Below are 1,153,433 nucleotides of genomic sequence, written 5' to 3'. Positions count from 1 at the left end.
ATAATCTAATTTTGATTTTTTCTCCCTATTAGCGTTTTTTTTTTTAAACCTACATAAACATTTTTATGTTGGGAGAGGAGGGTAAGTCCCCATTTTGATATTCTGTATTAAAGATACCATATATAAACAAACAGTACTGACTGTATCTTATAATTATATAACCCACCATCAATGTACATGTAAACAAATACATTATTTATGTAATGATTATATAGTATAATCTTTGCGCATATGTACAGGACTGATCTCATGACTGGAATACTGCTTAAGAGGGGTCTAAGCTTGTTCAGGGAGTCCAGGCAGGAAAATAAGAGGAGAAGGTATTGCATTATACATCACCTTGTTCTGAGGCAGCTGAAATTCTCTGAGTAAAGATAAAAGGGGAGAACATCAGGGATGACAACATAACAGTGGCCTACTGTAGACCACCAAATCAGGAAGAGGTGAGGGATGAGGCATTTCTAGAACAGACAACAAACATCCAAACACAACACCTGGGAGTATTGGGGGACTTTACCCAGACATCCGTTAGAAAAGTAATATGGCAACACTCAAAATTTCTAATAAATTATAGGATTGTACGGGGGACAACATTTGTTTCAGAAGGTAGAGAAAGTAAACAGGGGGCAGCCATTTTAGTCTTGATTCTGATCAACAGGAAGGAATTAATTGTGAATATGAAGGTGGAAGGCAATTTGGATGAAAGTAATCTAGAAATGATATATTTCATTCTAAGGAAAGGAAGGAGTGAGAACAGCAGAACAAGGACGATGGCCTTAAAAAAGCAGACTTTAAGAAACTTAGAGACCTGCCAGGTAATATCCCGTGGGAAGAAAATCTAAACGAAAGAGACAATATTAAATGCACAACAAGCTATTCCAGTGCTGAGGAAAGGGGGAATAGTAAGATGCCAATATTTCTCAATCAGAAACACTTTGACTGAAAATCAAAAAGGAATCCTATAAATACGGATAAACTGCCAAGGAGTACAAAAGAATAGCACAAGCATGTTCAAAGTCACAAAGGTTAAGGCACAAAACGGACTGCATGTAGCAAGGGACATAAGGCACTAAGAAGAGGTTCTTTAAATATATTAGGATCAAGAGAAAGATGACCAAAAGCAGCTCCTCTACTTAGTGAGGAATGAAAGCTAACAACTGACGACATCAAGAAGGCTGAGCTGTTTAACCCTATTTTGCTTTGGTCTGCACTGAAAGGGTTAATGGTGATCACATACTCAACACAATTAATATTAACAACAAGGGGGAAAGAACACAAGCCAAAATAGGGAAAGAAGAGATTAAAGAATATTTAGATAAAATTAAATGTAATCAAGTTGGCAAGACCTGATTAAATTCACCCTAGGGTACTTAACAAACCAGCTGAAGCAATCGCTGAACTGTTAATTATTTTTGGGAACTCATGGAGAACAGGTGAAATCCCAGAGGACTGGGGAAGGGCAAACATAGTACCTATCTTTAAAAGGGGGGGGGCAAAGAGGACCCAGGGAATTAGAGACCAATCAGCCTAACTTTGATACCTGTAAAGATACTGGAACAAATTATTTTAAAAATCAATTTGTAAGCACCAAGAAGATAATAGTGTTATAAGGAATAACCATCATGAATTTGTCAAGAACAAATCACGCCAAACCAGCCTAATTTCCTCCTTTGACAGGGTTACTGGGCTAATGGATAGGGAAGAGCATTAGACCATGGTTTATCTTGATTTTAGTCCAACATGATATTCTCATAAGCAACCTACGGAAATGTAATCTAGATGAAGTCATCATCGGGTAAGTGCAAAACTGGTGAAATACTGTACTCAAAGAGTTATAAGTCGTTTGCTATCAAACACAAGACATATCTACTGTGGTATCTCAGGGGTTAGTCCTGGATCTGGTCCTACTCAATATTTTCATCAATGACTTGGATAAAGCAGTGGAGAGCATGTTTATAAAATTTAAAGATCACACCACCATGGGGTTGCAAGGACTTTGGATGATAGGATTAGAACTCAAAATTACCTTGACAAATTAGAGAACTGGTTTGAAATCAACAGTAGGCAAATCAATAAAGGTAAACACAAATAGACTCAAATCATTTTAGTTCATTACCCTGGGCCTCTGCCATCTCTCTCCAGGGAGACAACAATATCTCATAGTACAGAGAAGTCCAAGAGGATGATGATGGACGTCTGTCTTCTCTCAATGCAACTAAGGCAGTTTCAATTCCATGTCCTGGCCCATATCCAGATTGTGCTGGGTCTCTAATGTTAGATTCAATTTGCTTGTAGTTGGAATTGGCTAGCTTCTGTATCACCTTGCTCAAGTATGAGAGGTTTAACATAGGATAGTAATTGGCTAGAGCCAATGTACACGTGGGTTTCTTCAGTTTGGGTCAGACATTAGTTAGACTCAGCCTTGATGCACATGTGTTCAAGAAAAAGTTAGCTGCTTATTGGGAGATTGTTGAAAATGACAATGTACTGCTTCTGAACAAAGCTTACATCATTTTTTTTCCTTAACAGCTGGAACAGGTATTTAAATTGTAAATGAAGTAATGTAAATTCAGTGATAATGATGATAGTGATGGTGTCAAAAGTGTTTCATTTGCAGTGATATCAAATTCATCTGTGTCCTGTTTCAACGTTTCATTCAATAGCACATTAAAACTTGCAGAATCTGTAGAAAGATACTCTGTAAGTTTTGAGACAAGCACAGGATTTTTTTCTTACTTGTTAATCATTCTTAACAAAGTTTACATTTCACTTTAGAAAAATGATCTTTTGTCATTACTTCAGTCTGTTCAATTGCTTGTTTGCTACTCAAGCTGGCCAGTGAAATGAATTTCAGTTCTGAGAATTTGAGCTTTCAGAAGTTTTTCCATCTCAAATTGAGAAAATAAGCCAAAAACGCAAATTTTCATGGAACTAAAATCCCGTTGTACTTATTTTTGAAACACCAAAAAGTGGTGTCAGGCAGCTTGCTGTTCTGCGCATTGGGCAACCCTGGAAGCGCTTTGGTCCCCAACTCCAATGTAGCATGTCTGGCAGGATGCGTTGGAGTCATGGATCCAGGAAGCCCAGTCTGCCAAGGAACTGGATAGGTAAGCTGATAGGAAACTAGAGGGTACCACCGGAAGCTTGTTGAAATCAAACCATCTCTGATAAATGTTTCAACAAGTCAGCAAATTCTGACCCCGCCAAAATGTGTGTGCTTGTTTTTTTTGTTATTTTCCGGACCAACTCCATTTTCTAACACTTCCTTCAATTTTAGGAATGTTGCATCAGATACATTCACCCACTCGTGACTGGTAATCACTAATCACCCAATTGCTGTGTTGATCAGCAGCTTTCACGCTTACTACAATTATAACTAGAAAGAAACAACTAATGGAATTGAAACTGTGCAGACTGTTTTCAGCACATTCAGTGACAGCTGATTCCAGCCAGTAGTCTCCAACCTTTCTCTAATCACCAAGGACTGCATCTACTCCTCTTTCCCCAATAGGAATTAAATGTATATTTATAAGTTTCTTATATTTCCTAAGAGGTCAAAAAGGCGTTAAAAGAGTCTTGATATTCAATCACCTTTAGGAATAGTTAAGACTTTTCATTCAGACTGAAATGAGAGGCTGTTGTGTCTATTACCAAAACCCAATCAAATATAATCCATTCTCATGTAAAACATCTCAACATTAGACGTTCAAAACCTGAAAAACACAATACCCGCCACTTCTTTTTTCCCTTCTCATTGGGAAATGTTTAATTCTTTTTTCAGTGTTTCTGGATTCTTAGCCCAATTAGAAACTAACTTTTTCCAAAATGTGAGAATTTCCCACAAGATGAAACTTCCATGTTCAACCAGTTCTGATTATGAATTATGAGGATTTATGTTGCAAGTTAAGACTGGCTAGTTTCCTCAAAAGAGATTTGCAATTTTCTTTGTTTGCTACAGTGTTCTGAAAGTTCATATGACAAAACATATTTTTCACCATGTGCTGTACACATGGCATATAAAAAGTTTAATTATCATAATTTTATTTAAAATTATCATTGCTTCAGGGTATCATTTGGGCAAAAAGTTATATTTGTGATGTTCATTCAGTATCGGAGTGAAAATCCATTTCCATTCTGCTTTTATGCTGATTTGATTATCAGAAATGTAACTTTCACTGTTGAAAATTTGACAAAAATGTTAAATGTTTGAATAATATTCTTCTCATTAGCAAACCAACATCAAAGTAGGATGAGAGCCCATTTCCACCTTTCTGCTGTTGGTTCGCTAATTTTGAATATAATGGTATAACTAGACTTTGGCAAAGATACACCAGCCTTATGTGATTAGTATCCATGAGATGTGGCATATCTGATAACAGAAATCGACAATACCAGGATTATATCAAAATAAATCCATTTACTGAAGATGATCCCTTTCATCAGACATTTTCAGCACAGAAAATATGCCCTGCAGCTCTCATTGCTGTTATCTAATTCCCTATGCACCAGACTGAACAATTTACTTTATTTCAACTAGCCCTTGTAAGAGAAATATATAGTATTCAAACTCTTCAGTTACATTACAAGAGAAAGTTCAAAACGGCTGTTAAACACATCTGAGAGAAAACAACAGGTAATTTGGTTCAGAAAAATTAATCTAAAATATGATTTCTGCAAAAGGATGATGAAGTTCTCATCATTTTACAATATCTTGCACAAAGCTGAAGTCTGGCTCAGAAGTACAATCAAAGTTTGTAGCTCAGTTAAAGCTTAAGATATCAAGTATCCAAACTTGAGAGCGCATGATGGCTGCACAGAACTTCTTCCAGAAGTACCTGAACTTTCCTATCATGGAATATGCAGATGATTGTAAATATGTGGCAATACTGCCTTCCTTTCCTTGATACCATCTAATCATAGTTATCCTCCTCAAGTGACAAACATAGACAAAGGAACATTCTCCTCCATGCCTGATGGGTGGGACGTGACCGAGAAATGGCAATTTCTCCTTAGACAGCTGACTGCGTATTCAAGCACCAAAACATTTTATATCAGAGGAGAAAAGTTACCAGCTGCAGAAGTGGCAAATGAATATTAAAAGCTATGGGGAAAATATGACCCATTTATATCCCTTTCTTTATAACTGCAGGTAAATCCAATCAGGACCAGGCAAGCTAGAAGAATCTCAGGTTGGCATTCAGGTGTCAGCCATAACATTTGCTGAACTCCAAACCAATGCTCTGATTCTCACTCATTGAAGTCAATGTGAGTTTTGTCATTGACTTCAGGATGCAGCAGGACAAGGTCCCAAAACTGAGCTGATGTGTCTATGAAACTGCCCGTGCAATTGAGCTCATGCTCTAGGGATCAGTGCAAAGGTGGCAGGAAAAGGACAGAAGTGAGGCAAGTTTCCTTCTGCCTTGCTCTAGGAATAGGATACCTTTCGCATAGAACTCATCTGGATGAATACATCCCCAGATGTCCAACAGCATGCAGTCTGAAGAACAGGATCTTCCAGAATTGCCTCTTACTGTCATCTTGTCATGATGCTAACATCATCATGCTATGACCTAGGCTAGGAGCACAGCTGCAATGCAACATCTTGATGTTACTGATTGCCTTACCTGGAGCTGTTCTGCGACTTCTTTAATAGATTCCCAGGCGACTATCTACTTCACTGATGCTCACAATTTTCTCATTATATCTCCCAACCGTATTTTGTATATACAAAAATCCTCCATGAATTGTTTATTTTCCACACTAGTCTCCTCTAGCACTCAATCCCTCTAGTTTCTTATTAGATTAATGACTAAAACATCTCAGGTTTCTAACATCAGTCACTCTATTTCACTTCAGGACAATATACAATTTACCTCTAGCATTTACTAGTTTAGGCTCACATTCACAAGCTGAAGATGACAAATCGAACTTCAGTAGCATGATTGCAGCATTCTCTATAACGCATTGTTGCAGAAATACAAATCCAGATCAAAACAAGAATGGCAGCTGTTGAGTTTAGGAGCCTAACTTCGGACTTCCACTTTTCTAAACATTGGATACAATTCTCTGTTATCTTGATACGTACGTCAATAACACAAACATAGGTCTATAAGAATTGTAGATGGTTTTCAAGCGTGGCATTGCAATGGCCTTATCAAATATTTGACAATCTCTGCTAATTATAACCATATCTCTGCATACACACTCCAAGTACCAGCTTGCTTTCTGTTTATACCACTGCTAAATATTGTGAAAATAGTTTAAACCACATTATCTGTAACTACCCTAATGTTCCCGCTCTCTGTTCTGTTTCTTTTCAGGCAATGGTCTCTGATGATTCTAGGTCCTAGTCTCACTGCACAGAATTGCATGAGTCACATATCAGCACAAACTCAACCTAAGCAAATCATTTTAATTTGTTTTCTTTGCATTTTCTGCTCTCTTCCCAGCTCTGCATCACTTCAGACATCGACAGAAATGTTTTAGTGTAACTCCCTTTCTTTAACCTTGTGAGACTGTAAATGTTCTTTTTACTTTATAGTCACTAAGTGAATTGAAACAACAGAGGGGATTATATTCCTATTTGTCAGTAAACCTGAAAATTTCTGAGGTAAGGATCAGACAGCAACTAATTCTGGAACAAATTTCTATATAGCCTACCAAAAATGCTTTGGCATCAAATGAGAGAAAAGCTTTTTAATAGGATATTCATGAGTAATTAGAACTCTATGGACATGATTAAATCTTAATCTGTAGAATGAAGTGTTCTGACTAAAACAAAGAAAAACTGGTAAGGAGCTGGGCTGAAACTCACTCTGTAGGTGCACAGATTTGGTAGATATTCATTAATGCTGTTTTTTTTTAAATATATATTTGTGACTGTCCTTGTCTCCGCAGGACAACAGCCTATAAGGGAAGATTCTGTGTTCTCACATGGCTACTTGAGTACCTGTATCAGACCTTTACACAATGTGGGTGTAATCAGGTTATTTCTAATGGAAAGTTTTGATGCATTGTTGCATTTTCAAAATAATTGACTTAAACTGTCATTTTTATTATTTCAGAGATTATTTAAAATAGAGACATGATCTGTACAATACTAGCTGGTGGTTCATCCCACGGGCCCAATCCTATTCCTCCTTTAGGCGAAGTTCCCATTGTAGTGAATTCCCTCCAGACAATATAAGAAAGATGCTCAAGCCCAGGCCCTGCTGCTCTGATCCAGAGCTACTGTCCCTTCTTCTGAAGCACTCCTCTTCCTGCTTCCCCAAGTCCTTTACCCACCCCCTTTTCCTTAATCAATCTGAACGGCAACCACCAAAACAATGCCATCAAAGTTGGGATCTGAGTATCTATAAGAGTCCTGCATAGTAAAGCATTTTCATAAATGGGATCTCATATGGCTAAGCAAATAAGGAGGTGAACGAGCAGAAGGAAAGACAAAAAAGAAAATAAAAGGAAGTAGGAATTTGATCAATAATAGCTAATGTCACAATTTCACTGTCATTCTGAGTCAGACCAATGGTCCGTCTAGCCCAATATCTGGTCTTCTGACAGTGGTCACTGCCAAATGCTTCAGAGGAAAGGAATATAACAGTGCAATTATTGAGTGATCTGTCCCATTGCCCAGTCCCAGCTTCTGGACGTCAGAGGTTTAGGGACACCCACAGCATGGGGTTGCCTCCTTGACCACATTAGCTAATAATCATTGACAGGTCTATCCTCCATAATCTTACCTAAGTCTTTTTGAACCCATTAATGCTTTTGGCTTTCACAACATCCCCTGGCCACGAGTTCCACAGGTTGACTATGCATTGTGTGAAAAAGTACTTTGCTATATTTGTTTCAAACTGTTGCCTTTTAATTTCATTGGTGACCTCTAGTTCTTGTATCATGTGAAGAGGTAAATAATACATGTGAAGAGGTAAATAATATTCACTTTCTCCATATCGTTCCTGATTGTATAGACTTCTCTCATACCTGCCATTCGTTGTCTCTTTTCTAAACTGAATAGTCCCAGTCTTCTTAATCTCTCTTTGTATGCAAGCTGTTCCAGGCCCCTAATCATTGTTGCTGCCCTTATCTGCACCTTTTCCAATTCTAATGTATCTTATTTTCAGATGGGACAACCAGAACTGCACACAGTATTCAAAGGGTGGATGTACCATGGATTTATATAGTGGCATTATATTTTCTGTTTTATCATCTATCCCTTTCCTAATGGTTCCTAATATTGTTAACTTTTTTGACTCTATTTGCATATTGAGCAGATGTTTTCAGAAAACTATCCACAATGACTCCAAGATCTCTTTCTTGAGTGGTATGAGCTAATTTAGACCTCATCCTTTTGAATGGATAGCTGGGATTATGTTTTCCAATGTGCATTTCTTTGCACTTATCAACACTGAATTTCACCTGCCTTTTGTTGCCCAGTCATCCAGTTGGGTGAGATACCATTGTAATTCTTCACAGTTAGCTTTGGACTTGGCTATCTTGAGTAATTATGTAGTGTTTACAGTCTTTGCCACCTCACTGTTTATTCCCCTTTCCGGATCATTTATGAATATGTTGAACAGCACACATCCTAGTAAAGATCCTTGGGAGACACTGCTATTTACCTCTCTCCATTGTGAAAACTGATGATTTATTCCTACCCTTAATTTCCTATCTTTTAGCAAGTTACTGATCCATGAGAGAATCTTCCCTCTTATCCCATGACTGCTTGGCTTGCTTAAGAGCGTTTGGTGAGGGACCTTGTCAAAAGCTTCCTGAAAGTCCAAGTACACTACCATCCACTGGATCACACTTGTCCATATGTTTGTTGACATCCTCAAAGAATTCTAATAGATTAGTGAGGCATGATTTCTCTTTACAAAAGCCATGTTGCCTCTTCCCCAACGTATCATATTCATGTATGTGTGTGACAATTCTGTTTTTTATTATAGTTTTTATCAATTTGCCTGGTACTAGAGTTAGGTTTACTATCTTATAATTGCCAGGATTGCCTCTGGAGGCAAGTTAAAACAAAGTAAGATATACAAATGTGCCTAAATCATTCACCTATTCAGTCAAGAAGATAAGTGTTATCAAATGTCTGGTGCAAAACCCACCCACAATGGAGGCTAATAAAACAGTCCTGAAATAGCAACATTTGATTGGCTACTCCATCCAATCAGTAACTCTAGCAATCAACGAGCCTCTCTGGAAAAAAGTCAACCTCTCAATGGCTGCTGAAAAGGCCAGCCTGCACTTTTTTCAGGCCCCAGTGAATTTTTATTTTCTGTTGAAGGTGTGATTTCTTTCCTAGCAGCCCAAAGATGCTTCTAATCCTACGGGATCATTTGTCCACATGCAGTACAGGCCCAACAGCTGCATATTGCTATGAAAACCACCCAGAATGTTGGATCTAGCTAAAGTATAGTAATATAAAATAATAAGAGTAGAATATAGTTTTTAAAAGAAATGTCTGTCTTAGATACTTGATCTGTGTTAAATGAATTTCTCTCTGTTCTCTGCTGAAATTTGTTGAATGAATCTTTGTAACAAGCCCAAGGCCAAAATACCAATTATCGAAGGCCTGTAGAGGGACTGAATATGCAAGTAACCGATAAGAATGCTGTTACAGGACAGAGAGTCTGTACCAAGGGATGATAAGAACTTTGGGCAAAACAATGATGTTTTCTTAAGCCTTACCCACTGATCCTCTCATCCCTTGAGAACTTGACTATGCCTATGTAAATCTTTTAGCAATAAAAAGGAGGGAGAGAAGAATTAAATCAAACCTGTTAAATCTGGATGTAAGAATGTTGAGTGCATGGGAGTGAGTGTTCGTGACAGGTAGATAATTGATTAGAAACTAGTACCAGCCGAAACCTAGGTAGGACTCACAACCATCAATGGGCCGAAGATAATGCAGGGCAGAGGCAACCGGATTACCCCAGGAGGGCATGCCGGAACCCACCCAAGCACAGCAAGGAGAGATAGAAGACTCGAAGATTATGTACACCCGTCATGGATGTATCATCTGCTGATCACGCTGATTAATGGTTACCCCAATCCCGAATTCAGCATGATGAAGCAACTTCCATAGACATACACTGAGGCAAAGACCTATAAGAACAGGACCAAGGGACTGAGATCTTTGAGTCTGGTTCTGTGACCACCCTCCAGGAGCATCGGATGCACATCTGACACAACTTGGCTCCACTCTCGTGTCCAAGTCACCTGGCCAGTGACTTGGCATGAGCAACTCAGGCTGGTAACTATAACAATTATTGCAGAACCTGTGTGAATGTTTGTGTGAGTGAATGGTTATAACAGCTGTCAAAACTATTTTGTTGTATTTGCAATAAACGTGGCATTTTGCCTTGTCTCTCTTATAAGATCCTGATGGTGGTATTTTATTAGCATAACAGAACGTACCCTCAACTGATACAAAAATTACATAGCTAGCTTTAAATACTGCCAAAAGTCACAGGGAAAGCATATCATCATCTCCATTAACAGGGACATAACAATGCTATACATTGAGAGAGGTGCTCTTATTTAAAATAACTACACACTTTACACCTACAAAAAATTGGACAACATTTGGGCTACTGGTGTGGTAAGATCACTGCTTATCATGGTGACCAATATTGTCTCATTATTTGCTTCTACTCCACCATTTGTCTCCTGTCTTATATTTAAATTATTAGCTCCATGGAACTGGGAGCGTCTCTTTGTTCTGTGTTTGTATGGTGCCTAACACAATGAGATCTTGGTCAAGATAGGAGCCCCTAGGTGCTGCAACATCACGTACAACAACTTAAGAGATCTCTAGTCTGCACTAAATAGACACTTAAAGAAACTGCATCAATAATCACCCCTGCTGTTATAAAATTAATGTTCCTACTCCTTGATCTGACATGCAGCCCTACACTTCAGCACTAGAAAAGAGAAGGAAAACAAACAAAATACCAAAAACAAAACCCAGGATAATAAAAATTGTCACTTCTGGGGCACGTTTGATCTACAGCTCTCAAAATGCTTCAGAAGAGTAACTGAGTCTCACAAGAACCACAAAGGGTAGGTATCCTTCTATCTATTTTACAGGTGGGTAAACTGAAAAACAGAGCATAAGTGACTCATATGGAGTCAGTAGAAGAGCCAGGAAAATAACCCAGAAGTCCTGAGTTCTTGATCCAGCTAGTCCAATTAAGGACTTAGGGCCTGATCCAAAGCCCAGGGAAGTCAACAGAGAAATTTCCAACTGATTTCAGTGGGCTCTGGATCAAGTCCATAGTGTCAACATTAAAGGATGATGAAGAACTACAATATTTTCTTACGCTATCTTGACTATTATTTTGACAGCCAGAAAGCCTAAAACAAGAACTAGTATAAAGTAAACTCCCAACAGAGAATACACAAACAAAAACAGGTACTGAACCATGTATATCTACTTGCTACAAAATATGTACACATAACAAGCGCATCAAACAGAATCCTTAAAGGAAAACATCATAAATCCAAGCTGAATCTATGCAAGAGAAAAAAAGACAGAGGCATTTCTTAGAGGTTTTTAAGGTCAGGCTTGACAAAGCCCTGGCTGGGATGATTTAGTTGGGAATTGGTCCTGCTTTGAGCAGGGGGTTGAACTGGATGACCTCCTGAGGTCCCTTCCAACCCTGATATTCTATGATTCTATGTGAAAATGTGTTACATAAATAAAAATACATATAAACAATCTCGGAACAAACCTCCAACCATCTAGACTAGGAAGAACAAAATACATCATTCAGGATGTTTTTCTAACAAATATACCACTCCATTTTTGATTTTGCCAGTGTAGTTTTAACAAGAGACGGCTGGCAAGGGAAGCGGAATGATTCTATAAAAGGTTAAATAAATTATGCTAACTATATTCAGAATACTTATATAAAATAAAAACCAGATTCTGCTTTTTCATATTATTTCCAAATTTAAATAAATTAGCAGTTTTAATACATCCTGGAATCTTCTCCTCAGCAATAATCTTTCATGATGAATGCTAGGGAAACAGTGACACATTGTACATCCTTTATAACAGCTGATCAGGCCACCCTGGCTTTTATTTAACAGTCCTTCCACTGCTCAGCAATCAGAACACACCTTCTCCGAAAGACCCAGCTTAACTTGGTGTCTAGGCCTCAATTGTCTCCAGGGTAAGTTAGGGGAAAAAAAAGGATGCATAGAATGTGTATCTTGGTTGCCTTGGAGATGGAGGTTCTTCAGCACCCTGCAGAGTACTTTAATCCATAACAACCTTTTTTTTTTTTTTAATTTGGATGCTTACGAGCCAGTACTCACACTGTCAGATTCTGAGGAATTCCACAGTGCTGCAAGTTTGTCTTCAAATAAAATGTGTTTTAAATCTGAAGTATTCTAAAGCACTGCTGAGGATATTAATAGACAAAATCTATATTGTGTCTGCAGTACTTTTTGTAGATCTCTGATTAATTCTAAAATGACAGCCATGCAACCCAATTGCAACAATTGTAAAATTGTTGACTTACACATTTTCTAATGCCCAAATCTTTCATATTACCAAAACACTACAGCAGTTCTGTCTCTTATCATTCTTTAATATATTAGGAGATCTAACTGGCTTGTTCGCAATCATAATTTGCAGTTAATCTGAGTTGTGTTTATCCCATAAGAACATCATAAGAACGGCCACATAGGGTCAGACCAAAGGTCCACCTAGCCCAGTGTCCTGTCTTCTGATAGTGGCCAATGCCAGGTGCCCCAGAGGGAATGAACAGAACAGGTAACCACCAAGTGATCCATCCCCTGTCGCCCATTCCCAGCTTCTGGCAAACAGAGGCTAGGGACACCATCCCTCCCCATCCTGGCTAGTAGCCATTGATGGACCTATCCTCCATGAATTTATCTAGTTCTTTTTGGAATTCTGTTATAGTCTTGGCCTTCACAATATCCTCTGGCAAAGAGTTCCACAGGTTGACTGTGCATTGTATGAAAAAAATACTCCTTTTTGTTTGTTTTAAACCTGCTCCCTACTAATTTCATTTGTTGGCCCCTAGTTCTTGTGTTATGGGAAGGAGTAAATAACACTTCCTTATTACTTTCTCCACACCGGTCATGATCTTATAGACCTCTATCATATCTCCCCTTCAGTTTGGAAAATAAATGACTAAGAGTCCCAGTCTTATTAATCTCTCCTCATACGGAAGCCATTCCATACCCCTAATAATTTTTGTTGCCCTTTTCTGAACCTTCTCCAATTCCAAAATCTTTTCTGAGATGGGACGACCACATCTGCATGCAGTATTCAAGATGTGGACATATCATGGATATATAGAGAGGCAATATGATATTTTCTGTCTTATTATCTATCCCTTTCTTAATCATTCCCAACATTCTATTTGCTTTTTTAACTGCTGCTGATACACGTTGAGTGGATGTTTTCAGAGACTTATCCACAATGACTCAAGATCTCATACTTGAGTGGTAACAGCTAATATAAACCCCATCACTGTATATGTATAGTTGGGTTCCCACATATAGAGTGGTGCTCTGTGCACCATCAGTGACAATACTGCTAGCGGGCAAGGAGTGTAAAGCCCAGTACACAGGGGACAATATGGTAAATAAAACAAACATGAGCAAAAGACTGATGCACCAAAAATAACAGCATAACTGGGGGAAAGGGGGAAACGTCAGGAGCTGGCAATCTCCAAATGGGGATTACACCATTATATGAGCCTGTTTCAGTTGCTTATAACTTCACAAATTTTAACCATTTGAGCTGAAATTATCTATGCCAGTTGTTTGCCTCAGGCTGAATTTTTCTAGAAAATTACAGCCAAAATGGTTCAGCCATTTCTGAGAACAAGGATGGGGAAAATGTGCAAATTGCCACTGTTAAAAAATGCTGGTGAACTTAAATTAAAAAAATAAATAAAGCCCTACCACCCTCCTTACTTTGGGGCGGTGACTTGAAATTTGGAAGGGGGTGGCCATCCCCATGAAAATCAGCCCAAATTTGGCCAAGTTATAAAGCCTTTGGGGGCTGGGGGCTGTGGAAATCGCAGTTCACACATGCCCAGTAGAGACCTCTCTGCTTTTGCAGCTAAAATCTGTAAAGATTCCATCCTCGCTGAGTACACTCAAGCCTCTCGCACTCCTAGCGCTGACCAGACTGAGCCTACGCCTTTCTCCGCAGTGAGTGAGCCCAGGGCAGCAGGGACAAAGCCCGATTTTTTTCTCGGTTGCTGTTGCTCCCAGCTGCTCTGGGCCAAGGTGGGAACTGAGAGCGAGGAGCTTGTCTTCCCTGTGTTCTCAGTGTACCCCCTGTAGTGCCCAGGCGGCATGGAGGAGGAAGGTGCCTGATTTGAATGCAGTGGGACAAATGCCCAACCAGGGGAAGAGAAAGGAGAAGATCAGGACAAGGAATCTGGTGAAACAGACTGGAAGGGGGTGGGGGAGAGAGGACTGGGATTCCCCTCTGAGGAGGTTTTATTATCCCTGTTTTGAAGATGCAGAACTGAGGCAGAGATTAAGGCCAAAAAATGTTGAGTGCCTGATCGGAGATGCCTAGCATCTGATTTTTCAGGGTACTTAATATTATACAGACATCATGCAGTCAAAGCACAGCTCCCATTGACATCAGCTGCAAGTGCTTTGCTCTTTTGTAAATCAGACCCAAATGTATTGAGCTGGACATCCAGAAAAGGAAGAACACTCAATCAGTCATCACCTATGAAAGCTGGGTTTACGTGTCTACCCCAGCATCACGTAGGAATTCTGCAGAAGAGGCAGGGACTAAAGACAATTCTGCAGGGCAGCATACAACTGCCTTAACCCTGAGACCATCCTTTCTCTTCCTGCAATTGCCTTCCTTTGTTCATTACACACCTTCCAACTTCTGCAACAAATGAAGCAGGGCCCCTATAGACAACAGGCTCCTTCACTACCCAACTACAATTCAATCGTAGAGCAAATCCATCTGTGCACTGAATGAGACAAGGGAAAAAATAATATGTGATCGTGGAAAATCATAGACTCTCAGGGTTAGAAGGGACCGCAAGGATCATCTAGTCTAACCAACCTCCTGCCAAGATGGAGGATCTGTTGCATCTAAACCATCCAAGACAGACGACTATCCAGCCTCTTTTTGAAAAGCTCTAGTGAAGGAGCTTCCATGACCTCCCTAGGCAGCTTGTTCCATATCCTACTGGTCTTACAGTTTGGAAGTTTTCCCTGAGATTTAATCTAAAGCTGCTGTGCTGTAGTTTGGACCCATTGCCTCTTGTCCTGCCCTCTGTGGCAAGAGAACAACTTTTCTCCATCTTTTTTATGGCAGCCTTTCAAGTATCTGAAGACTGCTATCATATCACTCCTTAATCTGTTTTCCAATCTAAACATACCCAGTTCCTTCAGCCTTTGCTCATGCGGCTTGCATTCCATCCCTTTGATCATCTTTGTAGCTCGCCTCTGGATCTTTTCTAGTTGTATTTGTGCATATGATTTTTCTTCCCTAAGTGTAGCACCTTACATTTGTCTTTACTGAATTTCATTTCATTGTCTATAGCCCAATTCTCCAATTTATCAAGATCCCTTTGAATTTTAGCTCTATCCTACAAAGTGTTTGCAATCCCCACCTCCTCCCCAGCTTTGTCTCATCTGCAAATTTGATCAGTATGCTCTCTATTCCTACATCCAGCTAATTACTAGAGATGTTAAATAACACCAGATCCAGAACAGATCCCTGTGGAACCCAACTTGAGACTTTCCTCCAATCTGACATCATTCCATTAATAGTTACTCTTTGCCTGCGGGTTGCTGAATCCTCCCAATGGTAGTTCTGCCAACCCTGCATTTTTCCAGCTTATTTATGAAAATGTTATGTGGGACTGTGGCAAAAGCCTTGTTTAAATTGAGGTATATTATGTCCACCACACTTCCCCTACTCACCAAACCAGTTACTTGTTAAAAAAAGAAATTGAGCTGGTTTGGCTTTTTTCTTAGTGAATTCATGTTGGCTGCAAGTGATCACACCTTTATCCTCCAGGTATTTGCGAATTCAATTAATTACACCTCTACTCTGATGTAACACTGTCCTCGGGAGTCAAAAAATCTTACCGCGTTATAGGTGAAACTGCATTATATCAAAATTGCTTTGATCCACCGGAGAGCGCAGCCCTGCCCCCTCGGAGTGCTGATTTTCCACATTATATCAGAATTCGTGTGATATTGGGTCGCATTATATTGGGGTGGAGGTGCCTTAATTCTGGTATTTCCTAACCTTTGAGTGCTTGATTTTGCAACCTTAATGTTCTTTTAACACAGTCTTTTTGTGTGTAATATAATAAATACAAATAAATTATGCTCACATTGCAAATATCTTTTTTGATTATTTCCATTCAAAACTGATACACGAGGCTAGGTGAAAAATTCCATTAGAACAGAAAATACCAAGCTTGCCTGGACTTGCTAAATTCAGCAGATCTCCTGCTTTTTTCTTCCATTGCCAAGGCACTTGAAACATACCAAGTGCTATTTCTATTAACACCTATTATTTATTAAGTCCTGAGATAAGTGACTTGGGGGAAAAACATATTGGCGGGCTGTCCTTAATGTTTTTAACCTAGGCTATTCCATTTTCTGCATGTTCATGAATATGTCACATGCTTCCTTCTGCTAGCTCCAGTGGAACAAAATCTAGGAGAAACCAGACAAGAATGTAGGTGGGCTAGGGAGAGGAAGTAACAGCTCTGCAGTATGTTACCTCCTCCCTCGATCCTGCAGATCCCTCACTCAGTGGCACTGGGGCTTTACAATCCTTGTGTTAGTCGCTCTATGCAGTATTGTCCCATCCTTAATGCATGGGGACATTTTCCAAAGCACATAATGGTGACCATGTTAGCTCCCCTTCCACATTGATATCCACCGGCTTCGGAAAGCCAAGTTTGGTGCAGCAGCCCATTAAAAGCCATGCTACAGACAAAGAGGTTTACACAAAAGCCACTAGTGTAAATCAGGTGCAAGAGATCAGAATCAGGCCCTATGGAGTTTTCTGGACCTTACATGTATTTTTCTTACTCAGATGATAACATGGCCCTACGTATTTCAACTAAAGATGACGTGCTAAATGTATTATCTGAAGTACAAAAGTGATCAAATGGTTACTGATCATTTGAAAAAATGAAAAAGAGGTAAGATGTGAAAATATCTATTTCCAAGTCTTAGGGCTTAATCCTGGAAAACCTTAAACATGTAACTTTACTCACATGAGGAGTCCCACTGAATATTTGGTTTACTTGCATGAGTAAAATTATTCATGGCCTTGAGTATCTGCAGGATCTGAGGCACTCTCTCAAGATGTACAATGCCTAATAAGTATATACACAGGTTGGTAAATACATTTTCTTGCACGATAAAGAAATCACTTTGTCAACAGATGTTACGTTTTTATAATTATTTTTGCACTTGTATCTTTCTATGACATGTTGTATACACAACATATTCCATCTTGCCAAAAGAGCAATGGAAAACCAACTACTTCTTTAATGTTTAATTAAGAGTAAAAGCAAATTTATGTAGTGATATACCACACTCTTGCCTAGTAATAAAGACAAACATCCCTGCACAGTATTAACACTTACTAAGATAGTCATTTCAGTTTCACTTGGCTTACAAAATGCCTAAAGAAACTTTCGCACTCTTGTACATCATTTCAGATATTTCTGCTGATTTTTTATTTAACTAGTTCTTTGTAGATATCATTTGGGACATTATAGTTTCCACAGTAACATTTTTGGTACTTGAATTAAGTTTTTGATATGCCCTAAAATAATTATATTTGTCTTTAGCAAACATGTTATTTGAGTTTTGAATGAAACTGCTGATAAAGGCTGACAAAAATTACTCCAGTTCAAAATGTGACAGATGTGCTATCTGCCAAGGGATTTCCCTAGAAAATTTCCAATTTTCTTCTATCAGTTTAAAGAAGGTTCATTTAAAATCTGTTAGAATGTATTAATGTGCAGCGTTGCATTATATGCAGTCAAGGATATATGGGTAAAATACTGGGAAATCTAAACTCTGACAACTTGACTTTAAAATTGCTATGCAATCCATCCAAAATCCAAAAGTTTTTAAATGAACTAACATTTAACTATTTTGTATGAACCATACTAAACCCTGCAATTTAGTCCTCAAAATTATAAAATGTGCATAGTAGCCTCTCTCATTTGATGATTTTTTAAAAACAAATCATGGAAAGCATTTTAAAGAATTCATTTTCCACTGCTGTTGTCTGAAACAAGTATTTTAGGATTTCAGTATGTTGTATCCCAAACAACAGTAGAAACAAATTTGAGCCCTCTCTGTAAGTCAAAGCAATATGAAGTCTTGAGGTTTTACCTGACTTATCTTTATTCATGAAAGCAAAGTAGCAATAAGGCAGAAATCCCTTCATCTATCTTCAGATTGCTAGTAAACCACAATCCTTCCTTTGTAGACAAGTATCCAGCCACAGTAATCAGTTATTTTTCCCATTCTCTATTAGATTGTAATTTATTCTCTTGGGGCTCAGAGTGGAGGCATCATAACTCCTGTTCTCCAAAGTATTTGCAACCCCTTCCACCTTTGTATCATCTGCAAATTGTATAAGCGTACTCTTTATGCCATTATCTACATCATTGATGAAGATATTGAACAGAACCAGACCCAGAACTGATCACTGTGGGACCTCACTTGTTATGCCCTTCCAACATGACTGAACCACTGATGACTACTCTCTGGAAATGGTTTTCCAACCAGTTTTGCACCCATCTTATAATAGCTCCATCTAGGTTGCATTTCACTAGTTTGTTTATGAGGTCATGTGAGACAACATCAAAAGCCTTACTAAAGTCAAAATATATCAGGTCTACTGCTTCCCCCTATCCACAAGACTTGTTACCCTGTCAAAGAAAGTTATCACGTTGGTTTGACGCAATTTGTTCTTGACATATCCATGCTGACTGTTACTTACCACCTTATTAGCTTCTAGATGTTTGCAAACTGATTGCTTAATTATTTGCTCCATTATCTTTCCAGGTACAGAAGTTCAGAAATTCCCCGGGTTGTTCTTATTTCCCTTTTTATAGATTGGAAAAGGGCAAACATAGTGCCAGTTGTCTGGGATCTCTCCCATCTTCCATGACTTTTCACAGATAATCGCTAATGGCTCAGATATCTCCTCAGTCAGCTCCTTGAGCATTCTAGGATGCATTTCATCAGGCTCTGGTGACTTGAAGATATCTAACTTGTCTAAGTAATTTTTAACTTGTTCTTTTCCTATTTTAGCCTCTGATCCTACCTCATTTTTACTGACATTCAGTACGTTAGTGAAGACAATCATCACCAACCTTCGTGGTGAAAACCAAAACAAGGAAGTCATTGAGCACCTCTGCCATTTCCACATTTTCTGTTATTATTTCCCCACCTCTCATTGAGTAACAAGCCTACCCAGTCCGTGGTCTTCCTCTTGCTTCTAATGTATTTTTAGAATGTTTTCTTGTTACCCTCTATATCTCTAGCTAGTTTGATTTCATTTTGTGCCTTGGCCTTTCTAATTTTGTCTCTACATACTTGTGTTATTTGTTTATATTCACTCTTTGTAATTTAACCTCATTTCCACTTTTTGTCAGACTCTTGATTTTTAGATCATAGATTATGTCCTGGTTAATCCAGGGTGGTCTCTTGCCATACTTCCAGTCTTTCCTACCAGTGGGATAGTTTGCTCTTGTGCCCGTAATAATGTCTGTTTGAAAAACTGCCAACTGTCTTCAATTGTTTTTCCCCTTAGACTTGCTTCCCATAGGATCTTACCTACTAACTCCCTGAGTTTGCTAAAGTCTGTCTTCTTGAAATCCATTGTCTTTATTGCGCTGTTCTTCCTCCTACGGTTCCTTAGAATCATGAACTCATCATTTCATGATCACTTTCACCCAGGCTGCCTTCCACTTTCAAATTCTCAACCAGTTAGTTCCTCCCTATTTGTCAAAATCAAAGCTAGTACAGCCTCTCCACTTGTAGCTTTCTTCACCTTCTGAAATAAAATATTGTCTCCACTACATTCCAAGAACTTGTTGGATAATCTGTGCCCTGCTGTGTTATTTTCCCAACAGATGTCTGAGTAGTTGAAGTCCACCATCACCATCAAGTCCTGGGCTTTGGATGATTTTGTTAGCTGTTTAAAAAAATAAACTCATTCACCTCTTCTTCCTGGTCAGGTGGTCTGTAGCAGCCCCCTACCAAGACATCACCCTTATTTTTAACTGTTTTTATCCCTACCCAGAGACTTTTTGACAAGTCCGTCTCCTATTTCCATCTCAACCTCAGCCCGTGTGTGTACATTTTTAATATACAAGGCAATACCTCCTTCCTTTTTTCCCTGCCTGTCCTTTCTAAGCAAGCTATACCCTTTTATACCAATATTCCAGTCATGCGTATTATCCCACCAGGTCTCTGTGATGCCAACTATGTCATAGCTGTGTTTATTTACTAGTATTTCAAGTTCATCCTGCTTATTCTCCATGCTTCTCACATTAGTATACACTACAGACATGTAAGATACTGATTTGATTTCCCCCTCCTCCCAAGTTCGGTCTTGTCTCTCCCTTATCCCTCCTATAACAGCCCATGGTCCCCCCAAATTCTGACCCTTCTCCCAAGTCTCCATGTTCTTCAATTACCTGTGGGCTTTGGTCACCTGTCCCCTTCAAACCTAGTTTAAAGCCCTCCTCCCCAGGTTAGGCAGCCTGTAGCCAAATATACTCTTCCCCTTCCTCGATAGGTGGACCTCATCTCTGCTTAGCAGTCCTTCTTCCTGGAACAGCATCCTGTGACCAAGGAAGCCAAAGCCTTCCTGCTGACACCATCCTCACAGCCAGGCATTCACCTCCAGGATGCATCTGTCTCTGCCCAGGACCCTACCCCTTACCAGAAGGATCAAAGAGAATATCAAGACCATCACCTGGGCTCCCAACTCCATCACCCTTACTCCCAGAGCTCTGTAGTCACTTCTGATCTGCCAAGGGTCATACCTTGCAGTGTCATTAGTGCCCACATGGATAAGAAGTGTGGGGCAGTAGACAGAGGGCCGAATGTTCCTCAACAATCCCTCCATAAGTCTCAGATATGGGCCCCTGAGATGCAGAGAATAAAGGCTCAAACAGTCCCCAGCCATGTTATTTTGTACAAATTATGTTATTTATTATGTTTCTTATCATAAGATTTATAAAGTTGGTACTTAATTAAGTTCATTCCTTTTGTTATTGAATGTGTAGAGGTTGACCCTGTGCAATCCTTGCTGAAAATCCTTAGAGACCAAATTCTGGGTCTCCAGCTGCTTTTCTAGTGCAGTTGGGTGTTTTTAGGCACTGGAGAAGGGCAATGAAGTGAACTCTAGCCCACCCAAAGGTTACACAAGCATAACTAATACCAATACAATTTATCAAGCCATCAGAAACCGGTTGCCAAATTACATTTAGATTCAGTGTGGTTAGGCATTTAGGTAAGATGTAAGTGATAAACACAAAACCTTGACCAAAACAAAAAATAAGAAAATGCCACTGAGAGATTAAAAACAGATTTAATCACATACAGACACTCCTCTTTATTATTCCAATGGGAAAAAGCATTGTGACTTGGGGGGGGGGAGAAAAGCTGTTTTAACTACTATATCAAACAATCTCCTTTAGACAAATGTCATTAAACATGGTATGATTTTCACATCTGTATATTTATCTGTCCAGTGGTATTTCTCTTCATTGATATTTAAAATTCTGTTTAAACATAACTATTTAAGCAAGTGAAACTGTCTGTTTCAAAGACCACACACCAGGGAAACTCCTATTAATGCCACACCACACAATCTATTGTCTACAGCCACGCTCTAAGATACAACCATATTTGCTCCAATCCCTCAGACAGAGATAAACATCTACAAGAGCTCTATCAAGCCTTCTTAAAACTACAATACCCACCTGCTGAAGTGAAAAAACAGATTGACAGAGCCAGAAGAGTACCCAGAAGCCACCTACTACAGGACAGGCCCAACAAAGAAAGTAACAGAACGCCACTAGCCATCACCTACAGCCTCCAACTAAAACCTCTCCAGCGCATCAAAGATCTACAACCTATCCTTAAAGATGAGCCCTCACTCTCACAGATCTTGGGAGACAGGCCAGTTCTCGCTTATAGACAGCCTCCCAACCAGAAGCAAATACTCACCAGCAACCGCACACCATACAACATAAACACTAACCCAGGAACCTATCCTTGCAACAAAGCCCCGATGCCAAGTCTGTCCACATATCTATTCAAGTGACACCATCATAGGACCTAACCACATCAGCCACACCATCAGGGGCTCATTCACCTGCACATCTACCACCGTGATATATGCCATCATGTGCCAGCAATGCCCCTCTGCCATGTACATTGGCCAAACCGGACAGTCTCTATGCAAAAGAATAAAATGGACACGAATCTGACATTAGGAATCATAACATTCAAAAACCAGTGGGAGAACACTTCACCCTCTCTAACCACTCAGTGACAGACCTGAAGGTGGCAATTTTGCAACAAAAAAACTTCAAAAACAGACTCCATAGAGAGACCGCTGAACTCGAATTAATATGCAAATTAGATACAGTTAACTCAGGCCTAAACAGAGACTGGGAATGGTTGGGTCATTACACTAATTGAATCTATTTCCCTATGTTAAGTTCTCCTCACATCTTCTATGGGTCATCTTAATTATCACTTCAAAAGTTTTTTTTTCTCCTGCTGATGAAAGCTCATCTCAATTGATTAGACTCTTCCTGTTGGCATGCATACTTCCACCTTTTCATGTTCTCTGTATGTATAAATATCTCCTGTCTGTGTGTTCCATTCTGTGCATCCGAAGAAGTGGGCCGTACCCCACGAAAGCTCATGCTGAAATAAATGTGTTAGTCTCTAAGGTGCCACAAGTACTCCTGTTCTTTTTTCCTGGGAATTGTGCAGCCACAGCGAGATGAGATGAGACTCCTAAGGAACTATAACATAAAACAACAATGTGATTATGGCAAATAGGAGTGGAGAACATTGTAAGAACCCTTGAAGTGTATTGAGTGACCTCTGAAAGTGTGTCTCTATGTTCCCAACTCCCCTATAAACCTGAACTCATATATTTATGTAAGTAAATGTGCATAACGGAGTACTAACACTTTTATCTCTTTTGGAGCTACACTGGTAAGCATGGCTTGAAAGAAGCTGAGAGATTGTAAAAGAGAATTAAACACTGCTGGACGGAGAGAGGTCCAGCCAGGGCCGGCTCCAGCTTTTTTGCCGTCCCAAGTGGCGAAGAAAAAAACCCAAAAAACAGATTGAGTTGCCACCAGAGTGCCGCCAAAAAGGACAAGAGGGAGTGAAGGACCCACTGCTGAATTGCCACCAGAGAGCCAGACGTGCCGCCCCAACACTGGAAGGACTGCTGCCCCTTTCTATTGGCTGCCCCACACACCTGCTTCCTTTACTGGTGCCTGGAGCCAGCCCTGGGTCCAGCTACACGTACCTCCCATGAGAATAAGACACGCATGACAAACTATTCTATGTGCTAGTGCATTTTGAAATGTAAATGATCTCTGTACTTCTGTACAACACACCAACCACAGCTGGATTGCCAGCCTTATGGGATGAGACCCCCTTTCTGAGCCTGCGACCAAGAATGGCAGTTGGGTTTCACACTCCACTACCTCTTCCAAATTTCCTCAGAGGTCAAAGGATCTCTCGCCTCCTCCTCGAGATGGTTGCAGCAAGAAATCCAATCAGTAACTCCAACTTAAAGTACAGAAAACATAGCTTGTTCAGCATGGAAAGTGAGAAGATCAAGGAGCTTCAAAGGAAAACACTAGAGAGGCCAAGAGGCTCTTCTGTACTACAGGTGAATCCCTTCCTCAGCTCGCTGGTACACAGCCATTTGGATAGTGCCAACTGCTCCACAGAGTGGGGCTAACCAACATGCAGAGATGTGGCCCCGCTTCCTCCCCACTCCCTCAGATCTGATTTGCATATCCAAAGAAGCAAGGAGGGAAATGCCCTTGTGTTCCACTCTGGGAAGGAACTTCCAGTTGTCCCTGGGACTTTCATTTGGAGAAGGCTCCTATTGTTCTATTGTGTTTAGGTGCCCATACATTACTCCTCATCATAGTATCTCAGCCCCTCACTCCCTGCCTGCTAGAGCCAGACACAATCTGGCTAGGCATTAGCTGTTTCATCATACAGGAAGGGTGTTTGTGTGTTATATGTATAGCTCTCTTGCTCTCTCACACACACTTTTTTTCTCATTTCAGATGATAAATTAAAAACCCTTATTTTCTCCATCAAGACTGGTTAAATGGGTCATCATTTCTGGGAAAAGATTTTCTTTGACAATTAATTTCAATGGCTAACTCTCATTTCGCTGTGCTCCAAATCAATTGCACTAACAATCTAGTTTGTGTTAATCCGGGTTTCCCTGGTATTAATCTTGAATAATTGATTCTTATTTTTACACATTAGGTTAACGTTACTTTGCATTGCAGAAGCCGAACCAAGTGTCTACCCTCTGGCTATCCAGAAAGTCACTTATGTAGAGACTTGTCTAAAAAAGATCAGACATGATAAAGGGGCAACAGCCCTTGAAGAGCAGAAATAACATGGGAGTTCATTTCCACTATTCTACGGCTATAAGCTCAAAGCATAAAACTCAGAGTTATGGAACGGAAGGTTTCCTGAATAAAACGGAAATACTTTTTGTCAAGGTGCCATGAGATTTCATGTTTTGTAGTTTTCATAGCCTATGAAATGTTCTTTTAATGACCATTTTGCTAAGGGAACAGCTTAAAAGGTTGGGGTGAAACCAAAGCTCAGCTGTTACATTGCTGATACTTTGAAACACACTGTATCAAAAGGGAATTCTGGTAGTATATATTTAGGGCCCATTTGTTTGGCCAAACGTGTGATTGGTCACCATACTTTCATAGCTGAGAATGCTGTTTTTTAATTGAGCAGGCATTCTGTTACTTACTCAATGCTTTGAATTGATTCTGTTAATGGAACAGTGCCCAGGCTGCCATAGCAATGGCTTTATATATGTTCCTAAATATGAATATATATTTCACGGAATGAAATGGTGTACGCTTTTACAAGTGTGTGCAGTTTGCATCTACCCAGCGTAAGCACACGGTGCATCAGGATTTCACACTTCGCTAGGTATGTGCACTTTTCCCAACTTATGCCCGTGCAAAGGGCGTTGTGTGCTTGCAAGTCAGGTAGGTGTGCACTTTGGAAATCTGGCTACTCTGATTCAAGATGCTACACTGTAAAGTCCAGATTGTGGGGGTTACAATTTGGGATGAGCAACATGGGAGCATGGAGTCCCATCATCCCAGGACAACCACTGGGGGGGATTATACCACTGGAGGCAAAACAGCTTCCCATCTCTCTTCGCTGCAAGGGGAGGGAACAGAGCACCACTCAATAGGATGGCACAGCCACATTCCCCCATGGGGAGCCCAAACAGCTGTGTGCTCCCGGGTAAATGGGAATGGCCTCAGCTCCTGTGGGTTGATTTACACTATGGGAAGTACATTGAGGGAACAGTGCCTACACTCCCCACAAGCACAGGGACTGCACGGAGAGAAGGGTAGATTCTTGTGCCTGCCTTCCACATCTGTATGCAAGAGGCAGAAATTGATTTCATGCTTTCTATTTGTTTGCTTTAAGGAAAAAAGGCACATATAATAAACTGCTTTGGAGGGCAGTTGTTCACTAGAGAGTTCTTGAGATAGAAATCATACTCTATCTACACTTATATTTTAAGTGAAGTGGAAATGAACAGACTTTTAGAATTAAGTCTGGTAGAATCATGCATTTGAGATTGTCCAGAGTACTTTAAAACTCCCGTTTACATTTCTAAATGTTGCTGAGTTTAGCAGATACCAGGGTTATGCATTACAGTTACAAACTGCAGATATTCTATGGCTGATACTCCACTGTAAAAGTGAGGCACGGCATTAAAACCAGGTGTTACAGAAATATCAGGTTCAGTGTGTTCTGTCAAAAAGGAGAGAGATTCAACCACCAAATCACTGCCTCAGAAGAACTGTTAAACAGGGCAACCCAGCAGATCTATGGCTAATCCAACTGCCAAACAACAGATATGCTCTCCATTTCCAAGTTCAATCTTGCAGGCGGTAGGGACACAAGTGTTAACAGAGGCTGGATGAACTGAAGAGGGACGACAGACTCTTGCATGCTGGAACTGCAACAACCTCAGCACACTTGGGTACAAAGTTTCAGAGAGTCATTTTGTTTGGAAGCAGGAAGCTCAGAACAGGCCACAGGAGGGCATATTGGAGTAATACTTACTCATTGCTTCCAAAGTAGGTGAGAGGGAGTCACAGCCTGTCTAATCCAGGGAATCTGTTCCATAGGAAAGAGGAAGTAGCCAGCTCCCACCAAAAATATAGCTCCTAGAAGACATCGTCTCTGAAGAGAATCCCAAGAGGAGAGGACTATGGGATGATGTACCCTCTCCTGCAAGAATACCCGGTGTGCAGAGAAAGCTTCATAAGTCCCTCAGGCAGATGTATGTAATGGGAAGAGAGGGATTTAGAATACATTTTAAATGATTCAGTTCAAGAGACAGGTGAAATTTTGGATACCAGTTGCACCAGTTAGTCTATGTCCCGGATGCTCCGGCAGCAGTTCTCCACTGGGCCTGCGCTACGCTCAGATGTAGCGGCTGAAGAGTGCCAGTTGTGGTTCCAAGAATAGGAGTACTTGTGGCACCTCAGAGACTAACAAATTTATTTGAGCATAAGCTTTCGTGGGCTCCAGCCCACTTCTTTGGACATATAGAATGGAACTTATATTGAGAAGATGTATATACATATACAGAGAGCATGAAAAAGTGGGAGTTATCTTACTAACTCTAAGAGGCCAATTAAGTAAGAGAAAAAAAACTTTTGAAGTAAATCAAGATAGCCCAGTACAGACAGTTTGATAACAAGTGTGAGAATACTTACAAGGGGAGATAGATTCAATGTTTGTAATGGCTCAGCCTTTCCCAGTCCCTAAGTTGATTGTATCTATTCAACCCTAAGTTGATTGTATCTAGTCTGCATATCAATTCCAGCTCAGCAGTTTCTCGTTGGAGTCTGTTTTTGAAGTTTTTTTGTTGCAAAATTGCCACCCACAGGTCTGTCATTGAATGACCAGACAGGTTAAAGTGTTCTTCTACTGGTTTTTGAGTGTTATGATTCCTGATGTCAGATTTGTGTCCATTTATTCTTTTGCATAGAGACTGTCCGGTTTGGCCAATGTACATGGCAGAGGGGCATTGCTGGCACATGATGGCATATATCACATTGGTAGATGTGCAAGTGAATGAGCCCCTGATGGTATGACTGATGGGATTAGGTCCTATGATTATGTCACTTGAAAAGATATGTGGACAGAGCTGGCATCGGGCTTTGTTGCAAGGATAGGTTCCTGGGTTAGTGTTTTTGTTCAGTGGTATGTGGTTGCTAGTGAGTATTTGCTTCAGGTTGGGGGGTTGTCTGTAAGCAAGGACAGGCCTGTCTCCCAAGATCAGTGAGAGTGAGGGATCATCTTTAAGGATAGGTTGTAGATCTTTGATGATGCGCTGGAGAGGTTTTAGCTGGGAGCTGAAGGTGACAGCTAGTAGTGTTCCGTTATTTTCTTTGTTGGGCCTGTCTTGTAGGAGGTGACTTCTGGGTACTCATCTGGCTCTGTCAATCTGTTTTTTCACTTCAGCAGGTGGGTACTGTAGTTTTAAGAATGCTTGATAGAGATCTTGTAGGTGCTTGTCTCTGTCTGAGGAATTGGAGCAAATGCAGTTGTATCTTAGAGCTTGGCTGTAGACAATGGATCGCGTGGTGTGTCCTGGATGGAAGCTGGAGGCATGTAGGTAAGTATAGCAGTCAGTAGGTTTCCGGAATAGGGTGGTATTTATGTGACCATCGCTTATTAGCACAGTAATGTCCAGGAAATGCACCGCTTGTGTAGATTGGTCTAGGATGAGGTTGATCGTGGGATGGAAATTGTTGAAATCATGGTGAAATTCCTCAAGGGCTTCTTTTCCATGGGTCCAGATGATGAAGATATCAATGTAGCGCAAGTAGAATAGGGGCATTAGGGGGCGAGAGCTAAGGAAGCGTTGTTCTAAGTCAGTCATAAATATGTTGGCATACTGTGGGGCCATGCGGGTACCCATAGCAGTGCTGCTGACTTGAAGATATATATTGTCCCCAATTGTGAAACAGTTGTGGGTGAGGACAAAGTCACAAAGTTCAGCCACCAAGTTAACTGTGACATTATTTGGAATAGTGTTCCTGACAGCTTGTAGTCCATCTTTGTGTGGCAGACTCCAATGAGAAACTGCTGAGCTGGAACTGATATGCAAATGAGGTACAATCAACTCAGGTTTGAATAGGGACTGGGCACAGCAGAACTCAGCTCTGATGTGCCCCATCCTCCTGCTCCACCATGAACTCCAGCCTGCCCCATATGCCAGGGTGCAGGGGTGGCTGGCATAGAAGGCGACTGCCACCTCCATTAGCTCTGCCAGTGGTGATTCCTGGGGGGGGTGGGGGAGGAATTCTCCACTGGGAATCAGTAGCACAAAGTGGCCTTAGAAGAATGGGGTCTCCAGCCCTCTATATCTGCCAAACTCATGATGGAATTCCTCCAATTTTAGCACAAGGGCATGGGAATTCTCCCTGCTCTGGGCTGTGTTCTACTTAGAGTTTGAATACAAGAACCTCTATTATTGCTCCTGGGGTCTGAAGCCATTTTCTCCCCTATGCTCACAGATGGCAGGCCTTGGGTAAGTCGTTAGTCTGTTACCATCTCCCATCAAGAGGCTTGTGTGAAACACATGATTCCCTGGATTAAAGTTTAACTGAGATTCTTCTGGTTTCACATGAGATTTTTTCTCATCTAAGAAATATATAAATTAAAATTGCAGAACAAAGACAAAATATATCCTGTCACACAGTTTAGCTTTATTTCTAGACTTCAGAATAACCTCAGTAAAAGTGTATTTCCCAAAGCTGCTCCTAGTGCTACATATCTTCCCTAAAAATTGCCACTTGATATCCCAACTGAATACACAAAACTGTTTCTAGAACACAGAGGAAGAAAGCTGAGATACCAGGAGCCAGGGCTATTACTTTCTCAAGTTAAGAAAGTAAAGTGTATTCACTCCAGTACATGGCGTCCAGAAACAAGACAGAGAAGACTAAGATGATAGATGAATCTAGACCGAGCAATCCTTTATTCCACAAACAGGTCTTGCTAATATAGTAGCATACGAACGATCAGCTTCTCCCCAGAGCCAATCCTGTCTCCCAATATGTGAAAGTATGGAATCTGACATGACAAGTATTGATTCCCCTGCAGGAATTTGTTTGGCCATCACAAGTGAGGTATTATCTCAAGTCAGCATTCAGTCTGCAGTAACAGATTATATTAACTGTCTCTAAATACACTGTATTGACAACGTACTGCGTATGTAGAGAGGTCAGTGTAAGTTTAAGCTTATTACAAGCCCTTCATGCGTAATTACGTCAAATACATGTGCAGTTACATAGTTTTACTTGTTGATGAATCCATCAAACTATTTTTTTTTAAATCAAAGCCTGCCACTCTTAATGTACCAATACCCATTAAACTTAATGGAAAAACTCTCATTGACTTTGATGGGATTGGGATCAGGATAGAATATATTTTTATTACACTTCTTTTATGGACCTTAGTTACCCTGATGGTAGTAAAGATTTATTTATGTATAGTTAATATAGGGTAGTTTCAAGTTGTCCAGGATTTATTTCATTATTGAAAGGACTATATGAGGCCTAACTCTGGTCCCACTGAAGTTGATGGCTCCCACTGACTGCTTTGCATTGGTCTTCACTGTCGAAAATGTGAAGATTCCCACACCTGAGCAGGGCCGGCCCACAATATTTTGGCACCTGAAGCGGGGAGCTCAAATGAGGCCCCCATGCCCTCTCGCTTGCGCCAAAACTTTGAAAGGTCTCAATTCTTCCTTCTTCCTATTCGACTCCTCTCATGACACTGCTCTGCTACTGTCATAAACAGAGTGTTAAGGGTTAATGTCTCTTATACCTGTAAAGGGTTACAAGCAGGAAACTGGGACACCTGACCAGAAGACCAATCAGAAGACAAGATACTTTTAAATTTGGGTGGAGGGAAGTTTGGGTGTGAGTTCTTTGTTCTTCTCTCGGAGGGCCTGAGAGAGACCAGACATTACTACAGGCTCTCTAAGTTTCTTTTCAAATAGAAGGTAAAAACCAGGCGGTTTAGGCTTTTTAATTGTTTTATTCTATTTGCAATTGTGGATCTGGCTGGTTAACTTTTATATGTGTAGTTGCTGGGAATATTTTGATTTGTATTGGTACTGGAGGGAAAGTCTCTCTCTGGTATCTGTAAGCTATAAGGACCCTGTATATTTACATCTTGAAGTTACAGATATAATTCTTTACTTTTTCTTTCTTATATTAAAAGATTTCTTTTTACAGAACCTGATTGATTTTTTTTCTTGTTTCCCTTGTTTTACCCCAGGGGATTGGGATAACCCACCAGGACTGGTGGGGGAGACGGGAAGGAGAGAGATAGAATCTCTCTCTGTTTTCCTTGAATCTGTTTGCCTCTTTGTGAGCGGGAAGGGAGATGCTTCTCTGTATGGTGATTTAAGAGGTTGGATCAGTATCTCTCAGAATAGCCCAGGGAGGGAAATTCTGGGAGGGGGAGAGGTGGGGGAATGGCTTATTTCTCCTTGTTTTAAGAACCCAAGGGATCTGGGTTCTTGGGGTCCCCAGGGAAGGTTTTGGGGGAACCAGAGGGTATCAGGCCCTGGAAAATTCCTGATTGGTGGCAGCATACCAGACCTAAGCTGGTAATTAAGCTTAGGGAAACTCATGCTAGTACCCATATTTCGGACGGTAAGGTCCAGAACTGGGAAGGAATGCTATGACAGCTACCTACCCCAATAAAGGAGAACTAACAACTTAAAATGCCTTGTTCAAAAATTTTAAGTAACACTTAACTTTCAAACGCCTGAACAGCAAATATAACTTTTCTTATCTGCATAGTAAACACTGGCATTTTTATCTGTTTGAATAATCAAAGTGGTGTTTTCTGTGCCTTCTTGGTTGCAAAGATTTGAACTGCTTCCTGAAGGTCCACAGTCTGGGCCAGCTCATGCTCTGTTGAGATGGTTGCAAAGCCGACCAGCCTCTCCTGTGTCATTGTGGAGCGTAGATGTGTTTTTATTAACTTCAGCTTGGAGAAGCTGCATTCTCCACAGGCAACTGTTACAGGAAGTGTTAGAAGATCCCACAACGCTGCCATTCATATCATAACCTAGTCCCAGATTTGGACCTTAGCGTCCAAAATATGGGGGTTAGCATGAAAACCTCCAAGCTTAGTTACCAGCTTGGACCTGATAAAGCTGCCACCACCCAAAAAATTAGACTGTTTTGGGGCACTCTGGTCCCCCCAAAAAACCTTCCCTGGGGACCCCAAGACCCAAATTCCTTGAGTCTCACAACAAAGGGGAATAAACCTTTTCCCTTCCCTTCTCCCTTCCAGGTATTCCCTCCCTGGGTTCCTGGAGAGATCCACAGAAGCAAACTCCGTGAATCTAAACAGAGGGATTCCACCCTCTCTATTTCCAGTCCTGGAAAACACAAGCACTTCCCTCTTCACCCAGAGGGTATGCAAAGTCAGGCTAGTAAATCTAACACACAGAGATTTCCCCCTGCCTTCTTCCTCCCACCAATTCCCTGGTGAGCACAGACTCAATTCCCTGGAGTTCCCCACTAAAGAAAAACTCCAACAGGTCTTAAAAAGAAAGCTTTATATAAAAAGAAAGAAAATACATAAAAATGGTCTCTCTGTATTAAGGTGACAAATACAGGGTCAATTGCTTAAAAGAAATATGAATAAACAGCCTTATTCAAAAGAATACAATTTAACACATTCCAGCAACACATACATGTAAATACAAAAAAACCAACCTATCTTTGTACTCACAACTTGGAAACAGAAGATTAGAAAGCAGGAAATAGAAAAATCCTTCCCATAGCCGAGAGGGACAGATTCAAGACAAAGAACTCAGACACAAACTTCCCTCCACTCAGACCTGAAAAAGTCTGGTTTCCTGATTGGTCCTCTGGTCAGGTGCTTCAGGTTACTTTTTTTTCAGGTGAAAGACACATTAATCCTTAGCTATCTGTTTATGACAAATGTGCAGAGCAACAAAAGCATTTACAAAGAGGGTGGTCATCTTATTTGTGCATATATATTCCAGAACAGCCTTTGAAGTTGATCCTGCTGAAATGTATCTTGAAAGGACTTTCAGTTCATCACCTAAATCACTCACATCAATATCACACAAGTCACCATGTGTCAACACTGTCTCTAGTGCCCTGCATTGCTGGTGTTGGTCTTTTCAGGTATAGGGAGGAGTTTTGGAATATCATGCAGCATCCCAAATATACTGCTGTGTTCCTTGAGCTGCATGAAAAGTTCAACTGACTGTATTGCACAATCTAGCATCTGGTTAAATAATTTAACTTTGAATTGTTGTTTGGGGTATCTTATGGGATTATCCATAATCTTCTATTCTTGAATGGGTGGGGAAATAGCTTTAGTGTTAAGTTCCTCTGCCAACTTCTATGCACTCTTCAGAACATTTTGAAATCCCTCACCTGACTGGTAAGACTGTAGGTATGACTTTGCTTTGTCCAGTTGTTCCATTGCTCCAGGTATATCAAGGTCAACACCTTGGAGTCTCTTGCTTACAACATTTATTTCAAACAGTATGTCATGCCAAAACACTAAGCCACACAGAAATTTGAAGTTATGTATGTTTCTGATGATTCCATTTCCCTCTGCCACTGTCCTCCCACTAACAGTTCCTGTCATAGCATTATCCTCCATAATGGTAACTATGGCATCATCTATCTTCCCAATTTGGTGTTTGATAGGCTTTATCGCCTCCACTCGACTTTCCCATCGTGTGGCATTCAGTGGTTTCAGTGTCAGAGAGGACGTTCCCAGATGTTTCTTCAAAATTTGCCATTGATGAGTTGATGCAGAGAAAAATACATAGATGCTTTGAACTACATTAAAAAATTCAGCAGCCTCACTAGAAGCTGATGCTGCATCGCTGACCATCAAGTTCAATGAATGAGAACTGCATGGGACAAAAAAGCTCGAGGGTTTAACTCTCAGATCCGTGTCTGCAGTCCTCTGTTCTTTCCTCTCATGTTGGCAACATTATTGTAGCCCTGACCCTTCAGGTGAGCTCTCACAATTCCCAAATCTTCCAGCTTTTTAAGAAGCACATTTGTCATACCAGCTCCTGTAGTATCATCAATGTCAATAAATTCTAGAAAATGCTGACAGTCACCATTTCAAGGACATTTTCACTAGGTTCTGTTGTTGTCACAAAACGCACCATTAAAATAATTTGTTCCGTATGGCTGATGTCAGAGGTGCAGTCCAGAATAACAGAGTAAAATCCTGCTGACTTCAGATCTGTCACAATCTTCTGTTTGACTTTTGTTGCCAGTAACTGTATGATCTCATTTTGAACTGTTTTTCCAAAGTAGTGTTGTGTGTACATTTCTTGGGTGGTGACTCTTCTTAGATGCTCCTGGAGTACAGCATCAAACTCAGCCATCAGCTCCACAATTTCAAGGAAGTTTCCATTGTTTGGAACATACAGCTGATCTGAAGTGTCACGTAGTGCTAGGCTTTGGGTAGCAAGCACTCTCACAATGGCAATGAGTCTTTTCAGGACATTTAATCTTAGTCTCATCTCAAGCTCTTTCCACTTATGGAATGCTCTCTGGTGATCTGCTGCCTTCTCATGGCATGCCAGATTTCTAGCCAGATTTTCCAGTCCTTTCCTCCCGTAGAACCCAATGTGGCTGGAACCATTAGACTGGAAGAGTTTGAAACAAAAACAATATGCAGCATTCTGGGTTTTTGAGTACATAAGCCATGGCTTCTCCACTTTGTCACCATTGGGGATTTCACACCAGTAATATGTTGGATGGAAACTTCTATTTTCATTGTCTTTGGGGAACATGAAGTTTTTCACTTGCTGTGGCCCATGCAGAACAAGGAAGTCCCTCAGGCTACTGCTCCAAGTGGGTCCACTGTCCTGGATCATCTAGACTTAAGGAACTAAACTCAGCAGCAGCTGTTTCTTGCACCTCCACCACACTCTTCTCTGATCTACACTTTTCTTCAGGAATGTGCATGGTTACATTCGAGATGGAGATATGGATGCTGCAGTAGCTGCCAGGTCACCTGCACTCTGACTAACTGGAAGATCAGGCATCTCCTCACCACTCACATCCTCACTGGGGCCGGAAGGCTCAGCGTGAACATTTGTGTCTATGTATCTCAGGAGAGCTCCTTCCTGCTTAGATAGAAAAGCTTCCTTTGCTTGCTTTCTTTTTCTGAATGCTGCCCCAGAGGGGCGTTTTCTTCTTTCACTCATGACTGCTGTTCTGTGCCAGCTATAGTAGCTCTCAGCACTCAGTTGAAGGGGACAAATAAGTAGGCTAGTAGCATGGCCTGAGTGAGGGAAAATATCAGCATTTTAAGGGCCTAATTGGCTCCTACTACTTCAGTTGACTGCCTGTTCTCCTCAAGTGGGTTCAGGGAAGCAGCAGGAAACAGGAAGCTCCCTGAGAAGCTGGTGTTAATCAGTCCAGGTTCCTGGGAGTGCTAGAGAGGTACACAAGAGGCTCCTCCTCCTCCTCTCTCTCCCTGCAGCTCCTGCTGCTTTCTGTTATTCCTTCTCACCTTTTCTCCTGCCTGCCTGTTACATCTCTTGTGCCCTCCTTCCTCCAGCACAGCACTCCACCATCTCTGTGCATCTAGAGCAGACAGAATACATATGCACCAGCAGCAGGCACAATTTTCTACACTCTGGGTCCTGGTGGCGCCTCCCCCCACAGCAGTCTGGCATTTGAGGCAGCTGCCTCAGTTCGCCTTATGGTAAGGCCAGCCCTGCACCTGACCCATTATTTTTAAAAGACAAATCTGAGAAACTGCCCCAGATGGAGATTTCAGTAGAGAAGGTTTTGGAAGAAATGGAGATGTTAAACAATAAGAAGCCACTGGGGCCAGATGGTATCACCCAAGGGTTCCAAAGGAACTCAGATATGAAATTGCAGAACTACTAACTGTGATAATCTAACCTACTACTAAAATCAGCCTCTGTACCAGATGACTGGAGAACAACTAACATAACTCTGATTTTTAGAAAAGGCTCCAGTAAACCTAAATTTAGTACGAGACAAAATGGTTGAAACTATAGTAAAGAACAGAATTTTCAGACATGCAGGTAAACATGATATCTTGGGGAAGAGTCAATATGGTTTTGGCAAAGGCAAGCCATGGCCAAACAACCTAGTAGGCTTTTTTGAATGTGTCATCAAGCATGTGGACAAGGCTGATCCAGTGGATGTAATGTACTTGGACTTTCAGAAAGCCTCTGACTAGGTCCCACAGCAAACGCTCTTAAGCAAAGTAAGTGGTCATGGGATAAGGAAGGAAGGGCCTCTCAAGGATCAGTAACTGTTTAAAGGATAGGAAATGAAGGGTCACGTTTCACAATGGAAAGAGATAAATAGCAGGTTGCCCCAAGCATTTGTACTGGGATTTGTGGTGTTTAACATATTCATAAATGATCTGGAAAAGGGGATAAACAGGTAGAAAAGTTTGCAAATGATACTAAATTACTCAAGATGGTTAGATCCAAAGCTGACTGCAAAGAGTTACAAAGGAATCTCACAAAACTGGATGACTGGTGACAAAATGGCAGATGAAATTCAATGTTGGTAAGTGCAAAGTGATGCATGCAGGAAAACAATCTAAAATACACATACAAAATGGCAGGATCCAAATTAGCTATTATCACTTAAAGATCTTGGCATCATCATGGATAGCTGTCTGAAAACATCCACTCAATGTACAGCAGCAGTCAAGAGAGGTAACAGTGTTAGAAATCATTAGGAAAGAGATAGATGAAACAGAAAATATAATGCCACTATATAAATCCATGGTACATCCACCCTTGAATGCTATGTGCAGTTCTGGTCATCCCACCTCAAAAAAGATATTAGAATTGGAAAAGTACAGTGAAGGGCAACAAAAACTATTAGGGATACAGAACAGCTTCCATACGAGGACAGACTGGGACTGTTCATCTTAGAAAACAGACTGAGGGGACATATGAAAGAAGTCTATAAAATCATGAATGGTGTGGAGGAAGTGAATATAGAAGTGGTATTTACCCCTTCACACAATACAAGAACTAGGAGTCACCCGATGAAATTAATAGGAAGCAGGCTTAAAACAAGTAAAACCAAGTACTTTTTCACACAACATACAGTCAACCTGTGGAATTCATTGCCAGAGGATGTTGTGAAGGACAAAAAAATAAACTGGTTTAAAAAAAAACTATGTACGTTCATGGAAGATTGGTCTGTTAATGGCTATTGGCCAAGATGATCACGGACACAACCCCATGCTCCAGGTAATCTCTGACTACCAGAAACTGGGACAGGACCACAAATGGATCTCTTGATAATTGCCCCATTCTGTTCATTCCCACTGAAGCATCCCACAGTTGCCACTCTTGGAAGACAGGATACTGGGCTAGATGGACCATTGGTCTGACCCAGTATTGCCAATCTTATGACTTCAATGAGACCAAAATTTGGCCCATAATGCATAGTTCTCCTGAGAACAAGGGCCCCAGGAGAGCTTTCCTACTCAGAGAATGAAGTGTTATAAATGGCTATATCGTTCATAATTACATTTGTCTAAGAACAGTATTTTTAAAATTATTACACATTACTAAATGAAAGGACAATCTTAAGTACATAGAAACTGGAAAATTTAATTCCTCTTCTATGTATTCAGCTCTATAATGTTCCACTCATGACAAAACTACATCCACTGCTAATCCACTTGTAATTTGTTCCAATTAACTCTTTGTCTATTACTTGCACAGCCAACTCAGCTAAACTGCCTACTTAGTGCAAAGTGTAATTTCTGCAGTCAAAAGTAACCCTAGAACTATCCCGATTGATTTCTCACGTAATCAATGTTCAGAACTACATAGACTATACTTACACTGTTACTATACAATATAACTGCAATAGGTGTAAGTGCAGACAGCTAATAGGAGAACAAGACCAAACTGATGCAGACTTTTAGATGTCATAGTTACCACCTGAAAAAGCATTCTCTGCTTGAACTGTGTAATATCATTAGATGTCCTTGTGCAAGTAAATATTATAGCCCCAAATATAGTTTCTTCAGTGGAAATGAGTTGTGATCATGTATGCAGAGTGCAAAAATGAGCCAATTCCAGCAGACAATCTTAAAATTCACAGTGCAGGGAACATACAATATGCTAAAAACTATTCTTAGCTTACACTTGGACACAAATTCACAGAAGGCATCAGGTTGCAGAAGTTCCCTGAAACAAATCTGGCCAGTTGCAGACACAGAAACAAACAAGAATGTCTGTTTTCAGATGCATGCCTGGAATTTACTGTTATTGCAAATAATATCACTTCTCAGGAATTCACAGGTTACATCTTAACCACACTGATTAGACATCATTTTTTTTCTTGTTAACAGGAAAGCTGTGGTTTTCCCATGCCCTATCACACACTGGCAATGCCCCCAAATGATCAGCATGTAATCTCCCTTTGAGTGAGGCATTTTTACCACTTTCAAGTAACTGCAACAGGAGAAAGGACCTTGCTATTGTAAAACATTACGGCTATGAAAGAGATCCACTTGAAATCTGTATCTATTCAAAAATCAGGCTGGATTCTAGTCTTCCCTGCAAACAATAATCTCACGTCCACGAAAATCCAGACTAGAGAAATGCTCAGTTATCTTTAGGACTCATTTTCTCCAAGCCTCCCTGTGGGCGGAGAACTTTCCTGCTAGCTTTGGGGTGTGAAATGCCCTGTCTTCTCTGCTGTGACATAAAGGTTGAACCACAGTAGGTAAGTAGCCCATTAGGCCTCATTCTGAGCTAGGTGGTTCACATTCTACCACCCAGAGTAGGACATCATCGGGTCTCTAATGTATCAGGTATCATAGCTGGCGGTGTGATGCTATATTAAAGCAGCGCCAGGACTGGCATTATTCTCTTTAACAGTTAAACCAAAACAAAAGAGCAGAAAAGAATGTGATCTATGTTTCCAATCCATTTATGTGTTATTTTATTTGTACAGTTAATACTATTAGAATACAAGAGTAAAGAATAGACGTATTTCATAGGTACCTAATACTGACTAATTACACGGTTCTGATTAATCTCTCTCAGGCCAGCTGACAGCAACAGCTAGTACTATAAAACGATAGAAATAAAGAGCATAGCAAAGAGCTATGCAGAAAGCCTTTGACCTATACTGACTGGGTCCAGCATCAACAGTGCAATGGACAGCAACAGACAGACACCACACCAGGAAAAAAAGATGCAATGCAACATGCTGAAAAGCCACTGAAGTCAGCAGTGCAGTGGAATGGATACCTGAACAGTGGCTCTGACTAACATGGAAGGCTGCAAAGACCAGCAGTACAGCAGAGAGGAAAGCTGCAGGGAGAAGTAGTAAAGAATCTCTCTGAAAACACCCAAGAACAGTGTGATTTGAGCTCTACAAACAGCAGCAGAAAAGAGTAGCTATGAAGAACGTCACAAAGTAGTCAGCAGCGATGCAAGGACATGGAAAGCAGTGCAGGAAAAGCTGTGAACAGCAATACAATTTATGTAGATAGTAACATGAAAGAAAAGTCAAAAGCAGCATTAACTGAAGTGGCCAATAAGCACTGTAACTAACGGATCAGAAAGAAATATGGATTAGAACAGCAAAAAAGGAGGAATGCATGAAGCATTAGTTCATTATTTCAGTATGCATGTTTTTCAGGAAGTGGTATGTCGAAGCAGATACAGTGGTCACCAAATTTGTTAATTAAATAACTTTACCTCCATGTTTGTGGAATGCACAGAGAATGTCACAGACATCAAGGAGAGTGCAGTCAAAACTGGCCAGGTTTTTAAGATAAACCACTGTAAATCAAACTCTTTAAATTAGCTATGTAGATAGATTAGATTAGATAGACTTATTTTAAAGATTACAATAAAGGTATCTTAGCTTAATTTAAGCACTACCAATTGGCTGTTCAACTAACAGCAATAGTATGTAATCAATAGATTGATTGCTACCCTCCATGCCAGATATTGGCACATAGAATGCGCTGGATGCATGGCTGAATGCACCTAGCACATGTCACACTGATGTGGTGGAGGACCAGGAGTAAATAGGATAACTCATAATTAAAATTAAATAGGACTAATTTCTGTTGCATACAGTACTCAGTGATGAATGCTAGTCCAATACTTACATCATAACATGCATTAATCAGCATTATTTTTTGCTTTTGAATATCTTTTTCAAAAAAAAAAAAAACAGCGAGCATAGCCTGCTGGTAATTTTCTCAGCACTTCTCTTCTCTCTCGGTATCCCTCCACCAGCACTAACAGATTGAAATTTATACTTTCCCTTCAAGTTAATATTTCAAGTTTGAAAAAAGTTATGCTGATTTTTTTTCATGTGTTTCAGAAATACAGAAATGTAGGGCTTGAAGGACCTTGAGACAACATCAGGTGCAGCCCCTTGGGCAGAGGCAGAGGACCAAGTAAACTTAGACCAGTGGTTCTCAAACTAGGGCTGCTGCTTGTTCAGGGAAAACCCCTGGTGGTCCGGGCCGGTTTGTTTACCGGTCACGTCCGCAGGTTTGGCTGATCACGGCTCCCGCTGGCCGCAGTTCACCACTCCAGGCCAATGGGGGCTGCAGGAAGGGCAGCCAGCATGTCCCTCGGCCCGCGCCACTTCCCGCAGCCCCCGTTGGCCTGGAGCAGTGAACCATGGCCAGTGGGAGCCACAATCGGCCAAATCTGCAGATCCTGCAGGTAAACAAACCGGCCCAGCTCACCAGGGGCTTTCCCTGATCAAGCAGTGGCCCTAGTTTGAGAACCACTGACTTAGACCATCCTGACAAGTGTTTGTCCAACCTGTTCTTAAAAAGCTTCCACTGATAGGGATTCCACAACTTCCTTTGGAAGCCTATTCCAAAACTTAACTATCCTTACAGTTAGAGCGCTTTTCCTAATATCTAACCTGAATCTCCCTTGCTACAGTTTAAGCCATTACTTCTTGTCCTACCTTGAGTGCACATAGTAACAACTGACCACTATCCTGTTTATAACAGACCTAAACATATTTGAAAACTATTATAAGGCCCTCTTCAGTCTTCTTTTCTCAAGTCCAAACAGGTCCAGTTGTTTGGTTTTTGTTGTTGTTCTTTTAAGCCTTTACTCATAGATCAGGTTTTCTAAACCTTTTATCATTTTTGTTCTCCTCTTCTGGAGTCTCTCCAGTATGTCCACATCTTTCCTAACGTGTGGGCCCAGAATTGGACACGGTATTTCAGCTGAGGCCCCACCAATGACGAGAAGAGTGGGAAAATTACCTCCCATGGCTTGCATTACAACACTGCTGTTTATACACCTCAGAATGATATTAGCCTCCTTTGCAACTGCATCATATTGTTGACTCATATTCAGTTTGTGATTCATTCTAAGTTCAGATCCTTTTTAGCAGCGCTACTACCTAACAAGTTATTCCTTGTTGATTTTTCCTTCGTAAGTGAAGTGCTTTGTACTTCTCTTTACTGAATATCACCTTTTTTATTTCAGACTAGTTCTTCAGATTGTTGTTTGCAACCCCTCCCAGCTTGGTGTCATCTGCAAGTTTTATAAACATACTCGCCACACATTTTTCCAAGTCATTAATGAAAATGTTGATTAGTATCAGACGCAAGACTGACCCCTTTGGAACTTCATTAGATATACCCTCCCAGTTAGTCAGTGAACCATGGAAAATTACTCATTGAGTATGGTCTTTTGTCACCCACTTTATAGTAATTTCATCTAGACTGCATTTCCCTAGTTTGTTTATGAGAATGTCACGTGGGACTGTCTCAAAAACCGTTCTAAAAATCAAGATCTATCATGTCTACAGCTTTCCGCTATTCACTAGGTCATTAACCCTCTCACAGAAGGAAATTAGGTTGGTTTGGCATGATTTGTTCGTGTCAAACCCATGCTGACTATTCCTTGTGCCCCTATTATCCTCTTGGTACTTACAAATTGTTTAATAATTTTTTCCAGTATTTTGGTTACATTTGGTTATTGCATGCAGGTTCACATTTGCATTAATGTATGAAAGTGAACTCAGATTCTACTGCAGTAAAAAAACCTAAAACCAAATAAAAAGCAGTTTAATATTTTTAAAAAATTGCTTAAATGCAAAGAAAAACAATGTTTTGTTCCATCCAGTCCTTTTTCACCACTGCTATTCATTTTGAACGGGACAAAGAGTATCTAAGTGAAAATAAATAAGGCAGGTGACAAAGCATCTATTTTCTGGACTTCCTTCAGGTTATCATCTACTCAAATTACAATTAGGTACCATGGCTCAGCCCCAGTAACAAAAAATTAATTAATCCTTAGAGAGGTATGTGAGTAAGTACATAAAGCAGTGGCCTTTCATCTCTAGTTGCCTTGATCAGGACTACAGTTTCAGTGAAATCTATCCAACAGGCTTGTATAAATCTTCGCTAGGCTTCAGTCCATCCACCACCACATGCCTCAGTCAGTCAGTCTCTCTCTCTCTCTCTCTCTCTCTCTCTCTCACACACACACACACACACACACACACACAGAGCAGACTTTCAGCATTCAGGCCTTGATTCAGGAAAGCACTTGCCTAAATCCATTCCTGTTCTGGACAGCACCTAAGCAGATGCATAAATCCTGTTGATATCATTATTTTAAATGCTATCCTGAACTGTGTTCTTTCCTGCAGCTTTTAAAGCCAACTCAGAAAGAACACAAAATAGCAGCAATAATTGCAGAATCCACACCTCAGTTCAGTGTACACTCACAAACACTCTGTTACAGCTGTGATTGTGTGGAAAGTCACGGATCTATAATATGTCTTTGTTTCCACCCCTCTTGAATATAGATATTACTATTTACCCACCTCACAACACTGTCGTGAGACTTAACTAATTGAAGTTTGTAATGGACTTCAGAAGAAAGGCACTGTGCAAATACAAAGCACTGTTACGTACAGAAGCCCGCACCTACTGGCTGTGTCCTTCCACTGGTTAGAATAAAAAATACATACTCCTTTTAGAACTAACTTCTGACACCTGTTAGTAGTTAGCCCCCTCTGAGCTAAGCCACTGCATTCTGGAAAGGAAATCAAGTTTCCTATAAGAGATTTAGGTAGTGTGACAAAGTTCCTCCTCTACCTTGGTGGGTCCTGCGCTTATTGGCAGATTTGCTCACCTCAGTGATCTTCCCCACAGTCTAGATCAACTCCTCCTGTGTCTGATCAGGAGTTGGGAGGCATGGGGGGAACCCAGGCCTGCCCTCTACTCCGGGTTCCAGCCCAGGGCCCTGTGGATTGCAGCTGTCTATAGTGCCTCTTTTAACAGCTTCATGACAGCTACACCTCCCTGGACTACTTCCCCATGGCCTCCTCCAAACACCTTCTTTATCTTCACCACAGGACCTTCCTCATAGTGTCTGATAACACTTGTACTCCGTAGTCCTCCAGCAGCACAGCCTCTCAGCCAGCTCCTTGTGTCTCTTACTCCTAATTCCTCACATGCACTTCCTGTCCTCTGGCTCCTCCCCATCTGACTGGAGAGAGCTCCTTTTAAAACCCAGGTGTGCCCTGATTAGCCTGCCTTGATTGGCTGCAGGTGTTCTAATCAGCCTGTCTGCCTTATTTGGTTCTAGAAAGTTCCTGATTACTCTAGTGCAGCCCCTGCTCTGGTCACTCAGGGAACAGAAAACTACTCACCCAGTGACCAGTATATTTGCCCTCTACTAGACTCCTGTACCCCACTGGTTTGGGTCTGTCACAGTGGTCAGCTTCAGAGATGGCTCAGTTAATTCTCTCTTGATAGGAGGCCGGAAGCACAATAATGACAGCCTATATACATGGCATGATTCATCCAGAGAGATCTCAAAGTTGTTTGCAAACTTATAAATCTGATTTAAAGCTATTTACATGGGAATCATTTCACCCACCATGGAAGTGCAGCCACCTTTAGGATGAAATGCAGGAACTGTAACAGATTTAATCGTACACCAGCAACCCAGGAAATTAATTGTCAGCATCTTCTGCCTGCTAAAAGTAATTTAAAATATAGAATGATACATAAACCAATGGGCTCAGAATCCCTTGGAATGAAACTAGCAGTACTGTTAGTTACTAAATCCCTTGTGGAGACACTGGCAGTAAGCAGGCTAGTGAAGTGTTTATCACAGTTTGCATATTTCTAGTGCCACTTTCACACCTGTTTACAGCTTTTCAATTCACCCAGGGAAAATTAAATGTTCTTCTTCTGGACCAAAGAGCTGAAGGGATAGTGCTCTTTTATGCAGAATTCAAGCGTAAAGAAACCAAAATCATTTTAAACATGAAAAGCTTTTCCTTCCTGGAGACAATGGCCTGGAACCTATGGGCCGCACCCCCATTAACCAGTACAATATTCTTTGTTTATTTATTCTTTGCATTACAGCCAGGCCTAAAGTAGGGTTGCCACACATCTGGTTTTCACCTGGCCAGTTCGGGTTTCAGCATGTGTGTCAGGTGCCATTTGACAAGCCCTAATGTCTGGGGTTTTTTTAAAAATCGGGGAGCGGGGAAAGAGGTGGAGAAGGGAGAGGGCCCTTGAGAGTGGTGGGGTGGAGAAGCAGAGCAAAGCCTCAGGGTCTAGTTACCAGCCATTGGAAAGGTGGCCTAGAGATGCCAACCAAGATGAGGACCCCACAGTTCTAGATAAAACACAAACACGTGGAAAGACACAAAGAGCTAGCAGTCAAAACAGACAAGACAGAGAAAGTAGGAGGAGCAAAAATGGAAGCACAGGATGATGAAGTGACTTACTCAAGGTCACAGAGTGGATCTGTGACAGAGCTAAAGGCAGAACCCAGGTCTCTTGAATCCCCATTAGTGCCCTATCCACTGCCCCCATGCTACCGCATTTACAACAGCAAGAAAATCTTGGCAAAACTTCCCTTGGGATTCTTCACAGAGCGCACAATTCTGAATAGACACTGCATCTTCTCTGAGACTTCCCAATCCATGTGAACTTTATCCCAATGACTATGCTTGCATAATTGGCAGTGGTTTAGACAGTTACCAAAGAATAACATATCTTTGCTTGTTTGTTTAAAAAAGTATGCCAAATGTTTAAAAAATATAAAATACAGTGTCCTAGCATCACAATAATTAATGGCACAGGAGGAAGCACTGACTTGTTACAGAAATGCTACAGATTCTTTTAGGATTCAGCAGTTAAGAGGAACACAAAACACTATGATCAGTATATAGGTTACAGGTCAGTCTTATTATGTATACTAATGCCTACAGGAGACTAGGATTTCCAGCCCCATATGACAGGGCTGAAATTGGATCTTACTGTGTTGTCTTAGAGAGAAAAATTTAAGAATGCATCACGCTCATCTTCTATTTTTGTTTTACTCAAATCAGGAAGGTAAGTTACATCCAACAATAGGAGAGACTAGCAAGGTTCGGCTCCAGATCTGAAAATTCAGGGATATCAGATCTGAGATTTGGGTTCAGACCTATCTTAGAGGGAACCAAAAGTAAGGGAGGGCAGAGGTAACCAGTATAGGTCTCTATCCGAGAAATCACTTACACATTTGAATGCAGGCCAAAGATGGCTACCTCCTGTCACCACCTCTCCCCCCCACACCACCCCAGAGATGGTCTCTGATTCCAAACTTCAGATCTGATCCCCATGACTAAACATTGATTCTGTGTGTTTTGATAATGCTTTTTCATTAAGGGACAAAATAAAGTTAAAGCCTTGATTCACGAATGCACACAAGCAAAATTACTGAAACACACTATATAAATGTCGATATCCTTCTGTGTCTATGTTAGGGTTACCAACCCTCTTGGATGGGCCTGAGTCTACTGGAATCAGCATCAATCTCCCGGTGACTAGTGAAAGCAAGCCAGGAGATTTTAATAGGCTACTAAATGTCCGGTCAGTGGCTCAGCAGCACAGCGGGGCTAAGGCAGGCTCCCTACCTGCCCTGGCTCCGCACGGCTCCCGGAAGTGGCTGGCATGTCTGGCTCCAAGGCACAGGGGCAGCCAGGTTCTCCATGCACTGCCCCACCCTGAATGCCAACTCCGCAGCTCCCATTGGCCATTGTGCGCTGTGGAGGTGGTGCCTTCAGGCAGAGGCAGCTCATGGAGCCACCTGGCTACCCCTACGCTTAGGAGCCAAAGGGACATGCCGGACACTTCCAAGAGCCACCCAAGGTAAGCACTGCCCAGTCGTAGCCCGCACTCCTCACCCCTGCCCGCACCTCAACCCCTGTCCCAGCCCTGAGCCCCCTCCTGCACCCAAACTCCCTCCCAGAGCCTGCATCTCTCACAGCTTCCTGCACCTCGACCCCTTGCCAGAGTCCTGAGCCCCCTCCTGCACTCCAAACCTCTCGGCCCCAGCTTGGACCCCCCTCCTGCACCCTAAACCCCTCATACCCAGCCCCACCCCAAAGCCTGTCCCCACAGCCAGAGCCCTCACCCCCTGCCCCAGCCCAGAGCCTCAGCCCACACTCTGAACCCCTCAGCCCCAGCCCAGAGCACCTTCCTGTACCCCAAACTCCTCATCCCTGGCCACACCGCACAGAGCCCACACCCCTAGCCAGAGCCCTCACTCACACCCCAAACCACTGCCCCAGCCTGGAGACCTCTACTACCCCCTGAAGCCCTCATTTCTGGACTCACCCAGGAGCCCACACCGCCTTCTGCACCCTGCCCCAGCCCAGTGAAAGTGAGTGAGGGTGCGGGAGACGGAGGGAGGGGGAATGAAGTGAGCGAGGGTGGGCCTTTGAAGAGGTGGGGCAGGGGTGGGGCCTCAGGGCAGCGGAGAGCTGGGGCAGGGCAAGGATTTTGTGCAATTAGAAGGTTGGCAACCCTAGTCTACGTCCAGACCTATTGTGAAGAAGATGTCAGAGAAACTAGTGCTGTGTACATTCTTCCCAGTATGTGAGGAAAGTTGAGCGACCCCTAACAAACCTTCCGCCTACAAGTGCAAAATTTTTGAACTTAATTAGTAAGACAAGGGAAATGCACCTGCCAGAATCTACGCATTTTCTGGCTTTCTTATGTATAATTTAACCACGAATCACAGCAAATCCTCTCTGGAGACAAACAACAGCTGCCAGGAAAAGATTTAGATCTGCAGTGGTGTTCATGCTATTTACAGTTCACTGGGAAGCTGAGAAATACAGTGTCTTTCTGCAAATCATCTCCTTGTATTTAAACGGTTTAAAGATTTAGCAGGTTTACTTTCACTGAACTCTCTGATACACAGGATCGCTACTGGTGTTTTGTTTTTAATTACTACCAGTTTATGGTGATAGATGTAATATAAATAGTTACTAAATTACAGCAGATCAAAACAAAAAGAGGTTACAAATGCACACAAAAAGCTAGCAGAAACTGAATAACCCCACTGAAAGGAGGAATTCACCATGACCTAAAACAGCTAAGGGCAAAATGACAAACTGAGCTGGTGGGGCTATTTGGCTCCCACAATTTATTCTTTAATAACTTCTACTGTAATATTTCTGTGCACATCAGAGGACAATAAGAGGCTGATGTTGGTAATCCCTCTCACATATAAAAACTTTCATTACAGAGTGTTAAAGGCATCACTCTGTCTAAGAAATGGGAATTGATAGGGGTCGGCTTTTTCCTATCCTGGGGAAACATCTAAGGCTTTTTCTCATGGAGACGCTGAGTACTCTTGCCAGAATTTGTTCTGAAAGCAGCAGATGTGCAATATGATGAAAAATCTCTTTGATAAATGGGAAAAGAAAAAAAAACGGTTCAGCAGGCCACTTTTCTGTGTCAGATCTAGGAACTGCTTTCCATTCTAATTAGTTTAAAATGTTTCTTGTAAACACTTTTCTATTTCTTCTTATAAAGTTGTCAGTACTAATTCTGAGCAAAACATCTGGATTCAAACACTCTTGTAAAAACAGCGTGAAATGTGTTTTGGCTTCTTGTATAAAAAAAATATATAGAATTGCAGATGGAACTCCTTTCATTATTGTATCTATACTGTTCATAGAATTGACTAAACTCTGCTCACACGGTTTCAATGTCAATTAAAAATGATGTTTTTGTTCATTTACTGAGCTAAACTGTTGTGCATTGTCACTGTTTTTCTTATGTAGCTCCAAAATCTACTGCAGAAAGGGCTGCATTTTAGTCTCAAGGATGTTATTGCTGAAGGCCTCAATCTAGCAAGTTTTATGGGCTCAAGGCATGAAAGGTCGGGATCAGTTTGTAAAGTATCGAAAAGCTTTGGGATGGAAGGCACTACACTATACACAAGGTAGTACAAGCAGAAGTGCAGTCTAGTTGGATTCACCTCTACTGAAAAACAGATAGTTGGTCATGTCTGTACAAGTTGATAATATCTCATTCTCAAATATATTTTTAACATGTGCATCTGAATCCCTAAGGAAGACGAACAATAAAATGGGGGGAGGGCTGTGCATACAGTTAGGATCATTTCTTACTCTTCTGTTTTCTTAGGACTTGATTCTGCGAGGTACAGAGAATGCTAGTCCCAATCCAGCATAGTTCTTAAGAAGATGATGGCCTCACTGGGTCAGACCAATGGTCCATCTGGCACAATATCCTGTCTCCTGACTGCGGCCAGTGGCAGATGCTTCAGAGGGAATGAACAGAACACAGCAAAATAAAGTGATCCATCTCCTGTCAGACAGGCCCAGCTTCTGGCAGTCAAGCACATGCTTAACTTTAAACATGTGAGTAGTTCCATGGAAAGTCATTGGGACTACTCTGTTCTTACTGTGAACCACATGCTTGAGTGCTGTGCAGGACCAGGCCAAAACATCCAGCACAGTGGAAGATTCAGCCTTTAACTTATTTTTAATATAACTTGGATGTATTTTTGGATGAGAATGCTGATTAAACCCAACAGGCTAAATTATCCTCTCTGTTATACCCAGATGTTTCAGATAAGCACATCTGAAACCAGTGGAGATATTTCTTTTGGTCCCTGCTTCATGTGGGAAAACTATTGACCCCGAGGTGGCTGATAGTTACCAGCAGTGGAACAGAATGCTAAAGGCTGCAAACAGAGGTGATTACCTACTGCAGACTACTTTTTTACCCAGGAAGCAACAGTTGTTTCATCTTTATTTAAATATTCTCTAATAAACTTTTATATCCTGACAACTTTAGCATTAGGGCCGATTTCTTCTCTCATTACTGCGGTGTACGTAAGTAGCTCTATTCACTTCAATGGAGTTATGTGAATGTAAAACCGGTATGAGAGAAGAAACAGACCTTCTGGTTTTAATAAACCCTTTAAAAATTGAAACAAAAGGAGTGCTCCAGTAACGAGAACTTACAGATTCGATTAACGTAAGTGAATTTTCTCAGTTTCTATTTCATGTCCATTCTAAATTTAATTTATTTTATTTTTTTTACTCTCATGAACATTGTGCCTGGTTTGTGGTGCCACTTTTAAGCTCTATTTGTGAGAACAATTTTACCTCCGCCCCCAACATATCTTGATACTTACATAGGTAGGTTTCAACCTCCTGGAGTTTTGGAAGTGAAGTAAATGTGATGCAGAGAGCTGAGTGAATACTTGATTTTTGAGTTGGGCAGCTGAGCCAAAAATTTAATAAACATTTAATTTGACGCAAAACATTTTTTTTTAGTTTGTTTAGTTTTCAGAGGGAGTGCTAGTTTGTTTTTTTTAAAAAAAAAACAAGCCTCATTAAATTTTGAAATTGAACAATTTAATTTAAAAAACACATTGAAACAAGACAAAATATTTTGAAAAACAATTTTTTTCAACTGAAACTATTCACCAAATTTGACCCAAATTTGTGAATAGTTTCAGTTGACACAAAACTGCATTTTTGGTGAATAAAATATTTGAAAGATTTCAGCCAACTCAAGTCATATATATTGCAAGAGAACTCAAATATAATGAACAACACACCTTTACTGATATTGCTCATTATGAATATGTTTCTTTAAAACAGAAGATGGTAGAAGAATAAGAGGTACAAGTGATGTTTATTTTTTAAACATGCGTGTCTAATATCCTGTATACGTTAGTCAAGAGGAACTAAATACTTCATAACTATCATGCTTATCTGCTTTTAGTCTACGATATGACTAAAAAGCAGCAAGTAGACGTGGCCCAAAAATTTCAGAAGGTGTGACGTAGGGTAAGTGCCTCCTATATGGGACAGCATCCTCTCAACTAGATCACTTCATCATTAGCATCATCCTCTGTGTTTTTAATTACAAGATTATATGACCTTGTTTCCGTTAATTAGGCAGCAAACAACTGCTCTAAGTCACATAACTGCATCTCAGCCAATTACATTGTATGACAATCCAAAGTTCTAATAAGATAACAGTGTATAGATCATTTCAACCCAAGAGTTGTTTTCTCACAACCTCCACCACCTGTCTTTTGGTGACAATCCCCAAGTTTTAAACACTTTGGCCCTGACTCAGAAGGGTTCTTGGACTTAAGATGGTATCTCAGATGGTTTTGGAGATCTTCAGAGACAAGCAAATCTGGGTTCACTATTATACGGTTGTATTTTCATATTATTGCTGCTTCTCTTAGGCAGGCTGGTGGTAAGATGTCCGTGAGGACAAGAGGGCTGACGGTCGGTGATGACTTCAGCACTTTTGTGACAATCCTCACAGCACGTAAGTAAAATCATATTGAGGAAGTTACTCTACTTTTTGTGTGTCTAGTCCTATTGACTGCAGCAGCACTACTGGCATGAATAAAATTGCTTGCATGCATGTTGTTTCCAGGACTGGGAACATTCAGCTTTCCATTGCAATGGGACTATTCACAAGTTCAAAGTTAAGCACTTGCATGACTCTGATCCTGCAAACAGATAATGTTTATACAGCGCCTAGCCGAATGGGCTCTCAATCCTTCCTGAAGTGTCTGGATGCTACCATGAGCGACCTAATTATCTTGTTTGTCTGAGTCTTTCACACCACAACACAGGAGTGAAAACCATTTTAAAAAAATTGAAAAATGTTGTCAAACCACAAAAACTGGTGCAAAAATTGAGAGGCAGGTAGAGACCCTAACCCTATTTCTAACACCTCCTTTTTTTTTTAAACTGACTTGATTTCAAGTTGGTGTCCTTTTAATTTATACTACTGGCATTTATGTGGCTCCCCTTGGCAGGATAACAGGGGCAGTAACTTTACAAGGATGAACTGCTCTTGAACACTGTTCCAGTGTATTAGGCAAGGATATAATTTCTTTTAAATCCTAGCCATATGTGTCTGGTTCCTCCACCTCCTTTTGTTTTGAAGAATAAAATGTCTCATTGGTAATAAAGCAAATACTAGTGTCCATTAGACTGTCACACTTCCTTTAACCCAGAAGGCAGATAATCTTTCCAGCAATAAGCCCAGACTGATTCCCATTGACTTCACTAAGGGCTACCAGATACTCAACACTTTTGAAAATTGAAATTTATTTTTTAAGTGCCCAACTACCAACTTGGGAGACTAACTTTAGCATCCATTTAAAAAACATGATCCAAAGTCAAACCTTTCAGGTTCTTATGCACTAGTGAAAGCTGCTTTCAAGAGCTGAATGAAACATGGCATGTCTGGTCCACACATGGTCTTTTACAGCTGGACGTTCAGGCAACAGTTATCTGTTCACCCAATCATTCCTCTGAAAACTACATCAGAACAGGACTTTCCAGGCATGGGTCTCATCCTCTGCTCACAGAGAAGATGGTCAGACACCCCAGTGACACTGCTCTATCTCCACTCCTCCTCTTTCTTACAGTACACTTTCCTTCCCTCTCCCTTATGCTATTTAGAAAAAAAGAATACACGTACTGTACTTCCTTCAGTCTCTCTTTGTAGGGCATAAGATTTTTGTATATATACACCCGTATTCTGACATAATCATGATAACTATGCAACGTTTCCTGTCTATTAACCAGTGTGTTATTATCAATGTTACTGTTAAGCTTCTTATGAGGTTCTATGTCAAGGGGCTTGCAAAACCCCAGATATATTATGTAAGCTGAATTTGTCTTCTCCATCCAATCTGTTACTGTATTGGAAAAGGCTTTCAGGTTACTTTGACATGATCTGTATTTTGTAAATCTGTGTTGACTGCTACTCAATAAGCCCCATCACTACATATTTCTACAAATCGATTCTTTTATTACGTTTTCTACTATTTTATCTGCAATATGAGGCAGGCTCATCGACCTATCATTATCCCAGTTGTCCTGCCAGTCCAATGTAAAGGGTGGAATGGCACTATTAAGTATTAAATACCCTATTTACCTGGAGCATCACTACTGTTTCCCAAGATTTATCGAAAATCCGAGACTCCCTCATTCAGTACAGTCAGGACCAAGTATCTCATGCTGCAGATTTCTATTCTGGGCCAAGTTTATCTGGGATGCATGTCCACTGAAATCCTCTCTCAAGTGATATCAATGGTTTTCCACTAGAGAAGAGTTTGGACCTCTGTTATTTATTTATTCACTCTTTCTTTATTGAATGTTAACTCCTTCACGGCCTCATTTGCCTCCCTCATCTTGTACTTAGTGAATTCTGGGAAACAGATCGAGGGGTTCAGTCACCTCTGATTTCTCATTTTGTCTTTCCTTTATAGAAGTGATCCTATCTTCCTACTATGTGTGTAGAAACCTCCCCTATTTTGCTTTTCTTCAGCTAATACAGTTTGATTTCTGGGGATTTCTTACATCTCTCCTACAACTTCTCCTATGTAGGCTGCTAAAAAAATGCATTAAAGCATTGTGTAATTCTATTGACAGACTGCCTTTCAGCCCCACCGGACTTTCAGAAAGAGAAAAATTTACAAAGGTGACTACTGATTTTGAGTGCTTCCCTTTCTTGGTTATGTAAGATGAAACACATTAAAGGGGTGTGATTTTCAGAGAGCAGGTGCTCACCACTTAAACAAATACTGGTGCAAATAATAATCACTTGTACAAGTGTCTATACATTCACGAAAGCCAACCTCTCCCATAATCACTAGTGCTCACACAGGCATATATGAGCATGTCATGCAAGTCTATCCCCAAAATTGAATTAGCTTTCTTGCCTAAACTATATAGGGAAACATTCACTAATTGTTTTCTCAGGTACTATTAAAACTTTCCACATTTGACAAGCTTGCTAAATGCAGAGCATAATAATTCAACATGCTGAATATTTTCACCTAGGGCAGTCTTTTCGATTCAGAGTACCACAGGAGGTCTTAAGAAATAAGTAAAAGATGACGGGAGTTATCTCTGCTATCACTAATCCCCTCTTTTTCTGTATGTCCTGTTTTCATTACAGCAAAGGCATTTACAGCTACTCCGAAGACTAGAGTGGTTAAGTCTTTTCAACAATAGCTGTGCAGAGTCAGCAATATAAATAAAACTTTCACTCTGATTTGTAAATAAAAATCACTCCTTCCTTAAGCTGTGACAAGACTATGAGGAGTAAGGAGCTAGGGGATGGGGAGAGACACGCAGATTACTGGATATTACACACTAAAATGCACAAGCTTTAAGAGAAAGAAAGGAGAAATAGAAATAAAAAGGCTCTATGTTTACTTTTTCATTTGTTTTTTCTACTCTCATGCAAGTGAGGATTTCATTAATTCTGTCTCCATCTATTTCCCAATATTTTCACTGCCTGTAAAGTAATACAGGTGCAACCCCAGCCCTGAGGCAGGCATTAGTGGTCTCCCTATTGCTTGCTGCTTGGAGTGGCTTCTCCCCTTGGATCCGGAGTTCTGGATCCTGGCACTTGATGCCTTCACCCAAGGAGGCCCCCCTCCAGTGCCTGCAACACCAGGGATACTGTCCCTTGGGAAAATATTTACTACCAAACAACATACACAATGCGCAAGGAATAAAATAAGCATCCCAATCCCCAAAGTAGCAAAATTGGAACAGGGAACTTTATTAGATCCAACAAACAGAAGATTAGGACTAAGGATGAATAGAAATAACTAGCACAAAAAGCAATACCTTAAACCCTCCACCTGCCAGCATTTACAATGGGCCCAACTCCCTCCTAGTACTGACCTAGGCAGTGAATAGAAAATCACTTCTTTACTGGGGAATGCAGCACTGTCATCACTGGCCATCTTAAACCTCACAAGCCAAATTAACAGACATGGAATTTCTTACAAAGTCTTCACACCCAAAGGATAGGATCATCCCAAGGCTCCCTGATCTAGAGTCCAACAGAAAATTCGGCTGGCTCTGTATGTCAGTATTCCACCTCCCAGGGTGCTGGTCTCTTTTCGGCTGACACCTTTACACGGCCCAATATCCACCACCAGTGTTAAAAATTTCCCTTTGGGTAGGAATGGGAAGTTCTGAACTCTGGTGGTGGTTTCACGCCCAGCAAACCAGAGGTTAATGAGAGGCACGACGACATATTGGGTTTTTAGTGCTGAAGTGTTGAGAGGGAAGTGTTCTTCCCTGCACGCAGTCATGTGCAGCTATAAAATGGGAGGTGACTGTTCTCTCCTCTATAACAGTAGCAGCTCTTTTTCCACACTACATATGAAGGGGGCTTCAGCACGTTTTCCTTCCACCTGCTCTTTGCTTGTCTTTGGGCCAGCTTTGTTTATATGTTTCTGTTCCCTTTACCTGGTATGTTGCTTTTCTCACAGTTGATCTTTCAGAAGTGATCTGCCAAACTGCAGATTAAAATGAATCATTTTTAAAACCTTCCCTTAAAGGCAGGTTATCATTTACCTGGTTTTAACAGCTCCTTCTGAAGCACTGGTACAAACTGTGTTTGGAGACAAGACTGCGGACCAGATGATGCACTAGTGTGCTCCAGTGTGACGATTCCTATATTCTGACAAAGGTAATTAAAAGAAATCCACATTGTTTTGTTGCCCTAGAAATAACATCGTGGATCATACAAAAAAGCACAAAGCAGCCTTGAGACCTGGCATGTCCCTGAGACCTGGCAGGTCCAGTACTTCACCATTACAATAATACATGTCAGAATATCCCCTTATTTTATTTAGTTCATTAAAAATTGCCTACCCAAAGCTCTCCATACACGTGCAGTTCATTTTAAAATGCATACACATTTTTAATGTGTTAAGGAAGGAAACTATCTTGAACAACAGTGTCCATTAGGTTATTCACTACATCAGATTACTTTGACCGCATTGTCTGTGCTTGGTTTTAACTGGCGCTGAATGCATTTGCATCAGAGCAAGTCAAACTCCACTTTTATTTTTTCACTAAATTCCGGCATTTAATGTCATCTGTCAACACACAGAGACCTCCTAGACCAGGAAAACCGGAAGCACAATTTAGATTAGGGAGTGAGGCAAAGCATCCAGCTCATCCTCCAGCCAACTACTGTAACTGAAACAGACTTCCTGGCAGTGTTTGAAAGGGCAGCCAGAACTCCACTTCTTCCTGCTGAGGAAAAGGCAAAATAGAGACGGGAGAAAGTTATCAACTTCCAGGGGAAATGGAGAACAAAATAGCCAGCTCATTCTAAACAAATCCATTAAATTTACCTTGATATTTTAAGTTTTTCTAAGCACTGCAATAGGTTGACCTGTCAAGTGCAAGCTGTGTATGGAGATTAAATGGCATTTTGGGGGATAGATCAGCTTTATTTTACGGAATAACATGCAGTGTCTTAAGTTCTCTCAAACAAGAAGTTTTTAAGCATTGACTGCTAACTTAGTTAAAAAGCCCAATATCCCCTGACAAGCTGAATGCCAAGACCTTGTGTGCACTTTTTAAAATGGCAAAGAGTTATTAGTTTTCCTACACAGAGAGATTTCATCCTGATTGATCATCAAACTGTACTTAAAATTAAGAGGCATGGGCAATTCTGGGTTCCTTGACTTCTTAAATTAGGGTCAGATTAACTCAGAGAATCCAAAAAGAGTAGATCTGCTAGAGGTTGCAATGCATCCAAGGGCTGGAAATGTTGACTCTAGGCCCAGCACTGAGGAAGGCATGGTATGTAAGCTACACCACCCAAGTAGACACCATAGGAAGCATTGTTAATCATATAGCCTGTGACTCGTAGTTCCTCCCCTGCATCCATCTGGCAGTGGAAGTAATGTGGAACTGGGCTGTAGGGGTGCTGATGGCACACTACGCTGACCAGCCGGGGAGCAGGGGATGAAGCCATGGCACCAGTCCTAACCACCCACCTTCCCATGGGAAGCAAGGGAAGTCATCAGGCATACTGCACCTGCTTACTTCTGAGTGCCCCGTCCCAGGGTTCAGGTGGAAAATGCAGGGACATAAGGGGAGTTCTTATTCCCTGTTATTCCCTCAGCCCAAGTCAAATCAAGAGGCTCTATTCGCAGTGATGATAACGTTATGCATTAGGCTATGTGAACGGCTATTTTAACAAAAGTATCTTCTGTTGTCTTTTGGCATTTCTGGACATATAACAATACAAATAAAATATAATTAAGCCACAGGCAATTCTGTTATAAAAATCCAGAAGCAGGGGTAGCCCGCCCCTAACTAACCATTTATTTATCGTTCTCCGGAACAGTAATGCAGATAATTTCCAGTTTACATAGTCCCTAACCTTCGCCAGCCCTATACTGTCACACTAATGATCAAGTTCTGTTGGACCTCTGCCACCCCACTGAGATGAATGGGCTGGTCTGGAAATAAGAACCCAATCCAAGGCTCACTGAAGTTAATTGGAGTCTTTTCATCAACTTCAATGGGCTTTGGATCAAGCTCCAAATGTGGTCTGAGTCCATTTCTAAAGTAGTAGGGCTGGCCAGGAAACAGCAATTCCATTTCACAAAACATTTGATGTTCTGAAATGTGTTTTACATATAGGAACAAAATAAGACCTTTTGAAATTTTTCACATGCTGGAGAGAGACTATATCAGGGATTGGCAACCTTTCAGAAGTGGTGTGCCGACTCTTCATTTATTCACTCTAATTTAAGGTTTTGCGTGCCAGTATTACATTTTAATGTTTTCAGAAGGTCTCTTTCTATAAGTCTATAATATATAACTAAACTATTGTTGTATGTAAAGTAAATAAGGTTTTTTAAATGTTTAAGAAGCTTCGTTTAAAATTAAATTAAAATGCAGAGCCCTCCGGACCGGTGGCCAGGACCCAGGGAGTGTGAGTGCCACTGAAAATCAGCTCACATGCCATCTTCGGCACACGTGCTATAGGTTGCCTACCCCTGGACTATATCCTCCTGATTAGGGCACTAGCATAGGATGTGGGAAACCCAAGTTCAAGTCCATACTCTGCCTGATTCAGAGCAGAGTGTCATCCCACTCCAAAATCAGACAGAGGAGGGATCGCCCGTGACTCAAGTCAGTTCCCTAACCACCAGGCTATCAAGTGTTTTGAGTCCTTCTTTTCCTTCCTCAGACTGAAGAAAATTTCTTAATGAAAATGTCATCAAAATCCTTATATTTCTACTCAACATTTTGGTTTTGTGGAAAATTCTGACCAGCTCCATAAAACACTATTTCAAAATTTACTGACACATGTCCAGTAATAAACCAACAGATGCAATTACGGAGTTCATCTATTAGCTGGGCTCTAAGCAAAAAAAAGGGAACAGAAAAAGAATGACTTCTATCTGTGCTGTGAAGATGAACATAAATGTGCTCAGGCTATTTGGGGTTACCAAACAAGACACTGCAGATGTAGCTAATAAAATAAACTACAACAAAATGTCTAATATTTTATCAGCTTGTATTTTTATCACTCGATATGCATGGATAGCCTTGGAGTTTTCTGTTACCTGTGAAGTAGCATCACTACTCCATATAAACCTATCAGAGAGATTTTGATTGCTTTTGAGGGTTCCAACGGAAGGGATGAAAGATAAAGATTTAAAACAAAACTGACATTTTACTGAAATTAAAACTTTACTGTTTATTCGGTTTATTGTTTTAAATGGAATGTTTCCATTTGAAAATTCAGGCCAAGATAGGAAAGAGGAATCTTACTAATAGATCTCATTTACAACTGGGAGCTAAGAACTGTGAAGAAACAACACATTATTCTTCCAATGAAACAATTAAAGCTCCATTATGACATAATGGAAGTACAGAATGCCTAGGCTGTATGGGTACCACCTCTTCCTCTTTGTCAATTAATAATAATCAGAATCAGCAGGTCATTGACTTCAGTGGAGCTACACCAAATTTACAACAGCTGAGGATCTGGCCCATTGTGTTTAATTATTTGCAAAGACACATTGTACCTTCATATCAATTGAATTATGCAAAAGTTCTCCAACTATAATTGCATTTCTCTAGTTTCCTCCAAATTGCTTCCACCTACTGCAGCTATTGTTAGAAACCAACAGCATAGGCAAAACCTGCAGCCATTAAAATACTCACATACATACATTTAACCCAACTAAATTTTGTACAAGCTACCTTTTATAAGGCCCCCAGTGCAGAAGCCGTACAACGAGTTAGCATCAGCTCCCACTTCTGTCTTTAAGTTTGGCATAGCTATTACTTAGAACAAGCTTGGGTAAACTTCATACTGCCCCCAGAGTTCAGAGAGAGGTGGGTTCTGAGTTCAATTACAATCCCTTGCAGTTTAAATGATAGTTGCTGTGCCATAATCTAAAATAAATTGCTTTTCACAAGGAGCCATGTAAGCTTTTGCACTGCAACACTGAGGAGGCTGCTGCCTTTATCTCATCTGAAATTCAAACAGCACAAAGGCTCTGCCTTTGAACTTGCATCCTCACCTCAAGCAGAATTAGTTCACTCTGTGGGTTCTGTTCATTCTCCCTGAACATTTGTGTTCCAAAAACAATACTGGGGGGAGCCTGCATTGTACGGTACACACATCACCTCTGCTGAGTAAACTAAGCTTATTGTTATGCTAATTGTGTGCGTTTACAAACTCAAGCTCACCTATGAGAGAACATAAGGCCAAAAATTCTAAAGGGCAACAGTGATACTGTGCGTTTGCAATTCAATCCCTCTGACTTGTCTGACAACTCTCTGGTTTTGGCAGTGAAGGTGAAAAGGCATCTCAATTAACTCTCAGGAAAGAAAATTTAAGAGAAGTCAGGATTAAGCAGATCAGCCTGTTTCTTTTAAACATTCTATTGAATGATTTTATCTTAAAGACAAAATACAATACAATCCATACTACTCAAAATCAACCATGCACAGATGCTGAAGTCTAAACCGTGATTCTTCAAAAATAGAACGTTACCAAACTTAATCTAGTCTAAGTGATCAGGGAAAGGAAATGCTTCAGTCCCCCCAGAAGAAACAAGACTACCAGACAGGTCAAGTTAACAGCCAATGAGAAACAAAACCATTGCACAATCATGCTGCATATTATGTATTATAGTAAAAGATAAACCCTAGTTAGCATAGGTATGAGTTATTACCAACTATCTGCTCTCAAATCTACAAAACTAACTTAAGTGTATTCGCTCTTCTTTTGCAGGGTTTAAGTTTTCAAATGCTATATTTGAGTCAATAATTAAAAATACAAACTTACATTTTGGTTATATTTACACTATACTACTGCATTCACAGTTTCAAATGAGTTCACCTTTAATATCCAAATCCTGAATTCTCAGTCTTTTCCAGTAATTTTCAACAGACTTTTCACTCAAATCATTGACCCCCAATCAAAGATCCATTCCTTTTTATATACAATCTTAACAGGGTTTCACTCATATAAGTAAATGGCAAAACTAATTCATATAAATTATTTTTAACCATCACATTGATCTACATAACTGAGTATTTACACAGTTCTTATCACCGTGGTTTCTGTGTCCCTTACAAATTCTAAGTTATACGCACAAGAATCTCGCGCTCTCTCTTTTTCGCCCCTTACCGCTACAGCCTCAGCGAGATGTTTGTCATAAATACTATCCCTGCAGGAAAGGCAGGGCAAAGCAATAGCTTTTACATTCCATTCTGCAAGTGGTGAAGGTCTTGGGTATTCTCATCGTTTGGATCCACAACTGCATATCAACTGCCTAGAAATTCCGCCTCCAACCAACGGAGAGTTCCATTGGTCCAAAGAAACATAGCTACAATGGGAGATGGAGATCGTGAAGTAGCCTGGGAAGTTATGATGAGTTAGCCTGGGCTAGTCCAATGAAGGCTTTGAAGATAAACCTTTAGCTTGACTGGGTATTCAATATGTAGCCAGAGTTTAGGGTTAATATGCTGTCTGCACTGTAAGAAGTTGAATGGGCAAGTTTGTACAAGACACCCATCCATCCATTTTCATTCCCAGGTACAGTGTGCTGAAGTAGTCAAGCCTCGAGGTCACCAATGAATGGATCACTGTAGCCTGGAATATACCGGTCAGGACCGGGTGCAGACTTCTGGCTATCTATCAGCTGAAGAAAGAATTTCTAGCCATTATTGCTCCTTCAGTATCTAGTAGCAAGACATGTCCAGAAGAACCCCAGAACTATTTGCCATCTCGATGATTACAGGATAGACAGACTGAAGTGGTGATAGAGTGCTAGCTAGTTCTTCAAAATGTTTCCCACATATACCAAAACCAGCTCCATCATGCCCAGGTTTAGCTGTAGCCAGCTGCTCTTTATCATGCTCAGAGTTACAAATATGGCTGCATTTTAAAAATCTAAACAAATAAAAGAAAATAAATATAGGTGCTATCTGGCTTCGGCACTAGGACAGCTGGGTGAGTGTGCTATTTGCTTTGATGTCCTTCATCAACCAATCATCCAATTAGCAAAAAATCCACCATTCCTGCACACTTTGGGTAAACCACAACAGCTGCTAAACATTTCAGACACACACACAGAACAGATGCTAGCCCCAAAAGAAACACTTTAGAACAGTCATATCAATGTCCCTGCTTCTTCTTTGTATTATTCTGTGTCCAGGATGTATCCCCATAGACATGTAAGCATCCTTGAGATACAGAACATACAGCTACTCTTCTTGATTTAGCAAGGGAATGTTCAAACACACCTGTTCAAATGTTTCCATCAAAAGAAGACTCCCGTATGCATCAAAGCTCTCTTCACATTAACTTTGGTAATAGAAAATACTTTGAGCAAAGCTGTCACCGGTATGTTCTTATTAGTGAAACCCATCTGTAATAAGGCAATTCCTTAACGGGTTACTGTGACAAGGAACTCTGCCACCATTCACCTTTTCTGAATGTGTTCAGGGCAGAATTAAAATCCTGTATTTACAGGGGTCAGAAAAGATGATCTGGTAGTCCCTTCTGGCCCTCTATGTATTTAATCATCACAGGATTTGAAGAGTGATCAGATACAGACTATTTATGCCCTTTTCACTAAATGTAGCAAGGCACATGGGTAGGGGAGACAAAGGAGGAATGTGTTTGTATACATGCAACACTAATAGCACAATATGAGGAATGAGAGGAAAGATGTCAGGTGGAAAACCTAACGTACCAGCATACCAGAAAATATAAAGTTACTAGCAAATACACAAAGATACAAACTTTTCTTAATTCTATCTTAATAATGGAACAAATATATTTACTTCTCTTAGTTTGGGCTGCTCTTTTGCACTGGTCACCCCTCTTAGTTTTATCATTCAGGAGTAGGTCTCCTCTCTGTTTTTTCCATTCTAAATCTCCAGTTGAGTCAGAGTCTTTCCTCTTGAGAATGAGTTTTCTCAAACAGTAACCATGTTCAATGTCCCTCAGCTGTGGTCTGTCTCCAACTTATTCCTCTCAGCCTCAGTCCCAAAAGAATTCCAGGACTGCCTCTTGCTGCGTTACCATGACAACTTTATGTTGTCATCCTTACAAATGTTGTATGGCTGTGGCATCATCTCATCCAACCCACTCTGCTATTATACTTCAGCACATACTGTGCTGGTAATATCACAAATACCATATAATCCACACTGGAGCTAAAATACAGGGGTGAGGTACATATTATATGCGCACATGTATGGGTATAATATAAATAAATATGGGCACATTTGTACACAATATAAAATTACACATCATTGCACTTAGCTCTTACATAGCACTTTTCATTTATATATCCTAAAGCAACTTACATAGACAGTAAAGCATCATCTCTATTTTCAGATGTGCAGAGTGAAAGTAACTTAAAGGACTTACCGGTACGCCAGAGTCCTGAGCAGGGCTGGGGCCTCAACCAGAAGAGGCAGGGCCTTTCAAAATTGAAAGGCCCTGGGGTACCGGCTGTGGCTGGGAGTCCCAGGGCCTTTAAATCACCCAAGAACTACCAGCTGCAGAGATGACTGGGAGCCCCAGGGCTCTGGGGTGAATTAAAGGACGCAGGGCTCTGGCCGCCACAGAGCTCCGGGCCCTTTAAATCACTGCGGGAGCCCAGCTGCCAGAGCTCCAGCGGCACTTTAAAGGGCTCGGGGCTCCCCACAGCAGCCGGAGCACCGGGCCCTTTAAATCCCTGCCTGAGCCTGGCTGCCAGAGCTCCGGTGGTGCTTTAAAGGGCCCAGGGCTCCCTGCAGAGGCTGGAGCCCTGGGCCCTTTAAATCATCACTGCAGAAGCTGGTCCAGTCCAGCACGGTATATTGGCTCTTTCCAGTACGCCGGACCGGACCGGCTTACTTTCACCTCTGCAGATTGACGGGTGGAGGGGGGGGGAGAAACAGAGTGCACACATGAACATGTGAGACAATTATATGGAAGTACTTTGCCAAGCTTTTAAAAATATACATTTTATATTTCAAATAATATAAAATCTAGTGGTCATCAGTAAATAGTCCTCATTTACCAGCGCTTGACAAGGAGTACTTACTGAGATCCCAGAATATTATTGTCTCCTATCCTTAACATCTACTATTCCCCTACGTATAAAATAAGCAGCAAATATAGTACTTCAAATACTCCTCTGGGCAGACATTTTTATGGTTACCACTGTAACAAACAACTATCCTTAGCTAAAGTGCCCTACCAGTGTAAAATGCCAAGGTGCTGATCCTTCAAAAAGGTTCACAAAGAGATTAATTGAACATCATTTCAATACTAGGTTAAGTTTTTATTTAAAAAAATTGACAGGATCATTTATGATAAAGAAAGTTTTTCCGGTTATTCAGGAGACAGTTATCAATATGAGTAACAAATCAAGCATCTCTGTGTATTTACTGTTCAACCTCATGACAGACGACATGTTTGAGACACACTTTATTCTAACAGTATATAAGTATAAAGGACCTACGAAACATCACTGATTTTGCCTTTGTAGTTCTCTTAAAAAAGATAAAATCAAAGGTAAAGGAACAAAACAATGCTCTAAAAGGAGTATAAATCCCAGGATGATGTGAACACTTAGAAGGGCAATATGACCAAACAGCAAATTAACTAGATCGCTTTGCCTTGAAATGTTTATTCTTACATATTGCATCTAGACAGGGGGGTAGGTGCCAGAAACAGTAGACGCGCTTCACCCACAATTGTCTCTTTCATAAAACTGATTCCCCCTGGGAGTGCTGCAGTAGTTTTATTACCAACTGAAAAAGGCACTCTCCACTGAGACTGTTTGCTAATCACAAAGAAATTTTGAAATCAGTTCTTGGAAAATGCTGCAGAGTACGTATTACACAACACACCTGAGGTGCCATTGAAAGCTTTAGGACCCACTGCACAAAAACAAAATAAAACCCTTTATTTGCCATCCAAAAATCTCATTTGCCTCCATTTATTTGCATTTTGCTGAATCTGTTTTTGGTTATTGTTGCAGGGGGAAGAGGATGGAGTTGGTTCTGTCTGTTTTCTGGTGTTTTTTTTAAACAATCATTCAGAAAAGATAAAGCAAAAGATCTCAACAGATGCTTCCAGATTGAATGTGCAAACAAAGTAAGAATGTAAATCAGCAAAGCAAGCTAGGAGATTGCACAAGTGTGGCATTCACATCTCTTCTCATCACGCCCAAGAGTTAATTACATTGCTGAAATCAGACTTTGAGTACATGCAACAAACAGATGCCTCCTACCTAGGAGAAAGTTCTTTGATCATCCTCTCTGGCCCTCTCTAATTCCAATGGGCAGCATCTTTTCTATAATACGCTGCAAGAGAATTTTAGACAAATTAATTTAACATAAAATGATGTCAGGAATAACATGTACGATAAAGAATGTTGTTCTCCTGATATTGAAAAGTTGACATTGGGGTTAAGTTTTTATACAACGTAAGGCCCAAATTGTACCCTGTCCAGAGATCTGCTCAGATAGTTTGCACAGCTCCCCGATTCCCTGGGTTAATCTTTGCTGGCCCCAGTGTCGGTCAGAGCCCCTGGAGAGCAGTTCCGTAAGGTTATGCAGCTTTGTTTGTCACTCCAGTCACATTCTGGGATAACAGCAGTTTCTACACCATATCGGATGCCACCAATCCCTTCTTTCTCGTTCTTGTCAAGTCAGCCTTACAAAAATCATAACAGAAGGAAAAGAAGAGAAGAGAGACAGAACACAGCACAAGCGGCTATTCAAGCGGATAAGAAAAGGTACAAAAGATGCACCGGAGAGCACAGACATAAGGGAGAAAGCTGGAGATGAAAAAGAATGGCGTCAACTTAGGGGAAGATTTTACGTGTGCAAAAGGAGGGCTAGATATTCATTGCCAATCACCACTCTACTTTTCTAGCTGCATGAAACAGAAATGGCCTTGTACCCCAGACTCAGTGTGCCTCAATAACAATGGGAAAGTATCTATCCTGCCATTTATTTTCCTGCTTCTGTACCTGGAGGCTATAAAGTGTGAATCTCATGAAAGCAACTACTTTTATGGATCCAGCCCTTCTGTCACATTCACTTTCACACTGAGTTAGATATCAGATTTGTACTGCATGTTATTCTATTACCACCTTAAAAAGGAATTCATTTAAAATGAATTTTCTGGCTTCAAATGAACTTCAACTATAATGTAAACCTGCTAGAAAAGACCAACTTGCATCTCTTCATCTGGTCTTAGCCCCTTTAGGCCAGGTGATAAATTTGGTTCAGATTCAATCGTAATAGATTTTATTTTTTAAAGCAGTTAATGCTTCCATGCAATTAACATTCAAGATGACCCAATGTAAAAAACAATGCAGCAAAATACAACAATAATCCATTCCTCAGCCTTTTATTTTGAGAACAGTGGAAATGAAAATGTAAACTTTGTAATCTCTGCAAATATAGAAACAAATCCACAAATGGCTGCTGTTTGTAAATCAACATTCTCTTTTCTTAAACCCTACTACCTCATCTTCCTTTTGCTCTTTATAACAGAATACAGAAATTACCACTGGCAAGGTTCCTTACAGCTAGGCTCTAACAAAGGAGACACATGCTCCAATCACATTAGCCAGTTAAATGGTTCAGCGTGGATACAAAAATCTGTCTTAGATGCATAAGGTAAAGGCAAGATACTACATTGCACAGTATTAGAAGAGGGACAGCATGGAAAACAAAAAGCTGATAAATATTACTTTTGATTTATTTTTTTAAATCCCATCTAGAATTATCTGTGTGTTTCTGACCACTGTTCCACAAGGAGGATACTATTGTTTTGAGAAATTGTAGCAGAGAAAAACAAAGAGAAATCAACTCCTGAGAATCAAACCTATTTTGTTATAAAGCAGATGACCTCTTGGTGACCTGAGAAGTTCCCCAAATGATTACAGGGACTGATAAGGTTGAGACAGATATTTTACACATTGGTAAAAGGTTAAAAAAAAAGAAATTAGAACTAATCTAAATATTAGAAAATTTATTCAAGACCAGGGACTCGTGCATATCTGTTTCATATTAATAATAATAAAACACATAGAATGTGTCATTGAACTGACACAGATGTAATTCAGAGACAAAGTCAATTTTAGCCTGGTGATGGAGAGGCAGCGAGGTTGGATGAAGATAATGCTTAAAAGAAGATGGCACAAGGGAGAGAATGGACTTCGGTTGCAAAAGTGTCTCATGTTCTTGTATTTTTCTCCCTTGAATCACAATAGGACTCTTTTAGGCTCATTATAACACAGACACAAACTATAGTATAAAGCAGTTATACATCTTAAAACAAGTAGTTTAACATGCAAGGCCAGCCTTGTGATGAGCAGGACCCCAAGCAAGAACCCTTGTTGGGTACTGAGAATCAGCAATCAAAAGCATACACTGGCAGGGACAGAAGCTAAATCATTCTTTGTTTTTAACACAATATGAAATGATGAGCAAAAACATGTAATTTTGTGCATATTGCAGGGCAGATGGGGAAGTTGGGCTTTAAGTTCCTTTCCCTTAGGTTCTTGCTGTCACAGTGGAGGAATGCAGGCTAGAGGTTGCTGATGCTGTATGGGTGCTAAATTCTCAAGCTTCCCTTACCATTAGAGAAAGCTGCCAACTTTTAGTCCAATATATTCATAATTTAGATGTGTTTCTGGATCCTTAAGCAGCTCCTGGATTCTCAAGACATCCAATTTCAGAGTTAAAAAAAAACAGCAGAACATGTTCTTTGCCCCCCACTACCCCGGTTGCTCTCCTTTCTTTGTCTTCATCTGCCTTGTTTGTTTGGACTGCAAGTTCTACAGGTCAGGGATTGCCTTTTCGTGTGCTTGTCCAGTGCCTAGCACAATTGAGCTCAAATCCTGATTGGAGTTCTTAGATACTATTGAAATAAAAATACATTAATTTGGAAGTGTAATTTGCATATGGGAGTGTAATGTTAGAAAGGTATCTTAATACATTTTAAGCTTTCTTTGAACGAAGTTTAGCAACTGACAATTAAGCAGGACCAAGTACTTTAGCTCTCAGCAGACCTGAAACACATGCTCTTTTGACCATGGACCACATTTAAACATGTCAGCTCCATGGTACATAGTTGTAACTGAGGTGGTTAGTATAAGGGGACAAATGGGGAAACAAGCAAGCACTGAAAGACTTTCCCGCCTGAGAGTTCCTGAAAGATGCGCAATCTACCTAGCAGACTACATTTCCAGAGGAGCCAAAATTACTTAAGTTGCTCAGCACATTGTGTTTTAAGGCCCTCCCTAATCCTCAATCATTCTAGAAAAAGCTAAGGAACTTTTGTTCCCAGCACCATGCCACCCTATTTCACTTACTAACCTTGACAGTAAAACATTATCAAAGCTTATAGCCAAGAGCTTAACAGTATTTACCAGATTTAATAAACCTTGACCAAACATTCTTAATCAAAAAGAGTGGGCCCTTCAGTAATGTGAAACTATCGAACCTTGTGCATTATACCCCATCATCCAAACAACGTGACATTGGTATCTCAAACACCAAAGAAGAGCCTTTGTCTTAAAAGAGCAAGGGTTTAAGTTTAACTCCCAGTACAGCGTTTCAGAGATTTGGTTTGCATAATCATTTTATTAAATGGATTTTTGTGAACTACCTGGGGAATCTCCGTACAAATTACCAGTAACTGCTCAAATCTCTCCCCTTAGCCTCAACTCTTGTTAAATGAATTTAAAAGTACAGGGCCAAATCGCGAAGCTACATTGATTTACACCAGGACAATTTGGCCCAGCAACTTTAGCAGAAAAATTAAAACTTCCATATATACTCATTGAAGGCATTTCCCTACTGTAATCAGTCATCAATGTCTGTCCAAGCTAAAATTCTCAGATTATTTCCTGCTGTGACCTTATGGCAGGCAATTGCAATTGGTTCCTCACAGATGTACGCCCACAATGCTTTCCTTCTGATACCACTTTGCTTAAAAGGAACAAGGGAGGAAGCAGCACTATGGGACTCATCTGCTGTTTAAGGAAAAATCATTTGCAAATGTCTGAGAACATTTACTTGAGTACAAACCCAAAGACAGGGAATGGGGTCAAGTTTGGGTAGTGACAAGCCACCATTTCTGGGAAACTTTCCTTCCCCTATGGGTCAGTACCCACAGGATGGGAGTGCTAAATAGATAGTTTTAAATATATTTTGTTAATACTTCAGAAATTCAGTTATCTGACATATTTAGGTGAATTAGAACAGGCAAAAATTAGTAACCTCAAGATACAAAAATCAGTAACCTCAAATCTGAATTATACTGGTCAGTTTGTTATATGTCTCACCACCTATTGGGGTTTCTATGGCAACCCTCATCCAGGGCACTCAAAGTATTTTTCACAACACTTAGTGAATTAAGCCTTCCAACCTCCTTGGCAGGTAAGAAATATCACCCCCATCGTATAAATGTGGGAAATGGAGGCAAAGAATGATTTGCTTAAGCTTATGAGGAGAGTGAGCAGCAGAGGCAGGTTTAGACTCATAGACTCAGACTCATAGGTCAGAAGGGACCAATATGATCATCTAGTCTGACCTCCTGCACAAGGCAGGCCACAGAACCCTACCCGTCCACTTTTATAACAACCCCTAACCCAGGACTGAGTTATTGAAATCCTCAAAATTGGTTTGAAGACCTCAAGCTGCAGAGAATCCACCAGCAAACGACCCATGCCCCACGCTGCAGGGGAAGGCGAAAAACCTCCAGGGCCCCTGCCAATCCGCCCTGGAGGAAAATTCCTTCCTGACCCCAAATATGGCGACCAGCTAAACCCTGAGCATGTGGGCAAGACTCACCAGCCAGCACCCAAGAAGGAATTCTCCGCGGTAACTCAGTTCCCATCCCATCCAACATCTCCCCGCAGACCATTGAGCAGACTTATCTGGTGATAATCCAAGATCGATTGCCCAAATTAAACTATCCTATCATAACATCCCCTCCATATACTTATCAAGCTTAGTCTTAAAGCCAGATAAGTCTTTTGCCCCCAATACTTCCCTTGGAAGGCTGTTCCAGAACTTCACTCCCCTAATGGTTAGAAACCTTCGTCTAATTTCAAGTCTAAACTTCCTAATATCCAGTTTGTACCCATTCGTCCTCGTGCCTACATTAGTACTAAACTTAAATAATTCCTCTCCCTCCCTAACCAAGAACTCATGATTCACAGTCTGTGCTCTAACCTTTCGAGCACTCTGTAAATATTCCAGAAAATATAACTCTGTCAAATAGTACTGCAAGTAGTGGAGTTGATGTTAAATGGTATAAATATTTTGTAAATCAAACTATATCTTCTGGTTTTAAATAAAGTGAGAGTGAGACAGATCATTCTAGCTTTGACCTTTATAGTCACAGCTGCTTGACTGAAAAACATTTATAGACTAAATTTTTAAAAAAGTGATGATTGTTTTGGGACCCATTTTAGCTTGTTGGTCCTCAACACTTGGGAAATCACTTGTTTCTAAGTTGTATAAAGTTGGGCACCCACAAATCAAGGCATTCAGAACCACTAAGCAATTTTGAAAGTTTAAACCACTTCTCCTATAATTAATGCAAAAGCTACATTAATACAATGATTAGTATGTAGAGCCACACACACAGAAAATCAAGAAGTGGAAGAGTTAAGGAGTCTAACAGATACATTAACTTAAACATTCCACACACCTTATAGTTTTGTGGTCATAACAAAAAAAAAAAAAAGGCGGCGGTTGATGGGATTTTACTCCAATTTTAGTCACATTCAGAGGACACTATTGGGGTGACCACCTTTCCAAAATGCAAAAGAGGGACACATGCAAGAGCCCCGCCTCCTGCCCCCTCCTTTCCCCAAGCCTCCACCTCCTGGCCAGGCCAGAGGCTGGAGCCAAGCCATGGTAAGAGCCCCCCAAGGGAGCCCAGGCCACTCTGAGGAGCTCCAGAGACTCTACCTGCTTTGGGTGGGACTGGGGTGCCCAACAGCAGCCTCCAGCCCATGTCCCCACCCCCAGGGTAGGTGGAGGGTCCAGGGCTCCCCACGGTGGCCTGGACTCCCTGGATGGCTCTTACTATTGCCGGCTTCAGCTTCTGACCCGGGCAAGGTACAGGTCCTCAGGGAGCTAAGATCCACCTCAGCGCCCTCCTCCACGAGGAAAAGCCTGGTGCCGCCCCTGAGCCTTGGGCAGAGACAGAGTGGCACCTCAGGGTATCCGGGACAAACGCTGTCCTAGAGTCATTCAGGCCAGGATCAGGACTTGAACTCTGCATTTCATAGAATCAAAGAATCATAGGACAGGAAAGGACCTTGAGAGGTCATCTAATCCAGTCCCCTGAACTCATGCCAGGACTAAGTATTATCTAGACTATGCCTGAGAGGTGTTTGTCCAACCTGCTCTTGAAAATCTCCAATGGTGGAGATTCCACAACCTCCCTAGGCAATTTATTCCAGTGCTTAACCAACCTGACCGTTAGGAAGTTTTTCCTAATGTCCAACCTAAACCTCCCTTGCTGCAATTTAAGCCCATTGCTTCTTGTCTCATCCTCAGAGGTTAAAAGGAGCAATTCTTCTCCCTCATCCTTGTAAAAGCCTTTTATGTACTTCAAAACTTGTAGTGTCTCCTCTCAGTCTTCTCTTTTCTAACTAAACAAACCCAATTTTTTCAATCTTCCTTCATAGGTCATGTTTTCTAGACATTTACTCATTTTTTGCTGCTCCTTTTTGGACTTTCTCCAATTTGTGCACATCTTTCCTGAAATGCGGCGCCCAGAACTGGACACAATACTCCAGCTGAGGCCTAATCAGCGCAGAGTAGAGTGAAAGAATTACTTCTTGTGGCTTGCTTACAACACTCATGCTAATACTTCCCAGAATGATGTTTGCTTTTTTGGCAACAATGTTACACTGTTGACTCATATGTAGTTTGTGGTCCACTATGACCCTCAGATCCATTTCCATAGTATCCTTCCTATGCAGTCATTTCCCATTTTTTATGTGTGCAACTGATTGTTCCTTCCTAAATGGTGTACTTTCCATTTGTCCTTATTGAACGTCATCCTATTAACTTTAGACCATTTCTCCAGTTTGTCCAGATCATTCTGAATTTGAATCCTGTCCTCCAAAGCACTTGCAACCCCTCCCAGTTTCGTAGCATCCGCAAACTTTATAAGTGTACTCTCTATGCCATTATCTAAATCATTGATGAAGATATTGAACAGAACTGGACCCAGAACTGATCCCTGTGGGACCCCTCTCATTATGCCCTTCCAGAATGACTGTGAACCACTGATAACTACTCTCTGGGAATGGTTTTCCAACCAGTTTTGCACCCATCTCATAGTATCTCCATCTAGGTGGCATTTCCCTAGTTTTTTTATGAGACGGTCATACGAGACAGTATCAAAAGCTTTACTGAAGTCAAGATGTACCAAGTCTACTCCCTATCCACAAGGCTTGTTACCCTGTCAAAGAAAGCTATCAGGTTGGTTTGACATGATTTGTTCTTGACAAATCTATGCTGTTACTTATCACCTTATCTTCTAGAAGATTGCACATTGATTGCTTAATTCTTTGCTCCATTATCTTTCCAGCTACAGAAGTTTCAGGACTACCCAAGCCCAATTCAGGACAGGTGGTCACCCTAGACACTATGCATGTAAAATTTCAGCCCCAATGGTAAATGTTTAGGAAAGTTATGAGCTAATGAAAAACAGAAACTGCTCTAGAACTTTTTATCTTAGTGTGTACTGCCAGTTACATTATAATATCTGAACCATGACCAGGAGCCCAAGTCAAATATCAAACACGGGAGTCTAGATCTCACTGAGATTAAAAATCAAGACAAATATGAAGAAAATGCAGTTAGTAAAGTGATAACTGTTTAAACTCAGCAATTTCTGACACTTGCATTTTAACTTTTGAATTTCAATGAATTTAAAGGCTACACATGTTAAGGAAGCCCCGATACAGGACACTACTCCACTGATGGAAACGGAACAGTTTTAAAAGCCAAGTTGATGATTTCTATTTCGAATCCAAATTCTGCGGTCTGAACTTCAGCAAGATGCCCTTTGAAGTCTATTGCAGCAACTAATTATTGCAGGACCAAGAACAAGGCCCATCAGAGGGAGCAGTGCTCAAAGTAAGTGGAGCCCCTAAACTCTGCAGAGGCCAGATATGCCAGACCAGAAGCCTTTACACATCAAACCTTAAATTTCCTGAGCAAGCAAGTGCAGAACCACCTCCTCGCATTAATACAACACTATGGTTGAAATGCCAAGTGTCCAGATTCAGTTAATCCCAAAAGTTAATCTTGCTCCCTCAGTGAAGTGTTTCCGATGGTCTCCTTGTTTAGTTTCTTACTGTGCAACATGGCTGAGTTAATATTGTTAAAACAACCTTAACCTGGGGAATCCCTTGACCTGAGTGATACTTAAACCTCACCACTGCATTCACACACCCTATTTTGCCTTTAAATTATGTAAAAGGCTGAATCATATTTCTCTCTCTCTCTCCCTACTACCCTCCAAGCAAGGTAGCAGAACGAATTGTTGCAATCCTATTGACACTATTTTATCACTCTTACATGAAAACCACTACAGGGGATGCAGGAAACAATTCTGTTCTCCACTGCAATCTGGATTTGGAAGCCTGGACACTTTGAGTAGCAGAAGGAAACACGCAATATAACAGAAATTTTAATAAACCCACTAACTCACTTTGCTGTCTCTCCCTGCTTTGGGAAAGCCACAATTTTCCAATATAATATGGGAATTATCCCTCAAGAGAAACCTGTACATCAAAATATTAATACTGCTTAGATTTTTAACCAAGAAACATGGAGGCGAGGCAGATAGAAAAGCCAGAGTAACTATGCCAAAGGAATAATTTGATACAGCTAATCCTACCTGAAGGCGAGAGAAGCAGATTACAACTTCATGGTAGCTCTTGTCAGGGTTCCCCCCATTTCTCTGAATGGTCAGAGAAATATTTTCTCATGCATAATTTGGACCAAGCAGTAGATTATCATCATAGGCAAGTGGAGATAAGTGAGACTGCGTGGTTGTGCCGAGAGGAAAATTCATATGTGATGATAAAGGCATCCATCACCATTTTTAAAAAAAATGATTCAAGTGAATTGTAGGAACTGAAAACTGGACAATTTCTTGCATAGCACATGAATGGCTGGGACGCGCTGAGTCCAGAGCCTTGGCCAACAGAGATACTGAGTAATCTGCTTCAACTGCCAGTTATTAACTGCCTCAAACTCCACCAATGGCTGACTTAGAAAGTAGCAGCAAAAGATTCACTAGTTGGCACGGTTAACAAAAGGGACAATCACCCACCCAGTCCCATGTACTAAAGTAGAAAACTCAAAGCAAGAGTACTGTCTCTGTTCCTTGGCAGACACGTAAAAACACTAACAAGAAATGTCTCCTTCCATCTTCAGAGTGTCAGAAGGCTCTGTCCATTTCTCTTGAATGATGACCTAGCAACTGTGATCGAGGCATTTCTCAGCTCAAGGGTGGGCTATTGTAACGGTCTGTACCTGGAGCTACTCAAAGCTCAGCTTGTGTAACACTCAAAAGCTCACTTGGGGAGCAGAACTGACAGTGAAAGCACATCACCAGTGATTTGCACTTTCCACTCACTTCCCCCAGATGCACTCACTCTCATTCTGTGACCCCTGGAGAGAACTGAGCTCAGCGGGGACAGTGAAGTGCCCAGAGTGAACTTCCCAGGAGACAGAGGCCACAGGAGATCAGAATGTGGCCTGACTCAACTTCTTTCAGTGCTCTCTGTAAAACCCACCTTTCTATAGCAGCGTTCTTTCAGCAACAGGTGCTAAAGAATGACAGACCAAGCAGGGAAGAGGGGAATCCCTCAGTATAAAGGGACCAACCCTAGGATACCAAAAAGCCCTCTGGAATAAATTTAATGTTACTTTTAATATTGTAGTGAGCAGACCAGTACTACACCCAGTGCCTTCAGAGGGCAAACACGGACTGTGTTTGTTTAGACAACTGGGACACTGGTGGACCAACCTCCCTTTAGCCAGCCCACCCACAGAAGCTTCTAACCCCCACCATCCTGGAATAACGCTCAAATGCATGTATCTCAACACCCCCTCCTCCCAAATGACTGCAAGAGTTGGTTCACTTCTAGTTCTTGCTAAGCAAACAGCAGGGGGTTTCTCTCAAGCCCTTTCTGAAACCCTCAAGGTTCACACAGCCTAATTTATAACAATAGTGATTTTTTTTGTGACAAGTCACTGAGCTTGTAATTTGCAGGAAAGAGACTTCCTACCTCACAAAGCCATAAGGAAGTCGCAGGAGTCAGAAATGGAAGAAGAAGAATTTTGACCTTCCAATCTGGGTTCTGCACTAACATGCATCACCCTCAGCCTCCTGCACTAGACTGATAGCTGACAGAACCAGCCATTAGAGGGAGAAGGTCTATGAGGTGATAGCTTTTATTCAACCAACTTCAGTTGGTGAAAGAGACCAGCTTTCAAGAACCAGTCACAAGTCAGGTCCCTTTTGTCTGTATTCTTGTCCCTTTCACATCTCCTGTGGAGTACTGCCAACGACAAAGCATCCCATGTAGCACTTCATAACAAATCACTACGCATCCTTTATAATAAAGGGCACAAGGAACTGAGTCAAAGCTGAACAGAACTGTTACTTATTTTAACAAACCAAACTGATCTGCAGTTGTTATAACATGGAGTCCCTCAAAGTGGGAAACAAATTAACAGGTAAAAATACTTATTTCTATACTGTTGGAAATCAGTTCACAATGGATGGGATCTGCCTAGGAACCCCCTGGAGAGGGAACATAAACTGCTACCTCAAGGAGAAAGGAAAGGATCAGGAAAAAATAAGGAATACACAGTAAGAACTCTCAGGGTGACATTTTCAGAAGTGCCTGAATGACTTTGGAGCATAAGGCCTGTTCACTCTCCATGAGACTTTGGCAGCTTTGAAAAACCTCATCTTCAATCTGAAGACAAGGAAGTGTGCAGGTTCTACTGAGGAGAGAAGACATGTAGGGCAAACTAGCTGCTGCTCTGCAGAGTTCTTGCTGACCTCCCTTTTCTCTTCACAGGGGAAAGCTACTGGGCAGTGAGTTTGGGCAAGAAGACTGGAGGGGTCACTGCAAGAGATTGCCCTTGCTACCTGCCTGTGATCCTCCTTGAAAAACCAGAATCCTGCTGGTCTGCGGGCAAGTCTATCGAATGTGACCTGTGATGCGAGACTCTTCGCAGTTATATGCGTGCTGTCTTTTCCTTCTCTTGGCTCTAAACAGGCAAGGATTTAGGTAGATCTTCTGAGTCACCCACCACTAAGAACAGTCTTCCATTCCAGTGTCCAGGCACTTTGACCACAGAAAGACCCCTGAGTATTCTTGGTTTTAATTTTTAATAAGGAACTGACACCTCTTGGCTAAAATCTATTGTTTTCTGCCTTGCATTTCTCCATGCACACTTGGCAAAAAGGTCCGGCAACAATCAAAAAGGCAGAGCCATGGTTTGGGCATTTTCTTTCTTGTGCCTTCATTCAAGCACATTTCTGTCATTAACAAGTGACAATCCCCAAGCTGCTGCAACCTGCCTTCAAGATAGGTAGAGAGAAAATGAACAGGAAGCCAGACAAAAGGAGCCCAAAATATCTGGCTCTGCTGCCTATCAGCTGAAGGGCAGGAAGCATCCACCCATTACAAACTGGTGACCAAGGTTGAAGACAGTTCTGTTCTATCGAGTCCATCCCCATGCCACTGCAAGACACAGTCCCCCGATAGGAGGAGACGTTTGGACTGAAGGATGTGGGAGATGCCTGCTGTATTTTATGACTATTATATGTTCGGTGAGTTATATCAGTATAATGGGTTAATTCCCACAGAAGGTAACTGCATATACATAGGAAAGTGGACATAGCTTCAAATAGCCCCATTAAGTGATGCTTAAAGGACAGTACATGTTTTGAAATTTTACATCTGACCATGCTGAGACCAGCAGTCTGGCTCAGAGTGGGAGGGGGGGAGGAAGGAATCTAGAACACAAAGGACTTTGGGGATGATAAAAACAGCCCCCAAAGCACAACTGGGAAGCAGATTGAACCCCTGAGGTGGGAGTGTCTGGGATAAACTAGTCCTGCTTACACTTCTAGGAAAGAGTAAGGTTCGTAGACATATGGTGTTCAGAATCCTTTTTCTCTTGTTATGCTTTGTTCCTAACGCTGAGATTAAACAAAACTTTGTTCTGTAGAAGCTGTTTTGGATCATAAGGTGCAGCTAGTCCTGAACCATGACATGTGTTATCAGCTATCTACATTAGATTTTAGCTAAAAATGATACTGAGGACTTGTCCACAGAGGGTTAATTCAGATGAAGGTAGGATGCAAATTTAAAGCAGAACAGGTATTCTTGATTCATTTTCTATTAATCTGGAATAAGAGTGTTCTATTCTGAATTAGTTTAAATTGTAAAGTGGATTAAGGCTCGCTTATTCCATATTTTTATTTATATGTTATTCATATGATGAATCTGTCTCCCCACATAAATAGAAAATAAAAAGCTAATGAAACTGTATTGTAAAGCATATTTGAGCTAGCAGTTTACTAAGTGTCAACACAATGAATTTTTAAAGTGTTAACATACTAAACTACCAAAATCAAGAAATTATGATGAAAAGCAAACTCACCTTTAAGTACACCAACCTTACTGGGCTTTAAAGAGCGGTCATCAATTTGAAATCCCATCAAGATTTTTAAAAAGGAGTTTTATACTTGCTTCTGAGACCCCAGGCCAATTTTTCTTGTTTTACAATTATATTTTCCTGTTTTTAAAAGGTGTTTTCCCTCTTGACTAATGAAAGACTCACAAAAAACCAAACAACAACAGGAGAAAGTGACAAACTGATTATACAGTGAAGCTGCCTAGGCACTAAGACCTGTCAAATGCACAAAGTAAACAAACAAATAATAGAGAAAAAGGGTTTTCCCTAATCCTTTTTGGTTATAGCAACACACCCACGCATTGTGGCTTAGGGACAGATGATACTTGATATACTACTAGGTAATGTGATTTTTGAGTTTATGGAGCCCCTTTAAAGCAACTTCTGCTCAAATAGTGGGGAAATTATCATTAGACAGGTTAATTGATCATTAATTTTCAAGCGTCGAACAACTTTGCTGGGTGCTAGACTTCAAACTTGGAAGTTTTCTCTGTGGTTGCTAGTAAATTCTCTTTGGCCACAAAGGAGACCGCAGCAGTAACACTCTCCCCCTAACATAACATCTGGCAACACAATTATATTGATCAGCTGATTTCAGTTATCTTTGTGGAAGAAAGCTTTAGGTATCAATAAATAATTTCTTACCACCCCATCATGCTTTATTGTGCACTAAGATAGCAATCAAATTGAGGGAGGGAGCCTTTCGGTTGAGAGTGGTGCAGGGATATAAATCCACCACCTAGCTTCTTTTTAATAAACATGCAGTGATTGGATAATTAAGTCTCTTGCTACATTTGCCCGTTGCTGCTACTGCTCAGATCTCCCCACCTTAAACAGATGTAAAAAACAATCTACGTGAGCAAACTACTGAATTGTTGCACTGTTGGATACGCTGTGCCTTTATGACTGCAAAATTCTCTTTAAGAAGAGGCAGAAGGCTGAGCTTTGCTCAAGTGCAATATTTCAGTTCTAGCCCATTGTGGAAGAAGACACTGCATGGAACAACACTCCCAGTGTTTGAGAAAGTGCAATAATACAGACTGAAACTGTACATATATTTGCCAAAACAAACCAACAGAAAACAAATAAAACAACTCCTCCTCCCCCCGCAACATTAACTGAGGCCTTTAGAGAAAACTCATTCCTGAGCACAAACTCAAGACAGACAGACCCTAGAATGGACGCTCCACTTTCTAGTGTGTCTCACTCAGATGAAATTCACCAGAACAACCACAAGTGATAACACATAGGTGTGGTAGCTATATAGACAAGTTATTTGCATGCATCTTTAATTAACCACAGCAAATCATGTATTTTAGTGCACTTGCTCTGAAAGTATCATCTCGTTCTGTAGCTTCATACATAGCATATTAAACATGCAGATTATTTTTGTTAACGAATCGTACTCAGGGCTGCATGTGTGGTGCAGCTAAACAGCACAGTCAAAAATACTACACTGTTATCATAGAATCATAGAATGTCAGGGTTGGAAGAGACCTCAGGAGGTCACCTAGTTCAACCTCTGCTCAAAACAGGACCAACCCCAACTACATCAGTTATAGTCAGAGAAGAATGTAATTAGTATCCCACTTTGCATATGTGATTGCGGCCACATTATTACAAAGACTTAATAGATAAACAAGAATTAGGATATGACTATTTGCTCTCATCTCCATTGTCGTACTCTAATGAAAGGGCACTTGTCAATTCAGTTTCCAAATATCTAAACACATGATACCGAATTTGAAGGCAATCTGAAAAGAAGGCCACAGAATTCTATGCTGACAATAGCATTGTATTCACACAAGAAGAGCAAACTATTAATATCTGGGATATAAAGGATGCTCATGTGTAATGATGATAACATTATGATCCAGCTATATTATGCTGAGCAATTCCTCCCTTTTGTTTATATGTTGTTTGCTTCTATTGGGGAAGCAGCAGCGGGATGGCGGGGAGGGGGTTGGGGTTTTGTGGGAGTGGGCGGGGGAGGGAGCTAACTTTTCTTCCATAAAGTCAAACTCTGGTATAACAACAAACTCAAGTTGCCCAAAAGGACCGGCCTTCCTGCTCTGTATTCTTTTTGGTTTAGTGGTACTAAGAAAATTAGCCTCTCTGTGTCAAATGCGAGTGCAACCAACAGTGACACTTGTGCATGGAGAAGCTCTTTCAATTGCCAGAGAGCACAAGGAAGGAGGCACAGGTCTGGCCCTGGTGTGGTAGACCCTTAACTGGTTCCAAAACAAGTTACAATACTGCAGCCAGAAACACAAAACTATAAAATAGAAGAGAATCAGAAAGCTGTTCGAATGCTGTTGCATCAAGAATGGCACTGCATGGATACCAATATTTCACAAGTGCACTAGAACAATATGATTTCTTGAAGTCCATCCTCACTGACCTGGGAATATTTGAAGTACTAGTTCCCCCTTGATTTTCTTATCTTAAAAGATAAGATGAGTGGAGACAAAAACATACTATATTATACAGTTTTGGCTAATTGTAAACACTGGTGATGCATCAAGTAGTCAAAAAACAAGCAGGCATCTGCTAGTTTCTTTTGACAATGTGACTATAACACTTCAGAGCTGTTATAAAGTATACCTCATCTTGAAATGCATAGATAAGGACAGTCTAAAAAAAGGTCAATGGAAGGAGAGCTTTAAAAGCTTGCGAATCTCTCTCACGCACACATGCACGTACATGCACTTTTTGTTTTCTCTGTCCCAAAAGCTAAGTCCTAAACGTCATCCCACAGAGGCACCTTTTTTATCCCCATTAAGGCCCATAATTAACACACATGCTTTCTTAGGGGTCTCTACAGCCGCCACCTCATCATTACAATGGACTGCCAGGTCTACTAGAGTTTAGATTTAGACCAGCTTTCTGTTTAAAGCACCACTCTGCTAACTGCTCTAAAATCTGCACAGTTAATCAGATTACCCTGAAATTCAATGTGCCTCATGCAGGTGGAGAGTATGATCAGTGACCCAACTTTGGGGTCATTTGACCAAGGGTTCCCCAAGATACAGCACCCCTACCCCCGAAAAAATGTAGTAATTTTGAAGTTTAACCCTTCCGTGTGAGCTGGAATCAGGGGAACTCTGTCTGCATCCAAGCCCCTCTCCCTGCTCCTCTTCCCCACCCCCACATGTGAGCTGATATCTTGCCGGAATGGTGATGAAGGTAATATAAATTTAAACATCGGAAATCCAGGAAATGACTAGCTAAAGATACACATCACCCTGGCCAGAGTTTGCACATGCACAGGTGTTAATCCTAAGGCCTGCTGGGGACACATGGCTGAAACAGGGCTGGGAGACCCATCCGGGACATGTAGTGGAGTTGGGAGCTCAGCACAGTGCATAGCTCAGGCTACATTACCCAGAAGTGGACAACCCTCTAGTAAGCTGGTGCTTGTCACGTATGTATGCAGTAGCAGATGAGAGCAAGGAGCAACTTCTCCTGCATTAAAGGCTTCAACAGGGCTAACTAATGACTTAAAGGGATGGAAAGGGGAGGGTGCACTGGAAATGCTGGCATGAGAGGGTGAGAGGGCCCTACATGTTGCAGGGCACAGCGGGGGAGGGAGGTAGAGAAACAGACAGACTCACCAGTCTTATCACACCTGTAAAGTTATTGTAACCACCAGGGAGTGAAACTGTCTAGATTCTGGGCCATAGACCATGTCTGAGTTCTCTCACCAGCCGTGTTAGCAACTACACACTCCAAACATTTCAAAAAACATGACCTTAATCCTCACTTCCCAGTAGCTATCAGCAGTTCTGCCAGGGGGACAGAGTTAAGGTTGCGTGTTTGCTGGTTTTCAGAAGTTTGAGTTTTGCTGAACCTGACATCCTCGAAAGGCACAAGATACAGCCAGACAATCTTAACTCTGTGCTGATGATTTATTTTTTTGTCAGTGAATAGTATCTAAGAACGATGACTCATACATTGCAATGAAACAAACTCTCAGCTGCTGTCCATCACTGGTACCTAGTCACTCTATCATATGAACTGACAATATAGTATAACCCACCTATCACAACAAAAGGATACACCATTGCTGTAAGCACCCCTTTCTCTCCCACCCCCAGCAGATCTTTCCTCAGGCTGTAGAATCTTCACACACCAATTAGGACAGCAGCATGAGAAACAGCACTGAGAATGTCATCTCAGTTTCCCTTTTCATGCTCATGTATCTCACTCTATTTCCTCTCTCTGGTTAATCAGACTTTCCTACGGTTGAAGCCATTACAAAGCTACTTATGAGTCCATCAGATGATAATAAGGAGTACACCACAGTTTGTCAACTTATGCTTTGTTCCCTTACAGATTAACATTTTAACCCAGGTGAAACTGTAGAATCTATTACTTTGCCACACAAGCAAAATGCTTCAATAACTGCCCAGGACAGAATACAGAGTGGTGTTTTTCCGAGAGCAGAGTTAAATAGATTTAACTACTGAATCATTACATTTACTCCTAAAGCAGATGGATTCAACTACTTGACCACAAACATGAGGCATCCCCCTTAAAAATGCTTAACATTAATGTCGAAAAGAATCAGTCTTGTGGAAGTTTATCTTGTAAATATTTAATAATTAAAAACTACCATCATGACCTAATCCAGTTTATCAAAATAACTTACAGGAACAGATTAACAAACATATGAGTTAAACAGAACATTTGACAGAGCGAAACTGAGACAGAAATCATGATCACACAAGCAAACAGTAAGTGACATTTCATAGCATGCGTATGTAAAGTTCTCCCAGGTACACATTTGTAATTCAATATGTAACATTGATGCAACTTAATGGGGTCGTGAATGCTCAGCACCTTTCCAAATCTAACCAGATATTGTGCCAAGAAACCACCAAAGCATATGCATCTGCAGCATCTTTCAATCACTTTCTGGTCCCCACTAACCTTCCCCAGTGCAGGGGAAGCCTTTTGAAAGCCTTTTCCCCACATGCCTTCCCACAACAGACTCTCTATATGTGGCAGAACCATGTTTGAAATTTTGGTCTAAGTCAATACATACAGCATCAGTGGGCAAGATCACTCCAGGAGCCCAGCATCTGGAACCCTGATTTTCTGGCGTCAGTAGAACAGCTAATGAAAGATCCAACTTGCTTCCAAAAGTCTTCAAGAATCCCAGTAGTTAACAAAACAGCACCACCTGGCACAGAGAGCTTCTCAGTTGGCATGTGCTTTATGAAGGGCCAGGAGAACAGTTATCCCCATTTTACAGAATGAATGACTGAGGCACAGAACACGGATGTACCAAAAGTCACATAGCAGAACTGGAAAGATAACCCAGGGCTGATTCCCTATCTGGTGCCCTATCTTCTAGTTCATCTTGCCTCTCTTTAGTCCAGTTATTCATAGGACAAGAAAAACCTGTTATTGTACATGGTACCCTGGAAAATAAAATATTCTGATACAAACCACAGCAGACTGAAAAACCCTCACAGCACTGTCCCCTGTGTAGTCCCAATAGACTTGGTTCAAGATGATCTGCAAAACTAATTCCTGGCCTTTTTGACATCCATCCATTTGAAATCAGAGCTGGTTTTAATAATGAAAGGAGACTCAGAATGACCTATTTTACATTTCATCTCACACAGTCTGTACACCAGATGAATCTTGAATATTCACTAGTTCCCACTGTGGAGGCTTGTGACGTCTAACCCTAACAGCCAGCCTCTAAAGAACTGCAGGAAGAGAGCAGCAGTTTACAGTTTCCCAGTGAAATGGTCTAGCAATATTGTTTTCCTTCAATTTCAGTAAAATAGCATGTCAGGTTAATCCCTGGTGAATGGTCTGAAGGCAGGTGAGAATTTCACCCGTTGGTGGGGTTTTCCATACATTGTATTGGCAGTAACACTGAACCCAATGTTTAATGTCATGTTAATTAAAGACGCGGGCCAGCCAAAAACTAGTCAAGAAGAAAACCCTCCTTAGAAATGGTGGCCCCTATGCCATTAATTGTTGCATGCCTGAAGCCAGCTCTCTCTCTCTCTCAGTACACAGGACAGTGAACTATAAAAGATAAATGTTTCTCTTTATGCAATGGGAGCAACGAGTAATAAAATCATATCAATTATTCACAGTGCTTCCCAGCAGCTTCGAATTTCAAGACCAAAAAAATCTGATAAATGGGTTGTTAGATGAGCTTCAGCTGAGGAGTAAGTATCCTGTGGTGAAATGCAAGTAACCCTGAAGGACTAGAGATTGGTATGCTGGTACCAAGTTCTCCCTCACCCCCAACATTCTTACTAATATAGCCCCCTTGCCAAAGCACGGGTTTCAGTTCTGACAGTAACGCTCGACACCACTGAGTAGCTAATACTCTTGAGTTTTCCTTCTAAGAAGCATTGGGAATGCTGGAGAAACCACGATTGGCTCCTGGCCTCTCTAGTTTAAAGTGTACTTACCACACCGGTGGTTGAGTACTTGAGCAAGGGCAGATTCCACAAGTACTGTGGCTTCTCTCTATTTCACTGCATTTTAAAGGTTTTAATCCTGTGTTTCTCTTATCTCTAATTAAATGACGTTTTAAAGATGCAAAAAACAAATCTTGCTTATTTGTTTAGTATCCGATTAAACTGAAAACCCCTTTATCATTCCTATCTTATTTTCTAGCCTATGAAAATGATAGTGAACGAAATATGGCAAGTAGAAGCAGAGACAAATGCATTTCAAAGTGTTTAATGAGACCCCTGAGATAGTAAATATCTTCTGACCAATGAAGTAAACCTTTCACAGGAATGTGGCTTAACGTTTTATTCTGAAGGATAAATCTAATCCTTGACATGCACAAAAATGAAATGCAAACATTAAATGACTTTCTTTCATGCTGTTTCTTCTGTTAGGTTGCCCACCAACCATGTGCTCCAGGGACAGTTGGCACAGATCCAGAAAAGTAATGCCCACTTAGCTCTGTGAATGGATGGTAAACAGTCCTTTATTGCACTGTGCCACACAACACAGTGGCCTGAAAGAGTAACAAAAAGGAAAAAAAAGCTCAAGGCACTAAAACAACTGACTGTGTAATAAGTCATTACTCACACATATCCAAGTAAAATGTTTGTTGCATTTCAATCATTCATTGTTGTATATATTTCTGAAGTTCCCGTCACTTAAACAGCATTATCTAAATTAAAGAACGTTAACAGCCCTTCCCAAGAAGGAGTCAGCTCTCCTCCAGTCCTTCAAGCTCTGAAACTTCTGACTTGCAACCCCTCCCAAATTGGTAGCGTCCACAAACTTTATAAGTGTACTCTATATGCCATTATCTAAGTCACTGCTGAAGATATTGAACAGAACTGGACCCAGAACTGATCCCTGGGGGACCCCAATTGATATGCCCTTCCAGGTTGACTGTGAACCACTGATAAATGCCCTCTAGGAACAGTTTTCCAAGAAGTTATGCACCCCACCTTATAGTGGCTTCATCTAGGTTATATTTCCCTCATGTAGGAGAAGGTCATGAGAGCCAGGATCAAAAGCCTTACTAAAGTTAAGATTAGGAGTACTTGTGGCACCTTAGAGACTAACAAATTTATTTGAGCATAAGCTTTCGTGGGCTACAGCCCAGTTCATTGGATACATGCAGTGGAAAATACAGTAGGAAGATGTGTGCATAACGAGAGTTATCAGTTAAGGTGAGCTATTACGAGCAGGAGAGAAAAAAAAAATTTGTAATGGTAATCAGAATTGTCCATTTGCAGCAGATGACAAGAATTTGTGAGGAATGGGAGGGGAGGGAAATAAACATGGGGAAATAGTGGATGGGTCATTACACAAAGTAAAACTATTTCCCCATGTTTATCTCACCCTTCCCCCTCCTCACAACTTCTTGTCAACTGCTGCAAATGGACCATTTTGATTACCAATACAAGAAGTTTCTCTCTCTCCTGCTGGTAATAGCTCAACTTAACTGATCACTCTTGTTAGAGAGAGAGAGAGAGTGTGTGTGTGTGTGTGTGTGTGTGTGTGTGTGTGTGTGTGTGTGTGTGTGTGTGTGTAAATATCTTCCTACTGAATTTTCCACTGCATGCATCCAATGAAGTGGGCTGTAGCCCATGAAAGCTTATACTCAAATAAATTTGTTAGTCTCTAAGGTCCAACAAGTACTCCTGTTCTTTTTGCGGATGCAGACTAACATGGCTGCTACTCTGAACCCTAAAGTTAAGATATACCACATCTCCTGCTTCCACCCTATCCACCAGGCTTTTTACCCTGTCAAAGAAAGATATTAAGTTGGCTTGACATGATTTGTTCTTGACAAATCCATGCTGACTGTTACTTGTCACCTTATCTTCTAGGTGTTTGCAAATGGATTGCTTAATTATTTGCTCCATTATCTTTCCAAATACTGAAGTTATACTGACTAGTCTGTAATTTCCTGGCTGTCCTTATTTCCCTTTTTATAGATGGGCACTATATTTACCCCTTTCCAGTCCTCTGCAATCTCTCCCATTTTCCAGGACTTTTAGAAGATAATCGCTAATGGCACAGATATCTCTTCAGTCTCCTCCTTGAGTATTCTAGGATGTATTTCATCAGGGCCTGGTGACTTGAAGACATCTAACTTGTCTAAATAATTTTTAACTTGTTCTTTCCCTATTTTAACCTCTGACTCTACCTCATTTTCACTGGCATTCACTATGTTAGATGTCCATTCACTACTAACCTTTTTGGTAAATTGTAATACTAAACTATATCTACCAAAAAAGTCCGAAAGAATGAAGAACTGCCAACAGTGTTTGACTTTATTAAAAAAACAAAAACAAATTAAAAAAAAACAAAAGGCACATGCACACAGTGTATTGAGAATCTTTAGTTTATAGAATTCTGAGAAGTTATGAAAACAACTCCAAGTCATTTTAAAGATTTCAAAATACATAGTTGCTCTGTATTCCGTTCAGGCAGCTGTCACAGTGCGGTAAGATTATTTATGACAGCACAAAGAGATGCAAGACCCATAGGACTTTTCGGCCTTAAGAAGGCAAAAAACAAATCCATTTGGAATTAGTTGATTTTTCTGGCCCCGAAAGACCTTCTTATTAGAACAGACTTACACAAAAAATGTCATCCACAACCATTCACCTGTGCTCCCCATGACTTACAGACAGCGACAAAAAATAATGCACTTGCCAAAAATCATAAATACTTTAGGAAAGAAAGGCATAGCATTTCTTTACTGTATTTTTTATTAAATTCGGGGAGAGGGACGGGAGGAAGGATATCAAATATTATGAACCTTTAAACAAAGCCAAAGAGACTTATGGACAAAGTTCCAAGCCATTAATACAAGGAATCAGACCTTTCCAATATGACAGCTATTTCCAGAAATGGATGCAACAAGATCTTTGACATCAACGAGTTAGTACCGTGAACTGCACTGCTCTTCTGAAAGAAACGTTCTTTGATACATTTCAGACTGCAAACGTCTATGTTTAGAAGCTAATTTACACTGGAATCTGGAATTTAATCATCTCTCCTCATGCATTCTGAGAATATCTGAAGTAAAGTCTTTGTCCTAAATTAACTTTGAAATTTTCCTATGCAAAGGAATATAATAATATCTAGTCAGATATGCTGATCTTACCTTGAAGGAAATTAATTGCTTGATTCTTCCTGTTAACTTTATCCCGATACTGATAACGTTTCCCTAGGCAGTACTGGATTGAGTGATGTCTAAACAGCTCTGACAAGCTTGGATGTAGATTAAAAACTCTGAGAATCACCAGTAGGTAAAAAAACAACATTTATTTTCATCTTATGAACTTCCAAGTATTTGTCAAGAGGTTACTTTTTTTTCTTTTAAGATCTGATTTCACTGGGCTTTGGATCTACCTTTTATATAGTAAAGATGTAAGGTTGGATTTTTCAGAATGCCTAAATGATTTAGGAGCACATATGCTAAGTCATCTAGGTGCTTTTGAAAACACATCCTGCGTAATTATTTAATAGTTTCCAAAACTGATTCCAAAACTCATTTGAAAGGGAAGAGTCAGGAAAGGCTGGATACTTGGGAGAAATAAAGGGAAGGGACATGCTTCTTAATCATTTCTCCTTTAAGAAGGTAATTCTGCAATCAGTTACTAGGAAAAGAAAAAGTCAATCATGGAGAGAGTTCCTTAAGAGAAAACCATCTATTATCAATCAACCCCCATGACAGCAAATCTACTTTCTGATAACAGCTTTCTACAAAAGGACAAATAAAAATTAAGTACTAGTATGATGCAGTGCGTTTATTCTTGCTGAACATTTATTTGAAAAGAAAGGAAGGTTACTTACCTTTATAGTAACTGGAGTTCTTAGAAATGCATGGTCCCTATGACTATTCACTATGGATCAACTGAAGGATGATGGCGAACCAAAACTTTCTCAGCCACCAAGGTACCACTAGAATTACTGTCAATGTCTTGTTTCATCTTGTTGAAGACTCAAGGTAAGAAGGGGATGAGGGGAAAGCACACATTAGTGGCTCTGACCACTGCCCCAGTAATAGATCCACTCTGGAATTATGCCCTCGAGCTGCACAGGAGCAGTAGGCTGAACACTTCTTCTTTATCTACGGTGCAAAGAGTTCCCATGACAGGAAGACCCTCTGCACCACCAAGTTGTGGAGTTCTCACTCATGGGCTCTATGGAATGGTCTGCTGAAGCTGTCCACCACGGCGTATATTATCTCTGGAAGGTGCACTGCCAAAAGGGTGCACTGGAGTCTTATGCATCAATTCTAATTTGATTGCCTTCATGCAAAGAGGGGTGGACCTCGCTCCCCACTGCTTTTTACATAAAATACAGTAGTCATGCTGTCTGATGTGACCTGAACACGTACGCTGCATATGACAGGTAGAAACTTCTTGCAAGCTTCCTGTACTGCTCAAAGTTCAAGGAGGTTGAAATGTACTCTGGATTCTTGATGGGTCCAACAGTCCTGAGTCACATGGTTCTCTAGGTATGCTTCTCAGTCCAGTAGGAAGGAGACTGTAATTAGCTTCTTTGTGGGTTGAAGGGAAATGAAGGATATCCCTACACACCCAGCTTCCCTGTTTCTACAGGTAGAGCCTTTGCTACCATTCAGTGGTATGAGGGCTGGTAGTCAGGACTGGAGAATAATACACTGCTGGTGTAGGTAACTGAACACTACGGCTGGTGGACAGAGCAGTGCGTAGTGCAACAAGAGGTATGCACCTCTCTGGTCATCGGTTCCAAGAGTATCAGCAACTCCAGGTTAGCATAAACCGCTAGGTCCTCAAGGATGATATAAGGTCTAGAGAATGGTGAGAGAGAAGGACTTCTGCCCATAGGAGAGAAGATGGTGCAGGCTTGGGTTGGGTAAGAGTTGGTACCATCAAGTTCTTCTTCTTGTGGCACAGTGCCACCAGAGCAGTCAGTGATCGCTCCTTCCTCTCCCTCACAGGTGCTGATGTCAGGCCTGCCCCTTGTGGAGGCAGTCGCTTTCACATGTGCTAGACATGCCCTTGGCTCTTGATAACAACACTGCAGACCCCAGGTCCCACTACATTCCACATTTCGGATACTGAGAACTATTTTGAATTACTTTGGGCTACAGGCACAGTTTCAGGGGAGAGCTGGCAAGACCCCTCAGAAAGCCTACATGGTGCTCCCAAGAGTCTCCAACGAGGGGGAGCAGAAGGAGGGCCCCTCTGGAAACCTTTGGCCACAAGGGAGAAGCTACCAAATAGCAACTCTGCTATGCTACCTGATAAGTTACTGTACCACATGTTGACGCAGAACTTTTTCTAAATACTATTAGAGGCTATCAGTATTTCTGATTAAAAAGTAAGGCAAAAAAACTTAGGCTAAATACAAAGAACTCCTGTTTTATTTACAAGGTAGTCATATGAAAATTTAAAAAAAAAGTGATATATCACTTTTTAATTTTTTATATATAAAATCTGCTCTTGGGTGCTTAAAAGATACCTCACAAGTCTGGTTTATGATTCATCCTCTCTCTATATTATCCCCTTATATCTATAGCCAGCTCTCTATGGAGTGAAACTTTTGTACTTTCCACTCTTCACAGATGCCAAAAACTAATGAGCAAATCTAAGTTTGAATATTTAATTCCAGTATTTCTCATTCCTGTCAGTGCAAAGTCTGCCAGTAAATAAAGGGAACTAGATGTATCAAGTTCTTGTCTGCTCAATGAAATATCAATAACACCTAAATATAAAGAGAAAATGCCTGATTTTTTTTTACTACGTATGCCAGAAATTAAGAATTATCCAGCTACACCAATATACTACTCCTTTCTCAAATGAAACTGTGATAGAGGGAAAAAACCTTACCTGCTGACCTGTTCCAATCACTTATCTTTTGGCATTTGTATTTATAGCATCCTGTATTCCATAGTATTCAGGATTATGGATATAATTTGAAAATGGTACACTGGGAATTTTCATGCACAACTAAGATTACAGAATGCTTTATATATTGCTTTTCCATTTGCTAACCAACATTATAGCAATTTCTTATTACTACCTATCAAGTTTCCCAAATATTGACAGTAATGTTGAAAATTCCTCCCCCCTGACCTTTAGAACAAAAACTTTGGGGTTTTCATTTAATCGGGAATGAAAGGAACCATTATAGCTTTGGACATGTTCACATACCTGAATCATTTACAGAGAGCATGCTAGTTAACTGTCTTCAGTTCCAGGAGAAAAAGGGTACTAACTGCTCTGAGACAGAGAGAGAAAACCCTGCATTTGAGAAGACCAATGTGATATATATTGTCCTGGCTTAGCTTAAGAAAGGCTGAGATCCGAGAGAGGGAAATAGAGTTTCAAAGCTTGGTACAAATGACTTAATTTAAGTTGAGGATCAGAATATTCTACTAAAACTTGTTCTCTAGTCACAACACTGTGATGCATCAGAGGAACACAAAGTTCAAGAGGAAATTGTCATTCATCCACTTAAGAGCCAGAGCATCAACACTTTAATTAAAACGACAAATAAGTGAAACTGAAGACAGGATAACCTTTAGCAGCAGTGTGTGGGAGGACCCCACAGTATCTGGTTGAAATTTACAGTGGAGGGATTTAAGGTCACCCTGTTTCTTTCCTGAGAACAGCAGAAGCATGGATTTAATTAGCTTTAAATAACTCAGAAACATTGGAATCTATTCCCATTTATGTCAGTGGCAAATTGATCCCTGCGACTTTGTTGTTGTTAATAATAATAGTAAATAATAATACTTAACACTTACATAGCTCTTTTCATCCATTAACTAATTAACGTCTAATTTAGTTTGAGAACAAATATATTGCTGTCTGGGAGGGGCTGCTGAATCAGATGTCTAATGCAAAGCAAACATTTGCAGATTTAGCTAGATATTAAAATGTTTTGAAGGTATTTCCTAGGAGACTGTACTAAAACCAAAGAGAGAAGTTTGAAGGAACACTAACTATAAAAAGGAAAGGAGTCCAAGTCATAGGAAATGTTAATATCAGTTTTCAAAACAAATACTATGGGTAACAGCTGCCAGAAATTCAAACATATGTAAATTATTGTGACACGGGATTCTTTTTAATGTGTATTCTTACAACTCACAGAAAGTGAAAAATTAATCAGAAATAATATTTCCAAAATGGGTTTGTCTCCAGCAATCTCTCCTGTATGTTAAAACTGTGCTACATAGGTATAACAACAAAAATGATTAATGACCCTTGACATTAGAATTTAAAATGCCCTTCATGCAAATACACTGGTTCCTTGATTCTTTTCTAATACAATAGCAAGCAGGAATTAGAATTGCAAAAAAGCAAAAAGGAGCTACATGGGAACTACACAATGAAGTAGTTTCACTGTGATACTGAGAGAGGAATATGAAATGAATACAAGATAACACTGATATGAGAGTCTAGCCAGCCTTTTCCCCTAAAACTATCCATTCATTTAGATTGCTCTTCAATGGGGGGAGATCAAATTATATGATTTGATCTGCTCAGCCAGAGCTTTTACATAGTACAAAGCAGTGATTAATTTTACACAGAAAAGGAAAAGTTTATTCTTAAAGGGACAGGATCTATTCAAATTTGACCCATAATTTATATAAAAACATAGCTTTTACAACAGCTATGAACTATAGAAATATTTTCATGTTTTAAAAACATCCCATGTACGAGGTCATTTATTGCTGCACTGTGCTAGCTCATGACAACCTGAAAGCAAATGTGACTTGTGTATTTCATTCTCCAAACTACAAGAGACAAAAAAAAAACCAATAGGACTCTGGGGAAAAAACAGAGTTTAAACTTCATTTCAGAATCATCTGTTACACTGTTAAGACAATTCAAAGTATTATTGACTTAGAGAGCCTGTCAGAGATCAGGCACCTTCGGGCTGGCACTGCACGAAGAGCAAGGGACGGTCCCTGTGTCAGGCAGCACACACTCTACGGTCCCAAAGGGAATTATGAGTTCATGTTTTAAGTCAATCATGAACATAAGGTGTTTGCAGGATCAGAGCCTACATGAAAACACTGGCATTTTAACCCATTCTCCTTTTACACATTTGGAGATATCTATATAAATGGTTCATCTTCAAAAGGAGAAAAACTACTTAAAACATAGGGAGATAAATCCATCTCTCAGATTCGAACATTTGAAGTTGGTTGACATAATATACTGTACCACTGCACAATACCCACAAAGCAGCTAAAAGGTTTCCTTTCTGAAAAATATAAAGTAGCTGAAGCTAAAGGGAGACTCTTAGGTACATTTTTATAGTTTTAATTTATTTTGTTTACTGTCTAGTGCTCACAATATCCTCTTAGATAGTTGAGCACAAAATGCCTTTCCTGCCAATTTGCTCCATTTCCATTTATCAGACATTGATTTCTTTTACCTCCTTTATTTCTAACAGAGTACAAACCAGCATGGTTCTCACCCAACTAATTGCTTGTGTCCCCAGCATTATCAGTGACATCAACACAGCTCTGAGAATAGCTCTGTTCACTTGCACTTCCTGTGCTGTAGCAGACCCATCCTACAGAGCCTCCATGAACAATGCAGATGGCGCCATTTTAATTTCAAGGAAACAAAGTGGAGGATTTTTGCATTTTTTTTAAATAAAGATGTTCTGTGCAGGATACAGCAGAACTATATGGAGAAGGGGGGAAGTAGTCAGTTAGCTAACTGATGGCTGCCTGATTCTCTGCATCAGCCCTGGGCTAAGTGCAGCCCGAAGGCTGCTCTAACTTGTGCCAGCTGCCAAATGGCCCACAACTGACTGGTCATAACCAGACTGCATCACGTCCAACTCTCTCCACCACCACTTCCCCCCAACCTGCAGCATGCACCCGCAGGAAGGCTAGCATGTAAGCTGGCTCTGTTAGCTCCAGGCCCACTGGAGATTCCCTCATGTTGGGGACACTCAAGCTGAAAACTCCAGGCTCAATTTGGTCCCGTTGGCGCCAGGCAGACAGAACGGGGCACTGGAAACATCCCCTCCGCAACATGGTGAGAGGTGACTTTATTGCTAGTCCAGCCACCACCCCCTTGGGGCAGATTTCTGCTCAGACCCAGGGCAGCACACCCTTGAGCATAGCTGTCCCTCAGCCTTGACCCCAAGAACCCCTCTGCAATGGGTGGTAGCAATGGGGCCTCACCTGCATCTGGGACCGCAGGTATAAAAGAAGCTGAGTCCCTACTATGCCTCTCCTCCTGAGATTTGGCCCCTAGTGTGGGATTACACTGTGCACGATGCAGTGAGGGAAGCATGTGGCCCAGTAACATTAAACATTATGGATAAGGTGGAAAGTGAATCAAAAATTATTTATAATTACAAAAACAACCCAGCCAACACCTTAAGTTACTTTGCTAACCTGTCCTTTCAAGTCTCCTTAACAAGACAAACGGAGTTAAGGGGCCTGACTCTCACCCCTCACACTGCTCTGGCTGTCTGCAGGGCCTTACAGCAACCTTAATGGAATTCAAATCCCCTTTGCACAGCCAGAATGGAGAAGAGGGGCCTTTGGGAAATAATTAAATGTTTAATTAAAGGGATATAGTTGGGAATTACAAATATTTGTTATGCTTTATTCCAACACCAACAAAAAGAGAAACAAACTGCTCTGAAGCAGTGGGGAGGGGAAGAAAGATGTGCCCCCAGGCTGAGATTACAGAGATACCAAGTTTTAGCCCAAAGCAAACTAAAAAGCTAAGATATAAATCCTCATAAAAGAGATGGATAATGGAAAAAACACATGACCCTTAAACTTTAGCATCACACATGAACTATATATTGTTTAAGACAACTCTAAGCAACCTGCTTAGTGTTTGCCTCTGCGGATTCTGCCTATTGTAGAGGCAGAGATATGCTTTTTTCCCTTACATAGCAGGATGATGTGAACTCTGAAGTTCAAAGACAGACCAGAGCCATGGGAAGGGACTTCCTGGAAAACTGGTAAAAGGGGCTCCTTGTCAAAATAGACTGAGTGAGCTACAGTCACACAAACCTGTGAAGGGAAAACATTGAAAGACAAAGTTTGTGAGAATGTTGCTTGTAAATGGAAATGAAAACAGGAAATCTTTAAATGGCTCTTTGTCAAACACTTCTGTAAGGCAAGATTAGAAGTCACAGAACATTGGTCATCTGCAAATAAAAGGCCTTCAAAATGTCTCTTGGCTTTCCTCCAGTTGTGGTCTAGAGTGTGGGGCCATGTATGGAGAGCGAGGGCGGGGTTGAGCGGGGGGAGCGTACATAAGTAAGTTCGAATAGAGCTAAATAAAAACAGTCAATATTGAAGACTATCTGAGCACTAAAGCTGGGGAAAAACAGAAAAAAAAATTCCCAAGCAGACACACCACCAGTATTTTACTTTAGTGCGGGAAACAAGGGCAGAGAGGCTTTTCAAACAGGATGACTGTAATTTAAATTGGCAAAATTTTCATATGCAAGTATTTCCTTTTTGGTGCAGCTTTATTTTACTGAACATTTGGCATGCATCGTGAACAACACAGAGTCTACTATCCGTAAATGAGACTACTTTGGAATCTGCATTGTGTCTAGAGGTATGAGTTAACATAGGAGCTGGTAAAGATCAATAACTTGTGATAAAACCAGAAGATCATGAGGCTGGGTCTTCAGACATTATGCCTGGCCTAAAACCATAACCAGAAACATGGTGTTTGCAGCAAAATCTTTTCAGGACTGGGCTTGGAAGCCCTTAGGAGCAAACTACAGCAATCACAATTAAGGGATAAATTCTCCTCTCCAGTATAGGTGTGTGTGAAGAGGGTGCTGTTAGGAAGCCAATGGCTAAGGGAGCTAAGGAATGGCTCTGATCACTGCCTGAAGATAATCACGGGTAAGGACCAGGAAAGCTCTCTCCTACCATGCCCCCTACTCCACACCAGAGTTAAGAGGAACAAACTGAGTCAGGAGCCAGCTAGATCAATAGAGGGCTCCCCTGTGCAGGATCAGTTCTCCACTAGCCATTTTTGACATGTTTCCGTTCACTTGTGGCCACTAACATGGACAGAGTGAAACGGGTGATCTTGGCCCCACAGCTGTGATTCTCCAAAGGACAATAAGTGAGTTAGGTGCCCAGCTCTCAAGAGCAGTCTCATTTCAATGGGAATAGTTCCCTTAAAAATTCCAGTCTAAAAAGCTACAATTCTGCCTAGGCAGGTATGTAATTTGGCTCATAAACAGGGGGTAATATGACTAAATTAATTACTTCTGTAAGGATTGTAATAATCACCATACTATATCCTAGTGCCCACAAAAGGGGCAGAAATTAAGTGCAAGTCTGAATGTCCTGACTCCTGGGGGTTTAAGACAGAACTTGAAGTCAGTGGTGCTATGTCACTTTTCACCAGCTGAGGATCCAGCCCTGTAGATCTTGCAAATTACAATCCTGGCAAAGTCTCCCATTTCTGAGTAAGACAATCAATAAGCTAGCACAGGCACTCTTCCAAAGATGCTTACCCACCAACAATATACTAGAAATCTCTCAGTCAGGGTCCAGTCTTGGTAATGGAACAGATGGCATTGGAAGAGTTGATGGATGACCTCCTGCTATCCATAGATTCAGGCAGGATGCCTACACAGCCTCCAGGATCTCTCTGTGGCATTTGATACTATTTGCCATAGCACAGTACTGTCTCTTCTCTGAGAAATAGGAGAGGTTTGGCCAGAATGTTCTGAAATGTCTTCAGTTCTTAATTTCAGGAGCTCTCACAGTGTGGTGATGGGCAACTGCTCCTCTACTTACTAAATGATCAGAAAAAAAATGGCGAACATGTCACTGGTGACTATGTGCGAAGGCATTGCAGTGCTAAGTATTGTAATTGTGTGTGCAACCTCTCATAACTTCCTAAGTAAAATATGCATTTCTTATTATATTAGCATATCACCAGGGCAATGCTGTTAGGAATCATTAAAAAGGGGATAGGAATAAGACGAAGTATATATTATTGCCCTTATACAAATCGATGGTACACCCACATCTTGAATACCGCATACAGATGTGGTCTTCTCATCTCAGAAAAGATATACTGGAACTAGAAAAGGTTCAGAGAAGGGCAACTAAAATGATTAGGTGGTTGGAATGGATCCCATATGAGGAGAGATTAAAGAGGCTAGGCCTTTTCAGCTTGGAAAAGAGGAGACTAAGGGGAGATATGATAGAGGTATATAAAATCATGAGTGATGTGGAGAAAGTAGATAAGGAAAAGTTATTTACTTATTCCCATTATACAAGAACTAGGGGCCACCAAATGAAATTAATGGGCAGCAGGTTTAAAACAAATAAAAGGAAGTTTTTCTTCACACAGAGCACAGTCAACTTGTGGAACTCCTTGCCTGAGGAGGTTGTGAAGGCTAGGACTATAACAGTATTTAAAAGAGAACTTGATAAATTCATGGAGGTTAAGTCTATTAAAGGCTATTAGCCAGGATGGGTAAGGAATGGTGTCCCTAGCCTCTGTTTGTCAGAGGATGGAGATGGATGGCAGGAGAAAGATCACGTGATCATGCCTGTTAGGTTCACTCCCTCTGGAGCACCTGGCATTGCCCACTGTCGGTAGACAGGATACTGGGTTGGATGGACCTTTGGTCTGACCCACTAATGCCATTCTTATGTTCAATAAGGCATGGCATCAATGACACAAGGTGTGGAAGTTACAGCAGGGGTAACACTAATCTACATATTCCCATTTTTATCTTGCTTTGGAAAGGGACCCAATTCTCCCTCTAACCATGCTCAACTCTTTTTAGACGTAAGTGCACTGTTAAAGCACATTAAGTTTAATGAACTGGAGCATTTCCCTTTGAAATGCTTTCAGTAATCTGATTGGTGGGCAGTATATGGAGTCTTTTTGTTTACACACTGGCTGCAGCCAATCACTGTATAAAATACCACGGCCACAGTATGGCAAATAGAAGGCAGTTCTTCCCTGGTCTATGCACTGCTCGGTGTCCCCATAACATAGCAGATCAACAGACCATACATTCAACACCTCCTGTTATGTTATTACTCTTATTTGCTCATTTGTTACCTCTTCTCTTTGTTTATTTTTACAATCAATTAAAAATGTTTAGCCACTCAAAACCTAATATTTCTATTACTGCACTAATACGGCTATCAAACTCTCTCCTTTATGCATTAATTCATTGATTACCTCCAAGGTGTGTCTACGCTACTGAATAGTGTTAGAGTTTAGTCACTGAGTCCCACTTACATCACTTTTCGGCTAATACTTTTGCTTATTTAGCTCAAAACTAATATTTCTTTTGGTCAACATAAATCTTTTCAGTCATTTTATTTTTGCTGTCACTCAACCAGGTATTATCTTGCTGTGTCAAGATCTTAATTTACCCATGATATTCCAGGCTTGTTCCTCAGAGCAGTTACCCTCTGAAAGCATCACTATTAATCTTTCTTTTGACCCTCCCAGTTTTTATACCATAAATCTGTCTCCCTGCTGATAACTTTCATAAAGCAATATGTCCTGCTTCATTAAATGTTATCTGCTGGGGCGGTGCCACTACTCACAAACTTCCTTATGCTGCTTGATATACGGAACTGCAGCCCTCCAGCTGGAGTCATTTCGTGGGCCCAATGAGTCCAAATCCCCTGCAAGTATTTTCCATAGGTTCAAAGTAGTATTTAATGTGACATCACACACTGTCTCACTTTGACTTTTGGGTTCCTGACTGGGAAGATAGCATTGAGCACACTGAGTGTGTCAGTTGAAAGGAAGCTATGACGTATGATGGGAACTTAAATATTGTACTCTACGTGTGAAGAGCTAGCCTGTCTTTCCTCGGAGCATGAAGGACTCATTGCCATGCCCAGTCTCCCAGGCCCTTCTTCCAGGCCGCCTTTGTATTCATTCAGACAAAACTCATGATTGGTGCAGGCTGCCTGCACCTACAGGCCTTTTACTCTGCTCCCCTCTCATTACTCCAGACCTAGTCACAGGATCCAACCTCCCTCCTTCAGCCCCCTTTCACCTGAGCCCCCGGCCCTTTGAGTGAGTCAACACCAGACCCCTTCCCAGCTGGATCTGATCAATGAGCCGGGCTCGTTTGGCCCAGCCCGCTGGCCCTTAGAGGGGCAGTCCACCCTGCTAAGCTGTGTTTACAGTCAGTCACTATTCAAGATCTAAACCAGAGCAGGTTTCCATAGTTTAGGAAAATGTACCATACTAAACACTACGGTACTACTTCATAGTACTATATTAAAGAAATTAATGACTTATTACCAAGCTTCCTTTTTTAAAGAATGAGAATATTTGGTTACAACTATGTTACCGGAAACAATGTATATCATGAAATAAAATAAGTACAGAAGCTTTCTATTTGCAAAATAAATGCATGAATGGAACTCTTTGTGCACACAATTAAATTAAACAAACACTACACAAAGATGCACATATGCACAGACATATCTTCAAATAACTTTTCCTTTAACTATTTGTCCATGTTTTTTTGCACTGGCAACCCACACCATAGCACGTTAGGTTAGTTAACAGGGCACTGATCTGGGGGCATATCGGCTTCAATGGAGCTTTGACAATTTACACCAGTTCTGGACCTGCCCCTTGGGCTCTCTTTTGGTTATGGTAGTGGAACATCTGTACTTTAGATCTATCTGATGCACACATTCCCCCCCACCATCACCCTGTATTCGTTTTATTTTTATTATTTTCTATCACAAAAAAAATTATGTATTTATTTTTTACAGAGTACAAAATGTGAATAGCTATGAGGTAAAATCTGAATATGACCAGACAATGGTAGTATTTAAATAGCTAGCACTAATAAACTCTAATTTTTCTCTTTTCCCCTTCTTTTTTTCAAGAACGTAATATTACAAACTTATCTTTCCATGCATCCTTTTATTCACCATTTAAGCAACCTCAAAGCACACTGAACTCAAGAATCCTTCCTTACTATTCAGAAAAGACTGTACACATTTAAATCAGTGCTACTGCTCTTTGTTTCTCTGAATATATATTACAAGAGAAATACCTGAAGGCCAGACCCAAAGTGGATGCTGATTGGGATAGCGCCACTGTAATCAACCGAGCTACACTGATTTACAAAAGCTGAGAATCTGATCTTAAAGCATTTGTCCTGTTTTTATCTTCCTTCCTTCCTAATCCAATGAATTAATGTCACAATGACAAGGATCTCCCAAGCTCTGAAACACCATGCTTGTCATGGTATATTTCCCCAATCTGAACCTTAGAGTCCAAAAGTTGGGGTACCAGCATGAATTCCTCTAAGCTTAATTACCAGCTTAGATCTGATAAGCTGCCACCAATCAGGAATTCCAGTGCCTGATATACTTTGGTCCCCCTAAAACCTTCCCTGGGGACCCCCAAGACCCAGACCTCCTGGATCTTAACACAAGGAAAGTAAACCTCTTTCCTCACCGTTGCCTTTACCAGCCTTCCCCTCCCTGGGTTACCCTGGAAGATTACTGTTATTCAAACTCCTTGAATCACAACACAGAGAAATTAGGTCTCCTGGAGAGATAGATAGATTCACGCTCTGTGAATCTAAAACAAAGGGATTCCACCCTTCCCCTCCCTTCTCCTTCCCTGTTAAGTACAGACTCAATTCCCTTGAGCCTCAACAAGGGGGAAAAATCAGACAGGTCTTAAAAGCAAAACTTTTAATAAAAAGAAAGAAAAAAGTAAAAGGTGTCTCTGTCCTTTAGATGGTAAAAGTTACAGGGTCTGTCAGCTTATAGAAACTGGAGAAAAAGCCTCCTCCAACAGAAATATAATTTAAAATACTTTCAGCCAAATACACATTAAAACTCTACCAGCCAGATACACATTTAATTTCTACCAGCCAGATACACATTTGCAAATAAAGAAAAACAATCAAAAAGACTAAACCGCCTTTCTACCTTTGTACTTACTAAATTTGACCAGAAGATTAGAGAGCCTGTAGGTACCTGTGGTTACTCTCAGAACCCAGAGAGAACAAAGACAAACCCAAAAAACACAAACAAAGGCTTCCCTCCACCGAGATTTGAAAGCATCTTGTCTCCTGATTGGTCCCCTGGTCAGGTGGTTGGTTCCCTGTTTGTTAACCCTTTACAGGTAAAAGAGACATTAACCCTTAACTATCTGTTTATGACAATGTTATGTGAAAAAGAGAATCCTTTTATTTTTCTATTTGAATTTATGTTTCCTATGTAGATGTTACCTTTCTGGCTTGGTAATATTTAAATACCAGCATCCTGAACCTTTCATCAGTAGCGTCAAACCCCTGCAATGATGTTCTTGGCTCAAATACAAACAACATTATGTTTGTAAGCATACAGAACTGATTTTTGGCGTCTTTTCCCACATCTACTCATTTAATTAACTAATTATCTCTAATTTTAGGGGCAAATGACTATCGTCATAGCAAATAGTAATAGTGAGAATGTACAGCCTTGTCTGGTTCACTTATGTAGATGAATTTTTTTCATAGATAAAGCCATCAAGTCTAGCTCTTGTAGAAAGCTTTACTTCATCTTAGGAGACCATCTCCCCTTCCTTCCTCTCCTCCCAAATTTCTCATCTCCTTTACTCCCATTCATCCTATCAACCACCTTTTCCAAGTGTAACAAGAGCAGAATTTTATTCTTTTCAAATACACTATTTTCAGTGCTCCTCCAAAATCTGCTAATTCTCCATCCTTGATAAACCTGTTTAGCCCCTATATATGGAGTTAGCTAAAGGATTAAACAATGTTACCTATCTCCTTAACCAGAATCCCAAAAGAAAAGTTGGCCTGTGCAAGTTATGTGAAGTCATATATTTACCCAGTAATGATGTTTCATTCATTGATGCTGGAAAATCTTCACCATCAAAAATAAATTAAAAGCATCAATTAGGGGTCTAGAGAGTGAACTTAAATGCTTGAAGATTCAGTGTCAACTCCAGGAGCTTTTCCTGTTATCATGGCTAGAATTTGTTTTAATGATGTTCTCTCATTTTCCATTAACATTTGGAGCTTTATTTCATTTTATTTCCATAGTTGTGCACCATTGTAATGTTTGAGATTCTCCAAGCTTTGCAAATGTCTGTATTATCCTGAAAAAGTTTCACACTGTTCTTTGGCATGTCTAAATTTTATTAGCAAAGTTGGAGGGATTTGTCTATAGTCCATTTGCATCTTTAGCTTTTTTGCCAATCATTCTTTACCGTTTCCTACTCTGATTGATTGATAGATCTACTTTTTAATTTTAGAGAATATTTAGTTTACCCGTGTGCGAATAAATTGTTTGCAATTATTTACAGACGTATCTTTTTACACTGTTGATCTAAAATAATCATTTCACAACTACTCTGAATAAGAGTAATGCAACTGATCAGAACCTTGTTAGTTGTACTCTTTTTGGTGCCAACTTTAAGCATTAACCAAAGAAAGTCTTTCCATTAGCCTCTGGTGAGCAAATTGGGCTTTTTTTCCCTAGTCCTGCTAATATATTTTGATATTCATCACTAGATAAATTAGTATCTGCTTATTGTGGGCTTTGGACCAGACCCCATATATGGTAGCCTAAATTTTTACACATTGTCCTATTATTGTATTTCATCTCCCCCCCACCCCATTTTCCTTGTGTTACTGAATGTGACTCTGCAAAGCATTATTCCTTTATTATATCTCCAGGTGTAAATTGCTTTACAGCATTTCATAAGTAGTATATTGCACACAAATTCTATTTAATATATGATCAGCCAAAAACACACTGCATAATGTACTTCATTGCTTTGGTGGATGTTTAATGCTGACATTTAAATGCTGATTTTGCTTCCCATTTGGTCTAAATTAATAATGCTTTGCACAAAACATATTTGCATCACAGCTAAAATATATTTTGAGAAAAATCTATCAATTTCTTATCTAACAGATGGCTGTGTATGTAGCCAATCAATTTAAAGTCCGGGTCCTTACTGGGGGATTCTTTTGTAAATGCTCAATTTGATTTAAAAAATAAAATATAGTTGGAAGAAAAAAAAAAGGAGCAAAGTTAGTAATTGTTATTTTTAGCTATTACACATTAGCAACTTTCGATTGTAGTAATTCAACATAATTATCATTCCACCTCCCATTAATAACCCATCAGAGTCAGAAAAAAATGAACATCCATCAGGCAAGGTCATTCTTCATTCTCTGAAGTGAGATCTACACTTCAGCAACTATAGCTCAAGAGCAGCTTTTGGTAGGGAAAGAGAAAAGTGGAAGGAAGCATAAACCCACAGCATGTAATACACCTTACCTCTGTAATCCCTTGCTTCTTGTAAAGGGAAAATGTTTCCTTTTATGAGAAAAAGTTATTGCAGTGAACCTTGTCATATTCACTTTAATAGGTCTTTTGGTGCTACAAGATTCCTGGTGATAATATATAATTAATTTTTTTTAAAAGCTACACTCTTGGGAGACTATCTGTTAAAAATTAGATTGTGTGCCCCTTGAATAATAAATTGTAATCACCTGTAAAACCTGTAATTAGTTTTGTTTGTTTAAGGTTGAAAAGAAAGGAGGGGAAAGTGCATCATAAAATATCCATCTGTTTAAATGGGAGCTGCCTTAACTAGAACACCAGCTAAGACAGTTATAGTGTTAATAATTCAATGTTAGTAGAAAACTGTACTATTATGACTGATTTATACAGACTGAAGGAGGCATATGTTATGCTACAGGTGGATGTGAGGGAACAAGAAACCACTTTACAGTTTTCCCAGAAGTACAGAGTCAAAAAGGTCATCTGTGGTAAAGGATCTTTTGGATTAGTCTTTTAAATCAATGCATGAATTAAAGGCAATTTACATATAAATGGGCTAATACTCTGGCTCTGAAATTAAATGAATTTTTAAAAGATTTAAGAAACAGCAGAAAAGGTCAGCTAGTATTAAGTGTACATAATGTGATTTTTTTAGAAATTGCTTGTCTTGGAAACTATATGTTTCTGGTTAATGTTGTTGGTTTATTAATATTTTGTATTCATAATCAGTTCTGTCCAAAAATATACTGCTAGCTATGAGTAAGTAGATGTAGAAAAGCAATCCCACATGAGAGGGATATCATATCTAAGGAAACAAGGAGGAGATATTCTGACTACCAACATGTTTAAAAATTGACCTTTGTTCACTATGTTGCTAAACAGTAGCCTCAAATATGCTAATATCACATTGTAACCAAATAGTCTCTTAAGTCTCCTTTATTTTTGCTTCTGAGGGGTGCCACAGGAAAAATAATTGCAGGTATCTAAGGGGGATGGGAGGGGATAGCTCAGTGGTTTGAGCATTAGCCTGCTAAACTCAGGGTTGTGAGTTCAGTCCTTGAGGGGGCCATTTAGGGAACTGGGGTAAAAATCTGTCTGAGGATTGGTCCTGCTTTGAGCAGGGGGTTGGACTAGATGACCTTCCAACTTTAATAGTCTTATGATTCTAATGGGGCCCAACTGTCATCTCATTTACACTCATATAAATCAAAAGTGTGCATCCACTCACATCTAGGGCCCAGATCCTGCACTGCGATCTGCAACAGTCCTGTTACAGAAGCCCACCAAAGGTCACAACATAGGATCATGACTATGGAGAAGCAACAAACTAACAGCCATGTGGGAGATGACTCATACCCACTGCTTATGGAAAAGCACCAGTCTAAAAGCAAGGGAAGGCTGCAGGGTTGTGGGGTAGAGGAATCACAATCATATAATAAGTTTATTGTGTATGTTTTGTTGTAGGATTTTTTCTTTTAATAGATTTTAAAATTCCTTGAATAAAATAAAGTTGTCCAACATGGACATTTTTTCTCAGTTGTTTCTTTCATTTGCAGAGTACAGAATGCCTTGATTCTATCCACCTTTTCCATTGGCAGGTGGCTCCTGACATCTAAACAGCACCCTCAGCAAGTTCGCAGATGACACTAAGCGGGGGGGGGAGAAGTAGATACGCTGAGGGGAGAGATAAGGTCTAGAGTGACCTAGACAAATTAGAGGATTCGGCCAAAAGAAATCTGATGAGGTTCAACATGGACAAGTGCAGAGTCCTGCACTTAGGATGGAAGAATCCCATGCACTGCTACAGGCTGGGACCGACTGGCTAAGTGGCAGTTCTGCAGAGAAGGACCTGGGGATTACAGTGGATGAGAAGCTGGATTTGAGTCAACAGTGTGCCCTTGTTGCCAAGAAGGCTAATGGCATATTGGGCTGCATTAGCAGGAGTATTGCCAGCAGGCTGAGGGAAGTGATTATTCCCCTCTATTCAGCACTGGTGAGGCCACACCTGGAGTACTGCATCCAGTTTTGGTCCCCCCACTACAGAAAGGATGTGGACAAATTGGAGAGAGTCCAGGGGAGGGCAACAAAAATGATTAGGGGGCTGGGGCACATGACTTATGACATAGTACTTGGTCCTCCAATTCCCCCAGAGAGGACCAGGATCTATTGTATGAGCAACTTAATAAAGTAAAGAACAATGGATATCGGCTCATTTCTCTCCTTCTCTGCTGAAGCACAATGTTTGTTCACTCTTCTCACACATCATCTACCTCCCCATGGCTTCATGTAACAAATGAATCGTTGCCTAAAATCTAGGGCTGTCAAGTGATTAAAAAATTATTTGCAATTAATCACATGATTAATCGCTCTGTTAAACAATAGAATACCATTTATTTAAATATTTTTGGATGTTTTCTACATTTCCAAATATATTTATTTCAGTTACAACACAGAATAGAAAGTGTACAGTGCTCACTTTATACATTTTTATTAAAAATATTTGCACTGTAAAAAACAAAACAGCATTTTTCAATTCACCTAATACAAGTACTGTAGTGCAATCTCATTATCAGGAAAGTTGAACTTATGAATGTAGAATTATGTACAAAAGAACTGCATTCAAAAATAAAACTTTAGAGCCTACAAGTCCACTCATGCTTCCATGCTGATGATACTAGTTAAAATAATAATGCGTTAATTAAATTTTTGACTGAACTCCTAGGGGAAGAACTGTATGTCTCCTATTATGTGTTACCCATTTTCTACCATATATTTCATGTTACAGCAATCTTGGAGGATGACCCAGCACATGTTGTTCATTTTAAGAACACTTTCACTACAGATTTGACAAAACGCAAAGAAGGTACCAATATGAGATTTCTAAAAATAGCTACAGTAGTTGACCCAAGCCTTAAGAATTTGAAGTGCCTTCCAAAATCTGAGAGGGACGAGGTGTGGAGCATGCTTTCAGAAGTATTAAAAGAGCAACACTTTGATGTGGAAACTACAGAACCCAAATCACCAAAAAAGAAAATAACCCTCTGCTGGTGGCCTCTGACTCAGATGATGAAAATGAACATGTGTCAGTCAACACTGCTTTGGATTGTTATTGAGCAGAACCCATTAGCATGCGTGCATGTCCTCTGGAACTGTTGCTGAAGCATGAAGGGGCATATGAATGTTTAACATATCTGTCATGTAAATTCCTTGCAATGCCAGCTACAAAAGTGCCATGCAAATACCTTTTCTCACTTTCAGGCGACATTGTACATAAGCAGCTGGCACCATTATCTCCAGTAAATGTAAACAAACTTGTTTGTTTTAGCAATTGGCTGAGCAAGAAGCAGGACTGAGTGGACTTATAGGTGCTCAAGTTTTACATTGTTTTGTTATGGAGTGCTATTATGCATAAAAAAAATCTATATTTGTAAATTGCATTTTCACAATAAAGAGACTGCACTACAGTACTTGCATTAGGTGAATTGAAAAATACTTTTTCTTTTATTATTTTTACAGTGCAAATATTTGTAATAAAAATAATATAAAGTGAGCACTGTATACTTTGTATTGTGTTATAATTGAAATCAATATTTAAAAATGTAAAAAAATCCAAAAACATGTAATAAATTTCAATTGCTATTCTATTGTTTAACAGGGCAATTAAAACTGGGATTAATCGTGAGTTAACTATGATTAATCAACAGCCCTAGTAATAGCCCAAGGGCTCAATCCTGAAGCCACTTTGATAGTTGAACTTCCAATCTGCCTGCACTGCACATGTCCATGCAATTGACCTGAGGTCCTCTCAATGGTGGGATACCCAACTCAAATTTCACTGGTGGATTTCCAAAGCAGGGCCTGATCATTCCAAAATAAGATGAAATTGTATCTATTCTCCAGGAAACTGTTAGCACCAAGCAGGGCACTGGCATTTTGCAAGCCACAAGAGCGGCTTAAATAGCCACTTTAAAATATATTAATTCACTGAACAAGATAAGAACTAAACTATTTAACCAAAGGATCCATTGGCAGAAAATCAACAGTGAGGGCACTGTTCTATGAATTATGTTAAGAATAACTTATGGAAATATTTTATAGCATTTAATAAGCACAAAACCAGTACATTTCTATAGATATGTTTTTAGACTAACTTCTACCATACGCTCTCATTTATTTTAGAAATTGATAATTTTTCTATATCTTTAAAAATCGCACTACACAATTCTATAGCGAGAATCTAGTTATCTAGTAAGTTGTATAGGATAGTTGAAAACCTATAGAAAGGTTATTTTTGATTAAATTTCACACAATAATCTGATTAGGAAATGAAAACATGAATGACTCTCCAAAAATGTGAATCTTCCTTATTCAGTTATTTTTAAATGGAAAAACTAAATTTACATAGTAATCGTTAAACCGCTCCCCCTTCCCTTGGAGCAAAGTAACAGACATGAACTGCAGCTTGTGGATGAGCATTACAGAGCACATTAAAAAAAAAGAAAGCTTTACAGTATGTATTGTCATAAAGATACATAGTCAAAGCTATCTAGTATATATTCACAAATAGATACATAGGTGGTGTAAAGGTAAACAAACAGTTATGGAAATGGACATTAACATTAAAGAAAGGTGAACCAAAGAATAGTTTTACAGTTTATAGCTGAAATACATGGACCATATACATGCTTGAAGACAAGCATGTGTATAGAGAATCAGGGCCAAGACACTTACATAATCCAACATAAATCATGCAGGGTGTCAGAAACCACTTTACTAGAATCTAATAATTTTTTAGCTTTATGGCAACAAGTTTCTTCAGGCCCCAGATGCCCTAATCCAGGACAAAAAGATAAAAATATCTAGAAAATATTGATTTTATTAAAAGATAGTCAAGGGATTCACAATGGAAGATTCTCTGGCAACCTCATAAATGCTTCTGAGGATACTACAAAAGGACTTGATGGGAAGGGAGCCATAGACATAAGTTTACCTTTATTCAGGCAAACTTTGGCTACCGTAAATGTATCATGGTGAGGCTTGGGCTACTCTTGAAAATTAGATTGACACAGCTATGTGGGTCAGGGCTGTGAAAGAAAAAAATTCTACTTGAGAGGCACAGCTATGCCAGCCTACCTAACCCCCAGTGTAGATGCAGCTATGGCAACATAGCTACCATTATTTGGGGAGATGATGTTCCTACACAGATGGAAAAACCCCTTCCATCAGTCTAGGATGCATCTACATTGTGGGGTTATGCTGGTATCATCTCTGTAGTGTAGATATACTTAGAGAGCTACTTTATTAGATGAAAAATTAATTGGAATCTGAAATATAGGAGGTGATTTGGATAAAGGGGGGGGGGTTGGTGTACAGGAAAAATCAAACCAGATTTCATTCAGTTCCTGCAGCACATTCATTACCTAGAGGTCTGAATCCCTAAAATGAGTTTAAGGATTCAAAAGAACAGATGGGGTCAGTCAGCAACTGGAAAGAAAGAAAATTCAGAATGGCCTGGCTAGACCAGACCAAGCACCATATTGTATGTATACTAAAACACTACTCTTATTATCCTTAACAATATATTATCCTAAGTATGAAAATAATAAATTCAACAAGAGAAGTGTGAGAAATAGACTAGTGATAGGAAAGAGAGAAAGAACACAGTGTCAGGCCAAAATTTTCAACGTGGGCATCTAAAGTTAGATGAATAAAAATGGCCACATTTTCAGAAGAACCAAGCAACCTCAACATGACTTGCAGATGCCCAGCAACTCGGAAATCACCCCACTTCTTTAATTGCATGGGGAGTTAAGTTACTAACTTTAGGAGCATAAGTTTGAAAATTTTTCCCTGAAAGGTCATATGTTACAAAAAAAAGACTTCAGGGAGTGGTGGATAAAATACTAAATCCTTTGGCACTAAGCATCAAAAATAATTTTTAAAAAATCTGACAATTCTAGGATGCATAAATAGGAATATAAAATATACAGTAAATCACAGGAGCACTATACAGTGTGGTGTATGAGAGATTTGCTAGGGGCATTTTTAGAATAATGTGCACAGTTCTGACCACCACTTTATGAAAAGGGCAGCACAGAAATGGAGAAGACAAAAGAAAGGTCAGCCAGAATCACACAGGTACTGGAGGATTTGGGATATTCAAAAAAGGTAGAGAAACTCGGTCTGTTCTCTGGAAAAGAAATTTAACAGGGGATCACACCAAGGCATACAGAATTCTGAAGGGAAAAAAAAAAGGACACTCTACAGGGTTATATGAGCTCATGTCAAATATAAGAACAAAGGGCACGAACTTAAGCTACGGAAAGGTCATCCACTAAAAGAATTTAGGAAAAAATGCTTTGCACATAGAATAGCTACAATAGAAAATAAATCAGCTAAAGCCACCTCTGGAACAACTGATATAAACTTTAAAAAGGCGACATGCACCTGGAGGACAGAATTGTCGTGCAGAGATGACTGACCTTTTGGAAAATGGGCTTTGAGAGGGGTTTTGGTTTTTTTTTGTTTTGTTTTAAAGTCACCCATGTTATTTTCCTATGTACTCTCTGCTACATCAGGCAGTATGTGGCTAGTATAATGCCAATAAAAGACATCTGATACCAAACTAACATGAAGCATCTAATAGCGAGACGCCAATATTTCAAACAAGTGCTTTAGAGATTCCACTCTCTCCCGTTTCTGTCTAGTGTTATTTTTGATACTTACTGGTTTCAATGGGACAGGGAACACCACAACAAACTTTGTTCTATTATATGGGATCCTTTCTTTACTTAACTTTTTCCAGTCTCAGAAATAAATTTTGGTTTAGTAGGTTGGGATTTTTTAAGCAAATGCTATTATCCAATATGGCTGCCAATTTCAAATATATATAATTTTTATGCATACTTATAGAATGATCCTTATCAAGGATTAGCAGGAAGGTTTGAATTCCAAACATTCAACTCTAGAGCACAGACATCTACTGCTTGAGCTAAATGAGCAATTCCATTAGCTGGCAACAGCAGGCTGTTACTTTTCTACAGACACTCCCCAGGTTACGCAAGACCTGACTTACGCAAATTTGCACTTATGGAAAAAGTTCCATAAGCCAGAAATAGGATTTTCAAGTTGTGGAAATTTTTGCATAACGTATGGGTATACATTTCCAACTTGCACAAAATTTGAGTTATGCAAGGCTTTCTGGAACGGAACAACTGCGTAAGTCGAGAGGCGCCTGTATTTGGATTAGCCACTGCAGGTGGACACAAACTATGTTTTTCAAGGATGTTACACACTCAGTCTTTCAACAGGTAGGGCCAAAGTGTGGCCTAGATAGTGTGGAGGGGCATGGGCATAAGGGGAAATATATCATGGGAAGAAACATGTTCCATACAGACACCAGCTCCTACCACCACGCAGATGGGCAGAGAGGCGGAAGAGGTTGGGAACAGACCAGCGTACCAGACAGCACAGCAGCACTGGCACGACATATACTGCAGCAGCAGATACAGCTCCAGCACATTTACATCCTCGCCCTCCTTCTCCGAGCCACAAGTAAAGCAGGTTGGGAATGCCGATTCATCTGCACCGAAACCGTTTGCAGGGAAGGATTGCTTTCAATGTGTCTCACACTCCAGAAATATCTGGGAGAGGAGTTTGATGTTGTTGATAGTCTTGGCACCTTCAAAATGAAAAGTTTTGTTTTCAGTTTGAAACAATCTTTTGGTTTAAAACTGTATTAGTTAACATTTTTAAAAGGTTAAATAAAAAACAATTCAGAATCAACATGGGATGTTTCAGTTAACTGCATAAAAAAAAAATTTGGAATACTGATCTGCAGAAATTTGAGACTGACTTTTTGTCCCAATTCAGGACAGGAAAAATTTGTGAAATCTCAAACTCTTGTGGGATGGGAAAACAGCTTCCCATCTAGCTTCAGTCACAATCTCCCTCTAAAGCTACTCCTGGGGAAGCATAACTTGCTGCACTTTTCTGTGGGTTCATGACAAAGCCATGCATGAGGCCTTAATGGGCCTCATAATAGCCAGTCCAATTGTATTTATCATTTAAAATGTCTTTGAGAGAGACAATGTGAGTGAAGTAATATATTTTACTAGACCAACTCCTGCTAGTAAGAGACAAGCTTTTGAGCTACACAGAGGTCTTCTTCAGATCTTCAAGAGCTCTGTGTAGCTTGAAAGTTTGTCTCTAATATTCTAGGACCAACAATAAAGTAAGAACTTTTGTCATTCTTCACTCTTTTTACCTGTTAGCTAACAAAAGCCAAGAAATTTTAAGTCATAGCTAACCTCCACCTTAAAATACCACTTCAACTAACCTACATAAAGTATCATAAAACCACAATGAAAATAGCAGCAAGCCAAAACCTGTCACTCAACAATGCAAGACCTCTGTTGAAGACAATAAGATTTTCCACAATTCAGAAGTGTGCTGTAATTCAGCATTTGACTCGGAATTCCTTATTGAAATCTGAAAGTCAAGGTAGGTGAAGGAATCTTTTTTATTGAACCAACTTCTGTTGGTGTAAAGGACAAGCTTTCAAGTGTCACAGAGTTCTTCTTCTGGTCTCTGGAAAATACCCAGAGTGTCTGAGCCGAATATAATTTTGGACAGATTGTTAAGCATTTGATGCACTAGATGTTTTATGAACTATACCCCCTTCCCAAACACTTTTTAAGATCCAGGGGTCCTTCACACTCCTATTAACATGTGGTGTACCTCATACAGTGTATCCATTGCCCCAACAAAATCAATTCTGCTCTCCAATGAACTCACACAGAGAAATGATCAACAAAGACACCGTAACACCCAAAGCAATCACTCCATATCTGACCTCTCAGTCCTCACTCTCAAAAGGAAATCTGCACAATATCTTCAAAAGATGAGCCTGGGAGTTTAAATTCATAACTCTGCTAGACACTAAAAACCAGAGACTAAACATATACGCTGGTTTTATGGCTCATAATTTGTAACACACCCAACTGCCCACTATCCCTTAACTTAAAATGAAGAGGGCCATTATCTCCCACAGCATCTGCCCCAACTTGCATTTAGCTCAGGCACTCTGGTTACCTTCTCCAGACCTGAAGAGCTCTGTAATGTTCGAAGGCTTGTCCGTTCCACCAGCAGAAGTTGATCCAATAGAAGATATTACCTCACACATCTCACTCATATCCTGGGACCAACACCGTTACAAGACAAAACTATTATGATCTGTCATGCAAAATGGGGGTGTAATTCAGGTATCATTTATGGACAGGCAGCAGAGCTGGCTGGGAAATCCCTCCATTTGAAAAAAAAATCATCCCAAAATGGGACAAAACCTCAAGCATGAATTTTTTGAAGGATTTTCCAGAAAAATTCCATTTCAGAAGAAATGAAACCATTCTTTGGCTTCCCACCTCCTCTGAGCTCTGGGACCAGACAGCTCAGCTGCTCAGCCTCCCTACCAGCTCTGTGGCCAGCGAAACTGTGAACCGTGGCTCTCTGCCTCTCCAGCCCTAGAAATGTGAAGGAAGCTGCTGATGATGATCAAATGTGAAGCTTGCCAAGCTAATTTGTGGCAGCCTCTTCAATGAAGTGCAGAGCCCTTAGACCACAATCAAATCTGGTCATGGACAGTCAGTGATGTGTGACATTGTCTTTAGCCTCAGCCATGTGTGGTATTCTCTCGTTGGCCCCAGGTAAGAAGATTGGCTGCACATTGAGCCTAGCATGTTCAAAAATGGTCTAGAAGAATACTTAAGTGGCATGGCAAATCAAAACTGGGTACACACCTGGTCTGGTCAGTAATGAGAGACTGGTGTCTAACGTCAGCTACAAGCAATTCTTCATGCCATATCAACCTTGCAGAGAAATTTGGACAGGGCAAGTGGTCCCACAATGGGTGCCTAGATGTCAAGTGTGCTCTTGGATGGTTGTAGAGGTCTGTGTATAGCAGTAGGCTAGGTTTGCCCAGATATTCTCAACCATTCTACAGTTGCACATCAACCTACTTGATGCAAGATGAATGGAACAAGACCTGACCAAAGTATGCTGCTGCAGAGTAACAGAGGGCTAACCCAGATAATAAGAGACTGTCATGGTATAATCCCACTCTGAACCTTAGCGTCCAAAAGACGGGGTACCAGCATGAATTCTTCTAAGCTCAATTACCAGCTTAGTACTTGTAGCGCTGCCACCAACCAGGAATTCCAGTGCCTGGTACACTCTGGTCCCCCCAAAACCCTGCCCGGGGACCCCCAAGACCCAGACCCTCTGGATCTTAACACAAGGAAAGTAAACCCTTCCCCCCCATTGCCTCTCCCAGGCTTCCCCTCCCTGATTTACCCTGAAAGATCACTGTGATTTCAAACTCCTTGAATCTAAAAACAGAGAGGAAAATTCACCTTCCCCCCTCCTTCTCTCTCCCCCTCCCAGACTCTCCCTGAGAGAGAAAGTAATCCTAACACAGAGAGAAATTAACCTCTCTCTCCCCCCTTCCCTCCTTTCTCCCCACCAATTCCCTGGTGAATCCAGACCCAGTCCCCTGGGGTCTCACACCAGAATAAAAAAAAATCAGGTTCTTAAACAAGAAAAGCTTTTAATTAAAGAGAGAAAAAACAGTGAAAATTATCTTTGTAAATTTAAGATGGAATAGGTACAGGGTCTTTCAGCTATAGACACTGGGAATACCCTCCCAGCCTAAGTATACACGTACAAATTAAAATCCTTTCAGCAAAATACAAATTTGAACTCCTTCCAGCCAAATACACATTTGCAAATAAAGAAAACAAACATAAGCCTAACTCACCTTATCTACCTAGTACTTACTATTCTGAACTTATAAGAGCCTGTATCGGAGAGATTGGAGAGAAACCTGGTTGCACATCTGGTCCCTCTGAGCCCCCAGAGTGAACAACTACCAAATTCTAACAGCACACACACAAACTTCCCTCCCTCAAGATTTGAAAGTATCCTGTCCCCTGATCGGTCCTCTGGTCAGGTGACAGCCAGGCTCACTGATCTTGTTAACCCTTTCCAGACAAAAGAGACATGAAGTACTTCTGTTCTATTAACTCTTACTTATCTGTTTATGACAGAGACTTTGAGCGTTTGCTCCCCTGAAGCATCAATCAATTTACTTAGAAGGTTGTTATTTGTCCTCACCTTAGCCGGAATTTTCATCCGGTGGTTAAGAGATCTATCTAGGGTTACTCCAAGGTAGACTGGGTGGGATTCGTGTTCCAAGCAATATCCATAGAGAGATATATTCAGTTCCTGAGCTGCTCTGGCATTATAAAGATAGAACATTCAAAACTGTCTTTGCCACACTTGGTTGTAAATACCAACAACTGCTTTATTTGGACATCTTACTCAAGACGGAGTTAGGGAGTCTTCAGGCTCTGGGAGTGACACTGCTTGGACACCTAAACAAATGTCATCTGTATAGGTAAACTTGAGGGACTGGGTGAGCGGAAGGTCTTTTGCATATAGGGTGAAGAGAGTCAGTGCCAGCACAGAGGCTCGCAGTAGGCTTTTCCACACAGTAACTCCATCTCACATGTACACTCAGAAATGTCTGTTGCAGTGGAGAAGGTCAACAACATTAACCGCCCATGCTGGGAGTGCTCTTGACAATTTGACTAAGAGCCCCATCTGCCAGACTGTGTCATATGCTGCTGCAAAGTCTAGAAATACAGCTCTCATCTCCAGGTTTTTCTGAAAACCAATGAATTTTGTCAAAGCTAACATTTGATCACAGGTGCTACAACCTCTCTGAAAGCCTGCTTGCTTAACACTATTTATTAACTCCACTTGGGGGCGAGGAGTGGTGCTGAGGTATAAGCTGTTCCAGCACCTTGAATGGCACAGAAACAGAGACATCCGTCGATAGCTTGCAAAATTATGTGGAGGAGGAAGCTGAGAGGCAGTCAGGGCACTGAGCCTCAGCAACCATAAAGGAAAGCTTTTGGTCAATTTCACTGATAGAAGGTGGGTGTGTTTCCAGCGAGGTCTTGGCCCTATGCTATTTAACATTTTTATCAATGACATGTAAGAAAACAAAATCACTGATGAAGTTTGTACAGGAATTGGGGGAGTGGTAATGAAGACAACAGGTCACCGATTCAGAATGATCTGGATCATGTGGTAAATTGGGCACAAGCCAACAATATGCATTTTAATATGGCTAAACATATACATCTAGGAACAAAGAAATTAGGCCATACTTATAGGATGGGGGACTCTTTCCTGGGAAGCAGTAACTCTGGAAAAGATTTGAGAATTGTAGTCAATAATAAGCTGAACATCAGTGCCCAGTGTGATGCTGTGACCGGAACAGCTAATGTGATCCTGGGATGCCTAAACCAGGGCATCTGCAGTAGGAGTAGAGGGGTTATTTTACCTCTGTATTTGGCAATGGTGCAGCTGCTACTGGAATCCTATGTCCAGTACTGGGGCCCACAATTCATGAAGGATGTTGAAAAATTGGAAAGGATTCAAAGAAGAGCCAAAAGAATTATCAAAGGATTTGAAAACAGGTCTTATAGTGGGAGATTCAAGGAGCTCAATCTATTTAACAAAGAAAATATAAAGGGTGATTTAACCACAGTCTACAAGTATCTATATGGGGAATAACTATTTAAGAAAGAGCTCTTCAGTCTAGCAGAGAAAAATCTAACATGATCAAATGGTGGGAAGTTGAAGCAAGACAAATTCAGACATGAAATAAGGTGTACATTTTTGTCAGTGAAGGTAATTAACCATTGGAACTAGTTACCAAGAGTCATGGTCAATTCTGCAACACTGACAATTGCTAAATCAAGATTGGATGTTTTCTCAAAAGATCTGCTCTAGGAATTATTTTGCTATATGGGAGGTCAGACTAGATTATCACAATTCTTCCTTCAGGCCTTATAAGCAATATCTATAGAAGTGAAATTCATAACAACATGGTAGGATGGCTGCTGGAGAGTCATCATTCCAATTTTCCCCCAATTGGGGGACTGGGGGGGAAATCACAAAATTTTGGTAAAACCAATTTCTTCCCCCTCCCACCCAAAAGGAATTTTTTTGTAAGAAAAATTGTTCTGATGAAAAAGTTTTGACCAACTATAATTGGCAGCATGTACCACACCTAATGGGGTAAGTTAAGAACAAAGTTTCAGACTCAGTTCTGAGTTATCTGCCTTACTTTGATTTCAGGCATGATCAGGAAGATAACAAGTGTGAGACAGCAGCTTCAGGAACCAACAACAAAACAACAAATGGTGAAGACCAGACCTATTATTAAAGCTGTTGAGTTCCTGGTGGTACCCACCATTTGTCTGCGAATGTGTGCTAAATCAGGTACATAATTTTTTATTATTATTAATTTGTATGGCAGTAGCATCCAGAGGGCCCAGCCAAGATCATCACTCCATTGCGTTAGGCACTGTAGAAACAAAGTAAGAGACCATCCCTGCCCTGAAGGACTTATCATCTGAACAGACAAGGGTGGGGGTGGGAGTGCTATAATGAACAAACAGATTAAACAATGTGATGGTTTACAAGCATTTTGTTCCATGATTCTTTTCTTAGGGAACATTAACCAAAAGGTACAGAGCACACAGAACAAAATGCAAAAACAATAAAGGCCTATATACCTATTCCACTTTAGCAAAAGCAACCTTAATCTTTCCTTGCAAGCGTCATTAAGTTCCATTCAGGTCAGTTACCTTTATCTCTGGGTTTGGAGAAGCAGATTTCACAGCTGCACCATGCTGTATCTGTCTCACTCACTATGTCTTCTTGCATCTCTGTCAGTGCTCAAGGACACTCCTTGAGCAGCCCCAGTTCACAATCCACTCAGCTCCATTCCCTCCCCTCCACCTCAGTGTTCCTGCCTAGGCAAGCATCTTTAGGTTTTCGTATCCCCTTTGAGCCTAGGTTTGGCCTGAGGAGAGTACACTTGGCCAGCATGACTGGAGCTAAGCCAAGGGTATTCCCAGATTAATAGCCTCCCCAATGACACTTGGCATTCTCTAGGATAGTACCACATCTTTGCCATTGTTTTATTTTCCCCTTGCAGCCGCCTTTGAATTAACTCCATGCGGCCAAGCAGGATAATGTACAGAAAGATCTGAGATGCACATGATATTTATAATAATTAATACACAGGGTTTTCCCCCCTCTGACATTTTTGCTATCTACATGTAGCCTACACATTTTGAGTCATTTAGCTATATTATAGAATGATCTACTAAGCGATGTTTCAAAATGAAAAGGGGTTTTTTTGAAGAAAAAAGTTGTCTATTTTGTTAAGTCTATGCAGCATTGAGTAGAAAACTGAAAAGCCCACAGACAAACACTAAGTTTGTTACCTAAAAATATTCACGTGGGTGTGGAATCGGAGTAATTTAACAACACATCTCTATACTTATACATGTTACCTCAATGAAGACTCAGTCTCTTGTTCAAATCCCTTATCTAGTCCCACCTCTAAGAATGCATCCAAACACAAATGGTTGGGTTAAGGGACAGCTGAGGATAGTTGATACTTTATAACACTTTTTTAAAATGCAAATGTAGAAAACATTGAGAAGGATACAACCGTATCCGTTCATCACATCCTTCACCTTGCATTTGTTACCTTATGGCAGTTTCTGCCACTCCTGGTCACAAATGAGATTCTCAGTCTCCTTGGGCAGGTCTGTGTGAGAATAACTTACACAAACTCTCAGAACTTTCAAAATTATTCTGGAGGCTGCTCCGGCCTCCAGAGCAGTGCCCAGAATCAGGAGGGCATGAGGATGGCAAGGCTCCCTTGACCTCCACTTTTAAGGGATGGCTGAACTGCAAACCAAAAGGTATGTTCTTAATTTGCTTTAGGTAACTTAGGTTAGCATGGCAGTCAAGGCACCACAATTCAGCTTCTAACTCTGATTAGCAATTCAAATTCAGCCCAGGCTCCCCTACAGGTTTTAACTCAAGCCACTAACCAGCATTAAAACCATAGATGTCATGTCTTCACTGCTATTTAACCCCAGTAAGTAATGGGCACTTGGGGGGGGGGGCATTGCAGATACACCGTGAGAGGCACAGCTAAGAACCTCACCCAAGAAAAGATACCTTATTCCATAAGTTATCCCCTTGAAATCAATGGAGTGAGCAGAAGTGGCAGAATCTGGCCCTTAGATTGTAAACTCTTTGGTGCAAGGACCCTTTCTTTGCATGTATTTGTACAGTATCCAGGATAATGGGACCTCAATGCAACTGGGGCCTCTGGGTGCTTCTGTCTGTAATATCAACACTAAATAAATACTGCTACCACCAGCCACCTTGATTAAGAGGGACAAACAAGCACTGTAATGAGCAGTTGGCTATTGTCTTTGTACAAAGAGTTTCTGCTAATAAGTTACTCTTGGGTTACTACCATTCAATCATGCTGCTAACAGGAACACTTTCACAGTAATTGGTGCGTTTTAGACAGCCTAAGATGCTGAACAGTTTTGGAATCATTAATGATTTGTGGTGACTTTCACTGTAAGGATGACAATGCATTCGTTTACCAGATGCAAGATCAGGCCATGGGCCATTAACAAGAGGGCGTTCTCTGAACACTTTTAGAACAAATACCAGCTGGTTTATTTTCAGCATGCAGACATAATCACATGAATCTCATATCCGATTCACAACAATGCTGTCAGATACATCATAAATGAAAGGCTCCAAACGCTCATTATCATTTCTTAGTCTTAAAAGCAGCACATCACACAGAGATCCAAAATATTAAGTTTACCATTTTAAAGGAGCTTGACAACATTATATACATTTTGTAAAAGATAATAAAAAGCACTGTTTAGAGAATTTATTACCCAACTATTCCAAATATTCTTCAGACATGGTCTTTTCTATTATAGACTTTGGAACAGCAAATTTCTTTTCTGTCAAGAATTCTTTGAAGGCCAAGGAAGTTTCAGAATGCAGTTGAAACATATCAGTAAATTTTGGCTATTGTATTCAAAACACTACAGTCACAGAAATAAAACAAAGGGGTAAAAAAGACAACTCACCCCTGATTGCAGGGAACTGTCTGCACATGGCACTGGTAAATAGGACTATATCTGATAGATCCTGGCAATTAACCAATTAATTTTTAAGAGAGATCTGAACCACTCAGATATCTTTTACATAAATATTAGCCAATTGAAATAATCTCCAGGTCTAGTGCATGGAGAGATCGGTCATGCTAACCCGGGCCATTTCTATTAGAACATGATGGAATATAAAATGGACCCAGGGGGAGAGGTTAGGGGGGAGAGACAGAGAACTATTCTTCCACAAACATGGTCTTTGCTGATTTAATGTATTTTGCAGTTCCAACTGCCAGATTAACCTTTCAGAAGATTTAACAAACTAATTAATATGCAATTAATATTCTACCTAGCATTTAAGAAAGAACACAAGTTAATTCAGAGAAAGCATTGGTTTTGCACTTCAAGTGAGTTTCTTTATTGACTTGATTCTGAGATGTGTTCAACACACTATCACCCACTGATTTCTCTTCTACTCAGAGTTGTCACTTGGGTATGGAAGTGATGGGTTGGTCCTGGAAGTGACGGATTCGTCACTTCTGCCCCGCACCCCTCTAGGGACAGCCCTGCTTCTACTTATCAAATGATTAGCAGCCTAAGTTTATAAGGAGCATGCAAGGGAATTTTCAAAAAAATTGCACCTCTTTTGCTTCTTTATCATGAATGAAGTCTGAAATATTTGGGTGGTTGGTTTAATTTCTTTTTACTGGAGATATCACACTGGTTTTGCTGGAAGATTCTGGCAGGGGTTCCTTATATCTTAAATGAAGCCGTAGTGTTGATAACTTCCTTCAATGACTAATATTCTGGAAAAGGATAAGTCTTAATAAAGTCAAAAGTAGTAAACAGTTCCCTCTCAGTTTCTAATATTAGTCTCTTGACTCCTCTAACTTTGTCATTTCAATAGTTCTCCAATCACTAGGGTCTTCCAGGCTAGATAATTCAAGCAAAATTAAACGAAAACTTGCAGACCTTCCTTATGCATTATAAAGAAGCAAAAAGGATCACTAATCCAATTTGTTTTCCTTAGCAAGTCACCTTTAAGAGATAAGCAGCAAGCTGTGTCATTTGTAATAGAATAGAGAATCTTCAATTAAAAAATAGTGGCCCTCCCCAAAAATTGTTTAAAAGTTAAAGAAACCAACGTTTCTACAGTTTGTTGCAGAAAAAAGGAGGTAACTAACAATTACTGTTCATATGAACATTTATTACAGTGAATTCTATAGAGCCTATTACTGCACTAGTGCATGCATGACCAGTAATTGCTAACTCGCCCATTCCTCTGCTCCAAACATAGATTTAAAAACACTTTTTAGAAAAATTAGTAATTTATCAATATTGACGACTATTTTCTTTGTAAAGAATCCTCTTCATTTACATTTATTCAGCCTGCTGCTTTAATCTTTTTAAACTGGATGAGAATCACATGGTTAAAACACAACCAGAAGACTATATAACAGTTGTACAAAGGGCATTTACAAAAGTGGTCTTTTTGCCTTTGCTTAAGGGAAGGGAATGGATAAGAAATGAGTTCTCCCTGGGGAACCAAGGGAACTATATTAACAAGCTCGTTCCAGTCACCTTTTGTTATTATGGACCCCCTACACACCGTGCTCACTCCAAGCCATCATTACAATTTTTTGTCTCAAGAAACATTTTTGGATCTTGACAAACCCAGTTTTACAGTAAACGAGCTATGCTAGCTCAGACAGCTACTCAAAAAACAATAGAAAAAACTATCATGCTCCATTTAAAAAAAGATGTTATGTATAACTTATTCATGACATACATGAGGCTACAATATTGAGCACAGATGTCCTGACACAACGCCCCAGCCACCAACAACTATGTGCAGTGATTGATGTAGCCTTCTTGGATTATGTACCATTAACATGCTCCAGTGTGATACACCAAGAGCTGTCCACCACCTTATCTCTGGCAAATAATCAGTTCAGAAAAGGCCCACTGCAGCATAATCTCTGTGGATTGAGGCCAACAGACTAATTCAACAATCAATGGTTTATTTTAAATTTCACTCCCTGGGTGCAGAGGACAATGTGTTAGCTCTAGGCAAGAGGTGCAGGAAGTTTTATGTTAGCTTTTCCTTTTGCCTTTCAAGTCAGCAATTGACTTGAAAGGCAATTCATCTCCACCCTGCAAAAACAACAGTAAGATATCCAAAAGTCTTTGTTTCATTATGTCATCTCTTCAGCTGATACCATGAAGTTACTAGTTTGTTGCCCTGGCCACTTTGGGTGCCATTATCTCCAAATACATTTGAATGGTAAAGACTAAGTTTCAGCTGCCTGAGGATATTCTGAATTTGTTTAAATTTCAAGTTTCAAGACACTTCAGCTGAATAATTCAACCTGCCACAGGATAAAATTAGACTGATGGAGGTTTAGGTGATGCAGCAGGCCACAGGCAGAATTGCAGAGAAGGAGCAGAGGGAGAGAGATCATCCTTTGGAAGAGGTTATTTTTTGTCAGCGTATGTAGTACTGTTATGAACATTAATACCCTTACACAACAGGAAAAGACTAAACTATAGTGTCTGTATTTTGTATCAAAAGGCAGCAGATGAGACAGGAAGGTGGTTTAGATTTGAGTAGAAAAGTAAGCACTCCTCAGAAGCTATGCTGTACAGCTGGGTAGCCCATTAACCAATGCCAAACCTGTTTGCGTCATATGATCTGCATTTGTGATCGGATTAAAACATTTTGGCAAGAGATAGAGAGAAATAAAATCTACCACAGATCACGAAATAACCCAGCTGCGACAGTTGGGGATTGTGATCTCCAGCCTAATCTCTTATTCAGCAAAGGGATTTATAGATGCTTTCTTAGGTACCTAAAGCTGTTCTGCATTACTGGCTCTGTTTTAAGCCTCCAATTTTTCTTTGGTACAGCTTGGTGCATGAAATTATTGGGCACTAGCAAGAGACCCAGGTAGATACAAAGATATTCAGAGGGCCTTCTGTTGCACAAGGTGGCTCTTCCTTTCCAAGATGTTTTCAAGATATTTTGCTGTAAGAGGTGCGCTGGCCACCTGGATTTTGTTATCGGCTCCAAGTGGCAGAGTCTAAGTTCACAGTTTAAGTATCTACATGAGGAATAAATATTTAATAATGGACCCAGTGAACAGAAAAGACGGTTACTCACCTTTGTAACTGGTGTTCTTCAAGATGTGTTGCTCATATCCATTCCAGGTAGGTGTGCGCGCCGCACGTGCACGTTTGCCGGAAACTTTTTTACCCTAGCAACTCCAGTGGGCCGGCAGGTCGCCCCCTAGAGTGGCACCACTATGGCACATGTTATATACCCCTGCCAGCCCGCCTGCTTCTCAGTTCCTTCTTGCCGGTTACTCCGACAGTGGGGAAGGAGGGCGGGTGTGGAATGGATGTGAGCAACACATCTCGAAGAACACCAGTTACAAAGATGAGTAACCGTCTTTTCTTCTTCGAGTGATTGCTCATATCCATTCCAGGTAGGTGAATCCCAAGCCTTACCTAGGCGGTGGGGTCGGAGTGAGAAGTCGCGGCATGGAGCACTGCAGAGCCAAAGGCCGCATCATCTCTGGACTGCTGGACCAGGGCGTAATGGGAAGCGAATGTGTGGACCGATGACCAAGTCGCCGCCCTACAAATGTCTTGGATCGGCATGCGGGCAAGGAAAGCCAGCAATGACGCCTGTGCCCTGGTGGAGTGTGCAGTCACACGGCCCGCAGAAACATGCGCCAGGTCATAACAGGTCCTGATACAGGAGGTAACCCAGGAAGATATCCTCTGCGAGGAAATCGGTAGCCCCTTGACCCGGTCCGCTACCACCACGAATAGTTGGGGGGACTTGCGGAACGGTTTGGTCCTGTCCACATAAAACGCTAGCGCCCGACGGACATCTAGCGAGTGGAGTTGTTGCTCCCTGCGGGACGAATGGGGCTTTGGGAAAAAGACGGGAAGGAAGATCTCCTGGTTAATGTGAAAAGCTGAGGCCACCTTGGGTAGAAAGGCAGGGTGTGGTCTCAGCTGCACCTTGTCCTTATGGAAGACCGTATACGGGGGATCTACTGTGAGGGCCCGTAGTTCCGACACCCGTCTAGCTGAGGTGATGGCTACTAGAAAGGCGGTCTTCCAGGAGAGGTAGAGCAGGGAGCAAGTCGCTAACGGCTCAAATGGAGGGCCCATGAGCCGAGTTAGGACCAGGTTGAGATCCCATGAATGGGCAGGAGGACGGGCCTGTGGATAGAGACGTTCCAGCCCCTTCAGGAATCTCGCCACCATAGGATGGGAGAAGACGGAACATCCGTCCCCTCCGGGATGAAACGTGGAGATAGCCACTAGGTGAACACGAAGGGACGATAACGCCAGACCCTGAGCCTTGAGGGACCAGATGTAGTCCAGAATAGTGGTGATGGGAACTTCCGTAGGGAGAAAACCTTTCTCCGAACACCAACAGGAGAAACGCTTCCACTTAGCCGAGTAAGTAGCCCTGGTGGAAGGCTTCCTACTGCCCAGGAGAACCTCCCGAACCGGGGTAGAGCAGTGTAACTCGGAGCCGGTCAACCACGCAGAAGCCATGCCGTAAGGTGCAGGGACCGAAGGTCCAGGTGACAGAGCCTGCCGTGGTCCTGGGTGATCAGGTCCAGATGAAGCGGCAGGGCAACTGGGTTGGCTACTGAGAGGTCCAGCAACATGGGGTACCAATGTTGCCTGGCCCACGCTGGAGCGATCAGAATCACGCGAGCTCTGTCTCTGCGCACCTTGAGGAGGACCCTGTGTACCAGCGGAAAGGGAGGGAACGCATAAAACAGATGGGTCGCCCATGGGATAAGGAAGGCATCCACTGTCGACCCGGGCTCCCGACCCTGAAAGGAGCAGAATGTCTGACATTTCCTGTTCTCCTTGGACGCGAAGAGGTCCATCCGGGGACGACCCCACCTCTGGAAGAGTGAGAGGGCAACGTCCGGGCAGAGGGACCACTCGTGTGAGCCGAAGGACCTGCTCAGTCGATCCGCTAGAGTGTTTCATACTCCCGGGAGATAGGAGGCGGAAAGGTGAATGGCATGGGCTATACAAAACTCCCAGAGTCGCATCGCCTCGTGACATAGGGGAGAGGACCTGGTGCCGCCCTGCTTATTGATGTAGAACATGGTTGTCGTGTTGTCGGTGAACACCGCGACACAACGACCTTGAAGGTGATGAATGAACGCTTGACAAGCAAGATGGACCGCTCTCATCTCCCGTATGTTGATGTGGAAGTCCAGCTCCTGAGGGGTCCACAGGCCCTGAGTTCTCAGAGCGCCGCTGTGCGCCCCCCAACCCAGATCTGAGGCGTCCGTCGTCAGGGATGCCGAGGGTTGGGGCGGATGGAACGGGAGCCCTGCACAGACTATGGACTGGTCCAGCCACCACCGAAGGGAGTCCAGTACCCCTTGGGGGACGGTGACAACTGTGTCCAACGAATGTCTGGCCGGCCGGTACTGCGCGATGAGCCAAGATGGAAGAGGCCTCATGCGGAGTCGCGCATATGCTGTCACGAACGTACAGGCTGCCATATGTCCCAGGAGGGCCAGACATGTTCTTACAGAGGTCAGCGGGGCCGCCTGCAAGCGCAGAATGATGGTCGATAGCGACTGGAACCTGGGCAAGGGTAGCAAGGCCCTGGCCAGGGTAGAGTCCAGAACGGCCCCGAGGAACTCTATCCTCTGCGTGGGGAGCAGAGTAGACTTGTCCACGTTGATCACGAGGCCCAGTGCAGCAAAGAGGCTGCTGATCCTGCGGACGTGGTCGCGGACCTGTAGCTCCGATGTGCCCCGGACCAGCCAGTCGTCGAGGTAGGGGAACACGTGAATGCGGTCGCGCCGAAGGTATGCGACGATGACTGCCATGCATTTCGTGAACACCCTCGGGGCCGTAGAGAGGCCAAACGGGAGGACCGCAAATTGATAATGTTGGCGGTCGACCACAAAGCGAAGGAAACGCCTGTGCTGGGGGGATATGGCGATATGGAAGTAAGCGTCCTGCATGTCGAGGGCGGCGTACCAGTCTCCAGGATCCAGGGACGGGATGATGGTCCCAAGGGATACCATACGGAACTTCAACTTCACCATATACTTGTTGAGTTCCCGCAGGTCGAGGATAGGCCTGAGGCCCCCCTTGGACTTGGGGATTAGAAAGTAGCGGGAATAAAACCCCTTGCCCTTCTCGCTTTCTGGAACCTCCTCTATGGCTCCCTTGTCTAGGAGCGTCTGCACCTCCTGACGGAGGAATTGCTCATGAGAGGGGTACCTGAGGAGGGACGAAGGTGGGGGCGGGGCAATGAAAACTGCAGGCGATAACCGGCCTGTACAGTGTGGAAGACCCAACGGTCCAATGTTATTTGGTCCACGCCTGGAGGAAAAACGAAAGACGGTTGGAAAACTGCGGGGAAGGATCCGAAGGGGAAACTGGTACAGCGCCCTTGGGCGCACCTTCAAAATGAAGGCTTGGGTCCGGGAGGGGCCTTGGCGGAGCCTTGGTTTTGCCCCGTTTGGCCACCCGACTGTCTGCGTCTATTGTTCCTGCCGCGGCGCCTATTAAGGTCCTGCCGTGGACAGAACTGAGGATACGACCGACGCTGCTGCTGCTGGTTCTGCTGTCGGAAGGGCCTGCACTGTGTTGCAGGCGTATGCATCCCCAAAGACCGTATGATGACCCTATTGTCCTTAAGGTCCTTTAGTCTGGGGTCTGTCTTATCAGAAAACAGGCCCTGGCCTTCGAAGGGGAGGTCCTGGATAGTCTGCTGGAGCTCTGGCGGAAGGCTAGAGACCTGGAGCCAAGAAATGCAGCGCATCGTAAGCCCTGAGGCAAGGGTCCGAGCGGCCGAGTCCGCAGCATCTAAGGAGGCTTGCAGTGAGGTCCTCGCTACCTTTTTGCCCTTGTCAAGAATGGGGGTAAATTCCTGACGTGCGTCCTGCGGCAACAGCTCTGCAAATTTGCCCACCGCTACCCAGGAGTTAAAAAAGTAGCGGCTAAGGAGGGCCTGCTGGTTCGAGACCCTGAGCTGTAGCGCCCCCACTGAATAGACCTTACAGCCCAGGAGGTCCATCCGCCTCGCCTCCTTAGACTTGGGCGCCGGGGCCTCTTGACCATGGCACTCCCTGTCATTCACCGACTGGACCACAAGGGAGCAGGGTGTCGGGTGAACGTGTAAGTATTCATAGCCCTTAGAGGGGGCCATGTACTTTCGTTCCACTCCTCAAGCGGTTGGAGGGATGGAGGCTGGTGACTGCCAGATAGTGGTGGCGTTGGCCTGAATAGTCTTGATGAAGGGCAGGGCCACTCTGGTAGGCGCATCGGCGGAGAGGATGCTCACCACCGGGTCCTCGACTTCAGAGACCTCCTCTGCTTGAATGTCCAGGTTCTGCGCCACATGCCTGAGGAGGTCCTGATGTGCCCTAAGATCTAGAGGGGGAGGGCTGGAGGACGAGGTACCTGCCACCGCCTCATCAGGGGAAGACGACGAGGAGACCCCTGGCAGCAGAGCGTCCACAGGGGGTTCTCTCTGGGGCTGCACCTCCGTGTCTGGAGGGAGCTCTGGGTCCTGGTGGCTGGACCTGTCCTCTGCTTCCGGGGAGGGAGGAGGTCGAGACACCGTTGCCTCTGGTGGCCTGCGTTCCGCCGCAGGGCAGGGAGTGATATGTTGTGAACCCTGGGCTTGGCGGTACCCCCAGGGGGTCCAAAACCCCCACTGCTGAGGCCCTCGTTCTTGAGGCGGAGGGTCCTGAAACAGGGCTGCATGTCTGTCCTGTCCCAGCGTATAGGCGCTCTCCGCCTGAGAGGACACAGATGGTTCCCTTGAAGGCCATGGAGGCGCCGAGCCAGTTTGATAGACCTCTCTATACGCCGACGCCGACGATCTCCTCAGTGCCAAGGATCGGTACCATGAGTTGTACCGGTGCCGGGATCAGGACCGGGAATGGCGTGGTAGTCGGTGCCAGGATCCGGATCGGGATCTGCCTCGAGGTTGGTGCCAAGAGCGGGACCGCGATCTGCATTCAGTGCGGTGCCGGGATGGTGCTGGGGATCGGGACCTGCCACCGACACGGTGCCGGGAGGTCGAACGGGATCGGGACCTACCACCGGCTCGGTGCTGGGAGGTCGACCGAGGAGCTGAACGCCGAGGTGAATGGCTCCTAGAGTCTCGGTGCCGGTGGTAAGAGGAGCCAGACCGGGACCGTGCAGATGCTGATCGGCGCCGCAAGTGCGACCGGTACCGGCGAGGAGAATGGTGCCGGGACTGCGAGCGGCACCCAGAGCGCGAGCGTTCACGTCTCCGGGGCGATCGGTGCCTGACTCCAGAGACGGCGCTCTCAGCATGGGCTTGCCTCTGGAGGTTACCCGCCCCGGGTGTACCGTGGCTTGAGGCTGCGATGGCTCAGTGAGTGCTATCAAGTCCCGTGCCGAGGCGAAGGTCTCCGGCGTAGATGGGACTAACAGCTCGACCCCTGATCTCAAGGGGGAGCTAGGAGGGGCCAGACTCGACTGACCTTCCGAGCCCAGAGTCGACAGCAGCCCTGCAGGCGGTGCCGTGGCCAAGGTAGGTGCCGGGCGTTCCACTCGAGCCTGCCTAGATGGTGTTCCAGACGTCGAGGGTCTTGGATCGGTTCCCGGTGCCGGGGATGGACGGTGCCGGGGGGTCTTGCCGGTGCCGGCGTGGTCCGGTGCCGGAGTAGAAGTGGCCGGTTGCGCTGCCGGTACCAGACTCAGTGCCGCTTCCATTAGGAGAGCGCGGAGTCTTTGATCCCTCTCCTTCTTTGTGCGAGGCGTAAAGGCCTTGCATATACGACACTTCTCAATGATGTGCGATTCCCCCAGGCACTTGAGGCACGCGTCGTGGGGATCGCTAGTCGGCATCGGCTTCTTGCATGCCGAGCACTGCTTGAAGCCCGGCGAACCAGGCATGAGCCCGGTGCCGGGCGCCGGGAAGAGCAACGGCCCACCCGCGAATAAGTTCTACAACTATATACAATAAACAACTAACTACTATACTACCTTAAACTGTCTTTGAAACTATTTACAACTACAACAACAAACAGTATACAAGGAAGAGCTAGGGACGTGGAGGACAGCAAGCCGCACTCCACAGTTCCAGCAACCGACACGGCGGTAAGAAGGAACTGAGGAGCGGGCGGGCCGGCAGGGGTATATATCAAGTGCCATAGTGGTGCCACTCTAGGGGGCGACCTGCCGGCCCACTGGAGTTGCTAGGGTAAAAAAGTTTCCGGCAAACGTGCACGCACGGCGCGCACACCTACCTGGAATGGATATGAGCAATCACTCGAAGAACTATAAATTCATATGAAAAATGCAGTTATGTCAGGAGTTCTAGTAAGTCTCTCCCGCATAGAACTCTATCTTTACCTGAAGGAACACAGTTCGTAAAGGCTCCTTAGTAGACCAAAATGAAAATTTTGCAACAGAAAGTCTTTCTGTTTGGAAATGCCTGTTGGTCAACACTGACATATTCCTGCAAGACTCCTACTGAAATGGAACATTTCCATTTTTCATTCTGAAGCAACTGTTACAAACTGATGATATAAAAGAATAAAATAAAATTAACAAAAAATTACCAGTCAGAATACCAACAATTACAATACCAATTACTATGCTACCTATTGAAGAAATTACCAATTCTATCCTGGGAAACACTGACTCTGAAAATGATTTGGGGCTCATGGTGGATAATAAATTGAACATCAGGTCCTAGTGTCATGCTATGGCCAAAACAACAAATGTGATCCACGGATGGATGCATAAGAGACTCAGCTTGTGCAGTAACTGAGATTCTTCGAGATGTGTCCCCCATGGGTGCTCCACTGCAGGGGGCAGTGCATTCCAGTGCCGTCACTCGGAGATTTTGCTAGCAGTGTCTGGTCGGGGCACACGTGTACAGTAGCTGTCTCATTGTGGCGCTGATACCTCTTCTGGCATGCGCACACCCTGACCCCCTCAGTTTCTTCTCTATCGTGGAGCAGTGATTCTTACTCAGAAGTAGAGGGGAGGAGGCTGGGTAGTGGAGCATCCACAGGGGGTCACATCTCAAAGAACCTCAGGTTAATTCATCTCCTCAGAGCCATGAAGGAATTTCCCTGGATCGGGATGGAGGACTTCTCCTCTCATAGGACAATGGATATCATGTCGTTGAGGGATATTTTTATGGTTTTTCTGTGCACAGATTTAGGTGGTTGGAATTGCACCCTAAAAGCTACCCATGGGTCCCATTGTGGCCATTGTAGCTGGAGTGGCATGGGTGGGCATATCCATGGGTTAGCCAGGCATGGAGGAAGACCCTTATTTGGATCTGATTTTCTTTTGTATTTGGTTGTTGTTAGGGAAGAATAGCCAGAAAAGAAGACAGCTTCCTTGTCTTCACCTTCTTCATCGCTTGAAAACGGTGGTGCGATGGGAGAGTGGGGTTGGTCTGGTGCCACAGGTACCGGTGAATCCACAATACCATGTAGAGAAGAGCTCGGTGCCAATGCAATCTGAGTTGCTGTGGTTTGGCAGACATCAGTGCTGCTGCTTTTGGTGCTGATCGCTTCTGTATGGCCTTTCTTGGCACCAGGGTGTCTTGATTAGGTTATTTTATGCTCTGTGCCACTATCATCAGTGCTGAAGGGGATGCCATGATTTGTGGTGTTTGTTGCGGTGCCATTGTCTTCACTAGGGTCAGGGGTGAAAGTAACTTAAAGGACTTGCCAGTACTCTGGAATCCTGAGGAGGGGCATGGCCTCCACTGGAAGAGGTGGAGCCTTTAAATCCCCAGGCCCTTTAAATCAGGATTTAAAGGGCCCGGGGCTAGGGCTGTGGTAGCAGCAGCTGAGAGCCCCAAGCTCTTTAAATCACCCCCTGAACTCCCAGCTGCAGAGGTGGCTGAGAGCCCTGGGGTTCAGGAGCAATTTAAATGGGGAGATTTAAAGGGCCCAGGGCTCTAGCTGCTGCTACTGCAGCAGAGCCCCAGGCCTTTTAAATTGCCGATGGAGCCCCAGGGCTCCAGCAGCAGGGCCCGGGACTTCAGTTGCCGCTACCCTCCTGGGCTCTTTAAATCATCTCCAGAGACCTGCTGCTGGAGCCCTGGGGTAGCGGCGGCAGGGCTCTGGTGACTATTTAAGGGCCCAGGGTGGTAGAGGCAGCGGGAGCCCCGAACCCTTTCAATAGCCACCAGAGCCCTGCCGCCGCTACCCCAGGGCTCCGGCAGGCTCCGGGGGCTATTTAAAGGGCCCGGGCCCTTTAAATTGTCCTGGAGCCCTGGGGTGGCGGCAGTGGGGCTCCAGCGGTGATTTAAAGGACCCGGGGTGATAGCGGTGGCAGGAGCCCTGTGTCCTTTAAATTGCCACCCAAGCCCCGCAGCCGCTATCCCAGGGCTCTGGCAGCAGGGCTTTGGGCTCCAGCCCTTCAAATTGCTGCCTCAGGAAGCTGGTCCACCCCGGTATGGCACACCAGCTCTTGCCAGCAGGGATGGCAGGTTTGTTGAAATTTTGGTGGTGGCCAGAACCTGCCCCTGCCCAAATTCTGCCCCCTCAAACTCCACCCCTCACCTGCCCAAGACTCTGGGAGGGAGTTTGGGTGGGGGAGGAGGTCTGGGGTGCAGGACCTGAGCTTGGGCAGGGGACTGGGGTGCAGGGTGCATGCTCTGGGAGGGAGTTTGGGGATGGGAGGGAGTGTGGAGGGAGGTTAGAGGTGGATTTGGGATGTGGCTGGGGATGAGGGGTTTGCGGTGTGGGAGGGAACTCAGGGCTGAGGTAGAGGGTTAGGGTGAAGGGGGATGAGGGCTCTGGCTGGGGCTGGGGATGAGGGTTTTGGGGTGCTGGAGAGGCTCAGGGCTAGAACAGAGAGTTGAGGTACAGCGGATGAGGGCTCTGGCTGGGGGTGTGGGCTCTGGGGTTGGGCACGGCTTGAGATGAGTTTGGGGTGCAGGCAGGCTGCCCTGGGACTGGAGCCAGAGAGAAGGCCTCCCCCCAGCCCTATCCCTGCTGGCAGCAGCGAGTTCTGGGGTAGGGACCCCCTTCTCCCCCCGGCAGCACACTCATTCCCCCACTGTCACTGCACGTGATCCTAGGGCCTCTCTCAGGTCCAGGCATCCCCCTCGTCTCCCCTGTGCTGGGTGCCATGCCAGGGGGGGAGTCTGCCATCACATGTGTGCCTTCTCCCCTGCTGCTGCCCCTCATTGTAGCTTCACTGAGGCTGCCCCTTGCCCAGCGTGGGGCAAGAGCAGTGACTACAGGCAGGGGTGTGGCTGTACCGGTGGAGTGTCCCACTGGAAAATGAAAGGGTCTGAGGGGAAATGGCAGCCTGCCCTGGCAGTAGTGAGGGGGATACTAGGACCCTGTGGCGGCACTAAATGCAGGCAGGCAGCATGGAGCTGCAGTGGATGGGGAGAGACAAATGCTCTGCTCCGAGACCCAGGGAGGTGCATGGGGGCAGCAAAGGGGGGCCGGGGCACACTTGGGGAGGCACGGGGGGCAGCAGGTAGGGCCAGAGGGGAGACCCGACCCCGAACATTCATGGAGCCAGGCTCCCAGACCCTCAATTTTGCTGGGGCCAGGAGACAGAGTCAGAGAGGGAGAGAATGCTCCATTTTCTTGCCGGCAGCTACTGCACTTTTTCTCGCCGGTCCTCCGTACCGGCCTGTACCTGCTTACTTTCACCTCTGGTTGGGGCAGACAGTGCTGTGGAGCAGAAGGAGGAGGCTGAACGGTACCTGCTGCTCAACTCCTTAGCTTTGCCGGCAGAGGTCCCTTGCTGGATGGTGCCGGAGGTGCCCAGTGTATCGAAGGTGCTCACTCTACAGGAGCTCGGCACTGAGGGCACAGAGCTCACTGGAGACTGTTTCTTTTTTAAACGGTTCTCAGCTTGGAGATGATGAGGCTCTCTCTTTGCTTTCGCTGAGGACGAGGCACTCACTTTGTCCAGTGACATGGCCCCAGGGGAGCCACTTGTGGATTCCGTTGGGGAGGTCAACGTTTTCTCCATTAGGTTCAGTTTTAGGCGGAGATCCCTATCTCTTCTTGCCCTTGCCTTTAAGTTACTACAGTGATTGCACTTCTGTGGGATGTATGACTCCCCCAGGCAGCAGACACAGAGTGAATGCTAGGGTGACCAAATGTCCTGATTTTATAGGGACAGTCCCGATTTTTGGGGCTTTTTCTTATATAGGCTCCTATTACCCCCTACCACCAGTCCCAATTTTTCACACTTGCTGTCTGGTCACCCAGGTGAATGCCCGTCTAAGACCAGCATGGCGTCCTTGCAAGACGCACACTTTTTAAAAACTGGGGATCCAGAAATTTTTGGTGTTGTCCCTCTTCAAGGTTTTGGGGACTGAGAGAAAGAAAGTGGTTTTTTTGTTTTGTTTTTTTTAACACTACGCTATTGAAAACTACATCTACTTAAATCCAAGCTTAAGCTAACTATTAACACTATAAGTACTATCTTAAATCTTTAAAATCTAATTTTTTTTTTATTTTTTTTTGTTACAGGTAGGGACAGAATGTAGAGAAGGAACTGAGGGAGTCGGGGCATTCGCGTGCCAGAAGAGGGATCAGCGCTGCCACAAGACAGCTACTGCGCATGTGCGCCCCGACCAGACACTGCAAGCAAAATCTCTAATTGACGGCGCCAGGACACACTGCCAGCTCAAGTGGAGCACCCACAGGGACACCACTAGAAGAAATAGGGGAATATTGAGTAGGACGAGAAAAGTTATTTTACCTCTGCTTGGCACTGTGTACCACAGATGGAATCCTGTGTCCAGTTCTGGTACCCACAATTCATGAAGGATGTCGATAAGCTAGAGAGGATTCAGAGAAGAGCCATGGGAATGATTAAAAGATTGGAAAACATGCCTTATAGCCCTAAGCAAAATAGACTGAGCTCTTTGAGTCTAATACAGAGACAGTTAAGAGGTGACTTGTTCACAGTCTAAGTATCTACGTGAGGAATAAATATTTAATAATGGGCTTTTGAATCCAGTAGAGGCAGGTCTAACACAATCCAAATGCAGATTGGAAATAAGATGTACATTTTTGACTGTGAAAGCAATTAATGATTGGAACAATTGACCAAGGATCATGATGGATTCTCCATCACTGACAATTTTTAAATCAAGATTGGAAGTTTTTCTAGAAGATGTACTCTAGGAATCATTTTGGGAACTTCGATGGCCTGTGTTCTACAAGAGCTCAGACTAGATCACCACAATGGTGCCTTCTGGTCTTGCAATCTATGAATCAGAATTCCAGTTACCAAACCAATTACTAATTTCAGTAGTAATTACCAGCTACTATTTAGAATGCCAAAAACGTATTACAATACCAATTACCAAATTACAATACTATTGTATATTATAGTATCAGAGGGGTAGCCGTGTTAGTCTGGATCTGTAAAAGCAGTAAAGAGTCCTGTGGCACCTTACAGACTAACAGATGTATTGGAGCATGAGCTTTCGTGGGTGAATACCCACTTCATCGGATGCATGTAGTGGAAATTTCTAGGGGCAGATATATATATGCAAGCAAGACGCAGGCTACAGATAACGAGGTTAATTCAATCACAGAGGATGAGGCCCTCTTCTAGCATTTGAGGTGTGAAAACCCAGGCCAGCCAACTACAAAAGCAGTTTCTCCTCTGTGGTTATAGACGTCTGTTAGTCTATAAGGTGTCACAGGACTCTTTGCTGATTATATATTATAATTATATTACATTTTAATTTAAAAATTAAACACTATTTTTAAAATACAAATAAAGTAAAAATATGAAAAAAATCCAAGTGAAATGTTTTGATTGACCTGAAACAATATTCCCTCTGCCCCCCAAAAAAATTTTATTTTGCTGGAAATTTTGATATTTCAACTTTGTTCCAGTTCACAGTGGGAAAAAATTGAAAATCCAACCAGCTCTATTCCTTAGCGAAAGTTACCCTTCTCCATTATAATCAGCAAAGTTGAAGATACTGTACCTCTTTCAGAAGGCTGATCTTAAAATATTTAACTTCACACACCATTAAATCAAGCAAGGATGGTAAACAGGATTGTTATGACCGATGAAACAAGCCAAACAAAGATGTTTCTAGCTGTGCCTCCTGGAACATGGCGCCTTAATTGGAAGAAAGAATTACATCTGCAGGGATATTGTGCTGTTTCTGAATCTTGAGTATATGGAGCTGTACATCGTAGCTGTGATGGAAGGTAGTGCTGACTTCTCTATGCATGAGAAAGGGTGCAACACTACCAGGAGTCAAAGGTATCTCTCAGTCAATATGGTACATTAATCTTCATTCAGCAATAAGACTCCCCTCTCACACAGACTGGAGTCTTTGTTAAAAAGTTACTCATCTTGGCAGTAATGATGGTTCTTCAAGATATGTCCCCCTATGAGTACTCCACTGTAGACGTGTGCTTGCTTCCACGGTGCTCATTGAGAATTCCAACAGCAGTCCGTCCTGCCCACCAACATTCAGCTCCCCACCTGCCACGAAGCTAGCTAGGCATGCACGGGCATTCCCTCCTCAGTTCCTTCTCTACTGCAGAGTTAACCAGTGGAGCACCCATAGGGACACACACCTCAAGGAACCATTATTACTGCACAAGGTGAGTAACTTCGAGTAGCGTCCCTATGTACTCCATTGTAGGTGACTCCTGAGCAGTACCCACCACTGGAGGCTAGGACTTCAGAGTCCAATCTGATACAGATGACAGTACTGTGGCATTGAATTGAGCATTCGTAGCCAAATCCTCCAGAAAGGCATAGTGCTCTGCAAAGGTATGCACAGATGCCCAGGTAGCTGCTCTGCATCTCTCATATATAGGTATACCCTTGAGAAGGTGATTGACAAGGAGACTGACCTCATGGGACGTGTGCGTATTGAAGATGGGAGTGTTACTCCACACAGTTGGTAGCAGAGATTAATACAGCCAGAGATCCACTTGGAAAGCCTCAGCTGAGATAGCTGCAACTTTCGATCTATCCACAACAGAGACAAAGAGTCTTGGAGATTTATTAAAGGCTTTTGTCCTATCCAAATAGAAGGCTAAGGCTCTTCTCACATCAAGCATATTGAGAATAACTTCTCTGTTGTCCTGATGAGGTTTGGGATAAAATGTTGGACGCTGAATAAGTTGATTCATGTGAAATGCAAACGTCACTTTAGGGGTGAACTTTGGATGTAGTCTGAGTGTGACCTTGGCCGGGAAGAACACAGTAAATGGGGGATGCACCATCAAAGCTGCACTCTAGCCTGTCTTTCTGGTCGAAGTGATGGCAACGAGGAACACTGTCTCCATGGAAAGGTGAATTAGTGAACAAGTGGCCACGGGTTCAAATGGTAGTCTAGTCAGTCCTTTTAACACTAGATCAAGGGTTCTCAAACTTCATTGCACTGTGACTTCCTTCTGACAACAAAAATTAATACATGACCCCAGGAAGCGGGACAGAGGCCTGAGCCATACTTCCCCAGATGAGCGGGGGGGCAAGCCAAAGCCCGCGCCCTGTCACACCGAGCAGGGGACAGGAGTCGGGGGGCAAAACTGAAGCCCGAGCCACACCACCGTGGGGTAGGGGCCGACGCTGAAATTTCAGATCTTCAGCTCTGGGGTCCTCAGCTGTAACCTGAGCCCAGATGCCCAGCCCTGAAGCCCTCAGGCTTCAGCTTCAGCCTTGGGCTGTGGGGCTCAGACTTTGGCTTCAGGCCTGGGCCCCAATAAGTCTAATGCCAGCCCTGGCGACCCCATTAAAACAGGATCATGACCCGCTTTGGGGTCCTGACCCAGAGTTTGAAAACCACTGTACTAGACTGAGGTCCCATTGGGAGTGAGGGGCTTGAATTGTGGGGAAAGGTTTGTTATGGCTTTAAGGAACTTGTTTCTATTTGGGTGGGAAAAGACTGAATAACCTTCTACCTGCTTGTGGAAGATTGTGATTGCTGCTAAATGAACCTCCAGTGAGCTACCAGAGAGGTCAGATTTCTTTAAGATTAATAGGTAGTCTAGGACAACCAGTAGGGTGGTTGTATTAGGTGACACCCCTGGGTTGGCACCAAATCTGGCACCTCTTCCATTTCTGGAGGTAGGTTGAACATGTAGTATTCTTTCTACTATCTCCTATACCTCCTCAGAGCAAGATACCTCTATGTGCTGGAACCATGAAGGAACTACACTTTGAGTTTCAGGATCTGCAGATTGGGGTGGAGGATGTTTCCCTCATTCTGTGACAGGAGATAAGGAGTGACCGGTAAAGTTACTGGTGGACATATATGTCAGTTGTGACAGGTAAGAGCACCACATCTGCCTGGGCCAGCTGGGGGTGATCAGAATGATGTTCACTTTTTCCCTTTTTATCTTCAGCTGGACCTTCAGTAATAGAGGGAATGGGGGAAAGTCCCAAGGAAAGAGAAGAGCATCTCCCATGGAGTGTTGTCCAATACCCACTCTGGAGCAGTATTGTGGACATTTCTTATTCTGATAAGCAGCAAACAAGTCTATTAGTGGTGTCAGAATATGTCATGTAGAATTGCTGACTATCTCCCATTCATGGTCATGCAAGAATTTGCGGCTGAGACTGTTGGCTGTCATGTTGTGTATTCCGGGTAGGTAGGCCACTGATATTAAGATGTTGTGGAACATGCACCAGTTCCATAGCTTTAGTGCTTCTACACACAAAGAATGAGACCTGGCGCATCCTTGTCAATTTATGTAGTACATACAGGCCACATTGTCCATCATGACCTTTGAATGCGTGTCCTTGATCAGCAGGAGGAAGTAGGTGCATATATTTCTGACCACTTGAAGCTTGAACAGGTTGATATGGAGGCCTGCCTCTGCAAGAGACCACTTGTCCTGTTCTGTGTGACCACTGAGATGCGTGCCCCATCCTATGAGGCAGTGGTCCCCAACCTTTTCATCTGGTGGGCAGTGGAGCATCCACCGAAATGCCGCCGAATTTCTGTGGGGTTTCGGCGGTGATGCCTCTCGATGATGTCTCTTGTCGGTGGCAAGTAGTGTCATCGCTGAATTTCTGCCACGTTTCGGTGGCAACGCCACTCGATGATGCCACTTGCTGCCGACAAGAGATGTCATCGTGAGGCGTTGCCGCCGAAACACAGCAGAAATTCGGCAGCATTTCCATGGATGCTCCTCTGCAAGCCAGGACGTGGGCGTATCTAGATGCCCCCGCGGGCGCCATGGCGCCCATGGGCACCACATTGGGGACCCCTGCTACAAGGGATGCATCAGTAGTTAGAAATAGAGATGGAGAGGACTGAGTAAACGGGATTCCCATTCAGACGTTTATTGGGTTCTTCCACTGGTTCAGGGGTCGGTGTGATGACCGCGTTGACACAGCCTTCCCTGGGGCACACCTTCCATGCTTTTCACGCCCCTGTAGTACCGATACTTCTTTTGCCCAAAGACTCAATGGGCACAGGCAACTGACTTGCTCTGTTGGCTCGGTACTGCACGTGCCTTAGGTACCAACTCTAGATGGCATTGGCACTGTTGGTACCGATGATGCCAGTGGAGCTGGAGATCACTTCTGGCTTGATCGGGGCTCATTATGGGTATTCACAGACCCTTTCATAGTGGTCTTGAATAAGTGGCTCATCTCCTTGGGACCACTTGCCTGCGATGTAGTAAGTTGTGGTGATGGTTCTTGCTGGGACTCCAGGGGTTGAAGGGCTGACTTCAGGAGTTGAAGCCTTAACAATCTGTACTTCCTCGATCTGGGTTTTAGCTGCTGGCACCAATCACACTTTTGTGGATTGCGTTTCCCCCAGACAGCCAACGCACAGCAAACGTCCGTCCGCCACCAGGATAGATTCTTTGCAGCTAATACATTTTCTGAAGCCTAGAGAGCCAGGTATACTCTTGCCCGGGGAATCCCTCCCCACCGGAGTTGGTGGGAGCAAACCCTTTTTCTCTTTTCTCCTTTTTTTGGCACGGCTAACAAAAAACAAACAAGGTATTAAAAGAAAAAAGGCTTCAAGTGAAGCTAAAATTTACAAAAACTATTGGGAGTTAACTATCTATGAATGGAGAGCTCTTAACTCTGTCTCTAGCCAGGGGCTGTTGAGGAGGGAATGCCCACTAGCATCCTGGCTAGTTTTGGGGGAGGCGGGGAGCCGTGCATGCGTGGGCAGGATGGACTGCTATTTAAATTCTCTGATCAGCAGCATGGGGGCATGCACATGCCTACAGTGGAGCACCCACAGGAACACTACTGGAAGAAGAATAGCCTGTTATTACTAGGTGAAGGTCATTAGTAAGGTCAAAAGTATGATTGCATCTTCACATAAATAGATCAGCAGCCCTTCTTCCAGTTGTGGTTTGGTAATGATTTATTGGGAAAAGTGAGCCGGGGGTAGGCGGTATGCCAACGTGAAGGAGGCTGGTATAGGTCAGTACCCAGAGGACAGAATGTTTCTATAAATCAGTGTAGCGAAGATGTTTACGTGTAAATGCATAGCCCTTACATATAGATTTAACCCGATATGCCCTATTGTAGGGCTGTGCAGTAGTAACAATCAGAAAGAGCTCTATGAAATAAGTATCCATTGATTGTTTTGGACCTCTGTTCCTCTATCTGTGTACTGGCCCAGGAGCCTATTATTTCGGGAATGGATATGCTTCTCATTTCCTTTATTTTAAGGCTTGTAACAAGGTGGCTTGCCCCTGCGGGCCTAGAGGCGCCGGGGCTAGCTAAATTAGAGCAGGTGATTCCCTGTAAAGAGCAGCTGGACGCTGCAGAGAGTGGAGGGAGGGAGGGAATGAACTCAGGAGGTTATAGAGACTGTTGTGAGAAAGAGTTCTGCACAGAAGGCCCCAAGATAGCTGCCCCAGCTGGGAAGGGCTGGGAATACTGCTAATGCAGGAAGACCCTCCGGCAACAAGGGAGTTTGGGGCCATGCCCAGCGAAAAGCAGGACAGGATATTTGTGTTTAATTTTTAACGACATTAATAAACCAGACCACAAAGGGGCTGCTACTGGACTTGTAGAAGCTTTTTTGAATTACTGAGGAACAAAGAGAAAACTGAGGTGAGGGGCCAGTTGCAGGGCTGTCCTTCGGCTGTGAGGGTTGCCAGGGAGGAGGCCACTCACTGACAATGCTATTATTGTAATTAAATATGGTAAGTCACTGACTATTACAACTGTCTAATAAAATCGTATTGGTTTCATGTGTGACTGTCTTAAAGAGGGAAATATAGTATCCATTTTAGGATGGATTGTTATTCAATAAGACTGCATGGAACATTGACATCATCTTCTATCCCTGCACATCACATCAAACTGCTTTGCTTTTCCAATACCCTATCGTTGAGTAACCAGGAATTCATCTCTAAAGGTGTCCTCCATGTTGCACTAAAATTGGATACAATTATAAACCCTCCTTTGCAGGGACCTATTCCATGCCTAACGTAGTATTTAGCATCCACTGGTAGAGAGAGAGCAAGGGATGGATGATAACTGCTGATGCTCTCTGGCTTGATAGAAAGGAGACATCGAGTAAGTCATTCAAACAAAAGGAAATCATTCTACAGGACATCAGTTCTCAGAAGGGATTACTCTCCACAATGCTTCACTCTTTGAAGTGATGGTAAGCCTACATTTATTACAAAAGGTAAAGCCTGTAGCAGAGATAATGCGAAAAGCTAGAATAGAGTGCCCCTAACAGTTATACCAGCTCACTTGGGCCATGAAATATCCAAGGACAATTTTGACTCAAGTTACAGCAATGAATAAAATGTGCCTCTTTGTTCTTCCCTTTCCTGGCAGGAAGGCTTAATACCTCGATTATAGAAATACTATTGCAATTATAGAGCAAAAACTGTTTAAAAAAAAAAAGCCCTCATCCTTTAATCAAAAAGCTTTTTTTAAAAAAAAAGGAAACAAGACCTTCTCACCTCATTAAAGAGAAACACCATACTATTTAGGTCACGTCTACACTACTGCACCTCAGTGCAGCTGCACCAATGCAGCACATCTGGTGAAGACACACTATGCCAATGGGAGAACTCTCTTCCGTCAGCATAATTATTCCACCTGCACAAAAGGTGGAAGCTATGTCTCCGGGACAGCATCTCCCACCAACATAAGACCAGTATGGACAGTGCTTAGGTCAATGTAGCTTACGTCGCTCAAGGAGGGGGTGTCTTTTTCACACCCCTAGCGATGTAAGTTACATCAACTTAAGTGGCGGTGTAAACCAGCCCTTGGACTCCGCTATTCTACCCTTGAAAGCCTTCCTCCACCCTACAAAAAACAGAACATATTTTTTCAACCAAGAAATCTGACCAGCTAAAAACAGCTTTTGCACCTGGTGTAAGAATATACTACATATGGATCAATTTTGAAGACAACAGTGAAAATATTTCAGATATATTTACAGAACTATCCCACTATGGTCATTTAGATGACCTTAGTTGGCCTCACTCACATTCACTCCTCAGCTCATCACTTAGAAAAACATTATTTAAAACTAAAGCAGACAGATGTGTATACGATTTTTAAATGCTGTCAGAGGTTACATGCAGACTTTCAACTCCTTCTATTAAATCTCCCCATCAACTGTTTGTCAACTGCATGAATTTCTATTAAGTAGCTATAGTCTGGCCTCATAGCACAGTGTTATAATTCTTGGGAATGAAGAACATACAGTACAAATAAGTCAGCTATTGAGTATTAGAGTTACGGCAGAGAGCTTAATGAGGATGATGCATACACACATTTTTAAAGAAAACTGGTTTCAGTCTGATCGGTTTGTTCAAATGAACATATTGATTTTGGTGCCAATTACTGCTGATTAGTTCATCAACATGGGTGGTTACTTGCCTATTTTAAAAAAAAAACATGACAGAAAAAAGACAGTTACTCACCTTTGTAACTGTTGTTCTTCGAGATGTGTTGCTCATGTCCATTCCAATTAGGTGTGCGCGCGCCGCGTGCACGTTCGCCGGAAGATTTTTACCCTAGCAACACTCGGTGGGTCGGCTGGGCGACCCCTTGAGTGGCACCGCTATGGCACCGTATATATACTCCTGCCGACCCAACGGCCCTTCAGTTCCTTCTTGCTGGCTACTCCGACAGAGGGGAAGGAGGGCCGATTTGGAATGGATATGAGCAACACATCTCGAAGAACAACAGTTACAAAGGTGAGTAATCGTCTTTTCTTCTTCGAGTGCTTGCTCATATCAATTCCAGTTAGGTGACTCTCAAGCCTTAACTAGGCGGTGGGGTCAGAGTGAGATGTCACAGAATGTAGAACTGCTGAGACAAATGCCGCGTCATCTCTGGACTGTTGTACCAATGCATAATGTGATGCAAAGGTTAGGACCGAGGACCAGGTAGCTGCACGGCATATCTCCTGGACTGGTACATAAGCCAGGAAGGCGGCTGATGAAGCGTGAGCCCTAGTAGAATGTGCGGTGAGGTGGCTCATCAGAACATGAGCCAAGTCATAGCAGGTGCAGATGCACGATGTCACCCAAGATGAAATCCTCTGGGAGGAGACAGGTAGCCCCTTCATTCGATCTGCTACTGCGACGAAGAGTTGGAGTGTTTTACAAAAGGCCTTTGTTCGTGCAATATAAAATGCGAGAGGGAGTGCAGTTGCTGCTCTTCGGCGGGAAGAAGACCGGAAGGAAGATATCTTGATTGATATGGAAGGCCGATACCACTTTAGGGAGGAAGGCTGGATGTGGTCGCAGCTGTACTTTGTCCTTGTGAAACACTGTATACGGGGGGTCGACCGTGAGAGCCCGAAGTTCGGAGACTAGTCTTGCCGATGTAATGGCTACGAGGAATGCTGTCTTCCAGGAAAGGTACAGCAGTGAGCAGGTTGCCAGTGGCTCAAAGGGAGCAGCCATAAGTTTGGGTAGAACTAGGTTGAAGTCCCAGTTTGGGGCAGGGCGGTAGACCTGTGGATATAAACGTTCCAAGCCCTTGAGGAACCTCGAAACCATGGGGTGAGAGAAGACTGAGCGGCCGTTCTCCCCTGGGTGGAAGGCAGAGATGGTCACCAAGTGCACCTTTATTGATGAAACCGCTAGGCCGTGTTGTTTTAGGGACCAGAGGTAGTCCAAGATGGTAGGAACCAGTGCCTCGGTAGGAACAGCATTACGCTGCTCGCCCCAGCAGGAGAAATGCCTCCACTTGGCCAGATACGTTAACCTAGTGGAAGGTTTCCTACTACCCAGAAGTACTTGTTGTACCGAGGCAGAGCAGCGTAATTCAGACTGGCTTAACCATGCAGCAACCATGCTGTAAGGTGAAGAGACTGCAGGTCTGGGTGGTGAAGTCTGCTGTGGTCCTGAGTTATGAGATCCAGCCAAAGAGGTAGGGGGATTGGGTTGGCCAGCGAGAGGTCGAGCAACATGGTGTACCAGTGTTGCCTCGGCCACGCTGAAGCAATCAAGATCAGGTGGGCTCTGTCTCTGCAGAGCTTGAGCAGGACCCTGTGGACCAGTGGGAATGGTGGAAAGGCGTAAAGGAGATGGTTCGTCCATGGTATCAGGAATGCGTCTGATAGGGAGCCCGGGGAGTGACCCTGGAAGGAGCAGAACACATGGCATTTCCTGTTCTGGCAGGAGGCAAAGAGATCTATGAGGGGAGAACCCCACTTCCGGAAAACAGAATGAATAACGTCCGGACGAATCGACCACTCGTGAGACAGGAAGGCTCTGCTGAGGTGATCCGCCAGAGTGTTCTGAACCCCTGGGAGAAAAGACGCTACCAGGTCGATCGAGTGGGCTATGCAAAAGTCCCAGAGCTGGATGGCTTCCTGACAAAGAGGGGAGGAACATGCGCCGCCCTGCTTGTATATGTAAAACATGGCCGTTGTGTTGTCTGTGAACACTGAGACACAACGATCTTGTTTATGTTCTTGAAACGCCTGGCACGCGAGGTGGACTGCCCTCAGCTCCCATACACTGATGTGCAAGGTCAGTTCTTGAGCTGACCAAAGGCCTTGAGTGTGGAGATCCTAAAGGTGGGCTCCCCAACCCAGAGACGACGCGTCCGTGGTCAGGGCCATTGAAGGTTGAGGTGGGTGGAAAGGCATCGCTGCGCAGACCAGGGCGGGCAACAGCCACCAGTTCAGGGAGTTTATGATGCTCAGGGGGATCGTGAGGATCATGTCTATGTTGTCTCTACCCAGGTGGTATACCGAGTTGAGCCAAGTTTGAAGGGGACGGAGGCGTAGTCTGGTGTGTTTGGTCACGAACGTGCAGGCCGCCATGTGACCTAGGAGGCTGAGACAAGTGCGAGCCGAAGTTGTCGGGAAGTTTTGCAGGCCTTGGATAATTGATACCATCACCTGAAACCGGGGCTGTGGTAAGCAGGCTCTGGCTAGAGTGGAGTCCAGGATGGCCCCAATGAAGTCTATTCTCTGAGCGGGAACCAGAGTGGATTTTTCTATATTGATCATCAGGCCTAGTTGCCTGAATAGGTCCTTGATGATGCCCACATGATGGGTGACTTGTGTCTTGGAGGTCCCTCGAATGAGCCAGTCGTCGAGAAACGGGAAGATGTGTACTCAACGACGACGGAGGGAGGCGGCGACTACAGCCATCCATTCTGTGAATGCTCGTGGGGCCGTAGAAAGGTCAAACAGAAGAACCGTAAATTGAAAATGTTGATGGTTGACCACAAAACAGAGGTATCGTTTGTGTGGTGGGTAAATAGTGATGTGAAAATACGTGTCCTTCATATCAAGGGCGGCATACCAGTCTCCAGGATCCAACAACAGGATGATGGTCTCCAGGGATACCATGCGGAACTTCAACTTTATCATGATTTTGTTGAGTCCTCGCAGGTCTAGGATAGGTCTCAGACCTCCCTTTGCTTTGGGGATTAGGAAATAGCGGGAATAAAACCCCTTGCCCCTCGAGTCTTTCAGTACCTCCTCTATAGCTCCCATGGTTAGGAGTGTCCCTACCTCTTGCAAGAGGAAATGCTCGTGAGAGGGGTCCCTGAAGAGGGACGAGGGTGAGGGGTAGAGGGGAGGCGAAATAAATTGGAGGTGGTATCCCAATTCTACCGTGCGTAGGACCCAAAGATCCGATGTGAGTTGGCCCACGCAGGGAGGAAATGGGAGAGGCGGTTGTAAAAAGGCGGAAAAGGATCCTGGGAAAGAACTGGTAAGCTGTCCTTGGACGTCCCTTCGAAAGTTCAGTTTGGGTCCTGCGGGTGGTTTGGGGGGGCCCTGATTTTGACCCCCTTGGGGCCCAGACTGCCTTCTGCGATTCCCCCTGGCCGCGTCTTCTGCCGAAGTCCTGTCGCAGCCTAGGTGGGTGGTAAGCACACTGAGGCTGAGGACGGAAGGACCTGCGCTGAGTCACCGGGATGTGCATTCCCAGCGAGCGCATGATCACCTTGCTGTCCTTTAGACTCTGCAGCCTAGGGTCAGTCTTTTCAGAAAATAGGCCTTGGCCCTCAAAGGGCAAGTCTTGTATAGTCTCTTGTGACTCAGGTGGGAGGCCTGACACCTGAAGCCATGATATTCTCCTCATGGTCACTCCTGAGGCCAGAGTTCTGGTTGCTGAGTCGGCCGTGTCCAATGAGGCTTGGAGAGAGGTTCTTGCACCTTCTTTCCTTCCTCCAAGAGGGCTGCAAACTCCTGGCAGGAGTCTTGGGGAACTAGCTCCGTGAATTTGCCCACTGCTGTACAGATGTTGTAGTTGTATTGGCTGAGTAGGGCTTGCTGGTTCGCCACCCTGAGTTCGAGGCCTCCAGCAGAGTATACCATGCGGCTCAATAAGTCCATGTGCCTAGCCTCCTTGGATTTTGGAGCAGGAGCTTGCTGGCCATGGCGCTTCCTCTCGTTAACCAATTGCACGACCAGGGAGCAGGGAGGAGGGTGCACGTACAGATACTCATACCCTTTCGAGGGTACCATGTACTTCCGCTCAATTCCCTGACCGTGGGCGGAATAGAGGCTGGAGATTGCCAGATGGTATCGGCGTTTGCCTGAACTGTACAAATAAAGGGCAAGGTTACTCTTGTGGGGGTATCAGCTGATAGAAGACCCTATGGTGGATATTTTATCTCCAGGACCTCCTCCACCTGAAGATTCATATTCTGGGCCACCCGCCTCAGAAGATCCTGATGGGCCCTCAGGTTAATTGGGGGAGGGCTGGAGGACGATGTCCCCGCCACCACCTCATCTGGAGAGAAGGAAGAGGAGAGGCCAGGTACAAGAGGGTCTTGCGTGGGCTCTTGTTCTTGGTCGGTGTCAGGTTTAGGTGGGACCGGAGGGTCTGTTGGCGGAATGGATGCTTCATCCGTACCCGCAGGAGGGGGCAGCTTACAGTCGCCTCTGGCACCTGGTGTTCAGATGGCAAGGAGCGTGGTGCTTCTGGGTGCGCACCTTGGGCTTGGTGATATGCCCAAGGTGTCCAGAACGACCACTGATGAGGCCCTTGTTCTTGACCTTGGATCTCCTGGAAGATTCAGCTGGGCACGTCTGTCATGGTCCTGTGCATAGGAAGCACTGTCCACGTGAAATGACACTGAGGTGTGTCTAGATGGCCAAGGAGGAGTTGAGAAACCCTGAGAAGGGGCCACGTCTCTAAACGATCTCTCTTGGTGTGGCACCGGGGAGCGGTACCGGGCACCATAATGGTACCGTGAACGAGACCGGAACCTGCGACCGTAACGGTGCCAGGAGGATGACTGGGATCTCGAGGCTCATCGCCTGGAGCAGCTGTGAGAGCCGCGGTGCTGGGAACGGTGCCGGGAGCTGGATCGGTACCGGGAGTGCCAGGCCAGCGAACAGGACACTGAGCGGTGCCGCAAGTGCAACCGGTACCGTGATGGAGAGCGGTGCCCAGACTGCGATAAGTGTTGGGACTGGGATCGGCAACGGGACCGAGAACACCGGTGGGACCAAGATCTTCATCGGTGCCTCTCAGCGGTGCCGACGGAGGGTGGCCTCAGCAGGGCAGGCTTGCCAATACACTGAATGACCCGCACCAGTGGTGCCGGGGGTTGAGGCAGTGCAGACTCCATCAGTGCAATCAAATCCCTCGCCATGGAAAAGGTCTCAGGCGTGGACGGGATAGTGAGCTCGACCACAGCATGCACCGGGGAGCTTTCAGGCCCCGGACTCGACAGTCCTTGCAGGACCAGAATCAACGGTGCCGAAGCTGGCGGTGCCGTGCCAGGTGGCGGTGCCGGGCAGTCTGACTTAGGCGGGTGCTCCGACTGTGGTGCAGGCAGCACCGAAGCAGCGGGAGTCTTATGATGCTTCTTGACCCACGGTGACAGGGAATGGTGCCAAGCCGACATTGGTGCCGGCGACGGTCGGTGCTGAGGGGCCTTAGAGGTACCAGGGCAATCCGGAGCCGAAAGAGCACTTCTGCCTGATACAGACTGTTCAGTGCTCGGCGCCGAGGGCGTTGGACTAAGAGCTGCCTCCATTAGGAGCTGTTAGAGGCGAAAGTCCCGCTCTTTCTTCGTCCTCAGCTTAAAGGCCTTACAGATCTGGACTTATCTGAGAGATGGAATTCCCCAAGGCACTTAAGGCAGGAGCTGCGGGGATCTCCCGTTGGCATCGGCTTATGGCAGGCCGAGCACGGTTTGAAGCCCGGTGACCCGGGCATGAGCCCCGGTACTGGGTGGGGGGAAGGGGCAAATCCCCGATCCCCTCGCAACTATATACACTAAATATATTATAGAAACGACTAAAACTAACTACAGCTATAAAGATTATAACTATATACACAACTATTAATAAGGAACTATGAGTAGCTAGGGAAGTGGTGATCAGCTAAGCCGCACTCCACTGTTCCAACGACCGACACGGGCAGTAAGAAGGAACTGAAGGGCTGTTAGGTCGGCAGGGGTATATATTCACCACCATAGCGGCGCCACTCCAGTGGGTGACCCAGACGACTCACCGAGTGTTGCTAGGGTAAAAATCTTCCGGCGAACATGCACGCGGCACACGCACACCTAATTGGAATCGATATGAGCAAGCACTCGAAGAAGAATATTTCGTTCCAGAATTTTGAATCAAAACACACATTTTCAAAACAAAAATACCAAGTCTGGATCTGTCAGGTTTCAGATATTTTTATAAACAAATTGATGCTTCCTAATTAAATAATGCTAGACAATACATTTCTGCAAGGAAGTTACAGGTTAGAGAAGCAGGTCCCATGGTTCCTTCCTAAGTTTGTCCTCTCTGACAAGTTACTAAGCCCTCTGGAGCAGGGACTACCTCCTCTCTACAGAGTCCCTTCTATAGAGGCATATGCCTGGAGGATAGGCCCATCAATGGCTATTAGCCAAGATGGTCAGGTATGCAACCCCTTGCTTTGGCTGTCCCTAAATCTCTGACTGCCAGAAGCTTGGACTGGACACTCAGTAATTGCCCTGTTCTTAGGGTGACCAGATAGCAAGTGTGGAAAATTGGGATGGGGGTTGAGGGAAATAGGCACTATGTAAGACAAAGCCCCAAATATCAGAACTGTCCCGACAAAATTGGGACATTTGATCACCCTACCTGTTCTGTTCATTCCCACTGAAGCATCTGGCACTGGTCCCTGTGACAGGATACTGGGCTAGATGAACCATTGGTCTGAGCCGGTATGGCTATTCTTATGCTTAGCTTTACAGCTCACAATGTGCATACTGGCAGTGCATAAACTGAAAAATACATGCATAAGCTTTTGCAAGACTGAGGCCTATGTTTGTATAGCATTCTGCACAACTGGACCCTGAGTCTAAATTAGGATTTTTTTGTATTACCATAATAAATATATTAGTGCTACTACTATTTAGCACCACTCTTTTAGACTGGGAACCTAAATCCAGTGGGCCAATTTTCAGAGGTGCTGAACACTTTAATATCCCATTGATTTCAATGGAGTTACACCAGGGATAACTATGGCCCCTCTATAATGAAGGAGGAGACATAAGTATCTGAGCCAGGGTGGCTAATGAACCCACAATTCACTAATGGGAAATTTTATTGCAAACGCTGTGGAAATCTGTAGTATTGGCTGTCACTGATGTGGCATTTGATGCTGCTGTTATGAAGTCTCCCTAAATACATTCTATAATCTTGTGGGGCTGTCAGCAATTTAATGCTACATTTTGCAGCAGGAAACTGAACAGAAATATTGGCAAATGACTATTCATACAGTTTTTTCATACCAAGGCATTTTATGAAAGATGTACACTAGAATAACAATACAGGATGCCTGTAGTGAGGCAGCGTGGCCTTCCTCCGAGCCATATCGGCTAATAACTGGGGGGAGGGGGGAAAGAATACATGGTCCAGGTTTAAGAAAGTGGTGGAGTTGTGGCAATCTCGACCTCTTCAGCCAAGCAACAGCCACGTAACCTGATACCTTCAGAAACCGTTGAGACAAGCACAACAGCATCGAGTTGCCTCAAATGGCAAATCAGATCGTGTAGGGTGAATATGCCAAATGGCTTTATAGTATCTATGAGGTGCCTCTTGAATTTAATCTAGATTGTGGCAGGCACAGTGAAGTGCTGCCAATATTTCAAAAAGGAGTTCCCACAAAAATGTCCCCCTTTCCTTGGGCACAGACCTGAATGTGTTTGCACAGAGAAGGGGCAAGGAATTGTGCCATTTATTCACTTGGAGCCTGATGTAAATGAGTCTTTCCATTTGCTTCGATGGAGTTTGCATCAGGCCCTTGGCTTCCTATTTAAACAAAAATGCTTTGTCATAATCACAGGCAAGGAGGGAAACAGCAGCACTTGATAAAGAAACTTGAACATAAGAATGGCCATATTGGATCAGACCAAAGGTCCATCTAGCCCAGTATCCTGTCTTCTGACAGTGGCAATGCCACGTGCCCCAGAGGGAATGAACAGAACAAGTAATCCATCCCATCGCCCATTCCCAGCTTCTGGTAAAGAGAGGCTAGGACACCATCCCTGCCAATAGCCATTGATGGACCTATCCTCCATGAACTTATCTAGTTCTTTTTTGAACCTTCTTATTGTCTTGGCCTACACAACATCCTATGGCAAGGAGTTCCACAGGTTGACTGTGCATTGTGTAAAGAAATACTTCATTTTATTTCTTTTAAATCTGCTGCCTGTTAATTTCATTTGGTGAGCCCTAGTTCTTATGTTATCAGAAGGAGTAAATAACATTTCCTTCTTTACTTTCTCCACACCAGTATATGATTTTATAGACCTCTATCATATTTCTCCCCTCCTCCCCCATCTCTTTTCTAAGTTGAAAAGTCCCAGTCTTATTAATCTCTCCTCATATGGAAGCTGTTCCACACCCCTAATCATGTTTGTTGCCCTTTTCTGAACTTTTTCCAGTTCCAATACATCTTTTTTGAGATGGGGCAATCACATCTGCATGCAGTATTCAAGATGTGGATGTACCATGGATTTATATGGAGGCAATATGATATTTTCTGTCTTATTTTCTATCCCTTTCTTAATGATTTCCAACATTCTGTTTTCTTTTTTGACTGCTGCTGCACATTGAGTAGATTTCCCACATTGACTCTTCCCCAACAAATTATGTTCATCTACGTGTCTGATCATTTTGTTCTTTATTGTAGTTTCAACCAGTTTGCCCAGTAACTTGGTTTAAGTAAACTTTGTTTCTATACTATTCTCAAGCTATACAGACTATGTGCGATAGTACTGCACAGTGTTCAAGGTGTGTCGTTTGAAACAGGGAGAGGAGGAAAAGTATTTGTAGTGAGGAATCTGGGGATATAATCTTGATTTCCTCAGCCCCATAACCAGCAATTTTTGGAAGATTCCTGCTATTTTGGTGCAATTTGATCCAATCCTATGTGTAATTCCTTTTGGCCAGTAGAAGGTTACATTTATCAAAGGGGTGTTTTGGTGTTTCATTTCTGGGGGAAGACAGCCAGCTCTGTTCCACTATGAGGAAAGGGCGATTTTTAGAATCTTCCCTATAAAAGCAATCCCACTTGTACACTTCAGCTATTTTGTTGATCAGATTTTCTCTTCTATCCACACACAGAATATTCAGATTAATCTGGTTTACAATGAAGGCTTGGTTAACAGACTGGATTAGATTTGGAATTTATCTTACATTACTTTTAATTAGCAACCTCAAATACTGCCGAGCTAACCCCTATCTTTATATGGCAAAATTAAAGGCTACTTGTGAACAAGTCAAATCACTAAGATTCTATATTAGTTAAGACTCATCATGAAGGATTTAACCTTCATCTTGCTTCAGATGATGGCCACAAGCCACTAAGAAGAGAAACATCTGTAAAGTGCCCAAGCAATCCAGTGCCATTCAGGAATAAGAGCTGTTAAACAGCATGAAAAACCCTTTCACTTTCTTCTAAGTTCATTTCATTCATCTAATCTTTTACAAAGCCAAGCAATATATCAGAACTTGGTCTGTCACATCTGTTAGTTATATCGACCCTTCAAAAATATTTTAAGCCACTAAAATATTTGTGGCACATCTGCCTTTGAGGGGGAAGGAGATATAATAGCATCTCAATCAGATTAAAAACACAATAAACCTTTCTAAAAGTTGAAAGTTTTTTCATGTATGTTAAGATGGCACACTTATGCATAAGTCGTAAAAGCAGCAGCAGCTAAGAGACATCAATGGAGAATGGCTTCTCCTGGGGCATGGAATTTAGCATGGATATTTTATTTAACAGCTATTGCCATGGTTTGATTACATTCAAAAATCTATTAATAATTGAGTGGAAATATAACAAGCATGCAATCTAAAGAAAGCACCAACCCTTCTTTGTAATTGAGCATCTAAGCATTTTAGGCTTTGTCTACCAAACACACTGACCAACATCAGTTTCACTGACAAAAGTGCTGGTGTGGCCAGTGCTATGCCAGTGGGAAAGGCTCTCCTGCCGACACAGCTAATGCTGCTCATTGGGGATGGTTTAATTATGCCAGCAGGAGAGCTCTCTCCCTGAGCGGCTACACGTGAGACCATACAGCTGTGTCACTGTAAGGTCCGTAGTGTAGACAAAGCCTTAGTGTTAACAACAGAGAATCTAAGGGCTCTAATGGCCTGCTACAGCAGCATAATTTGTTTAAATAATGTCTGCTGCACTGAAGTCTGTCCCAGTAGCTGGTGGGAGCTCTAGAATAGCCCCTCCTGGATCACTGTGAGGTTGGCCAGACCATGGGAGAAGGAGAACAATATCCTGGGAAAAACAATGGTCTGAATACAATTTATATTTGATTAGACTTAAATTTGCATGGTCACATAGACTATCAGGGAGTGCTGGTGTTTGGAGGACTTCTGGATGAAATCCAGGAAGAATGGGAGAAGCAAAGACCTTAAAATTATTTGGAAGGAGTTATGTTAAAAATATTTGTAAATGATTCAGTCTGTGATGTGCACGAGGCCTGAAACCACGTCTGGGCTGCTTGACTTCATAGGGCTGAATTAGGATTGCAGTCTAAATACAAATTAGGCCCCGTACTTCTCTTCCGAAAAACAACTATGTGCAGGACATTTGTTTGAGAGTGTGTTCGCATTTCACCTAAACACACCACAGCCTTTTGGATTGGATCCTTATGATAAACTAAGTCTCTGCAGCTGCTTGGAACCCTTTGAAAATCAGAATCATAGAATATCAGGGTTGGAAGAGACCTCAGGAGGTCGTCTAGTTCAACCCCCTGCTCAAAGCTGGACCAACACCAACGAAATCATCCCAACCAGGGCTTTGTCAAGCCAGGCCTTAAAAACCTCTCAGGATGGAGATTCCACCACCTCCCTAGGTAGCCCATTCCAGTGCTTCACCTAATATCCAACTTAGACCTCCCCACCTCTGCAACTTGAGACCTTTGCTCCTTGTTCTGTATCTGCCACCACTAAGTTTGCATGTCTGTTTCCATTATCTATTTAATGTTCATATCATCTAAGTGGCACAATAAAAGTCTCTTCCGCAAGACATAGAATTGTAGTTGAAGTTTCATTTGTTATATTTTCATACCAGCACTGAGTTCTTCTCTCAAAAAAAAAATTACCCCCATTCTTCCTTCCACACACAACGTGACCTACAACTGTATTCAAAAGGAATAGTTTGAAGGCTGATAAGCCCGAAATTACACCCACCAGTGTTCTCTTGGTTCACAAGAACACACTCATCATGCTGGTCTGTGCTCTGCCTATTTGCTCTGTTCCTAGGAGCAGGCAGGATACTGAATTAGATAGAAATCCTGCCCCAAGTGCAGTATGCTTGTAAATGTTAATATCGAACACTAACATAAAAATGGAGCAGGGAGGTTGGCATACAATACGGTAGGTGGCCTACGGCCTTTGCCTGATGTGAGCCTAGCATCCAGGTGAAGATAACAACAGTTAAAATAAAAGATATTTAATCTGTCAATCTGAATGGTGGCGTTTTGTTTTTTAATTGTTACAATTACCGTACATTTTTAGTTCACAACTCGTGAAAGTTAAAAATCCATCTTGTCTCATTGCTATTGATGTCCGCGCTGAGCAGAGACTATATTTGGTTCAACACAATACATGAAAATACAGTTCCTGCCAGACAGAACTTACAGTTCTTGCAAAAACCACCCCTTATTGCCCGTACTTTATTCAACTGGCTCTGAAATTAGCCCCCTCCCCCCAAAAAGAACTATACTACATCACTGTGTAATGGTCCCATCCACATGCAATCAATCAGACAACTGTATACCCATGACTTCATAAGTAGAACTCAGGACCTATAGTTCCCAAACAAGTCCCGAACTCAGCAAATTAAATAAGCACCTCATCTAAGCTTAGCCAGCAGAGGAAACAATTAAAACAAGACACGCATTTGCAAAGTTAGTCCACTTATAACAAAGGCTTCACAGCCATCTTCTACTGTATTAAACACTGTTATTAGTGGTGCATACATCAGTGTTTCAGGTCTTTTGGCTTGTGTTTACCTGAATGAATTACCCAGAAAAAGTCCATTTCAGATTCCAAGTCCAGCAGCATCTTTCTGTGTTAATCAGCCCATAGGTTACTGTTTAAATCAGAATTTCCAGCTACTATGGCTTGAGTGTATGTACCTGTGATAGATATTAACCCTTTCAGTCTTCTGTTCTTGTATATTAAATTCATTTACATTAACTATTCTTACAGTTGCCAACTTTCTAATCACACAAAACTGAACACCCGTTTGGGGTACAGAGGGGGCCTGGAGTCCCAGCAGCGCTTTCCACAGCTCCCAGGAAGCAGCCACCAGATCCCTGCAGCCCCTAGGCACATGGGCAGCCAGAGAGTCTCCGTGTGCTACCCTCGCGCCTGTAGGCACCACCTCTGCAGCTCCTATTGGTCATGGTTCCCAACTAATGGGAGCTGGCACTAGGGGTGGCAGCAGCGCATGGAGCCTCCCTGGCCACCCATGTGCCTAGGGGCTGCAAGGACCTGGTGGCCGCTTCTGGGAGCCACTTGTTGCTAGGGCAGGCAGGGAACCTGCCTTAGCCCAGGTCCCCGCTGGGCTGCCAACCAGACTTCTAACGTCCCAGTCAACCGCCAGGTTGCCTGGCAACCCTAACTATTCTCCCAACATAAAGTGTTGTTAAGTGGACCAGTTGGGAAATTAATCACCACACGCCACAGCCAGCCACAAGACGGTCTGCAGGGACTGCCCACCACTTTACACCCCTCATAAAGGATTTACAGCAGGTTGGTTGTTACACAAGGCGGTATAGATAGTTTCCCCTGCACCCCTGTAGAGTTCCTCACATATTGATCGTTGTTTTAATTATTACTTAGGGTATGTTTACAGAGCAAAACTTGTTCATGGACTAGCCTACCCTACTAGCATGGGAAACAACTGTGATGATAGCACTGCAAGGCTTTCAGCGCAGGTAGGACAAGCTCAGCAGAGACTTGGGGTATGTATTTGGCTCACCGGCCCACCCTGAAGCATGTGCTGCACTGTCTTCACTACTATTGCTACTGTTGCAGGGCTACAGCAGGTGTGGGTACTGTGGCCTGTGTGGACATACTCAGTCTTCCCACCTATTTCCTCCATTCCAAAAAGAAAAATGCCCACCTCACAGCACCGGATGTTCTAGGATTTGAATTTGTGAATTGCACAGTACACACAAAGGGACAAATCCAAGTCCACTGAAGTCAATGATAAAACTCCTGTGAACTTTAATGGACCCTAAATTTGGCCCAAAGGAAAACAACAGGATAGTTAGCCATTTCCCCTGCAACTGTAATCTTCCTTTGTTTAACTGAGGAGCCTCACCCTCTTCAAGTGACATGACAATTTTTCCCTGAATTTGTAGTCAAACACTTTCACCTCTAAGTGCAGCAGCAGCTTACTGCATCACTAAGACACTGACCCTGCAAACACGGGTGCACAGAATTAACTGTAAACCATTGAACTGAACCAGACTACCTACTTAATTCAGAGTTACTCACATGCAGAAGTGCTTGAAGGACTGAGGCGTACGTTACTAAGTCCAATTGGTTTACCAAGTTTTTGGATATTCATTTTAGTGTGACTGATTAAATTCATAACAGTGACATGTGTTTAGGAAAATAAAATTAATACTTTTCAAAAGAGAAATAAGCCTTATGTGCATATAGCTTGAACAGCAACACGAGAGCTTGAAGAAATCTCAGTGACATATACTGAATACGCAAAGGTGCTTTTCTAGTCTACCAGGTCTATCATCTGGATTTCTAAAGCATCTTAAATGTGTATTTATGTGAAAGAGCCTAATGGCTCCAAAAGGAGCCGTTATAGGCAATCACAAAGTCAGGGGTTTCAAAATTCCATAAATACAAATCTTGTGAACTCCAAGGAGCCCAACCGTAATCTATATGCCAAGGGAAAGTTAATTTTGTATTTATGGCTTTATTTTGTATTTTCTTGCTTAAGTATTAAAACTAACATTCTCTCACAAATGTTTAAATAGAGTATAAAAACCTGCAATTTGGCTTTGGATTGGCTGTGGACAATAAAACAAACAGGATACAATATATATGTTTTGAATAATTTACCTAGGGACATTTACATTTTTGTCTGTGTGCATGATTATAAAAATGATTCCATGCATGGAAATTAGACTTTTCAAAGCTACGACACTGAATCATTTCATTTGTTTAAGTAGGTACCTTTAACGCAGTCACACACTGCAATAAACATTTGAATTTTAGATTAAATAAATGAATTGTGAGATATTTCCTCATAAATGCAGTTGGAAGACCACTTAGTCTATGAAGACAGACCATAACCCAGTGCAGTTCCATAAAACTATCAGCAGTAGCAACGCATTTTTTATAAATATTATCTTTTATTTACATTGTTCCCTTTTTATGCCCAGACATATGGCAGTGGACTTCATTTTACAGAAAAATAAGACCACTAGACAGTACTTCCCATCTTCCTTTTCATTCCTACAAGTCAGCTGTTAACACTAGCTAATGTTATCAGTTTGATAATGCATGCAGATGGACTTCTTAAACTGCACAAGTAGTAAAGTCGAATTATTTTTAAGCGATTAATCTGGAGTGTGGGTGTCTGTTCTGCTGATGCAAGTTTGTGCATAACTGCTATGAATATAATTGAGCTGCATGGGGGAGGGAAGAGAGACAGGATGAAGGGTTGTTAATTGGTAACTGGTCAGTAGCCATGAAAATGAGTTTAGGCTTGTAGATTGCTTATTTACTGATCAGAGCCCACAAGGGATGATCATTATAATCTAGTCTGACCTCCTGCATAACAGGCCATAGGACCTCACCCAGTAATTCCTGCATCAAGCCCATCACTTCTCTTTGAGCTCTAGCTTATTTTCCTGTATTCCCTGTACTGCTTTAAAGACCTTATCCTGCACAGTGCTGAGAGCCCTCAAAGCACAAAGTGAAGTCAACAGAAGTAGACAGCATTCAGTAGCTTTCAGAATGGGATTCTCTGTGTTAAGAAGCTGCTAGCTCTTGTAGGAAAAAGGAATTTGGGCACTAAAGTCTGCATAGATAAACAAAGAACTGCTCCTCAATTGTATTTAATGTACAGTATTTGCAATTTTCAAGCTCACGTTTATGATAAATCCTCAAATTTGTAATTTATTTTTACAAGTGATTTTCATTTTACTTTTAATAAATAAGGCTACAATACACCTGATTTCTCCATATTCTCACTCCACTGAATTAATGCAAAAAAGTCCCTTGGAATGAAAGTAGCATGTTGTTAAGATTAAAAATGCAGCAATGCAGAGCTTCTTTAAATATAACCTTCACTGTCAAATGGACCAATTACCAAAATATTATGTTAAGAAATTTTTTAAAACTGATATTCAGATGTCTCACCTTTAGTTCAAAACAATGGTTTTTTGAATTAACCTGCAATCATACACTGTATATTTATATAACATGTTGAGGTAAGCTCTGTACATGTTGCTTTGAAGTACTGCTAAGAAAAAAATGTATTGATTCCAAGCATTCTGAAACTTCTTGACAAGAAAAGCCAACTTCAATAATAGTTTTTTTTATTTCAAGGACTTGAAAGTCCCTGAAACAACCTGACATTTTCATGTCTAGTTGCAAACTTAGATATTTCATAATTCTTCCTTGGAGTAGCTAATTAAAAACAGGTAAAAAGGAAAGCTAATCAAACCATATACCAGGACAGATTATTATTTCGCAGTGACAGGGTGCATACCAGCCCAGTAAGCAACTGCGGCTTCATTTTCCCTTTCTCCTTCACAGATGCTCAGGGGAATAACTTTAATAGTTACTAATAGCTCAGGGCAATAGCTGTTAGAGGCAAGAATGCCTGAGGGAAAGCAGGGCTCTATACCCAGGCTTTGGGTGAAACTAGGATGACCAGACAGCAAGTGTGAAAAATCAGACTGGGGTAGAGGGGTAATTGGAGCCTATATCAGAAAAAGACCCAAAAATCAGGACTGTCCCTATAAAATTAAGACATTTGGTCTTCATTTACCAACGAAGTAGGTAAATGAAATGTCAGATGCATCTGACGAAGTAGGTATTCACCTACGAAAGCTCATGCTCCAAAACCTCTGTTAGTCTATAAGGTGCCTCAGGATTCTTTGCTGCTTTTGCAGATCCAGACTAACACGGCTACCCCTCTGATACTATCCATCACAATGTCTTTGGACATTTCTACTACAGAAGTCTCAAAATTACTTGACATTCACAAAAATCTAGAAATATTCAGCTCCACACAAAGCTCTAACCACCAATGGCCACTCAGCCAAATCTTTTTCAAAATTCTGGCCTAGAACCGACAACAACAACAACAACAACAACAACAACCACCATCAATTTATGAAGTCTTACTAAAAAGGGTTTTGAACCTGTATTTTTTAAAATCAGATTAACACCTTTAAACACAAATACACAAACACACACACACACACACACACACACTTAAAACTTTGAAATTTCTAGAGGACCTATCAAAAGATGACTCAAAGTTTATACCATATCTAGATGTCAGACTCATTCAAGCAAATATCAGTCCAGGTTCCCCCTCAAAAAAAGAAGAAAATTGGAACCATGAGGAACAGCACATCAGCTGGTCTCAGCTGTCGGAATAGTGAATTTGGAGCAAGGCAGTATCTCAAGCTGACAAGAGCCAAAATAGATACAGCTTTAAAAGATCACTATGTATTACCAACCAAGAGTCAGTCAAGACCCAAATTGCACTTGGAAGCAAATAGGAAGCCAGTGCAGTTTTTTGAGCACTGGTGTAGTGCGTCCTACAACTAACCTCGGGAAGTAGATTGCCTGCTACATGGGATCATGTCCAGTTCCATCAAGTCTGTGCATGTAAGCATCCGGTCTGTGTAATTTAGTAAGGTGGAGGCAACTCTCTTTTTATAATTGAGTTATTATCAAAATTGGAAGTCCAACAAATAACTTGAACTTCAGCATAATTTTATTTTCCAGAATAACAATCCACATGTTAACTATGGGACCTGATTACTTATGTGTGCAGGAATCACAGCCTGTGATTCACTGACCCTCTGTATACTTCTCATTTAAAAAAAAAAAAAAAAAAAGACTCAACTGCCCACAACTTGAAATGCATGAATTGGCAAAAGATCTCAAACAAAACCCAAAACAAGTAGTCAGTTCATTGCTAAAAATTTACTTGGTTATCTAAAGTTTCTAACAGTGCTGAAGATACCATAGAATTCATATCCTCAAGAAGGGTCTTAAGTAGTAACTGAATTAGTTATTATGCGTCTATGACAAAGTGGGAAATATTTGTATTATTTTTATGAATACTGGGCATATTTGTGTTTATGATGGTGGATTACTTGCTGTGGAGTGAGATCAAAATGAGGAGGGCTGACAGAAATAAAGTAGGAAAGGCAAAACAGTGACCTAGGTAAGGAGAATCTCTGTTACGCTCAACCAGAATAGCCAGGTTAATAGCTGTAGATAAGCTATTTGCCTGGTACCAGCAAAGATACACAGCTCTGTCACTAATACTGAGGAGAGAGATCAGAAGACATTGGCCAGTTAGTTCTGCCCTGCACAACGGGAGGGGGAGAAAGGGTTGCTGGCAGACTGAAGCTGAAACACACACTGACTGGGACAAAAAGATAGAACGTGTGGAGATGTGTAGCAACCCACATACTCAGAAAGGGTGGTCTAGAATAAGCTGTACCTACATAAGCTTTGAATAGAGAGGTTACGCTTAGATAAGACAAGCAGCATATAGGACTCTGTTTTAACTCTGTTTCCTAACTGCTGTGTTACAGTTTCTTCAAAATAAAGTAGTATTTCTTTGTCTATGTCATTGCAAACTTATACTGGCACAGAGGAAAAGGGCTTACAGCTGCCAAACCCAGTTGCGCCTCTGGGTTAACATGGATTGCAAACCGGGGAGGGAGGCTGCAGTACAGAGATACAGTTAACCATGGTAGAACCATGTGGTTCCATCCAGAGTGAGATGCAGGAAGCCAGACCTCTTACATGAGGGTTGCCTTCGAGACAGACAGAAAGGTCTAAAGCACTCTTTGCCCTGTAATTGTGACTAGGCCTTATCCTGAAACTCCTGCATTGATTGCAGGGGGCTTTGGATCAGATTCTACAGCCCTTTTCTTAAGAAAAGGAATCACTGGCTCCCATAACCAAACTCCTGTGAATAAGATGCTTTGCAGGACAAGGATGAGCTATTATTTCAGGGATGGAGGCAGGAGGTTTCCAAAGAAAGGTAAATTATTTTAATCTGCTTTAAACATTCAGAGTAGGAGAGAATACTGCATTAGGATGGTCCAGCCAGAGACTTTGAGCAACATCCCTGTCTGATCAGTTTCCTAAGCTTTTTATGGTCCTTACCTTTCAACAAGTTGTTAACATCAATCTCTGAAAACTAGCAACAGCATGGGACCAGCGATGTATGCATATTAACGTCACAGTGCAACCAATGAAGTACGTGCCAGACAATCCAACTACTAGTTGGTGAACCCTTATTTGCTGACAGAAGTTATTTTAAAAAATCCTCAACCAAGCATATTTATAGAAATCAAATATACTTTTAAAATTCCATATTCTCTTGTTGGCTGAAGTGAATTAATTAGAAATGAGACAGGAACAACAATATACTGCCTTAAAACCTATCAGCCAAAACGATAACTACATAAATCACTTGGTTTAATAGAAATAAGAACAGTACACGAACACCATCAGAGGATAAATATTTCTAGCTTTGAAAATAAATGTCTCTATTATGTCTCGGTATTTACCTACTGCCAAGAGACCTGTAATAATCCATTTTTCATATCACCAGTGGAATAGAATGTTAAGATATCAATGTCCTCAAGGAGCTGTTAAAATCTATTACTAAATTTATCATATGCATATAAAAATATGCTTAATTTTACAGCAAATTTATACAAATCACTTTTTCAAAATCCTGAATTATGTATTTAAACTGAATCAATTAAAAAGCCCATATAGGCACCTGGCACCCTGTAAATTATAATCCTCTATAATACATGTTATAACTGTAAGTATACTGTAAGTATTTAACAGTACCTTTTTAAAATGCGTATTTTAAAACATTTTTCTGTTTATTGAATTCTAATAAATAACCTAAGAGTAGAAAAAAAAGTTTTGTATATGTATAGAATATGTATATGCATATGTGCTAAAGACCATAAAAAAAATATCAAGGACATTTTAACATGGCTTTCAATATAAAAGCCACAGTTCAGTCTGAAAAGTTGCCTCCCATTCTTACAATACCCAAGATTACTATAACTGAAAAATATCAGAGAGGAAAAAAAAAGTTAATTTGTACTTTGACAGAAAATGGGCATATTCTATTCTCTGTAGGTTCTTATACCACCTTATCACCATAATATCTGAGCACCTTCCAATGGTGCACTGAGTGATGCGATCAACATCTGTCACATTTGTCCTATGTCTCAAAATTGTGCGCACAAGAGTGTTTTGGGCTGATAGGGTTTTCTGATCGTTTGGCAGGATGTTTTGTTTTTCATTTCCAGGTTCCTCTGTGTTTTGCTGGAGAAGGCAGGTTGAAGAAATGAGTTTGGCACTTGTGGCAGAAGGCAGAGAGGTTTCTGATGGTCCTTAGTTCTTGCGGGAGTTCATGCACAAAGGCATAGTAGGAAGTTCCATGGAGTATGAGCAGCATGGTGGTCAGCCATGGTCTGTCGGGATGGAAAAACTCAATGGCTCCTTGTTGAATGGCCTGCGTTACCATTTGGTCTTTCACTTAAACTGTGTACTCGACCGGGCCTGCTCAATAAATCTACATAATAGATGCCTCTATGGCTTCCCCTTCCCCTTCTCTTTGTGGGGAATACAGCAACAGAAGTTAGAAAATCATTTTAAAAATAAAAAACGTTCCAGTGCTTCAACTGGGACCATAAAGGTGGACCTTTATGGCCATGCAGAGTCTCATTGACATCAGTGGTGGCAAGGGTCTGCCCTCAGGGATCCTAGTGCAGGATAAAGGCCTATGGCAGAGGGATTCCTGGGCACATGTGCAACCTGAACATATATATATTTTTTTAATTATTCAGTTTAAGTTGATGGTATCCATTCAAGGCTGAATTTAACTTCAGGGTTTGGCATTATGCCATAAGATGCAGTGTGGTCCACTGGATAAGGCACTTGACTGGGAGTCAGTAGGCCTGTGATTCCTACCTGTGTCTCTGACCTGCTGTGTGACCTCTGGCAAGCCATTTCATCTTTCTGTGCCCATGTTTCCCTTCAAAGTCTTTGCAGGTCTTGTCTATCCAGTCTGCAAACTTTCAAGCCAGGGGAAGCGTGTGTGCAATACTTGACACAACAAGGCCTTGATCTCAGCCACAGCCTGTAAACATATCTGTAACAACACTGCAATGTGCCTGAAATCAATATGGGAGACAGCATGGCACTAACTTAGTGTAAGATAGCCATGAATTAAGACACACATTAAAAACCTCCCTAGCTTTTGACAGTTTGTCAGAGTATTTATGCTGGCTGCTGAACAAGGATTATTTTGTGTCATTTGTGGGCCTTCAAACTGTGGTCTTTGCAAAACATTTAGAGAAGAGTCTATGTTGCCCTACAGAAACATCACTAAATCCCTCCCATCGCCATCCGTACCCCATCCCACCCTTATCCGACGAAGTGGGTATTCACCCATGAAAGCTCATGCTTCAAAACGTCTGTTAGTCTATAAGGTGCCACAGGACTCTTTGCTGCTTTTACAGATCCAGACTAACACGGCTACCCCTCTGATACTTGATCGCACCCTAAGAATCTCACAAACAGGAATCCATAACTTTATGCTGATGGACTTGTACAGTCCAAGTGAAATATATTTGCATATTCACTGAAGCATAAGCAGCTTAAGTCCTGATGAAATTCCACTAGCCGGTACCATGCAGTTCACAACAAACCAGAAGGGCAGTAAGTAATAAAGTCTGGGGAAGAGGTTTCTAAATTATAATATAAAACATTATTAATGCTCAGAGTTCTTGTTACCCTTTGTTGCCAACAATTAAAAGTAAAATAGAGCCTATTAATGCTACTAATGATACATCTTTCAGGCACTTGTCTCTGCCCTGGAGACATAATGATAGCACACAAAAGTGATGCTGCTTTCAGTACTTCATCTAATTTGGAATGAATGCGGAGGATAGTTCAGTGAGCTTTTCAGCACTCTATCTCCTTCTGAAAAAGAAATGAGCATCTGTTGGACCTGACTGGCCTTTTGCCAGTCAAGTTCAACTTTAAAAGAAAGAGGAAAAAAGCTCATAATCAAAAGGGAAAGCTAAAGTGAGGGTTCTTCTCAGACAGGTGTTATGTAAGGAAAGACACTTTTGACTTGATGAGTTTACTGGAATTTTAGATTCATTTCACACTTTTCTTTCAATCCTTTCATTTTACACAGTTTTGGCCTGTGCTGACTAGATTTCCGGCTGGTGAAAGTGAAGTTGTCGAGAAGTTAGCCCCTTGCATCTATTCCTTACGGCCCACCAAGTCTGTAGGTATCGGGCAGTGTTTAAAGGGCAATGCATCACGCATTGAACAGTGTGGTCCTGTGTTCAACTCCTCAGCTATCCAACGCTCTCATAACAATATATCAGATCCAAAACTAAAAGCTTCAAAGTAGGAAACAACATTTTAAAAGAGTTTGTTAACTTACAACCTATTTTTTTTTAAATCTACACTATGTCTAGGAAACAACTAACCAAGCTTTTTACCTAGAATACACCATACCCAGAGTCCAGACCCTTCTGACGGTTTCACTGCAGTGTATGCTACCTGTTTCTTTAATCAGATGAAACTGAAGTTATTTTGCTGGCAGTAAAAGACAAGCTGTCACTCTATTAAATGATTTCTTACTAAAGCCTATCTGCAAGCAAAAAGCATTAACATAATTTATTAGAACAATTAGAATGCATCCTTGTTGTCTTCTAATTAGATTATTCTTTGTACTGGTAATTATATTAGACAAGAGTGAATAATAGTTTGAGATTTCTAAAATCATCTGTAGAATATGTGAGGAGAGAATGATCAATAATGCTAATCTACTGGAACCACAAATTCCCAGAAAGAGATATTTTATCATGCGCAATTCTTTAAATAATCAGCATTATTTCTCAAAGTCCATATTAATCTCATCTGCAGTTAAAAAAAATCACAAACAGAGGAATAAACACTGAAACAACAGTCAATAATGCAGAATGAAAAATCCACATCTTCCAGGGGGTCACATCAGAATGGTTTCTCCTTGATTGCAAACACTTAACTTGGGAATTAGCATTAAGTTTACTTCATTTTATACCATTAGAGGAAATGGACACCAATGCTGCAAAAGATTCCCCAAAGCTTCTACACCACTGACTTTTTAAAATAGCTGATGACATTTTTAAACATTCAAAAAAAATTTGAAGTTTCCTTTAAAGGATTTTCACAACAGAGAAAGCCATCAACCTACATATCCCCAGTTCCCTCCTCCCTAATTATTGCCATTTTGTTAATTATCAAAGCTAGGCTTATAGATGAATGGGTTCAGAAACTGTCCCAGCCCCAACACAGAAACAGGGCTTGTGAAAAATACTGGACTGTTATCCTTGAGCACAAATAGGTACAGCACAGAATGCAGCACATGCATCCTCACATTACCCCCATCTGTGTAACTAAACCCTACACTGAAAAGCAACATCTTTGGAAAGTCAGAGCGGTCTCTGCGCCCATTCAATCCTGGGTCACTCTGCCATATATAAAGAGATGGCAGTTCGTGCACATTGTGATGGTGATTTTTAGTATATGGATACCTGTGCCCTAGAAAATGGGCTGAGACCAAAACACGTCATAGAGCTGGCAGATAGTCAACTGTCACTACCCGTCTCAGTTGGAATTGACCCAGCAACAGACAAGTGAAACACAGTATATTTTGGGCTATCTATTTTTCCAAAATCATTGAAGGTCTTGATTACAAACAAAAAGCCCAAACAAAAACCCCACAACTTACCACCACAAAACTTCACCTATGTTCTGCACTAGAAAGTTCCCCCATTTTGCAGAATTTATGGTGGGTTTTCTATTAGACTAGAGCTTCCGTCTTCAGATCTCACACTTTAGTGATTCTTTGGAACAAGAGACACTCAATATAAATTTTCGGCATTGACCCAAGGGAATCTACACATGCTTGTGAAATTTCGAGGCAGCTGTCAGCCCAGCAAATATCACAATATCTGATGAGACTCCATCATGCGAGTTCACGTTAGAGCTGGGTCTACTGGGGACAAAACGACATTCAAATCAAATTCAAAAGAAAGGAAAGGAGAAAAGGATGTAACTGGGTGCAGAAAGGAACTCCACTACAGAGCTGATTGTATTCAGTGGCAGAAAGGAAATGGAGTGTAGGAATAACTGCAGGGAAGAGTAGACCTTACACGATTTGTGCAAGTTTAGATAAGCATTGAAAAAAACTGGGAGAAGGGACCAAGCGGATAGACTCTCGGCTAATCTCAGCCGTATTTTAGTTTTTTTTCCATTATAGGCTTAAACGAAAGAGAGTCTTTTCTCCCTTACAGTCCTACTTGATTCCACAATTTATGACCAGTAGGTAGCACTACGTAGAAGAAAACGTTAGGCCCTGTCTTGAATCTCTGGAACCTGCTGTGCAGTTGATGGACTGCGGAATCCAAACATCTTTCAAGTCACTTGATAAAAACTGTACTGCTTCTTCACTTGGATGCTACAGGAGATGAGCATTCATAAATGCTGATGCTTCGCTTAGGTGTTTAGTCTTCTCAGATCTAAGACCTGCAGCTTCTATTAGTACTAGAAAGCAGTTTCAACACATGCCTCTCTTTTGAGAATCGTCTGTTCTAGTTCTTTTATCTGAAAGGATTTTGAAGATTTTTTTCCTGAAGAACACAAGTGCGCTTTGTGCCTTGATTGGCATGAAGAATCCTAGGGCAATAGTAACTAGGCAGTACTGATCTTCTACCACAATCCAGATTCCTTGTCACTTCTTATTTCTTGCAGACTATTCCAAAGTTAAAGGTTCTTTCCTGATGCAGTTGGTCTTTGGGCATAACCTGTAGCTCCAGTTAGAGTAATCAAGGGATCTCAGTGCATCAGGACTGCAAAACCTGGGGTACTTTAAGCACCTCCACGAGAGCAGGTAGGGCAACCGATACACTAAGTGTCTAAGTCACCCCTATGACATGTAATACAGACAAATTTACAAAAGAACCCATGATACATAGCACATGCTGCCCAGGGGCTTCATATATTTCCATTACTTCAATATACACGTTACATATTTTAGACAGAGAATATCTCAAGCTAATCATAGCCAAACACAGAACAATTAGGTCCATTCATAAATCCAGAGATACAAAAGACTTCCACAGCTTAACAATTTGCGCATAAATAATACTTATAATTATTTTCTGATTAGAAGACAATTGTCTCAAAAGCAAGCTGAGATAAAGATTGCGTTGGCTGAGGCTAAGTCCTGTTAGTCACAAAGTCCAGGCCAAAACTTTAAGCCACTGTGCCTTCCTGGCTGAAATCACAACCATTACATACTGAGAGTCATGAGTGCTTAGTGAGGTGGGGAAACACAAAATTATGGTCCATAATTATCTGGAGTGGGCCTTCTCCTAGGACTACATTGTCTCTTCCACCCCTCCCCAGATATAAAGTCAGAGCAACCTGCCTCTGCATAAGGCATCAATGTGGGACTTCATCACTAGGTGTTGAACTCTGAGCACTCCCCTCCCCCACCAGGAAGCAAGACTTTCATCTATGGAGACTGCATCTTCCAGGCCATAGAGGCTCCCTCTGAATGGAGTTTGGCCAGTAAATCCATAGTTTGTAGCCCCACAGACTACACCACACCTCTCTTCTGACCAGCTCCCAAATCCATCCGACTGCTGTGGAATAATGCATGCTCTCTCTGCATAGTGGCCTTCCCCTGTTCTCAACAAGAGTTAGGATTTGATCCATAGTGTGCAAAATTGAAAGGGAGAAGGGGTATTGTGCGGAGGGAATAGGAAAGAGAAGCTCAGATCAGACAGAGTCCTGAAAGCAGCCTGTTACCTGAAGGGCCAGATCATCACCTTGTGCTTCTAATCAAAACATTCTTTACAAACTTAACATTTTTTACTGAAGGACAGCCCTGAGCAGCAATGTGTGGCAGTTCTTTCAGTGCTCACTGTGGAACAACTGCAGCTGTTGATGTTCTTTACCTCCAAGGCCTAAAACCAAGGACATTTACAGTGGATGAGTGGAAACCTGTCTCATCTATTAGTAGCTCAGCCAGCTTCCCCAAATGGGTTGTATGTAATTTTTTTCTGTTTAGTTTTCAAAGAAGCAAGAAGATGATCATGATTTTCTTTCCCACACTAGTTCAAGATGCAAGCAAACAGGAGGTGATCTAGATATCACTGAGACTGTTCCTCAAGCCAAGAGGATACTGAGAACAAGGTCTCTGATTATCAGATTCTGGCGATGGCAGTTTTTCCTTGAATTAGACATTTTTGAGATACACATACACAAGACACTACAATCCAAAATTAAACAAAGCATATGGAGGTTTTCTAATAATTGCACAGGAAATAAAATGTGGAACCTGTGGAAAGAGTCTCAGAAATATTAACAGCTGCCAAAACTATAATTTTGTCTGCTCCGCAGTTAACTATCTCCACAAAAACATGCCGGACCATCGTATTATTGAGTTTGCAGGCAGGGGCAGAAATCAGACTTGCACCCTACAAAGGGACAGCCTGATAAATCTCTGAGGAAGAGTTTAGGTTCTATTAAACTGATGTAACCTCCAGGAAATGAACACACAAATTGGAACTAGCAACAACCTCTCACTCTATATACACAAAAGTCATTGTTACTGCAGGAGCAGATTATCAGTGGATTCTTAGATCCAGGCAGAGCACTCCGAGGCATCATGAAAGACAAATGATTGTCTGTTACAATGAAGCTGTCTGGGTGGGTGGAAGGTCAGCGTCTCGCTAGATTGAGAGTGCCTGACCACAGGGGAGGAGAGAAGATAGAAAAACTTGGATGGCTCTGAATCCCATCTCATTTTAACCCACTCAAGGCTATGTGAAAGACATTAATCCTCTGCACTTGGGTCTAAAGTTCTTGCAGGATTTGGGGACAAAGTCTTGCAAACTATCCAGCTTGACTGCAAGGGCAAAAAAGGCTCAGAAAAATCTACAGTTTAGTTGCTCATCCCTATTAGATACAACCTCCAAACATCATTGCCAAAGTATCACATTCAGCTGCCAAGGATGATTCAAAACAGCTCCCACTGCCTCATCAAGGAGCACAGGGAGATCCAGGCTGAACAAACACAGGACAATGAAATCCACTATGCAAGGAGGAGGGGATTATAAAAAGAGAAACAAGGCTTTTGGGGGTTCCCCATGTCCCACACCTCCTGCTATTTGGATGTAATATTCTTCACTGGATAAGTCACCTGAAAGGGCATTGAAAGAAGATTTATAAAGGACTTGGTGGACGGTTTTGAATGGGGTTTTCTAGGAATACTATTGGCTTAGAAAATGTGTGTACAGGAAGCCTGTGCACTTCTGTATGTCTATTTGCTAACTAAAGGCTGAACTGAGTTTGCCAGCGTTATGTTTTAGTTTGCCCCTAAAAGTACTGGAGGAGTTTGAGTAATCCTACCAGGGCCGGTGCAACCCATTAGGCGACTAGGGCACTAGCATTTGGAGGATGGCATTTTGGGTCCTTCGGTGGCGACGAGATCTTCGGCCACCCCGGTCGTCGTCGGCATTTAGGCAGAGGGACCTGGGGCAGGGGGGCGCGGGAAGGGCTGCCTGTAGCAAGTAAGGGGGGGGGCGCAGCACGCGGGGAACCACTCCCCACCCCAGCTCACCTCTGCTCTGCCTCCTTCCCTGAGGATGACGCCTCACTGCTTCTCTCCCTCCCAGGCTTGCAGCGCCAAACAGCTGATTGGCACCACAAGCCTGGGAGACGGGAGAAGTGGAGCAGCAATGGCGTGCTCGGGGAGGAGGCGGAGCAGAGGTGAGCTGGGGCAGGGAGCTGTCACACGGCTCCCCGGGCCGGGGGGGCTGCTGGGGGGGTGTGTGTGGAGAGCTGCCACAGGGCTCGGGGGTGGGAGGGCGCAAAGTGGAAGTTTTGCCTAGGTCTCGAAACATCTCATTGCATCCGCCCTGAATACCACTATGGCGTCATTTCCCACGAAGAGTAAATCCCAACTGTAACCTCCACATGGCAGAGAGTAGTAACACTCACTGAGTGGCAAATACAGCTCTGGGAACCAAGTGGTCACCAGTATAAGGAATCAACCCGAAAAAGTGCCAATAGCTAACTGGGTGGAGAAGCATTTAGGATAGGGCAGCTTTTGCCCCGAGAGCAGGAAATGACTCTCCAATTTGAGTGGATGAGGTTTGGAAGCTTTGGACGGCAGCCAATCTAGGAGCAGGTGTCAACAATGAAAACCACCATGGGGACAACAAAGTGGGCAGCACCTGTGGGCTACTTAGTTCCCAAGTATTATTATTTATTATTATTATTATTAAGTTCTTGGTGTATTATGGATTCTTTACGTTCCAGTCATTTAAAACCTGGCACCATGTTGGGAGTACCCAACATGCCCACTTCCAGGCAACAACATCTGACTAATTATAGTAGTATTACACCTCTACCCCGCTATAATGTTACCCGATATAACACAGGTTCGCGTGTAACACGGTAGCAGCAGGGCTCTGGCAGTGCTTTAAAGGGTCCAGGGCTCCGGCTGCTGGGAGGAGCCCTGGGCCCTTTAAATCACTGCTGGAACCCTACTGCCGCTACCCTGGGGCTGCAGCAGTGGGGCTCCACCAGCGATTTAAAGGGCCTGGTGCTCCAGCTGCTGCAGGAAGCTGAGGGCCCTTTAAATCCCATTGGAGCCCTGCCGCTGCTACCCCGGGGCTGCAGCAGCAGGGCTCGCTGGTGATTTAAAGGGCCCGGGGCTCCCCGCAGCAGCAGGAGCCCGTAGCTCTTTAAATCACTGCCGGAGCCCTGCCACCCCACCCTGATATAACAGGGTTTCAGCTATAATGCAGTAGGATTTTTGGCTCCCCACCACCACGTTATAGCGGGATAGAGGTGTAGTAGTAGTGTTGTTACAGCACCTAGGAAAGCCAGTCATAGACCAAAAGTCAATTGTTCTAGGTGCTGTGTAAAAAAAATTCAGATTAATCTGGAGATAATTGCAGACTTTGAAATTTCCTGGAAACTAAAGAATTGCAAGCAACAAACAAACGAAGAGCTTGGTTCTGTTAAGTTTTCACATTAAACAGTCCTTTTAGGACATGAATCACCAAGCATGGTTTTACTATTCAATCACTGGACTGAGATTCAGGCTATCTGGGTTTCTTACCCAGCCAGGCAGACTTTTTGTGGGGGCAAGTTCTTTAATCACTCTGTTTTAATTATCCATCCATAAAATGTGAGAGATAAGTTCATTAAATGTTTGTGAGGTGCCTGGATTTCATGGTGACAAGGGACTTAACTGCACACATAAGTAAGGCAAGACTTGGATGGTTCCAATTTCATTCGTATTGGGGGCCCTGAACAGCTTACAGGTTCAGGATATTATTAATTTGATTCAAGTCAATCATCAACTTTTCCTTCTAAAATGAACATGCTGGTGAGACAACAATTAAATATCATTAGCACACAAGGAAAAAGTTGTACTTACCAGTATGTGCATATAATGGAGAAAAAGAATGCTGCTATGTCCAATGAAAACTTTCGCTGGGTTTGCCAGTTAAGGAATAAAGAATGAGCACAAATTCAAAAAGAAAATATTTTAAAAGGAGCATGAATTACGTATAGTTAGTTATTCTATCAGCCAAGATGAACACAAAAATACAAATACAAATAATTTAGCAACAGTAAAGCAGGCAATCGATACATATTTTAAATGTAAGGGCTAATCAGTTTTAATGCTTCAATAGAGTAATCTGAAATAATGATGTATAGAAGGAGAGAGAAAATAACCCTGCAGTTTACATTATGTGGATTATACATAGATTCATAAACAAACTGACAGGAATTTTATCATTTTATTGCTTTGTTGTGTAGAACATCAACAAAATATAAGTGTAATCTAACTTAAAACAGAGGCTTCTGGATGCATTGTTAAACAGGTTGCTATTGAGATACATTTGTAATATTTTTGGTCTTTGTAGAAGTATATGGAACAAAAAAGAAAACAGAGTTAAAAAAGTAACCATCGCTTAGGCTCAATGTATCATTCATTACAAAAATTGAACAAGACAAATATGCACAGCACAAATAAGGTATTATGGACTCATGTGAAGGTCAATATATATTTTTAACAATATCTACTGTAATTAGGGGGTTATGTACACCAGTGAAAGCAGTACCACCCTACACTGACCAGGGTGATATTTGCATGCAGAAAGCATTCTATGCAATGGCTTCAACTGTACTGGTATCACATACAAACTAATGAAATCTTTACACTTATTTATTTCAGAAATCTATTTGATGATGTCCTCTGGTGTCAGACTGCTCAAGTGCCACTTCAGACTGCTGTAGGAGATGATGACACTTTAGAAATGTGTTTTTCCAATATGAAAGCATGCAGAGGAGAAAAGTGGAATTCAGGAAGTGCATGGAACCTCTCATACATGTAGACATTTATCTCAGTACACAAGCTCAGATTCTAAGTCCTTACTTCCATTTTAATAAGTTCTGTATACCAGGACATCCAGGCCATAACAAAAAGGTCCCCCCTTCCATAACCCAAAAGAAGACAAGTTTTTTAGTTCTGCAATAAGAGTTAAGGCAAAAAGCCTGATCTCAGCTACACTCAGGTAATTCTTGTTGTGGAGGGTGGAGGGCTGTGACTGAGACCAGGATTTAACCATTAGGACTCTTCAGAAAAAAATATTACTTTTCTGCCCAGAAATCCAGCAGATATTTATACTGTTCACTATACTCATTTGTCAGATAGACTTCTTGTCTAAGCAAAACCTGGATCACACTTAAGAATGCACTGGCAATCACCCCTACATTGCAGATCAACATCAATAAAATGAGAACAAAAAACCAAAAATGGTCTTTAGATGAGCATACTGAAAACATTTTTTGGAATAAGGCTTATCTCCTGTAAGATTCCCCTAATTATGGTGTACACTATATAAAGAAGATCATTTTAAAAAACAGGAAGAACCTGGATGTGGTCAAGACTGATTTAGCAATGGTAAAATATAGGAAACAGAGCCCATATAAATTAAGACACAAGACCACCACCTGAAATGGACTCAATTCTCTTACCAGGATGTGTGATATACATGACAACTTCCTGTTGGCAGTGGAGGTGGAGTCTTTTTCTTGCTGCTATTTGAATTTGGAAAGAAAATTTGTAAATTTGAAGGGGGTAGGGAGAATGGCCTTTGGCCAAGACCAGCTTGAGGCTGGCAATAGAACATTCCATGGTCCTTGCATGTTCATTCCCAAGATCAGCAAGAGGAGAGAGAGATCATATGGTAAGCAGAGTGGAGGGACAGAAATGCCAGTCTCCTGGGGGAAATAGATGAAGCTGTAGCACACTTCACTATTTCTAGAAATTGCAAACAATAAAAAAATGCTGCAGGTTAAAGTAAGTGCTGGGCTGCAGTAACTGCATTCTATGGAATACACTAGACACAGTTTGAATGTCCTAATTTTTTACTTCATGCAGTAGTTAGAGTTGTAATTATCATAAATTGCATGCATATATATATATATAAAAACACACACACACGGTTTTGGACAGAGATTTCCTTTATGCTCTTTACAGACAAGAACTCTGGAGACTATCTGTGAGAGTCTGTCCAGAGACAGAACAGAGCTGGTAGACCTGACATGGGAGCAGCTCAGCTCTACCCCATCGATTGACAGGTTTGGACTAGTCTTCAGTTCGACAGAACAGAACGGAAACTCTCTGATAACAGTTACACCAGGCATGAAAGGCAGAAGTGCAGAGGGAGAAGGCAGGGGATGGAAATTCCCTGATTTTGCTCTATTTAAGTGTATTTATTGTGAGAGAGAAGATCATAATTGTCCATTAATTGTGTGGGGGGACTGGGTTTTTGGAAGGGCTGGGAGTAACAACACTGCAGGGAAGCACCCATCCAGATGGACGCTTTTGGTCTTTCTAACCCATGTTCCAATGGCAGCTAAGCCTTCCATCGCTACCATCCTGGCTGGGAGTGTGGGCTCTGGGGTGGGCCCATGGATGAGGTGTTTGGGGTACAGGAGACGGCTCAGGGCTAGGGCAGGGAAGTGCAGACTCCAGGAGGGAGTTTGGGTACGGAAGGTTCATGGCCAATGAGAACTGCAGAGCCGGCACGGGGACTAGGGCAGCATGCAGAGCCTCCCTGGCCACCCGTGCACCTAAGGGCCACAAGGACCTAGTGGCTGTTTGTCGGACACACGCAGAGCCAGGGCAGGCAGGGAGCCTGCCTTGGCTCCAGGTCATCACTGCGCCACTGACCAGACTTAACAGCCAGTTGGTGGTGCCAACTAGAGACGCCAGGGTCCCTTTTCGACCGCACGTTCCAGTCAAAAACCAGATGCCTGGCAACCCCAATTCTCAAAACTATTCTTGAATTTGTTTTTGGGTTTGTTTGGTTACTGAAATCTGCCCAGATGGCCAGAAAGGAAGGAAAGCAGCCATCTGACTCCAGAGTTAATGTCAATTCTATTCAGTGGATCAACTGGCATGATGGTCTCATGTCGGTTTCCTAACCACCATTTACTTAATGGCAGACTATAGCTTTGGATGTCCACTGAAGAGTCACCTGATTGTTTTTCTCTCCCTTCAACTCTGACCTTTGACTGCAGTGATGGTTTTAACAACACCAGCTGGTCCATCTTATTTTTTCCCCTTGTAAGTTATATTTGCAAACTTGAAATTACAGGGGGGAAAAAATGTTTTATCGCCTGCAACTGTTGAAGGTCCCATTCTCCATTAATTTTCACCTACACTTATTTATCAGCCATACAGAGAAAGATCTGACTTTTTACAGAATTCTGCTAACCACCTCTGGGCAGCATTTGCAGTAAACATAGTAGAGATGTCTATGTGCATAAGTAAGCTGATGCCTTATTAATTTTACTGTGAAAAAAGCAAAGTGCATGAAGTTACTCCAGATTTACAGTGGTATAAATGGGAATAGTCTGATCCTTAGTGTGTTTCTGATCTTACATTGATTACTCCTTATTTAGACCAGCATAAGTGAAGTGAAGCTCCTAGAGAGCCAGCACAAAAACAATTATCCTTTAGGATATGCACAATGGTGAAAACATTAGGAAGTTCCATGCCCATCGGTTAAGTATATGATCTTTGGTATAACAATCTTATTTCTCAAAATTCTTAACAGTCAAAATGGCATTGGAATGACATAGCATTAAGCGTTATATGATGTTGTAAGTACACAGGTTCATAAGTCATGTAATGACCTTGCACAGACTAAACAGCAGGTGAACTCGGATCGTTTGGACATCTGATGTTCATAACTATACAGATTTAACTCATATACTTTGCTACACTTTTACCTTACCAGCATTCATTGGTTGAAGGTTTTGATGATCATATCTAGAAAGCCAGCTTTAGAAACTCCTCACACAAATTATTAAATGGGAAATACAAGTTGCCCCTGAGATGAGACAAGAATTCTTTACCCTGACAGCACAGAAATACCTATTTACTTAGAAAAGTAACATTTCATTTGCTGGCAATGTTATGCCATTCACCGTTTGCTGTCAAAATCTATGGCAGTCCTCATTGCCTTTGCTATCAGTCCCTCTAGACTACTGAAGGCTTATTTGAACTATATATAAATTCATGTATTGCAATACAACACAATAGGGAGATTTAAAGGCACCATGGTAGCCTTCATTCACAATTTCCTTGCTTTTATTAGTGTGTGTCTCAGTTTTAACATCCTGAGTACTTTTCATATTGCTGTTTTCATGAAAAATATTTCATCAGCTGTGTAAGTGGGATTTTTACAAATAGAAAGGTTTGTGATTTAAAGGCCTATGATCACTGCACCTAATCCAGCCTGTTATTCACAGTTTAACTGCCCCAAGAGGTTCCCCCCACCCAAGAACACAACAGAAAATAGAATTAGCTATTTTATGGGGCCTTCAATTGCTAGAAAAGAAAGTCTAGAACATACCCCAAGAACATGCAGCAAATGTAAACCTCTCATTCTGAAGACCCTTCCTAGAGAAAGAGAAAATATATTGGATCATGGTTCATGGGAAATGCAAACATTTTTAGGAGTAAATTCACAATTAGAGGAACAATAGGGCAGAGATAAAACCACAAATAGGCTTAGAGAACAGACAGAGCAAAACTGAGTAAGAGTAACAGAAAATCAAGCGTCTGGACCTTAACAGAACATTGTGAATCTTCCTTAGACCTCCAAAGAACTCTGACAAGTCTCACTGTACAGAAAACAAAAGCTATTAGGTGCTTTCTTAAATGTAACTAAGCTGGGCCCTTTACCTAGCATTCTTGCACATATTTTGGACTTTAGACCAAATATCGTTCTCAGTTACATGCATATGGCTCACTGACTTGACTTCCATGGGAGTTGCATGTGTTTACCAGATTGCAGAATTTGGCTTTAAGATTCTCCGAGTAACTCCTTTATTTCTCTGCTAAACCAAAAACACCAACACGCTCATAAAGACTAGTTAAAAAGGGAGGTTCATGATAGGAGAAATGGGTTTTGTTCTCAATTCTTCCAGCAGCTCCCTGTGTAATCTTTGACGAGTCACTTATTGGTGTTTTTTAGCCTTATGCTGGCCTACTCATCAAAGTTTTACCAGCATAGGTATGTTGGTTAGAGGTGTGAGGTTTTTTTTAAACTGATTGTTATGCCAGTAAAAGCCCTCGTGTAGACCCAGCTATACTGGAAAAAAAGGTGCCTTATATTGGAGTAAGCCATACTACTGTTGGCCACCTTTATACTGGTACAACTGTGTCCACACTAGAAGGGGATTGTCACTTCAACTATGTTGGCAGAGATGAATTGACAAAACTTAAGTGTAGCTAAGCCCACAGTTTCCCCCATCTATAAAATGGAAGCAATGCCCCATTTGTCAGGTACTTGGAGATTCCCAGATGAATAGTTTAACACAAGTGTAAAATACCATTATTATTAAACATTTCACTCAGATCATCTGTCAAATTGTGATTCTCTCTTGAGAGAAGACAATCTTGTCAATGTCAAGTGTATTTTACTGCTCCTTGAATTTCTATTGCTTATGCCATTATGACTACATATTGTACTGTCCTGGTGCACTCATTACTTTGTATATTTTCTCCATCTGAAAAAAAAATCCATATTCTGGTTCACAAACAAAAGCATCCCATGACTGGCCAACTCCCTAAGGGAATCCCCTCCCTAACAACTGTTGTTTCCTTTATCTGATGATATATGAACTCTTTTCAAATCAAATCAGGGCTGTGCTGGATTTACTATTTAGTTTCTTTGGGAAGGGGGCTGTAATTTCTTAAAAGGATGATAAAGATGCTTAGCCCACAGCCTGAGAATGGAATTCAGCCAAACTCTTAACCTACAATCACTCACACTCCTTCACCCAAAGCATCAGAATCAATTTGCCAAATTGGATTTCAAGGTATCTGTAGCCAAAAGGCACAGTCAAAATTATTTCTGTCTATTTCACGGAAAGCAAAATTCTCAACCAATAATCGTATCATATACATGAAACCAGTGCATTAAAATTCAAAGCTGTATCGAAGTCTTTCTGAATATTCCTGTTTTCCCTGTTTTGGATAATTATTGCTCCCATGCACATTTAAAATATCATCAGGACACTATGGATACTGATGGCAGAAATAGTTAGAATTTATTTAAATACATAGTCCTATTTTTTTAGGCTCCAGCATTGGCCTATTTCAGTCTTATAATGGGAATCTCTGAGGGAAGACCAGAGCCTAGTCATCTTACTAGAGCCCCCATCATCCTTATTTAGGTAAGTTCCCCTAGTAGGATGAGATAAAGAAACAGCATCCTAGATCCCTAGACTGAGAGGAAGTGAGTGGTATCTGTAGTATACTGAGACAGAGAATGAGAGTTTTATAGAAGAAATAGCCTAGGAAGCTCAAGAAGCAGCCACAAAAATGAAGTTTAAATAGCCTCCTGCTCAGTCTCTTGCAGAATATGCCAAACCTCTGCGCCCCCGCCCCTCCGCTCCCCCCAAAAAACACCAGCATAAAAATATCTTGTAGTACTGCAAGTTTGTTAATCTAATTCAGCCAACTAGCTGTCTCACAAAAGCCTGCGGAGAAATGTGCATATTTAGTGCAGTTTGTCAGTACACAATTTAAAGTCCATTACCAAGATTTTAACATCTTCCGTCCTTTTGAAGCATCACTTAGGTATTCTTCTTTCATCCCCCAAATAAGGCAATTCATCAGAGTCTTACTGATGGAGCTCTGAGGAGAGTCTAATTTTGAAATACATATGGAACTGAATCTCTCTTTAGGTAACACAAATAAATCTACTCTCAGAAGTATTGCCTTCTTAATTGTCTTTAGATACAATGTATCTATCACTACAGCCTGTGACTCCAGTTTTCTTTGTTGAAATTATGGAAGGAGGGAGAGAATTTATGTAGGAGGAATTCTAACTCTGAGGGCTTCGAGTGGATGATCGGTGAAAGATTTTTATGGACCACAGCAAGATCCAAGAACAGGGCCTTTTAAATGCTGATGGTAACCTATCAAGAACTGATCATGAACAAAAGTCTGGGCATTTTTTGCCATTGCAGGCAAAAATTTGTCAAGTCTTACTTCTGGCACAATAAATATTTTTTGTTTTCCACGCGGTCGCTGGTAAAATCTCCTACACTTCAGGTTCTCTCTTTCTAATTCAAGGCCTGTTAGAGCAGGAGAAAATCTTTAGATAGCAACTTTTCTATTCCCACTAAAGAAAAAAAATGTCTTGATGACTCCCCTTCCCCCACTGTAGTTCTACAAAGAACCACCAAAGGAAAGGGAGAAAGAAATGAGTGTAAATGGAACTATTCCTCACAAAGAGATCTTTACTGAGGAAAAAAAAGGCATAAACATCATCCAATACCTTTCATGTGACCTCCCCACACTCTGTGCACACAGAAGGAACTTTTAAGTTTGGCAAGTTACCTTGTGTCAGAAGAATATTTAATGACTGTTACATAAAAGTGAAAGTTGTTGCCTTAGGGGAGACCTGTGTTTTCTTTGCAGCTTTGTGTTATCCTACTGTGCCTTCTTCTTGAGACAGCATGTTCCTTCCACAGAGAGAGCCAGCAGCCTTCTCCATGTGGGGGCTGAGTATGTGCCACAGCACAGTTTAGCCAGGCTGTCCAAGCTAAGATAGCTGGAGCCTGTGCATAGGTGATTCTGCCAGCTGATTCTAAACAATTTCTCTCCATATTGTTAACTGCTGCTTACAAGCTAACAAACCCTCATCACTAATTAAAAGAATGCCCAATCTGTTTGGACTTAATGTATCAAACTACATTTTCCTGCAATTAAAAAGGATACTTTACTGTAAAAGTCTGATTGCTGCAATTCTTTCACAGACAATCAGGATTACTCACCCTCTGAATTTAACTACAGCCCACACACAAATGGCCAAATTAAGCCTGTTCATAAAATCACTGAAGAAAAAGAACAGGTGGCAGATATAGCCCAAGTACTGCAGAATCAGGTCCAGTCAGAGTGATGTCAATACTACTGGTGTGATGCAAAGCCCACTGAAGTTAATGGAAACCCTCCCATTGGTTTCAAAGGGCTTTGGATCAGGCTGTGTCAAAGATTGAAGATCTGCTACAATCTCAGTCATGTCATTTACACGCAGCAGCTACACACTGGGGCAAAGTTCCTTCTGGAGCTCCACAAGACACAAGAGCAGTGCAGCTGTGGCTGCACCACCTATGAAAAATGCAGCATACTCTATCCCACGCACTTGGCACTGGCTCACCTCATTTCTTTGGGTGTGTCTTGTATTCTGGGACACACAGAGCTCTCAAGGGAGAAAAGTACGAATTACTCTTCTGCCCAGATGTACAAGATGGCAGATTGAGTGTGCTGTATGTTGGCTCCCTGCAAAACCATATAGCATCTGGGTACAATCTGGCCCAGTATCTGCAGTTACTTTCCAAAGAGATCTGTTCCCAAAAATCTTAAAGATATAAAGTTCTATTTTAAGTATGCAATAAGCAACATTAGAGAGAGAATCCTTATGGACTTAATTAACTTAACACTAGGTTAACAATTAACTTCCCACCACCCTAAATTGCTAACACTTTCATACTGGACCAAACATACAGCACTGTGCTCTTACCTGCCCAATTAGTGTTCACATGATGGCCCAAGGCACAAACAATTCTGTATGCAAAAATACAATTCCAATGTGTATTACAAAAATTAGAGATATACCGGCTTATTCCAAGCCCAGGAGAAGCTCAAAACCTGAATCCAATCAAATTAGATTAGAAAAAATAAAAACAAAAATCAATAGCACGGCTGCAAATGATAACCCCAAGCCAAAGTGTTTGTTTGCCTGGAGATAAGGCTGCTCAAAACCAAATCCCACTACCACAATCACCAATTAAATATTACCACCTAACTCTTACATAGCACTTTTCATCCATAGATCTCAAAGGGCTTTACAAAGGAGCTCAGCCTTAGCTAAATGATATTAAAGCGATATCACTTACACAAAATTTCTTTCACAACCCTTGGCTCCTAAGTATCTCACCATCCAAACACACACAGATTCCTTGTTTTCACAACAAACTTCCTTACACGTCTGACAGAGCCAACCACAATGCACGCCCCACATTCCTCCACACTCAAATGTAGAGCTTTAACTCTATCCACAGCTAACTCAGCATTCATTCTTTATAGACAAATGAGATACAATTTTCAAAAAACACATAAGTGATTCATGCATTTTTGAGAATTACACTTATATACACCGGGGTGAACCCTATCATTTGTCATTTCTGCAGAGATACTAAGAGGTTCCAGTTTAGATTCTACATTTCAATCTGACACAGAGGATTTGACGTGGGAATTTTCCATGGTTTCTCTTCCTCCAATATAATTTCCAGCTAAGAGAAATTGTACCACGTCCAGCAAATTTATAAGTGCTATATTAAATGCCTATTGGACATACATCTTTTACTACTGAGGTAACATAAGGGAGAAAGAAAGAGAGGGAAAAAAGTGTGAGATAGGATATAAAATTTAAATTGAAAACTTTCTCTTCATTATTTTTCCCTAAGTTACTGTAGAGTTGCTGGAGCTATAATTTTTACCATGTTCCACTCTAGAAGTGGCTGCAATTTGATGGTGGGTGAAGTGCTCCAAATATAAGATGTTGGTACTTCTATAAAGCTTGTTGAGTCTTGTGAAAGAGGATATATTTTAAAAAAATGAAAAAAAATCAGTGGGTCAATAATACTGAGCCCTCAATATGGTGATCGCTGGGCAGTGGAAGGAGAAACATCCTGAAAGAGTCCTTTCTTTTTTGTCTCATTCTTCTGCTTTTTAAAAATACATTTATCTTCTTTTGTTCTCACAGTAGCTCCTCACAATTAGCCTCTCTCTGTGATCGTTCAGGTAAAGAGAAAACACAAAAGTCCTTTTCACTGAGCTTTGAAAGAGAGAGACACACACATTGGAATTGCAGAAATTTGTTTCTGTAGCAAAATTATAATTCTGTGTTTGATATCATTATCCAATGCTACAGAATTGTGATGTCACAAATGCAGTCCCACACACTTCAGAATAAAGAGTCTGTGAGAGAATCTTTAATTCATCATGAAGGCAAATCCTACAGGGCCTAGTTGTTTGCAGTTTTATCCGGGTGGCATTCAATCTCCAGGTACATAAGACAGTCTGTCTAGGTGTTCAATCTATGTCTGTCACTGGCAATCTGATCACGCCGCAGAAGATTTATTGATGATCACATGATTCCTGACCACATAGCAGCATTCTTCATTTAACACATTATTAGGATGGAAAACCAATAAATAACAATGTCTGTACCAAGAAAGCTGCCAAAAGCATACCATTGCTAATGGAGATGGTTGCTGCATTTGGATAGAAATAGCTCATTGCCGATCTGTCCCTGACACTCAGTATGTCTTTGGTTAATTACAGCTAGTCAAATAAAATACCAGAGGAAATTGTTAAAAATATGAAAGATAAATAGATCTATATGTTCAGTAAGACATCTGAATATTTTCCCCTACACAAAATTCCCCTTTTTAAAAGTATGTTAACATTTGGTTTTGTTTAAACAAACGCACACTTACTGTGTGATTAAAAGAAAGACTTTACCAGCTGGTCAATACTTCTTAGCCTTTAAATTTTTCAGTAAAATATTTGGGGAAATGATTTGCCTTAATGCACAATCCTTTGTTTAAAAAATAAATAAATAAATAAATAAAAATAAAAACTCCACTACTTTTTCAGTACACTGATTATACCTGTCCGTAAAATGCTCAATTATTGTTCCAAGAAGTCTGTATAGACTGTCTAGCTGAAGAAATCTTACAGTTTATCAGCTTCTGTGATTAAGTTAAAACCCTGCAAAAATGCCCCATTTGTTTGTTTTTAACATGATAAGGATCCTCCCAGAGAACTTTACTGGATAGTACAGAACACGAAGGTATGAAGGTATGAAGTACAGAACAATAAGGATGAAGCATAGAATAAGCGGTCTATATATAGCTGGAAAAGTCTCTTTGTATGATGATCCTACAATACTTTTGAATGAGTATAAAACCTTGAATTTACAAACTAAAACTTCAGCAAAAACTGTTTCTAGAAGTTATGGTTGAAATAAGAGTTCAGATTCTTCTCCCAGTTATTACCATTGTAAATCTGGAGTAGAGTAATCCACTGATAAGTATCAGAGGGGTAGCAGTGTTAGTCTGGATTTGTAAAAAGCAACAAAGAGTCCTGTAGCACCAGACTAGACTATAGACTTATAGACTAACAAATGTATTGGAGCATAAGCTTTCGTGGGTGAATACCCACCTTGTCAGACTGATTGAAGTCAGAGTAACTCCAGAGGAGACACTTGGCTAAGAGGAGAAATTGGCCCAAAGATATTTTGAAGGGAGAAGCAAATGCACTTTCTTCTTTTGAAATGTAGGGTTTTTTTACATTCCACTAAAGCCAATCAACTTTCTTTTTATTTAAAGACTATTGTACTCAAGATTTCCCAACAAATAAGTGTATTATGCAGTATATGATATTAACATTGACAGCATACAAGTAAGGTTGAAAGTGTTAAGATATCAGAGTTTAACAAAATGCAGAGGTTAACCTTTCTGTAGCAATTCTGCCTGTACATGTGCACTTTAGAACTGCTTACTACAGCACATGTTTATGTGAGTGGGGAAAAGAGCTGGATGCATATTTGTTTTACATTAGTTTCAAACTCCTGCTATGCAGTGCAGCATTGCTGCTTGCCCTGTTACTGGAAACCACTGAAAATTAATTTTAGCAGATATTTCAAGTTCACAAAGTGAAAATTAATTTACAGAAAATGCTGCCAGTTTTACAATCTTTTCCTTCCCTGTTTTTCTGGTTAATGGTCCAATTCTGCAAATGTCACTCACCTGAGCAATTTCCACTCATGTGAGAAGTCTTACAGGGTAGAATAAGAATTATTTCTGTATGTAAAGGTTGCAGAATTGGGCCTGAAATGTGTAGTTTATACTGGATTCTTTGTTACATTTTTGCCATAAAATATTAAAATATGCAAAGCAGAGGAATTGACGCTGCAAAAGTTGAGTTTCTTACAGTATTTCCTGCCTTTCTTTTAGCTATCTACACTTAACATTGCAACAATTTTTCATCTAAAATTCCTTTGTTTTTTCAAGACAACAAAACTGCAATTTAATATTTTAAGTCCTCACCTTGGTGAGAGGAGGGAGAGTTTATACCTCAATTCCTGAATAAGGTGAACTGAATTCATCTCTTTGCTCATGCTACTGGGCCCAGTCCTTTCAATGTATGTGACTAGTCTGAAGCATGGTCTACACTAGAAAATTAGGTTGGTTTAAAACTACTCAGTCAGAGGCATGAAGTATCCATACCCCTGAGGGGAGCTGTTAAGCCAGCCTAAGTCCCCATGTAGACAGCACCAGGTCAATGGAAGAATTCTTCTGCTGACCTACCTACCGCCTCTCATGGAGTTGATTACCTATGCCGACAGAACTCCTCCTGTCAGCATAGGTAGCATCTACACCGATGTGCTACAGCTGTACTGTTTGAGTGCAGACATACCCTTATTCATGTAAGTGGTCCCATTAAAGTACAAAGATTACTTACTTGAAAGTCAAAACCGAGAGAGTTTGGACTTGTGTTGGGCACCCAGTAGAACCTGGAATTGTGGATAGCTGAAACCATGAAGCAGGTCCCTGCTAAGTTAGGATTAGCATTCGCAGCATGAAGGTTTGCATCTTCACAGGGCTCGCTCTCTGAATTTGAAAATGAAATCCATTCTGTAACCATGGATGTTTGTATTATCCAGATGTATATTTAACATTCCATTCAACTCTTGGTGTAACCCACTAACTCCACTGACTTCTCTGGAGTTAAGAATTTCCACTGGCTGAGAATCTAACCCTTGCTCTCAATGGTGTCTTATGGCAGTGAGTACTGCAGGTTATTTATACATCATACAAATATTATTCATTATTTTGTATGAATGTGTCAGGTCTCATCTTATTGTGTTCCTAAACTATTTAGAGTCCAGGCCTGACAGAGAATAAAGTGCCGCTTAGTGAATCCCCGCTTCTTAAGCACTTAGCCTAGGTTGTTTTCTGCAGGTTTCCCATATAATTACTGACCATGCATATAGGTTAAGACCTGAGACAATCACAGTACAAGGAGGCATGGAAAATGCTAAGATTTTAAACTGGCAACAAAGAGGTCAATTTCAGATTGGATTGAGGCCCCAGTGTTCTCAAGAATCAAATTTGCTACAAAAATCAGTCAGTATTTGAAGAGACCCTGCTGGAATGATGACCTAGATCAGCTTCTTTGCATTTTTTTATTTTATCATTATAGTAAGACAGTTCCCATAAGAAACAAGTCAATCCTCTTAGGAAGGTGAACTAATGCACTAATCCCATATGGACACATGGGCACACTGGCTGCTGGTGTAAAGTAAAGGAAAGAGAAAGATTGTAGGGATAGATTTCCAAAAAGTGCTCAGGCCTGCATTCAGGGCCAGTTTTCCAGAAGAGCTCATTCCCATTTAGGCACTTATATGGCCATATTTCCAATAACACTTTGTTCCCAGTAGCCAGTATTAAGAACAAGAGATTTAAACAAACTCTCTTCCAGTCCTTCAAAATCTGTGCAAGCCCCAGGTCAGCATTCCATTTGGCACTGAAAAGGTCAAACATGAGAAGAATATTTGCCTTTAGCCACCCCCGAGTAAATACAGGACAGAGCTTCAGTCTGCCCTTTTGGGGCCTAATCCAATTGCCTGCTCAACTCAGTGGGAGTCTGTCCCTGAACTTCAATGAGCACTGCATCGGACCCTTTATGAGAAAGGGTCTTCACTGCACTTCAAGTCAAAGGTCACCAAAGCAAGGCACAGTAGACTATGATACAGAAGAAAAATCACTGAATATGAACATTAGTCAGCTGATTTCTATTTGGCAGAGTAATAAACCCAAAAGAAGCTCCTAAAAAGCATTAACAGGTACACTTTTCTCCCTTCAATCTTTGTTTAAAGAGGAGAATCTGTACTCCCCAAATTCTGCCCTCTGAAGCATACACACATGAAATTTGGCCATCACTGAAAATTTACTAGCCACAGGAATTAAATCTAACACATATACCCTTATTGTGGTATTTTTCATTCTTAGTACAGGAAATACAATGAATAAGTAGTATGTCCAATATAAAAAGGACTGCTACAATACCGGTTTCAGAGTAGCAGCCGTGTTAGTCCGTATCCACAAAAAGAACAGGAGTATTGTGGCACCTTGGAGACTAACAAATTTATTTGAGCATAAGCTTTCGTGGGCTACAGCGGATCATTGGATGTATGCAGTGGAAAATACAGTAGGAAGATATAGATACACACACACACACACACACACACCATGAAACAATAGGTGTTAGCATACACACTCTAACGAGAGTGATCAGTTAAAGTGAGCTATTAGCAGGAAAGAAAAAAAACTTTTTGTAGTGGTAATCAAAATGGTCCATTTGCAGCAGTTGACAAGAAGTTGTGAGGAACAGTGGGGGGGGGGAGGAAATAAACATGGGGAAATAGTTTTACTTTGTGTAATGACCCATCCACTCCCAGTCTTTATTTAAGCCTAATTTAATGGTGTCTATTTTGCAAATTAATTCCAATTCAGCAGTCTCTCATTGGAGTCTGTTTTTGAAATATTTTTGTTGTAATATTGAGACTTTTAGGTCTGTAATTGACTGACCAGGGAGGCTGAACTGTTCTTCAACTGGTTTTTAAATGTGATAATTCTTGACATCTGATTTGTGTCCATTTATTCTTTTGCGTAGAGACTGTCCAGTTTGGCCAATGTACATGGCAGATGGGGCATTGCTGGCACATGATGGCATATATCACATTGGTAGATGTTCAGGTGAACGAGCCCCTGATGGCATGGCTCATGTGATTAGGTCCTTTGATGGTGTCCCCTGAATAGATATGTGGACAGAGGCCTTGGCTACACTGGCACTTTACAGTGCTGCAACGTTCGCGCTCAGGGGTGTGAAAAAACACCCCCCTGAGCGCTGCAAGATACAGCGCTGCAAAGCGTCAGTGTAATCAGTGCCGAAGTGCTGGGAGCACGGCTCCCAGCGCTGCACGCTACACCCGTAAGGGATGTGGTTTACGTGCAGCGCTGGGAGAGCTCTCTCCCAGCGCTGGCGCTCCGACCACACTCACACTTCAAAGCGCTGCCGCAGCAGCCCTTTGAAGTTTCAAGTGTAGCCATACCCAGAGTTGGCAACAGGCTTTGTTGCAAGGATAGTTCATGGGTTAGTGTTTTTGTTGTGTGGTTTGTGGTTGCTGGTGAGTATTTGCTTCAGGTTGGGGGCTGTCTGTAAGCGAGGCCTGGCCTGTCTCCCAAGATCTGTGAGAGTGATGGATTGTCCTTCAGGATAGGTTGTAAATCCTTGATGATGCGCTGGATTGTTTTAGTTGGGGGCTGAAGGTGATGACTAGTGGCGTTCTGTTACTTTCTTTGTTGGGTCTGTCCTGTAGCAGGTGACTTCTTGGTATTCTTCCGGCTCTGTTGATCTGTTTCATCACTTCATCAGGTGGGTATTGTAGTTGTAAGAATGCTTGATAGAGATCTTGTAGGAGTTTGTCTCTGTCTGAGCGGTTGGAGCAAATGCGATTGTATTGTAGAGCTTGGTTGTAGACAGTGGATCTTGTGGTGTGGTCTGGATGAAAGCTGGAGGCATTTAGGTAAGTATAGCAGTCAGTAGGTTTCCAGTATAGCATAGTGTTTATGTGACCATCGCTTATTAGCACTTTAGTCTCCAGTGTTAGTCTCTAAGGTGCCACAAGTACTCTTGTACTTTTTACAATACCAGTGTAATTATAAAAGCCTGCATTAATGACTAACTTTGACCACTTATCTCTGTATCCAGAGCTATAGGAAATCCTTGAAATGCGTGCTTTGTGTCCTTCCAAAACTATAATGCTGTCTAAATACAGGCAGATAGCTATATGTCTACAGAGAGCTGAGAGGTAGAACAGATTAATAGTAGGAGGTCATAGCAGAGCACTTCAAAATAACATAGGAAAACATCTCTGAAAAACTTGTTTTAAAAACAAGGAGGACAATGCACAGTTTCTTCACTTGTTCTCCATCCTGCATGGAATCATGGGTTCCCCCCTCCCTCCTTTAATATATTATAAATATGCTGCATAATGAAGACAGATTGGATTTAAAAAAAAAAAAAGGAGGCATATAGAGAAAAGCACTTGCTTATTAAGTTGTCCTGTAGAATTATTTTCCCTAAGTGTACCCCTATGAAAATCCTTTAACAAATCAGCATTTTTTGGTCTTTATATAGTCTTGCTCTCCATTTGCTAAACAAATAAATAAAAGACGGTTACTCACCTTTGTAACTGTTGTTCTTCGAGATGTGTTGCTCATATCCATTCCAATTAGGTGTGCGCGCACCGCGTGCACATTCGTCAGAAGATTTTTACCCTAGCAACACTTGGTGGGTCGGCTGGGTCGCCCCCTGGAATGGCGCCGTTATGGTGCCGGATATATACCCCTGCCGACCCAACGACCCTTCAGTTCCTTCTTGCCGGTTACTCCGACAGTGGGGAAGGAGGGCGGGTTTGGAATGAATATGAGCAACACATCTCGAAGAACAACAGTTACAAAGGTGAGTAACCGTCTTTTCTTCTTCGAGCGCTTGCTCATATCCATTCCAATTAGGTGATTCCCAAGCCTTATCTAGGTGTGGGGTCAGAGTGAGATGTTGCAGAATGCAAAACTGCTGAGCCAAATGCTGCATCATCTCTGGACTGTTGAACCAATGCGCAATGTGAGGCAAAGTTGTGATCGATGACCAGGTAGCTGCCCGACATATTTCCTGGATGGGAACATGGGCCAGGAAGGTGGCAGATGAAGCTTTAGCCCAAGTAGAATGGGTGGTTAGGTGGCTAGTCAGAACGTGAGCCAAATCATAGCATGCACGGATGCAGGATGTTACCCAAGATGAAATTCATTGGGATGAGACTGGTAGGCCTTTCATCCAGTCTGCCACAGCTACAAAGAGCTGAGGTGACCTTCGGAAGGGTTTTGTTCTCTCGATATAAAAGGCGAGAGCCCTGCGAATGTCTAGGGTGTGCAGCTGTTGTTCCCGACGCAATGGGTGCGGCTTCGGGAAAAAGACTGGGAGGAAGATGTCTTGATTGACATGAAAGGCAGACACCACCTTACAGAGGAAGGAGGGGTGTGGTCGCAGCTGTACGTTGTCCTTATGGAATACAGTATACGGGAGGTCCGCTGTCAAGGCCCAAAGCTTTAATACTCGTGTTGCCGAAGTAATAGCGACGAGAAAGGCTGTCTTCCAGGAAAGGCACAGCAGCGAGCAGGTGGCCAGGGGTTTGAAAGTAGCACTCATAAAGCTTGGCTAGCACCATGTTGAGATCCCAGGTAGGGTTGGGCGTCTGACTTGAGGGTACAAACGTTCCAATCCCTTGAGGAACCTTGAAACTATGGGGTGAGAGAAGATTGATCGGCCATTTTCCCCTGGGTGGAAGGCAGAGATAGCTGCCAGATGCACCTTTATGGAAGAGACCGCTAGTACCTGTTCTTTCAGGGACCTGAGGTAGTTCAGGACAGTAGGAATCGACACTTGCCTGGGGACTGAGTTACGCTGAGCGCACCAGCAGGAGAAACACTTCCACTTGGCCAGATATGTCATCCTAGTGGAAGGCTTCCTACTGCCCAAGAGCACCTGTTGGACCCAGGCAGAGCAATGCAACTCAGACTGGTTCAACCACACAGCAACCATGCTGTGAGGTGAAGAGACTGCAGGTCCGGATGGTGAAGCCTGCTGAAGTCCTGTGTTATGAGATCCGGCCAGAGTGGCAGGGGAATCAGGTTTGCCCCTGAGAGGTCGAACAACATGGTGTAGCAGTGCTGCCTTGGCCAAGCTGGAGCAATCAGGATCAGGTGGGCACTGTCCCTGCGGAGCTTGAGTAAGACTCTGTGGACGAGTGGAAATGGTGGGAAGGCATAGAGTAGGTGCCTCTTCCACGGGATCAGGAATGCGTCTGAGAGGGAACCCGGGGAGCATCCCTGGAAGGAACAGAACACCTGGCATTTCCGGTTCTCTCAGGAGGCAAAGAGGTCTATGTGGGGAAACCCCCACTTCCAGAAAACAGAATGGATGACGTCCGGGCGAATCGACCACTCGTGAGAGAGGAAGGATCTGCTGAGGTGATCCGCCAGAGTGTTCTGGACTCCTGGGAGCAAAGACGCTACCAAATCGATTGGTGCTTTTGCATAGCTATGATGAGCTATGCAAAAGTCCCAGAGGTGGACGGCTTCTTGACAAAGGAGGGAGGAGTGTGCTCCGCCATGCTTGTTTATGTAAAACATGGCCGTTGTTTTGTCCGTGAACACTGATACACAACGGCCTTGGAGATGGTCTCGAAACACCTGGCATTCTAGACGGATCGCTCTCAGCTCCCGTACATTGATGTGCAAGGCCAGCTCTTGAGGTGACCAGAGGCCTTGAGTGCGAAGGCCCTCGAGGTGGCACCCCAACCCAGAGATGACACGTCCGTGGTTAGGGCCATCAAGGGTAGCGATGGGTGGAATGGCATCCCTGCACAGACTAGAGTGGGGTTTAGCCACCAGCTTAGGGAGCCCAGAACCTTCCAGGGAATAGTGAGCACCGAGTCCAGGCTGTCTCTGCGTGGTTGGTATATTGAAGCAAGCCAGGTTTGAAAGGGACGGAGGCGTAGCCTCGCGTGCTTGGTCACGAAGGTGAAGGAGGCCATGTAATCTACTAGGCTGAAGCAGGTGCACACTGAGGTTGTTGGGAAGGTTTAAAGACCTCGAATAATTGAAGCCATTGCTTAAAAACATGACTGCAGGAGGCAGGCTCTGGCCAGATTGGAGTCCAGAACCGCTCCTATGAAGTCTATTCTCTGCGTGGGTGTCAGAGTAGACTTCTCTGTGTTGATAATCAGGCCTAGGCTCCCGAACAGGTCTTTGACGATTGCAGGTGCTGCGGTACTTGTAACTCGGAAGTCCCTCGAACGAGCCAGTCTTCGAGATACAGGTAGACGTGTACCCGATGACGCCGGAGGGAGGCGGTGACTATAGCCATGCATTTTGTGAGCACACACGGAGCTGTAGAAAGGCCAAACAGAAGTACAGTGAACTGAAAGTGTTGATGGTTGACCACAAAATGGAGGTACCGTCTGTGTGGTGGGTAAATTGCGATGTGGAAATATCGAGGGCGGCATACCAGTTTCCCAGATCCAGGGACGGGATAATGGTCCCCAGGGTTATCATGCAGAACTTCAGCTTTATCATGAATTTGTTGAGTTATCGCAGGTCTAGGATCGGTCGTAGACTTCCCTTTGCCTTGGGGATTAGGAAGTAGCGGGAATAAAACCCCTTGCCCCTCATGTCTTTTGGCACCTCCTCTATGGCTCCCATGGCTAGGAGCGACTGGACCTCTCGTAAGAGGAATTGCTCGTGAGAGGGGTCCCTGAAGAGGGACAGGGAGGGTGGGTGGAAAGGTGGGGTTGAAACAAACTGGAGGTAGTATCCCGCTTCCACCGTGCGCTGGACCCAATGATCTGAAGTTAGCTGGGACCAGGCAGGGAGGAATTGTGAGAGGCGGTTGAAAAAGGGAGGAGAAGGATCCAGTAGAGCAACTGGTGGGCCGCCCTCAGGAGTCCCATCAAAAGTTCTGCTTGGGTCCCGCTGATGATTTAGGGGGCGCCTGATTTTGACCTCCTTGAGGGCCAGACTGTCTCCGACGATTCCCTCTACCACACCTTCTGCTAAAGTCCTGATGTGGCCTAGGCAGGGCGTTAGAGCGGTGTGGCTGGGGCCGGAAGGTCCTGCGTTGAGTCACTGGCGTGTACATACCCAGCGAGCGCATTATAACGCGATTGTCCTTCGGACTTTGCAATCTGGGGTCAGTTTTATCTGAGACAGGCCCTGGCCTTCGAAGTGCAAATCCTGAATAGTTTGTTGTAATTCAGGGGGAAGGTCTGATACCTGGAGCCAGGGGATATGCCTCATCGTCCCTCCTGATGCCAGAGTTCTGGCTGCAGAGTCCGCTGCATCCAGAGAGGCTTGGAGGGAGGTTCTTGCTACCTTTTTACCCTCCTCAAGTAGGTAGTAAATTCTTGAAGGGATTCCTGAGGAAGAAGCTCCGTAAACTTCCCCAAGGACACCCACGTGTTAAAGTTATATCTACTTAGGAGGGCTTGTTGGTTTGCCACCCTAAGTTGGAGGCCCCCGGCCGAGTATATTTTGCGGCCTAGGAGGTCCATGTGTCTAGCTTCTTTGACTTAGGAGCTGGGGCTTGCTGGCCATGACACTCCCTCTCGTTCACCAATTGCACCATTAAAGAGCAAGGAGGTGGGTGAATGTAGAGATATTCATACCCCTTTGAGAGGACCATATATTTTCTCTCTACTCCCCTTGCTGTAGGTGGAATCGAGGCTGGGGATTGCCAAATGGTATCTGCATTAGCCCATATGGTGCGGATAAATGGAAGAGCCACTCTAGTAGGTGCATCAGCCGATAGGATGTCCACGACAGGGTCCTCTATTTCAGGGACCTCCTCCACCTGTAAGTTCATATTCTGAGCCACTCGTCTCAAAAGGTCTTGATGGACCCTGAGATCAATTGGTAGAGGGCCTGAGGAGGATGTTCCCGCCACCGCCTCGTCAGGCAAGGAGGAGGAAAGGCCTGGGACCAGGGGGTCCTGTGGGGGCTCCTGCACTTGAGGAGTGTCCTCTGTGTCAGGTGGAACCTGGGTGTCTGCAGATGGTATTGGAGCCTCATCCATGCCCATGTGGGGGGGCGGCTTACTGTCGCCTCTGGTACCCGGTGTTCTGACAGGGCCGACCCTGAAGCCACTGATGGAGGACTTTGGGCCTGGTGGTATGCCCACAGTGTCCAGACGGACCAGTGATGAGGCCCTTGATCGTGGCTCTGGCTCTCTGGGAATATATGGCTGGGAACATCAGAGTCACACTCCTGAGGATAGGATGTGCTACCAGCCTGCAATGACACCGATGTGTGTCTCGATGGCCATGGCAGTGCCGATAGACCTGGGAGGGCACCACTGTTCTGGATGCTTGATCCTGGGGCGGTACCGGGGAGCGGTACCGGGACCTTCCACCGTAGCAGTGCCGGGAGGTCGACCGGGATCTCGAGTCCCTTCGTCAGGAGCGACTGCAGGATACATGGTGCCGAGAGCGGTGCAGTGAGTCGGATCGGTACCGGGAGTATCCGGCCCGCGAACGAGATGTCAAACGGTGCCGCAAGTGCAACCGGTACCGTGATGCAGAGCGGTGCCGGGAGCAGGAACGGTGTGATCGAGAGCATCTGTGAGACCATGATCTTGAACAACATCTCTCTGTTGGATCAACGGAAGGTGGCCTTACCAGGGCCGGTTTTCCAATGGATTGTATGACCCGCACCGGCGGTGCCGGGGGTTGAGGCCGTGTTGACTCCATCATGGCGATGAGCTCCCTTGCCATGGAGAAGGTCTCCGGTGTAGAAGGGAGGGCAAGCTCAACCACAGCATGAGCCGAGGAGCTGTCAGGCACCAGACTCAACAGCTCTTGCGGGACCGGAATCGACGGTGCCGTGCTCGGTGGAGCCGCAATCGGCGTACCACAGTTGACAGTGCCGTGGCAGAGGACGGTGCCGGACGAACCGTCTTTGAAGAGTGCTCCTTCTGTGGAGCTGAAGCAGCTGGAGCGCTATGTTGCTTCCTGGGTCTCGGGGACAGGGAGTGGTGCCAAGCAGATGTCGGTGCTGGTAGGGGTCAGTGCCAGGGCTCCTTCTCAGTACCAGAGCGGTCCAGGGCCGAAGGGGCGCTCCTTACAGAAGCGGTCTGTTGGGCGCTCGGTACCGATGCTGCAGGACTAAGTGCGGACTCCATGAGGAGCTGTTTCAGTCGAAAGTCCCACTCCTTCTTCATCCTTGGTTTAAACGACTTTCAGATGCGGCACTTATCGGTAAGGTGGGATTCCCCCAGGCACTTGAGGCAGGAGCCGTGGGGATCCCCTATTGGCATCGGCTTTTGGCACACCGAGCACGGTTTGAATCCTGGTGCCTCGGGCATGGGCCCGTATCGGGGTGGAGGAAAGGGGCTAATCCCCGATCCCCCCTTAAACTATATACACTAACTATAAATACCACAACTAATACTAACTATAACTACAAGAACTCCAACTATACACACAATAAACAGCAAAGAACTACGAGTAGCTAGGGACGTGGAGATCAGCAGCACCGCGCTCCACAGTTCCAATGACCGTCACAGGCGGTAAGAAGGAACCGAAGAGCTGTTGGGTCGGCAGGGGTATATATCTGGCGCCATAACGGCGTCACTCCAGGGGGTGACCCAGCCAACCCACCGAGTGTTGCTAGGGTAAAAATCTTCCGACGAACATGCACGTGGCGCAGGCACACCTAATTGGAATCGATATGAGTAAGCACTCGAAGAAGAAATAAAATATTCACCATCTATATAGTCCCACAAGTTTTTTTTTAATTGAAAACAAGTTTTCAAATACAAATGCTACAACTCAAGAGCCATTAACTTTTCATGACAATATCTTCCTTTACTCCGAAATATGTGGCTTGGTTTGAGATTGAGTTAATGATTAAAACCAAATGACAGGTGTCCGTCTCAGTAGGAACAGTGCTTTATGCATTTTAGAGTTCAGCACATACTAGCAAAACAATAGAGAATGAATTCTATATGTTTAAACACAGAATAATCAGGCATTCTATTGTTTTCCGATACATTGTTATACCAAAATCAACTGTTAGCTCTGAATTTCCTAGTAGTCAATGAGGGTTCACATTTGTATACTCATGTCCTCTACTTGCCTGACATGGAGTATTTGAGGACTGCAAAGAAGCTAGTGGTCTAGTGACTAGGACATGGGAATGGGAGACACAGGATCCTAAGTTTTATTATTAACTCGGTATATGTACTTAGAAAAAAGGGATACACAGACCTTCCTTTGTAAAGCACAGAGATCTAGAGATAAGCTGTATGTGCAGACATTCCCCAGAACTCTCAAGAGCCCCCCTCTTGGAGGTAGTACCAGCACAGCCTGAAGAAAAAAAAAAAACTAGACCCCTCTTGCCAGTGGAAGTGGGCCAGTGCGGCCTCTCTGGCTGGTGCTGGGGAAGAATTTCCTGGCCTTGGGGACCATAGATGATGAAGGGATTAAATGATGCAGCAAAATGACCTCAAGCTGCTCTGAGGAGCCACTAGAGGTTTTTCCCAGGGTCTCAGCAGGGAGTTTCACTGCATCAGAGTGCCTATCTCAGGTTGACTCCAGCAGTGTTGTTTTTACAGCCCAGGGGGCATATTCTTTGAGCCAGGGTGTAGTAGACATGAGACCTAGTCTCTTTAAGGCACCCCTCCCAAGACTGTCCCTCTGCCAGAGAAACCAGGATAGAGGCAGAGGAAGAAAATGGCAATAGTACCGAGAAAGGAGCCCTCAGAACTGCTGAGAGAACATCTGCCTCTGAACAAAGTGAGAAAGGTAAGGAACAATATCAGGGTAAATCACCAGACGGCGTGCAAATGGGGCAGGCAGACAGACTGCCTGGGGAAAGGGAGGGATTAAAAACCTTGTCTAGCTCCAAGACTTGGTAAACACAAACTCAATAGTTCTAAGCCTACTGGAGCAGCAGATTTCCATGACATGAAGAGCACGAATGCTATACTTTTAAATACAAATAAAATGAAACACTGACGTATTCTAACATTCATAGGGTTCAGTTTGACCCAAGATACCAAGAGTCTGCTGCATCACAAAGTTACAGAAGTGTGCCTATCTTGGCTCTATGAGAAATCAACCTATAGAGAAGAGGTCAGCAAGCTATATTTTGTGCAGACAAATGCAGGGTACATTGACCTGAACAGAGAAGAACTCATGAATTAAGATCAGTTTTGCAATCGTTGTTTTGCAAGGTCGTCCTGACTCTTTCAAAGCTCACTCTGGTTATAGAAGAGCACTAGTTACGTGGTGGGTGCAAAGTGTCCAGCTGTTCTGAAAGACCTGGAATAGGATAACATGGAGAGAACAAACAAACAGCCCGGTATAAAAAGGAAAGTGAAAACTATGACTTTCACACAAATAAACATTTAAAGCAGCCAAAAGGACAAGAGAGAGAACATATTTCAGTATCTAGAGCACACCTAAGAAGGGAGAATAAGTCTTCCACCAGTATACATAACAAGGACACATTGAAGATTAATGTTGATTAACTCTACCATCACTGTTAAAGTCTACACACAGCTTTTAGAGGTATTAAGGAGAATAGCTAAATTTACAGGAGAAAAAAAAACATATTGATAAAAGCACCTTTATTCTGGAATAACTACATCCACAGTAGTGGATTGTACTAATTTAACTACGGTATATCTGATTCTACAATTAAACTAGTACCAAAATGGTTCATAAGCTATCCCCCATCTAGGAAAAGGGAATTCAACGACATTCGTGAACATTTCCAGATCCCCTAATTTAGCCCTAAAATCACCGTGGAAAACTGACTTCCAAATAACCATTTCCTATGCGCATCTAGAGAGGATTTTATAGAACCAGATTATGAATATCCAAGATAAGAGCTTCATTTCTCCCTATAAGGAAGAAACTATCAAACTTGCCATTCAAAGTGTATTCTATTTTAAACAATAACTGCAGAAAACCTGCATCTTCTTACTTAACAGAGCTGTAGTCACCATCTTTATCATTTTACCTTGAGTTTTCACTGCTTTCCCCCCCTTAGCACTGCACAGACAAGATAGCAAACAGAGCACTTGCCTTCATTCTTGTGCACCAACAAACTAATGCATTAAGTTTCAATCAGTTGCACATGTGCAATTCAAACAACAGCAGTGGAGCTGCATAGGTGTAACTAATGCCCTAATTTGGCCCGCAAAGACTTTGTTACATGTGCAGAGCTTCCTGATTGCGTTTTCATGGCTAGAATTTAGAAAAAAGGATATTTTTACTTTTAAACTTGACCAAACATTTGACATGAAAATTGACATCTAGTATGGAACATCATGGTGCCTTTTTACAATCAATTTTCAGCGTCGGACTCCTCTATAAATATTCAAACTGCCGCAAAGCCTTACAGGAACACTCAGATATCCGAGCATAAATTGGTACCAGTATCCTTCTCATCCTTGGCTCATGTGCTAAAATGACAACCCAGCTTGCCAATGAATGCCAGCAGTGGTGGAGATTTTTTCCAAGCCCATATTTACAAAAGTTCCCTTTAATCTGAAACACTTGTCTGTGTCCTGGCCTGAGAACATTTTAACCTAAAGCAGCATTTTAACAACACATAGCACATTAGCACCTTTGATCTTCTAGTGCTGTAAGTCTAGCAAACAATTAGCATTATTATCACCTAATCACATGCTATTTAACCAATGTTATAACAACCTCAAAGTGCAGAATTTACAAGGGGAGCTGTTTATAAAATATACCTATGTGTTTTTATACAAAGTATGCATCATAAAAGACCCAAAAGTTCTGAAGATGAAAGTTCTTGTAAGACATGAGTTTGACTATTACCTTTCTTGGTTTAAATAAATGAATATGTAATAGTTGTACAATATGACTATTGTTGTAGGTGATCCTTGCTTGCTAACAGTGCTGTTTAGATGTGCTCTCTCTTTTGTTCTGTTTACTTTTCCAAAAGTTTCAGCTGCAGCTGAATCCTTCAGATAATTGCAAAGTGCCATGTAGAATTATACTAGGCAGACACTTTATACAGTACCCCCACTCACCTTTTTCCTTTGAGTTAACACAAACGATCCCCTCAGAATGAGCACCTCTACCTACCTGGGGTTTTTCTTTATTACCAATCTCATGCTGTTATTATGCTGGAAGCTGTTAATGGCAGCCATCAAGGAGATCTTTGATCTGTAGACAATAACTAACCTGCTTAAACCCGATGGATGTGCTACACAGCCTTTATACAGGCTAAATCGGGGTAGGCAACCTACAGCACATGTGCCGAAGGGGGCACATGAGCTGATTTTCAGTGGCACTCACACTGCCCGGGTCCTGGCCACCGGTCTGGGGGGGGCTCTGCATTTTAATTTAATTTTAAATGATGCTTCTAAACATTTTGAAACCTTATTTACTTTACATACAATAATAGTTTAGTTATATATTATAGACGTCTAGAAAGAGACCTTCTAAAAATGTTAAAATGTATTACTGGCACATAAAACCTTAAATTAGAGTGAATAAATGAAGACTCACCACACCACTTCTGAAAGGTTGCCAACCTCTGGGCTAAACAAAAGGAGCAATTAAATGTCCTTTATGTAGTGATAACTTGAACAATGGAAGCCACCGCCCAAGGCATCAAGCCCAATAGGAAGGCCTATGCCAGAGGTGGCCAACCTGTGGCTCTGGACCCGCATGCGTTCTTCAGAAGTTAATATGTGGCTTCTTGAATAGGTGCTGACTCCAGGGCTGGAGCTACAGGTACCAACTTTCTACTCCTCAACCCCAGGCCCCGCCCCCACTCCACCCCTTACCCCAAGGGCCCCACCACTTTCTGCCCCCTCACCTGAACCTGATGCACCCTTGCTCCTCCCCACTCCATCTCAGAGCCTCCTGAACACTGTGAAACAGCTGATCGCGGCAGGCAGGAGGCATGGGGAGGGAGGGGGAGATGCTGATCGGCAAGGCTGCCGGCAGGCAGAAGGTGCTGGGGGTGGCAGGGGGCTGATGAGGGCTGCTGACGTATTACTGTGGCTGTTTGGCAATGTATATTGATAAATTCTGGCTCAGGTTAGCCACCCCTGGCCTAAGCAATAACTCTCTCAGGGACAGAGAGATTTCCCTGGGTCTGACTCTGGGGCAAGGGGCCTGACTACTTGTAGGTGGGTATTTATGTGATGCAGAAAGCTGGCAGGTGGCAAGAAAGGGCAGCCCTGAGCACAGGCTTGAGACATGGGCTGTGTGTGACTCCTGCCTTTGGAGAGGCTAGGTGCCAGGGCCAGAAACTCCCTAGAAGTGAGGGGCCACGCCCCCTGCTCCGCCCCAAGGCCTACCTTGCTCGGCCTCCTCCCCCACAGCCTCACCTCTGCTCCACCCCAGGCCTCCCCACGCTCTACCCATGCTCTGCCTGAGACCTGCTACTCACGCCCCTTCACCCGAGAGCCCTCCTGCCCGCCACTTGCACCTCTTGACACCCTTCCCCGAGGTCCCCTGCCTACTGCTCACACCTCTTTGCGCCTTCCTCTGAGCTCCTCCCGCCCGCCCACCACTCTTTGTGTTCTCCCCCGAGGCCCTGGCGGATGGGAGGAGGGGGAGCGAGGGCAGGACCTTGGGGGCAAAGAGGCAGGACAGGACAGGGGACAGGAAGAGCAGCAGCACCAGCAGGGCCACGAGCAAAGAGGATGAGTCGGAGCAGGGCCTCGGTAGAGAGCATGGGTGGGACCACGGATGAGGTGCCCTTTCAATGCTGGTGCTCCAAAGGCAGCAGGCTGGCATGCCTCCACAGGGAGGTGTGCTGTGTCCAGTGTGGGGAGGCTTAGCCTCCCCTGGCCTCTTATGCCCGCTGCCCAGGGCTTGAGATAGAGCAGAGACAAAGCTCCTTTGGTCCCAAGACCTGCTAGAAAGACAAGCTTGGATTTCTGAGCAAGGAAACTCCCTGCTGCTGTTTGTTCCACTTGTGCTCGGGGAAACAGGATGTTGTGTGCATTCTCTATAAATAAACAGAACTGCACCAAACAATGTATCTGACTCACGTCATCAGATTCTCCTTCTAGTGGAAACAACTGGCAAGACCCCAAATACTGGCTAACCACTTGGCCAAGGAGCAAGAGTATCTAGGCGCCGCCTCTACAAAGCAACTTTTGAAAAGTTAACAGTTAAAAAAAAATCACATCACGCTATGCATGTTGTGTACTCTCGTGATTTTGTCAGGCTTCACAATATTTGATTGTTTTTCTTAAAGCTCCAGATTCCAAAATCCTCTGATCACATGGGAATCTCTACTTTTGTTTTTCAAAGCAAGAGTTTCTAGCTCTCATGGTTGTGGAGAAAAGCTTGAAATGAGACCCAAGTGAAACCCAAGAGATCCAAAGCCAAAGAAAGCCAATAAAAAGATCCCTCCAAGGTGTGCGTGTGTGTGTGTTTAAGATCTCATGTTTGAGCCAATCTCATAATGTTGGGGGGGTGGGGCTAACTCATGATTTTTGAAGACTTGGGGCAGGGAGCACTGCAGTATAAAATAATATATTAAATCATCTTAAAACATGCAGTGAAAAAAGGCTCCAACATTTATATTCCTGAGATACAAACCAAATCCTTCAGTCAGCAATGTCATTCATACTGCTTGAAAATATGAAGTCTTTCATGAAAAATACTAAACATAGTTTAACAGCAAAAGCTTTAGTTTAAAAAAAAAAGAACATTTCATATGTTGCTTCATACCAAGTCTTTATTAAACTCCATAATATCAAAAGTTGGAATATTGTGTTGTTCTGTTTTCCCTGGAGTTGTTCATATTTGCATATTTTTTACACACTCTGTGAAATTAATATAGACTTTTGCGTCTTGTACTTAGGTAATAAAACTTGCATTTTTACCTTTCACAGATATGAGTAATATAGATCGAACACCCAGAGGGACTTTACAATGCATACTGGAGCTTTATTCTTTGTATGTTTAATTTTTTTTCACACTAACACATTAAATAAAGATTAATAAATCTTTACAGGGTGCAGCAGCCTTTCAAATGACAAAATTCATGCTGATGAAGCCATGCCCCACACAAATGACCTAAGTTCTGTAATATAGAATGAAAATTCTACTTTCTTACTGCTTTTCAAATCAAACAATGCCCTGCAGCATTTCATGTTTAGAAAAAGTTTTAAAACCTTTTAGCACCTTTTTAAAAACAGGTCCTAAAAGCTACATTTAAAAAAAAGTCATAGGTTCTTTATTTTAAATGTTTTTTCATTTTAAGAATTGTCCCAAACTTGACATTCTTCAAACATAATCCACTGCCAAGGGAACCAGTGAAACAAATATTGGTGTAGAAGTATCAGGGTTTATGTCAGCACTGCCCAGATGCTGGAGCAGGAACCAAATGCCCTTTAAAGCATCTTCAGATTTCCAGCAGCCATACTATGCAACTGCTCCTAAATTCCAGGCAGCTTTGCTGCTTTGAGACGCTCGTGCATCGCCATGTCCTCAGAAGGGGAAATTTGTGCTTTATTAAAAAAACAAACAAACAGAAGCTTGAGGCTTGTTCTGGATTCTTTTCAGAGACCTGGTTTGATGGAAAACGTGTTAAAATGTGTATTGCTAAACACTGTCCTCTGGATGACTGTGGGCCAGATAGTATCACGACGCACTGTGAGCAAAGCGAATCCTAGCATGCGGCTGCTGAATGAAAGAGACACCAATTCAGAACTTTTGCTGGCCTAGGGAATCTAGCCCTAAGTTCTCCCTCTGCCCTGCTGCAACTTTTCTGTGGATATTGAACTGCATGGCTGTAAATGTAGCCCCAAGCACTATGTTCCACTGGGGAGCTTCCAAAGGATCATTATGGGCAACTGCCCCTTTGCCCCAAAGCCCTCGATTTCAAAGCCCCACACGACTCCAGCCCTTCTTCCATATTATTCAGCATCTACATGAAGTCATTGGTGGAGATGGTGAGAAAACACAGCTGGAGGTGCCAGGATGGTGGTGTGCTGTTCCAATCTCCTTTACATCAAATGTAAAGAGCATCATCTCCAAACTGTCTCCACGTTTAGCCTAGCATGGGGATGAAATGCAGCCAGCTCAAGTTGAATCCAGAAGGCAGACGTGTTTTAGAGAATGTACATCCTTTATAACAGCCCCCTCTATCAAGGGCATATGCTCATAGACTGTCAAGGAGACCCACAGCTTTGAGGTCCTTTCGGAGCTCTCTTTGCCATTAGATTTCCAAAATCGGGGATCTCTTAGAATCAGCATGAGCTATTGAGAAATTGTTTCTCTCACCATGACCTCCCGTGACAGCTATTTTCCACCAGAATATAGAAACTGTCAACCCACAGGGAGAGGCTTTTGAGTACAAGTGGGAGCGCCTCTGCAGGAGCCAGAGACTACAGAACTCTCTCCCATAGGAGAGAAGAATGCGCACAGCCTTGCCAGTTCTATCCGGTCCTAGCCGAGAAGGAGATACAGACCCCGAGGGAACTGACAGTAATACAAATACAGCTATCTGCTGTGCTTGCTTTATTGCTCAGGCAGCAAAAGTGAAACGAACTGAAGCTTTGCACTGGGAAGGGCTCAAAGGTTTAAAGGGACATGCCATCCCATTCACCACCCAAGTTCCCGTTACAGTGCACGTGTACACCCACTACCCAGCCAGGGCTACTAGCCAGTGTAGCCGTAGAGTGGGAGCCCTGCTTTCAGCTACCTGGAGGCTACTGGACTGTCCCTTCAGCCCAGGAAGGAATGACCCCCAGGCCACAAAGGCTGGTTTCGACCCTCTTCTCAGGGCTTCAGCTTTATTTTTTCGTATTAAAACTAGAATATTACTTCAATCGTCCCTTATCCAGGTAAGCTGCATGGGCCTATCTGATCCCTAAAGGTTTCCACTCTACAGGACAGGCCACTTGCCTGAGAACCAGCCCTTGAGTCTCCTGCCAGCTCTCTACCCCAAGTAAGCCACTTGCTGGCTTCTATAATCGCCTGATTCCTAGCTGCTCAGGCTCAGCTGAGAGTTAGCTGATCTACAACAGGTGAGGCTAGGCCCAAGTCTCCTCGGAGGGCCTGCTACCCTGTGACACTTGCTCCAGGGCAGCCCAACTGAAAGCTACAAATCCTTGTTCTGTCTGAGGAGGGGCAAAGCAAGTAATGATGCTCCTTGTGATGATTAATTTCCTCCACCTGCAGGTCAAAAGCTGATGTTTTAATCACTAAGCAAATATGGGTATCAAGACTAATCTCCCCTCAATTTAATCAAGTGCAAGAGTAGCATAATGTTCAAGTAAATGTGTGTATGGCATATTATCCTGAAATAGTCTGTTTTTAACTGGTCTGTTATCTCAGCAGGTACCACATGCGACAACGGTCACTGGCAGAGATTGCATCAATAGAGAAATAATCAACTTTCCACATTGGTGGCACTGCAGGGGATGAATACTCCTTAATTCAGTGAAATGCACAGCATACCAGTGGTGTCGAGGGTAGGAAGGAAGAGAATCAGAAAGGAGAGAGACATAATAAGCCATGAAATGGAGCCTGAAACAGACCCAAAAAAAAAAGTGTAAACCCCTCTCCCCCGACTCTTGACAATATGGAAAAGGAACTGCCATAGGCAGGGGTCTAACAAGAAATAGAAGGAGATAAACAGGATGGAACCGATACGTCATAAGCAGAACAGGCCACCAACAGAGATAAAAATAAGATCAGAGTGAGACTAAAATAAAGGCTTCTGGCAGCAAACCAAAAAGCATTAGCTAGGACAAAAGAAATATGAAAATATATCAAATAGGGAGGTGTTGTTTGTGTTCACTTTAATTATTACTGTAATGGCTAAAAAGGCAAATCTATTCATGCCTGGATAAATCAGTGCATTGCCTGACTCCACTGAGCTGTGTATCTTGATAATATAATGCCAAACTTGAAAAACATTATCAGGACCTCATCGTTTTGATTTTCACGGTCTGATGTTCAAAACCAATCTGCATCAGAAATAAAATATTGACTAAGCACAACAGATAAAATCAAATCTCTGAAATACACGAAGTTACATCCACTATAGATATACATATTGGTTTTATATTTATATAACATACATTATGTCTATATAAATATAAAACCAATGTCTGTGTCTACTCAGATTTAAAGCAAATAGGTAAAGTTTACCAGAGAAGATCAGGAATAACACCACTGAAATCAGTGAAGTTACATTGCTTACATAACATCAACATGCTTAATGCAATAAAGATTTACCCTAGGAATGCTATGGGACAGGGCTCACACATCTTCACAACATCCCCTTGCAATGGTGCAGGATGTTGCTGCTATCTTCAGCCCCAGCGCCTCCTGCTGGGCACCTGCCTCGGCCTCTGGCTTCTGTGGCTCACCCCTCTGGCCAAGTCATCTAAATTCAGACCCACTCCAAGTTATCATACACAAGTCCAAACAAAACTGAAAGTTCTTCTTTCCTCTTGGGCTACTGAAGTCTTTTTCTCTCTATTTACAAACTGTTTCTCAGGGCTTCCCTTGCTGGAGCCTATGCTGCCCCATTGTCTCTGTGCACCCTAGCCCTGGGCTTCTCAGAGCCAGAGAGATTTGTTTCCTCTGCCATCTCTCACCCAGCTGAGCCCCTTCAGCCTACTTATTATGGCTGAGTTCTGCCCGCTCTGGAACTAGGAGCTAATTAGCAACTCACCTCCCCAGATGCAAAGCATGACTAATTGGGTGCATTCGCTAGCCGTGCAGCTGATAGAGGGGTAAGGCCTAACACAGTGGCTCTCAAACTTTTTTACTGGTGACCCCTTTCACATAGCAAGCCTCTGAGTGTGACCCCCCCCCTTATAAATATATAAAAAAGTGTTTTTAATTTAACACCATTATAAATGCTGGAGGCAAAGCAGGGCTTGGGGTGGAGGTTGACAGCTCGCGACCCCCCATGTAATAATCTCGCAACTCCCTGAAGGGTCCCGACCCCCAGTCTGAGAACCCCTGGGCTAACACATGCTATTAACAGGATCACACTACACAATGGGCACAGGCATTTTCCCTTTCCACATACTATAGATGGATTTTATCCTCACCCAGCACCCATTTGAGGGAAGGAAGCATTATCCTCTTTTTTTTAAACTGAGGGGAATATGAGGCATGAAGAAATTAAGTGACTTGGCCAAGGTCACACATACATTCTGTGGCTCACAGACAGAAAGGCACACATAGCTCTCCTGAGTTCCAGGTCCATGTCCTATCATGAGATCACCCTTCTTCTCCTCCTGATTTACACCACTGTAACGCAGACAAAAATCACAACCTTAGGTAAGAAGTCTGAAAATTTCAAGACTCAGCAAGGAGAGTGTCACATGTGTCTGATGAAGTGGGTATTCACCCACAAAAGCTCATGCTCCAATACATCTGTTAGTCTATAAGGTGCCACAGGACTCTTTGTCACTCAGTGAAAATGTTTTACTTCAGCCCATGGTTGTAGCTGTGTCAGTCCCAGGATATTAGAGAGACAAGGTGGGTGAGGTAATCTCTTTTACTGGACCCACTACTGGATTTATTGGATTTACCTTTGTGTGGCTCGAAAGCTTGTCTCTCTCACCACCCGAAGTGGGTCCAATAAAAGACATTACCTCACCCATCTTGTCTCCCTGTCTTCAGCAAAACAGCGTGCAGGCTTGCCTGTCTGCCTGGGTTTTGTAAACAGGAAGATAATTTAGACCATAACACAACTAGGAAAAAGGGTAGTTCATGCTTCTTTAATCAAGATTTTTGAAAACAAATTAGGGACCCTCAGACTCCTTCCTTAGTGTTAAGTGCAGTCAATTAACATAAAAAGGGAGACTGACGGAACCCTCAATTTTGCATCACATATCTCTAATACAATAGTCTAAATAGTAAACTAGTCTTGAGCTAAACACACTACGAAGTTGAATTATTTCAAAGCATCATTGTGAATGTTTACTATGTACACTGATAACCAGGACCTGCGGTACTGAAATGTAGAATCCTGAGAGTATTAGAATGGCAGCGTAATGGGAGAAGCTAGTTTACAGTCTTTTTCCATACCTGATATTTGTGACAATGCCAAACTCTTCTCTCTCTCTTTTTGTCTATCTCAGTATGAGGCAATGGTCAGATCTATTTTTAAATGACATCAAACAGCAGGGAAGGAAACAGACTCTTTATACTGTAAAAAGTCAGTGCAAGTTCTTTACAACAAAAGCCCTGTACTGTGACCTTTTGTATTTCTACAGCCATGCAGCCAACCAGGTCTGACAAAACCAAGCTTTGGAATTAGGATTTTGTCTATCAGAGAACTAAACAATTCTGAACTTGCACCTCTAGCCTTACTGTTTAAATCCATCCAAAAGCCTGAAGTGCAAGGACCTCTGACAGTAGTCTGCTATCCAGCACCACTGCAGTTTCAATCCTGGAGACTGGAAATCCTGGATTTATCAGAATGAGTGAGTCTGAACCAAGTCTCACAACTAAAGGTCATGGTGCCTCCTGTCAGCTGTGCCTCACAAAACAATACCTCTTACTGAGGATTCCCACCATGTAGCTGGGATTATAGCTAAATAGAGAATGATAGACCTACCACTGCCACTCACTAACATCCTCTGACTAGAAAAACTGGAGTAAGGAGCTGAGGTTTTGGCCCTAAAAGCATGTAGTTAAAGCAGTTCCATGCTTCCCTTGCATATATTAATCACATTTAAAAACACAGAATTTAGAAAAAAATACAAATAAATCTTTCACACAGAGAAAAAGCTCCCCAACTCCAGCATAGCTTTCATTATACCCTCAATCCTCTCCTTCATGGAAAGTATCTAGCAGAGAATCCCCAAGATTACCAAAATAGAAGGACTAAGAACTGTGCAGTTTAAAACACAAAAAGTGACACCCTGAGGCTACATTATCCTTTTAACAGAGCTGGCTGGAAAAGTGTGCAGTTCTACAGACCCATAAAATAATCACCTTAGATTTCTACAAAAAATTTGGGCAAAAATTACATTACATTGAGAGGAGTGGGGGAGCAGGGCCTTGCATTGAAAATGGAATGGTGGAAAAGGCTAGGAAATGTTATTGTGACATTGAGAAACCTCTTCCAAGCTCTGTCCAGCAATCCACTCTGGGTGCCTGGCCTCACACATCAAAAGTGACCCCACTCCTACAACTCCAGTTCCAACTCTAGTTCCGGGAACTCCCCTCTCCCCCTCAGAGGGCCTGAGACAACTTTATGGACACTACCTTGGCTCAAGTACTTGTCTACTCATACAGTGTCAGGCTGTCCCTGATAGAGTCGAGACAGTTGATGGATCACTGCTTGTCTCGCCCCAACAGTCAGGAAACTACAGTTTTGGCGGTGATGTGTTGGGAGTGCTACAAGCTCCTCCTATTTAGTCTGATTCAGTCCCCATACTTCCCTTTGAAACTCAGAATCCCCTGACTGGAAAACATGATCTACATCTCTCTTTGCATCAGCACACCATGACATTTAATTCTAAATTTTATCAGGACACCTGCTTCTTGACTTCTACGCTCAAGCCTCTAGAAACACACGTTGGATGCCTTGCCCAGGCAAGGCAGGGATTGATGGTCATGTAAAAGAGCAGACCTCCTTGCTATTGGGGTCAGGCATCACACTCCCAGCAAATGACTTAATCCAGCCCTGTGTGGACTAGCACATTATAAACAAAATCATAGTGCAAAATCGAAACCCTCTACCTCTGATCCCAGAGCTCCTAAATTAGGTAAGAATAGCCCAGTTATTGAAGTTAGACCTCAGAGGGGCATACAACCTAGTCAGAGTCCAGTCAAGGGATGAATGGAAAACTACTTTTTATACTTGGCCTGGTCACTTTGAATAGCTGGTGATGCCTTCTGGGCTTACTAATGCTCCTGCAACCTTTCTGAATCTAATTAATAATGTCTAATGAAATATGCCTGACCACTATGTGGTTGTCTACTTAGATGACATCCTAATTTACTCTGAAGACCAGCCTGTGCACAACTATCATTATGCAAAGTTCTAGAAAAACTCCACCGACATGGGCTGTATGCTAAGCTGGAGAAATGCACCTTCAATCAGCCATTGTGGAATTCTCAGGGTACATTCTGTCCACTAAAGGGAGTTCCCTTGGATCTCCGGAAGGCAATTAATCATTGGACAACAAAACAAAGCATTTGAGAAATACAGTGCTTCATTACATTTGTGAATTTCTATAGACTCTTTACACAGGATTACTCCTGAATCCTGGCCCCTAAACCTACTGTGCTGTGAAAACCCATCAAGTTCTCTTGCATGCCAGAAGCCAAAGAAGCCTTCAGTCATCTGAAGGTAGAGTTCACCTTCATGCCGATCCCCACATGTCCCAACCCAGGTCAGCTGTTCTTCTTGGAAACTGATGCTTCCCATGTCACAAATGGGACGGTGCTGTCCCAGAGACAGGGGCCTCAACTAAGAAGTTCATCCCTATGTGTACTACTCCCACAAGTTCACTCCTGCCGAATGCAATTACTAAATTTCAGACATGAAGCTACTTGCCATTAAAGCAGCTTTTCAGACCTGAGGGCATTATCTAGAAGGAGTCAGAAACACAGTTCAGGTGCTCAATATCACAAAGATTTACAATAGCTGTGCTCTGCTATAGACCTAACACACCAATGGTTTTGCTAGGCTCTCTTTTTCTCTAGATTTGATTTTACCAGCACCTATCACTCTGGCTCAAACAATAGTAAGGCAGAAGACTCTGTCCTGCAAAGGGGAATGTACCTATTGGGTGTCTGGGAAGTGGGCGGGAGAAGCCCACCTACTGCTAAAGGATCCTCCCCCAGCCTAAGGGGAGGAACCACAGGGCCACAGAACCCACTGAGTGCGGGGGACAACTAAGAAAAGAACAGGGACAGGAGTGAGGTCAAAGGGTCAGAAGGAGGGAACCTAACGGGGACACCGAGCAGAGAACCCCGGACAGCGCCCACTGCTCCTCGAAGGCGTCAAGGGAGCCAGTGGACGCCGCCCAGAGGAACTCCGCCCGGATGCGTGATCGGACCATGGAGCGGAAGCAAGCCCCACAGTCACCGGAGTCTCCATCGGCCAACCTCCCCTCCCTGGTCACGTGGACGGCCTTTTTAGCCAGGGCGAGGAGGAGGTTGACCAGGAGGTCCCGGGACTTTGTGGGGCTACGGATAGGGAGTGCGTACAGAAGGAGGTGAGGGGAAAAGTGTAACCAAAAACGTAAGAGGATGGCTGTGAGGACCCGGTGTAGGGGCTGCAACCTGGCACACTCTAAGTAAACGTGCGCCAGTGCAAAGGGGAATGTGGCAGGGTAGTCACCCACTCCAGCCCAGAGGGGCTTAAAACAACCCAGAAGAGGGCTGTTGCCGGAGTAAGTAGCTCTCAGGCTGATTGGTGAAGCAGCCTCAGCTGTGGCCACGTCCCAGTCAGGGCTCAGCTGGCCCTTATAAGAGGGCAGTGGGCCAGAAACACAGACACTCTCCCTCTAGCCTTTGGAGAGGGAGGGACCAGGCTGCCGGGGGGAGCTGAGTAAGGTATCGAGGGTGGAGCAGTGCTGGGGAGCTCCAACCTAGCAGAGCCTCAGGCTGGAGGCCGAAGGAAGGGCCCACTAGAGGGTACTAGGGCTGCAGAGGGGCAGCTCTGCTATAGGTGGAGGCAGCAGGTCCAAACTCAACCTTGCCTGTGATGAGTGACTTATATTGCCATCTGCCCCAGGGAGTGGGAGCTAGTTGGTGACTGGCAGTAGCCTATGACTGAGGCACGGATAGTGGGTGGGGGTTCCCTGGGAGGGGAGACCCAGAGACTGAATGGTGTACTGCCAGGGGGCAGCACCCTGGTGTGCAAGGGGCACCGGGTCCAGGAGGGACATGGGGCCAAGGAAAAGCGAGACACTGGCCTGCAGAGGGCACTCTAACGGCTGGAGAGCTAATTCCCAGAAGGTACCAGCAGGAGGTGCCACAGGGGTGAGTCCCACATGGTTACAGGGAATATGCCAACTATCTTAAGGGTCATCATGAAGATCCTCCCTGCATCCTGAAATCATATCACTTCCTTGGAGGATCATCAATATCTGATTTGTTCACAACCGTAAGTTCCACCCTATAAAATGACCCCTTCACCCACACACTCCAACTTTCCAAAAGCAAACCCCAGGGTAAGTTCACACAACAGGATGGACTCCTCCTTGTTCATGGGCATACCTACATTCTTGAGGAATGCCCCTGTTTGGAGGTCCTATATGTTTGCCATTATGTTTGTTTTCCTTCTGTTGGCAAAAACTGCAACATTCAGGCCTATGTGAAGTCTTGCAACACATGCTGCTGTACTAAAGTTCCCCAAATTAAACCTTTTGGGATTTTAATACCTGTTGAGACCACCCACCCACCCTCCACCCCCCAAAGGATCTGGGCTAACATTACAATGGACTTCATTGTTGAATTACCAAAATCTGAGGGATGCCATACCACACTGACAGTAGTTAATCAGATGACAAAGATGGCACATTTCATTGCCTGTGCATATCTTCCCATCACCAACGATACTGCTTGTCTCCTCATTACATACGTTCCATATCCACAGCCTCTCGGACTACATCTCCTCAGACTGGGGTTCCCAGTTCATGCCTCAGTTTTGATGGGAGGTGTTCTTCCTCCTACAGGTGTGTACCCATTCATCAACCATCTACCATCCACAAACTGATGGCCAATCAGAACAAGTGAATCAGGTACTGGAGCAATGCTTCACTGACTACCACAAAAATGACTGGGCCTTACTGTTTGAGCCCACTTTTTGCAAATTATAGCTTCCACTCCCTTTGTCACTCCTCGATACCCAGAACACCCACAGTCCCCACAGACTCAGACCTGGTTTGTCAAATCCATCAGACATGGGAAGAGTTCCAACAAAACTCAGATGTGGCTAAGACGACACACAAATATGCTGACTGTCATTGGCAGGAGGGTCTTACATTTGCAGTAGGACAAATGTTATGGCTGTTGGCAAAGCACCTCAAGACAGGCAGATCTATATGTTGCCAGCCAATACCTAGAACCATACCAGATTTTCTGGGAAATCAACCCAGTAACCTTTGAACTTCAACTTTCCCACTACCTTAAGGTGCATGCTCTATTCCATGTCTCCCTCATTAAATCCTTTTCTGACAATCCCTTTCCCAAATGAAAACAAACTCCTCATTTGCCAGTCCAAGACCAAGGCCCAAAATAATATCTTATCCATGATATCCTAGACTCCCACATATCTCCCATATCTGGTTCCACTCGCTGACTGGGAAGAGTACATGCTGGAAGAATGGTCCTGGCAACCAGTCTATTACGTGCACACTCCAGAAAAGGTTAGATCTTCCACAGAGCTCATCTGGACAAGTCAGGTCTTTGGTGCCCCAAGGGAAATGAGTTGATATCAGGACCCTGGTATTAAAGCCATGCCTGCCAGGTCTTTACATGGCTACCTCAGCTGCTGTGCCACAGTGATACACTGAACTAGTGGCTCTGACCAACAACCTTGGTACTAAAGGCCTATGGGTCCCTGATTGGATGGGCAGGCAGCACTCTTATTGAATACCTGGACTACATAAAGGCCCCAACAGGAAGTGGAAAGTGTCTGAGCAACAGACCAATGCCTGCTTTTTTACATTTATATTTTTACAAATAGTGCTTGTTTTGTATTTTAAACTAACAGATTTATTAAACAAAGGCGATATTATCTGTAGTTAGTGAACTGAACTGATATGTTCTTCGAAATTTTAGAACTAGTAGATCTCATCCTCTCCCACTTCACTTTTATTCTTAGATTGGAAGAGGAAAACAGGATTTTCTGCTTTTTTCAACATCCAATCAGTTTTTCAACTTTGAACAAACTAGTCATTGATCTGAACTAAATAAACTGAAATGAAGAAAATATTCTCTCTGTTCCTGCAGAAAAGGCTAACGCTGTCAAAAGGACTTCAACAAACTCTGGTTCCACATGCTTAGCCAGTGACTTCCCCCAATTTAGTGGTTTGAGTTTCTTTAAAACTTTGACTTATACTGCTTGAACATTATTTTTAAATTTAATTTAAATGATTTTAATACATTATGGTAAATTTAGACTTTAAAACAGGTTGCCATAATTTCAAATAGGTTAATTTTTAAAAGAAAAATATAGTAATTTAAAATTTAAAAAATCAAATTTAAGTTAAAATCCGATTTTTTTAAATTATAAAAATCATCTGTCTTTATCTATTCCACCAAAAAACATTATTCTTCCTGCCTGTATAGTCAAGATTTTCATTATCCATTACAAATACACAGAAAGCATTTAGTTCTTCCACTGTTTATTTTTCAGCAAGTTGCATTTTCAAGGCACCTAAAGCGCAGGAAAGATGCTCTTTATTGTATTATTATTTATTAACAGTATTGCAGCCTAATGCCGCAGTCCCATTGCATTAGGTGCTGTATGTGAACATAACAAAAAGGAGGTTCTGCCCCAAGGAACTTACAATATAAATAGTTGTAGAATGAATTGAAATTGTGCCTTACTACGATGCTTTAATTAATAGCATTACTGTTCCTCTTAATTTTCTGTCCTCCATTGTGTCTGAAGACTATTTTGTTCTCTGCCCCACCATTTTTACTGAGTTTGATTGCATTGCTACCCCTTCTTAGGCAGCTACCTTTATGTTGTAATCAGCGTTCCATGGAAGTTCTATTGGTTGAGGCTGGCCAGGAGATGAACTGAATCAGTACATCCCCCAACCATTCTGGCTATTGCACTTCCCTGGTCAGATGAGGCACTCGCCCATCTTGGGCACCTAGTGGAATGGAGGTGAAGTGCTTCCCTCCAACACAACCTCCCTGTGGATGGACTTTGCACTGCTGGGGACCCTGCATTCAGGGTTGGAAATAGCACATGCTTTACATTCCCTTTACTCCTTGTTACAAAGCTTAAAGCAGCTCTTTTTTCCCTTCTCTCAATAATTTAATGTGCTTGTACTTGCAGTTAACTAAGACAACTTTTCCCTCAACCCCCACTGCCTTTAAAGTTTTATGTTTTGTTTTATATAATGGTATTCATTCCCCTGGAGTCAACTCCACCACCTCTTTAAACTTTAGCCATTTATCTACAGTCGTCCTAACTAATTACAGTGTGCCTTGCTAATTAACATTGCTGATCTATTTTGTTTAATATGGCCCTCATTTTCTTAAGTCACATTGGGAATTTCAGAGTTTAATGCATGCATTTGTATCCAACATCCTTCCAATGGCTGTCACGTGGAATCCCGGTAAATGGTAATCGCTATTTCCCAAATGATTCGTAATAGTCACTTAATTTACTAATTGATCTTTATTGGTCCAGATTAGATCCAAAGTGTTACTCCAAAATATACTGATAGGGAAATTGATCTTCTACAAAGTGAACAAAATCCCCTCCCTTTTTATCACTTGATGTTTCACTATTCCCATAGATACCTGGCTATCACTAGGCCAGGCCTGTATAACTCGTAAAGCGGTGAGGGCCACATTACCCCAAAGAAAACAGCTGAGGGCTGAAACCCCCCAGCCCCGCGGAAACACCACCTCCAGGACCTCCTGGCCCATGGAAACACCCCGCCCCAGCACCGCCCAGCCCTGCAGAAACAAACCTTCCTTCCCCAGCACTGTCCCACCAAAACAGCTGTGGGCCAAAAAGGAAGGTTGGGGGTAGGGAGGTGATACTTGATTTTAAATCAATCAGGAGCTCCCAGCTGAAGAGGTGGCTGGGAGCTGTCAAGGGCAAATTAAAGGGCCCGAGGCTCTGGCTGTGGGAAACCAGAGCTTTAAGGGGCTGGGGCAGGGATTTAAAGGGCCCACAGCTCCTGCCGCTGAGGGGAGCCTGAGCCCTTTAAATCCCAGCCCCAGCCCATCTGCTGGAGCAGGGGCTGGGATACAAAGGGCTCTGGGCTGCCTGCAGCCGCGGGGAGCCCTGAGACCTTTAAATCTCAAGCCGTGGCCGGGAATCTCTGCGGGCAGCCCAAAGCCCTTTGATTCCCGGCGGTGGCTAGGATTTAAAGGGCTCTGGGCTCCCCATGGCTGCGGACAGCCAGAGCCCTTTGATTCCCAGCCGCGGCTGAAATTTAAAGAGCTCTGGGCTCCCCACTGCGGGCAGCTCAGAGCCTTTTGAATCCTTGCCCCAAGGGCCGGTGCAACCATTTAGGCAGACTAAGCGGTTGCCTAGGGCTCCGAGATTTGAGGGCACCAAAAAGCGCCCCCAAATTGTTTTTAAATGGTTGAGCAGCCGCTGCTGTTGGGACAGAGAGGGAGTGTGAGCTGCCGGCAGTAGCCGGCAGTGCAGGGTGTCCCCCTGGTCAGGGCGCCTCCGCGGCAGCCGGCAGCCCAGGGATTCCCCCCGGGTCAGGGCACCTCCGCGTCAGCCGGCAGTCCAGAGTGTCCCTTGGTTCAGTGCGCCTCCGCGGCAGCCGGCAGCCCAGGGTGTCCCTTGGATCAGGGCGCCGCCGCAGCAGCCCGCAGCCCAGGGTATTCTCCGGGGCAGGGCGCCTCCGCGGCAGCCGGCAGCCCAGGGTGTCCCTTGGGTCAGGGCACCGCCGCAGCAGCCCGCAGCCCAGGGTATTCCCCCCGGGTCAGGGCACCTCCACGGCAGCCGGCAGTCCAGGGTATTCCTCGGGTCAGGGCGCCTCCCCGGCAGCCCACAGTCCAGGGTGTCCCTTGGGTCAGGGCGCCTCCGCGGCAGCCCACAGTCCAGGGTATTCCCCCCGGGTCAGGGCGCCTCCAGGGCAGCCGGCAGCCCAGGGATTCCCCCCGGGTCAGGGCGCCTCCGCGGCAGCCAGTAGCCCAGGGGTTCCCCCCGGGTCAGGGCACCTCCACGGCAGCCGGCAGCCCAGGGGTGGGGGTCCCCTGGCCCAAGGAAACCCCAGGCTGCCGGCTGCCATGGAGACGCACTGACCCTGGGTCAGGGCGCTGCTGTGGCAGCCAGCAGTCCAGGGTGTCCAGAGGGGGCGACAGGCAGCTCCCGTGGAGCTGCCGCAGTCGTGCCTGTGGACAGTCGGTTCCTCGCGCGGCTCCAATGAACCTCCCGCAGACACGACTGCGGCAGCTCCACCGGAGCCGCAGGACCAGCGCGCGGGGCGGCGAAATTGCTGTCCGCCTAGGGCGCTGAAAACTCTAGCGCCGGTCCTGTTGCCACGGCTGGGATTTAAAGAGCTCTGGGCTCCCTGCTGCTGCGGGCAGCCAAGAGCCCTTTGATTTCCCGTCGCGGGCCGCATGTTGTGCAGGCCTGCACTAGGCTATATCATTCCTGGCAATTTAAAATCCCCAGAGTGCCTAATGTAAATAGAGTTGGATGGCCCTTTCGGGAAACTTCCACATGTGGGTCTCCTTATTTCTGTTACGTTCGTGGATTGCACTCAAGTTAAATAAAAACATAAAATACTCTTGTTGGTAGGATGCAACATAACACTACTTTGTTCCTTAAAATCCAGAACTTTAATAACTCCAGAACCAAAAACAGACAGCAGGCTGTTCCCTAAAGCAGACAGCACAACTCACCCGCTTTACTGAACACTGTCTGCAAAACTGACTGCATCTCCCAACAGCACTAAGCAGAACCAGGAAACTGCCAACCACCCCTTAAAGACAGCTTGCAAGTCCAACATAATCCTTGGTACAGCAATTGCTCTATTAATGTCCTAGTTACGTTCTTGAAAAATACAACTTTACGAGAAATGTTGTTAAGCTAATCCAATTTCCCCCATAAGAATTAATGTAAATAGGGGGGATTAGGTTCCAGGGAAATAATTTTTTTTCGCCAGACAAAGGCATTATATACATATACAGGATAAGTTTTAAATAGTTTTAAGCAAACAATTTAATACTGTACTCACCAATGATGATTGTGAAGCTTGGTTGAGGCAGGGGCATAGCAAGGTCAGGGCACGGGGGCTTGCCCTACTCCACCTGCCAGGTATTCCAGCTGAGGGGGTGGGGTCAGGGCACAGGGCCTTGCCGCATTCTGCCCACCTGGCGCTCCTGACGGGGAGTAGGTTTGGGGCGCAGAGACTTGCAAGCCCCCATGCCCCAACCCCACTCCCCATCAGGGGCGCTGGGCAAGCAGAACAGGGCAAGCCCCTGCGCCCCAACCCCACTCCCATGGCTGGAACGCCTGGCGGGTGAAGCCGGGGAGCTGAATGTTATAAGGGAACATTGCAGGATTTTAAAGGAGTATGTTCTCTAGTAGGTAACCGACTTAATAATGAAACAACGTTAACCAGGACGACGTTAAGTGAGGACTTACTGTACACCACAATTTCCTCAAGGAAGTGAGGGTTAAGGTCCAGGTGCTGTGTGTAAAGGGGGTGGGGGCATTGGGCCAGGTGGCACCCACCCATCATCCCTTCTCCAACTCTGGAAGGAATACACTAAAAAGTTACTACAGCCCAGGGGCATGTTAAACAATGAATAGAGCCTTCTCTGTCTACAAGACACAACCTCCCACCTCCACCTTTTAGAGAATTCCAGATGCAGCAGCCATGCTGAGAGAGCTGGAGAGGGTAGCTAGGTCTTGGAGACAGCACAAGATATAGAGACCACGTGGAGAATTCCAGCAGATCCTGTGTGACCTGTGAGGCTCGGGAGTTGAATTCACGGCCTGTTGCATTTTAAATTTTATGGAGAGATAATTTAGCATCTGCTAAGACGTGTAATGTAATGGCATCACCTAATAGTTTAGCATCACTGAGAATGCATTGTTATGGTTATTTATTATATGTGTTATGGTGGCAAGCAAGGATCAGAGCTCCATTTTGCTTGGTGCTGGACAGACAAATAACAAAGAAGATAGTCCTGGCCCCATGCAGTGTATCAAGTAGTCAGCCAGGACTCTACACATGGACTAAACAGAGAAAAAGGGATGGGGGAGGATGAAGTAACAAAACGGTAAGAGTTTAGTAGAAAGATGGCAGGCTCAGCTCACCACATACCTAAATAAACCCAGACAGGAGTCATCTGGGGACATCACAGCAGAGGTAGGTTTTTAAAGGAACTTGGAAGAGGACAAGGGCATCAATTTTGGTGGAATTTTTAGAGGGTATTTCCCTAGCTTAAAAGCAGCATGGAAAAAAGTACAGAATGCTTGAGGAAGAAACGGACAGGAAGGCAATGAAAGGGTGACATCATTGACAGTATAAAAATGGGGCGAATGGCTTGATAAATTAGTCAGTCTGATCGAGAGGGGCTAACTGCCAAAAAGGCCTCACAGGCATAGAAAGGCAAAGCTGGTGTTTGATGTAATGGAGGAGGAGAGCCAACGAAAGACCAAAGGCGGGGGGGGGGGGCGGGTACGTAGTCAGAATGAAGAGCCAGGAAGATGACCCCAGCAGCAAACTTTGAACAGACTTGTTTAGTATCAATGCAATAGTGAAGTCTACAGTAGAATGGTCAAGGTGTGAGATGATAAGGGTCTAAATGTACAGTGAAAGTAAGAGAACTGAAGTTTTGAAACAAAGAATAATCTATATTTATCTAGCTGAGATCTCCTTTGTATCAGCACTTTAAATATCACAGCCAGCTTCTGACAATGATTATGTTAATGTTACTATGAAAAACAGAACCCAAGATCTTTATTTTTATTTACTTTTAACTTTGGCAGCAGGAACTTCATACACCAAAACATGAGTTTTCTGCCACATTTCCACCATCACAGGACACAGACTATGTCATTTAAACTTACTGAAAACAAACCAGGTCAAATGGACAGAAGCAATAGTCAGTCATGATGTAAGAAAATGCAGTGGTTTTAACTCTTTAAGGTACAGTATATAATATCTATCTGCACTTACTAATAGAGTTAATTAACTACTGGCAATAGCAACAAAGAGAGAAAAAAATCCCTGTGGATGCATTGATAGAACTCACAATTATCATGGAAACTACTGATGATCATATCCGAGGAGAAAACAAGTCATTTAGTTAGTAGAACACCATCAAATAAAAATTATGTATTTATTTGGGCAAGGGAGAATTCTCCTGCACAGGACCTCTCTATTCTTCTTCTCCAGTTGTTTGTACTTGCTGCAATGGAAACTATGCCTCTCACAGCCACTGCGGTGCTGAAAATCCTGAGATCATGAAAGTAATCCCGAGAGCCTGAGAAATCCTTCAAAAATATCAGTCTCAAGCCAAAGGCATGAGATGAAGCACAAATGGGAGGAATGGGGAGGAACAAGGAACAGGGGAAAGAAAAGGCAACAAGTATCGAGAGTGGGATAGGCAGCATCATCAGTGTAAAATCCCTAGGCTTTCCCCAGCAGTCAATTTATCTAAAACTGCAAATGAAGTCCAGAGATACTGTCTATTTTCATAGAATCTACCACGACTTTTTTCCATCAGGAGCACTCAGAATATATGTTCAGGATCACAGTCAGCAGTGCTGGACTGCACTCACAATAAAATAATTTTGCTCACCTTACAAAACTTTACAGTCCCTTATAGAAATATCAGAAGTGTTACCATTGTTAAATAACATCTTGTAAATTTCACTATTCATTAGGAAGGAACCAACACTTCCTATTGTTAAGCAGCACCTTGTAAATTTCACTCTCCCTTAGAAATGAGAAAGCAGAGAGAGAGATTGCTTAGTGGCAACTTGTAAATTTCATCTAGCACTGCAGACAAATGGGCTCTGATTACGCTACATGGTTCATGAAGTGTGTCAAATACTTGTTTTAGTATATATGGAAGTGTATTGAGCTGGTTTTCCTGAAACAGAGAAATTGAGATGTCACTGCCTAACAGTTCCTTTCAATGCCATCTCTTTTAAAGGACTGAGAAATTTACAATTCTGATCATTTTCTTCAGTAATGCACAGTGAAACAACTCAAAATGGTCACATGGTACAGTACATGATCTTGTAGGATCCAGTAAGGACCTTATTTTCCCTCCATACCTTAGTGTGTGGGTTTTCTTTACTTTGAACTTATAATTTGACAGTTTGTGCGTTTTGCGGATATAATGAAGAGTCTGGTATTTTCACTCAATGTAATCAATCAAAATTCAGAGCAAAGGAACTTGAAGATCAAGCAATATTCAAAAATGTAATAAAGTTCCTTTTACTAAGTACTAACTTTAGAGAATAAAGACAACAGCTGTTGGGTAAAACTGAGACAGCCACCTACTGGACAGAATTCCTCTGAACGAGGAGTAGCATGCATCAACTTCTTAAATACTGAAACTGTCACTGTCACATTTTCAATAAAATGTGGATTGTTAGAAAGCATGAAACCACACTGCACAAGGTTCCCTCCCTATCAAAGAAAGCTGGAGCACTGCACAGAGTAGAGCAGTCAGAACATTTGCAGGGTAGTTAGAGAGACATTTTTATCTTAATATGGGGAACCCAGAACCAAAGAGAAAGCAGGTTCCAGGTGTTTGTTTCCTTTGAAAGAATTCCTAAATCACATCTGTTCATTATGCCACCATGTAACATTTACATCTTTTAAGAAACTCAACTAATGGCCAAATAAATGGTGAACTAAAGCCACCAAATTATTTTCACTTACCTTTAGGCAGATTGTAATTCACATTGCCAGAGATTAAAGGCTATTTCATGACTTCACTGTGCCACTCTGCCCTTACATTGCTATAATTCTAACTGGTCAAGTAGATCCCTAATTTGCAGACCTCTTCAGAATACTGATTATCTGCATTTTGCAGATATCTGCAAAGCATATCTCATCCACAAGCATATATTTCACAGCTGCATATTTTTACATAACATCAACTGGGATGCATCGTTTTAGCATTCTCTTTTAATCTCACAACCCAATGCATTATTTCAATAAACAACTTCTATTAGTCATTTTCTCACGTGTTGTCATCACAGAAGTAATATTGTTCTATGCTCTGTGGAAATTCATAACATTACACATGAATAAGGCTGTTACAGAAGACTAAGTATGAAGTACAAGAGGCACAAACAGATGCAAAAACCACTGTGTTTTCTTGGTGAAATTCCAGTCTTTGTTTGAGAGTAAGCAGGAATGTGGAAAAAAGCAATTACTTTGGAAAGAATGGATAAATAGATGCACTGTGGGAGTGTATTCTCATCTTCATCTGGGCACTGATGTTTATTAAATAATAGGCTGTTAAAAATCATTCCATGAAAAATGTAAATCATTTTTGAGGTAGAAAAGATAATAAAGTCATATTATTCACACACATAATGTAGAAAGGAAGACAGAAGTAGAAAAGATAGATAAATACAAGGATAATTTCTGTATAAGGTGACAGATGAATAGAAAGAGAAATGACGTTAACAAGTGATCTCAACCTGTTTAAACATACGGAGACAAATTCCACCCTCAGCTGTAGGTATGCAATTTCACTGACTTCAGTATAACAAATAGCAGAGTTTGGCTCAAAGGTTACAGCATAGCCTCAATTTTACCAAGTCTCAGGACACCTGAGATGATCTTCAAAGTCACCGATTCAGATAACGGTTTTCCCAGTTACAGAGACCGGGACTGGCTATCTAAATTTGGCTGCACCAGCTGGCCTTCCAGGAGTCAGCCAACAGTTTCTCTGCCTCTCTGCAGCTCTTCTCTTGCTGAGCTTAAAAATTCTGCAGGAGCAAAGTTTCTTCAATGTAACTTCAAAGGATATAACTGGCCTTCAGTTAATCACAGTGCAATGAATCAAGTTTTGCACTGAATATCCTAAGACTACATAAAGACACACACAGAAGAGCTAAACTGAAATTTCACTCTCTTTTGATCTATTTAGGCATGAGCATATTTTGAATGTAACATTCCAACAGACACTGCACAGATGAGAAATGAACGTATTTCCTGCACTGCAGAAACGGTGCAGATGAACCAGTTCCAAACATGGTTTAACTGGGAGTGTAGCCCACGACCACCCACGGTCACTACTGTCTACAGTCTATGGAACCGTAATGAACATGGTTTCTCCTTGTCTATACTTGCATTTAAGCTGCATTCTGCACCAATTTAGCTGTACCTGACATCTGCAGCTGGTAATGTTTGTAGCATAGATAAGGCTCAATGCAGAGAGACAGAAGTACCCCACGTAAGGTCATTTGGCAACTCAGTGGCAGAGCTAGAAATAGAAAGCAGATTTCCTAACTCCTCGTTCTGTGCTTGAAGTATGAGTCCATCTTTCCTCTGCATTGATGTAGATGTGGCATGGGTCATTTTTGGAATCTGTTGGAGATGGAAGTGCAAGCCTTCTGTAACACTGGTGTACAGTATCAATACTGTTGATAGTGTAGGCACTATGAAAATGGAAAGAATGCACAAATCTTTCTCTTTAATTTTTTGTTTCCTGTAAGGTTTTGGGTGGATGGAATGTGACCTAAACTAGTTTTTTGTTTGCTGCTTGAATACCTAGGACTACTTTGAATTCCTTATATGATTTAAGCTACAAAGAATGCTCCTGAGTTCAAAGGAAACTTTGTGTAAAGTAACACATGAGGGTTTAATAAAAAAAAACGCTGGGACCTGTCCTTTGGGCACCTCATTGCTCCTCATATGCTGATTCCTTAACTTCCTTCTAGAATGGGGTTCATGGCCTTAGTCAAAAATCAGGATAGTGGATTGCATGAGAATTTCAATAGCATTTAAAGAGGAAAGACATGAACTCCTGGTCTCTCCCCACTTAGAGAGATTTCCCTAAATTACAGGGGTATTTGGTGAAGGAGTCTCTCTCATTGTCATGTTTTCTACTGCTAGAAGCAAGATGTGTCTTCTTCAAATAAAATTCAGCATATTCAGCTTGATCTACATATTTTCTGTTACGGCTAAAAAGCTGTAAAATGCTCTAAAGACAAACACTACTTATACTGTAGGAATCAGCACACAAGAAGCAACAAGGTGCCCAAAGGACAGGTCCCAGCATGTTTTTGATTTCTCGCAAAAGGGGTACAAAGAAGTTAGAAATCTAGTGAAAAATCATCAAAAGAGGTGATTTTTAAACTTTCACTATTCTTTCTGTATCAATTCATTTTAATCAAACCGCCCTGAAAAATTCAAACAAAACTCATAGTGTACAGTCCATGTTTCTGTTTTGCCATTTCAATTAGAGTTTTTACAAATTAAAGGTTTTAAGCTCCTGTTAATACTGAGCTCTGTAACAGAACCTTAATTATGGTGCAAGATAATGCATGAAACCTACATATATGGAAATTGCCTATGAAGAAATCACTATCCCTGCTTTTTTTTATGTTGTGCTGTTGTATAGAATCAAATCTTTACAATTAAAAATGCATCATGCCAAAGAAATATCAGCATCCTAATTGTTAGAAATTTTGTTGTGTCTAATTATGTTAGAGATGATGTTTCTAAGAAATGATTTCTTCTTTCATTAAGTTAGCTGTTGTCTATTCTGAAGCCATGTTTAACTGCCAAAGATTTGGTAGATTGTGTTATACAGTTCCATTTGCTGTGTATTAAGTTAGTCATCTAAATTATTCTTGCTGCCCCCTATCTGAAAGTCTTCAAGATAATCAACATTTTTCCCCATTGAATCTGATTTACAGAAAAATCCTGACAGATAACACAATGCCAAATTTTATCACTTTTGAAATTAGTAATTAAATGTCATTGCAAACGGTTCATTAAAATTGTGAAATATGCTTTGCATCTGCCTAGTTGGAGTCAATAACTGTACTGTGAAAGACACTTTTGAAGATAGCAAGATCCAATTTAAGTCCCATCTTTCAATAAAACTCAGGTGTTAAAGATTCTTTAAAAAAACAACATTGCAATCTTCACTAAAATTGGAAGCATAGTATCTTCTTTGACTGCTCAGAATAGTTTATTCAGTTAATTTATTAATTAGACTCAACATTCAGTTGAGCAAAGAAAATATTTTTGAGTAATAATCACTTCTCCAAACACAGTACTGATCTGGATTATGAAAAATTTGGTCAGCACACAAAGTTAGGGACCAATTCTGAAGCCCTAGATTCTAGACCAGGGGTCAGCAACCTTTCAGAAGTGCTGTGCCAAGTCTTCATTGATTCACTCTGATTTAAGGTTTCACGTGCCAGTAATGCATTTTAACGCTTTTAGAAGGTCTCTTTCTATAAGTCTATAATATATAACTACACTATTGTTGTATGTAAAGTAAATAAGGTTTTAAAAATGTTTAAGAAGCTTCAATTTAAAGTTAAATTAAAATGCAGAACCCACCGGACCGGTGGCCAGGATCCAGGCAGTGTGAGTGCCACTGAAAATCAGCTCACATGCCGCCTTTGGCACATGTGCCATAGGTTGCCTACCCCTGTTTTAGAAGAACTACTCAAGCGAGTAAAGGCTGCAAGATCAGGCCCTTATTTCATAGTACATCATTCATAAAAATGGTATCTCTCAAATACTTTAGAAAGCCAAACATCAGAGTTAAATGGAAAAGAAAGAATTCAATCTTTATTATTATTTATATTCCAGCAGAACACAGGAGCTCCACTGTGCTAGGCACTGTAAAAAACACATAGAAAAATGCAGAGCTTACTGTGTAAGTTTCATCGACTTCACAGGAGCAGTAAGGATATCAGTCTGGTACCCATGCAGGGTGCAAAGGGTGGATGGCTTTTAGAGCCTTCTTTCATACCTGCTCAGAGCTGGCTACAATTGAGCCTTTTGTACATACAAGAAATATTTACTTACAAAACAAACAACCCTCCCCCCAATAATTAGCTAAAGTCTCCTAAGAAGACTGGCTGCAAGCCTCTCCTAGATGAAGATTCCCCTGGAGGAGAAGTCCTCCAAGTTTCTTGTGGGCATTTCTAAAACCAACCTCCTGTATTCTCTCAGATGGTCTAAGGAAGGAGAAGTGCAATTCAAGGCTCCAGCCTTCAATAAGATATCAGTACAGCATACATCAAGCATAAAACTACCATTTCACTACCTTCATCAGTCAGAGCAATCAGAAACCTTGCTGGGGTGGCTTCCAGTTCTGAAATGAAAGGTGGACACAGCCATAGGTACCGACTCCATGGGTGATCTGGGGCTGGAACTCCCACAGAAAAAAAATAATGGGTGCTCAGCCCTCACCGGGAGCCCCGCCAATCAGCTCCTCTGCTTCGCCCTCCATGCATCTCCCACCTGCCGACGATCAGATGTTCAGCAGCATGCAGGGGGTGTTGTGGGGAGGGGGGAGGAGCAGGGGCAGGAAGAGGCAGGGTGGGGGCTTAGGGGAAGGGATGGAGTGGGGGGTGAGGCCTGAGGTGGAGCGGAGGTCAAGCACCCTCTCGGGAGTCAGAAAGTCGGCTCCTCTGGACGCAGCTAGCCCATAGATATATGATACATGGGACATGTAACCATGTTTCACACAACACAACAACCCTGAAAGTTCCACAGTACCCATCTGGAAACATTTCCTGTCCCATCCTCCACTTCTCAGTCAAAGAAAGTCAAGGTCCTTCTGTGTAAAGAAAAACTTTGTTTACATTTCTAATTTAAAATTCAGTTAAGATCCCATTTCAACTTAAGCTTTACCAGAAAGGTGGCAGTGGCTGCTTAATATATTCCTATGCAATATTCTCATTTTTTTTAGAACATAGCACATCAACAGAGGGAGTTCTCACCATTCTCCCCCTGGTGTCTGTTCCTTCCCCCGAACTAACATGTCATCATAAACGCACCCAGACCTGCTGTTTTATCCCTACTAAAATCAATCTGCATTATGTTTCATTATCTTGGTTTTGCTAATGTAAAATACTCATTTAGTTAAGGCTGTTGCTGATGGTGGTGATAATCATTTTTCACAGAATTTACCTCAAGGGACCTTGCAGAAGTGCAGATTGCCAAGAGTGAACATATTATATTACACTAGCAGTCTAATTTCAGCATTTAAAGACACACAAAAACCTTGCTGGTAGTGGCTATTTCAGTTTCCCAATAGATGCCAAATTAAACCCACGAACACCGATTACTGTTTGCAGGATGATTTAACAGCATGGGGCCCTGATTACCCAGCTATCTGATAGATTCTGTATAGATATTTGCAAGAGCACAAGGATTTGATCTGCAAAGTTCAAAAGCAAAATGGCATCCTAAATAACACCTGCAGATCATGCAAAGTCTAGATTCAGAGTTGGAATGAATAAGGTATCATGGTCACTTGAGGGTATGTCTACACTACAAAATTAGGTCGATTTAATAGAAGTTGATTTTTTAGAAATTGCTTTGATACAGTCAACTGTGTGAATCCTCACTAAGCGCATTAAGTCGGCAGCGTGCGTCCACAGTACCGAGGCTAGAGTTGACTGTCAGAGGGTTGCGCTGTGGTAGCTATGCCACAGTTCCCGCAGTCTCCGCTGCCCATTGGAATTCTGGGTTGCGCTCCCAATACCTGATGGGGCAAAAACATTGTTGTGGGTGGTTCTGGGTACATGTTATCAGGCCCCCCTCCCTTCATGAAAGCAACGGCAAAAAATAGTTTCTCACCTTTTTTCCTGGGTTACCCGTGCAGATGACATACCACGGCAAGCATGAAGCCCACTCAGCTCACTATCACTGTATATCTCCTGAGTGCTGTTTGCGTACGCAGTACTGGAGTGCTACATAGCAGCATCCCCTTGCCTTGCCTTGCGGATGGCAGACGGTGCAATACGACTGCTAACCGTCGTCATCCTGTGGGTGCTCCTGGCTGACCTTGGTTAGGTTGGTCGGGGGCGCCTGGGCAGACATGGGTGCTCCTGGCTGGCCCTGGTGAGGTCAGCCGGGGGTGCCTGGACAAAAATGGGATTGACTCCAGGTCATTCTCTTCTTTAAGTTTCATCTAATAGAGATTCAGTCCTGCCTGGACCATCATGTCAGCTGGAGGCTTCTGGCTCAGGCTGCTCTCCGAGTCGGCAGCACCGTGTGGTCACACCTACTCCAGCCTACCCCTTGCTCCCATGGCTCACGAAGCCTGGGCAGTAGTAAGGAGCAGTTCAACTATAGGCTGAGCAAGTGCATAATGGTGGTAGAATGTGCCTTTGGACGTTTAAATGCTCGCTGGTGCAGTTTGCTGACTCGGATAGACCTCAGTGAAACCAATATTCCCATAGTTATTATTGCTTGCTGAACGCTTTGATCTCCGCTTGCAGAGGCAATAAAGTCATTGTTTCAAATTCATGCATTCTTTATTAATTCGTCACACAAATGGGAGGATAGCTGCCAAGGTAGCCCGGGAGGGTGGGGGAGGAGGGAAGCACAGGGGTGCGGTAGTTGAAGGGGCACCCCCTAGAATGGCATGCAGCTCATCATAGAAGCGGCATGTCTGGGGCTCTGACCCAGAGCGATCGTTTGCCTCTCTGGTTCTTTGGTAGGCTTGCCTGAGTGCCTTAAGTTTCACGCAGCACTGCTGCGGGTCCCTGTTATAACCTCTGTCCTTCATTTCCTTGCAGATTTTTTCAAATATTCTGGCATTTTGTCTCCTGGAACAGAGTTCAGATAGCATGGATTCATCTCCCCATACAGTGATCAGATGCAGTACCTCCCATTCGGTCCATGCTGGAGCTCTTTTGCAATTCTGGGACTCCATGGTCACCTGTGCTGATCAGCTCTCCATGCCGGGCAAACAGGAAATGAAATTCAAAAGTTTGCAGGGATTTTCCTGTCTACCTGGCATCTGAATTGAGAGTGCTCTGGGATAGTTCCTGGAGGACAATACCGTCAAATTGCATCCATACTACCCTAAATTTGACCCAGCAGGGTCAATTTCAGCACTAATCCCCTCGTCAGGAAGGAGTACCGAAATCAATTTTAACAGCCCTTTAAGTTGACAAAAATGGCTTTGTCGTGTGGACAGGTGCAGGATTAAATCGATCTACTGCTGCTAAATTCGACCTAAACTCATAGTGTAGACGAGGGCTGAGTGAGCTGCCCCTTCTGAGACCCTTTTTCAGTCCTCGAGTGTGCCCCTTTCAAATAACAGGCCTGTGCCTTCACTCATCTTTAAGGTGGGACCTGCAAGCCAACCACTGTCCACCTGGATCTCCAGGTTACATCATCCTGATTATCAACCATAATACCTAGTAGGCCCAATGGGCTTTGCACCTGCAAGAATTTCCCTTCAGGAGGGTGTGGACAATAATGACATGCAGTGATGCAGAAGCTATTTCCTCAAAAGAAAGTATGATTTATTTGCCAAAAGTACACAGCACTCAAGATAAATGGATTTAAAACTACAAGACCTATAGGGATCTGGTCTTAGCTATGCCTGGCATTCCCCTCAAGCCCCTAGGCAGACATGACTTAGTCTTGGTGCCCTGATTCTCTTGGGGACCAAGGTACACCCCATTTCCTGCCAAACCCTGACACTTAGTCAGCCTATGGCAGCCAATAACAGTGGACAACCTCCCCACCTTCCTTTCTGCAGGGCAGACCTTTTAACTCATTGGTGTCTTTTGATCTCCAGGTTTTCAGCCTTGGCAAAACAGCCATGTAACTAGGGTTGGGACCATGGAGTCGCCCCTTCACAGCTATTACTCTGGCTGTTGTGCTGGAGCATTTGCTGGAATGCTCCTTATCTAGGCCATTGTGTTGCCTGTCCTGCTTGGTTCCTCTAACAGTCCCATTTGATCTAACTCCAGAGCAATTAGCCCATCATAAACACACACACACACAGAGGCAGGCACAGTATTTATAAAAAACAATATAGGTATTTCCCAGCTGCCCACATGAGGTTCCGCTTTTCTCTTCTTCTGCCCATTATCCACCAATCCAGTGATTGATAAGGAAGTCATCACTTTGAAAAGATGTCATTCCATACAGTGCAGTAGCACCTGGGCCAAATTCAACAGTGCGTAACTTTGCTGAGTTCAAAACTTCCTCGGCCAGGCAGGCAACAGCTACAGTGTAGGTGCTTGAAGATGGAGGCGTGAAATGCAGTGAGGAGGAATGGAAAGAACCCTCGGGGGTCCTACACATATATTGTAGTGCCAGGGGACCCATCCTATACAGAGAAAGGAAGATTCCATGAGCAGAATGGTCCAAGACACCAGTAGTGAAGATTGCCTGCAAGGGTTTTCACAAGTAACTACTGATATAAAGCGCCCAGCTTCTGAAATTATTATTTAGGGTAAAAAGCTATACATCAGCGGGATTATGCCAATGATTACGTTGGTCCTTTATATTAGAAAGCCAGTTAAATCCATCTTGAAGATGAAAGCTAGGTCTTTCAGAAGTAGAGAACTGTAAAGTTATTCATAAAAGTCCATAGAGATCTACACAAAGGTGCAGTATGGATGCCTCTGACAATTTTACTCATGGGATTCTCTTTCCTCTGTAGAGTGTGAGAGTGTTTGTCTGCTCTCTGGGAGCAGAGCATACATCTACTGGATCCCTGAGGATCCTTCCCATTCACCACGATACTCCAGTGCTGTTCCTTAATCTGCCAAAAAGTCACTATGGAGTCTGCATATCAATCTTAGGGTTTTATACCCATCACCATAGACTCTGAGAGCCTTCCGTGTAAAATCAGTAGCAACAGCCAAGTCCCTAGCACAACATGAGGTAGTGTCCTGTTTTCCTTTCCTTTTAAAGGCCTGAAACCCCCATTTCCACAGCATTCTCAACACCTGCAATAGTAATTCTTATCACTGATAGAGAGCTTTTCATCATCAACTGCATTAACTAATTAATTTGACATTAACTAATTAATCTGCTGACCAGAAAGAGAGAGACTGGCACTGGGAAATGATTAGTTTGGAGGTTAAATTAATTAAAAATACTACAGTGGTGACAGGGTTTAATCTCGTACTTCTCACGAGACCATGGAATCACTCACAGCTGCAGCAATTTGTGATAAATCTGTTGAGAAATTTCTTAATGGGAGTGGAATTAATTTGTGTCACCCTTAAGAGGTGCTCACTCAACAGCACCTACATTAAACAATGTTAAAAATGTAAGAATTCAAACCATAGGGAATCTATCATTTCAACTAGTACATGGCACCTGTCCAACACCAAGAGACAATGATTTGCACCAATAAAGTGTTTAGGCAATTGCAGCTGTGTTTAGATTTAGCAGGACATTCATGACATTCTGCCTTTAACTGTAAATTTACTTCCTAGCATTGCTTTTAGTTCACGTTTCTTTCATAGAACTATATTTTTATCAGTAGAGCTTTTGATACAAGATCTCAAAAAACAAAGAGTTATTTTAAACTATGGATAATCAGAGAAGGTTTTCTGTGCTTCTGGAAAAGAAAGGAGAGAGGCTACTGCCATACTTGATCTTAGGTTTATGTACAGAACTACCACGCGGAAGAGCAGTAGTAATAAAAATATATAACCCCACTTCTCAAGAGTGATGTAAGCCTGAAGGCTTTCCTTAACACCAAAGTGCACACAACAGCACACCTTAACCATACAAAGTATATTCAACTGCGAACTACTCTGGGGACTGTTTAATTGAATATTCCCTGAATAACTGAGAAATGAGAAAGTCAGTCAATGATTTTCCTTCTGATTAATGGAGGAGCTTTAACATTAGTAAAGGGTTTTCCTTCATCAGTAGTTCAGTTATGTTTAATGAACATTTTATATATAACTAGCCTTGGCGGAATTTGATTTTTATTTATTTTATAATTTCAACGGATAATCTTGACGTTTATTTTTAAGTATTTTTTCAGATTTTTGTCTATTTAAATTTTCACCATTGTGGAAAATTAAGGGGAAGTCAACCAACAGGGTGAATTAGACAATCATTATTTAAGGATAGTAGGTATTGATTTCAAAAAGTTAAAGATTTATAACTATTAAAACACAAATGTCTCATAGCAAAACATACAAAGTAAATATCCTTAAATAAAACCCTAATAAGTTCTCAAGCAGCACTTTTCATACTTTGTCTATCTGTAAATTGCAATTATTATCGAGGGAAATAGTATTTCATTGGTTTGTGAGTGTGCAGTGAAATAAACATTTACCAGTAAAAATCTAATCCTTTCAAGCCTATACAGAGCAGGCTCTCCCACATTCTGGCTCGGTATTTTGCTGGGGCCTCAAACTCTGAACTTATCTTTTTATTTACAATCTGGAAAAATAAAGAAATGCGAAACCTCTGCTGCCTGGGATTGTCTGTGACACTCCCCCAAGTGCTCTTTCCAACTCCAGCTACAGCCGCTGCCACACACCCAGAAGGGCTTCAGGGATAGATAAGGGCTCACCCTATAGGGATTCTTCTCTGGACACTGTGGTGCTGGCACTGAAGGCAGAGTGAATGACTCCCCACCTGCATTCTGAATGCTTCCCCTGAGTGGTGTGCAGCCAGCCTAGAGCTAATGGGGAGGAGCTGCAAGAGCAATCCAGAGTCTTTTGCTGGCTAGAATGGGAAGGGCGGGAACATAATGGAGGAGGGCAGGGGCTCAACGAGGAGTATACTGGTAGGAAGGATGTCCCCAAGGGAGATTCATCTTTCCTTTTTTGTCTCTCCAGTTCCTCTTTTTGGATTTGCAGGTCACTTTCCAGCTTCCCTTTGGGTCACTCTTCCCACAGCCCTCTTCCCAAGCTCTGGGCACAGAAACCAGCTCCTCCATCCCACTGGAAGGTGTTTAAAGAGTAATAGCTAAACAAGTCTAAATCCCAGCCATCATGTCTAGCAACGTGAAGGTGAGCTCAACTGCTCTGATCAACAGGAGGCATGATGTTAAAAAGCTTGAGACCTGCTGCCCTAAGATACGTTGTGTGTAGATCATGAAACATTCAGACTATAACACAGTGTGATGGGGTGCCTGCCCCACACTGGGCTCTAAGTGGTTAATAGAGGCCTAGGGAAGCTGCACAGGAAGCAGCCAATCAGAGAAAGGCTGAAGGGAGCAGCCAATCACAGCCCGGCATGCCCCTATAAGAAGAGCTACAGGGCACAGCAGCTTCAGTTACTCCCTGGAGCTCGAGGAGGGAGGAGAAGTGGCTGCCTTGCAGGCTCATCGCAGTTAGCATCCTGGATAGAGAAGTGCTGCAAGCAGAGACCCGGGGGGCTAAAGGTAGCACCTAGTGGGTTGCAGGCTTCTGCAAGCTGTGGCAAAGAGGGTGGTGGGGCAGCAGGGAACTAGCTCAGGGAAATCTACTGTGGAGCTGGAGGAGCGCAGAAAGCGGCGGCCTTCTACAGGGTCCTTCCCACACTTGCCACTGGGGAAATGGTTGGACAGGGATTGCAGAGACGTCCCCCAGAAGTGATGGGGGGAGCACACCGTGGCACGGCTGGAGGACTGTGTCACTGAAGAGGACACCGTGGTCCTTGGAGGGATGTGAGTCCAGGAGCGAAGAGATGATGGATGGAGCACCACCAGAGCAGGGTGCACTGGCTACCAGAGCTAATTCCCGTATCTGCCACAAGGAGGTGCCGGAGTGGTGAATGAACCCTGTTACACACCGCAAAACTCCTGCAGAAGACAGGTGGATCAGTGTCTTAACCAAGATTACCTACTGACTGACTCAGACTCTGCAGCTATAACCTGTGCGAAGGGCCCACACCAGGCTTTCTGTATCACATAACCTCAGCAACAAGGTTGTGCAGGGTTGGGCCACAAATGAAGAAGCTCTGCTAAGGGGCTTGCATGAGCCCCAGGTGCCATAGTGTGTCTCCCCAAGTTAGCTCTAAAGAAGCAGAAAGGTCTTTGGGCCTGGATAGAGAGAGGGGGCCACTAGATTCTCATGTGAATTCAGTGGCAGGGGAAATCCACATAATTGGAAGGGGACGTTCAACCCTAGGGTCTGGGCCTGCCAGTGTATCGTAAGACTGAATTGCATTTCTTCCCCACTTGCTGCTCAGCTCCCCCATGCAAAGCTTGTTTTCTGGAGCTCTGTGCAAGGTGGGGTGAACTGCATGCTAAGGCAAGGTTCTCCATCTTCCAAGCACAAAAGGCAGCTTTGAATGCAGGATAAAAAATTGAGCACCTTGTCAGTGTTTTTCTCTTAATAAAATAATTGGAAAGGCTTTCAGTCATATTGTGGTAGGTGCCAAATAAAAAGTGTGGAAGGAAAGCTGAACATGGTGAAGGTGCTGGACTCGGATTCAGTTTTGGCTCTGATACAGAGCCTGTGTGGCTCTGAGCAAGTCACTTAATCTCTCTCTGCCTTAGTTCCTCAAGTGTAAAATGGACAGAATAACCCTTCCTCTTACTATCAAGTATTAAGGGCAAGGGCTGTCTCTCACTGTGTGTGACACAATGGGGCCTGATATCAGCTGAGCCCTCAAGGGAGTACTGTAGGACCAATAACAATATCAACAACAAAAAGAATGTATTAAGATGAATCAGTACATATAGGAGAGACGAAGCAAATGTAAAACATTAAGGTCTAGTCATTGAAAAATTATGAACCACAGCATACAACCAGACCAAGGTCACAGCTAAATTAAATTATCGATTTACATCAAGATCTTTTTCTCCATTTGCCAATATTTCTAGATTTTTTAATATAACTATGTATTATGGCTTACAATGAAGATGAGTTTTGTTATAAATTCTGCATGTCTGCTAACCTATACAATTCTTAAATTAACTATCTTGAAATGTATGTTTACAGCAGATGGAAGGCATTTAATTCTGCAATATTGTCTCCTGTTAAATAGATACCTAAAGTTTTAAGATATAGTTTAGGCTCTTCTTCAGCTTCTACACCAAGAAACATACTACAGAGCCCCTTATCATTGGGGTCATGATGGATAACAGTTGTTGAGAAGGTCTGCTCAGAATGCATTCAGCTGACGAGCATGACACTTATTCAGATGTCTGAATAAATCAGTGAGTTAATTCAGCTACTACTAAATAAAGTGTGATATAATCAAAATTTTTGGAGTTAAACTAATGGATTTTCAATTATTAAGTCTAAATTCTTTAATTACAAGGAGTGTCACCTACTTTTTACAAGTCAATTAAAGCTGTCTTAGTAACCATTTTTGCATTTCTGTAAATTTGTGGTCTAATTTGCTGAAGTGTTGAGCACCCACAACTCCAGCTGAAATCAATGAGCATTGCGAGTGGTCAGCACCTCGGGAAATTAGACCCAGAACATGTTTGTTCACACACACGTGCATACTCACATGCACACACACAGAATGATGGTGACTACTGAGGCCTGGTCTTCACTGAAAACTTAGCCTGACATAGTTATGGTGCTCAGTGGTGTGAAAAATCCACACCCTTGAGCACCAAAGTTATGCTAACCCAACTCCCAGTGTAGACGCAGCTAGGGCAATGGAGGGGTGCTTCTGTCAATCTAGCTACTGTTGCTTGGGGAGGTGGAGTTCCTGCAGTGAAGGAAATACCCCTTCTATCACTGTAGTCTACTCCTACACTATGGGTTATAGCTATGCCACTATAGTTCCAGTAGCGTGGACAAGACCTAGCACATCAAGTATCTCTTTTGTGCTATTTATACACTGTAAAACTTCTCAGAATTTAACAATGAAATTTTATGAATATTTCCAGGAACTTGTTTCACAGAAACAAAGATTATCATATTACAAAATTAGAAAGTCAAGGTGGGTGAGATAATATATTTTATTGGACCAACTTCTGTGGGTGAGAGAGACAAGCTTTTGAGTCACCCAGCGCTCTTCTTCTTCTTTAAGCTCCAGTCCCTGGCTCAGCTTTTGAAAGTGCTGTGCAGGTGTCCTTTGAGGATGAGGATTGATAGGTCAGATATAGAGTGATTGCTTTATGAGAAGTGTTCACCCACAGGCGATAGGGTGTTAGTCTTTTATCATTTTCCTGTGTGAGTTCATTCGAGAGTGTAGTGAGTGTGGTTTCACCCACATAGTTATTATTAGGGCACAGGATGAGATATACCACATGTTATGATAGACGTGTGAGAGCCATGGATCTTGAAAGGTGTGTTGTGGGAAGTGTTGATCATAGTATCAGTGCAGATATAGCTGCAGGATTTGTGTCTGCTGTTCTGGAAGAGTTTGGTACTGCTTTGAGTTGGGGTGTCCTGGTCTGTGAGAAGCTTGCTTCTGATGGTAAGCTTGGAGAGGTTGGCCGGTTGTTTGAAAGACAGAGTGAGGGTTCAGAAAAGATTCTTTCAGGATGGGGTCCCTATCAAGTATGGGTTGTAGTTCTTTGATGATAACCCACATGGGGTGATAGGAGACAAGCAGGGGTATGCACACAGAGGGGGATATTATTTCTGTAATGAAGCAGGTTTTTTCTGGGTATTTGGGTTGCCCATTCCATGATGCAAGCTACTTCTCTGGTGGAGTGTCCTTGTTTGATGTAGGTGTTTTTAACTGTGTTTACTATTAAGGTGTATATCCCGGACTTTCTTCTCGGAGCATATTGTGTGGTATCTGAGTATCTGGCTGCAGAGAACAGATTTCTTGGTGTGTCTGGGGTGGTTACTAGATCTATATAGGTAGGTGTGATGTTCTGTGGGTTTCCTGTATATGGTTGTCTGTAGGGCTCCATTGTTGAAGCTGAATGTGGGGTTCAAGAAGTTGATGCTAGTGTGGAAGTGTTCCATGGAGAGTTTAATGGAGGGGTCGTGGTTGTTGACATTGTGGCAGAAACCTTTGAGGGAGTTTAAGGATGAAAACATCATTTATGTATCTCAGAAATATCATAGGTTTCGCGGAGTGTTTGTCCAGAAATTCTTCTTCTTGGACCACAACTTCAACAATCACAGCCCATTTCTAGACACTAAAAATCATGGACTGAACACAAGCCCTGGATTTATGGCTCATTACCACAATCTGGAACACACTAATCCCTTCTTTCTGTCCTATGACTGCAGAGGTGTTAACAAGCAACTCTACCTTGCACAGTCCTAACTCTACCTCAAATGGTCTCACTAACAAAAGTTGGTCCAGTAAAAGATATTACCTCACCCACCTTGTCTCTCTAATACCCTGGGGCTGACACAGCTACAGCTACACTGCATACGTATTATTAAATTGGCATACATGCCCGATCCTGCAAAACTCGGAGCACAATGAACTCCAATTTACATCAGTAAAGCAAAGGGAACTTAATAGCTCATCGAATGGGCAGTGACAGAATGGTCTTCATAATAGAATCATACAATCATAGAGTTAGAAGGGACTGCAAGGGATGTCTAGTCTAACCCCCTGCCAAGATGCAGGATTTGGCAGATGGCTCTCCAGTCTCCTTTTGAAAACCCCCAGTGAAGGAGGTTCCACAACCTCCCTAGGCAGTCTGTTCCTTTGTCCTACTGTTCTTACAGTTTGGAGTTTTTCCTGAGATTTAATCTAAATCTGCTCTGCTGCAGTTTGAACCCATTGCTTCTTATCCTGCCCTCTGTGGCAAGAGAGAACAACTTTTCTCCATCTTTTTTGTGGCAGCCTCTCAAGTATCTGAAGACCGCGATCATATCACCCCCTAATCTTCTCTTTTCCAAACCAGACATACTCAGGTCCTTCAGCCTTTGCTCAGATGGCTGCATTCCATCCCTTTGATCATCTTTGTTGCTCGCCTCTGGATCCTTTCCAAGTTCTGTACATCCCTTCTATACAGTGGTGACCAAAACTGGACACAGTACTCCCGCTGAGGCCAAACCAGCACCGAGGAAGTAGTACTATCACCTCCCAGGATATGCATGCTGTGCCTCTGCTAATGCAACCTAAAATTCCATTTGCTTTTTTTTACAACAGCATCACATTACTGACTCATGTTGAGGTTGTGATCCACCACAACTCCCAAATCCTTCTCAGCAGTGCTGTTGCCAAGCCAGTTTTCCCCGATTCTGTATCTATGCATTTGTTTTTTCTTCCTTAACTTTAGCACTTTACATTTGTCTTTGCTGAATGTCATTTTGTTGTCTATAGCACAGTTCTCCTATTTATGAAGATCCCTCTGAATTTTGGCTCTATCCTCCAAAGTATTGACAACTCCCCCTAGCTTTGTGTCATCTGCAAACTCGATCTGTATGCTCTCTATACCTACATCCAGGTCATTAATAAAAAATAAATAATATGTCATTTCTTTCTTGTCACATTTGTACTTTTTGTCTACTGCACATTTAACTGCACAAACTTAGCGACAGATAATGAAGAGTTTCATTTTTAACCTTTGAAAAGAGAACATTGGGCAAAGCTCACAACTCAGTAAACAATATTTCTTATGTGCCAGATGCAGATTTACATCAATGGCCATTAGAAGATTTGCTTTCAATACATTCATTTTTCTACAGAGTAGGGAATAAGTGACAATTATTTTGGTTCTACACTCTCTTAAATGGGGTTTATCCTCCAACTGAAAAATAACTACTTTGTGGACTCATATGATACACCTGAGATAAACTATGTTGTAAACCACACTGGTCCACTGGATACTATCTTTGTGTTTAGTTTTACATTACCCAGTATTATACCTCCACAAAAATAAGTCAAGATTCCAGAAGAAATTTAAGAGAGAACAACTAATGATATAGAACATGATCACCAAAACTATTACTAAATTAATGTTTCTTCTTTTCCCAATAAACACTTAAAGTATCTCCTCATGACAGCTTTAATGGTCCTTTTTTAATGTTACTTAACGTTTCTCCTCTGTTAATCTGTTATGCAGCTGTGTAACCAATTGATCAGAGAACAAACAAACAGGGTTATCTGAAAATATCTAGCAAAGTTTTGGTGTGGGTATTTTTGGTAATGTTTTATCTAGCTAACTATTTCAGTATACACGTTCAGCAACATTAAGCATGTCATTGATGGACAAACAGGTTCTGGGGGAGATGTAATGGGGTCAACAAACCCCATACTGAGCATGGGGTGGGGTAAATCTCTCCTGTTTACAAGCAAGCTGCTTGATCACAAACCTACACAGCTGCCAGAGCTGCCAGTCATGGAGACAGGCACCCAGAGCTACAATCCAGAGGAAACAAGGCCTGCTATAAAGGGAAAAGGACAAAGAAAGAAAGAGGGGCAAAAAGGCCTGGGATAGCAAAGGGGCAATAGCCCTGCACCAGGCTGCGTCCAAGACTGCAAGCCCAAAAGGTAAAGGGCTGACTGACTTAATTAGAGCTGGAGGTCCAGGAACTGGCCTGACTGAAAACAAACTAAGGAGGGTCAGTCAAGAAAAGCTGAGACTCTCAAGAGACAATTCAGATGGTGAGAGGAGAAAACCTCTAACATTGCAGTTCTGAAAATGCTTAAAGCCATATTAAAAGGATTTAGAATGGAGTTTTATTTTATTTTCCTTGCTCGCTACCTGATGGCAATCTTCTGAGGACAACTTCAAAATGATAGTCCATCCTCCACTATAATCTGCCAGGCTAGCTATGTTCCTGTGCTCTCTAATATTCTCTAATACTCTCATTACAGGATGTTGCAACAAGTTTCATTAATGTTTGTTTGGCAGTCAAACTTGGAGACTTCTGACAGAGTAATTCACTCTGACGGAGTGCAAGGGGGTATGAACCACTATCCTGGTGGCAGTCCACCAGTGGAATCGGTGACAGGGACCACGATTAGACACGCCAGCATGATTAGATTCCCACTGTAACTGACAGTTCCAGAGGAAAATGGCAACAGCAACGTGTGAGGCATTCAGGGGACAATATCTCCCACATCTTTATGGAACAAAATGATAACTTATTTAAAATATGGGCTTTGATGAATATGTCCAAATATTTTTTCTTTAAAGCAAAATATTATGATCCAAAATGAGATGCTTCTTTTCTGAACCCTATCCCTAGCTCGATGATTCTACCTTTCAATAAAAGGAGGGCCACAGAGGATGTTATCTCTACTATCTACTATCGCCAAGCTTCCTGAGTTTAAATATGTAAGTAATAAAAAACAATATGGCAGAAAGGATTGACTATATTTGACCTCATATTTCAATGTTAAAGAGGAAATCATGAGCAAAGCTATCCTGATGTGTTATGTAGGAGATGCTCCTAAATTAAGTTTCCTTGTACAAATTAGAAACATTGACATTTAACCGGGTAATAAACTGAGGAAATTTCATCACTCCTTGCAAGACATCAGGCAGCTTTTACCTACTGACAGCTCACACTGGACGAGAGTCATCATTAAACCCTCCTGATGCAGCATATTAACAGCCATGTCAGAGTGACACCTATTTCTAGCATTACGTTTTAAACTCAAAAATGAAAGCAGAAATACTTAGTGAACCATATTTTAGCACTATTTGTTTTTGATATAGTTGTTCCAAAACACACATTTTAACAGCATTGCCAGCTCTCGCAATTATATTGCAAAACTCTTGATATTTGGTGCTTTTCTTAAAGCCCCCACTCCCAAAGGCAATGATTATGTGAGAATCTCAGCTTTCATTCTTTAAAAGAAATATGTTTGGTTTTAGCCTTCCTCATTGGGGACCCTGAATATGTGAACTGAGTGTACTATAAATGCTCAGAAACCAGAAGGTAAATAAAAAGAACCCTGAATTTATTATTTATTTTAATCTCACGATCTGTTGCAGTCCAACTCACGGTATTTGAGCATTTGTGGCAGGTGATATGGTTACATATAATCTGTGAAACGAAACTTGTGAAAACTACTGCTACCAGACATGGCAACGTTTTACGACTGTCCTGGGATACATATCAAAAAAGCTTGGACATGAAGAATTATTTCCAACTTGGAAAAACTCAGAGAATGTAACAGGCCTTAAGTTTCCAAATCTTGTCAATATCTGCTCTTTGAAATGGTCTAAAACTGGGACATTCCACAATAATTTTTTTCATGTCCTTCATGGTCTAATACTCAGGTCTTGAAAAATGCACTTGAGCACGAGCACTGGGACCAAGCAGAAGAGAGCCTACAGAGGCTGAAGCAGTAAAAGGAAGCTGACAAGGTTATGTTCAGTTTCACAGGCTATCCACTAAGTCCTGAGTAATGAAACTGACTTTTAAATTTCATGCTTCTGCTGCTTCAAATGGTCCTGCTTTGAAGGCAGGGGACATCTATGGATTTCTCTAACCCAGAGGTTCTCAAACTTCACTGCATCACTGCACCTGACAACAAAAATTACTATGTAAACCCAGGAGCGGGGACTGAACCCTGAGCCTATCCAAGCCCTGCCGCCCCAGGTTAGGGGGCCAAAGCCAAAGGGCTATCGTCCTGGGCTCCAGGCAATGGGGAGGCTTCAGCCCCCAGCAAGTCTGATGCCAGCCCTGGTGACCCAATTAAAACAAGATCATGACTCACTTTCGGATCCCGACCCATAGTTTGAGAACCACTGCTCTAGTCTCACTTCCCCCTATTCTAACCTTACTCTCCCACCCCAATTCAAAAAGCAGGAACTCTGAATTGAATCTGTATCTGTGCTGCTGCAATAGAATTAATCTAAGAAGATCTCAGGGTCTCTTTCACCCAGGGTGGAAACTAGTTTCTTTGTTTAATAAATCAGTTAAAAAAAAGTATAAAGGCAAAGCAGGAAATCTTTATTTAAATAACCAATTTTAATCTTGCTTTGCCTTTATACTTTTTTTTAACTGATTTATTAAACAAAGAAACTAGTATCTATAGTTGGTGAATTGAACTTATTCCTTCAGTCACCATCCTTCAGGATTTTAGAGCTAGCAGATCTGATCCTTTCATAACAACTTTTTATTCAGAGGCTAGAGGAGGAAAAACAAGCTATCCTGCTTTTTTCAACTCCCAAACATTTTCTTAACTTTGAATGAGTTAGTCATTGAACTGAACTAGTCGAATAAACTGAAATAAAGAAAATTGAAACTATAAAAGTTATGAGTTTCAGCAGAAATACAAACTGATTTCATGACACTCAGATCAATTTTATCTAATTTTTAAAAAATAATTTCTTCCATTCTCCTCACCTTTCCTTAAGTAGTTCAGGTGTTCATCTAATACAGGCAGTGAATCACTCATTTCCCTTAATGCTTTTATTCAGGGCAGTGACATTTCTATAATTGATATTTGTGTTTGCCATCAGTCATGAAATACATTTCTACGCTGTAGTCACAATAATTCTAAACAAGTATCCATCTTTGTTTAATGTCATCAAATACCATAGTATTAAGAAAATATTGGGAACAGAATATGGGATTGCATACATTTCCCAACATGCGTATATATCTTTTTAAAATAAACAACCCACCTTCTCTTGTATGGAAAACTAACCCTTTCTGAGTGCTAAAAGTGGGATTCCCCAAATTTAAGAGAGCTGCCTGAGACAAAGCTCTTAGTAACATACATCTGCTTCTGTATGCTGATTGGCTGCTTAGAACATAATCATTTATAGATCTTTAATGTGTAGAAGGAGATCCAAGTTCATCTTAACATGGAAATGTAGCTGAATGCAGAAAGGGCTAGGAAAATGCTGGTGGGTAATCAATTCCTTACTAAAAGTTGTATTATTTTTTGTTTTTTAATACTTCTTTTTTCAACAATTCCAGAAAGTTTTTAATTAAATATAACTAAGTAAAATAGAGGCGCTGTCTACACTACAGCCTGCCTGCAATGCAATACAACTGTCAGGGAAACTGATTACAATGTGGTTGTTTTCCGCCAAAGCTAGCACACAGTTCTGTTGTCTGGCATAGATAGGACATCACCCATGTTCCCAACCCATAGTAAAGCTGTGGGCGGTTTGAACTGTATCAAAGGTCAGCAGCATTGGAAGCGGCTCCCCAAACAAGGTTGTAGTTGTAATACAGATGGGCCTTAATCTCTCAAGTGCTGACTGACACAAAATGACAGTTTGGCATGGATGTATTTGTTTTATAAACTGAATTAATTTTCTGCTTTTGCCAAAATGAGAAATGTTGGTAGTATTTTTTACCAACAGTCACAATAGCTGGTCCTCAAGGAACACTATGGCTTTGTAACCACATTCCTGTTAATTACACTGCTAGGTACAAGACATGAATTGCATAACAGAATTGTGTTGCCCAGGAATATCCTAACTGAAATGCCAACAGTGGCCTTGGAGGGATTGGAAAGGTGCCAGCTGCATGGCCATTCATCCCCTGATGGCTAATTCATGGAAAAGCATTTGCAATGGCTTCACAAAGAACAACTTAGCACCTTTCCAATCACACTTGCTTCCCCAAAAAAAAAAAAGAAAAGAAAAAAGGAATAAAGGAATAAAAATTGGTAGAAGAGTAAAATGTTCTCGACATGACCAGAGCAGACCTTCGTTAAACCTCAGGATTCCCTGGCAAAAAGGCTCAAAGCCACGCATGTAATTATGTATATCTGTCTCTGTAAATTGTCCAGAACATCTATCGATTTAACATTACCACTGCCACACCAGTCATGGAGACAAGTAGCCAATCTATAATTACTAACACTACATTTGACAATAGACTCAAAAGGATACACAATGTCTCTTTTTTAAATGTTTCAACATAGATTTAGTTCACTATGCCCTGTGTATATAACTGATTCTCCCTTTGTGTGCTTTAGTCTCCTATTTATCTGTTTCAGTATGAATGAAATTCTATGTACTATTTACTCCTCACATTTACTTTGGAATCTGGATCATATAAAATAGATTTAAGACTATATAGGTTCAACTCTGGTAAAAAATGAAATGAAATAATAAATTAACAAGAAATATTTCTGCATCTAATTTTGAAGTAATGTCTATATAGCAGTTATTACCATGGCAGCTAGATACTTTAGCACCTTAATTATAGAAAATTAAGATGCAAAACATGATCAAAAACGGTTAATCAAATGCATCTTGCCTTAAAGATTGCTATATGCAGGCTATGATGGACTGCCAAAGGGTGTGAACTCTATTGATGGTGTCTCTTGACTGAAGTTCAAATCACAAGCACTTCCCCAACATGCCTCTTAAACAACTAAGTCCCAGACTATTTAGGACACAACAGAACCCCCAGTACCTTGAATTGCACCTAGAAGTGAATAGAAAGTTAGTGCAGAGATTTTAGCACAGTATTATATATTCCCATCGGCCCATGGGCCCTACTCTGAAGCTATGATCTGGTTTTTTGCATTTGCTCGAGCTTCTGGACCACAGAGTATCCATCCCTAAATAGAGCTCACAGCAGTAGTCAGGCTTTTGGGAAACAAGTTATGGATGAATGGTTGTAAAGAATACATCAGAGAGGTATAGCTACAGTCACCTGGCCAGCTGCAGATGGTGAAAAGCACTATGGGCCGCCAGTGCTATTTGGAAAAATACAATTAACAGTGGGTACAATAGGGCCTCATGGATCTGAACCTGTCTGGCAGAAGTTGGGTTTAGATAGTACAGGAATAATTTCCATCATCATCCAGATGCTTGCCCATCCCCAGCTAGCATCACTTCCCTATTATACAGGTTGAATCAAAACCTGAATTTCCATCCAGATCCCTCTCTCAGACACAGTGCGTGTAATCGGACTGCAGACCTATGTTCCCTCTAATTTTTTCCATCCATGTGCGGAATGAATTTTGCTCTGTGCACCAATATGGAGGTGATGTGTCAGGGGGGTGGGGCCGAGAGGTTCAGAGTGTGGGAGGGGGATCAGGGCTGGGGCAAAGGGTTGGGGGGCAGGGGGTGAGGACTTCAGCAGGGGAGTGCAGGTTTTGGGATGGGGCCAGGGATTGAGGGCATGGGAGGGGGCTCAGGAATGGGGCACAGGGTTAGGGTGCAGTGGCGTGAAGGCTCCGGCTTGGGGTGCAGTCTCTGGGGTGGGCTCAGGGATGAGGGGCTCTCCCCAGCCCTCTGTCCCCACAGCAGCACCTGGGCTTGGGGAGAGGTGCCTTTCCCCAACACAGCAGCTCAGGACTGGGGCTGGGAGGAGAGATGCCCCTCCCTGGTAGCAGAAGCTCTGGGACTGGAAGCCTCTTCCCACCACAGCAGCTCTGGGGCTGAGCTATTCTTTTTAGGTGACAAATCTAAGGAACTGTCCTGGATTCTGGTGTTAGTAGAGGAGGTTTTTAGACAAACTGATAAATCAGATACTAATAAGTCACCAGCACCAGATGGAATTCATTGGAAGAGTTCAGAAGGAACTCAAATACGAAATTGCAGAACTACTAACTGTGGTATGCAACCTATCACTTAAATCAGCCTCTGTACCAGATGACTGGCAGATAGCTAGTGTAATGCCAATTTTTTTTAAAAAAAAAGGTTTCTGAGGCAATCCTAGCAATTACAGGCCAGTAAGCCTAACTACAATACCAAGCAAATTAGTTCAAACTACAGTATAGTAAAGAACAGAATTATCAGACATATAGACATAATATGTTGGGGAGGAGTCAGCACAGCTTTTGTAAAGGGAAATCATGCCTCACCATCTATTAGAATTCTTTGAGGGGGTCAACAAACAGGTGGACAAGGATGATCCAGTGGATATAGTGTACTTAGACATTCAGAAAGCCTTTGACAAGGTCTCTCACCAAAGGCTCTTAAGCAAAGAAGGCAATCATGGGATAAGAGGAAAGGTCTTCTTATGGATCAGGAACTGGTTAAAACATCAGAAACAAAGGGTTAGAATCAATGGTCACTTTTCACAGTGGAGAGAAGTAAACTGTAGGGTCCCCCAAGGATCTATACTGGGATCTGTGCTGTTCAGCATATTCAGTGAGGTGGTGAAGTTTAAAGACGATACAAAATTACTCAAGATACCTAAGTCCAAAGCTGAGTATGAAGAGTTACAAAGGGATCTCACAAAACTAGGTGACGGGGCAACAAAATGGCAGATGAAATTCAATGTTGATAAATGCAAAGTAATGCACATTGGAACACATAATTCCAACTATACATATAAAATGATGGGGTCTAAATTAGCTATGACCACTCAAGAATGAGAACCTTGGAATCATCATGAACAGTTCTCTGAAAACATCCATTCAATGTGCAGAAACAGTCAGAAAAACGAACAGAATGTTAGGCACCATTAGGAAAAGGGATAGATAATAAGACAGAAAATATCATAATGCTACTATATAAATCCATGGTATGCCCATATCTTGAGCACTGTGTGCAGTTCTGGTCACTCCATCTCAGAAAAGATATATTAGTACTGGAAAAAGTACACAGTCAACAAAAATGACAGGGGTATGGAACAGCTTCTGTATAAGGAGAGATTAAAAAGACTGGGACTATTCCGTGTGGAAAAGAGACAACTAAGGGGGGATATGATAGAAGTCTATACAATCACAAATGGTGTGGAGAAAGTGAATAAGAAAATGTTATTTAGCCTTTCATATAACACAAGAAGCAGGGGTCACCCAATGAAATTAATAGGCAGCAGATTTAAAACAGAAAGAAATACTTCTTCACACAACGCACAGTCAACCTGTGGACCTTGTTGCCACGGGATGTTGTGAAGGTCAAAAGTATAACTAAGTTCAAAAAAGAATTAGATATGTTCATAAAGGATAGGTCCATAAATGGCTATTAGCCAAGATGGTCAGGGATGCAACCCCATGCTTTGAGTGTCTCTAAACCTCTGAGTGCCAGAAGCTGGGACTGGACAATGGATCATTCGATGGATCACTCAATAAATTTCCCTGTTCTGTTCATTCCCTCTGAACCATCTGACACTGGCCACTGGGCTAGATGGACTATTGTTCTGAACCACTATAGTCATTCTTATGTTCAGACCTGAATGTAGGCTTATAAGCACCACATTTCCATGCAAAGGATTGCATTTAAACCCTTCTCCCTTTAGACATTCCTGTTCTCTGTGCCTTCCCTTCCCCTTTTCTTTTTTTTTTACTATGTGTTTGAGACTCAGAAAGCAGATACGAAATAGGCTTGAGACTTATTACTTCTACTCAGTGCTGAGCACTCCACTTATGTGAACCCCTGCATCACCTCCATTCACTGAAGCACGACAAACTTGAGTTTCCAGTGATTTGCAGGATCGAGGCCTTAATATGAGGTAAAGTTGGTAACGATGAAGTCTGTTATACTGTGGAACAGTATCCTGGGGGAAGTGCTGGAAGACGCACTGGGAGAGTCATTCAAAACTATATTATATAGAGCCTTGGATACTTGAAAAATTAGCAATCAATATTTCCTACTAGGTCATCTCTTCTATCCCCCAGGGGCTCGGTATAGGATTGTTTTCCTTCAATCAAATGCAGTATTAAACCAATTCTGATAAATCCTTGACTGGCATATGCTATCCTGCCAATGCCAAGCAACCATGCTTATGGTTACGTACTTTTTTCCCTCTCTAACTTGTGAATTATCTTAAGTCTCAAGTGCTTTGTCTGTGAACTTTATTCTCAAGTCTTTCACGAGTATATCTTAACATTTCAGACTGGAAACACTCTCTCCTTTGTTCTTCATGTCTTTCATCTCATGCACTCAAATATTTTGCCATTCTGTTCATTAGCATCTATTTTTATTGTATTGCCATCCCTTTCTCTCTCTCTCTTGCACACATCAATGTTAACATTCTAATTTTAGGAATAACTCCAAGTTCTCACTTCCTGTCATTTAGTATCACCTCTGTCTTATCTTTCTTATTTGACATATATCTTACATCGAAAGCACCTGGCAGTAATGCTTCTTTTATTAATAATTCAGTTTCAGAAATTTAGACCATTAATACAAACATTACTTAGTAGCTGCACTCTTGTCTTTCTTCTCATTATCTGAAATTGGACGCAGGCAAGAATTTTTTTTTAAATTGAAAAATTCCCCCTACTCCCACCCTATCCTTTTCCTACATAATGTAACAGCCATCTTGACATTCTTAAGTTAATCAGTAATAAACTTGCAAAAATCTCTGCAGCACAATTGCTGTGTCTTCATCAACTGCTGATCGAAAAGCAGGGGTACCTTTTCAAGCACTGCCCATGAGGCATGAATAACAACAGCATTAAAAAATCATAGGATTTATGCTCTTACCTCTTGCATACTGTGTTGAAAATTTACCCTGAAGTGTAACAATCTGAATGTCAAGTGATATACAATTGTTCTAGTGCTCTATCCTCAACTCTGCAGTAAACAATAATGGGTCATGGGACAGAACATCTGGGCCACAAATGCCAAAAATGTTCCAAGAAAAATGGATTAATTCAGAAATGTGGAACTACAGCTTTGTTCCTCCTGAAAATGAGGCAAATTAGAGTTTTTATTGAGCTTTAAATTGAATAAAAATATAAAAGGGGAAACTTTCTTGAAAAAGAAAATCTGTGTACTGTTCAGTACTCTATAACAAAAATCAGCCTGTGATGTTTATATCCACAGATACTAAATTGAGAAAAATCTAACAAGTAAATACATGTCTTCTAAGAGTTATGTTCTAATTTTAAAAACTAATATTTGGCTTCTTCTCATGGTATGTATGCCTGCTCAACAGAAGGTGTTTAATTGAAAGCTGAACTATAATGGAGATAAAAGTAGCATTGGTTACATGTAAATCTTGCTTCTTGGTAATTAAAAGAAGCATTCAAACAGTGTGATTATATACAATTTGACTCTTTATCTGACCAATAATACCTTAAAATTTTTATTAAGACTGTATCTATGGTATAACAACAAGTTATTACCAAGTAATGTCTGACTGTCTTAGCCTGAAAGACAAACTCAAATAGCTGTTATTTTTATGTACCAATGCCCTTGGGAAAAAATAAAAATACCTCAACCATGGCTACTTTCCTGCTTTCTTCTTCCTAAGTATTCCCATGTTCCTGTCTGCAATGATTTTTTTGGTGTCTTGAAAAAGTATTTATCACTTTAGAAATTCTAACTTGATAAGAAAATCACCCTTGGGCTTAAGTATGATTATTTATTTATTTTTGTATTACTATAGAACCTAGGAGCCCTAGTTACGAACCAGGACCCCATTGTGCTGGGCATGGTGCAAACACAGAACAAAAGATTGTCCCTGCCCTAAAGAGTTACTGCCTCTTAATTAAAAGACAAGAGACAACAGAAGGATACAGACAAGAAGATGGGAATATTAGGAACAAATCAGACAGTATTTGGTTAGCCTGAGTGGCAGTGGTCTCAGCACACGAGTGGCCTAAGCACTGAAGATTTTTGTAGATCACGGTAAGGAGGAATTTTAAGGAGGGACTGGAATGAGCTTTGCACATTTATGGGGAGCTTCTTCCAAGTGTGAGAGGCAATATGGGAGAAAGCACAACTGTGCTTGGTTTGCAAATGTAATAAGTAAGCAGTATAGGCTGGCATCACGGGGCATTGGGCGTCTGTGATTTAGCATTAACTGCTGAGATGCTGGTAGGGTGGGGAAGGGTCGTGAAGGGCCTTGAAAGTGCAGACATGTAGCTTATGATTGATGTGATAGAGACGCAAGAGCCAGTGGAGGGAAGCAGAGAGAGGGGTGACATGGTCAAAATGATGAGCTAGGAAATGTGAGAGGATGTGAGGGGTCTGTAAGGAAAAGTAAGCACAGGTCTCTGTCCAGAGGTCAATTTCACCCTCAGGGTGAATCCTGACCTCATTAAAGTCGGTCAATGGGAGTCTTGCCATTGGCTTCAGCGAAATCAGGATTTCACCCTTAATCATCTGCGTGGAAGATTTTGTGCAATGGAAACTCCACTACAGAAATAGCCTCGTGCTACACTTGCTGTATAAGAAACTACTGCCATCCAAACCACAAAGCAACACTGGACTTGGCGTGAATGCATTGCTATGCATCTCCTGGGGAAGATTTCAAAAGGTCAAAGGCTCTTTATAATCCTCTGTGGTCTGGTTTTTAGAAAGGACAGTAAATGACCTTGGAAGCGTCCACAAATGGCAATATTCAAATATCGAATCATTTTTGATGTCTTGGTGATATCAACAAATGCAAATATACCTTGAAATACACATTGTACAGTAAAAGCTTAGTCAAATTAAATACCACAGAGACTGATTATAAAACAGATGTGGGCTTTCAACAGAGTTCTGCAGAACATAAATGAGAAAAACTATGGGTTTAAATCATTGTACTGTGAATTGTCAGGAGAATTAAAGATTTTCCATTAAGTTCTGTTCTTTAAAACCTCTTCTTTATGACTGTTTAGCATGGTGACATTTACTGCAGCCACAGCTTTTTGCTATAGTTTGACTTTTAACATGGAACTGCCAACGTAAAAAGTAGATGGGCAAGTCAGAAGATTTCCAAGAAATGATTAAATAGTCTGATCTGGGAGAATGACTCTTTTCCATGCTGACAAAGTGCTGCTTAACTTGGGGAATATAAGTGAGGTGAAAATATTTCTAGGCAGGGAGTATCAGATTAGGGGAACATGCAGTGTGGCATGATGTTGATGCTTCCTTCCATGGTAAAATCCAGTGAATTAGGACGACAGATGTAGGATGAATAGCGGTTAACTCTTCAGATTCTGATCAGCCAATGTTTTAACTCACATACAGTCTGTTTTTCTTATAACAAATCAACAGAGAAATTCAGTACAACTACAGCACAATCATTCCCAACTTAAATGGTCACATTTCAATGGTGGGTGCTAGGAACTCTGGGCATGGGCGTAGTTTGGTGAGGAGAAGGGGGGCACTTCCCCCCCAAACAAAGGTGAGGTGGAGGGGGTTGCATGGGGTCATATGCCACTCCTCCCCCTGCCATTTCTGAACTGCACTGAACTGCCCTGCAGGACTTGATCTGCTTGGCCTGCCCTGGGGGAGACCAGGGGGCAGCTCTGTCCTTTCCATGCTATACCTTCCCCCCACCCTCGGCACATTTCGGCTTGAGTGGAGAGGAGAGGGCAGGATGGAGCAGCTGTTCTCCTGTGCTCCAGATTTCTGCCTCAGCAGCTGGACGCCACCTCCTGGCTCCTAATGCCCACCCGTTTCCTGTACCCTGGTCATCAGTGGGCAGGATCAAACCTGGGATCTCTGGAGCTAAATGCTAAGGCTGTAGAGCAGTCTCATTAGTCTCTCTCTAAGTGGTCCCAGTGCCACTAGATGGGGCAGAGCACCACACCCAGGAGCTATGGGGTTACTTACTTCCCCTAGCTAAAGGGGCACGTCCCAAGCTTCAGAGACTTCCCAGTTGAAATCCCAGATGAGTCCCCATTTGTAACGCTGACAGATGACAGTCGCCAGTGGGTGGGATCGAACCTGGGACCTCTGAAGCTAAATGCATGAACCTGTACTGCATGAGCTAAAAGTGAGCTAGTCGGTTGGTCAGTCTCTTTTCTCCCCCTCCAGCTTCCATCCCGGACACACCACACGATCCATCATCTACAGCCAAGCACTGAGGTACAACCGCATCTGCTCCAACCCCTCAGACAGAGACCAACACCTACAAGATCTTCACCAAGCATTCTCAAAACTACGATACCCACACGAGGAAATAAGGAAAAGAATCAACAGAGCCAGACGTGTACCCAGAAGCCTCCTACTGCAAGACAAACCGAAGAAAGAAACCCACAGAACTCCATGGGTCATCACCTATAGTACTCAGCTAAAACCTCTCCAATGCATCATCAATAATCTACAACCCATCCTGGACAATGATCCCTCACTTTCACAGGCTTTGGGAGACAGGCCAGTCCTCGCCCACAGACAACCCACCAACCTGAAGCATATTCTCATCAGCAACCACACACCGCACCATAGTAACTTTAACTCAGCAACCAATCCATGCAACAAACCTCAATGCCAACTCTGCCCACATATTTACACCATGACACCATCATAGGACTTAACTACATCAGCCACATCATCACCGGTTCATTCACTTGCACGTCCACCAATGCAATATACGCCATCATATGCTAGCAATGCCCCTCTGCTATGTACATCGGCCAAACTGGACAGTCCCTATGTAAAAGGATAAATGGACACAAGTTCAGATACTAGGAATGGAAATATACAAAAACCTGTAGAAGAACACTTCAACCTCCTGGACTCACAATAGCAGATTTAAAGGTAGCCATCCTAAAAAACTTCAGGACCAGACTCCAAAGAGAAACTGCTGAACTTCAGTTCATTTGCAAATTTAACACCATCAGCTCAAGATTAAACAAAGACTGTGAATGGCTAGCTAACTACAAAAGCCGTTTCTCCTCCCTTGGTGTTCACACCTCAACTGCTAGAAGAGGGCCTCATCCTCCCTGATTGAACTAACCTTGTTATCTTTAGGCGGATTCTTGCCTGCATATTTATACCTGCCTCTGGAAATTTCCACCACATGCGTCTGACGAAGTGGATATTCACCCACAAAAGCTTATGCTCCAATTCGTCTGTTAGTCTATAAGATGCCACAGGACTCTTTGTCGCTTTTTCCTGACCTTGTTTCTCTTGTCCCTTTCACCCTTCACTCTAGCCTTATGAACATGGTGCACTGTGCGAAAACCTTACTGCCTGGTCTGCATGTTACCAGGAAGCAGCTCACTTTGCAAAAGGCTTGATCAGTTCGCTCTCCACTGCAAACCCAGGAGGCTCTCTGATGGTGTGCTTGCAGATCGGAGATCGGAAGAGCATGGGTTAAAGCTGACCTGAACTGCTGCCATTTGCAAAGGAGGGGACATGGCTTCTGCTTTCAGTGGAGTGGATTGCAGATTGTTGGGATAGAGAGGACTATGGAAGTTGTCCCATAGAATCGTGGGATACTTGTGGATAACTCCCAGAACCTGAGTCAAGCAGGTCTGCATCTACACTGCAAAGCAATAGGGCCCTGCAGGGTCCTGGGACCCTGGGTTCAAGCCCTGGTTAGTGCAATTGCAGTGTAGATGCAAGGGGGGTTAGCCTTGAGCCTGGGATCAAGCACAGGTTTATAGTGCAGTGCAGACGTACCCTTAGAAGCCTGAGTGAAAGGGCTCAGAGACTGGGTTGAAGACCTTGGTGAGGGCAGACAGCTTGGTGAGCTCTTTGCTACACTGGAAGGAGTCCATTTTTGACTGTCAAGTATCAGGGGCAGCAGTGTTAGTCTGTAGCCACAAAACCAACGTGGAGTCCAGTAGCACCTTAAAGACTAACAGATTTATTTGGGCATAAACTTTCGTGGGTAAAAATGACTTGGCCGGAGGCCTGAACCATTGAAGGCCCATTTAGTGATGTTGCCAATTTACAGGGGACGCCAGGAGTGAGAAAAAGATTGTATACCACATCTAGCTGCTAGGAGGCACTTGAGAGGGGAGTGCTGCCCTATCACAACAATATTGTTAAATGCAAGGATGAAAAGAACAAAAATAGCATCAACCTCCATTTAAGTCATCAGTCCTTGGATGTTACAAGATAATCTGGTTTTCTTACAAGAAAGGAGAAATAAGCATTATTTATCCTGGACAACTCCCGACACAATTTTATAGCTCTTTGGGGATTCTAAGGCTTTTAAATAAGCTATTATTACTTGGAATTTTTCCAGTAAGCACAAGTATTAAATATAGCACCTGTACTCTAAGTTGAATAACCTGTTTATTACCCAAGGGAGCTAAAATCATTTAATAAAATATTATGGAAAGTTGATTAAAAGAGACCTCTTGCACTTTTACAATGTATTAATTTACCACAAAAGGTTAGGGGAGGAAACTAGAAAAAAATATTAAAGTAGCTTTATGAATTATGACAATGAAGTTTTCATGTGGTTTTTTTTAACACCTAACTTTTCCATTGAGAGAATCGGTCCTGAGTGGCAAACCTATATCATACTTTGTAATTGTCAGCAAGGGGATACTTACACAAGCGTATAACAGATTCTTACTGCTACTTGAAACAACCTGACCTCCCAAGGGCCACAGGCTCTAAAGCAGATTGGTAACTATGCAAATCATCACTACTCTGTAGATGCCAATATCTCTCTGCCTGTAAAAAGTATGAACTAAACATATTCAATTTCATTGATTAAAAATTAACTGTTTCTCCATCTACATGGTTTGTTAAACACCAGAAATGAAAAAAACCTATCTGTTGTCTAAAGTAATATAGCACTCTTTATTGTAACTCAAAGGGCAAAGGATCATTGGGAAAACTGATAATCTATTCCACATGTAATTTATATTGATATTTAAATTAGTTCTGGGGGGATGATAGTGCTTATAAACCTATAATCTGACATTGCACATGTTCATCGCCCAATCCTACAAGCTTTACTCATGCAGTTAACACTTATTTATGCATCCAGTCCCACGGAAGTCAGTCAGGCTACTTGTGTTAATCAGGTTTCCTTGCCTAAGTAACGATTGCAAGATCAGGTCCTATACTGTATAGAGAAATTACTTACTTTGCTTTGTATTTTTAAAGGTCCATTTTCAGAGGGTTTTTTCCTTCCCTCTCTTGAAAAATAGCATTCCAAATTCATAAGCAGGAGGAAATGACTACTGGGAATAAAATTAGAATTCCTTGTAGAAGCTTCTCCCTCGGGTAAAGGTGTATTCAGCATGCGTGTAGCTAAAATTTCCACATCTCTGGTCCTGGCATTTAATTGGCAGGTGGGGGGAGTAAAATATGCAGGACTAGAATTTTAAGTGTTGGTTTAATAACCTTTATCCAGCTTGTTTCTGAATTATTTTCTTTCTCTCTGGAGAGGCTTCTAATGTCAAACAGTGGTATTAAGGTGAGTCATGGTTACTGAAGAGGCACAAGGCACATGACAAAATTATTAATTTCAAGGGGGAAAATGTTGAGGTATTCCTTTCATTTTATAAATGCTCCTCTAAAAGGAGTATGTAATGTTAAATTCAAACTCCTTCTCAACAGCCAGTCGTAGTCTCGGTGGTGTCAAAAGCTGGAGTCTTCGGTACACGTACTTTGCAAACAGCTCTAAATTAAGCTGTTTGGGACCTCCGTAAGGGACGTCTACACCAGGGCCACCTGGGGGAGTGGCAAGTGGGGAAATTTGCCCCAGGCCCCGGGCCCCACAGGGGCCCCCACAAGAATATAGTATTCTATAATATTGTAACTTTTTTTTAATGGAAGAGGCCCCCGAAATTGCTTTGCCCCAGGCCCCCTGAATCCTCTGGGCAGTTCTGGTCTGACCATGGGTGCCAAGTCGGAGTCTCCTCAATGCTGCAACATCTACACCAGGGGTAGGCAACCTACGGCACACAAGCTGATTTTCAGTGGCACTCACACTGCCCGGGTCCTGGCCACCGGTCTGGAGGGCTCTGCATTTTAATTTAATTTTAAACGAAGCTTCTTAAACATTTAAAAAACCTTATTTACTTTACATACAACAACAGTTTAGTTATATATTATAGACTTCTAGAAAGAGACCTTCTAAAAACATTAAAATGTATTACTGGCATGCGAAACCTTAAATCAGAGTGAATAAATGAAGACTCGGCATACTACTTCTGAAAGCTTGCTGACCCCTGGTCTACACTGTTGTTTGAAGTCAACTACCTTGAGCTAAGCTAGTGTGAGTCTCTCTTCCCGATCTCAGAATTGCAGCTCCCACTGTAGGCATACCCTTAGACTCAGGGCCGCCCAGAGGATTCAGGGAGCCTGGGGTCCTCAGTGCGTGGGGCCCCCTCTTCAGCAGTAATTAGGCAGCGGGGGGTCCTTCCACTCCGGGACCCACCGCTGAAGTGCCCCGAAGACCCGCGGGGGGGGGGTCCCCGCCACCAAATTACCCCCGAAGACCCAGCTCTTCGGCGGCGGGTCCTGGGGCAGAAGGACCCCCCCACCGCGGGTCTTCGGAGCACTTCGGCGGGGGGTCCCGGTGCAGAAGGACCCCCCGCTGCCGTATTACCGCCAAAGACCCAGAGCGGAAGAAGCTCCTGGGGGCCCGGGCCCCACGAGAGTCTTCTGGGGCCCCCAGAGCAAGTGAAGGACCCCACTCCAGGGGCCCCGAAAAACTCTCGTGGGGGACCCTGCAGGGCCCAAGGCCTGGGGCAAATTGCCTCTGGGCAGCCTTTCTTAGACTCTATAGAGGCACAAATATTTTAAATACAATAAAAAAATTAGACAGCCATTCCATAACTGAGGAATAAAGGGATTCACGGATTATACAAATCAAATATGATCACTTTAAACTCTCACATCTATCTGCTGTTGGATTTTTGGTTTTATAGGACTCCTTACCTCCATACTACTCAGAATGTGTCAGATAGGAGAAGACCAAGAATAAAAGGTAACTATCAGTGACAATTTCTGGTCTTAATATTAAATCAAATCTCATTCCAGAACTGTTTGAGTCAGTGCTTGTCACAAGGACTAGTACAGAGTCAGCCAAAACTGAACGCACACCTGCTGTGTCTTTGCAGGTTGGGGAAAGATGTGAGAGTGTGGGGAGATGCAATCCCTGGATCTAAACTCACACATACGGGTTTTGGTTCATATCAGATTGTAAACCAGAATTTGAGGGGGATTAATTTCCAGATTCAACCTAAATTTTGACAATAGTTTGTGAGATTTGGGCACTGTTAAATCTGAATTTAAGTGGGACACTTGATTTGGCCCAGAAATCTGAATTCTAGCCTAACCCTGATCTGGATCAAAACACTGCTTCTATTCATATGTGTTCATGTAATGATTTTTTTCCCAAATCTTACAAGCCTATTAACCTCCTTAATATCCTATGGCAGTGAATTCCACAGATTAATTTTATATATATATGGTAATTAGTATTTCTTTGGATCACTTCTACTTTTAACTACAGTTTTACTTTACTGGAGGCTCAATCCTTCCCCCACTGAAGTCAGTGGCAAAAATGGGAGCAGGAATCAGCCCTTTCTAGGAATTAACCTTGTATTCTGATTGCTAGTGATATTGATTTGGTAATGTGTTACAGATATTGTGATACTGCTCACTCTATATTGGAATGCATAGCATCATATATGCAGCCTAGATTTGCTTTCTGCTACATGTTCATGATAATGTATTCCCTCTCTGTTTTTATTTTTCCCCAGAGACAACTGCTGTAACAAACCACTTGCCAGATACGTTGTGACCTAGAAATCTGCTCTTAAATGCTCATTATTTGGATTCTGAACCCAGCCTGCAGTTTGAACCTCAGTGACTTGTAGCTAAGGACTTTCATGTTAGCATGTTATATAGTCACTATTTTGGGGAAAAAAAGAAGTCTGGTCTTTTTCAAAATGACAATGTGATGTGGTATAGGCAGTTTAACTGTGACTTGTGTTATTTTTACTAAATTACAGTCATAACTCAATTTATGAAGATTCTCTTTGGATGCTATCTTCGCAATATATCATCCACAATCACACCCACGCTCAAAAAATGTGTCTTCTAAATCCATTCTTGATGATGAGGAGGATGATGATGAAAGCACAAACCAAATGACCTAAACTTCAAAGCCAGGAACTGACCTACACGGTTAAGAGAAGTGAATATTACAGTACTGCATTAGTGACACTACAATTATGGTCAAGATGGCCATTCCAATCTAAACCCCTATTTTCAGTTGCTTCACGCTTTCTTTAAAAAAATTCTTTTGCTCTCAGGGGAGGTAGAGGGAGATGAAATTTATCCTGTTAATTTTAAGTACCAGGGTAAATGTTTGGAAGATTTGTAGAAAATCCACTGTTGTTTCTGAGTTATTAGTGCATGAAAAAGTTTCATTTTTTTAAATCAGATTTCATGTTTGAATCACTCAAATACAGGGACAGATTCTGATCTCAGTTACACTTGAGTACAGTAAAAGTGGAGTCACATGATTGTAACTCAGGCCTGGTCTACACTATGCGTTTAAACCGATTTTAGCAGTGTTAAACCGATTTAACGCTATACCTGTCCACACTACGAGGCCCTTTATATCGATATAAAGGGCTCTTTAAATTGGTTTCTGTACTCCTCCCTGACGAGAGGAGTAGCGCTAAAATTGGTATTACCATATCGGATTAGGGTTAGTGTGGCTGCAAATCGACGGTATTGGCCTCCGGGCGGTAACCCACAGTGCACCACTGTGACCGCTCTGGACAGCAATCTCAGCTCGGATGCAGTGGCCAGGTAAACAGGAAAAGCCCAGGGAAATTTCGATTTTCATTTCCTGTTTGCCCAGCGTGGAACTCTGATCAGCACGGGTGGCAATGCAGTCCCAAATCCAAAAAGAGCTCCAGCATGGACCGTACGGGAGATACTGAATCTGATTGCTGTATGGGGAGACAAATCTGTTCTATCAGAGCTCCGTTACAGAAGATGAAATGCCAAAGCGTTTGAAAAAAAAATCTACAGGCTACACAGTGCTGTGTGACAAGCGTAACGGGAAGCCAGAGACTCAAATGGATGCTCATGGAGGAAGGGGGTACTGAGGACTCCAGCTATCCCACAGTCCCCAGCAGTCTCCGAAAAGTATTTGCATTCTTGGCTGAGCTCCCAATGCCTGTAGGTTCAAACACATTGTCCAGCGTGGTGCAGGGAATAGCTCGTCAATTTACTCCCCCCCACCACCACCACGTGAAAGAAAAGGGAAAGAAATCATTTCTTGACTTCTTTCTATGTCACCCTATGTCTACTGAATGCTGCTGGTAGATGCTGCAGCAGTGAAGAGAAGTATCCGCTCCTCTCCCCTCCCCGGTGGCAGACGGTGCAGTAGGACTGGAAACCGTCCTTCTTATCAACCCAGGAGTGCTCCTGGCTGGCTTCAGGTGAGGCTGGCCGGGGGGTGCCTGGGTGAAAATAGGAATGACTCCTGGTCATTCCCAGTAGATGGTACAGAACGGCTGGTAACCGTCTTCATCACAGCAATTGGGGGCTGAGCTTCAATCAGCCCCCTCCTTTTCACGTGAAAAGAAAAGATTCTGTACTGCCTGGACTATCATAGCAGTGGGATGCTGGGCTCCTCTCCCCCACACTGCTTAATGTCCTGCCTGGACTATCACAGCACCAGCAGGCTGCCTCATCCTCATTTTATGTCACTAAAAACTCAGTGTTTCTTATTCCTGCATTCTTTATAACTTCATGACACAAATGGGGGGGACACTGCCACGGTAGCCCAGGAAGGTTGGGGGAGAAGGGAAGCAATGGGTGGGGTTGTTGCAGGGGCAACCCCTGTGAATGGCATGTAGCTCATCATTTCTGCGGGATCTGACACAGAGCAGCTGTACTCTCGGATACACTGCTTCTCTAGTACATTTGCCCCATATTCTAGGCAGGACTGACTCTATTTTTAGAAACCATAAAGGAGGGATTGACTCCGGGAGTCATTCCCAGTTTTGCCTTTGCGCCCCCAGCCGATCTCAGCCAGGGGCACCCATGATAGCAGCAGACAGCACAGAAGGACAGATAACCGTCATCTCATTGCCAAATTACACTGGCAGCAGACGGTACAGAACGACTGGTAACCATCTCTGCTATCATGCAAAAGCAAATGAATGCTGCTGTGTAGCGCTGGAGTATCACCTCTGTCCGCGGCATCCAGTACACATACGATGACTGTAAAAAAAAAAAGCTGAACGGGCTCCATGGTTGCCATGCTATGGCGTCTGCCAGGGCAATCCAGGGAAAAAAGGCACGAAATGATTGTCTGCCATTGCTTTCCCGGAGGAAGGAATGACTGACGACATTTACCCAGAACCACCTGCGACAATGATTTTTGCCCCATCACCCACTGGACTCTCAACCCAGAATTCTAAGGGGCGGGGGAGACTGCGGGAACTATGGGATAGCTATGGAACAATGCAACATTCCGGAAATCGACGCTAGCCTCGGACCATGGACACACACCACCGAATTAATGTGCTTAGTGTGGCCGCATGCACTCGACTTTATACAATCTGTTTTATAAAACCGGTTTATGTAAAATCGGAATAACCCCGTAGTGTAGACGTACCCTCAGATCAGAATTCATCAAGGAAAACTAGCTTTACCAGGTTTGAGACATTTTAAAGAAATTAACAAAAAAGCAACTAAAAATAGGACAATGTGCATGCATTGTGACGTCCTATACTTTTATAGAACTAAATACAAAATATGTCAAATGTAGCATTCCAAATCCATGATAAGCACAACTGCATTTATCAATGATTAGACATTTTGACTGATTACATACATGTAAAGACATGTTTGTGTTTATTTGTATAATGCACAAGCATTTATTTATTTTGCAGAGGAAGATATTCCAAATTTATGAATAAATGGTGCAAGAGGTGGGTTACTGAACCCAGAACCTACTTGAAAACAGTGTGGAATTGGGTTATTTCTGAAAACCTCTGAATGGATTTGAGAATTGTTTCTGTGCCTGGACTGATTCTATTTGCCTTGACTTCCTCATCCCCCTAATTGGGATTTCATGCATCTTTTTCCTTGAATACAATATTCTTAGATTAATCTTAATCAGATTCCAGTTTAATTTAGTGCCTAGTTTAATAAAGTAGTTCATAGATTTCAAAACCAAGTAGATATTTACAGTCATCTAGTCTGACCACCAGCACATCCAGGCCATCAAATTTCACCAAAGAATTCCTGCGTGAAACCCGTAACTTCTGGGTGAGCTACAGACTATCTTATAGAAAGATCCAATATTCATTTAAAGTGACAGAATCCACAACATTCCTGGACAAATCGGTCTAATAGTTAATTATGCTCATTGTTAAAAAATCACCTTATGTCCCATTTCAACTTCCCCAGCTTTAACTTCCAGCCTAGTGTGAGTAGAGTACTTACAGTGGCAGATATTTTAGGTTCAAAAGATAACCAATTTAAAATGTGTTAACTAGTGGAAATTGTCCTCCTACCTGCAACATTATATATTTTAACATCAGCTATTGAGTAATTTCAAAAAAGCCTATTACCTAATGACTCTGCAATATTTTTATGCCACTTGTATGGAGATAACAGTCCAACCATCAGAAGGAGCATATAACAACTAGGGTGCTCTTCATAAATTGGTAAACAATCTAAAAAAGTATGTAGCCTTTAGGAATTAGATCCATCTCAGCTTCCTGACAATCAGATAGTGGCATAAGGAAGAAAAACCTTCCTGCTTTTGGATTTCCTAAGGCTACACCCACTCCTCTATATGCTCAGTGCCCCAGGACTGGAATACTGTACCTGCCTCTACATAAGGCTATATAATGAAGGCCGTTCCACATGACTAGCTTGTACGACACACACATCAGTCTGTTTCCTGAGCATGACCAACTGCTGAGAGTACCCTGCTCTGGATCCCTGTGTATTTCCAGATCCAATTCAAATGCCTGGACTTAAGTATCAAGACTCTCAATGGTCTACAGCTATTTCAAAGACACTTTTCTACTGCCTTCCCAGCCAAGTGCACTCATCTGGGTTACAAACAAACACTAGCTATGGTGCAACATGGAGAATGCCTTGCTTCTGGCTCCTGAGTGTCCTCTGAAAGAGATCACATCTTAATATAAAGATCAGAATGAGCCTGGATATCCATCTTATAACAACTCAGCTTTGGGATGGAAGGCAAGAGAGAGACAGTGATTTTACAAGTTTAAGTGACCAAACCAAAGGACACCAGAAAGAGATTCCCTTTCCAATATTTCTGATGTTTATTCTAATATTGTATTTGGCACCTATATACTGGGATAATTAGTGCCCTATAGATACCATCACTAGACTTGGCTGCACTCCCTAAGAAACAGAGAGATTAAAATTAATTGTGACAAATGGAACGTTAGTGAGGAAAGAAATGTTAGTTAATTTCCTGCCAGGTGGAAAATAACTACTAAGACTAAAGATTTAAAAACTGAATTGAAATGTAAAAATTGTAAAGCCTATAGTTAATATATGAATAGGTATTAATAAAGATTCTGGAGTTAGTAACTAAATTAGGCAAGATTAAACTTTACACAAAAAGAGAAATACTTATTGAAATCCCAGAATACCAAATAATCAGTATTTGCTTTATTTTCAGCTTATTTTAATATTCTTTTCCTGAGAGGGGTAAAAAACAGTACAGCTCCTTGGAACCATGAGTACATTAGGTGTCATTTTTCTTGCATTATGCTATTCAGCTTTTATACAAAGTTTTTAGAAATGCATTAACACAGAGAAATAAATCTGAAATTGACTTTGTGGATTGATTTTTTTCTTCCCCTTTAAAACACTGTAAATTAATGTATCTACATATTTTGTGCTATACTGGTAAAGCTCAGTATTCTATTAACAATTGTTTTACTGATCAAACTCATGTGTTTGGCTTTAATATAGAGATTGGCTGTTTTAAGTTATTTACATTACTGAACGTGTAATGTTTAATGGGTATGTGGTGCCATAATGGGTTATAATGGCCACATGTCAGTTGCCAAGGGAAATCCATCGGTTATAGCTTTTAATTTTACCTAACCAGCCATGGAGGTGGGGGGCAGAACATAGAGAACAGGGGATCAAAATCAAGTTAAAGTTCTCTGGGTGGACTTTAGCTAGGTGTGCAACCAAAGTCCCAGGTTTGTCTGATGAGTGGACAGAGGAGCTGAGTACTTACCTTGAATGCTCGGTTGTATCTCCCAGTGAGAACCAGATCGAAAGCCTGCTGAAGTCAATGGAAAGAGTCCCACTGTCTTCAAAGGACTCTGAATCAGCCCCTAAATAATTAGCAGCTCATGCTGTGACTGACTGATGCTACTGACAAATATTTTCTCTGACACTTAAGGCTGAGAATGGAGATGAGAGAAATTTATTTTACTTTTCCAACTAGGAATATGGTTAACACCCATCATTCAACAGTTTTAGTAATATTCCTGTATATCATGAAGTGTTGGCCTTTTTAGATATTATTCTTTCAAATCCAGGTCAATTTTTCTTGTGTTTTGGTATTATTTGAAAGTAGTTCTTTACTAATGTTCTAGGCTACATAAACTGCACATGTTTTTCTGTTCCCCTACATGGAGGAGACTGAGTCACAATATTTAAACCAGCAGTAGTGGGACACTGCAGAGGGAGCAGAGCTTAATGTGACAGGCTTCGAAGCACAAATTGCCCTGTGTGGCCACCTAATCAAATAGAGATCAAAGATCATCATAAATATTATCAAAGTTGCTATACGTAAAGAACTGTGATGAGAACACTGTACCTAGTTTCCATATGGACCTCAGAGTATTTGAGTGCCTCTCAAAATTAACAAAGTGCACATTCTGTGGCACACAGTTTTCTTACCATAAAATAAGATTTTTTTTTCTTTAGCTGCTTTTAACTAAATAAAATATTAAAATTAAATGGCTGGATATAATAGGGAAGCAATTTTCCAGGCGAATGCTTCTCTTTAAAGGTATATGCAATTAGTGTCCTATGCCTCTTGTCAACCACCCGTAAAAATGAATGTGTTCAGTTTTATGATAAACTATATGTCATTACAAATCTGGTATTAGACAACAGTATGTTAACTCTCCTGCAACAAAAGCAAAGAAAAAGCCTGGCCACTGAGTTTTCTTAGGGCCTCTTTTCATGGATTTTTAAGGACAGACTGAACCAATCTTTTCATCCAGTCTGACCCTAGAATTTCACCAAGTGATTCCTGCACCAAGTCCCTAAAATCTGGGTATGTTACAGCATATGATTTAGAAAGACATCCAATCTTGATTTAAAGAGTCTAAAATGGAGAATCTATCGAATCCCGAAGTAAGTTGTTGTCATGGTTAATTATCCTCACTGTTAAATATGTTTACCTTATTTCTAGTCTGAATTTGTCTAACTTCATTGTCACTTGTTGGATCTCATTATGCCTTTGTATGATAAATGCAGTCAGGGGCGGCTCCAGGCACCAGAGCTCCAAGCACGTGCCTGGGGCGGCAAGCATTAGGGGGCACTCTGCTGATCGCTGTGAGGGCGGCAGGCAGGCTGCCTTGAGCGGCTTGCCTGCGGAGGGTCTGCTGGTCCTGCGGCTTCGGCGGACCCTCCGTGCTTGGGGTGGCAAAATGTCTAGAGCCGCCCCTGCATGTAGTTATTTATAAACTGTGATCAAGTCACCTCTTAACCTTCTCTTTGATAAGCTAAACAGACTGAGCTTCTTTAGTCTTTCTCTGCAAGCCGACTTCACATCATTTTTGTATCTCTATTCTGAACCCTTGCCAATTTATGAATGTCTTTTTTAAAGCATGGACACCAGGACTGGAAACACTATTCCACTAACAGTAATGACATCTCCCTGTTTCTTCCGCTCCACATTCCCCTACTCATGCTTCCAAAGAATTCATTTGCTCTTAGCCACTACATTGCACTAGGAACTTGTGTTCAGTTGTTTATCCACCATGATACTTAAGACCCTTTCAGAGTCACTGATTTCCCAAATATATTCCTCCACCCTATACTTGTGAGCTACATTCTTTGTGCCTAGAAGTATAACCCTGCATTCAGATGGATGAAAACACATATTGTTTAACTGAGCCAAGTTTACCATGATATCCATAATTATCTTCCCAACTTATCTGTGCTTATTGCTATTTACCACTCTATCCAATTTTGTCACCCACAATCTTCACCAGCGATGGTTTTAGATGTCTTTCAGATAATTGACAAAGATATTGAATATCATTGAACCAAGAACAGATCCCTGTGGGACCCCACTAAAAACACCCCCACTAATGATTGATAATTATCCTCTGAGATTTTGTGACCGTTCTGTCACTTTTATATCTAGTGGAGCTGCAGGGCAGCATGTTCTACTTTTGAAAGATGTAAGGCTGCAGTGTAAATAAGTTGCTACAATTGTATTATTGCTGATGCAACATATTGTCAGCAGGAAGATGAAATTCACCATAGAAAGACTTTTTTGAAGTTGTAGAAAGAATGAAAAAATGACAGAATAGCGTCGAATGTCATTATCATATTTGTATTTATGGACCTTTTCTGACTACCTGAAGTTTCACGCATACTTTATCCTTCATTGGGGTTTTTTGTGGTTTTTTTTACTGGGATGAGGACACCATGGCTAAGCAGTGCACAAAAACCCACGTCAAAAAGGCATCATCAGATAGCGGCATACAAGGTAAGGGATGCATGACTTTGAATGGATTTAAAATATGGGCATGGAAATTTATTTTTAAACATCTAAGGGAGCAATGCCTATCTTACTACCAGTTGTAGACTCTAGACTCTAGGACTGGAAGGGACCTCGAGAGGTCATCGAGTCCAGTCCCCTGCCCTCATGGCAGAACCAAATACTGTCTAGACCATCCCTGATAGACATTTATCTAACCTACTCTTAAATATCTCCAGCGATGGAGATTCCACAACTTCCCTAGGCAATCTATTCCAGTGTTTAACTACCCTGACAGTTAGGAACTTTTTCCTAATGTCCAACCTAAATCTCCCTTGCTGCAGTTTAAGCCCATTGCTTCTTGTTCTATCATTGGAGGCTAAGGTGAACAAGTTTTCTCCCTCCTCCTGATGAAACCCTTTTAGATACCTGAAAACTGCTATCAGGTCCCCTCTCAGTCTTCTCTTTTCCAAACTAAACAAACCCAATTCCTTCAGCCTTCCTTCATAGGTCATGTTCTCAAGACCTTTAATCATTCTTGTTGCTCTTCTCTGGACCCTCTCCAATTTCTCCACATCTGTCTTGAAATGCGGTGCCCAGAACTGGACACAATACTCCAGTTGAGGCCTAACCAGCGCAGAGTAAAGCGGAAGAATGACTTCTCGTGTCTTGTTTACAACACACGTGTTAATGCATCCCAGAATCATGTTTGCTTTTTTTGCAACAGTATCACACTGTTGACTCATATTAAGCTTGTGGTCCACTATGACCCCTAGATCTCTTTCTGCCATACTCTTTCCTAGACAGTCTCTTCCCATTCTGTATGTGTGAAACTGATTGTTCCTTCCTAAGTGGAGCACTTTGCATTTATCTTTATTGAACTTCATCCTGTTTACCTCAGACCATTTCTCCAACTTGTCCAGATCATTTTGAATTTTGACCCTGTCCTCCAAAGCAGTTGCAATCCCTCCCAGTTTGGTATCGTCCGCAAACTTAATAAGCGTACTTTCTATGCCAACATCTAAATCGTTGATGAAGATATTGAACAGAACCGGTCCCAAAACAGACCCTGCGGAACCCCACTTGTTATACCTTTCCAGCAGGATTGGGAGCCATTAACAACTACTCTCTGAGTACGGTTATCCAGCCAGTTATGCACCCACCTTATAGTAGCCCCATTTAAATTGTACTTTCCTAGCTTATCTATAAGAATATCATGCGAGACCGTATCAAATGCCTTACTAAAGTCTAGGTATATCACATCCACCGCTTCTCCCTTATCCACAAGGCTCGTTATCCTATCAAAACTGTGTTCTCAACAAAGGAGAACTTTCCATCATAATGAACAGGAATTGATCAGCACTATATTACAGGCTCAGCAGATAAGCCTCAGTTCATGCTGATACTGCTACTTTTGATCCCCAAAATACTGTTGACAGCAATGCCTACAGTATGATGGGACAAATTTATAATTTATCTCCACATATACTGCACTGACCACCACAGCATTTAGCTGCAGCACATACACACAAATATCATCATCAATTTATCAGTGTCCATGACAGGCAGCAATACTGAAAAAGGAAGGCTTAGTGTAGATGCAATATAGGCCAAAGTTTTGGCTGAGAAGTTGAGCCTGGCAACATGGTCTGGCAGCTAAAGAACTCCGGCTCCAATGTGAGGCCTGGAGGTCCAAGTTCAAATTTTGAGGACCATCTACAAAAGTGCTTCAGCAGATCTCAACCACGGCAATGGTGCACAAGGAGGGAAGCAGTTTCTAAAGTCGCATTGTCCCCTAAAAAGACTTCAGATAAAGCCAATGCCAATTTTCACATCACAGTAAAGAAACTCTCATTCATCTCCTCTTCCCTCTAGAAAATGAAACAACCCTCACTGGCCCACCACACACATACAGCTGGTGCAGACCACCACTTAATACAAAATGCAAACAGTGCCATATCACTGGTATCTGAAATCTGCACGGACAAAAGAAACCGGACACTGGTTTAGAACACAATTTTGCATCATTTCAGCACCCTAAGGTATTGCATGAGACTAGTATAGCAACTGAGACACCAAAGCTAGTTTCTCTTCCACTCTTATATTTTCATAAAAATTACCCTGTAGTCTTCCAATATTTGATTAGTTATTGTTTAAAGGAATAACTTTAGTTTACACACCTAAATTTCTGCAAATGTTGTAATTATTTTGTTTGTTAAAGATAATAAGTATAATTCAGCCAGTTACCATACTCTACCCAATTTCATGTATGTAAATGCATATGTACAATACAGCCTAAATATGATAGGTGTAACCAAAACAAATGATGTTAAGTATAGGAACAATACAGAAAATTATAAATTTGCATACCATACCTCAAAATGATGATAGAGATAATCAGAAAGTAAAGGAGAATGAGTTTAAAATGAATGAGAATTGCCAAGGCTATTAAGAAAAAGACATCACGCCTACCTCTTCTCTCCATGGATGCTTTCTACTCTACCCCAGTCTATATTTGTGCTGTCAACAGCACTGGGCCCTCAACAGCAGATGGAATAGTTAAAATGAGACCCTTTTCAGAAAATCTAACACTGTTTATGTTCCAACACAATAGGTACAATCATATACAGTATGTATTTGAAGCCAGTTCAACAGATTTAGAATTTCAAGATGAAAAGTTCCTAATTCGCATTGTAAAGCTATTTTAATGTAAAGTAGGTCTGACTCGTGCAATGGTATTTCATCAGTGTACCATTACAGACAAATGGCACCCCTAAAACTGAACTGTTCTGTTGGAACATCATGCTACATCATAGCAAGAGTGGCAGTAACTGGTACAGTTAAGGTTGTGTATAATGGTTTATATTCTAATTCCATGTCAGTTTCTCAGCATTTTTCAAAACTTTAATTCTTAATTTGAGTGAGAAATTTTCCAGGCTTGTAAAGGTGATCAATTATAAAGAAGGTCTGAGAAAAAATAAATCAGACATTTTTTGACAAGGGGACACTGAAAAAAATACAATTTTCTGATTATATTAAAAAAAAGTGTGTTTTTATTTGAACACCCCCTATAGCAACAAACAGAAGGGATTAGAAATTTAAGTGGGTCTGGACAATAGCCCTGTTATAAGGAAAGTGCCTTTGATAATTTTGATGCACATTTATTTAGGCCCTTTGAAAATTACATACATGAGCAATGTGTTTTGTGCAGGGTTTTAGCAAAGCTCCTACTGAAGCTCTTTGTGTTAAGAAAATATCAAGGAGACACAGTTAAGAACTCAGGGTATAGCTAAATTACCCGCGGGATCGGCGGGCAGCGATCGATCCAGCGGGGGTCGATTTATCATGTCTAGTCTAGACGTGATAAATCAACCTCCGAGTGCTCTCCTGTCAACTCCTGTATTCCATCGCCGCGAGAGGCGCAGGCAGAGTCGACAGGGAAGTGGCAGCAGTCAACTCACCGCGGTGAAGACACCATGGTAAATCAATCTAAGTACGTCGACTTCAGCTACATTTTTCACTTAGATCGATCCCACCCCCCCGTGTAGACCAAGCCTCAGTCAGGAAATGCCTCAGTTAAGGCTGCAAACACAACCTTAGTTCTCCCCTCTGGGTAAAACTCCAGCCATCTATGAATGCCAATACTTGCATTGTGTTTCCTGAGCCCCTTAGCCTCCACTGCAGTATAGCCTTCAATACCTTCTCAATGGTTTGGAGTCCCCCCAATAAATCTCACTTCAAGACGAAGTTAAGAAAAGGAGGGATCCACTCAGTACAGGGTAGTGTAGATATACCCTGATCCCGCGGGTAATGTAGATATACCCTGAGTTCTTAACTGTGTCTCTGTGATATTTTCATAAAATTATCAAGGTCAGTCTTATCTCCCCCGGTGTGATGAGGCAGAGACAAGGCTGTGGAGAAAAACCAATTTCACCCATGCCCAGTCTACAACACCTAATCTCTGTGCTGTACCCGGGGAGAACAAGTTGAACTACCTGAGGGCTGAGTATCATGAGTGGCTGAACTCTTCCAGAACAAATACAGTATGTATGTATATCTATCTATCTTTATTTGTATACCAAACCATCAATGTATAGGCCATCTTACAAAGCACATTCAGCAAGTTAAAAGACACAGTCCATGCTCCAAAGAGCTTGCCATCTAAAGTGACTAGACAAAGCTACAAAAATTAACTCAAAAGGGAGTGTAGGCACGGGAGGAAGGTTCAGAGACATGAAATCTCCTTCCCCAACACGAAGAGAGAAGATGCACAGCCATTAAGCTGCTTGGAGAGCTGAGCTTTTGCCTATATAGCATAAGTGCATTTAAAAATGACTTCTTTCTTTCATAACTTTTGTATTTGCTTTATTTCTGTTTAATTTAATTTTTCTTTCTATTGGAAATGTTCAGTCTTGAATAACATTCACATTTAACTGTTAACATAACACTGCTAAAAAGTAATGATTTTCATTTCTTAGAACACCAGTTCATTGTGTTTTGCATTTTTCTGAGTTAAAATAACTCAGTTAGGTAACTTGGTTTTGTCATAAACAGATAGCTAAGGGTTAATGTCTCTTTCACCTGAAGCACCTGACCAGAGGACCAATCAGGAAACCGGATTTTTTCAACTCTGGGTGGAGGGAAGTTTGTGTCTGAGTCTTTGTTTTCTGGCTGCCTGCTTTCTCTGAGCTTTGGAGAAGTAGTTTCTACTTTCTAGTCTTCTGTTTCTAAGTGTAAGGACAAAGAGATCAGATAGTAAGTTATATGGTTTCTTTTCTTTGGTATTTGCATGAATATAAGTGCTGGAGTGCTTTGATTTGTATTCTTTTTGAATAAGGCTGTTTATTCAATATTCTTTTAAGCAATCGACCCTGTGTTGTGTCACCTTAATACAGAGAGACCATTTGTATGTATTTTTTCTTTCTTTTTATATAAAGCTTTCTTTTAAGACCTGTTGGAGTTTTTCTTTACTTCAGGGAAATTGAGTCTGTACTCACCAGGGAATTGGTGGGAGGAAGAAATCAGGGGAAATCTGTGCGCGTTGGATTTGCTAGCCTGATTTTGCATTCCCTCTGGGTGAATAGGAAAGTCCTTTTTGTTTCCAGGACTGGGAACGGAGAGGGGGAGTCACTCTGTTTGGATTCACAGAGCTTGTGTCTGTGTATCTCTCCAGGAGCACCTGGAGGGGGGAAGGGAAAAAGGATTATTTCCCTTTGTTGTGAGACTCAAGGGATTTGGGTCTTGGGGTCCCCAGGGAAGGTTTTCCAGGGGGACCAGAGTGCCCCAAAACACTCTAATTTTTTGGGTGGTGGCAGCAAGTACCAGGTCCAAGCTGGTAGCTAAGCTTGGAGGTTTTCATGCTAACCCCCATAATTTGGACGCTAAGGTCCAAATCTGGGACTAAGGTTATGACAGGTTTCTTGTAGTTAGCCATAAGTATCTAAATTTAAACCTACTGGACATTATCAAGTCTTACTCTTTTTTATCACTGCTGTCACAGATCTAATAAATCAGTGTCTTAAAATATTTGACCACTTTTGACATTATTTGACCAGTTAACTGACTAATTATTTTTGGACAGTCAAATACCCAGCCCTAGACTGTTACTACTATGGGTAATACAGAAGTGAGGGTCACAAATTTGTTCAAAAGTAGTAAGGACAGAAAGGAGAGAGAGGACCATTATACCTACATATGAAAAATACAATACTTTTCTTTCAAATCTTATAAAGTACCCTGATTCTTGTTGTTCAAGCACTGAAATTAAGGTGACATCACTCCTGAAATTAGTCCTTTTAAAAACCCACCTCTACAGCATTAGAAAGCTTCTGTCTGACAGTCTGTCCATTCTGTCCATTTTAGTCCATTCTGGCCAGAAGAGGGAAGTAAAAGGCCCCTAATCCTAACCAGCCATGAGTGCACAGACAACAAATGAGAATTAAAACAAAAACCAACCAGCTAGTATCAGCCTGTTCCCCTTTTCTTAGCATAAGCAGGTGTTGTGTAAGGTTATACATATCAACAATCACACAAGGCTCCTCAAGCCACAGCATATCCTACACAGAGCAGAATTTTCTCTTTTATCATTAATTTAAACAATGAACATGCTAATTCCAAAGATTCAGAGACCTATGTTTTCCATTCATATCACCAGTGGCAGCTCCAGGCACCAGCGCTCCAAGTGCGTGCCTGGGGCGGCAAGCAGCGGGGGGCACTCTGCCGGTACCTGCAAGGGTGGCAGTCAGGCAGCATTTGGTGGCATGCCTGCGGGAGGTCCGCCGGTCCCGTGGATTCGGCAGTAATTCAGAGGCGGGTACATCAAAACCACGGGACTGACAGACCTCCTGCAGGCGCGCCGCCAAAGGCAGCCAACTGCCGTGCTTGGGGCGGCAAAAAAGCTAGAGCCGCCCCTGCATATCACACACACACACACACACACACACACACACACACACACACACACACACACACACACACACACACACACAAACCCAAACAACAAATTCTAACATCTTAAACTCTCATACAATAATATGGCATGACTTATAGCTTGTTGCTAGGAGGTTTCTAGTAGAAGAATAATATTTCTTGCATCACAAATAACAAGTCTTACTAAAAATCAGGTTGGATAAAAAAATTGATTAAAAAAATCAAAGATCTGATTTTTATGTAAATAGAATTTTTAATTTAAAATATGTTTTCCTTTTTAGAAAATAACATTTAAAATGAAAGTTGAAATGATGGCAACCTATGATAAGGCCTACTATATTAATTTTTTTTTATTTAATTTAAACTAAATTATGTAGTGCATGTTTGCTGCTGAAGTTTTTAAAAAAAAAAATCAAACCACTGAACTCTGGACTCCGACAGCCATCTTAGTTGTAATCCTTTTGACAGAGCCCCTTAGGCCTTGTCTATACTAAATGGAAAAGTCAATTTAAGCTGCGTAATTTGAGTTACGTGAATAGCATAACTGAAATCGATGTAGCTTAGATCTACTTACTATAGGGTCCACACTACATGATGTCAACGGGAGATGCTCTCCCATCGACTTCCCTTACTCTTCACGATCAGGTGAAGTATAGGAGTCGACGGGAGAGTGACTGGCAGTATATTTAGCGGGTCTTCACTAGATCCGCTAAATTGACCGCCGATGCATCGATTGCCACAGTGTCGATCCTCCGGTAAGTGTAGACAAGCCTGTAGAGGTTCAATCTACAGTTCCTAGAGTTAGCAAACTCCAAGTGGGGTTACAGCTATGAGAACCATAAATCATTTTTTTTAATTTTAGGACTATTGCTGTTTTTGTCTAATTACTAAAATTAGTCCACATTTCATTTCCTCAACAAAGCCTCTGCTTCTCTAAAGCTTCCCAGGAAAAGAGACTGAAACAGTAAAAGTTACATGGGTTTTTATTTCTACTGCAAAAACATGACAAGCCATTTTTGAAAGCAAGTTCCCATTTAGGATGAGAGCTTGTCAAACAAATTTCAGACCAAATGTACTATGAACGAGCTGATATATTAATCCTGCAAAAACAGGCCTTTTTAATGGAAATTCCAGATCAACCTGAATTACTTCAGTGCTATTAGCAAAATTCTAACACTGTTATTCCATTAACTATAATTTCATAAAACTACAAGGTTGTCATAGTTAACAGAGTGAGAGCTGTGATCAGAACATAACAGCATCATTAAAACATGAAACAACCAAACAGTACTGGCTTTAGACAGGGGCTTGTATGTCTCTATTGATCAGCCATAGCATTCTCTCAAGAGGTACTATGGATTATAAATTCAAATCCCACATTAGAGACTGAACTCACAATAAATGTGGCCATAATGCTTAAAATATAATTCCATATAGAAAGGCTGATTAACAGATATTACAGCTGAAAGCCCAGGTAATTCCACAGATATAATCTATATTCTGCTACTGCAAGGCATTCTCATATCACTGGAAACTGTGTGTTACAATATATTTTGCATTTTTAATTACTGTGGAAGTGCCCAGTTCAATGGATGGGTGGCTTTTCCTTTAATGTGTAAGAAAAAAAACACCATTACTTAAATAGTTATATGTATTAGTTATTGTTAGAGCATGCTCCTATATCAATATAAATTAAATAATTTGTAATGAAAGCCCATAAATAGGATTTAATTAGAAAAATTAAATAATTGCCATCTGTTTATTTTAAAATGTAATTTGCCATAAGTTTATACACATGACCCTTAAAACAAACAAGGTCTAACTCAGTTCTCAGATATACCATTGTTAACCAGGAGAAGCTCCATTAAAGTAAAGCAGGCAGCCCAATTTACACTAGTGGGAGACAAAAGTATGGCTCACAATCTTTCTCCAATTCACATCCCTATTCTAATTTCCCCTTGCTTTGCATGCTTCCACCCAATCACTACTTCTCCACACAATCCCATTTATCTCCTGCACCTTCCATTCACTTTCCCCTTTGTACATGGAATCATCTCCCACATCTTGTCCAAACATCCTGTTTCTTCTCCTCCTTCTCCATCTTGGGGGTGATCAATACAACTACAGTTACATTCTAAGAGCTTCATTCTGCTGTTCAGTTGGTAAAATGTATGCAGGCACCTCTTATTGCTGCAGGTCTGTATACAGGACGAACAAGGACATATTTTACCTACAAATCTCGGCATTCCTGTAGCTCCACTCTCTAGAAAGAGCTAAATGTCCCCACATTTTGATCCGTCAGCACAGAGGGGAGACCTGCTCCCCCTATACTTGGCAATGGCTGATTATTTTCAAGAGACAAGCATAATTCCCAGAAGGGTACAGGGACTGCCCTCAATGGCACCTATAGAGACATCAGCTATTTAAAAGTGGACAGTGATGGTTAGATTTAGCTCACAGCCCCCCGGCCCCAACGACCTGGCCAGCATAGCAGGATAGACATGCCTGTGGTTCTTTTTTGTGTGTAAAGGGCTCTGAAGATGTAAAGCTGCAAATATTACTGAGATTACAGAGCATTTGAACAGGTTGGTCAACCGATTTACGAGTATTACAAGAAGTCAAGATGTAACAGACACACATAGCTGCCAGCTATACAGCAAGGGACAGGGCTCACACGAAGCAAAATACAGTTTGGTAGTTGCATTTATTTTGTTTTCTTGACAGAATATCATAAAAAGAATCACAAACCACAAAACTCATAATGGCAGGAAAAGGTGTGTTTAAAACCTTGCTTGCAGAATAACACCAGGTATACTTACACCAGGCATACTTACACCAAGCAGATATTTGACAATAGTTGTTTAAATGACAGCACATATGGGGCCTTAACTGACACCAGTCTATAGTTCTGCCTAAAATGCACTATGTACACAAGAGCAATCGTGATTGTTTGCAGATTACCACTGAGCAGCAGCATAGGAATGTAACCTATTCCTCTGGAATACACTATGGTAATATTACCAAACAATTCAATAACAATTTTCAGGAAGTGGTAATAGTCCATACATAATTAATTTGCTTTAGTCTGTAAGTACATATCTCTGTGTAATACTACATTTAAAATAGCAGTTACTGCAGCTTAAACCAAACAAACTCACATTTTGTTATTCTGTATCAGAGCCAAGGAGTTCTATTTTAGCTCTCCAACTATTATGCTGAGCAGGCTTCATTATGAATGTTTTTTAACTGAGAACTAAATCCTTCTAATCATAATTTAAGCAGGAAGCAAACAAAATTATATAAAATAATATTGCAAAATAGTGTTAACATTATAAATGAAACTAGGCTTCCAAAATTAAGCATTTCTATCCAAAAATATCTAATAAATAATTTGTCCAAAATGCTCTTCTTTTGCATTATGAAAAGCCTACAGCATGTTTTTCACCATTCATTGCCCACAGTAGGTGTATCTGTGTGAAATCATCCTTCTCCTTATGCACACCCTAAAACAGAACTTTGCCAATGAATTATATTGCCTAAAAGCACAAGTTGTACACTCTGCACACCATGAATGTCAGACAGAGGAAAAAACAATGGATGCTTTAAAACTGCCTGCCACCCTTTTAACAGAGGGCCATTCTGACTCCTACTGTCGATGGTTTTGCTGTAGTCATTCATTGTGCCAATAGAAATCCTACTGGGAACATTTAACACACACTCTGGGGTGAAGGCAGTGTTCTAGTCTTCATTGTGTGTGGAAATGGCTTCTCACAGACTCTAGGTTTTGTTGTTATTGTTTTTGCTATTTGAAAGTTTGTACATCAGTGCCAGATTCAAGGATGGCAAATGCTAGTGCAAATCACAAGTCAGAAATATGTGAGTATAAATCCTATCCCTGAACTCTCCCATTTTCCATCACAGCTCCAGTTTTCAGACATATGTCTATGACTCTACTCCAGGATATCCCTTTAACCCAATTTCCCCTTGTCACTTTGTCCTTCTTTGTTCCCACAATTATCCCTTCTGCCCCTGCCCCTTTCTGCAGCAGCTTCCTTTCATCTGACTCCTTACCCTTTGCTAACAAACCTGCCATCGAAAACTCTCTTCCATGATCCTATCAGCTTGGCTAATGAAGGACCTATCTTTCCTCCTTCCCTTTGCCTCCAAACTTCTCAAATCTGTAACTCTTTTCTCTCTCTTTATTCAGGTTTTTATACTGGCTCCCATCTCTGAAATGTCAGATCACTTCCCAAGAGTGCAGCCAGCAAAAGTGATATCAAATCCCTTTCATTCCTCCCTGCCACCAGAAGGGAATGGGCTGTGGGGGAAGGGAGGTGGTGGAATCTCCTTCCTTAGAAGTTTTTAAGGTCAGGCTTGACAAAGCCCTGGCTGGGATGACTTGAGGATTGGTCCTGCTTTGAGCAGGGGGCTGGACTAGATGACCTCCTGAGGTCCCTTCCAACCCTGATATTCTATGATTCTATGGTTCTATGTTGTGGAGAAAGTTATTACCAACAGAAAGCAGAAGAGTGCCTGCACTTGCTGAAGTTGAGGTAAATTTGTCTATGTAATATGTTTCTTGACAAAAATCCTTCTCAGGCCTAGAAAAACAAATCCTGTTGAAGGGATGTGACCCAAGACAAGAGTGAGTATTTAGACTCTTATTTTAGTTAGTTTCAGTTTATTGACTGTACTTTTGGAGAATGAGAAGGCTGATAAAGCATCCAATAAAGCCTATCATCTCATTTTGTAGCTGTTCTGTTGTCAATCTTTACTCCTTTTTAGTCTAATTTATCATGTAGCCCAGTGATTAAAGTGGAAGGAAAAAGCAGGGCGAGCCTCATAGAATTAACTACAGAGAAGAGTGAGCATTGCTTACCCAAACGCAGGAGAAAAGAAGTGGAGCTAACCTCTCTTGTTAACATAGGCTGGGGACGTGCAACTGTCCAATTCCCTTTAACGCCAGTGTAGCACTTTGGGTAAAGGAAACACATTTTTGTACAGCTCATTCTAAACAATATTCTGAACATACTCAAGACGTGAAGCTTAAGATTTTATTTTCTAAACAAGTACTTTCCACACTTTCCACATATTTTCCTTTGGATCAAAACTTCCACAGTCAGCCCCATCCTGAGCAGAGAGGGCAGGGTTGAGGCACATGAAAGATTACCAGAGCAGCGACGTAGGCAGGCACTACAGTATATACAGAGGAGCCTTAAATGCAAGGACAAGAAGTTTGACCTTGTTGCATAAAGCAATAAACCAGTAAAGCAGAACCAGTGAAGTGATTTAAAAGAGGAGGACGCTACATGATCAAAGCAACAGTAAAGAGAGATGACTTTGCCAGCAGCATTTTGATGGTCTGGACTGAAGGTCAAAGATACTTACTGTAATCTTAAAATAATGCTCAATAATTGTCAACATTATACTCAAGGTTCTGTGTACAAGTAGACATATGTTCTCAGCCAACAGTAAAACTTAAAATGAAAAATTGAACCATCTTACAATTTAAATATGCTTGTAATATTTCCCAGTGCTGTAGTCATGTCTGATATCACTTGAAAGGGCTTACTGAACTGAGAAGAGGGACACAAATTCAAAATGACAGAACAAAGAACTGTGCATGGCTCGGTTATGAATGTTTACACTTTTCACAAAAGTCATCTTAGTTTGTAAATCGCAGACAGACAATCTAACCAATGGGAGAACATACAAAAGATCTGAACTGTGAAGAGTTTGTCTTCTTCTACTATTTATCTTTCATCAGTTTGTTTGTTTTTTGTTGTATCTCACTAAGGCTGTTTTTCTCCCTCTTTTCCATCTCTCTTTAATCAGCTAACAAGAAAGTGCCCTACATGTAAATCTGAGTTCAACTATTTCCTTCAAAACACTTACCAAGGTGAACAGTGGGACACTCGTCCCTTAAGAGCAGGAGGGCCATGAAGTTCCCCTCTTCCATCTGTCGGGGTAACCTTTCTCAGAGGTGAGTGCATGGATTGTGTGACCGAGAGCTTGTCTATATGAAGCCAGTGCTACAAACCTACCTCACACTAGCTTGTTATGCACTGTCCTACTGCTGCACACTAGAAATTCCCTAGTGAGCTTTGATCTAGTTCCTTTTCAAAGTGGGGAGGTCAAAGCACACTAAGGAACTTTTAGTGTGCACCAGCAGGGGCCACATGGACATATAGCATGTGGGAAGCTAGTGAGAGGTAGATTTACACCCCAACTTGCCCTGCATTAACTGTTTGTATAGACAAGCCCTGAATGAAGGGGGAGGGGGTGAATGGGACTGACAAGTGGCGTGCCTTGGGTGGCATGTTCACACATTTGCATTCCCACATCACACCTGCCTGCATCTTTACTGGAATGTCATATATCCTGGTAAGGGGGGAGGAGAGGAAAATGGGGCACCAGGCAAGGCTCAATGGGGCACCAGGCAAGGCTGCTGTAGAGTCACATTCTCTCTTACTCCTCCCCAACCCCTGCTGCCCTACTGAGAGGAAAGACAGAAAGTAGCATGAGCCCTGCTGCCATGATAAAAGACCAGAGCTGGGGGAGTGAAATGGTAGGGATGGGGGAGCCCAGCAGAGAAGAAAGGAATTAGTGTGTGAAAGGGAAGTGGGAACCACAACTGGGAAAGAACAGAATTGGGGAGGAGACATAAATCACAGTTTCTCCATTAAGGGGGAAGAACCTATGCTTCACTCACACATCTTGCAAGGGGGCATTGTACAAGGAGCTTTTCAAAACTTGGCACCTGAGGATGAGTGGAGAGTTGGCTGAAGGAAGTGATCAATGAATGGGTGGGAGCAATGAGATTCTGGGGGGAGTAGAAGGGTAACGGGGGGAGATGTGAATGTGTTTATGGGGTCAGTGCACATATGAGCAAGCGAGATGGTACTGGAGGTCCTGAAGGAGAGGCTGAAATAAGAAAGAAAAGGGAGAGCTTCAAAGAGAACATGGAAAGGTGAGGGAGGAGAGCAGAAAAAAATGCTGTGCCAGAACAAAGGAGGTGGATAGAGAAGGGAACAACAGACAGATGCAAGACTTGAGGAACTGAACTGTTTTGAAGTGGGGAGTTTTTCGTGCTGGCTCACTCGGTAGTGTATTTGATGGGTTGGCGTTTCTTTAGAAGATTTTAATTTTTTTGTATGCAGCCCTTACTCTAAGGTACTGAGCTATCTCACAATAAACTCCTTATAAATAGATTAAATAATAAATTATTCCCTGTACATAAGCACATTCCTATATCAATTCCTTTCTCTCAGGTAAACTAATTACGCAGACATCAGGGCAAAAACTGAAAGTACACTAACTTCTGATTATACCCCTGTATCCAAATGTTTGACCTGGACCTTAGCCATTATCAGTGGAAACTTCAGAGTGTAAACTTGGTTACATAGAGAATCTTTGTTTACTTTGTAAACTATTAAAACAGAAGTGATTTATTTTCTCAGGCTATTCCTATCTCAGTCAGTAACCACATTTGGAAAGATTTCTGAAGCAGTCCTGTGTGGGGATTTACTCTTAAATATCCCTGAAAATTATCATTGGTATTATTACTAATTTCCATAGTGCCCAAAGTGTAATAAGTAATTTCCAAATAGAAAAGAAAGCACAACCCCTTCCCTAGAAAGTCACAATCTAAAGACACATGAAAGCAATTAATATGACCTTACTGCTAAAAGGTGTAACCCAACCTGACACCTCTTACACAACTAGTGAAGTCACTTGAGGCCAAGCATAACCTGGGAAGTGGTTAGACTTCCAGGAGACTTTCACTAAGCAAACTTAATTCAAGTTCTATAACACAACTTAAAAAAACACTGCATGAAATCAATAACTTTTGTCTGGAGACCACAAACTTGCTGCTATATCTATACATACAGGTACTAAAATTGATTCCGTAATATGAGAGGTTCAATCCTTCGGGTGAAATCCTAGACCCACTGAAGTCAACAAGAGTTTTGCCCTTTACTCCAGAAGAGCCAGGCTTTCACACATCATATTATAAAATGGACTTAAGAATCCTGACTATCTTCACTAAAGGCTAGATCCACAGAAGGCCTTAGGCACTTAAAATGGCAGGTAGGCACCTACATCCAACATTTAGGTGCCACTGAGATCCTCCAAGCCCCTGTTCAGCTACCACAGAACTTTACAGACACCTAAAATCCCTTGATGCCTAAATCACCATCGTTACACTTCCCTGTGAGTCTATGTTTCAGCCTCTGGGCATGTGCACAGCTGCCTCATCTAGATGCCTGGGCAATTATCTTATGCCCAAGGACCAGCAGGACCTTAAAGTAGGTGTTTTCCTACCAATCTTGCCTGAGCCAGCAAGCATTCTCTGAGCATACCTACACCTACACTAGCCCGACACAGCCAGGAGGGGATGGAGGCAGAGAGAAGAGGAAGCAGCAGCAGCCGCCCACCTGCTCATCATTGAGAGTTCATCAACGTGCACTAGCGTGCAGCAGCAGGTCCACACAGACAGTTAGTATGCAGAAGGTTAGCACACTGCACATTAGGGCGCCCAGATCACCACATTAAAATATCGGGACACATTGGGGTGCCATCAGCCCCGCCTACAGTCCACCCCTGCTCCTCCCAGGCTCCGCTCCCACTGTGCCTCAGGTCCCGCCCTCTCCTCGCTCATCTTGGTTGCTTATATGTGCACTCACACCATAAACACATTCACATCTCCCCCGTAACCTGGGGAGGGGGTGGGGGCAGCTGAACACTTGTCTCCCACATCTCAGGTGAGTGCTCTAACCACTGGCCTAGAGATTAAAAGAGTGCCTCTTCTCCACCTCCAGCCGTTTCTTGCAAAAAAACAGTGTAGGCACCTCAGTCCAGGAGAGGGTTCACAGCTGAGACTCTCAAGCAGAGTTAAGTGCCTGACTCCCTGAGAGGAGCAAGGCTTAGGCCATGCCCTTCTGCTCAGTATTTCCTACTCGCTACCTTAGACAGCTCCTTGATCAGCTCACTGCCTTTTGTGGACCCCATTCTACACTACCACGGCAAATCGACCTAAGTTATTCACGTAGCTGGAGTCAACATAGCTTAAGTCAATTTACTGCGGTGTCTATACTGTGCTGTGTCAACGGGAGACGCTCTCCCATCGATTTACCTTAATCCTTCCAGTGGAGTACTGGAGTCGATCAGAGAGTGCTCTGAGGTCGATTAAGCAGGGCTTCAGTAGATCCACTAAATCAACTCCCGCTGCATCGATCACAGCAGCGTGGATCCCCGGCAAGTGTAGACATGGCCTTAGTTGCCTAACCCTTTCATGCACTGTATAGGGTGCCTGGGCACCTAACTTGGGGCTGTGAATTCCATTGGATGGCAAGGCACCTAAAAGTAAGGCACTATAATGGTCAGCATGGCAACATCTCAGTGCCTTTGTGGATCTAGTCCCAACTGTTACCTACACCATTCTAATATTAGAACATTGTAATATCTCAGAATGTTAGCTAAGTCGGTTCCGATTTTGAAAAATCTGACAGCTTTACTTAGATATTCCATTATTAGATGCCTCATCTGAATAACTGGCTGCACTTAGGTTGTGCATACAGACTATGTGAATATTTAGCTATTGCTACTTCTTTTTTATTAATCTTTTATTTAAAAGTGGGAAAGTTATTTTACCAAACTATTCATAACCAAGGTTACAAAAGGAAATACAGTAATTGAGAACATTTCTAACCACATCTGAAAGAAGCATGGGATGCAGAAATTAAACAAAATATTCTATGTTGTGCCAGGGATGGAGAGAATATTGTAGATTATAGAAAAGCAGCTGGTCCCCATGCTTTCAAGGCATCTGTCCAATTTCATTACTATAACAAATGCCAAATAATAGTGATACCTTCAAGAAATCCCATCTTTGTAATGTGTAGATATGCTTTGGGCATTAAGTATGAGCTGTGTAATAGTCATTCAATGCTGTAAAAAAATTATCTATCCAAATCAAATCCCATTACACAAATTCTCCTTCCTCCTTTGTTTCTTCCTTTTTTTGTTACTAGGGAGCTAGCTAGCTCATTCACTCGAGGTAGAGAAAGAACTGATAAAGTGTGGGGTCCTTAAGATTCTCATTGGAACTCTTTGCCTCTCAGCAGGTGCAGAATGGCATAAGCTCCCATCCCCACTCCTCCTGCCAACTGTCTGGATTGCCGTACGTGAAACACATAGAACTACTATTTTCAGCCTTTTAAAGAAAAAAGGGGATAAAATTTGGTCTGCTCAGCAGTGTTTTGGTAGTGTTTTGTTTTGTTTTTTCTTTTAAAGCCACCTTCCATAAAAAAAAACCACAAAATATCAGTAACAGAAAATAACTAGTATTAATCCATCAAAGGAAAAATAAAGTAAGCAATAGAAGGAGGAAAAGGGCAGTGGCAGTGGTACAGTTACATTTTAAGAATTTGAAAACTAACATCTTCAAATGTTTTGTGTCTGTTTAATTAAATAAGAATTAGATTTTATAAAACAGAGCTAGCAAATGATTCAGAGGGTTTTTTAAATCGGTATTATGTTAATTAGCTCACTCATGGTAGGGGCTTTCCAAATGCCAGGAGAGATGGAGTTTTCCTTATGAAAAGTAAAGACTGTTCAATTGGTCGAGCTTTAAAAATCGGCTACAGTTCAGCTGTACTGAAAGGTATAAGGATTTTTATCATGTGAACAATAAACAGTATATTCCTTTTGGTTTTAAATAGCAGATTTGATCCACAGTTGTGCTCTCCCTACATTCAGAGAACTGCTGCTAGGTCAACAGGAGAGCCACACATGTATGGACAGAAAGATAATAAAGATCAGCAATTGCAGGGTGAGAGCCTCAGAAACAATTTAGGGGCAAGCAGATTTACTGGCCACTTGTGACAAAAGCTGAGAGCAACATAGTAAATAATCATAATTCCTTTTACTGAAAAATACAGACATGGCAAAGGGGCAATTTGTGACTATCTCTATGCAGGTGCATCATCACAGCATAGGCACTCACATGGCTATGCCCTATGAGAGCAGGGTGTCTTTAGCCTTGCCCCTCCACCACTGCCCTGCACACTGTATGTCTGCTCCAGCTGGGAAACACAGACTGCCCCTCTGGGGAAGGTGCGGGAAAGAGCCACTGATAAGACAACAGAGCAAGTGGAGGTAAGGCTGACCTATGCAGGAAAAATGCTTCCTTCCACCATGACTCAGGCAGTGCAGTTCCACACTGTTCCCACCATGGATCTCATCCTTAATTTGAAGTTTATTAGAAAAAAATTATAATTCAGATGAATTAAATTAAAGCAGTTCCACGATTTTTAAGAGAAGCTTTTGAGTTCAATGATTTGCCAGGAAAAAACTGTAATGGTGCCAGAGGAAGTATTATATTCTATTATTATATGAACAATAAATCATTTAAAAAAATTATCTTAAATGGAAATATAGCAACAGATCTGAAGAAACTACACAAGACTTTCTTTAGAATGAACATTTCACTTAACAGTCAACAGAAAACAGCTCCTCCAGTTTGTGCAGGCCATCAGTAAAAGCAATCTACATATAACAAGATGAAAGATTTCCTCGCAATAAGGTGAGTGCGTCTATCAATTATATTTAGTATGCAAAATATAATAACTGAGTTCAGGAATGGACTATTTTTACTTTTGTCCTGAATTCTAACTGGATTCTCATGCTAAACTCCATGGGCTGCTCTTTAACAGGTTTAACTAATTTACTAGTTGCCTCAATTTTGAATTTTATCTTAACAAGAGTATTTAACTTTATCTTTTAAGCATGCAAAATATTTCAGCATCCATGCTAAGTATTTAATATATTAATATCAGAAGCCTTTTTCCCAGGAATTCTTTTTAAAGAATCACCTGTCATATTAAATGCGAGTTCCTGTTTGAAATGACACAGCAAAAGTGATAACCTGTATGAATTATAACTAAACCAAATGGAAGATTGTTGTTCTATGTTTTATTGCTTTTGATATTTCTTTAGCAATCATCATTGCAGTCTGTCTCAACAATTCCCTGTGCACTGACATTCACAATAATGTGTTTTCATCACAAAGTTAGGCACTGTCATTAGATTTAGCAAAGGGCTATATTTTGCAGTTCCCAACCATTTTTCACACCTCACTGCTTCATTGGGATGGGAATGCAACAGTTTTTACATCTGTCATCTTTAGTTATAGTTACATGAATACAATCATTAACAACGGATTACTGGAAATTTCTAGAGAGATGATTAAGTAGATATGTTCTTGTTATCCAACACTGGTATGGGTTAGGAAAGGAGGACATGTCATCGTTTACTGCTAGGCAGAGTATATTTCTCAACTACAACTTAATCTTCTGTAAAGCTTACTGTAGGGGCGAGGTATGGTGTCCCTCAGAGATTGACAAGGAGGGACCACAACCTGCCCCTGGGTTTGCAGAGCCAGGAAGGCCACGCCCGCCCTGCTGGAAGCTGAGGGACGGGACAAGAAGCGGAAGTATGAAAGGTGGGCCCTGCAGCTCAGTTAGGCTCGAACCACTGGGGGAGACAGATGCGTCCTGCGTGCTGCTGGAGCCCAAAGAGGACCCCAGCCATATCTATGACTTGCCAGAACTGCCAGTCAACCAAGACGCCAAGGAGCTGCTGGGACTACCACTGGCAACCTACCCTGGGGAGACGGAGGACACCCGCAGAACAGCAGTACCACGCAAAGGGGACATAGCCCAGGGAAACTAGACTACAGTCTGGTTGTCAACGTGTTGCGGGCGAATCCCCACTGACCCAGTGGCAAAACAGGCTGCCACTGCTAGGACCACGGTCTGGGACCCAGTGGAGTAGGGTGGCCCCAGGTCTACCTACCCCTGCCACCCTACCTCTAGGCCAAGAGGCCTGCATTTGCCAGCTATCCACCAGAGCCAGGATGTCCGACTGCAGGCCAGAGCCCCATAACTATTTGGTGCCCTGCCCCGCCTGAGAACCTGGGTTTATAGACTCATTACTGCTCAGTCCAGCTTGAGTGACCTCAGCTTTAAAGACAGCTAATTTTCTCTTGATTGAGCACTGTGACTAGAGCGTGACCATGAGGAGACATGGTCTTCCTCAGATACTGACAAGGAAGGATGGCCATGCACGCTTACACATACAAAATGGATATTTATTCGGTTTTCATTATTTCATATCTACTTAATTCATACTTCCTTTTGATTTCTTGTAATCATCACTCAACACAAAATATATTTGTTATCAATGGTTGGGATGCTTAGTTATAAGAAGCAACAGTGCTTAATGTAGGCTTTTTCAAATTCATCGAGTGAAGCTTTTTTTCACTCTACACAGAAAGAACAAGCAATTCTCTATTACTGAACCTTTGTATTAAAGAAACAACATATGTGAAGCCACCAAACCAGTAAATACTTTCACTGCAGTTTAATTCTCTCAAGAGAATTAATAAAGTAGCTTTGAGAATATAAAAGTTTGTAGGTCATTGAGGAATGGGCACTTTGGGGACAGAGTAAGCACAGATCAGCTTTCAATGAAACGATGCAGGGCAAAGGAGCAAATTTGACTCTCTCTTCCTCTGAATCTAATTTTTTGTCACCACCTTAGCATCCCATTCTGAGGTCACGGAAGATCCTGAAAAGCAGTTCCAAAATATGGTAATATAAAAGGACTTTCATATTAAAGAATAGTTGACCCAAGCCCAATAAAAACAAACTATAATAAAAAAATCCAAAAGATTTATAAAGTTTATTTCGCACATAAGATTCTGTAGACATGGATTAGAATCACCTGCTTTGGCTTGGGCATAGAAAAATCTAACAGCTCTCCAGCAGGCACAGAACTAAGGCCTGCCTTGACAAACAAGTCTGTGTCTTGGCTATAAAACCATACCAAGGGGGAAATCTATTATAAAGAATGGCAACTGTAACTGAGCTAGGAAATGGCTTTTTAATTTTGGAATTCAGTTCAAATGCAAGACTGAAATCATCCTTTCCAAAACCTCACTAACATGTCAGATTTTTTAAACAAAGCCATGTCTCTGTTTTTGCTGTACTTGATCAGAAGAACAATTAGTTTAAACAGATTAATACATCAAAAGATTTCTGCTATTATTGCTAAAGTTCTTCCAAGGAAATGGGAAAAAAGTCATGGAAGACACATGAATAATAAATTTTTTAAATGTTGTTTTAAGGTTTTTAAATCTCAACCAATTACATACCAATCGGTAGAGAGTAAAAACTATTTGTGAAGTTCTCATAGATCTGAAACGCCTGATCATCTGCCACTGTCACTGGAGAGTGCTACGTGGGGAAGACTGCCGTTGGGTAACACTGCCCTCATCAGCAGGTGTCACTGCTATCTACTCTAATTCCAAAGTGTTCAAAAGAACAAAAGAAGATTTTGACCTGCTGAGAAAAAAGGCATGGCAAACTGAACATCAAACTAAGAACATATCTTCGATGTCTACCTGATAGCTGTAGTTCTATTTGCACTGCAACTGCAATGCAGACTCTCATAATGAAAGAAAGGATCATCATTTAGGCTACTTACTAAGTAATAAGGCCATTAAAACTACGACTGAACAGACTTGATTGAAAATGGGTTAAGCAGTATGAATCTAAATCACCTGAAAGATCAGTACAGTTCTATTACATTGTACATACACCTGGAAGAGGATCATGAGCAACGACTGCTTCCTTTTTTAAACTCAGCCTTACAAAAAGAATGAATGTAGCAGCGGAGTGGGTGGCAGAGTGACACACTTTTCACAAAGTGCTCTCTCCTGAGGTGAAGGAGGCTGAGGCTTCCCTCCTCCAGGATCAGACACCAACCCACACAATGATGGGAATCAGTGAGCTGAGGAGGGAAGTCTCAGTCGGCCCAACAAGCAGCAGTGCTGGGCTCCACTGACTGTTACGCTAGCAGTGGGTTCCCACTAAGTCCACCCACCCAACAATAACTGTGGAAAGGGTCGGGGGAAGATCTCATCATCTCAGCAAGGGCCTTGTGTGAAGTGGTAATGCAGCCCACACAGAGCCTTCTGCTTCAGTGGATTGTGGTGCCCACCCCTGTTCCCCAAAGAACAGCCATAGTCAGCCCCCTTCTCCTCTCCCTTCTCTTCCCCAACCACCTCAATAGCAGCAGTGGCATTCTCACTCCCCATCAGGCTGAAACATTGCACACATCTTGCATATGGCAGCTCTATCTGCATACTCGGGGGCCACAGGAATAGCCTCTGGTTGCAGCTCACAGCCAGCAGAGGCCATCAGCTCTCTCTGGCACAGAGTGAGCAGCCAAAGAGCTCATGTCTCCCTGCTCACCCTGTGGGATCTCTGCAGCTGGGAGGTGCAGGCAACTCTGCTGTGCCTAGTGGTTAATCCCGCCCCGCCATCGGGTGGAACTGGAAGAACCTTAGTGCAGTGTTGGTGGTGAAAGATTGTGCCATTTGGTGCTTGGTGAGACCTAGTTCTCAGCACCATGTGTTAAATGAAGAACAAGGGGATATTACTTCATAGTGTCAGACAGGTTCAGTCTCCCAGTTGGATGGGGGACTCTGGCTTTGTGGCACCCCGCTGGGCTCCCGAACAACTGCTTCCTTCCATCCACTGGGGGAACTGCAGGCCTCCAGGAGTGACACTCTAGGCAGTATCAACAGCTAGTCTCCTTTAGGTAGGATCCTTATGGCCCTGGATGAAAACAACAACAGCCCCACACCATGAAAGGACTCTAACCATGGGGACTCCACACAGAACACTGTGGAGGCCAGAGAAATATGGCTAGGACCACACCGAATAGAGTGTTGTAGGGCATTACTCTAGCCATGGCTTGATGACTGTGTGCATGTTGGAGATCGTGCTTGAGGCAGGGGGAAACTTGATGGAGGAGTGACACAGGGGAAACTTAAGAGGGTGCCACATTGCAGAGGAATGGAGGCAGAGATGATGGGCTTGATAGGGAGAATTTATTGATTTGAGAGGAACGAGGAGCAAGGAATTGAAAGTTGTGGTGATAAGGGAATGCAAACAAGGCAATGTGTATTCATTTAATGTGCAACTTAGGACACTGTATAATTTGCATAAATAATCCAGCTTTCCAAATTCCTGCAGCACGTGATTTATATCACACGATACATTTACAAATATTTGAGTCCCCTGCTTTCTGGGTTTTTTTCCTGTTAAAGACTTATATAATTTGCCAATCTACCAAATAGACAACTATTAACAGGGATCAGAGCTTTATCCAACTTCCATTAAAGTCAACAGAAATAGTCCCATGGACCTCACTGGCAGTTGGATTGGTGTCTCTGTCACTAGCACTGTCCCTACCCCAAATATGGCATCCTTATTCAAAGTCTTTGGTCTAAGACCCTCCTTTCAGGAAACAAGCATTTAATCATTTTCAATATTGATAACGCTTGACATTTGCTACAGCCCACTTACTGACTACATCTTAAAGCAAACCAGTTTAGTTCTGCACAAAAACATGTTAACGCATTCAAAGGGACTAGCTGAACAATTTATTTTGCAGAGACAAGGGATTTGAGAGACAACTCAGGATACAGATCAGATATATAAATGGCATCTTTATAATTTAGGAAGGAAAACACAAGCTAGCAAAATGTATTGGCTAATAAAATTCAGTACACTATACCATTAAATTCTCAGTCACGTTTACTAGACGTACCAGTAGCAGTACAACAGTAACCACATCTGTTCCAGTATCAGCACAGTAGTGATATTATATCAAACACTCTGAATTAATCCTACAGTAACAGATAAGAATTATTTTAATTAATAATTCACTAAATGCGTATAACAAATATATTTCTAAGTATCCTACATTTCCCTATTAGCAGTAGGCATACCAAACCATAGCCTCTATTGATAGTGATACAATTTACAAGCTGAGGCTGTAACCTTGAAGCATAATACTAAATTTGCAAACAGGGAACTGTAAGTTTGGATATCCTTATGTCCTATTTACTTTGAATAGCCATAGTTCATAGATTAAGGACTATGTACTGCATGTCTTGAATAGAATGGACCAAATTCCAAAGTCCTTAGGCACTGATCCTGCAAATATTTTAGCATGTAGCTAATTTTAAGTACATGGATATTCCTATAATTAAGCAGGTGCATAAGTGTTTGCAGGATTGGAACGTTAGTTTATACTCAGACATACTCACACTGAAACCACGACAGAGTAAAAACCGATCCAGGACCGTGGAGTCTGGCCCTGTGCGTATATTGTCTTACTAGCTTAATTTTTTATTTATTTATTATTGTTGACATGATTTTTAGGGTGAACAATGTTCTCAGTATGTTTGACATTTTTTGCTTCTCGACATAAAGTGAAACTGACTGATTTGAATCAACAGTAGTTTTGATTTGCTTTTTAAAAGAGTGTTAAAACCAAAGCAGAAGATGGAAAATGAAAGATTAACCTGAAATGTAGAGACTCTAGGGGACAGGGTGGGAAAGGTATATTGAGAGACCTGAGATTCATAAGAATGAGTGGGGAATGTAAACCACAGTAATTCAGGGAGTGATTTATTTCATCACATTCTCACATTGCCTTATTATATACAACAATGGATCCACTATTTCTAATACACATATGGGTATGGTGCCTCTTATTAGATAAAACTACTGTCTTGTTCAGAATTACAGCATCAGAACAACTCAATTTTTCTTCACACCTTTCACAAACTGTTCATGACAATGCTCTGTACCACAGATACACATTTATTTTAAAATCACTCATCTATTCACAAGGAAAAGCTCCAATGGGTGTGGGTGGGTGTGGGTGTGTATGTGGCATTCTTTTTTAAATTTAGAAATAAAATGTGTTTCCCTTTCTATTTTCAGGCAAGTATATACCTGTTTACTCCTTTATATCTTTGGGAAAAAATGAAGTATCTTTAGGGACATGCTGCCAAGAAGTTGAGAATATCAAAGGCTACATTAATCAAGTAAGATCTGTGCTTTCAACACTTCACAACTTTCACACTGCAAAAAATGTCAAGAGAGAATAAAAAAATGCATTCTTCTCAGGAATCTTGAAGCCTGTTAAGGGATATTTGTAAGAAAGATCTACAAAAGATGATGTTCACAGATAAAACACTTTCCCCATGTCACACTGGCTCAAAGAACAAAACGGTCCCTGGCAGTCTGACTTGGTGGTCAGCTGTCAAAGTGAAATTTAATTTAGCAGTAACAATAGACAAGGTATGTCAGTATAAGTACTCGATAAAAAATCTGAAGAACCTGCTGAATGAAATGGCCTTAATGTAAGTTGCATCCACAATAAAATCTAAATCTGACAAATCAAACTATAGGACTACTGTACTGCAAATGAATTATGAAAACTATCATATAGTTTTCCTTTTTAAAAATATCTTTCTTTCTTCTCTCTTATCATTGCCAAAGGTACTACTCCCTTTAAAAAAAAATGCCCAACTGTATAGGTGGTATTAAGCATTTGATAACTTTCCCCCAGACAACAGCTGCCTTGTCACTGGTCTGCATAAGCACAGAAAGTTACTAAAAGAGCCCTCACTTAGAGAATCTCCCATAATTTGCTGGATTCTACTTAATATTTTTCTATTCAATTACAGTTCAGTAATCAAAAGCTAAATACATTTCAGAACTGGTAGCCCAGCTGTCTCTCCAGCCTTAGGGAGCATTTCAATTACATTTTTAGGAAAACAATCGCTTTGGCATTGACTGCAGATTAGCAATTTATGCATTTTGTCTGAAGAATATGGCTCTTAGATAGCTCATATCTTCTCTGCGTGCCTCACTGGTCCTCTTCCTCAGGCTACATGAGCACTGGCAAAGCATGCATGGCCCTGTTGTGCTTTAAAGCAAGACATGAAAAAGTCTCAGCTCTAAAACTATGCGTTTTACACATCGCAACACCCTAACACCTCAAAAGCCATTAGATTTCATAGGCAGAAAAGGATCTCCTGTCCGCTACCAATAATTCAACCAAAGATGTTTCTGGGGTATTAGAATAGCTCCAGTCAAGCGACAGATGAGTGACTAATATTATCAAGTATCAGAGGGGTAGCCGTGTTAGTCTGGATCTGTAAAAGCAGCAAAGAATCCTGTGGCATCTTATAGACTAACAGACGTTTTGGAGCATGAGCTTTCGTAGGTGAATACCACTTCATCAGATGCATGTCTGACGAAGTAGGTATTCACCCACAAAAGCTCATGCTCCAAAATGTCTGTTAGTCTATAAGGTGCCACAGGATTCTTTGCTGCTAATATTATCAAGCCATTAGAGAAATCCAATGGAAAAAAAAATAAAAAAAGCAGTGCATGTCAGTTAATATTACAGACAGCAGGGCAAGATGCAGCATTTTACATAGGTATTTCTTAAGGAAATAAAAAGCCCACTGTAGCAGGCTAGTAGACTGGAGAGGACCCAATTAATTTGATATGTTGTTATGCTGAAAGGTGTTAATGGCTGCCAGCAAGCGTGTCTTTGATCTGAAGGCAATAACAAACCTCATTAAAGTTGATGGGCATGATAGCCATCCTTTATTCAGGCTAAAAACAAGAACCAATTAAGCTCCTCTGTGGAATAAAAGAGCTAAAACAATAGAAGCCACCACCAAAGGCACTGGGCTACAAGGGAAGGCCTGAGCAAGAGGGCTTCTCCTAGGGACTGACTGCATATGGTGATTGGTTGCAGCTATGTTTGTCTGTCTGAGTTTTAGAGGTAAAAACCAACCCAAAAACAAGAAGAAAGCCAGTGAAGCAGTCACGAGCCTGGGCCTGAGAGGAAGCACAAATAGAACCTGTGGGGCACAGGACTGCCTGGGAAGGCAGGCTTAGAAACTGGGAACAAGAAAGCTGCCTGCTATTGTTTGCTCCTACTGTGTTCAAGGAACCAGACCACTGTGTACATTCTTTGTAAATAAACAAGATTGCAGCAAATAAATGCCTGACTCACATCATCAATTTCTCCTCCTAAAAGGAAACAACCCAATATGGCCTCATATATTGGCTAGCTTCTCTGTCTACGGAGAAACAATATGAAGGCTAAGTTCAGGATGCTGTCAGACCTCGTTTACACTACAAATGCTTTGACGGTATAGCTATACCAGCAGAGCCCCCGAGCGTAGACTCAGCTTATGCCAACTGAAGGAGGTTTTTTGTTTACATAGAAACACAACCTTCCCAAATCCCATTTTAAGATAAACTGACAAACGCACTCTTCTGACTGCATAGCTGTGTCTACACTGGGGGATTTACTAGAAACACTATGTCCATTAAGGGGTGTGTTTTTTCCTCACCTCTGACTGACAAACAACAAATGCCAACAAAACTTTGGAGTATAGACCTGGCCTCAGGTTTCTGGAACAGAAGGATGTTTTTTAAAGGTGAGTCCCTCAAGCTCCATGTGGGGAAAATCCATTCTGGCCCTATCTGCTGCCAGAGGGAGACAGGGGCTGAAGAACAGATTGCCTTAGAAAGCTTAAATCTTCACATTGGTGAAAAATAGCTTCTTGGCTAATCAGACACTAAAAAGGAACTTCACAGATAGGTGATCAACAGGTAGATGTTAATCTAGTTGATGAGAATTATCAGAAAGGATTGGAGAGGCTATTGAGACGGGGATAATTGAGCCTGTCAGACACACTTCTCTTTCAATTAAACTGAAGATAACATTCAAACAGCTTTTGAATCAATTTCTATTCTCATTTCTGCTACTCACCCTCTCTTAGCAAGTCTATTTTCAGATAAATATAAATAATTCAACCCTACTGGAGAGTTCACAAACATTACAAGTATCAACTGGAAGATGTTTTTGAAGTTGTGAATTAAGGAGATTGCTCTTCATGTAGGAGCATTAGTAATGGAAACTGAACAATTACATAGGCAGAAGGCTTTCAGATTTTTCACTCTCTTTTTTTTTTTTTAAACTGAGCAGGAGACAGAGCTCTATCCTTCAAACATTGTCAACCCCTTGGGTGCACAAGCACCTTGGTAGCACCAAAGATTTCAATAGAAAGGTATGAAGAAGCTACAGTCTTGAAATCCTTCAGTTCCTTCCACTTAATACAACAATCTACTGGTGCTGTACATATGATATTGTAGAGGGTTCCATGTTTATTATGCTCCACTGACACCATAGCCAATTTGTCCCGTTTAAAATAAACAGAGAGCTTCTGAAACATCCTCATACTAATTACATGTATTGGATACCGCAAACAGAGGTGGCAAACAGGCATTTCAGAGGGAGAAGCTGCTACTCTGTGCTTGCAGGTAGTGGGACTTGGTGAGTTGTGCATCTGGCTGGTCCGTAGGTTGTTTGATTGACTGTTCTGTTTGTTTGTTCTCTGTATATAGGTTGTGTAACTTGAGCTGTGGGCCCTGAGTAAGCTGGGTGCCTTGTTAAAGGCCACTAGGCTCTAGCCCTTGGAGTTTTGATCAACCCAGCTGTTTGAAGTCTCTGAGTGATTAATTGCTCCCTGATGGTGAGGTCTGGAGCTCAGCTGAGCTAAGCAGGGAAGACTTGGTATAAAAAGTCATTTGCTATCTTGAATGTTTATGGATCAATGTGCTAACAGATAAAGCACAAGAGAGGGTGCTAGCTGGTATCTGCAATAGACTACAAAATCACACTGGGGAACAGGATGACCACCTTTTTACAAACCTATCTTTAAGGCGTAGGGGGAAAAACCTGCATGATTGTGGAGAACTTCAATTTTAGTTACATATTCTGGATGTCCACTCTGTGCAGAATATTTTAAAATTCTGCATATTTTATTAGTCAAAATATAATATAACACAATATAATCATGCCAGTTTCAATTATTTTGGTAATTTATTTTTAAAATACCTGCCAACAAGTATGGCTGTAATAATACAGACAACAAAAAAGATTCAGGAAATGTTTTTTGGCAGATAGATTCCTTACTAAGCATAATAATTCATTTAATCTACAATACAGAAACTATTTCCTGTACCCCTCAGAAGCAGTGCACAGATTTGGGGCAGTCAGGGGTAATGGAGGAGCTGAGGGAGAGGGAAGTAATTACTGGGAAGAATCCAGGGAGTAAACCTGGAGGGCTGTTGGGTGTGGATGGGAGAAGTATGGAACAGATTTGGGGGGGAGGGGTGTTGTTGGGGAGCCTTCCCCATGCAGATCCTGGCTTGCTCCTAGCTTCTTCCATTCAGTCACATCTGCTCCTGTCCCTGTGTGTCCCTGCACACCCAGTCCCCATTCAGTCAGGCTTATCTGCACATGTCCTCATGTGGCCCTGCACATGGACTCCCCTGTGCCCATGTGTCCCCGCACACTCACTCAGCCTGGCATAGCTGACCCGTCTCCACGTGTTCCTGCACTCCCACTCCCCATTCAGCCAGGCATAGCTGCCCATGTCCCCTCTCTTCTGGCACCGTATCATCCCCTGGTGGGTGAATGATATAACTGCACCTTCCCTTCACCTCCCTGTTGAAATCAATTATTCTGGGGGTCGGTGGGAATCTGCAGGGGACATTAATTCTCCACTTGCACAGAATTCTCCCAGGAGTAGATATTTCATGCTGCGAGTACTAAAACACCCTTGCAATTTCTAAACATTATATATAAGGAAAGAATCAAAGAACATAAAATTAATGATAGCTTAGGTATAAGTGATCGTGACTTGATCACATGTATAATGTGCAAGCAAAATAAAGTCCAGACCAATACTATATATATACTTGTGCTTTAATAGGGCCAATTTCACAAAGATGGAAATAATTATGAGCCAAATGATCTGAGAGGAAGAATTTAATCAGAAAAATGTGAATGATAAATGGGAATAATTTAAGAATATCTTACTAGATCCCCCAAAAGCCACAATCCCACAACTGATGAAGAAAGCTGTGCTGGTTGAAAAAAAAACACCCTGGGTTTGGAAGGGAAGTGAAGGCAACTATAAAAAGTTCATATAGATATATTATATACATACATACAAATAGCAAAAAAGGGAAGTTGATAGGAATGAATATAAATCAGAAGCTAGAAATTGTAGAAAATTGATAAGGGAAGCAAAAGGACAAAAGAAGACATCTCTGGCCAGCAGAATTAAGGACAATCAGAAAGAAGTTTTTAAAAATACTAGGGACAAAAAGAATCCCTACAATCTTACTGGCCCATTAGTAGATGGAAATGGTAGAATTATCAATAATAATGCAGAAAAGACGAAAGTGTTCAATAAATATTTCTGTTCTGTATTTGCAGAAAACAGATCATATGGTGATGACAGCATTCTTTCCATTTCACTTGTATCCTAGAGGATGTTAAACAGAAGCTAGTAAAGTCAGATATTTTAAAATCAGCATGCCCAGATAACTTGCATCCAAGAGTTTTAAAAGAACTGTCTGAGGAGTTTACTGGACCGATAAGTTTGGTTAATAAGGATAATAGTGTTGATGTGATTGACTTAGTCTTCTGCAAGGTGTTTGGTGTTAATCAACATTTTGATTAAAAAACTAGAATATAAAATTAACCTGGCACACATTAAATGCATTAAAAGCTGGCTAACTGATGGCTCTCAAAATGTAACTGTAAACAGGGAATCTTCATCAAGTGAGTGTGTTTTCACTGGTGTCCCACAGAGATCAATTTTTGACCCTACACTATTTTAACATTTTTATTAATGACACAGAAGAAAACATGAAATCATCACTAATAAAGTTTGCAGATGACACAGAAATTGAGGAGTGTTAAATAATGAAGAGACTAGGTCATCGATTCAGAGCAATTTGGATTGCTTGAAAAACTAGGAACAAGCAAACAATATGCATTCTAATATGGCTAAATATATAAATCTAGGAACAAAGAATATAGGTCACATGAGGGACTCTATCCTGGGAAGTAGTGACTCTGAAAAAGAATCAGGAATCATGGAAGATAATGGACTGAATATGAACTCTCAATGCCAAGCTGTGGCCAAAAGCGCTAATGCAATCCTGGAATGCATAAACAGGGGAATTTCGAGTAGGCAAAAAGAAGTTATTTTACCTCTGTATTTGGCACTGTTGTGACCACTACTGAAGTAATGTGTCCAGTTCTGGTACCCATTATTCAAGAAGGATGTTGATAAATTACAGGAGTTCATAGAATAGCCACAAGAATAATTAAAGGATTGGAAAGTATGCCTTATAGTGATAGATTCAAAGAGTTCCATCTATTTAGCTTAAGAAAGACAAGGTTAAAAGATTACTTGATTACAGTTTACTTATAAACTGAGAAACAAATATTTAATAATAGGTTCTTCACTCTAGTAGAGAAAGGTGTAACATGATCCAGTAGGCTGCAAGTTGAAACAAGACAAATTCAGATTGGAAATAAAGTGTAAATTTTTGACAATAAGGGCAATTAGCCATTGAAACAATTTACCAAGGGTCATGGTAGATTCTCCTTCGCAGACAATTTTTAAATAAAGATTTGATTTTTTTCTAAAATATATGCTCTAGGAATTATTTTGGGGAAATTCTATGGCCTGTGTTATTCAGGAGGTCAGACTAGATTACCACAATTATCCCTGCTGGCCTTGGAATCTATGAATAACACATGTGGTTACAGCATATTCTGCTAATTTAATGCAAAAAAGAATGTCAAGTAATATTCTCCAGCCTGCTCCTATGAACCTATTTTATTCCTACTCCTAAGTAGTCAAGAAAAGGTGTAATTTCATGTTTCTTTTGAATCAATGTGTCTATATTATATTCACTAGCGGATATGGAATGTCTATATCAAAAGCATTAATATAATCACATAATTTCCATCTTGGACAGCAAAAATAATAAATGTAAAAATTACAGAACTTCTCCATCAATAGCTCTGAAAACAACTGAATAAATTATATACATTTAGGAAATAAATATTTCTGAGAACAATAGGCTGAAGAACATTATGGGCAATGGCTGTACACACTTGGAACTCGCATCAGAATAGTTTTATATATTGTAGTCTTGCTTGTGGAAGGGAAGGGAATGAGGTTCAGTATATTTAAGAGGAAGAAAAGAATGACATGATGATTATGAAGAGCAAAGATATTTTTAGAATTAAAAAAAAGAGGCAAATTGATAAAGGACTTCTTCTCCAGGACATTCTATCCAGCACCTTTTATAAACACATTCACTAAATGTGAGAGAAATGAATGACAAATTTCAGTCTTAAAAGTGCTTTTTGAAGAGTGTGTATATTTAAAGAAAGGATAAAGCAACTTTAAAAAATTGAACATAAATGGAAAAATGGCTTGCTAGCCAATAGAAGAATGACTTCCTAGCCAACAGCATTCCAAAGAAGCTATTTAATGCATGAACAGTAAATCCTTCATCATCCCACAGTCACATAGCACTAAAGAACCAGGATATGCACTGGGAATTCCAGGGCAGTCTTTTTGTCTTATTATTTTTACATTTTATTATTGTACATGTGTGGAGCCTGGGGTTCAATCCTGTAAGGTGCTGAGTACTCAATCTCCAATGCAGCAAAGCAATAGAACAACTGATGTGCTTGAAGTTAAGCACCTGCTTAAGTACTTTGCTGCTTAGACAGTTAGAGTGCTCATGATCTTGTAGGAGTGAATAGAGCTGGTCTACATTTTTCCATCAGATCATTTTTCCATCAGAAAATATTGTTTTGTCAAAATCAAAAACATTCCACAGGAACATTCTGAGTTAGACAAAATTTAGTTTTGGAAAAAAAAATGAGAAAAGCATTTTGATAAAGTTGAAACATTCTGTTTTGATGTGCTAATGTTTTGAGTTTTTGTTTTGAATGGATAGTCATTTTTAATTTATCTTATATTCTAAAAACAATTTTTTAAAAACCAAAGTCAAATTTTATTGAAATGGAAATATTTCAATTGACTCAAAACATTTTTTAAATTTAATTTCATGGGAGAATGACTTTTTTTGGTTTTATTCCAATTCAGAACAAAAATAGGTTTCAACATTTCAGAATTTTCCATGGAGCAGAAATCCAAGTTTCAACCTACTTGAGCCTAGCGCCTTTTGTTACCTTAGGGATCACCTCACCTGTTGAGACATAAATTGCCTTCAACATCTCTTCTCCTTCAGAATAACAGAACCGCTTACCTTAAGGGTGAAGCATGTCAGTGAAATCCTGGTCTTGGTGAAGTGAATGGCAAACTCTCATTGAACTCAACAGGACCAGCGACAACTCTTAAAGAGATGGCAAGCTTCCTCAAGAGACACACCAAGACTGCGGAGTTCATTCTGCAGGAGCTAAAACAGACTACAACCCAGACCACATTTTGTTCCAGTTGCAACAATCACTTCTTCAACCTCACTTTCATGTACAGTATCACATAAATATTAGCACATTTTTCAATCTAAAAAACAAATAAAAAATAGAAAACATAACTTTTCTAGAGAAAGAATGGATAGAAAACCCTGTGTAATAGCAGCTTGCCCCATGGGCTGGAGAGCCTGGGGCTAAGCCCAAACATGCTGAAACTAGACGTGCGGGGGGGGTGCTGCAGCATCCCCTGACTTAAAGTGGTTTCCATTATATACAGGGTTTACGGTGTGGTTCAATGGCTCTCAGTACTTCCACTATAAAAGTTGTTCCAGTGCCCCTGGCTAAACCCACTCTGAGTACAGGATTAACCCCACCTATGAGGAATCTGGTGATTCCAGTATAAAAGAAATAGGAAGTTGCAATGAAAGGGGGAAAACTCAAGAAGCTGTGGGGGAATCTGCAGAGACCAAGGAAAGCTTTCCAGGCAGGAAGGCCTGGAAAAGACTGCAAAGACCCCAGGCAGGAAGGTCTGGGAGAAGAAAGAGAAACCTTGGGTTGTGTGGATTTATTATTAGGGCTATTTTTTGACCAAAAAAAGCCTGAAGTTTATCTGAACAGTCTAAGAGGGGAAACTGAGATAGGTTGCCTGTAGCATGACCCTGGGTCATGGGAAGCAGCTGGCTTGGTTACACTGTCATTTATAAAAAAATCGCATTGTTTATTTTTATGCTTTCAAAGATGCTCAAATATCACTGTGATGGGTGTGATATAAGAACTTAGAACAACATTTAAAAACTATATGCAAAATATTTGTTCACAAAGAATATTTTTTCTTGTATGTGACTCAATGTCAACACAACTGCTACAGAAAGTCCTCTATTCTAGCAGTGCTTATTAAACATTCCAACTGCATACATGTTTTTCACCATGGGCTATCCATACTGTATGCTGTCATTTTTAAAGACACAATTGTAGAACAACAAAAGCTTGAAACCACTCCCCTTGTTATCTCCCCCATCAAGGTGCAAAGCATGAAACCATCCTTCCAGTTAAAGGGTGGTGGTTTGGAATTGCTATGGAACTCTGATTGTACGGTATAGCAGCTGCCTTTGTGGAAATTCTGAAAACTTAATTTATTTCCTGGGTTACAATACTCAAGGTTGGTGCTATTTCTTGTTAGATATTTGAAGAGCCAGGCAAATTATATTGATTTATTACAACTAACCACACAGGACTTATGTATCACTGTCTACAGAAAAGAACCTATTAAATGATTTAACTGATCACATTACTGAATGTAAAAGGTGGCACACTTCACTGATTATGATCAAGCATAATTGTTGAGGTAGTACATTAAAGGCTTTTCTATAGCACCATTGGTTAGGTTAGTCACAAAATCTGAGTCAATATGATTTCCTGTTTCATAAAGAATGGAAGCAGAGTTTCAATGTCACAATTAAAAAAATCCCAAACACAAAAACTTCCTTTGAAAATTTCTGACCTTCTTACATCAGGAGTTCTGCACAGCATAAACCTGGCATCTGGGGCAAAAAATCATAATTCACACTAAAAATAAGTAAATCAGTACTGTTAACATGGATCTCTTTTCCACACCCCAAATCTGTTGTGCTGGATTCCTCACTATCAGGATCCATAACACTCCCAACCAGTAACATACCCAGTCCTGGCAATTGATGCAATTGCTTTTCCCAATCCAAAACTCTATAGTTGCTTCATCTTGTGCTTTCACCGTAACGAAAGGAAGAGACTTAGCAGGAGACCGAACTGCGACCAAAGGCACTAGCGAAACTGTGTTTCTTAAAGAGTAAAACTGCCAGTACCTGCTCACTGTCCTTAACTCCCATTCGGGGTTGCTCATCTGATGGAGAGAGAACTTCACACAACCTAGTACTGACTGGGTTATCGTCTCACTTGGGAAATTTCTATAGCACTGCAATGGGGATGCTGCTACGGAAAATGGCTGTAACCGTTGCTCCACCAACAGTTCCTCTGTGGAGCAGCTTTCACTTAGGGTCACAATATCAGACTTTGCATTTTGATTCTGCAACCACCAGTCTAGCTTACATCGATGCTATCATGGATGTAGAGGGGAGGATTAGACTCTATTTGCAACCTCTCTATGCTTTTTAGAAATGTTAGACTCTTCATTTGAACTTTGCACTATAATCCTCCTTCCTTTATAAATATCCGGGGGGGGGGGGAGAAGAGGGGGAGATAATTGTAAAATCAGTTTAATTCTTTAGCACCAGCTAATTGTACATTTTGGCCCAGAACATTATGTGAATGGCCTGCTAGGGAACAGTAAATCAGACAATACTATTCACGTATTTGTTGCTATCTTAATTGCTGTTAAATATTAAGAACTTTTAAAATTGATTTACACAAAGATTATCAGCAGTGACAGAACTCACATGGAAAGGGCGCAGACTAATTAAAAACTATCACCACAAATCTGCAGGAAAACAAGGAACATGAACAGCTCCAGTTGTGCCAGGACAGGTACTTCTGACCCGGCTCCCTGCTTTGGAAGGAGAGATGGCAGCTCAGGAACCTGGGCAAGGTTGCTAATCCACCCTTTCTTCTTCCAGAGCAGGCCTGGAAGCAGAAGTGGAGGAGACAAGAATGCCATCCCCTCACGCTGCCACCTCAACCTCTTCCACTTCCAGGCCTGCTCCAAAAGGAGAGATGACAGCTCGGTAGCCTGGGCTTCCTCCTCTCCTTCCAGAAAAGAGAACTGAGGGTCCCTGCAGATTCGGCATAGGTTACTGAGTTGCGATTTCTCCCTCTGGAATAGGGAGCCAGGTCCAGGCAATTCTGGCACTGCTTTTTTAAGACCTTGAACATTGATTGTGAACAAGATTTAAACTCCACCATAAGGGAATAACTGGATGATAGTTATTCTACAGAGGGTTGATATTAATAAAAGAGAGCAGAATAGATCTACGAGATTTTTCCTTGGGTTTGTTTCCAAACCTTGATGAAGTTTACTACACAGATTACACAAGAAGAAATTAGTATGAATACATACATTCTCGGGTTCCTCTAGCAAGCCATATTCTAATGCAGACTATAGAAACACAGGAGGCACTTCACAAGTTATGAAAATATAACACAGCTTTTATATTACTTCTACTAACAGATATGTCTGTTAGTACAAGTCAAATATTTCTATTATCCAAAGAGCTAATGAACTGTGTGTATACAAATACATCCTGCAGATTTTTTTTCTAAGAAATTACAATTTAATAATGCAAAGGCATTGAGGTTACACACACACAACTACATTTGGGCTTAGGAGGGTTGTGAACATGGGAATGTTTATTTGAGGTCATTTCAAAGTAGAAACGGACAGACTTCTCTCCAGCAAACTGACTTTGTCTACAAATTTTGATAACACCAGATGTTTGCTAATGTTGTACAAACAGAAGTCATTAAAATGTATTGCTATGAAAACCAGACACCTTTTCAGGATTGGTATTAATATGCAAAGACACAAGATTTGACCTCTGTCTATCCAGCAACCAGAGTCAAACTTCTACTAGAAAATTCAAATAATTCTAATTAGACTGAACACTAATCTTAAATAAGATCTGGACACAAGCCAAAACTACAGCACTAAGCCCATGTCATTTGGAAAGAGGGTGCAATCAGCATTTAGTGATTAAACTTCCTAGGCTTATGATTTGAAGAGGGTGGTCTTCTGGGGGAAATGATTTCTATTAAACACTTTTATCTTACACGGGAATCACCATACCGGATCAGAACAGTGCAACATCTATTCCAATAGCCTGTCTCTAACAGTTGTTAGTACCAGATGAAAGGTGCAAGAAACCCTGCAATAGACAGTAATGTGATAACCTGCCTTGAGAGAAAGGGTACATCCAGATTACCCGCCGTATCGGCAGGTAGCAATCAATTTTTCGGGGATCGATATATCGCGTCTCATCTAGACGTGATATATCGATTCCCGAACGCGCTCCTGTCGACTCCGGAACTCCACCAGAGCGAGCGGCAGTAGTGGAGTTGACATGAAGAGCCGCAGACGTTGATCCCGCGCCGTGAGAACCCGAGATAAAATCGATCTAAGATACTTTGACTTCAGCTATGCTATTCATGTAGCTGAAGTTTCATATCTTAGATCGATACCCCCCACAGTGTAGACCAACCCAAAGTTTCTTCAGCTCTGTTCATTAGAGACTGGTCTATGCCTTGAAGCATGAGAGATCAGGATGGGACACAAGGAGTCTTCTATGACACCTCATTGTAGCTCATGAAAAGGAAAGGGACAGTCAAACTCCCATCACTTGGGAAAGCCAAGGGAGAGCTCCGTCCATGACTCCCTAGATCACAAACTGCCCTTAAAGGGAAGGAAGAGGCAAGGCCATGGCCCCACCCTCTTCCTCTACACTAGCCTGCAGAGCTAGTCAAGAGCACTCTTGGAATTAACCTGAAGGATAGTTCATCTGCAAACTACCCTGCATAGAGAGCTCAGGGATAAGCTGTCTCTTAGGACACTGTTCCTTCATATATTAGACCTTGAACAATATGACTCTGCACCATCCATTACTAAGAGCTGTGGCTAACGCCCTGAGTCTCTGTCCTGTTTTCTAAGGGACCATTAGACAAAGCTGCCTCTCCAACAGTACCTTAACCTGATTATGGCCATAAACCATGGTCAGCTATGGTCACTATCTGACAGTGTGTGTTTACCATCAGCTATGGCCAGTGTTCTCAAGCCTGGTCATATAAAAGCACAGCTGAGCATGATAACATAATATCTGACCACTAAAAAGTGCAACATAGCCATGGATAATTAGAGACAGCCAAGATTTACCTATTGTTTCTATAGTAAAATATAAAAGGGTCACCTTTAGTGAATTAAATTAAATGGACAATAAATCAAGCAGCAAAACTGCATACCTATTGAGAATAGCTTAACTGTTTGTTGTATGTAATAGAATCCAGAGGGGGAAAATCTATACACTTTACTAGTCATGCGGAACTTTGTCCTTTTTGATTCTCACAAAAAATACCCACCACACACATACATACACACACACAACACACACACACCCCTAACTCTGAGTCAGTGTTTTCCTGACATCTGTAAAATTTTATAAGTTTAAACTACATTAGGTGCCACATGAATGCTTCAGAGTAATTCTCTCAAAAATATAGAAGCTTTTCTATTTTAATTGTAACATATAGTCCTGCATGATCAATTTTCATCATTTCAAATTCTTTTTTTATGTTTTTCCTTCAGGCTCATCTGATCAAAGAACTTTCAATAATATCCAGGAGTATCATAAAGACTTCAGAAGACTCATGGTCCTACTGCAATGCTTGCAGTGACCCATATTCCTCATCCTAATAGATAGCCACCCTAGGATGAAGATGAGAGAAGCATTCTCTCATTCTTATTATCTCCCTCTGCTGGTGCCTTTGTCAGTTGTTGGCACTGAGATATCAAAAGCCATTCATCACCCATTCTCTCCCCTCCACTTCTTCATTCCCCTCTCCAATTCATTTTTATATTGCCATCCTAATGGATGAAAAGCCTTTACATACTTTAGTCTCTTTACCCTTAATTGAAACCCCCAAATCTCTCATCTAATTTTTTTAGTGGCTACATATCTTCAAAAAATAAATTCAAATGACACCACAATTATCAAGATGAGAAGCGCACAAGTATTTTCGTGCACAATGAAACAGAGGCAAAAGGACATCTTTATATAGGATTAGCATGGGAGAGGTATGATTGGGGGATACGCAGCACTCTGGTTAGAGAGTACAGTATGAGTCACTTTTGAATTCTCTTTCTATGACCCAGAATTTAGGATTGTTGTTACAGGTCTCCTATGTTTGGTTCCATGTTATCAGTAGGAAAATGCAGGGCTTTTGGGGGTTTCTTGGAATTTGAAAGCATTACTTTATCTGATTTCAAGAGTTTTTGAACTGTCTCTTCAAAAGGAGCCTTGGAATCTAAACCTGATTTAAGGAGCCACATCTATAAACTTACAGTGTAAAAGAGGCAGCTGCACTCTAGATGCCTGCGCACAGAGCTGAGATTCCAGCCACCCAGCATCTCCAGTAATTTTCTATGTGACCATAAACACATGACTAAGGGTATGTTTACACTGCAATTAGAAACCTGCAGCTGGCCCATGCCAGGTGACTCAGGCTCACCAGGCTCAGGCTGGAGGTTTTTTAATTTAAGTGCTGACATTTGGGTTTGGGCTGCACCCTAAGCTCTGAGACCCTCTGACCTCGCAGGGTCCTAGACCTTGGACTCCAGCCTGAGCCCAAACATCTACGCCACAATAAAACAGCCCAAGCCCCGAGATCCTGACTCAGGTGGCATAAGCCAGCCACGGATTTTTAATTGCAGTATAGACATACCCTTAGCAGTCAAATGGGCCTCTAAGACATGGGCCACTGAGGGCAGCAAACACTGCTCCAGCTGAAACTCTAAGTCACTGTGCCTGAGAAAAGCACAGTATCTTCTGGCCCGCCAAGGCATAGAGGGGAAGCATAGTTACTGCTACTCCTCTTTGAGACTCTTCCACTGCCTCTGCTGGGAGCAGCATTAGGAATCAAATGGTGGGTGGCCCCTAGGCATGGAGCTCCTTATACTCTCCTCCCCACCCTCTGTGCATCCAAGCAAATAGCATTTGACTCAGAGGGCTATGTCTTCCAGGCCTTACCCAAACAAAATGTAAGGACTATAGCATCCAGGGAAAACTAACTGGATTTAGACAAGCATTTCTGGGCAATAATAGTTGCTATCAATCAAAATCCATAACACATTTCAGTCAAATAAGTATTCAGAATACTTTTGAGAAGCCTGCCAGGGAATGTACAGTAACAATTCTTATGACAATTTCTTACTGCATTTTCACTATCCACTTTTTAGAAATTAAATGCCCTTGGTTTGTCACGTGCAAAATCGATAGAAAATCTCAAATATAAATGACCTGGTGCATTTCCTCTGCATTTCGGGAAGGCAGAGGTTGTGCGTTCCCCATGTCTGTCATACAGGCCAGTTCCCTGCAACACAAAAGGGAAAGACCAGCAAGAGCTATTTATTATTTATTTGTACTTTTGTAACAGTCAGTGTCCCAAACTGAGATCTGGGCCCCGATTGCGCTAGCTGCCATTCATATACACAGCAAGAGACGTCCCTGCTCCAAAGAACTTACACTCTACATAAACAAGAGATTATCTCTTATTTTCCAGATGGGAACTGAAGCACAGAGGGTAAAATTTTCAAGCACCTAAGTGATTTAGGCCTTAAGTCTCATTGACTTTCAATGGGACTTAGGCATTTAAGAGAGTGTTACACAAAGATATTAAGTAACTTCCTCAAGATCACACAAAAAGCCTTTGGCACTGAGTTCATGTCTCCTGAATCCAAATTCACTGTCTTAACCATAAAACCATCCTTTCTGCCTCAGGGCCTGCAGTAGTGTTTGTGACTTCAGGCTACTCTGCAGGTTGGCATGGCAGTTTAGATTCCTTCCTCCCCAGCCCCTGGAAACCCATTATTTCAAACCTGACTACGGTACTCAGGCTGGGAGTGTGGCACATCACACGCATGCTCCTAATTTTAAAACAGCAGAATCTTTGTCACATTTGCTAAAAGGTCTAGATTCCAGAATGCAGGTCAGGCTTCAGCTAAGAAGATATTTTACTGCTATGGAGTTAAAACCCCTTTGAAAGCCTAGGGTTTATAATGGAAACTATATAATAACTTTAATTGTCAGAGTCCTAGTGGACAACACATACCATGCAATAAATCCTTTTTGTATAGTAGTTTGATGGCAGAGTTCAAATGTTTTCACAAATAGCCTTATTTCCCCCCAGGAAACAACATTTTACGAGTTAAACTTGGAGGGAAAATTAGTTGACAGTCTTCCTCTGCCAGTAAATATAGAAAAAAAGCACACATGAAGCAGTTTCTAGTATCAATATGTCTAAATACTGTATTTTAAAGTTATGCAACTGTTCCGACTACTCAAGGTAATATTAAAAAAATCTAGGTGAACAAGGTGGAATAGGTTATTGACTAGAAATCCAGTAAATCATGAAGCCAAATAAAAGGTATGACTGAGGCATCCAAAACAAAACCAGTATTGGGTCCTCACAGGAATAAACACATGTAAAGTGTGGGCTAAGTGAATGCCAAGACCATAAATTAAAAGTCTTTCAATTATGTTCTTCTGAAGAATATACCTATTAAAGCGGAAGATCCTCTCCAGCTGAAGGCAATCAAGAATTTCATGACTTATAACAACGGGGCAGTCTAACACAGGCTTTATATCTAGTCCAAGATGAAGTGTTATCAAAATCTGGAGAGACAATGTGCACTTTTTATTAGCAAAAGATAATCTCTCCAAGAAAAAGTACAATGTCTGCTTTACAAGGCCACTGAAAAAATGAAAAACTAAAAATAATTGTATTTATTTCCTTTTAGTACTAGAAGTGGAAATTTCCTGAGACAAGACTCTAGTGTCTTAGAATAGTGCACTGGAATCACAAGCAGGAAGAATCTTAAATTATTAAATAGCCTTACTTTGGAATCCCTAACACTGAACTTTAAATCTGTTTCATCTTTTGGTCAAAGCATCTTTACAGGTCCAAGAAGAGCATATGATAGACTTGCTCATGCCTTGTGAAGTAACCATTTTCTTGCTGCAATGGACAAGAAGCTTTTCAAGCTTCTGTGTGCTCTATGGTTGGTTGCAACTGCTGATAAATGTAAGAGTAGAATGAGAGAAAAATCAAAACCATTACGAGTCACTGTGAAGGAAAAGGGTGATTTTCTTGTGAGAGAAGTAGAGAGAGATGAGAAAAGCATCATCAAAATAAAACAGGTAACTGCGACCTGCCCCTGGGAAAAAGTATCTTACAAATCCATCCAGAAAAGTGGGGGGCTGTTAGAAGCTGAAAAAACAGCATATGAGAAAATCCAGATGTAAAGTGACAGACAGTTAATGCTTCAGCCTAGTTCTGATACTGAAAAGTTCTAAAGCACATAACAAAAGTGACATCTGCTATATATCTAAATAGACAAAGATGTACAGAGAAGAAAAAACTGCATTTGCTAGTAAAAATAAAGTCTTTTAAAAGTGCTTAAAGTTATAGACAGAAAAGTTTACTGGTTTGGACAAGGATAGACTAGAACTGACCAAGCATGCAGCTTCTCTGACTACTCAGGAAATTAGCAGAGGGCAAAGGAGGGCACAATCTGAAGAGTAAGAATTACTAGAAGGGAGTCAGCAATCTGAACAAAAACAATTTGAAAGAAACAATTAGAAGCTGGCACACATCCCAAATCAATAAGTGGAAGTTACTGTACGGCACAGAGCATAATGGCCACATAATGAAAACTAAAATGCAGATAACTTAGCACTGGGCATATATAGATGTCCCTTTTAGATTTGATATGAATTGTCAAAAGGTCAGCCACCAAAAACCCCACCAAAGATATGCCTTTTAACCTACCACTCTTCTGCGATATGGCATTCTGGGTCGCAATCCTGCCAGGTGCTAAGCATCTCCAGAAGACATGCAACATCTTGCAGAATTGGGCTACATGTGAGAAAAGATTTCACACTGCTGCTATACTGTTCTATATTAGCCTGATCCAAAGTTTAATAAGTTAGTGGAAAAACTCCCACTAACTTCAAAAAGCTTTGGGTCAGAGCCTATAGAAAGAGTTCTCTCTCTGAAGCAGGGACCAAAATCAATGTAATGCCCTGATTTTCAGACATGCCCATCACCATCCTTATTTGATACAAAAATGGGGGAACATAGTAATAAATAGTCAGCGCACCATGATGAGGATGGAATATGCAATACCCATTAGCATTAATGGAAGCTATGACTGTACTTAAGATACTCCAGCAGAGAGGTGAATAACTGCAATTCAGTAATACATTTATAATTGAGTAACGTCCACTGAATATATAATCTTTAAGAATTCATTTTTCTTAAAATTGAAAGAATCTGTAATTTAACATGATAGGTTACCCAGAAGATTGTCATACAGTGATAATTAATGCAAAGTCTAAAAGTGTCTGCAGCTGTGAACTAAATGAGACTATACACATAAACAAACATATTGACATCACTTAAATTCTAAATGGAGAGAAGTCCTGCATCTGAGAAAAGACGGTTACTCACCTTTGTAACTGTTGTTCTTCGAGATGTGTTGCTCATATCCATTCCAGTTAGGTGTGTGCGCCGCGCATGCACGTTCGTCGGAAAACTTTTACCCTAGCAATTCAGTGGGCCGGCAGGTCGCCCCCTAGAGTGGCGCCATCATGGCGCTTGATATATACCCCTGCCGGCCCACCCGCTCCTCAGTTCCTTCTTGCCGGCTACTCCGACAGTGGGGAAGGAGGGCGGGTGTGGAATGGATATGAGCAACACATCTCGAAGAACAACAGTTACAAAGGTGAGTAACCGTCTTTTCTTCTTCGAGTGATTGCTCATATCCATTCCAGTTAGGTGAATCCCAAGCCTTATGTAGGCAGTGGGGTCGGAGTGAAATGTGGCAGAATGAAAACTGCTGAGCCAGAGGCTACAGCCTCTCTTGACTGTTGAACCAGGGCATACTGCGAAGCAAAGGTATGGACCGAGGACCAATGGAGCTGCGCGACAGATCTCGTGGGTAGGAACACGAGCCAGCAAGGCGGCAGATGAAGCCTGAGCCCTGGTAGAGTGTACGATGATGTGGCTTGGGGAAATATGAGCCAAATCATAACAAGTGCGGATGTACGCCATCACCCAAGATGAGATCCTCTGAGAGGAAAACAAGCAAGCCCTCCCTTTGGCCCGCTACCGTGACAGAGCTGGGGCACCTTACGAAATGGCTCTGTCAGCGCAATATAAATGCGAGCACTCCACAGATGTTCAAGGAGTGCAATGGTTGTGCCCATTGCGTTGAGCTGTGGGTAACATGAAAGGCCGAAACCACCTTAGGGAGGAAAGCCGGGTGTGGTCATAACTGCACCTTGTCTCTGTGAAACCTAGTGTACGGCGGAACCACCGTAAGAGCTCTGAGCTCGGAGACCCATCTGGCCGATGTAACAGCTACGAGGAAAGATGTCGTCCAAGACAAGTATAGCAGAGGGCCAGTCGTGGACGGCTCGACTGGGGGAGACATAAGTCTGGTTAAAACTAGGTTGAGGTCCCAGGTTGGGGCTGGGCGGCGCACCCGAGGGTACAAGCGCTCCAAGCCCTTGAGGGACCTCGAACCCATAGAGCGTGAGAACACGGAACGTCCACCTTAGCCTGGCTGAAAGGTAGAGATGGCTGCTGAGTGTATCCTCAGCGATGATACCGCCAGGTCCTGCCGCTGAAGGCCAGAGGCAGGCCAAATAGAGGGGATCGAGACCTCAGCAGGAGCAAGATCGAGCGTATTGCAGCTGTAGAAGAACGCTTCCACCTGGCCCGGTACGTTGACCAGGTGGAAGGCTTCCTGTCACCCCGGCTCAGTTACGCAGCAGCCACACCGTGAGGCAAAGAGGCTGCAGGTCCGAGTGACGAAGCCTGTCGTTGCCCTGAGTGATGAGGTCTGGGTGGGGTGGCAGGGTAACTGGGTCTGTTATTGACAGGCCGAGCAACGTGGTATATCAGTGCTGCCTGGACCACTCTGGAGTGATCATGATGATGCGCGCTCTGCCCCTGCGGAGTTTGAGCAGGACCTAATGAACCAGTGGGAACAGTTGGAAGGCATAACGAAGTTGGCCTTTCCCCGGCACCAGGAATGCGTCCAAGATCGATCCCGAGGAGAGACCTTGGAAGGAGCAGAACATCTGGCATTTTCTGCTCTCGCGGTGAGCGAACAGGTCTATGTGAGGAAACATCTCCACTTCTGGAAAGCAGAACGCCTCACAAGGGGCAGAGTGATCAGTCGTAAGACAGGAAAGACCTGCTGAGTCAAAGCGCCAAGACGTTCCGAACGCCTAGGAGAAAGGACGTCACCAGCTCCATCGAGTGGGCCATGCAAAAGTCCCGGAAATGGATGGCCTCCTGACAAAAAGGGGGGGGGGGAGGACCATGTCCCTCCCTGGATATTCATGAAGCACATGGCCCTTGTGTTGGCTGTAAACACCGAGATACAATGGCCTCGCAGCTGCCGCTGGAACCCCTGGCACGCCAGGCGGACTACTCTCATTTTTGGGGCATTGATGTGGAATGCCAGCCCCCGAGAAGACCAAAGGCCTTAAGCTCAGAGGTGACTACCATGACCATCGGCTCCCTGTCCGGGTGGTACGCCGAGGTGAGCCGGACTTGGAGAGGACGGAGGCGGAGCTTGGCGTGTTCGGTTACAAACTTGCGGGCAACCATGGACGCAGGAGACTGAGACAAGTACGAGCCGAGGTCATTGGGAAAGCCTGCAGACCTCAGATGATTGTTGCCATCGCCTAAAACCACAGTTGTGATAAGCAGGCTCCGGCTAGGTAGGAGACCAGGATAGCCCCTAGGAAGTCCAACCTCTGCGTGGGAACCAGAGTGGATTGCTCTATAGTAATCATCAGGCCTTGACCTGTGAATAAGACCGTGACGATGCCCACGCGCTGAGTGGTTTGTGTCTCAGAGTCTCCTCGGATAAGCGAATCATCCAGATACGGAAAAACGCATATCCGACATCAGCGACGGTAGGCGGCAACTACGGCCGTAAACCAGAAGTACTGACAGTTGGCTAGAAAGCGGAGGTATCTCCTGTGCGGAGGGAAGATGGCGTTGCGAAAGTACGCGTCCTTCATATCCAGGGCGGCATAGTAGCCCCCAGGAGGCAAGGATGGAATAATGGTTCCCAGGGATACCGTGCGGAACTTCAACCTTATCCTAAACCGGTTGAGTCCGTGCAGGACTAGGAAGGTCTGAGACCTGCGTTCGAGTGGGGGACTAGGGCATAATGGGAGTAAAACCCCTTGCCCCTTTCGTCCGCTGAAGGGGGACAGGGCTGGAACAAATTAGAGGTGGTACCTATGCTCCACCGTGGTGCAGGACCCAGCGATCTGAAATTAACTGGGGCCACGCCAGGAGAAAGCGGGATTGGGATCCCGGCCTGTGACTGGTACACCGCCCTCAGGCGCACCTTGGAAGGTTCGTCTTTGGTCCCAGTGGTAATTGCGAGGGACCTTGACCTTGGCTCTTTAGGGGTCCTGACGTTCGTCTGCGACCACCTTGGCCTCGCCGTTTGCCAAAGCCCTGTCTCTGGCTAGGCACAGAGTATGGCAGCTGGGGACAGAAAAACCATGGAGGTACTAAAAGAAGGCACAGGCAGAGTCTCTGACTCTATCGGACCTTGCCCAACTCGGCACCGGGGACCGGCACCGGGAGGCGCACCGGTACCTGGAACGAGATCCAGACCCGCAACCAGAACGGTGCCGGGAGGTCGACCGAGATCTCGAGGCTCGGGGAGAGGCTACAGGAGTCAAGGTACCTGTCGCGGTGCCGGGAGTGGCAATATCGGCGAGGTCCAGTGCCGAGGAGGCGCTTCTGCCAGCCGCTTGATCATCGCTCGGCGCCCAAGGTGGAGGGGTAAGTGAAAGTCCCGCTCCTTTTTGTTCTCGGCTTAAAAGCCTTGCAAATGGGGCACTTAGCTGTCAAGTGTGATTCCCTGAGGCACTTCAAACAGGAGCCGTGTGGATCTCCCTTCGGCATCGGCTTCTGGCAGGCTGAGCCCATTTTAAAACCCGGTGAGCCGTGCATGGGCTCCGGCACCAGGTTCATGGAAGGGGCTACTTCCTGAACCCCGCTAACAATTACTAAACTAACTATGTTAGCAAAGAAAAACGTATAACTATACAAATATATATATAAAAGGATTATAACTGCATAACTATATACGAGAACTACGAGTAGCTAGGGAAGTGGAGGTCAGCTAAGCCGCGCTCCACTGTTCCAACGACCGACACGGGCGGTAAGAAGGAACTGAGGAGCGGGTGGGCCGGCAGGGGTATATATCAAGCGCCATGATGGCGCCACTCTAGGGGGCGACCTGCCGGCCCACTGAATTGCTAGGGTAAAAGTTTTCCGACGAATGTGCACGCACGGCGCACACACCTAACTGGAATGGATATGAGCAATCACTCGAAGAAGAACTGATACTTTTCGACTTGCAAAAGAGAGGAGCGGGGCTCTTGTATCTACTCTTAGACACAAAGAGCCACTGACTTTGTCGCCCCATTGACGTCAAAGCAAAACTGCCATTGATTTCGGTGGGGGGCAGTATTTCACAGAATCATAGAAATGTAGGGCTGGAAGGGATCTTGAGAGGTCATTTAGCCCAGTCCCCTGTTCTGAAGCAGGACTCAGATTACCTAGACTATCCCTATCAGGTGTTTATCTAACCTGTTCTTAAAAACCTCCAATGACAGGGATTTCACAACCTCTCTTTGTAACCTATTCCAGTACTTTAATATCCTTACAGTTACAAAGTTTTTCCTAATATCTAACCTAAATCGCCCTTGCTCCAGCTTAAGCCTGTCACTTCTTGTCCCACCTTCAGCGGACATGGAAAACAATTGATCACCCTCCTTTTTATAAAGGCCTTAATGTATCTGAAGACTGTTATCAGGCTCCCCTTCAGTCTTCTGTTCCCAAGGCTAATCATGCCCAGTTTTTTCAGCCTTTCCTCTTAGGTTTAGAAAATCTGACCTGCTATCATTGTTCTTCTCCTGTGGACTCTCTCCAGTTTGCCCACATCTTTCCTATAGTATGTTACCTGGAACAGGAAACTATTCCAGCTGAGGGTCACCAGTGTCAAATAGTGTGAGACAATTACCTCCTGTGTCTTACATACAACCCTCTTGTTCATACACCCCAGAATGATAGCAGCTTTTTTCAGAACTGCATCACATTGCTGAATCATGTTCAATTTGTGATCCATTATAAGTGCCAGATCCTTTTGAGCAGTACTATTGCCTAGCCACTTATTCCCCATGTTGTAGCTGGGCGTTTGATTTTTGTTTTCTAATTGTAGTACTTTGTATTTGTCTTTATTGACTTTCACCCACATATTTTTCTGCCTTGAGAGGAGACCTGGACTTCCTGGTATTGTTAAAGAATGGAAACCTTGTTCTGCTCTCACATTAAACAGCTTTGTACAAATTATCCCCTAAAATCACTGTAAACCATGAATTATGAGTTTATACTTTCCTGAGAGATATTAGGAACAGGTCTGTAACTAAACTACTTTCTCTTCATATTGACACCTCATCAATTATTGGGAGTGGACCACATCCACCCTGACTAAACTGGCCTTCAACATTGGTTCTCCACTTATAAGGTTACTCTCTTTTCTTCATGTGACAATATATATTTATGTCTGTATTTGTAATTTTCACTCCATGCATCTGAAGAAGTGTATTTTTTACTCACGAAAGCTTATGCCCAAATAAATCTGTTAGTCTTTAAGGTGCCACCAGACTCCTTGTTGTTTTTGTGGATACAGACTAACACAGCTACCCCTCTGATATTATAAAGTACTTTAGTGGATATCACACTAAAGTCATATCTCTCCCGGACACCAAGAATGTATCCTATGCTGTTTACACAGGAAGCTAAATGCTAATTGTTTAAAATTTTTCTGATTTCTTTAAAAACCTTACTCATACATATAAAAATTCCCTAAAATCCACTCTAAAAGAGTACTTTCCTCATACAATCAGTTGGCCGACACATTCTTTGAAGCCCCAGAATAAGGAGACTATACTCTTTTTTTATACCCAAAGAATCATTTGGAGAAATATTGCTTTCTTGAGGTAGTGAGTAGTTACCTGCACCTATAATCAGTATGTGCATGTGTGAGCCCCAAATTCCCTGTTTGTCCTTGAGCTACTTATAAAATTTGGAACCGTACAGGAGAAATTTTCCCAATGAGTTTGAATTAAGTTCTCCAAGGCAGAGTGTACCCATACATTTAACTCATTTTCTTCTTCCACGGCTATTTATAAACCTTCCAAGGGCTGCTTGAAGATTTAATTATCATTGTTTTAATATAAAATACTTTAGCCAAGCAGGGTGGGCTCCAGGCACCAGCAAAGAAAACACATGCCTGGGGCAGCACTCCGTCCATTCTTGGGGCAGCACAGTCTGAGTGCCTTTTTTCTTTCTTTTTCTTTTTTTTGCTTGGAGTGGCAAAAATGTAGCCAAGATTCTTGCTAAACAGATATTTATTTATATGCACATTGGAGGCACTTATCATCACAATATATGAGTGCCCAACTCTCTGCCCTAAACTTTTTAGAAGCTTTCTGCATCTATGGCCCCTATCCTTGATAATCTGAGAACTGTTCTCCAGTTTTACTTGATTGATAATAGCTCAGATGCAGGAATGAAGTGAATGAAAGTAATATCAAGAAGCACTTCAGTTTTATGTGATCCCCAATAACTCAGAGGTTGATATTCTCCCTCAGAATTAAATGTCCTCCACAAATGAGAGATACATTTTGAAGTGGGTTTCAGGTGGGTTTGTTGAAGTGGGCAGTGGGGGAAACTGAGGAAATAAAGGAGTCTGCCACACCTTTGTATAAACTTGGAGATCTTAAAAGAGAAATACCAGGAGCACGCCGGGAAGTTCAGGCAGGATGTTAGACACAAACAACAGATTGGGTCCCAAGGCAGGAAGGCTTCCCATCTCACGGAACAGGAACCCACCAGATTTCATAACTCTGCCACTGTGCTCTTGACCAGAGGAACAGGCTTTGGTCCAAAAGAGTTGCTTGAGTTGCTGATTTTTGGAGCTGTACTTCTGACACCAAGATGTTTTGAAGGGACCTTAGAGCTGCCTGCCAAATCAGCTGGCTTACAAAGCTATGCCTGTAGGCCCAAAACCAGGTAAAGAGTATTAAGAGGTGCCTGCCAGAGCCACTTGCTCCTCTTCAGTGCCAGCAGCTGCCTCTTCACAGCTGCATAATGTTTATCACTCTCCATTCACTTTAGTTTTCAACTATTCCATTAACTTTTCCTTAATTTTTCAGAAAACTTGATCTTAAGCTGCTTGCTATGGCTGTCTCTAAGAGTCAGAACACCTAGAGGAAAAGGAGCCCCACTGGGATCTCAACAGAGGGAGCCAAAAAGTTCTACTTTCAGACTGGTTACTGCTCCTACCTGTCCAAAGGGAAAGCTCTGCCGTGGCTGTAAGGGACTGGACCGTAGGCAGTGTGGTCGAGCAGTCACAGCTGGGCTGGTCTTCACAACTCATGAATGGCCGTGAGGTAACAGTCAGCAAGCAGGGATCAGAGTAATTGCTACAGCCAGGATCAATAGGCAAGAGTCAGATATCAGAAACAGTTACCAGGCTGGAATCAGGAAGCAAGAGTCAGAGTCAGGCTGGGGTCAGAAACTGGAGATCAGAAAGCAAGGTGAGATCTGGAGTCGCAGCAAGCCAGAAGTCTTCAGGGTTGCCCAGACAACTTCCTGAGACGCCCTCCAGAGTTAAACAGAATGCCATAGGGTGCTGTTGCTCTGGGCCCTTTGGGTGGTGCTTCCTGGGGTGCATAACTTTTACACAGCTCCTGGTGGCAATGTAGGAATGTCAGCCATCCCAGACTCTGCAAACCTGGGTGCTAGGCCCATTCTTATACACAGTATGTGAGCAGGGCTGTCACTTAAACCAGGGAGTGAGTCATATCAGCTAAGATAGGGAGAAGTCTGTGCCCTCATCAGGATGGTAACTTGATTCGCTTTCCCGGAGGAATGGCCAGTGCCACCTCAGGTATCTGCTTACATGACATAAAAATGGTACTTTATGACCATTTGGGACAGTTTAGAAACTTCACAAGTTATTTTGCCGGCTATGTAAACTTAAGCTATATTTTAAAAGGTTTAATATCTTGCTTCACTACACTTGGGTCTTCACAGATTATTGGATGTGGTATTAGCAATCTACAAATGATGTACTGTGTTATTCACTTCTATTTTATATTCAAACAACTAGACAGAGTTATGGATAAAAAACTATAAAAATTCTATTAAACTGCTGCAGTATACAAAACTGAGACAAAAATTAATGTAATATACACTAAACACTTTATTTAAATTTAATTGTTTTTTATCTTTTTACATTTTTAATGTTTTCAATTTCATACAATTGACTTATCAGATAAATTCAGACTAAAATCTATAATGCCTTTATTAAAATTGTAGCATATAACAGTAACTGCTGTAAATATGGTTACAACAGCTCTCAGTGAAGAGAGCATGAAAAAACAAAGTATAGTGTGAAGTTTCGGAGGAAAAGAATTTAATCATGTTTATGAAAATATTATTTAATCTAATTGGTTAGGAGAATATTTAGACGAAACTTTGTGCAAACTTTGAATGATTCATTTCCAATAGTTTTATTTCCATATGTATTAATAAAAATATATTTTCAAATGGCTCTTTACTGTTCAATGCAGTCTTGACTTGCTGGTAACTTCAAATATTTCTTCTCTGTGCCCTTTGTTTATGTTACTCTTTTACAAAACATATTTAAAAAATTGACACAAAAATAGGAAAAACATGAACAATATAATCTAACATGTTTTTCAGGTAAGAGTAAAAAAGAAAATATCCCAACAATGTATTTTGGGAGTCCATACTGGATCTGAAGAATAGTTCAAGATATTTTCATGGGCATCATTTTAGTCAGAATATTTGGGTCAGATCTTGTGGTAGACTCCATTTATAAATCCTTATGTAGAATAACCGGGAAATAAAAAGGAAAGGCCTGTGGCTGACCATATAAAACATTAAGCAAAGACTGTTAAGGTGGAGAAAAACAGATGAAGTTTTACAACTATATTTTACCTTCCCCAGATCACTCAAGAAAGAAGATAGGAGTTTGCTGTACAAAGGAAAGTCTTGCAAAGCATAGCCCTGAAACGTCTATTACTTAACCAAGCAATGATACTTGCAAGTGTTTTTATGATATATCTTCTTGGTCAGAGAAGTCACATGTTGTCTGTTGAAGATAAAGGAAAAGAATTGGTAGAATGACTCTGGGGAGGGTCTGAATGATTGAGAGTTTATGACACCTTTAAGACAAGAGGACATTGAGCTGTTTCATTACTTTTTCCCCCTTTTGCTTTGAATTACCTGGGCTGCCAACTTTTCATGGTTGGTTTAAACTTGCTTGGCAATCCATTTGTGTTACTGCCAAGATATATGTTGTATACGCATCTCTTCTCTTTCTTTCAAGCCTAGTTCACCAAGTGGCAGGTAAGACATTTTATGTTATATGCTACTTTAGCTATATTTTCTTGGTCAAGAAACTTTTGTTTTTTATACTTAGTGGCACATTGGATTTATCTCCTTCCTCTCTACCTCCTGCAAACTGGGAGTAGACTATCTGAAACTGTTCGACCTTGTATTTAGCTGTGACACTGGGAGTATGTTTCCCAGACCTGAATCATAGAAGATCAGGGTTGGAAGGGACCTCAGGAAGTCATCTAGTCCAACCCCTTGCTCAAAGCAGGACCAATTCCCAACTAAATCATCCCAGCCAGGGCTTTGTCAAGCCTGACCTTAAGAACCTCTAAGGGAGGAGATTCCACCACTTCCCCAAGGTAACCCATTCCAGTACTTCACCACCCTCCTAGTGAAAAAGTTTTTCCTAATATCCAGCCTAAACTTCCCCCACTGCAACTTGAGACCATTACTCCTTGTTCTGTCATCGCCACTACTGAGAACAGCCTAGATCCATCCTCTTTGCAACCCCCTTTCAGGTAGTTGAAAGCTGCTATCAAATCCCCCTCACTCTTCTCTTCTGCAAACTAAACAATCCCAGTTCCCTCAGCCTCTCCTCATACGCCATGTGCTCTAGCCCCCTAATCATTTTTGTTGCCTTCCGCTGGACTCTTTCCAATTTTTCCACATCCTTCTTGTAGTGCGAGGCCCAAAACTGGACATAGTACTCCAGATGAGGCCTCACCAATGCCAAGGCCATTAACCTTCTTGGCAACAAGGGCACACTGTTGACTCATATCCAGCTTCTTGTCCACTGTAACCCCAGAACTGCTGCCTAGCCATTCGGTCCCTAGTCTGTAACAGTGAATGGGATTCTTCCATCCTAAGTACAGGACTCTGCACTTGTCCTTGTTTAACCTCATCAGGTTTCTTTAGCAAAATCATCTAATTTGTCTAGGTCTCTCCGTATCCTATCCTTACCTTCCAGCGTATCCACCACTTCTCCCAGTTTAGTGTCATCTGCAAACTTGCTGAGAGTGCAGTCCACGCCATCCTCCAAATCATTAATGAAGATATTGAACAAAACTGGCCCCAGACCGACCCTTGAGGCACTTCGCTTGAAACCAGCTGCCACCTAGACACGGAGCCATTGATCACTATCCGTTGAGCCCGACGATCTAGCCAGCTTTCTATCCACCTTACAGTTCATTCATCCAGCCCGTACTTCTTTAACTTGCTGGCAAGAATACTGTGGAAGACCATATCAAAAGCTTTGCTAAAGTAAAGGAATAACACATCCACTACTTTCCCCTCATCCACAGACCCACTTATCTCCTCATAGAAGGCAATTAGGTTAGTCAGGCATGACTTGTCCTTGGTGAATCCATGCTGACTGTTCCTGATCACTTTCCTCTCCTCTAAGTGCTTCAGAATTGATTCCTTGACGATCTGCTCCATGATTTTTCCAGGGACTCAGGTGAGGCTGACTGTCCTGTAGTTCCCCAGATCCTCCTCCTTCCCTTTTTTAAAGATGGGCACTACAGTAGCCTTTTTCCAGTCATCTGGAACCTCCTCCGATTGCCATGAGTTTTCAAAGATAATGGCCAATGGCTCTGCAATCACATCCGCCAATTCCTTTAACACCCTCAGATGTAGTGCATCTAGCCCCATGGACTTGTGCTCGTCCAGTTTTTCTAAATAGTCATGAACCACTTCTTTCTCCACATAGCAGCAGTCTGGGAACTGACCTTGTTTGTGAAGACAGAAGCAAAAAAAGCACTGAGTAGATTAGCTTTTTCCACATCCTCTGTCACTAGGTTGCCTCCCTCATTCAGTAAGGGGCCCACACTTATCTTGACTTTCTTTTTGTTGCTAACATACCTGAAGAAACTCTTCTTGTTACTCTTAACAGCTCTTGCCAGCTGCAACTCCAAGTGTGATTTGGCCTTCCTGATCACTCCTGCATGCCTGAGCAATATTTTTATACTCCTCCCTGGTCATTTGTCCAATCTTCCACTTCTTGTAAACTTCTTTTTTGTGTTTAAGATCAGCAAGGATTTCACTGTTAAGCCAAGCTGGTCGCCTGCCATATTTACTATTCTTTCTACACATCAGGATGGTTTTTTTCCTGCAACCTCAATAAGGATTCTTTAAAATACAGCCAGCTCTCCTGGACTCCTTTCCCCCTCATGTTAGTCTCCCAGAGGATCCTGCCCATCAGCTCCCTGAGGGAGTCAAAGTCTGCTTTTCTGAAGTCCAAGGTCCGTATTCTGCCGCTCTCCTTTCTTCCTTGTGTCAGGATCCTGAACTCACAGAGCTCTGTGTGGCTCAAAAGCTTCTCTCTCTCAGCAACAGAAGTTGGTCCACTACAAGACATTACCTCAACCACCTTGCCTATTTGAAACTTCTGATGTTTTTTATTGATGTTTATTTTCTTCAGTAATTGTCAGTGACTTCTTTGGGAAAAGGTATAGTGAGTAAAAACTACTACTGGAAGGAATTGTTATATTTTTCTCAGTTTTTCTCCTGTCAAAATATTGTACTTTGCTATGAAACCTAAAAAACTTTTTTAAAAAGCCTCTAATTATCTATGCTCCTATTGAAACTGACCTATTAAGTCATCTTGGGCAAATTCTTTTATCTACTTACATTGATCATTATATCTTAAAAATAAAATCCAAATAAATATGGTGATACAAGCAAATATATTAAGAAAATTATTTTTGTCTAAACGGCATCTGATTTAGTTGCAACTGAGTCAGTCAAAATGAATATTTGGTACCGTTCCCTTAAAAGATAATGGTGATATTTTTAAGGTAAGTTTTCATCTGAACTAAAAATCAGGCATAAGATTGTTCTAACAAACAACAAAATCAGAAACTCAGAATGCCAGAAATGTCCCAGGAGCCTCGTCCTTAAGCATCTTTAACGTACATCATCATTTAAGTACTTGGATACTTTTCTAGAAGGCTTTCTAGAGTTGGACCTATACTGGCTCTTAACTCCATATAAACACGACAAACACCAACATTTAAACATAAATGGCCAATCTTTAAACACTGAGATGACTAACCTCTAAATATATCAATGAGACTGAATCAAGCAGAAGTTAAGCACATGCATTGTTGAGAAAAAAGGCAGTAAAATTTCTCCAACAATTTGTTGACCTAATTGCTCTTTACTAAAGATAAAAAGAACTGTTGATGGCACAATTAATTTTCTGATCTAAGTACCAAAAGAAAGATTTTCTATCACTAAATGTTCAAAATAGAGTATAAACAAGTTACACATAAACATTAATTCCAAGAGAGAAGTATCAGAGGGGCAGCCGTGTTAGTCTGGATCTGTAAAAGCAGGAGAGTCCTGTGGCACCTTATAGACTAACAGATGTTTTGGAGCATGAGCTTTCGTGGGTGAATACCCACTTCATCGGATGCATGAGAGAAGTAGAGAGAGGGAGAGGGATAGCTCAGTGGTTTGAGCATTGGCCTGCTAAACCTGGGGTTGTGAGTTCAATCCTTGAGGTGGGCCATTTGGAGATTGGTCCTATTTTGAGCAGGAGGTTGGACTTAGATGATCTCTTGAGGTCCCTTCCAACGCTAATGATCTATTTAATTCAAAAAATTAATGTGATTTGAGCACAAAAGCCCATATGCCATTTTGAAATTTTAATTACAACACAGGAGCAGACTGAGAAAATTACATGTACAAAAATCTGTGCCTTATACATGCATTTAAATTAAGTATGAATTACACATGCAATTTTTATATTCACAACTGCATGCAATGTTTTCTAAACCAGAGATGATCAGCCACTTGCATATGGGTCTGATCTTGCCCACATACAATTCAATGGAAACAGTACCACTGACTTTAGAGGGGAAGGATCAATCTATCTGAAGCATTAGTGACTTTCAACCTTTCCACTCCAAATATTTTGACCTCTATTTGTGAACTGAAGAGGGAAGGGGTATGCAATAGAGTTTCATCCATTAGAGATCAATGATCAATGTACAGACATGTGAGTTAATTACATCGCCATTAGGTTGCAAACCCACCACATCATAGCTTTAGGTTCTCACAAGCACATCTCAACTGCAGCACATGCACTTCTCTAGAGCAGAACTCTTCTCACAAGAGCACTAGGATTTGGCCAGCTAGACAGAGGAGCAGGTGAAATTTCAGATACCTGACTCTCTGTTAAGGGTACATACTAATCCTGCTAGCCCACAAGGCTATGTTGATTAGGGTTTATGCATGCATGTCCTGTAAAACATAGACAGATACTTTCAAATAGTGTAAGCCATGATTACTGGACATACCTCTTATCGCACTGCTGTGAACAGGTAGCCTTTTATTTATAATCTTAACATCTTAAAAATGACACCTAAAAGGTAAGCACCAAAGTTAATTTTCCAGTTAAAAAGCTGCTCCTAGAGGGCACAATCCTGCTTCCACTGAAGTTGCTGGTAAAACTTCCTCTAAGTTTAGTATTGTCAGTTCTAGATTGTAAATTTCAAAATGATACACAGGAATTATATAACACACAAAATTCCAATTGTACATTAATGAGATTCGGATATTCACATCACATGTACAATTTGGAAAACATTTCCCTTCTCTCTGTGGTTCCAGTTCTAAGACATTGTTATTCCCTCAGGCTGAGCTGTGTCATAATGTCCATTGTAGTTGGGCTGCCAATTACCAGCCTGGTGAGATGGATGTTTAGAAACGTTTATGGCATATTCAACAGAATGGATTACCTCAACGTTCATTGCTATCAATCTTGCTGTTTAAAGTCTACGCAACTGACAAGCAAAAACTCCCCAAAATGCAAAGATTGATCTATGCAGATGAACTTTACATCACAAGCCCATCAGACAGATTTGAGGGCACTAAGCATATTCTAAATGGCTTCCTGAGTGTACTCAGAAAATACTGTCACATGTGGTTCCTGAATGCCAACCACAGCAAGAACAAATGTGTGCCTTCTACCTAAAACACCCTCAGGCCAAGCAAAAACTCCAGATACCGTGGGATAGTACAATCCAGTGAACAATGAACGTCCAGTGTCCCCTGGGGTCACATTCTATTGAACTCTGACATTCAAAAGACATATCAAGAAGCTGAAAAAGTAAGTGAAATCCAGAAACTGTGTACACCAGAGACTGGTCAACACAATGGGGAGCTGACCTCAAAACACTTCAAGCAACCAATCTCGTCCTGTTTTACATGCATCCTGTGTGTGGAGTAATGTGCCCCAGCATGGTCTAATTCGAGCCAAGCCCACAGCATTGATACTGAACGTAATCAGTCCTGTAGGATCATCACAGGGAGTTTGAAACCAGCTCCTACACAGTTGCTAGATTGCATCACCATCAGTGATATGGGCTGACTCCAGAAAAAAGACAAGACAAAAACAGGTGCATGATCCAAGATATCCACTTTTTGGACACATTCCACCACCCAAGAGGCTCAAATCCCAAAAGACCTTAGACTCTGAAAACCACTTATGCCAAAATAAGTGGCAGTAACAAAAATAGTGAGAAGTTTTTTCATGCATCTGAAGAAGTGGGTTTTTTCCCCACAAAAGCTTATGCCCAGATAAATCTGTTAGTCTAAAAGGTTCCACTGGACTCCTCATTGTTAAAATGGTGAGAGATTCCAATGATCTTGGAGAACCTGGTTCCTTCAGAACAACTGCCCCCACGCTCTAACCTCAAATGAAAATACGAGTGTATTTTAAATCAATCAAGAACTAGGGTGACAAAGAGTGTTAAAAATATGATCAAGGGGAAGCCGAGGAAGAAGCTCAAATGTGAATGTGGCTTGCCTAAGCAAACACTTGAACACTGCCTGATGCAGTGCCTGTGTCAACATCCTTGGATCTCGAGGAACTCTTTCAGGTAAGTGACACCACCATGTCTTGGCTGTGGTTTTGGAGCAACAAGCTATGATGATGATGACGAGACTAATTAAAAATCCTGACACTACATCTTATTTTTTCAGTTATCAAAAAACTTAATCTTATATAAACATCAAAATGTTAAAATCTGTCACAATACTTATCTTTGTTGCTATGGCAAATGAGTATGTTCAAAAAAACTAAGTCAAAGAAGACACATATAAATATAAAATATTAATCTTTTCACTTTGAACTTATCTTAAATTTCTTATCCAAACGTACTATTTACAACTTAAAGAACAATAGCATCTAAAAATCCAAAAATCCAAATCCATGTCAAGTGTACATTGTGGAAGTTCCTGCAAGGAATGGAACCAGTGCAGTTAACATGACAGTGATATCTCTGCAAGCTAGTTCTTTTTATCCACTCTAGTTCAAGGAGACTTTGGGGATAGGGTTAGCCAAATAAAATGCAAGGGTATGGGCCCACAACAAAATGGTTCAGCTATAAAGAAACTTCAAAACTAGAATGGAGGAAAATTCCATCCCACATCCCCCCAATTCAATTGCTGTGTAACATTTCATAGATGCCAAGGCCAGAAGGGAGCATTGTGATCATCTAGTCTGACCTCCTGTAGAACATAGGCTATAGAACTTTCCCTTAACAATTCCTAGACCATATGTTTTAGAAAAACATCCATTTTAAAATGGTCAGTGATGGAAAATCTACCCCTGCCCTCGGTAAATTGTTCCAATCAGACATGCAAAGTCTATTTAACATTTGTGTTGCACAGGAAAGAGATATTTGAAGCCTTTGGGGATTTTCTTCATTTCCCATAATTATACAGTAGAGAAACTTATAAAGATATAAAGTTCTCTTTCTTGTAAGATTTTTATTTTTAAATGTGAAAGTTTGGTACTCTAAAAAGAGGAGTCTCAGTGTCCTGGCTGGCTTTATTCCTATGTGTCAGACTGCTGCACTTCCAGTTAATGGTGTGACTGTAATGAGAAGTAATTTAAATAATGGAGACTGAAGCAGAAGAAGCCATAAGGACACAATGCAGAAATTGCCACGGTTTATCAACATCACTGGCATCCAGCACTTCATTATTTCTTTGAGCAGGGTCAAAGTAGTTAAAGTGATGCTGTAAATACCGACTAAAACAAAGCAGCTGTTTATTCATGATTTGGCACAGGATATTTGTAACAAACAAGATATGTTTCCTTTCCATGGGTTATTAGGCACAAGAGCATAATTGATACTAACCAACTTTCAGGCATGAGTAACTTTTTCTTACAGCTTGTCTATGTAATTTTTTAAATCACAAGCAGTATGTTCAAAACAGCAACAGGAAATATATTAGAAGTCTATACCTATTATTACTGGGATGCCAGAGAAGTGGAGATTTTCAGTAATGCAATTAAGTAACAGAACCCTAATAAGACGACAATAAACACATCAGTTTCCTAGCCTCAGAGAGCGTCTTTTTAGAAGCAAATTGAGACTGTGATCACATTCCAATATGTGTTTTGAAACTCCCAGTTTCTGCTATTGTGTTTTAGTATTTCTGATAGGTTTGTATAAATGCCATTATGCTTTTAGTAAATACAGGAGCTATATTTAAACAAAATATTAAGTCCTGATTAGTTATGTGCAGCCAAAATGTCTTCTATAAAAGTACATCATGTTCAGCCTATGGAAAGGGCAGTATCAAGAAACAGATGCATATAACACTCTTGAATAATTATTTTAAACATCTTGGTAGGTTCATGATTGGGAGAAACAGAAAAGTCTTATGTGATCATTGAGTGCACTCCCTGCAAGTGTACAGTTCCCCAATAAAGGGCATTTCAGATGCTGAACTAATTTTAGCCAAATGCTAAGAGTTGAATCAAGAAGAGGTTTGGGATATGCCAAATCTCCAGACCTTCATCCTTGTCATCACAACAAAAACATGAAGTATGCAGGGCTGGCTCTAGGTTTTTTGCTGCCCCAAGCAAAAAAAATTTTCGCTGCCCCTCATCCCAGCCCTGGGCTCTCCCCTCCCACCAGTGCCTTCGCACCCCCTGCCGCCCAAGCCTTGGGCTCCCCCTGCCCCCAACCATGACCTCCTTGTTCACCACAGCAATCCCTGTTTACACTTGCAGAGGAGATCAAACCGTTTCTCCTATTTTTATTTCACTTTAGTATAAATGTCGCCCCCCCGTCCCCCACAACCCCATCTTTAGTGCTCCAAGTGCACATGGAAGGCATAGGGACTAACCCTCAAACCTTGTACCCAGAAAGGAATGGGGATCTAGTAAAGAGGGTTCAGGCAGAGGAGTGGGTGGGGGGGTGCTTGTGGGCTCTACACTGGCAGAGAAGCGGGGAGGAGAGGGGGTATCAGGAGGGTTGCAGGAGAAGAGGTGCAGGGGAAGGGGGAGGTGCAGGAGGAGAGGGTTGGGGGAGGGTCCAAACGGAGAGATGCGGGTGAAGGGAGAGTACAAGGGGAAAGGGTGCAGCGAAGGAGCGAGGGGGGGAGGCACAAGTGAAGAGGCTGAGAGCAGAATTGGGGTGAAAGGGTTGAGAGGGGCAGGCGCTGACAACCGTTTCCCCAGCCCCATGCAGGCAGAGCCGAGAGGACGGACACTGACCCCCAGGTGCCCAAGCCACGGGGCTGAGGAGAGGGAGGTGCATGGCGGGCTGGGTCCGGGGGGCAGCGGCCTCTCCCTGCAGCTCGGACTTCCCAGCCACTCACCCCATCAACGCACGAGTCGGGATCCGCGCTCCTGCACAGCCCGGCAGCGCCCTGCACAGCCCACTCAGGCGGGGAAACGCCGTGCCACCCTGGGGAGACTCAGAGCAGCAGCAGTGGCAGCAGCAGGACCCCTCCTCCCTCCCTGCATCCCAGGCCTTGCTTCCCTCCCTCCCCAGCTCCTCATAAACTCCGGGAGCCCTTCTCGCCACCGCAGCCCGGGCTCAGCTTTAGGGGATGATGCTCTGGCTCTCCAGCAGCAGGGCTCTGGACAGGGCCGTTTCCCGGCTTTTTGCCGCCCCAAGCAAAAAACAAAAGGAGGGGGGCAGAGTGCCGCCCCTTGGAAAGTGCCGCCCCAAGCACATGCTTGGAGCGTTGGTGCCTAGAGCCAGCCCTGGAAGTATGCTACTAAGTGCAGCTTCCAACTCTATGTTTGGATGTGCAAGGGCTCCTTAGGCTAAAATGCTGCAGACGTGCTAAAGTAAAACCTTATGTTCAAATTCAGATCAGAGTAAAACTCCAAGTGTTGCTCCCAATTGAAAGGAGAACATTTTATACAGGCCAGGTAACATCTGTGTGAGATTTACTTACATTAAATTAATAGGGTCACAAGAACAACTAGTTAGTTATTAAATAAATGATCGATGGATTGATGAGGTCTGAGTTTTCATAAATTTATTGATAGATTATTTAAATGAGATGAATGCATAGAAGCCCAAGTTGTTTCAGTAACAAGAATATATAAGTTTGTACATTTGTCTTCTGATACCTTAGCTCAGTTGAATTCCATAATATTAGACTTTCAGTCACTGATCTAGCTTTTATTCACTAACCAAGCGCAAGTGCCAGCAAGCAACCGAACTATACACAGCACATGTATAAAGCAGAAAGGAATGTAAGGGCTTGTCTACGTGGTCAGTTAGAGCATGGCAAGCCAAGGAACGAATGTACAGCGCACTAGCCTGCCATGCACTCAATGGCCATGAGGAGACTGCAGGTCACCGTATGGGCAAGCCCTGATTGAGAAAAGAGCAGAGGAGATTCAGGATGTCTGATTCAGTCATAGGAAATGAGTAGCTCTGAAATTCAGACCTGATTTGGTTCTGACCACCTTAAGTTATGGGGGATCTGTAACCAAGGTTTTGGTTCAAACTTCTCTCTAATTCTGAATATATATATGTATTTATCTCACTGGTGCCTCTGATTCAGTACTCCACTGTGTGCAGTTTTTAAATAGATTTATACAAATGAGTTGAAAAATTATGTCTAAAAGACAACAGAAAAGGAAACATTGTTAGAGAACTAAAACATGTATGGAAAGATGGAGACGTTTACTTTCAGTGATTTATAAATGGCAGGACACCCTTATAAAAGTCATGAATTTAATTAATTCACTCTCTCTGACCCACCTCTTCAGTGCCAACAAATAGTGCACAAAGAGATCTCAGAACACCTGCCACTTGCACAGTGAGGGGTTCTTAAATAGTCTCTACAGTGATTGGGCCATTTGTGCCATTAGGAACGTGTTTTGCACACTTTTTATAATCGGCCACCATAGATCACAATACCATTAAAGAGTTACAATAAAAAGAAATGTGCCTATTCAAAACAAGTTCGCATTAAATTATATTAATAAATATATAATGAATGGAATTAAAACAACTATTTGAGGTGAATGATTTATTTTTATGTTATGTGCCAAGTGCACAGATTTCCAATCGTACTGAGATTTTTTTCATTATATCAATAAATAAAGATTCTAAAACAAAAGCAGTAAGGGAATCCATGAGATATATTGTTAATAAGAGTTAACAAAATAATGAGTGAGTACAGCCACATGTGAATTGCTATTGTCACCTCATGCCCAATTCTGTAAAAATACAGAAATGTTTTCAGAATCGGGCCTTTTTTCATTCCTAACTACTTGCACCCACCAAAAGAAATTACTCACACTCTCTCCACTGATTGAAATGTTAGGATAATTTTAAGGTCTGTTTAGAAACCTCTTTACAAAATTTTAGGGAAGAAAAACATGTTTTCTTTGTTGAGAGTTCTTCAGGTATAGAATGGAAAGAGAGTGGGAATTAATATCATCTTTAAAAAAACGGAAAAACTAATTACTGTTTTTAATAAACAGTAATAGTCTTTTGTGCTGTGAAAAGACAAATTGTCCCAGGGCTAAAGTAGGAGTTCAATATTACTATGCACTAATGAGTATATTTACATAAAATTTTCTAAAATTTATATACATCATCATCTGCAGACAAAATCTGATACCAGTAGGATTTAACAAAAAACAATTAATTTTCCTTTGATCAAAGTGAATACTGAGTGTACTCCATCACAGATATTTCACTCCATACACAGGTAATCCTTTTGCCAGCTGGAGTTGCCAGCACCAAGGGCTGGGTTCAATACCTAGGAGTTTCTTTTCAACAATACAACACAAAACCGGCTTGAGCCCCCACCCAGTAAACTGGGACAGCTATGTACCACCCCCTGGGCACCTCTAAGATACAATACTTCCCCTCTCACAAGCACAAAGTCTGAGTGTAGAAAAGAAACTTTTATTAAAAGGAGGGAATAACCCAGCATTCATTTGAGAGGGGACAGGAAGGCACCTTGCTCGCTCCGCTGTCCAGTCACTCACTCACCACTCCACTTTGCCCACCGCCCTGCTGGCTGATCACCGCTCTGTGAGAATATCTTCTAGTCCCACCACTTGACACAGCTCTCAGTGATTTCAGCTGTTAGTACAGGAGCCTCACTGCTAATGCATATGGGCAGTCTCTTGCATGAGAGACACTGTCCCAAAGCAGGACTAATGCTTAGATCTGCTTATCAGTGATTTCAGCTCTGTGGTGTGTAACAAGACTCTCAATTGAGTCTTAATGAGCTCTGTTATTACACAGTAGAAAGAGAAAGTGTCAAATGGTCTCTTCACACCAGGTACAAATACCCATCCCCACTCTCTCTTAACTCACTGGGCACTGGCACCTCTGTTCATTGCCTAGCAAGTGCACTTCAGTTGAGAGTGAGTCCCTCAAATAGGGAACGCCAAGCACAGTTCTGCTGCCCTTGATTCATACAAAAAGGATAACAACCCTTTAGTGCCCCTGCCCTAATGACAAAGAGATTTGTGACCCAACTCAGCCAAAAGTGATAATTTGGGCAAAGCAGTCCCATCACGCTGAGCACCTAGATACGGTGGGTGTGCCCATGCAAACAAGGTTGGTTCTTGAAGTCTTCTTCCCTAGCTCATCACTAGAATGGCAGGGGAGAGCTCATTCAGACAGTGCTTATACACAGAAGTTATAAAATTTATAATCACTTTAAAAAAAAACAAACAGCTGTAGCGATGGATAACATTTCCCATACATGAAAAGATCTGCCTTACAATGTCAGACAGTTGGGAATTACAAAGTTTGGGAAAGGCATGTCTTTGCTTCAGAGTGACAACTTCAGTCATCAGAGAGAAGACATGCTCCCCTACACTGCCAGAGCAGAAAGAAACATACCAGCAGTGACATCTTTCTGTCTACAGTATCCACAAAGCCAGTTGCTCATTTAAAGTCAGCATTAGATGGTATCCTCTCAGGACATTATCATCCTTCACCGCTGTCAGGTAAAAAAAGCTATACACTACCATATTTTTTAGTATAACAATTCAGATCTACAAGGAAAATTCTTTCAATTCATTTGCGTCCACTTGTCTCCATTTTGATTTCCAAAAGTAAAATAATGCAAAAAAAACCCTTTTAAACTCTGGATTTATATTTCAGTTTCTGCAGGCTCACTTCTAAAAACAAATTCAGAAACATCCCTAGCATCACTGGGGAATTTTATTAAACAAAATATTCTACTGAGGACTTATGCATCAAGGCTCAGTATGAGTCAGTTGCTGAAGGCTGCCTTTCTCCCCTCCATGAAATTTGAAGAACTCCAGTTCAGGAGGTCCCACATGCAAGCCTCCCTGGGTACATAATGTGTTAAGTTATGCTTCCCTCACAAGGTTATATGGAAAGCAAGGCCATGCTTCAAATGTGGATCCAACTATAAATCTCAACATTGATGTCTATCTCCAATTTCTCTACATAAAAACTGAAATATTCAATATAGACTTGAAGGTTTAATCTTCCTTACTTTGAAACAAAAATATTATATACACCTCTACCCCGATATAACGCTGTCTTCAGGAGCCAAAAGATCTTACCACGTTATAGGTGAAACCGTGTCATATTGAACTTTTTTTGATCCGCTGGAGCATGCAGCCCCTCCCGCGCCCTCCCCAGAACGCCGCTTTACCACATTATATCTAAATTGCTGTTATATCGGGGTAGAGGTGTATTTAGGAGAGACATTTTATTATGATCTTTAGGCAGTCATGTGGCAAACTTAGGGGAAGGGAGAAAGAATATCATTATTTTTAAGGTAGCAGTGTGTTTAGAATTTGCCCATCTATTTTCACCACAGGCATTGATTATGCAAATATGTGTTCAACTTATGTGAGTAATATAACACTTTTTATCATTTTTCATCCAGTGATTCCAAAGCACTTGACAAAGGTGGATAAGCATTATTATCCCAGCTTTCCAGATATGGAAACAGACAAAAAGGTTAAGACCTTCACTTGATTACTATCGTTGAATGTTGTGGTAGTGTTTAGAGGCCAACCAGGATGGAGCCCCATTGCGCAAGGCACTATACAAATAGATTAAAATGTATAAGACAAAACAGGTGATCCTCACCATAGCTTATCACTCCAAAACTGCAGCCAAGAACTGGTTTTATCATTTATCTCTAATAGTTCCTTTGAGGCACAGGATGTTGACAGGGGAACTGAACCATGCAATGTTCAAGTTTTTGCCTAGGCTCTCCACATTCATGTTCATTCCTCAGTTTCCACATGATCATATTACCACCACTCTTTGCCACCCCAGCTATCACTCCATTTAGAGTACACCAGTATTTTCATTCAAAGTCAGCACCTGGAAGGAGGTGTTCTGAAGGACCCAGGCCCTCCAGAATCATTGGTATTTCCTGTCATTTCGTTATTCCGTAACCTTCCACAATGGTATTTTGGGGTAAGTGATTTTCACAGGCGCAGCTCTTTCTGGACTTGAGTCTCTTAGATGGTGGAATCTGTCCATACAGTGGATGCCTTGGACCATGCACCTGTTTTTGTCTTTTCTTTTTACTAAAGTCATCCCGCCTCACTGATGGTGATGCAATCTCCACTGGGCAGTCTAGCGACAGTGTGGTATTGGTTTGAAACTTCTGTAGTGATCTTACAGGACTGATTGCATTCATCTGTGCATGGCTTGAGTGTGACCATACTGGGGCACAGTACTCTGCAATTGTTGACAAATTCAGCTCCCCATTTTGTGTTGACCAGTTTCTGGAGTATACAATTCCTGGTGTTCACTTTCCTTTTCAACTTCTTGATATCCTCTTTGAAATGTCAGTGTCCTGTCTAATATGACCTCAAGGTACATCAGATGTTCATAGTGCTCAAGGACTGTACCATTCCATGATATCCAGAGTTTTTCCTTGGCCTGAGGGTGTTTCAGGTGGGAGGCACACACTTGTATCTTAATACAGTTGGCATTCAAGATCCATGTGCAGCAGTATTCTCCAAGTATACTCTGAGAGCCAGTTAGAATGTACTTAGTGTCCTCAAATCTTTCTGATTTGGTGGCATTGCAAAGATCATCTGCATAAATGAATCTTTGCATGCCAAGGAATTCTGTCAGTCACTTCTCTTCACATTAAACAGCTGGGGTTGTGAACTTTGGAGCTATCCATTCTGTTGAGCCCACCATCAACTTTTCTGACCATCTATCTCAACAAAGAAATTTCACTTCTCAGCAAAAAGGAGATGACCCTGGACATCTTACTATTTCTCAAACTTCTTGCCAGTTTCAGCAGAAATGCATGATGGCTCACAATGCCATAAGCAGCCAACAGAACAATAAACACAGCACCTGTAATTTTGCAGGTTGTATTGAGTTAAGTTTGCAACTTGACCGCAGCATGAACATCCAGAGCAGAAACCAGCTTGAACATCAGTCAGATGCCCTTCCAATATTGGTGCAATTCTACCCATTATCATCTGCTCATATAGTTTGTAGGTTGGGCAGAGGAAGGATACTGGTCATTAACTCATTCCAGAGTTCTGGTCTTTATGTGGTTTAAGTAGTGCAACTACTTTAGCCCATCTCCACAGTCTGGGTATCCGCATTGCCTCCATGCAACAATTAAAGTAGCCACTTCTGTGATCTTGTCCCAAACTACAGTAATAGTTCATTAGATAGACCATCTAGTCCAGCTGCTTTTCACATTTCAGCTATTTCATTGCTATTGTCAGCTCCTCGGCGTTCATTGCCCATTGTAGACCTTGCTGTTACTGAGTGAGGCAAGTTCCTGCTTAACATTTTGTTTTGCTATGTGAGCTGGTTTACCATTTAGGATACTCTGGTGTGAAACTTGGTTGTGGTGATTCATTTTGGTTGTTGGTTCAGGGTTTAGCATCCAAATGGTGGCCCAGGTATTTTTGCTAGTGCAGCACAGGTTTGTTGTTTCAATCAGCTACTTCCAGAGGTTGTGCTGCTCCTCTGTGATAAGACAAACAAGACGGTCATGTGGGGAGGAAACAACTCATAAGAAAAATAATGGGATGCCTATAATTGTGTACAATCACACAGCAAGTCAGTGAAAGAGCTGGAAATAAAACCCATGTTGACTGACTCCCTGTTCTTTGCCATTTCCACTGAATCACTCTGCCTCACAAGTGTTGCAAGAACAATCCTTAAATTTTCACACAGAATCTAGACAAATTTCCACTCAAGGATGGTTAAATATCAGTCTCTTCTTATCTCCGTGCTTCTGACTATCCAGACCCTTAGCCATGAGCTTCTTGGAACAGTGTTAACTACAATTAAGCAGAACTTCACTGATGAGCCAACCTGGTTAACAAGCACAAGAGAAAATGCTGCCATGAAGCTCAGGACTCAGCTTAATCCTTTGCGCTCTCTGCTGATGGTGGCTGGAAGTAGTGAGAAGACAGCTTGCTGAAGCCTTAGATGGAGGATAAGAATTTCTTGCCCAGACATCAAGGAGATCTATGGGTTTTCTGGTGTTGTTCAATTCTTAATAAGATATAGGCATACCAAGAGTAACTGTGGAAGTAATTTTTGAAGGCTACTAGAATAAGCCCTGCTACTTTTTACAATTAGGGGAGGGGAGTCTACTGCATCCTACTATTTAATTTGTTCCTATTCAAATCCAGAAAATGTTCCAAAATATACAAAGATAGTAGCAAATAAGAACATCAGCCTGAAAGCCCTATAATGTAATCCAATTTATAAAGATGACATCCAAAAGCCTCAACTCAGGACATCTAATATTTCCAATTACATAATTATAGAGAAGACACAATGACTGACAGCATCCATGCATCAAGTCAACTGCAGAGTGTTGTGAAACCATACTTTAATTTTGACGAAATTAAGTGATATGCATTCTGAAGCTAAGAGTCTTTTAAAATAGGATGCTAGCCAAGTCGATTGGGGAGCATTAAAGAGTTAATTCATATGGTATTATTAAAAAAACTAATTAAAAATTGATTCATTGTTTAGGCTAAACTCTTCTTATATTACTGAGTTAGGTGTGGAAAACAGACCCATTTAGGCTTGCCACAACCACAGGGGCTCGACTTGATGACCTCTCAAAGTCTCTTCCAGCCCTACATTTCTATGATTTACATCAGAGATCTTAAGAGTAGAGGAGTCACATGAGAATCACGCCACTTTTAAAAAAGAGAAAAGGCAGGTTTTATAATTCTGCTTTCTTTGGCAACATCACCATTTGAAAACCACTTCTCTTTCTGCCACTCAAAATCTGTCAGCCCTTCAGTATGTTTCCCAATTTAAGCAAAGAAAATGCATTTAGCTTTGCAGTTGATAAAAACCACTCCACAAGAACACCCTAAGTGAAAATTATTATTTTAATTTACCAAGTAAAGGCAAGATCATAACAGCCGGCATTATTATGCTATTTGTTTTGCAAGGAGGAAGTTATGGAATTTGCACTGGCTTGAATTTGACGCTAAAAAGGTACATATTTGATAAAAGATAATGAATTGATATCTGTTTCACACATATACCAATCTGTTGTCACATTTAAATAACCCAGAAAAAGGGAGCAGAGATTTTTTGTCCATCTTAAATATATTATTTTAGGATTTATCAGTCTTTATCCTAATTATTCTATTTACGTAAGTGGTATTAATTTATAAACCTTTTGTTTTACTCGCTTCATGAGATAAAATGACGTTGAAACAAACAGAAAATACTTTTCTTAGTGTGTATCCTCAGAAAGAAATCATCCTGCTGAAAATGTTCACTACATACTTCTTAGAAAGGATTTATGCATGTATTCAACTTTACACAGGAGAGTAATCCCATCGAGACGACTGTTGTGCAGACAGTAGTAATTTGAGTAAACTAGCAACAACTTGACCTGTTGTAACAGTAATGGTTTATTAACATCTTATCCTTTCTATGAAACATCTTCCTATCAAGACAGACTACTGACATGGCAAAGGTAAGCATGTACGTAAGTCTTTTCAGGATCAAAGCCTTAGTTTCCTTTTTTGTTTCAAGCTTATTGCTAGATGGATCTTCTTTCTGGCTGTTAGACTTCTACAGCCCTAAGCATAAATGTGGTCAAGAGTCGAGAGTGCTTCACACCACTTAATTTTCATTGTAGTCATAATACTACCTAGCTCTTATAAAGTGTCTTTCATGTTTAGATCTCAAATTGCTTTACAAAGGAAAGTCTAATGTATGTTGGGATGCATACGTTAGAAGAAAAGGTACAACCTAATCATTGGCCACAGAAAAGGAAAAAAAAATGAACGCCTCTTCCTGCAATTTGGTACTTCTTCCATGGCAAGGTTAGATTATATTGTGCTCATAGGTCAGCTATTACAGATTCTATATCTGTCCTTTTCCATAGGGACAGAGGCATGGAATGCATAATATTTCCAAAGTATGACAATAAAACAGGGTCTAGGCCTTCTTATTGCTCATAAATTATCATTTGCAAACGTCATTTGATCAGTCAGTTCATCACAGGATTCTCAGTCTTCCCATAAATTATATTATACAATGGTCTAATCTCCTCCATCATTTTAACTGTAAGAAACTCACTTTTCTTTTAAGCATTTCAGTTACCAAGCTTTTGTTTTGTTTTGTTTTTTGGAATGTTGAAAACATTTTACCTTCCTTGTTGAAAGGGTATTTAATAGTCACTATTTGTAAGAATCACAGCAAAATGAGAGTGTTAATAAAATATACCATATGCCTTATGTGAAAGTTTGTACAGAACTTTTAAGCTATGGGGACTCCACTGGCATGTGGGAACAAAACAAAGTTAACTGGAGAAAAGAGAAACCCAGGGAGACAACATTAATCTTTAGCTTCTTTGATCATCCCTTTGCTTGGCACTGGGTGTTGGGTTTTCCCAAACCTAAGCGCTCATGTAAAATACATTACTGCCTTGCATTAGGAAATCTTGTCTATCAGTGTCATGGAGCTAATAGCAAGCAGATATACTGAATGTCTCAAGTATTTTTTAAAATCCTGAAGGTTTGGGGAATTTTGTTTAAGGAAATTGGGCAGTTGGGCAGTAAAGCCCAAAATGATACATGCAAGGAAGAAACCAGGGTTATAGAAGGATGAAGTAACATATCACGTTCCACCCATGACAATCATAACCTCAGCCTCACAATTATTTCTAGGATGACTATGCCACAGACATAGTAGTTCTATGGTAGCAGGTTTCCAAAGGGTTATTCATAACGTACAAGGGTGAGGTACTGTAGCGGGAATAACAATATTCACATAGTTTACCAGATAAAACATTTTGAGCATATTATATTTCATCTGCTTGATTTTAGAAGCTCTGCAGTCTTAGTACCCTTTTTATACTGTTCATCAAAGCTAAAATCCGACACCACAGTGGTACAAAACATCTATGGAGCCAGCAAAGAGACAAGTCCACGAAGTAGCCACACAACAAACATTTCTGTCTTATCCAGTCATACAGTACTGTGGGAGCAATGTGGAGTTGGTGAAATCCAGAGAATACACATAGATTGCGCTTAAAAACCCATAGGCCTCTTCCTGAATACCCATGAAGAGTCACTTCAGAGCTCTAATTATGCTGGATCTTCCCACAATGCAACCTTGGAGACTGGCAGAAGTTTACATGAACACTGTAGGTGAACTGAAGTTACTCAGATCTTTTAATCTAACTCCAATTTTGCATTTTACTGTCCTAGACTTAATATCTGGTTTCATTCAATATGAAAAAAGTGAATTTTAGTGCTCATGAGGAAGAGACTATTAGGGTTGGCTAAAGCCAGACATGCTATGGGCACGCACTGTTCCTAGCTTTCCCTACATGCCATTGGTCCATTCTTGAGGAAAGGCAGCCAGTGAAGACATTAGGGTGACCAGATGTCCCGATTTTATAGAGATAGTCCTGATTTTGGGTCTTTTTCTTATATAGACTCCTATTCCCCCCCACCCCCATCCTGATTTTTCACACTTGCTGTCTGGTCATCCTAGAACAGTGGTTGTCAAAGCTAGTCTGCCATTTGTTCTTGTGGGCCGGGCCAGTTTGTTTACCTGCCGCGTCTGCAGGTTCGGCCAATTGCGGCTCCCACTGGCCTCAAAGAGTAAGGTATAATCAACATGAAAGAGTAGGTAAGCGGGTAGCAATATGGTCCAATGTGATTATTCCAGTCCTGTGGTTTATGGCTAAGGTTCTGTCAATATCAGAAACTCAGAGTAAAACACATTATCCCATTAATTTTTCCAGTTAGATAAATGGAAATATTAGTGGATAATTCTCTCCAGGATCTAAGAGAGTTCTCATGGCTGACATTTCGGAAGGGTTTAATTACTAGATTTCCCTTTGTCTATGTACAGTTGCTCTTCATCATGTGCTCCATTCCTCAGGCAAGTGTCATATTACATGCAGAGAAAAGCAGTTTGATGAAGTTTTTACCTGTTCGTTTTATTGTTTTTGCATCTCCGATCTACAAATCTGCAGAATCCAGTCTATTCTCTCCTTCAAAAGTCTGAGGGGCAGAAAGAGCAGGCATTTTCTTACTAATACACTGTTCTTTGATTCTAGCCATTTTCTCCCCAGTCCAAAAAAACAAGATGTGAACACTGGAAAACTATCCTATCTAACATATTATAAAAAAAGCTGAAGTTTAGCAAGCATAGCTGTACATATCTGAGTCTACAGAGGTGCCCCAAATAATTATATCCAACATGGATGAGATACGTAAGGAGCATTTATGCCCCTTACTGTTCTTTTCCATTATTATATTTTATTATTTATATTACAGCTGCACCTAGAAGCCCATGGGGCTCCACTGTGCTGGGCAATGTAAAAACACAAAACAAAGAAATAGTCCTGGAAGTATTATCTTAGTAATTATCTAAGAAGCACTGTTCATTCTGGGATGAGAAACTAAAAATGGAGCTTCTCAGAAAATCAAAATCTGGGTGGTGAACTGCTACCATCTGCCTAAGGCAGAGAACAAGGTGTGAAAAGTATGAGACTGGAAGGAGAAAGCAGCGCTGAAAAATTCATTATTCCTGAAAATGGCCTGTCTCTTGAAGATTAGATCAACCCAGATGTTATAGATTTGTGGCATTTGAAACTGCAGAAACCAGTTTAATTAAATTAGATGAGAATGTCACAGTGCATGATTTTTCTGTTTAAAAACATTAGTGCCTGGTTATGTGCTTGTTAGATGACCTCAACAGCAGCAACAACACTCTGAGAAAAGATCAGGTTGTATCACAATTCTGCAGCCTAGATTAGTGTTGTGTTATTGGTAATGAGCAATCAGGGAGGAGAAGTTGTATGGCATTTCAAAAAAACCTTTAAGCCCTAAAACATTATTTTATTTAACTGAAAAAAAATATCAGTTTTCAAATCAGGTGCTCTGGTGGATAAAGTCAAGTGCTGCTAATTAAGAAAATGAGTGATGAATCATAATCCCACGATCACTTATTACACAAAATTGCATTTAACAAGGCTTTACTAGATTTAATTTTAGGTCTGAAATAAGGATATAAAGTAATTGAATTTTAAAAAGCTTCCAACATTTCTATAATAAAACAACATTTTGCACGATATAGTACCTTTCATCCCAAGATTTCAAAGCATTTTACAAATATCTCCATTTTCCAATGGGGAAACTACTGCACAAAGAGATTAAGTGACTAGCTCATGAATGCCCACTGAACCATTGGCAGAGCAAGAAACAGATCCCAGGTTTCTTGAGTACTAAGCCACTGCTCTAACCACTAGGGATGTGAATCAAATCTAAAATTTGACATAAAGTTCGGCATACTAAGCTGAACTCACTGGGAAGCCTTCTTATTACCCACTTCTGCCCTTGCCAACTCCACAAGACCCATGTTTGCTAAATCCAAGTAATAAAAATATCTGTGAAACCCAGTGTCCATCACTCTGCTGTGGAATGCCCCAAACATGGGTGGTTCTTAGAAGAAATCTGGCTGCCAATGCACCACAGCAATTCCTGGTGCTTCCACAGGCTGACGAGGCTCATCTCTTCTGATCAGTACTACCCTACCTAAGTTCATCTGTCAGTACAGTCAAAGGTAATAGCAAATATCTACAACAAAGCCCCCAAGCCACAAATAATGTGGACCATATCCTGGGAAGCAGTGACTGAAAAAGACTTGGGATTCATGGTAGATAATCAACTGAACATGAGGTCTCAGTATGACAATGTGGCAAAAAGGGCTAATGCAATTTTTGGACAAATAAGCAGGACAATATTGAGTAGGAGAGCAGGGAAGTTATATTACCTCTGTATTTGACAGTAGTGCCCATGCTACTAGAATACCATGTCCAGTTCTGGTGTCCACAATTCAAGAAGGATGTTGAAAAAATGGAGAGGGTTCAAAAAACCATGAGTATAGCTAAATGGTTGGAAAACCTGCCTTAGAGTGAAATTGTTAAGGAACTCAATCCATTTAGCTTATCAAAGAGAAGGTTAAGGGGTGATTTAATCACAGCCTACCAGTATCCAAATAGGGAGCAGAAATTTAACAGAGGGATCTTCAATATAGCAGACAAAAGCATACCAAGGACCAATGACTGGATGTTGATGCTAAACAGATTCAGGCTAGAAATAACGTGCACATCTGTAATAATGAGGGTAATTTATCATTTGAAAAATAGATACTAAAGGTTGAGGTGTTTTTTCCGTCATTGGCAATTTTAAATCAACTGGATGTTTTTCTAAAAGATAAGCTTTACTTCAAACACACCTACTGAAACAGGAATTAATACAAGGAAATCTTATGGCCTTTGTAATGCAGGAGATTGGACTAGACAATCATAATGGCCCCTTCTGGCCTTAAAAATCTTGGAACATCTAATCACCTAATGATCTCTAATGTGTTTATCTTCACAGCACCATTGTGTGGTAAGGAAGTGCTATTATTTCCATTTTATTAAGACAGACACTAAGTGACTTGCCTAAGGTTACAGTAGAAGTCTCTAGTGGTGCAAGAAACTGAACCTGCCTCATTCAAATCCCACACCAGCACTCTATCTACCAGACCATCCTTCCTCCCTAGATATTAAGGGTCTAATGCTCGTCTTTGCTTCTATTCAGCTACTTGAATAACGTAGCCGAAGTCGACGTACTTAGATCTGAAGTACCAGAGCCAACGGGAGATAAATCGACCCCTGCTGGATCGATCGCTGCCTGTTGATCCTGCGGGTAACGTAGACAAGCCCAGAGTAAAACCAGCAGTTCCAGCTCACAGGTGCAAGCGAAGTGTTTGCTCTGTGATTCCTCACTGCTTTCTCCCCACCCTCCAGTAGCCCTTCTACTACTATACCTTGGGGATTGGGCCTGAGGGTGAGAGAGATGCAGTCAAAGGACTACTGCTCATTCTAGCATTGTCTCTCTCAGAGCCACAGGAATTTCCATGCATTGCAGCACAGCAAGCCTCCCTCCCTCCCAAGAGGGAATCTGGCGGGAGCAGTTGGAGGAGGGGAGGCAGCAGCAGCATGGCTTCTGAAGAAATGATTCTGCTACAAGCACAGAGGAAAGGGCAGAAGCCAAAAAGCAATGCCGTCGCCCTTCGCCTCTAAACATCTTGGGAGATATGCAAGAAGGACCCCAAGCCAAACTGATAGGAACAACCGTGACACCTGAAAGTAACAATCTAGCAGAAACCCTGCTATCCAAAACACATTTGCTGTATGACAGTGTTAAGTAACCTTCTCTTACAGCAAATGAGGCATAAAATATAATTGGAGGCAGGGGGTGAAAAACATACACCTATGATGGGAAAGATTGGTAGCAAGGTTCTGAGAAACAGAATCTTTTTTTTCCTATTCAAAGAACTGAAAATCCACAATATTTGTAAACATCTAATTGCATCTTCAATATTATAATGAATGAAGCAACAAACTCTTCTGAAGTTATTTTGTTTTCAGTCAAGTCAGCAATGCTACAGTAGATGGATTGTCTCTAAAACCAGCAATATTTGAGCTGAAGAAATTCTTATTGATAAAATAGTACCTTCTATTAATGAGAGCCAGGACAATTTAGTAGGAATCAATTCTTTTAGTAAAAGGTGGTCACTATACAACAACTTCAGTAGTGGTAACAAACAGGATTGCTCGTTAAATGACACTTTAAATTATCTTCTGTCAAATAAATATTCCACTGTTTTTCTTCAGTATGTTGTGGTGTTATGCTCATCTACATTAAGAAATATAAATTAAATCTTGCCAAGCAGAAACTGGAACCGAACTAAGTACACTGGCTGTAATTGACACCTCTAGTTATTTTGGACAATGCTGTATGTGGGCACTTATTTGGGATTAAGGGTGCCCTCTTTTAATTCATCTTAAATCAAATTTTTTACCAATTTAAGTTGAAATAGGGCATTCCTAACACAAAATAAAATTGTCCATGCACAGACTTGCACCAATTTATAAGTGTGATATGAGTTAAAACTGATCTAGCAATTTTCGTTCCAGTTTGTATAGATAAGCCATTATTTTATGACCAAAAAATACTGAAATGATTTTCAAAGCATGAATAAATGATCTCCTAAGCATAGTCTAGTGTCTCAAGCACAGCACTGCAAGACAGAACTTTTGATTTCTATTTTCAATTCAACCACAGAATTCCTGAGTGACCTTGAGCAAGTCAATTAACCTCTCTGTACTTCTGTAAAATTGAGATATTACCTACCTCACAGGGGGATTTAATTCTTTAACGTTTTTGAAGTGCTTTGGGATCCTCAGATGGAAGGCACTATATAAGTATGAAGTAGTTTATGTTAAACACTGTCTTGAAACTTAAACCTTATTTTTTTTAAAAACCCACTCTTTAGCAGGTAAAGAGAAGTATTTTATTAACTGTAGGTATATCTGAAAATAGATGTGAAATGTGGAAAGCTCCTTTAAGAGGCTCAAAAGCAGCATATTACTTCTCTTCATCTTCTTCTCCCATTCCTAGTCTTTAAACAGGAGTAGATTGTATCCTGTGCATTTGTGGAAGATGTTAACAGAAACAGGAATCAGCTGCAACCATATACATTGTAATAAACTGCACTCTTTCTTCAGCAATACAAAGCCTCTTAACTGCTCTCTCTTCAACTGACCATTTCCTCGGTGGCTGCAAGTCCACAGAAGTTCCTCTGAATTCAGAACCCAACCTTGACTCTGAATGGGCAAAACTCCTTCCCATGTGACTGCAGAATGTAAAACAGAACATATCATAGTGCCCTCTTCTCAGTAGCAAACTCTGTAGCCATCATTCACCATGACCTACTGGGTAAAAAAAAAACAACAGGTACTACATTCCTTGATCTGTAGCACTTCATGTGTGGCCACAGATGAAAAGACTGAAGGCCCAGAGACTCAGAAGAACAGTAAGCAGGAAGTCATTCCAAAGAGAAAATGATTTTTTTAGAAGACACTAATTCTTGCTATAGAACAGGATTTTTCTTTTCTGGACCATTTCTGGACAATCTTCTACAACATATCTCTGGAAAACAGCCAGTACCTTTGGACTTCCATAGCCTGAGTGACTCAGATGGAGTCTCAACAGATCCTAACAACATTTTAAAATGGAACATGATACTAGCACAATCTCAAACTCAGTTTTAAAGAAGGATATTGTTACACTGTATGTTTGCTACCAATAGAAGATTGTGTTCCACTTCTTGTTATTCAGTATCAGCCCTTATTTTCTGTTGTTTTTTACTCCCCATGCATCCTAGATGCTTATCTTCTATCCTATACAGCCTCCATGCTGTTGCTGCAGAACAGATAACATTTCAACAATTCCAGAGTTCCACTGAGCCTTCACAATCTTCAAAAGCAGCAAAGAATCCTGTGGCACCTTATAGACTAACAGACGTTTTGGAGCATGAGCTTTCGTGGGTGAATACCCATTTCCTCAGATGCATGATGCTCCAAAACGTCTGTTAGTCTATAAGGTGCCACAGGATTCTTTGCTGCTTTTACACATCCAGCTAACATGGCTACCCCTCTGATACTTGACACAATCTTCAGTACACTTAGGGGCTGGGGACGGCCTCTATAATTCACTAAATACACTACACACATTCTCCTACAGAAAGTTGTTCAACATAAATATTGTATGTAGCTCATGCAGTACATTTTTAAAGCTTATATTTGGCCTCAGTACTGAAAGTAATTTATTGGGAGATGGTTTTGAATAAAGGAGAGCATATTAAGTATGGTGCATTATTTGGTTTAAGGGGGGAAAAAGACTTTTTAGGGGAACCAGTGGGAAAAGTTAATATTTTTAGCCTCTTTCTATCCATTCAGAATGTTAATAAAGCTTTCAATTGCAAACAAGTGTAATGATGTGCTTGACAATATTTTAAATACTCTATTATCTATACAAATATAAATTAATCTGGTTAAAGACCAAATACAACAAATTGAGAATGAAAAACTATTAAAATGAACTTTTAAACAGCTGTATTAGGTTTTAATCGTGCTATTGGAACAAATCCAGGTAAAAACTGGTGGATGAAATATTATCTACAAGGCTTAAAAACATAGGTACAACATTCCTACAATTACAAATATTAAATAGCTATTAATTCACATTATCTACTTGATGTAGGCACCAGACAGCTAATATGATTTCCATATCCATATTTTATCCCATATTTTACCTTTTTTTTTTTAGCATCTACTAGGAGGATACCACTGAGGTTTCTTACCAATATCTGGAATGCAGGTATCCCAGTTCAAGACATTCGAGTTGCTCTTAGTGGCAAGTGCTGCAGATATCAGAATCAATGTGGAGGAAAAAGGATTTTATCTGCTCTTTTCATAACTGTTAATCTTTTAAATACTAAGGTGATGGGCATATTAAAAACATGACTATATTGGACTACATTCTATTTATTTATTTTATTTCTCTTTCCATTCCACTCCCTTGCCTGCCACCCAAAAAACACACAAATCCTTCAGGAATCATCTTCCCCTAGATTCTGCTGTTATTTTGGTGGGGGAGAGGCAAGTCTGGTGTTTATTGTGAATAGCACTCCTCCCCACTCCTTCAACTGGACTCCTATCCACTACTTTAAAAAAAACTCCTTTTGCAGAAGGATGCATGTCAGCTGGACCCCCACACGCGTTGTTCCTGGCACTTGTTGCACAGGCACAGAACTCTGCAGCAGTAACATTACTTACAAGAGCTACACGTTGGGGTCATCGAACGCAGAGGAATGTAGGCTCTCAAACCAGTAGCTCTGGCTTTTTGGAGCTAGCATAATGGTTCCACTGCTTTTATGGTTTAACTAATAAGGCAAAAACCATGAGAACAGCTCAGTGAGACCACAAGAACATTATCAACCTCTTTTAAGGATCCATTTATAGATTTTGGATTACAGGATTTTCAGCTGGAATTATAGATATGATCCAGCAATTGTTTGATCATGTAGAAAGTATGGAGATAGTGTGGTGCACAGTCTAGTTTAAGGCCACTGGAAAGGATTAAATTAACTGGCAAGGAAAGGAGCCAATACCTTTTTCTAGATAAAACGTATTCAGTAGCGCTTAGACATAGAGTAGAAGTCCTGATACCTTCTGAAAACCTTGTCTACCACATAAAAGTGGTAAATTCCACATTAAAAAAAGGTGCTCTTTCTAAACACATCAGGACAAGTAAAATATGATGCAACAAGATTTTTTTTAATTTTACTACTTTAATTCTGAACAAATTGGGTAACAATAAAATCTCTAAAATTGCAGTTTGCAAATAATTAATATATTAAATAAAGGATAAAATTAAAAAATGTACATGGCAACCAATGTACTGTTTTTTAAACATAAGTTTCCATCTTGGACAGAATAATACACCTTGTATGTTATCACAGGGGGGGAAAATGATCATATTATTCCATAAATATTTTTAAAACTATCAGTAATTTTTATACCAGTACAATTATCCTGAATATATATTTGATTATAAATAAGGTTTACTTATGTCTAATAGGATCAACACTTCGATTGTTTTGTATATGAACAATGTCGTCTGTTCAGATAGAAACAATGTTTAAATCTGCTGTAAGCTACACAAATTCTATGGTCCTAATGGAAGAGATTAGATGAAGCATTACTGTACTGTAGCATATGCATCATTCTACACTAATCTGCAGTTCCTTCAAAGCATCACAACCATCCTAGACTCTGAATAAACAATCTCCTTAATCTCTCAAAAGCTAGGACACATTTAGATAAGAGTATTGATCTTGGAATACACCTGCCTCCTTTTTAATTTCTGAAAGTCTTGTGCATGCACCTCTACTACGTGATTATCTAAGCATGTCAAAGCAAAAGAAAATTAAGCTTTAGAGCTAGCATGCATTGATGGAAACACCTCCCCTGCAAAAATTTGCTGCTTATATTGATGACATAGCTTTTATTCAGCTTGGAAGCCAGTGGTGGTAAATTATTTCCTGAGCAACGTACATTCTGCAATGCAATGTTACTTTCTAAAGCACAGTTCAGAGCCTGGGTCCATTTTCTTTTCACTGCCACCCAAATAACAGTGTAGCACTTTGATGCTTGGTACCCTAGAAATGCAAATGAAACACCCACTGTACGCTAGAACTGGATGGCTACTTGGTAGAGTTACTGGAAAGTATTTTATAGCAAGCTTAATTACTCTAAAGACAGAGAAACATTAACATGGAAAGGCTCATTCCTATTTATGCCAAATGTTGCTGAATATAAAGGTAAATCATTTATTGGTTATGAATAACTGCTATAAATATATGACAAAAATAGCAATAGTCAAAGGCAATTATGCTACAGAGAAATATTACTAAGGATGTAGTTCCAAAAAGTTATTTCCAAACTTTTGGGGTTTGGTTTTTGCAGGGGGATTTGGTGTTGGTGTTGGTTTTGGTCATCTGCCTTCACCACAGAATCACAGGACTTTTCAGTGTAGCCAACTCCTTTTTTATATCAACAGAAGCAGTTTGGTTATTACTATTTGCCAACATATGCTAGAACATGACAAAATATTTTTTTCTGTCTCATATTAAAAGCTCCAAGATGGGAAAAGAAATGAAAAAATAAGGTTAACCAAAGAATCATGAAAAGTATACTATAGTGATACTGAAACCAGGCATGGCATTTTAGTTAATTAAAACAAAAATAAACCAGGTAGTATTTCATTAAAACACCGGGGAGCAACATTACTTTGAAATGTCACTTTCCCCTTTAATTAGTACACTCTAATGATAAGTGTATGTCATTCATTACCTAATGAAAGTTATGAGCAGATATCGAATTTGGGTCACATTGTACAACTGGGAGGTGTGCAGGTAAACACAGAATAAATTAAATACTCTATCAAAAGGGAAACAATTAGGGATGCACTTGGTCTCAACTGGTTTGTATGTCTATTAAAACAATTTCCTAAATTTTTCAGCAGTTTTTTTTTTAAAACAAGAAAGTTAAACACCCTCAATATTACAGCTGCTGCTTTTTATAAGAGGTATTTCTTAAGAATGGCTAATAAGTTTTTCAGATACATGAAGCCTCAAATATATTCTTGTAGCCATTTCTCTGAGGTATGACTCTGAACTGGACCATCAGATTCATATCTTTAATAAAGAAACAATAGGACCACCTAGTCACAGGAAAAAATACCAGGCTGTCTTTACTTCCATCCTAATATTGAGAGGTATTTTCTCTTTGCAGAATGAGATAACTCTTACAAAACTCTAAGAGCTCAACAACAACATTCTCAGTTGTAAAGGAGAAAAAGTTGTAAATAAATCCGCTTTTTTATCTGGAATTCAGAGTACTGACAGTGGAGTAACACATACAAAGGCTTGTTGCGGCAGTACAGGATATAAAAATGCTGAAGCAAAATGGTATGCTTGATGTATTAATTTGCACGTCAATACCCAGAATGTTCTAACACATCATAGGAGTCCTGGTGCTTAGGCTTTTACAAACCGAGAACTTTCTGCATGCTTTTATGTGCAGTCAATTCTTTTCTAAGTCAATTCTTTTCTTTGCATACAGGATTTCTGGAAGCCTCCCCTAACTTCTACCCTCCACACACCTTTACTGAATGGAGATTTTTTTATAGTCCTCTGCATTTGTAACTTTTTGTACTGCAATGTTCATATAATCTTGTTTGAGATGTCAACAGGGGATTAAAGTAAATCCAGAGAGGCCATTCAAAAAGAAAACCTGAGAGTATATTTTTAAATCTTATGATTGCAATAGAACCACAATAACTAGAACTGGGACTGAGTAATATACCCCCTACCTTTTTTTTTTTTTTTTTTTTTTAACAGTACTTATAGTAATAGCCTACTCCATTAACCGGTTAAGCCTTTCTTTGCAAAATGGTATTATCCCAGCTCCTTTACAATGACATCCAGCTCCGACCCTGCTTGCCTTTTGTGCCATTCCACTTTCACTCACATAACCAAACCCATCCGCCTTTTCTCTATCTCAACTCCACTCCATCAGTTTCTGCTCGGCTCTGTCCTAATTGCAAGGCAACTTCTCTGTGCCAGTCATGGCACAGCTGCCTCAGTTTATAGGAAAACATGTCTTCCAGAAACTGCCTTAAAACTCACTTCCAAGAAGAATTACAGTGCTTGCACAGTGTTCAGAGGCATATTGAACTGAAGCAAAGTGGAAATGGTTCTTAATTATTATTTGCACTGCTCTTAAGCAAAGAAAACCAAGGAAACTACATTTTAGCTGTGGAGGGGGTGAGTTCCTTTGACACTAATGTCTTCCTGCTACTGACTCAACTGCAATTGTAGAGATAAGTTTGCTGGCATCAGAAGCATGTTTTTATTAACCATTTGATACCAAGAGAAGGGCTCATCAAAGAAAAATTCTAATTCCCAAGGTGTAGAACATACAAGAAATTATATATGCTAACAAGGAAACACTCCAGTGAGTGCTAACTATTCTGGAATAAGAGGGCAATATCTCTTATCTCCTACTCTCACAAACAGAATTATGCGTCTTCCATGTGGCACATTCTACTTGGAATGCCCTACCAAAATCTATTCATCAAACTTTCACCCTCACCTTGTTCAAATCATTCCTAAAAAAATACTTCTGAGGCATTGTCTCAACATAAGAACGGCCCTGCTGAGTCAGAGGTTTGGGGGTTTTTTAAGCAGAATTTTTGTATTGTTTCTTTAAACAATCAAACACAGCATGTAGAACTGATAAATGAAATTGTTTTCAATTGTTCACTTTATTAATGTAACTTCTGTTCACCATTCACTACACTTGCCTATACTGTAACTTCTGTTCCATATTGTAATTCAAACCCCATTTTAAAACACTCACTCCATTTTGTAAAAGCTTCCTCCAACCTTCATTTTTGCAATCCCTGCTGTAATCTTATTAGTTTAGTTTAGATGTGTGAATGAGGTATGTATGAATGATGGAATCAACCTCCAGCCCCAGCCTGTCCTGATGAGATAAAGTTCAAATACCAACGGCTGAAGACCTAGACAATAGCCCTAAACAAAGTAAGAAGCATCCACCCTAAAATGAAAAGGACAACAGAACAACAGAAGGAAGATCAAAGCCACGTCCAAGGCTGAAAGTCAAGGCTGCAATTGATGGGTGATCAATCTAAACCCAGAGGCAGCGTGACACAGCAAGACCTATAGACTTTGAATCCAAACTAAAAGCCTATAAAAAAGAAGGGTGAGATGAGAGACTCTGGGTAACATTCTGCTGCCAACATGGAAGAACATCGGTGCCTGCCCAACAGAGATCCAGCTCAGCCTTGTGCCCAGCTTTCCTGGCCAGTTAGCTGCCACAAGCTACGAACCCAAGCTACAAAATCAAGCTATGAACTTAAGCTATCTTCAGGACTGGTAACTATGCAGCAGCTGCAGAACACCTGATGAATGTGGGTGTGTGTGTGTGAATGTGTGTATAGGTATTAGGTATAATGTGTGTGTATAAGAATTAAGATATTAGTTATTAGTCATAAATTGTTATCATAATAAACGTGGCATCTTTGCCTTGTCCCCTTTAATAAGATCCTGCTGGTTTTTACTGATCTAATATAATTGGTACAACAAGCAAGCAGCAAATATTTGGCCACACACTTCTGAAACCCCAAATTATGTTCAGGTTTTGGCAGACTAATTTCAGCGTTTCAATTTAAAGAAACAACAAATTTTGAAGGAAAGCAGACATTGTCCATGATTTTTTCTGCTTTTAAAAAACCCCTAGTTTTCGATCCAAAAAAAACACTTTGACAGAAAATATTTGTCCAACCCTTTTAATGAGCTTTAGTGCCTTTTAGCACTAACTGATCTGAGAACCAGTGATACCTTGTAAAGGTGACTTGAAAAGAAGTTCTCTCAAAACTGGCCTTGTGCCAAGATGCGGAAGGTTTTTAAATGTTTATTTTTCCCAGGGCCGCCAGGGGAGGGGGACGGGGAGCAAGTGGGACAATTTGCCCTGGGGCTGCAGGGGCCCCCATGAGAATATAGTATTTTATAGCACTGCAACTTTTTTTTATGGAAGGGGCCCCAAAATTGCTTTGCCCCAGGCCCCCTGAATCCTCTGGGCAGCCCTGCCTGTTACTGGTGCATGGCATATCCTCACTTGTTTGTCAAATACATTGTTTTAACACTGCAAGTTCCTGGGGGCAGAGAGAGGTCTTGTTTTCTGTTAGATGTTTGGGACACTTTAAAAATAAACAATGATGAGAAATAAAAATTATGATTAAAATAGATGTTAGTATTGACTAACACTATTCATTTTGGTACCACAGGTCTTTTATACTGTTATCAATTTAGTACTAGTATAATGAGTTACCATTCAGATAGCATGAATCCTAACTCTATCATAGTAATCCTTTTTCTTATTCTTCCCAATACCAATTAAAATTCTCATAATTTTGAATAATGTAATTCTTCTACAGATCAACATACAGTATTTATTACATTGCATCTCAAAACTGCAGGCTCATAAGCATAAGTAACATGACTTATTTACTGTTGGTGTTTGTTCTCTACTTTTTACTTGTTCTCTTGACACATTAAATGAGGATCATTAAGTGGATAACAAGGTAAACAATAACTTTTTTCTTTTTTAATTTCCTCATTTTCTGATAATAAAAACCGTTCAGTCTAGTAAAACAAAGCATATGTGCAGCTAAAAAAAATATGTTTTTCTAGAATTACCTTGCTAAAATAAGGCAAGCAAAAGCATAAAAAAAGTGGATTTTGACATTTAATATTTTGTTGAATACTATTACTGCACTGGCAATCACTGTCTCTTACATACAAATTAATAGTCTACCATCTGTCAAGTGTTCAGATAATCACAGAGTTTAATGCACAATATGGTTATTAGAATGTGACCTGACAAAAAGAAAAAGAACACAACCTAATTTGGACTACAATATCTATGATCTCATTTGCAAATGACAGTTTGACAAGCTATTATTCTGCATTTTGGCTTCTACAGTAAAAACAATTTTATGCATACGTAATTCTATTAGTCATACAGCCAACTGCTTGTGGAATATGACTTTAAACTATAAAATTTGCTTGGTCATACAGTATTTTGACTAATTCTGACACAAATATTTGCACCATGAATAATAATTTAATGATCCGTGCAAACACATCTAGAAATAAAGCACAAATCATTAAGCAAAAATAATCCTTTGTGATGATGCCACTAACTATAACTATAGACTATCCAGCATGGATTTCAAAGAATGAGTGCAAAAACTTATTAAAAAAATAGTAATTGTCTATAAATCAAAATAAAAAGATGACAGTCTTTTGAAAAGTATAATGTATGAGACTCTTTTGTATGGAATCTAATTCAAACCCAACTGCGGCATTTGCTGATGAGCACTGTTAATAATACCTGTTTTTATTTATCATGTCATTTGTGTGTTATCTTTATGGCATATTCCATATGCAATGCTTTTCGTTTTCACCAAGGGAAAGAGTACTGACAGTTGTCTCTAATAAAGAACATTAAAAAACCCTATAGTTCTTTAATAGTAGGACACAGTATCTGACAAGCCACATGTGCCTTTGGCTCCCCCATTTTTCTATGCGTCTCAACTGCATTTTAAAGGTTCCAGACAAAACATATTTCCAAAACATATACTTATATCCTAAGAGTTACTTAAAAGTATACTCATTGTGTAAAACACATGCTTAAAAGAGAGGTGAATTAATTCAGTCTGCAGACAAAAAGTTCTCTGAAGGTGACAAAACAAAACAGATTTTTTAATATAAGCAATTACATTACCTGCATATATAATAGGTAGAAACAAGTAGTGCAGTGATTTATATTTCTTTGTTTTAGCCTCCACTGAGCTTCTATTATTTTAACTTTCACATTGCTTTTAGTTGTGAAAAATGATATATTTTCCTGTCATGTTGGCTCAATACACTCCTGAGTCAGTGCACTGAACCTCTAATGTGTAGAATTATGGGATCAGTTTGGTACTGTCATAAATGGTGGGATATGAATTTTAAAAACAATGTGATAGATTTTCAAGCTTTAGTTACAGTACACAAGAACCTGCCTCAATAATAAAGGATCATGAAAGTCCCCAGAAAGCAAGGAAAATCAGATCAGGGTTTATGCAGGGCCTGTAGGCGTTTCAGAGCGAAACACTATTTACGGCTGTATTGAACAACACTGCAACTCTTGTTATTTTCTACTAGTAGGGAAACAAGAAGAATAAATGAATAGCATATGAGAACGCAACATTCAGAGACTACAGGTTTTAGGTAGTCAGTTTAATTGACTACCAAAAATTAATATTAATTAATTAATTATCAATTTAATAAAAGAGTACAAAGTATCCCCCAATGATGCCACAAAGAGTGTCACTGAATTATACAAAAGAAACTTTACTTAGGCTAAAGTTTTCCTAAGAACTAAGTGACTTATGAGCCTGTCACATTTTCAAAAATGTTTTAGGGGCAGATTTACAAAGGTATCTAGGAGTTTTTGAAAATCCCTCTGGGCAACTGACTGCATCTTTAGACACAAACACCTTTGGTAAATCTGGCCCATCAGCACTAGCAAGTCCACTTCCCATTGAAAGTCAATGGGGCCTGTGCCCGAAATCCTTCTGAAATTTGAATTTAGGCTCTTAAATCACTTCAGCAGTTTTACAAAAAATTCCCTTAATCTAAAAATTGCATAGGATGATTGCAACCAGGCCTTTGTGGGTCACAGCTGAGAATACCCAATTCAGGACAAACTGCTGTGAAATAGGGCAGACACACCCTAAAATAGGTGGTTATTTTCCCATGAGATATTCCAAACCAGCAACAAAAGTAAACTTCTGTTTCACCACATTGGCTAACAATAAGTCAGAAAAGCAGTTTACTTAGGTATTCCAGTCCTTGTGTTACCACTAAAAACACCAGACTTAAAGATGAGTGGTTCTTTAAAATCAATTTAATCAAATAAAAGGTTCTTCTTATCCCAAAGGACCAACCATACACCCAGGTCAATATACAACTCAGATCTTACCCAGTAATCAAGCTGTTGCCAATCCTTTAGTATCCAAAATCTAAACATTTAAGAAAGAAAGAAAGAAAGAAAGAAAGAAAGAAAGAAAGAAAGAAAGAAAGAAAGAAAGAAAGAAAGAAAGAAAGAAAGAAAGAGAAAGAAAGAAAAAGAAAGAAAGAAAAGTTAAAATTGATTACAGAAATCAAACACATACAGTAATGGCAACGTTCTTGATTCAGGCTTGTAGCAGTGATGGAATAACTGGCTGGCTAGAAAAGTCTCTGGTTGCTTCCAAATCATTGGAAGGTCCTCAGTCCTTTGGTTAGAATTCTCCCATTAGTATAAGTCCATAGTCCAGAGGTTTGAGCAGGAAAGAGGCTTGAACAGGAAAGGCAAAATGGAGATGTTTCTAGCACCTTTTATAGCTTCTGCCAGTGGAGGGAAATCCATTATTTCAAACAAAGCCCTCAGCATGACTAGTGGAAAATTACAGGTAAAAGATGGAGTGTGGAGTCACATGGGCAAGTCACACACCCATGCATCATTTTGCTTAGTCACAGAAGAAGCCATTACCTATACCCCACTTAACTCGAATAGTTCCTTCACAATGTGTTGGCATTGCTGGTGTTTCCCAGAAGCAAACACATTAGAAATACAGGTATAGAGCCAGTAGTCATAACCTCAGATACAAAAATGATAAATGTATGCAAATAGCATAATTATATTAAGTGAATCATAACTTTTGCATAGACATCTTACATGCCACATTTTGTACAAGATTTGTTGCAATCATATAACAGTGGTAGCAGCAATGATCTAACTGGTCATATTTTACTCAGATAACATCATAACAATATTTATCTGTTGCTGACTGATTTGGTTTGCTGCCTGAAAATTCAACTTCAGGCCCTAACTAGAAACAGCTTTACACCACCTCCCAGGTCACACATGGCCCAGAAAGTTGCATACAGGCATCTCTCTGTGTCTATGACAACCAGGCTCTGTGACCATTCCCTTTAGATGGGGGGCAGGCCTGGATTAGAGCTAATGTTGAAATTGGCACTATATGAAGACTGATAATGGACTTCCTCACCCGCCTCCAAGTTGAATAGCTAGCAGCCTCCATCGCTGCACAATCTGGGAAATAAACCAACCTTTGGACTGCACAGAATTCTGGGGGTTGGATGGACTCATTCATTACGAAACTCAAGAATTTGTACAGTATGGGTTAAACTATGCCTTGGGGTCGCAGCCCTCAGTCAGTGCAGAGGCACAATTCCCTGGCAGGGTCTTCCAGAAACACTGTACCTGCCTCAGGCCCTGAAAGATAGCCAGTGTTTCATCTTTGAAACAATGCAGGATGTGCTCCACTCTGCATACCGCTGGCCTCTCAAAGGGAAGCTAGCACAGCTATAAGTGCTACCCTGGAGCACTTCTTGAATTCCCTGATGGCAAGGACTGGCACTGTGCCAGAACTTATATGGGGGCACAAGAAGAGAAAGTGCCACGCACCTTCTCTCCTACTGCATAACCTACTCAGAACTGGAGACAAACTGGCTTAAGATGCAATAGCTACTCTTCACTGTGTCAAGAGGCAATATGTCAAGCGCTTTTCTAAAAAAAATTATTTTGCTTAAAATTACTATATTCTGATCAGTAAAGTCCTGGTAATCCTCAATATTTTTCTTACTTTCTTCTTACTCAAGAGAAAATAAAACAGAAAAAAATAGCTACTAGATTTGAGACACAAAATACAGTTTGTGCTCCCTACACTGGCTCTTCAGCTGTAGTTAGCCAACAAAAGCTGAGCTACCAGCACTGATCACTGTGGTGCACAAATATAATTGCTGTAATATATTAAGATTTAAATACTGTACATTGCTGTTGTTACAGTAAAACCACCATTTCAATTACAGTGCTATTTAAAATATAGGAAACATGTCAGTATTTGCCATATATATTTTAAAGGATAACAGTGATGGGGGGAAAGTAGTTTAAATAATTTAATATTAATAAAAATTAAAGGGCCAAAGGTTCAAAGCTGGGCACAAGGGCAAACACTAAAATGCATATGATTCAACTTTACCTGCAAAATATGTGCATATAACTGAATTTAATTTTGATTCCCAAGTTCTTTGCCACTTTTTCCGGGACACGGATGGACATGCAAGATTCAATGGGCGGGATGAGAAAAGGTCAAAATCCTATGGAACTCCCATTGTACTATCCTTGCCCCTCACCCCCACACATCACAAAAAATGTCCTTGGCAAAAGAAATAGTTTATTAAACTATTAAACATAAGATTCTGTAATTAGATCTAATAGCTTTGTTTCTTTTCCAGGAAACACTTGCACATCACGTATTAATTTACTTGTTGAAAAGCTTTACAATAGAGATAACAGTATGCCATACGTCACTTTTCTTTTGCTGAGGAAAAAATATTTCCAGTTAAAGCAGATAAAGCTTTTTTTTGTTTTGTTTTGTTTTTGAGATAAATTTGCAAGTTCTTTGGCCTTTACTACCAAACAAGGGATATATATTACTATGATTCTTCCATCCCACCCACCTTCCTCATTCCCTCAAGAAAACTTGAATTGTGAAACAGAATATAGCAGTAGCATCATTTAAAAATCACAAGAAAAGACAGTTACTCACCTTTGTAACTGTTGTTCTTCGAGATGTGTTGCTCATATCCATTCCAATTAGGTGTGCGCGCGCTGCGTGCACGTTCGTCGGAAGATTTTTACCCTAGCAACACTCGGTGGGTCGGCTGGGTGCCCCCTGGAGTGGCGCCGCTATGGCGCTGGATATATACCTCTTCCGACCCAACGGCCCCTCAGTTCCTTCTTACCGGCTACTCCAAGAGTGGGGAAGGAGGATGGGTTTGGAATGGATATGAGCAACACATCTCGAACAGCAGTTACAAAGGTGAGTAACCGTCTTTTCTTCTTCGAGTGCTTGCTCATATCGATTCCAATTAGGTGATTCCCAAGCCTTACCTAGGCGGTGGGGTCAGAGTGAGATGTTGCAGAATGCAAAACTGCTAAGCCAAAGGCTGCATCATCTCTGGACTGTTGAACCACAGCATAATGTGAAGCAAAGGTGTGGACCGAAGACCAGGTAGCTGCACAACATATCTCCTGGATAGGTACACGAGCCAGGAAGGCGGCAGATGAAGCCTGAGGCCAGGTAGAATGCGCGGTGATGTGGCTTGGGGAAATATGAGCCAAATCATAACAAGTGCAGATGTACGCCGTCACTCAAGATGAGATCCTCTGAGAGGAAACAGGTAGGCCTTTCATTCGGTCTGCTACCGCGACAAAGAGTTGGGGCGTTTTACGAAAGGGTTTTGTCCGCTCAATATAAAATGCGAGCACTCTACGAACGTCCAGGGAGTGCAATTGTTGCTCCCGTCGCGTTGAGTGTGGCTTCAGGAAGAAGACCAGGAGAAAGATGTCCTGATTAACATGAAATGCCGAAACCACCTTTGGGAGGAATGCTGGGTGTGGTCGCAACTGCACCTTGTCCCTGTGGAACACAGTGTACGGCGAATCCACCGTAAGAGCCCTAAGCTCGGAGACTCATCTGGCCGATGTAATGGCTACGAGGAAAGCTGTCTTCCAAGACAGGCAGAGTAGCGAGCAGGTTGCTAACGGCTTGAATGGGGGAGACATAAGTCTGGTTAAAACCAGATAGAGGTCCCAGGTCGGGGCTGGGCCGCATACTTGGGGGTATAAGCGCTCCAAGCCCTTGGGGAACCTCGAAACAATAGGGTGTGAGAACACGGAACGGCCACCTTCCCCTGGGTGGAAGGTAGAGATGGCTGCCAAGTGTACCCTCAGTGATGATACTGGTAGGCCTGGCTGTTTGAGAGACCAGAGGTAGTCCAAAATAGAGGGAATCGGGACCTCAGTGGGAATAAGATTATGCGTTTTGCACCAGCAGGAGAAACGCTTCCACTTGGCCAGATACATTGACCAGGTGGAAGGTTTCCTGCTACCCAGAAGAACTTGTCATACTGATGCACAGCAACATAACTCTGACTGGCTTAGCCACGCAGCAGCCACGCCGTGAGGTGAAGGGCCTGCAGGTCTGGGTGACGAAGTCTGCCGTGGTCCTGAGTTATGAGGTCTGGATGGAGTGGCAGGGTAATTGGGTTGGCTATCGACAAGTTGAGCAATGTGGTGTACCAGTGCTGCCTGGGCGACGCTCGAGCGATCATGATTAGGCGCGCTCTCTCCCTGCGGAGTTTTAGCAGGACCTTGGGAACCAGCGGGAACGGTGGGAAGGCATAAAGCAGCTGGCTCTTCCACAGCATCAGGAAAGCATCCGAGATTGATCCCGGGGAGACACCTTGGAAGGAGCAGAACATCTGGCATTTCCTGTTCGTGCGGGAAGCGAACAGGTCTATGTGGGGAAATCCCCACTTCTGGAAAACAGAATGAATAACATCTGGGCGGATCGACCACTCATGAGACAGGAAGGACCTGCTGAGTCAATCTGCCAGAGTGTTCCGAACCCCTGGGAGAAAGGATGCTACCAGGTCTATCGAGTGGGCTAGGCAAAAGTCCCAGAGTTGGATGGCCTCCTGACAAAGGGGGGAGGATCGTGTCCCTCCCTGCTTGTTTATGTAGTACATGGCCGTTGTGTTGTCTGTAAACACTGAGACACAATGGCCTTGTAAATGTTGCTGGAACGCCTGGCATGCCAAGCGGACTGCTCTCAGTTCTCAGACATTTACGTGTAATGCCAGCTCCTGAAATGACCAGAGGCCTTGAGTACGAAGGTGTCCGAGGTGAGCACCCCAGCCGAGAGATGACACATCTGTCGTTAGTAACATTGAGGGTTGGGGCGGATGGAATGGCAGCCCTGTACACACCAGGGAGGGAGTCAGCCACCAGTCTAGGGAGCCTAGGGTGCTTGGGGGAATGGTGACTATCGTGTCTATTGGGTCCCTGCCCGGGCGGTATACCGAGTTGAGCCAAGCTTGGAGAGGACGGAGGCGGAGCCTGGCGTATTTGGTCACGAACGTGCAGGCAGCCATGTGACCCAGGAGACCGAGACAAGTGCGAGCCGAGGTCATCGGGAAATTCTGTAGACCTCAGATGATTGTTGCCATCGCCTGAAACCACGGCTGTGGTAAGCAGGCCTTGGCTAGATTGGAGTCCAGGATAGCTCCTATGAAGTCTAACCTCTGCGTGGGAACCAGAGTGGATTTTTCTATATTGATCATCAGGCCTAGACATGTGAATAGGTCCTTGACGATGCCCACATGCTGGGTGACTTGTGTCTCGGAGGCCCCTCGGATGAGCCAATTGTCCAGATATGGAAAAACGTGTATCCGACGTCGGCGGAGATAGGCGGCAACTACGGACATACACTTTGTAAATACCCTTGGGGCTGTAGAAAGGCCAAACGGCAGGACCGTAAACTGGAAGTGCTGATGGTTGGCTATGAAGCAGAGGTACCTCCTGTGCAGAGGAAAAATGGTGATGTGAAAGTACATGTCCTTCACGTCGAGGCGGCATACCAGTCTCCAGGATCCAAGGATGGGATAATGGTCCCCAGGTATACCATGCGGAACTTCAACTTTATCATAAACTGTAGCAGTCGGAGGGGGACGGTTAACTGTCGCCACTGGCACTCGATGCTCTGAAGGGATAGAGCAGGACGGAACTACTGGTATGCCTTGGGCCTGGTAGTACGCCCAAGGTGTCCAGAATGACCACGGATGGGGGCCTTGGTCCTAGTCCTGGTCCTCTTGGAAGACTCTGGTGGGCACATCGGAATCGCAGTCCTGTGCATAAGAGCTGTCCGTGTGAGACAACACTGATGTGTGTCTGGATGGCCATGGAGGAGCTGAAAAGCCCTGGGCAGAGTCTCTGTCTCTAGCGGATCTTGCTCTACTTGGCACCGGGGACCAGTACCGGGAACGAGATCAGGACCTGCAACCAGAGCGGTGCCGGAAGGTCGACCAAGATCTCAAGGCTCGACGTTGGGAGCGGCTACGGGAGTCATGGTGCCTGGAGCAGTGCTCGGAGCTGGAGTGGTGCCGAGAGTAGCGGGCCGGCAAACAGGATACTGAATGGTGCCGCGAGTGCGACCGGTACCGAGGAGGAGAATGGTGCCGGAACTGTAAGCGGCGCCAGGAGTGGGAGCACTGACAGGACCTAGAACGTCTGCAGGACCGTGATCGTGAACGGTGCCGCTCTGCTGTGCTGACAGAGGATGGTCTTATCAAGGCAGGCTTGCCGATAGACTGTAACACCTGCACCGGCGGTGCTGGGGGTTGAGGCAGCGTCGACTCTGTCATGGCAATCAGATCCCTCATCGTTGAGAATGTCTCCAGCATGCATGGAATAGTAAGCTCAACCACGGCTCACGCCGGGGAGCTGACAGGCACCGGACTCGACGGCCCTTGTGGGACCGGAATCGACGGTGCTGACGTCGTCGGTGCCGTGGCAGGTGTCGGTGCCGGGCGATCCAACTTAGACGAGCTCTCTGGCTGCGGTGCAGGTGGCATGGAAGCAGCAGGAGTCTTAGGCTTTCTCGACCTCGGGGAGAGGGAGCGGTGCCGAGCCGACTTCGATGCCGGCGACGGCCGGTGCTGAGAGGCCTTGCCAGTACTGCTGCGGTCCAGTGCCAAGGAGGCACTTCTGCTAGCTGATTGTCCAGCACTCAGTGCCGAAGCCGGAGGGGTAAGAGCCGCCTCCATGAGTAGCTGTTTTAGCCGAAAGTCCCACTCCCTTTCTTGTTCTCGACTTAATGGTTTGCAAATGCGACACGTGTCTGCCAGGTGAGATTCCCCGAGGCACTTAAGACAGGAGTCGTGTGGATCTCCTGTCGGCATCGGCTTGTGACAAGCCGAGCACGGTTTGAAACCCGGTGAACCAGGCATGGGCTCCGGCACCGGGTGCAGGGAAGGGGCTAATCCCCAAACCCCTCTTAACTATAACACTAACTATGAACGATAAGAATTAACTATAACTATATAACTTTGAACTATATACACAAAAAGTAACTAGAGAACTACGAGTAGCTAGGGAGGTAGAGGTCAGTAAAACCGCACTCAACAGTTCCAACGACCGACATGGGCGATAAGAAGGAACTGAGGGGCGGTTGGGTCGGCAGGGGTATATATCCGGCGCCATAGCGATGTCACTCCAGGGAGCGCCCAGCCAACCCACCGAGTGTTGCTAGGGTAAAAATCTTCCGACGAATGTGCACGCAGCGCACGCACACCTAATTGGAATCAATATGAGCAAGCACTCGAGGATGAACACAGCAAGTTTCTGTCTCAAAACAGGTCTTGGAAGCTATTTCTTAATGTAATTTCTCACTGGACCAAGGGGGAAAATTTTCAGAATAATATGGATGATTATCCCAAAATATTTTAATAAAATAGCAGCTGAACTAAATTAGTATAATATAACTGCCAAAAGCAGTAGCAATGAGAGTCCCTCCCAGATGATTTAGACACAGTGAGCTGAAAACACAGAGAAAAAAAAGCAAAGAAAAAGAACACTTTAGAAGGACACTTTTGGTTATAAGACAAACTTCTTGTTTTCTTCTCTGCCTACAGTATTCTTCTGGTATTAGTTCTGCCTGTACATTTGCTTCTCTGTAATATGCTCATCCCTAACAAGATCAGAGAAAATGATTTATTCCACCCTCGGACTTCCTACGTTTGAATGTCATCCTATGGGACACTGGATTTCTGAATTGCTTTCAGCCATCTGATATTACATTACTGCAGCCTTCCCTAGAATGAGCCAGAAAAATCAAAATAATTACATTAATGCTGGGAATCAAAGTTTATTGACTTTCCCTTGAGCTATTGTACCAAAAAGCTGGTTACAAAAGTTGCCATCTTATTTAATGATACCATCTCCTCCTCCCTCCTTGTATTTGTCAAAATATCTTTTGAAAACATTCTCAAAAAAGTTTTTCATGTGTAGCAATTCAATATCATATCAATTCCCTTTTAAAGGCAGCTAGTTTTCATCATCTCTTTTAAAACTCTAGTTCATTTGAATATTGAGGATATATTTTATTTTATCTCCTTTCTCTAGTTTCTCCTTGTCAATGCCTAGGGAAGTACTGAAAAACAATGTTACTTCAACCCCCTCACCCCTTTCAAGAGTGCTCTACATTGTCGTATATTCTCAAGCAAACTGTTATCCCCATGTCAACATCTTAAGCATGTTCTCTTTGTGGAGTGACACCCACAAAAAGTTAATTTGAATGCAGCTACTGCTACCACATGTAACTATCAAGTCCCCTGTGCCCTCATGGTAACTGGTTCTGATTATTTAATGTTTGTAACTTGATATTCTACTGCTGGAGTGTTCCAGGGGGTGGAATTTGTGTGGAATCAGATGGGGAATGGAACAAGAATGTTCCTTCTTCAACGTTCTCTCAAGCTCAGCTGAAGTAATCTCTTACTCCCGAGTAAAAACAAAACAAACAAAAAAAAGTTATATTTCTAATTGTCTCCAGAATCTCTCTTCCATATACTCAATAACATTCCTGTCCCATAAGTTTCTCTCTAGAGAACAGATCTTCTTTTCTGGAACTGTTTTTGAGAGCACCTTGACTCAGACAACTGAAAAATTAATCATTTAATTTAATTTTTACATAATTAAATCAACTGCAACAATTCACAAAAGGACTCGCCAAGTTTCAAAACACAGAATGTTTCTAACAAAAATTAATAAATAATTGTCTTTAGCATCCTCTTTCAGAACAAGCTATTTCCTGAGGGCTACTTCCCCTCGAGATCTTTCTTTTCAAAGAATCTGCATGGCTAAGTGGTCTGAATAGATGACAAGACACCAGGAATTCATGATTTGTAATCCTAAATAATATACGCTGTTCAGCTAAAGAGTCATTGTGTAGCCTATCTGTTGCTATAGCTCTCCTTCCATATTAGCAAAAAAGCACTATCCTCACTTACACAGTTGGAGGGGGGAAAAGCATACAAAGCTTCCTGGATCCTAGGAAAGACGAAGTAGTGGAATCCACCACCATATCCTCTATGAATAAATCTATATGAATTAAATTGTAAGCAAGTTCTGAATGAGCTCTCCCGACATCTAGTGATGAACTGGGGAAGAAGACTTCAGGAACAGACTATGTTTGCACAGAGCCCTTGCGCCCTCCCCCCCCCACACTCCTGCCCTGAGGTCCGTCCCCTCACCTCCCACGGCAGCTCCCCACCCCCACCTTCCGCCCTGAGGCACCCCCCCACCCCAGATCACCTCTGCTCCGTGCACGAGCACAAGCATCCTGACACTGCTTCACTTCTCCCGCCTCCCAGGCATGCGGTGCCTAAGCTGATTGGCGCTGCAAGCTTGGGAGGCGGGAGAAGTGAGGCAGTCATGGCGTGCTCGGGGAGGAGGTGGGGCAGGGATGAGCTGGGGCGGGGAGTTCCCCTGTGTGCCGTCCCCACCTCTTACTTACTGCAGGCAGCCCTCCCCATGCTCCCCTGCCCCAGCTAACTCCATCTAAATGCCAGCGGCAACCAGAGCAGCCAAAGATCCAGCCACCGCGGTCACTGCCGAAGAAAATGGCGCCCCCCAAATCTCAGTGCCTCAGGCAACCGCCTAGGTTCCTAAATGGTTGCACCAGCCCTGTGTTTGCACAGACACACCTACTCTGCCTAGCTGCACAATATGATGGAGTTGCTTTGCCAAAATGATCACTTTTGGCTACTGATTTAGTTACGAATCAAACACATTCCTCTGAACAAAGCCTTGAGAGCTAGGGGTTATGAGTTCAAACACATGCGCTGATCATCGGAGCCCTGGGCACATGGGACCCCAGTAACGAGCGAGCGTTGCAGGAATGCAGAATCGGTCAGCACTACACTCAGCTGATGGAGCAACTCAAGGCGTTGGATGCCATCAGGCGGTCAAGGGACATCTATTTAAAACATATCATCAGACCTCAGCAATACCAGGACATGTGAGCCGCAGTGCCACTGAGAAGCAAAGCCAGGAAAGTAAGTGAATTACTTCTCTAAGAGATTGTATTTACTGAGGGGCAACCTATTCTAAATTCTCAATTACTGAGGGATAATCTAAACTCATTGCTATATTTGCTTTCCACAAGCTCCTCTTAATATAACTTTTTATGAGTGATGTATCCAAATATTTGGATGCTAAGATGTTAACTGCATTGTTAAATTTATTAACCTTAATTTGGGATTATATACCATATGTATTTTATGATTTGTAAACCAAACTTTGTACTGGATAATTTAAGCATTATACACATATGTATAGAAACTCTTTCCTTAACCACTGTATTAGATCACTTTAACATTAGCTTTAATATTGAGTGCAGGGGTAATGAAATGTTGTTATCCTTACTGTATGAGTAAAGTGCAGAACAGTACTTAGCCTGCCCTGATTGAGGGAGTCACCCTAAACTGAACCTCGTTTGCTAAGCTGGAGGCAGGGATGCCAAATCCCAGCGAAGTAAAGAAAGAGAAAAGGGACAGATGTTCCTACCTGGAGGTGTGGGTTTTGCCTAAAGAGTCCTAAACACCATTTGACTCATCTCTTACTATTGTTTAAAAACAGAGCTGATTAGACTCAATTTGCTCAGTGATCAGCAGAGCTGAAATCACTGATAACTACATGCTGAGCCTTAGAGTTGGTGCTGGGACAGTGTTGCAGTGAAAGAGACTGCAAAGCCTGCACTAGCAATGAGATTTCCCATTACCTGCTGAAATCAGGGAGAACTGGGTTAAGTGGTGGAATCTCAGAACATGATGTTGCAGCAGAAAGACAGTGGTAGCAGGGGGCAACGACAGCAGTGTGAACAACGGCGCAGCAGCCAACAAAGGCAAAGTGAACAGTGGCAACTGTGAGCCAGTTGTAGCAACAACTCAGCAGCTAAGGCATTGCTTATTGTTCCCTGCCCCCAGCCTTGGGGTGCGAGGTGAACTCATGTGAGCACATTTCTGAACTCAGGGGCTTTGCTTACCAAGGACAGCAACTGTGAATGGGGTGCAGTGGAGGGAGAGGAAAGTGGCATGTTAAAGGAACATTTGTCTGTTGGACTTTCACAATGCAAAGTGAGAAACCAAGGCAAAGGATACTGTTTACGTACTCTGCGGTGGGTGTCTGCTTGTGGTCAGATCATTTTGAATCATGATTATGGTGTTTTCCCACATTAATGCTGAGTTCTTTCTCCCTTTTTATTAGAAGTTTTTTTGCTATACACAGACTTAGTGCTTGCGAGGGGGGAAGTACTGATTCTTAGAGGTGCCATGTGGTGGTCTTTACTTTTCCCAGATTACTGGGTGATGGTTTAAGCTAGTTCTGTTTTGTATTGTTAAGATGAAACCCTAGATATTGAAATCGGCCCTTGTTGCTACTAACTCCACCAGGCAGAAGGGTTAGAATCACAGAATATCAGGGTTGGAAGGGACCTCAGGAGGTCATCTGGTCCAACTCCCTGCTCAAAGCAGGACCAATTCCCAACTAAATCATCCCAGCCAGGGCTTTGTCAAGCCTGACCTTAAAAACCTCTAAGGAAGAAGATTCCACCACCTCCCTAGATAACACATTCCAGTGCTTCACCATCCTGCTAGTGAAAACGTTTTTCCCAATATTCAACCTAAACCTACCCCACTGCAACTTAAGACCATTACTTCTTGTTCTGTCATCTACCACCACTGAGAACAGTCTAGATCCATCCTCTTTGGAGCCCCCTTTCAGGTAGCTGAAAGCAGCTATCAAATCCCACCTCGTTCTTCTCTTCTGCAGACTAAACAATCCCAGTTCCCTCAGCCTCTCCTCGTAAGTCATGTGCTCCAGCCCCCCAATCATTTTTGTTGCCCTCCACTGGACTCTTTCCAATTTCTCCACATCCTTCTTGTCGTGTGAGGCCCAAAACTGGACACAGTACTCCAGATGAGGCCTCACTAATGTCGAATAGAGGGGAATGATCACGTCCCTCGATCTGCTGGCAATGCCCTTAGTTATACAGCCCAAAATGCTGTTAGCCTTCTTGGCAACAGGGGCACAGTCAACTCATATCCAGCTTCTCGTCCACTGTGACCCCTAGGTCCTTTTCTGCAGAAATGCTTCCTAGCCATTTGGTCCCTAGTCTATAACAGTGAACGAGATTCTTCTGTCCTAAGTGCAGGACTCTGCACTTGTCCTTGTTGAACTTCATCAGGTTTCTTTTGGCCCAGTCCTCTAATTTGTCTAGGTCCCTCTGTATCTTATCCTACCCTATAGCGTATCTACCACTCCTCCCAGTTTAGTGTCTTCTGCAAACTTGCTGAGAGTGCAGTCCATGCCATCCTCCAGATCATTAATGAACATATTGAACAAAACCGGCCCCAGGACTGACCCTTGGGGCACTCTACTTGAAACTAGCTGCCAACTAGACATGGAGCCATTGATTACTACCCGTTGAGCCCGACGATCTAGACAGCTTTCTATCCACCTTATAGTCCATTCATCCAGCCCATAGTGCTTTAACTTGCCGGCAAGAACACTGTGGGAGACTGTATCAAAAGCTTTGCTAAAGTCAAGGAATAAACATGCACTGCTTTCCCCTCATTCACAGAGCGTTATTACAACTAAAGTAATGTAATTGGCATTTATCTACTATGGAGAATACTGTTCTATAAATACATTAGATCAGAAAAACAGAAAGTGAGGGTGGGTCTTTTTAGGTATATTGCAAAGAGGATATTTTTTGAAACCCAGTATGGTCCAAACTCACTTACTGGGGAAATGAAGACAGATTTCTTTGTTAAAATTTGTTATTGTTCTGGGTTTTGTTTTAAATAGTAGTTGGGTGGGTTTTTTGTTGCTTTGTTTTGGGGTTTGATGATTTTTTGTTTAAAAAAATAGCAGAAAAACAAAATTGGGATAAGGTCAACTAAGAGGAAAACCTCAAACTTTTCAATTTCCCACTGTAGGCAGGAAAGCCCCTCCCCACAAGAGTTCTGTGCTCTGACTGCGTCCATCAGAGGGAGCAAGCAGAGGGCTAGTGGCCTTTTACCCATTCTTTACTTCCAGCATCTACAGAAGGTGGCCCACATGGCTGCCCCCGCCCCCCCCCCCCCACCACTTCAGGGAACCTGGAGGATAGTGACAAAGTGGACAGGCTGTTAGATTCAGGCTAAGACCTAGTGGAAACCCACAGGTGTCTTTCTTGTCATTTTACTACAAGCATGCATAGATCTGGGAGGGGGTCAGCTTCTAACAAAGATGCAAGATGAGGGAGTGAGAAGACACTATGTGACCTACCCAGAAGACACAAAGTTTAAAGGCAGCCAAAGCCTGCTTTGGGGAGTTTGGGTAAAATTTGCTGGTTTTATAATGCAGTTGGCATGCTCTAATGTATTAATTTGTAAGTTTTCTAGGTTTCAAACTAACTTGAAATGTCAAACAAAACAAACCTAGACAAACCCAAATCAGTGTGTTTTGCATAGCTTTAATTAAAACCAACAACACAGCAAGTACTCTAAAAACATTAGCAGTATTATTTATTCTCTTTTAATAGCAAGATTTGCTGATCTGTGGCTTTAGATAATCTGTTGACTATTTATAGTATTTTTTCCACTAATTTAAACAAAAAAGCCAGAGAAGGATACATGGAAATAAACCTATCGATTTTCTTTTGCATTCTTTCCCATAAATTCAACAATTTTAATAGAACATCCAAATAAGTTCATTCTAGGGGTGAATATCACTTAGAATTGAATTCAGAGTTTATTTAATAGAACTTGAAATAAGCTTGAATCCTTACCAACCTTTCAGGTAAAGAGCATGCATTTGCCTTGGGTTAATGCTGTAAGTATTGATTTGCAACTTAACTTTGAAAAGTACAAAATGACCCAAAATTACAAGGGTATCAACAACTATGGATACAAATACCGCAGTGTGTTGGGAGAATTTATGTAAACATGGGAGCTCTATGAGATGATGGAAAAATACTGATCTCTCTGGTATGATATACTGATTCTACAGCTTGAGGCAAAACAACAAAGCCATCATTTCCTGTGTAAAGGAAACTTGGTACCTACAGAATGCCAAAGGAAGGTGAATTTGAAGTGTATCAGTGTGGTTTTGGCTGCCCAAATACTTGTGCATCATTTAACACATTTAAGAATTTTTATTTCTATATTTACAGAACTCAGTATAAAAATTCATTGAAACCAATGAAATACAGTGAAACCTCTTAATAGCCTCTGTTGGGATATTTTGAACAACATAACATGCTGGTGGTTAACATAGGGTTGGACAGTTCACCAGGACTTCATCTACATTATGTGTGTACATTAAGACAAGAATTTATCCTCCACAATGTGTAGTATGGACTACTGATATTTAGTACAAACTAGACTAAGTAGTTACTGCCTATGACCAGTTGCTGGTTTTCAACATTAACAACAGAATATTTGGAGAGAGGAAAAAAAAACATTTAGTAACGAGGACATGGCTTTACTTGCTCTCTTGCAAAGAATCCAGTTTTGTGTGCTTTTACAATGATTTCCCAACCATTCATCCTCACTGAGATTCCCTCAGCCTGCCTTATTGTGATTCTTACAAGAGAGGGCAGGTAGAAGGAAGACATATCAACACTGAGTTCCAGGATGGCAGCTGGAGCAATGTCTGTTGGCCCCCCACCTCCTGGGTTCTACTGGCAAGGTTATCAGCAGAGAGTTCAACAGACCCTTCGTTCTGCTGGAGAGTGAAGGCAGAGTTATTTGAAAACCTAAAAGTGGGTTTCAAATTTAAAAATAAACAAACATCTCTTATTCATGAAAAGTGTAACTTTTTATATAATAGTCCAAAATGCTACAATTTTCAATAGCATATTTGCAGTAGCTTGAGTTTTAATATTTTCAAAAAAAGAGGGGCATTATGAAATCCAAAGTGTGGAGGTATTAAGCACACACTTGAGGATTGCAATTTCAGCTAAAGGAATGCCTCAGTTGTACAACACTGGAGAAACTTTTAGCTGTAAAATGGAATTTTCAATGAATGAGACCAGCTTTTTATGTCAATAGAATACAATATGAAAAGACAGAATTAGAAAAGATCTCTTTATTTGATTTGTACTGAGAGCTCAAAACTGCAATTTCAGAAATGTTTGATAAAGAATGTCTTTTTTTATTGATTGGCATTATTAACCTCTTGCCAGAGTGTTTTTCTATTTGATTTAGTTTAAACATGTCTCATATCTGCAGTAATGTATGCTGTCCTTGGTCCTGCTCCTGCCAAAAAGCCTCTTGTCAATGGAATGATGCATTTCAGTGGCCATTCCTGTATACATATTTTAAATAAATAAATGTCAAGATAAATAAATTACCTACTGGGGATTATATTGTCATTTTTTTCTAAGCTGTAGTTGAAGATATTAAAACCTTCTTTTAAAAATAGCAGTTTGTTCTCTCATGCCTAATGACAGATAGAACCACCAAGAACGTTACACGGAATTTGTTTTTGAACCCAGCTTTGGGTCTACTCTGTTTAAACGTTTCCTAGTTGTAAAAGGCAGATTTAGACTCAGGCTTGAGCCTGCCAGGTATTGCAGGTGGGGAGGTTTGAAGGTGCTACATTTTTCTATTCAGTACTCAATGCAGCAAGCATTTAAGTTTGCGCTTAAGCCCCATTTAAGTCAGTCGGACTTAATCGTATTCTTTACTTTAAGCACAAGTTTAAGGGCTTTGCTGAATCAGGGCCTTACAGATCCTTTAATGAAATGATTTACTGCCAAGATCTCCAAATCATTCTGATATCATACAATAGTACCTGAAGCTTAGTAACAAAGAAACCTACATTTATATTAAACAATGCAGAGCTATTTTTATCAATTAAGCAATCCACAAAATGAGTCTCTCAAACAAATCTAATCTGATGACATTCACAAGAGAAGCCAAATTCCTTCTTCAAACAATCAGTTGCTTTATAAAATATTAAATAAGCAGATGCAAAAAAAATTTCTATCTTGCAGTTTGAGAAGTACAAACTCTTTCATACCACATACTTTCATTATTGATCTTTAAAAGTAAAAACTGGCTGACAAGATTTTTCTAAATTAAAAGTAGAGATTGCAATTTAATTCTCATTTTTGTATAAATTATTAATGTATAGACTAAACAGCATTTGGGCATTTCTACCCAGCAGCTACAACTTGCAAACATATGATACTTCCAATGTAGAGCATACTCTGCTATACATGTATTAGGCATTAGTGGATTTTTCATGTTTAGCACGGTATATATAAAAAGCAAACATTTGTCACAAGACTGATAAGTTTGTCTTTAACAAGAACAACCTAGACCAAAAATTATTTGAAAAATATCAGCATCCCCAATGGGCTTTGAAGCAATCTAATTAGGTAGCCCAACACTATATTTTGTCAAAAACCTCTGACAACCTAATAACCAGATTGTCATCAGAAAGACATTGAAAAATGATGTTGTGTTTGCTAGCATTAAAATACTACATCTTTCCATGCTACCTTCATCATACAAAAAATCTTGCTGCTATTCCATTGGTGTGGAAGGATATTTATTGAAATTATTCTTTTCAACTTGAGAAATAGGAGGCATGGTATACTAAATTTAACTTAAACGCTAATAAGAACTCTTAAAAAACAAATGCCTAATTTCAGATTTGGAACCTGGTACACTGTACTATGAGAAAAGGTAAGCACTTGACATCAAGAAACTATAATATGTTCTGTCTTCCAAACGATAATAATTCAAGGGGCACTAAGTGTAGTATTTCAACCTTAAAATCAAGTCACCATACATTTCAGTTTCTAAGATAAGATAAAGCAGGAGTTATAGATATGTCACAATAAGAATAGTTATGGAATTTTGAAATTATAATATATTGTCCTGGATTTTAAAACTGTGCTTGCAGATTAAATGACCAATTGCATGCAGTATTGCACCCTTGTTATTCTAAACAGGGTTATCCAGACACCTTCATTTAAGCAAACTGAATTAGAGAATAAACTGTTAGACCCGCCATCAAGATATACTGGACTTTAAAATCATGTAATTTGGTTGCCATCTTCTTTTCCCCATCCCCTACTTCCATTTAAATTCTCAGATTATTTTAGCAGCTACTGTCTTGAGAACCTGTAAAGCAGAGCTAGAGATCAATGTTATATACAACCTGAAAATTGTAATCCCAGCCTTCAAGCAGTATAATGCATTAATCTCTAGCTCTAGCAGTTTGAGAGAAACTGGCTGTGAACTTCATGTGGCAAATACTTTTGCAAAGATGATTAGTTAAGGAACCAGTATACTTATCCTGTCATTCGTTATCTACTAGTGTTCAAAAAGAAAAAAACTGATCCTGTGCCTGGGAGGGACAAAGAATCTTAGTTCTCTTGGAAATATGTTCATTATTTACAACATGTGACTCCAGTAACCCCCTTCTTGTACACCAAATATGAAGAAGAGTCTGGATGAACAATACTGTACATAGCAACAGATCTTTCTTTCTTGGGAATTATCTTTCTCCTATGTAGTAAAACAGTAATATGTACGATGTTGTCAATGCCTGTGACAAAAATCACTTCTCCCCACTATCTAGCTCAGAGAAAATGATTCAGCACTCATCAATTTTAATCTGTATTTATACACAAGATGAAAAATCACTGTGTGTGACTGCAATGTCACCCCATTGTACTTGAAGTATTAAAGCTAGAAACATAGCAACAGCCTATCAAATGATAAACAGAGGGAAGGATTATGTCATTGAACTAATCAATTAGTTCTAAGTGTGCATGTGTGGTGAGCATTATCATATCAATACATGCAGTATTGAACTTTAGCCACTGTTTCTTCATTCTTACATTTTCTTTCATAGAGAATCCTTCGTAGTGATCCTTGAAGAAATACCCACTGAAAATGGACAGAGCTCTTAAGATGATGTAATGGTTTAAGTTACTGTACCAAGGAACCTTGCCAAGGCAACTACTGCTAATATTGTGTAATTTCTTTCTGCCAGTCACCACACTATGAGAAAAATCTCTGTGCTGGAAGCAAGGCATGAAATATTGCTGTCTTGCTTTCTGGAGGAATGTATTTATGGTGAGGGAAATCTGGTTTTTTCCGAGTACTTTTACACTTGAACTCTATTTTAGAATTGTTTTCCGGCTCATATTATTGATTGGATTGAGAGCCATGTACTGCTCTCACTCCACAGCAAAACTCCCCTGCCACCATTACTGCTACTGGAGTTGACTTAGGGCAGCATACAGCCTTTGGGTAGCATAGGTTTCCATTTTGTACACAGAAATATGTGGTAGTCTTTCAACACTTCATCCGGAAAGTAAGAGCTTTGGAAAAACAACTGCTTTTAAGAAACACCCTGTCACTGCTTTTAAGAAACATCCTGTCACTGAATACAAAAGATATGTGTTTCAGGAAAAAGAATTTAGACACAAGCATGCTATTTTGATTGGGTCAAGGACAGGTAGGTTCCCCTACAGACACATTTCAGAAAGCATATAATGGAAAAAGCAAAACACCAATATCTCCACTGGGAAAGTGAAAGAGAATTCTTGATCATGAACATAACACCCAGTTTTTATATAAGTTATCCATCAATTCTCAAAACAAGAACAAACACATTTTCCCCCCTCAGGAAAAGGATTAGGTAGGCATGACATTTTTTCCCTTCTGTGCAGCATCTGTTTATAAGCTTCCCATTTGTAGCATTTATGGATTCATTCAGAGCTATGGTTAAGCTGGAGCAAAGCAATTTGGCACGCTTGCATTTCCGTTTATCGGGGAAAGCAAAAACAGTCCACAAGGTCTGGATTGACCTTTAAAGCCTAAGTATTTATTGGAAATGTTAGTGGCTTACTATTGTGTTTAGTAAACCTACATTTGATCAATACCATTATCAACAGCACATTACCCTTACTCAAGCATCGTTTTTGAATTGTATTGATGATAAGATAATATGATTGGCATTCCATAAATATAACCAGCTAGATCATTTTAAAAGACACATTAATAATATATGGCTTGCTTCTGCCATGGTGTATTTGCAGACACCTCACAATCTATCTTGTAAAGTCAGCTACTTCACTTAAGACAATTAAAAAATTTAAAACCCAGTTTGTTCAATGCAACTACGTTTTAAAAAACATATAAATATATGTATGCCTATCTTAGGGTATGGCTACATTTGGAATTTCAAAGCGCTGCCTCGGCAGCGCTGCGGGAGTTCTGTCGCGGCAGCGCTTTGAAGTGTGAGTGTAGTCAGAGCAGCAGCGCTGGGAGAGAGCTCTCCCAGCGCTGCATGTAAACCACATCCCTTAAGGGTGTAGCGTGCAGCGCTGGGAGCCGTGCTCCCAGCGCTGCTGCCCTGATTACACTGACGCTTTACAGCGCTGTATCTTGCAGCGCTCAAGGGGGTGTTTTTTCACACCCCAGTTGCAGCGCTGTAAAGTGTGAGTGTAGCCAAGGCCTTAGGCTGCCACTCCTGGAAGTAACAAAAATAATTGGCCTCATAAAGGTTGACTTCAAATAAAGGTTAAAGAAAATTATCTTGGAAACCTTATGGATGCTTTAAAGTGGCTGATTATGAAATAAACCAGTTAGAGGCAGTCCTTATTGCAGTTTTCATTACACCAGTACATTATTTCTAATTTTTCTCTGGAAGCATTTGCCTTTTGATAAAAACACACCCCTTGCTGTAGTGATTGGACTCCAGATAAAGATAAGCATGCACCTCCTCTGCTGTGGAATTCTAGCAATCACTTTATTAAAGGAAAGCCTAGAAACACATTAGGAACAATTAACTGGAAGGAAAAATTACTAGGAGATGCCCAACCAGTAACAAGGGCATTCAACTGAAACAAAAGCCAATACTCAAAGAAACAGAACAATAGACAAGTATTTTTCATTTCTTTACATATAATTGCTTTGCAATAGATCCACACTCCTTATCAACAAAACTGAGTCTCCAGGAGACCAGAAGGGCCCAGTGTGATCCTCTAGTCTGACCTCCTGCATAATACAGACCATGGGAAATTCCTGTTTGAACTAGAGCATCTCTCTCAGAAAAACATTCAATCTTGATTTCCAGTGACAGAGAAAGAACCATAACCCTTGTTAATTGGCCTTGTTCCAATGGCCAATTATTTGTGCCTTAATTCCAATCTGAATTTGTATAGCTTCAACTTCCAGCCACTGAATCTGTAATACCTGCTAGCTTGAAGAGCCCTCTTATCACATATTTATTTGTTCCATGTATAGATTCCCATAGACTATAATCAAGTCATGCCTTAACTGTCTCTCCATTAAGCTAAATAGATTGAGCTCCTTGAATATTTCATTATAAGGCATATTTTCCAGTCCTTTCATCATTCTGATGGCTCTTTTCTGAACCCTCTCTAATTTTTCAACATCCATCCACCAGAACTGGACACAGAATTTCAGTAGTGATCACATCAGTGTCATATTTAGAGATAATATAACTTCTCTATTCCTACTCAAGATTCCCATTTATACACCTGTAATGGGATGCACTCACCTCTTGTGAGTGCCCCCTTGACTGAGTGCGCACCTGCACACTCTCTCCCTCTGATTGTCCCTCCTCTAGAGACAATGTCTGCTTCACCCTCCTGGGGCTTCCTGGCTACAAATCTCCAGCTGGGTCACTATAGTTCAGTTCCCCTCTCTAGGGTGCCTCACTGTCCAGGCCACCAAAATGCATATTCCTTGCCTGCACTTAGCTTACCAAGTGATCCGGATCACTCTGTATCAGTGACTTGTCCTCATTATTTACCACTCTTCTAATCTTTGTCATCTGCAAACTTTATCAGTTATGATTTTATGTTTTCTTCCAGCTCATTAATAAAAGAGGACTTATCCCTGTGGGACCCCACTGGAATTACATCCACTTGAGAATAATTCCCCTTTTACAATTACAGTTTGAGATCTATCAATTAGCCAGTTTTTGACCCATTGAATGTGTTCCATTTTGATTATGTATTGTCCTAGTTTCTTACTCAAAATGCTCAGTCTAATAGAGTTGAGAGGTTAGACTGCGTGATTGTATTTTATTTTAGTAACCACTGACTTTTTGCCTATCACTTATAATCATTTAAAATCTATCTTGTGTAGTCAATAAACTTATTTTACTGTTTTCCTTTACAAGTGAGTTTGTCTGAAGCATGTGGTAAATCTGCTCAGGTTTGCAAAGGCTGGGGTATATCTACTTTCCGTTGATGAAGTGGTGAACCAATTTATAAATCTGCACTGCTCAGGATGAGCAGTGCAATATGGTATATTCCCGAGGTAGAAGGCTGGAGTTGGGGGAATTTGGCTGTTGCCTTTCTGTGTGTGATTCATGAGTGGCTCTGGGAGCATTCATGCTATCTAGCTGGGAGTGGGGCTCCACACGCTGTTGAACTGAGTATAAACAGGACCTAAAGGGTTTCGCTGCTTGTCACTAGCAAAGCATTGTGAGAGACAGCCCAGGCTGGAGAGTTAAGGGGGCACAGCGGTCCCACAGTCCCAGCTGCACCCCGGGGATCCCGTCACAGTTTCCAAGTTAGGGTTGTTTTTTTAACAAGTGTAGTCATTTTCCTCAATTGTCATTTTTTGAGCATCTAGTGAAAACATTCTTAAAAAGTTAATAATCATCATTAAAAAATTGTTTCAATTCTTTCAGCTGACTTGGCTCATAATTGTTTTCAGCTTTGTTAAACTGGCCTTTTTAAAATCACCAAGCATGTTACTGATTTAGACTTTGTTTGCATACAACAAATATAATCAAGTCATGATTACTTGTACCTAGGCTACCATAATTTTTTAGTTTTTGTCATTAATTCCTCTTTATCTGTCTGTGTTAGATGAAACACTTTTGAGTTAGGAAATTGGCATCAATAATTTTTAGAAATTCCAAGGACAGTTTAATACTGGCAGCATGAGACCTCCAGCATATGCTGCTCAGATTGAATTCCCCCATGATAACACAGCTTTTTGTCCCACACACATTACTCATAGACTTTAAGGTCAGAAGGGACCATTATGATCATCTAGTCTGACCTCCTGCACAATGCAGGCCATACAATCTCACCCATCCACTTCTATAACAAACCCCTAACCTATGTCTGAGTTACTGAAGACCTCAAATTGTCATTTGAAGACCTCAAGCTGCAGAGAATCCTCCAGCAAGTGATCCGTGCCCCATGCTGCAGAGTACCTCATCTTGTTCTTTATCTGCTAGGCCACTGATCCATACGCATTCAGAAACATTTGCTTCCAACTTGTCAGTGATTTTGAAACAAGTAACGTCTTTTTTTTTTTAATACAAAGAGTGCAACACGCTTCTCTTTTTACCCACTTGATTCTTCCTGAATAGGTTATAACCATTATTTTTTAACATATCAATGATGCAAATCATCCCACCAGGTTTCAGTGATATCGACCAGACCAAATTTATCCTCATAAATGAGAAATTCCAAATACTCTTGTTTATTAACCAGGCTCCTCACATTTGTGTGCAGTCAATTCAAGAATTTCTTTTCTGCAGGTCCCTTAGTGCTTTGATTAATTTTGTTCAACATCTCGATTTTGTTCTAAATGTGTGCTCATTTCCCTCCCCTTTTGTTGTTAGTTAACACCCTCTTGATTAGTATAGCCAGCCTGTCCCCTAGTACACCAGCTCCCCTTCTACTGGGAAGGAGGCCATCCAAACTGCATCGCCCCTTCTGTCTTTCTTCACTCCGAGGATTCTGAGAAGTTTACTTGGACATTCTTCTCCTTCAGCACCCTTCCAAATTCTCCAAAGTAGTCTATAATTTGTGAGATTTCCTGTGAAGCAGTGTCATTAGTGCCAATATGCATCATCATGTTTGCATGACAGTTTCAGATGCAGGTCCCACCTCAGTGTTACATCTCATGTCTTGGAACCAGGAAGCCAGCACACCATCTATTGTCTGTCTGCAGAACTTCCTCTCCATTCTTCTGAGTACAGAATCTTAAGGATCATCCGTCTTCCTTGGATGAGTAGAAATTTCTTTGAGGACATGCCTGATTATCTTCCAGGTTGAGCTGAGTAGCCATCCACATGAATGGCCTATTTAGCTCTCCATTCCATTCAACCAGCTAGATCTTCAGATATATTTTTTAGACTTTTCATGCTGAGAACATGATAATGATTGAATACTTCTAGTTGTGTCAAATTCCTTCTGGTCCTCTGCTATCCAGTGGTTACACCATGCCCATTCCCTTCTACCTCCAGCCATGGAGAAAGTCAACTGCTCCTCTTGCCTCTGAGGGTTACAAATTGCCAAACCTCCCCTCTGGTTTCCACTCTCCCTAGTTCTGTGGTGGCCAATTCCTTTCTTTCTAATCTGATGCTTCCCAAATATGGTGTCCAAGATCTCTTCAGCCACTCTGATGATGTGTAGAGTCTGCATTTGTCCTTCCAAATCACAAATCTTTTCTTCCAGCACATCCACCAGCATGAACTTCCTACAGGGGAAATGGCTTCCAGCAAGAAAGAAAACATTGCACCTCTGCTGCAGGTCACAACCAACCACTCATCTATCGTTGGTCACAATATTGAGTGTAGAACTGTACCAAGAAAGAAAGCATCTTATAACTCCTTCTGAAAATCCTCTTTGCTGCTCCTGTTAACCTCAGGAATTCACCTGACAATTGACTTATATACTAAGTCTCACTGCTTAGCTCCAATCACGAGTCTATAACTTATAAAAAATACATTACAGTATAATCTGGAAAGTAGATAAAGGTGACACACACCTTGGTAGCAAAATGGGGGGGGAACTATTTCTTTAAAGGGACTGAGAAATAAAACAGCTGAAGATCAAATAAGTGCTTAAAATACAAATCTCAAAGTAAAACAGATCCTGAAAACTAACGAGTGAAGTTAATCCACTGGACCAAGGATAAAATGTACCATTATTCAGAGAGAGGCAAAGCAACATGGCATAATGAAAACAATTTACTATCCTGGAATTCAGAGCTTGATCAGCTATCAGAACTGGTGTGAACAAAAAGTTTGAGAGTCTATGTGCAGGAATGAAGGAGAGATGAGATGAACTGACAAATTAATTCATGTCCTTCACAAGGCATAGTCCTCACCCTCACCCAGGATAGTATGTTGAAACATCAAAAGTATTTCTGTATCAATGTGCCCTGTTGGCACCAATATTTTTGATTTATCTGACTGCTCTTAGGGGGATCAAAGTACAGCTTCAGGATCCACCTTATTAGATAACATTCAAGTTGCCCAACACTGATGCAGTCCTGACACACAGTTTAGACCCTCTGGTTCACTGGCAGGTTTTGTGTTATCTTCACATGTGACTTCCTTCTGGAAATAATGACTGACCAGAAGTGCTTCCAGAAACTCATTCATCTTTGAGCCTGACAGTCCATGGCCACATCTTGCATAGATCCCACAGCACAGCCAGCCATGACCTACACCATGGTCTTACAAAACAGCAGTCACCTATTCATAACAGACTTTGTATGAGTGTACTCGGAGAAAGCACTTTCAATATTGTTTAATGCAAGTGCTGTAAAAATGCAAAATCACATGAAAACTTCTTTAACAATCAATATTTATTTGTGCAAACCAAGTGCATAAAAGGTTTAAATTAACATAGAAAGTACACAATATATAGCATTTGTGATTAAGGTATTTCTTTTGAGGAACATTTCTTACAATACCTGCAGATCTCAAACAAGTGTTATGAGGCTTATTCAATAAGCATGTAATGTGCTTGGGATCCTAAGATGGACAAGACTATATTATCACTACTGCATTATGGCTTTGAAACAATTTACTTTACATGTCAGTATGAAAAATCCCAAACCAAATTTCACTCCTTTAACTTGCCTGATAAACAAGAGGTACTGGAAAGATCAAAAGAAATTGGAATCAATAGATTTGAAACATTGAAAAATTCCTCTCACCAGTATCACTGTGGCTCCACTGCATTTGTCATCTGAATAGCAATGCTCTGAGGAAGCAAAATAACTTAATATGGAACTTCCATTAGCCTTTAGGACATTGGCTAGTCCTGGAATATTTTATTTATACCTGGAAAGGTACTGAAACAAATTATTAAACAATCAATTTGTAAGCACATTGAGGATAATAGGGACATAAGGAATAGCCAGCATAGATTTGTCAAGAACAAATCATGCCAAACCAACTTAATTTTCTTTTTGGACAGAATTACTGGATTAGTGGATAGCGGGGAAGTGGTCAACATGATATATCTTGAATTTTAGTGAGACTTTTGACATGGTCCCACATGACATTCTGATAAGCAAACTAGGGAAATGCAGTTGTCAAGGTTCCTTCCCCACTCTGAACTTTAGGGTACAGATGTGGGTACCTGCATGGACACTTCTAAGCTTAATTACCAGCTTAGATCTGGTATCGCTGCCACCAGCCCCAAGCACTACTTTTCTGCCCTGGGTAGCCTTGAGAGACTTCACCAATTTCCTGGTGAACCTAGATCCAAACCCCTTGGATCTTAAAACAAGGAGAAATTAACTATCCCCCCTCCTTTCTCCCATCAACTCTTGGTGGATCCAGATCCAACCCCCTTGGATCTAAAAACAAGGAAAAAAATCAATCAATCAATCAGGTATTTAAAAAGAAGGCTTTTAATTAAAGAAAAGACAGGTAAAATAAAACCCTCTGGGACAAATTAGCATACCAGTTACTCTCACAGACAACAGATTCCAAACACAGAGGATGTTCCCCTGGGCAAAAACTTTAATACACACAAGAATATCCAAATTTGATCATTCCCTTAATGGTACCAAGACAAGTTACAAAGAAAATAAACAAACCTGTTTATCCCTTTCTAAAACTGACGACTCTGATAAGAGGCTGGTTCCTTGATCTTTTTCACTCCAGCTGAAACTGAGACTCTAAACAAAGGAAAACTTCCCTCCTTCTTTTTGAAACATCTTGTTCCCCCATTGGTTCCTCTGGTCAGGTGTCAGCTAAGCTAGGTGAACTTCTTAACCCTTTACAGGTAAAAGAGGCATTAACCCTTAACTATATGTTTATGACAGCAGTCTAGACTAAATTAGTATTAGATGGGTGCATAACTGGTTGAAAAACCATACTCAGAGGAGTAGTTATCAATAAAACTAAGATTCTGTCATGGATATTTTTAGTAAAAGCCATAGACAGGTCATGGGCAATAAACAAAAATTCACAGAAGCCCTTGACCTGTCCCTGACTTTTACTAACAATACCCTGAGTGGGAGAGGGGGGACAAACAGAACACTGCCGGGACTTGCAGCTGCTCCAGCCCTGCCACTGCTCCCACAGCAGAGGCTGACTGCTGCTATTCTAGTCTCAGGAGGCTGACCCAACCCCAGCCACTGCTCTGGTGAGCCAGGGACCGCTGTTTCACTGGCCTCAGGGCTGGCCACAAGTCAGCTGTTCCTACAGCCCCAGGGCTGGCCACAGGTCAGTTGTTCCAGCAGCCATTGCTCCAGCAGTCCTGAGGCTGACAGCTACTCCAGCCCTGCCCCAGAAGAAGTCACAGAGGTCCCCAAAAGTCATGGAATCCATGACCTTTGTGACAGAATTGTAGCCTTAGTTATCAATAGTTCCCTGTCAAACTGAGAGAAAGTATCTAGTGGGGTCCTGCAGAGATCAGCCCCAGGTCTTGTACTATTCAACATTTTAATTAATGATTTTGGTAATGGAGTGGAGAGTAAACTTATAACATTTGTGGCTGAAAGGGGTTGCAAGCACTTTGATGGACAGGATTAAGACTTAAAATTATCTTGACAAATTGGAGAATTGGTCTGGAATCAACAAGATGAAATTCAATAAAGACAAGTGCTACACTTCTAGAAAGGAAAAAATCAAATGCACAACTACAAAATGGGGAATAACTATCTAAGTAGTCGTAATGCTGAAAAAGGGATCTGGGGGAATATAGTGGAACACAATCTCCGTAGAAGCCAACAACGTGATGTAATTGCAAAAAAGTCTAATATCGTTAGAGGACGTATTAACAGGAGTGTTGCATGTAAAGCCTAGTCTACACTACGTGTTTATATCGATTTTAGCAGCGTTAAACCAATTTAACACCGCACCCGTCCACTACGAGGCCCTTTAAATCGATATAAAGGGCTCTTTAAATCGGTTTCTATACTCCTCCTCAACGAGAGTAGCACTAAAATCGGTATTATCATATCGGATTAGGGTTAGTGTGGCTGCAAATCGATGGTATTGGCCTCCGGGCCGTATCTCACAGTGCACCACTGTGACCGCTCTGGACAGGTATCTGAACTTGGATGCAGTGGCCAGGTAGACAGGAAAAGCCCCGCGAAATTTTGAATTTCATTTCCTGTTTGGCCACCGTGGAGCTCTCATCAGCACAGGTGACCACGCAGAGCTCATCAGCACAGGTAACAATGCAGTCTCCTGAGAATCGAAAAAGAGCTCCAGCATGGCCCGCACGGGAGCTACTGGATCTGATCGCTATATGGGGAGAGGATTCTGTGCTAACAGAACTCCGTTCCAAAAGACAGAATGAAAAAAAACATTTGAATAAATTTCCAAGGCCATGATGGAGAGAGGCCACACCAGGGACTCACTGCAGTGCAGAGTGAAAGTGAAGGAACTCAGACAAGCCTACCAGAAAACCAAAGAAGCAAACAGAAGGTCTGGAGCAGGGCCGAAAACATGCCGCTTCTACGCTGAGCTGCATGCAATTCTAGGGGGCTGCGCCACCACTATCCCACCCCTGTCCTTGGATTCTGTGGTGGGGGTTGTAATCTCAGCCATGCCTGAGGATTATGCGGACGGGGAAGGTGAGGAGGAGGAAGAGGAGGATGAGCTTGCAGAGAGCACACAGCACTCCCATCAGCCCCAACAGCCAGGATCTTTTTCTGACCCAGACGGAATTACCATCCCTGCCCTCCCAACCCACTAGCCCAGACAGTGAAACCATGGAAGCGACCTCTGGTGAGTGTGCCTTTGTAAATATAAAACATGGTTTAAAAGAAGCTTTTTTTAATGATTGATTTGCCCTGAGGGCTTGGGATGCATTCGCGGCCAGTACAGTTACTGGAAAAGTTTGTTAACATGTCTGGGGATGGAGCGGAAATCCTCCAGGGACATCTCCATGAAGGGCTCCTGGAGGTACTCCAAAAGCCTTTGCAGAAGGTTTCTGGGCAAGGCAGCCTTGTTCCATCCACCATGGTAGGACACTTTACCACGCCATGCATGTAGCAAGTAATCGGGTATCACTGCATGACAAAGCATAGCTGTGTATGGTCCCGGTGATTGCTGGCATTCAAGCAACATCCGTTCTTTATCTCATTCTGTTATCCTCAGCAGAGTGATATCGTTCATGGTAACCTGGTTGAAATTCAGGAATTTAATTAAGGGGACAGAGATGGCCTTTTTCCTACAGGGGTGTTTGCCTGTTGCTTACAAGAAATCCTTCCTTGCACGTAGCCAAGCGGGGGAGAGGAGGAAGGATAGCGCTGAGCTTTCTCGCATTTGGCTAGCAGGAATCTTCCCAGCTACCAACCATGTGGTGGGGGGGAAGGGGGGTCATTAGCAGCGATCTTCCATGATACCAGCCATGCGTTGGGGGGAGGGGGGGCAAAGTGATCATCCTAGACAATTGGAGGGGGGTGGGAGTGGCTTCTGCGAATGGAAGTGAAGGCTGCAGAAGCCGAAAGACAATGGCTTACCATGGCCGCATGCAAGCTGAATTCTGATGCCCGGACCTGCGTCTGTGAGATCTGTAACACCAGAGCCCAGGCACTCAAAATTAAGATGCAAAATGTGACCTTGTAGTGAAATCACATGTGCTGTGTAAGGTGAATAGTGTTGTTCACTGTGAAAGAGTATAACCATTGTTCTGTAAAATGTATCTTTTTAAATACTTCTCTCCCTTTTTTCCCTCCCTCATGCAGCTGCACATTTTTCAAGCCTCCCTACTCCATCCTGAAGGCTAGCTCAGATACGGCAGAGGAAGAAGACACGAGACGAAATGTTCTCGGAAATCATGGAAGTAACCCGCAATGAAAGAGCTCATCTGAATCAGTGGAAGGACGTGGTATCACATTACAGGAAAGATACCAGCAAACGTGAGGACAGGAGGGATGCTCGAGATGAGAGGTGTAGGCAGGAAGATCAGCGGTGGCAGGATGAAACGCTGGGGCTGCTGCGTGATCAAACTGACATCCTCCGACATCTGGTGGAGCTTCAGGAAGAGCAGCGAGGTCACAGAGTGCCGCTGCAGCCCGTGTGTCATCACCCTCAGTACTCACTATGTTCCATATCTTCCTCACCCAGACGTGTAAGAACACGTGGAGGAAGGCTTTTTGCACCCGCCCACTCCACCCCCGTGGACAGCCCAGCCAAAAGGCTGTCATTACATTGAAATGATTTTAGTGGCCTTTTCCTTCCCTCCTATCCTCCTCCCAAACTGCACCCAGGCTACCTTGTCAGTTCTCTCCCTCTTTTTAATAAAGAATACATGATTTTTAAACGATAGTGACTTTATTTCCTTAAGCAAGCTGTAATCGAAGCTGTAATCGTTGCTTACAGGGAATGAGTCAATCAAGGGGATGGGTTTCATCAAGGGGAAACAAACACAGCAGTCACACTGTACCCTGGCCTGTGATGAAACTCGTTTTCAAAGCTTCTCTGATGCGCACCGCTTCCCGGTGTGCTCTTCTAATCACCCTGGTGTCTGGCTGCCCATAATCAGCGGCCAGGTGATTTGCCTGAGCCTCCCAACCCCGCCATAAATGTCTCCCCCTTACTCTCACACAGATTGTGGAGCACACAGCAAGCAGCAATAACAAAGGGGACATTGGTTTGGCTGAGGTCTGAGCGAGTGAGTAATGTGAGCCAGCACGCCTTTAAACGGCCAAATGCACATTCTACCACCATTCTGCACTTGCTCAGCCTGTAGTTGAACAGCTCCTGACCACTGTCCAGGCTGCCTGTGTATGGTTTCATGAGCCATGGCATCAAGGGGTAGGCTGGGTCCCTCAGGATAACTACAGGCATTTCAACATCGCCAACAGTTATTTTCTGGTCTGGGAAGTAAATTCCTTGCTGCAGCATTTTAAACAGAGCAGTGCTTCTGAAGACGCGAGCGTCATGAACCCTTCCTGGCCATCCCACGTGGATGTTGGTGAAACATCCCTTGTGATCCACCATTGCTTGCAGCACCATTGAAAAGTACCCCTTGCGGTTTACGTACTGGGTGGCCTGGTGCATCGGTACCAAGATAGGGATATGGGTTCCATCTATCGCCCCCCTACAGTTAGGGAATCCCATTGCAGCAAAGCCATCCACTATGGCTTGCACATTTCCTAGAGTCACAGCCTTTTGTAGCAGCAGCTTAGTGATTGCTTTGGCTACTTGCATCACAGCAGCCCTCACAGTAGATTTTCCCACTCCAAATTGATTCCCGACTGACCGGTAGCTGACTGGCGTTGCAAGCTTCCAGAGGGCTACTGCCACTCGCTTCTCAACTGTGAGGACTGCTCTCATCTTGGTATTATGGCGTTTCAGGGCAGGGGAAAGCAAGTCACAAAGTTCCATGAAAGTGCTCTTACGCATGCGAAAGTTTCGCACCCACTGCGAATCGTCCCACATCTGCAAAACTATGTGGTCCCACCAGTCTATGCTTGTTTCCTGGGCCCAAAATCAGCGTTTAATGGGTAGAACCTGCTCCATTATCAGCAGGAGCTCCAAAGCGCAGGGGCCCATGGTTTGAGAGAATTCAGTGTCCATGTCCTCATTACTCTTGTCGCCGTGCTGCCGTAGCCACCTCCTCCTCGCCTGGCTTTGCAGTTCATGGTTCACCATAGACTGCACGAGAATGTGCGAGGTGTTTACAACATTAACGATCGTGGTGTTGATCTGAGCGGGGTCCATGCTTGCTGTGCTATGGCATCTGTACAGTTCACCCATGAAAAAAGGTGTGAAACGGTTGTCTGCTGCTTTCACCTAGGGAGGGATGAGGCTGTACCCAGAACCACTCGCGACAATGATTTTTGCCCATCAGGCCCTGGGCTCTCAACCCAGAATTCCAAGGGGCGGGGGAGACTGCAGGAACTATGGGATAGCTACGGGATAGCTACCCACAGTGCAACGCTCCAGAAATTGACGCTAGCCTCGGACCAAGGACACACACCGCCGAATTAATGTGCCTAGTGTGGCCGCGTGCAATCGAATTTATACTATCTATTTTATAAAACCGGTTTATGTTAAATCGGAATTATCCCATAGTGTAGACGTACCCTAAGACATGGGCGGTAACAGTCCCACTCTGCTTAGCACTGGTGAGGCCTCAGTTCGAGTACTGTATCAAGTTCTGGGCACTATGCTTTTGGAAAGATGCGAACAAACTGGAAAGAGTCCAGAAGAGAGCAATAAAAATGACATCTATGAAGAAAGGTTTAAAAACTGGACATGTTTAGTCTTGAGAAAAGAAGACTAAGGGGAGGACCTGATAAAAATCTATAATAGCCCTCAATGTTTTTGACAAGAGGACAGTGATCAATTGTTTTCCATGTGCACTGAAGGTAGGACAAGAAGGAGTCACCTTAATCTGCAGTCAGAGAGATTCCTGTTAGATATTAGGAAAAACTTTCTAACTGTAAAAGCAGTTCAGTATTGGAATAGGTTTCCAAGGAATGTTGTGGAATCCCCATCACTGGAGGGTTTCAAGAACCAGTTAGACAAAACACCTGACAGAAATGGTCTAGGTTTATACTTGTTCCTGCCTCAGCACAGGGACATGGACTAGATGACCTTTCCAGCCCTACTTTCCTATGATTTACATCATCAGTAGATAGATAGTTTCCTAGGTTATGGCAGAAGTCACCAGGGGATGCTTCATTAGGAGGAAGGGACCTAAGCAGGCATGAGGAAAGGCTTGGTGGCTCACACTTGGGCTCAACCAGCACTTTCTTTCTCCTACCAAAAACCTTTCTTCCTACCAGCTCATCCTCCAAGAAGCAGAAAAACCTTAGCAGCTCAGGAATATAGTAGCAACTGAGGGCGTGGTCTGCCTGGCACATAGGACAGACCAGCTCTGTGGTGAAGAGTCAGCTGTGGATCAGGATGAGGACACTGGGAAGATCTAGAGGCATAGAAATAACTGAGAAGGAAAGAGAGAGAAATGGATAAAGATGGACTCGAGAAGTTAATTTATCTCAGGTCCTCATCTTACAACCCTAAAGACAAGTATACGAAGGGTTAAAGCACAGTTCTTTGGTTCAGAGGTTGCTTATCACTTGTGATACAGCAGCTGCCGCCAAGGTAACTATATACAGCATTTGCTTAACAAACAAAAGATTAAGCAGGTGCAAGCAGCTATAAGCCCATAAATTGCAGCTGACACACATAAATAAGAACAGATTTTTTTCTCCCCTAAAAAGTTTTCCTTTTTAAAACACTTATCCACCAAATAAATATTTGTTCCAATTTTTTTGGCTTTATTCTACCTATAAACAGCTTAACTACACATATATACATTAAAAATCAATTTACCATGTCATAAAATGTAAACATGCTCAGAAAAAAAAATAAATTTCACTCACATACTATACCATAACATACATTCATTTCTTCTATATCATACAACTCTGTTATTTCCAAAATGTTTTAATAGTTAATCACAGTGTTTACAATTGATGACACTGCAAGACAATAATAATTTAAATCTCACTGCATGATGTGACCATCTTGAATTTCTTAGTCTGTCTTTTATGTTGCAGGCTGCTTTATTTACTCCTGAGGATATTCTGCACCAAAAAATTAAAAAATTCTGCGCATAATATTTTAAAATTCTGCAAGTTTTATTTATCAAATAAATGTGGAGGCTCCAACCTGGCAGTGGGGAGCACAGGCCACTGGTTGCACAGAGGTGGGAGATCACTGTGCAGCTCCCCCTCGGGACATGGACTCAGCAGTGAGGCTGCACGCAACCCTGACACAGCGCAAGGACCAGGTCTGCCCCAGAAATACTCCAGAGCCCTGCCCCTCTGTGCCAGGTGCACCAGATGTGGGCAGGCAGGCCCAGAAAGGCACGATTCAAGTGTGGGGGGAGGGGCTTAGTGTGTGGGGATCCAGATGTGGGTTCTGTGTGGGGCAATCTGGGTGCAGGTGGCTCAGTAGAGGATCCGGGGGATGGGGGAATGTGGAGGCACAGAGACTTGTTGAGGGATTCTAGGTGCAATGGTAATGAAACTCTGCAGGAGGGTCCAGGTTAAAGTGGTTGGAGCTCAGCAGGGGGGCTCTGAGTGTGGAGGGGTAGAGCCCAGCATAGGGGTCTGGAGGAGGGGGCTCAGTGGGAGATCAATATGCTGGAGGAGTGGGGCTCAGTGGGATAGGGATCCAGATGCAGCTGGTTGGGTCTCAGTGAGGTGCGGATCCCAGTGCGGGTGGCTCACTGGCGTGGTCCTGGTGTGGGGGAGTGGGGTTCATGGTTGAGGGGGTTCTGAGTGTGTGTGGGGGTGAGGCTTGGCGTGAGGGACTGGGTATGAGGGGGTCTGGATGCACGGGGGTTGGACAGATGGGAGAGCATCTCCTCTACAAGGATCTTCCGCCGGAAGCTGAGAAGCAATGGGTGCAGGAAGCGTGGAGGGAGGTGGGCAGAGTTTGCAGAGCTTCCTACGGCTGGGGGAGAAATCTGCAGGTGGTTCTGACCCAGCCCTGGATGCCATGTAAGGGAGAGGAAGTCATGTCCTCCCCAGCCCCAACAAGCAGGTGAGCCCAGCACAGGGTAGAAGCCATCAGTTGGGTCTTCCCCAGTCCCGTCCTCTCCCCCATAGTGATTTATCTCTCTGCTGTCTGCCCTAGGAACCCAAAACATATTGCTGGGCAGAGATGCATGACTGCTCTTGTGGCTTCCCTTTGCTTCCCTGTCAGAAAGTAATTTTTTTCTGCGGGGAAGCAAGAACTATGCAGGGGACATAAATTCTGCACGTGTGCAACAGCACAGAATTCCCCAGGAATATTTATTATCACAGTTCTTAACATTAGCTCTTATGAAATTGACAGCAGAAAAATCTCAAAATTAAAAAATAACTTGTTGAAACCAAATACAAGCGTATAGGTTATTTTAACCTGTTCAGTGAAGCTACTTGATGAAAGAGATCCCTGTCACAGCCCACAATTTATCATCCAATTTCTTTTCTGCATGAACTATTTCCAGTTTAAGAATGAATAAAAGAGCAATTAAGTTGCACATTTATAAATATACCTACCAATAGGACTAACATTTTCTTCAAGGAAAAGACAAAAGCTATTGAAAAACTGCAAACAAAGCTAACTATTGTTCTCTATTACTTCAAATTCAGCTTTTTATCCATTTAAAGCCCAGTGACAAAGTCAGAAGAACTTTGCAGCAGTCAAAGTCTGTCCGATAATTTCCTGCTTTCTGCAGAGTTGCCTGCTGCATACTATTGCACAACTATCACAATAAATTTAATACAACCAGATTAAAATGCCACTCTGCATTCTGTTTTAAATGTTTGATTTTGCCAGCTGGCTTTACTGAGCTACTGACCAGAAGCAATACCAGCGTTGTTTTTTTTTAAATCATGCCTACCATTAATCATAATGAACAGAGCTACACTGGAATATCTTAACCACTATGAACAAAGCATAAGTCAGCAATCATGCTCTAAGATACGGCCATCCTCAGCACATCAACTTGTTTCTTTACACTTCCCCTCTAACAATTGCTCAGCATTTTTGTGTGATGGGACAACTAAGTGGTTAAAGAAGTTGTCCTGTCAGCTATATCTTTAAATGCTTAAATCCCTGAATAAAAGAAAAATCAATGTTGTAAGGCAATGTTTGTCAATGCAATGTAATAAATACACTTACCTTTACAGACTATTCTCAATGGATTTCACTTCTTTGCTGTACTTCAAAGCTACAAAGGGATAAAAAATAAAGCATTGACCTGCCTGCCAGTGAAGAAAGAATGTTTGGTGTATACATTAGTAACCATGTTTTACTTATGTCACAGCAAGAGTTGCTGGAGAAACCTCTGATAAAAAGTTCTCACTACTATTTCATAGGCCAAATTCTGGCTGACAAAAGCATATAGGCATATAGCTGAAAGCTTGCAGAGAGAGGGGGAGCCCAGGGCAAAAGTGTTCTGTCCAATTTCGGCTTCCTCCAAAATCCACAAGACGCTGCTCCATGCACCTGCTGGAGGGGCACTACTGAGCATAGCCGAAAGATCAGCTGGCATGATCCACATGTGATGCACCAAAGTGGAACTACAATGCCTGCTCTGGCAATAAGAATCACTCCTCTTGTATGGGGAACGAGGAACAGCACCAGTTCATATGCTGCTTTTGCAGCACTGGCATGTGGTTCTTTTGCAACCTATTTTGCAAGAACACTATAAATATAAGAATCAGAAGTGAGTAAACCTCCACCATTGTAATGTAAGTGGTCATGGGAAATTTAATATACAGTTCTTTCAGCTTTCATCTTGAATGATAGAATACCTGGGAAAATGTTAGCTGTATCAGGGAAAACTGAAAAGGTTAAAACTGAATTTTAAATAATTTGTTAATTTCATTCCCTGTATTACCTTCCTGTTCGACTCCCATATCCCTGTTAGGATTTAAAAATGTTTCCAAAAGCTGCAATGCCTAACTTTTATTACACATCTGCAACTTTCACTCCATGCATCTGAAGAAATGGGTTTTTTACCCACGAAAGCTTATGCCCAAATAAATCTGCTAGTCTTTAAGGTGCCACCAGACTCCTTGTAGTTTTTATTACACAATATTCCCTCAATACTTTATTTTTTCTAATGAAATTTTTGGCTAACAAAGCAGCCATGGCTAATCTCAACTAAAAGGAAGGATCCCTTAGGGCTGGAGAGTCTACAAAAGGGAACTGCATAAAGATGCTATCTGATATCCCACATGGTACAAACCTACTCAGGTTTAGGTCCTTCTGGATACCGCAGAGGAAAACCCACTTGGGGTCATGAAATCTGAGGGTTGAGCAGCAGGGTGATGTTTCAAGTCAAACCTGCACTTACCTAAATACCCCCCATCCTACTGGCTTATACAGATAAAAAAGACTATCCTGCAACCAGAAGAAAAAAATCAGAAAGAAGTATTTAGGTTTCTCGTGTCAGACAAAGATTCATAGTGAGGAAGATAACACACTGAGCCATCCATCCTCAAATTGGCACAGCAGTTTAACATCAAAACCACTAAAATCTCCACTCAGATATGCAGATGTAATACCCACTGAATTAATTATACTAAGGCTTTGGTGAGACCAATATTGGGATACTACGTACAGCTCTGGCATCCATATTTTTAAAAAGATGTTGAAAAACTGGAAAGGTTGAAGAAAAGAGACAAAAATATTCAAGGTCTGCAGAAAATGCAGTAGAGTGGAATACCTAAAGGGCCCAATCTGTTTAGTTTATCAAGATGACTGAAAGATGATTTGATTTCAGTGTATATGTATCTCCACTGAAAGAAAATACCAGATACTAAAGGGCTCTTTAATGGAAAAAAGCGTAACAAGAATCAATCACTTGAAGTCAAAACCAGACTAATTCAAATTAGAAAATAGGCACAAATTTATAACAGTGAGGGTGATTAAACATTGGAAGGCAGTGGTAGATATTCCATCTCCTGATGTCTGCAAATCAAGACTGGATGCCTCTCTGGCAGATGTGTTGTAGCCACACACAAGTTATTGGGCTTAATATACTGGTAACTGAGTGAAATTTAATAGCCTGTGATACAGAGAGGGTCAGCCTAGATCGGTGGTTCCCAACGCGGTGCCCGCGGGCACCAAGGAGCCTGCTGGGGCATTTATGTGCACCCACCTGGTGCCCAGCAGGGGAGAGAAGCCATGGCCCTGTGCCTGCCGGCAACAGAGAACTCAGGCTGCGGGCACAGTGTTCTCTGTTGCCGGCAGGTGCAGGGCCTGCCTAGTGCCCAGCAGAGGAGAGAAGCTGCGGCCCCGCTTCTGCCGGAGGACAGAGAACTCCAGGGCTGCAGGCTGCAGGCGCCGGTGTTCTCGGTCCCCGGCAGGCACGGGACCCACCTAGTGCCCAGCAGGGGAGAGAATCCAGGGCCCCCCGACCTGCCAGGGACAGAGTATTCCAGGGCTGCAGGCACCAGTGTTCTCTGTCCTTGCGGCTTCTCTCCATCTTCTCTCTTCTCTCTGGATTCATATATTATGTAATATTAAATATGATTTTTTGTATTATTTAATGTACAAATACAAAATAAGCTTTGAAAAATTGTTGGCGCCCGCCACACTCTTCCGAAAACATTAATGTACTACTGGCGATAAAAAGGTTGGGGATCACTGGTCTAGCTGATCTAATGCCTTCTGGCCTTAAATTCTATGAATGATCATCAGTGAAAAATATTTGTGTGCAATGTACACTCTGTATCAATACAATAAGAAACAGAACATTTTAACTGTAGAAGAGATTTTTTCTTTACGGTTGGCTATAAAGCACCAAAGTTTGACCACTATGTTAAAGGCAATTTTGCTACTGATTTTAATAAGCAATAACATAAAAAATGTTAATTCAAGTACAAGCACAAATATGTTGAATAAATTCATCTCTTGCTCTTATAGTGCCTTCAGTGAGCTTTTGCTACAGGCAAATTAGTGGAGCATTCTCTCAAATAATAGCAAATTTCAATCTAAGAAGAGATTTTTAAATGCTCTCATCAGCTGCCTATGAAAACCATGCAGAAGAAAAATATAATAATCCTGGGTATATAAATTCCAATTTCTCAAAGTGAATCTAAATGTGGGTTACGTCACTTGAAAACCACAACCCACAGATATAGAATCATAGAAAAAAAGGCCTGGAAGGGTCATCTAGTCCAGGATCCCATGCTGAGGAAGGACCATGTATCTAGACCATCCTGACATGTGTTTGTCTAACCTGTTCCTAAAATCCTCCAGTGACAGGGGTTCCACAACCTCCTTTGGAATCCTACTCCACTACTTAACTACCCTAAAACTTAGAAAGTTTTTCCTAATATCTAACCTAACTCCCTTGCTGCAGAGTAAGCTGATAACTTCTTGTCCTACCTTCAATGGACATGGAAAACAATTGATCACTGTCCTCTTTATAACAACCCCTAATATATTTAAAAGGGCCCTTCCTCAGTCTTGTTTTCTCAAGAAACATCCCATATTTTTTAAGCCTTTCCTCATAGGTTAGGATTTCTAAACCTTTTGTCACTTTTGTTACTTTTCTCTGGACTCTCTCCAAATAGTCCACATCATTCCTAAAGTGTGGTGCCTAGATCTAGACATAATACTCCAGCTGAGGCTTCACCAGTGCTGAGTAGAGTAGATAATTACTTCTCGTCTTACATGACTCTCCTGTCACCCCAGAATCATATCAATCTTTTTTGCAACTGCATCACATGGCTGGCTCATATTCAATTTGTGACTCAGGACAAATCCCTGCAGGATCCCACTAAATACATCCTCCCACTTTGACATGGAACCATTGATAGCTACTCTTATAGATGTATGGTTTTTCATACAGTTGTGAATACACCTTATAGCAATTCATCTACACCACATTTCCTTAGTTTGCTTACAAGAATGTCCGGTGGCACTGTGCCAAAGACCTTACTAAAAATCAAGATATAGCATGTCAACAGCTTCCTTCACAGCCACTAGTCCAGTAAGCTTGTTGAAAAAGGAAATTAAGTGCTTTGGTAGGATTTGTTCTTGACAAATCCATGCTGGTTGTTCCTTATACCCATATTAAACAATCAATTTTTAAGTACCTACAGGTTAATCATTTGTTTCAACATATTGCCATGTATTGAAGTTGGGCTGTCTGGTCTATAGTTTCCCAGATCCTCTTTGTTTCCCTTTTTAAAGATAGGTACTATGTTTGCCCTTTGCAAGTCCTCTAGGATCTCACTCATCCCCCATGAGTTCTTGATAATTGCTAACAGTTCTGAGACTCCTTTAGCTAGTTCCTTAAGTTCCCTACAGTGAATTTCATCAGGCCCTGCCAAATTGAATACATCTAATTTATCAAAATATTTTTAACTTGTTCTTCCCCTATTATGGCTTGTTCCTTCTTCCTTGTTTCTTAATATTGTGTTAAGCATCTGGTCACAACTGACCTCCTTAGTGAAGACTGAAGAAAAACAGGCATTAAACCGCAGCCTTCTTCATGTCATCTGTTATTAGCTATCCTTTCCCACTAAGTAACAGACCTACACTTTCCTTTGACTCGCTCTTACTCTTAATGTATTTACCGAACTTCTTTGTATTGTATTTAGTCCCAGGCCAGGTGTAACTCATTTAGGGTCTTAGACTTTCTGATCTTCTCCCTACATGCTTGTGCTATTCTTTTGTATTCATCCTTAGCAATATGTCTCTGTTTCTATTTTTTGTAGAATTCCTTTTTGATTTTCAGGTCATTAAAGTGCTCCTGATGGATCCATATTGGCATCTTACTATTCTATCTTTTCTTCAGATTGGTATAGTTTGTTGTTGTGCCTTTAATATTATCTCTTTGATAAACTGTCAGATCTCCTTCCAATGGAATTTTACCTACAGGTTCTCTGAGTTTTCTCAAGTCTGCTTTTTTGAAGTCCATGCACAATAGGTTGTGTATTATTAAACTATCAGTGACCTTGAAATATCATAAAGCTGTTCAAGGTCTGATTTGCCTCTGATGTCAAAATCTTCCCCCTTCCTTCACTCTCAATCAGAGAAAAAGATGGAAGAGTCATGGAGAAGGAGAGAGATGTTAAATCTATAAGGTCACTATCCACCATCATTCTGCTGAGAGGGAAGGCAGGAAGGAGGACAGATGTGATGGCACCTTTAATCTCAAAACTGCACTTGGAAAAGATAAAGGAAAAAAGCCATGAGTATGACTAGTTGTCTTCCGTTTACTACTGTAGTAAGGGAAATGGAGGAATGGGGCAACTGGCTGGTTTGTCTGAAGTCACAATCACACCAGCCAACATATATGAAATATAATGTGATGTACTGTGATATAAAAGATCGAAGGAAGTGATTATTCCTCTCTATTCGGCACTGGTGACGCCACACCCGGAGTATTGTGTCCAGCTTTGGGCCCCACACTACAGAACGAATGTGGACAAATTGGAGAGAATCCAGGCGAGGGCAATGAAAATGATTAGGGGGCTGGGGCACGACTTATGAGGACAGGCTGAGGGAACTGGACTTATTTAGTCTGCAGAAGACGGGGGTGAGGGGGGATTTGATAGCAGCCTTCAACTACCTGAAGGGGTGTTCCAAAGACCAAGGCTGTTCAGTGGTGGCAGATAACAGAAGAAGGAGTAATGGTCTCAAGTTGCAGTGGGGAGGTCTAGGTTCAATATTAGGAAAAACTATTTCACTAGGAGGGTGGTGAAGCAATAGAATGGGTTACCTAGCAAGGTGTTGGAATCTCTATCTCCAGAGGTTTTTAAGGCCCGGCTTGATGAAGCCCTGGCTGGGATGATTTCGTTGGGGTTGGTCCTGCTTTGAGCAAGGGGTTGGACTAGATGACTTCCTGAGGTCTCTTCCAACCCTAATCTTCTACGATTCTATGAAGTGCTTCAATGATAATCTGAAGAGCAATCTCCAGTGGGCTCACATCAATCCTCAAGAACTTGAGCAAATGGCTCAGAAGACTCACTGGCAGTCTCTAACAAGATCATCATGTGACAAATTTGAGTGGGATTGACGAAATTATCTCCAGGCTTCACATGAAATGTGCCACAGAGCTACATCATCAAACAGTATAGATACAGACTTCCCATGCCCTCAGTGCAGCCTACTGTGCATCAGGATTTGGGCTGCAGAGCCATATGTGCAGCCATGTATGAGAACTGCGACAATATCATCATCATCATCGATGGACTACCAGTAACAAGAATTAGGGCTGTCAAGCGATTAAAAAAATTGTGATTAATCATATGATTAAAAAAGTAATTGCTATTAATCACACTGTTGAACAATAGAATACTATTTATTTAAATATTTTTGGATGCTTTCTATATTTTCAAATATACTGATTTCAATTACAACACAGAATACAAAGTGTACAGTGCTCACTTTATATTTATTTGATTACAAGTATTTGCACTGTAAAAAGCCAAAAGAAATAGTATTTTTCAATTCCATTATAAGTACTGTAGTGCAATTTCTTTATCATGAAAGCCTACACATCCACTCAGTCCTACTTCTTGTTCAGCAAATCACTGAGAAAAAACAAGTTTCAGAGTAGCAGCCGTGTTAATCTGTATCTGCAAAAAGAACAGGAGTACATGTGGCACCTTAGAGACTAACAAATTGTTCTGTGGTGTGTGGTTACTGGTATTTGCTTCAGGTTGGGGGCCTGTTTATAAGCGAGGACAGGGATGTCTTTTCATGCTTCAACCACCATTCCAGGGCATATGCATCCATGCTGATGACGGGTTCTGCTCAATAACAATCCAAAGCAGTGTGGATCAATACATGTTCATTTTCAGTATCTGAGTCAGATGCCACCAGCAGAAGGTTGATTTTTCTTTTTTGGTGGTTCAGGTTCTGTAATTTCCACATTGAAGTGTTGCTCTCTTAAGACTTCTGAAAGCATGTTCCACATCTCATCCTCTCAGATTTTGGAAGGCACTTGAGATTCTTAAACCTTGGGTCGAGTGCTGTAGCTATCTCACATTGGTACCTTCTCTGCGTTTTGTCAAATCTGCAGTGAAAGTGTTCTTAAAATGAACAATGTGCCGGGTCATCATCCGAGAGCACTATAACATGAAATATACGGTCGAATGTGGGTAAAACAGAACAGGAGACATACAATTCTCCCTCAAAGAATTGCAGAAATTTAAATCAACGCATTATTTTTTTAACGAGCGTCATCAGCATGGAAGCATGGAATGGTGCCCAAAGAATGAAGGGGCATACAAATGTTGAGCATATCTGGCACGGAACTACCTTGCAATGCCAGCTACAAAAGTGCCATCCAATGCCTGTTCTCACTTTCTGGTGACATTGTAAATATCAATAGGGTAGCATTATCTCCTGTAAAGGTAAACAAACTTCTTAGCAACTGGCTGAGCAAGAAGTAGAACTGAGTAGACTTGTAGGCTCTGAAGTTTTTCATTGTTTTGTTTTTGAGTGAAGTTATGTAACAAAAAAAAAATCTACATTTGTAAGTTGCACATTCATGACAAAGATTGCACTGCAGTCCTTGTATGAGGTGAATTGAAGAACTGAAAAGAAGAATTGAGATTTCTTTTATAATCTTTACAGTGCAAGTATCTGCAATAAAAAATAATATACACTTTGATTTCAAATTACAACACAGAATACAATATATATAAGAAAAAATCCAAAATATTTAAAACATTTCAATTGGTATTCTATTGTTTAACAGTGTGCTTAAAACTGCAATTAATATTTTTGAATTAATTGCATGAGTTAACTGAGATTAATCGATAGCCCTAATAAAATAATAATACACTGTGGGTCTTGTAAAATTAAAAGTTTGAATACCTTTTACTTGAGTCCTCTCTGATGTGCTGGATAAGAGCTTGGCTACACTGGAGAGTTGCAGCGCTGGTGGTGGGTTTACAGAGCTGCAACTTACTCACCGTCCACACTTGCAAGGCACATACAGTGCTGCATTTCCCTGGCTGCAGCACTGGCTGTATTCCTGCTCTGCCTGGGGTATAATGATTGCAGCGCTGGTGATGCAGTGCTGCTCCGCCAGTGTAGCCCCAAACGCGCTGTAATTGGCCTCCAGATGTATTCAGAGGTATCCCAGAATGCCTGTTCAGCCACTCTGCTCATCAGTTCGCACTCTACTGCCCTGGCCTCAGGTGACCTGCCCTTTAAATGCCCCGGGAATTTTAAACATCCCCTTCCTGTTTGCTCAGCCAGGTGTGGAGTGCAATCACTGAATCTTTCCAGGTGACCATGCCTCCATGCACCAAACGAGCCCCAGCATGGAGCAATGGCGAGTTGCTGGACCTCATCAGTATTTGGGGTGAGGAAGGTGTGCAGTCACAGCTGCGCTCCAGCCGTAGGAATTACGATACCGATGGGCAGATATCAAGGGCCATGCTGGAAAGGGGCCACAACCGGGACGCGGTGCAGTGCAGGGCTAAAGTGAAGGAGCTGCGGAATGCCTATTGCAAAGCCCGCGAGGGAAACCGCCGCTCCGTCGCTGCGCCCACGACCTGCCATTTTTACAAGGAGTTGGACGCGATACTTGGGGGTGACCCCACTGCCAATCCGACGACCACGATGGACTCTTCAGAGCAGGGGCGGAGAGGGGAGAGGAGGACGACGAGGGGGGTGTCCCAGGAGGCATGCAGCCAGGAGCTCTTCTCAAGCCAGGAGGAAGGTAGCCAGTCGCAGCAGCCGGTACTTGGTGAAGGACAAGCAGGGGAGCGGGTTACCGGTAAGCAGCTTTTAGTTTCAGGATGGAAATGTTTTGGGAGAGGAGGTGGGGTTAGGGCTGCATGCATGCATGCCTAGATGTGGAATAGCCCATTGATGTGGTCTATCATGTCGCGGTAATCGGCCTCGGTAATCTCTTCAAAAGTTTCAGCCAGAGCACGGGCAATGCGCTTGCGCAAGTTTATAGGGAGAGCTACTGTGGTCCTTGTCCCAGTCAGGCTAACGCATCTGCGCCACTCTGCCGCGAGGGGTGGGGGGACCATTGCTGCACACAGGCAAGCTGCATAGGGGCCAGGGCGGAATCCGCATTGCTGTAGAAGACCCTCCCGCTCTTCCCAGGTGACCCGCAGCAGCGAGATATCTTCCAGGATTAACTCCTGTGGAAAATGTTGGGAGACTGTTCAGTGTAGATGCCCCCTGCAGCAGTTTGCTTTCCCCAACGCACAGAAACCCCTGCACATCCCTGAAGCAATCAGTCCCCCTTACTCACCATTTCGTGGCTCCTGTGGGTTATGTGCACTCTGTTTGGTACGGGAAAAGTATGCTAAAGTGAAGACTGTAAACTCCTTCACTGTGTGGGAATAACTGTCTGGGTGAGATTATAAACAATGCTGCCTCTTAACTGTTGCCATTTTTGCCTTTCGAAAAGTGTCCTTGACTACTCGACTGCCCGTATCATCGACTGCTCAGAGGCTACAAAACCTCAGGAAGAAGCCGCGAAAAAGCAAAGACGACATGCTGAAAGCAGTTATGGTTCATTCTGCCAGAGAGAGTAAAAAACTGCAGGACTGGAGGAAAAAACTGCAGGACTGGAGGGAAAGGGAAAGTAGAATCCGCCAGACAAATGAGCGGCTAAGAAGAAAAGCACAAAGCAGCTGATAAGCATCCTGGCATGCCAAGCGGACTCTATCCAGTCACTTGTAGCCATGCAGGCAGAGCACTACCGTACCGGCCCCCGCCCTGTCCCAAAGCTCTTTCCCTTGTGCCCCAATGGCAGCTCCAAACCCTCTTCCACAGCATCCAGGTTCTTACCACCACCAGCTGCCCCCAACACCTGTATGTTCACCAACCAGCCCTGAGAACTATGGCCCTTACCCTCTGCACTTAACCCCCATCACCATGCAGTATTTTCATCCTGAAGTGCAGCAGTCATTGCACAGAACTCCAGACAGGACATATTCAAACCTGTGACTGTACAGTTCACTACCCCACCCCCCTGCCCTTTTAGGTTCCCAAAATGTTGTGTGTCTATCAAAAAAGTTATTTTCTTTTCAATAAATGAAATCTTGAGTTTGAAAACAGTCTTCATTATTGCAGAAAGTGAAAGATACCGTAGCCCAGGAAAGAAACAGGCACTGCAAATCATTTTAGGGAAAACAGATTCCTACTAACATTGTAACCACTGCACTTCACTCCCGTGCAAGGCACCAAACATTACTGTTGGTTTTCAGCCTCAAATTCCTCCCTCAAGGCATCTCTAATCCTGGAAGCCCTGTGCTGGGCCTCTCTAGTAGCCCTGCTCTCTGGCTGTGCAAATTCAGCCTCCAGGCGTTGAACCTCGGAGGTCCATTCCTGACTGAATGTTTCACCCTTCCCCTCACAAATACTATGGAGGGTACAGCACACGGATATAACCGCAGGGATGCTGCTTTCCCCCAAGTCTAGTTTCCCATACAGAGATGGCCAGAGCCCTTTTAAATGGCCAAAAGCACACTCCACAGTCATTTGGCACCGGCTCAGCTTGTAGTTGAATCGGTTCTTGCGCCTGTCAAGCTTCCCTGTATACGGTTTCATGAGCCAAGGCATTAACGGGTATGCGGGGTCTCCAAGGATCACAATGGGCATTTTGATGCAACCAACTGTATCTTCCGGTCTGGGAAAAAATTCCCAGCCTGCATCTTCCTGAACAGGCCACTGTTCCAAAAGATGCGTGCATCCTGCACCTTTCCAGGCCAGCCTGTGTTAATGTCAATGAAACGCCCATGGTGATCCACAAGCGCCTGGAGAACCATAGAGAAATACCTCTTCCAATTAATGTACTCGGATACTAGGTAGGGTGGTGCTAGAATAGGACTATGAGTCCCATCTATCGCCCCTCCACAGTTAGGGAAACCCATTTGTGCAAAGCCATCCACAATGTCCTGCATGTTCCCAAGAGTCACGGTTCTTCTTAGCAGGATGCGATTAATGACCCTGCAAACTTGCATCAACATGATTCCAACAGTGGACTTTCCCACTCCACACTGGTTTGCGACCGATCGGTAGCTGTCTGGAGTTGCCAGCTTCCAGACTGCAATAGCCACCCGCTTCTCCATTGGCAGGGCAGCTCTCAATCTCGTGTCCTTGTGCCGCAGGGTGGTGGCGAGCTCAACACACAGTCCCATGAAAGTGGCTTTTCTCATCCAAAAGTTCTGCAGCCACTGCTTGTCATCCCAGACTTCCATGACGATGTGATCCCACCACTCAGTGCTTGTTTCCCGAGCCCAAAAGCGGCGTCCCATGGTGCTGAGCATTTCCGTGAATGCCACAAGCAATTTAGTGTTATACGCATCAGGTGACTTGATATCATCGTTGGACTCCTCATTGTCACTTTGGAGCTGAAGGAATAGCTCAACTGCCAAACGTGATGTGCTGGCGACACTCATCAGCATACTCCTCAGCAGCTCGGGCTCCATTTTCCACAGATATCACGCTGCACAGAAACCGTTGGGAGAGTCACAATGGCGCCAAACGTGGACGGAAAAACAGTGACTGCTGGGATGCGAAGCGATGCATCACGGGGCGCTGGGACAGGAAGCGGAATGACCCGCACCCTTCTGTCCCCTTCCCACAACCCACGGAGCCAAAATGGGACAAGGTGCTCTGTGGGATAGCTCCCCATAATGCACCACTCCCAACAGCGCTGCAAATGCTGCAAATGTGGCCACACTGCAGCACTGGTAGCTGTCAGTGTGGCCACACTGCAGCGCTTTCCCTACACAGCTGTACGAAGACAGCTGTAACTCCCAGTGCTGTACAGCTGCAAGTGTAGCCATACCCTAAGTTTCAGGTAACACTTCTGTGAGAGTCTGTGCCCTTATGTTTATCCCTTTTACAAGACTATGATAAATCCTATACAAAGTATTCCTTGTGGGATATCATTTGAAAACTCATAAGTTGCTGATCATTATTGTCCTGGTAAAACGTGTGTGTCAACATTGTATGTAAAGATATAAGATTGTACTGTATGATATAACTAAGACATATTCCAAGGCTTCAAAAACAGCCACAAACCAGTTCCTCAAAGACAAAAGGCAAACTGATGCCTCAGCCAGATGTCAACAAAATCAAATGGACTATCACCTGGATAAGTGGCCATTCTCTGGCAGGAAAAAGGGTATGAATGAAAAATCTACATATTGGCAATGAAACAGCTGGAGATTCCTGTCCCCAAAGACTTTCTGAACCTCAGCAGGAGATGTTTCTTAAAGAAAAAGAGAACTATAAGAAAGGGGAACAATGCTCCCAAATACTCCTCCCTTTCTCTCTCCCCATGGCATCAACACCACCTCAAAGATAAGGAAAGTAACACTGAACTGTGAGAGGGGTCCTGGCTGAAAGGAATCCAGCCAGCTGAAGCATGTGGTCAGAGAGAGATGAGCTTTGAATTCATTTAGCTCCCTCAGTTAGATAGTGATTACATTGTATCTTTTATTTTCCTGTAACCAATACTGACTTTCAGCCCTCATTATTTGTAATTAATTAAAATCTTTCTTTCTGTAGTTAATAAACTTGTTTTATTGTTTTATCTAAACCAGCGTATTTGGATTGAAATGCTTGGGAAACTAATAATTGGAGATAATAGTATTTGGACATATTTTATATTAATAAAATGATGGACTTCATATGAGCTTGTATTGTCCAAGTGAGGGCTGGGCAGTAGAAGGCGCACATTTCTGGGGGAATGTCTGCGACTGGGAATTTGCTGGTGTTGCTCTGCTGTGTAATTCAAAAGTTTCTGGCCAGAGCCACTTATACAATATAGCTGGGAATGATTTACATGCTGGAAGCTGCGTAAGAGCAGACCAGGAGTGTTGCTCTCACAGCAAAATAGTGTAAAAGGCACATCAGGATGGACAATTGAGAGGACACAGTTTTTCAGCAGTCCAGATCATACTCTGGATAACATCACAACTGCCTCTGCAATTTGGCTAGTATTTTCCATACAAGTCATTTACTTCATACAGACATACTCTTCTACTGATTATGAAAACATCATGAACATTACAGAGGACATTTTGGAACTCAGCCTTTTCAATTCTAAAACTGACCTATCTTGACAAATTATTTATTCTTAATCTGATAGTAATTTACACGGCTTTTTTGCATTTTGTGTGTTTCAGATGAATCAAGTATTTCCTTCAACAATAAACATCACTGAATTAAAGAAAGCAAGATATGATAGATGAGCTCACTGTCCAACTATGTCAGTTTTGGACTAGAACTCAAAATGATGCTTCTGAAAGGAACAGTCAACTTGCAATCTACACAATTTTCTATTTTAAAACAGGCTGAAAGTAGTTTCAACATTATATCTGCCTCTGAGTTCCACTCCCAAATTTTGTGCTTTGCAATTTCAGTTTCATGTTTTTAATTCCAACTGACAATACAAAGAATGCTGCCAAATATACTAAGTAAAACTGAAAATGTGTTCTGTAATCTTTCAGTTACAGTAATCTTAGGAGTTATTTGTTTTTACACTAGTAGGTAAACATTTGCAGACAGAACTGCAATTTCTTTAGGAATGACAGTGTCCCTTTAAAAATGTATCTGCAAAAAGTTCATTATACTAGATGTAAATTAATTTCTGTGTATTTATGAAACATTATTTCAAGTAGCTAATGCACATGTATAGTGCATAGCTGATTTTCAAACAAACTATGCTGATAAAATTCAATAAGGACAAATGCAAAGAACTCCACTTAGGAAGGAACAATCAGTTCCACACATACAAAACAGGAAATGACTGCCAAGGAAGGAATACTGCGGAAAGGGATCTGGGGGTCATAATGGAACACAAGCTAAATATGAGTCAACAGTGTAACACTGTTGCAAAAAAAGCAAACATCATTCTGGACTATATTAGCAGGAGTGTTATAAGCAAGACACAAGTAGTACTTCTTCCACTTTACTTCATGCTGATTAGGGCTCAGCTGGAGTATTATGTCCAGTTCTGCGCACCACATTTCAGGAAAGATGTGGCCAAAGGGGGAAAGTCCAGAGAAGAGTAACAAAAGTGATTAAGGGTCTAGAAAACATGACTTATGAGGGAAGATTTTTAAAAATGAGTTTGTTTAGTCTGGAAAAAAGTAAGACAGAGGGGACATGATAACAGTTTTCAAGTACATAAAAGGCTTTTACAAGGATGAGGGAGAAGAATTGCTCCTTTTAACCTCTGAGGATGAGACAAGAAGCAATGGGCTTAAATTGCAGCAAGGGAGGTTTAGGTTGGACATTAGGAAAAACTTCCTAACGGTCAGGTTGGTTAAGCACTGGAATAAATTGCCTAGGGAGGTTGTGGAATCTCCATCACTGGAGATTTTTAAGAGCAGATTAAACAAACACCTGTCAGGAATGGTCTAGATAATACTAGAAAGCCCTACCACATGTGCAGGGGCCTTGACTAGATGACCTCTCGAAGTCCCTTCCAGTCCTATGATTCAACCAAGGAAGGTTATTTTCTCATTACAAAAGCAAAAAATCTACTGTTATACAGTAGGCCACTTGCTTGCAACTTTCTATAATTCACACACTATGCATTAGTATCAATCAGTGTAAATAGAGTAGGATTTAAGGCTAAAATAGGAAAAGAACAAGTTGAGAATTACTTAGACATCTTCAAGTCAGCAGGACCTGATTAAATACATCCCAGAACACTTAAGAAACTGGCTGAAGAGATCTCTGAGCCATTAGCAATTATCTTTGAGAACTCATGGAGGGTGGGACAGATATCAGAGGACCAGAAAAGGGCAAATATAGTGTCTACCTATAAAAACGGGAATAAACACAACCCAAGGAATTATAGACCAGTCAGTACAAAAGACGGTTACTCACCTTTGTAACTGTTGTTCTTCGAGATGTGTTGCTCATATCCATTCCAGTTAGGCGTGCGCGCGCACGTTAGTCGAAAGGTTTTTACCCTAGCAACACTCGGTGGGTCGGCTGGGCGCCTGACGGAGTGGCGCCGCTATGGCACCGGATATATACCCCTGCCGACCCAGCCACCCTTCAGTTCCTTCTTGCCGGCTTCTCCGACAGAGGGGAAGGAGGGTGGGTTTGGAATGGATATGAGCAACACATTTCGAAGAACAACAGTTACAAAGGTGAGTAACCGTCTTTTCTTCTTCGAGTGCTTGCTCATATCCATTCCAGTTAGGTGATTCCCAAGCCTTACGTAGGCGGTGGGGTCGGAGTGAAATGTGGCAGAATGAAAACTGCTGAGCCAGAGGCTACAGCATCTCTTGACTGTTGAACCGGAGCATAATGCAAAGCAAAGGTATGGACCGAGGACCATGGAGCTGCGCGACAGATCTCGTGGGTAGGTACACGAGCCAGCAAGGCAGCAGATGAAGCCTGAGCCTTGGTAGAATGCATGGTGATGTGGCTTGGGGAAATATGAGCCAAATCATAACAAGTGTGGATGCATGCCATCACCCAAGATGAGAGCCTCTGAGAGGAAACAGGTAGGCCTTTCCTTCGGTCTGCTACCGCGACAGAGAGTTGGGGCATTTTACGAAATGGTTCTGTCCACACAATATAAATGCGAGCGCTCTGCAGACGTCCAGGGAGTGTAATTGTTGTGCCTATTGCGTTGAGTGTGGGTAACATGAAAGGCCAAAACCACCTTAGGGAGGAAAGCCGGGTGTGGTCGTAACTGCACCTTGTCTTTGTGAAACATAGTGTACGGCGGAACCACCGTAAGAGCCCTGAGCTCGGAGACTCGTCTGGCCGATGTAACGGCTACGAGGAAAGCTGTCTTCCAAGACAGGTATAGCAGCGAGCAGGTCGCCAACGGCTCAAATGGGGGAGACATAAGTCTGGTTAAAACTACGTTGAGGTCCCAGGTTGGGGCTGGGCGGCGTACTTGAGGGTGTAAGCGCTCCAAGCCCTTAACGGACCTCGAACCCATAGAGTGTGAGAACACGGAATGACCACCTTACCCTAGGTGGAAGGTAGAGATGGCTGCCAAGTGTACCCTCAGCGATGATACCGCTAGGTCCTGCTGTTGAAGGCCAGAGGTAGGCCAAATAAAGGGGATCGAGACCTCAGTAGGAGTAAGATCGAGCGTTTCGCACCTGTGGGAGAAACGCTTCCACTCGGCCAGGTACGTTGACCAGGTGGAAGGCTTCCTGCCACTCCGGTTTAGTCACGCAGCAGCCACACCGTGAGGTGAAGAGACTGCAGGTCCAGGTGACGAAGCCTGCCGTGGCCCTGATTTATGAGGTCTGGGTGGAGTGGCAGGGTAATTGGGTTGGTTATTGACAGGTCGAGCAACGTGGTGTATCAGTGCTGCCTGGACCACGCTGGAGTGTTCATGATGATGCGCGCTCTGCCCCTGCGGAGTTTGAGCAGGACCTAATGAACCAGTGAGAACAGTGGGAAGGCATAAAGGAGTTGGCCTTTCCAAGGCATCAGGAATGCATCCGAGATCGATCCTGAGGAGAGACCTTGGAAGGAGCAGAACATCTGGCATTTCCTGCTCTCGCGGTAAGCGAACAGCTCTATGTAAGGAAAAGTCTCCACTTCTGGAAAACAGAATGCATCACATCGGGGCAGAGCGACCACTCGTGAGACAGGAAAGACCTGCTGAGTCAAAGCGCCAAGGCGTTCTGAACGCCTGGGAGAAAGGACACTACCAGATTCATCGAGTGGGCCATGCAAAAGTCCCAGAGATGGATGGCCTCCTGACAAAAGGAGAAGGACCATGTCCCTCCCTGGTTGTTTATGTAGCACATGGCCGTTGTGTTGGCTGTAAACACTGAGACACCACGGCCTCGCAGCTGCTGCTGGCACTCCTGGCACGCCAGGTGGATTGCTCTCATTTTTGGGCATTGATGTGGAATGCCAGCTCCTGAGAGGACCAAAGGCCTTAAGCTCGAAGGTGACCGAGGTGAGCACTCGAGCCGAGAGATGACGCGTCCGTCGTCAGGGGCAGTGAGGGCTGGGGCGGATAGAACGGCATCCCTGCCCACACCAGGGAGGGAGTTAGCCACCATTCTAGGGAGCCTAGGGTGCTCGAGGGAACGGTGACTATCACAACCATTGGGTCCCTGTCCGGGCGGTACGCCAAGGTGAGCCAGACTTGGAGAGGACGGAGGTGGAGCTTGGCCTGTTTGGTTACAAACTTGCAGGCAGCCATGGACCCAGGAGACCGAGACAAGTGCAAGCCGAGGTCATTGGGAAAGTCTGCAGACCTCGGATGATTGTTGCCATCACCTGAAACCGCGGCTGTGGTAGGCAGGCTCCGGCTAAGTCGGAGACCAGGATAGCCCCTAGGAAGTCCAACCTCTGCGTGGGAACCAGAGGGGATTGCTCTATAGTAATCATCAGGCCTAGACGTGTGAATAGGTCCGTGACGATGCCCACATGCTGAGTGATTTGTGTCTCGGAGTCTCCTCAGATAAGCCAATCGTCCAGATATGGAAAAACGCATATCCGACATCGGCGAAGGTAGGCGGCGACTATGGCCATACACTTGGACAATACTCGTGGGGCTGTAGAAAGGCCAAACAGCAGGACCATAAACCAGAAGTACTGACGGTTGGCTAGAAAGCTGAGGTATCTCCTGTGCGGAGGGAAGATGGCGATGTGAAAGTATGCGTCTTTCATATTCAGGGCGGCATACCAGTCTCCAGGATCCAAGGATGGGATAATGGTTCCCAAGGATACCATGTGGAACTTCAACCTTATCACAAACTGGTTGAATCCTCGCAGGTCTAGGAAGGTCCGAGACTTCCGTTCGAGTGGGAGACTAGGGCATAACGGGAGTAAAACCCCTTGCCCCTTTCGTCCATCGGTGTCTGCACCTCTTGTAAGAGGAATTGCTCGTGAAAGGGGTCCCTGAAGGAGGTGGTACCCATGCTACACCGTGCGCAGGACCCAGCAATCTGAAGTTAACTGGGGCCACGCCAGGAGAAAGTAGGAGTGGGATCCCGGCCTGTGACTGGTACACCGCCCTCAGGTGCACCTTGGAAAGTTCGTCTTTGGTCCCGGTGGTGAATGCGAGGGACCTTGACCTTGGCCCTCTAGGGGTCCTGACGTTTGTCTGCGACCATCTCAGCCGCGCCGTCTGCCAAAGCCCTATCTCTGGCTAGGCACAGAGTACGGCAGTGTGGCCGGGGACGGAAAGGCCTGCGTTTGATCGCTGGCGTATGCAAGCTGAGAGAGCGCATTAGGACCCTGTTGTCCTTCAGGCTTTGCAGCCTGGGGCTGTCTTCATCGCGAAGAGGCCTTTACCATCAAATGGTAAGTCCTGAATGGCATACTGCAGCTCCGGCCAGAGGTTTGAAACCTGAAGCCATGAGATGCGCCTCATGGCAACACCCAAGGCCAGAGTCCTGGCTGCTGAGTCTGCTGCGTCCAACAAGGCCTGAAGAGATGCTCTGGGCACCTTTTTCCCTTCCTCCAAGAGGGCAGCGAACTCTTGGTGGGAGTTTTGAGGGAGAAACTCCATAAACTAAACTACTGCCACCCAGGTGTTATAATTATAGCGGCTAAGCAAGGCTTGTTGCTTTGCCACCCAGAGCTGTAAGGCCTTTGCAAAATACACCTGGCGGCTGAGTAGGTTCATTCGCCTAGCCTTCTTCGATTTCAGGGCTGGCACCTGCTGGCCATGCCATTCCCTCTCCTTAACGGACTGAACGACTAGTGAGTAGAGAGGAGGGCGGACAGACAAGTAGTCGTACCCCTTAGAGGGCACCATACCGGGTCCTCTACCTCCGGGACCTCCTCCACTTGGAGGTCCATATGGCGTGGTACCCTCCTTAGGAGGTCCTGATGGGCTTTCAGGTTATTGGTGGGCACATCAGAATCGCGGTCCTGAGCATAAGATCTGCCTGCGTGGGATGACACGAATGCATGTCTGGATGGCCATGGAGGTGCTAAAAAGCATGGGCAGAGTCTCTGACTCTATCGGACCTTGCCAAACTCGGCACCGAGGACCGGTACCGGGAGGCGTACCGGTACCTGGAACGAGATCCAGACCTGCAACCAGAGCGGTGCTGGGAGGTCGACCGAGATCTCGAGGTCGGGAGAGGCTACGGGAGTCACGTTACCTGTAGCGGTGCCGGGAGTTGGAACGGTGCCGATAGTAGCAGGTCGTCGAATGGGATACCAACTGGTGCGGCGAGTGCAACTGGTACCGCGAACAGCACAGGGACTGCAAGTGGTGTCGGGTGTGCCGACGGAACCTGGAGCGTCTGCGGGACCGTGATCATGAAAGGTGCCGCTCTGCTGTGCCGACAGAGGGTGGTCATATCAAGGGAGGCTTGCCAAGAGACTGTATTACCCGCACCGGCGGTGCCGGGGGTTCAGGCAGCATCGACTGTGTCATGGCAATGAGATCCTTCACCACTGGGAATGTCTCCAGCGTGGAGGGAACAGTAGGCTCAACCACAGTGCATACTGGGGAGCTGTCAGGCACCGGATTCGACGGCCCTCGTGGGACCGGGATCGACGGTGCCGACGTCATCGGTGCCTCAGCAGGTGTCGGTGCCAGGCGATCCGACTTAGACGAGCTCTCTGGCTGCAGTGCAGTTGGCATGGAAGCAGCAGGAGCAGGGAGCTCAACCACAGGGTGCGCCGGGGAGCCGTCAGGCACTGGATTCGACGGCCCTCGTGGGACCGGGATCGACGGTGCCAACGTCGTCGGTGCCTCGGCAGGTGTCGGTGCCAGGTGATCTGACTTAGACGAGCTCTCTGGCTGTGGTGCAGTTGGCACGGAAGCAGCAAGAGCAGTAAGCTCAACCACGGCGCGTGCCAGGGAGCTGTCAGGCACTGGATTCGACGGCCCCATGGGACTGGAATCGACGGTGCCGACGTCGTTGGTGCCAGGCGATCCGACTTAGACGAGCTCTCTGGCTGCGGTGCAGGTGGCACGGAAGCAGCAGGAGCAGGGAGCTCAACCACGGCGCATGCCGGGGAGCTGTCAGGCACCAGCAGGAGTCGTAGGCTTTCTCGACCTCGGAGAGAGGGAGCGCTGCCAAGTCGACTTCAGTGCCGGCGACAGCCGGTGCCGAAAGGCCTTAGCAGTACCGGCGGGGTCCGGTGCCGAGGAGGCATTTCTGCCCACCGCTTGATCATCGCTCAGTGCCAAAGGCGGGGGGTAAGTGAAAGTCCCGCTCCTTTTTGTTCTCGGCTTAAAAGCCTTGCAAATGGGGCACTTAGCTATCAAGTGTGATTCCTCGAGGCACTTCAAACAGGAGTCGTGCGAATCTCCCGTCGGTATTGGCTTCTGGCAGGCTGAGCCCGTTTTAAAACCCGGTGAGCCGGGCATGGGCTCCGGCACTGGGTGCGGGGAAGGGGCTACTTCCCAAACCCCGCTAACTATTACTAAACTAACTATGTTAGTAAAGAAAAAACGTATAACTATACAAATATATATATAAAAGGATTATAACTACATAACTATATGCATGAGAACTACGAGTACCTAGGGAAGTGGAGGTCAGCTAAGCCGCGCTCCACTGTTCCAACGACTGACACGGGTGGTAAGAAGGAACTGAACGGTGGCTGGGTCAGCAGTGGTATATATCCGGTGCCATAGCGGCGCCACTCCAGGGGGTGCCCAGCCGACCCACTGAGTGTTGCTAGGGTAAAAATCTTCCGACAAATGTGCACGCAGCGCACGCACACCTAACTGGAACGGATATGAGCAAGCACTCGAAGAAGAACTTCACTATCTGGAAAAATAATGGAACTAATAAACAATCAATCAATTTGTAAGCACCTAGAAGAAAATAAGGTGATATGTAACAGTCAACACGGAATTATCAAGAACAAAGCATGTCAAACCAACCTAATAGCTTCCTTTGATAGGGTGACAATACTTATGGATGGGGGAAGTAGTAGATGTGTTACATCTTGACTTTAGTAAGGCTTTTAATACTGTCTTACATGACATACTCATAAACAAACTAAAGAAATATAGCCTAGAGAAATCTACTATAAGGTGGGTGCACAACTGGTTGGAAAAGAATTCTCAGAGAGTAGGTATCAATGCTTCACAATCAAGCTCAAAGAGCATAACGAGTGGGGCTCTGCAAGGACTGTCCTGGTCTGGTCCTATTTAATATCTTCACAAATGATTGAGATAATGGCATAGAGAGCACACTTATAAATATGTAGATAACACCAAGCTTGGAAGCGTTGCAAGTGCTTTGGAGGACAGGGTTAGAATTCAGAATTATCTTGATAAACTGGAGAAATGGTCTGAAATAAACAAGATGAAATTTATAGAATCATAGAATTTCAGGGTTGGAAGGGACCTCAGGAGGTCACCTAGTCCAACCCCCTGCTCAAAGCAGGACCAATTCCCAACTAAATCATCCCAGCCAGGGCTTTGTCAAGCCTGACCTTAAAAACCTCTAAGGAAGGAGATTCTACCACCTCCCTAGGTAACCCATTCCAGTGCTTCACCATCCTGCTAGTGAAAAAGTTTTTCCTACTATCCAACCTAAACCTCTCCCATTGCAACTTGAGACCATTGCTCCTTGTTCTGTTATCAGGTACCACTGAGAACAGTCTAGAACCATCCTCTTTGGAACCCCCTTTCAGGTAGTTGAAAACAGCTATCATATCCCCCCTCATACTTCTCTTCTGCAGACTAAACAATCCCAGTTCCCTCAGCCTCTCCTCCATTAAGGACAAATGCAAAGTACTACACTTGGGAAGGAGTAATCAACTGCACAAATTCAAAACAGGAAACAATTGCCTAGGAAAGAGTAGTGGGGAAAGGAACTGGGGATTATAGTGGATCACAAACTAAATACGAGTCAACAGTGTGACACTATTGCAAAAAGGTGAACATCACTCTGTAATGTATTAGCAGGAGTGTTGTAAGCAAGACACAAGAAGTAATTCTTCATTTCTACTCAGAACCGATAAGGCCTCAAATGGAGCATTGTCCAGTTCTGGGCACCACACTTTGGGAAAGAGGTAGACAAACTGGAGAAAGTCCAGAGAAAAGCAACAAAAATAATTAAGGGTCTAGAAAACATGACCTATAAGGAAAAAATTGAAGAACTGAGTTAGTCAAATCTGGAGAATAGGCAACTAAGGGGGGACCTGATAATCTTCAAGTATCAAGTATCAGAGGGGTAGCCGTGTTAATCTGGATCTGTAAAAAGCAACAAAGAGTCCTGTGGCACCTCACAGACTAACGGACATATTGGAGCATAAGCATCTGACGAAGTGGGTATTCACCCACGAAAGCTCATGCTCCAATACTTCTGTTAGTCTATAAGGTGCCACAGGACTCTTTGCTGCTTTTATAATAACAGGTGTAACTCATTTCCAATATGATACAATCTCTTAATTTGAGAGTTTTATACTTCACCAGTGATACTATACAAGAAAAGTCTAAAATCATTTTTTCCAAATATTTAAATTACTCATTTTTACCAGTGTTGTTTTTGCAATTGAGAGCTGCAAAAATATATTTTAACAAGTTATGTACATGTTAACAGTTTGTAGCCTAAAATTTAAAATGGAAAAATAAGAGCTTTTGCAGAAAGTTGCTTTAGGAACTTTAAAGAAAAAGCTGTCCAACAATCTAATCCATACCTGCTGTTTGAGCACGCGGTTGCCACAATTTTAGAAAAAAAAGTAAATGAACAGAATACATATAAGGATCAGTGAGGGAGACATCTACTGAAACTGACACATTTAATTCAGGAAAGTAAAGAGTTAACCAGTTTACTGTTGTAAACAAAGGCATTTGGTTAAATGAAAGTTCCATCAAAGCTTAATAACCAAATTCAAGTGAACACAAAGTAAAGGATTATTTACTTTCTGTGGTTTCTATAATGGCTAATCTAATGACACTAAATGGAGTATTATTGTTGATTCCTTTGCCTCTATTTCATAAATTAGATAAAGCAAACTGACAGTTACAGTACTTGGGAATTTTATTCTACTAAGTGATTTTAAAGGCACGACTTGAATGACTACGGATTCATATTTCTTTTACTTTTAAGGGAAAAAATAATTAAATTAAATAATTGTACACAACACAATGTATGTCTAAACAAATCACAATGTAAGAGTTCAAGTGAAATGAATCATTGTCATGGATAGAGAAGTACTCAAGCCAGTGGGATATAAAATAAGGGTCACACACAAGGCCACTCCCTAGCCTCATTCTATTCATGGAACTCTCAAGAGCTCTGTGTATAAATGATGGCATGACCAAGAGTGCAGAATTCACTGCTGTACAATTTGAGTAGCACATTTCTAAATCTTCATAAAAGTTCACTCTTTTCTACTACTAAGAGTTTGGCAATCACTCAGTGAAGAACATAAATAGCCAGCATCCCTGGCCTCTCCTGGACTACAAGACACATCAACTTGAGTTGTCTAAAGACAAAGTTAATAGTATATCTCTTAATTTAGTAACTGCATAGATAAAGCCCTTCTCTACATATGAGCTCTTCGTATAATCAAGGGGCTTTTCTCCAGCACTTGCAGTGTTTTCACTAACCATTGAGTTTATTAAATGAGGGTTACACTTCCTAGAAATGGGAGGGAAATGTCTATCAGCTTTTAGAGATGTATTTGCCCCAACAATGATAGTGGGTTTTTTTTCAATTATGTTGATAGCCTAGGAAGGAAAAAATCTCTTTCCCAATTTCATTCACATAATAAGAATGGGCAAGCTGTTCCATATGACAGATGAGCAATGTGAGCTAAAGCAACATGTTCCGCCTGTCATCATCCAAGAACCTACAGCAATGAGAGATATCTATGAAGACATTACTATAGTAGAACAGGGTCAAACATATGGTCACTTTAAAACAGAAAGTAAACTACTTTTTCTACTTCAGAAATTTGATTCAGTGGCACTCCAAAAACCATTAGATACTATTGTGATTGTGACAATATTAGAGGCATCTACTTCTGAGCACAAAGGTACCATTAAAGGTTTACAGGAATCTCCAGATGATTGTCAAAAAATGTAGATTTCCACCACAGATATCAAGTTCTTTATGCCCAGAACAATTTAATGTGTTGTACCATCAGATCTGTTCTTTACTTTTTGAAGTAATACTCTCATTGTGGCTGATTCCCCACAGGTAACAATAAAAGTTATTACACAGGTCTACAATTCCCAAGAAACATTATAAAAATGAAGTAGCAAATACAAATTCATTCCTACAATTACTCATATGTTTTTAATTTATAACAAAATGATTCCTCTATAGTTCACTGTTTCATATGGAAGTAATTCCCTATTACTCAGTTACTTTTTTATTGTATTACAATGGAATATGAGTGTGACTGATTTATTATAATATATACAAAAACATAAGGAAAACTGATTGTATTACAAAATATACAGAAACAAAGCTGATAAAATTTACTTCAAAAAAATCCAGTTAATCCAGTCTGCATCAGTTAATCTCAGAGGCTGTGTTTCCATTATGTTATGACTGAGTGTACATTTCTACCCCATACAATAATACTAGTGTGCATTTGTTCATAATACAAGTAATTTGGGGCAAGAAGTAGACAACTGTGACTTTTATGATGCTACATGATAGTTCTAAATTAAGTCTCTAACAGTAAACATTAATATGAAGATGGTCCTTACCCTGCTCTAAAATTTGATCATGAAAATAGTTATTTATCCATGCACAAAATTGCTTTTGCTTATCAAAATCAAATTCAACTGTCTTGAAGTGCACACTTACTATAACATTTTCATCCATTAGCGTTCCTCTACTCTGAAACTGATAAAATTGCATATGTTCATGACATACACTGGGAATTTCCTTCTAAGTGTCTAAAGGCCTAGTTTGGCTACCATTCAGAAGGTGAAGTTTAGGGTTCCTCCTCACTTAAGTTCTACATAGCTAATGGCAAGTGTAACCACATCTCAGCTCTCCCCTTCTTACTGGTATATCAGTTCAAATTAATCCTCTGACCAAACCAAAACAACCCCCAGTCTAGGAGGAAATAAATTCCAATAATAAATTTTCACCCCTGGGTGCAAGGACTCACCATCTGGTTCCATGGATTCCAAGAAGCACACAAAACAAATTAATCTTGCCCTCCCTGGAGTCCTGCTGCAACCTATTTCTAGGCCTCCTTCCATGCACCTTTCATTGCCTCTCTCAGGATCCTTCCTCAGCTTCCTGGTAGCTGGCATCCCACTGCCAAGGTCTCACCTCCTCACTAAAAGAGTCCATTAATACCTTCAGCTCCCTCCAGGTCTCTGGCTTTCCAAACCAAACATCACTCCTTCCTCCGGGTACCTCTCCAGCCCATTAGTTGTCCCCTAAGGCCACAATAGTCTCCTGGCCCTTGGCAGATGCTGTTCCTTTCAGGTCTCTCCCTGTTCTGAGAGAAAGTTACTTTGAAACCTGGCATGCCTCACTTCTATCCTACAGTCCCCAATATAGCACCTTCTTGGAACAGTAACTCTCAGAATCCCTCCATTCTGGGCCAGAAGTTGGAACACAAGTGTGCTAGATCTAAGTCTGCTCTGAAAAAGGCAGCACCTTGTGTCACCGAGATTAGTGGAAACTTAGAATTTCTGGTATTAGTAAAATCTGACAAAGTGGGTATTCACCTACGAAAGCTCATGCTCCAAAATGTCTGTTAGTCTATAAGGTGCCACAGGATTCTTTGCTGCTTTTACAGATCCAGACTAACATGGCTACCCCTCTGATATATTAAAAACAAGATTGTCATCATGTGTCAAAATATACCACGCAAATATCCTTAAATCAAACTTTAATAAGTTCTCAGATAGCATTTTGCTTACTTTCCCTTCTCTCTTCCTTTACTGTTCTTTGCATCTTTCACCATTTGTTCCTTTCTTATTCTACTACTTCTCTTCCCCAAACATACTGGTCTCAATATTCGAGTCTCATCTAATCTCTCCCCTTCCTTCCTCTCCCACACAGATATTAACATCTACTCACCTACCCACTCACACAAATATCCACCCCCTTCACACACACCCATTCACTCATATAGTCAGACAGAGAGTGAAGTTGCAGACCTATAACCTAAAATATATATTAGGTATATCTCATAGAGCTGGAAGGGACCCTGAAAGGTCATCGAGTCCAGCCCCTGCCTTCACTGGCAGGACCAAGTACTGATTTTGCCCCAGATCCCTAAGTGGCCCCCTCAAGGATTGAACTCACAACCCTGGGTTTAGCAGGCCAATGCTCAAACCACTGTCTGTGCCAGTGACCAGGTGAGAAACTAACCCAGGGTGCTTTCCCTGGATTTCACATGGAGGCTAGTGAGGGTCTGAAAACTATTTAGTCCAATGGCCAAGCCTAAATCACAGCTGTTGCAAAGACCTCAAATTATCTCCCTCCTGGCCAGAGTGTTGGTGATGAGTCTCTGGATGCATCTGGTTTTGAGTCCTCTGCTTCTGAGGAATAATTTCAGTGTTTGTTTGCCATGTTCATAGCTCTGAATAGCAGCAGCGCTGTGAGACTGAGCTGATTCTTCTCACTTCACCTGCTGTCCATCAGGTTGTGAACAGCAGCCACTAAACTGACAAGGGTAGACAGTATCCACTTTGCTGCTGCAATGCAAACCTAAGACCTGCAGCAGAGGCACTGGGCTATCTACATATCTAGGCAGACAGCACTACACAGGTTAACATTTCAAATGTGAATTGAATGTTATCTTTGCAAACATAAAGGATTAAAAGCTTCTACTACCTTTATATACCTTATAAAAGGAAAGCATGGATTCTGCAAGAGTTGAAAACACTTGCCCAGAAAGCTCCCTATTCACTAAGGCCAAAACCTTGGCCAGAAAGTAGCTTTCACGCCAGGAAAGAAGGCACAAAAGGGGCTTACTGGGAAGCATCGTAAGTACTACTCCATCAGCTATAGAAAGAGTTTTAACATGCCCTGCAGCCACTATTCTCTAACCTCTGATAAATATTTCACTTGCATTACATGTCTTGCTTCTTTGTCTCAAAAAGTGGGAATTCTCAATATTACACCTTTTCAGCAAAATATAGCTGAAAACAGGAGTTCAGAATGGAAGTACCATCTAGGGTGACCAGATGTCCCGATTTTATAGGGACAGTCCCGACTTTTGAGTCTTTTTCTTATATAGGCTCCTATTACCCAGTCCCGATTTTTCACATTTGCTGTCTGGTCACCCTACCACCATCTCAATCATGACACAACACTGACAACTCTTTCCCAAATTGTTTGCAAGAATACCTTTTGATGCTATCTACAGGGCTGCGGTCACAGTTGGTAGGCTCACAATACAAACATAGTAACTATATGGATTTCATTATCCCAAGGAGAGTTGTAAATAAGAGTATAAAGTATTTTAAATACTAAAAAAAACTGTTAAATTTAATAAGCTCCATGGCAACATCTGTCCCTTGCTGTTCTGTTAGATAACCAAGGTTTTAGTTGTCTCGCTAAATTTGTGCTGATTCACTCTCCCAACATGCAGCCAAAATAAATACATAAATAAAATAATTTTTGAAAAAGGAATTCAGTTTTCATTTAAGCATATAGAACTAAATACTTCCAAATATTAAAAAACCTGTCAGACTTTACTCAAAAGACAAAAATCTAATACACTTGCTTTTGAAGAAGTATTTAGTATAATCTACTTAACTAAAGTTCTCATTTGTCACAGATAATCATGAAAAATGTGAAATTTTTAGTAGTAGTTAGATTCAATAATCCCTCAATCTAGATTTTTAAATATTAAAAGGTAATTTCTTTCTGAATCACTAATGGAATTATGCATGTATATCCTATACTCAATTATTTCATATATACACACACACCTTTACCTCGATATAACACTGCCCTCGGGAGCCAAAACATCTTACCAGATCATAGGTGAAACCGCGTTATAGCGAACTTGATTTGATCCGCCAGAGTGCTGCTTTATCGTGTTATATCTGAATTCATGTTATATCGGGTGGCAGAGGTGTAGTACATTCTGATGTACTACATGTATTATATTGTATTGTTTTGTTTGCATTATGTAATTGGCTTTCTTTATAGTTTACTATAACAAATAATCTATCTGGAAAATATTCAATACCCTAAGGGAACTATGAGTAAAAGAGAGACTTGTTTTTGTGTAATTAAAATCTTGTCCATTACATAATTCTTAAAAATATAATTGTTGTTTACTTGCATTGATTTTTAAATATTTCTTTGATCTCACACATTAATATTCATTAGTCTTCTGATGTTGGACTAATGAGAATCCTAAATGTTTACGAGAAGCCATTTAAACACTACACTACAAGATATTTTTTCTGATTCATATCTCTCTCTTCAGTATTAGCAACAATTTACTGTTATATCTGCATTCTTTAGCATTTTCTTTGAACTTCACAAAGTTTTATTATACACACTGTAAAAAAAGTGAACACTTGAAGCTTAACAAAGCTCAAAAAGTAATAGCAAATTTTTTTTAAGTACATCAGAAGCAAGACCAGTGGGGCCAATGGACGATCTGGATGCTAAAGGAGCGCTCAAGGACGAGAAGGTCATTGCAGAGAAACTAAATGAATTCTTTGCTTTGGTCTTCATGGCTGAGGATGTGAGGAAGATTCCCAAACCTGAGCCATTCTTTTCAGGTGACAAATCCGAAGAACTGTCCCAGGCTGAGCTGTCAGTAGAGCAGGTCTGGAACAAACTGATAAACTAAACAGTAGTAAATCACCAGGACCAGATGGTATTCACCCGAGTTCTGAAGGAACTCAAATATGGAAATTGCAGGACTACGAACTGTGGTACTTCCGTACCAGATGACTGGAGGATAGCTAATATGACATAATTTTTTAAGAGAGGCTCCAGAAGCAATCTAGCAACTACAGGCCAGTAAGCCTAACTTCAGTACCAGGGCTGCCGGGGGGGGATGGGGCAAGAGGGGCAATTTGCCCCAGGCCCCACAGGGGCGCCCACAAGAGTTTTTCGGGGCCCTTGGAATGGGGTCCTTCACTTGCTCTGGGGGCCCCAGCAAACTCTTGCGGAGCCCAGGCCCCCGGAGTGTCTTCCGCTCTGGGTCATCGTCGGCAATTCAGCGGCAGGGGATCCTTTCACTCCAGGACCCGCCGCCAAAGTGCCCTGAAAAGCCATGGCAGGGGGTCCTTTTGGCACTTTGGCAGTGGGTCCCGGGGCGGGTCTTCGGCGGCAATTTGGTGGCGGGTGGTCCTTCCGCTCTGGAACCTGCCGCCGAAGTGCCAGGTCTTCGGCGGCAATTCAGCGGAGGGGGCCCCCGCCACCGAAGACACCAGGCCTCCTGAATCCTCTGGGCGGCTCTGTTCAGTAGCAGGCAAACTGGATGAAACTATAGTAAAGAACAGAATTATCAGACATATAGATGAACATGATTTGTTGGGGAAGAGTCAACATGTTTTTTTGTAAAGGGAAATCATGTCTCACAATCTACTAGAATTCTATGAGGAGATCAACAAACATATGGACAAGAGTGATCCAGTGGATATAGTGTACTTAGCTTTTCAGAAAGCTTTTTTCAAAGTCACTCACCAAAGGGTCTTAAGCAAAGTAAGCTGGCATGGGCTAAGAGGGAAGATTTTCTCATGGATCAATAACTGATTAGAAGATAGGGAATAAATGGCCAATTTTCAGAATGAAAAGAGTTAAGTAGTGGTGTCCCTCACAGGTCTATACTTGGACCAGTACTGTTCAAAATATTCATAAATTATATGGGAAAAGGTGTAAACAGTGAGGTGGCCAAGTTTGCAGACGACACAAAATTACTCAAGATAGTTAAGTCCAAAGCAGACTGCAAAGACTTATAATGGTATCTCACAAAACTGGGTGACTGGGCAACAAAATGGAGGATGAAATTCAATAATCCCAACTATACATACAAAATGATGAGGTCTAAATTACATGTTAGCACTCAAGAAAGAGATCTTAGAATCACAGAACGTTGGTAATAATTAGGAAAGGACTAAAAAGACAGGAAATATCATATTGCTTCTATATAAATCCATAGTACTCCCACATCTTGAATACTGCATGCAGATCTGGTCGCCCCATCTCAAAAAAGATATAGTGAAATTGGAAAAGGTACCAGAAAGGGCAACAAAAACTATTAGGATATGGAACAGCTTTCATATGAGGATAGAGAAATAAGACTGGGACTTTTCAGCTTGGAAAAGAGATAACAAATGGGGGATTTGATAGAGGTTTATAAAATCATGACGGCTGTGGAAAAAGTAAATAAGGAGGTGTTATTTAACCCTTCTCATAACACAAGAACTAGGGGTCATCAAATGAAATTAATAGGCAGCAGGTTTAAAACAAACAAAAGTAACTATTTCTTCACACAGTACACAGCCAAGCTGTGAAACTCTTTGCCAGAGGATGTTGTGAAGACCAAGACTAGAACAGGGTTCAAAAAAAGAAATAAATTCATGGAGGATAGGACCATCAACAGCCATTAGCCAGGATTGGCAGGGACGGTGTTCCTAGCCTCTAACTGCCAGAAGCTGGGAATGGGTGACAGAAGATGGATTACTGTTTTGTTCTTTCCCTCTGAAACACCTAGCATTGGCCACTGTTGGAAGACAGGATACTGGGCTAGATGAACCTTTGGTGTGACCCAGTATGGCCGTTCTTATATTTTTAATGCCATCACTTCCCAGAAATGGGAAACACTGTTGGGGTAAAATGACAGTGCTGTGTGTGTGGAATTTAGGGACAATCAGATGCACCAGACACTCAATCTACTGGACTGTGTAGAAGCAGTGCTGTTGCGCTCTTAGATTATAAGGTAACATTGTTATTTATATTTTTTCTCATTTCCTCCATATCAATACAGAATGTTGAGAATAAGACAAGTGTTCTGTTTCCTTCTTTATTAAAGATGTACTACTCTATTCCTGTCTGTACTCTCCCTCTGCATATGCATATATATTATACAATATGTTTATTAAGTGACTAGTCAAGTTATTTTCTAAAACAGTGTAGTATTTCTCTTGGCTCCACCATTCTATAAGACACTAACCAGCTCCTTCTAAATCTGAGTATTCAAAAGACTTGAGCTGTGTGCAAGCCTGTGTGGTGCATAGTGAAAAAGACATAGGACTGGATGTACTGTGAAATAATAGGTAACTATGTTCCTGTTAAATTAATGTCTACCAAACTCAAACTGTAGGTTGACTTCTACTCCAAATAGGGTTTTGCCACTGGTGTCAACAGAAGCAGGATCAAGCCCAAAATGTAAGTAATAATTTTAAAAAAATCCAACCCTTCTCCATTATGGATTAAAAAGAAACTTGCAAGCATGAACTGAATCTTAGTCAATCAAGTGTTATCTTTCTGAGCCTGCAGAAAGACAGCTCTAGTGTCCCTGCTGATAACTTTGCCAAACAACAGCACTGTATATTTTAAAAGACCCAACTCAGTTTCACTCCTACTGTTCTAAAACCTGTGTGATTCACATCAGTTTCATACTGCTACTGTTGCATAGGAAAGCAATGAACAGCAACACAAGGGAGGCACTATGGGATAAAAGGGCCCAAGCAACTAAAGCAGAGGGAAGGGTGGAGTAGCAGAGACCTTCTCCATTGAGAAGGGATGGCAAAAAGAAGGCTCCTAGCTAGTGGGTGAGGTGAAGCTTCAGAATAACCACCAACCAATATGAAAGATGGAGACGTGATGCATAGTCAGCACCTTGGCAGAAGTCCCAGAAGCAAATGTGGAAGAGGGCTGGGCTTCACCGCAGGCTCTCCAACCAACTACTCTTGCGATGATCTTTTATTTACAGCTCTGGCAAGCAGGTTTAATGCTCCAGCTAGAAATACCTGCATTCTGTGCTTCTCCATTTTTTACCGTAGAAAGAGTTGCAGTTCCATAGGTGCTGACTCTGTGGGTGCTCCAGGGGTGGAGCACCCATGGGGAAAAATGGTGGGGGCTGAGCACCCACCATCAGTCTCCCATCAGCTCCCCCTCTCCCAACCCCCTCCTGCCCACCAGTGGGCCCCGCAAATCAGCGTCTTCCCCTCCCTCCCCGTGCCTCCCGCCTGCTGCAATCAGCCATTTTGCACATACAGGAGTGAGGGGAGGAGCGAGGATGTAACGCACTCAGGGGAGGGGGCAGGAAGAGGCGGGTGGGGGTGGAGTGGGGGGCAGGAAGAGGCGGGATGGGGTTGTGGCACTGCAGGAAGGGGTGGAGTGGGGGCAGGGCCTCGGGCAGAGCCAGGGGTCGAGCACCCCCCGGCACAATGAAAAGTCGGCGCCTGTGTGTAGTTCCTTAGGTGAAACTAAATATTCTCTTTCCTATAAACAGAAGCCAGAATAATTATCTAATTTTGACATCATTGCAAAAAATGTTCAACCGCCTCATAAAACATGCATTAAAAACATTACCTTTCGATAAGTTCTTTATTTTATGCACATTCAGCTAGTACAGTCTCACATCCTGACTCATTCAGATTTCATCTCCCATCAGACAAAGCTCAAGGGAAAAGATGTAATGTCAAAATGGTTTTGATCTATGACAGAGGAAAAACTGGCTGATTAGTTTCAACAATAGATAACAGTTCTCAAAGTTAATGTAAACTTTACAAAATGTATTAATGTTCAGCTAAGGAGCCATTCCTATTGTCTTAAGAGTCTCTCTTCATTTCTATGACTTGTTTTTATCATTTAAAAAAATAATCCATGCCAATGTGATCTCTACCGCTCTGTAATGGCAGAACAATGTCTATGCACTGTAAAAAGCCTGATGTGACTGTCACTGTTTTTAAACACAAAAATGCAGTTTTCTTCCTCCTCCTCCCCAGATCTCCAGAAATACGTATGTAATAGAGGCCCAGTTTCTTGCCAATTGTTATTAGTTTTGTTACTGAAAACTGTAATTAGACATGCTTCAGTGACTCATACATGAATCCTTTTGTGATTATTATTCCTCCTGAATGTTGATGAACATGACTGTTACAAATTCTAAGGGATTTATTTTCTTTATACCTTATTAAACTACACATGATACAAGCCAGTTAAATATTGTCCACCTTCCAAATAAACTATTTTACCTAGAAAAATGTAAATCTACAATATGTAGGAAATAATCCCCAAAAATAAGTGAATCCAACATTGCTTCCTTTGTGTTTCCACTATATATAATTTAAAATAAATAAAAACATGACACTATGAATGCAATTTTAGTACAGCTCAGAGCTCACTGTTTTAAATAAATTTCATCAGAGAAGTTTCACTGAGAAAAACAAACCAGTAAACAAAAGTTATTTTCATTAGTAGGAAGGGAAACTAATAAGGGTTAAGAAAACCTTACTTCTTTAAATTCCAAAAAACAACTCCTCTCCTGACCTTTAGAGAGCTCATGATTTGTATGTATGCAGAATAAAATAATTTCAAAGCAAATTCACTGAATGCAGCCAAACTTTGAAATGGCAGATAATTTTAATCAGATTTGTCCACTGTTAATCTGTTTTAGCCAATGCCTAGCCACAATTTAAATATCATAAAGAGAAGCATGGCAGAACTGTTTAAGAAAAAATCTACAACACTACAATAAAAGCATCTTGAAATATTTTCAGAGACAGTCCAGAGGTCAGAGTCCCGGGTGCAAGAGCAAATTCTCCATCTCCCCAGGCATGTGGTAAAGGTCATGCAATTGGGCTTCAGAGAGAAGGTGATGACTGACAAGCTCACTTCTGTCAGTTCAGTAACGGAGCAGAGACTGGCCTCAGAGGAAGCTGTTCTCTTTCCCTTGCAGCAAGAAGATTAACATTAAAACTGTGTGTATCTGGACAGCTGCAAAGTGTAGTCAGCAGCTCATTCTACAATGAAACCACATTTAGACTTTCTGTTGCAATACTAGACATTACAGTTTGTGTTTGTCTGTCTGCAAGTTACAGAGCTAAGAAGAAATAACACAATGTCTCAATCAGACCACCTACAAGTAGTTTTGAACGGTAAAAATGCTGGTTGCAAAGGTGAGAATAAAGAGGCTCAAAAGCAAGTATGAGCTAATCTTAGCTGCAATCAACTACCATAGAAAGAATGTACCCTCAGGTTTGGGAAGACAGAGGGGTACTCCACAAAAATTAAGCATTATCTCTGGCAATGAGCATCAGCAGACAACTTTTCAACCACTCAGATTAAAGGCCAAAACAAAATTGATTACCTAGAATAAACTTCTTTTATATCTGGACAACATGTCTTAGTGCTTGTTTTTCAAAGCAAAGTGCAAACAGTAAATTCCCACATTATTGGTATTATTGATATTCCATAACAAGACATAAAAAGGAAGGAAATAATGTGGAAAGTGACAAGATCTCCATCTGAGAGATTCAGAAAGTGTGTGCTCCCTTCATTATTTAAGACCTTTCAGCTATGGTGAGAATGAGGCTCTAATATACCTGAAAATGTTAGCAAGACGGGCAGAGGGTAAAATACAATTAACTAACCAATGGCAACTTTAAAGCACTGGTAATACTCAATGGGGGTGACCTGGATTCTTGTATGAAAAACAGGAACGTGGCTGAAGCAATGATGCCTCAGTATGAATGCATGTGTCTGCACTGGGCTAACCTCTAGATATTTTTTGGCCTATGATTGACTGAAAGTACTCTTTTGTCAAATAATGCACTTTAATCTCAGAACATTAGTTCAAATGATTTCTAGATTAAATGGTTCTAAACCTATAACTTATTTGCCTCTACAATACATAAGAGATTAATTCTACAGAACCACTTATCCCTTCAGAATAGCCTTGAGGAAAGCATAAAAGTAATCATTTAAACTACATAAAGTTGTAGCTATATATTTCTCACAAAATTCAATTTTATATATTGTATGTTTCCTTCGGCTAGCAATTTTCAATAGTGTGTAATTTTTATTTTTAGAACTACTGTAGTTTGGCCCAATTTAAATCATGAAGCAGGATGAAATAAAGAGATTTTACAAAACATTCAGCCAATTACAGTATAAAAGGAAGATAGATGAAAGCCCTTATTTTCTAAACTGTACCCTTACCTGTCCTACATTTGATCTTAAAATACAAAATCTTTCTTCATTCATTCTTGCCTTTAAGATGGTACCAAAGAAAGCCTTTAAGATGGTACCAAAGAAAACCTGTAAAAGGGTATTTCTATAAACAGGTTCAATAGAAGGAAAGTAGATGTGTCTCTGTACTCCACTAGCAACTTCTATGAATGGTGTGGAGAAAGTGAATAAGGAAGTATTATTTACTCCTTCACATGACATAAGAACCGGACTCAACAGACAGCAGGGTTTAACACATACAAAAGGACATACTTCTTCACACACCATAGAGTCAACCTGTGGAACTGGTTGCCAGTGGATGCTGTGAAGGCCAAAACTATGACTGGGTTCAAAAAAGAATTAGATAAATTTATGAATCATAGAATCACAGAGTTGGAAGAGACCTCAGGAGGTCATCTAGTCCACCCCCCTGCTCAAAGCAGGACCAAGCCCCAGACAGATTTTTGCCCCTGAACCCTAATTGGCACCCTCAAGGGTTGAACTCAGAACCCTGGGTTTAGCAGGCCAATGCTAAACCACTGAACTATAGCCACTCCCTATTAGCCAAAAATGGTCAGCGATGCAACTCCATGCTCTGGATATCCCTAGCCTCTGACTGACCACTTGATAATTGCCCTGTTCTGTTCATTCCCTCTGAACCATCTGCCATGAGCCACTGTCTGAAGACAGGACACTGGGATAAATGAACCATTGGTCTGATCCAGTATGGCCATTTTTATGTTCTATTGACATCAATGGTTACTGAGTGTGTGTATCTGAAGTTAGAATTTGGCCACTCGATCTACGCAGGCCATGTGAAATGATGTAACAGGTAATGATCAAGTGATCTCTCTCCTGCCATCCATCTCCACACTGTGACAAACAGAGGCTAGGGACATCATTCCTTACCCAACCTGGCTAATAGCCATTAATAGACTTAACCTCCATGGATTTATCTAGTTCTCTTTTAAACCCTGTTATAGTCCTAGCCTTCACAACTTCCTCAAGCAAGAAGTTCCACAGGTTGATGCGCGTTGTGTGAAGAACTTCCTTTTATTTGTTTTAAATCTGCTGCCCAATAATTTCACTTGGTGGCCCCTACTTCTTATATTATGGGAACAAGTAAATAACTTTTCCTTATTCACTTTCGCCACGCCATTCATGATTTTATATATCTCTATCATAACCTCCCTTAGTAACAGACATATACCTCTATAATATCCCCCCTTAGTAAAAGACAGACAGTAACTGAAGCAAGATCTCCAACACAACAGTGCAGATTACTACCATTAGTTCATTGGCCTATAATTTTTGTCTAGTGAAGGCACAATTAGTTGTAATAATACATACTATTTGTAGTATAGTAGGGTCAAGAGGCCACAAATGGGTAAGTGTCCCATTGTGCTAGTCACTATACTGTCGGATAGTAAAAGACATGCCCCAAAGCACTTACAGTCTTCTGCTCTAATCCTGAATGCACTGATGCATGTGCTTAATTTTAAATATGTGTGTTTGCAAGATTGGGATCTAACATTTCAAAAGAGCTTTTGGAATCAACTATGTAAATGCTATGAAAATTTGCTTTCATAAATAACAAAAAATAATCTGTGTGCTATGATGACCCCTGATTAATAATGTCAGATCAGACTCCCCCTACACAAAATATTGAGATTTTTAAAATAAACAAACAGGAGAGGATTTTGTTCTCTTGTAATATTTTAGCCTGAAGGGAAAAGCTTCCCAAACCAAACATGCACATGATCATTTCAGGAAGAAAATTCAACTTGAAAACACACAAAATTATGTGGGCCTACCCACAACAGCTCAGGGGGGATAGCACTTTACTCCTAGTATGGGGAACTATCACTCTTTCCCTCCCCAGACACTTATGAGTTCTCCACTGTATATTACTCCCGAGCAGCATCCCTAATGGGAGGCTGAAGCTTCAGAGTCAAGTCTATTATGGATGACAATACTGTGAAGCTGCATCTAGCATAGGGAGCAGAGTCCCAGTGATGGCATAGTGTTCTGCAAACGTATGCACAGATGCCCATATGGCTGCTCTAGATTTCCAGGGTGGAGACATCCTTGAAGAAGGCAATCAAAGAGGAAACCAATCTCATGGAGTGTGTATGGATTCCAGGTGGAGGTACTACATTCCAAACACCATAGCAGTGTTTGATACAGTTCAAGACCCACTTACAGAGTCTCTGGGCTGATACTGCTGCGCCTTTAGACCTATCTACAATGGAAAGGAAAAGTCTTTGTCGAAGGAATAAGCTCTCAGTCAGTCATCCACATGGGGTAAATCACAATCCCTTGAAGTGTAGGTGTATAATAACAGATTTTGCTTTAGATGTACTGAGATGCTTTGCAGCACCCTGATAGAGGCTTGCAGGAAAAAACCTCGGAGGGGATTTAAAACAGCATAAAATTCACATAATTAAGGTGGTAACAGTATCAAGACACTTTGATTTGCATAAAACAGTAATTAGTTCTAAGATTTAGGCTTTAAATAAGTAGAAATTAATGATACTTTAAAACTAGAGAAACCAACATGGCGGATCAAGATAGCAGAGACAAGGATCATGTAGTTTAAATTTAGAGAATGGAAAATTTCAGAAGGTTCCAGCAAGTTAGAGGGAGGAGCTCTGCTATCTAAAAACAGGAATGATATAATAGGAAAGATCTAGAACTATGCTAATATCTGGAAGCTGATTGGCTGAGATGAGCTGACCTTCAGAGAGCAACCAGTATATAAGCCCGACAGCTTGACGGTGGTGTGTAGTGCATTTGGGGTTCCTGGAAGAACAGAAGCAGCAAGGCACACAGGAAAGAAAATGCTGTCTGGAAAGGAAAGGAGGAGGAAAGCAGCAGCTAAAACAAAATTTTCCTGAGAGTAGAAGCAGAACTCTGAGATTGCCTTGGCAACAGCCTTCAGAGCAGCCACCTGCCAGCAGCAACCGCTGCTACATGTGCAGTAGCAGGAATACCACAGCTGTGGAAACCACCTTCCTGAACCATAGACAGATCAGAAGGCCAATAAGACGATACAGAGGGAATTTGGGTGCAAGTGGAAATCTGATCTTTCTACCTATTATTTAGAAGCCTATGGGTCCATCTGAAAATAAAGCTGTATGCCTGTGTCTTGAGTGAGATCCCTCCTACCCATCCTGTGACCGCTCAGCCAGTGTTCGCAAAATGTTAAATATTAAATGTTAGACATTAAATGTTTAGTGTTGTTAAAAGCTCTCTTTTTAATTTGTGGATATGATGATGGTTCCTCATGTGTGTGTATCAGGGGTGGGCAAACTTTTTGGCCTGAGGGCCGCATCGGGTCTTGTAAATTGTATGGAGAGCTGGTTAGGGAAGGGGGTCGTGGGCCGGCCCCCACCTCCTATCTGCCCCTCCCCCCCAGACTCCTGCCCCATCCAATCCCCTCATTCCCTGACAGCCCCCCCGGGACCCCTGCCCCATCCACACACCCCTTCTCCCTGTCCCTACTGCCCCCTGCCACCCCATCCAACCACCCTCCTTCCTGACTGCCCCCCCAGACCCCTGCCCCCATTCAACCCCGTCCCCCCAACCACCCCAACCCCTATCCACACCCCCACCCCCCAACCACCATCCCGAACTCCCCTGCTCTCTATCCAACCCCCTGCTGCTCCCTGTTCCCTTACCGCACTGCCTGGAGCACCGGTGCCACCTCCGCTGCCACCACGCAGCACAGAGATGGGGTCAGTGAGCGAGCTGAGGTTGCGGGGAAGGGGGAACAGTGAGGGAGGGGCCAGAGCTAGCCTCCCAGGCCAGGACCTTGGGGGCCAGGCAGGATGGTCCCGCAGGCCAGATGTGGCCCACAGGCCGCAGTTTGCCCACCTCTGGTGTATGTAAAGGCCGCTTATACTACACTATATTAAGTACAGGGTTAGATTGTAACACTAAGATTAAAAGCCTTTATGTCTGAGGGATCTTTATATGCATGTTACAGAGACTACAGTAGTTTCAATGTATGTTAGGTATTTTATGCAGTTTGTTTCTTTACCACTTTACTGTATAATTCCTAAATATAATTATATTGTGTTGTATTAAATCCTATGTATCTTTTCTTCCTTTATTAAACTCTTTATTATTTCAGTCAAATAAATAATTATTTTGTTTTCGAAGAATTTCTGCTTGTGTGTGTGTCAAGCCTGGAGGGGAAGGCTGTATCCATGTCCTTTCATGGGTTAGCAAGACTAGCTTGCTCTGGGGAAGCCTCTGCAGGTCAGAGACAAGCCCCCTGGTGACACCCTGGCAATTCCTTTCAGGTGGGCCTCAACCTTGTAACTTTTTTGATAAATTAGAAGAGCTATCTAACATAGACTAACATAACTGGCAGGCTTGTGCTCACAGTGCTAAGAGCCCTATGCAAATTTGTAAGTAACATAATTGATGTCTAAATTTTAGGGTAACAGATGAGCCGCTACTATAGAAAGGACCTTGGAGACTACTTTGGGAGCTGATGATAACCCAAAGAGGATTACTCAGTACTGATAGTGGTCCTGTCCTAGGGTAAATCTGAGGAACTGTCTGTGGGATGGTAAGATTGAAATATGGAAATAAACATCCTGGAGGGCAAGGGCCAAGAACTAATCTCCCTATTCCAAAACTGGAATAATTGCTGCTAGAATGACCATCTTGAATTTTTGAGCCTTGACAAACTTGTTGAGTGTTCTGAGGTCTAGTATGGGTCCCCAACTTCCCCTTTTGGGGGGATATCAAGTAACAAGAGTAAAACCTTTGCCTCACAAGTGCTTAGGTACTGATTCTATGGCTCCTACACCAAGGAGATGATCCATCTCTTGTCCCAACAGACTCTTGTGAGAGGATCCCTAAAGAGACAGGGAAGGGTATTGAGGGTGGGAGGGACGTGAAATGAATTGAATACCTATTGCAGATGATTTCTAAACCCATTTGTCAGATGTTATCCATTCCTATTTGCTGCAGAACAGAGCAAGGAGGCATCCACAGGAATGTGAAGGATTGGTTAGCATCAGATGGTCATTGAAGGGCATGATCTCTTGGCGCCCCGACCAATTGGTCAAAACTGGTACTTTGAAGTGGATGGTTGGGAAGAAGAAAGCCATGTGTCAAAAGGCTTGTGCTTTGAGAACCTGGACTTTTTCCTGTGAGGCTCATAGAAGCACGGAATTGGGTAGTATGCCGTATGATATTTAAGTGAAGACTGAAAACTGTATTTTCTCTTCTGTCCAGGTGTGTAAATCCCTAATGACTAAAGAGTCTTTGAGAGAAGTATCCCATCTTCTTCGCAAACAACTTGGTGCATTCAAAAAGAAGGTCCTCTACAGTTGCTTGTACTTCCTTGGGGAAGCCAGATAAATGTAGCCAAGAGGCCTGCCGCATCACAACAGTGGTGGAGATGGATTGCACTGCTGTAACGGTTGCATTGAGTGCTGACTGAAGTGTCATCTTGGCCACTAGTTGCCGTTGATGGAGAATGGCCCTAAACTGATCTGTATGTGATTCTGGAAGTTGATCAATAAACAAATTGAGTTTGGAGTAATTGAAGAAGTCATATTTTGCTGTTAGGGCCCAGTAATTCACAGTACAGAATTGTAGTGTGGCAGATGAATAAGCCTTTCTCCCAAATAGGTCAAGGTGTTTTCAATCCCTATCATAAGGGATGGACTTCACCTGATGTTGCGACCTCTGGAGTTCACCACATCCACAATGATCAAATTAGGAGGTGGATGGGAAAAAAGAAATTCTGTATCCTTGGCTAGAATGTACTCGGGTTTCTCTTCAGCTTGTATAAATCTTTCGCCTTTCTTATCGATCTGTTTACAAGTTGGTGGGACCAATACAGGGGTCTGCCATATAAGCGTGGCTGGATCAAAGAGAGCCTCGATGATGGGGAGGGCTACTTTGGATGAGGAAGAGGAATGCAAAATGTCCAACAGCTTATGTTGTGACTTTTTTACCTTCTCTAGAGGTCATTGTAGAGTGTCTGCCACCCACTTTGCTAAGTCTTGAAAGAGCTTAAAATTGTCTACTAGAGATGGAGGGGGCATCACTGCCTCATCTGGTAATGAAGACAAGATGTTGGTTTGTGGTGTGACCTCTTCCTCAAGGTCATCCTCCTGTTCCTCCCTCACCTCTGCAGGAGGTTCGGAGGCTCAGGATATGAAGGATATGAGGAAGGGCGCTTCATTGGTTCATAGTAGGCCACGCTAGATGTTCTGGAGGAAAAATGTCTATACACCTCCCACAGGTCCCAGTAGAGTCACTAGGATGGCAGGAAGGATCCCGGTGGCTAGCACCGTGGTTGTCCATACCAGGGTGGTTGAAGGCCAGATGGACCGTACAGCTGTGGAGGCCCAGACTGGTAACGGGGACTTTAAAGTGTGTGGAAGGAGCAATGGGAGACAACCTCTTCCTGCTTGCTGTCCAACTCTCCACTGAAAAATGGAGGTGCATGATGTAGAATCTCAAGCTCAGAGTAAACTCTGCTACCAAGTAAAGGAGACTCAGGTACCTCAGATAACACGAGGTCTCCTGTGGTGCTGTGGAGATCCATACCAGTGGGGGCTGCTGGTGCTGGACCAACAGTACCAACAGTACCAATGGGGTCGGCGACGTAGGCCAGGCTAAAAGCTACAAAGCTGTTTGGCATATCACTGATGGTACTAAAGCTGTTGCCCATACTGAGGGAGCCTTCCCCAAGGATGGTCTCTGTCCTTCTCTCTCTCAGTTGGTACCGTTGCTTTGGGTCTTTAGGCATATCAATATTTTCCATTGGAACAGTACCATGCGAACTCTGGGTACCACATTTGGACAGTTTTGGAGTCAGCTGGTTCAGGGCTTGCTCTGGGGACTCACCACTCTCTTTTTTGAAGCCTTATGTGAGTTGCTCATGGCTGTCTTCTTAGCTTTACCGCCTTTAGATGTAGAGGGCTGTGGTGAAGACTCCCATCATCTGGGGGAATCTTGGTATGGGTCTGAAGGCGGTTGGAGAGCTGCTTCCATTAGGAGTTTAAGCCTCAGCTCTATATCCTTTCGAGACCATGGCTTCAGCTGTTGACAAAAAACACACCTTTGGGGAATGTGGTTTTCCCAAACATAATAGACACAATATGAATGTCTGTGCATTACAGGGATGGCCTCTTTACAGGAGAAGCACCTCTTAAACCCTGGTGAACTGGAAATACCTTGCACTGGGCTAGTTCCCAGACAAAGAGGAAGAAGTAAACAAAGGTTTTTTAAGAGAAAAAAAATCAATGGAAACTCTAAAACTAACAACGAAAAGATTAGTAACTAATTAAGTTTGAACAACAAGGTTAACGATACAATGAACAGACTGCTAATAGCTCTGTCTCTAGCCAGGGTGGTTGAGAAGGAAGTGAGAGGGGTTCACCCTCACACTAGAGAGCCTTGAGACAGACTGGGGAGGGAGGGGGGAGGGACAGCACATGTGTAGGCCAAAATGACACTGCTACCAAAGTTCTCTAATCAGCAGCGCAGGGGTGCAATCATACCTAAAGTGAAGCACCCAGAGGGACATTACTCAAAGTAAAAACATACTATTTCTTTATCCCGTTAACAATCTACTGTGCAATCAAGTCCCCCTTTGAACTAATATGTACAAATGGAAGCCCATCACTTAAGCCGCAAACAAAATACCTCCTAATTTTAGCAAGAAAATTCCAATACTAGAGAATTTGAAGCCCATTTGTTTGTGTGCTTCAGGTCCTTCACAAACTACTTTATATCCAGCCTTTAAAGTTTCCGACGGTATGAAAGATAAGAACGTTAACAGTCATCTACCTCCCTGACCACAAAGAAAAAAAAAATCACAGGATACAGCCAGAAGCCACCTCATAAAAAGGCAATAATTTAAAAAATGACAGAGTGTCCTTTGGCACCTTCTAGACTAACAGACGTTTTGGCGCATAAGCTTTTGTGGGTGAATGCCAGACATCTGACGAAGTGGGTATTCACCCACAAAAGCTTATGCACCAATACGTCTGTTAGTCTAGAAAGTGCCACAGGACTCTGTCACTTTTTACAGATCCAGACTACCACAGCTACCCCTCTGATAATTAAAAAAGTGTTACTGCATACTTAAAATAAATTAAAAGCTAACATTTTCAAAGGCTAAAATTAGAAATACTTATCAGTTATTTGTGTTTTAGAATCTCTTCTAAAAAAATAAGAAATTCACAGAGTTAAGTGATCTTAACTGTAAAATTTCCTAATAGCCTTTGTGCTCTCTGGTGGAAAAGTGCTCTAATCTCTAGTTCTTATTTGGCAGAATGTTGTCAGTGGGAGTTTTATTTGAGTAAGGACTTCAGGATCAAACTCTTAGCTTTCACATTGCATGAGGAAGACTATTTTTCCTTCAGCTGAGAGTCTGATCCTGTAAAGTGCAGAATGTCTGCTACTGGAGCTGAACACCCTCAACTCCCAAATGCTGCAATGAGAGTGGAAGTCATTTAGCACGTATAGGAATGGGATTTAAGTATGCATCTTGAATACACCTTTAAATGTGATCCTGAAGTTAGCATGTAAGTGGTTAAAATAAGGTTGTAAATATCTATTTAAGATTTATTGCATTTTAATGATCAATTTAAATTATTTCTGAATCCTTATCACATTTTAATACATCAGCATGATGTTGAAGTACTCCTCTCATTTAAAATTAGAATTTCTCCCTGTATGTATTTTTGCATTACAAGAAGTTTACTGCTTACTAATTTAGTTCTCTTTTACTATGACTCCAGGCTATGAAATACTTACCATATTCCAGAAAAAAAATTAATTCAGTTATCCAGATCACTAAAAAATATTTATATAAAAAGTTGTCTCAGATGATTTAAAAAAAATGAGCTGCAGTACTGTGTTGAACGGAACTTTCAATGAAAACTATGTTCAGGCAACAGTAGTTCTTCCCCCTCCCCTTGCCCCTGAAGATTTACCTTTTCAATTTGATCTATCAGACAATTTAGATCAAAGAAATCCAGGCCAGGCCTGGTTAATAGTTGAAACTGCTTTTTTCTTTTTAATCTTGTCATAAACAGATAGTTAAGGGTTAATGTCTCTTTTACCTGTAAAGGGTCAAGAAGCTCAGTACACCCGGCTGACACCTGACTGAAGGACCAATAGCGCGACAAGATACTTTCAAATCTTGGTGGAGGGAAGTCTTTGTTTGTGCTTTTTGTTTTGGGGGTTGTTCGCTCTTGGGACTAAGAGGGACCAGATGTACATCCAGGCTCTCCAAAACTTTCTGAATCAGTCTTTCATGTTTCAAAATTGTAAGTAATAGCCAGGCAAGGCAGATTAGTCTTATGTTTGTTTTCTCAACTTGTGAATGTTTCTTTTTTTCTGGAAGGATTTTTACCTCTGGTTGCTGTAACTTTGAGTCTAAGGTGGGGGGGTGGATGTCTCTGGTCTATAAGAATCTGAGTACCCTGTAAAGCATTTTCCATCCTGATTTTACAGAGATAATTTTTACCTTTTTTTCTTTAATTAAAAGCTTTCTTTTTAAGAATCTGATTGATTTTCCTTGTTTTAAGATCCAAGGGGACTGGGTCTGAACTCACCAGGGATTGGTGGAGGGAGGATGGTTGATTCCTCCTTGTTTTAAGATCCAAGGAGTTTAAAACTGTGTTCATCAGGGAATTGGTGAAGCCTCTCAAGGCAGCCCAGGGATGGAAAAGTTGGGGATGGTGAAAGGGAGTGGGCCAGACACTGAATTTCTGGCTGGTGGCAGCGTACCAGATCTAAGCCAGTAATTAAGCTTAGAAGTGTTCATGCAGGTCTCCACATCTGCACTCTAAAGTTCAAAGTGGGGAAAAAACCTTGACAAATCTCCTGTAACTTTTACAAGTAAAGATTGGCAATTAACCACGTTTTATTGCATTCAACAAGTAACACTAATTCCCAAAGGAGGTGACTTGAAAGAATGCAAAGTTAACTAATTTGTGTGCAAAAAGATATATACATAACTGTATGTCACAAACATTATACTTCTTACAAACTATTAATTAAAGAAAATGTGGAGTAAGAAGTTTCTAGGTTCTTAATAGCAATCTAAATGTTTCTAATGTACATTTGTAGTAACAGACTTTATAAAAAGTCAGTTCTGAAGTAAGACACAACCAGACTGATAGATGTGTACAGGGGTCTGAAGTGCCTCAAAGCTACTGCAAGGTTTAGAGTTCTTTAATATGTATTTTCTATAATGCACATTTATCAGTAATATTTAGTTATATACAATATTTTATATGTATACACACACACTGGACATAAGGGAAAGCAGCAATGCTCAGCCCATTTGGAGCAGACACAAGCCTTTGATAGTACCGCCACAGGAAAATGCACACATGCCATCAACAATTATTACACTTGTAGAAATCTGCTTTAGAGAGCAAGTAATCATTGTTGCCTGTGACTGGATGCTGACCAGGACCTGCCGAGCCAGCCCTCTGTCACTCAAGCTCCAATTAAGGGAAGTGAACTGGAGCTGACTAGAGAACCTGGGCCTGATAGGCAGAAGCGAAGCAACTGCCAGCTTGATTAGCCTAGGGTTATATACAGGCTCAGAGGAAGGAAGCAAATGGGAGGGGGAGAAGCCAGAGAGTTGAAGAAGAGGGGTAGTTCTCCCCTCCTGGGTACAAGAAAGAGAAGACTGGAACCCCCAGTGATGTGTGTTGGGGGTGGGTGGGTTTGCATTGTGTAAATAAACTGCACCAGGGTGGTGACTGCTGAGCCAGATGGTCTCAGTGATTTTTGGAGCACAGCAGAGGCAGGACCAAGGGGGGCCCTGCTACACCCTGTTACACTGCCCATATGCAACAGCTTTGCAGTTGAGGAGGGGAATTCCAATACTGGGACAACCCTAACTGTTATTAGTTCCCTGCTGTAACTATCATGAAATCACTTTAAAACTATGGTCAAAAGCAGGGATTTCACATTAGCTATCAGTATCATATTGTTCCTGTGTCATTAATGCCCATTTAATGCAGACAAATATAAACTTCATTATATCAAAACTAATGATCTCTTAACCTGAAAAACAGTTGAGTAGATGCAATTTACGTTCCTTCAAAGGCCATGCCACCAGCTTTCCTCCATCATTTCTCAGGGCTGTTATGATTCAAGTTCACCTTCTTCCAAATGGGGGCAAAACCTCAGATGGTATAAGTTGTCATACACCCACTGTCAATTTACACCAACCACAGATCTGCCCATGACCCTTATTTCATGACATGTGGTAAATTTCTGTGCATAAATTACAAAGCCTATCAGTAAAAAAGATTAATAAAATATATAAACAATCAGGGTAAAAATATTCATAAAATTCAGTGAATCTTTAATTGTGCCCATGTGGAATGTTCAATATCTTTCATTAAGAGACAATTTACAGCCACTAATTACAATTTACTCACATATTTAAATGTTTGGTTTAGATATATGCACATTCTTATTTCATGGTCAAGCATACCTCAAGTACTTCATAAGAGACCTCTCAATAAATTGATTATTCATATAACATTTTGATAACAACATTTTATTTCCCAATTGAGAGCGTGAGTATTTGTTATGCCTCCTATAAAGGAGCCAGATGCATTATTTTGGACTTTTATAAAGATGTTAGTAGCTTTGAACCCTAAAGGGGACATAGAACCAGTGTACAGGAAATATTGTAATGTACTCTGAGTGAGAGTAAAAGAGATACAGTCCTCAAGTTCCTGGCTTACTGAAAGCATAAAGCCCCTTCTGCTAATGCCAGTTAAATGGCTTCTTCTGTTGCTCAAACAGCAGAGAAATCCTCCCCTCCCCCACAGTACATTTGTTCAACTTGTAATTGTGTTCAGTGTCTATAAGACATTGTTGAGGTCGCTGGCTGCCCCAAAGTTTTCCAGTGTATGTTTCATGAAGTATTATACTGTGGAAAATATTTGGAAGGGAAAAATACAATGCTAGAAATGGCTTATGTTTTGACTGCTACTGATATCCTGGTCATGCAATCCCAAAACACACAGTAGAATCTCAGACTCTAGGCCTTATAACAGACTACACTCAACTGATATAATGGACTGCTACTGAGTACTACGTATCTTATTTATTTAAGGTTGGCTTTATGATCTGAATAGTCAACTTACACAGGAGATTTATTTAAGCATACGATTGTAGACTGCTTCTTTTCATGCATTTATGGTTGTTACCAAAAAAAATCTACCAATTTTAAGTTGGAAAAAATATGAAAATTTCAGAGGTAAATAAAAACATGGCATATGGAGCCAACCCTTTTTTCTATCTATTCTTTTTTTTTAAATCTATCTATACCTCTAACATTGAAAAAAAATTAAAATCTTATCCAAATAAACTCATCCATTCCTATGAAGTGAAAAAGTACTAAAATGACTAACTTTGGACAAAAAAGTGCAAAGTACCAAGCTAACACAGAACCCCTTAATCAGCTTTTATGTACTACTCCTGTCTGAACACCTGAACATCCAATATGAAGTATGTTCCTTATTTTAAATCTAGCAGTTGGCATCTTATCTACTACATGCAGAGATAATGCTGACTTTCACTATAAAACTTCAAACTCATTTTTTACCCACCATCCCACAATATACAGCTCAATTGTTTAAAAATACAATTGCCAACGACACTACATTGTGCTAGTTCAGTACTGAGAAAAATAGAATAACGTACTGAACTATCAGATTCCTAGCTACACAGGACTCTCACTAAGCAAAACATAAATTCCACATGGAAATATTAGTTAGTACTATCTTTTTATAACTGAACCAAAAATATTAGCTGATGACCTAGATGCAACAGCAGTCAACAGATAAATAAATAAAAAGCAATCCAATAGTCAACATAAACTTTCACATAGGTGAGAGCTTTCATGGTGATTTATACTAGACTGTGCTTACAAGCATATTTTGTGCAGATGCACCCAATCACTACAGGCTTTACCACAGCGAAGTCCGACAATGTTGATTATACTGCTTGCTAGTTCCCTATTGACTAGAGATGTGTTCAAACACCAACCCTCTGAATTTACTTTTTACTATCTCTTCCACTGAGTAACTTGAAAATGTCTGTGTAATGAAGAATATTTGCCATTCTTAAATAGCATTTATTACAGCCATACAAGTCTTAAATATTTAATAATGAAACATGCACTAAAAAGAAACTTAGAGCCTGAAATCATTAGATGTCCCAGAACAAGAAATAAAAAGAAACATACATTTCCCTGTGTGATTTCACAGTTCCCTTACACAGGGAGTTAGTTGCTTTGCTACTGTATATTAATTAGATATGTGATGGATCCACTGGATACCAGATAATATGGATTAAGTATCTAAAAAACTGTGCATTTGAAACCAAGACATTAGGGGGCAGAGGGCGACAAGACTCAAGCAGCAGCAGAAGGAATAAATGTTTGGGAGGATAAGCAACAAGATGAACTCTGGCCACACTTGAAATCTGAGTGACCATTTTAATTTTTTTTGTAAATTATTCCAGTCATGTTTCCAAATCAGTCCAAATACAGGGAATTATCTTATGATTTATAGTAAAAGAACACTAACGTCTAATCATTGTATTGCAAACTGAAAGTCTAAATTTATCCCTTGCAAGCAATTTAACATTTTTAAAGTGCCTTTACTGTTCTTCAGTCAGTTTTCAGCCTAAGCAAAAATCAGCTGAGAATTATCATTTACATTAATTTAGATTTTAATCCAGCAAAACAGTTAAGCTTGTACTTAACTTTCAGCACTAGCATTTTTCGAAGGTCAGTCTGTTAGAAGATAGGACGTGAGGTGCCCCAAGTAACCTTTGAATGCAATAGTCTATGTTTTGGTTTCATGACAGCAAATAACCTAGCCTGAAGCTGTTGGGGAGTCACAGGATTAGAAACTCAAGATTCACCTTGTGATTTACATTAGTTATTCTATTTAGCAAAATAAAATTATGTATATTTCTCTCTCCTGTTTCTCCAGGAGACTGGTGATTTGATGCATCCCTGAAAAATGCAGTGGCATCCAAACATACCTTCCCATAGCTGCTGCCACTTATACGAAAGCAAGTGCTGTTTTGGGCACACTACTTCATGCTAAGTTTATATATTTCTCATTGGTAATTGCTTTTCGGTGTATACAACTACAAAGAGAATGTTTACGAGCTGTAAATCACTGGTGGAGGAGGTCCCGCTGGAATAGCAGAATGAGGGCTAGTGAAGCATCTGTTACTATTTATTCAGGTGTATTTATGCCCACTTTTAGATTCAAGACTTTTTCTCCCTTTTTTTCATGACTTAATACTAAGTGGTTACACTTCTTTCCTTCAGATTTAATTTTTGTTATAGATATCTAGTCTAAACCAGAGCTGCTAAACATCCTGCCTGCCTTGGACTCTGCTCTGGAAATGATATGGAAACTTGAAACAGGATGGGTGGCAGAAGGAAAGGAAAATCATTGGCAAGGAGGTTGGAATAGAGGGGAAGAGCCACAACAGGTCTTTCTTGTACTGTAGAACAGGCCTGATCATGCCCCCACTGAAATCAATTATGAAACTCTCAATGGTGCAAGAACAGACCCAAAATAGTGGTAGCCATTGTATCTATTCATTATGCAAGTCAGCTTTTTGTACTATATTTGGCCAAATACAATGAAATCATCTTATAGTTAAAGGGGTTCCCCACTTTTCCCAACACTACTTCTCTGTAAGTAAAAGCAGCAAAGAATCCTGTGGCACCTTATAGACTAACAGACGTTTTGGAGCATGAGCTTTCGTGGGTGAATACCCACTTCCTCAGATGCATGTGAGGTGCCACAGGATTCTTTGCTGCTTTTACAGATCCAGACTAACACGGCTACCCTCTGATACTCTCTGTAAGTAGAGTTTCACTAAAAAAGCAAGGGTCTGCTGGGCAAAATATCTCCTCCAAGGAGTGACAGCAGGATCTCTCCTCACCTTCATGTAGTTTCAGGAGACTTCTAATAGTTGTAAAGGGAGCTATTGGGGCTATACCTTCACAACAAGCAGGGAGCAGCAAAGCTGACTCGACTCTTCAACACACACACTAAGAGCAGCTATAAACTAGACCAAGAACCAGGGATTCCTCCTTTCATTGGATCACAACAACCTCTCTTCTTTGGCTGAGTAGAGGAAGATTCCAGTGAAATTTTATGTCAAAAGTTATCTGATGTTACATTCCTAGAGTTTTAGTACACTGATATCCACTTTTAATGGAGTGGAACATCACTATAAGTGGAGTTTATGCTCACATGAAGAGGACTGGAAGTCCACTGCAATGTACTCACTCAGTTTGGAACTCTTCCACTACTTCACTATAAACAGAGCGTAAACCAGTGCACTAATTCAACAGCCTGTGCACCAGGGAATACTCTCCAGCCACAGCATTCCAGTCCTCTTATCTTCAAGGCTTCTGTTTATTTCTTCAATGAAAGAAGCTGTCCTTTTTCACTTAACCCAGAGGCTCCTGCAAAAAAAGACCATCTATTCACTCCATGGTTACATTCTGCAAGCCCTCTGATTGGGGCTGCTCTACAGACCCTATCCACCAGGAACAGCTACATGAGCCTTTCTGCTCCTTTCAGGATTACACTCAACCTGCCTTTGATGTGCAAATTACACATGAGCTGGGTGGGTTCTTTCCCTTGACACAAGAACTCCTGAAAGAGGTTTCAAACTGTTTGCAGCTCTCCAGCTCACCTGAACTATTTGTTATCTTTTATGAGGACCGGATAATCTTCTAGCTACTTCCTGATCCCTATCCTCACAGTATCACCTGGAAAGCAGATGTCACTGGTGGAACTAGGCCCAGTTCCCTTTAAAGGGCCAGCCAACCTATGACACAGAGTTGCACTAGAACTAAGTTCACTATAAGCAGCTTTTGCATCACTTGCAACTTTCAAATCTTGATAGACAAATCAGCTCGGTATTAAAGACTTATTATCCCTAATAGGGTAAGTGCTGAACATAATAGCCCGATCATGCAATATATTTGTATCTTTCTATTTTGTGTTTGTGGAATTATGTAACAGTAAAAATAATGTATAATGTAACTTTAGGAAAATTCAAAAAAATAAATTATTGATAGTCAATTCTCCAGTAAACCCTTAGGATACATCATGTTTCAATGTGTAAAAACAGTAGCAAATGGTGCAAAAACAAGTATAATTTGTGATCTCATCAAAAATATAAGCTAAACCCACACCTAGTTTGCGCTGTGTGGGTTTTTTAAAGAAAGCTCATATTATATAATTTAATGTTCACACTAAAAAGAGTACACATTGAGCAATAAACAAGGATCCATGAAAAACAAATCATGCCAAGCAAACTTGATCACCTTCTTTGACAGAGTTATCAGTAAGGTAGAGAACGAGACAAGATAAACATAACAAACTGTAATGTAGCTTTTGATACAGTTCCCCTTTGAATTTAGAAAATTAAAAGTGAAATAGAAAATACACGATCCTGTTACAAACGTTGTAAAAGTGACTACAAAAATTCTGAAACTATGCCAACTGTCTGTATATGACACCTTCAGATACTGTTGTCATAAACTGTGTGCTAGGTGTAATGAATGTCAGGCCTAACTATGCCAAAAGGATATAAGGAGGATCTCCTCCATCTCCCTCACTCTCTCACACCCTGTCAGTCTTGAGTGGAGTAAGGTGACCTCTAAGCATACCTACTGGATCAGGTCCCTCACACAACTTAGGCAGTCAAACTAGCTTGTGAATTGCACTGGGGCATAGGCAGGAGATAGGCACCCAGTGAAGCAGCAGTGCACATGCTCAGAGACAGAAACACAGGCACAGAGAACTTTTATCGCAAAACCTTAGGTGCCAAGCAACTAGATGTGCCTACAGAATTAGGCTGAAGCCAACGGGGATTTTTGTGGATCACAATGGTGTCTAAAAGGGGCCTTAGCATCCTAAGTACCATTGTGAATCCCATCCTATGTGTTCACAGTGCCAACACAGCAGGGCCCTAGTCTAGTTGGGGGCCTTGATGTTACTGTACCTATAGAGGTCCCCAGGGGGTGGGGGGTGTTCCCACAAGCCTGCCCACATCTAAAGGATCCTCTCCCAGCCTCAGGGAGGAGCCACAAGCCCATGACTCATATTGGTGCTACTGTAATACAAGAAGTTGAGAATAAAATGGCTACAAAACTTGAGTTTTTTAAGAAACAGGCAAATTTAAGTGCAAGTTTAATTTACATGACCACACAACTGCAAACTTCAGAAAAAAATCTGTTTAATGAGTGTACAGAAAAGGATTTGGGTGACAGATGACAAACTGAATATGAATTTCCTACACAGTACAGCTGCAAAAAAGGGGGGGGGGGAAATCCTTTCATATAAATACAAGGTTATCACTTACAAGACAGAAGGATAATCCTGTCCTACGCAAAAAGTTATACTAGATGACCCAGGTAGTCTTTTCCAGCCCTAGCTTCTAGATTTCTGATTTTCACTTAGCAAAATGCATCATAATTCCAACTAAGTGCTCCCTGGTGCAGTATAGTGAATTAAAGGAACATGTATGAATGGAAAATACTCAAAGTAACAATTTATTTGCTGAATATTTAAAATGCTTACAACGTATACTTTTCATTTCCTCAATAACAAATTCAACACTATGGGTACGTCTACACTACCCACTGGATCGGCGGGTAGCGATCGATCTATCAGGGATCGATTTATCATGTGTAGTGTAGATGCGATAAATCGATCCGATCACTCTCCCATCGACTGCTGAACTCCAGCGGTGCGAGAGGCAGAAGCAAAATCATTGGGGGAGCTGCGGCCGTCGATCCAGTGCCGCGAGGACGCAAAATAAGTAATTTTCATTCGATCTAAGATACGTCAACTTCAGCTATGCTATTCTCGTAGCGGAAGCTGCGTATCTTAGATCTATCCCCTCCCAGGCCTAAGCATGCAAAATATATTAACTAGAGCATTAATAAAGTCAGTGGAGATTAGAAGCATGTTTTCCAAGGACAGCAAAAGCAAGTTACTTGTCTTCCACTATGCGTTTAGATTCATGTTCTTTGCTCAATGCATTGGGAGTTATGCACGTAAATCCTTACACAGATGTAAGGACACAAACTTGTAGCCTTTATACTTACACAGTAGACAGAAACATCTGAAGAACAGACTCTGCCTACAACTGCAACAATCATCCACTTAAAACAACCTCCATGTAAAACTACCAATTAAAAAACTGCATTATAAAACACGTTTTAAGGAGAGTTTGTAAAGGGATTTAATTAAATTTCACATCAAAACTTCCACACACTGAAACAACAACAGCTAATGTTGGCTGACTCTAACAACATTCCAAGAAGAGACCTGTCTAAATAACATTAGCTGCGATCTTCCCATGGAAAAAAAGCTACCTCCGCTGAAAGAAGCAACAAATAAAGCTTTCACACTAAGTAGCAGAATTGACAAGTGAACTAAATTCAGCTTTTATGAGAACTCCAAACATACCATTCAAATGAAAAAAAACGAAAAAAACCCAAGTCTTTCTGAAAAAAATTTTCAGCACATAGAATGTAACTTTTAAAGACCAGAATACTGCTCAACTGTCATTCAAAGAAGATCTAAACCACTTCCGAATATCTTAAAATGCATTAGAGGGGAATGTTGGACATAGACATCTTGCCCAAGGGAAAAAAGGGTGAAATACTTAATGCAAGTTTTCTATTAGGCATTTCAATGATTCAATTTTAAATTAAGTGGCCAAGATCCTACCACAGAGAAATAATATTCTGGAATGTCTTATTTAAATCACTGACATCAGCTATTTGAAAATAAATTACTAAGAAATCTGCCCACAGGCAGAGCACATTGTGTGCAATTATTCTTTCAAGTGAACTTTATAGATACATGTTAAGAATGTTGCAATTTAAGATTTTTAATTATATTACATGCTAGATCTAATTATCCCAAGAGTTATACCGAAGACTTTTCTCCATCAAGTAACTGACTTTAAAATGTTATATACACACACACAACATGAACTGTTATTTAAACTAATCCCATCATAAAATCAAGGTCAAAACGACCAAAATGATTTTACCAACTGATTCTTCCATCTAAGTTCTTATGAGTTTGATATTAATTTCCTAATGGGGATGTTAATAATTCACAAAGGACAGAAATTAAATTTGTACCCCAGAGAAACATAACCTCATTAAAAAAAAACTACACACTATTGCTACCACTATTTTCGAGCTGTCACTCAAGTCCACACACTACAGACTTTTTCCCATTAAATTCTTTAGAGTTCATATTTAAGGAGCTATGTCAAATCTGATTGCTCAGCTAAGGTTTATAATGCACTCTGAAGATGTAAAGAGCTATTATTTTACATCCACATTTTAATTTAAGAGACTAGAACATGATGAAGAGATTCTGCTGGATTCTCAATCCTGCACCTAGGTTGAGGGATTGGATGATTGATTGTTGTTGTTGTTGTTGTTTAATTTGATCCCCCACAGATGACACTACAGAAAATCGCCTTGGTGCCGCAGAAATACCAACAGGTCCGCAGTCGCTGTGGCAATGAACCCTCCTCAGTGGGCCAGGCTCCCGCACAGGCGTTTTCACGCGAGATGGGAAAGCCCCCGTGTGATGCTGAAGCCGTTGAAAAACGGCCACTCCCGATTTAAGCGGACGGTTCGCTAACTGCCACGGGCCGGGCTCGCCTTGCGGGAACGGTATTTGAGCTTCTAACAGACCTGCACGGGAACTGAAAAGGCCGAAATGTGCCCACCCACGAGCGCCTGCTCCAGCCCTGCACGGCAGGGAGACAGGGGTTTTCCCCCCTCAACACAGCGCCCCGCGGGCGCCAAGAGCCGCGGAGACCGTCAAAGCCGCGCGCCCTGCACCTCCGCCCTTGTGGCCGCCGGCCCGCGCCTCCCGCGCCTCCCGCCCAGCCCGCACCGGAGCGTCCCCGACTCCTTCCTTCCCCTCCCCCACCCGGAGCCGCTCCGGCCGCCGAGGAGTAAGGACTGGGAGGGGGAAACAAAATGGAGACTTACACTCCGACTGCTATTGCGCGTGCGTCACGCCGAGATGGGAGCGGGACGCGCCGGCGCCCTGACGTCAGGCACCCGGGACTGGTTTAGTGAAAGGCCTGAGGTTGGCGCGGATGCCCGTGTCTCTGACAGGAGCCGTTAGCGCGCATGCGCAAGGCGCCCTTTCTTCTGAGGGGTGGGGGCCCGGCCCCACTCTCTTCCCTGGGGGGCCGACTGCTGACCCTGGGCGCGCTCAGAGGGCGGTAATCATGGGGTAGGGTGCCTGGTGCCCGACCCTTGTGCTTCCTCACAATGTAGCCCCTGCGGGGGGCCTGAGGCCTCCGGGAGTCGCGTCAGGCGGTGAAAGCCCAGGGCTGTGCCCCAGGAGCGTGGGCAGCCCTGCGCCGCCCCCCGCTCAGAGGGCAGTGTCAGTGACACAGCCGGCTGGAGCCCTGCATGCTGCCATAGACTCCAGCAGTGTCCCCCAATGCACCACAGGCAGCATCCCCTCCTGATGCAGACATGCCGTCCCCAGCGTAACCGACAAATACCAAGCGCCTGGCATGCTCCAGCAGCAGCGGTTCCCAAACTTAACAATCTGAACCCCCGTTTGTGTCTCACAAACCCCCTCTTAAAAATGAATATTTCCAGAGACTTTCTCCTTTACATGAGTTTAAATTATAAAAGCAGTGATCTTGGAAATATAATTTTTTATGACATGCTTATTACACACTATTTATTATTATTTATCATTACAGTATTTTTATTACATTATGAATACTGCAACACTCTTCCAAGATCTCACTTTCATAGCTTGTATCACTTTGAATAAGCCTGTTATAAGACAAGGCTCCTATGTTTCATCAAGGAGTATCAGATGTGAAACAGCATGAAGGTATTTAAGAAGCCAACTCAAGAGTTCCTCCTACACAAGCATTCAGGTCTTGAGCAGGCCAGGCAAACAATGAACATTACACCAAAGCTTAAACTTGTTCTTCATCATAATTTTACAAACAGCAAAACAATGTCCACCTCCCTTTCCATTTGTTACAAGGAGTCTTGAAGTTTAAATCTCCTCAACGTGATAGATATGCTTGCTTTGATCTGCTTCGCTCTTGGAAGTCCAGGGGCTCCGGGCTGCTGACCCTGTGCTGCCCACGGTCAGCTCTGTCTGCCATTAGGGATTGTTTTCCCCCCAAGAACCCCCTCTAACATTTCATGAACCACCAGGGTTTCACAAACCCCAGTTTGGGACACCACTTCTGTAAGGTTGCCAATCCCTGGTATAATCTAATGATAGAATAACCATCAGTGTGGGGTGAGTCTGCCCTATTTCTCAGCAGTTTGTCCTGGCATTCTCTGTGACCCAATGAGGTACGTGACACACTCCTGTCCATGGGCTTGTTGATCCCCTCAAATCATTCTAATATATCCACGAGGAATGATTTCCTTTTACACAAACAATGTTGACTCTTACCTGCCACAATTTTGCATAAGGAAGGGAAGTCTCTAATGTAGAATCATAGCGGAGCCAGCAGGGATTCTTAAAATAGACCAGGAGTCGGCAACCTTTCAGAAGTGGTGTACTAAGTCTTCATTTATTCACTCTAATTTAAGGTTTCACATGCCAGTAATACATTTTAACATTTTTAGAAGGTCTCTTTCTATAAGTCTATAATATATAACTACACTATTGTTGTATGTAAAGCAAATAAGGTTTTTTAAATGTTTAAGAAACTTCATTTAAAATTAAAATGCAGAGCCCCTCAGACCGGTGGCCAGGACCCAGGCAGTGTGAGTGCCATGGAAAATCAGCTTGCATGCCACCTTTGGCATGCGTGCCATAGGTTGCCTACCCCTGAAATAGACCATCATTGAGGCTGCAGGCTTTGCTGATCAGCCCAGTGTCAGACACACAATATGAAGTGTAGCTGGCACACAGCTAAACCCTCATTCTGCAAAAGCAATCCACCTTAGCATGGCACATGATAGCACAGGATGTAGCTCCCTGCTCCCCAACCTCCACACACACAAGTCAATCTTCTATCTCAGCTATCCTGCTTACTCCCTAAGACATTTGACCTACCAACCCACCTGACCTTCCTGCCTTTCCCCTCAAAAGTTGTGCCCCACTGCAACTCCGTCAAATTTGTATGTGAAGGGATTTAAATCAATCAACATGACTGCTGATTTTGGGCACCTCAATTTTTGGATGGCCAACCTGAGACACTGATTTTCCGAAAGTGCTGAGTACCTATCCTCTGCAAATCAGGCCCTTTAAAGGTGTCTCAAGTTGGGCACTGAAAAATCTCTAGTCATATTTGAAAATCTTAGCCTTGGTTTTAAATTAAATCAGAGGTAAAGGGTTAAAAAGCTTACCTCTTATGCATTCTCTTTCACTGACATCAAATACTACCCCCAATCAAGGAATAGTGAGGTATTCACCTTGCAAATATATTCCTTTATCCTTTCATTTGTCTTCCCTCTTTTTGTACTTGGCATTTTAAATGTACTTTTTCCTCCTTTCAGATACTGAACATTCAGAAGTGGCTGAAGAGGCAGGCATGCTAAAAAGAAGAATGTCTTTTGTCTCCTTCAGCCTTCAGTGTATACAGTCATGAGTGTAAAACACAAACATTGTACAGAAAAACTGAAAAAATCTCGAGTTCAGTAAAATGGCATAACCTAGAATTTGGCTAAGTATGTCAAAAAGTTAAAACTGATGAAGGGGGGAAAACTACAAGTATTATTGAACAGTATTAAAAGAAATTGGAAAACCTGAGCTTTTCCAATAGCTCTTCTCATAATTCTCCTTTTCTAATGCTATAACCTCTCTATAACCAGAGATTATGCATTACATAAAGAATTATAACAGCTTAATATACACAAAACAGATGAAGAGGTGGATTACTACTAGAGCAGAAGCTTTTGTTTACCAAAAGATGGCTTTAAATATTATGCTATTAAGGGAGGAAAGAAATGCAAACACATGAAGCAAAAAGTGATGCATGTTGCTAGATAATATTTCTAAAATTCAACTGAGCATAACATCTCTTGAAGACAAGCTGAGTAGAGATCCTGGGAAAACACTCTTTTAGCCCAATAGGGACACTACACTTTTCCTCATTTATACTCAGCTGTTTACTAGTTAAGATGCAAAAATATAAAACTCTCTCCCTAATCCTTAGCAATACTATATGCCTTTAATATCTTGTCCTTGCTAGCCTCACTACTTCAATGTGCTAGGTGCTTCTAAAAGCAGTTTTCCCTGCCAAGTGAAATTTGAGAACCTATCTGCCATTGGGTTTAATGGGAATTGTAGGTTATTTTTCAATGAATTACAGCGATTCCAATATAAAACTGCTTTTATCTAAAAACTACAAATCTTAGAACTCATGGTGTTGTGCAATGTGTATTTTCTCTTATGGGAAATTCAAACAAACTCTATCTCTTGCCCTATTTTCTTGGTGGCCAAGAAGCGGGAACATAATCATTGTGGCAAAGTAATAGTAGTATTAGTAATAGTCTTATTTAATCTTAAAAATAAAAATAATAAATTCCTTACCAATTCTCTTCTCTCCATATGGCAAACTATGATTCTTTTCCTCATCACCATGTTTTTACCCAGTTTTGAGATTGACAGTGTATTTCTGTTTAATCCTGTTTATCAGATAACATTATTTATGATCTCCAAACAGCTTTGATACCAGGGTTTGGTGCTTGGATTCATTTTTCCAGTTATGCAGCAGAAAAGCAGCAAAACATTATAAGACCTGCTTAGACAGTTACTATGTTTTTATTTTTTGGAGCTCAGTCATAAAAACAACAAAAGATTGCTTTTTTAATTTTATAGGGTAGGTATATAGAATCCAGAGAATATTCTCCACTGGATTCTGACTACTTTAAAGCAAGTTTTGAGCCTCATAGCTTTACAGTATCTCTTTAATGGCTGCTGTTTTTTAAAGATTGTTTTGATTATGATTCAGTTCTTGTCCTCCCTCTAAACCTTTTACTCAAGCTACTGCACAGTCTGCGGTGGTCAACTAAACAGCTTCTTCTGTAAGGCCAGTCCACCATTTCTCCTAACTCAGCACTGGTCATTTCTCTTTTCCTCAAAAAGTGCAACCGTATTCATGTTTTTTGACATAGTAACAACAGCCCAACATCCAGTCAGAACAGCTTCTTCTGTGCGGCCAGCCATTCGTTCCTCCCTATGAGATTGTCATCCCCAGATGCATGCTGAGCTACACCCTGTGTATTTTCCAGACTGTACCCACAACACATCCACAAATGGCTATTTTCAGTAACAGCACCACATCCTTTCGTGAGCCGCCTTCTTCACTAGCATGACAGCTGCAGCTGCTGACCACAGAACTGCCACCTTTTGGAGTTGTGCCCTTTGCATCGCCCATGACTGAAACAGTCTACAAAATAGCAAAAAAGTCTAATATAACTTTTTACTGAAAGCAGAGAGTTTGACAAATCAAGATGTCAGTGTTTTGCATAAAGTGATGACAGAGTGTCCTGAGTCTAACACATAAGAATACCTCTAAACTACATACACAGAGTATAATGTTTTTCTTTACTTTAAAAAAATATTGGTAGTGAAATCCAAGCCTCCCAACAATAACATCTGGAGGATGACTCTCAGGTATATCTAAGCATGAGGAGAAGTGTAGGCACATTTCCCTCCAGAAATCTGCAGTCACTGAACATGGCCACCAGCAGTGGATCCAATTAGCTATAGAATCCGAGACTAGCTTTCATAGTGTGCTTAATACAGTGAACAGACTGTTTTTTTTGAATGCTGGGGTAATGGCACAATTTCTCAATACTATGGAAAACTTACAAAATATGCATGCAAGATATAATCATAGAATGGTGTAAGTGAAAATTATAAAGGATAATTGAAACTCCTACATCTTGAAAAATAAACTAAAGAAGCTGTAGGATTTCTGTTTAGCTAAAGGAGAGCACACAACATTAAGTAACATCATTTTAATACAAAATGAATTGGGTCTTATCCTAAAGAAGAAAATAAGTAAGTTCCTAAGTGTTACTGAAAGCACTTATTTGAGTTATGAAATCTGTCAGGCAAAATACTAGCCAGGCTATATGAAAACAAAGAAAACAAAACACATAGTTCAGCAGTCAAATATAAAAGCAAGGGTTGGACAAACAAACCACAGTGTACATAGTGTCTGCAAAGATTAAAAAATGAATGGAAATATCCATGCTGAGAATGCTCACATTTTTCTATCAAGAGCTAATGCTAAATTGGAGATCTTCTTGCAAAATGTAGGGAAAAAAAACTTTTCCATTAACATGGCATGACTTTGAACTCAGAGGATTTTAGGAAGAGTTTTCATTCAGAATTAGCAAATTTTCTTTCAGATTTTCTCCAGAACTTGTACAGTGTAGAGAGGAACAAAGGTGCATACTGATGTAGGAGATGGGCCTGTACATTGAAGGAAATGTTGACTTTACTACATGCTCTTCCTGGCCGTTGAATCAGCAGCAGCTCCTCCTTGCAAACAATGCATTGCAAGCTCCATGTGAGAGGAATAGCTTATATGGAATACAGACCTTATACAAAATTTTAAATTTTACGTTTCAAGTGGGTTTCATCTTGATGGAATTTAAAGTAGCTTTCCTCTATACACATGAAGATTCCAGAAGATAAGCTGTTTGACTTACAGCCCAGTTCCAAAAACAGAAAGATTACTCTAACACCCTTGTTTCTGAGAGGGAACAGAAATTGATAAAACCGATTAGTTCAAAGTTCAAAGCTGATTTTGCTGATGTATATATGTATGTTGAGTGACTAGTTGTTGCTGGGGTTTTTTTTCAAAAACTAGTTATGGGATTTCTATATTGCACTTCCTGTAAACTGTCAACACATTGTCATTTCAAGATCTTTTCAGCCAGCTAAAACTATGCCAGCTTCCTCAGAATGGTCTCTTGTAGCCAATTTGTGATTTTTTTGTAGGGTGGAGCGGGAAGGTGTCACAAATTTATAGTCTCTACAGTATGTAAAACACTGAATGTTTTTAAAGTGCTGATTTAAGTGGGACTTTTTGAAGTTCATGTTTGCTAAAAGATGACCTAATTTGAACCTGACTGCATGACTCCAGCATAGATTTCACATCTGATATATCTGAAGACCTTGGATGGAGGCACTGCAAGACTGAGTAGGTGAAGTTCACAAACTATAAGAATCAAAGGTATGGTCCAGAAATATTATCTTTTGGGATCAACAAGACACACATTCCAGAATCTCAAAGACCAGCCATCCCGGGAAAAGACATCATGACATCAACAACGTCTCTGCAGCTTTTCCCTAGTGTCCCTGAAACCAAAGGTGTGATAGCAAGAAGCAAGGTGTCAACAGAATATCACCATCTGGTTCCTTGACTGCAGTTCCAGCTCCTACTTTCCATGAGTTCAGAAAACTGCAAGAGGTGAAGAGTTTGCAGATCCCTGTTATCTTATTTTTCCTCTCTCTTTTTGAGCTGGGAAGCATACTAACCTTTCTGTAAGCTGTAAAAGTATGGTTGTATGGATGCATGTGTGTGTGAAAGCCCATACAGTTCACATAGGGAAGGAGTCTGAGAAAAAAATGTTTCCCAGGTTTAAACAGCCCTAAGCATCGTCTCATAAAATTATTTATTAGAGCATGTTCTGTGGCCTATGTTAAAAAATCCTGAGTAACTTGAAATTGTCATCTGTAATTTGTGGTAAGCAAGAATTGTCAAACTTCTGCTTATTGAGAGTTTTATGTTAAAGTCTGTATTTAAATATCTCTGATGTGAGGTTGGAAAAGTTGATCACATAAGAATAGAATTCTAAGGAAGAGGCTTTATAATTGTCTCTAAGATTGTGGTTTAGAGATTAGATAACTTTGTTTTATTGTTAGGTTCTTAACAAGCTCTTAATCATATATTTGATTAAGTTTAGTAAATTCTTTAGCTGGGGTTCAGAACAAAATGGACCTTTTTACAGTCCTCTTTAGAATTTATAAGAATATTATTTTTATTATTAATTTGATTTAATTAATTTGATCAGGTAACCTCAAACCAGTGTTGAGATTAATTTCTTGATTTCATCTTGACTGGAATGTTGTAATACTCCATTTCTACCTTAGCTTAATATTACTATTAATAGCTTTGGTGATACATTTTTATTATTTTTAGGTGGTTTAATAAAGTTTGTAAGAAGATAGCCACGTTTTTCTTTCAAAAAACAACATAGGTCCAGATATCTTTGAGGACCTGGGTGGATGCCTAAGAGATGTGAGCCGGGCATGGTGACTGGTGGGGGGGAAGTATGGTTTTAAGCTAAAGGTGTGTTCTTGGGTATCTACAAGGTTTGGCTTCCAGTCCTTTACATGCCTTCCCTGCTGCCTCTTCTAAAAGACTGCTATCCCTGATTCAACTAATGGATTATGCAGTAGAGAAACCACGGTGAAACACATGTGGATTTTTAAAGTAAATCTTCCTTGGCTGTCATTTTTTCTGCAGATTGTACAGTTCAGAATACAAAGCCAGTTCATACAGCAACCACATGAAACTTCTGAGCAAACCAAAATTAACGTGAAAAGCAAAAGAGGAATTACAGAAAAATGTTGCAGTTCTAAAAACTGATAATGCTATCAAAGACCTCTGAGTTGGCAAGACAGATATCCAACAGAATGCCAACAGACATCCAAAAAATTTTTAATTCTACAAGCATTCAGGCTATATGGGGACATTTAAATGTGGCATAGAATGCTTGCATAAATAAGTAAAAAAGACAGAAAAATAGTTCCCCATTCCACCTATTATCCCAACAGAAGAATGGCTAAAAATTATACACTAATTTCTGCCTGGATAGGCATAGCACTAGGGAGGAGGAAGAGTGGGGGGTAGGAGGGATAGGGGTTCTAGTAGACCCATTCTCTCCTCTAAGAAACCTATAAAGTAGGGAAGGATCCTACCAGGCAGTCCTGGGGAAAGGCACAACGAGGCATACTTTACTCTGAAAAGGAGCATTATGAAACATGGTCTGATCGTACCATATCATGCTATCTTGATAGGGGAGATAGAGATATCCTCCATGGAAGCTGATCATGTCATCCTGCTGTTTGCAGTGTTCATGTTGGTGCATCTCCCGCTTAGCCTTCTTGAGTACTAGGAAGAACTCCTATCCTGCTTCTTGTGCAGAGACAAAACATCGTTATGTTCATTCTTAATCAGCTGCCCTACTTCTACAGTGTGCCAGCTCGACATGGAGCAGGACCTAGCCCTATACCAACAGATTTAATGCCATGTTTGATGGCCCTTGGCTGCCAAGCTCTCTGCCACCAGATAGCAGGGTGAACATGAACCTTACCATTTTCAGGGTGAAATGCAAGACCCAGCTCTGTACAGGTTTTTCTCTAGTAGCAATGACTGGAAAGTGAGCTGGCAACACATTCCTTGAAACAAATATCCTCTTTCTGGATAGACTTACACTTCCTAGATCATCCTGCTTAGTTACTACTGTGCTCTCATGTACTATGAGCAGTGCAACAGAAATGCAAAATTAGAGCAATATAGATTAGAAAAGATTAGATAGTCTTGCCAATCTTTGTACAGAATGAGTCTGCAAAAAACAGCATTAGAAGATAGTAATGTGATAGCCTAAGACAATTGGAACAAATCAAAAGCTCATTTATTTAAATTAATGGGTAAAGCTGTTATATGAAAAACCAAAAAACCCACCTTATCTATTTACTATAATCCACGTGTCATTTGAAATGTAAATGGGCACAAATAAGGTTTACTATTGTCTCCATTCCTGTAAGTTATTATGTGTCTCACACATTTACCAAAAAGTCAACATGGGCATATGAGCATACGGGATCACTTGCTGCCAGTTTACAATTATATATAACTAGCCTCATAACAGCTATATACAGTAGAGAAACATTGCAGTGCCTTTGCAACCCTACAGTCAACATGCAAAAATTATACAATATACAAAAATCATAAGCAAGCTCTAGGCAGTATCCACATAGTTTGTAACCTCCTTGAACCACAGAAGTTCACTTTAAAATTCTGCTAGCAAGTCTGTCTATGGCAAACTTTATTAAGTTTGACAGAACCTGATGGGTATTTTAAAGATTTAACAGCCTGTAGGGAGTTAGTTCTAATATTTGTACCTGGCCCTCTGAAAAATAGGCCAGAAAACAAGATATCATTTAGGACTCAAGAATAAATCAAATGTGAGGATTCTAACCCTAGCTGGTTTTCAGACAATTTTTGTACAAAGAAGATTTAGAAGACTTTTTAAAAGTCAGTTTCCTCTAATTTTGGCAAATTACCTCTCTGAACCACCTTGTCTGATCATTAGCTTTCTCCAAAAAAATTCTACTGGCTAGATACCACACAAGCAAAATTTCCTGTACAAAAAGGTAGGATTTTGCCCTCTGGAAGATAGAGGGTGTCATAATCAGACTACAGTAACTAGCAAGTTACATGAGATATCACAGTGATGAGCGAGGTATAAGAACCTGAATCAGATAGAATCCTCAACTATAAAGTCATTACCTAGACTCTGTAATCAAAACTGGAACACAAAAGGTATTATATAATAGAGAACTGTTATCATGGTGAAATGTTCTGGTCTTTTTAATTAATCAGGCAAAAATAGGTTATTGAAAACAAATAATTATTTTTCCTGGCATGATGTTTAGTGTCTTTCTTTCTGCCTGATGTAAATTGTATCTACAGTGTCTTTAGTGTTCGGTAAGATACAATATGTATATGTAAGGGAGGATTTGTAACAATTAGCCTGCTTCAAGTGCTCCTCCTGTTTGCATAGTAATGAGCCATTCCTCTTTGCTGAGATATGGAGGAAAATGCACTAAAGAGATAATCTGGCCTGTGGTTTTTAAACATTTTATTTTAACAAAGATGCTGTAATGGAAATAAGGCTGATTCTTTACTGGTAATTTTATTCTTCCACCACCAACTCACATAGAAACAACAAGCCCATGGCAGATGGTGAGTATGATTCTCCCCTCACATACACTGGTGTAAATCAGAGAGTAACTCCAGAGAGAGGACAATCAGGCCCACCCTTAATATGTTATAGTCAGGGGCGGCTCCAGGCACCAGCATGCCAAGCATGTGCTTGGAGCGGCAAGCCATGGGGGGCACTCTGCCGGTCACTGCGAGGGCGGCAGGCAGGCTGCCTTTGGTGGCATGCCTGCGGAGGGTCCGCTGGTCCCGCAGCTTTGGCGGACCTCCTGCAGGTTGCCGCCGAATCCTCGGGACCGGGGACCTCCCGCAGGCAACTCACCAAAGGCAGCCTGCCTGCCGTGCTTGGGGTGGCAAAATGCCTAGAGCCGCCCCTGGTTATAGTACCTGTAATTTCTGACCATTACCTGCTGCATTTTCACCTTTGATGGTACAAGTGAATGACTGATATCAGCTAAATGTTTTGGATAGAAGAAAGGATAGGGCCTCATTCACCACTGCATTTTACTCCATTATTACAACCTATCTGATCCCAGTTTTACACTGTGATACCAGTGACATCAGTGGAGTTATATCTGCATAAAAACAGAGGAACAGTCATGATTCAGGCCCTCAGGTTTTTGCACCTTTGTTAAGAGTGGCAGCTATATTAACTGAACTACTTAAATATCACTCTGGCATTTGGCAGACATATTTCCATAAATATTTAGGAATCTCCACTTTTATATTTAGTTGGATCCCAAATAGTCTGTTTCCTACTTCAATTGTTCTATGTAGAAAAATAGTTCTATTTACTTGAAAAAGAAGCCCGACAAATTGGAAACTATAGTGACGGCAAACCAAAATTTGGAAAGGACATAGACAGTAGTATATCATTAGACATTAATATTTATTTCTGCGTTGCACAAGTGATGAAAATATTTTATTGCATGCAAACGTTGTATAGGCATCGATATAAACCAAATGATACTGTACTGTGTAAACAACTCCAGCACATTGTTATGGCCATTTCTCATGCAACTGTCTTTTTTGTTATTGAACAATTTTGCTTATTTTCTTGATTTGCAAGTATCAGTTCCTTTTCTCTGAAGAACCTCACTATTGATGAGTAAGTGAAAGAGGACAATTTTATACTGTGATGATATAAACTGTTTAAAAATCATGTTTTTCAGGCTAAATCTTTTATTCAGAGCCATCATTTTCATGCTATTGCATCTCTGTTTTATCATGCTTCACAGCATGCTGGTTTTCACACTCATTCTTATGGCATTACAGTTTCTAGCAGCCTAGCCTGCAAGACAGATATCTGTCCACGTGTATTTCCTAGAACACACAATAATACCACATGGAAACTGAATTAAGTACAGTAAGTCTAATTTATATTGAAAAGATTTAGCTTGCTCCTTGAGGTTATATGCTCTACATATAGTCCTTTCATAAAATATTTGATGGTTCTGTTTTATTTATCACTCTAATTTTAAATAAAGTAATTAAGAACAGGATATTTTTGGTATAATATACCCGGACACTAGTTATTAACAGCAGAGACTTTGGCTTTCCTGTAGTTAATATTATGTCTGCATTTCCATTTTAAGCCTAATTTTTCACAATATTATAACTCCATACACATTGATTCTGGGATAAGAATCAGCACAAAGAACCTCAGTTTATGAGTGATTTATGTTTTACCAAATATATGAAGATAGTTGTAGTTACACAACATAAGAAAGCATTTTCTAGTATAGCTATGCAGGAATGAGATATGCGCAAAGAGCTATATCAATCAAAAAATACTCATTAAACAAGCTGAGAAGAGAGAGATGGTGTAAACTTGGACCAGTCTGCTCAAATGACAAGTCTTCAGACAGATGATGTGACATATTCTCACACCTTAGCTTTTAACCATACTTGTAAATATCAATATCAATTGCATGACCTTCTCCATGAATGCCATGCAACCTGCAAAGCTCTCTGGATCTACAGTTAGATGCCTCTCTCACAATCCACAGATGTATGTTTTTTCAAGATACAACTGCTTTTTTTTTTTTTAAAAAAAAAGGGGATTTTTGGTTTGACTTTTATTACACATTACCCCAAAACCATAAACCACAACCACCAGAGAGGGAGACCAATAAAAAGGGTCAATGCCTCCATAGCCACCCTGAAAATAACATTTAAAGGATCACACAAATATAAGCTAACAGCTCTTTCATATTAGTATTCTAATATTTTAAAAAAATTAATACACACACACTATATATATATATATAGTGATAGGGTGAGGCCAGATGGCTACAAGAGAGTGGTCCTATTGGTATCCAGGAGGTGGGCGGGCAAAGCCCGCCCACTTCTAAAGCACCTCCCCCTAGCCTAAGGGGAGGATCCACAGGTCTGCGATACAAATAATTCCGTGGGACAACTAATAAAAAAACAGGATCGGGAGTGAGGTCATAGGGCTAAACGAAGGGAACCTGATGGGGACACCGAGCAGAGAACCCCGGACAACGCCCACTGCTCCTCGAAGGCGTCAAGGGAGTGCTACAAAAGAGTGGTCGAAGGTAGATACATTAGTTCTAGGTTAAGCAGGTCCCTTTTCCTTGGGTAAGATAACAGGGTCTATTCCAGAATACTCAGGAACTTTCTATACCTAATTAAGGCAGGCAGGCTAATTAGGACACCTGTAGCCAAGTGGGAAGCTGCTAGAATTAATTAAGGTTAATCAGGACACTTGGTTTAAAAAGCCTCTCACTCCAGTTAGTGAGGTGTGTGTAAGGAGCTTGGAGTGAGAGGATCTGCTGCTGGAGGACTGAGGAGTACAAGTGTTAACAGACATCAGTAGGAAGGTCCTGTGGCGAAGACAAAGAAGGTGTTGGGAGGAGGCCATGGGGAAGTAGCCCAGGGAATTATAGCTGTTGCACAGCTGTTCCAGAAGGCACTCTAGACAGCTGCAGTCCATAGGGTCCTGGGCTTGAACCTGGGGTAGAGGGTTTCCCCCAAACCTCCCAACTCCAGATCCAACACAGGAGGTTGCACCAGAGGGGAAGGTTTCTGCGCTATTCCCCGACCCACATGGAGGATCAGCAGAAACTGTGGGGATTGGTCTTACTCTTTTTCCCCATACTGGCCAATGATGAGGTTATCTGAGTGAACAGCAGATTTGAGCCATGAAAGTGGCCAAACTGAGGGCTCCTGTGAATCTCTGAGGCTAGAAAAATCTGCCAATAAGTGTGGAACCCACCATGCACTAACTGAACCTAAAATGAAAATTTACAAAGAAGAGGGTTACATTTATGTATGTGCTTTCTTCCTGTATCAGACTCCCCGGACTTCTATTTTTGACAAATATTTGTTATTCAAATTGAACAAGAAGGGAATTGTAAATCTGAGTATTGCTGGCTAGAGCACTGCACTCAAATTCTGCACGCTCCACTCAGACAACAACATTTTCACTGACATCAAGGGTTAAGCCTGTATGACAGTGGTAGGATTCATCTCAGAGTCTACAGAGTTTTTCAAATGTGGCCACCAGGAGATTTTCTTGTGGCTACAGCCTCCTGGGTGGTGATCGTGCGGGGAAGTGCTGCCAGCAGGGGTTTGACCCTGCCCCCCTCTGGAGCTGCAAATGCCACAGGAGTAGGCTGTCGGGTAAGTTCCTAGGGGTGGTGTGGCTCAGGCTTCCAGCTTCAGCCCTGGGTGGCAAGCTGCAGGCTCTAGCTGTGTTGCATTGGGCTCCGTCCCCCCACCTCTGGCCCTGGGCTCACCACCCTTCCATTGCTCCTGGCCCCCACTGTGTTGTCCAGCTCTGGTCCCCGGCTGCAGGTCTTTGGGCAAATATCACTTTCCACAGAAGCAGACTTACTAGCTTGCAAGTCAAAAGGCAAAACAAAAAAAAAACAATCAAAGCACCTTATTTGTGTTTCTATTCTGTTTAGGTCCAGTAAAGGAGACAAATGTACGTTATTGAGTCTGCAAAAAAAACTTACATAAATAAACTACTGTGATTTGGACATGTATATGTGCATATTTGTTTTTCATAAAGTTAATTGGGTATTTCAGGAAAATTTGGTGGCTGCACTCTGAGGCCACCAAAAAATTGTTGAGAATGCCTGTAGGTAACCTCCTATGCAGAACTCTTAATGAAACAATATTGGTATAAATGATAATATATGTAGTTCAGATATTAGCAAATGATGATTGCACAGAGGTACTTTTACAATATGTTTTTGACCAGATACTCAAAGGATTCTATCATTTTGTTCATTGAATCAAAGCTAGGAACATCCTTGATCTTAATTTTACATTAATTTGCTGTCTGTCTAAAATTAATTTATCCACGTTGAAACTTTGGCCTTGATCCAAACACTTCTGCATAGACAGAACTTTAAGTACATGAGTAGTTCTAGTGAAGTCAATGGGACTGCTCATGCACTTAATATTAAGAACATGCCTAAGTGTTGCAGATTAAGGGTGAAATTCTGGCCCTATTTGCAGTTGATGGCAAAATGCCCATTGACTTCAATGGGGCTGGAATTTCACTTGCAGAGTCTTAATATCCAAACACCTGAATTTAACCATCATAAGAAATTATTTTCTCAAGTTTTTATTACTTCCTGTTAGCAGAAATGGACTGATAGTCTTACATCCATGTATTTACGAACAATATATCAAGTAGCTACTTTAATAGCTTTTAGGAGGCCAAATATATTTTAATACACAAGCTTTACATCAAAATATCCCTTAGCCATAAACATGGCAACCTAGCCCATTGTGAAGAGCAGAAGAGAGCAAAGAAGAATGCAGTGGAAGAGGGGGAAGTTACAAGATACTACAATTGCAATACAGAACAAAGGATATCAATAAGGGAAGCAAGGAGGCAAAACAGAATTTTAGATGAGGGAGTAAATAGGAAAGAAAATTTTATAAATACATTTTGGGTAAAAGGAAAACAAAGGCCAGTACTGAATCAATAGTATGGTCAAATCATACTGGTCACAAAGTGCTGAATATCTCCATATTTTTTTTCAAGTCTTTAATAGAAAGTGTGAAGTAAGCATGAAGCTTTGAGATAAATATTAATAAGGCTCTGGGAATATCTAGCTTCAGAATTACTAAGGGACAGGTAAAAGAATATTTAGGTAATTTAAATATTTATAATTCAGAAGAGATCAATAATATTCATCCAAAGATTCTTAAGGAACTGGCTGAGGAGAAACATTGGAAGTCATCTTTCAGACCTCATAAAGAACAGGTAAGGTACCAGAGGACAGAAGAAGAGTGAATAATAGCACAAATCTTAAGAAACAGGAAAGGAGAGAAACAGTTATAGGCCAGTTATTTCTCCACAATGCCAAGAAAAATGTTATATTAAAAATTAGGGATGCCCCCAATCTGCACTACCTGAGCTGAACAAGTTGAACACCCAACAGTTGAGGAGGTATGTGTGTGCATTGGCTCTAGGGTTGTGTTTTGGCCTGTGATGATAAAGAAGTGAGCCATGAAATCTGGCTAGGACTCAGGTTCCAATGCCAATATGTCAGGCAGTTTTGGTTCAAGGCTCATAAATCTAAACATAACCTTAGCAATATTATTGCCAGAAGAATGCTTTTAGCATGTGTTTACCCATCCTAAACAAAAACAACTACACCCTGCTAGCTGAGCTAGTCATATTCCAGAGAAAACTGGATCTGTGCATCCAATCCAGCTTTTCAGAAATGATCTAGATATTTACCAGTTTCTTGATGGGAGACAGCATTTTCCATTCTACCAATGGGGGGTGACGTTAGATTACAGCTAATGGCAGTTATGCTGGACCTACATCACAAAAAGAATTAAACAGCAATAGAGACAAATAAGAAAGCAATATCTCACATCATGAATAATAAATACATTGTTCTATTTTGTCCTCGAATAAAATAAGAAACATGAATAATGAGACTAGTTGACAGAGGTGTAAAAATACGAAGCTAAAACTTGTACTGTTGAATTCTAAATTTACACATTATATTTACATTTTATATATTCAAAAAATTCATTTCATGGTGATAATGAATCTGTATGTAATTAACATTCTATCACTCAATGCATTATAGTGTTAGAATAATCTTCCAAGGCACTAAGCTATCATGCATCAAACATTGTTTTCCGGTAACTGGCTGTTCAAAGTAGGTCTCCCTTTTGGTTTTGACACTATTAATCTTTCTGCCTCTGGGCAAGACTAAAAGATGTGGGCTCCAGAAGAAAAAAGGAAATGCTTAGAGTAAAAAATTAGAGAAAAACAAAAGGTTAAAAGACAGAAACAATAAAGTTAAACAGCCAGGGAAGGTTAAAAAATGTATATAAATAAAATCTTTAAGGTAGCAACTTAAATTCCTCTTAAAGAGCACACACACTATTTTTATTGTTGCTCTTGAAAGAATATGGACCAAAGTCAGCCCTGGCATAAATGGATACAACTCCCATACAAGTCAATGAAAGATATGTCCATTTGTGTCACAGCTCAATGTGACCCAGCAGTTTCCTTTCTGTATTAAACTAACCAGAGGCTGCATGCATTTCTAAGCAGTCCTGTGAAATCCTTCTTGCTTATACCCCTATATCCACCCACACAAATACAACTGCTTCCTAGTCACCATTGTAATAGTACTGTGCACAGGACCAACTTCAGGGTTCAGGGAAGAGTTAGTCTGATCTGATGATTCTTTGGGATATCCTCTTGGCCACCAACAGTAACTCTGCTGAAAAGTTCATGCAACCTGAAGTGGCGTTGCTTTGCATGGAGTTCCTTCCATGCTGCCTAACCCTACTTAAAATGTTCCCCAGCAGCTGTTTTCTCAGGGCTCTAGTGAAGTCTCTGCTCCAAACAGGGAGGCCAAGAAGCCCTATAGCCAGTGCAGAGGCATACAGGGCCTCCATACGGATGGGTCTTGTGTCATATTGATCTTGGGAGATCTGCAGATTCTGTGTATAGATCATCCCAACTCTTGCCATGATGGTTGGGGATGGGGGTCAAAGCTGTACTCTCCCCTAAAATGGAATAAAACCCATCAGGTTCCTCCTCCTGAGTCTTCCACACATATGTTTATTCAGAGTCTCTTCCTGTGAAAAATAAACAAAAATAAAAAAAATAAAACAGGAAGGGTATATGCATTTCCTGCTAAACAATTTGAGCTAGTCAAGGGAGTAGAACTCTCCAAAAGGCATTGAGATGCTATTGATTAGGTCCCATTTTTGTTGGAAATTATGAAATGTTATTAGAATAGTGGAGTCCCTGGGATACTTTAGGATGGGAAGAAATGCAATCTTAAAAATTGGTGGCAGTCCTAGAATTTGGGCAATAAGCCTATTTTTATTCTCTAACTATAGCAATATAGTTCCTTTTCTAAATTTGCCTAGTTTCATCAAATTTACCATTGCTTCTTTTAGGGTAGGGTGAAATTACCCCACTATGATTAGAACTTTGAAAATGGATGGGGAACACAATAAAATCAGCACTGATAAACAAAAGTTTAATATAAAGTCCAAAAGGTTCTATGAATGACATTGCAATGGTTATTTTTTCATTATGCTACAATGTCTTTGTAGCTCTAATTAGTTTAGACATAATTGACTAGAGCTCTCTGCTGCCAAGGTAACTCTCCCACCCAGGGTAACTCATGCATCAGCTTTTGATCTCTGTTTATAATGGTAAATTTCTCATGCCAGTAGAATGGAAGTAGTAAAGAACTGAAACGAAAGGGGATCACTCAGCAGTCTCAAATGTATTTATATCTTTATTATAGATAAATCTTATTTATTTTTGCCTGTTCTTTTTCGTTTAAAAAAATGAAAGATTTCCATTTGTGACACTCTTTAATTACAATCATAACACTTCAGCTTTATTTCTTCTTAGCTTAATTAATGGTTTCTGTACTGAGGGGGTGTGGCCTTCCTCCGAGACTGATGGGGAAGAACCACTCTCCGCCCCCTACTCATCAGAGCCAGACAAGCCACACCCACCTCTCCCACCAGAAGCAGAGAGGTGGGACAGGAAGTTTAAAAGATGGGCTCTGCCACACCAAGGACCCTGGGAAGGTGCTGGGATGCCCACTGACCAGTACCCAAAGGAGCTAGTTGTGTTCTCTGGGGAGATGGAAGAATCCTAGGAAACAGAGGTACACTCAGAAGGGATAGTTAGTGGCAAGTAACCCAAGGACACCTGACAAGAGTCTGGTTGTGTTGCTAGAGTTCAGGTCATTGTGTTTCAGTGTGATCCTTGCTGACCCAGTGGTGGAACCATCTGCCAATATTAGGGCCCTGGGCTGGAACCCAGTGGAGTAGGGCGGGTCTGGGTCCCCTACCCCTGCAGCCGACCCCACCCCTGGGATGGCTGTCTATCCACCTTAAGCCAAGAGGTCTGCATTTATCTGCCTGAGCCAGGAGGCCAAGTGATAGACTGCTTGTTGCTCTGTCTTGCCCAGAGGGCCAGAGCCCTGAGACTGCTAGTTTCTCATTGAGCATTGCATTTATAGACACACAGTAGTGAGGGGGTGTGGCGACCCTCCAAGACTGATGGGGGGTAGATGGCCACAGACCCCTACAATTTCCCTTACATACAAAAATCCATTAGAATATCATCAATACATCTAGAAACAAAGAATGTAGGCCATGTTTACAGGATGGGGGACTCTATCATCAGAAGCAGTGACTCTGGAAAGAATTTGGGCTCATGGTCCCCCCTCCTCGGTCACTCTCTCCCCCACCCTCACTCACATTCACTGGACTGGAGCAGGGGGTGGGGGTGCGGGCAGGCTCCGGGCTGAGCCTGGGGCAGGGGATTGGGGTGCAAGCTCTGGGAGGGAGTTTAGGTGCAGGAGGGGGCTCTGGGATGGGGCAGGGGTTGGGGTACAGGAGGGGGCTCAGGTCTGGGGAAGGGGGTTGGAGTGCAGGATGGGTGCAGGCTCCCACCAAGCGGCTCATCCCTTGGCTGCTCCTGGTGGGCAGCCTAGCAAGGCTAAGGCAGGCTCCCTGCCTGCCCCAGCTCCGTGCCACTCCTGGCAGCTGCTGGCATGTCCCTGAAGCCCCGGGGGGAGGGGCATGCATGTCCCTGTGCTTCCCCTCCCTGCAGGCACTGCCCCCACAGCTCCCATTGGCCAGGAATGGGGAACTGCAGCCAATGGGAGCTGCAGGGGCAGGAGCAGTGCATGGAGACCACAAGCCCCCTACCCCACGCAAAGACATTCCAAGCAGTTCTGGGAGTGGCGCGAGGCCTGGGTAGGCAAGAAGCCTGCCCTAGCCCTGCTGCGACACTGGACTTTTAGCAGCCAGAGACTCCTATCAACTGGCAGAGGCTTCGTGATCAACCAGTTGATTGCGATCTACTGATTGGTGACCACTGATTTATATACTATTAAAATGTATTTGGTGAGACAGGTGTGGGCTGATGAATCAGGATGTCCCATATTCTATTCCGAAGTATAACCATTACAGGTTTAGGGGCACAGGTTCTACTGAAAGCCAATGAGACTTGTGCTCCTAAGTCACTTAAGCACTTACGAAAGTCACTCTGTACATCTGTGGTCTTGAGGAAGCTATTTAATCTGTGTGTCATTCCCACAAGAGTTGCTGGTTTTATCAATATATCATCAATGGCTCTTTTTTAAAAAAAAGAATTCTTGCAAACAATTCGTTCATTATATTTTAGACTAATCGCTCCTGCATTTTAGACCAAATTTACCATCAATGTTCTTTATTTCAACAACTGCTTGCTACACTGACATAGTATCTACACTGTGGTCAGATTTTTATAAGGATTTTTAGTATGCAGAGGCAGCATCCGTGCTCATCAGCTACATTAACACAATGGCTCTTCTGGAGCCATTACAGGTGATCGTGCCAATGATCCATGGATTATGTACTTTCTCAAAGTCTGATGCACTTATAAACAAAGTGTTTTCCCCCCTTTGCCTTTCTTGTTTCTCATGAGACATTTTTCCCTTTCAATCCCACATTTGTTAACACTAATGCAAAACAGCCAAAACAGAAAATATTAAGCCACAACAGCTTATGCTAAAGTAACGTGATGGGTCTGATTAACCCCAGCAAGGCAAAATAATTCACACATATTATTTATGACCAATATTGTCTTATTTCCTTTTTCTCCTGTCTGTGTCCATCTGCTGTCTCTTGTCATATATGGAGATTGTAAGCTCTTTGGACAAGTACTTTGTTCGGTGTTTGGACAGTGCCTAACACAATGGTGTCCTGGTCCAAAACTGGGGCTCCGATAATAGTACCTGACTATCCATTTCTATATACACTGACTAACTTCTGTAGAATTTCTCCCAAACCAGGTGATTTTCCTAATGGTACTTCCAAGAATATATAGGCACAGTGGGTTGAGGATGGAGTTTTCAGCCACTGTACTCCACATTTCATTGGGTAACCCTGACTGGGTTTGTCATTTCTGTGTTTTGTGTGTCCCCCTCAAGCCTTTTCCTGCAGGCCCAGAGGGGCTCAGACAACTACAGTCCCACTTACAACAATGACTCCAGGACAAAAACTGCCCTCATCCTTCTGACTGGAGCATTAACTTTGCCTCTAACCACCCTAGCCATAAAGGAGCAAATGGAGGCTAGGAAAACAAAATCACTAAAGAATTTTTAAATCAAAAGCCTGGGGAGAAGCAGCACTGAAGTTTGGGAGAGTCAGGTAGGGTGCTCCATGGGAACTGATCTCTCAAACAGCCCTCCCAATTCATCATCCACAGCCTCCAGTCCCTGCTGCTGACACAAGGGACCTGATATACTACTTATGAGGACTTCAGGTATAAGGAAATGCCAAGCCAGGGCTGAACTCTTGTCAGGATAAAAGGACTCCACAACCCTGTTCTGCTAATAGATGGGGAATTAAGTTTAGACATAGATGAAGTAAAGCATTGGGGAAAACTAAATCAGGATCTCATTAGCCAAATAAACCTCTGCAAGCACTAGAAGGCCACGGATACTTTTTGCAGTGGGATGACTACTTTGGGGGGGAGGTCAGCTCATTGCAGAAGAGTCAGACAAAATACCTCAGCTACACCCCAAGTTGTTGCTCAGGAAAGCCAGTGTGATGTAAATGTATTTCTTGCCCCTCCAGATTCCTAAGCACTCTCTCTTTCCTTACCAGTTCTGCTACAGGTTTCCTGTATGGTCTGGGGGAAAATCCCTTAACCTCTTTTGCCTCAGTTCTCCATCTGGGAAACTGCGATAATCCTTTCTTTCTCTCACCCCCATGGCTGCCTTGTCTATTTTTATATTGTAAGTTCCTCAGGGGAGGGAGCATCTCCCTGTGGGTATGCACAGTGCCAAGTACAATAGGACCCCAATCCTGGATGGGCCCTCTAGATACTATAATAATAAATAAAATAATAATAATAATAATAATACCCAGGGGATTTACAGGAGCCTTGCTATCAATCATTCAGTCACCCAGAGAAGGATGCCTTCTTCCTTGTCTCCTTGCCCATGGATTAAGACATTTGGGGTACACACACGTGCATTTTCATGGCCCAGTCATCACTTATTGGAAGGTAGCATACTTGGGTAACTACAGGGACATTCAACAGCAGCTAACAAGGGGCACCTACTGCTTTACAATTCGGCAGCAGCCTTTAGCTGCTGACCTCCACAAGGTCCAACAATATAGGTTATTTTGGTTTGTGTAAGACCCCGAAGTAGGAAGTACTTATTAAATAGAACAGTTATGCAGAGTACTGACCAGAAAAAAAAGATTTAAGGGCTATTGTCAAAAAAGGACCTTGAAGATGTCAGCCCAGTGTAGTGGAAAAGAAGCTAGCTGAAATGCATCAATGGGAGGAGGAAAATGCAGAGATGGAATACTAATAAAAAAATGTGCTATTGTTAATCTATAATCTGGTCCCATCTGCAATACTGCTCTCCTTACCGCTTCAGCCCAGGAAGGGTGCAGCATGGGCAGCCAGGATGATTCCAGGCTGTAAGAATCTTTGGTACAAGGCAGTTAAAAAGAGTTAGGCTTGTTTACTTTGGAGTTTTCAAGGAAATTTAATAAGAGATTTCAGGGTGACAACTGAATTATTTAATGTTATGCATGTATTTAAGAAGGATCAACCAGATCCATACTTCTGAGAAGCTCAATATTAGTGGTCAATCTAACTACAGGAAATCCAGAAAGCAAACCAGATCCACATGGCTGAGACACTCAAGAACTAGAGATCACAATCTAAAAATAGGAAATCCAGAAAGGAAATTTGGGCCAGGATCATCTGCTGCAGACCTATGGCCAAGAGCATCCTTCCCATAAGTAGGGCCATACACAGGCCCCTCTGGAGCCCCTTTATGCCATTCTGGTGAAGAAAAGGAACTGTAAAGGAACAATCAAGGCCCATTGTGGAATTCTCTCAATGCAGGAGCACCTTAGTGCCACAGGCAGTCCATAGGCAGCCATAGTTAGAGTTCGGACTGCTCTAACTTACTCTGGGGTCTCAATATGCCCCCCCACCTTTGGAGCAGCACAGAATCTAGGAGTTGTGACGGTGGCAGGTTGGGACTGTGACCTCCATGTTGCATCTCTCAGGAATCTGACTCTTACTCTCTCCATTAACGTACAGTAGCCAAGTATTAGACTAATTTAAGGACTGTGCCTGCTTGGCCTTTGCCTAGTGCAGAACTGAAACTACAACTTGCTCGCATTTTGAGCTAGTAAGATTTCTAACAAACACCACTGAACCATTTTGTCCAACATAAGGATTTATCCCATTTCTCTCTCCCCCATTCCCTTTGATAAACAGCTTCTAGATCAGTGGTAACTATACAAAAAGGAGATTGAGGAACTTGTGAAAGTTTTTATTTTTCTGCTACATAGATTCACTCTTCTTGTGCCTAAGCAAACATGTTCATATAGGGCAAACTTCTGGGTTAAATGTTTTAAAAAAAAAGATAGATTTAGCCAGAAGGCTCTTTTAAATATCCTCAACTCAGATTTTTTTGCAGTCATTTCTCCTTTCTCAAATCCTTCATTCACTGCTGTCTGCACTGTTCCTTCCCTCTCTGGTCATTTACACACTACTTTTATACTGATCACCAAGCTACCCCCAATGACCTAATTAAGAGTCATCTAGTTATATAATGAGAAATCTTTTCCATCTAGACATCAGCTTTTCCATTATCTGTCCTTAAAATAACAGTAGATTGCCACCTCTAATGCACTACTGAATTTTAAGTGCAAGTTTTTGAAAAGTGCTTTTAAAAGGTTTAATCTCCATTACCCTGGGACACGCATGTAGTTCCCACAGGCATAATGGCAGTTGGGTGCTTATATGTAGAGAATAGACAACTTTAAGTTCAAATACTGTATGTATCTTGCATAGAAAATTTGACACACGGAAAGACTAGTAACAGTGCATTTCCTATCAGAAGATTCATGTAATCTTTTAGGATTCATTGTTTTTTCATTTTTCAGGTTTTTCTTTGCATTGCACAGATATGTCAGAGCTTAACTTTCTTGCTAAACCTCCTTTGTAGACATAAAATATGCTGGAGGAGTCTATGAAATAATCTGTTGCTATTTCCATTTAGAATCAGGCACAGTGACAAGTAGGGAGCTTAATGTTGTCTCTTCACAATGACCTCATGAAGAGCAGTGACCATTTACACAGTGGAGTTTCTGTAGCTGTTGCAGTTCAAGCCATTTTACTTACAAAGAAAAAGATACTAAAGATAATCCTGGCCTTTTACAGGAAAAGGGACGCTGGCAGCTCTGGTCAGCACCACTGACAGGGCCATTGAAAGTCTGGTTGGTGGCGCAGTGGGGCTAAGGCAGGCTCCCTGCCTGCCGTGGCTCCCAGAAGCAGCGGTATGTGCCCCCTCCTATGCTTAGGGACAGAGGACTCCATGTGCTGCCCCTGCCCCAAGCACCAGCTCTGCAGCTCCCATTGGCCAGGAACAGCAGCAGCCAATGGGAGCTGCGGGGGTGGCACCTGCAGAAAGGGCAGTACACAGAGCTGCCTGGCTGCGCCTCTGTGTAGGAGCCGGAGGGAGCACATACTGCTGCCTCCGGAAGCTGCTTGAAGTAAGTGCCGCCTGGAGCCTGCACCCCCTCCCACACCCTAACCCCCTACCCCAGCCCTGATTCCCATCGTACCCTCCAAACCCTTTGGTCCCAGCCCAGAGCACCCTCCTGGCATCCCAAATCCTTCATCCCCAGCCCCACTCCAGAGCCTGCATCCCAACCCCCTGCCCAGCCCAGACCCCCCTCCTGCACCCCAAACCTCTCATCCACAGCCCTACTACAGAGCCCACATCTGCAGCTAGAACCCTCACCCATCCTGCATTTCAACTCCCTGCCCCGGCCCCCTCCTGGACCCCAAATCCCTCATCCTGGCCCCACCCCAGAGCCTGCACCCCCAGCCAGAGTCCTCACTCCCCCCACACCCCAACCCCTTGCCCCAGCCTGGAGCTCCCTCCCACACCCTGAACCCCTCAGCCCAGACACCCCTCCTGCACATCAAGTCCTTCATCCCTGGCTGGAGCCCTCATCCCAAGTTAACCCCCTGAGCCAGCCTGATGAAAAGAAGCAAGTGAATGAGGGTGAAGAGAGCAAGTGACAGATGGAGGGGATGGGGCCTCAGAAGGGGCAGGGGAGGGCAAGGGTGTTTGGTTTTGTGCAAGTAGAAAGTTGGCAACCCTAATTCTACCCCATTTATAGCTAAACCACCATTTGTTGTGTTAAATGAGATTTCTCTGATTTTCTTCACCTCACTCTGTCTACCCCTTTCTCTGCTTGATTGTTTTATGAAACAGGAAGGCAGGTAAAGATAGGGGGGAAATCAATATAGTTAAACACATTCTCTGGACTCCAAATACTGAGAAGATTCAGCCCTGTTACATTTTGGTGCATGAATCCTCACAAATCTGTAAATTGGAACCATTTCACGTGTCTGGTGACTGATACAGATGTGAGAAGAGTTCAGAAAATTTTGTAAATATACCCTGGCCCCTTTGTACTGTATCCGTTTAGCAACTGTGGGGATATATACTCTTAGAACGTATTTGGCTGGCAGTTCAAAAGAAGGTTTGTGATCTTCAGCCTTTCACATAGTGCTGCCATACAGCCATCACTGGGCAACTTATACTTGCCCTATGCCAGCTAGAATTTCTAATGTATTGCAGACCTTTTAGGAAAGGATCATTAAAATGTAATCCTGCTCCAAAGTGACTATTAAGGAGTATACTAGATACTGACACTTCATAGAATAAAGTTTAAAATAGTGTAGGGCCAGATCTTGCTGAGAACACCTTACAACACCAGTGGTACCCCTGATTTCAATTGTACTGTTTACTTAGGAAGGTACTGCTCAGTGTGATTGAGTAGAGGAATCTGGACCTTTGTGTGTTAGTGATTATAATTTTGCTTCGTCTTGCCTTCCTGATAAAAAGAGGAAAAAAGCAAACAGTTATACGTAGACCCTATAGACCTAGAATGATCTAAACTGTCCCTGTTCTGTAGTATGGGACTAATCACATGATTGAAGTTATTAACATGTAAGGGTTTAAGATGCATAAAGTACATTTCTCACAACCCTAATTATCCATCTGATCAATAAATTCCCAGTTCTTCATGAGTAAGAATAGGCGGTTCTCCCAGTTTCACTTGTTTTGCTCAGTTTGTAATAAATGACTATTAGAATAATTGAAAAATATACATTGCTGTGGTAACTTATGACACATGCATAGGCTTTGAAGAGAGAATTCAGCACTAAGATTTAAGATCTGCTGCTTATATGACAAACTGACAGCTGAATAATTGCATTCCCCTGGGAATGTCCAGGAACAACACAACCTTTTCACCGTGAAACAATCTTACATTACAATTGCCAAAACCACGTAGTGTGTATCTGAAGAGCTGACAAACAATATTCTAGAGATTTGCTCCAAAGACTTATCAGGAGAAGGAATTCTGTACTAATGAGACAATTCAATGGAGCCAAAAGAAATGTTCTTCCTACAGCCATATGGCAAAAATAAACTTTTTACTAGAGGAGTTTAAGTCCTCATGAAGCACAATACTTGGAAATCTCCTTTCCTAAATAAAGTCTATAGTTCTTGAATTTTTAAATCATTGGTTCGGCTTAAAAATTTTGTTCTTTAACTCTAAAGAAATTCCCACATTTTCTGTTTTCCTGGGTAGCTAAAAAAGTCTACCAGATGTCTGATCACTTGCCACATTTCTAATGTTAAGTATCAGAGGGGTAGCCGTGTTAGTCTGGATCTGTAAAAAGCAACAAAGAGTCCTGTGGCACCTTATAGACTAACAGACGTTTTGGAGCATGAGCTTTCGTGGGTGAATACCCACTTCCTCAGATGCATGTAGTGGAAATTTCCAGGGGCAGGTATATATATGCTAGCAAGCAAGCTAGAGATAACGAGGTCAGTTCAATCAGGGAGGATGAGGCCCTGTTCTAGCAGTTGAAGTGTGAAAACCAAGAGAGGAGAAACTGGTTCTGTAGTTGGCAAGCCATTCACAGTCTTTGTTCAATCCTGAGCTGATGGTGTCAAATTTGCAGATGAACTGAAGCTCAGCAGTTTCTCTTTGAAGTCTGGTCCTGAAGTTTTTTTGCTGTAGGATGGCCACCTTAAGGTCTGCTATAGTGTGGCCAGGGAGGCTGAAGTGCTCTCCTACAGGTTTTTGTATATTGCCATTCCTAATGTCTGATTTGTGTCCATTTATCCTTTTCCGTAGAGACTGTCCAGTTTGGCCGATGTACATAGCAGAGGGGCATTGCTGGCATATGATGGCGTATATTACATTGGTGGATGTGCAGGTGAATGAACTAGTGATGGTGTGGCTGATCTGGTTAGGTCCTGTGATGGTGTCGCTGGTGTAGATATGTGGGCAGAGTTGACATCGAGGTTTGTTGCATGGATTGGTTCCTGAGCTAGAGTTATTATGGTGCGGTGTGCAGTTACTGGTGAGAATATGTTTCAGGTTGGCAGGTTGTCTGTGGGCAAGGACTGGCCTGCCACCCAAGGCCTATGAAAGTGTGGGATCATTGTCCAGGATGGGTTGTAGATCCTTGATGATGCGTTTGAGAGGTTTTAGCTGGGGGCTGTATATGATGGCCAGTGGAGTCCTGTTGATTTCTTTCTTGGGTTTGTCTTGCAGTAGGAGGCTTCTGGGTACACGTCTGGCTCTGTTGATCTGTTTCCTTATTTCCTCATGCGGGTATTGTAGTTTTGAGAATGCTTGGTGGAGATTTTGTAGGTGTTGGTCTCTGTCTAAGGGGTTAGAGCAGATGCGGTTGTACCTCTAATGTTGACTCAAAAACATTAACCACTTCTTTCAAGCCTTCTCAACCAATATCTCCATCATTACCTCTCACGACTTTTTTAAAGGAATCTTGCAAATGACATAGATTTTTTCCCTAAAACCTCCTTTAAACACTACTTAAGTTCCCAGGCAAATGCTGAAATTAGCTAGTAAACGTCCACTTACACCTACTTGCTGCTGCCGAGGCAAAGCTGCTGAGTCCAGGTGATTTTTCCAGTTCACTCATTCTGGGGCAGGAGCTCTGAGAGCATTTTTTGCTGCTAAAGACTAAAAAATTTCTGGACTTTTACTTCCTTACTGTCTCATTATCTTTATTTCTTCTTCAGGCCATTCATGCAACATAAGCAGAATCCAGCTAGAAAGCTGCACCTCTCATACCAAGGGAAAAGCTCCTAGAGAAGAGGCCAATGCTAAAAATGAGCAGGCCTCAACTTACCAGCTAAACTTCTGTAAAAGCCTCTCAAGTGGGTGTGTCAGCATCCCGCAGCACCTAGAGGCCAGCAGCCAGAAATCAAAGCAGAAGCAGGACACTGAGCTGCAAACACATCTGTTCAAGTTGTGGCCATCTTACTCCCCTGCTTCTTCACTTTCTATCCCCATTCCATACCCTTGATATTCCACATCATTATGGCGACCTCTTCGGGGAGATACTCCAGCAGGAATCCCCATGCAATACCTGCTAACAAGCACTAGTCAATGATCTTTCTTTATTGGGCACTGGATTCAGGATATGTGGTCCTTTACGGCAACTGGGAAACCTGCCAGTTCCCACTCTCACTGGTAAGCCAGAAAGTTGGAAGCCAAGCAGGTTCTCAGATTTGTAGAACAATGTATTGAGCTGTCTTTACATCATAGAGGAGCTTAGAAGTCCAAAGTCCTCTACAGTCAATGGAAAGACGCCCATTGAATTCTGTAGGCTTTGGATCAGACTAAGTGAATTTTGTTTGCTAACTTTTTTTCTCATTGTCTTTGAGACTCTCCACCTCTACCATACAGGAGATATGAATGGGCTGAATTCATCCCTAGCACAGCTTCTTTGAAGTCTACAATGGTATGAGGCATGACTCTGAACCAAAATCTATGAAAATCTTAGTGCTTTAACTGTTCAAATGCTACGAAAAATAGCTGCTTTCTTAAAATTCTGGTCAGTAAAATAAATCTCTCCTGCAGTAACTGTTCACATTAAGAATTACTAATTTTACTGATTCCAAAGAGATGTATTTCCTACATATATGGAAATACATTCACCCCTTGTTTCTACCTGTCCTACAGTTACCAGATAGCAACTGTGAAAAAACGGGATGGGGGCAGTAATAGTTGCCTATATAAAAAGTCCCAAAAACAGGACTGTCCCTTTAAAAATGGGACATCTGGTCACCCTACACCTGTCCATCTGCTGAGGTGATTCACATCACCCCACAGCTGAACAGCTTCGTCTGGCAAAAAAACAGGGCCCAAGGCTGTCAGCAGCAGAAAGTCTGTATCAAAGGTTGTGGTAGGTGCAACACCCTCCTCCCCTTCTACTAAAAGACCTGCATGGGACTAGCATGAAAAGGGTAAACTGGATGACCCAGCTAGTGATAGGCCTGTCAGTCTGACATTTATCCTGGTCATGATAAAGGAACAGCCAATAAGGGACTCAATTAATAAAGAATGAAAGATGAGGAATAAAATTAATGCCAAACAACTTGAATTTATAGAAAATAGGTTATCAAACTCACTTGTTCTTTTTGCTGAAATTAGAAGTTTGGCTGATAAAAGTAATAGTGTTTACATAATAAACTTCTGTAAAGCATTTGACTTGGTACCACATGACATTTTGATTAAAAAACTAGAATGATATAAAATTAACATGGTACACATTTAATGGATTAAAAACCGGCTAACTGATTGGTCTCAAAATGTAACTGTAAATGGGGAATCATCATTGAGCATGTGTGTTTCTAGTGGGGTCTTACAGGAATCTGTTCTTTGCTCTATACTGGTTAAAGTTTTTATCAATGACTTGGAAGAAAATAAAATCATCACTGATAAAGTTTGCAGATGACCCCAAAATTGGGGGTGTAGTGAATAGTAGTAAAGCAATCTGGATCACCTGTAAACTGACACAGAAATTAATACAGGTAAATGTAAACATATTTAGGAACAAAGAATGTAGGCTTTACTTATAGGATGGGGGACTCTGTTCTGGGATGCAGTGTGTCTGAAAAAATTTCAGACTCATGATGGAAAATCAGCTGAACATGAGCTCCCAGTGTAATGCAGTGGTCAAAAGGGCTAATGTGATCATCGAATGTATGAACACAGGCGAATTTCAAGTAGGAGTAGAGGTTATTTTACCTCTGTATTTAGCATTGGTGTGACTGCTGGTGGAATACTGTATTCACAATTCAAGAGGAACATTGAAAAATTAGATTGTTCAGAGAAAATCACATGATCAATTAATCTGCCATCTTTGATAGACTCAAAGATCTTATTCTGTGTGTCTTAAAGAGAAGATTAAGGTGTGACTTGATTAATCTATAAATACCTACATAGGGGACAAATATTTAATAATGAACTTTTCAATGTAGCAGAGGAAAGTATAACATGACCCAATAGGCTCAAAGTTGAAGCCAGACAAAATTCAGATTGGAAATAAGGCGTAAATTTTTAAACAGAGTAATTAACCCATTGCAACAATATACCAAGGGTTGTGGTAGATTCTCAATCACTGAAGATGTTTTAAACCAAGCCAAGATGTTTTCCTTAAAGATATGTCTTAAGAATTATTTTGGGAAACTTCTACGGCCTATGTTATACAGGAGGCCAGATTAAATGGTCACAATGGTCCCTTCTGGCCTTGGGAATCTATGAATCCGTAGAGTGGGTGCCATGGCCAGGAAAAATACACAACCAAGGCAGCCAGGAGATGTACTGATTCAGCACTCCCTTCTGCAGCCTCACTGATGAAATTCTTATGAAGCCCAACATAGAAACCAGAGGTGCCCTGTGTAACCCAAGGTTGAGGCAGCAGTGTAAAAAGCCATCAGCCCTCCTCTACAGTTGAATCTCCCCATAGCCAGTTGGGGAATGGAGATGTAGCTTTCACTCCCCTTTACCAAGCAAGGTGCACCTAGCCTGTTTACTACAGTTAGATTAGATGCTAGTTAACAACATTTTGCATTTATACAGTACAATTAATCCCAAAGAATTTTGCAGAACATATACAGTACAGACTGCACCAAGGAGATGCAGCTAATTCTAAAAGGTTGGAAGCCAGATGGACAAAATTTATCTAGCAAACGACACCATAACGTGGGGAGGGGAAATTTTGACCCAAGGCACCAGAGTTAAGCCCCAAATACTTCAAAGACAATCATGGGATTTTATGGTAAACTGTTTCAAAGAACAAATGACAAGCACGTGACTCCTATTAAAGTCCATGAGAGCTGGACACCTAAGTGCCACATATGCTTCTGTAAATCTCTTGAGGGTCCAAGCAGAGCATAGAAGTTCAGCTGTTAATGTCTCATTCTAAAGATACATTCCCAGTAAACTCTTCCAGCAGTGCACAAAATCCATTTTAGGAAATTCATTACCATGTTATTTAAGCACCTGAGAATCCTTAAGACATTTAGCCTCATAATACTAGTGAAGTGCTATTACCCACATGTAACAGAAGGAGAACTGAGGCACAGGAAAAATCAGTTGTGTGATTTTTTTTTAAAGGGCCTATGGAAACCAGTGGGAGTTAGGCACCTTGGCTTTTTGAAAATTCCACCACCAGTGACTTGCTCAGTTTCACAGGAATTTGTGGCTGAGCAGGGGAGCACATCCAGGTCTCCTAAGTCTCTGGCTAGGGTTCTAGCCACTGGAACATTCTTCCTTTCAGCAGAAACTCCCCAATTGTATTACTGGAGCATGGCAAAACATTGAAAACAAATCTCAAGCCCTGGGGAAAGATCCTCAGCTGGTGACAGTCAGTGTAGTTCCATTTTAGCTAATAAGCTATGCTGATTGACGCCAGCAGAGGAGCTGAGCCCTAGCATTTATTAGATTTCAGTATCTCACCAATTTTGGGGTATGTTCTTTCTGGATGTGATTTGTTCCATATTAAAGATGCTGAACGCTTTGTGGAAAGCGGAGGGCTTGATGAGGCACAGAAGATGTCAAGGCCATCCACTGCAACCAAAGAAGTTACCAGTCATGACGATTTTTCGTACCATTGGTGTTTGACTTCTAAGGTCGAGAGAATGGGATTGCTCCCATACAATGGCTCTACCACTTAAAAAGCTTTCACACACAGGTCCTGTGCAAATCATCAAACATCATCATCATACCACCCAAGTCCTGTGGTGATGGGGGAGGGGCAAAGCGACAGGTGGAGGTTACCACTGGGTGTCATAGTCCCAATCCTGCACGCAGGCGGCCTGTGGGTAGGTGGTCGTCCAGCTCTGTACTTGGGGCAGCAGAGTTGCCTGGCAGCATCCCAGGCGTCTGAGCGGCCCTCTGTAGGCCAGCACTGCTCACCCTAGTAAGGGAGGGGCCTAGAAAGGGTGGCCTAAAAATTGCCTGCCCTACAACACCTGGCCAGCAAGCCGCGGCTGGCAGTTTAACCCAATCTGCAGCCGAAACCAAAAGAAAATTTTGAGAAAACTTACCATTAGTGTATGGAATGTTTGTACCCTCATGGATCGAGAAGCTGTTGCAAGACCTGAGAGAAGGACAGCTCTCGTTGCTCAAGAACTAGCCCGCTACAACATTGATATAGCGGCATTAAGTGAAACAAGATTGCCTGGGGAAGGTTCCTTGAGTGAACCAGGAAGTAGTTATACCTTCTTCTGGAAGGGTAAGACTGAGACAGAGGACAGAATACATGGAGTTGTTCTGGTAATGAAAACCTCATTGATGCATCAACTCCCAGACCTTCCAGTGGGTATCAATAAAAGATTGCTGAAACTACGCTTCCCACTAAATGCCAAACGTCATGCCACCATCATTAGTGCATATGCACCCACTCTAACATGCTCTGACAACTCAAAGGAACAGTTCTATGAAGATCTCGACAGACTGATCAAGGCCACACCAGTAACAGACAAACTACTCCTACTTGGAGATTTCAATGCCCGAGTCGGGGCTGACAACGAGAACTGGAAAGGAGTAACCGGGCCACATGGTGTAGGCAAAATGAACAGCAATGGACTACTCCTTTTGAGCCTTTGTTCTGAAAATGACCTGACCATTACCAACACTCTGTTCAGACAAGCGGATAAATACAAAACAACGTGGATGCAGCCTAGGTCCAAATAGTGGCATCTGATAGATTATGCCATTGTCGGGAGGCAAGACATCCGAGATGTAATGATCACCAGAGTAATGCGAGGCACAGAGTGCTGGACAGACCACAGATTAGTCAGGACGTCTCTCCAACTTCACATTGCTCCCTCTCAGCACAAATGCCCTAAGCATGTGCGACCTGCTTTCAACATAGCCAAACTGAAGGATGCTCAATGTTTCAACAACTTTCAGAAGAGTCTTGATGACAAACAGACAACTGATCGGTACTGCAACCGAAAAGTGGGACCAGTTCAAGCAGATGGTGACTGACACAGCAATAACATCTCTTAGACCAAAGAAAAGAACACATCAGGACTGGTTTGATGAGAACCAAAGAGAAATATGTTCAGCTCTGGAAGTAACGAGAAAAGCTTTTATCAAATGGCAGAATGATCCCTCCTCAGTCTCCAAACAGGACCATTTCAAATACCTTCAGAGCAAAACACAGAAAGACCTCCGTCAGATACAAGACAACTGGTGGGAGAGCAAAGCCAAAGAAATCGAGCACTATGCTGAGACCCACAACTCAAAGATGTTCTTCAGTGCTATTAAGACTGTCTATGGACCTTCTAAACTAAGGACCACCCCACTGCTCTCATCAGACAACACAACGCTGATTAAAGATAAAGAAGGCATCAACGAAAGATGGCAAGAACACTTACGCAACCTTCTCAATAGACCTTCAACCATGAATAATAACGTCCTCAATGAAATTCCACAACAACCTGCTCTGACAGATCTTGACTCTCTGCCCACTATAGATGAGATTAAGAAAGCTGTTAGCCAGATGAGTTCAGGAAAAGCTCCTGGAAAAGATGGGATACTAGCAGAGATATACAAAGTAGCAGGTCCAGTAGCACTAGCAGCATTACATAGCATGACCATCAGCATCTGGGAGGATGAAAACATACCACAGGACCTCCGTGACACTACTATTGTCTCTCTTTTCAAGAACAAAGGCAGCAAAGCAGAATGTGGAAATTATAGAGGCATATCCCTCCTGTCCGTTGGAGGGAAGATCATCACCCGCATCATCTTGAACTGCCTAATAGCCAGTATTTCCGAGGCAAATCTACCTGAAAGTCAATGTGGTTTTCGACCTGGCCGGAGCACAGTCAACACGGTGTTTGCTGTTGGACAAATACAAGAGAAGTGCATAGAACAGAACATGCACCTGTATGCTGTCTTCATAGATCTGACAAAGGCGTTTGATACCGTCAACAGGGAAGCCCTTTTGACTATTCTAACATGACTTGGCTGCCCAAGAAAATTTGTCCAGATTATACGCCTTTTTCATGACAGCAGGACAGGCGAAGTATTGTCTGATGGAGCCACATCTGCCCCCTTCCACATCACCAACGGCATGAAACAAGGATGTGTTCTCACTCCTGTCTTATTTAACCTGTTCTCTGCATGCATCCTCACCATGCAATGAAAGATCTGGATTGAGGTATATATTTGAAATACCAGCACGATGGTTCACTTTTTGACCTCTGTCGCCTGAATGCAAAGACTAAGACAGTGCAGAAACTCCTTCTTGAGGCACTCTTTGCCGATGACTGTGCCCTCATGGCTCACACTGAAAATGATCTTCAGCACATTGTCAACAAGTTTGCCGAGGCCTCGCAACTCTTCAGACTAACTATCAGCCTCAGAAAGACAGAAGTTCTCCATAAACCTGTACCTGGATCAAATGCTTTTGTCCCAAGTATCTCCATTGATGGCCCTCAGCTTAAAGTAGTGGAGAACTTTAAATACCTGGGTAGTGTCATATCCAGTGATGGATAACTGGATAATGAGATCAACGCTCGAATATCCAAAACAAGCCAGGCACTTGGCTATCTGCGTGTCAAAGTTTTAAGCCATCACAACATCCGGATGTTAACAAAACTCCTTGTGTACGGAGCTGCTGTTCTTTCATCTCTTTTGTACGGGTGTGAAACATGGACACTATATAGGTGTCACATCAAGCAGCTTGGAGCATTCCACATGCGTTGCCTCTGCAACATTATGAAGATCCGCTGGCAAGACAAAGTGCCCAATCTTGAGGTCCTCGAGAGAGCCCAGATGACAAGCATCGAAATGATGATCATGAAGTCACAGCTACGTTGGACCGGTCATGTCAGCCGCCTGGATGCGAACAGAATCTCCCGCCAGCTTCTCTATGGTGAGCTCTCCCAGGGCATCCAGCATATAGGTCGTCCACGAAAACATTACAAGGACACCATCAAAGCCAATCTGCAGTATAGCAGTATCAAACCCAGGGACCTTGAGAATGCCGCCAGCGACAGAACACAGTGGCGTGCAACAATCAGAAATACCTGCTTCGCCTTTGAGGAAGACCGCTGCCGGCGTCTACAAGAGGCATGCGAACGACGTCACAGAGCACCAGCAGCGCACAACCCACTGACTGCAAACTTCCCATGCACCATCTGCAGCCAAATGTGCACCTCTAGAATTGGCTTGTATAGCCATCAGAGGGCACACCATGAGACCAACAATAGATGATTTGCTCAGATTTGTCATCATCGGATCGACGGACTACCAAGAGAAGAAAGATGCTGAAGGTCAGACATAATTCCTCTTCCAGTGTCAAGTCCTAGGTTCCAGCCCTTACAAATTCAAACTTCCCTGCAGGATTTGGCCCCAAGATATAGCTACCCACTTTTCATTTTGAACTTAAAATTAACTCCTAGCACATTCTGTCCTGAGAGGACAACTCACTAAAAGTGATGGTGTGATGAGGCAGCTGCCCCACACTACAGAAAAGGGATTGAAAGCAGAGGCTGTGCCAAAGGCAGCCAATTAGAAAGGGTCTGAGAGGAGCAGCTAGATATGGCTCAGCAGGCTCATATAAGAAGGGCTGCAGGGCAGAGCAGAGGGAGTCACTCCCTGGAGCTTGAGGAGAGAGATGGACTGGCTGCCTTGCAGGCTGAGGGAAGCAAGAACCCTGGACATAGTAGGGCTGCAGGCTGAGGCCATGAGGCTAGAGCAAAGAGGGTGCTGGGGCCGCAGGGAAGTGGCCCAAGGAGATCCATGGAGAAGTTGGAGGAGTGCAGTAAGTGGCTGCTATTTATAGGGTCCCTAGGCTGGGACATGGAGTAGTGGGTAGGCGCAGGTCCCTCCCCCCTCCTTCTTGCCCCTGGGGAAGTGGTTAAACAGTAGATGGCGTAGACTGCACTTGCTACTGAAGAAAATAGCTGGACAGTGGACTGCAGTTCCCCTTGAAGGGGGGGAACACTAGTGTGGCACAGCGGAGAGCAGTGTCATGAAGAGGATGCTGCAGTCCTGGGAGTGATGTGGGTCCAGCAACAGAGGTCATAGTGGCCGAGACACCACCCGCAGAGGGTGCAGTGCTAATTCCCTGGACAGCCAGCAGGAAGCACCACAGTGGTGAGTTGCGCACCATCCGAGGTGATCAGCCTGCAGTTACACAGTGATTCACTCTATGCTATGTTATCAAAACTGCAAGAAAAAAGATATCATCTGTATGTAAATCTAGGCCATGGACAATTCTAGCTGCTTTTTTTTTTTTTTCATAGAACCATACTATGGTTAGGGAGATACGGAGAAGAACAAGTCACATTTGAGGGAAGACTTAATTGGGCCCAGGCTATGGTAATCAGTTGAAATTCCACCCACACTGCATAAGACGTGACTAAGAGACCATCTGAATCATTGTCTACTACTGTAGTCGCTGTCTTACAGGGAGTGCCCAGGAGGCATAGAAAAGAGGTGTCAAAAGTTGGCTACTGAAAAGGCTTTGACATTGCAGTATCAGAGGTGACAAAAGCAGCATAAGGCTATGTCCACATACAGCTTATGTCAGCCTAATTTATGTCACTCAGGGGTGTGAAAAAACTGCCTCCCGAGCAACATAAGTTACACCAACCTAAGCGCCAGGGGACAGCACCGTGTTGGTGGGAGAGCTTCTCCTACTGACAAAGCTACCACCACTCACGGAGGTGGTTTTATTATGCTGGAGAGCTCTCTCCCATCGTCATAGAGCGTCTTCACCAGACGTGCTGCAGCAGCACATGTGTAGACAAACCCTAAGACACAGAAAACTGCCTCTGCCACAGGCTGTGAGCCTGGGCAAAGCACTTAATTGCTCTGGGCCTCAGGGTGCCTGTCTGACAAGGGAAATAATCCTTTGTCTTGTCTATTTAGATTGTAAACTGAGGCAGGGGCTGTATCTTACAATGTGTTTGTACATTATCTCATACAACAGAGCCCCAATCCAGTTGGGCCTGTTGGCACTGATGAAAGGCAATAGCATTAATAATAAAGCTACGCCATCTAGTAACGTGTCTCCCATGGCAATTAGTATTTGTCATAACTTGATAACCTTTTTTACCATAGTCTCATTACCATGAAACACTTCTGCTTCTGGTGACTGAAATGAATTACTCAAATGAAAATACTCCGGCCCTGTGGGATCATGACAGGAACTCTATAGCCCTTGGACATGTTTGACTGACAATAACTGCAAGCTCAGCAGCAGCCTCATATTGAGTATCTCACCCCAGTAGAACAAGGAGCCCCAACTTAACCCTCTAGCCAGCTTCAGAAGAAGCTAGAAACTGGCAGGAAATAGGGAAGATCGACTGGATTGTATGTGGAGAGAGTGGGCTTAATTCTCCTCTCACTCACACTAATGCAAATCAGTAATAATCCACTGCTGCCAATCAGTGTGCTAAGAATAAGTGCAAGTGAGAGAATAATAAGGCTGTCAGTTGTTACTGACAATATCAGAGCAGAAGCATGTACAGCAAAAGTGCTTCCTCCAATTACCATCAACAAGATTAGGATCCTTCCCTTACTACTCATAGCCCAGGCCTCAGAGATATGGTTCTTTCGCAGTACCACATGCTGATATCTTCACAGTAGCCACTTAATTTTCTCATTTATTATTGCAGTTTCAGAATAGGTCATAATGTCATGTCATAAAAATAAAAGTTCCCTCAAAGTTTATTTGCAACCATAGCTATCCAGAGCTGGGAGTGGGGAAATGACAAGGAAATGGAAATAAAAACAGATTTAAAAGAACATAATGTTTTGGTAAGACATTTTTTTTAATAGCAATGGCTTTGGAAAAAAAATTACTTTTATGACCAGGTTTTCCACAGTGCATGCAGAATCTGCAGGTGCATCCATTGGTATGCAAGGCATGACACTCGGAAGAAAAAGCTTTCTCCAAGATGAGAGGCTTCTCCTCACTCCCTATTTTCTTTTAAAACACAAGCCTTACTAGATAAAAACTAACACAGATTCTTAATCTTTGTGGCTGGATTTGTCAGCAGGGCTCAGCATACTGGGTGCAAAACTGTCCTGACAACCTGGCCACAAGTATCACCATGGGAGCAGCAGAGTGCTGAGCTTTTGGAGAACCTGCCCCCATTGTGAGTGCTCAGCCCTTAAAAATCTGGCCCTGAGCTTTTGGGAATTTGATCCCCTCTTGCCATAGGTTATATTCACCCCACACATAGTATCCCCACACATAGTACTTTCAAAATCACAAGTGCAAAGCACTTGTGGGTGATACACATGCACAATGTTCAGTTGCGCTAGAGCGAACACAAGTTGATAATCCTAGTGTAGGTCTATACTGCAATCAGAGGGTATGATTGCCACTCACTTCCTGAGCTAGCTTTAATCTAGTTAGCTTGGGTACAGGAGCAGAGCAGCTGTGGCAGCGTGTGCTTCAGCATGGATTGTGCAAGCTCACCGGAAATCCTGGGCAATTACTTGCTGAGCTAACCTGTGCTGCCATGGTTTCACTTCTGTGGTATCTGAGCTTGCTAGATTAAAGCTAGCTTGTGTATGTCTACTTGAGCACCGGCCATACCCAGGCTTGCAGTACAGACGTACCTGTGTCAAAAGGAGGAGCTGAAGATAACAGAGCCAGGCAGAAATCCTGAAATCGGATTGCTAAAGTTGGGAGACTGTATTTATAGACAATTAATGATGTTTTTTTTCTTCTCTCCTACACATCTTGTCTGTGATAAAGGTCTCTCTGATGTACTGTATCCACCAGCTACATGCTCAAAGACGAAGGAAAAGATGAAAGAGGAATGCCTCAGTAGCTCAAAGCAGCATTATTTCCCACCTATACAAAGCCCTTCTCTTCACCCTTCTTCATACTGCTGTAATTCCCGCCTCCCTGCCGCCTTGGGGGCCAGGGGGAAAAGCACTTGTGAAAAAAATTGCTAATGTTTACAAATTGCTCATGAAATGCTACTGTATTTCCTGCTGCTTTGCATCCCATACACGTGATTAGAAAATGCATGTTCAGGGCAATGTTACTAGAAAATCCATATTCAGTAGTATCAAGTCTCTGGGACATCTGATTGGAAGTGGAGGTAAGCAGGGCAAGCTGGTACATTAGAATCTGTGTCAGTGAGATCTTTGCCTACATCTGGTGGTTTCTGTAGGAAAGGAAGGATGAAGAGGATGAACACATACTGCTTAATTGCAGCTTAAATATTTATATTTAAACTCAGTTTGTATCTCATTTGCGCCAGACATAAGGCTGTCCGTCACATGGAATTGGCTGGCAAAGCTCTGCCTTTAAGTAACAGGTGAACATGTGCAATGGGAGCGCTCTTAAACAGGACTGTAACAAAGGGCATAAACCCATCCTGGACCCAAGAAGGAGGGATTAATGGCCTACCTGGGAGACCTGCAGCCTGAGACCAAACCTGTTCCACAACAACTGACAATATGAAGCCAAGAGGACAGAATCTTCAGCTGGAGGGATTAAAAGTGAAGAAGCAGGCTTCAGAGTGCTGTTGCCCTGACAGAGAAACTTCAGTGAGAGACTGATTGATCATCTGACAGTGTGTGGCCTAGCAGTCCTTCAGTAGGAACCCTAGAAACATTCAAACCTGGGGAAAAAACTTCAGCTGGCTAAGTTGTGTTATCTTATTGCTTATGTTGCAGGGCTGATTACACCCCATCACCCTTTGGGGGTGGGGGAGAGGTGCATTCCAGCCCCATGGTTGAGTCTGTAGAGCTGCCCCCAGTCTCGGGAAGGCATAGCCCAGTGGCCTTAGTCAGTAGTCCAGCCCTTGCTCTTGGGGCAGTGCGGCCCAGCAGCCAGAGTCAGCAATACAGTGCAGCCTAGTGGCCAGAGTCAATAGTGCTGGTGAACTGGGTCACTACCCCTTGGTGGGCAGTGGCCCAGTAGGAGGAACCCGGGCACACTCTCTCCACTATGTCCCAACTCACTTTTGGTGGCCTTATTGGATATCCTGGGAAGTGGCAGGGATCCTACCAAAATACACTGAGTCTGTCTCCAGTTCTACAACCACTTCCTCACAAAGTTGCCCTGGGTCACTTCCTACCCAAATCTCTGCAGTTTGCCATCTCCAAGTCTCAATAGTTTCTCCCTTCTCTGCAGCATCCCAAGCCTGTATGTCAGGGTCCATCTCTGACTGGCTGGCCTCTGCATCCTGGAGTGCAGGTGGTCCTCCTCCAGGAGTCAGCAAAGCACCTCCTTCCTCACCAGCAGTCAGCCTGGATTGAGCTGCTCTGCTGCCTTTTATATCATGTCTCCAGCAGGTGCGTGCCCAGCAGAGCCGAGGGGGTGTGGCCTCCTCAGCCCAGAGAGCAGGATTAACCCCTGCTGCACCAGTGTGGGGCTGTTACACCCCATCACAGCTTATAAAGCCAAAGTCCAGGAAAAGAGTGTGTTTTGACTGCATCGGGAGTGGACTAGATTAGATTGGGGAAAGGCTCCTGTTTATATAGATACCCTGAGGATGCATGTATTTTGGGAGAATTATGCATTCTTTATACACAGAGAGAGAAAAGAGGAAAACTTTTGCATAAACTTTGGGAATTTTGATAAATAATGCTTTTGAGAATTGAACACACATTTTCAGATTTTTTTAAATAAAACTTTCTCCTTGCCTCATCTATTTTTCAGGACAATTGATAGTTGCATCCATGCTCCAATATAGTAAACTCAGCTCTCTTCTAACATAGTCCCTAAAGTTTAAGAGCTTCATCTCTTATTCATCCAGTCAAATTCTACACTGGGATATCGGGCTAGCCTCCTGACTAATTTATCTTTAGTAGGAACACTAATTGTACTGATCTCTGAGGAATCTGGTAAACTGTGAAGAAAGTAAATCCCAAAACACACACCACCAATTAACAAGCAATCAAGGTATTGTGCAGATGTTTTCTAGAGAGGGGCTTCACTTGCTTTTTTTTTTTTTTTTTAAAGAATCACAGACTTTTTTCCTTGTATTTCTTCTGCATGCTGGCATGAACAAATCTGAAATTTGTGAAGATTATAGACTTTGTGACGACATTATACTTCAAATGTTAAAGCATTGATAGGCGACAGGATTTGATGCAATGCTCCAGTCCCCTTTTACAATGAAAAATCTTGACAAACTTTGTTCCTTTTTTCTCCCTCTTGCATTTCACAATTTACCTTTTATAGATTGTGACCATAAAAAATTAATGGGGACGGTGGAGGTAGAGTTCCTTCATTTCATCTTACCTTCTCTATCCTGTCCCAAGACTTCTGCTCTCTGAACACCATTACTGAATTACTGAATGGTGGTGTTGCGACAGCAAAGATAAGTCACCTCTCTCCATCTCCTTCTTTTGTTGTCCTTGGTACCTTTGCATACTGTAGTCCTGTGTCAGTCTATAACTCTATGTTCACCCCTTCTTAAAGACTATAATTTTGTACAATGTGTGCCTTGTGAGGTATCATTTGAAAACGCATAATGTGCTGGTCATTATTGTCCTGGCAACGTTGTATGTAAAGTTATAAGATTCTAGGGATGTTACTAAGGCATATTCCAAATCTGGGCCACAAACGATGGGAAGTGCAAGACATGCATTTCTGGCAGAAAACCTGGAACTGGGAATTTGCTGGTGTTACTCTGCAGCGTAATTCAAGAGTGGGTGGTCATAGCACTCATACAGTATAGCTGGGAGTGATTTACATGCTGGAAGCTGTTTGGAGGCAGAGCAGGAGTGGTTGCTCTCAGAATGGAGCAATGTAAAAGACACAGCAGGCTGGAAAGCTGAGGGGACATAGCTGTTGAATAGTCCAGATTGTACGCTGGGGAAAGTCACATATCCTATGGGCTGAAACAAAATGACTCAGCAAGTTGAAGGTGCACCTATACAAAGAAGCAGAAAAGCTATGGCTGTTATGTGAATACTGGCAAACGGCATGCTGTTACAGATGTCATAGGCTTTCTCTCCCTTGAGAAATTGGGCAAAGAATTCCCATTAGTACTACCACCTCTTTAGCTTCAGAAATGGATGCCTTAGTGTCAGAAAGGCTCCTGTGGTTTACCAGCATTTTTACCCCATGTTCATTAAAACTCTGCATCTATGTGTACACCAAGGCTTCCATTAGTGCTACCACCAATAACATCTGGCATTGCAACATTCCCTAGTGTCTCTTCTGCATTCTGGAACAAGCTTATTATGCTGCTTCCAGAAATCTCTAATTCATACACGACCATTGTATCTTAAGATAGTATCTTTCATCCAGAGGTATTCCAAGCTGGTTTCCATATTACATGTCATATCTATCTGCCACTAAAATACAGCCATTCTGAGGGTGAAACACAGTGGCCACAAGGAGTTGTTTTAAAGTGTAAAAGTGAGGAATAATTGGCCCATTTAACCAATTTTAACCCCTTCAGGATGGTGTAGGGTGAACACCCCATCACAGGGTGCTGGGGAGGTAGTTTGCCCAATGATAGGAACCAAAAATGTTCAGTATTACAAAGAAGTGCAAGTAATTAGGGCAGAATTAATGGCATATTTCAGTCAAAATATCCTTCAATATCAGAATGCTCTATAATCCTGGAATCGCTAACATGCTAAATCCAGCCTTAACTTTATAAGATATTGAGACAGCAATTGTTAAATTTTAAACAGCATAAAAGCTTCTGGTTCCAAGGTTATGTACATAATTTCTGTTCATATTGGCCAGCTTCCTTAGGTTACTGTATTTGGCAGTCATTTCTGTGGCTTAGAGTGGAGAATTGTTAGCCACAGGATCCTCAAACTTCCTCTTATCTCTCAAAGCAGACAGGAAACCAACCAAAGATGGACAAGCAGTTCATACGCTAGAATCTTTGTCCTGGTCATATACACCTCAAACTCCCATTTTTTCTCAGCATACATATTGGATGACCAGAATTAAAGGCTCAGTCGTATATTTAATTCTCCTATCACCTCTTCTTGGCATTTGACTAATCTTAAACTCTTTGCCTGAAGTTTCTTTCCCTAGGAATTCTTAACAGATAACAAAATTGTTGCTGTAATGATGTGTTGCTGTACTGCCAAATAGTGATGAGGATGAATAAGAGGTAGCTGAATAAAAGTGACTAACAATATATCTGTGCTTCTGCCATAAATGTTACAATTCTTCTTAGCATATGTGTTATGGGCCTCAGCTGGCACTTGACCAGGATTCATCATCACCAAATTTAGTCCTCTGGTTGGATCACTTAGCTTTCCCGGCTTGGGCTGTGTACTGATGGGGAGTGCAATGTGAATGCTGATTCATGCCCCCCAGTACTACAGTTAAAAGTTGTTATCCTCGTACTATGTGCAACAGAGTCACAAAAGCTCACTTACTGTTTTTGTTGTCTTAAAGATTACTGCTTTTAAGGGCCCGGGTAAGGAGCTGTAGAAAGGAAGCCATTTGGAAGAAACAAAAGATTATTTTTGGTTCTACCAAACCAAGGAACTATGCTATGTATTCTTGAGCTCCATCTACTGGCACCTTATCTACTATTTACCGACAAATACTGCAGCTGGTAATAAACAGTGTTGGATTATATTATAACTCAGAAGTGTAGCACTGTAAGATAATGATGTGTAAGTAAATCAGTAATCACCTGTGATGGCCAGGAAGGACCCTTTCCCTCCATGTACAGCTTTCCTATATTCAGTGCAGAGTCCTTTTGCCAGCATTGATCTTTATCTGATACCTAGAGGAAAATTAAATTATAATACAGCTCTTGAACTGTGTGATGCTATGTCTGGAGGGAAAAATACCTTCCAAAATGATCTAACCCAAAGTGCATTGAAGTCAAGGAACAGACTTCCATTGTCTGTGGATTTTAGACCAGGTCCATCATCAGCATAGGCCCTGAGCATGATATTTGCTTGTCTTTCGTTTGCATTGCTGCTGATGTTATTAATGGGCACACAAATACAGAGTCCTTCAAAAAAAAGGTCACAATATTTGACTTGATGATATCTTGCATCTGTCAGTTTTGTCAACTTGTGAAATTATATGCAAAGCATTAGTAACACAATTGAACAGGTGAAATCACTCATAATATGCCTACCTCGGTCACTTGGGATATTAGACACTGACAGGCAGGTTACTGCATTGGTTGGACCAACAATCTGATAAGCTCCAGCAAATCCTTTGTTCCTATCTATTCCTACGCTATTCTTATCTTGATGAGACACCAGATAGCTACCTTCGGAGGCTTAATTTTTCTGTGGAAGTAACTTCACATATAATGTTGGATGCTTGTAGAACAGTCCATCAGACCAAAATGGGCTCTTGATGTCATCAAATTCTGAAAAGGTCTTCAGCATGTGAATGGAAGTGCCAGGATCAGACCTGAAGTTTGAAAATATATATGAATGTTTTACTCTTATCCCTATGTAATTGGCAACAAATGACCATTGATAAGATTCCATTTTAGCAGGAAACTTGAAAGGTTTCTCCTATTCTCCCTACCTGCCCACATTACTCCTAGAGGCACTTAGGAATTGTGCTTCACCTGTCCCAACTTCATCAGCATTTAAGCCCCAATTCAGCAAATCATTTAAGCAGATGCCTAAGTCCCATGGAAGTTGCTGCAGAAGCAAAGCACTTAAGCATTTGCTTAATGGGGTAAACTTTACCATAAGCTTAAATGACTTGCTGTATTGGGGCCTCAGATAAGTTCTCAAGAAAAAGAAATTGATGCTCTGCATTTATGATCTTTCTTGTGTCCAAGCCTGAGACCTTCTCTATCTCTATAGTAATAAAATCTTAATGAATTTAAGAACATTTTATTTTTCAAATTAGTATAATTAGTCAGAGGAAGTGAATCACTGGCCTTGAGCTCTGAAACATATGAAGTTCAGTTTTGTCTTTAAATTTATTCTGGAAGAGGTTTAATATATTTTTGGCTGAAAATTTCATCTTCCTTAGAAGCTGTAAATAAACAAAATGTCATCCTTATACTTCGGAAATTGAAAAACAAGATGTAATAGAGTCAATCTGGTTAAAATGACTTCATCCTCCTTATAATACAAATACTTTTATCTTTATAAAAGAGAGGGTTAAATTTAAATGAAGTGGTAAATAAAACTAGAAAATGCTGAGATTAAATATAATGAAATTATAAAGGTAGGTTTAAAGACAAAAAAGGGAAAATGCAAAAGCAACATATCTTTCAAATGCAAGAGTTAAAAATTATCCTATTAAACACACCAGAAAAGGAATATGGGTAAAATTTTCAAAACTGCCTGTCACATTTTCAGATGTGATTTAGGAGCTATGGACCTTAGAACAAGACTTGGGTTAAAAACAAATGCCTAGAAAAAAGGCAAGGGTTACAACTTTCACATATTATAATGGTAAATATTGTCATTGTTATAACCACTTTACATCTATATTTTATCCCTTTTTCCATTTCCCTTCATATACTCTTTGCTTTTTGGGGTAGTGACTGTCTCTTCTAATATGTGTGTTTTTACTATGAGACCTTGAACCCGTTTAGGTGCTTCCATAATATAAATCAGCATTAATGGTTTAAAAGTTTGTAAATTACTTCATGCATTGTATTTGTAAAGGGAGGCCACCCAGAAACAAAAGTGAAGTGTCTTTCATCTGTGCAGATAAGTAAAGAGAGAAAGAAGCAGAAGTTTCTTTGGGATTGAATGGTTCCTGCTTCCACATGTGGTTACATGTGGAGGGAACAAAATCTTTCCTTCTCTGTAATAATCTTCTTTCTTCTGCCTAGCAGTGAATTTTAATCCTCTTTATCTAGGCATGGAAGGAGGCCTATAAAATTCTATGCATGTTGATTCCTTTGTATCGATAATCCGTTTTCAGTTGTGTGGGGTTTTTTAAGGTGCTCTTAAAATGTGGTCACAGCTGGTGTATGAGGCAGGCTTTTAAATCTTACTTGTATTTCCCCTCTTGGCCAACACAAAGACTATATTTGTCCAATAATCATTTTTATACATAACTCTGCAAAAGATATTATGACATTTTTCTGTTTCATTCACAAATTCAGCTTTGGTTGAACTAGACTTTGTTACCCAAAGACATCTCCACAGGGTCTGTATTTAATCTGTACACAGTGTGCAGCCTCTAATGGCTCCCTTATGAATAACTTGTGCCAAAGATTGGGCAGAGTCGTGGATTATTCTTTATATCAGGAAAGATCAAAAAGAACCTATTTTAGAATACCACCCTTCCCAGCCCACAGTAATGAATTAATTTGTTCTGAAGCTAGATGAACTCAATTTAAAATTATACACAGGTTTTCTTTTGTGTCTCTTCAGTGTACTATGACATTAAGTTGCTTATCACTTTTATGTGAAACCCACATAAACGTAAATACTCCCCAGGCTTCCTTTGGCACTATTCTTTGAGCTTGTCCTTACATCAAACACTTCTGGATCCTGATTTTTTTGATTCTGGACTCCATCTTACATTCCTCTGGGAATTTTGAAGGTGTAATATAAAAATTAGGCCAGTTTGCACATTTTGTCTGTAAATATATTGACATATATTTTGGCCGGTTTCCTGAGTTCTGCCTTCTAAGAGACATCTCAAGGAATATGTCTTAGGGATGGGGGTTCCACAACCACCACTCCCAAGAGAAGGAGGCGGGTGGTTGTCAGGGCCTCCCTCCTCAGAGGGACTGAGTCATCTATCTGCCACCGCAACCAGGAAAACCGAGAAGTGTGCTGCTTGCCAGGAGCAAGGATTCATGATGCGACGGAGAGACTGCTGAGACTCATCAAGCCCTCAGATTGCTACCCCTTCCTGCTTCTCCACGTGGGCACCAATGATACTGCCAAGAATGACCTTGAGCGGATAACTGCAGACTACGTGGCTCTGGGAAGAAGGATAAAGGAGTCTGAGGTGCAAGTGGTGTTCTTGTCCATCCTCGCTGTGGAAGGAAAAGACCTGGGTAGAGACCATCGAATCGTGGAAGTCAACAATGGTGCTGTTGGAGAGAAGGCTTAGGATTTATTGACCATGAGATGGTGTTCCAAGAAGGAGGAGTGCTAGGCAGAGATGGGCTCCACCTAACAAAGGGAAGAGCATCTTCACTAGCATGCTGGCTACCCTTGTGAGGAGGGCTTTAAACTAGGTTCACCAGGGGAAGGAAACCAAAGCCCTGAGATAAGTGGGGAAGTGGAATACCAGGAGGAAGCATGAGCAGGAGAGCGCAAGAGGGGAGGACTCCTGCCTCATACTGAGAAAGCAGGATGATCAGCAAGTTATCTAAAGTGCCTATACACAAATGCAAGAAGCCTGGGAAACAAGCAGGGAGAACTGGAAGTCCTGGCAGAGTCAAGGAACTATGATGTGATTGGAATAACAGAGACTTGGTGGGATAACTCACATGACTGGAGTACTGTCATGAATGGATATAAACTGTTCAGGCAGGACAGGCAGGGCAGAAAAGGTTGGGGAGTTGCATTTTATGTAAGAGAGCAGTATGACTGCTCAGAGCTCTGTTATGAAACTGCAAAAAAAACCTCAGAGTCTCAGGGGTAGGTTTAGGTTGATTATTGGGAAACACTTTTTCACTAGGAGAGTGGTGAAGCACTGAAATGGGTTACCTAGGGAGGTGGTGGAACCTCCTTTCTTAGTGGTTTCTAAGGTCAGGCTGGGATGATTTAGCTGGGGATTTGTCCTGCTTTGAGCAGGGGGTTGGACTAGATGACCTCCTTCAATCCCTTCCAACCCTGATATTCTATGATTAAAAATTAAGGCCTTGATTCAGCAGTGGATGAATGATGAAGGCAAATGGACTTAGGCACATGCTTAATTTAGAGTCTAAAACTTTAGTTGGATGAAAATATATCATCTTGGTTTGGTCCTTTTTACTGAAATGCAATCTATCCTTACACAGACTGAGGGAGTAGCATCAATAAATGGATTAGAAATGACCATTCTACTATGAATTCTTTTATTTGAGCTGCCAGCTGCAAATGATACATTACCAGCTTTTTTTAAAATGGGAGGCCAAATCATTAGAATCAGAGCAGAACAAAGGTCTCTGGTCATGGACAGAGATCCAAAAATAGCTTGCACACCTTAATATGTGAGAATTGGAGACATGTATATACTTTGTTTTGTCTCAGTTGAATGTTTTGCCTCTCAGACTACAGTGTGTGTACTTCATATACTTTCCATAAAGACCATGACTTTTTACTACAGTGATTGATTTGTGTTCCATAAGGAGTTCTTCTGGATACATTAAGAGCCATATTAGTTAGGAAGTCTGATTTAAGCATCAAAAATCATGGGCCAGCCCTTCAGCTGGTGCATGTCAGTGTAGCAGTATTGACTTCAGTGGAGTTGTACTGACTTCCACCAGATGAGGAAATGGCCCAAGATTTTTCATCACACACATTAAAACGTGTCCAAGCTAACAATGATTCCCAACTGTTTCAGAAAGCATGCCTGAGACATGTTTCCACTGGAGGGGTCAATAGGGTGGAATGAAGGCTCAGCAAAGAATACACATTGAAAGCGTTGGTTCTTTGCTTTGACGTGGTTTAAGTTGGAAGGGGAGCATACAGTATGGCTCCTGATGGGAAATATAGCAGTGGCCAAAGGGTAAATAGTTACTTTCCATTCAAATCTTTTGCAAAGTCTATGGAGAAACGGTAGGAGAAAAGTACATTAAAAATTTGGTAACCAGAGCATGTCTGTGACATGGGGTGTTCCAGGCCTTTGTGGTTCCCTAGTGGAGGCAGTGCTGTGCGTCACCAAAGGAAATTTATGCGGGGGGGGAGGCGGGGAGGCAGAGCATGCCATTTTGAAAACCAGTGAAATCTAGGGGCCAACAACAGCCAATCAAGCCCCAGAAGGCTGAAATAAAAACCTGCAAACTGTCAGCAAGTCAGTTCCTAGCTGGAGCTGGAGGAATGAGTAGGGGTATCCCGAGGCTGCAGCCAGAGGAACCAGGCCAGGCCAGGCTCAGCCCTATTACTGGCTCCAGTCAGTGGAGGGGCTAAGAAGGAACATTGCTGATTCAATCCCAGGGAGGGAATTTAACCCAGAAAGAGTAAAAAGCTGTTTTTGTTTATAACTGGCCCTGAAGGACCAGGAACTGTTTTTACCTCTTGAGTCTGTTATACCCTGAGAGAGGGTTTTGGACTGTCGGACCTGGCTGGAGGGCAGAGTCAGAGGCAGGTGGAGAGCCTGCAGGGAGTGCTGGTAGTCAAAGAGAATGGCAGCACCATCACCGGATGATGAGAGAGTGCTCAAGAGATGAATGCAACCGTCAGGGTGATATAGGAAACTAAAGCGTTTTAAGATCTGTCACTCTGGACTTGAAAGTGTTACAGTGCTGCATATATGTCCCCAAACAAACTAATTCTTGGGTCTAAGACATTTAAAATAAAGATTAAACTTCAAAAATATATTGACAAACAGGCATTTGCTCCCCCATGGCAAATCAATGGATCACATACCCACACTTCTGAAATCAGAAGTTGAGTTAAGGAAAACAGTATAACCACAAGCCACTGGAAACTAGATCAGTTGGAATGTTACTGTTTTGTCAATTCAATTGAAGTAGTGAATTTCAGTCAAGATTTGCCTTTTTCTGTTATGTCCTGGATAGCTACTTAGTAGATATGTGCAGCTGAGTGTATCTGGCTAATGCGAAGTTCCCATATTAATTTAATGGGGATGTCATTACACAAGAATGTGTGGTAAAATACAAAGTCTCAGGTAATCTATTATGGCAGTTGCATTTGATTACTGTACCAATGGCTTTTGCATTGTTAGCTGTACTTTTTGTGTTGCTCCTTTGAAAGTGCACAATACATTATATCAAGCAAAAATCTGTATGAGAATAGATGTATTGTTGTAAATAACTATCCAATACTTGAGAATATGTATTGGATTGCTGTCATTAATGTTTTTAAAAAAGCTTGCTCATGAAGGAATAGGTAGATACTGTTACACAAATAACTTAGCATGGAATTCAGGGTCTATGGCATCCGACGAAGTGGGTATTCACCCACGAAAGCTCATGCTCCAAAACGTCTGTTAGTCTATAAGGTGCCACAGGATTCTTTGCTGCTTTTACAGATCCAGACTAACACGGCTACCCCTCTGATACTTGTCTTCCTACCATGGCCAGTGCCAGGTGCTTCAGAGGAAATGAACAAAACGGCAATTATCAAGTGATCCATCCCCTGTCATCCAGTTCCAGCTTCTAGCAGTCAGATATAGGGACACCCAGAGCATTGGGTTGCATCCCTGGCCATATTGGCTAGTAACTATTGATGGATCTATCCTCCATGGACTGAAATAATAATTTTTTTAACCCAGTTATACTTTTGGCCTTCACAACATCCCCTGGCAATAAGTTCCACAGGTTGCCTCTACATTGTGGGTGAAAAGTACTTCCTTATGTTTGTTTTAAGCCTGCTACCTTTTAATTTCAGTGGGTGACCCCTGGCTCTTGTTTCATGTGAAGAGGTAAATAACACTTTCTCCACACCATTCGTGTATTTAGACTTTATCATATCCCCCTTAATTGTCTCTTTTTTTAAGACAAATAGTCCCAATTGTTTTAATCTGTCCTCATATGGAATCTGCTTCATACACCTAATCACTTCTGTTGCTCTTCTCTATATTTTTCCAACTTTTTTTTGTTTGAGATTGGGCAACCAGAACTGCACAGAGTACACAATGTATGGGCATACCATGGATTTATAAAGTGGAATGGTGATATTTTATCTTATTAGCTATCCCTTTTTTTAATGGTTCCTAATTTTCTGTTAGCGCTTTGACTGCGGCTACACACTGAATGGATGGTTTAAATCTCCTTAAGAAACATATAGTTCATATCAAATACTAAAAATCAGCCATCAGAGATTATATCATTTACCATGCTTGTTAGGAAAAGTATATTCTTATCCTTCACTTAATATTGTCCAGAATTAGCTTCCAAACATTCTAGAAATCAATCCATTTACTTTAATTAAATGATTTTTCCCCAGTAGAATACATTGAACTATAGCAACACTTCTACCTTTGTCATTCCAAATAAATATTTCTAATCAGAACTGCCAAATGTACAAATGTGGGATGTAACTAATGCAAATTCTACAGCTGTATATTTAAAATATACACAATTGAAGTGCAAGAAACTTCCTCCTTAACTCTGTATCTTTGCATCAGGAACTTGCTAAGGTGTTAGAGCCATCCTATATAAATAATGGAAATGTATCAATCCAGGTGTTTTCCATTTCTTTTTGTTGTTTTTCCATGTCTCGGCAGTGGTGCCAACTCTTCTTCTTCTTGCTTCCTTCTGTAGGCCACCTCTTCTTCTTCTTCTAATTTTCTTTTGTGTGCTGCCTCTTGGGCTGCCTGTTCTCTTTGGAAGGCTGCCAGTTTCATGTTTTCTTCCTTTTCTTTTATCTCCATCTCTTTGTGTTTTATTTCTAGTTCCTGTTGGTGTTTTTCCATCTGTCGCCTGTGTTCAGCTTCTTTGAATTGGTCTTCGGCCTTCATTTTTGTCCTGGTAGACATGGTTCCTGTTTTCTTGTGTTGGGGTGCCCTCCGGTGTTTCTCTTTTGAACTGCAGGCTCTGTTGCCTCCTGAAGTCTGCCTAGCAACAGTGCCTTTAGCTAATCTTCAATGTTAAGTAAACCTGAAAAACCACTTTATTTGCATGCATATAAGTGCTGGTACTTGCCTCCTAATGGGAGGGCTATTGCCTGACAAAAGACCCTCAACAGTCTCTTAATGGCTTCTCGCTTAACATGCAAACCACAAACTGCCAGAGAGCAGAAAAAAAAATTCTCTCTGGTTCCCTTTTAAAACCAAACTGTTTCTCTCTGCTAAAAAGCCCTTAGCAGAGAAAAGAAAAATATAATATTCCTACTGGCTTCTGGATTCTGTCTAGATCCCACCACTGCTACACCATATCATAACCTTATTCCCAGATTTGGACCTTAGCGTCCAAAATATGGGGGTTAGCATGAAAACCTCCAAGCTTAGTTACCAGCTTGGACCTGGTACTTGCTGCCACCACCCAAAAAATTAGAGTGTTTTGGGGCACTCTGGTCCCCCTGAAAAACCTTCCCTGGGGACCCCAAGACCCAAATCCCTTGAGTCTCACAACAAAGGGAAATAATCCTTTTTCCCTTCCCCCCTCCAGGTGCTCCTGGAGAGATACACAGACACAAGCTCTGTGAATCCAAACCGAGGGACTTGCCCTCTCCGTTTCCAATCCTGGAACAAAAGCACTTTCCTCTTTCCCCAGAGGGAATGCAAAATCAGGCTAGCCAATACAACCCCCACACAGCTCTACCCCCTGATTTCTTCCTCCCACCAATTCCCTGGTGAGTACAGACTTAATTTCCCTGAAGTAAAGAAAACTCCAACAGGTCTTAAAAGAAAGCTTTATATAAAAAAGAAAGAAAAATACATACAAATGTTCTCTCTGTATTAAGATGATACAACACAGGGTCAATTGCTTAAAAGAATAGTGAATAAACAGCCTTATTCAAAAAGAATACAAATCAAAGCACTCCAGCACTTATATTCATGCAAATACCAAAGAAAAGAAACCATATAACTTACTATCTGATCTCTTTGTCCTTACACTTAGAAACAGAAGATTAGAAAACAGAACTACTTCTCCAAAGCTCAGAGACAGCAGGCAGGCAGACAAAAGACTCAGACACACAATTCCCTCCACCCAAAGTTGAAAAAATCCGGTTTCCTGATTGGTTCTCTGGTCAGGTGTTTCAGGTGAAAGAGACATTAACCCTTAGCTATTTGTTTATGACAATCAATCCAGGTGTTATTGAACTGAGCCATATACTAGCTTGCTGTAAAAACTGAAATCCAGTCCTCTGAAGAGTTATCCTGCTTTACAACTAAACAGCACGCTCTGTGAAGTAAATCATGCTAGTGTTACTGACAGAATTAATACTGACATTATTCTAGAATTCATGCTCTTTGTGATCAATATAACACTGTCTCTAGTAAAATGGTAATGTTTCAATATACCGATTTACTAAATTGCCTAAACCATTTAACAATTTACAGCCCAGTTTTGCCACCCTTACTCTCACTGAACAAGTAGCCCAACTGAACAGTAAAACTGGCCCCTGTACCTAGTCCTTAGCCACCATAAAATTCCCCAGTCAATTTGTTGAAAGATATTACTGAATTTTATTGTACCAACATTACTGATAAATGTTGTTTGCATCACTGACAAGAACCAGGTGTTGCTGTAATTCCACCACCTTCACTTAAGCAAAGACTTTGCTCCTTCCCTGTTCAGCATGGCCAGGTGGCAAGTGACTGGTAGACATCATGCGTGTCAGCCACTGATATTAGCTAAAGCTAGCTATCGCGGGGTGCGGGAGGATAAATGTGCATTGACCGAGTGTTTGGAACATGTTCGTTTCATCATGCTGATGAAGAGCACTTTAGAGATGGCAGGGTCTTCAGCATGCCAGGAGAAGCAGGTCTGAATGCAGGTGAGATCATGGATGTGGCTGGAGCCACAAACTCCAGCTGGAGGAACACTTCCTCTTCTACTCTCCAACCAAAAAGGCCTTTCTGGATGCTCCCTGGCCTATTTGTGTGAGGCTGGATGTGCTTGCCTTCGGGAAATGGCTGGAACTCCCTTCAGCAAGGGCAATAACCCTAGCCGAGGGACCAGAAACAGGTGCAGTGGTGGCAGCTGGAGCCGAGTAGAAGGGTCAAATGGGACAAGAACAGCAGCAAAACAAGCACAACAAACCTCAGATCAGTGCTCCAAAATTCTGTAATTATGCTTTTAACCATGTGCAATAAACATTCCAGATTTGAAAACAAAATATTGGCAGCATAAAAATAACATAACTCCCAGGGCCAGCGCTACCATTTAGGCAGCCTAGGCAATCGCCTAGGGCACCAGAATAAATGGTGGGCACCGTTTTGCCAGAGGGGGCAGCAGGCAGCTCCGGTGGAGCTGCTGCAGTGGTGCCAGCGGAGGGTCCGGTGCTCCGCGGCTCCGGTGGACCACCCACAGGCATGACTGCGGCAGCTCCACTGGAGCCACAGAGCACTGGACCCTCCACAGGCACCACTGCGGCAGCTCCAGTGGAGCCGCGGGACCAGCGCGCAGGGCGGCGAAATTGCCATCCACCTAGGGCGCTCAAACCCCTAGCGCCGGTCCTGATAACTCCCTTTACTTTACTGTACAGTCCAATGGCGGACTGTGTGTGGCATCTTCCTCAGACTGGTCTTCTGGCAGATAACAGCCTACTATTGCTATCAGCAACTCCGGATTATTCCTTTAGCTCAAGAGGTAGCAGTGTGCACTACAGTTGCTGAAAGTCTGGGGTTCAAACCTCCTGAAGATTTACCTAGGGCAATAAAATATGAATGCTTGTTGCATAGGAGTTACTAGAGGCCGTACAAACAGAACAAATACAATAAGAAGTAAGGATTAGCAATGCTCTATGGTGATATGGGTCATCAAGGGGTGAGAGAGATCTAAGATGTAGTTTAAAACTTTGGCTGTGAGGCTTCATAGCCAATCAAACCGAATTGAATTTAAAACACAATTTACTGAATTCAAACATCTTGGAAAACATGGCCATTAGATTGAGTCAAATCCCATTCTGGCATCCAGTCTGTCAGCTTCTTCAGCGCGGTATTCCTCATGTATAAAACATATGACCTGGACGAGACTTTGCAGATTATGGTGGGTGGATGTTGCTGACAGAAAGCTGCATAGATTGATCTAGACTAGTTTTTCAGTCGCTGCCTTTAGGCATGCAACCACAGCAGTCTGTGTTACTCATCTCACCAAGGCTTTGAGGAGCCTCAGAACCTTGACTTGCTTGAGCTGAACTATAAAGCTATGACAAGATAACCATGCAGAGTTCCACCGGCATCCCCTCAAACCGGCCCAGCAGCAATGTGAACTTCGCTTTTGCTGCTAGTTGTTTTTTTTCCCCCTCTCACTCTCTTCTTGCTGTCTAAACGAGACTGGTTATCTAAAGGAGTTGTAGCTCAACATCTACCTAACATTATTGCTTCCTGTTTAAGTCCTAAAGTAACTTGAGTGAGGCAAGATTCACCTAATTAAAAAAATTTATTATGTAGTAAACTGACCCAGAAAGTGATTAGAGGTGCCCTAGTTTAGACTGAGAATTTAGGAAAGATTCAGTGATTTTTTAACTCTTTCCTTTTCAGATGCTTGTATCTCAAAATGGTCTTTGGAAACCTAAAGTTTAAGTAAATTATTAGTGCCTGCATAATAGTTCCTGAGGTATTTATAGGTTGGCTAGTCTAGTAGGAACCCAGAAACAAAGGGGAGGGGAGTGTCAACACGTTTTCTAAATAATGGGATTGTGTAGAATGCTAGGACGACATCTAATGATGCTCTCTTTTTTTTTTTTCCAGAAGTTAAATGACTAGTTTTCCTGCTGAGATGATCTCATCTGTGCATTTAATCTCTGGGTTTCCTGATGTCTCCTCTTAGAGCATGAGGTTAGTGAGAAAATTACTGACGTACAAACATATTAATAGAAAAACAAAGTATCAGATCTGCAAGAGATGACTGCAGGATTTTTGTGAGAATCCATACGCTATATGGTTAACTATTACATCAGTGCTGAAACACTTTACCCAGCTACAATTGCACAGTTCTAAAACTGAAGCAATTAAACTTCTTTAGACTTATCATCACTGCAGAAGTTTAGCAGCTCTTTGATTACAGCTCTATGAATTCAGGGGCAGCCATGCATTGAGCATCTCTAGCTCAAATTGACAACCATGCTTACCACCTGGGGCCAGCTTTGCTCAGTGGTTAAAGGCCCTATTCTATATTGCTCAGGGAGTGCATATGCTGCCTGGCTTAATCTCCCTCCCGGTGGATCTCCACCACCTCTCCCTCTGTACAGTGCTTAATTGCTTGCTATTAGTGCAGAGCATTAGTGCAGCATCTTTCATCCAAGGATCTAGACGTGCTTATAAACATCAAAGTATTCCACCTGCTGGGAGGTAGATAAGAGCTACTGTATGCACTTCACTGATAGGGAAAACTAGGCTACAGACTGCAAAATCCAAGCCTGGGTGTGAGGATGAAGTGGTGAGTGGAGTTTCACCAAGGATGAATTTGGCCTAGAGAGGTTAAGTGACTTCTCCAAGGTTGTACAGTGAACTAGGAATAGAATCCAAGAGGCCTGGCTGCTAGTATGCTGCATTAGTCATTATTATTTTGTATTACAATAGCATCTACCATTAGACTAGGCATTATACAAACATATTGTAAGACCACCCCAGCTCCAAAGAGCTTTAGGGCCAAATCCACACAGAGATTTCAGGTGCCTAAATCCCATACTTAGCCACCGCTGCAATACACCAAACCCTACCTGGTTAGTACCTAACTCTGTAGGTGCCTAAACTCACTCGCACCTCCATTTTTCCTGTAGCAGTCCTTTCTGCCTGTGGGCATGTATGCTGCTGGCTCAGGCAGGCATTTGGATATGTATGTCAGGCCTAGGCCCTAGCACAATCCTCAGACCAAGGGAAGATCAGCATTATCTTGCCTGTGGGGCTCAATCAGGTAGGTGTGCTCCATGCTTACCCCAGTGGTTAGGGTATTTTGTCTGGGATGTAGGAGACGCTTGTTCAGTTCCTCCCTCTGCCTGATGAGGTGAGAAGAGATTGGAACAGAGGTTCCCCAACTCTCAGGTGAGTGCCTTACTGACACTGCACGAGAAGGGAAACAGAGGGGGAGAGAAGGGAAGTGACCTGCCCCAGGCCATGCAGCAGAACCAGGAGTAGGTCTGTTGGATGGTGCACCCGTGCACCATTCACTGGGCCATGCTGCCATTCTTTTGCATTAACCAAGTGCTCCCATATCCTCACTCATCAGTCAACACTTCCATTACTCAGATGCCTTGAAATCTCCTTGGAACATTACAGAGAGGTAACTTTTAACGTTTCCTGTGCTTGAACAGGACAATGGTCAGCTCTTGAAATAATCAAAACGTAAAGTTAAAGATATGGGTGGCAGGTAAGAATTACTTTTATTCACTAAAGCTTAATTCCAAAAATCACATTATTTAGATAACACAAGGGGGTTTAATGCTTCTGAAGCAACAGCTCTGTCCTAGACTAAGTCAACTTAGAGGCCAAAAGCTGAGATGTTTACAAATCCAGAGAACAGAGCTTTTGGAACCAAAGGGAAGCACCATACCATCAAGTTATGCTAATGTCTGATGGTTAAACATTTTGGGGGCAGTTAAAAATAAGAATTAAAGTGTGGGTTTTCCCCCCAGCACTAGACGAAGGGAGAGTTTGAAATTTGCAGCTTGTGTCCAGCAGGCAGAACCATGATGCAGATTCAGTTACTGAAAACTGTCTGTGATAGGGTGAAGAGTTCAGTAGTTCCTCATTGGTGAGCAAATAGTTAACATCAGTTCAGCTTCCTCCAGCTGTGAGAGAAAGGACTATTGGCCTGCTTCATCCCTGTGCTGGTGCAGAGCTCTGAGCAAGAACTGACGGGAGGCAGCTTGTACATCCCCTATACAGGGGCTGCAGAGAATTGGTTTGGCCCCACCAGTCCATGGCAGCTCTGAGAATCATGGGTCTTGAGGGCATAGGGAGGCACTGGCCATATCTCTTCTCAGACTGTCCCAGATATGACCCAGGCATCAGGGGGCTCTATATAGGATGGGGAAGCAAAGACCCTGCCTTGTCCTTTACACCAGATGTTCTCCCAGATGAGGGAGGTGATTTCAGTTGCTTTGCTGCCACTTTGCACTAGTATCAGGAGGTAGCCATGTTAGTCTGTATTCACGAAAAACTAGGAGTCCGGTGGCACCTTAAAGACTAACAGATTTATTTGGGCAGAATGCTTTTGTGGGTAAAAAACCTCACTTCTTCAGATGCATGGAGTGAAAATTACAGATGCAGACATTATATAATGACCCTGGTTCTCCACTTGTGAGGTAACTGCCTTCTCTTCATGTATCATTATATAATACCTGGATCTGTAATTTTCACTCCATGCATCTGAAGAAGTGAGGTTTTTTGCACTAGTGTCACTGACAAAGTATTCACATGATCCAAATGAATGAGGCGCTATAGATTAGGTGGTTATGGAAAAGCCTTTGGGGTGGTCAGACTCTGCATGCTGGAGTACTGGGCTGGGTGGAACCCAGGTAGAGAAGTTCTGTTACACTTTTTGCTGCTTTGTTTTCTGGTTATAGAAATCCCTTTGAGCAGAAATCCTCACCGACTATAGCCTGCACCTGTGCTCTAGTTCTGCTGAGTCACTCCACCAGTTTCACATTATCTCACAGATGAAAGTCAGTAATTAGACAACATTCTGGAGTCTAATTGTCTGCGTCCATTCATTTCAGGCTAATAAGAATTAACAACAACTCAGAAACTCATGTTTTGATGGAGTTAGTTAATAAAAATATGGTTGTTAAGTCATTCATTAGATGTGGATCTTTTCTTAATCAGCAATGTATGGTGTTAATATAGACTATAAACTACTTTGTCTGTGTAGACTTTTGAGGTGTGTACATGCATATGACACAATTCATACATAGGAATGCGATGTTACACTGAGGAGTGAGCAGTGGAGTATATGATGCACTCAGTTCTGTTATGGACGAATAAGTTTCCATGATGCTCAGTTCTAAAAATCAGAATGCAGCTAAGTTTTATCCATGTTCTGTATCTCTGCCAAGGATGGTTGTCAGCTCACTCGTGCTTGCAAGTTTGAATGAATCCATGAGACTTTTGATGAGAAGTGAACCTAAGTTAACTGCAACTAGTGAGACTTGGTACTTTGGTTAAAATGGACAGTTTCCCGAAGCTGACATCTTAGAAGATGGGATGACAAAGGGATGTGGCATGACATTGTTATTAACTTTTATTTTCATGCTGAAACATATAAAGCCCAGGAATCTGCCTAAGATACAGGGGCTAATACCAAACACCTGGGAGGAGTGCTAGAGAAGCTTTAATGAACACAAGAGATCAAGACCCTTGCTTTCTATTTCATCAAGAGGTTTTTCTTCATTTTCTTCACCTGCAGATCTATTCCAGTATAAGTAGAGGCCATTTTCCATCCTTTCTGCCTATGACCTGGTCAATTTATTGCCACATTAGCTTGTTTACAGTCTTGAATATAATCTCCACCTTGATGTTATTTAAATGTTTTTCTTCAGGTACGAAATGTAGAATTTTTTGTTGTCCTACCTGTAGCAACTTCATGGAGAGAAAAGCAACCAAGAGCACTGCAACACTGCATTTATTAAGCATGAGCACTAGGATAAGACAACACTGCAAATCAAAAGACCTTTTTTTGGTTGTGTGCCACTAGATTACCAACATGACTCTTATATGGGGAAGGATTTCCTGGCTATGAATCAGAGAAATTATAGTTTGAACAGTGGGAAGTCAGCAGCTAGTTTTTGTCTTAAATTAAAAAAAAAAATCAAAAGTAACAGCTCGGTAGAGCATAAGAAAAGCATGTTTGCTTTGTCATGAACAGGGTAACCATAGGATAAGCTACTGTAAATATTGAAGGGAGATGGAGAGAGGAAGAGATGCTCATTTTAACAGTACAAGCTTTGTAATGCAGTAGAACTTTGACTTTTGAGAAAGTCTCTAGCCTTGTTGCTGTCCAGAGATGTGACTTTCACAAAAGGAAACTTTAGAATTAACTTTCTAATGTGGTTATTATGGGAGAGGAAATGCCTTAAGTGGGGAGAAAGCTAGAAAAATACTGGAAATGTTAAGAAAACAGTTAAATAGCATTGTGAACCCTATTGAGGGCAGAGAAATAAAAACACAAATGGCATTAGATTAGGAATATGGGAAGGAAATAAGAAAATTACCATTAACCTGGACAAAGGCAAACTTAGGTGACTGAGGGGAAATACACCAAAAATACAGATACTTAATAGGAGGGATGTACCTAAAAAGAGAAATGCCAAAAGATGCACATGCAATAATGGTCAGTAAATTAGATGAATTCCTCCAGTAGCATATTATATCAAAAATATAAATAACTTGAATTAGCTTTTTAAGTCTGCTTCATATATATATAAAATCTCGAGGAGCAGTAAGATCTATAAATAAGCTGGAGGCATAGCAATTGAGGGAAGAGTACCCAAAATGCTCAAGGGACTGGAGAGATTGGTTTAGTACAAAGGATTGAAAGAACTAAATGGCCCTGATTCAACTCCATTGTGTACCGTTTGCTCAAACACCTAAGGGGAGAACTAACTTGGTTCAGTGGCAGTTAAGGAGAGGGAAGGTTTAGGCATATAAAGTATAACAAAGCAATGGAGGAGATTAAGAATTAAAATTTTAGAATAAATGGGCCAAATTCCACTCTCAGATAAATAAAGGCAACTCATTGTAGCTTGCATGTATTTGAGGTCCGAATGTGCCCCAAAACTCAGGAAAAACTTCTTAACGGTGACATCGCTTAGGCTTTGTTAGTCTCCCAAATGACGCTGGTGAGCTCTGTTGCTTCAGACATTTAAAACAAGACTTGATAAAGTGCAAGAAGATATAATGAAGGCAGCATTCCTACACTGTCGGGAGGCTGAGCCATGACTAGTGGGTCTAACAGGCCTTTCCCATTAGATGTCACGGGAGTTGCCAGGACCAGGATCTGTTAAAGTATGTCTTAATTTCTTCCCCTGTGAAAGGTGCTGTGATGGGCTGTGCAGCCCACACAGGCCCAGGAAAAGTTAATGAGGACCGGAGAGGCCACTGATGTATCTGGCTGCATCTGGAGAGTGGGCTCATTAGAAATGAAGCTGAGCTGGGAAGTGATTTTCAAGGCAGGAAGCTGAGAGCAGGTAAGAGTGCTGCACTCTTCAGTCACTGTTTGAGACTATCAAGATTGAGAAGAGAGCCCAGGGAGAACATTGGCCTTGGGCTCATCTCCTGAGCAAGGAAGTCTGTCACAACTCCAGGAAAGAGCCCAAGGAGCCACTGGGAGTGGAGCAGGCTCTGGTGGCGAGCCCTGATAAAAGGGCAGGATTTGGACCCACAAGGAGTAGGATTGCCAACCCTCTCTGATTAGCTAGAAGCCTCCTGGAATCGATCTTCTGCTGGCTCTTGAAACCAATCCAGGAAATTTTAATAGACCGCTAAAACTCTGCTCTGCAGCACAGTGGGGCTAAGGCAGGCTCCCTACCTGCCATGGCTCCTGAATTAACTGGCACAGCCCTTTGGCTCCTAGGTGCAGGGGCAGCCAGGGGGTCTCTATGCGCTCTCCTTGCCCTGAGCATCAACTCTGCAGCTCCCATTGGCCGAGAACCACAGCCAGTGGGAGTTACGAGGGTGGTGCCTGCAGGCAGGGGCAGCATGCAGAGCTGCCTGGCCACCCCTGAGTCTAGGAGCCGGACATGCCAGTCGCTTCTGGGAGCTGCCCAAGGTAAGCGCCACCTGACCAAAGCCACATCCCTCAGACCCTCCTGCCCCCAGTCTGGTGCCCCAGGCTCAGCCCAGAGTATCTTCCCACAGTCTGAACCCCTTGGCCCTAGCCCAGAGCCCATACCCCCTTCTGCACCCCAACCCTCTGCCTCAGCCCAGTGAAAGTGAATGATGTTGGGGGAGAGCGAGCAATGGAGGGACAGGGGGATGGAATGAGTGGGGGATGGGGCCTCAGGGAAGAGCGGGGCAGGGATGTGGCCTCGGGGAAAAGGGCAGGGAAGGAGGTGGAGCAAGATTGGGTTGGGTTTGTGTGATTAGACAGTTGGCAACCGTAACAGAGAGGGAGCCCTCAGAGGTGCTCAGTGGAGGAACAGAGGCTAGAGCAGCAGAGAGGGATAAGCAGTAAAGTTCACAGAGGACTGAAATTGTTTTGAGTTTGTATATTCTTGGATTTTTATCAGGGAATTCAAGGGAGAGCCCTGAGAGTTCTGGCCCCTGAGGCAGGTATCAAGATAATAGAAGAAGGCCCTGAGAGAAGGGTGTGAGGACCACAGGGCCCAGAGGTGAGGCTGATGACCCTTTTTGTGATGACACCAGGCTGTTTTCTGTTGGACTTTGTTACCCCACAAGCAGGGGGACTAAAGTGTGACTCGGCCGGAGGGCTCCATCACTGGAAGAGGCAGAACGCTGGATAACTACAGCAGCCATCAGCAGGGGTGCCAGATGGGGAGAGAGCTGCTACCCAACACCCAGCCATGAGGAGGCGCTCCAGCAGGGAACAGGATAGAGAAGACTTGCCGGCAGGTTGGGGCAGAAAGCATTGCTGGACTGTGTACAGGTGTTGAAAAGCATCTCTGCGCTGCAACTCTAGCTCAAGTGATAAACTGTTTATAGAGGGGAACTGTCCCCTTAAGGCTGGACGAGACAGGCTGGGAGACCAGTTACCCTGCTCCAAGTTTCCAGGGAAGAAAATGAAGCTTCTGGGGAAGCAGATGCCAGGTGAGAGGAAGATGGTCCTGGGGAATTGTTAGTGGCTAGGAAAGAAAAGGAGTAAGAAAACCCAGGCCATTGATCCTTAAGGAGCCATGTAGAGAGGGTGGGGCAAGCTCCCATCTCTCCCAGCCAGGTGTTTGGGGGTTATTAAACTGCCTGGGAAGGATGAAGGGAGTGGTGAGATGATGGGGAGGGATAGCTCAAAAAGGAGGCTCCAAGCCAGGTCAAGGAAGAACTCACCCATCATACAGCCCCCAGACGGAGGACTGTGAAAAACCCTGAACTTAAAGGGAGAAGAGCCCACAGACCAAGGAGGCCAGTACCTGAGAGAGACAGTCCCTAAGAGGGTTGTGGATTTGAACTCCACATACAGCCCTAAAAGGAGGACTGTGGAGTCCTTAACCTAAGTTGGGGGTGAGGGAAAGACTAAAGGGTCTCTTTCTGGAGCTAAATGTATTTAACAAATGAGACCCCCAGGAGAGGGGAAATATTATTTTAAAGACTCTGAGTGTGAGTGGATTATTCTTGGGACACTGAGGAAAAATGTCCTCAGGACCATCACCTGCCACAAGGGGAGTGACATGAAGACTGTGTCCTACTTACGCTGCTGATTTGTTTTAACTTTTTTGTTTTTAATCCAAGCGGTTTTGCATTTATGCCCCACTAGGAACAGATTCCTCATGCTGGCACAACCGTGTTGTGGTGAGCAGGCTTTTGTTTCTGGAATTAGATGTCTTCAGAATCTACCCAGCAGTGGAACAGTACCGAATGACTGCGTGGGGGCTGGCTGCTTTGTTAATGGTGTTGAATTATGTGATCTCAACCACAAGAGGCCAGGAAGTTCTGCTTCCAGTGACAGGTAATCACTTCTCTTTTTGCCCCCTAGAAACCAGCAGAATGGCTTTGTTACAGGCCTCTTAGGAAGTGTTCTAGCTATTAAAGAGGATCTCTCTCTAGAAACAGAATGGCTCAGAGGACTGAGAATGCATTTAAATTCTAGGTCACCATTTCAGATTCAGCCTAAAAGGATGTTGGATTTTACTGGTAGTAGTTGGCTGCTTAGTTGTCTGCATGGAGTAGGTTTGAGGGGCTGTACATTTCCAAGTGGACAATCCCCTGCATCACATCATCTATCACTACAATTAGTACCTGTTGCTTGCCTTGGTGGTAGCTCCTTAGGGCTTGGCTACACTTGCCAGTTAGAGCGCACTAAATCAGCCCCGGGCGCCATAACTCCTGAGGTGTCCTCACTGGCAAAGCACTTAAAGCACCTGGACTCTGGGCCCCTGGTAATCCAGCTCCACGAGAAGCATAGAGCTTGCTGTGCCCAGGTTGGAGCACCAGGGTGTCAGTGTGGACTACATATTGCATTACTGCACTGTGATTGGCCTTCAGAAATGTCCCATAATCCCTTGAAGTCAAGTGGCCACTCTGGTCATCGTTTTGAACTCAGCTGCAGGGATCCCCTTTCAAAGCTCCGTTTCTGACAGCCCACATGCTTATCTGATCCAGGACACAAAGCAAACCATTACTGTGGAGTGCTCCTGCTGCAGAGGCAGGCATGTGTGTGGGTGTGGGTGAGAGAGAGAGAGAGAGAGAGAGGCATGGAGGGTGGGGGCTTATGTTGGGTTCCCCCTTCCCTCTGCTGCTGTCTGAACTTACAAGACAGCATGCTGACACACTCTGCCCTCCAAAACACACACTTCCTGTCACATTCCCCACTCTAATTTGAAAAGCAGCTGGCAATCTGCTAATCATGTGATGCTGTGCCTGGCCCATTAATCATTGCAAACCTTTCCAAAGCATGCTGCAGCCACTTGCACACTGGGATAGCTACCGTAATGCACTGCTAGCTGTGGGGTTGCAAGAGCTGCTAATGTGGACATGCTCCACAGTCACATTGAGCGAGTGTGAACACACAGCAGCACTTTCCCTGCAGCTGTCTCCGAGGGCTGGTTTAACTCCCAGCGCTCTACACGTTAGAGAGACCAGGAGATGGATATCCATGGACAATGAGCGGCTTGCTAATGCAGGGAGATGGTCTTTTCAGATCAGTGTTGCCCCTGCACTGCCACAGTCTGTGCCGTCCCTGCGCTGTGGATAAACTGGAGGCTTTCAGCATCCAAGACCATCAGCTCAGCACCTTTCACAAGCCCTGAGTATCGGCATAACATTTTTCCTAGTGGGGATACTTTCTACAGTGATATAACTCACTAACTGATTTTCCGCTCCCAAATAATCCAAATGTATTTGTGAGGGGGTGGACTAGGCCCAGAGGGGGGCTTGCTGGAGGCCTCACAGTCCTGCCACATTTGTCCCAGGTCAGAAGCAGTGGAGAAGTTCTCCAGTCTGGCTAGAGTGGCTGCAGAGGAAGCAGACAAGCAGGGCCCAGCACCAGCTGCTACAGCACCAGAGGCAGAATAGTTCCTTGCTAGAACTGGCAGAACGTGGATGGTGTGGCTGGCAAAGGGAATGACCACACAATGGACAGCCCAGTGCTAATAGGGACCAGGGGAGCAAGGAAGAGCTCCTGGCTGGCTACTAGGCCTGAGCTTAGAAGAGCCTTGAGCTACGGGTACAGCCCACTGAAGGCTGGGGCCCAGAGTAGTGCGTGGGCCCAGGTCCCCTCCATAGGCCATTGGAAAAGGGCCTACAACTGGACATCAGTAAGCTCCCAGAAAGAGACTGAACTGTCAGGAGGCCCAGCAGAAGACTGGGGTCAAAACAGACAAAGAGGGCAAAACCATTGCCTCCGGAGAGGAAGCCAGGGCGGTACGGCCTGATGGCAGGGCTAGGGCTGGGACAAAGACTGCAGACACACCCATCCAGAGGGGGCGCTCGCCAGAGGTGCGTGCTGACCCTGTTACAGTATTGGTGCAACATTTCCAAAGCCTTATTCAGGAAAAATCTCTTTTGACTGTGATATCAAACCTGAATGCTTGAAATTTTACCAGTCCTGCAAAATCTACACGCTTGTGTCTTCCTCTTTGACTTTTATGCTACTGTGATGGAGTATGCAACCCCCCTACACTGGGCAACAAGGGATTAAGGTACTGGTATGGCCTCAGCTGGGCCTGCCCCACCACACCTGTAGGAAATGCATTGACTGGAGGAGCAGTTAAAAGGCAGGGGAGCAGTTCATGCAGGGGCAGACCAGAGAAGAGAGCGGACCTGCATCCTGCTGCTCGAGCAGAGGTAAGCTGAAGGCAAGACAGAATCCCACCCCATAACTGCCCAAAGGTCCCCCCCGAGGGAAGGGAGAGCCTGCTACAGAGGCAGGCTGAGGGGGAAGCAGTCCCTTCTCCCTTTCATATGGACTCTGGATTTTGTAAATTTACCTCTGTTTGGGTTGGACTGCCTCAGCCAAGGAAAGCCCTGGGACTGATGTGGCCCAGGAGGAGGCAGTTGCTGCCTGAAAGAGAAAGAGCTACCACGCTACGTGCTTCACATGGCCACCTGAAGGTGCCTTGTGGTGAGTGGACACCCTTCACGCTGCCGTAACCCAGACAGTGATTTTGGGACTGTGGGGGAGGGAGGGGAAGGGAAGGAATGGAACTGACCCACGGAGGGAAGCCTTAAGCAATCCCTGGCTCTTAGATCACTGATGGCCCTTAAAGACCCTGGGTGGGAGCCCAGTGAAGTGGGAAGGATCCCCGACCAACAACTCCCCTGCAGATGCCAGGCTTACCCCCGATTACTAGATGATGCTACCCTACCAACCAACCCCTGACTGAGAACTGTTAGGGCTACTATCTTTATCTCATCTACCTGACTTTTTAAGATGTTCCCATTGATTTCCCCCCACCCCTGCACAAATCAAACACGCATAATCAGTACCATACACATCTGTCATGAAACATTGCCAGTATCCTAACATCAGGTGATTCCGTTTTTGAATTGGCCTAAAATTAGGCCTAAGCCACAATATAAGCTTCATTGATTTAAGTACAGCAAGATATCTATTCAATAAGATGTGTTTTACCAAAGTTTTTTTTTTCTATTTGTAAAGACTTTCTGCAAATTAAGGCTCATCTATTGTGTGCTATAAACATGCTGGGTCAAACCTTGTGGCAGTGTGCAATGCATCTTTATCCTTCTGAGGGAAGTAGTATAATAGAGTGAGCTGTGTAAGCAAAAATAAGTCACAAGAGTTACAGATAAAGGGCAGTATCTGTATGAGTCTGAGCCTGTCGGTAGCTAATATATGTTGTTGCCCCTGGGCTCTGAGGATTGTTTCTGTTAGGAGGGAAAATTAATAGAAACAGGTATTTCTCTGATGTCATCCTGTTTTGCGCAAAGTCCCAATTTCCCAGAACACAGCAGGAGACAGTTTCTTTGCTCACAGCTCCAAGCCCCTTTCTAGCCAGTACTTAGCCTAAAATTATCTTCATTTTTGCTAGCTATTACTGCTCCTCTGGCTGCCTGGTGCTTCCTTGCTACTTCTCTGGTCTCTGTTTCTTTTTCAAACATGCACTAATGTTCACAAAATACCCAGAAAAACTCCCCCCCCCACATGCCTTCCCTGTGCCGGTGTTCTGGGTATTGACATGTGCCCATGCTTTGAGTGAAGGCTGCTATTGTTTCTGCCGTCTGCTTCCATAGAGGAGCTTAATGGCTTCTTACAACTATCTTAAAGGAAAGATGGTGGTTATGCCCAACTCATAACATAGCACTCTCACTCTCTATTTATATATAGCAGATCACTATCTACTGGTGTATAAGAATAGGGTATGTGATTATGTTCATTAATGTGTAGGTTCACTAAAGCTATTGTTACATGGCAAATGACTTCCTTAACAGGATCTTCCTGAGCAGATCTTAACACCACACCCTGGGATGGATATAAGAGGAGCTTAGTGGCCTCTGGTGGAGGATAGGTTTGAGTGAGAAATGGGTGCATCCTACAGAAAAAAAGATGGTCTCTGTATTGAGAGTGAGATCAAAGAGGTAATTGGTCACTGTTTTAATTTAGGGTAGCCATCCATCCCATAATAAGATGCATCACAGCCATCAGACAGACAATACAGAACACCCAGCCAGCATGACAGAAAAAAACACAATGGGCCAGTGCACATCCAGGCACCATCGCAGCTACTTTGTGGCCACTGGTGAAGACACCACCCACCATAGGACATCCAAGGAGATACCCAGGGACAGACCCCTAATGCATGGTATGACAACTGGGGAGGAGGACATAGGTGACTCTAATGAGGAAGAAGCTGAAGGTAATTTACAGCACTGCCCAATGACACTTTCACCTGTCAGATCCTGATTTGTGATACTTGAACAGCACAGCTTTTCTGTTAGAGGCAATCTCTGCCCTGAGAGCCACACCTAGTTCTCACTGTGTTCAATGCATGGGCACCCCAGTGCAGAATCTGTCCCTTCATGTACATTAAAATCCTGGATGCACAGCATGTCGGTTATGGCATCAAAGAGGACTAACATTTGGCAAATCACATGACTTAATGTTACATGAGTTCTCCTTAACTTCAGTGTGGCTACTAATGTGACTAAAGGTAAACACATACAGGATCACATCCTAAATTGGTACAAATACCTTATCATTCTTCAGATGAGTTGAGAATTACATGGAAAAAATGTACTTTAAACGTTTGTTTTACTTTTGGGAACCAATAGCTGGTGTGCATTTAATTTTGAGCTGTTGCAGGAATGAATCCTCCTAATTTCCATTGATAATTCACAAACATACTTTATTCCTACCTGGGAGCTGTACTATTTTGCTTAAGTATATCAAAATTTGAGGGCAATAGGATTTTGTATTAGACAATTTACATAGATAGTCAAGTGACTTAACTAAGCTACACGTGTTCCTAGAATCCCTGTAAAGAGAGGTAACCAACTAACTCCCTGAAAAGAATCACTTTTAACATTCTGAGAGGTTGACAAATAAAAAAAAGATGGGGTTGGACAAATATTTGGGCCACATAGGGAATACTAAAAAAACAAGAACAGTTATCTTGACAGGCATGTTAATTTAGGGACAGAATCTGCTGCTGCTGATGTTCACCCTTGTTTTACTCTGTCTAAGGCTGCAATCCTGCAAACATTTAAGCATGTGTTTAAATTCTATCATGCGTAGATTACTCATGATAGTAAAGTTAAGTTCATGCGTAAGTGTTTGCAGGATCAGGGCCTAAGAGAATAGATTCTGTTCATAAAACACCATTTTAATATTTATGCTCTAAATGATAATGATCTTCACCCATCCCTCTGGCATCTTTTGCTCAGCAAGCACTATTTCTGTAACTCCCAGCAATTTCACCAGGGCTCTGCAGTTTGCTGTTGGCACTTGAGGAGATAAGGCTAATGTTTGCAAATGCTTTATGTATGCAATTAGCAGGTCTGCGCTTGAATGGGACCTTGTACACATGCTATTTTTTAAATTATTAAATGCAGGTTCAATAAAGCTCATTATAGGTCTCTTCATGCAATGACTACAGCCCTAGGACATGTTTCATTTAACCATAAAACAGGACTTGAATAGAGTCAAAATGGGAAAGCACAGCCAGTTATCCGATTATAACCTTTGGGGCACACAGCTAGACGCAGTCCATCAGCTCAGAGAGACTCTGGCTCCTTTCTTCTCCCACCTCCCCAAAAGAAAAGAGAGGGGCAGCCTGTGTCCTGAACAAAAATCAGTCACCCCACCTCCCTACAGGTGAAATAAAATCTATTACTAGACTTAACAGGAGCTTACCCTAGGTGTATAATGATCCCTGATGCTGAGCACCATGCAAGATTGGGACCTATGCACAAGATTGGGACCTAATGCAGAATCTTGTGCTCTTGTTCACTGAAAATTCCCACTTCCAGATGATTTCTGGGGGAGTTTTGAGTGTGAAGGATTGAGCTGTAACCAAAGCTCCCTAAAGAGGCAACTTAAGAAGATTTTGCTGGTATAGAAACAGGCTTGGGGGGGTTTGTTTTGTTTTTTTTTTACTGAATATCACAGGGTACTTCACAATCACAGGGAGATGAATAGCTGGGGAACTTCATAAATAATAATGGAGCTTCCAAAATATTGCAGTGATTCAGAGCTCCTTGGTTTTCAGTGGTGGCTAATAAACCACCCCCCAATAAAACAGAATTTTCCTTTTCCCATCACTACGTTCCTGTTGTCTGTCTACTCTCCTTTCCTTTCCTTTTCATACAAAAAGATGCAGTCACCACACTGGCTGGTAGAAGAATGGACAAACCTTGTATTTTCTCAATGAGACTGACTGACTGACAGTGGCTTATTTCAAATTTAAACTATTGTCTGCTTACTGAAAGAAAATAACCTGGCTGAGCTGCTTTAAAAATAAAAAAATACTGCGAGAAGCATAATAATCTCCCTATCCAGCTGTCTACAAGGCCACTAGTTTAGCTGCTAGAGAGAGCTGTTATATTTTAGATGGGTTGTTTACATTCCAAAATAGAGTGTTTTACTCTTTCTAAAATTCTTCACAAATTTCAGTTCTTGCCCTGGTTACGTCTGATGAGGAGTCCACAAACTGATTTCACGCCACTCAAAATTTCCATAGAGGATCTCACAAGCCTATGGTAAACTAAAATATATTAAACCACAACATTTAGCACTCTACATGTCCAGAGGGCTGTACAAGGATTGCTCCTGATCCTGCAGCCCTTGTACTCTGTGGAGTAGTCCCATAGACTTCAGTTGGATAACTCACATAAGTAAAGGCTGCAGGATTTGGCATGTTAAGAAATTAGTTATCAGAACAGCTCTGTGATATGTAGGGTGACCAGATGTCCCGATTTTATAAGGACAGTCCTGATTTTGGGGTCTTTTTCTTATATAGACTCCTATTACTCTCTGTCCCAATTTTTCACATTTGCTGTCTGGTCACCCTAGTGATGTGCAATATCTTGGGGACATCCCTCCCAGACTCTTCGGCAAATTCTTTGAAACTACTGCAGAGGAGAATGGCTCCAGAGAATTCATTCCAGATTTTACACTGAAGCCACTGGTTGCTGAGACAGAACTTTGGTAGCCTGGCGAATGCTGTGTGACTGCTCTCATTATCCCAGGATAATAGCTGTGTTATGTACCTCACTCTAGTGACAGTACTTACATTGGAGTGGCAGTGTTGCCTACTAGCTAGCACACTGACCTAGGACTCAGGAGACATGGGCTGTATTCCTGGTTCTCTCATGGGCCTGCTGGGTGACTTTAGGCAAGTCACTTCAACAATGTTCCTCACTTTCCCCATCTGTATAATGAGGCTGATGATATTGACCTTCTTTGTATAGGGGTTTGAGATCTACTGAGGAAGAGCTCGCTATAAGAGCTAGGTGTTATTGTTACTCACGTGAGTAACTCTCCCTTTAACTGGGAGAGAACAGCAGGTCTATATGTATTATTATTATTCCCATTTTACAGATGTTGAGGCAGAGCAGTGGTGAATTAACTTGCCCAAGGTTGCCTAATGGCTGCAGCACTGCATCTTTCTAATACAAAGGTGAAATTGGTTTCCCTGATAACAAAGACCCATCTCCAGGTCTGCATTCTGATCCTTACCTCTCAACTAAAGATAAAACAATATGCCTGCAGATTTTCAAGCCGTTAGGGGGCTGGTAGATACTGTCTGCTAGACATGACCAGCTGAGGCCTTGATTCAGCACATGCTTGACTTCAGTAATGTCAATGGTCCTATTGAAATCAATGGTACCGAAGCACATGTCTATACCTTAGAGCAACAAGGTTCCCGATTATTCACTGGGATGCTCACACAGCAGTGAAGGGGTTAAGTTAAACTTTTATCCCATTTTCCCACAAAGGTGATTATAAAATCATCATTTGTTCAGTGCTTTCCTAAAGTGAAAATTAAAGCTCTAATCCTCAGTGTTTCACCTGTTTAAAAGAAAGAGAAAGAAAAGCATGCTTGGAAAAAGGACTAGCTTGGCCATGAATGTATAAAACCAGACATGTCAACAAAAATGCAGTGAGTTAGGCCCCAATCCTGTACTGGAACCATGGGAGTGAACGCCTGCATTCACCTGCTACAAAGGTGCATGGTACTGTTCAAACGGAATCCAGCGAACACCCAGGGTCTGTGCACACAGCTCCCAGTGCAGACTGAGGCTTTTGTAATGAAGGATGGACTTTTGAAAAGTGCCAAGTGATTTAGGAGCTGAAAGTCCCATAGAAAAGCAATGGGACTTGTCCTAAATCATTTAAACCTAGATTCTCAAAGCTTTTTCAGGTACCCTTAGCCACTTCTGAATACCACCCTAAATGATCACATTTAACAAGACACAATCGGGGCCTCTAAATAGTCCACCCTGCAAATTCAGACCTCTTGTGATTGACCATCTGAATTTGAGGAGGGGCCCCAGTTAGCCCTGGCATATGCAGCTCTGAAACAATTACAAGAAAACTCCACCTATTGCAGAATCATCTGAAAAAAATCCAACTATTAAAATGTTAAAAGTAAAATTACTTGCCATCTGAGATAAGTTAGCGATTGATTATGCCATGACAGCAAGGGAGGAGGAGAACATTTAAAACTAAAATTGGGGAAGTGGCAGAGAGGAAGGATTATTGAATCTGTGTTAAACTCCTTTCTAGTTAATTCACCAGTCCCAATTCATTTGAACATCCTTACAACCTGATTCTGAAGTAATATCGAATATGTATAGAATACAATTCCAAATGAAAGTGAAAGGCAATGCAGAACATTTTATACTAAAGAAACAACATAGTGATGTGAGGACTAGATGCTCTCTCTGGGTTATGCCTTGTGAATACATACATATTTACAAGACAGATGTCTTATTTTATGCCCCTTAGGAAACTGGCTTGTTCTGAGGTGTACCATATCCTAGGGACTTGTCATTATGTTAGGGTGTAAGCAAAGTCATCAGCAGGCTCTGTGCTGGAAAGGAGAACGTGTTTCTGACCCCAGGGTGCATGACTAGGTGATGGGTTTCAGGAGGAGCAAATATCTCTGTGCCTGAACTGCCTCCTTTCAATCCACATCCATCCTCACCCTGTTCTCCTGCTGTATCGCACCTCTCCCTGGGGCATGCTGGGAAATTAGTCCAATATTAGCAAAGAACTAGGATGGAGGCGGTGGTGTGAGGGAGCAGGGATTTTAATAGAGGGTGGGACACACTGGAGTGCTGTAGAGGCTGACTGCTCTTTAGTGTTTCTGACCCCAGTCACATGCCATAAGTCAGGGTTACAAATGGTTAATAATAATCATCTGGCGGGGCTGCTCTTACAAGGCTGACCACCGAGAGGTGGGCAGAGATCACTGGCCTCCTAGACAGATGATGTGTTCTGGATCTCAGCCTAAGGGCCTGCAGGCGGAGAAGGGGGCAGCTTTCCAGTGGGGGGAATGGGTGAAGGAGGGGAAAGAGGTTTGGGAGAGAATGTTTTTTCTTTCTAGCCTCTCCCAGCTGAGTGCTTATGCATATTTGTGCTGTGAGGGTTAAAAGTCTTGGGAGAGGCAGGGTGCAGCTTGCCCCCAAAGAGTCTATGCGCACCAGAGACTGAGCCCTGCTCAGCATGCATGTTTGCTTAGCCTGCTCAGCAATGTGTCTGCAATATGCTGATTTTAACTGAACAGAAAAATAGGATTTTTTTTTAGGCTCCATCTCCAGAGGTCTGTGGGATTGTACCTACAGGAGCAAGAAGGCCAGCATCTAAAAATAAACAGCAGCATCTTGAGTTTTTAAAAGTGAAAATGTCTGGCTTCATAACATAATAGAGCACCTCCTCTCGTTGGAGGAATGGGATGCTGCTGCTCTAGCCAGAGAGAGAATTCCTTAGGAAGGTTACTGGAAGCTATGAGTTCAAAAACATGCTGAAGACTGCAGCAGTGATCCTGGGCGCTAAATGGGACGAACTCTCACTGTAGACACATGAATCCTAAGCAATAGGTCATTGCTAGATATCATGGTGCTGATCACCATAGAAGAACCTAAGAAGAAAGATGCATGCTGGGGAGACACAACCAATAGACTTTTTTTTACTTACAAGAACATGCACATTTCTGCTATGAGGCCAAAACTGAGGAGAGGGAAACCATGTCTATTCCCCATCAGCACCCAGGGGTTCCCAGCCCACCAGGAGTTGGTGGGGGAGGTGGAGAAAGTAATGGCATCATGGCCTTGCTAGCAGGGAGGGGAGGGAGACAGGGACATAAGAGGGAATTGATGCATGTTGCGGGGGGAATAGGGATTCCTCCAAATTCCCTGTCCCTCCAGCCATTCTTCCATGTAGCTCCTATGTCCCTGGAGAGACTCACAGGTCATTCTCCAGCTTCCTTTTAGGTCAGTCTTCCTATAGTGGCTTAAGCCTTGTGCTCAGACACCAGTTCCTCCCTTTCACTGTAGGGTGTCCCAGTAAAGGCTGTTACAGTGTTTGAGACCTTGGGGTCCTAGTATGTTGTTAGTAGCTGATATAGAAGGATATTGCCTCTAACCCATGGGAAGGTGGGTTTATTTGCTTTAATTACCTGTGTGGTCAGATGGTGAAGAGCCAGAGAGTCACTGCTCCAGGGCATGCTGTGTAGCTGTGATGGGGGGGACTTTTCTCCCCACTACTGAGGAAATTCTATTACTGGAATCTACATGTAACCCACACGCCTCCTGGGAGTGGTGCTCTGTCCCCCTCTAGTGTCACCAAGACCCCTTAGAGATTAATGAGTCTGCTACAGCCTTATCGTTGAGGCAGCTGGCTTTTAGCTCATGCAGTAGAGTCTAGTGCATTTAGCTGCAAGAGGTCTCAGGTTCAATCCCGACTGCCAATGATCAGGGTCTGTTGGTGTTACGTACCGTAAACGGGTTGGGACTCACCACCGATGGCACCTCCTGCTGGTGACTCTGGGAATTAGATCAATTCCAGTGGAGCATCCTCTCCTGGTGGTGTCCCATCTGTTGTTCTGCCCTCTACTCTCTGCTGCTGTCGCTAGACCCGCGTTGCTCCCTGCTCAGCAGCATCCTCTTCGAGGCCACTGCCCTCTGGCAGTGTCCCTTAGTCCATCTGGCCCCCTTTCCAGCTATCGATGATCAGCAGTCCAACATTCCAGCCACCATATGCAACCACACACCCCAAAGTCTAATCCCTCTTGTCAGGGATCGGGCGTAGTCTATGATGGCCACTCCCTATGGCTAATGGCTGGGTGTACTGCAAGGAGGAAGGGGGGGACCCAGGCCCACCCTCTCCTCTCGGTCCCAGCCCAGGGACCCTCTGGCATCAGCCTCGCTGTCCTCTTTCTTTCCCCTCCTCTGTCTGTTCCCCTGGGCCACTTCCCCTACAGTCCCTTGCACCCACTAGGCCCTTCCCTGCAGCCTGGCGGCTATGGGCTAGAGTCTTCTAGCCTCCCTGAGCCTGCCCTGCACTGCCCCGCACTGCCCTGCACTGCACTGTCCGCAGTACTAGTCTCCCCCTTGGACACTGACCTTCCCCTCTCAAAGGCCTGGGACAGATTGACCACTCCTGCTCTGGGCTGCCTTAATACATGGGTGAGCCTGGCCCTGATTGGTTCCCTCCAATCTGGGCCCTGATTGGCTCCCCATAAGCCCTTTTCTGATTGGCTCCCTGGCCTGCCACAGCCCATCCTCCCAGGGAGTGGGGCAGTCCGCCCCACTACACGTACACACACGGGACAGCAGTATTGCTAGTCCCAAAAATATCATGTGTCAGACACTTTGGAAGCCAATATTACATTCTGATTTTCCTTTACTTGCCTTCTGGCATTTGACCTGACAGGGCTCACATTTTTCAAGCTTCTCTCCACAACTATGTGGGCTGGGGACTAATTTTTTTTTGTATTTTTTTAAATGAAAGCCAAGATTCTCCTGTAATTTCAGGACTCCCTGAGCTGGGTCTTAAGGAAAACACCAGACATAACCAGATCTGAGATAAAATCATGAGAGTAAGCAACAGTGCTACAAGATATCAAAAGCTATGAGCAGAAGAATTAACAAAGAGCAGAATGAGAGAGAACAGTAGATGTTAAGGCAAATTTTGCCTTTCCTTATTCATTTATTTGAGTTGCCTATTTAGACTTCTCACTTTGTTCTAATTAATTAATAAACCACTGATATTCATTTCTCAAAACATTTTTTTGCTTCACTACATTTATTTGCACAGTACTACTGTTATGTACATAGATTATCTTTAATGAAGTTCAGAACATCCTCTCCCAGCATGCATTACTCTTCCAAACACAAAAAATACAATGTAGTATATGAGCTTGTGACTTAAACTAATCTAATTCAGTTTCACTCTGCTTGATTACTCTTCATATGATTTTTGGCATATTATTTTTACTCATTATTTTGACTATTTTTAATTACTTGTTTTCATAACATATTTACAGTAATATTCACAACTCTGTTTAACAGAGTTTGGATTACCTAATTAAAATGTATTGGTTTATTTGTGCAATAACAATTTTTTTTTAAATGTAATTTTTATTACCTGCATATCTTAAAGCAAAGATGGGCCCAGTACAGTACCTCCAAATCTGAACTCCTTCAAATTTTGGGGTGCTGGGGTAGAGATAAAGATGGAGGGTTGTATTTGAATATCTGGATCTGAGCCCACACCTGTAACTTTGGGTTTGTGTTGGTTCAATAACTGGAATGAGGTCTATTTTTTAGTTCAGAGGTGGCTAGAATCTTGCAAATCATGGCAGGAAATCACTGCCCAGGATAGTGGATATGCCCTGAGTCAATTGATATTGTGAATTTTCCACTTCTTTGGGCTATGAGATTTTGGTGCAGTTGATTTGAACCCTAGCCCTCATTTGATCTTCAATCCTAGCCTACATGGCCAATAGCAATCAGCCTGAAAAGCCCTCACCTTGGGAATAAAAGGCGTTAAGATGCTTTTTTTTAAATTAAGAGATGGAATTAGGTTGATGTCAGGGGGGTAGGATCAAGTCATATGCCCTATAACACAACCCAGTGAAGGTCCTATCACCTGCCTCAATCCTGTAATGACCTCCACATACACAGGCTACTGCAACTACCCTGTAACAGAGTCGACAATCTTAGCACCCTGCATAGGGATGCGGGGTATCTATACTGACCCATCCTGCATAAAGAGGCTGGGTAGTGATTTCTGAGTCACAGTAGCAGGTGTCCCTTGTAAACTCCAAGCAGGCTGAATATCTTTCAGAATCAAGGGGAGCAAGAAGCCACAACAGGGGACAGGAGTGCCAGCAGAGGAGCAATCAAATTTGGGGAGAAAAATCAGGGTTGGAATTATATCCTGTTATTTGAGTTACCACTAAAGCGAAAGCTCCAGGAGGATGTAAGTTGAGGCTATGTGCTGTGTGCACAGGGAGGATGGGAGCACCACGTTCTGACAGATCACATGTGGTCGCAGATGCACAAGCCAGTTAGATCTGGACAGCTGCCCTGTGGGAGACTGGCAGTAATAGCATCTGATCCTTAGTTAAGTGTGAGGTGGCTGCTGCCAGACACTTTAAAAGCGGAAATAAAGCCAAGTTATTTATCTCATTTTATTTACAGTAATAAGGTGCCTGCTGGACATCTTCTAAGTGCAGTCTGATAAAATCAATACAGAGCCTTAGAATCAGAAATAAAGCTCAACCGAGCTGAATAGGCTACCAACCAGAACTGAAGGGTCTGGTACCAGGGCAAACACAGTAGCTCTCAAACAAACCAACCCACCAGAACAAAACAGGGACAATTTCAAGGTTATGTGGGGCCCAGTCCTATCTAGTTTATATTCAGTCTGTACTGAACCAAACTACCCTTGAAGTCATGACTCAACTGAAGTCTTCAAGGGGGAATTTGTTTCTGTGAAGGCTGAGAGGGGACCTCAGGTTTTGCCCCACCAATATAGGGAAGAAAAGGCACCGGCACATTTATACAAAAGATTAAAACAAAAGAGAGGCTCCCCAAAATAGTCACTGATAAGGCCAATGAAATAAATGGCCCTTATGTGCTGCCCTAAAAGAGGGTTCTGGCAGATTTAGTTGGGGATTGGCCCCCCTTTGAGCAGGGAGTTGGACTAGATGACCTCCTGAGGTCCCTTCCAACCCTGATAGTCTATGACCTCGGGAGCATTCCACAGCTGAGAAAGCTGTGCTCATGGTCTGATGCTGGATGAATGCAGGGACCAAGCACTGATCCACTGTGACTGTAACTGCAGAGCAGGGATAGAGAGGGAGCTGATAAAGATCCAGGGTGAAATCCTGGCCCACTTGAAGGCAAAGGGAGTTTTATCATTGGCTTCAATGGGCCAGGATTTCACCCCTAGTTTGCAATATGCTAATACTATCCCTGGTCCAATGAGTGAAGGGAGATGCTTTCCTTCAGGTTTAAGCCATAGAGACATGGTATTTAAGTGTATGTAACTGGAAATTTTCTCTGTGGTACAGATATTCTGATTCTGAGACAATGGTTAATGGGCAAAGCTTAAGAGTGGCTAGAAAAGCTGTTATCTGGATCACTGATCTACGTTAGTCCAGTTTGTGAGCAATGATTTATATGATAATGGACCAAGAAATCTGTTTAAAACAGAAAAAGACAAAACTGAGTTTCTTGTGGGGCTGATTTTCATCTAGTTTAATGAACTGTAAATGAGCTATCAAAGACAGCTCCCTGTTAGTGGGAATTACTGCAATAGGCTACCCCTGTACTTCACTGGATATCTTCTCGACAATCTCCTGATCTCTACAAATTGTTGGTAAGTGCTGCATTAAACTAGCTATCATCAGTCTTGGCTCTTACTACAGTAACTCAAACAGATGTCATTGCAGCAATGGTGAGATGATATTAAGCTTTGGTTTTAACTGAAGACTGTACCAAATTGTGACAATAATATAAAAGTGAAAACATATTGACTAGAACTGATTGACATGTTTTGTTTGAAACTTTTTTAAATGACCTTTTATCTAAAATGAAGACTTTCACAAAAAATGTTCTGGTTTTGATTATAAAAAAATCTTGTCTTTTATCAAACCAGATATTGAATTATCTGTTTTTCCCCTTTTTTCCATCTCTTTTCATCTTTCTTTTATTCTTTTCTGCGATTAAATGCAATAGAATAAATGATGTGTAGAGTTGATTTGCTTTTCACATTTTCCTCTCTGTATTTCCCCCCTTTTTCTTGTTGCTACTTTGTAACTTACCAAAACTTCTCTGAATTCTGGAAAAGTTACAGATTGGCAAATGGCAGAATGACACTCTGTCACTGTACTAAAGTTAGCATAAGAAAACAGCAAATTAAAAGACAACCACCACCACCCCTGGCCATCATACATGTTATTACATTCAGTCGGGAAAAGGAGAAGGGGAGGGGAGGAAGGAGAAACTGGGATAAATGAAGAAAAAATAAAAATTCCTGCTAATAATAAAAAAGAAATAAAATCAGAGAAGTTCAAACAATGAAAAATTATTCTATTTCAAATCCTGTGAACTGGAAACAACGTAAAGTTTTTCAAAACAGTCTCTCCCATTTTTCAAACAACTCTAGGATTGACATATGGACCTTTATCTATATGGAAGCTGGCATATACAGCTTCCAAAAGCTGTATATGCCAATTTGTGGTTTACTTAAACTTTTGATGCTAACAATACAGTTCTCATTTCACATGTTACAGACTTGGTCACTGTTATTCTTCCTTTCCTTCCAGATGACCCACTGTCACACTTCCTTCTCTGAAACTGGGTGAGAGATTACTTTGGCTATGATTCAGGTGGCTAGAGTGCTGTAATCCTCAGGACCTCAGATGTCACACCTGTAAACTCTAGTTCTTTTTCTTTATAACAACTTGTCTATTAAAGCTCATTCAATGGAGAAGGCGGAAGGAGCTAGAGAGAGCTCTTTGGTATTGTTCAATAATAACCCTAGTTTTCTTGGAGTGGCAGCCAATACTCACTAGATATTGTTTGTCAGTACATGTTGTTTTGCTGGATAATATCCCAGTGTAATAGCTTTGGTCTACACTAATGCCTTGTAACAATGGACTGGGGAAATGAGTCTTCCCTGTGACATAGCAAAGACAGAAAAAATGGTATATCAAATGTATGAGCACATAGATGTGAGTATCTTCTGATCTGGTGTAAACCAAATCAGAGACATTCACGAGCTTGAAAGAAGCAGAGCAAGAGGAGGTCCTCCCTGCTATACATAATAGTTCTAAATTGGCAATTTAAACTACTATGTGTGTTAGTGCTAATGTGAATGCATGAGATCAGAGAATTTTGGAATCACTGAGATTTGTGGTGTAATTTTCCCACTACTCGTGTATTGTAGTCCAAGACTAGCCTACCTGCTAAAGATAGCACCCTTGTTAACCCCAGAGAGAAATGTACCAAGGCTAGTTACAACCTCCCATCACCATCAGAGCCTGCCCACACTTACAGGAACTGGACAAATCATGAATATGTTAATCAGGCTGAAGGATAATTGAGAATAGATGGTATCCCTGGCACTGAGCAATGGGCAGTGACAAAAGCCTGCTCAGACAAGGTTGTTCTTCTCCCTTTGTTTTGCTGTGAAAATGTGGGCTAGTGACATGCCAGGAAGCTATAGAGTGACCAGGCGTCCTGATTTTATAGGGAGAGTCCTGATTTTTGGGTCTTTTTCTTATATAGGCTCCTATTACCCCCCCCCCCATCCCCTGTCCGGATTTTTCACAGGGTATGTCTAGACTACGGGATTATTCCAATTTTACATAAATTGGTTTTGTAAAACAGATTGTATAAAGTCGAGTGCACGCGGCCATACTAAGCACATTAATTCGGTGGTGTGCGTCCATGGTCCGAGGCTAGCGTCGATTTCTAGAGCGTTGCACTGTGGGTAGCTATCCCGTAGCTATCCCATAGTTCCCGCAGTCTCCCCCGCCCATTGGAATTCTGGGCTGAGACCCCAGTGCATGATGGTGCAAAAACAGTGTCGCAGGTGATTCTGGGTAAATGTCGTCACTCATTCCTTCCTCCATGAAAGCAATGGCAGACAATCATTTCACACCCTTTTTCCCTGGATTGCGCTGGCAGACGCCATAGCACAGCAACCATGGAGCCCGTTCAGCTTTTTTTTACTGTCACCGTATGTCTACTGGATGTTGCTAACAGAGGCAATACTGCAGCGCTACCCAGCAGCATTCATTTGCCTTTGCAAGATAGCAGAGATGGTTATCAGTCATTTGGTACCATCTGCTGTGCCATTGTAAATTGGTGATGAGAGGACGGTTATCAGTCATTCTGTACTGTCTGCTGCTATCATAGGTGCCCCTGGCTGAGGTCGGCTGGGGGCACAAAGACAAAACTGGGAATGACTCCCTGAGTCAATCCCTCCTTTATGGTATCTAAAAATAGAGTCAGTCCTGCCTAGAATATGGGGCAAGTGTACTAGAGAACCAGTGTATCAGAGAGCACAGCCGCTCCATGTCAGATCCCGCAGAAATGATGAGCTACATGCCATTCACGGGGGGTGCCCCTGCAACAACCCCACCCGTTGCTTCCATCCTCCCCCAACCTTCCTGGGCTACCGTGGCAGCGTCTCCCCCATTTGTGTCATGAAGTTATAAAGAATGCAGGAATAACAAACAGTGACTTGTTAGTGAGATAAAATGAGGGGGAGGCAGGCTCCCGGTGCTATAACAGTCCAGGCAGGACATTAAGCGGTGTGGGGGAGAGGAGCCCAGCATCCCGCTGCTATGATAGTCCAGGCAGTACAGAATCTTTTCTTTACACAGGAAAGGGAGGGGGCTGATGGAGCTCAGCCCCCAGTTGCTATGATGAGGACAGTTACCAGCCGTTCTGTACTATCTAGTGGGAATAACCAGGAGTCATTCCTATTTTTACCCAGGCGCCCCCGGCCAACCTCACCTGAGGCCAGCCAGGAGCACTCAGGGGATGATGACAAGGACAGTTACCAGTCCTACTGCACTATACCGTCTGCCACCGGAGAAGGAAGGAGAGAGGATGCTGCTGTTCATTGCCCCAGCACCGTGTCTACCAGCAACATGCAGTAGACATACAGTGACATTGAAAAAAGTCAACAAACGATTTTTTCCCTTTTCTTTCACGGGGGGGAGGGGAAGTAAATTGACGAGCTATACCCTGAACCACCCCGGACAATGTGTTTGACCCTACAGGCATTGGGAGCTCAGCCAAGAATGCAAATACTTTTGGAGACTGCTGGGGACTGTGGGATAGCTGGTGTCCTCAGTACCCCTTCCCTCCCTCCATGAGCATCCATTTGATTCTTTGGCTCTCCATTATGCTTGTCACGCAGCACTGTGCTGTGGACTCTGTGTTATAGCCTGGAGATTTTTTTCAAATGCTCTGGCATTTCGTCTTCTGTAACAGAGCTCTGATAGAACAGATTTGTCTCCCCATACAGCGGTCAGATCCAGTATCTCCCGTACGGTCCATGTTGGAGCTCTTTTTGGACTTGGGACTGCATGGCCACCCGTGCTGATCAGAGCTCCATGCTGGGCAAACAGGAAAATGAAATTCAAAAGTTCCCGGGGCTTTTCCTGTCTACCTGGCCACTGCATCCGAGTTCAGATTGCTGTCCAGAACGGTCACAATGGTGCACTGTGGGATACCACCCGGAGGCCAATACCATCGATTTGCAGCCACACTAACCCTAATCTGATATGGTAATACCGATTTCAGCGCTACTCCTCTCGTCAGGGAGGAGTACAGAAACTGATTTAAAGAGCCCTTTATATCGATATAAAGGGCCTCGTTGTGTGGACGGGTGCACCGTTAAATCGGTTTAACACTGCTAAAATTGGTTTAAACGCATAGTGTAGACCAAGCCACACTTGCTGTCTGGTCACCTTAGGAAGCTACCACACCCTGAGGATTTCTAAATTACAGTATATTCTAAATTGCAGACATTTTCTTAACTCGGGGCTGTTTCCCTTGCTTGTCTTACCCTTCCTCAAGGAGCTGTCCAGGAAGCCAGCAAGTTCACTAGAGCTTAAGAGAAAAAGCCTTGTCTGATACACAGATCTCCCCACTCAGCGCCTACCTACAAAATCCCAGCTCATTCCCTTATTTTAAACTGGATCCATTCACAAAAAAAAGAAACAGTTGGGTTTAGAATGCTGGATATTTCCCGCACCTGTTGACCCAAAAGCTGCGTTATCTCACAGACAAACTGCAATGGCTGCATGTTACAGAGCAATCGAGTTACAAATACAAGGATTTATGAAATAGAAAAACTCCTTCATTTAAGCAGAGAGACTCCCCCTTGTGGTAAATACGCTGAAGAAATGTTTAATAGATGCTGGGTTAATATTAAGGATGAAATAGTTGAATCAGGGCTGATAAGTATTTCCCCTTGGAAGCCTAGTTAATACAAATACCTGAAAGGGAGATAGAACATAAATGGGGACAGAACCTCCCACTGTCCTGTTATTCCAAATGACTTGTGCAGATCCAGGTTTTAAACCAGCAAGTGAAATCCATGCACCTAGAATTACTCTCTCATCTGTTAAAGGTGTCAGCTTTCAAAGTAGGAAATTCCTACTAGTGTCACTAACTGCAGTACACTAGTGATCTCAAGGTACTAGTGATCTCAACTACTTAGAATGCCTGTCGTGGGCAGACTGGCAAGTAAGCAGCTACCCTACCTAAGAGTGGGCCTAGGAACACGCCCAGGTTCAGATGTAGCCCACATTTTAAAAATAGCTTGGCCCACATGAGAACAATGGTTTAAATTTTATTTTATTCAGTAAAAAACAAAGTGTAACCTTTTTCCTGTACATGTCTTTTAGAAGAATTATGGGGTCTCATGTTGTCATTTGAATGAATTAATCTTACAATGTAACTTTCAACTTCTCATTTTTTAAATTTCCTACTTTGAAAGCTGACACCTTTAACAGATGAGAGAGTAATTCTAGGTGCATGGATTTCACTTGCTGGTTTAAAACCTGGATCTGCACAAGTCATTTGGAATAACAGGACAATGGGAGGTTCTGTCCCCATTTATGTTATATCTCCCTTTCAGGTATTTGTATTAACTAGGCTTCCAAGGGGAAACACTTATCAGCCCTGATTCAACTATTTCATCCTTAATATTAACCCAGCATCATTAAACATTTCTTTAGCTAGCTATTGTGGCAGAGTACCTGCCTCTCCTCTGCTGGCTCAGTCCTTCTCAGCCTTGGAGACACAGGCTTGGGCAAAACAAATGCCCTTCACAGTCACACAGGGTCTGGCTGATCCCTTCTCAGTCACGCCCTTGTTCTGTTGTCCTCTCCTTCTGGGGAGAGTGCAATCTGCCTCCCAAAAAAAGTTTTAGAGTTCAGCTACCTCTACTCACTGGCAGCTACTCTACTTCTCTCCTCCCCCTGCTTCCCTGCCAGGAAGGGTTTAAAAAGGTCTCCAGCCATTGGGGCCAGCTGAAACTAATTAGCTCCCTGGTAACCCCTGTTCCAGCTGAACCTTATTCCTCCATGGTTAAGCCTTCTGGACTAATTACTACCCCTCTCTTGGTAGCTCAGTGTCCTGAGTTTGCCACACTATGCTATCCTTTAAATAAGTTTTGTTAAGATTTGGGGGTGGGGGCGCGAAAGACTTTTTGTGTTCTAAAGTCAAACGGCAAAATTCTGCAGTTAGTGACACTAGTAGGAATTTAATTTGAGTTAAGTTACTTCAGATTTAAACCAGTACGGGAGCAGGATTTGGCCCTCCAAATGTTGTGCGATTTACACCTCCCCTCAGCCAAAATAAAAGAGATGTTAACGTTTTAAAGCTGGTTGGTACTCAGGGTGATCACTACACTTTTGTGAGATTTGGTCACATCCCTGTTTGATTTAGTGACATTCAAGACCAAATTCAGACCTAGTGTAAGTGATGTAACTCCACTGAAATTAATGTTGAGTCATTTAGGTTAGTGGAGCTGGGGCCAGGTATAGTAGGTCTGTATTTGGCCCTTCATTACAAATGCAAATGAAAAGCAGAATGAAAATCAATTTGGTTGCATTAGGAAGGTATGTTGGCAGGAATTGGGAGTACTGCCTGCTTAGCTTCTGGGGCAGCATCTTGTCACTCTCAAGAAACTTTTATACCAGGTGTGGAATGACATAGATTCATAGACTCTAGGACTGGAAGGGACCTCAAGAGGTCATCGAGTCCAGTCCCCTGCCCTCATGGCAGGACCAAATACTGTCTAGACCATCCCTGATAGACATTTATCGAACCTACTCTTAAATATCTCCAGAGATGGAGATTCCACAACCTTCCTAGGCAATTTATTCCAGTGTTTAACCACCCTGACAGTTAGGAACTTTTTCCTAATCTCCAACCTAAATCTCCCTTGCTGCAGTTTAAGCCCATTGCTTCTTGTTCTATCATTAGAAGCTAAGGTAAACTAGTTTCTCCCTCCTCCTGATGACACCCTTTTAGATATCTGAAAACTGCTATCATGTCCCCTCTCAGTCTTCTCTTTTCCAAACTAAATAAACTCAATTCTTGCAGACTTCCTTCATAGGTCATGTTCTCAAGACCTTTAATCATTCTTGTTGCTCTTCTCTGGACCCTCTCCAGTTTCTCCACATCTCTCTTGAAATGCGGTCCCCAGAACTGGACACAATACTCCAGCTGAGGCCTAACCAGCGCAGAGTAGAGCGGAAGAATTATTTCTCGTGTCTTGCTCACAAGACACCTGTTAATGCATCCCAGAATCATATTTGCTTTTTCTGCAACAGTATCACACTGTTGACTCATATTTAGCTTGTGGTCCACTATGACCCCTAGATCTCTTTCTGCCATACTCCTTCCTAGACAGTCTCTTCCCATTCTGTATGTGTGAAACTGATTGTTCCTTCCTAAGTGGAGCACTTTGCATTTGTCTTTATTAAACTTCATCCGGTTTACCTCAGACCATTTCTCCAATTTGTCCAGATCATTTTGAATTATGACCCTGTTCTCCAAAGCAGTTGCAATCCTTCCCAGTTTGGTATCATCTGCAAACTTAATAAGCGTACTTTCTATGCCAACATCTAAGTCGTTAATGAAGATATTGAACAGAGCCAGTCCCTAAACAGACCCTGCGGATCCCCCCTTGTTATACCTTTCCAGCAGGATTGGGAACCATTAATAACTACTCTCTGAGTACGGTTATCCAGCCAGTTATGCACCCACCTTATAGTAGCCCCATCTAAATTGTATTTGCCTAGTTTATCGATAAGAATATCATGCGAGACCGTATCAAATGCCTTACTAAAGTCTAGGTATACCACATCCACCGCTTCTCCCTTATCCACAAGACTCGTTATCCTATCAAAGAAAGCTATCAGATTGGTTTGATACAATTTGTTCTTTGCAAATCCATGCTGGCTATTCCCTATCACCTTACCACCTTCCAAGTGTTTGCAGATGATTTCCTTAATTACTTGCTCCATTATCTTCCCTGGCAGAGAAGTTAAACTAACTGGTCTGTAGTTTCCTGGGTTATTTTTATTTCCCTTTTTATAGATGGGCACTATATTTGCCCTTTTCCAGTCTTCTGGAATCTCTCCCGTCTCCCATGATTTTCCAAAGATGATAGCTAGAGGCTCACATACCTCCTGTATTAGCTCCTTGAGTATTCTAGGATGCATTTCATCAGGCCCTCGTGACTTGAAGGCATCTAACTTTTCTAAGTGATTTTTAACTTGTTCTTTTTTTATTTTATCTTCTAAACCTACCCCCTTTTCATAAGCATTCACTATGTTAGACATTCCTTCAGACTTCTCAGTGAAGACCGAAACAAAGAGGTCATTAAGCATCTCTGCCATTTCCAAATTCCTGTTACTGTTTCTCCCTCCTCACTGAGAAGTGGGCCTCCCCTGTCCTTGGTCTTCCTCTTGCTTCTAATGTATTGATAAAAAGTCTTCTTGTTTCCCTTTATTCCCATAGTTAGTTTGAGCTCATTTTGTGCCTTTGCCTTTCTAATCTTGCCCGCATTCCTGTGTTGTTTGCCTATATTCATCCTTTGTAATCTGACCTAGTTTCCATTTTTATATGACTCCTTTTTATTTTTTAGATCATGCGAGATCTCGTGGTTAAGCCAAGGTGGTCTTTTGTCACATTTTCTATCTTTCCTAGCCATCGGAAAAGCTTGCTTTTGGGCCCTTAATAGTGTCCCTTGGAAAAACTGCCAACTCTCCTCAGTTGTTTTTCCCCTCAGTCTTGATTCCCATGGGACCTTACCTATTAGCTCTCTGAGCTTACCAAAATCCGCCTTTCTGAAATCCATTGTCTCTATTTTGCTGTACTCCCTTCTACCCTTCCTTAGAACTCTATGATTTCATGATCACTTTCACCCAAGCTTCCTTCTACTTTCAAATTCTCAACAAGTTCCTCCCTATTTGTTAAAATCAAGTCTAGAACAGCTTCCCCTCAGTAGCTTTTTAAACCTTCTGAAATAAAAAGTTGTCTGCAATGCAGTCCAGGAACTTATTGGATAGTCTGTGGCCCGCGGTGTTATTTTCCCAACATATATCTGGATAGTTGAAGTCCCCCAACACCACCAAATCTTGGGCTTTGGATGATTTTGTTAGTTGTTTAAAAAAAGCTTCATCCACCTCTTCCACCTGGTTAGGTGGCCTGTAGTAGACTCCTAGCATGACATCACCTGTGTTTTTTACCCCTTTTAGCCTAACCCCAAGACTCTCAACACTTCCATCTCCTATGTCCATCTCCACCTCAGTCCAAGTGTGTACATTTTTAATATACAAGGCAACACCTCCTCCCTTTTTCCCCCGTCCATCCTTCCTCAGCAAGCTGTACCCCTCCACACCAACATTCCAAACGTGTATTATCCCACCAAGTTTCAGTGATGCCAGCAATGTCATAGTTATATTTATTTATTTATTAACACTTCCAGTTCTTCCTGCTTATTACCCATATTTCTCACATTTGTATATAGGCATCTAAGATACTGGTTTGATCTTGCCTCCCAGTTTTGCCCTGACCCTCCTTTCTCTCTGCCATTATAGCCCACGCTCCCTCTTGTTTCCAACCCATCTCCCAGGTCTCCATGTTCCCCACTTACCTGTGGGCTTTGCTCACCTTTCCCCGTCGAACCTAGTTTAAAGCCCTGCTCACGTAGACGGACTCCAGCCAAAATCATATACCGTCCTTTTCAGGGAGGATCATCCCCATGACACTGATCTTTGACAGTAGAATGGGGGGAAATAAAAGCATAAAATTAGGGAATCCAGAGGACTCTTAGTGCTGAATAGTCAAATCATAATAGCCTAAATGTGCATTTGTTACCTAGCTAGTCTATTGATGCCTATAGGATGTATCAACTGTGGAACTGCAGTGAGGTTGGTGTGCATACTGGGAGTATCCAATTTTATTCCTTTCCTTGGAGGGTTTGTTAGCTATCGACTCTCATTCACTTCATGAGGTACTAGTGGTGGAATCCCTTTCCTTTTTAATGGGGTCTTGTTAGCTATAGTACTGTATGTCACAAGGATTTATTTCAATAGAAATTCCTTAACACACAAACCTAGAGAAATTCACATGAAACTGTATCTAAGTAACTGGTAGTTTTCAGTGTAATCCCAGGTGCAGAGAAATTCACAGTGAAGACAGAGAAGTCTAAGTCACAACTGGGCTGAACTCTACCACCTGCATTTCTTGACGGCAGCGCTAAGAGCTAAATCCCCCAGCCAGATCCACCGGCCAAATGCCAGATGAGTGCTTATCATGGCGGCAATACAGAAATGTTGTTTCTCCCAATGCATCCATGCTGCAGTGAAGGACTTGGAGCAGCTGTCCAACATGTGCCTGATTCACCTTTGCTGTGCAATCATTTGCACATTGCAAAATGGTGCAGGATTACTACTGACCCAGAAAAGTAGTATTTTGCACCCTGTCTGCACAGGTGTAAATTTGCCAACAAGGGGAAAGGCAAGCAAGAACCACATCTTACACCCTCGTTGGGGGCAAAGTGTCTCCAAAAGTGTGTGGTTTTGGCCAGCCAAACCCTTCTCTCCATACACAGGCTGAAATTAAGAACATTTTAAGTGCTAGTGATATTCTACCGCTTAAAATGACCCTGCCATTTGTAATACACAAAACTTCTTAATGTGCACACAGTAGGCCAGCTGGGACAAGGCTTTTCATAGTCTGACCAATCTTCCTTGTGGAATCACTGAAGGGGATGCATGTGGAATGGAGCCTGGGCATTGCTTATCATGGATTTATGGTAGTTCAGGCCTCAGTCGTGGTCTAGGCAGCGTTTTGCTACGTTGAAAACCGGTGTCCCTATCTTTCATGTGCATGATGCATGTCTTTGTGCCATCATGATCTGATTGCTGCAGTGCACTGTGTTCACAGCGAGAGCAGTGTGCAGCAGCAGGATGGCGGTTGGGCTGGGCAACGTCTCTACTTCCCCGCGCCCAACCATCTGTTATGTTCCTTTCACTGGCTGCCTATGTGGGCAAAGACTGACTTAAATGCTTTGGCTGTAATGTTTTCAATTCTTATAAGGCAGGACATCTCTCCTTTTTTCTGGTTTCTTATGTGCCGTCCCAGTCTCTGGAGGCAAAAGAGCGCTGGAGTATGGGGTTTGCTCAGACATGAGAACTGTTCAAATCTTTGCCTAAGAGACTCTGTTCTGTGGAATGCCCTTCCTTTCAACCTTAAAATTACTTCCAGGAGAGCCCTTCTTATGAGTTTTAAAGCCGTTTTATTTCAGAGGGCATTCAGCATAGTGCATTGATTTGTTTTTATGTTTTTGTACTTCAATGTCTTTTATATTTTTATTGTATAGGGTGCACAGGGCATCACTTGATGGATAGGTACCTAATAAATGTAATTATTATATATTATGTATTGTAATTATGATTATCTTAGCCATATAAACTCCCTTAGGTCATTTCTGAAATTTCCAATCAACCACCCACTTCAGAATGATCACGTTTGCATTAGGAGATCAGCAAAACACCCTGGTTTTTAGTAGGTTACTTCCTCGTGCCTCCTGTAACGTGTAAGCCCTCAGAATTTGAAAATATTTTGCGAATTAAATATTTCTCATGATCTGTTGCTATTCTTATTTGATAGCCTTTGGCACCCACTTTGCATCCATTCATCTTGTCTGGTTCAAATGACTATCCACAAGGTGCAGAGCAACAGTGAGTCAGGCCCTCTATTCCTTGGGTTCAGCTCTTTTCACTAAGGGCTAGCGTGAACTAGAAGCTGTACAGAAGCACATCTGCACTGATGCAGCTGCACCTCTGGTGAAGATACTCTAAGCCGATGGGAGAGAGCAATCTCCTGTTGACTTAATTACTTGACCTCCGTGAGCGGTGGTAGCTATGGATATGGATTATTCACACCCCTGAGCAACCTAAGTTATACCAAAGGAAGTGGCAGTGTAGAGAAGCCTTACATGCTTGCTCCGCTCACCATTACATGGGGCATAACTATTTTTTTTATAACAAGAGGGAATTTGTGCATCTCTTGATCTCCTCCGCCTCCCAAAAAATCTTACTGAGTTTCTTGTCTATGAGTTACCACAGTACACTAAATTAGAGGTCCTGTTGAATAAACTAAACTCACAAGAGATCAATCTGCCCTGCCATTGTGCCAGTTGCCGACAAACTTTTATAGAACAAAGCCATTTGGGGGACTCTTTATTTTTTTTTTTAAAGCTCTATGTAACTTCAAGACCAGTATAAGCAGCAAAGAATCCTGTGGCACCTTATAGACTAACAGACGTTTTGGAGCATGAGCTTTCGTGGGTGAATACCCACTTCTTCAGATGTATTCACCCACGAAAGCTCATGCTCCAAAACGTCTGTTAGTCTATAAGGTGCCACAGGATTCTTTGCTGCTTTTACAGATCCAGACTAACACGGCTACCCCTCTGATACTTTTAAAAATGGTTATTAGTGTCCAAACATTTACAGAAAACTCCTGCAGAATTTAATACAGAAGACTCCAAGACCAGTATGAGGCTTTCATGTGGATATCTCAGCATACGAACAGCTGTCTGCTCTGAAGATGTTATCCTAAGGACAGCCTGTGGAAGGGGGGTCTTTTTATAGACCATGAGGAAGAAAGCTTATTCATCTCCCAAACCATTGCAAACATTAGGGGAGATTGGCCAATCATGATATGTTTGGGTATCATACAAGTAAATGTTCTGAAGTCATTATCCATCTATCACAGGTAGGTGGCAGATGAGCTGGCTAATAAACAATATTTGTAGAAATCTATGACCTCCAGTACTCTGTGTCTTTCTTAGAGTTCACATCACCTATCAACAGTCTTCATTCCATTTTGCTTCACGCATCTTTCTGGATTAATCTGTTTTTTATGTCTTCGTAAATCAAACAACACAGCATGTTGCTATGATTACATTGAAATAAAGGCCTTTTTTCCTTCCAGCTACTTTGCTTGCCCTCCACGTCTGTTTCTCAGCAGGTTTTCAGATGCCATGTAAGACTTTTAATGCCTCACAACACACTTAAAGAAGAATGAATCTGTCCTGAGGCTATGGGAAAGTAGCTCTTCTGATAAAATAATCCATGAAACTCCAAATTCAGCACTCCTCCATTTCTTCCTTTGCAATGCTAGACAGAAATAAAGGCTGCGGAATTAATGTGGAATCTTATAACACACATGACTTCTTGTAATCTGAATTGTAGCCTCTGAGGTACTTCGTGATGATGCTTGTGCGCTCTCTCTCTCTCTCTCTCTCTCTCTCTCTCTCTCTGGACCAAATCACTCAGCGTAAATTGGTGTCACTCCATTGAAGCCAATGATTCTAATGGAGCAATGCAGCGAAGAATGTAGCCTTTTGTTTTGAAATGTTACGAAATGTAAGTTGCTACGTGGGGATTTTCCTCCCCTCCCCCCAATTTTTATCCTTCCTCCCTCCCTCAGTTCTTTACACAGTCATTATACATATTAACAAGCCTGGTTTGGAAATGATTAATGTTATTAATATTCTTCTAATTCAATAATCCTTCTCATATTTGAACTACGTGCAATATTTTTCTGCTTTCTTCAGTTTTCCACTAATTCAAACATATGACAAATGTGAGTTTTGGTCGCAATTTTCTATTATTTCCCTTGTCTGATCAAATAGATTAACAGACTGCCATTCCTTTCCCAGGAGTGATGCCCATATGTTGAGAAAGGCAGGGTAAAAATATTACCTGTTCAAACAGAAGAAGATAAAAGTTATCATACATTATTCACTCTACCATGGAAAAACAGACAGAGATGCTGATCTTACTCCTTTCACCTTGACAGTTCCCACCACGTGTAATGGTAAATATAGCAAGATTTGCAGAATCCACATCAGTCTGGTCTTCCTTGCACTATATTAGAATTTCCCCTTACAGTCCATTCTCATCTCTTCACACGTTACTTTAAATCTAAAGCTACTTCAAAGTAGCAGTTGCTTTAATCACGCACAATGGCAGTAATTACTTTAAACAATGGGAAAGAACCCACTGTCCTCTAATGCACGCTCCTCCCAGCCACCTGGCATCAGTGTTCCCGGGCTTCATGCTGTCAAGGCAGTTTTCTCTATTTGGACAATGAAGGGAAATCTCCAGAATGATTCCCACCTCGCTATTGTTAGACAATGTGCCATAGGCAAAGAGATGCTGCAGGAAATGGATTCTCATTTAACTGTGTCGCATCCCATTCTCCAGACCCCTGTCATCTTTACCATTCTCCTACCCACCCAAATTGCTAATGTAAAAAGAAGGCTATTTCCCTCACTGCAGGTCTTTGTTTGATAGCTGATGATGTAATGATTGATCTGCAGCTGTACAGAAACTGGGTTATACACACTGTACCTTTGGCATGCTGAACCAAGAGTTCTGCTCCTCTACTACTTCTTCTTCTCTCTCTCTCTATCTCAATATTTCATAGCTGTTAAGACCCTGAAGGAACCATTAGGCTCCTCTTGTCTGACCTCCTCCATTTCTTTGAATGGGGCACAGCTGTTTACAAAATATGCCTTACAAAGACATATGAGGTAATTTGCTATCTGAATTCAGGCACTAATACCAAATGCTTACATACTTGTATCTCAGTTGTGTGTGTTTATTCTAAAGATGGAAATGCATAAATCAAAATTCCAGATTCAAGATGTGGAGTTAAGTATCAGAGGGGTAGCCGTGTTAGTCTGTACCAGGGGTAGGCAACCTATGGCACATGTGCCGAATGTGGCATGTGAGCTGATTTTCAGTGGCACTCACACTGGCCGGGTCCTGGACATTGGTCTGGGGGGCTCTGCATTTTAATTTTAATGAAGCTTTTTAAACATTTTTAAAACCTTATTTACTTTACAGACAACAATAGTTTATTTATATATTATAGACTTATAGAAAGAGACCTTATAAAAACATTAGAATGTATTACTGGCACATGAAACCTTAAATTAGAGTGAATAAATGAAGACTCTGAACACCACTTCTGAAAGGTTGCTGACCCCTAGTCTGTATCCACAAAAACAATGAGGAGTCTGGTAGCACCTTAAAGACTAACAGATTTATTTGGGCATAAGCTTTGGTGGGTAAAAAACCCACTTCTTCAGATGCATGGAGTGAAAATTACAAATACAAGCATAAACATACAGGCACATGAAGAGAAGGGATCATGTGCCAGTATATATATGCCTGTATCTGTAATTTTCACTCCATGCATCTGAAGAAGTGGGTTTTTTACCCACCAAAGCTTATGCCCAAATAAATCTGTTAGTCTTTAAGGTGCCGCCAGACTCCTTGATGTGGAGTTAGTTTCAGAATTTTAATGTACTAGTCTAGAAAGACATAGGCTAATGTAAAATGATTGATATTTTAAAACAAACACTGTGGTCCCAGTAACTTTCATTAATGATTTTGCATCAATGAGAATAATTAATGCAAATTGCATTAAAAAAAACCACTGTTACTTTGTTCTGCCCTTATGAGACTGCAATTGCTTTTTAATTGCTTTTTTCAAATAGTGTCACCTGTTGAACTTCCGTTTACAGTCCCAGCTTTGCACTCTGCCTGCCATAATTTGAGAGAGAGAACCCTTGGTAAAGTAGGAGCACTTCCTTTACCTATTGCTCTGGTTAGGTCAGGGATGTCAGCCTTCGAGTGCTGAAGAGAGAATGTTGCTCAGGATTTCTGGAACAAACCAATGTGAGTGGACTAGTTGAACATCTGTGTCATTATATAATCCTTAAGGTCAAAACAGGTGTGGTTCCCTCCCACTCCCTATTTGCATAGGAAGAGAAAATGGATGCAGTTTTTTTTAGTTTTACCTTCTTTACTTTCAAGCTATTTGAAACTAAATCACACAGACAAAAACCACTTACTTTGAAAGACTATGGTATTTGTCCATTTCTTCAAGCCTCTGGGTCTTTTGTTTTGGTTGTTCATTAGTCTTTACACAGGGGCCTTGAATCTGCATTCCTTGTGAACCTAAAACACGCATGACCTCAACAGCCGTTTTGAGTGTGCAAGGAATGCAGGATCAGCCCCTAATTCATAGTAGGCACAACCTGGAGTGGGAGGAGTGAGAGCAAAGGTGGACCTAAGATACCTTTGCGTTTCCTGAATTTGGGGTGCCTAGGGCTGCAGTACACCCCATTCTACATCCAACCTGCTGCACATGGGCATGATGGCTGGTGGTGACTCTGGGTTCAAGTTCCTGTGCCCTGGAGTACAGTGTTCTTTCGTGGTGTGCAGTGAGGAGGGATGGGAGAGGGGGTCCCTCCCCCTGCAGCTTTCACCACATTCCAGGCCCTTTTGTGGCAACAGGGACAAGGCTAGGATTTGCCCTGGTAGTGAACTGAAATATAGAGTCTCCAACCTGCAGATAGAAGAAAACTCACTGAACTGCTGCAAATTGCAAGCCACCTTTGTGGTTATTGTGATCTCCCTGCTAATACCAGTGACAGCAGGGTGTGTGTTTGTGTCCCAAGGGATTGACATAGCCATTCCAATTGCTTGGGTAAATGATATTCTGCTGACTTCCTTAGACTGGTTCCTTCTTGTCCTTCATCCCCCTTTCTGAAGCTATGGTTTGAAAAGAACTCGTCGACGAAAGACGCTGCATGTAAATAAATGCCAGCAAACAAAAAAACCAGCAATGACCATTCCAGTCCCAGATAAATCATGTGACTTGTATTGACTGTAAAACAAAATTATCATCCTGTAATAACATATGATTTTAAAATCTGACAAAAACTCTATCTGAATCAAGTTCAAGCTTTACCAAAAGGCAACAAAGCCCGATGAGCTCAAGTTAATACTAAAAATAATTCATTCTCAATTCAGACCACAGGTGCTGGAACTAGGGATGCTGTTGTACCCCGTAGCTTATAAGAACCCCAAATACATGATTTCTGCTTACAGCATCCTCATAATAATAATTGTTCCAGCACCACTGCAGTGTCTGTTTCCCAAGCCAGTGTAAAGTTATCATTCCCTTGGAATCCCCTGTCTATTGCCAGGCTAGGTACCAAGTGTAACTTGAGAGTAGTTTTTAAAGGTACCTGTTTTAACCCCCCCCCCCATGCTAGTCTATTATTTTGTGTGGGGTCTCTGGGCATAACCAGAAGTGTGATGGGCATTACTCAAAAAGCTAGGTGGGATGCTATAGTGTACATTGAGGGCGGTGTAATAACATAAATAACTTCAAACAGATACAATTTAGATAAGAGTGAGAAATTTTAAATTACAAATGGGAAATTATCTTGACTCAATTACACATTTAATAAAAAACGACCCTGCACTAGTTAGAAGACGTATAAAGGCAAAATACTGTTCTTATAACTAAAACGTGATAAAATCTTACAGTCTAAAGGAAGGGACAAAACTCATTACAGATAAGCAGCGCTGCCATTTCCCTCGGATTGCTTTTTATTTAAACGCAAGGGCTAAAAAGGAAACCGCTCCCAAGTATCTGCCAGAAATCTGCCTAGCCTCTGGGCGCCGATCGTTGCAGCCTCAACTCTGATCCGGAGATCAGGATCCTGAGATCCTCAAAATGTTAAACAGCAGCAGCAGCAGCAGCAAAAGTCTCTGGCCGTTCTTTGCATTGTCATGATGTCTCAGATTAAAACGGCAGCACATCCGTCCTGGTGTCTGCTATTGTATCTCGGTAGTTAGCCAGGCTCCTGCCAAATAGATCGATATTGCTGTAAACCCCCCTGCTGTCAGGAAACAGAAAAAATATGCAGCAGCAGGCCTGATTTGCAAAGGGCTGGAAGGAAGGCGCTGGCTTATCCCCGCTGGAGAGAGCCTGTGAGTGTGTGTCTGTTTCCAGCAGGGTTTGCAGGCGAGTGCGGCGTGAGAAACGAGCTGTACAGTGTGTGAGCGCATGTGTGCATTACACACACACACACACACACACACACGTGTGTATCCCGCATACGGTGCGTGTACACACACACGCTCCCACAGGCCGAACAGATGCTTTCCCGCGCACACCTATTTTCACAATCAAACGCCTCCTGGGTTCGCAGCGCAGTCACTGGAGGCGAGAGAGAGCCGTGGGGGGGGGGGGGGGGATGTGTGCACGGCCCCTTTAAGAGCCCCGGGTGCGCGCGAGAGCCCGACTCCCCTTTTCCCCGCGCGCCCCCGCCTCCGCTCTGCCTCTCTCCGCTTTAAAGTGGGAGCCAGGCGGCGGGCTCACATGCTGCTTCCTGCATGGAGGAATGGAGCGCGCCCGGCTGCCGTCTGAGCGCCGCTGCCCAGCCCGGGGCACGGACTGAGAGCCTGCGCCAGCCCCCGCCGCCTGCCCCTGCCATGGCTCGGCCCCGGGGGCTGCCTGCATGAGGAGCGAGGGACAGCCCCAGCCCCAGCCCAGCCCCGCCACGGCGCTTCCCCTCCGGCCGCCGCCGCCGCTCGGGGAGTGAAGTTCTGAGCTCCGGGAGCCGCCGCGGGGCTGCTCCAGGCCCGGCGCTTGCTGCCTCCGGGACCTTCTGCTCCGGCTCCACCGCACCCGCCTGTGCCCGCGGGCGGCCCGGGGACTCCGCTCGGCCGGGGCTGCGGGTGGGGTTTGTTTTTGTTTGGGGGGGGGGGTGGCTGGGGAAAGCGCAACTTCTTCTCCACAAGTTCCAGCCCCCTCCTCGCCCCCTTTCGATGTGCGCCTTTGGACATGCGGAGGCTACTGCAACCGTGTTGGTGGATCTTTTTCTTGAAAATCACCAGCTCCGTGCTCCAGTATGTGGTGTGCTTCCCCGGTGAGTGCCGCCGGCCCCACGCGCGCGCGGGTTTCTTTTGAAAATACAGCGCTTCTGCTTTACGCGCTATGCTGCGCCGCCTGGCCCGTGGGGGGGGCTGGGGGTTCCCAAGGGTGCGTGGCCCGGCGTGGCTGCTGCCTCTCCCCGGGGAGCTGGCTGTCCTGAGGGGGGGTGTTGCTGATTGACCAGCGCACCCCTAGCCATGGCGTGCGAGACACACCGGGGGGGTCTCTGCCCTGCCGCTGCCACGCTCCGGGGTGGGCTTTGTCTAGGGGAGCGGGGAAGGGGGGGCGGTTCTCAGCCCCGGCTTCCCAGCCACACTTTGCCCAACTCCCCCTCCCGTCCCCGGGCGCCGGCTGCCCCTGCTCGCAGCGGGACCGGCCGCGGGAGAGGCCCCCCTACCCCCGGGTGCGGGATTGTGGCTGCCCGAGCCTGGCCCCCGGCTCGCAGCTGCCTGCCCGCAGCCGCCTCCCATCGCCCCTCGTGGGCTTTGCCCGCTCCGCAGCCGCCTGCCCCACAGCCCCGGGGAAGGGCGGCGAGAGACCCCGGCCCCTCGGCAGCCCCTTGCCCCGGGGCGCGCCCGTGGCGAGGGATGGGCACCCTGGGGCGCCCGCTCCCCCTCCCTCCGGCGGGCTCGGCTTTGGCGCAGCGCTTCCCGCTGCGGAGCCCCGAGCGGGGCCGGGCAGCAGCCGGCGGCTGGGGGAGCTTGGGGCGCTGCGGGGCGCTAATGGCACCGGGCGCCCCAGCTCCAGGGGCCCGGACGTGCCCCGGGAAGGCTCCCGCTAGGCGGGCTGAGATTCCCCGCACCTCGATCCTTCTCCCCCAACTTAGTTGTGTCCTGCCGCTCCCAGGCCCCCCCCCGTCTGCCCCCCGCCCCGCTTAGCTGCGTTCTGCCGCCGTCCCCTTGACCTTGGGGGCCGGGGATGTGGGCTGGGGCCAGAGGGACAAAGGTCGGAGCCTGCCCGGGCTTCGGGGCGAGCTGAGCCCACAAACCCTCGCTGCTGCTCTGGTTCCTCTGCTCCCAGCCCGGGCAAGGAGGGAGGCAGCGGAGCCTGACGCGGAAACTTCCCCCGGCGGGCGGGGATGCTGTGTGGTGAGGCTCTGGCCACAGCCTCAATTCTCTGCTCCACACATCCCTGTGCCGGGCGCAGGGCTGGATCTCACCCCAAGGTTGCCTTAACACGTCCTCTCAAGCATAGCGCGCTCAGGGCAAATGCAGAATCCTCCAGGAGGCTGCGGAGAAGAGGAAGCTTGGGTGTGTGTGTAAAATGGCTAAGGAAAGTTAAAATGGAATAGCAGACTCCTCCAAAGCCTCCCTGACATTTCCGCGAGCTGCAGTCAGGCAAATGCACCCACAGAGGCGCTGCTGAGCTTCTGTCTGTCACCGCCTGCCTTCGTCCCCTCTCCAGAAAGCCCCCCAACACGCACGCATGCTCCGGGATGGACGTGGCCCTTCTGATGAGTTACTCAGAACTTCTCCTGCGTTTCTCTCGAACTAGAATGTATGTGATGATAACGTCCCCTTGTCTGCCCATCTGCTGGCGTTCAGTAGCCACACAATCTTCCCTAACGCAGCTGGGGAGATTAAGATCTAAAGTTGACCAATTTCTCTACCCAGACAATTACAAAACCCATTTCTACCAGAATTTGTGTACCCTTCAGTTTTAAAGGGGCACTCATAACTGTACATATGTGACTCCAGTTTCCAGCAGCCTCCAGAATGTTACATATATCCCTTTCTCTGTACATTCCTTTAAAAATATCTCAGGCTTTTCCTCATTTCCCCATTCCTGTCTTATGAGAATCTTTGTTGCAGGGAAGTAGCTGACTAGTGGAAATAATGAAATTGAGCACAAAATGCTGTCAAATGCACAAGCTGGTGGGTGGGGGGGGGTGTATTGCAGAACTCTCTCTTTTTTAAAAAAAAACTTCTTTTGCTTAGTGTTGCTCCTTATTTAGTAGCTACAAAACTTTCAGCCAGATGTGATTTTGTTTTTATTTAAATAGTGGTACCTTTTTTGGACTTGGTTAAGTGTGGATATATTAAAAATGTACCTCGGTATCTTATTCCAGAAAAGTGAGGAAATTGAATATTTTGAAGGCCCTTGCTGCTTGCTTTCCTGTTTGCTTTATCAGTCAAGCCTATGTTTTCATAGCCATTAAGGATGGAAAGCTGTGACACTGACCTTCTGATGCAGTTTGTATTGTGGACCACTTACAGGATACATGAGAAGAGCAAAATCACTTTCTGGAAGCTTTCTAGTAACTTTCAGTTCTCTTTTAAAATACCCACAAGGACACAAGCAAATAGTCAGTATACCCCAATCACCTCCAGTAACTTATCAGATGATAAAATGATTTCAAGCAAAAATAAAATAAGCCAGAGTGAGAGTTAAAACCTCCATCTGTTTGAAATTCTGCAGCTCTTGAGGAAAAACACATTTATCATCTTTGTATTGATTTCTTCTCTATTTCACAAGAACCAGAGAGCGAGGCCCCATTCTCATTGATGTGTATATTATACAGTAATTACATCTAGAAAGCAGGGTCTGAGAACAATTCAGGAAAACAAACTCTGATGTAGGCTTAATATTACAATATTGTAAGAATAACCAATTTATATCCATGGAGTTAAAACTAGATAATATTTGCATTATAGGTTGATGTAAAGAGATGCTCTGTTTGCATACTGATGTTCGTGTACCGCGTATAGCTAAATGATTTAAGAACATTAGTGACTGAGAAATAGCTATATAATACTTACAGATGCTGTTCAACACCAGGCTTTGCTTGGAAAACAAAGTATTTTCTTATTAAGGCTTTTGTGGCTGTAGTTCATGACACTGCTGCCATGTTAGGCCTCTCTGATTTCATTATTGTAGATTTTCTTCCAGACAGTGATCACACTTGTGGGTTGGGCAAGCTGGAACATTAAGACAAATAAGGACACTGTAGCCTTCTCTGCTGTGACCTGGTACATGAGAAGTGCCAGAGGCAGGAAGGCTGCAGTGAGCAACTCCGGAGACTAAAACAGGACATCAGTATTGACGACACCAAATGGCAAATTGTCAAAATTGGTGTTGGTGGGGAATCCCTGCCAAAAATTAACTATTTAGCACCTGAAACAAAATCTACTTCAGTTTTTTTTAAAACCTAAATTAGGAAGCAGATGTTTGTTTATGTAGGAAAAACTTATTCTCAGCTGCCTTTGGACAAGAGATACAGATCACTACTTTGTCTTCTTCCTCTCTCCTTCCCCAATCGCTTTCATTAGTGAAGCAACATAGAACAAAGACAACTTAATGTTGTAAAATAAAGTATGAGGTCCTATAGAAAATAAGCCTTTTCACCTTTAGCAGTCCTCTAACAGAATTGTAATGGATTTTTACTTTTTGTGTACGTGTCTTGTTCTCTGCTCCATCAGTAACGACGAGAAAAATGTATTGGAAGCTTTTGCCCTTCCTGCAGCGCTAGTGCAGTACATTTAACTGTGAACTGTCACTGGTAATGGCAATGGTTAGTAAATCAAACTAAGATAAAGTAAACACAATTGTTGCTATGGGGTCTGCTCACTCATGCGGATAAATTCATTGGGTCAATGAGTAAGAAAAGGCCTAAATATTAATACTATAGCATCCTTAATAATCTGCTTCCCTAAGGTAAGGAATGTTTGTTCCGTTATGCATTTTGTGACTAGTATAGTACCTGGTTTCTATGGAGCTGTAAGCTTGTTTATGATTTCCTAGGAGAAATATTGAAAAAGTGGATTTAATTTTTTTTAAATGACCGAATTAGTTAACCACTTTAGTTCAGTATTGAACTAGCATATATCCGCCTCCAACTTTTTTTAAAGGGATGATGTTGGTGACTTTTTGTTCTTCGCTCAGCAAGTATGAAGACTAGATTTTGGGGGGAGAGGGGAATCTTTAGTATTCATCTGTTTCTTAGGAGCTTGTGCCTTTGAGCTAATCAAATGCCACAAATCTTTAAAAGTGTTGAATAAGACTGGCCTTGTTGATCCAAGATTTTCTATAGCAAAGTGTGCACTATAAGAAATAGGAAATGTACAGGAGAGGGCTCTCCAAGACTTTATTTAGTCCTGTGGCTTTTATGAAGATGACACATCTTACATTTTAATTATTCTTTTATTTTCAATGCCTTTTTAAATGTGCTTTATGTTCCAGGAAGTGGCTAATGGAGTCCTGGCTGCTAAAGAATGTCAAATACTCCCCTCTTCCCTTTTCCTGCACATTGGGAACTGAGCTTGCTGGTATGCTTCTGAAGAGAAAATTAAGGAAGAGCTTTGATACCATTAGCAGGCTTATGGAAGCTGATTCACAGTTAGCAGAGCCAGGACAGAGCTTTGTAAAATCTTTGTGATACTGGAAGCTGAGTATATGAACAGTTACAGGAAGAGTGATTTTTTGGGGGTGAAAGGGGAGTTCAGTCAATTCAAAGGGGGTTGGGGAGAGTAATCCATTTTCAGAGGATAGAATAGAATCTGGATATCAGAGAAACATAGTGATAGTGCAGCAACTTTCTGTTATTTGTCTGATATTTATAGGTTCTATAGAGCCATTGTTCTCAACTAGTGGGATCAGGCCCTATTCTGGGCCTTCTGTTTTCTAAGGGTGAAGAAGTGAGAGAGTATTGTGTGTGTGCTTCTCGCCCTCTCCCCCCTCCCCCTTTTAAGAGAGGTGCACTTCAATATATGTTACCGAAAACTGGTGTAAATAGCTTTCTATCACACTTTGGGAAAAGAGGAGCCTTTACTCAGAACTAATGAAGGTTTTGCATAATCTAGCATAGAGACTTGATGTTCATCAGCTAGTCTGTACAGTAACTTCTGATGGACAAGTAGGTCCTGGCTGAGTTGTCAAGTCCCACTGTTCATTCCATCCTCCTTGAAAAGGTTGAGAAGTAGTGCAGTTTTATCCTAAGAAATCTCACTGACCAGGAATATGATGTGGCTTCTGTTGGGAGTGTCAACTTTCTGTCAGCAGCACGGGGGTGAAATCCTGGATTCATTGGCTTGTATGAGTCAATGACTCTTAATAGGGCTAGGATTTCACCTGGGGTGTGTTTCTTTCCTTACATACACTTTTTTAAATTAAGTGTAATGCTTTAATTATGTAACATGAATAGTTTTCATTGTCTCTTCAGTTATAGAAAATAGGATGAAGATTCTATTCCTGTCTGATCAAGGACTTGTTTAAGGGACTAACATGCTGGCAGCTTTTGGAAAGAAGCATTGTTAAATTTGGCTCTAATTTAAATTTTGAGTTTTATGGTTTAAATTAAAAAAAAGTTTCAAACTATTAATCTCAACTATCTTTGGAGCAGATGCTAATCTTGGCGGCTGCTTTTTGAGCAGCCCGGCCGAACATGTTGGCGGTGATGTGCCTCGAAGCCACGGGTTAAAAAAAATTGTAAAGCAAAGTGCACTTTAATTCCAGTATATAACCTTAATAGGAGAATTGAGAGAATGAGACTAATTCTGTTGCCTTTTAAGTGACTGTATTTTAATTTTACTTACAAAACAGACATCATAGTTGCTGTTGCATTCTGACTTGAACTGTGATTCGTTATAACTCTCATGTGGCAGTAAAAAGTCATCCGTAGGCTTAATTATACAGTGGCTTTAAAAGATTTCAGTAACTTTGTTCTGCTGTCAGGAAGCCAAAATCCTGAACCCTTAGAGCCATTTTTTTTAAAGGTATTTAGGCCTCCTAGTGGGATTTTTTTTCCAAAAGTGCCTAAAATCCCAGTAGGCCCCTAGCCACGTCTTCAGGTGCTCGGCTTAAACGTAAGGGCCATATTTTTAACTCAAACAAACCCGCCATTCACTTTTTGTCTAAGTAATCTGCAGGCTTCATTTTCTTTACATAATTACTGACCCGGGTGTAACTCCATTGACTTAACTGGGAGTCAGGCCACTTAACATTGACCTCTACATCTCTCTGGGAATGTGGGAGGCCAAGAATAGGAGGAAAATATAAATTGTGTCCTGTTCAGACTGCATTTCTGTACTACTGAGGGGAGCCTGTTACCTTGCCCCACCTTGTAAGGTCAATTGAAGACCAGCTGTTCTGGTTAGAAGCCCTAGTAGATTGATATTCCTTCAATGAAAGAAAGGGGGTGGAGGGAGCATGTAGGTAGCTGGTAGGGAGTTTTGTAATGTGGCTGGGTTGGGGGCCCTATTGAGCTGGATGCTGCTGCACAAACACAGGCCAACACAATCCTACCCTGAAGAGGTTACAGCGTAAATAATGACCCTTCCCAGCAGAAGCTAACAGGTAAAAGGAGGGAGACAGAGGATTGAAACAAAGCAATGGAGGTGAGGGATGAAATGGCTGCTGCTCAGGGCCGGCGCTACCATTTAGGCGACCTAGGCAATGGCCTAGGGCACCAGAATTTGGGGGGGGGGGCGCTATTTTGCTGGGTGGGCGGCACGCGGGTTCGGTGGACCTATTGCAGTGATGCCGGCGGACAGTCTGCTGCTGGAAAGGCTCCGGTGGAGCTGCCGCAGTCATTTCGGCGGACGGTGCGCTGGTCTAAAGGCTCCGGCGGACCTATCGCAGTCATGCCTGCGGCAGGTCCACCGGAGCCTTTCCAGCAGCGGACCATCTGCCGGCATCACTGCGGTAGGTCCACCGGACCCACGAGGGGGGGGGCGGCGAAATGGCCGTCCGCCTAGGGTGTCAGAAACCCTGGCGCCGCTCCTGCTGCTGCTTCTATTCATTTCTCTTTTCCGAATTTTTTTTCTTACGTGAATGTCAGGAAGTGACTAAAGAGGACTGTGTGTGGGGAAAGGGAGAGGAGATGTATTACTGTGATGCATGGCTTCTTCATTCCACTCACAATAGGATTTATTTTATTTTTTATTTTTACTGAAAGTTCACCTTAGAGCAATTTAAATTAGCTACAGTAAAATCAGGTAATGGGTGTTTTTTTTCATGTCACTGTACATATTTAGATATGTTTGGGAACTGGCGTACTAGAATTCTGAATCAAGTAATTTGGATAGTACTGGATCATTCTATTGAACTGGCTGCAGCGTGCACTTGCCAGCAGCAGGCAGGTGAAATCTCACTTGATACCGGGTGCTGCAGTTCTTTAGTGCATAAATGTTGCTGTGATGCCCAAGCACATGTATTCTCCGCCAGTTACTGCTTTGAGGAATTTTGCATTCATAGCATGGAAACCTATGTGAGGAAAATCTAGATTTTTGAGACTTGGCTACTTAGTTTAACAAAGCTGCTTTGAATATCCTTTTCTGTGCTCACAGATACTTGATGAATGAAACCTGGAGCCAGGGGGAGCTGCACTGGTATTTGGGAGCAAAATATTGGCCATTATTTGGTCATGTGGCAGCTGTTGGTTCTGTTTTCTGATTCAAAAGCATGCCTGTCTTTTCGATGGAATGCTTTTAGCACTCCTCTTCTGACAGCCAGCTTATTCTAGTGAAAAAGAGGAAAGCAATCTGATCTCTTTTGCTCACCAAAACGGACAGTAGTACAGGATTCTCTTCCCCCCCCCTCCCCTTTTGGAGAGGAAGAGAGACTGATACAATGCCACAGTGTTTTAATCAAAACAGTGCTTCAGAATGTGTCCACAGAACAGCGCCTAAGTACTGGATTATTGCCCTTCATCATTCTCAAGCCTTAAAACTGGCATTTCTGCTTCCTGGCTGTGCCACCTTCTTAAAAAAAAAAAAAAAAAAAAGTCTCCTCTTCAAAGGGAGACTAATGCTTAAGAAGAATGCAGAAGGACTTAAACTAAAGAAGACACAACTCATGAATCCCCCCGCTCCCAACTCCTGTCCAAAAAAGATCAGATTCACATTATGTAGTCTTCTGCACCACTGCAAAGTTTGTGTAAAACACCTCCGTGCTGATTTTTGCAGTGATTCTTGCTTGGCACTGGTGCCAGTGATTATGCCTTGTATGGGGCAATGATTGTGTATGGTACAAGGCAATTGTGAACTGGACCATTAAATGATCTGATTTCAGCAAGGATGCTCATTTAGTGCCACCAAAGACTGCTGCTTTGTGTGCTCTATTCTGCAGAGAGTTCTAAACGCAGCCCTATACAATTGGAGAGACCCTCTTGCTAGCTTCTGCTCATTGGACAAAGGGGCCATTTTTAAGAGGTATTGTAACCATTAAGAGTGAATTCCAAAATAAAAAGAGGTCAGAAGTGGTCTCAGATGGCCAATATTTTCCAAAAGTGACTATTTTTTTGCTTGCCCCAATTTTAGGGGTCCAACTTGAGACCTCATAGTAGAGGCTGATTTTTTTTTTCCCCAGCAAGTGCTGAGTGCTAACATTCTGATGATCAGATAATTAAGTTTTCTCCACCTGAAAACTGAGGCACCCAAAATTGCTCATTGCTTTTGAAAACTTGGGTACAGCTCTACATTGACTTGAAAACTAGGGGTAGAAATGTCAAAAGCTCCTCAGTCCTACTGACTTTCAGTGGGATTAAGGTTGCTAAATCACTCTAGGTGCTTTTGAAACTTTTATTCTGGATCTACTACGGAGGCAAACTAGAAAGGATAACAGTAAAACCTGTAAACTGGGGATTCACAGTGCAGGAATACCTTTCAAGCACAGCATCCGTTTCACTAGTGAAATGAGAGAGCCACAGCACTAGTTTAACAGGTCAGAATCTCCCATATTGCTCACCAATTAATTATGTTCAATATTCTTTTTACAGTAGAATATTTATGCCTAAATTATTTTCAACACTTTTTAAAAAAAATACCTAAAATCTGCCTGTTGACAGCAGTTGCATCATATTCTAATTGGTGAGAATCACTAATGAGAGTACTCAGAGTCTAAAATTAGTTGTTTATTTTTCCTTTCTTCTGTGCCTGAGGGTTTTGCATTGGATTATGTGGCTTCTGTATAACTGTTTGTATTTCAAAGCAACACCTTCCTGAATTTTTAGCTATTTAAGTAAGTGTTAACTATGTGGGCTCAGTGACAGCAGTTTCAGAAACTGATTTTTGTTTAAATTGTTTCTTACTACATTGTTGACGCATAGTAAAGTGTTCCTCTTCTGTTTACTGTGAATAAATTCATTGTTATCTTTGTAAACCATGGGTGCAAATGTGTGATCATATAATGTCTCTCTTCTTAATATAGTGCAGATACTCGGCTGATGCAAATTGTCATTGCTCCATTTAACAAGAGGAGCAATGACAAATTACACCAGCTGAGATTCTGCCCTATTGTCTTCATAGTGGGGGATGGAAAGGGTTGTCTTGAAAAATGTTGCATATTAAAACTAGGGATTTCGTTAATTTCAGTGTGGTGTTGAATGAGATTCTCACAAAGAATCAAAATTTGGTCAGAACATAACAGCAGTTATGATGCATGTCTTTCTTTGGTTTTATTTTGAAAAATCCCAGGTCTATGTTGTTTTGGTTTGCCGATATCTAGGGTCTTCATAAAAAGCTAGGGTCCTGCAACAGAGCCTATCTGCATGGTTTGGCCTTTTATTTTTTTGTTTTCAACCATTGGAGAGTTTTTTGTTATAGGTGTTTGGCTTCTTCTCACTGTAAAGCTATCTCCTTATTGTAAGGCATGTTTAACATCTCTGAAATCTCCCAAGTCACTATTGACAATTGTTATGCAGTCTTAAATTCTTTTTTTTTCTTTAAAAAAAAACCCAAAAACACTTTGTGTAGATAAGATCAGTTACAGTCAGCATGGATTTGTCAAGAACAAATTGTGTCCAACCTGATAGCTTTCTTTGACAGTGAAACAAGCCTTGTGGATGGGGGAGGCAGGAGGAGTAGTAGATGTGGTATATCTTGATTTTTAGTAAGGCTTTTCAGACACTGTTTCATGACCGTCTCATGAACAAACCAGGGAAATACCAGGGAGCTACTGGTTGGAAAACCGTTCCCGGGGGAATAATCAGTGGTTGTCCTTCTGGAAGGGCATATCAACTGGGACCCTGTAGGGATCAGTTCAGGGTCCACTTCAGTTCAATGTCTTTGTCAATGAATTAGATAATGGCCTAGAGCAGTGGTCCCCCAGATGAAGGACCATGGTGGCTGTTGAGCATGCACCAAAATGCCACCGAATTTTGGGTGGCGACACCTCTCGATGACATTGCTGCCGAAATTCGGTGGCATTTCAGCTCATGTTCGACCGCCATCCAGGACGCAGGCGCATTGGTGACCCTAGTCTAGAGAGTACACTTGTAAAGTTTGCAGTCACCAAGCTGGGAGGGGTTGCAAGTGCTTTGGAGAATAGGATTAAAATTCAAAATGATCTGGAGAAGTAAATAGGATGAAAGTCAATAAGGACAAATGCAAGGTATTCCAGTTAGGAAGGAACAGGAAGTTGCACACATACAAAATGGGAAATGACTACCTAGAAAGGAATATTACGGAAAGAGATCTGGGGATCATAGTGGACCACACATTAAATGAGAGTCAACAGTGTAATGCTGTCACCAAAAAAAGCAAACATCATTCTGGGATATAGTAGCAGGAGTGCTGTAAGCAAGACACAAGAAGTAATTCTTCTACTCTATTCTGCTCTGATTAGGCCTCAGCTGGAGTATTGTGTCCAGTTCTGGGTACCACATTTCAGGACCGATGTGGACAAATTGGACAAAGTCCAGAGAAGATCAACAAAAATGATGAAAGGTCTAGAAAACATGACATCTGAGGGAAGATTGAAAAAATTTGGATTGTTTAGTCTAGAAAAGAGAAGACAGAGGACAGGATAACAGTTTTCAAGTACATAAAAGGTTGTTACAAGGAAAAGAGAAGAATTGTTCTTCTTAACCTATGAGGATAGGACAAGAACCAATGGGCTTAAATTGCAGCAAGGGAGGTTTAGGTTGGACATTAAGAAAAAGTTACTGTCAGGATTGCTAAGCACTGGAATAAATTGCCTGGGGAGGTTGTGGAAGCTCCATCATTGGAGATTTTTTAGAGCAGGTTAGACAAACACCTGTCAAGGATGGTCTAGATCAGGGGTTGGCAACCTTTCAGAAGTGGTGTGCCGAGTCTTCTGTTGTTCACTGATTTAATGTTTTGCGTGCCAGTAATACATTTAACGTTTTCAGAAGGTCTCTTTCTATAAGTCTATAATATATAACTAAACTATTGTTGTATGTAAAGTAAATAAGGTTTTTTTAAATGTTTAAGAAGCTTCATTTAAAATTAAATTAAAATGCAGAGCCCCCCTGGACCGGTGGCCAGGACCCAGGCAGTGTGTGTGCCACTGAAAAATCAGCTCACGTGCCACCTTTGGCACCCATGCCATAGGTTGTCTACCCCTGGTCTAGATAATACTTAATCCTGCCATGGGGAAGGGGGCTGGACTAGATGACCTCTGAGGGTCCCTTCCTGTTCTGTACCTTTTTTTAATTTTTTTTATTTTTTTAATGATTTAACCTATTAGCCAGACTCTAAACCAGGCACCATACAGGAAATTAAGATTCTCAGTCTAAATACCAATTTGAATTTGATCCGGGCCACTTGGTTCTTACTGGCAATTCAGTGACTCTATGAAAAAGATGTGATTGATAATGGGATGACAGCTTTTTACATGGGATTTTGTGAGGTGGACATATATGACCAGACCCTCAAAAGATATTTAGATACCTGAAATAAATGAGAGGTAAGAGACATTTTAGGGAGCTGGGAGAGATCTTTGAGGAGCTGGTCCATATTGTCTCAGAAGTGGATTGAGTCTCAGCAGAGCAACCAAGGACTGAATGCGCATGGAACCCTAGACTGTCCTCTTTCCACTGGCTATTGTCCCTGCAGAATGTCATCCAAGCATATTGGGATGGGAAGCTTGCGCCTGTGGTATAATTCGTATGTCAAGAGCTATCCATGCGGCACCTTCCTGTGAACATTGTTCCATGATTTTTCTTTTTAAAAAACATATTTTAAAATCACATGTAAGTGCCAAGAAAAAAAAATTACTGTCTTCACTTCCCATTGACGAGCAAACATGTTTGTCAATCATATTTGACATGTTGTTAGGAGCACTGAAAAAAAAGTGTGTGTGTGTGTCTCTAAGAATTAATGGGGTTTGGCCATTAGCATGCTAGAATGAACCAAGTGACTTAGTTGAATGTACAGAGTTTTACTGAAAAAGTCCTTCCTCATAGTTGAAAAACAAATGAAATTGCTTCTTATTGATTTTAATTTACGTTGAAACACTGCTGTCTCTCTAACAATGCCAGAAATGGAAGCAACTATAAATGAGTACAAGATGTGATAAGATAGATGGACTCTTAAGCAGTCAAGAACACAGACAACCTCCAAGTTAGACAGTAGTTAAAATATGAGACTATGCATGGATCAATACATAAGTTTGCCTTAATCTTGTCCTTAAGCGCTTGATAGCTACATGTCTGGTATGTAGACCTCCTCCTCCTCCTCCGCCTCTCTCTGGCAGAGACTGTAAGGCCTACTGACAGAAGGGAATATTTTTCACTGTTGCCCTGTCCCTGCACATGTGGGTTTGCTTGTGCACTGCAGTACACAGCCACATGGGAAATAGAGTGAGGAAGAATAGAGGGCAAAGCCTGTATTTCTAGAGACCCTTCAGCAGCCATTTGTAGAAGGAAGTGCTGCATGGTTTTTGGAATAACACCTCCTCCCCCCCCCCCCACAGACCATCACTCTCAAAACTAAATACACCAATATGTTTAGAAGGAGAGTTAGTTGAGTGTGAGACATCCACTGAAAGTTAGTGGTGCACCCTACACATCTGGCAAGAAACTGCAGCAGTAGTAAGATAGCGAGAGGAAGAAATGCCACGTCACCTGGGCTTCAGCTATTCTTTTACTCACCACCCTCTCCTTTAAATGTGGAGTTGCTTTTTGTGAGTAATTTGAGCAGAGATTAGTAAATATGAGAAACCATACAACACACACCCCAGGTATTGGACTCAAAAGACTGAGCCAACATTGCAGCTGCAGTAATTAATAAGGTAACTCCAGTGGAAACTGTTAACTGCATTCTACTGGCCTGATCCTGAGGGGTACTGTGCATTCCTAAGTGCTACTGAAGTTAATGGGAGCTGTAAGTGCTTAGCACATATTTAGGATCAGGTACTAATTCAGTAATGCAAATACCTTATCTGGAGAGAGAAGCAGTGCCCTTAACCTAGCATCCTGAGGAGGTGATGGGGTAGGTTCTCTTAATCAAGCTGTACTAAAAAGCCATGAATAAGCTACAATATAGGACACCTATGTTGTCATTGTAGGTTACTTCCATGTCAGCCTTTTGATTTTGCGCATTGGATGGCCACCATGGACAGCTTGGGGGAAGGGGAGGTTCATTTAAAAAATGTTGCATTTCTTTCTTTGATAAAAATGTCAAGACAACTTAAAAAAAAAAATTAGTTTGGTTGGGAAAATCCTGCTCTCTGGCAAGAGATCTGTTGCCCAACAAAAATGAAACAGGTTCAATGAAAACAAATTCTGATAAATATTTTTTTATATAATCAAAAAAGTGTGTGTGGGGGGGGGGAGGGAGTCAACCCGTGCCAGTAGAACAAGATTCACAGGTGAAGAGGACACTAGTTATAGGGGCCCACCTCCTCCCTCCCCAGCAGACTTACATGACATGGGCAACTACCTTGCACAGCTGCCCTCACTGGTGTACCCGAGCAAGTTGGGATTGGTTAGGATGCTTCTATCCAATGTTCTCAAAAATCTGAGCAGAGAGGGGAATTTTACACATTACTCCAGAAGCAGCCAACCCTGCTCAGACATGGATCTAGCAGAAACAAAGTGTCTTCAAAGGCAAAAAGCTCACCGATGACACTCTGCTTCAGGCTCCAACAAGCATCATCTCTGGAACGAATGGTGAAGTATCGTGAGTGCAGAGCAGAAGTCTGGCAATTGCTCACTTACAGAAGAGAGCATAAGCAGTGCCACAGTAGATCAGAGTAATGCCTCATCTAATAATGATCCCCTCCCCAACCACGACTAGTACAGGATGTTTGAAAGAATGCTGCAATGACTCCTGAGGAAAACAATATGCAGTAGGAGGGTCAATAGTTTCTTCCTTTTAATAATAATAATAATAATACATTTTAAAAAATCCATAACTGCCAGGGGTTCCATCCCAAGAGTACCAAGCACTTTCCATTCCACCTGAAGCTGAACTGTCAGACACAGAGTACTGTGCACAGGTGGTGTACATGTGTACTAGTCTGCCCTTCTCAAGGGAGAATCATATTGGATATTACATGAAGTTTCTGCAAGGTACAGGGCATTGGGTGCAAACCTTAATGTGATCCATGCTGTTGTCAAGGTTCCTTCCCCACTCTGAACTCTAGGGTGCACATTTCCGGTGAGCAAATGTCCTCCCTCAATCTTTGCATCTGTTTGGGAATCTCAACAGAGGCCAAGAGCTGGCTGCGTATGGAGACTTTAACTGCTTTTTCCAACTTAAGACAGCCCTTCCAGACAGGATTCAGACTTCTACTGGTGGAACACTCTTGTGTGTGCACGTGTGTGTGCACGCGCACATTTGCACTGCTGCTAATATCATACCTCCTCTATGGATAAAGAAAAGTGCAGTTACTAGTACTGTCAAACTAGCACCTTTAAAGACCATTGCATTGTCCAGTCTATCACATGTTTAAATAAAATATAACTGGTGAAGTCTTGGCCCCTCTGAATTCACTGGCAAATGCAGCTGCTTTCAGTGGGGTCAGGATTTCCTCCACTCTGCTTCTTTGGGTTGCTACAGTTTTGACCTCTATTTCACTCACTTGGAGTAGTTTGGCATACTTAATACATTTCTAATAGGCTAAGGGTAAATTTTCTAGTTTGCTTTTTAAAAAAAATCTCTCTCTCTCGCTCTTCCTCTCCCCTCCCCCATATCCAGGGATATTTGGAGGTGAGCTACCTACTCTCTTGCATTTAGCTTCCTTGTCGCTCTTGCTTTGCTCATAGTTATCTTACTGATTCAGAAAGGCTAATGAATTGGGGTAGAAGGGCAGCAGTGCTTCTTGGGAAAATCAGGGTGAGCTTTTATTCCCCTGAAACTGTAAGAAAGCCATGTTCTGTTGCTACAAAATTAATAACTAGCTTGTGTTGATGAAGAGCTCATTTCATTCACCTTTGAAGGCAACTTGAGTAGCATGTGAACTGCTCGGATCTGATATCAAAACAGCAAACCATTTCTTTTCAGCTAATCACCTAGAACTATGTAGGAATTCATGCACAGGTGCCAGATGGCCAGCTGTGTTTAAAATATACGAATAGTCTCAATGCACATTGCACCTGTGAATCTAAGCTAATAGGTGTTTGATCATACCTATCCTATGTGAATCCAGGATAGCAGTATAATAAAAGCAGTAATGTTTTCCAGCTCAAGCAGTTCATTGGTGTGCAGTTAGTTAATGCTTAGTTCTGCATGCTCTGCCTTTCTACATTTTATATTATCAAGCCATGTGACTTTTTTTCTTTTTTAAAACTAACTAGTTTTAAATGTTAAATAGAATTTTCATCTCAGCTAATTTTTTTTTTCTGGATCTTGGAGTCTTGTACAAGGTTTTCCAGTAATCCTGGTCTCCTCTAAAATTAGATTTCTGGGCCAGGATTGCATGTGTAGGTGCCTAACTCCCATTGACATCAATAAAAACTAGGCACTGCAAGTCCCTTTGAGGATCTGGGCCTTGGTGACTGTTTTAGCCTGCGAACTCCCACTTCTGTGATTGTGCATTGAATTACCATGCCCCACTCACCAAGGTCTCTCTCATAGCTATAATTCCGAAAGGTGTAAACCCCTCTCTTCTCATTGATACTCAAGTGCACAGGCTATCTGTAGAGCCAGGTAAGTACTCACAGGATTTCCATTATGAATGGATAACTACAGCAGCTTATCTCGTTTGCACTCTATTAGTACCTAGTTAATTTAATAAATAACTCTGTAGTCCTAATCTTCAATTTTTAATTTGCCTGTCAGTTGCTTTCTGCTGAATTGATAACTGCTTTGAAGTGCCCAGCAGAAGAATGCAGTCCTGATGTTTTGTTCCTCAAATCCAGCTGTACAAAATAGTGTATGCTATATGCATGAGAGAGAGACAGATTATTTTTGGGGGGTCTGTATACTTAGGGACCATACTGAAGTTTGCTGCATGACATTTTGATCCCGTAAAAGAGATTCAGAAACTCAGACTCCCTTTTTGAGAGTTGCCAGCTGAAAGTGAATTAAGCCATTTTGCCAACACTGTCTTCATTCCTGTTCATTGTATGGACCTCTTCATCCAGTGTACCATATGATGTCAAGCAAAACAATCGATGAAACCATTAGCCAGCTTGCTATCTGGGTAGGAACATTGATGAATTCCTTCATATTTCCCCTTGGGTTTATTTAGTAATTTGTGTCAGAGGAGGAATGAAGTAGTGTAAACAAGTCACACGCTTGCTGTACCTCTCAATCCAGGAATAAGGCAGAGACGATGAGTGATTTGCTTTTGCTTGCCTTCCTTATGTATATTTATAGAGTGTGGCATGAAGGATCTGCTTAACTCTTTCCTCCTTTTAACTTTACGCATGGCCTTATAGGAGTAGTTGGATTTTTACATCTAGTAAAGAATGAATATACAGAAATTAATCAGAGGGCTTTAGCAGAACTGTATAATGATACTGTAGTAATACAGTACTGTAAGTGTGCTCTTTTAAATGTTGCTTGAAGTGTCTCTGCAGAACCTTTCTACTGATGCTTTGATGTACGTGCCTTGGCTGAACAAGCAGATATTTCTGTCTTGCTGCAGAATCAGAAGGTTGTTTGTCTGTCTCTTTTTGCTTATTTTGTCTTGCAGCAGGGCTGTATGGGTCAGCAGCTAGGGCATGGGAAACCTGGGCTCAGTTCCCTACTCTGATGTGACTTTGGGCATATCATTTAGCTGCTCTGTGCCTCAGTTTCCCATTTGTAAAAGGGGAGAACAGTCCTTCCCTACCTCACACAGGTGCTGTGAGGATAAAACACATCAAAATATTGTGGGGCACTCGGAGACCTATTGAGGAAATGAGCATTATTATTGTCTGTCGGGCATTGTCCTCTGTTCGTTGTTTTCTTGGTGGTGCATGGCCTTCACAGCAACACTGGCTTTCTATGTAGGGTCTTATAGCACTCTCATGACAACCTTCCAGTTGTGAATTAAGCACGTGCTTAACAAACACACAGCTTGTTTTCCCCCCCTCCCCGTGGGACAACTGCATATGCATTGGAGTAGGGGAGGCTTGGTGGGGGGGGGGCGGGGCGGGTGTCATTCAGTGGGACTGCTCACAGTAGTGAAGCTCAGCGTATACAGAGGTATTTGTGGAATAAAGGGCCCAGACCTGAAGTGCTCACTGACGTCAATGGCAGCCTTGCCTGTGTCAGGCCTAGAGCGGCAGGCAACTCTGACCTGAAGGGCTTGAGAGTAAAGGGTTCCCAAGTGTTTCCTTTAATCCTTGGGCAATGGCTGCAGCTGCATGTGTCAGTAGTAATAAAAATGCTCTAGGTAAGCATTTTGCATCTTTACTGGCCATTATCCTTTCATTTTTTAGCTTAATACCATGTTTCATTTGCATTTGGTCTCCTTAAAATGCTTAAGAAATGAGTGGGGGGGTGGGAGAGAGTGCTGTTTAAGGCCCCGATCCAGCAAAGTACCTATGCATGTGCTTAAATCTGACTTCAGTGGGACTTAAGCATGTACTTAGATATTGCTTTGCTGAATTGGGCCTTAATGCTCAAGTCTTTTTACAAATGAACTGTGTTCATGATGAAACAAAACAGTGCCATTCAAGGATTGTTTATATGTAAATTCTGCCCCTTTGCAACTGTGCAAAACAATAAGCAAACGGAGTGATGGTATCGAAGAGGTTTCCTCCATGCACAATTGGTATGCGAAGTAGATAACTTTTAGCAAACGTCGGGTTAATAAATCAGTCCTAATTTAATGAAGTGGCATTGTAATCTGTGTCTAAAGCTATGCTTGTGGAAGAGCACAAAATATGGTCATGTCAATGGACTAGATAAGATAAATGTCCAAAGTAGACCGCGGCAAGGTCACGTGGCCTAACTGTGCTCTCTGTTGAATGGTGGTGAAATGTTGACTCAAAAACATGCGGATTTTTAACAATCTGAGCAAGAGCTAGTTGTTACTGAGGCAAAGTTGAAACCGTAGTTTGTCAGTAGCACCTGAGGGTGACAGCTGAAAGCTGATAGGGAAATTGATATAGGAAGGGACTCAAAACAGAGTGGGGAAAGGCTGTTCTGAGGAGTTTTCTCTAAAGACACCCTATATATAGCAGGGTAAATCTACGGACCCCTATGGTACCTCTTTTTGTTCTGACAAAACTCCTTGCTGAATTCAATGGGGACCTCTGCTTTAATGTCTAGTATAATATGAAGCAATATTTGATTAGTGAGTGACTTACTGTAGTGATGACAAGGAAAGACTATCAACTACAAGATATATTGATAAAGGGCAATAGTGTTTCTTTACGGTTGCTTCCCTGGAAAGCTGGTATGGTACATGTTTCATGAGATTTGGAAGTCTAGTGTTGCTGAATGGATGTGTGGAAATTGCATGTTTTAAAATACTGTGGCTTTAATATATAATATAAAGATTAATAAAATAAAGATTATATTAGTCAAACCAATAGGAGGAGGAAAAACTCTATTAGCACCATTATATATGTAGTCACAGACAGCTCTTATTGTCTACATATTCCCATTTTACCATCTGCACTTCTGTTCCAAGTAAAAATTTTGAAGACTAAAAGAGCAGTAGAAATTCTGGTGGCAGATAGATGATGATAATGCAGCACTGAAAATCAGTTCAATTATAGAGTGTATCTTAATACACTAAAACTCCAAATGCTTTTCTTCCTCACTGGTTTCCCATTTCCATTCTGTACAACGTCTCTGGAGCCTAGAATTCTCAGTGCAACTGTCAAGGTTCCTTCCCTACTCTGAGCTTTAGGGTACAAATGTGGGGACCTGCATGGACACTTCTAAGCTTAATTACTAGCTTAGATCTGGTAACTCTGCCACTATCCAGAAATTTCAGTGTCTGGAACACTTCCTGTCCCCCTAAACTCTCCCCTCCCTGGGTGGCCTTGAGGGACTTCACCAATTCCCTGGTGAACACAGATCCAAACCCCTTGGATCTTAAAACAAGGAAAAATCAATGAGGTTCTTAAGGTAAAAATCATCTCTGTAAAATCAGGATGGAAAATACTTTACAGGGTAATCAAATTTGTATAGCCCAGAGGAACCCCCTCTAGCCTTAGGTTCAAAGTTACAGCAAACAGAGGTAAAATCCTCTCAGTAAAAAAGGAACATTTGCAGGTTGAGAAAACAAAAATAAAACTAATCCGCCTTGCCTGGCTGTTACAATTTTGAAACATGAAAGACTGGTTCAGAAAGATTTGGAGAGCCTGGATTGATGTCTGGTCCCTCTTAGTCCCAAGAGCGAACAACACCCAAAACAAAGAGCACAAACAGACTTCCCTCCACCAAGATTTGAAAGTATCTTGTCCCCTTATTGATCTTCTGGTCAGGTGTCAGCCCCGTTTACTGAGCTTCTTAACCCTTTACAAGTAAGAGCCATTAACCCTTAACTATTTGTTTATTACAGCAACACTTCAGAATTCTGCAGGTGGAGACAGTGTAGGAGTTACATGCAGTAAGACACTGGACTATAGGATGTTTGCCCCAATTATAAAACCACAGAGGGATTCTGATGATTGTGTTGGTGAGAGTCTGATTCTGTTATCTCTCGATCCATGTCCTGGATGAACTCTGATTGGAAGAGTTAAAACTTTGAGACCAATGGGGTGTGACCCAAATCTGTCCACCCACCATGACCATCAGTCTACCCTAGATATGCAGGCTAGAGACTGTAATATCAAAGGTAGCTTAGCTTTGAACCACTGCTAAGGTGGTGAAAAATACTTTAGCATGGCACACAACCAACACTACTCAGGTAAAAACCCATATCTCCATCACCTCCAGGTTGGACTGCCATAACTCACATTATCTGAAGTTGGACACAACTGATGTAAAAAGGCTAGTACACCATGTCTTACTAGTGTTTTTTTTGGTGTTTTTGGTTTTTTTTTTTAAAGGCCAGTGTGATCACATCACACCTCTGACTGGCAAACTCATTTGGCTCCCAGTTCTCTCTAGAACTGCTTTAAAATTCATGGTCCTGATTTGTAAGGGAATTAGATCTGTGTATCCTGGAAAACTTCTTACCATCTCCCTTCCATCCTGAAAACCATTGTAGTTGGATAGGCCTGGGCTCAGAGTAGAGGGCACTAGAAATAGAGTATTTTCAGTGACTGGACCCCAGCTGTAGAATTCTCTGCCATGTGAGATTGGGCTGAGTCCAAGCCTTGGAGGAAGACTGAAAGACATGTATCTTCTCTTCTGCTCTCGTTTGCTTCTCAGTTTTGGGTGGTGCATGTATACCAGAGTAATAGGAATTGAGAGAGGGACTATAATCATGTAAAGATTGCCAATAATAGCTTTCCTTCTCTCAGGAGCGTTGACTAGCTCGGTCAAAAGTGGACTGAAATTCTGCATGGGTTTCCACCAGCCAAGAAGAGCCTGGGTGCATTTTTTGCATGAGGAAGCACTGACTGCCCCAGTGCTTGCAGCATGTCCTGTTGTGGGTTTGGAACTTTAGGGCAGGTGGTTTTGCTGTCTCCTTCCATCCTGGTTCTGACTGAGGGCCTGTGACACTCTTCCCCAATTCAGTCAACGCTTCCTGTGCGGTAGGATGAGCAGTAGTATGCCAGGCAATGGGCAACCCAGACTAATTAGCCATCTTGCTGCATCCATGGTCAAGGAGAGAGACCCAAAGACGTCTTCCTTGCTGTTGTGGCAGAGGAGTGAATCAAATTCTTGCACCATAATCAGGTTCAGCTGTGTCAGGAGCACGAATGGCAGTAAATCCTACCCCCCATTTCATTTGGCTACCTGGGGGGGGAGAGAGCAGGGAGTGAGGAGTAACTGAGGACGAGTATTTTGATGGTGGCTTTTTTCTTGACCTACCTATCATTGCAGTATCTGATCATCTTTGCTTGTGGAAAGTAGATGGCTGTAATGCTCTGCCATACCATCAAGGAATGCTTTGTTCAGCCTGCTGGATGCCATTGTCAGTGAATTAGCATTTATGGACAAACAGCTGATTCTGTCGGCTGGAATCCAGGATAGGGCTGCCCATCTCTGTTGGGATGAGGTGGTGGGCGTGGTTGTGATCGAGGTAACGCTGTGTGATTGGGTTGTGGATGCCACCTGTGTGCATCCTGAGCCTGCTTGACAGTAATCACAGAGTAGCAATGTGCTTTAGACGTCCCAGTAATTGGCTCAACACAGATTCCAGTACGTGGATCAGCTGAAGAAAGGATGGTCTGTATATCCCTTGGGAGCCCTCTTGGCCTTGCATAGAGACTGGCCACCCCTTTGGCTCAGTTTCTGCTCAGTGCTGCACCAAATGAGTGGAAAGCACAAGTTGTGGTTACTCAGGGCTGTCTGCCTCATCCTGTCTGGTCTCTGACCTACCCCACCTTCAGACTGGTTTTTGCTTTCTGAGCTGTGGATGGTGCTGGCTCTAGTGGGTTTAGACATTGCATGGAGCCTCACGGGCCTGAATTTGAAGTCTAGCATCATGTCAATAGAGCAAATGGCCCAATGTGATCTTGAATGATGCATCCATCATATCTGCTTTTTGCTCTAATTGGTGTTACTTTTTGAGAAAGTACCATGTGCCTGTGAACTCTTCAGGTATAACGCAGGGATTGAAAAGCAAACAACCAGACACCCTCATAGTTACAAATCTCTCATTTATTGCCTCATAAACGGTCTCCAAAGGCACTTATTCCATGCAAAGCAAACTATTCCAGGGTGGAGGTATTAGTACTCTGTCAGGCAGAGAGTAACAGCTTCTGTAAACCAAGTTTTCTTTTAAATAGACCTCATGACCTGTTCAATATTTACGTATTAATATTCCCTCATGGCTTGATCAGCGATTTTGAAATGAATTATCTTGCGCTGCTGTCACAATTAGAGAGACATGCTGAGGTGAAAGGGATTGTCTGTTTCCTAGATTGGAAGGATGTGTTTGGTGAAAATGAACATCCTCCTAAGGTTAAATTATCTGTTTAAAACTGTTCCAATTATGTTGCTAGGTAGAGGCTTTTTTATGAGATATAGCAGAGAACAAATGAGTTAATCGGAGGAGGAGAGATATTCGGCACATGCCTCCTGCTGCACCCTTCATCTGCTCTCTCCTATTTTTCATCCCACTCTAGGGGAGGGGTGAGAATGGAATTGCCAGCCATCCAACTGCACTTGTGGGTTTTTGTATTTTGCTGTCCGGAACATTAATCCCATGCATTCAGGAGCACATGTGTGCGAACACTACTTGTGACCTCCCTTTCTTTGGCATCCCATGTGGGGCCGGCCATGTCTTCACAGTGGGAAGGAGTTTTTTTTGTCAGAAGCTCCTGCCTGTCCTAACTCGCAGCTGACGGTGGCACCCAGTAGCTGTTTCTCTTCAAACGCAGTAACCCATGAGAGGTGACACATTTTGGTCTCTTCTTCAACCCTATTTTTCAGCTAACACAAGTTCCCGTAGCCCGAATCCAAACCAGCGCTGTCCTTGGCCACAGAGGCAAACCAGCTGCCTGCGACATGAGGAGATGCTCTCCACTGCACTGCTAGCTTTGGAAACATTTTTTCTCCATTTGTCCCTTCCTGTTGGAGTTGGGGACAATGGACTCTAACCAGCTGAGAGCTTCCACTGGGTGCTCCCTTGGTGGTGAGGGGCTGGTCTGGCTTCATGGAGTGGGAGCAGAGTGGAACTAAAGAGTCTTTCTGGAAACCCTGTGGATTCTGGATCAGCTGCCCAGAGAGCCTGACTCTCAGCACCGTGGTGACCTTTCATCGTCAGCCCCTGGAACAGAGGTTGCTGAGGCGTCTGGCAGCATGAATTTCCACAGGTGGCCATCTCCTTGTGTCAACTTTTTCTCACAAAAATCCTGCTAGGTTTGGAAAGGAGCAAAGTGGCTGCTAGCCCTTTTGCCCTATTGATTCCCCCTTTCCCCCGTTGGTCCCCAACAGCTCCTTCCCTGCAGAGCCATGACTAGATGGTTGCCTAGGAGAGTTTACACATGCTCCCTGTGGAGGAAGGGAAGACACTTATGCTGTGCCAATACCCCATCCCCATATTCCATGAGCCATGGGGTATCGCCTTTCACCTCCTTGTTCCAGTGTCGCACAGCAGAGTGCATTGGCTGCAGATGGCAAGTCCTAGTAACTTGTGTTTCAAGAGAATGCTCTGTCTAAATTAGATAAGTAGAATATGACAGTAAAAGACGATCACTGAATAGAGGGTTCTTAAAATACTCAGGGAATACACCTCTTTAAACTGGGGGCTGCTGGGATTTACTCACAGAATGCGGCAAGGTTTTTAATTTTTTAACTATTCCAAAGCTCTTTCCCTTTGAAGATAATAGTCTTTGTGTAATTGAACTTCAGGGTATGTACTTGTGATTGAAAAGCTGCAGATCTTGTCCTGAGATATTGTCTGCTTTTCTTGGGCCTGTTATTGACCCAGTTAACAGGCTTTATAACTGTATGCTCAGACTGAAGCCTGGTGCTGCCGTCTTGAACTTGAGAAATTCACCTCCAGGTCTGTAATGATGATCACTAGATGAATCTTATCTGTGAAGCAGATGGCCTTCTTTGCTTGTTTCCTAACTTGGAATACACACCTAATTGCCCTTCTGAGAGACATCATTTTGCAAGCTTACATTGGAAGGAGGCTTATTGTCTGCAGACCTATTTTTCCCTGGCTGCCAGAGGCCTTACTCCAGCAAAGAAACCAGATTATAGCAGATCTGAGGAAGTGTCCTTTAGGAGGGAGTTTACTAATAGCAAAAATAGAAGAAAAATCCTCTGGTGTCTATAGGATATTTTACACTATCGTGTACGATACTGTTGCGTCTCACTCCAATGTGAGACTCTTACTGTAGGAAAGCCAAACCTCTATTGCCATGATTAATGTAACAGATAAACGAGCCAAATATTCAGGCAGGTAAAATGTAGTCAATCCTGGCTCTGTGTGTGTGTATAATATGAAAAAACCCTGCTAATTCTGTGAAATAAATTTTTGAAACTTCCCCAGCATAAAATTTATACTGAACTACATAAACACACTTGTAAAAAGCGCATCTGCTGCTGTAGTTACCACTTTAACACTGCTCTGGGGAATATCTTCAAAAATCAATAGGAAGCTCAGACAGACAAATCACGACCTAGATCTCTAGAGTGTTGATACTAGAACGTGTGGCGCTCAAATTCCACACAGAAAGAAGGGAATAGCTTGTCTTGGAAGTGGCAAATGAAGATGGCCTGGCCCTGAATCACCTGACCTCGAGCCTGGACTAGGGTGACCAGATAGCAAATGTGAAAAATTGGGATGGGGGAGGGGGAAAATAGGTGCCTATGTAAGAAAGACCTTAAAACCAGGACTGTCCCTATAAAATCAGGACATCTGGTCACCCTAGCCTGGGCTGAAGCCCTTTAGCTGTGGAATATAAAGTGAGAAGACCGACTTCAGAATGCTGATAGCTGGATGGAGAGATCCTGGCTCAGAGAGCAAGGTGTCTGTTGAGTGGTCCAGAGGTTGAAATGCTGGGAGTGGCTAGGCCTGGAAGAAGACTTGAGCTGGACTTCGTTACCTTATTGTTATCTTTGTTAATAATGGCGGTGCTCAGGAAGCGGATGGTAAAACTTCCGTTGACTCCAAGGGGAGCAGAGCTATGCCACTGCTGAGCATAGGTGGAAATTCCACCCGATATATTGTGTGGACTGGACTTTCAAACAAAGCATAACATTGGGGAAAAGCATTGTTCACAAATGGGTTGAACCTTAAAGGAATGATACTGTACATAAATGAGTGGCTTCTGTTGCACCGTTTGCATCAGTTATTTTCCCTGTCCTTCTTGGGTTGAAAATATTCTGTATAGAGAATGGAGCAAAAGACATTATGGAGTTAAATTATACAAGCTTAAAAAAAAAAAGCCTTACACACAGGACTTTCGGAGGGGTAGGAGGGAATCAAAGGCATAACAAATTTGCATAGATAACATTTTGAATTGTTAATTCACATCACAAGGATGTGTCATTTTTAATTAAGAATAAAATGTGGATATTCTAAATTGGAAATGATTATAATTGCAGATGGAAATTGAGCTTATGGGAGCTGGTTTCATTTAACTTAACATTTAGAACTTGCTTTGTTTTTTTGTTTTGTTTGTGGTACTGGTGATAGGGGTAGGTTATAAATCCATAAATTTAAGCATGTGTTGATGAAGACCTCATTTCCGCAAACACACAGGTTTGTAACTTAGGTCTGAGTTGTTCTGTTGATATGAATGGGGTCTACCTACGTGGGTACAGTTACTCACGCATGTGTTTAACTGTTTGCAGCATTAACCCAATATTATGGCCTTAAATACTATTGCTAGTAGATTTCAGTGCTGTTAAAATAGTGTTCATTAGGAAGAATGTTTTTTGTCCCATAGTGTTTTCATTTTTATGGCATCTCTATTGACAAATATGGCAAGTACTGTGCTTCTAAACACACAACTCAGCCAGATATTTAACTGGAGGTAGCTGTATGACTCACTGGATTATAAATCAGGGAGAAAAAACTGTAGGTTTTAGAGCTTTGTTAGAAATGGTCACCTGTTCAGCCATGTGAGAGAGCAGCAAATGTAATTATCCAGCATGCACCTGTGTGTTAGGAAAATAAATATTTTGAAGCAAGGAAAATTAGAAGGTGCTGCTGCTTCTGCTAAGAGCAATACACTAAGGGCTCCATTACCTCTGGGATACAAAGGGGTTTTAAAGCGAGAACTCCAATTAGTGCTAATGGGAGTTATCTGTGTAAACCTTCAGCACCTTGGTGGGAGAATGGCCCCTCTGAATGATTGGCAGGTATTACCTCTGCATTCTAATTCTCTGTGGAAGTGTAATCCAGAATCATTTCTTTGATCATTCTGTTCAGCCTTCCTGTTTGCTGTATGCTGCAACACACTAGGAATAAACTATTGTTTACCAACAATGGCCAGGTAGCATCGTTGAGTTACTAGAATAATGTGCATGTAGAAATTTTAATGCACGTTTGTATAATATACTAGGTCAAGAGTAGCTCAGCTGTCTGAGACTTTAATAGGGATTCAGTAGGGCTTTCTTCTAAGAAGGGTTGAATTCTTCTTCTTCTTTTTTTCCTGGAAATTTAATTGATCTGTGATTCTCTAACAAACTCTCTCTTCTTCCCCTCCATGCATATCATGCATCCCTGTAAACTCCTTTTTGAAAGGTCTCTCTCCTCTCAGTTGCTGCAATACTTAAGAAGCAGTGATTTACAACAAATAATTCCATGTTAGGCTTTAGTCAGGGTTGGCAAGTTCTTGCTAATGAAGATCAACTATATGTGGGAAGAAAGATCACAGCTTAATTTTATTGTGTGGTGTGTAAATAGCTAAAACATTAAGATTGAAGTGAACTAATATTTAGTAGGATGATAAAAGAACTTACTTGAATGACAGCACAGTTGCTTTTCCCAAGTACGTGACTAGAGATGTAAAGCAGGGTAACGTCACTAGGGTAATATACAGCTGATAACAGTGACTTCATTTGCATTTCTTCCCCTTACCTTGTGGTTTTTTCCCCTGAAGCACATGTGTTGGGAATTGAAAATGCAGTTTGCCTGCCATGTTGGCAGTAATCTTTCAATTTTTTTACCTAAAAAATGAGGCAGCAGACATGAGAAGCCACTGATGTATGGGGCTATTGATGGGAATTGAATTTGCAAAGGGAAAATGGGATTTGGTTGCAGTCTAAACTGGTAATGATATAGCCCAAATGAATCTGTAATGGTCATTCATTCATTTGTTTTTGCCAACTGTGTGATTTGACAAAACATATTCATGGAGGTGACTATGAAAGAAGCATAGGTTAGCTCTGTGAGTAGGAGTTAATAGCTCATAGCAAACAACAGGTATGCAAACATTGGACTGCAGCCTGTTCCCAGTGACTTCATTAGATTCAGAAGGGGACTGAGATTTATTTACATGGGAGGAAAAATGGTTGGTGTTTGTACATATTTTTATTAGTAACTAACTGTCACACACAGAGTAAAATATACCGTGGTGCGTACATTTTTAAGAATGTGTTTAGGTTTGTTGTATGGACCTTGAGAATTCTTCACTACTGTTCATTATTTGTACAGCGTTGTAAACCTACCAGGCACTTCACAGAATATCCAAATAGTCAAGTTGCATGCCCTGGGGATGTGGCAACTTAGCACAGATGAATCTGATGCCTAGTGCAAAGATGCACGCATTCCAGTGGGTCTTCTGCTGTTTTGTTTTAAGTCACTGACTGAACGAGGAGTTTTGAGTCATGTCTACACTGCAGCTGGGAGCAAGATGAGCACTACCTGGGCTTAAGCCAGTGTGCTGAAAATAGCAGCATGGATATTGTGGCTCTGGCGGAGACTCAAGCTAGACACCCAAGCTCAGGCCCGTAGGTTTGGATGAGCATGAGTTCCCAAGCTGCAGCATTGACACTACTATTTTTAGTGCTCTAGCATGAGCTGGACTACCGAGTGTCTACCTGGGGCTTTGAGGCTCCCTCCCAGCTGCAGTGTAGACATGCTCTTGTTTGCTAGAAGAATGTCGCATCGTGTTTCACGCCACTATACATGTTGAGCTTAGGTCATCTAAGGGTGTGTGTCTGCCTCAAATGAAGGGGTGATTGTAGCATGGGTAGCATACCTGTTCTAGCTTTAATCTAGCTAGCCTGGGTAACAGTGGTAGGAAAGATGAAATATTTGGACCTGAGTACAAGCTATCTAGGTTCAAAACAAGTAATAGGTGAAAGTACTTCCTGATGGCTCCTTCTCCTGTTAGGGGTTAAAAATCCACTTTTTCAGAATCATTAATGGTCCAGTATGCATAGCAGTGAAGGCCAAGGCAGAAATTTGGGTTTAGTAAATGAAAATTGCATAAGGTTTGAGAAAATCCGTGCTATGTCGTCAGTAGCACCCACAATAGGACTACCTATCTTTAACAAATGTTAGAAGGCAAGCACTGAAAGAAAGGGACCCGAACTTCGTGTCTACTAGCAAATGACCAGAATGCTACGCCTAAAAATTTATTAGAGAATGTTTAAATAAAAATGATACAGAGAGTTCAAAGCGTCAGTTGTTGGTCATTGGGGGCAACATACAGAGTATAGGGGGATGCTGGTATGTGGGAATTGGTTAGCACATAACACATACAGGGCTTGTCTACATCACAAAGTTGCAGCGCTGGTGAGGGGGCTACAGCGCTGCAACTTAGGAGGTGTACACATCTGCAGGGCATCACCAGCGCTGCAACTCCCTGTTTGCAGCGCTGGCCGTACTCCTGTTTTGTCTCGGGTGTAGAGGATCCAGCACTGGTGATCCAGCGCTGGTAATCAAGTGTAGACACTTAACAGCGCTTTTCTTGACCTCTGTGGAATAAGCAGGTATCCCAGCATACCTGAGGAAGCCTCTGGTAATCAAGCAGGTCTCCTTCCCTGGTTTGCTCTCGCGTTCCCCGAACCCCCGAGCAAGCAGGTCTCCTTCCCTGCGGTTTGCAGGGGGGTTCGGGGAACGCGAGAGCAAACCGCGGCGAAGCTGATCTCCTTCCCCGGTTTGCTCTCGCGTTCCCCGAACCCCGAGCAAGCAGGTCTCCTTCCCTGCGGTTTGCTCTCGCTTTCCCCGAATCCCCGAGCAAGCAGGTCTCCTTCCCTGCGGTTTGCAGGGGGGTTCGGGGAACGCGAGAGCAAACCGCGGCGAAGCTGGTCTCCTTCCCCAGTTTGCTCTCGCGTTCCCCGAACCCCCCTTGAAGCCGCCCAACAGCGCTGCAGTGTGGCCACATCTAACACCACTTGCAGCGCTGGTTGCTGTAAGTGTGGCCACTCTGCAGCGCTGGCCCTATACAGCTGTACTAATACAGCTGTAACAACCAGCGCTGCAAAATTGTAGATGTAGACATACCCCCAGTCTGCAAGGTCCCCCAATGCGGGGTGTATGGTAGGTGGGATCAAGAAGCAGTAAGGAAGCAGTGAGGGTACATCGCTCATACAGTGGGTTACGCGCAGTCATGGGTATAAGTAAACGGGCCGGGTAATGGGGACAGGATGACCCTCGCATGGTGGAATCTAGTTCGGTGGCTTTAGGGTTTAGGGGGTAAGGTTCAGTAGGGGGGGTTTATAGGCCTCCTCCCCCCGTGGGTGCACAGAGCCACGCCGGCTCACCTGCATCATCTAACCCTACTTATCTATTTGAGCAATAGAGTCCCTCCCTGGGAAGTGAAAAAATCTTTTCTACTCTCTCTTTGCCATCAGCACTTGTGTATATATATTTTTAATATAAGGATGTTGGAGACTGAGGAAGAAAGCATGCCCAATGGTCTCAATAATTCATGGGTACTTATTTGGGAGTGCTAGTGGAAAGCTTAAGTTTCTGCCTTTCTGTGGAGCAGATATTGGAGCAGGTGTCTTCATGCCTAAGGATGTGTTTTGCTTGTGGTCCTCAGAGGCAGGAGAATAAATCTGACTCAATATTGTGTGTATAAAGAACTGTTTAGTTCTACAGCTGTGTAAAACCTACAAAACATTCATGTGAAAAGGGGGTGTACTGTCAACATGGAAACTTTTTAAACAAGACATGCCTGTGACTTTGCACTCTCTATGATTTTATGAAAGTATGCTAATGTGTGAATATAATGTAACTAAAATATGCTTCATGCAAAAAGTATCTTGTAAGGTATCATTACAAAGTTTATAATCTGAGTATGTTCATCCTATTTGTATAAATGTATCACTCTTGTATCTGAAACTCAAAATATGAAATAACTCTAAGGGCCCATTGTAGTTATGCAAAGCGTGGGCCGTTAATGGTAGTTTGGAATCTTAATGGCTCCCATCAACCAGGACAATTGACTGGATGGCTCTGTTGGCAGGCAAGCCTTCCTGTGAGTCAGGCTGGGAGGAATGAAGGCTTGGAGTCTTACAGTGACATGTGGTCATGTCACTTGAACAGGAATCCATCTTTAACCTGGTGCTTTTCCATTTAGAATGGGGGAGGGAACCCAGAGAGGGACAAAGGATTCCCACCTTATGCAAAAGATATATATATATATATATATAAGTGGGTGGAACAGAACAAAGGGGAGGCCCTCTTGATAAATCCCCCTAGCTACTACCTGAGCTGGAACAAGGGCTGTACTAGGGGAAAGGATTGCGCCCAAACTAGGAAGGCGTCCAGTCTTGAAAGAAATTTACTGAAACATCTCTGAAGGTGAGATTTTTACCTGTATTCAGTTTTATTACTGTACTAGGCTTAGACTTGAATGTTTTTATTTTGCTTGGTAAGTCACTTTGTTCTGTCTTTCACTACTTGGAACCACTTAAATCCTGCTTTCTGTATTCAATAAAATCACTTTACTTAATTAACCCAGAGTATGTATTAATACTGTGTGTGTATGCAAACAGCTGTGCCTATCTCTCTATCAGCGTTAGAGAGTGAACAATTTATGAGTTTACCCTGTCTAAGGGTACGTCTACACTACAGGATAATTTCGAATTAACTTAAACCGGTTTTATTAAACAGATATTATAAAGTCAAATGCATGTGTCCACACTAGGCACATTAATTCGGCAGTGTGCATCCATGGTCCAAGGCTAGCATCGATTTCCGGAGCATTGCACTGTGGGTAGCTATCACTATAACTGTCCGGCCAATAACTTTGATTTGCGGCCACACTAACCCTAAATCGATATGTTAATATCGATTTTAGCATTACTCCTCTCGTTGGGGAGGAGTACAGAAATCGATTTTAAGAGCCCTTTAAATTGATTTAAAGTGCATTGTAGTGTGGACGGGTACAGCGTTAAATGGATTTAACGCTGTTAAAATCAGTTTAACAGCGTAGTGTGGACCAGGCCTAAGCTTCATACAAGTTAAAGCCTTTTTATTTGTGGTTTGGACCCCATTGGGAGTTGAGCACCTGAGTGTTAAAGACAGGAACACTTCTTAAATTGCTTTCAGTTAAGTCTGCGGCTTTGGGTCATGTGGTTCAGATCCTGGGGCTGTGTTGGGGCAGACGGGCATGTCTGGCTTAACAGGACAAGGTGCTGGAGTCCCAAGCTGGCAGGGAAAGCAGGGGCAGAAGTAGTCTTGGCACATCAGCTGGCAGTTCCCAAGGGGGTTTCTGTGATCCAACCTGTCACAATACTTGGTCTCTTTCCCTGCACTCCCGTTCAAGTCGATGGAGCTCCTCACCTTGCAGCACTGCTAGGCATTAGGTTTGTAACTGAAGGCACAGATATATTCTCCAGTAGTCTACAAACCTCAAATCAGAGCAGTGACAAATGATCTGTTGAATCAGGGTCTCCCATTACCTCCTGAATCAAATGGAAATGCTTTCTATGGGAACTTACTGGTAATTTACTTCTGAGTTGAAAAGAAAAAATCAGTTATATTGATCTTAATTTCATAGCTAGGTAGGGGGGTGTGTGTGTGTGTGTGTGTGTGTGTGTGTGTGTGTGTTTAAAAAAAAAAAAAGTGGCTTTAGTTAAAAGTGAGAGGACCTAGAACAAGAATCTCCTCCATACAATGTAACAGACCATTTCCATGGTCAGACTTATTATAAAACTGTGTGATGCTGAAGTGATTAGGTTTATGCCAAAGACTCCGTAGGGATACAGTCTCTATGCTTGCTGTTGTTGAGGTAATACCCAGATTTCCTTTTAAGTTCCGTTCTACATAGATAGAGCACTAGTGTTCCTATCTTGGCATAACTCACTCCTGTCATTATCCATAGTTTGCTTACGGTTCGCCATTCTTGTACTTGCTGTGACCCTCACATCCAGTCTTTCACAAGTGGTCGTCTTTAGATACATCCCAGAATCCTTTGTGTCTGTTTCCATGGTAATTCAGAAGAGTCCCCAGATCCCATGGCCCTTCAAAAGGGATGTCATGGAAGTACAATGATTTATGGGATGCTTCTGGCATCTGAAGGGGACTAGTGGAAAGTGACTGAACAAACCGGCTTTGGCAGGAAGCCAGAACCAAGAAATAGGAACTAGCTTGCACCATCTTCTCTAATACCCCCATGCACGTTGCTGGCAACCCAGAAACTGAGACTTGCTGTTCTAGGGGATTTAGTGTGGAAATATCAGATGTGAACTTTTGGCAAGCAAAAAAGGGATTTAAAGACCAACAGTGAGTTTCCTTGAACTCGGGGGGGCGGGGGGGGCGCAGAGGTGGCCAGGCTAGCATCTAAGGGCTGAATTCTGTGGTTCCTACCAAAGTAAGGCTCCCAGTGAAGTCCAGAGTAATGGCAAATGGTGCATTCTAGTCAAAGAATCTCTTAAATCAGCATTGTCACAAAACTGGTTGTATAGGGATCCACTGCGTTGTGTAAAAGCTAGCGATCCAAAAAGTGACAGGAGTGATCCTAACTTAGCTCAGGAAGCAGGGTGAGGTCCACTATTCAGTGGTAAAAAGGATTAACTTGTTCTCTTAATAAGCCCATAATTCCTTTTGGAGAAGTTTGGATGAAATGGGCAATTTGCAAATACAGGCTTATTCCCAAACATAGTAGGAGCTGCTGTGTTTCCCAAAGACATCGCTGTTTTTTAAAAAACAAAAACAAAAAAACAACAAGAAAAAAAGATACTGCCAGGTCAGTATCACCTGAACAAATGCATGAGTGTTGTTTTTATCTAGATTCAGTTCTTGGTATTGATGGAAAGAACTGAGGCAGTGGCTCTAAACCTTTCCAGACTACTGTACCCTTTACAAGAGTCTGATTTGTCTTGTGTACCCTCAAGTTTCACCTCACTTAATTTATAAAATCTGACATAAAAATACGAAGTGTCACAGCACACTTACTGAACAATGGCTGACTTTCTTATTTTGAACCATATAATTACAAAAAATCATTTTCAATATAAATATTGTACTTACATTTCAGTGTCTAGTGTACAGAGCAGTATAAACAAATCCTTGTCAATGAAATTTTAGTTCCTACTGACTTCTCTAGTGCTTTTTATGTAGCCTGTTGCAAAACTAGGCAAGTTACTAGCTGAGTTGATGTACCCCCGGAAGACCTCTAAGTACCCCTGGTTGAGAACCACTGCACTAAGGTTCTATGTTCGTGTAACCCACAAGCACTCTGTCCCCCTCTAGTGGTGGCTGAGCCTCATATAAAGCTCTTAAGTCTGCTACAACCTAGGGTAATGAAGCTGCATTTTCTAGCTCAGACAGTAGTGGCTTGTGCTTTAAGACTCAGAAGTTGCAGACTCTATCTCCACTCCCAACTGCACACGCAAAGGGTGTCGTGTTCCATTACGTAATGCACCTGATTTAACTCTCTGCTTCTGGTCACTGCTAAACAAACAAACAAACATTTATTCTTCAAGCCTCCAGTTCAGGAAAGTGCTTCAGCATATGCTTAGAGTTAAGCTCATGCGTAATTATTTTCCTGAATCCGAGCCAAAGCAATGGAAAAACATGTCGCTTTCAGTATAAAGTAAATTATTTTCTAGTTAAAATTCATGTGAACTCTTTCTGAAACAATGTAGGTGATTGTGCTGCTTGGCTTTAGCCTTCTGTTTTGGCAAAATGTGCATCTGTTGCTTTAATAATTTGCAACATGGACACAACATATGTTCTTCCACATACTGTGAAGAGAAAATATGAACTTTAATCTAAATAAAATGTGCTTATGATCACTTGTGTGGCTGCTGTTGTGTTTGTTTTGTTCCCTTCCCAACCACCTTAGGTTTTATGTAGCGCAGTGGAGTGGTGTAGTTCTACGTTTCCATTGCAGCAGTGTTTTGCTCATGTTGGTTTATAAGATTTTTCAAGAGTAAGCCAGTATTTGTCATGAATGTCACTGATTGAACAGAACATTTTCTTTTTCCATATGTCTGACTATGCAGACATTTGTTCTGGATATTTTTATTTAACAGTTCAAGGTTCAATTATTTCACTGGATAGAGTTAATTTCCACCCCCCTAACCTATTTAGTACCTGCATATAACAATAAGTTAATGAAACATTTATGGTGGCAGTCCATTAACAAGGAAACAAAGGATCCCATCTAAAGACAGCCGCCAAAATGTTTTGTTTGAAATGAAACCTGTTCTCTAGCTATTTTGAATTCATTACCGCTGCCTCTTACTGAAAGTTGAAAAGGGCAGTATGATGTAATGCAGTGATACCTTTGTGTGCGAAGCTGCTGGGAAGCAATCTGAGTCAACAGGAAAGCAATATCTTAAAGCTTGTGACTTATTACTTTTGTGATCTCAGGTATGAAGGAGATAAAAAGGGCAAGAGTTTACTGTAGATTCTCTTGAAGGCATGTAGAGTTCTTGAAGTAGTAATAAATGGCAGATTAAAATTGATCTCAGTGAGACTTCCGATGTTAACCAGTGTTATGAAAGTAAATGATTTTAGCTTTTTAGCTGCTTCATCAAACAGATCATGTCATATCATAGTGTCACGGAACCTCCTTCCCTGAAACCCTACAGAGAGAGCTTTGAAAAGCATTTCTGGACTGGCTCTGGAACAGTAATTTCCAAGCAATAACGAGCCATCAAATGCTTCTTTTTTTTTTTTAATTGGAAAAGTTAATCCTCTTGAAGATCCACAACAGTAGTTAATGATTCAGAGGTGCTTTAAAAGCAGCAGTGTTGTTTTTGGGTGTGTCATACGGCATGCCCCCAGCTGATCTACTGTGGCTCTTCAGGCACTTAGCCTCAGTTTTCCTTCTCTCGTGGCCCTTCTGAACTTCACACCCTTTTGGACACTGTGGCAAAATTTTCTGCTAGGTTTCTAATTTATGAAATTCAAATAAACTTGATAGTCTTTGCCCTTGGCTCAGTGGGTTGTGCAGCCTACGTCCTTGGGGGCTTGTGTGTATCAATCCTAGTATCTCTGGCCTGTAGTCCTTACCCACGGTGGCTTCATCTGTTGTGTGCATATGCATGTGAGGTCTGTAGATTCTGGGTGCTTCTCTCCCTTAGGAGAGCTGCCCTCTCTGTCAGCACCTCTCTTCAGCTGATGGCCTTTTATTGGGCCCAGGAGCTCCTTAGTCAACTAACTGCCAGCTGGGCTTGTTCCTCATAGGGAACTTGTGGCCCGACTGCCCTCAAGGGGCCAGCAACACTGGGACAGTGGTTGAGGGATTCAAATTTGTTGTTTAAAATGTGTGCATCAGGCATGGCTGAAACAAAAGGAATCATTGTCAATTTATGGGTTTTAGAAAATGCTAAATCCACAACGACTGCTGGGGTAGAACCTCAAAGTACTTTTAAATTCCTTGTCTGAACTCTACTAGATTGCATGCGGGTGTCTTGTAATTGGCATAACCCCTGGTGCTGTTGACTCTCGTGTATCGTAGTACATATTTAATTGAGTAATATGGATGGATGGCAGGGCAGGGGGAGAGGAGTGTGAAAGTGTGCCTGCCTCTTCTTTCACAACAAAAGGAATGAATTTACTCCACAACTATTGTAATTTGCTCTGGAAGGACTGACCAGCATCTAGTTGGATCCAGAGTATAAGCTGAATTCATTGTTGGTGTCTGTGAGCATATCTTCCCCTCCCCCGCCACCACCAGTGGAAGTGGCAGTCCATGTCCATAACGGAAGCTAAAGCATTGCCCCAGCATGACTGAATGTCTGGCTATATGGATCGTATTAAAGCCATTCTTTGTGCTGTTTCCAGTCTGACTGATAGCTCTATAGGTCTGAACAAATAAGTGGCCCCTCTGTCAGAGATTACAATCCAGGTTACATATGTTACATGAGATGTCAGATGAGGAGGGAGAGATGGGAGGCTTACACGAAATAAGGCTGAGGGTATTTGGTTTTTACAGGTTATGCTTTGTGCCTAGTTTAATTGGCATGTGTGCCATTTATTAGATCTAATAGTTACGTGGGATACTGTTATCTCACCCGTGTGGGATTGTTATATTTTTACACAAACAGGTCATTTGACATAGGTTAAGAAGTGTGGAGGTCGCACAAGAGTTCATCTTAATATATCAGAGGGTAGCCGTGTTAGTCTGGATCTGTAAAAGCAGCAAAGAATCCTGTGGCACCTTATAGACTAACAGACGTTTTGGAGCATGAGCTTTCGTGGGTGAATACCCACTTCCTCAGATGCATGTCATGACATGCATCTGAGGAAGTGGGTATTCACCCACGAAAGCTCATGCTCCAAAACGTCTGTTAGTCTATAAGGTGCCACAGGATTCTTTGCTGCTTTTACATCTTAATATATTGCATTTCTAAACCAACATGCATTCAAAGCACTCTCAGCACTTCAGACAATGGAGGTAAGCCTCACAGCATCCTTGTGAGGAAGGACAAGGATTGGTTATGGAGAAACTGAGACCAAGATGTGAAGTGCCTTGCCCAGGGTCTTGGAAGGAGTCAGTGTCCAAGCCAAAACTGGAACTCGAGAGGGCCTTGCGTGGGCCTTTCTCAGATGAAGGCCATAGATTGTCCTACTGGCTTTCCACAGTACCATGTAAATTGAATTGGCTTGCATCATGCATATTTACCCTGCCTTTCACATGGGATATGATGAGTTTATTAGTAACTACCGATAGCAGCTCTGTTTTGTTTACCTGCTAGCTTGATGGAGAACTAGCTAGCTGCTGAAGAGAGGAACAAGGAATTTAATCCCTCCTTCTCCCAAATACAAAGTCTACTCTTCTGGAAAGAGTTAAACGTGATATAATTGTTTGTGATTACGAGGTTTCTTGAAAAATGTAACCATTGACATAATATGCTTAAATTTCTGTAAGGCGTTCAGCTTAGTCTTGTATGATCTGATGTAAATCTGTGTAGCCATATTTAATGGATTAAAATTAGGTTACCTGATCACAAAAAGCAACTGTAAATGAGAAATCATCTCCCAGCATGGGGGTGTTTCTGGGGCCTGGTAGGAACCTGCTTTTGACTGAATGTAATTTAATCTCATCAATGATCTTGAAGAAAATATAAATTAACCGTTGGTAAAATTTGCAGATGACACAGGGTTCGAGTGGCACATAAAGGGAACGTGTGTTACGCAGACCAAAGCTGGGTTGCTTGGTAAGATAGGCTCACTTGAACAGCATGCCAAATGCAAGGTCAATAGATCTAGCAACAAAGAAAGTAGGTCACACAAGAGAGTATACAATACATAGGAATGCAGTGACCCTAAAAAAGGACTTGGGAGTCATGATAGATATCTATAACACTACACTGGAAGCTCACTTTCTCTTGGTTAAGAGCACAAATGCAGTCCTTGGAGTCATAAGCAACGGATACCAAGTAGAAATAAAGAGGTAGGATTGCTTCTGTATATGGCATGAACTAAAGGAAACTCAGTCTGTTTATTCAGCTGATCAAGTGATCTCTTACTCTTTTCTTTAATCATGGTATATTAGTACAGTGGAACCTCCGAGTTACGAACACCTCAGGAATGGAGGTTGTTCGTAATTCTGAACAAAATGTTGTGGTTCTTTCAAAAGTTTACTACTGAACATTGACTTAATACAGGGTTGAAACTTTACTTTGCAGAAGAAAAATGCTGCTTTTAAACCATCTTAATTTAAATGAAACCAGCACAGGAACAGTTTCTTTACCTTGTCAAATCTTTTTTTAACATTCCTCTTTTTTTAGTAGTTTACATTTAACACAGTACTATACTGTATTTACTTTTTTAATTTTAATTTATTTTGGAGTCTGCTGCTGCCTGATTTGTGTAATTCCGGTTCCAAATGAGGTGTGTGGTTGACTGGTCAGTTCGTAACTCTGGTGCTCATAACTCTGAGGTACTACTGTAGCTATGTAGGGATGAGAATTCTGGTAGTAAATGGCTCTCTAATCTAGCAGAAAAGGACATAATGAGAAGAGATCCAAACATTGGAAGCTGAAGCTAGAGAGATTCAGATTGTCAATAAGACACTTGTTCCGGTCATCAGCACGGTTAACAGCTTGCCTAGGGATGAGGTGGCTTTTCCATAACTGAAATTCTTTAAACCCAAACAGCCTATTCTTCTAGAGGAGATACTGTAACTGTAGTGATGGGCTTGGTGTAGAAGTCACTGGATGAAGTTCTCTGGCTTGTGTCTATGCAGGAGGTCAGATAAGGTGCTCATAATGGTCCTTTTTGGCCATAAAAATCTAGGAATGTAAGTAACAAACATTTTCTTGAAAAGTAACTTTTCAGCCAGCTTTACTATCTTGAGGAGCTCTCAAAACCCATCCTGTGCAGGTGAATAACAGTGAAACACATCTGTCTACCTTGATCCAAAGTGATATGGAAGTCAGTATAACACTCTGGATCCTGTAGCTTTTATATTTGTTGTGTAAGTTAGTGTTTTTTACACACTTTTTTGAAAACAACATTTTTTGAGTAAAATAATATTGTATTGGTTTTTAACTCCCCTCCCTCTGCCTCCCCGATGTATTGTTTGTTTGTTTTTTTTTGTTTTTCTTCTGGTGAACAAACTAATTGGGGAAACAGTCATAGAATCAAATGCATACAGGAATCTTCATTTTCCCTGTTGGATTCGTGTAGCATACTGGATGGAGGACTCTAGAAAATGCATTGTTAAAGGAAGGGAGTGTTAGTCAGACTGGCAGAGTTCTCCACTATTCAGAATCCCTGAGGAAGGGTCAAGAGACAAGTGACAGGGACTTCTTTGTTTTTTCCATTGCTGTATGTGCACAGAGTTTTTATGTAAGACAAGTTAATCAAGGAAAACGTCTGTGCTATGTCTTTATTTCTTCCCCCTTCAGCATCTTCTTGTAGTAGCTCATTTTAGCGACGCTTGACTCACTGGTGTGGCATCTCTTGCTGGTAGTCTTAGGAATTAGGTCTTGTCCAGCCTGGAGTGCCCTCTGCAGGCCAATGACTCACCTGCCTCAGGTCCCCGTGTCCCTCCTGGACCCCAGTGCCCCTTACCCCGTGGTTCTGCCCACTGTAGTACCCCCACATGCTCTGGTCTCCCCTCCCTGGTGGAACTCCCAACCCTCTCACCCACCTTGCCTCAGTGGCTACTGCCAGTCATCATGTAGCCCCACTCACTGGGGCATACTGCAGTCTGTCATGGCCACTCATCATTGGCAAGGGGGTTAGGCAGAGGCAGCTGGTCCATCTCTGGGCTTCACCTCTTAGCCCCAGTACCTGCATAGGCCTTTACCAAGGCCTCAACCTGGGGAGTTGCCAGGTCAGAGCTCCCCAGCTCTTCTGGCCTTTCCCCAGTCCTGCTCCACTCTAGGTACCCTTTTCTCCCCAGCAGTCAGACCCTTCTCTCTCCACAGCTAGAGAGAGACTCCCTCTGTCTCCTGGCTCAACAGCCCTCTTATCGGGGCCAGCTGGGCCCTGACTGAGTTGGCCACAGGTGTGTCTGCTTTCCCAATCAGCCTAGCTTGGCTGCTTTTAACTCCTGCCTATGGGAGTGGGGCAGTCACCCCACTACACACATTACAGCTTTTTTTATGTTTTTTTTGAGGCTTAGGTCATAGGTAAATTCTGCCCTTTGGCCCAAAGCCACTTGACCCCCGTTAGGTTGTAACTTGCCCTTGGTTACACCCCAGATGTGATTGTCCCCTAAGGTCTTTTCTGTGGTGTTGTGATGAGGGCGGAATGTAATTTTTCCTGTGGAAATGGCTACATAACAAGATGGTTTCTCCTCCTCTTCCCCCCCCCCCGCCCAAACTAGCAAAAGGCACTGCTGGAATGGAATGCCCCGTCTATGCGAATGCCATTGGTGTGTTTGTTTTGCCAGTGTAATACTGTCAAAGCTTTGTTGAATGAGCTGATTTCAAGCTGTTGATATAGTTCAGACCTTGGCAGCTCTCTAATCTCCTTGAAGCTTTAGTGTTTGATTGCATTCGGTTGCCCAGCAAATAGTCAACTGTGTAAGTTATCTCAAAGCGAGAATATATCTAAAGCCTGTATTTATAACAGACAAGGTTCACAGGAGAGCAGAGACCCTATAAATACACATATGGGCTTTTTTGAATATCCAGTGAAATCTCAAGTTCTGCTTGTCAACACCTGTTAAACAGGCCCAAGTTATCTTTTTGGGTGCTGTTGGTTTTATTGTTTTAACAATATGTGAAATAATATCTGATCTCTTTTTTCAGATCACTGTGGCAGTTTTATGTCTAAACTAAAAGGTCTTCTCATCCGTGATGCACTAAAATGTATATTTGCAATTGGTGATTGTTGAAGGAGAGAACGCTGCATAATTGACGGTAGATGTTTATGCAGATTTAGTAGCAATTTAATGTCTTGTCAACTCTAACCAACTAATATTACTTCATGCCAAAAATCTGGGAAGTTTAGTGGCTGTAGGGGAACAAATGTTTATACAATCTGCAACTCAATAATAAACTAATTGCTTTCTAATATGCACTCATGTTTGTATATAATTGTACTACTCTGGACCCAGTGCAGCATGACTCTTACAGGAAAGGCAGCAAGGGCACCTTTCATTTGCTTACAACTTGGCACATTTTTGCCCAGCCCCACAGAAAGTTATGGAGAGTTTGAGTAAAAAGAGAACAGCTATTTTGGCAAGAGGGAGGAAAAACATATTGCAGCAGTTCCAAACGAGCTTTGCAAGCTGTCGTATGAACAGCTCAAGCTTCTGGAAGGTGGTGGTGTTAAACTCCAAGTTCAGCAGGGATGGATAGAACTCTGTCAGTGGTGCCTTTTTGCCTGTCAGACTGCCCCCCTAAGAAAACCACCGAGTCTTATTGTGCTTTTCTCTGCTCATCTCCCCAGACTTCCATTTTCTTGAACGGCTGTTGTTCCTCACGTTACATGAACAGTGTATTTGAACACTTTTCTATGCTAGAAACATCAAGGTCTGTGGAAAAAAGGAAAGTGAAAAGGAAAGACATGAAACGGTCAAGGCACTTATTTCCCACTAGGCCTAAAAGGCATAAACAATAAAAACGCGTGAATTGTCTAGATGCCTCAAAGACAGGGACAGATTAAGGCTGCTGCAACCTAGCCAGGTGCAATCCCTGTGCGCTAGGCCCCAATGCTCCTCAGTCAATTTGGTTCCACTGCCCCCCCCCGGTAACGGTCAAACTTGAGTGGGCAGTGGATGGCCAGGGCTGCTCCTTACCTCTGCCACAGGGCTGGCTTCTGCCCAGAAAACCAGCCATAGCTTCCCTGCCAGATGGGGAACTGTGGTAAGTGCCCACAACGGGTATGTTGTCTGGGACAAGGGCGGTACGGAGACTTGGGTGGCCACAAATACAGAGGGGTTAATAAGGCAGTGTCCATGCAGCCAGATTAACTGGCTAGGAGAGGGTTAACTATAAGTAACATCTCTGTGTGTTTGTCTAAGGCCCAGTGCTGGGTTAATTGGCCCTGCTGGAAGGGCAGGGAGTTTTGGAGTCAGTGTTGATTAGAGCCAGGCATGGCTGGACAGGGTCATAGTGGAAATCCTTTGTCACTGTTTGTTGCTAAAGTGAAAATAATGTCAAGAGCTTGTAAGTCACAAGCTGGAAAGGATTTGTGCTCACATCAAAAAGCAGAAAATCATTTCGGTTTCCTCAGGATGGTTCAATGAAATTTGGATAGCAAAATGCTGCAAGTGAGATGTTTTTCCAATGATGCCATCGTCAAAACCTATCAGCAGCAAGGACTTAAATCCCTGCCTCCAGGTGTCTCAGTAGCTTATTTGAGGAGCAGGCCCTGTTTGGCTCCAACATCCCAAAAATGGCAAAATGTAATTGTCATAAAAACAGATTTGAGCTTTTATCAAGGTGAAACCTCCTTAAATGTCTTCAGTGTAGCACAAAATAAGCAATTTAAAGACCAATAGTTCAAGCACTCTGGCCTGCAAGTTTATACTAGTCTGAAAAAATAGATCCAGGGCAATCAGCCTGTAGTCATCTCGCCTACATTCCCTGCTATCCAAATTGTGCACTGGATGGGTCAGATCTTTTAGAAGAATTTGTTTGACCATGTGTAGTTAACAATTGTAGGATAATGCAAATGTAAAAAGGTGAGGAGTTCATGTTGCCCAGACAACCTTAACACTCATTTCCTGAATCTTGAGTGTCCCACTTTACAACATTAATATTCTTTGAGTGGATTATTGTATGCATGTACCCTTCTGCCCCCAATTCTATGCAGGGTGGGAGGGAGGGTAGGTGTGAGTATGTGACACTGCCTCAAGTGATTCTCAAATGAATTTCTACCACAAAACAATTGAATACTCTTCATTCAATTTCCCAGCGTGAAAGACTCAGTGGAACATGTGGTTGTACCCCAGCGTGGTAAAAATGTTGTTTTAAAATGGAAGTTCAAATTAATGTTAAAAGTTAGAAATAGCAAGTGTAGTAAAGCAGAAAGTCTTAGAGAATCAGGACATATATTCATCTTACTCAGAACTCCAGTGCTGTCCTTGCCTCTCGTGGAAGTTTCAACAGCTTGTGAAGCATATGAACAGTCCACTTTACTTAAGAATAGGCTAGTAAAAACTTTAAAGAAAAACCTATTGACTGGGGTGAAAATGGTTTCTGAACATGTGAAAGAGGTGTGTGTGTGTGTGTGTGTTTTATTTTTTAAAGCCAAAAGCAAACCTTTCCATTAGTCTCGCAACTTGAAATTATCTGGGTGAATTTTTTCCCCCTAAACATTGAAGGTTTTTGTTTTTTTCTACAGACCATTTTAAATTCCTGTTCTTCTTAATAATCTCTCTTGCTTGCGCACACAAGATAACGTTTGTCTATCTGGTTTTGCTGGATTACTAAATTGACAAAGCATCAGAATAAACAACAATCTGTTGTGAGTAGAATTAGCTGGTGTGCATTAGCTTATTTATTTATTTATTCTAATGTAGCCTATTTCCATAATGGTGCAAGGCTCCGAAGTGAAAGAATTCCACGATGGCTCACTCCATGGAATTCTATGCAATTCAAAATGATTACACTAACCTATCAAATGAGTGGGGATGGGGGCAGGTGAGTGACTGAATTTGGAGTTGGAGTTTTTTTGCAAGATATTCTGTTTTTTGCCAGACATCCAGAAAGCCCGCTCTATAGTCTGTAAATTTTATAATCCCTTTAATGTATTGGCTTTGTTGCATGCTGATGTCAAATAATAAATGTGATATTATAGTTCATGGGAGGGATTTTGTTGCCCCAAAATTGGACTGAAAATATAACATTATGGTGATGGAAATTCCTTTGGAGCTGAAGGGTTTCTTTCTGCTGGGCTACCTGTTCTCCATAGGCCTCCCAGAGTAATTGGCACTAATCATTTTGATGTGTTTGGGTTGTAGAAGTTTGACCTTGTACCTACTGAAGACTGCAGGGGACCTGACCTACTGTGAAACATCTTGTTAAAGTTAAGGCCCAGAAGAACCTTTCACTTCTGTTACCTGTTATAGTCTTGGAGCCTCTTGTAAAGGGTTCACTTAAAACCTATCCTGGTACATTCCTAATAGGAATTTGACTTACCCTTGGATACAACTAATCAGGATGAGTATGAATTAAAATAATGTGCCTTTCTGCTGGGTGAGGTGAAGTTCATGGAGTTCAAGCTGTTATGAAACTCTTGAACCATATATGTTCAGGTTTGCAGAACATATTCTTAAGCTGAAAAACCTCTCCTCTCTAATTTAACGTCTCGCCTCCCTGTGGACCCCCAAGGATGATCCAGTGTTAAGAACTAGGTTCTTCTCATGCAAGAGGAATCTGTGATTTTATATCAAAGCTAGGGTGGCATAGGCAAGTGCCCTAAATGCAGTGTTAATATCCTGTTCTGTATTTTTACTAATCTTATTTCTCTCTACCTTTCTGCTACTTTTATTTAAAAGGCCTGCACATTGTTTAGAAACTGGTATCAACCACAGATACCCAAAGCAGCAGTTTCCCCAAGTCCTAGGATTTATCTCTTGAGTTGAAAGTCACCCTACCTGCAATCTAGGAATTCTTCCTTTTTGTATAACTTTGTTTCATATACTCACTTAACCTAGTTCGTTCTAGATCAGATCATTTCAGCAGAGCTGCAGGTTTCTAGCTGGATGATGAGCTCCGTACTTGAGAATGAGTTCTGATTTTGTATGCAGGGATATGACTAAGGGTTGAGGTTTGGATGTCGCTGGAAGCCACCTGGCACATCTAAATAGTGACCTCATAACATCTTGATGGCATTAAATGAAAGTTGAGGATTAAAGCCCCAATTCTCCACTACAAAACTCATATTTTTTTTCTCTCTCTCTGATGTAGTTAGCCGTAGTACGACTCTGCTATGTGGAAGTGAGATGGGCATAGAACCTTAAGGTTGAGAGAGCACTATTAGCACAAATTAAACCTAATACGTGTCAATGCCTTGGTTTAAAGGAGCGATTCTCAAACTACAGGGCAAATTTTCCAAGGGAGGCACGGGAATGTGTCAAGGGAGGTGCCATCTGTTCACTTTTTCTTTTTTTTTTTTTTTTTTTTTTTTTTTTTTTGCAGAGGGGCTGTGCACACCCCCAGGAGGCAGGGATAAAGGAGACAGCTGGAGCCCCGCTGACCGGACTCAGGCTCCACTCCCCAATCCCTTTCCTGGAGGTGATGGGGCTCCAGCTGTCAGCCCCAGGATAGCAGCAGCAACGCAGAAGTAAGGGTGGCAACGGGGTGCCAAATCTGCTGTGAAAATATTGATGAATATCACTTTTTACATTGCCACCCTTCTGTGCTGGTACAATGCAACTTTCAGAGCTGGGCACCTGGCTAGCAGTCGCTGGTATCCACTCTACTTTCAGAGCTGGGTGGCAATATATGTACATGTGTATGTGGGGGCGGGGCATAAATGGCTACAGACTCACAGACGAGGGAGCCCCCATTCAAATAAATTTGAGAATCACTGGTTTAAAGCTGGAATATCTTCTTTGATGATAGCTCTGTAGTATGACACATTCCTTACTGTTGTAAAGACCTAAATCTAAAAACTAATTCTAACTGAGGCAGATACTTAAGATAAAAGGTTAGGGTTTTTTTTAGACTTTGACATTAGACATTTGAAATGGGTGTTATAGAACAGAATGTAATTTTTTCTTGTTCTATTGAAAGGTTATTCCTTTTATGTTGGGATTTAATCCAGGGTTGTAGTTCTTAGCAGATGTTTTGATTAAATCCTGACTAATTGTAGACTTTTTTTTTTCTTTCTCCTCTGAAAGAAACAGTTGGGAGGATAGGAAACTGTATTTGTAAGAAATGTTGGAACCATTAGTTGCACAATTTGGAATTTAGGGAAGTGTGAAAGAAATCAACTTTCTCTACAAGAGAGAACAGGGCTATAAAATTGATGGTTCTTATCAGGTTTCATGTCTGTATTTAATATGGCAACAACTCTCATTCAAACCAGAGTTTGCTGATCATTGTGAAAGAATAGCTTTTGAAGACAAATAGCCAGGCATGACTTGGGTAATCTCTGTAAAAGATGACTCGCTGAAGGGACATGAGAAGTTCCTTTTCAAGGTATTTCTGGCTAGAGTGAATGTTATATGCTTACGTGGCTTCAAATGGATTTTTGTGTTTTAAAATGAAAAGCACAGGCCTTGTTTTTGTCTTGTCTTCAAGCCATCTTTTTTTTTTAATTCATATCCCTCCCCTCTGCCCCTCATAATAGAAGTTGCTTGTGATCAGGCTACTTTGACCCAGTGCTGAGGCATGTGTTTCTCTTTGCCTCTGGCTCTTCATCTTTCGATTGTGTATTCTAGCTCTTACTGTTTTGTCAGTTCTCTCTCCCTTGTGACAAGGACCTTTCTTGGCTCGCCCCAAGGGGTACTGTGTGTGTGTGTTTTCACAGATGCCTTTTAGGGATCACATGGCAGCTCAAGGCAAGCTGAGGACTCTGTCCAACCATACGCAGGGGTTAAGGAAGGGAATGGTTGTGGAGCACCTCAGTGCTCAGACCCTGTTTTGTGGATTTGTCATTCAGAATGGCCATTCCCTTAGACTCCGAGAGATGATTTTCGGGGGTCAGTCCTTTTGGGTTCTGAGCTGGAAGGGAAACTACTGTCAGAACAATTTTTGGTTAATTGTCTGTCTGCTAATTGTTGGAGTCCTTTAGCTCCATTATGATAGGAACACAGCAGTCATTGTGGATTACTGGCTTTTTTCCCCAAAGCAGAGAGAGCTGGCCAATTGCTTGACAAGTTCCCTTCCTACTTATTTGGTGCATTGTGGGTCCCTCCCCACCGTCATTCTAATGAGAGAATAACTAGGAGCAACCTAGTAAAAGAGCTGTTAAATTATTATTATTATATGCTGGCCTGAGGTTCAAAAGGGAATTGACTTGACTTTTGAACTTTCAGTACCCTATGGAGCTTACTATTTTCCATTTTGAATAACTTTTAGTTATTAACTTACATCCTACCATTAAACCCTGATATTTTCGAACTCTGTGGCAGATTCTAGAAATTCGTTATTAGTCTAACAGAACAGATTGTCAGATCGGACAGTTCTGGAAAGATTTGCTGTAATCTTAAGTAGACCTAAATATTCAGTGGTGTTCGAAAGAGCAGCCATTTGTTGGGGGTAGCAGGTTTAATTGTTTCTATAAATGTCAAGAAGTATACTACATGCTGAGGATCATCTTCTGGCATCTTATCTACTAACTACTCACGCATATACAACGTGTCTGTAACACTAACTGGACATTAAATCTGGCTACAGGTTGCATAACAAGCCCTTAATTTGTAGAAAATTAGATACATTGTGCTGAAGAGGAGACTAAATACTATTTAGAGCTTACGGTATTAATACTGTTTAAGCTTTAAATAGTATTTAAAGCTTAAAGTACACCTGAGATTTCTGTAAGGTTACTTCCATGCCAAGGTCTACCTTGTTGCTTGGAATTGGTTTGCTTTGGTTGTAGAAAAACTGAAATAAAATCCTGCACGCAAATTGTCTCTCAAATCCAGTCAGTTACCTTCTTGTTTGCTGTTAACGGTTCCTTGACCCATATTTAATTTCCATATTTTATTAGCACATCGCTTCCAACAGCCTGTTATATGCAGCATCTTCCTTTGACTTTTGAAAAAAATTATTTGGGAGTGATGACCTTAAATTTTAGTGAGGATTGATGGGGAGACACTGTTAATGCTTATAAAATAAGTATGGGGTGGTATTCTATAGCAAAATGTAATACCGAGATAGGCCCACTTGGTCCTAGGACAGAACCTGTCCTCTAAGAGGGGAGTAAAGTGTAATGTGACAGTGGGGAAGAAGCAAAAGCAGAAAACTTTGCTGCCTAATGTCTGAATCATAGAGCTGAAGACCATAAAGGATCACCAGTTCATCTAGTCAGACCTCCTGCGTATCACAGGCCACCAGCACCACCCTGCACCCACACCGAACCCAACACCTGAAGTATTACAGCCCACAGGAGATTACTATTGTGGGGTGAAGTGTCTTTTCCCTAATATTCCTCCAAACCTAACCCTGGGTCAAGCAGAGAGTGCAGTGTCACAGTCTGGCCAGGTGCACACTCTTAGGGTGCACATCCTCCATCACCCCCTCTTTAAAATTGTAATCTCACCCTCCAACTGCCTAGACCCTGGAATCAACAGTGACTCTTCAGACACTCCTGTAGCTTAAACATTTCATCCTCTCAACTCCAGCCATGTGAGTATAACATTTAGAGTTTTAACTTCCAAAGAATGAACTTATTTCCTGCCCAAAACTTTAAACAAAAGCCAGGGAGTAGGCCACCAACTGTTAATTTAATTGTCTTCCTTGTGCATAAACCTGTCAAGAATGCAGAATGTTAAGTAAAATATGTATTTTTCATGTTATCTATTAACTTGCGAATGACTTTGTTTTCACTATAGCACACTGACAGCAAAGTCAACGTTCAGTGCTGAGCCCCACATGGTACCCTTCTTAAAATACTCCACAGCAGAAAAGGGGCGCATATATGCGTGTGTATGAAAAGGTTGATGTGTACTTGTATAAGGAGAAATTCAGGCCCTCTGCCTTCATAAACTCAATTGCCAGTCTGGATTGTTCAAAAATTGTTAGTCAGATCCCAAAAATCCATGACTTTTTTTTAAAAATAAATTTTGGTTCTAATTTTCATTTTATTTGAGCCTTTAGGATTCAGGCTAGACAAATAGGTACAATTTTGAAACAGTGAGGTAATTAACCATTGGAACAATGTTTCAAGGGTTGTGGTGGATTCTCCATCACCGGACATTTTAAAATCAAGATTGGCTCGCTTCCCTAAAGCATCTGCTCTAGTTTTCACAGGAATTTAATTCAGGGAAGTTCTATGCCTGCATTACCCAGCAGGTCAGACGAAATCATCACAGCAGCCTCTTCCAGCCTTACCGTGCACAAATATCTTTCCAGGATTTTCTCCATAACCAATTTTATTCTTTTCTTTAAAATAACGAAAGCTGAGATTGTTACATAATCCCATGGACTCCAGGATCTGGGGCATAAAGGAAAAGGTAAAATATTACGAGACAGTCCACAAGACTGTCAGCCCAATTTTTCTCCTTTATAGAGGAAGAAAGGGGGAGCTTAAGCAGTCTGTGCACAGGGGTCCTCCATGCAGAAACCTGAAGATGCCGGCATGGAAGGTAGCGTTGGAAGTGGGGATACTGCGTCTTCTGCTCTGCAGATCCAGTGATCCTATCACTCCATACAAGTAAAGGGAATGAGGAGCTAGGGCTGCCACCCCCACAGAGGTGTGTGCTATAGTCACACTCAGTTTCCCCAGCCCTAGGCTGGGGGAGAGGGTGTGCGTGAACATACCTGACTTGCTTTCCTACTCTCTGCAGACTTAACTGGCACAAATCTCTTGGTCACTCATGCTTTTTGCACCCATGAAATGAATTTATCTTTGTTAATTTAAATGCTACAGAACTTAAAACAAAACTCAGTGAAAGTAAAATGAATTATATTGTAAAAATAAGAATGGATTAAAGAAATGTATGTACCTTTTAAGCAGAAATAAGAAATGTTGAAATACAGGTGCCAGGAAAAGAAACATTAGGTATAAACAATGGTGCTAATGGCAAAACAGTAATAGAAGATCGGTAATAGTTAGTAAGGAAATAAGATATGCATGCCTCGCCCAGGTAAACTTATCAGATTCTGCTTCCTTTGTTATCTTAAGTTCTGGCCCTTTTATCTGTATAAATAAGATAGTTTGTGTCTTGCATGGTGCTCACATTATCTGGGTGTTATTAGCAGAGCGCTGTGCTAATAAGACAGAGTGGTCTGACAAACTGTAAGTCCTGAGTCTAACTTTGACAGTTTGGAGGTCCCACTGAGATGGCAACTGTCTTCACTGGGGCCGTGTGATTCCTGACCGTTTTTGTAGGATGACCGTGGCAGCCGGTACCTGGGCATTTGGCCTGAGTGGTTCTCCACTAGAACGGAAAGGCGCACGACCACAGTGAAGTCTATGCCATCAAACCTGTTGGTTCCCACTCTGTTCTGGTAGGGATCCTGGGATCTGACATCAGGAATCTGGTCAGGTAATTATTTCTGTGTTTTGTCTGGATTGAGGACTGTCTTGTCTCGGTGTCTATCCGTCCTCTTGTGGAGTGTTTGAGTCTGGGTGCCATCTCCGTCCGGGGATTGGCCGACCAAGGAGTTCCTGTCCCCGTGGTCTGAGTGAGTGGAATCTGCACAGTCGCAGCCGCTCCGCACTTTGGGTAAAACCCCTGGTGTTAAAGCAAGGGCGATTGAGGCAGTAGCCTGTGGGCTCCTGTTGTGTGTTGCACTGGGCATCGCTCTGATGAACCCGAATTTCCTTCTTGTGTGATTGGTGTGTGAAGTCCTCCTGTATGGGTAACCAGACATCTACATCGGGACAGTTCCCTAAATGAACACCGGCTCATTTAATGTATTTAGGATGGGTCCGGACTCCTGTAAAAAGGGTCCAGACTCCCATAAATTTCTGGAAAAATGGTCTAGGCTAACTCAGGGGGATCCCAAAACTCAGTGGCCACTGTTAAAATCTTGGAACAAAGACTGAGTGGACATCTTAAAGGACAAACTTGGCCAACCTATAACTAAACTGGCTAAAGGAGAGGTTAATTGTTTCATGCAGTGGTGGGAAGAGGCAAATCGTAGGTGGACAAAATCAAAACTCGCCTCTCTCAAATATTCAAATAATAAGTTAAAAGCTTTATTAAAAGCCTCCTATCCCACCACCAGACCGATTGCTCCCCTTTACCCTGTTCTCCAAACCTCGGATTGATCCAACCCCCTTCATACTCCCATCTCATTGTAAAAAGGACAACAAGCCCCTTGTTCTGTTCCCCTTTGTTGTCTGCCTCAGAAACTGATTGTTTAGTGTTCCACTACCAATTCAGCAAGGGGGGGGTGCTCCTCAACTAGCCCCCACCCTTCCCGGTCCCTTTCCTTAAACATTTCTTTCAAAATTGTGAAATGACCACACTATCACTCACAAAAATGGCTCATTGGGAAAAAGCAGGATCAGGCCCAGGCAAGCAACAGATAAAGAAACTGAAAAACAGGTTGGAAGCCCTAAGGGCATAGTGTCAGGAGTAAGAAAAGCAGTAAGTGCAGGCATGAATCCCTGGAACAATACTTAAAATAGTTAAAATTAAGTTCATGAAGGTGTCATTTTGGGAGATAAGTGATTTAAGGAAAGAGAGTGAAAAGTTAACTCTACAGAGGCTGGAGAGAATTAAACTTTATGAAAATGTTAAAAAGGACCATGTTAGAGAGAGAGAGAGAGAATTCTTGGTTTCTTTTCAGCCATTCTGAAGGGAAAACGGGCCCTTTTCCAAAAGAGTGCTTGTAAATAATCCAAATATATGTACAGCTATGTAAAAACAATGCAGTGTAAAGGAATGTTAAGGAAAAGAAAATGTGTATGGATCTATTTGTCTGTGAAAATATGTGAAGTTCTAAGAATCTAAACCAGCACATCTGGTTTGTAAAACTCCTGTTTTGTAGGTGTAAGATAAATTGGTTTTGTTTTTGTTTTTAATGCCACTAAAAATTCATTTGACTCTTTAATTCAAAGTTGCAAAACTGACACATCTTTTTGCAAGACACAGGTAATTAGTGCTGTTTGGCTTTGGGATTTAGCATTTAACCCTTAAGGGGTAACTTGATTCTTTACAAAAATTAAAATGTTTTTTAAATAAAGACCAAGTCGTGGCTGCAATAGGGCAGTCAAAATCAGGAGAATAGGGAGAGATTCTGGAGTCTTTTTGTTTGGTTTTTTTGTAACAATAGCAGATAAGAGCTGTAACGAAAGAATAAGAAATTATCCGTGACCCTCTGAAGCAACAGCAGAGGTGAGGTGCACAAAACAAAAATAAGCAATGTTAAAAACACTGAGCCTTAAAATGGCTCTGTGTAATAAGACTGTCACTTTGATAAGGGTACATGAAAACTCTGTAAGAACAAAAGAAACAGTTACACCTTATGTAAAAATTGATATGGCTAATGTTGTTTTTAAAAAATTATAGAAGGAATTTGCATTTTCCCTAGGACGTGTGCAGTGTATATTGTAGAAAGGGTTAAAAGAAATGCTAATGAAACGTGCTGCTGAATTAAAATCCTATTAGGGCTCCAAAAAGAGCCAATAGGCTGTGTTTTCTTTTTCAGATCCCTGTGTGTTAAGACAGAGTTTCTGAGCTCTGCTGATGGCTTTAAATCCAAAAGCCAAGCTTGTGTTGATGCAAATTACCTAACTGATAAAGAAAGGTGAGAAGCTGTAAATAAAGAAATAAAGAACACAACTGGTCAGCAAACAAATTGCCTACATAAAAGGCATGGTATAACAAGATCCCTTTAATAGATTTGATGCTAATGTTGTTGTTAATATTAACATTAAATTTATTTCAATGTTTAATAAGTACCCCTGTAACAACTTAGTGTGTATGATTTTTGGAAAAAAACTTTAAAAGTAATATGGTAATGATGCTTCTCAGCTATTACCTGTGAATAAACTTAAAGCTTAACACAGCAGGAAAAACATTACAAACTTGGTCTGCTATATAAGAGGAAAAACTTGAGGTATACCACCTCATGAATTTAATAACTAAACAGTGGAATAATTTCCGCATAACCCTTAAAAAGTAAAAGCCATTAAAACCTGGCCTGCCTATTAAAAACAAAAAAAAACAAAAAAAACCACAGGAAAATATGGGGGTAATTCCTCTGTTTTGCCTGCAATAAGCAAGGGTCTTGTAAAAGAATGGAATCTTTAACCAATAATCAATGCCACCCCAAAAGGGGTAGAAAAATGTTATTTTTGTCTTTCAGATAATCCAAATTACTATATAATGGGCTATGTCTATGTGTTAATTCTTGGGGGGGAAAAGTGTTTAAAAAGTGTTAACAACCCACCAGAAGACAAATGTAAATGTAATGTAAGTACTGTGTTTACCAATAATCACATTTATGATTTGCCACAACAACAACGAAGTCTCAGCTTACTGCAAGCACTGATTTAGCTGAGTTCTCTATCAGCCTTGGCATTGAATGGCAAAAAGTTACCAATCATCTGTTCAAAGTAACATAGTTCCTAGGGGGGAAAAAAAACAAAAAAACCACACCAATGTGGGAAACAGAACCATTCATATTATACACGCAAATGGAGACATGTTAAGAATTGCCACTGCAGAAAGACATAACAGCTTACCATTGGTGTAACATATTTTCTGGATGGTCTCCCACAACTACTAGCGTACTAATGTTACTACCCCTAATTGTTTTTGGTTTTAAATTGTATGTCTTTAATTGCGATGTTTAAAATGTGCTGTTGGATAAAACAAATGTATGCGAAGCTAGAGCCACAGGCCCAAATCACCTCCCAGTATTTTCTATTACGCAGACTAAATAAGAAGAGACACTAGCGATTAATAATCTTAGTGTCAAAAGGGGGATATGTAGGAGCAGGATTTTATAATGTCCCATAAGAATTAATGTATGATTTGATTTCATCCTGCCAGCCACCCTTTTTGAATAGCAGAAAGAAATGACCCTCTGGGACTATAAGGCCTTGGCTACACTCTCACTTTACAGTGCTGCAACTGGGGTGTGAAAAAACACCCCCCTGAGCGCTGCAAGATACAGCGCTGTAAAGCGTCAGTGTAATCAGGGCAGCAGCGCTGGGAGCGCGGCTCCCAGCGCTGCACGCTACACCCGTAAGGGATGTGGTTTACATGCAGCGCTGGGAGAGCTCTTTCCCAGCGCTGCCGCTCTGACTACACTCACTTCAAAGCGGGAGCACTGCCGGGGCAGCGCTTTGAAATTCCAAATGTAGCCATACCCTAAGATTCTGTTTTCCCATATGCATTATAAATTGGGCCCTCTCTTAACTTTGTTTTAAGATTTAGTTAGTAAGAGACAGGATTCTCTATTGTGTCTATGTTAAGTAAATTAGAGAAACATTGAAGGCGTGGGTCTCAATGTAAATTGTCTTGGTTATTGATTGTAAAACTTAGCAAGGTTTAATTTGCAATGCCATTTTGCTCGATATAAAATACTGTTGTTTGTATTCTCAGTCTGTTTGTGTGAAGGAGAAATGTATGCATCAGGAAAAGTAAGGTGTGAAAGCCATTGTTATAGCCAGAGTCAAGGAAGAAGTAGTAAAGAGACTTAAAGAACATCAAAGAATCACCAGGCACTGCTTACTACCCCGACGGCTGTTAAAACTGTCTGGCATCTCAGAGTGGATACATGCTTCGCAGTGTAAGAATGCACCACCTCCAGTGAACCAATCATCACCTCAGGACCACGCAGAGTCAGTTTTGACTCCAGAAAAAGACGTAGAGGAACAGCCTGCAATACCTTACAATCTACGCTCTCGTAAGGGTTGCCAGAAGCAGACGACAACCTAAAGCAAGGCCCAAGAAGAAGCAGTAGTGAGCCTAGCACCTGCTGCCTGGTGAACATAAAAGTGTGACTGCAGTTCCTTCAGGTTGTCAGAACCAGAAGGGCCCTGCCTCCAACATGCACCTCTGGTGGTGCCTGTTCCTTGGCTGCTGGTGTCTTAAGGTCTGGGGAGTCCACAAAGACAATTCTTTTATCCAGCAGCAAGTGTGGATAGCTCCGACCCTTATTATTTCTAAATGCTGGGTCTGCAGCCACATCCCAGCCCACTCTCAAGCTGGTGTTCCTGTCCTGGCTATCCCACTCAATTCCTCAGACTTCACTGGAGGACTTCATCCGTTTAACCCAATATGGAACAGCAATGACACTTGGGAAGAGACTATTGGCAGTTCCTTTATCCCACTTGGGGGAGTAATATACCATGCAAAAAGCTCCTGAGGTTATAAGCAATAGTTAAAATAATGGCAAATAAAACTGGAGAAAGTTTAAGAGCCCTGGCCAAAGAAACAGGGGCGATCCGACAGGTGGTCCTCCAAAACCGTCAGGCATTGGACATAGTGCTGGCGGCCGAAGGAGGGACCTGTGCTCTCATTGGAAAAGAATGTTGTCTGTTTGTACCTGACGAGTTCTTTATGGAAGTGGCTAAGTAACCTGTTCAATTTCTCTGGCATAGGAAACTGGTGGTTTCAGGGAGCCCTGATTATCTTGTTTGGAATCCTAATGATTTTTGTATGTCTTCAGTTAATCTCCTGTTGCATCCAAAATGGTGTAAGACATGCCACCCAGGTGACTGCCCCAAACCAGAGTGCTAATATGATGATTTTGAATATCACTGATGAAGAGATAAAGAATGGTTAATATGCGGAACCCAGTAAAATGTTGGTCATGGCAAAAGCTTGACCAAAAGGAGGGATTGTGAAAGTAAGAATGGATTAAAATGTTGTATGTACCTTTAAGCAGAAATAAGAAATGTTGAAATACAGGTGCCAGGAAAAGAAACATTAGGCATAAACAATGGTGCTAATGGCGAAACATTAATAGAAGATTGGTAATAGTTATTAAGGAAATGAGATATGCATGCCTCGCCCAGGTAAACTTATCAGATTCTGCTTCCTTTGTTATCTTAAGTTCTGGCCTTTTTATCTATATAAATAAGTTAGTTTGTGTCTTGCGTGGTGCTCACATTAACTGGGTGTTATTAGCAGAGCACTGTGGGCTTGGCTACACTCACACTTTACAGCGCTGCAACTGGGGTGTGAAACCCCCCCCCCCCCTGAGCTCTGCAAGATACAGCGCTGTAAAGCGTCAATGTAATCAGGGCAGCAGCGCTGGGAGCGCGGCTCCCAGCGCTGCACGCTACACCCGTAAGGGATGTGGTTTACATGCAGCGCTGGGAGAGCTCTCTCCCAGCGCTGCCGCTCTGACTACACTCACACTTCAAAGCGCTGCCGCGGCAGCGCTCCTGCAGCGCTGCGAAATTCCAAATGTAGCCATACCCTGTGCTAATAAAACAGTGGTCTGACAAACTCTGAGTCCTGAGGGTATGGCTACATTTGGAATTTCAAAGCGCTGCCGCGGCAGCGCTTTGAAGTGTGAGTGTAGTCAGAGCGGCAGCGCTGGGAGAGAGCTCTCCCAGCGCTGCATGTAAACCACATCCCTTACGGGTGTAGCGTGCAGTGCTGGGAGCCGCGCTCCCAGCGCTGCTGCCCTGATCACTGACGCTTTACAGCGCTGTATCTTGCAGCGCTCAGGGGTGTGTTTTTTCACACCCCAGTTGCAGCGCTGTAAAGTGTGAGAGTAGCCAAGCCCTGAGTCTAACTTTGACTACTCCATACTGCTGCTTTTCCTATCCTTCTTACACTTAAAAATACCCAAACAAAGCTAGCTGAGCTCCTGCAACTGGTTGTAGGTGATAGATGGAGAGAGAGCTGGGCTTGTCTGCTTTGGGTGATGCTCAGAGGCCTCCATGCAGTTCAAATTCACAGCCATGCTGCAGTCTGTATCTGCCCGCTGCGTGTCCTCCCTCTGTCACATTTTGTGCAAGTCACCTAGCATGGTGTGAGGCCTTCAGTTTAAGTGTGACTAGTAAATTACTAACAATCAAACGCTTACGTAACTCAGAACAGATGCTCAATCTCTGAGGACTTCAAACGATACCAAGAAGGCCTTTTGAAATTTAAAATACCATTAAAAATGGATTTCTGAGGATCCATTTGTGACTTCAGATAGGGAGAAAAAAGGCTAGACAGTACCACAGTCATTCAGTTTTCATCCCGGAGGAGTGTGAACATTTAAGATAAATTTATACAGAGGTCTCTTGAAATTCTTGCGGGCAGATGTTACTTCCAAGCCTGGGGTGTTGTAAGACCTAACGCATGATATTGAAATACTTCAGGTTAATAGTAATAATATGGAAAAATTCACCTAGGCACAATTTGGTGTGTACACAGTATGTGCCAGTGTGACTCATCATCTGGAGCATTTTTGCAAGGGACTTATGCCAGAGCTCAAAAATACAACTTTAAAGTGTCAGGTCTCTGACTCTGACTGTGGTCTAGTTGGAGTCTTGTGGTCAGAAGTATGGAGGATGCTTTCAATTGTCAAAATGACTAGTGTAGCTCACCAGCAATGTTTGTTTATATTGAGCAGCCTTTTTTTAACATTCTTGGTTGCAGAAACAATGTATTTTGTTTTTTGGATTCTAGTAAACTAGAAATTGTCTCAAATCCTTTTGGTCAAATCAATAATATTTGACAAGGGCTGCAAAGAAAATCTGTTAGCAAACTATGGCCTATAAAGGACTTATCCACATAATGAGATATTTGGGGGTGGGGAAGGGAGATGGAGGAGGGAGCAGGCCTGATAGGTGAAGTCCTATATCTCAGACTGAGTTAATAGGAAACAGAAGTCTGGTTAAAATTTAAAACTGAGTCCTTCTGATTTGGGGCATGGCTCCTTTCACTCTTCCTATCCTATCCGCTCACTGAACTATTTGATTATCTTCTAATTGTAATAGTCCTAGGAAATGTAAGTTGCTTTCAAAGCCAACATTGTTTTTTAAATGCAAAGGGTGGGTGGTATCTTATGAAATCAGTGAGAGTTTGGCTTTTGATTTTAGCAGGACCAGGATTTTTTGTTTTTCACTTTACTATGTCAAAATGGCAAGTGGAAATGAATGATACTATTCCTTATTGTCTCAGCATGCAGCTCTTGTGTATTCCTGCCCTACGCTGCCTCATACAAAGCAAATTGCTGTTTTTGTAAGACAAAAGCTTTCCATTCCAGGCAAACAATATAGTTTGCTATATATGCTGGTGTTTACATGGGTGCTGCATAGACTGGCTCTAATCTTTTTAGGCTGCAGAAGCATATCCAGATGGCAATCTAGGAAATGCAAGCTTTCTACGGGTTAGAAAGAGATGTCCTTTTAGGTAAATGTGTACTCCAGGGGTCGGCGACCTTTCAGAAGTGGTGTGCCGAGTCTTCATTTAGTCACTCTGATTTAAGGTTTTGTGTGCCAGTAATACATTTTTAACATTTTTAGAAGGTCTCTTTCTCTAAGTCTATAATATAGAACTAAACTATTGTTGTATGTAAAGTAAATAAGGTTTCAAAAATGTTTAAGAAGCTTCATTTAAAATTAAAATGCAGAACCCCCTGGACTGGTGGCCAGGACCTGGGCAGTGTGAGTGCCACTGAAAATCAGCTCGTGTGCCACCTTCGGCACATGGGCTATAGGTTGTCTGCCACTGGTGTACCCATTAGTTCTTCCCTACTGATAGACCAGCAGGGGCTAAAATCCTGGCTATAGTGAAGTCAATAGCAAAACTCCTGTTGATGTCATCAGGGCCAGGAATTTACCCTGTATAGTTTTTGTTCCTACTCTCATGGATAAAAAGCACAGAGGCAAGAAAAAGAGAAAAGGAAAACTGTTCTGGGTAGCAGCTGAGAGAATGTGCTAAGGGCAGCAGTCCTAGGCCTTGATGGTGAACTTGGGCCCAGAGAAACCTCTGAAAGAGAGAGCTCAGTAACTGCTCCTCTAGAGATCTTGTGGCCTGATTTCCAGCTTGCTTACACCGGTGTAACCCAGAAATAATGTCATTGAAGTCAGTGTAATTAATTGATGTAAAATCAGTGTTAACTAAGAAGAGAATCAGGCTTGTTGTGTGGTGTGTTGTTGTTTTTTTTAGTTTATTTTTTAAAAAGAGCAGATAAATTCCTTAGTTTTTTTTTTTGATACTGTTCTCTGAGTGGTAGTGAGGCTGGTCTAAACACAGCTGAAATGAAGACTAGAAATGCTCCTCTTACCACTGGGGAAAAAATATCTGAAAAGCAGGTGAAACAGGGCTTAATGTAGGTTGGAGGTTATAGGCTCTGTTTATAGGGGCAAGTCATGTTGTTGGCCCATGAGGCTTCTGCGCACAAAGCAAGGGCAGTATATGGCCCAGCCAACATCTTAAATAATCCGTGAAGAGACTTCAAAATCAGCTATACACGAGTACAAGAGAGGGTGGAACACCCAGGATACCCGCAGGATGATGGAGTGTTCATTTGCTAAGAAAATAACAAAGTTTTTAGCATAAAACTGATTAGAAGCAGGTAAACAAGATGGCCTATCCTAGAACTGTACGTGCCTTTAATAGAGGAGCAGTTTAACAAGACGATTTGCCAGGGTACAAGCTATTAGGGATAAAATTGTAGTTTTCTTGAGCAATCTTCAAGGGATGGCGTGGGGCCAGCCTCTGAGTCCTTTGAAGCTGATGACAAAACTCAGTGACTTCTGTGGAGCAGGACCGATTCCTGGTTGACAATCTAGACTTTTTTTTTTGTGATTAATCACTTAATTTCTAATTCTCTTTATAGACTTCGACCTATTATGTATAACTGGGATGGGTGTTGGACCTACAGTTTAAACACCTGTTAGGTTATAAAATAGACTACAAAGGTAGAAGATGTAATTTCCCATTCAAGTCAGATCATGCACGTTTGGGTGGACACACAGGGCTTGATCCTCCATCACCTTCCACTTTGTGGAGCCTCTGAGACCTTGGCAGAGTGGCTGTCATGCTTCCAAATGACAGTAGCAGGATTCCACACACTCTGTGCACTGGTCTATATGACTATCCAAGGTGCAGAGAGAATCAACCCCAAGATCTTTGCTGGCTTATGCATCTGGAGCTTGTACATTTTACAACATAAGCAGAAAGTAGCAGTTCTTTCTCTCTCTCTCTCTCTCTCTCTCTCTCTCTTTCTCTCTGTGCACGCTTGTAAACTTTGTTGTAAGCCATCTTGTATAAAAGCTCCATTGCACTAGAACAAAAGATTCAGCATTCTGAAGCTACCCCTTTTTGTGAACAATACGGTGGTAATTTCTCTGTGACAACACTGACTCTAATAATGTGGAGAAGCTGTGCTCACTTGTTTGCGAGTGCAAATTATGTTCCTTATCGTGCATAATTTTTGCATCCTATTCATGGGCAGATGAGTGCATTGGCTGTAATATTAAAATAAAACTTAAAATCCTAAAATGCTCAACTCATCTGACATAGTGATTTGGGTTTGGCTGACTACAGAATCAAACAGAACAAAATACATGCTAAGTATGCTACCCTTTCCATGTATTCGTTGTCTGAAATATGTATTTTATTTTTTTTGGGAAAAGTTAGATGCAGAAAACATTGCAAAGTATTTCAGTGTAAATAAGAAAATTTGTGGAAAAATGTAGGGCTAGATTTTTTTCCCCTAAAGTGCCCAGCACTAGAGCTTGGCGAAATTTTGTGATAGAACCTTTCTTCTTGTGAAAAATGCAGATTTGGTGACTGAAGCATTTAGTTAATTCCTACTGGTTTCCTTGAACTGTTCATTTGGAAAACCAAAATAGTTTAGAAAAAGTCAGAATTATATTTGTTTCTAAACTACTTTTCATTTAAAAATGTTTTAATTTTATTTTTAAGAATTCAAAGTAGTTTTAAAAGGCCCCATTGGCTGGGAGTGGCGAACTGCGGCCGCTGGGGTGGGAGGTGGGGGGGCCATGCCTGCGGACGGTCAACATAAACAAAATGTCTCGTGGCCTGCCAGCGCATTACCTCGATGGGCTGAGTGCTGAAGGTTGCCGCCCCCTGTCACATTGTTTGAGTACTTTTCAAAAAGGGATTCCCCCCACCCCCATGTGATGCTTGGTTAATTTTGCTCTTCAAACTGGATTTCAGCTCAAACACACCATACTGAAATTTTACTCCACTCCTTCAGACAATAGCAAATCGATAAGAGCTAGCAACAAGAACATTTACCATTTGCATCATTTCTGCACATATTCCGGAATAAAATTAAAACAACAATAAACACTGTTCTCCAATACTTAGGGTTCTGCAGAGGTACCTTCTGGCTAATGCATCACAGAAAAGTTTAGGTTTTAACACTTTGCAATATCTCAACATCATCTTTTATCTGGAGCTTGTAGTTAAGGGTTTGTTTGGGCTCTTCATTTAAAAAGCTACCAAGCTGATCGTTAGTGCCAACTGTTGGTCTGAACTGCTAAAACATTTGGAAAGAATAGAAGTGAATTCCTTCATCTTAAGGTAGGGATTCTTTCTTCTCCAGCTGCTACAATATCGGTATTAGTTCTATGCTCCATTTATTGCCTGTTCCTCTGGTTGTCTCAGCTGTAGCTGTGCTGGGGTAGCATTGCCAGTCACACACCTTGCTGGTCAAAAGCTGAGTGGAGGCAGAGGAGCTTTGTCCTTCAATAAGCAGCGTCTTTTTCCTCCTCTTTCTTCTCCAGCAGCTTTAACTTGAAAAAACAAATAGGTGTGAGTGTAACGTGGTGCCAGGCTTCCTGATGCCAAACTCAAAAACATGAACAAGGGATGAGCCCCCTGACACCAGTAGGTTCTGGGTGCAGTTTCTTGGTACTAACCAGGTTTGCCTTAACTTGTGACTTGGGCTCAGATCCTGCAGCCCTACTCTCTTTTCCAGGAGCAAAGACACTGGTTAGCAGTGACCAAATGGCCGCCTTCACGTCAAATATTGAGTAGAACAAAAGCATTTCCGGTAAAACATTTTAAAAACAATAAATCAGCCCATATGCATGCTGTTGTGCCCTAAGACTTACCATTCCCTGCCTCTAGGAAGGTTGACTTGATGTAGACTCCTGACAAGAGAACCTGCTGCCTTTTTCTGAGAACAGCTCTTGATCTCTGCGGGCTCTGTTGATCTTCAAGCTCACAACTCTGGCAAAGCCAGGTTTCCAACTTGTTGGAGACCAACTGTGTTGCCTCTTAGAAGTGATCAGCTTGCCCCCGTTATCTTCCAGCAGTGTGCTTGAGGTTGCTTCTCTAGACCTATTGTGTGGCTTTCCTGTTTGCCCTTCCTACAGCTCCTATGAAGTAGATCAATACACGGCTATAGGGAAGTCTAAACGTTCCGCTCCCCGTTATACAGTAACTAGCTGACTGACCAGGTAATTTACATTATTCATACCATTCTTACAGCTCAGTAATCCTAGATAATAAGTGGCAGCTCCTAACCTGCTACACCATCTACTGGCATTTTGCCTATTAACGACTGACAGATACCCACATATAGAGCACTCCTGAAATGCAGCCCTAAGGGAGGTGACATACTCTGTTACTCCAGATGGGTAACAGGTAGCGCTGCTTGGCACAAAGATGGGGCCTTTGCCCTGCCCAGGCTCAGTCCAGCTGGCAGCAGCATGAGAGCTTTGGATTATTCCAGGAAAAGATTAAAGAAACTGTTACTCAGCATTTGAATATGACGGGCCAGCTGGCTGACTGGCCCTTTTCAAAAAGGGGAAAACCCATTGCAATGAAGAGAGCTAAAGGAAACATGTAGGTGATTGATTACAGTTGCCCAAGGATGTGATATAAACGCGAATCAGGGGTCCTGGAGAACACTTCTGCACTAAGATATGGTCTGCGCCTAGAGAAAAGTTTCAAACTCCTGGCCTAAGCAAACTTTTTGCTGCAGCAGTGGATGTTAAGTGTTAGGTCCTGACAGTAGCAAAGAGCCATTTATACCACACTGCCAAATTGGTCTCTTGAGCTTTAACTATTCAGGTTTTTTTTCTGAACTGTATTATCATAGTGCAGAAGAAACCCAGTCCGGGACCAAGACACCATGGTGCTAGGTGCTGTACAAACACAGAATGAAAAGATGGTCTCTCCTTGGAAGACTTTACAATCTAAATAAACACATTTTCCAAAGTGACCAGTGATTTTTAGAGAGACCAGGTGGGTGAGGCAGTATCTTTGATTGGACCAAAATCTGTTGGCAAGATATTTTGGAGTGCATCAATTTTTGGGTGCCCAGTGTAAGGATAGCCTTTTTTTTTAAAGGGTCTCCTTTTCAGAGGTTGTGTGCTTCCCACCTGAAATGTGGGGACTTTTATAGTAGACCCCCAAAAGCATTAGTCAGCTTTAATGTAGGCCTTGGTTGTTGGTAGACTGACGTGGAGTGTGAGAATGGGAAGCATCTAGCTTCCAGTGAAGTGGAAGATAGTCCAGGCTGCCCAGGCAACTCATGGTACAACTGGTTACAACCTGGTTATAGCAAGTAAAGTAAAGTTGATGGACTGAGCTGAACTCCTGCCTTTCTGTGACTTGTTACCAAAGGGCCACCATCTCCTTGAACTCTGCTGCTGCTTTCTGAGATTGTTTTTATCTCCCAGTGTTTTAAAAACACCTTCAAAGCTGCTCTTTGAATGGGATGAGAAAACTTTCACTGTATTTACAGGCTGTGCACTCTGTACATTTGACATCACTCTGTTCATTGAGGTTCACTTATTCACCTGTATAGTACATCTGCTAGACCCGTTTTGTCTCTCACACAGCAACAGCGTGAAGAGAAACTCTTTTACACTTAAAGGTCAATTATAAAACCACAAATTGGCTGGGGAGTGGAGAGGCAAGAGAAGCACTGGAAAATAATTGATGGAGTTTGACTGGATTTCTAGCTAACTGTTTCTTTAAAACAAACTGTCTTTTGAACAGCCAAAAAATTCTTTAACATAATGTAGTGGGTGTGGTGGCAGGAACTGCTATTTCCCCTGAGAACATTTCTCATCACTTAAGATCAGAAATAGGCTGGAAGACTGATGTTACTGTGACTCTTCCTTCCTGGTATTTATTCTTCTGTTCAACTCGCTTTGTCTTACTTTCCTCATCCTCCCAATGCTGCCCACTGTGTGCTCTCTGACATGTAGATGGTGACCTTCCTTGGGCAGGAACTATGATCTTTTATTGTCTGTGCCACACCTTGGAGATCTTTTTCTTGCTAGGATTCCTAGGTGCTACAGTAAAAAAATTAATGATGTTTATATGTTTAATAAGGAAAGTTTAGTATCCGAGGTTTCTGGTGCTTTGCTTATCAACTAAACATAGTCCTAGTTTAAAAAAAAAAGAGAGAGGGGAAAAAAAAGAAACAAATAAAAAACACAGCCCAGCAAATACTCCACATGCCCAAAGGAGGAAAGAATTGAACTGAATACTAAATCATCCCAGCCATGAACTTTTCAGTAAGATCCTGGAGCACTGGGTGGCGGAAGAGACTGCATGATGACTGAACTTCTGTATTTTGCACCTTCAATTCTCCACCTTCTTCAGTCTCCAAATGGATTTGAGGTGTGGCCCCATGTAGGAATCTAATCTTGAAGTGACAATAGCATATGATGGCAGTAAGGTCTTTGCATGACAAATTGTTAGCTGGGCTCGCTGAGAGAGGGTAGGCTTTAGGCAGCCAGCTCCTACTGAAGTTCAGCAGGATGCTAATGTCTAACTCCTTTCCGCCTCTTTTGAAAATCACAGTCTCAAACTCCTTTATAGCAGGTACCCTATTTATCCAGCACTTGGTTTCCGTGCTTCTTGTCCTATAATGAACATGTCTAATTTCTTGATGCTGTGCTGTTTGGGGCAGGGAATGTTTCCGTCTGTGTTTAGAAAGAGCCCAGCCCATTTTGGGTACTACTTAATGAGTCCCCAGTGATGGGGTCACATCTAACCAATTTTGATCCGCTTGGTACAGATTTTAGCACTTCCAGCGTAAATGAGCGTGGCACCTTGCTAATCTAAGCTCTGCCTTTTCGCTCTGCTATTGATGCCCTTTGACTAACTTCTCTGTTAATACCTGGTAATCGTGATTTCTGCAGGGTCCCGGTGGCAAAGAACCATTGACTCCTAGGAAGTCACTTTGGTAGAAACCCCAACTTGGGTCTTTGTCGTGCCGTTGCTGCCCCCCCCCCACACACACACAACTTGCCCATTTTCCTTCTGACCTTGTGTTTGCCCCTTTTTCATTTGATTTCTGCTCTTGGCAAATTGTTCTGAGACTTTTCTCATGTATCTGTATTTGGAGTGATTCCTTTCTCTTAAGAGCTTTTAACCATGTGGTGACAACGTTATTATTTGCAGGCAGTGGTTATTAATAAGGGCTGGGACTAGAGATTTTTTTTAACCTCCTGTGTATATGGTCTTGATTCCTGCATGCCAAGCTAGAGTTCCTTGGGTGCTTTTACATATATCTTTACTCCGTTGTTCAGTGTCCACGAGGCATTTAAAATATGTAGCAGTTTGTCATGTTCCAGTTTTCTGTGCAACTGCAGCTTGTCCTTATCTGTGAATCTAGAGACACACAAAACGTTTTTGTGTGTGTGTGTGTGTGTGTGTGTGTGTGAGAGAGAGAGAGAGAGAGAGAGAGCCAGCACTCACTTGGTACAAGCTGTATGAGTCTTTCTATGTTTGATTGGTGGAGGCTTCTGTCTGCTTCTCGTGTCTGGAGTGGGCGTGATTCCTTGCCTTAGTTAGACTTCATGTCTGCAGAAATCTTGAACACCTGGGATGCTGGTGACAACTCCCTGACATCCATAATGCATGAGCTTGATAAAGCCTCTTGCTTAGAAATGCTCAGTCTGTCTACTTGGCTTCCTAATTGAAGTAAAAAATTCTGTAGGACTCCGTGCTGTTGAGGAGAAGGAAAATCTTCCACAAGGACAACATCAAGCTGGAGCAGAGGGAAAAGATCATAATTGGGACCCTCCTTCTAGATGATGATGTCATGGTATCCTCACACTGAGGATACCCCTTGGGACAGGGGACCCCTATTATCAGGAGGATCCAGCACTTACACCAGGAAGTTGTTCCCAACACTTTCCAAAAACTTCCTGGATTGTCTGTGCACTGCTGTATTGCTCTCCCAGCAGATGTTAGGGTGATTGAAGTCCCCCGTGAGAACCAGGGCCTCTGATCTGGGAACTTCTGTTAGTTGTCTGAAGAAAGCCTTGTCTACTCATCCTCCTGGTCCAGTGGTCTATAGCAAATGCCGAACACGACATCGCTCTTGTTGCTCTCGCCTCTAAACTTAACCCAAAGGCTCTCAACAGGCTTTTTCTCCAGTTTCATACTGGAGCTCTGAGCAAGCATACTGCTCCCTTACTTACAATGCAACTCCTCCACCTTTTCTCCCCCTCCTGTCCTTCCTGAACAGTTTATACCCATCCATGACAGTGCTCCAGTCATGTGAGTTACCCCACCAAGTCTCTCTTATTCCAATCACATTATAGTTCCTTGACTGTGCCAGGACTTCTGTTTATTCCTGCTTGTTTCCCAGGCTTCTAGCATTCTTTTACATTCTAAGATAACTAGACCAAATAAAAAAAGTAAAAGAATCAAAAAAATGCCACTCTCGGTAAACAACAGAGTAAGAGGTGATCAGAGACAAAAAAGCATCCTTTAAAAATTGGCAGTCCAATCCTCCTGAGGAAAATAGGAGCGTAAACTCTGGTACGTCAAATGTAAAAACATAATTAGGTAGGCTGAAAAACAATCTGAAGAGCAACTAGCAAAAGACACACACCAGCAGTAAATATTGAAGTACATAAGCAGTTGGAAGCCTGCCAAACAATCAGCGGGGCCTCTGAAAAATGGAGGTGCTAAAAGAGCACTCGAAGACGACCAGGCCGTTGTGGAGAAGCTAAATGAATTATTTACATCAATCTTGACTGCAGAGGATGTGAGGGAGATTCCCACACCTGAGCCATTCTTTTTCGGTGACAAATCTGAGGAACTGTCCAGTAGAGGAGGTTTTGGAACAAATTAATAGATTAAATAATAAGTCATGAGACCAGATGGTATCACCCAAGAGTTCTGAAGGAACTCAAGAATGAAATTGCAGAACTAACAATTGTGACAAGTGACCTATTGCTTAAATCAGCCTCTGGACCAGATGACTGGAGGATAGCTAATGTGATGCTGATTTTTTTTTTCTTTTTTTTTAAAAGAAAAGCTTCCTGGCCTGTAATTGCCAGGATTGCCTCTGGAACCTAACTTGAGTGCCAGGCAACTTTGGTTGGAACTATTGTAAAGAACAGAATTATCAGACCGATAGATGAACACGGTATGTTGGAAGAGTCAACACAGGTTTTGTAAAGGGAAATCATGCCTCACCAGTACACTAGAATTCTGTGAGGTCAACAAATACGTGGACAAGGGTTATCCAGTGGATATAGTGTACTTAGACTTTCAGAAAGCCTTTTGGCAAGGTCCCTCACCAAAGGCTCTTAAACAAAGTAAGGCGTCATGGGATAAGAGGAAGGTTTTTTTCACGGTCAGTTACTAGTTAATGGATAGGAGACAAACGATAAGAATAAATGGTCAGTTATCACAATGGAGAGAGACAAATAGCATGGTTCTCCAAGGCTCAGTACTGGGACTAATGATGTTCAACATATTCATAAATGATCTGGAAAAAAGGGGTGAAAAGTAAGGTGGCAAAGTTTGGCAGATAAACAGAATTACTCAAATAGTTAAATCCAAAGTGACTGTGAAGAGTAACAAAGGGATCTCACAATACTGAGTGGTTGGGCAAGAAAATGGCAGATGACATTCAATGTTGATAAATGTAAAGTAACATACTTTGAAAAACGTAAGCCCAATTATATGTACAATGATGGGTCTAAATTAGCTGTCCTCACTCAAGAAAGAGATATTGGAGTCGTTGTGGATAGCTTTCTGAAAACATCCACTCAGTGTGCAGCAGAAATCAGAAAAAGTAACAATATCAGGAGCGATTCGGAGAGGGAGAGAGGACAGTAAATATCATAATGCCACTATATAAATCCATGGTACACCCACATCTGGAATACTGTGTGCAGTTCTGTTCACTCCATCTCAAAAAAAGATAGATTTGAATTGGAGAAGGGCAACAAAATTGATTAGGACTCTGGAATGGCTTCCGTAAGAGGGGGGAAAGAAGAAAGAGTGGGATTGTTCAGCTTGGAAAAGAGACTACTAAGGGGGGATAAAATCATGAATGGCGTGGAGAAAGTCAATGAGGAAATGTTATTTACCCCTTCACATAACACAAGAACAAAAGGTCACCCAATGAAATTAATAGGCAGCGGGTTTAAAACAAACATAAAGTACTATTTCACTCAGAGTCAACCTGTGAAACTCATTGCCAAGGGATGTTGTGAAGGCCAACAGTATAACGGGGTTCAGAAAAAAAATTTAGGTAAGTTCCTGGTAGATAAGTCCAACATTGCTATTAGCCAAAATGGTCAGAGATGTATGCCAGTGTTCTGGGTGTCCCTAAACTGCTGACTGCTAAAAGCTGGGACTGGATGTTGGAATGGATTGCTCAGTACATTTCCCTATTCATCTCATTCCCTCTGAAACATCTGGCACTGGCCTCTGTTGGAAGACAGGATCCTGGGCTAGATGGACCATTGGTCTGGCCCAGTGTGGCCATTCTTACATTTTTAAGATGTATGTCACAGTTCAGGGAAATTGCACCTGTATTCCTCTCCCCGTGGTCCAGCACAGGCACTCATTCAAGACTTCCAGCTCCTCCGCCATCACCCCGACTGGGGTTTTTCTAGGCAGTGGAGGTGCCTGCCTACTCTGAGATCCCCAGCAAGACACACATCCTAAACAGGCCTGTCTGTGCTTTGTTTTTATCCTCAGTGGCTGTTCACAGCCTTTAATTGCCCATAGTTAGAAGTGCTTTCTAAGAAAGTACGTTCTTGCATTGAAAGCTTTACAGAGAAAATGTAATAAAACAATAAACTCTGCTTGCATGCTAATAAGCATACCAGAACTCGACCCCCACCAAATTCAGCAGCAGCTCTGACAGGAGACTCTCTCTCCTTCACACATCACAAAAGGTTCATAACAGCTTCAGCTCAGAACAAGCACCCTATGAATATTCAGTCTCTTCTTCCTACAGCTTGGGCCTTTGACTTTCAGGGTGTAGCCTCATAAGGTGGGTCCAGAGGTGGGAGTGTAAATTCCCTTCCCCCCCTGATATTTCCTAGGGGAAACACTCAGCTTTGTCCCAAAAGTTCCTTTTTGTCTGGCCCACTGTGTAAAAGAGTCTTCTGAAGCACATAACACTTCCTGAGGCGTACATTGGTCACATTTCCCCACTGAAGAAGTTGCACACAATCTCATAACACAGACGATTTGTATTTAATGCTATGGACTCCAAGGATGCTTAAACTTAATTCAGTAATGGTTTTCAAGGGTATTGAAGGGACTTGTCCTGTCTGTCACATGGGTTTTTTTAAGAAATGGGTATTAATTTTGTTTCATGTCAACACAGAAATCTAATGTACAATAAATAGCAGATGTAGTCATATCCCAGTTAGCTTAATGATACCTTAATAAACTGAAATCCCTCCAGAAATCTACACTGTGTATGAAGGGATACATATCTGCTAGCATATCAGCCTCAGTTCTGGGGTTGATGAGCCATTGCTGTGGGGTTAGAGTTGGGGGCAACACATACCACAGCTATGCAAAGAGATTCTGGATTTTGTTAAAGGTCAGATAGGAACTGCTACCGGTGTCTTGGGTTTTCATAGTTTTGAAGGCCAGAAAGGACTGTTGGATGATTTAATCTGACTTTCTGAATAACAGGTAATTTAATGTTGCCCATTAATTCACAGTGTGTGTTAGTAACCTCTCAGTTTACCTATATTGTGTGCAAAGATGCTTGGCCAATCCTCTCCTGGACATCTTATCCTCATTGGCCTTTTGAGATATTGCCCTCTCTTGGTTCTTGTCCTACCTATATGACGTCCTCCTCCTCGGTGGGTCCTATCCTCTCCCACAGTCTGAGGTTGGATTCTTCTGGGTTCTGGCCTTGTCCCTTTGCTCTTCTCCGGTTACACTCTTTCTTTAGATGGTCATATCAGTCATGTGGCTTGACTGATAGTCTCCATGTGAGTGACTTGGAAAAATCTGTCTCTCCTCCTGTCCAATCCTGCATCGCATCTTGTCTCTATGGTGTCTCCTTTTGGATGTCTTGTCAGCGTAAACTGAACAAGGCCTCTGTTTGTGACATTGCTCAGGGCTACAACCTGGGGATTATTTTTTATTTTTGCCCTTCTCTTGCCTCCCCCGTCTTCCAGTCCAAATCTTGCTGTTTCTTCGTCCTCAATCTCCATGATATGTACTTTTCTCTTACCATAGTCAGCTCTCATGTTCGTGTCCTTGTTGTATCCTGCCTTGATTATCACTTCCTCTTTGACTTCCCAAACAAACCTTATCCCCATTAGTCTATACAAAATGCTGCCACTTACCTCCTTTTCCTTGTACATGGAATTCCCCCCCTTTGAATCCCTCAATAGCCTTCTCATCCTGGCTTGCATCAGATTAAGGCTTCTAGTCATCACTTTGACAGCTCTGTATAACTCTGACCCTCCCACCCCCCAATTACCGTCCTTCATCAAACTGTGTAGCCCAATATCACTTCCACTCCACCCATGCTGCATTCTGTTCCACTTGTTTGTCAGTTTCTATCACAGTCATCTGTGCCGCCTTCTGTACAGCTCCCTGCGCGTGATACAACCTCTCCGTTCGCTTCCTGTTGACATGTAAATCTCTTTTAAAGACCCACGTGTGCCATGCTGCATAGTGAACTGAGTTATTTGTATACAAATTTCCTATTATTCCTTTCCCCCCTGACCTCTCTCTGATTGATTGTCTATTTTTAAATTCTGAGCTCCTTGGAGCAGGGACCCATTTACCTTTTGGAAAGTGCTTAGTATTGGTTCTCTGAGCTAAGAGGTGAAAACATTATCTAAAAGTTGTATTTTGCAGTGACTCCCACTAAACAATAAAACTCTATGAATCAGTCTGAGTTTGTGGTACAGCGTCTCCACTTGTAACTCCAGGTGTGGATAGCTAAATCACCTTAGTCTAAACAGACAGTGTGAACAGATGGTAAATAATGTACAAAAAGTGAAGCTGTGAGTAGGCTCAGCATGACCTTTTGTGTCACACCCTTCTTAGTGTCATAGAAGCAGACTTGCGGCTCTGAATCACAGCAGACTACACTTCATTTGTAAGATGAATTTTAAATTATCTAAGGGTAAATGAGATGAAGCTGAATTTATTAAATGAAGCTGATAAGCCAGTGATCCTGTAGAACAAAGGGCTGTAAAGAAACTCAAAAGCATTGTCTGAAATTCATCTCCCGTCTTTCATCACAGCTCCTAGTCTAAAGCAATGTCCAATCCACTTGTCCTTTCACTCTAATAGCTGTAGTGAAAGTGTCCAAGCCCAGCATGAGCTCTTCTCAGAAAACACATTTATGATGTGTGTTAACTAAATTAACTATGAATGTGGGAAGATACTACAGGAAGAAGAGCTATTAATTTAAGAAAAGGAACAATATAAATGCTTTACAAACGTTATACTCATAATACTGCCTCTGTGAAGTAGTTAAGTGATGGCCATATATTTTTAAATTTTGGGGTGGCTTTAGTAAAACCATATTCTATAGTATAAGCAGGGGCATGTGCAGGGATTTAAATGTGACTATTTTTGGAGGGGCACTTTAAACACTAGTTCCCCACCCAGTGCCCCTAGACCCCTGCTGCCTGCCCCACCCACCAGCCCCCTGCTGCCTCCTCAGGCTTCCCACCCATTTCCCCCCCCCCAGCACCCTGAGGCCCTACTGCCTCACCCCATCCCTATTGTCCTGAGCTCCCTTTTGTGCACCCCGGGCAGGCTCCAAACCCTTACGGGAGGCTGCGCGCGAGGACTCGGCAGGCTTCCCAGCGCCCCCTCTGGCCAAGCTGTGCTGCCAGTCTGGCTTCCCTGTGCCAGGCGCCATCTAGTGGGGCTATGGGAGTACCAGCTGCAGTGCCTTCCCAGGCATGTCCCTACAGCTGTGCTCGGGCTGATTCCCACCCTAGCAGAAAGTTGGGGAAGATGGGCTGAGGGGAGGGAATCCTGGGGCGGGAGTTGTCAGAGCAGAAGCTGGGGACGGTGGTGGAGGCGGAGATGGGGGGACCTATGCCCCTGCTTGCCCCCTTTGTGCACCCCCCAAAGTATAAGCAACAACACTGCTTGATTAGTTGGCAGGTCAGATACTCATTACAGTCAAACTGACAGATAAGACTGAAAGTAGTGACTAATGTAAAGCATCCTCTCTCTGCAATAGGCTGCCTTCACTCTCATCCGGCTTTTGGTTGACAGTACAGCGTGGGTAAAGATGAGTACTAATCATGGTTTTACAAAAGGGGGTGGTGGTGTATTTATGCCAGATCAGTATTTAGACTATTTTTTAAAAAGTGAGAGGAGCCTTAAATGGTTTTATTGTTTCTTGTCTTTGGATATTGGTGTTTTACTTGAAACTAAGCAAGATCTCAAAAGAAAAATCATGAATTATCTTCTGAAGTATTTTCAAGAGGTGTGCTATCTTTGTGCTTAAAAATACATTGCACCATGACAATCCTTTATTACCTGGATTCACTCCACCAACCAAATTCTTTATCTGGAATAGCTATAAGCCATAACAAAGTTTTTTACTTACACATAGAATTGATGGAATATTTATTTGGTGGATATTAAATTTTAATCAGCCTAGTTTTGAATGCATATTTATGACTTTGAATCTCAGTACTTTCAAGAAAAAAGTTTAAAAACAGTTCTGATTCCCGTGCTGCGGTTAATAGAAACTTACATTTGGTTGTTTTATTAATATCTCCTTCCAAGTCTGGTTAATCAAAGTACATTTGGCAGCAAGGTGTTATAAATCATGATTTATTAACAGACAGTTAAGGCTTTGATGTCAATTATAGGATGAAACACCAAGATTTAAATGAATACTAAATTTTTATTAGACATGTTTAAATGGTTTACATGGTGTCATAACTGTTCATGGAACTTCACATAAAATATGACACTCTGCCCCTAGATGCTTATGAGACTAAAGAGACTTTCCTGTCTTCTATAGCTGGATCTCACGTTAGATGGTATATGAGGTGGTGGCATGTGGAAAGATTCTGACTGACATCCCAACTTTGTGATGAGTCTCTTGCTCTTTTCACAACAAAAAACAATATGACGAAACCACACTGGCACATGTGGGTCCTAAATAAGTATTTACATGATCAGGCGAAGCCTAGCTGTCTACATTTTGCTGTTCTGGATGTTTTTTGGCAGCTTCTACAACATAAAATGCAGTGAGCACCATTAGGTGCCTCGCAAACTACCTCAAGGTATGCTAGCCTATTCCTGTGCACTGCAGTGTAATAATCTGGAGGGTGGCTTTAGACAAGGAATGTCGCATATAGTTCTGCAGAATTGTTACAACCTCTTGCTTGTTCAGTGTGTATTGGGGACTCAAGAGGAGGTATGAGTTGCATTATTGTCAGGATGTTGATGACACCCAGTTCTGTTACATCTGACCCAGGTAATGCTGTCAAATGTTTACCCTGTGTTTTTGTAGAGACTGGGACATGAAAAGCCCAGAGAAGAGAGACAGGAAGCATGGTGCGTCTGGGTAGCTAAATCACCTGGGAGAGGTGCTGAAGGTAGAAATAAATGTTAAGTGACCAGAGATGACGACAACTTTCAGCTTCCACTGTTGCTAGTTGTTTTATTCCACCAGTTTCAACTATCGAGTGAAAGTGGTGGCTAATCAAATGATGGCAGTGAATTAAAATCCATTATATAAAATCCAAGGCATGATAAATCTTGTGCTCTACTCGTGGTATTCCCCTTTGTTCACTACTGCTGTGAGGGGAGGGGGAAAATGTGTGCTCAAACTCAACCACCAGATGTGGGCTTGATGTTAGAATCACTGGGTGATGTTATAGGCCCCGTGTTATGGAAGAGGTCTACATGAATAGATGAGCATAATGGTCTCTCTTTGGCATTGAAATCAATGGATGAAAAGTTGGTCCTATTGAAGTCAGTGGCAACATTCCTATTGATTCAGTGGGGCCAGGATTTCAGGATTTCACTATGACTTGAAAGGTCAATTTCTTCAGGCACCCAAATGTACTTTTCTTAAATTCCATGTGGCATCCCTGGAGTAATGTTTATGTCCCAATTAAATCAGATGTTTAAATTGGCTTTGATCCTCAGCCACTGGAAAAGAGGGTCTCTCTTTAAGTTGCTGAGGTCCTAGAAAGCACTATAATGTAGTTTTTGGTTTTTAGAAACAAACTCTTCATTTAATTTAAATAAGGCGATCCTATATACAGGCATCTCCCAGGTATGACATGGAACACACCTTCTGTTATGAAAGTCGGGGCCTAAACAACTCTACAGGGCAATGGAATATTTGAACTCCATGCAAAGGTGTGTTTTGAAATGGTTCATATTCTTATTTAACATGTTCTCAGTAGAATTATTTTTTTCCCTTAACATTTAGTATTGGCACATGGCTAGTTAATAAGGTGACCAGACATGTCCATTTTTCACGTCAAGAAATACTGAAAGTAATCTTTCTCAATTATTTTTTTCTCTTCATATGGAAGTCATATTTGTAAATAACTATTTTCTATATCTCTATGAAGATGAAAACATATCAAAGGCTTATACCATCTTTTAAAAGTACAGTTGTATTGAATTAGTTTAAATCCCCAACCCAACACATTTATTCATTTATGCATTTAATTAAATAAAAGTTGAAAATAAATGAGATCATTCATTGCATAACATAAAAAAGAGCCTTCGTCTACCACAGATGTCTGTCACTCAGCTGTGTTTTGTGCCCGGTGAATGTACAGCAGCTGTTAGATATTTCTTTACAACTTTGTACAGAGTCAAATTCTGGAGGGGATGCTAATCCTTCCATAATTAAAGCTGAAGCCAGTTTTCTGCTACACACCCAGTCTTTCACACACGCCCCGCTCCCCAGCATAAATTGATCAAACCAGAATCTATCACAAATTCCACTTGCCTCATTTCACTTTGGGTTCAACATTGTTGAAAGTTTGAGGAGATCACACAAGGAATTTCGTTTAGGAGAGATGGATTCTTTTAAAATTTTTCCCTAATGCTTTGTTTGACTTATGTCTCTGAAGCTGATTAACCTCTAAACTTCATACTTCACTTCTCCTGTAATGCTTAACAAGTGGAAGCACTTTTCACCGGCTTTAAAGGGGTTCCAGCATCAATTATAAATACTTAAATGGATTATTGTGAAATTATCAAAACATGGATGAAATTCTTAACTAATATTTATATACACTTATGGTTGCACTTTGCAGTACAATAATGCAATGTGTGTGTGGCCCCATGAGATGGGCTTTGCAGTGGCTGGCATAAAACCACATTTATGTTCAGTCTCCATCCTACCCATCAAAACTTTTTCAAGCTAGCTCAGTACTGGCAATCTCACAACCAGATAACATGGGTTTAATTGAGTTTGCACAATGGAAGGAACAGTTTTGCTCTTAATTCTCCCCTTGTTTGTGTGAGGATTTTTTTTTAACTTGAGCAAAGCTTGTTCATATTTTAAAACAATAATGCAAATACCAACCTTACTCTGTCTCTGCAGAGATATGATGGGCCTAGCAAAAGAGCGGCACATTTTAAAACCCTGAAGTCTTGATCATATGCCCAGGAGTTACTGAGCAACCTGTACTGATGGACCTTGGGTCTGTGGTCACTGAAATGCATTGGGGGGCGGGGGGAGAGATATGAATATATATGAATGCAGCAATTCAGAATGTAGTAAGAAACAGAATTGGAAAGCCGATTGTAAGGAGTATAAAACAAGAGAAATAAGTTAAAAGTAGATGTATATTTAAGAATCCTGGCAGCAGAATTTTCCATAAGCTGAAGTCTGACAGAGGATGGTGGTGGAGGGTGTTTGCTTTCTGCTACTCCATGAAACGCGTACTGCAACAAGGTATCCTGTAACAAGGTATCTTTCTCATCTTGGAAAGAGGCAACAGGATTAATTCAAGACCGTTTTCCTGAGATGGTAAAAAGAACGTGCAGTTAGAGGAATAATCTATGACAGAACTAAATCACGGCAAACACCTTGCATTACTCACTGTATCTTCACAATCTTAATAGTAAACGTAATGGCTTTTCTGGTGGAAACTGATCTCCCACTGCAGATGCAAGAGGCTGTTGCTTTTTGGACTATCTATCATAAAGTCAGTCATAGCTGAATTAAGTATTAACTGACATCCATTTTTATAGAATAGGAGCCTTAACATGGCTCAGTCAGCATTGCAGAGAGGCTGAATTGAATGAAGCCTGTGTAGCAATAACAAACCAACCCATCCTGATGTACGAGAGTCGAGACTTTTTGAACATTGCTCGTTTCAGCATTAGATTCTTGGTACAGACTGCCAGAACAGGCGATGGATGTTGCCTTTTTAAAATAAGTGTTGGGCTGTCCTTAGACAGGAAGGAAGCCCAGGAGCAGCAGAGCCCCCAGAAAAACACAGAAATAACATCTGGTCACTAGGAGCTAATAGAGGCACGTCTATTCCTGAGAAATCTAAAATCCTGTCTCTGGTCAGTTCACTGATCTTGTACTTTTACTGCTTATTATTCTTGGCCATGTCAGCGCTTATGGCCTGTTGCCTTGAAGGTGTATTTTTAAAGTCGGAAACTTCTGCTGCATCCTGCCATTTAAGGAGTCTGTCTTTATCAATAATGATGCAAGACTCTTAAACAGTGACACGCCTCTCGTGTTTAGCTCCATGGCTTTTAAACAGAGAAGGTTTAAGCCCATGCCAGAAGTCTGTTTAAAATAACAGCAAGCCTCCATAGGGATTTAAATGAGGCATCTATCAAGGCTGGAGACACATTGGAATTTCCAAAAGTGTTCCAGTCACTTAGGAGCACAATGAAAGTCAGTATGACCTAGGTTTCTGAGTCACCTGGGTACTCTTGAAAATTCTTGCCACAATTTTTAATATACCGTTGACCTTTCCTACCTCAGTATCCTATTCTGACAACGGCATCTCCTCTCTGAACAATATCAGATAGCAGGGCCCTCAAAGCTTAGCTTGCCAAAGGAGAGGAAAATCAGATATGCAGCTGGAATGTACTCTCAACTTATTTACCCACATACACCAGTCCTGGAACAGAGGTAGTCAAAACAGCACGCGGAGCAGTCAGTCACCTCTTTCAGGAATCTCAGCCCAATAGCTATATGTGGTTCCCATAGAGCAACTCTGCCTCAAGATTTGAGAATTCAGTGCCTAAGGCAGAAAGCAAACTTTCCTGCTGCTTGTCCAGCTCCCTTTCTAAGGGCCACTGCTGCTACAGAACCTTGCAGTAAAAAACTCATTTTGTTCACATGCTAAGAAAAATCCTGGAAGACTGTGTAACACAGTAGTGACACTGGCTATAACACTGGCCATGCAGACTGTGGGGGTGTGAACAGTCATGTGCTCTGAAGTGTTGCACTTGAGCTGCCCGTATGAATGCTGTTGGTGCAAACCTGGCAGTGGGTACTTTATTTTAGCTTGCACTAGCAGGGTCCACCCAGGGCAGTTGTTAGAGTGCCACACTTCAGAGAGCTCTAGTCTCCACTGTTGAACAGTGCAGACAAACCTGAAGATTGAAGGATTGTAGAAGTAGCAGCCAGATTTGAAACCCTTAATCCCATTGATCAGTATCTTAATCTGCAGGTAGTCTCATGGAGTTAGGTGGAACAACATGTGATGTAATGTACTATATAACTTGAGTAAGGGCCATCTGTCTGTCTCTAAGTTGACAGTCTAGTATGAAGATGAAATTTAAAATGAAGGTCAAAATTCTGTTCTCCCGTGCACGTGTTAGGGTGCCCTAGAAGTCAATGAGTGTTCGCTGTGTGTGACTGAAGATGCAATTTGGTCCTAAATTAATTTCACTGGTAAAACTGAAACTCAAACATGGTGTGAATGAGACATCTGCTAATCTGCTGAGTCACGTCTATAGAGAAATGTCATAAGGATTTTTAGAATGCTACACTGCATGTGTGGCAGATGCTCTGGCACTGTGGATAGGTCTCTTTTTAGATGAGGTCTTAAACAGTGAACTTTTGTGTGGTCCTTTTTATTTTAAATGTATGTCCTTTTTAAAAAGCAAAGAAATTAAACTACAAAAATAATACTGGAATTGACACAAGCTACAATAAGCAAGGAAACTTAAAATTTAAGGCTGATCTGGTCATTTTAGATTTGTCAGGTCAGGTTTTTATTTATTTTATTTTTTCATGTTAAGTTAGTGATCTTACTTTAGCAGAACAGGATGATGTGAAAAAATCACTTATGTATGAAACATAAATTTTAAACTTTTTATTGTGACCTTGTCTGTCTGGCACCACACCTTAAAGAGCTGTTGATGCTTCTTGTGAAACACAAATATTCTGTTTAGAGAACATATGACGTTTGTTTTTTTTCATTTGGTCTCTTTCACTTTGTTATGATGAGCACTTTTTTGTGTTTAAGACCTGTGCTGTTTAGTATTTCATCTGCTCCCATTGCAGGTCTGTCACAGTCAAAAATCTTCACTAGTGATGACATAATCATATGCATTTGTATTTATTTGGTTTTTTTATTTGCTTTTATAGCATCCTGGCATTTCCCTTGGCACTTGAGTGCTCCAGTGGGCATATGACTGGGATGTGGCGAACACAAGTCAGACATGGCAGGCCAAATGCATAAAGCTCTCATAAATTTTTGTGACTGTCTTGTGTGCAAGGATGGCAGGGCTGGATTCACAGTGAAGTGTGATGTTGCCAGGAAGGATAAGTAACGGGAGCTTCTGAACACCAGAGAAATACAATCCTGGAGTGTGTGATGTACTGACAGACTTGTCTTTATATAAAATGTTTGTTTTTCCCAAGTCTTCCTTTGCAGTTCAATGCAACATTGGTGGACATGTTCTCCTAGTAGAATAGCAACAGCTGGAAGCCTTAAAGGAACAGACAGACAAATATGCCTCATGGTAGCTTTTACATGTCTTCATTTTCTTTTAAATTTGTAACTGGATTGAGCAAGGTCTTAGCAACAAGGAAGTAGCATTAGGAGGGACTTTTTGATATCTTGTGTGTTTGATTTCTGTTGGCTTGTTCTTCTGGAATCAAGTCTCCCTTTACTGTGTACTTCGTATTAACAAGAGCAAGAAGTACAGCCACATTCCTTTATTTACATATGAAGTGCAGTCTGAGGGCAGCTAGAGTAGCATGGAGTATCTTCACAAAACAGCTCTGGGGATGTAAGTTTTTTGTGCATTATGGTAAAGGAAGAAAACTGAAACCGTATCAACACTACAGAGCTTGGTTGAAACAGGGCAGCTTGCATCGACCTAACTATGTAAGTATCTACACTAAAGTTTCACTCCCACTATACCAACTTAACTTCACCTTCATGAGAGGCGTGGAGCTGATGTAGTTAGGTCAACACGGTGTCAGTGTAGACACTGCACTGCTTATGTTGACTGTTATTAGCTTTCAGAAACTGTCCCACCATGCCCCACACTGGCCATACGGTTGGTACAAGAGCTCCTGGTGAGGGCGCATACCATTGACGCAACGAACGTAGCGTGAACACGCAAAAGTGATTTAATTAGACGTAATTTTGAAGGGTAGACCTGCCTGGAGTGTATTTTAACCAGTGAATTTTCTAGCACCTAAAGGAGAGAGAGTTTTACCATCTGTGTCTGCCTGGTCTAGCTGTTCCCTTGTTGCCCACCACAATCTCTCACACAGAAGAAGGAAATGGAGAGAAGGTAGGTGAGGTAATGTCTTTATTGGACCAATTTCTGTTGGTGGGAAGAACAAGCTTTTGAAATTCTCATTTTCCTCATATCCTGGGACCAACATGGTGGTAACAGCACTGAAAACTAAAGGAAGAAGAGAGCCCTTTATTTAAAGATTTTAAGTGTGGTGGGGAGGGAAAAATCACCACTCAGACAGCTGACTTTCAGACCTCCTCAGAAAGGCTGACCGCCTATGACCTCAGTCTACCAGACCAGATCACAGAAACTGCCTGGTTGGCCTACAGTGCCCATCTGAACAGGTAACCCATACACTACTTGTTAGGCCCAGGCTGGTCAGTTACAGGGAGTTCCTCATGGGCTGTCAGCAGCAGCTACTCCACAAGCAGAAATGGAAACTGCAATGAGTGCAAAGGGCAACTTAGTCTTATTGCAAATTCAGTACGTTTCCCCCACCCTGTTTAGGAAACTTGTGGTGCATTACGTAAAACTTGGTTAACCACGCTGTCTAGTTCTACAAGTCATTTAACAGTTCCTTTATTCCTGTGGTTACTCTGCTGGGTGAGCAGTGGGTTAAATCCAAGCTTCTTTTATAACTGCATCCTGTCTGAGAAGAGTGGTGTGTGTGTGTTTGGCTTTTTGCGGGGGGGGAGGGGAGAGTCAAGAATTGTCTGTTCATTTTTATCATTGCATGGACTAGGCTGCCTGGTATGACTACAAGGGTGATGTTTGCATGCTGATATCATCTGTACAAGATCAAATACAAGATCTTGAAGTTGTCATGTGGAGACTTTATGTTCCAAATGATACGAGCATTGGTATCAAAACATCAACATTCAAATATTTATTTCAAGGAACATGAAACATCCTGCCATTTCACCCACAGGACTGGCTTTTGGTGTTATTTGCACACACTATCCTGCAAAATCAGGAGCTGAGGCGTTGGCTCACTTACAAGAAATGTTATTGTGAAGGTTGAAACGAAAGCCCTCCAAGCCCTAGAGTCTGTCATTCTCTTCTTCCCTTATCTTCAGTGTGCTGAGTGACTTGGGCTTGGCATATCTAGGAGATCACCTAAAGCTGTAGGGTGAGGGCCCCGGATGACGGCTCTGGTACAATGGAGATTTCTCCAAGGAGGGTAACATTTGTCAGTGCTGGAGATGGAACTTTATTGAGAGCTGACCTGGGACAGTGGAATGATCTCCCGCGGGAAATAAAGGCCATCTCAAATCTCATCACACTCTGCCACAAGCACCAACCTGCCTTCTAACACATACTCTCAGAGCTGTGCGCAAATCGTAAAAGAAAACACTACGAAAAACAAAACCCTCCACAGCACACTCTCTCATCTCCTCTCTTCAGGAGGAGAACGGTATGAGCCATGTCTCACCAAATGGAGTCTTGTTGCTTGCTGCAAGGCTCAGATACCACGGTGACCAGGGCTGTATAAGAACCTACGTAGAAGAGAATAGCATGAATGCCATCTGGAGAATGAACACAGCCTTTGTCATACCTTCTTGTTAGGGTATCAGGAAAGAAGGTGGCAGCGGGGTGGTGGTGGTGGATTAATTAATTCCTCTAGCCCAGATCTATCTCTTGCTTATTAGTTACTTCTGCTCTTTCTAGAATCCAGATGGTTTCCAATGTCTGTCCCTTGGTGAGCAGTCCTTCTTGGCTAGTACTAATGAGTAAATTACAAGATGAAGCAAAAGGACTTCCAAGAAAAAGCAGAGGAAATGTGTGATTTTCTTTGGCTACCAATGCAGCCTGAAGATACTCCATAAAAGTAATATGTGGCAGGAACATTGTGTAATAGGTCATGGTGCCTCTCGTCTCAGGAGAATATCTCAATCCAAACAGGAAACCTGTTTGGCAGCAAAGGGAACCTTAATTCTTCGCCATTGCATGATGAGGCAGACGGCTTCCTGTTGTTTCCATGCCATTTACTCTTGCCTTTGCAGCAATAAAACCAGTTCTTTTGCTGCATGTTAAAAACAAAAGCCTGTTCAGCCATTGGTATATGCATAGTTCCTATTCAAAGAGCTGGGATGTGGGCAAATTATCAGCAGTAAAATAGGTAGGAGTGTGTGTGTGTGTGTGTCTGTCTGTCACCATGAATGGAGAAGTTTGGCAGTCCTCTCACCAATAACTCTGAAGGAAACAGTATCTTTATGTCCAATAAAATGCACCAGCAACTGTCTTACTCCTGCATAATCTTCAGTTGAAATCAATGGTTCAGACAGGTCGGTCAGTCTAAATCAGACATTGATATCAAGTGTGTACATCTCCCTATTTAAAAAGAGACCAGATTTTCTTCTGGTATGAGTGGGTCATTTTTCATTAAGTCAGTAGCACGGCACCAGTTTACGCCAGCACAGATCTTGGCCCAGCTTTCGAGGAATAATTACTAAGGATCTCATTGTACCATCCTTACAGCAAAGCAATCCCATTGAAGTCTGGGGGATTGCTTAATGGAAAAGGTGCAACTTAATGAGAGTAAAGTGGAGTGGAGTCTGGCTCTTAGTCGATACTGGTGGCATAGAATAACTTTGCAGACTACCATGATGGGGCTGGAAACGGTCCTGCTCTCCATGAATAAGGCAACCATATCCTAATATGCTGATGAACCCTTCAAACCCAGGAGAGCTGCCTTTATGGAGGAAAAGGGACTATTCTGCCCTTCTCCAAAGGAAGTGGATCTTTGTCAACCTGAGGGAAAAGTAGCCATGGCCACTGGAAAGCTTTCCCAAAGCTCTATCTCTTCTAGGTCACCTGTTTAGCCATTGAAGCAGCCATGCCCTGGTGCAGCTTGACTGATTGTAGAGGCCTTTCACACACCAGCCTTGGGGGCAAGGTAGTCCACTGGCTAAGGTACTGGAGTGGAAGCAAGGAGACCTGGGTGCTGTTTTCAACAATGCCCCTGATATCTCTGTGATCTTTGCCAAGCCACTTTGCCACCTTGTGCCTCAGTTTCATCCCCTGTAAAATGCACTCACCTGAGTACACGGCCTTGGGATCAGGGGATGAGGGAATGCTTTATGTACAAATGACAATTTTAAAAATTATTCATGTTTAAAGATTTGGTGACTTTTTTTAATTAGTCAGGAATCTGTTGACATAGTGGGGAGCGTTGTGGTCAGTACTTGTCGGAATTTTTTTGGTGACGTTCCTTAGTAATATGTTGTAACACTACTTCAGAGATGAAATTAGCATCCACTTAGCACTGTATTCCATGACCAATGAGCACGTTAGAGAAACAATTGTGAGGTACAATATTAATAATGCAGCAATATATCCAACTTTCTGGCAAATGGCACTGCAAATGAGATGGTTTAACTTCTTCCTCTCTAATAAAGGCTTGAAGCTGTCAGCTTATTGGCATGGCAGTGTGGACATGGCACAGAATGAAGTCCAGGGACACAGAGTATGAGAACTGGAGATGCTCATTTGGCAGCTCCGTTTTGACCAGCTCTGGGTTGGTATTCGATAGAATACACACTGGTGGTGGCCTTCTGCAACTAACAACAAATTTGGACTTCTTACAGGCTGACTGTTCTGTTTTGAATTGATGCCAAGTTGCAATAACAGGTCTCTGGCTGAGAGCAGGAGGAGGCACGTGGGCACCACTTTCAGTTCCCAGGAGGCTTTTGAAATTGTTAGGTAAACCCATAGGAGAAGTGAGCAGCTGAGAAGCACCAGTCTCCTGCCAGCTGGAGATTGTGGCTTTGGTTGCTCAGGTTGTTAAACCTGTGCATCTGGTGTATGTCCTCCTACTTGGAGCTTTTACCTACTCTGCCACACAATCAGGTATAAGCACAGTAGACACACCCATTGTTCAGGCTCCTCCACTACAGAATAGGTTTCTGGGTTGCTGTACTGTGTGCTTAAAAGTACACTGGATCTTGGTGAGATGCACCAGGCAGTTTAGAAACTAGAAGGTGTCTAGAAAACTGAACCAGAGGTGGCTAGTTTGAGGGTGCTCCGTAACGTTATTTAAATCTAACTAAACCAATATTGGCCTTGAGTATTGTGCACTACAGGTCTAGCAAAAGTTGTTTGGTTGGCTCGTGGCTAGAGTGGGGAACAAAGCGTATGGGAGGCAATATGGTTCTCTATTGCTCAGTAGATGCACTTTACAAAGATGTCAGAAAGAAGGAGTTACATTACTGTCTGGTCAGTTATTTTTAGATACTCTAGTATTAATTGTGTGTTTTTAGAAATGGTTTTTCAGAGCTATCTAGTTTAAATTGAAAACTAAGCCCAAACCAAACAGCACAGTGTTTGGTTCCACAGCAAACCTTTCTTCACAGTGCTGTTCACTCCTGGGGGACAGTGGCTGGATAAACATGGAAATTTAAAGGTATCAGGGTTTTCAATGATCAGTTGAGTATTCAGTATGCCATTCCCAGCTAGTCACATAGACTCCCACACTGTGGAAAACATGTCTATCAGACTGTACACAGCTTGATTGTAATCTAGGAAGTGTTTTGTTTGTGGAAGTGCTCATTATGATCATGTTATATTCAAATGTGTTGTCTTCACCATTAAACAGCTTTCACAGCTCTAGACCCTCCTATTTATCTGCTCTTGCACCGTATCACCCCAGTGCCAGCATTCCCAGTTCTGATTTGGCCACCTCTCCTACAAGAGTGTTTCTGCTTCCATCCATACCTCCTCCTCGTGCGGTCCTCCCTTCCATCACAATGCCTGCAGGAAACTGTCAAGTGATGATAGACTAAGAAGTGCTCTAGGGGGATTGCTGATATCCATTTGCTTTTGCTTATCTTACTCTTGCATTCAGGAGAGGGAACCCTAGCTGGGTGCATAGCTCCTCTATAACCACATATCCTTGTCCTCCTTCCCCAGTGCCCTCCATTTGGCACATCCACTTGTTTCATCTTTTTTTTTAAAGTTGATCGTAAGCTCTTATGAGCAGGGACCGAGTTTCCCTATGTTTATATGACCCTTAGTCCAATGGGCCCCCAATCCTGATTGCAGTCTTCAAGTGCTACCATATAATACGATGATAATAAAGGGTAATCACTGTATTGATGAAATGCCACTTACAGCTAGTAAGAAACAGGCTCCCATCTGGTTTAATTTATATATTTGAAAAAAATGCTTGTTTTTATACAACCACTTTTCAGGATGTGTTGTGGAATTCTTAGCACCCTTGCAACTAAGTGTGATTAGTGTCTGTTGGTGAATGATTTTTGTTTTTGATGTAAACTCTCTTAAAACAGGGCTGTTCCATGACCAGAATTTCCCTTTGGGGCAGGCACTGTCTTTTGTTCTTGTCTGCGCCGTGCCTAGCACAACAGGGGCATCCTCTGGGACTGGAGCTCTGAGGCGCTACAGTAACACAAGCGATGGACGATAATATTAAGGGGATGCTGTCCCTGTCCTCATTACAGGCCCAGTGGTTCTGACTGACACACACACACACACACACACACACACACACACACACACACACACACACACACACACACACACACACACACACACACACACACACACACACGCTTCCACATAGCATCTCAGATCACTTAAGTCTCTCAAAGGAGCAAAGAGTCCTGTGGCACTTTATAGACTAACAGACATATGGGAGCATGAGCTTTCATGGGTGAATACCCACTTCGTCGGATGCATGCAAGTGGGTATTCACCCACGAAAGCTCATGCTCCAGTACGTCTGTTAGTCTATAAGGTGCCACAGGACTCTTTGCTGCTTTTACAGATCCGGACTAACATGGCTACCCCTCTGCTACTTAAGTCTCTCAGTTGGTAAAAGAAGTCACTGCCCTTACCTACTCCCCTGTCCATCCTCCGGCTCCCCGTTACCCAGGCTGTTGATGCAGAAGATTGGGGAAAGCTGGAGGTGGCAGGCAGTGGTGACTGGATGAGCAGCAAGGCAGGAGTTCCCAGCCATTGTTTGTGCTCCCCAGTGTGGGCTTCCTGCGGTCAGAACAGGGAGTGGATACCCCCAGTCTCTGCAGGCTGTCTTCTCTCTTTTTCAGGCACCCTATGCTGCTGCATCTCTGTCGGCCAATCACACGTGTGGGTTTGAGCAGCCCTTGGATCCAATGTGTCTTCCTGCTTCTGGCAACAGCGTCTCCTTCCAGGCCCTCGATTGTTAAGATTTATGGCCTGGACTCATATAGCATCTAGGGTTGCCAATTTTGATTGGACGTATTCCTGGAGGTTTCATCATATGACGTGATCTTTAATTAAAGATGATTCTTTAATTCTTAGAGACTCCAGGACAAACGTGGAGGATTGGCAACCCTAATAGCACAGCTGGACACAGTGGAGTCTATGCTGAGGGAGCTAGCTGCAAGATTTAGTAACTTACTGTGGATAGACATCATTATCTCATTTTTTCCAACACGTACAATTTTATTGCAAGTCTCATGATACCTGGAGTTTTTCTTAAAGCCCCAGCTCCTAGAGTCATATGATTGCGGAAGTCTTGGCTTACTTTATTATTTAAATGAAAATTTCCAACCATCATGGTTGTGGGGAAAAGCTTGAAAATGTGACCCACAGAGACTCCAAAGCCAGAATGGAAATAAACAAGAATCCAATGTTTATTATCTCCAAAAAAGGCCCCCAAACCAAGCAATCCTCCTAATTGTTTAAGCCAAGCTTATGACTTCTGTTAGCCTGATTCATGAGTTTTGAATGGTTGGGGTTGGCCGATACTGTTACCTACAGATGCAACAGATGGGTGCTGTATGCTGTGCATCCTCTGTGGTAGAGTTTGGAGTGGAGCTTACAGATTTCTATCATCTGTAATTGCTTTACTTTGTTCCATTTAAAATATCCTACTGGGTAAAGTATTATTGAAGGAGATATTCTACCTCTCTTATAAAAACGTTCCATTGAAAATACCACTAGCTCATGCCTCTCATTTTCAAAAGTAGTTTTTTTAATCATAAGCTAGATGGTGGGAATTGTGGCATCTCGTCCTGCTTCTAGCTCAGATATGAATATTTAGTTATATAGAAAGGGTTTATGAGAGCAGATTCCCTTTTCAAAGATGATTGTCACAGTAGCTTAAATTGTCTGCCAAGCATCATAATAGAGTTTTACTACTGTAGAGAAACAAAGGCATAAGATAAGCTTAACTCATTGAAATAAAAAGAGAACAAAGGGAGAAAACATCAGAACAGCAACGAGTCTTGCTGATGACAAGGGAACATGGAGTGATTTCCATACAACAACTTGAAAAGAGCTCCCAAAATAAGGTTGCAGAGAATGGATTTAAGGTCCTTTTCCCCCTCCCATCCTCTTCACACTTCTTGTTTCAACAATAGCTTTTACTTGCAGTAATAGCAAGAGCAGTGTGCTGTGTAGGTGATTTCCTGAGAGCCTGGCCTTGCCCCAAAGGAAGGGACCCTGAAGAGAGCATATTGCACAGCAACTCAGAGGTTTGATGGGAATTTAAACAAAAATCCTCAAATGAGATGGAGAATAATGCTGGGACTTGAATGTAGCCAAAATCAACTTTCTGGCAGGTTGCAAGTTATCTGCATTTCTAATTTGAGTCTCTATCTCTGCCTCTGTTTCTTCTAGTGGGAGCAACTGTCTTTCCAGCCAGTTCTCCGCTTTTGCCATTTAGTCTTTACAAAAGGCAAGGAGGCACGCAACTGGAGCAGGTGCTAAAAAAGGCTGCATACAAAGAAATATGTCAGGGGAATGGTCTCCATTCCATGTTAAAGGAGCAGTTTTGTCACCGGACATGAGTGCTGACAGAAAGTCAAAAGGAGAACATCAGGTCTCCTTCAAATGCAACTTTCAGCCCTTACTTAGGACTTACAATCTTTAAGATTTTTACAAATCTTAATTACACCTCTATGACATATATAAATGCCATCCTAATTTTCTTAGCTTATCTGCCTTAGTTTCCTAATTATGTAAATTGCCCACGTCTACAGAATGACCCAAGACTAACTCCAGAGTTTGACCCTCAGGCCACACCTTTTTTATCAATTTCCAAAAGTAAGGTTCCAGTTCGGCAAACGCTTAACACATGCATTCTTGGGCTTCTCATGATGCACACTTACATGCTTAAATGTATGTGTGTGGGGGGAAGATAAGGACCTAAATATGCAAATCCGAAATATGCAAATTTGTTAAACTAAACAAGCAATAAGATTTGCTGGTACGATACTGCAGAATACCGAGGAGTTGAGAAATAAACACGCTGCTTAAACTTTAAAAGGGGACTGGAAATGCTATTTTTCTTCATTACATGCTTTTTTAGCTTTTATCTAAAATATAAAGGAGGTACTAATGAGCAAAATTGCTAAAATATATGAACAAACAGCTCCTACTAATCCCGCAGCCTTTTCATGCATGTAGTGCCCATTGAAGTCAAGCTGGAGGGTGGCAAAGGGGGCATTTAAGTTGCAAGAAGGAGAATTATATGGCTGAGCCTCCAGTTTGGAATTTTGTGTGTTGTTTTTAATGAGTCACCTGTCCCCTCCATTTGTCTCTTCCCCCCCAAAACTTAGTGTAATTTTGTGACAAACTTGGATCTTGGTTGGATTCAACCTAGCTTGATGGTATGGATTTGCCCATAGTTATTGATCCTCTTATGACTCCTTGTGCCATAATGATAGCATATTTCCTGTCTAGGGTGTCTCAAGACAAAATGTTGTTCCTGCAGTATATCAAGTATCAAACGCATCATTTGTATTCCCTTGCCTGTGTGAGCACTAAATTACGTGCTGTTATATTCTAGAAGGAGGATATTTAAAGCCATCTATACTTTAATGGAAACAAGATTTCAATTATTCTTGTAGTGATAGGGATGAAAGTTTTCTAGTTTAGCCAGAAAAAGTCATGTCCTCTAATGAACCTCAGCAATTAGAAATGCACTGGTCTATAACTGAGCGTCTAATGAATAATCTATAGCTAAATGAGTTGTACATCTTAGTAGCTGCTGTCTTCTCTCCTACACCCTTTATGTTCACATAGAGCTACATATTTCCCGCTGGGTTCCAGAGCACTCACCCATCATGCCATATGTTTTTTTTCCTCTAATGATAAGATTGCACGCAAAGGCCTCTGAATCTTTGGGCCTTTGGGGCTTGTGATGTTGGAACATGTAGCATTCCAGCGTGAAATTTTTCACATTTATACCCAGTCAATAACTTGTTACACAAATGGCAGCATAACTAGAGCTGTCAAACGATAAAAAAAAAAACCAAATCTCAATCAGGAGAGGACAAAGTCGTGATTAATCGCAATGTTCAACAATAATATCAATTTAAATTTATAAATCTTTTTGCACTTTTCCACATTTTCAAATATATTAATTTCAATTACAATACAGAATACAATGTGTACAGTGCTCACTGTTTTTATTACCAATATTTACACTGTAAAAAGATAAAGAAATAGTATTTTTCATTTCCTCATACAAGTATTGTAGTGGTATCTCTGTCGTGAAAGTGCAAATTGGAATGTAGAATTATTTTTTTAAACATAACTGCATTCAGAAACAAAACAATGTAAAACGTTAGAACCTACAAGTCAAAGCATGAAAGGACATGCGAATGTTTAGCATATCTGGCACATAAATATCTTGCATGGCTGCCTACAACAGTGCCATGAGAATGTCTTTTCTTGCTGTCAGGTGACGTTGTAAGTAAGAAGCAGGCAGCGTTACCTCCTGTAAATGTAGGTGAACTTGTTTATATTAGTGATTGGCTGAACAAGAAGTAGGACTGAGTGGACTTGTATGAGGTCAATTGAAAAATACCATTCTCTATCTTTTTACAGTGAAAATATTTGTAATAAAATATAAAATGAGCACTGTACACTTTGATTTCAGTTACAATACAGAATAGAATGTATTTGGAAATGTGGAAAAACATCCAAAAATATTTATAATACATTTAAATTGGTATTCTATTATTATTTAAATGTGATTAATCACAACTGTTTTTTAAATTGAGTTAATTTGTTTTGTGTTAATGGCATGCGTTAACTGCAATTGAGAACCCTAATAATAAAAACCTAATTGTTATGGGGATTAAAAACAGAGCAATTCTATGCATGTGTGTGACTTTCAAAAAGGCAATATATATCAGTTTTCCAGGCTGCTTGGGTCATTTTCTGGAACTAGTTATGGCTGGACGCATGCTTCATGGATGCATGTAATCAGTTTCTTGGCAAATGCACTTACAAACAAATTATTTATAGTCATTTTCTCCCTGCATTAAAGGTTATGATATAGCATACGACATTTTAAAAACAATAAAGGTCCAAGTAACTAAAATCAAGGGATTAATGCTATAATAGGAAAGGGGGGCAGGTGGGAGGGGGTGTCTGTGTGGCCATGATTGAACAACAGTGTGCTGATGTTGCTAAGCAGTGCATCTTTACCCCATTTATATAAGCACTGAAGCATTTAAACAGAGTATTTGCAGTTCATTTCCAGGCAGCTATACTCTTATAAATAAATGAAAGGGATAAGGGCACCTTTCTGAACAAATTTTTATCTGAATTATCCCTCCTCACTACTTGTACTAGAGCTAGATTTCATGACATTTAAAAGTGGCTATGCTCAATTTCATTCTCCTAATTCTTCGCTCCATTTGGTTGGAGTGGTGGCATGACTGAATCACAGGAGACATGGATTCAAGAGCTTCTTAGCCAGGTGGCACTGAGCAGTGTCACCTTCATGATACACCTGTGCAGCTAGAGTATCACCCCAGTGGGATGAAGAATAGATGCTCACTGCTTGTTGAATCAGCCCGGAGGTAGTCCTGGAGTAACGCTGGCCTTGGCTCAGCGTGTAGAGTGTCAAGTTCCAAGTCCTCTGCACTGTGAAATTGGGGCATCAGGAGAGGAGGTTTGAGAGGAAAGATGTCTGTGGCTTAGAGCGTGTCTGCACATACAGCATGGCAGTGATGCAGCCGCACCGCGTTTGGGGAAGACGTGCTCTGCTGATGGGAGCAAGCTTTTCTGTCTGTGTAATTTAAAATCACCTCCACGAGGAGCAGCAGCTGTGACAGAGGGAGAAGCTCTCCCTATGACCTAGCGCTGTCCACACCGGCACTTATGTCGGTGTGGCAGTGTTGCTCGGGAGGGTGAGTGACATGAATAATGCTGCCAAACTGTAGTGTCGTCAGAGCCTATGGCACTGAAACACAACTGGAAAGAGCTGGATTTGTCTATCTGAGCAAGTCACCTGATCTGTTTGTGTCCCTTTATCTGTAAAGTGAGGATAACAATACCTCCTTGGTCTTGTCTAGTTAGATTGTAAACTCGTGGGGGGACGGGACGGGACGGACTGTTCAATACAATCTGTACGTACATTGACCAGCACAATAGGGCCATGTTCTGGGTTAGCACTACAAAATAAAAAGCTTATTCCTCCAAGTGGAGGGTTGTGGGATGTCTCTTAGGCTTCTGCTAGGGTTTAGTGCCACCGAAAGAGAACCCTACAAAGGGGGTGACGGATACAAGCTCATTGCAGCCTTCGCTTATCCTCTGGGAAATGCATTAAAATCTTATAACTATGAGTATGTTGGGTTTTGTTTTTAAGAGAGTTGATACTTAAGGGAAGTGGAGGGATGTACAGTTTGGTACATAAAACAGTGACTCAATAGCTTCCAACCTTCTGATTTGCTTACCTACGTGAGGCTCTTAGGAGACTATTCTCTTAGTTTTCTGATAGCACAAGTAAGCGCAGGGATGGGAAAAATGTCAACAGGATCTAATCTGGCTATAGTGATGAGAATAAAAATTCTGCAGCTTCTGCTGGTTTCCATAGGTCTGCTGGAAAACTCTGGCTCAGAGCATAGAATTACAGAACTGTGCAGAAGAAAAGGTTTGTTCCTGGAGCCAAACACTGCTGGTGATACAGGCAGTGTCTCATTTCATGTGAGTGGCCAAGGAGTCAGCATGATCTAGTGGATAGAGCACTGGCCTGCAGCTCAGGAATTCTGGGTTCTATTTCTGGTTCTTCAGCTTGGTGACTCTGGGCAAATCGCTGCCTGGTTCAGATAATGATCTGACCTTCTTTGTGAAGCACTTTGAAATTAACTGATGGAAAGTGCTCAGTGGTGGTGTTACTGTGAGGTGTCTTCCAAGCGTTTAAGCGGAGAATGGTCACCAAGGGTAAAACTTTCAAGAGCTCTTACGGTCCATTTTCAAAAGTGACTTTCCATTGAGTCATGGTAGGTGACTTTTGAAAATGTTACCTCTGTCTCCGAAGACCAATGTGATACACCTCTACCCCGATATAACGCAGCCCAATGTACGTGGTTCACATATAACACAGTAAAGCTCTGACACGCCGCTCTGAGCAGCATGTTGAGAGTGCTGGACCAGGCTGGGGCCGAGGGGTTTGATAAGGGGCAGAGGGTCTTGGGAGTGGTCAGCGGCTCCCCCTGCCCTGGGTCTGCGGGGCAGGAGCTGTGGGAGGGCACTTTTGAGGACCCCACAGTCCCAGAGCGGCCTGGGGAATTAGCAGGGGACCGGGAGCAGCCTGCTCTGCTGCCCTTGCCCCAGCCATGTTGCTTGGGGGAAGGGATCTCCCCTCCCCCCCCTCCCCCCCCCGCACTCACCAGCAGCGGTGGACGTGGAGCAGCTCAGCCCCAGCTGGCTCCACTCCACCAGCTCCCAGCCATGGCGCTCCACTTCCCGCCGCAGGTGAGTTCGGGGGGTGTCCTTTCCCCAACCTCCCTGCACTCTCCGGTGGTGGGAAGCAGAGTGCCGCAGCTGAGAGCCTGCGGAGTGGAGTGGACTGGGGCCAGGCTGCTTTGCTTCCCGCTGCTGCTGGTGTGTGTCTGTCGGGGTAGGAGGGTGGATAGGGGTCAGAGCAGTCGGGACAGGGGCGGTTGGGTGAGGGATGAGGTCCTGGGGGTGATTAGGGAGGGGGGTTTCTGGAGGGGGTGGTCAGGGACCAAGGAACTGGAAAGGGCAAAGCAAGTTCAATATAATGTGGTCTCACCTATAACGAGATGAGATGTTTTTGTCTCCCGAGGACAGCATTATATCGCGGTGGAGGTGTATTTTAAAGGGTGAATTCAGGAGGCCTGTTTTTGTCCATTGTGGCTGCAGCTAGAGTGCGCGCACGCCAGGAAGTGCACACTCACGGTTCACTCACTACCAAGCTTGTTGGTCACGCCAGCCAGGGTTCTGTCACTGCAGAGGAGCCATGTGCGTATTCGTGGGTGCACCTGTTGTACCACAACTGAAAATCTGGCCCAGTGCTTGTTCGATGCAGAAGATGTTGCCGCTGCCGCCATTATCGTTAAAGATGCTGATCTGGTCTGACGGTGATAACGAGTGGGTAACAGCAGCTAAAGCTAAGAAGTCCCCGCGCAGGGAGAGGGTATCTTCTAAACAGAAAAGTTTCAGCCTCACATTATTGCTCTGACTATCTTGATGAGTAAAGGGACTAATTTATTGCCAAATCAGTCAAGCGCATTGGAAAAGATCGATCAGATTGCTGCCCCTCTTCCATTAGGCTGCATTTGTTTGGATAGAAGGAAGCTGATTATGCCTAGACGGAAAGGGAGCGACAATTGAGTGGAAAGCTGTAACATGCCAAGATGGGTGGATAGTTTTATAATTCCTGCTAGTACAATTATGTCAAACAGCAAGTGAGCAAATAGGAGAGATACCAATAAATCTTGGGCTCTGCTGCTTGGCTTATGAGTGGGTGAGTAGGTTTTGACCTTCCCTTCCACAGTGTTTAATTATGTTTCCAACATGACATTTTTTCTCTCTCTTTCTCCTTGACATATTCCATCATTTGCATCAATGATGATTGGCACCAAGCCCCTTTGGCATCTCCTGGGTTTGCCTGAAACTTGTGTTTTTTTTCTACATTTTTTTTCCTCCTCCTGCCCTCATTTTTCTCTTTACCTCTCCATATGCACTCAGTGAGCTTGTCATTCTAATAAACAAGCTTATTCTCCTAATAGCTTTTCCCAAGTTGCCACAGCTCTATTATGTGCCTCTGTTTCATGACTATTACCTGCAATTGGTGGGTGTGTTTGATGTATTTTCCCCAGTAGAGAGAGAATTAATATTTCCAACTTCAAAGAATACCTGGCTTCTGTGTGTTTCAGTTGGTGATGCTTTTATAAATAGGCAGAAGTCAGCTTGTACAGTCAGATGCTCACTCTGTCAATACACATACCTACAGCTATCTATATATAACATACAGTAAAAGTGATACCAGCCCCCGATCTTTGCTCCTGTGGACAGAAGCCTTATACCACTCTGAAGAGTTGTTTATATGGCGAAATTAAGTATAAAGCTATACTGGTATAATTACACCATTACAGTCATACCAGCATAACTATTGCAGTATTGGCTCACATCTTATACTGGTGTAACTTCTCATGTGGACAGTCCCTTAGCCTCTGATCTTGCAGCCTGTTCTGTGCAAGAGTCTGGGTCTGCTTGCATGGATCAGCTAGCGTGATGTGGATCCTTAGCATGCTTTACAGTGGGGTAATTGGTAAATTTGTACACAGCCAGAGTGCTGCTGAAGGTTTACTGAAAAATAGTCTCCAACTTTAATTTTTCTTTTAAAGAAAAATTTCTCCACAATGTTGTCAGACAAAATGCTGTCTTAGTCAACAGCTTTCCTCACTCACCACTGTCACAGCTGCTGACCGAGTACTGTACTGGATTACTGCCTTCTCTCTCGCTTTTTGAAACTCTCTCTGTGATTAATTCTGCCTTGTTAAATATTTGTGGTTGATTTAAAATGCCATGGTCTTTTCATCTGATGACTATTTTAAAGCATTGCTGTGGATTAGACTAAGAGAAAACAAGGACTTCTAACAAATGATCAAATTTCATCCTGGTAAAGGGCTAATGGTGGGGGCACCCCAACATTGCATATTAGTACTAACTTGGTATTTATTGTTGACCTGAAAAGGGAGATGAACAGTGATGCTGCCAAATTGGCAGATGACACAGAATTATGTAGGTTAATCAAGACTAGAGCAATGTGAATAACTTCAGAGGGACCTGACCAAGCTATGTTAATGGGCAGCCCAGTGGCAGATAAAATTGTGTTAAGTGCAAGATAATGCACTTACCGTGGGAGGAATAATTAGACCTATTCGTACACCTTACAAGTTTCCAAATGAACTGTAATAGCTTCTGGGAGGGAAAAAAACGTGGGCATCACGTGCTGCTGTAATGAATGTGGGAGCGTTCTGTGGCTATTGATCTGTACCTCCGGAGTGTGATTTATGCATTGGTGTGTTGGACTGCCAGAGGCAATTTCAATGCAACCTCCCAGAGGCGGGTGTAAACCCAGTGATTGCAAACCATTGTGACTGCCTGGCCAGTTACAAGGCCATTTTCCTAGGTGGTCTGGCTGGCTGCTTGGGAGAGGCTTGTTTGACCCTTCACACCTAGGACCGGTAATATAGATGCTCTTGAGCAATATTTGTCGGTGGAGGCCGGAGACACACAGGGAGGGGTGAGGTTTTCTGAGAGAATCCTGTTCCCCCGAGAAAGGGAGAAACCAGCTGGCGGAGAGACGCTCTTTGAGCCAAACTGAGACTTGACTAGTTCCCAGCAGTTCAGTTCTCTAGCTTCCTAAAAGAATGGACCCCTCCCTGTAACTTAAGTTGAAAGCCTTAAATTAGGCAGCTGGTGTGCTAAGACCACTGCCCGTTGTGCTGACCAGCATTGTCTCATGGTTTCTTGTACTCCCCTGTTGGTTGGTCTGTCATTTGTGGTCATATACTTAGATTGTCCCTGCCCAAAGCAGCTAACAATCTTTTCATTCTGTGTCTGTCCAGCAGCTAGCGCAGTGGGGTCCTGGTCCGTGCCTGGGGCTCCTAGATGCTACAATAATGCAAGGAATCAGATACTATTATCATGACTAAATCAGCTTGTAGTGAAACGTAAGGTTAAGTGAAACCAACTGTACATGCATGTGGTTTGTTTTAAAATCTTCTTTCTCTAATCCCGTTAATAAATAAATACTTTTGGTTGTAGGCTCCTGAGGGGTGGGAATGTTGGTGCCTAAAACCTACTCAGACCTGCAGGGTGTGGTAAGGGATTGGTGTACTGGGGCGGTGGGGGAGGGGAGCAGCGTACCTGGGTTTGTCTTGTAAAATTCCCTGGAGATAGATAAAGCTAAGAGACCACAGACCTGAGCTGGGTGCTGTCCTGAAAGAGACCAGAAACAGGGCAGAGGTGCTGCTGTCCTGTAGCTAGGACAGCTGCATAAGCCAAAATGCCAACATGCTACTGGGACACATGAGGACTGGAATGGAAAATAGTGTGCTGCACCACTTTTCATGAAGAATAGTATATCCAGTGATAGTAGAAAAGTGAGTCCAAGCCCTGCAGAGACTTCCATAGATGTGTGGGTGCAAGAGCTTTGAAAGAACTTAATTTTGTCCTGTTATTGGCCTCTTGGGCAAGTAACAGTGAATAAGAAGGAAAGCGACCCAAGTATAATGAAGGCAGGTGAGACAGAGCCATAGTCTGTGTGTGCAGAAGAAAGCTGGCATCACTGGAAAAGGCTACCAAGACATCAGTCATTAAGCCTGCAGAGACACATCTCTTGATCGTGGGGATGAAGCAAATGTAACTCAGGCTTTGATTATCAGAGGCATGTGTGCATGGGACCCCAGCAATGAGCGAGTTTTGCAGGAATGCAGAATCGGTCAACGCTGCACTTGGCTGATGCAGCAATTCATGGTGTCAGATGCCATCAGGTGGTTGAGGGACACCTACCTTTAACACATCACTGGACATTGGCAATACCAGTAGAAATGAGCTGGAGCACCATTGAGCAGCAAATTGAAAAGTAACTGAAATACTTCTTTGGATTATCTCTACTAAGGGACAACCTATCCTAATTGCTCAGTTAATGAGGGACAATCGCCATTCATTCCTATATTTGCTTTCTGCAGCCAACTCGCTGTATAATTGTTCATGAGTGATGCAGCCGAGTATTCAGATTCTAATATCTAAGCTGTATCTTTATATTTACTAATCTAAATGTGAGTTATTGCTGATTATGTACTGTGTGTATTGTATGACTTTTAAACACACCTTTTTGGATAAACCAAGCACTACACCCAGATGTCCAGACACTCTCTTTTCTTAACTTATGGATTATATCATTTTATATATAACTGATGAAGTTCTGCCAGGGCTGAGGAGCTTTGTTATATTTCTATTGACCTGTCAGGTAGGTGTATGTCCTGCAGCAAGGCATGTGTTCTCACAGAGCATTTCAACTGTCTGTGTCCCTTTTTCTATGAAGGGAATTTCATCTGTAGTGTGCTTGGAGCAGAGAGAGGAGGCAGGCAGAGGACAGAGAGGGCAGCTTGCATAAGGTACTGTGCTTACAGCTGCTAAATGCAAGGAGGGTCACCTCCAGTGCTGTGGGAATATGTTCTCTCTGCATTTGAGACCCTTGTTGTTACAATAGACACCAGGCTCAACTGTATGGGTGCAGACATGATTACGTGTGGGGACAACGTATTCAGTCGGAATGAACAAGTGCAGAGGTGCTGGCTTTCTTAATTTTAAACAGAATTGTTTCACTTATACCACATGACTTTCAGGCATCTAATCAGAGCCTGCATGGGTGAGGGCTTGAGGGAGCACTAGGACACATCTAGGTACATGGCTCACAGCCTTTTTTCAGGCCGATAGACCACAGAGTGCCACAATCTAAAGGTTATTCCTTGGATAGACCAGCTGCATTGTGCCATTGAGGTTTTCCAGCTAGCTGCTGCACCCAGACTTAAAGGACAGCAAGTGTCTTGCCAGTAAATTAGGTGTGTTTACTTCACAGCCCTTTCACACACATTTCTTTCAAGTACCAGAGAAGAGTGTTAGGTATGGATCTGCCAGATGACAAGCTGCAGTCAGCAGGCAGCCTGTAGCACTGCAAGCAGGTGTGAGAGAAACAAAGCTGCCACTGGCTGTAATGTGTTGGGTGACATAGGGTCTAAGGATTTATCTAATGGAATAGCCTCTCTGTGGAGTATTCCCCTCTTCCCCCTTCAAGTGCCAGGGAGTGCAAAATCTGTATGCAGCTCAAGGTTAACCCCCTTGGCAATCTCTAGGCAGTGTGTGGGGGTGTGTATGTGTGGATGCAGCTCCTACTTGTAATCTGAACTATTTAGGGCAATAAAATGCCATACAAATGAAATGTTCACAAGCTGAGACATTAAACTGAGAGAACAGTAATTTGGTCCGAATGCTGCTCTTATATTAGTGCAAATCCAATGTAACTGTATAGACTGCAACAGTGTTACTCTGGTTGGACAATGGTGTGACTTAGGAAAGGCTTTGGGGCCTTTTTAGAGAACCTCATTCATCACGACACTTGGGGGATGAAATCATGGCCTCATGGAAGTCAATGGCAAAACTTCTATTGACTTCAGTGGGGAATGCTGAGCATGCTACAGAACAAAACTTTTTTTAAAAAAAAGTACAGTCAAACGTAATCAAAAATACAAAACAAAGGCTCAGTATCAGCTGAAAATGTATAAAATGGAGGTTGTCTTGCGATGGGCAGTTTGAAAGACCCATCTGTCTAGGTGCTATATTCGTAACGCACTGTGGCATTATAGCTTAGATACTGCATGTCACTGTGACGTCAGGAGGGAAACGTGTACTGTCGTAGACTGATTACATGTATTTGTTCCCCGCTGTTGCAACAGAAGGACCTTGCGAGGATTATGGAGAATGGTCCAGAGAAATATGAACTGCTTTCTGTATGCTAGTTATCTGCTGTGGTTCCAGTTTCTCCTGTAGGATCCACTGATTTTCCCAGCAGTGCCGGGGAAGCTGGATGCAGCAAGTCAATAGTCCGAGATGAAGCAGGCCGTTCTGTGGGGAATTACTGGAAACGTCTGTTATAAGGGAATTAGTACTGGACTAAACAGTCATCCTGGTAGGGTACTGTCTTAAAAGCCCACAGTATTAGAGCTTCCAAGTCAATTGTATGACACTGTTTCCAAGTGCAGCTCTCAAAGTGAAGAAACCCTTTTGAAAGCTTATTCTTTAGGCTTTCAGATTGTGTAACGTTTGGGTGCAGACTCTTTTTTTAAAGGAGCCTCAATCTGGTTTCTGCTCTGATGCCCAGAGTTGATTCCAGGCACAAAATTGTGAGCACAATTGTAGGTGCAGTTAGGAGGGTTTAGATACCTAATGGCCTGATTTGTTGGTGAAATCAGGTGGTTTGGCGACGAAATATTTCTTGTGCCTATAATTAGTCGTAGGTGAAAAAATAGACTGTTTAAGAACTCGGCCCTCTCTCAAACTATATGAGTCAGCCTTGGTATCTTCATTATCCAAAGTGATTCAATTTAGTTTCTGAACTAGGATGGTGTAATTGAAGAGGGGAAGAAATATGTGCGCGTGGGTGTGGTGGTGGGCTTTTTTTTTTGATGGGACATGATGGTGTCACACTGGTTTAAAAAAAAAAAACTGACCCAAATATCTTCTATGATTGCTGATATGGCTGCTTAAATCCTTCTGCCTCCTCTCTGCGCCTCCCTCTCCCAAAAGAGAGACAAACTGACAGTGATGAAAAGTAGGTTTGGGTTTGGCTATGTATGGCTTGCATAAGTGGTGTGTGTGTGTGAATATTTGACACGGATTGCTATGAGAGAGCAGGGATCGGGGCGTCCTTTGTGTGTGCACAACTGGGTCTATAAAGTCCGTTAAGGTGAATGCATCCAGGTTTTTGGATTAAGTACAGTGCATGTTTAAGTTCATTAGTGCAAGAGGAGGAAGAAATTTGGAATTTAGGAAAACACATTTAAGACCCTGACTGTGAAAGTGTCATCAATATTTCTTCACTGCTAGCAGCTTCTTATTGGCACAACCAAAGTGCCTGTTTACACTTATGAGGATTTTAAGCTAAGGTATCAACTTCTACCCAATATTTTCTGGTTTTTACTCCTTTGTCTAAACCAACAGGACAAATCTCTTCTTACAATGCTCTGTGACCAGAGTGGCAAACTAAAAATGCCAGAACACCCTAATTCTATTAGGCTGAAACATCCTAGGGTGGCTCAGAACCTTGTGGGTCACTTGCTTTGTTTTTGCAGCAACTAAGTTGCAAACATCAAAGACAGAAGCTACATTTTCCTATCTCTTTTGTTCTTTTCTCTTCCAGATAGTTAAATAGCTTAAAAACCAAAACCATTCTTTGGTGTGCTTCAGGGAATCATTGCCATGCACTGGGCAGCTGAATCTGAGTCTGACTGAGTGTGTCTGTTTTCTCCTCCTCATCATCTTTTTTGCTCAGGAAGTGAGTATGGTCTGAAAGGAACAAGCTCAAGGCCAAGTGAAGAAGATGGAGAAACTTTTTCCAGTTAAAGCCTTGATGAGTCTGTCTCCTTGTAGATGAGTGTTGAGGGCTGGTTCACTGTTTGAACATCGTGCCAGCAGTAGAAATTGAGCCAACTACCAGTGTGGTGGGAGGGGGAATTGCCCCAAATGTAACTACAACAATTGAAACCCTAAAGGAATCTTTAAAAACTGCATGGCGGCAACTTGTAACAATGGCTTGCTGCACAATGGCTCTCCTTCTCTAGGAGTTTGGAATTCAAGTCTCTCGGTGGATGTGTGTTGTGTTCAAAGGTGAAGGCCCTTAGTTTTAAACAAAGAAAAGCCACAAGTATTCTATTAATACACAGAGAGCCAGTGCAGAAGATTCAAGACATTCTGTCTACGCATGCCACAGCATGGCACAAGTCCTTTTTATACCCATCTCACAGCAAGTGTAAGTCTTCCCTTCTGTTGCAGGTATCAGTGTTTGGAAATAAGGACTGGTATGTATCTTCCGAAACAACGTGCTCTTGAAATGTCAAGATGACATTGAATTTAACTCCAGTTCTGTAGCATAGACGTGGCCTAATGTCGGCATAACCCCATGATTTAGGTGCAGCCTATAGCAATAAATGGGTTTTTCCGTTACTGTAGGAACACCATCTCCCCAAGCGAGGGTAGCTAGGTTGATGAAAGCATTCTTCTGTTGATCTAGCTGTGCCTACATCAGGGGTTAGTTCCGCATAGCTCTGGAGCTCAGAGGTGAGTGATAGAGGTATGGAAGCCTAAATTTTAAGTGTAGATGAGGCCGCTATCCGGTGGTTCCCCAATTTGTTCAAATATAGCTGAACTGGAGAAGTGCTCCTGTATCACATTAGTGTATTGCAATTCATAAGAACTTCCAGAGTAATAGTGTTAAGTGCTCTCTTGTCAGCATATGGAGTTAAATTCAGACGAAAGTGTATTTTTATACTTAGGGGAAAAGGCAGGGAAGCATAGAGTGTCCCTGCCCTACAATGCTTTTCAGTACAATATGTGCAATTAAATGCATATTGATCAGCAGCCTCTAACTAGCAGAGTAGGGCAGTGACCATGAGGATTACCTGCGATGAGTTTGAAACCAGCCAGGTAGAAAATAAAACTAACCAGAAATTATGAATAGCCAAATAACAAAAAGGCTTAATTAAATCTTGATGAAAATGTCTAACAGATTGCACTTATTTCTTCATTTAAAAATATACTTTTGATAAATTGTTTTAATTCCTAGGGCATAGATATACTCATCTTTGCTTGTCCGTACTCCATTGCCGTAGAAGCTTGGAGTTCAATATAGATTGATTTGGAACATGTATTAAGGTTTGAATTGCTTGATAGGTTCCAAAACTTCAGCTGGCAGGAGGAATGTACAAACCTGGCTATTTTTATTTATTTTTAAAAGCACCTCAGTACCATGTGAATGGTTTTTGTTTTAGCATTTTTTGTAATCTGTGCATGATTTAAAAAATGAAAGGTCCATATAGCTGAACTAGTAGTGAGAAGAGTGGCTGTGTAACTTATGACAGACCTTTGACTGCTTTTAGAAAGGCATTGGCTCTGTCCATTAATCTCGATAATATACGTAGACACAGACAATGCACACATCCTTAAAATGTTAATGATCTGACTGTGCCAGTGAAACCAGGAAACTAAGATGTAACTCTGTAAAATGTAGCATTTCAGACTTCAGCAGTACCATTTTTGTCTCTGCATTACACTAGACCACAAGCAAAAAGATCATTTGAGCACTTAAGCACAACTATTGTTCATAGCACCACCTCACTCAACAGGGTACTCTCGTCTGTGTGCATAGCTGTCTGTCCTCATGGATGGTCCAGTTGCCTCTTACACGTCCATCACCTCTGTCTCAATTTTCAGGGCAGCCAGTAAATAAACACGTTTGCCATCCAGTTATCAGTAGGTGAGCAGGCTGCCTGCCTGTTTCACCACCACCATTTTGCAGCTATGTTAGGAAATGCTTCTCCCACACACGTTGCTATTGTGCCTTTTAAGGTTCTTGTGCAGGGTACCCGGTGTTTGAGTGAATGACTTCACTTAGTAGGTGTTCCTTAGAATACTTTCACTTTCAAATACTTTTTTAAAGGCTGCTTTTAATTATCAGTCTGGATGTTCACTGGAGGGGCAGCTCGAGGCCCCAGCACGCCAAGCGCGTGCTTGGGGTGGCATGCCGTGGGGGGCGCTCTGCCGGTTGCCGGGAGGGCGGCAGGCGGCTCCGGTGGACCTCCCGCAGGTGTGCCTCCGGAGGGTCCGCTGGTTCCGTGGCTTCGGTGGAGCCACAGGACCAGTGGACCCTCCGCAGGCACGCCTGTGGGAGGTCAACCGGAGCCGTGGGACCAGCAGAGCACCCTCTGTGGCATGCCGCCGTGCTTGGGGTGGTGAAATGTCTAGAGCCGCCCCTGGTTCACTGGGCCAAATTCCGTTCTTGATGACATCAGCTCAACCCTGCGGAACTCAGTGGGTCTCTGTCCTTGCAACTGAGATGAGAATTTATGCCATTAAGTTATAAAGATTTCTGCGAAGTGATTTAAGTTAAAAAAACAAAATCAGAAGCTTGCAACACAGCAAATGGATACAGACAGGGATGAACTAGAGCAATGAAAATCAGTATAAAAATAGTTAATGGTAATGCCATTTAACAAACGTACTCTAAGTGTATTCTCAATTTGTTGGGGGTGGAGGGAAGATTTTTTGGCCATTCAGATCTTATGGGAAGTATGAAATGGAGAGATTTATGCTAGAGGGAATCAATATAAAGCTCATCACATATTTTAAAAAATTTTTCCTCCTAATTAAGCCAGATTAAGCTCATGTTAAGCGTCATGGGACACTCTCCTCAGAAGAGAAAAAAACTGACTAAATCTAATTTTTATGTTTTGAAGTTGATTTCTAATAAATTAGAAAGCAAAGATCTTACAGTGGGAAAGCATTCTCTGCTTTCCCCCAGTTAAATGTTAGACTCTGGATAATGGCATAATAGTTTGTCAATTGCTACAAAGTCATAATAGCAGTTTGAGTACAACTGATACTCTGAAGCAGGAAAGTGCCTATGGTAAAATAATAAACCATTATTTCGGTACTAATCTCAACTTAATTAGAATAGGACAATGCAGCATATTTTTAATACTAGAGGAAAAACTATTAGCATAGTATTTAGTAACAATGATATCCTATTATCCCAAAGACAAAATAGGATTAATAGAGCAGTAAAGCACTGAAACCATATATCAACAGAAGAACATAGTAGATTAATTTTGTCAATAGCCAAATTAAATTCAAATAGGGGAGGGAGGTGGGGAATCTTCCTTCTGCAAGGATCAGAAGGGATGGCTTGGCCACAATTCAAGTTTTGTTGCAGATTTTTTGTTGCCAAAAGGCGGAAGGTGCCCCCCAAGTTAAATATGCAGTTAGATGATTACAAACTCTACAAAAATTCTGTAAGAGTCTGCTGATTGCCCCCCTCCCTCACCAGCTTTTTTTTTTTTTTTTTTTGAGGCCAGAAGGGACCATTAGATCACCTAGTCTGAACTCCTGAACAACACAGGTTATCGATTTTCACCCCTGATTGTGGCGCTGACATCTGAAACAGGGAAATATACTGTAGATGCTTCAAGTTTCAGAACTATTTTCCTGCATGCAGTAGCCAGGATTCTGACCCTATCAGTTGTTAATGAAGGTGAAACTCTGATTGCAACGAAGTGTGCTGCAAAGTGACGGAGATCTAGGCCAGGGTACTCTGAGAGCATGTTTAATGTTCTAACCAAGCCTAGTCCTGAAATTGCATCAAACAAGTTTTCCCCAATGTCAGTGTGATCAGATTTCTCTTTATTTGCAGAGATTAGTCAAGTGTAAAATTCTGGATTGTTCTAAAAATATCTATTAACATCACTTTGTGATAATTTCTAATATGATGCAAACCTGGAAAATATTATGTCCTCTTTGCCTTGCTGTTTCATTTAAACTGTGGACTCTAACATAGGTATCAGAGTACCCAGGTTTGGATATGGGCCAACATATTCTCCAGTTAATGCTCATCTGCACCCAGCCCGGCTTCCATTGCTAAGGTGGGAGACTGAAGATTACTCCTCTCCTTGTTCAAGTCTCTAAGGTGCCACAAGTCGTCGTCCTTCCTCTCTTTTTAGTTTTTATTGCAGTCACTACGGAAACCAAACAGCAATGGTCCCTAGTGGCAGGAGCCCTATAGAAACAGGTCTGCTGCTTTCCTGGGTGACTGTCCACTCTGAGCACACTCCTGGTTAATTTGTTTTTAAGGCTTTAATACAAACGGAGGCAGACTGAGCACGTTTCTACCCTGCAATCAGACGTGTAACTGCAGCATGCGTAGATGTACCCGAGCTACCTTTGGTCTACCTAGCTCCAATAAGAATAACGGGGACGCTGCGGCAACATGGGCTAGCCATTGGAGTATGTAACCAGATTTGAGGACAGGCTGATACTGCCCTGTTGCCGCAGCTTCACTGCTGTCTGTCAAAGCTAGCAGCAGTCACACCTCTACCTGCAGGGTAGACAGACCCTTGGGAGAGCACTCAAGTGATGTCTTTTAGTCTGCAGAATGAAGAGTTGGCAATGCCTCTCCCTTATGCTTCCCCCACCCAGGTGAACATGTTGCAAGCCTCTTCTGGAAGGCACACCTCTAGGGAAGAGGCTCTGCGCTGAGTCTGCGCCCTGGTCGAGGGAAGTCAGTGGGAAAACTCCCATTGGTTTTGATGGGTGGAAGATTTGAGCGGGTTCATTGACATTGTGGGGTTACCAAATGTGATCATACAGCTCACTGAGCAGCCAGCTAATAGTAATGGCTTTTAGCCAGCTCAGGCTTGAATCTGAAATAGTGACCTACATGTGAGAAGCCTCGAGAGGGAGTATATGGGAAAAGGGCAGGAGAATATTGAGCATTTTAAACCTGTAATGTAAATCCTGAACATTGATGCAATGTCTATGCTAAAACTTCAGGATAAATGTAACTTTATATCCCCTACAGAGCTCTGGATGTCTGTATGCTGGCTTTTTCCTGGAAGTTATCTGCAGTATTAAACAAGGTTGATATACCTTTTGCTTTGTGTGTGACTATTTTATGGAGAAAATATGTACCATATCTGAAATTATGGCAGTCTTGATCAGGAATGTTATATAACCAACAAACAACCCTCCCTTCCCCCCTCACACTTCTTTTGCTTTAGAAAAATCAAAAACTCATTTGTTCAGAGAAATAAAACGGCTCTAAGTAGCTGCTGCTCTCTGGGATATATCATCAGGCTTCAGGACTGTGCTGCTGTCCTAAGCATTGAGACACATTCACCTACTGCAATAAGTCAATAAGCTAAGAAGTTGATCACTATTTATGGCCCTGCCTTGCACTGCCTTTGCCTCCATTCAGAGCCTTGCTGGCTTCAATGGCTGCAGTGACTCTGCACCCTAGCAGCAGTCTGCCGGTATGCTAGCAATACTGGATAAAGGCCTATTACTGTAGCCACTTTCTCCTTTGAATTTTTAGTTACTCTTCTGAGCTAGTAAGGAAAATTACATTGTATACTGCCCAAGTAATACTGGACTACATGGGCTGCAGGTCTGTGCTAGTATGACAATTCTGTTTTGCAGCACAGCTGTTTTGTAACCAACAGCGTTAGCGTCCTGAAAAATCTAGGCAGAGTCCTGTAGGAGGAAAGACTTTACACACATAACTTGAGTTTATAGCCATGTATGATCTTAGAATTTTTATTCCTTTTTATTTTGATAGGAGTTTTTATTCCATCCATCTCACAATTGCAGTGCATTTCTCTTGGGGTCTATAACTGGGAACGAAAGCTGACATTTGACAGAGCGAGAAGCGGGTGGGGAAGAGAAATACCCGCAGTGGGTTGGAAGATTTCTTGTTTTTCTGATGACATTCTTCTCTGAGAGGTAAAAGAAGAGTCTTAGCTGAATGTGTCCTGTGATTAATTTGTAGTTTTTCATGTTAATTATAACCACTATTTGTGAAATCAGGAGGAGGGCAAAGTATCAGATACAATGATTCTTTTCAAATAATTTAAATATATAAGCTGATTTGAATAAACTTTTCTAAAACCCAAGAGAGAAGACAATTCTCTAACACTTTACCCATGACAGGCAAACCTAGGATTGTGCAGAAAATATAAGATGTGTTGCTTTACATGAGACTTTTCTAACGCTGTCAACCCTTGTAGACATGTGGCTCCATTTGATGCATCCTGACAATGAGTTAACAGCAGCCCAGTCCTCCACATTCAGAACAGGGCACATCTGTTATACGTTTGTTGACCTTCAAGGCTCAGTTAAGAACTAGCTGGAAAACATCCCTTTTCATTTCTATTTTTTCTGGACTCTTGAACATGTTAGCGAGCTACTGCCGAAGGGATGGCTCTGTAAAGTCTGGTCAGACTGTACATTGTAGATGACAAGCCTTTTTTACCTGTAGTACACTCCTCTGCCTACATGGCGAAGGGCTCCATCTGCCCGTTTTGTTCTGAGAAGTGACTTCCTAGAACATTCCGAGGTGTCTTTTTGTTTTCTGGGGCTGTTTTTCTGACACTTCGCACCATTTCAGACCATCGGTTAGTGATCTGGGGCATAAACCTTGCTTGGCATGGCAGATAGAGGCTTATTTTTAGACCCTGCTAGGACGTCAGAGGTGCCTGGAAAACCGTTGTGTAGTGGGAGCTTACAGGACCCAAAAGCTCTCCCAGCGTAGTGTAGCCCAGAAATGTATCTAGTGCTAGTTCCTATTTCTAGGAAGGTCAAACACTAGTCCCAAACAGCATAAGGGGGGAAATGTATTTTAGGGGAGATGGGAGTACTGGAAGGAGTCTGTCTAAGGGACAGCTGGAGGGCTCAGATTTCCCATCTCTAAATCCGCACCATTCAGTATTTTTCCATTACCAGCTTGCACTTTTTTGAGTCTGTTTCACTCCATGTTGTACCACATTACTATAATTATGTGACCTAGTCTCCTCAGAGTGAATTATCAACAGGCTGTGCCACCCCTTTCAGGCAGAAGGAGGCAGTGTTGCCTAATAGAGCTTGCACTAGGATTCAGAAGACTTGAAGAGCCACTTCCCTCACTGGGGCTGTATAATGAGGATGATAGTGACCTCTTTCCTAAATCGCACTGAAGTCTACCAATGACAGGCACTGCCTAAGAGCGGGGGTAGTGGGATTATAACTCTGGGGGATCCTTCAAGCATTCTTCGAGTACAGTCATCAAGGGTAACACTTTCAAAAGTACTTGCGTCCCATTTTCAAAAGTGACTCTGAGCAAGGTATTGATACTGGAGAAGGCTGCGGGTTGGTCACTGACCCCATGACTTTCCGTGATCTCTGTGACTTCTGCAGCAGCTGATGCTGGCTCACAGGCTGTCCGAGCCAGTGGCAGCAACAGTTTGGGGTGTGTGAGAGGGGGATTGAGGGTACAAGGAGTGCTTACCTTGGGGTGGGGGGCTCCCCAGCTCCCACTGACATAGCCATGCAGCTCCTAGGAAGTGACGGAGGGGTCTCCATGTCTCCTGCTACCTGTGCCTGCAGGCCCCGCCTCCGCAGCTCCCACTGGCAGCTGGCGCTTGTTGCAGGAGCAGCGTAAGGAGCCCCCAGACCCTCATCTGCCTAGGAGCTACAGGGATGCAGAGCTGGGTAGGGAGACCTGCCAACTCTCCCACCCCAGCACCAACAGGGGTCCTGGGCCTCCTCCACCAGCACCCCCAGATCACCCTCTCCTGTGCACCTGCAGCCCACCTGCCCAGGTTTTCATCACTGCTATTTTTAGTAAAAGTCATGGGCCATGAATATTTGTTTACTGGCCCTTACCTGTCCATGACTTTTACTAAAAATACCTGTGACTAAAACGTAGCCCTAATAATGGAGACTCAGTTGCTGTGGCTGAGTGAGACAGAAAACACAAACTGTTTTCCCTTTGTGGGGAGAGGCAAGTAGCCATGAGAAGGGATGAGGAGGTGCTGAGAGCTGGGAGATCTGCAGGACTGGAGTTGGGGCCAGGTCGCAGAGCATCACTAGGGGCTGCTTGGCGCTCTGCGTTCTGTGGCCTCCCCTCTCAGAGCACAGCAAGCTCTGAGGATGTAGGGCACTGGCTCCCATCTGCTGCTTCATGCTATTCTCGGTATGCTCTTTCAGTGGGGTTAAGAGTGCAGATTAACTAGTGCTGTAAGAGAAGCATTTGGAGCCTCAGCTAAGTGATGTTGTTCAGCTTTTTCCACCGGCCTGGAAGCAGAAGAAGAGAAGGGTTTACAGAATTCCCTCCCTTGACTTCCAGTCTCCCTTGAGCATGCCTGTTCATCTCCACTTCTCCTCACTGAACACTGGAGGGGCTAATTGCACCCACAAGTGGCTACTGTAAATGATCCACTTACTCAGTGAACATTATACTTGGCATGCAAATTTCTGCCCTGCTGCTGCATGTGTCAACCTGTACTTCAGTGGGAGTTGTGTGGGCACCCGGGGTCAGGAATTGGGGCTGCGTATTGTTAAAATTAATATGACTGAAGTCTCACCTTCTCAGGATCTGTGCAGCGTACTCTTCTTTACATTTCAGTCTGTTTGCATAAGACTGGTTAGTTTCACTTCTTAGGTCTTAGGCACTGGCGTGCTGCTGCTGTAATAGATTCACAGGACTGCAAGGAAAAGTTTAATTAAACAAAAAGTCTCTCCACTTTAAATTAAATTTGAACATTAAGGAAGACATCTCTTCTTACCATTTAATCTCTTTTGTTTTTAATACAATTTTTATTATAAAATCATGAATGTAATCCTATTAAAAAGACATACAGCAAGTGCTAATTTATTGGAATTTTTCGAAAAGAATAATTTAGTCAGGAGAAAAATGAATGTAACTTACAATTGTAACTTGTGGAAATTGCATCGTAAAGGGACGCAGTCGTTTTTGTGTTTTGTTTTGTCATTGTTTTGTTTTAAAAAACAAATAGTTATATTTTAAAGAACTCCAGTCTCTGAGGTACCGTCTTTCACAATTTATGTTCTGATGCTTATATTTTTGTAGAAAGTCCTTTAAATATAAATTTTAACGTTGAAAAGACAAAATAAGCAAATGGATTTTTGTTTTGTTTCTTGTTACCTTTCAGTAGTTGTAATCTTTGGTGCTACTTGTAAGTAATAGCAGGAACAGAATAATCAAACATGATTTAATTTGACTGTGCTGCGTGAAATTTTACCCAATACAAATAACCTTGAATCCATTTTTAAAAGTGGTTTAACACAAATGTTGGTGCCTGGGCAATATCAGATTCTCAGTGCCCTAATCTTTATGGTTATGATCCTCCCAAGTACTGAACATCCTTAGCTCTGCCTTCTTGCAGCCAGAACCACTCCATATCATGATGCGTCTGTCTGCTTTCTACCTCTTCATGCCCCGCCTTCCACTTTAAGCCCCACACAGATGATAATTAACGGCTATTGATTGCACATTGCTTAGTGAACTAAAATTTTCAAATTCAGTGTTTCTGAACTAATGTGGGGCTTGTTCACTTCAATTAATGCCACTCTTCTGGAATGGAATGGCTGTAAATTGCACAAACAGTCTCTTGCTCAGTTTTGTTTTTGGGTGTTTTTTTTCTCATTTAAACCTGCGTACTTTCTTATGAGCAATCAGGTTATCTTTCAATGACTTTATGCAGTTCGCTGAACTTTTCCTTTCACTGAACTGTCAGTCCTCCTGTGGTGTCTCCTCCAATCCCTTCCATTCAAGAGAATACTTGCCTTCTCCTTTTCCCCTTGCCCACCAGGACCACCATGGTCTGTGCTATCCCTGGGCCAGGAAGAGGACTAAGAATGCACAGCCTGACTTCTTTTTCAGAGGGGGTGAGCATCCACAGATCCCATGTGAGCCAGAGGGAACTGCAGAAATGATGAGCTTCTAAAGATCAGGCCATGTTGTGAGTGCGAGGGGAGGGTGTTAGAATAAAGGCTAGATATAGCATATGGATTAAATGTTTCATATAAATTCTTTGGGTCAAGGACTGTAATAGAAATGTTACAGAATGTTTGTTTTCCCCGACAGTACATTCACATGAACTTGTGACGACCTCATCATCCTTACCCAGGATTCAATTGTGCCTCTCAGTCACAGATCCAGGAGAGGGACCATGTGGAGCTGCAGCTCCCAGAGTGAGTTCTGGGAGCAGCCAGCTATGTATGGGGGCCTGTACTGGCTGCTACATCCCTTAAAGAAAGTGTACCTTGAGCTTGCCTCTGGTGCTGCCAGCCCTGCAAGCTAAAGCAGGGAATGGATGGTAGCCTCCCCATTGAGGCTTTTGAAGTAACTAATGCCACTCGCCAGGGATGGTTTTTGCCTTCAGAGGAGTATACGGTTTGCAGCAGTGACCTGGCCCTGCAACCAAAGCAAGGGCTGCTTAGCTGTCCACAATCTGACCCACAGGATGTGGCAGTAGTAACACCTTACCTTTCTGTGTAGCGTCGCTTCAGGTAGTGGGTCCAAGAGCCCTTTGCAGATGAACATATGAGAGAACAATGCACAGCAGGGTGCAGCCGCATCTGGGTTGACGATGTGGGGATTGGTGGTTTCTTGCTGTCTGCCCGAGTGTGGAGAGGGGAAAATGTTATCTGAGGACCCTGGGCACAACTCCTTCTCTTGCAAGAGATGCCATAGGACCAGGCAGAATATCTGCCTCTGCAACCACCCTACCTTACAGAGGCTTCTTTCTCTCATACTTCTGTCCCTGGATCTGATCATGGCGGGAGTGTTGGGCTTCTCCTCTTCCATTCCTGCTACCAGCCCCTGCCTCCTCACCCTTCCCACTCTTTCTTCTCATTTGAATGACACTGCATCTGACTCTTCTCTCCTTTCCCCCTCCATATGTCACTGTCTTCTACCATCCACGCAACTCCTTCCCATCAGGCTTCCTTTCTGATCTCTTCCTCTCCTCTTTGCTACCTCCTTTCGCCATCATTGTGAACAACAACACTGTTATGCCTGTCACTCAGGCCCATAACTTGGGTGTTCTCTTCAACTCAGTCTCTCTCTAGGTCCTCACATCCAGGCTGTGGCTAAGTTTTCCGTGTCTCTTTTCTGTATAGCATCACTATGGTATAGCCTTGCTGGTACAGCCTTTCCAATACAGCCACGCAGCTGAAACTTTCGTTCAAGCTCATCATTTCACATCTCCATTAGTACACCATCCTTCTCTTTGGCCTTGACAAATTCATCTTTCTTCATTCGTATCCATTCAGAAAGCTGCTGCAAAGGTCAGGCTCTCTGCTTTTACTATCTCGCCTCTTTGCGTCCCTTCACTGGCTCCCTCTTCTCTATTGCGTCAAACATAGGCCATGTCTCTTCACTTCCAAGTCACTTCATGGCCTGTCATCTGTTGTTCACTATGGACATATTCTCCTGCCTGTGACTGGCTCATGATAGCAGCACTTGTTAAATCTTCAAACAAGCACCTTCATGTGGCCCTCCATGCTTCAAAGGAGCTCCCTATAAGCATCTACCAAGTTACCAAACTCTCCTTCCTCAATGCCTATAAAAAAAAAAAACTGACAGCAGTTAGGCAATTGGTGTACTGGTTCCATTGCCTGTGATGCTGACCAATAACATCTCATTGTTCCCTTGTGTGTCTGTTCATCTGTTGTCTCTTGTCTTGCACTTAGACTGTGAGCTCTTTGAGTCACAGGCGGTCTTTTTGTTCTGTGTTTCATGGATTCCAAGGCCAGAAGGGACCACTGTGAGCATCCAGCCTGACCTAGAACTTCCACAAAATAATTCCTAGAGCAGACGTGCTAGGAAAACAGCCAATCCTGATTTAAAAATTGTCTGTGATGGAGAAGCCACTCACAGCCCTTTGAAATCATTCCACGTGTTAATTACACTCACTGTACAAAAATGTACATCTTATTTCCAGGGTGAATTTGTCTAGCTTCAATTTCCAGCCATTGGGTCATGTTAGACCTTTCCCTGCTTGACTGAAGAGCCCTTTATTAAATATTTGTTCCTCATCTAAGTTCCCATAGACTGTAATCATGTCACCTAGTAATCTTCTCTTTGTTAAGCTAATTAGATTGAGTTCCTTTGTATAGTGATCAGCACAATGGGTCCTCGTCTTGACAGTACAATACAAACAAATAATTGTCTGTTTTTTTTCAGGTTTTCCCCAAATGATGCACACATCAGGCAGAACTGGCTGAAAAGTGGGGAAATGTTTTGTGAAATACTTTATGAAAAAATTCTTTTTTTGGTTGGGTTTTTTTTTTTGTTTGTTTGTTTTAAATTCTTAGACCAGCTGTAGTGTCCATCGCAGAAGAATGAGGGGTTGAGCCATCCTTGCTGGGAGCTGAATTCGCAGAGCTAGCAAAGCTAGTTAAATTGACTTCAAACCTGATGCCTAGCTCACTGAGTAGTATCCCTTCAGGGTTGTAGTATAATAAGATGAATACTCCATTGGGGCAGAGACCGTCTGTGCATGCCTTGTGCAGCACTCAGCATGTTGGTTACTTAGCATGCTATTATTTCATGCATATGTTTAGGGATGTACAGCACAAAACATTTTCCTGTAGCTTTAAAATCTATCACTTGGTGGGATGATATTTTACTGTAGTATACTATGATTTTTTTACCGTTTAAAATCAAATTACTCATATGGTCAAAGCTAATCTAATAAAAGCCCACAATATAATATGCAAAATGTCGGGCAAATAAAAAAAAAAGTAACAACTTATTTAATGCTCCTAAACTTCTTCAAGGAAAAAGAGCATTTGGTAGTCTGCACAGTGTTCTTGGTTAAAAATTCTGCTTTACTGCAGCAAGTGCTGCATCTGTAGAAAGTTAAGACGAATATGAATAGTGCTCTTAAAAAACAATCACTGACATGCTGTCACTTCTTAATGCATTGGGGTTTTATTTAAAGAAAATGATTTACTTAAAATTATAATAGCTTTTTAAAGTTGGTTGTAGTAAAATTGAACAACTGTGGTGGTATTAAGGTAATAGCTGCTTTTTGGCCAACTTAGATTGTTGGATGTTCCCTACAAGATTCCTTTGTGGCATTGTATGGAAGGATTAAGCTATTTTTAACACTGACACCAGATGTACAAGAGGAAGAAATATTGTTACAGCTTACCATGAACAGACGTATGGAATACAAAAACAGCAACTGTGAAACCCACAAAAGCAAGGAACTTCCAAGTTAAGGTTGGCAGTGCCCTTACTCCTCCTGCTGTGGATAAGTAACAACTCATATAACACAGTATGTAGGAACACTTAGCCCCTAGCAGTCACATGCTCGCAGTAGCTATGTGAGTGTTTGTCAGCGAGGCACAGCAACACACATCTTAAGGGGAAGTTGGGTTTTCTCTTTTTTGAGTAACTAAGCTTCCCAAATGGTCCTCAGTACCCATGGAGGCCTCCTAAATCAAGCGTGGCTACAGTGCGAAGTCTTATAGTTAAATCTCGCCCAATCTGCTCTTGACCAGAGAAACCTGCAGTTGTCAGTCTTGCTTTCTGAAAGTTGGCAGAGTTTCTGGTGGAAAGGTTTCCTGTGTGCAAAAAGCTAGATCCACCAGTGCTTTTGTGGGGTTATGTAACACAGAGGGCCCTGACTATTTACCAGTGAACAGAGGCTTAAGAAAGTAAGTATGTTCTTCGGATCAATGTGACTTGCACATTAAATGCGGTGTTGTTACATGGGCACAGTTCTTTTTTTTCCCAAATGAATTAGATACTCCATAGTGATTGTCAGATTAATAGCCCTGGAAACAGAAAGCCCTCTGCTCACCACCAGTTAAAGTATAGGCAGCAGGAATGAGAGCTTCACTGCTAATGTGCCTCAAATTGCTGCTTCTGGGGAGACCATTGCTTGGGAAGAGAAAGCAGTTTGGTCTCCATGACCATACAGCCATTAGTCTCTCTGGGAGCTGGGTACGTGCTTGCTGGGGAGGAGCCTTTTTATGGTATAGATCCTGCCTGCAAGTATGTGGAATTCACGACTCCCTGCCAAGTGTCCTTCAGACAGCATGATCTTTTTAGGTACCGACCGAAAGCTGATTCACGTCGTGATTGAAACATGTGCCAGTCCCAAGCTCCTGTGTGTGCTAACTTCCTTCTCCCCTGGCACAAACCCCACTTCCACAACAAGCTTATGTTACAAGTGATTCTTAGCTATAACGCAGGCCCCACGCCAACTGAAAGGATCCCTGTATTGCCTATTTCCCCCATCCCTTCTTTTTCCTTTGCTCTGTATATGCCTTAGCAACCTTCCTGCCCATATCTTTCTTCACCACCGTGTTCTGCCTTGCCAGGTTGCAGCTGCCAGTCACTTAGTTCAAGATGCTAGTGTTAAAGGTATTGGCTTGTATTAAAATATTTTTTAATACAGACTCAGATACAATTGACAAACTGTTCATCTAATAGATACTTTCCTATATCCCTGTTTTCAGCTGCCCCTCTGACTTAGGAAGGCCACATGATCTGGTGATTAGAATACAGAGCTTGGAGTCAAGATGATTTATGACTCCAGTTCCTGCGTCTGCCACTGATACTCTGTATTGACCTTGGGTTCCTCTTTGTGCCTGTTTCCCCCATATAGGCAATGTGGATAGTAATACTCATCCTTGTTAATAAATGTTTGCCAAGGGCTTTAGGATCCTTTAGCAAGAGGTGGTACGTGCTGGATAAGTGCAAAGTGTTTTGTCCTTTAAACTTTTCTAAACTTGTTAAGCTCCCGTTTTCAAAGAAGCGGTTTCGAACTGCATTCAGCATTGCAATGACAGTCTCTGTGAAGTCTGCCTAAAGCAGCATTATTACCTCCAGCGCCTTATGCATGCACCACAGGATGGCAGTTGGCGTTGGTCTTTTGGCAATGGCGTCGCAGCAGGAATTCTATTCCAATTCGTTATCCACCCTAGCCCCTAGTCCTTTGTTGTTGCTGCTTTTGAAACAGCAGTATTCCACTTTCTAGCTACACAGATGATTATTTCTCCCCAGGGTCATTACTGTACATTTATCTATAGGAGGTCATCTCACTTACATCTGCCCAGCTGTCTGAGCTTGCCAGATCACTTTATGTTTTTGATGTATCCTCTCTAGTGTCTACTATTCTGCCTGGCTTGGCATCACCCACAGATTTAATGAATGTGGAGTTAACGTTGTCTTCCAGACTGTTATGTGAATGGAGGAGAGAGAACAGTGCAGGGACCCACTTGATACCGCCTTTCATTTTCAGACTGTTTCTACTTGGTTACAAAGTCGTTATTGTAACTAACACTGTTCTTGTCCATTTGGTTCCTCTGAGCCCCATTTCTACTTTTTCTGCCCCCTTCTGCCAATGGCCTCGCTGTAAGCAGAATAATCTTCTAGCCAGCCCTGGCTCTGCTTGGTTCCTGAGGTAGTTAGACTGCTACAGAGCAAGGAAACTCCCTACCTATTCACGCCCCTGAGGAGTGTCATATTCTTGGAGTTAGTCATATGTTCCTGGAGAATGCAATAAATGAACTGTTACTTTTGAACCCTGCTTCCCCCATGTGACATCATGCCCTGCTGCTGCTAGATTGCCAGAACTGACCCTTCCCCTAAATACAACATTAAGGCCTAGTCTACACTGGGGGGGAGGGGGGAGAGATTGATCTAAAGGTATGTCTACACTACGGGATTATTCCGATTTTACATAAACCGGTTTTATGAAACAGATTGTATAAAGTCGAGTGCACGCGGTCACACTAAGCACATTAATTCGGCGGTGTGCATCCATGGTCCGAGGCTAGCGTCAATTTCCGGAGCTTTGCACTGTGGGTAGCTATTCCGTAGCTATCCCATAGTTCCTGCAGTCTTCCTCGCCCATTGGAATTCTGGTTGAGATCCCAATGCAAAAACAGTGTCGTGGGTGCCTCTGGATAAATGTCGTCACTCAATCCTTCCTCCGTGAAAGCAACTGCAGACATTTCGCGCCCTTTTTCCCTGGATTGCCCTGGCAGACGCCATAGCATGGCAACCATGGAGCCCATTTTGCCTTTCGTCACTGTCACCGTATGTGTACTGGATGCTGCTGACAGAGGCGGTACTGCAGTGCCACACAGCAGCATTCATTTGCCTTTGCAAGGTAGCAGAGACTGTTACCATCTCTATTGCACCGTCTGCCATGCCATTGTAAATTGGCGATGAGATGACGGTTATCAGTCATTCTGTATCATCTGCTGCTGTCATAGGTGCTCCTGGCTGGCCTCGCTGAGGTCGGCCGGGAGCGCATGGACAAAAATGGGAGTAACTCCCTGGGTCATTCTCTTCTTTGTTTTGTCTAAAAATAGTCAGTCCTGCCTAGAATATGGGGCAAGTGTACTAGAGAACCAGAGAGCACAGCCGCTTCCTGTCAGAGCCCCAGAGATCCCACAGAAATGATGAGCTGCATGCCATTCTAGGGGGTGTCCCTGCAACAACCCCACCCATTGCTTCCCTCCTCCCCCAACCCTCCTGGGCTACCGTGGCAGTGTCCCTCCATTTGTGTGATGAAGTAATAAAGAATGCAGGAATAAGAAACACTGACTTTTTAGTGAGATAAAATGAGGGGGAGGAATCCTCCAGCTGCTATGATAGTCCAGGCAGTACAGAATCTTTTCTTTAGACATGAAGGTGGGGGGGGGAGGACTGATGGAGCTCAGCCTCCAGTTGCTATGATGAAGATGGTTACCAGCCATTCTGTACCATCTGCTGGGAATGACAGGGAGTCAGTCCCATTTTTACCCAGGCGCCCCCGGACGACCTCACTGAGGCCAGCCAGGAGCACTCACGGGCTGAGGATGACGATGGATAGCAGTCATATTGTACCGTCTGCCACCGGGAAGGGGATGCTGGTGTTCAGCGCTGCAGCACCCTGTCTACCAGCAGCATGCAGTAGACATAGGATGACATTGAAAAAATGCGAGAAACGTTTTTTCCCTTTTCTTTTTTGGGGGGGGAAGGGCATATACCCTGAAACACCCAGGAAAATGTTTTTGATCCTTCAGGCATTGGGAGCTCAAATGCTTTTTGGAGACTGCGGGGACTCTGGGATAGCTGGAGTCCTCAGTACCCCCTCCCTCCCTCCATGAGCGTCCATTTGATTCTTTGGCTCTCCGTTATGCTTGTCACACAGCACTGTGCTGTGGACTCTGTATCAGAGCCTGGAGATTTTTTCAAATGCTTTGTCATTTCATCTTCTGTAAGGGAGCTCTGATAGAATAGATTTGTCTCCCTATACAGCGATCAGATCCAGTATCTCCAGTATGGTCCATGCTGGAGCTCTTTTTGGATTTGGGACTGCATCACCACCCATGCTGATCAGAGCTCCACGCTGATCAGAGCTCCGAGTTGAGATCGCTTTCCAGCGCGGTCACAATGGTGCACTGTGGGATACCGTCCGGAGGCCAATACCGTCAATTTGCGGCCACACTAACCCTAATCCGACATGGCAATACTGATTTCAGCACTATTCCTCTTGTCGGGGAGGAGTACAGAAACTGATTTAAAGAGCCCTTTATATCGATATAAAGGGCCTCGTTACGTGGACGGGTGCAGGATTAAATCGGTTTAACGCTACTAAATTCGGTTTAAACGCGTAGTGTAGACCAGGCCTTAAATGCGCAACTTCAGCTACGAGAATAGCATCGCTGAAGTCAACGTATCTTAGATCGACTTAGATTGACTTACTTTGTGTCCTTGCGGCATGGGATCATTGTCTGCCGTGCCCCCGTCGACTCCGCTTCCGCCTCTCGCCTTGGTGGAGTTCCGGAGTTGAGACGTGATACATTGATCCCCGATAGATCGATCACTACCTGCCGATCTGGCTGGTAATGTAGACATACCCTAACAGTGAACAGCAAAGCTTAGATGTATTCTGAACATCCCTATTAATCAGCCTGTGAGGGGTGCATGGCACTGCAGTGAGTTTGAATTGGGGAATTGCTCCTCCAGTATCTTGTCACATTTCAGCTGTTGCAGAGGAAGGTATAAAAAACCAGATGGTGGAGAATTATGGAATAATCTGCCCAAGGGGAAGTTTCTTCCTAACTGCTGTCAGGAAGTCTGGTTGAAAAGGGAGAGAATTCTGAAAAGGTGGGATAATATTGCAAATGCTCCTCTACCCTGAGCCTGGTTAGTAGGGTCAATCAGCACAAACGTTTGCCTTTAACTCAGTTTTCTGTTGTTTTGGTCTTTGCATGTGTTTTAAATAAAGATGGAATTGGTTTTTCCAGGTGAAGTCCATTGCTGGCAACATCTGTATGTGCTATGTACTGCCAGCATAAAAGGATTAAGATGCCATCACTATATGAAACATCAACACCATTAGCTAACTTTTTTTAGGCATAGAAACACTAGTGCCTATCAACTCTAAACTTTTTTTAAAAAAGCTTTTCTTAGCCTTTAATTTGTTCCCTTAGAGCATTTTGTACCTTGTTGACCTTGAGACCTGACTGCAAATTACAAGAGAAATAGCCTATAAAATATACTATTAGAACATTTTTATTCTCGGTCATAACCGTTCCCCTTTGGAGTTTGAAGCTCCAGTGTTAGTGCCTGGAAACCAGAGTGAACCTAATTAGAGAGAGATTAATGTGGTTTTACTTCATTCACACAGTTAAATTAATTGTAAAATTGGCTAGGTGTGTAAACCTTGTAACCTGACATGATCCTGGTAAAATCCCAATCATGGGCCTGTTGCTGATCTCCTATCAGTTTCACACCAAGATGGGTCCATTGACTTAAATGGAGCCACTCCTAATTTACAATGTGAATGAGAAGAGTATCAGCCTCTGTGTGAATTGCTGAGGAATTGCTGTCCTGCTCGTTCATGGAGTGACCTGGCTTCAGTGTAAAACTGTGCAACTTGATAGATCAGAGGGAGATATATGGACCTTGGCAAAGATTCAGTGTGGGATCTGCTTTGTGTTGGATATCTTCCCCCATCAAGAGAACTTTGGACTTTCTTTGCAAGAGTATAGATTCACTGACCTGGTGGGTCTCTTACATCTCACATTCTCACATGGCTTAAATAATAACTTTTAAATATTAATATTGGGGAAGGAAGGAAGAGAGGAGGCTGTATTAGAGGAGTCCCTAAAATTACAGTAGTAATCCAACCGTAATGGCTAGGAGTCTCTTTGGACTGGTCTGTATGGTATGGCAGAGCGGTATAATGTGATCTAATATGTGACCCTCTAACTCCCCCACATTGACCCTGATGGTGAGCTCTAAGAGGTGCATCTCAATGTGTACTGTTTCAGATGAGACTACATCAAAGCACCATCAGAACCTTTTGAGCGCGCATCATCAAGGTCTGGGTGGGGCAGTTAGAGCACTCCACAGCTTATTCCCCTCTGATGGGCATCACCACGCCATGTAGACAACTTTGAGCATTAACAAATTGTGGGTCAAATCCTGAACCTATTGAAGCCAAGGAGACTTTTGTCATTGACTTCAGTGGGATCAGAACGTCACCCATTGTGTATTAGTAATTAAGGCCCTGATCCTTACACACATGCTGAGCTTTACTCATATGAGTAATACACATGACTTCAATGGGACTGATTAGATGAGTAAATGTGACTGTCTTACGTAAAGGTGAGCATGTGTGCGTTTTGCAGGAGTGGAGTCCAGGTGAACAAATATTTCTTAATTTCTTTTGGCTGATGTAGCCTGTATTTAGTTTGGATACTTCTTGGTACAACGCACCCAATAGCAGTGGTGGACAAGCTGTGGCCCGCGGGCCACATGTGGCCTGTCAGGGTAACCCACTGGTGGGCCATGAGACCATTTGTTTACATTGACGGTCTGCAGGAATGGCCGGCCACAGCTCCCAGTGGCTGCGGTTCGCCGTTCCCGGCCAATGGGAGCTGCTGGCAGCTGTGCCTGCGGATGGTCAATGTAAACAAACTCTCGCAGCCGGCCAGCGGATGACCCTGACGGTCCGCAAGTTGCCCCCCACTGTTCTATAGTAAGTTTTTTGCAAATGGAATGAAAGTTTAGTAATACAAGACTGACTGTGCTTAGCTGGGAAATTTTGCTGATGAGGGGTTAAACTGCCGTGTAGTTTGGGGGCTAGGGTGGTGGCAAATATGAGGTTTGTGGATTAGTGAAGTGGGAATCAATATGATTCTGTGGTATTCTGAAAGCAAGGAAGTGAAGCACAAAAGGCTCCATTGAGGCCCCTTACATTGCTGTTCAGAGGCTGATCCTACAGCCATATGGGCTACGGCCCCGTATTACTGCAGGGTCAGATAAGCTTAGAGCCCACGCTTTCAGCTTGAGCTTAGAGTTCTCTTACTTGGGTGTGTTTGTCAAACGCTTTGCTCACGGTGGAACAAGAATGGAAATAAAATGATCCCCTTCTGCAGTCATTAGTTTACTTTATCTCCTGCATTAACCCAGCACTGACTTTATCTGTACTGAAGGAGAGAGGGAGGGAAAGGGTCAGCTTCCCTTCTGTGTTAGCTTGCTCTCTTGACATAAGAACATGAGAATGGTCTGACTTAGTATGGCCAGTAGTCCACTATCCTGTCTTCTGACAGTGACTGGTGCCAGATGCTTCAGAGAGAGTGACCAGAACAGGGCAATTTATCAAGTGAGCCATCCCTAGTCCCATCTTCTGGCAGTCAGAGGTTTAGGGACACCCAGGGCAGGGGTTGCATCCCTGACCTTCTTGGCCAATAGCCATTGTTGGACCTATCCTCCATGAATTTGTCTAATTCTTTTTTGAACCCAGTTATTCTTCTGGCCTTCACAACATCCCCTGGCAATGAGTTCCACAGGTTGATTGTGCGTTGTGTGAAGAAGTGCTTCCTTTGGGTGTGTGGTTTTTTTTGTTTTTTTTGGTTTTTTTTTAAACCTGCTGCCTGTTAATTTCATTGGCTGATCCCTGGTTCTTATGTTGTGTGAAGGGATAAATAACACTTCCTTATTGACTTTCTCCCTAGCATTTGTGATTTTATAGACCTCTATCATATCCCCCTTAGTTGTCTCTTTTGGAAGCTGAACAATCCCAGTCTTTTTATCTCTTTTCATATGTGAAATACTTCCTTATGCTTGTCTAAAACCTTCTGCCTATTGGCCCTGTTTTGAAGTCCAACTTTTGTGTGTACATTGGGGCAGTTGCGAGCGTCACAACTGATGTCAGTGATATGGTCTGATGACTTCACTATGAGATCTGGTAGAGGGAGGAGTTGTGCAGCCGTTGGGATTACCCCTCTTGGGAAGCACAGACAATGACAGTTGACAGTTAACAAACATTAAAAAACAAAAAAACCCAACCCACCTGTGTTGAACACACAGGCCAAGAATTTTCAGAGTTACTTGTGATTTCCAGTACTTCCATTTTTGTGTATGTGCCCAACCTGAGATTTCTTAAAGGGGCCTGATTTTCACGATGGCCTAAGCATTTGCCCTCTGAAAATTAAACCTCTTTAAGGTATCTCAGTTTAGCACCCTGTCATAGTATCTTTCCCAGTTCTGGACCTTAGCATCCAAAATATGGGTACTAGCATGAATTCCCCTAAGCTTAATTACCAGCTTCGATCCTGTAACGCTGCCACCAATCAGGACTTAGAGTAGAGCGCATGATAGACTCTGGTCTCCCCCAAAACCTTCCCTAGGGACCCCAAGACTCAAATTCCTTGAGTCTCACAACAAAGGGGAATAAACCATTTCCCTTCCCCCTCCTTTCTTCCTCCCAGCTCTTTCCCGCCCTGGGTACACTAGGAGATCACCATGATTCAACTCCTTGAATCTCCATACAGAGAGGAATGATACCTTCCCCCATCCTCTTTTCCCTTCACCCAGAGGCAATCCAGATTCAAGCTCCGTGAATCTAAAACAAAGGGATTCCCTCTTCTCCCCTCCCTCCCTGTTAAGTACAGACTCAATTCCCTTGAGCCTCAACAAGGGGAAAAAATCAGACAGGTCTTAAAAGCAAAACTTGTAATAAAAAGAAAGACCTTTTACTTTTTTCTATCTCTGCAATTTAGATGGTAAAAATTTACAGGGTCTGTCAGCTTAAGAAATTGGAGAAACAGTTTCCTCCAACAGGAATACAATTGAAAATACTTCCAGCCAAATACAATTGCAAATAAAGGAAAATGAATAAGAAGACTATACTGCATTTCTACCTTTATACTTACAAAATTGGAATAGAAGATTAGAGAGCCTATAGGTACGTGTGGTCACTCTCAGAGCCCAGAGAGAACAAAGCAAAACCCCCAAAAACAAACAAAGGCTTCCCTCCACCGAGATTTGAAAGTATCTTGTCTCCTGATTGGTCCTCTGGTCAGGTGTTGCAGGTCACTGTTTGTTAAACCTTTACAGGTGAAAGAGACCTTAACCTTTAGCTATCTGTTTGACACACCCAAAATACCTAGTTCTATTAGACATGCTTGGCCTGAAGATAGTGTGTTGAATACACGGGGGGAAGGGGCAGGTAACAGCATGGTGGGATGGATGTTTGCTCTGGATTTGGGTAAAACAAAGCTCTCCTTAGGATTTTGGCTTTGTCTGTAGCTTCTGGTGACTAGTGATGGTCTAAGCAGGTCCACGGGCAGAAGCTAGGTCTCCGTGGGGAGGGTGGCTGGGGGGCTCCCTATGCAGTCAGTTGATTTATTTTTTGTCATTGAAAAAAAGGTTGAAAATGAATTGTTTGGCGCTGCTGGGTATCTGGCCAGCTTTGCTTATGTCTAATGCTAGTTCTGCAGGCGATTCCAATTATCTGATTTGGATCAGCGGCCCAAAATTACCAGCAATGCTGCATCTTGCACAGCTGATGCCAACTGAGTTGTAAACTGCATAATACAAAACCAAACTCTTTGAAATCATGCAGCAGCCTCCCTGGACAAAACTGGCAGCCTCTCTCTCTCTCTCTCCCTGACCTCCCCAGGCTCCCTTTTTTTTCAGTTCCCTTAATGGGGTCATTAGTATAACTTGAGGCTGCCTGGCTGACTCGCTAATGAGGCTGGGCTGCCTTGCCTCAGACCCAGACAGGCTTGGAGAGAGGTCCATAAAACCTGGCGATGATCATAGGGATTTGTATTCATTCTTCCCAATTCCGTGGGAGCTCATCTAATGTCCCTAGCAGTGACTAGCTGCCCTTACACACCCCGAGACCCCACTCACAGGTAAGTGGAGCCTATCCTTTTGCATAAGGTTGAGAGTCTCAGTGCCCTGCAGTGGGGGACTTCCCTGTCAATCCTCAAAGAGCTCTACATCCTGTCACGATACGCCTGCTTTTGTTCTGTGAAAATAGATTTTCAATGGTTTATTTACAGCAGCCCTGATGCTTGTGGGAGTTGTGTTTTCCTGATACCATGGAATAATGGAAAATGCATTAGGGTGAAATCAGTGGCTTCAAACTCACCGCGTTGCAAAGGGTTAATGCTCCTAGCAGCTGCTGCTGCATTCCTCTTGCTTGGTACAGGGAGTTTTAATTCCACTGGTTAATTTATTTCCCCACAATGTGACACTGTGTTCCCTGAACTATTTTTCATCTTCAAATTGCAATCTTCCGGTTAGTTCCTGTAAGGCCTGCTGTGCTCTGCGTTTATGTTCTTGTTCTCAGCCACTGCGCTGCAACCACATCATATATCAGGTACATAAGCAGCAGAAAGAATGAATAGACCTAAAGGTCCCATGCCATTTACATGAACAGATCTGTAGATTATATTCTGCAGGGTGACTCTCTCATATGGGTGGTAGCGTCTGTGTCACTCAGCAGATCCTCAGCTGAAGGGGTGCCTCTTTTCCTATTGAGTCATAAGAGATTTATGAGCATAACTCCCATTGTTCACTAATGGGAGCCATCCATGAAAATTACCCATTCATCCATTGGAGAATAGATTTAGTCTTTTATCTGGGAATCAGAGAAAAGTCACTGTAGTATAATCAAAGGAAGAAGTCTTTCTTGGAATATAATTTGTTGGTACTGTCTGACCACCATATGTCGTTTGACTTTCATCCTTTTTTGGCAAGATATAAAATCATCTGGACAAAACATGGTGCTCTGTGGTTGAGAAATATATATTTAAAAGCAATACAGTATTAAAATAGACTAGCTGCGCCTGAAATGTTTTGTAGATTTATTTGCTGTCAGAGTCTGATAAAATATTTGAGGCAAATGGCCTAGTTCTGTTTAGGCAGTTTCCTGTGAGAGGGACTAGAGAGATGGATTGAATCATTTTTTATTTTAATTGCACAAATATACTGTTAACCATTATAAATCTGTTTTCTATCAGTTGTTCTCTTTATTTTTTTCCCTTCCTCTCTTGCCTATCATTCAGTGTTTATTTTAAGACATCATCTGGAATAGTAAACACTTTTGCAGTTGAACATGTGGAAAAGTCTACATCTTAACTGTCTCTTAGTAGTATCTGATTGTGATTGCAAATAAAGCCAGTGCATCTAATCTAAGATGCTGGTTTTTATAATGAGGCTTGTTTTACAGCTAGTTAATTGTCTTGGCTCACAGCTCTTAGCCATGGTCCACACGAAGAGATAGGTCTTGTGCATGCTGTTTTACCTTCTAAAATTTGTAAATCTCTCTCTAGCTGAAAAATGATGTAGATTTCAATAAAATACCTTTTTGGTGCACACATACAAAACACCCCAAACCCAACCCCACAACTCTTTCTGCAGCCTGAATTAAACACAGGGCTAATTACTAACAGTCTGGATAACAAAGTCCCTTTATGGCTAAAACACTAATGAGATTTTTCTCTGTGCTCTTTAAGACTTCACATAATAATGGAGGGCCAAGTTCTTAATAGTCTGACTCTCAGGATTAGTTTTGAAGGGCTTATCTACATTACAAAAGTAGCAATAGTTTAACTAAACTTATTTAGTTAAACCAGTGCAAGTCCCTAATGTAGACACACTTAACCGATTTAGTGCTTGCTTAAATCAGTTTGTGTGGGTAAAATACTGAATTAAGATGAACTGGTTTAGGTGTGTCTACATTAGGGGTTTGCACCAGTTTAATCAGAACAATTTCAAATTGATTTAGTCATAGCAGTGCACCTCTTCTAATGCCAACAAGGCCTAAAATGATCAGTGTTTGGCCCAGAATGTAGTGTGTGTTAATCTAACGTAATGTATGAATGATGAAATCATTAGTTATGAAATATCAACCTTAAAGGGATTTGTGTTTTTTTCCTTAGACGGATGATTGTTTGATATCATTTGAACACTAATGCCTAGAGCATAATCTCTCCAAATATTATAATAGGTTTATATACAAGTAGATAGGGGTTAAATTCTGTATTTTCATGTGAACCCTGAATATCACTAAAGTATTGAGGAAGGAATTATCTTATTGTGCCTTAGAGGATACTTATCAAATCCATTTTATTGAAAACTGAATATACTGAGACAGAACAAATGGAAAGCTGATCAGAATATTAAATAAATAGCACAAAATTTAGTTGCTTTGTTGGCTGTAGAAGTGCGACACGGATTGATTCACTTTAGACTGTGTAGGATGTGAGATTTAGAGCTGATTAAAATTTAAGGGGAATTAGAGATGAGAGATTTCACCATGATATCTGTAGGGATCTTTGCCTTCTTACAGCAAGTAGTTACGATAGGAGCCAGTGCAAATCCATTGACAGCAGCTGTTGTTCCGGCTGATAGGTATCGATAGTACAGCAGAAATCGGTGGAGTTACTCTGGGTTTAATTTTACATTGGTGCACCTGAGAGCCAAATTGGGCCCAACGTATTTTAAATATGTATTCACGATTCTCAGATCACATATGCAGGTGTGCATAATGGTGTGCATCTCTACCTTCACCATTGGCCTGGTGTATGTACCCAGCACCCTTTGCAGTTGGACACTTGCTGTGTCTCTCCTTGTTTCACAATCTTTCTCCCCTTCTGTATACATTGGTCCCCCCACTTCCTTCCTTTTTTCCTCTTGTGGCTTTCTTCCCAGGGCAACTGGGGTGTTGTTCTTTTCTATCTGACCCTCCTGTGCACCCTCCTGCAACCTCAACCACTCCCAAGCTGCCTTGCTTCCCTAGTCCTCTTTGTATTGACCTCTGACTCCTGGCTGCTTCGCAGGATCTGGTTCTTACTGAGGGCTTGGCTACACTGGAGAGTTGCAGCGCTGGTGGTGAGTTTAAAGCGCTGCAACTTAGTAACTGTCCACACCTGCAAGGCACATCCAGCGCTGCAACTCCCTGGCTGCAGCGCTGGCCGTACACCTGGTCTGCTTGGGGTGTAACGATTGCAGTGCTGGTGATGCAGTGCTGCTCAACAAGTGTGGCCACCAAAAGTGCTGCTGTTGGCCTCCAAGGTATTAGGAGGTATCCCAGAATGCCTGCTCACAACAAACCGGAAGAATGGCTGAACTCCAAGCTCCCCCGAGCTGCTTATCTAAAAAACAAACACAGCTCCTGTTCGCTGGAGCGAGGGAGCGGAGGCAGGCAGGGGAATTGCTTTGGAAGGTTCACAGCTGTTTGCTTGAAGAGAGAAGTCACACGGCAGAGGGGGAGGGGGAGTCCGTGTTGAGCAGCTGCTTATGTGGTCTGAAGGCTATTTAGGAGTGCATAATTTGCATTTAGTGAATAAGAGAGGGGTGGGGGAAGAGCTCAAAACTTTTAAATTGATTGCAGGTTGGTGATGTGTATGTTTCAGTTCTTAGAACTTGCAAGGCAGGGAGCTGACAGCTCCAAAAATCCATTCTCTCTCTCTCCCCCACGTTCCCCCTCACCTGCCTCTTTTGAAAAGCATGTTGCAGCCACTTGAACGCTGGGATATCTGCCCACAATGCACCACTCCCAACAGCGCTGCAAATGCTGCATATGTGGCCACACTGCAGCGCTAGTAGCTGTCAGTGTGGCCACACTGCAGCGCTGGCCCTACACAGCTGTACGAAGACAGCTGTAACTCCCAGCACTGTACAGCTGCAAGTGTAGCCAAACCCTGAGTATGATGAGAAACAAGTTTGCAGTTCTCTGTTGCTGACCTGATTTGAACCTCAGAGCTCGTGGGTTCCCCATCTCCCACCTGTAAAGGAATAATGGATAACTGTAACGATTAATGTTAATAACTTAGCTCCGTTAACATTTACTTAGTGTTTTCCTGTTCTTGGAGACACGCAAGCTAATCTCCATTCATTTGACCGGACCATCTATCTGTATAGGTGCTGAAATAACTCACATAACCATGATATGCGAGTGCCTCACAAACATTAATGAATATATCCTCAACCATCTCGGAGAGGTAAGGGAGGATTACTAACTCCATTTTACACTTGGAGACTGGAGGCACAGTGAGATTAATGACTTGCAAATCTACACTGCAAGAAAAGATCTGCAGCGATGAGTCTCAGATCCTGGGCCAACTGAGTTGGGTGTATGCTGCGGGGCTAAAAATTAGCAGTGTAGATGTTCCTGCTCAGGTTCCCATCCCCTTTGCTGGGTTTCAGAGCCCAAGTGGGAATGCTTCAAGTGCTATTTTCAGCCTATCACATGAGCCCTGCAAGCCAAAGTCAGTTGACCTGGGCTCTGAGGGTATGTCTACACTGCAGTTCAAAATCTGCTGCTGGCCTGTGCCAAGTAACTCAAGCTAAGGGGCTGTTTAATTGTGGTGCAGACATTTGGGCTCAGGCTGCAGCCGGAGTTCTGGGACCTTCCCGCCTCGCAGGGTCCTAGAACCTGAGCTCCAGCTGGAGCACAAAGTCTACCCCACAGTTAAACGGCCCCTTAGTCCGAGCCCCATGAGCCTGAGTCACAGCTACTGTTTTTTAATTGCAGAGTAGACATAGCTTGAGATGCATTACCGTGGCTTTTGTTTCAGTATAGACATACCCATAGGAAGTGTGAAGCAGACTCAGGGTTTGAACTCGGATTTTCTGAGTTCTTACAACACCTTAACATCAAGACCAACTTTCCTTCTCTCGGAACTCCTCCATTTGTGTGGCTTTATATCTTGCACTTAATTGTGTCAATCATCTGAAAAGTCCCAAAGACCATAGAAGAGTGGTAGAGTGGTATTTACATAACTATTGAGTTGCCACTCAGTAGACATGAGATGTTTAGCACATTGTATTTCAAGAGTATTGTTATAGTTTGTATCATACCAAATATATTTAGCGATGTAACACAATCAAATTCCATCCTGCAGTTCCGTTAACAAACACTTGAGCTACCTTCTTGACTTACGTTGCCAGAACTTTTCAGTGGAATTATACAGTTGCGTAACGTGGCTGCTCACCTATTAAAATATAGACACTAATTATAATTAAAAACCTATGTAGAAGACTAAAACTGCATGTTTTCATAAGGATGTCAAGTTTTTAATTGCATAAATAAGATGCTGACTTAAGCAAATATTCAATTTCACATTAAAGAAAGAGATTTGTAAAGGCCTAGATTTACATAATTTAATTTTCTGCAGAGACGATACTGAAAATCAATAGCATGATTCATAGCCAGACGGCAGAATTGCCATGCAGCCATTCTTTGACTGCTTAAGCTAAAAGTTCAAAGAGTTCTACAATTGATTTTAAATGTTGTGTGCTGACTCGAGTGTTTCCCTTTAGAATCCCTAAATGGTTTAGACCCTGTCTCTTTCCTGTTTTGCCGGTAGGCCTACCCAAGGCCTGGTGGCTGTGGAATTAGTAGCAAAACTTTATCTCTGGTGGAAGTGGCTATCTAGCATCCTTCTTCTGGGTGAAGAAATCTAGATATTTCTGGAAAATCGGCTGCCATCTTTGTCTGTCTACAATTATTCTATATCTGCATGCTCAATGAAGTTATGACTGTCTAACTCCCTCTTGTGGGGCACTAGATAACTAGTTGCAGTGCACATGTCCCAGGACACATGATTCTAAGTCAGAACTGCAGGAAGTTCTGAAATACCATGTTCTTTTCCTGTTCCCCTGACTGCTGCTGCCTCCTGCTGTCCCGCGTGCTTTTTCACATCTCTCCCTATGGCGTTCCATGTCCCTCTTCTGACTCCAGATACTCCTTCTCTTTCACATTGAAATCCCCTGCTCTCCTGTCAGCAGCGAGGAGGAGAGGAAGTAGACTCTCTCCCAGCAGACAGGAGGAAGGGATATGGCATCTTGAACCTGAATCCTGCAGCATGGCCCTGATTTTTTTTATTTAAGTTCAAGTTTTCACGATTGGATCCTGCAAGTGAGCCAGGAATTTGGCAGGTGCCTGAAATGTCAGGAAAAATACTCAAAACCAGAGGTTCTGATTAAATAACACAATCTGTCAAGATTGTTGTTCACGTGGGCTGGGGCAAACCCTACCGTAATTTTTTTTTTTTTTTTTTAATTCTTTTCTGCCATTAACATTGCTGCAGAACTTCCAGTTTGCCACAAAATTTTACGTGATTGTGCTGCAGAAATCAATTGGCCGTGCCATAGAGTGAAGCCCTTTGCACTGCTTTGTAGATGGGGCAGCTTAATGTGCCTGTTACTGAAATGTAACAAGCTCCAAGGTACCTTAGTACCAACCTGCTGGTACTGAAGTATTATTTCAGTGGGAAGAATTGAACTGAACTGCCAATACTGGGTGTTCCATGAAGCGTTGTTACAAGCCCAGCCTTGCTATGCCTGGCTTGAGAAGTGACGGGCATACACCACTTGTGGTACGGCTACTACAAACAGTAACCTTTTGGACACTTAACTTCCGTAAACTGTTGGAATTTAATTATTTAATCAGGAAAGTACTAATTAACTGAACTGAGAACAGTCAGACCAGACTACGCTTGGCTTTTCTTCTAATACTGCCTAAATCTTTGGATTTAAAAGAAGGTTTTATTTTTTATCTTCTGTGCATGTATAATAAGACATAGGTATCCAGGTGCAGTGTATTGTGAAAGAGCGGAGTTCTTCAGACTACTTTTCTGACATTTGTCAACTCATGCAGCTCAGATTGGATTGTCACATGTACAGAAGCAATACACAAAATCTGCATGTATAAACTTGCCTTCTTGTGAAAGCTGAGTGTTGCTTTAAAGGAAAGAAGCAGATATTACCAGTAACAAGAAGAAAGCATGAAAGTACTCTGTGACACAGTGTAGTGAGTGTTTCCTCTTTTTGTTTTGTTTGGTGCGTTCAAGTGCTTTACTTTATGAAAGCAAACCAGATTGGTGGCTCCTTTTTAATGATGTGTTTGCTGTGTGGTGGTCTTGAGATTGTACACAAGGTGGCTGCCTGACACTACTGCCTCTTCTCCTTGGGTGGAAGGCAGCGTCAATGTCCTCCAGGCTGGATTGGATGGCATGAGCTGTTGAAGTGTGACTTCCCCTCAATGAAGTTCTCAGGCCTTCAACACTTCAGCCAATTGAATCTCAGCCTCGCCCAAGAGCTCCACACATTCATAGAGAGAGAACTTCTGTGCCATAGGAGGGCTACCAGTTGGGGATTTTTAAATGAAGTTTCTGCTGTAGTGGAACCCATTACAATACATTTACAAAAGCAGAAAGTTTATAGAATGTGCTGGACTCTGGCATGTGTGTTTCTCAAGAATCTGGCTACCCGCTGTTTTCCCTATAGCAGTTATTGTTTTGTGTATGAAAAGTAAAGCAAGTCCACACGTACCCTTCATCTGGCTAGATAGAAGGACTATCGACAGTCTAAATGTCCTGGGCTAGACTCTGCTGGTGTACGTTTGCTGTTGATACTCTTTATGGATAAATGTTGTGTAAGATGTGTTTGGTGTAGTGAGTTTGTCAGATCTGAGGTGAGAGTTATTGGCAAAGAACAGGGGATGCTTTGCCTAGGAGCCTCTGTGTCACAGTAACCCACTGTTGTCTCTTCAGAGACCTTATGCCTGACTCAAGAGTCTGTACACAGAGTCCAGGCTGAAATTGTGTCATCATGTATTTGTGTTACTGTAATGCCTAAGAGCCCCAGTCATGCACCAGGACTCCATTTTGGTAGGTTCTGTGTAAACACAGAACAAAAAGACAGTCGCTTCCCCAAAGTGTACCCACTTTGCCCCCTTTCCTCCAATACCATTGTCAGCCCGAACTCTCATTATTTTCTTCTCTCCTCTTTGCACCCTCTTCCATTCTGCTCTCCCCCCCCACCAATGAAAGGTTTTCGTTCAAGAAGCAACAAAACCTGTTCTGAAGGTAACTCAGTCATGAGGGTTTCCCAGGATGCCCTGTCTTGTGCCGTCTCCTTAGATTGTGAACTCTTCATGAAACAGAGACACTCCTTACTCCTGAACAGCACCAAACCCATTGTCTCTGCTTAACAAATAATATCTTTAGCGAGTGAATGTCGTTTTCCTAATTGCTGCTGTTTTTTGTTTCTTTTCTCAGCTCTGACTGAAGGGTACGTTGGCTCGCTGCATGAAAACAGACATGGTAGTTCTGTGCAAATACGGCGGCGTAAGGCCTCGGGGGATTCTTACTGGGCTTACTCAGGTGAGTTGACTCATACTATATTGGAGGGAAACGTGACTGGGACACTGGCAACCCCCAAACTACCTGTTTGAAATGTTTGTTGTATTAGTTTTGCTGCTACGTATGCTTCAGGAACTTGAAACAGGAATTGGACTTCTATTTTGCAAGCTATGCAACTTGGTTTTTTGTACTGACGCTCCTGAAAATTCAAGAGCTTGACTGACCCACCCTGACCTTGCCTTCCACACACACACCAGCACAATTGCATAGCACACTCATGCACTGCTCTTGGAGCCACTGCGCTCCCCAACCCGCTCTCCACAGAATAGCACTGAAGAGCTGTGATGGTTCTTGGAGGGCTCAGGACTGAGTCTCCTAGGTACCTCCCCCTCTGCCTCCAGTACAAGAGAGACTTGCTGGTGCTTAACTGAGTGTCATAGAGCCACAGACTTTGAAGGTCAAAAGGGACCAATATGATCATGTAGTCTGACCTCCTGCACAATGCAGGCTGCAGAATCTCACCCACCCACTCCCGCAACAAACCCCAAACCTACGTCTGAGCCACTGAAGTCCTCAAATCATGGTTTTAAGATTTCAAGGTGCAGAGAATCCTCCAACAAGGGACCTGTGTCCCACGCTGTAGAGGAAGGTGAAAAACTTCCAGGGCCTCTGCCAATCTGCCCTGGGGGAAAATTCCTTCCTGACCCCAAATATGGCGATCAGCTAAACCCTCAGCACATGGGCAAGACTCACCAGCCAGACACCCAGGAAAGAATTCTCTGTAGTAACTCAGATCCCACCCCATCTAACATCCCATCACAGACCATTGGGCATATTTACCGCTAGTAGTCAAAGACGAATTAATTGCCAAAATTAGGCTATCCCATCATACCATCCCCTCCATAAACTTATCAAGCTTAGTCTTGAAGCCAGATATGTCTTTTGCCCCCACTGCTCCCCTTGGAAGGCTGTTCCAGAACTTCACTCCTCTGATGGTTAGAAACCTTTGTCTAATTTCAAGTGTAAAATTCCTGATGGGCAGTTTATGTCCATTTGTTCTTGTGTCCACATTGGTACTGAACTTAAATAATTCCTCTCCCTCCCTGGTATCTATCCCTCTGATATATTTATAGAGAGCAATCATATCTCCCCTCAACCTTCTTTTGGTTAGGTTAAACAAGCCAAGCTCTTTGAGTCTCCTTTCCTCGGATCATCCTAGTAGCCCTTCTCTGAACCTGTTCCAGTTTGAATTCATCCTTCTTAAACATGGGAGACCAGAACTGCACACAGTATTCCAGATGAGGTCTCACCAGTGCCTTGTATAACAGCACTAACACCTCCTTATCTCTTTTAGAAATACCTCACCTGACGAATCCCAAGACATTAGCTTTTTTCATGGCCATACCACATTGGAGGCTCATAGTCATCCTGTGATCAACCAATACTCCGAGGTTCTTCTCCTCCTCTGTTACTTCTAACAGATGAGTCCCCAGCTTATAACAAAAATTCTTGTTATTAATTCCTAAATGCATGACCTTGCGCTTTTCACTATTAAATTTCATCCTATTACTATTACTGTTCAGTTTACAAGGTCATCCAGATCTTCCTGGATGATATCCCGGTCCTTCTCTGTATTAGCAATACCTCCCAGCTTTGTGTCATCCACAGACTTCATTAGCACACCCTCACTTTTGGTGCCAAGGTCATTAATAAAAAGATTAAATAAGATTGGTCCCAAAACCAATCCCTGAGGAACTCCACTAGTTACCTCCCTCCAGCCTGACAGTTCACCTTTCAATATGGCCTGTTTTAGTCTCCTCTTTAACCAGTTCCTTATCCAGCTTATCATTTTCATATTGATCCTCATCTTTTCCAATTTAACTAATAATTTCCCATATGGAACCATGTCAGATACCTTACTGGTGTCAGCTCCCAGTCTGTCAGGCACCCAAGCACTCTGGGATATACTAGCCTTCCCTTTACCTTGTAGATGAATAATAAATGCACCCCATTGCTGAGTCCTTTGGAAACATTCTCCTGTAGTAATCAGCCCCATATCCCCTGAACACTCATGGTAATACCGGGTCTGCTCTCCCCAAAGGAACAATGCAAAACCAGCTCTAATGATTCCGCTCTGGATCACCTCCTTAAATAATACCACTGCACTGAGATATGTTTATAGTGAAAATAATCATAAGTTTATCATCAAAGATCAAGATTCAAGAGCGAGTGAATAAGGATCGTGGTAACAGGAGAGTTACAGATGGAACAGAATCATTACATGGTTCCTAGAGACTAAAGTTAAAACTTATTCAGACAGAAGGTTAGCCTAAGACAAATTATCTCACCTCAAATGTCCTTCGCAGCACATTCAGCCAAGCCTGGTTGAGAGCCTGTTTTCGTTAATGTAATCTCATTGCCCGATTACTTCCTAGGTGGAGGATAAACAGGTGTCTTCCTTGCCATCTACTTATATCCCCAAAATGCATTGTTTGTTCTCCTGTGTCTTATTTACGTGTGTTTTGTTATCCTGTTGATTTCACATCTCCCTATTAGCTTTGTATGTAAATTGTTGGCTTATAATGCTTAAGTTACATGTCGTGCAGACAGGTGAATAAACCTCCTTTGTCTGAGAAAAAATCTGTTTGCTAGTTCTTCCTTGACAGGAACATATTTTCAGTATACATATATTACTTTGTAAAAAGTATCTGTATGTACATATCACAATTATATTAATGAACAGTGTGAGCGTGGCTTTCATTTAGGACCTTACATGATACTCTTTGGTGAAGCATAATGTACATTCCAGGATCAGGATATTCTTGTAAACCTCCTTTACTGGTTGATATTGAGACATTCTTAGGGTTACATAAGTATTGTATATTTTAAGTGTGCATGCTTCCAATTTTACATTTTTGCAGATTACTCTCCTGCTAGGTTTTCAACCCCTGCGCTCTCCAACCCCAGTCAGAAATCCCTTACCCACTTCTCGCTCAATTACCGGTTTTTCAGGTCAGTTTTCCCAGCACTGCTTGCTTTCCCCTTACTTTCCCCCAAGCTTCCCCAACTTTTCTCTTTCTTACCTCAAGTAGTTCTTCTGGACCCCTCTAAGGAATTTTCTGCTCCCACAAACTCATACTTTACCATTTTCCCCTTCACAAGTAATTCCCTAGCCTATCACATGCTATTCAAACAAACTCCCAGCATCTCTCAGTGGAAGCGTGAGCGTCCAGAAGTCCAGGGTGTGTTTGTGTGTATTTTACAGTTTTGTGTCACAGTGAGACAGACTGATGCAACATATGTTAGAGAAGGTAGGATTTGGTGGATGTTTCATTGTTTGTTTGTCCTCTTGTCTTGTTAGGAAAGGTCTAGGAGAAACCTGCTCTCATGGATCAGTTTTGAGACTACAAATCACGATACAACGTAACTTGTACTAACCCGCCTCCATGTGCAATTCTCTGGTTATTGCAGTCCAGGAAGCTTCTAGACCTCCAGTTTATTTGCAGACCAGTTCCTCAAGAGCTGTGGGGAGGTGTGGGAAGAGAAAAAAGGAAAGTTCATGTTGGTAGCTATGGCTTGTTTGCAGAAATTGTTTCCACACACTTGTTTCTTTCTGAAGGTCCATTGTGTCATTAATTTTGCCAGACTTTTTTTGAAAGGGCTTGTGATGTATTTCACATATTTGATATTAGTCCTGACGGAGACATTGTGTAGAACCGGTTTTATCACAAAGATAAAGTTGGGTTTCTAAGGAGTTTGAATATGGATGTCAGCTAAATAGGAAAATTATAACCTAGATAATACTGCTAATTCTGTCATCAGTAATAAATTATCAGTTTCATTGAAACTGCATGACTAGCTAAGGTTAGAATTCATCCATTAATACACAAAAATATCAGATGTCACAGTTTCCTTTAATTTGATGTCATAATAAGAGATGCTGTCTCATTTGCAAATGAGACTGTATAAACAAAATACATTTCAGTAACAGATGACAAATGAGCTCTTTCCACTTAAATTTTGAGAATAGTAGCAAATAAACAGGACAGATGTATTGTCACAAATTTTATTTCTTTATTGGATTTTAAATAATCTGATGATAGAAGGAAACAAATCAAGGAAAAATCTGTATGTTAAGATGGATAGTCTGTCGATTCTTATCTGTGCTCTACCAACTATACAAAAATTACAGGTTAAGTGGTATTCGGTATGTTTTTCCTTGGTTTTGGTTACCTAAAAATGCAGTTGGAATATTCATTGCAGCCTATTAAAGGAAAATGTTTCAAGAAAACAAATAAAACACTGTTGTTGGAATTAGTCTGCTGTCATAGATATGAAAACTCTTTGCATGAGTTATTGGATTTTGTTTTTAATCAGTCCTGCAGTTTATGAAATGTCTATGCGTGTGACAAATTTCTAAATTCTATTTTCATGACTATTCTGTTTTTTCATTCGTGACTAATATCACCTTATGCCCAGTAAAAGCTTTTACCATCCACTGCTCATTTTAGATTTGTCAGTGTAAAATATATAGACCAATCTTTAATTACATGTTATCTATTGGCTTTTTTGCTTCGTTTTGTCTATTGATAAATCTCCAGCTTCTACAGGGAAGATAGCCAATCTGTTTTGTTTTACAGAGGACAGATAGTGTTTTCTCAGTTATCAATCACATGCAGTTCTACTTGATTACTGTTATCTAATTAGAACCCTTTTTCTCACTATTGCTGATAAAAGAAGTAAAATTGGGAAATAGGCATAAGAACGGCCGTACTGGGTCAAACCAATGATCCATCTAGCCCAATATTTTGTCTTCTGTTAGTGGCCACTGCCAGATGCTTCAGAGGAAGTGAACAAAATAGGGCAATTTATTGAGGGATCTATCCCCTGTCATCCAGTCCTACTTTCTGGAACTTGGAGGTTTAGGGACACTTGGAGCATGAGGTTGCATTCCTGAATATCTTGGCTAATGACAATTGATGGACCTATCCTCCACAAACTTATCTAGTTCTTTTTTTTTAACCCAGTTATACTTTTGATCTTCACAACTTCCCCTGGGTATGAGTTCCACAGGTTGACAGTCTTTGTGTATTGTACATCCTTAAGGTTGTTTTAAACCTGCTGTCTAGTAATATAATTGGGGGACCACTGGTTCTTGCAGTGAAGGAGTAAATATCACTTTTTCTCCACACCATTCATGATTTTATGGGCCTCTGTCATATCTCACCTTAGTCGTCTTTTTCCAAGCTGAACTTTTCCAGTCTTTTTAATCTCTCCCCATGTGGAAGTTGTTCCATATCCGTAGTCATTTTTGTTGCTCTTCTCTACTTTTTCCAATTCTTGTCACTCCATCTCAAAAAAGATATTAGAACTACGTTCAAGGTGTGGACGTTCCATGTGTTTATATAATGGAATTATGATATTTTCTGTTTTATTATCTGTCCCTTTCCTAGCAGTTCCTAACTTCATTAGCTTTTTTGACTGCGGCTGCAAATTGAGCAGATTATTTGAGAGAACTATCCCACATGATTCCAAGATCTTTCTTGAGTGGTAAAAGCTAATTTAGAACCCATCATTTTCTATGTGTAGTTGACATTTTTTCCAATGTGCATTACTTTGCACTTATCAACATTCAGTTTCATCTGCCAGTTTGTTGTCCAGTCACCCAATTTTGTGAGATCCCCTGAAACTCTTCACAGTCAGCTTTGGGCTTAACTATCTTCAGTAATTTTGTATCATCTGCAAAACTTTGCCTCCTCACTGTTCACCTCTTTTTCCAGCTCATTTATGAATGTTGAACAGCACAGGTCTCAATACAGATCCTTAGGGGACCCCACTATTTACCTCTCTCCATTGTGAAAACTGCCCATTTATTCCTACTCTTTGTTTCGTCTCTCTTAACCAGTTACTGATTCATGTGAGGACCTTCCCTCTTGTCCCATGACTCCATACTTTGCTTAAGACCCTTTGGTGAGGACCCTTATCAAAGGCTTTCTCAAAGTCCTAGTACATTATAACCCCTGGATCAGCCTCATTGACGTGCTTGTTGACCTCCCCCCTCAAAGAATTCTAATAGACTGGTGAGGCATGATTTTTCTTTACAAAAGCAGTGTTAGGTTCCTCCCTAACATATTGTGTTTATCTATGTCTGACAATTCTGTTCTTTACTGTCGTTTTAACCAATTTGCCTCGGAGTGAAACCCAGTTGGCTTCACTTTAGCTACCGTATAGTCATCTGGTACAGAGGCTGATTTAAGCAATAAGTTACATACCACAGTTAAAAGCAACAGAGTCCTGTGGCACCTTATAGACTAACAGATGTATTGGAGCATGAGCTTTCGTGTGTGAATACCCACTTTATCAGACGCCACTGACTAAGTGGGTATTCACCCAAGAAAGCTTATACTCCAATACATCTGTTAGTCTATAAGGTGCCACAGGACTTAGTCTGGATCTGTAAAAAGCAACAAACACAGCTACCCCTCTGATACTTGATACCACAGTTCTGAAATTTCATATTTGTGTTCCTTCAGAACTCTTGGGTGATGACCATATGGGCCTAGTGACTTATTACTGTTTAACTTATCTGTTTGTTCCAAAGTCTCTTCTATTGACACCTTAATCTGGGCCAATTCCATTCTTTTCGGTGACCAATCTGAGGTTCAGGTGTGGGGATCTCCCCCACATCTTCTGCAGTGAAGACAAATATAGAGAATTCATTTAGCTTCTCTGCAATGGCCTTGTCTGCGTGGAATACTACTTTTGCATCTCTGCTATCCAGTGGCCCCACTGAATGTTTGGCAGGCTTCCAGCTTCTGATATATTTAAACCAATTTTTGCTGTTTTTGTGTCTTTAGCTAGTTGCTCTTCAAATTCTTTCTTAGCCTGTCTAATTATACTTTGACTTGCCAGAGTTTATTTATCTATTTGACTTCCAATTTTAAAAGGATGCTTTTTTTTGCTTTAACAGCCTCTTTGCTCTGTTGTTTAGCTATGGTAGCATTTTTTCAGTCCTCTTACTGTTTTTAATTTGGAGTATACATTTAGTTTGAGCCTTTGTTTTTAAATAGTCTCCATGCAGTTTGCAGGCATTTCACCCTTGATTGTTCCTTTTAATTTCTGTTTAACTAGCCTCCACATTTTTGTGTAGTGCCCCTTTTTTAAGTTAAATACTATTGTGGTGGGTTTCTATGACAGAAATGATCTATGTACCACTTCCTTGCCAGGGAACTGAAAGAGGATTTATTGTTATGTTATACCATGAGCGCAACTTAAGTTTAATATTTGAGCAGTAAAATATGAAATTCCATTCCAGAAGAAACCCTTTTAGAGTTTAACTTCCCAGATTCAGAGAGACAGTGCAGGCCTCCCTGGTCGTTGGCGTGGAGTTTGTGTTACACCAGTGGATGCTGAAAGCATTTGGCCCCTACCTTGTGCCGTCCCATTTTATCACTCAATAAATACACAGTATATAGCTGTGAGGAATCTGTCTAGACAGTGCACATGCCACATTGAAGGCACTTGAGTGCGTGCAGTGCTTTGTGGGAGAGTGCTGCACTGAGGCAAGGTGAACTGCTGTCTTCAACTCCAAGCAGGAGGAGTTGTTCTCAGAGACAGGGAGAGCAGGGAATGAAGGGGAGTGTGTAGAGGGGCATTATTCATGAAAAGTTTGTGAGGTGGTAAGGAGAACAGAAGATGAAATAACGAGAGAGGCTTGGACAAGATGGATAAATATCCAAGCTTTTGAAATATACTCCTGCAATGCTGACTTAAGAGTCTGAGGGGATTCTGGCATTGCCAGGCCTAAGGAAAGAAAACTAATGGTGTGTACAATAAAATGAAGACTGAGGCAAGCATGACTATATTATCATATAAATGCTTCTTTATGCTGTCTAGTTACCATTCATCTCCAAGGGAGCTGCTCCACTTCTCCCCTGACCCATGTCTGCCACCTCCCTATCATCGCCAGCTACATGTGGAATTTTCAGCCAGCTCGGCTGCTTTTATCCCATATCTCTTCTCCATGTTTGTGCTTGTAGACCTTGGGGACTGATGTAGAGAGACCTTGTCTACAGAGATTGAGGTGAGGTAGCTGGCAGGGGACAGATGCTGAGCATATATTTTTCCTGAATCGAGTGTGATGAGGTGAAGGCTGGAAGCCACTTGCTTTCTTTCTCTCGTCCCCCCCCGCCTGTCTTGGACTGTTCTCTGGGCGGGGAGTGGGGACGCCGTTTGCCCAGTTTTCACAGGTGATGACTCGTTGGGCAGAGGTTTTGGCCCTGGTTAGGGTGGTTATGTCACGTGAGCCGTTGAGTAGCAATTTACATGATCATCTGCATTGGGGGGAGGGGGGATCCTCAAGCTTTTCTGTAGACATTTCCTCATGAAACACTTCCCTTCCCATTCACAGTTATCCAGGCCATGTCGTCTTCTCTTTGCAGTCATAGAACATCCCCAGGGCAACGACAGCAATTGCTGGTGGGGTAAAGTGCTATTAGCAACTATTTTAAAGCTTCTTTTAATGTAATGTAAGAGCTGGAGACAAGGACCCCGCATCACATGTCCAAAACTGCTCTTGCTAACTACCAACCGCATTCAGGCCACTGTGGTGACCAGCACTGTAACAGGTGCTCCATGGAGACCACATAGACCTGTGTGCCCGTTGCTCAGACAATGAGCTGAGCTATAGTTGGATACCAATTTCAATGGAGCAAGGCTGATTCTTTCCCTGCTGGAGGGCATGCAGAGTGGTGGTGTTTTCAGGCTAAAACATTCAGTGATCAGTCCTAAGGCAGGGGTGGTGGGTTGTGGGCACCACTGGCCTGCTGTGGGGCAAGAGTCAGTTACAAGGGCAGAACAGTTCAGAAGGGGCTGCTCAGTGACAGGGTCCACCATCAAACCTCCCCTGGGTAGGCAGCCTGTGGAATAACTGCACTGCTGCTCCACAGTCAGGGGCAGGAAGGATGCCCCAGGGGTAGTTTGCTGAGCTGGGACTCGGGAGATCTGAGCTCCATTTCTGGCTTCATGAAAGACTTGCTGAGGAACCTTGGGCAAGTCGCCACCTGTAAAATGGGAATAGCATTTTCCTACCACATAGGGGTGTTCTGAGGATAAACATCTGCTACTGATTATAGGGCACTCGGCTGCTACAGTGATGGAAGGTTCCTAGAGACGTCTTCCCTGGACATCAGTGGAACTCCTGCGTGTGCTGTCCACATACGGCATGTAGGGGCCTGGTCCACCCACCATCTCATCCGGTTGTACAAGTCAAATTTTTTTTTTTAAGCTTTACAAAATGATAAAGTCCACCTACAAATACAGCTCTTGTGTGAGTCTCATGATGCCCTTAACTGCAGCTAGGATAAATGAGAACTTGCATAAGAGAAGTAGCCACTTGAGAGGGAAAAAATAAAAGAACAGATAATTAAATGAAGTGAGAACTCAAGGTCTGTTTTTAATGGCTTCTGTCATAATTGCGGAGCAGAAGCTTACAGTGTATCAAAAGAAATGAGTATGCCAGTAGCTCTTTAAACCAGCTTCAGAAATGAATGAAAGCCCACTGAAAAGAAAAAGAATAGTAAATGTCATTTAAACCTGCAAGAATGGATGGAGATGGAATTTTTGATACAAAGTGCTAAAGTTTATTTCTATGGGAAATACTTTCTGTGTGTGTTTTGGCAATATATTGTATACACGTGCATATGTCAAATCTGGCTAGAGAGACTCAAAAGAGAGTGACTGTAATATTTGGCTAAAATATTACAACGTAATGCAAAGTAGAGGTTTGGATCAAGAGTAGTTCAACCTGAATGAATTAGGAGTCTCAGTTAAAGAGCTTTACCATTGCCGGGCCTGATTCTCCAACCACATAAGCACTTGTGTACCATTATTCACATGAGCAGTGCCTTTGAACTCCATGAGAACTAGTCACACCAGTATAGGACTTTTACCACATGAGACCAAGCAGTCTGCTCTTGCTTAATACTCAATAGTTAAATCCCAGGCAGACTGTGAAGAGCTACAGAAGGATCTCTCAAAACTGGCAGATGAAATTCAGAGTTGATAAATGCAAAGTAATGCACATTAGAAAACATAATCCCAGCTATAAATATGAAATGATGGTGTCTAAATTAGCTGTTACTCCTCAAGAATGAGATCTTGGAGTCATTGTGGATAGTTCTCTGAACACATCCATTCAATGTGCAGCAGCAGTCAAAAAAGCAAACAATGATGGGAATCATTAAGAAAGGGATAGATAAGACAGAAAACATCATCTTGCCTCTATATAAATCCATGGTATGCCCACATCTTGAATACTGTGTGCAGATGTGTTTGCCCCATCTCAAAAAAGGTACATTGAAATTGGTAAAGGTTCAGAAAAGGGCAACAAAGATGATTAAGGGTATGGAACGGCTTCCGTCTGAGGAGAGATTAATAAAACGGGGACTTTTCAGCTTGGAAAAGAAACAGCTAAGGGGGGGTATGATATGGGGGTCTATAAAATCATGACTGGTGTGGAGAAAGTAAATAAGGAAGCGTTGTTTACTCCTTCTCATGACACAAGAACTAGAGATCACCAAATGAAATTAATAGGCAGCAGGTTTAAAACAAACAAAAGCAAGTATTTCTTCACACAACGCACAGTCAACCTGTCAAGTATCAGGGGGTAGCTGTCTTAGTCTATATCCACAAAAACAACAAGGATTCTGATGGCACCTTAAAGACAAACAGATTTATTTGGGCATCGAACAGATTTATTTGGGCATAAGCTTTTGTGGATAAAATACCTCACTTCTTCCATGCATCTGAAGAAGTGAGACTTTTTTACCCACGAAAGCTTATGCCCAAATAAGTCTGTTAGTCAACCTGTGAAACTCTTTGCCAGAGATTGTGAAGGCCAAGACTGTAACAGGGTTCAAAAAATAACTAGATAAATTCATGGAGGATAGGTTCATCAATGGCTATTGGCCAGGATGGGCAGGAATGGTGTCCCTAGCCTCTGTTTGCCAGAAGCTGGAATTGGGCGACAGGTGATGGATCACTTGATGATTACCTGTTCTATTCACTCCTTCTGGGGCACGTGGCATTGGTCACTGTCAGAAGACAGGATACTGGGCTAGATGGGCCTTTGGTCTGCCCCAATATGGACGTTCTTTTGTTAGTGAATTGCAAGATCAGGTCCTAAAATGTCTGTTAAACATATCCATATTCCCATATTTAATAGGCTAAATGTGGCATACTCCCAGTATCCATAATCGTGACTACTGGCAGTTCAGATGGCTTGTCAGTAATGTGGATAATTCTTTGCAAGTTCATAAGTCTTTCTGTCTTTTTTTTTTTCTTTAGAAATGTCACAAATACACAACATGGAAAAGCGTACCAGGTTGAGGGCTCTTTGAATGACACTTCCTTAGGCTATCTACTGTATTTCATAAAGAATAATATTCGGAAGAGTAAACCAATTTTTTGTTTTCGAACTTTAATGTTGTTTTTGTGTTACATCAGTGGGTTCTGAAAGCATTTGGCCCCTATCTGGTCCAATCCCATTTTGTCTCTCAGTAGCCTATGGGAGGTGATGGAAGATAGGATTTTTGGATCCAAATCTGGTACTCTATAAATCTGTCAATAACCACGGTCCAGAGAAATATCTATGACTAATTGGTGAGATACAAAGAAAGGATGATTTACCAAATGATGTAATGAGATCATCTTAGTACATAAAAGAAAGTAGCAGCAAGGAAAAAAAAACAAAATCAAACTAAAGCATCTTACTCTCTCACTCAAACCAGAAAACCTCTACCCTGATCATAGAATATCTGGGTTGGAAGGGACCTCAGTAGGTCATCTAGTCCAACCCCCTGCTCAGAGCAGGACCAATTCATTAAGAAAAGGGATCTTGCTCATTGCTGTCATTTTAGCTGCCATTGCTTTATATAAATGTGTCTGTCATAAAATGGCAATTTCTATTGTCCTTTAAGAAGCAGTATTTAAAATATAACCAGTGAATTTAAGACTTGAGCCTTTTTTTCTTAAAAGCAATTCCTGGCATTAAAACAGGAAAAAATACTAAAGGTTATTTCCTGTAAGAACAGCAAATGGTTTTAAATATGATTAAATGTAACTTGGTTTTGTCCTTTGTAAATATCTCTATTTCCAGCTCTTTGCCTGGGTCTGGTATTCTCGTTAGACAAACAGCTAATACAAACTACACTGGAAACGATTGTCACATAGTGACTTCTGTAGAGGTGAATACCCAGATTTATTGTGCTGAGAGGTAACTAATGGCCTGTTTGCCTTGGTTAATATTTCTCTCTCTCTCAGGATGCTAATATATCTTGATGTTGACAACAAATATGAAGTCTGTACACTCTCTGTAACATTCTGAACACATTCATCAAAAATATCCAGAAATGTGTGCATTACAGCCAAGAATTTCAAAAATAAGTCACCTCTCCTTTCAAGCTAATGTTCTAAAGATGAATTGAAGTTAGAAGACCAGAAAAATACTCCTATTAATCTCTGAACTGATCAGTAAATTGAGATTTGCATATCCTGTCTCTACTGATCAGAGGTGAATGGTTGTCTGCCCTGAGCTCTGTTGAAACCAGTTATGATGCCATCACTTACAAAGGCAATTGGATTGGTTAACAATTGATCCAGATATTAGTATTCACCTTTTTCATGAAATGAAATGGCTTGACAGTTTACTATTTTTGTCTAAGCATGAGAACTGACTTATTTGTGCATCTAAAACTTTTTTTAATAGAAAAAAAAAAACACATTCAGAGATGAAATAGTAAGGGGGGAAGCAAACCCACGGACGTTACACAGAAACCAAACCTAAAGACCCAACCTTAAGCTTTACACTTCTATATTTGATAAAATCCTTTTTCTAATAGCAGTTACGTTGCCTTTATGTATGCAGTGTTGTAGCCATGTCAGTCCCAGGATATTAGAGGGACAAGGTGGGTGAGTTAATATCTTGTAGTGAATCAACTTCTGTTTGGTGAGAGACGCAAGCTTTCTTCCTCAGGTCAAGCTCTGTGGTGCTTGAATGCTTTTCTCTCTCAAGAAATTGGTCCAGTAAAATATTACCTCACCCATCTTGTCTCTCTGTTTTCTTCAAACAGTTTCTCAGCATACCCCCTAGCTTTAAGGGGGAATCTAGTGTTCCCAGACAGTCTCCGACCATGAGGTTGTCCTCCAACTTCTTGATTTTAAAAAAAGCTTAGTTCTAAGCCTGCTTTTAAAGTCTTTTTTTTTCCCCCTTAGTCTCCAGCGACTCATGACTAGTCAGAGTGGTGACACTCCCTCCTGACTTGATTGAGAGCCACAATGTTCTTTTCAACTTCGAGTTATCTGAGGCCTGGTCTAAAACTAGAAAATTGAATTGGCTTCACTGTGTTGCTCAGGGGTGTGAAAAAATCCTCATCCCCTGAGCGTCATGGTTAAGCCAACCTAACTCCAGTGTAGATAGTGCTAGGTCATCAGAAGAATTCTTCTGTTAACCTGGCTACTGCCTCTTGGAAGGATGGAGTACCTGCGCTGACGGGAGAACCCCTCCTGACAGCATAGGTGGTGTCTATGCTGAAGTGCTACAGCTGCACCACTGCAGCTTTTCAAGAATGGAGAAGCCCTTAGTGTCTTACCATCAGAGGTAATGGACCACCGTTCTCTTCCTGGGCTTGACAATGGATAATTACTCATTGAAGCTGGTTTCATGTAAACAACTGGTTTGGGAGAGGCCCTTCCTGCTTGACTGCTCACCACCCGACTGAGAAGTTTGAGCAGTTTTTTCTATATACACCAACACAGAAATTCACATAACCATTGCCTGTTATTATCTGATAATTACTACCTTTCAAGCACTACAGGCTTTCATAGTAGATCTTACATGATATATATATTTGTAGTACAAAAATGTAGGATGCAACCACTTGGTTTAACTGTTGATTTTTTTCTGTTCTCTCTTGGGTGTGTCTGGACCACGGTTGTCACAACCTTTGTATAGCAAAAACTGCCCTGCTGGCTTTTGAGCCTCAGGAGTTGCTCATTCCTACTGTTCTCTGCCTCCAAGACATCCATTCTGACTAAGAGAGACATTCCTCTCTCACTTAGTCACCCATTGGCAAATCCCTATGTCACTTTCCCACGAGGTCTCTTAGGACATTAAGGGTATATCTGCATAAAAGACTCCCGGCATGGCTGCGGCTGGCCCAAGCCAACTGACTCATTCTCACAGGTCTTGGGTTGTGGGGCTGTAAAACTGCAGTGTAGACGTTCAGGCTCAGACTTGAGACCGGGCTCTGAGATCCTGTGATGAGGGAGAGTCTCAGAGTCTAGGCTCCAGCCTTAGCCCGAACCGCTACGCTGCTGTTTTTAGCTCCGCAGACCTAGCTCTGTGAGTCAGCTGGCCTAGGCTCCGAGATCGGTGCCAGGGGTTTTTATCTCATTGTAGACATACCCTAACTTATTTTCACAGAGACACAGACAAAGTGGTTTCCTTATTAGACACCAGTAACACTGTCTCCTCCTTCTCCTTATCCTCTTTGATGGTTGAAATACTTGTGGTTTATTCCAAATACAACCAGAATGACTGCTGATATCCTGATTATGTGCAAGGAATAATATCTGGATTTTTCAGTCTTGGACATGGGTTACCTAGGGAGGTGGTGGAATTTCCTTCCTTAGAAGTTTTTAAGATCAGGCTTGACAAAGCCCTGGCTGGGATGATTTAGTTGGGGATTGGTCCTGCTTTGAGCAGGGAGTTGGACTAGATGACCTCCTGAGGTCTCTTCCAACCCTGATATTCTATGATCACTACAGGTAAAGTAGCCATTTTTCACTTTTTTTGGCCAGTGGTCTTGTTGAAATTGTGAACTGATTGGTTTCTATGCTTCTGAAAAAATAAATCTGCGACCGAAAACTCTGCTTTTTGGCTGGGAGGGAGGCTGCTGAATAACTGAGAACCTTGAGCTACTGAGTCAACCCCTCTCTAGATTGGAGGTGTGATAATGAGCAGGCATTCAGGAAAGAACCAGAGAAAGATCTTAGAAAGCTTTAATTCTTTCATGGGGTTTCTGCTTGTCTCAATATAATAAACATAAGCTGGAGTGTTAAATGGGGATTTCACAGATTCGAATATTGCGGCTTCCGTATTGTCTCAAAATTCTCTCATTTGCTATAGCACAATCATGGATCTAGTTATTTCCACCAAAATGGGAAACTACAAAACAATGCTAATGACACACAACCCTTTAAACGTATATTGTGTTTTGCCTGTTGATCTTTCATTATAACCAGAATTGGATATTTGGCTGAAAATTGACATAGCCTTAATTATAGTGCTTTAAACGATGGAAGATGTGTTCAGAGACAGCAAAGAGTTAAATGTTCATTTTTAAAAGAGCAAACCTCAGTTCTAGTTATTTTAAAAGGGAATTGAGTCTAAAATGTTCCTGAATCTTTTCTAAGGAAAAATTCCCTTAGTATGGAGATAAATATGCAATAGCTGTGTATTTTGAATGTGCAAACGAGAGATGGCACGATCAGAAACCAACTGTAGCTCAAGCTGAACAAATGTGCTGGAGAATGCACAGAAGGTAGGAGAGTGCCATTGCCTTAAGGTTCTTAAAAGATTGCAGCAATACATTGAACTTCCAATTTTGGTTTAGTATATAACTGAATAAATATAGCAGAATAAATAACTGAGTGGCTTGTGAGTAGCAAGGAAACTGCAGTGGAAAACAAAGCAAGCAGGAAAGCAGTGAATAGTCTGCAGGGTGTGGATAAAAGAAGTAGTCTGGTGCCAACATTATTGCAATAGCCCAAGCGTGAAATAATCAAGGAATGAATCAGAATTTTAGTTGCAGAACAGAAGTGGAATCCTCATGCTGTATAAATGGATTGAGTTGTGCAAATACTCCAGTAGATGAAGAAGTGGTAGTATTGCTTTTATTGCTTTTATTTCTGTGGTGGAGCCTCCATGATAAAAAAGGCAGTTATAAGATAATCATCATCTTGGTATCTCTACCCCAGGAGTTTCCCTCAAGGCAGGATCTCCATCTTGCAAAATGTAACATCAAAACATTATGGTCCTTGAAATGGCAGCCTGTGCCTGGGTAGGGAATTTAGCTGGTAAAGTGCATTCTTATAACCATGAGAATTAGCAAGCAAATACAGCGGTGAATGGCTACTGACAGGACGCCAGTTAATTGCCAACAGTGTAATGTTTGATGTAGGTCTTAAAATTGTCACAAATTCCTTTCAGGCTGGATTTCGGGTGTTTGCCTGTAAAATTAACAGGTCACTTCTATGTAGCTAGGTGCATATGTGGCTCTTGTCACTATAGCATCTGACTGCCTTACAATCAGTGGATTTTAATCCACACATCTCTCTGAGACAGGCAATGTTATCCCCATTTTACAGATGAGAACGTGAGGATCAGGGTAGGTTAAGTGACTGACCTGGGTCCCCCATTTGTGGGGTGCAGTTCCTACCTGTTTGGGAAACCTGGACTTTGACCCTAAAGTCATGCTGCAAGGCCCATGGATGCTCCTGGGTTTTTCTCCAGGGATGTGGGGGATGTAAGGGGTGGGAAACGGGAGGTAAAAGGGGTAACTGGGAGAGCTCACTGCATTGGCCGTTGACTCTCAATTGCTAGGTTTTTATCAAAGCCTGCGTGTGCCCACAGAACTGGCTGAGTACACTGTAAAACATCAAATGAAATAAATATGAAATCCCGCAGCAGAGTGCAGAGCTGTGCATCTAAATTACATCTTTAAACAGCACTTGAGTGATTTTCTTGAAATGTTTTGAAACGTTACCCTGAACTCTTAAGGGTCGTACGTGTAGCCTTCCAAGCTGTGCAGGCTGAGGGAGACCACTGGCATGGACTTGGCAGGGGGATGATTTATTTAAGAGGCATGTCAATCTACAGCATAAGGACAACATCAAGCCTCTCTGTGAACTCGTTTGTGGAGCTGGGAAGACAAGTGGGTTTAAAGCAAATGAAGCTCCTGTCTCCTGCACTCGTACTTCTTTGTAGTGATCTGTCTCCTACCCTTACTCCCACCTTTCCTCACTGCACAGCCTTGCTGGGTGGGCAGATCGATTGGGGTGTAATTTGTTCTAATGAGGATGGAGGAATGAATTATCCCATTTCACTGGTGAAAAGCAGGAAGCCTTTGTTTTCTGTTGCTGTTCTAGAGGGTGGAGATCCCTAACTCTGTTGACATTTGGTTTGTAAGAAGTGATGGGAACTATTGACCCACAGGGCCCTCGTTATTCTCTATGGCTGAAATGTCAGGTAGGGAAAAACACCTTCCAGCGTTGTGCAGCCACTTATAAAGCCTTCAGTATTCTGGTCTGACTAACAAGCAGACTTCCCAATGGCTTCCTTGTTGTGTTTCTGTAGATATGTAATTTTCATCGTGGAGGACCAGCAGACTGCTTCTCGTCTGGTCCCTGCCCTTTGGCCTCTCTGGCTTGGATAACCTTTCCAGGTGTTCGAACACCTACTGGCAGAGCTCACAAGGTCAATGGAACACACAACCTTCCTGCTGTCGTCTGGGTGCCAGAGCATCTGCCATGGCTGGCACGCCATTGGGCTGCTTGCAGAATGCAAAAGGGACAATGGAAAGACTTTCTCCCTCAAATACTACTCAGAGAGGAACACTTGATGGAAATTAACACCATTGAGGATATGCAAAGAGCAGCCCAGGGTAGACAGGGATGGTGGGGCCTTGTCTGTGCCCTGAGTGATGTTCAACAGCACAGGAAAGATTTAGGCTATGTCTGCACTACGCATCTTTTAGCAACACAGCTGTGCTGTTACAGCCAAGCTGCTAAAAGGTGTGCAGTGCAGCCGCTCTTAGTCGGTAGGAAAGAGCTCTTCCGCAGACAAAAAATAAAAAAAAATTCCACCCCACGTGAGAGGCAGTAGCTTTGTCGTCATGAGAGCTCTCCCACCAACAAAGTGCTGTTCACACCAGCGCTTTTCGTCGGTAAAACTTTTGTCATTCGTGGGAAGGGGTGTTTTCACACTTCTGAATGATAAAAGTTTTACCAATGAAAGTCCAGTGTAGACAAAGCCTTAGATTCAATCTTCCCATTGACTGGAGTCTGTCCGTTGGTGCTACGGGGGATTGGATCAGGCCTTGCGTTTTTCTCCATCTCAAGGCAATTCCTGAATGTCTGTCTTCTGCACGGTGTTGTTAAGTTCTCCACGACCCCAGGCCCAGTCCGTAGGGTCTCTACGATAGGTCTCTGTCAGAATTAAAGCCTCTAAGGTTCTATTTAACTGAAATTTTCCAAGAGCACCCTTGCAGTTCTATCATAGGCATTTATCTGGCCCACATTACCATAGTATCTGAACCCCTCACAGTCTTCTCCATATTTATCCTCACAATACCTCTAGGAGGAACGGAAATGCACTTTTACAGGTGGGGAACTGATGCAAAGAGAATGAGTCCAAGGTCATACAGGTAGTCTGTAGCAGGAGCAGAGAATTGAGCTCAGGTCGCCCACATGCAAGACGAATGCTAGCACCCGCTCATCTTCCTGCCTTGCATACTAAAGGTTTTATTTGCAAGGGTAAAGTTCCACTGACTCTCTTGTGGCACAGCTTTTACCCCACTGCAGTAATGACTCTAATCTTGCTGATGTAACACAGCATTGCATGCATGCATATCTTACCTGACCAAAAAGAACTTTAGGAACAATAAGGTACTTCTATTCTTCTGACATTATTTCTGAGGCGCTGTCACCTGGCCCATCATATAAACTTCTTAGGAATTCAGCGAAGGAGAAAACAACAGTGTAAGTAGAAGACTGAAGATGACTGATACTGACAGGTGGACTGTGCTGATGTAAACAATCCAAAAAAGTTACCTTGTTTCCTTCTCTCCTTCCTGTAATAAAACTATGGCTACATACCTCTCTCCACACTCTCCATCCATTGTTGGACCCAATCCTGAGAGATACTGACTGCCTTTAATTGCCATTAACTTTACTGTTCCTCATCTTGCAAGAGCACAGCCTTAAATGGCTTATTTGGCATTGTCGAGTCTTTGGGCATTATGGACTCAATCCTGTGAAGTGCTGAGCACCCTCATACCCCATTGGAATGAATGACAGTTGTATATATGCTTTGCTTTCTGTGTATCTTTATCAAGTAAAGAATAACAAGCTTACACCCCTGAGGTAACAGCTACTGCGAAGTCACAAAGAGTTCAAATCATTTCACATTCTGTTTGCCTGTTGTCTTTGTTCTAAAGGTGTATTGTCGTGTCTTAGGTTGCCTAGGCTCCCATCACATGCTAGGTCCTTCTCACCCTTGGGGTGTGAAAATGACTTTACATTCCAGATGCTAATCTGCTTCTAACCAGAAGTGACATTATCTTCCCAAATACTTTCCTACTCAGAGGCTTCCAGAACTCTTCAGAAATTTTGTTTTGTTTTGTTTTTTGAAGACCAGAAAGAGAGAGGCCTCTGTGTGATACAGTACTCTCAATACCCTGTAATAATTCTGATCTCCCAGGGGTGTGAATTTATTTTCAAATAAGATGGATTTCTCATTCAGCAAATCTGACTTTACAGTTCAGGATCATGTTAACAATTTCCAGTATCTGTCGTGCAGATTATTATTTGTGTTAGGGTAGTGTTTAGAAGCACTAAACATAGAACAGGGCCCTGTTGTGCTGTAAAAATGTGTAGCATGGTAGTCTGTTCCTCAGCGAGCTTACAACTGAAGAGAGACAAGGGACAGTGGGTAGATACAACAAACAGATGGGAGAAGCACAACGTAACAATATGACAATTACGAACAACTGGAAAAACAGATAAGCCTTCCCTCTTCTATGCATTTATTAAAGCTTTCCCTGTGCGTTTGACACATCCGGTATGGCCTCTTTTTGCTGCATGATTTAAAATTGCAAACTTATTAGTTATGGAAGTGGCCATTCTGGGTACACCACAGTTCTGCCCCAAACTTCTGCCACGGGTCTCTGCCATTTGAGAGCCTCACACCAATTTCTTAACACTGCAAAACCTGTTCAGAGCAAAGTTAGTCAAAAATGTTGTGACCAATTGAAAAATGATGATGTGAAAATTTTTCCCAGGGAAAAATTTGATTTTGATTAAACCGCATTTTCCGATATTTTGGAAAAATGTGGTTTACTCAAAATTTTCCACATAAAAAGGACAATTTTGGTGACATTTTAAAACTAAACATTCCAATTTGAATCAACATTGGGTTTTGAAAGCTCTGTGACAGTCCTTGAAATTTTGACTTGTCATCCCAATTGTGTATGACAACAAATGTTGAAATATTGGAATTTCCTGACAGGCAGTAATTTCGTTTCCTTGCCAATTCTGTTTAATAGCTACATATTTGGAAGCGCATGGATGAAATCTAAACAAGACCTGGTTGTAGTAGCCTATTGTAGACCTTCATTCATAAGGAGGTGAAAGGAAGGCCCTTACGGTGGACCAGTACAAGAATTAGGCACTGTGTAAGACCTAGTTGTGAGTTGGGTCCAAATCCTGCAAACAACTATGCGTGTTTCTCACATCATGTGCCATTGATTTCCATGGGATGCCATGCAGGAATAGCCTGCGTTTCTGAGTGCAGCTATTTGCAAGATTGGGCCCTTTGATTAACCATTTTTACCAATGACTTGTACTCTGGTCTGTTAAGCACAGTCTTATCTATAACACTGTAGGAATAATATAGCAACCTAGATAACATTTTTATGAATTTAGATTATTTTTGTGTTTGAAGTAATGATCCATAGTTTGAATGTGAATTTAAAGTACTCGAGCTTGAATCCTAATAAAAACAAGATTGACATTTCTTTGGGGTTGTTGCATAGTTGATAACTGTGATCACCAATATTTGAGTTCTGGTAGCATCTAGGGAAGTGTAACGAAGATAAGTGGCATGTTGGGCCAGATGTTCAGAGGTCGATGGCTAAAGATGCAGAGGGGCGCCTCTGCACTTTTGAGCATCTCTCTGCATCTTTAGGCATCTATATACATTTGACAGTTTGGCCCATTGCATTCAGTCCTGTATGAATGTTTAGGGGAAACAATCCAAGCCTCACTGAATTTAAGATCTAGGGTGCCAATCCTGTTTGGCTGAACCTGCACAAAGGTCCGCTGAAGTCAAATCAGGACTGAAGTCAGTGGTTCTCAAACTTTTGCATTGGTGACCCCTTTCACACAGCAAGCCTTCGAGTGTGACCTCACCTTATATGTTAAAAACACTTTTTTTTTAATATTTAACTCTATTATAAATGCTGGAGGAGAAGTGGGATTTATGGTGGAGACTGACAGCTTGTGACCTCCCCCACATAATAACCTCACAACCTCCTGAGAGGTCACGACCCCCAGTTTGAGAACCCCTGACCTACGCGGATGCAGCAATCTACCAATCCCTGAAAGATGAGACCTTTTAAATTATGGAAGACATGGCAATGACTTCCTGTCTCGTGTCATGATTTCAATACACAGTTATAAACTGTGAGTCACAATGCACAGAAAAGAGCTTTTTGATCCCTCTTATCAAAGTAGCATTGGTCTCTATAATAAAAGTAACTGCTATGTAGATAGTTTTGCTGAGTTGTATCATTTTTAAAAGACATAATGCTCTGCAATCTTTTAAGTGATACTGGGCATTTTTAACATTCATTGATAATTTCCTGGCATATGGACATCTCTGCTTATTTTAATAAGTACTTTCAGCTTTAATGTAAATGGTGGAGGAAATGGTCTTTTTTACATTCAAGTCTGCTTCACCAGATAATTTAGTGTTTTAAAATTTAAAACATATTAAAGTTTAAAATTGAAGTGTTGGTTTTTGAAATTTCATAAGGAAATGGTATAGCTGCGGTATGGACCTAAGCATTCAGACATGCGGTACCATGATTAGAAAGATATGGCTGATGATAGCTTTTGTGTAAAATGCATGTTATAAACACTATTACTGGAAATGCTTATGATCCAGGAGTGTAATGAGCAGGGGTATTTTGATGTGAGGATGTGTTTACAACAAAAAGCCTGCTTGTTGTTTCACCCACCAGTTTACATCTTCTCTCCTTTTAGCTTGCAGGCTCTTTGAGGCAGGCAATTGTCATTCACTATATGTTTCTACCGAACTTTGCAAGATGGAGCCTGGAGCTGGTTTAGACCTTTCAGTGCTACTGCTGTGTAAACAGTTAATAATAAAAGATACATATCAGAAGTGCATTTTGCTGTTCTTCTGTGCGTTGAGGGGAATAAGAATTCCCTTGAGCATATGTAACAGTCAGTTTAATTGACTAGGAATAAATATGAGCCCTACAGTCAATGGAAATATTCAGTAGAAATGGTGATGTTTAGATGTATGGATATGTAGATGATGGAAGCGTCTCTGTGTGTCGTATTCCTCGGGAGGCTGCTTACCGACAGTGCTAGAGCCCAATTCAAGGCACACTAGAAGCTGAAGAACATATGCACAGGGAGAAAAATGGCAAGGAAAATGAATGGAAAAATCCACTCCACTGAAGCTGAGATGACAAAGTTCTTTGTGGTTATATTGATTTTAAATTACTGTTTAGAGCTGGCGTTTGTCTCTGCCTAGTCCTGTGCTGTTGGGTAAGGTGAGGGGTGGAAAGGAAGAAGCCACAAAATGCTCTTCCTTCCACCACTAGCCCTTTTTGTCACTGTGCAAGAACCAGGAGCAATGCTTATTACACTCCTAGCATGCCAAGAACCAGGGAATTATAGAATTCTCAATGAAGCCTGAAAGGGAAAAGAGGCAGAGCATGGATGAGACCATGGTCCTCTTTCTTCTTCTCATCCCACCCCTGCACACTGGTTCAACTGGGTAACAGATGCCTCTACTCCTGCTCTACTGAAGCTGTTATCCTGGATTTATGGGGAGTGTATACCCAAGAAGGTGACCAAGCTAATTGCAACCATAGGATGTGCATTCAGCCACCATAAATTAGTAAAATAGAACACCACAGAAGTAAGGGTTAATTGGGAAGCAGGCTTTTAGATGCACAGTCAAAACTAGCTGGTAGTTTCTGCTAATCAGGAATGGGAGAAGAGGAAAGAAGAATAAACAAGTGAGATTGAAAACCTTGGTGGGTGGAAAACCTTGAGTCTAGACGCCTCTGATATTAGAAGTTTATTGAAAGTTAGGAAAAGTGGTGATCCAGTAGGGATCATTATGACTTATCTGTTCTGTAGGAGTTAATTATAAAAGATTAGTTATAGAGTGCAACTTCAGAACAGTCCTCTGAAACCATCTTGAGAGAGGTTTTTCCTGACACCTTTTCTTCCTGGTGAGTGAGCAACTGGCCACTGCAAACCCACTGTTAATTACTCAGTATCGTTCCAGAGCTTAAGTAAATATCTGGGATGTTCTAATCCTATTGCTTCTGCCTGTGTGTGTGTTTAAATCTAATAAACTGCAGTTTTAGAAAGAGCATGTTTGCTTACATTAATCTTTTATCAGCTGGAATTGCTGTGTTCCCATTGATTTATTCCTGACGCCGCCTGAAATGAAACAGTTAAGTTGCCCCTGTTGTGGGTTCTGAAAACCCTGGGTAACAAAGCCATTAATAAGAAATGTAGCATGTCATAGTTAAATGGATAGTTTAAAATAAAATAGCTACAATTGTATTTACAAATTGTATTGAGGCTAGAATTAATAGCAATATTCATTTAACAAACTTTTTGTGTAAAGTCATTACTGCTTAACTTGATGCAGTTTTCACTGATTTGCTGTCGATGAGAAGTTTATTCAGTTAGTAAGACTTAATGTTTTTATTTTAAAACCAATCTAATCTATTTTGGTATCTACTGTGCCTTTTGGGAACGAGAACGAAGAGCAAACAAAGCGAATTGTAATGGAGATTTGATACATTATCATAATGAAACTCTTAGTTACCATACCACTGAAAGAGCACGGCACCTGTGCTAAATCCAGGAACGTTGGAAAGGGAGATGTTCAGTCTTTGTCTGGTGGGGACAGAGAGAACAAAAAGGCTCTTGACAAAGGCATCTTTTATAAGCACTGTTTGATTACATGTAGAACGCTCAATCAGTTAAGGATTTTGATCTGTTTCTGAAATGACAAACACCTTTTGAGATATTTGAGAAAGGAGTCATAAATAAGGCTAACATTAGATCAGTTAGCAGTGATAGAATTGACACAAGAATCATGTACCAGAAACCTGGTGCATGGAGGTCACTGGGTAGAGAGCTAATGCAAGAATGTTTGTTTAGTTTTGGGCTTACTTTATCACATTTCTAGCTGTATGAGTGGTTAACAGAGGTTTATAAAGGTGAAATGAACTGACTCGTGTTTCATGTTAATACTTCAATAAATAATTAAATATTTATTTTCTCTGTGTAAGAAATACATCATAAATAGATCACTTTGACTTAGATTTATAATATGGTCAGTTTCCCAGTCCTCTCTATTATTCAGTCCATCTAGTTTTTAAAAACTGAATATGGATATTAAGCCTAAAAATACAAATTCCACAGCCTTAAAAACAGGTTAAGGCAGCTTTATACCTTCAGTAACTTAAGGGTCTTTCAAAATCTTACACTTTAAATGAGTTTCGCAGATGGGAAGATTTTATTTTCTTGCTTGCTTAATCCAAAGCGATACCAATAATTCTCACAGGAAATAACATGGGGAATGTATGGGACTTCACTTCCAGGGAGATGAATTTGAATGCATCAGTGCTTGTGGAAAAGAGAATTTAGTAGAAATCTTAATAGAAATCTCCAATTAGATATACGGATGGCATATAGGTGACAAGATATAATACTACTTACTAGAGTAAACAGCACATGGAGTTGCAAATATGGTCTACATTTCACAAGGATTTTGGGCTTCATTTAGTGTTTTAGACAGTAGGGAGTACAGTAGCCTGAGCTGGCCAAAAGTGTAGGTTTCTCTCGCAAAAGACTTGGGCTCAGACTTTAAAAGGTGTTTAGGCTTTGTTCCACTCAGCTCTGCAGTGCCTAAGGCCTGGTCTACTTGGGAAGTACAGTGGGGTCGATGTAAGATGTGCATCTTCAGCTATGGGAATAGAATAGCTGAAGTCAACGTATCTTATTTGACTTACCTCCTGTCTTCATGGTGCGGGATCGATGGCCACAGCTCCCCCGTTGACTCCGCTACCGCTGCTCACCCTGGTGGAGTTCTGGAGTCGACGGAAGCGCGTTCAGAGATCTATATATCGATCTCCGATAGATTGGTCGCTACCTGCCGATCCGGCGGGTAGTCTGGACGTGTACCCTAAGTGACTTTTCAATGGGATTTAGCCACTTAAATAGCAAAGTCTCATTTTCAGAAGTGACTTGGGCATTTGGGCACTCAGGTCTCATTGACTTTTAATGAGAATTGCGTCCCTTTTGAAAATGAGACATTGCCAACTAAATCACTCAGGTCTTGCAATGCTAAGCTGAGCAACACCTAAATACCCTTAAAAATCTGGGCCACAGTCCTGCAGCTCTTCCTCATATAACTAGCCCTAGCATGGAAAGGAAGGGCTGCAGGATTGGGCACTCATCTCTTTTCGTACAACTGGCTCTTTCAGTATAAAATTTGAAAAAACGTCAAAACCCTATGCCTTTTTGTGCTAAATTAAAAAAAACAAACAAAAAAAAAACAACCAACCCCCCAAACTTCTGATAACCTTCCTGGAGGTTATCTCTTAGCTTTCAATGAAATATAGTAATTCAACTCTGCTGAGCAGATACTTTTTATATTTAAGTTTAAAAAAAAAACCTGTGGGAAGTAATTTGAAGAAAATTGCAAATTCTATTCTTAGTACTAGTGATGACTTAAATCTTGTATGATTAGTCATAGGTGTGGGGATAGGGCAAAGTAATGAGATTAGCTCATTTGTAACTGCACAGAGAATTTTTTAATGTGAAATGTCTATACATAGCTTCAAATATCCAAGGATGTCTGCTTTGCTTTAAAAAAGAAAAAAAAAGTACTTCATATAAAACATTTGAATCCAGGATTCTCCAGCTGTGGTCCACAGAGCACTTCCATGTGGTATGCCAATGTGATGGAAGAACCTTTTGCAAAACTTCTGTCAGCCCTCAAGCAGTGACACCTGCTGCTCATTGCAGCCCAGGGCAGGTCTTCTTCAGGGGTTCCATCACATTTCTCAAAGCCAATTAATCTCAACATCAAGCTCCTGTGTGTATCCTGTATAGCTGCTTCTGCGTCTTTCTTCGCTTTGGGTTTTATGTTTGGGGTGGTGATGGCTTAAATTTAACCATAATCATATTTTCATCTTATGAAAAATATACCAGACCTGAACTTCAGTTTATCCAGATGGTATAATGCGGGGCTTCAAGCAATACAGGGAGATATGGTATTAGTAAACTAACAGCTGTATGTCCAGGAAAAGGAAATAAAACAGCACAGACACAAAATAGGTGGATGTGAGTAAACAGCAGCTGCCCCCAACCTATTTAAGTGAGTTTATTTCCATCACTGACTTAATACTATCCTAATGTTTCTCCTTCATGTAACAATTGGCTATAATTGTCTCAGGGCAGGTCTGGGACCCAGCAGGTGTTGGTGGGAGGGTTTCTAACATAAGTTGTCCACAGAATGAAATCCACTGCATTAACCTATTGATTCTGAGAGGTGAATTTTCCTGGTGTTGAACAGTCAGCAAATAAAGCATGAGAAAGGAATGGTACTGACCGTTGTGTCCTTTAAATGATCATCTGCTGTTCCCACAAACTGCATTGGATTAGAATCCCTCAGGTCCTCCATGTACTTCTTACATCCTGAGGTTTTTCTCTAGAATTTGATAGGTGAAAAAAGCAGTGGCCTGGTATGAGCAAATGCTGATACAGATCTGTGTCTGTAAGCTTCTTTCTTGCTTCAAACTCATGGACCATGGTGATAGTTAAGACAGAATTATATAGAGCAGCAAGGAAGTTCTGCCGACAGGACTTGAAATCAAAGCAGTTCGGTAAAACCAAGGTATTCTCAATCTCAAACTTTTGTGCCAATTATCACTGGGCTACGACAGCACAGTGGGTCTCTACTTCTTAAAAAAAAATTCAAACCTTTATTTGTGAGGCTGGGTGGGTGGATGGATCCATGGGGGAGGACAGGGAGGTACCTATAAAATTTCCTTGTGATCAACTTTCCCCAGCATTACATCAGATCAAGGAATGTTTGGCAGCTGGGATTTTTTTTTACTTCAAAGAATTTAGCGTGATACCAGAGATCAGATGCCTCTGGAAGTGCTGATGCTGTAAACTACAGTGGAGACTCCTCTTAATCAGCCGAATGTGTTGCTCTGGGCAAGAGGGTGTTCCTTGCTCTGGAGGGTAAATTCTACAGTAGATACAGAACTGCCTTTTAATTTGGAAAAGCCATAGGTGGGATTTGCACTTGAAGCTCAGTATTTGGAATATGGGCCTCAATCCTGTGAACATTTAAACACACATGCAACTTTGCTCATGTGAATAGTTCCAGTGAACTACTTACGTGAGTGAAATGATGCATATGCTATTTGTAGGCTTGGAACCTTTGAACCCATCCTGGACCAGAATCTAGAACAGCATTCATTATAGTTCTCGTGCATGTTACATGAAAACTGGTTGATTCAACCCAAACTAAGACATTAATTACTGATGCAGTAGGTGTTTTTACAGTGAAACTTTTCAGGCTTAATTTTCAATTCAGTACCACATGGCGTAATTAATTTTCTAATTGTATTTCTTCTTTTGCTGCTCTTTTTTAAATTATGTGTGCAGTTGCTTTTAATAACATCTGGTAGCCTTTTTCAGTGATATGGGATCCGGTGAAAGTAAGAATCCTACAGTGTTTAACAGACATGAACTGCAGAGTAATACAGAGAATACAGTTCATGCACAACTGACATGTAGTCAACTCTGGAGTGAAATGCAGAAATGGTTGAACAGCACAGAGAAAGATTACAAAGTGATTCAGGGCATGAAGTGAAGAATATTGTATCCTGCTGGAACTACTGGAAATTTTTTTGCTTGTAGAATGTCGTTACATAATTTTAAATTATGTAAGTACTGTGACCCTGTATTTATACAAATTGCCATAATTTTTATGATCACAAAATATTGGGACCTCAATTCTATTTGAAGAACTTTTAAAGGTCATCTGTTATTGACCATTGAGTTAAAACTATGAAAGCACAGATAGGAACAGAGCGTTGACCGTACTGGATCCAACCATTGGGTGTCCTAATCTAGAGTCCTGCCTCCAGCTGGGATCAATATTTGATGCTTGTGACATTACTAAAAACAAAAGTAACTAATATTACCTAGATATGAGATGCCAAACTTCTATATGTTGCTGCTTTGTCCAGTGTTGAAATTATCAGTGATGTCAGCGTTTGTAAAGGGAACAAACTGTTGCCATGGAAATTCTGAAAGCCATCCCTGGTTCACTCTTGGCTGGTGAGTTGTGGAGAAGTGTGACTCAATGGAGCACATTCTTCCCTGGGTGTAACTGCACTCACTGCTACCTCAGTGGACAAAGCTGGGTGTGTATTTGCTCACCCTCCAGGGTGCCCAGAGGGTATGGATGCTACAATAGCTGATCTGGTGGAAGAAAAGAGAAATGCTTTCCCTTTGCTTTCTGTTTTCCAATATATAGCAGAGCTTGCAAATAACTCTTGGCAATTAGTGATCACTAAAATGTCTGGCACTATCCCAGCATTCTTTCTCACTGGAATGGTGAGAAATCTTTTAGGGGAAGATTTATAAAGTAGATGCCCAACTCCTATGGAAAGTCACCAGGAAAGTCAGAAGCTACTTGTGAAACTCAGTGTGAGCTAGGCATTGAGATATTTATGCCTTTTGAAAATCTTCCCCTTGATTGTTTGTGTCACGAGAGATAGGGCCTTTGGTTCTTGTGTTTGTTATAACACACCTGTCGGATCACTACTTATGACAGCATTCTAGCATGAGCATGTTCTAACTTTCTAACAAAATTCTTCTTTGGTCTGACATTTCTCATGCTAGTGCTCAATCCAAAGGTGAATGAACACTTTTGGGAAGTTTGCTAAAATTTTGTGGCCTATATATTCTGTGCTGTTTAAGGACCTCTTTCAATACCCTTTAAAATAAGTGGGAGTTTTTCCATTGACTCTTAGATTTGCATCGGGCCCAAAGAGTGCAAAAAGTTTGGTTTGATGTTTTTAATAAAATGTGGCCATGTTTCTTTGGCAGACCTCAGAGATTCAGATACGTGCAAAAGGGGGTTAGGTTTAACCCCTCAGTATCCATTCTCAGACTGAGGGAGTCAAAAGATGCCTTTTTTTTCCTTCATCCCCTCCCTAACCCCCACCCCTCCAACCTCCCTGTCCCCTGCCTAAAGTAATAGTCCAGTTTTAGTTTGTTTCTCCCCTTCCCTTCCACACTTTTCAACTTTTCGCTGTTGGCACCAGAAATGAGGGAGGGGGAGGAGATGGAGATGCCCCATTCTCCCAAAATTTGAGCACTGACATGTAAAAGACACTAAGAACATAAGAACGGCCGTACCAGGTCAGACCAAAGGTCCTTTTATCCCAGTATCTGTCTACCGACAGTGGCCAATGCCAGGTGCCCCAGAGGGAGTGAACCTAACAGGCAATGATCAAGTGATCTCTCTCCTGCCATCCATCTCCATCCTCTGACAAACAGAGGCTAGGGACACCATTCCTTACCCATCCTGGCTAATAGCCATTTATGGACTTAACTACCATGAATTTATCCAGTTCTCTTTTAAACACTGTTATAGTCCTAGCCTTCACAACCTCCTCAGGTAAGGAGTTCCACAAGTTGACTGTGCACTGTGTGAAGAAGAACTTCCTTTTATTTGTTTTAAACCTGCTACCTATTAATTTCATTTGGTGACCCTTAGTTCTTGTATTATGGGAATAAGTAAATAACTTCCTTCTCCACTTTCTCCACATCACTCATGATTTTATATACCTCTATCATATCCCCCCTTAGTCTCCTCTTTTCCAAGCTGAAGAGGCCTAGCCTCTTTAATCTTTCCTCATATGGGACCCTCTCCAAACCCCTAATCATTTTAGTTGCCCTTTTCTGAACCTTTTCTAGTGCTAGAATATCTTTTTTGAGGTGAGGAGACCACATCTATACACAGTATTCAAGATGTGGGTGTACCATGGATTTATATAAGGGCAATAATATATTCTCAGTCTTATTCTCTGTCCCCTTTTTAATGATTCCTAACATTCTGTTTGCTTTTTTGACCGCCCCTGCACACTGCGTGGATATCTTCAGAGAACTATCCACGATGACTCCAAGATCTTTTTCCTGACTCGCTGTAGCTAAATTAGCCCCCATCATATTGTATGTATAGTCGGGGTTATTTTTTCCAATGTGCATTACTTTACATTTATCCACATTAAATTTCATTTGCCATTTTGTTGCCCAGTTACTTAGTTTTGTGAGATCTTTTTGAAGTTCTTCACAATCTGCTTTGGTCTTAACTATCTTGAGTAGTTTAGTATCATCTGCAAACTTTGCCACCTCACTGTTTACCCCTTTCTCCAGATCATTTATGAACAAATTGAATAGGATTGGTCCTAGGACTGACCCTTGGGGAACACCACTAGTTACCCCTCTCCATTCTGAGAATTTACCATTAATTCCTACCCTTTGTTCCCTGTCTTTTAACCAGTTCTCAGTCCATGAAAGGACCTTCCCTTTTATCCCATGACAGCTTAAATGTGTCATGCAGTGGCATATACTGTACCTCAGATTGCAGGCACCAGAATCTAATAGGCACCTCTTTATACCTGGTTGGCCCCTTTTCTTGGCAGAGAATGTAGGTAGAGGTGTATAGGGGATTATCCATGGGAGAAGTAGGTGTGTGTTGGGTTGTGAGGATGGAGATATGCTTGTGAAAATATATACCTGGCTATCTACCTACAGCACACACTCATATTGGTAATGTGCTAATTTGCGTGCGTCTTACCCATTTATTTTTACCCTGAGCAAAGCATGCCTTCCTCATTGACTGCTGTTTTTTAATTATCAGAGCACAGAATCAAGCAGCTGTCTCTACCAGTTTCTATCCAAATGTAAGGATCATTTGGTATGCAGGAGGCTGGAAACTTCACATGTACCACAAGAAGTCATGTGAGTCTAATGATGCCATTTAACAGGCAATGTTTTTCTTGGCATACATTGAGACCCTTTAGAAAAAGAGTATTAAAAACAGAGAAACCATGCTGTGGCAGAGAGGGAGAGGACTGGGGAAGACATTTCTGGTGTTAAGACTTCATCAGTCTTTAGGCGGGAGGAGGAACTATGCTATTGTCTACTAGGAAATTCAGGATTTCAGTTGTTGTTTGCGGATTCAAGAAAAACTTTGTTATGCTAATAGAAGGCATTACTTCTATTTGGCTATTCCTAACCTGGGCATCCCATAATTCTGATTATTGCAGCGTTGTAGGGCAGAGACCTGTAACACTGAAGAGAAGAAATTCCAGATAGGCAGTTGGGAGATGATGGCTCATTCAAAGGCATTGTGCCATGTAAGAGCACAGTTGTAGGAACATTTCATATTTATAATGTAGACATGCAAAATACACACAAAACAAATGAAGAAAACGTGATTGCACCTGACAATTCAAGTTCCCAGAATTACCTAGAACCTGAATGCTTAAGTGAAACCCCCACATTGCATCCCTGCTCTTCGTCCTTTTATTATTAAAATATATGACAAAATTCCTCCTTTGCCTTGGTGGGTCCTGTGCTTATAGGCGGATTTGCTTGCCGCAGAGATTCATTGCAGCCCTCAGTTTGGCCACTTTTGTTAGTGGCTCAAACCTGCTATCCACTCAGCTGACCTCATCACTGGCCAGCATGGGGGAAACGAAGAACAATCCCCACAGTCTGTGTCCCACCTAGTGGGTCAGGGACAGGCCAGATCCCTTTCCTATTTAGACCTTCCCTTCTGGTATTTCTCACAGACCAGGTCAACTCCTCCTGTGTCCAATCAGGAGTTGGGGGGATGAGGGGAACCCAGGTCCACCCTCTACACCAGGTTCCAGCCTAGGGCCCTGTGGATAGCAATGTTCCCTGTATCAGCTGTGTGACAGCTACAACTCCTGGGCTACTGCCCCATGGCCTTCTCCTAGCACCTTCTTCAGGGGTAGGCAACCTATGGCATGGATGCCAAAGGCGGCACACAAGCTGGTTTTCAGTGGCACTCACACTGCCTGGGTCCTGGCTACCGGTCCGGGGGGCTCTGCATTTTAATTTAATTTTAAATGAAGCTTCTTAAACCTTTTTTAAAACCTTATTTACTTTACATGCAACAATAGTTTAGTTATATATTATAGACTTATAGAGAGAGACCTTCTAAAAATGTTAATGTATTACTAGCACGCGAAACCTTAAATTACAGTGAATAAATGAAGACTCGGCACAGCACTTCTGAAAGGTTGTCGACCCCTGTCCATCTTTATCCTCAGTGCAGGATCTTCCTCCTGAAGCCTGATCACTCTTGAACTCTTCATTCCTCCAGCAGCACGTCTTCTCACCCGCTGCTCCTTGCACACACCCTCACTAACTGATGGGAGGTCCTCTTTCAACCAGGTGTCCTTATTGGCCGGCCTGCCATAATTGATTCTAGAAAGTTCTTAATTGACTCCAGGTGTCTTGATTAGCTTACTTGTCTTAATTGGTTCTAGCAGGTTCCTGATTGCTCTAGGGCAGCCCCTGCTCTGGTCACTCAGGAAACAGAAAACCGTTCATCCAGTGACTAGTATATTTGCCTTCTACCAGATTCCTGTACCCCACTGGTCTGGGTCTGTCACAAATACGAAAAGCCATTTTCTACAATAGTGTTTGCCACATGGATGGTTTTTGGTTCCTTTTTTCTGTGTCCGGTCTGTCTATGGTTTTATAAGGTTGGACATGGTTTCTGGCACTCACCTCAAGAAGTAAACACCAAAATCTATCTTCCGGCCCTGTTAGGAGGAACAAACATAGTTACTTACTTATTTTATAGTAAGTAGTATTCCAGATGCTTCTGGGTTATCTTAATAACAGCCACCCAATAGGAGTTGTGGGGATGAACAACGTAATTGGTTTTAAGAGAGAGCTGGACAAATTTGTGTGATTGTATGACTGGGTTGCTTGTGATGGTGAGGGGCAGGACTCAGCAGCCCTGGAGCCTACTTCCAGTTTGTCTTATGTTCCGAAAAACTCATGCTGCAGAGATCAGGAAGGGATTTTCCTTCCCCTACCAATGTGGGCCCTTCCTCTAAAAGCATCAGGGATGGCCACGGCCAGAGATGGGACATTGCATGGGAAGGGCCAGGGCTCTGACCTGGCACCAAAAGGTGTGTCTCTCATATGCTTGGCTGGCTGGTTTTTGCTCACATTCTCGGGGTCTAACTGAAAGCCCTATGTGGGGTTGGGAAGGAATTCCTCCTCCCCTCACATGGGCAGTGACCTTTGGGGTATTTCACCTTCCTCTGCTGCGTGTGGTGCAGGTCACTTGTCAGGGTTATCTGTGTATATCTCACTTAATCATTGCCCTGCTATTGTGGGAGCCTCGGGTTCTGGTGCACATCAGACCGTCCATGGAATGCAATAGTCTAGCCTCCTGGGCTGTATGCTTGGGTACAATTTCAGTTGTTGGATTTGGTGCACAGGTGCTGGGTGGTGTTGATATAAGAAGTGGCAATGGTATTTTCTTTCACTTTTTGTTTTCCTTAAGTACAGTCTAATCATAATGAGGGTAAAGTTCTGTATCTGTCATTTGTATGAAAGTTCCTGCATAAATATGCTTATTTGTGAGACATTTTCTATTGTTTTGGTATTTCCCTTTCAATAGATACACGTAGTCAACAATGGTACAACAGCTGGCTGCAGCTAAATAATGAAAGACTGCCTAAAGCTCTTTGCAGAGTTTGTTTTAAAACCAGCGCAACTCCCAACTTTTAACATTGGGGTAGAACAAACCGTAAGGCATGACATGGTAAATAGTCAGGGACTTGCTGCGGCATCTCTGATGGCATCAAACTGAAGAAAAGCATTTGCTTGACCCACCCTTGAGTTTGACCTGTAACACACGGTGTCAAGTGAAGTTTTAAAATTTCCTACTTAATTCAGGTCTGCCCTGTCCTTAATTTAGCTTGATTTTTGCCTGTGAATCACGCCCCGCTGGAGAACCGGCTGGAGAATGTACTGCACAGGTTATAGATGTCATCTGGGAAACAGTGAAGAGTAGGCTTCACACCTTGTCTGTGTCTGATATTGCAACTAGTGGTAGGACATGAACTGAGAGGTGCTGAATGCCTAGAACTCCAGGTGACTTCTCAGGATCAGACCAAAACTGACCCTGGACAACAAACTCTCTCCACCCCTCTTTTCCTACCACCCCATTTTTTGTAATCCGGGGGGGGAAATGGAATTCTGTTACTATACCCCTGGGTTTGTTTTGATTTAAACATTGTCAGGAACATTTACCCTTGCACCGTCAATGTCTCTGATGTGAACAGTTGAATAGTTTGAAAATGAATGAATTTAAAATTGGATAGTTGAAGGTCAGAACCCTATAGTGATAACTCAGCTAATGTAATATTCATATCTGGCTAGGAAATGGCACCATATATCAATATGTTGTCGCTGTCTGCCATCATTATGAAGGGTAGAAGTGCATTTGTGCTTTGACAGATAGCTAAGAAAGAAAACGATGGGTTATTACATACAGAAAACATAAAGGAAAATTCAGTGGTTGTGCACCGAACAGAACTGATGGGCATTGCACCATTAATCTGTTGTGAATAAAGTAATGTATGTCAGTTACACATTAACCCCATCAATGTTTCCCACTATAGAATTGTCTGAACTGAAGATGGAAAGGTGCTGTAGGTTTACACACAGTCCTTTAGTGTTGTTCTGCACACCAAGATTAGTGTTTTACTTTTATATATCAACTAAGATGGGAGTTGGGGTGAGCCCAGTGTGTTTCTTCACAGGGTAGTTCTTGAGTCCAAAATGTATTGTGAGTTATAAGGCCCGTCTGCTGATCCTGCTGTGTTGATGAGGGAAGAAAGTGTGCATGCAGAGCCTCTTAGGGCAATAAGAATATCCTAATATAAGGAGTTCACCTCCTTGGTGCATGAGGTCTGCAGGCTTGTGCTGGTTATGTAACTCCAGGCCGGTTCTGCATATGCTGCCCTTAGCAGCAAGTGCTAGCCAGTTGCTGCAGGTCAGCATTCACGTTACTCTTGTTTTGTGAACCAAAAAGTCCTACCCTGGGTCATGTCGTGCTGGCTCACAAAGCAGTATACTGGCCTGTGCAGGCAAGGATTTCTTGGCCTGAGGACATATCAGCTAGTATTCTCCATCCATCCTTACTATGCTCTGCTGCCCATGCCAGGGGATTCTCTGGCTCATAAGAGACAACTGCTGACTATCCTCTCCACCATTTAAAAAAAAAAAGTTGTGTGGACTGTTACCCAGCTGGCTGAGACATGCTTTAAATCCTCTCATTTGGCTATGGGCTTGCCCTGTCACAGAGACTGCATATATTGAATGAAGGGAAGGAGATTCTGCTTGTTTTTACAAAGAGGCAGCCATGAAGAGGGTTGGTAAATTCCTGGCGGAAACTCATCTGAGTTTCCTTCCTCTGTGTTTTCTGTAGCAAAGCAACCCAGAATCAGTGGTGGCCTCTTGATTAGCCTGAGCAGGACAAAGAATGAAACATTATTTGCAAATATTTGCTTTGAGAAAAAAGTCATAAAATTCTCATGTATTTAAAAATATATGTATCATCTGCCAAACTCTCTAAACTGCCTGAATAACAGAAGAAGACGGAACTGGCTAGATTAACTTTTTGTGTGTATTTATATTATCCTTATGCGAAAAGGAACTCTTCCCCACCCCCCATTTTTTTGCCTTCTTCTCTATGCCACAAGTGAGAACCTGCATTGTTTAGGTGAAACTTCATGAGAAGCAAACTTTTTGTGGCTAGTTGAACCCTGCTGGTACTGTCTCCTTCTGGTAATTGTTGGTTTAAAAAAAAAAAATCAAGACAAAAGTTGATATGCTTGTATTAACTGCTGCTAGGATTTCAGAAAAGCTAATGGGAACTGGGGCCAGATTTTTAAAAGTATTTACGCACCTTACTCCCAGGGAAATCAATGGGAGTTAGCTTCCTAAATACCTTTAAAAATCTGCCCTTAAGCACTCAACTCCCATGGAAATTCTTTAAGGTCTTTTAAATATCCCAGCCTGCATGAATAGGCTTGTCAGACTGAGCATGCGCAGGCTTCTGGCGAATCTGGCCATGCTCATAGGCTTAACCAAAGACTTAGGGTGTGTCTACGCTGGCAGAGTTACATCGCTGGCAGTTACAGTGCTGCTCAGAGAGTGCCAAAGGGAAACCGCTGTTGTGTGTTCACACTATCAGCTGCCTGTGCAATAGTGTATTCACACTTGCAGTGCTATTCAGAGTGGTGCAGTCTGGACAGCTATCCCACAGAGCATCTCTTCCTCTTCTGCCACTGAAAGTTCTGGGAAGGCGGAGGGGGTCGCGGGGCATCCTGAGTCCTGTCCCAATGCCTCGTGATACTTTGCTTCGCATCCCAGCCGTCCCCGTGCTTCCATCCGCATTTGGCATCATCTTTCAACAGTTTCTGTACTGCGCGCTCTGCCGGAATGGATCCCAAACTGCTGACCAGTATGCTGCTCTCTCTCACTAACACATTGCGAGTGGTACTGGAGTTATTCCTTAAATTACAAAGTCAACAGAGTGTATTGGCCTGAGACTGTCCCGGCTATCCATCCTTCATTGACAGGACAGATGCTAAGCTAGAATCTTTAAGAATCTAAAACCAGTTGGAGAACACTTCACTCTCCCTGGTCACTCGATTACAGACCTAAAAGTTGCAATCTTATAACAAAAAAAAAATACAAAACAGACTCCAGTGAGAGACTGCTGAATTGGAATTAATTTGCAAAATAGACACCATTAAATTAGGCTTGAATAAAGACTGGGAGTGGATGGGTCATTACACAAAGTAAAACTATTTCCCCATGTTTATTCCCGCCCCCTCCCCACACATACACTGTTCCTCACAACTTCTTGTCAACTGCTGCAAATGGACTATTTTGATTACTGCTACAAAAAGTTTTTTTCTTTCCTGCTGGTAATAGCTCACCTTAACTGATCACTCTTGTTAGAGTGTGTATGGTAACACCCATTGTTTCATGTTCTCTGTGTGTATGTCTGTGTGTATCTCTCTTCCTACTGTATATTCCAGTCTATGTATCCGATGAAGTGGGCTGTAGCCCACGAAAGCTTATTCTCAAATAAAATTGTTAGTCTCTAAGGTGCCACAAGTATTCCTGTTCTATAAGCATTACAGCAACTCATTGATGTCCCACTCCCATGCTAACAATGTGATAACTACCCTTATACTGGTCTGCCAAAAATGGTAATCTCAAAGATCTGTTCCCTGCCCTGATTAGAAGGTGACTTATTTAAGATGCTTTTCCATTTAAAGTGTTCACAAGCTCTTATTCTAGAGTCTGTGGAAGGGAATCTTTTACAGCAGGGGTGTGGCTAGAAGTACTCAAACAAAATGGGATCTGTAAAACGACCCTTAACGCATTTTAGATTAATTTATACATAAGTGTTCTTTTTCTTTTCCTGTTACCAGATGTTGTAAAAGTCAAGAAAATTAATCACAAATAGGCTTTCTGAAGAGACTAACTAAATAGGTATTGATTTTTTTATGTGCGTTTCTTCCACCCCTCCCTCCATTTTTCTAGTTTGTGCCCTTTAATGAGTGGGATGTGTGGGGGGGGAACCTCACTGCTGTTTGACAGGTACTTGGAGTAATCATCAACCACCTGTCATCTGTAATTGTTTAGCAGTCAAGGGAAAAGAAAGTTATTTTATGCTTTCATGCCATTACCACGTCTAGTATGGAATTATCTTACTTGTGTGAAGATGTTGTGTAAAATATTTCTGTGTCCTGTACTTTGTATATAGTTAGATGGAGGTGTTTTTTGAACTAAACGGGACACTGTCCAATATTTTAAAGCCAACATTTGAATTATCATCATCTTTTGAGGAATATGCTCTAGATTTGTATGCATAAAGTATACATACCTTTTTTTGAAAAAAAGAAAAAGCTATTTTCAAAGATAATGTAATTATTTCACAGTGAAAACTGAACTGGAATAAATAAAGAAAAGTGTAGATTTGTGAAAATCTTTCTTTTGGATGTATCTGGATGAGACTTTGCTTCATTTATTCTTGGGATTTAAAAAAAAAAGTAAAATTTTGTAGCTAGCAGATGCTTAGCCTGTGTGCTGGGAAAAGTTCGAATTTGAGATGGTTAACAAATGACTAACGGTTCCTTCTAAAGTAAATTGATAGCCAACCTCCAGGTATGGAAGAGTAGATTCAATACAAGAATACAAAAATTTCAAGGCTCCGTTCCCCAACAGCCTAAGAGAAGAGATGGACCCTGCAGTGTGACAAGAGGAACAAATCCAGGCTCCAGTAGTGCAGCAAGAGGAAAAGTCAATTCCAGTCACAAGGAAGAAAGGCTGGCCCATAGTTTCCTCTCATTCAGAGCCAGGAAACCTCATTTCAAGCCCTTTCCACTGACTGGAACTGTAGCAGAATGGCACAAGGAGAGGGGCCATCTCTCAGATAAGTAGGTCTCTCCAAAGGCCCTTGCAATACAGAAAAGGAGTGAAGTGTAGTCAATGCAAAGGGATTCTGCATTGCACCTTCTGTTGAAAAGCACCTTCTTGCTTTCTATCTTACAAACACATTGTTGGGCTGTATAGGATTATCACACCATCTCTGCCTAAGTCTTTCTGGCCTGGATCTATGGAATGGATTGCTGGCTCCAGTCCCAGAGCTATTTAGGGCTTTACAAGTTACAGCCAGAACCTTCAATCTAACACAGGTATGTAGAGCTGCCAGCTGATGCTGTAATCAGCAAATGAATATTCTGCACTGGCTTCTGTTTCTAAGGAGTCTCAGGAGAGTTCTAGGGAGTGTGCATTATAGTGCACTAATATCGGGTGGCCAGGGCATTGGTAGCTGTAGCTGGATTCACATGTGAACTAAATAGTCACATTTGCCCCAGAAAGCACAAGTTGAAAGATGTCATTTTGACTATATTTGTTATCCCTACATCCAGTAACTTCACATGCGCTAATTCTTCCCAGGGCTTTGCAAGTTACACTGGCTAAAACTTGCCAGAGACTCTGCTTTTTGTCCTGTTATGGGAGGTGTTGCCAGATGGCACTGCTACATGTAGTCTTGCATGCATTTCCCTTATATGCAAGCAAGTTGTCTATGTAGAAAATGCTGTGTTACTGTTAGTTTTCTTTGGGGGAGCAGTGGCAAGCAGTAAGAGTTTGCTCCGCGCCTTAATTTCTCTTACTAGACTCAATTCTTGAGGCAGAATGACTCCAGGCGACAGACACTGATATTTGAGCTGAGACCCCTGAAAGAGGTGATTGCCTGCATGCAGTTTGACCACCTCTGTTCTAGGACTAGTGAAGATGTTTAAATAAAACAAGATGCACTATGAAGAATATAGCCAGACTCTGTCACCGATTTCTGCTGTAGCAGGAAGCTCACCTGCGACATCTCAGCCGTGGGGCAGTAGTCCATTCATGATACTGCTCTGTTTCCATGGAATCGGAAAGCGTGGTCCAAACCTGAGAGATGGTTATCCCCAGCAAAACTTTAAAACTCTTCAGAGGGAGAGAAAATTGATAGGGTAACCAAATAATGGCCATCTGGATTGATGAGGCTTTTCCCCAGTTGGATCAATTTCACTTTATATGACTTTGCAGACTGCATGGAGGAAGTAAGGAATCCCTTCTTTTGTCTCCTGCAAGGCAGCAGGCTATGACTTTGGAAACCCTTTATTCCTCTGTGATGCAGTGGATCAGACTCTTCACATGACTACTGTTGCTCTAGCAGTTCTCTCACTTCAGCTGTAAACCACAGTAACCTGTAAGAGCAAAACCAGGAGAAGGAGGCTTCTGTGTAGTCTAGGAGAAAAGATGATTATGAAGTCTGAGCAGGGCTTTGATAGAGCCATTCTCAGAGCACCATATCATTCTTTGAGTCTTCTGAAAGTGGACAGATTCAGTGATCTCTGGTGGCTCATCACAAACACAATATAGCAAGATGAGAATGCTCCTGTCTCAAGCCCCGGGAGAAATGAATGACTAATCCATGTGAATGGAATAATGTTTACTTCCTCAGTCCTATCCCTAATATTAGATCCATAGTGCTATTAGCTCCATGAGTTGAGAGAGTCCCTGGTTGTCAGGGCAGCGATGAATTCCTGAGTCAGTCCAGAAGGACCATCATCTGTTTGAGACTCTGGTCATCGAGCGCTGTCTCCATTGGTGCCTTCAGTACAACCACAGTATGGAACCTGAGAAACTCTGAGATCTGCATGCTAACTTCATAGTGAACACCCCAAAAGAGAGAGCGTGAGAAAGTGACAGACAAAACCCAAGTTTCTAGTGGGTTTTTAAAAAACCATTTTTAATGTAGGATGAAAAAAATTCACCGCTGTAAATCTATTCAGGAGAGCTGTGAGAGATAACAGATAATTTCATTTCACTTAAAGCTTTGAATGTTTTCTTTTTCTTTAAGTAAATAACACCTTGCTGAGCTGTATTTAAGTGTGCCAATCTCTCCATGCTAAGGTGGCTGTGAGGGTGTTAATTACAGTGAACAAGCTAGTTATTAATGGTATTTTTACATTCTTGTCATCTATTGGTGGCTAGGGTTTTTTTGGGGGGGGGTTATTTAATTTATAATATCAGCTACTTTCTACCAGACAGGAACAAGTTTTGAGGGTGTAAGGAAGATTTTACCATTTTATATACAGGTTTAAGGAGTTAGTGGCTTTGCATAGATGTATGATAGTCCATATAGGATTACTGTCTCTTATTTAAGTGATTCGTGTACTAAAGTGTCCCCAGGTAGACTGACACAGTAGTCTGTGACTTACTTATTAAAGGCTATCCTATTAAGGCCTTCATGGGAGCTCTTTAATTTGAGATCATTGATACCGTGGACTATAACAGCTCCTTTAGAGCTCTTATGGTCTTTAATAGTAATGCAGATTTAGAAATGCCTCCATTTCCTTCCGAAGTTGTTAAAATCTATATTCTTGGACACCTCCTAAGACCTACATTATTGAATGACAGCGCTTTTATGGCCCAGTGTGTCATTGTGCCAGTAATCTTTTTAAGGAATTGTCAGCTGAGCCTTGAGTTGATACACCTTAAAGATTCTAGCTTACCATCTCTCCTGTCAATGAAGGATGGACAGTCTCAGGCCAATACACTCTGTTGACATAGTTTTTGCTTTCGACCGTATTTTAAAGAAAAGGCCAGAGAACCACAGCAAGGTTAAAAATAACAAGACATAAAGTCAAACACCAAACAAAGTGGTGGTGGGGGAATCAGTTGGGGTGGAACTCTTGACTGAATTCTGTCTGTGTTTACACTGAGGGACCCTCGCTTTCTCTCCAAGTCTCAAAGCCGTGGATTGTATTAAACTACGGTATCAGAAGCTGCATATAAATTTAAAGATGGAGCCTTGTGCAAAAATCTAGGCACAGTGATTTTACATGTTTAATTGAGGCTCTTCACATTGCTTTCATGGAATTCATTGTGGTGTGTATGTTTAATGATGGTGTAGGACTAATTCTAAGTATGGCATCAATAAAGATTTCCCTCTTCCCCTTATAGGTATATTTTTCAGGGTAGGGACTCAGCAGTTTACAGTATGAATGTATCTGAATGCATTATGTATCTGCAGTGGCATATAAACAATAAAATAACAGTCTATCATGCTGTTTAATTTTAAATTTCCTTTCAGAGTTGGTAGATTAAGTTCTGCACTGACATACAGTCCATTTGAGTAAATGGTTTTCCACAAGAAGTAAATTACTGTTGAACTTGGCCACAGAGTATTGATGAGCATCCAGAAGTACCTTTACATTTGAATTTTAGGATACTTTGTTCTTCTGTTTCATTTTTGTGATGCTATAATTATCTGGTCAGCAAATAAGGCATTTGTAATTGCCAGGACTTGGAACACTGATGTCTTTTTTTGAGCACAGATAACTTCAGATACAATGTATGGAAAATAATACGTTGAACTCAGTAAAGCGATGTACAACATCGCCCTGGGAGTAACACATTTTGTGCATAAATTAGTTTTTAAATAATCCCATCATTTCATAGTGACTAAACTTAAATACATCATTGGCCACATTTTCTGTGAGCCCTCAGCTTGGATTTTAGTGTTTGTATGGGAACAGCAGCAGCCTCAATCATTTGTGTGCACGGGTTAGAATTTAGTTGCATGAAATCTACTTGTGTTCAGTCTTTCACGTGTTACTGAGGTTTGTGCATGTAAATTCTATCACGGGCACAGAAAAGATAGTGTCCGAAACATTACACATGCAAGTGATTGCTCATGCACAAATAGAGGCGAAAAAAGGGCTAACAATGAAATGACAACTAGGCTAAAGTCTTGTATTGCAGCACTAGTAAATTAAGCTCCGATCCTGCAACTGGCTCTGTTGGCACGAATCCCTGTAGGAGTGGATTGTATTGAAGAGAATTATACGCAAATAAAATTGTAGCTAGCCTAAATAACTGCACATGCATCGATATACATATAAGTTACAAGAGCTCAATCTTTAATCACAAATGGTTAAAACGATTTTAATAGACAAAAGTAATTTTGTGATTTAAAACCATGTATTTTATGGTTTTTTGTCAAGGTGGTGCTTCTCTTAGTCTAGAGATTTCTGTTTTGAAACATAATAAAAATGCTTGTTGTGTTTGACTGTTTGATGAAAGCATGTTGGTTTGTGAACAGTGTTAGACAACTGCTTCCCCCAAGTCTTTGCTTATGTCTCTTCCGAGTTCTTGTCGCTTGTGCTGTTCCTGAAGAATTTAATGAGATTTTGTCTCCAAGTATTTGCTTCCTTGTGATACTGTGCTTCCTCTTTTGTGTGGAGGTGTTATCTAGCCTTAGCTTTATTTATTTTAATGAGTTATTTTTCTCATAGTTTTTGGTTGGTTTTAATTAGCTAGAGCTTGTTTGGCTCTTTATTCTCCTTTAGACACTGTGGGTCAAATCGTCAGCAGGATACAATGGTGTAGTCAGTAGAGCTCTGCCGATGTGTTGTATGTTAGCCCAGTAGGATCCTATTTGAGTCTGTGGTGGGTTCACTTTATTTCCCAGTTTTGCTTCTGGGAGCCATTTTATGTTCACAATACACTTCTCTTCATTTGGCAAACCAGGTGGATCTCAAAGCATACAATGTAAAATGTGAAGAGCCTTAGTTCCCCATGAGGTAGGTGAGTCATAGATTCCAAGGCCAGAAGGGACTGTTGTATCCTCCAGTCTGACCTCCTGTAGAAGACAGACCTTCCCCAAAATAATTCCTCAAGAGTATATTTTAGAAAAACATCCAGTTTTAACTTTAAAATGGTCAGTGATGGTGAATCCACCATGACCCTTGCTAAACAGTTCTAGTGGTTAATTATCTCTCACTGTTAAACATTTATTCCTTATTTCCAGTCTGAATTTGTTTAGCTTCAACTTCCAGCCATTGGCTCTTGCCTTGCTCTGCTAGGTTGAAGAGCCCACTGTTAAATAGGTTCCCCATGTAGGTAGTTACAGACTGTAATTAATCTTCTGTTTGTTAAGCTGAATAGACTGAGCTCCTTTATCACTATAAAACACATTTTCCAAACCTTTAATTCTTCTCCTGGCTCTTCTCTGAACCCTGTCCAGCTTTTCAATATCCTTCTTGAATTGTGGGCACCAGAATGGGCCATGGTATTCCAGCAATGGTCGCATCAGTGCCAAATACAAAGATAAAACAACATCTTTACCCCTACTTTAGATTCCCGTTTTTGCCTTAGCCCTTTTGGCCATAGCATAGCACTGTGAGCTCATGTTCAACTGATTATCCACCCTGACCCCCAAATCTCTTTCAGAATCGCGGCTTCCTAGGTCACAGGGACCCTAGGTCTCAAACGTTGGTTCACGGGGCTCTCAAGAGCCAGTCATTTCCAACTTGCCAACCGTCACCAGAACTAGGAGCTCAACTCGGACAGAGGGCTCCAGTCCTGGAATCTGATTGGCAGAATGCTGGGGGTCCTGACCGGTTCTCTGCTTCTGTTTAAAGTAAGCACAGGAAATGGAAGTTGTCCATGCAACTGGGTTTCCTCTTCTTAGGATGGTCTCTCTTGTGCTACCTGCTCCTACTGGATGACTGTGATCTACTGGTCAACTAACGGTGCCTAGATTCTGACACCTGAATTGCCTCTGGTCTGTCTTGGACTCTGATCCTTGGTGTCTGACCTGGCCTGGCTCCTGACTCCTCCAGCTCTGACCAGTAGGTCTGACCACCCATGTCCTGATCATGACATCAGGCTACAGTCCTCCATCGTGTACCTATGGCCTTTATTATTCCTAGGGGTCTATGTTGACATAGCCATATTAAAACGTGTTCTTTGCTTGATCCCAGCCTACTGGGAAATCCAGATTGTCCCCTTGGTTATTTACCATGCTCCCAAATTTTGTGCCATCTGCAAACTTGTCAGTGGTGAGTGCATGTTTTCTTCCAGGTCAATTATAAAAATGTTAAATAGCATAGGGTCAAGAACCAGTCCCTGCGGGACACCACTAGGAACACACTCACTCTGTGATGATTTGATCAGGTAGCCAGCTTTTAATCCATTTACTGTGGCCAGGTTAATTTTATATCGTTCTAGTTTTAGTAAGAGGTATCTCAGGACCGGCGCTAGGGGTTTGAGCATCCTAGGCAGACGGCAATTTCGCCGCCCCACGCGCTGGTCTCGCGGCTCCGCTGGAGCTGGCACAGTGGTGGCTGCAGAGGGTCCGGTGCTCTGCGGCTCCGGTGGAGCTGCCACAGTCACGCCTGCTGGAGGTCTACTGGAGCCGTGCGAGCAGCCGCCTGCCCGCCCGCCAGCAGGCATGACTGCGGCAGCTCCACCGGAGCCGCGGACCCACGGACCCTCCGCAGGCACCACTGCGGCAGCTCCACCGGAGCCGCCTGCCGCCCCTTCCGGCAAAATGGCGCCCACCATTTATTTTGGTGCCCTAGGCGATTGCCTAGGCTGCCTAAATGGTAGCGCCGGCCCTGAGGTATCCTCATTTTACAGATAGGTAAGCTAGCGGTTAGAATAATTTAGAGCATAGGATTGCAGTAATTTTTCATGATATGGGCAACATCTTCATAAAGTCACAGCTTCTATTTATTATGGCTCAGGCCACCTCCTCTCCCTTTTGCCGTCACATAACATGCTTGTAAGAACATCTGCTTATGTGGACAGTAACTTTAGGAAAACGTGGAATGCATTTTTTGCTGTGTTTTGCACAATATAACACCTGTCTAGATACAAGGAGAGCCAGCACTGTTTGATCAGCCAGTTTCCTAGATCACCACCTAACCCTCCAGCTACCACCAGTGGTCTGTGGATCACAGTTGGGGAGCCACTGGTGTAAAGCCCAGTGTCATAAAAAGTCAGTGACCGAGCTAGCAGTGGAACTCAGGAGTTGTGGTTCTCAGTTTAATTCTCAAATCTTTAGGCATGCTGCATTGGTGTGTTAAGAGACAGCTATATATATTCCTAAAATAAACTGTCACCGTACATGAAGTTACTTACTGGTAAATCAGTTGGCTAGCAACATGAGCAAACTTTTCAGGAGATATAAAAAGTAGTAACATCCTGTACCCTGAGCATGATTATTTGTGTGGGTGGTCAGGTCCCTAATAATATTCAATTAATTTGAGAGGTCTATCTTTTTTTAGTAAGCTGTCATCTGTGAGGGAGGCCATTAGGATGGAAAGAGAGGGTCTATGAAGATGATTTCTCTAATTATAATATACACTTCATCTTACTTGTGGCGGATACCGCTCATGATTCATGTTGCTGCACACCCACCACTTGTACTCTTCTGTAGGTAGCTCAAAACAGGGCAGAGAAAGGTCTGGGTTAGTATGCGTGGAAACCCAAAATAAAATAGCAAAGCAAATAAGAAATGGTTGAGTTGCCAACAGACCTCTTCTCTGATGCAACCTGTTCTGAATGATTGCAAACATCATGATGAGTCTGCGGTTTCTAGGGGAAGGTGATACAGCTTCAGGGAGAAGAGATTCGTAGATCTGTTTTGATGCTAGCAGAGCGGTTTAGCAGACAGCATGGAGTTGGAGGTAAAAGAAACATAGCCCAAAGTTTGAGGGTGTTGAAATGAAGAGTCAACCCCATTTCTAGTATTTGCATGTTGCAATCTGTAGACTGCAAGAAGGAAGAGTGATACATCTTCCCTAAATGTCCTCTCAGAAGAATTCTTTTTATCACTCCCATCAACACTCATACCACCACCAATCCAAAAAGCTGGAACTCTGGTCTGGACAGTAATTTATTCATATGTGATCTCCTTAGGCTGGTCTCTTGCTATGACATACTGTGGAAACTGGACATTGACTCCTGTATCTTCGTACGAAACAGGACTACTTTGGTGCCATGTCTCAGCATGGGGGAAATTGCCCCAGTTGCTTTTATAGGTTCAGAAGTGAGGGCTTGTATGCAAGCCATAATAGAAGGCTCAAGATTTAAAACCTACAGGGGGCAGTAAGATAAAATAACACACCCCAATATGTGGTTATGTGAAAATCAAGCCCACTGTTTGCTGGAGTGACTTGTGACGAAGAGGTTTTGTCTATTACAGGATAACTCTAGCCATAGAGCATTTTGGAAAGCATACATGATGGTCCTTTCCCTGCTCCTGACTTTGGTTCCACTACTCTGGAGCATTTGCTGCCTTGTCTTCTGCCCTTAGCATTGATTTTACGCAATGCCAAGGGTAAAAACATTAGATTCATATAACCCACCCCTTTGTTTTTAACTGAACAGCTCCACTTTGATCCTTGGTTATATATCAGACCTATCGTTGAAGAATCAATTGATTTAATTTGTGAATATCTTCCAGGAGTAGGAAGGAAACTGCACCCATTAAATACCAAAAAATCGTTACAAAGTCATATGGATGAGAGTGTAAATAACTGCAAGGCTTGCGTATTACTTATCTCAACAATAAGATGGAAAATCATTTGCTTTAAAAGGTCTAAAGGATGGTTTCTTCTGGAAGGGAAGGGGTGTATGTGTGTAAACAATACAAATATATGTTACATTTGAAAAACTATCCATTACATAGTAACAGTAAGCAGAAATAGGAGATTTGTTGACAAATGAAAAACGTTTGTTAGACTTCTTTGATAGCTAGATGTTGTATTGCAGAACTCTCAAGATTCTTCACGAAGTTGTGAATTCACTGGTTAATTACTTTTCTTAATCAATACTTTACTCAAATGCAGACACATGAAGATTCTGAGGGAGTCACCTTAAAGGAAGAGGAATAATTAAATGACCTATTAGCTGCCTTAGTATGGACAAAGGACTTCTGGCAGGCACCCAACTTGTTTGGGTTCAAAATTCAAAGCCTACCAGCTTGCCAGATGAGGCATTTTATCTGTTCGACGCCTCCATCACATTGTCTATTACAAATTATACTGAAATATTGGACTGAAAGAAAACATTATTGGATTGAGATATATAGATATATAAAATAAAACACTGCAAATTGCTAAAAAGGCATTCTGCTGAGTTGGAACTTGACCCTGTGCACACTTGGGTATATGTGTGACTTCACCAGTGTGAGTGATTCTTCCTGTAGGGCTGTATGCATTACTCATATGCAGAATTGTTTGCAGGATCAAGCCCAGGGGACCTGCTTCTGTTCTCCCTTTACAGCCTTTCAATGCCACTCCGACAGCAAAGAGGAGGCTGAGAGGCACCCTGAGGAATGCCCGTGGGTAGGAATCTCCAATGGCTCTTTGCTCTCTTCACAACTTGGGCTGCCCCTCCTGTGGTTACTCCTGAGGGAATTCTGCACAATAAATTAAATAAATAAATGTGCATAATATTTTAAAATTCTGTATGTTTTATTTGTCAATAAATACATGTGGAGGCTCCAGCATGGCAGTGGTGAACACAGGCTACTGGCTGCACAGAGATAGGACATGGACTCGGTGGTGTGGCTGCACCTGACCCTGACACAGTGCAAGAGCTGGCCCTGCCCCAGAAACACCTGCCCCTCCATGACAGGCACACCAAGATATCAAGTGAGAGGGACAGAGTCTTACATGCACACCCAGCCATGGCCCCCAATCCAGGTGTGGGCAGGCAGGCTCAGTCTGGCAGAGTCCAAGTTTGGAGGGGCTTAGTGTGGAGGGATCCAGGTGTGGTAAGAGGGTTTTGTCTGGGACAATCCAGGGGCGGTGGCTCCTTGTAATGTTCAGGTGCAGGGAGGATCTGGATGCCCAGGGGGCCATTGGGGGATTCTAGGTGCAGGGGGAACGGGACTTTGCAGTGAGGTCCAGATGAAAGTGGTTGGTGCTTCAATGGTGTCTGGGTGTGGGGAGACTGAGCAAAAGTGTTAGGGGAGTGGAGCTTGGTGGGATGGGAGTCTGGGCGCAGCTGGTTGGGGCTCAGTGGGGTGGGGTCTGGGTGGTCCAGATATAGGTGGGGTGGGGCTCATCAGAGTGGGGGCTTGAGCGCAGGGGCTCGAGGGGGGGCTGGGTGCAGGGGTGGAGGTCTGGGTTCAGGGGGGTGGGGCTTGGTGGGAATGGTCTGGATGTGGGGGGGCTCTGGACGTAGGGAGTGAAGCTCGGCGGGGTGAGAGGTTGGGTGTTAGGGGCTTGGTGAGAGCGTCTGTGTGTGGTGGGGAGTAAGGCTGGGCAGGGGGGTCTGGCTATGGGGGGGGTCCGGATGCATAGGGGTTGGGGGGGATGGGGGAGAAGCTTCCCATACAGTGACCCCTGCTGCCGCAGCTGAGGAGTGATGGGAACAAGAAATGTGGGTGGTGGTGGTGTGTGCAGGGGGAGGTTTCTGGGGGTGGTCCCGGCCACTCTTTGCAGGAGAAAAGGAAGTTCTGTCTATCCCTAGCCTAGCCAGGACTATCAGTTGAGCTTGGCGAAGAGTAGGAGCCACTGGCTAGAAAATCCCTGTCCTTGCTCCCTGGGGTGATTTACCTGTCCGCTGGCTGCTCTGGGCACCTGAAACAACACTCCTGTGCTATCGGGAGGGACGCGTAACCACTCTTGCAGCTTCCCTTTGCTTCCCTATCAGAAGCCATTTTTCTGTGGAAAAGCAAAGAAATCTGCGGGGGACATGAATTCTGCACTTGCACAGTGGCACAGAATTCTTCTGGGAGTATGTGGCGCATCACCCTGAAGAAACAGCCCCAGAATGTGGCAAAGAAAGTGGAACTCAGTATTTAAAAGCCCAAAAGAAGCTGCAGATTTTCCTAATTACTTAAAAGTGCATTTTTTGCTTTGAAAAGTGACTTAAAAGAACTTGACATAATGGGGATACTGGAACTGAATGATTGGCATGTCTTTTATTCCACATACTACTTCTGTAAGTGAATACCAGCACCTCCGAACAGTATTAATTACAAGGGTGCCCACTAGTTTGGTAAAGAGATGGTTTTGGTTAATGTTTGCCATTGCTGCTTGTGGTTGTGATGCTTTATCTTCTGGGACAGAAGATCTTTCTTCTCCGTGATAACAATCTGTGACAAGTCGCAGTATGGTATTCAATGCAGTACTCATTCCGCAACTACTTTGCAACTTGGATGTGCATCACAGAGTACGAACCACTGCAAGCTTCAGCTGATGAGAATGAGAGAGCTGAAATGGATCTTCAGCATTATGAGCTTGGTCTCTCCAGAGATAGTGAGAGAATCCAATTATACTATGCATATTTGATTGAATAATATGAAGATGGACTGTCTGATCAGTTGGAAGATATGGCTGCTGTCAAGAGGCTCTGGTATATAAGCTAAGGCTTTGGTATATTTTGGGCAGTGTTTGTCTTCAGAACCCTGTCAGTGCAATTGCCTCCTGCATCAAACCTATACTGAATGTTGTTTTTTTCTTTAAATAAAAGAGGAAGCTTGTTCTCACAATTTAGAATTCAGTTACCTGTTTGAACTGGTGAGATCTGTTAGCTCTGCATAAATATGTCAGTGACGGACAGCTCTTAATCACTGCACAGGTAATTTGTTTCCCTTCCAAGGTACTCCTAGGGAATCGTGTGATCAGCCTTGTTAGAGTGAAAATAAGACCTGTTTAGCATATATTGAATAGTGGGAAAAGTGGTTGGTTTTTATTTTGTTTTGGTCCCCTAGGAAGACTCCAGAATCTTGATGAATGGGGGTAATGAAGTGTAAATTGCACTGGTGCATAAGAGGCAGAATTGAACCTTGTGCTCTTTAGATGTCCATTTATTAATAATCCTTCATTTCTTCTTTATAAATTCCTCCGTACATGCATGTGTACATAGTGCAGTATCAGTATACATACTACACTGGCTGCACATTGAAAAACAGAATAAAAGTTTCTCAGACTCCCCAAAGAATTAAGAGTATAATTATATCGTCATATCAAAAGTTACCTGTAAATCACAGAGAGGGCAAGCCATAGTTGGTCAAAGCCAAAGTAGGAAATGTAATAGTTTGTGAAAGATTAATAAAAATGGATTGTACCAATGAGATCTTAGAGAAAACCCACTTGGTAAGCAAGCTCTTCGTATGTTCATCAGGATCAGAAGCCTAGAGAGGGCTCAGTTACATAGTTGTTCACAATGTATCCAGTGTATTCTTGAGCCAGGAGCAGTATATTTTAAACTAATATGTGTCCCCCTCCTATCGCCACAAAAAGAGGGTTTGCTTTCTGCATCCCGCAGCTGAGTACTAAAGTTCTCAGACGCGCTGTAATCGTGGTTAAGTTGCCTGAGCCTTGTTCAGTCTTGTTCTCAGCAGTTAACAGAACTGGTTTTCGGTCTCTTTACCTGAATACAGAATTGGAGATTAGATAAATCCACAGTCTGTCCACCTTTAGGAACTACTGCAAAACCCTTTCTGTTTAATCAAGCTTTCCCCCCATACTCAGACTGACATCGACAACATCCGACATCTCCCCTCTCTCACAGCCCAAAAGAGACCCCACCTCAAGCAGAGGTTTTGATAACTAGAAAAGGGAGACTAGCCAACGCCTCCATGAAGTCCACTGAGCACTTCACTGTTGCCTGTCTGAAAAGCTCTCAAATACTGCAATGATGTGAAAAGACCTAAGACAGCACCATAGGACTGGCAAATAGCCATGAGTCTGCTCTGCCTCTGATTAGCAGCTGATTGCAAGGAGAAGCAGTGCTTTATCTTTATTACATGATAGGGCATTTTATTGCAAACTTAATCCTGCCTTAAGAAGCATCTGACTGTGTAGAATATGCAGCAATCCAGTTGTCATTTATTAAGAGAAATTTTGCATGTGGAAGCTTGCCTTTGATGTACCCTAAAGAAGTCTCCCCGGTAAGGTAGTTGGATATGAAATTTAGCAAAATATTGCTGTGAAACCCTACAGAAGCCCCCAAAACTTGCCTCAGGGAACTATCTTCTTAAAATGGATATCACTATGATCTGTCACACAGCCTGAAGAGCTAACTGTGATGGAACACACCCCTGTATTCACACCAAACACACTGCTGTAATAATTTTTGCGCAAGGCATGCCGAGTGAGGTATCATTTGAAAACTCATAACTTGCTGATCAGTAATAGGATGGTAAAATGCGTGTAGCACCGTTATGTATAAAGTTGTGAACATAAACTTCACTTATGACTGCAGTGTGTTTCCCAGATGAATCTGGGGAGTGACTAAACCAGTTTCTCAAAGACAAAGGGCAAGTGGATGCCCCAACCAGGTGTCAACAAAGCTGATTGCCCATCACCCGTCAAGTGGCCATTCTTTGGCAAGAAAGGGGGCGCAGGGACAGAGATCTGCATTGTAGCCAAGAAACAGAAGTTATTAGATCACAGGCCCTAGTTCTCATGGGATACTTTAATCACCCTGATATCTGCTGGGAGGGCAATACAGTGGTGCATAGACAATCCAGGAAGTTTTTGGAAAGCGTAGGGGACAATTTTCTGGTGCAAGTGCTGGAGGAACCAACTAGGGGCAGAGCTCTTCTTTACCTGATGCTCACAAAAAAGGAAGACTTAGTAGGGGAAGCAAAAGTGGATGGGAACCTGGGAGGCAGTGACCATGAGATAGTTGAGTTCAGGATCCTGACACAAGGAAGGAAGGAGAGCAGCAGAATATGGACTCTGGACTTCAGAAAATCAGACTTTGACTCCCTCAGGGAGCTGATGGGCAGGATCCCCTGGGAGAATAACATGAAGGGAAAAGGAGTCCAGAAAAGCTGGCTGTATTTAAAAGAATCCTTATTGAGGGTGCAGGAACAAAGCATCCCGATGTGTAGAAAGAGTAGTAAATATGGCAGGCGACCAGCTTGGCTTAACAGTGAAATCCTTGCTTATCTTAAACACAAAAAAGAAGCTTACAGGAAGTGGAAGATTGGACAAATGACCAGGGAGGAGTATAAAAATATTGCTCAGACATGCAGGAGTGATCAGGAAGGCCAAATCACACTTGGAGTTGCAGCTAGCAAGAGATGTTAAGAGTAACAAGAAGGGTTTCTTCAGGTATGTTAGCAACAAAAAGAAAATCAAGATAAGTGTGGGCCCCTTACTGAGTGACGGAGGCAACCTAGTGACAAAGGATGTGGAAGAAGCTAATGGACTCAATGCTTTTTTTTGCCTCTGTCTTCACGAACAAGGTCAGTTCCCAGACTGCTGCACTGGGCAGCACAGCATAGGGAGGAGGTGACCAGCCCTCTGCGGAGAAAGAAGTGGTTCAGGACTATTTAGAAAAGCTGGATGAGCACAAGTCCATGGGGCTGGATGCGCTGCATCCGAGGGTGCTAAAGGAGTTGGCAGATGTGACTGAAGAGCCATTGGCCATTATCTTTGAAAACTCATGGCGATCGGGAGAGGTCCTGGATGACTGGAAAAAGGCTAATGTAGTGCCCATCTTTAAAAAAGGGAAGGAGGAGGATCCGGGGAACTACAGGCCAGTCAGTCTCACCTCAGTCCCTGGAAGATCTTGGAGCAGGTCTTCAAGAAATCAATTCTGAAGCACTTAGAGGAGAGGAAAGTGATTAGGAACAGTCAGCATGGATTCACCAAGGGCAGGTCATGCCTGACTAACCTAATTGCCTTCTTTGAGGAGATAAGTCGGTCTGTGGATAAGGGGAAAGCAGTGGATGTGTTATTCCTTGACTTTATGGTTTCCCACAATATTCTTGCCGGCAAGTTAAAAAAGTATGGGCTGGATGAATGGACTATAAGGTGGATAGAAAGCTAGCTAGATTGTTGGGCTCAACGGGTAGTGGTCAAGGGCTCCACGTCTGGTTGGCAGCTAGGATCAAGTGGAGTGCCCCAGGGGTTGGTCCTGGGGCCGGTTTTGTTCAATATCTTCATTAATGATCTGGAGGATGGCGTGGACTTCACCTTCAGCAAGCTTGCAGATAAACTGAACTGGGAGGAGTGGTAGATACACTGGAGGGTAGGGATAGGATACAGAGGGACCTAGATAAATTACAGGATTGAGCCAAAAGAAAACTGATGAGGTTCAACAAGGACAAGTGCAGAGTCCTGTACTTAGGATGGAAGAATCCCATTCACTGTTACAGACTAGGGACCGAATGGTTAGCCAGCAGTTCTGCAGAAAAGGACCTAAGGGTTACAGTGGACTGGAAGCTGGATATGAGTCAACAGTGTGCCCTTGTTGCCAAGAAGGCTAACGGCATTTTGGGCTGTATAAATAGGGGCGTTGCCAGCAGATCAAGGGATGTGATCATTGCCCTCTATTTGACATTGGTGAGGCCTTATCTGGAGTACTGTGTCCAGTTTTGGGCCTCGCACTACAAGAAGGATGTGGAGAAATTGGAAAGAGTCCAGCGGAAGGCAACAAAAATGATTAGGGGGCTGGAGCACATGACTTATGAGGAGAGGTTGAGGGAACTGGGATTGTTTAGTCTGCGGAAGAGAAGAATGAGGGGGATTTGATAGCTGCTTTCAACTACCTGAAAGGGGGTTCCAAAGAGGATGGATCTAGACTGTTCTCAGTGGTACCAGATGACAGAACAAGGAGTAATGGTCTGAAGTTGCAGTGGGGGAGGTCTAGGTTGGATATTAGGAAAACTTTTTCACTAGGAGGGCGGTGAAGCACTGGAATGGGTTCCCTAGGGAGGTTGTGGAATCTCCTTCCTTAGAGGTTTTTAAGGTCAGGCTTGACAAAGCCCTGGCTGGGATGATTTAGTTGGGGATTGGTCCTGCTCTGAGCCAGGGGTTGGACTAGATGACTTCCAGAGGTCCCTTCCAACACTGATATTCTATGATCCTATGAACAGCATGAGGTCTCCTTGCTCCACCAGACCCCCTGTCTCTTGGTTCTCAGCTGGAAATGCTTTTGCAAAGCGGGACTTGAACTATAAAAAAGGAGGGTCAAATACCCCAAGGCACCTCACCTGACCTGAGGAATTTAGTCAGTAATCTTGTTCGCAACATGTGGTGAGAAACTTTGCTTTAAATCTAATATAGTTTGTTAGGCACTAGAACACATTTTCTTTATTTTTCTTGTAACCGTTTGACAATTTACATGAGTACAAGCAATGAGGCATAAATCTATCTTCTTCTAGTTAATAAACTTGTTTTGTTGTTTTATCTCATCCAGAGTGTTTAAGTTGAAGTGTCTGTGTACTCCATTTATGGTGGCAAGTTGTGTGTATATCATTCCCTTAAAGGAATAGTGGACTTCATATATTTGGACTGTCCCAGAGAGGGCTGGGCAGTACAGGACATACATTTTAAGAACATAAGAATGGCCATATTGGGTCAGACCAAAGATCTTTGCCAGTATCCTTTCTTCCTACAGTGGCCAATGCCAGGTGCCCTAGAGGGAATGAACAGAACAGGTAATCACCAAGTGATCCATCCCCTGTCATTCATTCCTAGCTTCTGGCAAATGGTGGCTAGTAACACCATCCCTGTCCATCCTAGCTAATAGCCATTGGTAGACCTGTCCTCCATGAATTTATCTAGTTCTTTTTTGAAAGCTGTTAGTCTTGGCCTTCACAACATCCTCTGGCAAAGAGTTCCACAGGTTAACTGTGTGGAGTGTTAAAAAAACATGCTTCCTTTTGTTTGTTTTAAACCTGCTGCCTTTTAATTTCATTTGGTGACCCCTAGTTGGGAGGGAAAATTTGAGACTGGGAATACGTTGGGGGTGACAATGCATTATAACCAAGGCTGGTGAGAGCCAGGATGTGACTGGCAGGCTGCAGTTATGCAAACATATCTGAGTCACCTGCAGGCTGGCAAGCTATTTGAGAGTGCTCCAGGTTGAAAACTACAACAGTAAGGCATTTCAAGGCACTCCTGGTTGCAGGGCAAGAGTGAAAGAGCTCCCCACTGGTCTGGCTTGCACCCTGGTATGTCAGATTAACTAAGCTGTTAAAAGTGTATTCGCCTCTTGATGAACACTTGTAGGGTGACCAGATGTCCTGATTTTATAGGGATAGTCCTGATTTTTGGGCCTTTTTCTTATATAGACTCCTACTACCCCCCCATCCCCATCCCAATTTGTCACATTTGCTGTCTGGCCACTCTAAGCACTTGTAATGCATTTAGGAGCAAGTTCACCCAGTGAGGGTACAGTCCAAGCACCAAGCTATGTGCCTATTCCATAGGAGGGTCAGTCTTTTCCCTTGTCACCCAAAGTCTTGTTATCCATGACTGCAAAGCTATTTCACTGCCTTGAGGCCATCCATTTGGTACCTCTTGGGTTAGTGGGCAAGGAAGACTATAGGTGCTACATGAGGGAAGTGAGAGGGACATGACCTTCCCCAAGATAGTGAGAAATTTGGAGATGTCTCCTTCTGTGCAGTTACAGTATAGGCCTTGCTCTTCTTCCCCTGGGAGGATTAGACTGGACTGGGTGGTTCTCCAGCCTTTGACTTGCCTCTGCTACGACCGACTCACCTGAGGGTACAGGGGTTCTTCACGGAGCTGGGAATCTCACCCTGAAGGAGGCAGACCTCCTGCACAATTACCCTCGCCTGGAATCCTGCCGTCCCTCTTGTAGAGCCAAATGCATTCTGGTTTGGCTACCATGAGACCCTGTTGTTCAAAAACAATGAGTCAGGGCTCCCAAAATTTCATGAGATTGGCTTAAAAAATCATGCCAGTTATTTATTTATTGGTGGGCTGGGGGTATTTGCCTTTTGGTTTTTGAGCGTCGAGGAGTATGTTTTCAAGGTTTTTGCTGCAACCAGGGAGTCTAGAAACTATTTTTTTTTAAAATGTCAGCTGCGATTCTTATATCGTCACGTGAGTCCAGGAGCTGGGACTGTAAGGAAAATATCATGAGTTGGCAACACTGTGTTTGTCCTGACAAGAGCTATGGCAATTTCTTATTTTTATGTCTGTACCTCAAAATCATGATCTGAAACACTTCCCAGTGGCTTTCATGGCCCATCTTTCTAGCTAGATATTAAATTCATGCTCATCAATGTTGTCTGTGCACCTGTGGGGTAGAATAGGGTTTTGGTTACATGGTCTGATTCTGTAGTCCCCTTTAAATCAATGTTTTGTTCATACCATAGCTGGTCCTTTTACTTCTGTTTTTAAGCTAATGCTCCTCTTTCTGCGGAAGCAATCCAGGAAAAAGTGCAAATCTAGAGGTGTGAGGGAGCACATGGTAATGCTGATAAGTTTTATTCTGGAAATGCCATGCATACAGTCTCAGCTAATCATTATACTGTGTGTCTGCAGGGAGAGAGAAGGGTGTTTGCTCTAGAAAATTAATTTTTCATTCCTGATTCTTATTAGCAGAGGCAGCATACAGTAGTAGATTTAATTAAAGGTGTAGCAAGCTTTGTCAGTCAAGTGAGGCAAAATTGGACTTGGGCTCCCTTCTGAAATTCCAGAAACAAAAACAAAAAGCCTTTCCTAAAGTGTGGTAACACACTTCGCCTGTTATTACAGCTCATGTTTGTTTTTTCTCATTACAGTACCAGAATATCATTATATTGAAAATCAGATCTAACAGTTTATATTACTGCTCGTTGCTGGCTATGAGCTTTAGATCTCCTTTCTGTTAGTAATTGTGTAGCTTGAATGATTTAATTGAGCACTAGGTCAATCTTGTAGAAAAAGGCTTTTATGTAACATGTGCCTTGCAGCAGAAAACTGTACTATCACTTTGTCTTCAGTTTCAGCAGATTTTCCTGACAGGGCAATAGATATCTCAAAATAATGGCAGCTTTGAACAGAAATGCATATTTGGGGATTATGATAATAACACTTTGTTTACCTGACCTTCAAATTAGTTAGATCTAGATTCATGCTTATATCCTGACTACCTGATTTCAGTGTATATGACTGGTTTAGCTGGTGGTTCAGTTCATTTAAAAAATTGCATTGGAGATAGTTTTATTTTCAAGACCTGTAATTCTGAATAAAATTCAGGTATCAGAAGGGTAGCCGTGTTAGTCTGGATCTGTAAAAGCAGCAAAGAATCCTGTGGCACCTTATAGACTAACAGACGTTTTGGAGCATGAGCTTTCGTGGGTGAATACCCACTTTGTCAGATGCATGTAGTGGAAATTTCCAGGGGCAGGTATATATATGCAGGCAAGCTAGAGATAATGAGATTAGTTAAATCAGGGAGGATGAGGCCCTGTTCTAGCAGCTGAGGTGTGAAAACCAAGGGAGGAGAAACTGGTTTTGTAGTTGGCAACTCATTCACAGTCTTTGTTTAATCCTGAGCTGATGGTGTCAAATTTGCAGATGAACTGAAGCTCAGCAGTTTCTCTTTGAAGTCTGGTCCTGAAGTTTTTTTGCTGCAGGATGGCATCCTTAAGGTCTGCTATAGTGTGGCCAGGGAGGTTGAAGTGTTCTCCTACAGGTTTTTGTATATTGCCATTCCTAATGTCTGATTTGTGTCCATTTATCCTTTTCCATAGCGACTGTCCAGTTTGGCCGATGTACATAGCAGAGGGGCATCGCTGGCATATATTACCTGCCAACCTGAAACATATTCTCACCAGTAACTGCACACCGCACCATAGGAACTCTAGCTCAGGAACCAATCCATGCAACAAACCTCGATGCCAACTCTGCCCACATATCAACACCAGCGACACCATCACAGGACCTAACCAGATCAGCCATACCAGCACCGATTCATTCACCTGCACGTCCACCAATGTAATATACGCCATCATATGCCAGCAATGCCCCTCTGCTATGTACATCGGCCACACTGGACAGTCACTACGGAAAAGGATAAACAGACACAAATCAGATATTAGGAATGGCAATATACAAAAACCTGTAGGAGAACACTTCAACCTCCCTGGCCACACTATAGCAGACCTTAAGGATGCCATCCTGCAGCAAAAAAAACTTCAGGACCAGACTTCAAAGAGAAACTGCTGAGCTTCAGTTCATCTGCAAATTTGACACCATCAGCTCAGGATTAAACAAAGACTGTGAATGAGTTGCCAACTACAAAACCAGTTTCTCCTCCCTTGGTTTTCACACCTCAGCTGCTAGAACAGGGCCTCATCCTCCCTGATTTAACTAATCTCATTATCTCTAGCTTGCCTGCATATATATACCTGCCCCTGGAAATTTCCACTACATGCATCTGACAAAGTGGGTATTCACCCACGAAAGCTCATGCTCCAAAACGTCTGTTAGTCTATAAGGTGCCACAGGTTTCTTTGCTGCTTTTACTAAATAAGATTGTGGCCTTTTTTTTTTTTTTTTGAGGTTCAGAATAATTGATACCCTCCTGTCTATAACTGAGGGCTTGGCTATGCTTGCGCATTAAAGCAGCCCCGGGCACCCTAGCTCACTACCCATCCACACTGGCAAGGCACGTAGAGCGTTCTGACTCCGCAGCGCTCCTGGTATTCCACCCTGGTGAGTGGAATAATATTTGCTGTGCCTTGGCTACAATGCCCTGGCATCAGTGTGAATAGGGTTTTGCATTACTGCGCTCTAATCAGCCTCCGTAAATGTCCCATAATCCCCTTAAGTCAGGTGGCCACTCTTGTCATTGTTTTGCAATCACTGCAGGCATGCCGATATGCCCTTTGAAAGCTCCATTTCTGACAGCCAGCATGCTTATCTGCTCCGAGACAAAGCAGCCATTACTGTGGAATGCTGTGAGTGAGAGAGAGAGAGAGGTGGGGGGGTGCAGAGGGGTCTGTTGCTGTCTGAACTTACAAGACAGCATGCTGATATGCTCTCAGCCCCCCGAAAACCCACTCTCTCTCCTCCCACATACACACAGCACATGCCCTGTCACACTCCACCCCACCCCCCTCATTTGAAAAGCACGTTGCAGCCACTTGCATGCTGGGATAGCTACCACAATGCACTGCTCTCTGTGGCCACTGCAAGAGCTGCCAATGTGGCCATGCTAGTGCGCTTGCAGCTGTCAGTGTGGACAGATAGCAGCCCTTGCTGCTCTGCACTGGTTTAACTCAAAGCACTCTATTTGCAAGTGTAGCCATGCCCTGGGATTCAGAGAAGCTGTTTCAGGGCAATAAAGAGATGGATGGTGGTTGGTTTGTTTTTTGGAATGGGAGGGGATGCAGAGAACTGAAAAAAGGTATTTTGGGGTGAATGGACATCTCTTCTCATGTGCCATCATAACAACTATATTCCAAGAAGAGGGCACTGCAAAATATACCAGCAGTAGCATTTTGTGTACCTTACTGACTTACCAATGTGTTAAGTATAGATTTAAAAGATTGCTTGCTTACTTTAACTCTAGCAACATTAGAACATATGCAGCCAGTTATGGGACAACTATAATAAGTATTGATAATATTTATGATATGCACATTCATCAAGGACATCAAATCATGTTACAAACATTAAGTAAAACCTCTTAATACCCCAGTCAGGTTAAATAAAATGCCAAGGTCACTTGGGCACCGAATCACTAAGACATTTAAGCGGATGGATAATATTACTCACATGCATACAGTTATGAGTGTATAAAGTACAATTTTGAATTGGGGCCTTAGTGAGTCATTGGCTGAGCTGATATTGAGGCTGAGAGTCCTGCTCCCATTCTTGTGCTTTAACTGCTAGACACAACTCCGTCTCTTTTGATGCTAATTTCAACTTTCCATGACCCCAAGCAGAAAGTAAGCCAATTTGCCATTGTTAAACCTCCTGACCAGCTGGAGAGGCAAGAACAAACAGCAAATTCTGCTTTAGAGCGGAAACCTCATTCTATTAGGATGCTTTCATTTCTAAAAAGCCTGAAAATGAAAGACTCTGTTAGTGATGTTCTCGAAGCTCGCTCACCCAAATCATGCAAGGATGACTCAGAGCAAACTTCTGAAATCCCCAGCTTCTCTCCCTCTCTGTCTCTCTTTTAAATAGGAGTTCTGTGAACAAACTCCTATAGGAGTAACAAGAGATTTCCACTGAAAGGGAAGTGTGTTAGCCATTCAGGCCATCTGGTAGCTTGCCATTTCTGGACCAGGCAGTGTTTTTCACATTGTAATTTATTTTACTCTTAAAACAAACCACCCCTACTAATGACGCACACAAAAAGCCTTCTTCCTTCCAGATTTTGGATCCCTGAATGGGGGGACGTGGGAATAAACAAACCAAAGCCACTTAAATTTCATGTCATGCACCTTCTCTGGAGAAAATTGTCTTCAGCTTTCGGTGGGTGAAGGGTGGTTCTCTCCTCCTTGCCCATCCCCCCCATGATGTGTGTGTGTGTATATTTCCGTCAGCAAGAACAAATGAATAATCCCTAGCCTGACTCGGTATTGTTAAGCCAAGCCCAGTGTTCCTAGGCATTATGACTCATGTAGCTTGTGACAGCGCTGCATTGAAGTGCATCCTTATGAAGTATGTGCCTTAGTCCCATTGAAGTCATGGGGCCAGTCATGTGCTTAAAGTTAAAATCAGTGCTTAGTTTATGATGAAGGAGGTGCCGGGACTCAGGGAATTTTTCTTATATTCATAACAGATGCAGCAAGCCCAGAGGTGCACTGGTTAAAGTACATACACCTCTATCTCGATATAACGCTGTCCTTGGGAGCCAAAAAAATCTTACTGTGTTATAGGTGAAACCGTGTTATATTGAACTTGCTTTGATCCACCGGAGTGCGCAGCCCCTTCCCCCTCCCCCGAGCGCTGCTTTACCGCGTTATATCCAAATTTGTGTTCTATCGGGTGGCGTTATTTCGAGGTAGAGGTGTACTTTGCTGAAGTGGGGCTGCAGGGACCAGCCCTGGTATCAGCAGTCTTTACTCCTGTGGAGGATAGCTGTTTATGTCCTCAAAAAATAAACAAACGAATACATAAATAAAACTAGGGAGCATGTCTAACAGCTAATTAACAAATTCTCATCCATTATGGACATTTTTTTAAAAAAGGGTTTGTTCTGTTTTATTCTATACTGTTAGGTTCTTACTACGATTCTGAGTGCAGTATATCTGAGACTTTCCATTAGTAGCCGTGTGACTAAACATGCGTCATGTTGTGTGATCTGTCATCCTCTCCCCAGGGGGAGAAGCATGTGCAGTGGAATGTTTTGTTTTAGGGGCCTTTGCTATTTTTTAATACACATGTTGCTCTCTAGGTAGGTTGGAGGAGGCAGGTCAGGGAAGAGTGCCTTGTACTTGGAGTGGAAGGTGGTGAGCTTTGTGATAGTCCTTAGTTCCTGGGTGTATTCCAGTCTCAGACCAGCCCTGAGAAAGTTTGCTCCTGCAGAGACAAGCTTTACGCTTACTCTGTAGAGAGTTTTTTCTGCCAGAGGCGTGTAGTTGTCAGCCGCAATCTCCATCAGTTCAGTTCAAGGATTTGCTCCTGGCAACTTTTTTACCTGTTCAGATATTAGTGCATTGTTGACTAAAGCAGAAGTAACAATTTTAGATAGAATATATTGTGATCCATTTTGAAGTGATTTAAACTCTTAGGCCCTCTAAAACATGGATTTTATAATATAAATATCAGAGGGAAAAGTTTGCAAGATTTGGAGTGTGGTTCAGATCAAAATTCTTAAATGCTTATTGGAATCTCAATAAATGTCCAAGTCTCTTTAGCCCATAAATCTCCCTAAAAGAGGCTTTATTGTGAGATTTCCAGTTTATACCTTGGTAAGGAGAACCAATGAGAGTCTTTCTGGGGGTATTTCTTTTCCTAATCTAGATACAGTCTGGAACTACATAGATGTGTGAATACTTCCTTTTAAAAAAGGGCACCTCACCTGTAGAATTTCAGGTAAGATTCAGGGTAAGTTGGCTTCCCATTCTGAATGAAATTTGGTCTTTTATATATGTGTATAATACCTACTAAGTAATTCACACTCACTTTGAGACCCCTTTATGCTGCCACAGTGGTGCAACGCGACCTTAATGTCTATGAGAACCAGACCTTTAAGCCCAGACTATATGATGATTTATCCCCTATAATCCATCCTGCAAGGTTCATTGCAATCAATGTGGTTGCAAAAAAAATCAGGGTGATTACCCCCAGACTGCAGTTCTAATAGTTTCCCAAAGGAAATTCTCAAAACTGCATCTTGGGACTGATGCAGAGTAGTGGCGTTTTTTTAAGCAAAGGAAAGAAAACTCTCCTTGTATTCTCCAAGGAATCTGCCCCATCTTTCTAAAGATGACCAAGACCAGAAATATAAATCAGCCATTTAAGGAAAAGGAGACCGTTCAGGAGCAACATCCGTGAGGCTATTCTGCATTGTACTTATGCTAATGGACCAGAGGCTTTGCTCTTAGTTTAAACAGAAGAGTATTTTCCACACCATGGATTTTTTTTTCTTCTTTAAATTTGCCTGTAGCTTTTCAGTGACAAATATTTAATGGCCTTTTGTGTAGCAACCTTTAATATGCTGGCAAGAAAAACACACTTCGGCCAATCTTCCACCTGAAAAATGGCACAACCAATGCCCTTGTCTTTTTCCTCTGAGTCTTTCATAACATGATTTTAAAAAAAAAGACCTTTTATGGGAAAGAGAATTATGGTTTCACTGTGATAATATATTAATGTTAACCCTAGAAGTGGCGTAGGTTGCTTGACCTATCAGTGCATTTAAAACAGAGACTCCCTCTCCAACTTCTGAACTATGGAGAAAATATTTTCAGATATAATCAGATATGAAATGGAAGATTATCTTTTGGCCAGAGGCAAGCAGACGCTTGTTTCATTTGAAGGAACTTTAATTTCAATGGGAAACTCTTAAATATACCAGTGTTATTGTCCATGGGGATAAAAAAAACAAACAATGCTAGAAGTTTGTGAGACTTTCTCACTAACTCTTTCCACCCAAATCCCAGTGAGTGGAACAGTTCTTGGAGTGTAGTGTCTTGCTTGCATTTATTGATCTGCAAAGAGGAATGGTTGCATTGTAAAAGCTTTTGTTGTAGCTGGATACAGCCTATTCCTCCTGACATTCAGTTTATTTGATTGGATGCTCTGGGAGATTGGCTACATCTTTATCTGATTGTCAGTGAGAAGTGAATTGGGGGCAAGGCATTTCCTTTAGCTATCCAATCTATTGAAGTGATAACAAGGTGGTTTTTGCCTTTTGACTCTATAGGCATGATGGGAGGTGAGCTGTGAAAACTTCTAGAGTACCTTAACTGTTGTCTAGTGTGGGTGGAATTGTATTTGCTAAATATTGGGTGCTAATAATGCAATGTCCATCTTGAAAATATACAAGCTGCTGATCTGCCACCATTGAAATATCAGAATCCAAGAGTTCAGTCTTGGCAAAAGTCAGTCTGAGGACTTGGAAGATGCCCAATCACTGGCTTCAAGTGGACACTCAAGTTGCACTTCTAGGGTGGGAATTTCCTAGGAGCCTAAGGAAGTTTAAAAAAAAAAGGAAAAAAAAAAAAGAGAGATACCTATCTCATACAACTGGAAGGGACCTTGAAAGGTCATAGAGTCCAGTCCCCTGCCTTCACAGCAGGACCAAGTACCAACTCTGACAGATTTTTGCCCCAGATCCCTAAATGGCCCCCTCAAAGATTGAACTCTGAACCCTGGGTTTAGCAAGCCAATGCTCAAACCACCGAGCTGTCCCTCCCCCTTCTAGCTGGCAAATGGCCAGATACTGTACGGTCAGAGAACTTTATATGAATAGTCTGCTGCTGATGCCCCTGAATCCAGCAAGTTGCTAGTTGTTGGGACACCTGGATTCATATTTTGGTAACAAACAGAGGCCTTAATAAGAATAAATATAAGCTGAACATTTCAAACCTGGATGCTTTAGTGCCTGATTGTGAATCATGGGGCCTAACTTCAAACCCAGGTTTGAAAATGTTGGCCAGAGTTTCCCATTCTGGTTTAAACACTACTCATAAAAGAAGGGGAAGAGTTGTGGAACTAGGAAGAGACTCCAGAGAAAAAGAAGGAAAGGAACCTGTGACGGAGTGAGAGACCCTACAAGGAAACAGACACTAAAGGTTGAAAAAGGGAGCAATCCCTTTCCCAGCTGCAGCCTATGGGCAGGCTGAGAACAGCAGGGATAAAAGGCTACTGCTCAGGTAGAAGAGGGTAGCTGCCAGAGAGACACAGAAACAACGAAAGAGCTCCATAGGGTCAGACCGGAGGAAGCTGCCCTGATAAACCAGTTCTCTGCCAGAAGAGATCAAAGATGATGATTACGGGGCGGAAGTACCTGCAAGGTCCCATGGGTAGGAAGGAGCCCAGTGAAGCTGTAGGAGATTTAAACAATTAAGTCTCTGACTGTACCACCTTGGGTCCCTGGGCTGGGACCCAGAGGAGACAGCAGGCCAGGCTCCCACTGCCACCCCCGCATGCACAGGAGTAAGAGAGCCAAGAACCCTGACCAAGGTGGCAATAAAAGGAATATTGGACTTTGCCTTTGCGCTCCTGCTTTGACTTACTTTATATCTGCTCTGTTGAAGAAGGAAGGGAAGAAACCTGGGGCCAGCACCAGACAAGAGGTTAAGAAAAGACCTGAGACAAAGGCCCAAACTCCTGGGACTATTGAGTGAAGGCCCACTAAGGGAAACTGAGGCAGGGACCATCACAGTTCCACAGCTCACCGCGTGGGGTGCTACAGAGCTGAGGTCCCTCAGTTTCAGAAGCCTTTCTTTGAACATTTAATCAGTACTACTTTAAAAGCTAGTGTGCATGTGTGTCATTGGTGCACCTGACTGAAGAATTGTTTTGTAATTGGACAATGTGCTAAGGTTTTTAGATCTGTTTTTAAATTATTATTAAAAAAACCCCAACTAGACTAGAGGATTTTTTAAAAGAAAGTAAGCGATTTTTGTTTTTCTTTAATCAATCTCTAATTTAGGAAGATTTTATTTTTCATAGAACCCACCTTGCCTCTAGCTATAAAGTTAAAAGTTTAAGTGTAGCCAACTTCTGTGATGTCTGTGGTTGCATTAAATGCTCTGTATCACTTTGCTATTCATGTCATTACTCCCAGTAATCACAGTGCTCATCCCTGCATATGCCATAATATGCTCAGTTGAATATCTCTTACTTTCAGGAGGCTTTGTCGCTGTCGTTGTTTGTTTCTAAATCTGTTCAGTGACATACTCTGTTGGACTAATTTGATGGTTTGCACTCCAGTGGCTATGAGTTATGACCTGTGTTTGCTATCTGACATGCAAATGAAGAACTGAAATTTACAGGAAATCATTTGCTTCTTTGGTTTCTTGCTTTGACAGAATGTGATAAATATGCAAGTTTGGGGAGAGTTCAAAACTTGCAGCACTTTCCCTCCTTCCCCCACAAAAAATAATTGCTGCTGCTGCACTTGTAGTAAAGAATTACAATGGAAGAGAGAGTTAGTTTCTTGGCTACTTAAGACTGTACCAAGTGCTGCATCATACTGTAATCAGACACATGGGGTGGACCCTTGCACTCCTGCAGAGACATCTTAATTTCATTTGTTCCCTCAACAGCCACAAAGGGTCTACCTACACAGGTCTGATTGCAGAATCTGGGCCAGACTACACTTCAGTTTGTGGTTCTTTTTCTGTTATGTGAAGGGATGAAATCTGGCTTGGGGGGTAGAACTGTAATTCCTGCTGACTTAAACAGTAGCCTCATGCACATGTCTGAGAATAGATTTGGGCTCTACAGATGGAAGTTAGTTGATTAGCCAAGGTAACTTGATCTTCTTTCTGTGATAATTATAAGTCTGATTACAAATCATTCAAGGATTTCAAAACTATTTGGAAAAAAATGTCCCTTTTCAGTGCAGAATATATTCTTAGCAGCCTGCACCACCAAAAAAGTGGCAAGTATAAAAAGGCTGAATGATGACCAGGCCAATGCAGTAAATTGTCATATAAATGAAGTCAGTGCAATTCACAGAATAGTGAAGGGTTTTGCTGTTCAATATACAAAGCTGAAAAGTGGACAGTATGTTCTACAAACACATCCTGGTTATTTCGGCACTGAAACAAGGCTTGGGGCCAGACTGTGATATTTTCACTCGCATTGAGTCAGTCCCCTTTGCTTTAATGATAGAGCACTGGTCTGAGACTCTGGAGACACCTGTGTTCAGTTCCGAGCTCTACCACTGGTTGGCTGGGTCACTCTCTCATTATTTGTTATACTTCTCAACATGAGTCCAAGTCTCAGAATCTGACCCTTTGACCTGTTTATATTGTGATGATTGCCTACAATGGTTGCATTATTATCACAGGGAAACCTGCATTTGCAAGGCATTCAGCTTTATATAAACATTGCAAGCATTACATATCAATAATAAAAATGTGGATTTTTTTTTTCTGTTTATGAGACTGAACAAATGGAAAACCAAGTTAGTGCTAGAAACCACCTGTCAGGCTGTCTGGAGCAACTTGCAATCATGGGTGCCAACCTCAGGGCAGACTGCCACAAACCAGGGCACCAAACCCCCATTGGTTGTGTGTTCTATAATTAGATTTCACGACTCACGCATCAAGTGTGAACTCCTCAAACACTATAAGACTGTCCCCTAAGGACCCAGACAAGTCTGCCTATGTGATGGTCTCTTACACCAAAAAATCGCAACAATATTCAGGTGACTCCCTGTCCCAAAGAATCAATTGTTTGCCCCAGGTCAGTTGTACCTCAGATCTCAAACCAATGACAGTGCTTTGTAGCTGATCCTGTAATGAACTAGGTTTATTAACTAGGAAAAAGAAATGAGAGTTAATTACAAGGTTAAAGCGGGTAAACATACACACACACACACACACACACACACACACACACACACACGAGATACAGTCTTCAATTCCAAAAGATGATGATAGCTGCTGTATATGCTTTATATGTCCTTTAGGGCTAATCCTGGCTAAACAGCTGGGGACCCTTGCTTATGCTTAGAAATCTTTGCCCATCACAGTTCAAGATACAATTTCTCCTAAACAGGGATTTTTATTATCTTCCCCAGCATTCAAGCTGTGATGGGATGAGGGCTTGTTCATGTACCTTCTTCAGGGGTATCGGGAAAGCAATCCACAATGTCTTCGGTGCACTGATGTTCCACAATGACTTGTCTGGTGTCTCTAGGTCTTCTTTTGTTGGGGAGAAGACAAAGTCTTTTGTGGTAAACTAGCATTTCACACTTGGTAATGCTTCTCCTCAGGGTTACAGCCTTAGCAAACATTTTTATAGTTATAGCACAAACCCTTTTAACATTACTTTATACCATGGGATATAGATATAAGTAAGATTAATACATGCAGCATCCTACAAGCGTTCCATAAAGTCTAAACACTAAGCACATTCTTATCACTCTAATGCCTGTTCTAACAATACGAATGCACAGGTGAGCAAGACCGGTTCCCAGCTCTGCTTTCATCAGTGTTCAGTGAGGCCTAGAGGCCTTGGCATGAGCTGGCCCCTGGTCTGCCAGCGTCCTGCCACCATTTTGGAGTGTTGGTAGTTACAGAAAGCTTTTTGATAGATCATTTTTAAAAAGCCAGCTACGAGGCCTGGAATTGTAGGAGTCTCCTGGCAGAGATGGATTGTTGCCAAAGGATCTGAGGCCTCATACATGGGAAAGAGGCAAGTGAGGGCAAAGGTACAGGATGAATCAACAGCCTCCATCATCCACTTGTCTGAAAATTTAACAAGGGCCTTCATGCTTTCTGCCATGGTGCCGTACACACCTGAGAGAAGTTCCCTGTAAACATCTGCAGAACTGGCTCGTAACTTCTCGAAGTTTTCTCCTTAAAACTCTCCTCTGCTGTGAGGGCTACAGATAACTTGGTAAGTGTTAGGCTGCTGGTGTGCTGAGACCACTGCCCTTCATGCAGACCACTATTGTCTCATTGTTTCCTTGTACTCCTCCGTCTGTCTGTCTCTTGTCTTAGATTGTGAGCTCTTTGGGGCAGGGGCTGGCTTTCTTCTGTGTTAGTACAGTGCCCGGCACAATGGGGTCCCGGCCCGTGACTGGGCCTCCTATGCATGATGATCGTACAAATAATAAACAATAATAAATCCAATTTCTTCCAAGATTGATGAAAGAGAGGATTTATTCCACGCCTATCATAACTATATATATGATAAATACAGATCTCCAGGCTTAGGAATGTAAACAATGCAAGTAGGTGTCCATGTACTCTGTTATCCAAGATTAAATAACAAGTATTGAAAGAGCAATACAGAGTGTCATGTGCAGTACATCAATGGAGCAGAAAACTCCAATGTGTGTTGTAGTTCTGTAATGGCTATTTATCTCAAATGTGCCATCTGTTTGTTCACACTGAGTAATGAATGACTTTTCTGTTTCCACACCCGGACCTGTGCAGCCTTCAGTTGATGGGGGTGTAGCGCCGCAGCTATTTATCATGCTTCACTTATTCTGATCACTGGTTTAAACTACACCACCAGGGAAACATCTCAATACTTATATTATGATTCAAAAAGAGAGATTTCATGGGTTAATGGTGAAGAAAAGCAGCTATTTTCTGTCCCTTGTTGCTATAATTCAAAGTTGACTCTGCTAGTGTTTGAATCAAATTACTGCCAATATTGTCATAAGCAAATTTATCAGCCACAAGCTTATTTACCATGTCTTAACAGCGCAGGGCCTGATTTGTTGTCGGTTTTGGTGATTCCTTTGTAAAGCTTCAATTTCTTACATTGATAAATGGGATAGAATACATGAATGAAAACAAGGTAGCTGAAAAGAGTTTGCATCTTCGGCTAGCTTCTGAAGAAGAAAAGGTTTATGTGAAGCAGAGAGGTTTTTAGCCAGTTGTATTCTGTATTAAAAAAAAAAGTCTGTCCTAAATAAAATACAATAGCAAAAATATTGCCTCAGGAAGGGGAGGGTCTTCAGGAAAAGAGAGTAAGTCACCAAACTCCTCTTATGCTCTGCTACACTCGACTGTGTTGGTCTTGTAGATTGCATCAATTAGTTACGTTTTACTGATGTAATCCCTTGGTGCCCGAAGTCAGCCATTTCCCATATGGCATGTTAAAAAACAAACTGCATTATTAATGCTTCAGGTGGGACCTGCGGAACTGTGGCACAAAGCGTTAAATGACATTAATTTCTATGATAACACTATCACTGCGCTGTTTTACAAGCCAATAACTTAATTTTTTGTTCCTCCTAGTAGTTTATTTCCATGAGGGAGGTAGATTATTGCCTTGTAAAGGAGCACAATGGTATTATCGCCCGGGCTGCTGCTGGCGCTGTTAGCGCTTCAAAAATACAAAGTGAGAGAAGTAGCTGGGTAGAAGCAGAGATAGTGGCAAGGAAGCCCATAGAAGGGGACAGCACTCTCAGTGCAGTGCAAAGGTAGGACTATACTGCAGACTCATCCCGAGCAAGGTAGTTATACCGACCACACACACACACACACACACACACAGAGCACTATGTCGGCAGGAGAACGTCTCCCGTTGACATACCTACCGCCTCTCAGGGAAGTGGATTCACTACGCAGATGGGAGAAGCTGTCCTGTCAACATAATAGAATTTCAGGAGAGGTTTCAGCTGAGCTCTGTTGAAAATCTGCATATAAATGTCTTCTCCACTGTTAAACACTTCCTGGGTTGTGTTCTCCTTTTTTTAAAGAAATAAAAACACAGCAGAGATTAACTTGAAGACATTACAAAAGCCGTTAACCAACATTTTCCTTTATATCCTTTAGTTTCTCTAGTTTTACTGACGCTCGTATCTGCTGGCTGGAGTCCTGCAGAGCTGAAGCTGAGTATGGACAAAGCTTCCCCTCATGTCCATTGGTGAAATGTACTCAGCTTGCCCTGAGAAACTCCTGCTCTTCTAGACATCATCCGTACTTTGAATAGAGAATACTAATTATTGCCAACTCTCTTGGGGTTTCTGTGGGGGGTATCAGTACTAAGATTGAGACCATCAAGTTCATCTCTCTGCTGAGTCCATCAAGATTTGGATCTTGTGTTTCCAAAGATGAAAATATAGTCTCTTATCTACTGGGAAGCTTTCTGGGAACCTGATGTGAACTCTTGATGTTGCTTCCACTGCTGAAGTGATTGAGCTTCACAATATAGTCTTTAGAGGGAGGAGTTCACTGTGCTGGATACAAAAGACTTCTGTTTTCTGGCAGATAAACAGTATGTGGTTTGGCACAAAAGATCTTGTTGCAGTGCTTTGCACGTGTCAAATTAATGGTCTCTAAGCTCATTTGATCTTGAATTTCTTTTCAGGGAAAGCTTTTCAATAAAAACCTGTACAGTATTCTGTAAGATAAGTGGTAAAAGACAAACATTCGATTATCCAAACTTCAATTATTCAGCCCTCCAAGCTACCAGAAACAGGGTCATGTCCCCTGACATTATTTCATTACATTGAAAATTACCTTGATTATCCAAAACCTCAATTATCTTATCAAATGTCTCTGTGACATTCAGGTAACAAATGTGGTGCTGCTGACTTGTGCCCATTCTGGTCTCACTTCCACTCATGTAATCCTGCTGACCTCAATAATTCCTTCTTTGTTTTGTATGTTTAAAAATAAATTACTGATATTATAGTGGTTCTTAGAGGCTCCATTGTGCTAGGTGCAATACAGATACAGAGAAAGAGTCCTTAAGAGGTGGCCTGCAGAGCTTATTATATGAATTGCAAGACCTATAAAGAGTGGGAGGAGAGAACTAGTGATATTCCCTTTTCCAGATGAAATACTCAGGCCCAGAAAGATGAAGTGACTTGCACATGACTACACCACAAACTTGTGAGAGAGGTAGAAACTGAACCTAGATGTCTGGGGATGGTCCAGTGCTCTAATCACAAGACCGTTTTTTGTCCTCATGACAAAAAATATAAGCTTTTTACCAAGTGAAAGCTTGCTGAAGGACACTGATGCTAATTGTCTAAAACATACAGCAGAGCCACTGTATGAAGACATTGGCCACTGTCGGAAGACAGGATACGGGGCTAGATGGACCATTGGTCTGACCCAATATGGCTGTTCTTATGTACTTATTTTTCCTCTCAACTCTACTTTAGAATTAGTTCTCGTCTTGTGCTTCGATAAATAAAATAGTACGTGCTGCGTATCTTTTGTAAACCCTTTTATACTGATTGGGATGTTTTGAGGTGAATAGTATTGTGAACTGATGCCCAGAAAAAGTCCATCATACATTCCCCCTCCATTCCCTTTACCCTTGGGTCAAAATTAATAGGGAATTAAGATGCTTTGTTCTATTATAATGTGTTGTGCAAGAGGATTTGATAAGTTAGTGAGCAGGATGCATATTTGGCACCAGACAGAATACTGCTTATGTATGTTTTCTAGGATTTCTATTGGTAGCTCACTCCACAGAAGGTAAAATATATGAATTTGCACAGGAAAGTGAAGGATAATGTCAGTACTCCCGGGGGTGTTTAGAAGACAATGGGTTCAATGTGAGACATGAGATCTCAGTTTGTTTGAATGAGTGTGATGGTTTTTCTTCTGTGAACTTAATCTTGAAACCGCTCATTAAGTGGAATGGTGTTGCCTTCTGTCCATTCGCTGATCACACCCAAAGCCCTTGGAGTAAGGGGAAATCTATCATGCAGCAGGTCACACCCAATATAAGTAATTATGCTTTAAGTAAATGCATCTTGTTTTTTTCTGTTGTAACAAATAATGGACTGGTAATCTAATAAATCAATTGCTTTAACAGCAGTTAATAAGTGTTTAATGTGGATAAATTGGGTTGTCTTACAAATGGGTCTTAAATATTTAATTCAGTAAGTGTTTTAGCTCTTGGTTTTTTTTGTTTTGTGTGGTTGTTTTTTTTAACATTCACTGTGTGATGTGTAAGGGTTTGGCTACACTTACAGCTGTACAGCGCTAGGAGTTACAGCTGTCTTCGTACAGCTGTGTAGGGAACGCGCTGCAGTGTGGCCACACTGACAGCTACCAGCGCTGCAGTGTGGCCACATTTGCAGGGCTGTTGGGAGTGGTGCATTATGGGCAGCTATCCCAGCATTCAAGTGGCTGCAACGTGCTTTTCAAAAGAGACGGGTGAGGGGGAACGTGGGGGAGAGAGAGAGAGTGGATTTTTGGATCTGTCAGCTCCCTGCCTTGCAAGTTCTAAGAACTGGACCATACACATCACCAACCTGCAATCAATTTAAAAGTTTTGAGCCCTTCCCCCACCCCTCTCTTATTCAATAAATGCAAATTATGCACTCCTAAATAGCCTTCAGACCACATAAGCAGCTGCTCAACACGGACTCCCTCTGCCGTGTGACTTCTCTCTTCAAGCAAACAGCTGTGAACCTTCCAAAGCAATTCCCCTGCCTGCCTCTGCTCGATCAAGCAAACAGCAGCTGTGTTTGTTTTTTAGATAAGCAGCTCAGGGGAGCTCGGAGTTCAGCCATTCTTCCAGTTTGTTGTGAGCAGGCATTCTGGGATACCTCCTAATACCCTGGAGGCCAATAACAGCACTTTTGGTGGCCACACTTGATGAGCAGCGCTGCATCACCAGCGCTGCATTCGTTACACCCCAAGCAGACCATGTGTACAGCCAGCGCTGCAGGGTGTTGCAGCGCTGGATGTGCCTTGCAGGTGTGGACAATTACTAAGTTGCAGTGCTGTAAACCCACCACCAGCGCTGCAACTCTCCAGTGTAGCCAAGCCCTAAGTAAAAGTGCTGATTTCCTCGGGAAGGACCTCATTTTCAAACGGGGGCACAGCGCACATTCCTGAAATGGCTGTGTGGGCATCTAAGTAGATATGACTTCATTTCCACATGCTTGAACATGTTCAGTCAATGGTCTTATAAATCGTACGGATGCCTCAGTAAGGCAAGATAGAAGGTACAGCTCTCTGTTTAAGTGAGTAAGTGTATATTCAATATTTTAGGCCCTGTTTGTCGGATTATTTGGATCCTATGTACACCGGCTGTGCTGGCAAATAGCTCCAGGAAGCATCAGTCATTCCTTGGCACCATGTGGTCCTGTGCTGCTCAGTCCCACCTCCTCCTTAGTACTTGGTATAGGAGTGTGCCACTAACTCAGTAAGGTGTGGGTCTGGGGAGGGAGGCGGATGTAGTCAGAGCTCTTCCTATTCTGGATTGCCACAATGCTCCATAGAGGAATTCTGCTGCAGAGTGTAAATTAGAGCAGCCACTGGGCTGCTCTAATGTACACTAGGGTTGGCTCTCGTCCCAAACTGAATTCAGGCTCTAAAAAGATAGTGTAAAGTAGTCTTTTCCCCTTCGTCATGCCTGAACTGAGCTCAGGGCGTAATGGTGACCTCATCCCTGTTGGGGGGAGGGGGCGGGGGATGGTGATAAGTGTTAAACATATTTTTTCTGACGTTTGAAGTCCCACCCATTAAGTTCATGGAGAAGTATGAAAAGGCAGGTCTGGTGGTAGGGAATAGAAATAATTTTGTAAAGCACTCTGAGTGCATGGGGGGCAAAAGAAGGCACCATGCTGCCTTTCTCAATAAGAAACAATAGGAATTAGCAGCATAGCCTTGAGTTGGCCTTGAGATCCTTTATCATAGTGAAACCACAAATGATTCTTTGACCAGGAACAGCAGAAAAAAATAGCATGTTCCTTCTTGACTACAAACAGCCCCACAAGTGCTGTGAAGATGCTATGAAATATCGCAAAGGATTAAATGGGATCATTCATACCTACTCAATAAAGCCACCTTAAAAATGCCACTGCAAGTAGCAAGGGCAAGTCATGTGTTTTAGTTTCTTTTTTGTGATCAGCAAGTAAAAGATGAGGTATTTTATAAGGGTAAGTTAGGGAAGTGTATTTGTGCTTGTCTGGTACCTTTTATTGGTAATTAAAAGGTGACTAAATGAATGAGTTAAATCTAGGATGATGAGAATATTCCTTCAGCTTCCATGCTTCTGTTTACATTGACTTCAGCACGCTCACACAAAAGGTTGCAGAGGAGAAGTCATTAAATGGGCTAATGGGGCATTGAACTAACCTGAGGCAGCGTTTGAAAGGAACTGCTCCTTTCTTAACTTCTTATTAGAACTCTCTCAAGTATAACGTCAAGCTAGAGGTAATTACGCTAAAAATGCAAATAAACGTGGCGTGATCATTTTTATGCTAAATGACCAGCTGAAAATAAATATTCATGCGGCGTCCATCGTTTCCACAGAGGCAGAGTAAATCTAGAAAGGAAGAGTTTGCTCTTGTGTCAGGGTCATGGTCTCCTGCTGCTGCACAAATCGAACAGTGAGGCTGTTGGGTCAATGGATAATTAATGTCAAGGTGAAGGCCCGCAGTATTTATCCTCCAAGCAGAAGGCAGTGGTCCTATCACAACAGAGACAGGAGCAATGACTCAGTATAGAGACGATGACTGAGCACAGACATTAAAGTATTCTAGAAAGTGGCGCATCCAGATGAGAACTGAGGCCTATTGGTGGAGCAATATGGGGAAGCTTCAACTTGTTGCCAATTGTGTTGTAGGTTAGGTTTCAGCTTCCAGTGTAATCAATCAGTCACCTTAATATATGGAGATATACCTATTTCAGGGACCTGGAAGAGACCTTGAAAGGTCATTGAGTCCAGCCTCCTGCCTTTACTAGCAGGACCAAGTACTGATTTTGTCCCAAATCCCTAAGTGGCTCTCTCAAGGATTGAACTCACAACCCTGGGTTTTGCAGGCCAATGCTCAAACCCTCCCCCTTGCACAAGCATTATCATTTCTTTACTGGCTTTCTCACTCCTCTCCCCAAAAAAACTACTAGAGGGAAATCCTGGCCCTGTTAAAGCCAATGGAAATTTGGCCATTGACTTCAGTAGAGCCAGAATTTGCCCCCGGCATCTTAGTCATCTTATCAGATATATATTAGTGGAGGAGACAGATACTTAGTTTGTATGCTCTTGGGACCTGATCCCTGACTGGGGCAACTAGGGACTACCACAATACGAATGAATAATAGTGCTAGTTAGTGTCTTACTGTCGCCTTACTGAATTGATGCATTCGTATCAGTTTATTAAACAGTGTCTCAGCAAATTAGAACTTTGCGGTTTTCCACAAACATACAGGACTTCTATCAGGCAAAACAGTTTGGCTGGCTGAGCTTATATTTGTATTAACTTTTATCTGTCCACAAGGATCCATTCGGCAAACTGACTTGCACAAATTTAGCTTAGCATGGGCCTGCAGCTGAGTGCTCTGTATTCCCATTGGTTTTAATAAGACTTTAGGACACTAAACATATTGCAGGATCAGACCCTACAATTTGTTTTTTACAATTGATCATTTTACGTGATAAAATTTACAGCATCAAAGAAAGCAAGGCAAGAAAAGGATTGTGATGCTTTACAGGCATCAAACCACTTTCATATCTGCATATTTATTTTGCACATACTTGAGTGCCTGTTATTTAATAGCACTTAGAGATTTAAATGAAAACTGACAACATCAAGAACCAGGCGTACCACTGCTATAAATATATTTAACTTCCTTTAGCTGCCTGACTTCTTTTTTAGCTTTCCGCATAGCGATAGCCAACATTTCCAAAGTATTTGATATTCAAAAACCCAGTGGGCACAATGCCCAACCCATCTCTTTGCACAGTAGACATGCAGTGCAGATTTATGAGAAGATTGGCAAAAACCATCAAGGAAACCAGTTCTGCCCCTAATCTTGTTCTCCCTCAAGTCCGTGGCAAAACTCCCATCTACCTAAATGCAAGCAAGATTGTGCCCTGTGTTTGCAACTGTTGCTTAAAGAGAGAGACGATGAATGCTCCTCATATTTCATTAATCAGGTGGCCCTAAAGGAAGGGCACCGACAAATAAGAGACGCAAAAGTCAGTGATGATAAAAGCCAACAAGGCTCTGAAGTGCAGCAGTGGCCCTGAATCGCAGTATTGTCCAGAAGCATGGATCAAGGCCCCATTGTGCTGTGTACTGTTCTTTCATATATAGCACAGCCTTTGCCCCAGTGATCTTAGGGTATAGCTACATTTGGAATTTCAAAGCGCTGCCTCGGCAGCGCTTTGAAGTGTGTAGCGTGCAGCACTGGGAGCCACGCTCCCAGCGCTGCTGCCCTGATTACACTGACGCTTTACAGCGCTGTATCTTGCAGTGCTCGGGGGGGTGTTTTTTCACACCCCAGTTGCAGCGCTGTAAAGTGTGAGGCCAGGTCCACACTACAGCGTTAAATCGATTTAACGCTGTAACCGTCCACAATACAAGGCACTTAAAATCGATTTTAAGGGGTCTTAAAATCAATTTCTGTACTCCAGCTAAACGAAAGGAGTAACCCTAAAATCGATATTACTAAATCGATTTAGGGTTAGTGTGGACGGAAATCGAAGTTATTGGTCCTATTCTTTTACTGAGCTACCCAGAGTGCACCGCTCCGGAAATCGATGGTACCCTGGGACTATGGACGCACACCACTGAAGTAATGTGCCCTAGTGTGGATGCGTAAAATCGATTTTATAAAACCTCTCCACCATATTTCCTAGCCTTGTGAAGTGGGCTTCCTCCATAGTCTGAGCAGTCTCATTCTGCAGCTGAGCTATCCCTGTGCATTCTGGGAACTCATACCTGTCAGAAGCCCATGAGAATGTCTTTCAGAGGTATTTTTTTGAAGTGTGTTTAGAATATTTAGACACAGGCACCAGCTACTCTTGCTCTTCAGTGGCTTTAGCACTTAATTATAAGGTTAACAAATTTTTCCTAAGACCTTAAAATACTTTTGAATATTCTCTTGGGAACAATCTTTCTGTTGCAGGGAACAGAGAAGATGAACAAATGGGTCTTTTCTGTCATTAATTGTTACAACTTATTTTTATGGTGCTACGGCTTTATAAAATCATAGAAAATATGTGCTGATGTCCTTGTTCGGGAGACTTTTTTTTTTTCCTCTTGTTAAACATTCTGAAACCCCTATGTGCAATCCATGTGGCATACACCAGCACATCCACAGAGTATGCTTTCGTTACTACGTTTTTTTGTAACTGCTTCATGCATAGTCTCCATGCATATGGAGTAATTGCTTTGATTTGCGAGATCTGATTCAAAGCTGGAGCCTAACCACATATTTTATTTTATATTTATTTATTTATTGCTCACTCCTCCAGAAGAACAATATCATTGGAACAGCTCCTGACATATGCTTAGTACCTATATTACCCCTTATTCCAAGTTCCAGCTTATGCTTCTCAGCTGTGGCTGGTCCTCTCCCTGGTCAATGTTTGGCTTTTCTTTTAGTCATTTTACACCCTATGGAGGTACAGTCGGTTCGTTGTGCTGATGATTTCTTTGGAATTCCCTCCTACTTCCAAAAGATGTTATTCCTGTTACATGTTGGTAAATGCATTTTTGGACCCCTTTGGTGTAAATTTGCTCACTGGCAGAGGATCCACATATGCATAACTCTGCAGCACCCCCTGTGTGGAAAGGTTGCCGGATGAGCTGAGCTCTGCAGTGATACTTGATGATGAGGGAACTGTAGACGTGGACGGGAGGCGGTGGTGAGAAAATCCGGAGAGGATCTACTATTCCATGCTGCAGTGGCCAGGAAACCCCCCCCCCCCCCCACACACACACACAGTAGCTTGGAGTGTCAAGGGCTGCTCTTCTAGTCTGTAAATTGGAGCAATGACCATACAAATGAAATGCTCTGCAGATCCATGGCTTACCCTGAAACGAGGGATGAAATCTTACCCCTTCCCAGCCTTGCCCCAGGACAGCTTTATGAGTCATCATAGAATTTTATCCTCTCTGCCTCGGATGTATGATACACCTCCCAAGTTACACGTGCTTGCCCTTCTGCAGTAAAGTAGGAGGTTGCACCATAACCAGATGTGTGGTGTTCATTATTCAGCCAGCTCTGGGGCAGCCACTCTTTCACTTGTACGGTATAATTTATTTTTGAAACACGCAGAAGAGTGATGAAAACCACTACAGCACTTAAACCAAAACAAAAATTCCAAAATATAGCAAGTATGTCTGGCAATTTAAAATAAAAAATGGTTCCTGTCTAGCAGCATCTTCCGAGCAAGTAGTTACTTTCCAGAATGTCTTGGGGAAAGCATTTCCTATTCTCCTCATGTAAATCCAAAGAGCAATTTTTATCTTTAAAAACTGAAGTGATTCCAGAAAGTTTCTATTAATTTTTTATTTAAACAGGACATTCCTTCTCTTTTGTCATCCAGCTATGCTATATATTAAACAAATTACTTCAGTAAAACAAGTATAATTGAAAGTCTGTAAACCCAGAGTTGGACTGAAGTCTAATTTACGGCATCAAGATAAAAATCCAGTCATTTAGTTTTATGTGCACTTCCTTCCCCCCCCCCCCCAAATGCATTGGGGAGGGAAGTTTCAAGTTTGGTTGCTTCTATTCTTTGAAGAATATAAAGGGTTTGCATTTCAGACAGGCCCATTTCCTTCAGTAATGGGAAAAGTTCCAAATATTTCTCTTCAAACAAAGCTAGAAAGATTATTTTTGCAGACTTCTGTTGAGTAGGTTTTGGACAACACCCTAGAACAGGAAACCTCAGTTTCTCCCAAGTTTATTCAGGATGCAAATAGATAACATTCCTGTTTTAAAAACACTATCCACAATTAAACCTTTCAAATTTGGAATAATAATATGTAGTTTGATTTACTCTTTTCTCACATGAATGCATATATTTAATCAGCAATCCAATTTGAAGTTAACTTTTGGAAGTGCAGTATCTGAACTTTGTATTTTTAGGCTGCAGAGACCCGCTAGCAAAACAGTCTGAACACAAAGTGTATAATGGTGTTCCTAGGGAACAGGATTGAGAGCACGCATGATATTGGAGAAATGATGGTAGTGATGGGTAAATGGCACTTGGCGTGGAGGTACAACCATCTTCTGTAGGCCTGATGAGACAGAGGAGTGAGATGGTTTAAAAAAGGAGAACGTCACAACTGCATTGTGCAACCGAATTTGAAGTTCTGTTCCAACAGTCAGAATCTGCTGATGAGTGTAACTCTTGAAGTGTATTATAAGAATACAAACTAAATTTAATTGAGAGTTCGAAAATCCAGTGCCTTTACGTGGTCTTGGTATATATAACCAGGCACTACAGTTGGCTCAGTTAGACAACAAATATAATATAAACATTTATTTAACTTGTCTTTATGCCTAACAAGTCTGCAAGAGTCTTTATTTACATTGATATATTAGTAATTTGGGTGACTGGTTCTGTTCTAAAAACACAGAGTGCATGATACTGTCCACGGGGAATTATATACCTATATCTAGGGCAGAAAAGGAGCATTCACATTTTTTTCTTAGTTTTTTGGGAGGAACGATGACACTTGCTGGGTAGATGGGGCTGTTTTATAAGGACTAAAAATTAAGCTGGAGTCATTACAACTTCACTGTTTGTCCCACTAGGTAGAAAGTGGTTATTTTGTCTTTCCTTTTTGGTCTTGCTTCATGAGGTAGAAAGCATTTGATTCACCAAGTGATGCTAAACTCCCTAATATCTGCCAAATTATTACTGGAAGATTCTTTGATTTCCAGAGTTCTTAAGCTTTAGTTAAAGACTGCAGGAACTTTGGTGAACAATTTGAAATCTCTGTATTCTTACTGAGAACCTTAGAGATTGCAGAGCTGTGAGAAATTGCGTTGTTGCCTTTTATTAGCCCAGAGGTTCTGAGTAAGAAGTGTCTGGTTGATAGCCTTTGGTCCCTACCCAAAAGAGCAAAGAATTATTCTTTTCACAACAGATCATGAAGGGTCTGCACTAGAATATTTTGAACTTTGTTTCCATAGCTGATCAAAGAGTGTCCACTGAGCAACTAATAGAATGTGCTGCTACTCTCAAATAAGGAACAGGATTTTAAATCTGGTGTCACTCTGATATTAGCTTTCAGAAGTCAGGAACCGTATTATTCTTCTCTGTGTTAACTGTCCTGTTTATGTGGGGGGGCTAAGCAAAAATAACTCCTTTTGCAGCTATTCTCAAGCAGTGGAGGAATAGCTCAGTGGTTTGAGCATTGGCCTGCTAAACCCAGAGTTGAGAGTTCAGTCCTTGAGGGGGCCACTTAGGGATCTGGGGCAAAAATCTGCCTGGGAATTGGTCCTGCTTTGAGCAGGGGGTTGGTCTAGATGACCTCCTGACATTCCTTCCAACCCTGATAATTCTGTGATTCTATGTTTAGAAAGCAATTCACTGTTAAGTCAAGAATTACAAATATGGGCTTAATATGTGTTTGTTGGTCCTGCTGTGTTGGCTGGGCTTCATCTGTGACAGTCTTGCTTCTGTGGATGCTACGGTATTTCAGGCTGATGATGTGAATGGGCTGTATCCACATGTGAAGGAAATGGCTTGAGAAGATTTAGATCAGGGCTACCCTAGGCAGTAGTTACACCAGTATCCTATACTGACCCAGTGTGCCTAGTCAATACAACTTATACTGGCAAAACTGCACTTCCGCAGTATAACTTATTCCTTCCCTCCCCTCAGCGAAATAAGCTAGACCAGTAAAAACACAGTTTTGTCAGTATAAATGTATCTACACTAGGCACAACTTTGTCAGGCAGGGCTCACCGTTTATCACACCGCAGATCAATATAGGTAGTCCGCCAATAGTTTGTAGTGTAGGCCTGGCCTCAGAATACAGGGATCTCTCTCTCTCTCTCTCTCTCTTTTTATTCAAATTTTTCCTTTTCTCTCCCCCCCCCCCCCCAAAAAAAAAGCGAGAAAGAAAGAAAAGGCAAATGGCATGGAATAAAAGGATACTTTCTGGCATTTTTAGTTATATGTTGATTGTTCACATGAACACCAGAATACCCTCTTACGTTCTGACACTAGAGTTTGCTTGTATTTGTATTGTGCAAATAAGGTAACCTGAATAGTCAGTGTTTCTCCAGTATCGCCCCCATGACTTTTGGGGATATGTGACCAGTAGGAGCTTTATGTGAGAAATTTTTGTTACATTTTTTTTTCTAAATTGACATCGTAACAACTGTGTAACTTTGGTGGTGGTGTTAATAGTACACATTCCACTTGACATTGAAAAGATTTATTTTAGTTACATGGCACTTCCAAATAACCACATGATTGGACTGCCACTAGTATTATAATTTAGCTGTCAAAACCGCGGCCACTGTGAATTTGCTGTGGCTGCATATGTGGCCACAGCCCAAATTTGGTTGAAAACCACTGGGCTGGATCCATAAGGAGAAGACAGGTTTAAAATGACATATTCCTCTGCCCCCCACATATAGCAGCTAGGAGGTAGTTTTGAAGAGTTTTACTTTAAGGAGTTAAGTTTACACCCATCCGGGAAGCTGCTGCCACTGGAAGGACAGATGTAACTGGCGACCTGGGCCCTGGCTGGGAAGCTGATAGTGCTCTGCTGTAGCACAGAAGCAGAGAACAAGCTGCGTGGTGCAGAGGTGGCTGCAGCTACAGGAGACAGCTGGGCCATGGGGAGAATGGGTGGCTCTGTGCCAACTGTCATTTTCTTTAGCCCTTGCCAGTCAGAGGCCCGCCTGCTCAGAGGAAGATGGAGCAGTCTAATCTGGGCAGAGGGCGAGAAGGAGGTGAGAAACTGTGGGAAACAAACGAGAAGAAGAAATAAAATTGGGAGCGGTTGGGTTTTTTTACATCTTATCCCGGACACTGTCAGTCCTTGCTATGGTCCTGCTGCCACCACAGTCATGCTTGGATTGATATAAAGTGGGGTTCAGGCCTCTGGCCAAAGCCAGTTTGGGGGTTTTAAAGTAGCATCATACTGTACTTCTAGCTACTCTTCTGCTTCATAAACTGCTGCTCTGCCAGAGTTTTCTCGTCTATTTTTGTGTGCAGACCAATTGGCACAATGGGGCCCTGATCCTGAACAAGACGGCTAGGCACTTCCCCAAATAAGAGTCAATATGGAAAGCTAATGACCTCTCCTTTTGCTTTTTACAGACCTCTCTACCCAGGATACCCAGCACAAATGCCTGTGGCTTCTATGCCACATCTGTGGACTCAGTTCTGCGGTTGCTTTGTGCTGTGCAGCTTGGGGAATCGGCCTCAGCTGGGAAGTTGCCATTATGCTGGAGGAGATGGAAATAAAATTTGTTGTGGCCAATAGAGTCCACTTTTGTTTGTTTGTAATGCTGAGATACTGCTCATATGCCATTTAAGGTAGCTTGCATAGTTTAAGCATAACACTTTAGAAAGTACTGTAGCAATTTATGCATCAGCAAACCAAACAAATTCTTTACTGCACCCTGCTGTGCAATAGATTTTGCTGAGAAACAGCATAATTTTACTCATGTTGCCCCTGAGCTTCCTCCCTCAGTTTCCTCCTGCTGTTTCGTTACCCAACTTTGTTGTGTTGTATATGAAATTAGGCCATGATCCTATAGGATCCATGGATCCACACAGCTGTCTTTATGCCTTCATGGACTCTTCCCCCAACCCCCCATTGATGCTAATGTATTTCTGCGCAGATGCAAGGGTCCACTTCTATGAATTTAATTATACAATCAGAGCCATAGTTTGTAATTGTTCAGGATGAGGACCGTGTTGTCTTATCCTGTATCAGGAGAAGTCTACCACACTTTTGGGTGCTATAAAATCATGATAATCTTTAACAACTTTCCATGGAGTCCAACCCAGGGCCCATTGTAGTCAAAGACTTTACATCAGGTCCTTTATGCATTGCTGTTATTTTCTTAAGACATTTTGGGTTATATACCACTGTTTTAGCTATGGTTATATATTAGTATTATTGTAGTGTTAACAAAACACAGTTTATTTTTTCAATTTCCACTTTTATGACTATAAGTACAGAATGGAATGTAGCGTATCTTTCAGTGCTATAGCTCTGAGCAGTTGGCAAAGAGAGGAGGAACATGCTAACTCCAGTAAAAACTGCTGGGCCAAAATCAATTGGTTCAATATATAGATGTGCTGATAACTAGGATGCATTTCATGTATATAATGGTTCCAGTGTTGTCTTTCATGTGTAACATCAAATAGTTACAGTGGCATGAGAACACTAAGAAAAAGAGAAAAAATGTAAAAACAGCCTCAGGGTCACAGTTGCCAACTTTCATGCGATAAATAAGCACCTCGACTTTCACAATAAGCCAAAAATCAAGCTAATCCCATTTCAAAACAAGGCCAAAACAAGCCAATCCCTAAAAACCCAACACTCTGTGTGACTAGATCCCCCCCCCAGCATACAGTCTGGGACTGTGGTGGGCCCGCTGTGCATCTGACTCTCTCTCCTCCTTGCCCCCTGCTTACCTCCCCCTTCCCCCGCTTGGTGGGAGCCAATTCCCCCCCCCCCCCCCAAAACAAGCTACAAACTACAAGCCAAAAACAAGGAACTCACAAGCCAATTAAGCCAAAATCAAGCCCAATTTCTGCATTTTTTTTTCACGGGTCTGGCATGTCTGCTCTGGGTTAGTTATGTCAAATTAATGTCATCTTATGAGGTAAATAAACTGTAGTTCATGACAATAGATGGCATTCTAATCGCCCAAACCTATATAGCACAATTTATTACAAGAGCTCTGTGTGGCTCCAAACTTTGTCTTTGAGATAAAGTGTGTTTTCATAGTTCTTTAAAACTACTCTTTGCCTTTAATTGTAGAGTGCATGTAAAATAGCATTTTTAAAGATATTGCCCACCTTTTTGTCTTTCGCCTCTCTTTATTTTCTGTTGGCTTTCTCAGCAGTTAGCCAACTCTGCAGACCTCATTAGCCCTTGCTGAAACTTTTAACCCTTTATAGCAGAGGGTAAGGTTTGTCTTTTGTATGGACTAAGCAGAGGTTCATCTCCCTGACCACATCTGATGTGGGTCTTTGGAGTCTGATCCCCTGCAAGCACAATTCTTCCAGTAACTCTCCCGAGCACAGCTGTCTTCCTGAACCCCCACTACAAAGGGATTCTGTAGTGGGGAGAGAGCAACAGTAGTAGTTACTAGTACCAGTGACTTCCTCAGGTATCGTCTGCAGGTTTGGGGGGCTGGAGAAGGGGAATCCAGCAGTCTCCCCTGACTCTTCCACCCCTAAACCTAGGCAGACCCAGCACCCTGTGAAGTCCCTGTGGAGGGGCTTTCACAAGGACAGGGGGAAGAATGAAGCATGCAGCAGAAGTGGCATTTTTTTCATCTCCTTTTGTACAGTTTCTGTCTCTACAAGGGCATTGAAGGTGTATGAGACCCAGCCTTACCGAACTCTGCAAATCAAAGGTTGGGGAAAGGAAGCAAAATCTACTGACATTCATCCAAATTAACCTTTTAACACATAACATTTTCTGAATGCACTTCGTCAAATGGCAACAGAGAGTGGTAAATGGTCTTGTTTAATATCTCAGAGCTTCAAAGAACAGTAAAAAAAACCTCCTTATTGTTAAAATAAATACCTGGTTTAGTCCGATAAGAGGTGAGATGGTTCATAAACTGCTGGGTGAGTAAGCCTAAAGAATCTGTTTAATTGAATCTTCTTACTTAGAATGTCACAGTTGTAGAAAATAGATGTCTAGGGAATTGTGGCAATATGCTGCCTTGACACCTTCTCATTGGATGAGTAGCTAGTTATAATATTACTTTGAGTCCCATTGAAACCAATTGTAGGCAAGTCATTCTGAACAGCGAACAATAAGTGTTTTCAGGATAACCTTGACTGTATGGAAATATGGATGTCTAGAGAGGGGTGTGCATAGTTTAAGTTATTAGATCAAATAGGGAAGAAAGAAATTGCACAGCACAGGAAATCCTTACGTTTGTCTCTGAGTCCCTGTTGTTTGCTGGTGTGACCTTTTTATAAAGCTCTCCACAACAGGGCTTTCTCCCCATGTAAAATGAAGCTTAAGTTTTTAATTTTCTTTGTTACTGATACAGCCATGCTCCTGGTCTTGCAACACCTGAACAAGGAGCCCTTACTCATGAGAATAATCCTGTTGCAGCCAATGGACCTATTCAAGGGAAATTGACAATTGCAGGATAGTGTCCTGAAGTAAAGTAGGAATGATCAATAAATGGTGACTTGTAATGTGAATATTACAAAAATCAAACCTCTGTTTCAGACTCCAGTTAGGGCTTTGGAGGGACAAGAATCTAGTTACCTATCACAACATGTACAAAACCTCAGCACTTAAATGCAAGGTATTGAATAATTAAGGACATCCTAAATCATACATGCCCACATAATAAACACCCACATTATTCTTATCAAGTATGAAGTAATGCATATTTCATCAGAACCCAACCTGAGCTCTGACCTATGGATTCCTGAAGCCTTTTATGTATTATTTTTGTTTGTTTTACAATTCATTATTTTGGTGTATATAGTTTTATTTTCTCATCTGCTACAGCAATTCATGACAAGTTGTCAAATACCAATTGGTTTAATATTTCACTATTTTTTCTGTGGAAAACTGCCTCTTGGATTAGCTAAAGACAAAATCATCTTTGTTTTAAATGGTGGTGCCTTTGGCAGATAGGACATACAGCTGTTTGGGCTAGGATTTTCAAATGCATCTATGAGTTTTGGTCTCTGCATTCCAATTTCTTTCGGCTAGGTTCTAGGCTTTCTTTAGGGAGCTGTGAAAATAGTAGTATTTGCAAACATTTTTCTTTAAGTGTGCCACTTAAAGTCCTTTTTTTATCTTAATTTAATAGAAAACTTTCTAACCGTCAGTGAGGCCCTAAAAACGTGAAAGCAGGGGGATATTTCGTCAATTTGCATGATCAAATTGGGATCAAAATCAGGCATAAATTGGGAGCATTTTGCAACCTTAATGATGGCAATGCTACCACCTCTTCTCAGTTGAGCTACTTTCATATTTCCAGCACTGGGATTAGAGCCCACAGCTTTATTCCTCGAGACACTGCTCTCGGCCACTGGGACTAGAGGCAGATCTTTCATAGCTGTCAGCTAGAGCCACACTCTTCTTTTCTTTGTAAGCCAGTAGAGGGCAACATCCCTACAGAAAAATTACCCCTTCCTGCTTCCAGTTAATGAAAACTCCCATTGAAATCTGTGGAAGCAGGACTGGGCCCCAATGACTTATTTATTTTTGTCACACTGTAGGTGGTGCATGAGTTTTCAATGAGACTTTAACTGTATGGATGGTAGGAAGGGCTAGTAGTGGGGCTGTTCTGAGCTAGAAACGGACAAAGAAATTGTAGGTAACTTTTAATGACATGTAACTTGACAACAGTTTGAAGTTTTTTCAAGCTTTGCAGAAATATTCTTCTTACCTTCAGAGTAATTTTCAGGCCAAGTGTCTTAGAAAAGACAAACTTTTATGGGCTGCTAAAGCAGGGCTTTATGGGGGTTAAAGTTAGAGTAAGTAGGGAGTGGGAAGGTCCCCATGCTCTACTGAAAGGAGAGAGGACCTCCCACTTCTTTGCTTTGGGGAGCTATGCTTCCCCCACCGCTATCCCTGCCGTTGTCTAGTGGAACCGTGGCAGTCTCTTTTAACTGCTGGTGTTTTACAGTGCAAGCTAGATGTCCTCTTAACTGCAGGAAAACTACTGCCTCTTCATAATAACTGGTAGGTTTTTCCCGAACAATTAGGAATGTTAATACTTTCCCCACGAGGCTAGTCATTATTTCAGCAAAGGTAACTTCTGCTGGCATAATAAAGATTTTTTATTAAGGAGCTGTGATCAGCCCACCCATTAGCTTTAATGGACACCGTCAAGGAGAGAGTGTCCCAAACCTGACATTCTTTTTCTTAAGACTTGAAAATTGATGGTCTACGTTGCCACAGCCTGCAGGAATACCTATGGGGGAAGGCTCAGTAAGGATCCTTTTGTAAAGTCTCTCCGAGTTGTTTCACTGTGGTAATAGGGATTGCTCTTCACGGGGGACAAACAGTGGTTCTGCATCCAAATGTAGTGGGTGGGTCCACGGGAATGTTGTTATACCTCTGCTTCCAGTGACTGGTCTTCCCCCTTCCCAGTGCATGATCAGATCCCATCTAACTTACTGTTGTTTTTTTAATCTCAAATAGAGGGACGCTCAGTTAGGAAAGCTACAATGCAGTGAAAGGATTAAATAAAGGCCAGCTGCAAATATAAAACCTCTCTCACTGGTTTGTTTTGAAACATGCAGCTTAAGGAGAGCTCAGCAAATGTTGGGTAAAACTAGTAAGTGAATTCTAAGTCCGGCAACGTGGTCTATGAAATCTGAGATGATTACTTTGTCAGAGAGCTAAATGTGGAAAATAATGGGAAAGGAAGCATGCTCTGTACAGTGTAAAGCAGAGAAGTTCTGCCTCGGGGCAGGCTATGAGTTAAAACATACACGATAAAAGCAGACTGGGTCAGTAAGGAAATCTTGCCTGACAATTTCAGATGCGCCCTGAAATCATCATCCTTCACCTTTATCTCGCTGACATTTTTGGCTCTGCCCTTTGACTTGTCAGCACTAAAAGAAACTGTGAGATAAACCATTTCTTTGCTCACAAAAAGCTATTGTTGTTTTATGTTTCCTCAAAGTGGCTGCTAGGGGCAGGGAGAGGTTGGGGAGAAAGTCTTTCTCCAAAGTTTACCACCACCCCTGAACAAACCCCATTCAATTGGTGTAGCTGGGACCTACGGGGTAGGGTGTCAGAGCCGAGTAACAGTAACTGCATGAGTAGGCTTTTTCTAGTCATAGGGGAGAAAAAAAAACATTGGCACAAGTGATCCCGTCTCTTGTCAAACTTGGAGCCTGAAAAAACACCATCGTGACTTTGATCAAAGATATTGTTGTAAAAATAAGCTCTTTAGGGTGCAAACATGCTGTCTTCATTTTACTGTCTTGCATTTGGCTTCTGTTGGTAAAGTCATGTCCTTTGCCTTCAGAAGCTTTGGAGAAATGTGCAACATAAAAGAAATGGTGATGGGGCCACCAAAGAGGCCTGTCTTTGTTGTTGTTTATACCCAAAGTATTATGTTATGCTATTGGCAAAGTAATTTTCAGCTCCAAGTGAGACAAGATCAGTCACAGTGGTTTTCACAAGATTGATGTGAAGACCTAGAGTGGTGCTAATTAATCAGAGATGGGGAGAACGCGTGCCTGCATACTCAATTAGTGTAACATTCCCTAAATTGGAGAATAGTGCAGCTGTACAGTAATATTATACAAAGGCCATCTTTAGAGGAGGCTGAAAGATGTATACCATTACCTGTATACTAATACACCAGGACAGAACTGACTAGGAATCTATGCTCTTGAGAGAGACCGCTATACTGTGCACTTGAAACATACAAAGGACAGCCTCATCTCTGATTATGGTTTATTTTGTTTTTGTCATGTTTTTGATACAAACAATAGTCAAGTGCTTTTCATTGCTCTTCTTTGAAACCAGAGTATGATAATGAAATTACTTTCAAGGTTACAGGAGTTTCAGCAGCCTCACAATACTGCATGCAAAAGCTTGCAGTGAGAACTTCAGTCCAAGTAAAACAACACATAAGGAAAGTCAGTGTTCTGTACACAATCTATATGTTAATTATATATTCAAACATTTATACATTTTATTATAGAAAGGTTACTTTTTCACCTTCCCCATGCTCCAGTCAGTTACTTCAAGAAAAATACTAATCTACAAGCTACAGTGGTGTTAAATAGCACAAGACAGCATGCATTTTTAAGTCTTTAAAAATAAAAGCGATTTAGTAGTGTAGCGGCTTTAATTTTATCCAGATTTGGAGTTTGCATCAGACACAGCTGTTGAATAAACCTGAGAAATGAATTAGAAATGGATTAATGAAGCTGTAAAACAAAGACAGCTGATACTGAAAGCAAAATAAAATAAAACAATAGACCCAATTTGTGAATTGACGGCAAACATATAATTTTTTCACAGACTTCTAAAGTATGCAAACCCATATAATTATAGTTCAGACTAGTTAATTGGTTCCTATGGTTTGAGAGACGTAAGCCCTCCCTAATAAATAAGTCTATGGCAGCTAGCCCAATATGGCTCCATCACTCCAATGAGACTAGAAATGAACATAATGTGCCAATTCTACTCTTAGTAATGCTAGTGTAAATGTGGAGTAAATCAATTGGCCTAATATTAGCATCAGAAAACAGAGTTCAGTTTTCCTTGCCACTCTCCATCTCTTTATTCGTGTTCCATGCAATGTAGAGCCTCTGTCTCCATTACGTCTGTGTCTATATGTAAAAAGAGGACACTGAGGTTTGATCCTTGAGCAGAAAAATGTTCAGACTAAGCAACTGTCAAATGTGGGTTCAGCTTTAGACAGACCTCTTTTTCTCAAGGAATCACTGGGAGATCCTTGGAGGGTGGGGTGGGGTGGGGTGTTTTCTTTCTTGCCCCAGTGGAATTTCTTCCCAATCTCTATTTTTGGAGATCATTTTTGCATCAGGTGTTCAAACCAATCAGGACGTAGGAACCTGAGAGTTCATGATTTGCTGCATTATTGCGTGGTGTACGTCTACTATATCTGCATTGCCTTACAGGAGAGGAATCAGTAAGCACACCAAGGACTTGTCTACATGGGGGAAATTTACTGGCATTACGATTCTGGTTCAGTTTACACCACTATAGTTATCCTGGTATAACTCCATTGTGTGAACATTCTTGTTTGGAATAACAATGGTCTTTTTTCAGTTTAGCTTCCTGATTTCTGAGTAAGAGTGTCCGCACTGACAGTTATACATTTCCCCATTGGGCCAGGTCTTTGCTTAGAACTTCATTAGCAGTTGGCTTGAACTGAATCTGGTAAAGAGAATAGAGTTTGTGAGCATGTACTTTCTGCCTTCCTTTTCTCTGTCTCATATTCATTGTAAGACGGTCTTATCCCTTGTTTTGTTTAATTGTGGTCTTTAGAGGTTTTTGTTTTTGTTTTGCTGTCTTTTAATGGAGAATATTCCTGTGAGAAGATGTAGGGACGAGATCAGGAAATCTGGTTTGTTTAGAATGTTAGACAGCTGTACAGATACATGGGAATCTGAACAGAACAGTATTTGTAAAAGATAATTATCCCTGACTTATGCTCAAGAAATGCAAAATCAAACCCCATAAGGCTCAGGTCAAACTGAGCTTAACCCAGTCTTGTGAGATTTAAAAGGCATATGTATGTAGTTAAATACTTGTACAGCAGTACAAATCATCCAGTTGGGTTTCTGAGAATAAAGATTGTAATTCTGAAAATAGCATTGCAATTTAGAAAGCATTTGCAAATGTTTGTCTTCAGTATCCATTCACAGTTTTTTCATTTGCTTATTGGAGTGTCACGTAGCCATTCAGCGCTGCATAAGAGTTATCTCTTGTGAGCATGAGTGGGTCATCTGTGGCCTCTTCTGTGGCTGTTCTTGTCTTGTGCTCTTCACATTGCTAGTTTTAGGCTGCAAGCAATTTTTTTGTACAGTCCATACAATCCTACACACATTCTCCAAAGGCTGTGTGTCCAGTGACTGTTTTCAAAATTTAAAAAAGGAATAATTTTGTAGCAACATTTTTTTTAAGCTTGCAAAATACTCACACTTACTATTTTTGTATTGTCACCTTGTGTCGCTATTGCCATTGACGCTACAGCAACTATGTGTATTTCCCTGGGCTGGGACTTTTCTGAACCCTTCCGCAATAGCCCAAAGAAGCGGTTTGTTGGCACTGTCTAGGTTGGGCCACCAGACTTGTGTTGCAATGTTGTGGCCTGACAAGTTATGACACACTTTGGTGTGGAACACTTTTTCACTACGTGATGAGAACAACAACAAAAAAGGTATGCATAGTACAGTCTCTATCTGGGCATCAGTACATCTTGAAGAAACATTTTGTAGTCATATTTTAAAAAACCCCAAAACCACAACACACCTGGGGCATCTTGATTGATTGAAGTGCAAACCAGAACATTTCAGGCATCCCAAAATAAGTTCCTGGCTCCCTAGAATGTTCCAGAATGTTTTGTAAAACCAAGATGGTAGGGTCTCTCTACCATTGTCCACCTATAGTCAGGGGTGGCTCTAGACATTTCGCCGCCCCAAGCCCGGCGGCATGCCTCGGGGGGGTATTCTGCCTGTCGCCGGTCCCGCGGCTCTGGTGGACCTCCCACAGGCGTGCCTGTGGAGGGTCCGCTGGTCCCGTGGCTTCGGTGGAACCACGGGACCAGTGGACCCTCCGCAGGCTTGCCATCGAAGGCCGCCTGCCTGCTGCCCTCCCGGCAACTGGCAGAGTGCCCCCCACGGCATGTAGCCCCAAGCACGTGCTTGGCATGCTGTGGCCTGGAGCCGCCCCTGCCTATAGTGGAGAAGCATTTCTGTACCCCCCACATAGCTGTGGGCCTTTTATTGATGCAACTTGTCTTAAAAGTGGGTGTATGAGGTTATTCAAGCCAGAGTCATTGAAGTATAACAAATATATCATTACCACTAGCCAGAGGATAATATCTTTTAGAACAAAACCTGCTTTTTCTTTTACACCCAAGAATATAATTTCTATCCCCACTTTGTCTGACTCATCATGTTCTAGTTGGAAACATTCTCTCTCTCTCCCCTTCTCTTTGACCACAAGTTGCTCTTTATTCCTACTGTATTGAATACTGTAGTCTGGCCTAATTAATTCTAGATCTCTCTGTTTGATTTTAAAGGATGATATCACTCCATACCGATGACCATTCGGGTTACCAATTAAATAACATCTCACCTAGTGGGTTAACATTTAATCAGTCTTTGCTTGGAATATTTTTGCAAGGATAATCTGAAGCATTTAACTAGCTGAGCAGGGACACGGATCAGATGGTTAAATGGAAGCAACTGAATATTCAGTTAACTCTTCTGATTCTGGGGACACCACCAGTGGAAGCTCTGCTTTTTGACCAAGTCATTGTTCTCTGGTCAAAGACATTGTCTCCAAAGAGAAACTTCCTCTTTGTTTTTCTTCAACAGATGGAAAATCTACCTTAAACCTGAGTAGATAAATAATGGTGTTGATTGAGATTTTCAAACTTCTGTATCAAAACACATGGTACTGAATGGCTCAAAAATGAGTAATAGGATTTGAGGATTTTTCACCTTCAAATCACTGGTTCAGTTCCAGCTTGGGTTAGTTTTTGCCTTCTAACATTTGCCATGTGTGAAATGAGTTGATGTTCTAGCCTCCTAGTAGGCAAGTGTTAACTTTCCGCTACTGCAACTTTTCAGGAAGAAAATACCTGATATTAAAGGACCTTTTAATGTAGCTGAGAAAGGCATAACAAGATTCAAGATCTGGAAGTTAATCAGAAAAATTCCAGTTAGAACTCAGCCATAAAATTTTAATAGAACAAACTACCAAGGGCAGTGGTGGATTTTCCACCTATTGACATTTTCAGATCAAGAGTGGATGCCTTTTTGGAAGGTATGCTTTAGCCAAGCACAGTTAAGTGGGCTCAGAACACGGGTAACTGGATAAAATCCAAAGGGCCTGTCTTGTGCAGGAGGTCAGGCAATAAATGATCTAGTGGCCCCTACTGGCCTTAAAATATATGAATCTATTCCCATGTTTCCAACTGCCATAGATATGCAGATGGCAGTAAACCTGGGCAAAACCAGCCCTCAGGAAGGACACAGATTTTGGGGGCCATGCAGAGCTGCAATAAGAGTACGTTCTTGGAACAGGGAGCAGCCTGCGTGGCTGAATATCCAGTAGGACCCAAGAATATCCAGTAAGACCCAAGGATCCACAGGGCCTTAGGTGGGGTGGCTCATTTCTGCCTGATAAAATCAGAGCTGAAACAGATACTTCAGTTCTGCAAGTCTCAACTCAGGCAATGCTCCTGTTCAGTCAAGTAGTTTTGCCTGTGTAACAGCTGAGTGAAAAGCAAGTAATGATTTAAGAGTTCGTCCCAGAGTGGATTAGAGAGCTTCTGTAACCTAACAATGAAAATAAACCCACTGCAAAACCAGTGCAGACAAGGAGCTGCAAGTGGAGAAGGATATGCTCTTTACCTGCTGTCATGAATTTTGCAAGGGCATAAAATTTATTAAAGTATTTTATTTGTATTACAATAGTGCCTAGAGTGACAAAGCGGGTGAAGTAATATCTTTTATTGGATCAATTTAGGCAGGGCCTGGCCCCTAATATCCTGGGACCAACACGGCTACCACTACGCTGCATACAGGTAGAAGGCCTAGAAGCCATTACTGAGGTCAAGGCCCCATTGTGCTAGGTACTGTCCAGATACCCATAGTGGCCACAAATCATTTGGCTCATGACATGAGTAACTGGATGAAATATAACTGCTGTTATACAGCAGATCAGTCTAGGTAAAGTAATGGTTCCTTCTGGCTCTAAAAGCTTTGAATCTACATCCTTGCTGGACAGCTCTGCACAAGGGATCCAGAGGCCTAGAGATGGAGTGTTAGGGCACAGCCTGGAGAGCTACTCTCTGGATCCTGTTTGGAGCTCATATTGGCAATACATCTGTGATCATCCCTGCTTTGATTGATCTTCATGTATATCCCTTGCAAAATGTTTTTTAAACGGAGTTTCTCATGGGGTTGCATTGCAATGTAATAATGTTGTCATAACTGTTGATCCTATGAATTAAGTGTATATGTATATGTCTATGTATTGTGTTGTTTTCTTTGCTAATCATTGATAAAATACATGCATAACAAGCTGTGCAATTTCGTCTTTGCCCTGTATGTGTATGCAAATAATGACTAATACCTCAGCTACATTATAGACTGAATTTTTGTGGAATTATACTTGTGGCTGTATTGTAACTGGGTTATCTTAGATTTGTGTACTTCCAGGATATGTTACAGTCCCTGATAACAGAATGCATCTGAAATGACAGTATCTTTTATTTAAATATGGGATTTGGCAGACACTACAGTTTCCATTTTAACAAGTAAATAAAAACAATTCACTTTAGTTAATGAAATGTAAACAAATTGAAAAACACTTTTTTATTCTGCTTAGAAACTTTGCCAGAAAATTCTGATTCTTCAAATATGTTTTAACTGTTAAAAAAAAGAACACATAGCTGGGAAAGGATGTGGTGAATGATAATATATTAAATCTTTCAGCACTTCTGTTTGAAGTTGGGAATTTTGTTGTTTTAATCTCTATCTGATTTAACAGATTTTTTTTTAAAAAGAGAAAAGTGGATATTATCTTCACATAGTACCACATACTTAGATTTATCTGCGCAAGGCTAGTACTGCCGTGAACTGACTGAAACATGCAAATTTGGATATCTTAATTAGCCTGCTACATTCATATTAGGTTACTAAATGGCCTAACTTTATGATTCTGATTAGAAAAAAAATGGCCTGTATGTTTTGAATGGAAGACTTAAAAGGTGGTCAATATGGGTGAAATTCACGCCTCTGCTTAGGTCTGAAAAAGGCCATATGCATCACTTAAACTCAATGTGGACCAGTGGGCAGAGCAATAGACAGGAAACCTGGGGCTCTATTCCCAGCTCTGTTACTGTCCTGTTATGTGACTTTGGGCAAGTCAACTCACCTCTCTCTGCCTTGGTTTCCCCTTTTGTAAAATAGAGATACTGATTCTTTCTTTTGTGTGTGTGGCAGGATCACTGGAGTACAACCTGGAACTGTCGGACCGTTGAGCCCCCTTAACAGCTTGGGCTCTTTCACACAATGCTATGCCAGTGACAAGCAGCAAAACCCCTCCAGGTGCTGTGATCATTCAGCCGTCAGCATGTGGAGCCCTATGCCCGGCTAAATTGGACTAGTGCCCTCTAAGCCATTCATTCATGAACTACACAGAGAGAGGCACCACCAGTCGCCCCAGCGTGGCTCTCCAGAAATATACCATCTTACACTGCTCAAGACTCCCTTGTATAGTGTATGCTCATTAGTTAGTTCACCATTCTGACAAAAGGGTAGTAGGCATGCAACAGCCCATGTGAACCTGAGCTGAGATTTCCCAAGCTTTTCAACCAAAACCACACTGGTTTAAAAAAAATATAAAACAGATTTATTAGCTACAGAAGGATGGATTTTAAGTGATTATAAGTAGCAGGCAGAGAGATCAAACTTGGTTACATAAGAAGTAAAAATAAACATTCGCTCTAAATTCTACAGACTAAGCAAGATTTGAATCAAGCAGTTTCTCACCCCATTGGATGTTTCAGGCAGTTTACAGTTCTTATCACACAGGCGGAATTTCCTTCTCAGCCTGGGACCAATCTCCCCAGGTCAGTCTTTGTCTTCCAGGTGTTGAGATGGGGGAGGAGAGAGGCCAAGTGGGGATGTCATCGATCCTCACTTATACTTTCTCTCCAGCTACTGGAAAGATCCGTGCTGTGCCGTGTGTGTTAGGCAGCCCTCACTGGGAATGCGCTCTGAAGAGTCTATGGGAGAGTGGATTCTTCTTGATGGGCCAGTGATTGATGCTCCTTTGTTGCCACTGGAAGGCAGGCTGAGAGTGTCTCTCAATAAATTCTAGATTGATAGATTTTAAGGCAGCAGGGACTATTATTATCGTCTCGTCTGACCTCCTGCATAACATAGACCAGATAATTTCATCTAGTAATTCCTACATCAAGCCCAATAACTTCTGGTTAAAGTAAATGCGTATCTTTCAGAAAGACCTAGTTTTGGTTTATAGACTTCAAGTGATGGAGAATCTACCATCTCCCTGGGTATGTTTTTCCAGTGGCTAATTCCCCACACTGTTAAAAATGTGCACTTCACTTCTAGTCTGAATTTGTCTAGCTTCAGCCTTTAGATCTTGTCATGTCTTTGTCTGTAAGATGAGGGTCTTCTATTTTCAGAAATCTTCTCCCCATGTAGTTACTTGTAGACTGTGAGCTAGTCACCTCTTAACCTTTTCTCTGATAAACTAAATAGATTTAGTCTCTCCATTGTAAAACAGGTTTTACAGACATTAGATCATTCATGTAGCTCTTTTTCTTACCATTTCCAATTTGTCAGTTTTTTTAAAGTGAGCAAACCAGAGCTCATTCAGTACTCCAGTAATGGTCTCATTAATATCACCTCCCTACTCTTGGTCAGTTTTCCTCCACATATACATCCCATGTGCATGTTAGCTCTCTTAGCTGCTGCATTGCACTGGAAACTCGTGTTCAGTTAGTTGTTCACCATGACCCCGAGTCCTTTTCAGAATCACTGCCTTCCAAAATACAGTGTGACCTGCATTCCATTCTATAAGTGTGACCTGCATTCTTTGTTCCTAGATGTGTGACCTAGCATTTGGCTGTGTTAAGATGCATGTGGTTCAAATGAGCTCAGTTTACCAAGCAATCCCAGGGCGGTTTGCCAAGGGCCCCCAAACAGGGTGGCATTGTGACCTGGTGCTTGGGATTGCATTGGCACTCTGGTTTGGTCCACTAGGATGCAATGCCAATCAAATCTGAATAATTTGCCCTTCCATCTCCATGTACGCAGGGGGGAGGGGAGGAGAGAGTTCCAAGCCTGAGAACTTGTATCCTGAGAAGAGAAACGTGTTTGCAAATAGACATATCTCAAAGAAACAGCAGAGAAATTTCTGGGAAATGTAATCTGTTTCTAAATTGTGCTATACCCAGTATGGCAATTCTTTAGAGGGGAATACAGCTGCTGATTCTGGGATAGATTAAGTTCTGTGAAAACACTTTTCTGTTAGCATTTGTTCGCTTCCTCTTTTCTATTTTTGAGTCCAGCACAATTCTTTTCTGTGTAAAAATGTGCTCAGAATAATTGATGCTGTTGTGAGTATTCTTTGTGTTCTGCAATTGAAATTTAAAACTCTTAACGACATTGATTAAATTTATCTGAGTACTGTAGCAGCTGAGGTATTCATGCTTTCCACAAGGTGAAAGGAAGCATATGGTGTATTGTTTTATAATTATTCATTATATTTTCATGAGTCAAATAACACAGCTTCATATATGGCATTGGAAACTTGCTGCTAATTACGCTATGGGACAAAATGAAATAATTGTTCCTGAAATGTAAGAGGCTTTAATAAACTAATGGAGAAAGAGGCATCCTAAATCACTTGAGTGCCCCCTCCCACATGTGTTGGTGGATCCCTGCACCAACACAGGGTCCCACTGATTCAAATAGGGCTGTGTGCAGCTGAAGAGCCCACCCATGCAGAGCTCTTTGCAGGACCAGGGCCTTAGAGAGAGTATTTTCCTATAGGAAATGCGCCTGCGTAAAGACTTTACTGACAGACTGAAAAGATGTGCTCTTTTAGCAGGCGGGTTAGCTAACATTTGAGAAGTCTGTACAGTTGGCAAATTAATTTCTATCCTATTCAAATTAAAAACAAATAAATAATGGCTACAATGTGATAGTTCATCCTAATATAAATAATAAATTCATAGTAGATTATATTTATACTCAAACAGGGAGGGGAGCATTTATCTTCAGTGATTTATTCTCACAGTCTGCCAACCTACTAAGCCAATATTTATTTGCTGGAGACTTCAACCTTGCTCCACGAGATCATTTAGATTATTCCTCACATGGCTTTTTCTGCATTTAGAAAAATCTAAAGAAACAAAAAAAAGCATTAATAAAGACTTAAGGATAATGAAGCCTACGAAAAGGAAAAAGACCCTCAAAATACACACTATCCATAATAATCCCTTTTTTATTGGTTTTTCTCATTTCTAAGTTTATTCTCATCTACATGGTTCTTATGCTGGTTTCATTACTGTAGTATCCAAGGACCTTCCAGTAGTGCCTTAAGCAAGGTGACTAACATTAGGCACGTGTTTGCCAGATCTTTACTCCCAGAGATGTCTGGGGAGGGGTAAGTAATGATACTGGGTCAATTCATCTCTGCAACCATGCTCCAATTAAAACAGAGAATGGATGAAGGAATGAATTGAGAGAGAATATGGACTTTCAACATGCATCTTTTTGCTCAAAGACAAAAATTCAGAAATATTATAAAAGGGAAAATTAAACTCTTTGACGAGGCAAATGCTAATATGGGAGAGTCCTCACTAACTTAATAGGTAGTACTTAAATTAGTCCTCAAGGGTCATATAACAGAATACTCCAATGAAAAAACAAAACACAAAAATAAATTATTACACCCTATCCACCAATTAGGGAAAAATACTGAAGAGATGAGAACATTCATTACTTAAATACTACTACACAAGATGATAGACAATTAGCCTTTGAAAGGGACAGAAAAAACATTAAAATTCACTAAAGCAAGAGAATATGAATGGGGTGTGGACGGAAATAAAACAGGAGAACTTCTCATTTGGCAATGAAGAAGGAAGAGACTCAAAGTTCAGTGAATGAACTACAGGCAAACTAATGACATCCACGCAAATATTAATAAAAGATTTAATACATTTTAACTCCACATATCTAATCCCAAGTATCCATGCTGGAATTAGAAAAATACTTATTTAAGTCATACTTACATTGAGAAGTGTAAGAGAAACTGAAGCTGAGGAAAATTATCAGAGCATCTGCAAAGGTTTCCAAATCTGTATTTCATGTTCATGCAGGCAATGCCCATCTATTAGATGATATTACCTGAAAGTTTTATAAATTTTTCTTTACCAAAATAATTCAGTATTTACAAAAATATTCAGCTACCTAACTGGAGAAAAAAAACTTCTTCTCAACAATTCTGTTCAGCTACAGTCTGTCTTAAACCAAACAAAGATCCCGTAAGATTGGCCTATAATATTCCTATTTCCTTATTGAATCAATTTATTTCACAAATTGCGTATTCAGGGCTTGAGAAAGGACTGGCAAAACTTTCCCATCCTGGCTTTGCAGGAGGGAAGAGTATTTTAGGCAGTATTCCCAGAATAACAACTATAATTGAGGGCTACATAATTAGCAAATTCTTAAGTCTAGATCCTGAGAAAGCCCTTGATAAAGTAGAGTGGGGTTTCTATCTAACAACACTTAAGAAATTTTGATTTGGTCCTGTCATAAACAGATAGTTAAGGGTTAATGTCTCTTTCACCTGTAAAGGGTTAACAAACAGGGAACCAACCACCTGACCAGGGGACCAATCAGGAGACAAGATACTTTCAAATCTCGATGGAGGGAAGCCTTTGTGTGTGTTTTGGGGTTTTGCTTTGTTCTCTCTGGGCTCTGAGAGTGACCACATGTACCTACAGGCTCTCTAATCTTCTATTCCAATTTTGTGAGTACAAATGTAGAAAGGTGGTATAGTCTTTTTATTTGTTTTCCTTTATTTGCAATTGTGTAGTTTGCTGGCGGTATTTTAAATTGTATTTGCTGGGGGGAGGCTTCTTTTTAGTTTCTATAAGCTGACAGACCCTGTAACTTTTTACCATCTAAATTGCAGAGATAGACCTTTTTACTTTTTTCTTTCTTTTTAGTAAAAGTTTTGCTTTTAAGACCTGTCTGATTTTTTTCTCCTAGTTAAGTTGAGTCTGTACACCAGGGAATTGGTGGGGAGAAGGGAAAGAGAGCAGGGGGGAAAAGGGAAAAGTGAATTTCCTCTTTGTTTTAGATTCACGGAGCTTGAATCTGTTTTGCTTCTGGGTGAGAGAGAAAGGGAAGAGGAGGGGGGAAGGTATCATTCCTCTCTGTGTGGTGATTCAAGGAGTTGAATCAGGGTGATCTCCTAGTGTAACCAGGGCGGGAAAGAGCTGGGAGGAAGAAAAGAGGGGGAAGGGAAATGGTTTATTCCCCTTTGTTGTGAGACTCGAGGAATTTGGGTCTTGGGGTCCCCAGGGAAGGTTTTGGGGGAGACCAGAGTCTATCAGGCGCTCTACTCTAAGTCCTGATTGGTGGCAGCACTACGGGATCTAAGCTGGTAATTAAGCTTAGGGGAATTCATGCTAGTACCCATATTTTGGACGCTAAGGTTCAGATTTGGGAATTATACTACAACAGGTCCATTTAAAAAATGTATCAAGTCACAATATTCCAAATCTGTAGCTAGAGGTACAACTGACAAGAATGTATAATACTGATTTTTTTTTTAACTACGAAGGAAAAGGAAAGTTTGCTCACTTGAGCCCATCCCCCACATTATTTTCAATCTTATAACTCATTTCCAAACTAATTCTAGGTCTATTGGGTATGTCGATTGGTGGAACACAAAGCAATATTTCTCTTTAGGTTGATGCTACTCTACTTTATTTGAATGAGGCAGGGTGGAGTAGGGCAGGAGTTCTATCAGACATTTGAAAACTCAGAAGATTATCAAAGAATAAAATTAATACAGAGAAAAGTAAAATGCTAAATGTTAACTGGGATTGAAATTCAATTGAACAGAGAACTCAGAATTGTCCTTTTAAGATACTTTGGTGTGAGTATTTCTTATGAAATGGATGGGGTTATGTAAATTGAATTATTCCCTTCTGCTGAGCAGCGGGCATAAAAAACTTTAAGAGCAGAAAAGGTTACAAACTTACAACACTGATTAAAATGAATATATTACTACATTTCCCATCTCTGTTCCTGTGCATCCCATGTAATTTGTTTATCTTGTTTCATAAAAACAATTACCTTCCATGCTATTTTCTCCCACTGAAAGCATTCGTGTTTAACAGCTAATTATGTAGTTGCTTTAGTACAATGCACTTAAATGTAGTTTGTCGATGGATGATGTCATATTAATAATCATACATAACTGTCTATGTCTGATTTATTTTGTTTACATTGAGTTCCATTTAGTAATAGTAGCATTGCTTTGGCCTTAAAACACTGTGGTGTCTTGCTTAAGTTAATGATTGCTTACAAATATCGAGCACTGACTTACACCCATGCAATCACACTGAGGTCAGTGTGGCCTTACGGGTACAGCTTTCGTGAGAACAATATGGTGGTGGAGAACAGAGTGTGGAAAAAAGTACAATGGAATTTTTGCACAAGCTATACCACTGGGAATGAGAGCTTAGTTATACAGCCCTTTATCTGAAGAGATTGCCTCAAAGTATCCCAAAACTGTAAGATGTACTCTTCTAGTTAAATTTGATAAAGACCATCTCCCACCATTGCTTAAACAAACAATGTTTGCCAGTCACTTGACTAACTGCTTCAGACAAGTTTCACTGCCACCATACAAGATTAACCCTCTTAATTTTGTGTCCTTCACTTCTGTACAAGGGCCCAATCCTAAAAAATGCAGATCCTTGATCAATTCAGGTGCTAAGTGTGTCCTACATGACTTTACAACCTATTGACTCCAGGAAGAGTAGCAAAAGATCAGCTTCTTGTAAGAGCACCTCGCAGAATCAGACCCCTAATCAGCAAACATTAGAAGAGTGGAAGGGGGCAATTTTCTTCTCACACGTTTTGTGTCCATGAAACCTCAGTGGAGCTACTCCTGATTTACATTGTGGAAATGACAGAAGAATCAAGCCCCATTTCTCTGGTTGCATTGGTTTTGCAGATTATCAATAGCACCATAAAAACAAAGCTGACTAACTGACTTTAAGGAATGGAAGGGCTTTAGCGGTGGAAAATTGCAATAGTTTATTAGCATGTTAGATGAGCAACAATGATACAATCGTTCCTTAGGCTATGGCTGCACTACAGCCTAACTGACGTTGTTCAGCGGTGTGAAAAAACCACCCCAAGTGACATAAATTACACCGACATAAGCACAGTGCTATGTCAGAAGGAGAGCGTCTACCGTCGGCATAGAGTGTCTTCACCAGATGCGCTGCAGCAGCGTAGCTATCTCAGGACAGCTGCATTGCTGCAGTTCTGTACGCATAGACATGGCCTTAGGCTTGGCTAGGAAAAAGGGATAATTTACCATTTAATTATCAAAAAATGTTAGGGGGATTACTGTATGTGAGCAAGCTGAGTACAGTATGAACATTCTGATACAGTAGGATTAGTGCAACATAATGTGTAGTATTAATATTGGGTAATAAAAATGTGACAGAAGTAGTTGCATAATATTTTAAAAATTAAGCCAACCTCATGTGGACACACATGCATTTTTATTGGATTATCAGTGACATCTTTCAAAATTATGAAATACAAGTTGTATTCTCCAGTGCTGACGGCTGTTATAATTGCTAGAAGTACAGTAAATGTCCCCATCAGTCTCCGGGTTTAATCTCAGCATAATTAGCTCCCTGCACAATAGAGTGTTTAATTTGAATGGCTGCCAAGGCTCATTAGGTTAGAGAAGTAGTTCCTGAGATCTGTGTTGTTAAAAGTAGGACTTTGGTATGAGAGAATTTTCACTAGATGTGTCAGTTCTTTTTAATATTCTGGCATTGTGAACACCAAACTAAATATTTAAAGTTTAAAGAGATATTAATGTAGCTTCTGCTTGATACTAGAAGCTGAAATGCACAACTTGTTCAGAAATGCACGTGCTGCTTAGTAGATCTTACAAAGCTGAATAGGACGCAAATAATGTGCAATTAGTATTGCTTTGAGCTCCTTAAAGGAATATTTTTCTGGGGGGTGGTGTGAACATATAAGAACATTATTTGTACCTGCCTTTTTGCTGTTGGTGGGGATCACAATGGAATAGTGGCATCTTGTAGCTGTGAGAATAGGAATCCTTCCTAATTACTAATGTAACTGTGATTCATCTGTCATGGTGAAATTCTTGCATCAGGGAGATGCTCATTCTGAACTCTGCTTTTAAAGGGAATTCCTGAGCCTTATTATCTCTTTTACTTCTGCCAATCTCTTTCCTATTGCAGACAGCCATTTCCAATATACTGATCTGGCTGTGGGAGTGGTTTGCTGATCTACATTGCCTCTGTTGCTACTCTCTCAATATCATCAAAAGTCTTAAAGCCCTACCTCCAGGAGTTGGGTGATTACATGAGAGTCATGTTTGTGGACATGACAAGGTCATTTATACCAGTGCAAAGTGGCACCATTATGATTTTGTGTGTCTTGGCCCCACTCTGCATGGATATAAAATAGTTATACAAAAGGCAAAGCAGTGCAAAAAACCTCCACAAAACGTGGAACTGGTGTGACGTCTACAGACTATCACATCTGCATGTTATTTGCCTTTCCCCCATCCTTGTCTGTTTAGATTTGTAGAACTCCAGGGCAGGGACGATCTCTTCCTCTGTATGTGCACAGTGCCTAATACAGTAGGGTCCCAGTCTTGATTGGGGTCCCAAGCAGGTACTACTATAATATAAAGAAAAATGATTATAAAAGGCAATGGAGAATCAGGTCCATAGTGTAAAACACATACAGAAAACCTGTACCTATTTTGTTCATCTTTAAACTCTGAAATTTGAAAAGACTTATACCAAATTATTTCACGTATATACCTTGTACTTTATTCCTACTGACTTGTTTCCTAACTTCTGAGATTTCACGCCGCTGGTCTGAAACTAATGGGGACGGTTTCCATTTAAATAGCCTGAAACATAGAGGAGCAACAGTGTGGCTATCGCACATTTATATGTAGATACACATAAAAATGTTTGTGGAATCAAATTCCTCCCGAGATTGTGGCAAAATCTACATGAGATTCTTAAACATTGTGTTTGCATTGGGATATCTATATTAGCTAGTATGTATGTACTGAGACCACTGGATGAGTTGGTCGCTCCCTATTGATGCTCCACTGTGAGGCAGTATGGTCAGTGGATACTGCATTAGACTGGGTTTTAGGATTAATTGGATTCAGTTCCTGGCTCTGCAAGTGACCTGGTGCGTGGTTCTGGGCAAGTTGCATCACTTTTTGGTGCCCGTTTCCCCTTTTAATCCTCTGTCTTCTCTATTTAGACTGCAAGCTCTTTGGCCAGGGAATGTCTCTTACTATGCAGGTGTGCAGTGCTAGAACCATAGGCCGTAACAGCAGCTGCACATTGGTGAAGGGTGAAATATTTGTTCATTTAAGAAAAACGTGAATGGATTTTTGCATGGTAAAAACTGCACAAGTTGCATGTTGTGCTGAAGATGGCCCTTTTCATGCTTAAAACATTGTAGACATGATCAAAATATAGACTTAAGCATGGAAGAATCCAATAAGATCACAATTAAGGGTCTCTCAGAACAAGTCTACATGAGAATTTTGCACTAATGTAACTTAATATGTGAATTTAAACCCATTTAGCTGAACCAGTGCAAACTAGTGGACTCTGATTTCAGTTAAGAATGACTTATTTTGCTGTCACTTAAATCAACTGGGAACAACTTTGAACTAAGTTTTAGTAGGAGTGTCCACACAAGGACACTGATTTAGGTTAAACTGGTGCAGCTTTCCCAATGTAGCCTACAAAGGAGATAAGCATATGTGGATCTGATCCCAGCATTTCATTCTAAATGTGCAAAAAATCAGTAGCTCTAATTTTTTTAAGGCAGCTATTTAATATATTAAGTTACAAGTCTGAATTTATACCCTCCAGATTTGTCTGAGTCACTAATTCAGCTAAATATTTCAGAATTTAATACAGTCTCCCAATATATTATTTCTGTGGGAACAGAAGGAAATCTCTATGCCTTTGGCAAGTAACCAAAGATGATGAACTGGAGACCCCAGTTTTAAAGGCACGATAGTATTGACCAGTTTTAAAGGCACGATAGTATTGACCAATTTTAAACTGTCATAGAAAACGTCTTCTCGAGAAAGGATGGAATCTACCATTGTCCAAATCTAAGAGAAGGCTTCATATCTTTGGTCTTTGGAGCATATTGGGTATGAAAGGAGAGGAGGGATGTGGCGGGGGGTGAGTGGGGACGGGGTAAGGGCTGCAGAGAAAAATAAAGGTTTGTGTTGAAACTACAGAAATAGGATTGTTTGGGAGACTGGTAATGAGATGGCTTTCACCTCTAGGTAACAAGCTAAAATCCAGCCCAAGTTAAGAGTGACTGAAAGGTAAAATCTAGTGGCTGTTTGGCCCAGATCTTCAAAGGTATTTAGATGTCTGACTCCCATTGATTTTACTTTTGAGGCGCTGTGCCTTTGTTCTCTGCAAAGTGAGTTTAGATCTTTGTTCAATTTGCAGTGTCCACATGTCCACCTAACAACCCACACAGCTGGCAGTCTCAATAGAGAGGTCAAAGACTGAATGGGCAGGAAGGAAGGAAGGAAGGAAGCCATTCTCCCCAGAGGCTGTCTGTTCAATTCCATCGCCCAAGTATAAATCTTGGGAGGCAAGCTTCTTGAGGGGGAGAGAAGGAAACCTATTTTTGTGTTACTTGGTGTTTAAACATTTTCTTTATGGATATTTGAAAGTTGCTCAGAGTTTTAGGATGTTAGAAGTAGTCCTGTCCAGAGCTGGATCTAGGGACAGGGGGGCAGGATGTTTGCCCTGGACCCCAGTTTTCAGAGGGTGCAGTACTGCTATGCTACTTTGCTATATTTTCCCCTTCCTCTGTTGATTGACGTGCTATGTGGGATTTTGAAGGGTATTTTTGGCAGGGACAGGGAGCGTAGAAAACATGGCAGAAATGATTTGGGGTCAGACTACAAAGCTTTTACTCATATTAGTGAGCATGTACTCATGTGAGTAGACTTACTGACTTCAGGGGGACTACTCATGTTAGTACTTGCTCACCATTGTTCACAACCTGGGCCTCCATGGGCTGAAAGTTGCTCTAGTTGTGAGTAGGCAAGAAAAGAATTGCACAGCCAGGTGAGAGACTGGATTTGTTATAGTTGTCATTCCTTGTATAGAGCATGGGCATGTCTGTGAGTTAAACTATATTTTTGAAGGGTTCGATACGGAAGATGGGCCTGCGGCCAATCCAAATGTGAAAATTCAATTTGTAAGTTGTGGTGTTCATACAGAATACAAGTGCTTTTTTACATTATGTAAAAATACAGGTGAACTGAGATTCAATACAGCTGATCCTATTCTTCTGGGAGATAAGCTAGAATTATTCTCACAAACACCTGGAGATATTCTATCACCGGCCCAGAAGAAGGTCAATATTCTGTTTTTGTAAATGTCTGCTCATAAAAGGGAAAGCATGGCCCATAGTTCTGCTAATACACTTCAATCCTCAGTTATAAACCCCCTGCCACTCCAGTGCTAATGGCTGAATTTTGACCTCAGCCATGTCAGTTCAGTTTGAGACTTCAGCCCAAGTCTGGCCCTCATATAATTAATGCGACTGGAGCTGCTTAGACCATCCTTTCATGTCCAGTGAGAGTGGGAGTTGACAGCAGAGGGCAGGATTTGGCTGTATACCTCCATGCTTTAGAGATGGCCGAAAGTATGAAAATACGATTTTGGTTTTTTTTAGCTTAAACACCTCCCCACCCCACCCCCGCTCCCCACCACCACCACCCATTACTGGAAACGTGATGCATGAATAGACAGGTCTTTTTAAACAAGTGAAGGTTTGATCAAGGTTGTAGTCAATCCATGCATGCAGTTCATGGGGATCAAGTAAATAATGAAGTGTTATGTGTACCCTGCCAATAACAGATGAAAAATGGTTCTGATTTTCTAATTTCTCCCTTGGAATTATGCATTTGGAAGTCAACTCACTCTTTTTTCTTTTAATCTTTAACTTTTTTTTTTAAAACTGAGTTCTAAAGTGCTTTAACCAAAAGGACGCAGAAATGCTTGACAAATTGGATGAATGCAAGCCTGCCCTGGGCTAAATTAGTGGGAGCGCAATTTTAACTATATTGTGAGCTGAATGTATCTACTGGAGATTTCACTGGATAGTGTGAACTGTATTGGCCACACACCATTTAACTCCAAAAGGTATTGCATATGTTTGAGATTTATTCAGGAACTGGAGTCTGTAAAGAGATTAACAGAGAAGTTACAGTACAAATCATAGACCTCCTCACTGCTCTGTGTTTTTAGATGCTATTTTATCATTTTTTTTAAACAACAAAAATTTTGAATTTTAGAGAATAGCTTTATAAAATATTGAGTTCAATCCAGTATTGCTTAGGAACATGCTTTGTTTAGAAAAAACATATCAAAAGAGATTTACTGACCTATGTTACTGAAAATACCTTGGATTATTAAAACTAAACATTTGTGGGGTTTTTAAATAATTTATTTTTCCTCTTTATGCCCTTTCACTTAATTTTTGCATTTGCATCCTTGGACAACTGATGGTAGGTTAGTCCATTCCGCTTTGTTCCACAGACTCGACCCTGCAAAGAGACTAGTGTAGCCCAACCCTTGCACATACATGCAGCCCTCCTGTGAAAGTTTTCCCAGCTCTCACTATTTTATCATGAGTCTCACAATCGTTGTTGTGTATCCTTAAAGGCCCAGCTATGGGAGCCAAGTGAATACATGGGAATCTTATGTTTCATTTAGAGGAAAAAGGAATTTTCTAGCCCCAGTATTTGTGGAGAAGAGCTGGGAGACATTACCCAGTTCCACACTAAGGGCCTAAGAACAAAAAGCAAACAGAAAGAACCTAAAGTTTGTTGCTTTTATTTTTTAAATCTCATGATTTTCAAGGTAGTCTCATTATTTTCAGAGGCCTGAGTCATTAATTGTCAATGCTTGGGATGGCAAAACTAGAATTTCATAGCAGCACTTCTGTTGGGTTTTTGACATCTTAGGTTAGGTGAAATGGTTATTTTTATAAAATGTAAATTTTAAGCCAAATCGAACCCAGCACTGTTAATTTAACAAATTGTATTGCATTGTGTTGTTAAAAATTAATGGTAGTGTGCTGTCATGGAAAAGTTAGTATCTGCTATATGAGAGTTTTTACAGGACTGAAGTTCAGTCTCCAACAATTATGACAATTGTTCGAGCAGTGTTAGTAAAAGCTTGTTTGAACAAGGGATAGGGAGGAGGGATAGCTCTGTGGTTTGAGCATTGGCCTGCTAAACTCAGGATTGTGAGTTCAATCCTTGAGGGGGCCACTTTGGGATCTGGGGCAAAAATTGGTCCTGCTAGTGAAGGCAGGGGGCTGGACTTGATGACCTTTCAAGGTCCCTTCCAGTTCTAGGAGATTGGTATATCTCCCATTCTTATTTTTATTATATTTAACATATTTCAAGATACTTCGTACTTGGGACCTCTAAGGCTGTATAAATGAAGTTTCCTTTGTTACATTACCCATGGCAGAGCCATTGCATTGTAATGGACATTACAAAGCCCTGCAGAGTGGCAGAGGCTTCAGCAGTCGGTGATAACTGTTTTCATTGAGCATTGTGCAATTGTACTTGGTAGCCATGAAATGGTTTTTCTAGTAAATCACCTGGGATTAGGTTCTATAAAATGGTTCTTTCTCCCTCACTTTCAAACTAAGCAAAGTAAAGTGAGAGGCTTGGAAAAAGTTTTAGAAATCACAGTCTAGTACGCAGTCAGACAATGAGACACCGTCTAGATAGAGTTGCTATTGTCTGTACACGAAGAAAAGGTTAATATTGATTTTATTGCAAACGCTTTTTTTTTTTTTTAAGTATGAGGCAAGTAAAAGGCACTGTCGAAGTTTTTTACTTTCTATTTCAAATGAGCTTGTTGTAGTGGATTTAAGCTCTCGAGTTCTAATTCTGCTCAGTGTGTGATCTTAATCAAGTTGGTGATGGAAGAGTGATCCGAGGGTTGGGCCAGTAGCCAGAGATTCTGAAGACCTGGGTTCAGTTCCCAGTTCTACCACACACCCTATGTGACATATACAAGTTATGTAGCCTCTCTGTGTGTCAGTCCTGCATCTATAAAATGGGGATAATAGCACTACCTTGCCTTGCAGAGATTCTGTGAAGATAAATACACTAAAGATTGTGAGGTGCTCACATTGTAGGGTGGCAAGGGCCCTGTGAGTAGGAAGATGGATTTCACCTCGCTGAGGCAGTTGTTTTCCAGTCTATAGAATGGAACTAATGTTTGCCTACTCCTGGCAGTGCTGATTGATTAGTGAGTGCATGGCACTTTGGAAACAGGAAATGCTATATTTGTGTCTTATTTATTATTGGCATTTTTAATATTTCTTTACAGATGTTTTGCTAAAGACTTTTTATCCCATAAGCCCATATTGTCCATGTTCACGCTTTGTGCTAAATCAGCTGTCTTCTGCTTCTTCATTGAATAATGAGTTTTTCTTGATTAAAAGCTGCAGAGTTTGGCCCTGTGCGTTTACTGGTACCTGTTTCAAAGATAATATTGCATCAGTGAAAAGTATGTTGTTGCACTGGCAGCCCCTAACACCCTGACTTATGTGTTCTCACCTTTAATGATAGGGAAGAGGTAACCACAAGCTCAGTAAATCTGTGGTGGTAGAAGTCAAATCTTTTGTGAAGTTTTAAAATAAGACTGAGTAGAGCACTTGAAAATATGCTATAAGGAATGATCCTGCATTGGCAGGAACATGAAGCAAATAACTTAGATCTTTTCAACAGCTGAAAAATCTCAAGATTGCATTTGTAACTTTAAATTCATTTAAATAAGATGTTATTTTCCTGTGCTATCGATGAAGCATTCCTTTGTGAGAGCAGATGGGGAAAGTGAGGAAAACATTTGGTAGGATAACTAGTTGATTCTTTTTAAATTAGGATGGGCATACTGCAGTTATGAACAGAAAGATCAGTCGTGGTAAAAAGCAATGGATGATAACTGGCTGAAAGTAATTATATAAAGTACAGCTCTTCCTGATACATGTACCACTGGTTTAGTTATGTGCCTAGTTAATATGTTGCCAAAAGATGTCTTGTTTAATTAAATAAAACATAAAAAGTTAACCTACATTATTTAAATTACTGGAGTGTGCTAGTATTTAAATTATGGCAATTAAAATTTAGTACACTTAGTCCAATTATATTTAACTCTTTGACCTGAGGTAGTGTATATGATTTCTTTCTAATATAATGCTGCAACAGGACAATTCATTACAACTGGACTCCAGAATTATGAAAGAGAATATTAATTGTCAGGTAGATATGACTGTACATGAAAAATCCTTTCTCTGTTTCACTCGTATGGAGACATTTAACTTCATAGGAATGAGTTTTATTGTTCTTAATACTTGAAATGACCTTATGGGTTAATGCTGGCGAATATCTGAACAGAAGGTGTAATAGGGTAATTAAAAGTCAAATTTGATGTGTTCAGAAACTATGTTCCCAGTTTCCTAACACAGGAATGTAACAGATGTTATTACATCCAGACTGTTATCTTGATAGGTGACACATCATTATCAACAACTGTTGATGAAGTGCATATTAATGCCCTAGGAACAAGATGTTGTACAGGTGAAGAAGCCATAATTGGAATACGCTTCTATCTGTGTGTGTTAAAAATTTAAAAGCTGTTATCTGGGTTATTAGAACCAGTGTATTTTGGGAAAAAGAATATTTCTGTAGTTACAGAAAGCTTTAGCACTAGAAAATGTTATGTAGTGACAGCTGATCTATGCAAGTTTCGCAAAATCAAATGCCCCATTTATTTTCCTGTACCCACTATGAAATCTTCTATTTTTCTGCAAGGAAATTTGAACTTGGAAATTTCTCCATGTATTGTATATTGAGCACATTCTTCTTGCAGCCATTAAACGTAGCGCACCTCCAATGGCTTCATTTTGTCTTCAGATACATAAACGTGAATCACCGTGTGCTTCATAAAATTAGATACAATGTTGAGTAATGTTGTACTGTAGCTAATTTTGTAAATTAAGCACCAGCATATTCCCATGCATTTTAATACAGGAAAGAGCCCTAGATCTGGAGAATTTAGAATATTTTATTTTAAGAGCTGATTCACTTTAGTAGAGAGTTACGGTAACCATATGGACTCACCCCTGCGGTGCCTCCTGCTGGTCTCTCAGGGAATTAGCTCGATTTCCAGCATGGAGCGCCCTCTGCAGGCCGGTGATCCACCTCAACTGAGCCCCGTGTCCCGCCCGCCCTGGACCCTGGTGCCCGTTCTCTCTGAGGTGCTGCCTCCTGGCAATATCCCAACAATCTCTGTGGATCTCTCATCCCTGGGGAGCCCCCACACACTACTCCCACCTTGTCTCAGTCTGGGCTCCTGCCAGTCCTCACCTAGCCCATTCACTGGGGCAGACTGCAGTGTAAAAGCCACTCATCACAGGCAAGGGGGTTTGACCTGCTGCCGCCTTCTACCACCCAGTACCTCTATGGGTCTGGAACCAGGCCCTGCAGCCTGAGGAGTTGGCAGCCTGGAGCTCCTCTGCTCCTCTGGCTCTTCCCCAGCCTTGCTTCACTGCCAGGTATCCTCTTACTCCCCTGCAGCCAGGCTGGTCTCTCTCCGCAGCTAGAGGAGAGAGACTTGCTCAGCTTCTGGCTTCCCTGGCCGCCTTATAAGGCCCAGCTGCCCAGACTGGGGTGTGGCCCAGGTGTAGCTCCTTCCCCAGTCAGCTTGGGCTTTTCTCCTAGCCCTGAGCCCTCTCCCAGGACTGGCTTCTACCTGGTCAGAGCTGGAGCGGGTAACCACCCATCTACAGTTACCATGGTACATTATTGGCAGAAATTCATGCCCAGAAAGTTCAGTCCAGTTCCTTTTAATGGCAGGTCCATAATGGATAGCAGGATATCGGGGGGGAGAGATAGCTCAGTGGTTTGAGCATTGGCCTGCTAAACCCAGGGTTGTGCAGTCAATCCTTGAGGGGGCCACTTTAGGGATCTGGGGCAAAGTCAGTACTTGGTCCTGCTAGTGAAGGAGGGGGCTGGACTTGATGACCTTTCAGGGTCCCTTCCAGTTCTGAGATAGGTATATCTCCATATTTTTAATTTTTTTTAAATATACAGCAGAAGTACAGAGGCTATCCAAAGCAGAGCTTTACTTTGATCATCTTCTTTTATCACTGAAAATGTAGTTTATTTACCAAGTCTCCTCTTTTGAAAAGTTCCTTTATAAATTTTATGCTTTTATAAAGAGTGGTGTATCGGTAAGTTGAACTTTCCATAGCCCAGCTGTGCATTTTTGCTTATGTAAGACATTTAAGAAAGTAATGTATGACATGGCTGCTGCCTATAAATTCAAATAAATTCTCGGCTGGGCTATTCAGGGATAGACTTTTTGGGAAGCAGAGCTTCATTACATTCCTGCACACATCCAGATACATTCAGACAGTGTTAAAGGTTTTGTTTAAGGTGACAAATGCTAGTAAATCCCAGAGTCAAAGCAGCAATTACAGCAAACAGACTGTACAGCCATAAATCTAAATCCCTCTGTATTCAGATAAAGCCAGTTCCGTGACCCCATACACAGACATACAATTATCTGACCCCTTGTGCCAGCAAAAAGTAATGTTCGGGGTTTCGGTTCAGTTAGTGCAGGTTTTCTGCCTTTCTTATTGTAGTCTTCACTGTGAGAGTGTTGTGCCCAGGGGTTAGAGTGTAAGTAGCAGGAAAGTCAGGCTAGGAGAAGATGCCTCTCTCCTTAACCCTGGTACCTGTGTGTGTGTGTGTGTGTGTGTGTGTGTGTGTGTGTGTGTGTGTGTGTGTGTGTGTGTGTGTGTGTGTGTGTGTGTGAGAGAGAGAGAGAAATGACCATTTGTCATCCATGGATCTCTGAGTACTTGATAAAGGCAAGCACTGTTATGAATGACAGAGCAGCCACTGGGATGGAAATAGATATTTAGATTTTGGCCAAATGGCCACAACTTTATTAAGCCTTGTAGCTTTAAGCTAGATACTTTCTGGAAGGCAGTATGCTCTGGCAGCAGCAGAAGTGGGGAAGGAAACAGCTGCATCAAGCTATCACTGGCCCTTTCCCCCCCCATTTTGATGCTTGAATCCAAAGCAACCTATGTGTTGTGGGCTTAACCTGCCCACTTAAAGCCTGGAGTCTAGCAGGCCTATCTTATTACAAGCCCTAACTGTAACAAAACAGCCTCTGGCGGGACACAACTGAGAGTATCAATTCAGGACAAATTGCTTAGAGCAGGGCAGTCACAGTCCAAGGCTGGGCTCCTTCACTACTAAGGTACCAAATCAGCCAAACAGAGAGGACTTTGGTTTCACCCCACTGGCCAACCAGAAGTCACACAAGCAGTCCCCTCCGACCCTCCAGTTTCCCATATCACCACCAGCACCACTCCTTTTGGGGATGAATGATTATGAAAACTAATACCCCAGTAAAAGAGAGAAGGTTCTCCCGCTCCCAAGGGACCAAGCCCCAGACCCAGGTCAATATACAAGTTAGGTTTTACTCAGAAATCACGCTGCTGCCAGTCATTTAGAATCTAAAATCTAAAGGTTGATTCATAAAAAGAAATAAATATACATGAGAGTTAAAATTGGTTAAATGGAATTAATTACATACAATAATGGCAACGTTCTTGATTCAGGCTTGTAGCAGTGATGGAATAAACTGCTAGCTTAAGTCAAGTCTCTGGAGTACATCCAAAGCTTGGATGGGTCATTCAGTCCATTGTTCAGTGCTTCAATTTATAGCAAAGTTCCTGCAGAGATAAGAAGCAATATTGAAGACAAAATAGAGGGGTTCCCAGGCCTTTTATATCCTCTGCCAGGTGGAAGGACCCCTTTGTTCTTACTGTGGAAAATTACAGCAGCAAGATGGAGTTTGGGGTCGCATTGGCAACTCACATGTCCATACATGACTCAGTTTGCAGATGGCAACCATTGCTTACATGCTACCCTGAATGTTCCCAGGAAGGCTCCTCAGAAATTGATTGGAGTCTCCCAAGGTTCATAGTCAATTAAGTGTTTCTTGATTGGGCACTTACTTAGAATAGTCCTTTCTCAAGAAGCTGGCCAAATGCTTCACTGATGCTACTTAGAATCAATCACATTGAGAAACAAGTACATAGCCAATATTCATAACTTCAAATACAAAACTGATACACATATACAGACAGCATACTCATAACTAGCAAATTACAACCTTTTTATGGACACCTTACTTGACCTCCTTTGTACAGGATTTGGTGCAACTATATGACCTTGGTTGCAACTATGATCTATACGGTCACAGTTCATGTCAATAACGTTACACTAGCCAAGTCCTGCAGCCCTGTTCAGGCTATTGGATTTCTTACTGATTTCTCCTCCAACTACTTTCTCTCCTACCACTACCGCCCGTGTACTGTGTCCCCAGGCGCCCTCTCCCTCAACCCCTTCTGGGTTTCTCAGAAGCTCCATCCTTTCCCTTCCTCACCTGACCCACCCTGGCATTTATTTAGTATGTGTGTGTATAGACACATGGTCACTTATTCACTTATGCGACTGTTAACTGTGACTCCTTCACCAGTCAATCCATAATTTAAGTAGCATCATGTAGAGGGCCAAATATCTAGTCTGTAGCCCATTTCTTCTGCCACCATAGCTGTTGGTCACTGAACTATTTAATGCACAATAGGACGGTATTGCCAGCCTCTAGCATTCAAAGTCAGGGCCCAAAGAATCAGGAGATTTAAAAAATAACCAATTTGTGGTTCTTTTTATTTGCCTCCTGGCTTTTGAGCCTTGTTTGTACACTCAGCTCATGTTCTCGAGTTTTTTCTGCAACCATGAGGGCTAAAAATGTACGTACTTAAAAATAAATAAATAATGAAAGCTGAGCTTCTCACATAATCCCACGATTGTAGGAGCTGGGCCTTGAAGAAAAACACCAAATATTGTTTCAGGAACTGTCTGAAATGGGCCACTTTCATTACCACTTCAAAAGCTATTTTTCCTCCCTTGGTATCCTGCTGTCAATTGAATTATCTCATTAGACTGACCTCATACTTGGTCAGGCAACTCCCATCCTTTCATGTATTTATACCCTGTTCCTGTATTTTCCACTCCAGGCATCCGATGAAGTGGGTTCTAGCCCACGAAAACTTATGCCCAAATAAATTTGTTAGTTTCTAAGGTGCCACAAGGACTCCTTGTTTTTACCAAATATTGAGAGACTTGTGATAAAATACTGAGAGTTGGCAACAATGTTAAAAAGGCCAGCTTCCCTTTTGCATAAGCTCATACTTGCAGTCACATTTTGTAGTTACAAACGCTGCTGGTTGTTGCATATGCTGTAAGAATATTATCTAACATTTGTGTGCACACTTTAAATAGCACCCGGGCTTGCCAGTGTTTCAGTTGGCACCCACTGGACTCACCGAATTACCATAATAGAGCATACGATGATTAATTTTATAGGGTATTGGTATAAAAGTATCAATGGGAGCACTTCATTGAGTCTTTATCAATGATTCTCAGCCTTTTCAGGCTAGTGCCCCTGTATTTGAAGTCGAAATTGAATATGATCCCCTTACATTTACTATATAAAGCAAGAGGAAAAAATGTGTGGATAATGCTAAGCTTCCATAATTTATCTGTGTTGGTGTTTTCAGAGCTTGAAGAGAGTAATTGACCCTGCAGGTGAGGTGAGGATATACGAGGAGTCGGGGAGCCAGATTTTCTTGGCTTTAGCGTGTAAGACAATTCTCAATGTCTTGCAGCTCGCCTGATTTCCTGTCAGGAGCCCCCTGCGCATTGCAACCCACTGGTAGAGAAACTGGTCTCGTTGGATTTGCGGGTGAAATGTTAACTTCACAGGCATGTGTTCAAGCGAAAGTGCATATGTAGCTGTTAGGACTTTTTATAGCGCTAGCACAGGTGTCTGCATTTGTAATGTGTAGAAGTAGGTATTTGTGCCTGCCAATTTACACACTCATGCAAGAGTAGTTTAGAGTCTAAACTGAAAATGTATCATAATGTCGCCTAACAAACATTACTCCTAGCTCTTTGAATAGTTCTGCCCAGCATTCAGTAAGGAGGGGAATGCTCACTAACAGGAAATATGTTATTAAATGTGTTGTTAAATTCTTACTTTTCCTCCATTGTTTTCTATCTCCGTCAATCCGATCTTTACATGTTGCTGAGACAGCTTAAACTTGTCACATTAGAAAGACGAATCTGAGCCTTTTGGCAGCAAGCAAGATTCATCTGTTTAGGTTTCTCCTGCCTCTTCTTCAAGTGAATTTGACAAACATAGCAATTAAAATTTTTGTTAAAGCTAATGTTAAAATTATACAATACACAGTTTAAGAAAAGACAGGTTTCAGAGTAGCAGCCGTGTTAATCTGTACCCGCAAAAAGAACAGGAGTACTTGTGGCACCTTAGAGACTAACATATTTATTTGAGCATAAGCTTTTGTGGGCTACAGCCCACTTCATTGGATGCATAGACTGGAACATACAGCAAGAAGATATTTATACATACAGAGAACATACATACTTCCACCTTTTCATGTTCTCTGAATGTATAAATATCTTCTTGCTGTATATTCCAGTCTATGCATCCGATGAAGTGGGCTGTAGCCCGCAAAAGCTTATGCTCAAATAAATGTGTTAGTCTCTAAGGTGCCACAAGTACTCTTGTTCTTTTTAAGAAAAGAGTGTCTGGAAGTCTGGACATCTGGATATAATGCTTAAATTATCCAAATGTACAAATTTTGGTTTGAAAGTCATAAAATACACATAGTACATAATCTACAGTATCCCAAATTAAGATGAATAAATTCAGTGATACAGTTAAAGTATTAGCAACGCGTTAGTCAGGTATATACAGTGCTGGTGTAGCCAGATTGATCCCCATATATTAGAGACAAGGTGGGCAAGATAATATCTTTTATTGGACCAATTTTTGTTGGAGAGAGAGACAAGCTGCTGATTTTACACAGAGCTGTTCTTCAGGTCTGGGAAATGTACCAGCGTCACAGCTAAATACAAGGTGCAACAGATTGTTTAGCCTAAGTAGTTAACACACATTTCAAGGATCCCTTCTAGGTGAAGTGGCCCATTTAATACTTTTCCAGTCATGGTGGGGGAAGGGGTTTAGGGTGTTATCAGTTGTTCTAATAAGACATAAATAAATCCAGTGTCTAGTCAATCCATGAATTTTAGTATCTAGCGAAGTTATGAATTTTTTCCTTCCCCCCCTCCCTTTGTATGATGGGAGGGGTGTTAATGGGCCATTTCACCTTGAATGGTTTCTTGAAATATGTGTTAACTACTTATGCTAAACAAGCAGTTCTACCTTGTATTTAGCTGTGAAATTCCAAGTACATTTCCCAGACCTGAAAGCTTGTGTCTCTCCCTGTAGAAGTTGGCCCAATACAAGATATTACCTTGATCCCTCCCCCTTGTCTTGCAAGCATAGGAATTGTCATAATCGGAACAGATTCCATGTGTCGTTGCTTCTTCTGCTGCGTGACTAGCCTTGCCCTTGTTCTTCTTCTGAAGCCTTTGAGCCAGCTGAGTGCCCCTAGCTGGTGCAGGGGTTGCTAAGATTTACCACTCCAGCTGGGCTGGAAGACCATCACAGTCTCGAATAAAAGGAAAGTTTCCCTACAAAAACGGGAGGAGAAAGTGCAAAGGCTCTTTGTTCTCTTCCTCTGAGCCAGTGTTACTTGCATGTTCGGGCTGTATTGCCTGAAAGTTGTTCTGCCATCCAGCCAATTTGTCCCATTGGGAGAAGGCGGATTTGTTCCAGCATTGTGTCACAGCAAGAATTCTTTGGAAAGCCTACTTCACTTTCCTTTAATTGTCTCTTCAGATCTGTGGCATGGTTATTGGGAAGAGTTAAACACAAAGCTCTCCCGCCTTATTCATCTCCTTATGTGTCTCCCCTGTGGAGTGGTCAGCTCTGCATCTCTAAACCCTAAAGTATCTTTTGGCACATTTCATTGCTCTTAAATGTTGGTTAACATTTAGTGCATAGTATTAAATATTACTACACCCAGGGTAGGTTAAAAATTGATAAACCTGTCAAAGGAAACGCAGGGCAGGTGAACTTTTAAATTACAATGAATTACGATCTCAGAAACATTAAATTGATTTTGTATACACTGGAGAACATTTCTTCCACATGATAAAATTGACCCTAATGGTTTGGTTAACAGATACTGTGTTAGTTAAAAGCCCACATTTTATTAATTATTCCAAACTCCAGTTAAAAGATCTGAATGGGAAGAGAAGGCAAAAATAAATAAATAAAACAATATATTCAAAAAGCAAAAAAAAAAAAAAATCTCCCTACAACTAGCCAACACCTCTACCCATCTACCCTCACTTTTAAAAGACATTCTGAAATTTTCCTTCACTGTATTTATTCATTCAGTTCATTTTTCACTCTTGGCCAATATGAAGGAAATACATTTTTTTCAGATATGACTAATAGTTTTTCATAAAATCATGGAATAAGCTTACAATATATTTAAGCACCATACTGTAAAAATATTTAACTTTTTAAAAAAAAAAGACTGTCCTCTATTTATCTGTTTCTGTGGTTCTTTTGTCATATTCAAGAGTTAAAGAAAAGAGATTAGAGAAAACCCTTTTGTTTGAGCTGAAAAAAAATCTTTTTTTTTAACTCCTACATTGGTTACTGAAGTTAGAAAAAGGAAATTAGCTGAATCCTCTAATCTGCATTAAAGAATTGATGTTAATGTTCGTTGCTTTGTTCAATATTTTTGGAAAGTTCAATTTCCAACTGATTGCCTTAGTGTATAGTACAGATATTAACCTCTTATTTATCAAGGGGCAGATTTTAAAAGGTATTTAGGCACAGAGTGGGATTTTCAAAAGTACGTAGGCCCCTAACACCCATTCAAATCAGTCCTCAAGAGCCATACCAGTTGAAAGAATTCAAGAATTAAGGGTTTAGTATGTAAGAGTTGTATCCTGGGATAAATAACATACAACATATATACTAATTTCTGTGACAGCACTCTTATGGATCAGTGTCAGGCCGTGGTCCTGAGGGTAAATAACATACTTGTGTTTCCCCTAAGTCTAAGCATTCTTTGGTGATCTAAGAGCTCCCCTGTCAGCTTACTGATTCCCTACTGGGAATTGTGGTGACTTCCCATAATCTAATAAACTTTCAGAAAAATAAAAATACAGTGGAACTTCAGTAATCCAATCTTTGCTGAGCCATAAACCCCATAATTCACACACAGGGATGGTCTCCCTCCCCCACTCCGCTTCTCAGCACAGATGTAAATGAAGGTGCTGAATGTCGTGAGATCTCATTACTATGACTGATACTTTTACAGCAGAATATTTGCTAGTAATACTGTGAAGTATCATAAATAATTAGTATCAATGAACACAGTGTATTTTGTAATGCAGTTAGCATTGCCGTTTTTAGGGTTGTTCACTCAGGGTTGGTCCGGTACTTATTTTATGCCGCAGCGTGTGAGGTTATGCCACTGATGGGTACTTGGACTGCTTGATAGAGATCAGACCCTTACTTGCTAATAAACAAAATTCCACAGACTTCATTTCATCTCCCAGTCACTAGAGCAAATGAACTTCCCTAGAAGACAGTTTCATTAACCTCTTACTGATATCTTACTTGAAGATGTTGAACTAATAAATAAGACAAGATACGTTTTAAAGAACTCTATGGACCTAATCAACTTAACCCTCCCTTTGAAGTGTTTTAATTGGTTGTAAACAGGGTGCTGGAACAATTTCTGTAGTGGGGTGTTGCGACCACTTCAATCCAGGAGGTGCTGCAGCACCCCCATCACCACTAGTTCCAGCACCTATGATTGCAAATGACCTTTGGGATTTAATTGAATTTGTTTAATTTACTACTCGAAAGTCAAGAAGTAACAACTACAATTTCAGAGGGGGTTATGATCTTGCAGTTCAGGGATAGAATGGAATTGTATAAATGAGTATCAGTAACATGCCTTCCAGTCATGAGGTAATGGGAGTGGTGTGTTGAGAAAGAGAAGCTGCAAATACTGGAGCATGGAAGATATGAAGCACTGCACTTTCATGGGGAACATGCAGCTGAATCTGCAGTGAGAGGCCATGGGATTTGGAAACACGAAGCAAATTCTTTTAGTCTCTTGCAGCCTGTGCTGAGACTTAGAGCATAGCCTGAAGGCCAGAAGATCTGGTTTAAGATTCTGGATTAAGGATGATAATGGTGTTGGCAGAGAAGGTTTCCAAAGGAAATGGTCTCTTTTTAAGGAGAAAGCTCAGCCAGTGATATTTTTTTATATAGAGTGAGGATTCCAGCTCAAGAGCATATCACAGACTACAAATTGTAGGCTTCTTGGAAGTGAATTTTGCGGTAATTAAGCTAACAAGCTTTGGTATAGAAATCACACACCCACCCCTGTGAAGCCAACCAGAGGAGTATATGGGCTCACAGAGAGACTACTCTTTTCTAGCTAGTCCTTTTTTTCTGACAGAGTCCAGCAATGAGCCCTAAGCATAGATCACATAGTGCAAATAGGAAACAATTATGTTGTATGAGGTTAAATGACCGTTAAGGAAAAGTCTGTTGATAAGGCACATATTTATTATCATTAATCTACATAAAATAAATATTAATATAAAAATAATGTTAGTAATATTGGTGTGACATGAAGATTGAAGCCCCAGACTGAGGTCATACCATTGTATCCCCTCACTTTGGTGGGAACAGGGCGGGGAAGAAACACAGCAGGTATAAAGTTTATTTACAGAGTGTGAGCTGGGTCTCTGGAATTACTCAGGGTATGGCTACATTTGGAATTTCAAAGCGCTGCCACGGCAGTGCTGCGGGAGCGCTTTGAAGTGTGAGTGTAGTCAGAGCGGCAGCGCTGGGAGAGAGCTCTCCCAGCGCTGCATGTAAACCACATCCCTTACGGGTGTAGCATGCCCTGATTACACTGACGCTTTACAGCGCTGTATCTTGCAGCGCTCGGGGGTGTTTTTTCACACCCCAATTGCAGCGCTGTAAAGTGTGAGTGTAGCCAAGCCCTTAGTGTTCCATTGCTGCATTCTGCAGCATCGATACAAGAATTCTGTGGGAAACTTCAGTGAATTCTACAGCGTTCACTATCCACAAAACAATATGAAAACATCCTGATGGAAAGAAGATATCTTTGATTCCAGCAAAGCTTTGCGGGGTATGAGTTACAACATTCTAATTGCTCGACGGAATATGAAATCTGTTCTTTAATTGCATTTTTGCTTTGCTCATGTAACATCTTCTACCAGTTCCAAAATTCTTCTGTTTAAGTGCAAGTGGCCTGATGTTCAAAGGTGTTGGGTACTTCTAACTTACACTGATTTCAGTAATATTTGTGGGTGATTTAGGTTACTGAAAATCAAGCCATGTATTTGCAGAATTACAGGTTCCATGCAACTAAGAGCTTAAGCACATTGGGAGAATTTACACAAGGCTTTTTTTGTAATGAGAAACATATCCTCTCAGACCAAGTTCACCCTTTGCTTGTTGATTTACATGAATCGTTGACATGTCATCTCCATTTTTCTTGCCAAAAGGTGTAATAAGGAAGCTGGTATGGCAGCGTTGCTTTTGGGAATAAAAGATAAATATTTTAAATGTTACAATTAGGGCTGTTGATTAATCGCAGTTAACTCACGCAATTAACTCAAAAATTAATTACGCTTAAAAAATCAGTTGTGATTATCACCGTTTTTATACATTTTCAAATTTTCAATTACAATACAGAATACAAAGTGTACAGTGCTCACTTTATATTTTAATTATAAATATTTGCACTGTAAAAATGATAAACAAAAGAAATAGGGTTTTTCAATTCACCTCATACAAGTACTGCAGTACAATCTCTTTATTGTGATTTTTTTAATGTAGATTTTTTTTGTTTGTTTTTGTTTTTTTTTTTTACAAAATTGCACTCAAAAACAAAACATGAAGCAGGGAGGGACATATGAATGTTTAGCGCATCTGGCATGTAAATATCTTGCAATGCCGGCTACAACAGTGCCATGCAAACACCTGTTCTCACGTTCAGATGTCGCTGTAAATAAGAAGCGTTCTCTCCTTCAAATGTAAACAAACTCTTTTGCCTGAGTGATTGGCTGAACAAGAAGTGAGACTGAGTTTTACATTGTTTTACATTTTTATTTTTCAATGCAGTTAGTTTTTGTACTTAATTCTACATATGTAAGTTCGACTTTCATGATAAAGAGATTGCACTACAGTACTTAGGTGAATTGAAAAATATGATTTCTTTTGTTGTTTACCGTGCACAAACTTGTAACTGAAAGTAAATATAGAATGAGCCCTGTACACTTTGTATTCTATGTTGTAACTGAAATCAATATATTTGAAAATGTAGAAAACATCCAAAATATTTAAATAAATGGTATTGTATTATTGTTTAACAGTGATTAATTTTTTTTAATTGCTTGGCAGCCCTCATTAGAATTTTTAGTCTACAAAATATAAGTAACACCAGTAAGTCATTACAGTAAATGACCGTTGGAAACAGAACTTTCCACAAGAGTATGGTCATTGGACTTCATAAATTACAGAAAAGCAAAACAAAACAATGATGTTAATAATATATTAAGGCATCCCTCATGATACATGAGTCTTCTGCTGTTCATGGAATGTGTAAATAGTAATGTTTTTAAAGGGGTTTCTTTAAGGATTAAAGGTAACATCTTCAATGGGGGAGTGGGGTGGTTTTTGTCTTAATGAGAGAGAAAAACACACATTGCAGAATTTCCTGAAACGGCTAACTACCTTCTAGATAACCATTATATTTAAATGCTGCTGTTTCTACACTGCAGAGCAATATAAATATTTAATTTTCCTTGTTTAAAACAATGTGTTTGAAAAGCAAATTGATACATTATAGATAGTATTTCCTTGGTTCTGTTTTTTAAATTAAAATTTAATTATGGATCTATATTCCACAGTCAGTCATTTTTAAGAATTAGGTTTTGCTTACTGAACTGAAACCTCAAATTCACTTAAGCACAAAACAATTACCCTTTAATGTCAAATAAAGGATTTTGTCCTTATGATTGATTTTTATACATTAAAGACCAGTGAGATTTCAAGAGACTTTGATGTTTGTGTTTTGATCTCTTGACTTTTCTTTTTGTATGGTACATTTGGTATGTTGTTCTCATTCTTTCGTTCATACCCTTCACTTTAAATCAAGGCTAGAAATTATAAAAGAAAAATAGAAAATTCATAATTATGCATATTTCTAGTTAAAAAATCCTCTCTGCTCTGCAGAATTTTGAATGATTGCAGAAATCTGCAGAATATGAATTCAGTGCTGTTTTCACAAACGTGGAACATAACTTGGGTTCAAAAACAAGCTCCTTAGGCTGACATGGAAGGGCTACATTGATCTGATTCTTGTTTGAATGATAGTTAGCTACGCTCTACCTCGTTTTATCATTTACTCAATAAATGCCTTTTATTCAAATTGGCTTTTCAATTACTCTGCTGCCTCTGTTGGCTGTTGTAGTTTCTTCTCAAATATAGTATGTGTGGGGGTTGTTGACAATTGCGTTGTCACCCAAACAGAGGGTCTAAGGGTATCCCTGACATGTGGGCTTAGTAAACCGGTTTCTTGGGAGTGCACTCAAAATCTGAATCTCCATCTGCTTCGTCATTCACTCTGTATCCTGCTTTCTTCATTCCTTTGCTCCCTAAAGTAGGCATTTAGTTTTGCCCTAATCAATTCCGCCTAGAGTGACCAGACAGCAAATGTGAAAAATCAGGACTGGGGGTGGGGGGTAATAGGAGCCTATATAAGAAAAAGATCCAAAAATCGGGGCTGTCCCTCTAAAATCAGTACATCTGGTCACTGTAATTCAACCCCCTCTGCAGTGGAGTTGTCACTACGCACTAAAAGCATTAACCCTCTTTTGCCTAGTGATTTTGTTGATGCCCATCATTGCTTACCTCTCGATGTGCATATTGTGACAGATCCTGCAATCACATGCAATATCTCTGGGGACCAGAGATTAATAAAACTTGGCCAGAAGGGACCATTGTGATCTAGTCTGACCACCTGTATAAACAGGCCATAGAACTTCTCCTAAACAATTACTGTAGCAGATCTTTTAGAAAAAAGATAGAGTAATCTTGATTTTAAAAGTAGTGATGGAGAATCCACCACAGCCTTTGGTAACTTGTTCCAATTTAATTACCCTCACTGTTAAAAATTAACGTCTTATTTACACTTCAGCTGGACACAGACCTGAGGGATAATGATTCCCCGTTTACAGTTACATTTTGAGTCTATTAGTTAGCCAGGTTTTAATCCATTTAAAGTGTGCCATGTTAATTATATATTCTAATTTTTTAATCCGCATACCTTGTGTAAGTATATTATGTCAACATTTTTACCTTTTATCAACCGAACTTGTAATCTCATAAAAAAAATTTCAGGTTAGTTTGTCAGGATCTATTTTCCATAAACCCACGTTCATTTGAATTAATTACATTACCATCCTTTAAGTCTCTATTAATCGAGTCCTGTAGCAGCTGCTCCATTATTTTGCCCGGGATCAATGTCAGACTGACGGTCCTATAATTACACAGATCATCTCGTTTACACTTCTTAATAAGTGGCACAACATGAGCCTTTTTCTAGACTTCTGGAACTTCCCCTGTGCTCCAGGCCTCCTTGAAATCAATATTAACAGTCCAGTAAGCTCTACAGCCAGCTGTTTTAAAACTCTTGGATGCAAGTTATATGGTCCTGCTGATTTAAAAGTGTCTAACTTCAGTAGTAGCTCCTTGTGTTGTCTTCCTTTATCAATTTTCTACAATTGCTACTTTCTGATTTACATTAATTACCGTCAACTTCCCCTTTCTTCTATTTGTTATACCTTATTATTATTTACAGCTTCCTTCACTTCCTTTTAGACCAGTACGGCCATCATCTTCAATTGTGGGATTCTGGCTTTTGGGCATCTAGTAGGGTGTTTGTGAATGATTCCCAATGATCATTCATGTTTTTCTGATTAAATTCTTCCTCCCAGCTGATTTGGCTCATAATTGTTTTCTGCTTTGTGAAATTGGCCCTGTTAAAGCACCAAGAATAATATATATTATTTCTCTGGACTTTATTCTGCTTGTATGTCATAAATGTTTTCAAACTGTGATCACTTGTACTTAAATTATCGTTAATTTTTAGTTCTATCATCAATTACTTTTTTATCTAAGAGAAGTACTAATATAGAATTCCCCCATGTTGGCTGCTACACTTTTTGAGTTAGGAAATTTGTCTTCTATAATGTAAAGAAGTTCAAAGGATGTTTTAGTACTGGCAGCAGGAGACCTCAGTCATATCTCACTCAGATTGAAGTTCCTCATGATCATGCAGGTTTTTTTCTTTTCTTGTAGATAGGTGCATAAGGAAGTAGTCATCCTGTTTGCTAGTGTGATTTGGTGGTAAATAGCAGAAACCAACTAATATCCCATCTTGTGCTTTATCAGTTAGGAAATTGATCCATAAACATTCATGATCACTTTCTTCCAAGTTATCAGTGACTCGGAAAACAGGAAATGCCATTGCTGACATAGTGTCATTTCCCCTCCACTTTTGCCCAGTCAATCCTTCCAAATAGGTTATACCATTGATTTTTAATATTCTAGTCATGTGAGTCTTCCCACCAGATTTCAATAATACCAGCTAGACTGAATTTATGCTCATAAATGAGCAATTCCAATTCCTCTTGTTTGTTACCCAGGCTCTTAACATTGGCGTATAGTAATTCAGTAATTTCTTTTCTTCACATCCTTTGGTTCCTTGATTCATTGTTTTTCTCAACATTTCAGTTTTATACTACATTAGTGCTTATTCTTCCCTCTCTTTACCCCTCCCACCCTTTTGTTATTAGTTTGACCCCCTCCTGACTTCTCTAGCCAGCCTATCCTGAAGAGATTGCTTCCCCCTCACATCTACTGAGGTGGAGGCCAACCAAACTGTACAGACCCCTCTCCCCATAGAAGTTGCAACAATGTTCTACAGAATCCAAACCCTCCACCTTACACCACTTACCTCGTCAGAGATTCACTTCCAGAATCTTCTGCTTTCTGTCTTCCTTTGCTCATGAAACAGTCATCCTGCGACGTAGTGTCATTAGTGCCAATATGAAGCATCTGTGATAGATTCTTGCCTGTCAGCTTCAGAAGGAAAGCCAGCCTTTGAGTGACATCTCATGTCTTGGCTCTGAGAAGGCAGAACGCGGTCCTGTTGTCTACCTGTCCCTTGTAGAATGTTGTTTTGATTCTTCTGAGGATTGACTCTCCAGCAAGGATTGTCCTTCTTCCTTGGACAGTTGGAGAACTCTTAACGAGCAAGCTTGATTTTTCTCACAGGTTGGGCTGAGTTGCCCATCTCTCTGTTCCGTAGTGTGTTACATTTGTGAATGCTGTATTGCTGTGGGCCAGGGATTGTCTACAACTCTAGTGTGAGGGTTACCACAAATCCTACAGCAAAATCTGGGCAGGGTGATTAAAGTGAATCACTCATGTAGCAAACACCTCCAGAGAGGTACCACCCCCGAGAAAGCATGCATATACTGGTGGATGTCTCCTGGTATGTTTAGTGATTTTTTCAAGCTGTTCATTGTTTTTATGATGTTTTCTCTGTAACGCTTTTACCTAAGAATAAATGTGCTTGCTTAGAAAGAGCTGTGTGGTAACTTGTTACTGCTGACAATACACTGTTCATAGTCCTCTGAGAGAAAATAAAGCTCAAACTCTGGTTGTTAGGCAAACTGGCTCGATGGGGACATGGCAATATATGATGGGCACTCCTGGAGTGGACCGCGGACAGGGCGATACAGGTGCAGTTACCCGGAAACTGAGACACACGTGTCTTCCTTTGGAGACCATTACAAGTCTACAAGGGCATGCGGAAGAAAACACCTCTCGGTGGAAAGGCATTGTACAGCTTTCTAATCACTAGGCTGGAGAATTTGTTTTAATGAAATGCTTTGGATGGAGAGAACAACCTAACTGGCATGTGGGTTCTGTTATTACTCATGACAGTCTCTCCCCCTTACGTCAGCACATCCTTCGTCAGTTCAGTGGCATAGCAGAACTCCGTCAGCTTTAGGACTCTGCAGCATCTTCAGAGCTCTGACTTATTTCTCTTCTGCCTTGACTCTGCTCTTGGATTCTGCTCTTGTTATTGGATTATCTGTGGGTGACAGTAAAGTTCACCTGAATCCAAGGCACATGTAGGGCTAGATAGTGCCAGATAGAGCTCCACAGGGCCCCAGGGGTAGCTCAGGCAGTGGTTGGCCTTGTCTGTCTCTAGTGCTCTGGAGCGAGGTGCGCAAGTGTCTCTGTCTGGCACAGCCTGCTCCTGTCGCTCATACAGCCTGGTCCAGGCTGTACTTTGGAGGATGAGCCATGGCCGTGGCTGACTCCTTTCCTGTGTTGTTTTGCAAAGGTGTCCGCTCTGCCAGGTGGGTGGAAGGGAGCGGTACTGGTATACAGTGGCAATGGGATTGTCCCTGACCCTCACATGGTGTGTGCGCATGGGGAGTATAAACCTCCTCATATTCCCCCAGTACCAGTCTCCAACTGACCCTCAATGTTTGATGTTTTAAAATAAAAAACAGCAGCAGCAGCAACCAGGAGTTCAAAGCAGCCTGGATAGCATTGAAGTTTTATTGAAGGCATTAGCTTGCCCTGCAGTATTGCACTGGAAAATAACTACCAGGGAGAGAGAAACAGACAGCCAGGCCGTGATTCTCAATTGTACTATGTGGCTTTTCATCTTCTAGTCAAACAGCTAGATTGGTGCATTAAAATATAAACTTTAATTTTACAAAGTGGGTTAGTTGCAGCTAAATAGCCACTGAAGGTCACTAGTGAAGGGTTAAAAAGGGTAGGAATCATCACCCAGCACCATCAAGATGTCACACTCTTCAGGCTGTAAAATTAGAGGCATTTTAAAGTAGTGTAAACAGAATCTTACTCTTTGGGGACCTCTTTCAAGCTAGGATGCTTGATTCATCCCCATGAAGCTCATTACCTCTGGAGTGTGCTCATTTTTACATTGGTTTATCTTTTACAGTGGTGATGTATATTATAGTGGGCTCACTGGCAATGTGGCCTACTCAAATAACATCCAGTCTGTTGCACAAAATCATGGCATGTTCTTTTCCCACCACTATTCATCTGATAACCTATGGTTACGTTTAGTCTCATGCACACAGAGAAAGTGATAAAAACATAAAATACTCTTGCTGGAAGGTTGCATTTTAACAATATTTCTGAGAATTCAGAACATCACACACAAGAACCCAAAAATAGGCTGCTCCCTAATATAGAGAGGCACAGTTCATCTCACCTTGCTATAAACTGGTGTCCTCAAACTGATTCTGCTCCTACACATTGCTGTAGAACCTCCTACTCTGTAAGCAGGACCAGGGATCCTTAACAGGCAGGCTTGCCTCCATGGACTGGATTGCCTCAGGCTAAGCCAACCCTGATTACAGAACGATCCCAACCCATGGGGAATCAGGCAATTCCCTATAAAGAGCAGAAGGTGGCTGCAGTAAAACAGAGAAGGAAGCCCAGGGAGCTGCAGCTAAGCTGGTGGACATTGCAGGGAGAAGGACTATGTCACCAGGGAGCTTGGAGGATAAAGTCCAATGAGCAGGAGGCTCCTGGGGGCAGGCAATCTGACTGTGTTTGGGACTGGACACCAGAGCTCCAGTGAGGGAGAGCTGGGAGGACTAGCTGGGAGATCAGACTGGGATAGAAAAAAGTCCTTGGAGTGAAAGAAAATGCCAGAGTCAAGTATGGACTTTCTTTGTGCTATAGGAATGGATTTTAGCTTAGGGCTCTGGGCTGTTATAAAGAGGTGCTGGCATTAAACTACCCCTGCAAAGGTATTGTTAACCAGAGAGCGCCTATGTTAATTCTTAAAGGGCCCCGTAGAGAGGAAAACTGGAAGTGGGGATCCTGTAGTGACACCCTTGGCCAGCAGGGGGGTACTCAGTAAGATGCAGCTCCCCCGCCCGGCCCCTTAAAGTGATATCCTGCAATTCTGGCATGGTCCTCAGTACGTCACTCCTATGGCTGTGACATATTCTTTAAAAGTACAGAGTGAATTGCACAACCAGGAGATGTAAAAACCATTACCTGAGGCATCCCAAAGGGAGGAGGAGGGACGTTTTATGTGGGCAAGCTTCCTCAGAGTGTTTCTAATCCCACTCTTTCCTTCTTTAATTCTTCCTGGTGTTTTTTTTTTAAAGTAAAAGGTGGCTTCCAAGTCTCAGAGGTATTGTGGCAATGCCTCTCTTTTGTCCATGGGTCCTGTCAAGAGCTTTGGGAAGAAAATTGGTATTTTTAGTTTCATTTGTAGTAAAGGGAGAGCCTGGGTAATGTCTGCTCAGTCTCTGTATTGTCTCCCACATAGTTTGCTCCTTGAAGAGAAACTTTTAGGTAATGAACAGCAGTAACATCAGTTCTGCAAATAATCCATTTGAAGGCAGTGGCAATAGCCGTGTACAGCTTGGCATTTCTTTTACAAGACAAAACCACAACCCATAACTGACACATTCGGAAGAATGGAGCCTGCCCTCCCTATGGCTGAGCTTGCTAGTCTTAGTTTAGAAGTTATAACATGAGCTTCAGATGAAAGATGGGCAGCTGAGACATTTGCCTCCTGACATTTTGGTAAGGGATGGAGTGGTTTTAATTCTATTATTTCTTGATCATTTTTAGGTACTTTTAAGAAAACTAATTTTCCAGCAAGACGAGAGAACCTTTAGGGGGAAACCATTACAAATTGCATGGTATGGTCACTATTTTGAGTTACATTACCCACTCTCGCATCTGCATCTAAGGGAACAATAGAGAAAAGCCCATGCAATGACACTGAATTCCAGCCAGTTCTGTTTGTGTTTACTGCTCCTAGCTGAATAGCAAAACTAATTGCTGCCAATTTCTGAATTCATGTGCCTTTGCTTATATGGATTAGAAAATGTGTGGGGAAATAAAGTACAATAAACTACTCATCCACTGATGTTAATTCTTACAAATTGAGGACCCAAGGACTAAAGTCAAGTCAACCTGGAACATCAGAGGAGCTTAATTCCTAAACCTCCATGGCGTTTGCACTCAAACCCTAAGTCACAGACACAGTCTGACAGTCTCCTATGGCTGTCATACAAGGAAACGATATTTGTTTTGAAACCATATCCAATCCTGGATTATTTTATTTGTTCTTCATTTCAGTTTTGTGGCTCACTGCAGTAGTCTCGACGAAGATATCAAAACATAGCCATAAAGTTCAGCCTACGTACTGCAGATATGGAAACATACAAACTGTATGTTAACTACTGAGCATTGATACAGTAACTCTAAAATACGCATTGTCGGCTGAACTGTGTATTGTACAAAAATGAGCAAGAACAGAAAAATCTTTAATTTGCATTTGTAATGTGGGGTTACTGGAGCTGCGCGTGAATAAAAATGTAAAATGTTTGAACATCACTTGCCTATCAGTGGTTGTGTAAATCTGTTAGAAATAATGCTGGTATTCTTACCGTGACCACAAAAATACCAACTGGGTTAACTTAGAATAATATTTATGGCTTGTAGTTAGATCAGATATTTCACAAATCCATATAAATCTACATTATAGCATCGTAAGCACCTAGCCTTCTGTAAAGCCAGTAATTACAGTGAGATGCGCCTTAAAGGGGCATTGTTCAGCAAATCGTATTTTAATCAGGTGCTTGCTGACAGTGGTTGCATTCTAGGTCAGAGCCCTAACTAATGCTTTGTGGACACACTGCAGCTGTTGAAACAATATGAGTTTGGTTAGTGGATTCTGGCCAAGTAAGACTTGCATCTTCTCAGTACGCTTCAGGAACTGTAGCTTTCAACAAGCTTCCTGCCCTGCAGAGGCTCAGCTCATTGCATTGCTATATCATGCTGAATAATTCGCAGCATTTAGCACTTAAAATGGCTCATTGCAGACAATCCAATTAGAATAAAGTCTATTATCGTTTTGGTACCTTGGAATGAAATGGAGTATTTAAGTGATGAGCATGCCATGCAGGCAGTTGCGTTTCTTATAACGTCCCTCTAGTCTTGCAGGTTTCTTGCATTGCGTTGAAATGGTGCTTGATGTGACAAGTTCCCATTATACAGGGAGAGTCGCTTCTTTATAACCTTCCAGTGTGAGTTCCCTTTTCAATTGTCAAGGTTTGGAAATGCTACAAGAACAAGAGAGAACTGAGGTGGTTTGTCTCTTTGCCGGTTCATATGTAAAATTTCATTATAGCTGTTCCTTTGAGTAAGGTCAGCTGCATTAAAACATCTTGCATCTGTTGACTTGAATGGAGTTGTGCTGATTTTTGCACCAGCTGAAGAGTTGGCTCAGGATCAGGAAACAGAAGCCGTGGCTCCTAGTCTCAGCTCTGCTACAGGCCTCCCATGTGACCTTGGGCAAGTCACCTAGGCCTTGTCTCTCAGATTCTCAGAGCTATTTAGATGCTGTAACATGAGAGCTGGCCTATTAAATGAAACTGGTCTCTACTCTCCCGTTCCAGACCAGATCCTCCCAGCTTGGTCAATTAAGTGGGTGGGCAGCACCTGGGGGCTGTAATAGGTCAGTCAGGAGTCAGGTAGGAGAAGAAAAGGAGATCTGACAGAAGGCAGGCAAGCAGAAGGAAGGGTTTTCTGGGGTGTGGTGAGAACAAGGACTGTATGGACTGTGTTTTGGGACATCTGTTACAGACTGCTGGCACAAGATTTTGGTAACAAACTGGCCCCAGGAGGGGTACCGTTTAAGTAAGAGCCTGAAGTGTAGTCCTTTGGGTTATCCAAGAGGGAAACTGAGGCAAAGGGCCACTTGCAGGACTGCCCTGAGACCATGAGGGGCCACTGGGGAGGAGGCGACCTGTTTACAGGCACTGAAAGATAGATGTGTAGTGGGATTTTCAAAAGCGCCTGAGTTAGACACTGAACTCCCAGTGATTTCCATGGGAACTAGGTGCCTAAATACTTTTGAAAGTCTGATCCTTCACTTCTTTGTATTTCAGTTTTCCCATCTTTTCTACCTCGTGGGGATGAAGGATTAATTTACTAACCTTTTAAGCACCTTGAGATCCTCAAATGTAAGGTACTTTAAAAATGCTAAATATTATCATAGCATGTGGCTCTTGTAATGCAGTGAAAAAAATCTAAGCTTTCCACACGATACAGAAAGTGCACATGAGCTGAAAGGCTAGGGAAAAAGTATTGCTTGGATGGTGTCCGGTATTGATAAAATATATCATCAAAGACATAGCGCACAGGACAAAGTTAGACTAAAAGGATGAAAGGAAAATAAAACAATAGATTGTGAGGATATTAGTAATTACTGTTGTTTATGTAGTATGCTAGGTGTCCATGATGCTTTCAAAGATGGAGATAAGGGCAGAATCCATTGACTTCAGTGGGGGCTGGATTGATTTATGTCCAAGTTCCTTGATGTGACAGCTTAAGTTTTAAACTTAACACATCCCAGTGAATAGCATGACTCCAGCCAGAAGGGGACAGTGCAGTGGGGAGATACAGGTCTGTCGCATCTTACGCGCATTTAACATGCGCGATTTCAGCTTTACGCAGTCGGCAAAAACAAAAATAAGAGAGAGAAAAATAACAATTTTAATACTGTACCTGTAGTGCGGGCGATTCCGCCCACCATTACACTCAATGTAATCTTGGCTATACACGATTTTCGCTTTACGCACTGACTGCGGAACGTAACTCCAGCGTAAGATGCGACAGACCTGTAATAGCAAACACAGGGAAATGACTGCAGTGATGCTCCTGGAAAAAAGCCATTTATGCTGTGAGCAGGGACCTCCTAAGTTTTGTGTCATGTGATATTTGCGTTATTGAAATACTTTTTTCTCCTAACTAAATCTGAGTATATAATGCACACATAAAATAACCGTATCACAGTTCTTAAACATATGGGCCCAGATCCTGCCACAACTTAAGCATGTGCTGAACTTCACATATGGTGAGTAGCCCCAAGCCAGGTCTGCACTATAGAACTATATCGGTATAAATGCGTCACAAAGGGGTGTGAAAAATCCACACCCCATGGCAACATAATGACATCAACCATATGTAGACAACGCTGTGTCGATGGGAGAGTTTGTCCCTTCGACATAGCTGCTGCCTCTAAGGGAGGTGGATTAACTACGCCAATGGCTGACGCTTTCCTGTCGGCGTAGGTGAATCTTCACTTAAACGCTACTGCAGTACAGGGGGATTCCAAATGTATTAGTAACAGTGTGTACATTGAAGCATGAATATCAGCCTTTGTAGGCTTGGGACCTTACATTATATTAGTTACATGCATGTACTCTGTGTGTGAGAGAAGAAAGAGAAATTAGATGTAGTTAAGAACAGCTTGGTAATAAAATCCTTCTTTTAAAAAGGCCAAGTAGAAGCTGTATTTACTGTGTGGCATATATAATTTGTGGTGTTGCAGTTTAGATTTCTCTGAAAGTGACATTTTAATATACTAGTAAGAACAATGACAGTGCATATTGGAGTAACGGTTGCATCTCGCATTATATATAGTGTCTCTCAGATTGAATGTTAAAATGCGCAGATATTTCAGGGTATCTCACCACAGCCCAACTGTGCCTGAGAGAATGTGTTGTTTTATCAATTGCAAAGATTTGTTCCTTAACACACACAGACTTTTTAACTCAACAGAAACACTTTTAAACTATATGAATTAATTTATAACATTTTTATTGCTCTATTATCTAGAGACCACAACCTGGTTGGGCCCCATTGCGCAAGGTGCTGTACAAACACACACAAAATGGCAGTCCCTACCCCAAACACCTTACAGTTTAAAATCCACTTGCTTACTTCTTGTTCAAATAAAAAAACCACTGTGTGGAGAGGTGTTAGGTCCCAGGAGTTGCAGGAATATCTATGACATGATTGGCCTTGGCCTTGGCACAGTAGTGAGCAATGCACCAAAGTGATAGTTAACATTAACACACAAATCAGTTTAGTAATTCAGCTCCCTTAAAAACACTGTTTTGCCACTCATCGATATAACAGCCTGGCAGAGATTTCATTTGATCTAATGTTGCATAGCTTGTGTTCAGAGTTTCTCAAGCTGACTCTCCAGGTAGGATATAGCATTGTCGTAACTGGGAGAAGGAAATGGGAAAAAGCTATCCATCATTTTCTGTGTACTCCTTACCATAAAACGAAGGAAGGAAATGGAGTTTACATGAAATAGAAAGAAGTCTGTTTATTCAGTAGTGATTAACTTTAAAGCAAAAGATTTTTTCTTTTGTATATTCTGGGGTGTCTCACATACTATAGCCAATTAAAGGAACACACATAAAGAACATTTAGTTTAAAAGAGCTAAAATAAGGGCTTAGAATGGACGGGCTTTCTCAATTTTTAACTACCCTGAAGCATTGCCACTGCAGAGCTATAATAATGTGGTAATAGCTAGAGTTGATGCAGCAGGTAATGAATCTTCAGTTGGGTATGAACTTTATTATCGAATGTAGGGTTTCAGCTTGAGCTTGTTTCTTGTTGTCACAAGAGCAGTATTTGCATAATTAAATAAATGATCTTAAAACTGTCTGCTCCTGTGTGGCTGTGAAATACCACACTTTCCTGTCAGTACTCAAGCTCACAGTCATGGATTATTGGAAAATGCATCACAGAAAATTACCATCAAACCTTTGGTCTTTATGGTACGCACAGTAAGCAGATGACTTACTGAACCAAGATTCTGGGTTCTATTTCTCTTCTTGTCTCACTTAATTGATCTCTGTTGTAACTTTTCATTTAAAAGACAGAAGCACAAAGGGTGTTTTGAGGACTTTTTCTTGCTGACTAAAACAGATGTCAAGCTGTAAATAAGACCAACGCTAACGGATATTAGCAGAAGGTGGGTGAAGATAAGGTTTGGTGGCCTTGATTTTTATTTACTTCTAATATTTTCATCCAGCAGATTATACTAAGACTCATTGCAACATATAAACATTAAAAGACATTTCAAGGGCAGAGCTTCCATTTTTTCTTCATATTTTCATCACAGGTATGCTCTAATTGATGGCTACTACTTTTAATGGAAATATTTAGTGTAACCCAGTGGTCAGCGTGTGTTATGTGTCCCTGTCTATTCCTGATCCATAGAGGATGTTAGTAGTGTAGTATCTGTTCTTATCAGTTTAATATCTGATATGTTCTCGATATGAGAACTGTTATAAACCTTACCTAGAAACCCTGGTTCTTTAGCTGAGCCTGTAACGAGTCATACTTTTTAACGCTGGTAGTCACCAGTTCAGTTCCTGATGCCAGTCAAAATGGTGACCATCACATAAGCAAGAAAGATTTGGGGCGTAAACATGAGGAAAACCATTCATGGTCCGTTGAAGTTGATTCTGAGTGGCTTTTGTGGAAACAGAATATGGGCCCTCCATTTAAAAAAAAAAAAAAGGAGATTTTGGCACACAATCTTGTGCCATTTTTTAATTCCAGTTTCCATTCACTGCCCTGGGAATGGTGCGTGCAGAACCGTGGCAGAATAGGTATCTTTGAGTGAGCAGTACTTGCTGATCATACAAGCCTATAGTGCCCAATGGGAAGAGCATCCTACATGGTTTTTGGATAACCATGTTCAGTAGTGTAACAAATAGATATTAAAGCTGAAACAAATTTTACCAAGGAGAGGTCTGCAGAAGTACAACTGGTCCTGCGCTCCCTCTTTCCCCCCCAAAAAAATCTTGTGGGGACTGAGAATACAAATACAAGAGTTCTGCAGCTGTTCAGTGGGAGGACATCAGAAAGATAGTTAAAACTTGGGGGCATTGGAGTATGTACCTAGACTTCAGAACGGGGCGTCTCAAATGATTGTGCCTGATAAGTGTGTGTTACAGGTCCCCTTGCATGCCTGATCTGCACAACATATGTGTCTGTTACAACCCAAGTTAGAGTGCTTTAGCTCAAGCTGTAACAACTGTTGCTTTTAGCTCTGGAGGTTTCTGGTTCACTTCCAGTGTATTGGCCAACATAGTGGCTATATTTATACCCACGGTTATAATGCATGACACTCACTAATGAATGGCAATGAGAGTTGACTAACAGGTAATTAGTAAATATTTTGATAATAGTGGCAGTGTAAAATGAGATTTGTACTCATGTTCTGGGAGGTTTTTCATCTGCATGGGAAGGTGAAGCAAATACAGCATATCACTAGGTAATACTGACTCTTTTGTCAATGGTTTAGGTCTAGCAATGGTGTGACATTAGTTTAATACAGCTGACAATTTTCCAGCTAAAGGTTTAAAAAATTTCATAAGACTGGTGGGTAGACTTTTCAAAACCACCTTCGTAACTTATGACACAAACCTGCTGAAAATCAATGGCACTAGTGCTCTTAAATCACTTAGGAGATTTTGAAAATCCTACAAGGGGTCTTGTTTTCAGTTGAAATAATTTGTTTCCACTGTCGATCTCTTGTCCCACATGTTTTAGCACAGAAGATGAGTTGCAACTTAAACATATGAACATAGAATAAATATGAAAACCACTGGCTCCCAATCAGTTCAAGACTTTGGTCCTGGTCTCCTAAGTTATCCCTAGATGACCAGCAGCCAGGTACATCAATATCCATATTCCACAGTTAGTAGGGACAACTGTGCTTCTCTAGGGCTAATGCAACTGACAAAGCACACATGTAGTGAGTGAAAGCTGGAAGTGAAGCTGAATTTCCAGAGACAGAAGGCTAATTTAGAGCCTGACCACCTGTAGGGTATACTAGAATACCCCCCTCTTTGAGGCACGGCTGTGCATTGGGCTGGATTTTGCGTTTCACTTTGAGTTCCTCCTGTGAGCAAAGCCAAACCAGGGAAGGGGTTAGTTCTGACCCACCGCAGCCCACGTGGATGGTGTTTGTCAGGGTTGTGGAAACCACCTGCTTTACAGTACACAATGTTCTCTCTTCATCTTGAAGGCTCCGACAGCACGTCACAAATTTAACACGCATACGTGCAAACTGTAGACAGAGGTCACTCCACCAGCCCCCTGAAGCATGAAACATGACAACTGTTTTATCAGCAGCACTATACCCACGGCTGTTCAGGAGAAGAAGCAATATTTATGGTGATCTGGGCAAAACCAAATCAAATAAACAGAAGAAAGAACCTAGGCTGACATGAAATGAAATGCCTCCTCTAGGGCCTCATCCACGGAAGTCAATGGGAAGAATTCAGTGAGAGCTTGATCTGGCCAAGTGCTGCCAAGTGGCTCGGCATTGTTGCGGGGGCACTGTCATATCTCATAGAAAAAGAAAAAAATGGAAATTCCATATATCTTTTCAAGCTTTATACATTTCTGTAAAGGTATCAACTGTACCATGACATTTCCCAGATATAATACAATGTCATTTCTACCAAAACCTCCATGACTGATTGCCACTATAATCAAAGCCAATGTACACTGATGTACACATTTTAGAACTATTTCTGCTGTGATGCTTTTACTTGTTTAACCTGACACTTTCTGTTACCATATCTAGACACCTAAATATGTCAAATATTTCTAGTGTGGAAAGAGCTCTATTTCTTGGAACTAACACAAATCAAATGTGAACTTTGTACAAAACTGTTGCTGGAGGTTATTCACGATGGTCGGGCATTGTTGGAAAATATTGATTGGAAAAACATTTTTCTTCTTTCAGTGGTGGTCCGTGTTGTATTCACTGAGGGTTATGCACAAGCACCTAGAGCAGGAGCTTTTGAAAGTAATAGCGTTTGGCAGTCTGTGCATGTGCCCTGTGCCGTGTCTTGGTTTCGCCCGAGGCGATAATCCGGGCCGCTGGCGTAGTTCCTTCTCGCTGCCGCATGGAAAAAAAATGTTGTGGAAAATATATTGGTTGTGAAAGGAAAGGGACTGAGTTTATAAGGGAATTCAGTCCTCTCCTAATCCACTGACTCAATTCAGTACAGTTTGAGTCTAAATTTATTTCCCAGAACTAGACCAAACAGTTATTTGAAAAGCGAGCAGCTTGTTCCATCTCCATATGTGTTTAATTGTTCACTTCCTTTGAGAAAAGGCCATTAATTGAGCCAAATTGTCCTTTGGATGTGAGTTTTTCCACGTGGATCGCTGCCCAAAAGGTGATAAATTGGGTGTTAGGCTCACTTTCATAGTGACCTGCAAAACTATTTTGAAGACAAAAGTGAAGGCTCTTGGCTGACAGTCTATGACTGTCCCTCTAGAGCAGTAGTTCTTAACCTGGGGTGCACGCACCCCCTGGGGGTGCAAGATGCCCTTTCTGGGGGTGCGAGACATGCCAGATTTTTTTAGAAGGTAAATCATCGAAAACACAAATTAAGCACAAGCACTTAAGTACAACTACTTTGTTTCATCAAACCTATGTATGTATTAACATTATACATTTTTAACGGTTACTGTAATATATAAACAAAAATATATCTAGGTTTAAGGGGTGCAAGAACATATTTTTTGGGTTTAAGGGATGAGAACATATTTTGATAACCAAAGGTGTGCAGGGTGCAGTAAAGGTTAGGAACCACTGCTCTAGAGTACAGTAAAGTCAATCAGTACCCGTCCTGTTTGAAATGATTAACAGGAAACCAGCAGTTCCAAGTGTGCTGCAATGTTAGCTCTTTGACGTTCCCATGTTTCTTACATTAAGCCTGAGCAGCATTAATGTTGTAATCATCAGGCTATCAGAGGCGGTCTTCAGACCTCTATATTTTACTGCTTCAATTTTGGCACCTTTTAGTTTTACAAGAGCATATGGAAACCAGGTGGGAATGTATGCAAGGCGCTGTACTTGTCATGCTGGGGCTTCAAGTTTCAAATAAAGCAATAACGGAATAAGTACATTTCAAATTCTTAGTAATTCTTATGCTTGTTTTCTGATTTTATGCATCAGCAGAACCTTATTGCATTGACAGTGAGCAGGGCTTTTACTCAACCAGTTTTAAGATCACCAGCTAACTGAGAAGAAGCAGGGCATGTTTCGCGCATCTGTGCACGATATGGTTTACACACATATGTGCTAGTTGTATTGGCCAAAAGCAGGAGAATATGTGTGTTCCTGTAATTTTGTTGCTGCTATAAAACCACTAGATAAATGTTAGCCTTTTTAGGCTCACTTTTGATAGTTGATGGTGAACTTTGAGAAGTGTTCCAGTTTCCTTGCATTACTGGGCAGCCAATCAATATACGCTGTTGTATGGCACAGTATTTCACTGCCTCAGTGTGGTAGCAGTTCATTTTATAGTTCATCATTGACTGCAGAGATTCTAGAGGCAGCTGATCTTGGGCTCCTAGTGCTTGTGCCACCAGTAAGGAAAGGTAAGAATAGTGTATGACGACCAATAGATCTATGTCTTATTTCCCAGGATGGAGCGCTGGGGCATTTGATTCCTCACGAACCTCCGTTCTGCTCTGTTCTACACCCTTTCCCCTCCCACTTGGATGCACAGTGAAAGTTTTTGAAGAGAAGCTGGAGACAGGGCATCAGGCAGGCTGGATCATCTTTTACAACTGTCTTTTTTTAGACAGACTGTTGGGGGTGAGGCAAGAGTCTGGGAAGCCAGAGAAGAGGATATGGCTGTGGTCAGGGCCTGTGTGAGTGTTTTCCCAGTGATAATGAAGAGGACAGAAGGATTCTGGAGATTACCCTGCAGGATTTAGTGACCACGTGGACAGGCCTAGTTTGTGGAGATGATTCAGCTGTGAGAAGAGCTTTGATTTCTTTTATTGAAGGCAATCCTCAGGCTAGTGATAACTAATGCTGTTTGATGGTTGGTTTGTGTAAATGAATTACAAGATTTCTCCTCGTTCATTCTGGAATGACTTGATGCAACGAGAGCATTGAGCAGTGAAATAGTAAACCTCTTATTTCTAGAGGAACAATGGCCTGGTGCACTTAGTTTTCAACCCTTTTCATTCCAAAGCCCAATCACCACCCATTTTGTCAATCTGACCCAGACATATCCCAGAGTTCTGTGAGCTGGCTTTTCCAGTGACACACAGGAGGTGCTGAATTCCTAAGGCCAGGGTGCATAGGAAATTGTGGGTGTCTGAGGACAGCAGAAAGTCACTGAGAAGGACCCTGGAGACAGGTCATGGGAAGAGCCTGGTAACCTCCTTCTTTGACAGCTATTGCTCCTAGGCTCCTTGGCGGTTACTGTCAACAGACTAGGAATCACAGCTCTGTTGCACTAAAAGAGAATCATTTATTGTTCAAAGTGGGGTCATTGGGATACAAGTTGCCTTGTTTTACAACACTCACTGCATTAGTTCCGTACCTTTTAAACATATTATTAGCACCAGCCTTTATAAGGTTCAGTATCATAGTCAAATATGTATCCCGCAGATTGACTGGTTCCAAAGTGGTGCGCTCAATAGCAGGCAAAAAATAATGCAAAATTCAATGCCAGCGTGAGTCTCAAAAGTTAGAAATTTTAGTCTTCATATAGCTGAATGGGACAAAGTCTTCATATTTTTATGCAGCTTGTATCTTAGTTTTCTAACTAAATATGTTTTCCTTTCAGAGAAATAGGTTAACTGAGTTTAAAATGTTCTATTAGCTCCTGTGTAGAAGCACCATAGAGCTATACTAAGTAGCTAGATTGTTTTTGACATTGCCAGAATAGGATTAGGCAGCTGATTTTAAAATTCATTTTACTTAGGAAACGTCTCTTTGCTACAGTATATCACACAAATACTGCCCAGCAAATAAGAGAAACTTTTCTTGTGCCATAACCACAATCACCTGGGGAATTTTACCTCCTCCTCCTGTTCGGTTGATGTCCTGCTCAGTATAGTTGCAGGATTCTTGCATTTTCATTCTATCTTTTCTTATGTGATCGTACCTCTGTTTCCTGTTTGTTGCCTTAGGCAAAGCCCCTTGTTTGAATGGTATCACCGGTGAAGTCTCCATAAAGAAATATAATTATAATTGCATACAAACATAAAACATATCTAAAAATACACACATGGTAATAGTTGTACTACAAGGAAACCATGTTTAATGCATGCAAAATAGCTTGAATCAAGTGGACAGATAAAGAAGTTGCACTAGAATTGCTGTTCGCCAATGTCTAACTAAAACGGGGAGCAGTATTCTCAGAATGCAAGTAGCATTGCTGTCCATTCCGTTCAAATAAGAGAAAGAGAGTCTAGTGGGAAAGGCTTATGGCCCCTTTATATAAGCAGCGCTCCATTCAGCTGTGAAAGGTCTTTCAGTGGAGTATTTGACTCTTAAGAAAGCAAAAGAATCATATCAGACCTAAACGTTTTTTTTTCCCCTCACGAGCCAATTCACAGCAGCCAGATGTAGTAATGCAGGCTGAACAGAAGCAGCTAAAATCCCTACAAGCTGTCACTATTGTTGATCTGTTTTATTGTGTGGCTCCTTCTTGTACTTTTTCACAGTTTTAACAACCCATCATCTGTGTTGCTGAAAGTCATTTTTAATCTAGAAGGGGCTTCTTTTGGACTGTCTGCATACATTTCCACTTTCAGCTTTGGTGAGGAACTTGTCACATAATTGATAGAACTCGTAAACATTGTAAATTACAGCTCTTCTTGAGACTACAGCTGAATTTTAGTGCTGAATATATTTATCAGATTGACTTTTGCCATGGCATTCACCAAAATCTTCTTGTTCTATAATGTATAAATGATCAAATGGATGTGATGCTAAATTTCACACCGCTTCTGACCACTAATATCATTGCCTTGCGAACTCCATTTGTAAAGTTAGTCACCTGAAAAAGTTTCAACAGCTAGAATTTTCTCTCTAATAGTTGATTCAGGAAAATCAATTTGTATCCAGCGTGCTATCAAATAGCAGTTAACTGAATGCACTGTTGCTTGTTTGTGACAGTAGTGGGCTTGAATGAATTTTCCTCTTCCAAACTCCCCAGTGTTTTTATTAGCAATCTCCAAAACCATTGCAATTACCTGTTAAACACTTTATTTTTCATTTTTACCCAAATTGCTGGTGCTGCTGAGAAACTTTTAGACAATGCAATAAAAGAAAAACAATCACCCTGGATCTTAATTTTGAGCAACAATTGAGCAAGGGGTTTATGATGAACTAATATACCCTTTCTTCCTACTTACCATATTGGTTTTCTGCTTAAATCAGGATTTACAACTTGCACAGGACGAGGGACTGTTCAGCTTAGAAAAGAGATGACTAAGGAGGAATATAACAGAGATCTATAAAATCATGAGTGGTGTGGAGAAAGTGACTAGGGAAGTGTTGTTTGCCCCTTTCACATAACACAAGAACCAGGGATCAGCCAATGAAATTACTAGGAAGCAGGTTTAAAACAAATATAAGGAAGTAGTTTTCACATAGACACAATCATCCTCTGGAGCTCATTGCAAAGGATGTTGAGAGTCACAAGTATAACCGGGTTCAAAAAGAATTTGATAAATTCATGGAGGATAGATCATGTAATGGTGATTAGCCAAGATGGTCAGGGATGCAACACAATGCTTTTGAGTGTCTCTAGACTTCTGACTGTCAGAAGTTGGGCCTGGGCAAGTGGGGACGGTCCTGTTGTGATGTCACAGGTCTTAAACCCAGGCCTGGAAATCCCCTGTCAGCTGCCCCATCCTGGGCTCCAGTCCAGTGCCCTGTGACTAACCTGTACTAGCTGTCATGCATGTCACTGCTTGTGGTAATGTTCTGTCAGAGATGTCCCTGGAGCATTGTCAGGTAATTGCTCGACTGGTTTCAAAGTGTTCTCATACAGAATAAAATAAAATAATTACAGTGGGGTTCTGTATCGCTCTAGTTTGTCACCCAAACTGCCGGGGGAGATGGGGCAGAGGGGCGGCAGTGTTGGCTATATTTGGACACCGCACAGCTCAGTATCCCTTTGTCAGGCCCCTGATGGTGCAGTCTTTCTCCTTTCCCACCGCTGGGGTGGGCATGAGTGAGAGTGAGCAGTCTGAAACACAGTTCACAGAAGGTGGTGCTGGTAGCTACAGGGTACCAGGAGGTGCAGTGGCTGTCTGCCCCGCTATTGATAGCGTGCCCACAGGTTGTCAAGTAGGTTTGAAGTCTGGGGACACTTCTGTGTATCCCAGGTACCAGTAGTGAAGTGGAATCCTTGTTTCCACCATCATTTTTCTAGAAAGTCCCAATCGTGTCCCTTTTTGCTGTGGACCCCACCATATGTATCCTTGCATTTATGACCTGCAGAAAGGACCACGGCGATATGGTCTAAATGGGGCTACCCTTAAAGAGGGTACAAAGCCACAGTTAGTGCAGAATGCAGCTGCCTGCTTGCTTAGGGGTGTTAGGCATCGGGAGCGTACTCTGTTCATTCTGCAAAGGCTACCCTGGCTTCCTCTGCATTCCAAGGTACAATTCAAGGTGTTGATATTGATCTATAATGTCCTTTGTGGCTTAGCTCCCAGCTGGCTGAGAGACGGCTTCTCTTGTGATGCTGTGAGGACAGAGGAGATCAATGGGGGGGCCTTTTGCTACAATTATGTGCGGGACTGAGGGTCCATTCCCTGAAGGGGCCTTGGCTTGGAATTAACTTCCGTTGTCTGTTTGTCTGCAGCCGAAGCTGCTTGCTTTCAGGACACCGTGGCAGTCTCATCTATCACTCAGGCTTATGCTCAAGGGGCTGATTGAGGAGATTGTGATAACTTTAATCTGGGAAGGGAAGTCTGTTGTGCTTGGCATTTGTCAATAAACCATACATATTCTTGTACATGAGCCTGGAGACCACATGCTAAACTCAATTCACAAATCCCCAAATAGATGGATACTGGTAATAACTTGTGACTGTTGTTTTTATGCGTTGTGGTAGCAGCCAGGGACACTGGTCAGGGTAGCCACACCCTGTGGCCCACATCAGATGATGCATTTCTTAGATGTTTCCCAGTATGGGGTTGGCTAGAGGCAGTTTCTTTAGGAAAAAAACGAATAAACCCGAGACTAGAGACTGTATAGTCACCAAAAAAAAAAAAAAAGAAAAGAAAAATCTAACCACCATCTTGCTCCCACTGCAAGTAACCCCACAGATTGTGCTGAACTGCTAATTCCTACATGGATAAGAATTGTGGTTACGGATTGCTACTGATAGTCCAGAAGCGGGGTTGGCCCAGGTGTGGTATCTCTGATAATCAGTTCCCCCTGCCGGAGTCTTGCCCATCTAGCCGGGCTGTACAGGGACAGCAGTGATTCCTCAGTGTTTTCACATCCTGGTGGCTGCAGAATGCTGTAGGGCTTTGTATTCAGTCAGCTGTGACCCCTCCTCTGCCTCTGCTCCCTCATTGCAACCAGCTAGCATGGAGGTGGCATCAGGCAGCTTCAGTCCCCTGCTGATGGGGATCCAGGGGTGGAAGACAGAACAGGGGTTGTAGAGGCCTTGGAAATCATATATGGGATGGGAAGTGGGGAGGTCTAGAAGGGGGTATAGGATGAAGGAGTAAGGAAGAGCTGAAGGGAGAGGGACATCAAGGTTGCACCAGGTTCCCCAACCCTCCTAAATAGTCACTTGGCTGGCAGGATCATTCCGCCAGGCTTTCTCGTGGCCCACAAAGTTCTCCCATTGCTTTTCCCAGTATTGCTTGTAAATCCCAATTCCCTTCTGGCTTCCTCCAGCTGCCCTGGTGTCTTTGTCCCTCCATCACCTACCTTACTACTCCTCCCTCCCTCCACTGCTCTGCTCTTATTGCCAGGAGGACAGCAAACACAAAACCAAAAACTTGTCCTCACCAGCGAGAAATGTCATGCATGGATCTGCGCCAAGCTTGGCAGCTATATAATGCAGAGAGTCAGTTTTAACATACAGGTGCCCTGCCAGGGGACTCAACTGCCCGAAGTTGCTTAAATAAATCCTCTCCATCCACTCATCAGCTGTTTTGTGAATGCAGAGTGATGTGGGCACTGCTGTGCCAAATGCAACTGGTGAGCTAATGGGGTGCGATCACTGTCTGTAAATTTGTACCTTCTGGACAGAATGGCAACTTCCTCCTCTTTGTGGTGGGGAGGGGAGGAATATTTAATGCTGTGAAAGACAGAGTTCTGTTCCACAGAAATGTCTCCAATTATCAAAAGGAAATTGCTTAGACACCGGGCTTGGGTTGTCTGCACGGGTCCAGATCTCACGTTAGGCACCCACCGAGTCTATTGATGGCATGGCTCTTCCAGCAGCCAGCTGGCCATTTCCAAAGTGTTGGCATAACTGTAAAAGCAGCTTTCGCTCCTGAGAGAAGGATGCATTGGCAAGGTGTCTGATTAGCAGTGTGTAGTAACTGGAAAAGGGAAATAAACCATCCCTAGCATTTTGTCTACACTGGAAATGGGCATTTATTAAATCTGGTAAATGCATACATGCACAGGTCATACACATACACAGATGTTCATATATCTGTTTTACATGTCTTTAAAGAGACATTCTACTTTATGGTGAAGGTCCTGGACTTTAATACTACAGCTCCATGGTGACATGCTTTGTGGATTATTGAAAAATTGTGATCTGGCACTTTAAAGTCTCAGGGTTTTCCTGAGCTTGCTTGCAGACTAGTGGGCTCTGTAGGGAAGCACACAAGCTGGGCCTAGCAGCAGTCAGGTTGCAGCCAGTCAGATTAGCATAAGGTGGGTTGAGTTGCATCTCTCTGTTTTAGGGAGCAGCCTGCTTTGTTTCCCTCTGTTCTGGGATTCTTGTGTGCTATCATTTTGAATTCTTAGAAATAATGTAGTGTTACATTGCCACATTCCTGGAAGAGCACTTTGTTTTTAACCTAACTTCTCTGTGTTTATGCTTTAAAACATAACATGCTTGCCTTTCTTGATTTCAAAAGATCATAAAGTAAGAGGGAAATGAAAGTGGACTTTCAATGAGAAAAGAATAGCTCTTAAAGTGGCAGTTAATGTGGATTTCTGAGCACAGATTGTGTGACCTGTTGAGCACGAAAAATATTCTGAGATGTTTTTCTCCTGCTATATCGCTGCCTCTTTGGCTTTGGAAATAATTGTTCGTGATGAATTGAGGTATTATTGGCACAAACAATTATGACTGCCAATCAGAGGTCGAAAAGTAAATAAAGTTCTGTCAACATGAAGGGTTTTTTTCCCCTTCTCCTCCTCCCACCAATTTTGTGCAAACATAGTTGAAGGAGCAGCACTATTGACAGGATTATCGTTTTTCTCAGGACCATAGATAGAGTGAATTCAGCTTTCTAAAAGCCCTCAGAAAGGTTGTCATAGCATCTGTGTAGTGGAAAAAAGACCTAATCCTGCCTCATTGAAACCTAACTCTAAAAGCAATGCCTTTCTGCCTTGATAAACGAGATGAAAATGTAGGCTCCGGGACGGATGAGAGAATCATTGCGCTAGAAGTAAATTCAGAGTGGGGGGTGGGAGCGGAAGGCTGGAATGATCATCTGAAATATGGCTTATAAATGAAAGTAAAACTCTTAAGAAGCAAAATGGAATCTATTGAAAACCAATGAAGAATTGAAAATAAGTGAAGAGTTTAAACAGATGAGAAATCAGAATCTGAGAACACAGAAATATTTCACTTAAAGTGACTGCCAGAAGCTTGAAGAGCTCAGAAGTTTTCCCTGTTACTGGGAGATTGGGTGTCTTCTGGGAAAGCAGTGGGCCAAAAAGAACTTGCAGTGGTTTAAACACTGTGGATGTGATGCTAACAGGCGAGAGAAATTAGTAGCTACTAGGAATCCAGGAACCTAGCATGTATGGATTATTGTTTAGCATTGTTTAAGATGGGGTGGAACATTTTTTTTTCTGTCAGGGGCCAATGACCCTTAGGAAAAATCAGTCATGGGTCACACAGCCCCGTGGGGGCGCAGAGGCTCGGGGGTTATCATAGGCTCTGGGGTGGGGCCAGAAATGAGAGGTTTAGGCTGTGGGAGGGGGCTTGGACAAGGCAGGGCATTAGGTTGAGGGCTCTGGCTGAGGGTGCAGGCTCTGGGGTGGGGCTGGGGAAGAGGAGTTTGGGGTGCAGGAGGATTGGGCTGGGGTCAAGGGGTTTTGGCGTGTGAGAGCGGGCTCAGGACTGGGGCTGGGGCTTGGGGTGTGGGGGGGTGTAGGGTCTGGGAGGGAATTAGGATGCACGAGGGGGCTCAGGGTTGGGCTGTGGGAGGGAATTAGGATGCAGGAGGGGGTTCTGACCTGGGGCTGGGGGTTTGGGGTGTGGGTTCCAGCTGGGTGGCACTTACCTCAGGCGGCTCCCGGTCAGCGATGCAGCAGGGATAAGGCAGGCTCCCTGCCGGCCCTGGCTCCGCGCTGCTCCCAGAAGCAGCTAGTATGTGCCTGTGGCAGCAAGGCGGAGGCATGGCCAGGCGGTTCTGTCCAGTGCCCATGTCCACAGGGGCCACCCCCACAGCTCCCATTGACCGCAGTTCCCAGCCAATGGGAGCGGCGGAGGCGGCTCTCAGGGCGGGGCAGCGTGTGGAGCTTCCCTCATTGCACCTGTGCCCAGGGGCCACTGGGACATGCTGGTCAGTTCTGGAAGCTGCGCAGATCTGACTGGACTTCTAATGGCCTGGCAACCCCAGCTTCCGCCCTGCAGCAGGGTGAGCTTGTGCTCACGACTGCAGCCCTGCAGATGTGGGGCGGGGGGGCACCAAGCGTTGGGGCTTCTGGACCGCTGTACGGAGACTTGCTGCGGGCTGGATCAAGTTAGAGAGTGGGTTGAATCCGGCCTGCTGACCGTAGGTTCCCTACCACTGGTTTAAGAAGAGGAAAATGTAACAAGTGTGGGCTGAAAGCACATTCTGATTTTCAAGCAAAGTTGTAAAGTGTCCCTGTAGTTCATAGTTCTCTATCTGATGATTTTTGCACAGTGATAGAATCAGATGAAGCTGTTATGTGGCTCATTAGCAAAGAAGAAAGGATCAGTCAGAGCTGGAGACACCATTGACTGGTTTTCCCACGGTTGTGGCCTTGTGACATTATTGGAGTTTCACCAGAAAGCTGACTTGTGTGGAACTTTTCAGGTGGTGGTGGTGGTGTGATCTGTAATTAACATGCGCCTTTTGGCGGATTAGGTGGCTGCTTGGCAGCATGCGCTACTGCATTGTCAGGTTAGAAAGCTGAAAGTCTCTGTTTGCTTGGACTCATTTAGTGGGGTGGAGGAAAGACTTGGATCCTGTGTAGCCAAATGTGAGAGGCGAATTTGTTAAATCATTCCTGGACATCTTCTCCCTCCCTCCCTTTGCAGTCAGTTGTAGAAGTATTTAAAATGAGTGAAACATAATATAGTATTTAAGTATAAGGCAGATTTTGGATGACAAAAGATTGCTCTTAATGGAGTAAAATATACACTGCTGAGTGACTCAGCTGAAGGCTGCACGCGGATTTCAGCGGGGCTGTCATGCGCAGCCTGTGAAACTGATCTGACTCCAGGGAAACTAAGATTCTGTGTCTAATTATTTGGGGGCGGGGGGGCTGGAGTAAGAGCTCTAGGGTCTCCTGTGTTCAGGGGAAAAGGTGTTCTGGCTCCCCGGACACTGCTAATGTACCTCCCCTCCAGGTGAGAGAAGCAGGCATGGAATATTCCCGGTTTATGGTCAGCGATGACTCTTTGGGTGATATGCGGGACTGAGGTAATACTGTGTGCCGTAGCCAGTGTAGATTAAAAATGACTGGTGAGCTTGGTTTTTGTATTTTTGTTTTGTTAAATGTTTAATGTTTTGTCTTGTGTCAAAAGAACTAGATAAATTCATGGAGGACAGGTCCATCAATGGCTATTAGTCAGGATGGGCAGGGATGGTGTCCCGAGCCTCTGTTTGCCAGAAGCTGGGAATCGGCGACAGGGAATGGATCACTTGATGATTACCTGTTCTGTTCATTCCCTCTGGGGCACCTGGCATTGGCCACTATCAGAAGACAGGATACTGGGCTAGATGGACCTTTGATCTGACCCAGTATGGCCGTTCTTATGTACATCAGAATTCTGTTGTACAGTTTCTTTTGAATTACTTACCTTACGTTTCACTGAAGACATGGGTAGCATTTAATGGGGTGAGTAAATAATATGCTGGACAAGAGCAGGGAAAAGTTAGTGAGTTTTGCTGGATATAAGTAATACCTCACAACCCCAGTCAGAATTATCAAGCCTAGAGAGAAGATTTCATATTTCCTTCTTCCTGCAGGGAATGAAAAAAAAAAGGAAACAGATTTCAGGGGGGCTTCTGTAACAGAGGGATATTGGTCTGCAAGAGTGGATTGAACAGTCCTGATCATGTGTGAGCCCTACCATGAGCTAACTGGGAAAAGCGGATGGAAGTTTGTAAAATAGTTTAGTCACCTGTTGTAACACATGTTGGCGGGAGAAAGGTACCAAAAGTCCAACTCAGACTTGCATAAGGTTGTTTAAAAAAAATGAATAAAAGTGAAGAAGAGACTGAGTTAGTCTAAACAAAAGGGCTTTACCAATGTAACTCAAGGGCTTTGTTGAGACCGGACTTGGTAAACAAGGAAGTTAGTGAACTAACCTTGGCATGCAGGAAGTTAGGCCAGAGTGTTGATCAAAATAACAAAAGGATTGTAGATTATCAGAGTTGGAAGGGACCTCAGGAGGTCACCTAGTCCAACCCCCTGCTCAAAGCAGAACCAATCCCCAGACAGATTTTTACCCCACTTCCCTAAATGGCCCCCTCAAGGATTGAACTCACAACCCTGAGTTTAGCAGGCCAAGGCTCAAACCACTGAGTTATCCCTCCTCCCATGGGCTATTCCCTCCACTGCCCCTCTTTGGGTCCTTAAAAGAAGCTTTTGGGGCTGGAGGCTGGTGAACTGATTGGGGGAATTCCTGGAGGAGGAGTAGGAGGAAGGCCATTAGGCCTCCATCCTGCTCCATTACAGGGGCCTACTCTTTCCCCACACCTTGAAATCCAGACCTTGACACGCCAGCGGGGACAGCTGGCCAGCAGCTGGGGATGCGAGATCACGCTTTGTCTCGCTTTCCTCTGCGTGTTCCTTTCTGCCCCTCCTGTTCATTTCTCTGTCTGCTTTCCATCCTGTCTGATCCTGAGGTCAGCTGTACACACAGCACCAGCACAGTAAGAAAAAGCATTCCATCCAGCTCTGCCTAGCCTGAGAGCCACTGGTAAAGAAGAGGGACCAGACTAACCCAATGATGTCCCAAACCAGGAAATGAGCCAGAACTCAGAGTGCTGCTGTAGTGGCTGATCTGCCAACACAAAGCATCTGTCTGTGGCTGACCTGCCACCTGGAATCTCAAGAACATCAACAGATGGTGTATTTCCTCTGCCTTTACTATCCTATCTCATCTCCCCCTCGCACCCGTCTGTTTGTCAGAAACAGAAAAAATAACCATCCTTCACATCTCAGAACTCAGCAACAAAACTAACCCTTTTCTCACCACTGAGAAGCACTGTCCATCTAAATAAGGGAATCTAACTGATTTCCTCCCTTTAAAAGGGACTTAGAGAGGCGTTGGTTACGTTTGTCTAATATAATTTAATTTAAATTTTAAACTTTCTGCCCTTTTTTTTTTTTTTTTTTTTTTGGTATCTTAGGGTACGTCTACACTACAGGATTATTCTCATTTTACATAAACTGGTTTTGTAAAACAGATTGTATAAAGTCGAGTGCATGCGGGCACACAAAGCAGAGTAATTCGGTGGTGTGCGTCTATGTACCGAGGCTTGCGTCGATTTCTGGAGCGTTGCATTGTGGGTAGCTATCCCATAGTTCTCGCAGTCTCCCCCACCCATTAGAATTCTGGTTTGAGATCCCAATGCATGATGGTGCAAAAACTGTCGCGGGTGATTCTGGGTAAATGTTGTCACTCATTCCTTCCTCCGTGAAAGCAACGGCAGACAATCATTTCGCGCCCTTTTCCCCTGGATTGCCCTGGCAGAAGCCATAGCATGGCAGCCATGGAGCTCGTTTTGCCTTTTGTCACTCTCACCGTATGTGTACTGTATGCCACTGACAGAGGCGGTACTGCAGCGCTACACAGCAGCATTCATTTGCCTTTGCAAGGTAGCAGAGACGGTTACCAGTCGTTCTGTACCATCTGCTGTGCCATTGTAGATTGGCACTGAGATGATGGTTACCAGTTTTTCTGTACTGTCTGCTGCTGTCATGGGTGCTCCTGGCTGACCTTCACTGAGGTCGGCCGGGGTGCAAAGACAAAAATGGGAATGACCCCCCGAGTCATTCCCTCCTTTCTGTTGTATCTAAAAATAGAGTTAGTCCTGCCTAGAATATGGGGCAAGTATACTAGAGAGCCAGTGTACCAGAGAGCACAGCCGCTCCGTGTCAGATCCCACAGAAATGATGAGCTACATGCCATTCTGGGGGGTGCCCCTGCAACAACCTCACCTGTTGCTTCCCTCCTCCCCCAATCTTCCTGGGCTACCGTGGCAGTGTCCCCCCATTTGTGTGATGGAGTAATAAAAAGTGCAGGAATAAGAAACACTGAGTTTTTAGTGAGATAAAATGAGGGAAAGGCAGCTTCCTGGTGCTATGATAGTCCAGGCAGGACATTAAACGGTGTGGGGGAGAGGATCCCAGGATCCCGCTGCTATGATAGTCCAGGCAGTACAGAATCTTTTCTTTACACTGGAAAGGGAGGGGGCTGATGGAGCTCAGCCCCCAGTTGCTGTGATGAGGATGGTTACCAGCCGTTCTGTACCATCTACCGGGAATCATTCCTATTTTTACCCAGGTGCCCCTGGCCGACCTCACCTGAGGCCAGCCAGGAGCACTCACGGGATGATGACGAGGACAGCTATCAGTCGTTTTGTATGGTACCGTGTGCCACCGGGGAGGGGAGGGGAGAGGATGCTGGTATTCAGTGTCACAGCACCGCATCTACCAGCAGCATGCAGTAGACATAGGGTGACATATAAAAAAGTCAAACCATTTTTTTTCCTTTTCTTTCACGGGGGGGAGGGGTGGTAAATTGACGAGCTATACCCTGAACCACCCTGGACAATGTGTTTGACCCTACAGGCACTGGGAGCTCAGTCAAGAATGCAAATGCTTTTCGGAGACTTCGGGAACTGTGGGATAGCTGGAGTCCTCAGTACCCCCTTCCTAGCCTGGAGATTTTTTTCAAATGCTTTCTCATTTCATCTTCTGTAACGGAGCTGTGATAGAACAGATTTGTCTCCCCATACAGCGATCAGATCCAGTATCTCCCGTATGGTCCATGCTGGAGCTCTTTTTGGATTTGGGACTGCATCGCCACCCTTGCTGATCAGAGCTCCACGCTGGGCAAACAGGAAATGAAATTCAAAAGTTCACGGGGCTTTTCCTATCTACCTGGCCAGTGCATCCGAGTTCGGATTGCTGTCCACAGCGGTCACAATGGTGCACTGTGGGATACCACCCAGAGGCCAATACCGTCGATTTGCGGCCACACTAACCCTAATCCGATATGGTAATACCGATTTCAGCGCTACTCCTCTCTTTGGGAAGGAGTACAGAAACCGGTTTAAAGAGCCCTTTGTATCGATATAAAAGGCCTCGCTGTGTGGATGGGTGCATCGTTAAATCAGTTTAACGCTGCTAAAATCGGTTTAAACGTGTAATGTAGACCAGGCTTCAGTTAATAAATTCCTAAACTTTGGTGTGAGTTTCTTAGAGTGTTTTGCCACGAAACTAACAAACTGAGGTCTCAGTGTATCAAATGCCAACCTTGTTTAAAGTGTTTAATGTTGGATAGTTTCCGGATCATTTTGGGGCCCATTTAGTCAATCTAAATTAATACAACAGGACACTAACCCTAATCTTTAATAATTTAAAAGGCTGCTAAGATTGCAAGACCCATGCCTTAAACTTGGAAATAGCTTCCATACTCAAGTAGTGGAAACCACCAAAACCCCAGTCCTGCAAGAACTTAATTTGATGCACATGGAATTAGTCCTATAGATTTTAATGGAATTGCTTGTGATTCGTAAAGATCAACCCATACGTAAATCATGCAGGATTAGGGGCTAATTGAGTCATTTAGAACTGGATTAGACAAAACTGTGGATTGAATAATCCTGATCAGATGCTTGGGGATGCACTAGGTGCTTTAATAGTGAAGTAGGTTAAAAAGTCCAATTTTATTTCCCTGAAAATTTTTAAATGAAACAATTTTTTTTCAAAAAAATTCACAATTGATATTTTTAATTTCAAATTGAACAAAACAAATTTTGTTTTGAATTTTATAAAAAAAAATTCTCTATTGTTTTCACAATATATATTGATTTTAGTGAGACTGCACTATAACTTTTGTAAAATTTCAACCATGTCGCTATAATAGGATGTTTCTGTCTGATTTCTATGAAGGGACAGTTTTACAGATATCTTTGCGGTGTCACTTTTTGATCAGAAATCTTTATTCTGCCTCCTTCTCTTGCTGGTAGGTATTAACTAAGTGAACTGAGTAACGCACAAGCTGCTCATTACACAGAGGTCTCTTGCTGAAAGTCAGATTGTTTCTCAAAAGTGCTATTATTTCTACTCATCAACAATATCAAAGTTTCTCCCATGTTTCTATAGAAGATTGCGAGGAAGTTGTGATTCGGTTGCTGTGTATTGTTGTATATTGGGGAATAGTATGTTATCAAAGTAGGTATTTCCTCTTTGGTCTTGTAGGTGTATCATGAAGTCCTTTACTAATAAAATTAATAGTTATCAGAAAGACATTTAGTGCAACTATCATCTCTCAACATTCAGACTTTTCTGTCATTTAATTCTGACCTGCAAAACCTAATAAGTCTTTGAAAAGATTTTAAGGGAATAGTGATCATTCCAAATGTACTAAAAGGTAGTAATTTTCATAGATGATAGCTCCACTATAAAATTTGAGACAGCCTTCCATACATCATCTTCTTTGCCTCTCATTCTTGTCCCTCCTGGATTTGTCTGTTGAAAGAGGATCCTCTTCACCTTGATGTTACTTTATTCCTCATAAAGTCATTTGAATTAGACTAACAATAAAACCTATCAGCGTATTCATTGGAGATGTCTTGTGAAAAACAACCCAAAAAAACAAAACAAAAAAGAATAAATGTAATAGGCCAATGATCAAACAAGCTTTTTAAGCCTTGTCTAAAAGAGAATGAGAAGATATAGAAGTGAAAACACAAAATGGGGGAGGATGTTCAAAGCATGTTAGAAAATGTTGCTACCTATATGCAGTTGAGAGAGAGAGTTGGCTGTTTTCATACATATCACACGCACATGCTATATATTAAATTTCTGATTTGTTCAGCTAGAAGCCAGGCAGGGTATGGATTTTTTAAAATGCTTTTCACAGTAATATTTCTCCATTTGTCAAACTAAGTAGTCACTCTAAAAATAGTCTCCACTGGAATAATTAAAAGCAATTCATTCGATACATTTATAAATACTAAACTAAACTCTAGCAATTGTCCACTGAAAAATAATCTGCAGTGAAATCTGGTAGCCCTGCAGCGGAAAGTGTAGAGAGGATAAATACACAGGGGACCTACACTCAGCAAGATGTGGAGTCCGCAAGTATTTAACAAATCAGATGGCAAGGAGAGCTTTGAAAAGAAATCAATTTAAGTGAAAAGAATGCATTTATCAGAGGTTTGATTAAACAATACAGACATGTCAGAAGGAAGACTAGAGACTTCAGTAATAACTGAGTGACTCAACCTGCTACATACTGTGGTCACTGCAGCATGATTTGTATCCAGTAAAATCTGCTTTATGGCGATCATAGATTGAGGAAATGTTATATGCACCATCTCTGCTCTTGCGTATAAAATATTATTCCTATGGATTACAATAATAATGTTGCCTATCTGTGTCTCATAAAGATATATCCCCTGCAACCCTTGCTCATGTAAATTGCTCCCCAGAATTCAAGGCGACTGAGAAACTCACATGAGTAAGTGTTGCAGAACTGGGCCCATATGGCATATAAGTACTCCATGTGTTTTGGATATGCAGAGATGTAGATACTCTCACACATCATTAGCCTTCAGAAGAGAATATGTTATATGTAATTCTCGTCTGATTTGTGACCTCAAGAGTGCTTTATTGTTGCCAGGAAATTTTCCATTTGCCCCTCCCCCGCTCCTTATGAGAAGTAAATGTTAAATACATTGAATTTTAATGTTTATCGTTGTCCCAAAGGAAGGTAAAACCATTAGCTAATGACTATAGCGATAAACAAATTGTATTTAAATTTGGAATAATATTTGATATGCTATGTCGTTAATGGAAATTTGGGTTTAAAAACAACTTTATAAATACAAAAAGATCAGTGTGACTTACGCATACAGTGCGACATTTGAAGGAAAATAAATGTTGAATCAGTTTTCCTCTGGAACTTCCTTATATGCAGGTTTGGATGCTGAATATAACACACGTAGTGAGAATACCATCCTGTTCAGTTGCAATGGAACATCAAATTACACTCCAGTTACCCATTCTTATAGAATATCCTCCTCTTAAATTTGCCTTAGCAGTAGAATGGGACTGGGAATTATGACTGAATGATATCCCAGGGATTAAAATTCATACTTCTAGCCATCAGAGCTTTAATTTTTATTGCAGGATTTGCAAATCTATATTATAAATGTCACTGGCGTGGTTATACTGCTCAATATTTATACATTTTCACAAAATAAAACTCTAAAGTTCCATGTTTTAAACATTTAATTTCATTTGTGTTTTTTTATTGAGAAAAATATGTCCACAGTGTGTTGATTTGTTTGAATATGCCACCTGAGTTTTATTTTTTTTAATGTCAATTATCAAAGAACATTTGGACAAATATTTGAAATAACCGGCCTTCCCTAACTGCCAAAAACCACACTCGGCTTATTCCACCAGCTGTTCCACTCAGGACAAAAGTCTGCATTAAAAGGTTGAGCCATGTCTGCAAGGTCAGCAATTTGGGTTTTGTTATAGAGACAGAAATGGATCTAGATTGTATGTCTCTGTGTTCACAAAGCCCTACCACAAGTGTCCTGTAGGAGTTTTTCCTGATCTGTTTGCATGGACGTGAATATGGCCCCATGTGAAGTATTCACAAAAGGCCCTCTGTGCTGCTAAAATCTTCCTTGATGCAGCGTTCTGCACTGGGGTGGATGTCACTCAAGGTGTCTAGATAGAAAAGAACTTGGATCTGAGCCTTATGGGGCTTTCAGAATCCTAGTCAACAGCTGGAATTGCTATTGGAAACAAATGATGAGCCAGTGCAGGCTCTGGAAAACAGACTATACATCACTTAAAGGGGCATTGTCCACTTGAAATCCAGTCTATTTAAGTAAACACTGAGCTAAAAGTTATTTCAGTTTCTGCACTTGACCTCTTGCCAATGTGGTTTTATAGGTCTATGAAATTAATGCTTTTCTCTCCTTGGTTTTGCCAGATCCGAATCATGGTTTTGGGTTCCTGCTATAGATTGCAAGGTCATTGGCTGATATAGTGTCAAACAGCCATGACGTATTAGAGGATGAGGCTCCCAATATGCATGTTTCCCCAAAACCTTCTTGCATGATACTGCAAGAGCTTGTTTTAGCATCATTGATTTCAGCTAGATATTGACCATAAACCTAAGAGAGGCCATGTAATAATTATTTTATGAAGATAATGCGTGGTAAACATTTATAAGCAAAAAAGGCAAACAGTGAGACCACAGTGGATAAATTACTATAAACGTATTGAAATCTAGTTTCAGAAATGTCTGCAGTGAAATTCTTCATTGTGATCAATGTCTTCCTACGCCATACTTCGCAGTTTTATATGTTCAGTTCCAGGTGGATGATATCTTATATGTGGGGCTAAATTTTTGTTTGATATCATGTATTATTTTTATGCAGTGCACAAAAACATAATCTCTAAATATAGATCTTTTTGGTGTAGTAATTACTGCTTCTTTGCCAACTTCAAGAGCAATTAAGCATCATCTAATGAACAGTTTTCTACATTATAGTTTATTCTGCTCTCTTAATAGGTCTTATCTCATTAAATAGATTTCTTCTATCAGAAAAGAAATGTCTAAATTCAGTACACATTTTACAACTAATGGCCAAAAGAGCTTAATCCTTTTCTCTTTAAGGCAATTTTGGGATTTTTTCAGGTGCATCTTTTTGTGAAAAAAAGCATTTCTATTTACATTTTATACCCATTTTAATTTAGTTTTGGCAGCCAGCTTCAGAGTATCTAATTGCTTTACCTGAAAGCCCATGATAAGGGCTTTCAGCTGAAACAATGGGACTTACACTACTTAACTAAGGCTCTACTCCAAAAGCAAATGTGCATTAAGTGTGAATTTCATACTTTGCATTGTTATCCGACAAATATAGAGAGACAGCTTTTCTGAAAGTTATGTTTGGCAGCCTTGTTTGGAGCACTTTTTCTAATGAATTTAAGCACTGTTTATTGAAACTTTTAAAGATTGTAGCTAATATTAAATTGATGAGGAGCATAATGTGCGTTGCACTATACAATGCACGAAGGAGCCAGTGAAAATGGAGAAGGCCTAGAGGGCTACAGGCAGTGTTGTCAATTCTTGCAATTTTATTGCAAATCTCTCAATATTTGGTGTTTTTTCCTTAAGTCCCAAGTGCTGGAATCCTGTGGTAAAATAAAAATTAATCAGATTTCATGTTTAAAAAAAAATAGCTCTGTGGCTGTAGCAAGCATATGAAAATGTGATCAACACATACCCTCAAGACTCATGAACCAAAAGTCTTGTTAAAAGGCCCCAAAATGATGTATCACATTTAAAAAAAATCAAATCTCATGATTTTGGAGAGCGAGATTTCTTATTTTTGAGCACTCAGGATTGACAATACTATAAGGATTGATAATACTGTAAGTAGGAGGGTTAAGTCTACACAGAAGCATCCCCCAACATCACTGCCTCTAGGCCCAATGTGGAAGCTCAGCTCCATATGGCAGGGATGTGACCTGAGAAGGGAAGAGCCTATAATGGGTTTTACTTAACATTCTGTTCACTCCCTTCACCATTTTAAGCTACTAAATCACCTAAGCTGAAAAGGCCTATGAGCTCTGATGAGTGGGAATTTAACCACACACACTCTTCTTTTAACCCCTTTCTGGCAGAATTCCAGGGTCAGTACATATCCATCATTTTGTGTTTGTAGTCAGTGGTAAATCAAGGTATTGGATATGCAAGAAATTAGAATGGACCCCTGTCAGCACTTTTATTTCCCCCATTAAAATGTCAACACTTTAGAGCTGAATTTGTATGTGCTGTGCTAAACTCCCCATCTGACTTTATGTTCCAGACTGAGCAAAGCCCTTAAAAATATGCTCAGCTGAAAGCATCTGAATAAACCTGTGCCAATTCAGCAAATTACCTCCGTCAACTTCAGGCATGTGAGTCGTCCCAGTTACTTGATGCTTAAAGTTAAGTAGCAAAGAATCCTGTGGCACCTTATAAACTAACAGACGTTTTGGAGCATGAGCTTTCGTGGGTGAATACCCACTTTGTCAGATGCATGTCATGTATTCACCCACGAAAGCTCATGCTCCAATACGTCTGTTAGTCTATAAGGTGCCACAGGACTCTCTGCTGCTTTTGCAGATCCAGACTAACACGGCTACCCCTCTGATACTTAAAGTTAAGTGTGTACTTAAGTGCTTTTGCTGAATCGGGGCCTAGAAAAAGAAGGATCCACTAAAACATGTGATCTCTGAACTTGAAAACAAATCTACAGTGAATTGACGTTCTCTCACAACCATAACAAAATTAAAGCCGTGTGCATGGCAGTGCTCTGATGTGGAAGTGGTGTGTGTTTCTAAGCAAAGCCCTATAATAAAAGTTTGTCTCTTGAATATTTGTGGAGGCTCCTGTGAGTGAGTGAAACTGGAATCTCTGCTAGCCCGTTGCATTGCTCAGTTTACAAGCCATCATACCATGAACATTACACTACATGGTGTGCATAATATATTGGAGGGTTGTTGTTTTTTTCCTGTGCCACTTAATCTAGGAATAAACTGAAACTGTGAAGTAAACTCTGGAGGCCAGGTATAAGTAAAGCGGATCTATAAGATCTGTCTTAGTAACTACTAATTTAATAAACATCTGCTTACTGATTTGCTAGGTTTTTCTGCTGTAGCATATTCCGAATATAAACAGTTAAATCCAAATTTACTTTAGAATGAACACAATTTGTTTTTTTCTTTTTTTCCCCACTGCCATGAAAAACTGATGGGACTGGGGAGACTGATTTACCTGTTATGTGGGGAGTTTTTTCCAGTGTCTATCATATACCTGTTGAAAATCTTTTTGCAACACGATTTTTTTAAATGGCATAATGAAATACAATCCAAACAATGAAACTCATCAATATTCAAAAAAAACCCAAACATCTTAACATCAGACCCTTCCCACTAAAGTTAACACATGACTTCAAATTGAGCACCAAGCCTCATTTGTGTGACCATGCATTTGTTTTGGCTTCATGGCCGCGACAGGAAAAACCTGTATGTGGTATATATATTTTTTATAAATCTAAAAAAGTGTGAATAAGATCCAAATAAAAGATCCAAACAAAAAGAAGTATTTCTTCACATAACGCACAGTCAACTTGTGGAACTCCTTGCCAGAGGATGTTGTGAAGGCCAAGACTGTAACAGGGTTCAAAAAATAACTAGCTAAATTAATGTAGGAAAGGTCCATCAATGGCTATTAGCCAGGATGGGCAGGGAGGTGTCCCTAGTCTCTGTTTGCCAGAAGCTGGAAATGGGCAACAGGGGATGAATCACTTGATGATTCCCTGTTCTGTTCATTCCCCCTGGGGCACCTGGCATTGGCCCCTGTCAGAGGATGGAATATTGGGCTAGATGGACCTTTTGGTCTGTTCTTAATAAATTGTATTTTATAAAATGTCCCTCTCCTAGATTAGACTGTGTAATGTATTGGGGTACCACTTGGAATAAACAGAGCATGGAGTAAAAACCAATCTACTGTAGTGCCTTCTAGGATAATAAGCGTCTGATCCAGTAGAAAATAGCTGCAGCCCTCCTGAGCAACAGGTGGTGGCTGGCCTTCAAAGCCTGGTGCGAGTCCCTTGCATTTGTTCAGGCCTTTGGTTGTGGGGAATGTCTTGAAGTTTTGTTTTTGTTTGTTCCTGGCACTAGCATCTGTTTGACATTTGTCAATAGTTAGGGACCTTGCAATATTGCCAACCCCAGCTGTTCAAAAATCCTGAGTCAGGACTCCCCCCGCCATCAAGACATTTGTAAATAAAAATTTGAGGGTTTTTTTTTTGTTTGCCTTTTAGCTTGAGCCATTCTCCATTCATATTTTTCAAGCTTGTCTGTGCAATCACGAGTGCTGGAAACTTATCTTTAAAAGTGTGATTCCTTCTCATGAATGAATTGTCATACAGCTTACATGAGATACTTGTCATACAGTCTCTTGATTCCAGCCACTGGGGCTTTAATAAAAACTTTAAATATTGTGAGACTGGCAATATAATCACAACAGCTGTTAACAATGACATGGTGTTTAGTTATTTCTCTTGGTACGTGCGCTCATAAACGGTGTCATGGATGTACTTTTAAAACTTAAAATAACTGAGTGGGTGTTGGCCCTCAACACCCAGCTCTTCCCAACCTGGGACAGAGGCCAACTTGGACAGAGTTATGATAATCTAGGAACCCTGTGAACAGGGGGAGATGCAGGGCAGCTTGAGGGAGTGGGGGGATGAATGTCCCTGCCTCACTTACTCCACTGCTCTGTTTTAAACACGATAGTTTTATTTCTCCGCATAGCTGGCATAACCCCTTGTGTGGCCTCTGTAGGGGAAGTGGGGTCCACCACAGCCTTTTGGGAGAAAATACTTTCTTCTTGGCTCTGGGAATGGAGTAGTGTATCCTTACTCAGCGTGGCCACGTAAGTGTAGCAGAGAACCTCCCTTGATCTCTGTCTGGAAAGGACGGCAATCTTCAGCCCAGTGCACTCCTGACTAAGCTCTAGAAAGGATCTGTCTGTCAGGGAGGACTCTGGACAACACCTTGAGCTAGTTCCATTTTGGTTCAGGTGGAGGCCATCCTTCCTGTTTACGCTCCTCCTTTCCCAAAAGGTTCCCCAGTTCCTCATAAACCTAAATCCCTCTTCCAAACGCCCTTGTCTCATCCACACATTGAGACCCTGCACTGCTGCTTGTCTATCTGGCCCTGCGTTTGGAGCCAGAAGCATTTCAGAACGTGCTACCATGGAGGACCTGGACTTCAATCTCTTACCTTGAAGCCTAATTTTTGGCCTTCAGGACCTCTCTCCTACCTTTCCCTGTGTAACTGGTACCTACATGTACCACAACCACTGGCTTCTCCTCAGCGCTACACATAAGTCTGTCTAGAAGTTTCAAGATGTCCCCTACTTTTGCACCCAGTGGGCAGTTCAACATGGGGTGAATTGTAGCTTCACAGAGAGAAAATTCTGGGTATTAAAGGGCCCTTTAATCTAGCCGAGAAAAGCACAACAAAAACCAATGCCTGGAAGCTGAAGCAAGACAAATTGCAATTAGATAGATGGCACAGCATTTTAACAGCAAAGGTGATTAATTATTGGAACAAACTACCAAGGGAAATTGTGGATTCTCCTGATATTTTCAGATCGAGATGGGATGCCTGTTGTAAGAGAATCAGTGGACCCACAGTCTTTTAAATCCAGCTAAGTGTTGTCAGAAAAAGAAAAGTCAAATGTATTTTGAGATAAGGAAAGAAAACACAAAACACTTTCTGGACAGAGTTGAACAACCTCTATGCTGGATGTGCCAGACTCAGGCAAAGGGGGGCGGGGGGTGGGAGAAGAGGACAAAAAGTCTGAATGTCCATGGATTCAAAGCAATTTTTTGTTTAGGAGGAATATCTACTTTGTAGAGACTGTCGCTTTCGTTATTGTAGGTCATCAGGACCATGTAGCCTTTCAAAATAGAATTCAGCAAGAGTTTTGTCTTGAAAAAGTGAACTTGTGGCCAGTAATATTAATGTTGTGAACAGGCCTTTATATTCTTGGTCAAGTTTCTGCTTTTAGTCTAATATTTTGAAATAGTGTTTTTTCCTGCCCCAACAAGAATTTTAAAAATAAAGGGAAGGGTGGTGTGAAGTAAATAACTGGACCATTCTTTCGTGTGTAATGTCCACACCGCTAGACATGTGTCTCTTATACCAGGTTCATAGATTCAAAGGCCAGACGGGGCCGTTGTGATCATCTACACAGGCCAGAGAATTTCCCCCAAATAATTCCTAGAGCAGACCTTTTAGCAGGCTGGTGCAATCTGCTGTATTTCCTAATGATTAAAAAGTTTCAAGTGCCAGTTTGGTACATGTCCTGATCAGAATGGAGATCTATGAATCTTCCAATAACCTTTGTACCCTTAGGGTGAAGTTCTGGCCTCATTGAAGCCAATGGGAGTTTTGTCATTGACTTTAGTGGGGTCAGAATTTCGCCCTTTGGTCTTCCCAACCTGTGATGGAGAGTATGCCAGGAGACTCCAAAGCCCATGAAGAACTCATTGGCTGAAATGGGTCTCTGTGCAGTCACATGAGTTCATCCATTTGCAACCCAGGCCATAGACTCTGATCCTACAAACAAATAGCACATAATGTCCCTTTACTCAAGTGAGTAGTCCCCTTGACTTCAGTGGCATTATGTACATACTTCAGGTGCATTAGTATTTATAGGATCTGGGTCTTAGTTAGTACATTTCTTTTTTTTTTTTTTTTTTTTTTGGTAAAGAAAGCTTAGTATCATCAAAAGACATTGTACTGCACTCTTGAGTTTAATATCTCAAATTACCCCTCATTTAAATAGAAAGTGATATGTCCTGTTCTTTGTCTCTCTCGACACCAATAAAATCAACAATTCTGCATTCAAGTGAGGCCCTTTCTTGTCTGCCTTGCTGTTAGTCCTTTTTCTTCTCTGTTCTGTAGATCTTGTGTCTGTCCTTACATCACATCTTTGTATGTGCAACTCAAGTCTGATTCCTATGTTTTCATCCTTTCAGTGATGTCTTTTTCACTCTTTGCCCATTTCCCCCCTCCCCGAACTAATTTATTGCATTTTGAGCAAAATTAATAATAAAGGTGACTTTATTCCACCAAGCAGTTCCTATTGGCACAGTTAGTGTGGCGCATGTTAACAAATCCCTCCATATTGTATCAGAAAGTGCTGCACTTTTCCTAAGTAGCATTTTGTTATGAAGTTCGTTTGACTGAAAATGTGTTGCATGCTTAACTACCTGCTGGTGAATTTTTCTATGCCAAGTAATGTGTCAGAAGCTAGTGGAGCGTAGTAAGTTAATTACTTGTGTGCGCACTGTGAAGCAAAAGCAAACAGCAAGGCATCAGTGATACGAAGAATGAGACTTCATTTCTCTCTCCAGAGATTGTGGTGTTAATGAATCCGCTCAATCAGCAGGGAATTGGTAGTGTGGATAAGACCAGGTATGGCTGTGTACTGATACGAGGATTACTCCCTCAACCAAAACATTGTTTTTAGCAAGGTTTTGCTAATATTCAGTAGTTTTTCAAAAGCACTGGTGAGATAATATGACAGCCTGAATAATTATGGCTGTCTTGAAAAGACATGATGATGATGATCTTTTAATGTGCTCTGCAAACACTATAGAAATCCAATATCTTACAGATTAAACACAAGCTCACTGATACACGATCGATTTCATCTGATAGTATAGCTCACTTGGGGCTGCCCTGATGGTGCCATGAATACACAGCATAAGAGTGGCATGTTCAAGGCTAACCCCCCAGCTTTTACACCTGAGGCCAGTAAGGGCAGGGAACACTGCGAGACCATGCTATTCGGTGCATGACTGTCCTCAGTGGCCAAGCCAGAAAGACCTTGCAATAGCAGAGGGCATTGCCAGCCCTTCGAACTGCAGGGTTTGCACTGCCCTTTCAGCCAGATGAGATGACCTGTTGTGGCTTTCAAGGGTGACTATCTTAAGGAGAAAATGTCTATTTAGTTATCCATTAAAAGTGTGGATCCTTGCCAGCGTTTGAATCTGCCTCTTCATAGGGGACGTGGTCTCCCCAGCCACCTTCCGCCGCTCCCCCTTCAAACCCCGGGGAAGCTAGGAGTCCTCCATCCAGCTGTGATCAGTTCCTTGCAGTGGCTGCTTAGCAGCTCCCCACATGGCCACCTCCTGCATTGCAGAAGAAGGAGGTGAGCGTAGCCCTGGGAACCCCATCACCTGCTTCCCTGCTGAACCAATAGGCTTCAGGGAGACCAAGGTAGGAGATAGGCAGGCAGAGCTTCAGAGTCTCAATGCGTGGATGAGACGATGGCGTAGAGAGGAGGGGTTTACGTTCATTAGGAACTGGGGAAACTTTTGGGATGGGGTAGCCTGTACAGGAGAGATGGGCTCCACTTAAACCAAAGTGGAACCAGGCTGCTGGCACTAAACATTAAAAAGGTTGTAGAGCAGTTTTTAAACTAAGAGATGGGGGAAAGCCAACTGCTGCAGAGGAGCATGTGGATCGGACACAGACTTCTCTTAGGGGACAGTCTGATGATAGAGAATCTCCAGGTTATAGTCAGGAGCAGAAGATGGAAGAGGATAATGTAAGGGCCGGATCAGATGATAAACAGTCACATAAAAAAAGAATCTGGCACATCAGATAAGGGCAGACAAATAAACAGGGGCAAGTTTTTGAAGTGCTTGTACACAAATGCTAGAAGTCTGAATAATAAGATGGGTGAACTAGAATGCCTTGTGATAAAGGAGGATATTGACGTAATAGGCATCTCAGAAACCTGGTGGACTGAGGACAATCAATGGAACACAATCATTCCGGGGTGCAAAATATATTGAAGGACAGAACAGGTCATGCAGGGGGAGGAGTGGCACTATATGTGAAAGAAAATGTAGATTCAAATGAAGTAAAAATCTTAAGCGAATCCACATATTCCATAGAATCGCTATGGATAGAAATTTCATGCTCTAATAAAAATATAACATTAGGGATCAATTATCGATCACCTGACCTGGACAGTAATAGTGATGAAATGCTAAGGGAAATTAGAGATGCTATCAAAATTAAGAACCCAATAATAGTGGGAGATTTCAATTATCTCCATATTGACTGGGAACATTTCAACCAGGACGAAATGCAGAGATGAAATTTCTCAATACTTTAAATGACTGCTTCATGGAGCAGCTGGTACAGGAACCCACAAGGGGAGAGGCAACTCAAGATTTAATCCTGAGTGGAGCACAGGAGCTTGGTCCTAGAGGTAAACTATAGCAAAACCGCTTGGAAATAGTGACCATAATACAATAGCATTCAACATCCCTGTGGGGGGAGACACACCTCAACAGCACAACACTGTGGCATTTCATTTCAAAAGATGGGAACTATACAAAAATGAGGGGGTTAGTTAAACAAAAGTTAAAAGGTACAGTGACTAAAGTGAAATCCCTGCAAGTTGCATGGGCCCTTTTTAAAGACACCATAATAGAGGCCCAACTTCAATGTATACCCCAAATTAAGAAACAAAGTAAAAGGACTGAAAAAGAGCCACCGTGGCTTAACAACCATGTAAAAGAAGCAGTGAGAGATAAAAAGACTTCCTTTAAAAAGTGGAAGTCAAATCCTATTGAGGCAAATAGAAAGGAGCACAAACACTGCCAGCTTAAGTGCAAGAGTGTAATAAGAAAAGCCAAAGAGGAGTTTGAAGAACGGCTAGCCAAAACTCCAAAGGTGGTAATAAAATGTTTTTTAAGTACATCAGAAGCAAGAAGCCTGCTAAACAACTGGTGGGGCTCCTTGACGATCGAAATACAAAAGGAGCGCTTAAAGACGATAAAGTCATTGCGGAGAAACTAAATGGATTCTTTGCTTCAGTCTTCACGGCTGAGGATGTTAGGGAGATTCCCAAACCTGAGCCGGCTTTTGTAGGTGACAGATCTGAGGAACTGTCACAGATTGAAGTGTCACTAGAGGAGGTTTTGGATTTAATTGATAAACGCAACATTAACAAGTCACCAGGACCAGATGGCATTCACCCAAGAGTTCTGAAAGAACTCAAATATGAAGTTGCGGAACTATTAACTAAGGTTTGTAACCTGTCCTTTAAATCGGCTTCGGTAGCCAATGACTGGAAATTAGCTAATGTAACACCAATATTTAAAAAGCGCGCTAGAGGTGATCCCGGCAATTACAGACCGGTAAGTCTAACGTCAGTACCGGGCAAATTAGTCGAAACAATAGTTAAGAATAAAATTGTCAGACACATAGAAAAACATAAACTGTTGAGCAATAGTCAACATGGTTTCCATAAAGGGAAATTGTGTCTTACTAATCTATTAGAGTTCTTTGAAGGCGTCAACAAACATGTGGACAAGGGAGATCCAGTGGACATAGTGTACTTAGATTTCCAGAAAGCCTTGACAGGTCCCTCACCAAAGGCTCTTACGTAAATTACGTTGTCATGGGATAAAAGGGAAGGTCCTTTCGTGGATTGAGATCTGGTTAAAAGACAAGCAACAAAGGGTAGAAATTAATGGTAAATTCTCAGAACGGAGAGGGGTAACTAGTGGTGTTCCCCAGGCATCAGTCCTAGGACCAATCCTATTCAATTTATTCATAAATGATCTGGAGAAAGGGGTAAACAGTGAGGTGGCAAAGTTTGCAGATGATACTAAACTACTCAAGATAGTTAAGACCAAAGCAGATTGTGAAGAACTTCAAAAAGATCTCACAAAACTGAGTGATTGGGCAACAAAATGGCAAATGAAATTTAATGTGAATAAATATAAAGTAATGCACACTGGAAAATATAACCCCAACTATACATACAATATGATGGGGGCTAATTTAGCTACAATGAGTCAGGAAAAAGATCTTGGCTTTTATCATCGTGGATAGTTCTCTGAAGATGTCCACGCAGTGCGCAGAAGGAGTCAAAAAAGCGAACAGGATGTTAGGAATCATTAAAAAGGGGATAGAGAATAAGACTGAGAATATCTTATTGCCCTTATAAATCCATGGTACGCCCACATCTCGAATACTGTGTACAGATGTGGTCTCCTCACCTCAAAAAAGATATTCTAGCACTAGTAAAGGTTCAGAAAAGGGCACTAAAATGATTAGGGGGTTGGAGAGGGTCCCATATGAGGAAAGATTAAAGAGGCTAGGCCTCTTCAGCTTGGAAAAGAGGAGACTAAGGAGGGATATGATAGAGGTATATAAAATCATGAGTGATGTGGAGAAAGTGGATAAGGAAAAGTTATTTACTTATTCCCATAATACAAGAACTAAGGGCCACCAAATGAAATTAATAGGTAGCAGGTTTAAATCAAATAAAAGGAAGTTCTTCTACTTCACACAGCGCACAGTCAACTTGTGGAACTCCTTACCTGAGGAAGTTGTGAAGGCTGGGACTATAACAATGTTTAAAAGGGAACTGGATAAATTCATGGTGGTTAAGTCCATAAATGGCTATTAGCCAGGAAGGGTAAAGAATGGTGTCCCTAGCCTCTGTTCATCAGAGGATGGAGATGGATGGCAGGAGAGAGATCACTTGATCATTGCCTGTTAGGTTCACTCCCTGTGGGGCACCTGGCATTTGCCACTGTCAGTAGACAGATACTGGGCTAGATGGACCTTTCGTCTGACCCAGTACGGCCGTTCTTATGTTCTTACGTTCTTATGACTGATTCTGCTTAATCTTTGGGGAGCTCCTAATATCGCATGGGTCCCCTTCCTCAGTCACCCAGAGCAGATGAAAGAAAAAAGATGCTGAGAACCGACAACTAATTATGGCTCCCTGATTCTCTGCCTCAGCCCAGGTTAGAGCAGCCTCCATGCTGCTTTAACTTGCACAAGCAGGCAAAGGTCCCCTAGGGACCATACACCATCTGGGGATAGCCAGAGTGCAGCAAACTCCAGCTATTCTCCCTCCTTGCCCATGCTGTGGAATCCCAAGCAGGGAAATTGCATATGGTTTCTGCTTGGTTTGCACTGTGTGAGTGGTGCGAAAGGAGAACGGGACAGGGGATCTGCCAATAAGTATTGATGGTGGCTGCTCAATCTGTTTTAAATACTGTATTGAGCCCTCAGGCTGAGAAGATTGAACCTCATTCCTCTAGAGCAGGGGTGGGCAAACTTTTTGGCCTGAGGGCCATGTCTGGATATGGAAGTTGTATGGCAGGCCATGAATGATCATGAAATTGGGGGTTGGGGTGCAGGAGGAGGGGAGGGCTCCAGCTGGGGGTACAGACACTGGGGTGGGCCCAGAAATGAGTTCAGGGCATAGGAAGGGACTCTGGATTGGGGCAGGGGGTCAGAGTGTGAGGGGGAATGAGGGCTCTGGCATGGGGCTAGGGATGAGCAGTTTGGAGTGCAGGAGGGTATTCTGGGCCACGATCAAGGGGTTCGGAGTGCAGAAGGGGGATCAGGGCTGGGGCAGAGGGTTAGGGCATGGGAGGAGGTCGGGGTGCAGGCTCTGGGCAGCGGTTGCCTCAAGCAGCTCCTGAACACAGTGGCATGTCGCCCCTCCAGCTCCTACATGGAGGTGTGGTGCTATCCAAGCTGGCTCTGCATGCTGCCCCATCCACAGGCACCGCTCCTGCAGCTTCCATTGGCCACTGCTCCTGGCCAATGGGAACTGCAGAGCCAGCAGTTGGTGTGGAGGCAGTGTGCGGAGCCACCTGGCTGCCCCATGCATAGGAGCCGGAGAGGGTGACATGCTGCTGCTTCTGGGAGCAGGCACATGTGAAGCAGGGCAAGCCCCTGACCTTTCTCCCAGATGGAGTGCTGGAGGGGGGCAATCCCCTGACCCTGCTCCCCGGCAGGAGGTTGAGGGCCAGATTAAAAGGTTTGATGGGCTGGATGCGGCCTGCAGGCTGTAGTTTGCCCACCCCAGCTCTAGAGCGAGTCACTACTGGTGTAAACTGAAATCAGTGGAGTTTCCTCCAGATTTAGACAAGTGTTGCTGAGAGATACATTTAAACTAAGGGGTTCTAAAAATGGGACGTGGGCCCAGGCTGTTAAGATGGGTTGAAAGACTCAAATCCAGACCATGCATGAGTATTAAACCTGGGAACACTGAGGGTGCTTATGTTCCCCAGGCCATCTGTCCTGCAGGGATATGGTACATTGAGATAATGCCCTACATTTATGTAACACTTACTATCCACAGGCAGCCCAAATCACTTTACTGCTCTATATTTAGAAACCACTTCACCCACCACTGAGGACAAGAGTCTCAAACAAATTAATTAAAAGAGAAGAAAAAAGCTTTAACTCGCTTTTAATTCAAGCACTGGGTCATGTGGACATCTCTTCAAAACCAGTCCTGTGCAAAGACAAGACATTTTTACTATGGTGACCTTGTCCAAGAAGAGTGGACCTTGGCCATTTTTTTTAAATTTTCTGCTTGTCCTCAAGTGAGACTATTGATTTACTGAGTTTCCAGTTTATCAGTGCAATGTTTTAACAATCAATTTAGCGTTTTTTAAATTATCGCTATTTATTTGCATTACAGCTGTGCCTAGACAACCCAGCTGGTGATGAGGGCCCCACCGAGGCACTGTATTTAATAAAAGGACAGTTTCTGTCCCAAAGAGCTCACTGTCCGTACACATGATGAGGGATGAAACAAATAAATGGAGGGGAATTCTCTTCATGCACAAATTTGAACCATGGATTCTCATACTTCATAGTATGGAGCAGTATTTAGCAGAGAAATTGTCTCGCAAACACCTTCTCTCCTATTTATGATTGCTCAGGCTACCTCTGCTCCCACTGGATGTCGACTGAGCTCCTAGTCGTTGATGACAGGGAAAGGTAATCTTACTCACTGGTCAGCCTGTGAGACGTATGTCTCCCCCACTCCCCCTGTGGGAATTAGGCCAGTTTCAGCCCCAGCTATGGAGCCTGGCTGTTTAGACCAAACTGTAGAGATGAGTATTTTCGCTCTAAAGGTCATAAATCTTAGAAATGTAAGGTGGAAGGGATCTTCAAGAGGTCATCTAGTCCTGCCCCCTGCACTGAGGCAGGACCTGGATTCCACCCCCAATGTGTGGGCCAATATGGTAGCTGTTGCAAAAGTGGGAATTTATACAGGATTCAAACTGCTCTGGATTACAGGTGCAGCAGTTGCTAAAAACTGACATTTTATTAGTTTGTTTGATGACAACCTGAAAGATTTTTCTAAAGCAGACGTTTCCTGTGGAAGTTTCCATTTTGCTGAAAACGTTATTTCCACCAGCTCTCCCTTTATAGCTTTTTAAACACATTGGCCTAAATGTTCAAAAATGACTAATGATTATGGGTGCCTGACCTTAATTGACCTTTGAGTTTCAGAAAGTGCTAAGCACCGACTGTTTGAAAATCCAACCTTTTTAGGGGTCTTACTTTGGGCACTCAGAAATGGTGGCATCCCAAAAACACCTCTGAAAATATAGGTCTTTGAAAGTAGCATTTTGAAAATGGTAATTGTGAAACAGCTGAGGTATAAAACTATAAAATCATTTCTTTTACATCAGCTATAGATGTTACATCTCCTACATATGTCAGATTTGGGCTTTTTTTTTTTAAGGGTTTCTTTAAAGTGGGTATTGTGCTGTTGTCTTATTCCAAGTCCTGCTGCTGTTACAGTTATGTGGGAAAATAGATTGAATGTTCATGAAAGGTGGGTCTAGGGAGCATTCAGTATCATTAATTAAAAGCTGGCAATCATGTAAACCTTTTTGAGAACTATTTAATGTGCATATATTGAAGAGAGGACATCTGAATTGAATAACGGGTTGTTGCAGGGACAACATTAAGTCTATAGAGTGGGCAAAACTGTTCCTAACTTAGAAAAATAGGATTGCTGTTGAATCGGGGTTTGTCAAATACTAATTATTCAGGATACACAAGTGTTGCTTGTGATAGAGTTAAGGGCCAAATGTAGGGTGAAGCCCTTATCTAGTCAGATTAGGACCAGCCAGGGGTAATTCAGAGCCCAAGATAAGGCCAACATTTAACAAGCATTTGATCTTTTTCTCCGTTTTGTTTATTTTTTTAACCCACCTGCTACATGGATGATTTTTCTGGTTCTGTAAATGTAAAAGCTAAGAAGCCAAAGCAGCAACAAGATAAAAATCATTCTTTTTTTAAAGCAGGTTTCCTTAGAAATCATGAGGGTTCCCATTCCACCATTGCCTTCACCAGGGCTATATTGATGTAACTCCTCCCTGCCTGTGTTTATTCCCTTTATAGATTGGTCTGTGCTCTCAATCAGAGTTTTATTAATCTGTATCCTGCAAAAATTCAATACAATAGAAAGTTCTTGGAATGAAGTTTTTTAGTGCAGTTCCCAGAGCCAGGGCCCCAGGGAGGGAAAGGGCTTGAACTGGCTACTCATAAGTTGGCCAGGAGCCAACTGCAGCACTTTCTGTTCCCACAGCCCAGCCTGTATTGGAAATAATTTATTTACGGTGCGGTATCGTTTACATTAGCAGTTTTCATCATTGCGAGCAAGACTGCTAAGTGCACTCCTTAGAGAAAATAGGTTTTCAAAGCTATTGTTCCAACACTAGAAAAAATAATTACAGTGTTTGGTTTTTCTTATGTGTGCATATCTAGAGATTGCAGCCAAACCTATGAGGGAACTATGTTTTTGCACTAATACAGCATTTTTCAGCTTCAGAGTGCTTACAACGTTAGCCAGTCCTCACAACATCCCTCCATCTTATAGAAGGAGAGAGACACTGCGACTGAGTGACTTGCCCACAGTGCTAGCAAGGAGTCGGAGACAGAGGCAGGGTTAAATCACTGGGCGAGACCCCCTGATCCACACACTTGACTCCTCTCAGCAAGCCAATGAGGTGCTCCCCAGCCCAGCAAGGAGCAGAGCCACACCAGGATCTGTCCGAGGCCCTTGCCTCAGGGTGCAGTTTATTGGTTAAACAAAAACATAGGCAAAATAAAGTAATTTCTGTGGTCGGAATGTGCTACAATTCCCACAGGCTTTTCCCCTCTTCTCTCCCAGCCAGCGTCCTGATGCAGGGACTCCTGCAGGTAGCTTTCTACTCCCTGTAGTTCTCATTCCCCAGGCAATCTGCCCCAAGTCACTGAATAGCGGCATGCTTCTTCTGCTCCAGGACCCCACCATAAAAGCTCACTGCAGTTCCCTAGCTCAGCTGAGCTCTTTCTGGCCATAATAAGGACCGGGTGCTCTTCAGACCATTACCTGACCTTGAGTCCCACAGCATCAGGTGGGAGGCAGCTTTGGACCAATTGGTTATTTGTTTTTTGTAACTGTTTGTCTTGTGTTCTTCTACTCTGCACTCTTTGGGGCAGGAGCTCTCTGCTATTCTATATTGTTCAGTGCCTAGCACAAGGAGGCTGCCTGGCCAGGGCTTCTCCGCCACTACAGACACACAAATACTAATACATTTGCTTTCAAGGCCCAGCAACACAGCTATCATCCTTCCAGAGAAAGGGGACAAAATGGGGGACTCTGTTTGCTAGGGGTCATTGCTAGGTAGCCAATATGTCAGGCACTATCACCTTGCACGTACAGAGTATTCTATCCCCAGCACTTACCTACGCTGCCTGCTGAAGGAATACATGTCCAAACTCATCAGTTAAACTAGGTCTTCCCTGCAGCAATGCAAAGCATTGTCACTGAGCCGCTGCTCTGACTCACAATGCACCTTTTACATAGTCATTTTCATTAGATTTATGTTTAATCAGATTTTAAGAAAACGTATCTATGATGATATTTTTTAAAAGCATATAGGTCTTTTTTTTTCTACAGGCTTAATGGGTTTTTGCTGAACTTGCACAGAAGTAAATTTATACTTTCGCCATATAAATGAATCTTGTATTTTCTCCTTGTACTGTAACTTATCACCTCATTCATTAAATACAGCTCAGTGATGGGCAGTTTTTAAAAGGCCACAGAGACAGACAGTTATACAATGAACTGGGTGAGATGTCAGTTACTTGTGTTAAAAATTCAGCAAATTATGAAAAATAGAGGATGTCAATTTATGTATTCTCAGTCACTGGCTACCTATAGGCACATTCTATGCAATAACTTATTCTCCTACTCAATAAATTCTGGATATTCATTTTATTGGTGCTGTGTGTTACATACTATGCGAGTATTGCTGAAATGCTGCATAAAGTAAACCTGCAAAGACATTAGTCATCTCTTTCAGCAGTTTAATACAAGTCACTCCCCTTATCCACCCCACCTAAGCTAATGCCATTTTCCTGTTTATAGTGGTAAATTATTTAGATCATGAATACTGAATATTAGAATGTTTATATAAAAAGCTTGTTTCGCTAATTATGTTAATTCCACTTTACTACAAGCTTCCTGCATGATTTGTCTTAAGTTTTTGATGTTTTCTTATGTAGGCTATTTATCATACATTTGTGCCCTTGGCAGATGATCAGTACAATGGGAGCTTCATATAAGATTCATGAGAATTTCATACGACATTCAAGAACAAAATTAGAATTTTGAAATTATCTATGTATGTGACTATGCCTATATACACATACGTGTGTGTAAAAATATATATATATTTGTGTTGAGAGTACAAGGAAAGAGAAAATACATGTTAGCAAGTTTTCTGCCAAAAGCAGTTGTGAAACAGTTTAAGCTTGTCCTTAAAGAATGCAGCAACAATAATTCTTTGCAATTATGACTGAGAAAATACAAATTTTAGATGAACATTTCTGAGATGAATCACTCTGGCTTCAGGTTTAAAAGTTAGAAACAACCCAGGAAAACATGCGTCTAGGAGCGTGGCTTGAGGCTCTTATTTTTGCAAATATCTACTCATGATTAAACATGGCGGAAGCTGTATCATTGACAAAATAAATCTTTTTTTCGATATGCTTTGCTGCTGAAAAAGAAAATGTTTAGACATTCCCTCGAGGTGTGCTGGGAATAAATAGTTATGATTATTAACATTGTGACTGGTTAACGGTTGTTAAAGATGAATACTTCTCATGTGTCTGTTCATGAGTCCAAACCTTTCTTACTCTAGATGAAGGACCCTGCTAGAGTTTACATGCCAAGCACTGCAATTTCAAATACTTCTCCTTAGATTTTGTCCTTGGTAGATGTTTCGTTCAGCAGTGTTGTTCTCAAAGAACTGCCATCAATTGTTTGTTGTTCTTGCTCCTCATGAACCCCTTTCTGTACTCAACTTGCAAAACCAAAAAAAAATGATGCTTAAACCTTGTTTAGGCCTCTGAGTGCAACTCTCCAGCATCTTGCTCTTGGTATTAGGTCTCTCATTTTTCAAGCAGTAATTGGAATTTTTTGCAAGTGTGAGCCTCTCATGTTAAACAGAGTGATGACAGAGAATAATAAAATGAAAAGTCTTTTTCCCCTCAGGGTAGGAAATCCTCGGATCTTTCTTCAAACCAGCGTTGTGATATCTAACTACTTTGCTCTGTTTCGCCATCTCTTGGAGCTAGATACATTCTTTTTACAGGATAATTTCAGCAATTTCTCCCCCAGTATAATAATTCAAAGAACTCAACTGCTTCTTCTGGGATGGAAAGGCCTCTGAAAGATGCCACTGATTATATCAAGGTTTCTAGGGATTTTTATACTTTTTACCCCTGCACTCTCATGACAAATTACTTAGCAAGAGATGAATCAGTCTCGCAAAGTGTTCTTTCTTGCCTTATGTCTAAAGGCCATCTTCCTGATTCACCTTGACTGCTTTACTCTATTCCTTCTTCAGTGGAGAAACGCAGGATGCTATGAATCAACTGGTCTGGTTCTGAGGTGCACACAAAGAGTGGCCCTGTCTCCTCATTTAATCCTTTCAATTTGAGCTGCTCCTCCTTTAGGTGCCTTCCTAACTTTAGCATCACAATGGCTTTTAAATTGCTACATTTATGGGGAAGTCTTGAGTTACGGACTTAAGTAGTATGTTTGAACCCTTTCTCCCATGAAGTGTTAAGACTGGGATTTCCAAAGGAACTTAAAAGTCTGCAGCTTCCATTGATTTCGGTGGTGTTTGGGCACCTAACTCACTTATGTCCTTTTAAAAATTCCAGCCTCTGAGTAGAAAGTGTAACCGTGGAATTTAGAATTGGCGCCAACTTCTTCGTTATTTCTTATGGTTACAGGAGGGTGCAAAGTTTACTTGATGGTAGGTAAGATTCTGAATTGTATTTCATAAAGAGAACTGGTTCTTGCTGGGACAGGAGAATTATGACAAGGGCCCTGATGTGGAGCTTTGGTGATTTAAGCCGGCAGCCTTGTTCAACAAAACTTTAGTGTTCTTGAGCAGATCATATCTGCAAGTTTATGGGAAGGAACAGTGCCTCTTTATTCCTTGCCCTGCCAGACTAGCAAGAATCCTTCCTTACTTCTGTCCCTGAGACAGCCTTGAGTCTGAGTATGCTGCTGACACGCAGCCATGAGCTGGTAAACAGCATTTTTGTGGAGAGACTAGTTCTTGCCATCAATCCCTAGTAGTTGGTTTGGTGTTGACACTAAAAGAGACACCTGCTACCCTCACTTGGATTGGGAGCTATCATGCCTTCACACATCAAGGGTCCTGTTTTCAAAAGTACCTAAGTCATGTCAGAGCCTAGATCCTATTGACTTAGGCTCTTAATAGTCTCCTTAATCATCAACGCATTTCTGAAATTTGTACCCCTCTAGTGATTTAAGCAGGCTTAAATGTTGTAGGAGGACTACCCAATGCTAGATGCCACTAGCAGCCTGCCTCCAGCCCAGCGAGAACAGGAACCTGACCATTTGTACAAAGCTTGGGCATGCTAATTCTTGTAGACTGTGCCTTCGTATGACGACAGTCCAGCTTTGTTTTTTCTCTGCTCTGAAAAGCCAGACAAACTAGTTGAGCAATAAAAGTTGGATATGGGTCAATGAAGAGAAGGGCAGGTTGGGAGGAATGAGAGGTACATGTCTACCCCCCCGCCAGTTTTTGATGGCTCTGTTGATATCTGCCTTGTACAGCTGTATGTCTTATATGCTATCACTCCTGGTCTGTACTGTTACGATGAGCGGTCTCCCTTCAGGGATGGGATAGGTATCCCCAACATGTGACCAAAGTAATTGTGCCTCCATCGGGCTGCTGCAGAAGCCTAATTATAAAAATGTTAGGTCACTTCGCAAATGTCACTCCCATTTGCTATTGGGAGTCAAGGCAGTTGAGCGCTCTAAGGTTGTTGTGTAAATGGGATCAAAAAATGGCCCATCGTATGCCAGATCTGGGGCTCAGAGTGAGATGGCTCGTGTCAAAGTGCAAGGAAAGTGAACTCTAGAGAAATAAATTTTATATTCTATCTCTATTTCCAACTGGTACATGAATGGTCAGCATAAGATAGCTCGTACATGGTACCACGTGTCAAATTAAGTGTGTTATGTAAAGAAATATATGAAGACCACAACTTTACATAAAGATAACTGAGCCGGTAATTGGAAAGTTAATGGAAAATGAGGGAAATTTCAAAGTTGGAATACAAATGCAGTTTTAGAAAGTTATATTTTTAAACAATAGTTTCATGAAGGAAAAATAAATACATTTGAGTAAAAAAAAAAAAATCCTTGCAAGTTTATATCAGCTTTAATTAGATTTTGGCTGAATTCATTATTTTTAATGGTTTTTCATTAGTGAAGCCTAGACATTATTTGGAATGTACAGTAGCAGGAAGAAAAACAAGGTAATTTTTTATTCTATTTAAAGAACAGCTTATATATTAAAAGGCTATTAATAAAAATCCTGCAGTAGCTGACAGAAAATTTTAGCATAAGAAAAGATTTTAGGGCTGCCGGTTGAACAAGGAATATTTCCTCATCCTGCAGAAAACTTGATGTTCATTACGGACCTAGCTAGGAAGCGACAAGTAGTTTCCGATGAGCATAAATGAAAGAAACCCAGACTGTTACGTTCTGCTTAAGATGCCTGAATTCATATGATAAGAGACGGTTGCAATCCTAAGATTACTGACCTAGGCTCTGAGCCCATACCACTAAAGTCAACAGGAGTTTTGCCATTAACTTCAATAGGAGTGTGGTCAAGTCACTAGAGACCAATCATGCAAAATTAGATTCTGAGGCTTTTGACCCATGGAAGATCTGTAAACCTCTATAGCTCAGCAAACTCCTGAGCTGTCAGAGAGGAGTACTAACCACCACAGGATCCCAAATACGGCTATCCAGCCACAGGGGGTGGAAAACCACTCTGCGTGGGAGGCATTTCAAATCCAGGAGTTACTGGGCCTTCCGCAGGTAGCTGATCTGTTTTGAAGGTCAGCCAAGGAGAGGAAAACAGGGCTGGGAGGCCTGACAACTCTGTTTATAAGGCAATCAGTGGCCTCAGTGGGAAACTCTCAGTATGATGACTAGTAAGAAAGGGAAGCTTTCCCAATGATGCAAAGTAAATGGAGTGAGACCGTGCAAGTCTCTGTTCTTGATTCCTGTCTCCCCACCTCACCCAGTGGTCACCCATCTACTCCCTATGTGAACAGTTACCCAATCCTGATCCTCTTGTTCCTACTCCCCTTGACCCCGTTTCGATAGCCTGGGGGTAGATGCAGCCCTTGTACCATAGCACGTGCCATTAATCTGTTATGTTTGCAGTGTGTTGCTCATTGGATTTATTAGCACAATATAGTGTAAAAGGTTATTTAGGTTAGATGGAGAGCTCCTCAAAGCAGGAGCATTCTCTTTGAGTGCTTGGAAAGTGCTTAGCACAGAATGGGTGCTAACATTAATAACTAATGATGCTAACGGTCACCACCGTGCAGGTCTATAATATTTCTCTGCAGATATTCCTTCTGGCACTAGAACTCAAGGACAGGGTAGTTGACATTTTATTATAATTCACATGTATTCCTGGAGTTTCCTGTAGAAGCTTGTATTTGTTCATAAATAGAGGAGGGCTTCCAGAGTGTCAAGTTTTGAGCACTGAATTATTTGTTAGCCATTAAAAGCCCAAATCAAATTCAATCCAAATTTTATTTGATTAAAATTGTGATGCTTGTTGCAAATGAATTGCAAATAGTTTTATGTTTCTTTGTTTCAGACCAGTAAATGTTACACGGAAGATACAGGTTTTTTTTTTACTAGATTTAAATTAAATGCAATCTTTATTTCGTGTCATGTTTTTATTTAAAAGCATTTATTTAAAGTTCTAAAAAACAAAGAATTCAATATAGCAGGACAGGTGCAACTGCAAATGATTAATGATATAATTCTCAATACTTTATAAAGTGTCTAACACCGAAGAGATTTATACAGTGCAGAATGGCAATTGTGCTTTGATGTAGGGAATAGGTAATCAATACCTGCAAGCTTAGAAACTGTTCTATTTCCTCCACTAATGATGTAGGTTTTTTGCAAGGCAAGGGTGTCTGGAGCATAGACACTTAGAAGAAGAATTAATTTGAAATCTGTAGTGCAAGATCAGTTTCAATTAAAACTCCACTTGAATGTACATGATAAAAAGCAAGCTGTTACACTTAAACCTTCTGATGGTTATGAGCGAATAAAGAAATCTTTTTGGGCTAACCTCTTGATTACATTTTTACAGGGTGTTAAGCTAATTTTTCCTGAGTGTGAAGTATTATTTATTTACTTTATCAAAATCTAAGAGAAAAACGAATCCCCTTTCTTGTCTTTTCAAACTGTTCTGTAATAATAAGAGACACAGCTGCTAAAACTTGGTGTAGCTCCGTTGAAATCAATGGGATTATGCTCCTTTACACCAGCAGGGGGATCTGGCCCTACATTTCTCACTATCAACAATTGCTGGCATTATAGTGCCGATCATATTGTGTGTAACAATTTACATGCCACACTAGCATGCAGTGAAAATAGTCTGTTAGTGGAGCTAGAGCATTTCAAAAAGTTCTGAAAGAGAATTAATGGAAAATTCCCAGTTTAAAAAAATTCCATGGTGATTCTAAATAGCAAGTCTTAAACTTAGCCTTGTGACAGTGATATGAAATGGCAGGACTTGGAACCACAGCACAGCTTTCATTTGTGGGTTTGAATGGCTCAGAGTGTTATTGTGTTACTTTTTTTTTAATAATTCAGCACCAAAATGAAAGCATTTTATGCATATAACAATATTACTGTCACATAAAGATGCAGCTGTACTTCCATTAGTAAATCCTAGATTTAGATCCAAAGGCAGCTGGTAATTGTCTAGAAGGAGATTCTCAATTATTAAAGAAATACAGAGGGTATAATAATCAAAAGCATGTAAGTGATTTAGGAGCCCAAATCTTGTTTTCAGTAGTGACTTAGGTTCCTAACTCCCAGGAGAGTTAGGGACCTAAATATCTGTGAGCATCTGGGCTGTGGAAGCATGAATCTCACTGAAAGTCAATGGAACTTTATGCACCAAAGTGCCTAAGTCACTTTAAAAAATGGGACTTAATAATATTTGGAGGTATGCCTATCTCACAGAACTGGAAGGGACCCTGAAAGGTCATTGAGTCCAGGCCCCCGCCTTCACTAGCAGGACCAAGTACTGATTTTGCTCTAGATCCTTAAGTGGCCCCCTCAAGGACTGAACTCACAACCCTGGGTTTAGCAGGCCAATGCTCAAACCACTGAGCTGTCCCTACACTTCCCCCCTTTAGTTTTGCTGAGTCACTTAGCCAGTTTTGAAATTTTTACCTGTATGTCAAATCAAATTAACAAGTTATTTTCTCTGCAAATTGATCAACAGTTCTGATTTTCAAAAAGGTATGTGCCTTGCAAATGTCCATAAAGGAACAATCCTATAGTCCTTATTCAGCAAATCTCCTTCTGATTGCAGTGGTCACCAAAGCATTGTGGGTGGGTGCAATGCGATCGATCAGGCCTTCTCTGCCCCTAGCTGGAAGCATTGGCAACCTCACACCTACTCAGGCAAAGCTACCAATTCTCCAGAGCCAAGAAGGGCGAGGAGGAGACACTGACCAATTGGGATCCAGAAGGCCCATTAAGATGGCTTACATGCTTCTTCTCAAGAGCACTGAATGAGACTGTGATGGAGGAGGGATGCCTCAGAACTAGCCCAGAATCCCAGGGGCTTAGCTACAAGTATTCGCCTTTGATGTATATTTGCTTGTTTGTAGGAGCAGATAGGCAAATTCTGAGTTTTTTACTGTTTGACTCTTCAAAGACTGATACTGAACTTACACTGTGGGCTGCCACAACTGGTGAATTGAGACTGCAGGCACTTGCTGAGCCAAGCTTGGCCCAGAAGGGGGCACTGCATAGCAGCCCTGCTGGAGACGGTGGGGTTTTCAAAAAACGCTAGTTCCTGTTTGAGTGGTATAACTCCCATTGTCTTCATTGGAAGGACTATTAGGCCAGTGGTGAACACTTTGGAAATCCAGACCTTTGTCTGAATTCGTAACAATACCAACATGTGATAGCTTGAGAGTTATCTGCATTACTGTAGATGTAACAAATGTAACAAAAATTTTGAAATGTAACAAAAATTTCATTGCCATTCATTGACTTCACAAGTGTATTTCAAAAAGTTTTGGAAAATAAACTTGCTTGTAGGCTATCTAAGTGGCCAACTAATACGCCACAAAACAGTTATGCATTAAAACATTTTGGTAAGTAAAATCTGTCTAGAAACAGAACATGTTTAGGATTTAATAATTGGGTTCCCTTTAATCGGGAATTCATTTAAAGTGGCTTTTACTAAGAGTATAAACTGAATCGTGAGCTATGATAGTCTAAACAGAGCAGAGACCGTAGATGATTTTTAAAACACATTGCCATTTTGCCAGCTTGTAATTAACAAACAGGACACTTTTTTGTTCAGATTAATATGTAGCGTTTGTATATCATGAGTACCAAGCACAATATCAAGGTACCCACTAAAATGGCCTGCATTAGAACAACCCATTGGAAAATGAGTGCGATTTGTAGGGTGCCCTTCAGGGAGAAGAAGTTTAGAATTCCCTCTGCCAGGAGGATCAACCTGCACAACCTTCTCTGACCAAAATGACACTAAAATTGGAATAACTGTTATGCTTGATTGCCTTATGCTAGGTCAAGGGGAACAACGACAGTATGCAATCCAATATATTATGCCAGATATGTATTTTACTTATAGAATCATAGAATATCAGGGTTGGAAGAGACCTCAGGAGATCATCTAGTCCAACCCCCTGCTCAAAACAGGACCATCACTGACTAAATCATCCCAGCCAGGGCTTTGTCAAGCTGGTACTTAAAAACCTCTAAGGATGGAGATTCCACCACCTCTCTAGGTAACCCATTTGAGTCCTTCACCACCCTCCTAGTGAAATAGTGTTTCCTAATATCCAACCTAGACCTTTCCCACTGCAACTTGAGACCATTATGCCTTGTTCTGTCATTTGCCACCACTGAGAACAGCTAAGCTCCGTCCTCTTTGGAACCCCCCTTCACGTAATTATCTCACTTTATAAACTGTAAAAAAATGAACAACCTCCTCCCTACTGTATATAAATACAAAGGGAGGGGGGAGAGAATGGAGAAGTGTCAGTTTCTGGCACTGTTTCTTCGGTTGGCTAGCTATCTTATCTCAAGCAAACACCGCTGTGCTAGATGTACAGATACGTATGCAAAACATTGCTGATCTGTCCATGGTGCGTCACATTGCTACTATTTGACTTTTGGGGGGGAGATCTGGAAGAGTAATTTAATCAACTGAGAAATTAGGTGAAAACAGATTTGAGTAGTGAGAAAAATAAAAGCACAAAAAAGGATAAATGGTAGAAGAAAATGCTGTGCTGTCACTCGCCTCTACCAATTCTCCTTTCTGTAGTTTTTTTGTACTACCCAAGTTTGTTCACACTTAATTTCTCAGTTGATTTAAATTAAGTTCTTCCCCTGGTTGCCTGCTTTTAGAACCTAAAATAAAATAGCAGTTATTTAAGGTCACATTATCTTAACCTGTCACACAAACTAGAGTTAATGCATTATTAGTGTATTAATTATCTAATGCAAACAGGTAAACTCCATAACTTTCTACTATTTCTCCAGCTATTTGAAAGTTCCTGTAACACCATACTAACTTGTAATTCAGTCATGAAGGAATTGGCAAATTGCAAATAATTTTATAGAAGGGCAATTTAAAATAACAGTATTGTTTATTGCTAGAAGCAAAGTTTGAGTACTGTATAAAGTTAATGGATTTCAGTCTCTTCATAGGTTGCATGCAGGAAATGTAGCAGCAGCGTAGGTACCTTGGGAACTAAAATGCTTGCTGCCCTGACTTAAAGATAGTCTTGTAACTGTTGGCCCATCAGAACAATAAGTTGTTGGTCTTTTCTTTTAACAGGTACATATGGTCCTGAGCACTGGGTTACTTCAAGTGTGGACTGTGGAGGTACTCACCAGTCTCCAATAGACATCGTAGACCATCAAGCACGTGTGGGAGATGAATATCAAGAATTACAGCTTGATGGTTTCAACAGTGAATCCTCTAACAAGACATGGATGAAAAACACTGGGAAAACTGGTATGTTCTTTCCTGTTTTGTCTCCATGAGCCTGCCTTCAATCAATTAATAACTCAAGCCATAAATTAAAAAACAAAACAAAAAAACGAAACCCAACACATAGACATCCCATTGTTCTATTTAATCCTAACATGAGAACTTCCCAGTAATTGCCAGGTCGCTGTCTCTGCATTCTGTGCAGAATTAGTGCTGTAGATCAGTTTTTAACAGTTATTTGAAGTTCATCCCCAGTATAAACCATTTTCTTGGCAGCCAAGTGAGCATCGCAGTAAAGGCCTGTATGAGAATTAGAAGGTGTAACCTTGAATTACCCGCTAAGGGAAGCTATAGAGTCCAGTAGTGAAGAGTGCCAAAATGCAAGGCTGAAAGATATTCTTGTGAATAAAAGAAAAGACTAGGAGTTAGGAGGTTCTGACACAGAAAGGGCAATAGATGTGTAAAGTGGTGTAGTTGTGATTAATATATTATGGACATTATTACAATACTGAGTACTGCACTGTAACTGCACTTCTCTTCTGGCCTATTTTTATAATTGTTTTATAAAAGAACAGTCTGAAGACATTGCTTATTTGTACCAAAAATTCAATGGTTCACCAAAAGGTCAAGGTTAATTAATCTACCAAGTTGTTTGCGTTTGCTTGGACTTGAATACTGAAATTGTAAAAAGCAGAAATCATAAAGTCTGCCTCTTCAGTTGTCAAGGTCAAGAATTTTTAGGTAATTGAATTAAATCTATAATTAATTCAATTATATTTATTAAATCTGTATTTATATCCTTGTTAATAGTCTACATGTGTCTCTGCAGTACTTTGTGTCATGTTTCTCTAGTTAAGGGTCTGCTCACATACTCACTAGAAGTAATACCTCAGGGGGTCATAGCACAGCTGCAAATAGACTGGGAGTACTTCCACTAAATTCACTGGGCTTTGGATCAGAGCCATAGATACTAGCCAGAGATCCATTTTCTCTCATTTGTTGAATTCAGAGTCATTTGGACTACACAGAGATTTTGAGACATCCTCTAGTTAATGGAGGGCCCAGTGGCTAGGATCCCAATTGAGACTGTAGGAAAATGGGGGCCATTTCGCTCCTTTGCCACAGACTTCCTGTGTGACCCTGGGCAAGTCACTTAGCCTCCCAGTGCCTCAGTTCCCCATCTGTAAAACAGGGATAATAGCCCTGCCCTGCCACAGAGGGGTGTTGTGAGGATAACTACATTGAAGATTGTGAGGCGCTCGGGGACTTGGATGGTGGTGGGGACCATACAAGTGCCTGAGGACTGTATCTAATAAATCAGATTCTTTGTAAGAATATCACTGACATTTGAAGGAAACCAGCAAAAGAATGGAAAAATAAACCATTCTAGAAAGCATAAAGTAGACAATGCCGTGACGGTGCTGTGTTCACACACAAACTGTAAGGCGAGAGGTGTTTTGGATACACCTGTCAGTTTAGGCCCTGTCCTAAGAAGTGAAGTTGAAGGGAGCGGAAGACACGGGATCAGGCCCTTGGGGGGAGGTAGAGGATCAAACCAGTGGTGAGAGCAATCTGAGGTAGGATACCAAATATAGTCTTCGGGAAGTGTTTCGTGGACACACGAGAGTCATTGGCCAGGAATTGTCCTCCATGTTTCATGGACAATAGTGCAGGTGATGGCCGTCCCCTCTCCATCAGCCACTGTTAATTGTCACACAGGGATGATTATCTGATCTGAGGGGCATGGCACCCCTGGTTTGAATCTGGGATTCCTTCTCTCAAACGGGCTGCCTACCAAAACTGAACAGCCCTGCCTGTTCTGAGCAGTCTGGTTTCTTTCAAGGCACCAGACTTGACACTGCTAATGTGTTTTAATTGTTCACACTGCGCTGTGGATTTTTTCTGATAGGCTAACACCTCTCAGAACATCAGTGATCAGCTGTCCCTTTTCTGTAGCACCTTATATCCTTTTCTCAGAGCTGTGCACATGGTCTTTTTAGCTTTGATGTCTATTCTAAGGCATTGTGCTGAGTCTGTCAAAATGGTGCCTGTAGCTCCTCCCATATTTTCTCAGGCCCCACCCCATTCCCTGGATTTGCAGGATGTTTTTGCTGGGAAGAATTTTGAATTGGCAGTTTGTTACAGCAGTAAACCAAGCAGGATAGGTAGAAGGTAGTGGCAGATTTTGTAGTAAATTGCTATGCTTTTTGGCACAAGAGTCATGGGACATAGCCCCATAAGACCTTTATATTAAATCCTGACAGTCAGTCAATTAAATGTCTATTTAAGCAATGATGACACAAGCAGAGGGCATTTCTTAGCAGTTAATGACTAGTTGGAGGAGGTGAGGTTCCAAGGCAAAGTCAAAGGCTCTTAGCCTAGACACGCTAATTGCCAGGAAATGCCTGACTCAGATATTGGTTTTGCTGATACATTACTAAAATATTTCCCTTAAAAAAGAAAAAAAATACTTTTTGTGTACTGAAAAGTTACATTTGAAATGCATGTGGCTACAGTTGCTGTGTTAGCTTTGCAGTACTGGGTTTGCCCTAGCAGATAAAGAACAGTATGGTAACCCATAAGAGAGCAGGACTTCAGTGTGAATATGCACATCAATTCAGTTAAGGCCTTGTCTACCTTAGGAGGATTTAGGTATAGCTATACTGGCAAAACTCTGTAGCGTGGATCAGTATAATAGTGCGTATCTGGTATAATTGAGGCCGATTTCCCTGACTGGCATAACAGTTATATCAATAGAACTGTTTTATGCTACAGCTTTTGCTGAGATAGCTGTGCTGCTAAAACCATGAAATGTAGACCAGGCTTAAGGCGAAATATTCTTAATGTATGTTCTGTTGTTCCTAGGTTTTCCAGGGGGAGCAGCACTTCCTACTATCACTTATAAATGTTGCTATTCTAACCCCTAGTCACTTAGAACTTGACAAATTTCTTCCCTTTTGGAATGGAACTTACCAAATATAACTGTAAGAAGGGTGTTTTTCTTCATTAGTTTTAACATGCGAGGGTCACCTTTTTGGCTAACACAGCAGGGAGTGAACCAGTAATTTCTGGTATTGAAATTACAAGCTGCTACAGCTTGAACCAAAGAGCTGGCTTTGGCAGCTGAATGTAGTAACAGACCCTTGTTTTCTGTGGATCAGGAGAGGGAAACTATACAGTGCATCCTGACCAGTGGGTTGCATGAGCAAAAACAATCCATGGGTTTCAGAGCATCAGGGGAGTAGAAAAAATACATTTTCCTCTTCATGCAAAAATTCTATTTTTGACTGTTCTGGTCGCAAACTGCCTTGAGAAAGAGAGTTGAAAATTGATGTGGAAATAACCCTAATTGGGAGAACTGCCCTTCATGTTCCAGTGAAAATTGGTCAAATTAAACTGAGTAATAACCCACTGAAAACCATGCCTTATGTATGCACAGTACTGTTGGCGTACTCTTTCGGCCCTTCATATCAGCTTTCAGTGAGAAGGTAGGATGCACCAAGCATTCAGTGTGCAGCTAAGTTTGCTGTAGAGAGTAAGCAAATTCGTAACACACCGTGTACAGTAAAAGCCACACATCTCCTAAGGCTTGCAGATTGAGGGCGCCATCCTGTGAACTATTGAGAGAGGCATTTTGGTGATGTGTAAGTTCAATAACTCCACATTGGGGAATTCTGGTTTTTCTATTATCTTCTTTGAAAACCTGAAAACCCTTGGGAATTCCATTTCAATGTTAGCATTTCCTAACTTTTTGTCTCCTTTAAACATGTAACCTTAACATTCTCTTAATGTTGCCATTTTGATGGGATTGTATACAGTGTTCTGAGATCCCTGCAATCTTTGTAAGAAAGGGTATGTGGCATGCAGTTGTCAGTCCAGACGTCTGCAGCCTTAGCTCTGCATTCCCTAGTATTTTAAAATCTAAGTCCGGATATTAGCAATACTGTATTTTGATATAGGGTGGCCACTCATCCCCAGAATACTGGACATTCTAGTACATCCAGGAACACTGTGGGCCCACCCCCCTGTCTGTGTGATTTCTCCCCCCACCCCGTCACCTTCCCTCACATGACCTCAATTACATGAATGTGAGAAGTCATGCTGGCGGGAGTGGGGCAGCACACTCTTCAAAATGGCATCCCCCATCTGTGATACTGGACAAAACCATGTCTGGTTTTGTCTCAGTGTGGGACAGGGGACAAACCTTGAAAAACAGGACTGTTGGGCGTCAGGCCGGATGAATGGCCTGCCTACTTTGAAATGACTTTTGATGGGCTGATTTTTCTACTCTGTTCCCTGACTAAATCATTGTGTAAAGACAATGTCAAGAAGTCTTCCACTGCGGTACTTGAATATTGGGTAATGCTAGAAATAGTTTACATAAAGAAAAATCTGTCTGCCATAACAGAGTGCTGCTGAGGCAGAGAGATGGTGGGGCGCACGTGTCATATGACACAAGAAGTAAGAAATACTGTAAAATGAACCATTAGATGAACATTTCAGATTGTATGTCCTCCTAATTATCCTTTTAAATATTCATCTAAAACAAGTAAAATGACCCCTGACAGAGCTATAAATGATTTAGATACTATCAAATATTTATAAGATGCAACTGAAATCCCCACTGTGCATTGTAACAGATGCACATGAATCTGCTTTCTCGGATTCCTCATCATGTGCAATTTTATGTATGGGATTTATAACTGACTGAATGCAATCTGCAGTATTTTAAAAAGCAACTGAGATGTGTAAGGGAGGAAGAAAGGCGTGGCACTTTCATTCACAATTTTGATTTAATGGACATAATTTAGAATAAAGATGGAGGGCCAGATTTGGTGCAAATAGGCTGTAGGCGGTGAGCAGTGAATTCCCCCTATGGCAGGTGAACTCCCTGCTTGTAGCAATAGATGCTGCAGCTAGGTCCTGCCCCCTATAGTTCTCTCAGCCACCTGGACAAATTGAGAGGGGTGTGTCAGGACAATAAGGAATGGAGCTCCACTATTTCAATGGTGCAACTTTAGAGCTGCTGCTGGGCTGCTGTAATTGCATCAGAGCTAGATCTGACCCTGGAAATCAGGGAAGTGTTACTAGCTCCCTCGCATGCCTGCGCCTGCTCCTCTGCTGAACAGAGCTTCAGTACAGGAGAGATTCTAGCCTGTATGATTTTCATTTCATGTTATTTCACAACTAGCCTGTTTGTTTTTCAGCACTGAGTAAAACTTTTCCATTGGTACATAATAAACATGGATTTATATGATTATGTGACCTTTCGTCCTGAGGTTCCAAGCACAGTAGGTGGTGCTCCCTAGCTATTTTTAGTTGACAAATAGATAAATTACAAAAAAACCCTTTTATTGTTAAGCAGGGGTTTTGTAAGGGGGATTTTTGTAAGAAGCCTTCGTTTGGTCTCCTGTCTCCTAAAAGGGGGAGGAGTAGAAATGCAAGACGATCTTGTAGTTAAAACAACAGACTGGGGTTTGGGAGACCTGGGGTTAATTCTCAGTTCTCCTGACTTCTTCTGGGAACTTGGTCCAGTCACTTATTCTTTCTCAGTGTCAGTTCCCCAACTGTAAAATGGATATAATAATGCTTCCTATCTCTGACCTCTTATCTGCTTTCATTACAAGTTTGTCAGGGTAGGGACTAAATATACATGCAGTGCCTAGCACAATAGGACCCTGTTCTCTGTTCGGGCCTCTGACTGCTACTGATGCGTCAAAGACAAATGCATTTGGAAATTAAGTATTTAGCCCTTACTTTAAACAGTACATTAATGGTGGGGACACATGTAACAGACATGAATTGCATTGCCTGAGGCACTACTGGGAGGTACGCAGATACTGCAGAGAGGAGCACAGTGTAAGAACCAATAAAGAATTAAATAGGAGAGGTTTTAAGGAAAGTGAATGTAAAGGGGGGAGATGGAAGTGTGGAGGGGCCAAATTTAGTTCATCTGAGGGTCTGTCTACACAGCAGAAGCTGTGCACAGTCTAGCCTACTCGAACTAGCTTGAATCCAGCTCGAAAAAGGTACCACAGCAGTGAAGTCAGCACTGCAGGGGCTTTACAGCAGGCTAAGAAGCTGAGTACGTACCCAGGTTCTGTTGCGCTGCCTTCACTGCTGCTGTTACCCTCAAATAGCTCGAGTGGGCAGAGCTTTTGTTGTGTGTTGAGATAGGGGAGCGGAGTTTGGGGGAGGCTTGCTAAGGTTGTACCTGTCTGTCCTGCAAGGTTATGTTGTGTCTCAAGCAGTCCTCCAGCAGATACGCTCAGCTCCACGGTTGAGTTGATTGCATACCTGGAAAGTGAAAAGTTCTGACGATCCTGCCTTTGAATTCTAAAGAATGGCATTTCATGCAAAGCGCCCTTTGATTGTGCCAGGCGGACACCAGCATTTTATCTCTGCGCCTTAATGCAGCTAATTGCTTTTTAATGAAAGCAAACTCCCTGGCTAGAGCAGTAAACTCTTAACACTGTGTCTCAGAAGGCAAGTTTGAAATAGGGTCCTTCTGCACCATGGTCCAGACCCAGCAAAGCCCTTAAACATGTGCAAAACTTTGTTAGTAAATACGCCTATTGTCTGCAGTGAAATTACTCACGTGCTTAAAGTTATACATGTGGTTAAGTTGTTTGCTTGTATAAAGCCCAGAAAGTATAGGACTGAATCCTGTCCCTGATGCCTCTGTGTGACGAAGGCCATACTGCAGTGGGGAATCCCCTTCAGACTGGCAGCATAGTGCTAATCTCTTCTGGCTGCCCTAGGGCAGAATCACATGGTTGGCAAGGATGAGACGGGTCTACTGGGGTGAAGATGCCTCCTCCCAGAACAAATTGGAGGAAGATGCCAGCTGCAGATATGTCCCACCTAAAAAATCTGTTTCCTCCATCCATGGGTCCTCCTCCTTCCATGGGTCCCATTTCTCCCCCTCTGGAAGCTCTGCAGGATTTCTGTTGTTCCACCACTGCATTTACTCCTGGGCTCAATGTGGGGAAAGAGGGGGCTGGATTACTTATGGATGGCAAGGGAGGAAGATCCTTGTTCACATGACAGCTTTGCTTCCCTATCAGTCCATTTGTGTAAGTCCCACTGGTGGAGTGGGAACGGAGCCCCTCCTCACTCATCAGAAATGGTCTGGTGGAGCAGAGCTGTCTTACACGGGGGTTAACTGAGGCGTGGGGAGTCTGACAGCTGTGTGAAGTGTACGGTGGTAATTCTTTTGTCAGCCGAGACAAGAAGGTTCCTCTTTGGCTCATGTTTTTGTTGGCATCATGGAGTCATAGAGCCACAGGGCTAGAAGGTGCCGCAAGTGTCATCTAGTCTAGCCCCCTGCCAAGATGCCATCCAACACAGATGGCTATCCAGCCTCCCTTTGAAAACTGCCATTGTCCTACTGTTCTTATAGTTATGAAGTTTCTCCTGAGATTATGGAGAAATTTTGGTAATCTCCCATTGTTTCCATGGAATTGAGCTCTCCATAATTCACTTGTATTGCTTGTATTAGTGCTTTTCCTATCCTTCTGGACTTGCATATGGTTAGAAAAAGAAAGCCATTGTAACCAGCAACTGTGCATCAATCATCATAAACACTATAGCAAAAATACACTCAAAATCTTTGTCCCTCTCTTTGTCTTGTGTGTGCAGTCGCTATCCTTCTGAAGGACGATTATTTCATCAGCGGTGCTGGGCTGCCGGGTAGATTCAAAGCAGAAAAAGTGGAATTTCATTGGGGTCAGAGCAATGGATCTGCTGGCTCTGAGCACAGCATCAACGGCAAGAGATTCCCTGTTGAGGTGAGTGGAAAGAGAACATGTTTGTGTCCTTGCAGAAAAATGGATTGCAGTCATGTGAGATGCATCAGAAGCGCTGCAATGTTCCAGCCACTAACATATCAGTTTTCAGGTCCTTCATGGCTGAGTGCCTATCATCTCGCATGTGCTGCTGAGGTGTCAGCTCCCCCCGCTGCTCTGCTAAAGGTGCCAGCCCTCATCACCCACTTGTTACATTTTCAAACAAGCACCTTAGTGCTTTCTCCCAGGCCATTTTTTAGGCATAAGAGGAGCTCCTTGTAAACATCTGCAAAGCCACCTCATTGTACTCCTTCAAATCCTCCTTACAACTATCCTCTTCCATGATTCCTACAAAAAACAATGGTTACGCAGCTGGCATGCTGAGACTACTCCCCGTCATCAATATTTTTTTTGTTTCCTCATGTTCCCATCTCTCTGTATCCACTTATCTCCTCCCTCATACTTACATTGTGAGCTCTTCAGGGCAGGCACTGTCTTTTGGTTTCGTGTTTAAATAATAAATGTCATTTATTTGTGTTGTCACTCAACTTTGCTGATAGTTTGCAGTGTGGACTGAAGGTTTTCTACCGCGATGTATAATGAATGATCTCTGATGGAAGGCACTACATACAAGTCGTTGTATTGGATAAACTCTTTGTTGCAGTATACGTTATAGAAGTGTAACCTGGCCGTGAATCTTGTCTGCAAACAATGTACTCATGCTGAAGGTTTATGTGTAGACAGGAAAGGCCTTGCACATGAGGCATTGGGCTGAAATTTTAGGAGACCTTGGCTCCATTCCCCGGCTCCTCCTGTGTGATTTGGGGGAGAGTTTTGGAAACGCCTCTGACAATCTCTTGAATCTTTCTACCTCAGTTCCCCATCTGGAGAATATGGATAGAAGTCCTTTTCTCCCACCTTTTGTCTGTCTTACCTATGGAGGCTGTAAGCCCTTTGAGAAAGGGATTGTCTTTTACTATGTGTTTTGACAGCATTTTGCATGATAGGGACTCTATCTCTGTTGCAGCCTCTAGGCGCTCATGCGATGAGGATAGTGAACTAACAATACACACATTTCAACCCATGTTGCCATCTCTCTCTCATTTGGCAATGCTGGTATGCGCAAAGAGGAGAGTGGTTTTTACTGGAGAAGAAAGAACACATGTAAAGCTCTGGTGCCAGGCTACTCGCCTTTTGAAGTTGTGATAGGACACTGTGCAACCCTTCCTTTGTGTCAGGTGTTGTAATTCCTTTCCCCATGCCGTCAACATTATTCCACACTCATTTGAAGAATGAAAGTTTATTTTGCTTTGAAAGAAGCAATATATAGAAAATGATTTCCTTTTCTTTTAAATAGAAAAGTATATTCCTGGTTTCTGTTTGCATTGGTTAGAATACTCATTTATTCTGCTTTAAAAACAAAAAACCCTACTTATGTCTTTAAGGTGTCTGTTCACACATCAGGAGTACTCGAGTTAGAATGTGTATGCAGGGTTGAGCCCTCATGGCCCAAACCTGAGAGCTTCTGCATTTAGGTTGTGCTTATTTCTGAATGTTTGCCCAAAAGCAGTCTGTTTTTTTTTTCAAAATAGTTTAATTTTAGGGCCAGTGGTTTATTGCAATTAAAATCTGGTTTAAAACACAGGCTTTATTCAGTGTTACAACATGGACTTCCAAATTCCTGCTCTTTTTAGACTGCACTGCTCTAGCACAGAACCCACACTTCCGCCTTTAGTATCTCTTGAAAGGAAACAAATTTAAAAAGTTAGGGTCTGATCTGTTAGGATTGTGCTTGAGCCCTTTGCAAATGCTCTCTGCACACACTGGCTACAATGCTCCTTCAGTGTAACATCAGCCAAAGAGGCCCCATTGATTTTAATGGGAGCTCAGAGTGCTCAGGAGCGTTCAGGTTTGGCTGCGAGGGCTCAATCCTGCATGTCCATTTCTACCACGAGTATTCCTAATGCGTGTGTAGGCACTTGGAGAAAGGACATAGGTAAGTTTTTACGGGATGGAACCATTTTTGTGTAATGCTAATTGCAGTTCAGCCTACAAGTGCCTCCTGTAACTCCGACTGACCTACGCTTGGAGTTTCTTGGCAGAAATACTGTGCTGTGCTGTGCTCCAGAGGTAGGATTTCTAGGACAGTTGTAAAACGTGGGGGAAAATCATACACAGATCTTAGCCCCTAGACGCAGGTCAGTTATCTGTGGAATAGTCAGGGGCACTTTGTATTCCAAGGCCTGGTCTACACTGGGGGCATGGGGGTGTCATAGATAGTTAAAGGTTAATGTCTCTTTTACCTGTAAGGGTTAACAAACAGGGAACCAACCACCTGACCAGGGGACCAATCAGGAGACAGGATACTTTCAAATCTCGGTGGAGGGAAGCCTCTGTTTGTTTATTTCGGTTTTGCTTTGTTCTGTCTGGGTTCTGAGAGTGACCACATGTACCTACAGGCTCTCTAATCTTCTATTCCAATTTAGTAAGTACAAAAGGTAGAAAGGCGGTTTAGTCTTTTTAATTGTTTTTGCTTTATTTGCAAATGTGTATCTGGCTGGTAGGGGTCTAATGTGTATTTGGCTAAAAGTATTTTAAATTGTATTTTTGCTGGAGGAGGCTTTTTTCTCCGGTTTCTATAAGCTGACAGACCCTGTAATATTCCATCTTGAATTTACAGTGATTTTCTTTATTCTTTTTTTCTTCTATTAAAAGTTTTGCTTTTAAGACCTGTCTGATTTTTCCCCTTGCTGAGGCTCAAGGGAATTGAGCCTGTACTTAACAAGAAAGGAGAAGGGAGGGGGAGAGAAAAGGGGGAGAACCCACCTGATTTCTCTGTGTTGTGATTCAAGAAGTTTGAATCACGGTGATCTCCTAGTGTACCCAGGGCGGGAAAGATCTGGGAGGAAGAAAGGAGAAGGGGAATCCCTTTGTTTAGATTCACGGAGCTTGAATCTGTATATCTCTCCAGGAGCCCAGGGAGGGAACACCTGGAGGGGAGGAGGGGGAAGGGAAATGGTTTATTCCCTTTTGTTGTGAGACTCAAGGAATTTGGGTCTTGGGAGTCCCCAGGGAAGGTTTTGGGGGAGACCAGAGTTTATCAGGCACTCTACTCTAAGTCCTGATTGGTGGCAGCACTAAAGGATCTAAGCTGGTAATTAAGCTTAGGGGAATTCATGCTAGTACCCATATTTTGGACGCTAAGGTTCAGAATTGTATGACAGGTGGGGGGGCAGAGATCGATCTAAGTTACGCAACTTCAGCTATGAGAATAGTGTAGCTGAAGTCAACGCATCATAGATCGACTTAGAATTACTTACTTCATTTCCTTGTGGCGCGGGATCGACGGCCGCCACTCCCCCATCGACTCCGCTTCCGCCTCTCACTGTGGTGGAGTTCCAGAGTTGACAGCAGAGCGATTGGGGATCGATTTATCCGCATCTAACTAGATGTGATAAATCGATTCCCCGATAGATCGATCACTACCCACCAATCCAGCAAGTAGTGTAGACGTACCCCAAGTCTGGCACAGTTCTAATGTCAAAGCAGTTGAAAGCAAATGATCTCTGAACCTAACTGGAAAACCAGATGTGGACTGTACGAAGTCCATTAGTTCCAGAGCGCATCCTATGGGAATGCAGATGAATCTGCTTCAGCCATAGACTTTGCTCTGTAAACATGAAGTTCAGGTGCACATTCCTCTAGAAAACAAAATACTTGCTGTTAGTCTTTTTGTTGAGGAGGATGCACTGATTGCAGAAACTAATTAGAAATGTCAGATATAATGCAGAGCCTTATTGTTCGACCATGTTGTTTGTTTTTTATTATTACAACTAATGTGTCAGATGGTGAGACTGTCTATGTTAATTGGTTTCCTTCATTGAAACCCATCTGGATCACATTTTTTTGTGATTTATATGTTAAATTAGCTGGTAGGATATATGAGAATGTCCTTCTATTTCATACTTTAAAGGCAAATCAAATCAAAGGCATCTTATCTTGTATTTATACAGAGCGTAATTGTTATCTGTTTTCAATACATAATGTATATAAAAACATTTTGAATAGTTGATTTCATGATGTGGTCTTGACACAGCTAGTTCTTAGATTTTCTTTGCAGACATTATGGCATTCCTTACCTGCCCAGCGGAAGGAGAGGGTCGGGCCCTCGGGCAGAGCGGGAGGGGCTGAGGGCTAGCTTCCCTCAATGGCGTAAATGCTAGTATTGTGGTGACTGTTCAATGGACCCCAAACCTCTGTCTTTGGCCATGCGCTAAGACCACAATACCAGTGCTAGTTGGCACTGTTTATTGCAGTGATCGCTTCTCTCACACTCCATGTTAGAGCCTGTGTCTGAGCAGGGTCACTCACCAGTGTTGTGATGCTGAGGATTAAAGCAGTGCTCTTGTGGTGTCAATAATCCTAAAGAGGAGGATGTGGGCTTTAGACCGGCTGGGAGAAAACCTTTGTTTCCTTGAAAGTTTTTAATGTGTTCTCCTCATCTTAATGAGTTGCTGACATGTTTGTGTGCGTGCCTGTTCTATTCTAATTACTTCGTCTTTTCTGGAGAGCCAAAGCTGAGTAGATCTGTGTACAAACGCCAGAAGCCATTAAACTGTGAAGTGACAACATTAAAATAGAAAAATAGAAAATAAAATAGAAGCTTCCCTCAGGCCAGCTTAGAATGCAGGTCTTCCCTATCAGAGCCACTAGTGATAACAGCAGAACTTTAATCATCCTGCACTACTGCATAGCCTGGCCTCTGCAGAGGTTCTGACGTGGAGGTCAGACTGTCTTTTGTACCTGCTAATATGGTGGAAGCACAGGTGTATAGCATCTCAGGCAGGCTAACAATAGACATGGTAGTGCTGTGCTGGCAGCATTCAGCATCTCTGTCTTAGCATGACTGGGACTTTTTCAGTTGCTTCCTATTCATTTTTATGCAAAATGCTGATTATTTCTGTGAAGAGCAGAAATCAGAAGAGTGATTTTAATCATGACTGTGTTAATTTGATATGAGCTTCGGCTGTTTATGAGCTTTCTTTTTAATGGCTCTAATTGTCAGTTATAATGTGAATGCCATTATACAGTAATATACAGTAATTTATTTAGTAAATGAGAATCTCATTCCAAGGACCATACTGCAATATGTCATAGGGACCTAATCCCGTTAATCTTACATGAGCAAACTTGTATTGTCTGGCACCCCAAGCTGTCTTCTAAAGGTATTTGGCACATGGAGGTTTCTGCATGTGCCTTTTTGGAGATCTCTGTTTTTCTTTGAATTGACAAAGCTGAAGAGATTAAAAAAGTTGTTCCCTTTCCCATTGGTTAACCAGATTCTCATGGAAGGCTTCGACATGATGGTAATTGACCCATTTCTCTAAATTATCATCATAAACAATCATTTGCATGAGCAGTTCTTACTCTTCCGTAAATACACTTCTGGGAACATTTTCCAGGGTTGACTATTAGCCTTTGTGTTGTTCCTCTAACTCCCTGTTTGTCCTCTCATAAGAACGGCCGTACTGGGTCAGACCACAGGTCCATCTAGCCCAGTATTCTGTCTTCTGACAGTGGCCAATGCCAGGTGCCTCAGAGGGAATGAACAGAACAGGGAATCATCAAGTGATTCATCCCCTGTTGCCCATTCCCACCTTCTGGCAAACAGAGGCTAGAGACACCATCCCTGTCCATCCTGGCTAACAGCCATTGATGGATCTATCCTCCATGAAGTTATCTAGTTCTTTTTTGAACCCTGTTATTGTCTTGGCCTTCACAACCTCCTCTGGCAAGGAATTCCACAAGTTGACTGTGCGTTGTGTGAAGAAATACTTACTTTTGTTTGTTTGAAACCTGCTTCCTACTCTCTTTGGTGTAGTTCCCTTTGCCCAAAATTATACTAGTAAGACTAACTCCATTGTTGCCCAGATCTGGAGATGGTTGCTCAAATATGAATGCTCATATTCTCTCCCATAAATACATCACATTGTGCTACCAATATCATATGACCCTGTGATGGAGTGTACCAGAACCTCTGAATCCCCTTGCTGGAGGCCTCGTAGCCCTGCCACAAAAAGGGCAGTGGAGAGGGCCCTCCAAGGTACCTAGAGTGGCTGTATGGGGCATAGCCAATCAGGGCCCAGCAGCCTAGGATAAGAAGAGCTGCAGGGGCAGCCAGAGGGAGTTCCATTCCTTGCTGGAGCTGTAGGAGTGTGGATGGTATTTGGCTGGCTCATGGAGCTACAGAAACCCAGACAGGGCAGCGCTGCCAGAATCCAGGGAGAGCTGTGTGCTGGGACTCCATCAGGACAAGGCCCTGAGGTAACGGTGAAGACAGTGTGGGGCTGCGGGGAAGTGGCCCAAAGAATTAGAGAAGTCGGGCGACATAATTAAAGGGACATGGCGGATGGCTGCTATCTACAGGGTCCCTAGGCTGGGATCTGGAGTAGTGGGTGGGCCCGGGTCCCCCCCACCTCCAGTTAGCCGCTAGGGGGAAGTGGCGTGGACACTGAGGCACCCTGGAGAGGGAACTGAACTATGGTGGCCCAGCTGGAGAACTGTAGCCAGGAAGCATCAAGAGGGAAAAGACATTGTCTCCAGAGAGGGAGCCCTGGGACACTGCTCTATCCCAGAGCAGGGACAAACTGAGAGACAGTGTGTACAGGTGCACGCACTCAGCCAAGGGGGCACTCATGAGAGATGAATGCACCCCGTTACAGACCCATTAGCATCACGTGACCCTATTGTTTCATATTGCTACTTTTGTGTCCCTGATGTAGAAGAAATGTGTATAATTCAATGCAGTGAAGCTCTTTCTAGAGGAAATAAACTGAGATTTAGTATCTTTGTCTGCTTTACCCTCAGTATTAATACCTTTTGCCACCCCTAGGGCCATATAATATAGATAGTTTTTCACTAGTGTTTGGGGCAAGCCTTTGAACGTTTGTGTACTTTGGGGGTTTATGTAAAGAAGAGCAGATTCCTAAATGTTTTCTTGGAGTCCACTGTTAGAACTCCCATGCTGCTTTACCATATTGTAGTTGGGTTTGTTACTGCTGGCATGCTTCACCTTAGAGAATAATGTCGTTGCTAAGGTACTGCCGTTGGCTTAAGCAGCAGTAAAGTTTTCTAGTGAGATAGGTAGACAGGAGAGGTTCTGTTTTCATTATATTTCTTTTGGTGGTTGCTCTTGAAATTTCCTTGCCTCCATCTGGCAGAATGTAGAAAAGTACAAATCAGTAAATGATGGAGGGAATTTAAAGAGACCATTGGGAATATCTCACAGCAGGAGGCTTCGAGCAGATGAAGAATTTTTGCTTAGTATTCTCTTTGAAGACCCAATCCTGTAGTCATATGGAGGTACTTAGAGCTCCCATTGACTCCAGTGGGAGAGCTACAAAGCTGACTTTGGGAGTGAGGATCTGGCCCTAAGTTAGAGTTGCCAACCATCCAGGATTGCCCTGGAGCCTCCACGATTCACAGATTAATCTTTAATGAGAGATTATGTCATGGGATGAAACGTCCAGGAATACCTCCAACCAAAAGTGGCAACCCTACCCTAAGTCCAGTGTTGTCTAGAGGTCTTTTGTATGTTGGAGGAAATTTCACTGGTGTGATTTCCATCTGTTCTTGTGTCCATCACCTACTCAGTCAGGCAAGGAAGGGATGGCTCAAGTATTTTTTAGACTAATTATTCTTTTTAGCAAACTCCCATTTTGCAGGCAGTTTTGTTGCAAGCCTCAGCTACTGCTTTTCTCACCATGCCCTAACACCCTAGATGACAGAGGTCGTCAGAAAGAAGGAGGAAAGCCGGACGCTACCCTTTCTCCTCCATTCCCCTCCAGACTTTGCATCTCTTCCCCCTCCTCCACTTGAAATGGTATTTTGGATTTGTCATTGGCAGGAGTTCAGGTCAGTCTAATTTTAAGGAGTAATATTGATCTGTGTACTGAGTGCATGACTGCCTTGGTTTACCCTGTGTTAAGCTGCCAAGTCCATGTTCAACTGAAGCCAAGCCTTATGTAACAGTCTACTTCGTTTTTCCTTTTCCATGGCATCACTGGTGCACTTTCCCCTTGTGATTGCCTTTAGTGCTTCCCGTATAGTGGCTGGGGAATTGGTTGAATCTTTAATTAATGACTTTATTGCAATAAAGGTTCCATTTTAGTGTAGAATGCTTCATCTTCTCGTAGTGAAATATTTAATCTCCATCTGGCTGATCTTTTCTGTGAATGCCCTGTGATAATTAAGAGGAAACGTGAGAGGATGGTCTGAAATTAAAATGTGGTTGGTGGAGGTGTTAATATATCGTGGGACTGTCCATGCAGAGACCAACACAACATTTAAGGAAGGAGAAGCAGTCTATTTTTATGATGTTTTGCTGTCTGCTGGACCCAAGTAACTTCCAGTCGCTCACAGATGACAGGGCGCCTGCAGAGTTTTGTTTCAAAGGAGCCATTTAGTGATTAGACACAGATACAGTGTTTGATGGGAATATCCTGCTTTCCCCTAAGGATTTTCTGTGGCTTATTGTACATCAGTAGCACTGCACTGCAATTGCAATATGTTAATGATGGGCTAAGAGTTATACATTCGCTTGACATAAATCTCTAATTTTCTACACGTTTAATAGGAGTGTGGAAACAGTGACAAGGAGAAGGAGGATCAGGTGGAGGGGAACATAAGAGATAAGAGGCTGACAGCCTGTTCCTGTTGTAAAGGGAAGTTATTCTGAATAGGAGAAAAATCAGTACAAAGGTTGGAGAATTTGACAGCGTTATAAGAGCTGTTTAAATGGAAGCTAGCGGATTCAATGGGACTGCTACTTGAAATGCTGGATTGTCAAGAACCAGAAAAATGGAATGGGATAATCTCACTCTTACAGTGTGTTGGCTAGTTTCCTTATTTGCAAAGGACATCAGGATCTCTGTGGTGTTTTGGTGGCCAAACCCATGGCCAGTTTGCAGCAGTTCACAGTGGATATTGGACCTCTGGATGTAAAGAAAACCCACAAGCATTTACTGATGGCACAAACTCTCTCAAGCTTTTTTCTGTCTTGATTTTCTGAATAGCTGATTATATAAGACATGGGGGTTGGGGAGGAAAGGGAATCATAGAAGTGTAGGACTGGACGGGACCCCGAGAGGTCATCTAGTCCAGTCCTCTGCACTCCTGGCAGGGCTACATAATAACTACTAGAGCATTCGTGACAGGTGTTTGTTCAGCCTGCTCTTAAAAACTTCCAATGATGGAGATTCCACAACCTCCCTAGGCGATTTATTCCAGTGCTTAACCACCCTGACAGGAAGTTTTTCCTAATGTCCAACCTAAACGTCCCTTGCTGCAATTTAAACCCATTGCTTCTTGTCCTGTGCTTAGAGGTTAACGAGAACAATTTTTCTCCCTCCTCCTCATAACAATCTTTATCTTTATCTTTCCTCAGTCTTTTCTTCTGATGTTTTCTAGACCTTTCATCATTTTGCCCTTCTCTGAACTTTCTGCAATTTGTCCACATTTTTCCTGAAGGTTGGCACCCAGAACTGTACACAATACTCCAGTTGAGGCATAATCAGTGTGGAGTAGAGCGGAAGAATGACTTCTCATGTCTTGCTTACAACACTCCTGCTAATACATCCCAGAATGATGATCGCTTTTTTTTCAAAAGTGTTACACTGTTGACTCATATTGAACTTGTGATCTGCTATAACCCCCAGATCTCTTTCTGCAATACTTTTTCATAGGCAGTCATTTCCCATTTTGTATATGTGCAACTGATTGTTCCTTCCTAAGTGTCTTTATTGAATTTCATCCTGTTTACTTCAGACCATTTCTCCAGTTTGTCCAGATCAGTTTGAATTTTAATCCTATCCTCCAAAGCATTTACAACCCCTCTCACCTTGGTATCATCCTCAAACCTTATAAATGTACTGTCTATGCCATTATCTAAATCATTGATGAAGATACTGAACAGAACCAGACCCCAAACTGATCCCTGTGGGACCCCACTCCTTATGCCCTTCCAGCATGACTGTGAACCACTGACTAATCCCTGGGAATAGTTTTGCAACCATTTATGCACCCACATTATAGTAGGTTGTATTTCCCCAGTTTGTTTATGAAAAGGTCATGTGAGACTGTATGAAAAAGCCCATAGTAAGGGAGAGAGATTTCTCCAAGTCCATAGCTTCAGCAACCACCATGGTTCATCTTGGCGGGACTTGGAAAATGTAAGTGTTTGATAATAATGGAGAGGCCTTTCCTACTGACTTCACCTTCCAACCACATAGTGATAAGGGACACGCTGTCTTTGATATGCTTAGTAGAAGATTTAAGGAGTCCAGTTGCTTTGCGGCAGGAGTCTTCTGTGTCACACCAGCCTCCTTCTTCTGTGGGGTAAATGGCCGCTGCAAGTGGGTTATCCTGCTGCTACAGTATTGTAACAGGGTGCTGACTAGGAGAAACAAGCCAGGCCCCGTTAACCCTATTCCAGGGGAAGAAGGGTAGTAGTTGGGTTGGCTGAGGAGCCACACACTAATTACCAGAGTGGGTCCACTTGCCGGCCTGGGTAGTCAGCCTGCCCTATAAAGCTGGCTAGGAGACAGGAAATGGAGGAGCATGGGCTCTACAGATCCTTGCTGGCTGGGAAGTTAACAGTCTCCCAGAGTGTTGTTCTCTGTAAATAGCTGTAAATAGTAGGTGGTGGGAACGAACACAAACAATAAAAGGACATGGGTGCTGCACTTCAGTTGGTCTCTGACTGCGTTTGTGGAGGGGCTGGAAGAAGGCACCGCTACAGGTATATAGCAGCTGTTAAACCACAGGACTCAGTGATGTGAGGCTGGGTCTCAGCTGGGCTCAAGTATCCTTTTGCTCAAAATGCAGTTCAGAGAGCACTGCCCACTCCTGGGACCTGCTGACTGGACCATTAGAAGATGCAGGTCAGGAGTATTTTTGAGAAGGAAGTCTCAGCTCTGTTTTTTTGCCCTCAGTGGAAGGTATTCGGGCCATTCTAAATTGGCGACATGGTCATTCCAGAATGGGCAGTTGGTAACTTTTAAATCGTTCAGTTGAAAATAAATTGGGGATTTTTGTCAGAAATGGACCTGAACAAAGCTGCCCTGAGCTTTTCTTTAATTCTGGAAGTCAGAACATTCCTGGGGTTATGTAGAAGTGAGTTACAAACCAATGGAATGTATGCTGTCCAGGCTGCATATTGTACGGAGCATATTTACAATGGTAGTGTGACCATTTGTTCAGATGGTCAGAGCTCTAGGTGCACACTTTCTGGGTTTGTGTAAGATACTCATTGCAACAAGGCCATCTGGATATAAGAACTATAGTTCATTTGTTAGAAAGATGAGGGATTTGTTAAATATTCAAAAGCAGCGAAGAGTCCTGTGGCACCTTATAGACTAAAAGACCTATTGTAGCATGAGCTTTCGTGAGTGAATACCCACTTCGTCGGATGCAAATATTCAACACTGCTCAATTCCATTAAAGAAGTCTGAGACTCCTGGGATTTCAAATAGTTCATACTTGTGGAATTGTTCCCTCCTGAGTTGTAATGGCACTTCAAGACTTGTGTGGAGGGCACTTTAGAAATACGAGACAGACTGACCACCCTGGACAGGAATGAGAAAGTGATGCACAAATATGTTAAGAAGCAGTGGCATGTCCCTCTCACACAAAACATGTAGCAAGGCTAATGGGCTTGCCGGTGGCTTAATTAAAAATATTTGCAATAGAAATGGTTCTGTTAGGGCTTCGAAGGATTGGGAGTCTGTGGCAAATTTACCAGAACATGTTTGAATTTTATGAGACAGAGGGGAAATGTGATTCTAAGAAAAGCCTCGGTTCCCTTTTGGCATTCTTGGTTTGGTAATGCTGGAACAGATGCTCCCAAGTCAGAAGAAGCCACAGACATCCTCATAAAAACGAATGGCCTTTGGAATATTGCAAACCATACTGACAAACTACCCAAGTAAAAACAAATTGGAGCAGTCAGAGTCAGCTGAGGAGCACTGAGTCATCTGCAAGGGAGAATGAGATCTCATTTACAAATACTGACAAACAACAAGAGTCCAATCCTGCCAACCGTAAAATGTTGATGCGGTTACTAGAAGTAGTGTCTCTTTGGGTACGTCTACACTACAGGATTATTCCGATTTTACATAAACTGGTTTTGTAAAACAGATTGTATGAACTCGAGTGCACGTGGCTACACAAAGCACAATAATTCAGTGGTGTGTGTCCATGTACCGAGGCTAGCATCGATTTCTGGAGCGTTGCACTGTGGGTAGCTATCCCATAGTTCCCGCAGTCTCCCCCACCCATTGGAACTCTGGTTTGAGATCCCAATGCATGATGGTGCAAAAACAGTGTCGCGGCTGATTCTGGGTAAATGTTGTCACTCATTCTTTCCTCCGTGAAAGCAACAGCAGACAATCATTTCGCACCCTTTTTCCCTGGATTGCCCTGGCAGACGCCATAGCACAGCAACCATGGAGCTCGTTTTGCCTTTTGTCACTCTCACCGTATGTGTACTGGATGCCGCTGACAGAGGTGGTACTGCAGCGCTACACAGCAGCATTCATTTGCCTTGCAAGGTAGCAGAGACGGTTACCAGTCGTTCTGTACCGTCTGCTGTGCCATTGTCAATTGGCGATGAGATGACGGTTATCAGTCCTTCTGTACCGTCTGCTGCTGTCATGGGTGCTCCTGGCTGACCTTCGCTGAGGTCGGCCGGGGGCGCAAAGACAAAAATGGGAATGACTCCCCTGGGTCATTCCCTCCTTTCTGTTGTATCTAAAAATAGAGTCAGCCCGGCCTAGAATATGGGGCAAGTATACTAGAGAGCCAGTGTACCGGAGAGCACAGCCGCTCCATGTCAGATCCCACAGAAATGATGAGCTGCATGCCATTCTAGGGGGTGCCCCTGCAACAACCCGACCCGTTGCTTCCCTCCTCCCACAACCCTCCTGGGCTACCATGGCAGTGTCCCCCCATTTGTGTGATAATAAAGAATGCAGGAATGAGCAACACTGAGTTTTTAGTGAGATAAAATGAGGGGGAGGCAGCCTCCAGCTGCTATGATAGTCCAGGCAGTACAGAATCTTTTCTTTAGATATGAAAGTGGGGGGGGGGGCTGATGGAGCTCAGCCTCCAGTTGCTATGATGAGGGCGGTTACCAGCCGTTCTGTACCATCTGCCGGGAATAACCGGGAGTCATTCCTATTTTTACCCAGGCTCCCCTGGCCGACCTCACCTGAGGCCAGCCAGGAGCACTCACGGGATGATAAGGACGGTTACCAGTCCTTCTGCACTGTACCGTCTGCCACCAGGGAAGGGAGGGGAGAGGATGCTGTTGTTCACTGCCGCGGCACCGCGTCTACCAGCAGCATGCAGTAGACATACGGTGACGTTGAAAAAAGTCAAGAAACGATTTTTTTCACTTTTCTTTCGGGGGGGGTGTAAATTGACGAGCTATACCCTGAACCACCCCGGACAATATGTTTGACCCTACAGGCATTGGGAACTCAGCCAAGAATGCAAATACTTGTCAAAAACTACGGGGACTGTGGAATAGCTGGAGTCCTCAGTCCCCCCTCCCTTCCTCCATGAGCGTTCATTTGAGTCTTTGGCTTTCCGTTACGCTTGCCACACAGCGCTGTGCTGTGGCCTATGTCTATCATAGCCTGGAGATTTCTTTCAAATGCTTTGGCATTTCATCTTCTGTAACAGAACTGTGATAGAACAGATTTGTCTCTCCGTACAGTGATCAGATCCAGTATCTCCCATACGGTCCATGCTGGTGCTCTTTTTGGATTTGGGACTGCATCACCACGTGTGCTGATCAGAGCTCCACACTGGGCAAACAGGAAAATGAAATTCAAAAGTTTGCAGGGCTTTTCCTGTCTACCTGGCCAGTGCATCCGAGTTTGGATTGCTTTCCAGAACGGTCACAGTGGTGCACTGTGGGCTACCACCCGGAGGCCAATACCGTCGATTTGCGGACACACTAACCCTAATCCGATATGGTAATACCAATTTCAGCGCTACTCCTCTCGTCCGGGAGGAGTACAGAAACCGGTTTTAAGAGCCCTTTATGTCGATATAAAGAGCCTCGTTGTGTGGACGGGTGCAGGGTTAAATCGATTTAATTCTACTAAAATTGGTTTAAACGCGTAGTGTAGACCAGGCCTCAGGCTCTCAGACTAAAATAGTGGATGCCTTGCCCAGTGGTAAGAGCCTTGGGAGGAAATGATGTTAGATAAGAGGGATTTTGAGATGTCATAAAGGTTTTGGGGCTGGTTGATTTTACAGTTCCCCAGGGGCTCTCTGCAGAGATATTGGGAACAGTGAGAGAGCTGTTAGCGGAGGATGCTGTCCAAAATCCAGATGACTCCATGATCGCTATCAAGGAATCGGAAAAGAATGAGGAGTTTCAGACACTGGTTATTATATGGGTGGGAGGATGGAAATTTTCAACAAATTGTAGGAAAGGACCGAAAAATGCCATTTTGAATGTTAAATCCAACAACAGATTATTTATTAGCCTGTAAAGTTAGTGAGAGCAAGGCAGTGCGTACAGTTAGGATGTACTGTGCACTTCCAGCTTCTCATCCATGTTGACAGAAATGACTCAAACTAAATGCTCGTCTACACTAGAAAGGCTTGACCGTTACAGTACATGGATATCACTATTCTGCTAGAACCATCCCATGGAGACATAGCTGATACCGGCATAAGGAGATCTTTTACTGATATAATTAAACCACCTCCCTGAATGACATAAACTATACTGGCGAAAGGACTCCAGCCAATATAGCTGCATCCCCATTGGGTGTTTTGCTGGCATACCTATGTCAGCCCGGGGGGTGGATATTTTCACACCTTTGACGTAGCAATGCCAACAAAACTTTGTAGTGCCCACCTGGCCCAGAGAACACTGGGTCGTTCTGTATCCGGTTACATCTTGCAACCAGATTGACGTCAGTGTATCCAACCTCACTGCCTTAAATGGGCATCACCAAAAGTAGCATTTGCTCATAGTGTTTGTAATCTCTTCAAGAACTACAAGAAACAAAATACAAGATGACTTTCTGGAAGTAGATGAATTGTCTTATGATAATGAATGGTGAAATGTGAAGAGTTCAGGCCGGAAAATGAACACCAGCTTTTGGTACTTACCTTGGCCTTCAAGGTTGCCCAGTTTTTGTGGGAGAGGGAATGTGTTGAAGTATGTCTAGAAAGGAATTCAAACTGTTATAAATTTCTCCTTTGTGCGAGAGGTAAAATACAAATCGATTGGTTGGGCTCAGAGGTTTATGTGCCATCCTGCCTGAAAACATGCGGCAGAAAGATTTTGAAGACAAATTAATTTTAAGAGAAAGAAAATGAATCCTGGAATGTGTAGGTTCTCCGGGTCCTAGAACATCTTCGAGATGAATAGACTCATGGGTTAATTCTCCAGTTGGCTGGAATTTTCAGCAGACAGAATTGTCAGTCACAGGAACTAAGCAGGCTCATATTGTTGGGAAAACTGCAGTCCATTTTATTTCCTGGCAATCTCATCCTGCAGCCTCCAGAGCGCTTTCATCCTGAGATAGAGCATAGGAAAACCTGTACAAATCCTTTCATTTTAACCCTTCTTATGGCTTTAAGGCTTTCTTGTAAGTTTTGGATCCTCCCCGCCCAGCCCCACACATACACACTCATCAGGCCCAAAAATGGCAGAGAAATGCTCCAAAAAGAAGGGGAAAGCTAGAGGCATCTCTTGTGCTTAGTTATCCTCTAGTAGCCTTGCTTCAAGGAGGAATTTTACCTCACCTGCTGCTGATCTCTCCCCATGTAAGATCCTCCACCGCCAGACAGTGCCTACTAACAACTCATTTACTGCCTCACAAGAAGAGCCTTCCCCAAGAATTAGTGGTGTCCGCCTGATTGACATAGCTGTTCTTGTGTTGGCAAACACCAAGAGGTACCATAAAACCCCATAAGAAAAATAAATGTCATTACACCCAGTGCAGAACTGGCGATTTCAGAGGGCAGTGAGGTTTTAACATATCCAAGCAGTTAGGAAAATTGTAAAATGTGTATTAAAAGCCCTTGTTTCCAAACAAGAAGCCTTAAATCTCTCTGCTGTAAATAACCATATGTAGCTCTGTAGCAGGGTGGACCCCTGCTCCTGCCCTGAAGGGGTTAAAACAAGCCCTGGGAAGGGGCTGTGGCTGGAGAAAGCAGCCTTTAGGCTGGGCTGATTGGGGAAGTGGCTGCAGCTGGGGCCATGCCACAAACTGAGCAACAGGGCCTCCTAAGAAGGCCAGAGGAGCTAGAAGCAGTCAGTCTCTCTCTGACTGGAGAGGGAGACAGGCCTGGCTGCTTGGGAACTCAACCAGGGGACTTAGAGGAAGGCAGGGCTGGGGAAGAGCCTCAGGAGGGGGGAAGTCCTAGGCCAGCAACTCCCCACGCTGTAGGGCATGGTTCTAGGCCTCCTAGGTACTGGGCTTGCAGAGGGGCAGCCGGAGGGTGGGTAAAGGCAGCCAGTCCAAACCCCATTGCCTATGATGAGTGGCGGATACTGCAGTCTGCCCCAGTGAACGGGGGCTAGATGGAGATTGAGCAGTAGCCATATACTGAGGCAAAGTGGGGATAGAGGGTGGGGGTCCCCTGGGAAGGGGAAACCCTCAGAGAAAGGGGTGACTGCTTGGGGCAGCACTCCACATAAAAGGGCACCAGGTCCAGGGAGGGACACATGGATCACCGGCCTGCAGAGGGCGCTCCGGAGCTGGAACTGAGCTAATTCCCGAAGACACCAGCAGGGGGCGCCGCAGGGGTGAGTCTGCCCATTTACAAGCTCCTATTAACAGTTACAATTACACGCACTTGTCATCAGCAGCCTAGTCACTGAGGGTATGTCTGCACTGCAGTGAGAGTCCCATGGCCAGATCAAGCTCGCAGGGCTCAGGGTGCGGGGTGTTTGATTGCAGTGTAGCTGCTCAGGTTCAGGTTGCAACTCAAGCTCTGGGACCCTCCCACCTTGCAGGATCCTTAGCAGCCCCTTAGTCCATGCAAGCCTGAGTCAGCTGGAATGGGCCAGCACCGGGTGTCTAACTGCAGTCCCACTACCTGTACCATTGAAGCCAGTGATGGTTTGATCACTAACTTAATCAGAAGCAGAATCAAATCCTAAACTGGGAAAAGTTTAAAAAATGAGCATTTGTCCTTTAGCAGAGATGTTGCATATGATGAAATGTGACCCTTCATTCTATATTTTTACACTAGCACCATTTGCAGTATTCTGACTGTGTATGTTTTTCTGATGCATTTTTTAAATGATCACTACAGCTCTGTAAAATGCACATGGACTAGAGTGGAACTGGAAAATCTGGGCTGCTGTTATCACTGTTATGTGTCTGCTTCCTCTTGAAGTATATCCGTCTCACTTGGTTGTACTGTATTGCAAATATGAAGTGATACATCAGGAGCAGTTCATGTTATTCTTTTCCCCTCAAAAGCAGCATTTTCCTGTTGCTCCCAGTTCAGAGTGGTCTTGGGAGATAGCGTGTTTCAAGAAATTTTTTTTAAAAAACTAAAATATTTAGGGTTTTTTCCCCAGAACTTTTAATTATTTTTCAGTGAAAAGTCAAAACAAAACCAAAAAACAAAACAAAACACAATTTTAAGACCCAAAATAGAAGGAAAACCTCAAAATGTTCCAGTTCAGAAGGATTTTGAAAAACTGGAACAAATGGAAAGAAATGAAAATTTTCTGCAGAAATATTCATTCCTAAAAAAAGGGGGGGGGGGATTCTTATCGAACAAAGTTTTCTATCAAAAAGTTTTGACCTTCTCTGGACTTGAGAAGAACATTTCTAAATGTGGGTCTTTGACATAACATCTTGTTCAATTATGAGCACAATTAGTCCAGGAATTTTTCTCAGCACGGTCAGTGCTGCAAAGATTGTTTTTCAGTGATTGTGTCAGTGTGACAATTTGGCTGCAGCAGATACCAGGTAAACCAGTAGATTTTTTTTTTTTTTTTTTTTTTTTTTGCTTGGAGGGGTGAAGAGGCATAATTAGCAAGGATGATTTTCAGATACCAATAACCTCACATGTCTTTATAGCAATCAACAGAGCTTCACCTGACACTCACAGATAGGCATCAGATAACAGCAGTCAGAAAATCAATATGTCAATCAATGCCTTATCCTTGAAATGGTATTTAAGGTTTGTTCCTAGCTTTATTTCCTTGCTTGTGTGGAGTCACAGCAGTCCGGGTGTTGAGATAATACATTCATTATGATGTCGCATAAATAAAATAATTCCTGCAGAAATGTAGATCTCAGTCCTTCCTCCTTTTCCTCTGTTTTAATGTATCCATCTTCTTATTTGACAATGAGCTCTCACTGGCTTAGATTTATCTATGCTTTCTTGGTTTGTAAAAGGAGGTGCTTAAAATATTTAAATCAGTGCCATGTGTAGGTTAGAAAAGATGTGAATCAGGGCTTTGTACAGTGACAACAAGGTGTGTTGAAGAGGTGTCTGAAAGATCTCAAGATTCTAAGTACACAAACTGCAAGAGACTTGGAAAAGCTAAGAACATCAGCTGTTTTCTATGTGTTTTTGTAAGTTGAGTTTCTGGCCAAGCCCCCAGGGTGCTAATAATGCCAAAATGTTTCTGGGTTGAACCTAGTTCTGTTTCTTCCTGTTAACAGATCTCCCTCTTCCCCATCACTTCTCTGATCATGCTGAATTATTTAAGGAATTCTGATGTGCACCGCAGAAATAGTATTTGCATAGTTCAAATAATAGGCTGTATGTGTAAACATATATCGAGATTTAGATGCATGCTGCAGCTGGAAGTGATCATCAGAGGCCCCAAAATGTGAATATCTTAAACGAATTTAAATTGCAGTGGAAGTTCCATTGTTTGGGTGCTGCTATGAAGCACAGGAAATACGCAGCAGGCTAGTATCATCTGTTCATCTACGGGTTTCCATTTAATATACTGGGTCAGCTTCTATCATCAGCAAAGGAGAGGATCTGGTTTACAAAAGCCTATTTATCTTGTTAAAAATAACCAGTTCCTTATAAAGGAATGGAAAGATGCATGCTGACTATTCTCTGAATATATTAGGAGAATAATTCCCATCCTCCTTGCAATGGACAGGAACTTTACTGTGACATACTGACTGACAAGTATAATCATTGTCACCTCCTGATGGCTCACTAGAGGGTGGAAAATTTAGTGCTTCTTTCCTAGTAGGTTTTGTTCAATTTAAGCAGATTATGGTTTGAAAGATGGGACAGGAGATCTGGCCTGGCAGAGGACACTGTGATTTGAATAGGACCTTCAGTTTATTTGACACATGTATGGGTCTTTTGAATGGAGCTGGACTCTAAACAGGTGGGGAGATTGCCATAAAGAATGACAGGCACTGGAGAGAATCAGTAAATCTAGTTGCTAAAAGCAGGTATGACGCACCTTCTTCAGATTTTGATTCACCTAGCAACAGCTTGTTAAATGTGTTGGGAGATGGGGGAGTTTTCTTCTCTCCTCCCTCCCCTCCCCCGCCCCCCATTGTTGAAGCAGTCTTCTACAGGGATATACTGTACATGAAGTGAGTGTAGATCATAGGGCCTGGTGATCCTCTCACTTGTACTGGTGCAGATCACATGTAAAACTAATTTTAAATGATGCAGGTACTGGGCCTGGCACAAAGAGGCTGTGATCCTTAATTTGGGGCCTCCAGATGCTCCCACAATGCAAATAAATAACACTAGTGCCAATACTCAGGCCTTCAGTGCTTATTTCGTCTTTAACAGAGGCATAGACATTAGAGTAGTTCATCATTATCATGCTGTACAAATTGAATGTACTGGTTCTGCTGGCAGTCAGAATCACCAGGGGCTGTTTATAACTAACTTGCTCTGTTTTCTGCCCCTTTCCCACTTGGCTTTGAAGCTTACTGACTTTCCCTGCACTTCTCATGCAAAGAGAGGAATCTTGTACTGCTCCCCGCTCACCTTTCTGGTGGTGCAAAGGGATATCAATACTGTAAGAGCCAGCTGGCTCTTACACTCCCCCCTTGGCAGCCCTAATACAGGGAACATATCAGGGCAGGAAGGAAACATTACCATATGCTCTGGCAAGCCTTAGCTAGTCCTTTAAGAAACCCGCTTCTAACAGGTGTATGGTAGAGCAGCATCTAGGCTGCTCTAACTTGCCCGTAGGCCTGTACAGAGAAACAGTGAACCATAACCAGCTCTCCGACAGCCCTCATCTCTGCAGCATCAAGTGGAATCTGGATGTAGCACAGAGCACATCCCTTAAGGTAGCCCCAAACCAATTTACAAGGAGTGTCCCACCATCTGCCTCTTCTCTGGTTGTGCATCCAGCATCATAAAATATTAAACTAGAGATGGGCTCATGCTGCAAAACTTGGGTCTGGCTTTCAAACATACCAAAGTCTGGGGCTGTTCAGAACTAGGATGTCGCTTCATCCTGTAATGAAGGGAGGATTCATTTGTCAGACTCTGATCTGAGATTATTTTCTGGACTCCCACAAATTTTTGGGATGCTGGGCTTTAGTTTCGAGCAGTCGATCCTGTCAATTTAACCAATTCCCTTTTATCCCCGTGTATTTTTTAAAAAAGCATTTCCTGTTTTCCACTTTATATACATTGATATATTTGTAATTGTGTAGCTTTCCTTTGTTAGTACCTATACATTGAAATTATGTCCTTCATACTGTGATGCTCAATGATTTCCTTTTCAGCCAAGAGTACATTACAAAGGTTAAAAATGATCTTTGCAATCCATGCACTTAAGTATACATTACTATCTGTTTTAAGGAGGGGTAATCAATATAATAAATGATACCTCTGTGTATTTTGAATAGATCACTGTGTAAATATCCATAATGGAATTGATCTCGTGGATTATGGCATAGAAAGGGATTTGACAATTAATGTATTAGACATTTGCCTTTCATACTCACACATAAAATGATTATATATTGATTATTTTGAGTCTAGGTTAATGATGTTCAAGAGGTTTCTGTATCTGTATTTAAGATACTGAAAGTATTGACTCAGAAAGAGGTATCGTGTCACTCTGAATGATAAACATGCAATAGCAGATGAGTTATGTCTTGGTCCTTGGACCAGAGTGTCTTTTATATGAAGGTTGATCTGGGCGCCCAAAGAGCTCCATTAACTGATCAGGTGTTTGGGCAGCATGCAAGGAAGGCAGGATTGGATCCTTAGTTTGTTCTGTAGGAATAATTTGTTGCCATTGTAAAACACTTGGGGGTCCAACCTCTTCTCAAAGCACAGATGACTCTCATTAGTGTTAATGAGAATGGTGCATGAGCAGTGACAGGAAGATAATTCTCTTGCTGAGTGTAAATCCTCCCCATCCCTCCTGACAGGCATTTCCTCAAGCTAGCTGATGAGTTTGATTATTTCCTTTACAAAAAAGCAAACAATGAGGAAAAATAATATCCTAGGCGATATGCTAAGGGAGTGAGAGGATACAGAATGGCTGTTTTTGGAAAATGAGACGGTTATCCCAATCCTGCAAGATGGTCTGTATGGGCAGATCTGAGTACCCCCCTCCGCCTCCAGTGACTTTGCTGGCTCCAAGCACCCACAGGGTTCTACCCATGCAGGGCACCTTGCGGGATGGACCTGTCTTTCTTGGTCACGTTTTGGAAAGAACAGCACCCACGTTATTAACTCCACTGTGAGCCTTCAGGATCCTAGTGGACAGAGGGACATCCTATACTATTCATTAGCCAGTGTAATATCATCACCTGCTGCTGTAATGGGAAGATACAGCATCCTCCTAAGGCACAGGTGGGCAAACTTTGTGGCCTGAGGGCCACATCGGGTTTACAAAATTGTATGTATTGCTGTGCCTCCTCAAACACCCAGATGTGGCCCGGCCCACCCCCTATCTGAACTCCCCACTGCTTCTCGCCCCCTGACAGACCCCCTGGGATTCCTGCCCCATCCAACCCCCTGTCCCCTGACTGCCCCCCGCCAAACCATCCAATCTCGCCTCTCATTTTTCCCCTCTCTGGGACCCCTGCCCCATCCAACCACCCCTTCTCCCTGTTCCCTGACAGCCCCCAGAACCCCTGATTGCTCCCCAGGACGCCTACCCCCATTCAATTCCTGTTCCCCCTGACTGCCCCAACCCCTGACCACACCCCTGCCCCCGCCAACCACCCCGAACTCCCCTGCCCTCTATCTAACCCCCCCGTCCCCTTATCGCACTGCCAGGAGCACAGGTGGCTGGCGGTGCTACAGCAATGCCGCCCGGCTCGAGCTGGGCCATGCCGCTGTTGCCACCACACAGCACAGAGACCAGGTCAGAGCCGCTGCCCCAGGAGCTCACAGCCCTGCTGCCCAGGGCATTGCAGCTGCGGCAGAGCAAGCGAGCTGAGGCTGCAGGGTGTGGGGCGGGGCAGCAGGGGAGGGGCCAGGACGAGTCTCCTGGGTCAGGACTTCAGGAGCTGGGCAGGAGGGTCCCACAGGCCATAGTTTGCCCACCTCTGTCCCAAGGTGACACTGTTATGCATTATGGAATTACTGCAGCTCACGGAAACTGCCCTGTGAACAGTGGGGTGGATGACAAGTCAGACCTTATGATTAAGCTGCAGTGGTGCCCTTTAATTGTGGGTATTTGTGGGTACATAAAGTTAGTCCTGAGGAGATACTTATTGAGTGAGCACATAGCAGTCACACAATAGAAAAGTCACACATGGGAAAAGTGTTTTATTTCAATAAGACTCATTTGAAGAGGATTCTTTTATGTTGGATTGAATTAATTTTCTTTTATGAGCAGCACTTGGGTCAGAAAAAAGTAGTGATTATATTTTCACTGTTATCTACTGTTTTATCTTTAACAAACTAATTATTGCCTGGCATTTTCCAATACCATGTGTATGAAAAGCACTGTGTAAAGCCAAACTGTATTCTAAACTGCTGGCTTAATTATGATTTAATATTTGCAAAGTGCTTTTTTATGAATTAAGGGTGCTATTTTCAAAAGCACATTAGTGACTTAGGCTCCTAAGTCCCATTTTCAAAAGGAATTAGGAACTTAGGGCTAGATTTTAAAGGTGTTTGGGCACCTAAAGATGCAGATAGGCATCTGGTGGGATTTCCAGAATGGAAGTTAGGCTGCAAAGAAATGTGGGTGGCAGGTAGTGATAAGAAACAGTGGGATGTTTTGGGGCACTGAGTGGGTGGAGAATGGTGTTGGCTGTTGCTGTTGAGTGGGGGGAGCTGGATCTGCTGGGTTTTTGCCAGCCCTAGGCAGCAAAAAAAAAAGGGAAAAAAAAGCCGCAATTGGCAACACTTCAGCAGCAGCTCTACTGCCACAGCTTCATTCTTCGGTGGCAATTTGGCGGTGGGCCCTTCCCTCCGAGAGGGACTGAGGGACCTGCCACCCCAAAGACCTGGACATACTGCCCCTTTCTGTTGGCCGCCCCAAGCACCTGGTTGCGATGCTGGTGCCTGGAGCCGGCCCTGGGTGGAGCCTTACAGGAGGATGAGTTCATGTGATAGGGAAGGGATGTTCATGGTGTTGGAGGGGGTTGGAACTGTTATGCTATTGGTAGCTTTTGGAGGTCTCTCTCCTCTTTCCCCATCCCGGCACAACATTCAGCACTGCTTTGGGAGACTCTGCAGCTGGCACACAGCTCCTTGAAGAACCTTGAAGATTTTACTTTCTCAGCTGCCACTGGGTGCCTCCTGGAAACCCACTTCCAAGCTGTGCCTTGCTGGTGGGGAAGCACTTACCTAGCTGACTGCTATCCCCACTAAGGTGAGGAACCAAGAGGTGAAGGGGCTTGGCTGGAGCCTCCAAGAAAGTCTGTAGCAGAGAAGTGAGCCACCTTCCCCCATCCCCTAGTTGTTCCCAGAGGTCAATCCTACTTGTTTTGAAAGGGTGACCTTCCAATAAATGCTTTGTGTCTGGGGAGGCCGTTTTCTCTACTCTGTGTCAAAATGAGATGTTCACCACACCTTATTGCTAGGCTGTCACCGCTATCCTGGTCCCAAAGGCTGGAGGAGACCTGAGGTGTGGGATGAGCCTGGGGAAGGGGAGAAGCAGAGTGGGAGACTGATGGTTGAATACTCAGTGGTCAGGGTGGGAGCTCAGTGGGTTCCAACCAGAAAACTCCAAAAGCCCCAGCATGACTTTATACCCTGATAAGAAACCCAGTCCTCACCCACAGCACCTAGTAAATATTTTTAGGATGGTTTGTGTGTAACATTCCAGGAATGTTACAGGCGGAACGGGTTCTCCCGCAACAGAGAGTGACTATAAAGGGAGGGTGACACCCCACCCCCCCCCCGCCCCACACACACACAGTGGCCTCCAGGTCTAATGATGTGTGTGGTAGTGGAAAGGAGAGAATTGGGGTTTATGTTAGAAATAGAGGATGCTTCCTCAAGGGCCAGGTATCAGAGGAGAAACTGATTCCTCTATTAAAGCCCAACTTCAGTTTAACAAAGCACGTACACATGTGCTTGTTTGATTGATTAGAATGGCACTGTCAGCACCTGCTGGAGAGCTTTGATTAATAAGGATGGTTTTGCTGGATTGTGCCCGGTGAGGAGCAAGTCAGGATGCTAATGCAGCCATCCTCGTGCAGGCAGAACTCCCATGGTGGTGGTCCAGCACTGAGATCAGTGTGGCCATTCTGCATTGGTTAAAACAGTGGTTCTCAAAAAAAAATTTTTGTGGACCACTAATATTTTATTATCCATAGTCTTACCTTTCTAATGTGATGGATGTGCCCTCTCTCCCCCGCTGCGGCAGCCCCCGAGCTGAAGCTGGGAAGGAGGGGGGTCTCTCTCTCTCTCTCCTCTGCCGCGGCAGCCCCCGAGCTGGAGCTGGGAAGGAGGGGGGTCTCTCCCTCTCTACCCCGCTGCGGCAGCCCTTGAGCTGGGGCTGGGAAGGAGGGGGCTCTCTCCTTCTCTCCTCTGCTGCGGCAGCTCCCACCTGGGGCTGGGAAGGAAGAGGAGGGGTCTCTTCCTGGTAACTACAGCCCTGGAGCTGAGGCAAATTGCCCTTTTCTCTGGCCGCCACAGCCCTGCACGTCCCAAATTCCCCCCCAAGGCCACCACCTTGCCTTACATGTATGCCTTCTCCAGGGTCCAGGCCCCTAATTAGTGGAGCTATGCCTGTGCAGCTTAACTGGGTGAGTGGCCCTTTGTTGTGTCGGGTGGGCCACCCGAATGGAGCTCCACAGACCATCTGAATGGAGCTCGCGGACCGCTGGTGGTCCACGGAGCACAGTTTGAGAACCTTTAACCGTTAAAGGGAACTATTGTTACTGGGAATAACACCTACAGCTGGCATTAACCCTTCACACACCATCAAATCTTCTTTCTACATAAAGTACTTCTCTCGCATTAACGGTTCCTCAAAACACACACTCAGTTGTCTGTGTGTGTAAACCTGGACAGCTTACAAAATTTCTTTGAGAAGTGAAAGCTGGTTTTAAGCCATAACATTTGGAAGGGTGTGGGACGTTTGCATGGGGAAAGAGGAGGTATTCAGAGGAAGGAGATAAGTCAGGGGGCAAATCAGAGGAGGGAGAGTCTGTGTAAGGAAGAGGGTGGAGTAGGAGCGGAAATCATCCAAAACTACTGAACTACTACTCATTTATAAATGCCTACCTTTAAAATAACTTCTTCTTTTAACAGTCGTTATTCTAAATGCTGAAAACGAGGGTCGATAATTTATAGTTTGAAACCACCTTAGCTATAGCAATGCAAACTGCATCGCTGTTAGTGCCGTTTATTTTGAAAATGCCTCGGGCAAAAAAATTGCAGTGCCATAATTAACTAATACCAAGATTCTGTTCCTGGTGCTTTGTGCAGCTCTTTTCCAGGAATATGCAGCCAGTGTAAATTCCCAGCGCTTGAAAAATGGTACTTTGGGATATCCTGACATCACCATATCATTTGAAAGTGATTACAAGAACCAGCTTGGGGCCAGATCCAGTGTGGTGTTGAGCGCCTTCAGTTTTCATTGATGGCAAAAGGATGTGAAAGGGCTTAGCACTTCACACAGTCTGACCCTGGAGAGGGGAATCCCCGTTGCTTATTCTTTTAAAGGTTTTGTTTTTGTTTAAACATTCACATCAAGGAGCATCGCTGTACAGGCTGCCTTCTAATTATTCTGCTTTCTGATATTTTAGGAACATTGATCTTTCAAAATGATCTCTTGCTGGTGGCGTCAACTTTGCGGTGGGAAACAGTCTTCTAGTTCTGCAATGATAAACTAATTACAGGCTATACATTTTTAATTATTTAATCTCCTGTCATATTCCTAGAGAGGCGTGATCTTGATTCCAAACAAATCTCCTCTGCATGACCGAATGCGCATCATGAAATGTATGGCTTTCATTAAAGCCTGTTGGTACTACAGTGTTTAGGATTGTTTCTTTAAAACGAAGAAGGGTACACGCCTGTTGAAAGATTACTGTAATAATGCTGCACTAAGCATTTCATGTCATACAGAGCTCCCAGCAACGTGCCTCATCTTACAGAGTGCTCTAAAGAAGTGCTATGTGAAGCCTTGGCACCCTATGTCTTAAGTGCTTGTAGTGGGTGGCACATTAGAATAATGCATTTTATTCTTTTTTCTTTTTTTTGCCACTGAAAATCTAGATTCATGTCTGCCATCCTTATCTGCATTGGTCTTTAAAACAAGTTTGGGGATGGTGATTAGACAAGGGATGGGCCAAAATCAGAGTCTCAAGTCTCATCCCCTTCAAATTTTGGCAGGTAGCCGCCACTTATGCCACTGAGACCACTGCTGTCCATTATGCAGTTTGTGCACACACCCTGGTCTCTGTTATAGTCCTGTCCTCCCACCTCCCCCTCACTTCTCTTTCTCTAATTCTTACTTTGTCGGCTCCTTGAGCTGAGGCTGCTTTTGTGAAGTTCGTGCTTGTATGATGCCCAGTGCAATGGGGCCATGATGGCTCGTTGGAGGGCTCAGGTGTTACTGCAATGGGAATGTTTAAAAATCATTGATCTCCTTCACATTTTTAGATTCGTAGATTCCCAGGCCAGAAAGGACCATTGTGATCATTAGTCTGACCTCCTGTGTAACGCAGGCCAGGGGAACTGCCCCAAAGTAATCCCTAGAGCAGAGCTTTTAAAAAAACATCTAATTTTAATTTAAAATTTGTCAATGATGGAGATCCACTCTGACCCTTGGTAAAGAGTCCCAGTGTTTAATTACCTTCACTGTTAAAAATGTATGCCTTATTTCCAGGCTGAATTCATCTAGCTTCAACTTCCAGCCACGGGATTGTGTTTTACCTTTGTCTGCCAGATTGAAGAGCCTGTTCTCAAATACATCTACCCCAATATAACGTGGCCCGGTATAACACGAATTCGGATATAACGCGTTAAAGCAGCACTCCAGGGGGGCGGGGCTGCACAGTCCAGCAGATCAAAGCAAGTTCGATATAACGCGGTTTCACCTATATCGTGATAAGATTTTTTGGCTCCTGAGGACAGCGTAGATACTTATAAACTGTGACCAAGTCTTCTCTAACTTTCTCTTTGGTTAAAAAGATTGAGTTCCCTGAATCTCGCTATAAGGCAGGTTTTCTAATCCTTTAATTCTTCTCATGGGTCTCCTCTGAGCCCTCTCCAATTTATCAACATCCTTCCTGAATGAAATGAGATTCCAGCAGCAGTTGCACCAGTGCCAAATACACAGGTAAAATAACCTCTCTGCTCTTGCTCAAGATTTCCCCATTTTTGCATTCAAGTATCACGTTAACCCTTTTGGCCATAGTATTGCACTGGGAGTTTGTGTTCAGCTTATTATCCACCACTAATTCCCAGGACAGAGTCCCTCATCCTGTAAGGGTGGCCTGTATTCTTTTTCCTAGATGGATACATTTTATATTTTGAAGGGGATGGATTTGCAACACTGGATCTGAGGCTGCTCGTACTGTATTGGCTATGGGTCAGATTCAGAAATGGAAGCGAGACTTGTTTCTGGTTTGGATGTGACTAAAATCATGTGAGACTGGCTCTTTTAAATTGGTGGAAATCAGACAAGGCCTATTCAGTGAGATCGCCACCATTTGGGGTGGCCGTTTTGCATCCACAACCCATCAGCTTTCATTGCCACCTGGTCCAAACACAAACACTACAATGAGTTTAGCCTCAAAAATATATTACAATTATTTCAGTATTACAGTAGCATCTAGGAGCCTCAGACACAATCAGGACTCCACTGGGCTAAACACTGTTAATTCCAGGAAAGGCATCAAGCATGTGCTTACATTCCGTTAACTCAAAATTCAAACGTAAAGTAGGTGAGATTAAAAAAGATTAAGTGAATTGTGGATGTGGCAAACCAATGTGAGTGTCTAGGGGTTTTAATCACACATCTGACCTGGCCATCCAAACTAGGATAGAAATTGGTGTGGCTAGAACCATATTTAAACCAAATTTTAAACTTGCCTTCTCAACTTAGTTTGAATCCCAATTTATGTTTTAATCACAAGGTGTGCCTTTCTTTACTACACAGCTGTCCATGAGCACAGTTACGTACAATTGGAATTGGTTGTTAGGGAAAGCCCAGTGGTGTTGAATGTTTGGGTTCAGGTCTATTCACAGAACTGTGACACATTTGGAAACTGCATGCTAGTAAATGCTACCATTGTCTCTTGGTCATCAGACACAAATCCACCACTTCCTACCTTCCAAAAACAAGGCAGGCTGGTGGCACAGATGGTCACTAAGACAAGGATACCTGGACCTAGGTCATCATCAAACAGTACGCGGTGGGAGTGAGCTACAGGCTCGTATGGCTAACTTCAGTACCAGATTGGTTGAAACTGCAGTAAAGAACAGAATTATCAGAAACATAGATGAATATGATTTGTTGGGGAAGAGTCAATACAGCTTTTGTAAATGCCTCGCCAGTCTATTAGAATTCTTTGAGGAGGTCAACAAACATGTGGGCATGTGTGAACGAGGGGATGTAGTGTACTTGGACTTTCAGAAAGCCTTTGACAAGGCCCCTCAGCAAAGGCTCCTAAGCAAAGTAAGCGGTCACGGAATAAGAGGAAAGGTCGTCTCATGGATCAGTAACTGGTTAAAAGACAGGAAACAAAGGGTAGTAATAAATTATCAGTTTTGAGAATGGAGGGATGTAAATAATGGTGTTCTTTAGAGATCTGTACAGATACCTCTGCTGTTCAACATATTTTGATCTGGGAAAAGGGGTAAACAGTGAGGTGGCAACATTTGCAGACAATCAACATAACTCAAGATAATTAAGTCCAAAGCTGACTGTGAAGAGTTACAAAAGGATCTCACAAAACTGGGCGACTGGGCAACAAAATGGCAGATGAAGTTCAAGGTTGGTAAATGCAAAGTAATGCATGTTGGAAATCATCCCAACTATACATACAAAATGATTGGGTCTAAATCAATTGTTACTACTCAAGAAAGAGATCTTTAAGTCATTGTGGATAGTTCTCGGAACATATGCACTCAACGTGCAATAGCAGGCAAAAAAGCTAACAGTGTTAGGAGCACTAGGAAAGATTTAGATAATAAAACAGAAAATATCATAATACCACTATACAAATCCATGGTATGCTCACACTTTGAATACTGTGTGCAATTCAGGTCACCCCTATTGGAAAAGACACAGAGAAGAGCAGAAGCTGGGAATGAGCGAGGGGATGGATCACTTGATGATTACCTGTTGTGTTCATTCCCTCTGGGGCACTTGGCATTGGCCACTGTCAGTAAACAGGATACTGGGCTAGATGGACCTTTGGACTGACCCAGTGTGGTCGTTCTTAGGTTCTTGTACTTGCCTCTTTCCAAAATATTAATAACAAAGTGATTTCTAACTCTTGTATAGCATTTTTCCTCAGTAGATTTCAAAGCACTTTACAGATGAGGTCAGTATCATCACCCCCACTTTGGATTGTTTTTAAATGACACCATGCTGCAGACAATTGCAGGACGGAGTGTAGAGAGCACATTAAAAATAGATCTTGGGCCTAAATATATGAGTGCATTTACCCCGAATGCTAATGCACTTGTGGTTATTGCATGCCGGCATTCCTGGAGTCACAAAAATGAAGACCCAGAATTTCTTAACATGAAATAGTGAAGCGGGAGTTGAGGCCCCTCTGAACTTTAGCCTCTTGAAGACTTCCTGGCCAACCAAGGATGAAACTATTATGATGAGCTAGAACTCCAATTTTGTTAATGTTTTAGAGTATGGAAGGAAGCAACAAATCTGATTTAAGTGAGGACATTTTGTCTTGGCAGTGTGATTTACTGCAGGACTGTATATCTGACATGATGAAGACTAAAATGTACTGCAGCTTAAATTTCTCCTATAGCTCACTCAAAGTCTAACATGATTTAAATAGCAAGATCTTAGAAATGACATGTATCCTTGGATGCAAAGCTGTTTCTGAGCTGAAGATTTTAATTTCACGTCAGAGAAGAATTTATCAATATGAGGATTCTGAATGTTGTAGGATGTTAATCAAGGGGTAAAGTTTCAGGGCAATGGGCAGAGATTTGGCTTGGCAGGATATTTTTAAAAATAATTTTGATGAACAATATGGATGTTTATTTTAAGCATTTTTTCCGTTTTTATTCCTTTACGTTTTCACAGTTGCACAAAATTATGGGGGACGGTTGTCAGACAATAGAGGGTGTCAGAGCATAATTATTTTACAACAGGTGATGATGAGATTCAAAAAGTTAAAGCTGTGTCACCATTCAAATACATTTGTCAACATTGTGTCAAAATATACAAAGTAAATATCCTTAAATCAAAATCCAATAAACTCTTAAGCAGCATTTTTGTTACGTTGCCTGTCTGTAAATTTTGATGATTATCAGTGGAAATATTTTTTCTCAGTTTGAGTGTGTACAATGAAATCAATATTTTACCAACATTGACTCATACAAATTTAACCCTGCTAAGCCCAGCCGTAATGTGTGACTGTATCCATGTATGCCATTTATTCTCTGGTAACCATCTAAAAGGGTTAGCTATTATAACATGAGTATGATCAAAGGTCAAATACCGTATTGCCGCTCTATAAATCCAGTGTACACTCACACCTTGAATACTTCATGCAGATTTGGTCGCCCCCTCTGGAATTGGAAAAGTTTCAGAAAAGAGCAACAAAAATGATTAGGGATATGGAACAGCTTCCATATGAGGAGAGATTAATAAGACTGGGATTTTTCAGCTTGGAAAAGAGATGACGGTAGGGGGGAAGGGGACACGGGTATGATAAAGGTCTATAATATCATGACTGGTATGAAAAAAGTAAATAAGGAAGTGTTATTTACTCCTCATAACACAAGAATTAGAGGCCACCAAATGAAATTAATAGGCAGCAGGTTTAAAACAAACAAAAGGAAGTATTTCTTCACATAATGCACAGTAAACCTGTGGAGCTCTTTGCCAGGGTATGTTATGAAGGCCAAGATTATAACAGGGTTAAAAAAAGAACTAGATACATTCATGGGAGTTTAGGTCCATCCATGGCAATTGGCCAGGATGGGCAGAAATGGTGTCCCTAGCCTCTCTTTGTCAGATGCTGGGAATGGGCGACAGAGGATAGATCACTTGATGACTCCCTGTTCTGTTCAGTCCCTCTGAAGCACCTGGCATTGGCCACTGTCAGAAGAAAGGACACTAGGCTAGATGGACCTTTGGTCTGACCCAATATGGCCATTCTTATGTTCTAAAATCTGTTTGGCTGACCCAGTTTCTGGCTATGCTGCCATCCAGTAAAAACTCACCAGACTCTTCTCTAGTACTACTGGCTCCCTGTCTGGTGCTTGAGAATGTTACATAGTTTTGTTTCTTTTGAGTATATATCTGATTTTGGGGGGAAGATCTCCAGCTGGTGTCAGTTGTCATAACTCCACTGAAGTCAGTGGGCCTGAGAATGCCCCCCCATGGAACTGACAACACCTCCATGGACTATAGCTCCTCCCAAGAGAAGTTCTCCCTTTTTGCCTTGTCATTAGGTTCCACTTCTTCACTTGCCCCTGGTATTGGTGTGACTCCTCCTCGTGTTATGAGTCCAATTTAGAGGCAGGATCTTAGGGGCAGGGATTTTGTCATTCTGTGTGTACAGTGTCATGGACCCATCCAGAGCTAGATAAACAATAAATCTGGCAGGAAATCACAATGGTACCTTTTCCTCTGAGCCCTATTTCTTCTGTAGTTGAAATGCATTAACGTAAGGGGGTTTAAAGGGAAATCCTTGGAGCCATAGAGGTGTCCCAGGCACTGGAAATAATGCAGATCCGCTACATAAGGGCTAGTGGTAGAAGGGCTTATGGGGACAGATGAGCCTCTATGGCATTGATCTCTTGTTCTCCTCCCACCTCCATAACAGGGGCTGATTGGAGATGTAAAGGCTTCAAAGTAGCATCATAGAGTGGCCCCATGGTTTCAGGAAAGGATGCTGTGGTGAACTGAGGACTGTGGTGGAATTGCAAGATATCACTTTAGGGATGAGGAAGTTTCCTGGTCCTGGCTGCAGGCTAGGGAGTGCTGTAGCAAAGTATATGAGGAGATTCAGTCTAAAAAAGAGAGGTTAAAGCCAGGTGGGATGCGTTGTGCCTTGCTGTCTTAAGGAGCAGCCAGTTTTCTCCCTGTGTGTTCGTGAAGTCTTATGTATTATTGTCCTGAGTTCTATGACATCAAGTACTGTTACTCCCAGCAAGAGTATCTATTTTTTTTTTAATCTAATTTCTCTGTGTGTATCCTGTGACCATAGCAGGTGCCTCACCTTTGGATCTTCCTAGTGCTCAGGTCAGCCAGTTGAGTCGTGTCCTAAGCTGAGGACTTGGTCTGTAATTTTTTGGGACTGGTTTTTCTGTCACCACAGTGGAGTTGTAGCCATTTCTGCTACATTGTGAATTTGGCCTTTGGGGCCTGCAGTAATTGAGCAGAAGGTAGGGTTGATGTGTTTGTTCTCCCCATTATTTCATTAGTATAGTATTTTAAAATTCAAATGTTCCTGGCATTAAATGAGAGAGAGCTTGGATTAAGTGTATTTAAAAAAAAAAAAAAAGTCCAACAACTTTTATGGCCTTTCTCTCTGTATGATTCCATGAAATGGAATTAATTACTCTGATCACACTAAGCCTGTACTGTCAGTTTGATAAAAGTAATGTGAACAATCTCACTCTATTACTTTTAAATTAACTTAGTCCATACTGCTCTTCCTAGTCCGCTGCCACCTTGTGAAAAACAGGGTGGCATTGTATTGATTCGTGTGATGGATAAGAATATTAAGTGTTCCCTGGCGAATGAACACCCCAAACAACTGGAGGCTCTGTAGCTCATAAGGACTGGGGAACTAATTATGCCGAGACATGGGCAGGCTATTTTGCTAAGTTGTAAAACAGCGGAATGTTGAAGGGTGTTTCTAGCTGTTCAAAAAACCAAACAGATACTGTACTGTGCAGCACCATATCTTAAAATAGTCTTCCGCAAATGCAGAATTGAAAGAGGTCACTGGGGAGTTGGTAGCAAGCAAATCCAAGGGGAAGAAAGAAGCCAGTGAGAATGTAAGGAATGGAAAGGAGGCCCTTGGAGCTTGATACACCTGATATTTCTAAGCTGAAAAGAGCCCAGCTTTCCACAAAGGGAGAGGGATGAAAGGATATTGCACCTTCAGAGATCAAAACTAATCCGAAAGGTTGCTTGTTAAACTTTCACTCTGTGAAAAATGAACTCTGAAAAAAGCTGGCGTGATGATCCTTCGAGGACATTTTAGAATAATTGTAACAATAATGCATTAAAATGTCACTAGAGGAAATGATTAATTGGAATTGCCTTCATTTTTCTCTTCCATCTACTTGCATTCCTGTCCTTACTATCTCATATAAAAAATAAAAATAGTAACGTTCAGCCCTAGCACTATATATGAAGTATTTTATTACTGCAGAGTGGCATATGTGAAACCTCGCTACTGACATTCATAGACTTCTATGCCTACTACTTTAATTGCTTTATTAATGTTTTAGCTTTCAGCATAAAAGGTAAAGTATTGAAAACCACTGAAAATCTGTGAATATGACAGTAACATTTATCATTCCATGAGGGAAGGCTTGGTAGCTTCTGCTCTGAATGTTGGCTTGCTCTTTCCAATGCAGAGATTCTAATTTCCAATTAATATTATCTTAACTCTGGCCCTGAGTCAACAAGAAGTAGGTTATCTGTTGGCAGAAGTTGTTTTCTTAAGGCTCTTAATAAATAGAGAAGAGAATACTGATATAATAAGACAGCCTGCCTCCACTTTCACCAGTTCTGTTTGCATGAGGTTCCCTACACATGTACCAGCTGATAACTCCCATCCAAGAGTCTGCTATAAGTCCACAGAGCCAGCACCCATAACATGCAGCATAAAAAGTTGTGGATATGTTTTCCTTGGTGCGAACTCTTTTTAGCATTCAGAATTGAAAATTCACTCTTGATTTTTTTTTTATTTATATTTTTTGGTTGCATTTCCCCATCAGAAGAACTAGAAGAGGGACGGGGGGAAAGCCTAAACTTAAAAATAAATAAATAAAAAGTAAAATAAATAAATAATCTGTTTTGTTGCTTTAGGCATGTTTTTATTTATTTTAGTTTGTTGTCATTCAGTTTGATTCACTGAACTGATTCAATTTTAATGGTTCACTTATATATGCAACTACCTAGAAAAAAGAGAGAAAAAGTCCCCCTGAAGCAAGTTTATTGAGATTTTGGTCAAAAAGGGATCATAAATAAGCAGAAGCAAGAGCAAAAGCCAAGGTAATATGGCACACATCAAGCAAAAAGAAAATATAGTGTGTGAACTGAAAAATAGGCAACAAACATCAGATGCAAAATGGAAGTTCAGAAACAGTACCTAAGGTAAAACTCCAACTCACTGTGTTTGTTTTACAATTACACGGGAGAGCGAGTTTCTTCAACCTTTGGATTCTTTCTTTAGTCTGTTAATTTTAAAAGCACTGTGCCTGGGAATGGATCTCTTCTGAAGTACCAGCAATTTCTTAGGGCTCTTGCCAAATGCAGGAAAAATTAGCAATGGGTGAAATTGCATACTCTAAGAATACGACATGATGAATATTTTGTCACACAGATACCATCTGTGACTTATCCTGATAGACGGAACAGCTTGTCTGCCAAACCTGAAAACATAGCTTTGCTTAGCACAGAAGTGTGGATAATCTTGAGGATTCTAAATATTCTGTAAGAATTAAAACTTGACCTTGAACTCCTACTCTGCAAGGTCATATCTTATGTCACAGGAAAGGAAGCTGGCCCTTGATTTGTAATGGGGGTCTTGCATTTTGTATATGGAACAGGTCAGTTGAACATGAACTCTTCTGGGGAGGATGAAAGTCATGTCATGCCTCATTTGTGGCCAGATTTTTGGGTAGCCATCACAAAGGAACCCACAAAAGGTGTAGCTGTGTCTGTGCATAGTGGTTAGACGTTATTAAGAAATACTTGGACGTGACTTTTAGAGGGATTACCTGAAATCAGAGGGGTTAGAGGCATTCAGCACCCCATTTAGCTCCATTCAGTATTGATCCCAAAGTGCATATGTGGTGTTCTGTAGATATATATTATTATTTGGTTTACAGGAGCATCTATACTGCAGGATGATAGAGAAGGAACAATTAAATATCGGTGATAACAGTGCTCCCAAATGCAAGATCTCTTCCACGTTCAAAATTTAAAAAAAACCTTTATTTTGTTATTATTGATTGATTATATATTATTTGTACTGTGTAGAGCTTAGAGGTCCTAGTCATGGAACAGGACCTCACTGTGTCTTGTAGCTGCTCTGCTTGTGAAATTATGATTTAATTATTGTACCTAGAGATCCCAGCCAGAGCTGAGCCTTAGTGTGGTATGCACTGCACATATTCACAGAAATTTGTAAACCTTTCCCGCTCTGTTTAATAATTGCATTTGCACTAGTGTTTCCAAATTTTTCAGCTCTGTGAAGGGGGCTAGAAGCCTCTCACACAGCTGGACTCCTGCCATTTCAGTTACTATGGTAGGAAATGAATTTTGCAGGTGCTCAGTTAACAAAGTGTGTTAAACATTAGCTTAAATTTAAAAAATAAAAGCTGGTTTGTGTGGTAATATGACCCAGATGCAGTGGCTTCTACATTAAATATATCTTGTAAAGAGGTCGCTTCCTGAGCTACAGTGCCCATAAACATTAGGTTTATTTTATAAGTAGTTGCTTTTTCCGCACCAGAGTAGCTGTAAGCATTAAATGTATTTAATAAGGAATGCGTTCTCAGCTACTGAGTGCCTATATGGGCTAAATATTTAAAAAACGTATTCCACTTCCTGAGCAGCTCTTCACATTAAATATAATTATTAAGACTTTTTTTTCCACCCGTAGCATTAAAGATTTTTTATAGATAGTTACTTTTCAAGCCACTGAGCAGCCCTTAATGTTAAACATTTTTAAATTTGCTTTCTTGGCTGCAGAATGGCTCTCTATTAAGTACTTTTGGGTTTGTTCTCCCTTAAGGTTTTGGAAGCTCAGGACAATCCGCTCCCTCTTCCTGAGCAAGTTATTTAATAAAAAGATGCAGTCAACTGGAATTCTAGATAGTTTCCATAAATGAGATAAAAGGGTAACTGCCCCGACTCCCTCTGCTCACCATTGGGCTTTTACAATCACATTTTTTTATTTATGCATTTTTTCCCCTGCCTGTTTTGTGATAGGCTTATGCAAACAGAGGTAAAAAGTAATTGACTCGATATGTCTATACTGCAGTTAGACACCCGCTACTGACCTGTGCCAGCTAACTTGGGCTTGCGGGCCATCTAATTGTGTTTTGGGCTCAGGTTGCAGTCTGAGCTCTGGGACCCTCCCACCTGAGCTCAAACGTCTAAACCACAATTAAACAGCTTCTTAACCCAAGTTTCACGAGCCCAAGTCAGCTGGCATGGGCCAGCTGTGGGGTTTTAATTGCACTGTAGATATACCGTCAGTGACCATACAGGGGAAAAGGGTGAAATAAAGTCCTATCAGAGGCAGAAAGTAATTAAACTGGAACAAAAAACAACCCCCTCCCCATCTCTCTCTAAACTGTAGCATGGTAGGAAAATATTTTCAGAGACATTTGATTTTGTTTGAATTGATAGTGCCCATTCAACTCTTGGGAAATATCAACATTCATATAGATGCTTACATGTATGAATGTTAAGTGTGTGCATGAGTTGGTGGGTAGGTGAATATTCACATATACAAACACATGCACATGCACATTATGTACGTCTCACACAACTAAATAGCTGCAAGGTTTCACTGGCCCGAATAAATTTTTAGTTTAATAAGCAAAACCTCTAAGGAAGGAGATTCCACCACCTCCCTAGGTAACCCATTCCAGTGCTTCACCACCCTCCTAGTGAAAATTTTTTTCCTAATATCCAACCTAGTCCTCCCCTACTGCAACTTGACATCATTGCTCCTTGTTCTGTCATCTGCTACCACTGAGAACAGCCGAGCTCCATCCTCTTTGGAACCCCCTTTCAGGTAGTTGAAGGTTGCTATCAAATCTCTTGAGCCTTTTACCTCTAGGCTGCTAGCTCAAATCCAGCCAAAGTTCTGTGCAATTGAAAGATATTCCCATTGGCTCGTTGTTTTAATGGCATGTGAGATAACTTGATGGTTTCAGTGTAGTTTCTTGTAGACAAGTGTCTACGTCACATTGTTACTGTGATTGAAGTTATTTGTACTGCTGTAACATCTACAGACCGCAGCTGAAATCAGGGCCACCTTGCACTGGGCAGTGTGCCCAGATGCAGTGTGGGAAGCTGCTAGACAAAGAACGGGTTGGGAGAAAGGGGGCATTTTCCCATTTTACAGTTGGGGAACTGAGACACAAAGCACTTGTGACTTGCTCAAGAGCAATCAGGAGGTCTGTGGTAGTGTAGGGCATTGCACCCAGCTCTTCCAAGTTCGAGTTCCGTGCCTAACCAACACACCATCCATCTTCTCAGTAGGGCCTAGATGGCAACTGTAGTTGGCCTCAGGAGAGGGGCTAAGTAATTAAAGATACAGACACATTGCGTGGGCTAAGCTTGTTCTCTACTTGTTCAATATGGAGAGGACTTCATGCTCAGGACTGTTAATGCTAGCACCTGTCTTGAGCACGTCGATCAAACAGACATACAAAGCTGTATGCATTGTATCTGTTGTGTATGGATATAGGGTAGTATCCCTTTAAATAGCTTGTGAGCCCTCTGGTAGAGCTCCCCATGTTCTGTGTTTAAGGAGCTGCCAGAACCCAGAGTGACAGTGTGTGTGTGTGTGTGTAGCAAGGCCTGGCGTATTGGGGTATATTTAATAAACCAGTTATCTGAGGCTAGTGGCAGTGTGGTTTCTAGATGTTGTTGTGTAAAGAGCAAAAACGACAACTGTATCCTATATAAAAGAAGTTCTATCCTGCCCAATGCTGCTGCTGCTGGCATCTGTTTACCCACATTGCCATTGCCTAGAGAAGAAAAAAACCTTTTTAAAAAAAGTTTTACTTTGAGTATGGGAATTGTTTGTTTTGGAGTCTGCGTAAAAGGCAGGGAATGGTTATCAGCTAGGAACTTATCACTTGATAACCACAAGGCATAGTGAAACTGCAAAACTCATTTCCATTGTCTGTTTGATTTGGTCCTGTAAAAATCGTGATGGAGAACACAAGCAAGCATAATATATTCTTCCATTATGCTTCTATATTTATTTTGTATAATAGGAGGGGAAAATAGATATATCCCTAGCAGTTTCTTTTTAAAAAAATGGTAGTGTTAATTTAAAATATATATATGGGGGGGGGGTATTTTTCCCTTTTCTGAATGTATTGCACATACTTGTGTTTTAAATCAACACTATTTTCTTCAAAGGGTCACTGTCATTCCTGAATATTATATTTAAATGAAAACTCTACTGTAGTTAGTTATTTTTGTGAAATTGCCTAGCTTTCATTTGGGGCACCTAAGGAAATTCAGGAACTGTCCTGGATAAGAGATGTGATCAGAACACAATCACTTGTCAAGTAGCTAACGAATTGGATAAAGGAAAATAAGAGAGAATCATGATTACCACTGAATTTGTTCAGTAGCATCACTGTCAGCCTTATACTTTAATAAGGGCTGGATTCAGTTGCCACTAAAAGCTATGGCAGATCTTCCTTTAACTTGAATGGGCATCAGATTGAGTTCTATATAGATCTCCTAAGAACTAGTTACGTAGCTAGAAGGTGGTAAAAGCTAGCTGGAAGAGCCAGGTTTGGGACTGTCAAGCTTGGTCCAGTTGAGTTTTTATTTTTACGTATATAAATGATGATAAAAAAAACATGAAGGCTCCAGGTGCCATAAGACATCACTAACAATACAACAAAATCCCAGCAGCATTAAAATAATAATTTCAACAGGAATTCAGCCAGCCATCTACAGAAGCTCCTTTCCATGTTGTGGGGTGCACACATTCAGGCCTTTCCAAAATCCCTGTCAAATAGGCGTCTTTTGCACTGTGCCAGGAAGGTCACCAAATTGGCGCTATTTTGGACCAAGGCAGGACGCAAGAGAATGCCCTGCCAGATAGGGCAGTATAGCTCAAAGCAACCCCTTAAATTTCACCTTGAGACCAGTGTGCAGCCAGTGCCGATCCCAGAGCACTAAGGTAATGTGCACGGTACCCCGCTCAAAAAGAGAGCGAGTTCATCATTCTGCACCAGCTTCAGTCCCTGAGTGACTTTAGGGTGTAAACCCATGTGGAGTGCACTGCACATGGAAGAGAGGTGAAAAGGCTTTTCATGCACTATGGGTGAGTGGGTCACGTACTTTGAGTATGGGAAGAGTAGGGCAGGAAAGTGATGGCTATGTGGGTTTCCCAGTGCTCCTTATGAGTCATTTCATGGGACGGCACAGATCATAAGGAAAGTAGCTAGGTGTCCTGGTTGAGGAAACAACAAGTGTCTCATAGACTCTAGGACTGGAAGGGACCTCGAGAGGCCATCGAGTCCAGTCCCCTGCCCTCACGGCAGGACCAAATACTGTCTAGACCATCCCTGATAGACATTTTTCTAACCTACTCTTAAATATCTTCAGAGATGGAGATTCCACAACCTCCCTAGGCAATCTATTCCAGTGTTTAACTACCCTGACAGTTAGGAACTTGTTCCTAATGTCCAACCTAAATCTCCTTTGCTGCAGTTGAAGCCCATTGCTTCTTGTTCTATCATTAGAGGCTAAGGTGAACAAGTTTTCTCCCTCCTCCTGATGACACCCTTTTAGATATCTGAAAACTGCCATCATGTCCCCTCTCAGTCTTCTCTTTTCCAAATTAAATAAACCCAATTCTTTCAGCCTTTCTTCATAAGTCATGTTCTCAAGACCTTTAATCATTCTTCTTGCTCTTCTCTTGACCCTCTCCAATTTCTCCACATCTGTCTTGAAATGCGGTGCCCAGAACTGGATACAATACTCCAGTTGAGGCCTAACCAGCGCAGTGTAGAGTGGAAGAATGACTTCTCGTGTCTTGTTTACAACACACCTGTTAATGCATCCCAGAATCACATTTGCTTTTTTTGCAACATATCACACTGTTGACTCATATTTAGCTTGTAGTCCACTATGACCCCTAGATCTTTCTGCCATACTCCTTCCTAGACAGTCTCTTCCCATTCTGTATGTGTGCAACTGATTGTTCCTTCCTAAGTGGAGCACTTTGCATTTGTCTTTATTGAACTTCATCCGGTTTACCTCAGACCATTTCTCCAATTTGTCCAGATCATTTTGAATTTTGACCCTGTCCTCCAAAGCAGTTGCAATCCCTCCCAGTTTGGTATCGTCTGCAAACTTAATAAGCCTACTTTCTATGCCAACGTCTAAGTCGTTGATGAAGATATTGAACAGAGCCGGTCCTAAAACAGATCCTGCGGAACCCCACTTGTTATACCTTTCCAGCAGGATTGGGAGCCATTAATAACTACTCTCTGAGTACGGTTATCCAGCCAGTTATGCACCCACCTTATAGTAGCCCCATCTAAATTGTATTTGCCTAGTTTATCGATAAGAATATCATGCGAGACCGTATCAAATGCCTTACTAAAGTCTAGGTATACCACATCCACCGCTTCTCCCTTATCCACAAGACTCGTTATCCTATCAAAGAAAGCTATCAGATTGGTTTGACACGATTTGTTCTGTACAAATCCATGCTGGCTATTCCCTATCACCTTACCACCTTCCAAGTGTTTGCAGATGATTTCTTTAATTACTTGCTCCATTATCTTCCCTGGCACAGAAGTTAAACTAACCAGTCTGTAGTTTCCTGGGTTGTTTTTATTTCCCCTTTTATAGATGGGCACTATATTTGCCCTTTTCCAGTCTTCTGGAATCTCTCCCGTCTCCCATGACTTTCCAAAGATAATAGCTAGAGGCTCAGATACCTCCTCTATTAACTCAGCATATACAACATGTTGGTGTCTGGCCCAATATTAAAGTTGGAGGCAATTTCAGCAGAGAGCTCCTTTCTGGAGGACAGTGGGTTGGGCCAGAAAAGCTTTATACCACTTTGCTTTAAAATATTCAGTCAAATCAATCATGCCAGTTGCCCTCCACTTCAGATACAGTATATCTCAAGAACACTAAACTTATGAAGTGCCTGCTAAAATAATGTGCATTACATTCTCAGTTTGGAGACTTCCAGTTCAGAAAGAAGTTCCCCAGATGGAAAGCTGTGAATTATTAATGCCGTGTTTATCTCAAAGTTTACTTCCCTTCAAAATCAATTAAGGCTATTTCATTTCATTAAAACTAGCGTTTTCCCATTTGGGAAATAATTTATCTGAGGAAAATTTAAAAATACCCTCTACTTGTAGGCTCAGAAGCTACCGTCAATTCAGATAGTCAGTGTGTGAGCCAAGAAAATAAGAGGCATTGTCCTAATTGAGAGCTGCTAAGTTTGATTGTGATTAATTGCAATTTAATGATTCAACATTATTACTTTTGACTTTATTGTAGAAGTGGCTTTCAACAGCCCCTGTGCAGGCAAAAATCGCATGTCGCTGGTGTTTTACCTACATAAGGAAAACTGAATTGAGTTCTATGGGTCCCATCTTGCAAACTTTACTCCCATTGATTCTGAGTGAGGGCTTCAGGATCAGGCCCTGTAAGAACAGATTGTTTTGCACAATAAAACTACCATTTCATGCTTTGTATCTTATATAAATGACCTGCTCGGTTTGTATAGCAGTGCAGCGTATGTACTACATGATGTCTTTATTTTCTCCTCTATTGCTAGGGATTGGGCATTCAGGATGTGTCATTTCATTTCCATAGTAGACAAAGAGACTAAAATTAAAAGTTCTGTTATTTGTTATGGAGAGGCTTTCCAAGGGAAGGTAGTACTGGACTTCCCACAAGGATGAGGGGATTTTGATCTGATGTTCTTGTCCTAGTCCTGAGTAACTAAACAGCAGGGGTATTTGTAGCTTTGGGGACAAGGGAAGCTGCCTTGCAATCATCAGCCTCACTTTCAAAGCTTGGCCCACTTAAGCTTAACACTTAAAATGCCAAACTTAGGAACTGTAGACATTAGAGTTGAAGAAGGCCTGTTAAATCATCTGTTCCAGTGCAGCATTGTTACATGGTTGTCTAATCTAGATTTTTAAAAGTCAGCAGCAATGAGGGTGCCGTTCATAGAAGTGTGCTCGGAAGATATTGCTGAAAATAGCCAAAACAACAGATTCTGCTTGCTCTCTGCTGTGTAAGATTGTGAACGTATCATAGTGAACTTTACTGGTGGCTCTGCTGAGAGGCTGAGTCAACAATAGTGCAGTTCAAATGTGGAAATATTGATTTGCACCTGTAGCAGGCCTGAGACTGCCCTGTTATGCTTCATTGCTTAAATATCAACAATATGGACTGCAACAATCTTAATTTTAGACTCCAAACTCTTAAAAACCATTCAAGATTAGCTGGCAAACAGCTGAACTTGCTGAGTGTTTTAGAGATTGACCTGAGTGGTCTGTGACAGCCTGTTAGTGTATTTATCATGCATTTGAGGAGGGGAAAGAGCCCTGCTGAAAAGTAAGCCATTACCTCCCCAAGATTGGTTTTTCCAGAGTATTTCACATTTATGTTGCAGCTCTGCATCTTTAAATGCATATTGAGATCATAGCTGTTCCTTGGTGGAAATGTGGCAAAATTCCATTCTGATAAAAAAACTGATGTCTTTTTTACATGAAAATGAGTAAGAGGGCCATATATATTTAATTTGGATTTGTATGTAACTGCAATCGGGTCATAATGGGGATGTGAGGGGAGGAGAAAATATAACCCAGGTCAAGCCAGTTATGGCTCTTGGTTATACATTAGGGCACCAATGAATCATCACCCTCAAAAATGTAATCACTAACAGTAGTACCAGAGAGAGTAGAACAATCCTTGACCCCTTTTTAATCTCCTCTAACCTGAGGATCTCAAAAGCTGTACATATGCCACACACCAAGTAAACTTTGTTATTTTTAGTACTGTTATTTATTTGTACTGCAGTACTGCCTCAGAGGCCCAGTCTTGTAGCAGAACCCCGTTGTGCTAGATGTTTTACAAACGCAGAACAAAGAGTTTATGCCTAGATAGGCCTGACTCCCAGTTGTCTCTAATGAACACCACACCAGGCTGCCCATTTTTTCCCAGGACGCTAAGACTGAGGCCTGGTCCATCCACAGTGTGACACCAATTTAAATAAAGCCTTGTCCACATGGGTAAGTGGCACCAGTATCGTTGCTAGAGCTGTAATTAAAGCAATGTCACTAACCCAACAGAGTCCAAACTGCTGGGTGTGCAGTGACTCAAGCTACTTCAGTGGTGACAAATTGCAGCCATCCAGCACAGCCATCTATCTCTGTCAGTGCACTAGGCTGTGGTGAGTAATTTAACAGGAGCAAGCTAACCCAGTGAAAGAGTGTCCACACACAAAGTTGCACCAGTTTAGCTAAAACAGTTTAACATCACACCTTCAGGTAAACTGGGTCAAGTTCTGTGTGTAGACCGGGTCCTTAGTGCCCCCAGTTACTAAATATCTGCAGGTGGAAGGGTGGCAAACCGTACTGCTGAGTCTTTACTGGCATCTGCAGGCCTCCCACCTTTAAAACCTCTTTGGGCCCAGGCTCTCTGCCTACTGAAATAATACATCCTTGGGGGTCCTCTTCTCTATCAGGTGCAATTAACTATAGTGCCAAGACCATCCATGAGGCAGACTCCAACTGTAACCAACTTCATTTAAAGAGCCTTTTCCCAAAGGTCTCAGAGCCTCACACCGGGGAACCTCACAGGACCCTGGAAAGCACTCCCCTCTCCTCCCCCCTCACCCTATTGGGAGGAGATTTTACTTGTTTGTGGAGTTAGTTGTGGCAGAGTGGGCCACACAGGGACACTTGCTCTTTCTGTTGCTCAGGTACATATTTTGACCCAAAGAAATGAATAAATATCCGTGGCAACCGGGCTGTAATCTGTAATCCCCCAAGGGTAAAATAAAGTCCAAAAGTCAAATTGAGGCCCAAGGTGAGCAGGTGTGCAGCTCCTGTTGGTTGACACGTCCACTTACACCAGGGCCAAATGCATGGGTTCATAGCATGGCCGTTGTCTATATAACCACATTCTCCCAGTGGTGCACAGTGGTATCGGAGCATCTGAAACTCCCTCACATACAATGGTTGTATATCAGATTTTGGGGGGAACTTAATATTACAGAGTTTAGAGAGGCAACCAGCCAGCATTACTTATTATTCGGCTGGGCTCCAATTGTGGGCAAGATACTAATGGAAATGCATTACACTTTGAAGCTGAATTGACATGTATAGATGTTAAAATGCTGTGTTTTATTGCACCTAAAAATACTTGTTACTTCACCACCCTTACTTCTTGAGCCTTGTTTGTAAAGTCCTCAATCATTGCTTAAAATCTGGCACTTCGAGATTAATCTTTTTTTTTTTAATGTAACATTATTTTCTGAAGAGAAACAAAGTACGATGGAAGATGCAGTTTACAAACAATCCCTGCATTCATCTTATTTTTATTCGTCATACAAAGTAGAACTAAATGAAGGAGCATTTCATAGCACACTGGTAAACGGTAATGCAGCTAGTTGACAATGTGAGACAGATCTTCAGCTGGTGCAAATTGGTGTAGCTCCAGTGACTTTGATGCCTATCTACTCCAGGTGAGGATCTGGCCTCATCTCCGTATTTTTAGTTATTGCTATTGTAACAATACACTGAAGATGGGGTTACCAACTAAATCGAAGTGAAGGGAAACGTGACGTGACACTGGAGAGCTCATAACCTCATAGATGCTTTGGAACAAAATGTTTGAGCGGTAAACTGAGGTTGAAATGAGAGGCCGAGGTTTTTTTAATCTCTGCTGCTTCTCTTCACTTGATCAGACTGTAAGAGGGAGTTTTATGGAGTAGCCTTCTGCCAGTGTGGAGAAAAATGCTGGGTAGCTCCACTCGCTTCTGGAGGCTGGATTATGCACATTTCATTCTCCAGGTTTTTTTGTTAGCAATAAGTAATACTGTAGGCAGACAGAGTTATAGGAAAGATCTTTACAGAGCATGCATAAAGGCCAAAGCTGCATCCTGAGAGGCCTATGTTTGTCTGGTATTTCTAAGCTTCGGGAGTCCCACAAAACCAGATTCCTTCTGAAACCTGGCCTGGGTTGTTTTGAATGGAGTTTCTGTTTACTGCTTCCTCTCTGTTCCTGTGATTGATACTTAACAGTAATTCTCTCTGGACTGACAGGGATCCATTCCATGAGACTAGGAGAATTTTATCTTTCCTGTTTATTTGTTTTTCTATGGAGACTTTGACACTCCAGAGCTTCCATCTGTGTGTTCTTCGTTGCTAACTTTCGTGTGCTTATCCAGCCATGGGAACATGCCCTGGGAGTTTGTGTGCCAAATTGGCTCTTAAGGACTAGGGGGCTGGTACCTGGACAGAGAATTTTGCATATTCTTGCCCCATGAAGCCAATGGGAGAAGCTACCTAGTCATTTTCTCTGTAGTTTTCTCTGGAGGGCTACTCCATGAGAAGCCCTGTTAATGGGTGAGGCAAAACTGGCCCTTTCTTTATCCCTGGAACAACTAAAACAGACTATAAGCTATTTATCATCATCTTTGTTACGTTTGTGAGAGATTTAATAGTCCCCAGAATTGTTCATTTCTGTATGCTATTAGACTGAGGCATTATTTAGCAATTGGTGTCGTCTCAAGAGGGTAATTACTCAAAAGTATCTATTTGAAGATTCATCTACTGCTTGTTGTATAAATGTCTTCAGTGCGTGAGGTTCTTAAACATTAACAGGCCTCATGATGAAAGTTCCCATATTACAATATTTAACAGGATGGTGTGTTTCCATTAGTAATATGCGTGTTTAGACCCCAGCTCCTACATCATAAAGTGGCTCATGGGATTTTGCCACTCAACACCTATTAATATCAACTTTGTTGAGTAAAGAGGAATTACTGTGTCGAGTGTCCTGGTAAGTCACAGAAATAACGTGCAAATATGCAGAAATAACTTGAAAAGTAATGTGGGTCAAATTTTAAAAAGCCAAAGCTTCCCCCTCTCTATCGCAAGGGCGGACCAGTGGGGATGTGACAGAGGCTAATAATGCCGCTAGCCTTCTCCAGCAGATTGATGATCATGACAATGAATGGACAGGACCGGCGCTAGGGGTTTGAGCGCCCTAGGCGGATGGCAATTTCGCTGCCCTGCGCGCTGGTCCCGCGGCTCCGCTGGAGCTGCCGCAGTGGTGCCTGCGGAGGGTCCGGTGCTCCGTGGCTCCGGTGGAGCTGCCGCAGTCGTGCCTGCGGGAGGTCCACCGGAGCCGCGCGAGCAGCCGCCCGCCCGCCCGCCCGCCCGCAGGCACTACTGTGGCAGCTCCACCGGAGCCGCGAACCCTCCGCAGGCACCACTGCAGCAGCTCCACCGGAGCCACCTGCCGCCCCCTCCAAAAACGGTGCCCACCAATTATTCTGGCGCCCTAGGCGATTGCCTAGGCTGCCTAAATAGTAGTGCCGGCCCTGTGAATGGAGCAGCAGGGAGTGCTGTGTCAAGGCATGTAGGGAAAGTCTTAGTGCCTGATCCTTTACCCTTTCACACGGGTGAAGTCGAGCTGCACCAGTGTAGAACTGGTATGAGATGAGGATGAGGCCCACTGCTCAGTGGAGAAGAGAGAGAAGAAATGTGAGTGAACCAATTACAAAAAGCCAAGAGTCAAATTCCCCGCTTCTGGAAAAACAGCAGAGGTTCCCTGTCCCCTTTGCTGGGAATGATGATGAACACTGGCCTATTAGAATGGGTAGGGATTAGTGGGGTGAATGGTTGGTTTGGGGCAAATGAGGAGGATGCTCAGAGGTGTATCTGTGTGTTTTGTGTCTCTTTGCACCACAGCTCTCTGTACACAGTTACATCTCTGCATGTGTCTAGGATTGAAGACTCTCCCAGGCTTGTTTAAAGCAAGCTGGGGCCCTTGGCACATCATCCCTTGTCACCCCACACCATGTTGTAGCACCACCCACCACTTGGAGAATGGTGACAGGGGCCCCGTCCCTTCCCAGAGAGGCACCATGCCCCTTTTTCCCTGCTAAGGAGCAGTAGGGCTAGTCCCTTCCAGAAAATCTACCCATAACTTTACCAGCTGGGGTGTATTTAGTTGGTTGCAGGCAAGGTATGCTGTGCTCTTCCCCTCCTGCCACATACAGTCCTGTGCTGTAGAAGAGCTGGTACCCACTCCTCCCGACCTTCTCGGGTCTTGAATTAACACTTCTTTGAGATGAATGGTGCAGTTCATCCCTCTAAGCGGTATTGTTTCAGGCTCTCTGTAGACTCAGTCAGATGACATTGCTGCTGAAGTCCCATTCTTCAGCTTTTCTCTGCAATCATGAGAGCTAGAAACTTGTTTTTATTAAATGAAACCTGAGCTGATGGTGGAATCACATGATGCTAGGATATGGGGCCCGAAGTTCAGGTCTGTAGTGCCTATGCCTTAACCCACCCTGCTGTCTCCTATTATTATGGACTATCATTGGACTATAATGGACTATCATTAGCTGTCTACTCCTGATAGCCTGGGAAAGGGAAGTATGGTGGGAAGAGAAGAAGGTGGGAAAGAGAAAAGATGAAAGACAACCAGGAAGGAAGGGAGAAGCTGAAAAGACACGGAAAATGTACGTTGTACGAGACAACAGCCAGTTTGACACACACAAAAGCAGTACTGCCTATAGACAGATCACTTTAGGAAGTGAGAAAAAAGGCCTGACCTAAATTAAGGGGAAAAAATGGAGTATGACACTCACTCACTTTCAAAATTTGTCTCATATTTTGTCTCATTATTTTGCCATGGTTTGGAGGGGAGGGGAAGGAGGACACTGTCCCATCTTGCTGCATTTCTAAATGCCCCCTGTACCAGGCACAATATCCTAACGAGGGCTTCCACTACATGTAGAATAGTCTCCATAAGGAAGGAGTTGTTCATCTAAAATGAGACTGGCCAAAACAACGCCTAGATCACCTAATTGGTCTTTTCCATCAGTAATTCCTATGATCTGAGATTAAACCACCATTTCCCCACAATTTTTAGTTAATTTCTTGTATAATGACATTTAACTTAAAACAAACAAACAACTATTTTAGTAAGATGGATTGGCATAGACTTAGACTTCATAGACTCTCTAGGACTGGAAGGGACCTCGAGAGGTCATCGAGTCCAGTCCCCTGCCCTCATGGCAGGACCAAATACTGTCTAGACCATCCCTGATAGACATTTATCTAACCTACTCTTAAATATCTCCAGAGATGGAGATTCCACAACCTCCGTAGGCAATTTATTCCAGTGTTTAACTACCCTGACAGTTAGGAACTTTTTCCTAATGTCCAACCTAAATCTCCTTTGCTGCAGTTGAAGCCCATTGCTTCTTGTTCTATCATTAGAGGCTAAGGTGAACAAGTTTTCTCCCTCCTCCTGATGACACTCTTTTAGATACCTGAAAACTGCTATCATGTCCCCTCTGTCTTCGATTTTCCGAACTAAATAAACCCAATTCTTGCAGCCTTCCTTCATAGGTCATGTTCTCAAGACCTTTAATCATTCTTGTTGCTCTTCTCTGGACCCTCTCCAATTTCTCCACATCTGTCTTGAAATGCGGTGCCCAGAACTGGACACAATACTCCAGTTGAGGCCTAACCAGCACAGAGTAGAGTGGAAGAATGACTTCTCGTGTCTTGTTTACAACACACCTGTTAATGCATCCCAGAATCACATTTGCTTTTTTTGCAACAGTATCACACTGTTGACTCATATTTAGCTTGTAGTCCACTATGACCCCTAGATCTCTTTCTGCCATACTCCTTCCTAGACAGTCTCTTCCCATTCTGTATGTGTGCAACTGATTTGTTCCTTCCTAAGTGGAGCACTTTGCATTTGTCTTTATTGAACTTCATCCGGTTTACCTCAGACCATTTCTCCAATTTGTCCAGATCATTTTGAATTTTGACCCTGTCCTCCAAAGCAGTTGCAATCCCTCCCAGTTTGGTATTGTCTGCAAACTTAATAAGCGTAATTTCTATGCCAACATCTAAGTCGTTGATGAAGATATTGAACAGAGCCAGTCCCAAAACAGACCCTGCGGAACCCCACTTGTTATACCTTTCCAGCAGGATTGGGAGCCATTAACAACTACTCTCTGAGTATGGTTATCCAGCCAGTTATGCACCCACCTTATAGTAGCCTCATCTAAATTGTATTTGCCTAGTTTATCGATAAGAATATCATGTGAGACCGTATCAAATGCCTTACTAAAGTTTAGCTATACCACATCCACCGCTTCTCCCTTATCCACAAGACTCATTATCCTATCAAAGAACGCTATCAGATTGGTTTGACACTATTTGTTCTGTACAAATCCATGCTGGCTATTCCCTATCACGTTACCACCTTCCAAGTGTTTGCAGATGATTTCTTTAATTACTTGCTCCATTATCTTCCCTGGCACAGAAGTTAAACTAACCGGTCTGTAGTTTCCTGGGTTGTTTTTATTTCCCTTTTTATAGATGGGCACTATATTTGCCCTTTTCCCGTCTTCTGGAATCTCTCCCGTCTCCCATGACTCTCCAAAGATAATAGCTAGAGGCTCAGATACCTCCTCTATTAACTCCTTGAGTATTCTAGGATGCATTTCATCAGGCCCTGGTGACTTGAAGGTATCTAACTTTTCTAAGTAATTTTTAACTTGCTCTTTTTTTATTTTATCTTCTAAACCTACCCCTTACCATAAGCATTCACTATGTTAGACATTCCTTCAGACTTCTCAGTGAAGACCGAAACAAAGAAGTCATTAAGCATCTCTGCCATTTCCAAGTTTCCTGTTACAGTTTCTCCCTCCTCACTGAGCAATGGGCCTCCCCTGTCCTTGGTATTCCTCTTTCTTCTAATGTATTGATAAAAAGTCATCTTGTTTCCCTTTATTCCCATAGCTAGTTTGAGCTCATTTTGTGCCTTTGCCTTTCTAATCTTGCCTCTGCATTCCTGTGTTGTTTGCCTATATTCATCCTTTGTAACCTGACCTAGTTTCCATTTTTTATATGACTCCTTTTTATTTTGCAGGTCATGCAAGATCTCATGGTTAAGTCAAGGTGGTCTTTTGCCACATTTTCTACCTTTCCTACCCAGCGGAATAGCTTGCTTTTGGGCCCTTAATAGTGTCTCTCTTGGAAAAACTGCCAACTCTCCTCAGTTGTTTTTCCCCTCAGTCTTGATTCCCATGGGACCTTACCTATCAGCTCTCTGAGTTTACCAAAATCCACCTTCCTGAAATCCATTGTCTCTATTTTGCTGTACTCCCTTCTACCCTTCCTTAGAACTCTATGATTTCATGGTCACTTTCACCCAAGCTTCCTTCTACTTTCAAATTCTCAACAAGTTCCTCCCTATTTGTTAAAATCCAGTCTAGAACAGCTTCCCCTCAGTAGCTTCTGAAATAAAAAGTTGTCTGCAATGAAGTCCAAGAACTTATTGGATAGTCTGTGCCCCGCGGTGTTATTTTCCCAACATATATCTGGATAGTTGAAGTCCCCCAACGCCACCAAATCTTGAGTTTGGATGATTTTGTTAGTTGTTTAAAAAAAGCCTCATCCACCTGGTTAGGTGGCCTGTAGTAGACTCCGAGCATGACATCACCCTTGTTTTTTACCCCTTTTATCCTAACCCCAGAGACTCTCAACACTTCCATCTCCTATGTCCATCTCCACCTCAGTCCATGTGTGTACATTTTTAATATATAAGGGAACACCTCCTCCCTTTTTCCCAGTCTATCCTTCCTGAGCAAACTATACCCATCCACACCAACATTTCAATCATGTGCATTATCCCACCAAGTTTCAGTGATGCCAATGTCATAGTTGTATTTATTTATTAGCACTTCCAGTTCTTCCTCCTTACTACCCATACTTCTCGCATTTATATATAGGCGTCTAAGGTACTGGTTTGAACTTGCCTCCCAGTTTTGCCCTGACCCTCCTTTCTCTCTGCCATTATAGCCCACACTCTCTCTTGTTTCCAACCCATCTTCCAGGTCTTCATGTTTCCCACTTACCTGTGGGCTTTGCTCACCTGTCCCCGTCGAACCTAGTTTAAAGCCCTCCTCACTAGGTTAGCCAGTCTGTGTGCAAATAGGGTCTTTTCCCTCCTCGAAAGGTGAACACCATCTCTGCCTAGCAGTCCTTCCTCGAATAGCATCCCGTGGTCGAGGAAGCCAAAGCCCTCCTGGCGACACCATCTTTGCAGCCAGGCATTCACCTCCATGATGCATCTGTCTCTGCCTGGGCCCCTACCTTTGACAGGAAGAATCGAAGAGAATACCACCTGCACTCCAGACTCCTTCACCCGTACTCCCAGAGCCCTGTAGTCACTCTTGATCCGCTCAGCGTCACACCTCGCAGAATCATTTGTGCCCACATGGATGAGTAACATGGGGTAGTAGTCAGAAGGCCGGATAATCCTCGACAATGCCTCTGTAACATTTTGGATACAGGCCCCCGGCACGCAGCATACCTCTCAATATGAAATGTCAGGGCGACAGATGGGTGCCTCCGTCCCCCTCAGCAGACAGTCTCCGACAACCACACCCTATGTTTCCTGTTTTCAGTGGTGGCAGCAGACCTCCCAGCCCTACGGGTACGAGGCTTCTCCTCCTTTACTATAGGAGGTGATTCCTTCTCTCCTGTATCAAGAAGAGCATAACGGTTACCTATTACCACGCCAGGAGAGTTCGCAGCAAGGGTGGAGCACTGCCCGCTGCCAGAAGTAACCAGCTGCCTGCTGGCATACTCACATACTGAAAGGAGACTAAAATATGCATGTCACTTTGCACCTTAACTTAAACTTCCAACAGAAGGAAAACTAAGGCCAAGACTTTGTCTTTGCTTCTGCCAAGTTGGTTTCTAGAGAGTTGGTGTTACGTACCGTAGAGTGTGTACAGCAGTAGATCGCCACCAGGGCAAGATGATGGTCTGTATTTCTGACCAAGATGATGGTCTGTATTTTTAAAGCCACAGTTGCAGAGTTATGCCAGAAACATTATTTACCTCAGTTTTTTAGTGATATAAAAAAGTTCATAAAGTAAAAAAAAACCTGTTACTTTAATATAAAATATATTATAAGCCACACTCCAAAGGGAACTTGTGATTTGTAAGTTATTTGTATTTTGAACTTCAATGCCACGCTTTTAATATATTTCAGGCTTTTTGATCCCCAGCTTACTTTATATTCTGAAGGCATGCATTTGTTTGCTGTAATCTCAAGAGAAGATAAGCTTGACATCTGGTTCACACCTGCGGTTTTAGGGATAAGAGTGTAGCTGCTTTATGTATTATTCAGGGCGCCTCTCCCGGTTTTTGCGCTTGTTGAAGGTAAGCACGAAATATAGTAGCCTCCTCCTGGTAGACATTAGAAGGTGGCAGTTCCAAGGAATGCACGCTGCAGGGGTGAAAATTAAGTTGTGCAAGTTGATTTTCAGATCTATGGGAAAGGCTCTAGTTTTGCAACTCCCATTTGAAGGAAGTGCAGTGGAGGCACGCTGCTTTGTGGCCAGGTCTGTGCTAAGCAAAATATGAATGCTAGGTGGGTGGAGCTAGCAGGGAGTGAAACGTCTCACTTGTGCGTGCAAGGACTGTTCTGCGTGGGCATCTCTAGAACTTGGAGAAATCACATTGGCCTTAATAATAAAAAAAACCTGATCTGCAAGGTTGTAATTCATCTCAGGGATTGCTAAAATAGGAGTGAAGGGAGGAGGAGGAGATTTGAAGACTTGGGGTACTGTATCCAGCAGAGGCACTAACCCTGGGAACAGTCAGACTCAGGAGAAAGGTTACACTGGGGTTTACAGATAGTTGTTCTTGAAGTGAACAATAAAGGGAAACCTCACAAGGGGGGTAAGTTTGTACCATATCCCTTGTGAGAGTTGCCTGTTTGCAGCAGGGTGGGAACTCCTCCTCAGACTCAAGTGCTAGCACTGCTTCTCCACCCGGCGTGAGCAGCGGCTCCCTTTAAAGGAATGGCCCCTTCTCATTATCACGCAAAAGTGGGGCAGAGGAGTCCAGCCTGCTGCATAGGGACCTCAGCTCCATTCCAACTCCAGCTCTGTGGTCAGTTAGACATCAGCTTTGGCCTGGGGAGAGCCATGTCTCCTCCAGCACTTACAGCAAGGGCTGGGATGCAAGAACAGGGGATAGGGGATGCAAGAACAGCTCAGTGGAGTGGGCAGCCGGATGATATGGGGGGGTGCCACAAAGGGAGCAGGGGATAAAGAGGGAGGGGCACAAGGGTTGTCAGGTGTCAGGTTTTTGACCGGAAAGCCCAGTTGAAAGGGAACCTGTACAGTGTCCGTCAGTTGTACTGAGCAAATGGGTTGCCAACATTCTAATCGCACACAGCTGAACGCCCAAGCCCCGTCCACTGCATTCCCCCTCCTTCAGTGGCTCTCTCTCCCCCACCCTCACTAATTTTCATGAGGCAGGGGCAGAGGGTTGGGGTATGGGAAGGAATGAGGGTTCTAAATGGGGGTGCAGGCTCTGGGGTGGGGCCAGGAATGAGGGGTTCAGGGTGTGGAAGGAGGCTCCAGGCTGTGGTGGGGGCTAGGGTGTGGGCTCTGGGTGGGAGTGCAAGCTCTGGGGTGAGGCTGGGGATGAGATATTGGGGTACAGGAGGGGGCTCCAGGCTGGGGGGTGGGATTGGGGTGTGGGGAGGTGAGGACTTTGGGTTGGAGGTGTGGGCTTGGGGCTGCAGGAGGGGGCTCTGGGCTGGGATTTGGGGTGCAGGAGGGGGTATGGGCTCTGGGATGGGGCCAGGGATGAGGGGTTTAGGGTGCAGGAGGGAGCTCTGGGTTTGGGTGGCCTCAGGGCTGGGGCAGGGGGTGGGAGCTTGGGGTTGGGGTGCTGGCTGACTTGGGTGGCTCCCGGTCAGCGAGGCTAGGCAGGCTGCCTGCCTGCCTGTCCTGGCTCCATGCTGCTCCCCGGAAGTGGCCAGCAGGTCCGACTCCAGGGGCACAAGGCTCTGCAGCGTGTGCTGCTCTCACCCGCTGACACCGCTGCTCAGCTGCCATTGGCCAGTTCCCAGTCAATGGCAGTACAGAGGTGGTGCTCAGGCAGTGCATGGAGGCCTGTGGGGGAGCCAGACCTGCCTTAGCCCTGCAGCACTGCCGACTGGACTTTTAACGGCCCGGTCGGCAGTGCTGACTGACTGGACACCAAAAGTCCCTGTCATCAACCCGTGCCAGCCCCTGCTCAGCTGGGACCTCATCCTACCTGCATCTCATGGGCAGGCAGGCTTCATGTCAGGGGCTGCAGTTCCCATCCCAGCGCCAAAGCAGAGGGGGACCTGCTGGTGGCAGGAAGGAGGTAGAGAGGATAGAGCAGCGAGCTATAGGGGAGGGGTGGAGAGAAGTGAGCAGGGGGCAGGGGTGAAAGTAACTTACAGGACTTACCGGTACTGCTGGAGTCCTGAGGGGGGCGTGGCCTCATCCAGAAGGGGTGTGGCCTCTCAAGATTTAAAGGCCCTGGGGCAGCAGCTGTGGCTGGGAGATCCAGGGCCTTTAAATCAATCAGGGCCTCCCAGCTGTAGAGGTAGCTGGGAGGCCCCCAGAGCTCAGGGGCAAATTAAAGGGCCCGGGGCTTTGGCTGCTGCGGGGAACCCTGAGCTTTGTGGGGCTGGCGCAGGTATTTAAAGGGCCAAGAGCTCCTGCCACTGAGGGGAGCTCCAAGTGCTTTAAAACCTGGCCCCAGCCCGGCCACCGGAGCCAAGGCCAGCATTCAAAGGGCTCTGGGCTTCCTGCAGGGGCGGGGAGCTCTGAGCCCTTTAAATCTCAGCTGCGGCAAGAGATTTAAAGGGCTCTGGGCTGACCGCAGTCGCGGCAGCCCAGAGCCCTTTAAATCCGGCCCCAGCCCAGCCGCCGGAGCTGCGGGCGGGTGTTTAAAGGGCTCTGGGATGATGGCAGCTGCGGCAGCCCAGAGCCCTTTAAATCCTGCCCCAGTCCGGCGCCAGAGCCGCGGGCAGGGGGATTAAAGAACTCTGGGCTGACCGCAGCCGCGGGGAGCCCAAAGCTCTTTAAATCCCTGCAGCAAAAGCCAGTGCAGGTCCGGCACGGCTTACTGGCTCTTGCCGGTATGCCGTACTGGCTTGTACCGGCTTACTTTCACCTCTGGCAGGGGGTGGGGCCTCAGGGAAGAGGTGGAGTGGGGTGGGGCCTCAGGGATGAGACAAGGCCCAGTGCGGGGAGATTCCAGCTCTCCTACTGTAGCGTCCAGTTTCCAGAAATTAGAAAGTTGGCAATTCTAGGCACCAACTCAGAGGCTGATCAAAATGGAAGGGGGAAAAATGAGAGGGAAACACATGAAAGAAAGCAAAATAAAATAAAAACCACCAGCAACTTTTAGGCTAGGAGTTATGGCTGAGTTCCTTTGTTATTCACTGGGGCTCCGATGCAGCAAAGCACTGAATCACAGGCTTTTCGTCCCTCTTGGGAATAGTCTTCCTCTCATTCAACTGACACAGAGCACAACACGTTGAGTCTTTGCAAAAGAGGGATGGGATTACTCACTCGCTGGAATTAAGCACGTGCCTAAGAGCTGGGCTGAATTTGGGCCTATAAAATGAAATTTGAACCAAACAAATTACTTAACAGTGCTGTTCTCTTCGCCAGAAGCCTAGCAGCTCAATGGGGTTTTTTCTTTTCCATTGAGCTCAGTGGGCATTCTACTGAGCCTTAGAAAAACTGAAACTGTGAAGAGTGGTTATTGTATTCAAATTCCATAGTACAAGGAGATGGAGGGGCAAGGAACCTTAAAATATCCAGGCCTGAGCAGCACTGTAGTCAGAGTGCTCAAAGGGACTCTTGGTGTGGCTCCCTGGGGATTTCTGCAGAAAGGGGCCAGTATGTGGAGGGGGTGGGCAGGAGTTAGATTTGTGTTTTATTTCACAACTGTGGCAGAATAACTGACATTTTGCAGACTATTTTGCTACAGAGTCTGTGTTTGCAAGTGGATTTGCCGATATGTTAATGGGCAGGTTTCAGCATCTCTTGAGAAAATGGTGCGATTTCCAGAAGTTTTACCTTTTCACTCAGTTTCAGTGTTCACTTGAATATTTTACCTTTTGTGACCCTGTTTATGCAACTAAAATGTTAAAGTGTAGTTCTTTTGATGTGTTAATGCTAATTTGGAAGTGTTTGACACATGAGTTCAGAGAAAGAGATGGAGACAAAACCTCCACCTCCTGATAGTTTCTTACTAATTTTTCCATTGTTACAAGACGTGCAGTGTAATGTTGCATAGTAATGTTGTATGTTACACGTGTTGCACTAATATCTCCCTACAAAATCACGTTATCTGGTCAGGGCTGGATTAACTCTCTCTTGTGGGTCTGGGGCTATTAGCTTTTATGGGACCCCTGGGGGTTTGGAGTGCAAGAGTGGGCTCAGGGCTGGGGCAGCGGGTTGGGGTGCAGGAGGGGATGCAGCTCCAGATGAGGGAGTGGGGCCAGGGATTTGACAGGGGGTTGGGTGCAGCAGGAGGTTCAGGGTGTGGGCTCTGAGTGGGAGTTTGGGTGTGGGAGGGGGCAAACCTTGGGACCGGTGTCTGGCCCACGGCATGGACACTTGCCATGGACCAGGTGAAAAGAAGCAGTGGGCTGCCACCGGCCTGCGGAGCCCCTCCTTAGCCTGAGGTCCTGGGCTGCAGCCCCTAAAGCCCCTGCGTTAATCCGGCCCTGTGTCTGGTGCCATTAGAACATTGCAGAGAACTTTTGTTTTCTACATTTTTGAAAGTGTTTGGTCACCAAATCAGGTGATGAGATAGGAGATGTGAATTTTGTGAGAAAACCAGGCACCAAATTCTTCTCTTCGTTAAGGTGATATAAATCTGGATTAATTCTACCATGGTCAATGGAGTTGTTCTGACTTTACTGCAATATAACTGGGAGTAGAATTTGGCCCCATGATTGTAGTTTGGATGGGAGTCAGATATGAACTGCACTGTAGGTACCTGACACTGCACAGGTTAGCTATTAGCTGCTGAAACTTATCAACTACAAAATTCATTTTAATTTGAAGTGAGACTACTGTCAAACACAGGGGTGAGTCGCCAGAGCAGTCCACCGAGGAAGCTACACTATTATTGCCTTTTCGGTTCCTCTGAATTCATCAATGAACTGTATAGAACTTTATAAACTTCTTAAGCTATAACTTAGAAACCAACTGCGTGACGTGTTTACATTCTGAACAGCCAAAGGGTGAGAGAATGGGATACGATGTTCAAGAAGAAAATCAAAAACCGAGGCACAGGATTTTCCAAAGAGGCTAGTGATTTGGGGTGCCTTGACTGTAGGAAGCCCAACTTGAGATGCCTCCAGAAAGGGGTGAGTATTCTTCCCTGAAAGATCAGGCGCCTTTAAAGTATCTCAAGTTGGGCACCCAAAATCACTAGTCACTTGTGGAAAAAGATCTCTTCAGGTGACATGTAGCAGAGTTGGGAAATGCACCCAGTTCTCCTGAGTTCGAGTCCAGTACTTTGCCTTCAAGTCAGGACCAGCAGAATAAGCAACTGCTTAGGGCTCCGAGCAGCTCAAGGGAGCCCCTTAGTCACTTTTTATTCTGTGTTCTGAGGTGGAGGAGAAATATTCCTGCCTAGGGACCACAATAGATAGCACCGTCTCGCCTTCAAGTCTGTCCTTCTCTCTCTCACCACGAATCCAAGAAAACACAGGAAGTTCACGCAGAGAATTAAATGACTTTTAGCACCATTGCATGCTTTATTAGAGAAACTCTGCCTTTTGGATTACTGCAGTGTCTTGGATGAAAATGGTTATTCGGGAAAATATGGGAGAGTGCACTTTAACTTGTGTCAGTTGGAGTGAGTCACTCTCATGGACTGGTTACGCTGAAATTGCCCGTGCAGTTCACAGCTCAGCAAACAAAAATAATTCTGCTAGTATATTGCCTGGGTGAGTTCACATCCCCTCTGAGATACGAATGGCCTTCCTGCCCAGTGGAAAGCTAGTGAAAACCTCTTTCATCTGCTGCATGGATCAGAGCCCAAAGATGCAACAAAACTACAGATATCTCAGAATTTGTTCTAATCCCTTTTGAATAGCATTAAATGGAATGAAAGAGCTCCCTTCCTAACCCTCCTAAAAATAACCCAGTAAACCATGCTCTGAATTCCATACCACAAGAAGAATAAATGCACTAAGCCATGATCTCTCAGAGGAATCTCAGAGCTGGTGCATCTTAAAAAGCTAAAGTAAATGGTATTTGAAATTGTATTAATCAGACATGCTGAGAAAAGTGTGATTTTTCTCCCCCCTCCAATGGTTTTTTTAAAGGTACAGTACTTTTATTACGAGCACTTCAGTGTCTGACTCCTGCTGAGAATGGCATGGCAGTGCGATCAGGTGCGTGGGATGGACCAAACTGAGAATACCACACTCAGGGCAGATTGCAAGAATCAAGGCAGACAATCCCCCAAAACTGGTGGTTTATTATATAATCAGATTCACCAAGCCAGTAACAAAAGAGCTTCAGTACCACACTGGTTAACCAGAAGCCAAATGCAGTCCTCTTTAGGCATTCCAGTCCTAGGTTCCCATCCACACAAACTGGTCTAATGTAGTGAGAAGTTACTGCAAACCCAATTCCCCATATTTCACGTTCTGCTGATCCCAAAGGAACAGATACTTACCTGCAGGTCAATATGTGTCTCAGTTCTTACCCAAATAGCATGTTGTCAGCCAATCCTTAGTAAACTAACTAAAGATTTTATTAATAAAAGAAGAGCAGAGAGGTATAAATGGTTAAAATAGATCATATACATACAAATGATTGCAAAGTCTTTAGCAGTGATGGAATAAACTGCTGGCTTGTAAAAGTCTTTCTGATAACTTCCAAAAGATGGGAAGTCCTCAATCCATGGTTCAAGATGCTCCTTTTAGTTGTAAATCCATAGTCCAGAGACTGGGAGCAAGAAAGAGGCGAAATGGAGATGTCTCAGGTGTCTTTATCCTCTGCCATGTGCATGGAAAGTAACTGTCCCAAACAAAGCCCACAGCCCCTGTATATGGAAAGGTACTGGCCCAAGGTGGAGTTCAGGGTCACATGAGCATATCACATGCCCCCATGTGTTTTGCTGAATCACAGGGGGTGGCCATTGGCTCCTCGTTGTCTGAGGCATCCACGGGAGAGGCCTACTGGACGGGATGAGTTTCTTCAAGGGCCCATTGTGAGTGTGTCCTGTCCTTAATCGGCCATCAATACATAGGCATCTAGCCCTGATGTAAATCTCTCTGGGGGTGCCATGTAGGTACACAACATATGTTTGAGATAGATACACAGCCAGTATTCATAAACTTCAGATATGGGATTTAACCAGGATAATCCTGCTTCACAGATTGTATCTTTTCCATTGACACCTTAGATTATATACTTTGTATCACATTTAGTGCAGTTGTGTAACGGTGATATAAATGGTCATCTTACCTTTTCATAACCGCATCACAGGCAAATCGTAGGATTCTTCCATCATCTTTTTTCCAGCAAAGTTTTAGACCCCTTCTTGATATTTAGGAATGCAAATACATTCATCAAAGAAGAGCCAAAGTACAGAAAGATGTGGCATTTCAGAACTTGGGGTTGCTATCTGGAATCCGCAGAACACTTGCGTCCCTTTGGTAAAACACTTTAGTTGAGGGTTGGCTTTCCTTCAGGATATCCTTTCCCTATAGGAAGGACTTAATATGATCCCAAATTCTAAAGTCAAGCTCTGGGAAATTTATGGGGAAGATCTCTGCAACAGTCACTTACAACAGCAATTACATTTATAAAATGAGTCCATCCATTGTTGGTTCTCAGCCACTTCCTGAAATGTCCTGTACATTACCTGTTTCAATTTTTACACTAGACACCAGCTAAGCACAGACTCCAATGTTTCTGTTTTCCAGCCATCCAGTTTTATTAAGTAATGCTGCTGCTGTTGGATTGTTCTGTCCATTAGACAAAAGTAAGAGAGTTGCCACTGTATGTTTATATGCACACTAGCTTTTCATCATGGTCTGGAATCCTCTGAATTTAGATTTTAGTTCTATAAAGTGGATAAGGGGCAGTTGATTTAAAACAACACCTCTCATGCAAAGTCCAAACAATGGGTGTGATTTAAAGCCCATTTAAAGACGTCTGTTGATTTCAACCTGCTTTGGATCAGGTGCAAATGTCTGGGCAAATTCTGTGACATAAAAGCTATGAGTTGGTTAGGAATGGGTGTACGTTTGTAACTTCATTCAGTAGCATTCCAGTGATATAATCAAGTACCTGTATTCTGTGCGTCCAAGGTACTTGTACATGGCCCCCGTACCATGGTATTCGAGCGCCTTACAATCTTTAATGTATTTATCCTCAAACACCCTTGTGAGGCAGGGAAGTGCCATGAGTGTCACTGTACAGGTGGGTAACTGAGGCATCGAGAAGCTACGTGACTTGCCCAAGGTTGCACAGAGTCTGTAGCAGAGCAGGGACTTGACCCCAAGTCTCCCAAGTCCTAAGCTAGTGCCCTGATCCCTGGACAATCCTTCCTCTCAACCCTGTGTCAGTATTCCCAACTTCGATCATTCAAAAATCATGAGTCAGGCCCCAAAATCATTAGATTGGCTTAAAAATAATGAGCATTTCAAATAATAGGTAATGTTTAGTTCTTTGTATTTGCCTTTTGTTTTCTGTGCCATAAAAATACATTCACGTCATGTTACCTGGCTTTTCTCTTCAACCATAAGGGCTGGAAATAAATCTTTTTAAACGAAACTGATGTTCTTTTGGAATCACATGACTGTAGGACCTGGGGCTTTAGGAAAAACACCAACGATAATGAGACTTCTGATTGAATTAGAAGAGTTGGTGACACTGATTGCACGTTTACATCCTCCTCTTAGTTGTTGGTTATTATTTGTATTACCATAGTACCTAAGAGCCTTGCTCCTGTCCCAGCACCCTATTGTGATTGGTGCTGCATAGTCACGTGCCCTTCCATCTTTTTATCATGTAAATAACACTTTTTTTTTGCACACTCACTTTGCCAAACTGTAAACTTACCATTCATGTGTCTCTAAAGAGAACCTGGTAAATATACATCTAACAAGAAAATATGACAAATCCAGTCATAGTTCAAGGAAATTAACTAGAAAGGAAGCACAAAAAATCATGAGCCCTATATGGCCCATATTTAAAATATTTTAAACTTTGTTTACATGTACATGTTACAAACATTTCCTGCATTTGGAAGAAATATAAGAAGTTTAAGATAAAACAAGTGTACAGGGGAAAAGAGCAAAAATGTGAAGTATGGGTGAGGTAATAACCACAACACTATAATGCTGTGCTGTAGTGTGTTTTGAAATAGAAGATTTATTGCTGATTTCTTGTTGGTTTTGAATGATTTATAACATTTTACTTGTGGCAGAGTGTTGCAATCTAAATTGTCATAGAAATTCTATTGAATTTATAGTTCCATTTATCCAAAACGATTTTCCAGACTTCATTTCATGGTGAATCATATGGCTGTTACTCGGAGTACAAAGCAATTTCAAAAAAGTTTTATGGTATGGAAAGCATTAACACTGCAACTATTACATTCATTTGTATCTCCATAATATGAAAATAACGCACAGCCCCTTTGCATCAAATTTGCCCACACTGTATAGCAACTCACCCTGTGGAAATGAGAGCACCAGTTCCTCATTTGGGACAGGGAGCTGGGTGTGGGAAATATTTATTGCTCGAAATACAAATCAAGATCCTGGCCTGCCAAACTACGACTCTTTCCTCATTCAGGACTTAACCCTCAAGGTGCTGAGTGTGTGGGAACTGAGCCAGCAAAGTATTTAACCCATGAATCATCTCATTAATTTCTCTTTGACTCATTGACTACTGGGACTTCAATGGGACTACTCACGCATTGAAGAGCTTGCTGGATTGCCATCAGAGTTCTGAGCATCTTATAGGATTGGGGTCAGAAGAGCACATAAGTCATCTTGTGAAACTTCTTGCATGACATGTGCCAAATCACATCTCTTCTACAGTGCCCATAGTCCAATGGTCCCCAAACTTTTTATGTCACGCCTCTTCTTACCCGTAACATAATCTGTCCATGTTCCTCTGGGGGCCGGGAGCTGGGCTGTGGTCGGGGCCTTGGCTGGTGGCTGGGGCCAGAGCAGGAGAGGAGCGGGGTGGTGCTTCCTCCCTCCCCCTTGTGAGTAGGGTTGCCAAGCCTCCAGAATTGCCCTCGTCGCTCCAGAAATTAAAGAGTGTGTCATGTGCTGAAACCTCCAGGAATACATGCAACCAAAATTGGCAGCTGTGCTTGTGGGGGTTGGCCCAGACCGCAGCTGGAGCCAGAAGCCACAGCCGGGAGCAGGGCTAGGGCCGGGAGCTGGACCACAGTTGGAGGCCAGGAGCTGAAGCTGTGGCCTTGTCTGCAGGAGGGGCCAGAGCTGGAGTGGAACTGAGGGCAGAGTGGGGTGGGGTGGCTCTCCCTCCCAGCTCCTGTGGGGGCTGGCCCAGGCCCCAGTGCACCCCCCCCCACCCCAATGTTGCTGCATCCCACAGTTTGTGGGCCACTGCCATAGACAATGGAATGGCTATTATTAAAAATGAACAAAAAAAACCAGCAACTTTTTATCCTAATTCCAAGATGTGCACATGCCAAAAATGAGCTACCACATGATCTCGTTCTTGTTTACCCTTTTGACTACCTACAGCTTGCAACTTTGCATCATGTTTTTCAGATTGCACGTGCTTCAGACCGAGCCTTTTTCTTTGTTTTGTAGCGTGTTTGAGCACTGTAAACTGCTGAGTGACAGTGGTTATAACAGAATCGTGCACTTGCCTAAAATCTCATTGGTGAGTAAGGGGTCATGTAGAAGAAAGGGGTCTCTCCCAGTTCTTTCTTTCTTTCAAAATTCTGTTTTAATACATCAAGCCCTTGCAAAAGTATTGTGGGAAAAAAACCACACTGTCCTTCTGCCCTCAACGAATCAGGTATAGAATATGCTACAAATCAGACATTTTACATATATTAAGATGAGACGTAAATCTAGGATTTACACTGCTGCAATCAAGATTAGAACATGGTCCTAGATAATTTTTATGTCTAATCAAATGGATGACATCAGCCATTTCCCTAAAAATCTGTGCACATATTTAAAACAGAATAAATTAGCTGCATACTGGCTTTCAATAACAACAACAAAATCATGTATGATTCATAGTCTTCGCATACAATTTATTTTTGTGCAAGCCATTTTAAATCCAGCTGTAAACGTGGTTGAGAATAATTCCTACAGTACAAGCAGCAAAAGGTAATAATTAAGGATGCGTATATTCAGTGATTAACTTCATTGTGTAAAGCAAATATTTCCGAATTTTTATTTCAGTGCACTGTGCAAAGTTGCTGTCTACCTGCTATCCTTTTGAGTTCCATTCTTCTAAAAAGATTCTGGGTCTCTAACGCAGTATGTAATAAACCCACATAACTGTTGCCTTTGCACCTAACCGGCTGAGTCACCAGAAAATTGGCTGGCCTACAAAGCTTTTTATTCTTCCCCCACTTTAAATTGCATGTTAGTCCTGTGTGACCAGGGAAGGGAATGAGCAGAAAGCTAATTGCGATGATCTCCATCCACATGCTGACATTCCTGTTACCATTGCATATTTTTTTATTCTACCTCTGTGACAGCAAAATGAGCTGTTGTTGATTTTTAATCTAAGAATAATTTGTCCTGGGAGGTTGCACTGGGGAAATAGCTTTGGCAGCCTTGTTTAAAGCTCTTAATTATTTTTTAAAAATACTTGGCATCCAACTATGGAGAAGTCTCCTTGCTTGGGTTCCACAATCACTTTAAACTCTCTTGGACCCCTTGGGCTCCATTTAATGCTCATCTTTGTTTTACTTTCATCTGTGCTGCAAGAAGTTAACCAAGAGTGTCTGTACTGTGTGTAAACTCTCCTCCTCTGCAGCCCTCATCTGTGGCAATGGGGAGGCCACCTAGCTGTAGCTCTTCCGTCCTGAGAGCAGAGTGAAAAGATACCATCCAAACAGAAATTAAAAACTAGCCCCTCATTGTGCCATATTGAAAGACCGAGGGCAGAAGCCTCCAGGGTACAGCAGGCCTTATAATAAAATCAGAATGGGTAAATAGACTTTTTATGTGCATTAAGAACTAACAATGTGTGTACACATGTACCAGGAGGGCCTGTCCCTTGAAGAGCCTGGGGCCAGCAGCAGCCCTCTTCTGAGGGAGAACCCTGTTAAGAACAGGTTGGGGCTTGGCAGTTGGGAATTGGTTTGGTGATTGGCTGATGTGCATCTGACTCGTGTAAAGACAGAGAGAGCTCATCTGAGGAGAGAAGCTCCAGGAAGTAGGTTGGCTTTTGTGGTAGGCCCTGGGGTAAAGGGATTGGGGAAGAGTTGCTAGGAGCAGGGAGGATCTGGCAAGGAAGCCCTGGGTCAAATTCTTTAGCTGTTGGATTTGTGTTGCAGTGTGGGGAAGAATGTTGATGCCGCTGATAAATGGCGCACTGAAGAAGTACCTAAGCAGATCCTGGGTATGGCACTACTTATTTTCTGGGCTGGGGAAGTAGGTTAGCAGCCTACAGAACATACCACATTTATTGGGATATGGACAGCAATATCTAGGGTTAATGTTACATGAGGGGTTTCATTCTAACCCCCTGTTTTCATTCACTTGTAACTCAGGCTTGATCTTTCCTGCAAAAGGAATCTTTGTCCAGTCTGAGGAAAAACAATCCAGCTACTTCCGAGTATAAGGGGAGTGAAAAAATATAAACTTTTCCCATTGTCAGAAAACTCTTGCAACTGGAGCAGTTCTGGGGAGAAGGCTGGCAAGGAAGTAACCCTCCGAGGGGAGACTTGCCTCTGAGCGTTCCAGTGAAGCTTTGCTTTGATTTGACTAAGTTAGCCACTGAAAATTTCATGTTGTTCATGTATGGTGCAGTCTGCATGAGAGATATTTGCAAGGCATGTAAAACATGCAGCTAAGGAAACTTGTGCTGCACGTGTGAGCCACGTAGTGAAATGTTTTGAAGGTCCATTTAGGCCCCTGCTGACCTTGTAAGTGGTTAAGGAGTCATAAAAGGTTGGTGTAAACCTACTATTTTGGGCAAGAAGCAGCACTGCTCTTGTGGCCTGAAAGAACTGTCACTGGGGAAGGCTTTTGGCTGTAAAGCTGTCAGGAAGGCTGCATGGCAATCTGGTGATGTCTAGCCAAATAGTTTCAGATTGTGGAATTTATACTTGTAAAGATTGTCAGATTCTTCCAAGTGTGAAGAGGTTCAGAGTCTGGGAGAATAAGCTTCTGCTTTTTATGTTTTTTACTCCGAAGTTCTTTTTATTTCCTCAAAATAAAGCAATAGCCTCTTAGGAAGTTGTGTTATGTGATGGGGCAGGGCCAGATGGCTATAGTAAAGTAGTAAGGAACAGGTATGTTAGCCCCAGGCTAAACAAATCCCTAGTACCATGGTAACCAATGGCAGTTGCTCCAGGTTAATCAAGACACTTGGGGCCAATTAAGATCATTCTAGAAGGCAGTGGAGATAGCTACATTGATTGGGCCACCTGAAGCCAATCAAGGGCTGGCTGGAACTAGTTAAAAGCCTCCCAGTTAGTCAGTGAGATTTGAGTGTGAGGAGCTGGGAGCAGGAGGTGAGAGTGTGTGCTGCCGGAGGACTGAGGAGTACAAGCATTATCAGACACCAGGAGGAAGGTCCTGCGGTGAGGTCAAAGAAGGTGTTGGGAGGAGGCCATGGGGAAATAGCCCAGGGAGTTGTAGCTGTCATGCAGCTGTTACAGGAGGCACTATAGACAGCTGCGATCCACAGGGCCCTGGGCTGGAACCCAGAGTAGAAAGTGGGCCTGGGTTCCCCCTAAACCTCCCAACTCCTGATCAGACACAGGAGGAGTTGACCCAAACTGTGGGTTCCACCACAGGGGAAGATCACTGAGGTGAGCAAATCCGCTAATAAGTGCAGGACCCACTAAGGTAGAGGAGGAACTTTGTTACAGTACAAAAACCTACATTTGATCTACCTACTCTAGCACTCAGAAATCAGGGAATGTCACAATTAAGGTTACACAGTAAATCTTAACTCTGCTCCCTCATGCATATTCTAGTGCTCATATATTCCATTATAAGAAGATGCAGTTTTTCTGCAACATTCAGTACACTTTTGTACTATCTTGTAGTCCTGGTCCGTGTGCGCCAGACAGAGTCCATGAAAATCATTTATACGTAAAGTGCACAGCACATTATACATATTAAGCATATAACAATGTGTAATAGTGAAAATTTACTCGCATATTTAGGTCACCTATGTATGCAGTGAAGTTAGCTTTATAGCTAATTGACTTTTCTCTGAATTGTAGCTAAGGAAGTCTGTGCTGCTGATAGACATTTTAACCTAATGTTTTCTATTAGTGAAGATATACCAGACTCCAGCAGGCAGGAGCAGCCAAAGTATGGCCCTTCAGAGATTCAGAAAACATCCTGCAGTTGTCACTGGACTTCTCTACCTTGGGGTGATTAGCTGTTTGCTTCAAGCCTCCCATCGCCCAGTGTCTCTACCTCAGCTTCACTCCACACTTGTCCTTCTTCTCCCCTGCCTTGGCTTCTTCACCTCCGCTCTCTACAATATCTTCTCTCCCTACCCTTTGCTTTCCATGTAGCTGATCCCCTCCTAATGACGCTCCCCTCCAAAAAAAACCCAACCCATCATGGAACTAATCTGCCATTAGCTGCTCTTTCTCTGTTTGTTCTGCAGGTGTGTTCTTCCCTTCCCCCAGTCTGTGTCTGTCTTGTCTATTTTGATTGTAAGCTCTTTGGAGTAGGAACAGTCTACTCCTGGGTTTGTGCGGGGCCTAGCACAGTGAAGTTTTGGTTGGTCCTCAGGCACCACCGTAATAAATATGTTTCATCATAATGTTATTTGAGATCATTCTGATAATGGAACACATATTAAGTATAAAATAATGAAAATATGCTACACGTGTGTCTGAAGGTGCAGAAAAAAGTATATCATATTATGGGAGGAAGTAATATGCGATACCGTGGTCAAACCGTGTCATAATACCAGTGCACAAAGTTTCACATGCTGTCTTCACTGTGGAATTTTGAGTACTTAACCGTGACAATGTTATCTTTCTCTTAACATCACTTTTGTATGATGCCTGCACATGTAAATTATGGCATTTCCTGGAAGACTCTACTCCTAAATTCCTTCCAGCCGTATGATCATGTAAGCATCTTAATGTGTGACAAATGAAAATACTTTTTCATAAAGTACAGTTCCCCTTGATTTGACTGATACAGGTAAGAGCACCACCCTCTGTGGAAAGACATCAGGGGAGCTCCATGAAAATGTGTCAATGCATGTGGTAATCAGGGCAGGTATATACTGTTGATTAGACTCCGCAGTTGCAGTGCTGAGATGGAGGATCTCAGCTCGACCATTTCACCAAAGTCATTTGCACTATTATCCAAAAGTCTATTATAAAAGTTAATTTCCTTAAAATATTTTGAGGAAAGATGGTCTATAATGATTTTGGCATATAACTGAACGATATTTTCCTTCATACACTCTGATGAGGGTCGTATATTAAAATATTTTATGTGAGGAATACCCAATTGTAGTCTGTTTGTTTTAAGGGGAAGTAAAATGTAATTTACCATCTAGTGAGCTTCTGTCTATACAAGTTAAAATGAACCCTAAGCAATTCAACCTACAATGATTTGTGTTTAATTTCAACATCTGTGAATGGATGTTTCTCAGTCTGTTTGTTCAAGTCAAAAGCTGGCCAAGCCTGGAGGCACTACATTTGTGAGACACTGCCAGAATCTCTGAACTTTGTAAATACACTGGTATATGAGATCAGGGCAGGGAAATCACCTTCCATCACTCCCAAACAAGGGTATTTTCCAGTGGATTTTTACAATTGTTGTGAACCATTTGCAAAGTAGTTTTCTTTCTTCATTTCCACTGTTAAAGATTGATCTTCATCTGGGCCTCTTCTTTTCTCCTTATGATAATGCTTCATTAGGTGTGCAGGTGCTGCTGTAGTTTCACACCTTTAGAACCAGTGTATGCTGCCAGAACCCTGGGAATCACTAAACATGTCTGGTAACTATCCCAGGAAGATAATTAAGATTTATTTTTCACTTTGAGGAGGCTAAATGTGCCTCTGACGTGGTTGTAGTGAAAACCTGCCTGTGGAGGCAGCATGATGCCCTGCCATGCGCAAAGCTGCAGAAAGCAGGAGAGAGCGCTGGTAAGTATGCAGAAGCGATGATAGGATTTGTTCCACAGCGTGATCTCAGAAGAGCACAAGCTGTCTGGCAGAGCCATCAGAGAGCAGGGGAGGGTAGAAACGTTGTCAGAACCAGTGCATGTGGTACCTGTGTTACCGTAGGCCCTTGGGATTAGGAACTGATAGAATTGTCCCCTGTACAGATGCATCGTAAGAAACAGTGTCTGCTTTGAAGCGCTTACAATCTAAATAGCAAAGGAAACTGTGAAGAGGCTTGCCAAAGGTCACCCAGCAGGCCAGTGGCAGAGTTGGGAATAGAATCTAGGTCTCTTGATCTTCATCAAGTGCTCTTGCCACTGGAACACATTGTAATCAATGTGCTGATGCTAGTCAATGTGCATGAGTAGGTGTGAAGGTGCTGTTCAGGCCTAATTCTTCCACGTGCTGGAGCTCTGGAGGCAAAATTGGTTGATGTTTAACTGAAGTCAGGGAAAAGTATGGCACTGTCACATTGATAGTCCTGATTATCAGAGGCTCCCAAAAATGCATTGATACCGATACTGTTTTTTTATCTCATGAATTAGAAATAAAAAAATAACGCTCCACATTAAAATGCTGCTTGTAAAAATAAATAAATAAATAAATAAAAAACTTAAGGATTTTCAAGATAAACTTGTTTAGCAGCTGTAATAGAACTGGAGAAAAGCCTGTGATGAATATAGAAATGTGAACATGCTGGTGGAAAACGGGGTATGCCATCTAAACAGGCCGGCTGCTCTGTTTATCCGTTGGTTTGTTGTTATACTTATTTGCACTGAATCTGGTCCCTGGTTACTGTCCCACTAAAGCAGCCATGCTGTTAATCAAAATGCTAGTTAAAGGAATTCTGCCCTGTAATATTTTTTATCTTGGATTTGTAAGATCTGATCCAAAGGCAGCACTGTGTTGCCTCAGTTAAATGTTACAGGAATAGACGATTTATTTGATTGTGTTAATTTTTACAGATGCAGATTTACTTCTACAATCCTGATGACTTTGACAGTTTTGGAGCAGCAATTTTAGAAAACCGGATAATAGGAGCCATGGCTGTGTTTTTTCAAGTAAGTTGTACAGTGGCTAAAGTACTAAAACCAAAGAGTTCGCCAGCTCTTTTTTATTCATTTTATTCATTGAATTGTTTCTTGTTTAATGGATGCATCTGTTTTCTTGGTCACACCTGTCTAAATGAAAGAGATTTCATATTGTCTAATGTGTGATTTAAAATGTAAATAAGTGTGTTTAGAAACATAATGAAAATTTTTGCATGAATTACTCTGGTTTTATAGCTACTTGACTCATGCACAGATTGGAGAGCACGTTTATCATGGAACTTACTTGGCTGCTGAAGCATGGTGCTCAGGTTCTCAGAATGTTAACAGACTTATATAAAAGTGCTTCTGTTTGTAGAAGATTTTAAACTCAGACATAATTTGCCAGCAGATTAATCAATAACTTCAGTCAATTTTTCTGTAGTAGTCTCTTATTCTAAATTGCCATGGTAACAAATTCTTGGACAGATCACATTTCCCACTGTGTGAATTTATGCATTTTTTTTCTTAAATATATTTTCAAGAATATGAATGTTCAGTTAGTTGATTCGTTGGTTTGGCACACTTGAGCTCTGCAGTCCTTTATAGAGACTGCTGCGTATGATGGCTGGCAGGTCAAGTCAAATCGGAGTGGTTGTCAGCAGTGTGGGCCTTTTTAGTCACGTTACAGCAGAAGAGAGCTTTTACTTTTCTGACTGGAGGATAAATTGAGGCAAGTGTGTTGAAGCAGCTTTACAGCACTGGGCTGTTACAGAGTAGTATCTAATGAACAATGTGAAACAACTAAAGATAAGAACATAAGAATGGTCTGACCCAGTATGGCCAATGGTCTATCCAGCCCAGTATCCTGTCTTCAAACAGTGACCAGTGCCAGGTGTAATTATAACACTGACAGACCCCGGTTGTAGTCCGGTGGGATCGAACCTGGAACCTCTGGAACTTAGTGTAGGAGCCTCTACTGCATGAGCTAAAAGCAAACTGGCTCTTAGCTAAGGATGTAGCAGACTCATTACTTTCTCTAAGTCGTCTCAGTGCCACTAGATGGGACAGAACACCCCCCTCAGAAGAGTAACAAAGCTCATGGTACATCCTGTTTCTCTAATGAGTTTGAGAGGCATCACACACCTTTGGGAAAGTAGAGGGTTTGTCCTGAAGAGTAGGTGGAGCTTTTTATTACTTTTGTGAAGCTGAATTAAAACATGTGATTGCGAGAAGAGGTGATTCTGTTCAATTGAAAGGAATTTGGATCCAAGGGGAAACGTGTGTCATCTTCTTTATATTAGATGGGCAGACCTGACTTCGCTGTCCAAAGTGAATATAGCTTATCTTCTCCTTTTCTTTGATTTTGATCAGATTCCATGGAAAAGAGGAGGGGGCAGATCCTCAGCTGGTATAAATTGTCATACTCTATTGGGATGACTTCACTGAAACGATACTTGTTGAAAGAGGAGTGGCAGGGTTGGAGTGGGGGATGGGGCCTTCGGGGGAGGAGTAGAGTGGGGGTGGGGCGTGGGGCTGAGCAGGGGAGGGCTTGGGGGTCCACAGCAAAATTTTAAATCAAATGGGGGTTCTTGGCTACTAAAGTTTGAGAACCACTACTCTAGAGTAGCCCTGATCAGGAAGAGCTGTTTCTAATTGGTGGCTGAGGATGGGCTGAGGAGAGCCCCAAAGGCTCCTTTGTCCATTACAGGAACAGGAAGTGGTCAGGGGGAAGAGAGAGAGAGACTTTTTTTCAGATGTCTCTAAAAATTTACTGTGATTATTTTTTGTATTCCTCCATCTGCAAAAGCAGGTGCCTTAGTCACTGTGTGTTCCACTTTACAGGGCTCAGAGGGAGCCATAAAACCCACTAAAAATAATGTAAGGTAGTGTTTTAGTATTGTAAAACATCCTGATTTAAGGTATCTTGAGCCCAGTTGAGTGCTGTGGCTCCTTGGGGGAAACAGGGAATCCACATTTTTCAAATTCCTAGCCCTGCAAGGCTTTAATGATGTGACATCTGTATGATGCAGCTGGGTTTCTGTGGTGCAGGAGCCATGAAGTCTGATGAACTCTCTCCCATATCTCTGATCATTTCCAAAGAAGGGGACTAAGCCCTCGTCCAGACTAATCTGCGGCATCGGCGGGTTAAAATCGATTGCTCGGGGATCGATATATCGCGTCTAGTCTGGACGCGATGTATCGATCCCCGAGCGCGCTTACATCGATTCCGGAACTCCATCAACCCGAACGGAGTTCCGGAATCGACACGGAGAGCCGCGGACATCGATGCCGCGCCGTCCAGATGGGTGAGTACCTCGATTTTAGAAATTCGACTTCAGCTACGTTATTCCCGTAGCTGAAGTTGCGTATCTAAAATCGATTTTAATATCTAGTCTGGACGTGGCCTAAGCTAAGTCTGGAGCATACTGTCCTAATGATAGGCCTGCCTTGTAGCTGCAAACAAATTTTTTTTCTTCTAATTTTTCTGCCTCCAAGTTTGAATTATAAATCAGTTATGTATTAATGATTCACTTTTTGGATCTGTTGGAAGACTATCTTCAGGGTAGCTTATGAAAGGATGACAAGTCACCTGTGCAAATGTCTAGCTATCTATGCCCTGATCCTGCAAAGATTTAAAGTTGTGCTGAATTCGGCGCAGCTGGAGTAGCCCCATTGACTTCAATGTTAAGCAGGACAGCTGCAATCTTGGCCAACACTTGGGGTTGAACTGGGGGTCTCTAGAGCTGAAAGCATGTGTCTTGAGCTGAAGAGCCATAGTACATAACTGCTGAACCAGACTTTTCAGGATTGGAGAGTTAGGGGATAGGGAACTTCTGTATTTCAGTGGTTCTGAATAGAAGGAAAAAACTTCAGATGACCTTTGTAATCTGACGTAAGACAAAATAAACAGGTGTAAAATTAAAATTGATATCCCCATTAACCTTTGCAAACCATGTTGTGTATCTAAATATGGAACACCCCTGACTCTCTGAAGGCTCCTTTGCTCCAGTGGGCTTCCATTGTGGTTGTAATCTAGCTACATATTGCATGCTGGGGCATATCTCAGAGTGGGAGCTAGACCACAAAAAAAGAAGAGAAGGTTTCCCTCTCTACTGCTACTAGGTGCTGAATACTTCTCTTAACACAGGGGTTCTCAAACTGGGGGTCGGGACCCCTCAGGAGGTCACGAGATTATTACATGGGGGGGTTGCGAGCTATCAACCTCCACCCAAACCCCACTTTCCCTGCAGCATTTATAATGGTGTTAAATATATTAAAAAGTGTTTTTAATTATAATGGGGGTCACACTCAGAGACTTGCTGTGTGAAAGGGGTCAGCAGTAAATTTAAAAAAAAAAATTTAAATAGCTGCTTGCAAGTAGTCACCTTGAAGAATGGTTTTCTGACTTCCGCCCAGAAAATTCCGGGACGTCGCTGTCGGCTTTTGTGTAGTACTACTTGCCCGTCCAATATTAGACTCATTGTTTCCAGTCCTTTAGATGCTTGGTTTTTGTCTAGTAAATAGAGCCTTCTCTCGCTTCACCACCTAGGAATATGTTTCCAAGTGTTGGATTAATTATGGGACAAAGCTTGTTTTTTAAATACAAAAAGAAAATTAAATAGTGCCTATTTTGCTACATAAATATTGTATTGTGTAATGGATTTGCTAGGGTTTGCCATTAAATGAAGGCTTGAACTATTCCTGAGGTTTTAATGCAGTGTTAGACTGGATTTGTGTGTTTACGACACTGAATTTATGGTCTGGCAGGTGTTTTGTGCTTGACTGATATTCACAAATGTTCCTTCTAAATTCAGGTTCTTCAGTAAGTGAATATTATACTGAACTATATAATTATTGGTGAAACATTGAATAATTAAGAACCCTTCTTTTCCTCCTTTTTAATAATTTAACTTAGACCATATAAGAATTTTCCTTATTGAATTCATTATGTTTCAAGGGCACTTTCCAAGTATAGTACATTGGATTCGAACTTGACTAAATTGAAGCAATTACAACTTGGTTGTAATGAGTGCTGATGAAGTCTGTATTTTTCTCATTGCTTTCAGAGACTTCATCTCAAGCCTTATGATGATGATGAATTATTTTCAATGTTGTCAGGGTAGTTGACCTCATGATTGAATAAAATTACAAGGTTAAATTGAATGAGAAATTCTTGCAGGTGCAAGCAGCATACATTCATAGGTTTAATCTGAGTTTGTTTTTGACTGTGGTTATACTCCTGAAAAATGATTCTCTGAAAATAATACCATGGGGAGTTCCATGTTGATGGTTTCTCAAGGGCTCCATATCAGATGTTCTCAGTTTGCAAGTAAAGCAATGTTTTTTCTGACTGCCAGACTGCGATCTCAAACTGGGATCTGAAAGCCAATATTGTGCATTTGATTTGAAATTCCCCCCCATGCAGAGGGCCAGCATGAGGCCCGTGTGCAATTTAAGTCTGACTTGAGCCATGATCAGCCTTGATCAAATTTCACCCTGGCAGCTTGTTGGAAATGCACAAGGCAGGAAACAATCCAGCTTACTTTCCCACAGCTGAGTTGGCCTCGTGCTCCTAATAGAAGTCATAACTAATTTTTGTCATTAAAAATTAGCAGATTAATCTCCTTGGATGCATAGGGAGCAGACACAGACATACATATATATTCTCTGATAGTGCAAAGCACCAAAAGTGTCATCACAGTGCACAGTAAACACAATACATGGGAAGAATTGGCCAGCAGTCTCCCTCCACAATTTGCCGTCTTCACACAGCCTTGAGAAGTGCCCCATACTGTGTCCCAGCCAGCCACTCTCATTGTCACATTCATGGCAGGTGCCCCCTGCCCCTGACACCAGTCCCTGCAAAACTTGCTTTGGCAATCCTCCTCTGCTCCTATGTCTGACAAACTCACGTTTGCTTTGTCTGATTGTCTTGATAATATCAGGTATCTCTCCACTTATGTGGTACAGTTGGGCAGTTACCTCCTCGTTAGTCATATAGGAGGTAGAGTTAATGCACATCAATTGCCTGTAGCATTTCAAATTGAAGACAGCCTCTGAATCAGAGTGGATAAAAATCAATTATTATGTTTTAAATGTTAAAATCAGATTTTTTTATTTAAATCAGACTTTTTTGATAAACTGCTTTTTGAGGAAAAAACCTATCTAAAGATCGTTTTAATTAGATACATTATAGCTCAAAGATATCGCATCATGGGATAGGGATTATACTTTCTAATTCTATAGTATGAGACAATATATTCATGTAATGTTGAAGAAAAGTTTTGTAAATGAGTTCCAATAGTTCATGGATTAGGGGTCCAATTTTATGGGGTTCCAGAGGCTTCTGTATAGATTATATAGGTTAATCTTTCTATCTACCCAATGGGACTCAGTGCTCAGTCTAGAAGATACCATCAGAGCTAATTAGTTTTGCATTTCTCAAACTGTGGATTTGGGTCTCCGGAGATAACATGCTCTTTAACAGCAAAAAAAAAAAAAAAGTTTTAAAATAAATATATAGAGGTAAGAAATAATGGACCTTAACCCTGTTGTCCTTCTGCAAATTTGTGTACACAGAGTCAATCCCTTACCTCTCTCTAAAAGTTCAATGAATAGAAGATTGTTGGGGGGCAGAATAGATCTGGACAAGGAGAAGAGTCTGGAGATAAATGAGAAGGGAGGAACAAGCACTAAAAACAAAAGTGAAACTGTTTGAGCAGCATATTCTGGAAGTTTTGAGGTCTTTCTGAGCGTAGCCTTTATTGATCTGAGATCACCATACCATTCTCTCACTAGAAGGGAAAACCTATAATGACAGCAGGCCATAAAAGAGATCCAGTTTGGCTCTCATCTATCTCTGAGTTGTGAAGAATATGTATTAAGATTATAATGACCAACAAGAATGCACTTTTATGTAGAAATCCTTGATTAAATCGAGTGTTCCTGACTAGTGATTTAAATGATTTAAATCAATTTGATTTAAATCAAATCCACCCTGCTCTGAATGTCCTGATTTCTTAGCATCCATGTTTCGCATATGTATAGCAAGATGCTGAAGACATCAGAGCAGATACAGGGATGGGGAAAGGTGCCATTGTACACAGTTGCTGTCCTGAGCATAACCTCACTTTAAGCAACAATCAAGAAAAGTACTGTATCTATAAGGGAATATGGTAAGTACTTGCATACAAACAACAGTAGATTCGGCTCAGCTCATCAAGGAGCGTGTCCATGCTGTGAATGTCTTGGATTATGCATCTGTTTTTGTCTTTCCATTTCACTGAGTGCTTCCCTTCTCACTGATGCAGGTGCAGTCCCCATGAGGCAGTATAGTGACAGTGTGAAAAATGGTTTCCAAGTCCCTGTGATGAGGCTGCAGGATTAAGTTCCGTATTGTTTTTGTGTGCATGGCTCGAGCATGACAGGAACACAACTCTCCGTGGCTGAGTAACACAGGGCAAGACAGGTTGCTCAAAGTGTTTTGGGGTCAGTGCCCCATTTTGTGATGGCCAGTTTTTGGCACACACGATTCTTGGTGGGCATTCACTTTCTTTTTCAGCTTTCTGATGTGCTCTCTGAATGTCAGTGTTTGGCCTAACCTGGAGGTTTATAAGTGCTCAGGTATTATACCATCCCTTGATATCTGGAGCTAAATCTACCCACATGCTTTCAGTTAGCAGTGCCAATTTAGCCAGGAATAAAAGATGACTGCTCTCTCACAGGGTATGCAGGTGTGAGGAGAACTCAGATCACACCATCCCAGGCTGGACCTTTCTGTCTCTTCCCTAACCCCCAGTGGGGCCGTGAATCCCAGCAGTTGGCCCACCCAGAGGGGAGGTAGATGCTTTAGAAATGGTCACCTGTATATTCTGATTATTTTAAAGAGTTATTCAGTACTCTTCTAGCAGAATAAGGTAAATGGCGAACGCTTCTGTTATCTGCCAGGGCTGTGGTGTGTACACCTGGTCAAATTTTTCACTTGAAATGTTTTTTTCAATTGAAAGGGATGTTTCATCCAAAATGAAAACTTCTGCAGGAAATGTCTATATTCCAAATATCTCTTTTGTTCTGGATTTTTCAATGAACCCGATCAACTGAAGGTTTTTAGCTGAAAACTGAGAAGTTTTGGGCTTGAGTGGGGAAAAAAAAATTTGGGGGGGGCGGGGGTTTCATCTTTTGGGTGAAAACTCAAAATCTTATGAAGAAAAATTTAGATGAAAAGGAAAAGTATTTCACTTTGTTTGAAGGTTTCTCACAGGGACGAAAACTACTTCCTGACCAGCTGTACCAGTAGGCCCCTCCATCCTTAGCTGTTGGCATGGAAACTCCTCAATCGAAGTTAAGAGCTCACCCCACAGTTCTCCTGTCTGAGTACAGATGTGTTCTCAACTCGTCATTTGCACTGGCCTCTACTTGTCTCTTTAACAGTGCAGAAAGAGGGGCTGCTGATGGGTTTACTCCCATCTGTACTCTAGGGGTATGGGACTAGTAGGGGCCTGTCCTGACCGCAGCAGGACTGTTCTGTGCTTCTGTTTAAATCATCTCTGAAAGGTGGCCTGTGAGAACATGTTATTAATGAGCTTACTTAGTTTAGGGTTATGTGCTGAATTAATCAGATAGCAACACTAAAAGGGGCATGCAATGGTGATTATAAGCCTGGAACTGGTTGGGGAGGAAGGGGAAGGCATGTTTTAAAACCATTATGTACTAGGCATCCCTTTTACCTTGCTATTTGAGTCATTCAGCATATAACTCTGTAATGATTTCAAAGTGAATTCACTACTATTAAAAGGTGCTAGATTCCATTTATCTGTAGAACGGGCAGGGCACGTGTAGTGGCTGTGCATTCTTCCTTCCATGGCTCTGCCAATGCTCCTCACATGTGACAAGCCCAGAGGTTTCTCGAGGTTCCACTGATGTGGTTCAAAATCACTGGTCTCTCTGCTGGACTGCCCAATCTGGATGGCACGCAGTGTTGCTGTAGCGGTGTTGGTCCCAGGATATTAGAGAGACAAGGTGGGTGAGGCAGTATCTTTTATTGGACCAACTTCTGTTGGAGAGAGAGACAAGCTTTCAGATTTAAAATTTTTATTAAAGCTAATGTTAAAAAATTATAAAATACATAGGTTGAGAAAGAGTGTCTGTTAATCTGGGTATAGTGCTTAGATTATCCAGAAATACAAAGTTTGTTTTTAAAGTCCCATGATACATACAGTACCTAATCAGCAATAGCCCAAATTTAGGTGAATAGATTTAAGAATGTAGTTTAGATGTTCACATCCAAGTATTCGGGTACATCACTCATGAAAAGTTGTACAGAGATTTGGTTGTGGAAAGCAAAATATAGCAATGAGTGAAGATTGTCTGTCAGTAATTGAGTATTTAGGGTAGATTGTCCATTTAGACAATCTAATCCATGAGGAAAGTATTTCAGTTTCTTTCCTTACTGCGCTTCTTCATTCCGCACTCCAGCTCATCCCTCCTGGAATTGCCAATGTCCGGTGATGTGTTCTATGTAGATGACCCTCGACCACCTGATGGCATCCAAAACCATGGTGCCGCATCAGCCGAGTGTAGTGTTGACCAATTCTGCATTCCTTCAACACTAGCTTATTACTGGAACCCCATGCAGCCAAGGCACAGATGGTCAGCGCCTGTGTCTGAACCTAGTAACCCTTAAGGTTTCGGCCAGGGGAGTGTATTTCTCCACCTTTCATGTTCGAGCATAGTGGAAGACTGGGGTCCTGTTCTCAAAGGACACAGTGACGTCCACCATGATGATATTTGGGTCCTCGTTGGTGATGACGATGTCCGGTCGCTGTTGGCAGTTGGGGATGATGGAGTTCATGGCAACCTTCCCTATGGGTGGCAGGATGGCTCTGACCAGGGATTTTGGATGATAGTATTTTGCAGCTACCAGATTGTGGAATGGGGCTTGCAGCAGAGCTCTTCTTCAAGTCTGGGAAAGAGATTCTGAGCTTTACAGCTAAATACAATGTGGAACAGATTGTTTAGCATAGGGAGTTAGCATAAATTTTAAGAGACCTTTGAAGTGGAGTAGCCCATTAACACCTCTGTAGTCATTGGACAAAAATAATGTGTTGGGTTTACTGTTTATTACAACAATCTGTAACCCACAACTCCCCCTTTTTTCTCCTATGACTGCAAAGGTGTTATCTTGAATGGTCCCTTACAATATGTGTTAACTGCTTATGCTAAGCAATTTGTTCTACCTTATTTATCTGTGAAACTCTGAGGGCTTGTCTACATCAGAAAGTTGCAGCGCTGGTGAGGGAGTTACAGCGCTGCAACTTAGGAGGTGTACACATCTGCAGGGCACCACCAGCGCTACACTCCCTGTTGCAGCGCTGGCCGTACTCCCGTTTTGTCTCGGGTGTAGAGGATCCAGCGCTGGTGATCCAGCGCTGGTAATCAAGTATAGACACTTACCAGCACTTTTCTTGACCTCCGTGGAAATAAGCAGGTATCCCAGCATACCTGAGGAAGCCTCTGTAATCAAGCTGGTCTCCTTTCCCGGTTTGCTCTCTCGTTCCCCGAACCCCCGAGCAAGCAGGTCTCCTTCCCTGCGGTTTGCAGGTGGTTCGGGGAACGCGAGAGCAAACCGCGGCGAAGCTGGTCTCCTTTTCCCGGTTTGCTCTCTCGTTCCCCGACCCCCGAGCAAGCAGGGTCTCCTTCCCTGCGGTTTGCAGGTGGTTCGGGGAACGCGAGAGCAAACCGCTGCGAAGCTGGTCTCCTTTCCCGGTTGCTCTCTCGTTCCCCGAACCCCAAGCAAGCAGGTCTCCTTCCCTGAGGTTTGCTGGGTGGTTCCGGGAACGCGAGAGCAAACCGTGGCGAAGCTGGTCTCCTTTCCCGGTTTGCTCTCTCGTTCCCCGAACCCCCAAGCAAGCAGGTCTCCTTCCCTGCGGTTTGCAGGGTGGTTCCGGGAACGCGAGAGCAAACCGCGGCGAAGCTGGTCTCCTTTCCCGGTTTGCTCTCACGTTCCCCGAACTCCCCTTGAAGCCGCCCAACAGCGCTGCAGTGTGGCCACATCTAACACCACTTGCAGCGCTGGTTGCTGTAAGTGTGGCCACTCTGCAGCGCTGGCCCTATACAGCTGTACTAATACAGCTGTAACAACCAGCGCTGCAAAATTGTACATGTAGACATGGCCTGAGTATCTTTCCCAGACCCAAAGAAGAGCTCTGTGTGGCTTGAAAAATTGTGTCTCTCTCTCCAACAGAAGCTGGTCCAATAAAAGATACTACCTCACCAACCTTGTCTCTCTAATCTGGATGGTGTCATTTTAGTGATGTGTGCACTAGTCTATACTATGATTTGGAGTGAAATTAAGTTGTTTCACATTGAAATATCTACAACCACCAAATATCTAAAGAATCACATCATGTATACATTACAAAATTAAATCAATTTAACTTACTTTGGTATGCAGCCGCTAGAGTAATTACATCGCTTGCACGTGTCTACATTTTGATCCTTGTGTTGATGATGCTCATCCTCACCAGAAGCGATTGTTCTGTCAGTGTGGGGCATTGTGGGATGGCTTCTGAAAGCCAGTAACAGTTGATGTAAGCAACGCAGTGTCTGCACTGACCCGGCGGCGACCTAACTACATTGACTCTATGCCTGTCATAAACAGATAGCTAAGGGTTAATGTCTCTTTCACCTGGAAAGGAGTAACCTGAAACACCTGACCAGAGGACCAATCAGGAAACAAGACTTTTTCAAATCTGGGTGGAAGGAAGTTTTGGGTGTGAGTTCTTTGTTCTTTGTCTTGTGTCTGACCCTCTCGGCTATGAGAGTGATCTTTCTGTCTCCTGGCTTTCTAATCTTCTGTTTCCCAGTTGTAAGTACAAAGAGATAAGACAGTAGGTTTATATTGTTTGGTTTTTGTATTTACATGTGTGTAGTTGCTGGAATGTGTTAAATTGTATTCTTTGTGGATAAGGCTGTTTATTCATATTTCTTTTAAGCAATTGACCCTGTATTTGTCACCTTAATACAGAGAGACCATTTTTCTGTATTTTTCTTTCTTCTTATAAAGCTTTCTTTTTTAGACCTGTTGGAGTTTTTCTTTAGTGGGAATTCCAGGGAATTAAGTCTGCAACTCACCAGGGAATTGGTGGGAGGAAGAAGTCGGGGAAATCTCTTTGTGTTAGATTTACTAAGCCTGACTTTGCATATCCTCTGGGTGAAGAGGGAAGTACTTGTGTTTCCAGGACTGGAAACGGGGAGGGTGGAGTCCCTCTGTTTAGATTCACGGAGCTTGCTTCTGTGTATCTCTCCAGGAACCCAGGGAGGGAACACCTGGAAGGGAGAAGGGAGGGGAAATGGTTTATTCCCCTTTGTTGTAAGACTCAAGGAATTTGGGTCTTTGGGGTCCCCAGGGAAGGTTTTTGGGGGGACCCAGAGTGCCCCAAAACAGTCTAATTTTTTGGGTGGTGGCAGCTTTACCAGGTCCAAGCTGGTAACTAAGCTTGGAGGTTTTCATGCTAACACCCATATTTTGGACGCTAAGGTCCAAATCTGGGAAATATGTTATGACAATGCCTCTCATGGAGTTGGAGTTATTAAGTTTGCATAGTGGGGGAGTTACATCAGCAGGATTGAAATTTAAGTGTAGACGCTTACGTAGTTAGGTTGACATAAACTGCCTTGTGTCGACCCAACTCTGTAATGTAGACCAGGCCTCAGCCTCTACTAGGTCTCCATTCAGCACAGGCTTAATTTAAAGGCTTAAGTTCAATGGGACTATTTATGGGTTAAACCTAATGCTTCACATACTTTGCGGGATCCGGGCCCCAGTTACTGTAGTGTGAGCAGGGTGTGACCTGGCACCAAGAAGTGACAGGTCACAAATCCCCTTAGTATCCTTGAGCCAGCCACTCGTATTAGTTCATATAAAACATTTGTATGAGTCACATTTCAAAGGAATAGTTACATGGCTTAAATCCATTCAGGCATATTGCACTGCTGTTTTCTTAACCATATCACACTGTAATTCATTGCACACTTCACTACTTGCTTTATTAAAACCAAACTGAAATGTGTTCAAAACAAACATATTGCTTTTGCATTTGAAATATTCATCTTCCAGACATACAGTAGATTCATTATAGTGGAGAGTACTTCAGCCCTTGATTACTGCTGTGAAAGACACAATACTGAATCCCTAAGCACCCGTTAAATATTCGATAGTGCAGAAATTCAGGAGGAGGTAACAGAATTCTTATTTCCACAAGGAGGGTATATAAATCTGTTTTGCCATTTAAAAAGAAAACAGCAGTGATTAGTTAATACATCACACATAGCTAAACAAATACAGAAGATCCAATAAAAATGAATTTTTAAAACTGTTTTTAGAAATGCTTTTCAGCTGTTTAAATATCTGTATAATGATGAGTCATGCTGGTATCGCAACAAAATTATTTAAAGGTATTTTAGACACCCCCCTCCCCAAAGATGCACCTAGGCACCAAAGGTGGAACTCCCAAGAGAGACTGAGATGCTGCAGTGCTGAGGGTTGCAGGACCTAACTTTCAGGCACCCTGCGGCCTGGTGGAATTCACAGCCCGGGCAGAGTTACCCTGTACAATGCATGGAGAGAGTCCGGTACCTGAGAATGAGATTCACAAAATCCAGCAAGCTGAACGGGGAGCCACTCAAGCTAGCCAGCAGGATATGCTGAGGAGAGGCGTGTGGCCTGCACCCTCCAAAGGTATCGGGCAGCTAACTGTGGGCTGGAGGGATGTGCCTGCTGTGAACCCTCTTTGGAGTTGGGTACTTACACCAGGTCAGCTGTTTTTAAGAAAAATGATGGTGGTTGGTGGTTCTGCCACTGTTATAACTGTTAGCCCAATGGTTAGAGCATTCACCGAGGCTGTGGGAAACCCAGGTTAAAATTCCCACCCTGCCAGCTGTGGGACATGGACCTCCCATCTTGCAGGTGAGTATCCTAGCCACTGGGCTATGGGGGATTTTAGGACTGGGCACTCAGTCACTCCTGTTGAAGCAGTTGTGCTGTAGGTAAATAATTAAATAGTCATTGGGCCAAAGGGCGCATGAGGGCACTCACCTGGGAGGAGAGAACCAGGTTCCAGTCCCATTCCTCCCATTAATATTTAAAAGTAGTGCTCAGCTCTGCCTTACACAAGAGGTCATACTAGACAGTCCCTAGGTGGTCTCTAGATGGACTAGATGGTCCCTTCAGGCCACGTGATCTGTGAACTTCTAAACAGTTAAAGGATGGGTCATACGAAAAACATAAATAGACAAACAAATCATAGAAGATATACACTGTTAATACAGCTCAGGAGATACTGCAAGTTACAGTACAAAGGCGCATCTCTACAGAAGGAAAAATATCTTAAAGTCTATATCTTCTTACCTTTAGAGTACATAGTTGCCTAGAAAATTATTAAAATACATCTGAAAAAGATGATTTCTTACCATACAAAAAGTTTAAACATCAAATCCTGAGATGTGCCTAATATCCTCAACTAATGTTGGTTTCAGTAGGTGGAAGGCACTGAACTGGTCCCAAGATTTGTCTCTGTGGCTAAAATTTTCCATACTTTGGTGCCTACAGTTAAACAGTACGGCTGATCCAAAATTTTGAATTGAAAATTTTTTGTTGCAAAAATTAGCATTTGAATAACGTGCACATTTTTATGGAATTTTCCTCAATTTCCTATCAAAAACATTTTTTTATCACTTTTGTAGAAATTTTCTATGGTCATGGGGAGGCAGTTGGTATCGGACATTTTCCAGCCTTCATTATTAAGTATCTAAATAAATATAATAGTAACTTTGGTGTTTCTTGACTTCTGAGTGGTGAACATTTGCAACTGTATCTTAATTGAGTGTCTTTGTTTGGGATTGCTGTAAAAAGGGCAAGTTTTAGTATTAAAACAAACGTCTACAGTTGTTGTTTTGGGGTTGGGTGGGCGGGGATCCTAAATGCTAAAGCTATATTTTAGCTCCTAAATAGGTGGCCTAATTTTCTAGAGTGCTGAGCAAACAACCCCCATTGAAGGCTTAAATTTAGTTGTGAAGCTTCAGATGTTCTTTTGATGCAGTGGAAAATACTGATGCTACAAACACTGCCAGAGTTACTTTGGCCTGACTCCCGAGAGCTCAGAATCTGAGTTTTTTGCAAGCCCTCTAAAGGCTTGATCCCATATACCTCTCACAAGCGAAACTCCTGTTCGTCCTCAGAGGAGTGTGGGTTTAGGCTCTATTGTTCATGTGGTGGGGCATTCCTAGGGATTATCCTTTAGAAGTAGTTCATACTGATCAATTTAGAAAGACTGTGATGAGCATGGCTGGAGTGCAGTGGTGTTCACACGTATGTGTATGAGTGAGGGAGGAAGACTGACAAGATTGCTAACACTGACCATTCTTGGAATCAAAGGTGTCTCTCCGCTTATGCTTGCCCGTGTTCTGCCAAGAGGTATTTGCAATCTCTAGATCATGATGGTTGCATCCTGCTGTGCTGAAACTTTTCTATCCACAGGCAAACTGTGCAGTGCAGAAAGATAATTTACCTTATGTGCACTTATCTTCCATAAGGCTCAAACAATCATTTTACCCTCCTTTCTCCTGCTTTATAAATTGTTTCATGGTATTTTTCAGTAGGGCACAGGAGTATGAAACCCAAGACCATGAACAGATGACCTCCAGAATGTAAAACCTTCAATTAAAGCCTGGTTATAGGATCAGGCTTTATAAGAGCATGCTCTATACATAGAGTGACAGAATGTAGTTTTCTCGCCAATGTTTAGCAAAATAGCAGAATGCACAGTCAGTCTTTGGGCTTTATTTTTATTTAACTTTTTTTTTAATTTCAGGTACATCTACATAAATGCAACTTATCCATAATCAGAGAGAGGAATGAATTGTGTGTGTCCTTTAATTCGCTGTAGATATCTCCTTAGGTTCTAATGTTTATTAAGGCCTGTGTAGGGGTAGTAACTATCACCTTAGACTTTCATTTCTCTCTCTCTGATATGTTAACAAAGAGGGTGGTTTACATTGGTGACTGGTTGTCTAATGACTTTTTGCTATTTCCTGCTTTTAGTGAGACAGCATATTCCATTGCTTTGATTTTTTTAATGAAAATGCCAACATTACTGATGTTAGGAACGAAAAACTGGTAAGCTGTTTTACTACTGAGAGAAGACTCTAGATTTAAATTTGAATCCACCTCTAACATTTGATGGGGTATCTTCTCTTCTCTTCTCAGTGTATTGAGCTGACTCTTATTTACACTAATCATGAGTTCGTCATGAGCATTGCACAGAGAATAGACTCCTGTGCTCCTACACTTTAATGTTCCTTTGCATGTCAGAATGGGTGTCTTTTTTTTTTTGACTTTCAGCTTCTTTGCTTTTTCCAAGTGATTATTAATGAATTAATAATTCCTATTGGGATGACATTTCTTTTTTGCCTTATGTCACTGACTTACCATATATACTCGTTCGTAAGCTGAATATTTTTTGCAAAAAGATGATGCATCGAAGAGCGGGGGTCAGCTTATAAATGGGTCTACACCAAAATTTGATTTAAAACTCTATGGAATCATTGAATTGAATATCTAATACATGGTGGTTTTGGTTACCTGGAGCGTCTGCAGGCATGGAACCCCTCAGCTTCCTGTGGCCGTGGTTCGCCATTCCAAGGCAATGGGAGCTGCGGGAAGTGGTGCACCACTTCCCACACCTCCCATTGGCTGGGAACAGCAAACCACGGGCACTGGGAGCTGAGGGGCTCATGCCTGCAGATGCTCCACGTAAACAAAACGTCTCAACCTGCTTACTCTGGCGGGCCGGGAGCCAAAGTTGGCCAACCCCTGAAATATAGGGTCGACTAATGAAAGGGTCATACGTTTTTTTCTATTTTTACCTAACCATCTTGGGGAGTCAGCTTATAAACGAACAGGCTGATAAACAAGTATATACGGTATATCTTAATTTGTTACATTGAATTACTTTAATTATCCCATTATTTTAAGATGTTGTGTTTTTAAATTATTTCCCGTAAAAACTCATTGAGCATGAGTTCATATCTTAATTTTTCCTTATTGAATCACTGCCTCTGTCTTTTTCTTAAATGCTGGGGAGTGGAGTTAACATAGGAATATTTATAATGGGACAAGGTAGATGAGGTAATATCTTTTATTGGATCAACTTCTGACCAAAGAGACAAGCATTCGAGCTACACAGAGCTCTTCTCCAGGTCTCAGAGGTAAGGTGCTCAGAATGTCACAGCTAAATACAAAGTGGAACAGATTGTTTAGCGTTAAGTAGTTAAAGTATCTATTATTTATAGTGTCTATTAATGCCAGCATCCTAAACTTAGTAATTTGGTTCTCTGTGAGTAATGAATGTCTTGCCTTTAATAATAGAAATTAATTTTGTGGCCATACAAATCTTTACATGGATAGAATATACTTTGAGTGTTTGTTAGCAAACTCCTGCTACCAATACTTAGGTGTCTAATATGTAAAAATTACAGTAGTCAATCATAGCAATCATATTATCTCACACCCTGTGTGTTTAGAGAAGATTGATAACCAGGATGCCTGCTGATTATAATTATCAGAATAAAAGAACAAATTAGTTAGATATTCCCTAACTATAGCAACACTCAATGCTTCTTGCATTTTATGCTTTGTTAACAAATTACAATTTCAAACTGTTTATACTTTTCTCTCACCGAAAGAGGTATTTTTAATGCACCATTTTACTAACACATTTTAAAACACATACACACTCTCTCTCTCTCCCCCTCAGTGTAGGCTACGAAATGTTAATGCTGCATGAACAAATGCATTTCTTAATAGTCTGGCTCCATGTTGAAAAGTCGAACTTCCCAGGGCCGCCCGGGGGCGGGGGGGAGTGGGGCAATTTGCCCTGGGCGCCGCAGAGGCCCCCATGAGAGTTTTTCGGGGCCCCTGGAACAGGGTCCTTCAGTCACTCCGGGGGCCCCGGGAAAACTCTTGCGGGGCCCAGGCCCCCAGAGCTGCTTCCTCTCCCGATCTTCGCCGGCGGGAGGGTCCTTCCACTCCAGGGTGGAAGGACCCCCCCCGCCACCGAATTACTGCCGAAGCGGGACATGCTGCCGAAGTGCCCCAAAGACCCGACTGCCCTTCGGCGGGTCCTGCTTTGGCTGTAATTCGGCAGCAGGGGGCCTCCGTAGCGGGTCTTCTGGGCATTTCGGCAGCAGGTCCCAGAGCAGAAGGACGCTCTGCTGCTGAATTAGCACCAAAGCGGCGGCCCCCCGCCACTGAAGACCCCATTCCCTCAGAATCCTCTGGGCAGCCCTGGAACTCCCTCTTTGGGAGCACAGAGCCTATCAATCATCTATGGCCTCTGCTAGTGCAAGGTTCACATCCCTGCCATGCTCCTCTTTCATACTACAGGGTTGGTGGACTCCACCTGTTTACTCTGCCTTCCAAAGAGCCCTTTCTCCTCCCCTGGGATAATCAGCAATTGTTTCTTCAACATGAATATCAAATTCCAAATTACAGTTCTATTTATACTTGATCCTGTTTGTATCAGAGAGAGAAGAAATTGATAGAACCTTGAAATAAAGCATGATCTCTCTTTTGAGCTATCATAGCTTGTGAAACCAACAAGGAGTCCGGTGGCACCTTGAAGACTAACAGATTTAGTTGGTCATAAGCTTTCGTGGGTAAAAAATTTATTATCCACAAAAGCTTATGCCCAACTAAATCTATTAGTCTTTAAGGTGCCACCAGACTCCTTGTTGTTTTTGTGGATAGAGACTAACACAGCTGCCCCCTGATACTTGACACCATAGCTTGTGCCGAGTCTCAGGGCCGGCCCACAACATTTTGGCACCTGAGGCAGGGAGCTCAAATGGTGCCCTCATGCCCCCTCACTTGGGCCACAACTTTGAAAGGTCTCAATTCTTCCTTCTTTCCTATTCGACTCCTCATGACACTGCTCTGCTACCTACCCCAATAAAGAACTAACAACTTAAAATGCCTTGTTCAAAAATGTTAAGTAACACTTAACTTTCAAATGCCTGAACAGCAAATGTAATTTTTCTTGTCTGCATTGGCATTTTTATCTGTTTGAATAATCAGAGTGGTGCTTTCCGTGCCTTCTTGGTTGCAAAGATTTGAACTGCTTCCTGAAGGTCCACAGTCTGGGCCAGCTCGTGCTGTATTGAGATGGTTGCAGGGCCGACCAGCCTCTCCTGTGTCATTGTGGAGCATAGATGTGTTTTTATTAACTTCAGCTTGGAGAAGCTGCATTCTCCACTGGCAACTGTTACAGAAAATGTTAGAAGTATGCGCAGAGCAACAAAAGCATTTGAAAAGAGAGTGGTCATCTTATTTGTGCATATATATTCCAGAACAGCCTTTGGAGTTGATCCTGCTGAAATGTATCTTGAAAGAGCCTTCAGTTCATTACCTAAATCGCTCGCATCAATATCGTGCATGTCGTCATGTGTCAACACTGTCTCTAGTGCCCTGCATTGCTGGTGTAGGTCATCTTCAGGTATAGGGAGGAGTTTTGGAATATCATACAACATCCCAAATATACTGCTTTGTTCCTTGAGCTGCATGAAACATTCTTCAACTGACTGTATTGCACAATCTAGCACCTGGTTAAATAATTCAACTTTGAATTGTTGTTTGGGGTCTCTATGGGATTATCCCATGCCTCATAATCAAATTGCCGCCTTCTTTGGTGACTCTTTTATTCTTGAATGGGTTGGAAAATAGCTTCAGTGTGAAGTTCCTCTGCCAACTTCTGTGCGCTCTTCAGAATGTTTTGAAATCCCTCACCTGACGGGTAAGACTGTAGATATGACTTTGCTTTGTCCAGTTGTTCCATTGCTCCAGATATATCAAGGTCAACACCTTGGAGCCTCTTGCTTACAACATTTATTTCAAACAGTATGTCATGCCACAACACTAAGCCACACAGAAATTTGAAGTTATGTATGTTTCTGGTGATCTCATTTCTCTCTGACACTGTCCTCCCACGAACAGTTCCTGTCATAGCATTATTCTCCATAATGGCAACTATGGCATCATCTATCTTCCCACTTTGGTGTTTGATAGGCTTTATCACCTCCACTCGACTTTCCCATTGTGTGGCACTCAGTGGTTTCAGTTGTCAGAGAGGATGTTCCCAGATGTTGCTTCAAAATTTGCCATCGATGCACAGAAAAATACATAGATGCTTTGAATTACATTAAAAAATTCAGCAGCCTCACTAGAAGCTGATGCTGCATCACTGACCATCAAGTTCAATGAATTAGAACTGCATGGGACCAAAAAGCTCGAGGGTTTAACTCTCAGATGCATGTCTGCACACCTCTGTTCTTTCCTCTCATGTTGGCACCATTATCGTAGCCCTGACCTCTCGTGTCAGCTCTCACAATTCCCAAATCTTCCAGCTTTTTAAGAAGCATATTTGTCATACCAGCTCCTGTAGTATCATCAATGTCAATAAATTCTAGAAAATGCTGACAGTCACCACTGCATGGACATTTTCACTAGATTCTCTTGTTACAAAACGCACCATTAAAGTCATTTGTTCCGTATGGCTGATGTAAGGGGTGCAGTCTAGAATAACAGAGTAATATCTTGCTGACTTCAGATCTGCCACAATCTTCTGTTTGACTTTTGTTGCCAGTAACTGTGTGATCTCATTTTGAATTGTTTTTCCAAGGTAGTGGTATGTGTACATTACTTGGGTGGTAATTCTTCTTAGATGCTCCTGGAGTACAGCATCAAACTCAGCCGTCAGCTCCACAATTTTAAGGAAGTTTCCATTATTCAGCACATACAGCTGATCTGAAGTGCCACGCAGTGCTAGGCTTTGGGTAGCAAGCATTCTCACAATGGCAATGAGCCTTTTCAGGACATTTTGCCAATAAAGAGACTCTGATGCAATCTTCTCTTGATGCTGATCATCTACGGCGGCCTTTAACCTTAGTCTCATCTCAAGCTCTTTCCACCTATGGAATGCTCTCTGGTGATCTGCTGCCTTCTCATGGCATGCCAGATTTCTTGCCAGATTTTTCCAGTCCTTTGTAGAACCCAATGTGGCTGAAACGTTAGACTGGAAGAGTTTGAAACAAAAACAATATGCAACATTCATGATGCCCAGTTTGCCCCCCACAGAGCCTGAGCAATCAGACTTTGTGGATGAAGTGCAGAAGAGCTTGGGGAGCTGAAATCCATCTATTCCAGCTAGTAATCGCAGATCCCCAGTCCATCCTTGTACTGCCCTGTAGGGGCTGTCTTATGCAGTGGAGGAATTTGTGTGGCCTCAACTTCATCATCTGCCTCTGCAATTAAAAACTTGTATAGTCTTCAGATGTCTCTGACTACCAGTTAGTGTAGTGTCTCATTTTAATTAAAGATGTGGTCAGAATCTATTCTTAAATGATTACCTGGTTCTGCTTTGTGCCATAAAAGAGAGATTGGTTGTAACGTCTGAATAAATTGGGACTTCCTTTGCCTCTATATCTGTAAAAATGCAATCTTTGGGCTCACATGAGGGAGTTTTTCTTATTAAATGTAAGCTGTTCTGCCTGAAGAAAAATTTCTGCAGTTCTCAAACCTATTATTGCCAATACTAGCAGAAACTTGGCATCTTTAAACATTGTAAGACTCAGATAGTATTTCTTGGGTAGCATACCAAATGTTATAAAAACTCATCTTGGTCAACAGGTTATACATTTTAATACAAATAAAAGACTATAGCTATTTGTTCTTGAGTCCTATTTCAGTCTGATCCCTGTAGGAGAGAGAATATACAGAAGATGTTTTATTTATGTATTTATTTAAAATATTTAACCAAGATCCCATTTTGGCAAAGAACTCTTTTGCCTGTGTATCTTCCTAAGGATGAGTCTGATATAGCTCGAATTGTACAAATAAATGCAACATATAATTATTGTATATACAGTGATTTGCTTAGTTACTGCAAAGCATGTATACTGTTCTAGGCACCACACTTCAGGAAGGTTATAGACAAATTGGAGAAAGTCCAGAGGAAAGGAACAAAAATGATTAAATATTCTAGCAAACGTGATCTACCAGGAAAGATTGTAAAAAATGTGTTTGTTTAGGCTGGAGAAGAGAAGACTGAGGGGACATAAGTCTTCAAGTCCATAAAAGGCTGTTATAAAGAGGAGGTGATAAATTGTTCTCCTTAACCACCGATGCCAGGACAAGAGGTAATGGCTTAAATTGCATAATGGAGATTTAGGTTAGACATTAGGAAAAAACTTCCTGTCAGGGTAGTGAAGCACTGGAAGAAACTACCTAGTGGAGGTTGTGGAATCTCCTCGTTGGAGGTTTTTAAAAACAGGTTGGACAAACACCCGTTAGGGATGGGCTAGATAATACCTAGTGTGCCTCAGTACACTGGGCTGGAGTAGATAACCTATCAAGGTCCTTTCCAGTCCTGGATTTCTATGAGGAGAGCATCACTACAGGCCTCTATCTGCTGGGGGAGAAACACTGCATCCCTGACTGAGAGAGACTGTTAAACAGACTGGAGAGTACCCAGCAATGAGTGAACTTTACTCTTTGACTGGAAGGACATTGTGGGGCTAGGCCCCTCCTGGAACCTGAGGCAATGACAGCATGTTCTGAAAGGTCTCCAGGGGAGCCACTACAGGTTATTTGGACTATGGGGGCCATGCCCTCAAACTAAAGAGACGTAGGTAGGACATAACCCAGGGCAGTGGACTTAGACTCTTTGCCAGGAAGACCCTGCAAATGGTGGTTCACACAGGGCTCTGGGTTGGGACTGGGCGGAGGTCCTGGGTCCTACTACCATACCTTCTTAAGGGCTGTGGGGCCCAGATGTAAGTACAGGCCAGTTGATTCCTGGCCCAAGGCCAGAAACCAGGCATCTCTGCTGCCCTTTCAGGGAAGCAAGGGGCCAGACATCAGGTTGCTAACCACTAGGACACCCAGCCTTCCTGGCACCCTATCAAATACACTTCTAATGATGTCTAGAACATGATTAGCTGTACAAGACCCTGCATATTTCTGAAATTCTTGTCTTAAAGAATATAAACAAAGTGTACACAAATAGAGATGGAGTTTGCTACCAGTTTTCAACTTGAAAGAGCCCATACTGCAAGGTCTGGTAGCTAAAAGTGAGTTAAACCTTCCCTTGCTTTGAAAACACGGGTGCAAGCAAAGCTGTGTGAAACTGTGATTTCAGCTCAGAGGGGATTATCGGTTCGATCCTGCAAGGTACTGAGCACTCTAGCTCCGATCCAGCAAAGCACTTGAGCGTGTGCTTAGCTTTACATATGTGAGTAGCCTCATTGAGTTCAGTGACACTACTTACATGCTCAAACCCCCGCTTAATTGCTTTGCTAGAATGTAGCTAGAATACTCAGCACCTTGCAAGGCTTGACCCCCTGTGTGAAACTGCTCCCCTCTATTCTTGTTTATTTTCCCCCTCCTGACCCTAACTTTCACTTTGTGGTTCAGCTGTTAACTAATCCCAAACCACAGATCAGAACCGAGCTGAATCTTCAAGGTTTTGTCTGGATTTGGATCCAAACCATGAGAACCAGACAATATTTCTATACTTTTCACCCATACTACTAACTAGCTCCAGATTCAGATTGCTCAGCAAATTGACTGCAGTTGTGAGTTTGAAATGAAACCCCAAACTGGGAATATTAAGGCTTTATTCTACGCACAAGCATGCTCCACTTTTTCAGTTAGTTCTCAAGGTTCAGACAACCACACAGCTGGGAGACAGATTTGAGCTGTAATAGCATTCCAATAGCAGTATGGAATTGAGCTCTCCAGCATTCTCCTTTACAATGGCATAACCAGCATTTCCACAAATAGCTTTCTACATGGGAATGGGTTTTATGTCTGTTTCAAGAGTGGCTTTGACCATATACTTAATTTTAACTAAACCAGGTGAGCTGCTTGTTTCATTTTGATGAGCTCAAGTTGTAACAAATTTGTTCTGGTTGCACAGCTGGGGTGAAATCCTGGCCCTATTAAAGTTGAGGGCAAAATATCCACTGGCTTGAATGGGACCAGGACTTCACTGCTGGCCTGGGTAAATCCTGCTCCAGTTTTAAAAGCCAGCATTGGATATGGGAATGTTAAAATGACAAGTGTGATCCTTAGTGTGGGTCTTTTACCCCTCTCTCCAAACCATTCCATAGCACAACTGGTATTCAGGTTCTCTGAACAAACCAGCCAAAAAGCGTGGGCATGCTCTTGTGAGCATCCAGTTCTACTGGAGGTAAATAATGCAAAGGATTACCAATCCAGGGTCTGCTCTTCACTGAGATTTAAAACCATGTGTCATGTACCTCATATTTTAAGCAAAGGTTGCAGGAACCTATTCTTGACAACTCTGAAAGAGCACCTTTCACTGTTTAAAAGATAAGACGGGAATTTTTCTACCTGCCCATGGTGTTTGCTATCTCTGAAAAACAGACTGAGAAATGCGGAGACAATGAAGAAGTGCTGATAGTGTGAGATATGTATTCATTTAGCTTCTGACCATAATAGTGTGTCACTTAGGTGTAGACAAAAACGTATAGCAATACAGTAATTGTCAAAGAGTGAAGAGACTTACTGGACATAAGTACTGGTTTTGCATCGTATGTACTATGTCAAATTAATTAGGCCTAAGTACAGATTTGGCAAACTCCTCTTTATTATGAGAATAAAATGATATACACTGCTACCTCGATATAACGCCACTGGATATAACTCAAATTTGGATATAATGTGGTAAAGCAGTGCTCCGGGGGGGGCGGGGCTGCGCAGTCCAGTGGATAAAAGCAAGTTCAATATAACACAGTTTCACCTATAACGCGGTAAGGTGTTTGGCTCCCAAGGACAGCACTGTATTTAGGTAAAGGCGTACTGTATTGGAAAGCAGCCAGACTTTTGCACTCAGTTTTGCTCCTGGTAAAATAAATCTTTCAATTTAAAATTCATCATCTGTTGGTGTGGATAATATTACAAAAACAGATTAACTTTAGATCTAAGTCTCTCTGTACACCACAAATATTACATCAGGTGATCAGTAAGCTTTACTTTCTGTGTCACTTTTTGGGGTCTTATTAAAAACAGGGTCAGGTTATATTGGAATCTAGATGATTGATTTAAATCACACCTCTAGATACATTTTCCCTCAGGATAATGCAAGCAAATTTATATTTTAAAAAACAGCCATACCACACAATATTGAAAAGTGCGATTAGAAAGCCAAGCTCTGTCACTGTAACCGTGAATACTTCTTTTCTATATTTCATATATGATTTGTATTAGATCATATTTATTCCTGAATATTAGTAGCAGTCAATTCAAAATTTTCTAGTTTATTCCTTCTGCTTTTCTTGCCACCTGACTAGTTTCTGTGAAGTCTGGATCCTATTAAAACATCTAACATAATTTGAAGTATTCCTGTATGAAACATGATCAGACTACATCAATTATTTTTCAAAAATTTCTCTGCATTTTGTATTCCAGGCTGCTAAAACACTTAGTTTTATATCCTATTTTATTTCCATGATATGCAGAGCAGACACACAGTTCAACGTCTGAGATAAACCAGACGTGTTAAGTATTCTCTCAAAGTACATACAGATCAAATGAAACTTTAGGTTAACTTTTTGGAGTGTTCTCGCCTTGCCATCTCATTACCAGCTATATGGCTAAGCAAACTATTACCTTCTGCTTCTCCGTATATCCTCAGAGATTTATTGTATCTCAGATAACAAGCTTACCTTCTATAATAATGCAGGACCCCTCCCACCTTATGGTTAGGCTTGTCTTTTCTCATAACCTTGGGCATACAGCTACATATCAAAATTGAAGCTACCTTTAAATATTTTTGTGAGAGTCTGTTGGAAGGACTCTGTGCTGTGGATGAAGACATCCATCATCCTCCAGCCTAAAATGGCTCATTAGATTGACATATTCACTATATTCCGGTAGGCATTCATTTTACTCTCAGGACAGATGGTGAATGGGTGGAGAGAGAGATGGTGAATACCAGCCAGGTGGCACGGGGTCGGTGTGTTGTAGTGCCATATAACACAGACTTTAGAAAAACTTTTGAGTGTCTGGGTGTGCTGGACAGCTGGATCCTACCACACCTGTTAAACAGATCCGCTGAAGGCTTGTGCAAATTGTTGGTGAGCTGTGGAGATTCTCCCTCTTCCAGTTAGCTGTTCTTGCGTCATGAGCATTGTGTTTTCTGCTGTATTCATGTGACAGGTGAGGGTTGGGGGGGGGGCGTTTTTTTATTTCTTTTTTTTGAAAGGTGTTTTACAGTTTGGGCAATTCCACCTTTCTCTCTGCCTTACTGCTGGCACCTTGTTTCCCTGTTACCATCTCAGTAGACCTCTCAGCTGAAGTTTTTGTTGTCCCCTCTATATAGTATCATCAGCATAGCGACACTGTTGCATAAAAGCACTGCTGTAGACAAAGCCTAAGGTTCAGGCTAGACCTTGAGAGAGGAATTTGGGGAAGTTCCTCCAGAGCTGGGTGGCAGTTGGCAGAAATGGGGGGCATAGGCACCGTACAGAGGTCGGAGACTGTTCGACTCCTCTGGTCTGACGCCACACTACAGGTTGCGAAAGGGTAACCTTGACTTGAATGTCTGATGTGCTAATGAATCCAATACACCTTTAACATTCTAAATGGTCACCAATTCTGCAGGACTGGGTGTGGGTGACGTGGAGGAGTTACACACCTGAAAACGAAAAGGGGATATGTCTCTGACAGAGTGGTGGAAAAGGTCAAGGGGGACAAAAGGAAGGGAGACAAGATTTTTTTCCCTTCCTAAAACTAATCCTAGATAAGGTCACCAGCAGATCGTTTAGCTCTTGCTGTGAATACGACCAGGCATGTTGTGCAGATAGCTTCTTGTTTTAATCAGATTTTCTCACTCTGTTTTTAATGTATCTTGATTTTAATTACACTAGTTGAGTTCTAGATGGTTACTCTGAAGTATATCCTGGAAAGGAAGACAGCTTTCTGATCTGCAAGAGGGAGCAAGGAGAAAATGATACCTGGATACTGGCTGTAGTCAGTACAGGCATAGGGGAAGCCAGTGGCTCAGGGAAATGCCAGGAATAGAGGACTAAAGTTTCCAATACCATGTTAAGTGCTGTGACTCTAACTATCAGATATTCACGTTGACTGAATAGCCTTCAAATAGCTCTGCCACTTCTGAACTATAGAACATCTTGAGACAAGCACACATCATGGCAGCGTCTGTATTTCAAGAGGAAGAAATCGGTGCTGTAAACTGAATGTTTTCCAGGCTTTTAATGCACTTGTATTTTAAGTGCTTTTTTGTTCTGCACAATTATTCCCCCATTTCCTTTAAACACAGAACAAGAGATTTGTTGGAAGTGTCTTTTGTGCGTTATAGACTGACTAGTTAACTCATTCTAAACAAGTAAAAATAAACAGTTTGAGATTTGACCTTTGCCATGGTGTCTGTAATATTGCATGAGATAAGGAAAGCAGTTGTTAAAAAGTTAAAATAAGAAGAGAGAAACCTCTTCACTGTAGCAAGATTTGAAGACTTTAGGAAGCAGCTGTGGAGCATCATGCCTGGGCCTCAGTGTGCAGTCCTGAATTCAATAGACGCTCGGAACATCCCCTTCTGTCACTGCAGACTGCCTCTACTCTAGAGGGTGAGGCCTGCCTTGCTAGGGCCCTGTCAGTGTGCTGCAGCCCCCATAGTGTAGACGAATCCCCAATGAGAGACAGTCTCTGCACCACGGAGCTTACAATCTAATACAGCACAGATGGGGAGGCAAATGTCATGTTAGGCCACAATGGGCTTTTTTCTTTTTCCAGGGATTATGTGGCAGGGAGGAGGGGGGAGAGTTACAGAGACTATGTGGACGGGTTTAGGAGGAGACCACCATCTAAACAAACTGAGAAAGGGGCATGGGAGCCTGGGAGGCAGGTGGAGTGAGACTGATGGGAAGAGATTGAGGAATAGGGTAAGAAGGGATTGGAGCCCTTGGCCAATCACCTGCGTGACAATGTAGAAAGCAGTTGGGCACTGGGGATGCCATCAGTGTTCGAAGGCCCCGGCTGCAGCTGCTTGCCTCTGCTTCTGCCAGCTTGTCTCATGGTGGGTACTCTTCCAATAAACAGCTTCCCAGTGGGGGCACTGTAATTTATTTATGTCTGGGAACTTTGAACTTTTCAGACGGGGCTTAGTGCAAGTGGCTACGTATGTGGAGGAAGGAATACAGCCAAAGGTTGCCCTGGTTTGTCTTGTTTCGGCCTCATTATGTTCTACAAAGGACAGGCCTTCCCAGGAGTTTCCTTCTTCCCCAAGCTCACGTGCTGAGCCGGAAGTGAGGAGAAGTCTTCCTGAAGCCTGGTGCCCTCGAAACCCTGAGCAAGGACCGGTATACCCAGAGGAGTATGTTTTAGTGTAAAGAACCTACACTGCCTTTTAAGTTCCCTATGCAGGTTTCACCAGGTGGTTTCCAGCCACAGCCCCCTATATAGTGTGTCTGGGCCCAGCCAGGTCAGCAGGGAAGTCAAGCACAGATTGCTTCAGCCAAATCTAAGGAACAAGGAGCCTCCCCGCAACTCCTCTCTGTTCCATTAGTCAGTCCAGTGAGGGTTGTTCCCCAGTGACCATTTTCTCTGTTTGGTTTGGTCTAGTTTTTAGTGTCCCAAGAAATCAGGCTCACAGCACTTCCCTCTGGGGATTATTCAACCTACTGGTCAAATGGCCCCTGGTAACTAATGGGTACATGGGATGACGTCACCCCAATTTTTATTGTCTTTCCACCTTGCAACTTTTCTACTGCCTCCCTCCCCTCCAAGTGGAACAGCCTGAGACTACATCTCAGCAACCATTTCTTCCCCCACTCCCTGCCCATATCAGCCTGTTGAGTTGCTGGGCTGGGTCTCCTGCTACTGGGCAGTGCTCTGTCCCTTCACTAGGCTGCCAGGAGGCTGCTCTCTGGAGCTGGCTCCATGTCCTCCCGCGGCTCCGAGCACAGCACAGAAGAGCCCTGGTGGGCATATAAAGGCACAAAAGGAAAGACTCTGAGCCCTGGCCACTTCTGCTCCATCTCCTCACCCCACTTCCATGAAGGACAGATAGGAGAAAGTGATTGAGTTGAGGGGCACAAGGACTTCCTGAGGACACAACAGGAGGGAGGAATTAGGGGGCTGCATAGGCTATGGGAAGATTTGTAGGCACCTTGGAGAGGAGGATCCAGGCTTGATGGGACACCTTGGGGAGGTGGATGCAACTCAGAATGGCCCTTGAGAAGAGGGGGTGGGGGGGGAGAGCGGACGGGATGGGATGCTGGATAAGGAAAGTGGGTGGGGATTTCGGGGATGTGGGCGCTGAGGTTGTATGTAACAGAAGGATCTGGGGACGGGGAACAATGAGTCAGGGGAGCTCTTGGAAAGGAAGTTGTGGGGAGAGGTTCAGGCTTGTGGGAAGCGGTGGTGCAAGTTTGGTGGTCTGGTCTGGACACCGCACCAATAAGGTATTTACAGCTGGTACGCCCTCCGCCTTGCCCCCAGCCCTTCTATGCAGCTGCATCCCTGAATCCGCCTGCCTGGGGTCTGTACAGCAGCCCCGCCGGAGGAACCACAGCGAGGAGAAGAGCAGAATGTGGGGCCACCAGGCAGCCCCATGCCGGCGGCTCCTCTGGCACAGCCGCTGTACTGCCCCCAGCCCCGTCCTCCCATGGGGCTGCTGTACAGACCCCAGGCAGGAGGGCTCAGGAGATGCAAGTGCGTGGAAGGGCTGGGGGTGGTACAGCAGCCGCGCTGGAGGAGCTGCATGTTCTGCTCTTTTCGCCGCTGCGATTCCCAGGATAGCCCTGAACCCAGACCGGCAGCTCCTCCGGCGCAGCTGTACTACCCCCATCCCTTCTGTGCAGCGGCATCTCCTGAGTCCTCCTGCCTGGGATCTGTACAGCAGAAGTCTCCGGCGCAGTGGGAGGAACACAGAGCCCCCCCTGCTCCCCAGGGAACATGGGATGGATGTAGATCATGGGGAGGAGATGGGGAGAGCGCAGGGGCCCCGAGCTGGGGGCGGGATGGACAGAAGTCATGTGGGAAGGTCACGAGCCCCCGCCCTTTGTGTCTCTCCCAAGAGTGCAGGGTCCTAGCAAGAAATGATTTCTACTTGCACCATTTGTGGGAAGCCTTGGAGAGGGGAGAATGAGGTGTGCTTTGGAGGAGAGGGAGGAGGGTTGGGGGTTGGTGGGAGAGAGGATGGGGATAAATGGAGAAGGGAGGTATCACTTGAAATTTGGAAGGATGAGAAAGTTGGAGGTGTTTAGAGGCTTATTGGTGAGGGTGCTGGAGGGAATTTGTACTACAGGAGGGTATCTTGTGACGCCATGTGGGTCTGTGTCCCATTCCCCTCCCCCGATTTTCCTGGCAAAGTTTAGGTAGCTGCACCCACATGTGCCATCAGCGGTAAGAGCAAGAAGGGCAGAGCACCTCGAGGGAAGAACCTAAACTAGTTTAAAAGTTTACAGTGAAAAAGGAGAAACTTCTTTCTTAAAGAGAAATGCCAAGTCTAGCTAGAATACATTGTAACTGACAGACTGATTTGTCCTCCTGTGGCAGAAAATGATTAATTAACACTGTTGATCTAAAACAGGGTTCATGGAGAAGGAGTGCGAAATTCCTGCAGGCATGTGAGTCCATTCGATTTACAACTGCTTCACAAATGGGAAATGTCTCCCTCCAGAAACTTGTGTTGGAGAAGTGAGGCAAACAAGCAAAGTCTCCCCTTCTTTTCTCTCCCCAGCAAGACATGACTGTGTCGTTTGTTACAGATGGGTGTCTGAAGGCAAGAAATATTGGGTTAGCAAAAAGAGGAGAGGATAGTTTGCCTCTAGCTGGCAAGTGTCAATGGATGAATGGAGGGGGAAATGTAAAATTCAAACACACCACTTGTGTTTCCGTGCTGCCAGCACAGTCTGCGTTGGTGACTGTATTTCAAAGTAACCCCTTAAATAAGAGTATCAGAATAAAAACTAACTTCTCTGATTACATCAGTTGGTGCAGCTCCATTGATCTTTGGCAGAGTTGTGCCCATTTACATCAGCAGAAAAATTGGCCCGGCTTTTTTAAACTCCTAATTTGAGTGTTGTCTCCCCTCAATCCTGTACTGCAGGAAGTTGCTTTCACCTGATTTGTTAATTGAATTGTGAACTGAGGTGTGGTTATGGTCAGAAAAATGACTGTGTCAACATGTTACCTTAATCAACACAGAAGTGCCCCCTGCGTGCACTCTGAGTCACAGCTGCCTGCTTTACTTTCTGCACCAGTTCCCACGGCGGAGCCATTGTTGCCCTGAGAGAACGAGCTGGGTGGTGGGCCAGGAGCATGATGGTGGGCAGCTGAAGTGGGTAGTCAGCACTAGGAAAGCAGGGAGCCCAGCACCAGGGGGAGGTTTCCAAGGTGAATGAAAGATGATGGCAGGAAGCTGTGAAAGTTCTTCTTGACAGGTGCTGTGAAAGGGACAATTACTGTGCCCAGTGCCTCTGTGTCAGTTAGCAGGGGAAAAGGCTGGAAATGCCTGATTTTCCCCTGACGTTCTGAATTGGAGCAGTTTTTGCAAACTCCTCCTGGATTCTGGGTGCCAGTCTGAACTGGTCCCCTGCACCTTTTGTGTTTCCTCCAGCACAGATTTTTTTTTTAAACGCTTTCTCAGTTGCACAAGCAAATCTTTACCGAGTTGGAGCCACGAACGTGAGAAGATTAAATATAACTTCACGATTTTGAATCTAGTCTCTTCAAACGTGTAAAGCGTCTCTTCGGTGAGATTTGGGTCTTTGCCGATAACCCAGCTGTAACGCAGGCTCTGTTTCTCATGGCGACACTTCCTTCCTTGCCCCGTTTTTGGTGCGATAGCTGTTGTCACCTTAGGTCTCTCTGAAATTGGATACATCACAGCAACACTAAGTGAGAACAGAGTTTATTACTGATGGCAGTTTTTATACAAAATAGATTTCTTCCCAATAAAATGTTACCCCCTGGTGTGCCGTTTTTCCAGCTGAACTGCTAGTAGGATTGAGAGATCTTGTGCATTGCTGCTTAAATAAGTAGACTACATGCTGTATGAAGAAATCATATTATTTTCTCAAAGGAGAGCAAGTGGGCACAGTGCACCAAAATTGCTTTAAATAAACTTGCAGCTTTTTCCTTTTTCGCTCAGCTGCAAATAGCCTATTCTATCAATCAAGCCTTCCTATGGCTGAGATTCCACCACTGTAGCTGTCTCCTCTTTGTCATAATTAAATTTTGTCTTCTGCAGTGCTGTGGTCTATTTTAAATACTCTATTGAACTGCTCAAATTGCCGTTTATCAGTGTGTCCTCTTTGAGCTGGGGTTATCTTTTGTTTTTTCTCAGATGGAGGCTTATTAGGTTTTTTTCAACCATTTGTGAAGTGAATGTGCTTTTCACTTACTGTAAATTTTCTTTCTGGGATGAAAATGCTATTACTTAGTGCTTTTAAGCCAGTAGTGTAAGCGGCCTTAGAAATATTTTTGTGAAATTAGGGCTTGCTGTCTTGCTTTGTCAACGGATGGAGTCAACGTTTAGAACAGTGAATGGTTTACAGCAAAAAAAAAGAGAATAAAAGCACTCTTACTGGGCCAGCGATTACAAACCTTGAGGTACTGGATGGCATCGATATTCTATGTGACTTAGTGAAGAATTGCTTGGCATAGTGAACTGATCAGTCAGTTGCCAGCATGCACCACAGTATGTGATTAACATAGAAATGCAGAACATACTCTGAGCTGAGTAATTAAACTGCACTTAGTTACATTTGGGTCCAAAGCCCTTGTTTTTTGATCCAGTGCCTCCTGTATTAGCATCCTGCCTTAGGGAATATTGAAGTTCAATATCAAGATACTATGTGTTTTCTCATTCGAGTTATTCGGTCTCTTTCCTCTTTTCTTAATACATTAAAGTTGCAACAAACTGTGTGTATAAAATTGTTTGTGAGAGTACATTGTCAAACATCCCTAGTGTACATAATAAAACCACAAAAGTGAGTCCGGGTAGCCAGAATGCAATGAAATGGGTGGGGTTGGGGAGTTATTATGTAGACCATTATCTCTGTCCCTCAGCAAAGATGTTTTCTGCTGTTTATGAATAGCGACATCACAATATCTCATTTACACTTTTATATCATGGACTTCTATGTAATTTCTATATGGATAATTCGCTGGAGATTTAGGAGTAAACTGCTTGCAGAAATTTGACTTATCGATATGGACAGACTGGAGTCTTGAAAGGAGCCTCATTATGGAGAACAAATGGCCAGCCCAAATGTTATATATAGAAGGAGGTTGCCCTAATCCCCAACACGTCTGGCCAATAAGCAGATTGTTAGTTTGGGAAGACGACGTACTTTGTAACTGAAGCTGGACTGTAAGGAGGGGACTGGGAACTTCTGGGACAACAAGGAAGTCTGGTTTCCCTATAGAGGAAAAAGACCCATCCTGGGAAAGACTCCCTGAGATCTCTGACACCTGACTAGAACATGTGAACCAGAACAAACACTAGAGCAAGGAAGCCTGGCTGAGAGCACTAAGACTGAAAACAAGACAGCTTTTGAGCTGGAAATTTTCAAAGATGTAACATCTTCCAGTTTGCTTGTCTAATATCCCTGCAGCTAACTCCAGGGCCTTCCTGGATGTGGTTATCACAGTGCTGAGCAAGGCACAATGTGGGTAAGGGCTGTTTTGATGCTTTCCCCATGTGGGTAAGGGCTGTTTTGATGCTTTCCCCAGTGTGCTGTAAGGCAGTTGTGCTGTGCTCAGGGCAAGTGTGGGGCAGCCAGGATGCCTGATGTAGATGAGGGCTGGTTACAATTTATTCAGCCAGTTCAATAGCTTTTAAAACCATTTTTAACTTAACTTTAAAGAAAAAAAAAAAAAGCAGCATCCGCCTAGCAGTCTCCTCTTTGGCATTGCTAGTTAATATCTCATTTTAAATACTCTCCACAAAGCTGTGGTGTATTAAGTTAATACATCACTACAAAGTCCTCCCTCGGAGATTCATTATTTGAAGTGGAATTAGCTAAAAGGATCAATGCACACCCATTATTCTATTGAAAATAATCATTGGAAGACCCATTAACTGCCTTTTTAAAAAAAAATGCAATATATAAAACTTCCAGTCTGCTTGCGTGGGAGTTCCTACGTATCAAAAAGAAACCTTCCTCTTTTTGTGCCTCTAAGCCTTGAATATTGTCTTCACCCATGGAAGGGATTATTAACACCTGAAAACCAAAGGAGCTCAGAAAAACAGGTTTGACACAATGGAATTTGTCTTCAAGTCACTGAATCTGATACAGATTCTCATAGCTGGAGGTTAACTCAGATCTAATACATATTTTTTTAATCAGAGGTCCTGGCAATATCTGTGCGAAATAGTGTGTGCACTGTGCTTAAGGTTTAGTGTCACATTTTGCCTGCATATCTGTTTTTCTTCCTGCTTCAGACAAACAGCAATTTAGTCTCAAAGGGACCTTTTCTGTTACTTGCTATGTCTTAGGAGGTTTGTGGTTCGAAGTGCTTATTCTGTGTGCATCACATATTATATGGCAATTGCCCCCCGCCCCCTTGTATCTGTGTAAGCATGTGGGATGATGGCACCTCCACTCTGCTGCACCTGTCTGTGATGTGCTGTCATAGCACATTACCTGTGGGGGAAAGGGCGGGAAGGGGGCGGAGAACAATGCATCCTCTGGGCCTTTCAACACTCAGGAGGGTGGAAAATCAGCAGTACTAACTGTAACTTAGCACTGTGCTGGCACTATCCAGCCTGCTGGCTGCCCACACAGATCTGCCATTGCACCACGGTATTGACCAGCATCTTTCAGCACAGACTCCAGAAAGATCTCAAATTGGAAACGCCACTGGTATTTCAAAGTAGAGTATAGGAAAACAGTCCATCTCTGTTCATTGACACAGATCCATCGATCCATTTATTCAAGAATGGAGCATGTATTCAGATACAGGAGATTTAACAAGGTTGATTTCCCAAAAGAGACAAAGTGGGGGGATGTGTTTTGTGCAACATAACAGCATACATATCCTGGCCTTGCAGAGAGTCACACCCTTTCATACCACAGGAGACCAGAGTTAAAGTGGAATCATTCAGTAATATTAAGAATAAAAGCCACTCAAGCAATTAGATAGCTATAAAATAATCTGGCCCAAAAGACTTGTATCTGAACAATTTCATCAGCAACATGTCAAATCCTTCCCCCATCTGTATCCCCTTCGGCTGCACTTACCTTGAATTTTTGAAAATGGGTAGTTATAGTATTAAAATAGATATCAGTTTAGGGTTTAGTGTATGCATGCAGGCGGCTTTTCTTGTTCTTGGACTACAATAGTGGAAAATGAGGAGCATTCCTACCTAAGTACAGTACTGACATCTGTCCAGCCAGGGTAGCTGACTGTGAGAGAACAGATTGCTTAACCATGTTGATTCTTCTGGAATTTTACAGGACAATTTGATCTCTTTAGCATAGCTAATATATAATAGTTTTCTTTCTTTCTTTGGAAACTGTTTGTACAGAAGCTCTAGACTCTGAATATTTGTCTTGTGGGCAGTAGACTTTACAGGCAAACTGGATGGCGCTGCAGCCAGGCAGTCTGGGGAATTTTCCTCCTGACCTGCACCATTGTAACTGAAAGCAGAATTTGCCATCTCTCTGTCTCCCCTGTTGTCACTTACGTCAGCTGCCACAGTTAACTGTGTAGTCGTTCATCCTTGGCAGACAGTCTTTTTCAACACTGCAGGCTGGTCTCTGGATGCTAATGCTATGGTACTAAGGGAGCATCTGGCTATATGAAATTCAAGGCATGCAGATCGTCTTGGCCAGTGTACTTAGCAGATGGGTAAAACCTGATAGATTGACGATGATTAGTTTCCAAGGCAAGGGCCAAGTGTTGCATAGGGAAAGAAAAGTAAATTAGGAGACTATTCTGAGGGGAAGGGCTCAGATAGAGCATTACAAAATTGTTGCCATTAATTTTCGTGTGTCTTATACAAAAGACACATCATTTCAGCTCTCGATACCGTAGACTTTGTACTTGCTTTGTAAGCCCCTTTAATGAGCTTGAAAGTGATTGTACAAATTTATGACAGTCTAACAAGCCTAAATGCCAGATTTTTGGGGTGGATACGGGAGAGAAGTTTTTATTTTGTCCCCATTGGAATGGATTTGAGATTTTTCTTCTGCTCTCTTTTTCCATCTTGAAACTCAGCTCTATTAACTGTGCTTCTAAAGGAGCACACACTCATACTTCTGTTCTGCTAGTCTTGTTACTATTCATATACATTTGGAAAGGTGAGTTTATTACAGTAGGTGATTTTAGCCCTTCATTGTGGTGCTGCCTCCAGACATTGCCATGTGGAGACTGGTGGCTGGGAGTGCCACCGAGGCTTGGAGGTGTTGCATAAAATAGGAAGCCAGGAAAGGGGAAATAGCAGGATCTCTTGCTTCACTCCTTAGGTGATGCAGCTTATTCAAGCCAGGGTATCAGTGATGAGATCTAGTACCCCGCTCCCTGAAAATGATCGTAGATGCAGCTATACATGTGTTATATTACTCACTCCCTCAATGTAAGAATACATCTAGAACACAGACTGTAGGCCATACTTACAGGGTGGGGCCTCTATCCTGGGAAGTAGTGACACCGAAAAAGAGTGGTAGATCATGACAGAGAATGAGTGGACTGTTAGCTCCCAGTGCGATGCTGTGGCCAGAAGGGCTAACGTGATTCTTGGATATGTGAATGGGGGAACCTCGAGCGTAGAGGTTATTTGACCATAGTATTTGGCACTGGTGCCTCCATTGCTGGAATACTGCATCTAGTTCTGGTGTCAACAATTCAAGAAGGCTGTTGATAAATTGAGGAGGGTTCAGAAAATATCCACAAGAATGACTGAAGGATTAGAAAACCTGTCATATAGACTCCAGGAGCTCAATCCATTAATTTAGCAAAGAGAACGTTAAAGGGAGACTTTGTAGGAAACAAATATTTGATAATAGGCTCTTCAATCTATTAGACAAAGGTTTAACACTGTCAGTAGAAGTTGAGACTAGACAAATTTAAACTGGAAATAAAGTGGATGTTTTTTAACAGTGAGTGTAATTAACCATTGGAGCAAATTACCAGGGGTTGGGGTGAATTCTCTGTCACTGGCAATTCTTAAATCAAGATTGGATTGTTTTTAAAGGACATGCACTTGTTCAAAAGGAATTATTTTGGGGACGTTCTCTGGCTTGGGTTATACAGAAGGTCAGACTAGGTGATCACAATCTGGTCTTGGGATCCATCGGTGCTTGTTTTTTTCAGAGTTCATTAGAACTCAAATATAAAAATTATAAAAGAAAATAAGCTGCTTCACAAACTTCTCCATGAACGTTTAAAATTGTTTTGACCAAGACTATTTTTCATTAAACTATAATGGGTAGAATCACTTTGGGCTGAAAGACAGATCTGAGTTCACTTGCATGTTCTTAGCCTGGGCTTCTATAAATTCACCATTTTTGAGAGTCTAATAATTTTTTTTTAATTTTGGAAGCTATAAGCGACTCCTACTTTGTTTCTAAAGGTTTTTTTTTTCCTTTAAAATATCAGGCTAGCAAAGAGCTACAGTTCCTTACAGGATAATGATAGGGCATGGAACTGAATTTTGAAATCGTGTTATGCTTCTCACTTCTATAAAACAGCCTTATGCCATGTAAGCAACAGACACATAGTCCTGTAGAGTCTGTTGTGATTCAATACCAGCACAAGAGCCAGCATACAATAAAAATCCAGCATCTCTAACCACAACGCAGCTGCGATGCTAACTGTCAGCTCTGTTAGCAGTCCCACTACGCATGCTCTTTAGACCTTTTGTCCTTAGAGCACTAGTAACAGAGTGCCTGTTTTCCTCTTCTGCGCCTTTCCTATTGACACAGAGACAAGGACTGACAGCACACACTCTTAGGGATATGCTTAGTCACAAGGTGAGCACAGGCAGCTGCTATAAAAAAGTGCTAGTGTTGTTGCCATTAAAAAAGTTCATCTTTGCTAACCCTGGTCACACTGTGGGTATCTGAGCTACCAGTTATTTCCTGTTCAAAGTGTTGGAAACTGGAACTTGGGTAAATACTAACTGTACAGTGTCACGATCTTACCATGATTTTTATTTGCTTCCCAGAATAAACCTGCTCAAAGAATGCATTGTGCATTCGATTGCTGGGTTGTTTTATGTCTCTGGGATGTGGTCACTTGTGTATTACCTTGTTATATAGACCATATTACTTTGTTATATGAACTGCGTAAGATACAAGATGCTCATTTTATATTTTTATTCACCCCGTTAAAATGAAACAGTTCATTCTACCCAGAATGGCGTGTGCATTGGGGAATAGAAATAGCACAGAGAAAGTGATGACAAAGAGACTGTATGTACTTAGTTTACTTTGATACCATCTCTGCCCTGAGGTGAGAGAGTTCTATTAGTATGGGAAACAGCATAATGATATTCTTAAACTGCAGGGCTGTGTTTGTTTTTCCATCGCACTTAGTGTGACGGTTACCTATTTGTTTCCATCAAAGAGGATTACAGGCACTGTTCAATTATAAATGATACGTACAAGTATTCTATCCCATTTTCGGAGGATCTTATGTACATTAGTTCGACTTCAGTGGATGCTTCATATTCAGTAAACACAATGTCTTGTCACGTTTCTATGGGCATTTTTAGGAAAATTCCTGGATAGCATTTTCTGTCTCTGTGTCATTAACCCATACTGAGCTGAGTGTGCTTCTGAACAACAGTATTAGGTGTGAGTTTATGATCACACTAGAGGAGTCTTCATCTGGCTGGTCGTCTTCAGTGTTAGCCTTTCCCATCTGGAAGTAGGGGATGGGAATGAGTTCATGCTCTTGTCCCAGTACAGGAAAAAAGCTTTGCTAAGCTTTTACAGGCCGTTCTTAAGTGAAGCCCAAATGAGGAGAAACAAAGATGTGCCTACATATGATCTTTATAATAACTCTGTGGCCACAAAAAAGCACCAGTCACTGTGATTTCACACAATGCACAATTAGCCTGTGGAACTCTTTGCCAAGATATCACGGAGACTGAACTTGGCAGGATTCAAAAAAGGATGAGACATTTGTAAGGATAATGGGCATATACAACGTTTCTCCAATAAAGACATTTTGATAGAGTTGATGGTAGTGGTTTGGTGGAAGGAGTCGAATCAAGCTGGAAGGAGTCGAATACCATCTTGTTGCACAAGATAGGCAGTGGAGAAAATCTTAAGAACTACCGCCCCATATACCAACTCTCTCACATCTACAAGCTCTTTACAAAGGTGATAATGAACTGACTCTCGGAGTCTGAGTGAACAACAGCCGAGAGAGCAGGCAGGGTTTCGAAGAAATGTTAACATGATCGACCATATATTTACCCTTAGCCAGCTCCTAGAAAGAGCGAGGGAATACAAACTCCCGCTGTGCATTGCTTTCGTCGACTGTGAAAAGGCCTTTGATAGCGTCGAGTTTAACACAATATTAAAGGCGCTCAGAGAGCAAAGCATTAACCCTCAGTACATCAGTTTGTTGAAGGAAGCGAATACTGGATGTACAGCAAACATTACTCTCCTCGAAACTCCCCTCCGCATCCCAGTCGAGAAAGATGTAAAGCAAGGAGATACGATTTCACTGAAACTATTCAGAGCCTGCCTTGAAATGGTTATGAACAAGATCAGTTGGAGGAGTGGTGTCAACATAAATGGAGAACTATTATCTCATGTCAGATTCGCGGACAACATTGTACTAAGTGCCGAAAGCACCAACCAACTGCAGAACATGCTACGAAGAGTCAACAAGAAAAGCAGTCAGGTCGCCCTGAGAATGAACCGCTGCAAAAAGAAATACATATGATCAGAAGTCTTACTAAAAGCCCGAATAAAGGTAACTGGAGAAGAAGTGGAACAGTACATATATTTGGGCCAAGAAGTTAATATGCACCAAGATTTGAACGGAGAACTCTCGCGAAGGATTCAGACAGGATGGTGTGCATTTAATTCCGTTGAGGATGTCCTCAAAGGAAAAAACAGCAAGATCACACGTACAAATATCTTTAATTCAACAGTGCTACTAGCCATGCTGTATGGCAGTGAAACATGGGCACTGATGAAGAGAGAAGAGCAGCGGCTGTTGGTAGCTGGAAGGGCAATGAAACGAGCTATGTTGGGAATTTCCCTTCTGGATCGCATCCCAAATGAAATGATCAGAGAACGCAGTGGTGTGAAAGATATTGTCGTGGAAAGCAGATATAACAAGATGTGATGGGCGGCCCACACATAGCTCACGGACAATAGATGGACCACAGTCATTGCTGAGTGGTACCCGCGAAAACAGAAAAGACCACCCGGTCGGCCTCCAAAAAGATGGGAAGATGACATTGTTAAATGTCTTGGACGAACGTGGAGAAGAAAGGCAAGGGTGCGAGAAGAATGGTGGATGTGTTGTGATCGGTGCAGTCTTAATGACAGCTGAAGATCAATTGATCCAGGTGATAAACCCATATGCTTCAAGGCATAAGTCCCGCTCTAATTAATGGGGGTCAGGAAGAAACTTTCGCTGTAGGGAGATTATCCCACAGCTGCCTTATCCACTCTTCTGTTTAAGCATTCAGTGTGGGCCACTGTCAGAGACAGCATACTGGAATAAATGGATCCCTGATCTCATCCAGTATGGCAGTTCCTATGTTTCTGTGCCAGGTAAAAGAGAGACATGTAACACTTGGGCTAGAACCCAGCACTTTGGGTTTCAGAAGCACAATTTGCTACCAAAGGGAATTAAAATAGAGCAAACTTGAGAATTATTCTTTTTTTTTTTTTTTTAAAGAAAGAAGTTTGAAAACTTGAGTTTTTCTTCTAAAGGTTTGAACCATTACAGAAAATGGCTATTGGGCTTAGGAGCTGCAAAACAAGTCTTGAATTACCTCTGGCATGAGCCTCATTGCTGGAAAGGAGCTATTGCACTGTGCGTTGCTGATTCCATGCACTGCTCCCAAACAGTTACTCATCCTGCCTTTGATTTTAGGCCAGCTCTGAACCAGGCAGATAAAGAATGTTTCTCCTAATGATTTTACAGTTTTTTAAACACATTTACTCTTCAAAAAGCACCAAATATCCCAATGGGAAATGAGATAACTCTGATTTTTATTTTGTTTTGATGAGGCCTCTTCACCTGTGGAAAAAGCCAACTAGTAATTATGTATAGCTTTGTCCACAGCGTGCAAAACCAAGCCGCAATAGTGGTGAGATGTGGAGAAAATGGAGTGCAGCATTAGCAAGAGGAAAGCAAAACTTTTGCATGGAAAAATAAAAACATCTCCCAAAGAGCACTGAACTGAAACCTGGTCTCCCTAAATGGTATCCATTTGCACACAAGTTTTTAAAGAGACAAGACACCCTGCATTATACAGATGAACAGAAAATGTGATTACAGATGCACCAATACTTTTTTCCCTGAACAGAGCCGGAATCCCCATTTAATTTTATTGCAGAGCATCACACATTTTCAGAAGATGCTTTCAAAATGCTTACTTAGCTGGATCTGTAATAGGTGCTGTACCTCAGCTGATTAAAAGGACACTGTCAAGGTTGGTAGGTCTAAAAATTGATCTACTTTGACGGAAAATCCCATCTGGAAGGTTTTTACCTTCAGGATTCCTTCCATCTCTTTCCTCTTCTCAAACTAATTGCAGCTGTCACCAGAAATAAAAACAAAGCAAACAAAATAAAAGTCTGCACAGTTTACAGTGAAACTCCCAGTTAGTAAAGCAATGCCCAAGTCCAGGGTCAGGCACCTCTGTTTTCTTTGAGTCACAAACTAAATCACTAAGTTTTACCTTTATTTAAAAAAATGTGATTTTAATGGCAGCAGTGATGGGTTTGGAGAAATCTAAATAGATAGGAAGGACCCAGTAGCATACCCCTCCTTGCACAATCCTGTATTCTTAAACGGTTTACTTGCTTATTTGCCAGAAGCAGTGCAAAATCTACAGGCCTGGCTTGTGACTCTTGAATACTCGCAACTTGCTGCACTCAGTGCTAGACTTGCCTTGAGTTCTTCTGCCAATGTTTGTGATTTTAACGTCGGTGTTTTCTTATTTTTAAAAACGTTTTTCACCTTTTTATTGTGTAAAAGACTCCCACAAACAGGGACGAGTATTCAAGAGACTTATCTCCAACGTGCCTTCCCCCTACCATACTATCTGAGAGCCACTCAATCTTAAAATTCTCCTCACAACACTCTGGATGGTAGGGCCTTGCTATTGCCCCCATTTTACAGATGGGGAATTGAGGCACAGAGAGACTAAGTGAATTGCCCAAGGCCTTGAAGGAAGACTGTGTCAAAGGAGGAATGAACCTGTGTCTCCCAGATGCCAGGGTAGTGCTGTAACCACTGGGTCATCCTTCCTTTCTCACTCTGGGAGGAAACAGGGAAAACTTTAAACACCACACTTGTGTCTGAGAATACTTTAGTTACCACTATTATAAGACACACCTGAGATGATTAGAATTGGAAGAGTATGGAGAAGTAGTACTTCCTTGGTTTTGGTTTTTGTTTGTTATGTTTGTTTGTTTCTATATACTTTGTCCGTCTGCTGTTGCTTTTTAGCATCTGGTATCATTTTGTGCATTCTCAGTGTGTCCTCTTGAGTTGCTTTCTCCTTTTCTTAATGTAGGTCTCACACAGCAGCTATAAGAAAAACACTTCTTTAAAAATACAGCAACATGAATATTAAAGCCACATAATCTGACAGAGGTAATCGGGGGCATGCCTGATACTGTTTTTAAGTCGAGGAATTGTTGGGTCTCTTTAGTGCTGTCCCTTTAAAGGTGGAGTGAGCTAACCCATCAGTGTAAATGCAGTAGTGAATGTTCTTTGACCACTAGATTAAATAACATCCATTAATTGTAGAAATGGCTTAAACAACGGCTCGGTAGCTAAATAGCAGCAAGGTGGGCAGCAACAGGGAAGCCATGAAGTGGCAGGAGTGGTTAAAGCTGACAGTTAATTAAATGGCAGGTAAAATGCAGAGCAAGTGGGGATTTGTGGAACTTTCAACTGTGGCTCAGAGGGGCGAGAGTCATTCAAACTTTCCCAAGGTGTCTGGCCCTGCGCTGCCGTGGCGTGACTGCTGTGGTGCACCTGCCCTGTAAGAAAGGCTGGCTTACAAGTCAGACTGTTTAAAAAATGAAAGGGCTACATGTCTCTCAGCTTGTACCGGGTTGAGGGACGGGGCTGTGAGGGTCAGCCATGTTCTAATGCTGGCCAGGGCCGGCTGCTGACGACTGTCCATCTTCTCTTGATAGGGAGCTGCTATTGAGCAATCTCCCAGCATCTCGATGGTGCTGGAATTGGCAAACGGGTGGTCAGTGTAGCCCAAACAAGGTGGTGATGAGCTGAAGCAGGCCTCTCCCTACTAGTCCTGGTGCTGCAGCTGTCGCCGTCCTTCCTAGGCAGTCTTAAGTGTTGCATGAACGGAGTCACCTTCAGCTGGGTTTAGTGCACAAGGTTGTGTGTGCCATTGTGACAGACTGACAATTTCCTGCAATATCCTGAATGATCTTTACTGTATTACGTTAAACCTTTTTGAATTAGGTGTAATGCCTTTGGGGTTCATTGTGTTAAAAATACAATTGTGTATTGGTTATTGTGGAATTGTATGTAACTTCTCTAGGAAACTGACTAATGCACCCTCTGGAAGGTATTAGGAATGTCAAAGGGCTTTTTGGAACAATATGTGTGAAGTGGATTTCCTAGGAAATAGCTGGGAAAGGAGGGGTAAGCAAATAATCCACTTCAAATCCACCTTTTTGGAAGGAAGAAAACCCATTTTCTACAACTGTCTTGCTCCTGAAAGCTGCAGTTCAAAGACCCTGGAACTGTAGATAGGGTGTTTATAAACCTGTTTTGAGTTTGCTAGTTCTATGCTGAGGCTGTGACAAACGAGTGACCACAAGGATTCCCATTTGGGTAGGAGTTTGAAGAACTGTTCCTGCCAGAATCCATGTTTGGGCAGGAGATAATTCTGGTAAACATATATGCATGGAGATTATTTCATTGTTTTAAGTATGTTTTTTCTATAGTGCTTTTTACCTTCAAAATAAAATAGGCTTGCATAGAAAGAACTTTGTGGTACTTATAAATGTAGCAATGACATCTGTTAACCCTCTCTAAAGAATTAGAGGGGTAGCCGTGTTAGTCTGGATCTGTAAAAGCAACAAAGAATCCTGTGGCACCTTATAGACTAACAGATGTTTTGGAGCATGAGCTTTCGTGGGTGAATACCCACTTCGTCAGATGCAAAACGTCTGTTAGTCTGTAAGGTGCCACAGGATTCTTTGCTCCTCTCTAAAGAGAAAGCAAGCAGGTGTCCTTTGGTGATCTGTCTTTGCTGGGAATGACATAGTGAAGGCAGGGAACTGTGCCTGAAAATGCTGTGATCAGAAGGGAAATACACGAGTCTCCACCCAGACAGGCAATGGCTGGGGAGCTAAAGTAGAGAGTGGTGCCCTGGTTGGATCACTCAGGGGAAATACCGATGCAGTTGCCCTGAACTACCACATTACGCATCAGGTAATCATAGTGGTTTGAGTTGTGTGAGTATGAAGCAACTGAGAAGGTTGGATTGTGTGAGCATGAATTTCTTAATATATGCACGTGATTAAACTAACCTGGTTTGCTTCTTTCAATAGGTCACAGCTTTGGGATTATTGTTCTGGTGGCAGGACTTGGAATGACTTTGGTGAGCATTAGAATTAGGGCAGCTGGGTCTCTCAACCCCACAAATGTTGGACAAGGAGGTAGTGCATTTTCCTGTGAATTAGGAGTTAGCCCAGCTTTACCAAAGAGGTTGATTTGCATAGAGACCCTGAACTCTCTGATAGCGTTCACAGTTTGTTCAGTGCAGGGTGTATCTAGCCCTTGGGAAACTGCAGGCCCAGAGTGGGTTGTGTGGACAGTTAAACTATTCTGTATTTGAACATCAAAAGCTGACAGCACAGGTTGGCCATTGCTCCTCCACCTGAACTGCTGCTAGCGTAGGTTGAGGTTGCCTTTCTGTTGTTCCCACCCGTACATCCATATTGAACTCCCATGGCTCCTTTCTGTGAGTGTGCTGTGGCTGAAGGCAAGGAGGCAGGTTGGCTGAGCAGGCACCAGACAACCAGGGCTGGCTGCCGCCGCCTCCTACCTGCCTTGCTCAGTTGCAGAGAGGCCAAGTGGGGGACAGAGGTAAAGATAGAGGGAGTGTGGGAGAGTTTTCCCCCTGTTAAAGCAGATAAAGCCCTCCCAACTCCTCTACCATTGAGTGGCTTGGGGGAGCCATGGTTCCTACATCTTTCTCACTGGCTGATGAAGTGAAGACTGACGGGACATGGAAGATCTGAGGTGGAAGGGAGTGGGGCCTGGCTAGGGAGTTACTGGGACCCCACACTTTCCTTCCACAGATGAAACAACAGCACTACATGAGGGAAGAAGAGCTGTCCCAGCTAGGAATCTCCGATTCTGGATTACTTTTCTCAGCAAAAAGACTTGCGCTCTCACCCTTCTCCAGCCCTACCTGCTGGCTCCCCATCTTTTCCAATGGGAATAGAGAAGGAAACCCCACCCACCAGATAGCGCCCTGATAACTTAGCACACATTATCCAGATATTACACACAGTCACCTTTTGAAATGCCACAATCTCCTGAAGTTCAGGAGAATAGAAATTCAGCTGAAAAATGGATTTTTCTGAAACTATTAGCAAATTTGGGTTGACCTTAATTAAGGGATCATCTACATTACCCACAGGATTGATGGGCAGTGATCGATCCAGCATGGGTCGATTTATTTCGTCTAGTCTAGATGTGATAAATCGACCACCGAGCGCTCTTCCGTCGACTCTGGTACTTCACCAGTGCGAGAGGCACAGGCGGAGTCGACGGGAGAGCTTGAGCTGTCGACTCAACACAGTGAAAACACCGCGGTGAGTAGATCTAAGTACGTCGACTTCAGCTACGTTATTCACATAGTGTAGACCAGGCCTTATACTTTCAGCTGGAAAACACCTGTTTTTTTTTTTTTTACGTCTAAACATTTCTTTTTGACTTTTTCATTTCAAAATGGCTTTTGTTTTTAAATTTGGCCATATGGGGCAAAAAAGAATGAAAAACATCAGAAAACAACTAAAATGAAAAACTCAGCAAAAGATTTCAGTCAACCAAAACATTTCAGTCAATTCAAAATGAAATTGTTCTGAAGTTTTCAATTCGATTAAACTTTTCAAAAAATGGTTTTCAGTTCTAATCAAAACAGATTCCCTCTTCACTCCCCTAGTTTGGCCCTCAAAACAGAATATCCAATATATATGCTCGTCTCTAGGGGAGAACAGTAACTTATATACTCATTCAAAAATAATCAACACCTCTCAAATTTTAAATATCCAGTATTGGCAAAAAAAACAGTTTGTGACCAAGTACATGCCAGAATTTATTTTCAAAAATTAAATTGACAAATAATTTTAAACAAAGAATGTGTTAGTGTAATATGTAAGCTATTCTACAGGCACCCAATGGATAGGGGAAAAGGCAAAATTTCTCATGTTATTGATTGCTAATTATTTGCTTAGCTCTGTTGCAAACAAGTGACAGAAATAGGAACATACGAACGGCCATATAGGGTCAGACCAAAGGTCCATCTAGCACAGTATCCAGTCTTCTGACAGTGGCCAATGCCGGGTGCCTCAGAGGTAATGAACAGAACAGAGAATCATCAAGTGATCCATCCTCCATTGCCCATTCCCAGCTTCTGGCAAACAGAGGCTAGGGACACCATCCTTGCCCATCTTGGCTAATAGCCATTGATGGACCTAAACTCCATGAATTTATCTAGTTCTTTTTTGAACCCTGTTATAGTCTTGGCCTTCACAGCACCCTCTGGCAAGGAGTTCCACAGATTGACTGTGCATTGTATCAAGAAATACTTCTTTTTGTTTTAAACCTGCTGCCTATTAGTTTCTTTTGGTGACCCCTAGTTCTTGTGTTATGAAAAGGAGTAAATAGCACTTTTACTTTCTTTACACCTGTCATGATTTTATAGACTTCAGTCATGTCCCTGTTTAGTCGTCTTTTTTCCAAACTGAGAAATCTCAATCTTATTAATATGGAAGATGTTCCATACCCCTAATAATTTTTGTTGCCCTTTTCTGAACCCTTTTTGAGATGGGGCGACCACATCTGCATAAAGTATTCAAGATATGGGCATACCATGGGTTTATATAGAGGCAATATATTTTCTATCTTATTTCCTATTCCCAGCATTCTGTTAGCTTTGTTGACTGCCACTGCACATGGAGTGGATGTTTTCAGAGAACTATCCACAGTGACTCCAAGATCTCTTTCTTGAGTCATAACAGCAATTTAGATCCCATCATTTTATATGTATAATTAGGATTATGTTTTCCAATGTGCATTACTTTGCATTCATCAAGAATGAATTTCATCTGCCATTTCGTTGCCCAGTCACCCAGTTTTGAGAGATCTTTTTGTAGCTCTTTGCAGTTTGCCTGGGACTTAAGTAGCTTGAGTAGTTTTGTATCATCTGCAAATTTTGCCACCTCAACTCACCGCCCTTTTTCCAGATCATTTATGCATATGTTGATTACGTCTTTCCATTTTGAAAACTGACCATTCAAAATTACCTTTTGTTTCCTATCTTTTAACCAGTTACTGATCCATGAAAGGACCTTCCCTCTTAGCCCATGACAGCTTACTTTACGTAAGAGCCTTTGGTGAGGCACCTTTTCAAAGGCTTTCTGAAAATCTAAGTACACTATACAGGCAAGTTTTATCTTAGGCGGGGGTTCTGTTCCGCGGTTATCGCGTAAAGAGAAAACCGTATATAGTCAAAATTATATCCCCAAGCCCTTTAAATCCCACCCGCAGCTCCGGCAGCGGGGCCGGGGGGGCATTTAAAGGGCTCCACCGGGCTCCCCGCTGCCCCTTAAATGTCCCCCCAGCCCAGCTGCCGGAGCTGTGGGCGGGGTTTAAAGGGCTCCACCAGGCTTCCCGCCATGGTGGGGATCCTGGTAGAGCCCTTTAAATGCTGGCCTCAGCCCCGCTGCTGGAGCTGCAGGCGAGATTTAAAGGGCTCCGCCGGGCTTCCTGCTGCAGCATGGAGCCCTTTAAATGCCCCCTCCCCCGGCCCGGCCACTGGAGCTACGGGCGGGATTTAAAGGGCTCCACCGGGCTTCCCACCATGGTGAGGAGCCCAGAGGAGCCCTTTAAATCCCACCTGCAACTTTGGCAGCTGGGCTGGGGCTGGCATTTAAAGGGCCTGGAGCTCCATGGTGGCTGAAGCCTCAGGCCCTTTAGTTTGCCACAGGGGCTACCAGCCACCTCTGCAGCTGGGAGCCCCCTGGGTGATTTAAAGGCCCTGGGTCTCCCAGCCACAGCTGGTGCCCCAGGACCTTTAAACCTTGAGGCCACGCCCCCCTGCTTGAGGCCATGCCCCCCTGACTCTGGCCGTACGCGTAAAGTTGAAATCGCGCATGTTAATTGCTCGTAAGTGGCCAGAGACCTGTATCCACTGGATCTCCCTTGTCCGCATGCTTGTTGACCTCCTCAAAGTATTCTAGTAGATTGGTGAGGCATGATTTCCCTTTACAGTAAGGGAATGAGTCATTTCTTGGTGACTTATTACTCTTTAGTTTATCAATTTGTTCCAAAACCTCCTGTAATGACACCTCAATCTGGAACAGTTCCTCAGATTTGTTACCTAAAAAGAATGGCTCAGCTTTGGGAATCTCCCTCACATCCTCCACTGTGAAGACCAATGCAAAGGATTCATTTAGTTTCTCCACAATGGCCTTATCATCCTTGAGTGCTCCTTTAGCATCTTGATTGTCCACTGGTTGTGTAGCAGGCTTCCTGCTTCTGATGTACTTACAGTTTTTGTTGCTATTACTTTTTGAGTCTTTGGCTAGCTATTCTTCAAATTCTTTTTTGGCCTTCCTAATTATATTTTTACACTTCATTTGCCAGAGTTTATGCTCCTTTCTATTTCCCTCACTAGGATTTATCTTCCACTTTTTAAAGGATGTCTTTTTGCCTCTCACTGCTTCTTTTACTTTATTGTTTAGCCACGGTGGCACTTTTTTGGTTCTCTTATTATGGTTTTTTAATTTGGGGTATACATTTAAGTTGAGCTTCTATTATGTTGTCTTTCCCATTCAGCTTGCAGAGATTTTACTTTTGGCACTGTACCTTTTAATTTCTGTTTAACTAATCTCCTTGTTTTTGTGTAGTTTCCCTTTCTGAAATTAAATGCTACAGTGTTGGGCTGCTGCAGTGTTTTTCCTGCCACAAAGATGTTAAATTTAATTATATTATGGTCTCTATTACCAAGTGGTCCAGCTATATTCACCTCTTGGATCAGATCCTGTGCTCCACTTAGGACTAAATCAAGAATTGCCTCTCTTGTGGGTTCCAGGACTAGCTGCTCCAAGAAGCAGTCATTTAAGGTGTCAAGAAACTTTGACACCTGTATCCCTGTATCCCTGTATCCCGTCGTGCGGTGAGATGTACCCAGTCTATATGGGGATACCTGAAATCTCCCAATATTACTGAGTTTTTAATTTTAATAGCCTCTCTAATCTCTGTGAGCATTTCACAGTCACTGTCACCATCCTGGTCAGGTGGTCAGTAATATAGCCCTACAGCTATATTCTTATTTTTCAAGCATGCAATTACTATCCATAGAGACTCTGTGGTACAATTTGGTTCATTTAAGATTTTTACTTCATTTGATTCTACACTTTCTATCACATATAGTGCCACTCCCCCACCAGCCCAACCTGTTCTGTTCTCCTGATATATTTTATACCCTAATATTACTATGTCCCATTGATTATCCTCATTCCACCAAGTTTTTGTGATATCTATTTTATCAATATTCTCATTTAATATGAAGCACTCTAGTTCACCCATCTTATTATTTAGACTTCTAGTATTGGTATATAAGCACTTTAAAAACTTGTCACTTTTTAGCTGTCTGCTATTACATGATGTAGTTGAATGGGACTCTTTTTCATTTGACGGTTTCTGATCAGATCCTACCTGTATTTTGTCATTTTCCATCGTGGAGCCTTAATTTGGAAGGTTTGAACTTAAGGTAGGGAAGGAAGGTTTAATGTTCCCGTGTCTGCTGGTTTTACTCCCCTCTCTGGATTGTGGCTAGATCATTTCTGCTGAGGATGTGGTTTATCTCTACACAGAAGAATACTATGGACATTTTTGCCTCAGGAGCACAGGGTTGCATTATCAAATTTCAGAAGCTATTGTCTGGACTCTGCCTGATGTGATCTTTATCCCTCCCTCTTCCAAAGGGCCTTTAAACAGGTTATTTTAAAAATATAATAAAAAAACACTAAGGGCTAGATCCTTTTCTGGTATGAATTGATGCAGCTCTGTTGACTTCCATGAAGCCATGTTGACTTGCAGCAGCTGAGGATCTGGCAATTTTTAGTGAGTAGCTGACTGTTCTTTGGTAACTTCAAACTACTATTTAGCTAAGAAACTTGTGGAGAGAAATCAGCTGTTCATTTTCAGGCTTTGCAGGGGCTTTAACATTTCTAATGTTTTAATATATTCTGAAGACTTTCTCTCTTTTGATTTAGCCTTTGTCGCATTATTTTATTATACTATATATCTTCAGCATTTGCTGAGGAGCCATTGTAAATGTGAGAACTAAGCAGCTTGCTAGATAACATCTTTTTTTCCCCTCTTTAGAAGATTAAACTGAGACTGTTCTGTCTGATGCCAGAATAGATTTAACCAATCATGTATCCTTTATATGTAGGTCAGTCAGAGGGACAATCCAGCGCTGGATCCTATTATCCATGGGTTGAAGGGTGTCGTACATCATGGTAAGTAGCTACTTAAGCTTTTTTTTGCTGAAAGGGTAGAGGGGCTAGAATATTGTCCTTAAGGGATCAGGTCACCCTTCAAAGGACATATTGAGATGTACATTCTTCATTCACTGATGTTTAAGGGCATTAAAGCCATTATTTGATTGGTACAGATCAGACTCATTTGTTACCTGAAAATGGGTGTGGGTTAACAGTAAACAATTTGTTTCTTTTCAATCAGTGCTTTAGAATGTGTAAGTTATAAATCAAAACTTAGTACAATATATCATTCATATTAGTACTTCAGATTCAGTGCAGACATTTCATGCCTGCTATTTATCTTGCATTTGGTCTAAAAATACTCTTCTGAAGTTTCTATTTGTTTATAAATTATTTGTCTTTCAAATTTAGGGAGCTGATAATGAAACAGAAAATTAACTATCTGTGAAAATTAATTAAACTTTGCAGCAGATGAACATCTTTCTAATGCTGGCATAAATATAATCATTCAGCTGTTCTGATGCATATAAACCTATTATCCTTGAACTTATAGAAGGTACTGAAATAAATATTAATATATTTTATATTTTTATAACTAGTTTTACTGAGGAATTATCCTGAAACCTTATCATTAGTAATGCATCATTAGCAATGACATCAAGATTCTCCACTTCTAACGTCCCTTTGTCAAGTTTTAATATAATGATTTGTAAAGGTTTAATAATCTCATTATAATTCAAAAGACATCTGCAGAAATGCCGTTAGGTACTATAATAAATCTCTGTTCTGTCTATACTACCGCAATAAAACATCTTTGCACCTTTTCAGAGGATTGTCTTTAGACATTAGTTGGTGCCATAGAGCTTAACAAACATTTTTTTCTCTTGACTAGAAACCTAAAACTAGTTGACAGTATTAGATTAAAACAAATAGGATTTTGGATTAATTGCTGTGCTTTCAAAGTCATTTAACATTGCAGCTGTGCACACCAATAAATCTACTGCAAGTGAAAAATAGGGGTTAAATGATAACATACCACAAAATCCTTCATTGAGAGAATTTTCCATAGGGTTTTTGCCTTTTATAAATTGCCGTGTTCTACTGTGAAATAAAAACTACACACTGAGCTGAAATAGATGTTATTATCCAGTTCCCACTGAGTTACAAAACAGGCTGGCAAAAAAATAAAATAAAATACCAAGGATGAGTTGAGCAGTTAGGATTTTCTGGCCTTAGGTAATTTGACACTGAAGTCAAGCTGCCATTTAAGTGAACCAAAATCTTTTTTAGGTTTGTATCCTACCTGCTCTCTCTTTCAAGGCCCTCTTTCCCCTGGCAAAAGTGGATAGTGTTTAATCCATCCTATTCTTTTCCCAAAACTGCTGCTGAAAAAACTGTTAGCGTATAATGATGCTGGTGACTAGTAGGAGTACCCTGTTCCCCAAAAAATTGGTCTGGTATAATGTGACCTGGTCCCTAGCTTGTGATTCCGTAGCCACATAATGATATTCTTGGAGCTGCTTAGGCGCAGCAGAATCTGGGTGGATAAAAGATGTTTATTTTTGTTTCACTTACAATGCACAGAAGACTACTAACATTTCAAGGGGAGGAAATAGGTTGATATATTTCAATAACTTGCTTCCTTTAAAAAATGCTAAGAAAAAAATAGAGGAAAATCTTGCTTTCCTTCCTGTTTTGGCTACTTAAAGCCTTACGTTATGGTGAGAAAAAGGCTTTCTTGGAGGGAGGGGGATTTTAAAAAAATAGATGAAATACTGATAGTTTCTCTCTTTCTTTCTTTTACTATTTTGGTTCTATGTAGAGTAGTGGTACACATAACAGCTTCAGTAAGTGCTTTCATTGTTTTATTTGATATAATTTACCTAGAGCCTTATGTGGACACATTTTTATAACTGAAATAAATACAGAATCCCCAGGGATTGTATTTTAAAGGGGACCCATGTTTGTCATAAGTTATGCCCTGTTTACCTCTGATTCTCCCGTAATATGGACTCCAGCTTAGTTATATGTTAGTTAGATGGAAACTCTTATGGAGTTTGGACAGTTTGCTAGCGGGGGAGGGAGAGGAGAGAAGAGCACACCAATGAATACAACCAATACAAACGAAAGGAGATGGAAATGGGCAAAGTAAGGAACCTGAATGTCTTTGCCGTTTGTGGACTTTGGCTGCCTAACTACTGCTGTCACAGTAACACCTGAGAGTATGTGTGTGCATGTACATATGTATAAGATGATAATAGAGAGTGTATGATCCTTATCTTTGGGATGGCCATGTTGCTCATGAGTTAGTTATATTCTTCCCAAGGTAGTCTTTGTACCATCTCATTGCTTACTCTACACGTGCTATGTATTAAAAATAAATCAATAAATAAAAAGTCTATTTTAGAAATGTTTCCAAAAACATTATTTAAAGTGATGGTGGTTAGTATCTTCCATATCCTTCTGCCTGTCACCCCAGATACCATGGGCTGGCTCATGAACTCTACCAGGATCACCTAGTGGAGATTCTCCCACCCCCATGGGATCCAATGCCAAATTCTAGGGATCCTGAGGTATCAGTGGGGGACCAGGGCCATCTTTGTGGAGGCTCTGAGCCTGGGTTGGCTGTTTATTTTCTCCCACCTTCCCCTCCACTGAAACAACAACATTTGGCAAATAATGGTGTAAGCTAGCTAATTATCATGCTGTTTTGATAGAAAAACTCACCCAACAATAATGATGCTTCTTATGTATTTGTTTACATTATACTAGCACCTGGGTCAGGCGCTCCAATCCAGGAGGAGGACTCCATTGTGCAAGGGGCAGTACAGAAACACCATTTCATACAAAACAATTGTGCTGTTATACCTGCCAAAATGTGTTATACAAAACCAATACATACATTTTTTCCATTTTTTCCTGGAAAGTTCTCTTAGCTGTAAGTGCCCTTCCAGGGGTGAGTGAACATTTGAGAGCTCAGAACTACTTCCTGTAGAAGCAATTTGAGCTTGAGATTTCGTCAGGGATTTGAATTACTCACTAATTTGATGGAACATAAATAATTGTGCCCTTCACAATGTCACTGGCGTAGGAATGATGATAGAGAAATGTACACACAAAAATCAATACGAGCTTCGTTGGTGCTCAGAATTTGCTTTATCTTCTTTATCTCCAGGCATAATTTCCTGGAATCTTAATGTCATATTAAGCGTAATTTTACAAGAAGAAACATATAAAGTTTCTTAGCTGGAAGGAAAACTAGTGACATGTCAAACATCTGAACAGTGTGGTGGATAAACAGTGGTTTCAGGTTTGCTTCATGTCTTCCTGCCTCATGGCACATTCGCCTCCCATGCTGTGCACGATTCCAAATTCCAGGATACTCCTTTGCAAAGCATCGCATAGGCACGATGAATGAAGAAGCAGCTTTTCCCAGAGCTGTCAGATGCCTGTTGCTGATGTTGGCACTGCTTCCAGTTTTCTGCTTTGCCAAGGATTGTCGCTCGTGCCCTCCAGAGAGGAACATGTTATTCTTGCGCCCCCTCCCTCCTTTTTTTCTTTTTAATCTGGTACAAAATATACTAAAAATACTGTGCATAGGCCTGTATCTGGTGGTGCTCATGCTAGACAGACAGGCTTCAAGAGGGGAGCCCTCTCTCCATAGATGGGACGTAGCGTGAGGCAGCAGCAGTGCAAGCTGACCTGCCAACTTGTTTTCAACCTTGGCTCTTGGTCTCCTTTTTCAATGTCCATTCAGTGTCTCTGCAGAGACTGACAACAAAGGTCAGTGCCAGTTGTGCCAGTCTCCACTAGGAATTGGTTGAAGTTAAATCATACGTCAAGACATCGTGGTCATCGCTGTGACCTGGGCAACATGTGAATGATCAGTGATCCTGCCGATACATCATTCCCAGTCTACAGAACCATGCACTCTTCCACCTCCATTTTATTGTTCCCAGTAAGAGTCTCTCTTTGCCCTGACTCCAGCTGTTGTCCATGATGCAGAGGCTAGACAGTAGCTGCTCCCTCCAACGTGAGTACAGAGCTCTCTGTTCTCAGACAGAAAGTGTGTGCCCACTCTTGGAGGTCCAAGGGACACTCATAGTAGGGCTTGTATTTTGCAGCAGATTACCATTACAATCGATGATCAAGCTTTCACTTGCCTCCCTAATACTCCAACTAGAGACCTGAGGAACGCCTAATGTAACATGGAGCTATTCTACAGAAGTATTGATTTTCCACCTCACGTATTTCTGATTTTCTCTTTCTATTGCACCATTTAGTGAGACACGGTGGTGAGGTAGTATCTTTTACTAGACCAACTTCTGTTGGTGAAAGAGATAACCTTTCAAGTTACACAGAGCGCTTTCTCCTCCACTGGTGTCTGTCCTCTCAAGATATTATATCTCTTGAAGGGAATAGCTGGTGGTGTTGACTTCTTTGTTGTTCAGCATTGTCTCTCGCACATCGGGTGACCCAGATGTCCTAATTTTATAAGGACAGTCCTGATATCTGGGACTTTGTGTTATACAGGTGCCTATTACCTCCCACCCCCGTCCCAATTTTTCACCCTTGCTATCTGGTCACTCTACTCGCGCGCACACACGCTCACCATGTGTGTCTTATTCCATCAGTCTTACTATATGTACCACGGAAGCAAACAGATAGAAATATTAAGTGGTACCAGGATATTAGAGAGAAAAGGTGAGGGTGAGGTGATATCTTTTATTGGACCAGCTTCTGTTGGAAAGCTCTGTGTAGCTGGAAAACTTGTCTCTTTCACCAACAGAAGCCGGTCCAATAAAAAAATATTGTCTCATCCATCTTACCTCTCTCAAAAAATGAAGAGGAGACAGCTCCACTCCAGACCCCACCAAATCTTGTGCCAGTGACGGTAGGCCACATTCTGCTGCTCTTTCCTGTCCTCTGTTCTGTTTGCCAAAGATTCCACAGATCAGCAGAAAGTTATAAGTACAAGTACAGATAATTTACCATTTTGGAAAACCCTTCTATGAATGTCACAAAAAAAAGGGGCTCTTATTCCCTTCCTTGTCGAACCAAGTACTGAAAATCGAAGTGTACAGCAAGATCAAAGGCTTGTGAGCAAACAGAAAGTGAATCACTTGCATGTGTTGCTTGTTTGCTCATCTGGAGGTGGGTAGGGGTTTTTGTTTGTTTGTACCTCTGCTTATTTAACCAGTTAGTTGGGAAATTTCTTGCCTTTTTTCCTTTGACTCTGTCATAATAAGCAGGAGTGGAGGTGAAGTAGAGACTGCTTTTATGTCCCCTCCAGCAAGAAGAGGGGAGAAGTGAGGTAGGTGATGGTCACCAAGATTTAGAGGCTCCTGAGGGGAGAGAAGACCATGCTGAAGTAGAGAGAGGAGCTGGGAATGGCATAGGGAATGAATAAGCTGCACATCACTGAAGTTGTCATAGGCAAAAAAGGTGTTGAATAACCTGTTAAAAATAAATCAGCACCAAAAAGGAAGGAATCCAGACAGTGTGTGTTATCCTGTGGATCTATCGTACCACCAGGCGTAATAAGAAGAAAACACCGTTAGCAGCTCACAGGTTTTTTTCCTTTTGTTTTTAACTTGAGCTATAACACCACCTGACAAGCTGTTTGTTCTCTGCATTAGAAAACTACGGGTTGTAGAACGGAGAAGGAAGGTTATCTTGGGACTGGTCTTTGAAGAAGGCAAACACGCAGTGAAGTTTGCAGAGGAGAAGGTCGTAAGGGTGGGATATGTTAACTGAGAATGAAAACGAATAAGAACAGGTTGTAAGGATGAGTTGTTTTCTGGGCTGTGCTTGTGCTGTCATTGGGAGAGAGACCAGGACGTGATCATAGTGTAAGAAACAGGAGGGGGAAGGAGGCAGGGAAAAGAAGATGAGAATAGAGAGAATCAGTTCACACCTTTTACACTGGCCAGCGCCTACCTGCATAATTGCAGGGATCGGAGTCATTTACAAGAATATGTAAAATAAGTGTTAGAAATTCCCACTGGTCTAGTCTCAGGAAAGAACCCATGATAATGACTAGATACAGGGCCAGTGGGCTGATTTGATATATATATATAATAATATAATTCCACACAAAACGACGTTAACGGAACATTACTAAAGTTGCAGTCAAGCATTTAAAAGTTAGGAGGAGCCAGAATTAAAGTTGCCTTTGCCTAATTTAGGCCCTGTGTGCATATGCATTTTGATACAGTCTTTAATCACATGAGCACATCCCTTTTTTCCCCAGGAACCCTGCCTCATTCAGTGCACAGGATGCATATGGTGCTCACTTAATAAGTAGCTATTTCAATATTTTCTTTATCTTCATTGTTCTGTGTGACTCTAGGCCTTATTTAAAGTACACTATCGAAACCTTGCTCTGAAGACAGAATTCTTAATGTCCTCCTAGGCTTTTCCATGGTACTTATCTCTGTAGTGTCTGAGTGCTTGGCAAATATTAACTAATTTATATTCACAACACCTCGTTGTAAAGTCAGGGAGCTGAGGCTTAGAGAGAGAAGGATCAAAATTGGCCACTAATGTAGGGTGCCCAATTTGAGGTGCCTAGGCCCTGTTTTATCAGAGGACTTAGCAGTATCTAGCACTTTATACATTCAAACTACAGCTCCCCTTGACTTCAGCTGTGAGTGCTCAGCACTTCTGCTGATCAGTTGAGGACTCATGAAATGAGGAACAAGCATTTAGTGACTGCCTGTGGAAAGTTTGGCTTAAGTGACTTGAGTAGCATCACACAGGAACTGTGTGGCAGAGGCAGGGATAGAAAACAATTCTCCAGGGCAGCGTTCCTGCAGCCCCCTACCTCATTCATTACACATCTCCCCCTTCTCCCTGTTTCCCCCAAGCTCAACCTCTTTTGCTCCATCCCCTCCAAACTGTCCTCTTCCAAATCCTGTGTCTTCCCCAGCCTTGGCTCCTTATCGCCATCCCATTCTCCTCACTGAGCCAGTCCCCTCCTCAGGCTTCTCATCCTCCTCCCAGTCTCCTTGCCCAGCCAGTGCCATTTCCTTGTCTGTTCTCTCTTCTGCCCCAGCCTCACTCGTTTCCCCTCCAGCCCTGTGTCTCCCCCTACCCCTGCTCCCAATCCCAGTTCCCCTCACAGACTTCACATCCAATCCCAGCTCCATCCAACTCCCCCTTCCAATCCCAGTCTCTTTGCCCAGCCATCCCAATTCTCCACCCCCCACACACACATGGTGGCTCCTCATCTGATCTATTTCCCCTTCACCCCCACTCCCCACTGGTTTCCTGTCCTTGTCCAGCAGTCCCATCTCCACACACACCCCAGTACCCAGTCTGGTCTCAATGTCTTCTCCCTCCTCCCCCATTTTCCTCACCAGATCCCAGTCTCCATCCTCCCTCAAGTTCAATCACAGTTTTTATTCACCCGCCACCTCCAGTCCCAGTCTCACCAGGTTCCTTTTCCCACTCTACTCCTTTCCCTCTCCCTGGTCCAGCTTTTGTCCCCACTGCATTCAAATCAAGCACCTTTCTCTTCCAGGCTTATTTCAGGTGCCCAGCCTCGCCCTAGCCCACAGCAGCTGGGAACAACAATTACGGGGAAAATCTGGCTTTGCCACTGTAGCCCTGGGCTGGAGCATGCTCATTTGCTTTGTGGGGGTCACACAAGCGCACACAGTCCGGTCATATGTAGGTCAAGATTGGTCAGAGAAGATGGAATATTCAGGGATTTTAGCTGCTAAACTCTGAGAAGTCTGTATCAAGCATGTAAAAACCGCGGTTTTTCAAAGGCTTAAAACTTGGCCAAATTTGGGCATATTTTCACAAGAGCAGCAAAGGCACATTCCTGCTGCAAAGGCCACCCTCTGCCAAATTCAAGGCTCTACTCCAAAGCTTCCCAAAGAAAAGGCTGCCAGAATTTTCAGCATTGTTTTGCCATGTATTTTTCCCCAGCCTCATTCTCAGAAGCAACTGAACCATTTTGGCTGAAACTTCCCAAAAATTGAGCCTCAGGCAGACACCCAGGGTAGAAAATTTCAGTTTGAGTGGTTAAAGTTTGGCAAAATGATAAGCAACTGAAAATGGGGTGGGAAGCATCAGGCAAGCTTAATTGGCAAAGCTATCAGACCCACCTGTAATAAAACTTTAAACTGATTTGGAATCACATGGTTCCTGTGAAAACACTCATCCCTCCCTGTTGCCATCCTCCCTGAACTTTGTTACACTCACTGGTTGCCTCTTGTCTTGCAAGCTCTTTGGGGCAGATGATGTGGTGGTGTCATCATCTGTCCTTTCCCCTCACCTTTGTGTGCCTCCTATACTGCCTAGATTTCTTTACATCGGTCAGTTAGGACCCTTGCTCTAATAAATAGTCCACAGAAAGTTGCCTGAATTATCCTAAATTCAGTGGGTTGTCTGAAATTCTTCTTCATTCTTGATTCACACATCAAGTACTCTTTGTGCTCATTTGAACTGCCTTCCAGATAAAGCAGTGTGTGCTATTTGTAACCAAATCTTTAAATCACTATCGTATAGTGGGTCCCTTTTTCCATAATGCACGACCTGCTTCATCTGAGAAGTTCTGACTCTGCAGGTATGCAGAGTGGTGTCCTGTTTGGTTTTGTTTGTTGGTTTAAGAGGTTAGGATCCAGAAGCATTAGAATGAATTGGCTCATTGTGAGAATGAAATTGTCAGTAATACCGCTTTACAGGTTTGGGAGAATTTCACAGCTGTATTCAAACTATTTTCAGTCCATGGTCTGGGTGGTGTTTCTGTCTATCAAGTATTCCATGTAAATTAATTCTGGAAATAAGTTCATTTTAGGATATTGTTCTCAATCCAGCTGAGTTCCTGTTGTCCTGCAGGAAAACTCTGATGACTCCCAGAACACTGGGTGGGAAATACAAACGTACTTGGCATACAGCGGTTGTCCTGTGATCTCTGATCCAAGTTTCTGGTAGATTTGAAAAGGGTTTAGATTGCAGATAATCTGGGTGGTGTTTACCTGTGTGTCTCACGGGTCCATTTATTTTTCGACGATTGGCTTTAAATTCAATGTTATCTTCACTGAGCATTTTTCCAATATTTATTTTTAGCAAGCCAGTCTTTTGGGGGCAATACATTCCAATGACAGCAGATGAGAAAAGATCTTTGGCTGCTGCTCATACTAACTTGTAGCCCTTGGTAAAGATTGGTTGTTAGTATCCATTTAACAGCTGATTTGTCATCTCTTGGGGAAACTATCCTGCACTTGAAAATGAATGAATTTGCTAGTACCAGTTCTGAAACCTTAGTGGTGTCTAGACAGATAGATAATGTGAATAAGTCTGTAGCATCCCTTGCAACTCTTTTTGTCTTAGTTTGCCTCAATTTAAAAGGGTGGCCTAATGCAGCCTTCCAAAACGGTCAGGAAAATTTAAGAGCCCGAGCAAAGAATCTGCTCGCGTACCTGCAGTAATATAATGAATGTCATAAAAAAGAATATTTTCCTTGCCTTCTGGATTAGTAGGGTGTTACAAGAAGCTTTAGAAGTGCTCATGCAGAGACCTGGAACTAGGAGACACAGTCTGCTTATCTACAGTCATTTCAGCTTCCCTGTTAATAAAACTATTTCAGTGTCATGCTGGAAAAAAAAGACCAAGAAATGGACATTAATGCTGCTTTCCTTTTTAATATCACTGCATCAGGAGGTCAAGTGTGTATCCAGCAGGCCATGTTAGTCTGCTTGCCTGTGAATAGAAGAGAGTTAAAGTAGCACATTGTCCTTTTATGCTGTAGCAATCTCAGTAATGTTTGTCACCTCCATTTTTTTAATTGTTGATGATGAATCTGTGATATTTGTTTTTCCTTTGGAAATATCAGAGTGGACATTTTTTTTAACACACACTTGAGTGCTTTACACAAAGAGCCACTATTTGTGTATGGTTAATAAAACTGATTGCATTAGGTTTAGGGTGGCATTTCATTAGGCTTATATCAGGTTGCATCTTTAAGTGCTTTGCCATGTTTATGGGGAAACAGGTTTAGCCCATCTTCCTCGACAGAAATTTTCCTTTAGGTCTAGTGCACGACTCTAACATTTGAGCCGTAATTGGTGTGTTTCAGGTTCCTTTTCAGAATACCAAATTTCCTATTCACGTACATATTGATGTGTTGGTATCGATAGGAGTAGAGAAGACTTGAAGGATGCCTGGAACCGCAGTTTGGTGGGCTAACACATAGGTCTATGTAATATTGAATGAGGCAATCCATGAAGCATTTTGGGGGGTACACAGAAGTCTTCACTAGTGCATGTGGCGGCATCTGCCTGTCTGTTTTATAGTATAGTGCCCATCACCATAGTATCTAAGAGCTTCCCACATAAAATAGGTGTGTACGCCATGGTCCCTAGTAGACTTCATGAATCCTTTTGCTGTTCTTTCATCATGGCAAGGAGGCTGTTTTGGGGATATACATGAGTGTGGTTCATAAGGTGCAAAGCTGAGTTTGGGGAGTCTTGGAGGGGCTGCTGGAGCAGCCGGTATGTGGTTGTGGTGAATCCCTGGGTCCTCAGGACAGACAGACTCCCAAGGAGGTCACTAGTTCCGAGTCGCAGCCAGGGTTTGTCCAGGGGAGTGCTGTCCCTGCTACTGGACAGGTTGTGTGCATTTCTCTTATTTTTTGGCACATCTGTGCAATCTCCTCGGAGCACCCCAGAATGGGTAACAGCAGTGAGCAAAACCCAGTGGGGCCAGAGGTTGGGATTTCACCTGCTGTGGAATACCACTGTCATCAGGAGACTTCTACAGGCAGATGATGCTCATTGTAGAGGCTTGGATGTGATCCTCAGTGTGATCTGGCAGGCTTAAGGACAACTTTGGGCTCATCTTCCAGGGGACACGGAGGAGCCTGCACTGTCACTAATATGCCTGTGCCACCATGAGTAACTAGTGAAGGTATCATTCACCTAACACACGATTGTGGCACTTGCTGAAAGTGTATTGGACTAGCCTGACTAAAAGATGTGTATTTAACACACGTCTTTGGGACACGTGAGGGCAAGAAAGGAGTGTGTGTGTGTGGGAGGGGCTTTGTGGACTTCTCTGTTTTGGAGAAATTGAGATTTGCTGTGGGTGATTTAATGAGGATGTTGATGGTGCAGCTGTTACTAGAAACTCAAGAAAGCATCCAGTATAACTGAAGTGCAGCCTGCTACTGATGTGTGGATGGCTTATTAAAAACACATTGTCACCATTTGCAGGCTGCTTGAGTCGTCCTCTGTAGGGGTCTGCGTACGCTTTCCCAGAGATGGCTGATTTAGCAAAGGTGGCCATCTCTGTGGCATTCTACCAGTGCTCCGCAGATACCCCCCACCCCCAGTTCTCCTGCCAAGTGACCAGACTTACTCCCAAAGAGTTTCACATTCTGCCAGCAAATGGTGACTCTTCGTTTTCAGATTCCCTGCCCTTTATACTGGGAAAGAAAGCAGGGGGGGTTATGGTGTTTTCACTTGCGGCAGGTGTAGCGTGATGCCAAGGGCTGCTGTCTATCCCTAGGCTGCTTGGTTACCTTGGATCAGCAGTGCTAAAATATATCTCTTGTAGTATTTCTTAAAATGTCTCCAGATTCAATAGTCAGGGGAGGGATAGCTCAGTGGTTTGAGCATTGGCCTGCTAAACCCAGAGTTGTGAGTTCAGTCCTTGAGGGGGCCACTTAGGGATCTGGGGCAAAATCAGTACTTGGTCCTGCTAGTGAAGGCAGGGGGCTGGACTCAATGACCTTTCAAGGTCCCTTCCAGTTCTGTGAGATAGGTATATATTTATTTAGACCATAAATCCTTTGGCTCTGTCCAGCCTCCTGGGTCTTGGACCTTCATAGGCGCCTCACTTCTCAGGACATCTGCAGAAAGATGCCTGTTCTCACTCCAAGTTTAATTGTTTTCACCCTCATCTGCAGAGAGACCCCACCCCAACTGAATTCATTCCCTGCCTCCTGCCACTGAGGGTGGAAAGCTGGGTGTGACCCATATAAGGCAGGAGGAGGAGCTAGATAATTTTTCCAGCCGAGTCATCTCCATTAAACAAAAAGTACAAGTTGAGTTGTTCAGCATCTGCAATGGATGCTTTTGCCTACCTTAAATTACCTTCAAGTTTTGCTCGTAAAAAGTCTTGTTCCATACTGTTGTGCAGTGTAAACCTATGCTGTTTTAAGAGATGCTGCCTTCCCCTCCAGAGTTCAGTACAGCATTTCAGAAGGACACTGGATAAAAAATGACTACGCACTAGTCACACTAAGTGACGTAGCAATCGGAATCTAGGATAAAATTTTCACAAGCAGTTATCTGATTTAGAAGCCTACATCCCAGTTTCAAAATGACTTCTGAGTGGGACATAGACTCCCACTTTCAATGAAATTTTGGCTCCTAAGTCCTTAAAGGAAAATGAGACTTAGGCTTCTGAGTCACTTAGATGCTTTTGAAAATGCTCCTCTTAATAATTAGACACCTGCTCAATATTAGCAGTGTTCCTACAGAAATTATAGGAAAGAACAAAGAATACTGAAAATAGTATCTATTTATCCAAAGCGAAATTGGCCAGTTTTCAAGGATGGCCACTCTAAATGCTTGTTTGCATCACTATGTGGATATTGCAGTAATAATTATTGTATAAATTAAGCATCTTTGTGCTAGAAGGTACGAATAAATATACTATTCTTGTAACATAATTAAAGCATTCAGACTGAGAAATGTTTATAATTGCATCGTTCTTAAACCCAATACTGTGCATCTGGATACAAAATTAATGGATTTTTATGAAATATGAAGTTATTAAAATACAGCAAATGCAATTGATCATCTGATTATCTTCTAATATTTTAATTATCATATTTTAATCTAATGTATATGTTTTAATCTTTGGAATTTTTAATGAAAAGTTACAACATTGCTTGTAGCTAAAAATAATAATATTCGTCAGCATATGTCATGCCTCACTTTAACTGTGAGTTAGCAAAGCTACATTTTTTTTCCCAAGAAATTTTCTCTTTCACAGTTGACTGTGACTTTCCAGACACTTAAAAACAAAACAAAACAAAAAAAAACCCTGCCTAATTGATAACCAAAATTTAATCATAGTAGGATACTTTCGGTTTGCATTCAAATAAGGTATTTCTTTGTCTAAATAAGCTTCCCTTGGTTGATTATTCATGTTGTAGTTCAAAATGTTTAAAAATGAAAGACAGACTTGGATGAAATGTAGACTACTTAATACAGTGTGTATTTAATATAAAAGTCATACATTATTCATTTTTGCAATTTGAATAACTTTGAATTTAGCATCCCTGTTCTTTCTCTTTTCCTTTGATGAACAATTAATTATTAAAATATAATAATGTCAGCATATAGCACAAAAATCCTTGGAAGTGGAATTCTTCAGTAGTCCTTTAATAAAGGAATATGCCATATGTGTATGTTGGTTTATGTTTACATTTGTCCAGCATTTTACAAACTCATTCATTCTAACAAAAGATTAAAGGACTCAAAAATTCAGATTGTTAATTATAACGGAAGATTTGTAAGTCATACAGTTTTAAAAAAATGTGTACACACCACATCTAATTTCCAGGCCTTTGCTATGTGCATGTCCAAATGGCCTGTTGGAGTCATAACTGTCCATTTGTACATGAAAATACCACATTTATACTAGCACTAGCTAGGCACGTAGTCGTGTGCCTTTTTAAAAACTATTTCTTTTTAGTTGCTTTAAAGATGTATACAGGCTGCATTTGAAAATCAGAACCTAAAATTGAACCTACAGTTTTTCCTGATGAAAATTTCATGTGTAAAATTGAGCAAATGGAATTTGAGATTGTGCGCATATATATTTGGCTGTGGGGTGGGGGGGAGAAGCACAGCAATGATTATAAATGCATGTTAGGGTCCCTTTTGAACTTTGGTCAGTGGTACGTTCGACCATTTCTATTTTTCTTCTTCCATAAAGGAATAATGTTTTGGTTTAAGGGCCAGAAATATGGCCTGCTTTTTTTTTTTTTTTTTTTTTTTGGTCGCATATGTTTGCATTTATCCAGTAAGGAAAAGACAACTGTGCTCTCTTAGCATATGTGCTTTGACATGAATAGAATTATTCATATTTTTGAGTATTGAAGGCTTCAGAGACATTGCACACCTGATGCTATGCAGCAGAATCTAAAATGTCTACAGTGCATCACATATTTACATCTTTCATCAGCAGTACAGAAAAATATCATGATTACAGGAATGGTGCTCTGGGATATAGATATACTTTCCTTTGATGTGATCAAGGCCATTAGAAAACTATGTGGTTTAGTGAAACTGAATTTTACGGCTTTTTAATCCTGCCTTTCTTTGTTCTAATTTAGGATGTATTTCAGCAGATCTACCAATCACCTTGCAGCCAATTAAACCATGAGAAACCCCACCAGTAGGGAGAAGTGGGTAGCTCATTAGCTCTGAGACTAGATAAGGACAATTGTGGATCTGTCTTAATATGGACTTTTGTTTAAATTCCAGAGAAGATACAGAAGGAGGGAGGAAGGAAGGAAGGAATGCAGGTGCTGTCTCTGTAAAGGAGAAGTTCCATTGTTGGGATAGCCCACAGGCATAAAGCACTTATTAAGCACCTTACTGGTACCTTTTCGGTAGACATAGGGAGAGGTTCCGCCTGTTAGTCATGCAGACTGCAGGGGATACGCAAAGGAACAATAAAGAGGCTGTCTAGCCTGCAGCTGTTTCCTTCTTTTATGGTGCATTCTCCCAAATTTAAATGTTACAAAATTCTAGCTATTAATTAATCAGAATTTGTACAATATTTGTTTGGATTTCAAGATGAAGTTATGTCAGTTTTACTCCAAGCTGTATCTGTGAAGTGTGAGAACAAGAGGTCCTGAAACAACTGAATTCCACAAAGAATAAAAATGCACCTCTTCTATATTCTTTTGAATGTTGATGAACCATGCGAGTTTTCAGCACTGCGTGTCACTGACTTCAGGTCAGTTTTGACTGTGTGAATTACACATGATGAAATCTGTTTTATGTGACTATACAATAGACCTGCAAAACCCAACTGCCTGGCTACCTGCCTGTCTGCCTTTTTAGGCTCACAAAAGTTGGATAGAAAAGATGTATTAGATGATCAGTTCCAGTCTCTCATCTGTGCAGAGTACAATTTAAAAGAATATATATATTTTAAATGATACATAGAAAAATGTGATTACAGTAGAAACTTCCTCATTAATTCTTGCTCTAAATGTTGGGAGACCAACTGAAATCAGAGAAGCTTGCAGTTTAGCAAGTGTCTGTGACGGGGACAATGTGTACAGCGCCGTGTTCTGTAATTTTGGCCTGCCGGGAAACAGTGTCTCATGCTGGCCCCACCTTTGATGCACTACCAGGACTGTTCATACATTCTCCTCCAAAGGAAAGTGGTGGTAGGATAGGCTGTCTGGTCGGAGTTCTGATGGGCCTGCAGGAATGAAATGGAAGCTGACCGATTGACTACGGAGATGCCTGGTTTGATCAGGACAGGGAAGGCTTTCAGAAAGGCTGACATCATTCCTTTCCTTTTCCATGGACAGTAAGAGAGAGAACCACACCTGAATGTACTCCTGTAACTGGAAGTCAGTGATGCTATATTTGCATGGAGGAGATGTCTCCAACCTTTCCTGCCTGGAAGAAAAGACAGAGGAAGTGGAATTGCCATATGCAATGTTCCTTAACAACAGGGCTGCCCAGCAGCTCTGCTTACTTACCTTGCATTGAGTCAAGCCACGTTAAGAGAGACTATTTTAAGAGTAGGGCAGCATTTCCAGAGGCGTTCTCTATGATAATGATTCTGCAGACTTACCCATTGCTTCCTCTTCATTCCCAGAGCCCCAGCAGTTCCACAGAAACACTGGATGGGCAATCTGGCTCTGGCTCCCCATTCTCAGCCGCACTGTGTAGTGTAACTATCCCTATTTCAGGGTTGCAGCTACTGTTTGATGTGGGACCAATACTTTGTGGTGCTCTCTGACTGGCCAATAGAGAGCATGATGTCACATGTGCTGGCTCCACCCCACAATAGAGCTTTCTGGGTCTGCACTTTTATGGACTACTAAGCTGAAGAGCAATTTAATGGGGTTCTACTGTCCTGCCATGCTGAAAACCATGTAATATTATTTCCTAAGGTTAAAAAAAGAGAAACTGATTGGAAAAATAAATGCATTTCACACCTGTGTTATACCCGCTATATTAAACGCTAATGTTTGGCCCAAGATCGATGAACATTTCAGGTGTCCTTTTCACAAATAACTCTTAAAGAAGCTTTACATGGTTTTATATTTTATAACTATGATCAAATACATTGTAACCGATGCATATTTTAAAGCCATCCATCAACATGGTATCTGTTTTAAAGTAATGTAAAAGATGTATAATTTTATTTGTTGTTCTTCCTTACAGAGAAAGAGACCTTTCTGGATCCCTTTGTGCTGAGAGACCTTCTGCCAATATCACTAGGAAGTTATTATCGCTATACAGGTTCTCTGACAACTCCACCATGTAGCGAGATTGTGGAATGGATAGTTTTTCGCAGGCCTGTTTCTATTTCTTATCACCAGGTGAGCTTGTGCCATCAGTAATGGTTCTATCTTTAATTTAGAGGACGAAAACAAAAAAAATCTGTTGACAAAAGAAGAAAATATTTGAGGTTTTTTTAATATATATTGTTTCTGAACATGAGCAATCAGACTTTAGGAGATAATACAACAGGAATTTCCTTCTAATGATTTAGCTAGTACTGGTTATTTTAAGATAAAGTTAAGCTATCATCTGAATATTTACATAGAATCCTTTTTTCTTCTTTTAAATTGAAGATTTGTTTTGAAAGTAAAATAAGTAACTTTATATTGACACGTATTTAGTACTTTGAAGTAATTACACTAGGAAAGAAATGTTACCATTAATTAGCCATCTTTAACTATTGCTACAGCATAGTGAAGCTGCCATTATGTGCTTATCCAAATCTTTAAAGTTAGCACATAGCATCTCTTATTGTAGATTGAGGCAATGACTGGAACTTGTGTTGCAAGGAATCCCACGATAACAAATGAATATATGCAGTCAAGTGTTTAACTATTAAAAACATTTTGACATTTTAAAACCATTGTTTTTAGAAAGACTTCTTGTTAAAGTCAGATTCTTCTTTAATGTTCTTGTTTTGCTTCAATTGTTGAAAACAGAGCTGTTGTAAAATAAGCTATTCTGGTAAAAGTTAGTGAAGTATCTAACTAGAAGTGAATGTAAATGTGTCTGTATACACATTCCATAAGCAAATGTTAAAATTATCTAATGCACAGTTTAAGGAATGAGTGTCTATACATCTGGGTATAATGCTTAAATTATCCAAAAGTACGAAGTTTGGTTTAAAAGTCATAAAATAAATACAGTACATAATCTGCAATATCTCAAATTAAGGTTAATAAATTTAACGATACACTTTAATTATTAACATCCAAATATTCAGGTACGTCACTCATAAATCTTAGTCATTAATCACTACGGCCTGGTTTGCACTGGGGAGGGAGGATCGATCTAAGATATGCAACTTCAGCTACGAGAATAGTGTAGCATAGCAAAATCGATGTATCTTAGATCAACTTAGAATCACTAACTTCGCGTCCTTGCGGCATGGGATCGACGACCACCACTCCCCCATCGACTTTGCTTCTGGCTCTTACTGAGCTGGAGTTCAGCAGTTGACGGGAGAGTGATCGAGGATCGATTTATCGCGTCTACACTACACGCGATAGATCAATCCCCAGTAGATCGATCGTTACCTGCCAATCTGGCGGGTAGTGTAGATGTAGCCTAAGAGTAGCTTGTGGAAAGCAAATATATGAGTGTAGATGATACCTACTAGAGGATTGCACAGCTGTATGTATAGTGGCATAGATAAAATAGTATAACCTGTGTTTGTAGACAAGCTTCCATGTTGGTTTAACAGGCAATGTGGAATAATAGTGTTGTTTCCCCCTGCAGCATAAGACGGATATAGACTTAGAGATGTAGTTTCCAACCTGGCCAATACTGTCATTATGATGTGTTCCTTTTATAGAAGCAGCACAGTGTAATCCATTCTCTTAGTTTAACTTTATCACAAACCATAGGAAACCAGTCTGTAATCCCACATGGGAAAAGTGATATCATTTAAGCTCTGCTGAAGTTCCAATAAAATCCTTCCAAGGTGTCTTTCTGGAAAATTGACAGTTTTGAAACCAGTCCATTTGTGGAGGCTTCTCTCTTTTAGTCTTCATGCTCCATCACTGTCATCTCGCCTTATAATTAGACAACAAAACAGCACAAGGCCTGCCACCCCGCAAATGCATTGTAAAGCTAAGTGCATTCAGTGACCCAAAGCATAACATTCTCTCTCACAATGCACACCAAGTATTTTATTGTGATTAGAATGGGTTCAGTATTTTTAATTGCCATTTATATATCCATCACTTCGAAAATTGTGCACATCAGGTTTTTAATAGTTTGTAATTACATGACTTTGAATTTTAGATCACTTTCCTCCTTACCTAGAATGGTGCCTTAAGAGCTTTTTATTTCATTTGAACTGGAGTTCTCGCTCCCTTGAAGGGCATGAATTTGACTTCCTCTGTTCTGCCAGCAGTGATGGATCAATTAATAGCTAATTTGTGTTACATAATATTTTTGTAATAAATCATTTCAACTTTGGTTTTATACATCAGCATGTAAAAAGGAAAGTTAAAATTGCATTTGAAACGGCAGCAGTTCAAATGCAGTTATGCCTCCCCAAGGTAGCTTGCCAGAAGAAAATAGTTGAAAAGTTTTTTTAAAGGATTTAAAAAGTCAGGTTAATGTCATGGAAGTAGAAAGGTCAAGACTTAACTTAGAGTGAGCAGTTGGTACGTAAATTCTTGATCCTGCGTAGACCTTATGCACCAGCTTAACTTTGTACATTGCAAGTAGTCCCACTGAGTTCAACGAGACTGTTCCTAGCGCTTACAGCTAAGCAGGTGCAAAAGTCTTTGAAGAACCGGGGCCCAAGAGGGATTATCAGGAACCACATGTTTTCTCTCCCTTCCTTCCTCCCTCCCTCATAAGAAAAGTGTAGGGTAATAGACTCTTCACCCTTTTATCTACCTGTGTGTGATGCCTCTAGTTTTCCTCATAAATGCTGGCTAGAGATTCCATGGGAGCAGGATTGGATCCTTGGAGTCTTTCTTATTGCAGTATAACAAATCGTAGTTCTTGATGTGAAATATAACCAGCCTAAGCACCTCCTTCACCCCAGATTTCATTCTGGTCTCTTTCAGTTGCCTGCATCAATGAGGGACATTTAATTTCTTTAGCACTGTTGCTGCTAGCACTATGCCCACCACTTTAAAAAGCATGGACTGGACAATGGCGCGCACCTTAAAAAAGAGCTGAAATGACATCACTGGGTGGAGATGACTAATGGAATTCTCTACATTCCCACATAGTAGATAACACAGGGTCGGTCAGAGCTGTGGTGTTGGACTGTTCAGTGTGTGTTACTTAACCCTTTTTGCCTCAATTTCCCCATTTGTGTAATGAGGTTAATAGTTCTGTATCCCATTGGGGAGTCGTGAGGATCGCTGTTTGCATAGTCATTTCAGCTCCTCTGATATAAAAGGCTGTGCAGGGCCAAGGTATGGTCTATGATGCGTTAATTTGAGGGCAGATGAATTCTCCTGATACTCGGTTCCAAGTTCCCTACCTTCAAACAAAACTGCCAGACTCAGGGTTAGAGATGTATAACAAATCCCTTCCATAATCTCAGTTCGAATTTTCATTGGGGGGCTCCCAATGCGAGAATTCTAAATTTTGTCTCGAATTAGCAGGCCCAACACACCACCAAGCTCCAGCCGGGCCTCCTATTGAAACAAAATGGGCCCAATTAACTCTGTCCTACCCTACTGATCAAAAGAAATTTTACAGGTTTCAGTTGAGTTACTAGAAACCATAGGGCACGGCAGAATGAGCGGCCTGGACAGCGGCACAGGATGGGTGCTTCAATGCTGCTGATCTGTGGGGGAAATTAAATGATTTTAGTGGGTGCCCGGACTCCAGTGGGGAATGCTTGACAGGTCTGTTAAGCTTCCCTTTGATTTTTTTAGAGAGAAGCTATCAACTGAGGCTATGATGTGGTTGACAGTATAATAGTTTTTTTTCCCTGGGTCATTAGTTTGTGTCTCAGAACTGTCACCTCCTTTTCTGTAGCTTTTAGTGTAACTATACGTAATGAAAAGGAGGCTGGTATCGCTTTCAAACTGTGGTTTGTCATTAAGCTGTAAGAGAAACTCAAGGCCCCTCTAAAGTGTCTGGGCCAGATCCTGCTTCCACTGAAATCAAAAGCGTTGATTCCAAGGAGAGCAGGATTAGGTTATTTATATTGTTCTGTACTGCTCAGTCTTCCTTACTAATTCTAGTTCTTGATCTGAATGATAAGCTTTTAATAAATGCTGTATTGACCTCAGTAACCAACTGGACAAACAACTTAACTGAATCTTTTCAATTCAGTCTGCCAGTAGTTTTTCTCTAGGAAATATTATGCTTTTTCTTAACAGAATGCACTTTTAAACTACAATTATATCTTAGGAATTAATATGTTAAGGTAAAAATAGCCTGGATCTGCATGCAGCATAGGAAACAGCAGCCTGTTCTCTTGGAGAGAATATGAACGAATTAAATGTACCAAATAACGTGCCATACAAAATAAATACCAGGAGCACGGTTAGGGTTTTCTGCCTTAGTAGTGAAGCAGCAGAGAGAAAAAGTCAGTGTGGCCCAGTGGACAGGACATTGGACAAGGGATCAGAAGATCTTGGTTCTAATCCTTGTTTACCTGCTGTTTGACTTTCGGCAAGTCACTTTGTGCCTCAGTTTCCCCATCTGTAAAATGAGGAGGATGCTATTGACCTTCCTTTGTAAAATGATTTGAAATCTATCAATGAAAACAGCAGCCTAACAGCTACATGTCAGTATAAGTAGGTAGAGGGACTATATATAGAAGAATGATTTTGTGATGTAATGAATGAGTGTACAACACTTCTCAGTATAATATTAAGAAACAGGATATAAGCAAAGAGGGAGGGAGGGGCGGAGGGCTTGTCAGAGCACATATTAAATGCTTGAAGACAAGGGAGTCCAAGAACAAATATTTTCTTTCCTGTGTCAGACTCAAAATCAGTCTTGGCATCGGCGCTTCCTGCCATTTTACGTTCTTATCAGCCACCCGGATTTCACCACATTGTTTTTCTAATTAATGTTCTTTTTTTCTTCCCTGCCCTGATGGCCACGTTCAGCTGGAGGCGTTCTATTCCATATTTACCACAGAACAGCAAGATCACGTTAAGTCTGTGGAGTATCTGAGGAATAACTTCCGACCGCAGCAGCGTCTGAATGACAGGGTGGTGTCCAAGTCTGCTGTGAAAGATGCTTGGAGCCAAGATGTGATGGACATCTTAGAAAATCCATTTGGCACAGAGGCTTCCAAAGGTAGATTGAGATTGACTGTATTTGTTGAATGACAGACTTGTCTTTTTTTTTTTTTTTTACATAGGGCTTTCAATTAACTGTCACTAGAAGTACAGGAGGTTCACTAAAGAAATGTAGCAAGACTCAGTGATACACTGTAGTTATACTTTATTATATTTGATACAGTTATGAGGCACTGAATTATACTTTTTCCCACAATGCTCACTTAGCCTGTGGAACTCATTGCCACAAGGAGGCCCAATGCTTAGCAGGATTCAAAGAAGGGTTGGACATTTATGTTGATAAATCTAGATCTTCTAGAAAGGATTTTTAAAAATAGCCAAGAGTTTTAGAAAGGGTATAAGACCTTTAGGTTCAGGGCATAAACCAACCTTTTGGTAATGGCAGTTGGGAAGAAACTATCCTTGTGGAGAGGTTATTCCTTAACTCCTTTCTTCAGTGTTTGCTGCACCTCCCTGTGGAGCAGCAGCTGGTGTTTGCTGCTGGCGGAGATAGCTGGACCCCAGTTTGGAAAAGAGCATTAAGAGCCACATGGCTGTTCCAGGCTGTCAGGCTGCTTTGCATGCACTCAGCAGAAGTGTAAATAATACTTTCAGATCTATTTCTTGTATGTTTATGTTCCATTTTTTCTATGTGATGGTTTTATTAGGCAGAACTCACTGCTTAAATAATCCTAGTCAGGCACCCACTTGCCTCAATGATGGGGGAACTTGATGGGGTGAGCGGCGATAGGGGACAGTCCCAGCAGCGAGGGAGACAGATATTCGCTAAGAACGCTAGGCAGCTCCTCCCCTCAGGAGTCTATGGCACCCATTGGGGGCAGGCTGAGGAGAGCCTACTCCGAGATATGGGTTATATAATGAGCCCTTTAACCCCCGCACTGGTAGTAATTAAATATCCTGATATAGGAGAATATGAGTGATAGGTGTGTAATGCCCCTCCCTGGTGTTAAAGTTCAATAAAGTTGCAGCCTGCCTCTTCAAATCCATCCACGTATCTATCCTCATTTTACTGCTTTGTCCACATCAGTTGAGTGGATTCAAATACGCAGTTCCAAGGCTGGCACAGATAGCACACCTCTTGTGGCGTTCAGCTGCCACACTTGCCTTCCCAAGAGAGCTGGATCAGAGCGGGGCTCTCAGGGCTTTATTATTCTGTGGCTGTTCGTTCACTCATAAAGAGAAGCATATAAAAGGCTGCTTTGGGACAAGGAATTTATATCAGGAGTGAGAAGAAGATATTGTCAATCAGAACAATCTAGGATGTGCTCTGGCCTGAAAGTTTAAAGCAGTGTTTTATCAGCACCATATGCCAATATTTATTCCTTCTGATATATACTGCGTGAGTATTATTTACCCAGGGCAGTAATGAACGTTAATAGTTTACATTATGTTAAAATGACAAAACTGACTAGCTTTTATTGTGAGTTTAGCTCAGGTACTTCTGGGCCAGGTGGTGTAATATTGCAGAAGGTTTTACTGCTTTGGCTGAATGCTTGAATACTCCTTGCCTCACTGGACTGTTTTAAAGATGATAAAGGAAATCGCTGAGACCCACAATTATAGCTGCATGTTACAAATACTATGCAATGGATTAGACTTGAAATTCAAAGTGTTGCCATTGATTAAAGTCCATGGAAAGATCCCCGTTGACTTCTCTGTGCTAAATCCAACCCTGAGGCCCTGATTGAGTATGTGCCTAACTTTAACATGAGAGTAATTCCAGTGAACCAAATGGTACTCAAGCGTTAGGCTTAAGTGCCTTGCTGAATGAAGGCCTAAATCTGTATGGAGTCCTGTATGTAGAAACCTCTAACAATGGTGCTTTTGTATCTGCTGAGATCAGTTCAGGCATACTGACCATCCACAGGTGTTGTGACCATGTTGGCATTTGGGGGCAGGGCATTGTCAATGGAGAACCCTTGATTTTGGAACTTACATTCCCCACACTTGTCTGATGGCCCATTTTGGTGGTTTTTATGTGGGGTAGTGTCATGGGGTCTACTCTCTTCTAGTGGCACCTCCTTCTCGCCACCCTGGGAATTAGCTGTGCCAGGCTTGCCCTGCCCTTCTAGCAGCCTCTTGCCCCGTGCTGTCTCACCCTGTGATCCCTCTCACTCCAGGGACTGCAGTCTCCTCTTCATGGCTTGGCCCTTCAGCCAGGTCACTAATGTCTCCCATTCTGGGGAATTCAAAGTCTTTCCAGACCTGCTGGCAGGCTGGTGTCTCCAACGCCCTGTGCCGCTGCCCAGTGACTGGTAGGGGACCAGGTCCACCCTCTGCAATGGGTTCCAGCCCAGTGACCCTATAACAAACAGCCAAGGTCTCTGTACCATCCTAACCGTGCTGCTGTTTCCCTGGGCTTCTTCCTACTTACCTGGCTTCGCCCCCCTCTGGGTTTGCCATTCTCCCAACTCCCTCCACTCAGGGAGTGGATGTAGCCTACTTCCCTCCAACCCTTGTCTGCAGCCAGCTACCTGGCTTTATATAGCCCCTCCCTTTCCCCTGTTTCTGCACAGGTGAGCCTATTCTTTAATTAGGACTTCCCCTCAGCATTCAGTCTACCGGGTTAATTGGCCTATCTGGCCTCCATTAACCCCTTCCACTCCTGTGTTGAGTGGACACCCCATCACAGGTGGGAAAAGAACCATTGATTGTTTTCTCTAGGCCTTTTCCTTTGGAGGCTGACTGTTGGTGAGAAGTTATTTGCACTGACTCTGTCAACATGTTGTAACTTTACCAGCTGCACATGTACTGGGGACAATGGCGGCAGGTGCATTTTTATGAATTTAAAAGTAAATAGGTTGCTCCAGTGTTACCAACATAAAATGGAATGTAGCACATCCTTGCAAAGGCTCTAGGGCCGAGTTATATCTGCCCCAGAGATACTGCAATGCAAATGTTCCTGGCCCCTTCCTTGATGAAGGTGAATTGGGGAATGAAATGCCTGGTTCACTGCACATTCTGAACTACTGACATATAAATAAAATGACTTGAAGTCACAGTACTTGAGTGAAAGCTAAACCTATTGTTTATTTCTCTAGTAAATACAATGCATCATTATATAGTGTCATTCATGCAAAAGTGCTGCAGCACAGAACATTTCACAGCCAGAGATAGTCTAGCATACAAATATAAGACTACAAGGTTAACATAATGTATGAAACCTTAACATATCTAACATCCTTCTACTTTCAGTGGCTGTCATTAAAATACAAGCATTTGTCAACAGCTAACAGTGTAATATCCAAGATTACCATAGTTTCTCTTTATATGTAGAATAAGATATTTGCAATAACTGTATGATAATAGTTAGGAAACATTGACTTTTTAATGGCTATTTTGTAATATATTGTAGGATTGGCTGTAGCCATCTTAAGCTTTCGTTCATGTGAGATTTTTATGTCAAACCCTATGAAAACTCTGTGAACTGTTATAAATCTAGAAAACAATTTATAGTAGGTACTTAAGCCATTTTATTTTATAGGAAAAGGAGCACAGAAATAGAATTTACAGGATGTTTGGAATAATTTTGAGAATCCTCCACTTAACAGTGTCATGTGTCTGTCCATTGATGAACTATCTTCTCTTGAACTGTTCATTATGCTCCTGGTTCTTCCTTGTTCAGTTTTTAATGAGCTGAGGTAGGATGATTTGTGATGATTAGCATAATAAGTGAGCATGACACTGACACTTAAGAGTATAATAATAAACAGGGTCCTCTCACTAAAGAGCTTACAGTCAACGGGCTCGACTCTCCAACCCAGAAAATCCCTTACTTTCATACGTAGCCCACTAAAATGAGATATACCAACAAACAGTTGGTGCAGCTGTTGTAAAGAAAAACATGCCACTATTAATTCATAACTTGAGAAGTTGCTGCCTCTCAAGTAGCTGGTTTCAAAATACAACTGATTTCCAATAAAGTCTTTGCCTGTATTTCTGCTATTGATTTGGGCTCTTAGACAATTGTTTGTATGTATATATAGTTTGATTATGAATGCCTTTCACCTTTCAGTCTCATTAGATGAGCTATAAGGTTCACAACAATTAAACGAACATCCCATGGGGAGGTGCTCTTGACATCAGAGTTCTTTCGCAGATGCCTGATTACTTCCCCAGAGGTGTCCGATTGCTCTTCGCTGAGTCCCCTATGATGCAGTTTGCCATCAGTGGGAATTTGTCTTAGAGTACCACCTTTAATTATGATCCTTGACTTAGTTAACAGTCATAATTTCACTACAGTAACACCTAATGGCTTTTGACTCTAAGTCAACATCTGGGTTATTTCTCTAGTACTCCACGTGTAAATGTTTTTCATATTTAGTGTGCCAGGTTACGCCATCATGATGCACTCAGTTTGGAAGTCATTGTAACCTCCAAGTTATTTAAACTATCTAGAAGATGTGTTTTGGTTTTTGTTGTTTTCCTGTATGTTTCACTCTGGGACAATGCTCCGAATATTGATTTGGAGTCAAAAGTACAGCACTACTCAAGCAAAGCGGGGCAGTTCAGAGTCATTATTTCACAGCTGCTGACATCAGAAATGAAAGCAATGCCTCCTACGGAAGCTCTTCTTTTTTTTCTGAATATCATCACATGCTCTTAGAAGGACAATATCAGAGTATTGCTTCAATTAATATCATCCAAAAAAAGATGATTTTTTCTGGAACGTGTGCAAGGTGAAGAAGTATGTGAAGATGCAGTCATTTGGGGGCAGACAGTATCAGGCATTAACAGTAATATTTCAGAATGGAATGAAGCCTCAGACTTACGACACAATTGTTTCCTGAAAATTGTGTTGTAAATCAAAACATTGTAACTAGCAACCACAATCCACTCCATTGCGGGACCAAGCATCATAAAGTCGAAACCAATTTTCGTAAGCTGAATTGGTGTCAATTCAGAAATGTTGTAAGTGCTGTTCGTTATAAGTCGAATGTCGTAAAATCGAGGATTGCCTGTATTTTTGCCCTGTGCTTTATTTCTTCTTTTGGAATGAAAATCAAGGAATAAAACTGAGTGTCTGGTTTGTAGATTTGATGCTGTCTTGTGGGAAGATACAAGATGGTCATTAGGCCTGCAGTTGTGTGTAGTTCTGAGTGCTGGGCACTGAGGAAGAGACAGGAGCAGATCTTGAATACAGTGGAAATGAAAATATTAAGATATGAATGCTTGGCGTTACAAAGATGGACCATGTTCGTAACAAACAAATTAAGGTAATTGTGAAGGTGGCACCAATGATGGAAATGCTGAGGTAACCCAGGCTTAGACGGTTTACACATGTGAAAAGAAGATCAAAACAATATATAGTAAACAGGGTGTTAAGCTTTGAAGTGCAAGGTGAGAGAAAGGATGTAAGACCTCAAGCTAGATGGATGGATGTCATACAAAAGGATTCGGTTAGCTGCAGAGTTTCCAAGGAACTGCTTCAAGATTGACTGGAATAGAGTTGGGTCTTTGAGACTAAAGCTACAAGAATAATAATTTTGTTTTTCCTTTTTAAGTGCCAGTGTTTTGTGTAGTCCTCAAGGCAGACGAGCAGTCCCCTTGATTTCTTTCTGCAACTCCAAAGAAATAGCTCATGCATGAAGGTTCCTTCTCTTCAAGAGTTGTATTAAAAAGTCAGAGGCAAACAAAGAATCTTGTATAGCAACAAGTCCTAAATGCTCATTTCTGTCTCCTCTGAGAGACCTAATCTTTTATCCAAAACATAGTATACGTGAGAAATACAGATTTAAAATGATATATTATAAACATCTTAACTTGAAATCACTAACAAAATGATAAAACATTATTTATTTCTTCCCATCTTATCGTTAGTTAGGGAAAATGCAAATGAGCAAGAATTAATTTTCAGTGCACTTACCATATGGTCACAGTTGCAGCTAGTCTTGCTGCCTTTGGTAGGATCTGTTCCACACAGTGACTGCCCTCAGGGTAAAAAAGTTTTTCTTAAATTGCCTAAAGGGCAGTTTCTGTTCATTCCCTTTTGTTTTAAAGTTTCTTTTGCAAATTTCTTTGTGCCATCACCTTCATTGTTATGCCCCTTCATATTTGCTTATAACTTAGCCACATCACTTCTTTCTTGTCCTTTCCTTTGCAGATAATCCTAGTTATCTCAATATTTAAACAGTTCTAATCATTTTCCTAAGTCATGTCAGACACTGAGCTGATAATTCTATGCACCTTCTCATTATCACCCGACATCCTTTTCCTGATCAGTATCTTGCACTGCAGTTCTTCAGCCCTTGTATTATTATTTGTATAGCCCAGTAGGTGTGCACTATGCTAACATGTTAAACCCTGTCCTGCCCCCCAAGGAATCTAAAATCTAAGAGACATGGAATACAAAGGATTAGATATCAAGGTGAGAGTAGGAACTGACACTTTTCAGAAGGAGATACTCCACTTTTCTTACAAAAATGTATAAGCTGCTTGGTGTCCTTCCAGTTTGGTGTGTCCTGCCGACTTAGTTTTGTGTTAGTTTAGTGTGATGTTTCCATTGCTGTGACCACTATGGATAGTGAGTTATTAATAAGCGTTTATGAAGCACCATAACTTTGCCTGGTGCTTTTGAGATTAGAACATGGACAGGGATTATTTTTTAAAGAGTGGTATGAATAACATATTACAAAAATTAACGCTGTACATGTTGCATCCTCCTGTGGTATGAGTGCACAGCTCCTATTATTGCTAATGGGAGCTGTGTACTCCACAAGGAGTAAAAAGGTGTTTTCCATTATATACCTCCTGTTCCAGTGGAAGCGTGACTAGGTGTATCTGTCCTTCATAGAAAACACAGTAAAACCACAGTTAACAGGACTGATGCTCAGGGGCTCTGTTTCTGGCTCTGCCACAGAGATCTTGTACAAGTCACTCCATCTTTCTGTGCCTCGGTTCCAACGTCAGTTAAATGAGGATGATTGTTTTTCCCTTCCTAACTGCAGTGTTAGTAGGTGCTCAGGTCCCACAATGATGGAGGCTATATTAAATTCTATGCCGGGGGCTCCCCAGAAAGGATCGGAAAACTCTTCATAATGTGGGTCTCGGACTTTCTGCCATTTAACATACTTGGTTTCCAAAAACTACTATAATTTGATAGGTTGGAAAGATGCAAAGGTATCTGATTTCTGTCCCCCCTTCCTCACACACGCCTCCAGCAGCCACCCAACCAGCCAGGTCAGGTTTAGCTTACTGGGCCAATTGAAGTAAGTTCCTGGGTTTGTCACCCATTCAGTCCATCACATTTCATTTTACAGCTGCACTGACATCACACACACACACACACACACACACACACGTTCCTCTTCTCCTGTTTCCAAATGACACTAGTTAGTGCCCTTGTGATGCTCCCGAGGAATTAGTTTTCTAGGTCACTTCTGTACTGGTGTGACTGTGTGCCTCTACTAGGCCAGCCATTTGGCCCTTGAAAATATTTATCATTCATCTCAAAATTTCCTACAGTTCAGACCAAGAGGAGTCATGATACATTCCCTTAATGAAAAGATCATAAGCTACGTGTGGAGCTGATTTGCCATTTTGAACAGGGCATCCTACATACATGGGGGGGAGGGATAGCTCAGTGGTTTGATCGTTGGCCTGCTAAACCCAGGGTTGTGAGTTCAATCCTTGAGGGGGCCATTTGGGGATTGGTCCTGCTTTGAGCAGGGGGTTGGACTAGATGATCTCTGGAGGTCCCTTCCAATCCTAATAATCTATGACTATGATACATATACCTATTGTGCATAGCAGGGCCGTCCTTAGGATTTATGGGGCCCTAGGCAGTATTATTAAACTGGTGCCCCTATGCTGGATGGCAGCCCAAGCTCACAGCCTGGTGGGGTGGGGGGGCTTGACAGCAAAGGATAATGAGATGCCCAGCCTGCCTCATGGCGGCGGAGAGTCACAGTTCCCCGCAGAGACTTCCATGCACTCTCCCTCATGCAGAATGGACATGAAGAAAGTACCTAATTAAAAGCACTAAAATTTGGGAATAAAAAATGTCAGTCACAGGTTTTTTGATATGCCCTGAAGTTTGTCAGAGATTTATTTGCAAAAACTTCATAGTAAGGGTGAGTTATCTGTCCTGCTGAATACAACATTACATATAATGGAATACATGATTCAGCTCTTCTCTGTTTTACATTTTCTTCATCAGTATTTCTAAGTTGAATTTATATTTTAAATGTACTCAAATCTTAAGCCAGCATTCCAGATTACTACATATTTAACTCAGTGAAATAAAGACATTCTTTTAAATTAATCAGAGAGGTTTAGTGTGGTCATAACAATGTTCATTGCTTTTAGAAAAAGGGAACAGTAATTTACTTTGTGTGATCTCCATAACAAGAGACATGGTTATGAAATTTCACCAACTTTAAAAAAATATGTCCCCAAAGATTTTAGGTATAACAAGGGTTTTGTCTTACTAAGGGTACTGATTTTGCTTGAGGGTTCTTTTAAAACTAGTTTGTCGGATAGTCAGAAGTAAAGAAAGGGAACTCTTTGTCCAGCTATCTGGAAGGGAAGGACTGTTGTCCCTTTAAGGGCTCTCTTCAGTGGGGAGTGGGGGGAGAGGGGGTGAAGGGATGGACAGAAAGGACAGGAAGACTTGGAAGCACTTTTTTTTTTAACTATAGTAATTAAAATGTGTATTTTAGATAAGGGAGGTCTTTTGAAGGATTTATTTAAAAAACTATGTGTAAAGATCCACACATTTAAGGCTAAAGATGATTGTGCATCTAAAACTCTATGCAAGCATTTTTTAGAAATGTGATTTTATAATCTTCACCAGCTCACTAATGAAATATTTTTAAAGCAAATTTTAAACTAAGGTCCTGTAGACTGACATGTTCTGTGTAAATATTACATTAATGCACAACTGTTTTTGTCAGTAAAGTCAGAAACTGACAGTATAAAAATTTATTTGGGCATAAGCTTTCGTGGACATCTGATGAAATGGGTTCTAGTCCACAAAAGCTTATGCCCAAATAATTTGTTAGTCTTTGAGGTGACACAAGGACTCGTCCTTGTTTTTGCTGATACAGACTAACAGGACTACCACTCTGAAACCTGTCAGTATATACCTTGGGGTTGGCAAATGCCTGTTAAATGGCTTTATTACCCCTTGAATGTCTCTTTAACAGTTTCAATATTGTGCTAATAGGTCTGGCAGGCTGGAGGTTTTTTCACTTTTAACTACTAGATTCCCTCCCAGGGAAGACTCACCAGGCTAGAGCAGCCATCTGTGGGAGCCTGCAGGAAGGGTCAGAACAGGGATAGGAAAACAAGGGGGTGGACACTAAGACCCAGTGGTGCCCCAAATTTTCAGGTGCCCTACGCAGCTGCCTATGTTACCTATGCCTAAGGACGGCCCTGGTGCATAGACTCTTGCCTCACTATGCTCGTGCTCACATGTTCCAAAAAGTGCTATGCGCAACTTGGCCGAACTGTTGGCTGCCATGCATCAGAAGGTTTAAATGGGTGACCCTAGTTAATGCTGTAAATATTTCCCTTCTCTAGAAAATCCTCCTTTGTGTGAGCATTGACACCGTATGTGTGTCTGCACTTGATCACGCCTGTTACGCTATATACCGAATATACTGTACAAATATATAAATACATAGATCTAAATAGACATAGGTATCCTTTTTAAAGGTATTTATCGTACTATGTATATGCTCTGTGTATCTGTAGTGTATAATATATACACAGAGATTGTAGTCCAGATCTTCAGCTGGTGTCGACTCGCATAACAGTGTTGAGCTCAAGGAAGTTGTGTTGATTGATACCTGATGGATTTGGCCTACAGTGTACAAACCTGTGTGGGTGTGAGAGAGAGTGATGAAACATTTAGGGAGAGAAAACACACCACAGTTTCTGCCTTTCAGTAAAATAGGTTTTGTTGCAGTGATGCCATGGAAACTCAAATACTAAAAAGAAATCCATACAGGAATGAATCAAATTGCACCCCAGATGTTAGCTGAATATTCACCTCAGGAAATGGGCCATCAGCAGACGGGGCAAAAACTTGGCTTTCCAAAGCCTCTTAAATGGGAAATTCTGTAAGAGCATTTTACCTACCCAGTCACCAGTGGAATGTCTTTGTTTCACATGAAGCATTAGACAACACGAGGTTTTGTCCATGTTTCTTAAGCATAAGGAACAACCTTGTTTGTTTGAAGCATAGTCAAAGGTAAGAGCAGAGAAGATAAATAGTCTGTGTCCTAGACACATTCTGCCTGTAGTTTGAAGTAGATCAACACAAATATTTGCGAGTACTGTGCACTCTGTAGCCTGTAGATGCCTGCTAGCAAAGAAAAGGCAAAGGTAAATGATAAAAGTGTGTGTCTCTTTAAAAGTGATTATTCTCATGTATTAATAATAGCGCTTACAAGGATCACAGCACTTAACATCATGAACTAAAACATAGCTAAGTGTTACAGACATTCAGTAAAAGAAAGGTGGCAGGGATGTTGTAAATCTGCCTTTTAGAACTCTTTCATGTATTTAAGCCTGTGTTTCCTCTGTGTATGATCCTCATAACCTGTCTCTTTTTCTTAGTGTAGGCAACCCACCATTCCAGGACAGAGAATGAATCAGATAGCAAAAAGCGTGGTGGTGTTTTCTATGAGTCTCAGTCTAGTCTCACCCCAGTTACATACTGCAGTATTTCTGTTGAGTTACTCCTGAGTGATGCCAATGCAAGGAAGCAGAATCTGGCCCTTTATTACTTCCATTGCTATGATACAGTCAGTTCAATACATGCTCTGTGTGTGGATTTTGTGTTTGCACTGTGTTTTACTTAGATTTAATCATTTTGATGCATTGCATGAGGGAAGGGGTGTTAGGAGACAGAATATGCGAGTTTCATATTTGCCCACTTTCTGGTTAGTATTTAAAATGGCCTTGATTTCTGTATTGTTTGCAGACATGTTTCTCCTGGTCAAAGCGACAGGTTGAAACTAGGGCGGTCGATTTAGTTGCAGTTAATTCACGTGATTAACTCAAAAAAATTAATCACGATAAAAAAAAGTAATTGTGATTAATCGCACTGGTAAACAATAGAATACCAGTTGAAATTTATTTTAAAAAAATTGATGTTTTTCTACGTTTTCAAATATATTGATTTCTATTACAACACAGAAAACAAAGTGTATGCTGTTCACTTTATTATTTTTATTACAAATGTAAAAATGATAAACAAAAGAAATAGTATTTTCAGTTCACCTCATACACGTCTTGTAGTGCAATCTCTTTATCATAAAAGTGCAACTTACAAATGTAAATTTTTTTTTGTTACATCACTGCACTCAAACACAAAACAATGTAAAACTTTAGAGCCTACAAGTCCACTCAGTCCTACTTGTTGTTCAGCCAATCGCTAAGACAAACAAGTTTGTTTACATTTACAGGAGACGCTGCTGCCTGCTTCTTATTTACAATGTCACCTGAAAGTGAGAACAGGTGTTCGCATGTATTTTTGTAGCTGCCATTGCAAGGTATTTGTGTCATATATGTTAAACATTTGTACGCCCCTTCATGCTTCGGCCACCATTCCAGAGGATATGCTTCCATGCTGATGATGCTCATTTAAAAAATAATGCATTAATTAAATTTGAGACTGAACTCCTTGGGAGAGAATTGTATGTCCCCTACTCTGTTTTACTAGCTTTCTGCCATATATTTCATGTTATAGCAGTCTCAGATGATGACCCAGCACATGTTCATTTTAAGAACACTTTCACTGCAGATTTGACAAAATGCAAAGAAGATACCAATGTGAGATTTCTAAAAATAGCTACAGCACTCAACCCAGGATTCAAGAATCTGAAGCGCCATCCAAAATCTAAGAGGGACAAAGTGTGGAGCATGCTTTCAGAAGTCTTAAAAGAGCAACACTCAGATGCAGAAATTACAGAACCCAAACCACAAAAAAAGAAAATCAATCTTCTGCTGGTGGCATCTGATTCAGATGATGAAAATGAAAATGCGTTGGTCCACTCTGCTTTGGATCCTTATCGAGCAGAACCCATCATCAGCATGGATGCATGTCCTCTGGAATGGTGGCTGAAGCATGAAGGGGCATACAAATGTTTAGCACATCTGGCATATAAATACCTTGCAGTGCCGGCTGCAACAGTGCCATGGGAACGCCTGTTCTCACTTTCAGGTGACTTTGTAAACAAGAAGCCGGCACCATTATCTCCTGCAAATTGTAACAAAACTTGTTTGTCTGAGCTATTGGCTGAAGTAGGACTGAATGGACTTGTAGGCTCTAAAGTTTTACATTGTTTTAGTTTTGAATGCGGGGTGGGGGGTTGTACATAATTCTACATTTTAAGTTCTACTTTCATGATGAAGAGATTGCACTACAGTACTTGTATTAGAAGAATTGAAAAATACTATTTCTTTTGCTTTTTACAGTGCTAATATTTGTAACAAAAAATAAACATAAAGTGAGCACTTTACACTTTGTATTCTGCATTGTAATTGAACTCAATATATTTGAAAATGTAGAAAACATTGGGGTGGCTAGAGCCCTGGGGCTTTGCTCCTTACTTGGAGCACGGGTTGCAGAGGGGTCCCCCTCCCTGCCCAAGAGGCAAGGGCAGCAGCATGGAATCCCTATTTTCCCTCGGAGTGGCAGCAGGAACTCTATTCTGTTTGAGGATAACCAAGGATATATTTTCCCTCCATAGAGGCAGCAATAGCAGCAGGCCCTGTCCCATCTTCTCTCCCTTTCCTCAATATTTACTTCAGTGAGTGTGCTGGGGTAGATGGGTGGGCTGGGTCTGCTGCATTTTCCCTTCCTGCCACACCCAGAGCCCCCAGCTGAGATCCATGGGGCTCTCCGAGCTATTCTTTCAGGCTTGCTGCAGAGTCAGGAAGACATTGCGGCATCAGTGATGCTGGGGTTACATTTTCAAGCTTTTACTCTAACTGCAGACCAGAGATTTGCGTTTAAAGGCAAGTAGAAATCCTGGTGTATTCATGTGACTCTAAGAACCAGTACCCTGGGCATGGATCGGTAGTGCCTGTGTCTTAATCCAGCTTTGTTCTCACCAGGCACGTATCTGGTGGGTCTCACTGATGGGAGGGCAAAAGTCTTCAAGAGAGAGCCTGCTGGCCTTCTACGCCAGCTACATTTTTGGCCCACAGCCCTCCTAGTTCTGGGTAGGGCTCTTCTGAGGGTAGGCGGGCACAGACTCCTTACTCTCCCCTCCCCTGCCTTCAATTGAAAGTTGGAACATAGGGTGACCAGATGAGAGGAAGAAAATATTGGGACACACGGGGTGTCCACCGGTGGAGCCAAAAAAAAAAAAAAAAAAAGTCGCGTGCTGCCAGCAGAGTGAAATACTGGGACAAACACCTAAATTCCGGGATGGTCTGGTCAGCCTATTGGAACAGGAAGTATCTTCCAGATGCTATGAGATTTTTAAATTGGTTGTGTGTGTGTGTGTGTGTATAAAGACTACTTATCTATCTCTATATGCATAAACATCATTTAATATACCTTGTGGGTGTATATAGACAGATTCATAGGTTTCAAGGCCAAAAGGGATCATTGTGATCATATCTAACCTCTGTATAAAACAGGCCAGAGAACTTCCCCAAAATAATTCCTAGAGATGATCTTTTAGAAAAACATCCAATATTGATTTTAAAAATGTCAGTGATGGCGAATCCTCCAGAACCCTTGGTAAATTGTTCCAATGGTTAATTACTACTTTTACTGTTAAAAACGTATACCTGATTCCAGTCTGAATTTATCTAGCTCCAACTTCCAGCCATAGGTCTGCATTATACCTTTCTCTGCTGAAACTATTATTAAATATTTGTTCCCTCTGTAGATGCTTATAGACTGATCAAATCACCCTTTCTCTTTGTTATGCTAAACAGATTGAGCATTTTGAGTCTCTCATTCTAAGACATGTTTTCATATCCTTTAATCATTCTCATGGCTCTTTTCTGAACCCCGTCCTTCTTGAATGGTAGATGACAGAACTGGACACAGTATTCCAGCAGTGCTTACATCAATGCCAAATACAAACATAAAATAACTGCTCTACTTTTACTTGAGGTTCCCCTGTTTTTGCATCCAAGCATCGCATTAGTCCTTTTGGACACAACCTCACACTAGGAACTCAGGTTCAGCTGATTCTCCACCGTGACCCCCAAATCTTTTTCAGAGTCAATGCTTCGCAGGAGAGAGTCCCCCATTCTGTAAGTGTGGCCTTCATTCTTTGTTCTTAGATGTATATTTACTTTTAGCCATAGTAAAACTCATATTTGCTTGAGCCCAACTTACCAAGTGATATAGATTTGCTCTGAATCAGTGACCTGTCCTCTTCATTATTTACCACTTTCCCAATTTTTGTGTCATCTGCAAACTTTATCAGTGATTTTGTATTTTCTTTCAGAACATTAATAAAAATGTTAAATAGTGTAGGGCCAAGAGATGATCCCTGCAGGGCCCACCTGGAAACACACCTGTTCGATGATGGCTCCCCGTTTACAGTTACATTTTGATACCTAGCCATCTTTTAGTCCATTTATTGTGTGCCACATTAATTTTATATCTTTCTTATTTTTAATCAAAGTGTCATGCAGTACCAAGTCAAATGTCTAAGTATATTGCATCAACACTGTTGCCTTTATTAAGCAAACTTGTAACCTCATAAAAAAAAATTGAGTTTGACTGGATCTATTTTCCATAAACCCATGCTGACTGGCATTAATTATATTATCCTCCTTTAATTCTTTATCAATCAAGTCCCATTTCAGCCACTTCATTGCGTGGGATTGATGTCTGACTGACAGGGTTATAATTACCCAAGTCATCCTGTTTACCCTTTTTAAATATTGGCACAACATTAGTTTTCTTCCAGTCTTTAGAAACTTCCCCAGTGTTCCAAGGCTTATTGAACATCGGTGTTAATGGTCCAGCAAGCTGCTTGGCCAACTCTTTTAAAACTTTTGACTGCAAGTCATCTTAACCTGCTGATTTTAACATGTGTAACTTTAGTAGCTGCTACTTATCTTCCAGGAATAATAGTGGGATGGGAAGAGTGTTATCATATGCTATGACTGTATCATCTGTTTTTACCCCAAATACAGAGCAAAAATATTTATTTAACACTTTTCTGAATTACCTATAATTCTACCATTTCTACCTAGTAATGGACCAATACCATCGTTGGATTCTTTTTGTTTCTAATATATTTTTTTTAAGTGCTTCTTATTATCCTTAACTCTGCCAGCCATAGATTTCTCCTTGCCCCTGGGCTGCCATTATCAATTTTCTAGTTCTCAGCTTCTGACCTATATTCATTGCTATCAATTTCCCTTTTTCTTCCATTTGCTGTACATTATTTTTTAACGTTTTATCAACTGTCTTCACTTCTCCACTAAACCAGGTTGTGTTTTTTTAAGTAGTATGGCCATCTTCTAAAATAATTCCCAGCATCCTCTCTCTCTCTCTCTCTATGTGTGTGTGTGTGTATATATATATATATATAAACATATAAAACTGGTCTGGACTTAATTCTGTTTGCACATTATACATTTGATCAAGTCATGATACTTGTACCTAACTTACCATTATTTTTTAGTTCTGTGATCAGTTCCACTTTATCTGTCAAGATGAGGCCTAATATAGAATTCTGTCATGTTAGATGCACACTTCTTGAGGTAGGAAATTATCTCTAATGTTCAGGAATTCCAGTGATGTTTAGTACTGGCAGCACGAGACTTCCAGCATATGTCACTCAAATTGAGGTCCCCACTGATCACACTGCATCTTTCCTACACGCTGTAGCCAGGTCATGTGCCGGTCATGCTTCTCCGTAAATAGGATTTGGTGGCCTGTAGCAGACACCAACTAATACCCCCTCTTGTGCTTTATGTGTTAGGACATTGATCCATAAGCATTCAAGATGATTTTCTTCCGAGTTAGCAGTGACTCGTAGCCATGTATCCGTTGATAGTCATGTGTATAATATGCCACTTAGGATGAGGCAATATTTAGGTTCTAAATTGCAGAGCCATGTGATAGATAAATGTATTCCTCGCCTTCTAGCACTTCACTTGCTCTCTGCCCACTAATCCATCTCTCCGGGATTTATTCTAACATACCAAACCTCTGAGCAGCTTCAATGCACTCTCAGTTTTTTAAATAATTTTGATTCAGAAATGTTTCCTTTCCTCCATCCACTTGCGAATTTTCTTCAAAAGTCTCCTTGCCCAAGGACTCTCCGTCCTTGCACAGGCAAGATTGAGTTCTTCACCAGCCCTGGCCTTTCTGTGCACAAAAATGTCTTGACTTTAATATGCAATATGTCCCAGTTCTGCAACAATAGAAACAGCAATTTATGCCTTTGGGAAGGAGGAGATTCCCAGCTTCCCAAAAGAGGACACAGCACATCCAGAAATAATGTTGGTGACATTTTTATGCATAGAAAAGCTAACTTAGAACATTTCTAGGTTTTGATGGATCTCTCTGAGCCCTGTCCTGTTGGATTCATAGTACATGTAGGCTTGGAAGGATTCGATTTTTATCGTTAAGTCTATAACAATCAGTTTTGTTGTACACGAGCAAACTGACAAAAAAATTTCCATTGATGATGATCCAAATTTACAGACTGGCAAAGTAAGAAAAATGCTGCTCGAGAACTTATTTGAGTTTGATTTAAGACTATTTGCTTTCTGTATTTTGACATGCAATGTTGACAATTTGTGTTTTAATGGTCATAAAGCTTTAACTTTTTGAATCTCAGCATCTACTGTCATTAAACTGTCTGACCTCCCCATTGTCGGACACACACCCCCTAACTTTCCCCAATTGTGAAAATTTAAACTGATAAAAATGGGGAAGGAAGGCTCTGAAAACTTAAATCAATAAAAAAACAAATGCTTAAAAATAAACTTTTATGTTATCCGACAAAATTATAAAAATCAAATTCCACCAAGACAAAGTATACTTTACAAGAGGAAGCAATACAAGAAATAAACTCAATGCAAGTTTTAAAACATTCCTTAAATAGTTTTTCAGTAATATAGCTAGCATAAGCAAAATGCACACTGGTGCAGTGTGGCATAGAATTTTATCAGGGTAGAACTGCATATGACACTACCTGTGAATAAGGTGCGTATTCCAAACTTTGGCTGCTAAAACCTTTCTAGCACATGGCCGTGATCAAGTATGTTTATATAAGTAGTTAGTCACAGGTATGTCCCTACATCAGTGCCTAATTCCTGCTAAACCAGGGGCGGCATCTTTTTTTTTTTTTTTTCCTTCTAAAAACACCTCTCAATCAGGCATACAGAGGAGAGCTGCCGTGAGATTCTGGATTAGGCCCTATGGGGATTGATTTGAGTTAGGAAAATCCCGTGGAGGCTGCATAGCCAGATACAATGTAGAAATCAAATGAAGGGAGAGATCAGTGTGGAGATGTTACATCAATTTTATTTGTTCCAGACCATTTGAATGGTTTTAATATGAAGGAAATAATCCTCTGTTGTGTGGCTGACCTGGATGGTGCTGTAGATTAAGCATATGACTGCGTTGTGCTTTGCTATGGCAGTGTACAAGGGTGGACAAGAGGACATTTGCAGAACTCCCCCCCCACCCCAGGAGTGAAAGGGGAAAGCAGGATCTCTCCATAGTTCAGCGAAAGCTAGGGGAAAGGGGTCAGCCATAAACCTCATTTTTCTCAGGGGGGCCAAGATTTGCAGTGCAGAGGCTGTGTCTAGTCCCCAGGAAACCACCACAAATGCTGCCATCAGCTCTAGACGTCAGTGTTTCAGTTCAGAGCAGCCAAGTGCACTCAGAGCTCTTCCCTTAAGTCAACCCCCTGTCATCCTCCCCTACAGGCGTTTTGCAGAGGACACGGAAGGCAGACACTGTTTCTGTTTGTTCTTGTTGCACCAGCCCAGAGAGGAAGAGATCATCCAGTTAGGGTAATAACTGAGAAATTGGAAGACATGACTTTGATTCCTGGCTTCACCACAGACTTCCTGCGTGACCTTGGGCACATCACTTAGCCTCCCTGTGCCTCAGTTCCCCTTCTGTAAACTGTGGATAATAACACTGCCTGCCTCCTGGGGTATTGTGAGGGGTGTTGCATTATAGACTATCAGGCGCTCAGGTACTACTGTGCTGAGAGCCATATTTAAGAGACATATTTGTCCTGAAATGAGGACTGGCTGTGGTGGTTTTGTGTTGTAACAATTCCGAGACCTAATACTCTCTTTATCACTGCCTATCATGCTGACCAGTATTGTCTCATTGTTCCTTTGCCTTCCCCAACTGTCTATCTGTCTCTTGTCTTATACTTAGATTGTAAGATCTCTGGGATGGGACACATCTTTCTTCTGTGTCAATACAGTGCCTAGCACCATGGGGTTCCAGACCATGACTCGGGCTACGGTAATATAAGTAGTAATAATGGCTGAATCTGAAGGAAAGGCATGGTAATATTTTCTCTAAAAACAGCTGAGATGTGTGATTTCAGTGTCAAATGGCTTTTTTAAAGAAATCATCAATTCACTGGCTTGTTTGCTCATTTAGCCTGAAAAACTCTTATTTCTTTTCAGCGTATTCTGTTTCAATCCAGAGCAACATACAAACATTTTTTCCTCTCTGCATTTGTATTTGTCCTTCAGCTTTACACTTTGCAAAATCTATGGGGGCTCCTTAGCATCCTGAAATAAAAAAAATCCAGAATCTGTGAATCTTTTCCTTCCTTAAATGCAAGACAAACACAATATGGAAAGTAAAATAGTCTCTCTAGAAAATGCAGATAGTACATAATCTGACTGTTTATAAAGCTTTTTCACTCCTTTTAGACATTTGCTACATTATGTACCGTTCTAATTAAATCATCACATTGAATTATCAGATCAAATGTTTTTTATTCCATTGTGTCCTGAACAGGTTTGGTTAAATTAATAAAACATATGTTTCATTTTATAAACAAAAAGGGGAAAAAAATCCTATTTTTCCCATTCATAAATCCAGAAACCCTCAAAATAGATAAGTGAATAGAAAATGCTAGTTAGTATGTAATCATAACACATTCTTCCCTTGTGCCTCAGAATAATTGAAACAAAGTCCTATTAAATCATAAACTTTGTGAATTTTCTTTATTGTGAAATAGCAGCATTGTGAATTCAGTGTCCTCCTAGCAGGCCAGGATCCTGATTTCCCAACTGTTCTATGGCTCGATCCAGCAGAGCCTTTTAGATCATGTGTTAGTGAAATCAGGGATGGCATTAGAGCAATTGAAGTCATGCACTATGCTTAGCTGGATCGGGGTTCAGGTGGAAACAATGGCAGCTCTGTACCCAGTGTCTGCGGGATCACTGTCAGGTTCTTATGCACAAGTCTCTAAATGATGAGTCAACAGATACTACAGGGACATTACAAGTATTTGGGGCCTGTTTAGCCTGTTGTCCCTTTATTTTATGTCTCATGTGAAGGTTACCGGAGAATTGCTTTTTAAATCAGTTCCTGCTGCAGTAAAACAAACTCCAAGGAGGCCTTGATGGGGCTTCTTTGGGACTAACCACTACTTAACTGGACAGTGTGTTGGGTGCTGATTGACACAAGCTCCCAAGAGCTGAGCATGCTCCCAGTTCCAATAGGCTTTGAACTGAATGGAACAATAAAGCAACTATGGTATTTTGGAGAATAACACTTCTTTGGCAAAGGTGTTAATGAAATATTTGTTACGATCTATTGAAATAAGTATTCAGTGTGAAAATCTCCATGGAAAGGGGTGAACATAGAGAGACTTGCCTGCGGAACTGGGTATCACAGCTATGTCTGGACAGTCATTAAGGGGATTGTGTGGCTTACGTGCTCTCTTTTTCTCTGGATGGGAACTAAACAGCCACATTGGACACTGGATAGAGTCAAACCTACTGGAGGTTCTTGTGTTGCAGAAAAACTGCAGACAGGGCAAGTTAATGCATAGGATCCTCACCTAAACTATCCCACACTTAGTAGACAGAACATGAGCCCCCTGCAGCCCGTAGGGCTACGTGTTGAAAGAACAGGGCACCAGTAGGAGAGAGGAACAAGTAGTACGCTCAGGGGAGAAAAACAGAGGCCAAGGGTATGAGAGAAGAATTCTTGGGAACAGTGACTTGGTGGTGTCTTAGCAGGGGGTTTCTGGAAATGGCATTGCCCGTGGTAAGGTGCAGTTTTGGCCACCTCCATTCAGAGTAATCATGACATTTGCAAATAGGTAAATTACACTTGAAACTGCCATGAGTTTCTTTTGTAGGGGTAAAGTCTCCTGCTACACATTAACTGCTTCACAAACGTGCCTCAAAAAGACAACAAGGTTCTGTTCTCTCATTTTGCCCCCGTTCGTTATAAAATGAGGGTGACAAATCCATGGGATACATTTAGCAGGGCCATCTCACTGGAAATACTAGAGATGCACATGTTTATCCATTTGCAGCACATTTTTATTTATAAACCGCGGGTGTTTGGTAATGCACTAGCACATGATATGGCCAGACAGGAAACCCAGATCTGGAAATAGACTTCGTTTTCTCTTCAATGCAGCTGTGACTCTTCAGGAGTAAAATGTTTGTATGTGTACATGCAGGCAGCAAACTTAAGGCAGGTGTGTTTTAACTTGTAATGGAAAGTAGGAGTGGGGAGGATAATATTGGAAAGAGTGCACAGGTTTAGTGGCCTGAGTGACACCCTGAGTCTTTCCTGTCAGCAAAGACCAGATCCTTAGTCCCTGCTGAGCGGATTGAGGTACCATAGCATGCAGTTCTTTGTGGCTCAAGGGTTATATTTGGAAAGAGGGTGTGAGAATTTGTCCTGAATTACATATTTGAATCACGACTCTTTTCAAGCTTGGGAAAAATATATAGCCCTTACAGCGGGAGACCGGTATGTTCTTTATAGATAGCATATTAGTGCCATCTAGTGTTCTCCATTAGTATGCCTTTAAATTTCAGCTATTAGACAAATATTTTCTTGAGTCATCCTGAATGGGCTGAGTTCTTCAATGCATACCAACATAGAGCACACGCTGGGTCAGTGCCTATACTGAGTCCTCCTCTTTTGTAGGCAGCTGAAATAACTAGCAGTTCAGCTCAAGCTAGGCCATTCCTAGGGTTTTCCTCCTGGACATTCCCCGCTCAAGTCCTAGCACGCTCTGGCCAGAGAGCAACTTCCACCACCTTTATATCCGAGGCGGGATTAGAAAGCCACAGCTTCCACAGCAAGGCAGCAGGAGTCAGTCGACAGTTCCACACAGCGTTCCTCCCAGAAACCTGCTAGGAAGTGTCAGCCAAAGAGCTAGGTGCCGGGTTGCCCTTTCTTCCTTTTGTGACTTTTGAATGAGAAGCAGTGTCTGTGTTTCCCTGCAAAACAGGTGAAGAAGAGTATAAAATACCCTCAGTTTATTATGCACTAGTGGGCATAAAAAAGAAACCATATAGTGTCCCTGTAATAACTCTTAGCTCTGATATAGGGCATAGAATCTTCAAAGTGCTTTGCAAACATTAGCTAATTCTCCCAGCACTGTGTGAGGCAGGGAAGAATTATTGCTCCCATTTTAGGCATCAGGCAATTGTAATGCAGGAAAGTTGCACAGGGAAATTAAGACCCAAAGGTTTAAAAGGGCACTGAGCAATTTTGGGTGTGCAGAACGCTCAGCGTGCGGAGGGTGAGATATGTAGGCACATGCGGGGAGTGAAGATTTTGTACTCATTTGTAAAATAAATAATTGGGCCTAACCAACTTGCCCAAGGCCACAGACATAATGGGCCCAATTGTCTGTTATCCCTTTCCTGCACTTGGCACAGGAAAGCAACTGAAAGTGGTTTAAATCCCATTGGTTTCAATGTAACATAGAGTAAAATATTACAGAGCTTGTGTAAATGTGTCAAAAATCTGGTTTTTTTAATGTTAAATGCAATTATTCTCCTATTTGGTTTCTCTGTATTCTTCAGGCGAGCTTTATATCTGATCCCTTTTGTTTAGTTTGCAGTACGCCCCCGGTCAACATGAAAGTGCAGCCTGTGAACAGAACAGCCTTGCTAGTAACTTGGAACCAACCAGAGATCATCTACCACCCTCCCATTATGAACTACATGATCTCCTACAGCTGGACTAAAAATGAAGATGAAAAAGAGAAGACTTTCACCAAGGACAGTGACAAGGACCTGGTAAAACTGCCGCATCAGCAATTGACCTTAGTCTTAAGCTAGCCTTACACTGTACTTTCCTCAGTAGGAGACGGTGGGGTACGAAAGCATTTGTTCTGTTTAAATGAATGGTTAGTTTTTTAAATTGCAATGAATTGCTTTTCACACATTCGGTGCTAGTTGAATTCTACGCAGCACATCGCCCAGTATACTAGAGTGTTAATTTATCGTTCACATGGTGGGCACAAAGGGAAATGGGTAGGCAGGTTTTGTTTTTTTTTAATATACTGCTGTTGAAAACTATCTGGCTTGGGAACTAGCTCCACTCACTGCGAAAACCTTTTTGGCTTATGTGCAACTCACTGGTTTCACAGTAATGACTGATCATGCAAAATCTATTATGGGACCAGTGAGTCCCACTGTGCATAGCCCATTGGAGACTATTGGGATGTCCCTGGTAGTGTTTGCAAGATCAGAGCCTAGGAGCCAGGGATGCAGTGGCCCAGGGTGCAGTATTAAAAAGAAGTGTGACGTAGATTTCTCTGCTGATGAGATAGTAGAGGGAAGGGCAGAACAGTTTAGGTGAATGTGGAAATACCAATCCACCAGCTCCGTTTAAGATTGGATCTGTTTGTCATTCTTGTCCAAATGGAAGCAAATACTGTACTAGTCTTTAACATTCTTTGCATATAAAATCAAAGTTATATATTCAGGTTTGAAAGGCCTCCGTTTATTGTTAATCAAAGGAAGTCTCTGGAATAAGGAAATCAGTAATTGTATATGCACATGAAAATGCAGCCGCGCTGAGAGAAATTCCTAATGACTGTTATTTTTTTTCAAATACACAGTCCTCTGGGCCCATTCAATCAGTTATAGAATAATACTTCTCTTATTCCTTCAGACAAAGATTATTTTACTTCATTTCCATTTATATTTTCAATTTCCCCACTAGACATTGTTATCTAGGTCACATTAGGGAGTGATGTACTTCATGAAATCAGAGAGGAATCTACTGAAAGACACTCAAGGTTATGAAGGTTGTGATGTATTGTAACCTCTCTCTTGTCATAACATCACATGCTTAAGGGAGATTTTTTCCCATCTTTAATGAGAATGGAGTACGTTAAAAAGCAGGAACAATTTGGGCACAAATACAGTGTCTTTTTTTTAATATAAAAATAACAAAATCTGCAGAGAATTCAATGAAGTGATAGCTTGAAGTAAATGGCAATGAACCCAGCTCTGGAGAAGGGGGTTGGAGGTAAAGGATTCAGCCAAAGTTTAGATTAGGACCAAGAGAGAGGGGCTTGGCAGAAAAACATCCTTTGACAGTGAAATATAATTTACTGTCAACGTACTTGTACTGTGGCAGAAGAAATTGGGAAGTCCAATTGCTTGAGACATTGGAAACAAAGCCATAAGATAGCTCACTGGCCTTGCAAATGACCCACGCCGATCCTTAGTGCAGTTACCTTCCTCTGCTGCAAGGCCCAGAGCGGAGCAATTGCGGGCATAAAGGGACCAAGGAGCACACAGAGAGTGAATGAATGGCCGGGTAGCCATCCAGCATCTCCAGAGCATCCATGTGCATATTCAAATACTCACATTGTAACGGTGATGGTGGGCTGGAAGGTGATTCCCAGCCCAGGGCAACCATTCAGTGTGGGGGCACCATATACAGCAAATTGCCCCAATCATCCCTGCTGTTCATTGCAGAGTAAAGCAACTGGGCTAGGTACTGTGGTGGTTGGTAGCTCTATGTTCATATCCGGGTTGATGGGAAACACCCTTTTTCTCCCTCACTGCATTTTTTTATTTTTATTTTTAAAAGATCAAGTAACTTGTTTGCAGTTTTTTGAGCAGTGAGGAGTAGCAAACATGTATGTTAGTGTGGTAGCTAATGCATCATGGGTGAAATTCTCCCCTGTGCAGAGCTAGCGCAAGGTCTGTGCACCACTTAAGTCCCGCTAAGGTCCAGCAGCTTACGTAATGCATGGGCCAGCAGCTGGACCTCTGCCCAAGAGTTAATGTCCCCCTCTAGAAATAGTCTTGTCTACATTTTCTGTGTTAGCACAGTGCTCTATATTGTACAAATTGATCATGGAGAGCCCTTTGGGGGGGAAAATCTGAATAATATCTATTTCTTTTAAACAGAAAGCCATCATTAGCCATGTCTCACCTGACATCCTTTATCTGTTCAGAGTTCAAGCAGTTTGCCGAAATGATATGCGTAGTGACTTTAGCCAGACTATGCTCTTTCAAGGTAAAAAAAAAAAAAAAAAAAGTGTTTAAAATTATGTGATTTTTTTTTCCTGCTTAGCATTCTTTGCAGACCAAAATGTGTACACGGAATAATATTACAAGGGGTCTGGGGTGTTATAAACAGTGCCAGTTTCCAACTCTGATCAGCTGAGGCTAGCAGAACACTCATTCAAAAGAGAAGGGTTCGTTGACAGACTGTTCTCAGTGATAGGTTGTAATTACTTCCCCTCTCCACTGAGTGATCTTTTAGAACCTGGATTTGATGATCTCCAGCGCATATAGCAAGTCCCTTTTATTACTCAGGTTTTCCAGGAGAAGGCTATGAGAATCCTTTGTTGGTATTGTACCAATTTGTTCGTTTTATTTTTTTATTTAATTAGTATGTTTACATTTTTATCTGAGTTTAGAGCATGCATGTCGGTACCTTTTAGAAATCTGACTGAATATAAATATATGTAACCTTATTTGAAATAAGCCTTTAGCTACCCAATTTAAAAAATAAATCAAAGGTAGCATAGCCCACTGATGTGGACCCTAAGAATTACTGTAGCTGTAATGCACATGTAGCAAGGATTAGGTCTGGTTAGTGTCTGTATGGGATGAAGGATGGCCCAATCTTACCAAGACAACAGTGTGCACAGATTCTTACTTCTGAACACAGTCTCATTGATTACCAAAACAAAGATACTTTAAATCAGTGATAAAAATTGTCACACTCTCATCTCTCATACATTTCCGTTTCAATTACTCTGAGTAGCGTGATAAGTCTGAGACTAGGAATACAAGTTATTATTTATAATATTTATAAATCCTAGTCCTAAGAAAAAGCAGAGTTAAATTACTTGAATCAGAAGTTATCCATTAAGTTAAGAGACATTTTAAGGGTGACCTTTGGTGAAATATGGGGGGTTCAAACATAGTTAATCTGATAATCCTTAACAGTTGAAACTGTCCATGAAAAGTCAGGCAATGGACACGATTCAATTCTCAGATCCACAAGGTGCCAATTTTGCCTCTGGTTCTAAGGGGACCAGACAGCAACTGTGAAAAATGGGGACGGGGTGGGGGATAGTAGGTGCCTATATAAAACAGAGCCCTGAGTATCTGGACTGTCCCTATAAAATCAGGATATCTGGTCATCCCACCTCCAGTATTATGTTCTCACTGCAAGTGCCTCATTATCTATCACCAGTGTGGAGGGGGAGGTTCTATCATATCTAATATCTAATAAATGTATCCTGTACACTTCACTGTGGTATCTGAGCGCCTGGATCTGTGGGGAGAGTTTTGGTCTTTAAATGCCCAGCAGGATCAGAAGTTTGTGTACTGGGGACCTTTCATCTCAGCTCTTTAAGCTAAGGGCGAAAGGGACTGAACCACTGAAACTTGACCAAGATACTCATTTGATTATAGGCAAAAGAGCCTTTTGGACAGCTTCCCAGTTACACTAAGAGATCTATAATGGAGGTTACACACACACCAGTATGGCAATGGCAGACGTTGATGTGTTTCCCTCCTTAGCCATTTCCCCTCACTCCTCCAAAAAAGTAGGGCAAGTTCTTCCAGTTTTACACAGGCTCCAGAATATACATTTTAAAATAACTCCTCAGAAGGTATCATCACACTGTATCTTGCTTGTTGGAATTGTTTGGCTGTTTATGCTAATGCTAACCTGCATTCTTCTAGAAGTTTAAGCTGATAGAAACTCAGATTGGTGGTGTGTATATGTGTGTGGGGAGGGGTGAGGGAACAGTACATTGGGATGGTTAAATGTAATTTAATTTGTCTAGCAGATGATTACAATTTATATTTCCTTCACTCTTTACAAACTAGTAATTATAAATAAATAAGAAAACACGAAAAACCCTGTTTCGTGATGGCTGGCAGTGTTTTAAAGCATTCAAGTTTTATTTTGAAACATTGCTCACTCACATACACACTCTAAACAAACTATAAATACGTACCTAATTACAAACAGTACATGGCATGTGGCATGGCAGATGAACCTGAAATACATTTCTCCCCCACTATCACAAATAAACAACTTGAGGGATGTATAATTGCTTACGACAAACCCAGTTCCTTAACTTCAGCCACTCTAATATTAATTCTGAATACCAGGGACTAGAATCTATTTCATTACCAGGGACTAGAATCTATTTCATTTATATCAGCCTAAATTGAGATGAACACAGCTGTAATATGTTTTAAGGTCAGTAGACATTATGAACATTTAGTCCGACCTGCTGCATAACTGGGCCATAGATTTTCACCTAACTTGTGGGTGAGTAAGAACATATATTTTATGGCTCAGTAGGCAAAAGCCAACATTTTCAAAGCAAAGTGGTTAATATAAGGCTTGTAAATCCATATTTAGGCACTAATATGGATTTAGATGAATTTAGGCACCTTACCTTGAAAATCTTGGCCTGACTCTCTGTTTACACAGGAGTAATTGGGACCAGAATTTGGATTTGGTTGTACATATCATGCCACTTCAGCCATTTTTTACTCATCTGTGATTACCATCTTATACACCAGCCACTGTTTCCTCTATAGTAATCCCTAGGCACACTCAGTAGCAATGGCTCTCAAGGTTTTGAAATTTTTAGATGCCTTTAATTTCTGAGAAATTGTTTAGCAAGAATAACTGCATTTTTTCAGCTTCATGACCCACATAAAAAATATCCTTCTTTGTTTCCCAGCTAACACTACTCGAATATTCGAGGGGACCAGAATTGTTAAAACAGGAGTGGTAAGTAGTGGACATAAATCAGTGCAGCAAATTTAAAAGCAGTTGTAAATTGTGCCATAATACCCACCAGGTGGCAGCATAATGTTGTAAATCTACTGCAGTGATTTGGGAGGGTGTTATTTTATTTAAATCCTGAGCAAAAGCTTTAATAGCCTGTTTCCACATATGGAATAGCTTTATAGCTTCATGATTCTGTAAGCTTTCTTTGGAGAGAAAATATGTAATCCTAATGATGACTGAGAATATGCTTAATTTCTTTTAATAACTAAATGAATAGAGAGGTTCATGCAGTAGGAGCCAGGCAGTGTTTTGGCATATGGCATCTGCAGTCTTCCAATGCTGTGGAAATATCTACTTGTGTAAATTAGGCCTTAGCAAATTATTTATTTTAATTCTTTATTTTATGTTACTTGAGGCTATAAATATTAACTAAGGTGAACTTTCAACAGCTCTTCTAATTTCGTATTCCAAAATCCAGAAAGTGCAATATGCAAATATATTTTACACCACTTAAAAATGCTCAGTTTTAGTTCTGAAAGAACATAGTTGTGGTCAGTGCTGTAATGCCAATCACATTTATGGAATTCATATTAAAGAACGTAGGCTAAGTTCTTTATTTCTGGTTTCACTCAGTCCCATTCTGAATGGTAATACCCCAATAATACAGGCCTCAAACAAGAATGATTAACATTTTAACATTTTTCATGAATAATGTAGAGATGTACAAAATCTGCTGCCAACTTTTACTATTTCAGCCCAGCTCTAACGGCAAATGCCAGAGAAAAGCACATGTCTCAAAGCTATAGAGGTTAAGATAGGTAAGCATCCAAAAGTTCAGATGGTCACTTAAAGTTTGAGCTCAAGATCTCAGAAGAACAGGCTCTCCCTTGAGATCTCCAGTTCTTTGTGATTGCAGCTGGGTCAGAAAGAACATGAGAGCAGTCTTTCTTGTTTTGCTGCAGCATTTCAATTTCCTGGCTTGGCTGAAAACAGGAATAGCAAGGGGATGCAGAGTATTATGACTAAATGTACTAAACTTTTAAAACTCTAAAAATATTTAGGGTCGTAGACATTTTATGGGTTGGGGGAGGGTTCAGATCAGTGCCTATGTTTCCCATGTTTGCTGTTCCTCATAAATGCATTTGCAGCATAACCTCCAGTTTGTTTTTGTTGATTGAACTGGTAACACGAAGCGTATCATGGGGTACTGTCCTGAGCACAGAACTAAATTCTAATCCTGGCTCTTCCACAGAATTATTCTGTGTCTTTGGACAAATCAGTGAACGTCAGTGTCTTTAGGATGATCACCACTACAGGCAGCCACGGTTACAGTGAAATTCATCTAATGGTTTTCAAACGTTTAGCCATGTTTTAGTCTGGATAGATCATGTGTGTACAAAGTTGATCGTTTTAGGGTTGCTGATCATCTTGCAGTACAGCCCAAGTAGCTGCAACTCTGGGTCAGAATTCGGCCCCAGCTGCATTGGGGAAATAAACTGTACCAGCCCTTTTCCTCCCACAGACCCCCACCCACCCCCCCCCACGTGCGGCCATTGCTCTGAGTTGCAAGGGCAGAGTGCGCTGGGCAGGATTGGTAGAAGCAACTTGTGGCGGTGACTAAGGGCTGGTGATGGTGGTAGCCAGCTCAGGGCAATAAGGAAGCCTTGCATGCCCTCATACTGCCCTGCGTGGTGCACAGCCAGGGTCTCAGTTGAGATCTTTCGAAGGATGATGATGCCAAACTGTGCCATAATGCCAAACCTTAGCAGAATAACGCCAAGCTATGCAGGGTAACTAACAAAATTAGGAAATAATTGCAACTGAGACCCCAATCCTGCAATCAGATCTGTATGGAAGGACCCCAGGACTCTTTGTGAGAACAAGGGATGCCCCATGTTTGGATCCAGTTGCAGGAACTGGGCCCATTATTACAAAATTAGGGGCATTATAGTAGCTGCTGCAACACAGCTTTTATTTTAAGGTAAAATGTACATGATTTCACATTTTAAACATTTTTTAGTCTTTGATTTAGAGAATTGGCATAGTGAAAGTCATTAAACTTTTAAAAATATATACTCCCTCCCCCCCTCCCAAAAAGGAAATATTCTTCAAAAGTCACTAAGGAAGGGAAGAGGTTGAGTATAAAATGAAGATAAGAGTAATGAGATATTGCTATAATTGTTGTTTGGAAATGGCAAATGCAAGAACATTGACTCCTCTTGGGAATGACTACACTGCAGTCAGAGGAGTTACTGCAGCTGGTGTAGACATAACTCAAGATCGCGTTGATCTAGCTAGAGTCACATTAGCAGTGAAGCCATGGCACGGCTGCTTAGGTACCTACCCAAGGTCCCACGTGGGGTTGTACAGTTTGTGTACATCAAAGCTAATTCGACTATGTGGTCTGATCGCACCTGAACGCACTGTAGACATAATCTGTGTCATTTGCCTTGTGACTTTTTAATGCTTGTGCTTATACTGTTTCTGGGTAGATTTGACTCCAGTTTGTATAAATATACTTGTCTCATTTGAACAGAATAATGGGCAGAATGGAGTGTTTGGAAAGAAAAAGAAAACAAAAGGAAAAAAAAGCCGAGGTAGCATATCAGTTACCCCTACTGACACTCTCTCTGGTGTGTTTTCTTCCCTTGTCCCCTCTGGTGGTCTCTTCAAGCCTACAGCTTCTCCTGCTTCTTCAGCTGACATGGCTCCCATCAGTTCTGGATCTTCTACCTGGACTACTTCTGGTCTTCCTTTCTCCTTTGTTTCAATGGCAACTGGAATGGGACCGTCATCTAGTGGAAGCCAAGCAACAGTGGCCTCCGTGGTGACCAGCACATTGCTTGCTGGCCTTGGGTTTAGCGGTGGCGGTATTTCCTCCTTTCCTAGCACTGTGTGGCCAACCCGCCTTCCTAGTGCTGCTTCTACCAGCAAACAGTCAGTTAGGCCGGTGCTTACAACTCCTGAGGCTTTATCTTCTCCAGGACCAGACAGTGATTCCGCTCTGACGAAAGACAATGAGGGAGCAGAGGAAGGAGAAAAGGATGAGAAGAGTGAAAGTGAGGATGGCGAAAGGGAACATGATGAAGAGGGAGAAAAGGATTCAGAAAAGAAAGACAAGAGTGCAGTGACAGAGGCTGCCGAGGTACAAAATAACACACTAACGACCATTTCCCCTAATAGAACTGCAGAGGAGGAAGGAAATAAAACCATACCTGGTCAAGAGCAAAACATTTTCCCAACAGATAAGAGTCCTGAAGAAGAGATGGTTACTGAAACAGACACTCAGGCCCAACCTGTCCCCTCCACCCAAGTGCCACCAGCATTCACAAATGAACATTATGTAGGGCAAATCCCAAAGGGACCAGAGACAACATCAAGAAAAGCTTTTCCCAACGACCGTAGGTTTCCAGAGGAAAATTCATCGGATAACAGATTCATCACCATTAACCCAGGTGAGTGATCCTGGGGGAGGGATGAGTGGGAGCTGTGTTTACTGCCTTGTTTCAGATTCCGTTGAAAAAGCTATAGGGACCAGATTCCTCACTGACTGACACCCCACACGATCCCATTAGCAGCAATAGTGTAAAGCAGTGTAGGACTCAGCCCACAAATGATGTTAGAACTCTGGGGGTGAGGTGGGTGGGAAATACCCAGGGGAGGGAGTTTACTGTGTTAGGAAATTACCCAGCCTCCAATTAAAAACGTGTGCTTCGAGCTGAAAAATGAAGTTTGGCAAGAAATTAGCCTCCAATATGGTTGGCTGCTTTAGGAGTTTTGTTGTTAGAAATTAATATAGCTAACTGTAACTGTGAAATTGTCTTTGAACAATGGCCACTGTGTCTTATGCATATCTGTTTTTCATAAAACATTTGCGACATGTATAAAGTTATGTATGCGTAAGACTTTTTCACTGCTTAGCTCCATCATATCTGGCTGGCTGGCTTTCTCACCACGCACTCACAGGCCTCAGGCCTCAAGACTGATCCATGTAGATAGTCCTTTGTATTTCACAGAGTCCATGGAGTTAAGGGGGTTCTGCACTGGCAGTGTTACGTGGATCCAGTTACAGGTTTACCTTGGTCTACCTCTGAGGTTTTAATGAGATGACTGTCTGAGTGACTGTAAGATGATGTATGCTTGTTTGTTTGTTTTGTAAAAAATCAGTTTATTTTGCAGAACTATAGTATGTTCAGTAATTTTGCTTTTCCAGCAAAGCTGTTGTGAAGTTAGAATACTGTGAAAAAGCATCTTAAATATTTATTTCTCTTTTACATTTATGAAGATTAAAATCCAGACCTTTTATGCTAAGTTACAGCTCAGAATCAATTTTCACGGCTAAATTTTAAAAAATCAAAGCCCCCAATCCTTAATGATGTTTGTTATAGAAATGCTGATCCAACTATAATGCTGCGACTCAGAACTGTTCTGCAAGAAAACAGATTAGCAGCAGTGGAGCGGTCATGCTCTAACCCCAGTTTTGCTGACATTTTTTATGCAGAGTCTGCTGATTTTCTAGCTTGCTTTCTTCTACTCCATGGTGTCATGTGGTGGTTTTATTTAAAGTCAGCTCTTCCCACCATACATGCTTTAAAACACTTGCGTAGGCAACTTGCAAGACCCACCTTGCCATGTCTGCTTTTTGTCAGGATAAGCGTGCACTCTGGCTTTTGCAGTGCTGAGTCAGAGCTCAAGGTCGTAAGAATTGGGCATAGTGGAACCTCACTTCGAGGCCACCTGGCTTGCTCTGTGAAGGCAAATCTGCCTCTTGAATAGAGGCACTGGGTTCTTCCCTCCCCCTGCTTAGGAGTACCTAATGTCCCGATTTCCTCGAATGTCCAAATTTCATGTCTTTTGTGCAAGCTCTAGCAAGGAGCCTGATGGCTTACTGCCAGTGTAATGTAAATGAGAGAGGAAATGGACAGATGGCTCCAATGTCCATCAGAGGACATATGGTTTGTTATCACGTTAGTTTTTCTGGGGTGTGAGTAAAGGGAGGGGGTTAAGAAAAGATGGGAAAGAATGTGAGGAAGGTGAGAAAACGCTAATGCACAGCCATATTTTATTATGAATAGGACTCACTAGTCTGACATGGCTTGCTCCCACTCTGTCTGACACATGGAGAGCCCATATGCCTTGAGGAATCTCTGGAGGAAGGAGAGGAAGTAGCCCAGAAGCAGTCCAGGGAGTCCAGCATGGCTTGTGTTAATCAGTTACCAGGTCTGTGGGCATAGTTCACTTGGAGGTTGGCTGTGGGCTATCTGGAAAGACAGAACATGCAATGGATCTTCCTGGAGACCTGAGAAAAGGACAGCCAGCCTATAGAAGTCACAGCCAATATGGTTCTAGGTTTTTCTATGCTGGCGTGAGGGAAGTGACATCAGCTGTGTCCTTCATGTTCTGGCTCAGGATATCTGTAAGGAGAAGGCTGTGAGTCAGATTTTAGAGCCAAACTCGCCAGGGAAGTGATGAGTGACAAAGTTCCTGCCATTTCCCAGGCCGGAATCTTAATTGAGTCTCTGGTGGCATCACATACAGATTTATTCAAGAACAGGGGGTGGTCTAGCTTCTTTTCAACTTCATAGGCAGATGGTGTTAAGCTCCTAGGTCTTGAATCTGCAGAAGAAACATGAAGGTGAACCTTGAGGGACATGCAGAGACCTTTAAGGGCCAATTCACACCATTTTCCTATCCTAAGTTAGAGTCCCCTTTTCTTTCCCTGGGCTCTGAGGGGGAAATGTTAGTCTCTAATAGACCAGAGAATTTTTCACAAACCTAGTGACCATTGAGTCAATCTTTGGGAAGGACCAGGAGCAGCGCCAGGGTCATCTGCAAATTTGACACCACCAGCTCAGGATTAAACAAAGACTGTGAATGGCTTGCCAATTACAGAACCAGTTTCTCCTCCCTTGGTTTTCACACCTCAACTGCTAGAACAGGGCCTCATCCTCCCTGATTGAACTACCTCATTATCTCTAGCTTGCCTGCATATATATACCTGCCCCTGGAAATTTCCAGTACATGCATCTGAGGAAGTGGGTATTCACCCATGAAAGCTCATGCTCCAAAATGTCTGTTAGTCCATAAGGTGCCACAGGATTCTTTGCTGCTCTCTTATTCTCTTCATCCTGGCAAACCCTTCATTCATGCAAAGAGACTCCTTTGCTCATGAGACTCCTTGCATGAGCAAACACTGGTTTGCAGGACTTAAGTGGCTTTTGGAGCATTGAGATAAGCATGTCATTAGATCAAAGTTTGTGAAACTTAGCATCCTGAGGTGGCTAGTGTGGAAGGAAGTATATTAAAGCATTGCTGAGAACTAGTACAGGTAAAAAACGTGCAAAGCATTCCCAAAATGTGCAAAAAGGAGAGTTTTTGCAGTTGATTATGGTCTCTAGAGGACAAAGCAGCTTTTTTTAGATACTTCATTTCTACAGTGAACCAGAAAAACTAAATTTGCTGTGGGTTATTTTGATGGGGTTTTTGAGTGGAAAATTGTATCGTTTTAAAGAGTAGAACATTGTTTTATAACAATGTACACTTGCAAAATTAATTATAGGGAACCAAATTAGCAGTGCGTAAGGAGATAACTGAAAAGGAGCAGCACAGCTGACTAGAGGAGAATAGGAACACATGAGAAATTATGGGGAAAGAGAGGCCAATTCGTACAGGAAGGCTCATTTTCTTTCAACATATACACATACCTTTCCTGAGGCCATGTCATTATTTTCTGAATGGCATTGGCCCCCTCATCTGGTGTTATTGGCCGATGTTAATGGTTCCTTCTGCTATTGAGTGCTTGCTCACATGCTCCTGTTTCAGTTTTTTGCTCATCCCTCTCTATTGTGTTTTTTGCCTAATTGTATCTTGCTCTGCAACTGTAAAATAAACAGCTGTTCAGAATTATTCAGGATTTTTTAAATCGGGAAATTAGAAGTGAGATTCTGCACAAAAAAGCATGGTTCAGTCTTGACATGTAATTGCCAGTATTAACCAACAGAACTGATTTGCCATGTTGGAAGCTTAAACAAATACTATTTGATACAAGATAATATATTAGGGTGACCAGATGTCCCGTATTTTATAGGGTCTTTTTCTTATATAGGTTCCTATTAACCCCCACCCCCTAACCTGATTTTTCACACTTGCTGTCTGGTCACCCTATAATGTATTCACTTTCCACCTCTGTCATCAACAAATTTAACATATTTCCAGTTGGTGCTTTAGACTGGATCATGAGCATAGCTTGAAAACAATATAGATCTAGGCCCCAACCCTGTGGGATTCCATTTTGTAGGAACTGCTCCCTATTCCCTACAGGGTTAACAAAGCTTCACACAAGTTTGCTCACAAGAGGGCTTTATAGCGAGATCATGTCATGCATTCTAAACCTTATTTAATTTCAATATAAGACTTCAGTGCTTTGGTTTTCAGAACAATCTTCACTGGGGCTGAGGTTACAAAAGCCTTTTGGGGATAATCTCACTAGGATAATTAAACATCTGTGTAATTCTTTTTCTTCATATGTGCAAGAATTATCAAGTTGTATTTTCATGCAACTCTTGACCAGTTTTGCATGACAGATTATAGAAGCATACAGTAATAGGGTTTGAATGCTGGTAAATAGATGTACTGGATTACACGAGAAGATCTTATTCAGAAGAACAGTGTGAATTCTGATTACTTGACATTATGGTTATGGGTGATCAACATCAGTTTATTAAATAATGAAATGGCATATTTAAGAGTTATAGCAGTCAATAGGAATGAGCACTGAAGAAGTGCCTATAAATAAATAAGTAAAAAAAATTCTGCATGACATTTTTAAAACTTCTCACATTTCCACACTTAGAATGACTGACATTATCTCTGAGTGCTATTAACTGACCATTGCCTTTCATTTGAATGAGTGGATGATATGAGAAAGCTCTGCTGGGACAATGACATTTTGTTGGATTCAGAACATATCTATTGTCTTGGTTATCTGTATCTAAAATGATATGACAAACAGAACTTTGTCTCTGCGCTGGAGGTTTATGCAGTGTCAAGGGATAATAAAGGGAAAGTTTCAGCAAGGCATAGGTAAGGTAGGTAATATATTACCAGCAACTATTGCTTATTGTGACAAGTGGCATTACTTTTGGAGAATAAACATTTTTATATTCTCAGGGAGAAAGCTTTAGAGACTAGAATTTTCCGACTGTAGAATTTCTCTTTCTCCCATTGACCTTTGTCAATAAATCCCCATGCCAAAGCACCCCTTTGTTGTCTCTCTGTCCAATTTCCTGTGCCAGGTCCTGAAATAGATGAAAGTGCTGAATAAGTGTTTCTCAAGAAAGTGATTGTTATGGATACCTACACCCTTTCGTACACTGAGAAATGGATTTTAAACTGCCTGAGCTCAAGTTGTGTAGGACTTCCTGAAGCAGATATGCTATTATAGTTTTTATTTCTTCCTACTGGGATGAATTCCAAGCCAGTAAAAGGCAAACTGAATTAATTCAACAATGACATATGCCACTGGAAACTGTTTACATTTCTTAGCAAAATTGGAGTTTCCTCATCCATGGTTTTTGTTTTTTTTTATGCTGAAGTAAGGCATATACTGGGCACAGTTACAACAAGGATACATTATTTGCTCTACCACTGCTTGGTGTTTTCAGTTTAAAAATGAAAGATTGAAAGGCCAATTTTAGCTAGAGTGCAGAGAAGTATAAAGCTCTGTATCCTTCTTTTCAATGTATCAGTTTCTCAACATTTTGTTCATGTTACCCAGCATGCTGTCTTTTAATCTGCTTCCCTTCTCCTATACTGAAGGAGGCACCTGCTGGCAGTCCAGATGTACTGCTAAAGTCTTCTAGCATCAGCAGTCATCTTATAGCAACTTTCGCTGATGTTTTTCTTTCAGTTCACTCCAAACACCGCTTAAGCAGTGAAAAACACTTAGTTTCTTTTCAAAACCAAGAAACTAGTTTTTTCTCTAGTGGCGGATTGTTGCTTGGCCATTTCCACTTGGAATCTCAGCCATCAGCATCAATGAATTGTGCTCGCTATTCTACCTTTTGACATATTGAACCCTTTCTTCTTTTCACATCTGTGGCAAGATGGGTATGAGAGGTCAGATAAGCACAATCTCCCCGGTAGAATAAATAAAAGAAATATCATGAATATTACAAAAGTATTGTACTTAATTGTGGTGTGTCAAAACTGTGTTTGCTAAGGGATGTGAATTATTTCATGCAAACTAAAATATACATTTTTATGCCAAAGCGTAAAGAGAGGATCATGTATGGAACACTCACCTTGTAGGAGAGAAATGAAGTAATATTCTGTCTGGCTTGGGGTTGCTGGTGGTATTTCACTTTCCTAGTAAGTTTTAATGGGCCATACGTTGTAATGTACTGTAAACGGGTGGGGACTCACCACCCGCGCACCTCCTGCTGGTGACTCCGGGAATTAGCTTGATTCCAGTGGAGTGCCCCCTCCTAGTGGTGTCCCGTCCATTGTTCTGCCCTCTACTCTCCACTGCTGTCACTGGACCCGCATTGCTCCCTGCTCGGTGGCATTCTCTTCGAGGCCACTGCCCTCCGGCAGTGTCCCTTAGTCCATCTGGACCCCATTCCGGGGATCAATGATCAGCAGTCCAACATTCCAGCCACCATATGCAACCACACACCCCAAAGTCTAATCCCTCTTGTCAGGGATCGGGCGTAGTCTATAATGGCCGCTCCCTACGGCTAATGGCTGGGTGTACTGCAAGGAGGAAGGGGGGGACCCGCCCTCTACTCTGGGTCCCAGCCCAGGGACCCTCAGGGTCAGCCTCGCTGTCCTCTTTCTCTCCCCTCCTCTGTCTGTTCCCCTGGGCCGCTTCCCCTACGGCCCCTTGCACCCGCTAGGCCCTTCCCTTCAGGGCCTGCAGCCTGGCGGCTATGGGCTAGAGCCTTCTAGCCTCCCTGAGTCTGCCCAGCACTGTACTGTCCATGGTGCTAGTCTCCCCCTTGGAGACTGACCTTCCCCTGTCGAAGGCTTGGGACAGACTGATCGCTCCTGCTCTGGGCAGCCTTTATGTATGGGTAAGCCTGGCCCTGATTGGCTCCCCATAAGCCCTTTTCTGATTGGCTCCCAGGCTACGCAGGCTCCCTGGCCTGCCACAGCCCATCCTCCCAGGGAGTGGGGCAGTCCGCCCCACTACATGTACTCTTCAATAGTACACACACACACACACACACACACACTTACTTAATTTTTGTTAGTGATTTGAGTTCCACTGATGAAAAGATTTTTCTTGCTCTGAACTACTAAATGAAATTAAATACCTTAATAGTGGTATATTGTTAGTATATTGCAATGACTAAAGCATACAATGTGAAATAGATTATAAGCTTTAATGTATAGTGCACACATATTCTAAATAAAAACTCTGAATAATGTATCTGAGACAAGTTAGTGCAAAGCTGGTGCCCTCTGCAACATTTGTTCATTGAGGTTAGAGACTAGGAATGATACTGGCTATTCATCTCTCTTGTGATCAGTTCTGCACTCGGTACACATTCACTTCCCCCTAAACATCCCTCTGATTAGCACCTCATTTAGGCTTGGCTGCCAAAGGTCATTACCTCCATCAGCCTACTTCTTAAAACTAGAAAGATTTCTTGCTGGGCTTGCAGCAGCCTATGGTCTTGCTCTGTTTTCAGCCGTCTGGCAAAAGCATTTACAATTAACCTTTACTTCTGTGTTGTTTTACTCCTGCCTATGGAGGAGTATAATCTAAATGCTATTAAAATAGAGTATGGCTTCATATTATGTGACATCTAATTATCTCTGTTTTGCCTACCTGTGGTGAAAAGGCAATTATTTTTCTCTGGTAAGATTTGCTGCTGTATCAGAAGAGATGATAATACAATACAGAACAAGAGCATGGAATTGCTCTAGTCAGAGAAAACACATGGCGAGGTGAGAATAAATAAACAAAAAGTCAAGTGTGTATTTTTCTATCTTTGTTCAGATCTGAAGCCATTTACAATCTTCCTTACACTGCCACTGCTTATTGATATTTGCGGACCAGCCAGCAGGATGTTTGAGTAATGCAAAATGAATGACAGAAACTGCACCCAGTAATTTTTCACTTAAGCTGTTGTGAAAGAAAGTTTCACTTTTCAACATTTTGTGAATTTGCATAAGGTAGAGGGCTTTTTGAAATACGGAATGGTCCTTAAAATGCAAGTTTTTATGGAGTGGGGTCCCTCTTGTCAGTATATGTGTATACAGTTTCTAGAACAGTAGGTCCCAATACCTGACTGAGGCCTGTACTTTTGTGTATGCAAGGCCCTATCATCCTAGTGTTATTTCTGCTGACTCATCCTGATATCAGCTGCCAGGATCTTGCCATAGTTTTATATAAAACCTGAGAAGTAAGGATTTCCACAGTGAATTGCAACAGGTTCCATCTGTCCACCCATTTCAATAATCAGTGTTCTAAAAGTACCTTCATATGTACTAACTCAACAGACCTTAACAATTCACCGAACATTATGACGTGCTACGGGATGAATAACATGTTGAGGTTTTTTCTAAGTGCTATTATTACAATAGTGCATACATTGAAGTACATTTTACACAGAGCTTCGTAAAAGAGTGAAACGCATTCCCTGCCCCAAAGCCCTTACAAATGAGCGGCATGAACCTGCAAACTTTACTTACCACATGGAGCTCTTAATTCATTGACCTGGGGGAATGACTTCTGATGGTAAGAGTAACGCTTGGATCCTGTTTGCAGGACCTGGCCCTAAAATTGTGGGTTAGTTAAGATTGGAACTAGGTACAGTAGTAGAGTCCAGTTGATGCATTGTATATGCACCATACTTTCATGCTGTAATGCTGATATGAAAGTGAAAGATTGACACTTTTGAAGGTCCAGTCTCTGATTATTTGCTCACATCATGTGAACTGGAGTGAAACTGGAGTGATGGAAGTTCTAATTCTGTATATAAATGAAGCCATTGTAGCATCATTCTTTTTATTGGTACTGATTATGTTCATTATATGCTTACTGTACAGCAGACAAGAATAGCTCCAGTATGGCAACCAGACCTTCTCCTGGCAAAATGGAATGGATCATCCCTCTGATTGTGGTGTCGGCCCTGACCTTTTTGTGCCTCCTCCTCCTCCTTGCTGTGTTGGTTTACTGGAGGTGAGCCCGTTTCCTTTACATTGGGAACTGATTGTGATTTGAGAGAGTGTTGGGAGTGTCTTTTGAATATGTCTCTGTATTTTTTATTTTACTGGCTGTGACGATGATGGATGCATTAGATATCTCTAGAGGTGTTAGGACAGCCATATTGGTTAACTACCCGTATATACTTGTTCATTAGCCTGTTTGCTTATAAGCCGACCCCCCCCACAAGATGGATAGGTAAAAATAGCAAAAATTGTATGACCCTTTCATAAGCCAACCCTATATTTCAGGGCTTGGCAAACTTTGGCTCCTGGCTCGTTAGGGTAAGCCGCTAGAGGGCCTGGATGTTTTGTTTACCTGGAGTGTTCACAGGCACGGAGCCCCTCAGCTCCCTATGGCTGTGGTTTGCCACTTCCCGCAGCTCCCATTGGCTGGGAACAGCGAAACCGCAGCCACAGGGAGCTGAGGGGCTCCATGCCTGCTGATGCTCCAGGTAAACAAAACGACAATGTTTTAGATATTCAATTCAATGATTCCATAGAGTTTAAAATCATAACATTTTGGTATAGACCCATTTATAAGCCAACCCCCACTCTTTGATGCATCTTTTTTTACCAAAAATATTCAGCTTATGAACGCATATATACAGTATTTCAAGTGTTTCAGGTATTGATTTTCATGTCATGAAGATGAGATTAGTGGTAACGATGGCCAAAACAACTTGTAACACAGACTAGTGTCTCCTCAGTTACTTCTCCTTAAACAGCTGTAACAATGCACATCAATCCTGACCTTTGGGAAAGATGGTCTTGTGAAAAAGGCTCACTGAACCGGGGTTCTGAGTTCTAGGCCTGTCTTGGCCACAGACTCCCTGTATGATCTTGGACAATTCCCTTAAGTGCTGTGTGCCTCAGTTTCCCCATCTGTAAAATGAGGACAATAATCCTTGTCTACCTCATAGCAGTGTTTTGGGGTAGCTCGGCTGAGCATCAGAGTTTTAATCTGAGGGTCCAGGGTTCAAGTCCCTGGTCAGGCAGAAGGACAGTTCCCCCTGTGATATCCCCTAAGAACTTCAGAAGGCATCTCTTGAGGACTCTCCTTGACTTCAGTTTTGGGGAGAGGGGAAAGCTCAGTGGTTTGAGCATTGGCCTGCTAAACCCAGGGTTGAGAGTTCAGTTCTTGAGGGGGCCATTTAGGGAACTGGGGTAAAAATCTGTCTGGGGATTGGTCCTGCTTTGAGCAGGGGGCTGGACTAGATGATCTCCTGAGGTCCCTTCCAGCCCTGATAATCTGTGATTCTGTGATTAGCTCTGTAATATTAGTGAGGGGCCCAGATATTACTGTAATGAAATGCATAGTAAAGCCTATGGGAATAAAATACAATAAAAACAAGCCCTTCAGATTGCCTCTTCTGAATAGATCCTCTTGGTTAGGCCAAGTTGTATATTGGTTTAATGATGGGGATGATAGTTACCCCCGAGGGAACTAGGTTTAGCATCACTAAACTCATCTCACTTTAGACCTAAAACAGATCTGATTCTAAAGCATCTTTCTAGATGTACCTGAAGCCACTGCATCTTTTGTCTTCTGTTGAGATAAAGTTATTTGATAGAGTTTACCTTAGCATGTACTTCTGTGGAAGACAGCCTCTGAGGAGAGACCCAGGGCTTTTCTGCTATGGAAGTTACCATTTCTTTTCTAGAAGAGAATCTGTATCCTGAAGGACAGGAGGCATGACTAGTTCAGAAAGCCCTGGAGCTCCTGTCCAGAAAGGAAAGGTTTAAATAGCAGGGCCGGGAAACAGCAGGTCTCTACTGGTTAAATCTTTGCTATCCCAGTCCAGAGCTTTCAGACCCACTTGCTGTCATGGGGACCCAGATGTTTAGATGGAGTAACCAAGCCTGGGAAATGGGAGAAGGCCGTTTCAAGGTTCTAGCACAGATCAGCGGTGTTGGATTTGGGTGAAATGTTTATCGCTGATGTCAGTAGTATCAGTGTTCGTTTTGGTTTGAGTCTGTGTCAAAAGAACTTAAGTTTTCACTGTTCTTTAAAACCATTTTTCTTCAATTGTTGAACACAAATGTACAAAGGATTAACCCAGTACAAATGTCAGTATTGATTAATATAAATAGTTTATTTCAAAAACAGTTTAAATAGGGCATGGGAGGGGTAGTATCATTAGAAATCTGTGTATTTTAATCATTTTCCATAAAGAACCAATTTAGGGGACTACCAGTCTATCTTCTAAAACATCTTTGAGCAATGATTAATTGGCCAACTTGATGGATCTGGAAAGTTCAAACAAATATTAATAAATAGGCAGCAGTGTTCCACATTGAAATCTTTTCAATTAACGGATGCAAATAATTAACATTACTATGAGGCTATCATGAATACAGTGGTAACATTAATTAGTTAAAAGATTAAATTGTAAAGACTCCTTTGGCACCCCCTGTAGCTGGCCTTTCTTTCATTGTACATCATCTTTCTAAAGTCTGTCCTGTTTTTCCTCCAGATACACAAACAAAGAGGCAAATTTCTCATCCATGCAACACTATTGAAGTAAATGAGGTTCTACAGGCACAGTATGATAGAGGGTAATATTTATCTCACAGTGATTTAAAAGGCCCTTCTCAGAAAAAAAGCCTTTGAGGTTGAAAACAAATCTTAATAGGAGTCATCCAGGAAAATGGTTGCGTGGCACTGGGAGATTACCGTATATCCTTTATTTGGGAAAGGTTGGTACTTTTGGTACAATTTCACTAATGCGTTGTGAGGAGTAATTGAGAAGACTAGTGTTGGATTTGCTGAAGCAGTAGCAAAAATTTGCTCTAAGATAATACGGTGGAATTGCAGTATCTGCTTCATCACCAATATCTGTAGAGCAACTGTTAGTAAATGCTTTTAATGGAGATGGCTATATTATAGGTGGCTAAAATTAAAATATAACTGAGGTTCAACACATTATCCTTAAAATGTTTCAGGTGACTTTTTAGGAGATTTAATTTGCTCAGTAACGACAAAAAACTACACAGAGGAAGGAAGGAACATGGGGAGGATCTTAATTGAAACTCAGTTACTTATTTGATAGCATAAAGGCACAGGAACTAGTCTTTGTTTATTCTATAACTTACATGAGTAATTAACCATTTGTTAACAGGTTAATAAGAATTGTGAAAACCAGACATTAAACTCCATGACAACAATGGATAGCCTCTCTATGTGTATAATCTATACTGAAAACTCATGGAGATTCAATATTATTTTAGACATGAAAAATATACATTTGGACTTCTACTTGAAGCACAAATATATGAATATAATTAGCAGTCTAAAGGTATTTATGAACAAATATAAAATAACAAATCTGGAGTCAATAACCAAACCACAAGGGTACACATTAGATGTTAACAGTCAGGCCATATATACTGAGTAGGAATTAATTTAAGATTTTGTGTATGAAAATCCTTGAGACTATGAAACTAGTATATAAGGGCAATAAGAAAGGCAAACTGATATTTCTGATTCTACAGAGCATTGGCAATGAAGTGGTTACACTTCATTTTGAGTGCCCTTTTCAGTTTCTTCACTTTCCTTAGGAAAAATAATGTATTTACATTGGTGGGCATTTAAAATAAAACAAAACCACCCATGCAATCTAATCTAAAAGTTAGGAAATTAAGATAAACTGGGTCTTCAGAAAGAAATAGTTAAAGTGAAATGGGCAACATATGGAATAATTTGCTAAATAAGGCCATCGAAGCAAATAGCATGAAAATGAGTTTGAGACAGATTTTTCAGAGTGGGAAACATGCTATTGAAGTATAAGCACAAAAAGCAGTTGTTAAGAAAAGATAATCCTCAAGGGGACAGGCGTGTTGGTCCAAGTGGTCTTTTCCTGTCCAGCAATTCTTTGTTCTTGTGTGAGAAAAGCATTAGGAAACTCCTACCGAGAATTAGAAAATTCAGAAGAGACATGGATTACCCTTTAGCAATGCATTTTGAGGGTAAAACAACTTGATATTTTCACTTTTGGGCATTTGAGAGACTAGATGATTTGAGAACAGAGGTGACATAAATAGAACATTGAAGCAGAGCAAAGCCTTCTGGTTGTTTGTATTGTATTGACGCCCTAGCATCTAGAGGTCTAAATAAGAAGTTAGATTTTTTTGTTTGTGAATATATGTAACAAAATTAGCTCTGTTCTGATCCTTTGCAACTGTCATTTCATGTTCTGTAAATGAAATGTTTCATAATATGTAGATGTAAGGGAACATTTTGAAAATTGAAAGAGCAAAAGCTTTTCCCACCTTTTAAGGTATTGAACTTCAGTAGAGTATTCTGTAGAAAATCTTTACAGTTGGCGATATTTGATAGTGATTTGTCCCACTTCTGTATGAGATTTTTGATTTGCAGGGGCAATTTTTGCTTCCTACTTCCTTTGCCTGAAGGAGATTGGACAAATGAAGACTGTGACATGATTGATCTTTGAATGAGGAGGTCACTTTATTCTCTGTAGCACTGCTGCCATCTGAAGTCATGAAAAGATATTGCAACATGAATCCAGCAATTTTGGCCTCTTTTTTACACTCGTTTTCTTAACATTTTTTTAATGAAGCTGTAGTGCAAGGAAGGCTGTTATTTTTTTGCATTATTATAGGGGCACATAAAATGTTAGCATAATGAGGCTGAAAAAAATCCCATTGCCTGATACCCCAGAACAATGAGCTGGTAGCTTCCTCAGATATCCATAGGACAACCAGAAACCCAATCTTTGCATTATAACAGATTCGACTTGAAACTTTTACTGGTGTTGGTTGTGAACCTCTGGTTGCTGGAGTAGGAGGAATGAGAAATCCATCATTTAACATTTCACTTTTGTATACTTTGGTTCACATCTTTGTTCACATTTGAAAATGAGTTTGACAATCGGATCTTTAGCCCCAGTGGTCATGACGACTGGAATGTCTGGTCACACAAGGTCTAAAACAAGACGACTGGAATGAAGGGCATTAGTAGAGCGGCAAAGGAAAACTAGCACAGTACTTATGCATACTGTGCTTGGATTAGTAGTACCCCAGTCCCACTGAATAAAGTGTTTGTTCTAGTGAGAGTTAGCACAGGAATACTGAAGGAAGGTGAGAGTCTAGTTATGAACATAATCACGCTAGTATGCCGGAAGGAGATGGAGACAGTTGGCTGCTAGTCACAGAAGTGCTGATGGAAACAAATCAAAAGGTTTGGATGTGCTTTTGTGTGCATAGGTTCCTTTTCTTTGGGCTTTGAGAATTGAATGAAATACTCCTTGCCCCCAGGGGTTGGGGGGTGTGCGTGCGCACAAGAGAGAGAGACTGTCCACTTAACTTTTCATATAGCAAACTAATTTGTGTACTATGTTCTGCCCTGACATGGCATGAGACATGTTTATGGTTACACAGCTAATTTCAGTGAACTCTGTTGCAATTTAAACCTTTGTATGATGGTACTTTGTATTATTAATCATTAGAACTGTGACAATAAGCTAGTTTCTTGGTGTCACTAGTTCTGCATGTTGATACCAGAATGCTCTTTGTACTTCTGTTTCAAGGAGGAGTAGGGAGATGGCTACATTCTGGGAACACATGAAATATTTAGACATGCAGTGAGTTCTTGTCTCTGAGCTTTGCAATGAAAATGAAAAAAAGGTATTTCGTGTGACTGATGACCTTTCATTGTCAGATGTTTTTGTTTGTGACTTTTATTCAAAACAATACCATACTATAGAGAGTGGTTTAAAAAGGGTAAAATACGCAGACACTATTAAGAAGCAATTAACATTTTAGAGTTTTAGCCAACAGCAATTTTTAAATAGGAACTAAATTATATCCATTTCTCATGTTCAGCTAAGAGGAGGAAATTAATTCACAAGTATAGCTTGAGAGTTTTCTTTTCCCCTCTTTTCAGTGGATACCATAATTCACCTTTGAATTATTGCAGTTGTCCAATGTTGTGATCCTGAAGACAAAGCAGGAACATTGTACTGCCTTTCTTATTAAATCAAGCTGTTTATACAGTGCTAATATGTTTACATTCAGGAGGGATTTCTGGAGCAACACAGCTGCTGCCTTTCAGAGAGCAAAGCAAGCTTTGCAGTGCTTGTTTGTAATCACGTGGTCTTTGAGGTAGCTTGGGGAAAAATGATTTTAACTTCCTTGGGCAAAAGTTCTATAGGAACTCTTTTTCTGTAGGTTTTTTTAATAGCATCCTATAGAGTTTAACAGCGAGTCAGGAGATCTTGATTCTCTTTCCCACTGTGTCATTGATTCATTGTGTGACCCTGGGCAAGCCACTGAGTATTTGATAGCAGTACCGTAGAACTCAATGGCAGAGATCTCATTGACTTCAGTGGGAGCAAGATTAGGCCCTTAATATCTCAGTGCCTGTTTCCCAAATGGTGTATTAGTGATAAAGCCCTTAGCCTTATCTGTAAATCTGCAGATGAAAAATGCGAGGTAAGAGCCAAGTACTGTTGTATAATTATCACTACTAATGAAGGTTCTCTAGGAAAGCTGCCATTCAATATTAAACTAAACTACAGCCTGTGTTTGAACTTAATGGAAATGAGGGAGATTTCTGTCTGACCAGTGGTGGAGCTGTTGTTGTTTGATCATTTTATGGGTTTTCTCTTATGAGTACCCATGATATTGTACACCTCTATCCCGATATAACATGACCCGATATAACACAAATTCAAATATAACGCGGTAAAGCAGCACTCCGGTGGGGCTGGGCTGCGCGTTCCGGCAGATCAAAGCAAGTTTGATACAATGTGGTTTCACCTGTAACACGGTAAGATTTTTTTGGCTCCCGAGGACAGTGTTATATCGGGGTAGAGGTGTATTTTGTCTGATGTAGTGAATATTGCTGTTATATTACAAATTGACAGCATTTCTAAAATTGCTTGTTTAGTTTAATGAGACAACCTACTTGCAATGTACTTAAAAAATGTTCCTGTCTCTACTGAATATCTCACTCTTGGAAGTGTCTAGGTAACATTTTCAAAAGCACCCAGTCCCATTTTCAAAAGGGACTTAGGTATTTAAGTCTTCCTGAAAGTCAATAGGACTTAAGTTCCAAAGTGCCTAAGTCGTTTTTGAAAATGGGATGTAGGTTCAAAAGTCACTGTAGTGCTTTTGAAAATTTTGCCTGCCATCTTCATGGCACTGAGCACTGATGTTTTGGACAGAGAAGGGCCAGAGCTTAAAGGTTTTGGTACCGATCCAATCTTTTCCAAAATTCAGGGGGGATGGATCCATTTTTCTTTCTTTTTTTTTTTTTTTTTTTGCAGTCAGCCTGTGCTCTCACTGGCCTGGGAAGTTCAGCAGAAAACTGGCTGAACTGTTCCCAGTCCTCTGCATAGTCAAGTCACTATGGTGTCTTGGCCCTCTGGCTAGATCCCAAAGTCCACCCCTTGCAGCGTATATTCTCTTCTCTCTGCCACCATGCTCCATTAGCAGCTGCCCTTCTTTGGCCTCTTCAGCAGTGGCACCTTTCACAGCTGTTTCCCTTCTTTCGGCAGAAGAACACAGTCTCAGCAGCCACTTCAGTCAAGGAACCAGCTCCTGGTCACCTGATGCCTTGTCAGATGACTTAACTCATTGCCTTCCCCAGAGGAAACAGGCCAAATCTCACACAAGTGTAGCTAAGTCCTCAACCCTCTTAAAGGGGCACTCACCCTGTGCCTCAGCCCGTTATAGAGCTATAGCTCAGTGCAAGTTCAGGTCTAGAGTTAATCTTTTCTGAAGTTAGACGGCCAATGTGTAGGTTTGTGTCTATCCACAGAATAGGCTCAGCATAGGCAATAGCATTACAAGTTTTCCCGCACTGCCATGACACAATGCATCAAAACACCTTTCTGGAGGGACAGCCGTCCCTCGACGTGAAAGGGTAATTCAGCTCTTGGGACCTCTGCTGACTCTTCCAGGAAACGATACCATTTTAATTAGAGCTCTTTTCCGTGATGTCAATAGTTGTCCACAAGAAACTGTTGGGTGGCCTCCGTCCAGCTGGTAATAATGCTCAACATTTCCGAGGTGGATTTGAACCATTGCCCTAAAGATGATAAAGTCTCTCTCTCTTTGCCAATCACCTGAGAGATCCATTTATTATTTCACAGAAGATTATTTGCATTGACACAGCCACAATTAATAATGGCTTTCAATAAAACCTGCAGAATTCTACAAGCTTCCCTTTCTGCCAGCCTCCTAGATTAGTTTGGCATGCAGCTGGTCCTTAATGTGCAATAACCACAATACTTTCTTCTTCTAATTAAAAACCTTATTTTGAAGTTGCTCTGTATTGAACTTTGAAAAGTAGCTATTTGAACACAGCAACGGTTTTTACTGCTCAGTTTTCTGTGAAACGTTGCCATTTTCAAACCTAGTAACTGCCCAGTCATTCTGGTTGTGCAGAATATTTGCTTACTAAGATTAGTCTAAAACGTCAGTCCCACTAGATTCTAATTAATTCAAAAATTAGGTGTTCGAGCAACCACTTACATACAGTAAGATGAAGATATGGTGTTACAGCAACACCTCAGGTGCTGATTCTGTATGAGGACATGACATAAGAACATGATTAAGTTCCACTGACGTCGATGAGATTGAAATACATGCTTAAAGTTAAGAACAAGAATGGCCACACTTGGTCAGACGAATGGTCCATCTAGCCGAGTGTCTTGTTTCTGACAGTGACCAATGCCAGGTGCTTCAGAGGGAATGAGCAGAATAGGTAATCATCTAGTGATCCATCCCCTGTTGTCCACTCCCAGCTTCTGGCAAACAGGGACTAGGGACACAGAGAGCTTGAGGTGGCATCCCTGATCCTCTTGGCTAATAGCCTTTGAGGGACCTATCCTCCATGAACTTATCAGTTATTTTGTGAATACAGTTATAGTTTTTGCTTTCACAACATCCCCTGGCAATGAGTTCCATGGGTTGACTGTATGTTGTGTGAAGCATCCACTGCACATGCTGAGTAAAAGTAATCAATCAAATTCAGTGCTGAGTTCCTGTCATAAAAAAGTGTAGCATTAGCATTTTTAACAAAGGTTAGGAAGCAGCAGGGCTTAGGAAACAACTAACCAAAGGGTTTCCAAAGTTGTACCTACGTATCTCCCACACATATCCTTTTCACATGCAAGTGCAGGTCTCAGCATGTGCAGTGGATGCACATGCAAAATTTGCCCAGGAGTGTGAGTTAAGCCCCGACGAATCATGTATGTTTTGTTGGCATAGGAATAAAGATGTGTGGGTGTGGTTCTATTGGGACTGCACAACGCCTCCCATAGCCATGATGGTGCAGTCCAGAGAGAGTGGAGCTGTGGGTCAGACCACAGTGTGTGGCCTCACAGGCTGGAGGTGAAGAAATATTGGTAGGAAGAGCTGTGAGCTCAGTCGGACGCGTAAGCACTTCCTACAAGTGCCCAAACACTCTTGCTCTCTCCTCAAACTGTCCTCTGTTCCCCCAGTCCCATGTTGGTCAGCACTGAAACTGCCTCTTGATTCCCCATCCCAGCTTCGGTGTTTCTGCCTCCTCTGCACCAGCAATTCCTTAATCACCTTCTCAACTTCCCCTTTCCCAGCTTCAGCAGCTTCGAGATGGTCTCTCCATCCATGCACTAGCAGTACCGCATCTACCTACGTTCTTATACTGGACCCCATCACCATGGTATCTGAGCCCCTTGTGGGTTTGCATTTCTGTAGGTGCAAAGTGCTGCATGGAGTGGAGAGGGTGCAATGAGTGCTCCACCCGTACTGCTGTGTGGTCCATCGTGTCCACCTCCCTGTGGTTTGGCTGGTCCACATGATTCCTCACCAAGGGAGCAGTGGGGGTGGGGAGCATGCCGTGCCCTTCCACCTCATTACTGCCGTCTGAAAGAGGAGACGATATTAAAAACTAAGAAATATGATGCCTACCATCACTTTTTAGGGAGTTGGGTAGGTTTCGCCGTCATGTTCTCCCTCCCCAGTTTAGACAATGCAGAGAATCACTTCCCAGCATATTTGCACCTGGTATATATCGTATAAAAGACAAGAGGCGTATTTATTTTGGTGCCACTAGAGGCAAAGATACAGAAATAGTACTCGCTTACTCAGGGCATATCTTGGTGTCCTGATCATGCTCACTGAGGTGTGGCAGATCTGTGATCAGTTACCTCTTCTAGACTGCGGAGAGCTGAAGCGTGTCATTGTTGCATTTTAAGTTTGGAAATGTGGGCAGCTGTTTGGTTACTTGTTCAAGCTTCTAGCATCACTCTGAGTCCTCTTCATGCTTCAGACCCAACACGAGATAATCCATGTAAATACTTTTCTATCTGTATCTCGCCTTTTCTGAGTAAAACTGTGAAATCCAGGGAAAAAAGATCTTGTAAACCCAAAGTATGGTGTGCTGCGGCTATTTCAGTTAATTGTTCGTTTGTGGTGTTGGATCCAATCTTGTTGTGGGGAACTAAAAAGGATCTCTTCTAGTGCCCCAGCTGCTCTGTGATGCCAGTGACATGTTTCTTCTGTGCTTGAATGGCTGACATAGTGAGGTGCAGCTGTGTGCAGTGAGGATCCTATCACCTAATAATGCCATTCCTCTGCAAATTTTTACTCCGTAACTATTTCCCAAATGGCTACTTTAGGGCCTTTGAGAATTCACTGGAGTTGTCAGTTGTTATAGTAATGGACCCCCTGCTGCTGAATTGGCTTAGAGATGTATGTTCTGGCTTTTGAACAGACTAACTCATGCTCATTAGACCCTCTTCCTTGCCCCTTCCACTCCTCCCCCAATAAAAAGGGGAGAGAGAGTCACTGGCTGAAGGTTGCTTTTTAATCATACTGGATGATTTAAGGACTGGAGTGAGTATGTGGGGGAGAGAGAGAGCTGGAAAATTGTCCCCTTCTGTTGTTATATTTCTGTCGTTTCTACATTTGTTTAAGCCGCTTTAGTTTTATTTTTCACTTCAAGCTATTTAGATAAGAATTACAAGAGCTGCCAGTTTTCCCATTAGACAATGTGATGATGACTTCCGTCTTTAACAAACAAAATTTATTGTTAGTTTTCTTTAATTAAAAAAAAAAAAGGAAGGTGGGAGAGATGAAGAGGACTTTGCCAAGCCAAGGTACCCAGAATTTTATAAAGAGAAAACTGATTAGTGGAAATTTCTGGTACTGTGGAGAAGTCTAGAAAATTCAGCAAGTAGTATCTTTAGTTATTTTTATACAGGTTTTCAAAAACCTTTTTAGGAACTTCAAGTGCAGAAATGATTATTCCCTCATCTCAAGATACTAGGGGATAGATTCTGTTTTCATCCTAGTGTAAACATGAGTAATTCTACTGAAGTCAGTAGTGACTCCACATGTATGTTGGTGTTAGCATGATCAGACTCCAACCGTGTCAGGGTTTTGAATTTGTTTCAAGACCTGCCCTGCATGACTGAAAAATTGTTTAGTTCTAAATATGTTCTCAAACGTATTTAATTGCATTTCTAAATCATTGTTTCCTCTGTATTCTGAGCCAAATCCTCCTATGTTATATGCATCCCGCCCCATTGAGCTCTGTGAATCAGATTCATGTCCCATTTGTCCCAGTGTATATGTGGAGTAACTCCACATTTATGCCAAGCAAACGAGAGCAGGGTGTATCTGACCAGGATGGATGGCTGTAACTGAAGGCTTGTCTACACGGGGAGAAAGCCTCAAGTAGTTAGTGTGCATTAATTACCAACTCCCTGTGCGGACGCTCATTCCATGCTAAGAGTGCCTGTGTGCATACACGTGGAAGTGTATTAAGTTAAAGGACATAAAAGGAACGTCTACACTTAGTCAGCGTGCCGAGTAGACACTGCACACCCAGCTGGCACAGGTAGCAAGAGCGGAGTGGACAGTGGGGTACTGCTTAGGCGAGTAAAGCACAGACATCAGAACCCGAGGGTATATTCCCTACGTGGTTCTCTACACCTTGAAGCAGTACCTTCCACATCTACACTGCTGTTTTTGGCAGTACTGTGTCCTGCTGCCTCCCTGCTGCTGGAGTCTTTTTCCAATAAAGTGAAAAGCTCCAGCAGCGAGGAAAGGCTGTGCCACAGGCTACCTTTCTCAGCTGCCTGCCTCTGCCAGAGCCTTTCACTGCTGAGAGAAGTTACACACTGCAATGTGGACAGAGCCTGCCTTTCACTGCAGCATGTAGCTACTGTGTCACGAAACCCATAGGTTGATGGAAACCAGACCAGTTCTGAGTTTGGAGTTTCATTTGATCTGTTCTATAGTGGTTGGTAGCCTGAGAGCGGAGGTTGTAGATGTTGTGATGATTTGAAGTAACAAAGAGAAGCAGAGCTTGGTACAGGTGCTGCTTATTAGAGCTGGCAGGGTATTGTCTAAAACTCCGATTCTGCATAGTTACTGTACCTTGCATTGTCTGCAGTGAGTGCCAGCAGTGGGCATCCTAGAAAGAGCAGCAGCATTCTAGGTGAAAAGAGAGAAATTAGCAGCATCCTGAGGGAAAGGGATGAGGATGATGAAATTGAATGGTATTGCAGGTATTGTTACATGTCACTGTGCTTGCAAAAGGGATGAGCATGTTAAGTGTTAAAAAGACTAGAATTAAGCCTCAAATAAACCAGATGACTGAATAAAAGCCGTCTTGGTCCCTGTATTCCATATGCTGTAGACAGTTTAATATTACCCTAGGAAGAGAAATCCTGTTTCTAAGCCATTCCAACCGGTCAGATCCTGGATGGTATGTTGTTTAAAGGGAAAAACAGAACAGACCTTAGAAATGCTGATTTTAAAAAGAAATTAAAAAAAAAAAGAGGTGCCAGAGGCCATCCTGGCAATTACAAGAATTAATAGGCAGCAAGTTTTAACCAAACACAAGGAAGTACTTCACACAATGCACAGTCAACCTGCAGAACCTGTTGCTAGAGGATGCTATGAAGGCCAAAAGTATAACTTGGTTCAAAAAAAAAATTGGATAAATTTATGGAGGGTAAGAGGTCTATCAGTGGCTATTAGCCAAGATGGTCAGGATTCAACCCCATGCTTTGGGTGTCCCATAGCTTCTAATTGCCAGAAGCTGGGACTGGATGACAGGGAATGGATCAATCAATAATTGCCCTGTTCTGTTCATTTCCTTGGAAGCATCTGGCACCAGCTACTGTCAGAAGACAGGATACGGGGCTAGACAGACTGTTGATCTGATCCAGTGTGGCCATTCTTACACTCTTATGACTTTCAGAACCTTAGGTCATCTATGTGAATTTCTTGTCCATGGGGACTTCAAGGAAAAGGGTCACTGAAGTCAGTGGGAACTCTTCCAATGGCTTGACAAGTTTTAGATTGGCTCTTATTCAAAAGATGTTGATGCATATTTAATAATAAAATATCTAACATGACTATAGAGTGAATTTTATACTATAGTTAATATTATAGTGGTAGAACAGGATTTAACGACTATTTAGAATTCCTTTTGTCTCCGCAATGAATCTGACAACGTAAAATATTGAATTGTATTCTTTTTAACGTTGTTATTGAAAAATGAATCTGACAAGAACAGAGAAATTCAGAGATACAGTTTGAATGGGAGGACGTGTATCTTTTTTTTTTTCCCATGTAGATCACTCAATTGAACTCGCACAGATTGTCAGCCAGTGCGAAAAACCCATTTTATACACTTCTTGTTTCTTTTTATTTAGAGAGTGTAACAATATAAAGTCCAGGGGCTTACCCCACCGTTTCCATGAAGTGCCACCTTCTGGGGAGAGAGCAGAGAAGGGGAGCAGGTGAGGGCGGTACAGGTCGGGCGGGGAGTTTTTAATGCCTGGGGTGACTTACTAACTATGTATGTATGTGAAATTAATCACATTTGTTCAATCAGAACTCTTATTCTGAAATCACCTGCTATATATGCCTGATTTATTTCTGCAGTAACCCTCTTGAAGTCAGAGAGGTTACAGCACAGGTAAGTTTGATCCATTATCTTTAAAATGGTCACACTTCATATTAAGGTTCTATTTATAGCTGGTTTATAAAGGGTTAACAAGCAGTGAGTTTCGGACATACATAATATGTGATGCTGATGATTAAGCACGTCAGTAGAAGGTGTCAAAGCAGGCCATAAGGCATGGTTATAACCATAATGGACGCTATGTCAATTGTTTGTTTATTAAAACATCTATTACTCCTTTAGTTACCCGTTGTAAACTCCTTTTAAATGGAGCCTTAATATAAAGTGGAACTTTTTAAAAGGTTGATGAGAAAATGGGTCATTTAAAAAAGATTAACAGTCATTATGACTCTTTTGTGAAATATTTATATAAATTTTTTAAATTAAAACATTTTGCAAATAAGAAAAAAATGACAGTATAGCCTCTTTCTCTCTCCTGCTCCAGGGAACAGTTTATTATCCCGTCCTTGTTTGAGCTGTTGCTGGGTTATATACTTTTATGTGATGCTCTGAAGAGTCTCTCTATTTGTATAATATGGTATCTCATAAACAAATCAGTTTGTCATGTAGGACTCTCCTGGAAGAACTATGACTGAAACATTCTATAATACAAGTAGATGCATCCTAAGGGCCCAGTATACATTTATCGTAAAACAGTAAAATAACAGAAGCTGACAGATAAATCATGTTTTCATCCTCTCCGTGTAACTGTAAAGTGTAATCATCTAAGGGCCGTATTCTCAATCCCACAGCAACATTCAGAGTAATATTAACACTAGTTAGTTTCACAGCATGAGGCACTCTGGGTATGAAATTATAGGGTTAGGAATGTTCAAATCAATCCATCAGTATACCCAGATACACAGAATGGATCAGACACCTGGATGAAATAATAAAGAACAGGGGTGATCTTATCTTAAAGCTTCCTTTCCTTTTGTGGGCTCTGGATTGGGGTGAGTCGCTCACAGTCTATGGAAAATTGAATCCACCTCTGTTCATAAATATGTAGTATTAGCAATGGGCTTTGTGCTCTGAATAGGAGCTTAGCACTTTGCAAGGCCGCAGGAGGGGAATAAAAAATGCTCTAAACCCATTTTAGGAAGTTAAAATTGCCATTCTCACCGTTTTAGCAACAATAGAATCTGTGGTTTGTTAACCAAGGTTTTTTCAGTTGTCAGGCTTGAGCAGTGCTTAATTTGTAAGAGGTGCTGGGGCTCGAGGAATAGGTGCCAGGGCCCTAGCAATTATTTTACACTCATAACTGATGTAGCAAGTCGAGAAATGCCAGGGCTCAGCCCTGGCCCAAATTAAGCACAGGGCTTGAGGATTTTATGTAGAGATGGGGTCAGTTGAATGCCAGAGAGATAACTGGCATCTAGAACCTGAGAGCATTTCTGCAAGCCGCCTGCACTGACAGTTTCATCCCTTCTGCTTAGCCCATGTTGGTAAGAGAGTGTGGAAGCATAGGTGCTAAAAGGGAACAGGGGAGAGAACTGGAAAAAGGGGAACTTTTAAAGACTGCTGCTTGGATAGTATCTGTTCTGCTGCTGCTGCCAGCTAGTGATGTCACAAACTAATGTTGCTGGAGGAAGGTTGTGATTGGATAAGAATAATACACCCTACAGTATTTTACTCTCCTGTGTTTTCTAATCAGAAGTACTCAGTTCCGAATTCATTGCTACTTGGTGTCCATATTACAGATGCAAAACCAAACCTCTGGAAATATTGTCCTAGTCCTACTTCATATCCTTCATTTTCTTAGTTTTTGAATTATTTTAATAAAAGCTTCGTCACTCTTTCTTTCTCTCTTTCTCTCTCTCATAGCACCCAGGACACCCAGTCATGGACCAGACTCCATTGTAGAAATACAGAACCAAATGACAGCCCATACCCTAAAAAGCTTATACTCTCAGTATAAAACAAGAAACAACAGATGGATCCAGACAGACCGATGAGGGAGTACAAGGAAACAATGAGACAGTATTGGTCAGCATGATGGGGGATGGTCTCTGCACACCAGCGACCTAACCGTTGTCAAGTTTTTTGTAGGAATCATGGCAAAGGAGAGTTCTAAGGAAGGATTATATATACCAGTCTCACTTACATTCCCCATTCATATTTTTTGTGCATCTCAGTATTGCACCGGTTTTGGAGTGTCAGAGGTGGTTGTTCGTGCATCCTGTTCTCCAAAACTTTAGCGACGCTGCGTGTGAAAGTTAAAGCTGACTCTAGGCTTCTTTATCTTGCATGACCGGCATTTACACAACAGCAAAACAAGAATCTCCTGACCTTGGCATCATTTCAGGCTTCATCTTCATTCAGATAAACTATTTCTCACCACTCTCTTCACTATCTCTAGACCAGCAGGACTTTTCTTTCAATCTGTGTCTTCTTCAACAAACTCCTTTTGGACTTTGCATAAGAAAAATTCCCGACTTGTAGTCTCAGCTAGATTGAATTCCTCAGTTTTCTACTGACAATGTTTGTCTTGTGCCCTTGCCTTTTTTCTCTTTTGGGGAAGTTAAATCTCCTAGAAAACATCAGTGGCAGTTAGTTTACAGACCTGTTTTGAACATGTTTTGTGATATTTAGGGTGAAACACACCTATCGGCTTTGATAGCAGTTACTCATGTTTCATAATAATTCAGATTTTTTTTAATTGAAGAAACTTTATTAAGTAACAATTTGCATATGGAAATCAGCCATAATTTGATTCTGGTGATATTTAATTTAATATTATACCTGTTTACCCAGGAAGATTAAATATATCTCTTAGAGATCAATTCCAATACATATAAAAAAAATAAAATGCAAAAAAAAATTAATGGGCAAGGAATAAATGTTTCATTTTTCTCAGTCATGAAATACAATTTCCGTTTTCCAAAAGAAAATATAGTAATTAGGGAAATTTGCAAATGGAAATTAGCCCTGTTTGGTCTGCCTATTTATTCTGGTCATTAAATGAAGTATTTAATTAGCATTTATATAATTCATGTTTCAATATAGTCTATTTTATAATTCCAAGTTTAAATATAAAATTGAAATGGGCTTGATGCAACCTATTATTCACATGCAAAGCACCTAATTTGATAACATAGATATGAAGATGCTGAGAATGTGAATTACAAAAATTCATATTTTGAAAGGATGCAATCTACGTTTTCTGAAACTGTGGGCTGAACTGTTATTTTTTTTACTTTTTATAATTTGCATACATATTAGTCCCTGTTTAAATGATGTGTTAATTCTATTCATTAGACTTCAGTAAATGTGTTTAAATCTCCAGATAATCAAGCTTAGGTCCCTGGGAAGCAAATTATGGACTTTCATGTTAAAAAACCTATTGTAAACGTGACATTTATCACCGCTGAGGCAACTTATGTGTAGTACTTGGCTACAGTCAGTATGGTAAATCCAATCTTTCTTTTTGACGCTTATTGTAATGATTATGATCTTTGAATAAGTATCTGGTACCAGGCCCTTAGTGTCTCTTCAGAGCTGATTGGGGACTTCAGAAACCACTCCACCCATGATGTGTTCAAAATGCCAATTCAGCTCTCCTGGAAAAGGGAAGCTTAATTCAAGCCCTAACGCAGATTGCTTCAAGCAGAGAGAATACAATTTTTTTTTTCAATCCTGAGGATAATGTGGGTGCTGAGATGACTAGAATTCCTTGAATGGCCATGCTGATGGGGCCCCACAATGCATCTGGCCCATCCCTGCCGGGAGATTCTTCCTTGCTCCAGTACATGATTGGTTTTTGCTCTGAACCTGAGACTCTTTAGCCCTCATACCAGAATCATACCAATTGCCACAGGGAAGCAAATTTTCAGAGTCTTTGCTTCCAGGTCCCTCCATCCTCCACAGACTGTAGTGAAGGTGGAAACAATCTGTTTGTGGTAACATGCTATGGGAAGAAAAGGGACTACGAAGTGGTGTTAGAGTTACATGACTTCAGTTGCCTATTGATTTGGCAGGGCTCATGTTGGAGTGACCCCTGAATGACAGTTACACTTGGAGATGCCATGTCTGCTCTGATTAATAAAAAATGAGATAGCAAAAAACGTTCTTAGGCCATTATTGTGAGAAAATGCCTACTGCATTGCAAGGCCTATATGTTAATTTACATCTGCTCTTGGAGCGTATGGGCCTTCTCAAAAAAACATGATGAAGGATCAAAGGGAATTCATTTGAACGTTTGTAGAAACAGAGGGTTGAAGTTCAGTGTCACTGTTTTTGTTATCTACAAAGCTACATGAACAAGTTCCCTGTTGTATAGTTTAAAGCAATAGGTGGAGCCTACCGGAAAGAAAGCTTGTTGTCCCTGCAGTATAGTTTTATTCCAGATGCACAGAATGTTGTAGCTGAGGACAAGAATAATATTTGATGTACAGTCACAGCAGATTTTTTATCTCACAACATCTGAATACACAATCTCCGCCTTCTCTATGGCATTTTGCTTGAGAAACAGTTGGGCACGTTTGCAGGTACAGGGAACGCTCATACTTCGCTACCATTTATAATACAAACCCGTAGGCAGGGCCATTGGAAAACGAAAATTCCATGTTTTATTATGGATGGAAGGTTTGGTTCCCATGGATTGCGGTGTTGCAGGACTGCAGATTTTAAGTTTTCATTTGGTTTTGGAGATCTTCTTCAAAGTGTGAGCCAATTCACTTTCTGTATCTCTAGAGAGAACGTCCCTTTTACCTTGCAGTCTTCTCAAAAGGGGCTTAATTCTGAGGCCCAATGGTAACATTAACAATTTCACTGCTGATTTTTTAATTGGTATTGTCAACTTCATGTGGATGGATTCATTTGAAAGCTCTGGTGGTCAACACAGGTGAGCTTGGCAGCTGCAAAACTAAACACCAAGCTCAATCTTGTCCAAACAAATTCTTGGGCTTACATTGCAGGAAAGGAGATTTCGATTAGACAGAAAAAACTTCCTAACTCTCAGGGTGGTTAAGCACTGGAACAAATTTCCCAGGGAGGTTGTGGAGTCTCCGTCATTGGAGGTTTTTAAGAGCAGGTTGGACAAACCCCTGTCAAGGATGGTCTAGGTAATACTTAGCCCTGCCATGAGTGCAGGGGACTGGACTAGATGACCTCTTGAGATCCATTCAGTCCTGCATTTCTGCAAACTTGGAATTTGAGAAATCTCTAAACAATAGAGACGACAGAACAGCCCCCAAGTCAGAGAGTGGTGCTGGAATTTGGGATAAATCCCAACAGGGATTTCATAGAAGATGTTCTGACTCTCATCTGGCAATGCTTCCTTGAGCTGTGATAACTTAAGGGAGGAAGCCCTAGACTTCCTAGCTGGAGGTGTAGCTGCACCTTGAAAATAGCTGCTCCTTTGAAGGCAGAAACAGGTAGATCCTGCCTGTCACTGTTATAAGGCAGGGTAGGGAGTTCTCAAGATATAAGGGGATGGATTTTTAGTTCATCCATTCTTCTGCTCCACACAGGAACAAAGTTTGAGCGAAAGTCACTTTAAATCACCTTAGTGCCCTGAGTGTGCAGCTGCCAACACCTGGTGTAAGTTTGAGCACCCGCAGGCCTCGCTCAACGGTGGGAAGGCAGCACTAGCTGACTACAGGCAGTGGTCAGCACAGCTGGGTAGCGTTCTGATTCAGCATCTTCCCAGAGGGAGCCTTGTGCACAGAGCTCCTTCTTGGCCCTAGCAAGACCCAAAAAAAAGAAGCATGACAAAACACCGTTCATCTTCCCATAAGCCTAATCCACCCCCCGTCACAAGAGCCCTCCCTAGTGTGGGAGGTAAATGCTTTGTCATTTCCATACAGATGCATACTCTGTGTATGTGTGTGTGTGTTTCTCTTGCACTGGGAACATCACATCTCATTGGTGCACTGGAGCAGGAAAGAGACTGTTTGCCAAGAAAAAAAGACATTAATTAAACACACCGTATACTGCCACACGTCCTTTACAAAAAAAAGACTCATTTGTTAGTCAGCTGAAATTATCTGGCACTGAACGTCTTGTGCTGATGTGACAGGGTTTGCTTGCTCATATAAAAGCTGTTCGACTTGCCCCTTTATAAGCGAGAACAATAATTTCCCTCTTTCCAAATTGCAGTGTGCTCATGATTTTTTTTGTAAAAAAAAAAAAAAAAGTGTGTGATCTTTGTCTACAGATTTGTGGACATTTGGCCAAATGCAACCTTGAGTAACTGGATGCAGCTCCCTTGGATGTGTCTGGGCCAGAGATAGTGGTGTCATAAAAATGATGAAAGTCCCCACTTGGTGGTATGTTCCTGTGCCAAAAATTAAAAAATTCTGTGCCCAGAAAATAAAAATTCTGTGCACAGTATTTTAAAATTCTGCAGATTTTATTTATCAAAATAACACTACATAATCACTAATTTCAGTTATTTTGATAACTTATTTCAAAATATCTGTCAGTAATTATGTCTAACAATACAGGCACACACACAAAATTTCCCCCAGGTATAGAGAGTTAAAGAAACTCCTATGACAACTCAGTTCCTGTTTCTCTGACCCCTTTCCCTCCAGAGCCCAGCCATGGGCCCCCACACTCTTACCAGATACCCACACCCCCTCCCTCCCACAGCCCAGCCATGGGGTCCACCCTTGCCCAGATACCCACACCCTTTTCCCCTCAGAGCCCATCCATGGACTCCTCCACCCCTGGCCCAGACACGGATGCCCTCCCCCCAGAGCCCAGGCATCCAGAGGGAGAAACAGCCTGATGCTTGGTCCCATGCTTGCATGGAATTTCCTGCACGCAGCCTGCTCTTTCCTTCAGGGCATGCTGGGAACTGCAGCTGCTAGGAACCCTCTAGCTCCTTTCCCCTCCACCTGGCAGTATCTTCTATGTCTGAGCTGGGCTCTGCTGGATCCAGCAGCCCTTAGTAGTGACCAGCAGCACTGCAGCCCGTTTCTGTGGGGGAAAGGAAATTATGCACATGCAGTGTTAATTTCTGCATTCTGCAGTGGCGCAGAATTCCCCCAGCAGTAAGTATAAATTGGTCACAAAACAAGGGCAAGTGGGTACAAATTGCAAAGAACTGTGACACATTAAAAATACCCAGATTAAATTTAAAAAAAAGTTCTCCTAAAATGAGCAATATCTTCAATAGTTGTCTAATGGCGAGAATTGCTGAAGTTCCTTTGATGAGAGTTCATTAGAGAATTCCCAGACTTCCTGGATCTCTGCAAAGAATTGGTCCAACAAATGATATCTAAAGCTGTAGTATGCAATAATGTTAGGATACAAGAGCTCAGTGTCTGGACAGCTTTTTAGTCTATTGTGGAAGTATAACTTTGTGTGCTATAAATAAAGCATGTGACAAAAATCACCAAGTTGATTTATCCATCCTGTCAAGTTGGCTGTAATCAGCTAGAAGACAAATAAATGGGTCAAAAGGTATTTCACACTTGAGTGATCTGGACAAGAAATCACAGACCTGAAATCAAAAGTCTGAGACAGCTGCCAGAGAAAATGGCAAAATGTTTCTCTATTTAATCTATTTATACAGTGTTCATCTTGCAAAAGTCCTCAATTTAAGGCACAGGTATAAAACTTGAGGAAAAATGTTACTGAGTTTCCAAGACTTCAGAAATGGAAAGTGATGGAGTGGACCATTTAGTAAAATCACAAACAGAAGAATACAACTGTGCCAAGTCTGTGTATCAGTTAGATGGTATTCCTCAGAATGGGTGTAACAGCCTTAATTATTATCATCACTCTGTTGGTCACAGGGCTATAATCTAACCCCTCCGGCAGAACAGTATTAAAATTGCTACCAGAGATCACATAAGAATGTGGAGAGTAAATACAGATTGGGGGGGAAGACATCACAAACAGGATTGTTAGAGTCATAGGTATTAGAAAATAGAATAAGGATCAGAACTCAAAAAATCATGGGCAAAATAATATCTGCCTTTAGGGTCAGAGATCACTGTATGTGGAGTGAATGGAAAATATTTCTGAACCAAGTGACTATTCCCAGTTGTCTAGTGGAGAGCAATGAAGAGGTACCTGGCCCACTGGCTCTCTTTTTAACATTCACATTCAAAAACATTCACATGTTTCTTGTTAAAATGCAGCCTCCAACGAATATTGTTTGTTCTCCCCCCCACATCTTGAAACAGTTCTAGAGTAACCAGTGCTAAAGTTAAATGAGCAGAGATTTAAGAAATCAGTCAAAATAAAGTAGAATAAAGTCTACTAGCCTATGTTCTGCAAATATGAACAGAAAACATATTAAAGAGGATCTTTTGTTAAGGGATCTAAACACAGATAGCCCTATTGGTAATTAACGTAAATGACTTGAGTTCCCTATGTTGTATCTCACTCATTTGAAACTCGGTTTTATCTTTAATCAGAATATTCATTTCAATATGATGATTCTTTTTATTAGATGTTTCAATACACACATTAAGGCAAATGGAAGCTAGTGCATTATCTGTACACATTGTATCTCTGCTCAAAACTGAATTGATCTGGGTATGAAAGGAGTTTCCAGTCCTCAGTTTAATTTTGACTGTTACACTGATCTCCGAAAGGCAGACTATCCTCTGCTGCTCATTTGAAAATTCTTGACTTTTCTGTACAATCAGAGGTCTATTAATACGTTTCTAAATCCCACTGTAATATTTAATGATGTTCCTTGATTGTTCAGGCCTTTTGCATAACAAAACATCTTTTCCCTTAACAGGAATACTCAGGGCATTTTGAACCAAGGGATAGCTCTGAAACTTCAAAGATGTTCTTGTTTCTTTTTTCCTTTTTATAAATATTTTGAAAATATTATTCTCCCTTCTCACTCCGTGCCCTGTCTTTTTCAAACTCATTCTTGATCTTTGACTGAGATAGTACAGTCACCAGTGCCTCTTGAGGAATTAAAGTATCAGCGACAACATTTGGTTATAAAATGTCTAGAATTTTTTTATTGGAAAATTATCTGACCAGTGTTTATTAGGTCTGGGAAAGTGGGTAAGTCCAAATATGCATTGTCTTCATTTGCCCATGCTTCTTAATTACACTTAGCTTTAATAATGCTTACACCTTTTTTGTATTCATTTGATCTTTCTGGTGTATGAGCCTAAAGTCTCTTGGATTTGTATTAGAGGATTGCTGTTGTTTGTGGGATTTGTTTAGAAAAATCCATGTAAGGAGCGGTTGCTCTATTGACTACTGAAGTTATTGGGCAGACCCTTAGCTTTTGTAAATCAGCAGAGATCTGTTGGCTTCAGTGAAGCTATGCCAGTTTAAAACAGCTGAGACTATTCCCCCCACAATGTTTAATTAAGCACTAAGTTATTGTGATGTGTCTGATATTTGTGTTTCCTCCTTACACTTGTTAACCTTAGAATACAAGGAACGCCTTAATTAAAAGTGTCTCCCCAGATATACCTCTGGCTTAGCTAGAATTGTGAAGAGTCGATAATATATCAGCAGCATAAGGAACATAATCGCCAAATGTACTGATCGCTAAACAGATTAATGATTCCCCAGACCTCTGCCAAAGAGACCCATATAACATATGAGGTTTGTTATCTGTCCCTGCACAAATCTCGGCTTCCACAGACATGGCTGTGGAAGGAAGACTATCTGGATACCAAAAATTCTGTCCTTTAGTGCGAGGAGCAGATTTTGTAAATTTCCTTACTGGAGTACTAGCATTAAATATTGTATTTCCTGTGTCCCCCATCAACTCTGTCTGCCAGGTACTAAACATCTGCTGGTCTTGTCTTTTGGCACCTGCTCCTCTTGTGTTATGTTGATTAAAGGGCCTTCTCAATACATTTGAAACCAAATTTTAACAAGAAGCTATAGGATTCTCCACAAAATTTGTAAAATTCCCTTTTCTATGTAAAAAGGCAAACAATAAAGACTTTCCATATTATTCACAACACTCAAAAAGAAAAACGTGCCCTAAATAGTCTGAACTTGAAATATGCCAATCATCTGTCCATCTTGACTTCCATCACAAATGGATCTTTCCAGTCTAGAAAGAAAAGGGAACTACCTTCCCATTCTATGGTTAATTATGCTGGACAAATTTCCAGTTCCAGTGAGTTCCAGTTAAAAACGGCCAATGCCTAATAGCAAGATGAGAATTAAGTCTAAATTTTAAGTACATTTAGTTGCAGGCATGTCTAGATCCAAAAGCTGGTTTGGTGATCTCCCAAGGGACACTTCAAATAAATATCAAGAAACTCTGCTGTTTTCTTATTGTAATGTAAAGAAAGGATAATCCTTCCAGCCGGAAAAGTAGGTCTCTTGTATTTTGGAAGAACTTACTGTTTTCAGGTGCATGTTCCAAGCAGAAAAGCTATCTCTGCCACTCACTGTTAACAAGCCTTTTCTGAACTGCAGTTTTTGTAGAAAAGCTTCTGGTCCCCATGAATCAGAGTTTGTGAATTAAAACATGAAAAGAATGCACCCAATTTTTGGACCTGGACAAAAACACAGCCACATGTACCTTAAATTTAGACTTAGGTTTCCTCTTATTTTAAAGTATGTCTCATTGGATATCTTTCTAAAACTAGCTACTGCGTATGAGTCTCGCAAGCTCATTCTGTTGGTGGTGTGGCAAAATAAGACCCAACTCTTGCAAACAGATGTGTTTGGGGCCTGCACGGAGCCCCAGTGCAATCTTGAGCTTCTAGTGTTGGTACTGACAGCCTGTCTTCATTGATCACAGGAGTTCTTGCAATTACTCTACAGCTCTTCACTTGGAGGAAAATTTAGCTGCCATTTAGAAAAGTTTTAGGCTACTTTCTGATACCTTGCTGTAGTCAGGGTGTTATAACTGAGCATTTTAAGGCACTACTTAAACTATCATTTGCTTGGATAACTGAATCTCTCACCATTTTAACCTGTAATACACAGCATAGAAGATACAGTAGCTAGGCAGTTTGCTAGCTTCACAACATATACATACCCATTGCACTAAATACATCTGTGGCTTATAGAGAAAAATGTGACTGCAGATACACTTTTTTGTACCTTACAGATACCCCATTTTTAAAGACTATGTTAAAATGCTGCCCATAGGTTTTTCAACCCTGCTTTCTCTTCTAAATCCTCTGAGTGGCAATGCATATGCCTGAGAGCATGCTCTCTTTCCGTGGAAAGTACTGAAAAGAAAATCTCCTCAGTCGTGTGTGAAACTGCTGAGTGTAATGGACACAGATGTTGCAAGCTATTGATTAAAACTCAGGGAAATTCTGACTCTTCTAGCTCCATCAAAGGTCACAAAGGTAATAATTAGTTACCGAGTGTTACAAGAGTTAGTGTCATCACAAATAAGCTTTCACAATTGCCTTAGCTTTTCTCAGGGGACACTAGAAAGATGGGAGCAGGAAGCATGGAAAATGTTTATGCTGGGTTAAACTAAGATTTATCCACTTACAATTTGCAGTTGAAGAGCTTTGTAAATGCATTACATCATTGGCCACCTGGACACTTTTTGGTTGTACATCTGATGATGATAGGAATGGGGGAGGGTTTGTGAAATCAAGTCTTTGTGCATGTGTCATGCTTTCTGCAGCTGTTTTACCACTTAAATACCTTTCTCTAAACCTTTATTGCATACGGACTGTGTTCAGCACTGTACGCTACGTAAAGGGAGACAGCCCTGGGCTAAAGGAGTTTACAGTCTAAGGTTATTCTGTATAATCTGTTGGCATCAGGGAAACAAGGTTTGCAAATGCATCCTTTGTTCTTAACATGGACATCTCTGCAACAGACTGTAAATACTTGTAAACCTGTGCCTGGTTGGTGTGGCACTCTGTCTCCCTCTAGTGGTGACTAGGCCAGCGAGAGATTGATGAGCCTGTTACAGCCTTGACTAAGGGCTGGTCTACACTACGGGGGAAAATCGATCTTAGATATGCAACTTCAGCTACGTGAATAACCTCACGGCATGGGATTGATGTCCGCGGCTCCCCCTATCGATTCTGCAACTCCGTTCGGGTTGGTGGAGTTACGGAATCGATATAAGCGCTTTCGGGGATCGATATATCGCGTCTAGATGAGACGCGATATATCGATCCCCGAGCAATCAATTGCTACCCACCGATACGGCGGGTAGTGAAGACGTACCCTAAGAGACATAGTAGGGACCACCACTTATAACACCAGTGCTCCTTGATGGGTCATCAGCAGCAGGAATCAAACCTGGGATCTCCTGAGCTTAATGCACAAGCCTCTACTGCCTGAGCTAAAAGACACATTTCTCTTAGCCAAGGCTGTAGCAGGCTCAGCAATCTTTAGCTGGCCTAGCCACCACTTGAGGGGGACAGAGTGCTACGTCGAGCAGGCGGAGGTTACATACTAAGTCAGCTATCCTTCTCCACCAAAAAGTCACAACTCCTCATTGCCAAATTGTTTTTTCAGGTGGAAAGTTTTGACCTTTGATATATTCTTTGAAAGGGACCATATCTTTAATTCTCACCCATTTCCTCTTATCCCATTGTTTTATTCCTTCCCTTCTACCTGCTAGCTACCACCGACATTTACCTTGCACTGCAAAGACATGTGCAGGGGTGATTGAGGCAGAGAACAGCAGGGCTCTGATAAGCAGACGCAAACTGTAGAAGGCTATCCCCACTTTCTGTAGCTTTGAGTGTGTACGATACGGAGAAGGGGTGTGATAAGATGCTGTGCCGTCCTCTGCTGTGTTGCTAGCAAGGTGATCCATGAAATAAGAATCTTTATATTTAAATAAAAGTAACTTCCAGACTTAGCTAGAGTTCTTTTTTCAAAAGGATTCATAGAAAAAATAACTCTGTGTGATGTATCTTTTCAACATAATACACTTCTGTTAATATGAATTACTTTGTTTGCCCCGTGGATGAGAGACCTATGTCACACAGGATGTGAATGCTGCACACCTATAAATCTTTCACTTCAACACTGTGCACAACAGTGGTGCATTTTTCATGGCCAATTCCTTGTTCGCGCCCATATGTGTATATTTTGAATACACAAACTGTGCATGTGTTGGGGGCGGTGGGGGGAATGACCTTGCTTGCCTATTTGAAAGGCATCAAATGGCTTGTTTATTTTGGCCTCTGGAAATGGCATGATAAGCTACTTCTCCACTAAGAACATGATCTGTGTGCTTTTTCAAATACTTTCAGTGTCTGTATAAAAAAACCCAAATGTTCAACCTATTTAACAACTTTATGATTGCTTTTGAATAGAAGAGTGACAGTAAAGGCATAGACGCGAATTGAATCCCCAGAATGTTTTTTTTTAATTACTAGGTAAACAAGATACATTTCTTAACATACCCTGAAGAAATGTTCATATCATCAAAAGGGGTACCCAGTTAATGAGCACTGTAATACTTTTTAGGTTACTTCATTCTTATTGCCTAATATCTTTTAACAGTGGTTGTCTTTTCTGCAAAGTGCTTTCCTCTTAATTGCAAAAAGTGTAGCTTTTCTTTCCATCTGTGGAAAGGTCATTAGCAGAGCTTGTGAGATTCTGAATGGCCAGAGGGCTCGGGAAAAGCAGAGGAACTGGTCTAAATGATCAAGTGTGTGTTTGTTATGCGGACTGGTGTAATTTTTTGGCATGCTGAGAGAAAGAGGGAGAGAGAAGGTTAGCCATTAGCAAAATAATTATACAAGGAGTACTAGAAATGCCTGCTCTATCTAGCAGAACATTCATTTTACAAACCTGGGGCAAGACAGGCCACCTTAGTGAACACACACTCAGCCAAGGAGTCCCATTCGCTTCAGTGGGACTAATTGGATGTGTAACAACTTGCTACTGTAAGGAGATAACCACAGGAAGTGCAGTGAAAGGGATAGGCTATTTTTATGCCATTGTAGCTAGACAAAGATTCCAGAGCCTGGGCACACTCTGTTCAGGTACTGTATTGGTCTCTTCTGATCAACACTGCACAAGAAAGACAAGGTGGGGGAGGTAATATCTTTTATTGGACCAACTTCTGTTGGTGAGAGAGACAAACTTTCGGGTTTACACATAGCTGTAAAACGAAGACGATTTCCCAGACCTGAAGAAGAGCTCTGTGTAAGCTCAGAAGCTTGTCTCTCTCACCAAGAGAAGTTAGACCAATAAAAGATAATATCTCGCCCAACTTGTCTCTCTAGTATCCTGGGAACAACACCGCTACAACAAGAAAAGAATAACAGTCAGAAATTAGTTTGTGAGGAGAAGGAAAATCATCTTCATGAGAGAGACCCAGGGGAACCAGTCTGATATAGATGTAGTGGGAAATTTTCCTCTTGTTCCAGCAGTACATTCGCTCTTTGTTTTATACATTGCCAGGTTTACGTCGTTCCACAGTTAGTATGTGAAGGCAGCATTCTCTGTGTTACCTCTCTAGCATTTGATATCTTTCTGTTTCTGTTTGGAGGAGGTTTTTTAAGAGTGCATGTACTTCCAGCTTCTTATATCATTCTCCTGTTGAGTTGCGGGATGGAAAACACTGGAAGCAAAATACTCTCAGAAAATGACAATTTTAGCTCTATTGTGCCCTGTATGAAGGAGGAGAGTGCAGATACTCCTTAGCATACAGTGAAAGGATGAATGTAATATTATAACTCCTCACTAGTCACTTGTTAATATTCAGGACATCGGTTTTGCTTCTGTGTTTTCTCTGTCCCTCTGCTTATTTTGGTTTGTTTTTAATGCTAGAGTCAATTTTATTGCTGATGATCCTGGCTATAGCTTTGCAGACTGCAGGCAGTTGTTGTCCAAGCTCCCATACTCTGGTCTGCCAGTTACTTAGTCCTGATTTGCAGCATTTCTACTGTTTCACAGTCTGAGGATCTTTTTTGAGAGGTCGTTGCCAGTTATGATGGTGACACTGACAAATGTCCATTGAGGAGGGGTGAACCTGGCTTAAAGGGCAAAGCAGTGCAGTACTGGTACACTTGACCCCATACGTGCTCTGTTGTCAGTTCCATCAGAAACTAATCTGGACTCTGTTTACCAGACAACGTGGAAAAATTGCACGCTGAGAGTGTGAAATGATTTTACTGAATCTAAAACTGCATGTACAAAGGCAGGGAACTGTTTCTTTCACTATCTAGGGTGCCAGGCATCTGGTTTTCGACCGGAACTGCCAGTCGAAAAGGGCCCCCAGTGACTCCGGTCGGTGGCGCAGGGAGGGCCCAGGGCTAAGGGAGGCTCCCTGCCTGCCCTAGCTCAATATGGCTCCCGGAAGCAGCCACCAGGTCCTTGCGGCCCCTAGACACGTAGGCGGCCAGGGAGACTCCATGTGCTGCTCCCCGCCCTGAATGCCGGCTCCGCAGCTCCCATTGGTCGGGAAACACGATCAGTGGGAGCTGTGGGGGCAGCACCTGCAGATGCAAGGCTAGTGCACAGAGCCTCCCTGGCTGCCTGTGTGCCATGGGGCTGCAGGGACCTGGCGGCCACTTCTGGGAGCCACAATAAATGCCGCCGGGACCCAAAGTCCCTTCCGGAGCCCGCATCCCTTCATACCCAACCCCCTCCCCCAGCCCGGAGTCCCCTCCTTCACCCCAAGCCCCTCATCCCCAGCCCCACCTCTGAGCCCGCACCCCCAGCTGGAGCCCCCACCCGTGCCCCAGCCCAGAGCCCTCTCATACATCCTGAACCCCTTATTTCTGGCCCCACCTGGAGCCTGCATCCCTAGCCCAGAGTCCATACCCCACACACCCCAACCCTCTGCCCCACCCCAGAGCCCCTCCTGCACACCAAACCCCTCATCCTCAGCCCCAGCCCAGAGCCCACACCCCCAGCTGGAGTGCCTGGGATTCTTCCATCCTAAGTTCAGGACTCTGTCCTTGCTGAGCCTCATCAGATTTCTTTTGGCTCAGTCCTCTAATTTGTCTAGGTCCCTCTGTATCCTATCCCTACCCTCCAGCGTATCTGCCTCTCCCCGCAGCTTAGTGTCATCCGCGAACTTGCTGAGAGTGCAGTCCATACCATCCTCCAGATCATTAATGAAGATGTTGAACAAAATCGGCCTCTAAGGATATTAGGAGGGGAAAAAACTTTCCAAAAACATAATCTTAGAGTGGCAAACACTCCCCCCGTTCTGTGTTGGTCTCACAGAGTACGACTTTCTGCATCTTTGCCCCATATGTGACAATTATGTATCTGATCTCTGGTTATTGTGCCCCAGGGAAAAGCATATGGGGCTTGGGGGAGGAGTCTGCTTCACTGCACACTGATTTTGTTTCAAAGGCAACAGAGTCCTGGGGACTTTGCAGCTAGCATGCGAGCTGCCTGGAATTTTGTGGAATTAAAATTAAGATGATGATTTGCTTTACTTTAAATCACTGCTGTAGAATCACTTCTGTCATTTGGAACTAGTTACAGTAAAGCTTATAGCAATAATTTACGCCATTGCCAAAGCTCAATTGCTAATTCACAAAACGCTGCTTCTAGCTGTCAGGAAAAGTCTGGTGTAAACCTTGTGTATTGGTCACACTTTCGGTTTCCCTAGCAAATCTACAAGTGGCGTAACATTCTGCTGACAATTCTTGGTCCCAACCCTGCAAACAGTGTGGCAAGGACTTTGGACTGAGATTCTGGAGCTCTGGGTTCTGTGCCTCACTCTGACCTGTTGTGTGAGCGAGTCATGTGACCCCCTTCGCTCAATTCATACCCTTGGACTGTTTGGGGAAGGGACTCTCTCTTATTGTAGAGGCTGCTCTAACTTTCACCAATAGATAATGGTCCCCAAACGCTACGTTCCCTCTAAGGTGCACACTTGTGTGGCGCACAGGAGACCACCAAGGGCTGTGTCAGCATTCACACTGCGCTTGGGGACATGGGGTGAGGTGGGAGGTGGTGATGGAGGAGCTTGGGGCATGCGCGGCTGTGGTGACTCACCCGGCTGTGGTGCGGCGAGGAGAAATGTCTCTCCCTCCCAGCCCTGGAGCTGCTGTGGCTGGGGAGAGGCGCCTCTCCCCTAGCGCTGGAGCTGCTGCTGTGGGAGAGGGAGTCCTCTCTCCCCGCCGCAGCCCTGGGCGGCCTGCACCCCAAACTCCTCATCCCTGGGCCCACCCCACAGCCTGCACCCCCAGCCAGAACCCTCATCCCAACCCTCTATCCCAGCCCTGAGCCCCATCCTACACTCTGGACCCCTCGCACCGCCACTGATCACCTCAGATTGGTGCATGTAACAAAATTCATTCCGCACATGGATATGAAAAATTAGAGGGAACATCGCCCAAACGGCTGCTCCTCTGGGCACAATCACTGGAACATAGCGTGTCCTGCCCCATTCCACCCACAAGTGACCACAGAATGCCCGCTGCACTGTGGGGGAGGGATAAGTGACTGCACTAAGATAGCTATCAGCCCATGCTGGATCCCCGCAAAGGAGATTGAAGAGAAGCCAAGGAACTGGCCTAATAACCTGATCTTTATGGAAAGTTCATATTGTGAGTTTGTAAAACTCATTCTTTAAAAATTATTCATTTGTTTTGTATGGGATTTTTTAACAGATCAATCAGGAGAATAGCCTCATTGAGGACTAACCATCTGTAAAGTTTCAGCTTTGGAGTTACTGTGTCACTAAAAGCCTCCTTGCAGAGGAAAAGGTGTATTTGTATCACCTTTACCAACCTGAAATGGGTGAATGGACTTTAATCAAACTTCCCTGAGACTAAGGCCTTGTCTATGGCAAAAAAAAATTAGGTTGACCCAACTATATTGCTCAGAGTGTGAAAAATCCACTCTCCTGAGTGACGCAGTTAAGCCGACCTAACCCCTGGTGTAGACAGCACTAGTTTGACAGAAGAATTCTTCCATCGCCTAGCTACCGCCTCTCAGGGAGGTGCAGTACCTACATCAGTAGGAGAACCCGTCCCGTCAGCATAGGAAATGTCTACACTGAAGCACTGCAGTGGTGCAGCTGTCGTGTTTCAAGTGTAGACAAACCCTACATTTAAAAAGATAAAACTGAAAAGGAGTCTTTTAGAAAGTTATGAGCATGTGAAAAAGGGATTACAAAGGAAGCCAGCCGTTAACTTCAATGTCGGTGTTTGCTACCAGGAAGTGCTGTAATAAGCAATAGGTACATTATGTATGTATAATACCATGCCTATTGTTACACCCACACGCACACACTGCATTGTAGTCTGATATATTTGTATTTGTGACATAATGATGTTTTCAATGACAGCTATAAATAGCCATCCAGGAAAGAGAAATATGGATTTGTCAATTGCATAAATTACAGCAGCGAACTCTACTATATGATTAATATATTATTACTAATACCTGTCTATATTACACAGTACTGAGATGCTACTGCATATTTAGTATATTACTACATATGTGCATTGTGCACATCACACAATGTAATTATGCTATAGAATTAAGCAATTTCATATTTTTATTAAATGATTCTCTTGGGGAGATATAAAAACACAAAGCAATGGGGTTTTTGTTTGTTTTTTGCATATGAGAGAAGAGAATAAATAAATGAATAAAAAAGAATACCATTTCATATATATCGTAAGTCCAACTCCCGCCCCCTCAAAAAACCCCTGGGATCAATAAATAAAAAAGCCTATCTTTATTAAACTGCTATGTCGAAAATTGTATGTGTTCTTAAGGCCTTAATTACCAGGAGACCTCTCCATGGATTTTCTGTAGAATTTACTCAAGGGAAAAAAGTCCTGAATGCACCAAACCGTGAACATTTTGCCTGTTTCATATTCATACTTTCTCCCCTTGTGTGTGACTGATTTATACTGCTCCCAAGGGTGCGCATTGTCCAAAGAAAAGGCTGCCAAAAAATAAAGGAATTCCCTTTTTGCTTTAAAAAAAAAAAACAAAAAAACAGCAGAGTTGAGGAGGAGAGGAGGGAAATGAACTAATTCCTTAAAATGTCACGCAATATGGAGTCTTGTGTATGGTTTCACCCTACGGTTCCGTAGCAAAGTATGCTTACCATATAAATAACTCTAATACGGTACAAGACACTCTCCCTGGAAAATAAAGAACCCACTTGAAGAAAGCCACGCCATGCTGTGAAATGTGATCTTTTCTAGCTGCATGTTCAATAGCACATGTGAGCTTACTTGTCATATACTTTTATTATTTACAAAGTGCCATAGCTAGTATTGTGCTGCTGTGCAAACATAGGCCTATAGGGATCTTAGGTTCTTTTCGAGACCCATTTTGCCTTAAAGCATTCTTGGATTTTTTCAATGACTCCTTAGCACTCTGGTTTGCATCTGTGATGAAACAATGGAAGCATAAATTAGTTTGACAATGTCAGCAAAACAGGCTATAGAGAGTGGGCTTTCTATGCAGAACACAATGTCCAGAATTAAAGAAAAGCATAGGACCAGGCAGAAAGTTACAAGCTATTACATGCAAATATCTTTCAGCAGGAGAAACAACAATTCCCATAAAGGGGCAGTTAATCAGGGCTGTGTTCCAACTCCATACAGGTGTTGAGGAGCAGTTGGTTCAGAGCTGCAGTAAGAGGGATCTTGGCTATTGTTAAGAGCCCCTGACAGATGAGAGCAGACCCTTCTCTCCTCACAATAGCTGCTCTCACTGAGCAAGGCTCATTAAATATTCAGTTCCAGCCTCAAGCAGCTCATTAAGTCAGCAATGAGCAGTGACGCGGATGTTGGAAAACCCTGCCTCAGTTAACATCGCCATGCAGAAGCTTCTTGCATCTCTTGATTCTCATCTGCTCAGTGCCTTCCCTATGATGACCAGCTTGTGCTCTCTACTTTGCATTAAATACAGGTAAAAACAGCCAGGTGGATTTAAGGGCTCATTGCAGGGCTTCTAGCATGGTTTCTGCATTTGACTTGTCGTCTTGGGCCTTTTCAGAAACTGCTTCTGCTGCCCAAGCTAAGCATCTATTGGATTTTCTACAGCAGCATCTGTGATTCAGTGTTAGCTGGAAGTTATGAAGAGGATTTTACAGGTTTAGGGCTTACAGAAATAAAGTTTGTTACTGTTGAAACTGTAACTTTCATAACAGCAGTGGGGTAACATGAAGCATAAAGTTTTACAGTAGGTGCATATTCCCTTGAACATCTTGCTTTAGTTTTGATTTGAGAACTGATCCATAGGACTGTGTGTGATCCATAGCACTGTGTATGTTTCTTTCTGAATTGTGTATTTGAAATCTAGAATATTTCAAATAGTAAAACTTTTGGCGCTTAATTTAATGTGAACTGATACATAGCAGTACTATACTCCTAAATGAAGGGGTGTGTGTCAGGTATCAGTGAATTAAAGTCATACTGAAAGCATAAATATAGTTACTTACAGCTTACATGTGTTTTCTCTAACGAGCATTTAAAGCTGTAACATCTGACAGTATGTAACGAGAAATGGAAAGGCAGAACATGTGCAAAAGTTTTTCACTGCATTTCTATCTGGTATTTTTCATAGCACTTAACTTATTCTGTTCCTTTAACAGAAAGTGTTTTCAGACGGCTCATTTCTACGTGGAGGACAGCAGCTCGCCTCGAGTGGTCCCTAATGAGAGTATTCCCATTATACCTATCCCAGGTAAGGCAGGCCTAGCCTCCTGTTAATTAGTGAATGAAGTCACACTTTTTATGGACAGGTTCTAGTTTAATTATGTGTATGCAATAGAGTTGTGTTTGTGACAAGATTACAATTTTCCTTTTAAGTCTTTACAGAGGTTTGCAGTGTCCATGCTGTTTCATGAAAATTAACTTGCTTTGCAGTTTGACTCTCACCATGAAAATATTGTGCATTCATCAGACAATTCACCCAAATGGTTTCCACTAAAAGTTCCAGAATAACTTTTTTAAATGTCAAAAACAGAAGTGATGTCTTTTAAAAATAGAAGTGCAGGACATCCAGTCTAGAACTGAATACAGATTCAGGGTCAATTACGGAATCTGGCGTAAGCAACTCCATTGGCTTCAGCTCAGGGTGATAGGATTGCTCTCATTTACGCCAGGTGCAGATTTGGCCTTCACTGTTATATCGGAAAGGAGAGCAGGGCTGCCCAGAGGATTCAGGGGGCCTGGGGTCTTCAGCGGCGAGGGGCCCCTGCCGCCGAATTGTCGCCAAAGACCTGGCACTTCAGCGGTGGGTCCCAGGGCGGAAGACCCCCACCGCCGGTCTTTGGGGCACTTTAGAGGTGCGGAAGGACCCCCTGCCGCTTAATTGCCACCAAAGACCCGGAGCAGAAGAAGCTCTGGGAACCTGGACCCCAAGAGAGTTTTCCGGGGCCCCTGAGCGAGTGAAGGACCCCGCTCCAGGGGCCCCAAAAAACTCTCGTGAGGGCCGCTGCGGGGCCCAGGGCCTGGGGCAAATTGCTCCACTTGCCCCCTGAGGGAGAGGAGAATTGCGTATAAGTAAAGCACCAAAAGTATCATTCACAGCCATTTGTTATAGTTGTAATATTCAAGATACCAAAGGCCAAATTCTTCTCCCAGTTACACTGAAGTGGAGGTGAGAGCAGATATTGGCTCCAGGTCATTTTCATGGGATATTTCCAGGTATCATCGATCGCACTGAATTCTTTACCCCTTCAGTGACGACGACAAGGAAGCTTTAAAGTTTCATGATGTTGGAATGGACTTTGTGGTTGCTACCTTGTTTGGTATTATTCAGTCTCATTTACAGAACTAAAATATACAACATGTTATAGTGACATTAGTTTCACAAAGGATTATCTATTCATTGTGACATGACGACGTATCTTTCCTTTGTTTTCTTCTCATTTTTTGTCATGGTTTGGCAGCTCTAGGATTCCAACTGCAGCTATTACATTAATCTTAACTAAAACTTTCAAGTATCAGAGGGGTAGCTGTGTTAGTCTGGATCTGTAAAAGCAGCAGAGAGTCCTGTGGCACCTTATAGACTAACAGACGTTTTGGAGCATGAGCTTTCGTGGGTGAATACCCACTTCGTCACCCACGAAAGCTCATGCTCCAAAACGTCTGTTAGTCTATAAGGTGCCACAGGACTCTTGGCTGCTTTTAAAACTTTCAAAAATGCCTGTAGCGCACTAGGACAAGAGAAACTGGAGAAATACACTCACTAGAAATGGGAAAGCATCAGAAGCCTCTCTGATGGGGATAATAGCATTGTCCTACCTTACAGGCATGTTGTGCGGATAAATATATTAAAGATTGTGGGGCTGAGATAATGGGGGATATATGAGTACATCAGAACAGCCAGACTGGATTAGACAAAGGGTCCATCTAGCTCAGTATCCTATCTCTGACAGTGGCCAGTGCCAGATGCTTCAGAGGGAATGACCCCTACAGGGCAATTTGTCAAGTGATCCATTCCCAGTTATCCAGTCCCAGCTTCTGGCAGTCAGAGGTTTAGGGACACCCAGAGCAAGAGGTTGTATCCCTGACCATCTTGGCTAATAGCCATTGATAGACCTATCCACCAGGAACTTATCTAATTATTTCTTAAACCCCATTATAGTTTTGGCCTTCACAACATCCCCTGGCAATGAGTTTCACGGGTTGATGTTACCTAGTGTGAAGAACTACTTCCTTATGTTTGTTTTAAACATTCTGTCTATTAATTTCTTTGGCTGACCCTTGGTTTTTGTGTTACGTGATGGATTAAATAACATTTCCTTATTCACTTTCTCTACCCTATTCATGATTTTATAGAGCTCTATCATATCCCCCCCCTTAGTTGTCACTTTTCTAGGCTGAACAGTCCCAGTTTTTTTAATCTGTCCTCATGCTGATGCTGTTCCGTGTTCCTAAAAATTTTTTTCTGCCCTTCTCTGTACCTTTTCCAGTTCTCAGTACCTGAGAGAGTGGAATTTTCTCTACTATTTTTATGGGCTAATATTTAATAACTGTGGTCGAGGAAACATTTGAAGATAAGACCTTGTTGAAATTCTCCCCTGTTCTTTAGGGATCTCCTGGGTAAAGAACCAGAATCCTGACAAGCTCCAGACACAGAGACATTTGCATACTGGCCCAGAGACACTACAGATTCTGAATCCCCAGTTGAAGAGAGAGAGACACATTCCTCTCATTCAGGACTTGTTCTCTGCTAGGAAAAGCCCTGGGACTGTTCACTTCTGCTGGCTAGTTCTGTTCTAGAGTGTTTCTAACCTGTCTCCTCTTTTACTGGTTTTGCTCAGCAGAGTTCTTGAGACTGGGTGGGCAGCCAAGCTGATGTGGAGGAGATGGAAATCCGGGGCGGCACAAGGGGAGAGTTGAATAAGGCTGTGAGGGGATATGTGGCGAAGGGGAAGCTGGGTGCATGCAGGAGATGGGGAGCTAGGGGCAGGCAAGCGGACAGGAGGGGCTTGGCACTGCTTTCTTGGCTCCTTGGTGCACCAGGCAGCATCACTGTGGGATGGGAGTATTGGTGGGTGTGGAAGGCACGGAGAGTGAGCTGGGATATGGAGGGCCAGTGGGGCTTTGCAGGGGCATCAGGTGGTCAGAATAATTTTGAGGTGATGGTCGGGCTGAGCAGGGAGGGGTCGGAATCTGGGATGATTGAGAGTTGGGTGCAGGGTGATGAGGAAAAGGAGGCCCCAGCATACCTATCTCATTGAACTAGAAAGGCCCCTGAAAGGTCATCAAATCCAGCCCCCTGCCTTCACTAGCAGGACCAAGTACTGATTTTGCCCCAGATCCCCACGTGGCCCCCTCAAGGACTGAACTCACAACCCTGGGTTTAGCAGGCCAATGCTCAAACCACTGAGCTATCCCTCGCCCCCCCATCCCCCATGTTTGGTTAGATATTGCTCAGACTTGAACAGTGGGGTCTTGGCTCATGACTGGGGCTCCTGGGCATGATGGTAATACAAATAATAATACTAATTAATGCCGCCCTCTCCGTATACGGACTATGCCCTCATTAGACTGCTTGGGACCAGCTTCATCCTCAGTGAGGGGCACGGAAGGCTGACACCCTGACGCACCAAAAACCAGCCCCTTCCTTCGCCAGCTGGGATGGCCCTTTTCAAAAAAAATGCAGTTCTGGAAAGATACTTGAGCTCCATTAAAGCCTCAAAGAGGCGAGATGCCTCAACACTTGATTTGTGGTGGATTTTAATCCCTATGTCCATCCCAATCTGCCAAGGCTTTTCTTCATCAAATACATTCATATAAAGAGAGCTTGCTACTTTGTGAGGAATGGTGTCTCCGCCGATGTGCGGGGGAGATCTCATTGAATATGTTCAACGCACAGGTGTACTAGGTATAATAATATTAATAACTTGCGCTTTATATAGTGGTTTCCACCTGAGGATCTTAAAGCACTCTGTGCACGTGAATTAATTAATCCTCGCAACACCTCAGTGAAGAAGAGGGCAGTACTCCTATTTTACAGATGGGTAAACTGAGGCACATAGTGGTTACGGGCCAGATTTTAAGAGATACTTAGGCAAATGAAGATGCAGACAGGTGCCTAAATAATTGAAAATCTGGCCACAAGTGATCTGTCTAATGCAAGGGTTCTCAAACTGTGGGTCGGGATCCCTCAGGGGGTCACAAGGTTATTACATGGGGGGTCGCGAGCTGTCCGCCTACACCCCAAACACCACTTTGCATCCAGCATTTCTAATGGTGTTAAATATAAAAAAATGTTTTTAATTTATAAGCGGGGGTCACACTCAGAGGCTAGCTATATGAAAGTGGTCACCAGTACAAATGTTTGAGAAGTACTGGTCTAATGTGGCATAGCAAGTCAATGGCTGAGCTGGGACTATAGTTCAGGAATGCTAATCCCTGTGCACTAACCACTAGACTCTGTTTCCTCCAGCCGGAAAATAGATATGTAGCATGAAAATGGCTACTTAGTCCATTTGGATGGTCCAGACCTCATCTAAACACTTCCACAGGAATAGAAAAGACCTGCTCCCGACTCCCCCACTCTACCTGCTAACAGGGGCCATTTCTCTTCTGATATCACGTAGAGCTCCCATAAAGCCATCCCACTGAAATGGTTTTAAAAGGTTGAACAGCAAAATCCTCCTTTGATTCACCCATAATTCAGATGAAAAGATGTTGCTTTTGAACTTTTTCTGCTGGAAACTGCCAGAGAGCGTGAGAAAATCTTACTTGCCATATTGATCCTGGAAGTAAAATATAAGTGGCATTTTCACGAAAGCAAGTTCTTCAAAGTAATCTTATTAGCTTTTGATACCCAAGGCAATACCTTTTAAAGATATTTAACTATATCCATGGAGCTCTGCATCTCTTTCTTAGATTTAGTGGACCAAATTCCACTCTCAACTGCACATACAGTGCTCAACTGAAGGCAATTTAGCTCAATGTGTTTGAAAATGTGTAACAGCTTTGCCAAGACTGACTGTTTCCTCTGTTCTCAGAACTCTAAAATCACTGGCAACCTCTTAATATACCTTCAGTAGCTTCTACCATAAAAATTGAGCTTTGCAGGTCCACAAGTAGAAAAATCATCTAACAGAGGAGTGAGCTTACCCATTTTCTGCCTCACTTCCCTCTGCCGAAATTTACTTAATTATTGAGCATGAAGCCACCTAACCCATAGGCATGCTTTCTTATCTATGCAAATTTTGTCCTGAGACATAAAGCCCGTTTCATAATTCATAATTATCTGTACTGCTTGATCTAGAGAAACATAGGACAAAGGAGAGATCATTAACTGACTCACCCTCTGGCTATTACAAGTGATGTGTGAATCTAAACTCAGCATGAGTCTGATTTAGGATCATGCCCCCAGGAGTGTAATGTACCTATAATTGAATGGCAGATTTCTTAAACACACCTGCCACCTTGCTAATTCTTTTTCCAACTTCTCTGTCATCCTTTCCTCAATCAGTGAATTTTGGATCATGTCATCTTTCCATGGCTCTCTTTGTTATAAACATCTAGTCATGGCAAGACCTCATGGTAAATGTTTCCTGTTCCATTCCTTTTCCCATTTTCCACATGGGTCGGCATCTGCTGCAAGTTGCTGATGGCATTTCTGTGCTTGTCCTCTTTGTATGGCCCAACAACTAACAGGAACAGCTAATCCTCTATAGACAAGTTTTGCCTAGAATTCGTAGTCATGACTGCAAACCATGCAAAACCTGCTCTGGAATAACACTTCTGTAGTCAAAAGGCAGGCTCCCAGCCAGTTCCCATTTTACCCTTGTCACAAGATCTGAGCCAGTAAACAAAGCAAGGGTGTCATTGGTGTAATGGTGGAGCTACATGGTAGGCACTTCTTCCATTTCTACCACATACTTTTCCTCCTTGATCAAGTATTTCATAGCTTTTTCTCCCCCTGTGTAGTGTGCTGTTCCTCTGGGGCTTCTATTGACTTCAGTGATCTCCTGATGAGGCCCCAGGAGTTTAAGAATTCCTATCCTGGAAATGGGAATTTTGTCATTGGCCTCAGTGGCACCTAGGATCAAGCCTTTAGTTTCTAAGATCAGTACAGAAACACCTGAAGGATTAGTAGAATGCATGCTTGGCTCTATGGCCAAATTTAAGAGACTACAACTGCCCTGACCAATTTTACCATAGTCCAAATTACCATAATGACTGGCTCACTGAGCCTTTTAGTTAATCTGAATGTATTAAGCCAGATGTTCTTCAAAGTTTCTGGTCTGAGTAGAAATGTCTCAGTTGTGATGCCAGTCACTGTATCCCAAGTTGAATTTATGTGGTAGGGTTTAAGAAATTCAGTTTAAGAAATCCATTAGTGGTAACATCCATGTTCTCAGGCCTCAGACTATATTGATATTAGATGTTTTCTGGTTAATTCTTTGCTTTTGATTGCATCAGATGATATGGATGATAGAGTTCCTGAATAACATAATCGATTCACAAGTCATTAGTAGATATGGTTGTGATGTAAATGTGCTGCTTCTTCAAGTATTTATCAGTGTGAACCCCACCGGAGGTACATGAGACCAGAGTAGCAGGGTCTGTCAGGGCTGTGCATGTGCCCTGTGCCGCCTCGTTTCTCCCTGTTTGAGGGCAGAGCAGTAATCTTCCCACCCATGACAGTGAGATGGAATCTGGCGAGTGTCCAACCTGCTCATTGTGAGCTTCAGCTAAACCTTCTGAATTTCTTCATAACTCCCTTGATGACCTTCATCTGCAGTTGCTGTGACCATATCAGCCCATTTTGACTGATGGCTAGAACTCACACCCCAAACAAACTCTCTCTGTACCAAGGCTCCCTAACATGGTGGCTTCAGACCCTGCCCATCCTCTGATGACTGATCCTCTTAAAAGATAGACATAGCGGGTGCCTCTTCTGTTGAGGGGAACTGCACATTCCTAGCAGATGCTTGGAGAGCCTTTGCTGTGTAAGTCACAAGATGTAAGGCTTAAATTACATCTTCTTGAATAACCTTTGAAGGTGCCATCAGCCTGTGAGGAGACACGGTCCAAGATCCTGTCAGTGGACAAGCCAGTGTCATCCAGCAAAGTTTGGCACCAACAGAGATTGTGCTAAGCATAGAATCAGAGACATAATAAAGGAAAGTCATCAGGTGGCCAAGAGAGCACTGCAGTGGATGCCTCCGACACCAGGGCAAGAGCTGTGGCCATCACAGTGACAATCCACAGAACACTATGGCACCAAACATTGGGTATAGGCTACAACTGAGGATCTATTGGTCTAGGGTATGGAGTTCTTCAGCAAGTAGACAGAGAGTGCTCAGCACATGTTTAAAGATTCTAAAGCCACCTGACCACAAACCATCCTGGCCCTAGCCCCAGTCAAAGCTGTGGATTCCATCCTCCCAATGCAAGCATCCTGACTACTAGACCAAGAAAAGACTGAGGTATGGCAGAAGATGCCAGTCTACCTCCTACTTCACAGCGCACCCTGGTTCCACAGTCCACCAGCAAATTTGACAGTATGATTGTGAGACGCATCAGATCCAGTCAAGTTTGCACTACGTTCAAAAGCCACCTTGCCTCCTTCCACCTGCAAATACAAGGATGTGATTTCAGGTCATCCTGGTGCTGAAAGCCTTCAGACTAGCCTGCACAGGGTTCCTAACTGTTCTGCGGAACTCCATGGTGCAAATCCAGATAGACAACACATCAGTGATGCATTATATAACAAACTAAAAGGCACTTGCTTATCACCTCCTTCCCAGGAGGCCGTTCAGTTCTAGAAGTGGTAACATCAACGTGGGATAACCCCACTGGCTCTGCATCTCATAGTGACCTAGCAGAGTTCTTAAGCAGGCACATAGTGACCAACCACAAGTGGTCACTGAAGGAGCATATCATAGACTTCCTATTCCATCTGTGGGAACTCCATGATAGACCTTTTTCATCAAAAGGACGATATCAAATGCATGAACTTTTGTTCCAGAGGAGGTGTGAGTCAGGGCTTGTTGCCGGATACCTTTCTTCCCTGGTGGTCTCAAGGACTCCTGTATGCCTTCCCACCAATTTCTTTGAACCCCAGGATTGTGTCCAAGATCAGAAGGGCTTAGAGTACAGTCATCCTGATACCTTCTTGGTGGCTGAGATATTTTTTGGCTGTCATACATGCTACAGATGTCCATGAGACCTACAGGCGTGCCCGGACACACTATCTCAGAATCAAGGTTAGATCTTGCACCCAGGCCTGCAGTTGTACATGCTGGTTTGGATGTTGGTTGATTGAGCAGCACTGAAAAAGACTGCTCCTTTCATGCCCAAAACATTCTCATATCAAGCAGGAATCCGTTCACCAGGAACATTTTCTCCTCACAATGGAAATTATTTTCCATATGGGCAGTCCAAAAAAATCTGGACACAGTGGAGGCACCGATTCCAAAGATGATCTAGGAACAGGCGGCACTGTCATTCAAAAGTCAACTAGGCGGCAATATTGATGTGTCACGTTCTGGTGCAGTTGGATTTGATCTTTTCACACTCAACAGTACCTAAATTCCTTATAGGCCTCCTTCATACTTAACTTACAGTTATAGAACCAGTTCCCTCATGGGACCTCAATGGGACCCTCATGGGACCTCAAAAACGTAATCGATTTATAAGTCATTAGTAGATATGAGGTGATGTACATTGTGATGTAAATGTGCTGCTTCTTCAAGCATCTTCCCGAAGCTCTTGGAGTTTCCTTTTGAACTACTATCCAAACACTCCATGTACCATCTTGCTATTCAGTGCTGTTTCTGGTGGCCATCAGTGAAGTCTCTGTGTCTCCTTAAATGCTCTTATGGCTCAACCTCCTTTTGCAGTCTTTCATGGGGACACGGTGCTGCTCAGACCACACCCCAAGTTCAACCCTGAAGTGGTCTTGGACTTTCACCTAAAATAATCAGTTACCTTGGCAGTCTTCTTTCCATGGCAACACTCGACACTCAGAGAGAAGAAACTCACTACCCAGGACATATCCTGAGCTCTACGCTATTACCAGGGTAGGACCAGGCCATTTTGCTTTCTCTCTGGACATTTCTGACTCATCCAAAGGTTATGCCATCTTGTCACAGAACTTCCAAGTGCATCACACGCTGCATTTCCACCTGCTCTCCTCTCTGGTGGGTGAGCCTTTTCCTGTGAACATCAAGCCATACTCCACCAGAGCACGGGCTGCCTCTATCGCCTCTATCAATCACCAGCTTCAGAAGTGTGCCTGTCTTTGAGTTGTGTCAAGCTGCAATGTGGAGTAACACACTGACTTTTGTGAAACATTATGCTTGTGATGTGGCTGCCTGACCAAGGCACCAAGTTCACAAGAGCAGTACTGCAATTACTGTTCAGCTGAAACTCCTCCCTCTCATCATCCAGGGAGGACACTGCTTGCCAGTCACCCACAGTGGGACTCACATTGGCACATGCTTGCAGAAGAAAGCATGGTTACTTACCTTCAGTAACTGGTTCTTGGAGGTGTGGTAGTCAGTGTAGATCCGAAGACCTAAGCAGCCTATTAAGCCCAGCGCAGACACTCAGGGTTGCGGCAGAGAGATGTGTCCCTCCCCCTGCCTCAAATCAGCCCCGGCCTGGACCTGCTGCAGCCGGGGGAGAGGCACTTCTCCACCCCGCCCAGGTGCTGCTGGGGGGAGTCTTCTCTTCCCGCTGTAGCCCCAGAGCAACCTGCACCCCAAACTCTCATCCCTAGCCCCATCCCCCACCCCAGAGCCCCTCATCCCTGGCCCCACCCCAGAGCCTGCACCGCCAGCCGGAATCCTGACTCCCTAAACACCAACCCTCTATCCCAGCCTTGAGCCCCCTCCCACACTATAAACCCCTCTGCCTGCCACATGAATTTTATGTGCACTAGTGTGGAGGTGGTGTGTCACACATCACATAACAAAATTCATTCCGCACATGGGTGGGAAAAAATTAGATGGAACACTGCCTACGACCTACCCTACAAGCAGAAAAGTACAACACTGAAACTTGCAAAAAAGGTTATCTTTCTTGATTTCCATCCCTGGAAAATATTTCAGGTAGAGATGAAAATGCAAATTTATTCTAGTAACGAACAAAGTTCTGCATTTAAAAATACTTTGGTAGTACGTTCTGACACCATGACTCATGCAGAGTAATACCTTGCTAAACAAATAGTCCAACTGAAATCAATAGAATCACTCGTGAAGTAAAGTGCCATCTGGCCCTTAATGTTTTAATATTACTTCCTCCTTATACATGCTGTAGCCACAATGAAAGAAAACTGCTTCACCTTTCTGTGATGTGTCTAAAAAGGATAGTCAGCTTGTGGGGTTATTCCTGCATTCCCTGCACATGCAAAGTCCCACGGCAAGCAATGGGAATTCTGGTTGTGCAAGAAATATACTATCAAGTCCTTGGAGAGCATGTATAACATTTATATTATGTTCAAATGAGAATAATACATGTAAAACACAACTAGTCATAAACTCAAATGCTTTAAACAAATCCAACAATGACTGTAGGCTGGGAAGAAAAATTCAGTACTTGCTTTCAAATGTTAAGTCCCCAATACAGCACACACTTATGCATATGCTTAATTTTAAATACATGAGTAGTCCAATTCCAGTGTTTGTACAGTGCCTAGCACTATGGGGTCATAATCATAGATGCTACAGTAATACACACAATAAATAATAATGAGATCTGTCTCAGGCTTATAAAGTTAATACAGTAATGTTTAATGTGTATGCTAATAGAAAGCTTGCACGATTTCATTCTGTTGAGCTGAAGTTAGTACAATGGATTTGGTTGCTCCTTTCTGCTTCAAAGGGAAAGATCATTTGGATTGCTGTTTCATTTATAATTAATGATGACCTAATCTAAGATTTTACATGCAGTTTTAAAATTCAGATTTCATTATGATGGGTATAATTTTTGTAATTAACATTGTCCTTCGTGTTAGTGATTGGCATGTGATTTATAGTGCTATATTAGATTAAATCTTTAAATAAGTGAGATTAATGTAACTGCAGAACTGCATGTCTTATTTGACATATTCTGCTTTTCTTTTTATGCTTCTATTATGCACTACTGCTGTATCAGAAATCTGCCCTGGTGTTCCTTTGATTTCATTATAAAATGTAGATGATAATAGTTTCGCTGAAAGGTATTTTGTGCAATATTTCCAATATGCTGAAACATCAAGATCCTGAGTGTGAGTATTTTCATATAAATCTTTTTTCATCTTTTTCATTTTGAAAGACATTGTTTAAAAACCAATAATAATTAGTTCCTGCTTACAGTTTGAATAACATAAAAGTTAGAAAGGAATTGTGCCCCCTGATATGAGGCTCTCTACAATTTATAATTTATCTTGATCATTCTAAGGTCACTGACTTCAGCAGGGAGACAACATTTAAAGGGTTTTCAGCATGTAGTTCAAACTCTGGGGATGACACCAGCTGCGTTGCCCTACTTTATTATTTATGCAGATATGATCTGTCTAGAAAATGTCCACTGACAGTTCAGAAATATTATAGCCACTTCTGTGACTTTGTCTTACCCTAAACAAGTTGCCTAATCTTTCCGGCTCTTTTTGTATTGCAAGAAAATATGATCTATCAGACAAATGCAGAATTCTGAGGGATACACTAACATTTCTATTGCCTCCTTATTTTAAATGCTTTAACAAGTCAGGTCATTCTATTGCTCAACTAAAGGTACTGCACCCACATATACACTGCAACTAGATTTAAACATAACACTGAAGGTTTAGAGAATATTCAGGGCTAGGTTGCACAAATACTCAAAACTCAGGCAGTGCTAGCACTAAGATTGCACATGAAATGTCAGCTCCCTTGTGTGTATGCTTTACAATACAGTTATCAGTTACAGGACCAGTACTGTTTCGAATATATTTTTTCACAGTCTTAGATGCAAATTCTTCCATTCTTATACTCGTATTGTTAAAATGGTGAAAGATATCTTTGTAGACTTAGGTCTTTTTATATAAGCTCTTGTCTGTCTAAGGGGTGAAATCTTGACTTTATGGAAGTCAGTGGGGCCAGGATTTGACCCAAGGTGTATATTTAACAATATGTCAGCGCCTACATACAGTTCTTTTCTACCTGCAGCATTTCCTATGTTAGATGCAGTTTCACACCGTGCAGCAAACTGTGACGCTATCTCAACAGCAAGCTACACAGATAATTCAGCTATGGTGTGTACATATAAAAGCAAGTTTTCATTATTGCTCTGTGTCATGCACTTAATATGAAATATATTATGTAAATGTAGTTTCCCCCCTTTCCTATAAATGACTTTTAGGGACTCAGTTTTCTGACATACACGGGGATACAAGATGCTACACATATGTTAGATGCAAGGCTAGATACATCTTGCACTATCAGGAGTTGTTCTGCACATCTCTTTTTGAAATCAAACATTGTGAAGCCCGCAGAGCATTTAACTAAAACCCAGGACTTAGTAAAACTATTGCTGGAATCACACCCAATGTTAGCATCATGGCCCTTCCAAAAAAAAAAAAAAAAACGGAAGAAGAAGAAACAAAAATAAAGTATATAAGGCCCTCTCAGAGGAGATAGCATTAGGGACCGACTTTGTGATCAAGCAACAAAGTGTGGGTTAAATAACAACAGTAATTTTTTGGAAGGGGGGCCGCTGATTTATTTGATAAAGGTTCTTTAACTTGTTTTTTTCACAAACACGCAACAATATACCAGTGTACAGAAGTTGCTGGTTGGAGAAAGTCTTCATAGAGAAAGAAACAACCAGTGGAAAACATTTAAAGTTTCAGATTGTCCTGAGATATTTTTCATTATTTAGGGAAAGCACAATGGAAAGTGAAACTGTAAAAAGGAGGCACTTGAAAACAGGGGTGAGGCTGGGGTGCTCCCTCTCATGAACAGTTCCTGATTTGGGTGCTGGACTTCTGGTTGAGACCACGAGAAGCACCAGAACTCCAACGAGAATCCAAACCAGAAATGAGGAGTGTCAGGCAGCACTTTGGTTTTGACCTTCTGGATTCACTCATGACCCAAAATGTCTATTCCAATCCAATACCATTACACCATCTGTTGAGGTCTCCGGTTACAGATGAATCCGAGATCTTATTCTGTGGAGGTGCCGCCTTGATACAATATCCCCTTTTTTTTTAATTGACCCTAATTACTTTAGAGTAAGTATCAGAGCAGGTTTATTAGGCAGGACATAGATGAAAGATTCCTTCCTAATCACATTGCTAATTATACTGTCTTTTAAATAGGAACCTGTACCAGCATTATAGTTTTAAAATATACTGGGCATATTGATTCCTGAAGGAATATACTGCATGTTCATGGCCTCTTGCCCTTTCTTAGGTGAAAAATGAATGGGTTTTTTTGAAATGCAGGTGAATATCATCCATACCCACAATTTTTGCAATGCCGACTCCTTTTCTGGAGAGAAGTGAGTTGCGTTAGCCCCTCTTAAATTCATTCTGCATCATAATGCCCATGCATATGGTAGCTCCCTACAGAGCCTCTCAACATCATTCCATAGTTGACCACTGGTCACTACAGAGCAAAAGGCGTCACTCCTGCAGCAATCCCAGATCCTGCTGGCCAGGGATGGATGAACCAGTTCACCTCCGATTTGAATATCCTACACACTAACATCTGGCACTTCCATCAGAGTACTGGAGCAGTCTCTGATTATAAATCCTTCTAACCCAGAGATCTTTACCCAGGCTTACCTAATTTGTACACTACCATGGAAAGCAAGGGGTTTCCCAGTGAAAATGAACATGGTGAGAGATTATGCTCAGATTTTATACTGGTGTAAAACCAGGCTAGTTCTGTTCACACTGGTGTAACAGAGGGCTGAGTCTGTGCCGTGAAGAACTGTTATCTTTGCACTTGTAATTAATTATGAAGACACATTTTTAATACATTTCCTCCCTTTGAATAAGCTGCAAGTCTGGTAGAAAGTATACAGTATATTGACATTAACAAATGTCAGTGTGGTTTTAGGCTGGGAAAAAGTAAACAGTGCAAAAGGGAATATGCATTGAACATTAGGGCTCCTAATTAGCTATTATAAGATTCCATTAATCTCTTCCATTGACTAGGAGAGTTATGGTCTCTGAGGCTCATTTGTCTTAAGATGGAAGAGAAGCGTAACCATAGCCTTGTGGCTGAAGATACCTGCAAGAAAAAGTACTTTCCATGTATCCAGTTACATTAGTATGTTTTGTTAGAAAAGGTTTATGGAAAGATTCTTCAGATTAGACAGTCACCATCAGAGCAAATGCCTTCAGACAACAGTGTGCCATATTAGTACATTATGTGTTTTAGCATAGATCTCCCAAGCTACATGTGGCCAAAAACACACCCTCCCCAACTAGGTTAATTAATGCTCTTAACTAGGAGGTTTTGGGGGCATTACAGATGGGCAAAATATGGCCCCAAAGTGCCTTAATTTGCGTCAGCTCCATTTAAGAAGAGAGCTGGAAATCAGAAGGATATCTTCTAGCACACTGCATCGAATTTAGATCGTGTACCTAAGGCCTTGCCAAACAACTCCATGTTAGTTTAAATATCCTTAGTATCACTGCTTTCTTGTGTATACCAGGGAGCATGAAGATGTATTTATGGACTGGGGTGAAGGATTCTGGATTCAGTTTGTCTGTCTTGTCTATTTAGATTATGAATTCTTCAAGGCAGGGACTCGAGCAGGTGCAGAGAGAGGCTACTAGGGTGATCAGAAGAATGGAGAGCCTGCCTTATGAGAGAAGACTTAAGGAGCTTGGCTTGTTTAGCCTAACAAAACAAAGGCTGAGGGGGAGATCTGATTTCTCTCTATAAATACATCAGAGGGCTAAACGCTGGAGAAGGAGAGGAGTTATTTAAGTTAAGTGCCAATATTGACACAAGAACAAATGGATACAAACTGGACATCAACAAGTTTAGACTTGAAATTAGATGAAGGTTTCTAACCATCAGAGCAGTGAAGTTCTGGAACAGCCTTCCAAGGGGAATAGTGGGGGCAAAAAACATAGTTTGTTTCAGGAGAGAGCTCGGTATGTTCATGGACAGGATAGTATGACAAGGGTTCGTGCAATGGTAATATCTCCAACAGCCAGGGAGGGCTCTGAGTTACTACAGAGAATTCTTTCCCACGTGTCTGACTGGTGAGTCTCGCCCATATGCTCAGGGTCTAACTGATCATTATATTTGGGGTCGGGAAGGGATTTTCCCCCAGGACAGGTTGGCAGAGACCGGGGGGGGGGGGGGTTCACCTTCCCCTGCAGGATGGGGCATGGGTCACTTGCTGGTTTGAGTAAATGGTAGATTCTCTGTAACTTGACAACTTTGAATCGAGATTTGAGGACTTCAGTAACTCAGCGAGAGGTTATGGGTCTGTTCTGTGAGTAGATGGGGTTCTTGACGTGCAACGTGCAGAAGGTCAGACTAGATGATCATGACGGTCTGAGTCTGAGTGTCTGGGTCTTTAAGTCTGAGTCTCTTACTATGCGTCTGTACAGTGCCTAACACAGAGGTGTTAAACACCTGGCCTGTGCCAGATCCAGCCCACTCAATGTATTTATGAACCTGCCACCGCACGGCATATTCAGATTCTGTAGAATCTAACCTTTTATTTTATTTTATTAAGTTTCTAAACTTCATGGCGGAGAAGTTAGGCTTTCAAATGCTAAGCACGTGTAACTGTTACAGTGTTATTTTCTTGGTCTGCAGGCAGACGGAAACAGAAGCTCTGGAAGTGTGAATTCCCCCTCCCCCATTATTCTCATTGTGATGTTCATCTGTGTCACATCAGCATTATTAACTATTTCATTGCTGATCATTTCATCAAATAAGATGGGAAACTGGGTTGGGGTGAAGCCCATGGAGGGACATGGGGTGAAGCCCATGGAGGGACTTGCTATAGTAGAGAACATACAGAGGGAAGAGAGGAAGAGAGAGAAGGGAGAAAGAGGCAGAGAAAGCTGCATGAAGAAGGAAGAAAAAGAAAGAGCAGAATTAGCTGTGGTTATACTGGTGAGGATACTTTGTCACTGAGCAATAATGATAGCTAAAAGTTTAGTTAATACATAAGGACCATATTCTGTCCTTGATCTTTGGTACCAAATGCTCATTGAAATTAGTGGGAATTCGGAAGATTGAAGGGAGTTTGTCATCCTAAATGTATGCCGCGGCCACGGCCATCATTAAAAATGGAGTTTTGCTCTCTGCAAAATTTAATTTGACACCCTGATCTAATGCAATGGGTCCCTGATCTCAGCTCGATCTCTAAGCTCTACTGCAGGACAAATAAATAATAATAATAATGAATAATAATAATATTTTGTCTGATTTTTGTATTATGTGAAATTCTTAATACAGCAACGGTTATTTTCTAGGAAGCTTGGGACATACTTTACTTTGTGGGAGAGGGAAGATTATTTTACATACTGTTGGCACTGCTGTCCCTGTGATCTATGAATTCATGAATGTTTTGACTGTAAAAACATAAATGTATCTTAATGAAATACTATTATATTCTAATATTATAACATACCATTGGTGGTATTTAAATATTGTAAATTGCTAGTGATATTCTAAGGCTGTTTGCTAAAATGATCATACTCTTATCAAATGTTCTCAGTGTTCAAAATTACCATGATGAGGTGATCAGATTATAAATACATATTAAACAATTGCCCCTGTAAATAAAATAGAAGAAAGAGAATATTTTCCCCTCAGGCTGATTCAAGTTTGAAAGTGTCAGTAGATGCAAAAAGCTCCCACAAAGCCTTACTTGAGAAAAGGAAAGTAGAGGAGTAATGACACGGTCATTAGTAACTGCCATGAACCAGAGAAAAATCAGATTTTCAGGGTTGGATCTATAAAATTCTTGCCACAGTGGAACCTCATGTACACATGCTGTATATTTGTACTCTTTGCTAAAAAAAAGCATATGTGATAGCTTACTGATTTATTAGTTTGCCAAAGATCTTTCACTCTGAATACAGTAAATGTTACATGTCTCTTTGTTTATCTTTAAATTTTGCTGAATATCTGTAGCAATATTTGGATTTTTTCCATCGTAACATAGATATTTTTGAAAAGCAGGAGAATGCAGAAAATACTGCAGCTGTAGCACAAAACCATGTGGGAGGAAAAACACATCACATGTACTTGAAGTAAACATAAGCCACATGTAATCTTCAGAAGGATATTAAATAAAATACATAAATGTCTAAATAGTGCCTTGAATGATGCAATCAGACAGTAGTAACATCGGGCAATAAGTTATTGCACCTGCTGAAAAAAATCACACTTGTGTTGTAGTGCATGACATTTTCAAAATGCCATGTCGTGAGCATTAACTAATTACGCCCGGAACGCACAGGGGTTTTACCAATTGAAGTGGTGAATGTAGCAACATTGAGACCCCAAAAATAAGAGGGCTTATCTAGATGAACAGAGCAGCTGGGGTGTAAATCTATAGTGCACTGGCATGTTACACACTGTTTGTCCATGTGGACCTTGCTGCCACACACTCAAAGTTCCAGAGTGTGCTTTGATTAAGGCTCCATCTACACTACAGCACTTACAACGTCACAGCTGCCTCAGCGTAGCTTGTACTTGTGGTGGAGATAGGAGGAAGCTCTTCCATTAATAACTCCTGCCTCCGTGAGCGGCGGTAGCTATGTTGGCAGGAGCTGTCTACACCAGCATTTAGGTAAGTGTAACTTACATCACTCAGGGATGTGGATTATTCATACCCCTGAGCGACATAAATTATACCAAAATAAACTGTAGTGTAGACAAAGTCTGACTCCACTCTGAAATAGGATTAGGTCAACGCACATTAGAGAGCTTTTAGCTCTAGGTAGCAAGCTCCACACAGATACTTAGACATTATCTACGCTACAGGTTACTTGGGTATAATTTACGTCACTCAGGGGTGTGAATAATCCACACCGATGAGTGATGTGAGTTACACCGAACTAAGCGCCGCTGTAGATAGCGCCAAGTCGGTGGGAGAGATTTTTCTGCCAACGTAGGTACCGCCTCTCGCAGAAGCAGGAGTCATTGAGCCAATGGGAGAGCTCTTTCCTGTCAGCAAAGAGTATCTCCGCCGGAAGCACTACAGTGGCACAGCTGCGTCGATGCACCTGAGCCGCTGTAAGTGCTGTAGTGTAGATGTAGCCTCAGCGTGCTGCAGATTTACACCCCGTTTGCCACACAGTAATTGTTCCTCTAGACAAGCCCTGCTGAGGTGGGTATCCCCTACATCCCAGTTTTACCAGGACTGTTCTGGTTTTTCTTGATTTCCGAGGAACTTCTTCCAAAACACTGGAAATGTCCTTGGGTTTTTATTGCATCCATCAAAACGTTGGGGTTCTTCATCATTCAAAGTGTTGATGGGCTGGTCTACACTACGAGGGGAAATCGATCTTAGATACGCAACTTCAGCTACGTGAATAACGTAGCTGAAGTCGAATACCTAAGATTGGATTACTCACCCGTCCTTACCACGCGGGATCGATGTCCGCGGCTCCCCCAGTTGATTCCGCAACTCCGTTGGGGTTGGTGGAGTTCCGGAATTGATATAAGCACGCTCGGGGATCGATATATCACGCCTAGATGAGATGCGATATATCGATCCCCGAGCAATCGATTTTAACCCGCCGATACGGCGGGTAGTCTAGACGTAGCCGATGATTTATTGCCGTACTGAATAGAAATGGCTCTGTGGTTAGCAGTCCAGCGGAGTGATTATGCCATGTTAGGAACAGTGTTTGGAGTGAAGAGAAAACTCAAATGACACTACTCAAGCTGTTCTTTTGCTCCAAGTGAATGTTAATGATGCTTATATGGTATTTCATTACAGGTTCATTGAGATACTACTGTACTGTAAATTAAAAAGGAGAAATTCCTCCACTCCGGGAAATATACCTGTGCCACTGTTGAGTCACAAGCTGTCAGCAGTGATACAAGGCCCATTTTTTTAAGTATACTTTATCTTTTGTGTGGCTATTCTGTGAATCTTAAAGAATTTGTTGCCACAAAAGTGCTCCAGGTTTTGATTGTCACCTTATCAGAGAACTCACAGCTACTTTCATTTTTAAAATGCCCCCAGTTAAAATACTCCCAAAAGTATAATTGACAAAATGGTACTGTAACTTTGTGCTAAAGGATAGCTTTTCAAAAATGCATTACAAAGCCAAAACCACTACTCATATTTGTAATATCTAGGATTAAGTATCTTGTGTGAACAGTCGCACCCAGATATCGGTAACCGATATGCTAAGATTTCTTGTAAGTATGTACAGTACAAACCATGCCACTAGAGAACTCCAAGAAGGCACAAGTAAAATATTCTATGACCTGATGTTGAAGATGGAGTTATGGATCTCTCAGTCTCTGATACGAAACATATCAGCATATTTACAGAAAAAACATGACCTAGCAACTCTGAATATCTTTCTCTTTCTACAGATGACATGGAAGCCATTCCTGTCAAACAGTTCATTAAACATATCAGTGAGCTCTATTCTAATAACCAACATGGCTTCTCAGAAGACTTTGAGGTAAGTTTAATTAATCTTTAATGAAATAGCCTTTTCCTAGCCTAACTAAATGTTCTGTGGACTCACCGTAAGGGACAAGCTGTAGTTTATTCCAGTCACAATGGGCCGGGGTTTGCTACCATTGCTCACACTAAATAATATCTTACATCTTGAATAGCCCAGGAGGAGTAAGATACGACTCAGCCCTGGTCTACACTGGGGGGAGGGGGATCGATCTAAGGTACGCAACTTCAGCTACATGACTAGATCGACTTACTGTGGTGTCTTCAGGGCAGTGAGTTGACTGCTGCCACTTCCCCGTCGACTCCACCTGCACCTCTCACGGCAGTGGAGTACAGGAGTGGATGGGAGAGTTCTCGGGGATCGATTTATCGCATCTAGACTAGACGCGACAAATCGATCCCCTCTGGATCAATCACTGTCCACCAGTCCCACGAGTAGTGAAGACATACCCTCAGTGTGAGCTAGGGAAGTAGAATCTGCCCCTTAGTAAGCAAAGTTAAACATGGGCACACACATTGCTGCCCTTACCTGTTGGGCCAGATCCCAAAGTCCTTATTCAGTTTTATACTCACTCCTTACTCAGAAAAAGTCCCACTGAAGTCACCGGGCTTTTTGTCAGAGTGAAAACTGAGTAAGGGCTTCCAGTTTGGCCCACAGTATTTATATTATGCAAATATTTTAAAATATCTAGGCCAGATTCTGATCGGAGTTACACCAGTGTAAATCTGGAACACCTCTGTCAAAGTGTAACTGAGATTGGAGTCTCTAAACCCAGGTACGTGATGCTTCTATATTCTACACCTAGTAACAAAAAGGTTTTGGAGCTTAGCGATCAATAAGGGATTGAACCTGCTATTGTTACACATGGGTAGCCTCAGAGATGCCCATGGAACTACTCACAGGAGTAAGCCCCAGTCAGTGTGAGTAAGGGTTGTACTCCCAGGTACTACTGAGTGAGCACAGTCATTCTGTAGCTAGCATTAACAGGAGTTCCTTTCAGTCTGCTCACAACTGAGGTTGGGAATATTGGCACATAAGAGGTATTTTCAGCTGAGAAATCTGGTAAATAGTATGCAGCTGTGGCATTGCCTCCATTGAGGGCACAATGAGACCACAATAGGTGATGTTCTTCAAGATATGCCTATTTTAAAATGTTATGGAGGGATCGTAAAGGCAGCTGTATTTACAAACACGACCACAGAACAAAATTGGTGGTCTAATATCTAAAGCCTTGTCGCTGAATGCAATAAAGACAAGACTATATGCAGGAATTGTCTTTTATGGGATCATTTACAACATTTACTGCCTCTGTTTGGTTGCAGTCTGTGTGAGCGGCTGCATTGTCTGATACCCAAAAACTATTGTGTAAGTCATAGATATTTTGTATTCATGAGAACGGCAAATGGGTGAGGTGTTAAAGTGATTTAGTTCAATTGGCTGCTGGCTGGATGACTGAACAGGAATATTGAGGCATTTAACAATGTTGATGGTATTCAGGACAAACATTTATCCTCCAGAGAGTAGAATTTGATCAGAATGATCAAATGCGACTCAGTCTTCTCAATTATTTATGAATTGAGCCCCCAGTGCTATTCATCACAGCTGGTTTTGACACCATTTAATTATTCAAAATAATCAGCTACACATCTGTAAACTTGATCTGACTTAATATAGGCTTTGCTTCAGCTGTCACAAAATCATTGCTATTAACAAACGTTGGATATCTTCCACCTGTGTTTTCGGCAGAGGAAAACACTGCTGTAATAGCCTTTTCTTCCCTTCGTGCTGGAAGCCCCCTCTGTGACTGCTACTCCATGGCAGCGCGTCAGCAGAGAGAACCAGTTAGTTCTCTTCTTGGGAGTTCACTATCTCCTATGAAGGGAAGTAATTTTCTTTGTGGAGTACCTACTCCCTAGGCCAAATCCTGGTGTATATCCGGAGTAATTCCTTTAAAGTCAGTATAATTACTCCAAACTTATACTGATGTAAGCAAGAACAGAATTTGGCCCATGTTTCCTTAAGAAGAAGTAAAAATGGAATCTCTTTGCCTGAAAGAGAGGTAGAATGATCATCTTGAAAAGATAATGGATTGATACAGTTGTGAGGAAACACCGCTTCCTTTTGTTGCGTAAGGTCTCCTGCTTACTCATGGAGGGACCTGATTCTCCTCTCACATCAGTTTCACCCCAGAGACATCAGTGGAATTGCTCCTGATTTACACTTGTGAGATAGGATAATGAGGCCTGGGTGGATCGATAAGAACACGGGGTAATATTTTCAGAAGCACCTACATTACTTAGAAGTCTGAAGTCCCATTTTAAAAAGTGGCTTTCTGTCTTAGGAGCCTACGTCTCATTGACAGTCAGTGGGATTCAGCCTCCTTAGTGCCAAAGTCATGTCTGAAAATGGGACTCATGTTCTTAAGTCACTTAGGCGTTTTTGAAAACTTTTCTTTCTGTCTGTAAAATGAAATTGGAAAAAGAGAAAACGAGCCTGGATGCTGAAAGAATTGTACCCAGCACAGGAAAAAACAGTAGTTTTCCAAAGAGAGACAGCCCTCTTAGTGGATGGGGATATTTGAGTGTGAGAGGAGGTCCCAAAGTAGCTTCAAAAGTTCTACAACAGGAAGTTTTCCCCTTTGTGTCTTTGTGAAATAAACCGAAGAGGGAAATGAGCATGATGAGAACAAGTGTGGTCTGCCCTGTGTAGAAGGCACAAGTCGTGTTATGTTTGATTAATCTTTTCGGTATAAATCCTCTCCTGTGTTTTGGGGAGCTTGCCTTGAGTTGTACTGGGAGCTTCATTATGTGAGGAGCATTCCTTTGGAAGCAACGTGTCCAAATACTCAAAATTGCCTCTCTCTTAAAATGAGCTGTAATTACGTGAAATATTTTGTGAATATGCTAGGGGAGCATTTTATGTAAAAGAAGAAAAGGACTTTAACTCACAAGCTTCCCCGGAAGGTAGATCCAAAGTACATCCATATTCCCAACAGGAAATCGTACTGCAAGTCGACACTTTATTGTCTAGTTAGCTAGTCTTTCTTATGTATAGAGAATGGCTAAGGTGAACCTTGAGAACAATTAATTTATTATTTTTGAAGTAACTAGAAATTAAAGTCCAGAACCTGATTGACGAACAAAACGGCCTTTTAAAATGATGCCAACAATGGATGGTTGTCCATGGTGCTTTCTGGTCTTGCTCCAACTCTGAAGAATATAAATGAATAACAATAAAATTCCTGTGAAATCCAATGGGATGCAAAGCCCTTTTTGCATTGCTACTTAAGAAACAGCTCCAGCACCTTTTTCCTATGGCACAGGCATCCTAGGTTGCATCTGGTCCATTGTGTCTCTACTGCATCTTTGGGGTAGGATGTGTGTGTCCCATCAGCAAATGTGCATTGCAGCAATGCTCTGTGACATGCTGCCAGGGATTTTTGGGGGTGGTTCTGCAAGTATGTAAATCAGCAGGCCATTCCAGCCCACTCGTGGGGCGGGGGAGGCCTGAGAGAGTATTCCTCCACCTCTGCACAGTCAAACTCCCTGGGGTGTTGCTGGATTTGGCCCTGAGAGCTCCTGTATATACAAGACGATAGCTCTCTGCCTCCTCCTACATGAAGCTCTTTCTCCCACAAGGGATTGTCTCTTTCTATCCTCAGTTGGGCTTATTACTAGAGTAAGACAGTGAATTTTGTTAGCATAGCTGTGTCCTTTGGCTCTAAGAAAGGAATATTAGATCAGGAAATCTCCAAAGAGCCAGCTATGAATTTTTATAGCATAATACAGTATTTGGATTTCATAGATCAGATAATTTTATTTGCCACCTCCAGTTCTTTAGTGGGTGGGTCAGCCCTGCTGCTGGAAAGATTAGATTGGGTAAATGTAAACTTCTCAGACCTGTCTGCTGCCTGTAGACGCATGAGGGTGGTGATTCACTGTCAATTTGGAGTCTGAGCAGGCTAGCTGAACTGAAGGCAGACTGTCTACCTCTCTCATCACATAAATTGAAAATATCTTTATGCTCTAGTGACACCTTCTCGGAAAGCTCTGAAATATAAGAAAACAGCATAAATCCGTATCTTTTGAGATGTGGCACAGATCTGCTAACTTTGTCCTTGCAGCTGTTGCAGTTTGGGTGTCACTGAATATTTATTATAAGATGATCCATATTGTTTCTGTTTCTGAAGAGCTCTGTTGAAGACTGAGAAATCACTGTGTTTCCAAACTTTTCCTGATGTCAGCGGGAGTTAGACACCTAACTGTGTTTGGGGATCTGGGCCTAAGGCCTAGTCTACACTAGAAGAGGTTTGCCAGTATACCTATGCTAGAATAATTGTATTGGCACAGCCTCTGCTGGCTGAAGACAGGGTTTTGCCAGTAGACTTGCATCAATGCTAGGGCTTTTGCCAGTATAAAAATGTCATTAAAGAAGAAAAATCACACTCCTAACTGATATTTCTATACCAGCAAAAGTTTTAAGTGTAGACTTGACCAAAGGCTGCTACAGTCAGAGATTAACATTATAATATCCCAGTCTGTGCATTTCCATATTGTATTGATCTTCTGAGGGATAGACTGGAAAGGCCAAAGATGCATGTACTGTGTTGCTGTCTGATGGAGGAGCATCCATATTCTATCAGACTCTTCCTGAAATCCAATATTCTCATTACCTAGTAGAAAGTTTAACCCCAGGAAACAGTTTTTGTAAATTCACAAACAAAATTCAAGGGAAATGGTACAGCAGGGTAGCCCAAATCCTGGACTTTCTGTTACTAATTGTGTATGTTATGGTAGCACCTGAAGGCCTTGATCCAGATAAGGGCCCCATTGTGTTCGGTGCTGTACAAACAAGCAGGTTGACCTGCTTCCTTCTCCTAAGAGCTCACGCGCCAATGAAAGAGAAGATGCAACAAGCAAGTGTAACAAAATAGTAGAAGGGAAAAGGGAATGTGACGATGGTTGTCTCACTGCTTATTATCACTTCTATATTACCGTGTGTAGTTTGTTTTGTCCCTGCTTCTGTATAGACTATCCCCAACCACCCCTCTGTCTAATGTTATTGAAGGATTTATAGCTGTGCTAGATTCTTAGAAGATTCTGTGCTATACCTATTGCTAGATCCTTGCAAGCTACTGGGTGAGTATCAGTATGTCCTCTTAGCCTTTGCCATGATAGGGCAGGACCTGCTGCAAGAATTACAAAAAGTTGGTCCTATGATTTTGGGGCCATGATAAAAATGATCTTAGTGATGAATGAACTAGTTGCTTTCATCCTCAACATACCAAAATAATTTTCAAACATAACTAGTTATCTTTTTTTAAATACGCCTGTAAGTGAAGCTCCTTTTATCTACTCATGTAGCCTCCCTATCATTGTTCATATGCCTACAAATCTCCTGATGTTAGGAAGGCAACTGACATAAAATAATTGGAGACATGTAATGCCCACAAAATTCGAGTCAAAAGACTGCGTTCACAATCACCCGTTCCAGTGGAACTTTTCATTAGTTCACGTTACCAAATATGCAGCAATTTGATTTTATGCTTAAATTTTGTGAAAATTCTTTAAAGTTTATAAAACTAATCTGTAATTTGTTTCAGAAGGGCAATGAAAATGAGTCATTAAACTTTGGTATATTAATTGCCAATTAGTATTTGCATGGACCATATAATTAAAGCTAAATTAGCCATTATAGCACTGAATATAACATTTCTTACAGTAACTAAAGGTTGATTGAACCCAAGTATTTTGGGTTCTTGAGTTATCAGGAAGTTGAAAAGGACAAAACGAGAGCATTTTCCATTGATCTTCAAACACTAATGTGTTCTGAGGAGTTAAACATAAAAGACACCAGTACACTAGCTAGCCTGAATTAAATTCAATGAAAAGAGACCAAGAAGAATTAAAAAAAAAAAATGCTCCAGACCCTATTACCCACAATAGTCCAACAAGAATCCTTCAGTTAAAATCTGAGGTTCTTATTCCTTACAGTCAAGCTGATAATGGAGTTTACCTGAGTAAAAACTCGGAGTAAGGATGTCAGGATTTATTTGGCCCCAAATTAATGGTGTTTTGCATAGAGCAGCAGAATAATGTATGCATTAGAACCTGCAGAATGGAATATACAGAAGAGATGGTGACATTGTGGGAGGATAAGTAACTAGAGTTCTACTGTATCTACCTACATCGTCTCCTGTCTTGTCGACTGCAACCTTTTGCCCCTGGCCTCTGCGACACCCACAACACCCCATGATAAATGTAGCCACTAAGATCATCTGTGTTGCCTACCATTCTGAGAGTGTCATACTCCTCTTTGATTCTCCACTGGATTTTCCACAACATTTTAGGTTTCTTATTCTCTTCTTCAAGGCCTTTCATCACTGTGCTTCTCCCTGCATTTCTGATGCTCTCTCTTACCATGGTTCCCCTTCCACCAGCTCTGTCAGCCTTGATCTTCCCATCTCATCTGTGCATTTCTCAGACAACTGGTTTTGTACTTTTTTCCACACTGCCTCCTCTGCAGGGAACACCTTCCCTGACCTAATCATAAGGCAACTATCTTCCTTAAAACACTTCCTCAAGATCCATCTCTCCCATGAATCCTGTAGGAAGTTAGCCATTTAAGCAGGATGTTTAGAGAGAAATTATCAGTATATTTTTAGAAAAAGTTGATTGTTTTATTCCTTTGCCACGTTTCCTGATCTTCAGCCACAAATGCCCACTCTGACACCATATTTATCAGTTTCTCTTTGCTGTCAGCCAAAAGGGCCAAACCATCAGTATACATTAGTTTTCTCTGTCTCCCCACAGGCTTGTTTCTCCTACTAATTAACTCTATAATTAGGGTGAAGAGAAGTGGACTCACCACCTCTGGGTTCAAAATGGTAGCTACCCCATTCATTTGCTTTTTCTTCCAGGCCAAAAAACTCAAAACTCTGAAATTCCATGTATTGTTATCAACTTAGCTCTTGGCCCTTGATATAGCTCCTCTATCATCTCCACTTCTTAACGTCCCCCTCCCATCCACCCATCTCAATATTCCAAACACCAGCTCTTGCAGAACCACCTCATATGCTTTCTCAAGATCAATAAAAGCTACATAGCAGTAATATTCTCCATTAATCATTCTTTCACACTTCTGTCTCATTGCAAATTTATACTACGCTTTCTTTCCTTCCTAAGGCCATGTTGCTCCTCTCCTTTATTTTCCTCCACCTTGCACCTCAACCATGCCTCCAAAACTCTCTCAAGGACTTTGAGAAGCTGACTTCACAGGTGATGCCCTGATAAGTGTTTGGATCATTTGCATTACCCTTACCCTTCCAAAGAGGCAGAATCAATCCCATTCTCCTGTCATCTGATATCCTTGCATGATCCCATCAAACCCATAGTCCTCTATGAAGCCACTTTGCTCCAGTATATCCAACTTTCTTGATCATATCAAGAGTTATCTCATCTTGACCAGTCTTCATCTTCTTCGTTGCTGCTTCTACCTCCTCTAAAGAGATCGATATATTTTGAGGTTTCTCCATAATAGTTGGTGGTGCTTGCATTTGAAACTTCCTCTTCTCATTCAACAGCCTTTGACAATATTTTTCCATACTTCAACCACCTTTTTAGGGTTAGTCACCACACAGTTCCCATCCTTCACGCACAGATTTCTTCAGATCTTGTATTTCATTGTTCCTCTCTTTTAACAACCCCAAAACCAATTTTCTGCTATCATCTTTCTCCAGCTTTCTGTATAATTCCTCCTAAGCATCCATTCTTGCCTTGGCAACTGCCTTCTTAGCCTCTTTTTTTTTTTTTACCTGTTTATATGCATTTTTTATTCTCATTATCATGACCTGCTGCCTCAAACTCTTTGAATAATTCTTTATTCTTTCTCGTACATGTGACTTCCACGACTATCTTGTTCTCTGGAAGTGCCTCATTCAAGTTCCTCCATTCTTTCTCCACTGACTTCAGTGTTGCTGGCAAAGCATGAAAGCCTTCCTTTACTTAACCCTTCCTTTCTCCTCATCTCCCTCTTATAAAACCACCAATGCAATTTCTTCCTCAATTTCATCTTCTTTCCTGTTATCTCAAGTTGCTGTCAGATTTTAGCTATTAATACCTTACCTTGTTATGGCACATATTCACTCAATATAACCTTTATATCTTTCACCTTTTTCATGTGTTTCTCTTCTTATCAAAATATTGTCTACTTGGGTTTTTGCTTTTTCTGCTGTAGACTGTCACCATGGGGGATTCTTTTATTTTCAAACCATGTATTCACCACTGAAAATCTGTAGAACAAACACCACCCAACCCGCTTCTCTCCTTCTGCATTTCTTTTACCAAAGCCAAATTTACCCCCACTCTTTTCATGGGGCTCCTTTCAGCAACACAGCAAGTTCCTATCACCCTCAACCACTAACAAGATGATACTGTCACTCATAATCACAAACTCTGCCAGCTCATTGCTAATGCTCTTCTCCTCTTCCATTGGTCTACCTCGTTGCATAGTGTATACTGACATCACACATAACCCTACTGTCTCTCATCAGCCATAGTGCTGTCAATCGGTCTCCTCTTCTTTCTACGCTCATGAAACCCTGAGCAATCTCTGGGCTCACAACGGTAGCGACCCCATTCATTTTCTTTTTCCTCCAGGCCAAAAAATGTTAAATCCAACTTTCAAGATTTTATTTTTGCATCCACGCTACCTAATTTCCTGCAGACATAGTATATGGATTTTTCTTCTAGTCATTGCCATCTCTTCTGACCTACCCGTAAGTGAACCTGCTTTCCATGGTGCAAGTTCCAGGTCTTTGCTAATGTGTTGCTGTTGCCTGGAAGAGGGCGCATCAGCTATCCCCAATATGGTAGCATGTTTTAAATGACTTCCGCATGAAGAATCTATAATACATGAAGAACCTAGGAACTAAGTAGCCCACTGGCACTGGCCCACTTTGCTGACCCACTGGCAGTTTTCATTTGGAGTTTACCTTCTAAATCAGCTGACATCCAAAGCTTCCAAGCCTGATCCACCCAAATCTGAGAGCTATTTCCTCCTCTTGGGGCAAAAAGCTGCCCTCCCCTCAACACTTGTATGCCAAGTTAGCCACTGACACTTTATAGGGTTGATCACTTATACCACTCAATGCCCAGAGCTGTATTTGCCACTCAATGAGTGTTACCACCCTCTACCATGTGGAGATTGATTGGAATTTTCCCTTTTCAGAGCTGAGGCTATAGTGGCATTACTTCAACTCCTCAAGTATTTTTAAAGGCAACATAAAAAAGGTTAATGAAAGTGATTAACCTTATAAATCATTCCCTTCTGGAAAAATCCTATAGAAGTTAATAGAAAGTGATACATTTACTGTGCAGTATTTAAATCATCATGGAGAATTCCTTAGCAAGGATATAATTCTCTATTAAATTCAACAGCTCTTTAGCATTCTCTCTGTAGAGCCCTATTGGAGTCTTCTGTATTAAATTCTGCAGGAGTTTTCTGTAAATGTTTGGACACTAATAACCATTTTTAAAAGTATCAGCGGGGTAGCCGTGTTAGTCAGGATGTGTAAAAGCAGCAAAGAATCTTGTGGCATCTTATGGACTAACAGACGTTTTGGAGCATGAGCTTTCGTGGGTGAATACCCACTTCGTCAGATGCACTGACGAAGTGGGTATTGACCCACGAAAGCTCATGCTCCAAAACGTCTGTTAGTCTGTAAGGTGCCACAGAATTCTTTGCCATTTTTAAAAGGTTTGTAATGAACATAAGGAAATTTTTTTTTAGATGATGAGTGCCCTACAATACAACTATATAGGAATGGACGAGATCTGAATTGTAAAATGCAACAAAAATGATCATCAGTTTTCCAATTGTGGTTTAGACTGAACTGATGTTTCCTATTATATAAACAGAGCACCAGAAGTGAGCATACTCCTCCCCTCTTCTGCACACTGGCACTGCAAAGGCAGAATTAGAAAAAGTGTGCACATTAATTTGAAAAATATTTTCCATGCTAGAAATGAAAGTCTGTCCATTTAGAGCAGCTGAGGATTCAGCCGGATTTCTTTGTCTTTGCTGAGCTCACCCCCTTAACTGTAGTATGTTCCTCCCTGTGGAAGAGCGAGAAAGGCAACTGTTCGCTGGGGAGCACCTTGTGAATACAAAGCCACAAAAATGTACTTGGTTTTAGTATATTTTGCACTGTTAAAATGTAAATGCTGTGGAAAATATCAAAATTACTATGCAACCCCTTTGTGAAATGTCTGCATAATGTCGAACTCTGTTACATCTGCTGTTTGTATAGTATTTCTCTTGATAATTTTTTCTGTCACTTAGCTCCTGATCTTTGTAGCAGCTGTGCACTGCTAATGACTTCCTTTATTAGGCAGGTTCTATACCGTTGTTTTTTAAGCCTCTAGTACAAAATAATTTGGCACTCCATCCCCATAATCTTCGGGAGAACTGGATTTTGGAAAGGGATTTCTTGGGCCCACAAAAATCTTTTATAAACAATTTCTTCCACAACTATTTAAACAAACATGCACTGAACTATTTTCAAAAAGTGTGTAAAGAAATAGAATAATAATGTTAATGTTAAGGTGCTGAGCTCTTAACTTTGTCATTAGGATCTTTTTTCTAGATATAAAAGAGGTATTAACATTTTGAGGTTGTGATTAAGCACGTGTAAGAAAGTATATCTTGAACACGATATTGCCTATGAGTTAATTGATTCAAGTATCACCCCAGATTAATACAGGGACATGTTAGTTGGGGAAAGTCTGCAAGACATTCTCTGAAACCTTGTAACTCTTTAGATGAATCTGGCAGAAGGCAAATCTCTGCCATGCTAATGCTGTGAGGAGAAGACGCCCACTCCGCTGTTTTAACAGACCCACATTGTACGGTTTAATTGCGTGTGCTGGAATTATGCTGAGAACTAAAAGTCAGTAGGAGTCAGGCACCTAAACTACTTAAATGTTTTTGTAAACTCCAGTAGGCACCTCTCTGCATCCTGAAGCACATAAATCCCTTTGTGCCTGTTACCCTGGTTCTATTATATATATTAGATGAATTGCCTAAATATATGTACCTAAACATGGATAACATGACATTTTTCTTTCAAAATTTTTTTTTACTCTTCAGTCATTGCCATCAGTTGTATTTAATGTACTTTTCATAACCATCGGATCAATTTTTTAAAAATTGTATTGAAGTCATTCCTGTGCAAAAAGCTAACAAATGACCACTACGTCACTTGCATTCCTTTAAAGCCATATTTTGAGGGCAACATAAATAGGTACACAGTGGGAGTGGTCAAAAATTTTCTAATGAAATTATATTTTGGACTACATCTCCCATGATGCACCATGACCAGTGACTCATATGACACACCCCTTCTTCTCACCAAGAGATTAGAAACTGGTGCATCCTGGGAGTTGTAGACTGTCTAGAAAGGTCAGCTTACAGAGGGGGAAAGTACGTAAACCATGACTTCTACCAGTGTTGCCATTTTGAATTGAAATATTTTTTGAAAACTAAATTTGTCAACGTTTTCTCTGTGGGAGAGAAAACCCTAATCTGACCAGCTCTAGTGCACAGGCCTTTCATTGATCTTTGCAGAAGGAGTGAATTCCACCCATTCTGGAGACCTGATTCTGTAATCGGAGACCAGGACTCAGTTAACATCCCTGATTAACCAGAATGTGTTTTACTGCACTACATTGAAAGATTACAACAAAGAAATCAAACCATTAAAATGTTGATGTTTCAACATGTTTGCAAAGAGCTGTTGTAAAATGAGACACACCATGTTTTTGTATTTATGTATTTTCCATCTGAATAATTCTGTCACTAGGAAGTGCAACGCTGTACAGCCGACATGAACATCACAGCAGAACATTCCAATCACCCAGATAACAAGCACAAGAACAGATACATCAACATTTTAGCATGTGAGTAAGCAATTACGGTAAATACAGTACATAAATTTGTACAAGGCCGTCTGTTCTAAGGTTGTTTAAAATTAATTTTAATTGGAGAGGGACAGCAACTAACAATTACAATTCTAGTCTTGTTGAAGTTTATATGAGTTTTGCCATTGACTTCAATGAGGCCATGGTTTCACCCAGGCTTTTTACCGGGAAAACATTGACAATTTGGTGTTAGATACTGCAAGTTTAGCTTACAAAAGTAGCACTCCTGCATAAGACAATGCAACTGAATAATTAAGATCAAATTACTGCCAGAACTCTATATGCTAATCTGAAAAGCGACTTAAGGGAGATGTGTGCTGGATCAAAGTGTTTTATTGATGATCCTTGGGATTCATTTTATCTTCCCAAATATGCTAAAGCTAAGATTGGTATGTCTGTCACATTTCAAACTGTTCCACAAGAGAAAGCGACTTGGACAAACAATGGCCTTCTTAGCACATTGCAGGTCTCTCTCATCGTCCTTCGGAGAATAGCGAAGCTGAAGTCCGTTTCAGGACTGCAAATTATTCCGGATCTGAGCTGGGAGGTGGAATAACTCTCTCTGTTGTCATCTCTCATGTAGAACTGATGGGAGATTGGCAGTCAACACATATTGTATAGCAGTACTGAATTCCTGCTCCTGTAAAGGTCACAATGCAAAGCTTTGCCCTCAAGAACACCAAATGCAAATGGGACAAATCCAACATGATTTTAATTGTATAAAAAATACAACCCTCTGACATACATTCACCCAGTGGTTAGGGTGCTAGCTTGGGTCTTGGAAGACACCAGCACAATTCCCTGCTTCCTGTGTGACCTTGGGCATGTCAGTCTTTCGGTGCCTCAGTTCCCTATCTGTAAAAGGAGGATATAGCACAGCCCCAGTGTTGTGAGAATTACGTGTAAAACACCAAGGGAAAGGGGAGTGGAGAGACCTTTCAGGCACTCAAATACTACGGTAAGGGGGCGGTCCTTCGATAGGTCCCCCTACTCCGAGCACACCTACTCCTCCCATTTCATACTTTTCAAAGGGACGCTGTCACGTACTAAAAAATAAAACCACCCCCCGTTTGTGTACAGCCCGAGGTTTTGATCCTGCAATCAGATCAGCGAGAGCAGACCCTTCCCTTTCCATCACTGTAAAGCCAGTTTACACAGGTTATGTGCACGCAAAGTGAATATCACCCATAAATTGCTAGGAAATGGGATGGTTTACCTGCAATATTTTTAATGTACTGTTCCTTAGTGCTTCTCTGCTGTTTCTTCTCATAGATGATCACAGTAGGGTGAAACTAAGGCCTTCGCCAGGAAAAGATTCTAAGCACAGTGACTACATTAATGCTAATTATGTTGATGTAAGTTGTTTGAATATTTTTTCTCTTCTCTCATTGTAAATACGTTCGTAAAGGGGGAAATCTATCCAGTTGCTTCTTACGAAGCATTTGTGTTTTCTGACTTCCCCAGGACTCCTGCTACAAACTCTTCAAATATTCAGAACAGGAAAGACACCTCTCTTTGTTATCTGTAAATTATTAATGTGTCTGACCTGCTGCTGCTTTCATCTTACTTTGCATTTTGGTTTTCGTTGAAGGGTTACAACAAAGCAAAAGCCTATATTGCCACCCAGGGACCTTTGAAGTCTACATTTGAAGATTTCTGGAGAATGATTTGGGAACAAAATACTGGAATCATTATCATGATTACAAACCTCGTGGAAAAAGGAAGAGTAAGGGACCATGTATTTTGATAATGGCTGCCCTTTTCTATTTAATATAGTGAATTAAATCCTGCCTTCCGATTCATGAATGGGCAGAATTTGACCCATTAGCTTTAAATACACAAATAGGGTATTGCTATATCGTGATCCCATAGTGGAGATATAAATTACTAGGTATGATTTTTTACCCTTTCTGATAAACTCAAAATATGGTTTTAGTAAAACCAAAATGACCCCAACCCATCTAATTCTCCCTTCATTCAGAGAAAATGTGATCAGTACTGGCCAACGGAGAATAGCGAGGAATACGGCAACATTACAGTCACATTGAAGAGCACAAAGGTACATGCCTGCTACACCGTCCGCCGTTTCACAGTCAGGAACACAAAAATGAAGAAGGTGAGTGAGCCCCCTCTGGTCATGTTAATTTCCTGTCCAGCTTGTTAAGTGCAAGTATCATACCAGCAAAGCCCAGGGGTCTTGCCTGCTACGTGTACAACTTTCAGTAGCTGGCTGGTGGGAAATAATTAAGTGAAGCCTGGGTTACTGGATATCTGGCGAAATCATTTACCCTGCACCCACAGTGCGGAGCTGTGCAGAGTTTCTTTTCCCTTAGAGGAGTTCTCATGGCCATTATTTCCCCACTCTCCTGTGCGTTTGTCCCCGGGACTCTGTCTGCATCAAGTGGGAGGCAGAGCTGGGGGAGCAGAAGCACTTCTCCAGTTGAGCTTCAGCTGACACCCGCTTGTTTGAACATGTCGATAGAGTTTGAAGTAGTTCCAGGCCTCCCCTTTCTGAATATTTATTCCTTGTTGGGTGCGTTTTACGTACAGGGTCAGAAGGGAAACCCCAAAGGGCGACAGAACGATAGAACGGTTATTCAGTATCACTATACACAATGGCCTGACATGGGAGTGCCAGAATATGCTCTGCCTGTGCTAACCTTTGTGAGGAGATCGTCAGCAGCCAGGACCCCGGAAATGGGACCCGTGCTTGTACACTGCAGGTATGGCAACTCTGGTTAACTGGGGCGTGGAAAGCACACTTTGGATGCAACAGGTACTCTAGGATGGGTTCTTATTAACATGCAAATACAACAGATTATTAACACACCAATTCAAAGCAGAATGAAACTCATCTCAGTGCAAACCCTTTGAACCACTTAATCCCAGCAGATGTAAAGGAGCCTAAATCTTCTGCAGGGTGCCGACACGGGTGAATTTCAGATGCAAGCAAGGGTGCTGACAAAAGACATGTACAACTCCACTTACTTGCTATTTGCACTAGACATTTCTAAGGTTTGTTTACACAGTTCCAGCCACCCAACCAGGGAGTAACAATACCGTGTCTCTCTAGACTGACCAGTCATGCTCTGTGAATAAAGATTAATGAATAATCAAAGACCTAGTTAAGGAATTAGTTTGCAAACCACCCATGGTCTGAAAGATGTTAGCACTGATTGTACGGCAAACAGTTATTGGGAAATAGTCTGGTCGCAGATAACCTTCATAGAGAAGAAGCAAGTCAATTATGTGGCTACGTTAATCACTATGAGTAGAACACCCAGTGCTAGCAATGGGGGAGCTCTCACAGATGTTAAGGTCAGAATAACTGTCATATGACCATAATGATCATTTAGTTGACTTCCTCCATAGAGTTTCACCCACAATCCCTAGTGTTAGCAGTTGCACTCAGCAGGGGGCATCTCTAGAGATGTCCTCGGAAGGAACCTAGAGAGGGAAAAGGAAACAAACATTTGGAAAAATAGCTAAAATAAGCACAATTTTCATGCGATTGAAATCCTGGAATGCATGTAACATGTTACTTAAGGACTTTAATGATCAGGAAGGTCAAGGTGTTCTAATACTGTAACGTTTGGGGACAGAAATGTAGGAACTCTGTTTTGCCATTGCTAACATTTAATTGAAAACAGCAGAATTATCAGGGTTTCTTTCCTGTCCTTTGCAGTGCTGGTGTGGGCAGAACTGGTACCTACATTGTGATAGACAGCATGCTGCAGCAGATACAAGACAAAAGCACAGTTAATGTCCTGGGTTTCCTGAAACACATCAGGACACAGCGCAACTACCTCGTTCAGACAGAGGTAAAGATTGGAGTGATACTGAATTGAAAGCAGTGCTCGTTTTTATGATGTGATCAAAAAGGAAATCGTTTTTTCAGTTACTTTTCTTTAAATGCAGAATACAGGCATTTCGGTGACTTGTAGTGTCCTTTTTCAAGACCAGAAACTTTTGTTTCCTCCCTTGATTTCCTAAGTATTGTTTAGATTATACTCATGAATGTATACTCCAGTCTGAGCAGTATTTGTAGACTGAGCTTGTTTTAAAAAGGAAAGGTACCCCTTTCCTTCAGTGTGCTGTCCGCCTTCATTAATGACTCTGCTCAGTGTAATTTTCTCCTAACCCTTAAACCACTTGCTCTTGACTTTCCAGGAGCAGTACATTTTTATTCATGATGCCTTGCTGGAAGCCATCCTTGGGAAGGAGACTGAAGTATCTGCAAACCAGCTGCATAGTTATGTTAACAGCATTCTTATACCTGGAATAGGAGGAAAGACACGACTAGAGAAACAATTCAAGGTAAAGGTTTATCAGGCATCAGGCGTGATTTCACACCCACAGCTCCCTATCTTTTGTCACATGGAGAGTCTTTGCTATCATATCTAATGACAGAACTAAAGGAACCTGAACCAAAACGCTGGGTCTGAGCACCCCTGAATTTTGGAGAAGTTTCAGATTGAACAACCTTAGTTACAGTGATGTAAATCTGGACTAATGCGATTGAAGTCAATGGAGTTTAGAGTGACCAGATGTCCCGATTTTATAGGGACAGTCCTGATATTCGGGACTTTTTCTAATATAGGTGTCTATTACACTCCATCCTGTATCCCAATTTTTCACATTTGCCAACTGGTCACCCTAATGGAGTTACTTACACTTGTAAAATTGGTGTAAAGAGAGAATTGGGCACTCATTTGAACTATGCTGCTGACCCCTCATTCTATAAGGAGCTTGAATCAAAATGCTGAATCCAAACACTCCTTAGATTTTGTTTAGTTTTAGATCTAGATCAGGATCCAAACTTGGTGTCTCAGACCCATCTCTAGTTAAAACAAATGGAGATGGTTGTTGGTAGCACAATTAAAATCTTCGGTATTGTATGTACATGGTAAATTAGTTTTCTTGAGACTCTAGGAAAAAACAGCTGTTGCAGCTGTTGCTTTTCCAGTAATACATTACAGAAAATTTCATCATTTAAAAAAAAGTTTCCCATTTTCTCACATTTGAGAATTAAAAGCCTCCAGCCATTTAAGATTTTCTGATTACATTTTAAATACACATTTAAAACTACTTTGTGTTACTGTGTCTCATTAGATGAATCTGTGCAGACCCTGTTTTCACAGTTAAACTCCCTCAGACAAGTACCAGCTAAAGACATGAAACCATTACACAAATTAAACCAGGTGCCAAATGATTCAAAAAATGATTAGGCCATTTTCTGAATTCACTGGTGAGACTCTCTAGGTTTCTGTACTATCCATGACATTTTAGATGCCGAAGAGTATGTCTACAGTGCAGTAAAACACCCACGCCTGGCCCAGGTCAGCTGACTCAGGGTCATGGGACTTGGGTTTCGGGGCTATAAATGATTTTGTGCATGTTCGGGCTTGGGCTGGAGCCCGGATTCTGGGACTCTCCCTGCTTGCACTGTCTCAGAGCCCGGACTCCAACCTGAGTCCAAATGTCTCCACTGCAATTTATAGCCCCGCAAGCCTGAGTCAGCTGACCTGGGCCAGCTGCAGGTGTTTGATTTTGGTGTAGACGTACCCTGTGTCTTAGCCACCTAATTCCCATTTTCAAAAGTGACTTAGATGCTTAGAAGCCTATGTCCCAATGAGACTCCGAAGGGCCAGATGTATAAAGGGACTTAAGCTCCTAAAAATGCACATAGGCACCTACTGGCATTTACCAAAATACTTCAGTAAGTTAGGTACCTAACTTGCTTAGGAGCTTTTGAAAATGGGACTTTAGGCTCCTAAAGGTCTGTCTGCACTAGGGCAGCATGTAACACACAGACACTGCATGCCCAGCTAGCACAAATATAAGCAGCAGGATAGACGGTGAGGAGTGGCTTAGGCAAGTAGCATGCCCTGCATGCCTGAACCCTGGGATATACATCCTGCACGGCTGTCCACACTCTCAAGCAGTGCCTCTCACATTTGCACTGCTATTTTTAGCAGTGTAGTGTCTCCCTGCCAGAGCTTTTCCTCGCTGTAGTGAAAGGCTCTGGCACCAGGAAAAGGCTCTGGTGGAAGGAGCAGCTCCCTGCTACAAGAGCCTTTCCTCGCTGCCTCTCCCCGCGGGAGCCTTTCACTGCTGCATGTAGCTATAGAGTGCAGCAACAAGGGTGGACACGGCTGCCTTTCTGTGTGGCAGGTAGCTACATGGCTAATACCTGTACTCTGCACAACACCATAAGTGGAGACAAGGCGTACATCACTTTTGTACATTTGAAAATGTTGCCCTGGGTGAATGTTGGCAGCTATTTGATGTTACTTGGAGGTTTGGAATATCAGTAGAGAAGGATTAATTGGCAAATGGGGGACACAGCACTTGGTTCTGGAGTGAGAGTTTTGAGCGAAGGGAGAAACCTTTGTCTGATAGGGTTTTTGTCTTTTTTTTAAATGGTGGCGGTTTCATGTTGTTCAGAGGTTTGTAATAGTCCTGATGGGGATGGGATTAGCCATTGGGCCAACCGGGTCCGTGCTCAGGGGCCCCAGCCAATTGGGTACCCCTGGAAAAATGGGCACTGCCCCGATCCGCTTTGCCTGCCCGGCACTCCTGCTGGGGAATAGGGTCACGACACGAGGGCTTGACCTGCTACCCCCGCTCCCCAGCAGGAACTTGAGGGGGCCTGCAAGCAAAAGGGGTGGAGCAGGCCCCCCACTTGCTCTGGCCCAGGGCCCCACAAAAGCGTAATCTGCCTCTGCCTCCACATACATGTAGAGATCCAAATAGATTGTTAGGCAGAATATATCAGTGCCGCCCCATTTAATTTAATGCCCATTATATATCTGAGAGAGGGATATCTTTGATGAGATTGTTAAACTGCTATTCTCTTGTTGATATTTTAATGAATAGAGTTGGTCAAAAATTTTCAACCAGAATCTTTTCCAGCTGAAAACTGGAGTTTTGTTGAAAATAAAATCACATGAAGATGTTGTCAGCTAAATTTTGATACTGTTTTTAGTGAGAAATTTCAAAACAAAACTTTTCATTTCAGTTTTTGAAATTTTAATGTTCTCCTTCTTTTTTCCTTTTTTGACACGCAGAGCAATAAAAATTAATAATGTACAGGTTTTATTCCACTTTTTCCCCTGCAACACTTCTGCAACACTTCAAATCTTTGCCGTCTCTGGGAAAAATTTCACAACAGTAAAAAAGAAAAATGAAACTCTGGCACTCTGAAACTGTTCCAAAGTTGAGGAACTTTTGAAAAGTTAGAGTGGGAAAAGGAAAAAATAGAGGTGAAAATTGAAAGAAAAGACAAAACATTATCCCTCAGCATCATTCATTCTATTGCATTAATTGGCAAAATTAAAAAAAAAAGAGAAAAGGGAGAAAATAAAAAATTTAAATAAAAAAAAATTAAAAACCAAATCCAAAATTTTGATTAAAAACGAAGTGAAATATTCATTTAATTTGTTTAGAAATTTCCCACAAAAAGTTTAAAATGAAAAATTTTCATTTGAAATTATTTTTGTGGTGGGAAATACAAGGTTTAGGACCAGCTCCAATATTGACGACATAGTTTTGCTTCCAACAGTATCGACCCATTGTAATGACTCTTGATATAATAACTGTGTAACATCAGAAGTGCTGCTCTCAGCGGAGGATAATGATACAGAAGGAGTGCAGTGTATCTGCACAATTTTCTTCCCCTTTCGTCTTTCCTTTTACATAAGGTACATCAAACTTCAAATGCCTCTAGGGTATTCCATCCTGCAGAAGCAGATATGAGGAGCTTGATTCCACAGCAGAGCTCTAGCCCAGCGGAGAGTTGGCATTGACAAAATATCAGTCATCGTTCCCTGATTCTTCACCACCTGGTCCCAGCATAAATTAAAGCTGCTTTGACATCTCCCTATGGAGAATAGGCATAAAGGAGCCTTGACCTGCCACTCCCTCTATTCTCCCTCGACCGCCCGCTTCACATTCCCTACCTCCCCTTATACTGAGCAGTGGAGTTCTGGTCCAGAAAGCAGCAGAGCCAGCTTTGCACCAACTTTGGACCAGCAGTGATTTTCCCCACACAGAAGGATACTCCAGGAGAAATCTCCTGCCACCTCAACTTCATTCTGTGCCACAGAAGCGGCACAAAGTGAACCTGGCAGACTGGAGAACGTGCCCCAAATGCCTGGTCTCAGCTGGAAGCGTTTTGGGCTCACAGTAGGCCACAGCAGTAAATAAACTTCCTTAGGCATGATCTTGTTTCAGTGTAAAAAGGAAGAGAGAGAGGCTTGCTTTTGTTGGGTTTTTTTCCCCTGAGACCTGCTCCTGGGCTAAACATCCCTGCAGGGCTTCAGAATAAATTGTCAGAAGTAACTAAATCTAGAGTGTTCATGAAAATCAACTTGGAATGGAATTTCATTTTGATGTGTGCCAAAGCTGAGACCTGTGTAGACCTTAGTATCCAATAAGCATTCATATATTTTATGAAGAGGATGATTCTTACTGGCATTTTGAGTACTTTAAGCAAATCTGACCATACAGCTTGTTCTTCCAGTGAGGTATTTTTTCTAGGAGCTGCCAAGGAAAAACTTTCCTCTTCATTTTGAGGGCTATGAGAACTTGGTCAAACCAGTTCCTACTTGTTTTCTTTCAGCTGGTTACACAGTGTAATGCAAAATATGTGGAATGCTTCAGTGCTCAGAAAGACTGCAACAAAGAGAAGAACAGAAACTCATCAGTTGTGCCATGTAAGCTCACCTCTTTGGTTTGATTACTGCTTAGCATAACTTTTTGTGTTGAATTCTGTTGCTTATGCATGAAGAGGCATAGCTGCCAGGAAAGAGAATGGTTGTGTGTTGTTCAGCCAAAGATGTCTTGTCTTTAGAAATTACTATGGTGAAACTGAGCAAAAGGACCTGGTGATGGTGTCAGCTTAATGCGTTGTCCAAGCAAAATGTTAATCTGAAGTGTTTACGTTTTTGAATAATTATATGGTGGGGGTTGGGGGGAAGGACTTTTTAGCTACGGAATCACAGTAATGCAGTCATGTTAGCATCTGTACTCAGATAATATCTCGCAATGCGATTGATGTTGATTGTTTGTTAGTGCTGCTGCTATGAGTAAATTACCACATTTGGATGATTCAGTTAGTAGCACATTATGCACACTCAAAAAAAATTGAGGGACTGGAAATATAAACTACGTCTCTTCCCTTTGGAGGAGATGAGATGTGTTGAGGGGGTTATGCATGTTCTTGGGTGACTAATCAACAGGGATTACCTCAGCTGTGGAGACAGCTGCCTGCTTGCCCTGAGGTCAGCAAAATGGTCATAAAGCAATGCTGGAAAAAGACTGAAGAATCAAAATAAATGAGATGGTTTTGTGGGCAATTGGAGATGAATAGAACGCTATAGTCAAGAATGATCTGAAATCCCCTGCCATCACTGCATAGACTGTTGTTTGATAATTCAGCCTCTTGTGAAAATCTTTGCTATAGTAAAATCTGATTCCTGAAATTACTTTGTTCTTGTAGGAATATTGTACAACATTTCATCTTCTATTCTGCTTTGGCTGGCAGCGCTTTATCACGGTTACAGTGCGGGCCTGCTGCTGGGGGAGATGGGAATTGTGTTAGATCGGATTTGTTAAAGTCATCTCAGAAATTCTTTCTTTCTGCACCATGCCATGACCAGACTGTGATCATTTTTTTCATCTTATAGCTGAACGTGCTAGGGTGGGTCTCGCGCCACTGCCTGGAATGAAGGGAACTGATTACATTAATGCCTCTTATATCATGGTGAGAAAATCTGCACTTAATTATAGAGCAAAATCAACTGAAAGGTGTTAAATACCAGATTCCTACAATTGTCTTAATTTTGCATATAATGATTGAGTATAAAAGATGAAGTTTTAACACATTTCATAATGTAAAACTTTTAACTATCTTTAATAAAATATCATGGTCTAAACTATTTAAATTATGCAAAGCATTTTTATGGAATGAATTTTTCCATTACATGCACTCAAATAAATATTGGCATTAAGAGTAAATGAAAACAGCAGGGACTCTGAGAAGTGGAAATGTACTCAGAGTGAAAATGGTTTGTGTAAGAAATATTAATAATAGCACAAGAAAAAATTAGACTTGTACTGCATGTTTTCAGCTGTAGTCAAAACAACAGTATCTGTTCCTATAAATACAATGTAATGTTTTAAAAATACTCGGTGCAACAAGGGACTGTGTGGTTTTGTCTTTGCTTTATAAGGGTTACTACAGGAGCAATGAGTTCATCATAACCCAGCATCCTCTTCCACATACAACTAAAGACTTTTGGCGAATGATCTGGGATCATAATGCACAGATCATTGTCATGCTGCCAGACAACCAGAGCTTGGTAAGTTAAACACTTAACTGTGTATATACTGTACTTCAATTTCCAGGGTGCTGGAATTGGGTCACTCATGCACGCTGGTTATGTTTCCATTGAAAATGTAGCTAATTCTGAGCCATCTACTTAAATCTGAGTTCATACAGCAAGCTTGTTACAGTCAACCATGTCGCTGCTGTCTTTCAAATCGATTATATCCTCCTATAGGTGAAAGGTAACCTCAACTAGTGTATCCTGCCAAGACTGAATTACTAATGAACTGAAGGAAACCATACAGTTTCCTCAGAGCAGAGCACAAATGATAGTTTAAGACTCTGTGCTATGTGTTTGTGGCCCATGTGATGGAAAGGATGGGGACAATGAAGTTATTCGTTTGCCAGGGGCTAAGGTTAAGGACAGCAAGTGGTAACAAAGACAATAGTGTCATTATTAGTTTGCTTCATGGGGACCTAAGGTTAAGAAGATCAAAGAGAGGATAAATACATGATTTCTGATTGAAGGGGAAAGCAGTTGTGATTGTATATGTGGATATAAATGGAAATAAAAGAGAGGGAGAATTCAAGTGTTGGAGGTGAGACAGGTGAAGTGTTAATGATAGCTTTCAGGTTAACTGGCATATGCCTAAGAAGAATGAGTGCTGAAAAGGATTAAGGTCTGAACAGTTGATTTTTTTCATATGTGCCTGACTAAAGTGTGGCTGAGAATGGTAGGGAAACAATGGTCTTCGTTACTAGAAAAGAGTGGTTATGAGGGCTGCCACGTTTATATTCTTCCTTAGTGCAGTGAGATTAAAGGGATCAGCAGGAATTCCCAGGGAAAGAGCTTTCAGATAAGCACTATCAAATCAGAGAATTGATGAAAAGAGTGTGTGTCAGGTGAAAATGAAGAGGATGGTCCTGCCTTTAAAAGCACACAAAGCAATGCTGCTGAACAGTTCTGATTATGATATAACTGGGAGAGGTGACACTTGGCTAGATATGAAAATACCTCGCAACTCATCTTGGAAGGCACATAGTGCCAGATTCTGCCTTTGTTGTGTGGAGGGTGGTGGGGGTTGCCCTGGAAACAGGCGCCGGAATTTGGCACAAACTTTGTGATATGGTTAATGTCAGTGTGGGTGAAGCTGAACATACAATGCTGAGAGAGAGATGACAATGCAGACTGAATACTATGTCCGAGTGAGTTTAATCTAAGGAAGAAGGGTGAGATTACTATGGAACAATCAACAATATTAGGGACTACTTGAATATGATTCTATAGACTATGGGCAACCTTTTCAAAAGCACCTGAGTGACGGGAGCCTTAAGTCCCGTTTTCAAAACAGACGTAAGCATTGGGGAGCCGGAGTATCATTGAAAGTCTTGCCCTGGGCCACAGAGGGAGAAAATGGATTCATAGATGCAGAGGATAATGGTTCATGTTTTTTTAGAAGGAAAAACAATTTGCCTGCTCTTGTCCTCAGAGACAGGCAAGCAATGCCATGTAGTATGTCAAATTAACTTCTGTGCTTATGCTGGCACGTACCATACGACCTTGAATCCAAGAACAGGCACAGGCCTTGGGTCTACTGTTTCTTCCATTCTTTGGGTCTGTGACTTAGAATGCACAATTGTTTTTCAAAAATATTTTCTTGATAGTATAATCTACTGCTGGTTATTCATTAAACGTACTGAAACTCTTAATCCTTTTTTCCCCATCACTGCGCTCTTTTTACTTAGAATTTATCCTTGCTCCTTCAGTAAACGATTTTTGCCGGAGACTGAGGTTTACAGAGAATTAAGCTGACCTGCTGTTTTCCTCGGGGTTAGAAATGTTAGGGTTTCTTTCCCTCAGTTCGTAAAATTTCAACAACTAGATACGACGACCTCCAGTGTTCTGATCCAAAGCACAGTAAAGTCCGTCAGAATCTGTCCCCTGACAGTGCTGGGTTTGGCTGAGACCAAGATAGATAAGAATTAAAGACAATAACAATTTCTAAAGTTCACTCAGTGTTTCTAAGCAGGTACCTGACCTGACTGCAAAAAAAAGGCAGTAATGTACTGGGTAGACAGCAGGTGGTGTAGTCTGGGAAACATTGTGTCTACAGAAAGGTTAGGTGTAAGTTAACTAAAATAACCATTTCCCTAGGAAACCAATTAAAAAGCGGACTTGCACTCTTTGAGAGGCACAAGAAGGATTCCTTGAGGCTTGCTGACTACTCTAATAAATCTCTTTTAGACACAAACAGTTTTAAAGATCAGTTTCTGGTTATATCTATCTATCAAACCTGGTTTTGGATCCATTGGATTTTTCAGTCATACATAAAATAAGCTATTTGGAAGACTGCAGGGATCTGTTTATTTTATTCCCCCAGGCAGAAGATGAGTTTGTGTACTGGCCAAGTCGCGAGGAATCCATGAACTGTGAGGCCTTTACCGTGACCCTTATCAGCAAAGACAGACTGTGCCTCTCTAATGAAGAGCAAATTATCATCCATGACTTTATCCTTGAAGCTACCCAGGTAAAGCGAACTCCCACAAAAGGTGCATTTGGGATCTCCCTTTCATCCAACGCGCTAGTGCCTTCAGTTAAACTGTGCAGTAAGACAGAGTTTGAAAATGGTTTTCAAAAGGATTTACTTGTCAATATATTGCCTGTGTCCCCGATGCAGGGGAAAGGATATTGATATCATTCCTTTTCCTTCTCACTCCCCAGACACAGAGATTCAGTTTCCTATTTCCGATTTTATAAATGAATTGTTTTGAAGCGAGGGTGGTGGCTCTGCATTTGCTAAACCACATTTATACTGAGTGACAACACCTACTATTTGACTGCTATCACAATGGCAGATGCATTTAGCTGCAGGGAAGAAGATATTGTTACAAGCTCTTGGTAGCCTTTTGAGTCTGGAGACCTTTGGTCGCTCTTCTCTTGTTTTACCAGCTGCCCTTGGAATATTAGAGATGCTGAAGAGGCCAGTGGACTAAGGAAGATGGATTGAATTGATGTGGATTGAATTGATATGGAAAATATTTAAACAATTAAATATTTCATTATATTCCAAATTATTTAGTATAGACCCAAACCTGCTCCCTGGAGCCTCAGAGATGCCAGGGCTGCACAGCTTGGCTGTGTTCTGCATTCACCCAGACCTCACTGAATCCTTCATGGGCCACTACACAGCCACTGCATGGTTGGATAATATCTTCCCCTCTCCACAGGGGGTGACAAGAGGGGGTACTGCGCATGCACATTGCCTGCCTCTGCATCACAGTGCAGGGGAGGGATTTGTGCAGCTAACTGGCAACGAGTGGAGTCTCACAGAGGCTATGCAGCCTGCAGGCTGTTGAGTGATGGCTCTGAGATGAACAGAGGATAGGGAGAGGAGCGCTGCCAGCAGGCAGGAGGTTCCTCCTGTAGCAGTTAGGGAGAGGGGAGCATTGTGTTATCATCCAGGCAGGGGCAAGGATCACACAGTCACTTGCTGTACCACGGGCATAAAGAAGTTTACTGAAGACTACCCGGAAATGCTACACGCCAACACACCTTGGTCCTCTCAAAGAGCTGCAGGACCAAGAGCTCTGGGATCTAACTCAGTAGTTCTCAACTGATGGTCCAGACACACCCCTGGGGGTCTGCAGACTATGTCTAAAGGATTTGCGAAAGGTTGCCATTACCATAGAACAGTGGCTTTGAACCTGTGGTCCGCAGATCCCTGAGTGTCCACAGACTATGTAGATTTCCAAAAGGGACCGCACCTCCATTCAAAAATTTTTAGAGGTCTGCAAATGAAAAAAGGTTGAGAACCACGCATCTAACTCATCTCTAGAGAGGGAAAGACTCAACTTCCTCACCCCACCACAGACCCCTTCAAAGAGAGAAAGGATCAGGTGAACTTGGAACAATTCTGGGGTCTGTTCCTGGCTGTGCTTTCTGCTTGTGTAGGAGCAGCACCATGGTTAATGCAGTCCTTGGGGAGGGAAGGAAGCTTAGGGTCCATAGTCAGCTACTCGGAGAGAGAACTGGGAGAAAAGTGCTGTGCATCACCTCTTCTGCCCCCGCTTGCGTGCCAGTCTACCTGTCCCAGGATTGCTCAGCTTGCTGCACAGCTGAATACACAGCAGTCTGGGGTGCATAGACAGTATACTTGCACATATGTGTGGATGATGCACACATCTATGTATAACGTAGTTGCTCCTGACCTGCCGGGAGATGAGAATAGTATTTCCATTTCTGGCCCCTCTCGTTTCTTTCATTGATGGGCAGAATGGGGAGGAATGTCCCACTATAAAGAAGCCTCAGCATCCCTAAGTGTATGAATGTGGAGTTAAAATGGCTAATGACATGATGGTTTTTCGTTTCAGGATGACTACGTTCTGGAAGTACGCCACTTTCAGTGTCCCAAATGGCCAAACCCAGATGCCCCCATAAGCAGTACCTTTGAACTTATCAATGTAATCAAGGAAGAGGCCTTAACAAGGGATGGCCCCACCATTGTTCATGATGAGTATGTCATCTGCCTTCTCTCATTTACATACAGGTTGTAAAAGAAATTGTACATTGGATAAGGGTGTAGATGGAGGAAAATGACCTCACTCCTCTGGAGAGGATGGGTTCTCATGGCCTAAGCACCACAATCAAAGTACTTAACCTCCCTGAATTGCAGCCAGTCATCATGCTTCAAAGGCAAATAAATTGAATTTAATGCAGTTTATAATGCAGTGTTTGGGGCTTTCAAGCCAGACCCTCCCCCACGCCCAAATTCTAATGGCTTTAAAACTGGTGAGAGCCATAGTTTAGACCAGACTCCAGAGCTGTTTTTTTATTAAACTAGTTTCAAAACCACCCCAGGACTCCGGTGTAATAATGTAGGTCTAATGTGCCACCTATGACACAGGGCTTTACTTCAACCGTATGGAAATAGGATTGAACAAGTTCAGCTCTGCTGGTTCTCAAGATGCGCAGCAAGGACAATTTGTGTCACAGAAGCAGAGATTTGTTTATGGTGGGTTTATTTTGTCCAGTTCCTACAGCCATTCTGTGGAGCCATCTTGACGTCAGCTGGATGAGAAGGAAACACCCACCCCTGCAAGAGGTGTCGCTTCTTTCTAAGAAATAGTTCTGCAAAGCAACCACGTTTGTGTGCCCAATAACATTTCAACAGCTGATTATAGATTATGCTAATTCTTACATCACACATTCATTATTACTGATGCTTTGCATACATTCATGGCAGTTTTCAGCGCTGGCAAATGTACTGCTTGTAAAGCAGAGCCTAGTGTCTGACAGTCCACAACTGCTCTTCTCAGAGGGAGAAGTTCACCCTGCAGAGGATCAGCACAAGAATTATGCACCACTTAAGTGCCAAGGAAGCCCATGCAGGTTGAACTCTTAGTCTGGGAACTACTTTGAAGAACTGTTGTGAGAGCTATTAGACCGGCCATGATCTTTAGTCAATGCTGCAGCAAGATACATTGGAGCTAATGGGGAAATCTTTGAGGCCTTACTTATTCTGCAAAAGCCTTACCAAACACTGACATTTCAGTGGTCAGCCAGGCTAATGACTGAGATGTAAAATTGCACGTTAGTATTCTGCTGCTGCAAAGCAACCTTTCCGTTAACGTATTGCTACTACAACAGTTTCTCATGACAAACTCCTACAAAGAGTGACTTGGGCCTGGGCGAGTGGGTTTTCTCCCTTTCTGCCTCACTAATGCATAGTGTAAGCTCTGTTGCATTTTGGGAGCTTTTATTAATTTGAGGCTAGTTTTAATATTAATGCTTTGGCTAGTCTGGAGTACCGTTTTGCTGTTCGTGCGTTATTCAAGATTATGCTTTACAAAATTAGAACCATTATTGATCTGGGCATTTCATGCTGGACACCCCTCTCCCTCCCTCACTCCCTCCCAGAAAAAAACCCCAAACAAATCCTCAAAACTGTGATTCTAAAAGTGCTGAGTTACTTTTTCTGTAAATTGCTTTCTTGGTTTATTTGTCGTAGTCAGTGATTTTTATTTTTATGCCTAGCATATAATGTGTATTGCACCTTTGATTTGGAGGCTGAGCAAATGTAGCTGAAAATGAAAATCTCTCTTTAGTATGTGCAACAGCCGCATCCAATAATCCACTAATAATTACAACTGTGGATTAATTCTAATTGTATGGATTTGCAAATACTAAATGCAAATGGGATTTAGGAAGTACTTGGTAGACGACTTGATGAAGAAACATTTCTAAAAAGTTCTGGAACTCTACCTACAAACCACATGTTAAACACTAACAATTTATACCCAAATCTTCAAACATGGCTGCCTATATTTAAGCACCAACTTAAGGATTTTGTGATCTGATTTTCCAAGATGTTGAGTACACAACAGCTCCCATTCAGGACACTGAGAGCTGTAGGTAATCAGCCTCTCTGAAAATCAGTCCATTAGTGCTTTAAACAGGCATGTAGGTGTCTCCCTTTAGGCACCTGTGTTGTCCTTAACCCATAAGGACAATGAGCCCTGCCTTGTTTGGTGTGCAGTTCGTAGGTGAATAAGGCATGCTGACTGAGGCAGAGGGGCCTCACTTTTGACTAAATTCGGTTTGCAGTTATCTTCAGAAATCACCGAGGCAGTGTTGTGTTTAGAGTCCTGTTAAAATGAGGCAGAGATCCGGTGGAAATAATGGCATGTCATCCTGTTTTTAAAGACTGTATCGCCACACAAACATAGCAGGGGAAGCAGAGTCAAGGTTGGCTTAAGTTCTTAACATTCTTTTAACAGTCTTTGCATTTCTTTGCCATGGGTTTGTTGCTATGGGCATGGGCATGGCTGGAGCTTGCTCCATACCAGCAGTCTCTGGCACAAACAGGTTCTGCATTGCCCTCAGGTCACAAACCATTGCTAAAATTCTGATAGGGTGTATCCAGTGAATCAATATCCATAGCATTTCTTGAACACCTTTATATCTCAGCCACACCCAGACGTTTGCCTGCAAACGAGACCCAGCTCAGTTGAAGGGTGTTAACAAGATGTTTGTCATTGACTCATGGGCACTTAGTTTCCAGCTTAGGCTTTGTCTGCACTCAACTTTTGTTGGCAAAACTTTTGTCCTTCGGGGATGTGAAAAAACCACCACCACCACCCTCAACAACAGAAGTTTTACCAGCGAAAAGCGCCAGTGTGAAGAGCACTTTGTTGGCGGGAGAGCTCTCCTGCTGGCAAAGCTACCGCCGCTCATTGGGGCTGGAAGATTTTTGTCGGCAGGAAGGCTCTCTCCTGCCGACAAACAGTGGTTACATTGCGTGTCTTTTAGCAGCACAGCTGAAGCGGCACAGCTGTGTGGCTAAAAGGTGCGTCGTGCAGACAGCCTTAGACCCTCCTACATAATTGTCGGAACGGAAGAACTAAGCTTGTTTGGTGTAATGGCTTGTAATTTGCTTGAGTTCCCATAAACATATTGCAAAATACCCTCCAACATAATGGAAACGCTTCTACGCAAGCAGAGTGTGAAATTTAACTCTGCTTTTGCACAGTCCAGGCAGGGTATTTTTAAATGGTTCACATTATTTGGTTGATATGGTTCTTTATATTGGAATCCGCAGTTAGCTCAAGATAGCCAGTGTATGGTTAATGCTGCTTTTCTATTAAAATGGTTAAAAATGACTGGTTCGCCCATATAGAGTAGAACATTGAATATTTAAAAAAAATAAAGAAAACAATGTATGTAGCACTTGGCTAAGCCTGAATCAAAGCTCCGTGGCAATTTGCCAGGGTGCTCAGGTTCACCTCTGTATGTCTGACCGTGGCGGTGTTGTGGTTTGCAGGTATGGAGCTGTGTCAGCCGGAACGCTGTGTGCCCTGACCACCCTTTCCCAACAGCTGGAGAATGAAAATGCTGTCGATGTTTTCCAGGTGGCAAAGATGATCAATCTTATGCGGCCTGGAGTATTTACAGACATTGTAAGTCTTTCAGTGGAGGATAAAATTGGTCTGGTGCTTAAATTAAAACATGCACACAACATGATGTCCATTACCAAGCCTTGTTGCCTCTACTGCCAAGCAATGGAAGTTGCTTAATGGGCCTATTTGTGTTTTCATGTAGCTACGAGGCTCCCACACAGGCTCTAACTACCTTAAGCACATTCAGAAAATAATCCCAACCAGTGCTACTACTGCTTTAGCACAACCAAAGAGAGGGAGCCTAGCAAAATGATGGGCCTTATTCTGGGAATCACTCCACTCCCTCTACACTGAAAACATGTCAGATTCCCCTGTAGGTCTAGACACAGTCCCAGCATAGGGGATAGAGGTGGGACTGGGCCACAACGCACTGCACTCCAGCTGTCCTTGTCTGGTGGCCCCTAACCATAGCCAATTGATATAGTTCAGAGTAACCCTCAGACTAAGCCCCAGAATCAGGGAGCCATAACTGTCGTCTTCACCCACTCCTGCCCCCAAGGTGCCATCTGAGAATCTAGCCGACATCTGTAGTTAGCGTCTGTTTATATTCATAGTCATTGCTCATAAACTCTACAGTATTGTTAAAGATGCACATAACAATGAAATGAAGGAGGAAAAAAGAAAATGGCTAACTGGAAGGAAGCCCCAATTACTAGATCGTTAGCAGAAGGCTTCTTACGTTTGCCCTGATGAACCGTACAGGTTCTTGCATGTTAAATAATGTGCTTCACAAATGCATTTCTGGTCTGAGCAGCTGCCTTTGAAATCAGTGGAAAGACTCCAGACAACACTGGCTCAGTTCCGGTAGAGTCACCCTGAATATAAGGCACGATTATATGTGCTAGGTTTGGGTGCTCACTAGATAGTCTTCTTTGCTGTCTTTAGCATCAACATTTTGTATGCATTAAACTGACAAAAATAATGCTTCATATTCTGTAACATCTTCATGCTTTCCACAGGGTAACAACAATTGTTCGTTATGTCCTCTGAATATGGTAGGATTTAAACTCTGTAGTTTAAATACTGGCCTGATATGGTAGCATTGACTGGGCAGAGAAGACAGCGAGATTAAAGCAAATAAATATTCTGTAAGAATTTGAAAACATGGCAGCATGCCTGTGAAGTGCATTAGTTGGGCATGATCTGTTTACTGAATTTCTGGACCACATTTAAGGATTACTGTCATATAGATGATTTTACTGGCCCCGTGCATTTTATGTGAAAATAATGGGTTCATTCTGCTGACTCTTCATAACCAGCTACACTGGAAACACCAAGCGGAAATGCAGTCTCCTAACCAGCATGGGGATTGAAACCATTTGTCCTTTTTGTTCTAGGAGCAGTACCAGTTTCTTTATAAAGCAATGCTGAGCTTGGTGAGCACTAAGGAAAATGGAAATGGTCCCATGACACTGGACAAAAACGGTGCTGTGATGGCCAGTGAGGAACCGGATCCTGCAGAAAGCATGGAGTCTCTTGTCTAATTGGAATCTTGAAAAGGCACTTAATTTGTAGAACTTCTGAAGACTGCGTGAACTTTTTTGAAGCCTTTTTTGCCAGACTCTAGGTTATACAATAACCCAATTACTTTTTTACACTGATAAAAGTTTTGATATTTATTTTTTGCCATTTTATGTCTTAATGGTATCCTACTGAGCATTCGCACCTCTGTTTCTTTCACACAGTGCACCGCAATTTTATCTAGTTTGCACTATATGATCAGTGTTACTGCCTATAATACTCTAATACAAAAGCAAGCCCTGATGTGACATTCCATGACAGCAAACATGCTACTTCTTAGTTTAAATGCAGTGAAGTTTTGTTAACTACGGTGACCCTTGAATCTTAAATCTTGAATGCTAGACCAGATGGATTCTTCCTACAAGAAATACTGCACCCCGTCATACTCCTAATATTTATTGCTTTAATTTTAATTGTTGTAGGTCTTCTGTATTCCAGTTCAGTGGATAAGCAATATTCATCCTTTCTTGATAAAATGTGGCAGGTGATTACTAGCTACAGTGAAGGTAGAATAGCCTCATGGAGCTGAAACAATTGCTTTTGTATTGTTTCAGGTTCTGCTTTTTGTATACTTTGAGGCCTAAGAATTGCTTCACATGGAACATATAAAATTACATAAAAAAAAGTATAGAACAGCTCAGACCTGGGACATGGTCACGGATTTTGCCATTACAGCCTCAAAGCTTCTCCAATTATTCAGAATAAAAATGTCAGTTTTAGATTTTAAAACCGCCATATGGAACTGTGTTGTTTTTTATTTTCATCAGAGCCAATTCAATGAAAACTGTGCTACGATCAAAAATAGGTCTGTTTCCAGACACAGGAAAGTAGCAATATTTTTCATTACTAAGCTATTCAATCTTTTAAACACATTAATTTCTTGAACAGGAACTCACACCTAATGGTATGTCACATGGCGAAGACGAGCGTTTCTTAATTTCATAACTGTTAGATGCCATTTTTACAGGTGTGTAATTTTCATATTTTAGTGCTAAAACATAAAGTACTGATCCATATTTACTGGTGAAGCAAACTAATAAAAAATAACTACCTATAAAGTACATTCTTCCTCTTTTATTTTTTGCCAAACTAATTATTTAGTACAAACCTCTTGATTCCATTCTCCCTCCCACATAAATCAAACAATTTCTCCAAATTACATTATTTAAACAGTGTTGTTATCTTGAGCACTTAGATGTAATCCCTCATTGGTTCCCTAATCCTGTGCATTTTGATCCCAGTTCGGCAAAGTACTTAAGTCTATATCTAGCAAAACCCTTAAGCAACTGCTTAAAGCTAAGCACGTCCGTAACAGCTTTGCTAAATAGGTATGGTTTGCTCTAAAATTGGATATGTTAATTTGACAGTTTGGATGTTTGGTGTAGATGTAAAGGCATTATCCCTTATATAGAGATTTATTTTCATTAGTTTTAAATTTCAACCAAACAAAAAGGGCACTGTAATGTTTCAGGGCTTGCTGTCAAAATATTACAGCACATTTTTCACTTAAATATAAAACCATGAGGATTTTTTTCCTGTTTGCAATACACCCTCGCTAGGATGTAAGCATTTGCCAGGCAAACCCACTTCTTTGGTTGAACTATTAATTTGGGTTTCTGGAGGGTTAGGGGTAAGCTAGTGATTCTGTGCATTTTCATACAAAAGGACATTTAAAGTGAACTTTCCAGTAACGTTAAGAGTAGACACTTGGGGCCCAATCTTCGGTTGGTGTAAATCAGCATAGCTTCACTGATCTGAATGGAGCTATGCTACGTTACACAGGCAGAGCAGCTGGCCCTTTATTTTTAATGATGGAAAGATTTCTTCGTGCTGACAGACCTGGTTCATCCAGTTTTCTAAGCATTTGAAAGATTTCACCAGTAACAACTATGTCATTACCTTGAATTTATCTGAATTTATTTAACCTCTTGATACTAGTGGTCCAAAATAGCTGCTGATACTACACAGTGATGCATTCATACATTCATGTTTTCTATCAGAAAATCCCATGTCCAGCACCAAGGAACTGATTCAAAAAACAAATGTCAAGATGACTCAGAATAACTGTTCGGTGCTAGTGCTGTGGAGTGCCCATCGATAGCTAGCATTAGGCAGCTCAGCACTCAGGGGTCAGCCAGTCTAATATACTAAGAGTTCAGATTGGCTTTCCAATCACTTCAATAACAGGAATCCTTCAAGCACATTTCAAGTATTGCTGCCTGCACTGCTTAGGCTGGGGCTGAGAGCCTTCCAAGCGAAGTTAATTTGCCAGTCTGCACTGGTGCCAGACGCTTCAGTGCACCCATTGCTGGCAATGGCCGCTGCGCCGGAAAATTCCAGCTTTTGGCACAGGAGGACATATCAGCTTGCATCTGAAAGATCTGAGTTCCTGGGGGGATATAATTCAGGTCCTGGCAAGAACAGAATGGCTTGCAAATTAACAGAGGTAGTTAGAGAGTTGAATTTGTTCAGTCCATTTAGCAATCAGTTACTCTTCATTTCAGTGTGGTTTTGGGGAAGGAAGTAGCACAGTGGAAGTGGACTGTTTTAATGAGACACTGCCTGGCTTTTCTTGGGCTGATTCCTTACATTTGTGCCATTTTCTTTAAAGTCAAATGAGATATGGGAACAGGATTGAATGTTGATAAATGTTTTTGAAATCCATGACACAGGGCTTAACCCCTGGGGAAATAACTCAGACTGATGACTGACTTTTCCCTGGCTTTTTTTCTCCTGGGAATCAAGAAGTGTATTGCTGTTATGTTCAACTGTGCACCTGTTTCCCTGGGGCTGCGTGTGACTGAACATATGTTAACGGATCCTTACGCATAGAGGTCTGCTGAGATGATGGCATTTGTCTCACCACAGTCAAGTCCCCCACATGCAGGGCCACACACTGGCACATCCTTGCTGTGTCCACTCTGCCCCAACACACATTGTGATGACATTACAATCGTTAGTACAATAGAGTTGAGATGTCTTTCACACCTTGGAAATTCTCAGAGGATGTGCAAGTCTGCAAATTAGGAAGAACTTAAGCATTGCTTTGCTGTCAACAATGGTCCTCACCACTTGCGATCCGGGGAGAAAGGGGAGTAATGGATTGCAAATGAGTGTGTGTGTTTTTGGGTGTGCGCACTCACACGCTTTCTAGAAATGTTATTTCCCCATGTTTTTTAAGTGTATTCAGCCAAGAGACCAGGCGAGCGAAGTACAGGGCTTTTATGAATTGAGTCCTTAGTAATGACCAAGAATTTCTGCAAAAGCTTCTGTCCGTTAACAATATCCAAAAAAATCAGTGGCATTCTCCGCCTAAAGCCCCAATCCTTCAGACACTTACCTACACGTTACACTTTACACGTGTGAGGAGTTCTGTTAAAGTCAGTGGCACTACTCACATGTGTACAGTTAAACACATTGAACAAGTGTTTGCAGGACCCAGGGCTAAAGAACTGTCATTCTAAAGCAGCATTTGTCCTTGGCATTTCAGAATGTCTGCTTCTAAATATGAAGGCTAAAGTTTATTATTTGCGTTTTGATTCTGATCTTTTATTCCTCTCCTGTGGATCCATTCTGTGTTACTGGGTTTATTGACTGGATCAGCAAGGTTTCAATCCTTTTTCAAGTATCTGATTGCTTGAATCGCTTCTGCCTAGAGTGATCTATTGGAACCCTAGAAAAACAACCTTTTTAATGACACAGCACAACTGCCTTGTTGTTCATCCTTTTCTGTTTTTTTACACAAATGCATTTTATTTAAAAGTTACAATATAGATAACAGTTTCTACCAAAGATACCTATTACTAATTCTGAGCAAAAAAAATCGTAATTTAAGGAAAAAATAATGAAATGAAGGAGTCTGAAATATTTAGCAGTCATGCTCTCAAATTCATTCTCTTCCGCCATCAACTCCTGTGTTTTGAAGTTTATGTTCAAATGGTGCCAGTGAATTTTTATATGAACGCAAAAAGGCATAATTGTTAGTCCACTGCATTGCTTTTATTTCCCCCACTTTCTCTCTTTGTTGCCATTCTAACAATGTAAACTACATTGGCTTTGCTTATCTAAGGAGAAGGCACACAAAATGGAGAGAGGAAGAGAAGGAACTGTACTGAAGAGATTTGGCCTCTACTTTATCTTTGCTGTTAAACTGTTTTTAGTATTTTTGTTAAATATTTGCAAAGGGAAGCATTTTCTACAGAAGATAATTAATTTCAAGAAAAATGTCTTGAGTTTTAAGAATAAACGTCTCCAAAAGAGGAGAGAGTCAATTTTATAAAATGTCACAACTCTCCAACATTTGGGGTAGTGACTTTTTTTTGTTTGTTTTTGTTAGAACGTTTGAAACTAGCAAGCAGCCATTGTTTCTAAAGAACTAAGCATTCACAATCTACTCATATTTCCTTTTCCTTCGTTTTTAAATAGCGGAAATCATTAAAACTGTAAATATTTTGTTGCTTGGATAAGCATCTTCTGGGAACTTTGTATCTATGGTATATAATCATAGAATTTTATATTTTCATATAAAGCTAATTTTTTTCTAGTTTCAACTCCTTCATAGTTTTTTTGTGGTGGACATGTGAATACATACTTTCTGTGTATTGAAGTAGTGAAACACAATCATCACATTCCAAAAATAATTCAACACATGTTATTTCTTTGGGGGCAGTGATTGTGAAAGTTGGATTTTCTTTCAATTCCATTGTCAGTGTGTGCAATAGGAATTAGATTTAGCTAGCCATTGGAGAAGTTCGTCTCATTGATCCATTGGGGAGGGGTGGGGGGTTGAAATTGATGTTTGGTTTTGGGAAGTTATTTTTTGTTAGCTTTTTGTTTTGTTTTTGGTTTTAGGGTTTTTTGTTTGTTTTGGGTTTTGGTTTTTTTGTAACTTGAAAATCTCCTTTTTGTTATGTTTAAAACTATATCAAATCATTCTATTATAGGGTTATTTAATATGTAAATTGTATTGCTATACATAAAATAAAGTATGGTTTTTGATGTATTTTACAGACTTCTTTGTTGTTTCTACCAGATTTGCACAAAATACCAAAGTTCAAGTAGATATTTCATTAGAGGAGGAGTGTTCCTCTGCTCAAGGCCCTGATCCTGTAATCCCTACTCAGATGGAATTTCCATTTACTTCAGTGAGTAAGAATAAGGGCCCTGATCCAGCAAATTCCTGCACCCCTGAGTAACTTCACTCATGTGACTAGTCCTATCAAAGTCAATGAGACTGTACATGTGAGTGAATTAATGTATGTATTGGCAGGATGGTTGTTTCAGCTTTAGAAATATCTTTTAAAAATAAAAGAAGTAGATGGTATGTTTTTAATATCACACATGCACATGCAAGGTTGTAGCCAATGGTTCCCATTAGTGGATCTGGGTGTTGTTCACATTTTGCAAACATTTCAGTATTTCGTCTTCTCTGCTGATTGTATCTATTCGGTGCATGTGCCACCTTTTTAATGGTCATGGAGCAATCTCTTGGGCTTCTGGGTAAAATCTCTGGCAGCTCCACTACTGACAGTTGTACATTACAGTACATTAGTACCTGCTGTATAAATACTGCAGTTGTTCTGGAATCACAGAAGTTAAAAATTATGTTGGCAGCTTCAGATGCAAGCACCAGGCTGGTTCCTATGTAAACATCTCTCATACAGAGAACTCACAGGCATAAACTACAATTACTGCCTGTCATTTTCAAAGCACAGTTAGTTAACAGCTTTTTAGGACCCTGGAGTTCTGAGGAATTTTGCATTGCTGCATTTTACACCTCAAATATTTGTATTTCAGTGTTCTAGAGAGAGGGAGACTGAAAAATGGAGGGGTTGTGAAGTAGTGGCAGAGTTGGGAATAAAGCCCAGGTCTCCTGACACCTGGTCACACTTCCCAGAACACCTGCCCTAAGCTGCGACAATGCTGCACATCTATTGGCTAGCTATATGCAGCTTGTCACTGTAAATCACAGGTAGGAGGAGAAATGGTGGCACAAAGTCCCCATTTCATGTCAGAGTGGTGTAAAAGGGTCTTGCAGTAAATAGAAGCCTGAGCCTACATATCAGATCCTCCGCTATCTCAGCAGTGCTGTTCGGAGCCTGGAATTTTAGAAACAGATGTGGCATTTGCCCCATAATGCTAATCTCAGTTACTATCGTGCTATATAGTCTCTTTGGCTAGGAAATGGCTAGGAAGTCCATCCCGAATTGAACAGATGGAATAAGGCACATGACAGACAACAAATGCTAAACAGAGACCCATCTGGACAAGTTATAGTTTGAATATGTGACAGAAGCACTGCTGTGGAAACCCGACTCAGCCAGATTTGCACACACATCATGCAAACAAAGACTGCCAGGATACAGGGTAAACTGGGCTGTCCGCATGGTTCAGAGAGAGAGAGAGTGGACCCTTTTCTTCTAGTTACCCATCTCCCAATCAAATTCATGACCCCGCTGTGTTGTGGAATCCCTTGTACTCTTTCTAGTTCAGTGCGTATTGTGCTACCACATTATGTGAAAAACCCCAGGGTGATGCTGGAAAGTGCTGTGAGAGAATGTTATGGCTTTTGCATTCACGTTCTGTATGAAAAATGTCTGCAGAAACTTATAAAAATGGGAAACACACAGTAATACTTTGGCCCCACAGGCAGTGATTTACCAACACTTCCCACTAGTAATGTTAAGCCTGAATTAATTGTCTGTATTAGGAAATCCCAACTTCTTGTGTAATAAGAGCTACTGAGATTTGCCTTTAAAAATTCCAGCACCTGCTAGCAGTCTTATTTAGCCGTCACAAATAATACTGCCATTCCTGTGACATGGGATCAAGGTTCTCCTTCTCTCCTCTTCCCCCCCAAGATAGTTCACAATATAAAAATAAATGTGATCAGTGGGGTAGTGTCTTAACCCTATTACTTAACCACATCGAGTGCCATACAGTGCTTGCTGTGCTGGGGTCAGCACTGGCTGGAAGGTCACTTGTGATTTCTGTTTCCTGCCTGTTGACAGTCCATGCCTGTCTTGTCTTTCTGACTCTGTAATGCTTTAAGAAGTGACACTTCACAAACCAATCTTTCCTGGATAGTGTATTGACCAAATTCCAATGTTGGTAATTCAACTCCATTTGCCTAACTCTCCCTGTGGTGTTCTTCGCTTCTGCTCCTAAACAGCTGAGCAGTTATTTTGTGCTAATGCATTCCAGCTGCAGGTGATGTGATCTCTAGTCTATACATACACTTAATATTGTGTAGCCATTTAAGATAGTACTGAGTGCCTTGTAATTCTTCAGGTTGAAAGGTAATTTATTCAGGTCCATTGTTTTTTATCATTACAGGAAATAACACTGGTTATAAATTTTGCATTCCCTGCTGCCTGAACTAATATCAGTTCAGCATATGGCCTGGCAAATTCTGTAACACATCAGCAGAGTTCTGAGTGGCTCTGTGCAGACCCTGTCTCTGAGAGGCCATGGGATTCTTAACCCCCTTGCTGAGTGAGAAAAGCTATGCCTGAGATGACAAACTTAATCGCTAGGTTGGGGATAGCTGAGATGTCCTGGCTATCACTCTCTCTGCCAGTCTGCGGACTAGGACACCAATGGTCTTTCTAAGAAAGCCTCACTTGTAAAGAGGCTGCCAGGGTGGTTACTCAGAGGGAATGGGCTGTCCCAAATGTCCCATAGAAGTAGGCAATGCCCTGCAATTACAGAATAGAACGTCATGAAACAATAGTTCGTGGCTTCTTCTGACTGATCATCACCTACCATCTGATGGGACGTTCAGTAACACGCAGGATCAACCTCTGGGTATTTTTCTTCCTGAACTTGGATTAACATTTGAGATTTTTATCTTTCACCATTTAATGCCTTAGAACAAAGCCTGCCCGGGCTGGCACAGTAAAGATGAACACAGCTGCCACCCAGCTTATCCTCTGCAGAAAGAATTCTACCAGCTAGGGAAGGATTCCTTGTGGTGAATTAACTCCAAGGCTATGCCCCACTGGGGATCACATAGTGCAGGTTGGCACAGTTGAGAAGCTTCTTTTCCATCACTTTCTTAAGCATTAAGAAGCCAGCTTATCCCACTGCTTCTGCAAATAGGTGAGGGGCGAATCCAAGGGTCAGTTCTAGGACCATTCTATTCAATGTATTCATAAATGATCTGGAGAAAGGGGTAAACAGTGAGATGGCAAAGTTTGCAGACAATACTAAACTTCTCAAGATACTTAAGACCAAAGCAGATTGTGAAGAACTTCAAAAAGATCTCACAAAACTAAGTGATTGGGCAACAAAATGGCAAATGAAAGTTAATGTGGCTAAATGTGAAGTAATGCACATTGGAAAAAATAACCCCAACTATACATACAATATGATGGGGGCTAATTTAACCACAACTAATCAGGAAAAAGATCTTGGATCATTGTGGATAGTTCTCTGAAGATGTCCACGCAGTGTGCAGAGGCGGTCAAAAAAGCAAACGTTAGGAATCATTCAAAGAGGGATAGAGAATAAGACGGAGAATATCTTACTGCCCTTATATAAATCTATGGTACGCCTACATCTTGAATACTGCATAGAGATGTGGTCTCCTCATCTCCAAAAAGACATACTGTCATTAGAAAAGGTTCAGAGAAGGGCAACTAATATGATTGGGGTTTGGAACGGGTCTCATATGAGGAGAGATTAAAGAGGCTAGGACTTTACAGCTTGGAAAAGAGGAGACTAAGGGGGGATAGGACAGAGGTATATAAAATCATGAGTGGCATGGAGAAAGTGAATAAGGAAAAGTTATTTACTTGTTTCCATAATATAAGACAGGGGTAGGCAACCTATGGCACGCGTGCCGCCTTCAGCACACAAGCTGATTTTCAGTGGCACTCACACTGCCTGGGTCCTGGCCACTGGTCTGGGGAGCTCTGCATTTTAATTTTAAATGAAGCTTTGTCATAAACAGATAGTTAAGGGTTAATGCCTCTTTTACCTGTCAAGGGTTAAAAAGTTTACTTAGCCTAGCTGACACCTGACCAGAGGAACCAATGGAGGAACAAGATGTTTCAAAAGAAAGGAGGGAAGTTTTTCCTTTGTTTAGAGTTTCAGTTTCAGCTGGAGTGAAAAAGATCAAGGAACCAGTCTCTTATCAGAGTAGTAAGTTTTAGAAAGGAATGAATAGGTTTATGTTTATTTCTTTGTAAGCTGTCTTATGCAATTAGAGGTAGAATCAAATTGGGTATTTTTTTGTGTAACTAAATTTGTACCCAGGGGAACATCCTCTGTGTTTTGAATCTGTTGTCTGAGAGAGTAGCTGGTATGCTAATCTCTCCCAGAGGGTTTTCTTTTACCTTTCTTTTCTTTAATTAAAAGCCTTTTTCTTAATACCTGATTGATTTTTCCTTGTCTTTAGATCCAAGGAATTGGATCTGGACTCACCAGGGAATTGGTGAAGGAGTCTCTCAAGGCTACCCAGGGAGGAGAAGGTTTTGGGGGGGAAAGGGAGTGATCCAGACACTAAAAATTCTGGATGGTGGCAGCGATACCAGATCTAAGCTAGTAATTAAGCTTAGAAGTGTCCATGCAGGTCCCTACATCTATACCCTAAAGTTCAGAGTGGGGAAGAAACCTTGACAAGCTTCTTAAATATTTTAAACTTATTTACTTTACATATGACAATAGTTTCCTTATATATTATAGACTTATAGAAAGAGACCTTCTAAAAACGTTAAAATATATTATTGGCACATGAAACCTTAAATTAGAGTGAATAAATGAAGACTCGGCACACCACTTCTGAAACATTGCTGACCCCTGATATAAGAACTAGGGGCCACCAAATGAAATTAATGGGCAGTAGGTTTAAAACAAATAAAAGGAAGTTCTTCACACCTGTGGAACTCCTTCCCTGAGGAGGTTGTGAAGGCTAGGACTATAACAGGGTTTAAAAGAGAACTAGATACATTCATGGAAGTTAAGTCCATTAATGGCTATTAGCCAGGATGGGTAAGGAATGGTGTCCCTAGCCTCTGATAGTCCCAGGGTGGAGATGGACGTCAGGAGGGAGATCACTTGATCATTACCTGTTAGGTTCACTCCCTCTGGGACACCTGTCATTGGTCACTGTTGGTAGACAGGATACTGGGCTGGATGGACCTTTGGTCTCACCCAGTATGGCCATTCTTATGTTCTTATGTATCTTCTCATGCTCCCTTCTCCCACCACACACACATCCTCAGGATGCCATTACTCAGTGGAATTTAGCCCTTAATTAATATGTCCCTAGTAGGTCCAGAGCTGTTATGCTATCAAGGGCTGAATTTGATGGTACATCATCAGGTCATGTGCACATTCCTTGGGTGATTAGATTATGCAATGTGTTCCTTCTTGTACTGATGTAATACGTGGTTGTGGTAGTGGCTGTGAACACCTGAATTACGCAATACTGTATTAACAGGCAGATGGCCTTTTGAGCCCATCTCCCAACCCTGAGGCCGAGAACACTGACGTGGAATCTGGACTCCCAGGTGATTCAGTGCATACGGAGGTCCTGATAATGAGCACCCCAACCCATGTTGGAGGCGTCTGAGCTGTCTGTAGCAGTAAGGGATGGAGGCATGAACAATACTCCTTGGAATACACACGGCCAAGCTTCCTTTTCAGACTGTGTACACTAGCTGTATGATGAGCGAATACCCACTGTTATAGAGGGCCTCCTTTGCAGACAAGCAAAACGTGTAACATAGATTGAAGAGGCTATGAGACCTAGGAATTTTAGGAAGAACTGTGTTGGCTGCACAGGTTGATCCCTGAGCATGATCAGGGATTCCCCTGTCTTTGGAATCTCTCTTCATGGAGAAAAGCCCTGGCTTGAGTGGAGTCTAGAACCATCCTGATAAGGATGATCCTTTGTGTGGCTTAGAGAGAGGCCTTCTCCCAGGTGATCAGTAACTGGGAGGACTGCAGGAAGTATTGAACTGTAGAGGAGAGAGCCTGGTGGGAGCTGGTTCTGAGGAACCAGTCATCTAGGTAAGCATAAACTAATATACCCTCGAGTCTGAGATGCTCCACCTACCAGGAGGCATTTGTGAAGAGCCTCCATGCAGTGCACAGACCAAAAAGGAGGATGCAAAATTGGAAGTGATTTGTCCCCATACAGAACCAGCAATGCTTGAAGTGGGTGAATTTTATTGCCACCCAGAAGTAAACATCCTTTAGGTTGAGAGTTGCATACCAGTCCCCCTTAGAGAGACGGGATAATATCCCCTAGCGTTAGCACCTTGAACAGCTCTGACTACACCATAGCTTAAGTTGACATTGCTCGGGGGTGTGAATTAGCCACCTCTCCTGAGGTACATAAGTTAGGGTTAGGGTTAGCGCTGGCTGCAGTGGTGGAGAAGGAAATGAGCTGGTCAAGGGCATGTACATGCCTAGATGGATGACAATTACATCTTCTTAGCACAAAAGTGCTCAGGTACCCCTCAGCCCCAAGTGGAACATGGCTTTGTTATACAGCTCCATAGGGGAACACTAAAGGGCTCTGTACCATAAGTGGGAATGGACTGAGAGCATCAAAGAAAGAAACCTACTTTGTATCGCTCTGCCTCCGTTTCCGTATCTGTAAAATGGAGATAATTATATTTTAGCCTTCTTTTTAATAAAGTACTTTGAGATCTACAGGTGGAAAGCGCTACATATCATCTTTCCAATTTCTTTGGTTTGAGCACAAAAAAAGTAAGTATCCATTATTTCCATAACAACCTAAAACCAGTGTTCCTCATTCTAAAGAGGAATTGACTATACTGTGTTATATATTTGTCCACTGGCAGATTAAATAAATGGCTCATTTCTTGAGCTGTGGCTATCACTGGAGTGAATAAGCTCATCTAGTGCGTGCTGGAGTGCAGTCTCTCCAAAGAGATTGTAACTATTTGACAGAGATATTTAGTTGTCTGTTTTCTCTCTCTCCTTCCCCCCACCCCCGGGTGGACACTGGGTAGCTTACACATAGATAGAATATATATGGAAAACAGCTGCCTGGTCTTTATCATAATCCACCCTGATATAAAATGTATGAATGTGAAGACAAATATTATAGAATATAGTTTTTTAAAGTATGAGATATTTTAGACTATGCCACTAGAAAAATGGACATTTACTGTGTCTGAGGAGTGTCCAGTTTTTAATGGCACCCACCATCTATTAAACTGTCATGTGCATAATTGTAAAACACAACTAAAAAATACCAAACTTTCCACTGCCTAGTTTTTAATTGTTGCAAGTTCTATGCAGAAAAGAAGCCATGCAGGGAAAGGGTTAAGATAGTTACCTTAACAAATATGTTCCCCTACTGGTTATAGCAAAGATGATCAGACTTTGTAACACGTGGAGACAGTAACCTCGTGCTTCTTAATACTAGCTCTTCAGACTGCAAAACGGGGAAAACATTCACCAAAGTCCTTAAAAATTCAGTAGCTTAGGTTACAGAAAGATCTTCCTTCTGAATTTAAGTGCTTCAAATAAGTGTCCTTATTACTTAAATCCAATTTTCTAGATAACCTCTTACTTTGAACCTGTTTGACATATGTTGTGCCTTTGCCTGTCTTTTAGCAAACTGTAAATTCATTGCAGCCTGTGAAATTGGCTCTAAGTAAATCTTTTTTCAGAGGAAGTGGCTGGAGGCTAGCTGGTATCAGGATATAGAATTTGTATACAGGTGGAAAACATTACTAATCTCCTAATGGGAATATATTGCCTCAAATATATAGTGGTATCAGAGTTCTGTATTTCATTATGAATCTAAGATTAGAGTGTCCATTATTAATGATCAAATGTAACAAAAAACACATTCTTCCAAATTGTTTTTATGAAAGTTGCTATAATTATAAAAAGCTCACAAATATCTCCAATAGGAATATTTTCCCAACCAGCCCAGGCCTGGCACTTCTGTCTGTTTTGTAACAGCCTGTTTTGTTATCTATTGTATCTGGGAGCACCAGTAATATACTAAATTGGTTCCTTGTGGAATACTGGAGTAAAAGAGTTTCAGTGCATTAATCTCTACCTTGCTAATCTGCACTACGCAGAATGAATGCCCAGAAAACAGCCCTCTAACATTTTATCAAAGCTTTAATAATGGATTGCTATAGCAAAGTCTCATATGACTCGGGCTTCGTGACTTTTAGAAAATATACTGGGAGACGCTCTACAAGTGTGCTAGGACATATCATAAATAATGTAAAATAAACTTGTCAGATGAACAGAGTACCTTTTGCAAGGTGGCATCTTTGCTTTGTGCATATCCCCTGGCTAATTCACAAATCTCAGTTACTCACCATGGGTCTCTTAGTTGTTAGTGTGAATTAGGGAAGGCTTCACTGTATCATTAGTTCTCATGGTGTGTCGGTGAAAATACATTGTTTTGCTGAAAATCAGACAGTATTAGGATACAAACGGGCAAGCCAATTAAATACAACTGGCATACATTTATGCAAATTACACTTGAGATTTCAAGTAAGGAAAACTAGCTATGTTTTGTCTTATTTGGGCCATATCGCCCCAGTTCCTGTGCTTCTGCCTTTAGGTTCTATGGGCTTAAGTGGGACCTTAGTGATGCATAGACTTTGCAACGGTCCACTATACGGGGGTGAATTTCAGCCTCCAATACAATCCCCCTCCACCCCCGACTTTCTATCTGAGGCACTTCCTGATCCTTTCTCTTCCTTTGAAGATCAGTGTCCCAGTCAGCCTAATAGATTCTCTGTGGATCCCTAGGCCATATTTTGTCTGCATACTGGGGCTGCCACCGTACTTGCATTTCAGACTATGTGGTGCTACCTTGCCAAGGTGTAGTGTGAAGTTCAGTTTCACTATTTCCTACTCAGCAGGTCCAACAAGCACGCTCTAGAAAGGTCATATTAATCTTTAGATACTGGATTAAATGTTATCAGCACTGTTATTCCACAGCTTGCCTGCATTACAGAGGCTACAGTCTTAATTGAGTTTCCTAAATCACCTCCCAACCATCCTCCATGGTAAAGGTGATGCATTAACTTTCCATATACTGAATATTCTTGTTTGATTCCTTGCTCTAAAAGACACTTGTGCGTTAAAGGGGCACAAAAGCATACAGTCTCTTAATGCAGTGTTAACATTTTACATTGCCTGCGCTCAGTCGCATTTCATGGTATTTGTTTCTCATGGGTTGGCAATCCCAAAATAGAGCTTCAGACGTGGAGATCTTGTTTTTAACACAGCCAGCCAAGTAATTTGATGCCCATTACAAAAAAATCTATATTCTTTAGAATAATTTCTACAATAAAGCAACTAATAGCCAATCTCCACCTTGAAAGGGGTGCTAGACGGTGACTACTTTTTCCCCTGCCTTTTAAACTAATTTTATTCCAATAAGTTACATTCTCAGCAGTCATAACCTTGATCTTGGATATTAGCCCCAATTTAATGAGTGCACTTTGAAAACTCAATAGTCTTTTCATTCTATCTACTGTCAGTAATATCAGGAGATAAACTAGTTTCCTTAGCAAAAACTTCCTTGTCTATAGATGGGCTGACTCAGGTGGTAAAAGATGGGTACTTCTGAAAAGAATATTAGCTTCCTCAAAACTGTCTTGTTCATATTCCCCTAAGTTTATCTAAGGTCACAGGTTTTGATAAGGAAAAGTCTAAAGCTAAAGTCAACTCTATCATTCTGGGTTTGGAAATGATGTGACTAAATCCAGAACCTCTGACGTAAGCTCACCCTTATCACTTACCTGTGGCACTTCTGTGCACTTTCTGAACTTAATAGCCACACAATCCCCAATAAATGGCCATTTATTTCAGCTTTTTTTTTTTTAACAAGGCTCTTAATTGCAGATTTCTGTATTTATTTTTATCACACACAAAAGTAGGCTACCAATAAGTTTTAAAATGGAGCATTATAAAAAATAACTACGATTGATGTAGGCCTACATTTTCAAGAATGATTAATTATTTTGGGTGCCCAGCTTGAGAGAACTCAGAAGGTCACGAATTTCAGAGGGCCGGTTCTTAGCATTTCTGAACTTCGGGCCCCTTTCAAGGTGTCTGAAGTTAGTCACTCAAAAGAACTAGTTTATTTGGCTTTAAAATAGTTGCACAAATCATGGTATCTGAGCAATGAAGACCACATTCCAAGGTGGGCTTGAAGCACCAACTGCATATAGGAGCCTACTGCACCATTAAGACACCCTGCTGAAACTGCTATAAATGGTTTTGTGATTTGATTCCTAGGGAGGGGTTGTTGCAGTGGATGTGAATCATTGCCAAAGAGTCACACTTACTGTATGTCACAGATAACAGTTTATATTTATAGCTAACCTAGCTTACCTCAAAAAACAGGATTTTGTTTTGACTTTGGGCACTGCAGCTACAACCCTCCTTTGTGGTCCCACTACAGTCTTTGTCCAGCATGAAAAATGGAGATGTCTATTTAGAAACAAAAATGTATTTTTAGAGCAGAAACTAAACCAGAGCTTAATCTCTACTCCCATTTGAACTCTACTCTATGTATTTGTCATCCACCTCCTCAGACTCAGACAAACATAAGCTAGAGATGGAAGACAATACGGTATTAACTAAAGTCCAATAATAACTAAGTTATTATATTTATATTATACACCCATTTGGTCACACTTTATATTAAGATTCCATTTTACAAATAAATAAAGAGTTAATAAATGATTAATAGATGTTTTCATAAATGGTGAATCAATAGTTATAGATGGATACAAAATTCAACAGATTGCTCATTACTGTGATGTAAGATCTAGTGATGTGCTTATAACCATGTGTAGCACCTACAGGGCTCATTCAGGAAGTCTCTAGCCTGACCTATTTAAGGACATCCTAGGGCCCAACAGGCTATTTTGATATGTTTCTTCATTAGAAGCCAATATTTCATGTGTGCAGAACTTGTACGAGGACATGTTGAAGTGACTCAGTCACCAATGATTTGAGAAATGTAAAAGAATGAAATCTGAGTAGTGATCAAGTACCTCCATAAGAAAGGCATGACCCAAAAGGAAATCCATGAGGACACAGTGGCCCCTTCATATGCCACAGTAAAAAACTGGACTGCTGAATTTAGGTGAGAGAGCATCAGCACTGAGGATGAGCCAAGATCAGGAATGCCCCAGAGAGGCCACCACTCCAAAAAGAGTTGATGCAGTCCACAGGATGGACAGAAGATCAACAGTCAGGCACATAGCTGAGACCGTGGCCATCAGCACTGGGTCAGTGCCCAGCATCCTCAGTGAAGACTTGGGCATGAGAATGTTGTCAGCAAGATGTATTCCCAGAATGTTCAGCACTGATCAGAAGACAGCACAAATTGAGATTTCCTGGGAAATTTGGGAACTTTTTGCTTCTACAGGACACTTCAACCCACACACCGCAGGTTGCAGTAAGCATATTGTCCACATTTGACTTTCAACTGCTTTCCCATCCAGATAATTCATTGGATTTGGCTCCCTCAGACTCCTACCTGTTCCCCGAGTGGAAGAGAGCCCACCACGGGAAGATTTTCAGTGATAATAACGAGGTGATCACAGCAGTTGAGTTTCTGGACATACAGGACAAGGACTTCTAAAAGATGGGCACAGCCAGCTGCAGCAAGCTGGACCATGTGCATTGATGTCGAGAGATTATATTGAAAAATAAACAAACAACTGAATGCAAATTACGTTTTTTTCTTTGTCAGGCTAGAAACTTTCTGAATGCCCCTCACAATCATCATGTCTGTAACATGCTTATGACATCTGTTAATCTATAAACCATTTATAAATTAACCTTAATATAAAATTTGACCCATATTACAAAACAAAAGGGCAGGACTCAAACATTAACAAGTTAACCAGTGTGGCTATCCGCAGTTCCTTTAATCTCTCCACATCCTTCAGATTTTCGTTTATCAATGCGGCAGATTCTCCAAAGCATTAAACTCCTTTCTAGATGTGGGGATCAGTAATGTATCCCACATGGCACCTGGGTTACACAGGGTAGGTTTAGATCCTTGGATCTGCATGAGTAGACTCAGTGCACCACTTGATAGATGTCTTTGAAGTCTAAGGGTATGTCTAGGGCTGTTTAATTGTGGTGTTGCTGTTCAGGTTTGGGAAGGAGCCTGGATTCTAGGACCCTGCAAGGTGGGAGCGTAACAAAGCTCAGGCTGCAGCCCGAGCCCTGTGAGCCCGTGTCCGCTGGGAAAGGTCAGCCGCAGATGTCTAACTGCCGTGTAGACGTACCCAAATGGGCTCCACACAACAGCATGGATCAGATTGCAGGACTGGGGCCATAGGGACAATACCACCACTTTTGTGTTCTTATCCCATGCCAATACAAGGCAATATCTTGTTTCCCTCATTTATGGCAGTTATGCCCAGCACCTATGGATGCAATCCCTCTTCCATGATACTCTTTCACATTTTCCTGGCCTTTAAGCATGTTAGCCTTGCACTACTTCATTATAAAAGCTGTGACTAAAAGCACTGTCACTATGACATATCTGACCACATCTGGAATCACTGGATAGACAGTACACTGCTAGCAAAAGTACCAAAGAATGACATCTGTGGAGGTTTTTTTCCTAATGTCTGTATATGCTATAGCTGTACAGTTTGGAAAAATAAGAGTTTATTTGTGTTTATTAACAATGCCACTTAACAGTATTTCTCTCTAATGTGCTTTATACATCAAACCTGTTTACAGTTTAAAAACCAGTCCTGTGTATTTAAATGTCTCTTGCCAGGTTATCTCACGTGGCTCTTTTAACTTGCGAGAATATTCATTCATTCGTCATACATGAGAGCACCATCTGTTAAGAGCTTGCTGCTCCAGGAAGTGACATGGTCAAGAGTGATGGAAAAGCGGGAAATGGAATAGCTTGCTTACTAACGGGCAAGTGGTGTATGATATCAGTTTAGTCAAACATTCGTAGTGCAAGTGTACTTTTAAGAGTCTAGCAGTCTGAACCCATAACAGCACACCCTTCCTTGGAACGCCTCTAGACACGAGAGTATCTTGGTGCATATACATAATGTGGCTGCTCATGCAGCCTCTGAGCGTGAAATCCTGAGTGCAGTGAAGTCAAAGGCAAAGTTCCCATTTACCTCAATGGCGTAAGGACTTTCCTCAGTCTTACCTTTAAATCTCATGGCATTTGGTGTTCATGCATTTTTCAAAGACGGGGGTACCAACTTTATTTAATTGACAAATACATTTATTATTAATAATAATTATTCATATTTCAGTAGCACCCAGGGACTTCAGTTGTGGATCAGGGCCCCATTGTGCTAGGTGCTTCCAGAACACAACAAAAAGATAGACCCTGCTGTCACGCCGTCTGGAGTGACTCATGACCGTAAGTGCCGACCTCAGGGCAGACTGTCAAAAATAGGGCAGACACCCCAAAAGGGTGCTGTGTTCTATAATTAGATTTCCCCAAGCCCGTAACACATGTGAACTCCTGGACCACTACACCAGTCTTACCAGGGAGTCACAGACAGTCCCCTTAGACTCTCCAGTCTAACTTGCCACCCAAACTAGACTTAGCGATAACAGGTCACTTACAGCAAAAAAATCACACCACATCCAAGTCGCTTCCAGTCTCAAGCGACTAGTTATTTACCTCAGATCAATTTTTACAATAGATCTTACACCACAGACAACACCAGTAGCCAATCCTGTAATAAACTTTCTAAAGATTGATTAACAAGGAAAAATAAATGAGTTATTTACAAGTTAAAGCAAGCAAACATCTACACAGACAAGAAAATAACGGCCATACTGGGTCAGACCAGACGTCCATCTAGCCCAGTATCCTGTTGTCTTCTGACAATGGCCAATGCCAGGTGCTACAGAGGAAATTAACAGAACAGGGAATCATCAAGTGATCCATCCCCAATCACCCATTCCCAGCTTCTGGCAAACAGAGTCCAGGGACACCATCTCTGCCCATCCTGGCCAATAGCCATTGATGGACCTACCCTCCAGGAATTTATCTAGTTCTTTTTTGAAGCATGTTATAGCCTTGGCCTTCACAACATCCTCTAGCAAGGAGTTCCACTGGTTGACTGTGCGTTGTGTGAGGAAATACTTCCTTTTGTTTGTTTTAAACCTGCTGCCTATTAATTTTGTTTGGTGACCCCCTAGTTCTTGTGTTATGAGGAGTAAATAACACTTCCTTATTTACTTTCTCCACACCAGTCATGATTTTATAGACCTCTATCATATTCCCTCTTAGTCATCTCTTTTCCAAGCTGAAAAGTCCCAGTCTTATGGAAGCTGTTCCATATCCCTAATACTGTTGTTGCCCTTTTCTGAATCTTTTCCAATTCCAATATATCTTGTTTGAGATGGGGCAACCACAACTGCACGCCGTATTCAAGGTGTGGGCCTACCATGGATTTGTATAGAGGTAATATGATATTTTCTGTTTTACTTGCTAATCCTTTCTTAATGATTCCCAACATTTTGTTTGCTTTTTTGACTGCAGATTCAGTGGGTATTTTCAGATAACTATCCACAATCACTCCAAGATCTTTTTCTTGAGTGGTAACAGCTAATTTAGACCCCATCATTTTACATGTATGGTTGGGATTATGTTTTCCAGTGTGCATTACTTTGCATTTATCAACACGGAATTTCATCTGCCATGGTGTTGCCCAGTCACTCAGTTTTGTGAGATCCTTTTGTAGTTCTTTGCAGTCTGCCTAGAACTTAACTATCTTAAATAGTTTTGTAGCATCTGTAAATTTTGCCCCCTCACTGTTTACCCCCTTTTCCAAATAATTTATGAATACATTGAATAGGACTGGTCCCAGTACAGACCCCTGGGGTCCAGGAGGGTTTGTACGCATGTGGCAAGCCTGAGCAGCCACATGTTCTACTCTGCTGCACTGCTATTTTTGGTGCACTAGCTTGAACACAGCTAGCCTATGTCTGTCTAGCCAACCAAAGCAGCATGCTCCTGGCTGCAGCGTAGAAGTATCCACAGAGACACACCAAAAGGGCGAAGGTGAAGGGGCACCCTGGAAAGGTGGAGTTAGTGACAGTCCCTAGGCTTCAATCGATCAGCCAAAAGTCTTAAAGAAGGTTTCCAGGAGCTCAGCTAAGTTCTACTAGGGATGACTGTCTGCATAGATATTACCTGAATTTGCAATTCCAACTGTATTAAACTAAGTTATTTTTTTATTTAAATATATACACACTCCTCCTATTCTTTATATATAATAGACTCTTGACTCCTTTCTGTTCTTCTTCCCCATCCTGACTTTAAATGAGGCTGTAGCTCACAATTCCATGCCATAGCTATAATGGGAGACTTGCCAAAAGCTAATCAGATTATTTTTCAGGAATACATGATTTATAATCAGGTGGCATTTCCTTTTGTTATCAGGATTACATTTAAATTATATTTTTAACTTGATCACTTTATTAAAAAGTAATGCTTACGTAGATAGGTGAATTACATTCAGGATTATATTTTGTGGTGGTATCTTGTTACCGCCAGGTTGCTTTGCTGAATTTTGCCCACACTCTCTGTTGCACCACTTATGAGCAGAAACCACAGTATCTCTCCTCGTACATGACCAGGAACTTGATAGCCATTTCCTTCACTTGTCTGTGCCTTCTTTATGCCGGAGATAATTTTCCCTTCAAAAGAATCTAATTCAATTCAAAGTAGATAAAATTTATGAGCTGTATATTTTAGTTGGGACTGGATATATAGCATTTTAATTAGAAATATATGACTTTAAATGATATCATAAATTACTCTGAGAGATTAGTCACCCATAGAGAGACAACCTATCTCCTGAATGTGAAGATCAGTGCATATTACTCATACCTTGAATTATATTACAATCCCACATTTTAGATCCAGATTCCTTGGTAGCCTATATAAACGGGTGTCATTTCCCTTTCTTCAACTACAACTACTTTTTTAGCTAAAAACTTTTGGGCAAATCCTCAGCTGATGTAAATTGAAGAAGTTCCATGAACTTCTGTGGAACTCTGTGCCTTTAGCACTAGCAAAGGATTTGCTCATTTGTTGCTCAAATCTCTCTCTAATACAGTTTAATGGACAATAAATGAATACTCCTAAGGATTGTAGTTTTCTCATCATTTAGAATTTATTTATCATAATGTTCCCTTAATGAGGTGATTGCTTCATTTTTGTAAAGAAAATCACCAGTACTAGGTCATCTCTGGAGTGAAACAAAGTCAAGAACACCATGTGTTGACCCCGTTGGTATCTGCAGAGGTACTAATGCTCTATCCAGCTATGTCAGGGCCTTGGTTCTATAACACTGTACATATCTCTCATCACTTACAGAGCTACCAGACAAGAAGGTCTTATATATTCAACTGGGCAATCTGAGACTGTTGTTACAACTTCCTGTTATTTTAATAGTTCAAACTGACAGCATTTGAAAGACCACTTAAATTTACCTGCCTTTCTGAGCCTTTAGCTATGAGCAGAGGTGCAGAGAAACAGCCAACCACAAATAATGTAATGTAGGACTTTGTAATATAAAGCACATATTGCGATCAGAGCAAACACTAGTTTACGTTATACATTCCGTGCAGCCAAAATGAACTTTCACCACACAGTAAAAACAACAACACCAATCCCATTCTACTCCCTGTGTTTGAATAGAACATATATATATATATATATATATATATATATATATATATATATATATATATATATATATATATATATCACACCTACACTGCATCTGTGCCAGCCACAAGCAGGCTGACTTGGCAGGTAAATCAAAGCTGATGGTAAAAGTTCTATGTTATGTGATTTGTTGTTGATCTCTCTTCATAGCTGGAGGCACAGAAAGTCAGGTAAATTTGAACTCCAGCTTTCAAGTTGTTTCAAAGGCTGTTAGTTTATTAAAATATTAACTTCAGTGATACTACTCTGGATTTAACCAGTAAAACTGAGAGCAGACGGTGGCCCATATGGAAGAGTATTGGACATTAGACCTCTCTTGAAGATATTGTGTTCAGAGGACAATTGCACCATCAGTCATAAGGGTCTGCCACAAGTGAGGCCAGTGGGCCAACTCTTCTAAAGGACTGTGGGCCAGCTTGACACAAAGCACTGCTTGATGCACAGAAAAGTTAAAGCAGTCCAGAGAGACTCCTGCTAATCCGCTGCAACCAAGATAAAATAGCCGCAAACCAATTACAGAGATGGGGTCCAGGAGGAGAAAGGCCTGTTATATGGTGCATGGCCCAGCCCAGGCTGAAAGAAAATACTTTTTTTGTTTTTTCTTTAGTAATTTGTTTTAAACACAGAAAAAGAGAGACAAGCAAAATATAGTCAAAGAGAAAAAAACAACAACCTACAAGCAAAAAAAAAAAAAGAAAGAAAGAAAGAAATAGAGAGAGAGAAGCCTGGATTAAAGCCAACAAGAAGGAAAAGGTCCAGTGTATAGTCAAGGAGAATAAGCAGAAGAACTAGGTCAAGGTTGGAGTCAAAGAGCATAAGGAAGAAAAATCAAGCCCACAATGAATAACTAAAAAGCAGCATATTGCAGGCTAACAGAGACCCAAGAAAATAATTCTCTCAGCAGGCAGAGAGGTTCAGAGAGTCCACTCTGTCCTCCAGTTAAAATGTATGGTTAGATATCACAGGGCTTTTCAAGTGTTTTTGAAGCTAAAGGAGAAGAGACTGTAAGGCACTGAAAGCATTAACTGTAGGATTCACTAAACTTGGAAGTTGTGCAGATCAGCTTTAATAAAATACTCTCTCTTGTTAAAGCCATAGCTGCCTCTCTCTTCTCAATGCTCCTTCCTACAATATAACATGACAGAATTCTTTGTCATAGAATGTGTATTTTTGCTGTATTATATTGCTATATATTACTTAATCCTATACATGGGCATATTGATGTACAGTCAAATGATAAAGCTACAGTCTTTGGCCTGAAGAGTTTATAATCTAGAGGCAGACTTAAAAGAGAAAAGAAGAGGACAAACACTGAGGGTGATTCATAAAGGTATTTAGGTGCCTAACTCCAATTGAAATGAATACTGGGACATACTACAAGTGAGATGTTGTGGGTTTGGTTTTTGCTCTTTGTCTTAGTCAGTGGGAGTTAGGGCCAGAGCCTTAAAGTTATTTAGTTGCTTAAGTGTCTCAAGTTGGGCATCTCCAATTAGAAAAAACTTCTTTAAATGCTGGCATAAATGATTTGGCCCTGGCTATGCAGCCAGCGGCAGAGGTAGAAATAGAACCCAGGTTTTCCAACTCCTCTGCTCAAACCACTAGACTATCCCAGAAAGAAGTAACTCAGAAGAATCACTCTGACAGGTTATTTCTACTGAATTGCTGAGTACATAAAGTGTGTTTAAAGAAGGGGTAAAGCTACTTGAAAGGTCTTAGAAATGCTTAGATTTATAATCTGCTGTGGCAGGATCTAGGAGTCCAGAATTCAATGAAGCTAAACTGACAAATTTATTATAGGTATAAGTCTGAGAAATATATTAGAGGAAATATAATAAGAGGCACATTTTTGTGACGCTTTAATGGGAACTAAAATAATTCAACAAAAGACTAAGTTTGGTAAGGGGAAAAGTCATTTATTAAACTTTTCTAGGAAGACTGGCTGACCCGCCTTTAAAAAAAGGCATTTTTTGGTTAAGATGAAAAACTGAACTCTTATGAGAACAACCTAGTGAAAACGCTTATTAGAGGCTGACTTTTTTTTGCAAGCTCAGTTACTTTTGTTGTCAATGTGTTATACAATAAGATAAACTCTGTTGCCTCTAATTTCTTTCAGTGATTGAAAAACTTCCTAATAAAAACATTAAAAAACAAATTGACATCTGAAATAAAGAGCATTCCTGGTCAGAACTGTACAGATAAGAACTAGAGATGGAAGCTGGAATAGCTGAGAATTCTGCTTAGAACTAGATCATACCAGAATTGTGAAAATGTTATTTTTTCTAGATCCAATTACAGTAAAAGTCAAGCTATTAACACTGGACAGCAAAATAGCTGCATGTTTTAAAAATACCAAGTACTTTCTGTTTCTGTGTGTCATAATTCCATAATGGTTAAATGTTACTCTTGAGCCAAACTGTAATACTCTTACTCATGTTGGGTATAATCCTATTCTATGTGGAGTAGTACCTTACCCATCCTGCATATTAAAATCTGGGTCTTAAGGTAGATATTCAAAGTGTATGTGGGCATCTTAGCATTCTCATACAAAAAATAGATCAAAGCATCAATAAAGTTTGTGGATAATTTTAACAAAGGGTCACTTCTGCATGTGGTTACTCTTGCAGGATGCAATGAAACTAACTACCCGCAGGCATAAAGTAAGCAGTATTTAGCCCACAGTGGTAAGCTGAGCATTATTTGCAAGATGCATGCTAAATATCACCACCATCCACATGCTTCAAAATATGAACAGAGAATGGAGAATTTCCAAGTATTTGTTTGTATTATGTTTCCTATGATCAGGTTAGGGGAAACAGGCAACAGGAATTGTTTGAAATAAATCTGTAATTTTCACAATCCTAACATGCTGAGAAGTGATTAAATCCAAGTTAATTACTGTAAATACTTTCTATAATTACTTGTAAAAATTTACTACCTGTACATCTGTTAAATTCAACTGAGGCCTGTAGCTATTTAGTCTTCTTTTAAAGACTAAATGGGCCTAATGTTATTACTCAGGGGTTGCACTGAGTCCTCAAACAGAGCTAGCTACTTTATAGAAATAAAAGATAGAAAGTACTGCTAGGCCACATATTACATCCCCTGGACAATACAGAATTGGCCTGACAATAGGCTGTCTTGTGCTTTGTCCGGTCTAGTTTATATTTCCCAGCCATTTGCACCACCACTTTTGGGAGTCTATTACACAACATAAAAAATTTCACTGTCAAAGATCTTCCTAACATTCTGCCTGAATTTCTCTTTTTGTAATATAATGATACAACTCTACTCGCAACAAAATGCCAAGTATTCTTAACCTTGACTTTAATGTGATGTGAACCCTCCCAACATTGATATTAAGTGCCAGGTTATGATTCCCTGTGTGCTGAAAAGCAAGGGGCAAGTGCAGGTGCAAGGATTCAGTTCTTGCACCTCCTAGATTTGTTTCCTCATTACTCTGCTCCTCCACTGTAGGCATTCCTTGTATCCCCAGCTCTTGCTGTAAATTACAGCAGCCTCCTGCTTATTATGGGTCAGAAACTGCAACATAATCCACCTAACCTTGGACCAGTCCTTGTCCAGGTTGCTGAATTGCTATAGACCTTCATCCGCTCCAACAGATGATGTGGAGAACTGACAGAATCCAAGATGATGGCCACAAGCTGATCATAGATTATTAGGGTTGGAAGGGACCTCAAGAGATCATCTAGTCCAACCCCCTGCTCAAGATTGAACTCACAACCCTGGGTTTAGCAGGTTAATGCTCAAACCACTGAGCTATCCCTCCCTATTCAGGAAGATCTGAACCACCTTGTAAACTGGAGTAATAGAAATAGGATGAAATACAATAGTGAAAAGTGCAAGGTCATGCATTTAGGAATTAATAATAAGAATTTTGGATATACGTTGGGGGCGCATCAGTTGGAAGCGACGGAGGAGGAGAAGGACCTTGGGGTACTGGTTGATAGCAGGATGACTATGAGTCGCCAATGTGATACGGCTGTTAAAAAAGCAAATGCGATTTTGGGATGCATCAGGCGGGGTATTTCCTGCAAGGATAAGGAGGTGTTAGTACCGTTATATAAGGCGTTGGTGAGACCCCATCTGGAATACTGTGTGCAGTTCTGGTGTCCCATGTTCAAGAAGGATGAATTCAAACTGGAACAGGTTCAGAGACGGGCTACAAGGATGATCCGAGGAATGGAAAAACTGCCTTATGAAAGGAGACTCAAAGAGCTTGGCTTGTTTAGCCTGGCCAAAAGAAGGCTGCGGGGGGATATGCTTGCTCTATATAAATATATCAGGGGGGTTAACGTTAAGGAGGGAGAGGAATTATTTAAGTTTAGTACTAATGTAGGCACGAGGACGAATGGGTATAAACTGGATATTAGGAAGTTTAGACTTGAAATTAGACGAAGGTTTCTAACCATTAGGGGAGTGAAGTTCTGGAACAGCCTTCCGAGGGAAGTAGTAGGGGCAAAAGACTTTCCTGGCTTTAAGACAAAGCTTGATAAGCATATGGAGGGGATGTTATGATAGGATCGTTAATTTGGGCAATTGATTTTGGATTACCACCAGATAGGTCTGCTCAATGGTCTGCGGGGAGATATTGGATGGGATGGGAACTGAGTTACTGCAGAGAATTCCTTCTTGGGTGCTGGCTGGTGAGTCTTGCCCACATGCTCAGGGTTTAGCTGATCGCCATATTTGGGGTCGGGAAGGAATTTTCCTCCAGGGCGGATTGGCAGGGGCCCTGGAGGTTTTTCGCCTTCCCCTGCAGCGTGGGGCATGGGTCGCTTGCTGGTGGTTTCTCTGCAGCTTGAGGTCTTCAAACCAATTTTGAGGATTTCAATAACTCGGTCCTGGGATAGGGGTTGTTATAAAATTGGATGGGTGGGGTTCTGTGGCCTGCCTTGTGCAGGAGGTCAGACTAGATGATCATATTCGTCCCTTCTGACCTATGAGTCTATAAGCTGATATGATAGGATTCCATGGCTCCTACATTGTCCTACAGGCTGGATACATTTTTAAAGTGACAGCACTTTCAAAATGCATATGGACAGATAGATTTTTAGCAGCTAACAAGATATTAAAAATTACTATAGTGACAAAAGTGAACAATCCCAAAGAGGCAAAGGAGGAAGGAAAAAGAAAAGCTACCAGTGAAAGAGATACCTAAGATATTTCTTAATATTTAAAACAGATTTTATAGTGGTTTTTCCTTTGCAAAACTCTTACTGAAAATCCAAATACATTAAAAAAAATTGTAAAAAACTAACATGATATAAATTGGTACTGGTAAATAAAAGCACATAAAACTGCACTATACTGCACTAAATGTTAGTAAAACTGACAAAATAAAATACTAGCTATATAAACTGCATGCAGGCGTGTACCATTATTACCAGGAAAAAACATATCTTACAATTATGAGCCTACACTATTTATTTCATTTGTTTGTAATTACATTTTATACATGTTTGTTTAGTAATATCAATCCAAGACATCATTTTGAGATAATTATAATTAACTGCACGTTACAACAGTATATTTTACTATTTTTGTGTTACGATTATTTTAAACTGTTGTGCCCTTGTTAGTTGTGTTTAAGTGCCATCTAGTGTTAAACTTAACCAATTTCTCTTCTAATGGTCCACTTTTTAACCTAAATTTTTTACATTAAGACAGAACTGTGAGTGGAGAGAAAAACTATGGCCAAAATGCTCACACTTTGGTGCCTAAAGTTAAGCACCTTATTCCATATGTAAGCACCCACTGACTTCAGTGGGGACTGGATAAGAGTGCCCAAGAGCTCAATCCTGCAAACTCCAATGACACTATCATATCTGCAGAGTAGTGCTCAGATATGCTCAGTAGTGTCTGCTGGGCTAGGCAGTAAATACTGATGTAAGTGCCTTACTTGGAGCTACCATAGGTGTAAGTGCCTAACTTATAAGTATCCAATTTAAAAAAAAAATCTAGTATTTAAATAAAACTTTTTTTATTTATACAAGCAAGTATTCACCTAAAACAAACGTAACTGTTTGTTGAGATTCAGTATATCCAAGAAATGAACACACTTTGACACATAGTTGACAAACTTTCATATTTTCCTCAGATCCATTAAATTAAAATGAGAAATATCAAATTGTAGTAAAGTAATAGTAACTCAGACACATCCTCTGATTGAAATATAGTTTCAGCGTTCAGTGAAATTAGGTGGTTCTACAGCAAAATCCCATTCCCACAATTTGCACCCATGTTGGCAATCTCATCAGAGAGACCAGTGACTGATGGTCACTCACCCTCTCATCCTAAGAGCTGAGACATACTGACTGATGGAGAAGTTAGCAATGCTGCTGACCATGCATGGAGGATTTCAGTTTCAGGACTGTCAGACTGGTACCTCCTATAAATATTAAATTAACTTGGGGAAAAAAGTATGTATAACTGAAAAGAAGACAAACTTTCTGCAAAAATAGAACCTGATGACATCTTTTAAAACTTTTGAATGTTTAGCAATGTGACTCCATGAAGCATAATTGAAAGCTTAGACAAGAGACAATATACAGTATTCAAAAGAATCTGCTATATTTAGGCACTGACATAGAAAAGTACTTAAGCAAATGCATAACTTTAAGTAAGCATAGTCACTAGGACTACTAATGTGCTTAAAGTTAGTTAAGTGCTTAATGTATTTGTTGAATTGGAGCCTTAAAGAATATGTAGATCCCTGTGTGGGAGCCTCATTGACTTCAATAGGGTTCTTTGCAGGTGGAAGGATCTGCCCATTCAGAAGAGTTTGAGGATCTGGGACTTCTATTTGTTACTAACAATCTTCTTTTTTCTCTCCTTACAATAAATTGCTTCACAATTTAAAGCTTGTACCTTGACAAGCTTAGATACCATACAGTGAGACGGATAGCTCAGTGGTTTGAGCATTGGCCTGCTAAACCAGGGCTTATGAGTTCAATCCTTGAGGGGGCCATTTAGGGAACTGGGGTAAAAAGCTGGGGATTGAGCCTACTTTGAGCAGGGAGTTGGACTAGATGACCTGTTGAGGTCCCTTCCAACTGTCGATTCACAAAGAGCATTTTAATAGTAAAAATCAAATTCAAGTAACAGAGAAAAGTATTAAATGTGAAAGTAGATGCTGATCTGCTATAAACAGACAAATTTCTTTCTCAACTACAAAGTAATAATTACGAAATTATTATTTCCATCTTGTTTCTGCTGTTGTTACACTGAGGCACTGGATAACATAAAGGGAACTGCTTCCATAGATTTAATTTGCATTCTTTCCATAAATGGCATATTTATTCTGATTCTATTAGAACACATTTTGGGCTTATTTAAACAAAAATTCTATTATCAGCTTTCTTTTTGAAATTCATTGAACACTACAACAAAGGATCCCTGCCACCTAAGGGAGAGAACTGGTATTGCTGAAAGCAGAAAAAGATGCAGATTTTGTAGGGCCTGATTGATCCAGCTCCCTCACTGAATTCAGTGAGAGTTTTGCCATTGACTTAATGAGAACTGATCAGGCCCTTCCTCCTCCCCCAAATATGTTATAAAAAGGTCTTCATCTAATTCCATATTGCAAATGACAGTAATGAAAAAAAGTTTAAACTAAGATCTAATTATTCTTCTTCCAGAATGTTGTAATAGACTCAGGCAAATTAATAACTGCTTTAAAGAACTTCACTTAATTACTAAAATGAACAGAATTTAAATGAACAGGACAGAGACCAAAGCAGACATAAGAAAGAAAACTTCTGCAGTAAGAAAGGCTTGTGATGAGACATCTTAAAGACTGGATTCAGAAACCATAAGAAGACACTGAGAAAGCAAGCTGTTTCAATTGTAAAGACCAACTCTGGAAATCACTTGCAGCTGAAAATGTGTATAAATCTAACAGACAATCATGAAAAATGAATAAGCTTTTAAACTTTAGTTGGATTAGGTCTTGTTGTTTTTATTATGTCCATGAAACAAAACAAAATATGCATAAAAAGAAATGCGGGTTACATTGTCTTTTACTTGTTCTTATAGCCAAACTTAGGATTCTAGAGAATTTGGGTCAGCCTCAGTAATTATTTAGTTAAAAAATATATTTTAACAGCTTGGGACAAATTCTGTCCTCAGATGTATGCACTCCTACGGAGGACCTTGTAAGTGCATACTCAGAATTTGGCCATAATGGAATAGCTATGTACAGAATTACCTAAGCTGGCATCTTGTGTAGATAAATAACAGTGTGCTTCACACATAAATTTGTATAACTGAGGCACATTCTCATAGCACTGGAGCCAAGTGAGTGGAGTCTGTGACTCTTCCTTAGGGAAGGGGACATGCTTGAACATCCATGCATTGCAGAGGCCCTGATGCCCCAGTAAGGCTCCACCCAGCACAAGTGTCCACACTGGTAGGTCCAATTGTGGGATCTGGGTCCTAATTGCAAACATGATGCTGCTCTGAAGGGGTCCATTCCCCCTTTGGAACAGATAGAGGCTTCTGAGACTGCAAAGCCCACAAAGTTTGTGAAGCCTCTATGGATCGGCAGCTGTAGAGTCTATTTTGGGGCTGGATGGAGCAGAGTGGCTTAAGGCAGCTTCTAAAGCCTTGCTGCCCCATGGTGAAGAATTCTGCTGAGATTTGAAAAGTTCCCTGGAACCCCCACAGGTCAATCCCACACCCCTAGTGGTCACGACTTGACTCCAAACCTATATTCAAAAAAGCTCCAGCCACATATATGCTCATGATTGCAGGGATCCCAAGCTGCCAAGGAAGTAAGGTTGCCAACCCTCCAGAAGTGGTCTGGAGCAGGGGTGGGCAAACTATGGCCTGCAGACCAGATAAAGCTGGTGGGTGAACTCTTGCTGGGGAGCAGGGTCTGGGGCTTGCCCCACTCTGGCACTCCAGGCAGGGCCCACACCATGCAGCTCCCGGAAGCCATGGCATGGCTCTGCTCCAAGGGTCAGGAGCCACTCCATGCATAGGAGCCGGACAAGGGACATGCCACTGCTTCCAGGAGCCGCTTGAGGTAAGCGCCGCTCGGAGCCTGCACCCCTGAGCCTCTCCCCAAGCCCCTGCCCCAGCCCTGATCCCCCTCCTGCTCTCTAAACCTCTTGATTGCAGCACAGAGCACCCTCCTGCACCCCAAACCTCTCATCCCCAGCCCCACCCCAGAGCCTGCACCCCCAGCTAGAACCTTTACCCCTTCCCCAGCTCTGATCCCCCTCCAGCCCTCCGAACTCCTTGGTTCCAGCCCAGAGCACCCTCCTACACCCCAAACTCTTCATCCCCAGCCCCACCCCAGAGCCCGCACCCGCAGCTGGAACCTTCACCCCTGCCCCAGCTCTGATCTCTTGCCTGCCCTCCAAACCCCTCGGTCCCAGCCGAGAGCACTCTCCTACACTCCAAACTCCTCATCCCCAGCCGCACCCCAGAGCCCACACCCCCAGCTGGAACCTTCACCTCCTCCTGCACCCCACCCCCAATTTTGTGACCATTCATGGCCCACTATACAATTTCTATTCCCCAGCATGGCCCTCAGGCCAAAAAATTTGCCTACCGCTGGTCTGGAGTCTCCAGGAATTAAAGATGTCATGTGATGAAATCTCTAGGAATTCAGCCAACCAAAACTGGCAAAAAGGCCCATCTATTGAGGGGACAGGAAGGGCAGGTCCATCTGACTTGGAGTAGATCTGAGTGGGGGAGGGGCATGAGTGAAAGCTGAGCTAGATCTGACTGAGGGAGGGGCAGGACTGACTGATTAGGGGAGGGCAAGATTTGTTGGTGGGGGTAGATTTCAGTGACTATGGAGGAGAACAGAACTGATTGGGGGATGAGGCAGGGCAAAGGCAGGAGTGAATGATGGGGTGGATCTCACTGGCTATGCAGCAAGGCTGACTGGGCAGGGGGAGGAGTAAAGGATACAGGGGTCTCACTGGGGCTGGGTCTGACAAGGGGCAGGACTCACTGGAGAGGGGGAGGGACAGGAGCGAATGATGAGGAGTTGATCTGACTGACTGGGGCCTGGTCCACACTACGCTGTTAAACCGATTTTAACAGATTTAAATCGATTTAACGCTGCACCCGTCCACACTACACTGCTCTTTATATCGATTTAGAGGGCTCTTTAAATCGATTTCTGTACTCCTACAAAACGAGAGGAGTAACGCTAAAATTGATATTACTATATCGATTTAGGGTTAGTGTGGACGCAAATCGACGTTATTGGCCTCATTATTTTACAGTAGCTACCTACAGTGCACCGCCCCAGAAATCGACGCTAGCCTCGGACCACGGACGCACACCACCGAATTAATGTGCCTAGTGTGGACGTGCACAATCGACTTTATAATATCTGTTTTATAAAATCGGTTTAAGCTAATTCAAATTTATCCTGTAGTGTAGATGTACCCTGGGGGCAGGACTGAGGGGCAAGGTTGCTAACCCTTCTGGTTTTGCCAGGAGTCTCCCAGAATCGGGCTCAATCTCCCAGAGGCTACTAAAGCCGATATGGGAGATTTTAGCCGCTAGAGATCCAGCAGCGCAGCAGGAGTGAGGCAAGTTCCCTGCCTTCCCTAGCCCTGCGCTGCTCCCGGAAGTGGGCAGCACATCTCTGCAGCCCCTGAGGCGGTGGAAGCTCCCATTATCTGGGAACTGTGGCCAAGGGGAGCTGCAGGCAGGCACAGCGCACGGAGGCCCCCGAGGCTGCCACAGGTACTGGCTACTTCTGGGAGCAGCATGTGGAGGGGGCAGCGCACAGAGCCCCTGACCCCACTTACGTCCAGTGGCTCCTGGTCAGCGGCGCAGCAGGGCTAAGGCAGGCTCTGCCCCTGGAGCTTCTATTGGTCACAGTTCCTGGCCAATGAGAGCTGTGGAGTCAGCACTTGGGGCACAGGCAGCGACCGGAGACCTCTGCTCTCCCCTCATCCCCAGAGGCTGGACAAGCCAGCCACTTCTGGGAGCGGCGCAGGGCCAGGGCCAGGGCCAGGGCCAGGGCAGGCAGGAAGTCTGCCTTAGCCCCACTGGGCCACTGATTGGGAACCACCTGAGGTAAGTGCCTCCACACCACACCCCAACCCTCTGCACCAGCCCGGAGCTCCCTCCAGCACCTAAACTCCCCGCCCCAGAGCCCACACCCCTCCCCCCCTCCTGTACCCCAACCCTCTGCACCAGCCCGGAGCTCCCTCCAGCACCTAACTCCCCCCCCCTCAGAGCCCAAACCCCTCCCCCCCTCCTGTACCCCAACACTCTGCCCCAGCCCGGAGCCCCCTCCAGCACCTAAACTCTCCCCCTGAGCCCACACCCCTCACTCCCTCCTGTACCCCAACACTCTGCCCCAGCCCAGAGCCCCCTCCAGCACCTAAACTCTCCCCCTGAGCCCACACCCCTCACTCCCTCCTGTACCCCAACACTCTGCCCCAGCCCGGAGCCCCCTCCAGCACCTAAACTCCCCCCCCAGAGCCCAAAACCCTCACCCCCTCCTGTACCCCAACACTCTGCCCCAGCCCGGAGCCCCCTCCAGCACCTAAACTCCCCCCCCCGAGCCCACACCCCTCACTCCCTCCTGTACCCCAACACTGTGCCCCAGTCCGGAGCCCCCTCCAGCACCTAAACTGCCCCCCCAAGCCCAAACCCCTTACCCCCTCCTGTACCCCAACACTCTGCCCCAGTCCGGAGCCCCCTCCAGCACCTAAACTGCCCCCCCCAAGCCCAAACCCCTTACCCCCTCCTGTACCCCAACACTCTGCCCCAGCCCGGAGCCCCCTCCAGCACCTAAACTCCCCCCCCAGGGCCCAAACCCCTTACCCCCTCCTGTACCCCAACACTCTGCCCCAGCCCGGAGCCCCCTCCAGCACCTAAACTCCCCCCCCAGGGCCCAAACCCCTTACCCCCTCCTGTACCCCAACACTCTGCCCCAGCCCGGAGCCCCCTCCAGCACCTAAACTCCCCCCCCGAGCCCAAACCCCTTACCCCCTCCTGTACCCCAACACTCTGCCCCAGCCCAGAGCCCCCTCCTGCACCAAACTCCCCCCCCAGAGCCCACACCCCTCCTGTACCCCAACACTCTGCCCCAGCCCGGAGCCCCCTCCAGCACCTAAACTCCCCCCCCAGGGCCCACACCCCTCCTGTACCCCAACACTCTGCCCCAGCCCGGAGCCCCCTCCAGCACCAAACTCCCTCTCAAGAGCTTTCACCCACACCCCAATCCACTGCCTAAGCCTGAGCCCAGTGAGAGTAGGAGAGATCAAACAATGGAGGGAGGGGGGCTGGAGTCAGAGGGGTGGGGCCTTGAAGAGGGGGGAGCCCAGGGAAGGGGGGGACAGGGAGTGGGGCACAGGTGTTTGGGTTTGTGTGTTTAGACAGCTGGCAGTGGCAACGCTGCCGTGGGGAGGGAGGCAGCCGGCATGAATGATGGGGAGGTGGATCTGACTGACTGGGGGCAGGAGGGGGTCTGACTTGGGGCAATACTGAGTAGGGGAGGGGCAGGAGTGAATGATGGGGGGTCTACTGATGGGGGCAGGAGGGTCTGGTACAGGGCAGGACTGAGTGGGGGAGGGGCGAATGGGGAGGTGGTCTGACTGACTGGGGGGGGCCAGGGGGGTCTGACATGGGGCAGGACAGAGTGGGGGAGGGGCAGGAGCGAATGATGGGGGGTGGATCTGACTGACGGGGGGCCGGAGGGTCTGGCATAGGGCAGCACTGGGAGGGGGAGGGGCGAATGGGGAGATGGATCTGACTGACTGACTGGGGGGTCAGACATGGGGCAGGACAGAGTGGGGGAGGGGTAGGAGTGAATGATGGGGGGGGCTGACATGGTGCAGGACAGAGTGGGGAGGGGCAGGAGTGAATGATGGGGGGTCAGACATGGTGCAGGACAGAGTGGGGGAGGGGCAGGAGTAAATGATGGGGGGGGCTGACATGGTGCAGGACAGAGTGGGGGAGGGGCAGGTCTGACTGACCCCGGCGGTTGGGACTGGAT

At 42.3% G+C, this 1,153,433-nt stretch overlaps 2 protein-coding genes, 2 long non-coding RNA genes and 1 pseudogene across 12 annotated transcripts in view; 3 read left to right on the top strand and 2 right to left on the bottom strand.

Annotated features, from left to right (window-relative positions):
- The window catches only part of FHIT (fragile histidine triad diadenosine triphosphatase), a 1,100,662-nt gene extending 665,892 nt beyond the window's left edge, over positions 1-434,770 (bottom strand). Inside the window, exons 1-3 of one of the 8 annotated variants that reach the window (XM_030569093.1) lie at positions 434,509-434,770; positions 429,752-429,930; positions 379,573-379,621 (exon numbers count right to left, since the gene is read on the bottom strand). The gene's annotated coding sequence lies outside the window, so the exon portion shown is untranslated. Of the gene's footprint in view, positions 1-180,109; positions 180,186-379,572; positions 379,622-429,751; positions 429,931-434,205; positions 434,371-434,508 lie in introns of those variants that run through there. The other 7 variants (XM_030569095.1, XM_030569086.1, XM_030569088.1 and 4 more) reach the window with 7 other exon arrangements.
- A 23,558-nt stretch (positions 434,771-458,328) lies between these two features.
- LOC115655121 lies at positions 458,329-467,229 on the top strand. Its single transcript, XR_004001330.1, has 3 exons — positions 458,329-458,340; positions 460,946-460,947; positions 467,176-467,229. It is a non-coding gene; the product is annotated as an uncharacterized LOC115655121 (long non-coding RNA).
- Positions 467,230-530,771: 63,542 nt separating this feature from the next.
- On the top strand, positions 530,772-1,119,779 carry PTPRG (protein tyrosine phosphatase receptor type G). Of its 2 annotated transcripts, none has more exons than XM_030569843.1 (29): positions 530,772-530,995; positions 661,612-661,716; positions 844,104-844,283; positions 851,901-852,049; positions 922,051-922,146; positions 972,105-972,171; positions 988,596-988,753; positions 993,494-993,686; positions 1,015,704-1,015,888; positions 1,018,022-1,018,130; positions 1,020,835-1,020,884; positions 1,023,421-1,024,339; positions 1,032,945-1,033,074; positions 1,067,450-1,067,541; positions 1,086,842-1,086,933; positions 1,098,797-1,098,893; positions 1,100,187-1,100,269; positions 1,100,506-1,100,640; positions 1,100,896-1,101,030; positions 1,101,465-1,101,637; positions 1,102,600-1,102,735; positions 1,103,085-1,103,231; positions 1,107,538-1,107,631; positions 1,108,604-1,108,680; positions 1,109,150-1,109,278; positions 1,111,626-1,111,772; positions 1,113,616-1,113,758; positions 1,117,065-1,117,200; positions 1,118,538-1,119,779. In XM_030569843.1, exons 1-29 carry the CDS (start codon positions 530,911-530,913, stop codon positions 1,118,682-1,118,684), a joined length of 4,389 nt encoding a protein of 1,462 aa, XP_030425703.1. In that variant the 5' UTR covers positions 530,772-530,910; the 3' UTR covers positions 1,118,685-1,119,779. The 2 variants fall into 2 exon arrangements, with proteins under 2 accessions (XP_030425703.1, XP_030425704.1); XM_030569844.1 differs by having other exon boundaries at positions 530,777-530,995; positions 1,023,559-1,024,339; positions 1,032,942-1,033,074.
- LOC115655660 lies at positions 796,979-797,033 on the top strand (annotated as a pseudogene).
- On the bottom strand, positions 922,074-932,265 carry LOC115654927. Its single transcript, XR_004001301.1, has 3 exons — positions 932,255-932,265; positions 925,861-925,864; positions 922,074-922,162 (listed from the first exon to the last, which is right to left on the bottom strand). It is a non-coding gene; the product is annotated as an uncharacterized LOC115654927 (long non-coding RNA).
- Positions 1,119,780-1,153,433: the final 33,654 nt, after the last annotated feature.

This window comes from Gopherus evgoodei, chromosome 7, assembly GCF_007399415.2.
Source record: "Gopherus evgoodei ecotype Sinaloan lineage chromosome 7, rGopEvg1_v1.p, whole genome shotgun sequence".
Taxonomy (NCBI): Eukaryota; Metazoa; Chordata; order Testudines; family Testudinidae; genus Gopherus; species Gopherus evgoodei.
This window is presented reverse-complemented; position numbering and strand designations above follow the sequence as displayed.

Excerpts from the sequence above, each read along its gene's own strand:
- PTPRG (XM_030569843.1), top strand. The coding sequence starts at position 530,911 with ATGCGGAGGCTACTGCAACCGTGTTGGTGGATCTTTTTCTTGAAAATC. Across the intron at positions 922,147-972,104 it reads CCATGGCTGTGTTTTTTCAA|GTCAGTCAGAGGGACAATCC; the intron begins GTAAGTTGTACA and ends CTTTATATGTAG. Across the intron at positions 1,098,894-1,100,186 it reads ATACATCAACATTTTAGCAT|ATGATCACAGTAGGGTGAAA; the intron begins GTGAGTAAGCAA and ends TTCTTCTCATAG.